The sequence below is a fragment of the Chiloscyllium punctatum genome, chromosome 17 (assembly GCF_047496795.1).
Source record: "Chiloscyllium punctatum isolate Juve2018m chromosome 17, sChiPun1.3, whole genome shotgun sequence".
NCBI classification, from domain to species: domain Eukaryota; kingdom Metazoa; phylum Chordata; class Chondrichthyes; order Orectolobiformes; family Hemiscylliidae; genus Chiloscyllium; species Chiloscyllium punctatum.
In genome coordinates, this window is record NC_092755.1 from 87656124 (window position 1) to 88809556 (window position 1153433).

Consider the following 1153433-nt stretch of genomic DNA (forward strand, 5'->3'; position numbering starts at 1 on the left):
CCAGATGCTGCCAGACCTGTTGAGTCTCTCCAGAACTTGCAGACAAAGCAGAGCAATAATGCCCAAGCATATTGGGGTGTAGTGATGTCAATAAGTCTCTCTATAAGATTGACAAGCTTATGTCAGGATAATTGGGGCTTTTGAGATACAGAGGTAGGCTCGCTCCCTCTTGGCTGGTTCAAATCCCACCTACTCCAGAGATGTGTAATAACATCTCTGAACTGGTTGATTCTAAAGTTATTGGGTTTTCAAGATGTTTCCTGGAGTACAGTTATCCACTGCAAATATATACAAAGGTTTCTCTAAACAATTCTGAGTGGGTTTAGTTTCAGTAGAATCCCTCCAAGGATGAGAGACTTGGAGAGACTGAAATTGTTCTCCATTCAGAAGAGAAGGATGGGAGGCGAGTTGTTTGAGATGTTCATAAGGATTCGGGGAGAGAAAGCAAAAAGAAATTGTACCCATCATTGGAAAATTGAAGTATAAAAAGATCCATATGTAAGGTGATTGGCAAAGGAACTCAAGGCAATATGAAAATCTATCTTATGAAGAAAATGGTTAGGATACGGAATACACCATCTGAGAGGGTGCTGGAAGTTGACTCAGTTACTGCTTGGGAATTGAATAAGCACTTTACAGATAAAAGTCGAGGAGCTGCTTGTAGGATACTGAGCTACAGGGAAAGGGCGGTGGTGTTCGGACAAGCTGAACTGCTCTTGCAAAAAACTATCACTGACTCAATGGGCTGAATGGCCTCTTTCTGCGCTGTAACAATTTGCTGCTACGAGTGAACTGAGACACAGAGTAGAGTCCTCCACTTTAAATCCAATCTATAAGGAATTAGTGGGTGGCACGGTGGCACAGTGGTTAGCACTGCTGCCTCACAGCGCCAGAGACATGCGTTCAATTCCTGCCTCAGGCGACTGACTGTGTGGAATTTGCACATTCTCCCCGTGTCTGCGTGGGTTTCCTCTGGGTGCTCTGGTTTCCTCACACAGTCCAAACGTGTGCAGGTTAGGTGAATTGACCATGTTAAATTGCCTGTAGTGTTAGGTGTAGGAGAATGGGTCTGGGTGGGTTGCGTTTCGGCGGGTTGGAGTGGACTTGTTGGGCCGAAGGGCCTGTTTCCACACTGTAAGTAATCTGATTATCTTATTTTGATCAGGTGGCAAATGTGGTGCCACTGTTTAAGAAGGGTGGTAAGGACAAGCCAGGGAAATATAGACTGGTGAGCCAGACCTCGGTGGTGGGCAAGTTGTTGGAGGGAATCCTGAGGGACAAGATGAACATGTATTTGGAAAGGCAAGGACTGATTTGGGATAGTCAACATGACTTTGTGCGTGGGAAATCATGTCTCACAAACTTGATTGAGTTTTTTGAAGAAGTAACAAAGAAGATTGATGAGGGCAGAGCAGTAGATGTGATCTATATGGACTTCAGTAAGGCGTTAGACAAGGTTCCCCATGGGAGACTGATTAGCAAGGTTAGATCTCATGGAATACAGGGAGAACTAGCCATTTGGATGCAGAACTGGCTCAAAAGGTAGAAGACAGAGGGTGGTGGTGGAGGGTTGTTTTTCAGACTGGAGGCCTGTGGCCAGTGGAGTGCCACAAGGCTCAGTGCTGGGCCCTCTACTTTTTCTCATTTACATAAATGATTTGGATGTGTGCATAAGAGGTACAGTTAGTAAGTTTGCAGATGACACCAAAATTGGAGGTGTGGTGGACAACGAAGAGGGTTACCTCAGATTACAACAGGATCTTGACCAGATGGGCCAATGGGCTGAGAAGTGGCAGATGGAGTTTAATTCAGATAAATGTGAGGTGCTGCATTTTTGGAAAGCAAATCTTAGCAGGAATTATACACTTAATGGAAAGGTCCGAGGGAGTGTTGCTGAACAAAGAGACCATGGAGTGCAGGTTCATAGCTCCTTGAAAGTGGAGTTGCAGGTAGATAGGATAGTGAAGAAGGCGTTTGGTATGCTTTCCTTTATTGGTCAGAATATTGAGTACAGGAGTTGGGAGGTCATGTTGCGGCTGGGCAGGACTTTGGTTAGGCCACTGTTGGACTATTGCATGCAATTCTGGTCTCCTTCCTATCAGAAAGATGTTGTGAAACTTGAAACGGTTCAGAAAAGATTTACAAAGATGTTGCTAGGGTTGGAGGATCTGAGCTACAGGGAGAGGCTGAACAGGGTGGGGCTGTTTACCCTGGAGTGTCAGAGGCTGAGGGGTGACCTTATAGAGGTTTATAAAATCATGCGGGGCATGGATAGGGTAAATAGACAAAGTCTTTTCTCTGGGGTGTGGGAGTCCAGAATTAGAGGGCATAGGTTTAGGGTGAGAGGGGAAAGATATAAAGGAGACCTAAGGGGCAACTTGTTCACACAGAGGGTGGTATGTGCATGGAATGAGCGGCCAGAGGAAGTGGTGGAGGCTGGTACAATTGCAACATTTAAGAGGCATCTGGATGGGTATATGATGGGTTTATGGGCAGCACAGTGGCACAGTGGTTAGCACTGCTGCCTCACAGCACCAGAGACCCGGGTTCAATTCCCGCCTCCGGCGACTGACTGTGTGGAGTTTGCACATTCTCCCAGTGTCTGCGGGGGTTTCCTCTGAGTGTTCTGGTTTCCTCCCACAGTCCAAAAAACAATGTGCAGGTTAGGTGAATTGGCCATAAATTCCCACAGTCCAAAAATGTGAAGTTAGGTGAATTGGTTAAGCTAAATTGCCAATTTAGGTGAAGTGGTAAATGTAGGAGAATAGGGTCTGGGTGGGTTGCGCTTTGGTGAGTCAGTGTGGACTTGTTGGGCCGAAGGGCCTGTTTCCACACTGTTTAAAATAAAAGAATAGGAAGGGTTTAGAGGCAAATGGGCCAGGTGCTGGCAGGTGGGACGAGATTGGGTTGGGATATCTGGTCGGCATGGACAGGTTGGACCGAAGGGTCTGTTTCTATGCTGTACATGTCTATGACTCCATAAGTGCAAAGTTCAGCTCAGTGCCCTGGGATGAAGCAAGATTATTTACAGAGAGAAATGACACTTCTAAATCACGATGTGGAGGTGCTGGTGTTGGACTGGTCAGAAGTCACAGCACACGGGGTTAGAGTCCAACAGGTTTATTAGAAATCACAAGCTGTTGGAGCGCTGCCCTTCCAAAAGCCTGTGATTTCAAATAAATCTATTGGACTATAACCTTGTGTTCTGTGATTTCTGACCTTCTAAATCAAGTTTAAGATTTGCTTTCAAAATGGTCATGTTGCAGCTCTACAAGATATTGGTTAGGCCACTGTTGGAATATTGTGTGCAAGTCTGGTTTCCTTCCTATTAGAAGGATGTTGTGAAACCTGAAAGGGTTGAGAAAAGATTAAGAAGGATTTTATATACCGACATTTACTATAAACCGACCGACTCCCACAGCTACCTAGACTACACCTCCTCCAACCCTGCCCCCTGTAAAAACGCCATCCCATATTCCCAATTCCTTCATCTCTGCCACATCTGCTCCCAGGAGGACCAGTTCCAATACTGAACAACCCAGATGGCCTCCTTCTTCAAAGACTGCAAAATCCCCCCAGATGTGATCGACGATGCTCTCCACCGCATCTCCTCCATTTCCCGCTCCTCCGCCCTTGAGCCCCGCCCCTCCAATTGCCACCAGGACAGAACCCCACTGGTCCTCACCTACCACCCCACCAACCTCCAGATACATCGTATCATCCGTCGTCATTTCCGCCACCTTCAAACGGACCCCACCACCAAGGATATATTTCCCTCAACTCCCATTCCCTATCAGCGTTCTGAAAAGACCACTCCCTCCATGACTCCCTCGTCAGGTCAACACCCCCCACAAACCCAATCTCCACTCCCGGCACCTTCCCCTGCAACCGCAAGAAATGCAAAACTTGCGCCCACACCTCCCCCCGCCTCACTTCCCTCCAAGGCCCCAAGGAATCCTTCCATATCCACCACAAATTCACCTGCACCTCCACACACATCATTTACCGCATCCGCTGCACCCGATGTGGCCTCCTCTATATTGGGGAGACAGGCCACCTACTTGCGGAACGTTTCAGAGAACACCTCTAGGACACCCGGACCAACTAATCCAGCCATCCCGTGGCTCAACACTTCAACTCCCCCTCCCACTCCACCAAGGACATGCAAGTCCTTGGACTCCTCCATCGCCAGACCATAGCAACACAACGGCTGGAGGAAGAGAATCTTCCACCTAGGAACCCTCCAACCACAAGGGATGAACTCAGATTTCTCCAGTTTCCTCATTTCCCCTCCCCCCCACCTTGTCTCAGTCCCAACCCTCGAACTCAGCACCACCTTCCTAACCTGCAATTTTCTTCCTGACCTTTCCGCCCCCACCCCCACTCCAGCCTATCACCCTCACCTTAACCTCCTTCCACCTATCGCATTTCCAACGCCCCTGAAGAAGGGCGCATGCCCGAAACGTTGATTCTCCTGTTCCTTGGATGCTGCCTGACCTGCTGTGCTTTTCCAGCAACACATTTTCAGCTCTGATCTCCAGCATTTGCAGTCCTCAGTTTCTTTTCGAAGGATTTTGCCAGTTTGGAGGATTTGAGCTATATGGCGAGGTTAAATGGGCTGGGGCTGTTTTCCCTGGAGCATCGGACCTTGAAGGGTGATGTTATAGAGGTTTATAACATCATGAGGGGCATGGATAGGCTAAATAGAAAAAGACTTTTCCCTGGGGTCAGGGAGTCCAGAACTAGAGGGCATAGGTTTAGATATAAAATAGAGCTGAGGGGTAACGTTTTCATGCAGAGGGTGGAAGTGGTGGAGTCTAGTACGCTAGAAACTTTTAAAAGGCATCTGGATAGGTATGTGAATAGGAAGGGTTTGCAGGGATAAGGGCCGGGTGCTGGCAGGTGGGACTAGATTGGGTTGGGATATCTGGTCGGTATGGATGGGTTGGACCGAAGGGTCTGTTTCCATGCTATACATCTCTATGACTCTATGATTTGAACTAGCATCATAGATTGTTGGATAGATGATTGTTTTCAGCATTGTACCTTACAGTGTTGGCATTAAATGTAGCAAGGAAAGGATTTGGTATTAGCTTCAGTGAGGTACACACAATCACTTCTTTTTCTTTTTGCTGAACATGACTTTGCTGATGTCTGGATTGTCTCCCCAGTTTTGTGTGGCAGCTAATTAGATTGGCTGCTGCATGATGAGGGCATAGACAATGAACTGGGAATAGATCCACCATTCTTACTTAATTGACAAACAGAAAGGATATTGATTCGGAGACAAAATCAAAGTGCTGCTTATTACTTGTCAACTTGTAGGTCATCCAATTCTCTGCTAGTTCTGGTTCAGAGAGATATCTGAGGGTTTTTTTCTTCCTTACACCAGGTCCCATGAGAGATTCTGGCAAATTGCTTCCAACAGTTTGAATGAAACCTACGTTTTTCTCTCACAGGATACCGTATGAAAATAAGGATCTCAAGGCTGGGATCACACCGTTGATGATGACACAAACTGTAGAAGATCGGACTATCCAAAGGAGAGTGAGAAGCAAGGGATTTGAACCGCACCCATTGGTCAGGTTTCCATTAACATTTCACATATTAGTTTCTGGCTGGGGTTTTCTTGAATGTATAACTCGAGGATTCAGAACTGAAAGTGTTCACCACTCAGCAACAGCTGATGTTACACTACAACCCAATGCCCTGTGTAAAGGCTGCAGTGCACAATGACAGTTCTTGTTAGCACCAACTAATAAATCAGCTATTTTTATCCCAACCCTGAAATTGATCTTTGATAGATAATAAAAGAACTGGCCAGGAGCCAAGTTAGTCCTCCTTTATTGCTATAATGGCCTTTTGGTCCATGCTGACTCTCTGCATTACAATCCTTAAATCCCATTCCCCAATTCTGTCCCTGTAGCCCTCCAAATGCATCTTCCCTGAGCTTGTAGCTCCCGTCCTTTTGAGTAGGTCAATTGCCTCCACTTCCATCAGCCTCGGAAGCAGTGGATTTTAGGTCATTACCACATATTGTACCACGGTCTTTCTCCGCATTGCATTTCCATCTCTTGCTCAGAACCTATATACGGATCACAGTCTGATTTCCATCGGATGTAGGCCGGGGTCCTCTCACTTTTTCTGCTAAACTCCCAAAGTAAGAGTCACATTGTGGACAAGCAAGTTACTAACATGTTTGATGGAAACCAATGAAGTAATCAGAACGTGGCAGCAATTTAAATTCAGGCCTTGAGCGTTGTTGGGGTAGTGACACTGAGGTCTCTGCTGTGCAGGACATCGTCTTCCCCGCATCTTCTCTCCCACAAGTGGGGATCCCCATCCCAAATCCACCCACACACCTGGAACTACTAATATCCTCATGGGTCTGATAACATCCTTCCAGTTGTGGATGGGAGGTAAACCTGTTAACTAAATCAGGCCCCGGGCCTGTTCCTGTAGCAGTGGGACAAGCCTCCAATTCTTCTCAATAACTCTTCAAAATGATACTAAACAGTCGACTTGATTGTAAAGTATTGGCTCAAAGAGTAACATCTCCACCTCAGTATCAGTGGGTTAAGGGTTCAGGTCCTGCTGCAAGACTTGAAAACAAAAAATGAAATGTGATACTCTAATACAGTATTGAGGGAATGCTGCAGTGTTGATTTTCACACTTGGCATTTATCAAGAGGATGTGTAAGATACAATAGCATTTCCTTCAAGGAAGTGCATGTGAGTTTCCCATCTATCCCTCAATAAAGGTTACAAAAACAGATGAACTGCTTTACTCTGTCACAGTTTGTGGGAGTTCCCTGTAAACAAACTGGTTGCTACGATTTTTGGATCACAGCAGTGATTACAATTCGAAAGTGCTACTTTGGCTGGAACAAGCACTGGGATGTCCTGCAACCACAAAAGGTGCTATTTAAATGTAAGCCTCTTTCTTTTATAGCAGCGTCTGGCAGACAATAGAAGTGCAGACATTTTGAAAAGAGAAAATGGACGATTGTAATGTCCACCACAGAACACACCAGATGGCCTCCTTCTTTAGAGACCGCAATTTCCCTTCCCGCGTGGTTAAAGATGCCCTCCAATGCATCTCGTCTACATCCCGCACCTCCGCCCTCAGACCCCACCCCTCCAACCGTAACAAGGACAGAGTGCCCCTGGTACTCACCTTCCACCCTACCAACCTTCGCATAAACCAAATCATCCGCCGACATTTCCGCCACCTCCAAACAGACCCCACCACCAGGGATATATTTCCCTCCCCACCCCTTTCCGCCTTCCACAAAGACCGTTCCGTCCGTGACTACCTGGTCAGGTCCACGCCCCCCTACAACCCACCCTCCCATCCTGGCACTTTCCCCTGCCACCGCAGGAACTGTAAAACCTGTGCCCACACCTCCTCCCTCACCTCTATCCAAGGCCCTAAAGGAGCCATCCACATCCATCAAAATTTTACTTGCACATCCACTAATATTATTTATTGTATCCGTTGCTCCCGATGCGGTCTCCACTACATTGGGGAGATTGGCGCCTCCTAGCAGAGCACTTTCGGGAACATCTCTGGGACACCCGCACCAATCAACCAAACCGCCCCGTGGCCCAACATTTCAACTCCCCCTCCCACTCTGCTGAGGACATGCAGGTCCTGGGCCTCCTCCAACGCCGCTCCTTCACCAGACACCTGGAGGAAGAACGCGTCATCTTCCGCCTCGGAACACTTCAACCCCAGGGCATCAATGTGGACTTCAACAGTTTCCTCATTTCCCCTTCCCCCACCTCACCCTAGTTCTAAACTTCCAGCTCAGCACTGTCCCCATGACTTGTCCGGACTTGTCCTACCTGCCTATCTCCTTTTCCACCTATCCACTCCACCCTCTCCTCCCTGACCTATCACCTTCATCTCCTCCCCCACTCACCCATTGTACTCTATGCTACTCTCTCCCCACCCCCACCCTCCTCTAGCTTATCTCTCCACGCTTCAGGCTCACTGCCTTTATTCCTGATGAAGGGCTTTTGCCCAAAACGTCGATTTCGAAGCTCCTTGGATACTGCCTGAACTGCTGTGCTCTTCCAGCACCACTAATCCAGAACCTGGTTTCCAGCATCTGCAGTCATTGTTTTTCCCTATGATCGTAATGTCATTCAGCATATTCTGGCAATAGGTTGACGACATGGTTAGATTGTTCTGTCGAATTGGCCAGCACAGGCACAGGAGGCTGAAGGGCCTCTTTATGTGCTGCATGATGCTGTGAACTCAGCAGAGATGGAACTCACTGCTGTTGACATGGAGATCAAAATTGTCTGAAGTAGCGGTATGAATTCTGTGTTGCCAACTAAGTCAGATTTGGGTCACATTCCTAATGTTTATCAGCAGATGAAAGGCAACATAATTGAAGTATTTTTTTACTGTCGTCAAAACATATCAGTTCATAGAAGTGTGTTTACTGTATAATTTTATATGGAGTCATTAAGCTCTAATACTGAGGTGTTTCATCATATCAAGTATGTACCACATGTATAGCATATAAAAACCCTTGTATTATCAGTGATGTATTCTGAAGATTGATGTTGTAGTACAAATACAACATGAATGTGGAGGAACACGTGGACATATGTGTTAGAAGCAGGAGTAGGAAGTTTGACCCCTTGAGCCTGTTCAGCTGTTCAATCACATTACTCCACATTCCCATCTACCCTCTGTAGCCTTTCACTCATTGGTTCCAAAGCTCTATTTAAAGTTGCTTTAAAAAAGATTCAAAGCCACTGTTTCCGTCATGTCTTGAGGAAGAGGGTCCCAAAGACTTGGGATGCTCTATGAGGAGTTTAGGTTTCCTTATCCCTGTTTGTTAAACAGTGACCCATTGTTCTATTTACTCCCATAAGATCCTTTCTGCATCCAGATCCGTCAGGATTGTTTCCATTTCAGAAATTGCTGAAAAAGCTCAGCAGGTCTGACAGCATCTGTGGAGAGAAATCAGAACTCAGTCCTGAGGAAGGGTCACTCGACACAAAACATTAATTGTGATTTCTCTCCACAGATGCTGCCAGACCTGCTGAGCTTTTCCAGCAATTTCTGTTTCTGTGTCTGATTTTCAGTATCCACAGTCCTTTCGGTTTTTGTTTCTATTTCAGTTAGGTTGCCTTCTACTCTTCTAAATGCAAGGCCAGCCAGTCCCATCTTTACTCATATGGCAAACTGCCCATTCCAGGTATAAGTCTAGCAAACCTTCTCTGAACTGCTTCCAACACATAAATATCAGGAACTAATAGATGTGATAAAACTGCTACAACAAGAGAGTTTAAGCCATCGAGTCACAGAGATGTACAGCACAGAAACAGACCCTTTGGTCCAACTTGTCCATGCTGACCAGCTATCCCAACCCAATCTAGTCGCACCTGCCAGCACCTGGCCCATATCCCTCCAAACCCTTCCTATTCATATATCCAGCCAGATGCTTTTAAATATTGTAATTATGCCAGTCTCCACCACTTCCTCTGGCAGCTCATTCCATACATGTACCATCCTTTGTTTGAAAAAGTTGCCCTTTAGGTCTCTTTTATATCTTTCCCCTCTCACCCTAAACCTATGCCCTTAAGCCAGGAGGACTGTTGTAGTGTTACTTAAGTCGTACCGAGTCCCGAAGGAGATCATTCAGCCCAGTTTATTTGTGCCGATGCCACCTCTTCAACTGGAATTATCCTCTCCAGCCCAGATTTCATGCCTCGATCAGTGACCACAATGAATCGGAAAGCTGTAGTTCAAGTCTTACTTCAGTATCAAATATAAACTGATATCCTACTATTCATAAAGTCATGTTACAGAGTCACAGTCATAGATCATGGAAACAGACCCTCCAGTCCAACCAATCCATTCAGGCCAGCATTTTGTCCCCACAGTGTTGGATACTATGAACAGCCAACCACACGTACCAAGAGCTTAATGGTATGTTAAAAACTAATGCCATGTCAGTACAGATGACTCACAGAACTCTAGAAGTTCTTAAATTCATACATACATTTTGTTTTTGGTTGACAGACAGCACATCTTCTGAACAACTTGTCAAGAATGGAATCATAGAATCGCTGCAGAAACAGCAATTCGGCCCAATGAGTCCACACTGACCCTATGAAGAATATCCCACTCAACACATCCTATAACTCTGCATTTCCCGTGGCTAATTTTCCTAACCTGCACACCTTTGGACCTTGGACTGTGGAAGGAAATTGCAGCACTTGGTGGAAAACCAGGCAGACATGGGGAAAATGTGCAAGCTCCACACAGTCAATTGTTTGAGGGTGGAATCTAACCTGTGTCCCTGGCACTGTGAGGGGGCAGTGCTAATCACTAAGCCACTCAGTGTCTCACTAAATGTCAATTGGATCAATCAAAGACAAGTGTTAAAGAAATGTGTAATTCAGAATGGGACGTTGACTGGGGTGCATCTGAAACCAGATGATCACATTGTTCCATAAAATGCAATGCCGAGTAAAACAAGAAAGCTGCTCCCCAATACAAAGGCTCAGCATGGCAGATGCAGCTTCTGTCAATGGGACAGTGTCAACAATGACAAGCCTTTGGCCATGATATAACTGTGGCTCTACTGATAGCATTTCTTTGTTTGAGCCAGTAGGTGTTGTGGTCAAGACACACTCTCACAGAGACTTGAGCTCACTGTCCGGGGCTGTCCAGTCAGATGAGAATTTACATCAGGGCATGGCTGTAAAAGGTAATGGTTCTGAAAGAGTTAATGTTAATGTTGCTTAAGGTCCCCATAACCAGATGATACAACACATTTGGGTGGAAAATTAAGGCTTATGTCCGAAACGTTGGAATATTGTGTCCAGTTCTGGTCGCCCTACTACAGGAAAGATACAGATGTTTTGGAGAGGGTGCAAAGAAGGTTTACCAGGACACTACCTGGACTGGAGGGCTTGCCTTATGAAGAAAGGTTGAATAAGCTCAGACTTTTCTCTCTGGAGAAAAGGAGGAAGAGAGGAGACCTGATCGAGGTGTACAAAATAATGAGAGGAATAGATAGAATCAATAGCCAGAGACTTTTCCCCAGGGCAGGATTGACTGGTATGAGAAGTCATGGTTTGAACATATTAGGAGAAAGGTATAGAGGGGACGTCAGAGGTAGGTTCTTTACGCAGAGCATTGTGAATGCATGGAATGCGTTGCCAGCTGTGGTGGTGGAAGCAGAGTCATTGGGGACATTTAAGCGACTGCTGGACATGCACATGGAGAGCAGTGAGTTGAGGGGTGCGTAGGTTAAGTTACAATATTTTACATTAGGATTAAATCTCGGCACAACATCGTGGGCCAAAGGGCCTGTTCTGTGCTGTACTTTTCTATGTTCTCTGTTCTATGTTGATTCTCCTGCTCCTTGTATGCTGCCTGATTTGCTGTGCTTTTCCAGCGCTCCACTTTTCGACTCTATTCAAGACACAGGTGTCGGCCCCTTGACCCTTCAGGAGGATTGAGTAGCCTAATATGATGAGGTATTGGAGGGCTTTGGCTCCAGAGAGTCTGAAATAATTATTTTTGATTAGTCAATGTAATGTGTGCCTTTTGCTAAATCCAATAATCTGTCTCTGACATGTTAGACAAATGCCTCTTCCTGTGCTTTATCCTCTATTACAGAACATTAGGCATGCCTTTGATTGAGAAAGGGGGATTTATGACACTATCCCAAACTTGAACTGAGAGTGGTTGATTATCCAGAGCCCAGTATCCCTTCTCAGTTCGCAGTGAAAGATCCCATGGTAATATTTTGAAGAGGAACAAGGGACTCCTTGGTGTCTGAATGCTGGCAGTTGATGGATGGGAAAGTCTACATTTTTTTGCATAAATGTGACTTTGTTTGTGGTTAGCACTTAAGGAAACTATGGTGTAAATTCTGAAGTTGCCAGTGTTGAACAAGGTTTTAACAAGGTTTTCACTGAAAGGGCAGTGGGAATTAATTAATCAAAGGAGCAGCTCAAACTGAGTCAGAATGAGGTATCTAATGAGAAAAGGTTAGAGGTCAGACACTAAGGTTTAGATTTACTGAAGCTTATAAGAGCAAGAGGCAATGTAAGATTCTGAGGCGTCCAGAAACATGGGACATGAAGAGGATATTTCCTCTTACAAGGGAATTAAGAACAAGAGATAAATGTTTAAAAATAAAAGCACATCAATTTAAGATGGGGAGAAGGTGATTTCCTTTTCTCTCAGTGGGTAGTGAGCCTTTGGAACGGTCTTCTTGAAAAATTAGTTGTGGTAAAATGCTTGGAATATTTTTATGGAAAGCAAGGGGGTGAGAGATTATCAGGGATGAGTGGGAATGTGGATTGGAGGCTGTGTACTCAGCCCCTTACTATTCTCCCTGTACACCCATGACTGTGTGGCCAAGTTTTGACCTAACTCCATCAACAAGTTCACTGATGACATCACCATAGTGGGCCCGATCTCAAACAATGACGAGACAGAATACAGAAAGAGATAGAGCGCTTAGTGGCATGGTGTAAAGATAACAACCTTGCCCTTAATGTCAGCAGAATGAAAGAGCAGGTCATTGACTTCATAAGCAAGGAGGAGGGCATGCCTGTGTCTCCATCAATGGAGCTGAGGTGGAGATGGCAGAGAGCATCCAGTTCCTTGGAGTGATAATCACCAACAATCTGTCCTGGACCACCATGTTGAGGTAATGGTCAAGAAAGCAGAATAAAGCCTCCACTTCCTTGGGAGACTAAGGAAATTCAGCATGTCCATAAAGACTCTCAACAATTTTTATAGATGCATCACATACAGCATCCTATCCAGCTGCATTACAGCTTGGTATGGTAATTGCTGTGCCTAGGACCATAAGAAACTACAGAGAGTTGTGAATACAGCCCAATCCATCACTCAAGCCAACCTTCCATCCATTGATTCCATCTATACTTCTCACTGCCTCGGGAAGGCAGCCAATATCATCCTCCCACCCCGGTTATGACCTCTTCCAAATCTTTCCATTGGGCAGAAGATACAAAAGCTTAAACACATGTACCGACGGACTCAAGAACAGCTTCTTCCCCGCTGTTATTAAAAATCTGAATGGACCTCTCAAATATTAAATTTAATGCTGATCTTGCTCTCTGGACACCTTCTCTGCAGCTGTAGCATTGTAGTCCTCAATCTGTTCTATTACCCTAACGCACTTTGTATGGTATGATCTGCCTGCAGTGCACACAAAACAAAACTTTGCACTGTACCTACGTGTATGTGGTAATAATAAATCAAATCAAACAGACCAGCTATGATCCCACTGAATGGCGGAACTGACCTGAAAGGTCAAGAGGCCTACTCCTGTATGCTTGAATAGAGTCTTAGAGTCATAGTGATGTACAACACAGAAACAGGCCCTTCAGTCCAACTTATCCATGCTGACCATACATCCTAATCTAATCTAGTCCCATCTGCCAGCACTTGGCCCATATCCCTCTAAACCCTTCCTATTCATATACCCATCCAGATGCCTTTTAAATGCTGCAATTGTATCAGCCTCCACTACTTCCTCTGGCAACTCATTCTGTACACGTACCACCCTCTGTTTGGAAAACGTTGCCCCTTAGGGTTGCTTAAATATCTCCGCCATCCCAGTGAAAAGACTTTCTATTTATCCTATGCATGCCCCTCAGGATTTTATAAACCTGAATAGGTTCATCTCTGAATCTTCGGCACTCCAGGGAAAACAGCCTCAGCCTATTCAACCTTTCTCTATAGCTCAAATCCTCCAACCCTGCAAACATCTTTGTAAGTCTTTTCTGAACCCTTTCAAGTTTCACAACATGCTTCCAATAAGGAGACCAGAATTGCACGCAATATTCCAAAAGTGGCCTAACTAACATCTGCAACATAACCTCCCAACTCCTGTACTCAATACACTGACTAATAAAGGAAAGCATACCAAACACCTTCTTCACTATCCTATCTACCTGTGACTCTACTTTCAAGGAGATATGAACCTGCACTCCAAGGTCTCTTTATTCAGCAACACTCCTTCAGATCTTACCATTAAGTCCTGCTAAGATTTGCTTTTCCAAAATGCAGCACCTTACATTTATCTGAATTAAACTCCATCTGCCACTCCTCAGCCCATTGACCCATCTGATCAAGATCCCATTGTATTCTGAGGTAACCTTCTTCGCTGTCCACTACCTCCAATTTTGGTGTCATCTGCAAACTTACTAACTATACCTCCCATGTTCACATCCAAATCATTTATATAAATGATGAAAAGTATGTTGAGGTCTTGGCCAATATTTATCCATTCAACTATCAGCACTTAAACAAATGATCTCGACCTATCACATTGCTGTCTTTGACATCTTCTGAGATGTAACTTGAATTTCCATATTTCCTGCATAACAGATGGGGTAGCACTTCTACAGCATAAGATAGGTGCAAAACCTGTCAGGACGTCTTGAGGCCATGAAAGATGCTAAATAGATACAAAACTTTTCTTTCACTTTGGCTGAATTATTCTATGAGGTAACGGGCATATTGGGTTAATTGGTACCAGTAAATTGACAGAGTAACCAGCTACATTGAGGTGGGGCAAAGGATGCAAGAGGAGGTTTTGTAGGGTTATCCATGAGGTGGTTTATAATATCAAATGAAAGCTATTGTAGGCATTATTTTGGATAACCTAATTGGGTTTGACAGGATCTGTTCCATCTAATTAACAAGCAAGATTGAGGAAACAGATTTGAATCTCGCCCACAGACTGTAAAACAAAATCAATTTGCATTTTGGAGTGGAAATAGTTTTGGATAATCTTCAAATGAACTGATGATTGCTCAATGTTTTGGACCGAAAATACCTTACACAAGCTAATAAGGGATTAATGAGGTAGGAGAAAATGAAGAAGCAGCATTAACAAATACTTATTGAAAAACATTCCCAGTGTATTCTGGCTGAAATATTAACTGTGAAATTAAGTGTTGCAGACTGGCACATTCCAAGGTCCAAGACTACGTGTTGAGGGACGCGCTGAAGCTTGGGGCAGCTGCCGCCAAGGCGCGGTGGGGAAAGACCACTGTGTAAGATCGGCCTGCCGAAAGAAGAACAGGGGGCCCATACAGACGTTTTTTTGGGCTCTGCTGATGCCTCAGCCAAATATATGTATATATACAAGATTGAAAAAATGCACAGGATTGTAAAGGACAAGAATAAAGTCGAATCTGTGTTTGTAAATATGGACATATGTATGGCATGATCCAATGTACAGACCATCAAATCATTTATGAATAAAGTATATTTTTGAAATATAAAAAAAAATTAACTGTGAAATTAAGTTAAAAGACAGACATGTATTTATATAGCCTCTTTCACATTGTAAGGACATCCAATAGGCTTTACAGTGAAATAAATACTTTTGAAGTATACAGGAAATTTGAACCCCAAGAAAAGGGTGAGTGGATATCAAGTGGGCTTTAAGAACCACATTGTCTCTTGACAAGATGCTCATTTAAATACTTCAATTAGCCTGTATGTCGTATATACCATCTCTATTTTAGTTTCAAGCATTTTTTCCCAGGCCTCTGGAAACCTAATGGAAGTGAAGACTGCAGGTTTGAATAGGCAGGGCCTTGTGGAACAAGAGGAACTATTTCACACTTGCCTTTTCCAACAGATAAGAGCTGAAAATGTGTTGCTGGAAAAGCGCAGCAGGTCAGGCAGCATCCAAGGAACAGGAGAATCGACATTTCGGGCATAAGCCCTTCTTCAGAAATGAGGAAAGTGTGTCCAGCAGGCTAAGATAAAAGGCAAGGAGGAGGGACTTGGGGGACGGGCGTTGGGAATGCGATAGGTGGAGGGAGGTCAAGGTGAGGGTGATAGGCCGGAGTGAGGTGGGGGAAGAGAGGTCATGAAGAAGATTGCAGGTTAGGAAGGCGGTGCTGAGTTCGAGGGATTTGACTGAGACAAGGTGGGGGGAGGGGAAATGAGGAAACTGGAGAAATCTGAGTTCATCCCTTGTGGTTGGAGGGTTCCCAGGCGGAAGATGAGGCGCTCTTCCTCCAACCGTCATGTTGCCATGGTCTGGCAATGGAGGAGTCCAAGGACCTGCATGTCCTTGGTGGAGTGGGAGGGGGAGTTGAATTGTTGGGCTATGGGATGGTTGGGTTGGTTGGTCCGGGTGTCCTAGAGGTGTTCTCTGAAACGTTCCGCAAGTAGGCGGCCTGTCTCCCCAATATAGAGGAGGCCACATCGGGTGCAGCGGATGCAATAGATGATGTGTGTGGAGGTGCAGGTGAATTTGTGGCGGATATGGAAGTGTCCCTTGGGGCCTTGGAGGGAGGTAAGGGGGGACATCCAGCATCTGCAGTCCTCACTTTCTCCTTTTCCAACAGATAAACATGCTTTCCCCTCTCTTCCACACCACCACATTCCCCTGTTTTCCAATCAGAGAGCCAAGCAGTGAAGATCGGAACAAGAGCCTAATCTTTACCAGCACATAAACTTCAATTTACAGAAATAATATATTACAGACACTCACCTCCAAACCGAATAACCATAGTTTACCTGCTCTTGTATACAGGAGCACAGGTAAATCCCCATTTAATGTCCGCCAACTGAATGCAATTAAGAACATAGAGCATAGAAAAGTACAGCACAGACAGGCCCTTTGGCCCACGATGTTGTGCCGAGATTTAATCCTAATGTAAAATATAGTAACTTAACCTATGCGCCCCTCAACTCACTGCTATCCATGTGTATATCCAGCAGTTGCTTAAATGTCCCCAATGACTCTTTTTTTTTTATCAATACAAGATTTTATTCATTTCCATTCAGGTGGTACAGCCATTACATTTTGCCAACATATTCCTTCTCCCTGGGGGAAGCCAGATTGTCCAAGTGAAGTCAGTAATGCATTCAGACAAAGTAGACAGTACTCCATGCCCCACTAATGGCTGCCCTCCAGTGAGAGCCTGTCAAACAGGTACTCTCCCATCCCATTCTCAGGAGCTCCCAGATGCTTCAGGTTGGTGGTGTAGTCCCCAAGTCGGTTGATCCAAGTCGCCTAATGATCTCAACCTCCTCATCCAAATAGTGAATCTCCAGGAAGTCACACAGATGAGGGTCAGTCTGGGCAGTGGTGAGTTGGTGTAGATCCAGCAAACTCTGCTTCACCTTCTTCTCTAGATCCAGGGCAACCTGCATTGCCTGCAGACCATTACCCCACTCATCCCTCTCTAGCTTCTTCACATTTTGGAGGAGGACTCTGCCTCCACGCTGATTCTGGAATTTCAGCAGCTTCTCTGCATGTTCCTGCTTCTCCTAGGACTGAGCTTTGAAGAACTGGGAGAAATGGTGCAGGGCAACATCATCCCGGTCAAAGTACGACATCAAAGACTGATAGAGATAGGAGGCAGTGAGCTCCATGTTAGTCTGCTTGTTGACAACAGCTTCACAATCCTGGTGATAGTTTTGACAAACCTGGGAAGCCATTTTGTAATGAATATTGTACTACTTGCCTACCCAACACAAATCACACACCAACCACAAACTTAGAATTAACTATCCAATTAATATAACTAACTCTACACTCCCCCAATCGCAAGGATCTCCTTATATAATCTAATTGCCCATTGAAACCAACATGCTCTCGGAGCCACATTCTGAATTGGTTTTCCTGATCTCCTATCTTAGCTTGACATGTATGAGCAGTGTCACAGTGGCTCAGTGGTTAGCACTGCTGCCTCACAGTATCAGGGACCCGGGTTTGGTTCCAGCCTTGCATGACTGTCTGCATGGAGATTACATGTTCTCCCTGTATCTGCATGGGTTTTCTCCGGGTGCTCTGGTTTTCTCCCATCGTCGAAAGATGTGCAGGTTAGGTGAATTGGCCATGGGAAATTGCCCATAGTGTTCAGGGATGTGTAGGCTAGATGCATTAGTCAGGTGTAAATGTAGAGCAATTGGGCAAGGGAATGGGTCTGGGTAGGATACTCTTCAGAGGGTCAGTGTGAACTTGTTGGGCCAAATGGCCTGCTTCTACACTGTAGGGATTCTATGAGCTCTGCCCAGCACGCTCCTTTTCAAATATCCCCACCAATCCTTCAGATCTCTTCCTCCCAGTCTCACAATTCTTCCAAAAGTGATCTCTGATTTCTCTTAATTCAGGCCTGCAATCTATTCTCCCACCTCACCCATCATGCATCATCCATTGGCTAGACGTCGAGGTCATTGTTATCTCACCCATCTCTCTGTTCCACTACTGGGTCTCTGGTCTGATGCCAAATGTTGAGCTACTCAAAAACTATCTTCTCAATCTGATTGGCTACAATCAAGAAGACCAAAGTAGTGATAATGAGTTCTGTCATTAAAATCAGCAAGGCTTAAAGCAAGCAAGTCTGGTTTCCTACTTGCTTCACCCTTCCATGTTGATATTGGGACATTTGTCTCTGTTGGAATTTTGATAATACATAGCAAGCTCCCATAAACAGCAATGTGATAAACAAATTACTTTTTGTCCTTCTCACTTCATTCTCTTACATGAATACTTTCATCCCCAATCGTGTTAAATTCCTGTCTGTGCTGTTTTAGCACATAAAATAGTTTGAAAAGAATTTGACCAGCACACTAAAGCTTAATTAGCAAATGAAATGAACCTTAATAGATTTGAAACAATACACCCAGACACAGTGTTAAAGATATAATCTCATATAAAAATGATCTGGATGTAACCAATGCTTTAGAAGATATCATAACAAGCAGTAATTTGCCAGCAATAGATTGCTAATTACTAGAGTGGTTGTTAATATGTGGGTGGTTGATCCCATGCTTTTATTTTAAAAACAATGATTGAACATTTATTCCTCAGCCAACATTACAGAATGTGGAAAATTGTTCTACCTCTCCCATTGACAAACATACATGTTTGCTGTGCAAAGGTTGTCTGCTACATTTCCTTACATAGCAACAGAAATTACACTTCAAAGGTAATTCTTTAGCTCATTTGTTGCCCCTATTGTCTTAGTAACATTGCCTTGCTCTGTCTCTGGCTTTCTTCAAGAGTCCCTCAGTCAGTTCATTTCTCAATATTATTTACCCATTCCAGTCTTCTTCTCATCTTCTGTTTTTACCTTCAATTTCTCCTTCTGTTGACAGTTGGGTCTTTGTTCCCAATGCCAGTGTTTGATGATCTCTCTTCCTCTCCAACTGTATTTAACAGCCCTTTTGATTCCTGACCTTCGATTCTTGATCAACCCACTTCACTTGGCTTTTCTGTCTATCTAAGATAATTCATTGGTTGTGAAATGCTTTGAGTCGTCCTTAGGATGTGAAAGTTGCATTATAAATGAAGCTTCTTTCTTTGATTTTAGACAAGTTAGTTCCTGGGCCAAAAGTACTCATATTTTCCACTCCTTTCTAGTAATAATGGGGAAATAGGGAACTGATAGAACTTACTCTTGTAAGGGCAACCTTACTGCCAGTTATTGTAGCTAAAGATTACTATTGGTAATGGTGTTGGGCAATCACTTAACATCTCCAACTGTTCCTTCAATAAACCTTTCTTCTTTAATGCCTGTGTTTAGACAGACAAATGAAATGTAAATGTACTAATAGGTCACCCGCTAACGTTGCCAACATTAATTTCAAGGTTTATGGGTTGCTCACTGTTGCACGTATTCCCAATGTATCATGCCAAATGCTTTTCTCTCCAGCACTGTGTTATAAGGGAAATCTGAATTGTGAATAAAGAGCATTTATTTGGCGATCATTTAAAGGTTAGAAATTAGTGATGGTGACAGGCTTAAATAAGCTTGTTATCTGATTCCCTGCTTTACTTTTAGTAAAAATGTAAATCTGTATCTGGGTTCACGCCTCTGTTAATAAGGAGATCAACACTAGTGATGGATTAAGAATGTGAGCAGTAGTGGTTATGGCTGTAGTTTCTACCCTTTAATTTAACTTGATAACTTTATCCCACAGCTTGACAACCTGTTGAAAATAGAAGACTAGGAGTCATAATACCAGGTTAATGTACCATGCAGTTGCATCAAATTTTACACGCCACAATGAAAAGTTATATTCCAATAAATCCACCTACTCTTCACAAAATTACACACCTTGCCCAGTGAGTTTGAGATAAATATTTGCTGAATTCCTGTCAAATGCTCGCAAGAACCAAAAGCGTAAGCTCAAACTTTATAAAGAGGAGAATTTACACAGCCCTGAAAAGGTGATGAATATGAACTCCCAGACCTCCCCTCTGACTGAAATTCCTCCAAAAGTTCTTAAAATAAATTAATGCTGTGTGGCTCCATTAACGCAGAAATTGGTCAGTAGGTTGTGGTAAGAAAGAGGCTCCCATGAGTTGCAGATCACCAGAAGCTGTTGACCGATTTACATCTTGTCATTAGTAACTTCATGAAAATGGCACCTCACCTCCAATCTTATTCTTTCCAAGACAATCCTGCAACTGCGTATTAATTAGGCATTAAACTCAACATAGGTAATTTAAGTTCAGTAATGAACAGCCTGAGAGAGCATTTTTCTAAACCTATTTTCTAATCCACCTGCTCAGCAATGTTATTACACACTCTGAAGCAGGTGGGACCTTCGACCCAGACTCCCTGGCTCAAAAGTAGGGACACAGCCAATGCACCGCAAGCATCCCTCTGAGAGTCCTTTTAATGATGAAAATCTTTAGTAATGGCAACAAGAAACCTCTAAGCCCCAGGCATCTATTTTCTCTCGGTCTGGAATGGATAACTTCACACTTACTTATATTAAAATGCATCTGCCACCACTTTTTCCATTCACCGAAACTATCAATATCCTATTGTAAAATTAAAAGAGTAAAAAGAACTCTTGAAAGATGACCTTCATAAAAGAGAGTATCAGTTGTGGTATGTCAGTACTTCAGCCATTTAATCAGTGCTGATAGGATACAGAGATCTCTTCTAGAGGGCAAAGTGGAAGGCAAGAGAAAGAGGGGTTGAGATGACGGACATCACAGAGCAGTTGCAGATGAGCTTCAGTAGATGTATGAGGATGATGCAGGACGGGTGAGCGTGACATACCATGTCTGTAGATCTCCCAATAGGAGCAGACACAGGCAGCACTTTTGTTCATACTGTTCTTTTTGCTTTTTAAAAAAATCTTTAACTTCATAAGTTTTCAATGCAGAGAACAAGAAGTGAGCTACCAGATCTGAAACATAGACTCCCTACAGTGGGGAAGCAGGCCTTTCAGCCCTTCGAGTACACACTGACCCTCTGAAGAACATCCCATGCAGACCGCTATCCTATCCCTGTAAACCTGCATTTCCTGTGGCTAATCTGGACATTATGGGCAATTTAGCATGGTCAATCCACCAAACTTGCACGTTTTTGGATTGTGAGAGGAAGCCAGAGCACCCAGAGGAAACCCACGCAGACACAGGGAGAATGTGCAAACTCCACACAGGCAGTTGCCTGAGGGTGGAATCCAACCCAGGTCACTGTTGCTGTGAGGCAGCAGTGCTAACCACTGAGTCACCATACCACTATTGCTGATAATTGTAAGGTTGGTTGATACCTCTTATTTTCCAAAGGAAACAAAACAGTGAGAACAATAGTTTATATTTATAAAACACCTTCCATGTAATAAAATGTTCATCGGCACTTCATTGAAGTGGCATTAACAAGGTTTCAATAGAGTGGGCGCAGAGAGAATGTTTCCTCATGTGGAGACTATAGGCCACCAATAAAAATTAGTCACCAAGAGATCGTTGACAATTCAGAAGAAACGTCTTCACTCAGGGAGTTGTGAGAACGTGGGGCCCGGTGTCACAGAGGGTTGAAGTGAATAGTATGGATGTCTTTAAAGGGAAGGGTGACTTGTCTTTGAGGGCAAGAGAAATAGACAGATCTGCTGAATGGTATGAAGAAGAAAAGATTAAAGGAGACTTGAGAAGTTCACAAGCACTGGCCAGGACAATATGGGCTGAATGGCCTGTATGAGTGCTGTATATCCTACATAAGCCACACAAGGAAATTTTACAGAAGATCATAGAAGTTCAAACGGATAGCCTTTAAGGGTAATCTTGAAGGAGGCGATAGTGTTAGAGAATTGAAGGAGGTGATTGGGTTAGAGAAGTGCAGAAGTGAGGGAACTTCAGGGCTTATTGCTTAGCAGCTGAAAGCATGCAACTGCTGCTGGAACAATCAAACTCGAGAATGCTAAAGAGATCAGAATTAGATAAGTGCACAGTGTTGTGGGGCAGGAAGTGATCACTGAGATAGGGAGGGGTTTGGAAACAAGGATGTGACTTTTAAAATTAAAGCTTTGATTGATTCCAAACAAACACAGATCAGTAAGTGCAGGCATGAAAGGTGCAAGTACGTGTCTCTTGAACAACCCTTAATCCTGATCGCAGATTGTATGAGGTTATTTGCAATAATGCATACCATAGGGTAGTTTTACTATCACCATCCTCTTAGAGTAGGGAACAGACAGGGTCTTCCTTGGTCTAGTCTGGAAGAGAGAAAGACACTTACTAATTCATCAGGAAGAGGCTGTTGTCTTAATCAAGATATGCTTGATTGCATGCCAGCATTTGCAGTCCTCACTTTCTCCTCCTGTATCAGCTACGGACAAATTACACAATGACTTTGTTTCAGAGACAATGAGGAAGACCCAGCTGTGTCTTCCTTCAAGATTTTAAGATGTTTTCCCATTATGCCCATGGTGGTGGTGCTTAAGGTGCTCCTCAGTATTATCCCTTTCAGATTACACCTCTTCATTATCTCCACTCCAAGCTTTTCTTTACTCATTACTACTTTTATACATGTGTGGAAATAATTACATGGGCCAAATTTTCCTGAGTCAGCCTGTGCCCTGCTGCTTCGTCAGCTGAAGTCACTTTTCTTATTTATTTGCAGGGCATCGCTGGCTGTCCCCAAGTTCCCTTGGGAAGCTGGTTGTGCACATGCACTAACAAGTGCACCAATTATCACTGCAGCCCACGATAGTGATCTGGGACATGACGAGGGGGCACTATGACCCTTCAGAAAATGTATGCACAGGCATAGCCAAGCACTAAAGACCCACCATCAACTTAAGACACATATTTTTTTCATTCCCTGCTGATCAAGCAGTTAAGCATCACTTCAACCCCATTGAGCCATGTAATGAAGATTTGATTTATAATGGTATCTGGTTTAGTGTTTCATATGTTTTCTTAATGCCTCACTACAGCCGGCATATGGTATAAATGGATAAGTAAAGTCTGAGTTTATGAGCTGTCCTGGAATGGAAGGTTTTCTTAGTGCATTTCACCTACAACTCATCCACCTACAACTCAACATTCATTAACAAACAGCAATTTATATAGGATCTATCTGATTAAAATTACTTGTAAATTTCTGAAGTAAACACTAATTATGCAGTACATCCAATAGAGTCATAGTGTCACAGAGATGTACAGCACGGAAACAGACCCTTCGGTCCAACCCGTCCATGCCGACCAGATATCTTTTGCCCGAAAAGTCAAATTTCCTGCTCCTCGGATGCTGCCTGACCTGCTGTGCATTTCCCAGCACCACTCTAATCTAAACTCTGGTTTCCAGCATCTGCAGCCCTCACTTTTGCCTAGATATCCCAACCCAATTTAGTCCCACCTGCCAGCACCCAGCCCATAACCCTCCAAACTCTTCCTGTTCATATGCCCATCCAAATGCCTCTTAAATGTTGCAATTGTACCAGCCTCCACCACTTCTCAGTGGATAAGTTTACAAACTAACTAATTGATTAATGTTAGTAACAGCCAATTCCATTCACATTGCATGTTGTGTTCACTATCAATGTCTATAGCTGTTACTTATTATTCATATTTGGAATGTGGGTACTGCTGATGAGGCCAGCAATTGTTATCCTTCTTTGTTGGGAAGAGTCACAGTGGACTTGAAATATTGACTCTGTTTCTTTTCTCCACTGATGCTACCAGACCTGCTGAGTTTCTTCAGCATTTTCTGTTTTTACAGTCCGTCTCTTGTTGACAGTGACTCTACACTTGGAAAGCAATTCAGCACAAGCTAGTTAGCCACATTGAAGTGAAAACCAGTTACTATTACGTAAATACAGAATGTCACAAAAATGTGATCTACTGTAAGGTGTAGATCGACAGAAGGTCGTTGAATTTTTAATGTGCACTGTGTAATGTGTGTAGGTCTGAGACATTCCTCCTACATAAGCAATTTTCATTTCTCTTGCACTTAAAATAGCAAAGCATCCCGAGGTGTTTCACAGGAGTGTTGCCAAGCAGCAAGTGACTGCGTAAAGTAATATTAGGATACATGTTCGAAAGATTAGCCAACGAAGTTGCAGGGACTCTCTAGAGAGTCAAAGGATTTTAGGGTGGGAAGTCTAGAGCTTCGACAGCCAAAGTCATGAGTGCTAATGGTAGGCTGGTGGTCAACAACTGACTACTGGAGACAGGCAGGTTCCAAGTTCCAGGACTATATGCTGAGGGACACAATAAGCCTTGGGAAAGCAGCTGCAATGACTCAGCATTGAAAGGCCACTATCACAGACTCTCCTGCTATGGCATACCAAGGGACTGGAAACCATGTAAAAACCTTCAGGCAACTTGCAGCATAGAAGGTTTGACATAAAACATAACTGTACATTGTAAACCCAGCCCTGTAGTGGTGAGTGTAATGAGCAACCTCATGTACTACTTGGCAAGAAGCTGGTCTGCCTTGTACTTCATGTATTTTGACTTCTGTGATGCAGTTTTACAAATTTGAATTTTTGACAATTATATTGCTGTATCTCAGTCTATCAGAATTCCCTCATTAGTGCAAAGCTTCAAGATGTTAGAGCTCAGACAAAGGAGTGGGAAATGATGAAACAGATGAACCCCCTTTAACTATATCTTTCTGCAGGGGTTCCATGATAGAAAAGAACAGACTCAAGCCCATGGGCTGGATCCCTCACAACAACTAAATACTAATCTGCTTTTCTTTAATTTTTGTTAATAGAAGTATGAATATGTGGTTTCAGAATTTCTTAGCTTCTATTTGCTTTAACCTCCCACCCTCCATATTGAATGATTTTGTCCTTAGAACCAATGATTTTGAGATTGATGAGAGCTTGCAAGAAGGCCTATACTTAACATTTCAGGGACCTGACTAAGCAGATAATGCAGTCATTTTGTAAGCAAAGCCTATCAGCTCCACAGTAGGGGGCTGACTCAATAGATTGCTAACCTAGCTCCTCCTGTGCCAGGATTGTATATATTTATGTAACATTTCAGTATATTGGAGTAACTCACTTCTCACAAACAGTCAGACAAAAGAATTCTTTTCAAAACAAAAACTAAGCAGAGTTACATTTGGCCCACCAGCTTTTCAGTATAACAAGGATCTTGGGCCCTGTCAAGCGCTTGCTGTACAGCACGGATCAGATTTTGACATAAGGTATTAAAACGATGAAACCTTCAGCATTCTTAAGATACTGGACTGAGAAAGGGAAGAAATGATACCACATCTTTGCAATGATTGAAATTGGATGAAAGATTCTGAAAATAAACTGCTTGGTTGCTTTTGACTGCTTGTCAAAGTAAATAGATCTGATCTCTCTATCTTCTTCTGGCAGTCTGTCGTTCTTTCTCTTTCTCCTGACCTTTTCGCTACAATCAAAGGTATGAGCAGGAGCAGGCCATTCGGCCCTCTGATGCCTTCTTTGCCAACTGTGACTGAACTGATTGGAACCTCTGTGCTACATTCCCACCTACCTCCCAATAATCTTTCATTCCATCACTTAACAAGGATTGATCCAACTCTGTCTTAAAAATATTCCAAGAAAGATCTTGAAAGACCCTATACAGACAATGAGCAAAACTAATGTCATTTACAAAATACCATGCAAGGATTGTAACAAACATGACGTTGGACAAACAGGCAGAAAACTAGCCACCAGGATACATGAACACCAACTAGCCACAAAAAGACATGACCCTCTCTCACTAGTATCCTCACATACGGATGAGGAAGGACATCACTTCGACTGGGACAACACATCCATCCTAGGACAAGCCAAACAGAGACACGCACGAGAATTCCTAGAAGCGTGGCATTCCAACTGGAACTCTACTAACAACACAACGAGTTAGACCCCATCTACCACTCCCTGAGAAAAGGAACAGGAAGTGACTTCACCACAAAAAATGACATCACCAACCCAAAGAAACCCAAACATATAAGCAGAAAGCAGGAATTTTCAGCAGTGTTTCGCCTGAAGCCCACTGAAGATGTTACCTAGTAGGGTGTCAAAACGTCTGGAAATGAAACTTCCAGCTTAGTGAGTAAACTGACATTGAAAACCTCAACCTGAGTTACAAATCTTCTCAAAACTCGCTAATATTCCAAGACTCTGCTTCCTATACCTTTTGAGGACATGTACGCTTCTGGCATCAGTCGACTTGTTTCTTTTCTCTTCAATGCTTGTTTCAGTAATTATTCATTGCAAGTTATTTGTAATCTGTATAATTTTGTGACCATAGTTTTTTGTGACTCATTTTCTGTTCATAGAATCCCTACAGTGTAGAAGTAGGCCATTTAGCCCATCCAGTCCACTCTGGCCCTATAAAAAGCATCCCACTCAGACCCACCCCATCCCTGTATCTCCCATGGGCAGTCCCCTAACCTGCACATCTCTAGCTGCTATGGGTAATTTAGCATGGCCAATCCACATCCCATCACCAATACAAATAAGAATCATAACTGATCTAGTCACTCATCATATGTCAGTCCTGCCATCCCAGCTATCAATCTGGTGAACCTATGTTGCAATCAATCCATAGCCGGAACATCCATCTTCAGATAAAGAGAGGCCCTATACATTTGCCGCTCCTGTACTTGAATCTTCTCACTATGAAGGCCGACATGTCTTTTCACTGCCTACTGCACCTGCAACGCTTACTTTCAATTATATATCCAAACCTTCTTTCCCCATCTATTGCCATTCATATGCACATCTGTGGGGGGACCTGGAGGAAATGCACACAGATACAAGGAGAATGTTCAAACTCCACACAGACAGCTACCCAAGGCTGGGATCGAACCCGGGTTCCTAACTCTGTGAGGCAGCAGGGCTAACCACTGAGCCACTGCTCCTGTTGTCATTAATTGGGTATTGGTTTGCTGCCTCTCACTTGATGTGCTAATCACTCTCCCCATTCTATATTCAGTATGGCATTAAAAAAATGTAGGAAGTAAAGCAAGTGTTTGACACATTTTGAGGCAGTGCACCTGCCTGAGGAGAGCGATAGACCTCTGCCCTCTTCCTGCACAACTCTATCATTCCACAGTGCAGCAAGACTGAGAGGATATCTTCAACTCTGCTTGGATTTATGACGATTGGCTACATGTCAATGTCTCAGGAATTACACAGGGATAGAGGAAAGTATTGAACCTGCTACAGAAGTACCTTGTAGAACATGTGTTCAGTGTGTGAAGAAGTTTGTGAAAAATCACAGTGGCTTGTATTAGGCAGGTCTAGTTCGAAATAATTATCTTAATTGGTGCTTTAGCCACTTTGAGGTAATGCGCTGATGCTGTGATTAACTCTGGAAAAATCCAAGTTTGCTGTAATTAGCTGTAAATAACTATTCCATGGTAAGCGGTCAGTGGGTGGTAGCATTATCACAACGGGGAAGGTTCCTCCCCAAGATTCCATTAATTTTGTTCCAATTCTCTTCTGTAGTACAACAAAAGCCCTTAATAATATCACAGGATCAGTGCAATAGAATTGTGCAGATTAACCTTTTTGGAGACTCGGAAATTGTGAATGTGTTAACTGCCAATAAGTGATGTGGATGAGTGGCATTTTATTAAAATAAATTCAATGTATTCAATTTCACAAATAAACAGAAGAATGATAAAATTATTTAATTAATTGCTATTCATCCTCCCAGCCAGATCGTTATCTACTCCTTTGCCTGTCCAACTGTACTCCCGTCTCTTTGCGCTCAATCTCCACCTATCTGTTACTCCTTAACCCCTCACCCAACTCTAATTTTGGCATGAAAATCGACATTTTCCTCACTGCCAGCTGAGGAAGAGTCACTGGACTCGAAACTTTAAATCCGATTTCTCCCCACAGATGCTGCCAGACCTGCTGAGCTTTTCTAGCAATTTCTGTTTTTGTTTCTGACTTACAATAACTTGCGGTTTTTATAAAATTATTTATCTCTTTGAACTCTGTTTTAAAGGAAAAAACAATGCTCAGTCATGTGTCTTGATTCTTTGATCTAATTAAATAATTGTCAGCTTGGCTTGGAAATTAATCAGATGGTTCATTTCTGTAGACTAGACCAAATGCATGACTTACCAGTTTCAAAATCACAGTGTTGCAGGGTAAACTTTAGAGCTTTATACCACTCATCCTAGACTCGTTTCTATCTTCATCAGAATCCTCAGTGTGCCAAAATCTCCGACTCCAAGTCATTGCTCCCTCGGGATTCATAACCATCTTCAGTGCTGGGCCCACAATTATTGCAATACATATTAATTAATATATGTGTCAATATAATGACTTGGATAAGGGAAAAGAATGTACTATCGCCAAGTTTGCAGATGACAGGCAAATAGATGGTCAGGAGGATGACACAGAGTCTACAGAGGAACATAGGCAGGTTCGGTGAATGGACAAAATGGAATATATGTGGGAAAATATCAGAGTATGAACACTGGAAGACCAGAAGAGCTGAACATTATTTAAACGGAGAGAGACTGCAGAAAGCTGAAGTACGAGGGAGTCAGGTGGTCCTTGTGCATGAATCGCAAAAAGCTAACATAGACAATAGGAGCAAGAGTAGGCTATTCAGCCAGCTTCACCATTCAATATGTTCATCACTGAGTATCGCACTCAATACCCTGACCCTGCTTTCTCCTGATCACCTTTTGATCCTTTTCACCCTAAGAACTGTAACTAACTCCTTCTTGAAAACATTTGATATTTTGGCCTGAAAATTTCTTTCTATGGCAGAGAATCTAACAGGCTCTCCACTTTCTAGGTGGAGACATTTCTTCTCATCCTTATTACTTGCTGAACTTGGATACTAAAGCTGGCAAGAGAAATCTTGGTCTTTTATTTAGAGTCATAGAGATGTACAGCTTGGAAACAGACCCTTCGGTCCAACCCGTCCATGCCGACCAGATATCCCAACCTAATCTAGTCCCACCTGCCAGCACCCGGACCATATCCCTTCAAACTCTTCCTATTCATATACCCATCCAAATGCCTCTTAAGTGTTGCAATTGTACCAGCCTCCACCACTTCCTCTGGCAGCTCATTCGATACATGTACCACCCTCTGTATGAAAAAGTTGCCCCGTAGATCTCTTTTATATCTTTCCCCTCTCATCCTAAACCTATGCGCTCTAGTTCTTGGACTCCCTGATCCAAGGGAAAAGACTTTGCCTATTTATCCTATCCATGCCCCTCATGATTTTGTAAACCTCTATAAGGTCACCTCTCAGCCTCCGACACTCCAGGGAAAACAGCCCCAGCCTGTTCAGCCTCTCCCTATAGCTCAGATCCTGCAACCCTGGCAACATCCTTGTAAATCTTTTCTGAACCCTTTCAAGTTTCACAACATCTTTCCGATAGGAAGGAGACCAGAATTGCAGGCAATATTCCAACAGTGGCCTAACCAATGTCCTGTACAGCCGCAACATGATCTCTCAACTTCTGTACTCAATATTCTGACCAATAAAGGAAAACATACCAAATGCCTTCTTCACTATCCTATCTACCTGTGACTCCACTTTCAAGGAGCTATGAACCTGCACTCCACGGTCTCTTTGTTCAGCAACACTCCCTAGGACCCTACCATTAAGTGTATAAATCCTGCTAAGATTTGCTTTCCTAAAACGCAGCACCTCGCATTTATCTGAATTAAACTCCATCTGCCACTTCTCAGCCCATTGGCCCATTTGGTCCAGATCCTGTTGTAATCTGAGGGAGCCCTCTTCGCTGTTCACTACACCTCCAATTTTGGTGTCATCTGCAAACTTACTAACTGTACCTCTTATGCACACATCCAAATCATTCATGTAAATGACAAAGTAGAGGATCCAGCACAGATCCTTGTGGCACTCCACTGGTCACAGGCCTCCAGTCTGAAAAACAAGCCTCCACCACCACCCTCTGTCTTCTACCTTTGAGCCAGTTCTGTATCCAAATGGCTAGTTCTCCCTGTATTCCATGAGATCTAACCTTGCTAATCAGTCTCCCATGGGGAACCTTATTGAACACCTTACTGAAATCTATATAGATCACATCGACTGCTCTGCCCTCATCAATCCTCTTTGTTATTTCTTCAAAAGACTCAATCAAGTTTGTGAGACATGTTTTCCCATGCACAAAGCCATGTTGACTATCCCTAATCAGTGCTTGCTTCTCCAAATACATGTAATCCTGTCCCTCAGGATTCCCTCCAACAACTTGTCTACCACTGAGGTCAGGATCACTGGTCTATAGTTCCCTGGCTTGTCTTTACCGACCTTCTTAAACAATGGCACCACGTTTGCCAACCTCCAGTCTTCCGGCACCTCACCTGTGACTATCGATGATACAAATATCTCAGCAAGAGGCCCAGCAATCACTTCTCTGGCTTCCCACAGAGTTCTCAGGTACACCTGATCAGGTCCTGGTGGATTTATCCACCTTTACCCGTTTCAAGACATCCAGCACTTCCTCCTCTGTAATCTGGACATTTTGCAAGATGTCACCATCTATTTTCCTACAGTCTGTATCTTCCATATCCTTTTCCACAGTAAATACTGATGCAAAATATTCATTTGGTATCTCCCCCATTTTCTGTGGCTCCACAGAAAGGCCGCCTTGCTGATCTTTCAGAGGCCCTATTCTCTCCCTAGTTACCCTTTTTTCCTTAATATATTTCTAAGGGAATAAAGTATAATAATCGGGAAATCTTGCTAAAACTATACACAGGACTCAATAGACCACAGCTGGGAATATTGTGAACAATTTTGCTCCACTTATAGAAGCTAAGTTATACTGGCATTGGACTTATATTAGTATTAGTGAGTTTTATTAGCATATATGAGCATCATTGGTTCAGTACATTGATTCTGGGCAGGGAGGGATTTTCTTACAGGTAGCAGTTGAGTAGGTTAAGCCCAAACTTATTGGCATTTAGGAGAATGAGGAGTGACCTCATTAAAAAAACACAAGATTTTTACAGGACTTGACAGGGTAGATGTGGAAAGGCCATTTCCCCTTGCGAGTCAGTGTCGGATTGGAGGGCAGAGTAAGAGGACACCAATTTAAGACACAGATGAGGAGGGGTGTCTTCTTAAAGAGAGTGGTGAATCTGTGAAATTCTTTATCATAGAGGGTTGTTGAGGCTGAACATTCAAGGTTCAGATAGACAGATTTTAGTCAGTAAGAGAATCAGGAGTTATTGGGGCAAAGCAGGAAAATAGAGTTGGGATTATCAGATCAGCCATGATCGTATTGACTAGTGGAATAGACAAAATGAGACAAAGGACCTCGTTCTGTTCCTTCCTCTTATGGTCTTCGAACCCATACCTCACTCACACCCCGCATCTCCAATCTGCACCCAAATTGAGCACGTGCAAAAATGAGCAGTGAATTAAATATTTATCTTTGTTTCAAAAGGGGTGAAAGTTATATTCAGTCTTACGTCCACTTTAGAGAATGATATTCAGTTCTTGGCAACTTATCTCAAGGAAGCTAATACAGTATAGCCCTTAGGAAGTGGTTGCAGATTTGGCAAAATAATACCAGACTAAGAGAGTTAAGCAATGAGGACAGATTAAGGGTGTTCTAACTGAGGTGTTTAAGATGTTTAAATAAATCCCTAAGGTAGACAGAGACTGTAACCTGTGTCAAGGATATCCAGAACTTGGATAGCTTTGATATTAGAGCTATCATAGAAAAATAGAAAGTGGAATAGGCCATTTTGGCCAATCAAGTTCACATCACCATTCAATACGATCATGCCAGAGTGTTTATCTTAATGCCATACCCCCACTCTCTCCCTGTAGCCCTTCTAGAAATCTATCTGATTTTCACTTAAGTATATTTAGTGACTAGTCCTCCTCAACCTTCTGGGGTAATGAATTCAGCTCCACCATCCTCGGCACACCCTAAGGCCCTTGTGGCCCACACACCCCTTGTGGTGACTCCTTTAACTAAAGCTCTCTGGCCAGGGAAAACATCAGCCCTGTGTCTAGTTTGTTGAGCTAATCATGTTCTGTTAAACTTCAGTGAGTCCAGCCCTGTCAGCCTAATCTCTCCTAACACAATAGACCTATCATCCAAGGGATCAGCCATCAGCCCTCAAGGCAGGTTTAACTTTCCGAGGTTAGGGAGACCAAACTGCACACAGTAGTCCAGGTATAGTCTCACTAAAGCCTGAAATAGCTGTAGCAAGACTTCCTTACTCCTGTACTCAAACCATCTTACCAAGAAGACAAACATGGCTTTGCAGACTGCACCTGTATGCTTGCAGTCAGTGCCCAGTATAAAGGATACCCAAGTCCCTTGTGCATTAACATTTCCCAAAGTCTCACTATTTAAATAATAGCCGACATTCTGAATTTCCAAACAAAGTGGTCAACTTTACGTTTATCTACATTATACTGGGAGCGGGAGGTGGGGGTGGAATAGAGTTTAAAAGAGATGTGCAAGGGTGGTGAGTGTTTGGAAAGGAGGTGGTGGACACAGACACAATAGCAGCAGTCAAGAGGCACCTGGATGAATACATGAATAGGAAGTCACATGACATCAGATTATAGCCCAATGGGTTTATCTGAGATCACAAGCTTCTGGAGTGCTGCCCTATCGTCAGGTGACATGAAGCACACAGCCACATAATTTATAGGCAGAGAGATCAAAGATCGTACAAATGGTCTGAATGGAGTGTCCAATGGACGGAGTAATAATTCTCTGGAGGTGATCAAAAGTGTCAGACGGTGTGAGTAAATTGTGAAGAGCTAAATAGCAAGTGATGGGATGACTTATAATCTAATTAATAGTCCAACACTAACACATCCACATCATGAATAGGAAGGGAATAGAGGGATGTGGATCCTGTAAGTGAAGACAGTTTTAGTATGGAAGGGCAAGATACGTCAATGCAGGCTCAGAGGGTTGAAGAGCCTTTCCTGTGATGAACTGTTCTTTGTATTGGCCACTCACTCAGCATGTCCAAATCACCCAGAAGCCTCTTAGCATGCTTTCCACAAGTCACAAACACACCTAGTTTGTGTTGTCAGCAAACTTGGAAATGTTACATTTGATTTCCTCATCTAAATCATTGATATGTATTGTGAATAGCTGAGCATGCACTAACCCTTGTGGTACCTCACACTGAAAATGACCCATTCATTCCTCTCATATATCTGCTCACCAATTCTCAATCCATGCCGGTCCATTACCAAGAATCCCATGTGCTTTGGGTTTGCACAATAAACGCTTACATGGAATTTTATCAGCAACTTTATGAAAATCCAAATGCAGGTAGTTCCCCATTGACACAATCATTACAAATGCTGAAAATCACTGTGTTCAGCAAAACTGAGTTATTTGAAACACATATTACGAAGCCTATAAATGCTTGGATTACATTCCCTTGGCCATCAAGTACAGAACACATGCACAAAGTTAATGGAAAATACTAAAATGGACATGAAGATATGCAATATGGATATACTCCAAAGTTTCTTGTTTTGCGTCCAAGATTGCTTACCTGGCTGTGGATCTTCATCTAACATAACCACAGCCCAGGAAGTTGAAGAGTGAAAATTGAGGACCATCAGATTGGTCTTCTGCTGCTTTAGAATTGGAGGCTTGAGGCATCCTGAGAAATAGCTTTTAAAACCTTATCCAGCCTTAATTGAGGCAGACATGGCTGAAACAAGCTGAACCAACAGGACATTGCATAAAAATGCTAAATGTTGGCATTCCTTTCCCTCCATGCTCCTGGGAGTCAGTGAAAAGCTGCATTATTGTGAATTAGGCACACCATTGGACTGATGGGCTTCATTCCTCTCATATATCTGCTCATGGTGAAACCATGTTTATCAAAACCACTTTACACAAGGACTGACTGTACACCACATCTACTGTTTCTCCCTCATCTACCTCAAAAACTACAGTAAGTTCACCCAACATGATTTCCCTTTCATACATTCATGTTCACTTTGTATAATCCAGTTGGTACTTTCCAGATGTTCTATTATCACAAGCATTGCAACAGAGTGCAGCATTTTCCCTTCTGCTGATATTCGGTTAACCATTCTGTAATGCCTCATTTATTCCCCTCCCTCCTTTGTTTTTAACCAGTGAGCTTACATTTGTCATCCTCCAATCTGCCAAGAATGTACCAAAATCTACAGAATTTATTCGGATGACTATGCATCCACTATTTCACTGGCTGCCTCCTTTATCTCCTGGAATGCAATGATCAAGCACTGGGATTTTCAGCTTTCGCTCCCATTCATTTTTTGAGGTTTTTTTTAACCAGTAACAATTCTGTTCAAGTCCTGCACCCCGAAGGTTTCTTCTGTCCCCGGTATTTCTGGGAAATTATTGGTGTCTTCCTTCCGGGATGGCAGAACTAAAAGTAGTTGTTGAGTTATTTTGCCATTTCCTTGTTCTCCGTTTTCAGTTCAGCCATTTCAGGCTGTAAGGGGCTTATCTGTGTCTGCAGTAATCTTATTCCTTTTGAGCTCAGCTGCCCGTGAGTGATCTAAGGGAGCACAATGGTAAGTGAAAATCCAGGATAGACTCTGCCACATAGCCATGGAGGCTGGAGATTGGTTGAAAATGTAACAACAGAGATTCGTGGATTTATTTGAGACAAGTTTATTAAATATTATAGAACAAAGTTGGGTAGGTGGATACGTGTGATAGAGATCAGGCATGATGCCATTAAGCGGCAGAATAGGAGCTAAGGGCCGAATGGCCTATTTCTGCACCTACCTTCCTATACCATCATCTAACTGCTCCACCATTCTTCATCAGATCCCTGACTTTCTTCAAGGAATCTTTGGTGCAACCACAAAGCCACTTCACAGAATCCCTACAGTGTCAAAGCAGGCCATTTGGCCCATCAATTCCACACTGCCCCTCTGAAGAGCATCCCACCCAGATCCAGCACATCTCTGCATTGCCCATGGTTAATCCATGCAGCCTGCACACTATGGGGCAATTTAGCATGGCCAACCCACCCAACCTGCACATCTTTGGACTGTGGGAGGAAACCGGAGCACTCAGAAGAAACCCATGCAGACACGGGGACAATGTACAAGCTCCACACAGTTGCCTGAGGATGGGATTAAACCAAATCCCTGGCACTGTGAGGCAGCGGTGCTAACCATTAAACCACCATGCCACCTACTTAAATCAGAAGATTAACCTTAGGATATTTAATTGCTGATATTTCCAATACTGGAAGCAATAAAAAGATATATTGACCTGCAAACATTTTCTGGAAAATTACTGTTGGTAGATTTGTTATTTAACAGAGAAATCCTCCATTATATTTGTGCTTCCATCCTTTAAAAGTTACTCTGTTCGGTGAGTGCCCTAACGCGTCCATGCGGTTAATATTATTTATTGTTGTTATTTTAAATGTCATGAAGCTGAAAAATTCCACCTCTCTGCTTCAATCCTACTGTCCTGTCATGCATAGTTGTCCCAAATACATCTCTGTTGTCTGGCTTCCTCAGTCATGCTGGAGCATTCAGGAGCTGGTAGTTATCTGCCTGCATTTACCTCTCAAAAGAAAATTCTTTCTGACTGTCACTTTACTTCCAGGAGATGGCTAGACTTGGCTTCCATCTGACCAATTTTGAGCTGCGTACATACTAAAATGTTTCACAGCCCAATTAACACTCAGCCAGTCTTTGAGAGTAGCTGATACAGAGTACAACTCAGGGTCAAGAGGAACAGTGTTATATTTCTTCGCTATAACTCACTCACTGACTGCTAGGAGAGGACTTCTCATACAGAGCTTAAATCCTTCCCAGCCAACAAATATTACACTCTCATTTTCCACATTTCACATGCTGGAACTCATGTCAAACTCTCCAACCATATCTTCAAGTGAACCAAGATCACCTATTAACTTCTTGAGCAATGACCTATATTGGCTCCTATTTTAGCAGCACCTCAATTTTAAAGTTGCATTCTTGTCTGCAAATCTGTCCTGGCTCACACCCTTTCCCTAACCCCCTCCAACCCTCCATCCTCTAAGCTCTTTATCTCCTTCACAACATTAGCCTGGGATTCTGGATGACTTGTGACATTAACACAATGTCATCGCCTTTCCATTCTCTTATCACTGCCTGTTCTTAACTGCACTTGAGAACGTATCAGTAAATTGTCGTCTTGAAGTGCCACAATTCTCTGGTGCAGCTACATCTCAGTGTTGTTAAGAAGGGAGTTCCAGGATTTTGGCCCAGTAACAGATAAGGAGCAGTGATATAACTTTGAATTGGGATGGTGTGTGGTTTGGAAGGATCTTGCAGGAAGTGCTGTTCCCTGTTTAGTATCACTGCCATTCTAGTTGGTAGAGACTACAGGTTTGAGAAGTGCTGTCATAAGGGCCTTTTTGAGTTCATGGAATCATAGAATCCCTACTGTGTGGAAGCAAGCTATTCAGCTCATCGAGTCCACACTGATCCTCCAAAGAACATCCCACCCAGACCCATCACCCCTACTCTATCCCTGTAACCTTGCATTTACCATGGCTAACCTGCCTAACCTGCACATCCCAGGGTTCTATAGGTAATTTAGATGGAAAAGCGCAGCAGGTCAGGCAGCATCCAAGGAGCAGGAGAATCGACGTTTCGGGCATGAGCCCTTCTTCAGGAATGAGGAAAGTGTGTCCAGCAGGCTAAGATAAAAGGTAGGGAGGAGGGACTTGGGGGAGGGGCATTGGAAATGCGATAGGTGGAGGGAGGTCAAGGTGAGGGTGATAGGCCGTCGTGGAGGTGGGGGCGGAGAGGTCAGGAAGAAGATTGCAGGTTAGGAAGGCGGTGCTGAGTTCGAGGGATTTGACTGAGACAAGGTGGGGGGAGGGGAAATGAGGAAACTGGAGAAATCTGAGTTCATCCCTTGTGGTTGGAGGGTTCCTAAGCAGAAGATGAGGCGTTCTTCCTCCAACCGTTGAGTTGCTATGGTCTGGCGATGGAGGAGTCCAAGGACCTGCATGTCCTTGGTGGAGTGGAAGGGGGAGTTGAAGTGTTGAGCCACGGGGTGGTTGGGTTGGTTGGTCCGGGTGTCCCAGAGGTGTTCTCTGAAACGTTCCACAAGTAGGCGGCCTGTCTCCCCAATTTAGACGAGGCCACATTGGGGGTGATGCAATAAATGATGTGTGTGGAGGTGCAGGTGAAATTGTGGCGGATATGGAAGTATCCCTTGGGGCCTTGGAGGGAAGTAAGGGGGGAGGTGTGGGCGCAAGTTTTGCATTTCTTGCGGTTGCAGGGGAAGGTGCCAGGAGTGGAGGTTGGGTTGGTGGGGGGGTGTGGACCTGATGAGGGAGTCACGGAGGGAGTGGACTTTTCGGAACGCTGATAGGGGAGGGGAGGGAAATATATCCCTGGTGGAGGGGTCTGTTTGGAGGTGGCGCAAATGACAGCAGATGATACGCTGTATCATACGTTGGTGGGGTGGTAGGTGAGGACCAGTGGGGTTCTGTCCTGGTGGCGGTTGGAGGGGTGGGGCTCAAGGGCGGAGGAGCGGGAAGTGGAGGGGATGCAGTGGAGGGCATCGTCGATCACGTCTGGGGGGAAATTGTGGTCTTTGAAGAAGTTTTCAAAGGCATCCTTCCATATCCGCCACAAATTCACCTGCACCTCCACACACATCATTTATTGCATCTGCTGCACCCAATGTGGCCTCCTCTATACTGGGGAGACAGGCCGCCTACTTGTGGAACGTTTCAGAGAACACCTCTGGGACACCCGGACCAACCAACCCAACCACCCCGTGGCTCAACACTTCAACTCCCCCTTCCACTCCACCAAGGACATGCAGGTCCTTGGACTCCTCCATCGCCAGACCATAGCAACTCAACGGTTGGAGGAAGAGCACCTTATCTTCCGCCTAGGAACCCTCCAACCACAAGGGATGAACTCCGATTTCTCCAGTTTCCTCATTTCCCCTCCCCCCACCTTGTCTCAGTCAAATCCCTCGAACTCAGCACCGCCTTCCTAACCTGCAATCTTCTTCCTGACCTCTCCGCCCCCACCCCCACTCCGGCCAATCACCCTCACCTTGACCTCCTTCCACCTATCGCATTCCCAACGCCCCTCCCCCAAGTCCCTCCTCCCTACCTTTTATCTTAGCCTGCTGGACACACTTTCCTCATTCCTGAAGAAGGGCTCATGCCCGAAACGTCGATTCTCCTGCTCCTTGGATGCTGCCTGACCTGCTGCGCTTTTCCAGCAACACATTTTCAGCTCTGATCTCCAGCATCTGCAGTCCTCACTTTCTCCTCGAAGGTAATTTAGATGGCCAATCCACCTAACCTATACATCTTTGGATTATGGGATACAAAACATTTGTATACGGTGCATACTGTTGCCCTGCTGGTGGAGGAAGTGAAGGTTGATGCATGGAGTCAAGATTAGAGTGGTGCTGGAAAAGCACAGCAGGTCAAGCAGCATCCGAGGAGCAAGAAAAATTGACATTTTGGGCAAAATCGATGTTTGATGCATGGGGTGTTGATCGGGGAGTTGCTTTGTCCTGAAATGGATAAAGTGGAGAGTATTCCATCACACCCCTGACATGTGCCTTGTAGATGTTGGAGACAGGGGATGAGTTACTCACAGCAGGATTCCCAACCTCTGTTCTGCTCTGATATTTATATAAGCAGTCCATTTCAATTTAAATAATCCCCAAGATGTAAATGGAAGAGGATTCAGTGATGGCAATGCCATTGAATTTCAAGAAGATATTGTTAGGTTCTCTCTTGGCTTTGTCTTATATTGAAACCATGACAACACTTCAAAAGTATATCGTTTCCGGTAAAAGTGCTTTGGGACATCTTGAGATTGTGAAAGATGCTCACAAATGCCCATCTATCTTTGTGTGTTGCAAGAAAGTCACACTGCTACTTTCCATTGAAATATTTTAAAGGGAACTTTTGTACCTGCCTGGGGACATGTCTATCCTTGAGTTACAACCTCTGGAGCAAGGAGCAAAACATTGTCATCCATTTGATGGAAAGTTTCCATTAGAACATCACCGGAGCAAAACTAAGCGTCACAAAAGAAGCAGAGAATGTGCAATTGTGAATAACTTAACTAACATCACAGAAATGAAGAACTTGTGTAAATAGTCAGGAAATTGTTCTTTAGAGGACAGCTTGTTTTTTGAATTTCTTCTCTCAGGTGCTTGGGAGTCTTTGAAACTCCTCAACACAGAGAGGTACGAGGGCAGAGCCCCCATTAGACTGGGAGAGATAGATTCTTGATCAGACGGGGAATCAGGAGTTACGAGGAGAGGGCAGGAAGGTGGATATGAAGATTGTTGGCTAGATCAGCCATGATCCTACTGAATGATAGGTCAGGCATGATGAGCCAAATGGCCTACTCTTGATCCAATTTTATATAATCTTACAAAAGCATCGCAGAATGAAGATTCTATTACACTGCTACTTTTTAAAGGATATTGATTGTGATTGTTGTTAATAATCTCAGGCACGAGGTCAGATTGGAATGTGTTTCCAATAATTTCAGACCCAATGTACAGCAATTTTCCTTGATTTTGTTTGTTTAATTGTTTCGTATGCATCATGCAGTGTCTGTAAAGGTAGTTAAAGGAAGGCACACAAATGTTGTAAGGTAATATTAGACAGAGTTGACTCAAAGCTTTGTGGTAAAGAAGGATTTCTTAAGATGGCAAAAGAAAGGGGTCAAAGGTTTTGGGTTGAGAATTGCAGTTGGCAAGACTGAAAACGCTGCTGGGAGTGATGGCTCAGAGGGCAAGGGAAGGTGATGAGATGCAGAAGGCAGATTGAAGGGAGAAGGGGAGGCAAGGGAGAATACAAGACTGGGAAAATAGAATTGCAGCCACCTGTCTGGATGAAGTTACTTCTAACTTCTCAGCCTACTCTATCAATGTTTGAATTGAGGATCTCTTAGCACCTCATCCCAACCAGACTGACAATAAATAGGGATAAAACATTAGATCTTAAAATAAATGAGAACAGGAATAGGTCATTTGGCCCATCAAGCCTGCTCTGTCATTCAATAACTTTGGATTGAGACTTTCATTCCACTTTTCAGCCTACCCCTCCTCAATAACCTTTGACTCCTGGCTTCCAGATAAAATGCCTCTCTAGGTCAGTTTCTGCCTAGGCTGGAGGAAGAGCGCCTCATCTTCCGCCTAGGAACCCTCCAACCACAAGGGATGAACTCCGATTTCTCCAGTTTCCTCATTTCCCCTCCCCCCACCTTGGCTCAGTCCCAACCCTCGAACTCAGCACCACCTTCCTAACTTGCAATCTTCTTCCTGACCTCTCCGCCCCCACCCCCACTCTGGCCTATCACCCTCACCTTAACCTCCTTCCACCTATCGCATTTCCAACGCCCCTCCCCCAAGTCCCTCCTCTCTACCTTTTATCTTAGCCTGCTGGACACACTTTCCACATTCCTGAAGAAGGGCTCATGCCCGAAACGTCGATTCTCCTGCTCCTTGGATGCTGCCTGACCTGCTGCGCTTTTCCAGCAACACATTTTCAGCTCTGATCTCCAGCATCTGCAGTCCTCACTTTCTCCCAGTCTTGGGTATAGTCAATGATCCAAATGGTTGAGTTCATATAGGGAAGCAGGCCATTCTACCCATCTGAGACATGTCAGTGCTGATACTCCCCATGACCCTCCTTCAGGAATCCTGATGAAGGGCTTTTGTCTGAAATGTCGATTTTCCTGCTCCTTGGATGCTGCCTGACTTGCTGTGCTTTTCCAGCACCACTCTAATCAAATCCAACATACCAATAAGCACATCGCAGTTGACCTTTTTTACACATTCTGGGATATGTTCATCATTGGCTTGGCTAGTTTTTCTTGCCCATTCCTAATTAACTAAAGGGTAGTTATATGTCGACCACATTGTGATGGGTGTGGAGCCAGATGCAGGCCAGACCAGGTAAGGATGGCTGTTTCCTTCCCTAAGGGACAATAGTGAACCAGGAGAGTTTTTTTCCCCCCCAGCAATTGGCAATGGTTTCATTGTCCTCATTCAACTCAAATCCAGATACTTTGTGAATACAAATTACACCATCTGCCGTGGAGAGAAATCAGAGTTAATGTTTCAGATTGAATGGCCTTTCCTCAGAATATTACCTGGGTCTCTGGATTAACAGTCTGGTGCTAATACCACTGGGCCTTCGCCTCCCCTCCTTCAGCAAGCTTTGACATTGCGTTAAAAGGGGGCTGTTAGGCCAAATGACCAGAAGCTTGGTTAAAGATAGGTTTTAACGGAAACAAGACAGGCAGAGAATTCCAGAACGTAAAACCTCCATGTCAGGATTAAATACCAGTACTTGTTGCTACAGTCTCAATGGACCATTTTCTTATTACAGAGAGAGAGAGAGAGAGAGAGAGATGACTGGCGATGAGTTTAACCAGAGATTCACACACCTCAGGTGAGGGGTGAAGTTGTTTAGGTGGGATTGTCATGGTGACTTCAGCTAGTGGTGGAGCTAAACCTGGTTTCACTCAGTATTGCAGGCCAGCTAACTGAGCCCCTTCTCTGAATTAAACGAAGAGATACTGAATGGGAGGGGAGAGAAGGACAGAATAAAATGGAAGACCTTCGACAGGACCATCAACAGGGGTGATGGTGCAAGGCATAAAAGCGTTGATCATTGGACCATTAAAGTCATCAAAGATGAGTTTGGGAAGATGGAATTGGCAACAGCAGAGTTATTATTAGGAATTATCATAGAAAACGATTAGCAGCAATGATTATGACATGTAATGGTTGAAACCATGTTGAGTTGAATCTGAAAGGCAGTGAATTGCTATAGTGTTGTAAACTTAGTGCTAACTTACACAGACAGAAGCAAAACAACTGCCTCCAGCCTGAAATTTCCTCAGACAGGCCAGATTCTAAAGTGTTAATGCTCACAGTAAAATAAGCATTTGACCAAGACCACTGAATCTACTTCTTGGTATGCAAAGTGTGATAGCAAGGTCGTGGCTTTGCCAGACATTAAATGATTGATAAAAGAATCTCTGGCTTTGACAGGGATTTCAGATGGTTGCTAGGCAGCACTCCCAAAGGCCCAAAAAGGAAAAGGCCTTGGATCATAAAGGGCTAGACTCATGAAAGAAAAGTCTCCTCGCTAGGTTTAAAATATGATATATTTTTATAGTTTGCTCACAAATATAGCCTCGGCCAAGTCTGCTGAATAGTACCTTGCTGTTAAGAAAAAATACCCAGTTAACATTGCACCTGGAGGCCACTGTTACTACTTTTGTTCAGGCACATTGTTGATGATAGCCAGCACTAACATTGTAAAAACAGCTTTTAAATAGGACTGGCCTCTACTTAACAACTGGAGCTTAATCGCTCCATTTCAGGGCCCTGTGCAAGCTTTTGATTCAAGCAACAAAGAGGTTTTGAGTGTCATATATACAGGTTTTCCACAGAGCAAGAGGTTATTTAGCTAAGTGTGCCTATGTTGCAACTTCACAAGGCAATTCCAAGACTTAATCTCTCAGCTACCACACCACAGACCTTCCTTTGGTTCAAGTCAGTCTCCAGTTCATTGGTCAAAGATGGAGATAATGTGTACCTCAACTAGCCCCTGGAGGAAAGCTCTTAATGCAGTAAGACCTGTCAGAATGATGAAGGTACTCCTAACTTCACAGTTTACTTTCTTAACAGAGTCATACAGACGGATACAGACCCTTCAGTCCAACCAGTCCATGCCAAACATAATCTCAAACTAGGCAAAAGTGAGGACTGCAGATGCTGGAAACCAGAGTTTAGATCAGAGTGGTGCTGGAAAAGCACAGCAGGTCAGGCAGCATCCAACGAGCAGGAAAATCAACGTTTCGGGATTTCCTGGTGAAGGGCTTTTGCCCGAAATGTCGATTTTCCTGCTCCTCAGATGCTGCCTGACCTGCTGTGCTTTTCCAGCACCACTCTAAGCTCAAACTAACCTTACCCCACCTGCCTGCTCCTGGCGTGGGCCCCGCCAAACTTTTCCTATTAATGTACTTACCTAAGTGTCTCTTAATGATGTTTAAACTGAGGATCTCTCATTCATTTCATTCCAACCAGACAGACAGTAATAAGGGATAAAACATATGATCTTAAAAAAGGAGAACAAGAATAAGTATTTGGCAGATCAAGCCTGCTCTGTCATTCTGTAGTTTTGAATTGGGACTTTCACTCAACGTTTTGGCTTTCGCCCACCCCCCAATAATATTTGACGCCCTGTTTCAAGATCAAATATCAGTCTTGGATATCGTCAATGATCCAAATATTTGAGTTCTGCACAAAGGCAGCAGATGTGTTGGGTACAACTCCCGAGAGTCATTACTAATTATGCTTGGCAAGTTCATGTAAACTTTATCTATTGCTACCATGCAATAAGCTATGTTGTTATGTAAGACAAATGTGACCTATCCTTTATTACTGATAATTAGAGGAAAGAAGATTGGCAGTGGTGAATTACCCAAACACTGGCGGTGGTGGTATCTGAAAATACAACACTAGACTCCATTAGTCCGAAAATAATGCCAAAGGGATCGTTTACAAACACCTGAGCTGGCAGATAGAGTATTCATTTAATGTTGCATCCAAAAAAAATGGCATCTCAGACAATGGAGCTCTCCTTTAGTGGGATCGAAAGCAAGAACCTTGGAAATTACTCAGAGGCGTGAACTGTGCTACTGGATATTATTGGTGAGTTAGATAATCTGGTTTCCTATTCAAACAGAGGACTTCCTGATGACGCTATTGAATTCTTAAAAGCTCTTGAAGGGAATTCCCAGAATCACAGAGGTGTTAGGGAGCAGAAAAGGTCATTCAGTCCATCAGGCCTGCACTGTAAGAGTAAGATCTGCTGCAGACAGCTTACAAAATGTCACCACATTGCAACGCCATCTTGAATCTTGGATAAAAATGTCACGCTCCTTCAGAAGAATGGACCAAGTTTGATTGTTGGTAAATTTTTCACAGTGGTGATAGGTTAAAATGCCAGCAGGAGCAGGTAACGTGAAGAAGCTAGGAGCTAACAGAGGCAACCTGGGGAATGTTGTCACCTAAACAAGGTCTTGTAGTAAGTTAATCATGTGAAGGCCATTAATGCAATGAAAAGAAAATTGCATCACATGGTCACTGAAGTCCAGAAGTGCTGAGAGTCAATGAACCACTTTTGATGTGTAGTCAGTTTTGTAATGCAGGAAATGCAGTAGCCAGTTTGTGCACAGCAAGACCCCACAAACAGTAATCCAGTTTGCATTTCCAATCCAGGATCCAAAAGCTGATGTCCAAACTCCCTTCTGAGTCCCCTGCACCATCACCAGTGCTATGACACTGTTTTCCAGTTTAAAGCACACTGCTACTCTGGGGGTTAGCTTGAAGATCAATCAGCTGGTGCCAGGCGATGCCTGAAAGTGGGGCGTATGAACTGAGGGCACCTTGATATGGTGGGCAGGTGCCATTCCCAGGCTTTCCCTCTGCTCAGAATGTGTCACAGGAAGGTGGGAATGGGGCCAATGCGAAGCATGACCCCCAGGCATCGAAGGGTGGCATTATGGTTTTTTCAGAAGCTTTGGTGTCAGTCATTGTTCACTAGAACATACATGTCCAAATTAACCTCCTAAATAGCTCCGCCTCCTTTAGCACTGTTTCATTTGCAGGTAGCCAGCACTTGATGAGAACATAGAAACTAGGAGCAAAAGTAGGCCATTCAGCCCCTCAAGGCTGCCCTGGCATTCAGTACAATCATGGCTGATCTCATCTCAGCCTCAACTTGACTTTCTTGCCTGCTCCTCATAACCCTTTAACCCATAACTAGGTAAAAACCTATCGCCTCCTTAAACTCACTCAATGTCCTGGTGTCCACTGCGCTCTGGGGTAGTGAGTTCCACTGGTTCAAAATCGTTTGAGTGAAGTAATTTCTCCTCATCTCTGTTTAAAATTTGCTGTCCCTTATTTTAAAACTATGACCTCTCATTCTAGATTGCCGTACATGAGGAAACATCCCCTCTATGTCTACTTTTTCAATCTCTTTTAGCATCTTCTATATCTGAATTAGATCTTCTGTCATTGTTCTGAACTCTAGAGAGTGTAAGCCTAAACTGCTCAATCTCTCTTCATACGGCAAGCCCTCGTCTCCAGAATCAATCTTGTGAACTTCCTCTGAACTGCCTCCAATGCAATTCTATTCCTCCTCAAGTAAGGAGACCAAAACTGTATGCAATACTTCAGTTGGGTCTCAGCAGGAGCACTTGCCGATTTTATTGAAAACACCAAATGCTGAAGATCACAGCAGGTCAGACAGCATCCGACAGAGCTCTGATGACAAGTCATCTAGAGTTGAAATGTTAGCTTGCTCTCTCTCCACGGATGCTGTCTGACCTGCTGTGATCTGCTGCATTTGATGTTTCCAGTATGGATTCCTGCATCTGCAGTAATTTATTCTTACCTCCCAACTTTAAGCTTTATTCCTTTAACAATAAATGCCAAAATTCCACTTGACATCCTAATGCCTTGTGCAGCTACATTCGTGATGAAGGGCTTCTGACCGAAACATCGATTCTCCTGCTCCTCAGATGCTGCCTGATCTGCTGTGCTTTTCCAGCACCACACTCTTGACTCCTCTTTGTGTACCTACAGACTAGTTTTCCATATTTCATAGACAGGGACACCCAGATCCTGCTACACTGAAGCACTCTGAAGTTTTTCTCCATTTAGATTGTTCCTTCACAGTCACTGGGTCAAAATCCTAGAATTCTTTTTCTCTTGTTTCATTCACTGGTTGTGGATATCAATGACTAGGCCTGTATTTACTCAGAGACAAAAACAAAACTGTAGATGCTGGAATCCAAAGTAGACAGGCAGGAGGCTGGAAGAACACAGCAAGCCAGGCAGCATCAGGAGGTGGAGAAGTCAACGTTTCGGGTATAACCCTTCTTCTGAGTCCTGAAGAAGGGTTATACCCCTAACATTGACCTCTCCACTGCCTGATGCTGCCTGGCTTGTATTTACTGTCCATCCCAAATGATCAGAGGACAGTCGAGAGGAATATTAGAACATAAGAACATAAGAACTAGGAGCAGGAGTAGGCCATCTGGCCCTTTGAGCCCACCCCACCATTCAATAAGATCATGGCTGATCTTTTTCACAGCCTCAGCTCCACTTACTTCACCCTCTCACCATAATCCCTAATCCCTTTAATTTTCAAAAAAATTATCTATCTTCGTTTTGAAAATATTTACTGAGGAAACCTCAACTACTTCACTGGGCAGGGAATTCTAGAGATTCACAAACCTCTGGGTGAAGAAGTTCTTCCTCAATCCAGTCTGAAATCTGCTCCCCCTAATATTGAGGCTGCGCCCTCTTGTCCTAGTTTCACCTGCCAGTGGAAACATCTTCTCCACTTCTATCTTATCGATTCCCTTCATAATTTTATGTGTTTCGATAAAATCCCCCCTCTCATTCTTCTAAATTCCAATGACCATAGTCCCAAGTCTACTCAATCTCTCCTCATAAGCCAACCCCCTCAACTCTGGAACCAACTTGGTGAACCTCCTCTGCACCCCCTCCAGCGTCAGTACATCCTTTCTCAAGTAAGGAGGACAAAACCGCATCAGTTGTGGCCTCGCCAGCATCATATACAGCTGCAACATAACCTCCCTGCTTTTAAACTCAATCCTTTGAAGCTTGTTTGTTCAGCAGTGCTTTCTCCATAAACCTTTGTAGTCTCAATGTTATCAACAGCCTAGAATCTTCTCTCAGACCTTAATCTCTCGAGGGTGAGAAACACAAGCCTCTCAGCACTAGTGATATGCCACAAATTGAGGAGCCAAGCTTTATTCTGATCTTTTAAATGAACTGATCAGCGTATCCATTAGCCATGTATTGCTCCTCTACTTCGTGGAGGTCAGTTAGCTCTGTTGGCTGGTTTGAAAGGTGGAGCTCTACCAATAACATGAGTTCAACCCCTGTACCAACTGAAGGGTTACGTGAAAGGTTCTCAACCTTTCCCCTCATCTGAGGTGTGGTGAACCTCAGGTTAAGCCACCACCAGTCACCCCATGCTGAAGGAGCTGTGTTAGGGCCTGGTAGGGTGAGGATTCCTTTACTTTTTCTCTGTGAGCCCAAACTGCACTCTGATGTGTCCTGAGCACAGTGCAAAAACATTCAAGTGGGTGTTGCTGGCTGGCCAGCACTTATTGGCCATTTCAAACCACCCTTGAACTGAGTGGCTTCCTCAGCCATTTCAGAGAGCTGTTGAGAATCAACCATATTGCTGTGGGTCTGAAGTCACGTGTAGGCCAGACCAGGTAAGGACGACAAATTTCTTTCCCTGAAGGACATTAGTGAACCAGATGGGTTTTTCCAACAATTGACAATGGTTTCATAGTCATCGGTAGATTCTTAATTCCTGAATGATTTATTGAATTCTACCAGTGCAGAGTTTGAACCCAGATACCCAGAACCTTAGCTAAGTTACTGGATTCATTGTCTGGTGATAATACCACACTAGGCCGACATCATCCATTTCTAATACCTACCGAAAATTCTGTTAGAATTAGCTCCGCACTGAGCTTGATAAGAACTTGGGCAGAGGGTCATTTCCAGACACTTACCTCCATTGGCCTTGCATTGAAAATGGTATCACAGTCTGAAGACTCACACCAACTAAAAGCATGTACCAACACACAGCTTTAAGTTCCTCAAACAAATTTTCCAACAAGTTGATACGCAATCACAGAAAAGCAAAATCCTGCACCTGCTGGAGATCTAAAACAAAAACAAATTGCTGGAGAAACTCAGCAGGTGTGGCACCATCTGTGGAGAGAGAAGCAAAGTTAATGCTTTCAGTCAAATATGAATTGGATTTTTGAGGAGAAGTCTCTGGTACCACAATAAAAAAATCAGATTTATAGATTCCTGAGTGTTTAGAGTATGCAATAAAAACAGAGCATTGAGGATGCTGGAAATCAGAAACAACAACGGAAATTGCTGCGAAACCTCAGCAGGTCTGGCAACAACAGTGGAGAGAAATCAGAAATAATGCGGCAGGACAAAGGACCCTTCTTCAGAAGGCCCAAGCAATGAGGGAAGTGAACACATATCTGCTACTCTACCCGATTGGAAAAGGGGACTGTCAGAGAGTGCAGCAGAATATAGATAGATTGGAGACTTCGTAGGAGAAATGGCAGATGGAGTTCAACCTGGGCAAATGCGAGGTGATGTAGTTTGGAAGATCCTATTCTAGAGTGAACTGTATGGTAAATGGAAAAGCCCTGAGGAATGTTGATGTATAGAGAGATCTAGGTATTCAGGTCCATTGTACTCTGAAGGTGGCAATGCAGATGGATACAGAGTGGTCAAGAAGGCATACAGCATGCTTTCCTTCATTGGAATACAGGAGTTGACAGGTCACGTTACAGTAGTATAAGACATTAGTTCAGCGACATTTGGAACACTGCGTACAGTTCTGGTTGCCACACTACCAAAAGGATGTGGATGCTTTGGAGAGGTGCAGAGAAGGTTCACCAGGATGTTGCTTAGTATAGAGTGTGTTAACTATGAGGAGAGGATGAGTAAATTAGGATTATTTTCATTAGAAAGACGGAGGTTGAGGGGGGACCTGATTGAGGTCTACAAAATTATGAGAGGTATAGACAGGGCAGATAGCAAGAAACATTTTCCCAGAGCGGGGGGCTCCATTACTAGGGGTCATGAGTAGCAGGTGAGAGGGGAAAAGTTTAAAGGAGATCTGCGTGGAAAGTTCTTTACGCAGAAGGTGGTGGTGCCTGGAATGCTTTGCCAGCGGAGGTGGTAGATAGCGTCATTTAAGATATATCTAGACAGGTCCATGAATGGGCAGGGAGCAGAGGGAAACAAATCGTTAGAAAATAGGTGACGGGTTTAGATAGAAGATCGAGATTGGCGCAGGCATGGAGGGCCAGAGGGCCTGTTCCTGTGCTGTCATCTTTTTTGTTCTTTGTTCTTTGTTTAGAGCACGGGGTGGCACGGTGGCATAGTGGTTAGCACTGCTGCCTCACAGCGCCAGAGACCTGGGTTCAATTCCCGCCTCAGGCGACTGACTATGTGGAGTTTGCACATTCTCCCCGTGTCTGCGTGGGTTTCCTCCAGGTGCTCTGGTTTCCTCCCACAGTCCAAAAATGTGCAGGTTAGGTGAATTGGCCATGCTAAATTGTCCATAATGTTAGGTGAAGGGGTAAATGTAGGGGACTGGGTCTGGGTGGGTGCGCTTCGGGGGGTCAGTGTGAACTTGTTGGGCCGAAGGGCCTGTTTCCACACTGTAAGTAATATAATCTAGAAAAGCATTAGCCTGAGTCTCTGGATGACTCGACTAGCAACAGAGCCATCAGCTCTTGAGGATACTGGCGACTTATCTCAAAGTATTATTAAGTATAAGAGGAAAGCTTCACAGGCATTAGAGAGCGCATTGAAAGAAAAATTACAAAATGCCTTTCAGGGATAAGGGACTTCAGTTACATGGATAGATTTAGGATGTATAGCTAAGGAACCAACAAGTGGTTAAGATCAAGTCATCATGAATGTACTGCTTGAGGGTGGTTGAGGCATATTCATGCACATCTTTCAGAAGGATTAATTACCTGATGATTAAAGATTTGCTAGGTCACAGGGCAAGGGCCAGTGAGTGGCACAAACTGATTTCATAGAGAGTCAGCTTGGACACAACTGTCAGAAAGAATTCCTTTTGAACTGCAACCACTCTCGCGATTCTGTAAATGGCACCATAGCGATTGTAACAAAGTCTGCCAAGTGGACCTCAAAGTATTGAGTTCCCTGAATGAGGCTGTTAACCTGTTCCAATCAGGGAGCCCTGGCTGACAGATATAAACAGGAGTGTCAGGGGTTCTGCTCACTCTGAGAACTGGCTCTGAGGGAGCTTCATTAGCGTCAAGTACTGTACACGTGTAAATAAGAGGGGATTCAGAGTTGGGATACTGGTCTCTGTAGAGTCATTTCAAGCACACCCAAAGATAGGCAAAAATAATTACTCGACAAAAACTCTTCAGGAAGTCAGAACATGTGGCTAGGAAATTGTAAGAATTTATTGTAGCCCACAGATTGTCAGATAATCTCCGAGCCGTACTTGCTGAATGGCCTACAGCAAACTGCACTGCCTCATTAAACATTAATATCAGTGAAAACCTCTGCCAATGTGGTTGGCTCAATAACCTTTGTAGATCAAATGTAATTTCTGTGGTATGAAAAGTGTTCTAACCATTTGATTTCTAACATTTTGAAATATAGTTTTCCTATTCAGTGGAAAGCAGGCTAATAAATTTTGCGAAAGAGTATTTAATGATCCATAAAGTTTTAAAGTTGCTTGTTTGAAGGTTTGGAGTCTGGGATGCTGATCTTTTAAGCACAATTTTGTACCAATGTGCCAACGGTTTCTGGTTGATCTCTCCACTGTTTGAGCTGCCCTGGGTTTGGAGTTCAAGTGTTTCAATCAGAGCGGTCCTGGAAAAGCACAGTTCAGGCAGCATCCGAGGAGCAGGAAAATCGACGTTTTGGGCAAAACCCCTTCATCAGGAATAGAGGCAGAAAGTCTCCAGGGTGGAGAGATAAATCTAAACTCTAGTTTCCAGTATCAGCAGGCCTCACCTTTGCCTTGTTGGAGTTCAAGTGTTCTGTTTTGCATTACGGAGAGTTTGCTATCTTAAACTCTTACTGTCTTCTGGTAGTATATGGCACTGAAATGGATATTCATCCAGGATTAGGTTAAATGGTCTAGGAGGGTTGATGGGCTGAATAACTTCCTCCTGCTCCTATGTTGCTTACAATTTCTTCCTCACCAATGAGTGACTACTGTCTGCACTGGTCTGTTTCTGCAGCTTCTTTTATTTACATTATTGCATGTAATATTGATCTCTACAAAACATCTTTCATTCTTTGCTCAGCAAAAATGACGCCATTGCTACAAGGTGCTGTATATTATTGTCTCACCATCATATCCACTCCCATTAATATACATTTCCCACTTCAGCAATCCTTTCCTTGCACCTTTCACCTTATTCAAAGAATGAAAAGAGATTTTTATTCAAGAAGTAACTTACATATGTGCCTTTCATGAATATTTATGCTCTCCCAGACATCCCAACATACTTTTACAGTAATTTTTGTTGTTGTCACTTTGTAATCTCAAAGCTTCTCCAGCCAATTTTCAGACTGGGAAGGTTTCGCAACGGCCATGAGAAAATGCCTAAGTCTCATTTATATTTTAACTCTGTCAGTAAAAGAACCAGGAAGGTAGAGAGTTTATACATTCTACTTGCATGTAGAGGGTGGCTCAGTGGTTAGCACTGCTGCTTTATAGTGCCAGGGACTTGGGTTCAATTCCACCCTTGGGCAGCTGTTTGTGTGGGTTTCCTCTCACAGTCCAAAGATGTGTTGGTTAGGTGGATTGGTCGTGGGGAAATGTAGCGTTACAGGGATGGGTTAGGTCTGGATGGGATGCTCTTTGGTGGGTCAGTGTGAACTCAAAGTGCCAAATGGCAGTGGAAATGACAAAGGTCGAAACAGCCCTGTCAACCCTGCAAGGTCCTCCTCACTAACATCTGGGGGCCAGTGCCAAAAATGAGAGAGCTGCCTCACAGACTAGTAAAGCATCAGCCTGACACAGTCTTACTCATGGAATCATACCTGACAGACAATGCCCCTCACACTGCTTTCACCATTCCTGGATATTTCACCAGCAGGAGGCGATGGCACTGTGGTATATAGTTGGTAGGGAGTTGCCCTGGGAGTTCTCAACTTTGACTCTGGACCCCATGAGGTCTCATGGCTTCAGGTTAAACATGGATAAGCAATATTCCTGCTGATTCCCATGTACAGTCCTCCCTCAGCTGATGAATTGGTGCTCCTCCATGTTGAACAATACTTGGAGGAAGCGCTGAGGGCCGTAAAGGCACAAAATATAATGTGGATGGGGGAATTTCAATGTTTACTAATGAGTGGTTCGGCAGCAGCACTACTGATTGAGCTAGTCAAGTCCTAAACGACATAGCTGCTAAACTGGGTCTGCAGCAGATGGTGAGGAAACCAACAAGAGGGAAAAACATACTTGGCCTCATCCTTACCAATCTGCCAGCTGCAGATGTATCTATCCATGACAGTAATGGTAAGAGTAACCAGCACACAGTGTTTGTGGAGATAAAGTTCCTCCTTTACATTGAGAACACCCGCCATCGTGTTTTGCAGCACTATCACTCTGCTAAATGATCTAGACCAAACAAATCTAGCAACTCAAGACTTTGCATCCGTGAGATGCTATGGGCCATCAACAGCAACAGTGTTGTCCTCAAGTGCATTCTGCAACCTCATGGCCCAGCATATCTCCCATGAGCCAACTGGCAAATGGGACTTGATGAGGTTGAGATATCTGTATCCATGCTATACATCTCTATGACTCTATGACTCAACCATTACCACCAAGTCAGGGGATCAACCCTGGTTCAATGGAGAGTGCAGGAGGGCATGGCAGGGGCAGCACCAGGGATACCTGAAGATGAGGTGTCAACTGGTGAAACTACCAAACAGGACTACTTGTATGCCAAGCAGCATGAGTAGTAAGTGATAGGCAGAACTAAGCAATCACACAACCAACGAATCAGTTCTAAGCTCTGCAATCCTGCCACCTCCAGTCATGAATGGTCATGTGTAAAGTGATGGAAGGTGTCATCAACAGTGCTGTCAAGCAGCACTTGCTCAGCAATAACCCACTCAGTGACGCCCAGTTTGGGCTCCTCCAGGGCCAATCAGCCCTTGTCCTCATTATAGCCTTGATAATAAGGTTGCATATGACTTAGTGTGGCATCAAGAGGTATAGAAATAACTGGTATGAGAGTGAAAACTCTCCACTGGTTGGAGTCATACCTGGTACACAGGAAGATGGATGTGGTTGTTGGAGGTCAGTCATCCCAGCTCCAGGACATCTCTGCAGGAGTTCCTCAGGGTAGTGTCAAAGGCCTAATCATCTTCATCAATTACTTTCTCTCAATTTTAAGATCAGAAAATGAGGATATTTGCTGATGATTGTATAGTGTTTTGCACCATTCGGAACTCCTCAGATATTGAAGCAGTCCATGTTAAAATGCAACAAGATTGGAAAATATCCAGGCTTGGGATGACAAGAGGCAAGTAACATTCATGCCACACAAATGCCAGCCAATGACTATCTCCCAATAAGAGTCAATCTAACCAATGCCACTTGACATTCAATGGTGTTACGATCACTAAGTTCCCCCACTATCAAAATCTTGGGGTTACCATAAACCAGAAACTCAACTGGACTGATCACAGAAATGCTGTGGGTAAATCAGCAGTTCAAAGGATGGGAATGCTGTGGCGAGTAACTCAACTCCCAATTCCCCAAAGTCTATCCATCATCTACAAGGCACTAGTCAGGAATGTGACACTTACCTGGATGAGTGCAGCTCCAACAACACTCAAGAAGTTTGTCACCATCCAGGATAAAGCAGCCCGCTTCATTGGCACCACATCCAAAAGCATCCATTCTCTCCTTCACCAATGTTCAGTAGCAGCAGTGTATACTATCTATAAGATGCACTGCAGAAGATCCTCAGATATCACTTTCCAAACCCACAACCACTACTACCTCGAAGAACAAAGGTAGCAGATATATGGGCACACCAGCATCTGCAAGTTCCTTTCCAAGCCACTCACCGTCCTGACTTGGAAATATATCACCGTTCCTTCACTGTCGCTGCATCAAAATCCTGGAATTCCTTCCCTAAGCACATTGTGGGTCAATCCACAGCACACGGACTGCAGCTGTTCAAGAAGATAGCTCATCCCCACCTTCTCAAGGGCCAACTAAGGACGGGCAATAAATGCTGGCTCAGCCAGCAACTCCCACAAGTGAATAAAAAAGAAATCTGAATGACTTGCTAGGCCATTTCGAAGGGAGATTAGAGCCAACCAAGTTGCTGTGCATCTGGAATCACATATAGGCCAGACCAAGTAAAACATAGACCATAGAACATTACAGCACATTACAGGCCCTTCGGACCTCAATATTATGCCAATCTGTGAAACCAACCTGAAGCTCATCTAACGTACACTATTCCATTTTCATCCATGTGTTTATCCAATGACCATTTAAATACCCTTAAAGTTGGCAAGTCCCACTACTGTTGCAGGCAGTGGGTTCCATGCCCCTACTGCTGTCTGAGTAAAGAAACTACGTCTGACATCTGTCCTCTGTCTATCATCCCTCAACTTAAAGCTATCTCCCTTGTGCTAGCCATCGCCATCACCACCTTGCCATCCTCTCTCTGAGTCTGGGATTGTAATCTGCTCACAAATTCCCGCAAAGGCCTTATCAGTTCCACTTTCAGATTCAGGGGGAAACAAGCATGAAATGGAAGCAGCTTAAAAATGTGTTGCTGGAAAAGCGCAGCAGGTCAGGCAGCATCAAAGGAGCAGGAGAATTGACGTTTCGGGCATAAGCCCTTCTTTCGGAATGAGGAGAGTGTGCCAAGCAGGCTAAGATAAAAGGTAGGGAGGAGGGACTTGGGGGAGGGGTATTGGGAATGTGATAGGTGGAAGGAGGTTAAGGTGAGGGTGAAGACCTGCAATCTTCTTCCCAACCTCTCCGCCCCCACCCCCTGTCCGGCCTATCACCCTCACCTTAACCTCCTTCCACCTATCGCATTCCCAACGCTCCTCCCTGCCTTTTACCTTAGCCTGCTTGGCACACCCTCCTCATTCCTGAAGAAGGGCTTATGCCCGAAATGTCGATTCTCCTGCTCCTTGGATGCTGCCTGACCTGCTGCGCTTTTCCAGCAACACATTTTTAAGCTCAGATCTCCAGCATCTGCAGTCCTCACCTTCTCCTAGATAAAATGGAAACACAAGGGTGAAACAGGTTGATTTTTGTTTCATGATTGTAATCACACACCTTTCAATTACATTGGAAATTGTCATGGATGCTTATTGGCTCCGTGGTGGACTTGATCAGTGATTTGATTCCCCCTGAGTCTGACTTTTCTCAAATTTATTTCTCCCAGCACCATTATCCTTTGCTTAAACACAGCCATGGAGTGAGCAGTGAGTGGTTGCAGGATGTCCAAGTCAATATTTTGAAAAGGGGCAATTGGACTGGCCTCAGAGTCTGTCCACTTCCAGACCTGCTGACTGTCGTACAGAGCACAAGATTAATTAATGACGCTCAGTATTGCTACCATGGTTGCAAAGTCGCAGATACACAGACAACACAAATTGCTTCATTCATCTTATGAGGAACCAGTACCAAATTCATAACTTTGTTATTTATTTAAGGTGCTTTCTGGTATCACCTTTATTTCATTCAATTCTTTTTTACGAGGAGAGGTAAAAACAAAGATACTGAAACATAGTTCTTAAAAAGAAATACCCTCAGGTACATGATATATTGAATGCGCTGTCATGCAAAGAAAATTCACAGAAACTGAAAATCTAAGGATATCTCATACTGATAATGTGACCTTTCTCTTTGCACTTAAAGAGCATGTCACGTCTGAGTCAGAAGCTGACCTTGTCTAGCCTCAGAATCATACATCCTGCTGCATACCATTGAGAGCAGTAAGAATTATAACCCCAGGCTCAACATTATAGCAAAATGCAAAGCAGCAATTCTAGATGCAACATTCCATACAGCTCCAAAGACACTGAGTCACGATCCTGAGCAAACTTGTTGGTATCTTGGCTGACGGAATAGCCATTTGTGCACAGCAAGGTTCCACAAATTAAGGTGAATGGCCACTAGTTTTTGTGGTGTTGTATGGGTGAAGGATATTAGATCAAACGAAGCTACGGGATTGTCCGTGTTCCCCCTGAGAAAGATGGCAGTGTTACACTTCACTGTGGTGAAGTGCATGTTGTCATCTGTAGCCCCAGATGTTTAATTGACAGTCAAAACTCCAACTTCCTACATACAGTCACCCAGGAATCTCTCCCACATTGTGCTGAAGGATATGCAGGTTCATGCTTGTATGGATCAACTTGTTTACTCTTGTTATGATACATCTCTGGAGCAGGTAGGACCTGAACTGCAGGCCTTCTAGCCCAGAGGTAAGGACAGCACCACCACATCACATACCTCCGTTGGCTTGGATTGGGATTTGAATCTAAAGTTTCTCAGTAAGAGCAGGATAACTACCCTATAACTTCTGAAAAGGCAGACAGGACTCCTGCAAGGGAAAGACAGCACCCTTTAAGAATGGTTTCAGCACAGAAAGAGGCCATTTGGCCCATTGTCTTTCTGCAGTCTCCAGGACCTATTCCCTTGACCCTTGACCCTTTCCAGATAAAGATCCAATCTGTTTTCAAAAGCCATGGTTGAGTCTGCTTCTCCCATGCTCTCAGGCAGTACATTCTAGAGCCTGACTACTTGCTGTGTGGTTTAGAAAAAAACCTTGGACTCCATTGGAGAGGCGATGACCTAATGGTATTATCACTAGACTGTTAAACCAGAGGCCCAGGTAATGTTTGAAGGACCTGAGAGTCAATAAAAATCTGGAATAAAGTGTCTAATAATGACAGTGAGATCATCACTAGTTGTTGAGAACAAATCCATCTGGTTCACTAATGTCCTTTAGCCAAGGAATCTGCTATCCTTTACCTGGTCTGGCCTACATGTGACTCCAGACCCACAGCAATACTGTCATCTTTTAACATCATCCTAGGCAATAAATGCTGACATAATACCAGCAATACCCACGTCCCAATGAGTAACAATTTTAAAATACTATCTGCCTCACAGTTCATAGCATTTTTAGATTTATGGGTCTACAAAGTTTAAAATTGTGCCCTGAATACCTCATTGATGTTATTAAAAAAAACAGGTGAGGACAAGCAGTGGAGCTAATACCACAAGCCAGGCAGACTGACTGTGTCACACCTCAGCCTTGGCCTGCCTGAAATGACAACCTCCTTTTTAACCTCTAACTTCAATTTTGTTTCATAATATCTGCTCTCTGTCTCCTTGAGGCCCTCTTGGATGCCAGTTCCCCGCTGTTGGATATGGGTCTGAAAGGGTTAATACCGAGGCGTCTTATAAACTCCACCTACTATGATGATACCATGGGGATAGGACAGCTTAGGATCCCAATGGTCTTCTTCCAAGTCTCTGTACAAGTGTCAATCATGTAACTCATTACATGCAATAATCTACATCCTCTCAATGGGCAGAACTAGACCGAGAAGTCATTTCTTTCTAACACACTCGAAACATTGGAGCAGGAATAGGCCATTTAAACCTGCTCTGACATTCATATAATCGTTGGAGACAGAAAATGTACAGATATTGGAATCCAAGGTACAGGCAGGAGGCTAAAAGAACACAGCAAGCCAGGCAGCATCAGGAGATGGAGAAGTCAAGGTTTCAAGTATAACCCTTCCTCCTGATACCTTCTGCCTTGCTGTGTTCTTCCAGCCTCCTGCTTCTCTACTTTTAATTCATATAATCATTGCTGATCATCCAGCTCAATAACCTGCTCCCACACATCCCCCATGTCACAGAATCCCTACAGTATGGAAAGAGATCATTTGGCCCATCAATTCTGCTCTGACACTATGAAGAGCACCCCAGCCAGACTCAGCTGGCCCACCCTATCCCACATTCACAATGGCTAATCCAAATAGCCTACATACTCCTGAAACTACGGGACAATTTAGCATGGCCATTCCAACTAATCTGCACATCTTTGGAATGTGGGAGGAACTTCGGAAAATAGAGGAGAACCACCTATGCAACGTATTCAAGAAGAACAGACACTCAAATAATACAGTGCGCAGATTCCTCAAGAACAAACCACGACAAGCAGACCAAACACAGCCAGAAACCCTAGCCACCTTATCGTGCATCAAAGAAGTTTCAGAAATGACAGCCAGACTACTAAGACCCCTCGGAATCCTAGTAGCACACAAACCCACCAACACTCTCAAACAAAAACTAACAAACCTAAAAAACCCAGAACAACCCATGGACAAAACCAACGTCATCTACAAAGTTCCATGCAAGGACTGCCACAAACACTACGTAGGACAACCAGGAAGAAAGTTAGCCACCAGGATACACGAACACCAGCTAGCCACAAAAATACATGACCCTCTCTCCCTTGTAGCCCTACACATGGATGAAAAAAAACACCATTTTGACTGGGACAACACATCTATCCTGGAACAGGCTAAGCAAAGACATGACAGAGAATTCCTAGAGGCCTGGCACTCCAACCACAAGGCCATAAACAAACGCATAGATTGAGATGCCATCTATCAACCACTCAGATAATGAACAGGAATGACATCAGCACAAACCCCAGGAACCCCATCCAGGAGAAAGATATAAATAGAAAGCAGGAGACAACAGCTTCGCTTCACTTGGAGGTCGCCACTGATGATGTTACCTAGACAGGTAATGAAACGTCTGGATATCAAACCTACAGCTCAGCGAGCAAACCTACACCCTAAACTTTCAGTATAAGCAGGAGCTCATACAGTATCCTGTACACACTGCCATACAATACCTGGCTCCCTTCCTGCCCTCTTAGACACCAATCCAAATGGAATCGGGATGGAGAGATTTTCTACTTAATGCATGTTCCATGTAAATCAGTAACAAACAAAAACAGAAAGTGTTGGAGAAACTCAGCAGGTCCAGTAGTGTGTGTGGTGAGAAAATAGAGGTAACATTTCAGGTCCAGTGACCCTGCTTCAGAATGGAAATCTGTCGTTGGTTAGCAATTTCCCAAACAGAACAGGGATAATAAAAATGCAACAGGTATCCTCTTAGCATATCAATCAAAGTCAACAGTTGGAAATTATGTGAAGCCCTTTAAATGCTTCAGTTTGTTGTATCAATATAAATTAAATCAAGACTGTACAGTATGCAATTAATTAGCACATTGCATGATTAATTAGGTCTCCTTTCGAGCCTTTGAAAAACCTTGCATTGTACAGCATCATCAGTTCTAGTACCACTGTGGCAACAGAATCTGTCAAGCTCTATTGAATTTATTGGCTAATACATGGAAAGCGACTGTCTGAAATACTGTGTAAATGGTTTCTGTGCTACCTGTCGTTGCTCTAGTGCTTAAGTACCTCAAGTTGGATATTGTCCATTCACAGAGTACACAGGGATGGGTCTGGTCGACATTGCAGTTGTCAGAAAAGTTGTTCTGCATTCGGTACGTTTCTTCCATTCCCAATGATATGCCACAAACTATGTCTTGCCTGTTTGGTTCAGGAGGGAGGATGAGTGCAACAACGGCACCCAGTGACCTGACTAACCATTCCCTCCGTCACTGGCTCTCTCCACAGCTCACCTGAAACTATAAAATAGAACAGTACAGCACAGTACAGCCCAGTACAACACCATACAGTACAGCACAGCCCAGTACAGTACAGCCCAATGCAGCCCAGTACAGCCCAGTACTGCACAGTATATTACAATACAGGACAGTACAGTACAGCCCAGCCCAGTACAGCACAGTAGAGCCCAGCACAGCACAGTATAGGCCCTTTGGCCCTCCATGTTATGTTGACCTTTTATCCTACTCTAAAATCAAACTAATCTACGCACCCTTCATTTTACTATCATCCATGTGCCCCCATCCAAGAGTTGCTTAAATGTCCCCAATGTATCTGACTCTACCACCATGGCTGGCAGTGCATTCCACGCACCCACTACTCTCTGTGTAAAGAATGTACCTTTGACATCTCCCCTAAACCTTTCTCCAATCACCTTATAAATTATGTCCCCTCATGATAGCTATTTCCGCCATGCTAAAAAGTCAACGTTATCCACTCTATCTATGCCTCTCATCATCTTGTACACCTTTATCAAGTCACCTCGCATCCTTCTTCACTCCAATGAGAAAAACCCTAGCTTCCTCAACCTTTCTTCTTAAGATATGCCCTCCAGTCCAGGCAGCGTCTTGGTAAATATCCTTTGCACCCTCTCTAAAGTTTCTACAGCCTTCCGATAATGAGGCAATCAGAACTGTACACAATAGTCCATGTGCAGTCTAACCAGGGTTTAGAGAGCTGCAGCATAACCTTGCAGCTCTTAAAATCAATCCCCCTGCTAATGAAAGCCAACACACCATATACCTTCTTAACAATCCTATCAACATGGATGGCAGCTTTGAGGGATCTATGAACGTGGACCCCAAGATCCTTTTGTTCCTCCACACTGCCAAGAATTCTGTCTTTAACCCTGTAATCTGCATTCAAATTCGACCTTTCAAAATGAATCACTTTCACACTTTTCCAGCTTGAACTCCATCTGCCACTTCTCAGCCCAGTTCTGCATCCTATCAATGTCCCATTGCAACCTACAACAGGCCTCTACACTATCCACACCAACTTTCGTGTCATTGGCAAACCTACTAATCCATCCTTCCACTTCCTCATCCAAGGCATTTACAAAGAGCAGAAGTCCCAGAACAGATCACTGCAGGACACCACTGGTCACAGAGCTCCAGGCTGAATACTTTCCATCTACCACCACCCTCTGTCTTCTATGGGCCAGCCAATTCTGTATCCAGACAGCCAGATTTCACTTTATCCCATGTCATCTTACTTTCTGAATAAGCCTATCATGGGGAACCTTATCAAGTGCCTTGCTAAAATCCATATACACCACATCCACTGCTCTATCTTCATCAATGTGTTTTGTCATATTCTCAAAGAATTCAATAAGGATTGTGAGGCATGACCTGCCCCTCACAAAGCCATGCTGACCACCTCTAATCAAGCTATGCTTTTTCCAAATAACCATGAATCCTGTCTCTCAGAATCCTCTTCAATCCTCAGTAAGACTGACTGGTCTGTAATTCCCAGGATTATTCCTATTCCCTTTCTTGAACATGGGAATAATTTTTGCCGCCCTCCAATCATCTGGCTCGACCTCAGTAGTCAGTGAGAATGACAAGGTCAGTGCCAAAGTCGCAGTAAACTCTTCCCTCTCTTCCCTTAATAACCTTGAATATATCTCATCTGGGAGAAAGTAAGGATTACAGGTGCTGGAGAAGGAGTCAAGATTAGAGTAGCACTGGAAAAACACAGCAGGTCAGGCAGCATCCGAGGAGCAGGAGAATCAACGTTTCAGGCATAAGCCCTTCATCAGGAATGGGGGGGGGGGGGGAGGGGAAGGGGGATGAAAGATTGATAGGAGTGTGGGGCTGGGGCTAGTGGAAAGGTAGCTGGGAAGGTGATAGGTAGATGCAGCTGAGGTGTAATGGTTATAGGTCAGAGCAGAAGATGGACAGGTGGGACAGTTCAAGAGGGCGATGTCGAGTTGGAGGGTTGGATCTGGAATGAGGTGGGGGGAGGGGAGATGAAGAAACTGGTGAAATTGACATTGATGCCATGTGGTTGGAGGGTCCCAAGGCGGGAGATGAGGCATTCTTCCTCCAGGCAACAGATGGCTTAGATTTGGTGGTGGAGGAGGCCCAGGACTGGCGGAATGGGAAGGAGAGTTAAAGTGGTCAGCCATAGTGCAGTGGGGTGACTTGGTACATGTGTCCTAGAGATGTTCTCTGAAATGTTCGACAAGTTGGTGTCCGGTCTCCCCAGTGCAGAGGAGACCACGTTGAGGGCAACGGACACAGTAGATGATAGATTTTTAATCAGTAAGGGAATCAAAGGTATGGAGAAAAGACAAGAAAGTGGAGGTGAAGGTTATCAGATCAGCCATGATCTGTACATGGTCACCTTCCAAGGCCAACAAGAGCTGAAGTGGGACACACACTGAAAGCTTTTGATTCAGAGCCAGGCTCATTAACCACTGGACCAGAAGACCTCCCTCACTGACCATTCTTTCATTCTTTGGGGTGGCTCTGTCCTCTATCCATGACAGCCATTTTGCCATCTTAGCACCCAGAATTCATGGCTGGATGCACGTTTAGAAATAGAGTAAATTTTGGACTCCAAATTCTTTTTTTTTTCAAGGTTGATTTAGAGGTTTTGAGTTTGAACTAGAATTGGGGGCGAAAGCAGATCTGTAGTGCCATTGAGTAATGGAGAGACACCCACACCCACACACTAACACATACATACAAAAGACACAATGGGACAGATCTTGACTTTTGTGCAAGCTTTAAAAAAAACAGGCATGTTCACCCAGTGAGGAGAGATTTATATCATTAAGACCTGAAGAATAAACTGCAGAAGTCTGCTTAAATTGCCACAGCTAATCCTGCACAGTTTCCACTGACTGGATGACGCATTTGGTATTAAACATTGGAATCTGACTCTGACTATGTGCAAAGACTAGAGGCAATTGGACTTTTTTCCATGAGAAAATGATGTCTGAGAGGGCTTTGAGACACAGGGAAATAAGGATAAAGAAGCTGAATGCGGGTTCATATTAAAACAGAACAGCGGATCTACGAACCAAGTGAGTGAGAGGCTAAATCTAAATCTGAATGCTTCAGAAAACCCTTCTTTGTACACAGAGTAATTGCTAATGGAACAGAGTTCTGAATGGAACATGAAAGTCATAGAGTTATACAGCGAGGAAATAGAACCTTCAGTCCAACTCATCCATGCTGACCAGGTATTCCAAACTAAACTAGTCCAGTTAGAATCAATGAATTAATTAAGGTGTTTGATACGATGATGGGTATGCTTTACAATTGATGAGATAGAATGATTAGAAGAGACTTGTGAGCACAGGAGAAAATGACCATGTCTAATTTCAAACCAAGTGCCTTGTCTGGTGTGCTATTTCGTTCATGGCTCTACTAAGGTTCTTTAGAGAAACAAAAACTGTTTTTTAATCTGTTCTGAGGCCTGGGGTGGTACGGTGACTCAGTGGTTAGTACTGCTGTCTCACAGCACCAGGGTCCCAGGTTCAACTCTCAGCCTCGGGGTGACTGTCTGTGTGGAGTTTGCATGTTCTCCCTGTGTCTGCGTGGGTTTCTTCCCACAGTCCAAAGATGTGCAGGTCAGGTGAATTGGCCATGTTAAATTGCCCATAGTGTTAGGTGCATCATTCTGAGGGAAATGGGTCTGGGTGGGTTACTCTTCAGAGGGTTGGTGTGGACTGGTTGGGCCAAAGGGCCTGTTTCCACACCGTAGGGATTCTAATCTAATCATCTTTAGCTGATTGCAATCCATATATGATGACTGATATATTGTTTGAACTGATGATGTAATCCTTTCTCATTTGAATTTATTTTGGCCTTTATAATCTATGTGCAGCTGGTGTACAGACTGGTTAAATGCATGCCTGGCTCAGAATGCAAAGTGCATAACCTGGAACTCACATTTTAATTGCATGCTCCAAACACTATTAAGGTTCAGTCGCAGGTGCGAGTCCAGCTGTGGCTCAGTGGGGTAGCACTCTCATTGCTGAGTCAAGGCGACTTTTCAAGACCCACTCCTGCAGTTTTTCTTACAGAGCCCAGGGCTGAGGCACCGGTTCTATCCTGCCCAGGGTGGGCGGATGGATCAAGATCAGGTTCACCTACCTGAGAGGATGTAAAAGATCACCTGGCACATGGGAAGGTACAAAACATTTTTTTTTAAAAAACAGGGAAACCCAACAGCTCAGGCAGAATTTGTGAAGAGGAAAAACATTCCAAGTCTAAACTGACTTCTTCAGAGCTCGAAAGGGATATTTTAAAAAGAAGCTTCAAGATGATGAGTGGTTATGAAGAATGCTATATAAATGCAAGTCTTATATTTTTTAATATAGAGAGCTATAGAAGTGATGGTGTAGCTACTAATGACAATGACATTATTGTCTAAGAATTCACACCCATTTGTGACCATGCTCTGAAATGGTACTGGTTTCCGATTCCAACTCTTCTGCAAAGCTCAAATTTTGCAGTTTATCCTTTTGGAAAATTATTAAACACAAAATAGAAAATTATGTTCTAGCTAAGCAATGATCAGAGCCTCAACAGTCACTGACAATTTGAAAATCGCAGTTGCTACACAATTAACCTTGATTTGAATATGTACAGGATTTATAAACACCAGTGTATAGTACACAGGCAAGTTATGCTGAACCTTTAGAAAACATCAGTTGTGAATGATTTTGACTGATTAAATTAGGTGAAACTGTTATCACAGACAGGAAACAGTAAAATACACAGGCTTATGGTAATTGGCAAAAGAACCAGAGGGGAAAAGCTTAGTTATCCAATGAACTATGATCAGGACTGCACTGCCTGAAATATTCTTGGAAGAAATTTAAGATCAACTTTCAACAGGGGATGAGATATAAATATTCTCTAATTAACCTGTTCAAAGATGTTATTACACATTGCTGGAGCAGGTGGAGCTTACATCTAGGCTTCCTAGCTCAGAGATAGGGACATAACCACTACATCATAAGACTATGCAGATTGGATAGATACTGGCAAAGGAAATATTTGCAAAACAATGTGCAGAAAGACAACTGGATTGCTGTGAACCAGCATCCTTGATGGTGGCTTAGTGGTTAACACTGTTGCCTCACAGCACCAGGGACAGGGGTTCGATTCCAGTCTCAGGCAACTGTCTAAGTGGAGTTTGCATATTCTCTCTTAGTCTGTGTGGGATTCCTTTGGGTGCTCTGGTTTCCTCCCACAGTCCTGTGAAGTGGATTGAGCGTGTTAAATTGCCCATACCGTCTGGAGATTGTGCAGGCTAGATGGATTAGCTGATTGGGGATGGGGATGGGTTTGAGAGGGATGCTCTTTGGAGGGTTGATGTTTACCCAATGGGCCAAAAAGCCTGCTTCCACACTGTAGGGATTCTATGTCATATTTGATCCCGAGTGGAGTTTCTGGACCCTTATTAGTGTCACAATAAGGGTCACCTACGTCTAACTCAGTAATGTCACTGAATTCAGCCCATAGGCAGCTCATTCACCCATCACCCTTTTATCCACTTTCACTTTCAGTTGGGTAACTTTAAAGTTCTCATTATGGTTTTCAAATTCCTTCACGGCCTAAATCCTTCCTATCTCGGCAACTACCTCCATCCCTGCCACACTCCGAAATCGCTTCACTCCACCAACTCTGGCGGGTCCCAAAATGGGCCATTGGTGACAGAGCTTCAGTCGCTTAGGTCTTCAGGTTTGGAGTTCCCTCCCTAAAACTCGCTGCTTCCGTCCTTGTCTCTCCTTTATGCTGCTGCTAAAAACCCAAAGTTTTTGACTAAGCATTTGGTCATCTCATGTAGGGACAAATTTTGTTTTGTAGCATTTCTGTGAATCATCTGGAAAAGTGTTTGGATGCTATATAGATGCAAATTTTAGTTTTAGTTGTTGTGACCATATGCCAACAGAAAAGTCATTGTGGGAATCCATCCCTTCATGGTCAAATTCTGGATTTGCGTTTCAGAGTATAATGTCTTGGGTTTGGAGTATCGGCTTGTAAAATTTATTAGTTATCATGTTACGTGCATTGTTAGCAGAACTTAGACTAACCCCTAATATCTACTGAGTGCTTTAGGGACAGGGCTTAACCTGTTTTCAGAGGGAGTGGGCAGTGTGAATACACATACCCTGGTAGTTTTCCTGGAATTTCTCCTCCTTTAGTGAATATGGGAAGTTCATGGAAATCCCTTGGAGAAATCTTGCTTGGAATCATTCTGCATTCTAAACCCAGCTTCTGTTGGTGGCAGTTTCTGTTTTCCTTCATTCTCCTTTTGTCTGAGTTAGCCAATAAGTAAAGGCCAATACAGAGGACAGTTTCTGACCTAGCTTGTCGATGATATGGAGAGCCCATGAAGCTGCAACCTAGCTACAGTAATTAATGAACACAGCTCAGCAGTTATAAAAGTTTGAGAATGTGTATAAACAAATTCAAGGACAGCTTCTTCCCTGCTGTCATCAGGATTTTGGACAGACCTCTCAAATGTTAATTCGGATCTCTCTCTCCCTCTCTGCACCTTCTCGGTAACACCATATTCTGCACTCTGCTCTGTTACCTACTTTGTATGGTACGATCTGCATGTCCATGATGCAAAACCACACTTTTCACTCTATTTTGGTACATGTGACAACAATCAATCAAACTCAAACAATTCAGCTAATTCATCAGAAATATTTGTATGTTTGTCACTACAAGGAAGAGACAGGGACCCACTCAGATATATTTGCTCACCACAGGGGTTCCTAAGGTAGGAGCCAATACTACATTGAGAGTCACTGCGGGGCCATGCAAGTAAGGCCTCAATGGCACAATGGACTAGGGATTGTAGCTTGTTTTGACTTCATTTGAAAATGATACATCCAAGTTACTGAGGAGAGAAGCACAGTGCCTGGAGCTCAGATTTTGCTTCCTCCAAAATAAGGTAAAAATTATCTTTTGCAATTGGTGTTACAATGTTGGACTCAAATACATTGGAGCAGCTTCAGTGTTTATGGATAGATAGATAGATGGATAATCAGTTTATTGAAAATCTATCATGATAGCAGGTGCCAAATTACAAAGACACCACAAATAAAGCAAGTCATCACAATTCATAATATTGTTAAAGGCAGACAGTAAAATGACTACAGCATTCTTAACATTTCAGCAGACGAATAATTACACACCGTTGCAAAAAAAATCTCCTTAATTTACAGAATAGAAATGAAAGTTCTACAGCAATCTGTATTCTGTGTTAAAGTCAATAGATCATACAGTATGTTGTCAGGTTGAGTTCATTATGCTGCCATTTTTTTTCCTGTTGACTTAATTTGTTCCTCTGTAGCTTTCTTTTTTGTAACAAGCAATTTGTAGCTTAGTAAGAACCCATGTTATCTGCTTATACTGTGTATTTCCATTTATCAGCAGGATAAGGAGGGAGAGTTTTGTTTGCGTAGTAGACAGATAATGTCAGTTGCAACTTGTGCATGTTTTTTCAATCATATTAACAAATCTCTTCTCCTTCCCCCAGGAGTTCTACATCCTGTGTTCTATTCCGTCTAGCCGAGTGATGAAAGGATAGATTGAAGTAGACTGTATACGCCACTCATTATACAGAGAAAAACGGGCACTTTCACTAAGCTTTGTTCTTGGTTTGACATCTTGCTTGCAGTGAACACGTTAGTGCTGATAAGACTGCAGACATTTCAACTCCAACTTTCTATCCCTATCTGGAAAAATGCCTTCCTGTGGGCTTAAGTTTCAATTTCTGAGAGATGCAGATCTACTTTTCGAAGCAGTTGGTCTGAACGTGAAGGGAGAATTGTTAGGAGAGAGCCCAGGTTACAGTTGTAGGTGCCAAGATTTCCTTCTTCTTGAAGACCTTTGATGTATTAATATACGTCTGGCATGCAGACCATTAATGCTGCAATCACTGAACTCACCATCTTCATAATGTATTCAGTACAGCAAGCTGCAGCAGGAATCCTGCATGTTGTCGCTGTAGGATATGGTCCCTTGCAGCTATAAAGCTGTTCCTCACGACTGGCTGCTCATATACTGTTGGCTTCAACATTGACTGTTTCCCATTCTATGGGACCAGCGACAGAAATCATATCTTTGATGCTTGTAATATTATAGGCAATTCTGCCTACTTCTGTTTCTACATCTTATGCACCTAATAGTGAGGCTTTTCATTAACCCCTTCTCACCCTTTGGATCCCAATAGAGTTAAAATGAGAATGCTGCTTCTCAGGCAAATCCTATAACTTCCAAACACATTTGAAGCAGATAACCATTAAGTTCCTTTTTGAAAGAATTAGCCATTTTAGCAAAGACAGGATTTGCTGACACAAACACTAAAAGTGCTGGAGAAACTCAACAGATCTTTGTGGGGAGGGAAGCATAGTTGACGCGCAATTCTTCTTTGGAGTCTTCCTGTTGAGTTTCTCCAGCATTCTCTGTGCTTGTTTTAGCATCTGAAATACTGTGCCTTTATTACAGGGTATTATGGAAGTCTGTTTCACATCTATAACAGTATGGCTCGGTGGAACACAATAGCTAAAGCCTAACCAGTGTTTTTTTTAGATTAGATTAGATTAGATTACTTACAGTGTGGAAACAGGCCCTTCGGCCCAACAAGTCCACACCGCCCCACTGAAGCGCAACCCACCCACACCCCTACATCTACCCCTTACCTAACACTACGGGCAATTTAGCATGGCCAATTCACCTGACAGGCACATCTTTGTGGCATAACGGGTTTGTTTTTGAATTATTTCCTTATATTTACAATTCCAAGTCATTTGGTCTATTCGTGTACACAAGAAGGTGTAAAGCTACTCCAAATTCCTCTTCAGGATTCTCCTCAGGTGATACAATACCATCTCAAGAAACTTGACACCATCCAGGACAAAGCATTCCACTCCATTTCCACCTCATCCACCACCTTCAATGTTCACTCCTTTCACCACCAAAGCACAGTAGCAGCAGTGTGTGCTATCTTTATAATGCACTGCAATAACTCACTACAAGGTTTCTTCAACAGCACATTGCAAAACCCTTCTAGGTTTCCACCACCTAGAAGGATATGGGCAACAGATACATCTGAATATCATCAACTAAAAATTCTCCTTCAAGTCACACACTAAGCTGACGTGGAGATATATCACTATTCATACTATCATAGAATCCCTGGAAACAAGTCCATACCAATCCTCCAAAGAATAACTACCCAGACCCATTCCCCTATTCTATTACTCTACGTTTACCCCTGACTAATGTATCTAACCTACATATCCCTGGACACTATAGGCAACTTAGCATGGCCAATTCACCTAACCTGCACATCTTTGGATTGTGGGGGGAACTGGAACACCTTGTGGAAACCCACGCAGACACAGGGAGAATGTGCAACATTTGCCTGGGGCTGGAATCGACCCCAGGTCCCTGGTGCTTGAGGTAATAGTACTAACCACTGGGTCACTGTGCCACCCCCTTCATAGTCCTTCATAGCCACTGGGTCAAAATCCTAGGACTTTCTTCTCAATAGCACTGTGGACATCTGCACATCACACATATTGTTGCAATTCACCACCACCTTCTTAAGGGCATTCAATGTGGGTAATACATGCTGACCCAGCCACCAACACCCACATCCCATAAATGAATAAAACACAGAGGGGTTGTAAAATCAAAACTAGAGGGTTAACAGGTTGGACAGAGGAAGATCCACTGACTTTAGTGACTGTGGATTGGTGTGGGATATAGTGAGGGAAACTGCTCAGTTGCTTTTCCTGGTTATTATCTGTTGACCCACGTTGGAAGATTGTGTGTTGATGAGAAAAAGCACAGGATTCCACAGAGCTAAACACTGTACCAGCATTCATATGTTCAGGAGAATGGTGGTTTCAAGTGTATAAGTTTTTAGATTTCGAAAAGGGTATTGCCCAGAAATGCAATATTGCAACACCCAAAGAATGCTGTATGTTCTTTAAGGGAGTGAACAGCTAAAGGAGCTAAACTGGCTATCTAGGTCTCTCTCATAGTCCGAGTAACAATATCCTTCATAGCAATGTGACTGAAAGCTATCAGGCAATAAACGACACCTTGTTTAACACAAGAACCTTTACTTATTAGACTTTGCCAAGCTACACCAAGCAAGTGCCATAAATCTCAACTACAAAGGAAGATGGTGGCACTAAATCTACCTTATGGGATCCAAAATTCCAGGCAGTATGGTGAGCAGGAAAGAAAATTCAGCATCTAACAACTGCCACTTACTAGCACGGTTTTAAGGATCTGGGCGGCTGCATGTAGAACTTGTTTTTCTGAGGTCAGTCATCCGGGCCCCAATTGCATTGAGGAAAAGCCAATATTTTAGAAGGTGGAGAGGTGAGTCCACCACTAAATTGAATAAGAAACAGGGACATTACCTGTTGTACATTTGGATTCTTCTTGTTGATAATTTGCTGAAAAAATACAGAGGCAGAGAATGCTTGTGTTGGAATGAACGTTTTTCAGCCATATCACAGGAGCAGGTGATTGTTTAGTTCTGCAAGCACTGCATGGTTAAATATCTAGCCCTGTGTCTTCACAAGAGGAGAAAAATTAGAGGAGAGCATATTGGCAAGTTGTCTATACTTGACCTCAGGGGAAAACCTAATTTGCAATCTTCAGATAAGGTCATGGTAAATGGTTGAGTGAGTTTAATCACAGTGTAAGTACTTGAGCGAGAAAACATTGTGAACGCAATGCGATTTGTTAAACGTTATACTTCCAGTTTGTACTATATACGAAATTACTTAAAATTATCTCAGAGAACAGAATTAGTTGGCCCAAATAATCTGCATAGGTATTTACACAAGCTGTCTTCCAGTCAAACTCTTTCACATCACACTTACAACACACCTTTCTATCCCTTTTTATTCTCTAGTATACTTGTCTAATTTCCTTTTGAAGTTTATCTGATCCATTCCTTGCAATCCAGTCCTAAAATCGAACCACAATCTAAGTCAATAAATTTCTATGTATTAGGATTTATTACCAATTATTTTACATGTACAACCCTTAATGTTAGATTCTTCAGCAAGTAACAGCTTTACATAAAACCACAGGAGTTGGAGAAGAAGACCATACAACTCGTTGAGCCTACTCAAAGTTCAATAAAATCATGACCTCACTTGATTCTGACCTGACCTCCATTTTTACCCATGCATCCATCCAGCCCCCATAAATCCTACAGGCAATTTAGCATGGCCAATTCAGCTAACTTGCACATTTTTGGATTGTGGGAGGAAATCGGAGCATCCGGAGGAAACCCACACAGACACGGGAAGAATGTGCAAACTCCACACAGAGAGTTACCTGAGGCAGGAATTGAACACTGGTCTCTGGCGCTGTGAGGCAGCAGTGCTAACACACTGTCCCAGATGGTGGGTGGCACGGTGGCTCAGTGGTTAGCACAGCTGCCTCACAGCGCCAGACCTGGGATCAATTCCCCCCTCCGGCGACTGACTGTGTGGAGTTTGCACATTCTCCCCGTGTCTGTGTGGGTTTCCTCCGGATGCTCCGATTTCCTCCCACAATCCAAAAATGTGCAAGTTAGCTGAATTGGCCATGCTAAATTGGCTGTAGTGTTAGGTGAAGGGGTAAATGTAGGGGAATGGGTCTGGGTGGGTTGCGCTTTGGCGGGTCGGTGTGGACTTGTTGGGCCGAAGGGCCTGTTTCCACACTGTAAGTAATCTAATCTAATCTTTCTCTTCGAGAAGTTCCTTCAGCAGTCTAACTGTCCTCACTCTGCGAAAGCATTACCCATTCATATAACTTAATAAGACATTCCCAATGTTGACTGAGGCTGGGCACCTTAAAGCGTTTGTATAGACACATAGATTTCTGTCTTATCACCCAAGCAGGATCAATGCTGAACCATATAGCACGTTAATTGAATCAGAGGCTGTGTGGACTCACTAATGAATACTGATATTTTGATCAAGTGATTTATGACAGCAAATGATTGGAAAATCTCCATGCGCTGTTTAGAAAATAATGACTTCACAGTCTCATGAATCTTTTAATGCAAAACAGAGGCTATTTGAACAGCCAAAAAAAAAGTCACACATGACAAGTGGGGAATTTTACCAGATCCTGCACCATGCACCAAGTCATTTGCCACATGGTTCCTGCCACCACGTTAGAGCAAAAAGGGGATTTTTTTTTGAATATCACTATATGAGAAAATAACATGACCTTTTAAAACTAGGTTCTAGTCACAATGGGCTGGAATTCCTTCTCTCATTTTCTTTAGACCTCTCTGTCTCTTCTTAAGCCTATCACATTTAGTCATTTAAAACAAACTGTTCTTCCATGGAGTATGAGTTTCAAAGGTACAGCCAGCTTTTGTCCCCATTTCTCCTTATGTGGCTCCTAATAAGCCATCTTCTGATTAATATTCTTGGGAAGCCTCTTGGGTTGGTTTACTTGGCTAAAGGGTACTCCATAAAGGCAAAATTTTGTTGTGATGATTTAAATCCAGAATGCAGAGGTTGGGAATCACTCAACCTAAATTACAACCTCAAGTTTCTTACATGTTCCATAAGCTTTGTTCAGAATGAATAAAACAAGAAATTAGTGTAAAAGACAATACTCCCTAAAAAGGACATTAAAAACAAGAGCACTTCATGCAGGCAGAAACTCGGGGGAAAGAATAAAAACCACACCAAGTTTGTTTAATTGTAAAATAGATAGCATAAATTACAAAGCTTTTTGCATTCATCTCATTAGTCCATTTTAAGAGGTTGCTGAGTGACTGCAGCTTTAAGGCCTAGTCAATAATTTGGACACCACTAACATATTTTCATTTGCTGCTGAGTAATTCACTGCTTTCTCTTTGCAGAGCTGTAAATAGTGAAGGGAATCCAGCATTAAAAAAGCATTGCACTGTTGCAAAAGCGAGGTTGGCTGATTCAGCATCAACGTGTCAGTAAATGAATTTATAATAATGCAGACCTCTTTAACATCTAAGAACATAAATGGTTGGGATTGTTGGTTTTGTCCCATTGTGTTGTGTAAGCTGTTTGCACATCAGACTGCAGAAATTTCCATAACAGCAACATTGCAGTTTTACTGGACAATATCAATGTTTTGTAACAGTCATCAGTAATGTTAAAAAAAACTCCCTTGTGTAATCAATCAAGGTACATTAGCATTGTTACCAAGGTTAGTGCGTTAGCATTCTAACTGAACCACTTTCTTTGTCAGCTTGGTGCCTGATCCCATTATCATGTTAAGAGTCGGCAAATTAAACTACTGAGGTACTTAACTCAATGTTGTTCATTCAATCTGTGGTGCACACTCCCTCACCTACTGAGATTCAGAGAGTTTTGTTACAAATTTTGCAGACTCATTCTTTAAGTTTCCCCCAGATTTCACATGACAAGTTATACAGTACCTTTCCCAGTTTAAAAAATGTCATTTATGGGATATGGACAAACATTTAATGCCCATCCTTAATTGCCGATTGAACTGATTGGCAACTGATTGGCTTGTCAGGGCCACTTCAGAGAGCAGTTAAGAGTCAATCACATTGCTACAGAATTATAATCACATGGAGGCTAGAGCAAGTAAGGATAGAGGATCTTCTTCCCTGAAGGGATTAAGTGAACCAGATGAGTTTGAGCAACAATTGACATTGGTTACATGGTCACCATAAGGCTAGCTTTTGGAATTGGAGATGTACAGCATGGAAACAAACCCTTTGGTCCAACTGGTCCATGCTGACCAGATATCCCAAATTAATCTAGTCCCATTTGCCAGCACATATCCCTCTCAACCCTTTCTATTCATATACCCATTCAGATGCTTTTTAAATGCTGTAATTGTATCAGCTTCCACCACTTCCTCTGGCAGCTCATTCCATACAAGCACTACCCTCTGTGTGAAAATGTTGCCCCTTAGGTCCCTTTAAATCTTTTCCCTCTCACCTTAAACCTATGCCCTCTAGTTTTGGACTCCCCACTCCTGGGGAAAGGACCTCACCCTATTAATAGTGCTCATTATTTCAAATTCATCATCATCCAGTATAATGGTATCTGAACCCATGTCTCGAGAACATTGGCTTGCTGGATCTCTACAGCACAAGTGCCCAAAGGTAATCAAGCACTTGATGTGTAATTGCCACAGTTGCCAAATAGGACAGAACAAAGCACCAAGTCCATTTTCTTTTTGGTGATGTTGATTGACCCATAAAATTACTATAGCCCTAGAGGACAGCCCTGACATTAGACAGGGAGATGACCAGTGGTGGTTTAACCTCTGGGGAAGGACAAGGTTGAGCAGGCAGGACCTCATGGTGACCTCAGTTAATGTGAAACCCTTTGGTTGCCATCACTCTGCATCGCAAACAAACCATCCGGCCAACTAACCCCTGACATCCAAATGTTGAGAGATATTGACCCAATCATTGAATCCCTCCAGTGTGGAAGCAGGCCATTCAGTCCATCGTATCCACACTGGTGCTCCAAAGAGCATCCCAGCCAGACCCTGTAACCCAACATTTTCCATAGTTAATCCACTACCTGCACATCCCTGGACACTATGGGCAATTTAGTTTGGCCAATCCACCCTAAGCTGCATATCTTTGGACTGTGGGAGGAAACCAGAGCGTCCAGAGGAAACCTGTGCAGGCACAGGGAGAATGTGCAAACTCCACACAGACAGCTCCCTGAGGGTGGAATCGAACCCAAGTGCCTGACACTGAGGCAGCAGTACTAACAGCCACTGTGGTGTTTCATTTTTGATATCGGGCCATTGAATCTTCTGCATCCACCAATGGTGGCAGATAGGAACCTGGTTTAATATCTCAGCTGAAAGAAGCGACATAGAACAACATAGCAGTCCCTCAGTACTATTCAAGCATGAGCTGAGATTTCAAATTCATGGAGCAGAACTTGAAACCAACACCTTATGATTCATTGGCAAGGGCAACTATTGTTCATCATCTGGGTGTGCTGCACATAATCCATCATCGTTATTCAGGACGTGGTTTTCCTGCACTCCAGCTTCCATATGCTCTCATATTCCAGACAGAATATGCTGCAACACTACTCACATTTCAGCCACACCAAGTAAATATAAGGCAAAGAAATGAAAGCCAACTCAAGAAGGTAAATGTGAGGTGAAGTCACCACAAGGATGGTCCTATAAGAGTTTTAAAGGTGTGGCGGGGGGGTTGGGGGGAAGTGTTTAGAGATGGCATTCTAAATGTGGGACCTGAAGTGATCAGCGCCAATGGGAAGGAGATGTCATGGGAAGTAGTTGAGAGCTCAGAGAGTCTGAGGAAATTGCAAAGGGTATAGCTGCTAGACTGGGTCTGCAGCAGGTAGTGAGGGAACCAAAAGAGGGAAAGATATACCTGACCTCATCCTCACCAATCTGTCGGCTACAGGTGTGTCTGTTCATGACAGTATCGATAAGAGTGACCACTGCATAGTCCTTGTGGAGACAAAGTCCTGCCTTCACATTGAGAGTAGCCTCCATCGTGTTGTGCGGCACTAACGCCATGCTAAATGGGACAGACTTCAAACAGATCTAGCATCTCAAGACTGGGCATCCACGGATGCTGTGACCATCAACAGCAGGAGAATACTCCTCCAGCACAATCTGTAATCTAATGGCTGGAATGTCTCCCACTCAACCATTACCATCAAGCCAGGGGATCAACACTGGTTCAATGGAAAGTGCAGGAGGGCATGCCAGGAGCAGTACCAGGAATACTTGAAACGAGGTGTCAATCTGGTGAAGCTCCCAAAGAAGGCCGCCTGCATGCAAAACAGCATTAAGCAGCAAGTAATAGGTAGAGCTAAGCAATCCCAGAACCCAACGGATCAGATTTAAGCTCTGCAGGCCTGCCACACCAGCCGTGAATGGAGGTGGGAAATTAAACAACTCACCGGAAGAAGAGGCTCCACAAATATCACTATCCTCAATGAAGGAAGAGCCCAGCACAGCAACGCAAAAGCTAAGGCTGAAGCGTTCAGCCAGAATTACTGAGTGGACGATCCATCCTGGCCTCCTCCAGGGGTCCCCTGCATCACAGATATCAGTCTTCAGTCAATCCGATTCACTCCATGTGATAGCAAGAAATGGTGGGAAGCACTGACAACATTCTGCCAACACTGCTGCCTTTGTAGTACACAAAACAAAACTTTTCACTGTATCTCTGTACACGTGACAATAATAAATCAAATCAAATTGAATCAAATCAAATTAAATTAAATCAAACATCTACCCAACAATGTAGAAAATTGCCCGTGTATATCCTGTTCACTAAAAGCTCCTTGAAAGTTGAGCCACAGGTAGATAGGATAGTGAAGAAGGTGTTTGGTATGCTTTCCTTTATTGGTCAGAGTATTGAGTACAGGAGTTGGGAGGTCATGTTGCAGCTGTACAGGACATTGGTTAGGCCACTGTTGGAACATTGCGTGCAATTCTGGTCTCCTTCCTATTGGAAAGATGTTGTGAAATTTGAAAGGGTTCAGAAAAGATTTACAAGGATGTTGCCAGGGTTGGAGGATTTGAGCTATAGGGAGAGGCTGAAGAGGCTGGGGCTGTTTTCCCTGGAGCATCGGAGGCTGAGGAGTGACGTTATAGAAGTTTACAAAATTATGAGGGGCATGGATAGGGTAACTAGACAAAGTCTTTTCCCTGGGGTGGGGGAGTCCAGAACTAGAGGGCATAGGTTTAGGGTAAGAGGGGAAAGATATAAAAGAGACCTACGGGGCAACTTTTTCACACAGAGAGTGGTACATGTGTGGAATAAACTGCCAGAGGAAGTGGTGGAGGCTGGTACAATTGCAACATTTAAGAGGCATTTGGATGAGTATATGAATAGGAAGGGTTTGGAGAGATATGGGCCGGGTGCTGGCAGGTGGGACTAGATTAGGTTGGGATATCTGGTCGGCATGGACGGGTTGGACCGAAGGGTCTGTTTCCATCTCTATGACTCTGTGACTAAGTCCAACTCAGCCAATTACCACCCCATTGGTCTACTCTTGATCATCGGTAAAATGAGGGGAAATGCCGTCAACAGTGTTATCATGCAGCACTTGCTAAGCAATAACCTGCTCAGTAATGCCAGTTTGATTTTCACCGGGGTCACTCAGCTTCTGACCTCATTAAAGCCTTGGCTCAAATATGGTCAAAAGGACTGAATTCAAGACTCTTAACATCAAGGTTGCATTTGATCAAGTGTGGTATCGAGGATCTCTGGCAAAACTGGAATTAATGGGTATCGGGGGAAAACTCTCTATTGGTTGGAGTCATTCCTGGCGCAAAGGAAGATGGTTGTGATTGTTGGAAGTCAATTATCACAGTTCCAGGAGTTTGTCAGGTTGGTGCCCTAGGCCTAATCATCTTCAGCCGCTTCATCATTGACCTTCCGTCCATCATAAGGTCAGGTGTGGGAATGTTCATCGATGATTGCACAATTTTCAGCACCATTCATGACTCCTTAGATACTGAAGCAGTTAATGTTCAAATTCAACAAGATCTGGACAATATTCAGGCTTCAGCTGGAAAGTGGCAAGTAACATTCATGCCACAGAAATGCCAGGCGAAGACCATCACCAATAAGAAACAATCTAACCACCACCCCTTCGCATTCAATAGTGTTGCCTTCGCTGAATTCCCCACTGTCACCATCCTAGGGGTTACCATTGACCAGAACTGAACTGGACTTGACAAATAAAACAATGACTACAAGAGCAGGTCAGAAACTAGGAATCCTCAGCAAGTAACTCACCTCCTGACTCCCTAAAGCTTGTTCACCATCTACGAGGCACCAGTCAGGAGTACAATGGAATACTCCCCACTTGCCTGGATAAGTGCAGCTCCAACAACACTCAACACTCAGGACAAAGCAACCTGCTTGATTTGCACTACGTCCACAAGCATCCATTTCCTCCACCACCGATGCTCAGTCGCAGCAGTGTGTACTATCTACAAGATACACTGCAGAAATTCACCAATGATCCTTTGAAAGCACCTTCCAAATCCACAGACACTTCCATCTAGAAGGGCAAGGCCAGCAGACACATGGGAACAACACAACATGCAAGTTTCCCTCTAAACCACTCACCATTCTAACTTAGAAATATATGTTTCCTTCACTGTAGCTGGGTCAAAATCCTAGAATTCCCTCCCTCAGGGCATTGTAGGAGAAAGTGAGGACTGCAGATGCTGGAGATCAGAGTCAAGAGTGTGGCGCTGGAAAAGCACAGCAGATCAGGCAGCATCCGAGGTACAGGAGAATCGAGGTTTTGGAATTCCTGATGAAGGGCTTATGCCTGAAATGTCGACTCTCCTGCTTCTTGGATGCTGCGTGACCTGCTGTGCTTTTCGAGCGTCACACTCTCAACTCAGGGCATTGTAGGTCAACTTACAGCACAGAGACTGCAGTGGATCAAGAAGGCAGCTCACCACCTTCTCAAGGGCAACTAGGGACGGGCAATAAATGCAGGCTCAGCCAATGATGACCATACTTATGAGTTTAAAACAAAGCCCGGCAGCCCAGAGTAGAGATGTGAGGTGGAGGGAAAGGTTATTTTGAGGCAGTGGATGCTGTTAATGGTTCATAAAGGTAAAGCTGCATTACTGATATTGGATCAAACCTCTTATGAGAGAGAGGTGACTGGTGGTGAAGTTGGTGTTGAACAACTGAGCACCAAATCTTTCTTCCTGGAACTTTTAACAAGTCTTTGTTTCCTACAGCTAGTTTTAAGATTGCATGGCTCATTGTGTTATGAGAATTTAAAGAATTGTCAATAACTCTTGTTTTGTACTTTGTAGGTTTCTTTTATTCATTATGTAAGGATTTTGATGGAAAGAAAACAATATTATGAACAAGAGAACATATTACTCCAGAGACCAACCCAGAAAGATATACATGAATACCGTTTATTATGAGCACCTGATATCTTCATCTACTTTGGTACCATTGTATTCAATGATCAATATTTGCAGTGAATGACTAGATCACAAGAGCAGAGAAAACATATTAAACCCTGTATTCTTTTATTGTGATATAAATCACTTCCAGACAAATATATCCTGGGGGAGATTATTAGCAAACGTAATCACAAATGTTACAGAATATGGATTACTGCATGTTATAACACAATGAAAGAATTGAAAATGTGCTTGCCCTATTAAGGTGCAAAAATAATAATGGCTGTTCTACCACTTATGATTAATCTGAGCATGTAAAATCCTGTCATGTTTAATATCAGGTTCACAGTATATTAGAGGCGCAATGGCTATAACTTATGAATAATTGATTTCTTTTTAATGAAAAGTAATCTGTTATTCCATATTGTAATCATTGCTTGCTGTTATTTAAGAGAATATTCCTTCATGTTTTTCACAGTATGCTGTGTATCACCAAACAACACCCTTATTGTTCCAAATTATAATATATTATTCGAAGGAGAATGTGGTTTGTACTCCTCTTCCTGTGGCAGGAAGCTGGAGTTTTAGTAAAAGTCTTTAACTTTCACTCCTCCAATTCTGCCTCTTATTCATAATGAACAAGGAACAATATAGCACAGGAACAGGCCCTTCAGCCCACCACACCTGCACCAACACATGGCGTCTTTCTAAACTACAAGCCTTGTGCCTCTGTGCAGTCTGTATCCCTCTATTTGCTGCCTATTCATGTATCTGTCGAGATGTCTCTTCAATGTTGCTATTGCATCTGCTCCTACCACCTCCTCTGGCAGCACATTCCAGGAAGTTACCACCCTCTGTGTAAAACTTTGGCTCTCACACCCCTTTAAACCTCCCCCTGCCTTTTAGCTTAAACCTATGTCCTTGGTAACTGACAAAGTTTGTACATTCTCTCTTCATAGCTAATTCTATCCAAACCAGGTTAACATCCTGATAAACTGTTTCCATACCCTTTTCAAATCCTCCACATTCTTCTTGTAGCGTGGTGACAAAAATTGTACACAATATCTAAAAGTGTCCTAACTATTGTTCTATACAGCTGCAATATGACTTGCCAATTTTCATACTCTATACTCTAACCAATGAAGGGGAGCATGGTAGACAACTTCTTGAACACCTTCTCCACTAGTCTTTGCTTTTCAATCTGTGGAAGAATTGTTAACCAAAGCAGCCATCTTGACACATATTCAAAGCCTGGAATCCATTTTAAATCTCATATTAGCGTCTGCTTGTTAAGTTTGTATGTTCCCAGGCTCAGTGAGGTGGTTGACCTTACAGCTGTACTAACACCTGATTGTGAGTTCTTTCCCAGCATGGGAATGCTCTTCTTTTACAAGAATCTATTGTAATACTAACACTTACTTATCAGCTACTAACTAGCACTGTCCAGACACTACATGACTGAAACTAGTGACTGGATGAAGTGCCTATTTACTCATTATGCTACAAGTAACAGTTTGCTAATTGTTAAATGATTGTAAACTATATAATCATGCAACTCTCTGTGTCTCGTCGGAGTGACTTGTGCCCATTAGGTCGACTTGTCTCTTCCCGTGAGCTCACGAATAAACAGTCAATAACTCTAGGCTTGTGTGGCGCAAGTTATTTTTCCTCTAAATTAGACCGCTACGAGCGAGTTACCCCCTGCACAATTCTTTTCATCCCCAACACAATCCTTCACCTTCAGTGTTCATATCACCAGTTGCCCTCAATGGAATTCCTTCCCAAAAACCATCTGCTCTTCCACACTGAACATATACAATCTGTTTTATTGGCACGCTGTTGTAATGGATATCCATTGGAACCACTGCCAAGTTGACGCTCCAATTTTACCCTCCCTTAACTTCCAAAAGTTGAAAAGGTTTGAAAACACGGCTTATAACATGATAAATGCGCAGACAAATTCCAGTTCTCACAGTAACATTAATCACACAAACCAAATAAAATGACCTTTTCAGTGTCTGCATTAACAAGCTCTTCCTGGAGGTCTCAAGCCTTTTGAAAAGCCTTTTGTTTAAGGTCATATTCCTGCAAGAACTCACGTTACCAGAAAATCAAAGTTCATTAAAAAGAACTTTATGATTCCTGGGAATGCCACAATCTGGGGCCAATTTTGACTTGAGGTGCAAAATAGATGGTTAGAACAAGGAACAAAGAATAAAGAACATCATAGCACAGGAACAGGCCCTTCAGCCCTACTAGCCTACGCTGACACATTTTGCCCTTCCATACTAAACTACCTTCCCTTACAGGATCCCTATCCCTCGATTCCCTTCCTATTCATATATTCGTCCAGGTGCTTTTTAAATACACCTATTCTGTGTGCTGCTCCTCTGGTAGCACGTTCCAGGCATTCACCATGCTGTGTGTGAAACACTTACCCAGCGCATCTCTTTTAAACATCCCCCCTTGCACCTTGAATCTGTGTCCCTGAGTAATTGACTTTTCCACTCTGGGAGAAATTCTCAAACTTTCCACTCTATCCATGCCGTTCACAATCTTATTAACTTATATCGGGTCACCCCTCAACCGCTTGCATTCCAGTGAAAACAAGTCCAGTCTTTCCAACCTTTTCTCATCGTTAAAATCCCCCATACCAGGCAACATCATGGTAAACCTTTTCTGTACCCTCTCCAAAGCAACCACATCCCTCTGGTAGTATGGTGACCAGAAGTGTATGTAATATTCCAAGTTTGGCCTAACTAAAGTTTGATAAAGCTGCAGCATAACTTGTCTATTCTTATGCCCAATGCCCCTTCCAATGAAGGCAAGCATGCCATAGGCCTTTTTTACTCCCTTATCTACCTGCATTGTCACCTTCAGTTATCTGTGGACCTGCACACCCAGATCCCCCTGCATATCAATACTCATAACGGTTCTGCCATTCACTGCATAATTCCCACCTGCACTTGACTTTCTAAAATGCATCACCTCACGTTTGTCTGGATTAAACTCCATCTGTCATTTTTCTGTCCATGCCTTCAACTGCTCTACACCCCTGCTGTATCCTCTGATAATCCTCCTCACTATCCGCAACTCCACCAATCTTTGTATTATCTGCAAGCTTACTAATTAGACCAGCTATATTTTCCTCCAAATCATTTATGTAGACCACAAAAAGCAGAGATCCCAGCACTGATCCCTGTGAAACACCGCGAGTCACAACCCTCCAGTCTGAAAGGCACCCTTCCACCGTTACCCTCTATGTCCTATGACAAAGCCAATTCTATATCCATATTGCCAGCTCATCCCAATACTATGTGACTTAAACTTGTGTATCATGAGGGACCTTGTCAAAGGCTTTACTGAAGTCCATGTAGACAACATCAACTGCTTTTCCCTTATCAATCACCTTTGTCGCCTCCTCAAAAAACTCAATCAAATTAGTGAGGCACAGCCTCCCCTGCACAAAACCATGCTGTCTATCACTAATAAGCCCATTTGCTTCTAAATGCTTACAGATCTTGTCCCTGAGAATCTTTTCCAATAATTTCCTTAAGTTGGCGCCAAACTCTACCTGGAGAAGGAATAGTACAAGTAAAAAAGAAGGTCAGTTCATCTCAAGAAGCTTGACACTACCCAGGACAGAACAGCCCGCTTGATTGGCACTACGTCCACAAACATCCACTCCTTCCATCACTGATGCTCAGTAGCAGCAGTGTGTATGATCTACAAGATGCACTCCAGAAGTTCACCTTCCAACCTCATGCCCACTTCCATCTCGAAGGACAAAGGCAGCAGATACAAGATGACACCACCAATGCAAGATCGCCTCATCCTGAGTTGGAAATATATTGTTGTTCCTTCACTGTTGCTGGCTCAACATCCTGGAATTAACTCTGTAAGGGCATTTTGGGTTGACCTACAGTACCTAGACTACAGTGGTTCAAGATGGCAGCTCACCACTATCTTTTCAAGGGCAGCCAGGGATGGGCAATAAATGCTGGCCAACGTGTGATGTCCACTTCCCATGAGTGAATTAAAACAATGTCAGGCCATCTGGTCAATGTGAAGATGATTGCTTTAAAGCATAACCAAGCACTGGGAAGAAACAGCTTGTAAATTCCAGTCGCATTAATTGTTACCAAGAGCAACATCAGAGCAGAGTCAACAAAGCTCAGGCAATTGTTTCCAATTATTGGTTTCACTCACATTTGAAGAATAGTTTGGGTAATATTACAAAGTGATAGACATAAAATTATTGAAAAGAAAACGAAATTCTCACCACCATATAATTACTGTCCCTCACCTCTCAGTGTTGCACACCGAACAACATTATTTTTATTGCTAAAATATATTTTATTTCAAGAAAAATCTTTATGTACATATACAGTTGCTGAACCAATTCAGTTCTGTACATATGGAGAACAAACAAATCCTGGAGTTTGACTTTCTCTACAGTTGCGACAAATCCAAAGGCATTTCTTACTAATGCAAGATACTATTTACATGTATTTGAGGCATCATTGTACACCATACAACATCTTTTGTTTATTTCAAAAATATAATTTATTCATAAAAATCTCTTTGTATATATGCATTGTCACAAAAGCAGTTCGCTTGGCACAGTTGCATATCAAGTAAATAAACAAAACATTGGACTTTGATTCTATCCCAAAGCCCAAAGACCTCTCTTACACGCACAATACTAATATTTACGTATATTCGTTCACCTTGAGAGGCACAAAGGATGGATGTGTTGGCACAAAGGCAGCCTTTCTCTTCACTGTTCATTGACTTTTACCTCTTTTTACTTAATTTTACACTCGTGACATTTGAATGCCATCTCCCCATCTAAAACTGGCCCCCTGACAGTGCAACACTCCCTCAGTACTGACCAATCAACAGTGCACACACCCTCAGCACTGACCCCCTGACAGTGTGACAATCCCTCAGTACTGACCCTCCAACAGTGCAGCACTCCCTCAGTAATGACCCACAGACAATTTGGCGTTCCCTCAGTACTGACTCTCCGACAGTGCAGCACTCCCTCAGTACTGATCCTCTGATAGGGCAACACTCCCTCAGTACTGACCCTCCAACAGTGCAGCAGTCCCTCAGTACCGACTCTCCAACAGGGCAACACTCCCTCAGTACTGACCGACCAACAGTGCACACTCCTTCAGCATTGACCCTCTGACAGTACGACAATCGCTCAGTACTGACCCACTGACAGTTTGGCGTTCCCTCAGTACTGACTCTCCGACAGTGCGGCATTCCCTCAGTACTGATCCTCTGATAGGGCAACACTCCCTTAGTATTGACCCTCTGACAGTGCAGCACTCCTTCAATACTGACCCTCTGACAGAATAGCACTCCCTCAGTACTGACCGTCCGACAGTGTGTCACTCCTTCAGTGTTGACCCTCCAACAGTGCAGCACTCCCTCGGTACTGACCCTCTGACAGTGCAGCACTGCCTCAGTACTGATTCTCTGACGGTGCAGCTTTCCTTTGGTACTGAGCTAAGTATGGTAGTGCTCAAATCTGCAGAGTGCGACTATGAGCAAACAACTTTCTGACTCAGAGGCAAGAGTGTTCACCCTGGACCATAAGTAATACACCAGTCTGGTAAAAGGAAGCAAATTGTTTTAAGGCTGACCAAGTCCAATATACACTGCACGTGAGCAATAGATCCATGACCTCTGTTTGCATTGAAACATCAATGACTGGGCCATTCAGCCCATCTCACTGATCCTCTCTCTCAGATGCTGCCAGACCTGCTGCGTTTCTCCAGCAGTCTCTTTCTTTGAACTTAAAATAATTTGTTTAATTTTTGTGATTGTCAGCAGGTAGTGTCATGGTAATCCTTCTTGCTTCTTGAGATTTCTTACCTTTAACCTGATGGTATTGGAGCTTTTTCTGGTATTGGAGCGTTTTCTGTTAATCCAAGCAGGATTTGGTGGAGTAGGTGATAGTTTTTTTTAAAGGAGATGATTAATGTACCTCCATGCATCTATTCAGTTAACCCAGGTTTTAACTCCACCAGTAGAGGGAAATTAGCACGACTGCCCATGTCTAACCATGAAACATAATTGAAATAATCCTTGCCACTTTGGTAAATTGTCATCTACCCAATGTTCCTCCAACTGCAGCAGGTTAGATGGGTGTAACTGGGCTTCACACCATCAGCTGGGGGAAAGTGAGGACTGCAGATGATGGAGGTCACATTCCTGATGAAGAGCTTATGCTCTAAATGTCGACTCTCCTGCTCCTCGGATGCTGCCTGACTGGCCATGCTTTTCCAGCACCACACTGACCTTACGCCACCAGTTGCAGCTCCTGTTTACTGCTCGAGGGCATTTCACTGCCATCTCTCTGTCTTCCCCCGTCATCACCATCTTTCACTCTCAGGGTGAGTCCCTGAGTGGCTGCACAGACGACTTCCACAGCAGTTGGTCGTGAAAAGGGGTTGGTGTAGCTGCGCGCTCCTTATGCTGCCTTCCCCCAGCTTCCGCCTTTTCCCGAAGGCAAGTCTCGAGGTGCTTGGCACCTACCTGAATACTCCTCCTCCACTTTGCAAGGCTTCGGACTGCTGATGCCCAGGGTTTGGTGGGAATTTATCAATAGGCTTGAGGGGACCCCATTGGCAAGCTCTAGACACTTTACTCCCTCTCATATGGGTACAAATTAGATGTTTCTCAGCTTGGAGGAGAGCTTGTGGTTCCACCCAGCCTCTGCTCCTGTTGGGAAAGATTCCTAAGTCTCTGAAATAAATGGGTGGCAGTGAAGGCAAGTGGAGGTTTGCATTGGAAATGAATTAAATCTCGACTGGCAAATACAGATAGGACAAATCAAACCTTCGACTGTACATGGTATTCAGGAGGGCTCTTGTGGTAATATCCCTATCCCTGGGCTGGGAGGCCTGGGTTCAAACCCTACCTGCTCCACAGGTGTGTGATAACATCTCTGATCAGGTGGATTCAGACTACCTACAAGGTACTGAGTTGTGGACCATGCCTGTGCTGTCAGGGAACTGGTAAGTGCCGGAGGAACTTGACATCTGTGGAGAGTGAAACAGTTAACGTTTCGAGTCCAGTAACTCTCCTTTAGTTCATTAACAGGAACTCTGCAACTTGTGAGGCTTTCACAGTCTCACCACAGCTTTCAGCTTCACTTCTGTTACAATTATTTGTGAGAGTTGCTGTTTTCCATTTGAAACACACAGCTGGGGACTGCCTGACTTCTGAAGTCAGCCTCTCAGGTCGCCGTCCCTCAGTTAACTCCCCACTGCTCTTGGCTGCTGACATTAAGATGCAAATAAAGTCATGTTCTTTAAATAGCTATTACCTGCCACAGGATGATTAATGGCTGCATGGTTTGATAAAGATCTCCAAACGGTCTCCCAACACTGCCTGCTACTCTCTGGTTTCCGATCACTGGGCTGTCTGAATGAAAATTAGCTTTGAAACCTTGCAGTTTGCTCCCTGGGCAGTACTGCACGCCTGTCAAAGAAGTCAGAGGCAAGCCATACTGATGTGTTTCTGCTCCAGCCATTGTACTAGCTGTACTCTTCACGATGACTGATGAATGCAGCCAGCACTGTTCCACTGTAAAGATTTTATTTTCCTCTTTCTGAATCTACCACGCCAACAGTTAAGGGTCTTTCAGCCTTTTTTGACAGCCTCCAGGGTGCCAACAAAATGAAATTAATGCTGTTCTTGAACAAGGGCTTGGGACTCCCCATTGACTCCAGTGCCAGAAATTCAGTCACGTTTCTCCCAGTAAGTGAACTTTCAAAGTAGTTTGTGCTTACCCCATTGCATTAAAACTGACACAGTCAACTTCTTGATGGTGGAGTGATGTTATCACTGACCTTATAAATTAGAACTCCTGGCCTAATGCTCTGGGATGTGGGTTCAAATCTGCCCAGACAGTGGGGGTGGGGGTAAGAATCAATTTAACAGATAACCCCCAGGATTAAAGCCAAATCTAATGACATTGTTGCAAAAACCTATTGGGTCACTAATATCCTTCATGTGGATTTGCATCTCTGAGGTAAAAATTCAGCACTGGTGGGTTAAATAGAAGCTAAATATTGTACCTCATTACTTCCAAAGCACCATCACTGGGCGTGAAAACATATTTTGATGTTTTTTTGAAGGGTTCTTCCATTATTATAGAAAATCAAACTATTTTAAAAAAGATAAAGACGTTTGATATTGTTACCTTAATCGCATATGTGTGTCCCAATTGTTTATTTCATTTGGATAAACTTTAAAATTAGAAGGGAACAGCTTCATTGGTTATAATTTCCTGATCTGTATTCTGTCATAATAATTCAATACTGCTTACTTTGCTCGTTTGGAGATTCCCCTGATTTGCCACCAGATTGAACAGGACATCAGGGTAGGAGGATTCCACACCATTGAGATGGCTTCATCTTTGGGGGTAACTTCTTTTTGCAGTTAAAGCTGCATACTGGTGCTTCACAGCTGGCTGTTATTTCTGTTAGAGACAAAACAAAACTGCAGATGCTGGGATCCAAGGTAGACAAGCAGAAGGCTGAAGAAGAGTTACACCCAAAACGTCAACTTCTCCACCTCCCGATGCTGCCTGGCTTGCTGTGTTCTTCCAGCCTCCAACTTGTCTACGTAGGCTGTACATTCCAACCTTATTCTGTGTCCCCTTGTGTTCAGAACTAGCTTCAGCAAGTATAGATCTCAATGTTTTCCACTGAGTGATGGTGCAATTTGCTTGATCCTGATGAAATAAACTCCAAGGAAGGGATTGGGGATTGAAATTGCATTATGGAGTGCTTACTGGATTAGTGGTGCTGGAAGAGCACAGCAGTTCAGGCAGCATCCAACGAGCAGCGAAATCAACGTTTCGGGCAAAAGGCCTTCGCTGCTCGTTGGATGCTGCCTGAACTGCTGTGCTCTTCCAGCACCACTAATCCAGTATTTGATTTTCAGCATCTGCAGTCATTGTTTTTACCTTATGGAGTGCTTATATACAATGTTTTAATCCATCATTTAGTTTACGTGACTTGCATTTTAGCCTCAATTTTAACATTTGTTTTAATCAATATAGAGCCTCCATTGAGATTTCAGATACAGGATTTAAATCCTCACACTCAACTTCCTTATGGGCCCATATGGTTTATTTTCACACGATGTACCTGAACCCTGAGCGCTGCCACGTTTTGTTGTTGCAATCTGACGAAAGTCTTGAAGGAGTGCTTCCTCTTTTCAGAATGCAAAAATAATGGTGAGATGAAGAAACACTGGAGGACACAGGTGTGAAGAGACTGAAGAAACCTGAGAGTAGAGAAGACTTAGAGAAGATTCAATACAGGTGCTCAAAATCATGGAGGGCTTAATTAGAGTAAGGACGGAGAAATTAGTTCCAGCAACTGGAGATCCGAGAATGCGAGGGTGCAGGTGTAAAGGCGGGTGAAGAAGCAAAGGGGACATGAAGAAAATGTGAATGGTCAAGATTTGGAATGCACTGTGTCAAAGGGTGATAGAACAGATTCAACAATAGCCTTCAAAAGAGAGTCAGATAAAGAATGAGGCAACTTAATAGTTTCTTCTCCATTAGCTGAACAATAAGCCTTCACTTCAGGTGTTCCACTTACCGCATTAATATCACTCTACTTCCTGCAGGCCAGCTCCTGCGAACGTTATCAGGGAGATAGGCACAATTTGTGTCAAATAAGCTAAAATCTAATTCATTTTGATGTTGACAACTCTTACAGGAAGGCAACAACAAATGCAAAAATCATGAACATTACAGTAAATGAACTGCTATTCAGCCCATTGAGCAAGTGTCAATGCTGGTTCCTCAACAATGTGGAACTACAGAAACAACATCTGTGTGGCAACTCCAAAGTCATAAAACATCCCAAGGTGCTTACAGGAGAATTCCAAAATGAAATATGGCACCATGCCACACAAGGGAATATTAAGTCAATTGACCAAAAACTTGGTCATGAAGTAACTTTTAAGAAGCATAAGAGTTATAGAGTCATACAGATGTACAACATGGAAACAGACCCTTCGGTCCAACACGTCCATGCCGACCAAATATCCCAACCCAATCTAGTCCCATCTGCCAGCACCCGGCCCATATCCCTCCAAATCCTTCCTATTCATATACCCATCCAAATGCCTTTTAAATGTTGCAATTGTACCAGCCTCCACCACATCCTCTGGCAGTTCATTCCATACACATACCACCCTCTGTGTGAAAAAGTTGCCCCTTAGATCTCTTTTATATATTTCCCCTCTCATCCTAAAAGAGGGAAATGAGGTAGAGTAAGTGAGGAAGTCCAGGAGGGGAATTCAAGAGCGTAGGGCCTGCAGTTGAAAGCATACCGTCCTGTTGTATATTCATGCCTCACTCTACAATTACAGATTCTAATACCCTTTCAGGGGTACCATTCATTAGGACAAGCTAATTCAACCATCAATCATTGGGAACATTTCAGCAATGAGATTTGTGAAGCTACCATCTAAAGGACACAGGCAACAAGGTGACTCAGTGGTTAGCACTGCTGCCTCACAGCATCAGGGACCTGGGTTTGATTCCAGCCTCAGCTGGGTGTGGAGTTTGCGCATTCTCCCTGTGTCTACGTGGAGTTCCTCTCACAGTCTGAAGACGTGTGGGTTCGGTGGATAGGCCATGGGAAATTGCCTGTCGTGTCCAGGGGTGTGCTGGCTAGGTGGATTAGCCATGGGAAATGCAGGTTACAGGGGTCGGTGACTTTCTGGTCAGTGTGGACTCAATGGGCCAAATGGCCTGCCTCCACACTGCAGGAATTCCATGATTCTATGAAATTTGATGATCTTTCATGGCAGGACTTGAAGCCAGATTCCGCAAAAATGTTACAGAAGTCTCTGAATTAATAGATCTCTTGATAATACCTCTCGGCCATCACTACCCCTTAATATTCCACCTCAGACTTCCAGCATATTCAAGTTTCCTTCAAGTGTATTTGGAATATAGAAGAATAACAGGCGACTTTGTACTGATACATGCAAGATTCTTAGTGAGCTTGATAGATGAGTAGGCCGAAGCTTGAGTGTGATTTGAAGGTTGTGGAGCTCTTGTGACCTTGTTGCTCTAGTTGAAGTGATAGTTGACATTCTGTAATTTGCCTTTTTCTGGGCTAGGAGTTGGAAAATCAGCCTGGATTCCAAACCCTGAGTGTCATGCAGGGAATCCTGTTAACAACTCAGTCTTTGGACATAAATGAGTGTGCAAAGACAAAATATGTTTTACTGAAAATATTCCAGTCAAACATACTGCTGCTCTGCGTAAGAATAGCCACTTAGTTAGGATACAGCAAGCAATTGGAACTGTGCTCCTGTGAGGTTCAGCATTTCCACAAGAGGAAGCAACGTAAGAAATTGGACACAAAGCACAGGAACTTCGACTTGGGCTTTAAAGTTTCAGGATCAGTTTATTGCAAACACCTGATTGAGCAATAACTTGATACTGAGAATTAGTGAACAGCTGACTTGAAGTTTCAAGAGCTTCCTAAGGAGAGAAATGTGTGAATGTTAAATAATAATGCTATTTCCATTGGAGCAGGATCCATGAGGAAGCAGAACCAAGGCAAGCGTGGCATAACCAAGTGACAAGCAAGGAAGACAAAAACCATAGATGGGCTGGTTTGGATGGGCAAATCAATTTTCTTTCTTTCTGTGACCACTCTTAGTTGTTTTTATTCATTTGCTGGATGTGGGTGCCACTGGCCATACCAGAATTTACTGCCCATCCCCAGTTGCATTGAGTAGGTGGTGGTGGGTTGTATTCTTGACTTGGTGCAGACCATTTGGTATGGTAGACCCACAACTGGAGAGGGAATTCCAGGATTTTAACTCATCGACGGTGAAGGAATGGTGATATATTTCCAAATCAGGATGGTGAGTGACTCGGAGGGGAATTTGCAGACGGTGGTGTTCCCACTTATCTGCTGCCCTTGTCCTTCTCGATGGAAGTGGTTATGTGTTTGGAAGGTGCTGTCACTGGAACTTTGGTGAATTGCTGCAATGCATCTTGTAAATGCTATACAGTACATTGCTGCTACAGAGTGATGAAGGGCATGACTGTTTGTAGATATAGTGCCAATCAAGTTGGCTGCTTTATGCTGGATGGTGTCAATCTCCTTGAGTGTTGTTGGAGCTGCATCCATCCAGGCAAGTGGGGAATATTCTGTCGCACTCCAAGGGCAGTGATGGTGGACAAGCTTTAAGGAGACAGGAGATGAGTTACTTCCTGCAGGATTTCTAACCCTTGGTCTACCCTTGTTGGTCATTAATGAAGTAGCTGAAGATGGTTGGATGTAGGACACTACCCTGAGGAACTCTCGTAGAGATATCGTGGAGTTAAGGTGACTGACCTCTAACAACTACAACCACCTTTGTTACTGTGTATGAATCCAAACAGCAGTGAATTTACCTCTGATTGTCATTGACTCCAGATTTTCTAGGGAACTTTGATGCCACACTTGGTTGAATGCGGCTTTGATGTCAAAGGCTGTCACTCACATCTCACCTCTGGATTTTTGTCTCTGTTTGATTGGAGACTGCAATGTGCTCAGGAATGCTGAATGTGTTAAGTGGCCCTGGCAGAACGCAAACTGATCTATCGTGCATGGGTTATTATTGAACAAATGCTGCTCAATAGTTCTGATGATGACACCTTCCATCCTTTTGCTAATGACTGTGAGTAGATGGGGCAGTAATTGCTTGGGTTGGATTTGTCCTGCTTTGTGTGTATAGGAATGTGGACAAATTTCCGCATTATTGTGTAGATGACAGTGTTATAACTATAGTGAAACAGTTTGACTAGGGGTCATAAGTTTCAGGACTGGGGTCATAAGTTTCAGGACATATGTCTTTAGTAATATTGCCAGAACGTTGTCAGCGCCTCAGCCTTCACAGTATCCAATACATTTGACTTTTTCTTGATCTCACGAGGAATGAATTGAAGACTGGCATCTGAGACGCTGTGGATTTCCAGAGGAGCATTTGATGTTTGATGTTTCAACTCTGAAATTTTTGACAACCAATGAGTTCAGCAACCAACTGGATATCAATGCATAAACCATTTGTTCAGTGTATTGGTTTGGTGAGCAAGGGTATTGGAATAAAGCAGGAGATTGGCACGAGGTAATGATACTCAGCGAAGAACCAGCACAGGTATGATGGAATGAATGGCCTCCCTCTGTACCGCCACAATGCTGTGATTCTGTGCTCTGTATGGGACAACACAATCAATTGGCACACTCAATGTAACAAAAAGGAAACAAAAATGATTTGTCCTTCCAAACTGGCATGTCTATGACCATTGTTTCCCTTGCTACTTGCCTTCCAAGGCACATTGCCCTTGGCTTTGCTTCCCCTGGCTCAAATGGAAGGAGAAGCATTATTTAATCTCCCTTATGTCCCAACCCTAACTGCCTGAATGGCCAACTCCTGTCCTTTTCTTCCCAATTGTAGAGCTGGCTTCAAGGACTTTGTTGCTTGAATATGGAGTTTGAAGAAAAGGAGGGGATTTCAGTTGCCCATTTCTCAGTAAATCAGTAAGGATGGCATTGGGTTCCTCAATGTTAGTCAAGACAACAGCATCTGCAAAATAAGAAGACTCCACCAGCATAATTCAATGTATAATCTAATTAAATAAAAACAAATTGATGTCATTACATATATATTATTCTTTTATTATTCCCTTCTTTGGCATGGTGTTCCAGGATCATTGATGCTGCCTTTAGCATCATGACCCACTCTGCCCCTTTAATTGACGATGTAAACATGTTCATCATCAAGGGCCCAAGGCGCTGTGGGGTGGGCAACAGTCTCACTTCTTTCTCCAGCTATTTCTTTCTCCCTAACTAACACATAATGATGAGGATTATGAGAAATAATGAGCCTTTATCCTCGAGTAGTTGGTAATTTGTGATACTGATGCATAAGAAGCACTGTGGCTGCACAATATTTTCACACAATTCTCCCATTATTTAGTGAAATAATGATGTTGCTGGCATCTCCCTGACATTCTTCTGAACTCTGACTTTCATAGCCTGTCATCAAGTTATCTGTGTTTGCAGCTGAATGAAACTAGCATTTTTAAAAGACTTACTGGCTCTGAATATTACAATGTTAATGACAGTGAAACATTCGCCATTGTTACTGCACAGACAGCAACTTTAGCAGTCTGCACATGAGCAGGAATACGGACATTTCAGTCACTGTATACTGTCCTCCTATCTTAGCAAAATGCAACACCTCATATTTATCTGCATTAAATTCCATCTCCCAATCCTTGATCCAATGGGCCAGTCGATCAAGATCTTGTTTTCCTCTTAGATCATCTTCTTCCCTGTCTACTGGGAGTGCACTGTTAACATCCCCAATTCTGCAATCAGTTATAAATCACTGAACTGATGAGAACTTCAAATCTTTTGCTTTTAGTCCAGCAGTAAAAATGCATGTGAAAATTACAAATAGCCGAATTACGTGTAGCTAGGTTTTTAAGAGTATAATGAGCTCGTAGTTACCACTAAACATCCTCAATGGCTGTTAAAGCTTGTTCTTTTATTAGTAAAATACCAGATTGCTCAATTATGATACAAGAATGCTATAAACCTTTCACATGTTCATTTTAAATTTATGATTTCTTCAGACTTCTATTCTCGACCTAAGCATTTACTTCACAGTTCAAAATGTTTAAACTCAAAGGGTTTGAGAACAAAGATCAAGGCTGAAGCTCCAGTGCAGTACTGACGAGGTCATCTATCAGATGAGATTTTAAACTGAGACCACATCTGCCTGTTCCGGAGAATGTAAAAAATTCTGTGTTACTATATCGAGGAAGCGCAGGGGAGCCACCCCCAGCTCCCTGACCAATATTTATCCCTCGATTACACAGGCAGAGGGATCCAGAGAGAGCTAGCCAATAGGATGAAAACCTGGCTTGATGGTAGGAGAAAGAGGGTGCTGTTAGAGAGTTGTTCAGACTGGAGGCCAGTGGTGAGCAGTGTGCCGCCGAGATCAATACTTGGGTCAACTGTTTGTCATTTATATAAATATTTGGATGAATGTAGAAGGTTTGATTAGTAAGTTTACAGATAACATCAACATCTGTGGACAGGGAAGAAGATGATCTAAGAGGGCAACGAGATCTTGATCGGCTGACCCATTGGATCAAGGAATGGCAGATGGAATTTAACGCAGATAAATGTGAGGTGTTGCATTTTGCTAAGTTAAATAAGGGCAGGACTTATCCATTTAATGGTAGGGCCCTGGGAAGTGTTGAACAGAGAGACCAAGAGGTGCAAATGCATAGTTCTTTGAAAGTGGTGTCACAGGTAGACAGAGTACTGAAGAAGGCGTTCAGTGTGTTTGCCTTCATTGGCCAGAGCACTGAGCACAGGAGTTGGGATGTCTTGTTACAGCTGTACAAGCCATTCGTAAGGCTGCATTTGGAGTACTGTGTACAGCTCTGGTCACCCTGCTTCAGAAAGGATGTTATTAAGCTGGAAAGGGTGCACAAAAGATTTACAAGGATGTTGCTGAGACTGGAAGGTTTGAGTTATAAGGAGAGGCTGAATAGGCTGAGACATTTTTCCCTGGAGCATAGCTGGATGAGGGGTGATCTTATAGAGGATTATAAAAGCATGAGGGGCATAGATAAGGTGAACAGTTATGGTCTTTTCCTCAGGCCAGAGGAGTCCAAAACCAGAAGTCATAGGTTTTAAGGTGAGAGGGGAAAGATTTAAAAGAGACATGAGGGGCAACTCTTTCACACAGAGGGTGGTGCATGTGTGAAATGAACTGCCAGAAGAAATGGTACAGGTATGAATAATTTCAACATTTGGACAGGTTCATGGAAATGAAGGATTTAGAGGGATATGGGCCAAATGCAGGCAAATGGCATTAGCTCAGTTTTTTTAATTTCAAAAATATACTTTATTCATAAATACTTTGATCTATACAACTGGACAGGCCATACATATGTAAACATTCCATTTCTTTGCATATCGAAACAGAGTAATCATTCCTATTTACAGGTTGGTGCGATTACATTGAGCTGAGGTGCCAGCAGAGCCCAAATGACTGCGTGGGCCCCCTGTTCTTCTTAGGCAGGCAGATGTTACACGGTGGTCTTTCCCCACCGCGCCTTGGCAGCAGCTGCCCCAAGCTTCAGCGCGTCCCTCAACACGTAGTCCTGGACCTTGGAATGTGCCAGTCTGCAACACTCAGTCGGGGTCAACTCCTTCAGCTGGAAGATCAACAGGTTTCGGACCGCCCAGAGAGTGTCCTTCACCGAGTTGATGATCCTCCAGGCACAGTTGATGTTCGTCTCGGTGTGAGTCCTGAGGAACAGGCCGTAGATCACGGAGTCCCGCATCACGGCACTGCTCGGGACAAACCTCAACAAACACCACTGCATTCCTCTCCAGACTTCCTCTGCGTAGGCACATTCCAGAAGGAGGTGTGTGACAGTCTAGACCCCCCACAGCCGCTTCGAGGGCAGCGTGCGGTGCGGCAGAGAGTCAAGGCATGCATAAAGGATCTCACAGGCAGAGCCCTTCTCACCACCAGCCAAGTCATGTCTTGGTGCTTAAGCTCGGTTTAGGAAACTTAATTGGCATAGACGAGTTGGGCCAAAGGGTCTGTTTCCATGCTGTATGAGTCTATGGCTCTATGATTATCTATCTAGTCATGGTCAGATTACTGTTTATAAGGGTTTGCTGAGCACACAATGGCTACTGGACCTCCTACTTTACCAACAATGATTACAGTTCAAAAGTAATTTATCAGCTGCAACGAGCTGTGAGGTATCTGATGATTGTGGAAAGGTGTTGTGCAAATGCAAATCATAGAGCCATACAGCATGGTGTTGCCTATCTCTGTGAGACAATAGTATATACATAGACAAAGATACAGCAAAAATATTTAGAGATCTTACAACACAATTAATTAATTAAGTTCTTAAACGAATAACACACCCTTTAAGTACTAGAGATATCTCAACCACTGTCTTTCACTACTCTGCCTTCTTTAACCAACCCCAAATGTTATTATACAGGAGAGTTGGCAGGTGTCTGATATAGGGTACCTCTTGCAATGATTGTTCACCAGAGTCCTGCAGAAAAATCAAAGATTTCCTGGGCTGATTTATATACAGGACTGTGGGCCAAAAGTGCGCCTTATTTGGAATTATCTGTGCACTCGTGACCAATCCTGAATGTTTCATCCTCATTTTGTGATTTCCTGCAATCTTAGCTCTCAGCAGAACTGAACGACTCAGCGTAATTACACCCATTATAAAGTTCCTGTATTTTAAGCCTAATCCAATAACAGAGACAGACCCTTCTGGTCCAACTCATCTGCGCTGACCAGACATCCCAATCCATGCTTATCCCATTTGTCTGCATTGGGTCCATATCCCTCTAAACCCTTCCTATTCATATACACATCTAGATGTCTTTTAAATGTTATAATTGTTCCCACCACTTCTTTTGGCAGCTCGTTCCATGCACATAACACCCTCTGCATGAAAATGTTACTCCTTAGGTTCTTCTTAAATCTTCCCCCCTTACCTTAAACTTATGTCCTCTAGTTTTGGACTCCCCCACTCTCAGAAAAAGACCTTGTCTATTCACTCTATCCACACCCATCATGATTTTTAAAAACTCTATCAAGTCACCCACCAGCCCCCTGCCGGGAAAATAGCCCCAGCCTCCTCAGCCTCTCCCTATAGTTCAAACCCTTCAAACCTGGCAGCATCCTTGCTGATCTTTTCTGCACCCTATCAAGTTTAACAACATCTTTTCTATGGCAGGGCGACCAGAATTGTATGTAGTACTTTAAATGCTTTCACCAATGAAGCAAGTGTGCCAAATGCCTTCTTCACCTCCCTGCCTACTTGTGACTCCATTCTCAAGGAACTATGCATCTACACCTCTAGGTCTCTTTGTTCAGCACATTTGCCAGGGCCCTATGATTAGCCAGTTAGAGTGGCACAGTGGCTCAGTGGTTAGCACTGTTGCCTCATAGCTTGAGGTACCTGGGTTCTATTCCACCCTTGGCTGGCTGATTGTCTGTGTGGAGTTTGTGTGTTCTCTCTATGTCTGCACGAGTGTCCTTCCAAAGGTGTGCAGGTTAGCTGAATTAGCCATGCTTGGTTGCCCTTAGTATCCAGGGATGTGTGGGTTAGCTGTAGGAAATGCAGGGAGGGGGGGGGGGGAGGGTAAGATGGGTGGGTTGCTCTCTGAAGGGTCTGTATAGACTTGATGGGCTGAATAACCTGCTTCCCAATTATAGGGATTCTATAATTAACTGTATAAGTCTTTCTCTCTTTTTAAAGGTGAAGAATAAAGTTCTTTGAACTTGCTGGTTTGTTGTATGGGAGGGTGTTACAATGAGATTGGCTGCGGCTGACATCACTGCTGCTGGACACCTTGAGATCCTTTTGATTTGACTCACATTGAGAAAATGTCAAAGCACAGCACAGCAAGGCCAAGATCTTTATGGGCAGCTTGCTTCAGGATTGACAGCAAGCATTGGCTCTTCACTCTTGACTGCAAATTCAAATCTAAGTCTTTTTTTTGTTGGTGTATTCTATTTTTGAGAATCTAGCTAATATTACACAAAAGAGTAATGGTAAACTTTAAGAGGTGACATTTTATTTCATAGAACTGCAAAGAACTTCCAATGCCAAAATGGGACATTTTGACCAACTATTCAATGCCACTGTCCCTTAACTCCGAATAAAAATATGTCGAAAAGGATAACAGGGTGTCAAATTAAAATCGGCAAACGTATGTTTGAGATAACACTCATATTTAAAGAAAGCAAAGCCATTGAGAAGAAGAGAATGACTTACCCAGAAAATTATGACTGCTGCCTGCCTCAAAGATGCATGTAAATGGTTCTTCCAGATCTTGGTCCATCTGAACTGTCCATCCCTGTTATGAATAGATCTTGAACTCAGAATCCATCAATCCCACAGTATCGGTGGCTCTGCTGGCAAAGAAAGGAAAGGTGCTGGATTTGGTAAGCGTAATATTTTTGACATCATCCCTGTTGCCACTCAGTTGTATTTTTTATGTGCTTCAGAGCTAGATGACACTAGTTTCTATGTATGTAACAGATTTTATTCACAGTACTTTCAAATGCCTGCTCCAAGCTTCACTCTGATTTCCAACTCTTTCTGCAGTTCATTTACTTTACTCTGAGTCCATCCCTAGACTTACCAATCAAGTGCAGTAAGCCTGCATAGTAAATAGGCTCCCATTGATGAAGCACAGAGCAAATAAACAGTACGATGACAAGAGTCAGTGAGACTGGGTCAAAACTCCCAGAGAATTCTCCTGTTGATTTTCTGCTTGCACTATTGTTGCTTTAACCTCAGCTTGGACACTTGGAAAGAGGTGACATTGTGAGTATAACAATGTATCACAATTTCCTTCCTTCATAATGTATGGTCAACCCTTGAATAACAGGTAGTTGTGGGCAACTTTATTTTAAATGTGTTCTCCCAATATCTTGCACTTCCTGCCCGTTGCATAGAAAACAAAACTTTGGCTCAGAGCAACTGAATATTGGGCGAGTTGCTTTCAGTTAACTTTTCTCGGGCGGTCAGACTAACAATACTCAGCTCCACTTGGGAACTAAAATGGTATTGAGATAACAGGCAGATCATTTTTAAATTATTATTTCAAAAATATACTTTATTCATAAATATTTTGATGATCTGTACAATTGGTCATGCCATACATATGTAAACATTCCATTTCTTGGCATACAGAGATAGAGTAATCATTCATATATACAGGTCTGTACGATTACTATCCACATATTTAGCTGGGGGGTCAGCAGAGCCCCCTTACTGCATTGGACCCCTGCGCTTAGGCAGGCAGACATTACACGGTGGTCTTTCCCCACCGCGCCTTGGCGGCAGCTGCCCCAAGCTTCAGCGCGTCCCTCAACACGTAGTCTTGGACCTTGGAATGTGCCAGTCTACAACACTCAGTCGGGGTCAACTCCTTGAGCTGGAAGATCAACAGGTTTCGGACCGCCCAGAGAGCGTCCTTCACCGAGTTGATGATCCTCCAGGCGCAGTTGATGTTTGTCTCGGTGTGTGTCCCGGGGAACACACTGTAGAGCACGGAGTCCCACGTCACGGCTCTGCTCGGGACGAACCTCGACAAGCACCACTGCATTCCTCTCCAGACTTCTTCTGCATTGGCACATTCCAGAAGGAGGTGTGTGACAGCCTTGTCCCCCCCGCAGCCGCTTCGAGGGCAGCGTATGGTGCAGCAGAGAGTCTGGGCCTGCATAAAGGATCTCACAGGCAGAGCCCTTTTCACCACCAGCCAAGCCATGTCTTGGTGCTTGTTGGAAAGTTCTGGCAATGAGGCATTCTACCAAATGGCTTTGACAGTCTGCCCAGGGAACCGCTCAATAGGATCCGCCCTCTCCTTTTCCCGAAGGGTCTCAAGGACACTACGTGCTGACCACTTCCTGATGGACTTGTGGTCAAAGGCGTTTTTCTTCATAAATTTCTGCACGAAGGACAGGTGATACGGAATGGTCTAAGATAACAAGCAGATCATGTAACACCTTGTAATGTTGCAATAACTAGCCAGTGTGACCAAACCGATGGTGTGGAGAGATGATCCACAGTCTGAGAAGGCATCTTACATATTAATGGGTCTCACATGTACATCTTCCTCCACTATGTTTCCACTGGGGCTTACATTTTTTTTCTTCACCATTTAATATTTAAGCCCATAATGTGTGTATGTGTGCTGTGGAGAATAAGAGGGTTGAGAAACCTTTTGGAACCAGACCAGTAGTCAGCTGCAATGAATCTGAATGAGAATGCAAATCTAGGGTGTTGGCTAGATTGACTAACCTGACTCTGAGAATTCCAAGGAGAAGGAGGTGACAATTGCCAACAATCCAAGGATCAAAATCTCCTTCTGCATGTATTCCAAGGTAGTATTCCTAAATTTGTGCATTCACTACACACGTTCAAAATTTCTATTATAATCAATCATTATTCTATCTTGTTGTAAAATTGGATAGAATTTATGGCACAGTGTCAGTGTTTATCCTCAATTCTCTTTTATCTCATGGTCTTAGCATACCATTTTATTTCTTTCTCCCTCATGTGTGTGTGTCTGGAATCCTCATAAATGCATCAATATGCACTTGGTTAAGCAGAATTTTGCCTATTCATGTAAGGAAAGTCAATCTGCATATCCCCTGTTTCTTTAGCATTCAAGCAAGTTAGCGGCCATGGAACTGAACGCATTCCACTTCAGAAACACTTGCAAAATACCGAGGATGATGAAATGGGAGTGAAAACCTGGAGCAGGTCTGTGGAGGGAGGAGAGGGAATGTTTGAAATGTTGTGCTGGATTTTACGCACATTGTTTGCCTCGTTCCCCTCAACTGAAAGTTTGGTTCTGAATGAGTTAATGTTTGAGTCACAGTGCGTTCCACCCAGTCTGATAGTTGTGTTCTATATGAAGGCAGCAGATGTGTTCAATACAACTCCAGAGAAATCTTCATCATTATCCCTAGTTAGTTAATGCAAGCTTTCCTATCTTGCAATACCTTGTTATGTTTCCTGTTTAGAAATCGTACCACTGACAATCAGACAGGTCCTAGACTCAGCAATAAAGATCAAAGAAAAGGCTCTTGTGTTACTGTGGTAGTATCCCTACCTCTGAGCCAGAAGGCCCAGTCCATTCCAACTTGCCGCAGAGGTCTATAATATCTCTGAATCGTTCAATTAAAACTGCACACATTTAACTTCTGTGCCTGGGCAGCGATCTTGAAATTACTATGTTTGAGCTAATTGTTGGGATGTGATGCCAGAAATTCAAGACCAGTCCCTGATTTCAGGATTTTGACTTTAAGTTACCCCAGTGCCATGTCCTGCATCCTCTCAGAGAGTCTGTCGACTAATATCAAGTTGTTAGTCAAAACTATGTGTCCACCCCCATGTCATCTGTTAGAAGTCATTATGTTTTCACGACAGCAGTCCACCCAATAGGCAAACGGGTACTTTGCAATTGCAGTCACTGTTGTAATGCAGGGAATAAAGCTGTCACTTTATGCACCGACTAACAACAAGTGACATTAATAAAGGATAGGTGATGTCCATGTGAAAGGGTAGACTGCCTCGGTCTAACAACGCTTCCAAATGGCAGCAACTAGAACTCTGACTGGAGTGTCAGCCTGGATTTGGATGTTCAAATCTCTGGAATCGGGCTTAAAACACAATTCCAACACAGAAATGTGAGTGCTCCCCTCTGAGCAACATCTAACTCTATGAGAACCCTGTGATTCCTGCTGAGTACTCAGTCTCACAATCTGGTATCATTAGCTATTAATGGAACCCTATGATTACTGCTGAGTACTCAGTCCTGTAACCTAGTATCATTAGTTACCAGTGCAGGCAATATTAAGGCTTAGCTCTTCCATATTACTTAATGCACAATCAAAAAGGGACCAAGACCAAATCCCATATATTCATTTACACTTTGTGTTACCACCTCATGTTGAATTCAACTAATTTTTCTTCATTGACTTAAATGTGCAACATTAATAAATATCCTGAAAGTTTCTAACTTTAAAGAGCCATCACCAACTAATTCAGTCGAATTGCTTGTAAATCCATACTTGAATATTCTCTCAGTGTAGCTCTTTCAGGAGGGTCTAGTGCACAGCCTGAACCAGACAGTGACTGCAATTGCAAAGTACCCATTTGGCTATTGGGTGGACTGCTGTAGTAAGAGGTGCTACATAAATGCAAGGTTTTACACAGCCTGAACACTGGAAGTAAGTTGCAAAGTTAATGTAACTTTCAGCTGACCTCTAAATCCTGTCACTGCTCATTTTATCAGACTGCCTGTCCCTCCATCCCAAAAATACTCGATTAACTCCTGGGTTACATTATCATTCAAGCTAGCTCTTAAACACCAGCTCACTAATTATTCAGGAGATCCACATCTGTGACAATATAATATCCTCATTATTATTCCTTCTCAACTCACCCTCCATTATTCAAAGCAAGCAGTTTTGAAAGCTGCATTTTAATTAATTGCCTGAACAACTGCGATATCATAATTGCTGCCAACATGATTTTGCCCACAACATATTAAATGCCAGTTGTGTATAAGGCAATGTTTTTATTGAATCAATGGGGGTCGTGTGGTCTATACATTGAGAGTCAGCATTGCAGCAAAAATTGTCACTCCAGCTCCACCCCAGTTGTGGAAAATTGAATGCTTCTTTTAACCAGCATTCATGTAGAAATATGGCATATAGTTTCGGCTGAATACAATTGTGAATTGTTCCACTGTAGGGAGTCATTAACAATCATTAAGATGCAATCTGGACAGACACTTCAGGATGTTAGTCAAGGTAAGAGTTTTAACCTGTTTTCCTATTTAGTTTCAACTATCATCAGAAATTATTGCTGTTCTCAAGTTGCCATTGTTAAGCTGATGGGCAAGGGTGGCCCAGTGATTTGAGTGGTTAGCGGCAGGGACCTGGGTTTGATTCCACTCTCAGGTGACTGTCTGTATACATTCTCCCTGTGTCTGCGTGGGCTTTTTCCAGGTGCTCTAGTTTCCTCCAAAGATGGGCAGGTGAGTTGGATTAGCCATGGCAAATGCATGGTTACAGTGATGGCATGGGTCTGGGTGGGATACTATTCAGAGGGTCAGTGTGAACCCAATGGGCTGAATGGCCTGCTTCCAATCTGTAGGGATTCTGCTGCTGAAGAGATTGTGGCCACTCTTCATGGGGTATGCTGTCGATGTTATATCAGTTTCTGGATTAGTGGTGCTGGAAGAGCACAGCAGTTCAGGCAGTATCCAAGTAGCTTCGAAATCGACGTTTTGGGCAAAAGCCCTTCATCAGGAATAAAGGCAGTGAGCCTGAAGCGTGGAGAGATAAGCTAGAGGAGGGTGGGGGTGGGGAGAAAGTAGCATAGAGTACAATGGGTGAGTGGGGGAGGGGATGAAGGTGATAGGTCAGGGAGGAGAGGGTGGAGTGGATAGGTGGAAAAGGAGATAGGCAGGTAGGACAAGTCCGGACAAGTCATGGGGACAGTGCTGAGCTGGAAGTTTAGAACTAGGGTGAGGTGGGGGAAGGGGAAATGAGGAAACTGTTGAAGTCCATACTGATGCCCTGGGGTTGAAGAGTTCCGAGGTGGAAGATGAGGCGTTCTTCCTCCAGGCGTCTGGTGGTGAGGGAGCGGCGGTGAAGGAGGCCCAGGACCTCCATGTCCTCAGCAGAGTGGGAGGGGGAGTTGAAATGTTGGGCCACAGGGCGGTGTGGTTGATTGGTGCGGGTGTCCCGGAGATGTTCCCTAAAGCGCTCTGCTAGGAGGCGCCCAGTCTCCCCAATGTAGAGGAGACCGCATCGGGAGCAACGGATACAATAAATGATATTAGTGGATGTGCAAGTAAAACTTTGATGGATGTGGAAGGCTCCTTTAGGGCCTTGGATAGAGGTGAGGGAGGAGGTGTGGGCGCAGGTTTTACAGTTCCTGTGGTGGCAGGGGAAAGTGCCAGGATTGGAGGGTGGGTTGTTTGGGGGTGTGGACCTGACCAGGTAGTCGCGGAGGGAACGGTCTTTGCGGAAGGCGGAAAGGGGTGAAGAGGGAAATATATCCCTGGTGGTGGGGTCTGTTTGGAGGTGGCGGAAATGTCGGCGGATGATTTGGTTTATGCGAAGGTTGGTAGGGTGGAAGGTGAGCACCAGGGGCGTTCTGTCCTTGTTACGGTTGGAGGGGTGGGGTCTGAGGGCGGAGGTGCAGGATGTAGACGAGATGCGTTGGAGGGCATCTTTAACCACGTGGGAAGGGAAATTGCGGTCTCTAAAGAAGGAGGCCATCTGGTGTGTTCTGTGGTGGAACTGGTCCTCCTGGGAGCAGATCCGGCGGAGGCGGAGGAATTGGGAATACGGGATGGCATTTTTGCAAGAGGTAGGGTGGGAAGAGGTGTAATTCAGGTAGCTGTGGGAGTTGGTGGGTTTGTAAAAAATGTCAGTATCAAGTCGGCCGTCATTAACGGAGATGGAGAGGTCTAGGAAGGGGAGGGAGGTGTCAGAGATGGTCCAGGTAAATTTAAGGTCAGGGTGGAATGTGTTGGTGAAGTTGATGAATTGCTCAACCTCCTTGCGGGAGCACGAGGTGGCGCCAATGCAGTCATCAATGTAGCGGAGGTAGAGGTGGGGAGTGGTGCCGGTGTAATTACGGAAGATCAACTGCTCTACGTAGCCAACAAAGAGACAGGCATAGCTAGGGCCCATATGTGTGCCCATGGCTACCCCTTTGGTCTGGAGGAAATGGGAGGATTCAAAGGAGAAATTGTTAAGGGTGAGGACCAGTTCGGCCAAATGAATGAGAGTGTCGGTGGAAGGGTACTGTTGGGGACGTCTGGAGAGGAAAAAACGGAGGGCTTGGAGGCCCTGGTCATGGTGGATGGAGGTGTAGAGGGATTGGATATCCATGGTGAAGATGAGGCATTGGGGGCCAGGGAAACGGAAGTCTTGGAGGAGGTGGAGGGCGTGGGTGGTGTCTTGAATGTATGTGGGGAGTTCCTGGACTAGGGGGGATAGGACAGTGTCGAGGTAGGTAGAGATGAGTTCAGTGGGGCAGGAGCATGCTGAGACAATGGGTCAGCCAGGGTGGTCAGGCTTGTGGATCTTGGGAAGGAGGTAGATGTTACCCCATGCTCTCCTTAGACCCTGGTGTTCCCTAAGCACACCCACATGGAATTGGACCAGGAATAACAGCAGAAAGTGCTGCAGAAACTAAGCAGATCTGGTAGCTACTGCAGAGAGAGTAAAACCGAATTAAAGTTGCGAGCCCCATGTTCTAGAACAATAACTCTGTTTCTCTAGCCTCAGATGCTACCAGACCTGCTGAGTTTATTCAGCATTTCTGTTTCTCTTTCAGATCTTTGGCCATACTTTGTTCTTACTTTGACAAGGAGTTTTCCTCCAATTAGTGAGGATCTGAATTCGACAGTATTTTAAAGATTTTGGGGACCGCTGTGTGCAGTGAGACCTTATTAGACCTTCTTATTGGAACAATCATGTACAACTGCGGTCTTATTAAAATCTCCAATATCCCTACCGCCTGCCTGCTGCTTTAGTGATGCTCATCTGGTGCTCCTGGCCTTTAATATGTGGCTGTTTTGGTTTGCATGTTCTGATCGTATTCAGACTTTTCAAAAGGATGCTTACTGTTTATCTTCACAGAATTGCTTGTTTGACTGGAACCTTTTATTCATTCAGAGGACAAGGGCATCAGTGGCCAGTCTAGCATTTATTGCTCATCCCTTATTGCCCAGGGGGGCAGTTAAGTGTCAACCACATGGCTGTGCTGGAGTCACACATAGGCCCGACCAGCTAAGGTGGCAGTACCCATCCCTAAAGTCCTTTAGTGAAGTAAATGGGTTGTACTGACAATCAATTCACAGTCATCACTAGACTCTTAATCCCAGATTTTTAAAATTAAATTCCACCATTTGCCACGCCCAGAACATTATCTGGGTCTCTAGATAAACAGTCCAGTGATCATGTCATTAGGCCATTGCCTCTACTAGATGGTTAGTGAGTGACTCCAATGGTGTTGATTCTATTTCTGAACCAGATGAGGTTACCATGAAGGACTCTCCTCAACCTCTCCCCTTGCCGGAGGTGTGGTGACCCTCAGATTAAACCATCACCAATCGTCTCTCTCTCTCTCTCTCTCTCTAACGACAGAGCAGTCCTATGGGTGACTTTACCTTTTTTACTGTGAGACCCAGTAGAATGGTCCTTTGGCAGCCACCCCGATGCTCAATGCTCCTGAGACATTTATTTATTCATAGATGGAGTGGCCAAACCATGCTAGCCATGAGCATTGCATTGTACCTTTTTTTAATTTCACATTCGATTTGGAGGAGAACGATTCTGAGATGGAACAATGGCTTGTACCTCTCAGTGATTTTTTTCCAAGATCCAAGTCCTTAGGCCTAGGAAGAGAAACGGAAATATCTGCCATCTTTGTGTATGCTTCCTTGAGACTTTGAGTCATAGAGATGTACAGCACGGAAACAGACCCTTTGGTCCAACTTGTCCATGCTGACCAGATATCCCAAATTAATCTAGTGCTATTTGCCAGCACCCGGCCCATATCCTGCAAAACCCTTCCTATTTATATACCCATCCAGATGTATTTTAAATGTTGTAATTGTACCAGCCTCCAGCACTTCCTCTGGCAGCTCATTCCAAACACACACCACCCTCTGTGTGAAAAAGTTGCCCCTTAGGTCTCTTTTATATCTTTCCCCTCTCACCCTAAACCTATGCCCTTTAGCTCTGGACTCCCTTGTGCAGGGAAAAGAGTTTGTCTATTTTGCCTATCCACGCTCCTCATGATTTTATAAATCTCTATAAGGTCACCCCTCAGCCTCTGATGCTCCAGGGAAAACAGCCCCCGCCTATTCAACCTTTCCTTATAGTTCAAGTCCTCCAACCCAGGCAACATCCTTGTAAATCTTTTCTGAACCCTTTCAAACTTTGCAACATCCTTCTGAAAGGTGGGAGACCATAACTGGACGCAGTATTCCAAAAGTCGTTTAGCCAATGTCCTGCGCAGACGCAACATTCAGATAGAAGCCAGCACAGGGTCACTGCCTGTGTCTTTGGAGGAGAATCGCAGCATTTGACTTGCTAATAAAATCTGCAACTGCTGGAAATATTGGTCAGCTGTGGCAGAATCTAAAGAGGGAGTGATAACTTTTCCAGTCAGTAATTTTTCTTCAGGATGACTTTGGACGTGACTGTGATGTTTCAAGTCAACACCGGTGATATTGTTGCATCAACCAAGGTGTGAACCGACTAATGAAAGTTCTGTTTGTCAGGGAAATACTTTTAACACTTTTTTCCCCAATGGAGAACAGGCAACAGCATACAAGACTGAATTCTTCAAGAATTATGACCTGTGCTCTCTGTAAAGATTGGGAGTGAACTGATGTACAGCTCTGTCAAGATGTCAAAAATGATCTGCTTTGTGCGAAAAGTGACTTGCCACAGAATCAAAACAAACCAGAAAAAGATCAGCCTTGTCAAAGGAGAAGAATGGAAAAGGAAAAGGTGGGACAAGAAAAATTGATTTTTGACAGAGAAAACAGATTAAAAATATCATAGCATAGTTCAATAATCACCTTCATAAAATGCTAACTGCATGGATAACACGCTGAGCAGAATTACCAGAACTGCTAATATCATTTTCTCATGGTATCTTATCAGCTATAACATTAATACAACTTATCTCAACATAAATGCACACATTAATATGAAAGTTCTTGATTCTTGGTCTTTGTCCTTTGCATTATCTGTGATTTCATCTCATGTCACAACTCATTATTGTGTCATTGCTCACTATTGTTGTATGTTCCTCCAGTTTGACACCTCCCTGAGATCTCTGTGCTCCTCCATTTCTGGTCATTTCTACCTTAACTATTTTAATTATGCCACCATGCCTTCAGCTGCCTGTGGCCTAATTCTTGCATTCACACCATAAACCTCCCCACCTCAGCAGGAAGGTTTACAGTGGAACCCCCTTAATGCTTCAGCATTAAGACTCTTGCTAACTTAATGATAAAGAACTTGGTGCAAAATTTCAAAATTTGCGGACAATACAAAACTTGGGAAACATCGTGAACCACGAGGGGGGGGTTTTGCCAAATTTTAAAAACATGTTGATAAGTTGGTGGACTGGTGAACAGGTTACTAGTCTGATTTATTTTGTGTACCTCAAAACAATGCTTCAATATGACCAGCATTTTCATTTCCAAGCATTTCTGTTTCTTTTTAACGTTTTTCCCCCTCTCAGGGTTGGTTTCTGAGAAATTCGGGAAATTTGTCTCCTATGTTTCTTGGTTCTTTGAGGATCTGCTGCCTTGCTTTGATCTATCATGGATCAACAATGAGACCTGGATCTTAATGTTTCAATGACTTAGTGAGTGAATGTTGCTCCTGTCTAGATCTCAGGAAGATAGCAGTTATTAATTACATTATTTGACTGGCATAACTTTCTGACTAAAACACTCATACCTTTCCTTTTAATTCCTTTAATGTGTGCAAACAAAGCATTGATGGAAGCAATAAAAACACATAAGACATAGCTGAGGATCACAAGAGGAATCTTTTAATGCTGACCTGAGGATAATTCAGATGAGCGCAAGAATTGGATTTCAAGAATTTGAATAGGAATTAATTTCATTCATTCCCGCTCAGGAAATTCACATCCGGAAAAATAAAATCAGAAATGTAACATCAAATTATTACCTTTTTTCCCCCTTTGTAACAAAATTTTACATATTTTCGTTTGTAAAAACATGACACATTGAGTACAAAATATGTGTAGAGATTTGTTCTGCACAAACCCAGTTAGTGCCAACAAATTACCACAAATTATTCTTTTGTTTGACAAACAAGCTTTGTTAAGGCCAGTCTATACAATCACCTGGATCAAGTGCAAACCTCTCAGTAACTTTTCTTTGTTTATCCTATAAAGTGGAGCAGACAAGTGTCAACATTATGATTCATTTTGTGCCTAAAATGTGCCTACTGTTGGTTAATGTGGCGTTGCCCTTTGTGTCAAGAGAGAGTAAGACAGAGTCTGAAGATCTAAGTATAGTTTCTACCCTTGCAACCCCAACAGGCAGTAAAGCCTTTTACATAATGTCTGCAGTGTGTGACATAGACCCACCTAAACGCTTGATGAAATCATCTGGAACTTGTGGGGAGTTCAAAACTAGGAATCACATATATAAGATGGTCAACAATAATCCCAATAAAGAATTGGGAGAAAACTTTTTACCTAGAATGTGATTAGCATGTGGAACTTACTACCATAAAGAATAGTTGAGCCCAACAGCATAGATGCATTTATGAGGAACCTTGATAGGTTGCAAGGATAGAGTAAGGACCAGCTCACTTCTCCAAGAGATGGGCATAAATACTGGCTTAGTTAGCAACATCCATATGCTCCATGAAGGTTTTATTTAAAAGGTCAGGTTGGAGTGTGGTTTGATCCTGTTGCAGGAGTCCTGGTGAGTTGCGATAGTACATCTCGTAAATGGTGCGCACTGTAGCTACTGTGTGTTGGTGTTGGGAGGAAGGATTGTTGAAAATGGTGTTTGGGGTGTCGAACAAGTGAGCTACTTTGTCCTGCTTGATGCTGAGCTTTTTGAGGATCTTTGAAACTAGACACATCTTGAATGGTGTGGAGGGGAGGAAAGGATTCACCTATGAGAGGGTAAGTAGCATAGAAGAGGAGTTGTGCATTGGTATGTATGGCAAAGACGGGGGATGACAAAGATAGCCTTCGAGGAGCTAGAAATGGAACAAGGATATTAGCAAAAGGGAAGCAGAGGAGAACTCAAATGTTGCAATGGTGTGGGTGAGAGATTAATGGTGGTGAGATTGCAATACAGACCATTGTCGTAAAATTGCATTCAAAGAAAGAGACAGGTTTGATGATGAACACGATCGGGGTTGAGGTTCAGCTCTAGATTACACACAGCTCTTGAGTTGCTTATTATCAGTTCAGGCTGAGGAATGAAGAAAGACAATGGAAATGAAGAGTTGGGTATGGTGCTTTTGGCAGGAGCTGATCAGAATGGCAATCACCTTGGCTTTGGAGAAAGCTCTGGGAGCATCTCAGTATCTTGTTTCCATATTTTAAAGACTATATTGGAAACACAATGAGGTTAGGCTCTTCAATTACGAGGTTAGGCCTTTGATCAGCTGCCCTGTCCTGAAACCCTCAGTAAGTTCCAGTCAGTATGTTTTGACTTTGCACTTCTTACAACAAGACCAGACTGTTAAGCCTGAATAAAACACATTGCAAATCCTTCATTGAGGTAAAGTATCTTCCTTGAAAATCATTCAAAATATGAGATTGGTATTACCTTGAACCAGAAAATGCAACCCTTGTATTTGATTGCTTCCATCCTTTACATTCACAAAGAATTACCAAGACAAAAGAGAAATTTAGACAAAAAATGTCTTCAACAGATTTTTCTCTAATTTTGGCTGTTACTTTCAGGTGCCTATGTAAATAATGATTGCCCACTCTTTATTGGTGCATCCCTGGAAGTTACATCAGCTTGAAGAGCCCTGCCTCATATTCCCTCTTCATTCATCATGTTCCACCTGGGCTTTTATTCCTTGCATTTTCCTGGGGATCAATTCTCAAATCTAGGTATCTCCAAGGTAGTCCTGGAGAATAGACAACCCGAAGGACCTACAGCATCAACAGTTTCTTGCTACTGGGGGGGTCATGGTTTACAATTCAAAGCTCCCACTGTGCAATCCCAGGGTGGAACCTACTCCCTTCACCATCATTTTAGTGAATCCCATGTTCGGATCAGGCACACAGGATTGACTAGATCCACGGTAATGCCGACTTGCCCAGCATTTTGCTGCTCCTTTCATTCTGCCTGCATGCTTTGTGACACTCAATCAGGACAGTTCAGCAAGAAAGTCTGGTCGGACTTCTCTAAAAACATTTTCCTGCCACATGCGCCCTCCCCCAACCCCCAAGAAAAGGAAGCAGATTGACATTCCTCTGAGTGGGGACACACGATATGCACCATCTTTCCATGATGCTGAGGTGCTGGTGTTGGTCTGCTGTGGACAAAGTCAGAAGTCTCAGGACACCAGGTTATAGTCCAAAAGGTTTATTTAAAAAAAACAAGCTGCTGGTACTGTAGATGAAAAAGGAGCAGCGCTCCAAAAGCTTGTGATGTTAATTAAACCTGTTGGACTATAACCTGTTGTCATGAGACTTCTGACTTTGATCATCTTTCAATTTACAGCAACAACACGAAACACAGGACTTGCTAACAAGTTAATATTACACAGCAACCAGATACTCTCTTAGACCTGGAAGTGTCATCAGCTAGTATCCAAGCTCTTTCATCCACATTGGATTCCTCCTGCCTATTGACCTGTTGCCAAAGATTAGAAGATTTTTTGTCGAAGATGCTTGTGGCACTGTCTCACCACCTGTGGAAGCTGGAGTTAGTAGAAAAGAATGTTTGAACACTAAATCATCAGGAGCTGGCCTTTTCTTCACAGAACCTTGTGGTTGCCCTTGACAACAGGGTATATCTGCGTCACAATGGTACATTATGAGAAAGACTCACTCAGAAGCTTGTTACCTGGATGGAATTTTTATAGACATGGTTTGACTAACTGCTCCACGTGTGTACCTGTGAGTGGAGCTCTTTTATTTTTGCTGCAGATGTCTGTTCTGATCTGTCACTTTGTCAGATGGACTGCATAATGTCGAGCCTTCTGTGTGACTGGTATATCCATGACCCAGAGCATGTGAAATGATGTTTCCACACGTTGTGGGGTGGGGGGGGGGGGGAGGTGGGGAGGAGAGCTGACTCCTCTTGGTCATTCTACTGGATTCTCTCCATTATTCTGCTGGGAATCTGGTGTAACAGATTCCGAACAAGGGCCAGATGTGGAAATACCAATATCCAACCTGCCCCCTTGACCCAGAGAGGAATGAAGTCACTCTCCACACCCCTATCTGATTCCTCCTATATTGTCAATCTGCAGTAGCACCAGTGGAGATGGGAAGCAAAGCAGCACATTTCTTCACAAAAGATTATTTTTTCACTTGTGGGATGTGGGCGTCACTGGTTGGCCCAGCTTTTATTACCCATCCCTAGTTTCCCCTTGAGAAGGTGGTGGTGAGCTGCCTTCTTGAACCGCTGCAGTCCATCTGCTGTGGGTTGACCCATAATGCCATTAGGGAGGAAATTCCAGAGAAATTTTACAAAAATTTCCAGAGATAATTCGAAAATAAAGGGACCATTTCCATTACCATTGAACCCATGACTCAGGCCTGCACAGAGGATTAATAAATTGTGGAGTCTAATAAATCTGCGCCATTCTAATCCAGTCATTTTCCAAACCATTCATTGTCGAATAGAGGTCACTGTATATAAATTAGGGGTCACCCATTTAAAATAGAGATTAGGCAAATTTCTGTCTCCCAGAGGGTCATGAACCTATGGGACTCTCTTCCTGAAAAGGAGTTGGAAACAGAGTCCTTGAACTTTTATTTTTTATTCAGGCGGTGGTGGGTGTGTAGAATTCACTGCCTGAGTTGATGGTGGAATCAGAGACTCAAAATGTTTTCAGGAAGTACGTGGATCTACACCTTAAATGTTATAAGCTGCAGGGCGTGTGCAGGATTAGAAAAGGCACCTGGGTGTCTTTGGGTCAGCATGGACAAGATGGGCCAAATAGCTCCCTCCTGTACTGTATCATTCCTATTTTTAAGGCGGATGTTGATAGACTCTCATTAGGTGATGGGGTGAAAGGTTAACAAAAGCAGGGAAAATGAGGATTTGAGGTTACAATCAGATCTTATTGAATGGCGGAGCAAGCTTGATGGGCTGAATGGCCTGCTCTAATTCCTGTGTAACAGTCTGCTTCCCCTGCAGCATTTTCACTGCAGTACTGAGGGGGATGGCTCTTAGGAATAATTTTGTGAATTAGTACAGAGTACTGTGACTTTTTGATGGCCATGTAATAGACTTACATTGGAGACATCAATGTTCTGACTCTTTCAGGAACATAGCTGAAGGAGGTGATTCCATGAACTCCAGGTTAGATGAACAGCAGAATCCGGGAAATGGCAGACTGTTAGTTTGCGATTATCTCTCTGTCCATGGGTTTGGAATGGAGTGAAAATCTGTGCTCCCAGCTGGTGCGGGCTGTTCTGGAGCACTGTGTCTGGTCTGGTCATCCTGTTGTAGGAAGGATATTATGAAGCTGAAGAGGATTCAGAAAAGATTTACCAGGATGTTGCTGAGAATGGAGGGTTTGGGCTATAAAAATAGGCTGGATAGGCTGGGCATTTTGTCACTGGAACATTGGAGGTTGGGGGGTGACCTTAAGAGGTTTACAAAATCATGAGGGATACAGATAAGGTGAATAGCAGGTGTCTTTTTCCCTAGGGTGGGGTATTTCTGAAGTCATAAAGTTATAACCTTTAATTACAGGTCAAGACTTCATATTTTTAAGGTGAGAGGTGAAAGATTTAAAAAAGACATGAGGGGCAATGTTTTTACATAGAGGGTGGATTGTGTATGGAATGAACCTCCAGAGGAAGTGATGGATGTGGGTGTGCAGTTACAATGATTCAAAAGTATTTGGATGAGTACATGAATAAGAAATTTTCAGAGAGATATAGGCCAAGTGCAGGCAGGTGGGACTGGCTTAGTTTGGAATTCTGGTCAGCATGGATGAGTTGACTAAGGGGTCTGTTTCCGTGCTGTTTGACTCTATGACCATACAACGTACTACATGTGAATAAAGCCCCCTTTCAGGCACATTCAATCGCTGCCACCCGCCCGAAGGCTCACTCGACCTGTATATATCCACCACCATTAGTTTGCATTGGCCGAAGAGGCTGTTGTGAAAGCTGGTTGAGGGGTCAACTACAGGACTTTCCTGCTTTCGGAATAGATAAATTGATCATAGAAGCACGGGTCATAGTTCAAAAGGAAATCACAGTCATTATTTTATGCAGAATATGTTGAAAAGACTTCCCAGAGAGACAGTTGATGTGGAATATTAGAGCATTCTGAAGTGGAGGAGGCCATTCAACCCTTTAGCCCTGCTCTGCTAATCCATTGGATTGAAACGATATTTCTCAATTCCATCTTCCAGTATAAGGTGAGGCAATGGCCTAGTGGTGCTATCACTAGATCATTAAACTAGAGATCCCACAAATGACCAGGGACCTGGGTTCAAATCCTGCTGTAGTAGAAGGTGAAATTTGGATTCAATTCAGGAAAAAATGTCTGGAATTCAGAGTGTGATGATCTGGCTCAGAGATATGGACATCACCACCACTTGACAAGATCCCAAACAGGATGCTAAATAGCTGAATGACAAATAATTTGTAATTTGGTTTGGTAGCAATGAAGGATAACCTTCCTTTCATCTTTGTCATTGAATAGGTATTTCTGGCGGTGGACGATTAATGGTATTAGCTACTTGGTCTCTTTCCCATGTCCCTCATATAGTTGATACTGAAACTAAAAAACTGAAGACGACTATTCCTTTTGAGTAGATCACCAGAGAAAGCCAATTCCTGGAGAATGGCAGAGAATGCATTCTTAGAAGATGCTACATCAATTGATCAGAATGCTAACGCAAATAGGTGGCCTGGTTGTGGGAGACAAATGCCAGACCAATCAACTCAGCAATCAGGCCTGGATTTTCATGGAGATCTGGAGACTCTTGGACCTTTCAAATAGTAGTGTGATCCCAGATCTAGAATTCCTGTCCTAATTCCAGATAGATCCTGTTTTTGCTGAGGAAGGGGAGATGGGGATAAGTCATGATTTGTGGTGCTGGGAAAGCACAGCAGGTCAGGTAGCATCTGAGGAGCAGGAGAATCAATGTTACATATGCCCTTCATTGGCTCATGCCCAAAGCGTCAATTCTCCTGCCCCTCGGATGCTGCTTGACCTGCTGTGTTTTTCCAGCACCACACTCTCGACTCTGATCTCCAGCATCTGCAGTCCTCACTTTCTCCATAAGTTATGCTTTCCAAATGTGGGAACTCCCCCATTTGAACTCAGTGCTGAGTTAAGGCTGAGTCTATTTTTTTGCTGGAGCATGGGCCTTCACTCATTGTGTGGGAGTTACAATTCTTTCGGGGAGATTTAAATGCTTCTGGATAAGGGCTCTTGAAATTCCAAGCTGATGACTTATTCAAAAAAGCAGCCCTTGAAGCATTGAGAAACAAAACTGCCTCTCCCAGAGAACTGAGGTAGGTCTTTGAAGGAGCGCTCCCCCACCCCAGTGCCTTAGTGGCTTACCTCTGTCCTGCATCTGGGGTGGTGGCTCCAATTCCCTCCAGCAGCTGCCCTGTCCCCTGACTATTCGGGGCAATTATTTTCCCTCAAGGGAGGCAAAATTTCTTGATTCCTGCTCTGCGACTCAGAAGCAGAAATCGAGGCTGAAATAATTTAGCGACAACCTGGTCGGTCAAAATTGTATAGGTGAGAATAACTACAGGTTTAATTGCTATTTGGCTAAAGCCAATAATTGATGTTTTCACGGAAAATTGGATAGGTAGGAGCAATTTATTGTTTCAGGCAGCTCATGTGATCTTTGCAAACTCTGTGTATATGGTTAACTTACTGGTAGCTATCATGTTACTGCTCACTCTTATTGGTACAATACTTTCAGCCCTACTTCCCAGTCCTAGACATCATCCTTCATTTTCACTGGTCAACTCTCACTGAAGTAGGAATGGATTGTGCAGTCATCTTGACAAACCAAAGGGTGCACATCAGTATCATCCTACCTATTGCTATGTCAGCGAGGTGTGAAATGCTGTTGAAACGTTTCTCTCCAACTCTCCAACCCTCTCCTCCACTCTCCTCTATGTAAACAAGAAGACTTTAGCTGCCAACTCAATTACCCCAGTTTCACTCCAATTCGGTGCAGAGGACCAGATTCCTCAGAGATTATTGCCAGATAATCCCTTCCCTCTGTAGGTAGGCAGCACCACTCCTTAGCTGAAACAAAACGATAACTAAGAGTATTGTTCAGTTTCAAAGAGCCTGTTTGTCAAACTCCCATTAAAAAAGTTGCATGGATTCCATTTCAGTCATTGTCCCTTACTCGTGACACCCCACTTGCTAAAGATTGTCTGCTAGCAAGTCTACACTAAAAGGTTACTAACCCCAGCTGCATTTGGTGACCTTTACTCTAGACAATTGATGCACTTGGAAAGCTAATAGCTGCAGAGTATCAAAAAAGAAGCCACCCACTGGGTGGAGAGGAGTCCTGGCCAGGGAAAGGGAAAGGAGATACAGCCATGTTTTGAAAGCATTTACTGACAAAATCATCTGGGGGCATAGTCCTCAGGGACACCAGTCAGGTTTCTCAGTTTGAGGGCCGTGTCAACAGTTTTGATGAAAGCGTCAATCATCTTCCTCATCTCGGGTGTGTAGGGATCATATTCCAGTTTGCGAAGGCCAGAGCGTTTGAAATTGCCATCCTTTTGGCTTTCAACGCAAAGTAGCCGGTCATCAGAGACGTCGAGGCCCAGCACGGACACCATTTTCTTCAGCTGGTTGAAGAGATCACGTTTCAGATCTTCATAATGAACCACCAGGACTTTCCTGCCATATTTCAGCCAGTCCAGTGTGTGGGATGCCCACCAAGGTGCGTAGTTCTTCACAAACTCTGGCCACTCTGTTGAACAAACAGATAAGATATTACAATTCGTAAAGGTTTCTTTTCACATCTGATGTAACTGAATTCCGAAATGCATGCAAAAGGAAAGTGCTCATTTTGTTTTTCCAACTCCAACAGTTGTTGCTAAGGCTAGGCCTAGGGACCCTGGTGTCAACCTCCTCTCGGTATCACATGCAAGGGACATCCTGTCTGACACTGAACTGGCAAACTCATGGACATTGAGGCCAATATTAACATAGTTCTGGCCTCTGCTGATGTGCACATTTTCTGACTGGAAACATTGGTCATGGGTCAGAGACGTAAACTCAGTGGGTTACCCTCAGTCCAAGCAAATTCCATATCTCAACTGAGGTTAGCAAACATGTTGCAGACCAGGCATCCATCCAGAAGCTTCTAAATCTCCATTGTTTGTACTAACTTGGTGTGGTGTATGTCCTAAAAGAGCTGCTGAAGTACACAACTCATCAACTTTGAGGGAGAGTCACAGATGTCAACAGCACAGAAAAGGGCCGTTAGCCCATTGAGTTTGCACCGGTCAAAAACTAACATTATTTTAAACTAACCTAACCATTTCTAACCTAGCTATTCTAAACTAACCTAACTATTCTAATCCAATTTTTCAGCACTTGTCACACAGCTTTGCATACCTTGGCATTATAAGTGCACTTCTAAATACTTCTTCAATGTGATGAGGGTTTTTGTCTCTCTGTCAAACCTGTCTATGCCCCTCATCATATGTTCCTCCCATAATTTTATACATCTCAGCCATGTCCCCTCTCAGTTGCCTCTGCTCCATTGCAAAAAAACTCCATTCTGTCCCCTCTCTCTTCAAAACTGAAACTCTCCAGCCAAGGCAACAGTTTGGAAAATCTCCTCTGCACTCTCTCCAGAGCTGTCACACCCCTCCAAAACTGCATACGGTAATCTAGCTGTGGCCTAATCAATAGTTTAGACTATTCCAGCATCATCCTCCCTGCTCATAAACCCTATGCCTTTTCACAGATGTCATATGTCTTTTTAACCACTTTATCTACCTGTCTCACTACCTTAAGGGACCAGATCCTTGGTGCTTCAGGGAAAGCATGTCGAAGGGTAGGCCCTGGGAGCTTGCAGGCTCATCATGTCATGCTCTTGGTACAGCAATGAAAACAAAGGCATTCTCTTGATATACACGGCTCTCAGCAGGGTCTTACTATTGATATGCATTCCCTTGTCTTGGTTATCTTGTCCAAGTGCATCAAGATGCTGAGGCCTGTGTATATCAAGTGCATGCCTTAATTTTCATTTCTCTACAACAAACAAGGCCTGTTCTCCTTTCAGAATGAGTCTGCACTGCACCCAGGACTTGTTTTCTCAGTCCAAAATTCCACTTTGCACAGTTTATTGATTCCTCTTTGTAAACTTATCTGAGGAAGGATGCTTTTGCTCTTAAGAGAAGGTTTCCCAGGCTGATTCTGGGGATTGGCAAGACTGACATATGAGGAAAGATTGACGGGCTTAGGATTGTTTTCGCTGGAGTTCAGACAAATGGGGGCGGGGAATCTCATAGAGACTTAGAAAATTCTAACAGGGCTAGACAGAGTCGATGCAGGGAGGATGTTCCCGATGGTGGGGGTATCCAAAACCAGGGATCACAGTCTGAGGATTCAGGGTGGACCATTTAGATTAGATTAGATTCGATTCCCTTCAGTGTGGAAACGGGTCCTTCGGCCCAACAAGTCTACACCGACCCTCCGAAGAGCAACTCACCCAGACCCATTCCCCTACATTCACCCCTGACCAATGCACCTAACACTACGGGCAATTTCCCATGGCTAGTTCACCTAACCTGCACATCTTTGGACTGTGGGAGGAAACCGGAGCACCCGGAGGAAACCCACGCAGACATGGGGAGAACGTGCAAACTCCACACAGTTAGTCGCCTGAGGCGGGAAATGAACCTGGGTCCCTGGCGCTGTGAGGCAGCAGTGCTAACCACTGCTGTTATGATGTAGGATGGAGATGAGGAGACATTTCTTCACCCAGAGAGTGGTGGGCCTGTGGGATTCATTATCACAGGAAGCAGTTGGTGCCAAAACATTGAATGTATACAAGGGGCAGCTAGATATAGCACTTGGGGTGAATGGGATCAAAGGTTATGGGGAGAAAGCAGGATTAGGTTGTTGAGTTGAACAATCAGCCATGATCACAAAGAATGGCAGAGCAGGCTCAAAGGGCTGAATGGCCTTCTCTTGCTCCTATCTTCAATGTTTCTATGTTTAAACCACAAAGGGGGTCAGGCTTGAGCTGTTTATTGCCTGGTTGCCTCAACCTTCTACGATCTAAAATGGCGTCACTCAAATGGTGCCACAGAATGACTTAAGCCTGTAGGGTCATACACTCAACCAATAATGAGCAAAAGTAAACATGAAATAAATGCACGTTTTTTTTTTCCCTGAAAACATGAGGGACTTATGAGGATAAACAAATGCAGCGCTGCATTAGGATGTGCAATTTGGATGCGCAAGTAAGGAATATTGTACTGGGAGAAAAAAAATAAGCTGATAAGATGAAGCTGTCAAGATGTTTCTGGCACATCTTTATTGTCACAAGGACAAATGTCCCAAAGGTAGCTGTACGTGATGGAGAGTAAATGAGGAGTGAAAATGCAAGTTCATAGTCCCGTTCTCCTTCCTGCAGAAACTTCCCTGTGAACACCCAACAATCAAGAAAATATTGAAGGTCTTTTAGAAATGACTGCACTCCTTTTCCTTCTCAAAGTAGTTCCATCCACCAGCAATCATTTCTCAACTCGAGGCAACAGCCTCCTGGCTCAGATAGCTGGGAAGGAGCCAGTGATGCCTCAGTGTCTGAACTTCTTGTTCGGTTTCTCCTAGTCAGATGCGCAGAGCAGATGCCTGATTAAGCAGCTAACTGTAGCCAAGTCCCCACTGAATCATCAGAGAGAGAAGCTGTTTCATTAAGCAGATATAGGGCAATTCACCTTGTGTAATCACAGCACATAAAACTTTGCTTTACAATGGCCCCGAGGAGATCATAAAACTAATGCCATGGAACTGTGTGACAATGCAACAGATACTTCAGCCTCAGCAAAGGCAGCAGCCGGGACACCATGTCTGAAGCTGAAAGATGAAGCTGGGGTCCTAACGTGGCAAAGTCACTGTAGCGAGTACATCATAACAGCTCCTGCTGTGGTTTGCAATAGAAATTCACAAACAATTAATTATGTCACTTAAAACATCTTCAAATAAATGTAACTGGCAACTATTTCATTAATTCAAAGTTTGTCATCACAATATAAGCTCTTCCTTCTTCTCCATGAGTCATCCTGCCTGTTGGTTTGAAATTCGTATGCTCAATTTTCCATATGAGGCTTTCACTTGGGCAAGTGGAACTGGGGCTCAGGGACTATCACAATTGGGCTTTATACACAACACTGGACACTTAGAGAGAAGTCTCCTCCCTGTTCCAAGCATCAGCTTTCAAGGGATGACAGATTTGGATAACATCAACCCAGTGACTGATGGATATTCCATTACGATAGTTACAGAAGGTGCAGCTGATGCCAATTCAGTAGTAAATACTTTGATGAGGTTGAGTAGATGGACGTCATGTCTAGGGTAGGTGACAGAGGTGAACACTGCATGAGAAACAAGATTAGATTGGTGCTGAAAAAGCACAGCAGTTCAGGCAGCATCCGAGGAGCAAGAATATCGATGTTTTGGGCAAAAGCTCTTCATCAGGCTTCCTGATGAAGGGCTTTTGCCTGAAACATTGATTTTCCTGATCCAGGGATGCTGCCTGAACTGCTATGCTTCTCCAGCACCACTCTAATCTAGGATCTGGTTTCCACCATCTGCAGTCCTTGATTTTACTGCATGAGAAACAAGTTGTAGTAAATTTAACAGGTTTATTATCTCTGATTAGCTGTTGCTTCTTTCTCAAAGCTCATTGTTTGGAGCTTGGCCCATGTGGCAGCCATATTTTCTTCAGGTAAGTTGAACATCCAGATGTGACCCTTGGGTAAAGTTACAGGAAGTCCTTGTGCCCTCTTCAGATCAAAGGTGTGGCCTCAGTTATACCTGTCTCTTTGTGGGGTATAAAATTGGAATTTGTTCCAATTCTGCTCAGCCCCACACACAACTCTTTCTCCAGTATATTGTTAACATCACTGATGCCTTTTCCCTCTCTCATTTGGAATTGGAAAAATTTACCAATTTTGCTTCCAGTTTTCACTCTTTTCTCACCTTCATTTGGTCCATCTCTGATTCTTGCCTTCCCTTCCTTGACATCTCTGTTTCCATTTCTGGGGATAGGCCTGCCACTGATATACACTAGAAACCCAGCAACTCCCACAGTTACCCTGTTTATACCTTCTCACACCGTGCTTCCTGTAAGGACTCCATCCCATTCTCCCAGTTTCTCTGACTCTGTCGCATCTATTCCATCAATCCCACCTTCCCTGGGGGAATCTCAGAAATGTCCATATGTTTCCTCAGCTGAAGATTTCCCACCACCGTGGTTGATAAGATCCTCAGCTGGGTCCACCCATCTCCCACTCTTGCTCCCTGATCCCTTCTGTTCCCTCCCATAACACCGAATGGGTTCTTCTGGTCGTTACCTACCATCCCACCAACTTCCACATTCAAAGGATCATAAGCTGCTACTTCTGCCGCCTCCACAGATGCTACCACCAAACACTTATTCCACTCCCCTCCTTTGTCAGCTTTCTGCAGTGACCATTCCCTATGGGGCACCTTGGTCCACTCCTCCTTCACTCGCAATATCCCCCCTCCACCCCACAGCCCCATGGGATCTTCCTCTGCAACAGCACAAAGTGTAACACATGCCTGTTTACTTCCTCCCTCTTCAGTATCCAAAGGCCCAAACGCAACTTCCAGGTAAAGCAGTTATTTACTGCAATTCAGTCAATCTTTTCTACGGCATTCACTGCTCACACCATGGTCTCCTCTACACTGGGGAGATACAATACTGACTGGATGACCTCTTTGCAGAACGCCTATGTTCTGCCTGCAAAAAATAACTGCGAATATCCAGTTGCTTGCCACTTTAACACGCAACCACCATCCCTCAACAACATCGCTGTCTCTCTTTGTGTTCCAGTGAAGCTCATTGCAAGCTGGAGGAAGAAACAACACCTCCTTGTCCTCTTGGTGACCTTTCAGCCTTCAGGTCTCAGTGCTGAGTTCAATAACTTTAGACCCTGAACATCTTCTCCCCAGTCCCACCCTCACACCTCAGGCCCTGTCATCACATGGCCTGCTTTCAGCCACAGCCAACCCATTTTCACCTACTTATGATCCCCATTGGCAGCTCTTTCGTCTCCCTGGCTTATCATTTTCAATCCCTTTGTCGGCCTGATATTCCTTCTCTCCTTCAGAGCTCTCTGTCTTCACCTATTGCTTCCTTCTTTCTCCTTCACCTACCCTGTCTTCAGCAATATTCCACCTTTTCCTAGCCACCATCAGTTCTGAAGAAAGGTCACTGATCCAAAGTGTTAAATCTGTTTTCTCTCCACAGATGCTGCCAGACCTGTTGTGTTTCTCCAAAACTTACTGTTCTTGCAGCATCCTCAGCACTTTATTTTATTTTATTACAAAAATGAAATGCCGCTTTTCAGAAAAGATTGGGCCATATCGATTTTTATTGCTTTTATTTTCTTCATTTTTATGAAAATTCCTGACACTTCCATTCAGACTTGACTGTGAAACAGAATTCCTGACTTGGTTCATTTTCTTCTTTAATCTTTGGCTGTGATACTGCCTGTATTGTGAACTCTGACCTTTCACTTAGTTCAAAGGCAAAAGATGAAACATCTGCAGCTGTGTTCAATCCTTGACATTGAGGACACTTTCCGTCATGTTGGCTGGAATGAGCACCATACTAAATGGGATGGATTTGGAACCGATCTCATTACACAAGACTGGGCATCCATTAGGCATCCACTCTGGACCAATATTGTACTCCAGTACAGTCTGTAACCTCCTGGCCCAGCATATCCCCCACTCAACTATTAACATCAAGCCAGGGGATCAACCCTGGTTGAATAGAAAATGTAGGAGGGCATGCCAGGAACAGCATCAGGCATATCTGGAAATGAGTTGTTAACCTGGTGAAGCTACCAAAGAAGGCTACTTGCATGCCAAACAATATAAGCAGTAAGTGACAGACAGAGCTAAGCAAACCTACAACTGATGGATCAGATCACAGCTCTGCAGTCCTACCACACCCAGTCCTGAATGGTGGTGAACTATTAAATAACTCACTGGAGGAGGAGGCTTCAAAAAATATCCCCATCCTCAATGATGGAGGTGTCCAGCACATCAGTGCAAAATGTAGAAACATTCTTCAGCCGGAAGTGCCGAGTGGATGATCCATTTCAGCCTCCTTCAGAGGCCCCAACATTGTAGATGCAATAATTCATCCAATTCGATTCACTCCATGTAACATCACGGAATGGTTGGAGGTGCTGGTCTGTGAAGGCTACAGACCCTGACAACATTCCGGCAAAAGTTGTGCTCCAGAACTTGCCGTTCCCCTAGCCAAGCTGTTCGAGTATAGCTACAACGTAATCAACAATTCAGATAATTGCCCAGGTATGTCCTGAACACAAAAACCAGGACATAACCAACCCGGACAAATCCCATCCCATCAGTCTACTTTCATCAGTAAAGTGGTGGAAGATTTCATCAACAGTGCTACCAAGAGCAGTGCGGTGAGTAACTCCCCCTGACTCCCCAAAGCCGGTCCACCATCAACAAAGCACAACGCAAGAGTGTGATGGAATGCTCCCCACTTGCCTGGATGGGTGAAGCTCCAATAACACTCAAAACGTTTGATGTCATCCAGGACAAGGCAACTCACTTCGTTGGCATGACACTCACTAGCATTCACTCCCTCCACCACCGACGCTCAGTAGTAGAAATCAGTACCATCTCCAAGATGCACTGCGGACATTCACCAAAGCTCCTACGACAACACCTTCAAACTCATGACCACTTCCATCTAGCAGGATAAGATACATGGCAACCTCACCACTTGCAAGTTTCTCCTCAATCCACCATCCTGACTTGGAAATACATCGCTGTTCCGACAGTGTCATTGTGTTAATCCTCTCTCTTTAACAGCACTGTGTGTGTCCCTACACCACAGAAATCTGATTTGATTTGATTTATTATTGTCACATGCACTGAGATAGAGTGAAAAGTATTGATTTATGTACTAACCAGACAAACCATACCTTACTTAAGTACATCAGGGTAATCGAACAGAATGCAGAATATAGTGTTCCAGCTACAGAGAAGGCGCAGAGAAAGATCAACTCTAACATAAACATAGACCAATGCATGTAACCTCAACAATAAGTCAAATTTAATATAATATAAATTAGCATATGAGAGATCAGAGACTCCAATGATTCAAGATGGTATCTCATTATCACTTTCTATGTGCAATTAGGGATGAGCAATAAATGCCAGAAAAGCCTTTATACCACTGAATGAATGTAAAAAAGTTGAAAATTACTCATTTCTTTCCCAAAAACTCTGCCAATGAATCAGCAACCAGTTCTCCCTCTGTAAATTAGCCAGTCTGAGCTATCTCTTCTTAGCCATCTGCAGATAATGCTTGGAGTCACTGATTATGACCCTCCAGTAGTGCTGGTATCAGCAAGTAAGAATACAATAAATGATACCTCATAGACAAAACTCTTTGTTTTTCCAACCATACCTGAACCACTGAGACTAAGTAAAAAGAGTCCGTGAATTAGCATTGAGAACACTTTGAACAATGCTGTTGGTAACGTGCTGAGACATGCTGTGCTCAGTTCTGGATTGGAACTTAAGTGTACGAGTGGCTCAGAAGGAAGAATAAACACCTTAAAGCAGCTCATATCAAACCTCTACCCATCAAAGTATGTCAAGATGTTTGAACGGCATGGAAACATTTCCAAATATCTTTCTTTCTTTGTGATTGATTTAGTCACTGCATTAGAGGCAATTTGTTTTACACAGAGAGTGGCTTGCTTGTGGAATGAACTTTCAAAGGAAGTGATGGTTGCAGGTGCAATTACAATGTTTAAAAGACACTTAGATAAGTACATGAAGAAAAAAGGTTTGGAGGAATATGGGATAAAGAACAGGCAGGTGGGAGTAGTTTAGTTTGGAATTATGGTCGGCATGGACTGGTTGGACTGAAGAGTCTGTTTCCGTGCTGGTACGTCTCTATGACTAGTTGGGCCAAACAGTCTGTTCTGTGCTGTATGACTCTATGATTATATGAAATGGATAAATCACTCGGATACAATTTGAAGAGTTCAAAAAACATTGGCCAAATACCAGTTGAATGAGGCTTTCAGACCCACGATTGAATCAAATCTGACTTGCTACAACCTTTCATGATATTTTATTCTACCTTCCAATGTTCGAGTAAATGGTAATGCCTCGGTTTGAATTTTTGACTGCTAGAGGTGGAGGGAGGGAGGCAGAAATCAGGTTGTAGAAATGAAATGGTGCATTGTTCCGTGGACAAAATGAAAATCTCAGTCTGACGCTGTAATGAGTGATTGGTCTGGCGATTCAGGTATGGGTGCTGTCACCATGGTGATAGCATTGTCTAGCTCTTCGCCAGGATACACAATCCAGGAGGTGGATTGCAGAGGGAGAAGGGATTAAAAGGGATGAGTGGATTGGAAAATGGAAGTGGTGCTGGAGATACATCAACTGTGACACATTTCAACTGAGAATCAATATTACTTAATAATAAAGTGCTTTACAAATATGTATCATTAACCCTAGCTCCAAAAGCCATCTTTTCTTTAAAAAAGAATTTTAAATCTCAACATGAGGTCAGCTCATGACGGACACAAGGTGAGTTGACATAGTAGATGTAAGGGCAAGAATAATAGCTCAAGAGCATAGGTTGGCATGAGTAGGCACCCTAACTTGGAATAAAGGGTCATGGGATGTAGGTAATAGGATATAGTTTGGCATGGAGAGTATGAATTGCATGAGGAATGCAAGGAGGACATGAGGTGGCAGTGATTGGTATGGATAGGACATGGGGAAACTGTGGCAGATGTGGGGGATCGTGCAAGTTAGAAGGGATGTTTTTATCTTTTATTCTTTTTGGAGAAATCGTTGAAAAAACTGCCACCTTAAATGAGCTGAGTCTCCTGCCCAGGCTATCTTTGCAGCCAGCAGCTCCTGCACTATTTCTTGGATCATCCACAGTGACTTCCGGCAAACCCAGCATCCAACCAAGGCTCTCCCAATCTCTCAAGTAAAAATATGATGTTCTGGGCACTCGTTTCGAGTCAAGTATATGGAACATGTATGTGATGGAATACTCCCCACTTGCCTGGATGGGTGCAGCTCCAACAACACTCAAGAAGCTTGACACCATCCAGGTCAAAGCAGCCCGCTTGATTGGCACCACATCCACAAACATCCACTCCTTACACCACTGAAGCTCAGTAGCAGCAGTGTGAACTATCTACAAGATGCAGTGCAGAAATTTACCAAGCATTCTTGGACAGCACCTTCCAAACCCACAATTGCTTCCATTTAATAAGACAATGATAGCAGGTACATAGAAACACTACCCTTTGCAAGTTTCCCTCCCAGCCACTCACCATCCTGACTTGGAAATATATCACTGTTCCTTCAGTATCACTTGGTCAAATTCCACCCTAATAGTATGGTATGTGTATGTCCAGCACATGGACAGCAGCAGTTTAAGAAGGCAACTCACCACCACCTTCTCAAGGGCAATTAGGAATGGGCAACAAACGCTGGTCTAGTCAGTGTTGTCCACATCCAATGAGTGAATAACAAAAACAAACTAGATTTCCCCAGCTTTTTGGGCAGGGCATTCCAGAGGGCAATTACTCACTTGAAACAATAATTTCCCATATTCAATGATGGAGCTGGATCAGAGGGCAGAATCTACTCTGGTTCCTATTTTCCTATGTTTCTTCTGGTTCCTTTGTCAATCACCAATGTCAGAGTTTTATAAATTTGGCATAACTCAAGCAAGAGATTGACTCCTCTGTTTTTGTAGAAACTTGGGAACAGAAGGCCATTCCACCCTTTGACCGTGCTACATAACAGCAGAAGAAACAGGAGCAGGAGTAGGTCATCTGGCCCATTGAGCCCGCTCCGCCATTCTATAAGATCATGGCTGATCTTTTCCTGGGACTCAGCTCCACTTACTTGCCTGCTCACCATAACCCTTAATTCCTTTATTGTCCAAAAATCTATCTTTGCCTTTCAACATTCAACGAGGTAGCCTCAACTGCTTCACTGGTCAGTGAATTCCACAGATTCACAGCCCCTTGAGTGAAGAAGTACCTCCTGAACTCAGTCCTAAATCTGCTCCCCCTTATTTTGAGGCTCTGCCCCCTAGTTCTGGTTTCACCTGCCAGTGGTAATAACCTCCCTGCTTCTATCTTATCAATTCCCTTCATCATTTTGGATGTTTCTATAAGATCTCTCCTCATTCTTCTAAATTCCAATGACTATAGTTCCCAATCTTCTCAATCTCTCCTCATAAGTCAACCCTCTCAGCTCCAGAACCAACCTAGTGAACTTCCTCTGCACTCCCTCCAGTGCCAGTGCATCCTTTCTCAAGTAAGGAGACTAAAACGGCACGCAGTACTCCACGTGTGGCCTCACCAGCTTGCTATACAGCTGCAGCATAACCTCCCTGCTTTTAAACTCCATCCCTCTAGCAATGAAGGACGATATTCCATTTGCGTTCTTAATTACCTTCTGCACCTGCAAACCAACTGTTTGTGATTCATGCACCAGGACACCCAGGTCCCTCTGCACAACAGCATGCTGTGATGTTTTTTTCACCATTTAAATAATAATCTAGTTTGCTGACATTCATACCAAAATGAATGACCTCACATTTACCAATATTGTACTCCATCTGCCAGATGTTTGCCCACTCACTCAGTCAATTTATTTCCCTCTGCAAACAGTACTCTGTTCCTTAAATATTCCATGGCTGACCTGGACATTCATGACATCATAACCACCCTGGTTCATATCCCTAACATTCTTGCCAAACAAAAATCCATTGACCTGAAATCTAAGTCAAGTATATGGAACATACATGTGATGGAAAGATGGTGAGTGGCTTGGAGGGGAACTTGCAGGAGGTGGTCTGCCCATGTATTTGCTGCCCTTGTCCTTCCAGATGGAAGGGATTGTGGGTTTGGAAGGTACTGTCTAAGGATATTTGGTGAATACTAGCAGTGCATCTTATAAATAGTATACACTGCTGCTCCTGAGCATTGTGGTGGTAGGAGTGGAGGTTTGTGGATGTGGTGTCTATCAAGCGGGCTGCTTTGTCCTGGATGGTGTCAAGCTTAGAGTCATAGAGTCATAGAAATGTACAGCATGGAAACAGACCCTTCAGTCCAAACCGTCCATGCCGACCAGCTATCCCAACCCAATCTAGTCCCACCTGCCAGCACCCGGTCCATATCCCTTCAAACCCTTCCTATTCATATATACCCATCCAAATGCCTCTTAAATGTTGTAATTGTACCAGCCTCCACCACATCCTCTGGCAGCTCATTCCATACACGTACCACCCTCTGCGTGAAAAAGTTGCCCCTTAGGTCTCTTTTTATATCTTTCCCCTCTCATCCTAAACCTATGCCCTCGAGTTCTGGACTCCCCGGCCCTAGGGAAAAGACTTTGTCTATTTCTCCTATCCATGCCCCTCATAATTTTGTAAACCTCTATAAGGTCACCCCTCAGCCTCCGACGCTCCAGGGAAAACAGCCCCAGCCTGTTCAGCCTCTCCCTGTAGCTCAGATCCTCCAACCCTGGCAACATCCTTGTAAATCTTTTCTGAACCCTTTCAAGTTTCACAACATCTTTCCAATAGGAAGGAGACCAGAATTGCACACAATATTCCAACAGTGGCCTAACCAATGTCCTGTACAGCCGCAACATGACCTCCCAACTCCTGTACTCAATACTCTGACCAATAAAGTAAAGCATACTCCTTCTTCACTATCCTATCTACCTGTGACTCTACTTTCAAGGAGCTATGAACCTGCACTCCAAGGTCTTTTTGATCAGCAACACTCACTAGGACCTTACCCCTAAGTGTATAAGTCCTGCTAAGATTTGCTTCCCCAAAATGCAGCACCTCGCATTTATCTGAATTAAACTCCATCTGCCACTTCTCAGCCCATTGGCCCATCTGGTCAAGATCCTGTTGTAATCTGAGGTTAGCCTCTTCGCTGTCCACTACACCTCCAATTTTGGTGTCATCTGCAAACTTACCAACTGTACCTCTTATGCTCGCATCCAAATCATTTATGTAAATGACAAAAAGTAGAGGACCAGCACCGATCCTTGTGGCACTCCACTGGTCACAGGCCTCCAGTCTGAAAAACAACCCTCCACCACCACCCTCTGTCTTCTTAAGTATTGTTAGGGCTGCACCCGTCCAAGCAAGTAGGTAGTACTCCATCACACATATGTTCCATATACTTGACTTAGAAATAAGATCAATGGATTGTCAACCTCGAACAGTGTTCTGTAGTTTTCCAGGACTCTCTGTTAGGAAACAGTGCTTCTTGACTTCAGTCCTCAATGGCTCATCTCTGACTTAAGGTGATGTCCTTTGTTCAGGACACACCCTGCCTTCTGCACTACAGGAACTAGCTTCTCTCTATCTCTCCTGTCCCCAGCACAAACCCTTTGCTGAGCAGGATCGTGCAGGGGTAAAGAGAGGTGACAATGTTGATCTCCTCAGCTTTGTGGTGATGTGTGGTCATCATAAAAATTCCAAAGTTTGGCAAACAGATTAGGAAAGCCACATACTGCAGCATCTGGTCCACCAAAACAAAACTTCCATGGATAACACAGTACCAGCGCCAGAGTCTTAGTTGTCAGCATGTCCAACATCCCAATGCCAGAGAGTTAGCAAACCAAGAACCTGGGGAGGTGTGAAACAGCCAGTCTCAAGGGAGGTGGTGTACAAATGGTCATCAGGCTGTCAATGCAGCTGATAGGACCTGGGAATTAAACTGGGAGTGTGGTGAATGGAATACTTCGGAGTCAATTCTGTCTGATGAGAAAGAGGGAACACAGTGAGAGCATTTGAGACAAAAACGTAATCAAGTCTTGAGTGACCTGCAACATTCATTTGCGTATCAGCCAGTTGACAGGGTATTTAATTGCAATATCGAGGCCCCAATTTTGTTATCTCTTCTTTATCTGGCAATCCCCATTTGAATTGAATCTGTAAATTAATGATCTTCCCTCGGGTAATGAGCATATTTTTACAACCCATGTCTGTCATAAGAGAGTTCACAATTTAACGGACTCTTGAGCATAATTTATTCTGTACTATAAAATCAACACGTGTTTAAAGACCATAACAAAAAAAGATAGATTATTAAAAAGATAACATCTAACTTTTGTGAAGCTGTTAATTTCAAGTCAATTTCCAGAACTCAAATTGAGTGGGTTGTTGCCTGGCACATTATGTTCTGACATTGCACAGCACGGATGTGTTTCTGCTTAATGTTTTGATACATAGCAGACCCATTCCACACTGGGTCAGTCCGTCTAGTGTTATCAGCAAATAGCTCTTGCCATCTCAAATGGGTTGCCAGAGGGAACTCTCATGCAGAAAGAGTAATGGGCAGGTCGATTTATGATATCTGATCCTAACTGAGTCTGCTCGCTAGAATGATCCAATCATCCTCTACCCAGCCTTCTGCACTTGCTCCTTTATAAAACCCACTCTTGCCATCACCTCTCTAGGTTAGTTCTACAATCCCAGATGGCAAGAGGCAGACTAGGGTGACAATGGATTTGGTGACCCCTGTGCTTCCCATGAGCATTGGTTCAGAATTGGGATGCAAGCTCTGTTTCGAGCCTTATCTCCTTTCTTCAACATTGGTAATCTCTGTGATGAATCTTGGCCTTCGCCAGATTTCACAGGCATGGGGGAAAAGACCCTGCATTTTCAGAGAGCCGAATACATTCACTTTCTGTCAAAATAAGTGACCCAAAAGAACCTATTTTGCTCTTTGGGACTAGCCTCATCTTTTATATTATATCATAACAACATTTGGTAACAGTTCCTTTTCCACCAAATACTATTGCGAGCTGCTGGTTATAATATTTGCTAATCTTTACTTTCAGTTTTATAATACAGAGACTACATTCAATGCACGTTCCTTAATTTTAACAGGTCAAAAGTAATCTAATTTCTGGGTGTACATTAGTAAGATGCAGAATATTACCGCAACGCTATGAAACCCCACCTTGCAACTCCATCTAGTCATCAGCCAAGGATAACCTTGGCTCAATACTGGGTCATATTCCAACTGAACCTTCCCAACAATATATCTCAATCAACCAACTTCCCGTTGTTACACCAGAGCGAATGTGAAATTCCAGATATTTTAATAGCTGTTAGAAGCAAGCTTACAAAATTGGTAGCAAACTATGGATGGACCCAAGGTCTCTGTCTAACTGAAACTGTATCGGTAAAAACCGAAAGAACTGCAAATGCTGTAAATCAGAAACAAAAACAGTGATTGCTGGAAAAGCTCAGACATCAGCGTTAATATTTCAGGTGGAGTGACCCTTCCTCAGAACTTTCTGAGAACAGTTCTCAGGCAGGTCATTTGACCCAAAACCTTAATTCTAATTTCTCTTCACAGATGCTGCCAGACCTGCTGAGCTTTTCCAGCAATTGTTATGTTTGAAATTGTGTAAAGACTATCCACACCTTTGCTGGTTTAATACGGAGTCAAATGGCCTTTGTAGAGATTAGAAAACCCCAACTTTTATGTTTAATCTTTGCAGAATTAGTTGCTAGGTAAAGTATTGGCCAACCAAGGCTTCCCCATCACGATCACCGATCACTACTCAGTAACTCATAATAGAAGGGACATACTGGAGTGAGGCAGAGTCACACTTGACTTTGATGCCCTCAGTAATAAATAGCACATACTATATTGGAAGCTGGTCAGTGCCCAGAAATCAGTAGTCCAGCAAGCATCATCACTACTGTTAAAAGAGAACTGGCACAAACATATATGAGGGGAAACAAGGCATGTAGAAGAGGATGGGAATTGACAGGTAGATGAGTCTCAGTTACAAGATAGAGATAGGAGACCAGCCATGATCATATTCAATGGGGAAGGAGGCTTGAAGAGCTGAATGGCCTACTCTTACTCCTCGATTTTACGCTTTCAACAAAGTTTTCATTAATTGGACCTAATGGCTTGTTTCCACGCCATAAACTACAACACAAAAATGAGGAGAAAATCAGAAAACAAGGAACAACAAAAGTTTTACATAGGAACTCAATGGACTTCCAAGTGAAAGAGAGAGAGAGAGCTTCATTCCCATTCGGTTTATTTGAAATCATAAGCTTTCGGAGCGCTCCTCCATCACCTGATGAAGGAGCAGTGGTCGGAGAGCTTATGATTTCAAATAAACCTGTTGGACTATAACCTAGTGTCATGTGACTTCTAATTTTGTCCACCCTATTCCAACACTGACACTTCCATGTCAATCATCCCATTATTGTAACCTGGATCCACACTGTAGTACCAGGTGAAGTGAACAATGTTCCCAACCGCTACAACTCCCAATGCCCTAATCTTTACCTATTTGATTAGAGCTATAACAACATATTTCCCCTCCGTTAATACTTATTTTAATGTCTGCCTAATAAAATATTCTGCTTCTTCATTTAAAAGGATTCTGAAAGTATCATTCAATGTATTACAGTTAATTTCAAACAAGCTTACAGCTCAATTGTGCATATCATTGAAAAGACCCTAGAGAGTTGCTCGTGGTTTGGCTATGTTCCAGGATATAATTCAATCAGGCTGCTTTGTAAAGGGAAGTAACCCACACATTTAAATACTTTTCTAAGCTAGTCTGTGCCGAGGGGTTTCGTAATATTAAAACACCAACTTTAGCTGAAGTCTGTTTTAACTGACACTGCAAGTCACATTTCTATTCTGTATCAACACAGAGGAACTGACACATGAGCATTTCACAGGAGCAACCTATTCAGACCCTCAACCCTGCTCCCCCATTCAATTAGATCTTAGCTGCTTCTTATTTCAACTCCACTTATCCAGCTCGGTTCCATAATCCTTACTGCACTTGACTAATAAAATCCTAGCAATTTCAGTTTTAAAATTTCAGTTGATAGCACCCCTGCTCCATACCTCCCCACACCCTCAGCAAGTTTTTTGGGGCAGAATGTTTCTGTGCCCCATTGCATAAAGAAGCACGTCCTGAAAAATGGCCTGCTCTAATTCTGAAGTTGTGTTTCCCTTGATCTGGACTCTTCCTTCAGAGGAAATAGCTTCTCTCCATCCAGCAATCAACTCCTTTCTTGCCTTTAATTCTCAAAGTGGTCACCCCTTATTCTTCTGTACATTAAGGAATTCCAGTCTGAGTCATTTCAGATGGTTAAATTAGGATGTAGTTCACATAAAAAGCTCTCAGTTAAAAAGGGTCCAGAGTTTTGTAGCAAATATCCAGTTCGTAATGTGTGTTTTTTTTCAAATACAAATTTTAGTTTTGTGGGCATTAAAGTTTTAACTGTAGAAATTTGGTTTATTAGATTTAGAAACTGATAAGCAATTCTGATATCAAGCAAGCAAAGCAAGCCTGAGTTGATGACACATCAAGGTTAATTGTGTTAATCTTACAAAGTCTGAGGTGGAAATGCAAAATCTAAACCACAAATGACCCATCTCTGGGCATGGAAAGGGACCAGATGTTCTGCACTTACTTCAACAAAAGATGCAAAATGTGCATGTAGTTTCTAAATCAAAAGAAAGTAAAACTAAATTTTAAAACATGTGCATAATGGGGCATGGACTTCTGGAGAGAAGAAAATTCTACCCAAAAGAAATGTGAATTTCTCATATGGGTTATAGGATCAAAGAGTTGTGTTGATGGTAAAGTAATTGTTTAGTTCCTCTTTGAGCCCATCTGAAAATATGTAATGTTACCAAAGAGGTTATTATTCAAAGAGGGTTCTTGATTAAAAAGGATTTCTGACTTGATTTCATCTATGTGAGTCTGCTGATAAAAGCAAATAGTTCAGTTTCCAAACAGACTGACATTGTTGCAGTTTTAGTCACTAAGTGTGGCGTTGGAAAAGCACAGCGGGTCAGGCAGCATCCGAGCAGCAGGAGAGTTGATGTTTCAGGCCTAAGCCACTCATGAAAGGCTTTTGCCCAAAATGTCAGCTCTCCTGCTCCTTGGATGCTGCCTGACCTGCTGAGCTTTTCCAGCGCCACACTTTTTGACTCTGACTCTCCAGAATCTGCAGTCCTCACTTTCTTCTACTCAATGCTGTGGTTTTGCTTTTGGTGTAGCATGCATTTCAGGAGATAGAGATAACTAACAGGTGGTGAACTTCCTAGAATGATCCCCAAGCAATTTGTATCTCAAGAGATGGCTAGAATACAAAATGGACTGAAAGTACATTCTGGAGGGCTGTGACATATCTTTTGGGTTGGTCCTAGGAAAATTGAATTGGCCTTCAAGATTTTATAAGAGAAGAGAACTCTTGGGGTAAAGTAAAAAAGTAGAACTGAATTTACAATGCATGTTTTTATAAGCTGTGGCTTTGAATAAGCATTGGTTGCTTTGTTTAACATCTCTTTACATCCACATAAAGTTTGTTTTAGTTTTAACAAAGTGAAATCTTGTGGCATAATTCTGTCAGTTATGTGTTCAGATTTCAAGGTCCCTAACAGAATCATAACAGTGTACCTGAACGAATAAAAAAAATAATCTAATAAATCATTTTGCTGCCTGAATATAAATCTGGACTTGTGGGTGGCAAATAGGTACAGAAACTGCCAGATGAACATTTTTCAGCAGTTTGATGAGGTGCTTGGTGAAGTTCACTGCAGACTTGTGAGATATTAACCTCGCTAAAGAATGAGCATGTATCCAGCAGTACATTATACCACTTACCCTGTCTTCACATCCAGGTCAAGGGAAGTTGTGTATTAAAATATTTCTGATGAACAACCAATACTCCCTCTAATCTATTTTTTTGATGGGCAGACCTTTCAGTGTCAGCAAAGTCTGGAATCTCGGAGTAGCCCATATAGCTTAGAGGGAATGTTACTAGGCATGCACACCACTGTTGGATATGGCTTGAGTACCACCATGGTGGAGTGGACAAGCAAAGAATAAGGAACACTACAGCAGAGGAATGGACCCTTCAGCCCTCCAAGCCTGCACTGACACATTTTGCCCTTCCATACTAAAACTGTCTTCACTTACAAAATCAGTACCCCTCTATTCCCTTCCTATTCTTGAATTCATCCAGGCGTTTCCTGAAAGCTGCTATTGTGTTTGCTTCCATCACCTCCTCTGGCAATGCATTCCAGGCACTCACCACCCTGTGTGTGGGCTGGGAGAAGGGTGGATATTCCAGCACTGGTCTACTTTCGATGATCAGCTAAGGCACAGTTGGTATCGCCTCTGAACCAGGAAGGCGCTCTAATAGATTAGAGGGAGTATTTGTTGTTCATCAGAAATATTTTAATACACAACTTCCCTTGACCTGGATGTGAAGACAGGGTAAGTGGTATAATGTACTGCTGGATACATGCTCATCCTTTAGCGAGGTTAATGTCTTCAAATCTCAATCCTGGGCCTGAGGATTTACAGTAAACCCCTCAGCTGATGCTCCCGTGCAGTTCTGGGGGAGCGCTGCACCATTGGAGATATTGTCTTTCAGCTCAGACATTAACCTAAGGCTTCTTTTGCCTTTTCAGGTGAATGTGAAAGTTCATTATTTCAAGGAAGAGCAGAATTCTCCCTGATGTCTCGGCAATATTATTTCCACAATCAACATCGCCAAAAAGCCAGATAATTCAGTGATTATGACGTTGTTAACTATATCTGTAATAAAAATAAATATTGGTGGAATATGGATGTTGATCCGTGATGCTGATTACCACCAGAGCAGAAAGAGATAGGAAGGTGATGGCCTAGTGGTGTTATCCAGACTATTAATCCAGATAGCGCCGGTAATGTTCTGGGGATGCAGGTTTGAATCCCACTATGGCAGATGGTGGAATTTGAATGTAGCAAAAAAAGTGTCTAATGATGACCATGAATCAATTGTCAGAAAAACCCATCTGGTTCACTAATATCTTTAGGGAAGGAAACTGCCGTCCTTACCCAGTCTGGCGTACATGAAACTCCAGACCTATAACAATGTGGTTGATTCTTAACAGCCCTCTGGCCAATTAGGGATGGGCATTAAATGCTGGCCTAGCCCGTGATGCCATGAATAAAACAAAATTAACCGACTTGCTTTGTCTGCTTTCGAGCCCCAGCATGAGCATCCAGTCAGGAGATGCGCAATTCCCAATCTCAAAACTTCATAATGCTGATCCTGATGCTTGGAAACAAAATTCAACATCCTTCCTCTCCACATCCTTCTGCAGCAGCCACTGAACTTCAGAAACTCTCCATTCTCATCAACAACCCCGCTCATCGGTCTTCCTCCTTTGAAAGGCAGGCTTTAAAATCAAATGTATCCTCACCCAGCCTAGCCACTTCCCAATCAAATCTCTCTTTGGATTATCTGCAGCTTTGTTGGCCTCTTCAGTGAAGCCAACCAATGGTAACTCGGCTCCTTTCAAGTTACCGTAGTCTGGAAGGATCTATCTCCCACTGGAGAGAGATAACTATTGGAGGTTTAACCTGACGGTCACCACACCTCAAGCAAAGGGGGGAGGTTCAGGACAGCCCTTTATGCCAATGTCAGCTGCTGCAGGAAGTGAATGCAAGCCAGCACCTGAGCTAACCGACCCTTCATGAATGAGTTGATTCTTTCATTCGAAACAGCGACAAAGTAATCTTTAAAAAATCATTCACAGGGTGAGGGCATCATTGGCTACACTTCTGTTCATTGCCCATGCCTAATTTCCCAGGAGGCAGTTAAATATCAAAGTCAATCGCATTGCTGTGGTTCTGGAGTCACATGTAGGCCCAGACCAGGTAAGGATGACAGTTTCTTTCCCGAAAGGGCATGAGTGAATCAGATGCTTTGTTGCCTGACAATTGATTCATGGTCACCACTAGACTCTTAACTCCAGATTTTTATTGAATTCAGATTCCACCATCTGCCATGGTGGGATTCAAACCTGGGTCTCCAGATTAACAGTCCAATGATAGTACCACTAGGCTATTGAAGATGTGCACATTCAGAAGCATCCAGCACTCAAAAGGTTAACATCGTTGATTTGTTCAAACTGAGTGGAAGCAGTGAAGCAAGACCTCATAAGTCTATTTTTACACAAGTTTACATTGGTAATCCTAATGCACATCTTCAGTGTGGTACAGCTGCTGGTTTTTATGTACCATACACTAGATTTCATCAGAATACGGCATTCAATCTATAATTATCTCTTTTTGATGGTCTAAGAAAGACTTTGCTGCACATAACTCAACTCTGTACGACAACTTCAAGCATTTATTTGACATTTTAAAACTCTTTATTTGACAGAGGAGCTTAAAAAAATACCGGAAGATTAAGATGCCATCTGTCTTTCTGGGTATTAACACTCCATGATAATTTAAGGAAGATGAATGGTTTATTAAAATGATGCACATCACTCTGGGACAAAACTAACACGTCAAGATGGTGGCAAAGTAATCTGAATGTTGTATCTTCTAAGCTTTGATGAATTATAAAGAAGCTGCTTTCATTGAATGCCTAGCAGGAGACAAACTTTTCTCTCAAGACAGTGCCTGTGGGTTCAGGGAAAGGAGACTGGATGTGAAAAAAAATTGGCCTGAATGCTAAGAGGGTATCTTTGATGAGGATTAGCAAGGATTTTTCCCATTTCACTGCAGTTCAGCAGAAAGGCCCCAGTAAATGGCACAAACAGAATTTCTGTCCTGGTTCACTGTACAAACCCTCCCACTGTTCCTGTTGTGGTCAAACAGAGTCAAAGTCCATCTCCAAACCAACACAGTGACTGAATTTCAGCAAATCATAGCTCAATTTGTTTAAAGCACTTGTCATTACTGGTAGCCTACCATCTCTTTGTAGTTTGTTCAGACCTTGATGAATGCAAAGAGACTAATCCCTCGTTAAAATAGATCATGCCTGACCACCTGTATCAACAATACTGTCCTGCACTCTCTCCATATCCCTTGATGTCTTTAGTTTCCAGAAAACTATCGATTTCTCTGGTTTAAATCTGCTCAATGACTGAGCCTCCACATCCTCTGGGGTAGAGAGTTACAAAGGTTCACCATTCCACGTGAAGCAATTTCTTTTTATCTCAGACGTAAACGGTCTACCCCTTATCTTGAGGTTACGTCTCCTGGTTTCAGACTCATCAGTCAGGGGTAACATCCATTTCACCTACATCCACCCTGTCATGCCCTGTAAGAATTTAATCAGTTTTGGTGAGGTCACCCCTCATTTTCGAAACTCTTGGAAATACAGACCCAGCCACCTCTATCCCACCCCATCTCAGGGATGGACTTGCTGAACCTCCAGTGTATTCCTTCTTTACAAACATGCTCACTTTTTGATAAGGAGATGAAAGCTGTACACAATATCCCAAGTGAGGACAAACCAAGCCTCTATACAACAACATCTTTACTCCTGTACTCCAAGTTTCTTGATTTGGAGGTGCCGGTGTTGGACTGGGGTGTACAAAGTTAAAAATCACACAATACCATTTCCAATAGGTTTATTTGGAAGCATTAGTTTTTGGAGCGCTCTGAAAGCTAGTGCTTCCAAGTAAACCTGTTGGACTATAACATGGTGTTGTGTGATTTTTTAACTCTAAATCTCTTTGCAGTAAACACTGACATGCAATTAGTCTTCTGAATTGCTCACTGCACCTGCACACTGGCTATTTGTGGCTCATGAATCCATGCCCCTTGAGACATCCACACCTCCACCATTTCAGAAAGCCTCTCTCATTCTATGTTTCTCTATCAAAGTGGATAACTTCACATGTACTCATATTACATTTCACCTGTCACGTTCTAGTCAATTTACTTAGCCTCTCCTTGAAATCTCCTTGAATCTTCCTCACATCTTATATTCCTGAACAGGTCTTGTGCCCTCAGCAAATTCAGTAGTATTATACACTGAATCCAAATAATTTATATAGTTGACTGTATAATTTACATAGTGAACAGTCGTAGTACTCACATTGATATTTGCACTATTCCACTAATAACAGCCTGTCATCCTGACAATGACCCAAATTATGCTTACTCATTTCTTTCCTGCCCGTTAGGGTTAAGGTCATCCCAATCCCACATGGTCTACTTTTCTCTTTCCCAAATTTCCTGTGTGAGACCTTTTTAAGCACCTTCTGAACTTTCATTGAAGTTCAGAATCCAATGCACCTCTTCCACTGCTACAAGTAAAATCTTTAATAAAAACCCCAACAGGCTTCTCTAACATAATGTTCCTTCCATTGATCCACTTTGAATGCCCAATCATATTATTTCTTTCTAAGTACGTGGCCATAACCACCTGTCTTTCAGCTTGGTAAAAACCTCGCGGCTTTCCCTGAGAACCCCACTGACGGCCAGCCACAAACTAGTTTGGGAGTCCAAGGGCCCATGGCCCCAACCTGGGTCGGGGGGGAGCGGGGTGGAGTGGAGGGGTGGTTTTAAAAAATGCACCCGCCTTGGGCATGATGGACACCCTGCCAGCAGGGAGGAGAGCGGGGGTTGGTAGGTGGAAAGGAGTCACCCAGTTGCCCCCACTTGGACACTAAGAGCAATGCCACAGAGTGGTAGTAAGTGGAGGCTGGAGGCTGGAGGTGGTGGCCAGCAAAGAAAGGGTGCATGAGCTCCACCAAAACACACACACCCCAATAGGCACCAGCCAATGCCCAGTCAGTAACTAAGGAGCAGAGCCTGATTTCTGTTCATGACCAGAGTTCAGAGTCTGGCCGATTGCTACTCCAAAGGAAGCCCTGTTGACTCCCCACTGAACTACTTTGCTCTTGCTCTCACCCACATTTTCTCTGAAAACCCTTCATTCCTACACCCACCCCACCTTTAGGTGTTAGTCTGATATGGACCATCAAATGCTAAATGTGACCCCAGCCCCTCACTCTGACCACACACCAAATCTCCCCATGCTCTGAGCTCCTCACACTTTCCCAATCCAGGCCTTACATTCTGCTCCCTCATGGGTCTGCTGCTCCATCACTGCCATTGTTACACAGCTGAAATCTCAGCCCACTCCTTTGCAGCGTTTCCTCTCACGCCCCATTCATTTTATTCATTCATTCACAGGATGAGGGCATCATTGGCTAAACCAGAAATTATTACCCATCCCTCATTGCTCAGGGGGCAGTCACATTACTGTAGGTCTGGAGTCACGTGTCAGTCAGACCGACTAAGGATGGCGGTTTCCTTCCCTAAAGGACATTAGTGAAGCAGATGGGCTTTTACAACAAGCAACAGTGGCTGCATGAGCATCATTAGACTTGCTACTTTTTTATTCCAGATATTCATATGGTTCAATCTAGTCACCTCTTACTGTTCCAAACTCCAGCAGATACATGTCCAGCCTGTCTAACCTAACTCATAAGGCAACCCGCCCATACCAGGCATTAGTCTAGTAGACTTTCTCTGGATGGCTTTCAACATATTTTCAGGCTTCTTAACATCAGTACTCCAGTTGCAGCGTCACCAAAGTCCTGTATAATTGAAGCACAACCTCTCTATTTTTGTATTCAATTTCCCTTGCGTTAAACAATTTATTCTATTAGATTTCCTAATTACTTGCTGCATTTGCATTTTGAACTTTTATGACTAATGTACTAGGAAATCCAGATCCCTAAACCTTTGTTTTATGTATTCGTTTGTTAGATATGGACTTCGCTGGCTGGGCCAGCATTTATCATCTGTGTACAGTTGCCCCTTGAGAAGGTGATGGTGAGTTATCTTCTTGACCCGCTGCAGTCCCTGTGCTGTAGGGTGACCCACAATGCTCTCAGGGTGGGAATTCCAGGATTTTGACCCAGCGACAGTGAAGGACGGAGGTGTATTTCCAAGTCAGGATGGTGAGTGGCTTGGAGGGGAACTTGTAGGTGATGGTGCTGTTCCCATGCATCTGCTGCCTTTGTCCTTCTAGATGGAAGTGGTCATGAGTTTGCAAGATGCTATCTGACAATCTTTGATGAATTTCTGCAATGCATCTTGTGGATAGCAGACTGTTGCTACTGAGCATTGCTGAGGGAGTGAGTGGGTGTTTGTGGATGTGGTGCCAATCAAGTGGGCTGTTTTATTATTGATAGTGTTGAATTTCTTGAGTACTTTTGGAACTGCACCCATCCAAACAAATAGGGAACTCTACAATCTCCAACCACTTAGATAATGTGCTTATTTTTATTTTGCCTAACAAAACAGATAGTTTCATATGTCCCAACATCAAAGTCCATTTGCAAGTTCTTTGATTTTGAAGCTGTCTATGTCTTAGTCACAACTTGATTTCCTGCTTTTCTTTATATCATCAGTAGATTTAGCAACAGCAGCTTTGGTCCCTTTATTCAAGTCATTTACTCAAATAGTTCAAGGTTGAGGCTCCAACACTAATCCTTGTGGCACTCCACTTGTTCCATTTTGCAAACCAGAAGATGACTCATTTATGCCCGTTCTCTGTTTTCCATTAGCCAGACAATCTTCTATTCATGCCAAAATGCTACTCCTACACCATAATTTTTTATTTTCTGCAATAATATCTGCTAAAACACATCCCCTTTATACACATCGCATTACTTCCTTAAATGACTCCCTTTAACTCTGCTTTATTGAACATTTCCTAGGGCCCTACTATAACATTTTAGTATGAGCTTCTGTCACAATGTCTAAGGTAGATGTTAAGCCAATTTATAAACCAAAAGAATTGGCTGGTAGTGTGGCCGAGCGATCTAAGGCGCTGGATTCAGTTCCAGTCTCTAAGGAGACGTGGGTTTGAATCCCACTGCTGCCATTTCTGTGGATCAACCATAATGCTGCAGCACATTAAAACGCTGTGTTAAACAGTGGTGTATCTAAGTTCAAAACAACAAAAGTAGGTTTTCTTCTGTGGTGTGGGAGAGTGCAGACTCTCTCGAAAGGGTCTGTGCTGTCATGATTGCGTTTGCCTCCCACAAGGAAAATCGCGGGCTCAAGCAGCTCTACTGCTGCTTTATAAAAGGGTGGCACGGTGGCTCAGTGGTTAGCACTGCTGCCTCACAGCACCAGGGACTTGGATTCAGATTCCAGCCTTGGGTGACTGTTTGTGTGGAGTTTGCACATTCTCCCCGTGTCTGTATGGGCTTCCTCTGGGTGCTCTGGTTTGCTCCCACAATCCAGAGATGTGCAGGTTAGGTGAATTGGCTATGCTAAATTGCTTTTGGTGTTAGGTGCATTAGTCAGGGGTAAATGTCGAGGAATGGGTCTAGTGGGTTACTCTTTGGAGGGTCCGTGTGGACTTGTTGGACCAAAGGGCCTGTTTCCATGCTGTAGGGAATCTAATCAAACTGTGGATGCTGTAAATCAGAAACAAAAACAGAAATTGCTGGAAAAACTGAGCAGGTTTGGCAGCTTTTGTGGAGAGAAATCAGAATTAATGTTTCAGGTCCAGTGACCCTTCTTCACAAGTTCGGCCAACTTGCCTAGATCTTCTTGGCTTTGATTCTCTACTTGTTTGAGTTCCAGAGTTGAATTCATCATTTTCTAAATCTCCTGGAAAGGGGCGACTTACTTAAAACTGGAATAAGGCAGACAATTTTCTCACAGAGAGTCGTGAGTGTTTGGAATGCTTTCAAAAGGCAGTGGGGAGCAGCGTTTGAATATTTTAAAGACGCAGGTGGATAGGTTCTTAGTAAGCAAGTGGGGTGTTGTCAAGAGGTAGCAGGAATGTGGATTTGAGGTTACAATCAACTCAGCCACAATCTCATTAGATGGTGGAGCAGGCTGGATGGGCTGACTGGCCTGCAATATCTTCCTGCTGATATGCTTGTTTGAACGCACCCGTTCTGTGCATCCTCCAATCACCTAATTTGCTTGTTCACTTCAGCTAGCTCTGCTCTAACAATTGCCCCTATTTAAAGTTAATGTATCACCTATGGGCTCTTCTACCTCAACTTGGAACCAAACTGGCAGAGAGTGAGAAGGAAAGAACAGCAAAAATATCAAGAGAGGGAGACAGAAAGGATTGGAGAGTGAGGAGAACACTATAGCTAAAGACAGTGGCTTTATTTTGTTTTCGTCGACAAACAGCATTAGATAGATGAGACATCAAGCAAATTATTCTGGTGAGGGTGATACGGGACACCGCCATCAGTTTCCCATTAGCAGTGTGAGCGACACTGGAAGGAGAAGGAATTACAATAGGTGGCCAGCCCAGTCTGAGGCGAAGGCTACGGACACTTCAAGGGGAAAAGCACCATAACTCCCTGGTGTCATGTTGTGACAGAGCTCCAGAGAGAGTCTGCTTTCTCTGCACTGCAGTATTCCAAATGTGTACCGAGGGGCTCTTAATTCAAGTGCGGATCTGATTTACGCCCGCCAACCCTGGCTTAATCTCCTCAAATTTTATCACATGTCCATAAGCAGCGGTCAGATCACAGCTGATTTGTGTCTCAGTAAATCTTGAGGTTGATGTTTCTCAGCAGTCTCTTTTATTTGCTGTCTCGTAGCTGTGTGCTGCAGATAAAGACTGCAGCTAAGCAGCCTGATTCCTCCAATGATATTCAAGATCGAAGGCCCACTGTTTTTAGTTATCCAATAAGCCATTAATTGCAAGCAGCATTCATTACACCAGTACGCAAATAATTGTTAGACTGCTGCTTTGTAGCCGGACAGAGTGGTATTTCCTCCAGCAATGATTTTGACCCTGAGGGATGAGCTACTGCATTGAAACTTCTAAAAAAAATTCCAGACCCCTGATTTTCATCACTCTGCTATTCTTGAAAGGGTTTAGAAAAGATTTACAAGGATGTTGCCAGGGTTGGAAGGTTTGAGCTACAGGAAGAGGCTGGCTGTTCTCTCTGGAGCATCGGAGGCTGAGGGGTGACCTTATAGAGGTTTATAAAATCATGAGGGGCACGGATAGGGTGAATGGACAAGGTCTTTTCCCTGGGGTGGAAGAGTCCAAAACCAGAGGGCATAGGTTTCAGGTGAGAGATGAAAAATTTTAAAGGGTCCTAAGGGGCAACTTTTCGCACAGAGGGTTGTGCATGTGTGGAATGAGCTGCCAAAGGAAGTGGTGGAGGTTAGTACAATTATAACATTTAAAAGGCATCTGGATGGGTATATGAATAGGAAGGTTTTAGAGGGATACAGCCAAATGTTGGCAAATGGGACTAGATTTCATCATAGAATTCCTACAGTGTGGAAACAGGCCATTTGGTCCAACAAGTCCACACCTACCTATGAAGAGTAACTCTCCCAGACCCATTCCCTATTACTCTACATTTACCCCTGACTACTGCACCTCATCTACACATCCCTGAACACTATGTGCATAGCCAATTCACCAAACCTGCACAACTGTGGACTGAGGGTGGAAACCAGAGCACCCGGAGGAAACTCAATCAGACACATGGAGAATGTGCAAACTCCATACAGACAGTCACCCAAGGCTGGAATCGAACCTAGGTCCCTGGTGCTGTGCCATTCTAACATATGCTGCCCAGTACCACACCCTTTTTAAAAAAAAATGATGTATTTTTCTAATCAACTTGTTCAGAGATGTTTTTACACATCTCAGGAGCAGATGAGACTTGAATATACTCTGGGAATAGGGAATCTATCACTGTGCCAAAAGAGGACCCTTCTTATAGGTCCACACCAATCCACTCAGGAGCATCCCACCCAAACCCATCCCTATATTTCCTACATCCCTGAACACTATGGGCAATTTAGCATGGCAGATCCACCTAACCTGCAAACTTTGGACCGTGACAGAAATTGGACTTAGAGGAAACCCACGCAGACACAGGGAGAGTGTGCAAACCTCACACAGTCACCGAGGGTGGAATTGAACCTGGGTCCCTAGTGCTGTGAGGCAGTAATGCGAACCACTGAGCCTCTGTGCCACCTCAGATTTAATTAGGATATCTGGTTGGCATGAAAAAGTTGGACCGAAGGGTCCGTTCCAGTGCTGTTTATCTCTAAGACACTATTGACACCCATGCCTTCAGTTGTTCAAGCCTTATGCTCTAAAAATCCCTCCCTACACTCTCTACCTCTCTGTCCTCCTTAAATCTACCTCTTCTTTCAAATCTATGACCATGGTGCCAATGAACAGCTTGCAAAACATCTAAAGGAATCTTAATAAACAAAAGCAATTATGTATTTATGAAGCACCTTTGACAAGAGTGAAGCACCTCCAGGAAATTCACAGGAATGTAATGAAAGTCACGCAAGGGGGCAGAAGGACAGAAGTTGGCCAAAGTAAATATGGAGTTGCCCCGTCTCCATTCTCTGCCATCTGCCATACTGACAGCTGACACTGTGCACAGCGATGGAAACAGGAAGTACTGACTCAAGGCCAAGTGCTGACTTCATCTGCACAGGTTGTACATAGAGCTCCCATATTCATGATCTCAATGGAACTTTGCCTGATGTGAGGGAAACCAGGATTTGATGCTATCTCACCTTGTATTTGTTTGATCTGTTGTTTTGTCCTTTGCATCTTGCTCATCCCCAGTTTTGATGGCTCCAGCATTGGTGGCTGGGTCTCCAGCTCCCAAGGCCTTTAACCCTACAATTCCCTCCTGCTCTCTTCCTTTAGAATGCTCCTTCACAACTTATCTCTAACTAAGACTTTGGACACCTCTCCTCCTAGCTCCTTTTGTGACTCAGTGCTAAATTTCACAGAATTGGAGGACAGAAGGAGGCCATTCTGCCCATTGTGAGAGCACTAGCACACTGAATAAGCAATTCATTTAGTCCTACTCTGCCTGTAAGATGACATATTCTGCCTTTCCAGCTGTCTTTTGCCTCGATTGAGCCTACCTCCCCCACACCATAGCCTTGTCCATATCTTAGCCACTCGTTGTGTGAATAAAAGCTGCTCCTTATGTGGTTAATGGTTCTTTTGATAATTTCTTAAAGTTTGAGCATTCTCATTCCAAACCCATTCACAAGTGGGGACAGTTTGTCCCTCTCTGCTCAGTCCAGACCCCTCGCAAGTTTGAATATCTCCATCAAATTTGCTCTCAGTTTTCGCTTTTCCAAGGGAAACAGTCCCAACTTCTCCAATCAATCTTTTAACTGATGTTCCTTATCCCTGGAACCAGTCTTGTGAACCTTTTCTGCAGTGTCTCTAATGCCTTCACCTCATTCCAAAGGAATTGCCTGCAATACTCCAGCCAAGGCTAGACTAGTGTCCTGTACAAATTCAATGTGGATCCCAGTCACTTACAGCTATATGATTGATGGAGGGATTTACCAAAGAGTTCACTTTGGTCAGAATCAGGATCAGTGCAACCACCTCCTGAGAGGATGAGGGTATCTATTTCTTCTGTCACTTTGTGACAACGGGAGGTACTTAAACCCATATACCAAGGATCCACACCCTCCTCCACCAATGCTCAGTAGCAGCAGTGCCCTATCTACAAAATGCACTGCAGAAATTCACCAAAGATCCTCAGGCAGCACCTTCCAAACCCATGACCACATCTACCGAGAAGGACAAGGGCAGATATATGGCAACATTGCCACCTTCAAGTTCCCCTCCAAGTCATTCCTCATCTGCCATTCCTTCAGTGTTGCTGGGTCAATATCCTGGAATTCCCTCGTTAATGGCATTGTGGGTCAACCCACAGCAGGTGGGCTGCAGTACTTGAAGAAGCCAACTTACCACCACCTTCTCAAGGGGAATAAAGGATGTGTGATAAATGCTGGGCCAGCCAGTGGCTACCATATCTCTCAAATGAGTAAATAAATCCAGCCATTATCCTACGGAATGGCATAGCAGGCCCGAGGGGCCGAATGGGCGATTCCTGTACCTATTTCTTATTATCTTGTGGTCTAAAATTGGAACTAATATCACTAATGTTGTGATAAGGCAAGTAACGTGGGCTGAGCAATCAGAAGAAAGTGAGGGCAATGGGTCTAGACTCTCTGATGTTTAGTACAATGAAAGGTGATTAGATCACATTGAAACAGAGAAATGTTGATAGGATTGAGGTGGAGAGGCTCTTTCCCTGTGGCTGGAGAGTTGGAAAGAGGGGCATTTTTTTATTCACTTGTGGGACTTGGGCGTTGCTGACTGAGCCAGTTTTTATTGCCTGTCCCTAGTTGCCCCTTGAGAAGGTGGTGAGCTGCCTTCTTGAACTGCTGCAGTGCACAGTCCATAGCTCCAGGATAAAGGGTCGGATCTTTAACGTTCCTCTGAGGATAAAGTTATTCACTCAGATGGTCTTTGAAATCCATCAAGCCAGAGAACAGTGGAGACTCAGTGATTGAGAATTCTCCAGGCTGAGATGAATTAGATTCTTGCACAAGAACAGAATCACAGGGTTACGGGAAAAGAGAGCGGAAAAGTGGAGTTGACAGAGAGGATCAGCCTTGATTCTAATGAACTATGGAGCAGGCTTGAAGGACCATCCAACCTAATTGTGCTTTTTTTTAAATGGTCTTATTAATTAGCAAGAGGTCAATTGATACCCCTAAATAGTGGCTTATCATCAACCAACTGACTTGGTCTGAACAACATTGAAACTGGGGTCATTAGGACAGAGCTGTGGTGCATTGGGAAAGAGGAAAGCACAGTTAGATGGAGGCAATTTCTCACAGCAGCACTGGGGTCCTGGGAATTGTAGCAATTAAGTCTTCATTTCTGCAAGATCATTTAGAAATAAATCAGGACAAAGAATCTGAATCTAACAAGGGAGGGGAACCCCAGGGCATATTTCTCTTTTATTTGGCAGTGGAAACAACCTTAATCATTTTGAGCTCCTCACAATTCCATGCACGCTCTGGGAGGTGACAAGTATATTTTGTACATATTACCTCTGTCTCAAAATAAAATAGCCCACTATATGCTCACTGAGGTTCTTCAGACATCCCTGGGTTCTGGGTTTTGCACAATTGCCAAGGGAAAAGGCTGAAGGCAACAAACGAGTGGAACAAGAGAAGACTTTGAGATGATCAAGTTGAAGTTTTCAGAATTAGAATTAGAATCCCTACAGTATGGGAACAGGCCCTTCAGCTCAACAAGACCACACCGACCCTCCGAAGAGTAATCCACCCAGACCCTTTTCCCTAACATATATTTACCCCGACTAATGCACCTAATACTATGGACAATTTAACATGGCTAATTCACCTCGTTTGCACATCTTTAGAAGTTGTTGAAGGTGTCTGCCGAAATGGTGAAGCTGGTAGATTCTCCGTGGTTCAGAGTGCATCACGTGGTGTCAAACTCCTGAAGCAAAGATAGGAAAATGGTGACTGTATCCCGACGGCTTCAGCCCTGTCTATCAACTCCAGGAGTGGGGCCTGCTGACTCAGAGCCAGAAGCAGTAGCAATGGAGTAACAGTGAGCCCTTGTATGCCACACAGCTACAGACCTGTACTCAACTTGGAGCACAGTTCCACAGGTTTGACCCTATGCCTCTTTGTAAGAATCCTTACACAACCTTAATTAAATATTCATTCTTCAAGGTTGCATCTAGATGCCTTATTGGATTGTTATAAGAGAGCAGGCAATCCCTATCTGAAGACCAGCCAAGGGCTCATTATTACATAAGGGTTCACTTAGAGTCATACAGCAGGGAAACATGTAAGGAGGTAGAATTGTCCAATTGTACCATTCCATTCATTCCTCAGTGAAAATCCATAAAATTAGGACATGCTGATCTTGGGATCTTTCCTGCCTCACCTAATCTGCACCACATGGTGACAGTATCATTGGAGACATCAATGGATCACAAAGAGCCATCCTTCCAACCAAACCTGACTGAATCGGATTGGCCATAATCTCACTGAATGGCTGAGTAGGCTTGAGGGGCTGAATGGCCTACTCCCACCACAACAATAAAGCTAAGAACTGCAGATGCTAGGAAACCTGAAACAGAAATAGCTGGGGAAACTCAGTCTGTGAAGAGAGAAAGCCAAGTTAACGGTTCGAGTCCACTGAACCATTATCAGAACATTGTTATTTCCTCCATCTTCACTGGACAGTCCCCAGATCAACCAGCCATTGTCTCCAGTCTCCTGTCTATACGGAGTTTCGCAGCAGCATTTTAAAGGGAAGATAGCTGGTGTGTGGCTGTTTTGTTCCCTTGTGCTGTACTGCCCCGCCATAATCGTAGAATCCCTACAGTTAAAAGCAGGCCATTCAGCCCATCAAGGTCAGGCAGCATCAAAGGAGAAGGAGAATCGACGTTTCGGCATGCTCCTTTGATGCTGTCTGACCTGCTGCGCTTTTCCAGCAACACATTTTTAAGCTCTGATCTCCAGCATCTGCAGTCCTCACTTTCTCCTCCTTCATTCAGCCCATCAAGTCTACTTCACCCTGTGACGAGCGTCCCACCCAGACCCACTGCATCCCTGTAACCCTGCAATTCCCATGGCCAATTCACCTAGCCTACACATCCCTGGACATTATGGGCAAATTAGCAAGATCAATCCACCTAACTTACACTTCTTTGGACTGTGGGAGCAAACTGAAGCACATGGAGGTAACCCAAGGAGAACGTGCAAATTCCACACAGACGGTCACCCAAGGGTGGGATCAAGCCTGGGTCCTTGATGCTGTGAGGCAGCAGTGCTATCCACTGAACCACCACACCATCTATCTGTACAAGACTAAAGGGAAAGGAAATGAACAAGTAATGGTAACACTCAACAGTTTAGGCAGCATGTCTGGAGAGAGAAAGCGAGTTAATGTCTCCGGCTAAGAAAACCCTCCATCAGGACTGAAGGCATAAATGCTGAACTTTATGTAACACGTGGAGTTTACAGTGATGGAACCACAGAGCAGGACCATCTGGTATAGATGCCTTAAGTTTACTTTGTATATTATCACTTTATTAATGCAGTTTCCTGTGTAGCTATTTCCACAGATCATTTATGTTTTGAATCTAAAATTCCACTCCTTTCCAAATTTTTCTTGTTAAGTGAATGCAAATTAGCTTCCAAACTTGCTGGAGCATTTAACATATTGAAATATTCCTAAATGTCTCAAGTACCTGCCAGTAAATATACTTAATGGCACCATCTTCCTTCATCTCGGATGAAAGGTTATCTCAGTCTGTAACATAAACTCAGTTTATCTCTCTCCACAGATGCTGCCACACCTGCTGAGCTTCTCCAACATTTTCAATTTTTATTTCAGACTTCCAGCATCTGCAATATTTTGCTTTGATGTTACTTTGATGTTTGAGGGAATACTCGCTTGGACACATGCACATCCTAGCTATTCCTCCAAGTAGAGAAAATGTGTACTGTGGTCAATTGTTTCATATTAAAAAGAAACAGGATTTGGCAGTCGTGTGTAACAATGACTTTAACATGTACTAACTCCATGGAAACACCAGAGTCAATAATTGAAAATGCTTTTATGGTGAAAATGAAACTTAAGCAAAAGCTTATGACCTAGGCACTGATTTCTACCTGAGATACAAGAATGTCCACGCTAGCTGCATTTCATTGACATTAAATGTTGGGTGTCAGCTTGTGAGATCACAGTGTTATTGTGTTAATGTCATGACATAAAGGGAACAACAAAGGTCAAAGGTCTAAGCGACAGTTTACTTCTTTCCCAGTGATCATTTGTCCACTACATGCCTATGATTTCAGACTTCCAGCTTATGAAACCCTGGTGGACAATGCAATGTACCATGACAAATATCTTTTGTGGGTCTGGGCTCAATATTCCACAGAAGCCTAGCAACAGAATCTGCTCCAATTTACCTGACCAATACAAACTCTGAACTGAACGCTGATGTGGGATCTGATACGACTGTTGTCCATTTCAATGGGGAGTCAATGGTGACATAATGGTAATCTCCCTGGGTTAATAGTTCAGAGGCCCTGGAAGACAATGTCCCTGGGGATGTGCGTTCAAATCCCATTATAGCAACTGGGAGGATTCAAATTTAACCATATTATTGAAAGTCAAGAAACATAAAGCTAATCTCAATAATTGCTGATTGTGCTAAAATTTCACCTGGGACCTCCTTCTGGCACTATTAACAGGTCCAAGCAGCGGTCTGTAGAGGGGATCATATCTGTCAATTGTCTGTCTTCCTTCCATGGTTATGTTCATGCCCGGATGTCCTTGGAGAGGGAGGACATGGTGTCCATTAACATTCTCAATGTCTTTCGAGTCCCCCAAATCTGCTTTAATTTAGTTCCCTTTCTCTTTCCCTAATTTTCCCTCAATTTTGTTGTCATTGCACTGCCCCTGATAGGCTATGTTTGTAAATTATTCTCTTATTTCGAACTGTGGGTGATTTGGTAGTGGTAAATATGAGGGAAGGAAATCTGTTGTTCTTACCCCAGTCTGGCCTCCACATCAATACAGGCTCAGAGTGAACTCCTGGAGTCTCAGCTGCCCCACAATGGTCCTAGCAAGTGATCCCTCAACTAACTTTGCTAATGAACAGATTATCTAATCACTACGTTACTGCTTGTGTGAGGTTAGTGTGTATAAACTGGCTGCCATCTTCTCAATACTGTGATAGTGATTACTCTTCAAATGTGCTTCAAAAGCATGTTGCAACATCCAAACAATATGAAAAATTAAGAGTCTTCCTCTCTTTGAATTCTGATTGCAAGATGGCATTGGCCAATGGCCTCAAAGCTGTAATTGCTAGACTTTTGATTAGACACTTAGGTTTGGTCTGGGGACCTGAATTCAAACCTTGTCATAGCAGAATGTGGAATTTATGTTAGAAAGAAAACAAAATCTGGAATTAAGAGTCTAATGAAAAATATTATTGAGAAAAAAATCCATCTAATTCACCAATGCACTTTGGAGAAGAAAATCTGCCATCTTTACCGGGTCTGGCCCACATGCCAGAGCCGCATCAAAAGGGTTGATTGTTAAATGCTCCCTCAGTAATTAGGGATGGGTATTAAATATTGGCCTAGCCAGAGACAGTCCACATTTTGAAGAAGGGTCACTGTTCTCAAAGCATCAACTCTGTCTCCTTCTTCCAAGGATGATGTCAGACTTGTTGAGTTTCTCCAGCAATTCCAGTTTGTGTGTGCTTCAGATTTCCAGCATCCTCAATTCTTTGTTTATTTTGTCTTAACGTTCTGGGGCCAAAGGTTCAAATCTTAGCGCAGCAGCTGGTGGAATTTCAGTTTAACTAATAAATCTGCAAATAAAGGCTAGTTTCATGAATGAGAATGAAACCATTTCCAAGTTTCACCACAAGACACTCCAGTTGTATCAGTTGTGATGGAGAAAGCTGCGAGGTCAGAATCCCAGCTTGAGGTCAGAGGCACAGTCCCAGTGGGAGCGATGTAGCTCAATCTGAAATGGCGGCTGAGATGAGGAGAGAAATTGGCAACAAGGGAATGCAGCGTTCAGTTAGGATTGTGTCCTGAAAACTCACGTCACCTCACGCATCCCTGTATGAAATCCTGATAAACAGGCAGAGACAGAAATGGGTTACTGCTCTAGAGCTTCAAACTTCTGGGGACGAATTAGAATTAGAAATTATTGTAAGAAATGAAGAATGTTGACCTGTGATCAACAACATATAAAATCTACCTTTACAGCGGGGTAGTCCAAAAATGTTAATAATACACAGGAGCACTCTAAAGCCTGCTGATGAATACTGACACATTGAGCCAGGACACAATTGCAATGACACCAAATATATTCCAATTTTATCCTGATGGCCGTAAGGACACACACACACACACACACACACACCTTCAACAAAGAACTCACAATTGACCAGTTGCAGTTATTTGTAGAGCTCTGTGTTTGAAACAACAAGAAGACTGACATCCCACTTTTAATCAGTGCGATTTTTAACTTAATCTTTTGGTGTCATTCTCCATTGCAGTAACAAGTGAAATATGAAATCAATAAATATTGAGTGACTGCTGAGAGAGTTACACTGATTTACCACAGAGGGAAACAGAAGCTTATCACTTCCTATCTCATGGGGATCAGCCACAATGCTGACCCAAGACTTCACTGAATCTTCAATCTTCAGACTGGACCTCCTGTTCTCAGTTTCTTACTCACTTACCATGACTCCCAGTCTTGTGGCACTGTGATTTTTTAAATCCCTCTTGGCCTAACTCCTCCCTGTTTCTGTAACTTCCTCCAGCACCAGAACCCTCTGGAGATGCTCAAATGATCTGGCCTCTTGTGCAACTCCAAGTTTTCATTGTTCTATTAGTGGATGCTATTCCTTTACTACCTAGCCCCTCAGCTCTGATAAATCTCTTCTTAAACCTCTCCAGCTTTTTATCTTTATCACCTCCTGCTCTTTAAAACCTTCATCATGGGAACCAATACTGTCTTACGTGGTTCAATGTTAAACTTTGTTTGATTATGCCTCTGTGAAGGCCCTGGGAGGTTCAATTGTGGTTAAAGGTTGTGTATAACAGCCTGAAAGCACAAACACTGCCCTCCATTGTAATTTGCAAGTTATTCTCTTTTAATCTTACCATTTCAGCTTCAGCTCCTCTAGGGTATGAGTTGAAGGATGGCACTTCAGTGCAGGACTGTAGGAGTACTGCCCGGCTGATGGTCCCCCATTTTGGGTGGGGCTTAGACCCCATCTACCTGCTCAGGAGAAGGCAGCAGATCCCATGACAATATCTTGAAGAACAGCAAGGGAGTTATCCCCTGAATACTGACCACTATTTATCCTTCAATCAACATCATAACAACAGATTATCAGGTCAGGTTCATTCTGTTGTCTGTGGGAACTTGCTATTTGCAAAACCGACCACCAAGTTTCCTATGTTCCTCTAGTGACTACATGTGAAAGTGCTTCATTCACTACACTTCGAGATGTGGGGCAAGTGTGTAAATGCAAGATTATCTTTGGTGATGGTCCTACACTATAGGTTTTCAACCTCCTCTTGGCTTTATCCAGTGTATGGAATCATGAGTTGAGGTCAGTACACCAATCCTCTCCATGGATGGCTTTCCATGGTCTTTGGAGCAGCGAGAAGATAAGATTGTAGATCATACCTTTCCCCCGCCAGTGAGCTTCAGATGCAAAGCCAACATGTCCTCCATATTTCCGGTTAAATTCAGCCATTAGTGCTTTATACGGGTTTCGGATGAGCAGGATTGCAGCGTCAAAAGATTCAATTTCCTTTTTGCCACTCTCATGTGTTTTTATACAAACCGACCGCCCACTTTTCCAATGGTCTCTTTCTCCCTTAAAACCTGTGAGGAAGGACAAAAAAAAGAGAAACTTCACCACTTTCAGCTAAATATGATAGACATTGACCTTTCCTTTATGAGGTGGACACAGATATTCTGAACTGGAGTTTGAACAAAAGACAGAGAATGATAGGAATATAGAAAGGTTGCTCAGCATTCTCAGTCTGCAGGTTCAGGACTTAGAGCCTACAATATCTTTCGATCTTACAATGACTCACATGTGCCAGCACCATTAATGTCCAATGACCATTCTCCATATAGAACATAGAACATAGAACAATACAGCACAGAACAGGCCCTTCGGCCCACGATGTTGTGCCGAACTTCTATCCTAGATTAAGCACCCATCCATGTACCTATCCAAATGCCGCTTAAAGGTCGCCAATGAATCTGACTCTACCACTCCCTCGGGCAGCGCATTCTATGCCCCCACCACTCTCTGGGTAAAGAACCCACCCCTGACATCTCCCCTATACCTTCCACCCTTCACCTTAAATTTATGTCCCCTTGTAACACTCTGTTGTACCCGGGGAAAAAGTTTCTGACTGTCTACTCTATCTATTCCTCTGATCATCTTATAAACCTCGATCAAGTCACCCCTCATCCTTCGCCGTTCCAACGAGAAAAGGCCGAGAACTCTCAACCTATCCTCGTACGACCTACTCTCCATTCCAGGCAACATCCTGGTAAATCTTCTCTGCACCCTCTCCAAAGCTTCCACATCTTTCCTAAAGTGAGGCGACCAGAACTGCACACAGTACTCCAAATGTGGCCTAACCAAAGTCCTGTACAGCTGCAACATCACTTCACGACTCTTGAATTCAATCCCTCTGCTAATGAACGATAATACTCCATAGGCCTTTTACAAACTCTATCCACCTGAGTGGCAACCTTCAAAGATCTATGTACATAGACCCCAAGATCCCTCTGTTCCTCCACCTGACCAAGAACCCTACCATTAACCCTGTATTCCGCATTCTTATTTGTTCTTCCAAAATGGACAACCTCACACTTGGCAGGGTTGAACTCCATCTGCCACTCCTCAGCCCAGCTCTGCATCATATCTAAGTCCCTCTGCAGCCGACAACAGCCCTCCTCACTGTCCACAACTCCACCTATCTTTGTATCATCTGCAAATTTACTGACCCACCCTTCGACTCCCTCCTCTAAGTCATTAATAAAAATTACAAACAGCAGAGGACCCAGAACTGATCCCTGCGGAACTCCACTTGTAACTGGACTCCATGCTGAATATTTACCATCTACCACCACTCTCTGACTTCGACCGGTTAGCCAGTTTTCTATCCAATTGGCCAAATTTCCCTCTATCCCATGCCTCCTGACTTTCCGCATAAGCCTACCATGGGGAACCTTATCAAATGCCTTACTAAAATCCATGTACACTACATCCACTGCTCTACCCTCATCCACATGCTTGGTCACCTCCTCGAAGAATTATGTCAGCCTAGGCACTGAGTGGGATCTCAATCTTCCAATTGCTTTCCGTTTCAATCTACCATATTGCTCTCAGATTTATACTCTGTACTGGGCCACTGCAGTGTTCCAGTGAAGCCCAACATAAGCTGAAGGAGAAGCACTCTACAGATTTCAGCACTCAGCATTGATTTCAACGGCCTGAAAGCACAAACACTGCTCTCCACTGTAATTTGCAACCGTCCTTACTCCTCTCCAGCCACCAATGTCTTTGCATTAATTTGCTCTTAGCAGAGCCAACCTACTTTCTGCCATTAGATTTGTATATTTCCTCTCTACTATCTGTAGCTCTCCCTTTGCCTTTCACTCTGGCACTGTCATCGTCTGTTCCCCTCGATCCTCCCATAGCATGACACCCAGAACTGTCCCAGCCCACTTTAGTTCAAAGTAGGAGTCATACTGGACTTAAAACAGAGTCACTGAGTTTCTCCAGCATGTTTGATTTTGTGTTTCAGATCTCCACCATCAGTAGTACTTCACTTTTATACCATTGAGTATGAGGTAATCATAGCATCACAGTGAAGCTTGATTCAATTCTCAGAATGCTCTCTTCTTTCCTGTTGGAGTTATTGAATCTGTGGCTTCTCACAGCCCTATCAAACTGAAGTGAGGCAAATTATTTTACTCTGGGGTGAGATAAAGTAAATTCAATACAGACCAGCTACGAAACCTCGGATAATGATAATCCGCGTCTCAGTCACGCAACATCCATTGTAATTTCTGTTTGCTTCTTGTCACAGAAACAGGATATATTTAGCCAGAGACATTTCGCATTAGAACTGCAAGAGCTATTAAACATGGATCCTTTATTATCCTTCCTAACAGACTCTCTCTGCTGGAATGTGTGCATGGTAGCCTCAACTGGACGAAGTCATAACATCACAACGGTTGTACAGGCACGGAAGCAGACCCTTCGGTCCATGCCGACCAAATATCCTAAATTAATCTAGCTTTTTACTGCCCATCACTGATTGTGTAGAGGGCAATTGCAATTAAAAGACAGGGAGTCATAGAGATGCAGCGCACGGAATCAGACTGTTCGGTTTAACTCGTCCATGCAGACCAGATATCCTACATAAATTTACTCCCATTTACCAGAATTTGGCCCATATCCCTTTATGCCTTTTAAATTCTGTAAATGCACCAGCCTCCACCACTTCCTCTGTGTGAAAAACTTGTCCCTTAGGTCCCTTTTCAATCTTTCCCCTCTCACCTTAAACTTATGCCCTCTTGTTTGGACTCCTCTGCCCTGGTGAAAAGACCTTGACTATTTACCCTATCTATGCCCCTCACGATTTTATTAACATCTGTAAGGTCATCGCTCAACCTCCGCTGCTCCAGGGAAAACAGCCCCAGCCTAATTAGCCTGGCCACCACCTGCTGTGGAGCGCATGCATGCTTGTAAGAACTACAACTCCCATCAGGCCTTGTGGACTGGGCCCTCTCTCAGATACCAAGCTGCCGGCCCTCACTACGCAAACGTGGGACTTGAAAGGCATATGGGTAATGTTGTCCATCCAGTATGTGCTGGACGAAGTGAGCAGATCAGGAAAGTTGTGTGGAGAGTGAAAGAGTTAACATCTAGAGTCTGATCTGACTTTGGTTCAGAACTGAAAGAGGCTGGAAAATGCTGTTTTTTATGTTGTAGACAGAGAGGGGAGTGAGAGTAAGGAACAGATTGTGAAGGTGCCCGGTGTGTAAACTGTTGGGTAATAGGTTTAAGGTGAGGGAGAAGGATTTAAAATGGAGCTGAGGGTTAATGTTTCCATGCAGAGGGTGGTGTGTGTATGGAATGAACTGTCAGAGGAAGTGGTGGAGGCTGATACAATTACAACATTTAAAAGGCATCTGGATGGGTATATGAATAGGAAGGGTTTAGAGGCAAATGGGCCAAATGCTGGCAAATGGGACTAAATCAGATTGGGATGTCTAGTTGGTGCAGATGTGTTAGACTAAAGGGTCTGTTTTCATGCTGTATAACTTTGTCACTCTGTGACTTTCCCCATATCTCAAACTTTCTAACCCTGGCAACATCATCGTAAATCTTTTCTGAACCCTTTCAAGTTTAACAACATCTTTGTATATCAGGGAGAGCAGAATTGAATGTGCACAAAGTAATTTTCAATCACCACAATTTCTATCCTGAATCAACAGTGTGTTCTTTTCAGATGCAGTATTGAGACCTCTGAAGCAGAAGGCTGTGGGTTCAAGCCCCATTCCAGAACAGCAGTGCCATTAACAAGAGCACTGTTTTATTGTAGGTGCCATTTTTCAGATGAGGTGTGGAACTGATCTTGTATCCACACATACAGGTGAATAGAACCGGTACTACAGCATTATTCAACTAACATGAATGTACTCCCAATGTCTTGAGTAATATTTATCCTTCAACCAGCATCAACGAAACAGGTCTTTGGTCCATCCAAGAGATAGGATAAGTTGCTATTCTTATGCAAAAATGTCTCCTTTTGTACTCTCATTCTACCAATCAGGAATTGATTCAAATTCAGATGCAAGGTGTGAAAACACGATGGACATCTCCAGTTACTCCCATGTAATAATGAATCATTGATGGAAATTCCCTCTCATAGATTCATAGAGCATGGAGACAAGCCATTTGGCCCAAAACTGGCCCATGCTGACCATGGAGCTCACTCAGCTAGTTCCAATTGCTCTGTTGTCAAGATAGATCTAGTCAGCTGGCTGGTACGGACTATTTCAGTTTAATAAGGATCTGGATGGGAAGCTAGACGAAGCCAAAACAAAGCTCATTATGTACAAAAGCAAACTCTAAAAGTCTGTGTGTCAGTGCCTGACTCTGTAATAGTCAAGTTGGACTTGTAAAATACTTTATAGTGTCATGCAAACTGACATATTTCACTACCTCAGTGACATTATAAATTACTGAGACTTTCTTGATGTTTCATGACAGCAGTACTTATGTTGTGATGTACTGTTGTAAAATACTCCTCCTCACATTTAATTTCTCTGTATAAAAATAAGCATTCAGCATTCACAAAGGATACCTGTCTCGCAAGATAATCAAGGACTAAAATGGCATGAACAGCTTTTTGTAAAAGTTTTAACTGCAGACCACAGTTAAAGGAACAAGGTCTATAATAACAAGCAGAATTACAAACTGAAAGAGTAGGAGGTGACAAAATAATTGGGGGAGACACTGACCTAGTGACATTATTGCTAAATTATTAATGTTCTGGGGTTTGAATCCCACCATGGCAGATTGAAAATTCTGAATTAAGAGTCTAATGCGACCATGGAGCCATTGTCAACTAAAACCTACCTGGTTCACTAATGTCCTTTCGGGAAGGAAACGGCCATCTTTACCTGGTCTGGCCTACACGTGACTCCAGACCCACAGCAATGTGGTTGACATTGGTTAAGCCACTGTTGGGAGCACTGCATTCAATTCTGGTGTCTTTGCTACAGGAAGGATGTTGTTAACCTTGAAAGATTCAGAAAGGATTTACGAGGATGTTGCCAGGGTTGGAGGGTTTGAGCTATTGGATGAGGCTGAATAGACTGGGGCTGTTTTCCCTGGCGTGTCGGAGGCTGAGGGGTGACCTTATAGAGTTTTATAAAGTCATGAGGGGCATGGATAGGGGATATAGACAAGGTCTTTTCCCTGGGTTAGGGGAGACCAGAACTAGAGGGCTAGGTTTAGGGTGAGAGGGGAAAGATATAAAAGGGACCTCAGGGTCAACTTTTTCATGCAGTGGGTGGTACATGTATGGAAAGCTGCCAGAGGCCAAAGGAAGTGGTGGAGGCTGGTACAATTCAATATTTAAAAGGCATCTGGATGGGTATATGAATAGGAAGGGCTTAGAGGGATTTGGGCCAAATGCTTGCAGATGGAACTAGATTAATTTAGGATATCTGGTCAGCATGGACGAGTTGGACCGAGCAGTCTGATTCTGTGGTCTACATCACTTTGGCTCCATGGCTCTATGTCTTTTAACTGTAATTGACCTCTGCACAACCAGTGATGGGCAGTAAAAGCTCGACCTAGCCAATGATGCTTTCATCCTGTGACTGAATAATAAAAAAAAATACGAATACGTGATGCCAAGCTGCGATTGAATAGGCACAAAAAAGTGAACTTAATAGTTAAATAGATATTGTACCTTCGTATGCAGATGGCTGAGAATTCCTGTCCCCCAGCACTCCACAGCCTTTCCAATGAGTATTACACTGAATAAGACCCAGCCCACAGGGCTCCTCAATAAAAGGACAGGAGTTCAAATCCCACTGTGTTAATTGAATTCGAATTCAGTGAAAAAATAGAATTAAGAAGCTAGTCTAATGGTGACCATATAAGCACTGTCAATTGTCAGGCAAACCCTGGTTTACTAATGACCTTTAGGGAAGGAAATCTGCCATCTTTACCTGGTCTGGCCTACATGTGATTCCAATCTGGACAATCAGGGATTAGCACTAAATATAGTATAGTCAATGAAGGCAACATCCCGTGAATGAATTCATTAAAAATTGTAGTTCATTTATTGGTTCTCTCAGTTAACATGCCCATTTATTTAATAGAATCCCCACAGTGTGGAAACTGGCCATTTGGCCCAACAAGTCCACACCGACCCTCCGAAGAGTAACCCACCCAAACCCATTCCCCTACATTTACCCTCAACTAATGCACTGAACTTACACATCCCTGAACACTGTGGGCAATTTAGCATGGCCAATCCACCCTAATCTGCACATCTTTGGACTGTGGGAGGAAACCGGAGCACCTGAAGGAAACCCACGTAGACCCGGGGAGAATGTGCAAACAGACAGTTACCCGAGGCTGGAATCGAGCCTGGGACGCTGGTGATGTGAGGCAGCAGTGCTCACCACTGAACCACCGTGCTGCCCATTTAGTCTGGTAATTCCCATTTGAGATGCCAATTCTTATCATAAAATGTCACTAAATGGTTAAATTTTTGTTTTTAAATGGAGGACAAAGAAATCTAAGCTAAATGTTGCAAATGGTTATTGCCAAACCGTGGGGCAGAGATTACAAAGATAAGTGCAGTCTTCAGGTAAAGCCAGCATCATAGAGTCATAGAGATGTACAGAACTGAAACAGACCCTTCGGTCCAACTTATCCATGCCGACCAGATATCCTAACCCAATCTAGTCCCACGTGCCAGCACCCAGCCTATATCTCTCCAATTCATATACCTATCCAGATGCCTTTTAAATGTTGCAATTGTACTAGCCTCCACCACATCCTCTGGCAGCTCATTCCATACACGTACCACCCTCTGCGTGAAAATATTGCTCCTTAGGTCTCTTTCACATCTTTCCTCTCTCAGCCTAAACCTATACCCTCTAGTTCTGGACACCCCCACCCCAGGGAAAAGACTTTGTATATTCTCGTGTCCTTCCTATTGGATAGATGTTGTGAAATTTGAAAGGGTTCAGAAAAGATTCACAAGGATGTTGCCAGAATTGGAGGATTTGAGCTTTAGGGAGTGCCTGAATAGACTGGGGCTGGTTTCCCTGGAGAGTCAGAGGCAGAGGGGTGACCTTATAGAGATTTATTTTTAAAAATAGGAAGGAGATAACTGGACCGACGTGGCCAGGTTATCACTTCAGGTTTGGTCTGGACATGCTTCAGACTGGGCCCAGGCTAGAAATCACTGCATAGAATCACCCAGACTATGGAAATGACCATGGGAATGGGGGAAGCTGAAGTGAAGGGAATGGTCAGAGAAGAATCTCTTAGAATTTCATTCCCAACTTTTTATCCAGACTCTTCCTGGCTTTGGGTGGGGCGGTGCAATATTGTGCGATATAAGTTATTACAACAGGCTTCTCCTGCCTAGTCTTATTCATGTGTTTATTGTCTTACTCTTCTTTATAGTAGTCACTTTCCTTTCGAAATCTCAATCCCCACGTGTACACAAAAGCTCCCTTTGTAGATGCTCCACCAGAGTAGGTTCACTGGGATAATCCCTGGGATGGAGGGATTGTTTTATGAACAAAGGCTAAAGAGGTTAGGAATGTTTATTGGAATTGAGAAGAATGAGAGGTAATCTCATTGAAACACACAGCATTCTGAAGGGGCTTTTAAAGGATAGCTATTGAGGGATGTTTCCCTTTCATTGGAGGGCACTTTCTCAGAATTAAGGTGTGCCGATTTAAGACTGGGAAGAAGAGCTATTTCTTCTGTCAGAGGGTTATGAGTCTTTGGAACTCCTTGCCCTGGAGAGCTAGGGGGGAAAGAGTCCTTGTGTATGTATAAGGCGGAGATGGATGGATTCTTAATCAACAGGGGAATCAATAGGTTCATTAGACCTAACGTAGTTGGTACTCATTGCTGGAGAAACTCATCAGGTCTGGCAACATTTGTAGAGAGAGAGAGAGAAAAACAGTTAACATTTCGAGTCCAGGATGACTCTTCTTCAGAAGGGAAAACTCCTTTCCTAATGACTTTCAGTTCTGAAAGAAGTCTCTCCGGCGTCAGAACATTAACTCTGTTCTGATGCTGCCAGAACTGCAGAGTTTCTCCAGGTTTCTAGCATCTGTGCCTTCTCTTTGAAAAGTATCCAGTGACACCTTTCAATAAAGAGTAAAGGTGTACTCTCCTGACATATCAACTGACATCACTGATTAACCACTTTATTATTCATTGGAGCTTGTTATGGACAAACTGATTGCTGCATTTTTCCCACTGCCATTTTATTCTTGTTATTATAGAATCCCTCCAGTGCGGAAGCAGACTACTCAGCCCATCGAGTCCACACTGACCCTCCAGAGAGCATCCAACCCTGACCCACCCCCCTACCCTATTTCTGCAACCCTGCATTTCCCGTGGCTAATCCACATTAGCCATGGGAAAGCTAGCCTACACTTATTTGGACTGCCAGAGGAAACCGGAATATCCGGAAAACGCGCAAACTCCGCATAGACGGTTGCCTGAGGCTGGAATTGAACCTGAGTCTCAGGGTAACCACTGAGCCACCGTGTTGCCCGTTTTATGTTGCAATTACAGCACAGAACCAGGCCATTTGGTCCAAATGATCCCTGCCTTTCTTACATTACAACAGTGACTACCCTTCAAAAGAATTTAATTTGCTGTAAAGTGCACAGGGATGTCTTGAAGATGTGAATGCTCGGCAGAGAGCTGTGCTTGAGAGCAGAATATTGTTAATTGCCAGACTCTAAGTAGGTTTCGGTCCTCTTGACAGCACTGTGCTGCTGTATGTAGTAACCAGCTGGATAACACAGAGATTTGTAAAAGCTGGCTGTCAGGCAGTGTGCTATTTACATGAATAATCATGACTGTTTCTGAGGAGTGAAAAATTCCGTAGCTCGAAGTGATAATGAGAGGATAAATTTTTGGGAATATAAACAGTATAACTTTCAAGCAGCAGGGTTGTCTGGGATTGCTGAATGTATAAAGCTGGTGAGCTTTCCAATAATAAACTGCGATGACAATTTGTCAGGAAACATGCTTCATCATTTTTAAAAGGATTGATTGCAGCTATTCCTTCAGCCGAAAGTCGACAATTCCAATTCCAAACTAGATAGTTCAAGCCACGACAGACTTTTATGCAGCATAAACACTGGCTTAGACTCAGTGGGCCAAATGGCCTATTCCTCTTCCATAAATGTCATACAATCCTTTGTGCAAGTGTTACTTAAATTGGATGGTCTCTCTGGGACAATGACAAGTTACAGTTTTATCAGTTCCAAGTTAAAATTGCAGGGTGGTGAGAGATTGGCTGGTTTAATCTAGCTGGCGAGCAAAGCAGGATCTAATGTCATTAAGCAGGGAATTGTGAGGTGATACATCTTTGCAGAAAGGGAAGAGAAAGGCAATACAGATTTCATGACAGAATTCTGAAGCATGTGCAGGCGTAGAGGGGCACGAGAGCCACAATATATCCAAATCTTTGAAGTGTGGGCAGGGCGTACTGATAGAGGGAGACAGGCAGCAAAACACAGGGACTCCTGGGTTTTACGTATACGATAAGAGGCACAAAAACAGGGAGCTAAACCTTCACGAAGCTCTGGATGGGTCACAAGCAGGGTTTGCATCCAGAGCTGGGCAGCACACTTTAGGAAGGACGTGAGGCTCCTTGAGAGCCTCTCCTTTGAGGTGATTTACCACAATCAGTGCCAGGGATGAAGGGTTTTCAAGGTCAGCTTGAGGAAACTGGCCACGTTCTCCACTAAGCCAATGAGGTTAAGGGGCTCTTCAATAGAGAGATGCAAGCTGATGACAGGTTTAGTTTGGGCTGACAGAGTAATGAGCTATTCCCAACAATGTTCCCTCTCAGCTCTGTGCTGGTAGGCACTCGGGCTTTCCACCCACAGTGATTGGCATGCCAATGGCGATCACAGTATTCCGGTTCTGGAAGTCACTGCCATGCATCTCAGAGGTCTGCGTAGAAGGAGAAAAAAAAATCGTGGGGAAAGCGCTGATTCCCATTCGCTGATGGTGTAAGCACTAGGGGACACAGGTTGAAGTCTTTGGGTGAGATGTTGGGGAGCAGGGGGATGTGAGGCAGATTTGATATTTTACACAGGGAGTGATAATGACCTGGCACCTGGCCTAGCCAGTGACATCCACACCCCATGAGCTGAATAAATACAAGTTTGTCTGCCATTGAATCGTGAATCTTTAAGGCAGAGGGGGAAGTGGAGACAGTCAGTCATTTCAAAAGGACATGGGTGACACAAAGGGAACCAAATGTACAAGGCTGGAGGGATAGTGCAGGGGAAGGGGACTGATTGGATTGCTGGTCTACACTCAATGGGTCACATGATCACTTTCTGTGTTACTGTAACTCTGTGCTGGCCAGTCACCACCAACCAATAGTCATCTATTGATATGAATGGTGAACACACATCCTTTTGTACAAAAAGGTAGCGATGGTTGACATCAGTGAGTTGCCAAAGAAACTGAGGAAGGGTTGAAGGAGCCAGTCAGTGTCCACACTGCCAATTTGGTAAATCTAGTAAAATGTTATAGGAATCATCTGCTCCCCTCATTTCTGATAGCTATAAACTTGTCTTACTCTTCTCTTCACCCTCAGTGTGTCCCTAAAACCTTGATTTTGCAACAAGAGGACCAAAAAGGAAAGGTAACACAAACACCACCCACTCTCAACTACTTACTGTCATGTGGTGGCTCCTGTAACTGTCTTTGGCTTTTTCTTTCAAAGAGATCGTAAAAGCAGCGATTCTGAAAAAATTCTTGGTTTAACTACTTGAGAATGCTTTCAAGTTTTTATGAAAAACATTTGTACAATGAAAGGGCAGAGGCCAGTTCTCCCAGCTCAGCCTTTCTCTGGTTTGGTTTGAGCAGTCTGGCTGTCCACTGAAAATAGTCAGTCAGTGGTGAAGCAGCTAGATGCAAAAAAGCAGGCCCATGCTGATCATCCCTCTCTCTGACATCTCTACTGTAACACCCTGTGTTTGATTTTATCTTTTTTGCAAGGGGTGTTTCTGGGGACTGTTGCAAGCATTTGGAACCTTATCATTAAGTTGGGATAACTTGTTGGCTTTTCAGACAGGTTAAGTCATTCTGCATTCTGTTCTCTTTTGTTTGTCTTTCATTTGGTAATCTTACAAATAAATTCTGTTTTGTTTAAAACTACATGGTTTGACCAGCTGCATCTCTCCCAGAATATCCACTTTACACCTGCTTAAAATAATTAGCAAAGTTAGGCTCTGGGCTACTTCCTTGAAATGTTTTGAGGGGGTCTGGCCTGGTCCAGGCCATTACCAAAACAATGTGAGTGGGACATGCTGGGTTAAACTCCTGACTTGCCCTCTGTAATAATGCTAAAAGCACTTACTTCACAAAGACTGCTTCAGTTCAAGATGGAGGCACCTTCTCCAGGGCAGTTAGGGATGGCAATAAATAGTGGCCTAGCCAGTGACACCCACATCTCATTAATCGAATAAATACAAGTTTGTGACATTGGTTCGCAAATGGCTTGTCTGCAATGATCTTGAACCTTTTCCCAGCTTTTTTCTGCAGTCCGCACTTTTGTCTATTCAGGTGGCTGGAGAAAAAAGGTTTAAGACCATCTCAGTAAGTTTCCAGTGCTGGTTTTGCCTCTCTCCACTCACATCTATCCCACACTGATGAAACTAAAAATTATTGTCCACAGGCACATCACTTCACAGTTTCGAGCTGAAACCTCAGCGCTGAAGCCATCAGTTTCAATTTGAGAATCTGCTGACTCTGTCAAACCACCACTAGCTTCTAATAACCACATGGGTATAGTTTCACATGCGGTTCAGTGGTTAACACTCCCAGCTCAGAGTCTGATGGTTAGCAAGTCTTACTCTGGAGACTTGAGAACAGAACTAGCCAAGTATGTTTTGTGCATTGGCAGAGTAGCTCCACCTTTCAGATGAGATATTAAACTGAGGCCACATCTGACCTCTTGAGTGGATGTAAAATAGCCTGTGGAATTACTTCAAAGAAGAACAGTGGAAGTTCTCCTCAGTGACTGGGCCAAGATCTATCCTTCAGCCAACATCACTCGAAAATAGATTACATGTGGTCATTGACTGGACATTGCTGTTGTGATGATGCTATCGCTTTAAGAGGTGTGTTTTGTCCTGGTTTCTTTTAGAGAGGGATTGGGGGACAGGTCCTCAGTAATCTATGAGAAGATAGACAACTTGCAAAACCTTGCGTCTTTTTTTTAATTAAAAAGTAGAATAATAGAAACATCCTGAGCAGGTGTGGTCAAGCTCTCACAGATCCAGGAATTTCAGTTAGCTGTCAGCAGTTGTTTCTGGGGTCTCAGCAGCTCTGAAAAGCAGTGAATCTCTCCTGGCTGCTACACACTCTCTCTCTCACACGCAATTGTTTTTTGATGTTCTTTCCTCCTGGATTGGGGAACTGCATGTGAGATAATCTGTTTTTCGGAACGTGCCTTTTTCCTAAGGGTATGTTTATGGATGTTACTATATTATAAGTTAATTAATAATAGTTACTGTATCTATTATTTTGTTAAGTTTTCCAGTAGAGTTAAGTCAGTGCAAATTCTTCTGTCTATTGTGGTATTTTGACCAAAGTATTTGAATAAATTGTAGTTTGCTTAATGTCGAGTCGTTTGACCAATCGAATTGTATCTGGAACACAGCACTGACAATTACCTCTAAAGGTAAGAAAAAGTAGGGTCTAGGCTACCTTCTTAATACATTGTGAGGAACCTGGTCTGGTCCATGATACTCTTGAACTTGCATGTACAAAAGTGCCACTCCACAAGAGGGTCACTGCCTTCGAAGCATTTCATGAGCTGGGAGGCACATTGAAATGTCCCGAGGTTGTACAAGATATTTCAGAGGTGCAAGCTATATTTTCTTTATAATTCTCCAAAATAAAATCCATTTGGAATTAGAATTTCATGTAGCATTGAATTTATGCAAAAGTAGAACTGCAGGCTGCAGTTGCAATACAGAGCTTCAGTGGATACTGAAAGACCCAGAACTCATAGAAGTACATAAAAGAAATGACACAATTGTTGGTAGTAAAATTTAGGAATGTTTAGCTCCTGAGTCTGATTCATTATTAAGCCTTCACTAATATTGTTTCCTGCTATAGCAAAGGGAATGTAACCCAGCTTTGTGTATCTACAGGCTGGTGTCTTCATTTCCACATCTTCCCCTGTGCATTATTCACATTAAAGTTATTTGAATTCATTGGGATTTCTGAATTTTGCTTAGTGTTTCGGGATCACATTGCTCAATTTGTTTCTCGGTGGAAACAGAAAGGTATTTGGCCTAAATTATGACATAGGGAATGAAGTAGGGTATTAATTTACCAATTCTTCAGCTGCAGGAGTATCTAATACTCCATTGGTTGTCTCATAAGAAGAGATTAAGCACACAGTCCATGTAGCATCAGAACTGAATGGGCACAGCTAGAATACTGTGAATAGTTTCGGGCCTTTTATCTAAAGAAAGATATACTGGCATTGGGAACAGTCCAGAAAAAGTTCACTAAGCTGATCCCAGGTACAGAGGGACCAAGTATAGAGGGCAGGTTCACTAGAATGGGCATATACTCACTGAAATTCAAAAGAATGAGAGGCAGTCTTATTGAAGTATATAAGGGACTTGACAGGGGAGATACAAAAGATTGTCATAGAGTGTAGGATCAGAGGATATCATCTCAGAATATGAGGTCATACATTTAAGACAGAGATGAGGAAGAATTTCTTCTCTCAAGTGGTGGTGAATCCATGAAATTCTTATCTGCACAGGGCTGGTAAGTATATTCAAGGTTTGGAAAAGCCGGTGTTGGACTGGGGTGGACAAAGTTAAACATCACACAAACACCAGGTTATAGTTCAACAGGTTTACTTGGAAACACTAGCTTTCGGAGCAAATAAATCTATTGGACTACAACTTGGTGTTGTGTGATTTTTAACTAAGTATGTTCAAGGTTGAGATAGACACATTTTTAAATCAGTAAGAGAATCAAGGGTTGTGGAGGAAAGGCAGGAAAATCGAGGTGAGGATTATCAGATTCAGGTGTGATCGCATTGAATGGCAGAGCTGACTTGACAGAGTTGAATGGCCTACTTCCACTCCAACATAGCTGATGGGCTTATGGCCTGTTTCTGCCCCATCAGTACTTTACAACTGTTGAAAAAGGGCAATTTCCAGGGGAAAGAGAGAACTGGACATTTGAGAGCTCATAGACCTTAAAGAGGTTTAAAAAACATGAGGGGCACGGATAGGATAAATAGACTCAGTCTTTTCCCTGGGGTGGAGGAGACCAGAACTAGAGGACATTGGTTTAGGGTGAGAGGGGAAACATTTAAAAGGGACCTAATGGGCAACTTTTTCATGCAGAGGGTGGTCTGTGTATGGAATGAGCTGCCAGAGGAAGTGGTGGAGGCTGGTACAATTACAACATTTAAAATGCATTTGGATGGATATATGAATAAGGCGGCTTTGGAGGGATATGGGCCAAGTGCTTGCAAATGGGACTAGATTAGGTTAGGATATCTGGTCAGCATGGACGGGTTGGACCAAAGGGTCTGCTGTAAATCTCTATGACTCTATGACCTGCGTTTTCCAGTCCCGACATTTCCTGTTCATACATCGGATTTTCAGCATACCCAATTCTTTGCTTTTGGCAATTTGAAACATTGCCTTGCGTTCAGTGTCATAGGCACTTTGATTCTTATCACAAGGATCTTACCAAAAACACAGGTGCCCCTGAGCAGAAACCCGATCCCAAGAAAATCTGGTCGCAATCCTTGCAGGAGCATTTGAACTGTTCCAGACAATTCATCAAAAGCGTTGAGTAGCAGAATTCTAGTAACCTAGGCAACGTGAGCTTTACTGGAAGAGCTACGCTGAAAATCATATTGACATTGAGAATAAAAAAGAACGAAAGAACAATTTGTAGCATTCAACTAGATCATGGCTACTCCATACTTAACTCCATTTACCAGTCTTGGATCTACGTCCTTAATGCTCTCACCAGATAAATGTCTGCCAATCTCCAACTTAAAATTCTCAACAGACCGCGCAGTCATTTATAGAGTCATAGAGTCATACAGCACAGAAACAGACACTTCAGTCTAATGCTCCATGTTGACCAGGCATTCCAAACTAGACTTGTCTCATTTGCCTGTGTTTGGCCATATTCCTCCCAACCTTTCCCACCTGTAAATGTCTTTTAAGTGTTGCAATTGTACCCATCTCTCCCACTTCCTTTGACATTTCATTCCAAAATCACCCTCTGTGTGAAAGGTTGCCCCTCAGGTCCCTTCTAAATCTTTGGAGAGATAATCCCAGATTTCCACTACCCTGTGTCAGAAAGCACTATTATCTAGTTTCACTCCAATTTTAAGTCTGTGACTACCCTATGCCCTCTGTTACTGGACACCTGACCAGAGGGAACAGCTTTGTTTTATCTTCTCTATCAAATCCTTGCATCATTTTCACATGCAAACAGAAATTGCTGATGAAGTTCAGCATCTGTGGAGAGAAAGCAGAATTAACATTTCTAGCCCAGCACACATTTCCTCACAATGCCACGGACGCTGCCAGACCTGCTGAGTTTCTCCAGCAATTTCTATTTATCGTTTCAGATTTCTCGCATCTGCAGTTCTTTGTTTTAACCTTGTACCATTTTAACCACCTCAGTTAGATTGTCTCCTAAACACTCATTTAAAAAACTGAGGTGCCAAGGAATATCTTCTCCCAGAGAACAGCCAATGTCTGGAATTCTTTACCCTAGAGACTTGTGGAGGCTAGATCACTGAACGTATTGAAAAGGGAGGTAGATAAGATTTTGAAATTACAAGAAGGTGAGAGTTATGAGGAGTTGGCATGAAAAGCCAGTTACAGCCTGCGGCAGGTCAGTCAAGATCTTGTTGAATGGCAAGACAGCAGTGGTGAGCCCTGTTGCCTTACAGGGACCCAGGTTCGATTCCACCCTCAGGTGATTGCCTGTGTGGAGTTTGCATATTCTCCCCAGGTCTGTGTGGGTTTGCTCCAGGTGCTCCAGATTTCTCCCACAGTCCAAAGATGTGCAGGTCAGGTGGATTGGCCATGGGAAATTCCCCATGGTGTCTAGGGTTGTGCAGATTAGCCAAAGGAAATATATGGCTACAGGTATGTAGGAACAAATCACTGCAGATGTTCTCGGCATGCTGCAGTGTTCCAGCGAATCACAATGCAAACGGAGAAACAAGAGTTCATTTTCAGACTAAGCACTTTCCAGCGTTTGGACTTAATATGGAGTTAAATTGTGAACCATTTCTTCCCTTTCTTGTCACTTGTTATCATGTCCTCCCCTCCCCAATCCCAGTGACTCTTCTTTCCAGTCTGATGGAGTCATACCATTGTTCTGCCATTCTCACATTCCCAATACTTCATCTGAACTGTCAACATCCTTCCTCCACCAGCATCCTACACTCACTGTCACCCCCCCAAACTATAGCATAAATGCTGTGTCCTCCAGACTTCACATCAGCTCTGTTGAAAAGTTATCTAGACGTGAAACATTGGCTTTCTCTCTCTTCACCAATGCTGTCTAACCCACTGTGATCTCCAGCATTTGTTGGTTACAGGTATGGTTGGGATGCTCTTCAGAGGGTCAGTGCAGACTTGATGGGCTGAATGGCCTCTTTCTGCGCATGTTCCTTTGTCTTCTGTAGCCTTCTAAACCCAGCCTATCAACTGGGAGAGAAAACCTCAGCTGATTTACAGGTGGGTGGGATGCTGTTGATTAGAGAGACAGGCAGCAGATTGTGGGTGGCACGGTAGCACAGTGGTTAGCACTGCTACCTCACAGCGCCAGAGACCCAGGTTCAATTCCCGCCTCAGGCGACTGTCTGTGTGGAGTTTGCACATTCTCCCCTTGTCTGTGTGGGTTTCCTCTGGGTGCTCCGGTTTCCTCCCACAGTCCAAAAATGTGCAGGTTAAGTGAATTGGCCATGCTAAATTGCCCGTAGAATTAGGTGAAGGAGTAAATAGAGGGGAATGGGTCTGGGTGGGTTGCGCTTCGGTGGGTCGGTGTGGACTTGTTGGGCCGAAGGGCCTGTTTCCACACTGCAAGTAATCTAATTCTGGATTAGTGGTGCTGGAAGGGCACAGCAGTTCAGGCAGCATCTGAGGAGCAGTAAAATCGACGTTTCGGGCAAAAGCCCTTCATCAGGAATAAAGGCAGAGAACCTGAAGGGTGGAGAGATAAGTGAGAGAGGTGGGGGTGGGGAAGAAAGTAGCATAGAGTACAATAGGTGAGTGGGGGAGGGGATGAAGCTGATAGGTCAGGGAGGGTGGAGTGGATTGGTGAAAAAGAAGATAGGCAGGTAGGACAAGTCATGGGAACAGTGCTGAGCTGGAAGTTTGGAACTGGGGCGGGGAAAGGGGAAATGAGGAAACTGTTGAAGTCCACATTGATGCCCTGGGGTTGAAGTGTTCCGAGGCAGAAGATGAGGCATCCTTCCTCCAGGCATCTGGTGGTGAGGGAGCGGTGGTGAAGGAGGCCCAGGACCTCCATGTCCTTGGCAGAGTGGGAGGGGGAGTTGAAATGTTGGGCACAGGGCAGTGTGGTTGATTGGTGTGGGTGTCCCGGAGATGTTCCCTAAAGCGCTCTGCTAGGAGGCTCCAATCTCCCCAATGTAGAGGAGACCGCATCGGGAGCAACGGATACAATAAATGATATTGGTGGATGTGCAAGTAAAACTTTGATGGATGTGGAAGGCTCCTTTAGGGCCTTGGATGGAGGTGAGGGAGGAGGTGTGGGCGCAGGTTTTGCAATTCCTGCAGTGGCAGGGGAAGGTGCCAAGATGGGAGGGTGGGTTGTAGGGGGGCATGGACCTGACCAGGTAATCATGAAGGGAATGGTCTTTGCAGAAGATGGAAAGGGGTGGGGAGGGAAATGTATCCCTGGTGGTGGGGTGTGTTTGGAGGTGGCGGAAATGTCGGCAGATGATTTGGTTTATGCGAAGGTTGGTAGGGTGGAAGGTGAGCACCAGGGGCGTTCTGTCCTTGTTACGGTTGGAGGGGTGGGGTCTGAGGGCGGAGGTGCGGGATGTGGATGAGATGCATTGGAGGGCATCTTTAACCACGTGGGAAGACAGGCAGCAGAGTCTTGGATGAGCTTAAGTTGAGAGGATAGATAATTTAAGGGCAGCCCACCAGATCAATGCAATAGTTGAGACTGGAGTTGAAACAAACATGAGGGAGTAGGTAGTAATTCTTATGATGGACAGGATTTAAGGTTGCATCTCAAAATATTTACCAAAATATTCACTTAACTTGCTCATAAGCATTAACATGGTCTCGGTGTCAATCATTAATTTGTGTAATACAAACCATGGCTTCATAATCCTCTGTGTAAAAATGCTTCCCCGTTCTGTCATAAATCTCTTACATTGAATCTTATATCTACATAACCCCATGCCTCCAACTTGTTCCAAACCCATCAAAACACTGCATATAATATACTTCTATCTACCCAGTCCCAACCCTTCATAATTCTAAAATACTATATTAGAAATGCTGTAATTCCCTCTGTTCCACTGAAAATTGCTCCAATTAATATCAGTCCAAGGACTCCTCGATAATATTTCTAATTCTCAGAAAGCTATCACAGGTAGATTTATGGAATGTCTGTTAAAATAATTCTTCATTATTGCAACAACTCTCAAAGGAAGTTAAGGTATGGTGGATTTTGTATCTGGGAATAAAGCTCAAATATTTTGGACAATGAAAAATATTTCTCTCCTTCACCCTTTTAGCTGTGATGTAAGATGTGGTAGATATGAGACTAATTTATTTTTGAGTCTGGATTTTTAACTCGTGACATTTGAGTGTATGAGGTGCTTCAATGATTAACCCGTCAGTATTTCTACAGCTATGATTTTTTTACAAAATAAGCTTGAGGGGTATAACGATGAATCGTTGCATTAGGAGAGTTTTACAAGCAGACAGAGTAAAACTTGAGGAGCATTAGATTTCTTTCTGTATTGGAAGATCTGAAACTGCTTTACTTTGCTTCAGGGAAAAGCCCAAAGCTTGGAAAGCCTTCTTTTTCAGTTTACAGAGATCTTGGTTGGTGCTTGATGTAAGAAAGTTTTTTTTTCCTGAATAAAGGACACAGTTTAGAACTGTTAGGAATTAGGTTACCTCAGTGCAAGGGTTTTAGTGTGAAACATCTAGACCAGAGTATTTGGTTAGAACCCAGAAGTAGTTATTTGAAGCTAAGAAAGTCTAAGCTCTGTTATGTGACTAATCAAAAAAAAGCTTAAAAAATCTTTCAAGACAGAATCAAAAGAAAAAGTTGATATCTATAAATATCATGGGAAAACAATCTCTATGGCGTTTGAGTCTTATAACTTGATTGTTTTGGAATAGATGTGATTGGAGTTCTACTATGTGTTTTGAAATCTTTCAATTATGTTATGTATAATTATAACAAATGAAAAACTGAGTTAAATGCAAATAGTTTGGCTTATTTTACTTTATCTTTTCGTTTTCCTAATTCATTTCTGTTTTATTGCTAAAACCAAAGAAGCAGCTATATAAGCTTATATTTTGTCCCTACCTCTGGGCAGTAACTCCAGGTTCAAATTCTGCCTCAGGGCTGATGACCATGGAGGATGCATCATAACATGGTCAAAGGTTGATTATCAATCTGTAAATCTTTCCAATATGCATATAGGGGATAGTAAGACCAGAAGAGTCTTCTGGTCAGCAGAAACAACTGGGAGCTGCAGCACCATAGTCTCCCCTAGTTAAAAGGCTCAACATACATGTTCTTCCCATGAGGAAGTGTCATCAGCATTCCAAGAGATAAACACACACTTGACTGTTTTAAGAAATTCCTATGAAGTAGATTTCTGAAGACCTTTGTTAAATAACATTTCATTTATTTTATGCCTTTCACATTTTCAGGATGTCACCAACAAGCTTTGGAAGGGTTCTCTCGAGTGTAGACTTGGCAAACCTGACAGCCAATGTGTAAAGAGTAAAGCGTTGGTATTGGCTGAGCAACAGAGAATGATCAGGACACAAGAAAACTCTCAAATCTTCACTAAGTAATGCCACAGGATCTTACACAGCATTACCATTCTGTTCAGTACTCTAAAAATTGGAAAGGGTTTGTTCTGCCTTTCTGTGACATCATATTTGTCTCTGAGGAATTACTTGAGATGAAGATTTACCTACAGGGATCAGAGAATAACATTGCCTCTGAGCTGTATAGCTGAGGGACTGCACAGAATCGCATTTGTCTGGCCATGTGACACCTTTAAAAGGGACAGCGAAGGGAATTTGAGGGAACTTCGGACAACAGGGAATTTTCTTCTCCGATGATGTTTTGCTTTTTACCAGATTATTTTTCCTTTCCCAGCATGTCCTAGAGCTGACGACTGGGAGGTAGAAGCAGCCTAGGATGCTGGGAAACAGGATGGGCTAAGAAATATTTAGTCAGCATGCTCTGTGCAGCATGAGTGCAGGCGGACACTTGATGGACCGACTGGGTCTTTTCCCATTAAGCATAACTATCAAACACAAGTTTAATTATGGATATGAGGAGTTTGCAAACAACTGCTGCAGTGTGAAAATACTTCATCAAAGTGCTGGAACTAACTGTTTCACACACCTTGGAGGTTGTAGGAGGAATTCACACTCATCAGTTCACTCACATTAGTCTCGAAGTCCTTGTTATCATGCTATTTGATAAATTATTTCTGCTGACACTGGTTATTAATAGACAGGAGTTGAAAAGGCCCCTTTGCACCTATGTAATCACATGCCTCACTAAGTAACAATGAACCACTTGATAAACAATCAAACACGACTATTTAAGCTGAAAATTGACCATGTTCCTGCTGAAATCAATGGATAATGGGTGAGCTGCCTTGTAGGAACTTACACTTGTGTACTAGTCTGTCCAGCAACTGAGTCAACAACTGCTTAAATTCATACTTAATAAAGACAGGCAGGGCTGAGACACAACAGTACTTTTTCTTTAAAAAGGCATCTTTCCAATTTGCATTGATGATTACTAAGTGGAAACAGATGGAAGTGCAGAGAATTTCTTAATTTACTGAATTTTTTGAATTACTCAATAATCAAACCTGGCATTTTAAATGACTTTAATTTTAACCTTGTGTGCCAAAAGTTTTATCACTTTGGTTTGTGCTGAAAATGTGTTCTGGTTTTTCAAAATGAGGCTTTCCAACTGTGAAAATCCAATATTTGTGCCATTGTGATCGCTGCTCTGATTCATCATATGGCTTGATACCTTAATGCTTCAACAGGGCACAATTGGATGACAAAGCCTCCACCCACCTGGTGGTATGATCAGGAAATAGAACTTCAGATTCACACACAAAATCTTCCATGATAAGCTCTTGAACAAAGAATGGTCAACTGTCTCCTTGAAAAGACATCTGGCCCTCAATTCACGGACAATATTAATTTCAAAACTCAAACTATCCAGTCCTTGGCCCATTTTAGAACATAGAACAATATAGTGCAGAACAGGCCCTTCTGCCCTCAATGTTGCACCAAAGTTGGGGAAACTATTTAAGCTCGTCCCCCTACACTTTCCCATCATCATCCATGTGCTTATCCAAGGATTGTTTAAATCTCCCTAATGAGTTAACTACATTGGTAGGCAGGACATTCCATGCCCTTATCACTCTGAGTAAAGAACCTGCCTCTGACATTTGACTTAAATCTATTATCCCTCAATTTGTAGCTATGCTCCCTCGTAAAAGCTGACATCATTATCCTAAGAAAAAGACTTTCACTGTCTACCCTATCTAATCCTCTGATCGTCTTGTATGTCTCTATCAAATCCCCTCTTAGCCTCCTTCTTTCCAATGAGAACATTGGAATTATGTGTAACAACATTATTGCAACTTCTAATTTCCCCAATTTTGTTTTCATTTACACTTTCTCATTTACACATTACAGTCTCTCACCCTGGCCAGTCACTCTAGTGCAGCCCTCAACGAGTCTCTCTTAAGACCACAAGGATTTTAACACAGGGTTGACAACACATCCACCTATCTGGGTAACCTATTAAAAGCACCTTTGGGTCTTTCTGATCTGCTAAAACCCCTCTCAGTCTCTTTCTTCCAGGATTAAGATCGCTCCCAGTTTCTTTTCTTTACTGTAAGCTACTTTTCCCTTGTGTGTTTGTGTATTTCAGGGATTAGGACACCCTGACTGTTAAACCATTCTTACATGAACATATCCCCTGATGCAAGGCAGTTGCCACAACTGGCCTCCAGTCTGTCAACTGCTGTATGGACACTGCCATTATGTGGGAGTGAAAATTGATAGTACTCTGAGCACAACATTGACAGTACAAGTCAGAATGTAGCATGGGAGGTATGCCAGTTCCAGGGATCCCTGGACATAGCTGAGGAGATCTGTCAGGATCGGAGTGTCTGCATCACCAGAGCTGTAACACTGGGTCAGCACATTCCTAGTTGGAAGATAGGTAATGGGTTGCTCTGATCCATCCAATGGGACCCAGTTTGGGAGTGCAGACATGAACACAGGCACCCCCCCTGACAATTTAAACATCTGAAACCTTCCTCTTGACCCTTTATAAACAGGGTGTTTGAACCAAAGTTTGAGCATCACGGATTTGCGTCTGTTGGAAGTTCCTCAGAGTTCCAATGCCCAGTGATGTCTGTGATGCCTCTCCACATAATCAGAAGATTTGGACCATTACACTGAGATGATATAGGTCAGATTACTTCAACTTGGCCACAGTGGCATGGTTTCTGAGAGATGCAGAAGTTTAGTGGTGGACTTTCCAGAGCTTAGGCCTCGTCAACTGAAAGCAATGGTGGAGGTGGTACAAGAAGTAGCCCTCTTGGACAAATTAGCTCATCTTGCAAAGCAGAGAGGAAAGTACAGGGCTAGCACTGGGGCTAGGGCAGGGGAAAGCATTAGAGGATATATGACCCGGTGGGCTAGTAGTACAGAGGAACACAGACATCTTGGCTGACTGCCTCTATCCCAATGACCAAGAAATCCAAGAGTTTTTCTCACTTATTGTTGGTAGTGAGAAAAGAACGAACAAGGGGAAAGGGGTTTAAGATGGTAGCCTACAGTAGAGTAAAGAAACTGGGAGCCATCTTGATCCTGGACGAAAGAGACTGAGAGGGATTTTAGAGCAGAGAAAGACCCAAAGGTGCTTTTGATAAGTCAGCCAGATTTGACATTGGACGAGTTGTCTACCATATCCATTGGAATCCTCATCTTCTGGTCTTAAGGGAGACTAGATGAGGGCTGCAACATGGTGAGAGACAGTAATGGTTTAACTTTGAGCTGAGAAGGTATAAATGAAAATGAAGTTGAAGACATTAGAAGTTGCAATGATGAGGTTATGTATATAGGATTAAGGGTTAACGGTTCAATTATGGAATGAACTTCCTGAGGGAGTGGTAGATGCAGGTTCAGTTACAGCATTTAAAAGATGCTTACTTAAATACACAAATATATAGAGTCCTACATCACAGAGACAGGCCCTTCAGCTCAAACTAGTCCAAGTCGACCAAATGCCCATCCATGCTAACCTCATTTCCCTGCACTTGGCCCATATCCCTCCAAACCCCTCTTGTCCATATATTTGTCCAAATGTCTTTTAAATGCTGTTAATGTACCCACCTCAAAACACCTCCACTGGCAGTCCACTCCATATGCATATTACCCTATGTGTAAAAACGTTGCACCTCAGGTTCCCATTTATTCTTTCCCCTTAAACCAATGCTTTCTAATCCTCAATTCCCCAACCCTGGGGAAAAGACTGGGCGCACTCACCCAGTCCATGCCTCTCATGACCTTATACACTTCTACAAGATCCCCCCTCAGTCTCCTACACCATAAAGATAAAAGTCCTGCTTTGTCCAAACTTTCCCTGTAACTCACAATAGGAAAACATGGGAGGGATATGGGCAGGGAGCAGGCAGATGGGACTAACTTAGTTTAGGATTATGTTCAGCATGGACAGGTTGGACCAAAGCGTCTATGCTGTATGACTGTGACTAGATAGTTGGCGTTTTGAAAATAATATTGCAAGTGAATTGAAGGCCAGATTTCCTTTCCAAGGACACAGTTGATCATTCTTTGATTAGGAGTTGGTTGTGGAAGACTTCAGCCATTTTAAAATACTCTTCTAACCCACTGGTCATCAGAATAATCAATCACAGACTATCTCTGTAGCAGCACAGATTCAGACAAATGCCTTGCTGCAGCTAATTTTTTAAAAAAATCACAACACCAGATTACAGTCCAAGAGGTTTATTTGGAAGCACTAGCTTTCGGAGTGCTGCTCTTACAACCACCTGGTGAAAGAACAGCGCTCCAAAAGCCAGTGCTTCCAAATAAATCTGTTGGATAATACTTGGATGTTGTGAGATTTTTAGCTTTGTACACCCCAGTCCAATACTGGCATCTCTAAATATTGTTGCATCTATAACTTGTGAGGAACTGGTTAAGTTTCCTTCAATTGAACAAATTAAGTTGTTGCAAACTAAAAGCTAAGAACTAGAAATGTTTTGCCTGTGTGGGCTGTTACTAGAACACTATGTGCTGAGCTGTTAAGTATAATTTTGCTTGATAGCAGACTTCAGATTTATACAACTCATTATTATTATTATTATGCCAACCTTATGTCACTTAATCTCAGAGTTTTGCACTTCATTTAAGCAAAGCACCAAAACTTTGAAAAATGCTTCAAGCTTTATATTAGGTGTTAACTATTGGTATATTTACATGCCTCAGTTAATTGGTTTGATTTCTGAAGAAACCGTTTGAGGTCAACCAGACTTGAACCCTAATTATGTGGATACCCTTACCAGTCCTCCATAGACATCTCCTTCAGACCATTCGTCTCCGCTTAAAATCAGGATGTACAAGAAAGTTGCACACTCCCTGCTTCCTAAGTGAACATCAGCATGAATAAGGGTCAATGTTTGATCTGTGACCATCTGGGCTGATGAGTTGTTAGCCCATATGGCCCACTTACTCAGAGATCTTGGTTATGCCCTGATGGTCATATCTGCTTGCGGGTGAACTGCAGAATACTTAATCTGGTGTAAGTGAAAGAAAGAAAGAGATTTAGCCTCTGGCTCAGGACTTTGTAGTTTTCCCAGTTCTGGCTCTCACATTGCAGGAGATGGTGGGAGTTCTTGTGCTGCAGTGGGTCATGTTCTCTACCTTCGAGCCAGAATCTCCAGGCTCGAGGCACATTCCAGGCCTCGTTGAATAAGGAAGGCGCTACAGTAATGCAGCCAAACAGGTTGAGTAGCAAACTGTAAATCCTTTCAACCCAAGCAAATGGAGGCAGTAAGAGTTATTTCTGGGTAGACAGGCGATGGGAAGAACATTGGAGCATCTGCAGTCACAGTGTGTCGCTCCAGACTGCAACTTGCATGTGACAAGTGCATGTTACCTGAACAACTTGGGACTCCAAGGGAACTGTAAGACCCCACTGCCTGTCTAAAGTCAAACCTGCTCTTATAGCACTGATTGTCTGCCTGTAATTGTTGCAAACATCTTTCAGCATGAGTTCGGAGCTGTAACTGGTAGGATCTTCAAACAATTGTCAGTATGAAACAGATTTAGATTGTAAGTTGATATAAAGAAACTAACATGAGAAGATCCTGTTAAAGATAAAACAAAATCAAAGAACCTGAACCAGACCCAAACCTGTATTAATGACAAGAGAGTGATGAGGACTGAACACTCATGAAAAGTAAAAGATTTGTATTTATAGCAGAGAGACCCAGGTGTACATGTATACATTAAAGGTGGCACAACAGGTGAAGAGAGCTGTTAAGAATGCATAGAGTGTACTGGGCCTTATAAAAAGCAGCAGAGTACAGGAGCAAAGAGGTTAATCAGAACTTATGGTTTCCTCCGGGTGCTCTGGTTTCCTCCCACAGTCCAAAGACATGCAGGTTAGAGTGAATTAGCCATGTTAAATTGCCCACAGTGTTCAGGTTAGGTACATCAGCCAGGGGAAAATGTCGAGTAATAAGGTAGGGGAATTGGTCTGGGTCAGATACTCTGAGGGTCGATGTGGACTTGTTGGGCCAAATGGCCTGTTTCCACACTAGTGATTCTATGAAGATGATTGTTACATGTCAACTGGTGAATCATGTACAGTTGTGAGCACTGCATTCTAGCAGGATGCAGAGATTGTAGAGAGAGAGTGCAGAAGAGAGTTGCAAAAATAAGTGGTTTCAAGGATAAGAAGCTTCAGTTATGAAGACAGATTGGGGAGGCTGGGACTGTTCTCCTTGGAGAAAAGACTAAGAGGAGATTTAACAGGAGCTTGCAAAATCATGAGCGATCTGGATAGAGGAGACAGGGAGAAACTGTTCCCACTCGTAAAAATGAGAAAAGGGGCAGAGGTTTAAACTGATTTGTAAATGTAGCAGTTAGGGCTAGGAATGCACACCCTGGAAATGTGGTGGAGGCAGGTTTAACTGATCTATGTCAGAGGGTATTTAAAGATTATTTGATTAGAAACAATGTGCAAGGGTATAGGAAAAGGAACAGGAATACCACTAAGTTATAATGCTCACTGGTTAGCTAGCGCAGACATGATGGGCTGATATGCTGCAAAAGGAAGCCAATCACAGAATCACAGCAGTGTTAGTGTGTTACACGATCAGGAATCCTCGAAGTGTCACTGAGGCAATCACCCACTTTGAAGTTGTTGTAATAAAGGAGACAACAGTCAATTTGCAAGCAGATAAAAATGATAAACAGATACTCTGGCTTGGTGTTAACTGAGGGATAAAAATTAGCCAGCACTCAGTACAGCTCCCTGCTCTTTTCTGAAATAGTGCCATGGAATCTGTCAAAACATTCTGAGATATATGCATTGCCTCAGTTTAACGTCAAATCTGAAGTTTTGCACCTCCAAAAGTGCAGCACTCCTGGGTTATTGCAAAGCTGTGTCACCTTGGATTTCTGTGCTCAATTCTCTGGTGTGAGATTTGAGCCCCCAACCCGCTAACTCAGATGAAAGTGCTAGGAGATGAGCTGTGACTGTCTAAAGATAGAAGTGAACGTTAGGTTAAATGTCACACATCTATAGCCGCATCAACAACTTCCAATTAAATTTACACTATTGCTGAAGTATAAGAAGTGCCATCTCTAAGATTTTGTGTCGTTATTCTTCAACATTGGCACACAGCCACACGTTCACTGCTCTTTTATCACATACAATGTAGGTGGAAGGGGTTTTGACTTCAGTAAAGAAGTGAGCCAAGATTCAAGCTCCATCCCCTCCCTTCGAGCTCAAATTCTGTGCTCTGGTTCAGCTATGTAGTCAAGTGTTAAGAATTCTGCTGTGCCAGTACAGACCGGAGAGGTTTACAAATGCAAAATGAGCATCCACATTCACTTTAGAAGGCACATCTGCATTTGGGATGGAGTTGATTGTCCCTTTGCTTCATGTTAACAGCACATCACACAGCTGTCATTATAAGAAACCTTTTAGCGTAAAGAGAACGGTTCTCATGAGCTTAGGTTGGCCCAGAACTCAGCCAGATTTGAAAGTTGATGAAGAAGGATAATTGGCCCAATCTCATTTGGGATCCAAAGGCATTTGGGATTGTTGGATTACAGCTAAGGACACCAAGTCAGGTTCAAATGCATGCTCCTGCATTTCCGTAATGGGAACAGCAATAAGACAACAATGTTTCTTAGCTTGGCCAACAGGTAGCAATGCATAGGGTCTTGGAGATTATACAGCAGAAGCAGCAGCCTTATTTCTGGGGTGTGGTAAAAGAAAGAGATCAAGAAGCAGTTAGATGGATGTTGCCATCATTTCTCTTTCCTTGATGGGGGCCAAGAGCCTATTTGGGTTAAAATGAGAGAAGATCAACCATTAGTGAATCTTAACAAGAAGATACAAAAAGACACAGTAAGCCCCTCGGTCCCTCAAGCATGCTATGCCAGACAATGGCTGATCTGAATAATTCCCATTCTCATCTTCTCTCAATAGCATTTCAACCCTTTTCTAAGCAAGAATCTCTTCTGCTTTCTTCTATTACACTGAAAATAATCAACGTCATTGTTTCCCTATTGAAGAGTTATAAATACTCATCACCTCTTGGGACAAAAAAAATTCCCATCTATTTGAAATGGATGAAGTCTTAATTGTAAAGAAATGATCTTAAGTTTGAGCGTCTCCTCCCCACTTCCACCCTGTAAAGATACTTCAGGATCTTTCACATTTCAAGGCAGAAGTGGGTACTACAGATGCTGGAGATTAGAATCAAGATTAGAGTGGTGCTGGAAAAGCACAGCAGGTCAGGCAGCATCTGAGGAGCAAGAAAATCGTCACTTTGGGCAAAAAGCCCTTTATGCTGCCTGACCTGCTGTGCTTTTTCAGCACCACTCTAAATCTTTCACATTTCAGTCAAATTGCCTCTTACATTTCTAAATGCCAGTAGATACAAAGTTGGCCCATCCAGCCTTTCCTTATAAGGCAACCCACTCATCCCTGGTACTAGCTTAATAAACCTTCTAACACATTTATACCCATCTTTAAATAAGGTGCCCATTACTGTGATCCCACCAACTCCCTGTATAATTGAAGCATAACCTTGCTACTCAGTTTGTTTTGCAATAGGTTAACATTCTACTGGCTTTCCCAACTACCTACTGTACCTGGATACTCACCTTTTGTAAAATCATAGACTAACAAACCCAGGTCACTCTACATCTCAGAGCTCTGCAATCTCCCATTATTTAGATAATATGCTTCTGTTTTATTCCTCCTGCCGAAATGGACAATTTATCCTTTTCCCACAGTATAATAATTTGTCAGATCTTTGTATTACTCTCTTACCCGAGCGATATTCCTTGCTAGCCTCCTTAAGTCTTCAGAAATTAGTTTGCTACAAATCTTTGTGTTGTCAGCAAATTTAGTAAACATGCCTTCAGACCCTTCATCCAGTTCATTCATAGAATGAAACAGTAAAATGTTGAGACCCCTACATGCATTTCCTGTAGCATGTTACTCATTACATAGAGTCATAGAGATGTACAGTATGAAAACAGATCCTTCAGTCCAACCCATCCATGCCGACCAGATATCCCAACCCAATCTAGTCCCACCTGCCAGCACCCAGCCCATATTGCTCCAAATCCTTCCAATTCACATACCCATCCAAATGCCTCTTAAATGTTGTAATTGTACCAGCCTCCACCATATCCTCTGGCAGCCCATTCCAAACACGTACCATCCTCTGTAAAAAAGTTGCCCCGTAGGTCCCTTTTATATCTTTCCCCTCTCACCCTAAACCTAGTTCTGGACTCCCCGACCCCAGGGAAAAGACTGTCTATTTATCCTATCCATGCCCCTCATGATTTTGTAAACCTCTATAAAGTCACCCCTCAGCCTCCGACACTCCAGGGAAAATAGCCCCAGTCTGTTCAGCCTCTCCCAATAGCTCAAATCCTCCAACCCTGGCAACATCCTTGTAAATCTTTTCTGAACCCTTTCAAGTTTCACAATATCTTGCCAATAGGAAGGAGACCAGAATTGCACACAATGTTCCAACAATGGCCAAACCAATGTCCTGTACAGCCACAACGTGACCTCTCAATCCCTGTACTCAATACTCTGACCAATAAAAGAAAGCATACCAAATGCCTTCTTCACTATCCTATCGAACTGTGACTCCACTTTCAAGGAGCTATGAACCTGTACTGTTCAGCAACACTCCCTATGACCTTTCCATTAAGTCTTTAAGTCCTGCTAAGATTTGCTTTCACAAAATGCAGCGCCTCACATTTATCTAAATTATCTGAATTAAACTCCATCTTGCGAACCAAAACATTATCAGAATAACGTGCACAATTCTGGCCGGCCTGATATAGGGAGCATTTGTTAAACTTGAGAGAGTGCAGAAAAGATTTTATAGGATGTTGCCAGGTTTGGAGGTTTTGAGGAGAAGTTGAATAGGCTAGGGCTTTCTTCCTTGGAGTGTCAGAGGCTGAGGGGTGACCTTATAGAGACTCAAACTCATGAGGGTGAATAGCCAAGGTCTTTTTCCTAGGTTGGTGAGTCCAAAACTAGAGGGCGTAGGTTTAAAGCAAGAGGGGAAAGATTTACATAGAACATAGAACACAGAACAATACAATGCAGAAAAGGCCTTTTGGCCCTCACTGTTGCACTGACCTGTGAACAAATCTAAGATCAGCCCCCTACACTATCCCATCATCATCCATGTGCTTATCTAAGGATTGTTTAAATCTCCCTAATGTGGCTGAGTTAACTACATTGGCAGTCAGGGCATTCCACACCCTTACCACTCTGAATAAGGAACCTGCCACTGACATCTGTCTTAAATCTATCACCCCTCAATTTGTAGTTATTCCCCTTGTACAAGCTGATGTCATCATCCTAGGAAAAAGACTTTCATTGTCTACCCTATCTAATCCTCTGATCATCTTGTATGTCTCTATTAAATCCCCTCTTAGCCACCTTCTCTCCAATGAGAACAGAGCCAAGTCTCTCAGCTTTTCCTCATAAGACCTTTCCTCCAAACCAGGCAACATCCTGGTAAATCTCCTCTGCACCTTTTCCTGTGCTTCCACATCCTTCCTGTAATGGTGCGACCAGAACTGTACACAATATTCCAAGTGTGGCATACTAGCGTTTTGTATAGTTGCAGCATGACATTATGGCTCCAGAACTCAATCCCTCTACCAATGAAACCTAACACACCATATGGCTTCTTAACAGCACTATCAACCTGTGTGATAACTTTCAGGAATCTATGTACATCAACTCCAAGATTCCTCTGCACATCCACACTACCAAGAATCTTTCCATTGTCCCAGTACTCTGCCTTCCTGTTATTCTTCCCAAAGTACATCACCTCACATTTATCTGCACTGAACTCCATTTGCCACCACTTAGCCCAATTCTGCAGTTTATCCAAATCCCCCTGTAACCTGCAACATTTTTCCACACTGTCCACCAGTCCACTGACTTTAGTGCTATCTGCAAACTTACTGACCCATCCATCTATGCCTGTGCCCAAGTTATTTGTAAAAATGATAAACAGCTGTGGTCCCAAAACCAATCCTTGTGGCACACCACTAGTAACCGGACTCCAGGCTGAATATTTCCCATCAACCACTACTTGCTGCCTTCTTACAGAAAGCTAGTTCCTAATCCAAACTGCTAAATCACCCTCAATCCAATACCTCTGCATTTTCCCCAGTCTACCATGTGGAACCTTATCAAAGGCTTTACTGAAGTCCATATACAACATGTCAACTGCCCTACCCTCATCCACATGCTTGGTCACCTTCTCAAAAAACTGAGGTTTCTGAGATGTGACCTGCCCTTGATAAAACCCTGTTGACTATCTGCAATCAAATTGTTGCTTGCTAGATGATTATGAATCCTATCTCTTATAATCCTTTCCAAAACTTTTCCTACAACAGATGCAAGGCTCGTTCATCTATAATTACCTGGGTCATCTCTATTGCCCTTCTTGAACAAGGACACAAGATTTGCAATCCTCCAGTCCTCTGGTACTAAACCTGTAGACAATTTAAGCAGGACCTGTGGGCTTATTTTTTTTTTTACACAGAGGTCCATGCATGTTCGGAATGAGCTGCCAAAGGAAGTGGTGGAGACTGGCAGAGTTACATTTAAAAGGCATCTGGATGGGTGTATGAATACAAAGGTTTCGGAGGGATATGGACCAAATGCTGGTAAATGGGACTAGGTCAGATTGGGATGTCTGGTTGACAAAGAGTTGGACCGAAGGGTCTGTTTCCATGCTGTATGATTCTATGCCTCCATACCTACTCCCTGTTTTTTGTTCACTAGCCAATTTTACATTCATGCCAATATTTTACCCCTAACACCATTAGCCTTCAATATGGCACCTTATCAAATATCTTCCAGAAATATAGTTATGTAACATCCACTGGTTCTTCTTTATTCACAGCACCTGTTATTTCTTTAATTCCAATAAATTGGCTAAACTGATTCTACTCAATTACCTTGAACTTAGAATTATCCTGCTATGACAACTTTAATAATAGCTTCCAACATTATCCCAATGGCAAGATGTTAAGCTAGCTGCCCTGGAATTTCTTCACTTCCGTCGACCCCTTTTTGAATAAAAGGAGTTATACATACCAATTTTCTAATCTAAGCAAACCTTCTCCAAATCTACAGAGTTTTAGAAAACTAAAACCAAAGCATTAAATATCCTTAAGTATCTCAGAAGAAATCCATTAGAATATAGGGATTTGTCAGCCCTCAGCTCTATTTACTCAAGTTCCACTGCCTTGGTGATTAAAACTTTCTTGAGTTCTTCCATTCCTTCCATTTCCTGATCTACAGGTACTTCTGGGACGCAATTTGTATCCTATATTGTGAAATGTAAAATATCGTTAATGTAAAATACCTGTTCAATTCAGACTCGCTTTCTGTAAGACCAATGTTCATTTCATTACTTTTTAAAAATATCTATGAAAACTCTTATTATCTCAGTTAATATTTCTAGTCAACTTTCCCTCAAACTCTCATTTTTCCCTCCTTATGAATCCTTCAGTCGTTCTGCTTTTTAATATTCTACCTAATCTTCTGACTTGCCACCCATCATAGCATGGTTATATATGGTTTTCCTTTGGGTTTGATATTATTTTTACAATTTTTAGCTCACCATTGACAATGGATTCTCCTCTTGGAGCATTGCTTCGCATTGGAATGTATCCTGTATATTCTGAAATATCTCCATAAATGCCTGCCATTGAATCACTATTGACCTGTTCCTTAAGCTAATTTGCCAGTTTGCTTTAGCTAGCTCTATTTCAATTCCCTCAGAATTACCTGTATTTAATTTTAAGATACTAGTTTTGGACCCATTTCTCTCTCCCTCAAATTAATAAATCAGATGCTGCTTATAGGTGCCTTTTCCACAAAGCCATCAATTAGCCTTTCTCATTGCACCAGGTCTAGTGTAGCCTATTCTCTGGTCAACCTGAGAACATGCAGTCCTAAGAAATGATCCAAAAACCTACCATAAACTCTTCGTTGAAGATCTTTGTTCTTTTGACTGTACCAATTTGTGTATAAATTATAATCTCCCATGATAATTGCCATGCCTTTTGAACAAGCCCCCATCATTTCATCCTATGTTCCACCCCACTGTGTGGTTGCTATTAGGGATTCTGAACACTCCCAGAAGTGACTTCCTATCTGTATCTTTTCAAATTGATTCAGCATCCTGCTCTACTAAACTTAGGCTTTCCCTCTGTTATTCTATCATTAATGATCAGAGCCACCCTCCGTCTTTTCCTATCCTCCTGTTATCCCTTACTCCCATGTACCTTTCAATACTCAGGCCCCAATCTTTGTCAGAGGAACAATCAAAAACAGAATATGGCAACTGACTGCTGTGAAAAGGGATGTGGTTTGCCTTCTCTTGACTATCCTAAAGAAGGACAGATTTGTCAGTTTAGAAGCACAACTCGCATTTCTGAAGGACCTCTGTTCGGAATCTCCTGTCAGGTATACAATGCTCTTTCTTACTGTTAAAAGGGAGCGTGCTTACAAACTCTGTCACTCCTCAGAAAATCTGATCAATTGTTACTGAGTTGATGAGTAGCCCTTTAGATACAGATTGGCACTCCATTGGAAGCATGCGATGCCCCTTTCTGATGAAGGACTTTTGCCCGAAATATTGATTCTCTTGCTCCTTGGATGCTGCCTGACCTGCTGTGTTTTTCCAGCACCACACTCTTGACTCTAACCTCCAGCATCTGCAGTCCTCACTTTCGCTTAGCCTCACTCAAACCTGAATGACTTTATGAGATTGAATGGAGCTTAATGTTGTCTCCAACATTAACCCTTTCAGAACCAATACCTCATGAAACAGAGCCTGTTGCCAGGCCACCATTGTGGAGACTGATTATTTTTACAGGTTACCCTGTATGGCTGAAGAAGTCTCTCCTGGGAAATTACCTCCAAGCAGCTCCCAACAACGGATCAGAACATACCAGTCAGCTACTAGCTATCAGCCTATATTCATCGTTTAAATTAATTTAACAAGCTGTTCTGCCCTGATCCAAACCGATGGAAACAGCTTGGAAAAAAAAAAAATCGGCAAAATTCTGTCCAAAAGTTCCCATAAAGGATGTGCAAGTTCAATGTGTGAACAACGTCAGAAAAGTTCCAGCTTTAAGCTACAAGCACGTCTGAACTGGCTCTGACACAATGTTGATACCACTGGGTTAGTAATTCAGTGCTCCAGGTCCCTGTGCTGGGGAGATGGGTTCATCATCCCACTGGTGAAACTTGATTGTAATAAAACCTGAAATTAAAAGCTAGCTCAATGGTAACCACTGTCAACTTTTGTAAAAAAAATGTGATGAGCCATATGCTTTGGGAAAAGGCTGAGCTAACTCCACTGCAATTGGCTTTCTATTTACCCTTTGCTTCTTAGCTGTTCTCTATCCACTCAATCAGGAATGCATTCTGCCCTCTTGCAGAATACACTCTAGTTCACAAAACGGAAGAGCAAATTACTGCTGCAATCTGTACCGAAAACAACAAATGTTGGCGATCACAGCGAGTCAGTCAGCATCCATGGAGAGACAGCAAGCTAATGTTTAGAGACTAGATGACTCATTGGTACACTCCAGTTCATCCTGGCCTTAAAGGGGCCATCACACAAAACAAAGCATATGGGTAACCTTAATATTCTCAAGGTCCAGCCCTTTTATCAAAGATGTAACATTCACAAGTATTTCCAACTGTCAACACAAATAAGGTCACCTATGTTGTCTGGAAATCAGGCTTACAATTTTGTCTTCAATTCTCAATGTATCCAAAACAAATTTCCAGAATCTCTTTGACAAAGACTATCTCTTCCTGCTCACTTTTACCTGGTCAGAAGATATTCACTTAACAGCGGAGTCAGAAACGTAAGCTGCCAAGCCCCGGGGATTGTGAAACTAGTCCTGTTATCTAATTCACCTGGTTAGCTGAATTCATTATTTGTAGTTCAGGAGAGGGAAATCAGTGGCTTTCCTGCTGTGAGTCCAGAGTTTTTCAATTGTTTTATTAAAGCCTAACTCATTCAACGTGGAGGACAGCAACACAATACATCTTGACTAAAGATGTTCTTCAGTCTGTTCCAGGTCTTTAAAAAGAGCAAACTAATTAGCTCCACTGTTCTGCTCTTTCCCTGCATCTCTGCAAATACTCTCTCCTTCAAGTAGTCATCTAATTCAGATCTGAACATTTCTATTAAGTTAGTGTCTACCATTCTGTGAGGTAGTGATTTTCAGATCATAGCTGCTGCTGAGTAAAACACAATCTCATTCTTCCTTCAGACTGCTTTTGTAATCAAATAACTTACAGATTTATTCTCTGGTTACCAGTGAAAACAATTACTTCTTATTTACTCTATCCCTCACGTTTTTAAAAGCATCTCTAAAATATCCCCTTCTCTACTCAGAAGAGCAGTCTAGCTTCCACTGACAATTAATTGAACATCAACATTTAAGATCATCATTTCCGGTAAACGTGTCCACTCAGTGTCACGTCTGAACATGCTCTGCCTGGACTTTAAAGTTCTCTTACTTCGAAAATATTTAGTGTTTTTTAAACTTTTGGGTGGCACGGTGGCACAGTGGTTAGCACTGCTGCCTCACAGCGCCAGAGACCTGGGTTCAATCCCTGCCTCAGGCAACTGCATGGAGTTTGTACATTCTCCCAGTGTCTGCGTGGGTGCACTCCGGTTTCCTCCCACAGTCCAAAAATGTGCAGGTTAGGTGAATTGGCCATGCTAATTTGCCTGTAGTGTTAGGTGTAGGGGAATGGGTCTGGGTGGGTTGCTCTTCGGAGGGTCGGTGTGGACTTGTTGGGCCGAAGGGCCTGTTTCCACACTATAAGTAATCTAATCTTGTATTTTGACTCATGAGATTCTTGACTAATATTGAGTGAGACTGTTCAACTGGAGAAACAATATATGGATACAGAAAAGCAACACCTTGTGTTGAAATAATGTTCTGTCCTTAAAGCACAATACTAAATTGTCTTGTTCCTTCGCTTCAGCATGAACTGGGAACACCTTTCCACTTTTACAGCATTAACATACACAATGCCTTTAACATTTGTCCCAAGGAGTTCTTGGGAACAGTATTAAACACAGTTTGACAGTGGATCATGTAATGGGGTATTGGGGCAAAACCCTGGCCAATGAGGTAGATTTTAAGGAGTGTCTTTAAGGGGATAGAGAGGAGTTTAGGGAGGTGATTATTGAGTCATAGAGCTATACAGAATAGAAACAAGCCCATCCTTATTCCATATATGCACCACCTTCTGAGGGGAATCAGTTGTCCCTCAGGTCCCTTTTAAATCTTTCTCCTCTCACCTTAAACCTATGTCCTCGGGTTTTGGATTTCCCTAGCCTGAGGAAAAGACCTTATCTGTGCCCCTCATGATTTTATAAAAAACTCTATAAGGCCATTCTCCTCAGCCTCCTATGCTCCAGCCTATCCATCCTCTCCTTATAACTCAAACCATCCAGTCTCATTAACATCCCTGAGAATCTAATTTTCACCCTTTCCAGTTAAATAACATCTGATGGCAGGGTGACCAGAATTATATGCAGTGCTTCACATGTGGCCTTACTAATGTCTTGAAGCGAGTTAATTTCTTTGCCAGGCTTAGTGACGTTGCATTTGCCTTTGATCTGATCTGCACACTTTTTAGTGACAGAACATTGTGGTGGTCACAACTCTACATGAGTGACCTCTGACATTTTCATTGCAAAAGGAACGTTTTCTTTATCATTGATCAACTTCTCGGGTTCACTTCACAAATGCAACTCTAATTCAACACAACTTTATTAAAAATAAAATCTCACGTTGCATCAAAAGACATAATTGCATTTGTGAAAATGGATGACATAGCTGATGTTCGGTACCAATTATCAGCCATTCTCAGTGCTGTTGCCCCTTTGTCAGCAGGTTATGAGTTCAAGTCCCAATTATTCAGAGAATAGAGTTTATAATTCAGGCTAGCACCCCAGTGCCTGTACTCAGGAAATGCAGCAGAGTTGGAATACTCATCTTTTCATAGGAACCCTACAGTGGAAAAAGAGGCCATTCAGCCCATCGGGTCTGCACCAACCCTCCAAAAGGCATCTCACCCAGACCCAGCCCCCCACCGTATTCCCAAACCCTGCTTTTACCATGGCCAATCCACCTCACTGCACATGTTTGGACTGTGGGAGGAAACTGGCAGAAATCCATGTAGACATGGGGCGAACATGCAAACTCCACACAGGCTGTAACCCAAGGCTGGAAGTTAACCCGGGTCTCTGGTGCTGTGAAGGAGGCTATGCATGAGGGTCCTGTCCAACCTCCAAGGTGGGGTAAATGTCCTCACTGGTATGATTTAGAGTGATGCACTATGGGAATCTACAGTTTTCTTGCAAGCCATACCACGAGAGACAATTTGTCTGGTCATTAACAATGTTGTGGATTGTGGGATGTTACTGTGCACAAACTGGCTGCATTGCAAAATTGAACAAACCTCACAGAATACTTGACTGGCTGCATTAAACACCAAAGGTTAGATAGATGTTGAATAAGGGGATATGAAAAGATCTGGACTGCAGTGTTAACGAGTAACAGTGTCTACTCTGATATCGTCTAGGAAGGACTGGCAGAGATGCCTGAGATCAAATGGAATAGGCAATGTTTATTCATTCATGGCATGCGGGGTCATTGGCTGGGCTAGAATTTATTGCGCACCCCCAATTGGCCCAGTGGAGTAGTTTAAGAGTCAACCACATAGTTAAAGGTTTGGCATCAAGTCACATGTGGACCTAAAGGGTTATTAGTGAACCAGATGGGACTTTCCCAACGAATTCATGGTCATCATTGAGTCATAGAATCACATTGCACGGAGACAGACCCTTCAGTCCAACTTGTCCATGCTGGCCAGGTTTCGCAAACTAAACTAGTCTTATTTGCCTGTGTTTGGTCATATCCCTCTAAACCTTTCCGATTCATGTACCTACTCATGTGCCTTTTAAATGTTGTAACTGTACCTGAGTCTACCACTTTCTCTGGCAGTTCATTCCATATGCACAATACCCGCTGTGTGAAAAAGTTACACTTCAGGTCCCTTTTAAATCTTTCCCCTCTTACCTTAAACCTATGCTCTCCAGTTTTGAACTCCCCTAACCTTAGGAAAAGACCTTTGCTATTCATCTTATCTCTGCCTCTCATGATTTCATAAACCTGGACAAGGTCACCCCTCAACCTTCTATGCTCCAGTGAAACAAATCCCAGCCTATCCGGCCTCTCCTTATAACACAAACCCTTCAGTCCTGGGTAATATCCTCACCGTGCCAGGGACCCAGGTTTAATTCCATAGCAGGGCAACCAGAAATGTATGCAGTATTCCAAAAGTGGCCTTACCAATATCCTGTACAACCTCAACTTGACTCCGATACACAATGCTTTGACTAATGAAGGCAAGCGTGATAACTTGACTCTTAGTTACAGGATTTCATTGAATTCAATTTCCATCGTCTGCCATGACAGGATTTGAATCTGGAATCCCCAGAACATTATCTGGATTAATAGTCTAGCTAATAGTATTGATTAATTGTTTAGCTAATAGTCTAGATTAATAGTCCAGATAATACCATTAGACCATTTCCTCCCTGTTTATATAGTGATTTAGGAATAATTAGGTGTGCACTGGTATAGGGTGGACATAGACCAGTGATATACCTTTCTGATCAGAATTTTATTTGAAAAACTCCAAACACACTGATTATCTTCTCCCTGTTATATATGTGTACCAATATTTGTAACAGAACTGAAAAAAGACATATCTGGAGCAGGTGAGAATGGTGCGCAGGTCTCCAAGGCCAGAGGTAGGAGCCATACCACAACCCTGCAAGATTCTCTCTCCCTCTCCTCAACATAGACCCAGTCAATTGCTCACCCAATTACCCTTTCATCATAAAAAGATCAACACATTTCTACTCTGATTTGGTCTCAGGCTTTCCCTGTTGAATGTTATTGGACAACAATGGGATGGCACTGTGATTGTCAAGCTCCAAATCATGACAACAGTCCTTGAGAATTTCACAGTCATTCAACATAGGAGGAGGCCATTCAGCCCATAGTGCCTGAGCCATTTCTTCGAAAGAGCTACTCTTTAAGGTTGGCACACTGGCTCAAAGGGTGGCATAGTAGCTCAGTGGTTATCACAGCTAACAGTGCAAAGGAGCGACACATTCTCCCCATATCTGTTGGGTTTCCTCCAGGTGCTCCGGTTTCCTCCCACAGTCCAAAGATGTGCAGGTTAGGGTGGATTGGCCATGCTAAATTGCCCCATAGTGTTCAGGGATGTGTGGGTTGGGCTGATTGACCATGGGAAATGTGGGGTTACAGGGATTTGGGTAGAGAGGGGTTGGTCTGGAGATGCTGTTTGGAGGGGAGGCACGGACTCGATGGGCCAAACAGCCTGCTTCCACTGAGGATTCTGATTTCCCCACTTGCCCCTGCAGTTTGCAGCAATGGGCTGTGGAGCCTGCCGGGCAAACTGTGAAAATGCTTTCTATTTCGCACAAGTGGTTAATCCACTCCAGCTCAATTGGGAGTGCTGCAGGGAGAGGGCATAATCCACAGAGAGCTAACGTGGGAATCAGCCCAACCGATGCCAGTGACTGGCAAACAGCAGCAACTGTTTGAGATACTGACACTTCAAAGTGTGAATGGAAGTTTACAGTGTGTTTCAAGTGACATGTCAGGCAAATGATGTTTTGTTCAAATAAAGTGTCAGACTGATGTTGATTTTCATTCTACTGCAACATATTTGGCGACAAAGGACAAGAGGGAATACCAAATTGATTGCAAATACAGTTTCCTACTCAGGTCAGAGTGTCCTTGAGAAAACAGCACTTTCACCAAGTCGAGAGTGGTAAAGCAAGTCTCTTAGGTGCTTTATGACAGTAGGTTAGCTGCTATTGGTCTCTGAGGTGCACTTTGCTCTTCTGTAAGGGCTAAGGAATAGAGAACTACTGCAGGAGTTTTTCAGTCATTTTGCAGTAACTCTGCTGCACTCACTGAGTTACAGGGCAGGTGAAGTGGAACCCTGCATTTATATTCACTCGAAGGCACCTTCAGAACGCCTGAGTGCACTGTGATTTGATTGTATATTGCTGTATTGAATTCTGTCAGTAGCGAACTGTATTAACATCCCTGGCAAGAGCCCTTTTCTCCTTTATTGCCAAACATTGCAAAATATCTGAGAAGGAACAAAACGGACCTTGCCCAGCTTAATTAGGTCATGATGACATGAATGTGCGATGGGGTTGAGAAAAGGAAATCGTAGGCCAAGGGAACAGGTGATGTAGGATGGAGCAGCGAGTTCGTAAGCTGTCCACCTTTAGGTCTAAGAATGAAAATGTGAGTACTGCATTGGGAAAGCAAACACTACTTCTCTGGTTACTGGGGAATGCTGAATGCAATAACTCAAGTGCCAACTAGTTACTAGCAAATGCATGAAACTAGTGCCAACAGTCATAAGAATGACCTTGTTACAACAGTGCAGTGAATGTACAACAACAACAACTTGCATTTATATAGCACATCTAATGGTGTTTAAAATCTTTAGATTATTCATGGGGCGACACAGTGTCTAAGTGGTTAGCACTGCTACCTCACAGTGGCTGAGAACTGGGTTTGACTCCAGCCTCGGTCAACTGTCTATTTAGAGTTTGCATATTCTCCCCTCGTCTGGGTGGATTTCCTCCCACAGTCCAAAGGTGTGCAGGTTAGGGGAATTGGCCATGGGAAATTGCCAATAGTGTTCAGGGATGTGTAAGTTATCTGCATTAGTCAGGGGGAAATGTAGGGGAGAGGAATGGGTCACTCTTCGGAGTGTCAGTGGAGACTTGTTAGGCCAAATGGTCTGTTTCTACATTCTAGGGATTCTGTTTCATGAAATTCTATGAGATCACCCAAAAAAACCCACTAATATCAAGGGACAAGAACAGCTGATAAAAACACAGTTTATTCCTTCACAGGATATGGTCATTGCTTGCATTATTGCCTATTTCTAACTGCCCTGAAGATAGTGGTGAGATACATTGAACCACTGCAGTCCATACGATATTTGTACACTCACTGTGCTTGTCCTGTAACAGTTTGGTACAACTGAGCACCTACTGCTACAATTACATCCTGGATGGCAAGAAGTCAACCACATTGCTGCAGACTGGGAACCACATGGAAGCCAAGCTGGGTAAGGAGGGTAGATGTCTCTCCCTGGAGTTTCTGACTGAATCAGTGGGGGTTTTCATAAATATCCAATAGGTCCATGACCATTATTAATATATACGAGCAATTTATTCATTGGCTGGACCACACAACCTTGAATTGTACAAATGTAGAATTGAACAAATGTAGAATTGAGAGTCATTCTCAGAGACCAACACAAACTTGCCTTTGAATGGCCTTTGAACAGTGTTGCCTTTGAACTTTTCCAAGGTTGGGGCCAAGATACTTCGTTGACTATTAGCTGGTTTTCTTTTGTTTCAAGGCTGCATTTAACATTGACATTTGAATTTACAGGAGCTTCAGACCTGGACCTGAACTTGCTCACTCACTACAATGGGTTGTGCCAAATATTGGCTTCTCTTTGACTCACTGAATATGGATTGTCACTTGTCATAGCCAGGTAGACCTTGAGGCCCTTCCCACCTGCATGGGTGCTGCTAAACCCTGAGATATCCACATTTCACTGGTGGACCCATTTAAAGGGGGAGGTTAGCTAGCTGGTTTGTGATGCCAACAGTGTAGGTTCAATTCCTGTACTAGTTGAGGTTACCATGAAGACCCCATCTTCTCAACTTCACCCCTCAACTGTGGTGACCCTCAGGTTAAACTCAGAATCATAGAATCCCTAAGGTGTAGAAACAGGCCATTTGGCCCATCAAGTCCACACCAACCCTTTGAAGAGTATCCCACCTAGACCCATTCCTCTACCCTATTACTTTTACATCTACCCCTGACTATGCACCAATATGCACATCCCTGAACACTACAGGCAATTTAGCATAGTCAATTCACCTGGCCTGCACATCTTTGGATTGTGGGAGGAAACTAGAGCACCCGGAGGAAACTCCATGCAGACACAGGGAGAATGTCTGTGTGGAGTTTGCACAGTCACCCGAAGCTGGAATCGAACCCTGGGTCTAACGAGAGAGGGGGATTATGGTGATTTTACAGATTAGGTTAGATTTCCTACAGCGTGGAAACAGACCCTTCGGCCTAACAAGTCCACACCGACCCTCCAAAGAGCAACCCACCCAGACCCACTCCTCTACATTTACCCCTGACTAATGTACTTAACACTATGGGCAATTTAGCATGGCCAATTCACCTAATCTGCACATTGTTGGATTGTGGAAGGAAACCGGAGCACCTGGAGGAAACCCTCGCAGACACGGGGAGAATGTGCAAACTCTACACAGACAGTCACCCGAGGTGGGAATTGATCCCAGGTCCCTGGCACTGTGAGGCAGCTGTGCTAACCACTGAGCCACCGCGCCACCCTTACCTTTTATAGTTAAGATTTTAAAGAGTTGAAAGGTGACTATCTCAATTTTGAGTTCCCTCCCTTTTAGTCACCTTCCACTGTAGTCAACAGAGACCACGTACGTACACTGTCCTAGCTTCCACATTGCTCATACAACACAAGACATGTTCACAGTATAACGTTAGACCTTTAAAAGGTCTGAGTGCATAACCTTTATCTCAGGAAAGACGTCTGAGGCTATTATTCTTCACGACCGATCCTACCTTTGTTGTAGAGTGAGCCATCAAAGTAGTAACTGCCGGTGTAGTAGCCAGTGGTGAGCTCCATGAGGTGACGGCCCCATGTGTTCCCCGCTCCTGGAAAACTGGCCAAAGCCACAAGGCGTTTGGAGCGGGCAGGCAGGAAACGTCTGTCCATGCAGCGGTTATCTGGAAGGAACGATTCCACATTACTGGTGTGTGCCATCTGTAACATGTCGCCAAGATTCCTCAACGTATCTGTCAAACCTGTTACCCCTGCCACCTGCAAGATGATGGGCAGTTGATACATGGGAACATTGTGACCCTGCCAGCCCTCCTCACCTGCCGCACACCGTCCTGACCTGGAAATATATCATTGCTTCCTTCATCACCCCTGAATCAAGTCATGGAGTAAAGTTATGAGAGTTCCTGGATATCAACTCCACTATCCTGCACTGTCCCCATATTGCTCCTGCCTCCAATGCTGTTGGGGGTTAGCTCTGTAGAGAGTTTTGAGGGTTTATAACCTCTCAAGAGGTTTTCTTGCATCTTGGTCCTAAATGCCTGGCTCCATACTCCGAGACTGTGACCCGACATTCCAGACTTGCCCTGCCCTTCCCCCTTCCAATAGCCATCCTCTCAAGCTCCTTAAAGAAGTTTACAAGTTTCAATAAAATCGCCTTTTGTTCTTCCAACCCCAATGCTGCAACTGTCCAGTCAGCTCTCCTTGGTCAATGCTGCAGGGTTTATTCTCATCTCCGGTTTCCACTTTATCATTCTCTACGCCTTTTGCCGATTTTTAAAAAAACCTGCTCAATCTGCAAGTCTATTCTTTTTTTTAAATCAACACTACAAACCTCTCCCTTTTATCGCATACCATCTTTAAATTCTTTCAATATCCGCTGTTGGACTTTACCTGTTTATAAAATCCTTTAAGCAAAAGGATAAGTACTACAAATTACAAATTTATTACAACACCACAAATTCGGATTGCTATTTACTGCAATATCTTTGTGCTTCACAATCAGTCTTCCTGCCTCTCATACCAACACAGTATAGTTTTGCTCAGATTTAAATCCCTATTTTCCCATGTTCCTGAAGCAAATTCATGCAGAGCCAAGGAGAGAAAGAATGTGTCCTCGTGCTTCTCCTATTTCCAACCCCTTATCGCATTTCCACTGCACCCCCACCCACCAAGCCCACTCCCACTACAACCCAAATATTCAACTCTTCATTTGTTTGAGGCTCCTAGGGTTGTAAGACCATCGCAATAGTGGGTTGAACTGTTTTATAGGTGGGTTTAGCAAAACATGTTGGCTTTTGCGCTCTATATCTCTTTCTATGACATGTCAGCTTTCAATATCGTACATTTTAATAACTACCACTTTATCAGATCATTACACGCAACTTGGTTATTCATATCATACAACCAGTTAGAATAGATTCCCTAGTGCGGAAATAGGCCACTTGGCCCAACACGTGCACGCCTACAGTCCGAAGAGCAACCCACCCAGACCCATTCCCCTACCCTATATTTACACCTGACTGATGCCCCCTAACACAATGGGTAATGTAGCGTGACCAGGTCACCTGACCTGCACATCTTTTGGATTGTGGGAGGAAACCAGAGCACCCAGAGGAAACCCACATGAAGAGAACGTGCAAACTCCACACAGATAGTCCCGAGGCTGGAATTGAACCCGGGTCCCTGGCGCGGTGAGGCAACAGTGCTAACTGCCAAACCATCGCGCCACCTGTGCAGTTAAATGGGATTTCTTTCAGATGAAATGCTAAACATTGCAACTGGCCCAGTGCTTCTCCCCTGCTGTTTTTGGGCTTTAAAGTGTTAATGTTAACTCTTTAATGTTAATGCTGGTCTCTCTCTGCACCTTCTCAGCAGCTGTAAAACTATGTCCTGCACTCTGTTCTGTTACCCTGATGCACACGTATAGCAAGATCTACCTATAAAGTACATAAGATTTTTCACTGTACGTCAGTACTCATGACTGTAATAAAACAAATCAAAATTTGTCAACAACAACGGCCTAGTGGTATTATCACTAGACTATTAATCCAGAGACCCAGGCAATGTTCTGAGGACCCAGGTTCAAATCCCACCTTGAAACTGAATTCCATAAAAATCTGGAATTAAGAGTCTAACAGTGACCATGATTGTCAGAAAAACCCATTTCTCAATGCCCTTTAGGGAAGGAAACAGCTAGCTTACAAGTGACTCCGGGCAATTAGGGATGAGCAATAAATGCTGGCCTAGCCAGAGATACCTTCATCGCATGAATGAAATATAAAAAAAAAGAAGCCAGTTATCAGGAGTGTGATGGAATACTCCCCACTTGCCTGGATGGGTGCAGCTCCAACAACACTCTGGAAGCTTGACACCATCCAGGACAAAGCAGCCCGTTTGATTTGCTTCCTTCAGCACTGATACAAACTAACAACACTGTGTACCACGCACAAGGTACTCTATAGCAACATAGTATTTTCCAAACCCACACCACTTCCATCTTGAAGGGCAAATGCAGCAGTATACATGGGAACACAATCCCTTCAAGTTCCCCTCCAAGCCTGACTTGGAAATGTATCACCGTTCCTTCAATGTTGATGAGTCAAAATCCTGGAATTCCCTCCCTAAAGAATCGTGGGTCAACTCACAGCACATGGACTGCAGCGGTTCAAGGCAGCAGCTCATACCGATCTTCTCAAGGGCAACTAGGGACAGGCAATAATTGCTGGTCAACCAGCAATTTTCATGTCTCATGAGTGAATAAATTTCAGAAAAGGTTAGGGATCTGGATGTCCTGGTGCATGAATTATAAATGATTAACCTACAAATACAGCCACTCGCCACCCTGACTCAGAATCATATCACCAGTCCTTCGGTGTCACTTGATCAAAATCCCAGAACTCCCTCTCTCAAAACATCATGGCTGTCTCTGCACCCAGAGGACTGCTGCAGTTCCAGATGACAACTGATTGGCATCTTCCCCAGAGTAATTGGGGATGGATAATAAATGGCAACACCCAAATTACATGGCCAAACTTTCAACAGTGTGAGTAAACAGTAAAGGTGACATAATCATGGGAGAGTTTCTTTGAAATCCCACAAGCTCCCTCACTCTCAGGTTTCAACTGGAACATAAGAGGTTGATTTATTCTTTCCCTCCCCCAACTAATTTGTTCCTTCATCTCTTTTCTCCTGTTCTACTCCTCTAGCTAATCCTCCATGCCTCAGGTCTCACCTTTGTGAGAATTAGCAGGGCGCTCGATTATGGGGAGGCCAATCCAATGCACCCGGCACTAACTAGCTCTGCATCACTGATCACTGGATGATGATTACGAGTAGGGAGGATACCCAATGGTTTGATCACCCTCACACTGAGGCTAATTGCACAGTCCTGATATTGCTGAGAACAGCCAGCTGCACTCACTTTAGGGATTGTAATCAATCCCAGTAACAATCAAAGTGCAAGAGATCAACAATGCACTGTTGCTATGGTCTCAGAAGTCAGTGAATGAATAATTAATTCACTGCATCAGCACTAGCCTTTGTCTTGAATGAGGATTCTTCAGGTTGCCAAGTGACATTGTAAATGCATCTGTAAAGAAACGCTGTCTTCCTTTGCTCATTTTATTACAAAACCTCACTGGAGGAGAACATCACTGGTGCCATTGCATCCAATCATAGAATCTCTACAGTATGGAAGCAGGCCATTTGGCTCATCAAGTCCACAGCAACCTTACAAAGAGAATCTCACCCAGACCCACCACCCTGTAACCCTGCATTCCCCAAGGCCAATGCACCTGGACAATACGGGTCAATTTCCCACGGCCAATCCACCAGAGCCTGTACGTCTTTGGACTGTGGAAGGAAACTGGAGCACCCAGAGAGGGATCCATGCAGACGCAGGGAGAATGTGCAAACTCCACACAGACAGTTGCCCAAGGATGGAGTTGAACTTGTGTTCCTAGCGCTGTGAGGCAGCAGAGCCAACCACTGAGTCACCATGCCATCCTATTCACTGGATAAACACTCACCTCTGACCTTTCACATCTTGATTGGAATTTAATGGAGCTTGTAGGAGTGGGCTCAGTAGTGGGTGCCATGGGGGGATAGTGGGGGGGTGGGGTCTTGTGGAGGGGGCTTGGTGGAAGCTGGGCATTTCATTCCCACCAGTGGGACTGTTAAGCAACTAACTGGCATTTGATTTGGTCAGGCAGAACAGAACAGAAGTGAAGCGGGTTTCTCGAACCAGTAGGAGGGTCTTGGTTTGAGGACATTATATTCCTCCCCTCGTGTGGAAAAAACGCAGGATACAGCAGCTATCTGCTGTGAAAAAGGGGACATGATGTGCAAAGGCGGATGACATGGTGGCTCAGTGGCAGGTACCTGGGTTCGATTCCAGCCTCGGGCAACTGTCTGTGTGGAGTTTACAAATTCTCCCGGTGTCTGTGTGGGTTTCCTCCGGGTGCTCCGGTTTCCTCCTACAGTCCAAAGATGTGCAAGTTAGGTGGATTGGCCATGGGAAATTGTCCATTGTGTTCAGGGATAGGCAGGCTAGATGGGTTAGCTGTGGGAAATTCAGGGTTGTGGGGGATAGATTAGGAGGCTGGATTTGGGTGGGATGCTCTTTAGAGGGTCTGTGCAGGCTGAATGGCTACTGTATGGACTATATGATCGTTCTGAGCTCTGAAAAGAATGGTCAGAACAGAAGTATGGATTTGCATTTATGAAAGAGCCCTGATCCGAAACTCTTGTCAGAAATGCAGAACTCTCTCCTTTTGTTAAAGCTGTTACCACTCTTTGGAGTGGCCCACAATCCAATCGTACACTTCAGTGCAGGACTGAGGGAGACCTGCATCGTTGGAGATGCTGGATTGGCAGAGGCTTAAATTGAGGCCTTGTGATGCCCTCTCAGATAAGGTCAAAAAATCTGATGATGCCAATCAAGGAAGGGGTGATCTCCTTGTTGCCGTGTCCAATAGCAATCCCTCAACCCTCAATGATTATCCATCAAGGCTATGGGCCTAGAGTAGGAACATGGGATGAGGATAGTTGTGGTGCATTTTGCTGATACAGACCTGATGGGATGAAGGGCCTCTTCTGTACTGTATGATTCTATGTTTCTTTAACCACCATCACTAAAGCAGATTATCCACCGATTATCACTTGGCTATTGAGGGAGCTTGCTGTGTTGAAACTCCAATTGTTGCATTTCTTACATTGCACATTACTATACTTTATGAGGTAATACAAATGAAGGTGTATTCTTTTCGATAAATCGCAGAGGGTGAGGGGTCTATGGAATCTGCCGGCTGAGTTGATGGTGGAGGCAGAGACCCTAATCTCTTGTAAAATACCTGGATATGCACCGTAAAGGGCATCTGGGTGTCTTTGGGTTGGCATAGACAAGATGGGCCAAACAGCCCCCTTCTGTACTGAATCATTTCTATGGCTCTATATTTTCGAACAAAAGGCAATTTAGAAAGCAACAAAAGGCAATGATGTGGGGAATACCTTGTACTTGCGTTTGATAAACAATGAGGTAATGATCATTCCCACAGTTTTCATACTCCTCCCCAGCACATTTCTGAGCACACAGTTGTTCATCCTCGGGCTCGTGGAGTGTGAAGTGCATGGTGGGAAATCCACAGCGACACGTTGCACCTGCCAACACAGCCAGGGTGTATTCCTGTACAAAAGTAGGTTTCAGATTGAGAAGGAACTATCGTTAAATAAATAAGCAAATCTTCATTTGAATGTTACAGCAGAGACTAGACCCAGAACCAGCAACCAGACAGACTAATAACTCGTAATTCAGGCGACATTTAAAACTGTTGTAGGAATCGACCTCTTTATATGTGAATAATCATTTCTGAATTTTAATTTTAATTGTCCCCTTCAAAGTAACAAGCTTGTGGCTGAGTCAGAAATTTGGAGATACAAGTCCTACTATGATGAATTTCTGCACTTTCTGAGGTGCTCTCTCTGTAAAACTGAGACTGCCCCTCCTCCCTCCCCCACGCAGATATCAAATGTCTCTTGGCATTTGAGCAGGATAGCTGTCCTGGTCAACATTTGTCCCCGTCCAACACTAACTCCAGATTATCAGGTGATTCAGCACATTGCTGCCTGTGGGATCTTGCTGTGCACAAACTAGCTGCTGTGTTTCCCACTGTACACCTCAGAGATACTTCATTTTCCACAAAGCGCTTTGTGAAGTCCAGTGGTCACGACAGGTGCTACTTAAACGCAAGTTCTTTTTCATCAATGAGACATGCTCAGTTCATCATTGACAAGAGTTTTATCCATAAACCTGCAGTTGTTACTAACCTGGGAGAAACATGGTGGCAGACATAAATATATTGGTGTGATGTCAAATACTGCAGACAGTCCCACAGTCACATCTCTGCAGGAGTTCCTCAGGGTAGCGTCCTTGGCTCAACCATCTTCAACTGCTTCAATGACCTTCCCTCCATCATAAGGTCAGAAGTGGGGATGTTCACCGATGACTGCACAACATTCGGCAACATTTATAACTCCTCAGATACTGAAGCAGTCCATGTACAAATGCAATAAGTTCTGGACAATGTCCAGGCTTGAGCTGACAAGCGGCAAGTAACATTCACACCACACAATGCCAGGCTATGACCGTCTCCAAGAAAAGACAATCTAACCACAGCCCCTTGATATTCAATAGTGTTACCATCAGTGAATCCCCTACTAGCAACATCCTTGGCGTTACCACTGACCAGAAACTCAACTGGACTCACCACATTAACACAGTGGCCTGAACATCATCTACAAGGTGCAAGTCAGGAATACTCCCCACTTGCCTGGATGGGCGAAATTCCAGTAACACCCAAAAAGCTTGGCATCATTCTGGACAAAACAGCCCACTTGATTGGCACCACATCCACTAACATCCACTCCTCCACCACCGACATTCAGTAGCAGCAGCGTGTACCACCTACAAGATGCACTACAGAAATTCTCCAAAGATCTTTAGACTGCACCTTCAAACCCACAACCACTTCCATCTAGAAGGAGAAGGGCAACAGATACACCGCCATCTGCAAGTTCCCCTCCAAGCTACTCACCATCTTGACTTAAAAAAGTCACCGTTCCTTCATTGTCACTCGGTCAAAATCCTGGAATTCCCTCCCTAATGACATTGTGGGTCAACCCATAGCACATAGACTGCAGCGGTTCAAATGGCAGCTCATTATCACCTTCTCATGGGCAACTAGGGATGGGCAATAAATGCTGTGCCCCAGCCAATGATGCCCACATTTTTTGAATGAATTTTAAAAAAACTACAATCTAAGATTATTGAAGAAAAGGATTGATAGCTGGCACAGAAAGGTTGCTTTGGTTGCCAATGTATTGACGATGTATGGTAATCTGACATTATAGAGAGATAACAGAACACTAACACAGTGAATGGTTTGATATATGGGAACATTGCTTTCTTTAATATCCACATAGAATCCAGTAGTGAGTGTGTTGTAATCCATTAACTTCAGTCAGGGAAAGCAGAGAGGTTATGAACGGCAGAAAGTGGAAAAGTTGGGCAGTCCCAGCCAATGTGGGGCTTTGTGGAGATAATATTGTTGCTGCAGAGTCCCTTCTATTTGCCAAAATGTACCAGGAAATGAGGGCCAATCTCTCACTCAGAGTGTGCAGGAGACTGGCAGGATTCACTCCACAGTCTCCATCCCACTGGGCAAAAGTGGGTACTGCAGATGCTGGAGATTAGAGTCAAGATTAGTGTGGTGCTGGAAAAGCACAGCAGGTCAGGCAGCATCCGAGGAGCAGGAAAATCAACATTTCGGGCAAAAGCCTGTTTCAGGCAAAAGATTCCTGACAAAGGGCTTTTACCTGAAATGCTGACTTTCCTGCTCCTTGGATGCTGCCTGACCTGCTGTGCTTTTCCAGCACTACTCTAACCCAGTCTCCATCCCACAGCCTCCCTCATCCCCATGTGGTAGAGGGGACCCCTTCCCCTACCGCTGGTTAAATAGCAGCCAAAGCTCTTTATTGGCTGCTTGATTGAGTTTTGAGCAGAAGGCATCCTCCTATAGAAGCCCACAGCATAGATGGAAGCCATTCAGTGCATCAAACCTGTGCTGACTCTTAGAAAGAGAAAGCTAATTCATTCCAGTGTCTTTGTTCTATCTTCATCACTCTGCAAACACCACTTTTCCATAAGGGATGGCATGGTAGCTCAGTGGTTAGCACTGTAGCCTCACAGCACCAGGGTCCCAGCTTCAATCCCAGCCTTGGGTGACTGTCTGTATGGAGTTTGCATATTCTCCCTCTGTCTGCATGGGTTCCCTCCCACAGTCTAAAGGTGTGCAGGTCAGGTGAATTGGCCATGCTAAGTTGCCTGCTGCATTAGTCAAAGCAAAATAGGTCTAGGAGGGTTGGGCCTGTTTCCACACTGTAGGGAATCTAATTATAATGTACTTGCAATTTCCTTTTGCGAAAGACTGTTGAATCATCTTGAGCTGCTCCAGCTCTTAACTGAGTAACGCTGACTTACAAAAACAATCACTCCTCTGGTTTGAATCTGAGATCTGTGCCCTGTGTGATTGGGGAAACACTCAACAGAGAAAAAATATTCTTCTTTGTCCTTACTCTTACTGAAACCGTTCACACTGCTATGAAACCTCCCCTTTCAATCTTCTGTATTCTAAACAGAATAATCCCAATTTCTTTAGTCTCTCTGTGTATAACTGCAGCTCCTCACCCCCGGGATAAGTCCAGTAAATCTGCTTTGTATGGATGGCCAGTTCATCACTTAATGGACAAGTGTCAACAAATTCCTGCTCCTGCTGATTCAGAAACAATCGCATTCTAGCCGCGAGGGTGAAAAATGAAGCAATTTCCTATCTTGCTGGTAACAATAGTGTCTTCATCCTTTCATCTCTGTTCTTCAATTCTTAATTGGTATTCTTGATATCCTACAGGCTGTCATGCAGCTGTTTCATTTAGAAACTCTTCATTTCAGTCCAATTAGTTACTCCTCTGAACTTGTCGTCTTTACAAGTCAGGAATGAATTGAAGCATTTATTTTGAAGCTTAAATGCTCCATTGAGTGGAGTGCACCTTTCAATGCAAGATAAAACAGTAAAAAATGTTTTTCTCCTTTTCGAGGTAATTTGTGAAGGGGAGAAAAAACTGAATCAGCACCATCAGCTTCCCACTTACAGAGCGTTACGGTGCATTGATATTAAATTGCATTTCACATCAATGGGAAGCCTCACTTGTCTTTGCACCAGAGTCCAATCATGTATCTGTGCTGTGATTTTTACCAGAAGGTTTCAGTTAGTGTTGCCATTGTCCTACCATCTCATTAGAGAGAGAGATGACTAATGTTGGTTTAACCTGAGGGCTACAATACCCCAAGAGAGGGAAGAGGTTTGGAAGCCATTGTAACCTCAACCAGTGTATGAATTGAACCCATAATTTTGGCATCACACTGCATTGACAGCTGGATGTCTAGCCAATGGCGCTAACCAGCTCCCCAGATGATTTGGAGACAGTAAAGACTGCAGATACTGTAAGTCAGAGTCAATAGATGTGAAGTTGGACAAGCACAGCAAATCAGATAGCATCCGAGGAGCAGAAAAGTCAACATTTTGTGCCAAAACCCTTCATCAGGACTGAAATGGTAAGGTCCTAGGGAATGTTGTTGATCAAAGAGGCCTTGGAGTGCAGATTCATAGCTCATTGAAAGTGGAGTCGCAGATAGATAGGATAGTGAAGAAGGCATTTGGTATGCTTTCCTTTATTGGTCAGAGTATTGAGTACAGGAGTTGGGAGGTGATGTTGCAGCTATACAGGACATTGGTTAAGCCATTATTGGAATATTGTGTACAATTCTGGTCTCCTTCCTATCGGAAAGATGCTGTGAAACTTGAAAGGGTTCAGAAAAGATTTACAAGGATGTTGCCAGGGTTGGAGGATTTGAGCCATAGGGAGAGGCTGAACAGGCTGGGGCTGTTTTCCCTGGAGCGTCGGAGGCTGAGGGGTGACCTTATAGAGGTTTACAAAAGTATGAGGGGCATGGATAGGGTAAAGAGGCAAAGTCTTTTCCTTGGGTGGGAGAGTCCAGAACTAGAGGGCATAGGTTTAGGGTGAGAGGGGAAAGGTATAAAAGAGACCGACGGGGCAACATTTTCATATAGAGGGTAGTACGTGTATGGAATAAGCTGCCAGAGGAAGTGGTGGAGGCTGGTACAATTGCAACATTTAAGAGGCATTTGGATGGGTATATGAATAGGAAGGGCTTGGAGGGATATGGGCTGGGTGCTGGCAGTTGGGACTAGTTTGGGTTGGGATATCTGGTTGGCATGGATAGGTTGGACCGAAGGGTCTGTTTCCATGCTGTACATCTCTATGACTCTATGAAATGTTGACTTTTCTGCTCCTCGGATGCTGTTTGACTTGTTGTGCTCTCCCCAGATGGTTTATTACAATCACAGTGAAACATAGTGGATTGTACCATGTCGTTACATTGATGCCCAACAGAGGGAGTTATCTGTGGGAATTGTTACATTTCTGAGTAAGTCTATGCAAAGCAGGCAGTCACCAGGTAATAACATGCATAAATTATCTTAACTCTGGACAATCGTGTAAAATTTGTGATACTGAGTTAGCCATCCGTTAAAGCCATTCACAATGTATATTTTCATTGAGGATCATTTTGCAGTTTTATACAATAGGTCAGAATTATTGTATTCCCATAGTGTTGCCAACTCTGCAGAAGTCTCCAGCAAATAAAGATCAATCTCAAGATCAACAGTTTTTTTTTGGTCATTTTCTTTTAATGCCTCTCAGATATAGAAACATTAAAAACGGAGAATAAAGACTATTTGGTGAGCAGTCAAATATAACTGAGTCTTCTTACTTTCTAATTGGTATTGGAAGGCCTTGTATCAGGAGGATAGATGTGTTGTCTGACTAATGGTTAGAGTGAGGGGAGGAGGATATATCTGAAATACCCAAGATTTAATCATATTTGGCAACCCTACCTAACCAACTCCATGTTACTGAAACTGAAGAAATTACATCAACTTCAAACTTCAGCCTAAAGTGCAACAAGAATTTGTCTTTACATGGTTTCCTTAATGTAGTATATTGGCCAAAGATACTTCACAGGTCTAATTGTTAGAAAATGTTAACACTGAGTTTCATAAGGAGGTATTAAGGGAAGAGACTTCTCATAAATGTTCATGGGATGTGAGTTTCTCTGGCTGGGCCAACCTCAAATCACTCAGAGAGTAGTTAAGAATGAACCTGTCACAAGTAAGCCCAACCACTTAAGGACAAAAGATTTCCTTCCTTAAAGGAAGTTAATGAATTAGATGAGTTTTTAAAGCATTAGGTACATAGTCACCACTAGAGTAGCTTTCTTAAATTAAATTCAAATGTCACCATCTTCCATGGTGGGATTCAAACCCATGTCCCCCAGAACGTTAGTCTGGGGCTGCAGATATCTAGTTCAGTGACATTACCACTATGTCTATGCATAGAATCAAAACATAGAATCTCTAGAGTGCAGAAGGAGGCCATTCGGCCCACTGAGTCTGCATTGACCCATTGAAAGGCATCCCACACAGACTCAATCCCACAGCCTATCTCCATAGCCCTATATTTCCCATGGCTAATCCACATAGCCTGCACATCCCTGGACACTATGGGCACTTTAGCATGGTCAACCCACCTAACCTGCACATCTTTAGACTGTGGGAGGAAACCGGAGCATCCGGAGGAAACCCATGCAGACACAGCGGAGAATGTCCAAACTCCACACAGTCACCTGAGGGTGGAATCGAACCCAGGTCCCTGGTGCTGTGAGGTAGCAGTGTGAAACATTGAGCCACCGTGCTCCCATCAAATCCCCACAAAAAGTAGGTTTTAAGAAAAATTTGAAGGAAGAGAAACTGAAAAGTGGAAAAGTTTAGAAAGGGAATTTCAGGTCTTAGAATTTGGTAGCTAAAAGTTCAGTGGCGATGGTGGAGCAATGAAAACAATAGATGAAATAGTCGTAGAATGTAAGAGTGCAGGTTTCTTGACATTTGTGCAGGTGGAAGACCTTACAGAGAAAGGGAGGGTAAGGCCATAGAAGGATATTAAAATGAAGACAAGATTTTGAAAGTGAGATTCCAACGTTGATTCTATATTAGCCAAGCTGAAGCATAGTCTGAATAACTGAAGCAGGTCAGCCATTGAAACGTGACAAAGTGAAGATGAAAAATCCAATGGATTTGAAACAATGCAACCGATTACTTTTAGGAATGAAGTAAGACCACAATAAGGCTCACAATAAGCAGCTATATTTTAAGTCAACATTGACCTGACTCTGTAACATGTCTCTTGAATCCATTCTTTCTTTAAAGACAGTGCACCCTGTAAATCTGTCTGAATTTATGTGAAGACACCAAATTGATTCTTTTCCCTTGACATTACACCAAGTAATGAGATTTGACTTATGAATTACTGTCACTTGTTTCAAAATTATGGCAGAACTTGAACTGAAGAGTTTAAGTGACCTATAATATGCACTCGAATCTGGCCTATAACAAAGGCCACACTTTAAATGATCCCTTCGCACTAAAATAATCTGTCATGTTTTCAAATGAGCTTAGTTAGCATGGTCCACTTAAATTGATTGGCTCCTTGAGTCAATCAGAAAGCACTTTATCATCATCCACTTATAGTGATTGGCTCAAACAATGTGTTCAAAATTCTGTACTTTCTAAAAACACTCCTATAAACTCCTCTGCCACACACTAAATCTCGCTCAAACGTCGACTTTATTCTTGTGACACTTTGTGAGCGATGCCAAGGACGTTACTGGGCAACACACTGAGTGTGCTCACCTGAATAGAAGCTTTGGGGTTTTATTTACAGATCAATCACAGAACAGAGTTCAAATTTAGCAAACAGTTGGTGAACGTTCTGTCTCCTGGGAGAGAGGGTTGTTGGTTCTGGAAACTTGAACACAAAATCTGTGGAGTGCTGAATGGGAGGAGTGCTGCACTGTCAGAAGAGCTGTCTTTCAGATGAAACAAGAAATCAAGGTCTTTTCTGAGGGACTGACTCCTGGGATACAGTTCAACATGGTACCCTCTACCCTCTGATGTCTTGCTAAACATTCTACACTGTTATCAATTTGACCCTTCTTCACTGTAGATACCGATGCCCCAGTTTTAGCCTTTCCAACTAAAGAGAATGGAAGAGTTTTTGCTTGTTGGATTTTATGCTTCATTAATTTTGATGGAGAAGTAAAAGAAGCTGCCGACTCATTACTGTACATTTTACACTGTCGCACAACATCAACATCATGCCCAATGAACTCAAAGTTAGCAACACCAATATAGAAAATAGTGTGATTTATCAATCCACATCCATTTATATTGGCTGTCAAAGAAAACTGCCCGCAAAGAGATGGGGAACAGTCTGGTGTGGACTCCCCCAACATTAACTGGAACAAGTTTAAAATATCTCCAGTCATCCAGCAGCAATGATATCTTTGGCCAGGGTCAGTAGCCAATTGTATTGAGAAATTCTCACAGAGTGTGAGAAAGTAAAATGGCATCAATTATCTTTCGCTTTTTATACAATTTACAAAAGAACGAGAAAAATGATTTTGCCACACACATCAGAAGTTGAATATTATAAATTGTTTTATGAAAAATTAAATGATATGAAAAAAAGTATTGATTTTTCTCCTAATGGAAACAATACATAAAATTACACAAATATAACATTAGGCTTCCAGAGCCAAACAGCTCATTTAGATTTGGTATACTGTTATATTCTGAGTTACAATTTAACAATGAGTACCTTAGGGGCAGTTTTCACAGATATAATGGTGCAAAAGGTGAAACTTTCATCTGTTCAGTGATTTCTGATTGATTACCTTCCATGACATTACAATGAGGCATGCTGGGAATGAAGCAAGCAACAACTGGCAACAACAACTGGATTTCCACATTTAACTGCACACATGCGAACTCTGGAGGTTACTGTCAGTTTAACAGTTGCAGTGGCTGTGAACACTGACAGTATTATTACAAATGAAAAATTGCTGCCATTTGGGGGTTTTCTTTTGTAACAGATATCTAAGTCAGTTAACGTTGTCCTGGTTACCTTCTCAGTGCAGAAATCCACACACTTATCCACAGACATGTTCAACAAGACGTTGCCTGCTGGCAGGGCAAGGGAGATATTCTCAGGCCTTTTAAAGCATCCTCGGAACACAGCACTCCCATCTGTAATCAGAAATCACAGGGAGAGGGGGAGAGAAATAGTGACTAAGATGTAGAATTCTCTGCCACACTGTGCTGCACTCTCAGTATTGAATACACATTATCCCCTTTGCATTGTATAATTTGATGAATAGCCCTTACAGCAGAAACAGCATAAGTCATCTGCAAAATTAAAGAATGCTGCCAAGAGGGATGTCACACATGAAAGATGGGTCTCTGCAAGAGAAGTCAAAGAGTTGGGAGTTTTTCCAGTGAGCTCTGTGCATTACTCCTCCTCTGTACTTCAGCTTGAAGATTTAGCCAAGAGACCGTGATTAAGCTGAAAAGTGACAGTATTAACACAAAAATTGGCGTTTTACTCAATTTCAAGATGGCAGAAAATTATGAATGTCAGCATTTTGTAATACGCATGCGAGTTTGCCAGTCATTTACAGGATATTGGAAATGGTATCTGACTGCACGGACAGGCTGCAGATGGTCCCCTTCTTAGCAAGGCTGATTCTCGGCTGGCTACAAGCTTACGGAACACAGGCAACCGAGGAAAAAGCCAGGCAGAGGAATCATGGAGTGACAATTTCTGCTTGCACTTCAGATTTTTTTTTTTTAAAAGTTGTCTTCACAAATATGCAAATCAGCACAAACTGTACAAAAGACACAAGGGGAGATGTTACTCATCCACTGACTTGGTGCTGATGGGGATGGGGGTTGCTTCAGAAACAGTAAGCAAGAGCTCCTGTTTGTCTTGGCCCACAAGACATGGTATAAAGTGACTTGGTCCACTGAGATTATGCAGAACCTGTCATCACTACCTAAAACCTGGGAAACTCACCTATTCACAGTTAAATTCAAGACATTTTTTTTGTTATTCTTAATGGGTAGTTGCTGGTAAGGCCGCTAGCTGTTTTCCATCCCTAACTGCTGTCATTTGAATATACCCCTCAGTCAATTCAAAGGCCAGTTGAGAGTCAGATTGGGGAAGGTAGATCATAGAATCCCTACAGTGTGGAAGCAGACCATTCAGCCCATCATAGTGTCCACATGCACCCTCCAAACAGAATCCCACTTAGACCCACACCGTACCCTATCCCTGTCGCCCTGCATTTCCCATGGCCAATCCACCTAACCTGCACATCATTGGACTGTGGGCAGAAACTGCAGCACCCAGCACCCTGCAGACACAGGGAGAATATGCAAACTCCACATAGACAGGTACCCGAGGCTGGAATCAAACCTGGGACCCTGGTGCTGTGAGGTAGCAGTACTAACCACTGAGCCACCCTGCCAGCTATTGATGAATCCACTTCCTAAATTAGTAAATCAGGTTTATATTTTTGCAACAATTGATGACAGTTGCCATGGTCACCATCACTGAGGCCAGTTTTACATTCAGCTTTAGTTCAAATTCTCCCCAGTGCTCCAGGCAGGATTTGAACCTGTGTTGCCGGTGAGTTAGCCTAGGACGCTGGGTCATAATGGCATACTATCCTTGCCTTTTTGACACACTTAAAATGCCATGTCAGAGACCAGGTTAGGTTGCACACCCCCCCTCCCCCCACCTTGTCTAGCCGCAGTAGGACTCAGAGGTCTGTGAGTTAGTGCCACAATGTCAATGCATTTGGAGTGTTTGCATGTTTAACCAGCCCCCTCCCCAATGTGTGTCCAAGCCCACCCATTCAACCAGGTTTGAGCTCAGCTCCTCCTCCAACCGGTTTCACAGATAAACGACTTGAAATGTTGTCTTTTCGTCGTTGTTACAGCCCACTCACAGGATGGCAAGCTGTTAAATATATACTTCCAGTGAACGCTATTTCATCTGTGGACACAAGAAAAGACATACACACAACAAACTGTAATCCTCCTGCACTAATGATCCTTTAACGCTCCTCACACAGTTAATGAGCCACTTAACCCAGATAAATGACAAGAGGTTCCGCAACTCAGCAATGGATATTACTGCTGCAAAATACTTGCTATTCCCAAATCCTACAAGCTCTTGTAAACAAGGATGATGGCTAAGTTGCTGAACGCAAGCCCGAACTTTCAGCTCCGTTGTGACTCAAAATTAACATCCTGCATTTTTGTAGCACATGGAATGCAATATAACTTCCAGTGAAGTGGCAAGTGGTGACTGGGGCTATATGGCAGTTCTTACAGCATCTCCAAACACTGCAGGGAACTAGTCCACCCACCAAGCCATTAACAGAGTTTTGGAAGCAGCTTCCAACTTGGCTGACCCAGCCCAAGGCTCCAAGTAGACCTTTCTCTCTGTGACCTCCACAACTCATCACGTGCAGTTGTGACAGCCCTTGCTCCCAAATTCGCCACTGTCACTTCCAGCCAACAATGCACCTCGTTCACTCCCTCGTGTCCCAGATCATGATCCCGGGCCAAGGTATTTGGATCTGCAAGTGTCTAGAAATTACAGCTGGATAATGGCATATCTAGGGTATTGGTGCTGTGATTACAGGAAATTTAGAAGTGTAAAGATATTACATGCAGCATGTGGTCATTTTCTGGGATTGTGTACTCTCAAAGAGACCCCTGCACAAACAGATAACCAATAACTTAGCTCCTGTTGCCCCTTACCCCACTCTCCCATTAATATTAATGTCATTATAAGTTGGGATTAATGTGGATTTCACCAGTTTCCTCATTTCCCCTTCCCCCACCTTATCCCAGTCCCAAGCCTCCAACTTGGCACCACCCTCTTGACTTGTCCATCATCTTTCCCATTTATCCACTCTACCCTCCTCTCCAACCTATCACCTTCTCCCCCACCTTTATCTACCTATCGCATTCCCAGCTACCTTCCCCCCAGCCACACCCTCCTCCCGTTTATCTCTCAGCCCCTGGCCCACAAGCCTCATTCCTGATGAAGGGCTTATACCTGAAACATCGATTCTCCTGCTTCTCGGATGCTGCCTGACCTGCTGTGCTTTTCCAGCACCACATTCTCGACTTTGACCTCCAGCATCTGCAGTCCTCACTTTCTCCTCCGTGCAAATAATCTCATCACATCACCATTTCAACCATTTCAGAACAGCACTGGAGGGCTAAGTATTCAATCTGCTAGAGGGTAGTAATTGGTTTAGGTGGTTCCTGAAAATCTCAAACCTCCAACACGAAAAGGAAATGAAAGATTTGCATTTATGAGCCCCTTCCAAACTCAGCACATTCCAACATCAACAGACAGCCGAGGAAATGCACCTGAAGGATTATCATTGCTGTAGCCCCCATTCAGTAAAATGATAATGGCTCAAATCAGCTGTTTCTGTGACATTCTGTTAGAATACTATGATTAGATTAGATTACTTACAGTGTGGAAACAGGCCCTTCGGCCCAACAAGTCCACACCGCCCCGCCGAAGCGTAACCCACCCATACCCCTACATCTACATTTACCCCTTACCTAACATTATGGGCAATTTAGCATGGCCAATTCACCTGGCCTGCACATCTTTGGACTGTGGGAGGAAACCGGAGCACCCGGAGGAAACCCACGCAGACACAGGGAGAACGTGCAAACTCCACACAGTCAGTCGCCTGAGGCGGGAATTGAACCCGGGTCTCAGGCGCTGTGAGGCAGCAGTGCTAACCACTGTGCCACCGTGCCGCCCAACTGTTATCCAGGATATCAGGGGTTACTTTTACATTATTCCTGCAAGGCCAATGTTTGCTGTCCATCCCTAATTGCACTTGAACTATTGGGCAATTTCAGAAGACCATTAACGGCCAACCACATTGCTGTTGAGTCTGTTAGGCTAGACCAGGTTAAGAATGAAAGATTTCCTTCCCTGAAGGATGAAGCATCTCACTTGATTGGCACCACATCCACAAGCATCCACTCCCTCACTCACTGACACTCAGTACATATCAATGCTATGATCCACAAGATGCATTGTAGAAATTCACCATAGATCTTCAGACAGCACCTCCCAAACACTTGATCACTTCCATCTAGAAGGACACAGGCAGTTGATACATGGGAACACCACCCCCTGCAAATTCCCCTCCAAGCCACTCACCATCCTGACTTGGAAAGATATCACCATTCCTTCACTGCTGCTGGGTCAAAATCCTGGAATTCCCTCCCTAATGGCATCATGAATCAACCTATAGCATGTGCACTGCCGCTGTTTAAGAAGGCAGCTCTCAAGGGGCAACTAGGGACAGGTAATAAATGTTGGCCCAGCCAGTGAAACCCATGTCCCATCAGTGAATAATATAAATGGACATTAGAGAACCAGATGGATTTTCTAATAACTGATGATAGTTTCACGATCACCAATACTAAGATCAGTTTTTTGTTTTACTTTGCTGAATGATTAATTGAATTTACATTCCAAATGCTACCCTTGTTTGTCCTCAAAACAGTGCTTTCCTTTACAGATTCGCCTGAGATGGCAAATGGGGAGATCGTGCCCGATAGACAAGCCCTCAGTTGTGCACAGAATGTGCACCATGAAGGCCACTTTGAAATAGTTTTCATGATAAGATAGAAAAAGCATTGGAGAGGTGTTGTCACTGTTTGATGTGTGCAACTATTACCGTTGGGAATAAAAATAGATATTTTTACTATCTCAAGTCTTCAGGAGTGGTTTCCAATCATTTTTGAAATGTTTTCCCTACTCCTGTGGGTCATTCTATAATAATATTCAGTAAATTAATTGAAAGAGCTGATCATGTCATTCTGGTGACTGAGTGAATAAATGCTAATACAGGCCTCAGAGGAGAAACAAATTACTGAAAATGATGCATTAAATAACAATCATTACAATCTACTTTAACTAAGGTATTCAAAATTAAATTACATTTCAGTTAGACAATGTCATGCAAACAAATTAACATGTGCAACATTTTACAAGAAGAATAATTTGAGGCCAACATTGGTTGATGGAATTCTTGGAGAAGTGTGTGGTAGCACAGCGGAGGTGGGGGTGGGAGTGTCAAAAGATTTTGATTGTATTAGATTTCACTTTGTAACTTCTGCCTTTTATATCCGCTGTGGCTCAGTGGGTAGAACTCTCGCCTCAGAATCAGTGAGGTGTGGCTACCATTCGTGAACACGTAGACACTCAGGACTGTACTAAGGGATTGCTGCACTATTAGGAGGGTGCTACTCTTTTGGACATAATATTAAACCCTCTCCAGCACACATAATCGATTCCACGATATTATATCAAAGGAAGGCAGGAGAATGTTCTCCCTGGCATAGAGATGGACAGCATGTAAATATATCCTTCCATCCAACTTGTCCATGCCGATCAGTATCCTAAATTAATCTAGCCCCATTTACCAGCATTTGGCCCGTATTCCTCTAAACCCTTCCTATTCATAGATGCCTTTTAAATGTTGTAATTGTACCAGCCTCCACTATTTGCCCTGGCAATTAATTGCATACATGCATCTCCCTCTGTGCGGAAAAGTTGTCCCTTTTAAATCTTTCCCCTCTCACCTTATACCGAGCCCCTCTAGTTTTGGACTCACTTACCCTGGGGAAACAATCTTCATTCTTCACCTTATCCATGTCCCTCACGATTTTATAAACTGCTCTAAGGTCCATGACCAATATTCATTCTTTCAACAACCTTGCTATATCAAACCTGCTCCCACAGTTTGGAGATTACAACAATGCCTACATTTCAAAAGGTTCTGCTCTCCCTGCCACAGGTAGGATATTACTAAATTGGAGAGGCTTCACAAAAAGATTTGCAAGGATGTTACCAGGTTATAAGGAGAGCTGAATAAGCTGGGGTGTTTTCACTGGAGCGTAGGAGGCTGAGGGGTGACCTTATAGAGGTTTATAAAATCATGAGGGGCATGGATAGGATAAATAGCAAAGGTCTTTTCCCTTGGGTAGGGGAGTTCAAATTTAGAGGGCATGTTTTTAAGGTGAGAGGACAAAGATTTAAAAGGAACCTGAGGGGCAACATTTTCACATAGAGGATGGTTCGTCTGTGGAATGAACTGACCGAGGAAGTGGAGATTAGAGTGGTGTTGGAAATGCACAGCAAGTCAGGAAGCATCCGAGAAGCAGGAAAATTGATGAAACGTTGATTTTCCTGCTCCTCAGATGCTGCCTGACCTGCTGTGCTTTTCCAGCACCACTCTAATCTTGATTCTAATCTCTAGCATCTGCAGTCCTCACTTTCGCCTGTCAGAGGAAGTGGTAGATGCAGGTACAGTTAGAACATTTAAAATACATTTGGACAGGTACCTGAATAGGAAAGGTTTAAAGGGATATGGACCTATGGAGGCAAATGGGACTAGTTTCGTTTGTGAAACTTGGTCGATATGAACAATTTGGGCTGTACGGTCTGTTTCCTTGCTGGATGACTCGGATTCTTTGACTCGATGGTACTTCGTTGGCTGTTAAAGGGCTTTCAGATATTCTGAGATGGTGAAGGTGCTATATAAAGGCAAGTCTCTGTTTTAGGTCTGTTTCTTGCATTCTAGTTCTGCAAGATGAAAAAACTTCAGATTTACAAGCACATTGTCAGGGTTGGAGGATGTGGGCTATAGGGACAGGCTGAATAGGCTGTTTACCCTGGAGCATTGGAGGCTGAGGCGCAACCTTATGGAGGCTTATAAAATCATGAGGGGCATGGATAGAGTGAATCGATGAGGTTTTGTCCCTGGGGAAGGGGAGTCCAAACTAGAGGGCACAGGTTTAGGTTGAGAGGGATATAAAGATATAAATGTGAACTATGGGGCAACTTTTTCACGCAGAGGGTGGTACGTGTATGGAATGAGCTGCCAGAGGAAGTGGTTCACCTTTCCCCACCTCACCACTCTGCTCCCGCTAGCCCAATTTATCTGCAGGTCCCTTTGCACCCACCCCCCAGTCCTGAGGAAGGGTTACACCCGAAACATCGACGTTTCCACCTCCTGATGCTGCCTGGCTTGCTGTGTTCTTCCAGCCTCCTGTCTGTATACCTTGGATTCCAACATCTGCGGTTTATATGTCTCTAACACAGGAAGTAGTGAAGGCTGGTATAATTACAACATTTAAAAGGCATCTGGATGGGTATATGACCAGAAAGGGTTTAGAAGGATATGGGCCAAGCGTTGGCAAATCGGACTAGATTAACTTAGGATATCTGGTCAGCATGGAGGAGTTGGAGGGAAGCGTCTGTATCCATGCTATACATCTCCAGGGACTCTATAACTCCTTTTAGCGGTATTTAAGTTACGCAAGGCACTTTAACAATTTTCTTTGCCTGAACTACATTTTTAGTTAAAAAAAGGGATAATAAATGCTGGCCTTGCTAACATGTCCCATGAACAAATAAAAAGTATATGGTCACCAATGTGACGAGGATGCTTTCACCTTGGAAAGGCAAGAGGAAGATTTCACAACATCAGCTGGACTGACACCACTGTAAATATTTAGAGATTGCTGCATCATTAGAATGCCCATTATCCTTTTGACAAACCATGGCTTTATCTGGAGCAGATTAATGATTCCGATGATCTCTACGGAATTTAAAACAGCGAGAGGTGACTGCATTGGAAAGTATAAAATTCTTAAGAGGTCTTGACCAGGTACATACTGAATGATTGTTTTTCCTGGCTGAACAATGTAGAACCAGGGGGCACAGTCTAAGAATAAGGTCATTTAGGACTGAGAGGAAGAAGAGAAATAGTTGCTAAACATTGGAATTCTCTACCCCTGAGTGTTGTGGATGCTCAGTGGTTCAATATTTAAGGTTGAGATCGATGGATTCTAGGGTTCTAAGTGAAGCAAGGGAAATGGCAATTGGGAAGGAGAGAAAAGGTCAATAAAATTGTTCAGCTATTACATGGAACATAGAGCAGTACAGCACAGGAACAGACCTTTAGCCCCATGACGTTGTGCCAAACATGACTTCAAATTAAACTAATCCCTTCTGACTGCCCTTGGTCCATATCCCTCCATTTCTCACATATTCATGTGCTTATCTAAAAGTCCCTTAAACACCCCTATCATATTGGCCTCCACCACCATCCCTGGCAACAACATTCCTGACTCCTACCACTCTCTGTGTAAAAAACTTGCCCCTCACATCTCCTTTAAACTATCCCCATCTCCCCTTAAATGCATGCCCCCTATTCTTAAACATTTCAACTCTGGGAAAAAGATCCTGACCGTCAACCCTACCTATGCATCTCATAATTATACAGACTTCAATCAAGTCTCCCCTCAGTCTCTGTTGCTCCAGAGAAAACAACCCAACTTTTTCTAGCCTCTCCTTATAGCTCACACCCTCTAACCCAGGCAGCATCCTGGTAAAGCTATGACTTATTTGAATGGTGAAGCTGGTCTGAGGAGGATACAGCTTGCTTTTACTCCTTGTATTCTCCCACTGTGATCAATCCTCACTTGATCAACCCCATGGAATACACCAAGAACTGCATTTCAACCAATGCACTGCAGATAAAGCCCTTGGAAATGGCTAAGTAGCTGTGAATCTTTTATTCCAGAATGCCAGTGGGCAAGTTTCCAATGAAGGAAATATCTGAATGTTTGTAGCATCCTTCATGACCACTGGATAGATCAAGGTGCTTTCCAGTCAGCAAGTGTTACTCAATATTTCAGACAGGAAAGGAGACAGCTGGTTTTGTACACATAAATAGCCATCTGTTAATAATCAGATAGTGTGCTTTTGGGATGCTGATTGTGGGATAAATATTGGCCAGGACATTTACTGCTATTCTTCAAAATAGTACCCTGAGATCTTTAACATGGGCCCATGCAATGGCCTCTTTTGATATCTCCTCCAAAAGGTAGCACTGCTAACTGTGCAGCACCCCCTCAGCATGGCAGTGGATTGTCAGCCTCAACTATTGCACTCAAACCCGTGAGTAGGACTTGAAACTAAAATCTTTTGACTCTAAGGTGGGCAAATGATACAAATAAAAGTATAATACTGCGCATGGTGGAAATACAAAATGGAAACAGAAAATGCTGGAGAAACTCAGCAAGTCTGGCCACTGCTTTGGAGACAGAAAGAGAGTCTAATGACATCTTCTGAAGCACTTTCTGTTTATATCACAATATAGGCAGGGTGACTCCTGGTAATTAACAATGAACAGTTTCAATGTTGCCGCTGAAGCTTTGACTGGGCATGTAGTTCTTTCAACTTTGATAGTCTCCAGGATTAACGTGCTCATACTTGAAGAAAATGGCAAGTTAATTAGTCTGGAGTCAACCGCCCCTTGTGAAAAATGCAATTAAACCAGCTTTAATTAGCCTTCCGATGGAATCAACAAAGATGAGCAGCACACAGCGCAATAAATGCATTGTTAATTTACCACCAATTCTAATTACAGCAAAGTCACTGACATGACCTATAAACAACTCTGGAGAAATTACTGTTGAAACCACTTTCTAACCATGGGGACCATTCTGGTGGAAAGTTGAGACATAACAAGGAATTGCTGATGTTTGATGAGTTGTTTCCATAATGGAACGGCTCTTCAATGAATAAAGGTAATTGGTGTCAAAGAAAAACTTAATAGACAGAGCCTATCCAATGTTCCAATCCTCAGATGAGCTCTGTACCATAATGTGATTCATACAGCAAAAACATCTTAGTCGCAGTAATCATTCAGTACATAGCTAGTTGCTTTTGTAGCTTCTGGAAAGATTGCTAATAGTCTATTTGCACTACAGCAACATCTTACATTCACATAGTGCCTCTAATGTGGGAAAATATTTCAAGATCCTTCACAAGTTGTTTTGCTCAGTCATGGGTTTTAAGAACCAGCGTCAAGGAACAGTGAGGGGAGGAGGCTCAGGGTGCAAACTCTCAAATCTTAGGCAGCTGGGAGCTTGACCAGCAACAGCAGAGTGAGGAAAAGTCAGGATGAGTGAGAATTCAAGAGTGCAAAGACCTTGGAGGGCTGTGGGTTGGAGGAGGTTACAGAGATAGGTGGTGTAAGACTAAGGGAGCAGCGTGATACATTGGAGATGTTGTTGAGCTGGGAGCTGTGGAGGGTGGGGGACTAGGACTTGGCTCAAGTGACAATAAAGGCAGATAAACATGTCAGGGATTTGGGGTAATCAATTGATATTACCACAAATGGCTCCAGGAGAACTCCATGTTTAACAAGAAACAAAAGAAGTAATGATTTCAAATAATTCCTCCTCCCAAATGCCTATGTGTGGAAGAATACATGAAAACATGTCCGTCTCTGACTTCCATCTTGAGGATTCTTGTCCAGCTTGTGTGGTGTGTGTGTTAAACAGGAAGCAATATATTATGGTGTGAGTTGTATCATTAATAAGGTGGTAAATAAGTAAGAAACCCTTTAATTGATAACTCATTGTCACCTAGTCTGAAACTCATCGCTCAGCAAACATATTTTTTCCTTCCTTTGCAGCTTTTTTTCTTTCTTTAATCTACTTACCTGCTGTGGAGTGATAGAGCCAGTGCAAGGGGACAGTGACAGAGCATGGGAGAACAAGAGGATGAGCCCAGTGAGGAGGATAGAGAGGCCAGTGAGAAGGAGAGTGAGCCCAGGTTGGGGAGGGGAGTGAGCCGAGTGAGGAGGGAGAGAGAGCCCAGTGAGGAGGAGAATGAGCCCAGGTTGGGGAGGGGAGTGAGCCCAGTGTGGAGGGAGAGTGAGCCCAGTGAGAAGGAGAGTGAGCCCAGGGTGAGGGGGGGAGTGAGCCCAGAGTGAGGATGGGAGTAAGCCCAGTGTGGGGAGGGGAGTGAGCCCAGGGTGAGGAGGGGAGTGAGCCCAGTGTGGGGAGGGGAGTGAGGTCAGTGTGAGGAGGAGAGTGAGCCCAGTGGGGAGGAGAGTGAGCCCAGGGTGAGGAGGGGAGTGAGCCGAGTGAGGAGGGAGAGAGAGCCCAGGGTGGGGAGGGGAGTGAGCCCAGTGTGGAGGGAGAGTGAGCCCAGTGTGTAGGAGCATGAGCCCAGTGGGGAGGAGAGTGAGCCCAGTGTGGAGGGAGAGTGAGCCCAGTGAGAAGGAGAGTGAGCCCAGGGTGAGGGGGGAGTGAGCCCAGAGTGAGGATGGGAGTAAGCCCAGTGTGGAGAGGGGAGTGAGCCCAGGGTGAGGAGGGGAGTGAGCCCAGTGTGGGGAGGGGAGTGAGCCCAGAGTGAGGAGGGGAGTGAGCCTAGGGTGAGGAGGGGTGTGAGCCCAGTGTGGAGGGGAGTGAGCCCAGTGTGTAGGAGCGTGAGCCCAGTGTGGAAGGGAGTGAGCCTAGTGAGGAGGGGAGTGAGCCCAGTGAGGAGGGGAGTGAGCCCAGTGTGTAGGAGCGTTAGCCCAGTGAGGAGGAGAGTGAGCCCAGTCTGGGGGGCAGTGAGCCCAATGTGGAGGGGAGTGAGCCCAGTGTGGGAGGGAGTGAGCCCAGTGTGGATGGTGTGTTGCCTTCTTGGTGCCAGGGTGAAAGACATCGCGGACGGACTGCAGGAAATCCTCAAGGACGAGGGTGAAGAGCCAGAGGTGGTGGTACATGTCGGCACAAATGATGTCAGGAAGAAGAGGAGGAACATACTACAGCGGGACTTCAGAGAACGAGGAAGAAGGCTGAAAAGCAGGACGTCCAAGGTGGTTATCTCCGGTTTACTTCCAGTTCCTCGGGCTGGTGTGGCCAGAAACAGGGAGATAATGGACTTGAACGTGTGGCTGGGGAACTGGTGCAGGAAGCAAGGATTTAAGTTCTTGGATCACTGGGGTATATTTTGTGGTAAGCATAAATTCTACAAGAGAGACGGTTTGCACCTTAATAGGTTAGGGACCAGCATTCTGGCAGGCAGGTTTTCTACTGCAACACCGCTACATTTAAACTAAGAGCGGCGGGGGCAGAGGGGGGGGGGGCGGAGGGGACAAACTGGATGTTTAAAAAGGAAATTGAAGGGAAAGTTAGAACAAGAGAAGTCAATAAAGACAACTGTATCAATGAGGCAGAAAACTTGGAAAGGGATCATGCTGTAAGGTTGAGTGAAATAGGGGTTGATGGGAAGGGTGAGAGCAGTAACAAATTAAAAATACTATACATGAATGCACAAAGTATTAGACATAAGATGGATGAGCTTGAGGCTCTTTGGAAATTGCCAGATACAATATTGTGGGGATAACTGAGATGTGGCTTCAAGTGGACAGGGACTGGGAAATGAATATTCAAGGCTACATGTGCTATTGTAAAGACAGACTGACGGGCAGAGGGGGTGGGGTGGCCTTGTTGGTAAGGGAGGATATTCAGTCCATTGCGCGGGGGGACCTAGAATCAGGGGATGTAAAGTCAGTGTGGATAGAGCTGCGAAATACAAAGGGTAAAAAGACCCTCTTGGGAGTCATCTACAGGCCCCCAAACAGTAGTCTGGATGTCGGATGTAAGTTGAATCAAGAGCTGAAATTGGACTGTCGCAAAGATGCTACTACAGTTGTTATGGGGGATTTTAACATGCAGGTAGACTGGGAGAATCAGGATGGTATTGGACCTCAAGAAAGAGACTTTGTGGAGTGCCCCAGAGATGGATTCTTAGAGCAGCTGGTGCTGGAGCCGACCAGGGAGAAGGCAATTCTGGATCTGGTATTGTGTAACGAACCAGAATTGGTCAGAGACCTCGAAGTGAAGGAGCCATTGGGAAGTAGTGACCATAACACAATAAGCTTCAATCTGCAATTTGAGAGGGAGAGAGTACAGTCAGAAGTGACAGTATTTCTGTTGAATAAAAGGAACTATGGAGCTATGAGGGAAGAGCTGGCCAAAGTTCAATGGTGCAATACCTTAGCGGGGATGACCGTGGAGGAACAATGGCGGATATTTCTGTGTATAGTGCAGAAGTTGCAGGATCAGTTCATTCCTAAAAGGAAGAAAGATCCCAGGAGGAGGCATGGGCGGCCGTGGCTGATGAGGGAAGTTAAGAAACATATACAGTTAAAAGAGAAAAAGTATAACATAGTAAAGATAAGTGGGAAAACTAAGGACTGGGAAGCTTTTAAAGAGCAACAGAGGATTACTAAGAAGGAAATATGCAGAGAAAAAATGAGGTACGAAGGTAAACTGGCCAATAATATAAAGGATAATATAATAATAAGTCAAAGCTTTTTTAAGTATGTGCAAGGCAAAAAAATGGTTAGGACTAAAATTGGGCCCTCAAAGACAGAAACAGTGGAATATATTATGGGAAACAAAGAAATGGCAGAAGAATTAAATGGGTACTTCAGATCTGTGTTCACTGGGGAAGACACAAGCAATCTCCCTGAGGTAACAGTGGCTGAAGGACCTGAACTTACGGGAATTTATATTTGCCAGGATTTGGTGTTGGAGAGACTGTTAGGTCTGAAGGTTGATAAGTCCCTGGGGCCTGATGGTCTACATCCCAGGGTACTGAAGGAGGTGGCTCGGGAAATCGTGGATGCGTTGGTGATTATTTTTCAGAGTTCGATAGATTCGGGGTCGGTTCCTGAGGATTGGAGGGTGGCTAATGTTATACCACTTTTTAAGAAAGGTGGGAGAGAGAAAGCAGGAAATTATAGACCAGTTAGTCTGACCTCAGTGGTGGGAAAGATGCTGGAGTCTATTATAAAGGATGAAATTACGACACATCTGGATAGTAGTAACAGGATAGGACAGAGTCAGCATGGATTTATGAAGGGGAAATCATGCTTGACTAATCTTCTTGAATTTTTTGTGGATGTAACTCTGAAGATGGACGAGGGAGATCCAGTAGATGTAGTGTACCTGGACTTTCAGATAAAGTCCCACACAGGAGGTTAGTGGGTAAAATTAGGGCACATGGTATTGGGGGCAAAGTACTGGATTGGATTGAAAATTGGTTGGTTGATAGGAAACAAAGGGTAGTGATAAACGGCTCCATTTCAGATAGGCAGGCAGTGACCAGTGGGGTACCGCAGGGATCTGTGCTTGGACCGTAGCTTTTTACAATATATGTTAATGATATAGAAGATGGTATCAGCAATAACATTAGCAAATTTGCTGATGATACTAAGCTAGGTGGCAGGGTGAAATGTGATGAAGATGTTAGGAGATTACAGGGTGACCTGGACAAGTTAGGTGAGTGGGCAGATGCATGGCAGATGCAGTTTAATGTGGATACATTGTGTGGTTATCCACTTTGGTGGCAAGAACAGGAAGGCAGATTACTACCTCAATGGAATCAATTTAGGTAAAGGGGCAGTACAGAGAGATCTGGGTGTTCTTGTACACCAGTCACTGAAGATAAGCATGCAGGTACAGCAGGTAGTAAAGAAGGCTAATAGCATGCTGGCCTTCATAACAAGAGGAATTGAGTATAGAAGCAAAGAGGTGCTGCTGCAGCTGTACAGGGCCCTGGTGTGACCACACCTGGAGTACTGTGTGCAGTTCTGGTCTCCAAATTTGAGGAAAGACATTCTGGCTATTGAGGGAGTGCAGTGTAGGTTCACGAGGTCAATTCCTGGAATGGCGGGATTACCTTACACTGAAAGACTGAAGCGACTAGGCTTGTATACCCTTGAGTTTAGAAGACTGAGAGGGGATCTGATTGAGACATATAAGATTATGAAAGGATTGGACATGTTTCCGCTGATGGGTGAGTGCTGAACCAGAGGACACAGCTTAAAAATATGGGGTAGACCATTTAGGACAGAGATGAGGAGAAACTTCTTCACCCAGAGAGTGGTGGCTGTGTGGAATGCTCTATCCCAGAGGGCAGTGGAGGCCCAGTCTCTGGATTCATTTAAGAAAGAGTTGGATAGAGCTCTCAAGGATAGTGGAATCAAGGGTTATGGAGATCAGGCAGGAAGAGGATACTGATTAGGAACGATCAGCCATGATCATATTGAATGGCGGTGCAGGCTAGAAGGGCAGAATGGCCTATTCCTGCACCTATTGTCTATTGTCTATTGGAGGGAAGAGAGCCCAGTGAGGAGGGAAGTGAGCCCAGTGAGGAGGGAAGTGAGCCTAATGTGGAGGAGAGTGAGCCCAGTGAGGAGGGAGAGTGAGCTCAGTGAGGAGGGAGAGTGAGCTCAGTGAGGAGGGAGAGTGAGCTCAGTGAGGAGGGAGAGTGAGCCCAGTGAGGAGGGGAGTGAGTCCAGTGTGGGGGAGTGTGCGCCCAGTGAGGAGGGGAGTGAGCTCAGTGAGGAGGGACAGTGAGCTCAGTGAGGAGGGAGAGTGAGCCCAGTGAGGAGGGAGAGTGAGCTCAGTGAGGAGGGGAGTGAGCCCAGTGAGGAGGGGAGTGAGCTCAGTGAGGAGGGACAGTGAGCTCAGTGAGGAGGGGAGTGAGCTCAGTGAGGAGGGACAGTGAGCTCAGTGAGGAGGGAGAGTGAGCTCAGTGAGGAGGGAGAGTGAGCCCAGTGAGGAGGGGAGTGAGCTCAGTGAGGAGGGACAGTGAGCCCAGTGAGGAGGGAGAGTGAGTCCAGTGTGGGGGAGTGTGCGCCCAGTGAGGAGGGGAGTGAGCTCAGTGAGGAGGGACAGTGAGCTCAGTGAGGAGGGAGAGTGAGCCCAGTGAGGAGGGAGAGTGAGCTCAGTGAGGAGGGAGAGTGAGCTCAGTGAGGAGGGGAGTGAGCTCAGTGAGGAGGGAGAGTGAGCTCAGTGAGGAGGGGAGTGAGCTCAGTGAGGAGAGAGAGTGAGCTCAGTGAGGAGGGAGAGTGAGCCCAGTGAGGAGGGAGAGTGAGCTCAGTGAGGAGAGAGAGTGAGCTCAGTGAGGAGGGAGAGTGAGCTCAGTGAGGAGGGGAGTGAGCTCAGTGAGGAGGGGAGTGAGCTCAATGAGGAGGGAGAGTGAGCCCAGTGAGGAGGGAGAGTGAGCTCAGTGAGGAGGGGAGTGAGCCCAGTGAGGAGGGGAGTGAGCTCAGTGAGGAGGGAGAGTGAGCTCAGTGAGGAGGGAGAGTGAGCCCAGTGAGGAGGGAGAGTGAGCTCAGTGAGGAGGGAGAGTGAGCCCAGTGAGGAGGAGAGTGAGCTCAGTGAGGAGGGAGAGTGAGCTCAGTGAGGAGGGAGAGTGAGCCCAGTGAGGAGGGAGAGTGAGCTCAGTGAGGAGGGAGAGTGAGCTCAATGAGGAGGGAGAGTGAGCCCAGTGAGGAGGGAGAGTGAGCTCAGTGAGGAGGGAGAGTGAGCTCAGTGAGGAGGGAGAGTGAGCTCAGTGAGGAGGGGAGTGAGCTCAGTGAGGAGGGAGAGTGAGCTCAGTGAGGAGGGAGAGTGAGCCCAGTGAGGAGGAGAGTGAGCTCAGTGAGGAGGGAGAGTGAGCTCAGTGAGGAGGGGAGTGAGCCCAGTGAGGAGGGGAGTGAGCACAGTGAGGAGGGAGAGTGAGCTCAGTGAGGAGGGAGAGTGAGCCCAGTGAGGAGGGGAGTGAGCCCAGTGAGGAGGGGAGTGAGCTCAGTGAGGAGGGACAGTGAGCTCAGTGAGGAGGGGAGTGAGCTCAGTGAGGAGGGGAGTGAGCCCAGTGAGGAGGGGAGTGAGCCCAGTGAGGAGGGAGAGTGAGCTCAGTGAGGAGGGGAGTGAGCTCAGTGAGGAGGGGAGTGAGCCCAGTGAGGAGGGGAGTGAGCTCAGTGAGGAGGGGAGTGAGCTCAGTGAGGAGGGGAGTGAGCCCAGTGAGGAGGGAGAGTGAGCTCAGTGAGGAGGGGAGTGAGCTCAGTGAGGAGGGGAGTGAGCCCAGTGAGGAGGGGAGTGAGCTCAGTGAGGAGGGGAGTGAGCCCAGTGAGGAGGGGAGTGAGCTCAGTGAGGAGGGGAGTGAGCTCAGTGAGGAGGGAGAGTGAGCCCAGTGAGGAGAGAGAGTGAGCTCAGTGAGGAGGGGAGTGAGCCCAGTGAGGAGGGAGAGTGAGCTCAGTGAGGAGGGGAGTGAGCCCAGTGAGGAGAGAGAGTGAGCTCAGTGAGGAGGGGAGTGAGCCCAGTGAGGAGGGAGAGTGAGCCCAGTGAGGATGGGAGTGAGCTCAGTGAGGAGGGGAGTGAGCCCAGTGAGGAGAGAGAGTGAGCTCAGTGAGGAGGGGAGTGAGCCCAGTGAGGAGGGGAGTGAGCTCAGTGAGGAGGGACAGTGAGCTCAGTGAGGAGGGGAGTGAGCTCAGTGAGGAGGGGAGTGAGCCCAGTGAGGAGGGGAGTGAGCCCAGTGAGGAGGGAGAGTGAGCTCAGTGAGGAGGGGAGTGAGCTCAGTGAGGAGGGGAGTGAGCCCAGTGAGGAGGGGAGTGAGCTCAGTGAGGAGGGGAGTGAGCCCAGTGAGGAGGGAGAGTGAGCTCAGTGAGGAGGGGAGTGAGCTCAGTGAGGAGGGGAGTGAGCCCAGTGAGGAGGGGAGTGAGCTCAGTGAGGAGGGGAGTGAGCCCAGTGAGGAGGGAGTGAGCTCAGTGAGGAGGGGAGTGAGCTCAGTGAGGAGGGAGAGTGAGCCCAGTGAGGAGAGAGAGTGAGCTCAGTGAGGAGGGGAGTGAGCCCAGTGAGGAGGGAGAGTGAGCTCAGTGAGGAGGGGAGTGAGCCCAGTGAGGAGAGAGAGTGAGCTCAGTGAGGAGGGGAGTGAGCCCAGTGAGGAGGGAGAGTGAGCCCAGTGAGGATGGGAGTGAGCTCAGTGAGGAGGGGAGTGAGCCCAGTGAGGAGAGAGAGTGAGCTCAGTGAGGAGGGGAGTGAGCCCAGTGAGGAGGGAGAGTGAGCTCAGTGAGGAGGGAGAGTGAGCCCAGTGAGGAGGGGAGTGAGCCCAGTGAGGAGGGGAGTGAGCTCAGTGAGGAGGGGAGTGAGCCCAGTGAGGAGGGGAGTGAGCTCAGTGAGGAGGGGAGTGAGCCCAGTGAGGAGGGAGAGTGAGCTCAGTGAGGAGGGAGAGTGAGCTCAGTGAGGAGGGGAGTGAGCCCAGTGAGGAGGGAGAGTGAGCTCAGTGAGGAGGAGATGGAACCCTTGTGGGAGTGTGGGCCCAACATGGCTAAGCATTTAAGAAGGAATGTCATATTGAACTTCTAACTTTATATTGTTACTTTTATACTTTCTACTTAATTCTCAAGAGGATTTACAATTGAACTTTTAACCATATTTCTTTATTTTTCTAATTTGTACCTAAGATTTTGTACCCAGGTACCTCTGTAGCTAAGATGGCAATGGGAACGGCGACATTATACACTTTTCACTGTATCCCTGTACTTGTGTACACATGGCAATAAAATCTCATTTCCCTGAGTAAATGTACTGTTGCAATGAACACAGCATGCTCAAACTGCACAAAGCAGCTATTACCAATATGATAGCTTGATGGAAGCTGAGAGTAACGGGCAGAAAGAGAACCTCAGGCATCCAATGAACTGACAATGTTTCAATCTAAAACTTCACCGGCAAAGGGTACCAGTGGCTGGACACTTTTCATGGCTCAAGAGATTCACAGCAGCAATTAGTGTGGACAGAAATAGTGTGAAAGGGCATGAGGGAGAATGTGGGAGATTGGCATGAGTTAGTCATGCTCGTTTGAAGAGATGGTGCAGGGCCGAATGGCCTCCTTCCGCACTCTAACAATTCTCTGAAATCATTCAAAAGGGCTTTGCCTAAAGTGGATTTTTCTCTTACAGAGTTTGGGAGTGAAGAAGAATTACCAGAGTAAAGTATACAGGGGGCAGTCAGGTAAGAGGCAGCCCTGGGCCCACTGTGGAGTACACCCAACTGTTGGCTCATTCACCAAGATGGATGGAATATTGGCCTAGCCCTGCCCAACTGGGGTGCCACCAGATGGTTTTGAAAGTAACAGCTTACAATCAGAAAGCACAAAGGGACTGTCTGACCATATTTCAGGATTCAGAGTGAGATAGATTGGAGAGGTTGGGAGCATCTGCCTAGGAGATGAGCAGGTTGAGGGAGATTTGACAGGGATGTGCAAGATCATGTGCGACTGGACAGAGAACTGAAGGAGAAACTGTTCCCATTCAGGGAGGGAGCGAGGATTAGAGGTCACAGATTTAAGGCAAATGACCAACGAAGCAATGGTGACAAGAGGAGGAAGCTTTTCATGTAGTGAATGCTCAAGATCCACATTGGGGAGACAGGACATGTTCTTCTGGATCATTTCAGAGAACATGCCTGGGACACCCGCACCCACCAACTCCACCGCCCGGTGACTGAACACTTCAACTCCCCCTCCCACTCTGTCAAGGACATGTAGGTCCTGGGCCGCCTCCACCATTAAACTGTTACCACCCAATGCCTTGGGGAGGAACGCCTCATATTCCTCCTTGGGACCTTGCAACCACACGGGATAAATGTGGATTTCAACAGCTTCCTCATTTCCCCTCCTCCCAAGTTATCCCAGTCCCAAGCCTCCAACTCTGCACTACCCTCCTGACCTGTCCATCACTCCCCCCTCTGACCTATCTCCTTCTCCCTCACCTTCATCCACCTATTGCTTTCCCAGCTACCTTGCCTCCAACCCCACCCACCTCCCATTTATCTCAGCCCCGGCCCACAAGCTTCATTCCTGATGAAGGCCTTATGCCCGAAATGTTGATTCTCCTGCTCCTCGGATGCTACCTGACCTGCTGCGCTTTTCCAGCACCACACTCTCAACTCCAATCTCCAGCATCTGCAGTCTTCACTTTCTCCCTTCCGGAATGCACTGGCTGACAATGGCAGATTCAATCACAGGGAACCCAGGAATTATTCAAAAAAGGGAAGGAGTGTTGGGCAAAATGGTTGGGGACGTGTTAGACAGAAGGGACACAAGGTGTATCACCCTTTAAGACAGCCAGCATGCAACTGATGGACTGAATGGCCTGCTATAATGCTGTAATCATTCTGTGATTCAAGTTGAGGCAGAACAATGGACACTTGGAGAAAGCCAGAAGCTTTATTGCCATGAGCTGAACACATTCAGGGCAACACGGTGGCTCAGTGGTTAACACTGCTGCCTCACAGAGCCAGGGACCTGGGTTCAATTCCCTTGGGCGACTGTCTGTGTTGAGTTTGCACATTCTTTCCATGTTTATGTAGGTTTCCTCCCACAGTCCCAAGACCTATAGGTTAGGTGAATTGACTGTGCTAAATTGCCCATTGTGTATGATGCATTAGTCAGGGTAAGTGTATGGAAATGGATCTGGGTAGGTTACTCTTTGGAGGGTCGGTGTGGACTTGTTGGGCCAATTGGCCTGTTTCCACGGTGTAGGGAATCTCAACTAATCTAAAGAAAAGCAAGTCTCTGTGTTTATGAAGAGTAAAGGGCAAACAGAAGGTTGTGATAGCTAATAAAATCTTGAGGGGACACGCTTGTGATACACATGAGAGTGATCATTCAGGAAGTTAGAAAAACATCTTTTACATGGGCTGTGACCAGAGCTTAGAATTCTCTGCAATGGACTGCTGGGGGAGCAGAGTCCATGGGCTGTTTCAGAGGAGAGTTAGTTACTTGAAGGGTAAAGGAATATGAAAATAAAGTGAGGTAAGATTAAGGGTTATCCTTAAGGTTAGAGTTAGCTCGCCTATGAGTGGGAAAGCAGCAGCTCAGATTTGATAGGCTGAATAGCCTGTTGGGTTGGTTGGCTGGGTGGCCGGTTTGCTAACACAAAATGACACCAACAGCATCAATTCCTCCACAAGAAGGACTCTCCTTCTCAACCCCTCCCCGAGCCTGAGGCATAGTGACTCTTAGTTCAACTCACCACCAGTTATCTCTGTCTCTCTCCAGTTATCCAGGACTATGGTGACTTTCTTTGATAATACATTTAAAATAATTTTGGTCACCCTACTATGTATAGAAAGGATATCATTAAACTAGAAAGAAAATGCAGAAATGATTTATTAGGATACGACCTGAACTGGAAGGTTTGAATTATAGGGAGAGGCTGGATAGCCTCAGACATTTTTTCTCCTGGAGTTTGGAAGACAGGGATGAGCTTATAGAGGTCTATAAAACCACGAGAGGCAGACGTAAGGTAGGTAGCCAACAGCTTATTCCCATTGTAGTGGAGTCTAAAACTAGAGGGCACAGGTTTAAGGTGATAGGGGAGAAATATAAAAGGGTCCAGAGGAGCAATTGTTTCACAGCAAGGATGGTGAGTGTCAGGACGGGGCTGCGAGACATAGAAGTGGAAGAGAGCACAATCTCAACATTTCGACAGGCACATGAATGGAGTAGCTCTGAGGAATATGGACCAAACACAGACAAATAGGGCTAGTTTAATTGTGGAAAACTGGGTGACATAGACAGGTTAGGCCAAAGTGCCTGTTTCTGTGCTGCAGACCTCTATGTTGATCAGCCTTTGGGAACTGAGCATTGAGCATTAGTCGGGTAAATGCATTCAAACGACTTATAAGGCCAAGAAGTGACTGAATGGTGGTCTTTAAAATTATGAAGGCATTTGATTGGGGAAATAATGGAGGTGTTCCATTCTTAGATGAGAGCCAATGAGGGGCCAAAATTAAAATGAGGACAGTCATGAATAAACCCATTTGGGAATGAAGGAGGAATGTGTTTGCGGAGACGGTGGTGAGAGTGGGGAACTCTCTATCACATGAAGTGGTTGAGGCAAATAGCACAGATGTACTTCAGAGGAAGCTGGATGAACACAGAGAGAAAGGAGTAGAAGAATATTGAGTACAGGAGTTGGGAGGTCATGTTGCGGCTGTACAGGACTTTGGTTAGGCCACTTTTGGAATATTGTGTGCAATTCTGGTCTCCTTCCTATCAGAAACATGTTGTGAAACTTGAAAGGGTTTAAAAAAGATTTACAAAGATGTTGCTAGGGTTGGAGGATTTGAGCTATAGGGAGAGGCTGAATAGGCTGGGGCTGTTTTCCCTGGAGCATCGGAGGCTGAGGGGTGACCTTATAGAGGTTTATAAAATCATGAGGGGCATGAATAAGACAAATAGATAAAGCCTTTTCCCTGGGGTGGGGGAGCCCAGAACTAGAGGGTATAGGTTTAGGGTAAGAGGGAAAAGATATAAAAGAGACCTAAGGAGCAACTTTTTCATGCAGAGGGTGGTACATGTGTGGAATAACATGCCGGAGGAACTGATGGAGGCTGGTACAATTGCAATATTTAAAAGGCATCTGGATGGGTATATGAACAGGAAGGGTTTGGAGGGTTATGGGGCGGGTGCTGGCAGGTGGGACTAGATTGGGTTGGGATATTTGGTTAGCATGGACGGGTTGGACAGAAGGGTCTGTTTCCATGCTGTACATCTCTATGCCTCTATGACTCTAATATACTGATGGGATTATCTGAAGAGGGCAAAGGCTTGTGTGGAGCATGAACACCAGCACAGACTAGTTAGGCTGAATGGTAACGTCTGTGCTGTAAGTACCATTATAGGGAAGCATCAAACCGATGTGATAAAGTATGAGGACATAAGCCACATATTGTTTTAATTACATTCACAAGCAGGTTCTGAAGATGCTTTTGCTCCATTCATCAAGCACTGGGCTTAATAATGGATAGAAAATGGATAATACATCAAATTTTTAGCATTTTTATTCATCATTGACTGCACAGAAATGGAAAATAGGAGAGATATCATTAGCTGTTAATGGCCTTTTCACTTGAGTACAAGGATCGCGGAATGCGCAATTAGGGACTGCACATCTAAATCCTTACTGGCAGGAGTTTATGAGCTAACGGACAATAATAGACAAGCATTGAAGTTCTGATCCATCCAGTTTACTCCACATGTGATATTTTCTCAGATGACCACTGTAGTACCTTGTGGTTATATCTCTATCAGCACATGACACTAGGTAAGGGTTGTTTCATGTAGTTTGCTGCTGCTAAATCTCCTTTACCTTTGTTTTATTAGCTAGTGATTAGTGGTAAATGATGCACCACCATAAGAAGAGGCGCTGTTCTTAGATAACAAAAGGGTTTATTACATCATAGCAATAAATATATCTAGAATTGGAGCCAATGCAACCCCAATATTAACCACTTCTGAACCACTATCTTACAAAACACCAAACAATTGTGTTACCTTGTATGTAAAGAAGGTAAAGTCCCAATCTCACATTAAGGAGGCATTGGTTTAACCTGAGGATCACCATAGGTGAGTGGAGAGGTTATGAAGGAGAGTCTTTTGCTGTAACCTCAGCCAGTGCAGGAATGGAACCCACACTGTTGCTGTCAATAACCAGCTGTCAATAACCAGGTGGGGAGCTAACTGACCCCCACCCCGCCTTTACATCATTAAACCACAATGTACACAGTCTCCATTTCAAGGGTGCAGTTGGGAGAGGCATAAATCATTACATACAGATTCTCCATTCCCACCAATGTAGCTGACTGGCTGAATTCACATCAGGTGGGTGATGCTGATATGAAGCTTGGTGCTCTTTGAAACACACCGACACTTATTTCAGACTTTGAGCATCAAAGGGTGTTCCCAAGAACCTCAAAAAAAATAAGAGGTGACACTGAAAAATGTCATGCAGGTCAGACGAAGTGACCAAATACATGCCTGCAAATGGACATTCTGTACGGCAGCAGTTTGAAAGCAGAGAAGGACCAAAATGAAGGGGTTTATGAAGCCACCTAGAACAGTCAATCAAATCCAGATGGAAGGCACTCATGTTAATAGCAAGTGACTGTGAGGGCAGATATGTAGGGGGTCAGAGGGTGAGGATACAAGCACAAGGTTGGAGGAGATTACAGTCAGTTCTGCCACAACGTGAATTGAAGAGTATACACTATTATTTGTATCAAGTGAATGTTCCTTACCTGTGTTGGTTATAGAACAATTCCAGTCCCTTTGGTTTAAATGGTGCGGCTATTACACGATCTTCTTATAACACGGGATCGCACGGGAATAGAACAGTCGTGTTAGTAGGGAGTGTCAAGGCCATAGAATGATTTGTAAAGAAGGTTCGCTCTCAATGTTGGCATGGTGATGGAAGTCACTAAGGCCAAGTCCAACAGGAGGCAGTAAGGAGGTGAGGGCAGGGTGGTAACAGATGGCACAGCTCTGGACAAGTTGGAGCTGATGCAGGAATTGGCTTCAGTGCCCAACAATTTGGAAACCGGAGATTTGGCTGCCAGAAGTAGCAAAATCGAGGATGGGATCAGGTGCTTTGTAACTCAATCCTGGATCCACTGTTCGAATTCTGTGAACTGTCTGGTTTAACTGATGTTAACAGCTGGGGCAGGGAATGGAACTGGGACAAAGGAAAATAAGTAGCTACTTCCTAGACACAGACTACCATTATACAGGGATTTTTCCTGGACTCTACATCTAAACTCAATCCAATTATACAAATCTTTTCTTCAATTAACCAGAATGTTTCAGTCTCTATTCTCCTGTTAATATCCTGCATATTAAGAGTAAATAACCAAATGAAAGACCGTAGACTATTTGCCTATATTAGACCAATGAAAACAAGCTGTATGATCTGACTAATAACACTGAGGGGAAATTTGAACTAAATGATAATTCATTAATGAAGGTAAAAGTAATTTAAAAATAATTACTGAGGAGCATAAGATTATCATTAGGAGTGCAACTGTAATTATTGCTATTTAATTATGCATGCATTTTGATAACTGTCTCATGTCTCCAGGCAAAGTTCGTTACCATATTTTGCAGATTTTTAAAAAAATATAAAATACATATCAAATGTGGAACTGTTGCCACAGAATATAACAACTTTAAAGGTTGAGTTTATACAAGACTGTTAACTCTGACAAGTTGATTTGTTTTTTTCTATATTCATTCACAGGATGAGGGCTTTGCTGGTTAGGCAGCATTTATTGTCCATCCCTCATATCCCAGAGGGTGGTTAAGAGCCAACCATATTGGTGTGGGTCTGGAGTCAAATGTAGGCCAGACCAGGTAAGGATGGCACTAAAACAGAAGTTACTGGGCAAGCTCAGCAGGTCTGGAAGAATCTGTGAAGAGAAATCAGAGTGTCACTCAACCCGAAACATTAACTCTAACTTCTCTTCAAAGACGCTGTCAGACCTGCTGAGCTTTTCCAGCAACTTCTGTTTTTGTTTCTGATTTACAGCATCCACAATTTGTTTGCTCCCTAATCAGGTAAAAATGGCAACTTCCTTCCTGAAAGGACATTAGTGAACCAGGTGAGTTTTTCCAACATTTGGCAATGAATTTGTAGTCAACATTAGATTCTTAATCCCAGATATTTATTGAATTCAAATTCCACCATCTGTTTTAGCAGGATTTGAACCCGGGCTCCCAGAACTTTATCTGGGTCTGTGGATTAACAGTCCAGCGATAATACCATTAGGCCATCATCTCCCTGATTTCCTGCTTAGAAAGGATGTTTTTAAAAAACATGGATACGGGCATTTATTACCCATCCTAGAGGGCAGTTAAGAGTCAACCACATTGCTGTAGGTCTGGAGTCACAGGTAGGCCAGACCAGGTAAGGATGGCAGATTTCTTTCCCTTAGAGACATCTGTAAACCAGATGGGTTTTCATAACTATTGGCATGGTTGCCATTAACCAAGATTTTTTTAAAATTCCAGATTTTAATGCAATTTAAGTTTTGCCATCCATCATGGTGGGACTCAAACCTACATCCTCAGAACGTTAGCCTGGGGAGTGGGGCTAGAATACTACTCCAGTGACATTACCATAATCAAGTCTTGTGATTTAATTAACATTCTGATGATCTGGAATACTTTTTGTTTCTAATTGTTCAAATTTTTCAATGTAATTCACAAACTCAGATCCATCAGAGAGAGTATAAATTCTCACACTATGAGACTCATTAGAGATAAATACACATATTGTCATGAAGATGTGTTACCAGAAATATGAATTGATAATATCAATATAAGTGACATATATACTTAAGAGTTTTACTGGATAAACACTTCACAAACCAAAACACAACACTGGCTGCAGTTCTAACAATGCTTCATTTGCAAAGGGTCAGTCTCTTGGACGGAGATTCCAAGTCCTTCACATTCAGAACCACTTTCTGAGAGAGGTCACATGAATCAGCTCATGGTTGAAATAAAGTTATTGGAATTAAATCCAGGGAGTCTCACCCTGAGGACATCTCTGTAGGAGTTCCTCAGGGTCATGTCCTAGGGCCAGCCATCTTCAGCTACTTCACCAATGGCCCTTCATAAGGTCGGAAGTGGGAATGTTTGCTGATGACTGCACAATCTTCAGCACCATTCGGAACTTCTCAGGCATTGAAACAGCTGGTTTCCACATACAGTAAGCACTGGACAACATATGGGCTTGCGCTGACAAATGGGAAGTGGCAATCATGACACACCGTGCCAGCCTATGACCACTTCAAATAAGAGAGAATTGAACCCTATGTAGCTCTGGTTAGACCACACATGGAATATTGTGTTCAGTTTTGGATGCCTTATTATAGGAAGGATGTGGAAGCTTTAGAGAGGGCACAGAGGAGATTTATCAGGATGCTGCCTGGGCTGGAGGGCATGTCTTATGAAGAAACGTTGAGGGAGCAAGGGTTTTTTTCATTTGAGAGAAGAAGTATGAGAAGTACAAGACGATGAGAGGCATAGACAGATTGAATAGTCGGAAAAGTTTTCCCCAGGCAGAAATAGCTACCACAAGGGGGCATAATTTTAAGGTGATTGGAGGAAGGTTTAGGGGAGGTGACAGAGGTCAATTCTTTACACAGAGAATGGTGGGTGTGTGGAATGCACTGCTAGCAGTGGTGGTAGACATTAGGGACACTTAAGTGTCTCTTGGTTAGACATATGGATGATAGTAAAATGAAGGGTATGTAGATTAGTTTAATTTTAGAGTAGGATAAAAGGCTGGCACAATGTCAAGGGCTGAAGGGACTGTACTGTTCTAAGTTCTGAGTTCTATGAGCCACAATCCCTTGGCATTCAATGACATTACCCTCGCTGAATCCACGGCATACCAAAACCTCATGGGATCGGGAGGGCTTTACCATTGAACAAAGTCAGCCAGCTAAATACTGTAGCTACAAGTATAAATTAGAGGCTGGGAAGTGTGCATCAATTAACTCACCTCCTGTCTCCCGACCGACCATCTCTAAGGAATGGTCAAAGGTTTGACAGAATACTCCCACTTGCAACACCAACAACACTCGCAACCCTCCACATCACTCAGGAGAAAGCAGCCTGCTTAATCAGCATCCCATCCACAAATGTCAGCTTTCACTCCCTCCACCACTGACGCTCTGTAGCAGCAGTGTGTAACATCTACAGGATGCACTGCACAGCTCCTTGGACAGCACCTTCCAAACCTGTGGCCTCTAGCACAAAGGAGGACAAGGGCAACAGATACATGGGAATGCCACCAACTGCAAGCTCCTCTCCAAGCCACTCACCATCCTCACACGGATGTATACTACTTTTCCTTCACATTTATTGTTCAGACTCTTGGAACACCCTTCCTAATAGGTGTTGATACTCCAAGGTCTAAAGCAGTTGAACATACATGTGCAACCACCATGTTTTTTAGGGCAGTTAGATGTAGGGCGCCCACGTTCTATGAACAAATAATGAAAAAATGATGAGCTTGCATTATAAATTCAAAAGAATTAGGAGCAGAATTAGGAGCTGAATCGAGTCTGCTCCTCCATTCAGTCATGGCTGACAAACTCCTCACCCCTATTTCCCTGCCTTCTCTCTGTATCTCTTCAACCCATTACCGATTAAACATCTGTCTAACCATTCCTTAAATTTACTCACTGCCCCAGCATCCACCGCACTTTGGGGGTAACAGGTTCCACACATTCTTGACCCTTTGGGAGAAGTAGTTTCTCTTCAGCTCTGTTTTAAATTTGCTTCCCCTTACCCTAAGACTATGACCTCTCGTCCTAGAATGACTATGACCTCTCGTCCCACAAGAGGAAGTATCCACTCCATGTCCATTTTATCCACACCTTTTATCATCTTGAATACTTCAATTTGATCTCACCTCGTTCTTCCAAATTCCAGAAAGAATAGGCCGAAACTGTTCATAGAATCAGAGAATCCCTACAGTACAGAAACAGGCCATTTGGCCCAACAAGTCCATACTGACCTTCCGAAGAGTAACCCACCCAGACCCATTCCCCTACCCTATTACTTTACATTTACCCCTGACTAATGCATCTAGCCTGCACATCCCTGAACAGTCTGGGCAATTTTAGCACAGCCAATTCACCTAACCTGCAGATCATTGGACTGTGGGAGGAAACCAGAGTTCCTGGAGGAAATTTAAACAACCCTTTCATCTGTGGGATCAATCTAGTGAACTTCCTCTGAGCTGCCTCCAATGCCACTCCATCTTTCCTCAAATAAGGGGATCGCAACTGTACACAATACTCCAGGTCTTGTCTCATCAATACCTTGTATAGTTGCAACAATACTTCCTTACCTTTATCTTCTGTTCCTTTAGCTATAAAGGCCAACATTCCATTTGCTTTCTTTATTAACTGGGTACCTGCATGCTAGTTTTCTGTGACTCATGGATGATTAGAGTTAAGAAGAATGCAAGTTGATCTTACTGAAACATGTAAGGTTCTGAGGAGAGCTTGCTCAGTTAGATAATGCAAGAATATTTCCCTTTGTGGGAGACATTGAACTAGGAAGCACAGTTTAAGGTGCCTCAGAATTAAGGAGGAGATGAGAACTTTTTTTCTTTCAGATGGTCATTTGTCTCTTCACCAGAACATGGTGGAGGGTGGAGCAGTGAATATTTTTGAGGCTGAGTTAGATTTCTAATTGACAAAGGGAGGCAAAAGGACAGCAGTGGGTAGACAGGAAAGTAGTCTTGAGGCCACAGTTAGATCAGGCATCTAACTGGTCTTATCAAATGATACAGCAGACTTGAGGGGCTAAATGGCCTACTTCTGATCTGTATTCATATGTACATTATATGTATAGGCTATCATTATATAGGAGAAACTTGAATATTACATTCGGTAAGATGGCAAAGTGACTCTGACACTGGACCGGTAATCCAGAGACATTGTTTGGCTTTCCACTTCTGGTACTTGGGATTCTACCAGCCAAATGTCCAAGACCGCTCAACTTGAGGAATGTTTCCAATCAAGTAAAAACCGTGGTTTCTTTTGGTGTAGCTTTAACACCATGGGGTTAAGTCTGATACCACTCATTCAACCGGAACAGATTCTGAGCTCACTGTATATCAGTTACATTTGGATCAGGGACAATCCAGGTTTAATATTCTGCTTGAATCTAGAGTTAACACTGACCATATCCTCCTGAAATTGCAGCTGGTCACCTCTGAGTCACTGTGGCTCTACTTTCCTTATGGATCAGCTATGGAAATCTTCTGCAGGTCTGCCGTAAGTTGATTTTTGAATGCCTCTTCCCTACTGTGTCCAGCTTTCAATAGACTACCTTCAGGTTGTAAGTTTACTCATTGAGCTGGTAGGTTTGTTTTCATGAGATTAAACCTTCCATCTCAGCAAGCAAACTTACAACCTGAACCTCAACCTGAGCTACAAATCTTCTCAAAAATCACATAGACCACCTTGTTGTAAAGGTTGGGCTGGAAGTTGTTCACCCTGTGGGACTAGCTACTGAGAATTCTGAATGTTAATAGAAGTTAATTTACTGTAAACTCTTGTGCAACATCACACTATGTCTGATTGTGTCCAAGACCATGGTCAGGTCTCCTTTTCCATTTGATTGCTGATGTCATCACAGTGGGCGATGTTACCCGCAGTCTTGCTGATATTAATCCTTCCAGACCACGGTTAGCTGTATTAAAAATGCTACACTAATACAAATTATAGCTGATAATCAAAACTTGTCCTTAGCTTTCCTGACTGAATGATTTCCCTACACCTTCCTCCTTCCAGCTTTTTGATGGCAAGCTCATTTATCAATCTGCCGAGCCCCGTTCCAGTTCTCAGTACCAGAAGGCTGAATAATTCAATTCGCAACAGAAGTGAAGGCAGCACAGCCTTCATATTGTCTACATCTCCCCCTGCCTCAGAACTCCCAATCCTTCCCAATCCCACCACTGACCCATCCCCACTTTTGGGATTCTACCGGTCAAACTTCCAAGACCGCTCAACTTGAGGAATGTTTCCAATCAAGTAAAAACCGTGGTTTCTTTTGGTACAGCTTTAACACCATGGGGTTAAGTCTGACACCACTCACGCAACCAGAACAGATTCTGAACTCACTGTATGTCAGTTACATTTGGATCAGGAACAATCCTGGTTTAATATTCTGCATTAAAGCTAAATCTGCTCAGGTTCTGGCAGAATGATGGAGCCATACGGCATTGGATAAGGCCATTTGACCAGGTGTCACTATCCTGGGTCTTTGACTGATCCATTCAGCTGGATTCCCTTCCTCCCATAGTCCTGCAAATTTTCCTTTTCAAATAGACATTAAGCAGAGTGTTGTCACTATCGCTTCAGCCAATTAATTGGACGTGGGATGGGTCTTAAAACAGGACTTACAGGAAAGAGGATCTATAATTACAGAAATCTATTTGCTCAGCAATTCAAACTGAACCTCTGAGAGCTACCGCAAACAGAGCTCAGGACTGAAACCACAGCAGTCTCCCAAACACAGCAGGGTTATTTCTCTGGCAGAGTGCAGTTTGTAAGGCACAGTTATATCCATTAAACATCGAATGAATCCCAATCACATTGCAATGTGGCATTGCTGGATGAATGGCCAAATCACTTTCATTCTGATTGTAATTTGTGGTGTCGCTATATTTATACCATTTTATGTTCAGTGGTTTACAAGTGGAGGAGAAAGTGAGGACTGCAGATGCTGGAGATCAGAGTCGGGAGTGTGGTGCTGGGAAAGCACAACAGGTCAGGCAGTATTCAAGGAAGGGGAGAGTTGACGTTTTGGGCATAAGCCCTTCATCAGGAATTTATAAGTGCATTCACGTTGTCCCCCAGTACAACCTTATAAACAGGAAAGGGACAGAAATTCATTCTGGCTCTAAGTATGTTGGTCTAGCCCATCCTGGACAGTTGTGCTTACAGCGTCTAGTGGATTCTCGGGTGAGCTCCAGGTGGTAGACAGACAGACGGTTGGGCCCTCCGCACATGTTGCTCTTCTCACCTTTACACTCCATGCTGCACTCGGAGTCACTCGTGTTCCGGGCCTGTATCTTATGTCCACAATAACACTCTGCTCCAAACTCCAGGCCTGCGTATTGATAACCCCTGGGGAGGTAAGCCAGAGAAATAGTTATATCTGGAACAGATTCTGGGGTGGGATTTGAGCCCACAACCACATGATTGGGATTCATGTATGAGAACCACTGAGCCACAGGTGACTATGATATGTTTCAGCTATCAAAAGGAAAGAGAAGAGTCAGTGATCTTTACCTTTTATTGTGATCCAGTCTCTTTGCAGGAGAGTCCATTTTTTCAAGACCATCACATAAATGTTACTCTTGCGTTGTGACACAAAACGAATTCAGCTTCAGTTTCTAATTAGCAAACCCTACAGGTTTTATAAAGCGAAAGAAGTTGCACAGAACCTTTTAAAAAGCCTGTACTAGAGTCTTGCCATGTTTTGGGAAGGGTGTGAGTGTCTGAATTGAATAGGAGAGGATTAGTTTGAGATGAGGGATTTTAGATGCGATGTTGGATTGAGGAAGCTGGGGTCGAACTTGTCGTTGGAAAGGAGATTGATGATTTTGAGTAAAATCGTAACAATGCTTCAGGAGAACAATTTCACTTAAATTATGACACAGAGTTTTAATTAAACCACTGCACTTAGTGAGCAGTGACAGGAATCATCTCCAAATGGGAGAATACCCTGTAAAACTTGACCCCCATTGCATCATGTGACATTCTTGTCTACATCACCACTCCACCTCAGAGACTGTCTGAATGCAGCTGGCAGACAATCCTAAGTTGCACAGGCGACTGGCACATGGTGCCATCTGCCAGTCATCTCACCACCATGAGTTAACATAACAGAGTATCCCAAGGGATTACACTTTTAATATTTCTTTGCTATCCAAGATAAATCTTGGAAATGTCCATTTTTGAGACACCAAAGAGTTGAAATTAAGTTTGGTGCTCTTCGTTCCTCATAAGCACTGCATAGTCAATCAAGTGGCGCATCATTTGTCTACAGCTGTAATCACGGTCTGATTGAATGTTAGTGGGTTGCTACACCAATCTATTACTGGCTTTACATTATTATATTAAAGAATCATATAGCTCCACATTTCAACACTGCACTTTCCTCAACACACAAACATGCAGAGGCACGTGCGAATTTCAGAAAAATAATATGCATTGACATTGAACATGTCCATTTGCAACACGGTTTGAGAGATGTTCGCATTTCAGGAAGACAATCATGCAATAATCATGAAACAAAGGATCAGGGTCTGGTTCTGTGAATAATTTCCCATGTCACAAATCCAACACCTGAGATTAAATGTAAACCCAATGTGTGGACATCACTGCTGAAACAAAAGGCCACAGAGTCATTTAGGAAACAGAAGAAGGCTATTTAGCCCATCAAGTTAATGTCAGAACAGCAATCTGGGGCATTGGACTGAACACAGCCTTCAAGGGCAGTCTTTCCTTCCTTTATTATCAGTCAAAGACAGAACATTGAAATATTAGAGAGGGTTTATTCATTAATGGATAGGTATAGACATATTGAAGTAGACAGCAGTAACAAAATAAAAACAGTCCATTTTCTGTCCAAGTTATCTGTGTTGCGTGTTACCCTCAATATGAGAAAATGGTTCAAATTTTGTATCCATATTGTTTCAACCCTTATTTATTCAGCCACTTATTGAATGGCACATTATGAGGACAATTACCTGCTCATTTCCATCTTGGTCCCGTACTCCTTAGACACTTGCCACTATAGAGACCTCAGGTTTGAAGTTCTTAATGGACTCCACATCTCAACAACTTTGTTGCAGGGAGAAAATTCCAGATTGCCACTACTCTTAGACTGGCTCTACTTTTAAGGAATAACTCATTGTTTTAGGATCGGGTAATGGAGGAAATCAGTTCTATCTATCTATCTATTAAGGCCTGTTAATCTGTGGGAAATGTACACTAGCAACCAAGGAAGAGCAGAACTGTAAAATATCCTTATGTTCAATTACCAGTTATAACTGGAGAGATCATTAAATAAAGTGAAATTCATAAGTTGAACTCTGCAACCCTACCTTTCAGCACAGTTGTCCTGGCAACGAAATACTGTCATCTTTCTGTAGTCAAAGAATGCTGTTCCCCTCAAGGCTCTCTGCTTGGTGTTATCAAAATAACATCCGATATATTTGGCTGGGAACAGAAAAGAAAAGGCACACAATGTAACAATAGATAAAAATTCACAGTGTAGAAATTCATCAGATAGAGCCTGGGGCTAGAGGTTACTCCAGCTGCTTCACCATGAAACCGCCTCCTGTTTTCCAACAAATCAGGTAAAACCAACTGACTGCGATTCAGATAGAGGCTGTGGTACATGTGGACGTTTTAATTGCCTAACAGCAGAGGTGATGAATGTAAAAACTGCAGGGGTTTTCCATTGCTGAAACACTTGGGGGGAAGGGGGGGGGGGGACGTGGGCAGGACGCGTGTTATCATTCAAAGGTCTGAAACAGTGCATAGCAAAGGAATTGTTAAAAAAAGGGAACAGCCAGGACTAGCATGTCATGCCCACAACCCATGAATGAATAATGCAAACAGTAACTTTTAATAAAGCAAGATACTTCCAGGTTGAATCCCCACTGGAATTTATTAGATTCTGACAATATCCAGGACACTACTGCGAGTGAAACAGATACATATTCTTCATTTTGTCTGATTATTTTCATCGATCATTTGTTAAAATATTGCAGGCAGTAAAGGCTGTTCATCGAGAATCACCCAATCAGGTAACAAAGACTCTGTTTGCTTTCCAATTGGTCTGGGAAGGCGGGATCCAGCAAGTTCACTCGTCAGGCTCCATTGTTAATGGATACAATTTGTCGGATAGATAAGAGAGGGACCAATAGAGGTAAACTATCTGGATTTCCAAAGGGCATTTGATAAAGATCCATATAAAAAAATGGCATGAGAAAAATCAAAACAACGGCACTTTTAAAAGGGAAAGGGACAGACAAAGGCAACATGTGGTCTGGTCAGTGCAGGAGAAAGAGAGAGAGAGAGAGAGAGAGAGAAAGAAACCCACATTGCTAACTGACAGAGCAGTGAACCTACGCAGTTACTGCCTTTGCTGTTGAATTCATGTGTCGCTGGACATCGGAGTGCATTTGGGAAAATTAACAAACAGTGAAATTCACAACTGATCTTGGAGGAACCTGTTTGGGAGAGGTCACAGCACAGAAACAGAGAAGTGAATACCTTAAATATAGCCTTGTTGTAAATCTACAGTACTGAGTAGAGTGGGTTCTTTCTTGATTATACATTTTATTGAGATATGAATTTAAAAGGAGGTCCTCAAGAGTAGTAATCTCTGGATTACTCCCAGTGCTACGAGCTGTGAAGGCAGGAATAGGAGGATAGAGCAGATGAATGCATGGCTGAGGAGCTGGTGTATGGGAGAAGGAGTCACATTTTTGTATCATTGGAATCTCTTCTGGGGTAGAAGTGACCTGTACAAGGACAGATTGCACCTAAATTGGAAGGGGACTAATATACTGGCAGGGAGATCTGCTAGAGCTGTTTGGGAGGATTTAAATTAATAAGGTGGGGGGTGGTGGGACCCAGGGAGATAGTGAGGAAAGAGATCGATCTGAGACTGGCACAGTTGAGAAAAGAAGTAAGCCCGGGTTCAGTTCCCGCCTCAGGCGACTGACTGTGTGGAGTTTGCACGTTCTCACCGTGTCTGCGTGGGTTTCCTCCCGGGTGCTCCGGTTTCCTCCCACAATCCAAAGATGTGCAGGTTAGGTGAACTGGCCATGCTAAATTGCCCATAGTGTTAGGTGAAGGGGTAAATGTAAGGGAATGGGTCTGGGTGGGTTGCGCTTCGGCGGGTCGGTGTGGACTTGTTGGGCCAAAGGGCCTGTTTCCACACTGTAAGTAATCTTATCTAATCCAACAGTCTGGGCAGGCAGGGACAAAACAGAGAATAAAGTAGGACGGATAAATTAAACTGCATTTATTTCAATGCAAGAGGCCAAATAGGGAAGACAGATGAACTCAGGGGAAAGTTAGGAACACAAGACTGGGATATCATAGCAATTACAGAAACAAGGCTCTGGGATGGGCAGGACTGGCAGCTTAATGTTCCAGGATACAAATGCTACAGGAAGGACAGAAAGGGAGGCAAGAAAGGAGGGGGACTGTACTGAGGGAAGATATTCACGGAAATATATCCAGGGAATTTATTTGGGTGGAACTGAGAAATAAAAAAGAAATGATCACCTTATTTGGATTGTATTACAGACCCCCTAATAGTCAGAGGAAATTGAGAAACAAACTTGTAAAGAGATCTCAGCTATCTGTAAGAATAATAGAGTGGTTACGGTAAGGGATTTTAACTTTCCAAACATAGACTGGGACTGCCATAGTGTTAAGGGTTTGGATGGAGAGGAACTTGTTAAGTGTGTGCAAGAACATTTTCTGATTCAGTATGTGGATGTACCTACGACAGAAGGTGCAAAATTTGAACTACTCTTGGGAAATAAGGCAGGGCAGGTGACTGAGGTGTCAGAGGGGGAGCACTTTGGGGTGAGCGACCATAATTCTATTAATTTTAAAGTAATGATGAAAAATAATAGACCAGATCTAAAAGTTGAAGTTCTAAATTTCAGGAAGGCTAATCTTGACGGTATCAGGTAAGAACTTTCAAAAGCTGGTTGGGGCAGACGTTCGCAGGGAAAGGGATGACTGGAAAATGGGAAGCCTTCAGAAATGAGATAACGAGAGTCCAGAGAAAGTATATTCCTGTCAGGGTGAAAGGAAAGGCTGGTAGGATGACTAAAGAAATTAAGGGTTTAACAAAGACAAAGAAGGAGGCATATGTCAGGTATAGACAGCATAGATCAAGTGAATCCTGTCTATAAAGAGTATAAAGGCAGTAGGAGTATACTTAAGAGGGAAATCAAGAGGGCAAAAAAGGACATAAGATGGCTTTGGCAAATAGAATTAAGGAGAATCCAAAGGGTTTTTACAAATACATTAAGGACAAAAGGGTAACTAGGGAGAGAATAGAACCCCTCAAAGATCAGCAAGGCGGCCTTTGTGTGGAGCCACAGGAGATGGGGGAGATACCAAATGAGTATTTTGCATCAGTGTTCACTGTGGAGAAGGACATGGAAGATATAGACTGTAGAGAAATAGATGGTGTCATCTTGAAAAATGTCCACATTACAGAGGAGGAAGAGCTAGACGTCTTGAAATGCATAAAAGTGAATAAATCCCCAGGACCTGATCAGGTGTACCCTGAAACTCTGTGGGAAGCTAGAGAAGTGATTGCTGGGCCTCTTGCTGAGATATTTGCATCATCAATAATCACAGGTGAAGTGCCGTAAGACTGGAGGTTGGCTACGGTGGTGCCACTATTTAAGAAAAGTGGTAAGGACAAGTCAAGGAGCTATAGACCAGTGAGCCTGATGTCGGTGGTGGGCAAGTTGTTGGAGGGAATCCTGAGGGACAGGATGTACATGTATTTGGAAAGGCAAGGACTGATTAGGGATAGTCAACATGGCTTTGTGCATGGGAAAACATGTCTCACAAAACTCATTGAGTTTCTTGAAAAAGTAACAAAGAGGATTGATGTGGGCAAAGCGGTAGACATGATCTATATGGATTTCAGTAAGGTGTTCGACAAGGGTCCCCATGGGAGACTGGTGAGCAAAGTTAGACCTCATCGAATATAAGGAGAACTAGCCATTTGGATACAGAACTGGTTCAAAAGTAGAAGACAGAGGGTGGTGGTGGAGGGTTGTTTTTCAAACTGGAGGCCTGTAGCCAGTGGAGTGCCACAAGGATTGGTGCTGGGGCCACTACTTTTCGTCATTTATATAAATGATTTGGACGTGAGTATAAGAGGTATAGTGAGCAAGTTTGCAGATGACACTAAAATTGGAGGTGTAGTGGATAGCGAAGAAGGTTACCTCAGATTACAACAGGATCTTGATCAGATGGGCCAATGGGCTAAGGAGTAGCAGATGGAGTTTAATTCAGATAAGTGCGAGGTGCTGCATTTTCGGAAAGCTAATCATAGCAGGACCTTTACACTTAATGGTAAGGTCCTAATGAGTGTTGCTGAACAAAGAGACCTTGGAGTGCAGATTCATAACTCCTTGAAAGTAGAGTCACAGGTAGATAGGATAGTGAAGAAAGCATTTGGTATGTTTTCCTTTATTGGTCAGATTATTGAGTACAGGAGTTGGGATGTCATGTTGCGGCTGGGCAGGACATTGGTTAGGCCACTGTTGGAATATTGTGTGCAATTCTGGTTGTGAAACTTGAAAGGGTTCAGAAAAGATTTATAAGAATGTTGCCAGGGTTGGAGGATTTGAGCTATAGGGACAGGTTGAATAGTCTGGGGTTGTTTTCCTTGGAGTGTTGGAGGCTAAGGGGTGACCTTATGGAGATTTATAAAATCATGAGGGAGATGGATAGGACAAATAGACAAAGTCTTTTCGCTGGGGTGGGGGAGTCCAGAACTAGAGGGCATAGATTTAGGGTGAGAGGGGAAAGATATAAAAGAGACCTAAGGGGCAACTTTGTCACGCAGAGGGTGGTGTGTGTGTGTGTGTGGAATGGGCTGCCAGAGGAAGTGGTAGAGGGTGGTACAATTGCAACATTTAAAAGTCATCTGGATGGGTATATGAATAGGAAAGGTTTAGAGAGATATGGGCTGGGTGCTGGCAGGTGGGACTAGATTGGGTTGGTATATCTGGTTGGCATGGACGAGTTGGACCGAAGGGTCTGTTTCCGAGCTGTACATCTCTATGACTCTCTGACTCTATGACTGTCCGTGTGGGGTTTGCATATTCTCCCTGCTGCGTGCTTTGGTTTCCTCCCACACATCAAAGATGTGCAGGAGATTGGATTGGCCATGCTAATTTGTGCCGGCTAGGTGGATTAGCCATGGGGAATGAGGGGTAGGGGGTGGGTCTGGGTCGGATGCTCTTCAGAGGGGCATGTTGATTCAATGGGCCGAATGGCCTGCTTTCACACTGTATTATGATATTGCTTGACCTGATGCTCATAGTGCATATTGGAGCATGTTTGATGGGCTATATAGTCTACCCCTTCTCCTATTCCTTGTGTGAGCTTCCAGTGTGAAAAGGCAATCCAAATTGTCTAATGGTGCTCTCTGATCAAGCTCAATCATGCAGCTTCCCCAGTTGTGTAAAACATATAATGGCTGCTGACATTTGGAATCAAGTCCCTTCATAAATGTGAAGACAGGACAAGCACAACAGGAATAAAACCAGTTCAACACAATATTTGCAGAAAACAGTAGCTTTTCCCCTTGCATCCTCCCAAATGATGCTGAAAGTTCATTCTCTTTGAGGGCGATAGTGAAAAATGAGCATTGCCATAACGCACACCGCACTTGCCCATCAACTCCATGCTGATCCCCTGAAGAGCAAATCATCCAGACCCACCCCCGACAACTCTGCATTTCCCCATGTCTAATCCACCTAACCTGCACAGCTTTGGACTGTGGGAGGAAACCCACACAGACATGGGGAGAATGTACAAACTCTACACAGTTGCCTGAGGGTGGAGTTGAACCCAGGTTGTTCGCACTGTGAGGTAGCAGTGCTAACCACTGAGCCACTGTGTTATTATTCTTACCAGGGAGGGCCCAGTTCCAGGATTCCTGTCTGTTATGAAGTTAAAGGCATGTAATGTGCCTTTAAGAGAGAGTGAAGGCTGGTTTGCACTGAGAGCTTGCAGGCACCTGTCATGTGACTGACTAGCAGTCTCAGAGTGTACTGGAAAATTGAAAATATGTAACATTTGGCTGTGAAACAAATACCTCAGTTTTGGTTGCTATGTTTTCACAACAGTTTATATTTAACCAATCCATTTAAATTATGCCCCAGGACACTAAAACCTAATCAAATTTGAATGTTATTGTTTTGACAACATCTAACCAATGAGACAATCCAATGTTTGGGGTATAAAAGAAGCCAGCATTTTGAGACTTATCCAGACAGAGAGTGACCAACTGCTATTGTCAGAATAAAGGCCAGCTAAATATTCTCTATCAAAGGTATCTTTCTCATATGAAACATCTTTGCAGCAAAGGACCAAAGACCACCCAGGGAGATCTACAGCCAGAGGAAGACAGACACTGGAGACAGCAGGTGCTTTAGGGGTTTGAAAATTAAGTTGATGTAATTTTAATAGGGGTCTTTTTGGAACAGTGTATGGTTATAGAGTTAGAGGCAGATAGCAAGCTGTTAGGAGAAAGGAGGCTTCAAGTTATACATAGTTGTTGTTTAATGTTCACTTTTAGAGATAATGAATAAATAGATATTTTTTCTTTAAATTGTGAATTTGGGAGTTCTCTGTCATTCTTAACAGATTACGAGGCAAGGTGAGCTTTTCAGGGCATTCGGTTTAATTAGCAGAGGGGTTCACCACCGTGTCATAACGCTATCTCATTCCCATTTTCACCAATGCTGGGCCAGGGTGCAGACAGTTAGCCTGAACACAGCTCTCTTGCCTTTACCTGCTCCATTGTGGGGTGGGTAACCTTTGTAGACTGAGCCTGCAATTTCACTGCAGTCAGATACCTTCAGTAGGACTTTACAATCTAGACATAGTTCATGACCATGAGAAGGTGTCAACCATGGCAATTGCCAGGCCCAAGTGAGGAAGCAAAAGTGAACACAGCTATCTGCTCCTTGAATTCTTTCATTGCCATGCTCAGTCTTCCTTAGGTTTCAAAGATTAGATTCTGTATTGTTAGTTAGACCCATCTTTCCTGCATTGCTTGATTTTGGTGTGTGTCCCACTGAGGTACATTAATCATGTCACTGATCAACATAGTGAAAGTGTTGAGATGCATGACAATATTTCTCACATTGGAAAAACTCTCATTCATTCAATACATAAAAACAAAACACTGCTTGTGATCTCTAGTGATCTCATAATCTGAAGTGATTTAAATACTCTGAACTCATATGGAAACAAAACAAAATATTTCAGTAACTTTCACTTTGGGAAATAATAAAGAACCACCTTCCCTTAAGCTTCCAGACTCTTATGATTGACAGAACATCTGGTGTAGCTACAATAAAGGTCATTCTTTTTCAATTTCAACAGAGTCTATTGTTTATATCTCCCAACATTTGTATTATGGCTGATCCTATTATGAATGCTTGTCTGAGTTTCAATAGGTCAAGAACAATTTATCTCTGCAGTGTGCTGTGCTATTATTTGATTGACAATCTTAGGAGGCTAGTAAAGAATTACAATTGATGTGCTTACTGAAATAGATCAGTTTATTTTAATTAACCGATCGGCCACTTGAGGGAATTAAATTCTTTTGATTGCAGGACTTTTCAGTCTGAAGAGTGCATGAGTGAGAGTTCCCTTAGACTGTTTGAAGTTTGATTTTTTTTTCATTACCATTTCTCAGACTTAGCTCATGGTGAATATTAGGTGAAAGTGAGGACTGCAGATGCTGAAGATCAGAGTCGAGAATGTGATGCTATAAAAGCACAGCAGGTCAGGCAGCATCCAAGGAGCAGGAAAATCGACCTTTTGGGCAAAAGTCCTTCATCAGGAAACGTCAATTCTCCTGCTTCTCGGATGCTGCCTGACCTGCTGTGCTTTTCCAGCACCACAATTATGGTGGATATTGGAAAAGTGGCAATGGAGCATGGAGGTAGCAATGGGGTAAGGTGAAGCATGGGGATATGAGAAAGCATGGGTAATGATTGGTTAGGGGTATGATGATATGACGGAGGAGGGCATGTCGGGTGACATGGATGAGGGATGATGATTTGAGTTTCAGAAATTCATCACGAGAACTGTGCTGGTGTCTCAGGAAATGGAGGCAGAAATTCTAGCTTCCAGCCTCACTAGCTACCTGCTTCTACTGTTCACTCAGGCCTCCAACTTGATCTTTTGACTTCCTGCATAAAAATCCAGCCCAGTGATTCTCTGGGCAGGGTACATGGCAGTAAATATGGAGAACGTGGAATGGATCGGTAGCTATCTGAGCTCATTGTGACATCCTTCAGCAGGACTCACCAACATAATCAGAGTGTTATTGCAAATCCCAGAAGATGTACTATCTCTATGTATACAATTCTGAGACGTGTGTCTTCAGCTGTGGCCTGCTAACCTTTTTCCCACGGCATGTTACAGTTTGATTATAGACAGTCCACTGATTCTGAGGGCTTCAAAACTTAACAAAAGTGGAAAAAGACAGAAAATCAATTATTTATAAAGGATTACAGCATTAGCTACAATGGCTCTCATATTAAATTAGTCCCACGATTTGGAGGGACCCCACAGACAGATCCCTAATGGATGGTAAACTGAGAATCATTGAGTCCCATCGAATCCCAGTGATCCTTTCAATGAATACTAAAGAAGGCACATTGGAATTCTTCCAAAAGAAACATTGCGATTACAGTGAATACCCGTGTAGCACACAATGACCTATTTATGTGAAGCCATTGCATAGACAAGCTTTGTGGTAATTTAGTTTTTAAACTCAATTCACTGGGTCACACAATGTGAGGCTAGAGGGCAGTCTATTCATTAATCAAGCAACAAAATTGAGAAATTTGCTGGCGAACTATGACGATTAGTAGATAAACTAATGCCTCAGATTTCCAATTCTGTTTTTAATATTGTTGTTGAAAAAACCCAGGCAATTGTCAAAAAGACAAACTGAAGATGTCGTAAGGGAAACAGTAACTGATGAGGCTTGACTGAGAATTTTTGTTTTAGCTCACTTACTGGATGTGGGCATTTTTGACCAGGCCAGTATTCATTGCCCTAATTACAAGGACTTTTTTTTTTAATTCAGAGCTTTCTCACTCTGAAGAGTACATGGGTGAAAGCCCGCCCTCAGATTGTTTGAAATTTACTTCTTATTTCATTACCGTTTCTCAGACTTGGCTCCTAGGTCACAGTGGAAGGTTGGAAAAATGGCGATAGAGCAGAGAAATGGCAATGGGACTAGGTGGAGCCTAGATCCTCAGAGCATCAGCTGTGTTCCTGGAAGAATAGTCTAGCAATAATACCATTAGCCTTTGCCTCCCCCACATTTTATAGACCCATGGATTTTAGCTGAAAAGGAGGTGAAGGGCTCCACAGTTTTAATGGACTATGAAAAACTGATCTGGAAAGAAAGCAATGCATTGCCTGTAAAACTCTGGTTCTTTTACCTCAGGAAATTTATATTTGCCACAGCAAGTGGGGGACCAAAATTCACCAGACTGAGTCATAGTATCAGACAGCAGCAGACCTTTTGATCCAACTCGATCATGCCAACCAGATATCCTAAATTAATCTTGTCGGATTTGCCAGCACCCGGCCTATATTCCTCTGCACCCTTCCTATTCATTTACCCATCCAGATGCCTTTTAAATATTGTCATTGTTCCAGCCTCCACCACTTCCTCAGGCAGCTCATTCCATACATGCGCCACCCTCTGTGTGAAAGAGTTGCTCCTTCAGTCCCTTTTAAATCTTTCCCCTCTCACTTTAAACCTATGCTGTCTAGTTTTGAACTCCCTTGCACTGGGGAAAAGATTTCGGCTATTTACCCTATGTATGCCCTTCATAATTTTATATACTTCTATAAGGTCACCCCTCAGCCTCTGACGCTCCAAGGAAAAGAGCCCCAGTCTATTCAGCCTCTCGCTATAGCTCAAACCGTCTAACATTGGCAACTTCCTTAGGAATCTACATTCCCGGAATGAGAATGTTATCGTAGGAGAAGAGATTGATTGGAATGGGCTTATATCCTTGTCACAAAGCTGGTCTTTCTTTCTAAAAGCTGGTCCTTTTCTCAAGGATACTGTGTTCTTGATTATTTCAGAGGGTCTTAAAACCCTCCTAGCTCCGAGGTGACTAGTTTGGTACAGAAATGAAAAAGGATGTTGAGAGGCCTTTCATTTATATGTAAACAGATGAGACTTCAGGCCAAAGTGGTCATGTTTTAGAAGTGACCTGTATAATGAAAGGGGAGTGGTCAGCTCTCGAGCTGAGCAGTTTAGTTCAGTCCAGAACTGAGTCGGAGTTCAACAGTGAGCTGTGTGGAAACCTCTCTCTCTCTCTCTGCCCTTCTAACTTCAACCTGTAAGCATCTGACCCTTTTTGGACTATGTTTTAAAGGGGGTTTGCTTATTGAGACTGTTGTGATTATTCAGAACAGAATACTTAAGTCTAGTTTGGATAGACTAAGTTCTGTAGGGGTTCTTTATTCTTTGAGTTTCATTGCGTAATTTTGTGAATAATATTTTTGCCTGTTTTCAACCTGGTAGTGAACTTCGCTATCTTACTCTGGGTAATTTTCACTGTACACTTATCAAAGCAAATTGCAAAGTTATAGTCTGGGGCTGCCTGTTTAAGAATGTTTTGAGGGGACTGGCTGAGTCCATAACATCCTCTGAGAATTTAGAAGAGTCAGACATGCTATAATTGAAATGCATGTAATCCTTAGTGGACCTGACAGCCTAGAGTCTGTGAGGTTGTGCCCATGGTCTGAAACCTCTCTCATTCGGAGTCATGGTCTCAAGGAAAGAGGTCAGCCATTTTGGATAGAGAAGAGAAAAAAGTACTCTTCACTCAGGAGGTTGTCAGCACATGGAATTCTCTAAGCCAGAGGTCTCTCTTAAATATTCTCAAGGTTGACATCGAGAGACTCTTGGAGATGTTCAGACAACCAAAACTGATTAGAACTCTGCACAACAAGATGGTGTTGAGTCCAAAGGTCAGTTACAGTCTTAATGAATGACCTGCCAGGTTTGAGAGGGTATGCACCTTCCTCTTGTTCTGGTGGCATTTTTGTTTTACGGTTGTGATTTCAACAAAGGGAAATGATTTGGTTTCTGTATAATTGACAAATCAAATTCAATTATCCAATTATTTGTGCCAGAGACTAGGCTCTGCAACTTGATTCCCGATGAAGGGCTTTGTCCTGAAACGTCGATTTTCCTGCTCCTCAGATGCTGCCTGACCTGCTGTGCTTTTCCAGCGCTACTCCAGTTTTGACTCTAATCTCCAGTATCTGCAGTACCCACTTTCGCCCAATTGACTTGGAACATGACAGCCACTTTTATAAATGAGAAATTAGCAAGTGAAATGTTTAACAGAGTCGATAGAGCAGATGAGGAGGGAGAAGAATAATAGTTTCTTGGGTGCGGGAGTCAGGAACAGGACATGCAGACTTCAAAATACAGCTAGGTGTCTAGGGCAGATGCTGGGAAGCTCTGCATTCTACAAACTTGGAGCTGTCTTGCTCAAAAGGTGCTGTTGAGAGTCAATCTTAAATGTTAAAACCAAGCTTGTTCAGAATTTTGTTAGGCAACAGCAGTGTGGGCCAAGGAGTCATAGAGGTATACAACACAGAAACAGACCCTTCAGTCTAACTTGACCATGCTGACCCAGATATCCTAAATTAATCTAGTCCCATTTCCCAGCGTTTGTCTTATATTCCTCTAAACCCTTCCTATTCATATCCAGATGCCTTTTAAATGTTGTGATTGTACCAGCCTCCACCACGGAACCAAAATAGATTGAACAGAATTGAGATTCAGATTTAATTGAATGATGGAAAAGGCTGGGAATAGTCTACTTATTTTCTGTGATCTCTGGCACTTCCAAAAACAGAGTTACTTACAATGATAAAAAGAAAAAGAAACTTGTATTTCGATGGCACCTTTCGCCTACTTTGCACTTCACAAACTGCTTTACCGTCAATAGATTACTTAATTCTTTCAGAGCTCTCGCTGTTGCTATGCGGGTTGTTCACACAGCAAGGTACTGTAAGCTATCACAGAAATGTGATCATGGTGCACAACAGGAATTTGGATAGCTCAGGAAACACACTCTTTGCAGCTTTCTTCCCATGAACACATGAATGATCAGGTGGAGTGCATCAACCTCCATGCAAGAATTCTCAATAACCATTCCCATCACAAGAAGCACTGCTCCTGTAACACTAGCTCTATTCTTAGACAAATGGTCTCAGCAGTACACTCAAAGGCATTCCCAGTGTACAACAGTTCAGAAGAAATGATTTGCTTGAGGAAACTGAAAGGATTTTAGCACTGTATGAGTTTTATTTCTTTAAAGGGGTATGATCATGTAACTTATGAACAATAGATTAACTGTTTACTTCAGGATAAACTATTTGGCACAAATAAAAGATATATCTAACACAGGGTCTCCCAATCGCAAATATTGCGCTTTAATTTTGAGCTCTCCGACCACTTGAATACTTGTTTCAGGTTATATCCACCTGCTACCCCCCAACTCCTTTCTCAAAGCTGTATCTTTGAATAAATCATTGCCAGAAATCTGCTGTACATGTTGCACCTGTGAACACAGAGTACGTGAGGCGTAGCAATCAATACTTCCATTAGTGAAATCATTTATAAATGACACAGTCATTAACAGATTGTGGTTAAAACCGCAGTGAAGGTCTCAGAGTTGATTACTCATTTTTTCTTTTCTTGTCCATAAGATGAGGTGTCACGAGCTGGCTCAGCATTTATCTCCCATCCCAAGTGCCCTTGAGAAGTTGGTAGTGAGGCACTATCTTGATTCACTGCAGTGCATTGGGTGTGAGTAGATCCACAGAGCTGTTGGTTGGGAGTTCCAGGATTATACTGGTCACAGTGAAGGGAAAGGAGTATAGTTCCAAGTCAGGTTGGGCATGTGACGCAATGTGGAAAATTGCAGGGGATGGTGGTCAGATGCAGCTGCTGCTCTTTGCATTCTCGGTGGTCGAGGTCAGGATTTGGTCGCTGCTGTTGTGAAGATGCTCGGACAGCTGCTGCAGTGCATCTCAGAATGGTGTGCTGATAAAGTGCTGCAGAGTCTCGAGTGTTATCTTTCACATGAGACATAAACCGAGGCTATGCATTAATGGTAGATGGAATGAATGTCTATCCTTTGGTTAGGTACAGGCGTTTTTTCTGTAATATGATCATGCGATCCTGTGCTACACAGAAATTGTGCAATACATATACACTTTAAATGTCGGTGGGGTAATCGTGTAATAGCCAACATACACTTTAAAAGTTCGCATTTTAGAAACAGCCTTCCCTACTCACCCAATCGCGTTACAGCTAATTTGCATCAATGAAAGATGCATTATCGCAGAACTGACTGGATAAGAAAGACTCACATTTAGATTTTAGATTAGATTTATATTTTAGATTCCTTACAGTGTGGAAACAGGCCCTTTAGCCGAACCGGTTCACACCAATCCTCCGAAGAGTAACCCACCCAGACCCATTTCTTTTTGACTAATGCACCTAACACTATGGGCAATTTAGCATGGCCAATTCACCTAACCTGCACATCTTTGGGCTGTGGGAAGAAACAGGAGCACCCGGAAGAAATCCACACAGATACGGGGAGAATGTACAACTCCACACAGACAGTCACCCGAGGCTGGAATCGAACCTGGGAACCTGGTGCTGTGAGGCAGTGACGTAGAGAGAATGATGCATTTGCAGAAGATCAACATCACCCACGGAGGCTAAGGAAAATAATCCATGCTAAATCCTTTGTCTTCCTAATGAATCAAATAACTGTGGGGCAGCCTTACAATGCTGTACAAATGGAAAACATTTGCGATGTGTGCACACAATAGCAGCAAAAATGGGAGCACAGCTGCAAAGAGTGAGGCAATAATTCTCTGAAAAGTAAACAAAGTAGTTGGAAGGACAGACAGGGCTGGCACTTATACAGCTTTATTTGGAACCTCAGGACATCTCAAAGCACTTTGCAGCTGTCAAAGTATTTTTCACATGTCGTTACAATTGTAATAATAGAAAACGCAGCAACCAGTTTTGTATAACAAGTTCAGACAAACAGCAACCGATTAAAGATGAGATATCCATTTCAAAGATGTTCTTAGGCAATAAGTATTGCACTGGCAGTGGGTGAACATTCCATCTCTTCACTGTCCATGGGATACCTTACCTCCACCTAATAGTGCAGGAGCTTTGTGTTATGCCTCACACAAAAAAAAACAGAATTCTGACTGTGCAGCACTCTCTCAGTATATTGGCAAGAGAAACAAAAACTGCTTCAGAATCATTGAACTGACGTGAAATGCAAAAGAATATGTTAGGCCAGAGTTTACTGGCATCCACGTTTCATTAGATTTGCCCTTGCCTGTTTAATTTCCATGACTTTTTTGTTGGAACACTCCTGTAAGTGAGAGATGGAAATAGTGCATGATACCTTGCACAGCGGTGAACAGGGCATGCATCCATCTATCAAACCGGTCAAAGAATGAAGGGACGAACAGTACCACTTCTGCAGAAGTGAGCGTGAATTAAAATAAGAGAATTCAACGTCAAGTCATTTCCAAGAAGACAAATAAAGGAAGGAACAGGACATTGGGTTAAACAGGAGGGAAACAAGATTTAAAACAAAAGCAAAAAGTAGAATTAGTAAATTTGGAGAGAAAAAGAATCACCGCAGGTATGACACTTCACATTTCTGAAACTGAGTTTACAATGCCAGAGAATGCTTGCACTCATAAAGAGTTATCACCCTATTAAAGTCTGTCTCTGGATTGAAAAGAGCTCGAACATCATGCAGCTGTTCCACCTCCTGTCTATCATGAAAAGATATGGCTTCATTCAGCACACTGTGAATTAGTAATGAAGGAACATCATCTCTCCAATCCGCTTGGCCATTCTTGATGATGGCTGATCATATATGAAACAGTGTCTTCCCAAACTATTCCCATATCATTGATGTGGTTCATAATTAGATACTTGTTAATCTCTTGAACTTTCTTGATGACTGGGTTTCACAGCTTTCTGGGTCTGGAAATTCCCAAGTTTCACCATCCTCTCGGTAAAGAAGGTTTTCCTCATTTCAGTCAGAAATGGCTTACCTTTTTTTTATTATGAGACTGTGTCTAGACTTCCCAAACATCCTTTCCACATCTCCTCACTTTTAAGAATTTTCTATGTTCAAATGAGATGGCCTCTTATTAACTCCAGAGAATACAAGCACAGTCCCCTCAAGCTCTTCTCAAAGGACAGTCAGCCAAATCAGGAAACAATCTGGTGAACCTCTGCTGAACTTCCTGTTTTGCAGGTATATCCTTCTTTAGGTAAGAGGAGCAGAACAGCACAGAAAAATCAGGGTGCGTTGTAACTATTGTAGAAAACTGAAGTAAGGCCTCTTTGCTCTTCTAATCAAATCATTTTTGTGATAAAAACTGGAATAGTATTTGCCTTCTGAACTGCTTGCTGTACCCACAAACGAGCTCTCAGTGATGTTTAAAAAAGGAGACTTTGGTTTCTTTCGGGACACACACACACACACACACACACACACACAAAAACCTCAGAACCACCCTGACACTGTTTCCTCCTCACAACTCACATTTCCACCAAGTTTTGTATAATTTGCAAACATGTACATACCACAATTGGCACCACATTGAAATCAATTCTGAATAACTGCAGACAAAGCACCAACTCTTCTAGTGATCCACTGGGACAAGCTGCTAATTTAAGAATAGCCCACTTATTCCCACTTTCTGTTTTCTGCCTGTTGAACAATCCTCAATCCATGCCATTCTCTAAGGGAAGGCCAACAGTAAAGCAGCTGAAGATTGTTGTGTTGAGGACGCAGCCATGAAACTCCTCCGACAATGTCTTGGGACAGAGATGATTGATGTACACACACACATACACACACGCACACACACAGATGCACACGAGCGCGCGCACACATACCCCTAGTCAAACACTACAATAATACAGACAAAAAAAACTGCAGGCGCTGGAATCCGAGGGAAACAAGCAGAAGGCTGGAAGAACACAGCAAGCTGGGCAGCATCAAAAAAAAGCTACAATAATGTCAAGACACCACACCTCTGGAGTTCCTTTTTGAGTATGGTTGGACTAAGGCTGTATGAGATTAGAGGTTCAGTGATTCTGGAGTCAACCTAAACTGCCCCAAATGGGCGGCATGTTGGGTCAGTGGTTAGCTCGGCTGCCTCACAACACCTAGGACTTGGATTCAATTCTTGCCTTAAGGGACAGTTTGCATATTCTTCCCGTGTCTATGTGGGTTTCCTCCGGGTGCTTCAGTTTCCTCCCACAATCCAAGGATGTGTAGGCCAGGTGAACTGGCCATGTTAAATTGCCCATGGTGTTAGGTGCATTAGTCAGGGGTAAATGTTGGGTGGGGGTGGGTGGGTTACTCTTTGGAGGGTCAGTGTGGACTTGTTGGGCCAAATGGCCTGTTTCCATACTGTAGAGAATCTGATTGGCAGTGAGCAGGTTCTGTGAGTTTGCAGTCTGTTTGTGCATCAATATCAGCAGGTAACCTCAGCATTATTTTGACAGTGAAGCCCAGCCCCAGTAACATTGATTGTTAAGAAGGAAAGAACAGCAGACACAGGTTAGAGACTGATAATCAGCAAGTAGTGGGCCAAAGATAGACAGAATTGCTGGAGATTCCCAGCCAGTCTGGCAACACCTGTGGATAGAGAAACACTGTGAACTTCTGACAAAAAAAATCACTGGACTCAAAATGCTTACTGTTTCTCTTTCCACAGGCCTGTTGAGTTTCTCCAGCATTTCCTGGTCATTGTTTGTTATAGGTCTCCAGCTTCTGCTCTTCATTGGTTCATTGACCTGCGGGGCTGATATACTTGATTGGCCAGGTAAAGCTAAAGTAGAAGATATCAGCCAGGCTGGTTTTATTACTCATTCATGGGATGAGGGTGTTGCTCGCTAAGCCAGCATTTATTGCCCATCTCTAATTACCCAGGGGGCAGTTAAGAGTCAGCCACATTGCTGTGGGTCTGGAGTCACATGTAGGCCAGACCAGGTAAGGAGAGCAGTTTCCTTCCTCAAAGTACATTAGGTGAACCAGATGGGTTTTTACAACAATCGACAATGGTCATCATTAACCTTTTAATTGCAGATTTTTTGCTTTAAAATTGAATTCAAATTCCACCATCTGCCGTGGTAGGATTTGAACCCGGGTCACTGGTTAGCAGTCCAGTGATAATACCACTCAGCCACTGCCTTCCATCCCCCCTCCCCTGTGTAGACTACAGGATCAAAAGGAGGTGTCATGACTGACCGATGCTGTCAAGGTAATACTTGCCAATAGTAGCATTTGCCCATCACAGCGTGAATGCCATAAGACATTGCTCACCAGCCCAAAGGCAGTGGAATCAGTCGCCCTTGATAAGTGTGCTAAGATCTGCTGTCTGACCAATTACCTAACAGTGACAAGCAGGAAAGCGAGTGCCAGCCAGTAGCCCTGGGCACGTCTTTTCTCATCAGGTACCACTTCAATCATGAAACATTGCTGGAGGGGAACTTGCAAAGAAAATACTTTAAAAGTCCCCACTGTTAATTTTGAAGTGTTCTTTAAACTGGCACAACTTCCTGCACTGCTCGACTGTGGGGGTTGTGATTTGTATTCAAATTGGGTCTTCGCCTGTCAGCTTCTTTTGTGTCATTTTCTGGTTCAACAGGAACTCTTCCCATTTCAGCTGGCTCCTGCAGGAATGTCATCAGAATGTTTAGGGTTCCCCACAGAAAAGTTCCAGCCATAAAGCAAGCAGGTAATAAGATAGCAAATTCGAAAAAGAGACAAAAGATGTGCATGGAAAAGAAAAATAACACAAAAAAGGCAATAAAGACAAGAAAATAAAGGAGTTGGAGCTGCACTACTCAAGGAGCATCTGCTTGTGGAAGGAAAGGCAGATGGGATCACAGTCCACAGTTGCTGGAAATCATATGCTTTTGAATTTTACATACTGTTACAACTGCGTGATTTGTAATACCACTATGTTTTAAGTCTGCACTTTTTTGTTTTTACAAGTATAATACGCTGAGACTTTAAATGTAGAATAGATGAAATCATTCACGGTACATGTACTGCTGTCTGTCTGACAGTAAGTGTAGGCGGTAAAATTGTTAAAAGCCAAAAGAAGACTCTTTTGTTCTATTGAGTAGGAGGTACAAGGTAATCAGATTGGAAGCCAATGCCAGCAGTTTCTCAGTTTGCATTGATCAGCGTGTAAGTCTCCCAAAGTAATAGAAAGTTGTTATAATTATCAAATTGGAAACGACTTTAATGTAAATTACTCCAGTGTCTCGAAAGTGAAAGTATTTTAGATCAGAAATATGTGATCAGCATTCATAATTAGATACAAAACTGATGTATTTTCTGTTTCTATTGAGAAAAAAGTCAGGAAGCCATTTTGAGATCAGGTTACAAACTTACCTATAAATCCAGAAATACCACATGCAGGCATCAATTGCACTTCTGTCCTGCGTGGTATGCAGCCACTGGAAAGTAAGAGCAATAAATAGAAACAGCCAGGCTCCACCTGAAGCAGAGAAAATACAAACTCTATTGCTCGTGCTCAGACTCAGGACTGAATTTATGAGGAGTTAAAATAACCTGAAGAGTGCTACCTGACATCTACCTGACAAGGTGGATAATTACTAAGATATTTCCTGGAACCAAAATGTAGAGTAAATCCAACCTAGCCAAATACCACCCTATAAATTTACTCTTGATCATTTGCAAAGCAATGAAAGGTGTTGCTGACAGTGTTATCAATCAGCATCGAGCAAAAACCTGCTCACTGACAATTTATTTGGGTTAACTGCAGGTCCACTCAAACTTTAATCTCACCCAGCCTTGGCCCAACCAAACACAAAAAGAGCAGAACTCCAGGGGTGAGGTGCCCCTGACATTATTACAGTATTTGATGAAATGCGATTGCAAAGGGCCCCGATCAGAGAAAGTGGGAGCCGCTGTGGCAGAGTGTAGGAGAGGTGAGAGTACTCCCTACTGATTGGAGTCATACATAGCACCAGGAAAGATTATGGAGATCAGTTATCTCTGTCCTCAGACAAGCTTCCTCAGACATCCTCAGCCCAACTATCTTCAGCTGCTTTATCAGTGACTTTCCTCTATTGTGAGATAAGAAATAGGAATATTCATTGTTGATTGGACATTGTTCAACACCATTTGTGACCCTTTAGATACTGAAGCAGACTGCATTATTATGCAGCAAGACCTGAACAACGTGCAGGATTATGTTGGCAAGTGGCAAGCCGCATTTGCACCAGCTAAGTGCCAAGCAATGATCATCTCCAACAAAAGAGAATTGGACCATCTACCCTCAATGTTCAATGGCATTACCATTACTGAATCCTCCACAATCAACATCCATGTGGTGTAGTGGTGATGATACTAATGAGCAATCCAGAATGTGAGACTAATACTCAGATGGTGGGTTCAAATCTACTCATGGCGAAATTTGAATTCATTGAAAATCTAGAATTAAAAGCTCATCTAATGATGACCATATATGTACCGCTGATTGTCATAAAAATACATCTGGTTCACTAATGTTCGTAAGGAAAGATAATCTGCTCATCTGGTCTTCATAGTCGCAGGTAAAGGGATGGTTGGAGGATTTGAGCTATATAGAGAGGTTGAATAGGCTGGGATTGTTTTCCCTGGAGCATCGAAGGCTGCGGGGTGACCTCATAGAGGTTTATAAAATAACGAGGGGCACGGATAGGATAAATAGACAAAGTCCCTTCTCTGGGGTGGGGCGTCCAGAACTGGAGGGCATAGGTTTAGGGTGAGAGGGGAAGGATATTAAAGGGACCTAAGGGGGAACATTTTCACACAGAGGGTGATGCATGTATGGAATGAGCTGCCAGAAGAAGTGGCAGAGGCTGGTACAATTACAGCATTTAAAATGCAACTAGATGTATATATGAATAGGAATGGTTTAGAGGGATATGGACCAAGTGGTGGCAAATGGGACTGAATTAGGTTGGGATATTTGGTCATCATGGACAAGTTAGATGGAAGGTCTGTTTCTGTGCTGTACATCTCTCTGACTCTATGACTCCATCTGACTCCAGACCTATAGTAATGTGGAAGATTCTTAACGGCTCATGGAAATTAGGGAAGGGCAATTAATGTTGATCAATCCAGCAATTAAAAAAAACTAAGGCTGTGGCAACAAGGGCAGATCACAGACTGAGAATAATGTAATGGTGAACTTATCTCCTTACACCCCAAAGACTGACCAAGTCAGGAGTGTGATGGAATACTCCCCACTTGCCTGGATGAATACAGTTGCAACAACACCCAACAAGCTTCACACCATCCAGGACACAGCAACCCACTTGCTTGGCAGCACATTCACTACCTTTCAACAAACACTCCCTTCAAGACCAACGACATCAGTGCATTCTCTATAAATTACACTGCAGTAACTCACCAAAGCACCACTTTCTACTTCACAATTTCTAACACCTGGAAGGACAAGGGCACCAGATACATGGGAAAAACACCAATTGCAGGTTCCTTTCCAAGCCACACATCATCCTGACTTGGAACTATGTTACCATTTCAACAGTGTCACTGAGGCAAAATCCTGGAATAGCCTCAGTGACAGCATTGTGAATTTTCCTGCACCATATGGACAGGTTCAAGAAGGAAACCCCTCCAGGGCAATTAGGGATGGTCAATAAATGCTGGACTAGTTAATGATGGTCACATCCCATGAAAGAATATTAAAAGAAAGGATTTGTCTATCTAGGAGCTGGTGAAAGATATCGACAGTATAACTCTCAGAGTGAGAGAGCCATGGTATTAAAAGTTACTTGACTGGGAGAATAAAGTGGAAATAGCCCACTGGAAAGTGACAGTAACTGTTTAAGAACAATAACTTAACTGAGAGTGTGCCATGTGATAAGAATCATGGCACCATTTATTCCTCAAGTTCAATGCAAAATTTGTCTACAAGAGAAACCAATGTTCAGCCACTAGTTTTTTTCAGTCATTTCTTACAGTAAAGGTTTTTCATAACGTGGAATTTTGATGTGCTATCCTTTCAGGTAATATAATCAGACAGTTTGAATTTCTCAGTCTCTACAGGAGTCATTACAATATTATATCCACACATTACAAAGGATTAACCTTGAGAGAAGAGATTTGAAAGCAGAGATGATCAACTAAACTACTGACATACTCAAACCAACCACTCACTGGCTCCAAGTGTGGAAAGGGATTCATTAGGTCAGCCAGCCTGCTGAGGGAATAAGTTCATAAGTGACTATAGGGATTGAGTTCTCAGCTCGACTTTGTTTCCACTAGTGTTATTAACTCCCACAAGCACGCTGAGATATACTATTTTATTCTGTTTCAAATTGATGCAACCACCCCACAACCACTTGACATAAATTAAAGCACAAAATAAGCAAGGACGATTTCTCGAAGTATGAAACATGAATACAGAATTGCAAACAAGGCAGAGAATTCAGCAGTAATCAGGTACAATCCTATGCAGCTGTATTTTGTATATATTAAACACAGCAAACTTTATTTTAACCGGGCACATTTTGAATCTGTTCTGTCACCAAACTAGCAAAAATGATATCCCTGAAATACCAGGTCTACTGCATTATAGTGATCTCCACAACATCAGAGCAGCCGGCTGAGAGTGTGACTGAGAAGGCTCCCTGCCAGTAAGTTTTATTTAAGGCAAAATTGAATCATTATTTAAGCGATTTATGCTGTAAGCGAAGTATAACAGTGATGGGTATACTCCCAGCATTACAAATCTAATATGTACTGGGTGTTGTAACATTGATTATATGGAGCTTTTGATCAAACAATGTTTGGTCCCTACAGCTGCTGGTTAATAAAAGGTTCACTAGGCTTGGACTCTGAATCAGACGGTTTACCCCTCATTTTATATTAAAGGTTCCCATTTAAAGTACAACTTACTTGCAAGACTCAGACTTGTTAATGCTAAGTTAAGGTTAAGGGTAATTAACTTGAAGGTATTGATTGAATCAGTATCTTGAGCACATATAAAAAGGGACTGCTCTTGCCTGGGGGAGTTGGGTTGGAGGCATTGCATGCAGTAGTCCCTTGCAACTGCAGATTGTTGTGGTTCATGGACTTCTGGTCCAACTGGTGTTTTGTGGTGCTGTGGTGTCTGTGGACCATGTGTACATGGGGTCAGGGCATTTGCACTCCCTGTTTAGTTTTCATAAAGACTTTTTACGTTTTTTAGTTGCACTTCAGTACCACGCTCCAGACCTTTAGACACCCGGTGCGAAGGAGAGACAGCAGGTCAGAGGTTCTCCTTGTGGGTCTGCGCCTGGGGGCCATTAATAGGTCCAGGCAGTGGGCAGTAGAGGGGGGTCTTTATGACTGACTGACTGCCTCTCTTCCACAGTTATGTTTGAGCCCAGGTGTCCATCAATACTCTTGGTGCCTTTAGGGAGAGATGGGCACCGTGGGAGGTGGAGTGCTTTACTTCCTCCTCCAACTTTATTTTGATTTAATCCTTACCCTCATCCTTCATTGTTTTTCATGTAAGCATTGCCCCAGTTAGGCCTTGCTTGTTATTAGTTCCCCGGCTAGATTGGTGATTTTCCTGGTGGTGGCAATATTGAATTAAATTATTTGCACCATGGTGTTTTCACTGAGTCCCCGCACTCACACACACACAACACAAGTGCTGTGGGGAAAAAAAGTTAGCACTACTGCTGCATTGCATTAGTGTGGGGGTAACACACAAAAAAGGGACTGCTACCAATGGCCTTATTGGGCTTTGCTGGTTACTGGTTCCCAGACCGCGTGAGTGTTTTCCTGGTGGTGTGAATATTGGATAAAGTCATTTACACATGGTATCTTTACTGAGTCACTGCACATGTACATACACAACATGAGTGGTGTACGGGAAAAAAATAAGCACTACCACTATACAGTGATAGTGTGGGGGAATAATAAGTAAATAGGGATTGTTGATTTGGTGATGGGTTCATTTGAAAAATAAGAAAGGGACTATTGGATCATTGTGTCACTAAGGTAGGATGCTGAGGTATACAAAGCTGCATTCCGTAATAAACCCATTGTCAAGTAAAAAATATTTGTTCAATTTTATATTTCATTACCTAACTAGAATCTAATTAGTAAGAATGTGTGATTACCTGTTATCCTTGCATGCAGAAATGTGACAATCCACACTAAACAAAGGTTCCTGTTGCATGCATCAAGCTACGAAAAATCTATTATCTGCCTATTATCATCAAAATTAGTTCAACAACAATCATTAATGGTCAATATTGAGATAAATCTTTCCTTGTTATGGTCAGCTCAGCTTTCATTCTGTTGTGAAGTCACCAATTATCTCTAAAAAGAATTGAGTGCTCAGACAGATGTCTAAATGATATTGGTTTGGAGATGTGCATGATTGGAAAATGCTGGAAAATTAATTAATTAATTGGTCTCCCTGCAGTATGATTCAAATGGAATTTAATCTTCAAGTCAACAACACGAAATCAATCACAGAACCTGAGTCGATCCTCAAAATAAACATTGAATATTAACCGTTTACCAATTTCCGCATTTTCTAATTTTGTATCTTATTTCAGTCAGCTTTTAAGACTCATTGTGACCTGTAGTCCTTTGTATGAAATAGACACAGATTTTTCTTGTACTGCTAATGACCTGAAACATGATTTATTTCAACCAATGCCAGACTCTTCAGGGAACCTCTGACAATGCTCTCAGAGAAATGATGAAGAAAAATCTCTTTGAGCTGATAGCAGGAGAAGCACTGGGCTTAGCTCAGATAACCAATAAACAGGCCATGATATTAGGCCAGATAAGTAATATCTGGGAACGTCTCAGGAAGGCAACTGTCGGATCTCATTTACAGTCTTCTTATTGTGTTTGCTGAGAAAAAAAAGGACACATTATGTCAAAGCTTTTCATTGTGTACTCACCAGGACAATTCACTAAAAAAAAATCAGCGTAAAGGGAAAACAACATTCACACTGTCTTAGAGAAAAGTGTTGACGGATTGGCAACTGGACTCCTTTACAGAGGAGTTGTCATGGAGAATGCTCCAGTTAAATGATGTCCTCTAAGTTTATTTTGATTTGATTTATTATTGTTCCATGTACTGAGATAAAATGAAAAGAATTGTTTTGCATCCTGTTCAGGCAAATCATACCCAATGTAAGTATGTCAGGGTAATCAAACAGAATGCAGAATACAGTGTCACAGCTACACAGAAGGTGCAGGGTAAGATCAACTCTAATCTATGAGAGGTCCGTTCAAAATTCTAATAAGGGTGTTGCCAGGGTTGGAGGGCTATAGGGAGAGGCTGAATAGGTTGGGGCTGTTTTCCCTGGAGCATCGGAGGGGTGACCTTATAGAGGTTTATAAAATCATGAGGGGCATGGATTTGATAAACTGACAAAGTCTTTTCCCTGGGGTGGGGGAGTCCAGAACGAGAGGGCATAGGTTTAGGGTGAGGGGGAAAGATATAAGAGGGACCTAAGGCGCAACTCTTTCACACAGAGGGTGGTGCATGTGTGGAATGAGCTGCCAGAAGAAGTGGTGGAGGCTGGTACAATTACAACATTTTAAAAGGCATCTGGATGGGTATATGAATAGGAAGGGTTTTAGAGGGATATGGGCCAAGTGCTGGCAAATGGGACTAGATTAGGTTAGGATATCTGGTTGGCATGGATGACTTGGACCGAAAGGTCTATTTCCATGCTGTACATCTCTATGTCTCTATTACAGCGGGGAAGAAGCTGTTCTTGAATCTGATGGTACGTGTTTTCAAACCTTTGTATCTGCCCAAGAGAAGAGGGTGAAAGAGAGTATAACGAGGGTGTGAGACATCTTTGATCATGTTGGCTGCTTTCCCAAAACAGCAAGAAGCATAGACAGAGTCAGTGGATGGAAGGCTGGTTTGTGTGATTGATTGGACTGTGTTAATGACTCTCTGTAATTCCTTGTGGTCTTGGACATGGCAGTAGCAATACCAAGCTGTGATGGATCTGGCTAAGGTGTTTTCTAAGGTGCATCTATAAGAATTGGTAAGAGTCATCATTTCCTTAGCCTTCCAAGAAAATAAAGGTTTGGTGTGTTTTTTTAATTGCAGCATCGACATGGATGGAGCAGGACAGATTCTTGGTGATGGTTACTCCTAGGAACTTGATGCTCTCGACCATTACCACCTCAGCACCATTGCTACAGACAGGGGTGTGTCCTCCACTCTGATTCCTGAAGTCAATGACCAGCTCCTTTGTTTTGCTGGCATTGAGAGGTAGAGATTATTGCTTGTATACCATGCTGCTAAGCACTCTTCCTCTCTCCTGTACTTTCTTATCATTGTTTGAGATCCACTCTACCACAGTTGTGTTGTCAACAAATCTGTAAATGAATTTGGAGTAGAATTTGGCCACACAGTTGTGAGTATATGAGGAGTACAGTAAGGGGCTGAGTACACGGTCTTGCCACAGTCAGCAGGTGTTTGTATGGTTAGTCTGGGACTCTAATTTAGTCTGATATTGTCTCTTGGCTTCTCTGATGGCTTTATGAAGGTTAAACTTAGATTTCCTGTCGAGGTCAGGGTCATCCGACTTGAATGTCTCAGACCTGGACTTCAAGAGGGGGTGGATCTCCCAGTTCATCCATGGTTTCCAATTGGAGGAATACTTGGATTTACTTTTTAACTTCTAGCATAGTGGCTCAGTGGTTAGCACTGCTGCCTCACAGCACCAGGGACCTGGGTTCAATTCTAGCCTCGGGCAACTGTCTGTGTGGAGTTTTCATATTCTCCTTGTGTCAGCGTGGAGTTTCTTTTAGGTGCTCTGGTTTCTCCCACAATCCAAAGATGTGCAGGTTAGGGTGGATTGGCCATGGGAAATGCAGGTAAGGCAGTGTGTCTGGGTGGGATGCTCTTTGGAGGGGTGGTGTTGAACTGATGGATTAAAAAGCCACCTTCCCCACTGTAGGGATTCTGCGATTTCTGGCCCAATGTTGGTCTTTAAGGCCATGCATAACAATGACTTCCAGGATCAGAAGTCAATGCCGTGATCGGTGTGCTGCACACAGTTTAGAGGGAACATTGATGACAACTGGCAGTTAACTGCCAAGCTCTGCTTAAATTTTCAAGCTCTGACCGGTCAAAGCATTGCCCTGAGAAATACATCAGAAAATGGCGGCCATATATTTTGTTGCATTGGAACAGTTGCAGTGTGTGTATATGTTCTTTCTGTCTGCAGCAAAAAAAAGTTCTGTCTATTAAAACATGTATTTTCCAGTAAAGAAAAGTGCACCACACTACAAGTCTAGCTGACACTCAGAAATTGGTTGCCTGTCTAATTCCTTGAACAGTCCATCTTTTTAATTGATATTTTAATTTTATCTAGCATATGTCCAATCACCGCGCAATGTCTGATGTTGCTGCATTGTTGTTGTTGCTTAAATGTGTGAGATAGTTAGGATACACTTTGAGGGTAACCTGAGGTAGACTGGACAATTTTCAGGTCCAAAGGTCCTTGGCCTTAGCCATTATTCTAGAGGATGGCTTTCAAGAGCTGGATTTCCATATCAAACTAGCAGGGTTCCTCAACTGGCCACGGTTCTGTTTATAAGGGTGTGGGTATGGCTAATCCTACAGTGAGTGGGACTGTTAGACTCACAACACATATACCGCGACCTTATTGTGAAATATGTCTGAGGAATGGAATGGAATTGAGCTACATCCCAACGGCATTAGTAAAGTAAATGTGACCATGGCACATTTTCAGTGAGTAACATTTGAAAAGGTCTCCTGAAGGTCAGATGGACACACTGGTAAATCGCATCATGCTTCTGAAAAAATGGTGCAAACTCTTGCACTTTAGAGTCCTAAAATCAGAAGGTGACATAACCTCAGAAGGTTAAGGGCTAATGGGTGGAGTATCCTAACTTGGTAGATGACAAGAGTGAAAGATAATGCTGATCATCCTGACAAATGTGAACACTGAAAGTATTTTGCAGCATTCTAATTCAGTTCAAGTCTATTGGAACTGAGGTACAAACAGGGTGGAGCGGATGTTCGGGTAAGTTTAAGTAGACAGTGAAAGAAAACAGAAATATATCAAAGACCATTGACAAAGACTGACCTTGCAAAAAAGCCCTGAGGTTATCCAAGTCAAGTGAATTAAATACAAAACACTATCATAATTGGCCCTTGAAGGGGAACCCTGTATTACAGAACATCTATGGACATGATGTTTTTCCTTTGTTACATATCTTCTTGTGTACGGCAGACTCCGTAAAAATACTACATCTGAACCTTAACAATATATGAATCCGAAATAGTGCAAAAAAGTGAAGGTGTTGATATAAATGTCTCAGTACTTGACAATTTTGAATTCTACTTGCTTTGATGCTATGAACCGTAGCATTCAAAGTCTCTGAGAACTTGTGACCTTAAGAATGTGTAATTATTATCACTCTATAATAATGTTTCATTGCGTGTTTAAGTACTATGAAAGGCAATAAGTGTCTTTAAAAGCTATCATCTTGAGGAATTACTTATAAATTTGGAAGGCGAGAGCATCTATTTCTATTAGACTGGGATACACCAAAGTTTAACAGTAAGTAGGTGGTGAAAGTATCAGCAAATCTGACTCGAGCGTAAAGATCATATCATTTTATTTCCTTTGTCTTTGGACTGTAACCAAAAAAGGAAAACACTGCTTTAAACCGGGGAGGCTGTGAAAAAAGATGGCAGAAAAATGATCATATATACTGTGAGTTCCATCCAATAGCACCTTTTCCTGGGACACTGAGGGTGAAAGCAATCAGATCAGAGACAATGGGTTTTGAAATGGGGATAACTATTTAAGAACAATTCTTTGTTTGGTTTCTGACCAGGTGACAATGGCTTGTGTGGGGCCAGTGCATCTCACCTGCAAACAGAAAGCATCAATATCCTTTTCTCTCTCTGCCTTTGTCTGTGTGGAGGTACCAGGAAGTCTCCAGTAACAAACTAGCTGGCCGCCTCTCAACTTTCTCTGCCAACTTCCTGTTGAAGGAGAAATAAAGGAATCAACACTGATAGGATGAATCTTCAATCGTTGAATGAAGGACTAATCCTTGTGTGGATATTGTTTTAATCTGATTCAGACAGTTTGATAGGAATTCACCAAGGCATCCTTGACAGCACCTTCCAAACCCACAACCACTATCCTCTTGAAGGACTAGGGCAATAGGTAAATGTGAGCACCATCACCTGTAAATTCCCCTTACAAGCCACTCAACCTTGGCAGCATATCACTGTTCTGTCAGTGTCACTCGGTCAAAATCCAGGAACTACCTCCCTAATGGCATTGTGGATGTACCTACAGCATATGGACTGCAGAGGTTCAAGAAGGCAGTTCACTACTACCTTCTCAAAGGCAACTAGGGATGGGCGTTAAATATTAGCCCAGTCTGCAGTGCCCATGTCCCATGAGTGAATTTACAACAATAAATTGGGCAATTTGGTGGTTTTTCACATTTGCAATGACCCCAGAAATAGTGTGGCTTGATTTTTATGGTAATACACAGTGAGTCACAGCAACATGTAACGGCCTATAAGACCATAAGACCATAAGACATAGGAACGGAAGTAAGGCCATTCGGCCCATCGAGTCCACTCCGCCATTCAATCATGGTTGATGGGCATTTCAACTCCACTTACCCACATTCTCCCTGTAGCCCTTAATTCCTTGTGACATCAAGAATTTGTCAATCTCTGCCTTGAAGACATTTAGCGTCCCAGCCTCCACTGCACTCTGCGGCAATGAATTCCACAGGCCCACCACTCTCTGGCTGAAGAAATGTCTCCGCATTTCTGTTCTGAATTGACCCCCTCTAATTCTAAGGCTGTGTCCACGGGTCCTAGTCTCCTCGCCTAACGGAAACAATTTCCTAGCGTCAACCCTCTCCAAGCCATGTATTATCTTGTAAGTTTCTATTAGATCTCCCCATAATCTTCTAAACTCCAATGAATACAATCCCAGGATCCTCAGCCATTCCTCGTATGTTAGACCTACCATTCCGGGGATCATCCGTATGAATCTCCGTTGGACATGCTCCAGTGCCAGTATGTCCTTCCTGAGGTGTGGGAACCAAAACTGGACACAGTACTCCAAATGGGGCCTAACCAGAGCTTTATAAAGTCTCAGTAGCACAATGGTGCTTTTATATTCCAACCCTCTTGAGCTAAATGACAACATTGCATTCGCTTTCTTAATCACGGACTCAACCTGCATGTTTACCTTTAGAGAATCCTCAACTAGCACTCCCAGATCCCTCTGTGCTTTGGGTTTACGAATTTTCTCACCGCTTAGAAAGTAGTCCATGCTTGTATTCTTTTTTCCAAAGTGCAAGACCTCGCATTTGCTCACATTGAATTCCATCAGCCATTTCCTGGACCACTCTCCCAATCTGTCTAGATCCTTCTGCAGCCTCCCCACTTCCTCAGTACTACCTGCCTGTCCACCTAACTTTGTATCATTGGCAAACTTCGCTAGAATGCCCCCAGTCCCTTCATCCAGATCATTAATATATAATGTGAACAGCTGCGGTCCCAACACTGAACCCTGTGGGACACCGCTTGTCACCGGCTGTCATTCTGAAAAAGAATCTTTTATAAGACCATAAGACATAGGAGTGGAAGTAAGGCCATTCGGCCCATCGAGTCCACTCCGCCATTCAATCATGGCTGATGCGCATTTCAGCTCCACTTGCCAGCGTTCTCCCCGTAGCCCTTAATTCCTCTAGACAACAAGAACCTATCAATCTCGGCCTTGAAGACATTTAGCGTCCCGGCTTCCACTGCACTCCGTGGCAATGAATTCCACAGGCCCACCACTCTCTGGCTGAAGAAATGTCTCCGCATTTCTGTTCTGAAATGACCCCCTCTAATTCTAAGGCTGTGTCCACGGGTCCTAGTCTCCTCGCCTAACGGAAACAATTTTCTAGCATCCACCTTTTCAAAGCCATGTATTATTTTGTACGTCTCTATTAGATCTCCCCTTAATCTTCTAAACTCCAACGAATACAATCCCAGTATCCTCAGCCGTTCCTCATATCCCAACTCTCTGCCTTCTGTCAGACAGCCAATCCTCAATCCATACCAGTAGCTAACCTCGAATACCATGGGCCCTCACCTTGCTCAGCAGCCTCCCGTGTGGCACTTTATCGAAGGCCTTTTGGAAGTCTAGGTAGACCACATCCACTGGGTTTCCCTGGTCTAACCTACATGTCACCTCTTCAACGAATTCCAACAGGTTTGTCAGGCACGACCTCACCTTACTAAATCCATGTTGACTTGTTCTAATCCGACCCTGCTCTTCCAAGAACTTAGAAACCTCATCCTTAACGATGGATTCTAGAATTTTACCTACAACCGAGGTTAGGCTAATCGGCCTATAATTTTCCATCTTTTGTCTTGATCCTTTCTTGAACAAGGGGGTTACAACAGCGATCTTCCAATCATCCGGGACTTTCCCTGACTCCAGTGAATTTTGAAAGATCTCAACCAACGCCTCCGCTATTTCCGCAGTCACCTCCCTCAGAACTCTAGGATGTCGCCCATCGGGGCCAGGAGATTTATCAATTTTAAGACCTTTTAGCTTTTCTAGCACTTTCTCTTTTGTAATGGCAACCATGCTCAATTCAGCCCCCTGACTCCCTTTAATTGCTGGGATATTACTCATGTCTTCCACTGTGAAGACTGACGCAAAGTATTTATTAAGTTCTCCAGCTATTTCCTTATCTCCCATCACTAGCCTTCCAGCATCAGTTTGAAGTGGCCCAATGTCTACTTTTGCCTGTTGTTTGTTTCTTATGTATTGAAAGAAACTTTTACTATCATTTCTAATATCACTGGCTAGCCTACCTTCATATTTGATTCTCTCCTTCCTTATTTCTCTCTTTGTTATCCTCTGTTTGTTTTTCTAGCCTTCCCAATCTTCTGACTTCCCCAGTGCTCTTGGCCACTTTATAGGATCTCTCTTTTTCTTTGATAGATTTCCTGACTTCCTTTGTCAGCCATGGCTGTCTAATCCCTCCCCGGATAATCTTTCTTTTCTTAGGGATGATCCTCTGTACAGTGTCCTCAATTATACCCACAAACTCCTGCCATTTTTGCTCTATTGTCTTCCCTGCTAGGCTCTGCTTCCAGTCTATTTTCGTCAGTTCCTCTCTCATGCCCTCATAATTACCTTTATTTAACTGTAACACCATTACATCCGATTTTGCCTTCTCTCTTTCAAACCGCAGACTGAACTCTATCATATTATGATCGCTGCTTCCTAAGTGTTCCTTTACTTTAAGATTTTTTACAAAGTCTGGTTCATTACATAGCACTAGGTCCAGAATAGCCTGCTCCCTTGTGGGCTCCATGACAAGCTGTTCCAAAACGCCATCCTGGAAACATTCCAAGGATTCCCTTTCTTTGGATCCACTGGCAACATTATTTACCCAGTCCACCTGCATATTGAAGTCCCCCATGATCACCGTGACCTTGCCTTTCTGACATGCCTTTTCTATTTCCCAGTACATGTTGCGCCCCTGGTCCTGACCACTGTTAGGAGGTCTGTACACAACTCCAATTATGGTTTTTTTGCCTTTGTGGTTCCTCAATTCCACCCACATAGACTCCACATTATCCGACCCTATGTCATTCAGTGCCATTGATTTAATTTTGTTCTTAACTAACAAGGCCACCCTGCCCCCTCTGCCCACCTCCCTGTTTTTTCGATAAGTTGAAAGACCTTGGATGTTTAACTGCCAGTCCTGACCCCCCTGTAACCACGTCTCTGTGATGCCTACCACATCATAATCATTCACGATGATCTGTGCCATTAGTTCATCTGCTTTGTTACGAATGCTACGAGCATTCAGGTAAAGTGCCTTAATGCTAACTTTCTTATCATTAGAGATATTGGAAGTCATAAGATGTCCTAAGTTATCCTTCCTTTTTGCTGCACTCCCAGTCTGCCTCAAGTTTAAATCCGCCTGCAGATATGCTATCTGCTGCTTATCTTTCCATTTAACTCCATACTCTCTGTCGCTTTCACTTTCCCTTCCCCCCAACTCAGAAGTTTAAAGTCCTACTGACCACCCTATTTATCCTTTTCGCTAGAACATTGGTACCAGATCAGTTCAGGTGGAGACCGTCCCAATGGTACAGATCCCCCCCCCGGTTCCAAAACTGATGCCAATGTCCCATGAAGTGGAATCCCTCTTTCCCACACCAATCCCTTAGCCACGTGTTTACTTCCCTAATTTTCTTATCCCTATGCCAATTGACATGTGGCTCGGGCAGTAATCCGGAGATTATGACCCTTGAGGACCTGTACTTCAATTTCCTTCCTAGTGCTTGATAACCCCCAAACAGGTCCTCCACCCTAGCTTTGCCTGTGTTGTTAGTCCCAACATGGACCACAACAACTGGATCCTCCCCCTCCCGCTCCAATATCCTTTCAAGCCGGTCGGAGATGTCCCGCACCCTGGCACCGGGCAGGCAACACACCATGCGAGACTCCCGATCCGGCTTGCAAAGGATATCTGTCCCCCTAATTATAGAATCCCCTATAACAACTACTTGTCTTTTTGCTCCCCCCCTCTTGAATGGCCTTCTGCACCATGGTGCCTTGGTCAGCTGGCTCATCCTGTCCAGAGCCCTTTTCCTCATCCGTATAGGGAGCAAGAATCTCATACCTGGTGGACAAGGTCAAGGGCTGAGGCTCCTGCACTCCTGAACTCAGGTTCCCCCTACCTGCCTCACATTCTGATGTCCCTGATCACTAACTGAATGTGAATTACTAAATCTCCCAGGTGTGACTGCCTCCTGAAACAAAGCTTCCAGGTAACTCTCCCCCTCCCGGATGTGCCGCAGTGTTTGAAGCTCAGATTCCAGATCATCAACTCTGAGCCGGAGTTCTTCCAGCAACCAACACTTGCTGCAGATGTGGTCACTGCCATTCACAATGGGATCAGCCAGCTCCCACATCATACAGCCTGGCTTGGGATTGCTTTCTCTGTGAACCAGGAGAGCTGCAGATGGGTCCCTTGTAACACATGAAGGAACAATCATAATATCCAGGCCTCCGGGAGAAGGAATCCATAATGCGTGAAAATCCACAATGCCTGCCATACTTGTCACCTCCAGAACTATTCCTGGATCCTTCAAATTTAGAAACATGGTTAAAAATTCTCAGAAGACTTTTACCCCAGATGGACTTTGGTAATTGCAACTTAAGTGAATGAGTGAGTACGAATGTTGACACAAAAAGGGAATTGGAAAGCAAAGTCTTGCCATGCCAAAAGCATTCAACCGATTCAATGATGAAAAGCGATGCACTAATAAAAATGCAGACTCAAATTCATTTTACGCAAAATAAATCCCATCAAAAATTAAAGTGATATTCATTAATACTGCAGACTGCAGTATATGCTTTTAAATAGCAAACAGTACTGCCAGTGAAAACCCCACACATCTAGCGTAGTCCACATAGGTTATTCAACCTTGCAAGTAAATTTTGCCATTCCATTAGGTGTATGGTTGCTCTATATCTCAACTTCATCAGATTATCTTGGTTTCCATTTATCTTTCCACTCTTAGGGCAATTTATCACCCTCAGTTTGGAATTTTTCAATTGATTCCCCAACTTCATTTTTTCTATTACAGTGAGGGGTGAATGGAGATTGGTGGGACAGGGAGAGATTTCCTTATTTCCAATACACTTAAAGAAGAGCTTTCTGACTTCACACCCCTCGGGTCAAACTGTAGGTTTAAGGCTCTACCCGTTCTGGATGTTCAGTGGAAACAGTTTCTCTCTGTCTACCCGATTAAATCCTTTGATTAACTTAAACACTTCAGTTACATCATAGAATCCTTACAGTGTGGAAACAGGCCATTCGACCCCACAAGTCCACACCAACTCTCTGAGGAGCATCCCACCCAGACCCAGCCACTACCCTTTCACTGCAACTCCCATGATCAATCCAAAACATCTTTAGACTGGGGGAAGAAAGCAGAGCCCCCGGAGGAAACCCAGACAGACATGGGAAGAACATGCAAACTCCACACAGACAATGGCCTGAGGGTGGAATTGAACCCAAGCCCCTGGCACTGTGAAGCAGCAGTGCTAACCACTGAGCCACTGTGCTATCACATCGTCCTCTAATCATCTGCACTTGACCGACTACCCTCAGGCAAATCCAATATTGAATAGCTCCTGGAAAATTCCTTTCTTTGCCACAAAAGCCAATCTTTGAGAATTGAGATGTCTGAAGGCAATGTGCTGACTCTTACTTCTCCCTCCTTGCCACTTTGCCCCCTTCCAAACCCAGTGATGCTCCACATGGACAGAAAATAAAATCAAAGTTACACTGTATGCCAGCACTAGAGTGACCAGAGGTTGGATGGACAGTACTGCTCTGATGAATGTCTTTCATCACAATGATATGAATGAAGGCCATTTGGTCCACACTAATTCTTGTACTATACATACATAGATTACACACCAGCAGAAAGCTGATGTATATTGAGTGAAGGCTCACTCAGAGAACAGTAATAAGACTCAGGGTCGTTTCCCCAATAGGTTGGAAAGCCATGTCCAGTTTCAGTTCCCTTTGAATTGATCATAAAGTAAATGTACATTGACAATTGAGAGGTGGGCCAGTTTTAACATTAGTATCTCTTTAGGTGAAAGATTCCATGGCACCATTTCAATGAAAAGTTGGAGAATTTTCCTCACGATTATCTGGTCAATATAACACCATTATTTGTGGGATCGTTCTGTGTGCCCATTAAGCAATAATTTGCCTGCATTAAATTGGCAGTAGAAGTCACAAAACATCAGATTATAGTCCAATATGTTTATTTAAAAGGAAGTGACTTCACCTGACAAAGGGGCAGCGCTCTAAATACTTGTGATTTCAAATAAACCTGTTGGACTGTAACCTTGTGTCATGTGACTTCTGACCCTCCACATCATTAAAACAGCAATGACACCTCAAGCACTCAAGGGCATCTTACGGTCAGGAAAGGTGCTATAAAAATGCAGATTCCTCCTTTGTTTTTAATAGTCTACCAGTGGATAGTTAGAACCATAGAAAACAGAAGGAAGAGCTGGCTGTTTGGCGCTTAGAGCCTGTTCCATGATTTAATACAATCACGTCTGATCATCCAACCCAGTAACCTGTTCCCACTTCCTCCCCTTGTCAATTGTTCCTCACCCATTCATCCCAAACACTGCAAGAAAGTTATTGTTGGATATAGTTTGTTATTGGATTTTATCCCATTGCTGTTAAAGAGGAAACTCTACTGAATCAGGAAGCAAGAAAATAACCTCTGCAGGCTGCTTTCTTAACGTATTGCTGGTCTCTCCTAGTAACTGGAACAAGGGATCCAGTTGAAGCATCCAAAGAAAGGGAATCAGGATAGTAAAACACAAAATGACTGATATTCCACTGACAGTGCTCTTGGGAGAGAACAGTGAGAGCATCTCCGTCGATTATCAATATCACATTATCATTTTTAAAACATCATTTTGCAAGATGCACTCTCCTTTTATGTGTGTGTGTGTGTGTATGTGTCTATGTACAGAACAGCCTTGATTATCCGAACGAGACAGGCGGGGAGTATATTGTTCAAATAACTGATTGTTCGGATAACTGATCTGATCAGAAACAAGCTGTAATTTATGAGTGCCAGTTATCTGAACTTGCCTCAGTTATCTGACAATGCACGCCAATGCTGAGTTGCCTAATGCCGTTTTTACAGGATCTTGAAATCTTGTTTGGATAATCCTAAATTTGGATAATTGATGTTCGGATAACTGAGGTTGTTCTGTGTATGAATATGCGTGTGTGTGTGTGTATAAGCACTTGTGCTTTTGTGTGTATGTATATATACACGTGTGTCTGTGAGTGTGTGTTTGTGTATTTGTGTATGTGTATATGCATGTGTATATGCATGTGTGTGTGTGTGTGTGTGTGTGTATGTCATTTTGCTTGAATTACTTTGCCAACCCGGCTAACACAGATGTTATTAATATCACAACTTTTAATTTGTTACAGGATGAAAAATTCCATTCCTGTTTCTGAATGACACTGTAGGTGTTCTTTCTTGTTGTATCCAATGATTTCATCCAACAGGGCTTAATACTGTCACCAAAGGAAGAGAGGGCCACAATCAGGAAGAATGTGTGACTTCTATTTCCTAATGTTATTGGCAATCGGCGAAAGATTCGAAGCTTTTTCCATTGTCCTTCACCATCGTTTAGTTTACAGCCAATGCCCCCAAATGTAACTGTTAGCAGTCAGTCCTTGGAAATAAACATCTTTCAGGTTTTCAGGAATGGTTCAAGAGTTGAGTGATTTCAGTTCCATGGATACATTGAGTGGGCCAGTGTGGACCTGATGGGGTGAACGGCCTGCTTCTAAACTGTAGGAAATCCTATGACAGTATGGGGGTGGGGGGGGAGCGGGAAAGGCGAACTAAATTATTCCAGTGGAGAGCCAGCATGGGGCTACATTTTCAGCTTTTGTGATGCACTTCTTTTTAGATTCAACAATTCCAAGACATAGTCTGAGATCCTTAGGGGACCTGTGGTACAGATGTTGTCCATCTCCCCAGTCATCTCTGCAACTCCTAACCCATTGAAAAACACTAATCCTTCCAAGTTACACCTGCCTTGCACTGCGTGATACAGAATAATTGGAATAAACATAACAGAGAGCAGCAGTCAATTAGTTTCAAAGGGAACTCACAATAATTAATCATAGGCTGTAGACTTTTGTCAAGAGAAGCAGAGAGCATTGTCTTTTGGAAGCCAGGCCTGCTTTCATTGGAAACAATTGCTTTACTTTGGCTAAGCATTGGCAAGATTGCAGGAGTTGTTCAATAAAAACTATGCACCTTGGTTTAATGTTATAGATGAATTGAGGATGTTTTGTTGAAGTTCCTTTCACCTCATAAAACAGAAGTGCTTTCCTTTCCAAATGTCTGTCAACAATAACAAATAGAAGTCCCATGAAAATAAGCAATTTTGTCATTGAATTCATGGAGTTGTGTTGTTTCAGTTACATTTGTTTCTTGAATATTTATTCTTTTGTCCAACACGTTGTTCAACGCCCTTCCCCTGTGGACTACACGAACCTTGCATTCAGTTTTGCGACGATTCATTTTGTGTGACATGGTTTTGGAAGCAATCAGGGCACTTGCAACTTTGCTGTAACAAGATCCTTTAGGATCTCTCAAGCCAGAAAGAGGTGCACTTTAGCGAGCATGAACAAGAGCTATTATCTTCCTCTATCCCCTTTCTTCATCTGGTCCACTGCAGAGAAAGTGCAATATATCAACCCCTTTCATTGCCTGCGTGGAATCAGAGATCAGGTAATTACAGGATCAACCAGCTGTGAGACAGGGGAAGAAGCTTCCCTTGAAATAACTTCCTCTAACTCAGCAAGATAAAGTGAGATTATGGCCATAAAGTAGCAACACCAGATAGAAATGATGTAGGCAACCCATAACTTTAAATGGAAACACTGCTATCTTCCTGCAAAGAATAATTGATGGGGAAGCAGCAACAAAAATAAGACAAATACCATGTCCAAATTATAACATATCCATCACAATGTTAAATTAATCGCACTACAGGAAGGAATCTTCATGCATTAAATCACTCAGCTTTTGAATCGAGGGGAAACCTATATACAGAATAAAAAGTAATAGACTGGCTCTTTTTCAGGGGTACTTTAACTGAAAAATGCACTAACTTTGGCAGGAATAATTAGAAGAAAGAGTCCAGCTTTGATATCAAAATGACCTTTGGGGTGGCATGGTGGCTCAATGGTTAGCACTACTGCCTCACAACACTAGGGACCTGGGTCCGATTCCAATCTTGGAAAATTACCAGTGTGGAGTTTGCATTTTCACCCCATGTCTGCACAGATTTCATCTGGGTGCTCTGGTTTCCTCCCACAGTCCAAAGATGTGCAGGTTAGGTGGATTGGTCTTGTTTAAATTGCTCATAGTGTCCCACATTTAAATTTTTTAGATTAGATTACTTACAGTGTGGAGACAGGCCTTTCAGCCCAACAAGTCCACACCGACCCACCGAAGCGCACCCACCCAGATCCATTCCCCCACATCTAACACTAGCATGGCCAATTCATCTAACCTGCACATTTTTGGACTGTGGGAGGAAACCCACTCAGACACAGGGAGAATGTGCAAACTCCACACAGTCAGTCGCCTAAGGCAGGAATTGAACCCGGGTCTCTGGCGCTGTGAGGTGGCAGTGCTAACCACTGTGTCACCGTGCCGCCCACGGCTCTGTAGGCTAGATGGATGTGCCATGGGAAATGCAGGGTTATAGAGTGGATTTGGATGGAATGCACTTCAGATGGTGGGTGTGGACTCAATGGGTGGAATGGCCTACTTCCACACTGTGGAGATTCTATGATTCAACCCTCCTGAATGAATTAATTCCTGCTAGCGAGCTCTTCAATTGGCCATGGCACTGTTATATTTCTCTTTCTATATGACATTTCTTTAGATGACAAAGACGATTGAGAGCTAACATCTACAGAAAACACTGAACAAGTTGGGTCTCTTTGCTCCTCAAAAGGTAAATGAGTGACCTAACACAAGACTTCTGAAAAGTTTGAATGTGTTGAAATAGCGAAGGTGTTTCCACTTGTGGGATAAACCAAAATAAGGAGGCAATAAACATCGGATAGTCATTGATAAATCCAATGGGATATTCAGGAGAGACTGGTTCACCCAGAGAATGATGGGGACCTAGAACATGCTACCACAGGGAGTGATTAAAGTTAATGTCAGATACTTTTAAAAGGAAGATTGATAGACACATAAGGAAAGAAGAGATTGACGTATGACTGGATGAAGAAGGATGTAAGGAGGTTCACATGGTCCATCAGCACAAGTCATCACAGTGGCTCAGTGGTTAGCATTGCTGCCTTACAGTGCCAGAGACCTGGGCTCGATTCCACCCTTTTATCATGGTTTGTATGGAGTTCGCACATTCTCCCTGCATCTGTGAGGGTTAGCTCTGGTTACCTCCCACAGTCCAAAGATGTTCAGGTTTAGAGGAAAAGGGTAGAGGGGTTGGATGCTCTTCAGAGAGTTAGTATGGGCTACTGCCACACTGTAGGGATTCTATGACCTACCTTCACTCATGAATTCACTGGTAAGGCCAGAATTTATTTGTCTATCCCTAAATGCCTTTGGGAAAAGCCTGATTACTACCAGCTGTCTCGTTAGAGCCATCTGAGAGGGCAGTTAACAGTCCACCATGTTGCTTTGGGTCCAGAGTCTCACACCAACTGGACTGCGCAAGGACTGCATTTTGTCTTCCCAGAAGAGAAGTAATGCTTTCACCACAATCTGGTGGTTTCATGCTCATATGATTGATACTTACATTTTATTCCAGATTTTTAAAAAAGAGTTGAAATTAAGTGCCCCAGCTGCCATGATGTGTCTTGATCTGTCTGCAGTCTGGGATTTCTGCTCCAGGAATATAACCATTAAGCTCTTGTAGCTGCATTGTCCAAATGACCTGCCATTGCCCATTGATTGCTAAGAAAAAGCACGTTTTCTTTACGTCTTTCATTGGCATTTAAATCCTTGCGTTTGCTTTTGATGATCACACACATGTTCCAACATGGCACAAAGAATAATTACTCTATGCATGAGCATTCAAATCATAGTTCAGTGCTAACTATTAGTGTTAACAAGTGAAAGAAATCACTGTAATGACAAATTAGCATTTGTATGTTGCATTTTCATATATACCAAAGCAGCAGTCAATGGCTTTGACCCCCTCATGCACAAAACTAAAGCAGCATTGGTTTGAAGAAATCTTGCTCTGTAGTATAATGATTTATAGGCACAGTTATAATTAAACTTTTACCCTCTCAAAAAATCATGGCTATCACCTTAACAAATGAATGCTGAATTTGCATGACAAGAAAGTATGTCCCAGAGGACCAAATGTGCACATTCCCTTGGCTTTAAGCAGAACTCCAGTGCTTGTTCTGAATATTGCTGATGTATTTTCTGAGCTATCTTGCCCCCGCATTGGGTCTGCCAGTGAATGATTTATTACTCCATGGTCCTACGCTTTGTTAAAGCTCCTCTTGTTGTTTATCAGTGCTATTTCTAATTACATGCTGTACTGTTCCAAAAATGGTACTGCAGGGACTAGTTATAGCTGAGGATGGTTCCTCTGCCGTATTATTAATAGCCTGCTCAAGGCAGTTCGCTCTGAAGATGCTCTTGTGTTAACAGCTCCTCGGAGACTCCCTGAAGGGTCACTGTAACCTCACTAAGCCATTAGAGCAGAACTTGTGCTTTCTTAGACCCGAACAGTGACTACACTTCATGAGAACAGCGCTCGCTGCGGAATACTTTGGGACATGCTAAGGTTGTAAAAGGTGCTACATTAATATCGCTCCTTTACTTTCAGATAATCTGCCTAGTGTAGTAGGAGCCAGTCATCTTTGCAATGGCAATCAGGTTTAACTATGCAGATGAGTGTCTCTTTCCTTCGGCTGTGTGTCACAGACCTTCAGATGACAAGAGTGAACAAACTGTGATTACATTTATTATCGGCTACACTGAACAGATTAAAGCCGAAAGCAGCCACACGTCAACACAATGTTCATTAAAACAGAATTCACAAGGGTTCACGTGAAGTGCACTTGTGTGAATGGTCATTTTGAGTCATTCTCTTTCCAAAATGTGAGTACGCAATAAAGAGGCGAAAAGAATACTCGCATTTACACTGCAGTGTTCAGGAAAACCGCTTGGTGCATAGCGACTTCAAGCCAATGAAGTATTTGTTAATGAGCAGTTAATATTCGTGCATAGAGGTTGGTTAGCTCAGTTGGCTGGTCAGCTCGTCAGGGGCGCCAACTGTGTGGGCTTAATTCCTGCACTGGCTGAAGTTACCACGAACCACATTCCTTCTCAATCTTCCCCCCTGCCCGAGGTTAAACTCACCGCCAGGCAGGGCTCTCTAATGAAGGCCAACACTCCGTGCATCTCTGACACCGAATGTACTCGAGTACTGTAATTACCGAATTTGTTTGACCACTTTTTAAGGTTAAATTTAATGGGGTCGACTACTACACGGAGACTACTTTTGAGGGGCTGAAATTCATACCCGTCAAAATTCATACCTTATCATTAGCAGAAGCCCAGTTGATCTCTAAAGGAATAAAGAGAGAAAAGAAATGAATTATGATAATCCCAAAAACCTGGAATGGAGCACAGCAGCCAGTGGAGTGGAAGACCAGGAGAAGGTTGGAACAACTGGCTGAATGCAAAGGTGCAGCGGGATGCGAAGGCCGGGACACGGAATTTCACACGAGATATATGGAAAATTCCAGATTATTTGGCCAAAAGTAGAGGGTCAACTTTTACATGAGATTGACTATCACTCAAGTATATGGCTATTTATTTTATGCACTGCCCGTCAGTGCCTTCAAATGGAGTGCTGTGTGTTTAAATGTGGACAGTTGAAGTTCGAAATCAATGATCTTCTTGGTAAATGGCCTGGTTAATCCGAAAGGCTAAATAATGACTCGTGTTTGCTAATGGCTTGCTACATGACGGCTGGGTGCTAAGGAAAACCGGCTGGTAACCAACAAACCAAAATGAAGCTCATCTTGTGACAAAAGATTGCTGCAGACAGGATAAAGGTGAGGGCATATGTTGGGATATCTTGGTTAGATACACTGGCACTAATCCTTCAGACCAGTATCGATCTAAGCTACTGATATCATGTGGGAAATGATGCACACCCTCTGTTCATGGCACAAGGCAGGCTCAATCCTGATTAAACGCTGCATATGTTTACTACAGATCTAGTGTGAGTGAGGAGAGATACAATAGGGTCCGGGGGGCATTCTTTTCACACAGAGTGTGGTGAGTGTCTGGGAAGAGGTAATGATGGGGAAAAAAGCTACAGTTTCATCATTTAACTAACAGTTAGACAGATACATGAATGGGATGGCTATGGAAGGATATGAACCAAATGCAGGGCAAATGGGACTAGTTAAATTGTGAAAATGGGGCGGCTTGGACAAGTTGGGCCGAAAGGCCTGATTCCACGCTGTTGATTTCAATTACTCAATTACTCTAAGTATCATTTAATAGATATTGACACTGCACCCAAGACAAATGATGATCTATCAGGCTCAAATTATTACTTTAGCCTCACGTGGTTAATACTAAGAACACTCTCTGTAGTATTAAATGTTTCCAGGTGAACGCATACAGAACTTTCTTGGAGAACTTGCTCGCTCATCCCACACAGATACCTTTATATCCTGATGGACAAATTTTATTCTATGTTGGCAATTAACACAATTCAGATACACAATTCTTTGCAGTTTGCATCACATATAGATTAGGTTGTTAAAAAGGTATTTAGCACACTCGCCTTCATTGCTCAGACCTTTGAGTATATGAGTTGGGGCGTTATGTTGAGGTTGTATAGGATGTTGATGAGGCCACTCTGGAATACTGTGTCCAGTTCTGGTCACCCTTATATAGGAAGGTTATTTGGCTGGATCATTGGTTTACAGAGCAGTGTGATGCCAACAGTGTGGGTTCAATTCCCATCACCAGTTTGAGATTATCATGAAGGACTCTCCTTCTCAACCTCTTCCCTCACCTGAGGTCTGGTGGCCCTCAGGTTAAATCACCATCAGACGCTCCCTCTAATGAGAGAGTAGCCCCTACAGTCTGGCAAGACTATGGCAAAACAACAACAATATTTTCAAGCTGGTGAGGGTTCAGAAGAGAATGTTGCCAGGATTGGAGGATTTGAGTTAGAAGGAGAGGCTAGATAGGTTGGGGTGTTTTTCACTGGAGCATAGGAGGTTGAGGGGTGACCATGTAGAGGCTTATAAAATAATGAGGGGTTTATATAAGGTGAATGGCTGGTGTCTTTTCCCTAGGGTGGGGGAGTTCAAGACAAGGGGGGGACATTATTAAGGTGAGAGGAGAAAGATTTAAAAAAGGCATGAGAGGCAATTTCTTTACAAAAAGAGTGGTTCGTGTGTGAAATGAACTTCCAGAAGAAGCGATGGATGCAGGCACAGTTACAATTTTTAAAAGGCATTTACATAAGTTCATGAATAAGAAATGTTTGGAGGGATATGGATCAAGTGCAGGCAGGTGGGACTCATTCAGTTTGGGATTATAGTCAGCATGGACTGCTTGGTCGAAGGGTCTGATTCCGTGCTGTATGACTCTATCACTATATAACTCTTTCAGGTCCTAACTGCTTTTTCAGGAGTATAAGGGGGAAGGTCTTATCTCACGGTTGCTGACTAATCATATTGATGAAGGACTTTTGCTTGAAACGTTGATTCTCCTGCTCCTTGGATGCTGCCTGACCTGCTGTGCTTTTCCAGCAGCACACTCTCGACTCTAATCTCCAGCATCTGCAGTACGCACTTTCGCCTAATTGCGTTGGTCAGCGATTCCAGCCAATTGTCAGCACTGGGGCATGGTAGTGGGCACTGCCAGGACTGCTAGTCAGAGCTAGGGGGGATTGATGGCTGTGAGAAGCAGGTTAAGTCCAGGTTTCTGGGCAGGGAGGGATCAAAGAGGCTAACCAGCAGGGTGAGGGAAGTGAGGTTTTGAAGGACTGATGGGTACTGGTGACATCTTGTGGGGACTGACCTCCATCGCCCAGGACCCCTCCTGAATTATGTGGCCCACTGCCCCCCATTTCACAGTGTCTTTTTCTCAAATTGGTCACAAAAAGCAAAAGAAAACACTCTCTACTGTCAACCGTATTAAAGCATGGGCCATCCAGAGATGTCTTCCGAGTCTTGGACAGATTGAGCAGTTTGGGAATACCCTCGCCAGAGTTTAGGAGGATGAGGGGATATCTAACTGAGGCATATAAATGCTAAAGAGGATTGACAAAGTGGACGTGGAGGGAATGTTCCCTCACATGGGGCAATCAAGAATGAGAGATCGTAGTTTTAGGACGAGGGGTGGCAGAGGTAAAACAGAGATGAAGAGCAATCTATGGAATGCACTACCCCAGAGTGAGGTGGATGTGGGGACACTGAGTACACGTAAGGAGGAGATAGATCAATTTTTAATTGGTAATGGGTTGAAGGTTTATTAAGAGTGGGCAGGAAGGTAGAGTTGATTTGGGATCAGCCCTGGTCGCATTAAATGGTAAGGCAGGCCTGACAAGCTGGACTCCCACTCCAGCTCCTGGTTCTTATCCTATATTTTTATGGGCAATGTATTATCCCAGTCAATTGGGCTGGTAACAAGATCAAAAAAGCATGATTTATTTATTTAACTAATGATGGCCCAGGGTGCCAGTTTTGATGCCCAGCCACACAGCTGGTTAATGGGGACTATTCATGGAGCACGGAGCCCCTCAAAGTCTATGTGCTTGTTCCCTCTGAAAATTCTGCCCTCAGTGTTATCAGAAAATAATGTGATATGTAACATTTGGAACATTGTCAAGAATGTAACATACTTTATCTATCTCTGTAATTTAGTGAGCATGGTATTTAACACGCACTGAGATCTTTCAAGGTTAAAGGCATAATATTTATTTAACATACTGTTCTACCTATTATCTGAGGAATACTACCAACACAGTGACAATTACATCTGCAGCTAAAGCAGAATACTGAATGCATGGGGCACCAAAGTGTCAAACATACATTAGAATAGAATAGCAATTTATTGTCACGTGTATTTTTAGAAAACTAAAATACAGTGAGATGTTTTATAAGTCGCCATACCATGGCACCTAAATTAATGACAGAAGTCATAAATAAGAAGAAAAAAAAGTAAAAATGCATTACAGTTCCATTAACAGCTACTGGGTTCAGGGTACGTTGGAAAACAGGGCTAAGACTGACACACAGGGCCATGCTGAGACTGGTACACAGGGCTGGGCCAAGACTGGTACACAGGGCTGGGCCAAGACTGGTACACAGGGCTGGGCCAAGACTGACATGCAGGGTCAGGCTGAGACTGACTCACAGGGCCAGGCAAAGACTGGTACACAGGGCCAGGCTGAGACTGACATGCAGGGCCAGGCCGAGGCTGACTCACAGGGCCAGGCTGAGACTGACACTCAGGGCCAAGCCAAGACTGATACACAGGGCCAGGCCGAAACTGGTACATAGGGCCAGGGTCGAGACTGGCACGGGCCCTGCTGGGCCAAGCTGAGACTGACATGCAGGGCCAGGCTGAGACTGACTCACAGGACGAGACCGAGACTGACACTCAGGGCCAGGCTGAGACTGACATACAGGGCTGGACTGAGACTGGTACAGAGGGCTGGACTGAGACTGACACACAGGGCTGGACTGAGACTGACACACAGGGGCAGGTTGAGACTGACACTCAGGGCCAAGCCAAGACTGGTACACAGGGCCAGGTCAAGACTGGTACACAGGGCCAGGTCAAGACTGGTACACAGGGCTAGGCCGAGACTGACACACAGGGCCAGGCCAAGACTGGTACACAGGGCCAGGCCAAGACTGGTACACAGGGCCAGGTCAAGACTGGTACACAGGGCTGGGCCGAGACTGACACACAGGGCCAGGCCAAGACTGGTACACAGGGCCAGGTCAAGACTGGTACACAGGGCCAGGTCAAGACTGGTACACAGGGCCAGGCTGAGACTGACACACAGGGCCAGGCCGAGACTGACACACAGGGCCAGGCCGAGACTGACACACAGGGTCAGGCCGAGACTGATACTCAGGGCCAAGCTGAGACTGACACACAGGGCCAGACCGAGACTGGTACACAGGGCCAGGGCCGAGACTGGCACACAGGGCCAGGCTGAGACTGACAGTCAGGGTCAGGCTGAGACTGACATACAGGGCTGGGCTGAGACTGGTACAGAGGGCTGGACTGAGACTGACACAGAGGGCTGGATTGAGACTGACACACAGGGGCAGGTTGAGACTGACACATAGGGCCAGGGCCGAGACTGACACTCAGGGCCAGGCCCGAGACTGACACTCAGGGCCAAGCCAAGACTGGTACACAGGGCTGGGCCAAGACTGACACACAGGGCCAGGCCAAGACTGACACACAGGGCCAGGCCGAGACTGACACACAGGGCCAGGCCAAGACTGACACACAGGGCCAGGCCGAGACTGACACACAGGGCCAGGCCGAGACTGACACACAGGGCCAGGCCGAGACTGACACTCATGGCCAAGCCAAGACTGGGACACAGGGCTGGGCTGAAACTGACACACAGGGCTGGGCCGAGACTGACACACAGGGCCAGGGCCAAGACTGACACTTAGGGCCAGGCCAAGATTGACACACAGGGGCAGGCCGAGACTGACACACAGGGTCAGGCCGGGACTGACATGCAGGGCCAGGCCGAGACTGACACACATGGCTAATGCAGACCCAGGCCCCTCCTCTTGGACAAGACCACCACACTGGGGTATCACCACTCCAGGAGACCACCCCATCCCACAGACAGGACCGCCACACCAGGAGATCACCACACCGAGAGACCTCCACACTGGGAGACCACCACACCGAGAGACCACCATACTGGGAGATTGCCACACTGACAGTCCACTACACTGAGAGACCACCAAACTGGGAGACCACCACACCGAGAGACTACCACACCAAGAGACCGCTACACCGAGAGACCACCACATCAAGAGACTACCACACAAAGAGACTACCACACCAGGAGACCACCACACTGAGAGACCACCACACCAATTGACCACCACACCGAGAGACCACCATACTGGGAGATTGCCACACTGAGAGTCCACTACACTGAGAGACCACCAAACTGGGAGACCACCACACCGAGAGACTACTACACCAAGAGACCGCTACACCGAGAGACCACCACATCAAGAGACTACCACACAAAGAGACTACCACACCTGGTACACCAAGAGATCGGCACACAGAGACCGCCATACCGAGAAACCAGCACACAGAGACTGCCGCAACAAGAGACCACCACACTGAGGGACCACCACACTGAGGGACCACCACACCGAGAGACCGCCACACCGAGAGACTGCCACACCGAGAGACTACCACACCAAGAGACCACCACACTGAGAGACCACCACACCGAGAGCCTACCACACTGAGAGACTACCACACCTGGTACACCAAGAGATCGGCACACAGAGACCGCCATACCGAGAAACCAGCACACAGAGACTGCCGCAACAAGAGACCACCACACTGAGGGACCACCACACTGAGGGACCACCACACCGAGAGACCGCCACACCGAGAGACTGCCACACCGAGAGACTACCACACCAAGAGACCACCACACCGAGAGACTGCCCCACCGAGAGACTGCCCCACCGAGAGACTGCCCCACCGAGAGACCGGTACACTGAGAGACTGCCACACTGAGAGACCGCCACATCGAGGCAATGCTACACAAAGAGACTACCACACCAAGAGACCGGTACACCAAGAGACTATCACACTGAGAGACCGCCACCCTGAGAGTCTGGCACATAGAGACCGCAGCACCAAGAGACTGCCATGCCAAGAGACTGCCCCACCGAGAGACCGTCACACCGAGAGACCGTCACACCGAGAGACCGTCACACCGAGAGACCGTCACACCGAGAGACCGTCACACCGAGAGACCACCACACCGAGAGACCACCACACCGAGAGACCACCACACTGAGAGACCACCACACTGAGAGACCACCACACTGAGAGACCACCACACCGAGAGACTGGCACACTGAGAGACTACCACACTAGGCTCTTGATCCATACCACCACAGCGTGCAGTTGGAAGTACCTCGTCGCTCGGCCTGGGTGGGGAGAAGACGCTTTCACCCAGATTTGGTAAAAGAAGATAAGGCACTGTAAAAAATGGAAACATTAAAAAGAAGCATAGAAAGAAAAATCAAGTGACGTGGATGCAGTAGATGAGCTCTGGGCTCCCTGACTGAGGCGCACCCACGTTCTGCTGCTACTCTGCTGCCATCTTGAAAAATGATTCAAAGAACAATCGCCACACGGTCCTTAAAATGAATCAGTGAGTGGGATTTGGTTTGAACACTGTCACAACAGCAATGGAAATACAGAGCGAAGGTAAACTCATAACAGATCTGCTGAACGAAGAAGGCCATTGGCCATTTGAATGTGACAGACAGCAAACACCATTCTGGTCAATGGTAGTCTGTGCAAGGCCAACAGAGGGCCATGAATTTAAATTTATCCTTTTTTCTGATTGCATTGTGAACACATTCTGGCCTTGGGTAAGTATTAAAGAATACTAAGTGCAGATACTTTGCTGAATGTGAAGGCAACTTCATGAGATATCACAATGTATTACAATGATTTAAAGAGGCATTAAGCAGGAAATGTGATGGAAAACATTACCTTCTGTCCCAGGTCACAGCAGCAGAAAAATATAGCTTTAATAAAACTTCAAGGCTTTAAATTGATACAATTACAGCTGGTAAGAAGACCAGGAGAAAATAGCAAAGATTTCTTTTTTTTTTTGATTGAGCCTTCCCATTAAATTTTAAAAGTAAAATGTCCAGATGGAGTAATGCAGTTTTAATGGAGGAAAAATTATACCTTTCTCAAAATGACTTTGACATACCCTTTTTTCTCGAGATATCGAAGCGCATTTTGAAATTTGTTTAAAAAGCTCTGGCAGAACACTGCCACCTGACTTGAAAAGCAGATCTCCAGCTGATGCTTTTGAAGCCTGATATTTAACAGGAAAACATTCTGAGAAGCTTGCTCAATTCCTTCAGGAGTATTGCCTGTTTAGTTTTAGTGGTTTTTTTCTGTGATTATCAGCTGATAAAATTAACCTATTGTGTTGTTTCTTTGTTCACCTTCCCATTACTGTTTATTCATTCCTGATTCTCTATCTATATTGACAGTCCACTCACCACTGAATGGTGGTAGGTAAAAACAATGACTGCAGATGCTGGGAACCAGATTCTGGATTAGAGTGGTGCTGGAAAAGCACAGCAGTTCAGGCAGCATCCGAGGAGCAGTAAAATCAATGTTTCGGGCAAAAGCCCTTCATCACGAATACAGGCAGAGAGTCTGAAGGGTGGAGAGATAAGTGAGAGGAGGGTGGGGAGAGAGTAGCATAGAGTACAATAGGTGAGTGGAGGAGGGGATGAAGGTGATAGGTCGGGGGGGGGGGCAGGGGGGAGTGGATAGGTGGAAAAGAAAATAGGCAGGTACGACAGATCATGGGGACAGTGGTGAGCTGGAAGCTTGGAACTGGGGTGAGGTGGGGGAAGGGGAAATGAAGAAACTGTTGAAGTCCACATTGATGCCCTGGGGTTGAAGTGTTCCAAGGCAGAAGATGAGGCGTTCTTCCTCCAGGTGTCTGGTGGTGAGGGAGCAGCGGTGAAGGAGGCCCAGGACCTCCATGTCCTCGGCAGAGTGGGAGGGAGAGTTGAAATGTTGGGCCACAGGGCAGTGTGGTTGATTGGTGCGGGTGTCCCGGAGATGTTCCTTAAATCGTTCTGCTAGGAGGCGTCAGTCTCCCCAATGTAGAGGAGACCGCATCGGGAGCAACAGATACAATAAATGATATTGACGGATGTGCAGGTAAAACTTTGATGGATGTGGAAGGCTCCCTTAGGTCCTTGGATGGAGGTGAGGGAGGAGGTGTGGGCGCAGGTTTTGCAATTCCTGCACTGAATGGTGGTAGACTATTTGACTGTAGGGGCATCGCAGCCGAGTCTAGTTCTGACTCTACCCAACTGTGTGAGCTTTGCTGTGCAAGTCAGTGTCTGTCAGGGTTCTTGGCTTGGCTCATTTTGCCCCTTGCCTTTCTCAAGGAGGTTATTATCAACACGATTCCCCTTACCATGTACTGGCAGATAACTCAATGCAGAGCATGGAATCATTCCTGGAACCGAGAAGATTAAGGGGGCAAACATACGTTGAAATAATGAAGGGATGAAAATGTTCATTCTTATAGAGGACTTCAAAATTACTAACAAATTCAATAAAGAATTCGGGTGAAATCTCTTCATTCAGAATGCAGTGAGAATGTGGAATTCGCTACCACAAAGTGTAATGCAGATTATTACTTTGGAGGGGAAATTAGCTAAACACTTTGAGGAAGAAAAGCATGGAAGGTATTGACAGAAGTCACACGACACCAGCTTATAGTCAAACGGGTTTATTTGAAGTCGCAAGCTTTTGGAGCGCTGGAAAAGAAAATGGTTGGACTCTGACCTGGTGTTGTGTGACTTCTGACCTTGTCCATCCCAGTCCAATACTGGCACCTCCACATTAAAGATAATGTTGATTGGGTTAGACAGTTGTAACCAAGGGTCCTGCCCGAAACATCGACTCTCCTGCTCTTCCTGATGTGCAGTGCTTTCTCCAGTTCCACATTTTATCGACTCTAATAAGGTTATATTCAGAGGTGAGGGCAGAGGTTCATCTGCTCAGACCAGTTAGGCAGAATGACCTGAACTTGTGTGTAAGATCCAATGCAATTTGAAGTTCATCTCAGTTACAAATTGGTTGGCACCTTTAAGAAGCATTTAGGTGAACACTTGAAACACCACAATGTACAAGGCCATGGGATGTGAGGTAAAAAAAACCTCGACCGCAAACACGATGGGCCTCAATCCATGTGGTCAAAAGATCTTCACGGCCATACTGCTCTATGAATATCTGATCTGGGAAGCTAAGCAGCCTCAGGCCTGGTTAGTACTTGAGTGGGCAACTGCCAGGTGCTGTAGGCTTTTAGCGTTTGGTTCTGGCGTTGCAAAATCCTTGACAACATGAGAGCAAAGTGGTGGAAGAAGCTTGTGCGCAGGCGAAACATAAGTAGCAAAAAGTGAGGCAGAGTTCTGGGTGAACAATTGCGGAAGGATCAGTACTAAACAGGGGAGGTAATGACCTAACGGTATGATCATTGGACTGTTATACTACAGACCCAGATAATGTTCTGGGGACCTGGCAGATGGTAGAATTTGAATTCAATATAAAGAAGATGTGGAATTAAGAATCTAATGGTGACTGTGAATCCACTGTCAATCGTCCAAAAAACCCATCTGGTTCACTAATGTCCATCAGGGAAGGAAACTGCGATCCTTACCTGGTCTGGCCTACATGTGACTCCAGACCCACAACAGTACGGTTGACTCTTAACTGCCCTCTGGGCAATTAGGGATGGGCACTAAATGCTGCAATGCCAGCGACACCTTCATCCCATGAATGAATAAAGGAAAATAACTAGTCAGGCTTTGTTGAATCTTTATATGGCAAATGGACCCTGATGCTGTTTCTACGTCTTTTATGAAGATCATCCATTTTGAGGCACATCAGATGCTGGTCAATGGAAGATCTTGTACCTTGATCTGTTGTACAGTGCCTTTGGGTACAGTGGTTGGGCAATACGTAAACTAATTCATCTGGAGAACTTACCTTGATCTTTCAAAGTTTTAGGTCTTTGTGTTTTCTCACAAGGAAATTATTCAATACATTTCTTTTTTTTAAAAAAGGGACATTTGTTGCACTCAGAAATATAGTGGCCCCTCCTTTTTGCTACAATAGTTAATGGTCTGGATTTTGCAGTAAGGAAAGGGTTGAGGTTATCAGTGACTTGAATAATGAAGGAGCTAATGAGACAGCAGCATTGTCATCGCATGTGCATGTTAAATGCAGAGATGAAGAAGCTGTTGCTCGGTTTGCCTTGTTTTTGTCAAAGCTCCAATACCTCTCAAAAAGATTTGCCCTTCAATACCTCACAGAGAGACTTGCCCTTCAATACCTCACAAAGAGATTTGCCCTTCAAACACATGAAAAGCATAAATTTGCATCACTGAATACAACAGAAAATGTGAGAGTTGGTTCATTAAGCATAAATTAAGTTCTAATTACAGAATACATCCTAACTAATATTAAACAGCCTTTCTAGCACTGAAAATATAATTTCAGAACTGGAGAATTTCTTTCCTACAGATGTTAATTATTGTTGGAGACTTTGACAAAATTAAAAATTGAAAACATTTGTTTGTTTTTCTTTATTTTGCAGGCCATTTTATCTCCTGTCTTAATCCTATCCCCTTCTTAATCTGTCTTTCAAAACATTAGCCTCCATTGGATTAAATACTATACCACTTCCTGTTTTAGGCTGTTTTCACACAGATCCCAGATGCCCTGTGGAGAGTCTCCTGGTGCCCATAAATTGCCACTCAATGAACAATTAGAGTTTGGGCTCTTGCAGTGAAGTGGTAGTGTCCCTAGCTCTGAGCCAGGCAAATTTGGTTTAAGTTTCAAAAAGTGTGGAAAAGCACAGAAGGTCAGGCAGCATCCGAGGTGTAGGAGAGTCGACGTTACTGGCATAAGCCCAAGCATTCCTGATGAAGGGCTTACATCTGAAACGTCGATTCTCCTGGTCCTTGGATGTTGCCTGACCGGCTGTGCTTTTCCAGCGCCACACTTTTCGACTCTAATCTCCAGCATCTGCAGTCCTCACTTTCTCCTAAACCTGTGTTTAAGTTCTACCTGTTCCAGAGGTGTGTCATAACATCTCTGTTGTGAGAATAGCTGAACAGTTAGTTTTCCTTTGCAGCAGATCAGACAATCCAGGGTGTTATAATCTTTCAAATCCTGTATCAAATGTTTTCTGCTTCAGCTATGAAAGGACAGGACCAATATAATTCGCTTGTGAGGTCAATCTTTCAACAAATTATTAATGCCAACCAATAAACAGTTTCTCTTTAAGATGGAGATGTGGGGGAATTTTTGTTTCTCTCAGAGCATTGTGAGATTTTGGAACATCCTTCCCCAGAGAGCAGACAATGTAGAGTCATTGAACAGTTTGAAGACAGAGATCGATAGATTGTTGACAAACGACAGAATCAATAGTTATCAGAGTAGCAGGAATGAGAAGTTAAGGCCATGATCAGATGAGCAGCCAATATACTGAATGACAGATCAGGCTGGAGGGACCAAATGACCTGTTTGTTCTCCTACTATTTTTGTTCATATCTATTTAAATTCAGAAAAATAAGGAAACACTGGGTGAGGGGTGCATGATGGCTCAGTGGTTAGCACTGCTGCCTCACATGCCAGGGATCCGGGTTCGACTCCAGCCTTGGTCAACTGTTATGAGTGGAGTTTGCATGTTCACCCCATGTCTGCTTGGATTTCCTGAGGGTGCTCCGGTTTCCTCCCACAGTCTGAAGACGTGCACGTTAGGCTGAATTGGCTGTGTTAAATTGCCCATAGTATCCAGGGATGTGCAGGCTAGGTGGAATAGCCATGGAGAAATGCAGGGTTACAGTGATAGGGTAGGGGGCTAGGTCAGATTGGAATGCTCTTTGGAGGGTCAGTTGTGGACTCGCTGGGCCAATTGGCCTGCTTCCACACTGTAGAGATTCTACCAAGTGGGGAGAGAAATGCTTTTGTCAGTGCTGTTTGCAGATGATATTGAGGTATGTAGTGGGGATGATGCGAATATGACTGGGTATCTGGAGAAAAGCTATGATAGGCAGGGATGTGAAGGTCAGGAAACTATTGAGGCAGTTTGAAAGAGGTTCTGACTGAAGATGTGAAATGTGGGGGTGATAATCTGGAGAAAGTCTATAGATTCAATGCTTGGGTTTGCGGCGGGAGAATAATTAATGGATTAGCTCTGGGTGGAGTGACTGAAAGAAGTGTCCTGGAGAGTCATATGAAAGAAAAGCCTTGCAGAAAGAATTTACAAGATTGTTGAGAGACCAGCCTTAGATTAGATTAGATTAGATTACTTACAGAGTGGAAACAGGCCCTTCGGCCCAACAAGTCCACACCGCCCCGCCGAAGCGTAACCCACCCATACCCCTACATCTACATTTACCCCTTACCTAACACTATGGGCAATTTAGCGTGGCCAATTCACCTGGCCTGCACATCTTTGGACTGTGGGAGGAAACCGGAGCACCCGGAGGAAACCCACGCAGACACGGGGAGAACGTGCAAACTCCACACAGTCAGTCGCCTGAGGCGGGAATTGAACCCGGGTCTCAGGCGCTGTGAGGCAGCAGTGCTAACCACTGTGCCACCGTGCCGCCTTGTCGTATCATGAGGAAACCTGGGCAACATCAACAAGAGAGGAACATCAATGAGGTATTGATGAGACATGGAGACCGAGGTGGAATGTCCAAAATCTAGAACCAGCTTAACCAAGGGGACCAGTGAAAATTGTGGAAGCATGACAGAAAGTAGCCAAGAAAAGACTGAAAGGGTATGGTCACCAGTTGCAGAGAGAGAAAGGAAAGACACCGACTAACATTCTATCTCTGCTTCTCATAATTTTGTAAACTTCTTTCAGGTCCCCCCTCAGCCTTTGATGTTTAAATGAAAAGAGACCAGTTTGTCCAATCTCTCCTCGTAGCTCTGCGTAGCGGCAAAAGGTTTTAGTTTAGAATGGCACCAAGTGATGGCACAGTCTTGGTGGGCCGAAGGGCCTGTTCCTGTGCTGTACTGTCCTTTGAAAGACCAATTTCCTTTTGAGAGGGCTGTGTAGATTAACAATTAGTCAATAGTTGATAGCTGAGAGGGGAAAGTTGGGGAAAATACTGAACTCAAAACAAATTGGACCTCACTGTCTGAAACGGCGGTAAAGGCAGAGACACTCATCATATTTAAGAAATACTGGAACCTGCAGTTCAAATCTATTCCTGATGAAGGGCTTTTGCCCGAAACGTCAATTTTCCTGCTCCTCGGATGCTGCCTGACCTGCTGTGCTTTTCCAGCACCACTCTGATCTAAACCCTACAGTTCAAATGTCAAACCCTCAGGGCTGCCGACCAAGCGATGGAAATTGGGAGTACGGCTGAATAGGTTTCTTCAGCCAGCATCGAAATGATGTGTTGAATGTTCTCTTCCTTAGTCTCAAATATTCATGTATACATTTGTCATTGCTCCTTTGAGCTTCTCTTTCTAATATCAGTTAAAAAAGAATACAGACAATGAGCCAAGTATCTGATACATCCTGAGTCCTGAAATTCCACGCCTGATTTATTGTGGGCCTGGCAATTTGTAGAAAAGAATCAGTTGGGGTTGAATAATATGGATTGTAATGTTAGATGGATCACTTGCAGGTTTTTTCTTTATGCTGTTGCCTTTGAGAGTCAGGAATATATTTCACAGCTTGCAAATTTTTACCTCCCTCAGGAAATGGGCTTGTGACAATGTAAACTATACACGGCCGACTGCAGCCAACAGGTTTAATGTAGCGAGTTGTCTTTCCCACTTCTCAGATGTGCCTTTGTTGTTGCTCTTTTAAATTCTCATCTCAGAATGGATTGCTCTCAACAATCTAATGCCTCCCTGCGCTTCCCGCTATGGCTCATTTTCTCCTCCTTCTGCAGTTCATTCACTCACATCAAAGGAAAATGAATTTGGACCCTCTTGCATTGCCGATTCAACTCTGCCAGAACGGGTGAACATCCAGTTGACCCCAGGATAATACAGGTCGTGATTCTCGCAATCTCATATTTAAAGGGACAAATTCCCGACTTGTCTGTGTAGTGATTGTAATGAGGTCACCTCATAGAATATGAGTTCCCTGATTGGGGCTGTTAATCTGGTCCGACCAGGGAATCCCGCCCTGACATGAAAGGATGACTGTCAGGAATGTTGAGCCTGGGAAATGCCTGACTCGGTGACAGGCAGTGCTACTGTCAAAGGTTATGTATTTATAAATAAAGGGTGATTGTGGATGGGATCTAACGAGTTATTTCAGCCCCTATTCCACTGTTGCTTTTCTTATTTTAGCACTATAGCCATTCACTTCACTGTCCATTTCTGGGATCCTTTCTCAACTTGATATTGTTTCACATTTTTCATTTGGAATGGTTATGCCCTGTTGGAAAACGGGCTCCAAATTCATTATTGACACTATACCAGCCTATAAAGCTAATGCTACCCCTTTTAATATGAAATATGCAGCATACTTAAGGAATTCAACAGGCGAGGTTATGAGAAAATGTTTTCCTTTGAACAAAGGGTCACAATCTCAGACCAAAGTCATACATTTTCTTTTATTTCTTCATGGGATGTTGGTGTTACTGGTTAGGCCAGCATTTATTTCCCATTCCTAATTGCCCAGAGGGCAGTTAAGAGTCAATCACATTGCTGTGGGTATGGCGTCACCAGACCAGGTAAAGATGGCAGTTTTCTTCCTTAAAGGACATTAGTGAACCAGATGGGCTTTTATGATAATTGTTTCAAAGTCATTATCAGAGTAAGGCTTTACCTCTTTTTTATTGAATTCAAATTTCACCATTTGCTGCAGTGAGATTCAAAGCCACGCCCCCGAACATAAACCTGGGGTTCTGGGTTGATAGTCCAATGTTGTTACAACTGTGCCACACTTCCCCGAGTTTATTAGTGAGGTGGAGAGATGTTTCTTCACTCAATGATTTGGGGAATCTTTGGAATTCTTTATCATGGACAGCCACGGATGTTCGATAATTGCGCACATTCAGAAGATACAAAAGCTGAAACACACGTACCAACAGGTATGAGAACAGTTTCATCCTTGCTGTTATTTGACTGCTGAATGGACCTCTCAAATTTAAAATCTAATGTCGATCTTGCTTTTTATACATCACCTATTCAGCCATAACTTTGTCTGCCTTGCTCTGTTCAATCACCCTGTGATCTCTACATCCTTATGTTATGTTCTGCACACAAACCAAAACTCTTCACTGTACTTAGGTACAATGTGACAGCAACAAATCAACTCAAAGTTGAGATTGATAGATTTTGGAATACTGAAGGAATCGAGGGAGATGCAAATAGTGTGGGAATGCTCATTCTTGCTCCTCATATCAGGGAATGTTTTTCTTCATTACAGAGAAAGAAACAATGACTTCTCATTAATGTATTGCCTTTACATCCTCGGGTCACCCAATGTATATTGTGATCAATGGACCTTCAGGGTACCACTCTGATGATTCGGAAATTTCCGAGTTTTCACTGCCAACGCATTAGCTTCTACAAAAATGCAGTATTCCCAATCAGTACAAATCTCTACAGCAAACTAACTCTTTGGCCAACACGAGTCATCTTCAATAATGGCTTGCTTTTATATTACACTTTTAACGTAAGAAAACATCTCCCAGAGTTGACAATAAACACAGGTGGAAAATGGTTAGGACAGAGCAAGTGAAGGAGAGATTGAGTGCTCGATTGACATTGACACATCCTAAGGCACAATGTAAAACAAACCTTTTGTTTTAGTTTCTAGATGGATCGGGTCAATCCTCAGAATCAATGTAAAAAAACACTGAAACAGAACCGCTCTCGATTTGCTCAGGAAACGGAAAACCCACTGATTTCGCAAACTGCTCCCAGCAATAAAGTAACAATTTACCAAATGCTGACAGGTTGGGAATTGAGGCTGTTGCTCAACCTTTTCAATCATGTAATGAAAAGGAGATGCTGATTCTCCAGGAGGCTCTCTGTGTCTCTCCAGTAACTGCAGCCTCCATGTTTGTTTGTGCTAGCTCATGGAGAGCTTTGCTGTAAATACCACAAGTCTCCAAACCTCTGAATCAATTCCCAGAAAAGTACACAAAACCCCCTTGAGTTTACCTGTGTATGCAGCGTACTACCAGTTAATTGAAATCTTGCTCCTCTTTTATTTAAAGCTCATTAAAAAGCTGCTACAGCAAATCCTAATTAATTTTAACATCGTTCTTACAAATCTTTTTTTTAATAAAGCAATGCCTTCATGTCTTTGCTTTTCTGCATTTTATATTTGATGTTTTGGCTTATTTTTATACAATTTTAGACAATTATACAATTCAATACAGTACAGCAACAGGCCCTTCAGCCCACCAAGCCTATGCCGATTCCTAACCCTTACTTAAATCCACTACTTATTGCCCATGCATGGTTTCTATCTCTCTGTTCGCTTCCCATTCATGTATCCATCAAGATACATCTTAAACGTTGCTAATATGCCAGCTTCCACCACTTCCAATGGCACTGTGTGTTTTATGATGGTGTCAAAAAGTGGCAACACTATACAACACTTTTCACTGTAATTTGTAACAAAATTTACATGACAATAAATAAATTACATTCCTGATGAAGGGCTTATGCCCGAAACGTCGACTCTCCTGCTCCTCGGATGCTGCCTGACCTGCTGTGCTTTTCCAGCACCACACATTTTGACTCTGTTCTCTAGCATCTGCAGTCCTCACTTTCTCCTAATAAATAAATATAACCATATAAAAAAAAATGACCCCATGATTGAAACCCACTGGAGACTTGCAAGAAAACTAGATTAATGTCATTACAGTCTCAATCCCAGACCACTCTGAATGTAACATGTGTGTGTGTTAATTCTGCCCCTCAATTCTTATACATTTGATACTTTGTATTCTGCACTCTGTTCTGCTACCCTGATGCACTTTGCATGGTACGATCTGTCTGTATAATATCCAAACAACACTTTTCACTGTATCTCAATACATCAACAACAATAAATCAGTCAATCAATCAATGTTCACGCGAATGAAAAGAAACCTATTTTTGCACGCCCTAATAAAGAGCTGATAAAAGCATTATGTACGAGATTAACTTTTAACACTCTGTAGAGATAAATGCACAACAGCTGAAATGAGAGAGTTTATGGCCATGGTAGACCCGATGGGCCGAATAGCCAGTTTCAGCGCGACAAGTCCTGAGTAATTGTAGGCATGGAAAAATTCCTTCTATAATTTTTTAACAAGGTGATGTGGTTTGACTGAAGCTGTTTCCATGTTCAATTGACTGATGATTCAACAACCCTGTGAAGAATACACATCTCGTGTAATGAGGTATCAGTGAAGGGTCACTGCCTTATCTTCGCCTTCTGAGATAATCATTCTCCTGATTACATCTCTGTTTGATGCTTTCACTAATTTTCAAGGCATAAAATCATGTTTGCAATTCAGATTGAGGCAATCTTTCTTTACTAGTAAGGAGTTGCATTTGTCAGTGAAATGACAAGATAAAATCTCATCCTTTTCACTCATGTATTCATCCAGTTTCCTTTTAAAAGCATCCAATCTACTTGTCCCAAACGCTTTATGTTGCACCAAATTCCAACCACTCTCTGAGTATCTTAATTCGGGAGTCTGACTGTGGGGGGATTATGAAATTAACTCAGGTACAGACAGGTGGGCCTTTGCAAGTACACCTTAGTGATTTAAATGAGTTAGCCATGGGAAATGCAGGGTTACAGGGATAGGGCAGAGGGGGTGGGCGTAGTAGGATGGCTTTGGACGAGCGATGTAGACTCGATGGGCCAAATGGCCTGCTTCCACACTGTAGGGATTCTATGGTTTAGATTTAGATTTAAATTTTATTGTCACATGTACTCAAGTACAGGAGTACCGTGTAAAGTGTCTAATGCCGCTCCACACTACGCCAACCACACTACAAAGGTACTTAGGTATAAAAACACAGGTATAAAGTAGGAAAAGAAACAAAATTAAAGGTTAAGCATTACAGATCTTCATAGAAAAGGCAGAGAAATAAAGAAATAAGGTAATAGTTAACATTAAAGTCCTTCTTAATATAAGCTAGAAAACTAAAGGAAAAAAGTGGTGATGACACCTAATTCATATAATCTCTACAGTGTGGAAACAGGCCATTCAGCCCAACAAGACTGTTCTGGCTCTCAGAAGAGCATCCCACCCAGATTCACCTTCCCCCCACTCCCACCTTGTCCCCACAACTCTGCATTTCCCATGGCTAACCCATACATCCCTAGACAATATGGGGCATGGCCAATCCACCTAACCTGCACATCTTGGGAGGACTCTGGGAGGAAACTGGAGCCCTCAGAGAAAACCACGTTGGCATAGGGAGAATATGAAAATTCCAGAGAGTCACCCGAGGGTGGAATCAAACCCACATCTCTGGCGCTGTGAGGCAGCTGTGATAACCACTCAGCCACTGTGCCGCTGAATTGGCACACAGAAACAAGGGTGGACCAAATAACTTACAACTGCTTTTGAGTGAGTGTGGACATTGATGAGAACTAAATTAACACAATTTTGTTTCTATTCTCCCCAGGTCCGGCTCAACATAAAACAAAACAATAAGTTAGGAGGCCCAGGGAAACAAATTTGTGGAATTGTCAATTTAAGAAAAGAGCACAATTGTCTCACTTTTATGTGCAGCTTAATTCAGCTCCTTTACTCTCCTTAATCTAGCAGCTCCTCCAAACTAATTCTCCTCCTTCATCACTCAGACATGTCAGGCAGACTTCCTGCTGGAAGCTCCCAACTGAGAGGTGGCCAAGGAAGATTGAGCGCAGTGCCGATGTGGGGTTTGAGGAGGCAGCCAATTAGGATCAGGAGCACTGAGACAGATGAATGTAAACTCATTCCTGGATCAATAGAATTGACTAATCAGGAGCATAAACTGCAGGCTCCCTCATATAAATCTGAGCTCCAAGATTAAGCATTGCTTTATCCTAATATTGTCCAAGTACACTTGAGCTCCAGAACCTCACAGAATCATCATCATCAAGGTGTAGAGTCCCTACAGTGTGGAAGCAGGCCATTCGGCCCATCAAGTCCACACTGGCCCTCTGAAGAGCAGTGTTTAGATCAGAGTGGTGCTGAAAAAGCACAGCAGGTCAGGCAGCATCCGAGGAGCAGGAAAACCACCGTTTCAGGCAAAAGCCCTTCATCAGGAATCTGGCTTTTGCTCGAAACATCAGTTCTCCTGTTCCTCAGATGCTGCCTGACCTGCTGTGCTTTTCCAGCACCACTCTGATCTAAACTCCGGTTTCCAGCATCTGCAGTCCTCACTTTTGCCCTCTGAGGAGCATCCCAGCCAGACCCACTCCCCTAATCTATCCCTGCAACCCTGCATTTCCCATGGCCAATCCACTTAACCTGCACATCCCTGGCGTTGGGGATTGGAACGAAAATATTCAGTCTAAGACTTGCTCACATTGATCCGAATTAAGGAAAATGACTCATGCCACACAAGCCTTGAGTTATTGACTGTTTATTTTGTGAGGTCATGGGGAGAGACAAGTCGATCGCGATGGTCACAAGTCACTCCAGTGAGATACAGAGAGTTGCACGGTTATATACATTACAATCATTTAACAGTTAGCAATATTGTTAATTGAAGCATAATGAGTAAGTTGGCTATCAGCTCAGTCACTCGCCCCAGTCACGTCGCTGTCTGGACAGTGCTTGTTAGTAGTTGACAAGCAATGTTAGCATAACAATCAACTCTTGTAAAGGAAGAGCATTCCCATACTCGGAAAGAGTTCACTATCAGGTGCTAGTACAGCTAAAAGGTCAGCCATCTCACTGAGACTGGGAACGTGCAAGCAGACACTAATATGACAATTAAAATGGATTCCAGGCTTTTAATATGTGACAAAATGGTTGCTTGGGTTATAATAAATCTCCCACACCTCGACACTATGGGCAATTTACCATGACCAATCCACCTAATCTGCACATCTTTGGACTGTGGGAGAAAATCAGAGTATCAGGAGAAAACCCACACAGACACTGAGAGAATGTGCAAACTCCACACAGACAGTCGCCTGAGGGTGGAATTGCACCCAGGTCCCTGGCACTGTGAGGTAGCAGTGCTAACTATTGAGTCACTGTGCCACCCAATCTGTGTTTGACATCCAAGGTTTGACCAAGCAACCTCCATGATGCAGTCTGTAACCTTCTGACTGAAAGGTCGGAGTATAAAAAATGAGAGCAGGCAGACATCATTTATACATGGAGTGTAGACCACACTGGGTCTAGGGACAGTGATCAGTTGATGTGCCTAAGCTATGTTGAGAGATACAGGATTAGGATAGGATTTGTAGAGCTAGGGTGAGCTTAGGGCATCAAAATAGGTCAGAGTAATGTGACCACAGAGCTGAGGAAGGTAGAAAAATAGGCCCAGAGAGGGGAATTAAATTTCAACTTAATTACTACCTCTACAGGAACAAGCATTGCCTGAGAGTTCTCAAGCATCACTCCCTGTATATTTTGAATGTTTCTCTGTAAATAATGGCAATGTGAGACATTTTGTTCTTGTAAATGAGGTTGGACCGAAAAGGAGTCAGAAATTGCCTTTATCCCTTGACAATCCAAAGCAGGTGTATTGTAGCAGCAGTTTCTTTTTCACATAACACTGGATATAGCTTTATATCCTCGGGGGAGCAATGGCTAAATTGGGACATTTGCTTTTCTTAAAAGAAATATCTGTTGCAGCCACTGAGACAATCACAGTTTTGCTTTTTATTAACCCCCCACTTTGTTCCTTATCAGTAATTCTGCAGAGACAGCACAACTTTTGAGCATTTGGTTGACACTTTTAAAAAAAATGCACATGCCAGAGAAAAACGTCCTGCATTTATGTAGCACCTTCATTCCCTCAGGACTTTCTGAAGCACTTTACTCTTAATGAGGTTCATCTGTATCATGTGAAAGCTAATGTGCATATAGGAAGATCCACAAATAACAGTATATATGGAAAAACAAAATTACTCTGTGTATATGACTGTATTCCTTTTCAATCTGGTTCATTCCCAAAATGAGTTGGCCTCTGATTAAGTGTCAGGACCACCATTTATTTTTAACTATAACAGTGTTTCCGGTTGAGGCTATGATCTGACTAATCACAGTGAATTACAGTCCAATAAGATTCATGTAAATCGTTGAACTGTAACTGGTCTAATGACTCCTGACATTCCTCAGAGAGAAGACACTAGTCTTGGATAAACATGTGAAGGTAGAGGTCTTAGACACTGCACTAGAGTGCTGTATTTGAAAACCTTCCGTCTGTGATTAGGTAAATGAGATTAGATTAGATTCCCTGAAAGTGCATAAACACGCCCTTCGGCCCAACAAGTCCACACCGACCCTCCGAAGAGTAACCCACTCAGACCCATTCACATACTCCCTACTAATACACCTAATACTATGGGCAATTTAGCATGGCCAATTCACCTGACCCGCATATCTTTGGACTGTAGGAGGAAACTGGAGCAGCTGAAGGAAACCCACACAGACACGGGGAGAATGCGTTAACTCCACGCAGACAGTAGCCCGAGGCTGGGATTGAACCCGGATCCCTGGCACTGCGAAGCAGCAGTGTTAGCCACTGAGCCACAGTGCAGTCCCTTGTGTTAGAGTCCACAAGGCATTGCTTCCTAACTATTGCCCCACAGTGATAACAGTTCGAGCCTTGAAAACTGTTAACAATTTCAGCTTGGGTTCACGGTCGATAAAACGTGGTGCTGGAAAAGCAGAGCAGGTCAGACAGCATCGCAGGAGCACAAAAGTCAACATTTCGGGTTAGGACCCTTCAATAGGGCTGGGGAGGGGAAAGAGAGCTCAGAAATAAAGAGGGGGAGGGGGCTGAGGCTGGCAGAAAGGTAGGTGGGTTGGTGATAGGTGGATGCAGGTAGTGGGTTATTGTGATTGATCAGTGGGAAGGGTGGAGCAGATCGGTGAGAAGGAAGAGGGACAGGTTAGGTCCAGTCAAGAGGTGGGAATAGAGGGTGGGCTGGACATGGGATAAGGTTGGGGGTAGGGAGAATTTGAAGCTGGTGAACTCTGTATTGAGGCCATTGGGTTGTAAGCTCCTGAGGCGTGATATGAACTGTAGTTCCTCCAGTTGGCGTGTGTCCTCACTTTAATACTGGAGGAGGCTAAGGAGGGATATGTCACCGAGGGAGTGGGAGGAGTGGCAGGTGGTGTTGAATGGAGCATACAGCAGATGGCATTTGGTGTCCCAAATCCACTTTGCCAGAATTCAACTTTGACATTTGGTAGCTCTTTCAAAGTTGAAAAGGAAACTCACCCAAAAGGGTGAGGGTGAAAAGTGAACTCACACAGCAGTTCTGGGAGAAAGTGAGGACTGCAGATGCTGGAGATCAGAGCTGAGAGCGTGGTGCTGGAAAAGCACAGCCAGTCAGGCGGCATCCGAGAAGAATCAATGTTTCAGGCATAAGCCCTTCAGCAGGATTTCCTGGAGTGATTTTCTGATCAACTGGCATTATGATGCAATGCTGGGCCCTAACAGAAGCAACTTTATTCCACACCAAACCCTCTTCACTCGCATCAAACTAAACTAGATCTGCTGCCAACAGTTCTGAAAGCGACAGGTACCCTGGCTAAACCTTACTTTAACATGAACCAGAATCTATAAAGAGAACTGTTATATTGTGGTGCAGAAGGAGCTTTTTGCCCATCTTGTCAGGACCAGCTCTCTGAATGAATATTTCACTCTCCATTCTCTGTCTGTATTCCTACACTTTGCTGCTGTTTTGTAACGGTCTAATTCCCCTTCGAGTACTTCAATTGAACATCCTCCACCAGGTTATCAGACAGGGTATTCCAGATCTTAACAACTCGCTGTATGCAAAGGTGTTTTCCCAAATTGCTTTTGCTTCTCTTGCCATTTAATGTAAGCCCATGAACTTCTCATTCTGAAGCCTTTCACGAGGGGTAGAGTTTGTTCCTGTTTCCTTTGTCCAGGTGCCTCGTGATTTTAAACACAGCTCTTAGACTCTCCAAGTCCCAACTTTTCCCATCTATTTTTACAATTAAATTATCACCACCGTAACCAGATGGAGACAGATAACTAACATTGCTTTTAAGATAGTTTTTCAAAGGTATTCTTTTGAGAATCATATCTATATTTGATAGTGCCTTTAATGTAATAAAGCTTCCCAAGCTGCCTCAAGGAACAAGACTTTAAGGGTTAAGTTATGAGGACAGCCCACCCTGTTTTCTCTCGAAGTTAGAAGGCTAAGGGGTGATCTGATCAAAGTCTTCAAGTTATTAACAGGAAAAGACAAGGTGGATAAAGCCAAACTATTTTCACTGGTTGGGGATTCTGGAATGAGGGACATAGTCTAAACATTAGGGCCAGACCATTCAGGAGAGACATTGAGAGCATTCCTATACATAAAGGGTGGTAAAGATTTATCATAGAATCCCTACAATGAAGACGGAGGCCATTCAGCCCATCAAGTCGACACTGACCCACCGAAGAGCAACCCACCCCTCTATCCCTGCATTTCCCTACACATCCCTGGACACAATGGGCAATTTAGACAATAGACAATAGGTGCAGGAGTAGGCCATTCAGCCCTTCGAGCCTGCACCGCCATTCAATATGATCATGGCTGATCATTCCTAATCAGTATCCTCTTCCTGCCTGATCTCCATAACCCTTGATTCCACTATCTTTGAGAGCTCTATCCAACTCTTTCTTAAATGAATCCAGAGACTGGGCCTCCACTGCCCTCCAGGGCAGAGCATTCCACACAACCACCACTCTCTGGGTGAAGAAGTTTCTCCTCATCTCTGTCCTAAATGGTCTACCCCGTATTTTTAAGCTGTGTCCTCTGGTTCGGCACTCACCCATCAGTGGAAACATGTTTCCTGCTGCCAGAGTGTCCAATCCTTTCATAATCTTATATGTCTCAATCAGATCCCCTCTCAGTCTTCTAAACTCAAGGGTATACAAGCCCTTTAGCATTTAGCAAGGCCAATCCACCTAACCTGTACATCTTTGGACAGTGGGAGGAAACCAGAGCACCTGAAGGAAACCCATGCAGATTCAAGGAGAATGTGCAAACTCCACACAGTCACCCGAAAGTGGGATTGAACTCAGGTACCTGGCGCTGTGAGGAAGCAGTGCTACACTACCAAGCCAACGTGCCACATATTACTGGTAACCAAGGATATGGTGAGTGCTGGAATATGTTGAGGGAGATGAAGAGCCAGGATCTAGGCCTGAGAAGCTGACTTGAGGGACTAAATGACCTCTGCTCCTGTGGAGATTTTTGACAGTTTAAAGTAGACACTGAAATCGCCCCATAATTGAAATCTCAGGCATTTTGACTTGGCTAATGTTTACCATTATTGCGCAGAATGTTCACTGCTGTGTAAAACAACTTAATTTGCAATTGGCCTTAAACTGTGGGCTGGGTTCAAACAATTGTAGAAGCTAAGCAAGGATGACATTTTCATTTCCCCCTCCAGTAATCCCCCAGGATGGAGGATGACCTGCTTGCAGTTGGTTCAGTGGGTTAAGATGACTGATCAGTCCAACATGATGCAACAATGTGGCAAATACAAGGCAGATATGAAAACTCTTTTCCACAAATGGCAGTGGATCAGTAGTCAGGTGGAGGAACAGAGGGATCTTGGGGTCTATGTACATAGATCTTTGAAAGTTGCCACTCAGGTGGATAGAGTTTGTAAGAAGGCCTATGGAGTATTATCGTTCATTAGCAGAGGGATTGAATTCAAGAGTCGTGAAGTGATGTTGCAGCTGTACAGGACTTTGGTTAGGCCACAGTTGGAGTACTGTGTGCAGTTCTGGTCGCCTCACTTTAGGAAAGATGTGGAAGCTTTGGAGAGGGTGCAGAGGAGATTTACCAGGATGTTGCCTGGAATGGAGAATAGGTCGTACGAGAATAGGTTGAGAGTTCTCGGCCTTTTCTCGTTGGAACGGCGAAGGATGAGGGGTGACTTGATCGAGGTTTATAAGATGATCAGAGGAATAGATAGAGTAGACAGTCAGAAACTTTTTCCCCGGGTACAACAGAGTGTTACAAGGGGACATAAATTTAAGGTGAAGGGTGGAAGGTATAGGGGAGATGTCAGGGGTGGGTTCTTTACCCAGAGAGTGGTGGGGGCATGGAATGCGCTGCCCGTGGGAGTGGTAGAGTCAGAATCATTGGCGACCTTTAAGCGGCATTTGGATGGGTACATGGATGGGTGCTTAATCTAGGTTAGAAGTTCGGCACAACATCGTGGGCCGAAGGGCCTGTTCTGTGCTGTATTGTTCTATGTTCTATGTTCTAATGTTAAATCTGAGATAGCTTAACAGAAACATATCTAAGGTATGAGGTGATATGGACCAAAGGCAGGTATATAGAGTTAGGTCACATCATTATCTCTTGCAGGCCAACTAAGGACAGGGAATGCTGACCCAGCTCGCAATGTCCACGTTCCATGGGTGAATAAAATAAAATGCCACGGCTATGAAAAGAGGGCGGTACGTGTATGGAATGAGCTGCCAGAGGAAGTGGTGGATGCTGGTACAATTGCAACATTTAAGAGGCGTTTGGATGGGTATATGAATAGGAAGGGTTTGGAGGGATATGGGCTGGGTGCTGGCAGGTGGGACTAGATCGGGTTGGGATATCTGGTCGGCATGGACAGGTTGGACCGAAGAGTCTGCTTCCATGCTGTACATCTCTATGACTCTATGATTCTAATAGCCACTTTGTCATTCCTAAGTGTCATTTCTGAGTGGATCTTGAGCAACAGGTTAGGTTTCGATGCTGGCCTTTGGAATAAAAAATCAGCTTCCAAGAAGCAAAGAGTGACATTTATCATGTATCCTAAGATGAGCTTCCTCTGGTGATAGTCTAACAGCAGACCCAAAACCTCACCGTATGGTGTCTGCACAGTTTGAATGAATTTGAAGAAAACCTAATTGAAAGTGACATTTAGTGAGCAGCGTGGCTGCATTATTGATGAGATTTATAGTCAGAGTTTTGCTGGAGAAGTTACCTTAGGTTTTTGATATTCCAGACCTCGAAAAGATGATTTAAATAAGCTTAAGGAGAGCAAAAATCTGCAAAACCAAATCCTACACTTTATATAAAAAAAATGAATATTTGCATTAATCATCCATTAATTCTAGAAACAGGCCTTCTTCCTTGAACTAGCCCTGTTTGCTAAGCCTGGATGGATATGATCCTTGATTGCTTGTGTTAGACAATTTCCCAGGCTGCACTATTCCCAGGTGAAGATCTAGCATCACCTGACAGTAAAAGGAGGAAACATAAAAGTTTAAGAGGAAGTGATGGAGGCTGGTACAATTGCAACATTTAAAAGGCATTTGGATGGGTATATGAATAGGAAGGGTTTGGAGGGATATGGGCCGGGTGCTGGCAGGTGGGACTAGATTGGGTTGGGATATCTGGTCGGCATGGACGGGTAGAACCTAAGGGTCTGTTTCCATGCTGTACATCTCTATGACTCTATGACTCTATAACAATAATTCCCCGAAACCCTTTTTCAACATACTGTTCAAATCTGGTGGTTTCCTGCATCCTCCTCAACTCAGAAAGAAGTGAGTCGTAATTACAGGCAGACTAGTGTTCAAATTTAATTAGGAGAACTTCAAAAGGAAAATATACAAAAGCAGGACAAAAACAGTTGATTAATTGAACTTATGCTGCCTTGATCTACTCACATAGCAAGTACAAAGGCTGTGAGCTATATATTACTCAAATGTTTACTTCTTTACCTAATTAACTTACTCTGATTTCTGATGTTTTGCACAAAACTAATGCATTGTGAAGACCTATGAGATATGATTTTCATCTCATTATCCCAAAGGTTTCTGCACTGTGATCTCAAACAGGAAAGGAAAACAAGAGAATGGAAGGACTTCATAGATTATACAACAATTGTGTTCTGTATTTTCGGTGTCAGCAACGTATCTATCATCGGGACACAGAAAATGTAAAAGGGACTGATTTTTGTATCTCACAAAATGGGCAGTTTTGGTGATCGTCCCAGAGATGAGCATTGCCAAGGTTGTGCCTCACAGAACCATAACAGCACAGAAAGAAGCCACTGAGCTAATGGATTCCAAATTCAATCCTTTTTACGGTACCAATCAGGTAACATCCTCCCCAACAATACAAAAGAAAGATTTGCATTTAATACCTTTTTTTTCACAACCACTAGCTTTACAGAGAAAATGTATTGTGGTCTCTGATGTAATGAAGGAAACATAGCAACTGATTATGCACAGAACACTCCCATTGAAAGCAAACTGATAATGATTGGATAATTATGTTTGTAATGTTGACCACCTCCTTTTCTTCAAATTAATACCACAGGATCTTTTTCCATCCAGCAGATCAGGCACTGATGTAGTTTCTCATCTAAAGGTCTGCACTTCTGAAAGTGCAGAATCCATTTGGAACTGCACTAGATAGTTAGCCTTGATTTTTATGCTCAAGTCCCAGACTGGGATTATGAACCTAGAACCCTGTGATCCAATGTTAAGAGCGCTACCATCTGAGCTACAGATGCTGCTCCCACTGTTTATTTGACCAGTTCTCATGCTTTTACCAAGTGTACTACCCACATCGAGTGCTGCATCTGAAAGGAGGTGACCAGATGCTGTAAATCTGAAACAAACACAGAGAATTCTGGAGAAATCCAGCAGGTCTGTGGAGACAGAAGCAGAGAGAATGTTTCAAGTCTGGTTGACTCTTCTTCAGAATGAAAGAATCTGAAGTAACTCACTTCCTGGCTCCTCAAAGCCTGCCTACTATTTACAAAGCGCAAGTCAGGAAGGAGATAGAATACTCCCCATTTGCCTGGATGAGTGCAGCTCCAACAAAACTCAAGAAACTGAATACTATCTAAGACAGTACAGCCGACTTTGATTGCAATCTTATAGAACACCTTTAATATTCATTCCTTTCACTATCGACTTTAATTGTATAGCCGTGACAATATGCACTATAACAATTTCCCAAGGTTCCTTTGACAGCAGCTTCCCAACCTGCAACCTCCACCACCTAAAAGGGCAAGGGCAGCAGTTATACAGGAACAGCACTCACTACAATGTGCCTCTTCAAGCTATGGAATTATATCACTGTATCCCCATTGTTGCTGGATCAAAACCCTAGAACTCCTTCCTCTAACATCTCTGTGAGTGTTCCTATGCCACAGGCACAGGAGTTTAAGAAAGCAGTTCACCACCACCTCCTCAGGGATAGGGAATCAGTAATGTTCACAACTCATATATGATTTAAAATTATATATCATTCAGAGAAATCTGAAAACTCAGTTAAAAGAGGTAGATTTTAAGAAGTATAAATAAATGTATTTCCTTGTTTATTTTTAAGTCCAAGCATTGTCTCTTCAAATAAAAACAGCTGACTGGAGAGAAGGAGGCTAAAGATTTAGGCATATACTTCATAAAATGAAGCATCTAATCTGAAATGTTTAAGCTGTTCGACTGACCTGAGGCATTGTTAATATTTTTCACCTGTTTCTTCCCCAGATTTTCAGTCTTTTTTTGTCCTTTAGGTTAATTTAAATTTCAGCTGTTAAATATGTAGAAAATCAGTGTTTGTGCATGTGCAAGTATGTGTACGTGTGTGTGTGTGTGCGCCTGTTTGCCTATGTGTGTGTGTATATGTGTCTGTGCGTGCGTGTGACTGTGTATGAGTGTGAATACCTGTGTATGAATACAAGTATCTGTCTGTGTCCATGTGCGTGTTTGTGTCTGTGTGACTGTGTATGCATCTGAGTGTGTGTCTATGTCCATGTGACTGTGTGTGTCTGAGTTTGTGTGTATCTGTGTCCATGTGACTGTGTGTGTCTGAGTGTGCGTGCATGTGTTTGTGTGACTGTACGTGTGTCAAAGTGTGACTGTGTATGTCTGATTCCATGTGACCATATGTGTGTTAGAGTGTGGGGCATATCTGCATATGTGTTTGTGTGACTGTAGGTGTCAGAGTGCGGGTGTGTGTATGTCTGAGTCTGTGTCTGTATAACTGTGTATGTCTGAGTCTGTGTGACTGTATGTGTGTCAGAGTGTGAGTGTGTGTATGTCTGAGTCTGTGTCTGTATAACTGTGTATGTCTGAGTCTGTGTGACTGTACGTGTGTCAGAGTGTGAGTGTGTGTATGTCTGAGTCTGTGTCTGGGTTTGTGTGACTGTGTATGTCTGAGTCCATGTGACTGTACGTGCGTCTGTGTCTGTATAACGGTGTATGTCTGAGTCTGTGTGACTGTACGTGTGTCAGCGTGTGAGTGTGTATATGTCTGAGTCTGTGTTTGTGTGACTGTATATGTCTGAGTCCATGTGACTGTACGTGTGTCAGAGTTTGAGTGTGGGTATGTCTGTGTCTGTATGAATACAAGACAGGCATAGCTGCTCTATTTTTCACGAACCTGATGAATTATGTAAAATCCAACTCCAACCAATTCCCTTCAGGCACCCGCATGATACAAAGCCTCTGCCACTGATGTTTGGGATCATCTCGCTGCACTTTGAAAGATATTTGACACATGCAGCTAAATGAATCAGAAGCTAATGCTTGCATGATAGTTCATAACCTGAATGTGATCTACTTCTCCTCCTAAACTCTGAAATCTAGTCCGTTAATTACACTTTGGTTGCAACATCAATTCTGCATCATGCCATGCCTTGCAATGAGAAATGGTATCTGCTGGGGATCATGTGCAGTGAATGTTCTTTCACTGTGTTACACATGGAAGATTAATGTTCCACTCTTTGAGCTTTTCCTTATGATTTATACAAGAAAAATACACAAGATCTTAAATAGTGGATGGGATGTGTAAACATGTGCCCTCAAAGAGAAAGATTTGAAGAGTACAATTAATAAAGTTCACTTGATATTTGTTATTGCTCTTTGGATTGTAAACTTTTAGCAAATGATATCTTTGAAGACTGGATTTTTGTCCAATTCAGGGAATCTGAATGCTCCACTAAGGAGACTAGGTTCAAATCAAGCCTAGACAGATCATAGGATCCCTACAAGGCAGGAAGAGGCCATTCAGCCAATTGAGTCTGGACCAACTGTCCAAAGGGCATCCCATGCAACCCTGCATTTCCCATGGCCAATCCATCTAACCTACACATCTTTAGACCAAGGGTGGAAACCCACATAAACACACAGACATACAAACTCCACACAGACAGTGTGCTGGAATTGAACTCAGTTTCTCTAGCATTGTCAGGCAGCAGTGCCAACCACTGCGCCACCATGTCACCCAATGGAAAATAATTTATTGTTCTCTATACGATACCTGACCATAAGATGGAGGAACAAAGTAGGCCATTCAGTCCATCTCCATTGGCCACTGGTTGGACTTGACAATGGCCTCCCTAGCCATACTCAGAAGCAGAACCACAAGGAGGACCTTCCAGGTAAATTCACTTTGTAGTTTTCCTTCTTATTTCTATCCAGAGATACGATTATGCTCCTCTGACTACTTTCTCTTAACCACCACCAAACCACCTGTGTTGACCAATTGACATTCAAAGTCCATCAGGGGCAGTGCAACAACAAGAGTGAGGGAAAGATAAGGGGAGAGTGAAGAGGCTAAATTCAAGTGGCGTTAGAATGGGGAAATAAGGCATTCCAGTCCCCAGCAGGGCCCACCTCTCTCTAAGGACATCAAGCCATTTGGTGGAGACCACAAGGTCTTTCTCCAAAGTCACCTGGGTGTGAATGTAGCCATGGAAGCAGGGGCAGGAAGTCAGGAACTATGACCTTTACCATGACCCACTGCCTGGATCTTCTGATGGTCTCCCTGGCCAGGTCTAGGAGCAGGTCCTTTGACTTAGATCCTTTCTACTCTCCTTTGGTGAGACCAAACAAACCAAATTAAATATTAATTAAAATGTGACAACACTGTCATAAAACAAAACTTTTAAAATTTGTTCTTCTGGAGTGATTATGCATTGCTACCCTACAATGCCCCAAGTTCCACTAGAGTCTCGATTTATAGGTGCTCCAAATACTCAATTAACCAATGCCCTTTGACCTGTATATCTTAACAATATAATTAGCATTCATTTAACAAACTACTGTTCTGTCACTCAGTTGTGCATGATAGCACTGCTGGATAGAAAAAAGAAAAAGAAACTATCCTTCTGGCTTCTATGAGTGTGATTATCCAATTAAATGGAGCTGACAGCACAGAAGTAGTATATTTGGCCCATCTGGTTCCCACCCACATCTATACTCAACAAAGACTCCCTCCAGTCTTATTCCACTTGAGTCAATCTATGCACAGACAGCATGGTGGCTTGGAGGTTAACACTGCTGCCTCACAGCTCTAAGCAGCTGGGTTCAATTCCAGCTTGGGTAACTGTCCCATCTTCACCCTGGACCCCAATGCGTCATCTTCACCATGGATATCCAATCCCTCTACACCTCCTTCTGCCATGACCAGGTCCTCCAAGCCCTCTGGTTCTTCCTCTCCCGACGTTCCCAACAGTACCCTTCCACCGACACTCTCATTCATTTGGCCAAACTGGTCCTCACCCTTAACAATTTCTCCTTCGAATCCTCCCACTTCCTCCAGACCAAAGGGGTAGCCATGGGCCCCAGCTATGCCTGTTGCTTTGTTGGCTACATAGAACAGTCAATCTTCTGTAATTACACCGGCACCACTCCCCACCTCTTCCTCCGCTACATTGATGACTGCATTGGTGCCACCTCGTGCTCCTGTGAGGAGGTTGAGTAATTCATCAACTTCACCAACACATTCCACGCTGACCTTAAATTTACCTGGATCATCTCTGACACCTCCCTCCCCTTCCTGGACCTCTCCATCTCCATTAATGACGACCGACTTGACACCGTCATTTTTTACAAACTCACCGACTCCCAGCTACCTGGATTACACCTCTTCCCACTCTACCTCCTGCAAAAATGCCATCCCGTATTCCCAATTCTTTCGCCTCCGCCGTATCTGCTCCCAGGAGGACCAGTTCCACCACAGAACACACCAGATGGCCTCCTTCTTTAGAGACCGCAATTTCCCTTCCCACGTGGTTAAAGATGCCCTCCAACGCATCTCGTCCACATCCCGCACCTCCGCCCTCAGACCCCACCCCTCCAACCATAACAAGGACAGAACGCCCCTTGTGCTCACCTTCCACCCTACCAACCTTCGCATAAACCAAATCATCCGCTGACATTTCCGCCACCTCCAAACAGACCCCACCACCAGGGATATATTTCCCTCCCCACCCTTTTCCGCCTTCCGCAAAGACCATTCCCTCCGTGACTACCTGGTCAGGTCCACGTCCTCCTACAACCCATCCTCCCATCCTGGCACCTTCCCCTGCCACCGCAGGAATTGCAAAACCTGTGCCCACACCTCCTCCCTCACCTCCATCCAAGGCCCCAAAGAAGCCTTCCATATCCATCAAAGTTTTACCTGCACCATCCACCAATATCATTTATTGTATCCGTTGCTCCCGATGCGGTCTCCTCTACAATGGGGAGACTGGACGCCTCCTATCAGAGCACTTTAGGGAACATCTCCGGGACACCCACACCAATCAACCAAACCGCCCCGTGGCCCAACATTTCAACTCCCCTCCCACTCTGCCGAGGACATGCAGGTCCTGGGCCTCCTCCAACGCCGCTCCTTCACCACCAGATGCCTGGAGGAAGAACGCCTCATCTTCCGCCTCGGAACACTTCAACCCCAGGGCATCAATGTGGACTTCAACAGTTTCCTCATTTCCCCTTCCCCCACCTCACCCCAGTTCCAAACTTCCAGCTCAGCACTGTCCCCATGACCTGTTCTACCTGCCTATCTTCTTTTCCACCTATCCACTCCATCCTCCCCCCGCCCCCGACCTATCACCTTCATCCCCTCCCCTGCTCATCTATTGTACTCTATGCTACTTTCTCCCCACCCCACCCTCCTCTCACTTATCTCTCCACCCTTCAGGCTCTCTGCCTGTATTCCTGAAGGGCTTCTGCCCGAAATGTCGATTTTACTGCTCCTCAGATGCTGCCTGAACTGCTGTGCTCTTCCAGCACCACTAATCCAGAATCTGGTTTCCAGCAGATCCAGCAATGTAGTCATTGTTTTTACCTATACTTTTATTCCTTGTCTACTCATGTACCTATTCGCTTCCCCTTAATAGCATTCATTTTATTCATGTCAACTAAATTGTGGATTGTTTTCTCCTGCAAACTAACTGAGAATGATCTCACATTTGATGCTAAAACCATACAAGGCTCTAGTCAGACCACAGCTGGAATACTGTGAACAATTTTGTCCAGTTTATTGATGGAAAGACATACTGGCATTAGAGGCAGTTGTGAGAAGGCTTTCTCAGCTGATAACAGGCATGGCGGGGTCACCTTATCAGGAGAGATTGAGTAGTTTGGGGCCGTAATTGTTGGAAGTTGGATAAAAGGTGACCTTATTGAAACTTACTAGATCCTAGGGAGACTTGGCAGGGTAGATGCGGTTGTTTTCCCTGGTGAGAAAGTCTAGAACCAGAGGGCTCAATCTCGGAATAAGGATGGCACATTTCTGACAGACATGAGGAGGAATTTTTTTCACTCAGACGGTAATGAATCAGTGGAATTCTTTACAACAGAGGACTGTCAAGGCTAGAGTATTAAGAATGACTACAGCAGATTTCTAATCAGTGAGGGAATCAAGAGTTATGGGGAAAAGGCAGGAAAGTGGAGTTGACAATTAACAGCTCAGCCGTGATCTTATTGAATGGGTGAACTGACTTGGTAGTGTCTTTGTTTCCTGGTTACATCCATACCAGGTGTCCCTGGAGAGGAGTCAGACATTGTCCACTGGTATTGGGAGACCCTGAGAAACAATGGAATAATGTTTGAAAGTTAGAGCTAAACCAATCAGGGGGAACGTCAGGAAATACTTCTTCTCATGATTCCCAGTATAAATCTGGAACTTTCCTCTCAACTTCTGACAAAGCCAAGCATCATTTGGGAACTTTAACAGGAAAATTGTTAGTTTTTGTTCATCGAGGGCTCTAAGACTTGAGGTGTACATGTGGAGTTAAATGCTCCAGGAAGGGGCTGAATAGCCCAACCCTGCTCCACTGTTCCTGTTTCTAATGTTATCTCTTACAAAACAATCTCTGGCGTACTGGTCTCTTGATGACACAAGCCACATGAAAACTATCCAGGCCATGTGTTACCCTGGAACACACGTACCAGGACTCCGTTGCCTGGCTACATTTTGTTTGTTTTCGCAGCTGATCATTAGCAACTGATGTGAGGATATAACCTGCCTACTTTCATTAAATATTGAACTTAGATTTTTGATATGTCTGGCTCTGTAGAATGCCTCACTAGTTACTGGTGCCATTCACATGTCCTGCTTAGCGACCTGACAGTAGCTGAGAGGCAAACGAATATATGAATGCTCTTTGCTTGATTATCCTCCATTCTACTGTCACATGGAGAACAAAATAAATCCAGCAAAGATTATCATGCTCAAGTCCACATTCAATATTACCCCATCTTAAAAGCAGCTCTTAATGATGACTGCTGTCTGCTAAGGTTGAATGTAAAACTATCATCTCATTTCACTTTTACCAGGGAATTAACTAGCTTTTGATATTACAATTCATCATGATATAACAATGGTAATCTGTTTGAAACTGAATAACATCAATGCAGGAATGAATGAAGCAAGGTTTGCATTTATATAACACCTTTCACAGCCTGTCCAGCTTATAAAGTATCGATGGAGTCAATTTGCTTGGAGTAGTAATCTGATAAAAAGCCAGATATTCTGTATTTCCGACGTTATGTGTGGGATAGACAAATGAACCCAAGAGGCAACTCCTTTGCCGTTCTTTGAAAAAAGTGTGTTGGGATCATTCACACCTTCCAGGGAGAGAGGATAATCCTCGGTTAACATAGGGATGAGATCGTCCGAATGGAAAATGTTATTAGTTCCAAAAGAAAAAGATAGCTGCATGGGTTTAATGCTCGTAGAGTCATAGGGTCATCGAGCTTTACAGCACAAAACAGACCCTTCGGTCCAAATCGTCCATGCCGACCAGATAGCCTAACCTAATCTACTCCCATTTTCCAGCATTTGGCCCATATCCCTTTAAACTCTTCCTATTCATGTACCCATCCAGATGTCTTTTAAATGTTGTCATTGCACCAGCCTCTACAACTTCCTCTGGCAGTTAATTCCATACACGCACCACCCGCTGTGTGAAAATGTCCTTTAGGTCCATTTTAAATCTTTCCCCTCTCACCCTAAACCTATGCCCTCTAGGTTTGGACTCCTCCACCTTGGGTAAAAGACCTTGGCTATTCACGCTGTCCATGCCCCTCATGACTTTACAAGCCTCAATAAGCTCACCCCTCAGTGAAAAAGAGCCCCAGCCTATTCAGCATCTCCCTGTAACTCAACCCCTCCAACCTGGCAAGATCCTTGTAAATCTTTTCTTAACTCTTTCAAGTTTCACAACATCCTTCCGATAGCAGGGAGGCCAGAATTCAACACAGTATTCCAAAAATGGCCTAAGCTTTGTCCTTCGAGTCTGAGATCTGGCAGAGTGGATCTTGCACTTGATCCTGCCATAATCCCAACCCCATTCCAATCTCAAATCACTCTTGATTACTGTTGAAACAACAGACTGTGCATTCTAATGTGCCACTGTCTCTTAGACTTCTGAAGATTTTGATGGGCTTTGTTAAACTAGGATTAATTTCATATTTCTTGCCTAACCTTCTCAGATATCTTGATTACATCTGTGAGCAACTGCATCTAAAACACGTTAAACATGACTATCCTTTTGCCATTTTGTGTGTTTCCCTGTCAATATATTACTTAATTTTTCAGTTTTCAATCGATGGTAACATCCACACCTAAGGAAGGCTAAATCCTGTCAGTTCAATGGAACTATTCCTTTTCTCGAGGTTTTGGATAGCAAGTGAACAAGTCATTTTTATATCCCATTGCGTCGTCTTCCTGACAGCCCAGTCAGTGGGGTGGCAAATTAGGACATTACTTAGTGGCAACCTCCGAAGAGGTCTCCATCAATATCTAGAGAAGAGCCGTCAAAATGGAACGTCTTCCAGATGGAGATTTACAGCTCCCATGCAGTTCCTGACATGTCAATTGGCACCAACGAAATGCGCCATATACCCATCCAGATGTCTTTTAAATGTTGTCATTGTACCAGCCTCTACCACTTTCTCTGGCAGCTCATTCTATACAACCCGCTGCGTGAAAATGTTGTCCTTTAGGTCCCTTTTCAATCTTTCCCCTCTCACCCTAAATCTATGCCCTCTAGGTTCGGACTCCTCCACCTTAACACTGGCAAATTTGGTCTGTCTAATGGGTCACAAAGTAATGGTCAAAATCTTTAATGTAGCACTCCTGTCTCTTTCACCCGATCTTTCTGTTCTATTTTTGTTACTTTCTTTTCCTTTTGTTTTCTCTTCATGGTCTGACAGATATAGGCAGCTCTATCCTAGCCTTCATCTTAACAACAAAAGGAAAGATATTCAAAGTTATACCCGGCCAAAGATTGGAGACACCCTGGCAAAAAAACTTACCAAGTGCTCCTATTTGTTGGCATCCAATTATAGAATCAAAGAGTCATAAGGTACAAAAGAGGTTCTTTGGCCCATCAAATAACATAACCTACTGACATTAACTCCACTTTCCTGTAGGTAAAAACAATGACTGCAGATGCTGAAAACCAAATACTGGATTAGTGGTGCTGGAAGAGCACAGCAGTTCAGGCAGCATCCAACGAGCAGCGAAATCGACGTTTCGGGCAAAAGCCCCACTTTCCTGTAGTCAGCTGTTATTGACCAGTCCTTGGGCGACTGTCTGTGTGGAGTTTGCATGTTCTCCCTGTGTTTGCATGGGTTTCTAGTTTCCTGCCACAGTCCTACGATGTGCAGGTTAGGTGGATTAGCTATGGGATGCTCTGTGGGCTGAATGGCTTGCTTCCTCTCTGTAGAGATTGTCTGATTTAATTGAAAGAACAAAAAGTGCTGGAAATCTTCACAGGGGCTGATGCCACTTGTGGAAACCAAAACAGATTTGGCGTATCAGGGTGAGGCCATGCGATAGCCTGGAGTCGCATGTACCAAAGAGGTTTGGCTTCCCTGGCCACATCCTTTTTGCTTAGCACCAGTAACTGATGTAAGGATATAACCAGTACAAAGTTACTCTGAAACAATTTGCATATCACTGCAAACATAGAACTGATTTACACATTTGTAGGGAGAGAGGAATTTGGCATCTCCATGGCAACACTGAAGATGTCAACTTACGCCCTGTAATGTGTAGTTTAACTGACACAAATATGCTCCCTGACCAGTTCCTGTCATGCCTCAGCACTCTATATTTTATTGACTGTTAGCTTGAGCCATCAATTTGCACAGAGACTACAGACTACAGCAATACTGTCTGGCCCCTGTGAAGTGACTGTAATGTTTAGTTGAGATGACCACTGCCCAGATCAGGAACAATCTCGTCAGACATCCAGTCATTAGAGACTGGGCAAACAAAAAAAAACCACAGCAAATACCGACCGCTCTCCCTTGGCTTATTATTTTTCCCCAAAATGATAACGTTGCCCCAGTAGGTTCTGGATGCTCCTGTGATGAACCAAAGCTTCTTTGGGCTGTATATCAGTGAGGATGATGCACCAAGGAGGCAGTGAATTCAACTGGTGCCACGGGTAAAGCCTTATGGGAGAGGGTGCTGCCATGTGTAAATCATGCTTGTGTCAAAAAATGAAAGAGTGATTCCGATCATCCACAATTTAATTGGCAAAGGCTTTATTTGCAGGTAAACAGATATGTTGAGGGGGAATGTGGGGAGACGCAGACTATCTGACAGCTTTAACTCCAGTGTTATCAGAAAAGTGCAGGGAACTTGGCTTTCATTTTGTGTTCTCTCTCGCACTAGGATATAGCACCACAGAGATGCAAGCACAGCTCAGTGTAAGTGACTGCACCATTCTACATCAGAGCCAAGACCCGAAACTGCAGTACAAAGGGCTATAAACTTCAGGCAGATAATGAGGGCATGAATAAATTACGCATAAGGCAAAACAGGCTAAGCATATTCTAGACACTTTGCATTAATCCCTGTGCTTATTTTAGTTGCTTTCCAGTCATGTACAGATCTCTCCCTCACTCTCTTCCCCTTGTCCCACCCCTCTTCAATTGCAGAGGAATGATTGATACATTTAATTCATCATGGTCTACTTATTGAACTTCAGAAAAGAATTGGACCTATTTTGATAGATTGAGATGTCAAAAACAAAAATAAAATCAATTTGACAACGTGGAGAAAGTGGTGGAGGCTGGTACAATTGCAACATTTAAAAGGCATTTGGATGGGTATATGGATTAGGAAGGGTTTGGAGGGATATTGGCCGGTGCTGGCAGGTGGGACTAGATCAGGTTGGGATATCTAGCTGGCATGGACAAGCTGGACCGAAGGGTCTGTTTTCGTACTGTACATCTCTATTACTCTATACCTTAAATTGGCGAGGTAACAGGCTCAATGGAGAAATGTTGTATTTTTCGGTAATTTTTGTAATGCCCAATTTTAAAATGTTTTGGCATGGGATTGTAGATATTTCATGAATAAAGTATTTTTTTTGTGAAAAGAAAGCTGTTGTAAACTGAACTGGGGTGAGAGAACTGCAAAGGGACAGAGCACAGAGTGCATGGTGTCTGTGGGTGACAATGCAAGGCAGAATGCATGACTCAAAAAAATGTCAAAAAATGTCAAGCACCCCCTCTCCCCAGACCTGCTATAGCAGGGTATCTAGCAACGTACTTCCCTGTCAGTATCAATTGTGGTTCAGTGTAGTACTCGCAGTGCTGAAATCTCTGGCTTCAACATCTACACTAGGGGCAGCATAGCGGCTCAGTGGTTAGCACTGTTGCCTCACAGCACCAAGGACCTGGGTTCAATTCCCATCCTTGGGTGTCTGTGTGGAGTTTGCACATTTTCCCCGTATCTGTGTGGGTTTGCTCTGGTTTCCTTCCACAGTCCAAAGAATGTGCAGCTTAGGGTGGATTGGCCATGGAAAATTACTCACAGTGTTTAGGGATGCACAGGCTAGGTGGATTAGCCATTGGAAATGGTGGGCATGGGTGGGATTCTGTTTGGAGGGTCAGTGTAGACTCAATGAGCTGAATGGCATTGTTCCTGTAGGGATTGTACCACATACTGCAGTGCTGAGAGTCTGCTGCTTGGTTAGACATACTGTATTTTGGATGGGATGCTTATTTGCTCTCTTGCCTACCCCATACCTTCCCCCCTCCCCCCCCCACCCCCCACACCCCCCGCCCCCTTTCAACTGAAACATATTGCATGCTTCCATTTTTTGGAAGTACGTGCTGATAAAGACGCAATGACCAAAATGACGCTTCTGAGATCTTTGTGAATGATGGGACTAACAGTGTATCTTATAATCAATGACATTTCAGGACAGGAGGAGATCAGATTGAATGACAGAGAATGACTGGAGTCAAAGTAGAAGCAAGAGAGAGAGATTTAATTTGGCTAAAATTGCCCAAACCAATATTTATTCCAAAAAACTTGTGGAAGGGTCTAGGACCAGAGGGCATATTCCCGGATTAAGAGGTCACTCATTTAAGATAGGGATTAGGAGGGATTTTTGTTTCTCTCAGCAAGTGGTGCCTCTGTGGAATTTTTTATTGCAGAATTTATCGAAGCTGGGTGGTTAAGTGCCTTCAAGACTGTGACAGATTTCTGATTAGCAAGAACATCAAGGATGATGGGGTTAAGGCAGAAAGGTGAAGTTGAGAGTTATCAACTTAGCCGTGATCTCATTGAATGGACACAATGGGCAATTGTGCTTCTGCTTTTCTGCCTTATGGTTTTAAAGTCTGAATCCATCACTGAAACAGCAGATCTGGTATTATCACATAGTTGTTTGTGGGACCTCTCTGTGTTTACTTTGGCTGAATATTTTTTACATTGCAACGAGGGCCATTCTTCAAACAGTGACTTATTGTTGTAAAGTAATTGGAGGCATCCAGAGATCACAAAGTTGGTTTATCAATGCTAGTTCTTCCTCTACTTTCAAACACATTGGAATGCAGCCACCTTCCTCACCCCTGCATCCTGACTGTATTGAAACAAAGCCACATCTTGTCCTCTGGCTCCAACCTTCACTGAACCATTGCCCCCTCCTGCTTCTGACCATCCACCCAACTTCTGAAACCCAAGCCCGGGGTCATCTAAATGCTAGTCCCCATTTTAACTCACTCTTTCCAATCTTGGCTGTGCCATTCATTATGGGATTTGGTCCTTCACTAATTAATACAGGTCGTTCTGCTATAACGCACGTTTCACTAATGCAAATTTGCATTAACACGATGGATGAATTGGGCACACTCTTCTAAAGCGTGAACTTTTAAAACCTGTGTTGGTTGTAACATGATTACATCGCCAGTGCTTTAAGCATTGTTTGGAAAGCGCAATTTTTCTATAATGCGGGGCTGCATGGAACGAAACCATTTCGTTGCTGAAGAACTACCTGTATTCTTTCAATAAAATTACAAATTCAAGCGAATTGATCAAATTGTAGACTAAGTGAAAACTGGTAATCATCAACTCATGGAACAGTACAATACATAATGAGGCCAGTCATCCCCTCGAGGCAGAGCTAGACTATTCTAGGGAGAGAAGTCCAGTTAGTCTCACCTGCAAATACCTGCATATGTCTTCCCTTCCAAGTATTTATCTAATTCCCCACCATCATTTCCTCCTTACCCCCCTCCCTCCCATCCTACCTTCTGCATATAAACCAACATTTTCCCAGCTACTATCTGAGAAAGGGTCACTCAACCTGAAACGTTAACTCTGATTTCTCTCCACAGGTGCTGCCAGGCCTGCTGAGCTTTTCCAGCAATTTCTGTTTTTGTCTCTGATTTACAGCGTCCACAGTTATTCTGGGTTTTATTCATCTAATTCCCTTTTGAAAGCGAGAACTGAATTTTTTTTCCACCTCACTATCGGACAATTTATTCCAAATCCTAATCATCCACTGCATTATTCTTCTATCACCTACGTTTCTTTTGCCAATCACCTTAAATCTGTGCCTCTGATTCTTGATCTTTCAGCCATTGGAAGTGACTTCTGTTTCCTTCTAACACTTTAAGTATCACAGCTGTCAGTTTTGTCTTCAGAGTAACCTTTCCATTATAAGATTAATAATGTTGCATCAGAAATGAATTACATATCAGTTGATCCGCTGGCAGGCCCATGATATAAAGTCTCCGTAATTCCCTGTTATCGGGTATTACTGAAGATCAGTATGAGAGGAGTTAATTTGTCAGAGTGCACATCGGTGGGCTGTGTACTAAATCTCAGCCTCCACAAGTAATCAACATGGCCATAGATCATCCTATTCAGTCTCACACAAGTGAGAGCTCCTTTACACAAATTCTGGAGCTTCATTACTGATGCTACATTCAGTGTAGTGTCCTGACCTAATCTTTCACTCATTGTTCAAGTCCCTAAAAATCTCTGCTAAATGGATTATCACAAGGTGGAAGGATGTTAATACTTAAGATTTAAAATCCCATGGGCCTCTGTTTCAGCATAGAGTATCTGCTACAACTAGATATTCAGGATTAATTCCCTGAAAGATGGGCTATTAAGCTGTCTTAACCTTTTATATCCTGAATTGAGTTTAACAACAGCCAATATAGGTGGATATTTCGCAGATAGCATGCTGTGTCTGTGACTCTGATAAACATCCTTTCAAATTAGCAAGAGAAAGAAATTACATATTTTTAGACATATTGGTCCTGTTTCATTTAAAAAAAGTGTATTCATCCTCAATTCCTTGTGCTACCATGACGACACATTCAAATTAAAGCCAAGATGCTGAGAGGTAAAGCTGGGAGGAATGCCTTCATATATGAAAGGAAACAGAAGTTTGGAACACTCTCTCTATAGAGCGAGAGAGGCTGAATCAATGGACCATTTCAAAACTCAGATTTATTTAAGCAAGGAGATTGAACCAAAGAGTGTAGCTGAAGTTAAGATAGGCTATGATCTAAATGAATGTGTGAATAGGATCAAGGGGCTGAATGGCTTATGTCTGTCCTTTTCTCTTAAGACACGCAGCATTGAGAGCAGACCAGTTAGGTGGCTGGACGCTGCTCATCACCTCAGTAAATACCACACTGAAAGCAGCACATGGATAGCTGATCTGGAAGGTGAAGTGGTAGAGAGCAGCCTTGTCATTGCTAAAGGGTTTAGAGAGATCAAAGTGCGGAGAGTGGGTGCTGTCCACAGCCCACTACATCGTGGCACTAAATGGGATTTCAAAATAGTGCAACACTAATTTTCTGCCAGTGCCATTTCTCAGCTTTTATTCCACACATTAAACAGGCGAGAAGCTGCGTGTCAGAATGGCTCATCGCAGACTTGCAAAAGAAATTGTGAATTTATGCCAGCTTTCTATTAAATAACAACTTCCATTTAGTTTGAAGCAGTAAGTCTTTTAATGCGATTTATTGCCTAAGTTGAGAAAACTGTAAACCTCCACAGCTTCCAGTCCATTTTCAATTTACCACATATTGTGGGGACTTAACACCTGAGGTTGGTCATTGTATCTATTACTTTACCTGGAGCGAGATGAAAGAGTGAGGTGGGGTGGGGGAGAGGGGGGGAGATGCTGGAGGTGGTAGAGGGCTGAGTTTTTAAATGGCAGAAACAGGCTTTTGTTGTTGGGTACTATTAATAAACCAAGAATCAGCATGAGAATCACGCTGAATCATCAAGATGCATTAAAACACATGCAAGTGAAACAAAGCAATGTTTATTTTTCCTTCCTATTGTCAGTAATTCCAAGACGGTGATGTTTCTTCAATTCTCAAATATCTGCCAACCACTTCAATTCCTTCCCTGTTTCATTCTCCAGTGAGATGGAGATTAAAATCAACAATGTATAAAGATCCAGCTTTTAAAGGCGCAGTGATCTGGGATCAAATGTCGTAATTTGATGTCAATATAATGTTTATTTTCCCTTAAGAAAAGCCATTTCCATTTCAGCAGCTGTATTTGACCATTCTGTCAAAGAGCAGGCACATGTGCAGTGGGCTGAAGAGCCTCATTGTGCACCGCAAGACTTTCTGATTCACAACAGAATCGATTGACCCCACACAGTGTCATCTCCACTATCAAGCCCTACTGTTGAAGAAAGATTGACACAAAAATTTCACTAAGTTTACAGATATCGAAAATCAGTCTTTATATTGGGATTCTGCCTCCAATGCTTAAGCTTTGTTGAAAAGGCCCCAAGGATGTATTTGTCTATTTAGTAGGATTTAGACACATTTATGGACAAATCTTCTCTCGAATGAAAAATGGATGTAAACATAGAATCCGTACAGTGCAGAAAGAGGTCATACAGCTCATCAAGTCTACACAGGTACCCAAACCCTGTGAACAGCATCCCATCCAATCCTCATAACACCACATTTTCCATGGTTAACCCACCTAGCCTGCTTATCTCTGGACACTGTGGGCAATTAAGCATGGCCAAGCTACCTAATGTGCATATGTCTGGACTGTGGGAGAAAACCAGAGCACTCAGAGGAAACCCACACAGACACATGGAAAACATGCAAAGTCAATCACCTAGGCTGGAATCGAACCCAGGTCCCTGGTGCTGTGAGGCAGCAGTGCTAACCACTGAGCCACCGTGCTGCCCTATGTAGCTAACATTCTGATAATCTGATCTGATTGGAGTTTGCTTTGTTCTGATATTTTATAAGCAATTAAATGTCAAAAGAAGATCCAGCAATTCTGCAGGGATCTAGATATGTCTTTGAAAATGAAGTGTAATGTCCTCACCTCTGAGCCAGGAGGGCTGGGATCAATTCCCATCTGTCCCAGAGGTATGACCCTTTCTATTCCTCAATCCTTTCCAATCTTACAGCTATCACTGCACTGACACGAGCCATGTGAGGTGTCTTCTCAGACTTTGAATTATTAGTTTAATCTTCAAGACATTACACAGTCTGTTTGCTCAGATGGCCGATATGGGCAAAAAGGCCATAAGACCCTGAGACACAGGAGCAGAATTAGGCCCTTCAGCCCATCAACTCTGCTTTGCCATTCGATCATGGCTGATACGTTTCTCAACCCCATTCTGCTGCCTTCTTCCCATAATCCTTGATCCCCTTACGAATCAAGAATCTAACTATTTCTGTCTTAAATACAGTCAATGACTTAGCCTCAACAGCCTTCTGCAGCAATCAGTTCCACAGATTTCCCACCCTCTAGCTGAAGAAATTCCTGCTCATCTCAGTTCTAAAGGGTCGTCTCTTCACTCTGAAGCTGTGCCCTCAGGTCCGAGTCTCTCCTATTAGTGGAAACATCTTCTCCATATCCACTGTATCCAGGCATCTCAGTATTCTGAATGTTTCAATCAAGTACCCTCCTCATCCTTCTAAACTCCATTGAGTACAGACCCAGAGTCCTCAACCATTCCTGATATGACCAGCCCATCCTCCTCAGGACCATTCTTCCATAGGCTCTTCGGGATCTCCTCTAAAGCCAACATATCTTTCCTTCCATATGGGGCCCGAAACTGCTCACAATATTCCGATGCGGTCTGACCAGAGCCTGATGCTTATTTGGGAGGATTTAGACACATTCATGAACAAATCTTCTCTCAGCTGCAGCCTCAGCAGTTCGTCCTTGCTCTTGTGTTCTCGCCCTTTTTAAATAAATGCTAACATTGCAATGGCTTTCCTGACTGCCAACTGAGCCTGTACTAACCTTCAGAGAATCCTGAAGTAGGACTCCCAAGTCCCCTTATGTTTCAGATTTCTGAAGCCTTTCCCCATTTAGCTTCTATTTTTTCCACTAAGTGCATAAGCTCTCACAAACCCACATTGCATACCATCTACCACTTCTTTGTCCACTCTCCCAGCCTGTCCAAGTCCTTCTGCAACCTCCCCACTTCCTCAATGCTACCTGTCCCTCCACCTCCCTTTGTGTTGTCTGCGAACTTCGCAACAATGCCCCCAGTTCCTTCATCCAGATCATGAATATATAACTTAAATAGTTGTGGTTCCAACACTGACCTGTGCCGAACCCTACGAATCACGAGCTGTCATCCTGAAATGACCCTTCTATCCCCACTCTCTGCCTGTCAGATAATCCTCTCTCCATGCCACGTGAACCAGGGGCTCTCACCTTATTTAGCAGCCTCCTGGAAATCTAAATAGATCATCTCCATTGGCTCTCTTTTGTCTAACTTGGTCATTACCTCCTCAAACAATTCTAACAGGACAGCCACGATCTCCCCTCGAGAGAGCCATGCTGACTCAGCCCTATTTTACCTTGATATTAGTGAATGAGATAGGATCTTACAACAGCCACATGGTTGCCATTAGACTAGCTCTTTTTGTCCCCTTCCCCCATTCCAGATTTTCATTGAATTCAAATTCCCCGCTGTTGCCATGGTGGGATTTGAACCCATGTACCCAGAATATTAGGCAAGGATTTAGGGTTACATAGTCAGGTGACACTACCTCTCCACCATTCACTCTAAATGGTGCCAGCATTGGACTTGTTTCATTTTAATCCCAGACTTTACTTATTTCATTCAAACTTCACCATCTGCTGTGGAGAAGATTTGAGTCTATGTCCTCAAAGTCCTAAGCCCTGATTCACATTTTTACCTCAACCAACACCAACTGGCTATTAATCTCATTTGCTTGGTACAAATTAGTTGATGTATCGCCCAAAACAACAGAAGCAACATATCCAAAATAGGTGCGAAACACTTCAAAATAAATGATGATATGCCAGGTAAATGCAAGTTCTTTTGCATGTCAGCAACATCGCAAACGTTGAATCAAAGTTGTTCTTGTGTAAATAAAGCTTGCTTTAGATAGACTCAGGTTGCCTCTTGTTTGGTTGACAATGTGTTATATTCTCTTTGCTGCTTCTACTTGAGTTCTTTGCTGCAAGGCAGGTCCAAACTACAGCACCGCGAGTGGAGGAAGAAGATAGAAGCTGAATCAAACCCTGTGTGCTACTCGCACCAATCTAATCCACATGCATCGTCCAATCAACTGAGCCAACACACTTCTTCTCATGCACGTTGCAGCCTGGAGCTAAGGATAGTGATGGATAGAGGCTCCAATTCCTTTCCGTCACATAGACGGGCCAGGGATCTCTCCCAGTCTTGCCATTGATGTATGTTAGAGGGATTTATAAATTAATGCGTGACTGTTCCGAACTTACTTCCCTTGACTGCCAAGGTCCTAGAGTGGGACTTGAATCTGGAGCTTTTGGCTCAGAAACAAGAAACAGGAAGTGTCAATATTTCCTGTTACTTGTCCTTTATACAGCATTTTGTTTGAAACTTTATTTATTGGGTGCTGGTAGATGAACTGCAATGCACTAAATTATACTATAGGCGTAGTCTATTCTACTGGAAGTTCAGTGCTAAGTAAGAAGTGTCATGGCAATATCTTTGTACCTTTGAAACCCAGAATGAAGTATTGCACATTCTTCTTGTGGGGAGAAGCTTTTTGAACATCTAACGCCACTCCCCACTCCCTGCCCCCGCTATCTCAGATGATCACAAATCCTAGACAACATACACACTACTAACTGCTCATCCCACCTCGTGTGAACTCATGGTTTCCAAACATGGTATCTGTAACATTTATATCAATCATTATCATGATGACACTGGAGAGAGGGCAAAGGTTCAGCTGTAGTAAAGGTAGGACAGTAAAGCATATCTGTATAATCATCCTGATGTACCAAAATCTGACTGCTAGACAGGAAACAGAGTAATTTTCTTTGACTTCCTCCTACAAACTTCATTTCCTATCCATCAGTTTCAACCTTCTCTCTGGAAAACAGCTGAGTCCAAACCAGGCTGCTTGCGATGTTGGTTGTTATATTTAACACTATATCTGCATCATCGTGAAGGACATACTTTTCAACTGTGGAAGCTTCGCCCAAGACTTTTGTTATTTCTGGTTATCGGCTGCCTAAATTCTCATTCATGTCTTTTTTATCTCTGGAATTGATGTAACACATGCCTGCTGACCTTTGCCCTCCACAAACCTGACATCATCTATGCCGCAGCTGTCACTAAATCCCTTTAAACATCAACCCTGTGCTCACCGACCTCCAGCAGCTCCTGATACAGCAATGCCTCACGTTTTAAATGTTTCATCCTTGTTTTCAAATTTCCCAGCTCTCACTATCTTTATGATGACCTCCGGTCCTACCTTAATAATTTCCAAATCATTCAGGTCTCATGAGAGCTCCTCGTTACAAGTCAAACATCACTTATGGTTGCACCTAAAGTGCTGTTTTAATTCATGGGATGTGAGTGCTTCAGGAAGGGTAAGCAATTCTTGCCAATCTCTAATGGCCTAGAAGGTATTAAAAGTCAGAAACAAAAGCAAACACTGCTGGAACAACTCAGCAGGTCTGGCAGTGTCCGTGGAGAGAAAACAGACTTAACATCCAGTGACCCTTCTCCAGAACTGTTTGTAGCTGGGAGAAAGTTGGTATGAGTGCAGAAGAAGCGACTGAGTGGGGATGTGAAGGAGTACGTGATAGGTGGAGATGGAGCCCAGAGAGACAGAGTGAGAGAGAGAACAACAGTTGGGTAAAGTAGAATCTTTGGCTCCACCTGTTTCATTTCTGCATAAGATTTTTAACGCCAACAGAACAAACTTGAACTAATTTCACTCCAAAGCCTACCTTTTTTTTATTCACAAGATCATTGCTCAGAGGGCAGTTAAGAGCCAATAGCATTGCTGTGGGTCTGGAGTCACATGTAGGCCAGACTAGTTAAGGATGGCTGTTTCCTTGCCCACAGGACGTTAGTGAACCAGGTGGGTTTTGTGATAATTGACAATGGGTTCATGGTCATCATTAGATCTTTAATTTCAGATTTTTATTGAGTTCACATTCTACCGACTGCTGTAGTAGCATTCAAATCTAGGTCCCAATTAACAGTCCAGTGATAGTATCTCTGGGCCATCACCTCCCCCTGGTCGATTGGTATCTTTCCATCTGCGGGACAGGATGCCAGTGCAGTCTCAGGACTTGGTGGAGACCCAATGAAATAACCTGCAGTGCTTCTCTGAACGGCTGAGGAGATTGGTTCTGGATTCGCAGCCAAATCTGGATCTCTGCAGTGATTTGGTGCACGTGTCTAATCAAGCTGATATCATTGACCCATACGCCAAACTACCCATCTGCTCATCTTGACGTGATTATCATTTGAGCTAATATGCTAACATAGGAACAGAAATAGGCCATTCGGCCGGTCAAGCATGTTCCACCAGTCAATGAGATCATGGCTGACTTGTGGCCTATCTTTGACATCGGCCTTAGGCCCACATCCTTTCATACCTTTACTTAACAAAAATTATCTATCTCATGTTTAAAATGATCAACCTTTCCAACATCCACTGCCGTTTATGGAAGAGAATTCTAAACCTCTATCACCGTTTGTGTGTATAAGTGTTTCCTGACCTCTCTCATGAACAGTCTGGCCCTAACTTTCAGACTATCTCCTCTGGTTCTCGAATCCCCAACCAGCTGAAATGGTTTAGCTACCCTGTCTTTTCCAGTTAATATCTTGAAGACTTCAACCACATCACTTCATAACCTTCTAAAAGAACAAGTCATCCCAAGTGTCCAGATCAATATTTATCCCTCAAATGACACTTTGAAAGAGATTAGTTAGCTGTTTTCACACAGCTGTATGAGGGAGTTTCCTGTGCCTTAATTGGCTACATTACAACAGCGATTGACAACAACTACAAGAAAGCACTTGCCTGAATTTGCTCTGGGATGCTCTGAGGTTATAAGAAGCGCTATTATCGATGCACATGCTCTCATTTTCAGTTCATTACCCTCTGCATCAGGGCACTGAGTCCTAATGCGATTGGTGCTTATCAAGTACCCTGGAGTCAACAGGGCTAATTTTTGACTTTGGGCTGTGGATAAAATGGACAGCATTTATTCAAGGACCGATTATACATTTCAATTGTATCAATATTTTGATTGTATCAATATTGTCCAATTTACAGTGAAGCCCAAAGGCAAAATTCCACCATTGTCAATTATGACAGCATAAAGACTTCAATCTTTATGATACTCAATAATAAAGTAGATAACTTTTACAGTTTGAAACTCAAGGAACTCATAGTTTCATATGCAATCTTATTCGCTAAACGGCTGAAGGCCAGAACAGAAGCAGAGACTTATATTTTTCCAATTCTACAGATCGCACCATAATCTCTTACATGCAGCATTACCACTGAACCTGAACAAATAGACTTCATGGTGGGAATACAAACGGTTTGTTCTGATACTATTCAGCTCAGCACTAAACCTTATTTATCTGCAATCAGTGGCAACTGCAGGAAATACCCACATGCTTCATAAGATAGACTAAAAATAAATGCCAGAGTAAGCTTTGCATTTTACCAACCCTTTTCATTTGCAACAATTTCCCACTTTATGCTTCGATCACACAGAGATAGTGTGTGCAGTCATACAAACATGGGAATTAAATCCAATGAAAGATTCAGGAGAAGTTCCTTTTATCAAGAGACTGATGAGAATGTGGCATAGCAAAGAGGTATTTTGAGGGGAAACTAGAAGAACACACAAAAGAGAGAAAGGTGTAGAAAGAAATGCTAGTAGGGTGAGGCACGATAAAGGAAACTTGTGTCAAGACTGAGTGGCACAGATCATTAGAGTGAATGGTCAGCTTGTATGCAGTAAATTCTAGGCAATGTTACACGGGACATTTGCAAATACAGAACAATTTGTCCATGCTACAACTAACAGGTAGAAGAACAAGCCATGAGAGTCATAAGGCGATTATTCTGCAAATGCTAATATTGAAGACTGCATTAAGATCCATTCAATTTGATAATGTCATAAGGACTAGAGTTGGGAAAGGCAGAACTCCTTAAGATCTGGAGAATATAGACTTGTCTTCTCGGTCTCCTCCAAGTATTGGTAACAATGTCGAACTTACTGATATCAGTTTTACCTGATGGCTACCATTCAATAGAGTACATCTTGTTTAACACAAGAGGCTCTTCTCGTTATGATTCACCCAGTGATTTTTCTCCACCAATATAAACCAAGGACACCTTTAAAACCATTCTGGCAAAAGGTGTGGTGTCAGCAAACTACCCCAAACACAAGCTCAGCTGTGGTTGGCATGACAACACACATACCACAGTAAGTATGGTACTCTGACGTTTGGCTTACTCTGATTCTGAAATGCTCATTTGTATAACCTTACCTTTCCATGTTGAGAAACTGACCTCAATACATCCAGTGTGGAAATGACTACAATTTGAAGACTTCACCATAATTTTAGCAACATGTCATGGGCGACACGGTGGTTAGCACTGCTGCCTCACAGCACCAGAGACCTGGGTTCAGTTCCCACCTCGGGTGACTGACTGTGTGGAGTTTGCACATTCTCTCTGTGTCTATGTGGGTTTCCTCTCACAGTCCAACGATGTGCAGGTTAGGTGAATTGGCCATGCTAAATTGCCCATAGTGTTAGGTGAAGGGGTAAATGTAGGGGAAGGGATCTGGGTGGGTTGCTCTTCAGATGGTCAATGTGGACTTGTTGGGCTGAAGGGCCTGTTTCCACACTGTAAAAGTAATCTAATCTAAACCCAGTTGGCTCAAGGAGCAGAACCTGTCATCCCGATGCAACCCTGCCCACATGAATCCATTTCCACATCATGCCGGAGACTTGCAATGTCCTTCCGTATAACCAACAAAAACATGTTTTGCCTACATCCCAGGAACGTTGTTTCTTAAAAATTCACTAGCCATCATAAAAATGTACAATGGCAGCATGTTCTGATATTTCATATCTACAGCAATTGGTTGCATTAGTGCTTGGTCTCACCTGCCCCATGCAGCAGAGTGCTGTCTCCTTTGTAGTGCTCAACAGATGAGGGTCTTTTTGTTCCTCTACTGTCTTTGTTCCACTCCTGGTAAAAACAATGACTGCAGATGCTGGAAACCAGATTCTGGATTAGTGGTGCTGGAAGAGCACAGCAGTTCAGGCAGCATCCAAGTAGCTTCGAAACCGACGTTTCCTCCTCTCTCTACAAGAATCTCAGGGAGTCCCTCTCCCACTGCAACTCTCAGGTCATTTCCTCTGCCCTGAAGCTCTTCAACCATGTCGTGAAACAAGTCCGGACTTGTCCTACCTGCCTATCTCCTTTTCCACCTATCCACTCCACCCTCTCCTCCCTGACCTATCACCTTTCATCCCCTCCCCCACTCACCCATTGTACTCTATGCTACTTTCTCCCCACCCCCACCCTCCTCTAGCTTATCTCTCCACGCTTCAGACTCACTGCCTTTGTTCCTGATGAAGGGCTTTTGCCCAAAACGTCGATTTCGAAGTTACTTGGATGCTGCCTGAACTGCTGTGCTCTTCCAGCACCACTAATCCAGAATTTGTTCCACTCCTTCCTATTGTGTGTCACATAATATTGTAAGAGAGAGGGAAGAATGTTAATGACTCTGTAGCACTGTGTTTGCATCTTGTAGCTGCCTTTGCTGAATAGCTACAGTGGGTAAGAAGCAGTAAGAGATGGATGTGAGGCTAGCATTGTTAGACAGCTTATATTAAGTTAGCTTTGAAAGGTATATATTTTGAAGAATTGTGGAAAATGGAATTTATTTCAAGTTTTGCAGAAATACTTGGAGTGATTTAAAAGGTCATTGAAATTTCCCTCTGGACAGTGGAGATTTTTTTAAACAAGGTTTCCCAGAAATCACAAGGCAGATTACTTTGACGTAAACCCTGTTAGAGGTGTCTTAATAGTGACTGGCTTGGAGAGATTCTTGTTTTGGGAGAAAGTGAGGACTGCAGATGCTGGAGATCAGAGCTGAAAAGTGTGTTGCTGGAAAAGCACAGCAGGTCAGGCAGCATCCAAGGAGCAGGAGAATCAACGTTTCGAGCATAAGCCCTTCTTCAGGAATGAGGAAGGTGTGCCAAGCAGGCGAAGATAAAAGGTAGGGAGGAGGGACTTGGGGGAGGGGCATTGGGAATGCGATAGGTGGAAGGAGGTTAAGGTGAGGGTGATAGGCCTATGAGGGGGTGGGGGCGGAGAGGTCGGGAAGAAGATTGCAGGTCAAGAAGGCGGTGCTGAGTCTGACGGTTGGGACTGAGATAAGGTGGGGGGAGGGGAAATGAGGAAGCTGGAGAAATCTGCATTCAGCCCTTGTGGTTGGAGGGTTCCTAGGCGGAAGATGAGGCGCTCTTCCTCCAGGCGTCGTGTTGCCATAGTCTGGCGATGGAGGAAGCCAAGGACCTGCATGTCCTTGGCGGAGTGGGAGGGAGAGTTAAAGTGTTCAGCCACGGGGTAGTTGGGTTGGTTGGTGCGGGTGTCCCAGAGGTGTTCTCTGAAACGTTCCGCAAGTAGGCAGCCTGTCTCCCCAATATAGAGGAGGTCACATCGGGTGCAGCGGATGCACTAAACGATGTGTGTGGTGATGCAGGTGAATTTGTGCCGGATATGGAAGGATCCCTTGGGCCCTTGGAGGGAAGTGAGGGGGGAGGTGTGGGCGCAAGTTTTGCATTTCTTGCAGTTGCAGGGGAAGATGCCGGGAGTGGAGGTTGTGTTGGTGGGGTGTGTGGACCTGACGAGGGAGTCGCAGAGGGAGTGGTCTTTCCGGAACGCTGATAGGGGAGGGGAGGGAAATATATCCTTGGTGGTGGGGTCATTTCCGCCACCTCCAAACAGACCCCACCACCAAGGAATCCTTTGTCATTTCTGCCACCTCCAAACAGACCAAGGGTCAAATTTTACTGCTAGGCTATTGTAAGGAGATTATGGATAGCTGAGGTATAGAACACTTTAAATCCAGTGTGTACCGTTCTGAATCCCAGGTAGCTTTAGAAAGGTGGCATCAGACCTTGAAGACCATGGTGAGAACATACTGTCAGGATTACCCGAATGATTGGGATAAAGGTTTCCCATTCATATTGTTTGCCATTAAAGATGCCCCAAATGAATCTACTCCATTCACTCCCTTCAAGTTAATATTCGGGCATGAACTGAGAGGCCCTTTGAAATTAATTAAAGAAAAACTGACAGGACCAAAGTCTGAGATCTCACACTTAGATTATGTATTGGAGGTGAGGAAGAAATTAAATCAAGTAGGTGAGTTAACTAAACAGCACCTAAAGAGGGAACAGTGTAGAATGAAGCATGTGGCAGATAAAAGCTCTGAAACTCGGGCATTTTCCCAAGGGGATAATGTGTTAGTACTGTTACCAGTGATAGGAGATCCCTTCAAAGCCAGGTTTAGTGGTCCCTATCAAATTGAGAAAAAGTTAAGTCAGGTGAACTATCTAGTACTGATGTCAGATAGAAAATAAAAGGCATCAGCATGTCATGTGAACATGTTGAAATCATATTATACCAGAGAGAAAGAACTGGAGAAACAGGTGTTAGTTACTGACTTGCAGAGTAAGGAATCAAATCCAGAGGATGTGGACTTTGATGTGCCTCAAAATAGATTTAAAAATGAAGGAGTCCTCGAGGAGTAGGATAGATTAATAAGCTATCTTTGTCAGGAGCATAAAATGCAGTCGAAAGATTTGTTACTACAGTATAAGGACATGTGTAAGAATCAGATGGGGAGGAGTAATGTTAATATACATGAAGTAGACGTAGGGAATACTGCTCCAATAAAACAACACTCCTATTGGCTTAATCCTTTCAAAGTCAGACAGGTCTAGATGGAGGTGGAGGCCATACTCGATAAGGACATCATCGAACCAAGCCAGAGTGAGTAGAGTTCGCCGATCGTCTTAGTTTCCAAACCGGATAGGATTCAGCAATTCTGCATGGATTATCGGAAGGTCAATGTCATTACAAAATTGGACTCATATCCAATTCCTAGATTGGAGGACTGTATCAAGGAAGTTAGACAAGCCAGTTACATCACCAAGTTGGACTTAATGCGTGGTTACTGGCAGGTACCTTTATCAGAGACGCCGAAAGAAATTTCTGCATTTGTAACCCCAAATGGGCTAGATCAGTTTAAAGTAATGCCCTTTGGAATGAAGAACGCACCTGCCACATTCCAAAGACTCATGAACAGATAGTTGGGGTTAACAAATTGTGCAGGCCATTTGGATGATGTAATGATCTTTAGTAAGTCCTGGAAAGATCTCACGGTACAGTTGGCAGAGCTCTTTGAACAACCACAAGAAGCAAAACTGGTGATAAATAAAACAGAATTCATGAAAACAAAGGTGACATACTTGGGACATAACATTAGTAATGGAAAGTTGACCTCACAAAACACAAAGACAAAGGTCATCGATGAGTTTCCATGACCAAACTTGAAGAAAGAGGTGCTTCGATTCTAAGGGCTCAGCGGATTCTATCAGAAGTTTGCTCCAAACTTCAGCGGTGTAATGGTTCCATTAACCGATTTGTTGAAGAAGAACACAAAGTTTCGGTGGACAGAACGATGCCAGGAGACATTTGACCATCTGAAAGCCATATTAACCGCTAAACTAGTTTTAGCTGCACCAAACTTTTCAAACATTTTAAACTCGCCATCAATGCTGCAGATATTGGAGTTGGAGCTGTACTCCGACAGGAAGATGAAGATTGGATTGAACTGCCAGTTGGTTACTTTTCGAAGAAGATCAACACTCACCAGAGGAAATACTCCACAATCGAAAAGGAATTATTGAATTTGGTACTGGCCTTACAACATTTTAATGTTTTTGTCACAAAACAATGTGTTGGAGATTGTTGTATATGCAGATCACAATCTACTTACATTCTTAAAATGATTTAAAGACAAGAATATGAGACTATTTCATTGGAGTCTTATGTTACAGTCTTTCAATTTAAAATTCATACATGCTGAGGGTCGGAAGAATGTAATCACAGATGAGTTATCATGGATTTAACTGATAGAGGTTAGATGAGATTTGTCTTTATTTAATGTTATATATATACAGCTATATGGGAAGAAGTTAAGGTGAACTTATATTAAAGTTATCTGGATGTTATAGTAATGTGTTTAAAAAGTAGAGAAAAAAATGAAGCCATCTTTTCATTATGATGGTTTGTTTTTCTCTTAAGGGGGGAAGGTGTTTTGAAGATGTGGGTGTACTGTACCTTTAAGAGAGTTAAAAGCTAGCAGAACTACCCGACAGCACCAAGTGTTCTGAAAAGAAATATAATGTAACATTTGGTCAAACAACTTGATTAGCTGATTGCCTGGAAATGACAAAACGGATTCAAATTAGACTAATCAGTTTATAAAATACCAAACTCCAATCCAGTTTGAATTGAGTATATTGACAATCTTAATAGCCAATGACACAATCCGATGCTTTGGGGGGTATAAGACCAGGGAAGATTGAACAGTTGGGAGGACAACTGCCACCAGACCAACAGCTGTAGATTGCTAGTCAGAACTCTCTGAGAGGTATCTGTCTAGCGAAGGAGTTTGCACAGAGAAAAACCCCAACACTGATCTGGAGAGCCAAACTACCGACGAAGGTAAAGAGAAGATTTAGCCGCTGGCTAGTTTTAAAATTTGAATTTTCCTGTAAGTCTTAATTGGGAGTTTTATCGGACGAGTATCACAGAAGAGAAGATAAATATAGGTTAGAGAAAGGAGGTGTAAATAGTTATAAGCTAATTATTCTCTGTTATACTTTAAGAACTAAGGTTGTTAATTTTTACTTTAAATAGTTGCTGGCTTCTCGAATTTTCACAGATTACTGCATGAGATAAATTGTTTCTGTGTTGCTGGTTTAAATTAAGCAGGAGGGTTTACCCTGGGTTTTCACAGTATCTCATGATCATAGTTGCTAAGCTGTACCTGTGAGACATGAGACACAACTGTTCATAATTACTGACCTGACCATACATGCCAGAACATCAGAGCAACAAACTCTGGAACATTCTACACTTCATCCTTTTGCCTTCAAGAATTGGCAAAAATGTCTTCATTTCTATCCCTGCAGAGGAATGAAATCTGTAATTTGTTTTTCTATTTTTCCTCAAGAGTACTTATGTGTCTGTTTTAGGAAACTATAAGCAATTATATTTCTATATTAGTAACTGGGTACATTAATACAGCCATAGGATCCTTACAGTATGGAAACAGGCCCTTCAGCCCAGGAAGTCCACACCAACCCTCCAAAGAGTATCCCACCCAGACCCATTCCCATACACTTATCCCTGACTAATGAACCTAACCTACACATCCCTGAACACTATGGGCAATTTTGCATGGCCAATTTACCTACCTGCACATGTTTGGACTGTGGGAGGAAACCGGAGCACCCAGAGGAAACCCACGCAGAAATGGGAAAAATGTGCAAACTCCACACAGACAGCTGCCCACGGCTGAGATTGATCCCAGCTCCCTGGCACATTTAGGTAGCAGTGCTAACCACTGAGCCGCCATGTCACCCTCAGCAAGATTGGCTTTGGTCTGATAAATGCACACATCCCTGCATTAATCAACACTCTCTTTTTGCATTTTTATTGAATGAGATGTTTGCATAATAAACCCACCACTGTGCTTACTAAGAAAGCACGTTGATAAATCTTGTTGTTTAAAATCTGATATAGATAAGGTATTTCAGTAGTCATCTTAGTAACTGGAAAAAGTATTTAAATTTTACGTTGTGATCCAGGGAGTAGTGGGACTAGAGTGACAGTGCATTCCAGAAGCCTCAGTTGTAATAGCAAGTATTTGTGGGTGAGCTAGAGTAACTTGATGTTATGCCTGATTCCTGAATGTCAGGGTGTGCTGCTGTGTACAGTGCATTGAGTAGCATGTCAGTTCGAGAAGGTGGTAGACAGGAGACACAACATAATTTACTTATCTTGACAACTCATAAGAAATCATTGGATGTTTTGTGGCACTGCCCCTGGATCCTTGGGACCGATGGCAGTAAATTAACACATAAGAGAACTCTTAGCACCTGTTCCCATTCTGAGGGCAGTCCACCACCATGCCACCCCCAAGCTACCAAAGACTCGGGACATCTCTCCTCCTGTTCACCAATGACTCCAGAGCCACATTGGTCATTTGGAACCTACTCTCTGCCATGGTGTTCCAATTTTCCACACATTACCTTGCTGCACAATGGTTCTTCAGGGCAGATCCTCTTGAGGAAGGATAAAATACCTTTCAGAGGATCAGGCTGGATGCGTCATCTGCTTTTAGCGTAGAGCTACATGCCCTCCCACTGAATGCAGAGGGGGCAGACAGTGAAGCAACTTTTCAGGCAAGTTACAAATTGGGATCTTGGCTGCCTGCGAATCAGGGCAAGCCAATTATTAGCCCAAAGAGATTTGGGTTGAGCAGTGAGTTACACACTAACTTCTCATCTTTAGTTTAAACTTAGTTGAGGCTATTGCACTATAATATGACCTATGAGAATTCTATACTAATCATTTAAAGTTGTATGAGACAGCTGACCTAAAGTGGTATATCCATCCTTATACTTTTACTTGTCCTACAAAGAACTGAAAGTTAACGTAAAAGAGCAAAGAAAATTCAATCACAAGCGTGAGTTAGCATCTTGCACACACCCGAGACTCAAGTATAAACAAGCCCAGTTTGAAATGTGCACTGTAAGGACCTTACTTAAACTCAGATTGAGATAGAAATTGTGTCGCCGGAGGAAACCCTGTTTATATTTGGGATTGGTACAACTTTAGAGTCTTGCTTCGATAGTAAAATGTTAGGGTACTCTGCATGATTGTGATACCCAACCATTGAACAGTGTATCACTATATCACTGAGAGGATATAATGGGCTTGTAAGGGAGCTGGTTAGCTCAGTTGGCTGGCTGGCCAGTTTTCAACATACAGTGCTGCTAGGAGTGGGGGTTCAATTGCAATTACTGTGCCCTTCTCAACCTCTCCCTTTCCTGAGGCATGGTGACCTGCATGTTAAACCATCTCCAAACATCTTCCTTCAATAAAACAGTAACTCCATAGTCTGGTAAAACAATGGTACCTTTGCTAGACTGCAGTGGATGTGAGTGAGCTGGTTGACTTCACAATAATCCGACAGTTTCAGATGCTTGGCATCAGCTGTTTAGTTACATTTTTTAAAATTCCAATTGTCATGTTAGGATTTAAAATCATATTCTCTGGGCTACTGTTCTAGTTATGTCACCAACTCACGACTGTATCCTATTCTTAAAGATTACTTTAGTATTTCAGTTGTCTGAGGTCCATATTAAAGTAATTAAGCAATTCCTGACTTTAAACAGCTTTGATGTAACAATTTAAGATTTGCTCCAAGTCTCATGATCTAAGCAAATTTCTTCCATTAATCAGTGGGCTGGTTTTCATTTTGAAAATGTGACAATAATTAATAATTGATTACAAACTGTTCTTTTTTTCTTTTTGTCAGTTCTTTAAAAAAAATGCATTAAAATTATATTTAGAAGGGTTGATGGCAGCACCAGAGAGATGGACTGGCTCTATTGACGAGAGTTTAGAAGGATGAGAGAGGGGATCTGATTGAAACATATAAAATTCCAGTGGCACTGGACAGACTAGATACAGGGAGGATGTTTCTCCTGGGACTCTATGATCAGGGACACAGTCTCAGGTACATGGGATTGATGACTTAGGACTGAATTGAGGAAAGGTTTCACTCAATGGTGGAAGTTTCTACCACACTTTCCCTAAGATGGAAAATTTCAAAATTAGGGGGGCACATTTATAAGGTGAGAGGAGAGAGATTTAAAAAAAAGATGGAAGGGACAAAGTTTTTACACAGAGGGTGGTCCGTGTGCGGAATGAACTTCTTGAGGAAGTAGTGGATGTGGCCAAAATTACAACATTTAAAAAACATTTGGATGTATACGTGAATAGGAAAGATTTGGAGAGATATGGGCCAGGTGGGACTAGTTTGGGATTATGTTTGGCACGGACTGGTCGGAACAAAGGGTCTGTTTCCATGCTGTATGACTCTATGGCTCGATAACTCGAACAGGCTGTGGGGCCACATCACTGAATATATGTCAGGAAGAGACTGAGATGTTTTAGATCTTAAAGCTATCAAAGGTTATGGGGAAAAAGCAGGAATGTAGTACTGAGATAGATGATAAGCCATGATCGTACTGAAAGGTGAAGAAGACTTGAAGGGCTGAATGGCCTGTACCTTCTCCCATTTTCTATCAACTTTCAAAAGGGGAACGAGCCCAGAAGCATGAATGTTGCAGAACACAGTCATTGCTCAGGCGAATATATAGAACATAGAAAAATACAGCACAGGACAGGCCCTTTGGCCCTCGATGTTGCACCGATCCAAGCCCACCTAACCTACACTAGCCCTCTATCCTCCATATGCCTATCCAATGCCCGTTTAAATGCCCATAAAGAGGGAGAATCCACCACTGCTACTGGCAGGGCATTCCATGAACTCACGACTCGCTGAGACTGAATGAACCAGAAATGATTACAGAAAGATATCAGAGAAAGGTAGGTCCCTTTAAGGGTAAACCAGAAAACATATTGAATCCACCTGCTCAGAGATGTTACTATACACCTCTGGAGAAGGTGGGACTTAAACCCAGGCAAACCCCACGCCCCCACCCTCCTTTTCAGGGGTAGGGGCTTTACCATTGCACCACAAGAGGGCACTAAGTCTAAACCTGAAAGAAAAAAGACTTCTATTTAACCCATTTTTCCAATCAGTCGGTTCAGAGATGTTACTACACACCTCGAGAGCAGGTGGGACTTGAACCTGGGCCCCCAAATCCAGGCGTACAGACACTACCACTGTGTCGAAAGAGCCCTCTAAGGGTAAACCAGAACAGCTCCAGAGTTGATTGAGAGCCGTAATGTTCAGTGAACATTATGTTGCCCTCAACTCCTGCCTGTACTGCTTGTAAACAAAACTTTTCACTGTACTTAGGTACACATGACAATAAATGAAATCAAACTCCTAAAGGGGCTCTTGTGGGACAGTGTTAGTGTCCCTATCCTTTGACTAGGAGTCCTGGGATCAAGCTCCACCTGCCCTAGAGATGTGCGAAAACATCTCTGATCAGGTTGATGGAAGACATCTAAAAGCTGTGTTCTTGTCAGTGCTTAGTATTTGTTGCTTGTGGGGGGCTTTGGTGCTGGGATGACAAAACAGATAGAGCTAGGTTCTTAGCCAATGGAGGATTGAACAGGGTGCAAAAGGAAAAGGTTGGAAGTGGTTTATGCTAAGAGATTAACAATAACACATTTGCAAATTTCTGAAAGACCTTTGCTGCTTAATTCAAAACATGGATATTAGTTTTTTGGTTAATTAAGGTTGGTTAATTAATTAGAAATTTTGGGGAATGTATAACCCTCCCTCATTATGGACTGGGATGGTGGGCAGTGAATTATAAATATTAAGCAATAATGACAAGGATGGCTTTCTATTTAGTTCTTAGTCTGCGCTGGAATTATTAGACTCCACTGGCAAGTCCTTAGCTTAGCTCTTGCAAGCTGGGGAGGTGGAAATATATTGTTCAGTACATCTCACCCTGATTGAGAACATAATAAAGAGGAGCAGGTGTTGGACTGACATGGCAAAAGTTAAAAAAATCACACAAAACCAGGTTAGAGTCCAACAGGTTTATGTGGAAGCACTAGCTTTCAGAGTGCTGGTCCTTCATCAGGTAGCTAGTCAGGTAGTCAGACAAACTGCCTGACAAAGGAGCAGTGCTCTGAAAGCTTGTACTTCCAAATAAACCTGTTGGACTCTAACCTGGTTTTGTGTGTTTTTTAACTGATCGAAAACAGTAAGCACTTGTAATTGTCAACTCAGGTCAGGAGCTTAAACAGAAATTACTGGAAACGCTCAGCAGAGCTGGCAGCATCTGTGGAGAGAAATCAGAGTTAACATTTCAGATTGAGTGACCCTCAAAACAGCTGAGGAACAGTTCTGAGGAAGGGTCACTCACCCCAAAACATTAAGAATGGCCACTCCAAAAGGGTACTGAATGGTTTTTAACGTGTGTTGGGCATGGGTTTGGGATGTGCTGCCTAATTGGTGTGGCTACAGATCGAACAGGAAACTTCAAAACTTAACTGATAACTGAAGGAGATATAAATCTGGAGATAGGGCAGAGAAGGTTCACCAAGAAGGCATTGGCTATGAAGAAAGGTGAAAAAGACTAGGATTGTTCTCACTGGAAAGACAACGGCTGACAGGAGACCTGACAGAGGTTTGCAAAATGATGAGAAGCGTAGATAGGGTGGATAGTCAGAGGCTTTTTCCCAGGGCTGAAGTTTCAATTACAAGGGGGCAAGGATTTAAGGTGAGACGGGGAAAGTTTAAGGGAGATGTGCGAGGGAAGTAAAGCACTATGCCAATCCCTTCGCTGTTGGCCCTCGTGACAAGTCAAGAAATGATTAATTGATTGTGTCAGTGCCTGCTGATTAAAATTTCCAGTCAATTAATCAATTGAAACTGATTAATTTGTGTAACCTTAACTGTGACTTTTCAGTCAGAGCACCGCCATTCTGCCTTCGGGCTGCCTTTCCAAGTTGCACTCCAGTTTAAATTGATCGGATTTGGTTGAATTGGAATCTATCATGCTATGTCACAGTTTGCTGAGGTGATCATTTTAAAATTCAACCATTTTGTTTTTACCCCCTGCCTTCTATGCTTCTCTTGGCAAAAAAGGAATCATTTCACATTGAGTTACGAAACGGCCTACCGGGCAGAAATAAGCCATTCAGCCCGAGAGAAGTCAGTGAGGATGTGGGACTACAGGAAATAATTCAGAGAAATAGTTTAGATGCAAAAGAGAGAAGTTGGGAATACGAGTGAGGTGAGGTGGTGGGAAAACAAGGTGAATCTTGGGGTGGCACTGTGGCTCAGTGGTTAGCACTGCTGCCTCACAGCACCAGGACCCCAGGTTTGATTCCAGCCTCAGGCGACTGTCTGTATGGAGTTTGCACATTCTCCCCGTGTCTGCGTGGGTTTCCCCTGGGTGCTCTGTTTCCTCCCACAGGTGAGTTGGCTATGCTAAATTGCCCACAGCGTTAGGTGCATTAGTCAGAGGGAGACGGGTCTGGGTGGTTTACTCTTCGGAGGGTCGGTGTGGACTTGTTGGGCTGAAGGGCCTGTTCCCACACTGTAGGGAATCTAATCGAATGTGTGATATACGCAAATATAACACAGACCAGTTGGGCTGAATGGAATGTTTCTGTGCTCTAAGCCATTTTTTGTTGGCATTTTATGTCCAGTAAACCTCTTCCCATTCTTCTTCACCTCATCCTATCAGCATATAAATCTACTTCTTTCCTCCCGATGTGTCTATCTAGCTTTTCCTTAAATATGACATGCCTCCAGTACACTGGTCAGCACTGCTGCCTCACAGCACCAAAGACCCAGGTTCAATTCCCACCTCAGGCGACTCTCTGTGTGGAGTTTGCACATTGTCCCCATGCCTGCATGGGTTTCCTCCGGGTGCTCCGGTTTCCTCCCACAGTCCAAAAATGTGCAGGTCAGGTGAATTGGCCATGCTAAATTGCCCATGGTGTAAGGTGAAGGGGTAAGTGTAGGGGAATGGGTCTGGGTGGGTTGTGCTTCGGCGGGTCGGTATGGACTTGTTGGGCCGAAGGGCCTGTTTCCACACTGTAAGTAATCTAATCTACTTATTGAGGTAGTGAGCTCCACAGTCTTTGAGGTAGAGAGCTTTCTCCTGAATTCCCATCTGGAGGCTGATTGGTAAAGTTGTGAACATTAAGAGCCATCCATCAGATGTCTGCACATTTCATCAGTCTGGTCATGTCACTCCAAAGTCTGTTATATCCTTATCCTTAACAACACATAAAAACTTTGTGACCACCTTCAAACTTGGTAATCCTGCCTTTAACTCTCAAGTCTGGATCAATAATCCATATCCAAAAGAGATGTCATCCTGTGGCTGACCAATGTATTCGTCCCTCAGGTCTGATAACATCAGTAGGTCATTTAATTTGTTGCTTTTAATGGGAGCTTGCTGTGCGTATCACGCTGTATTTCCGACAGCACAACAACGATTAAGCTTCATTAGCATTTCATTGGTTTTGAAATGCTCTGTCATGTCGTGATGTTGTGAAAGGTGCTATACAAATGCAACCCCTTTCCTTCACATGCTTACAGACCCCGAGTTCCACTACACTCTTTTTTTTTTGCAAACAAAAACTTTTGTAAAGGCCAGTTTTAACAAAAAGAAAACATTTTGGAACTGCATTTACAAAGAGGGATTCTGGATTAGTGGTGCTGGAAGAGCACAGCAGTTCAGGCAGCATCCAACGAGCAGCGGAATCGACGTTTCGGGCAAAAGCCCTTCATCAGGAAGGGCTTTTGCCCGAAACGTCGATTTCGCTGCTCATTAGATGCTGCCTGAACTGCTGTGCTCTTCCAGCATCACTAATCCAGAATTTGGTTTCCAGCATCTGCAGTTAATGTTTTTACCTTTACAAAGAGGGAGCACACTTAGAATCTCGATTGGTTTTGCACCCTGTTATAAAAACTGCTGAACCAGTTTTACACAGTTCAGAGACTCACGATAGGCAATGATCTCAGTTGATTGAGCTACAATGTGTTACGTTGTCCAACACTGAACGCCGACCTTGGTTGTCTGCAGCTTGTATCAAAATAAAACTTCAAGAAGCGTGAAGCATTAGCCAGGTTATCTATTGAAAGTGTCACTGGAGAGATCTGCCAAACGAGGCATTATTCCCACATGCATATGCAGTTGTTAGTTAGTTGGCAGGTAAAGGGGAAAGGGCTTCTGCATTTTTTTAACTATGTTGGATTAAAAGGATGACATTTTCTAAATGAAGCAAATGCTGAAATAACTTGAAGACAATTAACACCGAAAGTCTTGTGGGCAATTATATTTTTTTGATTAAAGCTGTTAAATAGAATATTACAATAATGATAGGCCCCTTAATTGTCAGAAATGAGAAAACTGCAGATGCTGGAATCCTAAGTAGACAAACGGGAGGCTGGAAGAGAATAGTAAGCCAGGCAGCATCAGGAGGTGGAAAAGTCAAGGTTTTGGGTGAAACCCTACTTCTGAGTCCCGAAGAAGGGTTAATACCTGCAACGTTGACTTCTCTGCCTCCTGATGCTGCCTGGCTTGCTGTGTTCTTCCAACCTGCTGCTTGCCTCCTTAATTGTTAATGAGCTTTAAATCTGTTATTTAGTAAAAAGTAAACCTTCCACAAATGCAGGGCCAATATTTCTCTAATTTCCATTTGCTATCCACAGCCAGTTACTTTCACTGTGTGGCCTTGGTTGCTACTTGACTGTACATCTAGGCACCAAGAGTGTGGTGCTGTAAAGGCACAGTCGGTCAGGCAGCACGCTCGAAATATTGATTCTCCTGCTCTTTGGATGCTGCCTGACTGGCTGTGCTTTTTCAGAACCACACTCTTCAACCCTGATCTGTAGTCCTCACTTTCTCTTGTACATCCAGGCATCCTAAAGCTCTGAAGAAGTCCTATCAACTTGGAACATTAACTCAGTTTTTCTCTTTCCATAAATGCGGCCAGACCTGCTGAGTTTTTTCTGGCACTTTCTGACTTTATTTCAGATCTCCAGCTTTTATCTTTAAAAGCACCTCAGTTTTGTTTCCCCTGTTAGCAGTGTGTTTGACACATGATCCACAGCTCCACCACTCTGCACCCTGCTCGAATTTGAGGAAATATTTGTTCACGATGTCCCAAAGCATTTCTCTGATCAATCATAAACTTATAGAAAAGCAGAAAAGGGATGGCTGGTTTCAACCTGCTCCAGTTTCTGACATCGTTACATTTCATTTTTACTGTCACATGTACTCAAGTACTCAAATACAGTGAGATTTGAGAAGATTTGTAGCTCAGGTTGCTGTTTTGGATGTAGGTTTGCTCGCTGAGCTGTAAGGTTCATTTCCAGATGTTTCGTTACCCTAATAGGTAACATCTTTAGTGGGCCTCAGGTGAAGCAATGCTGAAAATTCCTGCTTTCTATTTATTTCTTTGGGTTTCTTTGGGTTGGTGATGTCATTTTCTGTGGTGATGCTATTTCCTGTGGTGAAGTCACTTCCTGTTCCTTTTCTCAGGGGGTGGTAAATGGGGTCTAACTCAATGTGTTTGTTGATAGAGTTCCAGTTGAATGCCATACTTCTAGGAATTCTCGTGCGTGTGTCTGTTTGGGTTGTCTTAGGATGGATGTGTTGTCCCAGTAGAAGTGGTCCTTCCTCATCCGTACGTGAGGATACTAGTGAGAGAGGGTCATGTCTTTTTGTGGCTAGTTGGTGTTCATGTATCGTGGTGGCTAGTTTTCTGCCTGTTTATCCAATGTAGTGTTTGTTATAGTCCTTGCACAGTATTTTATAAATTACGTTAGTTTTGCTCATTATCTGTATTGGGTCTTTCAAGTTCATTAGCTGCTGTTTTAGTGTGTTGGTGGGTTTGTGGGCTACCATGATGCCAAGAGGTCTGAGTAGTCTGGCATTCATTTCCGAGATGTCTTTGATGTAGGGGAGAGTGGTTAGGGTTTCTGGATGTGTTGTGTCTGCTTGTTTGCGTTTGTTGCTGAGAAAATGGCGGACTGTGTTCATTGGGTACCCATTCTTTTTGAATACACGGTATGGGTGAATTTCCTCTGCTCTGCGTAGTTCCTCGCTGAAATAATGTTCTGATGCAGCTTCGTTTGTGGGTGTTAGGATGATTGCTTCTGTAGTTTGGTCTGTTTGTGTTATTTTTTCTAAGTAGAGCGAACAGCCAATGGGGAACTTCAAACCAGTGTCTACAGAAAAACAACAATACAGACCAGATATTGAGAAACAATCATCCCTACACCCACAAATGAAGCTGCATTAGAACATTATTTCAATGAGCCAACACAGAGGAACTACACAGAGCAGAGGAAAATCTATACCGTGTATTCAAAAAGAATGGGTACCCAATGAACACACTTCGCCAATTTCTCAGCAACAAACCCAAACAAGCAGACAAAACACATCCAGAAACCCTAACCATTCTCCCCTACATCAAACATATCTTGGAAATGTCTGCCAGACTACTCAAACCCTTTAGCATCATGGTAGCCCACAAATTCACAAAAACACACGGAAACAGCAGCTAATGAACTTGAAAGACGCAATACAGATAATGAGCAAAATTAATGTCATTTATAAAATATTGTGCAAGGACTGACAAACACTACATTGGACAAACAGGCAGAAAACTAGCCACCAGGATACATGAACACCAACTAGCCACAAAAAGACATGACCCTCTCTCACTAGTATCCTCACATATGGATGAGGAAGGACATCACTTCGACTGGGACAACACATCCATCCTAGGACAAGCCAAACAGAGACACACATGAGAATTCCTAGAAGCGTGGCATTCCAACTGGAACTCTATCAACAAACACATTGAGTTAGACCCCATCTACCACCCCCTGAGAAAAGGAACAGGAAGTGACTTCACCACAGGAAATAACATCACAACAGGAAATGACATCACCAACCCAAAGAAATAAATAAAAAGCAGGAATTTTCAGCATTGCTTCGCCTGAGGCCCACTGAAGATGTTACCTATTAGGGTAACGAAACATCTGGAAATGAACCTTACAGCTCAGCGAGCAAACCTACATCCAAAACTGGAGTATAGTGCAAAGTATATAATGTCAACCCACAATGCTGTCTTTAGGTACTTAGTAAGAAAACGTGAGTTAAAAAGTTAAGCATTCTTTCACAGAATAAGTAGAAAAATAAAGAAATAACATAATAGTTAGCATTAAAGTCTTTCTTAATAGGCAAAAAGTAAAATACCTTTGACATATTATCACAGTTTCAATGTAGGATGATGATTTAAGGTTATTTTAAGGGACAGAATTACACTACAGGCCAGGACAAATTTGAAACATTACGTTCCTGATGGTGTGGGTTCTTACACTGTTTCCTTGCTTCTCATGCATTGAGGAAATAATATTCTGTTTCAGCAAACAAGCATGAACATCCAAAGCCTCACTTGTTTTAATTAGAACAGTCTAATTCTCAAAGGTGACAGGACAGTTTGTTGCCAACTGATGTTAAAAAGTAGGAAAATGACATTTCAAGCTGTGTTTTCCAGCATGAAGTCGTTGTGAGGTGGGAGATGTGAACTTTCTGGCCTTTCCTTTTCAACTAAATCACCGTCGGACTGGGAGCCCTTTTACTAACAGAACATTTACCAACAGAAACTCACTTGCCCAATGAAATTGATTTTAAAAAAGAATCTGCATTTTATATGGTTCTTTCCATTAGCACGGCATGCTCCAAAGTGTTGTACAGCCATTAACATGTTTGTGAAATTTACTGATTGTTCTAACATTTGAAACACATCAGTCCATTCATATACAGTAAGCTCTCTCAACATTATAATGACCAGATCATTTTTTTGGGATAGATACTGGCCAGCACATTGGGGAGAACTCCCCTGCTCTTTGGCAAGGTGCAGTAAGATCTTTTACATTGTTCTGAAAGACCATATGGGATGTTTCACAGAAATACAGTGTCTCCTCCAATGCAGCTCTCTTGCACAGGAGTATCAACCTTAATTTTCTGCTCAAGCTCTGAAGTACAAACACATTAAGCCCATGATCTTCTGACGCCCAGGACAGAGTGCTCTGAACAGAATCATAGCTGATGCACAGAAGAATTTGACCCTTTCCATTACTTTTCACCCACATGCAAATTCTCAAAGTGTGAGCATAGACAATATCAAACTCATTCTTACCATGAGTTATCACACTTGAACCTGAAGCTCTCCTCAGTCAAGAGCCACATTTTTATAACAAAGTGAATTAACTCAACCTGAAGTGATTTTGAACCCAAGTTGGGGGAGGGTGGGGGAAGTTCCACATTGGTAGGCTTAAGACCCACAATGCTGAGGGCACGCCTCTTAATGGGAAATAACCTACAGTAGAAAATCTTGACATTTTTACTGTGTTTGCCTAATGATAAACAGCTCAGAAATGATAGATTAGCGCTTCCCCAATGTTAGCAAAGTAACTGCACTAAATAAACCTGGAAGATTAGCACTGATGGAATAAGTGGAAGGCGAAGCCAGTTTAATAGCTATCATTTACTTTAATTGGGAAGGAAAGAGGATGCAATATAAATTCAACCCATCATGACACTATAAATGGGAACCAGCAACAGCTCACTTAACTTTATGACTATCATGTAAAGACACTGTTGTGCTATAATGCATCTTGGATAAAATGTCGATTTAATTCTATCATCTCTTTCACTTTGCATGGTTATTCACAAAACTGCAATAGCAAAAACCATGAATAAATTGCATCATTTATGGGATGTGAGAGCCCCAATCTGCGAATGGCAACTTGTAAGTTCAACCAAAGGCCAATCACCCAACCACTAACGTTTTTGACTCATTTCTAAGTAACGAACAGAGGTAAAGATATGGTACAATGACATGGAAAGAGGGGAATCGTGATAAACTAGTGTGCTGAAATTCCAACGAGAACTATTCATCAGAATGTTACACCACAAAATGACCTTTCCAATCCTCCACCGTCTCAGCCTTCTCTCCCTCTGTTACATCCCGCAGATCTGTTTGAGGATTCTGTGTTCACTCACAGTCTAAGTTGGCAAAAATATGTGCACATGATCACAGGAGCTGGAATCTTGCCCCGGTGAATTCAGTCCCTGACATGCACTGTCTAAGCACAGATATGATGAATGACCATTTGGTCAGTTACTGAAGGAACTCAACCCCAGTATGACTTAGGACATTGAAGGAGAGACAACTCAATGCAAACTGCTTAATTTAGGGCTGTTCCCACTACAAGTCTGACCTGTTCAGAAGATTGTGCAATCAAACTTTATACATAACCTTGGCGGGTGCTTCAGTGGCAAGAATGTTAAATTTTTGATTGGTTCGATTCTCCCAGAGCACATTAAAGGTGTTAAGAAAAGCAGCAAGGCATCCTGAACAAACGCTGTTCTCCAAAATAGTCTCATCAAAACGCGGCTTACCTGACTCATCAACTGATTTGCCATTGCTGTACAGAATATAAGCTAAAAACAGAGAGCAAGTCTCTCAACAGGACTTGGATGCAAGAAATCAGATGAGAAAGGGAAGATCAATTTATGCAGCGTGGGTGGACTAGGTTTGCATGGCTATGCAGCTGGAATTATGGACACAGCAAACGTTTTACCAACAGGCACCTATGCGACCAAGAGTGTACCAGTTGATCAAATATTCCAGTTAATCAAGAGGTTACGCATGAGCACAGGAAACCCTGCTCAAGAGAAGCTTTGAGACATCAACACCCCTCTGTGTACAAACATCAACACACTTCCTATAATCAATGTAAAAATTAATGTAAGTAACAGAAATACAGTGCAGGGGCTATACATATCACCGTTACACTTAATTGATAGAACAAATCTTCAGACATCTTGGTGTTTGAAGGATATAATTTTTGCCAGTTTATCAAGAATACCAGTTGATGAGATGCCAGTTAAAATAAAGTATGCTATACCTTACCCAACATTAGATGTGATCTGCAATTTTTATTCATTAATTAAACATGATTGTGCTAAGAATCAGACCAGAAAAAAATGTAAAATTATCAGTCCAGTTCACAAACTTGCATACACTGAAATCCATATATTTTCACACATGGGACCTATTGCAGGCAAAAGGAAAATGTGCTGAACACTTTGCTATATTAGGTAACAGTGATGAAGGTTGGGGACTGCATTAAGCTCCACCCAATTTAATGATGTCACATGGTCCCAGGGTGAGAGTCACCACAAGAAAAGAGTTAAACTTGCCATTAGTTTTAGTCTTATACAGGAATGAGTGTCACCGTTGCCCTATCAATGCGGTACCATGGTTGAAGTTCTCAACAGTGAACACCACGACTAAAAAAATGTGTCGATATTTCACAGTTTTCACTTTTGAGACTGCAATATTCTTGAGGCAGGTAAAAGAGTTCAACCAGTTCCAAAGGAATAATTCATAAAAGCGCCGAATCCCTATAGTGGGGAAGCAGACCATTTGGCCTATCGAGTCCACACCAACCCTCTGAAGATCATTCCATCCAAACCCAATTTTTAAAAAAAATTAGTTCGTAGGACATGGGGATCACTGCCTACCCCTAAGTGTCCAGAAGACAAGAGAGTTGAGAATCAGTCACAGTGCTGTGGGTCTGGAGTCACATGTAGGCCAGACCAGCTAAGAAGAAAGTTTCTCTTCCCTAAAGGACATTAGTGAACCAGATGCCTTTCCCCCAACAATGGTTTCATGGTCATCATTAGACTTCTAATTCCAGATTGTTGTTGAATTCAAATTTTACCATGTACCATGATAGGGTTTGAACTCTGGTCACCATACTCGGATCTCTGGATTAATAGTTTGAGCGATAATACCATTAGGACATTACCTCCCCCTCAGTAAGAGGGCATGCTAAACAAGCTGCAATCCTCCAGCAACATAGCTAAGGAGGTGAAAACGTCTACTCCCAGAAGACATCCACTCAAGATGCATTACAACTCAAGCCTGAAGTAAGAGACTTCAACACAGACGTAGCAGCAGAATGGCAATAAAGATTTGCCTGAACAAATGAGGAATAAGGTGTCTGCAACCCCAGGGAACCAGAGCAATGTCCATGAATTCAAGACATGGAAAAAAGAGAATAAATTGCCTGATCTAAAAGTCCAGGAATCTGCAAGAAAGAAAACAGAGCAGCTGTCATCCATGATGGCCATTTCTGAGCGTAAAGGCCCCCTAGAAGATGTAATAGTGTGTCTCCTTGCGTTGAAAGTGAAGGGATCTCAGGAAGTTAAGGATCTTCCAGATAAGGAAACAGACCAGCTATTAGGTTGAGGAGGAATGACATACTCGACAAAAGACATCCAAGTGATAAAAGATCTTCCAGTTGACTTGATTTGATTTATTGTAGTGATGTGTACCTAAGTACAGTGAAAAGCTTTGTTTGTGAGTACAGACAGATCATAGTAAGCAAGAACATGCAGATCATAGGGTGCTGAGACAGAATGAGACATACAGGAGGTACGCAAAGCAAGATCAACATTACTTGCAGTTAGAGATTCCATTCAGCAGTCTAATAACAGCAGGGAAGAAGCTGCTGATCTGTGTGTTCAAGCTTCTGTATGTTCTGCCTGATGGAAGACAGCATTATTGCTGTGAAGTCAGAGACTTGAAGGGAAGATTGGGTGGTGGCGGATATTAAAGCAGCTGTATATCTGAATAGATAAACGGCGTCAACAAGGAGAAAATCTTGGAGATGATATTCTTTAAGGGAATGTTTCTGAAAGAGTTAATGCTGGAGACTAGAGACTTCACCAAATCCATTGAAGCCATACAGTTCTGGGTAGAGAATTGAGGACCCCAACTCAAGATCCTGATGGGACCTAACACACCATTATTAGTTCCTGATATTCTCAGTACATGAATCTAATTCACCAATGTAGGTGTACCCAACTTGCTCTTGTTTAACAAACATGGTCTTGTTGCTAAGACACTTTCTTGATAAGTGGTTCATCCTTGACCATTGTTGAGAAGCTTCAATTATTGCATGTTTCAGCAATGTATGAGAATTTTGCTGTGTGCAAAATGTTTCCATGTTTCATTTGTCAGCATGGTGTAATGGTGGAGTAGGCTGTGATAATTGTCTGTGAAGTGCTTTAACCTTGATGAGAACCAGGATAAGCTGCTGTATTAAGGGAACCCTTTCCTGCCTTTAATATGACACTATAGTTGTCAGTTTGCTAGCCTTAATGCAACACTGTTCGGGTGAGGCAGCTTCTTTAAAATCACAAAATTACTGAAAAGGTTTGATCGCCCTTCACAGGAGTGATTGATGGCCTTCCCTTAGCAACCCAAGCTCTTGGTAAAATAAGCTTGCCTTGTAGATCCTGAATATAGATGGGACAGCGAGGAAACTAAAGAACTTGACTAGAGCTGATTAATGAATAGAAACCCCCATGACAGAATGCAGGCTAAGAATTTAAATATTAGCAGATGATAATCTGATGCACAATTGGCTCAGATTACTTACTTGTCTCAAAACCATTGTTTCCTAACATTGAACAAATGCCTAGCAACATCACCTTTCTTAGTTACTGGCCTGGACTGAGAATGAGATCAAGTGTTCAGAATTTTATTGGGGTTGAGTCTTGTAACATGTGCAACCTTGAGCTGCCCTACCAAGGCTGGGAGCTATGATCAGATTAGATTCCCCTACAGTTTGGAAATAGGCCCTTCAGCCCAACAAGTCCATACCGACCCTCCGAAGAGTAACCCACCCAGACCCAGTTCCCTCTGACTAATGCACCTAACACTGTGGACAATTTAGAGTGGCCAATTCACCTGACCTGCACATCTTTGGACTGTGGGAGGAAACCCACGCAGGGGCAGAGAGAACGTGCAAACTTGACACTGACAGTCACCCGAGGCTGGAATCGAACCCGGGTCCCTGACACTGTGAGGCAGCAGTGCTAACCACTGAGCCACCGTGCCGTGTCCTTGTAGATTTCAAAGCAATGTGATTAGGTACAAAGGGAGGTTTCTTTTTTAAAGACTATTAATAGGGGGTGCTATTGGGCAACCAGGATTTATTGACCAGAGTGGACCACATTGCTGTGGGTCAGGAGTCACATGTTGAGCAATTCATCAACTTCACCAACACATTCCACCCTGACCTTAAATTTACCTGGACCATCTCTGACACCTCCCTCCCCTTCCTGGACCTCTCCACCTCCATTAATGATGACCGACTTGACACTGACATTTTTTACAAACCCACTGACTCCCACAGCTACCTGGATTACACCTCTTCCCACCCTACCTCTTGCAAAAATGCCATCCCATATTCACAATTTCTCCGCCTCTGCCGTATCTGCTCCCAGGAGGACCAGTTCCACCATAGAACACACCAGATGGCCTCCTTCTTTAGAGACTACAATTTCCCTTCCCACGTGGTTAAAGATACCCTCCAACGCATCTCGTCCACATCCCGCACCTCCGGCTTCAGACTGCACCTCTCCAACCGTAACAAGGACAGAACGCCCCTGGTGCTCACCTTCCACCCTACCAACCTTCGCATAAACCAAATCATCCGCCGACATTTCCGCCACCTCCAAACAGACCCCACCACCAGGGCTATATTTCCCTCCCCACCCCTTTCCACCTTCCGCAAAGACTGTTCCCTCCATGACTACCTGGTCAGGTCCACACCCCCCTACAACCCACCCTCCCATCCTGGCACTTTCCCCTGCCACCGCAGGAACTGTAAAACCTGCGCCCACACCTCCTCCCTCACCTCTTTCCAAGGCCCTAAAGGAGACTTCCACATCCATCAAATTTTTATTTGCACATCCACCAATATCATTTATTGTATCCGTTGCTCCCGATGCGGTCTCCTCTACATTGGGTAGACTGGACACCTCCTAGCAGAGCGCTTTAGGAAACATCTCCGGGACACTCGCACCAATCAACCACACCGCTCCGTGGCCCAACATTTCAACTCCCCCTCCCACTCTGCCGAGGACATGGAGGTCCTGGGCCTCCTTCACCGCCGCTCCCTCACCACCAGACGCCTGGAGGAAGAACGCCTGATCTTCCGCCTCGGAACACTTCAACCCCAGGGCATCAATGTGGACTTCAACAGTTTCCTCATTTCCCCTTCCCCCACCTCACCCTAGTTCTAAACTTCCAGCTCAGCACTGTCTCTATGACTTGTCCGGACTTGTCCTACCTGCCTATCTCCTTTTCCACCTATCCACTCCATCCTCTCCTCCCTGACCTATCACCTTCATCCCCTCCCCCACTCACCCATTGTACTCTATGCTATCCTGATCTATCACCTTCATCCCCACCCCCACCCTCCTCTAGCTTATCTCTCCACGCTTCAGGCTCACTGCCTTTATTCCTGATGAAGGGCTTTTGCCCGAAATGTCGATTTCGAAGCTACTTGGATGCTGCCTGAACTGCTGTGCTCATCCAGCACCACTAATCCAGAATCTGGTTTCCAGCATCTGCAGTCATTGTTTTTACCTAGTCACATGTAGGTCAGACCAAGCAGAGACAGTAGATTGCTTTCCCTGAAGGGCTTTAGTGAAGCATTTGAATCACTATTAGACCAAGATTTTAATTGCATTTAAATTTTAACCACCTGTAATGGTGAGATTTGAACCCATTTGACCAGAACTTTAAGTGGGGATGCTCAATAACTGGACAAGTGACATTACAACTAGGCTATCACCTTCCTTTTCCACATTCAGGAAAAGTCAGGAATACAATCTCTTTTTGACCATTGGAGGTTGATGGGTTATGAGTAATATTAACACCAATAGCCTCACCCTTCCTATTAAAGTGTTCAAACACATTCTGCACTATGTCTGTGCAGTAAGGAAAGTGCAATCTGATCACCTTTCAAGACCTGACACGGGGTTTGGGGTCTTGGTGTAACACAACATCAGAAAGAAGGACTGAATGTGCTGTTCTTTCATCGCTGAACGAAGATACAAACCGTGGAATATCTGCCCAATGGCACTGTGGCAGCATCCTATTTCAAGAGGAATCCCAGGTGCACCCGAATGTGGTCAGGGATAAACTATAAATAACGACAATCAATAAATACTCACAACTCATGAACAAATCCAGATTTTGTGACATTGTCAAACTCTTTAAAAATCCTTTGCCCTATGTTTTCTTATAGGTCTCCTTTGTTAATTAGACTTTCTGCTTCTATTACATACATCAACTGATTCTCAGCCCACCCTCCAGCAAACTGTATTAAAGTTCGCCTATAAAATAAAACTCTCTGTATCTATACAAAAACTGACTGCCTTTGTCTTTTAAGTTTTTTTTTCACCAAACAATGTTTGCATCACAGTCAAGCACACTTCATACCTCATCAGAAAATCTTAACCATATTTGAAATCTTTACCAACATTGTCACTGGGAAGGCACCAGAAAGGTACTAGAGTGCGTTGACCACACATGGTTCAAGTTTGGAATATGTGTACATATTACAAACACATCCCTTCACTCTCGGTTCAGTAACCAAACTTGCTCTGGTGTGACAAATGGCTTATTCCTTCCGTTGTCTTTGCTAAGGCACAGGGAACAGCAGCCCCACCTGTGAATCAGGACACTGTGGGTGCAATATGTACTCCAGAGTATATCACGTAGACAGTGCAATCCCGAGGGAGTGCTGCACTAGAGGTACTATCTGCTGGACAAGATGCTAAGCTGGGGCCCCATCCACCATCTTGAATGGATGCAAAAGATACCATGGTTCTATTTCCAGGAAGAGCAGAATTATTCAAAGAGTCATAGAGCTGTACAGTATGGAAAATGACCCTTCGGTCCAATTCGCCCATGCTGACCAGACACCCTAAGTCAATCTAGTTCCATTTGCCAGTACTTGGACCACATCCCTCTAAACCCTCCCTATTCATGTACCCATCCAGGTGCCTTTTAAATGTTGTAATTGCACCAATCTCCACCACTTCTTCTGGCAGCTCATTCCATATACGCACCACCCTCAGAGTGAAAAAGGTTGCCCTTCAGGTCCCTTTTGAATCTTTCCCCTCTCACCTTAAATCTATGCCCTATAGTTTCGGACTCCCTTACCCAAGGGAAACGGCTATGTCTATTTACCCTATCCATGACCCTCATGAATTCATAAACCTCTATAAGGTCACCCCTCAGCCTCCAATGCTCCAGGGAAAACAGCCCCAGCCTATTCAGCCTCACCCTGCAGCTCTCCAAACCCAGCAACATCCTTGTAAATCTTTTCTGCACCATTTCAAGTTTAACAACATCGTTCCTACAGCAGGGAGACCAGAACTGAATGCAATATTCCAAAAGTGGCCTGACCAATGTCTGTACAGCTGCAACATGTCATCCCAACTCCTATACTCAATGACTAATAAAGGCAAGCATACCAAACGCCTTCTTCATCACCCTGTCTAGCTGGAATTCCACCTTGAAGGGACTATGAACCTGTACCGCAAGCTCTCTTTGTTCGGCAACACTCTCCGGGACCCGACCATTAAGTCTCGAGATCAACATTCTTCCCCCAATCAACATTATGTATAAGGAATTAATTGTTCATTTGTCATACTGCTGTTTGTGGGAGCTTAATTTTTATAATTTGTTTACCATGTACCCAACCTCACGCCAGTGACAACACCTCTGTATATGGTTGATTGGCTATAAAGCACTTCTGAGGCAGCCTAAAATGTTGGAAGGTGCTATATAAATGCACATTGCTCCTTTTAGCTTTCTTCAACATTATTTATTTGATTCTTGTCCACAGCCAAGCCTCCATTTACAGCTTGGGTGGTGTTCAAAAGCTCATCTGCTCTGAAAGAGTTCAAGCAGATTATTACACTGAAAAATAAATGACCTCTGAATGTGATAAAATGATGAATTATAATTGACTCCAGCCTTCATTAGAGCATTGGTCTTTAGGATCAGGTATTTCAGGTTTTATGATGAGCTAATATATTAAATTTGTCATTAAATACAACATGAAAAAGCCGGGAGCCAAGATCTAGTCAACTAGTTGCAGCATAATGATGACTGAGACCATTAGCAGAAGAATTGGGAGTCTTTAAACTGATTACAGATACTGGTGTTCTCAAGTATCTGAGCATACAATGGTTCCCTATATAACCAGATACAGGAATGGAATTAGGCCATTCAGCCCCTCACGTCTGGCCCACGATTCAGTTGGATTACAGATGATCTGCACCGTAATCGCTCTAGCCCCTTCTGTCAATATAGCCTTGGCTGATGGTTGGTTTCAGTTTTGCTTTCTTCAACAAAGCATTATGCTATCCCTCCTGCCAGTGTCCTGGAGCAGAGTGAGCTGCAGGCAGCCAAAAAGCCCCTGTCCGATTGTTAGTCTAAATCAAGTTCTTAGGGTCAGAGTCCCAACAGTGCAGAAAGAGGTCATTTGGCCCATCAAATCTGCATCAACGCTCTGAAAAGCATCTCACCCAGAATCACCCTAGCCCTGCATTTACCATGGCCAATCCACCTAATCTGCACATCTTTAGAGGAAACCTATGCTAACTCCATACAGACACCAAAGACTGGAATTGAACCCAGTGTGAGGCAGCAGTGCTAGCCACTATGCTAACCCAGTTAGTTAACCACAGTCAGTGGAAGTACTTCATTCAACCTTTATTGCCCGAAACTATGAAGAGAGATGGTTGTGTCATTATAATGTCATTGGGGTAGGAATCTGGAGACCCGGGCTATTGCCTTGGGGTAATATGTTCAGGGAAGGAAACCTGCCCTCCTTACCTGGTCTGGCCTATGTGTGACTCAATACCCACAGCAACATGGTTCACTCTCAGCTGCCTCTGAAATGCTTCCAGAAGCCTTATAGCTCCCGTGTAATTGAGGGAGAGCAATGAATTGTTGGACTTGCCGGTAGTATCCACATACTGAGAAAATGATTAGTAAAAACAAACCAAGATGGCCACTCAGAAAAACTTTGCTGACAGACCACAATTACATGAATAAGAAATAGTTGCAGGGATATGGGCCAAATATAGGCAGGTGGGACTAGTTCAGTTTGGGATTATGGACTGGTCAGACCAAGGGGTCTGTTTGTGTGCTGTATGACTGTATGACTCTCTGTGTGGACACTCAGGGCAGCAATGCTATGGTCAAAAAATTGATTACTACTTTCTAGGGCCTCCCTGTGAGACACAGTGGCCTAGTGAGGATTTTCTTTTAGATTCCTTACAATGTGGAAACAGGCTCTCTGGCCCAACAAGTCCACACCGACCCTCCGAACAGTAACCCGCCCATTTCCCTCTGACTAATGTACCTAACACTATGGGCAATTTAGCCTGGCCAATTCACCTGACCTGCACACCTTGGGATTGTGGGAGGAAACCCACGCAGACATGCGGAGAATGTGCAAACTCCACACAGACAGTCACCCGAGGCTGGAATGAAACCTGGGTCCCTGGCGCTGTGACGCAGCAGTGTTAACCACTGAGCCACCATGTCACCCCTATTGCCAGACGCTTAATCCAGAGACTGAAGTCTTCGTCCAGGGCCACAGCCTTGAATCCTGTCATTGCAGATGGTGAAATATAGCTTCAATTTAAAAGAAAACTCTGAAATTAAGAATTAACATGAAACATTGTCAATTGTTGCGAAAAACCAATTTGGTTCATTAAGGTCCGTTACGGAAAGAAATTGCTATCCTTTCCTGGTCAGGCCTACAGATGACTCCTAACTGCTCTCTGGGTAATTAGCGTTGGGCAATAAATGCTGACCTGTCCAGCAGCACCCATATTCAATTAATGGAAAAAAATAGTTTTAGGAACTGGAGGACTCCAGTACATATGGATCAATATTTCATCAACAGAATCTGAGGGGAGTAGAAAGGTGAAAAAGATGATTATAAGGCAATTTCTCTATGCTCCAGAACATAAGGCTACATACCAGAGCGAATGAAGCAATGGTTACTATTGAACAGCTCTTCTGTTGGTTACCATGCCAGAAAGAGGTGGCACATTAGCTCAGTGGTTAGCACTGTTGCCTCACAGCCGGTTTGACTCCAGCCTCGGGTGACTGTCTGTGTGCAGTTTGCACGTACTTCCTATTTCTGCTTAGGTTTTCTCTAGGTGCTCCGGTTTCCTCCCACAGTCCCAAAGATGGGCAGGTTAGACGGATTGGCCATGGGAAATGCAGGGTTAAGTGATAGGGTTAGGAGAGTGGATGCTCTTATTGAGGATCAGTGTGGACTAGATGGGTCGAATGGCCTGCTTCCAAACCGTACAGCTTCTATGAGAAATAATATACACAAATGGCAAATGTGTATTTGTAAAGTTCACAGTAAATGTTTCTTTCCCCTGCATCTGTTGCTTCACTCAATGGATAACCTTAAACTGCTTGTGACATGTATCCTTGCCAGAAAAGTGGCGCTGTGCCTGCTAATAACCTGCATCTTCAAACAGTGACCACAACTTCCCCCAAGCTGCGAGTGATAGTTTCCCTGCTGGGAAACAGTATTCTACTCAAGAACTATCTTTTTCACTGTCTGGCAAGACTGTCTCCTGCTGTCACCGAGAGTGAGGTCTCTCCATTATGAACCACTATGATGTCTTGTCTCATTGACTCACATCCTTATGGTTCATAATAGCTTTCAATTTCTAATGAAGCAGTCCCCAATGCATCTCATGCGTTGGATATTCCTGGAATGCCCAAGGATCTTTCAATCCCACATTCATGAAATCGAGGGTGAAATCATCCACTGAAATACGTTGACATCATAAATGGAACAACATTTTGCACTTTTAAGGTTGCTTCATTACAGCATTTCTTTGGTGGATATAATGAGAAACAAGCATCTGAATCAAAAAGAAACATTTTTCTTTAATGAGCAACAAGAAAAATAAATGACACTTCTCTGCACTTCAATGAAGATTCTAAGTTCCAGAGAGTTATTTGTTTCCAATTACTCTCAAGTTAAGAGAAAGGAAAAATGAAACTTCACAAGTATGCAGGGATGTTCAAACTTAACCACATCCTTGTCACTCTGCAGGAAATTAAATACGTCTGATCGAATCCTGACTGTGTAGAAGCAGTCTATTCAGACCATTGAGTCCACACTGACCCTGCAAAGAGCATCCCACCCAGACTTGCTCCCCTACCCTATCCTATCCCTGTAACCTGCATTTCCCATGGCTAACAGGACTAATAAATTGCCAAGCTTGCACATTCCTGGACACAATGGATAATTTAGCGTGGCCAATCCACCTGAGCTGCACATCTTTGGACTGTTTAAAATCTAACACTCAACATTTATTCAATGTTAACATTGTCAAATCAGAGAATGTGTGATCCTACCATCCTGTGCTTTCTAGTAGTGGGGTTGCCAACTCTAGTTGGGTGAGCTCCTGGAGGTTTATCACAATAATTCCTGACTTTAACTGCCCCAGCCTCACAGAACCACCATTGTTTGTCCAGTGTACTCATTATTAAATACTCCAATCAAAAAATGATTAGACTCTTCAGAGACTTGACTGACGATCATAGAGCAAATTTTACCATGTCCAACACTTTTACAGCTAAAAAACAAAAGCTTTCAAAGAGAAAATTACAACTTCTTACGGCGCCCTTATAATGTTCCTCCTATTTTTGCTCACAGCAAAAGCTAGAGATTAGTATTTAGTTTCTGGAGATTCTTGGACAATCCTGGAGGATTGCCAACCCATTGTGGCAGCGTAAGAAAGCCTTTGGAATGTTCAGAGACAAGCCTCCCCCTTGATGCACAGTCAAGAGATACTTAATGAGTACAGTCAAGAAAATAAACCAACCACTGAAAATGGGAATTCTTAGAGATCCCACAGATCAAATAGTTGAGTGTTTCCAAGCTGCTGGTCATTAATTCAACTCCTCACTCCCAGTTGAAGTGAGCTACTTCCTTCTGAGTGATTCCTTCATATTTGATTGAGCTTCCAAAGATGAAAAAAGATAGCAAGGTGTTATACCTTTAGACAGCAAATGCAATGGATTGTGAAACATTGCAGCTCCTACTCCATCATGTTCATAATCTCATAAAACATATTACCCTCTAGGTTATGGAGCTACTTGATTCCATTTGGCTTTATGGGCTTCACTGGCTTTAAAGTACATTGGGGTGTTCTGAAGTCGGAAAAGGCTTTATATAAACACAAGTCTTAAGGTGTCTAGGCAGAGTGGATAGAGAGAAATTGTTCCTCTTGGTGGAACAAGGAAACAGATTTGAAGTGATTGGCAAAAAAAAGTCAGCCCTTTTCTTATACGTGGTGAGTCGTTATGATCTGAAATGCATTGCCTCAGAATGGTATCAAGTCCAGTCAAATGACCTTCAAATGAGAATTGGGCATGAAAATAACAGAGTTTTAAGGGAAGGATGAGTTGGGGGAGTTGAGGTGAGAGAAGAATGGGAAAAGCTAGGATCCTGTGCTGTTCTGGATGGGCTGAATGGGCTCTTTACTTACTTCACTCCTATCTGCCCTCAGTCCAGAAGTTATTAAAACCCAACCAACATTAGATAACTGATACCTCTGCTTCTGCATCCCAATTGTAAACACCTCCATCTCAACTTTGGCCGGACTCCTGAACTGAAGCCATTCACCAGGTTTCTCCACAATGAGAAGAGAGAAAAAGCTGTCACATAGCTGAGGCAATCCCCTCAAGCTGCCTTTGGATGACAAGGACATGCAGCAGGTGACAGAAGCAGACCCATCATGTTGTATCATTCCCTGGAGGTGGAATCCACTAGCATTCAGCATACATTTGCATCAATTACAGTAACAGGTCATTTCTCGCAAGGTTACTTGTTGCAAACACGTCACACAGGCCCCAAAACATGAAATGTAGCATGTACCTGCATCCTAGCTGAGGATAAATTCTTGCTAACCATCTGCCGAAACATACTGAGTGTCATTTTAAATTATCATGACAAGATGAATTACTATTTGGAGATGGGTTTGACAATTTTTTTCCCCTCTCATTTGTTTGCGAGAGCTTTGGAAAGCCTTTGTCATTTTCTGTGCTGATGAGGGGAAACTTTCTGCTGGAATGCTATGGTTTAATGGCTGCAGGAGATAAGAGAGGAAGCGGAAAGAAGGAGAATGTGGAAGGACATTCTGAAACAAACAGAGAAGCAGTGTCTTCAATCACCATTTGACGATTCAGTTTTCATTCAATGATAAGTGAAACATTTGTGAGGTGTTGCATGGCTAACCACTAATTAACAAGAGAGCTACCAGAGTTAGCCAATGACTAGTTTGCATACAGAAGGGATGTTAGTTGTTAGATTATGATTGTTTGGCCTAAAACGTTAAAATTTGGAATAGCTGCTGCCAAGGCCAGTGGGGAAAGACGCCAGTCTGAGGTTTTCCTGCTGTAGTTAAATGGGCTCCGTTCAGTTAATGGACCCTCTGAGTCTCCAACGTTTGTAAATATAGGTTCATACAAGTAAGATATGCCTTTGATTTGTTTGTTGGATAGAGTCAAACTCCAATATTTATTTGCTTCCTCATATGATACCGTACAGAAGCGAACTATGTTTATGACAACGTAAATATATGTATATATACAAATATAAAGTTATTTTAATGAATAAAATACATTTTTGAAAATAAAAAAAGGTTTTTGTTTTAAATGAAAAACCTATGTGACCCACTGGTGACAATCTCACAATCAATCATTAAATTTGCAGGGTGTTCTTAACGAAAAGTTTATTGGACTTCTTGGAAAAGAAATAAAACAGGACTACACTTCCAAAATACATATGCAAGTTGTAAGCAAGAGGAAGTAAATGAGATGAAATATGATGATAAAAGTTGAAATGAACAGAATAAGAAAACTCGACGATTTGATAAGTTCCTTTTTGGACTCATGTGACACTGTGGTAGTGTCCCTGTCTCTGAGCCAGGAGACCTATGTTAAAATCGCTTCTCCTCCAGAGCTGTATGATAACCACACTGAACAGGATGTTTAGGAAATATCAAAGGAGTGTCTTTAAGGGAATAGTGCTGTAGAGAGCTCTTGTGGTGCGTGGTAATGTCCTTACTCTGAGCCAGGAGGCCATCAGCCCATAGGATATAACAGCAGAATTAGGTCATTCAGTCCATCAAGTCTGTTCCACTATTTAGTTATGGTTGAGTGACATTTGAAACAGACTTGACAGATAAATTCTTCACACAAAGGGTAGTTTTTATATGGAATGGAAATCCTGAAGATGTAGTGGATATGGGCACAGTTACAGCGTTTAAAAGGCATTTAGAAAACACATGATTTGGAAAGGTTTGGAGGGACATGGGCCAGGAGCAGGCAGGTGGGACTAGTGTAGTTTGGGACTATATTTGGCATGGACATGGTTTCCACACCATGTGACTGAATGACTCTAGGAATGGAGCTTGAACCAACAAACGTCACATTTAGAATTGGTCAACTATAATGGATTTTTTGAAGGGATCTTATAAACAATTGGGAATGTGGTGTTATCGCAGTGTGCACTGTGAACAAGTAGGCAAACATTGCAAAGAACCTCTTATGTGCAAAGTCTTTACTCCATTGCTATGGATTGTAACGATCTTTGTAACAATTCTATCTTCCCTTAATATGGTGACCAGGACAATTCCCGAAGCTGTCAAATGCAATAAGGTTAATATGACAACGGCTGACATTTAAGCTGTTTAAGTGCTGTAATAGTGTGCCTCTTTCAGCAACATCTAATTGGACCTGAAATCCAGTGAAGGAAGCAGTCATTTCCCTGGACTTGCTGATATTTTGAGGTGTTGAGTGTGTTCAGAAGTGAAATTTTGTATTACTTCATAAATAAACTCCTTGGTTGTGCAAAACTTAAACACTGCTAAAAATACTCATGAAGTCAAAAGCTTTTTGCCTTGCACTTATTAGGACAGGGATATAAGAATTGGAAAGGAAGGAACAATTTATACAAAGAGAATTCTGGTCTCACGAATATATGCCCTGCTTCAGGATTTGTCCTTTTCAGTCCTGAGGAGTGCAAAGTGAAAAGCTTATGACTTCATGTCTCTTTACTGCAATACAGAGACGTAAATAGAGTAACAAAATAATTAGGTGGTGAAGCAAGACATTTATCAACTGATGACCAGCCGAACCACCAAAGCAACAAGGATCTGTTCCAGAGCCAGTGAATAGTGGGGACAGATTGTCCACTCATCCAATGAAGAAATAATAAGTCATTTTGCTGTCTTTTTAAATTTGATGATGACACTGCAAATCACTCAGTCTGTATTGCTGCCACCATCTGTCATCAAATGGTGGTTATAGTAAATTGTGTCATGATAAGCCTGTCCTTTCTTTGTCTCATAACATTGAGTGATGTTTGAAGGCAGAATGGAATGCTTCTCATTATGACTTAGAGGCATCAGAATCAAGTGTGACCAAATCAGGAAATAACACAGTAAGCTGTAGACTCAAACCCTTTCCACTCAATCTGGATGAACTGCATTCGCACAATCGCACAAGAAGGATGGACTGATATTTTACCTTGGAGAAAGTGAGGACTGCAGATGCTGGAGATGAGAGTCGAAAAGTGTGGTGCAGGAAAAGCACAGCAGGTCAGGCAGCATCCGAGGATCAGGATAAAGGGCTTATGCCTGAAATGTCGACTCTCCTACTCCTCAGATGCTGCCTGACCTGCTGTGCTTTTCTGGCCCCACACTTTTCGATTCTGATATTTTAATTTGTATTACTTGGTCTCAGATCAATTAACAAAAAACTGATGTTGAAGATCTGAAACAAAAACAGATATTGCTGGAGAATCTCAGCAGGTCTAGCAGCATCTATTGAGCACAAGCAGAGTTAATGTCTCCACTCCAGTGGTTAGATTCCCTACAGTGTGGAAACAGGCCATTTGGCCCAACAAGTCCACACCAATTGTCTGAAGAGTAACCCACCCCCCTACATTTGCCTCTAACCAATACACCTAACACTATGGACAATTTAGCATGGCCAATTCACCTGACCTGCACATTTTTGGATTGTGGGAGAAAACCGGAGCAAACCCATGCAGACACGGGGAGAATATACAAACTCCACACAGACGGTTGCCCAAGACTGGTATCAAACCTGGAGCCCTTGCACTATGACACAGTGTTTCAAACCACTGAGCTACTGTGACCCTTCTTCAGAACTCTGATATTCTGAAGAAGGGTCACTGGACTTGAAATGTTAACTTTGTTTTCTGTCCTCAAATGTTGCCTGACCTGCTAAATTTCCCCAGCAATTTCTGCCTTTCCTCTCAGATTAATTGCTGATTTGTTGCCAACCATGCCAAAACAGGGGCAGTGTTATGGTGTTTCATCACTCCCACCAGTGAATTGTCTGAGATTGCTCACAGGTAGCTCCTCCTCGATCCTTTCTGTCAACAAAGAGAAGGAACATTCATCCCAAACAGATGGATTGGATTCAGAGCGGGGATTAGGAGTGAACAGAAATCCTTGCACCATTCATGTCTCACAGCCAATACTGTCACAGAAAGCCCACTTCCCCATTCATTCACCTGGTAGCTGTACTTTTTTCATTTAAAACAGCAGTTTTGAATGGAATTGGTTCTCTAATTGAAATGACTGCACAGAGGCCAGTATACTGTCACTGAATCACTCCTTATGTACTAGTCCACAGTACACTGACTGTGGCCAGCCAGCTCTGAGTCGGTCCCCTGCATTTAGGAGATTCTAAATCTTCTGGTTGTATATATTTTGTTTCTCTTCAGCGCCCATGTCATGTGCATGTAGGTATAGGACACAGTGCAGAACAACGACTGCAGAAGACATTATTCATTTCCCACCATCAGGAAGAAAGGAAACACCCGAGTGGCCAGTGACAAGCAGTGCCCTGCTCTTCTAAGGGCAAGAACAGGGATTAAATCAAAATAGAATCAGAGGGGGATATAAAGCACTCCACGCCTCACGATGCCCACCTCTCCCTGAATTTTTTGGTTATATTCGTCAGCCAGGGCTTTCCTGGTTCCAGTCACCACTAATATTCAGAGGCACCTACGACATTGTAAGGGGGAAGCGTAAACAATTAGCTTTTTCCAGAAGCATCAGCTTGTGACAGCAGAATTAACATTTGCTGTTGATGCCAACATTTTCTACAGCTGCCCAGACCCCCTCAGGTGGAGGTCAAAGAGAGTTATGACCGCTTGGCAGTATCTCTGCAGTGGCAGGACTGAGAACAGAACATGAGGCAACATTCTCTTTGGTCATCTCTTTATTCTTGCCTCTCACCCCCAATGAAAGAAAAGCTGTCGTAGTCACGGACATGCTGTCATGGAATTAAACTTCTCCTGCCCTATTGAGAAAGACTAAGCAGCTGGCATTTGCTTCCGGACCTTAGCCTAACCCTTTGTGAATGAGTGGGAACCTTGGAAATACCAGCCATTGATATTATGCAGGCGGATAGGCAAAAAGTCACTGAATGCTGTTAGCTCAGGGCAATAACTTTGACCTTTGTACCAAAAATGATGAGCTATACATCATGGGAACAGATCACATCCTTTTTTCATTTATGAATGGAACATGGAGTAATGGCACCAGTTATTGGCTGTTGTAGAAAAAAATACATTCTAATGCTGTTTCTGAGCAGAAATTTGACATCCTTAGCTGGTCTGGCTTTTGTGTCATATCAATTAAGTGGCTAACAAACAACTTTAAACATAATTATGAAAAATGGTAAGGGTGGCTCAGTGGTTAGCACTGCTACCCCACAGCATGAGGGATCTGGGTTCAATTCCACCCATGGGCAATTGTCAGTGTGGAGTTTGCACATTCTCTCTGTGTCTGTGTGGGTTTTATCTGGGTGCTCCGGTTTCCCCTCACAGTCCAAAGATGTGCAGGCCAGGTAGATTAACCATGTTACAGTGTCCAGGTATGTGCAGGCTAGGTGGATTAGCTATGTTACAGTGTCCAGGTATGTGCAGGCTAGGTGGATTAGCCATGTTATAGTGTCCAGGTATGTGCAGGTTAGGTGGATTAGCCATGTTATAGTGTCCAGGTATGTGCAGGTTAGGTGCATTAGCCATGTTACAGTGTCCAGGTATGTGCAGGTTAGGTGGATTAGCTATGTTATCGTGTCCAGGTATGTGCAGGTTAGGTGGATTAGCCATGTTATAGTGTCCAGGTATGTGCAGGTTAGGTGGATTAGCCATGTTATAGTGTCCAGGTATGTGCAGGCTAGGTGGATTAGCTATGTTATAGTGTCAAGGTATGTGCAGGTTAGGTGGATTAGCCATGTTACAGTGTCCAGGTATGTGCAGGTTAGGTGGATTAGCTATGTTATCGTGTCCAGGTATGTGCAGGTTAGGTGGATTAGCCATGTTACAGTGTCCAGGTATGTGCAGGTTAGGTGGATTAGCTATGTTATCGTGTCCAGGTATGTGCAGGTTAGGTGGATTAGCCATGTTACAGTGTCAAGGTATGTGCAGGTTAGGTGGATTAGCTATGTTATCGTGTCCAGGTATGTGCAGGTTAGGTGGATTAGCTATGTTATTGTGTCCAGGTATGTGCAGGCTAGGTGGATTAGCCATGTTATAGTGTCCAGGTATGTGCAGGCTAGGTGGATTAGCTATGTTATAGTGTCCAGGTATGGTGTCCAGGTATGTGCAGGTTAGGTGGATTAGCCATGTTACAGTGTCTAGGTGTGTGCAGGCTAGGTGGATTAGCTATGTTATAGTGTCCAGGTATGGTGTCCAGGTATGTGCAGGTTAGGTGGATTAGCCATGTTATAGTGTCCAGGTATGTGCAGGTTAGGTGGATTAGCTATGTTATCGTGTCCAGGTATGTGCAGGTTAGGTGGATTAGCTATGTTATAGTGTCCAGGTATGTGCAGGTTAGGTGGATTAGCCATGTTATAGTGTCCAGGTATGTGCAGGTTAGGTGGATTAGCTATGTTATCGTGTCCAGGTATGTGCAGGCTAGGTGGATTAGCCATGTTATAGTGTCCAGGTATGTGCAGGTTAGGTGGATTAGCCATGTTATAGTGTCCAGGTATGTGCAGGTTAGGTGGATTAGCTATGTTATAGTGTCCAGGTATGGTGTCCAGGTATGTGCAGGTTAGGTGGATTAGCCATGTTATAGTGTCCAGGTATGTGCAGGTTAGGTGGATTAGCCATATTATAGTGTCCAGGTATGGTGTCCAGGTATGTGCAGGTTAGGTGGATTAGCCATGTTATAGTGTCCAGGTATGTGCAGGCTAGGTGGATTAGCTATGTTATCGTGTCCAGGTATGTGCAGGCTAGGTGGATTAGCCATGTTATAGTGTCCAGGTATGTGCAGGCTAGGTGGATTAGCTATGTTATAGTGTCCAGGTATGTGCAGGTTAGGTGGATTAGCCATGAGAGATGCAAAGTTATGGAATGGGCTGGTCTGGGTGCGATGCTCTTTGGAAGGTCAGTGTAGATTAGATGGGCTAAATAGCCTGCTTCCACACTGTAACGATTCTATGACTGTGTGGGCCTTGCTAGCCCAGGACAGCATTTCTTGCTGCATTTTATATATCAGGTTGAAATCCCTGTTGAGTGTCAAAGTGCTTCTCCAGAAGCGTTTACTGTATCTAAAGTAGATGGGTATTGACCTTGGTGGTCAGGAACAGCAAGGGTTTATGTCAATGAAATTGCCTGACACAAGCTGATAAAAGTTAGCTAGCATTCAATCCAACTGAGAAAGGCTGTTAAAAGCTATATTATGGAGCCGGGGGAGTGAGCTGGTGCAGGGCTCATTAGTCCGAAAAGGAATGCAATTATTTCATACTTTTGGAAAAAGATACAAGAGTCAACTGATCAATACATCTCAGTAGGTTTGCCGACCACATTGTTTATCAGCAACAAGGGACACGGAGCGTTCTTGTCTTCAACATTTTAAGTGCGAGTGTAAGCACTTGTAGAAAGAAAATGAGAGTCAGACAGATATTTGACTTTGACACACTATCAACAACACTTCTTTGGCCTTGGTTTTGCTTAAAATGAGAGCCTTGGTGAAAAAAAAGTCTGCATTTCGATAATGTACTGACACATCCTGAGGATGTTGCAAAATGCCTAGTGCAGTACATTCACTGTTTATATGGAAGACAAGACCATAGTGCAATTTGGGAACACAGAGGACTGCACTGATTTGCAGTGATTGCTTTACTAAAAAAAGCATGATATAACAGATTTTGCCTCTCAAAATGTGACAGTAAGAAATCTCCCAATTAGGTACTTTGCAACTTTTCGGACTCAACATTAATTTCAGCCACTTCAGATGCTGTCAATTCAGCAGGCAGCTTATACTTTTTCTGGACCCATCTCTTGCTTCTTTCCCTGATTCTTAACCAGCTCTTGTTGCCTTGCATCATCATCTTGCTTATTAGTTAATCATGCACACCTCTACCAATAACCAACAATAATTCCTCCTGTCCTCATACATTTCAATATGTGTGATCAGAACCTACTGAATATTTCTAGTTTGCCAGTTCTTGTGTAAATTGACTGAGCTTAAAGGTTAATTTAATTCCTCTCTCTCTCTCTCTCTTTATCTCTCTCTCTCTCTTTGCAGATAATGCCAGACCTGTTGGGTGTTTCAGCATTTCAGAATGAGTCCATCTAGTTAGCAGAGAAGCAGAAGGCAAATCAAACACGTTACATTGTGCTGTACGCATATTCCAGTGATAGAACAATGGACTACCCTTCAAAGGACTGCAATAGCCACAGGTGCTTTCAGGACACCCTGAGGTTGTGAATGGCACTATACAAATGCAATTTACTTCTTTGGTGTGGAATTTTAAAAATCCTATCAAGAATACAACCTCACCTATTTGTTAGGCTGTGGTGGATGTGAAAGACAGGTACAAGAAAAGAGAAAGAAAAAAATAAAGCACTGTTCAAAATCTATGGTAGTGCCATTCATTTCTCAGATTGTGGGTCACAGAAAGCAAAGCTTAGAAAGGGGGACAAGAGAGGAGGGGAAACCATTTTTTGTAAAGAATGACATTACTTAGGGAGGTTATTCCTGGGAGCATGTCCTGGAAGTTATTTAGGTGAAACTGAGAAACAAGAAAGGGATGATAATCTTATTGGGATTGTACCATCTGTCCCCAATAGTCAGCTGTAAATTGAGACGCAAGTTTGTAAGGCAATCCCAGACATCTGTAGGATTAATAGGGTTGTAATGACAGGGAATTTTAACTTTCCAAATATAGACTGGGACTGGCACAGTGTTAAGGGTGTGGATGGAAAATAACTTGATAAGTGTGTACAAGAAAATTTTCATATTCAATATATGGATGTACCTATTAGAGAAGGTGCAAAATTTGACCTACTCTTGGGAAATAAGGCAGGGCAAGTGACTGAGGTGTCAGTGGGGGAGCACTTTGGGGCCAGTGATCATAATTCTATTAGCTTTAAAATAACCATGGACAAGGTTAGTCCTGATCTAAAAGCAAACATTCTAGTTTGGAGTAAGGCCAATTTTGTTGGTATTAGACAAGAACTTTCAAAAGTTGATTGGTAGAAGCTATTCACAGGTAAAGGAATGGTCAGAAAGTGGTCTTCAAAAATGAGATAATGAGAGTCCAGAGACAGTATATTCCTGTTAGTGTGAAGGGCAAAGCTGGTTGGTGTAGGGAATTCTGGATGACTAGAGAATTTGAGGCTTTGGTCAAGGGAAAGGAGGCAAATGTCAGGTATAGACAGCTGAGAATAGAGAACCATATTGGCAGTAGGGATATACTCAAAAGGGAAATCAGGAGGGCAAAAGGGAGACATGAGATAGCTTTGGCAAATAGGACTAAGGAGAATCCAAAGGAATTTTATAAATACATTAAGGACAAAAGAGTAAATAGGGAAATAATAGGGCTCCTTAAGATCAGCAAAGCTGCTACGTGTGGAACTGCAGGAGATAGGGGAGATACCAAATGAGCTGAAAATGTGTTGCTGGAAAAGCGCAGCAGGTCAGGCAGCATCCAAGAAACAGGAGAATCGACGTTTCGGGCATGAGCCCTTCTTCAGGAATCCTGAAGAAGGGCTTATGCCCGAAATGTCGATTCTCCTGCTCCTTGGATGCTGCCTGACCTGCTGCGCTTTTCCAGCAACACATTTTCAGGTCTGATCTCCAGCATCTGCAGTCCTCACTTTCTCCTCGGAGATACCAAATGAGTACTTTGCATCAGTATTTACTGTGGAGAAGAATATGGAAGCTAGACAACTTGGAGAAATAAATAGTGATATCTTAAAAAGTCCTCATAGTACAGAGGATGAGGTGCTGGACATCTTAAAATGCATAAAGGTGGATAAATCTCTGCGACCTGGTCAGGTATATCCCCAGAATTTTGTAGGAAGATGGAGAAGTGATTGCTGGACCCCGAGCTGAGGTATTTTCACCATCAATAGCCACTGGTGAGGTGCTGGAAGACTAGAGGTTGGTTAATGTGGTGCAATTATTTCAGGAAGGTGGTAAGAAAAAGCCAGGGAATTATAGACTAGTGAGCCTGACGTCTCTGGTGGGCGAGTTGTTGGAGGTGATCCTGAGGGAAGGATTTACATGTATTTGGAAAGGCAAGGACTGATTAGGGATAGTCAATATGGCTTTGTGAATTGGAAATCAAGTCTCACCAACTTGAATGAGTTTTTTGAAGAGGTGTTCAAGAAGATTGATGAGGATAGAGCAATGAATATTGTCCGTTAGGACTTTAGCAAGGAGTTTAACAAGCGTCTTTTTGCTAGACTGTTTAGCAAGTTTAGATCACATGTAATCCAGGGAGACCTAGCCATTTGGATACAAGATTGGCTTGAAGGTAGGAAGCAGAGGATACTGGGGGAGGGGTGTTTTTTGGACTAGAGGCCTATGACCAGTTGCAAGTATCGGTATTGGGTCCACTGTTTTTTGCCATTTATATAAAAAATTTAGATGTGAACATACGAGGTATGCTTAGTCAGTTGGCAGATGACACAAAAATTGATGACATAGTGGACAGTGAAGCAAGGGTTATCTTAGAGTACAATGGGATCTTAACCGGATGGACTGATGGGCTGAGGAATGGCAGATGGAGTTTAGTTTAGATAAATGAGAGGTGCTGCATTCTGGTAAGGCAAATCAGGCAGGACTTAGACACATAATGGTCGGGTCCTGGGGAACGTTGCTGAACAAAGAGATCTTGGAGTGCAGGTTCATAGTTCCTTGAAAGTGCAGTTGTAGGTAGATAGACAATAGACAATAGGTGCAGGAGTAGGCCATTCTGCCCTTCGAGCCTGTACCACCATTCAATATGATCATGGCTGATCATCCTTAATCAGTATCCCGTTCCTGCCTTATCGCCATAACCCTTGATTCCACTATCCTTGAGAGCTCTATCCAACTCTTTCTTAAATGAATCCAGAGACTGGGCCTCCACTGCCTTCTGAGACAGAGCATTCCACACAGCCACCACTCTCTGGGTGAAGAAGTTTCTCCTCATCTCTGTCCTAAATGGTCTACCCCCTATATTTAAGCTGTGTCCTCTGGTTCGGCACTAACCCATCAGTGGAAACATGTTTCCTGCCTCCAGAGTGTCCAATCCTTTAATAATCTTATATGTCTCAATCAGATCTCCTCTCAGTCTTCTAAACTCAAGGGTATACAAGCCCAGTCGCTCCAGTCATTCAGTGTAAGGTAGTCCCGCCATTCCAGGAATTGACCTCGTGAACCTACACTGCACTCCCTCAATAGCCAGAATGTCTTTCCTCAAATTTGGAGACCAGAACTGCACACAATACTCCAGGTGTGGTCTCACCAGAGCCCTGTACAGCTGCAGAAGAACCTCTTTGCTTCAATACTAATCCCTCTTGTTCTGAAGGCCAGCACGCTATTAGCCTTCTTAACTACCTGTTGTACCTGCATGCTTACCTTCATTGACTGGTGTACAAGAACACCCAGATCTCTTTGTACTGCCCCTTTACCTAAATTGATTCCATTTAGGCAGTAATCTGCCTTCCTATTCTTGCCACCAAAGTGGATAACCATACATTTATCCACATTAAACTGCATCTGCCATGCATCTGACCACTCACCTAACTTGTCCAGGTCACCCTGTAATCTCCAAACAACCTCACCACATTTCACCCTGCCACCCAGCTTAGTATCATCAGCAAATTTGCTAATATTATTGCTAATACCATCTTCTATATCATTAATATATATTGTAAAAAGCTACTGTCCCAGTACTGATCCCTGCGGTACCCCACTGGTCACTGCCTGCCATTCCGAAATGGAGCCATTTATCACTACTCTTTGTTTCCTGTCAGCCAACCAACTTTCAATCCAAGTTAGTACTTTGCCCCCAATACCATGCGCCCTAATTTTGCTCACTAGATAGGATAGTGAAGAAGGCACACTTGCCTTTATTGGTCAGAGTATTGAGTACAGGAGTTGGGAGGTCATGTTGTGGCTGTACAGGACATTGGTTTGGCCACTTTTGGAATACTGCATTTAATTCTGGTCTCCCTGCTATAGAAAGAATTTGTGAAACTTGAAAGGGTTCAGAAAAGATTAATAAGGATGCTGCCAGGGCTGGAGAGTTTGAGCAATAGGAAGATGCTGAATAGAATGGGGCTATTTTCCCTGGAGCGTCGAAGGCTGAGGGGAGACCATATAGAGGTTTATAAAATCATGAGGGGCATGGATAGGGTAAATAGACAAGGTCTTTTCCGTAGGGTGGGGGCTTCCGCAACTAGAGGGCATAGGTTTAGGGTGAGAGGGGAAAAATTTAAAAGGGACCTAAAGGGCAACATTTTCACGCAGAGGGTGGTGTGTGTATGGGCTGAGACAAAAAGACTGCAGACGCTGGAATGTAAGGTAAACAAGCAGGAAGCTGGAATAACACAGCAAGCCAGGCAATATCTTGAGGTGAAGAAGTCAAAATTTTGGGTGTAACTCTTTTCCACCTCCTGATGCTGCATGTATGGAATGAGCTGCCAGAGAAAGTGGTGGAGGCTGGTACAATTACAACATTTAAAAGGCATCTGGATGGGGTACATGAATAGGAAGGGTTTGGAGGGATATGGGCCAGGTTCTGGCAAACAGGACTAGATTAAATTTGGATGTCTAGTTGGCATGGATGAGTTGGACTGAAGGGTCTGCTTCCGTGCTCTACATCTCTGTGACTCTATGACCAGCTGCTGAGAGGATCTATTCTTAGTGTGCCTTTCTAAGACAAGAGAGAATGATAGATGTGAATATGTTCCAATTCCCAGCACAGACATCTCTTATCGAGAATGCTCAAAACAGGATGACGATGTGACTAGATGCTTGCTAATTATAGAAACAGAACTGAGAGGTGAATGAAACTGGATTTACTCCAGTTCAGGATGTTCTTTACAAATTCCAGCTGATTCTTGAGGTCTTCCAAATTGGAATAAAGCCCATGTCACCCCATTCAGTTTCTAGCAGCGTTTCATTGTGTCTGCTGTGACCCGCATACATCGTGAGCAAACAGGATGCCTCTAAATCCTCCCCATAATGGGTTTCATGCACCAACACTCCCCGAAACGGCCGACACCTGCAGGAAATGGTGAAGGAAAGAAACAGGGCAGCAGCGTCCTGTCTTTCCCAGCACTCAGCAAAGTGTGGAATAGTGGCGTGAAAGAGAACTTCAAAGGCACAGTAACTGCATCCTGTGTGGCAGGCAAACACTTATTCCGCACTTAATGGATCGAAACACTTGCTAGCCCTAATAGCAGGTTTCTCTGTCTCAGCGATGCATTCTTCGTTTACTCGTATGGTATGCTGTGTAACGTGCTGAATAATGTTATCGCTATTTTCCTAAACACCATAGCAACATAAATGGAATGACTGCTTGTCTCTAAACTAGCAAACTATGCTCCTATTATGCTGCTGTTCTTTGCTGAGCTGCTATGGCAATGCTAATAATTTAGAATTAAGTGCATATATCTAGGGGTTACAATGGCAAGGTAAGAGGAATAAGTTGGGGGCTAGTTCTCACTCTGGGATTGAGGGAGACTTAGGGACTTGTAAGGGGCATTGTCGCAAACAAGACAAGATACAAGTGCAAACGTTTGAAACACACACCAAATGTTTTGGCTTATCACACTCATCCTGGCTCTTTGCTAGAGCAGTCTTATTCATTTGACAGCCCTCCTCCTTCCCTGTGGCCATTGACTGTTTCCTTTCAAGTGTTTATCCAATTTCCGTTTGAAATGCAGTAACTGAATCTGCCCTTTCAGGTCCTGCATGCTAGATCACAACCAGCTCTGCGAAAAACAAAACAATCCGGTGATGAATTGGTGTTGTGAACTCATTAGTGCAGAGACTAGCCCAAACGTTTTCCACGGAATTCAATAAATCTGATCATTTACCGCATGAGGTCAGAAAGCAATGAATGTTAACCAAATCTTGTATTATCAGAATGAGTGGCAGGACTGGGCCATTCAGCCCCTCAAGCCTGCTCCACCATTCAATATCATCATCGCTGATCTCATCTCCTCTTCCATCGGGCAGCAGATACAAAAGTTTGAAAACGTGTACGAACAGAATTTGCTGGAAAAGCTCAGCAGGTCTGGTAGCATCTGTAGAGAGAAATCAGAATTAATGTTTCGGTTGGAGTGACCCTTCCTCACAGCTGCCAGACCTGCTAAGCTTTTCCAGCAATTTCTGTTTTTGTTTCTGATTTACAGCGCCCGCAGTTCTTTCAGTTTAGATTGAAGAACAGCTTCTTCCCTGCTGTTATCAGATTTATGAACGGATCTCTTAAATATTAGAGTTGATTTTTCTTTGCACGTTCTTTGTAGCTATCACACTATATCCTGCATTCTATTCTATTACCCTGATGTACCAATGTAAGGTATAATTTATTTGGTTAGCATGTGATACTTTTCACTGTACACCAGTACATGTGACAATAATAAATCATAGCAAGTCAAGAGAACAAGACTCCACATTCCCACCCTTTAATCCAGAGGTTTTCAACTGCTGTGCCACAGGAGGTGAGGAACGTTGCGTGACTTCTTTGGGAAAAGCAGTGTTCTCTTCGTAGGCTTCGTGTGTGTGCAGCGCTGAATCTCCGACAATGGGCAAACTGCTCATCATGCAGCCTGTTTCTGCATGCACTAGCCCAAACATTGGGTCTGAGCATGTGCAATGATCATATTGCTGGGATTCGATAAAACTGTGCATGTGCAATAAAGTGGTGCACAATCATTGAATGACCTGCCTGTTCACATTTTCACATTAGCATGATTTTAAGGTGAATATTTGTGGAATCCTTTTTAGTTAAGCCACTGACCTAAGTGTTAGAATAGATTCTAACAAAAAAATGGATATGTTTCTTGTTGAAAGAAGTGATTCTTCTGCTAATTTTCAGCCTGTCTGACTCTGACTCTATTAATCCCCATTAGCATCTTCTACACCTCAACTAAATCTCCTCTCATTCTTCTAAACTCTTACAAATATGGGTCTAAAATGCTCAATCTCTCCTGATAAAACAAGGCTTTCATCACTGGAATTAATCTTCTCAGAATTGCCTGCAATGTTTTTCCCCAAGAAGGCGGACCAAAACTGTACTCAGTATTATTGCCTTGATTGTGAAACTCCCCCAAGTCCACCTCAATCCCAGTCTAGGATCTGTCTCCCAGTTATATTTATAAGATTTTTGTACAACTGGTTTTGATGAAGGCAGATCATCAGAAAATGTTAACTCACTTCCTTTCTCTACAGAGGCTACCTCACCTGCTGAGTATTTCCAACCGTCCTGCCTTTATTTCAGATTTCCAGTTTCTGCAGTAATTTGCTTTTGCCTAACTGCTCCTGTTTGTCCTGAGTGCAAAATGGTGAAAAAAAAGGTGCTTTTATGACACTTTTCAGACCTCAAGATATTCCAGCCAAAGAGCTACCTCAAAGTGTTGGTACTGTTTTAATGTAGGAAACAGGATAGCCAATTTTCACACAGGAAGCTCCCTGAAACAACACTGGGACAATGACTTGACATACTCCAAGATTTTTTACACCCTATGATCTGTATGTCCTTGCTCACCATGATCTGCCTCTAACGCTCACAAACAAAACTGTTCACTGTTCTGAGGTACATGAGACAATAAAGCAAATTATGACTGAGGGATTGACTGAGGGATAAATATTGGTAAGGACACCAGAGACAAATCTCTTTCATTTTGTCAAAATTGTGCCATAGGATTTTTTAGGTCCACTTGAGGCATCAACAGGAACTTAGCTTAATGTCTTATCTCAAAGATAGCACCTCCAACAGTACAGCACTCCCTCGGCAGTACACTGGAGTGTTAGCCAAAATTTACTGCTCTAGTGTCTGAAAAGGCTTCTGAATTCAAACGTTTTTGAACACAGAGGAAAGAGAATGCTACCTACTGATCCTTTACATGGCATACTAATCTAAGTCAAAACAGCTAGGCACTTACTTATGACTGTAAAGGAGCACCAATGAAAGACTAAGATAAGGAGGAATTTCTTCTCTTAGAGGGTTGTGAGTCTTTGGAACAGACAACTGTCAGAGCAGAGCCCTTGTGAGGTAAATTCTCGATCAGTAGGGGAATCAAGGGTTATGGGAAATAGGCAGAAAAGTGGAGACAATGAAGTTAAAAATCACACAACACCAGGTTATAGTCCAACAGGTTTAATTAGAAGCACACTAGCTTTCGGAGCGACGCTCCTTCATCAGGTGATAGTGGAGGGCTCGATCGTAACACAGAATTTATAGCAAAAATTTGCAGTGTGATGTAACTGAAATTGTACAATGAAAAATTGATTGTCTGTTCAGCCTTTCATCTGTTAGAATACAGTGATAGTTTCACTTCTTTCATGTGTAAATCACAAAACTATTTTTTAGAAGTTGCATTCTCGGGTTAGCTGTTAACAATGATGATAGCTAGACAATATGTTGAAGGTGTTGGCCCCCTGTGTTCTCTGTCTATGCCATGATGTTTAGATTGGTTCTAATCTAAAAAGTGAGATAACAGAGTTTTACATGAATTCATGCAGTTTTTGAGCTCAGAGTTCTACATGAATGCATGCAGTTTTTGAGCAAAGTACAATGTATCTCTGCAAGTACAAATTCACCCCACAAAATATATGTGTGCATGTGGGTCTTTGTCTGTGTGTGTGTGTGTGTCTGTCTGGGGTGGGGGTTGTGAGTGTGAAAAAGTGTGTATGTGTGTGTGTGTATGTGTAGTGAGTGCAGAGTGTCTTAAGTCTGTGAGGGGGTGCATGTGTGAGTGTGGGAGTGTGTGTGTCTATAAGGGTGTGTGTGGGTGTCTGTGTGCACGTCTGTGTGTACCTGTGTCCGTGTGTATGTGAGAGTGTGTGTGTGTAAGAATATCTGTGTGAGTGTGTAGTGCAATGGTGATCACCTGTAATGTGACATGAACCCAAGGTCCTGGTTGAGGCCCTCCCTATGGGTACCGAACTTAGCTATGAGCCTCTGCTTGACCACTTTCCTTTGCTGCCTGTCCCGAAGTCCACCTTGGAGAATGGTCACCCAAAGGTCCGAGGCTGAATGTCCTGGACCACTGAAGTGTTCCCCAACTGGGAGGGAACCCTCCTGTCTGTTGATTGTTGTGCGGTGCCCATTCATCCGTTGCTGTAGCCTTTGCTCGGTTTCCCCAATGTACCATGCCTCCGGGCATCCTTGTCTGCAACGTATAAGATAGACAACGTTGGCTGTGTCACATGAGTACCTGCCATGTACAAGGTAGGAGGTGTTCCCATGCTTAATAGTGGTATCTATGTCCACACTCTGACACATTTTGCAGCATCCACCGTGACAGGGTTGTATGGAGTTGTCCTGAGAGCCGGGCAGTTTGCTACGAACAACGATCTGTTTGAGGTTTGGCGGTTGTTTAAAGGCAAGTAGTGGAGGTGTGGGGAAGGTCTTAGTGAGGTGCTTATCCTCATTGATAATGTGTTGCAGGTCACGAAGAACATGGCATAATCTTTCAGCCCCTGGGAAGTACTGAACAATGAAGGGTACCCTGTCAGTTGCAGCACGTGTCTGTCTCCTGAGGAGGTCATTACGGTTCCTTACTGTGGCACGTCGGAACTGGCGGTCGATGAGTTGAGCATCGTACCCCGTTCTTGTGAGGGCATCCTTGAGTACTTCCAGGTGTCCGTCATGTTCCTCCTCATCTGAGCAGATCCGGTGTATGCGTAGAGCTTGTCCATAGGGAATGGCTGTTTTAATATGTTTTGGGTGGAAGCTGGAGAAGTGTAGCATTGTGAGGTTGTCTGTGGGTTTGCGGTAGAGTGTGGTGTCCATCCTTGATGGAGACGCATGTGTCCAGGAATGAGACAGATAGTCGAGAGTAGTCCATGGTGAGTTTGATGGTGGGATGAAACTTGTTGATGTCACTGTGTAGTTTTATCAGTGACTCCTCGCCATAGGTCCAGAGGAAGAAAATGTTGTCAATGTACCTGGTGTACAATGTTAGTTGGAGATCCTGTATAGAGAAGAAGTCTTATTCGAACCTGTGCATAAAAATGTTGGCATATTGGGGTGCAAATTTGGTCCCCATGGCTATTCCATGTGTCTGGATGAAGAACTGGTTGTCAAAGGTGAAGACGTTGTGATCGAGGATAAAGCAAATGAGTTGTAGGATGGTGTTTGGAGATTGGCAGTTGTTGGTGTTGAGTACTGAGGCTGTTGCCGAGATGCCATCATTGTGGGAGATGCTGGTGTAGAGTGTGGCAACTTCCATTGTGACGAGGAATGTTCCCGGTTCGACAGGTCCGTGGGTGCTGAGTTTCTGTAAGAAATCTGTAGTGTTGCAACAGAAGCTGGAGATCCCCTGTACAATAGGTTTCAAGATGCCTTCCACATAGCCGGAGAGATTCTCGCATAGGATCCCATTGCCTGACACGATGGGACATCCCATTGTATTGGCTTTGTGTACCTTTGGAAGGCAGTAGAAGTCGCCTACACAAGAAGTATGTGGGATGAGGGCGTGTAGGGAACACTGAAGGACTGGATCCAAAGTTCTGATCAGTGTGTTTAATTCTCGGGTGTGTTCTTTGGTCGGATCAGCTGGTAGTTGCCTGTAGTGTTCCTGGTTGTTCAGTTGTTGGTACACTTCCTTGCAGTAATCTGTTCTATTCTGAATGACAATGGCTCCTCCTTTATCTGCTGGTTTGATGACAATGTTGTGATTGGCTTTGAGAGCCTGGATGGCATTGCGTTGTGAACGGTTGATGTTTTGCTCTAGCTTGTGGGTCCAGCTGATGAATCTGGCATTTATATATTTCCTGACGGTTTGAGCATACATGTCAAGCCCAGGGCAGTGGCCCTCCGGTGAGGTCCAAGTTGACACCTTCTTTGGTCACTCCTCTACAGATCCCTGTGATGACTGTTCCAGTTCATCAGTGGGCTCATTGGGATCACTGCTGGCACCTTGAAAGAATTCCCAGAGTTTCATTCATCTAATGAACTCCTCTGTGTCTGCTGCCAGAACCAACGGGTCCATTTTGGTGGTGGAGCAGTCTCCAAACTGCCAATCTCCAAACACCATCCTACAACTCATCCGCTTTATCCTCGATCACAAAGTCTTCACCTTCGACAACCAGTTCTTCATCCAGACACACGGAACAGCCATGGGGACCAAATTTGCACCCCAATATGCCAACATTTTTAAGCACAGATTCGAACATGACTTCTTCTCTTTGCAGGATCTCCAACCAACATTGTACATCAGGTTCATTGACGACATTTTCTTCCTCTGGACCTATGGCGAGGAGTCACTGATAAAACTACACAGTGACATCAACAAGTTTCATCCCACCATCAAACTCACCATGGACTACTCTCGACTATCTGTCTCATTCTTGGACATATGCGTCTCCATCAAGGATGGACACCTCAGCACCACACTCTACCGCAAACCCACAGACAACCTCACAATGCTACACTTCTCCAGCTTCCACCCAAAACATATTAAAACAGCTATTCCCTATGGACAAGCCCTCCGCATACACCGGATTTGCTCAGATGAGGAGGAACGTGATGGAAACCTGGAAGTACTCAAGGATGCCCTCACAAGAATGGGGTATGATGCTCAACTCATCGACCGCCAGTTTCAATGTGCCACAGCAAGGAACCGTAATGACCTCCTCAGGAGACAGACACGTGCTGCAACTGACAGGGTACCCTTCATTGTTCAGTACTTCCCAGGAGCTGAAAAATTACGCCATATTCTTCGTGACCTGCAACACATTATCAATGAGGAGAGCACTTCACCAAGACTTTCCCCACACCTCCACTACTTGCCTTTAAACAAACAGCAAACCTCAAACAGATAGTTGTTCGTAGCAAACTGCCCAGCTCTCAGGACAGCTCCATACAACCCTGTCATGGTGGACGCTGCTAGACATGTCAAAGTGTGGACATTGATACCACCATTACGCGTGGGGACACCTCCCACCTTGTACGTGGCAGGTACTCATGTGACTCAGCCAACGTTGTCTATCTTATACGTTGCAGGCAAGGATGCCCGGAGGCATGGTACATTGGGGAAACCGAGCAAAGACTATGACAACGGATGAATGGGCACCGCACAACAATCAACAGACAGGAGGATTCCCTCCTAGTTGGGGAACACTTCAGTGGTCCAGGACATTCAGCCTTGGACCTTCGGGTGACCATCCTCCAAGGTAGACTTCGGGACAGGCAGCAGAGGAATGTGGCCAAGCAGAGGCTCATAGCTAAGTTCAGTACCTAGGGAGGGCCTCAACCGGGACCTTGGGTTCATGTCACATTACAGGTGATCACTATTGCACTACACACTCACACAGATATTCCTACACACACACACTTTCACATAAACACGGACACAGGTACACACACGCGCGCACACAGACACCCACACACACCCTTATAGACACACACACTCCCACACTCACACGTGCACCCCTCACAGACTTAAGACACTCTGCACTCACTACACATACACACACTTTTTCACACTCACAACCCCCATCCCAGACAGACACACACAGAGACAGACAAAGACCCACATGCACACATATATTTTGTGGGGTGAATTTGTACTTGCAGAGTTACATTGTACTTTGCTCAAAAACTGCATGCATTCATGTAGAACTCATCTCAAAAACTGCATGAATTTATGTAAAACTCTGCTATCTCACTTTTTAGATTAGAACCAATCTAAACATCATGGCATAGACAGAGAACACAGGGGGCCAACACCTTCAACATATTGTCTAGCTATCATCATTGTTAACAGCTAACCCAAGAATGCAACTTTAAAAAAAGGATTTTGTGATTTACACATGAAAGAAGTGAAGCTATCACTGTATTCTAACAGATGAAAGGCTGAACAGACAATCAATTTTTCAATGTATAATTTCAGTTACATCACACTGTAAATTTTTGCTATAAATTCTGTGTTACGATTGAGCCCTCCAATATCACCTGATGAAGGAGCATCGCTCTGAAAGCTATTGTGCTTCCAATTAAACCTGTTGGACTATAACCTGATGTTGTGTGATTTTTAACTTTGTACACCCCAGTCCAACACTGGCCTCTCCAAATCATGGAGACTATGAAGGTTGGGTCAGCCATGATCCAATTGAACGTGAATACAGCTGAATGGCTGATTGCTCTTCCTATTTCTTATGGTCTTACCGTCTTATTCTAGAATATGCACTTATGAAGGCAAAGAGTCTGTAACTAGGAAACCACCTGCTGAAGGTCACATATAAAGAACAACAATATGAAATGTCTGAAGACTTTTACCACCCATGGGACTGTGCCCAGCATGAGTTGTGTCTTGAGGGAAGACAGGAGTAATATTGGAACAGGAGGAAATATTGCTTTGTAGATAACTACATTTCATAGGTAAATCAGATTTGTTTAGCATGATTCATTACCCTATAATCCTTAAAGTGCGACATTAAATATTCCCTGTGCTTTATAATGTTCAGAATTATTGAGTTACTTAGGAAATCTATTTTTAATTAATCTAATGCCTGTAAATAAATAGGATTATTAGTAAAATAAATAACGGCTGAAGAATAATTATACTGTGTAAATTTACTAAAGTTTAACAGTGAGGTCTGGCTTTCAGCTTTGCCTGCTTTACATTTTTAAAATCGGCATAATTAACAAAGTCTTGCCACTTTTCAAGGGAGATGGTGCCTGCATGATAATGTAACTGCTCTGCTAATCCAGACACCTTCATTTTTCTTCTTTATTCATTCACAGGATGAGGGTGTCACCAGGCAACATTTATTGCCCATCCCTAATTGCTCAGAAGGTAGTTAAGAATTAACCGCATTGCGGTGGGCCTGGAGTCTTAATTCCTGATGTTTATTGATTTCAAATTCCACCATCTGACATGGGGATCTAAGCCCAGGCCCCCAGAACATTATCTGAATCTCTGGGTTAACAGTCCAGCGATAAAACAGTAAGCCATCGCCTCCTTGTACATTAATGCTCTGGGGACATGAGTTGAAATCCCACCATAGCAGTTAGTGGAATTTAAATTCAGTTCAGAAATCTGGAATTAAAACTTAGTCCCAATGGTTGTGAAAACCCACCTTATTCACTAATGTTCCTTTGGTATGGAGATTTGCCGTGTTTGCCTGGTCTGGCCTGCATGTGACTCCAGACCCACAGGAATGGGGTTGATTCTGAAATCCCTCTTAAATGGCCTTGCAAGCTGCTGAGGCAACTAGGGATAGGCAACAAATGTCCACAGTACCACTTCCCAAAACAAGTCCTCTCACTGCCCAAAACTCACACTGTCGGAACCTGTCTTACACACAGAGATAGTTTGAGGTGAATACATGGCAATCACATATTATTATCACTCTTCACTCTCAGTCATTCTCCATGTGAACCATTTTGCCGCCATCCATTCGATCTCTCCTTGTCCAGTCCTAATCACTGATTGGAAATGGCACAGAAGGAGGTCACTCAGCCATTTATATTTCCACCAGCTCTCTTACCTGATGCCTATCTCCTGACATTTCCCCACATCCCTGCACTGCATTTCTATCCAAACAATGCCCCTGTTGAACATCTCTGCTAAACCTGTCTCCACCACATTTCCAGGCAGCGCATTCCAGAGTCAAAAAGGATAGTGCTGGAAAAGCACAGCAGGTCAGGCAGCATCCAAGGAACAGGAGAATCGACATTTCGGGCATTTCAGACCCTAAAAACTTGCTGTGTGAAAAAGATTTTTCCCTCATCCTCCTCACTTCATTTGCAAATAATTTTAAATAGTAAAAGTTGAAGGATGGAGTGATTCAGTGTCAATCCAAAATCAACCACCTCTTGCAACATTTTCTCTCTGATCTGTGTGCTGCCACCTTTGGGGATCTCCTCAACCCCTATCTTGGACAACTTTCCTCTCATTCACTCACATGTTACCCCTTGGCAACATCAACCAGTGCAACTTTCATCTCTGTGTCATAGTCATAGAGATGTACAGCACAGAAACCGACCCTTCTGTCCAACTCATCCATGCTGACCAGATATCCTAACCTCATCTAGTCCTATTTACCAGCACGTGGCCCATATCCCTCTAAACCCTTCCTATTACTTTATCCACCCAGATGCCTTTTAAAGGTTGTAATTGTACCAGCCTCCATCACTTCCTCTGGCAGCTCATTCCATACATGCACCTTCCTCTATGTGAAAAAGTTGCCCCTTAGGTCCCTTTTAAACTTTTCCCCTCTCACCCTAAACCTATGCCCTCTAGTTTTGGACTCCCCACCCCAGGGAAAAGACCTTGTCTATGTACCCTATCCATGTCCTCATGATTCTATAAACCTCTATAAGGTCATGGTGTCATGACATCTTTTGACTACCCAACTACCTCTGTGCCCGCAGAAGACTTGACTTAGCGCAAAGTCATAGATAAGCCACAACTTCCTTCAGCTGAATATATAGAATATGGAGAAAGTGAGCACATATTTCCCGTCCAGCACCCAACCTGAACAAACCACAACCTGTCCCTGCAACTAACCCCTTGACTACTGTCCTACTGATCTCGTCGCTGTCACTCAATGTATACATTCCTCATCTTTCAATCTGTCCATCCTATCTCTGCTACAATCCTCCCCAACCACTTATTCCTGCCCTGACACTCTCCAATCCTTGCCTTTTGGGTCTCAGCATTGCCTTACCACTTCTGACCCAACTTTGAGCTTTTTGGCTACACACTCAAAAAACTCCATCCCTAAAACACTTCATCCTTCTTTGGTCTTAGCTCGTTCTCAATCAGTCGAACACTTGTCTCCAACCGCCACATCAGAAAGTTTGAATCTTGAGCACAAAATTCCAGCTCACTCTCTGGTGCATTGCATCGCTCTGTCAGAGATGCAGTTTTTTGAATGAGATACTAAATCCAGGTTCTGTCTTCCCCCTCAGGTGGAGGTAAAAGAACTCATGGCATTATTTATTCCAGAACCGAAATCATTTATGGTGATTTTTTTTGGTCACACTATTACCTCGCTATTTGCATGAACTTGGTCTGCATAAATTGCGTACACTTCAAAAGTACATCACTGCTTGTAAAAACACTTTGGGACAAATAAAATTTGGAAGAGGCCTTAATAAATGCACATTTAAAGAAAAAAGCCCAATAAAAGCCATTTCTCAGTCATTTGTGATGTATGTTCTAGTTTTCTATATGTTAGTCCAAATTACATATACCATAAAGTCAGGTTATGATTGAGGCATATCTAGAAGTTTGTTTACCACATAACCTTTTTACACATTTATAATATTAAACATCGTCTAGGAAGATGTAATATTAAACAAAGTCACTTACCGACTTTCCTGGACATTGCTCTCTCCTAGATGATTGACTGAACACACTAAACAGACTCCATTACACAACTGAAAATGAAGTGGATACCTTGCTTGTCATGTAACTCTCTGCAAGCTACAGATCTGTCTAATCTGAAGTCTACGCCATATTTCTACTTCCATTCCTAATTTCTCCATCCATGATGAAACGTCTTCTCCTTGTCTCTTTCCAGTGGCAAAATAACTTGGGATGTTTTCTTTACCACAGACATGATGCAAATGTAAGCAGAAGTAATCAAGATTATAAAATGCAGCATGCTAGCCATGTGAAAAGAAATGATGACAATTCTGGAAATATGCAACAGGTAACTTGTCATAGGCGCTTTTCATGTAAGAGCAGTTGAGGACTGTACTGGATGGAGCTCAGAAAGATGAGGGATGAGTCTCAGTGAAACTTCCAGAATACTGAGAGACCTAGATACAGTGGATGTGGAGAAAAATTTTCCACTAGTAGGAGAGACTAGGACTAGAGGGCACAGCTTCAGAATGAAGGGACAACCCTTTTGAACGGAGATGAGGAGGAATTTCTTCAACCAGAGGGTGGGGAATTTGTGTAACTTATCGCTGTAGGAGGCTGTGGAGGCCAAGTCATTAGTATTTGAGACAGAGATAGATAGGGTCTTGATTTGTAAAGGGATCAAAAGTTACAGGAGGAGACAGGAAAATGGGGTTGAGAAACATATCAGCCATGATTGAACGGTGGAGCAGACTCAATGGGCCAAATGGCCTAATTCTGCTCCTCTGTCTTATGGTCTAATTCACCAGCAATAAAAGGTAACTGAACAATCTAGCATCGATGCTCTTGCGAAACGGATTTCAGATCATTAGCGTTCTGAATGAAAGATTGGCGAACTGGCTTCTCTCTCTGCAAATACTGTCGGTGCTGCTCTCTCTTTTCTGGTCATAATACACAAATATATCGTCGATCGCAATAGTTATGTATTCATAAATATAGAGCAGGCAGCTTGGGAGTTCTCGGGGAAAAAGCCTTTTAATTAATCTAATTAAAATTCATAACCCATTAATCTGCTCAACCGTTATGGCCTTCTACTTTCAGAAAAAGTAGGCTTTGTGTTATTTGAGCTAAAAATATACTTTTACCGCTCATGAATTTTATATGTCCCAGTTACTTTGCTGCCCTCTCGTTAGTCTCCCTGTCTAATGTATATTAATCCTGCAGCAAGGAGAGAGTTCCTTGCTGTCACACTGAGCTGGGTGGAGAAAAGTGTTCGCTACTGCATCAAGTAATTCATTCAGTCAACAGCTGGATAATCCTTTGGTGGGGAGCAATTTTAAAGGTTACAGGGAAACATAGGAAGATGTAACAAATGTACAAAAGATGGGACACAATGATTCCTGCACTGTTACAGCAGCGACAGATGGAGTATTATCAATAGAAAGCAGTAATAGATAAATGTGGAATGCTTTCTTTAATTACCTCTGAGATCCAAACATATTTAAGAAGAAGACCTGGCATTTATACTCTTCCAATTGGGATATCCCATAACACTTCATGGCCAATTCATTCGTTTTGGACTGTAGTCAGTTGTTAAATGAATAATTTGCCTTCTGAGAGGTCCCCACAAACAGCAAAGAAATGAAAGGCCAGTCTCATTGTCCAAACTTTCATGGATTCTGGAATGATATTTACAGAATGGAAGTTTGCAAATCTCAACCCTACTAAAACAGAGAACTCCTGCAAAAGGAAGGATCAAAAGCAGAAGTTTTCGGAAAAACTCAGCAGGTCTGGCGGCATCTGTGAAGAGAAATCAGAGTTAACGTTTCGGGTGACCCTTCCTCAGAACTGACCTGAAACGTTAACTCTGATTTCTCTTCAGAGATGCAGCCAGACCTGCTGAGCTTTTCCAGCAATTGTCGTTTTTGATTCTGATTTATAGCCTCTGCAGTTCATTCAGTTTGTATTTGTTCTAGGAAAGCTGTTGTGAAACTTGAAAGGGTTCAGAAAAGATTCACAGAGATGTTGCCATGGTTGGAGGATTTGAGCTATAGGGAGATGCTGAATAGGCTGGGGCTGTTTTCGCTGGAAGGTTGGAGGCTGAGGGGTGACCTTATAGAGGTTTATAAAATCATGAGGAACATGGATAGGGTAAATAGACAAGGTCTTTCCCTGGGATGGGGGAGTCCAAACCTAGAGGACATAGGTTTCGGGTGAGAGGGGAAAGATATGAAAGGGACCTAAGGGGCAACTTTTTCACGTAGAGGGTGGTGCATGTAGGGAATGAGCTGCTTGAGGAAGTGGTGGAGGCTGGTACAATTACAACATTTAAAAGGCATTTGGATGGGTATATGAATAGGAAGGGTTTAGAGGGATATGGGCCAAATGCTGGCAAATGGGAGTAGATTAATTTAGGATATCTGGTCAGCACATACGAGTTGACAGAAGGGTCTGTTTCCATGCTACACAACTCTGTCACTCTACAGCCTTATGTTGGTTAGAAGAAAATTGCTCAAAACTATCAGAAAGGGTGGGATAAATGAATTTTAGAAAGTGATGTGATTGGGCAGAGTCAGCATTTGTTCTTCGAATGGAAACTCACGCCTGATAATCCTGTTGGAGCGTTTTATGGTAATTGGATAGGTATTTGGATGGGTAATTGAATGATATTTGGATGGGTAATTGGATAGGTAATTGGATGGGTTTTTGGATTGGTATTGGATGGGTATTTGGATGGGTAATTAGATAGGTAATTGGATGGGTATTTGGATGAGTAATTGGATGGTATTTTGATTGGCAATTGAATGGTATTTGGATGGGTAATTAAATGGAACTTGGATGGTATTTAGATAGGGACTTGAAAGGGAAATTGGATGGTAATTGTATGGTATTTGAATGGTATTTGGATGGGTAATTGGATGAGTAATTGAATGGGTATTTGGATGGGTAATTGGATCCTATTTGGATGGGGAATTGGATGGTTAGTTGAATGAGGAATGGATGGGTATTTGGATGGGTAATTGGATGCTATTTGGATGGCAATTGGATGGTTAGTTGAATGGGCAATGGATAGGTAATTAGATCGGTATTTGGATGGGTAATCAGATGATATTTGGGTGGGTAATTGGATGGGTAATTGAATGGGTAATTGAGTGGGCAATTGAATGGGTAATTGGATGGGTAATTGGATGGTATTTTGAATGGGTGATTGGATGGGTAATTGAATGGGTAAATGGATAGGTAATTGGATGAATAATTAGATGGGTATTTGGATGTTATGTGGATGGAGATTTGAAAGGGCAATTGGATGGGTAATTGAATGGGTAATTGGATGGGTATTTGGATGGGTAATTGAATAGGTATTTGTGTGTAATTGAATGGCATCTGAATAAGTAATTGGATGGGTAATTGGGTTGGTATTTGGATGGTAAGTGCATGGAATTTGGATGGGTAGTAGAATGGGAATTGATAGCTAATTGCATGGGTAATTGAATGGTATTTGGAAGGTTAATTGAATTGGTAATTGGATGGGTGTTTGGATGGGCGATTGAATGGGTAATTGGATTGGTAATTGGATGGTTAATTGGATGGGAATTTACATGGGTAATTGGATGAGTATTTGGATAGGTAATTGAATGGGTTTTGGATGGGGAAGTGTATGGGTAATTGGATGGTATTTGAATTGGTAATGAGATGGTTATTTGTTGGGTATTTGCATGGTTAATTGGATGGGTAAATGAATGGGTAATTGGATGGATAATGGGATGGTTATTTGGATGGGTAAATGGATGAGTAATTGGATGGTTAATTGAATAGGGAATTGGATGGGTATTTGGATGGGTAATTGGATGGATATTTGATTGGGTAATTTGATGGGTAATTGGATGGGTATTTGGATAGGTAATTTGATTGGGTAATTTGATGGGTGTTTGGATGGGTAGTTGAATAGGTAAATGGATGGATAATTGGATGGTTAATTGGATGGTTAATTGAATGGGTAATTGGATGGGTATTTGGATGTATATATGGATGCGTGTTTGGATGGGTAATTTGATGGGTAATTGGATGCATAATTGAATGAGTAATTGGATGGGTATTTGGATGGGTAATTGAATGGGTAATTGGATGTGTGATTGGATGGATATTTGGATGGGTAATTTGATGGGTATTTGATTGGGTAATTGGATGGGTATTTGGATGGGTAATTGGATGGGATTTGGATGGGTAAATTTGGCGATGATACTGAGCGAAACAGCAATGAGGTGTTTTGAGGAAAATGTAAGGCAGCTTCAGTAAATTTGGAAAGGCTTAGACAATTAGCAAGAATGTGGTAGATGTAATACAATGTGGAAAATATGATGTTATTCACTTCGGTAGGGGAAACAAATTTGCAGAGTATTGCTTAAATAATAAGAGGTTGGAAAGCATAAGTGTGCAAGGGACCTCGGTGCCCTTATAGATGTGTCATGGAAGGCTGACATATGGGTACAGCAGGGCTAATGAAACGTTAGCTTTTATTGCTAGAGATTGTGGCTACAGAAGTAGGGAGGCTTGGTACAATTGTAAAGGAGCGTGGTTATTATGCAGTTTTGGTCTCCCTATCTCAGTAAAGGTATTATCACCATAGAGAGAGTGCAACAAAGATTCACCAGACTTGATCCCAGGATGGCTGAACTGCCCAATGAAGAGAGAGTGGGCAAACTAGGCTTGTATTCTCTCGATGAATGAGAAGAGATCTGATGGAAACTTACAAAATACTTTAAGGGATAGACAGAATAGATGCAAGGAAGATGCTTGGTCTATTTGGGGAATCTAAAACCAGGGGACCACAATTTAAAAATAAGGGGATGCCATTTAGAACCAAGAAGAGGAGAAATTCTTTTGCTAAGTGAATGGTATTTCTTTGGAATTCTCTCCCCGAGAGAGCTGTGGAAGCTCAGTCTTTGAGTAAAAGTTTTTAATTATCAACAGCATGGGGGATGAGGCTGAATGGTCTGATGTTGTTCCTCTGTGTATTGATGGTATAAAGTGAGAGGTGAATGTAGGCCATGAATCTGGGTGAGAATGTTATTCCTTAAAAAGCACAATGAGATTTTAACATGACGTCAGTAAAATGACTCATCCAAAGGATTGCTCCTCCAACTGTGCTACACTCCTTCAACAGTACTCAGATGTCTCAGTCTATACAAAAACTCAAACCCGCAATACAATAGACAATAGGTGCAGGAGTAGGCCATTCTGCCCTTCGAGCTTGCACCACCATTCAATATGATCATGGCTGATCATCCTTATTCAGTATCCTGTTCCTGCCTTATCTCCATAATCCTTGATTCCACAATCCTTGAGAGCTCTATCCAACTCTTTCTTAAATGAATCCAGAGACTGGGCCTCCACTGCCCTCTGGGGCAGAACATTCCACACAGCCACCACTCTCTGGGTGAAGAAGTTTCTCCTCATCTCTGTCCTAAATGGTCTACCCCGTATTTTTAAGCTGTGTCCTCTGGTTCAGCACTCACCCATCAGCGGAAACATGTCCAATCCTTTAATAATCTTATATGTCTCAACCAGATCCCCTCTCAGTCTTCTAAACTCAAGGGTATACAAGCCTAGTCCCTCCAGTCTTTCAGTGTAAGGTAATCCCGCCATTCCAGGAATTGACCTCGTGAACCTACGCTGCACTCCCTCAATAGCCAGAATGTCTTTCCTCAAATTTGGAGACCAGAACTGCGCACAATACTCCAGGTGTGGTCTCACCAGAGCCCTGTACAGCTGCAGAAGAACCTCTTTGCTTCTATACTCAATCCCTCTTGTTATGAAGACCAGCATGCTATTAGCCTTCTTCACTACCTGCTGTACCTGCATGCTTACCTTCATTGACTGGTGTATAAGAACACCCAGATCCCTTTGTACTGCCCCCATACCTAAATTGATTCCATTTAGGTAGTAATCTGCCTTCCTGTTCTTGCCACCAAATTGGATAACCATACACTTATCCACATTAAACTGCACTTGCCATGCATCTGCAATTCTTGAAGGGTGGGTCAGAATAAAACCACAAGTCCTCCGCTGAAACCCTCTGTACTCCAGTGACCAACCAATGAGCCAGAGTGGAAGATGTCCACTTTGGAGCAGCGAGAGGCGGGAGCCGGGAGGAGGTGACGTTGGTGCGAGGTGATTGGCAGGAAGGCCGATAAGTATATTTAAACTTCTTACCTTCAGGCCAACGAGGGAGGAGCGAGCAAAGTACTTCTGGGAAGGGTAAGTAGAACAGTTTATATTTGCGTGGTTGTGTGAGGGTCACCACGAGTGTCCCTGCTGACTACATCTGTGGGAAGTGCACCCAACACCAGCTCCTCGAAAACCGCGTTGGAAAACTGGAGCTGGAGTTGGATGAATTTCAGATCATTCAGGAGGCAGAGGGGGTTATTGACAGGACTTACAGAGAGGTAGTCACTCCCCAGATAAAAGAAAAAGACAGATGGGTGACAGTTAGGGGACAGAAAGGGAACCGGCAGGCAGTGCAGGGATCCCCTGTGGCCATTCCCCTCAACAATAAATATACCGTTTTGGATACTGTTGGGGGGGATGACTTATCAGGGGAAAGCAGTGGGACACCTGCTGCTCAGAAGGGAAGGGGGAAGAGGAGCAGACCAGTGGTCATTGGGGCCTCGATAGTTAGGGGGACAGATAGGAGGTTCTGTGGGGACGAGCGAGACTCACAGTTGGTGTGTTGCCTCCCAGGTGCCAGGGTCCGTGATGTCTCTGATCATGTTTTTGGGATCCTTCGAGGGGAGGGAGAGCAGCCCCAAGTCGTGGTCCACATTGGTACCAACGACATAGGTCAGAAAAGAGATGGGGACTTGAGGCAGAAATTCAGGGAGCTAGGATGGAAGCTTAGAGCTAGGACAAACAGAGTTATTTTCTCTGGTTAGCTGCCCGTGCCATGTGCTAGTGAGGTGAGGAATAGGGAGAGAAAGGAGTTGAACACGTGGCTACAGGGATGGTGCAGGAGGGAGGGTTTCTGGTTTTTGGACAATTAGAGCTCTTTCTGGGGTAGGTGGGACCTCTAAAAGCAGGATGGTCTTCATCTAAACCAGAGGGGTACCAACATCCTGGGTGAGAAAATCGCTAAAGCTATTAAGGTGGATATAAACTAATACAGCAGGGGGATGGGAACCAAAATTGTAGGAAAGGTACAGAAGAGGATGAGAGTAGGGAGTTCCCAAATCAAGTATCTGATACTGGCAAGCGAGAACCTGGTTTGAAGTGTATGGACTTCAACGCGAGGAGCATCCGAAATAAAGTGGGTGAACTGGCAGCGTGGGTTGGTACCTGGGACGTTGTTGTGGCCATTACGGAGCTATGGCTAGAGCAGGGACAGGAATGGCTGTTGCAGGTTCTGGAATTCAGATGTTTCAGTAAGAATAGAGAAGATGGTAAAAGAGAGGGAGGTATGGCATTGATGATCAGGGACAATATTAGTTGTAGAAAGGATGTTTGGGCACTTGTTAACTGAGGTAGTATGGGCTGAGGTTAGAAACAGGAAAAGGAGAAGTCACCACGCTAGGAGTTTTCTATAGGCCTCCGAATAGTCCCAGAGATGTAGAGGAAAGAATAGCAAAGATGATTCTTGATAGGAGTGAGAGGGTAGGCAGGGTAGTTGTCATGGGGGACTTCAGCTATCCAAGTATTGACTGGGATCACTACAGTATGATTAGTGTAGATGGGTCAGTTTTTGTCCAGTGTGTGCACAGTATGTAGACAAGCCTACAAGGGGCAAAGCCACTTTAGATTTAGTACTGGGTAACGAGCCTGGCCAGGGGTTAGATTTGGAAGTAGGTGAGCACTTTGGAGACAGCGACCACAATTCTGTCAGGTTTACTTTAGTGATGGAAGGGGATAGGTGAACTCCACCAAGCAAGAGTTACAGCTGGGGGAAGGGAAATTACGATGCAATTAGGAAAGATTTAGGAAGTGTAGAATGGGGAAGGAAACTGCAGGGGATGAGCACATTAAAAATGTGGAGCTTATTCAAGGAAAAGCTCCTGTGTGTCCTAGATAACTATGTACCTGTCAGGCAGGGAGGAAGATATAGAATGGGCGGCACGGTGGCACAGTGGTTAGCACTGCTGCCTCACAGCGCCTGAGACCCGGGTTCAATTCCCGCCTCAGGCGACTGACTGTGTGGAGTTTGCACATTCTCCCCGTGTCTGCGTGGGTTTCCTCCGGGTGCTCTGGTTTCCTCCCACAGTCCAAAGATGTGCAGGCCAGGTGAATTGGCCATGCTAAATTGCCCATAGTGTTAGGTAAGGGGTAAATGTAGATGCAGGGGTATGGGTGGGTTACGCTTCGGCGGGGCGGTGTGGACTTGTTGGGCCGAAGGGCCTGTTTCCACACTGTAAGTAATCTTAAAAAAAAAAAAATGCGTGAGCCGTATTTACTAAGGAAGTGGAATCCCTGGTCGAGAAGAAGAAGAAGGCTTATGTTAGGACAAAATGTGAAAACTCAGTTAGGGCGCTTGAGGGTTACAAGGAAGTCAGGAAAGACCTAAAATGAGAGCTCAGAAGAGCCAGGAGGGGACATGAGAAGTTGTTGGCGGATAGGATCAGGGTTAATCCTAAGGCTTTCCATAGATAAGTCAGGAATAAAAGAATGACGAGAGTTAAATTAGGGCTAATCAAGGATAATAGTGGGAAGTTGTGTGTGGAGTCAGAGGAGATAGGGGAAGCACTAAATAAATAGTTTTCGACAGCGTTCACTATAGAAAATGAAAATATTGGCGAGGAAGATACAGAGACACTTGCATCTAGACTAGAAGAGATTGAGGTTCACAAGGAAGAGGTATTAGAAATACTGCAGAGTGTGAAAATAGTCAAGTCCCCTGGGCCGGATGGGATCTATCTGAGGATCCTCTGGGAAGCAAGGGAAGCGATTGCCAAGCCTTTGGCATTGATCTTCAAATCATCATTGTCTACAGTAATAGTGCCTGAGGACTGGAGGATAGCAAATGTGGTTCCCTTGTTCAAAAAGGGTAGTAGAGACAACCCTGGTAATTACAGACCAATGAGTCTCACTTCAGTTATTGGTAAAGTGTTGGAAAAGGTTATAAGAGATAGGATTTATAACCAGCTCAAAAAGAATAATCTGATCAGGGACAGTCAGCATGGTTTTGTGAAGGGTAGGTCGTGCTTAACAAATCTTATTAAGTTTTTTGACAAAGTGACCAAACAGGTAGATGAGAGTAAACCGGTTGATGTGGTGTATATGGATTTCAGCAAGGCGTTCGATAAGGTTCCCCACAGTAGGCTATTATACAAAATGCGGAGGAATGGGATTGTGGGAGACATAGCAGTTTGGATCAGTAATTGGCTTGCTGAAAGAAAACAGGGGGTTGTAATTGATGGAACATGTTCATCTTGGTGTCCAGTTACTAGCGGCGTACCGCAAGGGTCGGTGTTGGGTCCACTGCTGTTCTTCATTTTTATAAATGACCTGGATGAGGGCTTAGAAGGGTGGGTTAGTAAATTTGCGGATGACACTAAGGTCGGTGGAGTTGTGGATAGTGACGAAGGATGTAGTAGGTTGCAGAGAAACATAGATAGGATGCAGAGCTGGGCTGAGAGGTGGCAAATGGAGTTTAGTGTGGACAAGTGTGAGGTAATACGCTTTGGATGGAGTAATTGGAATGCAAAGTACTGGGCTAATGGTAAGATTTTTGGGAGTGCAGATGAGCAGAGAGATCTTGGTGTCCATGTACACAGATCCCTGAAAGTTGCCACCCAGATTGACAGGTTGATAAGAAGGCATACAGTGTTTTGGCCTTTATTAATAGAGGGATTGAGTTCTGGAACCAGAAGGTTATGCTGCAGCTGTACAAAGCTCTGGTACGGCCACACTTGGAGTATTGTGTACAGTTCTGGTCACCGCATTATAAGAAGGATGTGGAAGCTTTCGAAAGGGTTCAGAGGAGATTTACTAGGATGTTGCCTGGTATGGAAGGAATGTCTTACAAGGAAAGGCTAAGGGCCTTGAGGCTGTTCTCGTTAGACAGAAGAAGGTTGAGAGGTGACTTAATAGAGACATACAAGATAATCAGAGGGTTAGATAGGGTGGACAGGGAGAGCCATTTTCCAAGTATGGGGACGGCAAACATGAGGGGACACAACTTTAAAGTGAGGGGAGCTAGGTATAAGACAGATGTCAGAGGTAGTTTCTTTACTCAGAGAGTAGTTAGGGTATGGAATGCTTTGCCTGCAACGGTAGTAGATTCGCCAAGTTTAAGTGCATTTAAGTCATCATTGGACAGTCATATGGACGTACATGGAATAGTGTAGGTGGGATGGGCTTCAGATCAGTATGACAGGGCGGCGCAACATCAAGGGCCGAAGGGCCTGTATGGCGCTGTAATGTTCTATGTTCTATGTTCTATGTGAGTCCTGAGCTCAATACAGAGTGTTTGAAGGGACAACTTGATGCCAGCAGCTGCCAAATCATTCCTGTTGCTAAACAGGACAATTGAAACGATGCCAGTCTCTTTGGGATCCAGTCCATGTTTCTACATCCAAGTGCATGGCCTCCCATCTTAATAACTCATTTCAATAGGGGCATTTGTTAAACTCACAGCAGCTTAATATTTGAAGATGCACAAAATGTTACGTGATCCAGATATTAGACAAGAATAATTACTTTGCAGATATACATATTCCTCATACATTAAAATGTAGCATCAAATCCATCAATTCCAACAAATAAGTGTAAAGCCAGTTTTATTACATACTTTGCCAAGGGAATAAACCAAAGGGTTTCCAATTTAAAGACCAGGCCTGTACATCACCTTCTATCTGACAAGAGTCAGAGCCTGTTACTGTTCAGAACTATGACCGAGGACCCACCATCACTCAGATCTCCAAACCAGTTATCATTCTGAGATCACACTCATGAACTTCTGGAGTTATTTTAAAGCTCTTCATTTTTGACTTATGGACATCATTGGGAAGATTCACATTTATCTGCCCTTGAACAGATGTATTGTCTACTCGAGCCACTGCAATCGATGAGGAAAGGATTCACCCACGGCGCTGCGAAGGGGTTCCTCTCTTTTGGCCCAACCCAGAGACTGTGAAGGAGTGGTGATATCTTTCAGAGTCAGAATGGTATGTGACTTGAAAACCGAAGCCTGTGCAGCTAGTCAAATAGTGTTTATGTTCAGTTTGGGTTCCTTCCCGTTTGACTTTATCTAACCATGTTGATATAACCTTCTATTCCTTTCGTTTAGACATTTTCCTAAAAATGTAGTTGCATGCCTCTGATGGGACTTGAACCCCAATCTTCTGGCCCAGAAGAAGGGACACTACCTCTGTGCCACAAGAGCCTTCACTTTCTTTGTTATACGCGATTGTTAATGTAGCAAGAGTTGATGACTCTGACAGAGGTCAACTGATGAATCAAGTGAAAATGATGGGGTAACAGGCAATACTGGGTGTGATAGGAACTGAGTTACTGAATTGTCAATAATCTCTATCCACAAGAAAAGCTGTATTTCACCAACAGACTTCGATCCTCCAAGTCAAATCTTAACGAGCTTCCCTTTCAAGACATTTGTGCTAATTGCTTCCTTTTGGAAACAAATTCATCGCTCTAAACTTTCTCTGGACAATAAAGTTCCGACTGAATGTCCAACTGGATTCTGGTCAGTAATTAGCTCAGATTGATGCCCCCTAGTTTTGGATGTTTTTTTGTTCGGTCTGCTGAACCTCTTCATAAATTTAAAGGTCTCAACAGATCACCAGATTTACACACAGCTTTCCAGTCCCATTATTCCATTCTCTCCAGAGATGCTCCATCTGACCTTGGAAAACTCATTGCAAATTGTGAAGGCCATTCGAACTTGTCTCAAACCCACTAATAGAAGGTGCATGACAGGTTAAAAGATCTGGATGATATTGTCAGCACTACTTATATTTTTTTATAATATTACAAACATATAGAGAAGGAAAAATAGCTTATCCATGCAGAACTCTGTATTAACACCTTTGCAAGATGGGACTGTATTCTGTCTGATCAAGGCCAGCATATTGGGTTAAGTCATGAGGCTGCAACAGAGAGTTTGTAGCCAGACAAAAGCTGCTTAGAGTCAGATGTTAGCAGAGTCATAGAATCATAGAGATGTACAGCATGGAAACATACCATTCAATCCAATTCATCCATGCTGACCAGATGTCCTAACCTAACCTAGTTGCATTTGTCAGCAATTGGCCCATAACCTCTAAACCCTTCCTATTCATATACCCATCCAGATGCCTTTTAAATGTTATAATTGTACCAGCCTCCACCACTCCCTCTGTTTGCTCATCATACACTCACCACTCTCCGTGTGAAAATGTTGGCCCTTAAATCCCTTTTAAATCTTTCCCCTCTCACCCTAAACCTATGCCCTCGCATTCTGGACTCCTCCAACCCAGGAAAAAGACCTTATCTATTTACCTTATCCATGCCCCTCATGATTTTATAAACCTCTATAAGGTCAACCCTCAGTTATTCTGATAAGATGTGAGATTTATAACTGCAAAAAGTTATCTTCATCCTGAGCCTTTACACCACCATTACATAGACTTGCATAGTGTAATTGCATAGACTACACAAAGGTCACATGGCAGTAATTTCAGAAGTTGCTTCAATTCTTTAATATTCTGTAAATACAAGGAAAGATTAGAGACACTGAGATTATTCTTCTTGGAGTAGAGAAGACTGAAGGTGTTCAGAGCTATGAACAATTTGGAAAGGGTAGAAAAGGATTTTCTGTTTCCCCTAGTTTGGTATTCTCAGGAACTAGTGGTCACAGTTTTCAATATTATCAGCAAGACAGTGAGGAGTGAGATGAGGAGAAGCTACATCACTCTGAGTTGTTAGGATTTGGAAAGCGCTGCCTAGGTGAGGTGGAGACAGATTCCATTGGAGGTTTCAAAATAGAACTGGATATATACTTGAATGTGAATAACTTGGAGGGCTACAGAGATTGGTCTGGAGAGTGGGACTAGCTGGGTAGATCTTTCGGGAGCTGGTACTGACACAATAGGTCCTAAGGCCTCCTTCTGTACTGTAAAATTCAGTGATTCTATGATTACATAATTCTTTCAAAACTTGTACATTTGGATTAATTTACCCAGGTTATTTTTCAATAGGCATGCTGATTGGAATAAGCGAAATCCTGGGTCTACTTGGGAGCAACTTTCTGATATATCCCCTCCAGTCAGTTTTGTAAACGAAGAGAATTGAGAGTCAACTTCATAAACACCTTTAATTCCATCGCTGCCAGGGACTACAGATAGTCATGGCTATTCCAGAAACAGAAGGAGAGTATCACAGCAGCTGTAAAGAGCAGTAATGTAATTTTCATATACTTTTAGTGAATGCGAGCTCTTCAAAATTAGCAGAGCCACAAGGAATGGGTAACAAAGAAGGGAAACAAACTGGTTGGTTCTTCCAGAAAGGCAGCAGGAATATAACATGTGGAATAATCTCCTTCTGTGCTGTAACTTCTCAGTTTCTTTCTATAATTAGGCACTTTTAACATTTTAGCTGTGAGTCCAATGGTATGATAACCATTTGCATGAGGGGCACTTGCAGTATTTGGAGAAGGAATGAAAGCTCCTATGGTGGAGAAATGGGAAGGGAGAGATTAGGGGCTCCGACTGGGTGTGAGATTGAGGAGCAGACTCCAACTCTTTTCCCTACTTGCATTTCTTGAAGGGCTCTCTGGCAGAGTGTGTGTCAGTAAGCCTTCCCATGGGTGGAGGTTGTGATTTTTTTCCCCTGAATCTGGCAATCCTTTCTTGGATATAAAAGTGAATTTGTTATCTAAACTTGGAAGCTACACTTGATGAGTGAGCAGATCAGGTTACAGAGATGGGAAGGGGTACACTCATGAAGGGATTGAAAGAAGTTTGAGAATCTTAAGTGTGAGGCATTTGGGGAACTGGGAGCCAATGCAAGTCAGAAAGGACAGGACAGGATTTGATACAATATTGGCTGCAACGAGGTATTCAGTCATGGAGGGCAGGAGAGTATAATGCCAAGAATTATGAAATGTGAATCCATGCAATTTGCAACAAAGGCTCATTGGATAATAGAGCATGGAAGCGAGCTCAGATCCTCCACAAATTCAGGGGAAGCTAAATCCAGTTACTTCATTACTGTCGCTACCTTGTCTGAGAGTAGATCATTTAAAAGGGAGGAAAGATTTTCATTTGTGTAGCTACTTTCATGATAACGACACATCACAAAGTGTTTGATAACCAATGTGGTATTTATGAAGTGCAGTAGTGTTGTAGTTCTGGAGATGGAGGAGCCAATTTGCATGCAGTAAACCCACACAAAAATCAATGTAACCACTAGTTGGATGGTCTGCTGGTGTTGGTTAGGGATGAATAATGTCCGGCACACTGAGAAAAACCATTTCTCCAAATTTTTCTTCAAAACATTTTTTGTGATAATTTACGCTCCTCTAGACTTCTCAAGAAGCCTGAAACAGCACATCCCACACTACAGTACTCCATTGATATTGCATTGGAGTATTAGCCATGATTAAGGGAAAGTGAGAACTAGGCAAAAGTGAGTACTGCAGATGATGGAAATCAGAGTCTAGATTAGAGTTAACTCAGAAAGTGAATACTGCAGATGCTGCAGAGACCTGAGCTCACAATCATGGCTAATAGAGTCAAGATTAGAGTGGTGCTGGAAAAGCACAGCAGGTCAGGCAGCATCCAAGGAGCAGGAAACTTGACGTTTTGGGCAAAAGCCCTTCATCATTAGATCGATTTTCCTGCCCCTCGGATGCTGCCTGACCTGCTGTGCTTTTCCAGCACCACTCTAATCTTGACTCTATTAGCCATGATTGTTAGCGCAGGTATCTGCAGTGGGGTTTAAACCCATAACTTTCTAACTCAGATGTATGAGTGCTTCCCATTCAGCCAATAGCCCACACATCTAGCACAGCTCAGAGACTGGACCTGGGACCTCTCTGCTCTGCATGCCCCTGTATCAGACAATAATATGTTCATCCCTTAGACATTCCATGGTCTCAATTCTTTGCACAGTGTTTTTAGGCAGTCATCAGCAGCATTGCTCTAGATCACTGAATAACTGAGAAACACCCATGATTTTTGCCATTTATGCAAATGATTTGGATGACACCAAATTTGGAGGAGTAACAGACAGCAAAAGAGGTTACCTCTGAGTGCACCAGGATCTTGATCAGATAGGCCAATGGGCGAAGGAGTGGCAGATGGAGTTTAATTTAGATAAATGTTGCATTTTGGCAAGACAATTCAGGGCAGGACTTATACATTTAATGGTATGGTCCTGGGGGGTGTTACTGAGTGAAAAGACCTTGGAGTGCAGGGTCATAGTTTCTTGAAAGTGGAGTCACAGGTAGATAGGATAGTGAAGATGGCGTTTGGTATGCTTTCCTTTATTGGTCAGTGCGTTGAGTATATGAGTTGGGAGGTCATGTTGTGGCTCTACAGGACATTAGTTAGACCACTTTTGGAATACTGCATTTAATTTTGATGTCCCCACTATAGGAAGGATGTTGTGAAAGTTGAAAAGGTTCAGAAAAGATTTACAAGGATGTTGCCAGGATTGGAAGGTTTGAGCTATAAAGAGAGGGTGAATAGAGTGGAGTTATTTTCCCTGAAGCACAGGAGGTTGAAGGGCGACCTTATAGAGGTCTGTAAAATCATGAGGGGTGTGAATAGGGTGAACACCGAAGGTCTTTTCCTCAGGGTGGGGGAGTCCAAAACTAGAGGGGCTAGATTTAAGGTGAGTGGGGAAATATTGAAAAGGGACATAAGGGACAACCTTTACACAGAGGGTGGTGCATGTATGGAACGAGCTGCCAGAGGAAGTGATCAAGGCTGGTACATTTACAACATTTAAAAGTCATCTGGTTAGGTACATGAATAGGGAGGGTTAACAGGGATATTAGCCAAATGCTGGAAAATGGGACTAGATTAATTTAGGATAGCTGGTCAGCATGGATGAGTTGGACTGAATGTGTGTTTTCATGTTGGACAGCTCTATGACTCTCTAACTCTACATACACTCTCAAATGAAGAACGGTTATACTTTAGATATTAAAGTGCAAGAAAGCATAGATGAAATGTGCTCCAGCAAAAGTTAGCAACATTAAAAATACTGAACTGGGAGCAAAGTGCTGTGAGCAAGTGATTAGTGGGAACTGAACTCAGATTATTTTTAGGAGATTATAGTTCCTCTTCTTTAACTGAGTGTTTTCTTTACCAATCGCTGAGGGATCTGAAGTTCTCCAGCATCATTTCTCATGCCTGTTAACTACAGCGGCCTCTTCTTACAGGTTTGCCAGAACCCCTTCCTGAGCACATATGCTTTTGGTGCGTTGAATCAGTGCAGTTTTGTGTAGGTGTGAAAATTTATCACATGAATTAAAGTCAAGGTGAAGTTGACACAAGCTGACAAAGTTCCTGGCATGCTCTGTGACATACCTGTGTCATGAGGAAAGACAGATAGAACCCATCTGCATGTAAACATTTGCTTATCTCCTCAGTCTCTCCCTGAGAGTGCACAGTCATCCCTGCAATGAATTAAGTTTTTGCCGGTACTATCTGCAACTGTGTACTCCTCATGCTCATCACAGAGCCCTAATACACATTGCTACAGAATGATCACTAGTAGATTGGAGTTATTATTTATTATTTGGGATCATGTCCCTCAGGTCAAACAAAAACCAGTCATCTCTCATTCTAATGAGAGGACAGCCCTGTGGTCTGGTAAGAATATGGAGACTTGACTTGAGCTAGGACAGCATTTATTCGGAGTGAACCACATTGTTGTGGGCCTGGAATCACATGTAAACAAGATCGTGAAAAGATGGCAGATTTCATTCCTGTAAGGGCATTGAGATGGGTTTTAATAAGTTCATGGTGTAAGGGTTAACACACTGGTGTGGATAGAAGATTGGCTGGTCAACAGAAAATAGAAGGTAGGCAAAGTTCACAACTTTTCAGTTGGCAAGATGGAACGATTCATGTGCCACATCAATAAATTTGAACACGTGATTTATGTGAAGGACCAAAGGTACGGTTGTTAAATTTGCTGATGCTGACAGGTATGAAACTAAATCATAAAGAGGACATAAGGAGGCGACAATAGGATATAGATAAATTAAGTGAAGGGGCAAAGATTTGGCAAAGAGTATGATGTGGGGAAATGTCAGATTGTTCATTTTGGCAGGAAGAATAAAAGAAAATAATCTAAATGATGAGAAATTAGAGACCTCTGAGCTGCAGTAGGATCTGAGTGCCCTGGAGCATGAATCACAAAAGCGTTAGAATGCAGGTACAGCAACGAAAGCTGATTGAATATCACTGCAAGGAAAGCTAAATAAAAACAAAGTGATAAGGTTGTGCTTCAATTGTGTCGGACAATGTGACTGCATCTGCAGGACTGACCTCCCAGTTTAAGAAATGATACAAACATGTTGGAAGTAATTCAGAGCAGTTTAACTAAAACTAATATTTAGAATGGGCAGCTTGGCCTATGAGGAATGCTTGGACAGGCTCAATCCACTGGAGTTTTGAAGAGTAAGAGACAGCTTGATAGATGTCTACAAGATCTTGAGGGGTCCTGACGGTGTGAATGTGGTGTGAATGTTTCCTCATGGGGGAGAATCTTGAACCAGGGCTCACTGTTTCAAAATGGATCCCCCTCTTGCAGAGGATCATAAGCCTTTGGAACTCTCTTCCTCAAAAGGTGGTATAAGTACAAGAATTGCAATAGTTTTAAGGCAGAGATAAATAGATTCTTGATAAATAAAGGGGTGAAAGGTTAATGGGAGAGAGATGGGAATGTGGAGTAATTAGATCTAACTGATTAGCACAGCAGACTTGAGGGACCAACTGGCTTCCTCCTGTTCCTTATGGGGAGGTTTGCATGTATATTTGCATGTGGAGAGAAACACTTACATTCTAACATTTTCAAAGCTTTGTTTCCTGCCATTTTGATTTATGGTGCTAGGGGCTTAGCAACTCCATTTAGTCAGACGCACTGCAGGTATGTAACACAACAGATACAACAGGGGTGACAAGTTGACACATGGTTGTAGAAACCACAGGGTTATAAATGTCGAAGTGGTGCTTGAAGCGTTGTCTTTCACATTTTCGCCAGTTCTCTAATCCCCACTCACACTGGTTTATTTAACCTTTGCAGCTCCTCTTAGAAGTTTAGCCCTCAGAAGTTTAATGTTTCTTTCAAGAGTTGCAAAAGAGGTTTTGAAGCTCAAAGCTTACACATTTCCTGACATGTCTCTTGTGCAGTCATGATATTTGATTGCTGAATTCTGACTGTACTTCAAAGTGAAGGTTTTCAATCAATAATTTTAAGCAGCTTTTTATCTCAACATTCTGCTTTGGATGGAGTTAAGTTCAACCAAGTGGAGCGAATAAGCTGGGATTTTGATAAATTTATAATGCCTTAATTTAAAATTCATTGTGTTTTCAAATCCCTCCTTATCAAGATTATGAGGGGCATAAATGGGGTGGCTAGAGAGAGATGTTTCCCCTTAGAAGAGGGGTCAGAAGGCAGAGAAGCGAGATGTCTGCAGGGGATTTGAGGTAAAGCTTTCCATGCAGCGGGCAGTGGGTGCCTGGAACTCCCTGCTCAAAGTGGTGGTCAGATAGGAACTCCCAAGACGTTTAAGAAGTCACTTAGATGATCGCTTGAAACAACGCACCACACAAGGCTATGGACCAAGTATTGTCAAATAGTATTAAAATAAATAGGCTCTTGATGACTATTGTGGACATGATGAACCAAAGGGCCTTTTTTTTCTGTGATGTGATACTCTTTGACTCTATCTCTTTAACCTGTTTCCCTCCCTTGCCTCAGCCTTACAACCTCCCGTGATCCTCCAATTCGGGCATCTCACACATCCCCAGTTTTAATTGCTCCAACATTGGCCACCGTACCTTCAGCAGCTTGTGTCCTAGGCTCTGGAATTCCCTCCTTTAATCTCCCTTAGGACAATCCTTAAGATCAACTTTTTGACCAAGTGTTTGGTCACCTAACATCTCCCTCTGCAGCTCAGCCTCTGACATATTTGGAAGAGTCATGGTGGCGTTTTACAACACCGAAGGCCACAATATTAGCTGCTCATGCTGACACTTCTGGGCCCAAGTAATCATTGTCAACGTTACAAGTTATCACTACAACTGATCAGTGATGGTGGTGGACTATGTGGTATGTATTCTGTCATGCTCAGTGCATCTTACTTTACCTGCTGTGACAGCTGTAACTGAAACACAAGCTTCTGACCTCACTCAATACCTCACTAAATGTCAATAGCCTCAGCCATCTAACATTGGGAGGTGATTGCTACTGGATTATAAAGTCAGAAACTCAGCTATTGTCCTGGGAATCCTGGTTTAAATCCCATTGGAGTGATTGGAATCATGGCTAGGTGGATTTCATTGGGCCATCCAGGGAGCACTTGCTGACCAATATAAGCAAGAGGTCTCCTCAGTCTAGGGACTGGCTTTGAGCTGGTTGGTCAGAGCCCATGTACAGCGCACATGTAAATAAAGGGTGACTTGGTGACAGGATACCAGCCTCTGTGCAGTTATTTCACCCAACCTGTCTGAAAGACTAATTAATGAGACCCTTTGCTGCTAACTTCCTTAAACTACAGCAAGTTCAGAAATTGCTGGAGAAACTTAGCAGGTCTGGCAGCACCTATGGAGAGAAAGCAGAGTTAATGTTTCGAGACCAGTGGCACTTCTTTAGAACTGATTGTAGCTGGGAAAAAGGTGGTAGTTACGCTGATGACGGAGGTGGGGAGGCCAGAATCTTGGAATGAGAGAACAGATAGGTGGAGATGGAGCAGAAAGAAAGAAGAAAAGCTATGAAGATAAAGGAATGGTTGACAGTAGGCCAAGGAAGGAAAAAGGCTGGTCATGGGGACCATGTGTAGGTCAGAATAGATTGCCTATGCTGAATGTAATGACATGGCCTGGGGTTTGGGATAAAGGACATTAAGAGGGTCGTTCAGGCTCTAAAATTACTGAACTCAATATTGAGACCTGAAGGCTGCGGGATCCCCAAGCAGAAGATAAGATGCTGTTCTTCCAGCTTGCACTGAGCATCCTTAAGTGGCATTGGTTTTAATCAGACTAGTTAGGGCAGCACAGTGGCTCAGTGGTTAGCACTGCTGCCTCACAGTGCCAGGAACCCAGATTCGATTCCAGCCTGTCTGTGTATCCTCCCCATGTTTGCGTGGGTTTCCTCTGGGTGCTCCAGTTTCCTCCCATAGTCCAAAGATGTGCAGGTTAGGTGGTTTGGCCATGGCAAATTGCCCATTGTTCCAAGGATTTGTGAGCTGGGTGGGTTAGCCATCGGAGATGTGGGGTTACAGGGTGGGATGCTCTTCAGAGGATCAGTGTGGACTCAATGGGCTGAATGGCTTCTTTCCACACTGTAGGGATTCTATGATTCTAGTATTCCCCACCTTATTAGATTAGATTACTTACAGTGTAGAAACAGGCCCTTTCGGCCCAACAAGTCCATACGGCCCCACCGAAGCGTAACCCACCCACACCCCTACATCTATATCTATATCTACCCCTTACCTAACACTATGGGAAATTTAGCATGACCAATTCACCTGACCTGCACATCTTTGGAATGTGGGAGGAAACCGGAGCACCCGGAGGAAACCCACGCAGACACGGGGAGAATGTGCAAACTCCACACAGTCAGTCGCCTGAGGCGGGAATTGAACCCGGGTCTCTGGCCCTGTGAGGCAGCAGTGCTAACCACTGTGCCACCGTGCCGCCCACTTATGATATTTACTCTATACCCTTCTGAGCTGACTCCATCCTTGAACAGTTTTATCTACTAAACATTGTTATTTACTTTGTTTTAGTTAAGAAATGCCTATACATATACAGAGGAACCTCGATTATCCAAACGTGATGGGCGGGCACTACTTTATTCGGATAATTGAGTATTCAGTTAGTTTATTCAGTGCCTCTCCTCTGGGGTTCGGAATTTTCTGAAGTTTCCTTTAGCCTGGCTCTGCCTGCCTTGCTCCCTTTCACTGTGTCAGAGTTTGTTTCTGAGCAGAGACACACTTGAGTGCATTGCTGAAGCCCCCACCAGCCCACCAATCAGTTCAATGGGATTGACACATTGTTAAGTCCGCTCCCTGTTCAGGAGACTCGAGCCCCGCCCCCTGTCTGCCCCCCCCACCAACCCCCACATCTGTCCCCACCCCTGACCACCCCATCCATTCCCCCCACCCCACTCCTGACCCCGTTCGGCCTCATAACCAACCCCGTCCAACACTGCCCCTGTCTGTCCCCACATCTGCACCCACGTCCAACCTGGCTGCCCCCACCCCCAATGCGCTCCCACCCTCTTGTGTGCCCCTCCCCACCCCCGTCAGATCCTGTGAGCCTCCTGTCCACACACCCCCCACCCCCCCCCCCCCCCCCCCCCAACCTCTCTCCGCGGCAGCCAGACTGGACACCAACAGTAAGACTGCTGCTGCCTTTGGGGTGTGAGTCTCAAAATAGTGCACACACACACACTCACGCACACGCCTGTGTAGAACTCCAGAGAAAGTGTGGAGTGAGAGAAAGAGAGAGAGGGCGGGAGGTCAGTCATTTGGAGACGGTGCCTGGGCTCCCATCGATGTCCAGGATTGTTCTTGGCAGCATTTCAGTGAGTTGAGTTCATTTTTAATCATTATAAACAAAAGACGTGATCAGTGTTGAAATACCTCTTTGATATAATGTTTCTATGATTTTCTTCGGATAATCCGAATTTCAGATAATTGACATTCGGATAATCGAGGTTCTTCTGTACATGAATTCGAGTGGGGAAAGAAAGCAAATGGTTGCTTTCTTGTTTGTTTTTAAAAAATTTTTCTACTGTTTTTAACAGAAACATTAAATGCCAAAGATGTTGAAATACATGTGTTGTACCAAAGGTTAAAAATTTAACATTGTACACCCCTGTCCAACAATGGCATCTCCAAATCATTGTTCCAAAGGGAAGACATTGGGGCAGGAATAAAGACTGCTCAATGATTCCTCAGGTTATCCCTCAATAATGAGGAGAGAAACTGAACGGGCCTTCATTGAGTGGTCAGCAAAGGCCAGGATGTTGACTTCCATGTGGTTGAAATAAGTGGGCAACACTTTGAAAATGAATATAAGTTGTGTTTTGAAAATAAATCCATGATTCTCCCTTTCTTTCCTGAAGAAATGACTTATCTCTTCTCCTCTCCCAATCTTACCCTGGTGCCTGGTGTTGCGTGGTCCTGAGTTTCAGCCAATTTTCTGTTGACTTTCTGGCTTTCTTTGGGTTGTTTGGGGAAGGGAGCTGCGAACATTGAGATATGGTCTGTTCATAAAGTTCAACTCCAAGCTTCCTGTGACCTCAGGATCAGACTGGGGAGGGACAAATCAGATGATGAGAGGGTTATGGCTGAATTCCAAACCATTGTCAGAAGAACAATCATATCAACAGCCAGAAAAAGAGCCAGGAAAACCACGGGAAGGCATGGGTTTAACTGAGAACTTCGAACTCTGTCATTTAAGTAAATGATTCAAAAGTGCATCAGGATTGTGGTTGTAATTCAACATTGTTCAAATTTGTAAGTTAATTGAAACACATCTTCCTTTCCCAAACTTGCAATCTGATTACAAAAAAACATCAATAAACCATATATGTTATGGAAGGACACTTACACAGATAGTACAAACAGACTCAAAAGGCAATTTGATGCAATTCTGCTGATGGAAAGGATTGAGGGATTTGGTAAACAGATGGGTTAACGGGAAATGACCTGTCAAGATTGGAAAAAGGTCTGATGATTTGCTTTGTTTCTATTAGTAATGGATTCATCTTTTCTATAATATAAATTCACACTGTATCATTCAAAAACACTGAGCAAAATATAGCAAGACTAATAGAGTCATTACAAGGAAATAAGCTAACTCCAGGGGCTCACATGACACAATAAACTGCAACAGTGATATTACACATCATTAATATTTCAATCCAGACATCAGAAAGGATCAACAATAGGTAATGTACTGTTAGCACAAGAGGGATCAGGACAATATAGCCTTCTCAAAAACTGAATAATATATTAAATAAATAATAACATTAAAGCCTAGAGCTATGTGAAACCATTATTTCAGACTTGACATGTAGCTAACTGTTGAACAATAGAATGGGCAGTTGTCAGTGATGCTCACATCCCACAAATACATTTTAGACAAAAGTCGAACCCAAGTGGATTCAACGCTGAAAATGCTGGAAATCTGAAATAAAAAGAGAAAACATTGGGAGGAGTTTAGCAGATCCAGCAGCATCTTTTTATCTGTTTGGGTATGGATTGTGGGCACCATTGTCTAGGCCATCCTTAACTGCCCAGAGAGGGCAGTTAAGATTCAACCATATTGCTGTGGGTCTGGAGTCACATGTAGGCCAGACCGGGTAAGGACGGTAGATTTCACTGGCTAAAGGACATGAGTGAACCAAATGGATTTTGCCGGCTGTTGGCAGTGGACACCATTACGTCAGCTTTTAATTCCAGATATTGAAAATGAATTGAAATTTCACAAGTTACTCTGGTGTCTTTCTGCCCCATGTATCCAGAGCACTAGCCTGGAGCTCCGGATTATGGGTCCAGTGACATTATCGTTAAATCTCAGAATTATTACATTGCAGAAGGAGGCTATTTGGCCCATCGTGTCTGCACTGGCTCTGTTATCTAGGGCTATTCTCCCCACATCCTGCACACCTTACTGTCTAAAACATGGACTCCTCCCTCCCCTTCCTAGATCAGACTCCTCCCTCCCCTTCCTGGACCTCTCCATTTCTATCTCGGGCGACCGAATCAACACAGACATTTACTATAAACCGACCGACTCCCACAGCTACCTAGACTACACCTCCTCCCACCCTGCCTCCTGTAAAAACGCCATCCCATATTCCCAATTCCTTTGTCTCCGCTGCATCTGCTCCCAGGAGGACCAGTTCCAATACCATACAACCCAGATGGCCTCCTTCTTCAAAGACCACAATTTCCCCCCAGACATGATCGACGATGCCCTCCAGCGCATCTCCTCTACTTCCCGCTCCTCCGCCCTTGAGCCCCGCCCCTCCAATCGCCACCAGGACAGAACCCCACTTGTCCTTACTTACCACCCCACCAACCTCCATATACATCGTATCATCCGTCGTCATTTCCACCACCTCCAAACGGACCCCACCACCAGGGATATATTTCCCTCCCCTCCCCTATCAGCGTTCTGAAAAGACCACTCCCTCCATGACTCCCTCGTCAGGTCCACACCCACCACCAACCCAACCTCCACTCCCGGCACCTTCCCCTGCAACCGCAAGAAATGCAAAACTTGCACCCACACCTCCCCCCTTACTTCATTCCAAGGCCCCAAGTGATCCTTCCATATCAGCCACAAATTCACCTGCACCTCCACACACACCATTTACTGCATCTGCTGCACCCGATGTGGCCTCCTCTACATTGGGGAGACAGGCCGCCTACTTGCGGAACGTTTCAGAGAACACCTCTGGGACACCCGGACCAACCAACTCAACCATTCCGTGGCTCAACACTTCAACTCCCCCTCCCAATCCACCAAGGACATGCAGGTCCTTGGACTCCTTCATCGCCACACCATAGCAACACGAGGGCTGGAGGAAGAGCGCCTCATTTTCCGCCTAGGAACCCTCCAATCACAAGGGATGAACTCAGATTTCTCCAGTTTCCTCATTTCCCCTCCCCCCACCTTGTCTCAGTCCCAATCCTCGAACTCAGCACCACCTTCCTAACCTGCAATCTTCTTCCTGACCTCTCCACCCCCACCCCCACTCCGGCCTATCACCCTCACCTTGACCTCCTTCCACCTATCGCATTTCCAACGCCCCTCCCCCAAGTCCCTCCTCCCTACCTTTTACCTTAGCCTGCTGGACACACTTTCCTCATTCCTGAAGAAGGGTTCATGCCCGAAACGTCGATTCTCCAGTCTAAAACACCATCAACGTGCTCCTGAATGCCTCAGCTGCACCTGTAAATTTCTCCCTGTGGAAGCAGAGTCAACACTTCGAGTCCCATATGACTCTTCTTTCAAATTTCATTTCCTTTTGAAGGACAGCTGTATTGAACTCAAAATGGTTACACTAAACCAATGTACAACGCATTACCACAGAGTGTGCCAGAAGCAGTCAGCGTTATTAAGAGGCTGCTCAATGAGGAGGAAAGAATTCGAAAGTTATGCTGATAGAGTTAAATGAAGACGGGTGGGAGGATGCTAGTGGGGACCACAGGTAGGTCAAACGGTTTGTGACCATGTTGAATGTTCTAGGTGAGAGATAGGCCTCCCCTTCCAATTATTACCCCTCGTCAGGTACAGCGCCTGGTCTGACGGCTGGTTAAAATTAACAGTGAACATTCCTTTCATGTTTCTTATGGAATGCCAGTGAATAGATATATTCATCAGCCTTTCAACAAAGTGTGCACAATCTTTTTTTTCATTAAAACTAGATTTTTCTTTTGAAAGGTCAGCAGTCCTTCTGCATCGACCAAGAATAATATCACCATCGTCGATTCTGATACGTTTTTGTTTTCCTAGCACTCTTGTTCACATCACAATCCCAAGGGAAAGAAATTGAACAATTTTAGGGTTTTAAAGATTGGTTTCCACACTGAAGTTTCAAGCCAATGGGTGAACTGGATAGATGTGTAGAAGTCAGTTGCTCTTGTAGGAGAATCTAGGACCAAAGGACATAATCTGAGAATGAGACACTTAAGACAGAAAGGGTGGAGAATCTGGTAAATTCCTTAAAGCACACAGTGGGCTGTCGAGGCTGGATCATTAACTCTATTCAGGGCTGAGATAGACAGATTTTCAAACAGTAAGGGAATCGAGGATTATGTGGAAAAGGGAGTTGAGGATTATCAGAGCAGCCATGGTCTTATTGAATGCAGGAGCAGACTCAAATGGCCCTTCTGTTCCTACATTTCTTCATAAGCAAGCTGCCCATTTGTAAGTGAGCTGCATGCCAGAGATTAGATTAGATTAGATTCCCTACAATGTGGAAACAGGCCATTCGGCCCAACAAGTCCACACTGATCCTCCAAAGAGTAACCCACCCAGACCCATTTCCCTCTGACTAATGCACCTAACACTATGGGCAATTTAGCATGGTCAATCCATCCTAACCTGCACATCTTTGGATTGTGGGAGGAAACCGGAGCACCCGGAGGAAACCCACACAGACACGGGGAGAATGTGCAAACTCCACAGACAGTTGCCCGAGGCTGGACTCAAACCCCGGTCCCTGGTGCTGCGAGGCAGCATTGCTAACACTGAGCCACCATGCCACTGTTATGAGTTAGATGGTCAATGGACAGCTTCTTCATGTTAAATGTGCAGTTACTAAGAAGCTGATGGGTACAGAGTGCTGCCACACGATAAGAGCACACAATCTTTGCTAGGACACTAAGCTTCGATGTGTGTTACGCACTGACTCTGGATGCACACCCGCTATGCACTGGGGGGAGTGGGACGCCTTACTGTAATGGAGCATCACTGGATTCATACAGACAATGGTATCTAGTGTAGTCTGCGCCAGAACTGTAGACACTTAATGCAGGCACCAGTTTGGTCCTGAAACAGGATATGTACTGACTGTTGAAATTGCAAGGGCTCCATTAGCATCCAAACTTTGCAGCTGCAAGTAACTCATGACTGTTTTAAACTTACATTTTCCTGTCTAGAGACACACAGTCCCACAGCACGGAAACAGACCCTTTGGTTCAACAGTCCATGCCGACCATAATCCCAAACTAAACTAGCCCCATTTTCCTACACTTGGTCCATGTGCCTCCAAACCTCCCTATTCATGTACTTATCCAAATATCTTTTAAATGTTGTAACAGTAGCACACCCACCACTTCCTCTGGATGTTCATCCCACCTACAAACCATTCTGTAAAAATGTTGCCCCTCATGTACTGTTTTAGATTAGATTCCCTACAGTGTGGAAACAGGCCCTTTGGCCCAACCAGTCCACACCGACCCTCCAAAGAGAAACCCACCCAGACCCATTTTCCCTCTGACTAATGCATCTAACACTGTGGGCAATTTAGCACGACCAATTCACCTAACCTGCACATCTTTGGACTGTGGGAGGAAACTGGAGCAAACCCACGCAGTCACAGGGAGAATGTGCAAACTCCACACAGACAGTCACCCGAGGCTGGAATCAAATCTGGGTCCTTGGTGCTGTGAGGCAGCAGTGCTAACCACTGCACCACCGTGCCGCCCCATAATGCTTTTAATGTTTTAAATGCTTTTAATGTTTTAAATGCTTTTCCTCTCATCTGCCCCTAATCTTGAAATCCTCCACCCTAGGGAGAAGACACCTGCCATTCATCTTATCTATATCCCTCATTTTTAAAAAAACCTCCAAAAGGTCACCTCTCAACTTCCTATGTTCCAGTGAACAAAGTCCCAACCTCTCCAGACTCTCCCTATAACTCAAACCTTCCATACCTGGCAACGTCCAGGTAAATCTTTTCTCCAGTTTGATAATAAGACATCTCACAAAATAGTTCACTGCAGCATTGTTCCCACCTGTCAGATACGGAAATCTACCTCTGTCACATTACCAGCACGAAAAGTACTTGAAAAGTTGAGGGTAAAATACATAAGTCAATTGAAGCAGGACAGAATACTAATAAGAGATTTCATTCACCTAGGATTAATTATAAGGTCAATCCAGCTTTAGCAAATGAAACATTTGCATCAGTAATTTTTCAAAATGTCTCTTGCGTACTTATGTCCCGATGGGTTAGCCAGATTTCAGAAATATGAATTGCATCACTAAAGATTATGTCTTTTTTTTTCATCTCTGCAAATTAACCATTGCAATGGAGATAGATAAACAGCACTAACCTCCTCTGCTTCTGTAACATAAGATTCCTCAGCAAATGTATCTGATATAAGGTCAGAGGATTCCATTTCTGCTCTTCACTGGAGAAGGCAGGCAATGAGTGAGATGAGAAAGCAGCAGCTAATCGCCAACAACAGATCGAAGAACGTACCTCTGTTTTCTTCCTGGTCTCTCGACACCTTCCCCTTCAGGGCCCTGCTCCAACTCCGAACATGCTCCACGGATCTCAACTTGTCAGCGGAGTCTTGCGAGACCGGTTTCAGCCATGGTGGGCCATATCTCCGCGGCAACGGTGGGGACTCCTTCTCCACCGCTTCCCTGTAGCCCCTGGCGAAGGGTAGGAAGGCGAACTGCTGGAGACGGCCTGTGCCCACGGAGCCACCCAGGGGTCCACTCACCGTGCCGTCGCTGGGGTACGAGGCCTGGCCTGTGATGGCACTGTCTCCCACAAACCCTGAGTGCAGAAACATCAAGCTGCCAGCCATGAGGTAAATGATTATGAAGGTGAAAAATCGGACTGGCCTCCGTCGGAAATACCGCTGGATTTTTATCGCTAATCTGGCCATTCCCGACACATTACCTTCTTTTTTTGAGTGCTTCTTTTGTAATTCAGGGCTGCTGGTCAACAAAAGAAAAATAGAATATTCTCTTAATCAGCAGCTCAAAGCTTTTCCAAAACACAAATACAAAGGGAGGAAGTTTTTGTAACCCACACCACAGTTGGAGTGGCAACACTATTATTCAATTCGACTGTTTCCTCCCAACTCGTGCTTTATTAGTTTTGTGTTTCCTTGCGATACAGAACATAATCAAAAGAGCTTGGCATTCCCAAGGAGATTGTTCACTGGGTCGTTGTCAGCGTTGCAGTGTTTGACAGAGCTGCTTAAGTTCCTTATCAATGGAAGGAAAAGAACTCTCCAACCCACACCCACCCACCCAACTCTGCCCACACCCTGCACTCTCTGTCCAGAGTGAGAGGATAATTCACTTGTCCAAATTTCTGTCAGCTGAGACACTGTCTGGCAGAGCAGGCTGTAATCTTATATTCACACCGGGCTGTCTTTGTTGAGTATTTTGATATCTTCCTCCCTATTTAAATTCTTCAGAGTGGCCCAAGGGAGCTGAGTGATAGAGGATTCACATCAGGTAAGTGAAGTGTTTGTGGAAATGGTGTGATTGTGGATGTGCTGACACAGGCCCCAATTCTTTTTCCAATCCCGAACGCCAGCTTCTCGTGAGCATCCTTTATTTCGGGGCGGTGGGGGATTTCACGTTCTCCCCCTCTCACCGCTGCCTTCGTGTGAAGGGGTCAGGTTCTGTTCCTTTCCCTGGCAGGCTCCGTCTCACTCTGTCCATCTGCACAGGTTCAGTTCCTGCGAAAAAAAAACAGAAAGGCACACAAAATCAAAACGGTGGAGTGTGGGTGACCTTTGCTGAATGTGAGAGAGAGAGAGAGAGAGAGAGAGTGAGGCAGCACTTATGACAATTGTCGCTCTGTAACCTGAAGATGAAATTAACTTTATGGATCTCAGAAGCAGTTTTCTAGTCATTAACAACTTTGCAAAATGTCAGTCGTACCAGTAAAAATACTGCCAGTCAGTTTTAAAGCTGACTTATCCCCTCATGTTTGGAGTTGTGACATTCCAGAATGTATTTCTTCTTTCTTTCATCGCTTATCATCCTGATCATTTCAAACCCTCAGGTGGCACAGTGGCTCAGTGGTGAGCACGGCTGCCTCACAGCACCAGGTACCCAGGTTCGATTCCACTCTTGGGTGACCGTCATTGTGGAGTTTGCATGTTGTCCCCAGGTCTGCTCGGGTTTGTTCCGGTTTCCTCCCACCGTCCGAAGTTGTGGATCGGCTGATCTAAATTAATATAGGGATATGCAGGCTTGGTGGATTCACCATGTGAAATACAAGGTTACAGGAATGGGTCTGGGTTGGAAGCTCTTTGAAGGGTAGCTATGAACTTGATGGGCTGAATGGCCTGCTTCCACACTGTAGAAATTCTATGATTTAATTTAAAAAGCTGAAAATGTTCATCGGGCTCTGGTAGATTCCACATGTGAAGTACAGTTGGACGTTTCAGGTTCGGGAGCACTGAATACATTTGACAAATTATAAATGTACGTGTGACAGTCGGGTGTGGTAGTGAATTGTACAGAGAGAAGATCCCAAGTTTGGATACCCCTGAGCTGAGCTCAATTAACTAACCACAGGCAGTGAGTCTGTGGTCACTGTGCAGTGGGCCTGTGCCTCTTTCACCTACTTTGTGGGATATTGTTTGCTGCTCCTGAAGATTATACCTGGGTCCTGTAAATTAGAACAAGATTGGGCGCATTCATTCATAACTGCACAGAAACAGCTCCAGTGTGGGTGTCTGATGTTGCTCGGGTTTGGATATTCTTAAAAAAACATTGCTGAGTTTCACTTTTGGTCAAATCACTCAGTTGACTACAACAAAACGTATCTCCTGTGATGAATAAGTAACACACAGATCAACTTATATTTCCTGTTGAATCTACCAACCACCAAGGACTAAAGAAGGTTCCACAATGACCTTAATGTTATTTGACCTTTTCTAGTGGTTTTCAACAGTTTCTCAATGTGTTCCAGAGTCTGCTTATTTAACTCTGTCCTTGGCTACAATGTCACATTTCTATTGTGTCAGTAGATTGGTAAGTTTTGTTTATTTTTGCAGTTATCTATTAGCATTGGAAGCAAGTTATTTTGACCTCTGAGCATTCAGTTAGATCATGGCTGATCTTTATCACAACTTCAATGAATCCAGGTTCTGAAGAAGGTTCAGTGGACTTGAAAAGTTAACTCTGCTTTCTCTGCACAGATGCTGCCGGACCTGCTGAGTTTCTCCATCAATTTCTGTCAATTAACCTGCATTTGCTCTAAACATTCCAATAAACTCGCTGACCAAAAATTTCTCAATCACAGTTTTGAAGCAATCAGTTGGCCTAGCATCAACAGAATCTCAGAGTGAGCAAAAAATGCTTCTTGACATCACATTGAACTCAATCTACTCAATGGGTTAAGATTATCATGCTCTGGTATGTTCAAAACAATTTTTTAAATATTTCAAAATTGACCACAAAAGGCAGACGAACGATGACTGTCTGAGGATCACTTGACTTTCTTTGTCACTCTTAAGAGGGAACCAAAGGAACATGCAAATTGAAATGAATTAAAAAGGGCAATATATAACGAATGGGTCTTTCAGCACTGTCTCAAACTCCCTGGATGTGGACGCACAACACAGGACATATATCAGCCTTATTTGGAAAAAGGTAGGTGGTTGGGTTGATATATGTCCTGTGTTCTGTATTTCATAGCTGGAAAGTTTGAGTCAGGCAGTGTTTTTGGACTTTGGACTTGAAGTAGGTCACACATTGAGACAGCTATTTTCTGCTGAATGCTTTTGAAACAGCAAGAAACTGTTGCGCAGGAGTGTTCCATCATAGTCATCAAACCAGCTGCAGGTCATCTAAGCAGCAGGAGTAATAAACAGCAACAGCCTGAAATTAGCAAAAGGCATCTCCTAACCCGTCCCATCTTCAAGATCTCCTGAAAACAATCTGGAAATTCAACTATAGAAAGACTTCCAGCTTACTGGGACTGCTCTGCTTTATAAAACCACCACTTCAATTAATACATCAACTCACTTAAGAAACTACAGGCCTGTCACTAAAGAAACTGAGCTAGTCCTAAACCATAATTATCTTGTTTTATTGCATCTGTATCTAATATTCAAATATGTGATAGTGTATGAAATAAGGAAGTGAGATTGCACATCTCTTAAAAATCTGGGGTTCGTGCCTGATAATAAAGAACATTTTCCTTCTTTTAAAACTCTCAAAACACTTGCTGCTGGATTTATTTAATAATCACTCAGAACAAGAAAATGAAAACCCATTACTTATAAATATATTCATCATAGACAGTAAAACCAAGCACTTAAATTCTGTCTCTGACTGTGGCTGGAATCTTCCATCTTGTCCACGTACTGAAAAGGTGCTGAGACATTCAGCCTAGTGTACCATCCTCACTGGCAGAAAGTCCACCCAGTGTAAGCAGTTGGCAGCTCTCATGCTCAACGTGACTGAATCTGTTATTTGTTATTTGATTTGATTTTCTATTATCATATGCACCGAGATACAGTGAAAAGTATTGTATTTTATTGCGTGCTACCCGGACAAATCATACCTTGCATAAATGCATCCGGGTAATGAACAGTTAGGAGAAAGTGAGGACTGAAGATTCTAGAAATCAGAGTCGAGACAGTGGTGCTGGAAAAGCACAGCAGGTTAGCAGCATCCGAGGAGCAGGACAATCGACATTCCTGATGAAGGGCTTATGCCCAAAACAGCCATTCTCCTGCTCCTTGGATGCTGCCTGACTAGCTGTGCTTTTCCAGTGCCACACTCCTGGCAGATTTTCTGCTTCACTTGCAGAAATAGTAACCTTTTATAAACTTCTGCCCACGTCCTTGCTCCTTCCAGTCTTTGCGACTTCCTCCATGTGCACAATGCTCCAGGACATCTGTATTCCTCCAATTCTGGCCTTTTTCTTCACTGTTTGTTCGCGGGACGTGGGTGTTGCTGACTGGTCCAGGATTTAGTGCCCGTCCTGAATTGTCCAGTAGAAGGTGATGTTGAGTAGCTGCTTGTACATCTCTGATTTTGGCAGCCGAGCCTTCAGCTACCCAGGTCCTGAGGTCTGGACTTGCCTCCCTAAACCTCGCTCTGACTCTCTGCCCTTTTTCCCTCCTTTGCTGAAGTCCACCTACCACTGAACAAGCTTGAAGTCTTCGGCGCGGCTCAGGGTTTATTTTGCGTCTTGTGGTGGCTTACTATATCGAAGGTGCTATATAAATGCTGAATTTTATTGTTGTAACATCAACAATTGATCAGAACAAAGTGGAATGGGAAGTGCCTTTCCCATAGTGTCTGGTTAACCAATGCTTCAATAAATGATCATCCAAATTCTCCATCACAGCGTGTCAGAATAAAATGCATTATCCACTGGCAGGAGTGAGGTGCAAAAACTTGTCTTAGATGTGTTGCTGAGGAGAGTTCATGGGGCACCAATTAATTGAACTCAATCAGTTGGGCTGTAAACAAGAACTGCATCTGTTATGAAAGTTCTGCGCCTCTCAGAGCTTTCCATAATTTATGGGAAGACCACTGAAAAATTCCATTAATACTAATGTACATTTGGTTATGAATCACGCGTAAGGGAGTTCAACGAAGTGGAAGGTCTTTGTATAACAGCCAGCTCCAGGCAAAATCCAGCAGCTGGAACATAATTCATGTTTTATTTTGCAGGTACACACACACAGATGCAGACAGACAGACAGACAGACACATATACACACACACATATTCACACACACACACAATACACACAGACACATTCACACACGCACACACACAGACATATTCACATGCACATAGACACAGACAGACACAGACACTTACACTCTCACACTCACTCCCACATACACTGCCACACACATATACAGACTGCCACGTACTCACACAGACACAGACAGACACACATATATACAGACACATTCACACACACACACATTCATACACACAGTCACACACACACACGCAGACACACATTCACACTCACATACGCACACAGACACTCTCACACATATGCACACACTCACTCACACATACACTGTCACACACACAGACACAAACTGACACACACACACACACACACACACACATCCCCTTTCACACATATAAACAGACTCTAACACACACACATACTCATTCTAACACACACAGACACACACATACTCACACACATTCTAACACACACAGACACATACACACACACATATACACTGTCACACGTAGACATACACACTTTCACACACACCACTCTAACACACATGCGCACACACACACACATATACACTCACACAGACACACTCTAACACACACACACACAATATCACATACCCACATACACACACACACACATACACTCACACACATATACACACATACTCAATACTGAATCCCTGACAAAGTGAGCAGTAGCTAGGACATACTCCTTACACCCCTCCAACAAGGCCTCCAGCCATTCCAGAATTTCATCAGCTCCAAGCCCCACCCATTATGCAGGGTACCACACACCAGTGCAACCCTGGGGCAGTCGTAACCAATGAGTTGGGATGTTATGCCCCACAGAGACTGACAGGTTGACACAGTGGCTCAGTGGTTGGCACTGCTGCCTCACAGCTCCAGGGATCTAGCTTCAATTCTATCCCGGGTGACTGTGTGGAGATTGTACATTCTCTTCGTGTCTGCATGGGTTTCCTCCCCCAGTCCAAAGGTGTGCAGATCAGGATGGATTGGTCATGCTTAAATTGCTAATAGTGTCCAGGAAGGTGTAGGCGAGGTGGATTAGCCATGAGAATTGCAGAGTAGGCAGTAGGTCCGCTTGGGATGTTCTTTGGAGGGTTGGCATTGACTTGATGGGACGAATGGCCTGCTTCCACACTGTAGGGATTCTGCGAGAGCTAGGGAAACCTGCCTGAGAGCCGTGTCAGGTCTGAAGAACTTCAAATGTCTCCTGAATGAAAGGGCAGTCCACACATTTTGTTTGGGTAGCAGTTAAAGGTAACAGGATGTTAGGGGATATCTATGGAGGGGACTGGGAGATTGTATTTTAGAGATCAGGCTGGTTAGAATGGGTAGTGCCCCCAATAAACTTAGCGGCACTCCCCACCCAGCCCTGCCGCCAAAACCATCAGCAGTTCCTTCCTTCAGCCTGCGTACTGAAAACCTAACCCGAACCATAATTTTGGGAGGCATGATGGCTCAGTGGTTAGCACTGCTGCCTCACAACACCAAGGTCCCAGGTTTGATTCCGAGCTCAGGCAATGGTCGGAGTGCAGTTTGCACATTCTCCCCGTGTTTGCTTAGGTTTCCTCCCACAGTCCAAAGATGTGCCAATCAGGTGAACTGGCCATGCTAAATTGCCCATAGTGTTAGGTGCATTAGTCAGAGGGAATTGGGTCCGGGTGGGTTACTCTTGGTGTGGACTTGTTGGGCCAAAGGGCCTGCTCCTACACTGTGGGAAATCTAATCTAACGCTAACCCTGACCCTGACTCTCACTCAACCTCTAACCTTCACACTAACCAGGGTCATTGGGGACATTTAAGAGACTCCTTGACATACATATGGTCACAGAAATTTGAGGGTGCATACATGAGGATCAGTGTTCGGCACAACATCGTGGGCTGAAGGGCCTGTTCTGTGCTGTACTGTTCTATGTTCTATGTTCTATGATTTTATAGACCTCTCTAAGGTTACCCCTCAGTCTCCTATGTTCCAGGGAAAACATATCCCGTCCAGCCTCTCCTTATAACTCAAAACCTTCCAGTCCAGGTAGCATTCTCGTAAATCTTTTCTGCACTCTTTCTAGTTTAATAATATCCTTTCTGTAGTAGGGCAACCAGAACTGTACGCAATAGTCCAAATGTGGCTTTTTCTAATATGTTTCTACATTATGCCCTAGAATCATACAGGCATAGAGATGTACAACACAAAATAAGGTCCAATGCACCAATGTTGACCAAAAACAACCAACTAACCAATCAAATTCCATTTTCACACTTGGTCCAATTGTCTGCCTTGGTGTCCCATGTGCCCATCTAAATACGCCTTAAATGTTATGAGGGTTTCTGCCTCTATTACTCATAACTTAAGGAGCAAACATCTTTCGCTTTACATTCAGTCTTATGCATCTCTTGCTAGCTCAATGGTACAAAGATTCAGGATTCATCATGGTCCCAAGTCTAACCTAACATAGGGAAATTCAGGAGTACCTTCTTTGTTTAGAGAGAGAGAGAGAGAGAGAGATGTGAAAACTTGATACCATAACATGCAAATGAGGCAAAAACATCGATGCATATGAGGGACAAAGGAATGAGAAGCCATGTTGCCATTGGTGATACCAGCTTCTGTTGTTATCCTTGCTACACTGCTATTGTTTCAGGCTATAATTGTCTTTTTCCGGTGGTTTGTATCTTGTAATGATTTCCACTCACCTCTGAATTATTGCAACCTGACTCTAGTAGGTTCTGCAAATTCTTTTATTTACACTAATGTTCTCTGTAAGTACATTGCTCATTCATACAGGCCATTCCAACCTTTCTTCACAGACTGTCACACATGACTGCTGATGGTACTGTAACACCATGATTTACTCATATTCTCATATTTATTCTTATCTGATGGAAATATGCTAATGAGGTTTGATAACATAGGGTGGAAAGGAACCCATCTGGACATTAAACACCAGATGGGCAACTTCTGTACTGTAAACTCCGCATAATATTCCACATATTCTTCAATTATCTCTGTCTTAATCTGCATTATTATGGAGAGTTTGGGTCTACTTAGAAGGAAGGTAAAGAGTACAACAGAGTTTCACCTGACTGATTCCTGGGATCGTCCAATGAGATAATATGTTTTCATTCATGGGATACAGGCCTTGCTGACTAGGCCAACATTTATTGCCCATCCCTAATTGGCTAGAGGGCAGTTCAGAGTCAACCACATTACTGTGGGTCCGGAGTCACATGTAGGCCTGACCAGCAAAGGTTGGCAGATCTCCTTTCCTCAACGCAGATTAGTCAACTAGTTGGGTCTTCACAGATTATTTTTTATCAAATTAAGATTTTACTAAGTTAAAAATCACACAACCCCAGGTTATAGTCCAACAGGTTTAATTGGAACATATAGATTCTGTGTTTACAATTATGTACTCCTCAACCACCTGATGAAGGAGCGGCACTCCGAAAGCTTGTGCTTCCAATTAAACCTGTTGGACTATAACCTGGTGTTGTGTGATTTTTAATTTTGTACACCCCATTCAAACACCAGCATCTCCAAATTAAGATTTTACTGTCTGCTGTGGTGGGAATTTGAACTTATCTTCCCCAGAATATTAGGCTGGGCCTCTGGATTACTGGTCAGGTGACAATATCAATAGGCCACCATCTCTTGATTTATATTCCCTGGACAATCGAGAAATAAGGGATGATCTCATTGAAGCTAACAAACCCCTCACAGGGTGGATGGGTACATGCAGGAAAGATGATTCTCCTGGTTGGAAGGTCCTGTACCAAGGGACGCAGTCTCAGAATAAGAGGAAGACCCTGAAATGAGGTGGGATTTCTTCACTTAGAGGATGACAAATCTTGGGAATTCCCTACCATGGAAGAGTGTGGATGCTTGGTCATTGAGTACATTGAAGACAGACAGAAATAGATGTTAATAGATCAAGAATATTGTAGGTAAAGGTCCCAATCTCATTGAATGGTGGTACAGACCTGATGGGCTGAATGGCCTTCTTCTATTCCTACAGCTTATGAGGTAAAAGATTAGTTATGGCCTCGTGAATGGCAGAGCAGCCTCAAGGGACTGCCTCAAATTCCTATCTACATTTAATCCTCAGTCTTGCAATTTACCAGACATGAATGATTGTTAAAAAAACTCCTCAAAGGATGTGTGAAAGAACATGAAGAAAATGTAACACTAATAACAAAATGAGTTCTTATGAACACAGAGTTTGAAACTTTGCATGATGGATAGAATGTCATTACCAGGAAAGCATCATTAGAGACTTAAACACTCTATATGCACAGCATATCCTTCAGAGACAGCTTCAGAATTTTGCACAGTCAGACATTTGGACTGAGAAAGGGGAAAAAAAAATCAATTGTTATAGGATCGTCACTCAAACGAGAGACATCAAAGTCTGTTAAGAACTATGGAAAATGTCGGCACAACTAATCAATGAGAGATTTTTTCAAGGTTATTCCCCAATTGAAATGGAGGATGCTGAGGAGAATTCATAATTTGAGGGTTTTTGAGTAATTTGAAAAAAGGCAGTGAGAGAGAGAGAGGTTGGAGGTTGTTCTTTGCTGCAGTTCACTGTGTAATGGGCATTTATTTTCGAAGACAAATAACAAACTCCTTTGGGAAACAAGCCATTCTTTCGGGGTCCTTTACACAAAGAAAATATTACACACACTGTTCTGCCAAGGACGATTCTTTCCAATTAATCTTACATGGGTTTGGATGTCACCAGCAAGTCCAATATTCATTGCCCATTCCTAAGTGCCATTGAGAAGATGATGGTGTGTCACCTTCTTCAATGGTAACAGTTCATGTAGAGCAGGTACAGCCGCAGTGCTCTTTGAAAAAGAGTTCCAGGATTTTGACCCAACTGTATGAAAATAACTTGGATTTGGACAGCAGCTTTAGTACTGTTCAACATCCCCAAGAGACATATAGATGTACAGCATGGAAACAGATCCTTGGGTCCACCTCATCCATGCTGACCAGATATCCCAACCCAATCTAGCCCCACCTGCCAGCACCTGGCCCATATCCCCCCCCAAACCCTTCCTATTCATATACCCATCCAGATGCTTCTTAAATGTTGCAATTGTACCAGCCTCCACCACTTCCTCTGGGGTTCAGGCCTCTGGCATGGGGTTCAGGCCTCTGGCATGGAGCCTGTCCCTGTTGCTCAGAAGGGAAGGGTGGAGAAGAGCAGAGCAATAGTTATTGGGGACTCGATAGTTTGGGGACTCGATAGTTCGGGGCACAGATAGGCGGTTTTGTGGGGGTGAGAGAGACTCACGTTTGGTATGTTGCCTCCCAGGTGCAAGGGTACGTGATGTCTCTGATCGTGTTTTCTGAGTCCTTAAGTGGGAGGGAGAGCAGCCCAAAGGTCCACATTGGCACCAATGACATAGGTAGGAGGAGGGCTGAGGATGTTAGGCAGGCTTTCAGGGAGCTAGGTTGGAAGCTCAAAGTTAGAACAAACAGAGTTGTTGTCTCTGGTTTGTTACCCATGCCACGTGATAGAGTCGAGGAATAGGGAGAGAGAACAGTTAAATGCGTGGCTACAGGGATGGTGCAGGAGGGAGGGATTCCGGTATCTGGATAACTGGGGTTCTTTCTGGGGAAGGTGGGACCTCTATAAACAGGATGGTCTACACCTGAACCTGAGGGGCACCAGTATCCTTGGGGGGAGGTTTGCTAGTGCTCTTGGAGGGGGGGGGGGGGGGGTTTTAAACTAACTCTGCAGGGGCATGGGAACCTAGACAGTAGCTTTTGGGTGCAGGACCTGGAGTGTAGGGAGGTTAGGAACATGGCATCAATCTCAAAGGAGGGTGCCTGTAAACAGGAAAGTGGCTTGAAGTGTGTATACTTCAATGCAAGAAGTATACGAAATAAGGTAGGCGAACTTGCAGCGTGGGTTGGTACCTGGGATTTTGATGTTGTGGCTATTACGGAGACATGGGTAGAACAGGGACAGGATTGGCTGTTGCAGGTTCCAGGGTTTAAATGTTTTAGTAGGGTCAGAGGTGGGGGTAAAAGAGGGGGAGGTGTGGCATTGCTTGTCAAAGATAGTATTACAGCGGTGGAAAGGATGATGGATGAAGACTCGCCATCTGAGGTAGTTTGGGCTGAGGTTAGTAATAGGAAAAGTGAGGTCACCCTGTTAGAAGTTTTCTACAGGCCTCCTAATAGTCCTAGAGACGTAGAAGCAAGGACTGCGAGGATGATTCAGGAGAAGAGTGAAAGTAATAGGGTGGTTGTTATGGGGTCTTTAACTTTCCTGATATTGACTGGGAAAGCTATAGCTCGAGTTCGTTAGATGGGTCGATGTTTGTCCAATGTGTGCAGGAGGGTTTCCTGACACAATATGTAGACAGGCCAACAAGAGGTGAGGCCATACTGGATTTGGTTCTGGGTAACGAACCAGGCCAGGTGTTAGAATTGGAGGTAGGTGAGCACTTTGGGGACAGTGACCACAATTCGGTGACTTTTACTCTAGTGATAGAGAGGGATAAGTGTGCATTGCAGGGCAAGAGTTATAGCTGGGGGAAGGGAAATTATGATGCGGTGAGGCACGACTTAGGATGCGTGGCTTGGAAAAGTAGGCTTCAAGGCAAGGGTGCAATTGATATGTGGAGCTTGTTCAAGGAGCAACTATTGAGTGTCCATTATAAGTGTGTACCCATCAGGCAGGGAGGAAAGGGTCGTGTGAGGGAGCCGTGGTTTAAAAAGGAATTGGAATCCCTTGTTAAAGGGAAGAGGGCGGCCTATGTAAAGATGAGGCGTGAAGGTTCAATTGGTGCGATTGAGAGTTATAAGGTAGCCAGGAAGGATCTGAAGAGAGAGCTAAGAGCAGCAAGGAGGGGACATGAAAAGTCCTTGGTTGATAGGATTAGGGAAAATCCAAAGGCTTTCTATAGGTATGTCAGGAATAAAAGAATGACTAGGGTAGGAATAGGTCCAGTCAAGGATAGTAGTGGGAAGTTGCGTGTGGAGGCTGAAGACATTGGGGAGACACTGAATGAATACTTTTCATCAGTATTCACTCAGGAACAGGACATTGTTGCCGATGTGAATACTGAGTCACAATTAATTAGAATGGACGGCTTTGAGGTATGTAGGGAAGAGGTGCTGGAAATTCTGGAAAGGGTGAAAATAGATAAGTCCCCTGGGCCTGATGGCATTTATCCTAGGATTCTCTGGGAAGCAAGGGAGGAGATTGCAGAGCATTGGCCTTGATTTTTATGTCCTCGTTGTCTACAGGAATAGTGCCAGAAGACTGGAGGACAGCAAATGTGGTTCCCTTGTTCAAGAAGGGGAGTAGGGATAACCCTAGTAATGATAGGCCAGTGAGCCTCACTTCTGTTGTGGGCAAAGTCTTAGAGAGAATTGTAAGGGATAGGATTTATGAACATCTGGATAAGAATAATGTGATCAAGGATAGTCAGCATGGATTTGTGAAGGGCAGATCGTGCCTCACAAACCTTATTGAATTCTTTGAGAAGGTGACTAAGGAGGTGGACGAGGGTAAAGCGGTAGATGTGGTGTATATGGATTTTAGTAAGGCGTTTGATAAGGTTCCCCATGGTAGGCTACTGCAAAAAATACGGAGGTATGGCATTGAGGGTGAGTTGGAGGTTTGGATTAGGAATTGGCTGGCTGGAAGAAGACAGAGGGTAGTAGTTGATGGTAAAGGTTCATCTTGGAGTGCAGTTACTAGCGGTGTTCCGCAAGGATCTGTTTTGGGACCATTGCTGTTTGTCATTTTTATAAATGACCTGGAGGAGGGGCTAGAAGGTTGGGTGAGCAAGTTTGTGGATAATACGAAAGTCGGTGGAGTTGTTGACAGTGAGGAAGGATGTGTCAGGTTACAGCGGGATATAGATAAGCTGCAGAGCTGAGCAGAAAGGTGGCAAATGGAGTTCAATGTGGGTAAGTGTGAGGAGATTCACTTTGGTATGAGTCACAAAAAGATGGGGTACTGGGCTAATGGTCGGATACTTGGTAGTGTGGATGAGCAGAGGGATCTTGGTGTCCATGTACACAGATCTCTGAAAGTTGCCACCCAGGTAAATAGTGCGGCGAAGAAGGCATATGGCATACTGGCTTTTATTGGTAGAGGAATTGAGTTCCGGAGTCCTGAGGTCATGTTGCAGTTGTATAAGACTCTGGTGCGGCCGCATCTGGAAGGATGTGGAGGCATTGGAACGGGTGCAGAAGAGGTTTACCAGGATGTTGCCTGGTATGGTAGGAAGATCGTATGAGGAAAGGCTGAGGCACTTGGGGCTGTTTTCACTGGAGAAAAGAAGGTTTTGGGGTGACTTGATAGAGGTGAACAAAATGATTAGGGGTTTAGATAGGGTTGACCATGAGAACCTTTTTCCACGTATGGAGTCAGCTATTACGAGGGGGCATAGCTTTAAATTAATGGGTGGTAGGTATAGGACAGATGTTAGGGGTAGATTCTTTACTCAGGAAGTTGTGAGTTCATGGAATGCCCTGCCAGTAGCAGTGGTGGACTCTCCCTCTTTTATGGGCATTTAAACGGGCAATAGATAGGCATATGGAGGATAGTGGGCTAGTGTAGGTTAGGTGGGCTTGGATCGGCGCAACATTGAGGGCCAAAGGGCCTGTACTGCGCTGTATTTTTCTACGTTCTATGTTCTAACTCATTCCATACAGGTACCTCCCCCTGTGTGATAAAGTTGCCCCTTAAGTCTCTTTCATATCTTTCCCCTCTCACCCTAAACCTATGCCCTCTAGTTCTGGACACCCCGACCCCAGGGAAAAGACTTTGCCTATTTACCCTTTCCATGCCCCTCATACTTTTATAAACCTCTATAAGGTCACCCCTCAGCTTCCAATGCTCCAGGGAAAACAGCCCCAACCTGTTCAGCCTCTCCCTGTAGCTCAAATCCTCTAATCCTGTCAACATTCTTGTAAATCTTTTCTGAACCCTTTCAAGTTTCACAACATCTTTCCGATAAGAAGGAGACCAGAATTGCACGCAATATTCCAACAGTGGCCTAATCAATGTCCTGTACAACCACAACATGACCTCCCAGCTCCTATACTCAATACTCTGACCAATAAAGGAAAGCATAACAAACACCTTCTTCACTATCCTATCTACCTGCAATTCTACTTTTAGGGAGCTATGAACCTGCACTCCAAGGTCTCTTTGTTCAGTAACACTTCCTAGGACCTTACCATTAAGTGTAGAAGTCCTGCTAAGATTTGCTTTCCCAAAATGCAGCACCTCGCATTTATCTGAATTAAACTCTATCTGCCATTGGCCCATCTGATCAAGATCCCATTGTAATCTGAGGTAAGCCTCTTCGCTGTTCACTACACCTCCAATTTTGGTGTCATCTGCAAACTTACTAACTGTACCCCTTCTGCTCACATCCAAATCATTTATGGAAATGACAAAAGGTAGAGGACCAAGCACCAATCCTTGTGGTACTCCACTGGTAACAGGCCTCCAGTCTGAAAAACAACCCTCCACCACCACCCTCTGTCTTCTACCTTTGAGCCAGTTCTGTATCCAAATGGCTAGTTCTCCCTGTATTCCATGAGATCTAACCTTGCTAATCAGTCTCCCATGGAGAACCTTGTTGAATGCCTTACTGAAGTCCAAATAGATCACATCTACCGCTCTGCCCTCATCAATCCTCTTTGTTACTTCTTCAAAAAACTCAGTCAAGTTTGTGAGACATGATTTCCCACGCACAAAGCCATGTTTACTACCCCTAATCAGTCCTTGCCTTTCCAAATACATGTACATCCTGTCCCTCAGGATTCCCTCCCACAACCTGCCCACCACCAAGGTCAGGCTCACTGTTCTATAGTTCCCTGGTTTGTCCTTACCACTCTTCTTAAATAGTGGCACCACGTTTGCCAACCGCCTGTCTTCTGGCACCTCACCTGTGACTATCGATGCTACAAATATCTCAGCAAGAGGTCCGGCAATCACTTCCCTAGCTTCCCACAGAGTTCTAGGGTACACCTGATCAGGTCCTGGGGATGGCACTTCACATAAACTCTGAATCCCAACTCTTGGCAAATAAGAATGGGAGATGTATATTGGAATAAAGTGGACTTAACACCATTCAGAGTAGGCAGGCAGGAGGCTGGAAGAACACAGCAAATCAGGTAGCATCAGGAGGTGTAGAAGTTGATGTTTCAGGTGTAATCCTTCTTCAGGACTGGGAGGGGAGGGGGAGCTGCAGATAGAGAGAGAGGAGGGGGCAGGGTGGTGAAGTGGGGATGGGTGAACACAGGCAGAAGGTATGACCTGGTTGGTCGATGGGAGGAATGAAACTGGTTGGTGGCAGGGAGCAGTGGAAGGGATGGGGAGTGGCTGGGAAGGGAGTCAGGGGATGGGAAGGGGGGTTATTTGAAATTGGAGAACTCAATGTTGAGTCCTCTGGGCTGTAGGCTGTCCAGGCAGGAGATGAGGTGTTGTTCCTCCAATTTGAGGTTTAGATCGTTGTGGCAATGGAGGAGGCCAAGGATGGTCATGTTGGAAAGGGAGTGGGAAGGAGAATTAAAATGAGTGGTGACTGGGAGGTCCAGTCAGTCCCTGTGGGCCTGGCTGAGATGTTCAGTGAACCGTTCCCTAAGTTTACATTTGGCCTCCCCGATGTAGAGAAGACCACATCACGAGCACCTGATGCAGTAAACTAGGTTGAAGGAGAGGCAGGTGAACCTCTGTCTCACCTGGAAGGACTGTTTGGGACCCTGGACGGAGGTGAGGGGGTGGTGTACCAGCAGGTTTTACATCTTTTCCAGTTGCAGGGGAAAGTACCTGGGGGTTCGGGGGATTCAGTGGAGAGAGTGACACTAACCAAGAACTACCAAAGGAAACGGTCCTGACGGAAGGCAGAGAAGGGTGGGGAGGGCAAGATGTTCTTGATGGTGAGGTCTAGTTGGAGTTGGCAGAGTTGATGAGATGGATGCAGAGACAGTTGGGTGGTAGCAGAAGACAAGGGGGACTCTGTTTTTATTGCATTGGGAGGTGGGGGGTGGTTTAGAGCAGTGGAACGGAGAATGGAGGTGGTGCGGTGGAGAGCTGTCTGGATGACAGAGGGAAGAAAAGCACATTGTTCAAAATAGGTGGATATCTGGGATGCTTGGGTGTGGAATGTCTCCTCGTCTGAGCAGATGCGGAGGTGGAGGAATTGGAAGAATGGGATGGAGTTCTTGCAGGATACTGGGTGAGAGGAGGTGTAGTTCAGATAGTTATTGGAGTCTGTGGGTTTGTAGTAAACATCCGCCTGAAGACTGTCACCGGAGATGGAAATGGAGAGGTCAAGAAAGGGGAGGGAGGTGTCCAAAGCAGCCCAGTTGATCACCATCATATTCATTACCTTGAAAATGCAATCCTTTCACTCTTGGTGCAGTGCAGCTGAAGCGTGTACTGATTACGAGATGAATTATCTGTGATAGCAACTAGCAAGCTTACAAACTCTCTCGCCAAGAAGGACATGATGTTCCCAGCAGATGCACAGGAATGCCAGCAATAGCAAGTTGCCCTCTAAATCACAAACCATCCTGACACAGAATTACATCACCATTCCTTCATCATCACTAATGTCAGATGCCTGTAACTTCCTGGCCCACAGAATGTATTGGTTCCAAATGATGGCTGACCACCAACTTCTCAAGGGTAGCTAGGTGATGAGCATTAAATGCTTGGGATGTCCTTATCCAGTGAATGGGTAAAGAGAGAACTGTAAAGCTCAGAGGCCACCATTCAATGAGGTTATCACTGGTATCTATTTCAATCCACTTCCCAGCCTCCAATCCTTATTCCTTAAGGTGACTGCCGAATAAAAAAGCCTCTCAGAAAAGAAACAAGTGTCCGAGCACCCAGAGTTTTCTCGACTCACCACCATCAGCTATTGATTCTTGAGAGGCTGCAGTTGCTAGTGTAGAGTGCCAATACGCTGATAGATTCCCAAAGACATGCTCACCTAATCTTCCAGTGCAAATGCCACGTGTCCACTTTCTGAAGGAAATCTGAAGCCTATTTCCAACAGTGCCTGGCACTATCTCTGGAGGCGTTCTGCTAAATTTGTCTTACTTTTGCTGCTACTGTTGCTGCCAGATTTAGACCTTCCTCAAACAATATAGCAGGGTATAGTAGCACCAATTAAATCATCACTAAACAGGCAGACATGCATGTGCAGTTGTTTTCAAATTGCTTTGCAATATAAATGGGACGGTTTCTATGCCAACTGGATTGAGCACTGGAATTTGCGAAGCAGGCTACCTGAGTTGTCACAACATCATCTTCCAGCCGAGAATTCTGGAGAAGTGGCATCACCAAGAAATGAGTGATGGAATGATCCTGCTTTTATAAAGCACTTTTGTGTGACCTGAGTACTGTCCAAGGCGTTTACACTGAATGCAGTGCTTTCTCAGTGCAGTATATTGGGTGTTGTAGCAGCTGGCGTAGAGCTAAGGCAGGAGAAGGTAGAGCAGTGATATTGTCACTGGGTTAATAATCCAGAGACCTGGACAACACAGGTTCAGATCACACCGTTGCAGATGGTGGAAGTCTGGAGGTGTGCAGGTTAGGGTGGATTGGTGATGCTAAATTGCCTCATAGTGTCCAGGGCTGTGCAGGCTAAGTGGGTTAGTCATGGGAAATGCAGTGTTACAGGGATGGGCTGGGTCTGGGTGGAATGCTCTTCAGAGGATTGCAATGGATTCAATGGGCTGAATGGCTTGCTTCCACACTGTAGGGATTCTATAAAGTAGACACAGAACATAGAACATTACACTGCAGTACAGGCCCTTCGGCCCTTGATGTTGCACCGCCCTGTCATACTAATCTGAAGCCCATCCCACCTACACTATTCCATGTACGTCCATATGACTGTCCAATGACAACTTAAATGCACTTAAACTTGGCGAATCTACTACCGTTGCAGACAAAGCATTCCATATCCTTACTACTCTCTGAGTAAAGAAACTACCTCTGACATCTGACTTATACCTATCGCCCCTCACTTTAAAGTTGTGTCCCCTCGTGTTTGCCGTCCCCCTACTTGGAAAAAGGCTCTCCCTGTCCACCCTATCTAACCCTCTGATTATCTTGTATGTCTCTATTAAGTCACCTCTCAACCTTCTTCTCTCTAACGAGAACAGCCTCAAGGCCCTCAGCCTTTCTTTGTAAGACATTCCTTCCATACCAGGCAACATCCTAGTAAATCTCCTCTGCACCCTTTCCAAAGCTTCCACATCCTTCTTATAATGAGGTGACCAGAACTGTACACAATACTCCAAGTGTGGCTGTACCAGAGCTTTGTACAGCTGCAGCATAACCTCCTGGTTCCAGAACTCAATCCCTCTATTAATAAAGGCCAAAACACTGTATGCCTTCTTAACAACCCTGTCAATCTGGGTGGCAACTTTCAGGGATCTGTGTACATGGACACCGAGATCTCTCTGCTCATCTGCACTCCCAAGAATCTTACCATTAGCCCACTACTTTGCATTCCAATTACTCCGGCCAAAGTGTATCACCTCACACTTGTCCACATTAAACTCATTTGCCACCTCTCAGCCCAGCTCTGCATCCTATCTAGTTTCTCTGCAACCTACTACATCCTTCGTCACTATCCACAACTCCGCCGACCTTAGTGTCGTCCGCAAATTTACTAACACACCCATCTAAGCCCTCATCCAGGTCATTTATAAAAATGACGAACAGCAGTGGACCCAACACCGACCCTTGTGGTACGCCACTAGTAACTGGACACCAAGATGAACATGTTCCATCAACTACAACCCTCTGTTTTCTTTCAGCAAGCCAATTACTGATCCAAATTGCTATGTCTCCCACAATCCCATTCCTCCTGTTAAGTTCAATTAATATCCACAACAACTATGGCCATACGGGATAGGTTGTTTGGGCCCTCAAGCCTGATCTGCCATTCAATAGGATTCCATTTTCCCTTCAACCCTTGCTTTCCCTTTGATTGTTGTAATAACCCATCTGTTTCACCAATGTCCTTTAGGGAAGGAAATCTGCTGCCCTTTCATGGTCTGATCTATGTGTGACTCCAGAACGACAGCAATGGGGTTGACTCTTAACTGCTCTCTAAAAGACCTTAGAAGTTCCTCGATTCAAGGATATTTAAAGATGGGCAACAAATGCTGGTCTTGCCCTAGTCCTGTCAAGGGATAGATATTAAATTCACACAGCAAGATCCCAAGGAAGGGCAATTTAATAATGAGCAGGTGGTGAGCGAGGTCACAAAGAGTTTGGAAGTTCATTGTCCTGCTCACTATGAGATGAGAGTGAATCCATTGCATGCTTGACAGTTTCTGGTCAATATTCTTTCAAGGTGATGACTGTGTGGGATGAGAAGCAAAGTCTAACTGAGGTATATAAGATACTGAAGGGAACTGACAAAGTTGATACAGTTTCCTCATGTAGGGCAATCTCAAACAGGAGGTCATAGCTTTAGATTAAAGGGTGACAGATTTTAAACAGAGGTGAGAAAGGAAATGACCTCCTCTCACAGAGTTATGAATCTGTGAAATTCACTACCCCAGAGTGCAGTGGGACACTGAGTAAATGTAAGGAGGAGACAGACAGATTTTTAATGAGTTGAAGGGTTATGGAGAGTGGGCAGGAAAGTGGAGTTGAGGCCGAGATTTGATTTGATTTGATTTATAATTACTGTCACATGTACCAAGATACAGTGAAAAGTGTTGGCCTGCATACTTTACTAGCAGATTGTACCTTACAAGTGCATCAGGATAATGGAATAGAGTTCAGGATACAGTGTTACAGCTGCCGAGATCGTGCACAGACCAGTCAACATTAAAATTAAAGAGGTCCATTGAAAAGTCTGAACAGTAGGGAAGAAGCTGTTCTTGTACACAAACATTTATATCTTCTGCCTGATGGAAGAGGGTGGAAAACAGTATAACCAAGGTAAGAGGGGCCTTTGATGATGTAGTTGCTTTCCCAAGCCAGTGGGAAGTACAGTATGGATGGAAGGCTGGTTTGCCTGACAGACTGGGCTGTGTTCACAACTTTCTGTGGTTTCTTGCCGTCTTGAGAACAGCAGTAGCCATACCACGTTGTGAGGCATCAGGATAGGATGTTTCCTATGGTGCATCTTCAAAAATTGGTCAGAGTCTCTTCGGACATGCCGAATTTCATTAGCCTCCTGAGGAAGTAGAGGCGTTGTTATGCCTTCTTGACTGTAATGTCAACGTGGGTAGTTCAGGACCGACTGTTGGTGATCGTCACTCCCAAGAACCTGACGCTCCCTACCATCTCCACCTCAGCACCATTGAAGTGAGCTCAGTCATGATCACACAAAGCGGTGGAACAGGCTGGACGACCCACTCCTGCTCTTCTGACTATGCCTTAAAAGTGGAACAGTCCTGTTTAAAAGTTTAGGGAAAAAAAAGCTGGATTTTCTTTTTAGGCCTTGAAAGGGTCAGAATTTAATTTCACTAGCTGCCTTCCCACTTGCTCAGCTTCACCATGACATACAGTTGTGGAGGGAGGTGAGTAGAAGGAGTTGGGTGGTGGGGCCATCTGCCCATGACTGGCTGAGCCCATTAACAGTCCTTGAAGACCGAATGTTGGAGACGGACGGGATTTCCCAGGCCCCAGGAAGTGGCATTGCAGCCCTCATCATGGCATGGTTGGTGCCAGGGCTCCAGGCAGGGACAGAGATCTCCCTACTCTGCTTAGCTCCAGCTCCAGTGACTTAGGGGAAGGCCTGTTCCTGCAGTACCACCATGCTTCACAGAGAGAGGGAGCCACCTGTCAATCGAAAACATAAATACCCAACGGGCTCAGCCTGGCACAGAAGAGATCCGGCAACTACATTTTTCCACAATTTGAACACTGGAACCAACAGAGAGTGGGCTGCCAACTTTTCACTTAAGTCAAAGCATTGCCAACCCTACAGAGAGTAAACATAAAAGCAATTCCAAAGTGTTAAATAAAAACACAACAAAACAACGCAGGAATTGAAAGGAGAGAAAATTGGCGCATTTCATGAAAGGATAAAACACAGACACTGGCACGGTTTCAACTTGCATATCCAAACCCAGTGCAAAATGAAGGATGAAATGATTCTAATTATATTGTTGATGCTAGGGTGGTTTAGTAAACTGGTGAAGGGAAAATGGCACTTGAGCCAACTTGCAATATGCTTCATGTACATGTCTATTGCCATCTTACTCATCTCTATTTAATCCATGTTCCATTGTTCATTCAACATTTCTTCATGGGCTGAACATTTGCTTTGGAGATGTGAAACAGCAGAAATTCTAGCCCCCAGCAGGTCAATGCATTGAGTGTGGGAGTTGGGAGGTCACGTTGTGGCTTTACAGGACATTGGTTAGGCCACTTTTGGAATACTGCATGCAATTCTAGTCTCCCCAATATAGGAAGGATATCGTATAACTTGAAAGGGTGCATAGAGTCATAGAGATGTACAGCACGGAAACAGACCCTTCAGTCCAACCCGTCCATGCCAACTAAATATCCGAATCCAATCTAGTCCCACCTGCCAGCACCCAACCCATATCCCTCCAAACCCTTCCTATTCATATACCCATCTAGCTGTCTTTTAAATGTTGCAATTGTACCAGCGTCCACACTGGCAGCTCATTCCACACACGCACCATCACTGCATGAAGAAGTTGCCCCTCAGGTCTCTTGCATACCTTTCCCCTCTCACCCTAAACCTATGCCCTCTAGTTCTGGACTTTCCCACCCCAGGGAAAAGACTTTGTCTATTTATCCCATCTATGTCCTTCATGATTTTATAAACCTCTATAAGGTCACCCCTCAGCCTCCGAAGCTCCCAGGACAACAGCGCCAGCCTATTTAACCTGTCCTTACAATTCAAATTCTCCAACCCTAGCAACATCCTTGTAAATCTTTTCTGAACTCTTTCAAGTTTCACAAAGGTGCAGAAAAGATTAACAAGGATGTTGCTAGGGTTGGAGGATTTGAGCTATAGGGAGAGGCTGAATAGGCTGGGGCTGTTTTTCCTGGAGCATCAGAGGCTGAGGGATGACCTTATAGAGGTTTATAAAATCATGAAGGGCATGGATAAAGTAATTAGACAAGGTCTTTTCCCTGGGGTGGGGGAGTCCAGAACTAGAGGGCATAGGTTTAAGGTGAGATGGTGAAGACTTAAATCGGACCTAAGGGGCAACATTTTCATGCAGAGGCTGGTACATATACGGAATGAGCTGCCAGAGGAAGTGGTGGAGGCTGGTACAATTGCATGAGCCAAATGCTTTATTTGAGATATCTGGTTGGCATGGACAAGTTGGTCTGAAGGGTATATTTCCCTGCTGTATACCTCTGTAACTCTGTTGTGAGTCCAGAGTCACATGTAGGTCAGACCACAGAATGTTGGCAGTGGCATGAATGAACCAGGTGGGCTTTTCCCCCCAACAACTGGTCATCATTAGACTCATAATTCCAGACGGCTTACTGAATTCAAATCCCACCATCTGCCATAGTGAGATTCAAACCTGGGTCCCCAAATGTTTTCTGAGTCTCTGGATTCAAAGGCTCGAGATTATACCACTGGGCCATTGCTGCCCATTGTCACAGAGATAGGCTCTGGGTAAAATTAAAGGGGGCTGATGACTGGAAGGCCAGTCAGAGGCTTTCCAGTTCCAGAGGAGCAGCAGATTGCATCCAGTCACTGAGTGAGGCTCCAGCAAGGAAATGTCTCTCTTTCACTCACCATCCTCAAAACTGAAAAATTAAAAACAGTGAAGATATCCGGGCCACCTCTGTAGGGGATGTGGAAAGAGAGAGCAGATGGGCAAGGAGTGGGTTAAATCGGAGCATCCCATTAAGAGGGAGAGCAACTGTACCAACAACCAATCATGGAGATGGGTTTCTGAGTCTACCTGAGCTCTCAGATTGTCACCCTCAGGCATTAAAGCATCCCCTGGAATGTCCAGATTACAGGACCCTGAGTGTAAAATCTTATTCTATCCAATGCAAAGTTCTCAAATTTAAATTTAATGTTGATCTTGCTCTCTGTACACCTTCTCTCTGGCCATAACATTGTATTGCTCCCTCTGCTCTATTGCCCTCATGGTAATTGGGTATGGTATGGTATGATTTGCCTGTACTGCACACAAAACAAAACTTTCCCTCAGTACAGGTGACAACAATCAAATTAAATCAATGAGCCTATTTAGCTGCCCCCTCATGGGAGCAGGATACCCTTCGGGTCCTAACTTCACCTGTTGTGAAATGGAAAGGAGGGGTGGGAAATAAAACTGAAAGACTCACTGTGATAGCTGCTAGAAAAGATAGAGGTGACCTGAGGCCTGTGTTTGGCAGTCTACTCACACATGAGGGATGCTCATTTCAGAAAGGTGCCAATGACATTGGCACCGACAGTCAACTGGCATTCAGCCCCTCGAGCTTATTCTAGACTTCCAGATGAAAGAAAAATAGTAAAACTGGTGACTGGATCATCTTGTACATTTCAAAATGGAGCTCCTGCAGGTCACAACATCTTCATGCAGGAAATATTACTGCCTTATGTTTTCTCTTTTCTCCCTCTAAGCAGTCATTAATGAATGACTTATTTCTATCTCCCACCTTTGTTCCACAAAATAACCTCACAATTAAAATCTATCCATGTCAATTTTGAAATTTTCCATAGACTTCTTAGCCTGCTGAAAGTGAAAACGTACTTTGTGTTATTACCCTGAAGAATTCACCCCTAATTTTAAGGTAATGGACTCCTCTCTAAAAGGAACATTTCTGAGGTAAAGTTGTCATGGTTCCAGAGCACCATTGAAGCTGCTCTCTCATTAGACAGAGATGATTGGTGATGGATTAGACCTGGGGGTCACCATGCCCCAGGTGAGGAGCAAGGTTGAGAAGGCAGAATCTCCACGGAAGCCTCACACAGTGCTGGATATTAACTCCATGCTGTTTGTGGCACCCTATGTCATAGAACTGCTATCCAAACAACTCCTTCTGGATGTGGTATGTATCCTTAGTTTTGTATTCATTCATTGGATGAAGGCATCGCTGGCTAGGCCAGCATTTATTGTCCATCCTTAATTGCCCTAAGGGAGGTGGTTTAAGAGTCAACCATATTGCTGTGGGTTTGGAGCAACATGTAAGTAAGGAGGGCAGTGTCCTTCCCTAAAGGACATTAGTGAACCAGATGGGATTTTCCAACAATGGACTCATGATCATCATTAGATTCTTAATTCCACATTTTTATTGAATTCAGATGCCACTATCTGTTGTGGCAGATTTCAAACCCAGGGCCCCAGGACATTACCTGGGTTTAGGGATTAACAGTCCAGTGATAATACCACTATGCCATCGCCTATTACTTTGTGTACTGTATTGAGAAAAGACACACCATTTGGACTCACAACAGCAGCCACTGTTAAACTAACTTCATTCATGTCTCCCCAACAGAGAGTGCAGCAGAAACAGCAGCGTAACAAAATACCCAGAGCTCTTACAACATAGACCACACTTAACATCTCAATCACTTCAAGTAAATCTCACCCTTAATCCTACCCCCTCATGGGTTTACAGCTTCTCAGAAAGAAAGGATGAAAGAAATATTAAACAAGAAAGGTTAGCGTTATCCTTCCATTGCTTACAGCTCACCTCAATGATTCGTTCAACCTTGCCCAACAGGTCTCCTTCAGCGGTTCCGGCTGAGGGGCTGTGACTGTACAGTCAGTGACGTGGGAGGGATTTGAAAAGAACCGGTTCCTGTGATTTCAGTTTGAAGATGTTCATTCAGCCACTGCAAGGCAAGGCTAATTGCAATACCAGCTGTAGATACAATACTCAGTCACGTCCCGCGTAAAGTACATGGCTTTCAACATATGGGCAAATCAGCAGTCTGCTAATCACCAGCGAGCAGATGATAATGAGATTTGAGATGGCAGCCTGGAGTTTTCCTTTAAATTATGGATTAGAGTTCCTAAAATAAGACCCACAGATTAAAACAGAGGATAATATTACACTTGTGGTGGTGTTCTTTTGAAAAGCGGACATTACAGACTCTGAAACAGTAGACCACATTTGCTATTGTTGCACTAATAATATTAAATTTGCTGTGTTTGCTGACAATTAAACTTATGGTCTCATTGAGTTATAGAGTCATGGAGATGTACAGCATGGAAACAGACCCTTTGGTCCAACCCGTCCATGCTGACCATATTTCCTAACCTAATCTAGTCCCATTTACCAACACTTGACCCATATCCCTGTAAACCCTTCCTGGCATATACCCATCCAGATGCCTCTTAAATGTTGTGATTGTACCAGCCTCCACCACTTCTTCTGTCTGCTCATTCCATGCACGCACCACCCTCTGTGAAAAAAGGTTGCGCCTTAGGTTCCTTTTAAATCTCTTCTGTCTCACCCTAAACCTATGGCCTCTAGTTCTGGACTCCCTAACACCAGAGAAAAGACTTTGTCTATTTACCCTAACCATTCCCCTCATGATTTTATAAGCCTCTGTAAGGTCACTGCTCAGCCTCCGATGCTCCAGTGAAAACAGCCCCAGCCTGTCCAGCCTCTTCCTGTAGCTCAAAGCCTCCAACCCTGGCAACATCCTTATAAATCTTTTCTAAACCCTTTCAATTTTCATAGTTAATGGGGCTAGATGTCTATTTGCCCCATCCACCGTGCTGATCAGTGATTGGAGTAAGGAAACAATAATAACAACCATAATAAAGCTAACAACAAAATGCCCACTATGTGGAAAAAAAAACCCCGAAGGCACTTTGTTAAAACAGACAACTGAGAGGAACAACTTAGACAAAGATGGAGCCTTTGAAGAGGTTCCACGAAGACGTTCTTTATTCTCTCTTCACACAGTCTGCCAGCCAAAGTCAGAAGTTACTTCAGAAAATAATCCTCAGATCAAGTCAATATCTGTGGAGAGCATAAACAACGTCTCGTCTCTCAGTTCCTCGGCTCATCTGCTGTCTGCACCAATGCTGACTGTGCTGTCAAAAGTATCCAACCGTTTGAAAACACAACAAACTTTATTTTAACCAGCACCTTAATGAAGCGGCAGTGTTGATGAACTGGCAAAAATTATATCTCTCAAATACCAGACGTTTGCTGTCTTATTGTGATCTCCGCAATGTCCGAGTTGTTAGCTGGGAGTGCAAGTGACAAGTCTCTGTACCAGTAAGTTTTATTTAAGGCAAAGTTGCATTACTATTCAAGTGATTTAAGCTGTAAATAAAGTTTAACAGAGATGTGTATAACCACTGCATTATGTTTCTATTGCTTACTGAGCGTTTTTACATTGATTATATGGACCTTTTGATCAAATGGAATATTTGATAAACAGATGTGCAGATGAGGTGAACCGGCCATGCTAAATTGCCCATAGTGTTAGGTGCATTAGTCAGGGGTAAATATAGGGTAGAGGAATGGGTCTGGGTGGGTTAATCTTTGGAGGGTCGGTGTGGACTTGTTGGGCCGAAGGGCCTGTTTCCATACTGTAGGGATTCTAATCTAATCAAAGGTACCCTCCTGGTCCCAGAAATGCTAGTTAATAAAAGAAATGTTGCATATGCTTCAGATTTTCTCATTTTGTTTTTGCCTAGATCTGCAAAGAGAAAGGAAAATGCAACAGTTTCTTTTCATATTTGATTTAAATGTAATTTCCGGAGTGAAATCAGGGCTGCAGATGAGGGGTGACCCGAAGGTGATCTTTCAAGTTCTGAAAGGTTTTGACAGGCCAGACCTGGAGAGCATGTTTCCACTTCTGGGGTAGTATGGAAACAGGAACCATAAATAAAACATAGTCAGAGTAAATCCCCAAAGGAAATTCTGAAGAATCTTATCTAGAAAGTGGTTGGAATATGGAATTTATAGAGTCATACAGCACAGAAATAAATCCTTCAGTCCAATCAGTCCATGACAATCATAATCCCAAACTAAACTAGTCCCACCTGTCTGCATTTGGCCTATATCCCTCTAAATATTTCTTATTCATGTACCTGTCTTTTACACATTGTAACTGCACCCAGATCCACCACTTCCTCTGGAAGTTCATTTCACACACAGACCACTCTCTGTGTAAAAGAAAAATCCTCATCTCTCTTTTAAGTCTTTCTCCTCTCTCCTTGAAAATATACCTCCTAGTCTTGAAATCCCCCATCCTCAGGAAAAGACACCTTATCTATACCTCTCATGATTTTATAAAAAACTTTTCATGGTCACCCCTCAACCTCCTATGCTCCAGTGAAAAATGTCCCAGCCTATCCAGCCCCTCCTTATAACTCAAACCCTCCATTCCTGGCAACATCCTGGTAATTCTCTTCTGAACCTTCTCCAGCTTCCTAATATCCTTCCTTTTACAAGGCGACCAGAACTGGGACACAGTGCTCCAGAAGAGGCTGCATCAACGAGTTGTACAACATCAACATACCGTCTATACTCAAGGTCTGAGCAATGAAGGCAAGCATCTAGCCATAGTTGAGGTGACTATTATGGTTGCATTTTAGGGGAAGCAGAATAAATACATAAAGGAGAGAGGAATAAATGGGAATGTTAATGGAGTGAGATAAAACGGATTGAAAGAGTTGCATGTGGAATATAAATACAGTCATGATTTTGAGCCAAATAATATTTTTCTGTATTGTATATTCGATGGACATCTTTCAGGAATAGTAAATTTTATCTGTATTTCCTGAATCTAGTTAATTTTATAGAGTGCTAATGTTTAACCCTCAGTCTGGGACAGCGGGATATTACTCATACCCACCTTAGTGAAAGATGTTTTATTTCCAAATTCAAGTGTGCAGACACTAGTTGCATGTGGCACAGTGGATTTGCTTACATAATCTAAAAACATCATCTGGAAACTTCAAATTTTAAGTGTCAGGCTAAGTGGGGTGGATCTTGTGATTATACTGTACCTTTAAGAAAATTATTTTCTGTGCCATTTCTCTTGCTGAGAGGTGTTGCAACAGTGGTTATGGAATGCCTGCTTCAGAAACAGTGGGGAAACAGCTTTGAGCTCCCTCAGTACTTTATTAAATTAGACAAAAGAATCCGGAGTGGGTGGAGTTAGGCTCTCACAAACCCAGGTAGTTTTGCATTCAGTTGGGGTTTGGAATTGGCTGTTGAAACTGACACATATAATTCTATCTCTGCTGCACCAAAAAGCTTGAGTTCTCTTTCTGTGCTTTTAGATTTCTGCTTTCAGTCTTCCTTTCTCCTTGACTGGAAGGGAGATAGTTTGTGAGAAAAATCTGTTTTCATAGAAACCCTACAGTATGAAAACAGGCCCCTCAGCCCAAAAGGTCCACCCCAACCCTATGAAAAGTAACCCACCCTGACCCATTCCCTATTATCCTATATTTACGCTTGACTAAGCACCTAACCTACACATCCCTGAACACTATGAGCAATTTAGCTTGGCCAATTCACCTAAACTGCACATCTTTGGGTTGTGGGAGGAAAGCGGGAGCACCCCGGGTCCCTGTTGCTGTGAGGCAGCTGTGTTAACCACTGAGCCACTATCCCACCCCCACAAATTAATTTTGCTGAATTTGCCTTTGCCAAGAGTGTATTTACAGAATGTCGTTAAATTGCAGCGATTGATGATTATTACGTAAATAATATATTAGGTTATTAAATATTTCAATAAAGTGATACCAATTCTTTATTTTTTGTTTGCATGTTTTAACTGTGTTGTAAGAATAAAGTGTGTTTGCTTAAAGTCAATAGAATCACATCTGGAAAAACCACCAGACACTTGCCTTTAAATAGAATGAGAAGTGGTGGTGTCCCTACCTCTGAACTGGGAGGCCATGATTCAAGTCCCATATGCTCTACAGCTGTGTAATAACATCTCTTACTGGTTAATTGACTTGTCTCCTAAATATCTTTTGAGGGGGTTTGGTCTGGTCCATAACAATACTCTTGTTTACCCTTTGAGTTCCACAGCTAGCGTGTCCCCTTCCACAGGGACAGGTCTTATTGTAAGATCCAAGCCCACATATTAATATTGTCTAGCCTAGATATAAGAAGCAAAGTCATGTTGGGAAGGCTAATTTCAATATTCGAGATGCTTGAGAAACTGTTGGGAGCAATTTCTGAAAATAAAATTAGTAAGACTGGCACACATACAGTCCCCTCCATGATCACAAGGTGCTCAAGTTAATATCCCAGCTGATGAATATATCAAATTCCAGAGTGGAACCTGGCTAAATAATTTGACTTTCAATTTGGTTACTGTGTTGATCAGTCATTAAATGTGAGGCTGTCAGTGTAGGTTTAACAAAAGAACAGAGAGTGGGGTCTCATAGGGGCCGGATTGACATGGGAGATGCTGAGAAACCTGGGCATATCACGAGAAGTCAGGAGATGCCTTTCTCAATGTTAGGCGCAAAATGTCACATTTTCCACGCATCATTCCACGTGAGATTCACACTCGGGAACGACGAGAGGGGGATTATTGTTCATTATCACTTTTATTAACAGTGAAGTCCATCTCATTAATATGCAGATTTAAATAAAAATTAACCTAGTTTTTAGGAGCAGGTGGGATTGAACCAGGGTCTCCTGCTCCCAGGGTAGGGGCACTACGATTGCATCATTAGAGGGCCCCAGCAAGTTTCTTCTTTTTTAATTTAACTTATTTATCTAATTAACCAGTCAGCAATATTATTCCACAGCTCTGGGGCATGTGGGACTTGAACCAGGACCTCCTGGTTCAGAGCTAGGGACACCACCACTGGGCCACAGGAGGGCCCCTGCAGGCTTCTATTCCACAAGATGCTGGATAGAAGCCAGATGCTGACAACTGCCAATCAGCCAGTCGGAGCAGGTGCCTGGTCACTCCAGCTTACCACTCACTCCTCCTGACCTCCACCTTAAACACTAACACTAACATCTCTGGGCTTGTTCCACAGCAGGGGCCACACACCCCACATCCAATACATGCCAGCCTCTCCATACTAATATACAAATCTCTCCTTCACTAACAGTGTACTTCTGCACTTCAATACTGTACTTTGAGTAGGGCACTGACACATAGAGTCTTAGAGTCATAGAGATGTACAGCAGGGAACCAGACCCTTCAGTCCAACCCGTCCATGCCGACCAGACATCCTGACCTAGTCTAGTCTCATTTGCCGGTACTTGGCCCAAATCCCTCTAAACCTTTCCTATTCAGATACCCATCTATATGCCTTTTAGATGCTGTAATTGTACCAGCCTCCATCACTTTCTCTGGCTGCTCATTCCATACACACATCACCATCTTTGTGAAAATGTTGTCCCTTTGGTCCCTTTTAAATTTTTCCCCTCTTACCTCAAATCTATGCCCTCTAGTTCTGGACTCACCCAAACCATGGAAAAGACCATGTCTATTTATCCTATCCATGCCCCTCATGATTTTATAAACTTCCATAAGTTCCATAAGCTGCAGTTGTACAAGTCCTTGGTGAGACTACACTTGGAATATTGTGTCCAGTTCTGGTCGCCCTATGATAGGAAAGGGACAGAGGCTTTGGAGAGGGTGCAAAGAAGGTTTACCAGGATACTGCCTGGACTGGAGGGCTCGCCTTATGAAGAAAGGTGAAATAAGCTTGGACTTTTCTCTCTGGAGAGAAGGAGGAAGAGAGGAGACCTGATCGAGGCGTACAAAATAATGAGAGGAATAGATAGAGTCAATAGCCAGATACTTTTCCCCAGGGCAGGATTGGTTGGTATGAGAAGTCATAGTTTGAATTATTAGGAGGAAGGTATAAAGGAGACGTCAGAGGAAGGTTCTTTACGCAGAGAGTTGTGAATGCATGGAATGCGTTGCCAGCTGTGGTGGTTGAAGCAGAGTCATTGGGGACATTTAAGCAACTGCTGGACATGCACATGGATAGCAGTGAGTTGAGGGGTGTGTAGGTTAAGTTACTATATTTTATAGTAGGATTAAATCTTGGCACAACATCATGGGCCAAAGGGCCTGTTCTGTGCTGTACTTTTCTATGTTCTATGTCACCCCTCAGCCTCCAATGCTCCAGGGAAAACAGCCCCAGCCGATTCAACCCGTCCCTACAGCTGAAACCCTCCAACCTGGCAACATCCTTGTACATTTTTTCTGAACCCTTTCAAGTTTCACAACATCCTTCCTATAGGAGGGAGACCAGAATTGCACACAATATTTGAAAAGTGGCCTAACCAATGTCCTGTACAGCTGCAACATGACCTCCTAACTTCTGAACTCAATTGTTCTATATTCTTCCACAGGAAGAATCATGGTCTCAGCATCTACCCTTTCAAGCCTCCTCAGAATCTCTCTTGACGATCTCTAAGACGATCTCTCATTTTTTCAAAATCTGATGACTATAGGCCCAACCCGCTCAACATATTTTCATCACACAACATCTTCATTGAAGGAATCAGCCTGGTGAAATTTTATGATCTCTGCATGGTCTTTCTTAAGTAAGGTGACCAAAACTGTATACTGGTTTAAAGAATCTGGAGTACATGTCAACAATGCATCTACCCATTGGCTATCATTATTAATTTGATTTATCCAATAGATGTAGAGATTAAAGTTACTCACAATTATTGCAACACCTTTCTTGCAATCCTGCTGTAGTGATCAGAATCACAAAAATATCATATAATCCCCAGAGTGTGTAAACAGGCCATTCATCCCATCGAGTCCACACTGCCCTCTGAACAGCATTCCACCCAAACCCATCCACCAACCTATCCCTGTAACCCACATTTCCCAGGGTTAGCCCACCTAGCCTGCACATCCCTGGATTCTATTGGCAATTTGACATGGCCAGTCCACATGACCAGCTCAGCTTTGGACTATGGAGGAAATCAGAGCATCCAGAGGAAATCCATTCAAACACAGAGCGAAGGTGCAAACTCCGAACAGTCCCCTGAGAGTGGAATCAAAAGCGGATCCCTGGTGCTGTGAGGCAGTTATGCTAACCACTGAGTCACTGTGCTGCCCTAAGGATTGTAACAAGTTCAGCAAGATGGACCTCATAAAATATGAGTTCCTGTTTGGGGCCGATAATCTGGCCCATTCACCTTTTGATGAATTACATACATAGACTTACAAATCTATTCACTTCTTTGCTGTTCCTAGTTTCAAACTAAAGTGAAATACTCCAAATGCCTTTCTCTGGACCAATCCTTAACATTTACTGTTTTGGACTTCAATAGCCACAGTTTTGCCAACTCAAACCATGTCCCCTTGCAACTTCTTGTTCTCATTACCTGGATACATTATCCTTTTTAAATTTGTGCTACCTTCAAAACTGGATACAATACTCTATTACTTCAGTTAGCTTTGACAAATATTTTGCGTGGTGTATGTTGACCTGAAAGCATCTGAAAAGGTTCATGTTTGGCTGAGTTCAGTAACCATCACCCACAGAGACGATGCCACAGGGACTTGTTCAGAGTAAAGAAAGAAATTGCTATAAACAGACCTGGAGCTAATGTGCCTCTAACAGTTTCGATTTGGAGATGCTGGTGTTGGACTGGGGTGGACAAAGTTAAAAATCACACAACACCAGGTTATAGTCCAACAGGTTTAATTGGAAGCATCTTTTGAAGAAGCTGCACTCTGAAAGGTTTAATTGGAATCTATAGATTCTGTGTCTTACAATTATGTACTCCACAACCACCTGATGAAGGAGCGTCGCTCCGAAAGCTTGTGCTTCCAATTAAACCTGTTGGACTATAACCTGGTGTTGTGTGATTTTTAACTTCTAACACTCTCGACAGGGATGGGACTACAGATTTATACTTATGGACTATGAACAATTAGAAGATGTTATACAGTTTCTGGATTAAAGCTGCTCTTTACCACGGGAGAAAAGAACTTGCATTTTTTTTTGGAAATTACGCGAAAAGTTAAATGTAAACTGTAATCCATCTGATTACAGAAAGTGGCTTTTGGAAAATTACCAAACAAAGCTTTTAGGAAGAAACGAGTTGGTGTTCACTACCTTTAATTGCTGGAAACTCTGGCTTTGGAAGAGACTACAAAGCTCCTGCACTGCTGAGCAATTCTTTCTGATCTTAGTTTCTGCTTCACAAACCCAGGATATACAGAAGAGGAAAACCTCCAAAACTGCAAAAAGGCTAAAAAGACCTCTCTTCCTGTCTTGGTTGGAGAATGTGCATACATGATAAAATTTCCACAACTCAGTAATTTGAATACCTATAAACTCAGACAAACTGAACTGTGTTCACTTTCTAAAGACTTGGAACTAGCTTGATATCTATCCAAACTGAAGCTTCTTGAGAAATTCTTCCACTGATCCATGACTGTCAACAAGTTGATATCGTAAACAAGAAATCCAGTGGACTGAGACTTCATTAACATCTATCCTTTATTCTCAGACCATGGTCAATAAAGATGCTTTGATTTTATCCTTTACGAACATCATCTGTGATGCCCTTGTTCTTTGTTGTATTTTGATATTTCAAACTTCAGAACTTTAATAAATGCTCATGGAATTGAAAGAATCAGCAATAACTCTGTCTGCAATAAACTGCGAAGGAGCAAGAATAAATTGTAATACAGGAATTGAAAACAATTAGCCATGCCTGGGGGATAAAACAGGGTGACGCTACATAAACAACTGTTTAAACAACTACTTGATAACTGGCTGCCTTCTGCCACAAGGACAAATGATTCCCCTGCAGAAGAATTTAAGGAGTTTATGGGCAGCACGGTGGCGCAGTGGTTAGCACTGCTGCCTCACAGCGCCAGAGACCTGGATTCAATTCCCGCCACAGGCAACTGTCTGTGTGGAGTTTGCACGTTCTCCCTGTGTCTACGTGGGTTTCCTCCGGGTGCTCCAGTTTCCTCCCACGGTTCAACAATGTGCAGGTCAGGTGAATTGGCCATGCTAAATTGTCCCTAGTGTTAGGTGAAGGGGTAAATGTAGGGGAATGGGTCAGGGTGGGTTATTCTTTGGAGGGTTGGTGTGGACTTGTTGGGCCGAAGGGCCTGTTTCCACACTGTAAGTAATCTAATTGCAGGAAAATTGTGTCTTCAGCACAGTCAATGTGGATTTCTCCAGCTTCCTCATTTCCCCTCCTGTCACCTTATCCCTGATTCAACCTTCCAACTCAGACCTGTCCATCTTCCTTCCCACCGATCCACTCAACCCTCCCCTCGACCTAGCACCATCACCACCACCTTCATCTACCCACCACACATTCAGCCACCATCCTCCCAGCCCCTCCCACCTCCCATTTTTCTCTCAGCACTCCTTGGCTCACAGCCTCATTCCTGATAAAGGCCTTATGCCTGAAACGTTGCTTCTCCTGCTCCTCAGATGCCGCCTCACTGGCTGCGCTTTTCCAGCACCATACTCTCAACTCTGATCTCCAGCATCTTTAATCCTCACGTTCTCCTAGTAAGGTAAGGTAAGGCATGGTAAAGACAAGGTAAGGCTCACAGGTGAGCCAGCACCACACTCTCTTACATTGCCTGACCATACCTTACCATACCTTGCCTTACCTTACCATGCCATGTCTTGCCTTCCCTTACCTTGCCATGCCTTCCCTTGCCTTGCCATGCCTTACCTTGCCTTACCTTACCTTGTCTTACCATGCCATGTCTTGCCTTCCCTTGCCTTGCCATGCCTTACCTTATCTTGCCATGCCTTACCTTATCTTGCCATGCCTTACCTTGCCTTGCCATGCCTTACCTTATCTTGCCATGCCTTACCTTGCCTTACCTTACCTTGTCTTACCATGCCATGCCATGCCTTGCCTTACCTTGCCTTACCTTGCCTTGCCATGCATTACCTTATCTTGTTATGCCTTGCCCTACCTTGCCTTACCTTACCTTACCTTGCCCTACCTTGCCTTACCTTACCTTACCTTGCCCTACCTTGCCATGCCTTACCATGCCTTACCTTGCTTTACCTTACCTTGCCTTATCTTACATTACCTTACCTTGCCTTGCCATGCATTACCTTACCTTGTTATGCCTTGCCCTACCTTGCCTTACCTTACCTTACCTTGCCCTACCTTGTCATGCCTTACCAAGCCTTACCTTGCTTTACCTTACCTTGCCTTATCTTACATTACCTTACCTTACCTTGCCATGCCTTACCTTACCTTGCCTAACCTTACAATGCCATACCTTACCTTGCCATGCCTTACCTTACCTTGCCTTACCTTGCCTTACCTTACCTTGCCATGCCTTACCTTACCTTACCTCACCTCACCTCAGGGGATCTCCCATCCACCGCCTCCAACCTCATAGTCCCACAACCCCGCACCGCCCGTTTCTACCTCCTGCCCAAAATCCACAAACCTGACTGCCCCAGCCGACCCATTGTCTCAGCCTGCTCCTGCCTCACCGAACTCATCTCTGCATAACTCGACACGGCCCTGTCCCCCTTAGTCCAAGAACTCCCCACCTACGTTTGGGACACCACCCACGCCCTCTACTTTCTCCATGATTTTTGCTTCCCCGGTCCCCAACGCCTTATCTTCACCATGGACATCCAGACCCTATACACCTCCATCCCCCATCACGAAGGACTCAAAGCCCTTTGCTCCTTCCTTTCCCACCATACCAACCAGTACCCTTCCACTGACACCCTCCCTTGACTGACTGAACTGGTCCTCACCCTGAACAGCTTCTCTTTCCAATCTTCCCACTTCCTCCAAACCAAAGGAGTAGCCATGGGCACCTGCATGGGCCCCAGCTATGCCTGCCTCTTCGTAGGATATGTGGAACAGTCCATCTTCCCCAGATATACTGGCACCACCCCCCACCTTTTCCTCCGCTACATTGATGACTGTATCGGCGCTGCCTTGTGCTCCCACGAGGAGGTTGAACAGTTCATCCACTTTACCAACACCTTCCACCCCGACCTCAAATTCACCTGGACCGTCGCAGACTCCTCCCTCCCCTTCCTAGACCTCTCCATTTCTATCTCGGGCGACCGAATCAACACGGACATTTACTACAAACCGACCGACTCCCACAGCTACCTAGACTACACCTCCTCCCACCCTGCCCCCTGTAAAAACACCATCCCATATTCCCAATTCCTTTGTCTCCGCCGCATCTATTCCCAGGAGGACCAGTTCCAAAACCGTACCACCCAGATGGCCTCCTTCTTCAAGGACCGCAATTTCCCCTCAGACGTGGTCGATGATGCCCTCCACCGCATCTCTTCCACTTCCCGCTTCTCCGCCCTTGAGCCCCGCCCCTCCAACCACCACCAGGACAGAACCCCACTGGTCCTCACCTCCCACCCCACCACCTCCATATACAGCACATCATCCGCTGTCATTTCCGCCACCTCCAAACGGACCCCACCAGCAGGGATATATTTCCCTTCCCTCCCCTATCAGCTTTCCGAAACTCCCTCATCAGGTCCACACCCCCCACCAACCCAACCTCCACTCCCGGCACCTTCCCCTGCAACCGCAAGAAATGCAAAACTTGCGCCCACACCTCCCCCCTTACTTCCCTCCAAGGCCCCAAGGGATACTTCCATATCCGCCACAAATTCACCTGCACCTCCACACACATCATTTATTGCATCCACTGCACCCGATGTGGCCTCCTCTATATTTGGGAGACAGGCCGCCTACTTGCAGAACGTTTCAGAGAACACCTCTGGGACACCCAGACCAACCATCCCAACCACCCCATAGCTCAACACTTCAACTCCCCCTCCCACTCCACCAAGGACATGCAGGTCCTTGGACTCCTCCATCGCCACACCATAGCAACATGACGGTTGGAGGAAGAGCGCCTCATCTTCCGCCTAGGAACCCTCCAACCACAAGGGATGAACTCAGATTTCTCCAGTTTCCTCATTTCTCCTCCCCCCACTTTGTCTCAGTCAAATCCCTCAAACTCATCACCACCTTCCTAACCTGCAATCTTCTTCCTGACCTCTCCGCCCCCACCCCACTCCAGCCTATCACCCTCACTTTGACCTCCTTCCACCTATCGCATTTCCAACGCCCCTCCCCCAAGTCCCTCCTCCCTACCTTTTATCTTAGCCTGCTGGACACACTTTCCTCATTCCTGAAGAAGGGCTTATGCCTGAAACGTCGATTCTCCTGTTACTTGGATGCTGCCTGACCTGCTGCGTTTTTCCAGCAACACATTTTCAGCTCTGATCTCCAGCATCTGCAGTCCTCACTTTCTCCTTACCTTACCCTACCCTACTTTCCCATTACCTTGCCTTACCTTACCTTGCCACTGGTGAGGACCAGTGGAGTTCTGTTCTGGTGGCGATTGGAGGGGCGGGGCTCACCTACCACCCGACCAACCTCCAGATATATCATATCATCCGTCGCCATTTCCGCCACCTCCAAATGGACCTCACCACCAGGGATATATTTCCCTCCCCTCCCCCATCAGTGTTCCGAAAAGACTACTCCCTCCGTGACTCCCTTGTCAGGTCCACACCCCGCACCAACCCAACCTCCACTCCCAGCACCTTCCCCTGTAACCACAAGAAATGCAAAACTTACGCCCACACCTCCCCCCTTACTTCCCTCCAAGGCCCCAAGGAATCCTTCCTTATCCACCACAAATTCACCTGCACCTCCACACCCATCATTTATTGCATCCGCTGCACCCGATGTGGCCTCCTCTATATTGGGGAAACAGGCTGCCTACTTGCAGAATGTTTCAGAGAACACCTCTGGGACACCCGGACTAACCAACCCGTGGGTGGCACGGTGGCACAGTAGTTAGCACTGCTGCTTTGCAGCGCCAGAGACCCAGGTTCAATTCCCGCCTCAGGCGACTCTCTGTTTGGAGTTTGCACATTCTCTCCGTGTCTGCGTGGGTTTCCTCCGGGTGCTCCGGTTCCCTCCCACAATCCAAAAACCTGCAGGTCAGGTGAATTTGCCATGCTAAATTGCCCGTAGTGCCAGGTGAAGGGGTAAAATGTAGGAGAATGGGTCTGGGTGGGTTACGCTACGGCGGGTCGGTGTGGACTTGTTGAGCCGAAGGGCCTATTTCCACACTGTAGGGAATCAAATCTAAATCTAACCCAATCACCCCATGGCTCAACACTTCAACTCCCCCTCCACCAAGGACATGCAGGTCCTTGGACTCCTCCATCGCCAGACCATAGCAACACGACAGCCGGAGGAAGAACGCCTCATCTTCCGCCTAGGAACCCTCCAACCACAAGGGATGAACTCAGATTTCTCCAGTTTCCTCATTTCCCTTCCCCCACGTTGTCTCAGTCCCAACCCTCGAACTCAGCAGCACCTTCCTAACCTTCAATCTTCTTCCTGACCTCTCCGCCCCCACCCCCACTCCGGCCTATCACCCTCACCTTAACCTCCTTCCACCAATCGCATTTCCAACACCCCTCCCCCAAGTCCCTCCTCCCTACCTTTTATCTTAGCCTGCTTGGCACACCCTCCTCATTCCTGAAGAAACGTCGATTCTCCTGCTTCTTGGATGCTGCCTGACCTGCTGCGCTTTTCCAGCAACACATTTTCAGCTCCTTCTGCTCTATTACAATTTGTTTTCTCCAGTGATGAGAGGAAGAGAGTGACATGGAAGCAAGTGGCATGATTGTTAGTGAGGGTAGAGGTTGGGGGATAAATGCTAAGGTGTCCCAAGTGAGTAGGTAGTGCAGGGGACACACAGGGTTGGTAGTCCGGGGTGGGGGTGAAGTAGGATACAGTGCGTGAGGCAAGATGAAGCATGTGATAGTGAGAGCGGTAGTACATGAGCCTGGGTGGGTGGTGGATGCAACAAAACAGAGTGTGAAGTCACAGAGAGAAGGTGGTAGCACTTAGCTTGGCAGAGTGCATTCCACAAACAGTAATGTGATAATAGGCAGTTCATCTGAGGCATAAATATTGGCCAGTGATAATCCCCCTGCCTTTCTTTCAAACCAATTCCATCCAATGTAACTTCCCCCTGTGTTGATTGGGTCTCCCTTAGTGCCAGCGGCTTGGATGAGGACGGAGTTTGTGCCCTCCTGGATACCTCTAACAAATTCTTAAAGCAATATGTAAATAGGCCAAGTAGGGAAGGGACCATGTGTCTGACAGCACAGACAGTGCCTTGGTCTATTGACTCAGATTGAAGACAGCACCCCTGACAGTGCAGCATTCCCCCATTGCACTGTGTAGAGGGCAGCCTTGAGGATTTGGGACTTAATTCACAACTGATTGACTCTGAGGTGAGCCAGCAAGCCAGGGCTAAGATTAAAAGGGAAATGGAGAAGCAATGGGGTGGAGACTTCCTCAAGACCACAGCTAATTAGTGAGCTCACTCAGGAGGGATCGCTGAGTATATTCAAGCAAGAGATTGATTTTCTTTTTGATATTAAAGACATCAAGGTGCATGAGGAGGAAGTAGCAACTCGGCTTTGAAATAAAAAGTCAGCCATGATCATTTTGAGTGGAGGAGCTGGTGTTGGGCAAAGTCAGAAGTCACACGATGCCAAGTTGTAGTACAACAGTTTATTTGAAATCACAAGCTTTCGGAATGCTGTTTCGCCTGACTTCTCCTGACGAAGGAGCAGTGCTCTGAAAGCTTGGTGATTTCAAATAAACCTGTTGGACTATAACCTGCCATCATGTGAGTTGTGACGTATTGAATGGCAGAGCTAGCTCGAAAAACTAAATGGCCTGCTCCAGGTTTCAATGCTTTTATGTTTGAAGAAGCCAGCACAAGAGACCAAACTAGATCCTTTTGTATGGCGCCATTCTACAACTGGTTATGTTACATCTGAGACACAGAACTTTAGGAAAGTCTACAGTAGGTCTGAGTTGAGTGAACGGCTCCTTGTGCTGATTGAACTGCTGCAGTTGTCTTCAATGCCCTGGAGTCGGAAGAAGTGAAATGTCTGACACGATCTTATAATCATTTGTGACAAACATGGTCTTCTTTGCATTTTTACCCCTTTCAAGTGAGATAACTTTTTTTTAATTTCAAAAATATACTTTATTCTTAAAATATTTTGATGATCTGTACAATTGGTCATGCCATACATCTGTAAACATTCCATTTCTTGGTATACAGAGACAGAGTAATCATTCATAAATACAGGTCTGTACGATTACGTATTTAGCTGAGGTGTCAGTAGAGCCCAAATGACTGCGTGGGCCCCCTGTTCTTCTTAGGCAGGCAGATGTTACACGGTGGTCTTTCCCCACCACGCCTTGGCAGCAGCTGCCCCAAGCTTCAGCGCGTCCCTCAACACGTAGTCCTGGACCTTGGAATGTGCCAGTCTGCAACACTCAGTCGGGGTCAACTCCTTCAGCTGGAAGACCAACATGTTTCGGACCGCCCAGAGAGTGTCCTTCAACGAGTTGATGATCCTCCAGGCGCAGTTAATGTTCGTCTCGGTGTGGGTCCCAGGGAACATACCGTAGAGCACGGAGTCCCGCGTCACGGCGCTGCTCAGGACGAACCTCGACAAACACCACTGCATTCCTCTCCAGACTTCTTCTGCGTAGGCACATTCCAGAAGGAGGTGTGTGACAGTCTCGTTCCCCCCCCCCCCCCGCCGCAGCCGCTTCGAGGGCAGCGTGCGGTGCGGCTGAGAGCAGCCGCTTCGAGGGCAGCGTGCGGTGCGGCTGAGAGCAGCCGCTTCGAGGGCAGCGTGCGGTGCGGCTGAGAGCAGCCGCTTCGAGGGCAGCGTGCGGTGCGGCTGAGAGTCCGGGCGTGCATAAAGGATCTCACAGGCAAAGCCCTTCTCACCACCAGCCATATCAAGTTGGAATCATGACCCACTGAGTCAATGCATTTGGTTACATTGGATCATGGTGGCTGAGGCCCACCTTTAGGTAGACATGATCTTTGTAGATCACCAGAGAGCAAATTACGGCACCATAGCTTGCTGTGTTTGGTCACCCAAGTCCAGCATACTGTCAAGGGTTCTCCGTTGAGCTAAACAATCCTTGTGGATAAAGAACTAGCAAACATTGAGGGTGTTTTGTTCCCTCTCCATAGCATCCTCATCATCAATCACTTTCCCTTGTTCAAAGCTCTCTCTCTCTCTCTCTCTCTCTCTCTGTCTCTCTCTCAGAGAGAAAGAGAGACAGAGGGATCTTTGTAGATCACCAGAGAGCAAATTACGGCACCATAGTTTGCTACATTTGGTCACCCAAGTCCAACGTACTGTCAAGGGTTCTCCATTGAGCTAAACAATACTCATGAATAAAGAATCCACATTTGAGCTGACCAATTCCATTTGCATTCAAAGGAAATGGAACAACGCTGAGCAAATTGAACTGAAAGAAGCATGTGCTGGTGTTTGTATACATGCCTCTTACCAATAGAAAGCCTTCTCTCTCTCTTTCTCGCGCTCTGTTTCTCTCTCTCTGTCTCTCTTTCTCTTAGTCTCTCTCTCAAGAGAGAGAGAGAGCGACAGAAGGCTTTCTGTTGGTGAGAGGCTTGTATACAAACACCAGCACATGCTTCCTTCAGGTCAGTTTGCTCGGTGTTGTTCCATTTCCTTTGAATGCAAATGGAATTGGTCAGCTCAAATGTGGATTCTTTATTCATGAGTATTGTTTAGCTCAATGGAGAACCCTTGACAGTACGTTGGACTTGGGTGACCAAACGTAGCAGACTATGGTGCCATAATTTGCTCTCTGGTGATCTACAAAGATCCCTCTGTCTCTCTTTCTCTCTCTCTCTCTCTCTCTCTAGAGAGAGAGAGAGAGACAGAGAGAGAGAGAGAGAGCTTTGAACAAGAGAAAGTGATTGATGGTGAGGATGCTATGGAGAGGGAACAAAACACCCTCAATGTTTGCTAGTCACGAGCAACAAACTCAAGCACTTGGCACAGCAATATGACAGCCATCATCTCCAGACACTGTGTGTAGTGCTGCAAATCAATAATGCAATTATCAATAGTGCATGAATGTTTCTCGATGTCCCTTTATTTCCATTTTTCTTATTGTTCCCAGCATGCCATGTAAAGACATATCCTTGGCAATCAGCCTCTGACAATTTATCAATAAAGCAACTCATCTGATCGAGCCCGTACAAACCAGCTTTCAGAGAGAGGACTTGGTTATAAGTATACACTAAACTGCTCCAGCGACAAATAGGCAACCATTCCACAGATGGTCAAAACCAGAGAGAGAAACACACAGTAAGAAAACTAATCCTTGGAAATGTTTGTTTTATTCAGTCAATGGAGTGAGGACATCACTGGCTAGGCCAGTATTTATTGTCCATCCCTATTTGCCCAGTGGACAGTTCAGAGTCAACAACACTGATGTGGAACTGGAGTCACATATAGGCGAGACCAGGTAAGGATGGCAGTTTCCTTCCCGAAAAGGGATAAGTGATCTCAATGGGATTTTTCAACAAAAGACACTTAATTCCAGGCTTTCATTGAATTCAATTCTACCACTTGCCATTCGCCATGGCAGAATTCAAACCTGGGTCCCCAGAACATAACTTGGATTTCTAGATGAACAGTCCAGCAACACCACCACTCTGCTATCACCTTCCCAGTGAATGCACTGCAGCACTGTCCTGAAGGATTGGACCAGTATGCATCATTCACATGTTTTCTTGGTTCTTTACCTTCAAATAAAAACATGGAAGTACCATCAGAACTCAACATATCCGGCACATTAACTATACTAAGCATGACTGAAGGAAAAATGTTTTCATATGTTTTAAGGAAAGTTTTTTCCATTTTTAAAATCATGCATTCGGTATCTAAATTACAATGGCTTCCACCATGACATTTGAAGTGTTAAAGGTCAAGTCACCCCAGTCCTGACATACTGTAGGGATGCTGTTAGAAAACTAGTGATTCAACCTGAGGGTCAGCGTGCACTGGGCAAGAGGAGAGGTTGCAAAGAACTAGTGGTTCACTCATTAATGTTACCTGAACCCAATGCTCTTACTATACTGGAGTCAGAGGCAGCCAACTCCAAATGACATTCCGTCAGTCTGCTCCCAAAATACTTACACTGAGAAAACTGACCGTGCTCACAAAATTGACCAAGGATCATCGTCCAAAACCAAGATGTCTTGCAAATGGGGTGGCACAGTGGCACAGTGGTTAGCGCTGCTCCCTCACAGTGCCAGGGACCTGGGTTTGATTCCACTCTTGGGTGACTGTCTGTGCGAAGTTTGTACATTCTCCCCGTGTCTGTGTGGGTTTCCTCTGGGTGCTCCGGTTTCCTCCCACAGTGCAAAGATGTGCAGGCTAGGTGGTTGGCCATGGGAAATTGCCCATCATGTCAAGGGATGTGCAGGCTCGGTGGGTTGGCCATGGGAAATATAGGGTAGCGGGTGGGTCTGGGTGATTTGCTCTTTGGAAGGTTGGTGTGGACTTGTTGGGCCAAATGGCCTGTTTCCACACTGTTTAGATTCTATGAATGACCAGTTCATAAAGGAAAACATAAAGAAAAGGTGAGGAGAATTAAGAAAATATCCCATTGTCCTTCGCTTGATTGACACCCAAAATTCTCAAAAAAAGGCCAAAGAGCAGGTGTTGCTGGAAAGCAGAAATAAAAACAGAAATTGCTGGAAAACTCAGCAAGTCTGGCAGCATCTATGGAGAGAAAGGAAAGTTAGCATTTTAGCTCCAGTTACTCTTCTTCAGAATGGCCATTGGTTAAAATTCTCATCCTTGTTTTCAAATTTCTCGATATAGCGTCACCCTTCCCTATCGCTGTAACCTCATTCAGCCTCTGAGAAATCTGTGCTCTTCCAAGTTTAAACTCTTGAACTTCACTGTAGAGTAATTCAATATCAGCAGAATGTAAAGTGAGATGTTGGTGAAGTCTGTGTCCATGATAATGTAATGAGATCTGGAAGGAGGCAGAAGGTCTACCAGACTCGAAGACAGTGTGTGTCAATTGTGCTGTAAATAAAGAGTTTTAAGCAGCTTGCAACAAAGAAGCAATACTTGGAGATTGGCTGCTGTCAGAATCCATACACACAATAAAACAATTCCCAATTTTAATCACTTCACCATTGCTAGGCACACCTTCATTTGTGTAGGTCAGTTCTTGAATTCCACCTTAGACCTCTCTGCATCTCCCTCCTTTAAATCACTCTTTATAATCTACCCTTTCCACTGACCAGATGCTTGATAATTTGTCCAAAAATCTTACTTCGCTGATTCAAGGCATTAAAACCTGATAATGTGGTGAAATATGAAGCAAAGAGTCATGGATGTAGAGCAGGTCTCCATTGGAACTGAAAGGAATGTGGGACAGAAGATGAGTTAATTAGCGCTAAGGTGGGACCAGACTCAGGTATTTGTGAGCCTTAAGGTTTTACAGACAAAGGGAAAAGCAAGATTGATGTAATTTTATACACTAAGGATTAAGATTTAACAGGCTGAGACTTTGTACTTTAGAAAAGAGAAGGTTGATGGTTACCTGATAGAGGTCGTAAAGACTGTGAAAGATTTCTTTTAAAGAATCCCTACAGTATGGAAACAGGCCATTCAGCCCAATAAGTTCACACCAACTCTCCAAACAACATTTAAACCAGACTCACTCCCTTCCTGCACTTACCATGGCTAATCCACCTGACCTACACACTTAGCATGGCCAATTCACCTAACCTGCATACATTTGGACTGTGGGAGGAAACTGGAGCACCCAGCGGAAACCCATGCAGACTTGGGGAGAATGTGCAAACTCCACACAGATGGCTATCTGAGGGTGGAATTGGACCCAGGTCCCTGGCACTGTGATGCAGCAGTGCTAACCACTGAGCCACTGTGCTACCCCATAGGGATAATTATAGAAACAGATTTTGAGCTTTTAAGGGAGATCAAAAATACGTGTCATAAATAGAAGATGGTGACTAATAAGTCCAGCAGGGAATTCATGAGAAGCTTCTTTGCTCAGACGGAGAGATGATGACATGGGATTTACTACCATTAATTGAGGTGATACATTGGACAGGATACCAAATAATGCATAATGGGGAATAAAATAGAAGAACATGCTAGTGGCATCAGAAGAGAGGATGTGAAGGGACTCACATGGAGGCTTATCATTGGCATGAAGCTAAACGGTCTGATTTTGTCTTTGAAGTTCTGTATAACGTCCATCAAAGGCCACGCTTTGTAAAAATATTATTGGGGGAGGGTAGCGGGGGATGTCTAATAAAGAGATGGGACATTTCTGGTGGTGGAATATATATAAAGATTTACTCACTTGTTGTTCGTCACTGTGTCTCACACCTGCACACACACACCATGGGTGCTGAGGAAAAATAAGCACTACCGCGGTTAGGCGGTAGTGTAGGGGTGGAATAAATTGAGGGATGGGATATAATAATGTGACTCAATTATCAGTGCAACCTGACCCCCACATCACCCCATCGTCCTAAAGGAAGGAAGGATCACCATTGTTCTTGGGTTCAATCACTTGCAATGTAGAAATAGTAACTACAGGGGATTTTGTGTATCCATCACTTTGAAAAATGATAGACTTCACATTCAATGGAGTAGATTTCTTTGATGCAAATTTGTGATGACAGAAGTTGATTGTATGATTAATTGTGTTCAATTGTTTTCAGACAGCGGGCATTAAGTGGGGATTCACTCATTTCCCAATATACAGCAACAAGCTGAAAATTTGGTTGTTGGTTTAGGAGGTACATGTTTGTAATGCATATCTCTAAAAATAAATGCTGATAAAAGTGTTTGAAGATTGGCTTCAGTTTTATCCACCATTGCCAGGATTTCTGACTTTGAACAACAACAAATGAAAGATGCTAATATAATTTTGCAAACTTCAATGTTATAATCCTACAGAATAATGCATTTGTACTGTAAATGGCTCCTCGATAATTGGTCAATTATTTTCAGTTCTTGATGGAAGTCATATTTTAAGAATCTAATCTTTCGGATAGAAAAAAATGTAAATTTCTTAAGAATCAAGAGGAACTTTTGATATTCAAAGAGTACCATGCCTCTTTAAATGTTACTCTCTAACAGGAAGGAGCTGGGAGATTTCGGAAGCCCTGCCACAATTGGTATTACTTGACAAATGTTATTCTGAAAGAACAAAGGCATCGAACACTCAGGCCCTTGCGTTTGTTTCATCCTTCAGTTGGATTGTGGTTGATTTGTATTGCTTGATGAAAATGTATCAATTGCAGCCCTGAAATTTTGAATTCACCTCCAATTTGATTGGCATTTCTTGTGAGAGACTTGCAGATTTCGAATACTGACATGGTTAACATCCAAATATATAAATTAGAACAAGAACAAAGAACAAAGAAAATTTACAGCCCAGGAACAGGCCCTTCGGCCCTCCAAGCCTGAGCCGATCCAAATGTACTATCGAAACCTGTCGGTCAATTCCTAAGCATCTGTATCCCTCTGCTCCCCACCTACTCATGCATCTGTCCAGATACATCTTAAATGAATCTACAGTGCCTACCTCCACCACCTCTGCTGGCAACGTGTTCCAAACGCCCACCACCCTCTGTGTGAAGTACTTACCGCCTGTATCCCCCTTAAACTTTTCACCTCTCACTTTGAAAGCATGACCTCTCATCATTGAAAAGAATGTACGTTTTATTGATTAGATTACTTACAGTGTGGAAACAGGCCCTTCGGCCCAACAAGTCCACATCGACCCTCCGAAGAGTAACCCACCCAGACTGATTCCCCTACACCTAATACTATGGGCAACTTAGCATGGCCAATTTACCTGACCTGCACATTTTTGTGACTGTGGGAGGAAACCGGAGCACGCAGAGGAAACCCACGCAGACACGGGGAGAATGTGCAAACTCCACACAGTCAGTCGCCTGAGGCAGGAATTGAACCCGGGTCTCTGGCGCTGTGAGGCAGCAGTACTAACCACTGTGCCACCTTGCCACCCTGTGCCATTGTGCTGCCTCTAAGGCCCCTTAATCCTGGTCTCCTATTCAATAAGATCATGCTAGTCAGATTTGGACTCAAATCCACATTCCAAAACACCTTTAACAACTGATGACTCTGATCCTTAATATACTAGCTCTTATTTTGATCTTCTGCTTCTGTGATTTTGACTCCTCCACTCAGCAGAAGAAACAGCTCTCTGACTTTGTTTTATTCACTTGTGGCAAATGGGCTTCACTGGCTGGGCCAGCATTTACTCACAGTCCCTAGATGCCTCCTTGAGGAAGTGTTGTTGAGCTGCCCTCTTGCACCACTGCAGTCGCTATGCTGTAAATACACCCACAATGTTCTTAAAGAGGGAATTCCAGGATTTTGACCCAGTGACAGTGAAGGAACGGTGATATACTTCCAGGTCAGGATGGTGAGGGGCTTGCGGGAGAACTGGGTGTTCCCCAGGTGCTACCCTTGTCCCTTGACATGGCAGTGGTCATGGGTTTGGAACGTGTTGTCGAAGGAATTGGCGAATTTCTGCAGTGTGTCTTGGAAATGATACACAATGCTGCTATTGAGCATCAGTGGTGTTGTGACTGAATGTTTGTTGATGTGGGTTGTTTTATCCAGTATTGATGATCAATGGGATGAAAGATTATCGGGGTATATAGGAAAGTAGAATTGAGATTAAAATCAGGTCGGCCATGATTTTATTGAATGGCGGAACAGGCTTGAAAAATCAAGTGGTCTCCTCTTGTTCCTTGTTCATATGTTGCCTTTTTAAATTGGACAGTAACATTGTCCTTATTGTTCCAATATTGCAATAAGGTGAATGAGTTGAAAGGACAGCAAGTCAGGTTTCATACTGGGGTCTGCAGGTGTTGGTTTTGGAAATCTAATACATTTAGCACAATATGTGCAAAAGAAAACTCAATGAAACAAGTCAACAGTAGGAAAGGATTAGCGATTTAGTTATGTCTATACTCAGCGGTGTGTCTGCCTGCCGAGAAGGTAAATGGACTGCAAAATTCCAACCTTTCTGCCTATTGGTTTACAATTCGACTGGACAGTCTGATATTCAACCCACTATGGTTCACAGGACCAGTGGGGGAAGTGCATGTGAGCTGATCAGGTCTGATCAGGTGGCTTGTTAAATGGGCTGCATCCATCCTGATTTCAAACTTCGATATCTTTTGAGTCCGAACCTAAATGAAAGGGAAAACTGAAACTCCCTGGTTTCTCAGGAAACTGAAACTGTTTGAAAGCACACAGAGCCATTCAATCTCACTTCACACAGCAGAGCTAACAGGCTGATGGAAATGCACACTGGATTCTGGAACTGACAATGGGCAAACACAAGGTCATTGCAACTGGCCTGGTACTTGACTTGACTATACAGTGCATAGGATGCTGAAGAGCAGAGCTGATGATTTTATAGTGAAAATCATGTCAGTGGGAGCTGTTTGATTGGAATGTGCAGTCAGATAGGAATTGGTGGCTAAATCCTTGAGGAAAAGGAGCAGGTATTCTCACGGAGAAGAATCAGCATTCTGGAGGACCATTGTGTCTGAAATTGGTGCCATACACTCTGAATGGATGGCCTAGTAAACGTGGGAGATTTATTTTTATTGTATTGGCTTTATTGTACAGTTTGTCACATATGTTGAGCTGGCTGTAGGACCATGGTTAATTTATGTTGCTGTTGGTTTTCCTATTAAAGTAAATGGTACAAACAGTGAGATCTTGCCCATTGTTTTTTTTTACTTTAGTTTCATACATTCAGTTCTTTTGGCTTCTTGATCACTTTGGGAAAAACAGTGCCATATCCAAGGCCTCAAACCATCCATTAGCTTGCTTTTCCTTTTTTTTATCTTTAGGTGGTTTTTTTTTGTTTTTTCTTTGTTTTTATTTTGAGTCTGGGAGAACGGCCTGGAGGAAGAGCGCCTCATCTTCCGCCTAGGAACCCTCCAACCACAAGGGATGAATACAGATTTCTCCAGCTTCCTCATTTTCCCTCCCCCCATCTTTTCTCAGTCTCAACCCTCAGACTCAGCACCACCTTCTTGACCTGCAATCTTCTTCCCTACCTCTCCGCCCCACCCCCTCTCCAGCCTATCACCCTCACCTTAACCTCCTTCCACCTATCGTGTTCCCAACGCCCCTCCCCCAAGTCCCTCCTCCCTACCTTTTATCGTAGCCTGCTTGGCACACCCTCCTCATTCCTGAAGAAGGGCTTATGCCTGAAACATCAATTCTCCTGCTCCTTGGATGCTGCCTGACCTGTTGTGCTTTTCCAGCAACACATCTTTCAGCTCTGATCTCCAGCATCTGCAGTCCTCACTTTCTCCTAGATGATTTTTAACTTCGCACATCCCAGTCCAACACCGGCACCTCCAAAACTTGTATCCCCATTCTAAATGATTAAAGACTGAACAGCAATCTAGGTTTGTTCAATACATTGCATCAGTTGTATGACACTGTGATCTTTTACTATAAATTCTGTGTCCTATGATCCTGGGAGAGAGTGAGGACTGGAGGTGCTAGAAATCAGAGTCGAGAGTGTAGTGCTGGAAAAGCACAACAGGTCAGGCAGAATCCGAGGGCTTATGAAAGGCTTATGCCCGAAACATTGATTCTCCTCCTCCTCCTCCTCAGATGCTGCCTGACCTGCTGTGCTTTTCCAGCACCACACTCTCATTCTTTGACTCTGCTCCACTGACGTAGGAGCAGAGCTCCGAAAGCCAGTGCTTCCAATTAAACCTGCCGGACTATAACCTGGTGTTGTGTGATGTTTAGCTTTCTCCAATCCAGTCCAACACCAGCTCCTCTACTTCAAGAATATAAATCAGCCTTAAAATTATTTATTGACCGGACCTCCTCCACTCTCTAGGGAAAGGATCGGCACACAATCCTTTGAGAGGAATAAATTCCTCCAATTTTTATGCTTTAATGTGAGCGCCCCTGTTTTTAAATGGTGTCCCCTAGCTCGAGTGTTTGTAAGTCAGATCTTTGTAAATCAGGATCCCCTGTATAAGATTGCAGTAAATATCTCTTATTTTATTTTTCATTCCCCTTGCAATAAAGAACAATGAAGAAAGCATTTGGTATGCCTGCCTTTATTGGTTAGTACATTCAGAATAGGAGTTGGGAACTCATGTTGTAGCTGTACAGGACATTGGTGAGGCCACTTTTGGAATTCTGCGTTCAATTCTGAATTCCCAGCTATAGGAAAGTTGTTGTGAAACATGAAAGGATTCAGAAAAGATTTACAAAGATGTTGCCAGCGTTGGAGGGTTTGATCAATAGCAAGAGGCTGTATAGGCTGGGGTTATTTTCCCTGGAGTGATACAGGCTGAGAGGTGACCTTATAGAGATTTACAAGTTCATGAGGGGCATGGATAGGGTGAATAGCCAAGATCTTGTCTCCAGGGTTGGAGAGTCCAAAACTGGAGGGCAAAGATTTAAGGTGAGAGGGAAAAGATTTAAAAGGGATCTAAGGGGCAAACTTTTCACACAGTGGGTGGTGTGTGTATGGAACAAGCTGTCAGAGGAAGTGGTGGAGGCTGGTACAATTAAATATTTAAAAGGCATCTGTATGGGTATATGAATAGAAAGGGTTTAGAGGGATATGAGCCAAATGCTGGCAAATGGGACTAGATTAGGTTAGGATATCTGGTCAGCGTGGATGATTTGGACCGAAAGGTCTGTTTCTGTACTGTACATCTCTATGACTCTAACATACCATGCACCTTATTAAGGTCTTGCTAACAATAGGACGTACCCAAGTAAAAATCAAGGATTTGGACTGAAAGGTCTGTTTCTGTACTGTACATCTCTATGACTCTAACATAACACATATCTTATAAAGTCCTGCTAACAATAGGACTGTACCCAAGTAAAAATCAAGGAAGGATGGATTATAAATTCAAAGCGAAATCCCATAGTATTCTATTGAAAGCTCTTTACTGGTTGCATGTTAAGTGTTGGTTGCCACTTTTACTTTCCAAACTGTTCTCCCAACTTCTGGCTCACCGCCAAGAATCACAATGCACAAGGCACACGGACCAAGGTTTGCAGAGAAAGCTGACAGCTGCTATTCTGTTGCCCTTCACAGACTGCATTCAGAGCAGGAATGCTGAGCTCAGCAGGGGCTGACTGAGGAGCTCAGTCCCACACAGTGCACTCTGCTCTCCCGATCTGACTGAGCCCCTGTCCAGGTTTAAACACCATAATCACTTTAATCAGCACACGTCCATTGGCAGCAGTGTTATGAGCGGCAATGCTGTCCTTTTATTCATCTTCAGCATTCTTTCGGGCCCAAGCTATAGAGGATTCTGATCAGCTGCTTACAAGGGGACTCTACATAGAAACTAACTTTATTCTGATTGATGATAGGGAGTGGGGACGAACAATCACAAATGGGAAAGGTGGTTGAAATGTTGCAATCAGAGCTGTTTGGAAGGAAAATCAGGAAGGACTTGTTCTTTCAAAGGGAAATAGAACTCTGAACCTTTATCCCACAAAAGGTGTGAATGCTGTGACTTTCAAGACCTACAGCAGTAAAGGAGGAGTAAACGCTAGAATCTGTACTGAAAACAGAAAATGCTGGCGATCACAGAGGGTCAGGTAGTAGCCATGCGGAGAGAGCAAGCTAGTGTTTTGAGTCTAGATGACTCTTCATAAGAGCTGATGTGAGGTGTGAAGGGGGCAATTTTATACTATAATAGAGAGGGGTGGAGTGTTGAGGGAGAAAGAATGTTGATAGTTCAGATTAAGCGATCAGAATGTGAGAATGGCAGAACAATGGTGTGTCTAACTGCCAGCCTGGAAAGAACAGATAGTCCCACTGGAGTGAGAGGGCAGTGGGGAGGGCATGGTGACAAGAAAGTAACAAGTAAAGCTAAAGGAAAGGGGAGAAATGGGAGTGGGTTCACAATCTGAAGGTGTTGAACTCAATATTAAATCCAGGATAAGGCAGTAAACATGTGTTAAGCATGAAAAGATAAGGAACTGATATGAGTAAATGGAGTTAAGGTACACATGAAGTATGACATAACTGAACAGAAAAATGGGCCAAAGAAGCAAAAGATTACACAATTTTCTACAACAAAGGGGCCTTACAGCCTACAGCTGTCCCTACCAAACAGATGCAAGGTGGTGAAGACCGATTCCTGTTCCCCTGTTGACTGACCTTCCATACAAATCCTCCCATACACATCCATTTGCAATAAGGCTGTTGTGATCCTCAAAGGTTAGAGCACAGAAACACCTGCAATATTAGCATACAGCACAAGAGGATCCATACGACAGCCAGCACTACACAGTTCTTAACCTTTTATCTTTACAACTTAATGCCTCTAATTAGCTCATGTACTGAAGAATGTCTGACAGACACGTGGAGAATTCTGATGCTACAGAAATCTTTCTCTTGTTTCTCAAATGGAATCCTGGTCTCGGGTCTCCTTACAACCCGACAGCCCAATAAAAAGTCCATATTTGAGATGTTTAAGTTCCACAGTCATTTGGCCACAATTAGCACATCTCAGAAACACTTACTGTCACATTTCTCTTCTCGACATTCAAAGAAAAATGAAAATGAGGAGAAAAATATGGCCTGGAAATGTGATAGAGGCAGGCGAGATTGAGGCATTCAAAAGGATGGGTTATTTAGATAGTAACAGTGTACAAGGATATAGCAAAAAGGCAGGAGATTGACACTAGACGATAGATGCATGGAATGAATGGCCTCATTCTATAATAATTCTGTGATTCCTAAGTCCATCCATTAAAATATCCAAAAACAATGAAAAACAAAATAAGTCAACATTTCAGACAAGGGTTCTCTGTCAGATCGCGACTATAGTTCTGATGGAGGGTTTCTGTCTGAAACGTTAACCTCCATTTCCTGGTGCAGAAGATCCTGTCAAATCACTGACATCCTTTGCTTTTCTTTGACACCAATAGAAAGCCTCTGGCTCCAGGCTCAAGCTTTAACTACGGATTGAATCGTGTTATGTATTCAGCAAATGCCTACACAATGCGATTAACCCAAGAGACTCATTAGACCTGTTCCAGATTCAGGGATTTAACAGGCGCAATGTTATAATATGCCAGCTGGAAGATGCTATTGTCAAATAAAACAATCGTTTTCTGCACATCAAGTATCCAGTGTCAGCGCCCAGCCACTCCCTTCACTCTGTCTCATTAATTTATTTCAATCTCTGTGATCTCTGCACAGCTCTCATATTCTACAAGTCTGATAAACTCATTGGTAACTCCCTGCTCTAGAGGTAAGTTCCCTGAACTGAAACTCACTTCAAAACAACCCCTGTCACCCAGCACTCCAATTGTCTGTTGGATATGTGACTAGCCTCAGGTGTTCTGAAGGACACAAGCCCTGACCTTTTTTTAATTTTAGTTTGTCAATGGATGTGGGCCTCATTAGCTAGGCCAGCTCTTATGGCCCATTGGACTGTCAGGAATCAACCACATTGCTGTTTGTCTGGGGTCACAGTAGACCAGACCACATAAAGAGAGCAAATTCATTTTCTTACAAGAAGTGTTTGTTGATTCTTAACTGCCTTCTGGGTGGGTAATTGAAGATAAACACTGCACGAGCCGACAATACACCCATCCCCTGGATGAATAAACAGAAACCACTGGCACAATGACGACTTGGATGAGGTACCATTAACTGATTTCAGTGCGTCCAAGCTGGGAGAAGATGTGTCATGATAGGAAGTGATTAGAGGGAGAAAGGGAAAGGTAGGAAAAAGAACACGTGTTGGTCCAAGAATTCAAAACTAGCCCCAAACCTCTGAGGGAATGTTAAATGTGCTTTAAAATCTCCCTCAGGCTTTAGCATCATTTAAAGAAAGCTTGCCTCACTATTGCACCTTACAGTGCAGAAAGACTCCATGATGCCCACACACTTGCGATGCCAAAGCATACAAGGCTACAGGCCAAGTGCTGGAAAACGGGATTAGAATAGATTGAGGTGGTTACTGTTCACTGGGGAAGATTCAAAGGGCCTATGGCTGCATCAAGGCCCTCTATGATACTAATCCCCTTGGATATCCGAAACTCCAAAAGAAGATTACCCCAGCAGTACCAGACTGAAGATTCCACTTGTCCAAGAGTTGCAATAACACCAGAGCCAGCCAGTGTCGGATGCCAAATGCTATTGCTGACATGAGATAATGTCATGGGCTGTCTGTTTATTGCACTGAGTGTTATTAGAGAGACGAGGCAGTGTGGCTCTGTGATAGAAGCTGCTGTCAGCAATCTCATTCCCTCCGAATCTGCACAATCAGTATTGGAACTGCAGACTCTCCCTTTTATGTCATTGTTGAAAACATTAGGGTGTTCAGTCTTTCACTGCTCACTCTCTCCACCAGGCTATTGGGCACAGTAGGTCCTGAAGCTCATTTTAATTGCAAAAGCACCCAGCAAAAATATTGTTTATTATGGCAATAACAAAACCACACAGGATGCAAATGGAAATATCCTCCTTTAGGAAGTCCGACTGTTCGGCAGCAAATTATTTCATTTTTAAACTGTCAGTCTTCGGCTCCAGCTGTTGAAGTGATGCTTTGTGATGAAACCGTTGATCTAGGGGCATTAAACTAATGAACATTCTCGTTAAGACAGATTTTTCTGAAGGATCAGTGTGACACCTTGGCACACCATGAGAGAATGGTCAAGGCTAGTGCTCTTAGTGAATCAGAGTCATTGATCCTCCTAACTTTGATCTTTGCAGCATATTTGTAGTAAATCCAACCTGTCCTCACCACCACCCCACACCCCCCCCACCCCCACCCCCGCATTTGCACTTGCCCTGATACATTCATATTCTACAAGGGACGCCACTGGAATCTATCAAGAACATAAATTCTATTAAGATCTCACCCTTACCAAGCATTGAAACATCAAAGACAATTGTCACAGGCCAGCTGCTAACTGGACTGAGTTTGTGATGTGGAGGTGCCGGTTTTGGACTGGAGTGGGCAAGTTCAGAAATCACATGACGCCAGGTTATAGTTCCACAGGTTTACTAAAACTCCAAGCTTTCAGAGTGCTGCTCCGTCGTCAGGTGACTTTACCAAAAACTTGTGATTTCAAATAAACCTGTTGGACTATAACCTGGTGTGCTGTGACTTCTGACCTTGACTCATGTCTGCTAACTGAGCAGACACTAGCGAACAAATCTGGGGGTCTCCACAGTTCGATACTCCCCCAATCTTGAGTTTACCCACTGACTCATCAAGGAGACTGTTCTAATCTAGGTTTGACAATAGCAAGGGCATCTGTAGGTATCAGACATGGTGCAAAGAAGCACCTCAATGGGGTAGTGTGTTGGAAATCAATTCCACTGTTCCTGGCACTGTAAAAAGTATGAAGTTCCTCAAATTACCCGTCTTTTAGATGCAGGTTGTCAGAAAGCAAGACTCTTGCTGGTTCTCCTGCACTAGATTTACTACTTATTAAAAATAAGTAAATCCCATCCACAAATAAACAATTCAAAAACCATCGACATAGTACTCTATTAATTAAGACTCTAACCTATTATAAAACTTTCCCTCTACACAAAAGTACAGACAGACAAAATATGAGGTAACATATGAGGTAAAATATGAGGTATATAAAACAGAGAACTGTGGATACGAAGCTCTGCAACAAAAAAGTTCACAAATGGTTGGGGGAAACTTTAGGGCAGCACAGTGGCTCAGTGGGTAGCACTGCTGCCTCACAGCGCCAGGGAGCCAGGTTCAATTCCAGCCTCAGGCAACAATCCAAAGATTTGCAGGTTAAGTAGTTTGGCCATGCTAAATTACCTATAGTGATGTGTGGGTTAGATAGAATAACAACAATAAAGAGTTACAGGGGTAGGAAAGGGGCCTGGGTATAGATGGGATGCTCTTCGGAGGGTTGGTGTGGACTCGATGGGCCAAATGGTCTGCTATCACACTGTAGGGATTCTATGAACAGCAGGTCTGGCAGCATCTGTTAACGAAAAACAGATTTAACATTTGGAGTTCAGTGACCCTTCTTCAGAACTCATACTCAAAACACTCAAGTTCATGGGGAAAGCGTAGAAATGTGGAAGTACCTTCTTTGATGGGTGAGTACAGGTATAGCTGGCTGAATGGCCTGAGATGCTGTATGATAACCTGATGTTTGAGTTACTCCCCTCTTCCTTCACCACAGTAAGCCCGGAAAAATCATCACTGAATGACAGTCCACCTACAGCCAAGGGAAGGAAGGGGAAATAAATTGCGGGACAAAGCAATGATTTCACAGAGTTATTGATGAAGACCTGACAGTGGTTCTCCACAGAGGGCTGCAGCCAGTGAAGGATTGTGGTGTTAGGGGATTCAATAAGGCAGAAAGTGGGGAACAGATTGAAGTATGTTGCCAAAATATAAACAGGAGGAATAGACAAATACTTACACAGCTAGACCAGGCTAGCCAACATAAAATTTTAATGGGCCACATTTACAATCAATTAACTGTGAATCAACCATACAATGTACCCCCTTGAACACATAAAGCTTTCAGCCTAATTTAAATCAATAGGTTCATTGTGGCAGAGCTGCTGTTGCTGTGGTGCTGGGGACTGTTAAAAGATGGTGGGCAATTTTTCTTCTGAATGCTGCAAACTGATCCATATTCCCACACCAGTTTAAAAAAAAAATTGGAAGATTTACAGTGCATTTGTTGGTCATTTTTCTCTACAGTGGGGATTCAGGATTGATGTCTGTGAAGTGCACGTTAGCAGCAAAAATCCCCAATCAATGTTCTAAATTCTCTCTGTAATGTTGAGCTGGACTGATTTTATTTCAAAAAAAGCAACAGATGCAGCAACAAGTTTTTTTTTTGAATAACAATTCCATTGCCTTAATGCCAGATAGAAATTATAATATAAATTACAGATTCCACAATTCTTAGTGTTACAGAGACATGCCTGTTATATACGAAGATAATCAGAGATGTTGAATATTAAGGAAAGAATGTGGGTTAGTTGCTCACAGATATTGGATACCCATGGCCTTTCAGATTAGTACTAATGAAAACACTGAACACACAGCAGTCAGTGGCTATAACACAACTATTGAAATGCATTGGTCTTAATAACAAGATTTTTCAATTGTCATTGGGAAATGCTCATCCAGACTGAGAGCTGATCAGATTATTATATTTTGGGAATGTAGCATTGTGACCTGTTTTGACATTAGCCTGACAGTAGGCCCGGGTGAGCCTGGTTATTGGAGAACAAAGGGACCACAAGAAGGTGCAAAGTATCAGAAAATGGCAGCAATCTCTGAGTTTACAACTAGGCAGTGAGTCTCCCATACACCCACAATGGCATTGTTGGACTTGGATTGGAGACTATGGTACTTTAAACCCTCTCCTAAAATGAAACAGAATTGGGATTTCTACCTTGTTTTGTATTACCATGTAGAGGAGGAGATTAGATTAAAGGCTTCCCTACAAAGTGGATATTGTAAACAAAAATCTCACTACACCAGGTGAGAGAGCAACAGGTTTATTTGAAATCACAAGCTTTTCGTCACGCTGCTCCTTGTGAAGTCTTGTGACTTCAAGCCTTCTAGCTTGTGATTTCAAATAGACCTGTTGGATTGTAACTTGGTGTCATGTCACTTCCGACTTTGTCCAGCCCAGTCTAACACCGGCACCTCCACATAGTTAACAAAATACAGAAGGTTGTGGGTGGTCAACAAAGACTTTGCGTGAACAAATGTAGAGTAGGAAAACAGGTAGTCTCTCATCAAAGGCACCCATCATGTAGTCATCTACATATTCCAAGAGATTTACTTTAACATGTGCAGGGAAGGAAGAATCCTTGCGGAAATCTTTACCACTACTGGGGGATTTGAGGAGTGTTCCAAAGCCTGAGAAAAGCACCTGGAAAAGAATCTTCCAAAGTTTCTCGTTGGCAAAACAGGAATACAGGAGCCCAGTGGAATCATGAAGCAATTGCTTTTTTGAAGGAATGTAATCCCATGGCCAATGGGATGGTGATCAGTTTAAACAGGAAAATGTTCCTCTCTGTAATTTAAAGAATAAACTTCCGACAAAATGAAAATAGTGCTTATTCAATAGTCATTTCTTTCGGTAAATATTTTCAAAGACATGAAATTTTGACCTGCTATTATTTCAGCTTTCAACTGGAAATTTCATATCCTTTTCCAGCAATTTCCTTCTGCCTATTATTTTGCAAAGGAAATAATCCACTGGAATTCAGTGGGTTAATGCCTGGAATATAACAATGAAAAGGTCAAAATGAAATAAGAATCAAACTACTGATTGTGTTAACTATAATTGCTAGGCTCCTGTGTTTCAATTTATTTGTGATCTTTCCCACTCACTTTCATTACATATAATTCCCATCTGCAAAATTTCCCAATGTTTACAGCACTGCCCAGTACTGATAAGGCATCAGGGAAAACACAATGCTGAGGGGCTTAACTAAACTTGGCGTTCCAATTACAATTTATTTCAACCTCATTAACCAGCCCCCAAGTGTCACAGTACTCTCAAGGACAAGGGAATCTATAACGAGTATAATCATCACGCACCATCAGTGCTGGTTCCCAGTGACATGTCATTATTGAAAGGTGTTAAAGGATAAAGCTGGATACAGTCTCACATATGCTCTGCCATGCCGGGGTGTGTTCAGTAGGGTTGGTCTGACAAATGCAAATCGATGGGAAATACAGAGGTGCAAAAATGGGGGGTTTGAAAATGCTGTTTTTAACCATAAGCTAAGCTTTGGCCTGACTGGATTCAAACATTGGTGAAAAATTTCTAAAAGGAAGCAGAAATGTACACGTGGTCAGTCACGGAATGGAAAGATATCACAGAGTGCCACAGCATGGAGACAGGCACTTTGGCCCAAAATGGCCCCAAAATATGCATCAACACTGACCCCATTTCCCTGCACCTGGCCCATATCCTTCTAAACCTTTCCTATCAATGATTTGCAGATGCCAGTGTTGGACTGAGGTGTTAAAAATCACACAACACCAGGTTATAGTCCAACAGGTTTAATTGGAAGCACTAGCTTTTGGAGCACTGCTCCTTCATCAGGTGGTTGTGGAGTATATGATCGTAAGACACAGAATTTATAGCAAAAGTTTACAGTGTGATGTAACTGAAATTACATATTGAAAAGGACCTGGATTGTTTGTTAAGTCTCTCATCTTTTAGAATGACAATGTTGGTCTCAGTTCTTTCATATGCCAATCGCAAAACTTTTTTAAAAGTTACATTCTCAAGTGAACTTTAATAATTAGTGTCATGTTGGCTTCGATAATGTATTTAAGGTGAGAGCTGCCCTGTGTCAGACTGTCTGTGTCATAATGGTCAGACTGGTTGTAAGCTAAAAAACAAGATTTATAGAATCTTACATGGATTCCTGTAGCTTTTGAGCAAAGTAAGATGAAATTCTGCAAGTAAAAATTCATCCCACAAACTTATGTGTGTGTGTGTAGGGCCGGTGAGATGATGGCAGGGTGTGGGGAGCGGGTGGCGGATATTATGAATGTCTGTGAGAGACTGTGTGTATGTGTGTGAGTGTGAGTGTAAAGGGGTATAAGTCTGTGAGAAGGTGCATGTGTGAGTGTAGGTGTGAGCATATAAGACGGGGTCTGTGTGAGTGTATGGGTCTGTAGGAGTGTGTGTGTGTGTGTGTGCAAGTCCCAATCTGGAGACATGAACAGAATTCAGTGTGAAAATCCACTTCAGTGCTGACCTGTGCTACTCTGTCATGGGTGCCACCTTTCAGATTAGATGCTAGACTCAGGCTTTGTCTGAAACATATAAAAAATATAGAAGCAGGAATAGGCCTTTCAGCCCTTCGCCCTGCTCTCCATTCAATATGATCATTCAATATGGGGTAGCACAGTAGCACTGCGGTCAGCATTGCTGCCTCACAGCACCAGGGACCCGGATTTGATTCCCACCTCGGGCGACTGTCTGTGTGGAATTTGTACATTCTGCCCGTGTCTTCGTGGGTTTCCTCCAGGTGCTCTGATTTCCTCCCACAAACCAAAGATGTACAGGTCAGGAAAATTGGCCATGCTAAACTGCCCATGGTAATAGGTGCATTAGTCAGGGGTAAATGTAGGGGAATGGGTTACTCTTCGGAGGGTTGGTGTGGACTTGTTGGGGTGAAGAGCCTGTTTCCATAGTGTCGGAAATCTAATCTAATCTATCATGGCTGATTGTCCAACTCAGTCCCCTGTTCCCGTGTTTTCCCAACTCCCTTTGACTTCTCCCACCCTCATAACTGTATCCAACTCCTTCTTGAAAATATTCAATGTTTTGGCTTCAACCACTTTCTGTGCCAGAGACTTCCACAGGCTCCCCACTCTCTGGATGAAGAAATTGCCCCTCACCTCGTTCTGAAATGGTCTAATCCGCATCCTTAAGACTGTGACCCCTTGGTGCTCAAGTCTGAGAGTGGGTGCAAAATTTCCAGGGCAGTACTTCCAAAGAAGAGCAAAGGTATTCTCCCTGGTGTTTGAACCACTGTTAATCCCTCAAGTAATATAGTCATTGTTGTGCTATTGTTTGTAGGAGCGAGATGTGTGCAAATTGGCAGCTATATTTCCTATTCTGTGATCACAGATGAATTGGATATGAAGTGTTTTAAGACATCCTGACATGATGAAAGGTGCTATACAAATGGACTCCTTTCTTTATCTGAGCCCATTGTCTTTCAACCTACTTTGACCAGCTCACCAGACACTTGGCACAGATGGATATTTTGATAAATAAAGTAGAATCCCTACAGCATGCAAGCAGACCATTCAGCCCACAGCATCCTTGCAAACAACATTCCACCCAGGTACACCAATCTTCCCATAGCTAAACCACTTAGACTGTACAACCTTGTGGGAGGAAACCAGAGCACCCACACAGACACGGGGAGAATGTGGAAACTCCACACAGGCTGTCACTCAAGATTGGGATTGAACCCAGGTCCCTGGTGCGGTGAGGCAGCAGTGCTAACCATTGAGCCACCGTGCTGTCCTAATGCACCTGTTCAGAAATGGATGTTATAATGCACCCCTGGAGCAGGTGGGACTTAAGCCTCAGCCTCCTGGCTCAGAGATAGGGACACTATAACTGCATCAGAAGAGTCCTCTACCCTTGGTTACAGATATGTTTTATAACCAGCCTGATCATCGGTGTTCTTCTGGAGGAGGTAGGACTTGAACCCAGCTCTCCGGGCACCTTAGTACAGAGACATTGGGCTCGTTGCTGACAGATGAGCTGCAATGTTACAGTCTGTGAGAACTGACCACCCCAACTCCCTTCCCTTTCTTCTCCCTGCAGGATGCTGTGATGTACAATCAACTGGGAATTTAGCAAATTAGAGAAAAGTGAATTGAATTAATAAGGCTCTTTCAATTGTCAGCAGGTGAGTTTTACTGTGGTGTGACAGCCCTGGAAATATTAAAAAAATTAAATGACATTGGTTATTGTGCAAAGTTAATACATTTTCCTAAATCACTGAGCAGGAACCCCAAATCCTTCCTTTAAATAATTGTTCAGTCTTTTGATTACAGGAGCTGGGTCATTATGTTGAAACCATACAGGACATTGGTGAGGCCTTTCTGGAGCCCTGTGTCCAGTTCTGGTCACCCTGTTATAGGAAGGATATTATTTAGCTGGAGAGCATTCAGAAGAGATTTACCAGGATGTTGCCAGGTATGGAAGTTTTGTGTTATAAAGAAAGGCTGGATAGGCTGGGACCTTTTTCACTGGAGAAAGGAAGTTGAGAGATGGAGTTTATAAAATAATGAGAGGTATAGATAAAGGTGATAGTCGTCACCTTGTCCTTAAGATGAGGAATTTCAAAACTGGGGGTACATTCTTAAGGTGAGAGGAGAGAGATTTAGAAAAGATATAAGAGGAAATCATGTGTGGAATGAACTTTCTGAGGTGAATGTAGATATAATTACAACATTTAAAAAATACTTTGATGGATCCATGAATAGGAAAGCTTTGGAGGGATATGAGCCAGGAGCTGGCAGGTGGGACTAGTTTAGTTTGGGATTATGTTCGGCATGGACTAGTTGGACCGAAGGGTCTGTTTCTGTGCTGTAGGACTCTATTGCTCTATTTTCACACTCATGTCATCAAGTAATCCATTACTGCCTCCAAGGAAACAGACACAATTCCTCCCATTAAACACTGACAGCCATCACTAAAGTCATCAGTAGGGGGCTCTTGTAGTTCAGTGGTAGTGTACCTACCTTTGAGCCAGGGTTCAAGCCCCACCTACTTCAGAGATGTATCATAATATGCCCGAACATGTTGATTTTGTTTTGGTAAAAACATAAGACCCCCAGCAGATCACCACAAGAGTGTTTGAGAGCAGAGAGCACTTCCTTCTGGACAACAGCCAGTCTCTTTTGCCTCCGAAAATGTCCAAGGGAAGACAGACGTTCAAAATATACCAGCAAAATGATTGAACAACTGGAAGAAAACAAACAACGTGCAGAAAATTGAAGCGATCACAGAAATTGCCGGAGAAACTCAGCAGGTCTGGCAGCATCCGTGGAGAGAAATTGGAGCTAATGTTTCGGGTCCAGTGACCCTTCCTCAGAACTGATAGTAGCTGAGAAAAGGTGGCACCTATGCTGATGACAAAGGGTGAGGGTGAGGGAGCAGAGGGGTGAGAGGGAGAGGGGTGAGAGGGAAAGGGGTGAGCAGGTCCATGAAGGTGGAACCCAGACAGAGAGAGAGACAGACAGACAGACAGACAGACAGACACAGGGATGGTTGATGGTAGGCCAGGGAAGAAGAAAAGCTGGTGATCGGGACCGTGAATAGGTTAGAGTGGGTTAGCTGTGCGGGAAGCAGACCATTGTTATGACAGGGCCTGGGGTATGGGGGTGGGTAAAGGACATGAAACGAGGTGCTTGGGCTATAAAAGTATTGAACTTGACATTGAGTCCCAGACTGTCTTTCTCTCTCTCTCTCTCTGGGCTCCCATTCCTTTTGCCACACTCCTCCTGTTGTCAGCATATGTACCACCCTTTCCACGTTGCTATCAGTTCTGGAGAAGAGTTACTGGACCTGAAACGTTTCTGTCTCCACAGGTGCTCCCAGACCTGCTGAGTTTCTCCAACACTTTCCATGGTTGATTGGACAACTGTGTCTGTCTTAAAACTAACCTATTAACTAAACTGTTGTTACTCTCTTGAATGCCCTGTCTGAACTGTGTCAGTCTTAAAACGAATGTATTAACTGAACTGTTGTTACTCTCTCAAATGCACTGTCTGAAGTGGTGATGGAAACATATCCAAAGGAAAGTGAATAAATACGCAAAAGGGAAAGTACAGTGCAGAAAAACCCTTTGGCTCTTTGAGTCTATGCCTACCTATCTCTGCTAATCCCACTTTCTAGTCGCTGGCCAATAGCCTAAAGTATATATTTTTTCATTCATTCACAAGATGAAGGTGCTGTTGGCCAGGTCTGCATTTATCACCCATCCCTAATAGCCCAGAGAGCAGTAAAGAGTCACCTGTGAGTAGACCAGGTAAGGATGGCAGTTTCCTTTTCTAAAGGACATGAATGAACAAATGAGTTTTCCCAACAATCAGCAATGGTTTCACGGTCATTAATTCCAGAACTTTATTGAATTCAATATCCACCATTTTGCCATGGTGGGATTCAAACTCAGGCCCCCAGAACATTACCTGGGTGTCTGGATTAACAATCCAATCATAATACCATTATGACCTTTCAAGTAGTGACTCAGTGGTTAGGCTTTAAGACGCAGGAGTGGAAGCAAGGCCATTCGGCCCATCATTCGGCCCATCACGTCCAGTCCGCCATTTCATCATGGCTGATGAGCGTTTCAATTTCACTTACCCGCACTCTCCCCATAGCCCTTAATTTCTTGCGAGATCAAGAATTTATGATCTCTGCCTTGAAGACACCCCATGTCACGGCCTCCACTGCACTGCAATGATTCCACAGGCCCACCTCTCTCTGGCTGAAGAAATTTCTCATTTCCGTTCTAAATTGACCCCCTTTAATTTTAAGGCTGTGCCCATGGGTCCTAGTCTCCCTGCCTAACAGAAAACACCTCCCAGTGTCCACCCTTTCTAAGCCATGCATTATCTTGTAAAGTTTCTATTAGATCTCCCCTCAACTTTCTAAACTCTAATGAACACAATCTCAGGATCCTCAGCTGATCATCACTGATTAGCGCTGCTACCTCACAGCGCCAGGGACCTGGGGTTGATGTCAGCCTCGGGTCTGTGTGGAGTTTGAACATTCTGCCCGTGTCTGTGCGGGATGAATTGCCCATGCTAAACTGTCCATTGTATTCAGGGATGTGTAGATTAGGTGCATTAGTCAGGGTTAAAATGTAGAGGTCTGGGTGGGTTACTGTATGGAGGGTTGGTGTGAACTTGTTGGGCTGAATGGCCTGTTTCCACTCTGTAGGGACTCTATGAAAGTGCACATTCCTTCCCTTTTTAAAGGTTTCAAGGTATCCCCCCTCTAAATGTGGATTTGAAAGACTCGTCTTTTTAAGGAGATGAGCAGTGAGTGGGACAAACTCAACACCCCTTTCTGAAAGCTAGTACAAACAGGATGGACTGAAAGGCCTCCTTTAATGCTAAAAGATTCTACAATGAATGAAACACCACTTAGATTTTTTACTGTCAAAAGACGGAATGAACAGTGACGAGATTCTCAAATATGTCCCCCTTTTGCCAGTTACTGGACTGCCTTCAAGCAGAAACAATTAGCCTTCAAACAAATGATGATGAGTTACACTCTCACTCCTGATTCAAATCTATCCAGACACGTCAATGAGTCCAGAATTCAAGTTACCCCTTGCCCCTGACAAAAACCATCACTGTATGACAGGCAGAAATTGTGAAAGATATATTTTTATCTAAGTATTTTAAACTAACTACCTCACGACTAAAATCTATAACAGCAGTTCTTCTCACCTTTTAGACTGCTGTCATAAGGCAAGCTTCCCCCAACTCTTTCGATGTGAAAATCTCCAAACATTTTGATTCTCAGGACATAGCTCACATATTTTGGCACAGTCGCGTGTAATGTGCCTCACATCTGACTTAAAAATCATGAAGATATTTCCACAGGGGAGGCCAAAGGCAGGGAGGTGGGTGTGCGGAAAAAATAATACCAGAGCAATTTTCAACTGCATTCAATTTCTAAAAGAAAAATAATCTTTTCTGCACAAAGGGGGTAAAAACAGAAGTCTCATGTTTTCTTATTTTAACCTTGAGTACAGGATTGCAATCTAATGGGTGGCAGAATCTAGGACAAAGGGCATAATCTTAGAGTAAGGAGTCACCCATTTATGACAGAGATGGGGAGGATTTCTTTTCTCTCAGAGTCTGGTGACTCCATGAAATTCTATACTGCAGAGGACTGTTGAGGCTGGGTCATTCATGATATTTGAGGGTGGCGCGATGGCTCAGTGGTTAGCACTGCTGCCTCAGCACCAGAGACCCGGGTTCGATTCCAATCTTGGGTGATTGTCTTGAGGAGTTTGCACATTCACCCTGTGACTTCAGTTTCCTCCCCCACTCCAAAGGTGTGCAGGTTAGGTGATTTGAATTGCCTATAATGTTCAGGAATGTGTAGGTTAGGTGCATTAGTCAGGGGAAATGTAAGTTAGGGGGTTGCAGTCTGGGTGGGATACTCATTAGAGGGTCAGTGTGGACTTGTTGGGCCAAATGGCTTGTTTCCAAAATGTAGGGACTCTATGATATTTGAGGCTGAGGTAGGTTACAGAGAATTCAGGATTACCTGATCAGCTCTGTTTCATTGAATGGCAGAGCTGAGCTAATGCGGTTCATAGCCCACTTCTGCTCTGATATTTTCTGGTCTTATCATAGAATCCCTACAGTGCTAGGGAATGCACTGGAGAAGCAGGGACCATCAAGTCCACCCAAGACATCCCACCTTACTCACCTCTCCTACCCAATCCCATGGTCAATCTACCTAACCTGCATATCTTTGGACTGTGGGAGGAAACCAGAGCACCCGGAGGAATCCCATGCAGACACAGGAGAATCTGAGACTCTACACAATCACGGTGGGAATTGAACCTGGGTCCCTGATACTGTGAGGAAGCAGTGGTAACCACTGGGCTGCCCCTTATAATAGCTGATTTTCATTTGACATGAAAGCAACTTATTTTAGATCATGCTTCTGCCTCCATTTTCTTCTTTTGCTGCTTTTTTTTAATCGTGTCTTTCTCACTCCTTCAGAAGGCTGCAAAACTGCTATTCATACCTTGTTTAGTCATATCTTTAGTTTCTTTACCTATCCTTTTAATGTTCCTTAAGCTTCTGAACCATGACACATATTGTGAATTAATCTCTCCCTGGTGCACATGATCACCAACTGATTGCTTTTGTTCTTCCTGCCCCCTCACTCCTACACTACCTACTAAATAAAGTACCATTTTCCCTCAGTTCTGAGGAACAGTGATCACAATGTGAAACATTAACTCTATATATCTCTCCATGGATGCTGCCAGACCAGCTCAATATCCAGATTTTGTGTTACCTGCTGAACTGTTTAATGCACCCTCAAATTGTGGGACACTGCTATTTGATAAATCTTAGCTCCCCTCTGTTAAGAAGCACCATACAGCCACACAATAAATACAAGCAGAACACTCAGCAGCTCAGGCAGTGTTCTTGGAGAGAGAGAAACAGATAGAGAATGTGTGTGTCTGGGTGTGTGTGTGTGAGAGAGAGAGAGAGAGAGTTATCGGACTAAAAACATTTTGTTTGAACTGAAAATTATGAGCGATTAACAGAATGGAAGGAAGTAAAAGCCTGTAGAGGGACATAGAAGGTTAAACATGTGAGCAGAAACTTGGCAGATGGAATATAATGTGAGAAAATGTGAAGGCATGCACTTTGACAGGAAGAAGAGGAGCTGAATATTATTTAAATGGAGAAAGACTGCAGAAATCTACAGAATAAAGGGATTTGGGGGACATCACCAATGAATCACAAAAAACTGCATCTGAGTTCCATTGGTATTAGGGAATGAAATATAACAGTGGGGAGATTTTGCTAACATTATACAAGACACAAGTCAGACCACAGCTGGAATAATGTGAACTTTTTTGGGGTTCCCTGATCTAAGGAAAGACACACTTGCATTGCAGGCAGTCCAGGGAAGATTTACTTGACTATAGTAGGTATGGAGAGACTGTCTTATGAGGAGACATTGAGTAATTAGGCCTGCACTCTTTGGAATTTAGAAGAATGAGAGGTGACCTTATTGAAAGATTCTTAGGGGACCTGGAACTTGACAGGGCAGATATGGAAAGGTTGCTTCCCCTAGTAGGATAGTCTAAGACTATAAGACATACTGTCAGGATAAGGAGTCACACATCTAAAAGAGATCAGGAGGAATAGCTTCTCTCAGGTGCTCATGAATCCGTAGAAATCTTTAGTGTGGAGGGCTGTTGGGAATGGATCATTAGGTACTTTCAAGGCTATAATAGACAGATTTTTAACCAGTAAGGAAATCAAGAGTGTTGAGGAAAAGGTACGAAAGTAGAGTTGAGGATTATCAGATGAGCCATGATTTCATTGAATGGCCTACTTCTGCTCCTATGTTTTATGGTCTTCAGTGCAGAGTCAGTGAGAAGTATGGAGAAGTATAGGGGGAGCTGTGAACATACACTTTCACAACACCAGCTCGACGACAACCAACTAAATATCCCTCCAGCATTACTGAGATATATTTCAGCAAACCCAACTCCAAACATCAGTTGCTTCAGGTCTCTAAGTACAGACTTGAAAACTTTTTAAAACTTGGTATGGTCACGCTATCAAGAGCTTACCGATTCAGTTGTTAGCACTGCTGCCTCACAGAGTCAGGGACCCAGGTTCGATTCCAGCCTCGGGCGACTGTGTGGAGTTTGCACATTCGTCCTATGTCTGCGTGGGTTTCCACCCACAGTCCAAAGGTATGCAGGCCAGTTGAATTGGCCATGCTAAATTACCCATAATGTTTGGTGCATTAGTCAGAGGGAAATGGGTCTGGGTGGGCGACTCTTCAGAGGGTCGGTGTGGACTTGTTGGGCCGAAGGGCCTGTTTACACTGTAGAGGTAGCTAACCTAATCTAATCTAAACTCAAGCAAAAGCAGACTTGCACTTGTATAGTGCAGTACATGCCTTTAAATAATTTTCAGCAAAATATAGCAGGAAATCTGTGCCCACTAGCTTGGCCCTACAAATGGCAATGAAACAATAAGCGATTTTTGTGACATTGATTGCGGGATAAATGTTGGTCAGGAGACAGAGAGGCCTCCTCTGCTCCTCCTGGAATACTGCATTAGGATCTTTATCTTCTATTTGAAAGGGAAGGAGGAGTCTCAGCTTAATATCTCAGCCAGTGACAGGGATTCTGACAGGCCTGAAAAATTGACTTTTCCACTGGCTGCAAACTCGTCAGAAGTTGAATTTTTATCGCATGACTCGCAGGTCAAAGGGGAATGCTGGAGGGAGCACAACTTATTTTAATTGTAAATACAATCTGAAATTATTCAGTGAAGTGCTGGAAGAAGTTTAGCACACATAGAGGTAGAAGGCAAAGAATAACAAAATGTCATTCTTAAACGGTCTTCATTTTAGTTTAGTCAGGTTTTAGAGTCATAACAATTCCTCATTAATCAATACTTTTCCAGCAACCCCATCTCAGCAAACTATCATTCTCAAATTAGAGTTTGTTTAAGATGGATAGTGCTTGGGTCAGTTAGCTCAGCTGGCTGTATGGCTGGTTACCAAAGTATCTACAGCATGGGTTTACTTCCTGTACTAGCTGAGGCCACTATGAAATTCCTGCCTTCTCAAGTTTACCTCTTGCTTGAAGCATGATGCCCCTCAAATTAAACCACCACTACTTGTCTCTCTCTGTAATGAGAAAGTTGGACAATGGTGACACTACTTGAGACACTACTTTTCACATTGTTCAGTCAAGGAAGTGCAACTTTCTTTGAAGCAGATTAAAGGTTAAATTTACATTAGTGAGGAATTGTCCCAAATACCCCTACTAGTAAACTCATACCAGATTGACGGACACATGCAGTATTATATTTTAGTGATCTGAATTTACATAGAAGGAGCTGGATATGATTTAAGAGCTGGCCATCACTGGAGCTGATTCAGCATGCACCATACGGATCTCCATTTCACTAATGTTTCTCTGTTGCCACTCATTCCTTTCCACTCTGAGCTGTTTTTATCTAAAGCAAGTGGGTTGCCATGATGTTGACATCTGACTGACGATCATGGGCCACTGGTGAGGTGGGCAGATGCCAGTAGTCCTCTGGAGCTATGAATGCCCACTTTGTCTCCTTTGGCATCAGGGTCAGAGGTCACAATGGCCAGGTCTTCCATAAGCAAACCAGAAAGGAGCAATCTCATGTCTCTTGAGCTACAGGTTCATAGCTCCTTGAAAGTAGAGTCGCAGGTGGATAGGATAGTGAAGAAGGCGTTTGGTATGCTTTCCTTTATTGGTCAGAGTATTGAGTACAGGAGTTGGGGGGTCATGTTGTGGCTGTACAGACATTGGTTAGGCCACTGTTGGAATATTGCCTGCAATTCTGGTCTCCTTTCTATTGGAAAGATGTTGTGAAACTTGAAAGGGTTCTGAAGTGATTTACAAGGATGTTGCCAGGGTTGGAGGATTTGAGCTACAGGGAGAGGCTGAACAGGCTGGGGTTGTTTTTCCTGAAGCATTGAAGGCTGAGGGGTGACCTTATAGAGGTTTATAAAATCATGAGGGGCATGGATAGGATAAATAGACAAAGTCTTTTTCCTGGGGTGGACAAGTCCAGAGCTAGAGGGCATAGGTTTAGGGTGAGAGGGAAAAGATATAAAAGAGACCTACAGGGCAACTTTTTCATGCAGAGAGTGGTACGTGTACGGAATGAGCTGCCAGAGGAAGTGGTGGAGGCTGGTACAATTGCAACATTTAAAAGGCATTTGGATGGGTATATGAATAGGAAGGGTTTAGAGGGATCTGGGCTGGGTGCTGGCAAGTGGGACTAGATTGGGTTGGGATATCTGGTCAGCATGGACAGGTTGGACCGAAGGGTCTGTTTCCATGCTGTACATCTCTATGACTCTGTGACTACGCGCTAAACAAACAGATGACTGAACTCTGGTTTTCACCAATAAGCAAACTTATCACTCATTTCTTTTGTTTCTGATCTTTGGACAATAGCCAAGCAATACGATGGTGAAAAAGATTCACATGGTTTGAGGAGCTGATTCTTGGGGAGTAAGAGTGGGTCATGATTGTTAGTGATCTGATTGGTGCTCAGGGCTGTGAACTGGTCCATTTCTGGCCTGTGATATGGTTTGCTTCAGCAAAATATACCTGTTTTCAAGAATACAAGGAATGACTAAATATTATTCACCCTCTGCAAGTTCGAAATCCTCGCTAATCCATTCGTCAAGAGATGGTTTTCTTTTCCCTCTTCAATAGCTCTTTGAAAGTGAGGCAAAATGCCCTTTCTATTGTTTTGACATTCATTTCCTCGCGGCACGGTGGCTCAGTGGTTAGCACTGCTGCCTCACAGCGCTAGAGACCCGGGTTCAATTCCCGTCTCAGGCGACTGAGTGTGTGGAGTTTGCACGTTCTCCCCGTGTCTGTGTGGGTTTCCTCCGGGTGCTCCAGTTTCCTCCCACAGTCCAAAGATGTGCAGGTTAGGTGAATTGGCCGTGGTAAATTGCCTGTAGTGTTAGGTAAGGGGTAAATGTAGGGGTATGGGTGGTTTGCACTTTGGCGGGTCGGTGTGGACGTGTTGGGCCGAAGGGCCTGTTTCTGTTTGCACTGTAATCTAATCTAATATTGACTTGGCCGGCAATGTCCTTGCTATTGAATGAGAAAGCTGTGGATGAAAGTGCTAACAATGTAATCCCAGCTCCTGATTTTGTCTGACATCCCAGCACACTACTGAGGGATTGGCATAATCCCTCTGCTGCTTCCTTCTGATTGGATGTTTAGTCAACATTCAATCCAGTCAGGTGGTTCAGAAAGGACTGAATATTTAATGCTAGGACTCATGCCAAGATAGCCACAGTAGCAGGGTAGGGAGCACTCCAGCTTCTGAGCCCATCTATCCCCGTTCACCAGGCCAGGCACACCCTTCTTTTTTTCTTCCTCATCTTTCTCCTTTTCTCATCATTTTCCTTCATCTCCATCTTTTCTTCTCTTTGATGGTAATTTAGAGGAAGGCTGCATGGGGCGGTAGTGACAATGGGCCCAGAGCAGGACTTACGCCCGGGCGGATTTGGTGAGCCCCAAGAGGGACTCTTTAAATGTGACTCGTGTTAGACAAAGGAGGCAGGGTTGGTGGACAGAGAGACCCTGGCTGACGTCAGTGGATGGGTCAAAGGGTGAACTCGTTTTAAGTAATTTCTTGGGGTATATTCTGTCATTCAAAATAATGCTGGAGTGTGGTGACAAATAACACTTTTCACTGTTTTTTTAAATTACATCTGATAATAAAGCATTAATTCATTAAAGCATTAATTCACTCATTCATTCATGATGTCACGCTCAGTATTTCTCCTTCAACTAACAGCATACAAAATACCACTGCTGAAGCACATTGTTTTCACAAACTGGCTGTCTACATTCTTTAACTTTGTCACACCTCTATATGTATTTCACGAGATGGCATATGGTTTTGTTAGGGCAATAGGCACGATGGACAAATCTTTCCTCTTCTATCCTCGCCTCTTGTACAGAAGTACAGGATGGTTACAGCACAGTTTTTCAAAACCATCCTTGTAACTGAAGGCCTTATTCCCAAACTGTCCCGTAATTCTTTGTGAAAAGAATTTTCGGAAAAATTTGCAATTATTAAGTATCGTTTTAATAACCTCAGGATGTATTAAATCATTTTAAAATCAATGGAGTTGAAGTGCAGTCACTTTTGTAGTTGGTGATGATCAGGATGTAAGTTTGCTCACTGAGCTGAAAGGTTTGATTTCAGATGTTTTGTCACCATACTAGATAACATCATCAGTGAGCCTCTGGTGAAGCACTGGTGTTAGTGACCTGCTTTCTATTTATGTGTTTAGGTTTCCTTGAGTTGGTGATGACATTTCCTGTGGTGATGTAATTTCCTGGTCTGGTGGTGTCTGCTTTATATCTAGCAAGCTCCTACAATTATTTTTTATTAATGTATTTTTCTAATCAACCTGTTTGAGATGTTATTACACACCTCTGAAGCTGGTGGGTCTTGAAACTAGGCCTCTCGGTCCTGGGGTAGGAACTCTACCTCTGTACCACAAAAGCCCCTTAGCAAGCTCCTACATCAATGAGATCATTGAAATCATCTGTCTAGTGGGTTTCAAATGTTGTTCAGGACCCTGGAGGGAATTACCCTGCTACACTTCAAAGAAGGGCCATAGGATCTTTTACAACAAACCCAAGGGTCATGGGCCTTGGTTTAACATCACATCCAAAACATGAGAAAATTACAAAAGTACAGGGTGCTCACCACTGCTGATTAATTTGCCACCATTAGGCAAGCAACATTACAACGTTTAATCAATTCGTTCACCGGACATGGACGTCATTGGCTAGGTCAGCATTTATTGCCTGCCACTAATTGCTCAAAAAGCAGCATTAAAATTGTCAAGAATGTTTCTCCAACAACCTCACAACACCTTAAGCACTAAGCAAAGGTGCTATTTTACAGATGGTACAAGAGGAGAAGCACAAAGAAATTGTCACTGATCAGAGTTTACCCTTCATTCTGAATGGGAAAGAGATGTCATGGCAACTTGGCGGGCTTAATCAATTCTGCTCTTGCCCTTGACATGAAGAAACGGCTGACAAGATATTAATTAAAGGAAGGCTGAGTAATGTAAGGAATGATTTTAACTCTGGGGCCCTGCTTCCTTCTTTTCAAGAATAAAAAAAATCTAAAATTAAATCTACTTCCCCTTGGATCTGACAATGTGAGGCAGCTGAACTTAGCTTTTGTTCATAGTGATTAACCAGCCATGCTTCAGCAACCACACATATCCCAAAGTAACTCTCTGCAGCCCTGAGCAATATCAGGGTGTCAGACACTGAGAATTCTGCAGTGAGTTACTCATTCCAGCCTCCCCAGAGCCCACTCAGTATCTGAAAGGCATCAGGGTCAGGAATGTGACGGAGAGCTCTCTGAAATGTGCAAGAAGCACGATGCCACCAAGATAAAGCAACCTGGTTGATCAGCATCCCATCCACCAGCTCAAACACCCCTTCCCTCCATCACTGATGCACAGTAGCAGCAGTACACACCACCCACAAGATGCATTGCATCAATCTTCCTTTGACATCACCTTTCTAACTCTGACTCTGACTCCTATCATTTATAGGCACAAAGGAACATCACCACCACCATCAAGATCTCCTCCAAGACATAACCTACCCTGCTGTGGAACTTCATTCACTGTCTCTCTGGGTCAAAGTCCATTCTGAACAGTACTGTGCATGTACCTACAACACATGAAGTTTTTTTTTCATTCAATCACAGGATGAGGGCATCATTAGCCAGGCCAGCATTTATTGCTCATCCCTAATTGAAGGCAGTTAAGAGTCAACCTTATTACTGTGGGTCTGGAGTCACATATATGCCATGCCAGGTAACGATGGCAGTTTCCTTGTCTCAAGGACATTAGTGACCAGATAGCTTTTTCCTGACAATCAATTGATAATCATTATTAGACTCTTAATTCCAGATTCAAGTTGGGAAGCACTGGAAAAGCACAGCAAGTCAGTCGATGTTAAGGCATTAAGGAAGGGCTGGTGCCTGAAACATCAATTCTCCTGCTCCTCAGATGCTGCGCTTTTCCAGCATCACATTTTTTGACTCTGATCTCCAGCACCTGTAGTACCATTTTCTCCTCTTAATTGCAGATGTTTATTCAAATTCTGCCATGGCGGGATTTGAACCCAACCCCTGGAACATTACCTGAGTCTCTGGATTAAGAATCCAGTGATAATACCACCAGGCCATCACCTCCTCCTGCACCAATTTAGGAAGGTGGCTCACATTCTAAAGGGCTATCAGGATGGGCAATTAATATTGATCTTGCCAGTGATTCCCCCTATCCCCATGGAAGAATTGAAACCTCACAGCCATTTTTCTCTGTCATCATTGCTACTTCGGTGAAACATTGAAAGGAGTGGAGAGGAAATAGGGATGAAAGCAATGAGTGAATTTTGCTTTTTGACATTTTGAAAGGAGGAGCAATTGCGATGATCTCATGGAACATAAACTATGATGAATACCTTCAAGTACTTTGTGCTGTCTCTGCTTTTCAATTCACTATTAAAGTCTGATTTACATGTATTCATGATATATATTCGTAGCCACATATGTTCATACACAGGGTCCTGTTCATGGCCAACAGATAGGACATCCCCACACACTGCACCTTTTTCATCTAAACAACAAGTTGGTGGTCACCCATGTCCTGGTACACTCTCCATGGCAACCAGGTCGACTGTCCAAGGTTGAATTTACAAGGAGCTTGGGACTTATCCACCCCGGGTACACTTGCCATGGCAACACTTCCATCAATCAGAGCTGGCTGTCATCCAATCAGCATCCACTTTTCATCCAATATGAATGGTTGTTCCCGGTGTGATTTGGCATTCTTGCGATTCTATCCTGACGAGTGCACAATGAGAAATACCACGTCATCTTTTCCTCAGAATACTTAAGCCAAAGTCTAATTCCTTTTGTGAAGGAAGTGATGTGAAACTCTGCAAATCTGAAGAATTTATAGCTGTTGCAAGTCTAAGGTGGTGGAGCAGGAGGCTTGGATCTGTGCTGTGTGGTCGATGGATGTTTATACCTCGGGTATCGAGATGGATAGTGTAATTTGGGAGCAATGTTAGGTCGGCCTATATGCTTTGGGATAAAGTGCCCACAAGGCACTGGATTTTCATTGTCAGGGACTGGATGGGGTCTGCAGTTGGGTCAGTCAAACCAGGAAGAGTGTTGCAACTGCCACAGTGGATGCTGGGTGCAAAGGCAGGCTGTTTAAGAGGCGCTGCTGTGTGCTTCAGGACCCTGAAAGACGCTCCAGCTCTCATTTCACATTCCAGCTCACTCCCTCCTATTCCATTCACATCACTTGGCCCCTTCCATGTGCCTCAGGTCCCTCTTATCCACCGCTAATGTCATGTGTCATCAACCCTTGCACTTTAGGGGTGGCACGGTGGCTCAGTGGTTAGCACTGCTGCCTCACTGCAACAGGGGCCCGGGTTCGATTCCAATCTTGGGCGACAGTGTGTGTGGAGTTTGCACATTCTTCCCATGTCCACTTGGGCTTCCTTCAGGTGCTCCAGTTTCCTCCCACAATCCAAAGATGAGCAGGTCAGGTGAATTGGCCATGCAAAATTTCCAAAGGTGCATTAGTCAGGGGTAAATATAGGTTAGAGGAATGGGTCTGGGTGGGTTAATCTTCGGAGGGTCGGTGTGGACTTGTTGGGCTGAAGGGCCTGTTCCCACACTATAGGGAATCTAATCTAATCTTTAAAAAGCTGCCCCAACTCCAACTGGACGATGCCTATTCCCTTGCTTGGGAATGAAAGTGCGGGTGAACAAATTGAACCTTTGAAAGGCACGCAGGAAAATTGTAAACTTCCAGAATTGGGTTGGGAGCCCCAGCTGTTGAAACCCATTCTAACTTGGTGAACACCAGGCATACGTCTTGGGTCTACAGTTGGGAAGCCACTCCTCCTGAAGGGCTTATGCCCAAAACGTCGATTCTCCTGCTCCTCAGATGCTGCCTGAACTGCTGTGCTTTTCCAGCACTATACTCTTGACTCTGATCTCCAGCATCTGCAGTCCTCACTTTCTCCTACGTCTTTGGCTGTCTCGTCAATTGAAACATAGCCCGGCATCAGCTTGGAATCTTGTCACAGTCTCCACTTGTGAACGATGTAGATTCTCTGCTCAAAGACCAAGAGTTCAAAAATGCAACAGTCAAAGCAAACCGAGACAAATCCAGATCTGAATGCTTTGTAGTGTTACACAATATTCCACACGTTTTGAATGAAAGCACTGAAAATCCTATTTCAAACTATGAACAACTTGATTAGAATTATCCATTGACAGCATCTCTGTGAAACGATTGGATTCTCTCATATTAATGCGATTCCAATGGTGCACAAAATGGTGGAACATCTAGTTGGGAGACAGTTTTCAACTTATTGTCCTCTTATTTAACATAAATTGAGGCCAAAACAGAATCCTATTTCTCTGAATGATTTGGGCATAGACAATATTGAGGTTTTTTTAAAACTCTTTACTTACATTTGTGTATCACCAAGACTTCATGGAAAGCAGCATCCACTTTATCTGGAGATGCTCCTGTCCAGCTCTTCTGCTCACACAAAGTCATTTACTCATAGTCTCACGAGGACAAGTATTAACACACAGCTTTGAGTATATGCAGACACAGAGGAGGGTTTTACAAAACGAGGTTTACAATTCACTTTGATACTGGAGTAATTAGGCAGAGACATTCCCCAGTTGCTTACAGTTTTGTGCAGTCGGGACAGCTTTTTTAAGAGCGAGGGTTGATGTCACGTCCTGTCTGAGGGGCTTTGAGGGTGGATAGGAGGGGCATGGGGCACATGGAGGGTCCCAAGTGGTGTGTATGGCAGCAGGAGTGAGGTGGCGCGAGGGATGAAAGTAGAAGTCCTTCCTAACTTATCACAGAATACCACAGAATCCCTCCAGTGTGGATATAGGCCATTTGGCCCACCAAGTCCACAACAACCCTCCGAAGAGCAATCCACCCAGATTCATCCCCTTACCCAATAACCCTACAACTTCCATGACCAATGCAGCCAACCTTTACATGCCTGAACATTATGGGCAATTTAGCATGGCCAATTCACCTACCCGCACATCTTTGGATGGTGGGAGGAAACGAGAGCACCTGGAGGAAACCTATGCAGGCTCGGGGAGAATGCGCAAACTCCTCACAGTCACCCGAGGCTGGAATCGAACCCAGGTCCATGACACTGCAAGGCAGCAGTGCTAACCACTGAGCCACCGTGCCACATTCTGAGGTAATTATGTCATCTCTCAACCAATGCCTTGGAAAGCACAATTGTCTGATCATTGTCACAAAGTTATTTGTGGGGTCTTACTCTGCTTAAACAGTGTACTGCACTCCTTCCATTGTAACAGTGGCTGTGTTATCAAACCACATAATTGGCTCTAACGGATATTACAATTCCTGAGATTGTGAATGACCCCATATAAAGAGAAGTGCATTCTTTTGTACTGTTGAAGAGAAGGATTGGGAGTGAAGAAAATCCAGAGCCAGGTATTTAATACTGATTGCTGCTTAGTGTGACAGACAAGAAACAGGCAAATTCGACTGGAGTGATATCCACTTACACACCCCAGACTCACAACAGCCTAATGACACTTACTGTGGCTTTTCCCCAATTACATCCACCTGGCCCTCTACCAACAGCACTCACACAATCCCTACAGTGTGGAAACAGGCCATTCGGCCCAATAAGTCCACATCGGAGAGCATCCCACCCAATCACTCTATATTTACCCCTGACTAATGTACCTAACCTACACATCCCTGAATACCAAAGGCAACTTAGTATAGTCAATTCACCTGACCTGCACATTTTTGGACCATGGTGGGAAACCTACACAGACAAGGGGAGAATGTGCAAACTCCACACAGACAGTCACCCGAGGCTGGAATTGAACCCAGGTCCCTGGCGCTGTGAGGCAGCAGTGCTAAACTGAACCAGTGTGCTTGGACTTTCCTCAGCAACTACTTCAGGAAAGTGGAGATAACAATATAGAACAGAATGAGAGGAAGTGGGAATAAAGCATGTGTGTAACAACTGCACAAATGTACTCTGCACCTTCAAATAAACGGGACGGATTTCTGAATGTATAATGGACCACCTAACAATGTAGGTATGTCCTTTGAGATGAACCCTTGGGCTGGAGCTTGTCAGCAATTTTCCTTGACTTTCCTTCATGTATCTGAATGTGTAAGCCATCTATGCATTGGATAGAATAGAATAGAATCCCTGCAGTGTGGAAGCAGGCCGTTAGGCCTTTGAAGAGTAACCCACCCAACTCATCCCCCTATTACTCTATATTTACCTCTGACTAATGCACCTAACCTACACATCCCTGAACACTATGGGCAATTTTGCATGTCCAATCCACCCTAGCCTGCACACTTTTGGACTATGGGAGGAAACTAGACCACCCAGAGGAAACCCATGCAGACACAGGGAGAATGCGCAAACTCCACACAAACAGTGACTCAAGACTGGAATTGAACATGGATCCCTGGTTCTGTGAGGCAGCAGTGCTAACCACTGAGCCACCAAGCTGCCCTTGAATTTAACCCTTTATTGTGATGTGATGCGCAGGTATCTCTAGAGGGGGTTGTTGACCTACACTATCCACCACATGGCATGACATGTGATCCCACGAATCTGTGAACAGTGAGGTTGTGGAGGTTGAAAGTACCTGCACAGATTCCCAGTTACCATATTGTGCATACCGTCTGATCTTCAAATAAAGAGCGCCACATTATCTTTACCACTCCCTGCTGCATGATTGATTTTTCTGTAATAAGTGGAAGAATGTATTACTGACCAGCATTCGCACGTTTTGAGAAGATTTGTAGCTCAGGTTGAGGTTCTGGATGTAAGTTTGCTCACTGAGCTGGAAGATTCATTTTCAGAGGTTACAGGCCATTTGGCCCACCAAGTCCACAACAACCCTCTGAAGAGCAATCCACCCAGATCCATCCCCTTACCCAATAACCCTACAACTTCCATGACCAATGCAGCCAACCTTTACATGCCTAAACATTATGGGCAATTTAGCATGGCCAATTCACCTACCCGCACATCTTTGGATGGTGGGAGGAAACGAGAGCACCTGGAGGAAACCTACGCAGACACGGGGAGAATACGCAAACTCCACACAATCACCCAAGGCTGGAATCGAACCCAGGTCCATGACACTGCAAGGCAGCAGGTAGCATACTAGGCAGCATCATCAGTGAACCTCCGGATGAAGCACTGGTGGCATTGCCCGCGTTCTATTTATGTGTTTAGGTTTCCTTGGTTTGGTCATGTCATTTCCCATGGTGATGTCATTTCCTGTTCTTTTTCTTAGGGATTGGTAAATGGGATCCAAGTCAATGTGTTTGTTGACAGAGTTCCGGTTGGAATGCCATACTTGTAGGAATTCTTGTGTATGCCTCTGTTTGATGGAAGTGTTATCCCAGTCGAAGTGGTGTCCTTCCTCATCTGTATGTAAGGATACTAGTGAGAGTGGGTCATGTCGTTTTGTGGCTAGTTGATGTTCATACAAGAAGGTTAATAATTTTGAATCTTATTCTCTTAGTCAAACATACTTGCTTAAGACAAATTAGTATCATCTGTCTTGAACTTGGGCTGATAGAAGGGGCATGGTGTGGAACCAAAATGTTCAATCTAAGACACAGAAAAAAATGGCAATTGGGATTTATCTAACACTGCCATGCATCAATGTGATTGATATTGGTGTGCTGCAGTGCTAATGGATAATCTGTCAACAATTCATAGATATTCTGCAACAGCCCAAGTATAAAACAAAAGAAGGCTGTTGAGTCCAGCATTGTTTGGGACACATATTGCCCTGAATGCTCATTAACTGATTCACATGAATAACCACAGACTGCTTCACCACAAATGAGAAATTTCCACCATGGCCCCAGCACAACTGAGAACAGGCTACTAAGCTGGATGAGCAGCTGTGATCAACACGTCCGCCATGTTGAATGGAGGAACAGGCTCAGAGGGCTGAATTTGGGGCTTAAAAATGTGTTGCTGGAAAAGCACAGCAGGTCAGGCAGCATCAAAGGAACAGGACAATCGACGTTTCAGGCATAAGCCCTTCTTCAGGAATGAGGAGGGTGTGCCAAGCAGGCTAAGATAAAAGGTAGGGAGGAGGGACTTGGGGGAGGGGCGTTGGGAATACGATAGGTGGAAGGAGGTTAAGGTGAGGGTGAAAGGCCGGAGAGGGGGTGGGGGCGGAGAGGTCAGAAAGAAGATTGCAGGTCAAGAAGGTGGTGCTGAGTCTGAGGGTTGGGACTGAGTAAAGGTGGGGGGACAGAAAATGAGAAAGCTGGAGAAATCTCATTCATCCCTTGTGGTTGGAGGGTTCTGAGGAGGAAGATGAGGCGCTCTTCCTCCAAGCGTCATGTTGCCATGGTCTAGCGATGGAGGAGGCCAAGGACCTGCATGTCCTTGGCGGTTTGGGAGGGGGAGTTAAAGTATTCAGCCATGGAGCGGTTGGGTTGGTTGGTGCGGGTGTCCCAGAGGTGTTCTCTGAAACGTTCCGCAAGTAAGCGGCCTGTCTCCCCAATGCATAGGAGGCCACATCGGGTGTAGCGGATGCAGTAAATGATGTGTGTGGAGGTGCAGGTGAAAATGTGGCGGAGATGGAAGGATCCCTTGGGGCCTTGAAGGGAAGTGAGGGGGGAGGTGTGGGCGCAAGTTTTGCATTTCTTGCGGTTGCAGGGGAAGGTGCCGGGAGTGGAGGTTGGGTTGGTGGAGGGTGTGGATCTGACGAGGGAGTCGCTGAGGGAGTGGTCTTTCCGGAACGCTGATAGGGGTGGGGAGGGAAATATATCCTTGGTGGTGGGGTCTGTTTGGAGGTGGCGGAAATGACGAAGGATGATCCGATGTATCTGGAGGTTGGTGGGTGGTTGGTGAGGACCAGTGGGGTTCTGTCCTGGTGGCGATTGGAGGGGCGGGGTTCAAGGGTGGAGGAGCGGGAAGTGGAGGAGATGTGGTGGAGAGCATCGTCAACCACGTCTGAGGGGAAATTGCGGTTTTTGAAGAAGCATCGTCAACCACATCTGAGGTTCTTTCGCCAAGGAACCCTCCAACCACAAGGGATGAATGCAGATTTCTCCAGCTTCCTCATTTCCCCTCCCCCCCCACCTTTTCTCAGTCCCAACCCTCAGACTCAACACCGCCTTCTTGACCTGCAATCTTCTTCCCAACCTCTCCACCCTCACCCCCTCTCCGGCCTATCACCCTCACCTTAACCTTCTTCCACCTATCGTATTCCCAACGCCCCTCCCCCAAGTCCCTCCTCCCTACCTTTTATCTTAGCCTGCTTGGCACACCCTCCTCATTCCTGAAGAAGGGCTTATGCCCAAAACGTCGATTCTCCTGTTCCTTTGATGCTGCCTGACCTGCTGTGCTTTTCCAGCAACACATTTTTAAGCTCTGATCCCCAGCATCTTGCAGTCCTCACTTTCTCCTCAGAGGGCTGAATGGCCGACTTCTGCTCTACTTCTTGTTTCTATAACGTGCACAATAAACTCTCGATCATCAGAGGAAATAATTTTGTGCACACTGTGGCGTTTTGCCCTTAGTACACTCACTGGCTGGCTAGGATAGCTGGTTTGATTTGATTTGATTTGATTTATCGAAGGTACATGCACCTAAGTACAGTGAAAAGCTTTGTTTTGTGAGCAGTGCAGCAAGATCATTGCGAACAAGGACATACAGAGATCATAGGGTGAACAGAGTGAGGCATACAAGGTTACGTCAGCACAGCAGCAGCACGTTGGCTCAGTGGTTAGCACTGTTGCCTCAAGGGACCTTGGTTCAATTCCACCCTCGGGTGACTGTCTGTGTGAGGTTTGCACATTCTCCCTGTGTCGGTGCAGGTTTTCTCCGGATGCTCTGGTTTCTTCCTGCAGGTTACGTGAGTTTGTCATGGGAAATGCTGGGATAGAGCATAGGGATGGTGGGTCTGGGTGGGATGCTCTTTGGAGGGTCGATGTGGGCCAAATGGCCTGTTTCCATACTGTACAGATTTCATAAAAACAAAGTAGGATTTGTATTTAGTTTGGGTTCCAGGTAACCAGGAAAATCACCTTGACTGAGTTTTTCCCTTTGCCTGAGTTGCGGTGATCCTCAGGTTAAACCGCCACCAGTCTTTTATAAGGGAGCAGTCCTATGGTCTGGTAAGGTTATGGTGGCCTTACTTTTACTGGACAATCCCAAAGGCTCTGCAGCTCACTGCTGTTTTGTACCTACTTCAGGCCTCCAAGCTCTTGAGAAATCAATTATAAAATGGACCAGCGCGTTTTAAGTTGGCGTTGACAGTCCAGGAGTGTCTTACTTGAAGCGCTTTGGGCATTTATTCAGCATAAGTCAATCTTCCACTGCCAAATATTGTTCCCAACAATAGAGAGAAGGAAAAGAAATTAAATCCTAAAACTGAATTACAACACTTGGAAAATATAAGCACTTGCCAATACCTCTCAAACTCCAAAGTACGATAAAGAATTGTCTTTCTGCTTGAAACATCTTCCGGATATCATCGGTTGATAAAAAATCATTGGGCTTAACATGTGTTCTCCTTCAAGGTGAGCTGGAACTGATTTGCTGTGCGCTCCCTGAATACCTGCAGAATCTTCAACCTCACTTCATAAACCTCATTTGGAGTTGATTTTTTGTTGTGTGTGACAAAGATAAGGTCTCCCCTTGGTTTTGGATACAAAAAGCTAACAGGCCTACACATAATCTCCTGAAGCAGACAAAGCTTATCATGAGGGTTTAAAAGGCAGTTTATCAGAGCTATGTACATATTGCCTGTTATCTCCCATTGTCCCTGCTAACTACTTTCATATGACCAACTGCACAATCTCAGGTCCACAGAAAAGCAGTAACAGTTGGAAAAGCCGTGTAGACATGTTCAAAAATGAACCTAATGTGCTTGAAATTCATTCTTTCAAACGTCCACAACTAATTCTCCTGTAGACTATTTGATTTTTATGCATAAAGTATTCTGCACAGCTGATCTGTGTGAACATTTATGCACCATAGAACCTTCTTCCAATCTATCAGGTCCTTTTTCTACTGCTTTTTATATAGCTTTTTCTTCAACGTTTGTGTATTCACTTTGTTATGGGCTAGGCCAGGCCCCCTCTCAATATTTTAAGAAGGTAGCCCAGACCATAACTTTTTTTTTTCAAAGGCAGCTGTAAAGTGGATATTCCAGGAGTGATACAGCTGGTCAAACCACTCAGCTTCAAGTGAAACAGAACTTAGTTACACATTATAATTGAAACATGAACAAAAGAAAACAGAATCTAGAATAACTTAACTATTCAAAAACTCAAACAACTTAAAATCACAATTTAACAAAGCTGTCCAATTCCCACAACATCCCATAAACACACCCCTTGGCAAAAGGTAAATTCAAACACAGGTTCTTACAGGCAGGAGAGATTTCAGAGGAGGGAATCAGGCAAAAAACATCTGTTGAAGCATGGAATCTCTTTTCACTGTAGCTGCTTGTCTAGGTCCCCTGTAGTTTTTTGACTGCCTGTTAAAACTAAACCAAACCAGAATAAACCTGAACTGGGAGAAGTGACCACTCCCTTTCATTGTACAACTGTTTTGAAAAAATCCTAAAGGCCTACTCTGATTGTTGACTTAGACGGTTTCTGTCCCAGTGTGCTCAGCTCTGAAATCTTTCTGAGCTCCCTGTGTTTATTCAGCTTTGCTATGTTATGCGTGTTGTGGAATCAACTAGGATCATAGAATCCCTACAGTGTGGAAACAGGCCATTAGGCCCATCAAGTCCACACTGCCCCTCCAAAGTGTATCCCACCCAGACCCAATCCCCTAGCCTATTATTCTACATTTACCCCTGACTAATACATCTAACCTACACATCACTGAACACTGTGGGAAATTTGGCACAGCCAATTCACCTAACCTGCACATCATTATATTCTGGGAGGAAGCCACGCAGACACGGGCAGAATGTGCAAACTCCACACAGACAGTCACCTGAATCTGGAATCAAACCCAGATGCCTGGCGCTGTGAGGCTGCAGTGCTAACCACTGAGCCACCGTGCCACCAGTAACTATTTCCAGACAAAGACAAAAATCACACAACACCAGGTTATAGTCCAACAGGTTTATTTGGAAGCACTAGCTTTCGGAGAGCTGCTCCTTTATCATGTGGTTGTGGAGTATACGATCGTACACTGTAAACCTTTGCTGTAAATTCTGCGTCTTACGATCTTATACGTCACAACCACTTGATGAAGCAACAGCGCTCCAAAAGCTAGTGCTTCTAAATAAACCTGTTGGACTGTAACCTGGTGCTGTGAGATTTTTAACTTTGTCCATCCCAGTCGAGCACTAGTATCTCCACAGCATGACTTCCAGCTAAGTTGGAGCAGAGTGATCCCAACTATTCTCCTTTTTATATTGGGCCCAATGGCCTAGCTGGTTTACAACACACGAGGATGAACCATAGAAACATAGAAAATGGGAGCCAGGAGTAGGCCATTTGGCCCTTCAAGTCTGCTCCGCCATTCAACATGATCATGGCTGATCATCCAACTCAGTCCCCTGTTTAGACTTCCTCTCCAAATCTTTTCATTCTTTTAGCCCCAAGAACTATATCCAACTTCTTATTGAAAATATTCAATTTTTTGGTCTCAACTGTTTCCTATGGCAGAGAATTCCACAGGCTCACCAGTCTCTGGGTGAAGACATTTTCCACATCTCAGTGCTAAATGGCCTGCTCTTTATCTTTGGATGCTAACTCCTGGTTTTGGACTCCTTGGTTATCATGAACATCCTTCCATGGTTTAACCTGTTAAACGTTTATAGAACTCCATGAGATTCCCCCTAATCATTCTAAACTCCAGTGAACATAGTCCTAACTCATCTAGTTTATCTTCATATATCAGTCCTGCCATCCCAGGAATCCATCTGTTAAACAGTTGATGCACTCCCTCAATCACTGGAATATTCTTCCTCAGATAAGGTGACCAAAATCGTGCATAGTAATCCAGATATCCAGTTCACCAATGCCATGCACTGGCCATCCCTACTCCTGTATTTGAATCCCCTCGCCATGAAGACCAACATACCCATTGCCTTGCCAAGGCCTGCCAGACCGGCTTAATTTCAGCAACTCGTGTATGAGGTCACCCAGATTGAGTTTCACCTTCTCCTTCCCCAATGTATGACAGTTCAGTTAATAATCTACGTTCCTGTCTTTGCTATTAAGTGGGTAACCTCATACTTACCTACATAGGCAGCATCCGAAGAGCAGGACAGTTGACATTTCAAACATAAGCTCTCCATCAGGAATGTGATGAGACTGCATTTGCCCATTCACTCAACTTGTATACGTACACACTGCAACATCTCTGCGTCGTGAGCCACCCAGCTTTGTGGCTTAGCTGGCTGGGTTTGTGACAACCACAAACTGTCAGACAATAATGCTCAAAAAGATCAATTTACACTGTCAAGTTAGTGAATAAAAAACAGAAGTTTACGACAGAAGGCAAACTCAAATAAATATAGTGAAGGAGTTGGAGGAAATACTGGACAACCCACTGTAAGCAATAGCATTCCTTAATCCTAAGAGGGCTAATTGTATATTTATGAACGTTATTGTTAATACTTTGTTCCTCATTAACTCTTCCATAAGCCATCTCGCTGCTGTGAATTCTGGTCCATTTTAAACCATATCTTGCAACGGAGTTACGTGTCCTGCTGTCTCTTCATTTGCTTCCAGAAAGTACAGGTCTCCCTCCTACATCAGCAGGATTTGGAGCAAATCGCTATAAATGTGCTTCAAATTCTCACCAAAGCTGTGTTCTCACAGAGGATCAGCTCATTTTGTGATACCAATTCAAGTTACAATGCAGGTCTGAACTCCTGATCGATATTGGCACAACAGAGAGAACTGTAACACCAAGCAAAACTCAAATCAAATAGCCTTTCTGAACTCTTCAATTGTTTTCCATTTGTCAATGACAAAGCAAAAATGTGGGAACAGGAAGGAAGGGTGATGCCAACAGCCTCATTTGTTACGAGTTTAGTGACAAGCTCAACTTGCTCACAATCTGAAGTGTTTCTGGTCCCCTTTTCAAACCCAGCCTTAGTTTTAGACAGAATTCGCGAAGACCTGGCTAAAGGATTTAATTGCATCCAACAACACATTTTTCTGGAAGTTGGGTGGCAGTTGTTACCCATCCCTAGTTGCCTTTCGCAAGTGGCACTGAGCTATGTTCTCAAGTTCAATATATCGGCTTGCTCGGGATTTCAGAGGCCAGTGGAAGCCATTTGAAGCTTAATTAAAGAACAGACGTACTCATGGCCAATATGAAGATTACATAAGATAACATCAAAGGAGGCAGTACACTGTATTCCATTGAGCTCAAGCCTCCTGTCTTTCTTCTCATTTCATAATACTCTTGATAACCAGCTCAGCTAAAAGGCTGAATCACCTCCTCCATGACCTTCACTCTTGGTTGTACATTGGATACAATTAACTCAAGTCTCCACTGTATGGTTAAAGGGTCTAACTTTTTACATGGAGAATTCAGCACAGACCCAGTCCACACTGCCCACTCTAACTTCCTTCTCCTCTTCGTCATTTAGACAGGGTAGACAGGAAGAACCTTTCCCCTCTGTGCAGGGATTGATTATCAGGGGCAGAGGTTTAAAGTCAAGGGACAGGAGGTTTAGAGGGATGTGAAGAAGCAAGTTTTTACCCAGAGGGTGGTGGGAATATGGAACTCACTGCATATAAAGGTGATAGAGGTAGGACTCTCAGGATATTGAGGAAGTATTTAGATGTGAACTTGCAATAGCAAGTGATGGAAAATAGGATGAAAGTTTAGGTGGATATTTTTGACTGACATATATTATATGGGCCGAAGGGCTTTTATCCTGTGCTAGAACTCTATGCATCTAACTCTATCAGTGCAATTGTCTATTTCCTTCTTAAACAAATGCTTATCTAATTTCCCCTTAAGTGCATCTAGATGATTTACCTGAGCTACTCACTGTGGTACTGAGTTCAACGTTCACACAGGTCACTTGGTAAATAAGTTTCTTTTAATTCCTCTGTTGATTCCTTGTACATAATATAATGGTTTGATTCCAGCCTCAGGCAACTGTCTGTGTGGAGTTTACACATTCTGCCCGTGTCTGCGTGGGTTTCCTCCGGGTGCTCCAGTGTCCTCCCACAGTCCAAAGATGTGCAGGTTAGGTGAATTGGCCATGCTAAATTGCCCGTAGTGTCAGGTGAAGGGGTAAATGTAGGGAAATGGGTCTGGGTGGGTTGCTCTTCGGGGTCGGTGTGGACTTGTTGGGCTGAAGGGCCTGTTTCCACACTGTAGGGAATCTAATCTAAACTAAAATAATTTATCTACCTGGAATAAGCATATAGCTATATCAATGAGGTGATCCCATGGTTATGTGATATCAAGACAGTTAGAGCCACATTTTAGAGCTCTAGTTATTATAACAAGGTTAGCCATGTGAACCTCATAGAATATGAGTTCCTTGATTGGGGGCAGCTAATCTGATACAATCAGGAAGTCCTGGCTGACAGATATAAACAGGAGTGACAGAGATACTAACGCTCTGGGATTGACTCTGACATGGCTGTATCAGAATCAAGGACCCTTCATGAGTAAATAAAGGGTGTCTTGGTGACGGGAAACCTGCCTCTGTGGAGTTATTTCACTGCCTATCAGCTAGGGCAGCACGGTGGCTCAGTGGTTAACACCGTGATCTCACAACGCCAGGGACCCAGGTTCGATTCCAACACTGGGTGACTGTGTGGAGTTTGCACATTCTCCCCATGTCTGTGTGGGTTTCCTTCGGGTGCTCCTGTTTCCACCCACAGTCCAAAGACATGCAGGCCAGGTGAATCGGCCATGCTAAAGTGCCCATAGTGTTAGGTGCATTAGTAAGGGGTAAATGTAGGGTGGTGGAGTGGGTCTGGGTGGGTTACTCTTCAGAGGATCGGTGCGAACTTGTTGGGCCAAATGGCCTGTTTCCACACTGTAGGTAATGTAATCTTCACTTGCAGTTTTCAAATCTATTCATAGATCCCTATTACAACACTAATGAAATGAAAGCAATGTACGACTCTTCGATGTCAAAGGGACTTCTGAACTATTTCTCAATCTTACTGTGGTCAGGTGTCCAAGACAAACACATCTGCAGGCGGTGTCAGCCGCTGCAACAGGGCTTCAGAATCTGCCTGGTGATCCTGTGGTGCATCTGTGAGGCAGAGGACTATTAGGGTGCTGGTCACACCACAGTTTAGAAGCCTACAGTGCTAACTATTATTCCATTTGGAGACAGGTGAGGGTCTCAAGGGTTCAGCCAGAGCCCAGCACAGGGCACTGTTAACGACTCAAAGGTGGGAAGGCACAAGAACTAAGTTGCTGGAGTGGTACTTGAACCTGTAACTTTACTGATGCAAAACATAAGAGCCACTGAACACTGTGCACCATCAGAGTAGGGAAGAAGGAATAAAGTGAGTACTGCAGATGATGGAGATCAGAGTCAAGGTTAGAGTGGTGCTGGAAAAGCACAGCAGGTCAGGCAGCATCTGAGGAGCAGAAGAATTGATGATTCTGGCAAAAGCGCTTCATCAGGAAATCCCGATAAAGGGCTTTTGTCCAAAGTGTAGATTTTCCTGCTTCTCGGATGCTGCCTGACCTGCTGTGCTTTTTCAACACCACTCTAAGAAGCAATAAAGGCCAGGGCAGCAGATATAAATCCTCTGCAAGCTATTAACCCTCTCTGAAACGTGTCCCAGAGGAAGAACTTTTAGATAATGCAGATCTGATGTAAACATTGATAAGGAGTCCAGAGTTGAACAGGACATTCACCAAATAGCAATAGCACAGCAGCATCCATGTACTTTCATCCAAACAACAAAGTCAGCACTAAAAGCCAATTTATCAGTAATAGCCAATATTCTTTCATTAAAAAATGCAAGGCAGAGACCATCTGCAAAAAGAAATTAGGATTAGAATTACCTCCCCAATTCATTATTATTGATGAATTCCCCATCACCAATTTGTCAAAGTTTCCCAAAAACCTGACTGGATTGGTTAAATACTGTGGATTCTCAGACAACTCAGGGGCTGGGAGTTCTGGGGTGAATAACTCACCTCCTGTCCCAATGCCTCCCTGCTATCAAGTCTGGAATGTGATAGAGTACTCTCCCATTGTCTGGAGGAATGCAGCTCCAACGAGACTCAAAACTTCAGCACCATCTTGATCAGCACCCCAACCCATGAGGTGAAACCTCCCCTCCCTCCAGCACTGGTAAACAGTGGCAGCAATACATACCATCTGCCTGATGAGCGACAGGGACTTACCAATGGCTCCTTTGGCAGCACCTTCCAAACCCATGACCTCCAGCACATGGAAGGACATGGGCAGCAGATATATGGGGAGTTCCTTTCCAATTCAGACACTATTCTGACTTGGATTGAGATTGTCACCGATTTGCTGTCACCAGGACAAAATCTTTACCAATCAAGCCAGTATAATGCTCCAAATGGAGCACGATTGCTCAAGTGCAGCAGCCTGCCATCATCTTAAAACACAAAACATAGAACATTACAGCACAGTACAGACCCTTGACTCTCGATGTTGCGCCGATCTGTGAAACCAATCTGAAGCCTATCTAACTTACACTATTCCATTTTCATCCATATGTTTATCCAGTGACCATTTAAATGCCTTTAAAGTTGGCGATTCTACTACTGTTGCAAGCAGTAAAGAAACTACCTCTGACATTTACCTCTACCTTACCCCTCAATTTAAAGCTATATCCCCTCGTGCTAGCCATCACCATCTGAGGAAAAATCTCTCACTGTCCACCCTATCTAACTCTCTGATTATCTTGTCTGTCTCAATTAAGTCACTTCTCAACCTTCTCCTCTTTCACAAAAACAGCCTCAAGTCTCTCAGCCTCTCCTCAGAAGACCTTCCCTCCATATCAGGCAGCATCCCAGGAAATCTCCTCTGAACCCTTTCCAAAGCTTTGACAACCTCCCTATAATGCGGTGAGCAGAGCTGTACACAATATTTTCAAAGGAAATTAAGGATGGGCAATAAATTTGGGTCAGCCAGAGAATCTCATGGTCCAAGAGTAAATAAAAAAAACAACTAAATCCTCAGGTAGTTAGTGCAATCAGCCAGCTGCGGTTACCCATGAGCTGAGGAATGGTCAAATCGACCCAAAATATTAGCTCTGTTTTCTTTCCATGGATGCTGTCAGGCCTGCTGAGCCTCTCCAGCAAGTTAAGGTTTTGTTTTAGCTTTCCGGCATCTGTACCCGGTTTTATTATAGTCTTGCCCCCATCGATCTGCTACATCCATGAATTTCAGGAACAACTCTTTCCAGTACTGAATCAGTTAAACTTTACGCAAATTGATATTCTGCACAAATTTCCCTTTCTCTGGTCGCTCAGTGTTTGAAACTTCTGTATGCAAGGATGGAATTGCTGCATGAATTCTAATATCATTTGCCTTTGCCCTATCTCTAACCCAAGCTGCAGCTTCCATTCTGACTTTGCTATTACAGGACAAATTGAAATTCTGGAATAAATAGAAACATTTTTTCAAATGTACATGACTCACCATCAGGGAATCAACACCAACCACTGCACGTTTTCACGTGCTCCTCTGTATCTATATAACTGTGTGCAGAAAGTACATTGCTGCTATGTATCCCAGACGTGTAGAGAAAAATCATGAGACATCCAACGGCTTTTTGATTAGTTTGGCATCTCCCACAATAAAGGTTACACAAAAATGTTACTCAAAAAAAAATATGTCTCATTCACTTCAGAATTTAGCTCTTTCTGCGGGTGATAGTGAAGCTTCAGTGAAATGTGCCCTTCAACTTCCATCAACTTTGCTTTCTGTGTTTCACTCGAAAATAACACAAAGGTTCATGTTCGCAGTTAATGGATTTGACAAAGTTCTTAACTGTGCGAGTGCCTTCCACCTGAGTCACTCCAACTGCTCCACTGATAATGTTACTCAGGAGCCCTGCTATCTGCTCAGAGCAGCAGCTTCTCTCGTCAGGACAATGTTTGACTGACACCCAACACTGACAGGATGCTGCCCCTGCCATTGGTCCTGTTTTAAAGAAAAGAAAGATGCTAAACTCAGACTCCATCTGCTTTCTCGAGTGGTGACAAAAATTCCATAACTCAATTTCAAAGAGGAGTGAGGTACTGCTCCCTGGTGGACAGGACCCTCGGTTGTGCCCCATCCATTTCCCACACTCATTCTCTCACTCCTTCTCCTCCCTACCACAATGATGATTGGGTACCTTTGATCCTCACTCACCACCTCACTAGCATCCACATCCAAACCATCATAAGTTGGCACTTCCATTATCTCCAGCCTCCTCTCCCTTGCCAACCTTCTGCATGGACCGTTCCCTCTAGGACATTTTGATTCACTCTTCCTCCATTCCCAACACCTCCTACACTCTCATGGCACCTTCCCACGCAATCACAGAAGATGCACCACTTGTCCATTTAGATCCTCCCTCCTCTCCATTTTCCAAATGAAGCAACAATTTATCTGTACCATGCTCAATTTAAAAATCACACAGGTTATAGTCCAACAGGTTTAATTGGAAGCACACTAGCTTTCAGAGCGACGCTCCTTCATCAGGTGATAGTGGAGGGCTCAATCGTAACACAGAATTTATAGCAAAAATTTACAGTGTGATGTAACTGAAATTATACATTGAAAAATTGATTGTTAAACCTTTCATCTGTTAGAATACAGTGATAGTTTCACTTCTTTCATGTGTAAACCACAAAACCCTTTTTTTAAAGTTGCATTCTCGGGTTAGCTGTTAACAATGGTGATAGCTAGACAATATGTTGAAGGTGTTAGCCCCCTGTGTTCTCTGTCTATGACCTGATGTTTAGGTTGATTCTAATCTAAAAAGTGAGATAACAGAGTTTTACATAAATTCATGCAGTTTTTGAGCTCAGAGTTCTACATGAATGCATGCAGTTTTTCAGCAAAGTACAATGTAACTCTGCAAGTACAAATTCACCCCACAAAATATATGCGTGCATGTGGGTCTTTGTCTGTGTGTGTATGTCTGGGTTGGGGGTTGTCAGTGTGAGAAAGTGTATGTGTGTGTGTGTATAGTGAGTGCAGAGTGTCTTAAGTCTGTGAGGGGTGCTGTGTCTCACAGACTTAAGACACTCTGCACTCACTACACTCGCACACACACACTTTCTCACACTCACAACCTCTACCCCAGACAGACACACGTGTCGAATATCTGTTCTCTTATTCCTTCATGTATAGGCAGTGTATATCAGTGGTAAGGCCAACATTTGTTCCCCTTGGAGAATAAGAGTTGTTCTTAAACTAATTGGCCCACTGTTAGAGAACAGTAAAGAGTCAAGCACATTGTCAGAGATGGACCAGACCAGACAAGATGGTAGAATCTCTTCCATAAAGGACATTAAGGAACAAGACAGGTTTATAATGAGAGTGGTCATTATAGCTTTTAATTCTAAATTTTATTGAAATCAGATTATACCATATGACATAGTAGGATTTGAACACCTGCTTTCAGAATATTAGTTTGGAGCTCGAGATTTCTATTCCACTAACATTACCACATCTTTGGAAATCAGCAGAAATAACGATGCTGCCAGGAATAGAGTTAAAAATCACACAACACCAGGTTATAGTCCAACAGGTTTAATTGGAAGCACTAGCTTTTGGAGCGATTCTCCTTCATCAGGTTCACCTGATGAAGGAGCGTCGCTCCGAAAGCTAGTGTGTTTCCAAATAAACCTGTTGGACTATAACCTGGTGTTGTGTGATTTTTAACTTTGTACACCCCAGTCCAACACTGGCATCTCCAAGTCAGGAATGGAGGGTTTGAGTTAGAAAGATAGACTGGATAGGCTGGGACCTTTTTAACTGAGCATAGGGGGTTGAGGGGTGACCTTATATATAGAGGTTTATAAAATCATGACAGGCATAGATAAAGTGAATGACAAGGGTCTTTTCCCTAGGGTGAGGGATTTCAAGACTAATGGGCATAGTTTTAAGTTGAGAGGAGAGATATTTAAAAAGGACATGAGGGGGAGCTTTTTTACGCATAGAGTGGTTTTATGTGTGGAATGAACTGCCAGGGAAAGTGGCGGAGGCAGGTACAGTTGCAACATTTAAAAGACATTTGGATAAGTTCATGAATAGGAAAGGCTTGGAAGGATATGGGCTAAACGCAGGCAGGGGGGACGAGTTTCGTTTGGGAACACAGTCGGCGTGGACTGGTTGAACCGTTGTGACTCTGTGATGACAAGTTACCCTCGTAGCTCTATCCTGGAGCTAGAGAAAAAAAATACTGGGCCTGATTATTTAACTTTTTTTTGCAAGTGACTGGTTTTGGAGAGCATTTTAAGCGTTTTATAATCTTTCCATGATCTAATCCCTTGACAGTACTCACTGATGTGATTTAGATATCAGAAACACCTGGGACAATGTCGCATTGTAGTGTGTGCAGCACATGAGAGTGTAACTTGACAATGGCAGACAAACAAGGTAGAGCCTGGGCTAGAAAGGAGAATAAAACTTCTTGTAAACCTGAACGGTGAACCTTAGCCTCCCATTGCTTTGGCTATCCCTATCTCTGCAACCATTTCTGCCCCTACAATCCTCTGAGGTTTCTAAGGCTTTGTAATTCTGCCCATCTTTGATCTTATTGGTTTCACCATTGGTGGCCACGCCTTCAGCTTATACCAATCAGTTATTGTGACCAGCCTTGTGTATTAGTTCACAAGCAATATTGTGCATTTCTAATGGAGAAAGCCCCAGACTGCAGTGAAACATGTGACCAGCTGTCCTGCCAACTTGTGCTATCATCTTTTCTACTGTGATATACATGGCTCTGGCTGATAAATCGCTGATAAATCTAACCACTTGATGTCTTATTCTCATTGCTAAGCACGTCAATGTTGTTTTGGATGTAGGTTTGCTTGCTGAACTGGAAGGTTCATTTCCAGATGTTTCGTTAACCTACTAGGTAACATCTTCAGTGGGCCTCAGGCAAAGCAATGCTAAAAATTCCTGCTTTCTATTTATATGTTTGGGTTGCTTTGAGTTGGTGATGTCATTTCCTGTGGTGATGTTATTTCTTGGCAGGGGGTGGTAGGTGGGGTCTAACTCAATGTGTTTGTTAATAGAGTTCCGGTTGGAATGCCATGCTTCTAGGAATTCTTGTGTGAGTCTCTGTTTGGCTTGTCTTAGGATAGATGTGTTGTCCCAGTCGAAGTGGTATCCTTCCTCATCCATATGTGAGGATACTAGTGAGAGAGGGTCATGTCTTGTTGTGGTTATTGATGTTCATGTATCTGGTGGCTAGTTTTCTTCCTTTTCTGTCCAATGTAGTGTTTGTCACAGTCCTTGCACGGTATTTTGTAAATGACATTAGTTTTACTCATTGTCTGTATAGGGTCTTTCAAGTTCATTATCTGCTGTTTTAGTGCTTTGGTGGCTGGTGGGTTACCATGATGCCAAGGGGTCTAAGTAGTCTGGCAGTCATTTCCGAGATGTCTTTGATATAGGAGAGAGTGGCTAGGGTTTCTGGACGTGTTGTTTTTGTTCTGTTGTTTTTTTTTCAGTCTCAGAGGGCAGTCTGTTGTTGAGCAGCCTGGCCATTATCAATGCCAGCCTGACTTTGAATCACTAATGGGCTTCGGCAAAATCTGTGTTCTCTTCATCTGAAAGTGAAGAAGTTTCAAGAATTTGTAATAACAGATTGGCTGTTTGGTGTGGTTTCTGGTTGTGGTCATGTCTGCAATGAGTGATTTCCCACAAATAGCTCGACATGAAGATTTTTATCACTGTAAAGAGATACAATGACAACAATCTCTATGGGTTCAGAATGTTTCTTCAACTGAGTGCTCAGCAAAAAGAAAATGTAATCCCATTTTATCTCAGATTTTAATGCCGAAATACAGCTGTAATCCAAAAAAAGGATTAAAGTATCACAATACAGAATTACAAACTGTAGGCAGAATGATTATAAGGTCCATATAAATGTAGTAAATTTTACAGACAAATGCCGGGTGAGCCACATTGCAAACCAAAGAGATAGAGTTAGACAAGAAAAAAATACCAAGAAATAATGTGCAAGACAAATTGACTTATTTATTTTTGTTGGAACAGGAGTAGGCTGGCAATTGTCCTAACTTTGTTTTTGTTGCATTTATCAACATTTCCTGCATGCCCCCTTCCACACATCCTCCACTTCATCTCCAAAATAGTATTATTGTTCACAGCCAGCTTGCTGCTTTTGGGAGCTTGTTTTATACAAACTGGCTGCCCCAATTCTTACTTTCCAATATTTATTAGATTCTAAATGCACTTCCTTTGGGAATAAAGTGCCGTGGTATGTCATGAAATCCTGAAGGATGCTACATAAATGTAAATTTTTCTTTAATTATTTATAAGTATATCTCATTGTCTCCCGATGTGCTTCAATGGAAATTTACACACAAGGTGTAACATAATCTTAGCTGCTAAAGAGCTCTTACTTAGTATATCCATGTTTGTATGTTCCCTCCCAACAGGACACTTCCAAATTCTGCAAAGCCTGACTGGAGAAAACGTGCCCGGATTTTGGGGGAAAGCTAGGTCAAAATGGAACTCATAGCAGGTAATTCCAGAGAGGGTTCTAAGGCTGCCAGGTACACAGCTGGGTGGAATTCCTGCTTTACAGCATGGCACTTGCCAAAGTTATTTAAAAAGCCATGCCCTCCACAACCTCTACTTTCACACTCATTATTTGTGCCGCCCCCCCCCCCCCCCCCCCCCCCACCTCCCCATCATAATGCAGAACCCATCCCTGCCCATGCCAGCTCAAGGTCCCTTACCAATCTTCCATGGCCCCATATGCTGTTAATGCCAACCCAAGTTCCTCTGGTCACCCCAATTATTTCCCATTCATTTCATGACAATCTATGTTGCTCTAGCAATCGCTATATAATCTCATTGTTAAAAGTCCCTGTGTTACACTAAACCTCCTTTAATTACAGATACAAAACAAAATTTAGATTCATATTTCCACTTCAAAGCGTTGATAACCATTTGGAGCTGTCAATCAGTGTAAGATGGTTGATACATATTCATATAACTTATTATGAGAATTTGGATTTTGAGCTAGTTGCTGCGAGTTTTGGTCTGTGTGCATGAGGGTGTTTAATATTTAACTTGTCTGTGTCTCTGGAGCCATTTTTTAAACCAGTATGAAAGAGCTATTAGATTGATAATTGGAGCTTATTTGCATTTTGTGAGTTTTACGATTGGACAGAGTAAACAATGAAAAGCATTAGTTTGGTTTTGGTTCAGAAGAATGAACAATTGATTTTATTTGCTGAGGGGTAAACCCTTGACTTAGAAAGCTTTCAGCTTCAATTTTCTGAAGTCCTGGTAAAAGTTACATTAGAAGAAATAATTTCTTCTGGAGAAAACAGTTAATTTAGGACAGTTAGGTTACCTCAGTGTAAAGGTTTAGTTGGAACATTCCAGAAGAAGGAGTGTTTGGGTAGAACCCTGAAGAGGTTATTTGATGCCCAGAAGGTTTAAGCTCAATTGTATGACTAATCAAGGAAAAGGTTTTGAAAAAAAACGGTAGAGTTAAACCTATACATGTGATACAGAAGGGAACTCTGTCTGATAGTTGAATGCTGAGAATTGTTAGTGGTGGGATAGATCAAATTGTATTTTACCATGTGTATTTAAAAGTATTTAAATTATATATAGTTTGGATTTTTCCTTTTTATAGTCATAGAGTTATAAAGATTCAAAGTTTGTGAGGAGACTTGTAGCTCGGGTGCTCGTTGTTGTGGTTCTGTTCGCCGAGCTGGGAATTTGTGTTGCAGACGTTTCTTCCCCTGTCTAGGTGACACCCTCAATGCTTCGGAGCCTCCTGTGAAGCGCTTCTGTGATGTTTCCTCCGGCATTTATAGTGGTTTGTCTCTGCCGCTTCCGGTTGTCAGTTCCAGCTGTCCGCTGCAGTGGCCGGTATATTGGGTCCAGGTCGATGTGTTTGTTGATTAAATCTGTGGATGAGTGACATGCCTCTAGGAATTCCCTGGCTGTTCTCTGTTTGGTTTGTCTTATAATAGTAGTGTTTTCCCAGTCGAATTCATGTTGCTTGTCATGTTGCTTGAATTCGACTGGGACAACACTACTATTATAGGACAAGCCAAACAGAGAACAGCCAGGGAATTCCTAGAGGCATGGCACTCATCCACAGATTCAATCAATAAGCACATCGACCTGGACCCAATATACCAGCCATTGCAATGGACAGCTGGAACTGACAATTGGAAGCAGCAGATACAAATCACTATAAATGCCGGAGGAAACATCACAGAGGCGCTTCACAGGAGGCTCCCAAGCACTGAGGATGTCACCTAGACAGGGGATGAAATGTCTGCAACACAAATTCCCAGCTCGGCGAACAGAACCACAACAGTTATAAAGGCGTACAGCATGGAAACAGAGCTTTTGATCCAACTCATCCATGCCAACCAGATATCCCAACTCAACCTCGTCCCACCTGCCAGCACCCAACCCGTATCCCTCCAAACCCTTCCTATTCATGTACCCATCCAGATGTCTTTTAAATGTCATAATTGTACCAGTCTCCACCACTTCTTCTAGCAGCTCAGGTGCCAACCCTTGTACGGACTAATAAACCACTTCCCTGACCATCTGTGACCAACTCACCTGAGAGCTTCACTGTCAAGAGTGTGGTGCTGGAAATGCCCAGCAGGTCAGGCAGCATCCAAGGAGCAGGAAAAACGATGTTTCAGGCAAAAGCCCTTCATCAGGAAGATTCACTGGTCAACAGTAGCTTTTTGGACTTGGATGTCACAGGTGGCAATGGTGGCTGAGTGGTTAGCACCGTTACCTCACAGTGCCAGGGACCTGAGTTCAATTCTAGCCTTGGGTGACTGCCTGCATGGAGATTGCACATTCTCCCCTTGTCTGGTTTCTACCTACAGCCTAAAGATGTGCAGGTTAGGTGGATTGGCCACAGGAAAGTATCCAGGCTAGATGGGTTAACCATGGGAAATGCAGGGATGGGGTGGTGATGGAGCTGGGTGAGATACATTTTGAAAGTTTGGTGCAGTCACAATGTGCTGAATGGCCTCTTCCCATTCTGTAGGAATTATAGGGTTGCTTTTCAGCATCAAACAGCTCCTTCCCAAACCAAGCACCACACGTTTCAATTCTCTCCCAAGACTTTCTCCCCATCTTTCTGCTTATCTCTCCTTCTTCCCAATCTCCCATCCTCTTCCTGCTTCTCTTTAGGAATTTAAAAGAACCTGTGTTTACTCAGCAGATGGTGAGAATGTGGAATTTGTTACCATAGGGAGGGGTTGAAGTAAATGGTATAGTTGCATTAAAGGGGTTCTGGTTAATTACATGAGAATATAAAGAATAGAAAGATATGCTTGTGAGGTGAGCTGAAGAGGGTTGGAAAGATGCCTATGTGAAACATAAATGTCGTCAAATCATTTTTGTGATGTATCTATTAGTTTGATGATTGTAGTAAGGAAGATAATAATATGGAAAGATGGCCACGTAGTCATATAGACCCTGTCATGATTCAGGATGTCCCAAAGCACCAATTAAATATTTTGAGATGCAGCCACTATTCTGATGCAGGATGGTTGGCAGATAATTTCCAGACAGCAAGATCCCACTAATAATGATCTGTTATAGCTGTAGAATCCCTACAGTGTGGACACAGGCCATTCGACCCATTGAGTCCACAGCGACTCTCCAAAGAGCATCCCACCCAAACCCAGCCCCCTACCCTGTCCCCATAACCCTGCATTGCCTATTTCTAACCCACCAACCCTATACATCCCTGGACACTATGGGGTAATTTAGCATGGCCAGTCCACCTAACCTGCACATCTTTGGACTGTGGGCAGAAACCCACACAGACACAGGGAAAATGTGCAAACTCCACAAAGACAGTCACCCGAGGGTGGATTCGAACCAGGGTCCCTGGCACTGTGAGGCAGCAGTGCTAATCACTGAGCTACTATGCTGAATGACTGAGAAATAAATAGTGGCCAGAACACCAGGAAGAAGAGGAGGTACTCTGACCTCCTTAAGTCCATGACAAGACCAATTATAGCACGCTGACCACCATCAACAAAGTCTGGCCATCGCTCTTTTCCAGCTTATTTATTTCATCTTTTGCCAAAATCGAATTGCACCAGCAGCCAGTTAAAGGGCTGCACTGTTTATTGATTCGTACAACAGCAACATGCAATATTGATTTTGCTGTTTAGAGTACCGATACTGTAATGTATTTTTAAAAAGTCATTTTGACCTTCAATGGTAACACCAGGACCCTCTGGGTAGGACAATTTTAATTGAAAACTCTTTCAGCGCGACAACCTGTTCCCAGGATGACGACAACCATCTCCAAGTCTGCCACAATTTGGCAGGTCAGATTCCAATTCCACCAACACCGTGTAAAACTATAAATCAGATCAATTGTAATGTATAGCACACTCAACCAACCGGTGTGGTGTGGTGGAGGACACAACTTGTGGAGCTGTCTAACATGGTGAGGGACCCACTTACAAGGTACACAACACATACACTGTGTAAAAGGGGGGTAACTGAGGTCCACCTCACACATAGAAAGCCTGTAAACTCTCCTCAGAGATGCTTGCTGTGTCCAGTAGAGTAGCTAACACCATGCCCAATTGTTCCAAAGACCATTAATACAGCATCCTTCTCATCACTAAACATCCTAAAGGACTTCACAGGAGCACTAGCGGACACATATTAGCATGAAATTACATAAGAAGATATCAGCAAACAAAAGCCTGGTTAAAGAGCTAGGTTTTGAAGAAAGTTTTAAATCAAGAGAAAGGGGGAACTGCAAACCTAGGGAGATTTAAGGAGGGGAATTCCAGACGTTATGTATTTGGCCGTCCAATTGAGGATGCTGTTGCAAGGTAGTTAGCGCCTCGATAGCGATTAGTTATCTCCAGTGGATTGCCTACGAGGCTGGTTTGCATGCTAAAGGGACCAAAGTAACAATCAATGGCGGCCATCATTTCTGTGGTTCCCATTTCCATATTGGCAATTTGGCTGTGACTACAGGTATTTGGACAATTGGACTGCATTCTGGGGAAGGTGGGACCTGTACAAGCAGGACAGGTTGCACCTGAACCAGAAGGGCACCAATATCCTGGGAGATAGGTTTGCTAGCACTCTTCGGGGGGGTTTAAACTAATTTGGCAGAGGGATGGGATCCAGACTTGTAGTCCAGCAAGTAGGTTAACTGTTTTTCAGGATGTCCAAGAATGTAGGAAGGCTGTGGAGAAGGTAGCACTGACAGGGAATATTTGCGGACACAGAGATGGGTTCAAGTATGTATATTTCAATGCAAGAAGTATCAGCAATAAGGTGGGTGAACTTAAGGCATGGATTGGTACTTGGGACTACGATGTTGTGGCCATCACGGAAACATGGATAGAAGAGGAGCAGGAATGGTTGTTGGAGGTTCCTGGTTACAGATGTTTCAGTAAGATTAGGGAGGGTGGTAAAAAAGGAGGGGGGGTGGCGTTGCTAATTAGAAATGGTATAATGGCTGCATAAAGGCAGTTTGAGGGGGATCTGCCTTTGGAGGTAGTATGGGCTGAAGTCAGAAATAGGAAAGGTGCAGTCACCTTGTTGGGTGTTTACTATAGGCCCCCCCAATAGCAGCAGAGATGTGGAGAAACAGATTAGGAAACAGATTTTGGAAAGGTGCAGAAGCCACAGGGTAGTAGTCATGGGCGATTTCAACTTCCCAAATATTGACTGGAAGCTCTTTAGATCAAGTAGATTAGACGGGGCAGTGTTTGTGCAGTGTGTCCAGGAAGCTTTTCTAACTCAGTACGTAGATTGTCCAACCAGAGGGGAGGCCATATTGGATTTGGTACTTGGTAACGAACCGAGACAAGTGATGGGCTTGTTAGTGGGTGAGCATTTTGGTGATGGTGACCACAATTCTGTGACTTTCAACTTGGTTATGGAGAGAGATAGGTGCATGCAACAGGGTAGGTTTTACAATTGGGGGAAGAGTAAATACGATGCTGCAAGACAGGATCTGAGAAGCATAAGTTGGGAGCATAGGCTGTCAGGGAAGGATGTCATTGAAATGTGGAACGTTTTCAAGGAACAGATACAACATGTCCTTGATATGTATGTACCTGTCAGGCAGGAAAGAGATGGTCGTGTGAGGGAACCTTGGTTGACGAGGAGGTTGAATGTCTAGTAAAGAGGAAGAAGGAGGCTTACAAAAGGTTGAGGAAACAAGGTTCAGACAGAGCGTTGGAGGGATACAGGATAGTCAGGAGGGAGCTGAAGAAAGGGATTAGGAGAGCTAAGAGAGGGCATGAAAAATCTTTGGCGGGTAGGATCAAGGATAACCCCAAGGCCTTTTATGCGTATGTGAGAAACATGAGAATGATGAGAATGAGGGTAGGTCCGATCAAGGACAGTAGTGGGAGACTGTGTATTGAGTCGGAAGAGATAGGAGAGGTCTTGAATGAGTACTTTTCTTCAGTATTTACAAATGAGAGGGACTGTATTGTTGAAGAGGAGAGTATGAAATGGACTGGTAAACTAGGAGAGAGAGCTAGGACAAATGTTCGGCACAACATCGTGGGCCGAAGGGCCTGTTCTGTGCTGTATTGTTCTATGTTCTATGTTTTACAGCTCTGCATGCAAATTTGGATGGTCTTCCTATGGAAAGAACACAGAAACTAAGGATTAGATGCTAAAGATCAGACACCTCAGATGGAAGAGACTTGAAATATTGGGCTGGAGTTTCCTGAGATTCCAATGTACCGGATTGTACGGGATCCCTGAGTGCACACCCCTGGAGCCAGGTTGGTAGAGGCAACTCCCTGATTGGCTGTCTCTGCCCTCAACTCCGACTTCAGATTGGCAACTCTTGAGTCTGCAGGGCCAATGGGAGGCAAGCCAGCAACTTCTGAAGCTTGGCAGCCCCTATGTGAGAGAGGTGGCCATTGCTTATGTGTGGATGAGGCAGGAGAGGAATCCATTCCCATACATGGCTGTTGAAGATACAACAAGAGGCAAAAGTAATTCAATGTTATTGTACATATTTGCCTGATGGATGAGCTTGCTGCTATTTGATTAATGTTCACTCCTATTTTGCATCTTGTTCGTTGATCTTGTCAATTGTTTTGACGCTCCTCACTAATTATTTTCTTCTCTCTCCTTAAGATACTCAGTTATTACAGAATTACAGGATACTGAGAGGCCTGGATAGAGTGGACATGGGAAAGCTGTTTCCATTAATAGGAGAGACTAGGACTTGATAGCACAGCCTCAGAGTGAAGGGACTTGAGTGATTGCAATGAGGTCAGCCAGGTGAATCTCATAGAATGTGAGTTCCTGATTGGCTGTTAATTTGGTCCAATCAGGGAGCCCTGATGAAGAGCTTTCACCCAAAACCTCGTTTTTCCTGCTCCTCGGATGCTGCCTGACCTGCTGTGCTTTTCCAGCTCCACACTCTTGACATAAAATACGAGCATGATGTAGGGCTACGAAAGAGTAAGGAGGACAGATTTTGAAACAAAACCCGAAACTGCTGGAAAGGCTCAGTAGGTCTGGCAGCATCTGTGGAGAGAAATCAGAGTTACTATTTCGGGTTCAGTGAACCTTCCTCAGAACTGATGGTAGCTAGGCAAACTGAAATTGTTTTAACCATTTTTAATGCTAGACCTCATAAATTGGTCATCATACCAAACATTGACTTTTCTCTTTCCACAGGTGCTACCTGACTTCCAACACACAACATTTTCATTTTTGTCTCATTTAAGTGGAACTGGTGAGAGTGTCACTTTTCAGCTGGTCATGTTATGCTCAGAATATAGATGTACACCGCAGATTCTTAGCCTGAAAACTAACATTAATACTGAAGTGACATTGTCAATGGTTACCAGAAATAGCTAGTTCAAAATGACACTTTTTCTCATAGGGCGTTGGTTCATGCATTTGTCTAAAATTCTTCAGTTCCCTTCAGAAGGAATGGGTTGGTATTAATGCTAACTGCTGCAAGTTGACTTAAACATTAATGAGTGACTAACTGGACATTCTTCTTAACTATCAAGTCTGCTGTTAGCAAGGTATCTTAAAATGAATTTACACACAGGCTTAATATTGCTGGCCAGTGATTTCACTCACTCTTGCACATTATAAATTGGAATGTAAACACAGAGTTGGGATTTTGGAGCAAAACACTATATTTTTTTAAATGTGCTCACAGGATGTGGGCACTAAATACAACTGACTGTTAAAGCACTGGGCTTGGAGTCACATTTCAGCCCGATTGCATCAGGGTGGCAGATTTCCATCCTGAATGGACTTCTGTTACTCGGATTAAATGAATTTGAATGATTTATTGTCACTTGTCTTTCAGGGAAAATAGAGTGAAAAGGTGCAACTGTTGCCACGCTCCGGCGCCAATTTGAATAACTTATAAATGAAACAAATATCCGAAAGAAAGTCCATCTTTCTTCTTTATCCACTGCTCCAGCTCAAAGTTTCACCCCCTTACCTGCATCCACTTATCTCCATCCCACCTACCCTTCCCTCTATTTACTTCCCTCCCCTCCCCACTCCTGAGGAAGGGTTTTGGCCCCAAACATTGACATTCCTGCTCCTTGGATACTGTCCGACCTGCTGTGCTCTTCCAGCTTCACATCTATCGACTCTAACTTCCCAGCATCTGCAGTCCTCACTGTCTCAAAGTTTCACCCCGCTGATACCTCGCCGGACCCCTCCTATCGTCAGAGTCACCACCCACCAGCGCCATCTCTTCACTGCTTGACCAACCTTGACCAATACCGCCAGATCCCATGCTGGACCCACACTCACTCCTCCCCTGTAGGAAAGGAGGAAGAGAAAAATAACAATAAGGAAAAGAAAACAGAGAAAGGAATAGAAGAGGCCCCGGGCTCGGATGGGTTATTGTGTCAAATCAGCAGCTTTCGAGCCACTAGTGTAAACACCAGCTTTCCATTCCAGGTCAATTTCATAAACTGAATTTAAATCCCACAGAGGCTGAGGTGGGATTTGAACTCATATTTATTTTCTGCTCATAAAAGAAAACAAAAAAAAGCATAGATTTTAAGTGGCGTGCAAAAGAAGCAAGGATGAAGTGAGGAAAATATTTTTCACATGGTTTGGGTTTGGAATGCACTGTTGTGAAATGTGGGGAGGCAGGTTCAATGGAGGCACTGGATGATTATTTGGATCGGAATCATGTACAGGGAATAAGTCACCACGGTCTTACTGGACCACAAGACATCCCATTAGAGAGACAGAGAGACAATTGCTGGTGGTTTAACCCAAGGACAGACTGAGAAGGAGAATCCTTCACTGTAATCGCAGCTGGTGTGGGAATTGAACCCATGCTGTTGGCGTTAGTCTGCATTGCAAAGCAGCTAGCCTCCTGAGACAAACTGACAAGGCAAGAAATTGGCATTCAGTCATACAGCTGGCACAGACACAATGGGCCAAATGGCCTCTTTCTGCATGATAGCAATTCTATGATTGTGACACTGCAACATACCCTCACTCTTAGTGAATCTCCATCGTTCCTTCTGTTCTATTCTGCTCCACTCTGTGCTCAGTTGGCCATTAATTCTCTTGATTCTAGAATATGGTTTACATTTAAAGAGATGACTTTAAAAAGAATTAAAAGAGCACGTATAATCATAACTTGGGAACTGTGGGTACTTGACTGACATCGTAGAAACTAAGTTCTTTTAAAATCATATCTTCAAACCTACAATGATGGGATGTGTCATGGGCAGTGATAAGGTGTGACAAATGTCTTCAATCCAAGACTTGCTACAGTTCACTTGGCTTATCAATGTACCAGAGTAGCCAGGCAACTCCAGTCGAGAAGTTATTTATCATAACTTGATTGCTTCCTGTGACACCTCCTCCAAGTATAACACCTAGATGATGGAACATCATAGCACAAGAAAAAAAATCATGTTTCTATTTCTGTTAAATCACTGTGAGAAAGTGACATTGCAATGCAGTTTCAATTGAACTTCTAAGACTACAACAGCCTTTCCTTTCAGTCAGAGCATTGTAAAAAATAAAAAGGGAAATTGCAGAAACAACAGCTGACCACATGAGAATGATAAACACCTCTGCACAGACTCACCATCACTAATTGTGGCTTTACTCGGTATTACCCAAGGAGATAGTTAAAGAAACAGAAAAGCACAGAATCAGGGAAATGGTTCTTGGAACATCACCTGTGCATTTATGTACATTTACTCTAATTGAATGACCAAGCCTGTACCCTACAGTGCCAGGAATCCATCAGTGTTGCCAAAGGCCAAAGAAAAGATCTCATGCATTGTGGGAATAACATCAAACCTGTATTTGAAATTGCCACGAACTATCAGAGAGAAGAGTGGTTGACGAAGGTAAGAGATAGGTATCTTTTGAGATCTTGGAAAGAATTTGAAAATTTGACTTTACTGCAGAAGTGTCGAGCTGCAAAAGAGGGTACGCAAAGTAGGTTTGAGAAAGTGAGGACTGCAGAAGCTGGAGATCAGAGTCGAGAAGTGTGGCATCCGAGGAGCTGGAGAGTCAACGTTTCAGGCGTAAGTCTTTAATCAGGAATGTTAGGGGAGGGGGAGGTAGGGGCGAAGAGATAAATAGGAGGGTGGGGATGAGGGTGGAGGTGAGGTAGCTGGGAGGGCGATTGGTATATGCAGGTGGAGAGTGATAGTGATAGGTTGGAGAGAGGGTGGAGTGGATAGGTGGGAAGGAAGATGGACAGGTAGGACAAGTTAAGAGGGCAGTGCTGAGTTGGTGAGTTGGATCTGGAATGATTTAAGGGGAGGGAAGATGAGGAAACTGGTGAAGTTGATGTTGATGCCCTGTGTTTGGAGGGTCCCAAGGCAGAAGATGAGGCGTTCTTCCTCCAGGTGTCAGGTGGCTTAGATTTGGTGGTCAAGGAGGTCCAGGACTTGCATGTCCTTGGCAGAGTGGGAGAGGGTGTACCAATAACTACTGTCCTTTTGTGTGTTTTTTTACCTTGTAAGTACTGTAGCAAACACTACATTGAACAAACAGGTAGAAAACTCTCCACCAGGATACATGAACACCAACTAGCCACAAAAAGACATGACCCTCTCTCACTAGTATCCTCACATACAGATGAGGAAGGACACCACTTCGACTGGGACAATACATCCATCCTTGGACAAGCCAAACAGAGACACACACGAGAATTCCTAGAAGCATGGCATTCCAACCAGAACTCTAGCAACAAACACATCGAGTTAGACCCCATTTACCACCCCCTGAGAAAAGGAACAGGAAGTGACTTCATCACAGGAAATAACATCACCACAGGAAATGACATCACCAATCCAAAGTAACCCAAACAAATCAATAGAAAGCAGGAATTTTCTGCATTGCTTCGCCTGAAGCCCACTGAAGATGTTACTTAGTAGGGTAACGAAACGTGTGGAAATGAACCTTCTAGCTCAGCGAGCAAACCTCCAACCAAAACTCAACCTGAGCTATAAATCTTCTCAAAACTCACTTCCAGATGTATTTTACAGCAGTCCCATCAATGACATAAAAGTATGAGCAAACACTCAGAATGCATCCTTGTGTTTGAGTCAACTTTGTTACAAACATCTTCCTGTTTGGCGAATGGATTGAATCGCGCGTGCGCACACACACACACACACATACAGACATACTGACACACACACACACACACACACACACACATGGACACACAGACACACACATACATACAAACACATAGACACACAGTGGTACAAACATACACAGACACACACACACAAACAGATACACACAGACAAACACACATACTCCCCTTCCATTCTGCTATTTCATGATTACCTACATTACAATTCTTCAGAACTCCTTAAATTAATTTGCTCCTTCAATTTCAATGTGATCAATCTTCTCGACTTTGGGCACCAAACCACACCACTTGGCATTATCAGCAAATTTTGTAACATTATACTGTGCAGGTTTGTACGATGCATATTACTGGAAGTCCATCTAGAGCCTGAAATAGCTCACTGAAGATCTGTGCCATTCAGTTCTCCCTTGGTAGAGCTGTCTTCATTTATCATCGCCTTCTGCTTTCTGTTGCCGAGCCAATTTGCAACTCTTCTTTAAAAGCCTCAGGTGTAGAACTCCATCACGTACATGTCAAACCATGTAGGCAGGACTACAGACTGAATTGTCCTTTTTTCATTCCACTGCTGGCAGATTTATGAGTTATATTTGAGAGAAAATGCTAACTGCTCTCCAGAATTGCCTTTCAGCCTCCCTTTGCCTCTCTTCCTCCTTTCTTGAAGGTGTTGACGAGTGTAAAGTTGAATTCAATCTCCAATTGTATAAGATTACAGTTCTGAAGTGATTAAAATTCATGTTCCATTGGCTCCACCCATTCTACACAGTCTGGGGAGGAGACAGGAGTTCTGCTCTTGTTTGCAGAGGGAGTGGATTTATCACTAACAGCGCTGTCAGATCCTAGTCATTATGTCTGATCAAATGAAGTTCTCCTTGTTGCTATTGTGGAGTAAACCTTCTTGTTATCAAAGGACAGTGCCCCTTCTGTAGGTACTCTATGCTGCTGTATCTTTCACCATTAATCACGAGATGGGATCATGTCAAAAAAAGGAAAATTAAGATTATCTTTCAATTACCTGATTAACCTGATTATCCAGTACCAAATACTGTTCGAGGTAGTAAATATTAAAAGTTACCAGGAGCAACTATCAGGAGGAATTACACAGCTCCCTCCAACACTCCTGAACCAGGAAGGCCACTCTGAAATTCCTCAATGCAATCTAGGCAACTGGAGAAATAATTAATGGTGGAAAAGGAAGGCTAACATTTCATCCAAACTCACAATGGGGAATCTCTTTTGAACTTTGGATCTTAAGACAGCAAACCTGTCCATGATTGACCTCCATGTCTTACCTTCGAAGCAGACACTGTTTCTAATTCATTGGATGGGGGCATCATTGTGTTGGCCATGCCCTTGAACTGACAAGTCATTGCAGAAGGCAGTTAAAAATCAACCACATTGCTGTGGGTCTGGAGTCACATGTACGCATGTTAGGCGGCAGAATTCCTGCTCGAAAGGGCTGTAGTGACCTAGATGGGTTTTTATGACAGTTGTTGCTATTAAACTAGGTTTTGATTCCAGATTTTTTATTGAATTCAAATTGCACCATCAGCTATGACGGGACTTGATCCCATGTTACCAGAACATGGATTACAAACCAAAGGACGTTACCACTACATCAGAGCCTCCCCTTTTCTATCAGCTCCTTCCCTTTCCAGCTAATTTTCAATAATCATGTTGATTTTATAATACCCATGGATTTCTTCTGGAAGCCTTTTAATTGACATATTCAGCTCAGCAGGAGAAAGTGAGGACTGCAGATGCTGGAGATCAGAGTAAAAAAGTGTGGTGCTGGAAAAGCACATCCGGTCAGGCAGCATCTGAGGAGTAGGAGAGTCGATGTTTCGAGCATAAGCCCTTCATCAGAAACATGGGTCAGCAGTTGATTGATTTTTGACTACTCAGGAAATTAATGAAACGTGGACAGCATTTGGCAGATGATGTTGAGGAAGAAGAGATGAACAGTCAAAGTCTCCATTTCCTTTTCAAGCTCCAACCTTCCTATGTCCTGCTATCTGGTGATGGTTTCACTGCCGTCCTTATTCAGAATTCTTTTTTTCTTTTTGAACCTGAATCTCAACGTTTTGCTGTGGTCAACAATTTCTGCAGAGCCTGCCTCATCTTGAAACCTTTCTTTGGGTCACCCAAAGTTCCTGCAAATTCTCCAAGGGAGACATGAAAATCTTTCTTCCCCTTTGCCCTTATATATTAAATCCCTTGGAAACTGAAAAGCTGACAGGGTCACAAGGTGAAAGCTGAGATTTCCTCAGTGGAATCCTTGAGTGCCAAAAAGAAGTGAGTTCTAGCTTCCCATTTTCATCAGCAAACACATCATTTACATCAAATGAATGCTCTTTTTATTTTTGTATATAAAAGAGGGAAGGTAAAATTTGACGGCCAGCTGTATTCCTTGAGAATGAAAGAAATCAGAAATAGGGTCAGTCTTTTACCACTCCAGTCACCATTTGCCTCCTTAAGCTACATTTTAAATTGAAGCTCATCCCTGAGGACTGGCAAAATGTTTTCATATCAGTATTGTGTTACACCTCTCCTACAGCAACAGCAAAGAATAATAAAGTGCATTAGGCTGACAGAAGAGATAAATATACTAGCTCAGTGAAAGGCTATCACTTTCTCATTGCCGCACACAAGGCCCCGAAGCCATGATTTCAGCACATATATCAAGGAAGTCTATTTGTGGATTCGACACAAAAAAAATGGCCTTTGGGTCCTCAGGTTTGTTACTAGCCATTCTCGCTGTGTAAAATACAGGTTTTCTGCGAATTAACTGATGGAGACACAGCGTCTCTCCAGCTTGTTTTAAAATTTGGTCGCAATGTTGGAGGGGGTGCATCATTTCTACATTTTTAGAGGCCACACAGCCTTCTGTTTGTGAGGGAACTGACCAGCCTGCATACACCTGAGATGATTAGCTTCCTGATTGCTAAGGAGGGGGTTCTTGGCTTGTGTAACAAGAAGGTGAATGGAGCCAAATATCGAAATGGCAAAAGCTACACTAGACCTTTGCAGTTTCCACCTTCACAACCATGTTCAGCTTATAAAAAGACGCATCTTTCTTTTACTTTGTTTCACAATGCTCCCACAAAGAGCCTCGGGTTGATTCATTCCATTAAAGGCGCTGCATAAATGTAAGTTCTTATTGTAATCAGTGTCCCAGTTCTGACTGAAGAAATTAGCTACAGAGGTCAGGGATATTTATGGCCAAGCGCAGTCTAGTTTGGTTTGGGATTATGGTTGACATGGACTGATCAGACTGAAGGGTCTGTTTCCATGCAGTATGACTCAATGATTCTATGGTGAGATTGAGCTGGCACAAGACTCTAGTGGATGCGTGCTCCATGACATTATACCATGGATGGCAAAACTAAGAAACAGCCATGGATCCCTGTTCTGACCATTATTCTGTTGCTCCTGCTCTAAAGGGAAGGGGACTTTAGATTAGATTCCCTACAGTGTGGAAACAGGCCCTTCGGCCCAACCAGTCCACACCAACCCTCTGAAGACTAACCCGCCTAGACCCATTTCCCTCTGACTAATGCACCTAACAGCGTGGACAATTTCGCAAGGCCAATTCACCTGTCCTGCACATCTTTGGACTGTGGGAGGAAACCGGAGCACCCGGAGGAAACCCACGCAGACACGGGGAGAACGTGCAAACTTCACACAGACAGTCGCCTGAGGCTGAAATCGAACCTGGGACGCTGGTGCTGTGAGGCAGCAGTGCTAACCACTGAGCCACCGTGCCATCTTTCACATCGTTAGCATGTCAGCAAATGCTGTGCTGTTCATTAAGTACTTTCTGAAAGTTGTTCTGTTGCAATGAAAGAAACAGTGCTCGTGTATTGGGGTGAAAACCAGATCTTCCCATGATTCAGCCAGGTTTAAGGGTGAAAATAGTTTCTTTCTTCAAAGTACCTTCATCTTCTCAATCCTTCTTACAGTCCGTCTCTCCATTACTCACAAGTGATAGACAGTTTGCACATTTCTCAAAATCACCATAACCAGAGCTGCTTTGGCGATAACTGTTATCTCCAGATATTTCCAGCCATTCCTTCAGTCTATTAGAATATTGCACAGGCCTCAGAAAGGCACTATAACTTTAAGACAGCTAGATGGCATCAGAACACTTGACACTCTACAAAAGATGCCTCGATCTTACTTTTCGTTAATCAATCATTCAGGTAAGCAGTTAGCCAGTTAAAAGCAGTTAGTCAGTTGGTCTGTTAGTCAACCAGTCAGTCATGCAGATAAAGTAATAATAATATAAGTATAGAAACCAGACTGCAGGTAAGTGTGCATTGTCATATCAGTGTACATAGTGTTAATAAACTTTAAGACATCTGTCTCAACAAAAAAAAAGACTCCATGGACTCTATGGTAAAAATTGGATTGATGAGCATATAAAGGAAGTGTTCAGACTATATCATACTGACAGTGATGTTTAACCCGAGAGAAAACGACATCACAGCCCAATCTCCCTAAGTAACAAGACCAACATCTGGAAAGCAGGTAGAAATAATCCAAATTGGCAGGTCATGACAAAGTGACGAGGTTCACTACTGACCTAAGACAAAACTACCCACAAAGTGATTTCTTTGGCATTAATTTTAGTCAAAGGGTCTCCAGGTTTCTATTGAAACTGATACCCTCGAGCAGAGTAATCAGCCAATCACATTGCAGTATTCTCAGTAATCCCGGAAGTAAAATTTACTATTACTCATTTTTCAGAGCTTTTACAGGAAACAAAAAAAAGACTGGGTCACACACATGAGAAGCAGAAACATCATAAGGTGTACAAACTGTAGAAAATATTTGTTATTGTCTTAAAATATTATGGATTTTTTCCTATTAATCTGAAATAATTACCATCTTGGACTTGCAGGGAAGAGAGATGGTTCAGTGAGAGTTATGACTTACCATACTCTCATAAGTCAAGTTTACTGGGGAATTGGTGGCCTAGTTATAATAAGATCATAAGATCTTAAGAAATAGGAGTGGAGGTAAGGCCATTCGGCCCATGGAGTCCACTCTGCCATTCAATCATGGCTGATGGACATTTCAACGCCACTTACCATACTCTCCCTGTACTCCTTAATTCCTTGTGAGATTAAGAATTTATCATTCTCTGCCTTGAAGACATTTAATGTCCCGGCCTCCACTGTGCTCCATGACAATGAATTCCACAGGCCCCCCCACTCTCTCTGGCTGAAGAAATGTCTCCTCATTTCTGTTCTAAATTGACCCTCTCTAATTCTAAGGCTGTGCTTATGGATCCTAGTGTCCCTGCCTAATGGAAACAACTTCCCAGTGTCCACCCTTTCTAAGCCATGAATTATCTTATAAGTTTCTATCAGATCTCCCCTCGATCTTCTAAACTCTAATGAATACAATCCCAGGATCTTCAGCCATTCATCGTATGTTAGGCCTACCATTCCCGGGATCATTCGTGTAAATCTCCACTGGACACGCTCCAGTGCCAGTATGTCCTTCCTGAGGTGTGGGATCCAAAATTGGACACAGTATTCCAAATGGGGCCTAACCAGAGCTTTATAAAATCTCAGTAGCACATCACTGCTTTTACATTCCAATCCTCTTGAGATAAATATCACTATACTCATATTTCAGGGGTTATGGGTTTGGGAATCCCACAATGGCAGATGGTGAAGTTTGAATTCAATACAAATCTGGAACTTTTGAAAAAAAAGCTGGCATAATGATAATGATGTAACTATTGTCAATTGTCATAAAAACTATCTGGGTAACTAATGCGATCTGGGCAAGGAAATCTCCTGTCCTCACATGGTCTGACCCATTTGTGACTCCTGACCCACAGTAATGTGGTTGACTGTTAATTGCCCCCAGGGTAGTGAAGGAAGGGTCACTGAACCCGAAAGGTCAACTCTGATTTCTCTCCACAGATGCTGCCAGATCTGCTGAGCTTTTTCAGCAATTTCTGTTTTTGTCTCTGGATAATTAAGAATGGGCAATAAATTCCAGGCGAATCAGTGATGCCCTTGGCCCATGAATGAGAAAAGGAAAAACAAAGTTGCACACTATAAATAAAGCACAATGCTTTGGGGGATTTTAACAGCAAGATTGTATCTTGAAGTGGGAAAGTTCCCTCTGAACACAGGGGACTTATAACAATTGTCAGCTGGTGGGACTTTACTCAAGATTACAGTGACCTTCAAAAAACTTGGCACCATCTTGAACTAAACAATCTGCTATATCAGCACTCTATCCAATATCCTTGATGTTAACTCAACCCTTAACTGACACATAGTGGCAGCAGTGTGTGCTATGTACTGCAGCAGCTTATCAAGCCTTCTTCGATCGAACTTGCCTAACCTGTAAACTCTATCACCCAGAAGGAGAAGGGCAGAGGTAGCACAGAAACACAACCACTTGTAGCTTTCTCTCCAAGTCACACACCATCCTGACTTAGAACTATATCCCCGTTCCTTCATTGTCCTCAAAGTCCTGGCAGAGCCTCACTAGGAGTGTCCCTGTTCTGTAAGGACCACAGTGGTTCAAGATAGTAGCTCACCACCATCTTCTCAAGCGTAATAACTGCTGGGCTTGCCAATTGTGTTCCCTGTGGAGGAGCAGGGAATGACTGACAGCAGTCTCTGGATATTCACATGTAACTGTACATGTGCGGAAATCAGAAGGCACTGTCAGTTTCACAGATAGTGCCCAGAAAACGGTAACAACTTTGGAAATTTCACAATGACAAAGATCGGGAACCTTTGAAATGCTGCTGCTCAAAGACAGTGTTTTAATTGTTTAAATTAAACATGAGGGCAATAGTTTAGCCGAGTCGATAAGCCCACAATGACAGAGGCGGGATCCTCTCAGTATTGCAAAAACTAAAGCCATCGTCTGTTACTCACAGTCACAGTCAGCACTGGCCCCATTTCAGCTTCAATTGCTTGTGACATTCATCCACACTTCAGCAGATGCCTCGGGCTAATGTCAGCTTTGCTGGTTTTCTTTCACCTCAGTGTTCGTGGCTCTGCACTTTAAATAAAAAGAAAATTTTAACTTGATTTTGCAAAGTTGACAAAAGGAAACAGAAATTGAGAACAAATACCAAAAGTCTAGCTGGTGTAACTGTTTTGAGAAATGAATTCGATCTAGCGGATTGGTGAAAGATGAATGATGATATCATGGCAGCAACTATTGAGGTGACAATAGGTTATTTTGATTCTGCACAATAGCGAAATATTGGATTACTAATGGCTAGTTTAGATTGATCCTTATAATGAGTAGGTTGTTTTATTAGGAATGGTTGGATAGAGTGGACTTGTTTCCAAAGGCGTGTAGTCTAAAGTGTATATGGTCCTTGGAGGTGTTAACGAGATGTACATGGAAAGGACAGTCCTGGAGAAGGAAGCACTAAAATTAGGGGTCACCTTTTCAAGGCAAAGATGAAAACTTTTATCTCTCAGAGACTGTGTGATTTTGCAACTTTCTGCCTTCAAAGGTGGCCAGGATGTGGAGGAGCCCCAGTGTTGGACTGGGGTGGACAAAGTTAAAAGTCACACAACACCAGGTTATAGTCCAACAGGTTTATTTGGAAGTACAAACTTTCAGAGCGCTGCTCCTTCATCAGGGAGCTAGTAGCTGGTAGCCACCAGACAAAGGAGAAGACCTCTGAAAGCTTGTTCTTTCAAAGTAACCTGTTGGACTATAACACGATGTTGTGTGCCTGTTAACTTAAAACGTGGTGGAAATGGTGTCACAAATATTTTTTAGGACAGCGGCTGATAGATTCATGTGAAATCATGGAAGATAGAAATGTGGAATTCAAAATCCAAACAAATCAGCCATGACCTTAGTGAATGTTAGAGTAGGTTCTCAAGGATGAATAGTTTACTTCTGCTCTTGTTTCTAATGTTTGTATGTTGCACCTTTCCAGAATTTGACTTCCATTGGGGCTTAACCACCATACAGATACAGTTTGTATGGTGGTTAAGCAATCTTCACTATGAAGATGTGAGCAATCTAAGAACCACTTTCAAAAGATGCACAGCATGACAATCCATTCACCGCAAGCCAATTGTCAACACTCCACCCCTTAGCATTTTAGTGTGGTCCACTGCTAAATGTACATCTTGGCATATTGAGTAAATCTGAGCATCAACTGACCCCCCCACCCCGATTTCCAATCCCCGAAACTCCAAGTGCAGTGATTTTATACTCAAATGACCTTTGCTGACGTGGACTATTTCTCCTCTTCTCAAGGCTGGCATTTGGCCCTAATGCCATTGAACTGCTTGACTCTTTAAGCTATTTCAGAGGGCTGTTAAGAGTCAACGAGATTGCTTTGGGTCTGGAGTCACATGAAGGCCAGGCCAGGTAAGGATGGCAGATTCCCTTCCCTGAAGGACATTAGTGAAGCAGATTTTGTTTTCACACGGTTACATGGTCACCGAATATTCCAGCTTTTATTGAATTGAAATTCTCCAATCTTCTACAGTGGGATCAAACCTATTGAAAATTTGCCTGGTGTTTTGGATTAATAGTTCAATAGTATTCCTACAATGCCACCACTTCCCCATTATCTTACTGAACAGGAGAGTAGGTTCAAATAGTGAAATGACTTACTTCTAATCCCATGTTCCTCTGATTATCAGAGCATTAATTGGCACAATGAACTGAAATGTGGCACACGGAACCACTATATATTTTGATCATTACCTATTTTAGTGAGATCGGAAATGTTCCCAGATTAAAGCGCATTGTTGATACAATACCACCAAATGTAAAATTAAATGCCATCAGTCTATTTCCTGTGGCTATGTCCAATCACTGAATTTATCTCAATGATGATTAATAGTGTGCTGCAGAGAACAGCAGCAACAATATTCACAAATACAAAAGATGACTAATGGTTTATTTTTTAAAAGATGCTCCACAGTCTCAAGTGTTAAAATGGATGAAATGTACCAGTAAAGTCGCTACAACTGTACTCTCCAATTAACTGAGGGTTATTTGCACCTCAGAAAAGGGGTGAGGCTGAGAAGATAGCACCTTCATGGTAACTTCAGTCAGTGTAAGAATTGAGCCTACAATGTTGGGGTTAGAAACCAGCTGTCCAGCTAACTGAGCAAGTTAGCCTCTTTAGGTAAGGCACATGTTGAACACCACTACAAACTTAAGCAACACAATAAAACACAAACACAGTTAATGCTGTAGAGGCTCAGGTCTGGCAAGGTCCATGGAGTGAGGTAGAGTTAACAGTTCCAGTTTGGTATGACTTCTTCAGAAGACAATTAATTACCATAAACTACTTTTACATCAGAAGGAACTTGATGTTGCAAAGTTGTAGATAATACTGTATGAAAGATACTGTAAAGATACTCTAAGAAAAGAGTTGCATAGCTAATATCATATAAAAAAAAGAGGCCTCTTCTGGAGTATTGTGTCTAGTTCTGGTCACTCCATTACAGAAAGGATATTATTAAACTGGAGAGGGTTCAGAAAATATTTATCAGGATGTTGTCGGGAATGGAGTGTTTGAGTTATAAAGAGAGGCTGGACAGGTTGGGTGGAGGATTTCAAGACCAAGGGGCAAATTTTTAAGGTGAGGGGAGAAAGATTTTAAAAAGGCACGAGGGTTAATTTTTTTTAAAACAGAGAGTGGCTCGTGTGTGGAAGTGGTGAATGCAAGTAGAGTGGCTCAGTGGTTAGCACTGCTGACTCACAGTACCAGGTCCTGGGTTCAATTCCACCCTTGGGTGACAGTCTGTGTGGAGTTTGCACATTCGCCCTGTGAATGCATGGATTTCCTCTGGGTGCTTCAGTTTCCTCCCACAGTCCAAAGATGTGCAGATTAGGTGAATTGGCCATGCTAAATTGCCCGTAGTGTTCAGGGATGTGTAGGTTAGATGCATTGGTCAGGGGAAATGTGGATTAAGGTTCCAAAGGATCCTTCCACATCCGTCAGAGATTTACCTGCACTTCCACACATGTCTTCTACTGTGTCCATTGCTCCCAATGCATTATCCTCTACAGTGGGGAGACAGGGCGCTAACTTGCGGAATGTTTCAGAGAACATCATTGGGGCACATGCATCTACCAACCACACTGCCCCATGCCGAACACTTCAACTCTCCCTCCCACTCTGCCAAGAGCATGTAAGTCCTGAGCCTCCTCCACCTCCAGATTCTAGCCACCCGACACCTGGAGGAAGAATGCCTCATCTCTGGCCCTGGGACGCTACAACCACACAGGCCTTGGGACGCTACAACCACACCAGTTTCCCTCGTTTCCCCTTCCCCCCACCTTATCCCAGACCCAACCTTCCAACTTGGCAATGTCCTACCTGTCCATCTTCCTTCCCACCTATCCGCTCAACCCTCCTCTCCAAGCTATCACCATCACCACCCCAAGTCCATCGACCTATCGCATTCCCAGCTACCTTCCCCCAGCCCACCCCCTCCCATTTATCTTTCAGCCTGCCATGCGCCTCCCCCACATTCGTGATGAAGGGCTTATGCCCAAAATGCTGATTCTCCTGCTCCTCAGATGCTGCCTGACATGCTGTGCTTTTCCAGCACCACATCTTTTGACTCTGATCTCCAGCATCTGCAGTCCTCACTTTCTCCTAGTAGGGGAATGGGTCTGTGTGGGATACTCTTCGGAGGATCAATGTGGACTTGTGGGGCTAAATGGCCTGTTGCAACACTCGGGGTTCTATGTCAAGTTATAGTGTTTAAAAGACATGTAGATAAGTACATAAACAGGAAAGGTTTGTTGGGATACGGAGACAGTGAGGTCTCCAGATGCTGGAGATCAGAGTTGAGAATGTGTTGCTGGAAAAGCACAGCAGGTCAGGAATCCTGATGAAGGGCTTTGGCCCAAAACATCAATTTTCCTGCTCCTCAGATGCTGCCTAACCTGCTGCGCTTTTCCAGCAACACACTCTCAACTTGGAGGGAAATGGGCCAGGATTGGGCAGGTGGAACTCGTTTAGTTTGGGATTAGGGTCAGCATGGACTGAAGGGTTTGCTTCCATGCTGTCTGACTCGATGACTCTCTGAATGAAAAGTTCTTTGCAAGGCTGCAGGACGTCGCAACATACTGCACAATGAACCAAGCACTTTCTGACATGCGGTCACTGTTCTAATTTAAGAAACACAGCAGCCAATTTCCTCCCATGTTTTCTTAGTGTAACTCAAAAATTACAAAGAGAATGTTGTGCTGAGGAGTAAATACTCCTGATAAGCTGCAGTTGTGGCTGCTGTTGACCAATTTGCTGAACAACAGTGCGCTGAGCAATTCAGGAAATACTCTCATGAAATGATGTTTTCTGTGAAGCGAAAGGGAAATATTACACTGAACTGCAGATGCTGGCAATCTGAAACAATCAGAACCCTTTGAGGGTCACTGGGTTTGAAATATTAACTTTGCTTTCTCTCGACAGATGCTGCCAGACCTGCTGTGTTTATCCAGCATTCTCTGTTTTCGTTACTTTTTAAAATATTCTTTCAGAGGATTGGGCATCACTGGCAAGGCCAGTAATAATTGCCCAGGGGGCAGTTCAGAGTGAACCACATTGTTGTGGATATGGAGTCAAATGTAGGCCAGACCAGGTAAGGATGTCCTTCCCTGAAGGACATTAGTGAACTAGCTGGGCTTTTTTCAATAATTGACAATGGCTCCATGGTCATCATTAGACTCTTAGCTCCAGATTATTATTGAATTCAAACTCCACGATCTGCTGTAGTGGGATTTGATCCCCTGGGTCCTCACAACATTACCTGCATCTCTGGATTACCCAGGATTACTACCACTTCAGCATCACCTCCCCTGTTATGGAAATATTACACTCTGACACGATTGCTTATTCTCTACTGTCAACGATCCATTTTATCATTGGCAATCAATTGTCAATGTCTCATCAAGATTAAAAAGTAAAAGAGCCTGTAAAACCCTTAGTGAGCTGCTCAGCCTTTTCATGGCAGCCAACAAAAGTAATGTTGTTGTTGTAGTACAGACAAACAAATACAGTGGAAGGAAGTTCTGAATGGGAGTATAGTTGGGTTGGTGGGGAGCATCTGACATCTGATCAGTGAGATTATTACCAGTTCCTATATTATTGGCAAGTGAAGGATCAATTCTGGTGAGACGGTGGTGGGCTGGATCAATACAAGCCATGCAACCAAATCACTCTGCTCCCTTAAGTATGTCATTATGCAACCCGCACACTGCCATTTGACAAATAGAATGCACATCAAGTTATACAGTAATACAGCATGGAAACAGACCCTTCAGTCCAACTTGTCCATGCTGACCAGATATCCTAACCTAATCTAGTCCCATTTTCCAGCACTTGGCTCGCCCTTCCTATTCATATACCCATCCAGTAACTTTTTAAATGCGGTAATTGTACCAGCCTTCACCACACCATCTGGCAGCTCTTTTCATACACGCACCACCCTCTGTGTGAAGAAGTTGCCTTTCAGGTCCCTTTTAAATCTTTTCCCTCTCACCTTAAACCTATGCCCTCTAGTTTTGGACTCCCCTATGCTAGAGAAAAGACCTTGGCTATTCACCCTATGCATCCCCCTCATGATTTTATAATCCTCTATAAGGTCACCCTTCAGCCTCCGACACTCCAGGGAAAACAACCCTAGCCTATTCAGCCTCTCTCTATAGCTCAAAGGGAGCACTATATTGATGGAGACATCACCTCCTGGGTGAGGCATTAACCCAAGAGCTCAACTGCTCTTACAGGAGGATGCAAATGATTTCATGGTACTATTTCAAGAAAGAGCAGGGCAAATCTCCCAGTGACTTGACCATGTATCTGTGCTTCACCCTCCCGAAAACAACTATCAAATCATTATCTCATTGCTGCCTGTGGGACCTTGCTGCGTTCAATTTATTTGTCACATTTCTTGCATTCTAACAATACTTACACTTCAGAAGTATTTAACTGGCTTTGTGATGTTCCAAGGTTGTGTTAGTACAATCAAGTCTGTCCCATTTTTCTGAATGCTTTATTTATCAATTGGATAGAAGCAAAGGCCCAACAAATTGAATGCTGGTGCTTGTTAAAATGACTTCTTCAGGGGCTTCCTACTCCAGCAAGTGGCAGCTTTAAACATCTGCACAAAAGGGAGCTACAGCACAAAGAGGCCACAACCTCACTAGGCCGCAAATACTGCGCACTCAAGAGTGAAGTCCTGTATGAATGTTGTCGCACTGAGATGTCACAGCAGACAGCTCTACGAACTAACTTAAAAAAGAAAAGACTCACTGATGCTACAAACCTGAAATAAAAACAGTTAATGCTGGAAATTCTCAGCAGGTTCGAAGAGCATCTGTGGAGAGAAAACACTGAGCTAATTCTCTGCGACCGTTATGAGAACTGGCAGAGGTTCAAAATGGAACAGTCTTTAAATAAACGCAGAGGTGGGGAAAGCAGAGATGGTCTTTCCTCACCTCCCCTGCTTTGTCCATCTCCATACTTGTTTTGAAAGTGCTCCAGTTCATACATCTCCAGCTGAAAGGTCATTGATGTTCGACGTTGGACTGGGTTTTGAGGTGGTGCGGTCACTAGAATCGGAGGCACACATGCGAGCAAGCTGTAAGGAGCTGATACCAACAAGCATTCCAATTCCCCAGCTCCATCGATTAAAGGGTTAATAGCCAAAGGTGTACCTATTTAGCTTACATCAGTAGTGATGTGAGAATTTACATGTCAGCAGACTCTGGGGAGAGATGTACAGCCTCACACTGAGCTTAAGAGTGTAAATAGCAAAACGTGAAGTAAAACAAAAGTTTTACAAACAGCTTAGTGAGGAGAATGCACCAGGGAATTATTGAGTCAGTGAAGAAGGTTAACTGAGATTACAAAGAGATCTTGATCAATTGGGTTAATGGGCTGAAAAGTGGCTGATGATGTTTCACTGACAGAAATGCCAGATATTGCATTATGGGAAAACAAACAAGGGCAGGACTTTAACAATTAAAGGTAGGGCTTTGGGCAGTTTGGTAGAACAGAGAGACCTGAAGGTTCAGCTGCATCATTTTTTGAAGTTTACGTCACATATAGACAGGGAGTCTAAGGAAGCATTTAGTACACTTGCCTTCACTGCTCAGACATTGAGAATAAGAATTGGGACCTTTATGTTGAGGTGGTGCAAGATGTTGGTGAGGCCTCTTCTGGAGAACTGTGTCCTGAAGCTGGACAGGGTTCAGAAGAGGTGAGTTAGAAGGAGAAGTTGGATAGGCTGGGACCTTTGTTCACTGGAGCTTAGGAGGTTGAGGGGTGACATTATCGAGGTTTATATGCGAGGAATAGATAAGGTGAATGGTAGGTGCCTTTTCCTTAGGGTGGGGGAGTTCAAGACTGGGAGGCATATTTTTAAGGTGAGAGGAGAAAGATTTTAAGAAAAACACGAGGGCCTTTTTATTAACGCAGTGAGTGATTATGCAGACAGTGTAGAATGATCTTCCAGAGAAAGTGAGGGATGAAGGTACAGTTACAATGTTTAAAAGACATTTGGATAAGTACATGAATAAGAAATGTTTGGAGGGATATGGGCCAAGTGCAGGCAGGTGGAGCTGGTTTAGTTTGGGATTATGGTCGGCATCCAAGGTCTTCTCTTAGTTTTTAAAAGAGCTATGTAGTTACCAATAATAAGCAGAGCTTCCTCCTTCACCACACAGAGGGCTAAAACTCAGGCCTTGCCCAACAATAGTACTCTGTTGCTTTCCAGCACATCCTGGTTAAGGTGACTCTCAGATGCAGCACGAATGAGTACTCAACTCTCCAAGATGCTTTTGACTCCAAAAACTCTGTTACATGTTGTTGTAGAAGGTAATATTCTGAAGGGTCTGTTTCCATGCTGTAGGATTCTATGACTATGAGCCACCCCAAACATTTGTTTAATTCATTCTTATAGCAATACCTTGATCAATCAGAACCAACTTGCCAACAAATCAGCACTTTTTCTCACAAAGTATATTGTTGTTCCCTTGGAAATTTGGCATTCTTGCATCTGTCTTGATGAGTGCAAGGTTCAAAACCTCAAAATCAGGTCCCCTTTCTCAGCAATAGCTTGTATAGACTTTAACCTGTCCTTTTATCTATGAGGAAGGGAGTGAAGGAAATGAGGATAAAAACAGCTGACCTTGGGAGAAACAGGCTTTTTAGGCTTATCACAAACATAAACAATTCACTCACCCAGAGTCCCTTTGTTCTCCCCACCCAACTGCAACATGGCATCAGATTAGATGGAGCCTAATACATACTCCAACATTAATCCTTTCCAAACCATTACTTTACACAACACTCAGTTTGCAAAATGGAGTCATACATACATTATGATCAACATCTCTTCACCCACTCCCACGCTATACTCACTCCTTGTTCCAGAATCATCACTTGATCGTTTGCAGGGCCACCAGTGATAATCAGAAACTTCCCTTAGTTCACTATCGGCAATTTTCCACTTGAACTGTTTGATGTTATTGAGGGCTTATTAAGCGAGTGCCTTTGATGATTGAACAAGGAGCACCTTTGGAGCATTTGGTCAACTTTCCATCTGACCCTCTCGTATAGCACTGGTATTGTTTAACTTTAAAACCATCAATAGCTTTCTCCAGCACTGCACTGGCATCGTTTTGGAAGGAGTTTGAATTCTGTTTTACCGAAGATAAATTTGAGTTCAGCATTCCCTAAAACACAACAACACGGAAGGCATTTTTCTTTACATATGGGTGAGTATCAAAGTCACATCCCAGGTCTTGTCTTAGTTTTTTAAAAGAGCTATGTTGATGCCAATAATAATCAGAGCTTCCTCCTTCACCACACTGAGGCCTAAAACTCAGACCTTACCCAACAATAGTACTCTGTTGCTTTCCAGCATATCCTGGTTAAGATGACTCTCAGAGCCAGCACCAGTGAGTACTCAACTCTCCAAGATGCTGCGGACTCCCAAAACTACAACATGTTGTTGTAGAAGGTAATGTTCTGAATGGGTTAATGTTCAAGTTGCATTAGCTCAACCCATTCCAATGATGTGAGGGGAGACAATGCATTTTGCTGTAGCTTTTGGAGGGAGCAGATGTATCTGTACCAGCTCCCTACGGTCCTCCTCATAATGCAGACCAAAATTCAGGGAGGCAATGGCCTAGTGGTATTATTACTCGTCTATTAACCTGGAGACACTAGTAATGTTCTGGGGACCAACTTCAAATCCTGCCACAGCAGGTAATGGAATTTGAATTCAATAAAAAGAATTTGGATTTCAATCTTGACCACAAAACTGATTGTTGTGAAACACCCATCTAGTTCACTAGTGTCCTTTAAGGAAATAAACGACCATCCTTACCTGGTCTAGCCTCCCTCACCAATGTGGTTGACATTTAACTGCCCTCTAGGCAAGAAATACTGGCCTGGTCAATAACATCCATTTTCCATGGATGATTTTTTTTTAAAAAGCAATATTTATTACTATCACACAGGAAGCCTTTTAATTAACTAAGAATAGTGCCTTTTCTGTAGATACCCCCAGTGGTGTAGCCTCGACCATGAGATAGGCCCAAGACAAAGCAAAGATAAAGTAAAATTTGTGGCAGAGGATTACCTCAATAAATCCCTACTCCATGCCACAGATTGATAAGGGGCAAGATACCAGGAGATACCAACAGAAGCAATCCAGGTAAACATCACCAGGGGTCCCATACCAGCCCATCCAATTGCAGATACTCTCTCCCCTGCCCTCACAGGTTCCACCAATCACCAAGTCAGTCCCTTAAAGAGCAGCAAGAGTGCGGGGGTGGGGGTGGACCCGTGATTGTAGGGGTTGGAGCAGCCTGCACAACAGAGTCAGAATCCCAGTTTGGATGAGCTGTTCCTCACAGATTCAGGCTGTCCCATGTGGGGAGTTAACATTCCTTGATTTGTCAGCCTTGTAATTGACTTTTCCCTGGTGTTGTGGGGTCAAAGTCACCTACTGCCCCACCCCACCTTCCCTCCCCCACCCGCTGTGTGATTTGACCAGCGCTGGGGAGTTGTCAGGATAAGACCCTCTGATGAATTCACACACGGTGGGGGATGGGCAAGTTCAAAAAGAGAAGGCCTCAGAGAGAATTGAAGACAGCATCCCGTGTGTCCAAGCAGCATCAGAGACAAAGTTCAAAGCAGCCCATCGCCCGTTGTTAAGTATTGCTGTCCAATCACATAATCAACAAATTCTGTTACCTTGTTGCACCAAAATCATCAATGCCTTTTTGTCCTGCCCCAAGAACTCAGCAAAACCTCAGGGGACCTTACAGCCTTTAGTCAAGCAATTGAAAGCAATTACACTTTCCAGAGTGAAAGCAACACCTCCCTATATTTAGCAGAATAACACATTTTGCTTTATCTGAGAAGCTTTACTTGTTCTTCAATACACCCACTGCCTTACTCTGAGCAAAGCTGTGGGCGATCCCTATTATAATCAATTGAATTGTCCAAATTTACTTCTAATATGCACAGCTTCAACACAATAAAGCTACCTTGGTTTTACAATGGGTTGTGTGGAGTTAGATTCAGAAGACAGGGTAATTTTATCAGAAAAATACATCTCCTCTGTTTGCTTCATATTTTTCATGTGATACAAATGATGCCTGAAGCCCAAGGTTATTTATTTTTTAGCAAGTGTCTCCTTTGCAGCTACTGATCTACTTCTCGATTTTCTTTTTATTTTTTTTTCTTCAAAGGAGTAGTCCACAGCATGTTGCAAGATCAGCTTTATGTCAGGATGCCTTTGAAGAACAATCTCACGTTGAATACCTAGCCGTTGTCGGCACATGAACACAGTGATCCATCAAGACACTCACTGCCATTCCTTCCATTAGCCTCCACAGAGCTGTGGAGATTTTCATGTGCAATGTGAAAGTTAAAAGGAAAAAAAAAACCTTTTCAGCAGAAAAACAATGAAGTTTCAATATGTTGTGCAGGTTTAGCTGTCAATCCTGAAACCTACAGAGATTATGTAGCCCTTCCTAATAATACGGTGCATATAACCACATGTGGCATGGCGGTTCAGTGGTTAGCACTGCTGCCTCATAGCACCAGGGACCTGGGTTCGTTTCCAGCCTCGAGCAACTGTCTGTGTGGAGTTTGCATGTTCTCCCTGTGTCTGTGTGAGTTTCCTCCACATGCTCTGGTTTCCTCCTGCAATCCAAAGATGTGCAGGATAAGTGAATTGGCCATGCTAAATTGCCCATAGTGTACATTATTAGTCAGGGGTAAATATTGTGTTTGGAGGGCCGGTGTGGACTTGTTGGGCCGAAGGGCCTGTTTCTACTCTGTAGGAATTCTAATTCTAATTCTAAATATCTTGAATCAGTTGAAATCGGGTGACAGTCCGTGTGGGGTTTACACGTTCTCCCCTTGTCTGTATGGATTTCTGATGTCCTCCGGGTATTCTGGTTTCCTCCCACAGTCCAAGGATGTGCAGGTGAGGTAGATTGACCATGCTGAATTGCCAGGGATTAGCCATGGAGAATGGCAGGATTACAGGGATAGCGTAGGGGGTTAGGATTGGGTGCAATGCCCTTCAGAGGGGTTGATGTGAACTCAATGGGTCAAATAGCCTGCTTCCGCTCTGTAGGGATTGTATATGCAGTAACATTGCAAAGCCTTTTGCGGATATAACATACGGGGAAGATTTTCCTTCTAAGTAAAAGGCTAATTAGCTATGAACAATAAGAACACCAGACAGAGCAAGTCAACAATTGGACTCAGCTAGGTTGAGCAGATGAATTGTCAGGCCGACCCAAACCAGGTTCTGCAATGCCACGATAGTCACTACCCTCTGCTATTTGAGAGTTCTTACTGTCTATGGCCGTGCTAGTGTGAAAACACACAATCTCAAAAGCTATAGCATCCTCAGGCCTGGTTAGTACTTGGATGGGATACTGTCTGGGAATACCAGGTGTGGTAGGGGGCCCTCTGTTGGTGCAGTGGCAGTGTCCCTCCTCTTGGATTGGGAGACCTGGATTCTGTAGAGATGTGTAATAACATCTGAATAGAATTGATTAGGAAAAGTATGCTAAATAATTTTTTAAAAACACAGCCAACAGGAAGGAGACTCTTTACCAGAGAGAATGTGGAACTTACTACCTCAGGTACATTTAGGTGATCAACGCAAAAGGGTTAAAGATTCAGAACTAAGAGTCACTGGATTCAAAATGTTCTTTCTGTTTCTTTCTCCACAAATGCTGCCAGACCTGCTGAGCTTCTCCAGCACTTTTTGTTTTTGTTTCACACCTTCAGCATCCACGGTGTTTTACCGTCATTTGAAGGTGTTTTTGCTGGGTAAAACAGCCAGTTCCTCTACTGGAGATGCTGGGGAATACTAATGTGTTCATGTTTATTCAATCACTTCCATCGACATTAAGTTGAAACAGCTGAAGATTAGTTCTTGTTTGTCATCTGGAACTTGAACACAGTGAGCAGTTGGGTCTATCCCAGCCATTGACTGATCCTTCCCCATCCGCCCATTCTGAGTTAGTCTCTGACAGTCAGTACAGTAGGGGCAGAATCTCAAAGCTCTTGTTTCTTAATACACTCATACCTTCAATCCACATTGAAGGGGTTGGTGACCCTGACCCATCAGCATTAACTATTCTAACAACAGAAGGGGAGTCAATGGCCTACTGGTATTATTGCTAGATTATTAGTGTAGAGACCCTGGCTTTGAATCCCACCACGGTGATGGTGAAATTTAAACTCAATAAAAATTTTGCCAATTGTTGAGGGAAACCCATCTCAAACACTAATAGTTCTTTAGGGAAGGAAATCTGCCATCCTTACCTGGCCTGGCCTATAGATTGTTCAATTAGAGATAGACAGTAGATGTTGGCCTAGCCAGCAACACCCACATCCCAGGAATGAATGGCAAAAAAAGAACAGATCTAAGAGAAATGCTCAACGTGATGACTGCCTAAGAAGGATTTCACCTTCAAAACACATCTGTGTCAACATTAAAGGAAAGAACATAAATAGGTCAATGACCTGAGGAACTAACATTGTGTTTTTCTCTCTCTCTACTTCTCTCTCTCTGGATGCTGCCAGACCTGTTGGGAATTTTGCAGCATCTTCTGTCTAGATTTCAGATTTCCTGCATACCTCAGTGTCTTGCTTTGGATGTGTTTGTGTCCATCTTCGCCGTTAGGTGATGTACAGCATGCATACACGTTAAAAATAAATCACAACAACACGTCACAGGATTTCTGTAACTGCAGGCAAAGGCTCAGTTAGAATATTCCCAGTGTTCTCAGTTGCAATAAGGGAGTGTTAGGATTGAATATTTGGGATTACATTAAAACTTTAATTTCATTTATTTTTAAATCATGACAAATAGTAACCCTTGCCAACCTTATGGCACTGGTAGATCATTAGGACACTCTCTGACATAATTGTTTCAATGATAGTTTTCTACAAGCATAGAAGATGTCCTTGCTTGTACCTTTAATCAAGATTTTTAACAGTTGATTTAATGCTTTACGGTCATTGGCACCCAAATAGATGACTAGTAAAGAGTAAGTTAGAAATCAACCGGTGTCAGTTTTCTTAAACTCTTAGTGAACAAATGCAGGCACATGAATATGCACAAAGCTTTGTCAACTGTATCATCGCTAATTCTAGCACGATTAAGATTCAACCAAAGGCAAGGCAGTTGTTGGTGAATGTTCATCAGACTGCACAGGCACAGATGGCTCTAGATCACCAATCTTGTGCTGGAAATATATAATCTGTCCCATAATGGACCTGCTCATTCCACAAGCAGCAGCCAAAGGTGGGCTTCCTGAATATACCGGTCTAAGAAACATTGCAAAGAAAACTGACACAAAGCACCTTCCTGTTTCAGGAAAACCGTAATCTCAAGCCCAGGGTTTCCATCCATAACCAAAACCTGTCAACAGGAGACATGTTCTTAAGGGTCTAACACACACTCCACCAGAAGGGGGTCTGTGGCACTTCAGTAGGTGTCTGTGGCCACCTAGTAATGGGGAAGTTAGAAATTAACCTGTGTCAGTTTTCTTAAACTCTTAATGACCTAATACAGGCAAATGAATACGTGTAAAGCTTGTTGCCTGTAACACCACTAATTCTAATAGAATCAAGGCAGTTGTTTGTGAATATTCATCGGACCACACAAGATTAATGGTAGTGTACCTACTGTGGGCCAGGAGCTCCCAGGTTCAAGACCCACCTCAGGAGTTGACAGTCATGGCAGACACATCACAAAGCGGACAGCAAGTTGACTATCAATCTGTAAACCCTTCTGATGTGTTTGCGGCAGACATTAAGAGTGGGAGAGTTTCCTGGTCAGCCAGAACAGAGAGCTGCAACGTGATGGTCTCTCCAAGCTGAATGCTTCCACATGCAGGTCCTTGACATGAGCAAGTGTCAACATCATTTTAGGACACACTGTGTTCTGTGTTGATGGTAAGAACCTTGCAAGAATTGCCAAAGTGCACCCTTCAGCAGACTTTGAACAGCAGACTGGGAAGAAAGAGAAACCTGCTTACCCAACTGAAAGTAAGGACTGCAGATGGTGGAAATCAGTCACCGAACTGAAAGTCAATGGAGCAATAGTCCTGCCTACTCTACTCCACGCATGTAGGACTTAGGGAGCAGGACTAAGCATCACATGCCAAGCATCCACAGTCACACCTGAGCTGAGCCAGTCATGTGATGACTTACTCACCAAAGCAAATGCTTGATGGAGACCTTGACTCTGGAATCTGCTCTCATAGTGATCACAGGAAGTGTAGCAAGGGCACGCTGAAGGATTCACTTCAGGATTCCAATATTCGCACCGAGTCCAGGGAGAAGCTCAACCAGGATTGCTGCACCTAGTGTAACCAAATACAAAGCAGGGCAGCCTCCTTCAAATGCAAGCACCTATCGGATGCAGAAAGAAAACACAAGCACAAGAAATCCTGTGCCAACAATCTGTCCAAAATCCAATGGTCTGCGGTGTCCTATCTTATTGCAGCAGAGCTCTCCAAGTGCAGATCAGCCTTAGTGATTACTGACATACCCGTCATCCCAAACACACAAGGTGATTGACAAGATCATCTCCATCTTGTAAAAAAAAAAGAATTTCTAAGTCAAAAGATTTTGGGCTCATTATTATTTTGAAACTGCAGGAGCATTCTGTCAGGCAAGGATCATAGTCAGTCTACCTGTTGCAGTCTTTTGTTTCTGTGCAATTATCACATTTGTAAATAAATTAGAGGACTATCTTTAGCCTGAAGACAACGGCCCACATTTTCAGTACTAAATGCCTAGCTCCTCTGATACAGCATCAGAGGAGTAATGAGGCATCAATTAGTGTTCTCATGCTACATGTAAGATTGAAAGTATCAATTCATAGATGACTGGGCTGTCCATGGGACTGTGCCTGTGAACATCAGTTAAAACTGCTAGCTGAGTGCCTGAACTGGAACACTAACATCTACTGCTTAGATGTGTAACGAATCCATCAAAAAGAAATATGACTGCAGACTCTAAAGATCCATTTCGCTACTGTGAATGCTTCAAAGTGAGCATATTTTCAGAAAGAGTGCCTGATTGTAAGAATTGCTTTCTTTCATAAACCACAAAAAAATGAATAATTTATAGGATAGGAACAATTTGCAAGTCTGAATTCAGTCAAGAGCACAACATAGACAAAGTTGCTTATTTGCAGCATTTTCTTCATTGCAAAGTGCTACTTGTAGTTGGTAAAAGTTAGTGGTGAGACCATATGAGGTGGGACAAGCACACGCAACAAAAGGGTAATCTCTTGTTTTCCAGCAGAAGAGCTGTATACTTCTGCCAGGAGAATCCGATCAGGGCTCCTCCAGAAACATGGAGCCGTACTTCCATTCCGACATTCACCTGTCAGGGGAAAGGTAAAATACAAGCCCACTCCACCCAACCTCACTGTCAGCTGTCAGCTGCTGTTGTCGCAAAGTTACTCATTCACAATGACAGACAGCTGCTGTCAAACAGTAAGGATATCATCCAAGTGTGAGTTATGGTGTCATGGTGAGGGTTCCAGGTGGTCAGATACCAGCTGGTATAATGCCAAGTCGGTAGTGTACCAAGTGGGTAGAGTGCCAAGCTGTTAGAGTACCAAGTGGGTAGAGTGCCAAGTAGGTAGAGTAAAAAGCAGGTAGAGTACCAAGTGGGTAGAGTGCCAAATAGGTAGAGTGCCAAGCAGGTAGAGTACCAAGCAGATAGGGTGCCATGTGGGTCACAAAGACTGTAGGGGGGCTAGTGTATAAGGAGATCAGTTTCCAAGTAGGTAGGATGTTGGGTCCTGAAGGAGTGGTGTGGCGTGGGGTAGGGGGAGATCGGGCCCTATGGTGGGGAAAGGGAGGGCTCGGGTTACGAGTGGAGGAGGAGGCTCGGGTCATACATTCATAGAGTCACTGACCTGTGCAGAATGGAAACAGACCCTTCAAAACAACTCGTTAATGCTGACTAGATATCCTAAATTAAACTAGTCTCATTTGCCAGCATTTGGCCCATATCCCTCTAAAGTCTTCCTATTCATATATCCATCCAGGTGCCTTTTAAATGTTATAATTGTACAGCTTCCACTACCTCCTCTGGTAGCTTATTCCATAGATGCACTGGCCTCTGCTTGAAAATGTTACCCCGACAGGTTCCTTTTAAATTTTTCTCCTCTCATCTTAAACCCATGCCCTCTAATTTTGGACTCCCCTACCCTGGGGAAAAAACCTTGGCTATTCACCCTGTCCACACCCCCCCACGATTTTGACCTCTACAAGGTCAAACCTCAGCCTCTGACACTCCAGGGAAAAAAGCCCCAGCCTATTTGTGGGGGAGGGGGAAGGAGTTTGGCTTTAGAGTGGGGGGGGGGGGGGGGGAAGCGAGGGGGGGGTCTGTGGAGGGCCAGAGCTGTCAGGTCGGGTGTTATTAGTATTATTTTTATTAATAATAACTATTAGGCTGCGCATTTCAGATCCTACTGACTTTACAGCATTTTTCTCATCTCACTGATGCTGCTTTTGCAAATTACCACAACTCTGTTCCCCAATCTGCCTGTCAGTCTGATTTTGATTTTGATTTTATTGTCACATCTACTCAAGTACAGGAGTACAGTGAAAAGTCTATAAAGTCACCACACATGGCGCCATCTTAGGTACAAGTACCAAGGTACAGAATCTTAAGAGCAAAGTAGGAAGAAGGAACAAGGTTAAAAGTTAAACATTGCAGTAACCATAGTGCAGTGTAAAACATACAAAATAAAGTTAGAAGTTACACATTCCAGACTTTTTCCCGTAGGGAAAAGAATTTAAGCTGAAAGTTCAAATATTACGGTCTTTCTTAAAGTGTTTAGCCACAGTGGGACCACACTCCGAGTATTCATCTCGAGACTGAGTCCAACTGAGGCCACAATGGTCCAAGAAATGGCCCCGTACCGCCAAAAGACCATCACGCTGGGCCAAGAAACCACCCCATCAAGCTGTGAGACTACAACACCAGGCCAAGAGACCACATCGCCAGGCCGATAGACTATCACACCACACTAAGAGACCACCAAGCCAGGTTAAGAGACCACAACACCGGGCCAAAAGACCACCATGCCGTGCTCAGAGACCATCACACCGGGCTGAGAGACTGCCACACCAGGCCAGAGACCATCATGCCAGGCAGCAAGACTGCCACACCGGGCCAAGAGACCACCACACCGGGCTGAGAGACCACCACACTGGCCTGAGAGACCACCATACCAGGCCAGGAGACCACAACACCAGGCTGAGAGCACCACGCTGAGCCGAGAGACCATCACACCTGGCCAAGAGACTGCCATACTGTGCTGAGAGACCACCATGCAGGCCTGAGAGACCTCTACACCTGGCCAAGAGACTGCCACATTGCGCCAAGAGACCACCACCCAGGGCCGAGAGACCACCACATTCGGCCGAGAGACCTGGTTCAGGATCCTACAATTCAAACGTCTGGCAATGCTTCTCAGTTAATCCAAGTCGCTGATGAACTGAACTGTGCAAAAATAGAATCCTGCCTCTTAGAAATCCATCCATTGTGCTTCTGAGATTAAACAATTGGCTCATGCTGAGGTGAATCAGTTTGATGTTTTGGGGAAAGGCAAGTTGATATTCAGCAAGGGAAATGTCAATTTTTCCGCTAATTGAATATCTCTGCATCCTACAGATCCAGGCTCGATATCGGTGCGTGTGTTGGGTTCTATTCAGATACAAATTCACTGAACCCTGACAATCCCACCTCAAGAAGAGAAATGGATCTGCAGCAGCAGCACTGCACTAGCGGAAATGGTCATGCAACAAAGAGCAACTCTTTATCTCACACAGTGCCTGTTATTAAAGGTTTGTTCAATTTTTTTGATCGAGTCAGGGCTTTAACTAAATACTCCTTCACTGATTAAATAACAGCTGCTGACAATGAAGCAAACTGGAGACCTCTTAGTTGGCCAACAATTCCAATTTACCTCACAAACCCACTAACCTCCACAAAATAAATTTCCCTAACTGGTTCAATCTATTTCATCTTCCAGTCTCTTCAAGTTAAAAGTCAACTTTATTACCACTGGGCCTTCCGGTGTATCCTGCATTTGGCATGTGCTTCTGTCATTTGCCAGTCTGTAAGGATAGCGTGTAAGTATTAACTGTCCCTCTGCTACTGACAATCCAGGAGGAAATCTTCACCATATCAGAAAAACCTTATATTTCTCTGAACACATTTGCTTTTTCATTCTGAGAATATTAAAGATGGATAACAGTGCTGTTTGACTGGTTAGGGGCAGCATAGAGACTTTATTTGAATGCAGCCTAATCCTGTAGTCTTTTTAAATATTTGCCAATCAAGCAATGTTATTAGACACCTCTGTTGCCAGCGGGAACTGAACCTGGTCCCTTGCCCATAGGGAGAGACAATACCACGGCATCACAAGGGTCCTCCTAAACTCGATATATACATCAAGTGTACATCAACTGTAAACAACTTTCAATCAGACTTTAGCCATTGCAGAAGCTTAACTCATGCCGGCCAGAATTCAACTGCAGCTCATCAACATCATCCTACCTCCAAACAGAGACAAAAATGATTCAGCTCGAGCCATTGACTGATGGCTGTGTCCTGTGGTTTCATCGCTCTGTACTTTGGGACAGAAAAATTCCAGCTGATTAAAGCACTTGCCTACTTCTTCATCCTTTAATCAGCTTTCTGTCCACACTCCACCACCATCACCCCCCCCCCCCCCCCACCCCACCCCCCACCCCCTTCCCCGGCTCACGAACTCCTCAATCAAACACAATCGCTTTCATAGGGACTGTGCTCTTCAAAAGGGCATGTGCAGTGATTCCAAGTGCCTGATTTTTAATAATAAGAACATGTGCTCTGTAACACAATTGAGACTGCTTGGTTTCGCAATATCAGAGCATACTTAAAACTGTCCTTCACAGATACAGAGAGGACCAGAGAAAGAATAAAGAGATACAAGGAAAGCAGAAAAGCACCTATTGTTACAGAAAGGTCAACGCAAGGCACAATAACCTAGGTCCAAGTTGTCTGAAGGATGGCGAAGTTGGAAATTTCACATGAAATCAAATACAAATTTGATTTAAGATTCATTTCAACCCAAGCCAGTCAAAATTATTTTATTACAAAAGTGTCGATAATGGATTGTGGCTTAGTAATTTGGTCATGCCACACAGCTTTCCTCAGGCGTGTAACAGTTTCCTGATCTACCAATAGCAGGAAGGACACTCTTGTTATGAATCTGACATTCATTGCTTATGGTAAAGATTTCATAAAAGTTACTAAGTTAAAAATAATCAACTCAAAAACTATGATTAACTCATATTTGTGGATGCCACTGAAAAACTTGTTATGAAAGCTGCACTCAGGACTCATCATCATTGGCAGTCCCTTGCAGATGAGGTTGACTCTGAGGGTGAGTCCGTAGGTGGCTATACTGTTATGAAGGTGTAGAGGTACTGTACCTTTAAGAGAGTTGAAAAGCTAGCAAGAACAAAGCCCAGAGAGTCTGGAACAAGGTAACAATGTAACACCTGGTCAAAACAACTAGCAGCAGATGGGTTGCCATGAAACTAAAACAAATTCAAATTCCGCCAATCAGTTTAAATTATGCCCCAGGATACCAAATTCCAATCGAATTTGATTTTAGTATTTTGATAATATTAAAACCAATAAAATTATCTGATTTTTGCAGGTATAAAGCTGGATATTTTGAACAGTTACTGAGTGAACTGCCAAAGACCAACAAATGTGGACAGCTAGCTGAAGAGCTCTCTGAAAGGTACTTGTCTGTGTGGAATTTGTGCAGCAGAACATTGGGGCTGACCTGGACAGACTCTACAGAGGAAAATCTACAAAGGAGAATCGGCAAAGCTGACGAGTTTTGAAATGTAATTTTTTTTTTGTAAATCTTAAATTTTTTTTACCGGATCATTATTGTAGAGTGTGAGGTAAAACATAGGTTTAAGAGAAAGGAATTATAAATAGTTCTTGGTTTTAAAGTCTGTTGGACTTAAAGAATAAAGTTGTTAATTTTAACTTTAAATAGTGACCTCTGGAATAGGTCTTTGTCTCTCGAATTTAAACAGGTTACAGCACGAGGTGAATCTTTTTGGTGTGGCTGGTTTAAATTAGCAGAGGGGTTTAGCCTGTGTTGTAACAATACAGAGTGACACGGCCACCACAGGCTCTGTTACACTTGTGGCAGAAGGTGGTCATGGGAAGGGAGTGGTTGAAGCGTTGACGTGGCATCACGCTCCTTACACTGTTTTCTCCTGGCTTCTGCTTTTTCCAGTCGGCACGTCTTGAGATGTTCAGCACCTTCCTGGATGCGCCTCCTCCACTTTGGACAGTCTGGGGCTGGTGATTCACAGGTCTGTGTGGGAAAGCTGCATTTTGCCAGTGAGGCCTTGAGGGTGCCACTGAAGCACTTCCTCTGTCCACCTGGGGCGCCCTAGCGTTTCAGAGCTGGGAGTAGAGCACTTGCTTGGGGAGTCTCGTGTTGGTCACGCAATTGACAAAATGAGTTTGTAAAAAAGACTTAACTTAACATGGAGGTTAAGACAGCAGGAGTAATTCCCTGATCACTACACTCCCAATGTCATCTGGTGAGTGAGTATTACAGACGGACACATTCCAATGTCCAGGAATGCTCCAAAGATTGGTAACTGTAAAGACTCAGTCTTGGGGACTCCCCCATTGTGCACTATCTGTGCAAAAACCCTGTGGCTGAATGTTTGGTGAGGAATGAATATTGGAACTGGAACGTGTAATTGAAAATGTGGCAAGTGCCTCACAATGTCATATATTGAACTGAGGGAAATTGATCCACATTGCACTTTGTGTAATGTCAAACCAGAACTATAATTTAATGTACCTTTGCAAATTTAATTATTAAAATATATTGTTGGCGGAACAAAAAACAAGTACAGGAAATTTAAGCTGCGCTGCAATATCTGGGCCATTTAATGACAAACTTTAACACCTATAAAATTACTGCTGATGAACTGTTATTTGGAATTAAATAGGCTAATGCCGCTGTTAAAATATTGGGCAGTGAGATATGTCACAGGAATAATTAGAAACATTTGTCAGCTATTTTCTAGTCTCACATCGTTCATAACAGGATTGCAGCAGTATAATTTATATACAATGTTCTATTCGTCATGCAAATATATAACATGTTAGCTGCCAGCACTACAGAACTGGATAAAATATTAAAGAAAACCTTATTTGTTTTTTTCCAAATTGGCACTTTGAATAATTTTCCTTTGGCATTCAGCTACAATATTCACCCAAGCAAGTGCAGATTAGTTACAAAAGGACTCCAGCTGTGCAGCCAAGAACATCTAATACTCTCCCAAGAGACGACAAGGGAAAAATTACCACAACCCAGATCTAATCCCAGGACAGAAATGGCATTAGCTGTCACAAATCTAATGAGGATGGCTTTTGTTTTAAGATATTGTAAATACTGATTGGTCAGAGTCATAAACAGCATTTTACTTTTAAGTAATTGCAAATAAATCTACCTGGGCCTCGCAAAACTATTTAGCCTCCTAACTTTGCTTGACGTCTGCCCATTAATATTAGTCAAGTTCAGAGTCCACACTTCATAAATCTGTCTGAAGTCACATCCACCTAAGAGTCAAACTGACTGAAAATTCATCTGAGTGTTTGATAACATCAAAGAACGAGGGATGTCAAACAGCTAAATTGCCAATTTCTCAATCTCAAATACCACATCAAATTCACAGTAAATAATCAAACTCATTAATTAATTTTAACTGACTTCTTGAGAATGCACACAGATTTCATCCCAGTGGCAAGTGTTGGGGTGGGGGGTGGTAACAGGTGGACATGAGAATAATCTTGGTTTTGAGATGTGGAAAGAGCAGTCACCTCCTCAAGATTGACGGTGTTAGTGCAAACCAAGATTGAAAGTTGGAATCTCCTCAAAAGGATGAGTCAACTATTCTCGTTCCTTTGCCCCTCTGTGTTTATCTCTATTCCAATGATATTCTTCCAAGCCAACTTTTCCCTCACTTTGACACAAAAATAGGTTGGAAGGCAAGGAATGAGGATGATGCAAAGCCTCTACAGAGAGATATAGACAAATAAAAGTTGGTGATGGTATGGAATATAATGTGAGAAAATGCCAGCTTATGCACTTTGGCTGGAAGAATAGAGGAGCTGAATAATATTTAAATGGAGCAAGACTGCCGAAAAGCTACAGCACAGAAGGGCTTGGAAGTCCTCCTGCAAAATCACACAAAGTTGGCATCCAATCTTAGCAGGTAATAGGGAAGAAAAAATGAATAATGGTCAATATTTCCAAAGGAATTGGGTACAAAAATAGGGAAATCTTGCTAAAAACATACATGGCAGTAGTCAGGCTTCACTGGGAATACTGTGATAACTGTTGGGCCCCTTTTTGAAGGAAGCATTGCCACTGTCCAGAGAGGGTTCATTGGGCTAACATCAGGTATAGTGGGACTGTCTTATGGGAAGAGATTGAGTAGATTGGGCTTGTACTTTTTGGAATATACAGGAGTAAGAAGCAACCAAATTGAAATATGAAGTTCACTGCGGACTGCACAGGGTAGATGCAGAAAGAGTGTTTCCCCTTATGATCAAGTCTTGAACCAGAGGCAAGAATCTCAGAATGTGGCCACTCATTTACGACAGAGATGAGGAGGGATTTATTCTTTCAGACAGTAACAAATGTGGGGAATTCTATATCTCAGAGGGCCATAGGGGCTGGTTTGTGAAGCACATTCAAAGTTGAGGAGAAAGTGAAGACTGCAAATGCTGGAGATCAGAGTCAAAAAGTGTGGTGCTGGAAAAGCAAAGCAGGTCAGGCAGCATCCGAGGAGCAGGAGAGTCAATGTTTCAGCCATAAGCCCTTCATCAGGAATGATCTTATGCCTGAAACATCAATTCTCCTGCTCCTCGGATGCCGCCTGACCTGCTGTGCTTTTCCAGCACCACACTGTTCGACCATATTCAAAGCTGAGACAGACAGATATTTTAATCAGCATGTGAATAGAATGAAATGTACAGGAGTACATGGGAAGGCCATCATAGAGTCACACAGCACAGAAACAGATGCTTCAGGCCAACCAGTCCATGCGAACATAATCCCAAACTAAACTAGGCCCACCTGCCTGCTCCTACGTTACTGTGTAAAGTCATGGGCTTGAACTCAACTGCAGGAGTTTGAGTCCAGAATCCAGGCTGGCATTGCTATGTGTTACTGTGGGAGTGCTGCACTGTTGCAGACACTGGTCTTCATTAAACCAAGGTCCTGCCTGCCCTCTCAGGTACAGGTTAAAGATCCCATTTCACTCTTCAAAAGGGATCAGCAGTGAGGTTATCCCCTGGATGCCTTAACCAATGTTTGTCTCTCAATCAACATCAGAAAAAGCAGTTATCACACTGCTGTGAGTGTGAGAATTTGTTTTATGGAAATTGGTTCTCTCGTCTCCTATATTACAGCCTGGTTAGCCTATTTATTCAACCGATTAAAGAAGGCGCTGGATTTTTACAGTGCACAGGACAGGCCAGTCATTAACACGAAACAAAAAACTTGCTGGAATTCTGCTACAGCAGCAAAAAAGCACTTTGAGAATTCCTAGGGTGATGGAAGGTGCCATATCAATGCAGGTCTTAGTTTGTTATCCAGGCAGCACAAATACTTCATGGTCTGAGCAGCAAATGAAACAAATTGCAGTGAGGAATCACTGCAGGCTACAGAGAAAAGAAATTGCTGGAGAAACTCAGCAGGTCCGGCAGCGTCTGCAGAGTGAAATCATAGTTAATGCTTTGGGTCCAGTGACCCTACTTCAGAACTAGGTTCTCTAGCAATTTTTGGTGTTGTTTCAGATTTCCAGCAATTCTTTGTTTTGTGTCAAAGACTGGCCTGTCCTGTGCACTGTAAACATCCAGCGCCTTCTTTCATCGGTTGAGTGAATCGGCCAATCAGGCTGGAGTACAAAGCTCGATAAACTGGCTGCTTCTTTCCACAGAGAATTCCTGATCCCTGTGTAATCCTCTTTGAAGCGGAACACTTTTTTTGGCGAAATGTGCTGCGTGCTTACTGCCGCTCTGATAAACAAAGTCAAGTGGCTGGACAGAATGAACAATCAGTGGCACATGCAGCCTTACTGGAATAAGGCTGACTTTCCCATACGCTGTACTCTTGGCACCTCAGTCTGAACTTTGCACTGAAGTGAAAAATGTGGTCAATGCATTACCAAACTGAAAACCGCAATCACTTCCCTTATGGGTTGAAAGTATTATTCGACCTATATAACTTCAACCTTGAGTGTCTTGAATTATTAAGTTAAAAATCACACAACACCAGGTTATAGTCCAACAGGTTTATTTGGAAGCACTAGCTTTCACACCTTAAGCACACCTTAAATGCATTATCTGGGCCAACATGGCAACAATTGTTAAAGTTCACTTGAGAATGTAACTTTTAAAAGAAAAGTTTTGTGATTTACATATGAAAGAACTGAAACCAACATGGTCATTCTAAAAGATGACAGACTTAACAAACAATCCAGGTCTTTCTCGATACGTAATTTCAGTTACATCACACTGTAACCATTCTGTGACTTAAGATCTTATACTCTACAACCACCTGATGAAGGAACAGCGCTCCAAAACTAGTGCTTCCAAATAAACCTGTTGGATTATAACCTGGTGTTGTGCAATTTTTAACTTTGTACACCCCAGTCCAATACCGGCACCTCCAAACCTTGATTTATTAATGCATTCTGCCTTGACAGTTGCTGGTCCTTCCTCATGGCTTCCCCTTGCATTATCCCCTGCGGCTGCAAACTTGCTGATGCCATGCACCCATCCAATATCGAGGGGATAAACACCTATATCAGGACATTTAAGGAAGAAAGAAACAAAGACGTTTCTTTTATATGGCGATCCCCAGCCTCCCCAATGTGCTTTCCAACTAAAGAAGTACTTTCAGGTATCATTGCTGCTGTAGGGCAGAAAGCACAGTAGCCAAATCATACACAGCAAGCTTCCACAAGCAGCAATGCAATGCTGACCAGATGTTGCATTGTGCAATGTAGGCTAAGGTGTAAATAGCGGGATCAGAGACAATCCTTCTACTCTTCATTGGAAGAGTGAAATCCATCTTTTACCTCCATGTGAGAGAATAAAGCTTCAGTTTAACATAGCACCAGTCAGGAGCTCTGACAGTGCAGCACTCCATCAGTGTTACACCGATGTGTCAGTGCTGATTATGTTTTGCATTCAAGTCCTGAAGACAGGATTTGAACCCACAACCTTCTGGCTGAGTGGTAGGAGCGCAATTCACTCAGCCCAGCTACCATCTCCCTCAAATTCATGATGTTCAGACAACGGAGACACTGACTGGGATTGAACCCTCAACATTTTAATTCAGAGCTGTAAGTTGGGTTATTTCCTTATGAATGAGAACATCCAATGAAAACAGTATCTTGCCAGAGGAAGTGACGGAAGCAGATACAATTACAACATTTAAAAGGCATTTAGTTGGGTATGTGAATAGGAAAGGTTTAGAGGGATATGGGCAAAATGCTGGCAAATGGGACTAGATTAATTTAGGATATCTGATAGATATGATTGAGCTGGACTGATGTTTCCATGCAATATATCTCTATGACTGTATGACTCTCGTCTGTCTCAATTATGATGCCCTAATAGTCAGATAATTTCTCTACACTGTCTTTCCAAATCCACAGAGAGGAATAGACAATTTATGTGAGGCACTGGAAAGGTGCCGGTCCTTATGGAACTATTGCCAAACAACTTGGAACAACAACAAATTGCATTTTACTCAAACCATGAATGTAGAACTTCGCACAGCATATCAAGTTATCGTTTAAAGTTTGACACCACAGAAGGAGGCTTGAAGACAGATGACCAAATACTTGGTTGAACAGTTACCTTTGAAGGAGTTGCCTAAAGAAGGAGAGAGAGGTAGAAGACATTTAGGAAGGTAATTCCAAAATTCAGGGCCTCGAGGCAGTTCAACGTCTAGCCAGCGATTGTGGAGTGATTCTTCACACTTCGGAATATCTCATGTGGCGAAACCATGGCTTTACGTGGTTATTTTGACCGGGTCTTTTTTTAAAGAGAAGTTTAAGATAGAGGAGTTGAGCTGTCTATTTGGAAAGCCAATAAAGTAAACAACTTGTGAGGCCTGTATTTTTTTTAAAGTTGGAACAATAGAAGCTACCTGAATGAATGGGGTCAAGCTCCCGCAGAACCAAGATTTATAGATTTTTTTAGTTTTTCAGTAGCAGTTGCAGTTGGATCTGTTGCTGCAGTATACCTCTCACTGCTACACTCTCTCCATGTTGTCTCTTAATGTTTTCCTCCTTGACTGGAGAATTGCCTGTGAGACAATTTGTTTTATTGACTTTGCCTTTGCCTTTCCCAAGGGTGTGTTTATGGGGTGTTACTGTATTGGAACAGTTAGTTAGTAATAGTTATTACTGTATCTATTGTTTTGTTAAACATTTCAATAGCGAAGCCAATTCTTTTTTATTGTTTTGTTTTGTATTATATTTTAACTAGCGCTTATGAGTAACTTACGTTTTGCTTAGCATCATTGCATCTGGAACAGGGCATCTTACACACCTTTAAAACAAGAAAAAACTAGGGTCTAGACTATCTACTTAATATATTTTGAGAGGGTCTGGCCTGGTCCATAACACTAAGAGAAGTCCAAATATCTGAAAGGGTTGCAGAGCTGGAGGAGATTACAGAGATGAGGGAGGTAAGGCTGGGGAGAGATTTGGGAATGAGGATAGGAATTTTAAATTTGAGAAGGAGAGACAATATTTCAACAATATTGGCATGGACAAGTGGTAGGGTTTGGGAATCACTAGTCTGAACACAACATATCATTGTCCACAGTGTAACCCTAACCATAAGCCATTGTCCACAGCAGATAAAGAGCTGAAGAAAGGAATAATTAGAGAAAAGGACATTCTATCTTCAATTGGCGCCATATAGGAAAGCAGAAGAATTCAAATAACCACTCTGCAACATCATAAAAGACTTAAATGCAGGGAAAGCTATATCTGGTTAAAGATCAATTCCTCACATCAGGACTAATTTCTTTTTGAAAAGGTAATAGCTCTTTCAAGTTACAAGAAACACTTAAAAGTGTTTTACTTAAAAATTTTAAAAGGTTGAAGTTACAAGTACAGACAAAACTAAATGTTACAGAACTACGCTAGAACACAGTGAGTACACTTCCTCTCAAAGAAAAAAACAAGAAGTTGATAATCCAATATAAAATAGGAAATGTTCCTGAAAATATAGTTCCAATGTTCTCCTGGAAGAAAGTACAGTTTTAAAATATTCAAAAAGTGTATTTTTCCACATTAAAAATGCCTACCTGTGTCTAGATATTAGAGAGTCCTACCACCTTCTTTCTCCAAATCATGGTGAAAATGTTTAAAAAGCCGGCCTAATATTCGTTATTCATTCTGGTATAAACTCCACCTATAAGACCATAAGACCATAAGACATAGGAGTGGAAGTAAGGCCATTCGGCCCATCGAGTCCACTCCGCCATTCAATCATGCTGATGCGCATTTCAGCTCCGCTTACCAGCGTTCTCCCCGTAGCCCTTAATTCCTCTAGACAACAAGAATCTATCAATCTCGGCCTTGAAGACATTTAGCGTCCCGGCTTCCACTGCACTCCGTGGCAATGAATTCCACAGGCCCACCATTCTCTGGCTGAAGAAATGTCTCCGCATTTCTGTTCTGAAATGACCCCCTCTAATTCTAAGGCTGTGTCCATGGGTCCTAGTCTACTCATCTAACGGAAACAATTTCCTAGCATCCACCTTTTCCAAGCCATGTATTATTTTGTACATCTCTATTAAGTCTCCCCTTAATCTTCTAAACTCCAACGAATACAATCCCAGTATCCTCAGCCGTTCCTCATATGCTATAGACAAAAGCATGACACTACAAGCCTACAATTCTTAAAGGATCTGTCTAAGAGTGGGCATTTACATTATCGATGAGTATAATGTTTGTGTGCAGTAGTTAGCCATAATAAATGTCTGTCAGATTCTTCAATACCACAATATCCACACTCGTTTCTTGCGTTATGAGGCATAGCATAAGCATTGCCGAAACAGGTGAGATATCCCTCTGAAGACAAAATGCACATCAAACCTTCAGGGATAGGATCCATCAAGATTTTCACTATTCCAAAAACAAATTACCATGGATACGGGAAATCTAAAATAAAAACAGACAACACTGGAGGAGGAACTTTACAGATCAAGTGTCATCTATGCACAGAGAATACTTCAGACCAACAACCCTTCATTACTAATGAAAAAAGTTAGAAATGTGTTTTAAGGGAGTATAGCTGCTATCAAAATAGGCTTCTGTTATGCTGCAGAATAGTGCAAGGGGTCTTTTATGTCCAATTAAGATGGCAGACAGTAATTAATAGCAACCAATATGTAGTACAGGCATCATAGGACAACATGGGATCACCTTTTTCACATTTCCAAGCTCAATGGAACTAGAAATGTTTGGGAAGATTTTATCTCTTAGTTCAAATTTTATTGTCAATATGTCAACATTGAATAATTTGGGTATTACAGCTCTAAAACACTCAAAAAAGGGCAGTTTCCTATATGAAAAATGCTTCCCTATGTCTGGGTATCAGCTGGCCCTGCCAAATTGTTATGAAAATCCAAATAACAACCTACTTAATATTCATCATTTGGTTTTGGATTGTCTGGTCAGTATTACGCTGCTGTTTGTGGAAGTTTGCTGTGCACAGTTTAGGTACTGTGTTTTCTACATTTCAGCAACAATGACACTTGTAAAGTTATTTCCTCTGGTTGTAAAGGTGTACAGTCTGAGAGTGGGTATTGTGTTTAGGTTTCTTTTCCCTCAGGAGTCCTATAGATTGAGAATACTTCATGTGAATTGATCCCCTTAACTGGAAGCCTTGTGGTTTCAATGGCAGGGATCTTATGCAGGACCAATGGCCCAGTACTTAGCCACACTGGTGGCCAGCGTAAGGAATCCTATTGGTTTCCAAATCAGTAAATTCCTTTGGTGTAAGGAATTAGTCTTTAACCAAGTATACATTTCCCTGTTTTTAAGACTTTTACGATGACTTCTTGGTTCTCAATGCCTTATCTCCAGATCTGTACAGCAGTCTGCACTGACAGAAACTAATACCTTTGAAGGGTAAAACACTGTCCCTTTTCCATAATGTCTGTCGTGTAAAGCTGTCATTCAGTTGGTCTTTAATTTGTTTTCCAATGTCAACCATAAGAAACTGGAGTCATTTTTAATGGATGCACACCATTGTTAAACATGATGGACATTTAGATTTCGATCAGGCCATATTAGAAATTGGATACTTTATAAAATGCTGCAATATTTATTGTCCTTTGTAACATGGATGCTTGCAAATTAACTAGATATTGTGATATTGAAGAATCCAACAGACATTTATTACAGCTAGCTTGTATATACAAGCATGCCATTTTCAGTCATCTAAATCTCTGGGCTAACAATAAACTAATACGTTAAAAAAAAACAGCAGCACACTTCTGCTAGTGTGTCATACTTCAAGTGATTCTACGATCAGATGCAGATTATGATGTTTATAGCCTCAGGTCACATTCCACAATACTGTGTTGCTATCACAAACATGTATCTAAAAGGTATACTGTAATATAAATTGTAAGACATAACACAATGACTTCCAATAGACATGTGGGAATGGAAGATCTGTGGATGTTTTAATATTAATTTTCATATGTGTAAAAAGTTAGTATTATAAATCTCACAACTCCTGTAAGAAAAAAGGTTGTTTCATCTTAAACTAAGAACTGGAATATTTCAGAGTGTTTCATTGATCTAAACAAATTTTTTTTTTCTGATGTAAATAAACTGTTAATAATCTTCATTACTTGGTAGTAACTAGATAATGGCATGTAACTAAGACTCTAAGACCATCAGATATAGGAGCAGAATTATGTCATTCAACCCAGCAATTCTGCACTAGCATTTCATCTTGCCTGATATGTTTCTCAACCCCATTCTCCTGCCTTCATCCCATAACCCTTGATGTTTTTGACCAATTAAGAACTTTGTCTAAACTACATTCAATAACTTAGTCTCTACAGCCTCCTAAATTTGCCTATTTTAACAGCTGATAACAATTTAAAGTTATGTTTTTGTCTGACAAACTGCTGCCAAAATTAACATTTTAAAACCGCCATACCTTTCATCAAAACGATTACTTCATCAGCTGTCTCTCTGTTCCTCAGCATCTAACAAAAAACAATCGGCATTTGGAACCTTCCAAAAACTCAAAGCATATTCCACACGGGTCTCACAGTAACTGTGTAAAGAAAGTATCTGCCCCTTTTGAGATATTAAGAGGAGCAGCTTGGGAGAAGATATTTCTGATGTGGAAAGGGGTTGTCCAAAGTGAGGAGGAATAATCTAAAAGTCATTCACGATTAAAATAATAAGCAACATTTTTCATGCAAAGAGTGAAAGATTTTTGGAACTCACTTCTACCATTCGAAACTGAGATTAAGAGTACATCACACAATCTCTCGACCAGAACAAATCCCACTTCAGGATGGGATGGCTAGGGAGGTGTGTCATAACAGATTGACTTAAACCCTTATGAAAGACTTTAAAACAGATTTTTTTCTCTAATCCAACATTATTCTTAGAGTGTCGGAAGTTGAGGGGTGACCTTATAGAGGTTTACAAAATCATGAGGGGCATGGATAGGATAAATAGACAAAGTCTTTTCCCTGGGGTGGGGGAGTCCACAACTAGAGGGCATAGGTTTAGGGTGAGAGGGGAAAGAGACCTAAGGGGCAACTTTTTCACACAGAGGGTGGTGCGTGTATGGAATGAGCTGCCAGAGGAAGTGGTGGAGACTGGTACAATTGCAACATTTAAAAGGCATTTGGATGGGGATTGAAAAGGAAGGCTTTGGAGGGATATGTGCCGGGTACTGACAAGTGGGACTAGAATGGATTGGGATATCTGGTCAGCATGGACGGGCTGGACCGAAGGGGGTGCTTCCATGCTGTACATCTCTATGACTATTACTATGACTCATAGAGTCATATAGCATGGAAAGAGGCCTTTCGGACCAACTAGCCCATACCAACCATAATCCTAAACTAAACTGGTCCCACCTACCTGGGCTTGGCCCATATCCCTACAAACATTTCTTATAATGAACTTAGCCAAATGACTTTTTTCAATGTAATAACTGTAAGAAATTTAGAAGTAAATCTATAAATAAGCCTGCAATCTCAGGAACAGCTGCAAGATCCATGCTACTCTTGGTCCACCATTTTAGAATCTCATTTTAATTCTGAGAGAAGGGACAACAGTGGTGATATAAATTAGGTCACAGGTCAACCAGAATGTCATTGAATGATGGACAAGACTGAGGGGCAATGTCGCGTCCACTTGTTCTTTTGTAAATGTTGGGTAGTTCCCCTAGAACATTCTAGATTCCTCTAGAATGCACAGGAACCAACTGATGGAAGTATCAACCATTTCCCTACTTTGCTGTCATATCAACATCAAATTGGAGAATGCCATACAAACTCCACCCATTTATCACCCCCAAGGTGATAAGTCCTTCGCATACCGAGGGATAATAGGCATAGTTGGTCGAGAGCATCAGGTTTCTGGAAGTGGTGGTCACCAACAATTGGTCTTGGTCCACCCATTATGATGCGACAGTCAAGAAAGCACAACAACGCCTCTACTTCTCAGAAGGCGAAGGAAATTTGGCATGTCCATAAAGACTCTTACTAATTTTCACAGATGCACCATAGAAAGCATCCTATCTGAGTGCATCACAGGTTGGTACGGCAATTGCTCTGCCCAGGACCATAAGAAACTACAGAGAGTTCTGAACGCAGCCCAGTCTATCACACAAACCAACCTTCCATGCATTGACTCTGACAATACTTCTCACTCTCTCGGGAAGGTGGCCAACATCATCCAAGACCCCTCCCACCCTGGTTATAATCTCTTCCAGCCTCTTTCAGAAAATACAAAATCTTAAACATATGCACCAACAGATTCAAGAACAGCTTCATCCTCAGTGTTACTAGATTTCTGAACGGATCTCTTAAATTTTAAACCTGATATTAATCTTGCTGTGTGCACTTTCTTTGCAGCCATAACGTTGTATTCCTGGCTCTGTTCTATTACCCTAATGCATTTTGTATGGTATGATCTGCCTGCATGCAAAACAAAACTTTTCATTGCACTTAGATACATGTGACAATAATAAATCAAAATCAAAAGTCACTGTCAATTCAAAATCCATCTAACTCAGCTCAGCTGTGTTCAATGACCCAACCTCTGCTGGTTGCTGCAGGAGAGACTTCCAAGCAGAGATCATGTGGTGAGATTAAAACGTCCACCTCCTCATCTCTGTCTTAAATGGGATTTATTTTAAACCTGCCCTTTGTCATTCTAGATTTCCCCACAAGGGAGAGGAAAATATCCTTTAAGTATCATAGATAGAGGTCTTTCCTAAATATTTACATCACTTCATATATAATTATAATGTTACTTTTGTTCATAAGATGTGGTCAGCATTTAACTATTGTCCATCCTTAACTATTTACAGAGTCAACCACATTGCTGTGGGTGTGGAGTCACTTGTAGGTCAGATCAATTAAGGACAGGGCATTAGTGACCCAGTTGGGTTTTTATGACAAACAGCATTGGTTCTTTGGTCACTATTAGGCCAGCTCTTTATTCCTGATTTTTATTGAAATCAAAATTTAACATCTGCCTTGGCAGGCATTTGAACCCAGATCCCCAGAATACTGGCCTGGGGCTCTGGATTACAAACCCAGAGATATTGATGCTATACCACCACCTCTCCTTATTCCAATCTATAAGGTTGTGCGTACCAAAGTATCGATTATGTCTCTTTGGGGGAAAAAAGGGTGTGTAGCATATGTATGATAAGCCTTTAAGAGACATGCTCATGATGTTATCAGCACATGACTTAATGACATAAGGCTCTCAGTCTCCATCTTTCTCTGTTCCTTTGCAGCATGGCATACTGTGGATAACATGTTATAGAGTCAAAGAGATGTACAGCATGGAAACAGACCCGTCAGTCCAACTCGTCCATGCCAACCAGATATCCCAACCCAATCTATCCCATTTTCTAGCACCTGGCCCATATCCCTCCAAACCCTTCCTATTCATATACCCATCCAGATGCCTTCTAAATGTTCCAACTGAAATAGCCTCCACCACTTCCTCTGGCAGCTCATTCCATAAACATACCACCCTCTGCGTGAAAAAAAATGCCCCTTATGTTATTAATTTCTTAGTGTGATTTCAGACAGAGTGTGATTGGTGTGTTGATACGTAAAAAACAATTGCTGTCAGAAAACTACATTGAATTCACCAGTACAGTGAGACCAACATCTCATTTTACTGTTATGGAGGCTAAATTAGTTATCAGATCATGACAGCAGCAGGTTATCAGCTATCATGTTCTATCATGTTGCAAAGGAAAGAACATTATGTGGTCTAAGTGAGTTTCAACAATAGGATCAGCCATTGACTGGCTGGCAGAGCAGGCTCAAGGGGCTGAATGGCCTACAGCTGCTCCTTGGCTCTATGCTTGTAACAAAACGGTTCTAACAATTCCCTACACTTGCACTGCAACTATTTCTTACCGACAACCCTTTGTACCAACTCCCATCTGTTCTTTGGCATCTAATCTATTCTTTCAATGAGCTGTTCCCTAAACGAGACAAGGTTGAGAGCTGTAGAGATTCTCCTGAGGGCCCTGCTTTTCTTGATGATAATAGACGTATTAATTTAGTTTCTCCTCTTTATATGGTATAATTTCTCACTTATAACAACAGAGGGACTATTTAATGAGACTATCTATTTTAACAAACAAATGCAAATTGATATGTGCATTTATATAGCACCTTTCACAGCACCAGAATATTCCAAAGCACTCTACAAATAAAAAGAATGTTTCAAACTTCTGTTGCACTATGGGAGAGTTGTAGAGTCATAGAAATGTACAGCACAGAAACAGATCATTTGGTCCAACTTATCCTATATTAATCTAGTCCCACTTGTCAGCATTTACCCCATTGCCCTCTAAACTCTTCCTATTCATGTACCAGCCAGATGCCTTTTAAATATTGTAATTGCACCAGCCTCCACCACTTCCTCTGGCAGCTCATTCCACACACGCACCACCCTCTTGAGTGTAAAAATTGCCTCTTAGGTCCCTTTTAAATCTTTCCTCTCTCACCTTAAACCCTCTAGTTCTGGACTTGCCCCACCCTGGGAAAAAGACCTTGACTACTTACTAATCATTCCCCTCATGATTTTATAAACCTCTACAAGGTCACTCCTCAACCTCTGATACTTCAGGGAAAATAGCCCCAGCCTATTCAGCCTCTCTCTATAGCTCAAACCCTCCAACATCCTTGTAAATCTTTTCTGCACACTTTCAAGTTTAACAACATTCTTCCTATAGTAGGGAAACCACAATTTCATGCAGTATTCCAAAAGAGGCCTACCCAACATCCTATACAGCTGCAACATGACATCCCAACTCCTATACTTGATGCACTGGCCAATAAAGGCAAAAGAGGATGACTCTCTGTCCTACAGTGAACATTCACTATTTCTGAAGGGTGTCAAGCAGTCAGGAACCTCTGATCCTGAGTTGCTGGTACAATTCAGTGACTTTAGGCAGCTCTCTGGAATCTCTTGTGTCTACTTCCTACTCTTAGCCAAAATCTGAAAACCTCAAATATACACTTTCAACTTGACAATGAGTCTTGACAGAAATTACTCATCTTGTTCATTTTTTCCTCATAAGCAAGACCATGGCTACAGTAACAACCCTTAACTTACTTAATGGTGTAAGAAGTATGGATCTAAGAGAGTACACTGCGACTAGCAACCAGCAAAGTCTCTGAGAATTGTCCTAAGTAGCCAGGAAAGAAAGAAAATCTGTACTATAAAAGCTGATTTTTCCTTCATTAAATTTAAACCTTTTGTTTATTAGGTAATTAAGGTATATTGGATTTGGCAGAGGGCTGGGCAGAACGCTCAGAAATTGGGAGCCGACAATGAAATCTTCAGGATTAGGGTTGACAACTTGAGAAGAAACTGGCAGAAGTGTTCTCATTTATGCCAATGTGTGGAGGCAAAGAATAGGAAGTGGTCACACACGTTATCCAGTTGGACCACAACAAGCTGAGCTGCAAACATTTCAATTAAAATGACAAGCTGTTCAAAACAAATACACATTTCTATCAGAGATGAACAGAGAGGGAGAAGCAGATATTAGAGGATTGTTTCCATTAGAGCACACTGTGCAATTAATACCCAAGTCCCCCTGTTGTTTCTTTGAATAATTGTTCATCTAATTTTTTACATTCACAATGATATGTCTCTTATGCCTCACAGGTCTATATGCCTCTTGGGAACAAATCAAATGTCACTATAATGGAATCATTAAAGTCAATGCAGCAAGCTACGATTCAGCACAATTATTCTGTGATTGGTTGTGAAAATTGCCAACTCTCCCAAATTCAATCCCAACAACATTTATTAATTTTAGTGTAATGGTGTTATTTTTGATAGGGTTAGGTTAAAGGATAGCAGGGTCATTGAAGATCTCAGGGGCTAGCCATTCTTACCACCTGATGAATTCCCCCAGGCCTGGTTAGATGTCCCATGCCAACCTATGCCAAAGGCACAGATCCAGTCAGTAATCACTGGTGATAACATAAGGAACAAAGGCTGCTCCTAGATGCAGGGTCCTTTTGGAAGCAGACCTGATTGCCTTGAAGTACATGCATGGAAAGCAATGAGAAACCTCCTCTGTGGTGTTTTGCGCAGTCACGTTGCTCATTGAAGTTGAAAATGAGAGGCAGGTTAAGAGCAGCTGTAGAGGAAAATAGAAGTTGTGGAGCATGGAGGAAAAAGCTGGAGACTTGAACCATTCCACACACACTATAGACTGTACCAAGCCCCAGAGGAGAATGTCTGGCCGTGATGTGATCTGCTAAACCAGATGTTTCACAGGGGCCACTGTATCTGGCAGGGTCTAGTCAAGCAGCGGTTATGAGGAGCTTTGGAAGTGTTAGTGCATGCGAGAATGTAGGAGATACTGTGCATTGCAACACACAGCATTAAAATAATGTTTATACCATCATTTTCTAGTACATTTGATTGAGGGATAATTATTGGCCAGGAAATTCCTCTCCAAAGGAGTATTCTGATCTTTGCTCAGATAGAAGAGCAATGAAATGTATGGAATTGCTCAGCCAAATAAATGACAGTGTGTTTTGGCTTCAGGAAGCGGTGCTGTTTTCCTTAAAGTGTTTAATATATATGAAGAATGTTCCCTGGAAAGGATTTCAGAGAAAATAGATACCAGACAGACAGACATGCAAGGTCTGGGAGTCATCTGGTAATATTGTTTGGGGCCTTGGGGTTCAATTATATCGTTGCTGCCATGTCTTATTCTGAATTAGATTACAGAATTGCTGCACTCAGTGAAAGACTGGGAGTTTAGGTGTTCTACAGTCAGTTGATGGTATAAAATAAGGAAAGTAGCCAGATTCTAGTAGTGACACATATTATTTTTAATCAACCTCTCCAGAGGTATTATAGAATAGAATCCCTATAATGTGGAAACAGGGCCCAACAAGTCCATGCCAAGCCTCTGAAGAGTAACTCACTCAGACCCATTCCCTTACCCTATTATCCTATACTTACCCCTAACTTCTGCACTTAACCTACTCATCCTGAATGCTATGGGCAATTTCCCATGGCCAATTCACCCAAACTCCACATCTTTGGATAGTGGGAGGAAACCAGTGCACCCGGAGGAAATCCATGCAGACACGAGGAGACACGGGCAACGCTAATCACTGAGTCACCGTACTGCCCACCTCTGGGGGATACTTCTGGAGCAGGTTGTAAGTTTGCTCACTGAGCTGGTAGGTTTGTTCTCAGATTTTTCATCACCACACTAGGTAACGTCATCAGTGAGCGCCGGTGAAGTGCTAGTGCACTGTCCCGCTTTCTATTTATCTGACTTGGTCTGTTTAGGTGCGTGATAGCATTTTCGGTTCCTTTTTTGAGAGATTGGTAGATGGGGTTCAAATCGATGTGTTTGTAGATAGAGTTCCGGTTTGAATGCCAGGCCTTTAGGAATTCCCGTGCAGGTCTTTGTTTAGCCTGTCCCAGGATGGATGGATTGGCCCAGTGTCCCTCATTGTCTGTGAGTGTGGATCCCAGTGATAGTTGATCATGTCATTTGGTGGCGAGTTGGAGCGTGTGTATGTGGCTAGTGTCCTGCCCATCTGTCCACTGTAATGTTTGTTGCAGCCCTTGCAGGTTATTTTGTAAATGACGTTTGTTTTGCTGTTTGGAGCAGGTGCAACTTGAACCCAGGACACCTGACTCAGATGTAGGACACTACCACTGCATCAGAATGGCCTTGTCAGTCATGCTAAACTTATAGCAGTTAAGCTGTGCACAGCAAGTTCCCCAAAACAGCAATATGTTCATGATTCGATATTCTGTCGTAATGTTTCCTATGGGATAATTATTTGGCCAGATCTCTGGATATAATTTCCCTCTTTTTCTACAGAATCGGACATTGGGATCTTACCTGAGGCTCAAGTAAATGTCTCATCTAAAAGACAGCATCACTGAAATACTGGCCTGGAGTTTTCACTCAAGTCTCTGGAGTGAGACTTGAACTTTAATTTGGGGTGAGTGGTATCCTGGGACGTTCCGCTGATGTCAAATTAATTAAGGTGATAAAAATGTTTTGTGTGAAATTTATATTTGTTGACCCAAGCTCACTTGATTTGACGGTGAGAGCTGATTTCTGAGTCTGGAGTGTGTTTGGTTGGTCTTCCAGTCCAATAAAAACATCGCTGCACTCCTGGCAAACAGCAGCCTGCTGCATTGAGACAGCATCTGGATTGATGCAAGTTCATTTGGCACGAGCTGGGCCTGCAGAACACAGATAGCCTTGAAAGCTGAGTTGCTACTGAGGGAGGGATAAGGCTGTCACAAGGCCAGGATCAAGTAGCTTTGAATGTTCCACCACAAGAGGCCATACACTGTGAGAGGTGCTCACTTAATGGGAAACAGAGGGAGGTTGTTGCTAAGGATGAGGCCTGGCTGAGGGTTGTGGATAGAGCCAATGTTGTCTCAGTGAGCTAGGCATTTGTGGATTGCTTGAGCATGCTCAACCTCTGCTCAGTTTTACAAACTTGCCTTACCATGCTCATTTGTTGTCTCACAAAGGGAAAGGTGCCCAGCACTCCAATCAACCCCCTCCCTTCACAAATGTATAGGTGCACCCAGGTCCTTGAAGGGAACTCCACTCTTACCAAACAGTGGGGTAATGCTGTTAATAAAGTGTGGCTCAGTGGGCAGCACTGCTACCTCACAGCGCTAGGGACCCAGGTTTGATTCCAGCCTTGTGTGACTGTGTGTGTGGAGTCTGTAAATTCTCCCCACATCTGCATGGGTTTCCGCTGGGTGCTTTGGTTTTCCCTCACAGCTCAAAGATGTACAGGTAAGGGTGGATTGGCCATGGGAAATGCAGGATTGCAGAGGTGCAGACCTGGGTGAGATGCTCTTTAGAGGGTCAGTGTGGACTCGATTGACTGAATGGCCTGCTTCCTGTACTGTAGAGATTCCGTGGTTCTCTGTGAAGGTGTACCATATCTACAGGTACAAGGTGCTCCATGGACAAGATACTTGTATCACTCCCCTATATTTCTCATGAGGGGACATATTTTCTTTTCAACTGCTGGTCAGAGATGACAGCAGGGGGCAGCCTAGAGCAGGGTTAGATGACTCTGGAAAGAGCAGGTGCCACTTCTGCTTTAGGGCATGGGGAGGGCCAGATTCACAACCCCATCATGTTTTCATCATTATCCTACCCCCCCACCCTACCTCTTACACATCTACATTTCATTGATCTCAGACAAAAGGTACAGGTTCCTGAAGGAGGAGAAGACTTGCAAATGTTTTGCCTTTCTGTGACAAAGCACACATTACTGCAAACACTCTGACCCCTGGACAGACGCCATTCAAAGGTTCCCCGAGTACTGAGCTCTCGCATGGGCCAATTGCAAACTCTATTCTGGAGTCAGGAATCCTTTGACAGGCAGGTTTAAAAGATGCTGGCAACTTCACATATCATAATTGAAGGCTGTTTAGATAACTTAAGAATCCCTCGAGGAATTAGGATTCCTACAGTGTGGAAACAGGCCCTTCAACTCAACAAGTCCACACTGACCCTCCAAAGATTAACCCACCCAGACCCATTTCCCTACCCTATATTTACCCCCTAACTAATAACCTACACGATGAGCAATTTGGCATGGCCAATTCTGCACATTTTTGGACTGCGAGAGGAAACTGGAGCACCCGGATGGAACCCACGCAGACACAGAGAGAATGTGCAAACTCCACACAGACAGTCACCTGAGGCTAGAATTGAACCTGGGACCCTGGCGCTGCTATGCTAACCACTGAGCCACCATAGCACCCTCAATAGTGCAATGGATAGAGAGCTTCCAACAATTCATAGTCATCATTAGATTAAGAGTTTCACTATTTCTTAATTCCAGGTTTTTGTTGAATTTAAATTCTACCATCTGCCAGAGTGGAATTTGAACCTGGGTCCTCAGAACATTACCTCAGTCTCTGGTATAGTAATAATACCACTAGGCCATCACCTCCAATATAATTTAATCACTTCGACTGAATCTGCATCTCAATTTTTCCAGTAATCCCTTCATTTGTCCTATTTAATATTTGGACTTAATTATTATTATTCATTCACGGGATGAGAGCATCACTAATGGGGCCAGCATTCCCACGCCACCACCCAGTCCTTCCCCCGCTCTCCCCCCTCCCCCCCCGCTGGCAATAGTGTACCTGATAGAGAGCTTCCAACAATTCATAGTCATCATTAGATTAAGAATTTCATTAATTCTTAATTCCAGGTTTTCATTGAATTCAAATTGTATAATCTGCCAGAGTGGGATTTGAACCTGGGAACCTCAGGTAACTGTTTTTAATGCAGTGGTTTATGATAGGACTTTGTTCTTAAACAGTAAGTGACTATTAATCTAACCAGCATTGCAGAACTCTTCAGATGTATTGGAGTACATTATCCAATGTTCTCTTTTCATTCAACAACATCGTGATGTTAATAAGTCTTTATCTTGGCTCTCAAATGTCTCTGAGGAGAAAGTGAGGACTGCAATGCTGGAGATCAGAGCTGAAAATGTGTTGCTGGAAAAGCGCAGCAGGTCAGGCAGCATCCAAGGAGCAGGAGAATCGACGTTTCGGGCATGAGCCTGAAGAAGGGTTCATGCCCGAAACGTCGGTTCTCCTGCTCATTGGATGCTGCCTGACCTGCTGCGCTTTTCCAGCAACACATTTTCAGCTACAAATGTCTCTCTCTTATAACCTTTTACACAATTACGGTGTTACACTGTTGTATTAACCTTTTCAAATCCTTATACTACTCAAGGAATTGGAATGGAATCGGCAGAGATGTTTTTAATCCAATAATGGGATTTCTGTGTCTTTCGCCAGGCCAGCATTTATTACCCAGCCATTACTGCCCTTGAGAATGTGGTGGCGAGCTCATTTCTTGAACTGTAGCAACCTCTGTGGTGGTAGAGGTAGACCCACAATGCTCTTAGTGAGGGAATTCCAGGATTTGGACCCAAGAGAAGGAACAGCGATGTGATTCTGGATCAGGATGGCATGCGGTTGGATGAGAAACGTGTGGACAGTGATGTTCCCATGTACTGGCTCTCTTGACCTTCTAAGTGTCAAGGTTGCAGGTTTGGAAGGTGCTGCTGAGAGTTGCTACAAATGCAACTTGTAGATGGCAAACACCAGCTGGCATTGTGTATTGGTTAATAAAGGGAGTGAATGTTGAAGGTGAGAGCGAGGTAGTGAGCTGTCAAACAAGCAGAGGCTGCTTTGTCCTGGATGGTGTTGAGCTCCTTGAGTATGGTAGAGCTGCACCCATCCAGGCAAATGGGGAGTATTCCATCACACTCCTGACTTGGGGATAGTAGATAGAATTTCTAATCTTAAGAGGTGAGTTACTTGTTGCAGAATCCCAGGGCTGTTCAAGTAGCCTCAATATTTATACAACTGACCCAGTTCAGTTTCTGTGTAGATTGTAAGGAATAAATGGGTTTGGTGGGTTAAATGCTCCCCTCCATGTTCAATTAATACTTTATTGTGGCAGGTTTCTGCAAAGTGCTTTACAATCCAAAGCTTCTGCTCAGACAATAGGAGATTTGATCTCGTTCAGTCAAAATCTATTTTCCCTCTGGAATCCTTCTGTGCTCATTACACTTAGTGTAAAGTTAATCCCTTGCAGTAAAGATGGGAGAATATTGGTAACTGGAGGTGGCAACCCTCCAAGGCTAAATCCATGGAAATTCTTACTAATGTTTGGCGAGCCACATATGTGTTACATAATCAGGTTTAACAGTTTTCCCAAATGCCATTCAGATTTCCAACAATCATACATTCCTGCACATAATTCCTACACAAGGTGCAGCAAGAAAAGCAATCATGTGTTTTTTAAATCTTTTTCTCACACACTGCATTACCCAAATCACTTCTCTCAAGCTCCAACTCGAAACCTCACTAAGGTTTAAATGAACGTTTTATATTTGGTGAATTTAGAATTTGCTTCTTTCCTCCCTGAATGTGAAAGACCCATTTATCTCAGATAAGTCACTTCACCTGACCAAGAAGTAGCGCTCTGAAAGCTTGTGATTTCAAATAAACCTCCTGGACTGTAACCTGGTGTCATGTGACTCCTGACCTTGTCCACTCCAGTCCAACACCGGCACCTCTACATCATGGGTTAAATCTGTGTGTGAGACTCCACAGAGTGCAGCAGCTTCCAACATTATCCTTAGTGAAGACCACATCATTTTCACCCAATAACTCCTCCCTCCCTGAGCTAAACCTTGAGAGAATCGGTAAAATGTTTTCTAACTGTCCAGAAATGGATACAAAGTATATGTTTTTATTTTTTTTTGTTAGTTCATTCATGGAATGAGGGTATCACGAGCATTTATTGCCCATCCCTAATTACCCAGGGGGGGCAGTTAAGAGTCAACCACTTTGCTGTGGGTCAGGAGTCACATGTAGGCCAGACCAGGTAAGGATGGCAGTTTCCTTCCCTCAAGGGTATCAGTGAACCAGTTGGGGTTTTCCCCAACAATCAGCAATGGTTTCATAGTAATCATTAGACTCATATTTCCAAATGATGATTGAATTCAAATTCCACTACCTGCCACGGAGGGATTTGAATAGAGTCAAAAAAACTGCAGACGCTGGAATCCAGATCCTGAGGAAGGGTTGCATCTGAAACACCAACTTCTCCACCTCCTGATGCTGCCTGACTTGCTGATGCTCCAGCCTCCAGGCTGTCTACGAGGGGGATTTGAACCCAGACTCCCAGAATATTACCTGGCTCTCTGGATTAATGGTTCAGCAATACTACAGCCAGGCTATTGAATCCCCTGTAAGAGGGGCAAAGTAAAGCCAGATCCATTCCAGTGAACAAAACCAAATCCATCCCATTGTGCATAGTCCTCACTCGTAACATTCTCCTTTTAAAATGCTCAAAGCACGAAAAATGAGAACAACCTGTCAGTGTCACCTCACTGTGTGCGTCATGTCATTCACGTCATCTCGTGAAGGAGTTTACAAAACTCCAAAGCACATTTTCCAGCCAATTCCCCATGCTCACTATATATCCTGCCATGCTGCTGCTCCAACTACAGCGCACTCCAACAACTGTTCCGACCCTTGCAACGTTCCATGAGCTTATTCCCAGCTCAATTCCCAAATGGATCTGCAGCAGTCTGTTTGGGGAGGGGGGTGAAGGTGTAAACTGAAAATTTCAAAACAGAGACTTGATAGATTCGTCTTTGCGAAGGCTATTAAGGATTACAGTAGGTGGAGTTTAGAGCAGCCATGATATCAATGAGTGGTGGAAAGGTAGAGGAAATTCTACCCTCCTACTATTCCACTGTTCAATGCTTTATCTTAACATCAGCTTTGATTCTGTAACTGCTGTTACCCTTAACTAATTCTAATAGGATTTTTCAAAAGGAGTTCTTGTCTAGTCTCAGCCAGAGAATCAGTCCCACACTGCTTTTATTTTGTTTTATTCATTGATAGGATGAAAGTGTCACTGGCTAGGCCAGCACTTATTGCCCATCAGGCAGTTAAGAGTCAACCACATTGCTTTGGGTCTGGAATCACGTATAGGCCAGGCCAGGAAAGGATGGCAGATTCCTTCCCTAAAGGACCCAGATGGGGTTTCCCCAACATTGGATTCATGGTCATCATTTGACTCTTACTTCCAGATTCTTTATTGAATTCAAGTCCCTCCATCTGCCATAGTGGGATTTGAACCTTGGTCTCCAGAATATTATCCAGGTCTCCAGTGATAATACCACTTGGCCATTGCCTCCCCAAGCATTTTGCTGAGGCATTAAGAAGCACTTACTGATAGAAACTGGGACCACTGTCTGTAGCTGTGGGCTGCAATAGGTCCTTTGGATGAAGGGCTGAACAGAAATTCCCAGGGTGGTCCAGTTTCTGGACAGCTACCAACACCATGTAACAAGGGGAAGAGGGTTGAATGTGTCTGATGACATTGGAGGTAAGCACAAAGCCAACTGTCATATTTCCATGACCCTGACATTGCAGCCTCCTTCCCAATGGGTGAAACCCAGGATTACTGGATTCCAAACACTGGATTAGTGGTGCTGGAAGAGCACAGCAGTTCAGGCAGCATCCAACGAGCAGCGAAATCGACGTTTCGGGCAAAAGCCCTTCATTACTGGATTCCACCCCATCCAAAGAGGAAACTGGCAGCGAACCAAGCAGATACCCCTGGGTCCTCGCACTAACAGTACAAAACAAGTAACTCACTCGTGCCTTGTCCAACAAACACCCATCCATCTTCTTTGAGAAACACGTCCAGATCCTTCAAGGCTCCTCGTAATTTGGAACTCTAGGTTCTCAGCATTTTCAATATTGCTGCTTTTGAGTATTACTGAGAAAAGACATATCTTGTTGAAGATTTGCATCTCGCACTAATCAGGACAATGTGAAGGGAACAACATCTTACACTGTTCAAGAGGGGAATGCTGGAGTAGATGGTTGAATCTATACTGAATGCTGGAGATCACAGTGGGTCAGGCAGCTTCCATGGAGAGAAAGCAAGCTCACATTCGACTCTAGAAGACTCTCATCAGAACTGAAGTGAAGTGTGGAGAGGCAACATTTATGCAATCATTTAGGGGAGGATTGGAATGCTGGGGAGAAAGGATGTTGATAGTTTTGATTAAATGATTAGAATGTGAGAATAGCAGAACAATGGTGTGTCTAACTGCCAGCCTGGAAAGAATAGGTAGTCCCACTGGAGTGGGGTAAGGGGAGCGAGGATTTGTTGATAAATTGATTGAGCCTGGTAGAGGGGTTGTATGATGACTGACAGTTAACTGCTGAGCTTTGTTTCAATTTAAACCAGCCAGTTTGACAAAAACAAAACCTGGAGGAGTGAACCAGGGTATGGTTAGCCAGTTGTTGAGTTGAAAAAGACACAATGCATGTATAAATTCTTTATAGAACAGAGAACAATACAGCGCAGAAGAGGCCTTTCAGCCCTCGATGTTGCGCCGACCTGTGAACTGATCTAAGCGCATCCCCTTACACTATCCCATCATCCATGTGCTTATCCAAGGACTGATTAAATCTCAGTAATGTTACTGAGTTAACTACATTGATAGGCAGGGCACTCCATGCCCTTACCACTCTCTGAGTAGTTATGTCTACAAAGAACAGGATTGTGTATACTAATATGTCTGTAGCTTCCAGGTACTAATCAGCACGACAGTACATGCTCGACTGACAATTTTAAATTGTTTGTCAGTGTAATTCTGAGACACACATGATTATTTAGCAAGTGCTGTCCAATCACAGAAATACATGTTGGAAACTGTGTTTTATGTTTTTCAGGCATGGGTTAGTTATGTGCTGTCATAGAGTCATACAACACGGAAACAAACCCTTCGGCCAAACCAGTCCATGCTCAACATAATCCAAAACTAATCTAGTCCAACCTGCCTGCTCCTGGCCCATATCCCTCTAAACCTTTCCTCATCATGTACTTACCTAAATGTCTTTTAAACGATCTAACTGTATCCACATCTACCACTTCCTCAGGAAGTTCATTCCACACACGAACTACCCTGTGTAAAAATATTTGCCCCTCATGTCTTTTTTAAATCTCTTTCCTCACCTTAAAATGTGCCCCCAGTCAGTACCTTACCTGCTACAAACAGTTAAAGGGACATGCTGATGGATACATAACAATAGGTACCAAATCTCATCATCATCCTACTGTTCATAGAACCATTCTCTCTCTCTCTCTCTCCCTCTCTCTCTCATTCAAGAGAGATGACTGGTGCTGGTTTAACCTGAAGGTCACCACACGTCAGATAAGGGAGAGCCTTCAACAGGTGTTGGAATTGAACCTGTGCTGTTGGCATCTCTCTGCATTGTGAGCCAGTCATCTAATAACTAGCAACACACTGGCACTGAAACTCACATACCACATTACCTTTATGCAAAACTGTCTCCCAATCCTTTTGAAGATTCGTTAGTCTCTCTCAGTAAAGCCATTTCTCTCCGTCATTTATTCCCTCTCTTTCAGGTTTTTCTCCATGAGTTTATTCAGCACCCTCTCTCTCTGAAATATTTATCTTTCTCTAACACCCGTGCTCCCCCCAAATATTTGTTCAATTATCTCCTCACTGTTCCAATCTCCTCTCTCTGCTGTCAGAATACATATTTCTCTGTCTGATCACGTATTTCACTTCCTGAATCAAACGGTTTACTCAGCGTGTGTGATTTCTGTGGGGATAACTCTGAATTCATAACAATAACCGAGTTTAACAAAATAATTAAATAACAATGGAACAAAGGGTCAACATAATATTATTCAGCAAAGCTTCATTATGAAGGCCTGAATTTTAATCAGCAATTTAAAGCAAATTGTAAGCCCTAGTCTGAAAGCACACAGAAACGCTAGATTCCAATGCAAACATTCTTCTGCTGGCTTCAATTATTTAAGTGTCGACAGGAAATCACTTGCACTCATTGGAGTTGAGAAGAAAGTGAGAAGACCTTATTGCAACATACAGGGAACTTGGACAGAGTGGAGAGGGAGATGTTGTTTCCTCTTGTGGGAGAGAAGAGGATCATGGCATCATAGTGGGCGGCACAGTGGCTCAGGGGGGTTAGCACTGCTGCCTCACAGCAACAGGGGCCTGGGTTTGATTCCAGCCTCGGGCGACTGTCTGTGTGGAGTTTGCACGTTCTCTCTGTGTCGGTGCAGGTTCCCTCTGGGTGCTCCAGTTTCCTCCCACAATCCCAAGATGTGCAGGTTATGTGGACTGGCTGTGCTAAATTGCCCCATAGTGTCCAGAGATATGCAGGCTAGGTGGAATAGCCATGGGAAATGCAGGATTACAGGGATGGGGGGGAGGGGAGGGGTGAGTCTGGATGGGATACTCTTTGGAGGGTTGGTGTGTCCTCGATGGACTGAATGGCCTGCTTCCATACTGTAGGGATTCAATGCTATGATCATCTCAGAGTAAGGAGTCACCCAGTTAGAATAAAGATTAGCAGGAGTTCCTTGCCTCAGAGGGTAATCAATCTGTAGAACTCTTCATTGTGAAGGCTGGCTTTTTAAGTACACTCAAAGTTGAAACGTACAGGCTTTTAATCAGAAAGAGATTCAAGGGGTTGTGGAGAAAAGGCAGGAAGGTAGAAATGAGGGTTATCAGATCAGCCACAATCTCACTGAATGGGAGAGCAGGCTCAATGGGCTGAAAGGCCTACTTCTGTTCCTACATTATGATCACAGAATTGTTATGGTGCCAAAAGGGGCCATTCCTTCCATTGTGTTTGCATTGATTCCACTTGAGCCTCATGACTTGATGTCATCCTCCAGCCCTTTCCCCATACTGCTACACACCATTTCCCTTTAGTTATGCATCTATTGCCCTTGTGAATCCCTCCACTGAACTTGCCTGAACCACACTTCCAAGCATAGCATTCCAGACCCTAAACTCTCACTGCGTGCGAAAGGTTTATTCTCACAATGTATTTCCTTCTTTCAACCTATACCCTCCCATTATTAATAGACAATAGACAATAGGTGCAGGAGTAGGCCATTCAGCCCTTCAAGACTGCACCGCCATTCAATATGATCTTGGCCGATCATTCCTAATCAGTATCCTCTTCCTGCCTTATCTCCATAACCCTTGATTCCACTATCTTTGAGAGCTCTATCCAACTCTTTCTTAAATGAATCCAGAGACTGGGCCTCCACTGCCCTCTGGGGCAGAGCATTCCACACAGCCACCACTCTCTGGGTGAAGAAGTTTCTCCTCATCTCTGTCCTAAATGGTCTACCCCGTATTGTTGAGCTGTGTCCTCTGGTTTGGCACTCACCCATCAGCGGAAACATGTTTCCTGCTGCCAGAGTGTCCAATCCTTTCATAATCTTATATTGATCAAACAAGAAGAGTTTCACCCTGTGTATTCTGTCCAGACCTTGCAATTTTGAAAACATCAATCAAATCTCTCACCCAACAATCCCAGCTTCCTAAGTAGAGTTCATAATTGAAGTTTCTCAGTCCAAGAACAACTCTCTTCCGAACACTTTCCAATATGTTCACATACGTCCTGAAGTATAACACGCAGAAATGTATTTCCCTGATTAATAGCCATCCTTCCTGATGATAAAAAATTTCTTCCTGATTTGGCTATTGTTCCAGAGCAAAAGAAGATAATGAGGTAGATCGTGTCCGCACCTGCTCTCCAACGAATATTACAGCTTCGTCATTCGCCTGCCTTTTCCTCATGGCCTTGTACTTCATTTCTATTTAAACAATCAGATAGTGCTTCCCTGAATGACAGTATTGCCTCTGCCTCCCCTTGCAGGCATTGAATTTCACACAGCAAGTTGGCTCAGGTCTGGAACATTTTCTGTCACATCACATTTGCTACATTTGCAAATCATTTCAAATCTGTGCCCTCTCATTTTTGATTCTCTCACAAGTGTAAACAATTTCTCTCCAGCTACTCTTTCCATACCTCTCAAAATATTGAAGCTTTCCATTAGATTTCTTTGTCACTTTTTTTCTCTCCAACAGCTCTCAACCTCTCAAACTACTCTCAAATCAGATGTTTGTCATCCGTGCAACCATTTTTGTAAATTGTTTTTGCATTCTCTCCCATCTTGCTTTCACATCTTTCCTATAATGAACTGCACGTAATACATCAGCTGAGTTATAACAAGTGTCTTGCATTGATACAGCAAAATCACCTTGCTCTTATGCTCTCTCTTTCTCCTATTAATAAAGCCTAGAATACTCTATGTTTTATTCACTGCTATCTCCACCTATCTTGCACCTTCAGTGATCTAGGCACATCTATACCTGGGTCCCTCAGCCTCTGCACCCCTTAAGTAACCAACACCCTATTTTGTGTTGCTTGTCCATGTTCCTCCTATCAAAGTGCATCCCCACACATTGCTCCACATTGAACCTCATTTACTATCTAATTGCCCACTCCACCGACTTGTCAATATCCTTTGCAGTACTATATTATCCTCTTCAAAGGTTACAATGAGCCCAAGGTTTATATTGTCACAAACTTTGAGATTGTCCTCCACAAATCAAGACATAGATTGTTAATATAGAAGAGAAATACAGGTCCCAATACCAATCTCTGAGAACTCCTTCATCAAGGTCAAAGCATATTCATCAACTTCTACACACTGTTTTCTATCTCTCAGCCAATTTTATGTCAACATTGCTATTGTCTCTTTTATTTCATGAGCTCTACACTTTCCTCTCAAGCCTGTTTTGTGAGGCACTATCAAATGCCTCTTGTTGTAAATAGAAAGATAAGTGAGGCTAAGCTAGATCCCACTGCAATTAATGCCCATTTGCAAACAAGACTCGAAACGTTTGCTAGACACTTATTTCATGAAGACGGCATGTTCAATGCTGAATTATAATTTTCTCATTGCAATTAAAAGTCCAGAGCTTATTTTGTTCTGCTGAAGCAATTTCTACCAATTTGCTGATGATAATTGGTGTATAAATTATATAAATGTTTGAATCGCAGGTCTTGTACTATCACACAGCTCTTCATCAGTGTGGAGGACCTGGGAGATTGAAATGCATCAGCTGTTCTACCTCAACAAATGTCTTGGCTTCCCTGATTCCACTTAATTTCCAAACAAAACTGGTCGGATTCATGTTATCAGATCTCAAGTGTTTTGAGGACCTGATGTTATCTTCTCTCGAGGGAGATCATTTCAAAATCACCAGTATTCTCTTTGCAATTCAGATAGTTGAACAAAAATGTATTTCCTTACAAAGGATTGTAAGATTTAAAAGTCTTGGAGGCATCAAAACTATTGAATGTAATTACAAGAAGCCAAGAACAAATGGTTTCTGGAGAAACCAAACAACATTGGGATAGAAATCGAAAGAACTGCAGATGCTATAAGTCAGAAACAAAACCCCAGAAGTTGCTGGAAAAGCTCAGCAAGTCTGGCAGCATCTGTGAAGAGAAATCATACTGAACGTTTTAGATCCGGGGACTCTTCCTCAGAACTTGAGTTTTTCTGCTGATGACTCCAATGATATTGGGATAGAGATTGTAACTGACAGATCATCAGGTTCTCAATTGTATCCAAAATTACATCCGTTTGAAAACTGTTTCGCACCTTCCCAGTCCCTGCCATCTTAACGAAATAACTCCACAGAGACCCGTATCCCATCACCAAGTCACACTTTATTTACACATGGCAAGTTCTTGACATTGATCTAGCTTCCTCAGAGCCAGCTCTCAGAGTGAACAGAACTCCTGACACCCCTGTTTATATCTGTCAGCCAGGGCTCCCTGATTGGACCAGGTTAACAGCCCCAATCAGGGATCTCATATTTCATGAGATCCACCTGGTTAACCCCCATTACAATCACTACAGTTAGTTTCCAACCTCAGTTGCACACTGATCACAAAGTACATCATGAATGAGTACAGCCTGACAACATGAATTTAAGAAACTTCCTGAAAACTATTTAACGTCTCTGGAGACAGTTGATTGAAGTTACTAATCAGCGAAAGAGAGGTAAGGGGACAAGTGAGAGTGGAACTTGGGATCAATTGTGGTATGTGTGCTAAAAGGAATGTAGATCTGAGGAGAGTGTGTTAGGTCATACATAAGAGGTAGTGAGGACTGCAGATGCTGGAGATTCAGAGTAGGTAGGGTGTGGCGTTGGAAAGAAGAGAGCAGGTGAGGCAGCATCTGAGGAGCTGGGCAGTCAATGTTTCTGGCAGGATGCTTCCTCAGAACTCTCAATGAAGGGTCCTGCCTGAAACATTAACTCTCCTACTCCTTAGATCCTGCCTGACCTGCTGTGCTTTTACCAGCGCCACGCCTTATCAACCCAGCCAATGTATTGCAACATAGTTTTTGGGGTGGCACAATGGTTAGCACTGCTGCCTCACAGCACCAGAGACCCGGGTTCAATTCCTGTCTCGGGCAACTGTCTGTGTGGAGTTTGCACATTCTCCCCGTGTCTACATGGGTTTCCTCCGGGTGCTCCGGTTTCCTCCTACAGTCCAAAAATGTGCAGGTCAGGTGAATTGGCCATGTGAAATTTCCCGTAGTGTTAGGTGTAGGGGAATGAGTCTGGGTGGGTTCCTCTTTGAAGGGTCGATGTGGACTTGTTGTGCCGAAGGGCCTGTTTCCACACTGTAAGTAATCTAATCTAATCTAACCCAAACTCTAAGTGATACATAAACAAGGAGATGATCACGTTCTGTAGTTTAATGTGTAAGATGCTGACAGAATGAAAATAGTGTTCAAAAGAACTGCGGATGCTGGAAATCAGAAACAAAAACAGAAATTGCTGGAGAATTTCAGCAGGTCGGGTAGCATCTGCGGAGAAAAATCAGAATTAATGTTTCGGGACAAGTGACCCTTCCTCAGGACTGTTCTGAGGAAGGATCGCTGGACTCGAAACATTAACTCTGATTTCTCTCCACCAATGCTGTAAATGCTTTAAAACATGAAATCCTGACATTGTTATCTGAAAATGTGAAGATTTATTTCCAAGCTGTCAGTCTCTATGAAGATTGAAATATGGCTTACCCACATTTCCATCCACTACACATTAAACCATGTAGATTGTATGAATGGTACACAATCCTTGTCATGATTGTGTGCATTAATGTGATAAAGAGTTAAAGCTGCCCTACAGTCTTTTACAAAACTGTAGTTGGCAATGGTCTGACTGCCAAATGTGATAGCAGTTTGGGCATTAAACCAATCACTCATGACCCTACAGAAATACAGTCAGCTTCACTGCTCTTAATCTTTTTAAATGGCCTGCTAAATCAGAATTAATACTGATAAGACAACCACCAGACAGACGTTAGAGCAGATGGTCAGGCTATTCAGCCCATCATTATACTCACACCACTGATAGCTCCTCACCTGAAGTCATCTGCTCTAATCTCATGTTGTTAGAATCTCTGTCCCAGAAAGATTTTAACATCTACAAGTAAATGTGACAAACCCTCAGTGAACCCACAATGTCCAGTATGTTGTATAGAGTTTGGTCTCTAAGCCAGTGTTACCAACTCTGGTGTGAAAGCTTCCTGGAGATTTTATCATGTGACATTTGAACACAAGTCATCCAATTGCATGATAACACTTGCATGATGCCTTTTTCTTGCACATGTTTTTCACGCACCATTGTTGAGTGGCTCATTAATTATCAGACCCACTTAAAATGTTATATAGTTAAGGAAAGTGGCCATAGAGTTACCGGCCCATAGGTCTACTGTCTCATGAGACAAAGTGAGACAGAGAGAGAGAGAGAGAGAGAGAGAGGGATGTAAAGAGAGAGTGAGAGACAGACAGAATCAGAGACAGACAGAGATGGAGAGAGAGAGACAGACAGAGAGAAAGAGAGAAGGACAGAGAGAGAGGTTTTAGAGAAAGAAAGAGAGAGACAGATATAGAGAGAGTGAGAGACAGTCAGATAGAGTCAGAGACAGACAGTGATAGAGAGAGACAGATAGACAGAGTCAGAGAGCAAGAGAGAGAGAGAGAGAGAAACCACTGGTGGTGGTTTCACCTGAGCGTCACCCACCTCAGATGAGGGAAGAGGTTGAGAAGGAGAGTCCTTCATGGTAATCACAGACAATTACAGCATCCTTTCAGAGAATTATAATTATTTTTAGTCATTAATAATTATTAACTGATCTCTCTTAGGAGGTAGTAATGAACTCTATATAAGTCACATTTTAATTAACTTTAATAATTTGGTATAATCTTTTGACTTCTTTTTACAATGCACAGGAAGTAATAAGACAAATAAATAAAACAAATATAATGATCATTCAATTCCTTGAGTTCTTCCTTGTAAACTAATTAATGTCCACTTAAGGCTCTGTTCCCACCCCCCCACCACTGCTGATATCCAATCAGCTATGGGTGAGGTTTCACCATACAGGGAGACCACTTAGTAAACCCTCTCAGGATGGCAGGATGATGGGTGGCATCCATTGTTCGAAGGCATGCAACGAGTAAGGGGTGGCAGGGGATGACCCACTGAGGGCCAGCCACCACTCTTGCTAATGGAGATACTGCTGCACCACCCCCCTGCCATCCCACTTCCACGAATACCCCCTCTCACAATCCCCAATGCACTTTCTCCATGGACTGCTGCTGAACATGTATTACAGGTAGCAGCTTCCACTGTCAATGGCACTAGGAGAAAGTGAGGACTACAGATGCTGGAGATCAGAGTCGAGAACATGGTGCTGGAAAAGCACAGCAGGTCAGGCAGCGTCCGAGGGGCAGGAGAATCGACGATTTGGTCATAAGCCCTTCATCAGGGCTGACAAAGGGCTTATGCCTGAAACACTGACTCTCCTGATCCTCAGATGCTGCCTGACCTGCTGTGTTTTTCTAGCAACACACTCTCGACTCTCGATGGTACTGCCAGTTTTGCCATGAACCTGCAGGGACAGGGCCTCCTTCGCGCATTGAGACATGTCTTGAAATGGAATGCCACCTATGGCAACGTCCCTGCTCCCAATCAAGAGTGAGAGAACAGTGTAAACTGAGGGGGAGTGTGATGGCTGCTGGAGATCAGTGGGTGCCAGGTGAAAGCACCTCTCCGCTAATGCTAAATTCTCTTTCTCCCTCCTGCAATTTGAATTCCCCTCCCTCTCGGTCTCTCCCCCAATTTGTATCGCTCATTTGCCCTCGTTCTCAATGTGGGCTTGTATGTATCACTCTCCCCACTCCACATTTTGTGTTTCTTTCTCTCCCCCCCCCCCCCCCCCCCCCCCCCCACCCCCAGTTAGTGATTCTCGCGCGCTCTCTCCCCCTGTCTCGGCATCTCCCTGTATCTATCTCTATCTCTGTCTCTATCTTCATCTTTGTCTCTATCTCTATCTCTCTATCTTCCAGCTGGTGTTGTTCTCTTTCACTCTTTCTCAATTTGTGTGTTTGGCTCTCTCTCTTCCCCATCCCACATTGTTTGTTTTTTCTCTCTCTATCTTTCCCTCCTCCAATCCGTTTTGATCTCTCTCTCTCTCTGCTCCTTGCTATGTAGGGATATCAGGGCCCTAGAGCAATGGAACATAGAACATAGAATGTTACAGCACAGTAAAGGCCCTTCGGCCCTCGATGTTACACTGACCTGTGGAACCAATCTGAAGCCCATCTAACCTGCACTATTCCATTCTCATCCATATGTTTATCCAATGACCATTTAAATGCCCTTAGAGTTGGCGAGTCTACTACTCGCAGTGTGTTCCATGCACTGAGTAAAGAACCTACCTCTGACATCTATCCTATATCTATCACCCCTCAATTTAAAGCTATGTCCCCGTGTGCTAGCCGTCACCATCGTAGGAAAAAGGCTCTCACTGTCCACCCTATCTAACTCTCTGATTATCTTATGTCTCAATTAAGTCACCTCTCAACCTTCTTCTCTCTAACGAAAACAGCCTTCAGTCCCTCAGCCTTTCCTTCCCTCCATACCAGGCAACATCCTAGTGAATCGCCCCTGAACCCTTTCCAAAGCTTCCACATCCTTCGATAATGCGATGACCAGAACTGTACGCAATACTCCATGTGCGGTCACACCAGAGTTTTGTACAACTGCAGCATAAATCTTGCTATGATGCCATGGAGCTGCACATCATTTTGTACAAATAAGACCAAGTGAGTGGAATTCGAACACACAAGAAGGCCAGACAGTGTGGAGAGCACATGGACATGAACACATCAAGGAGAGAGATTCTTACTCTCTAACTGTAGAGTTTGGTACATCTATGATGACCATGTATAACAGTATTGAGCAGTGACATACAATAAATAGTGTTACTTTGAGAATCTAAGCCTGAAAGACAATCCATGACACTTAGGACACTGTACACTGGTGAGGATTACTTCTTTCACCAGTCTTCAGTCACTCTCAATAAACAATTCACCCATCCCCATCAGCTCCTGCCCAAAGCAGAAGAATTTAGAACCCCAAACGTCATTTATTTTCTTTATTCTTTCCTGAGATGTGGGCACTGCCAACGGGGCCAGGATTTATTGCCCATCCCTACTGGGCCTTGAACCAAGTGGTTTGCTTAACCATCATGGCACAGTGACTCAGGGGTTAGCATTGCTGCCTTACAGAGCCAGGACCTGGGTTTGATTCCAGCCTCAGGCGACTGTCTGTGTGGAGTTTGCACATTCTCACTGCATCTGTGTGGGTTTCCTCCCATAGTCCAAAGATGTGCAGGTTAGGTGAATTGGCCATGCTAAATTGCCCGTGGTGTTCAGGGGTGTGTCAGCTAGGTGCATTAGTCAGGGGTAAATGTAGAGTGATAGGGGAATGGGTCTGGGTGGGTGACTCTTCAGAGGATCGGTGTGGACTTGTTGGGCCAAAGGCCCTGTTCCCTCACTGTAGGGATTCTGTGATTACAACAGGCAGTCAACCACATCACTGTGGGCCTAGAGTCACACATAGGCCAGACCAGGTAAGGGCAGCAGATTTCCTTCCCAAAGGACGTGAATGAATCGTTAATAGTTTCACCTTCACTGTCACTGATGCTAGCTTTATATGCCAGATTTATTAACTAAATGTAAATTCCACCAATGAGCCTAAGCCTCTGGATAATGAGTCAATTGGCAATACTATCATGTCACTATCTCCAACTAAACATTGAGAAGACTGAAGGCACACCATTTTTGTTGCTCAGTCCAAACCCTGTTCCTAGCGATTGAATCCATCCCTGTCCTCAGCAGCACTCAGTTTATTTGCAACCTTGGCGTCACCTTTGATCCTGAGATAAGCTTCCAACTTCACATTGGCATCACCAAAACCACTTTCTTCCACTCTCTGTGTTCCTCAGCTCATTATGTCCTTGTTACCCCCAGACTTGGCTGTTCCAACACATTGTTTCTTTGAACACTGATCCCACCCTTTATGACTTTGAAATCATCCAAACTTTACTGCCCCTTTTTATGACTTACACAAGGTCCAGTGCATCAGTTACCGCTCTGCTGGCTGACCTATTTTGGTATCTGGGAAAAAGTGAGGACCGCAGATGCTGGAGATCGAAGTCAAAAAGTATGGCACTGGAAAAGTACAACAGGTCAGGCAGCATCCGAGGAGCAGGAGAGTCAACATTTCGGAAATATTGGTATCTGGTCAAGCAAAGCCTCAATTTTAAAATTGTTTTCAAATCCCTCTATAGCCTCTACCCTCCTATATCAGTGTGTAAATACCTCTAAACTGACATCTTTCAGCGATATTTGCACTGCCCTAATTCAGGCCTCTTGATCATGCCCAATGTTAATCATAGCACCATGGGTAGATGTGGTTTTAGTTGGATAGGTCCCACTCTATGGAATCTCCTCCCTAAACCTCTCTCCCTCACTTTCTTCTTTGAAGCCAGATCATGAAACCTAACTCTTTGACCAAGCGTGACTTGGTGTCATTTTATCTTCTGAGACTCCTGTGAAGGTAACTCCTTGGTTATTTTGTCAGATAAAAAGATGAAACATAAGTTGTTGTTTAGAAACAGCTAATCACCATTTGCAAATTGCTTTCCCCTCAAGTATTTTTACCTTGATTCTGATGTGATTAAAGAAAGCAAACAGGATCTTTTTCTTGATAATGGGAATGATAAAACTATTTTTTTTCAAACAACATAACTCATGATCTGGAACACACAGTCTGAAAAGGCAGTTTCAATCCTAAGTTCAAAAAGTAGAATAGGGCAGTTGCAACATTGATGGGTGTATGAATAGGAAGGGTTTGGAGGGATATGGGCTGGGTGCTGGCAAGTGGGACTAGATTGGGTTGGGATATCTGGTCGGCATGGACGAGTTGGACCGAAGGGTCTGTTTCCGTGCTGTACATCTCTATGACTCTATTTCGAGGCTTTCAAGATAGAACAGGGGACTTGGCCTAACTCAATAGTGCTTTGAAAGTGCTGGCACAAAAGTAATGGACTAGTTGATCTTGTTCTGAAATGTAATGTACTTACCATCTGGCTATTGTTCTCATCCTGTACATATTCTTCAAGCTTGAAAGATCTGTTTATGGTTATAATGTTAGCAGTAATGATTACATTTTCCTGCACCTCCTATGAGTCTCTCCTTTATTAATTTTACTTAATTTCCGAACATGCTGTACCTCTCATTGGAGTGACTCATACATTCATTATGTTTCTCCTCATCTCGATTTCCAGTTTCTCCTCTCGTCGTGGTTTCTGGTTTAGATATTTCCAGATGGGAATAAATTGGATCTTCTTTTTCGTCCTATCCTCACGTCTATTTAACTTTGCATTTCTCTGTTCATGCAAAATTTGCAGCTCAACTCTCTCATCATCTGAGGAGATTTGCACACACTGCTGGGTTGACATAGTCACAGGTTACTGTCATAAATTATAAAGGCCATTCCTTCCATTCCAACCCCAACAAAGCAAGTATCTTATCCTGTGCTGTACTGTTCTGTGTTCTCATACAGGTGCAGTATTTCAGATAGTAAGTGTCAAATTGTATAACATAGCAAATATCTTGCTGTCCTGTACAAATTGACGCTTACTATGTGAAATACTGATCTTATATGAGAACACAGAACAGTACAGCACAGGAATGGGTCCATGCTGTTATGCCAAACATGTGCACATCTAAAAGTCCCTTTGACGCCCCGACAGTATCTGGCTCCATCACCACCCCTGGCAGCGCATTCCAGATTCCTACCACACTCTTGTGTCAAAATCTTGTGGCGATGTTTAAACAATTCTTGCATTTTTAACAAGAGCTGACTAATGGTGAAAATTTCAGGTGGATTATTCTTATGATACTGGACAAGTTTTAATGCATATTTTAACTAACTTTAAATTTCGGAGATAGAGTGGCTTTCTCTCTATCGTACTATTTACATAGTATATCAATTCTTAACGAACAAGTAATGTACCCGAAATGAACATTTGCGTGACAATAAAGTGAAAGGCTCACCCAGTCACTTTAGAGTCAAACATGTTGTTCTGGGTTTCAAGTCACATGGAAACCAGGCAATGATGACAGATTACCATCCCTCGAGAGGATTGGCATAGCTCCTGTGCAAAGATGACACACTACCTCCCACATGTTGATGTGTCATCTCCTTGTATTGCTGATGTGACCCCACCACTGTTCCTTCTGCAAACTATACAAAACAACAACACACAAACCCTTGCAGTAATACTGACTCTAAACCCCGGTCTAGAACTGATAGGGCATTTTGAGAGTTCAGCATTGGTCAAAATCATTTCTGCTTTGTATCACCACTGAAGTGGAAGCTTAAATTGAGAGTTAGTTGACAATTTGACCCCAGTGTAAAATAGAGTCATAGAGTTGTACAGCACTGAAAGAAACCCTTCAGTCCGACTTGCCTATGCCGACCAGATATCCTAAACTGAACTAGTCCAATTTGCCAGCATTTGGCTCATATCTCTTTAAATCCCTCTTATTCACATATCTATCCAGATGCCTTTTAAATGCCTCCACCACTTCCTCTGGCAGCTCATACCATATACGCGCTGCCCTCTGTGCAAAAGAATTGCCCTTTGGGTCCTTTTTATATCCTTCTCCTCTCACCTTAAACCTATGCCCTCTAATTTTGGACTCCCCTACCCTAGGAAAAAGACTTTGTCTATTTGCCATATCAATGCCCCTCATGATGTAATAAACCTCAATAAGGTCACCCCTCAGCCTCCAACGCTCCAGGGAAAACAGCCCCAGCCTGTTCAGTCTCTCCCTCTAGCTCAAATCCTCCAACCCTGGCAACATCCTTGTAAATCTTTTCTGAACCCTTTCAAGTTTCACAACATCCTTCAGAACTGAGTGCAGGGATACCCTGAAAGTCAGGGTCCCATTCTTTCCTGAGTTTCATACTGTGCAGAACATAAACCAAAAAAGATCCAAACCTTACATATAAAATGCTCATATGAAGAAGATGGACACACACAAAACCTGATTGCACTGGATTTCAAAGACCTACTGCACAACTTGGATTTGTACTATTTACCTCATCTGCATTGTGTCCATGGCAAGCAAAAATCAATGTTTCGCCAGAGTGTTATCAAATAAGATGTGTCAGCCAACATCTGAGGGAAACTTCAGTGATCTCAACCTTGGGTCAGGGACGTAAGTGTTTTAAATGATGGAGAGGGAAGTGAAGAAGGAGGCGCATGGAGAACTCTGGGCTACCAATGGTGGATCACAGAAAGTCAAGAACAGCCAAAGGGATGAAGGGATAAGAAAGGGATGAACACCTTTTTGGGATTGTATTATAGACCCCCTAATAGTCAGATGGAAATTGAGAAACAAACTTGTAAGGAGATCTCAGCTATCTGTAAGAATAATAGGGTGGTAATGGTAGGGGACTTTAACTTTCCAAACATAGATTGGGACTGCCATAGAGTTAAGGATTTAGATGGAGAGGAATTTGTTAAGTGTGCACAAGAAAATTTTCTGATTCAGTATGTGGATGTACCTACTATAGAAGGTGCAAAACTTGACCTACTCTTGGGAAATAAGGCAGGGCAGGTGACTGAGGTGTCAGTGGAGGAGCACTTTGGGGCCAGCAACCATAATTCTATTAGATTTAAAATAGTGATGGAAAAGGATAGATCAGATCTAAAAGTTGAAGGTCTAAATTAATTAGGCAAGAACTTTCAAAAGCTGATGATTGGGGGCAGATGTTCACAGGTAAAGGGACGGCTGGAAAATGGGAAGCTTCAGAAATGAGATAACGAGAATCCAGAGACAGTATATTCCTGTCAGGGTGAAAGAGAAGGCTGGTAGGTATAGGGAATGCTGGATGAGGGTTTGGTTCAGAAAAAGAAGGAAGTATATGTCAGGTATAGACAGGGTAGATCGAGTGAATCCTTAGAAGAATATAAAGGCACTAGGAGTATACTTAAGAGGGAAATCAGGAGGGCAAAAAGGGGACATGAGATAGCTTTGGCAAATAGGGTTAAGGAGAATCCAAAGGGTTTTTACAAATATGTTAAGGACAAAAGGGTAACTAGGGAGAGAATAGGGCCCCTCAAAGATCAGCAAGACGGCCTTTGTGTGGAGCTGAAGAAAATGGGGGGTTACTAAATGAATATTTTGCATCAGTATTTACTGTGGAAAAGGACATGGAAGATATAGAATGTAAGGAAATAGATGGCGACATCTTGAACAATGTCCATATAACAGAGGAGAAAGTGCTGGATGTCTTGAAACTGGTAAAGGTGGATAAATCCCCAGGACCTGATCACGTTTACCCTAGAACTCTGTGGGAAGCTAGGGAAATGATTGCTGGGCCTCTTGCTGAGATATTTGTATCATCGATAGACACAGGTGAAGTGGTGGAAGACTGGAGGTTGGCTAACATGGTGTCACTGTTTAAAAAGGGTAGTAAGGACAAGCCAGGGAACTATAGACCAGGGAGCCTGACGTTGGTGAAGGGCAAGTTGTTGGAGGGAATCCTGAGGGACAGGATGTACATGTATTGGGAAAGGCAAGGACTAATTAAGGATAGTTAAAATAGCTTTGTGTGTGGGAAATCGTCTCACAAACTTGATTAAGTTCTTTGAAGAAGTAACAAAGAGGATTGATGAGAGAAGAGCGGTAGATGTGATCTATTTGGACTTCAGTAAGGTGTTCGTCAAGGTTCTCCATGGCAGACCGGTTAGCAAGGTTAGATCTCATGGAATAAAGGGAGAACTAGCCATTTGGCTACAGAACTGGCTCAAAGGTCGAAGACAGAGGGTGGTGGTGGAGGGTTGTTTTTCAGACTGGAGGCCTGTGACCTGTAAAGTGCCACAAGGATCAGTGCTGGGTACTCTACTTTTTGTCATTTACATAAATGATTTGGATGCGAGCATAAGAGGTACAGTTCGTAAGTTTGCAGATGACACCAAAATTTGAGGTCTAGTGGACAGTGAAGAAGGTTACCTCAGATTACAACAGGATCTGGACCAGATGGGCCAATGGGATGAGAAGTGGCAGATGGAGTTTAATTCAGATAAATGAGAGGTGCTGCATTTTGGGAAAGCAAATCTTAGCAGGAATTATACACTTAATGGTAAGGTCCTAGGGAGTGTTGCTGAACAAAGAGACCTTGGAGTGCAGATTCATAGCTCCTTGAAAGTGGAGTCGCAGGTAGATAGGAGAGTGAAAAAGCGTTTGGTATGCTTTCCTTTTTTGGTCAGAGTAATGAGTACAGGCGTTAGGAGGTCATGTTGCAGCTATACAGGACATTGGTTAGGCCACTGTTGGAATATTGCGTGCAATTCTGGTCTCCTTCCTATCGGAACGATGTTGTGAAACTTGAAAGGGTTCCGAAAAGATTTACAAGGATGTTGCCAGGGTTAGAGGATTTTAGCTATAGCGAAAGGCTGAACAAGCTGGGGCTGTTTTCCCTGGAGTATCGGAGGCTGAGGGGTGACCTTATAGAGGTTTACAAAATTATGAGGGGCATTGATAGGATAAATAGACAAAGTCTTTCCCCTGGGGTCGGAGAGTTCAGAACTAGAGGGCATAGGTTTAGGGTGAGAGAGGAAAGATATAAACGAGACATTACGGGCAACTTTTTCACACAGAGGGTGGTACGGGTATAGAATGAGCTGCCAGAGGAAGTGGTGGAGGCTGGTACAATTGCAACATTGAAAAGCCATCTGGATGGTATATGAATAGGAAGGGTTTGCGGGGATATGGGCCGGGTGCTGGCAGATGGGACTAGATTGGGTTGAGATATCTGGTCGGCATGGACAGGTTGGACTGAAGGGTCTGTTTCCATGTTGTAAATCTCTATGACTCTATAACTCAAAGTTTGAGGAGACTGGAGATCAAAATTGTAGAGCAGAAACCAAATAGAAGCTGGCTATTTTTATCTTTTATAATTAATTATTTTAAATTATTAATGGAGAGGGTGCAGGAAAGTGGAGTTGAGGTTGAGATGAGATCATTAACAATCATATGGAATACCAGAGCAGGTTCAAGGGTTTGAGTTACCTACGTTTGCTCCAAGTTCATACGTTCTTATTCCCCTGATTGCACTACGTTAGCTCTCTACAAGAACATATGTTGCCCCACTCCCTCCAAACATTCTCCCTTCAGAGAATGATCCAGTTTTCAGCAGGAAGATCTCGGAAAGTTGTCATACTAGGCGAGGTTCCAGAGATGGGGTGGAGTAAGACTGTGGATGTATCTGAACGCAAGGATAAGATTCTTTTAAAGTGGATTTCCCCAGGACCGTGGCCATTAGTGGCTGTAGCTTTCAACTGAAACCATTCTAAATGATTAACTTTGGACACGATAAGAGAAATATACGTGACGGGACACTTGGTTGGTGACGGGTAAACAGAGTGGCCTTTCACTGATGGGATCTGGATTTGGGTTCATACAAATCTACAGTAAGCCCAGCATTATTACCAGGCTGAATGAGAAGGGTTATTAGTGATCTTTATAACACTGTGTGGACAGATGAGATTGAAATATTAAAGCTTTTCATTTCCTCTTCTTTGTGATGTCTTAACGCTTTCCAGCATTGCTGTGTCTTCAAAAAGAAACCTTGTCAAGGGCTAGCCATGGACACAATGCAAATGAGATAACCTTGCGAGAACCAAACTGGTATAATTAGCATCGTTAGGCAGACAGAGCAGAAACGACGGCACTCTCCCCCCGGGACTGCTCTTAATTGGCTATTCAAGGTAGGTGACCATAAAAACTCAAGGATTCTCCTTTAATCTTGGCAGTATATTTATGTCGTGCCTTTGACCCTCTCAGCAACACATCCACTTCTGTATTTGCAGAATAAATGTCACACTCTGTTCCTCTCATGGTGAGAAACAGGAAGGGCTCTTGTGTTCCTTAAAAGGTGAAGACATCTATTGTCTCATTGTACCAGGAGCAAGAATGAATAGATGAGGAGCAGCAAGAGCAAAAGGGAAAATGAATAGGAATTGCAGTGCTTGTGCTGAGACCGGCACAAAGAGAAGGTTTTTGAGAAAACCTTTCAGCAGAGGAGGTGGGCAAGAGGAGATAAAGAGGACATTCCTGTTGGCAGAGGCAAGGTGGCTACATGCAGGGAAGTAAGTAACACCCAAAGAGAATGCTTAATGTTAAATGAGAGCAAAAGGACACAGGGCACGGACTAAGGCAGACAGAAGATCAACAGCAGTCAAGATTAGAGTGGTGCTGGAAAAGCACAGCAGGTCAGGCAGCATCCGAGGAGCAGGAAAATCAACGTTTTGGGCAAAAGCCCTTCATCATTTCCTGATGATAGGCTTTTGCTTGAAACATCGATTTTCCTGCTCCTCGGATGCTGCCTGACCTGCTGTGTTTTTCCAGCACCACTCTAATCTTGACTCTAATCTCCAGTATCTGCAGTCCTCACTTTCTCCTAGGAAATCAACAGCAACTAGTGAAGGGGTTGGCGGGATCTGATGAGGACTTTTGTTGTCATCTTCCAATAGGAGCATCAGGAAGCAGTTTTGTCTTGGAGAGGTCAGAAGGAAGAGGCTGATGTTGAGGGTGCAATAGGATGAAAGTGTGGGCTATAGGAGTGGAGCTGAAAACTGGTGTGTGTGTGTATTATATATATGTATGTGTGTATTATATGTGGTATGTGTGTGTATCTGTGTGTCTGTATTATATATATGTACGTGTCTGTGTGTGTGTGTCTGTGTGTCTGTGTGTGCGTCTGTGTGTCTGTGTGTGCCTGTGTGCCTGTGTGTGTGTGTGTGTGTGTGTGTGTGCGTGTGTGTCTGTGTGTGTTGGGCTGGATTGTGGCGGGTTCCTTAAAGTGCGACTCTGTCTACTGCAGGGCTCTTTCTTTATGCTCTGACCAAGTCCTTATGATATCATAAGTGCTGCTGCACTCATTCGAGTATTCACTCTTTTGAGAACCTGAGGCTGTGCCTGATGATGGCATAGACCTAAATTTTAACAGGGGAGGAAGAAAAAGACAAGAGAAAATGAGGCAAGATGAGTGAAAGTGATCTTGCTCAAGAGAAGGTTCCATAAATGTTTAACAATAAAATAGACATATGAAAAACTTACAGAGTGCATTTTCAATTCACTTTGTTCTGTTTTCTCCAGGGATATCCACAATTCTCCCATTCCACATTGACACATGCTGGAAATGCCAACACAGAGATGGTGGTCTCTGTAAAAAAAGCTGTTGATGAGCTGTGTATAACAGTGGCAAGGGCACATTTGTTTTGCCCGTCATTGCAGGTTGGTGGTAAATGCTCAAGTCAAGATGGTATGTGGCTCAGAGGGAAGCCCCGAGCTGATGGCACTCACATGAGGTAGCTGCTCATATCTTTCTAGGTGGTAAATATCACAGGTCGGAGGGCATTTCTGAAAGCAGTGATCCCCTCCAGAGAAACGCACAGGAATAACAAGGATTGTTGAAGGTCACAGAGAGCAGCCAGGGAAAATAGGATTAGACAATGTTCTCTTATCTGAGAATAAATCATCAAAACATCGTTACGTCCAAACGATCAGATTTACAGCAGGAATACTACAAAGGTGAGCAGCACAATGCCATGTGTGGGGAAGTTAATCGATGATATGAAGTTATGGAATTTTGGATTGCTTTCTTTGGAAAGAAATAACCGTCGGCTTGATCCAGTTAAAGCTCTCTGGAATAAAAAGCAGATTTGGCAAAACGAGTGCAGACAGATTTCACATCAGGCTGAAGGAGCAGGGGCTCAAATTCAAAACAAATGGGACTTCCCCATCAAAAAGGGTAAGGGCATGCTGCCACAAATCAGCAGGGAAAGTCACCAAACCAGACAGAAGGAGGAGATTTAAAAGGCAATTAAGCTGAATTTTATGAAGAAATAAATGGACAAGAAAATGATAAAGTAGTGGACAGGTGGATTTAATCAAAGAAAAATGGATGGTGTGCTTATTATTGTTCATTACTGCCTCTTCTTATCCTCTCTCATTATCACTTAATCATCTGCAACCCATCACCTATTCACACACCTTCCCTTTTATTTTTCCATTCTTTCCTTTCTCGGGTGACCCCATGTCATTTCTCTCAACTCTGGCCAGAGGTCATCAATCTGACATACCCCAATTTCCTCTGTCGGCAGTTGCCTGGCCAGCTGAGTGCATTTCTGCCCCTGTGACGCTTCATTCTAACTTCCAGCACCTATATGCTGGAACTGAGTTCACTCTCTGGCCAGTGCTGATCAGAAACAGGGCAGAGGGGAGGCCACTGGTGGTCTAGCTGAGGTGGGGGGGGGCTTTAAAGAACAACTGAGGGCCCACCCCAGAGGCTGGATTATCCCTGTGAGCTTCTCATTGTCAGGCTCGAATGGGGGGTCCGAACCTGCACTGTGTGGAAAACAGTCACTCACTGCTGTTTGCCCTGTGAGTGGCCAGTTAGTGGGCTCTTCATCTGAGCAAAGATGGCCTCTCATAGCTGGAGGTCGAGTCATAGGTCTTGCAGTTTGAAACAAACAGGCGATGTAGGTCCATAGGAGGATGGGGGCTTCAAAATTGAAGAGTCCACTCTCCATATTTCTTCAAATTTTGAATGCAGTGTTGGTCGTTTTGGAGTCAGGACATGATTATGGAGGCATGTTGGGGGTGTGACTGGGTGGGAAAGGGTATACACTCTCTCAGGGTGGCTAATCCTGCCCTCGGAGTGGCAGGGATAGCCTTCGGGCGTGCCTGGAGGACTGATCTTCCACATCATCACCAGGAAACCCAGTCCCAGGAGCTGAACTGGTCTCCTCCACCACCATCAGGAACATGGAGGCCTCCGCAAAATCCGCAGTCAACCTCGTTCAACAGAACTTAATCGGACTTTATTCTCACCAATTGGACTACCTGCCACTAGTGAGCAGGAAGCCCCTTGTTAACTCACGGCCCTCATTTTCCGTCTCCTAGAAAAATTGGCCCAAAGACTTGATGGACATAGAGTTTCATGTCCACCCACCTCCATTGCCTCAACCTCTCCCTGTGTCTGGTGATGGGATTGGACTGAATGGTGATGCCCCCACTGTTGAATTGCCTCACTACTGCTGACTCTTACAAAAAAGTGAGACGAGGTGCAGAAAAGCCACTAGCACCTGTGAGATTTAATATCCTCAGCAAGGATTCAAAGCCCATTGGGACAATATGGGACAGCAGGTTAGACATTTATTGGATTTGCAAAAATATAAATAAAACTCTCCAAATCCTATGCTTATTTTCAACCCAACAACCCTTCAGGCACACTCTGGGCTGCTACCAGTTACTGTTTAACATTGTACTCAAAGATACATACAACAGAAGTTTGGCTACAGCTGAGGCCTTGTGTCTATTTCCCCACAACCACATGGGAGGAAGAATGGGAAGGCTATAAAGAGGGCAAGCAGAGGATTTTACTAGAAAAAGTTCAAGGTTGAGAGATTCACAGATGGACTGGAAATGCATGGTGTCTTTCTTCTTCGATCAGAGAAAATTATTTGAGAAGGAGGAGGTCTTCAAAATCGCAAAGGGCTTCAAGTAAATAAAGCGAAATGGTTTTGGATGCTTGAACGGGCGATAACTAGAGTGCACAGGTTTAAGGCAATTGGCAAAAGATGCAGAAGCAATTCGATGGAAAACATTTTTTACACAACAAATGTTTGCCTGCCTGACAGAGCGGTGGAAACAGATGGAGTAGCACCCTTCAAAAGGGAACAAGATAAATATCTCAAGGTAAAAAACACAACTGCAGGGAGAAAGCAGAGAACTCACCCGGTCATGCTTCAAAGTATTTGATGGGCTAAACAGTCTCATTTCTGCTGAACTATTGGACTGTTGCAAAAATTAGAAGGTGACATCAGTAACTGGAATTTGACTGTGCTCTCGAAATCTCAGGGGCACCTGCGAATGTTATGTTTCAGTCTTCTTGTTTTACATTTCAGACTCAAACTCTACAATCACCAAACTATAGCCTGTGGAGGGAGAAGGCACACACACATAGGGACATACACACACACACACAAACTCAGATACACACACACACACACACACACACACACACACACACAGAGTCAGCCTCATTTACTTCAAATTAATTCATTTTTACATACGTGAAATAAAAGGATGCAGCATCTGAGAGTCCCATCATAAAACAAATGGATACCAATCTACTCAGGGTGACTGGACATTTCAATAAAAGGAAAGATCTTTCAGAGCCTGACCGAGTTACTTGCATGAACTTCAAACAACAATAGTTTCCTCCAGTGACTTATGGGAACGAGAACAAGTTCCATGTTGGGAATATAATGGCACTGAAGTTTCGATTTCTTGAAGGCCTCTTAAACCTAGAGACTGACCTCAGTCTGGCTCTTTTGTTTTGCTTAGTTGATGTAAACAAGTCCCGTAACCCTCTGAAATCTCTGGGCTTTTCCAGGTCTGTCCCCTTGTACACTGTCCATCACTCCCCCAATGGGAACTGTGCCTTCAGCAGCTCAGACACTAACATTTGAGACTTCCACACATTGGTCTCAAAACGTTGGTTCACTCCCACTCTACAGATGCCGCCAGACATGCTGAGATTTTCTAGTATTTTATTTTCATTTCTCTTCCTTCCCCTTCCCCCTTAAAGCACATCCTAAAACCTACGTCTGTGGCCAAAAGGTTAATAGTGGGGAGGCATTAAGCTCCACCCTATCTGAGTCTGTCACAAGGACTTGAGCTGGGGAAAGGCAGAATATCTTATGATTTTGAAAAGGGCTAAACTGTTATCCTCAGAGTGCACATAGCCTCAGTAGCAATTTCAACTTATCAGAAAACATATCCATCTGCATCGTACAATAAACAGCATGTTGTCTAAGACACGAGCCTTTTATGAAGATTCATTAGCGGTTTTTTTTCTCTCTGTACTACTGCAAGCTTCAAACCCAGTCAAAGAAAATGGGATAGTAACAGCAAAATAGCCAGACCACAAGGTGTTGATGAGTGGCATGGCAGCACATCCAACAACACTCAGATCTCCTTATGTTGTTTATTATTAGGTTTAATGTGCTAATGCACCCATGAGGACCTGGCGATATTTCCCATTATTTACAATTATTTGCAAGTACGCTGCTGAAGAAAGTCGTCAACATTTTTGCTGCATTGCTGTGGCACTGCAATAGACGTGTCAACATTTTCTCAATCACTATTTATTGAACTTCTGAATGGAGCAACTCACGTAGCTGAGTCCAGTCTTAATGACACCAAGTATTTCCAAGGAGATGAGGTGGCCTTGGGATCCCTTCTGGGTCCGCAACTCACAAACATTTTCATCATTTGTCAAAAGATGAAATAGCAGCCCTTCTACCCACCCACCACCCAATCAAACAACTTACATATTTCTGATATATACCTAATATCTGCTGATGTTAACACAGCACAGGTAAGATGCCAAACTTAAAACTTCTCTCAATAGATGATAAGTTTTAATTTTGCTGTTCATTTACTATGGTCATCAGTCACTGAACACATTCACAAGACCAACATTTATTACATGGAAAACTCAAACTATTTCCACTGTTGAAGAACTGCCAGATCGACATATTACAAAAATCAGAAATAAATATTCAATGCTTTTGCCCTCAACAACAAACTCACCGATATTCAAACCTCAGTGAAAGGTCATCCCATATCTACTTGCTCAATCAACATGTTTTATTTTGGTAAATTTCTGCTTTCACTCTATGCCATTTCTTTAGTTAACATAACTTCCTGAGGCCCTTAAACCAAACTGCTGACGCAGTTCACTGATTCCTTAACATGGGTTCCTTAGAACTCCCTTTCCAAACATCCTTTGGATTCCGGAACTTTTCTCTGAAGAAGTTAGGAACATATTCAGAGTAACTTTATAAAGCAATGGTTAGGCCACAAATATTGTGTGCAGTTCTGGTCGCCACACTACTGGAAGGATGTGATTGCACTGGAGAGGGTATAAACAAAGAACAAAGAAAACTTACAGCCCAGGAACAGGCCCTTCGGCCCTCCAAGTCTGAGCCAATCCAAATCCACTGTCTAAACCTATCGCCCAATTCTTAAGCATCTGTATCCCTCTGCTGCCCACTTACACATGCATTTGTCCAAACGCACCTTAAATGAATCTACCATGTCTGCCTCTACTACCTCTGCTGGCAACATGATCCAGGCACCTACCACCCTCTGTGTAATGTAAGAGAATAGAGGAGATTCACCAGGATGTTGCTTGGGATGAAAGGTCTCGGTTATGAGGAGAGACTGGATGGGATGGATTTATTTTCCCTGAGGCAGAATCTGACTGAGGTACACAAAATTATGAGAGATATAGACAGGCTAGATCATGAGAATTTTTTCCTCATGGCAAATGTGTATAAGACCAGAAGGCATAACATTCATTTAAGAAGCATCTAGACAAGCACTTAAAATGCTATGGACCAAGTGCAAGAAAATGGGATTCATGTAGTTTAGGGTTTGTTGGTCAGCATAGACATGGTGGGCAAGAGGGCCTGTTTCTACGTTGTGTAAGTGTAATTCAAACACATGGGATTTCCATTGCAATAGCTGTACAAAGGCCAGTATCCCATCACCAAATCACCCTATATTTACAAGTGCACTGTACATGGGCTGTGACCAGCCAGCTCAAAGCCTGCCCCTAGAGTGAGAAGACTCTTTGAATCTCCATTTTATATCTGTTAGCCAGGGCTCCCTAATGGGGCCAGGTTAATAGCCCCAAAACAAGGATCTCGTAGTCAATGAGATCTACCTAGCCATGGTTCCATCCATACACACAGCTTCTAACAGATTTCTGCTTCTAAGCAATCCACGAATCTTTCCTCAGCCTTGGTCTTTTGTTCAATAAATGACACCTTTTGTGCTCTGACTGAATATGCACACATTGTCTGAACTTTTGGATGATTCTATCTTTCCATCCTCTTTTGTCATCGGGCACATTTTTGCTTGGAAACAGCTGTTTTTCTCTCTCTTCTATTCTCATTTATGCACACACAGACACACACATTTAATGAACTGAACTGTTCACCTCAAAGGCTCAATGTTGGGAAATGTCACCTGGAATGGGGTCTAATCCCTGGAGTACTATGTCGGTACACATTGTCATGTTAGTAGTGGCTCATCCATATTGATCACATTAATATTAAAAAAATGTTCAATTATTGAAGAAAGGGTCAAGAGAAGAATAGGAAATGATTAAACACCAAGGTGCAGGAAAAAAAGAACAATTAATGTTACCAGGAAGAAGTTCAGAGGAGGCATAAGATGGATGTTTAAAATGATAGGAGATATTCATTGGGTTTAAACAAGCTCGCAAATGGAGCCAAATACTGTAGAGGACAAGAGAACACACATGCAAAATTCACATTTAGAGATGGGTCAAATGCGTTTTTCCCATGGGACACTGGGGCAGGCTTCCAATGATGTCGATTGATTCAAAGGTAATTAACACCCTTAAAAGGAATTGGATCAACACCTGTTGAGAAAGCAGATTGAGAGTCATACAGATAGTAACCACTTCAAGTGCTTTCTGTTTCTCAGATAAACAAATGTGCCTTCTGGCCTGAGATAGAAAACAGGCAAAAGTTGACCCAGAAAGGAAAAGCTGATACACCCTTTGAAAGCCAGTGTCACGGGGGTGTTGTCTATTCAAAGTGACGGGTGAGCAGAAACACAGAAGGAAGGAAGACTTGTATTTATATAGACTTCTTATTGAAAACTGACTGACCTAAAGAACTTCACAGTAAAATAGTTTCAGTGGGATAGTCACTGTTGAATCCATTTGCAAACCTCACCTGACAAAGAAAGCTTGGGATTTCAAATAATCCTGTTGGACTGTAACCTGGTGTTGTGTGGCTTCTGACCATTTGCAACAAATTGCTCTTTATCTAAACATTGTGTCTTTTTTTTTGCTGCTCCCCAGGAGCTTGAAAGCCAGTCGGTTCTCTTTGCTTTCTCCATGGTAAGACTTTGGCTCATCAAAATCAATTTGCCAATCAGCACCCTCCATTTTACCTACAATATAAATAGTGGTCACAAAATCAGAGATTGCAGTTCTGAGGAAGCGTTACTCAGTTGGAAACGTTAACTTTGATTTCTCTCCACAGATGCTGCCAGACCTGCTGAGCTTTTCCAGCAGTTTCTGTTTTTGTTTCTGTTTTGCAGCAGCTACAGTCCTTTTGGTTTTATTCAATTTGAATTGTAGTGTTCCTTTGGAGATTGGGCACTCTTGCATTTGTCCTGATAAGTGAAAGACATAAAGTTTTGGCAACATGTTTCTTTTTTCATGAATATTCCAGTCCCTTTAGAATTGTAGTTGCAACTGGAATGTGGAGGGTTAACAAAGTTAAGAACTGCTATTTCACTGAGAAACAAAAGTGCAATTTCATGCTAAGTGTTGCCATTATTAGCATGGGGGAGTGGGCAAAGAAAGAAATGAATGGACAGTTGACATAAAGGAATAAATCTGTCAAGAAAGGATATTTGCAGAGCTGTATCACAAGTGACTGAAATTAGTTGAGGAGCAATCAAAGGAAAGTGAAGAATAATTGTCAATTTTGAAAGGAGAGACGTGTTTTGTCTTCTAAAAGCTTGATGGATTAGCACGCTGAATTCTTTCAACTCTTTATGACATTCAATTTCCTCTGTGCTCGGCCTGGACATTTATTGTCACATTTATGCTGGTTCTCTCTGAGGGAGCAACACATAATTACTTCTACGAAGGGAGCCTCTTAAATAGACCAATTCAATGACCATTTTAAATCTCCTTGTCCATTACTCACAGTCTTGGAAAGCTTTCAAGAGTGAAAACCTACTGACTTCTTGAAGCACTATCACCCTAAGTAACCATGCAAGGGGTAACTGGGAGATTGAAAGGTTGGGAGAATAGTGTGCGCCCCCCCCCCCACCGGAATTTCAGGACCATAAGCTGCTGCTGTCCACGTGCCAGTCGTTCACCCAGGGTATGCCAGGGGAAAGACCCCAGTTGAAGTTGATGCTGTTAAAACTTTTTTCTCTTTGCCATTTCTTGTTTGGAGCTGACACAAAGATGTGAGCAATGCCTGCTAACATCCGCTCAGATTAGGCCTCTGAATGTGGCTAATGAAGGCCGAAAGAAAGCCAGTGATGGTAAGGCCTATTTGTAACTTGCTATGTACTCAGTCAAACCTCATCAAGATTAACTCACACTTCAGAGAACATTCATATTTCTCCCAAGGATGGTATTTAAAAGTAAAGGGAGAGCAACTGAAAACAATACTGCCATTCATCACAACTGGTCCATGTCTGTGTTTGTACTCCAATTGACCCTCCAACCCTCTTATTTTAGCTAACCTGATCATCAAAACCATCTATTGCTGTTTCTTTCATGTGGTTATCTGGCAATCGCTTAAGTGCATCTATATTGTTCACCTTACCCATCCCCCATGGTAGCCAGTTTCACATTTTAAGCAGACTCTGGGTAATGGTGTTTCTCTAGCACTTTCAGTTTTTGTTCTTATAAGTCTGTTATTCTGATATAATTTCCAAAAGCTCCTTCTTTTACGTCCAGTCATTCTCTGATTGATCAGAAAAAAATATTACTTTTGCTTTTTCTCACTCACTTCTGCCATATTTGTTTCAAAGCATTCAAGTGACTGTAAAGGATTGACAGTAAAACAGACCATTGAGTCCAATGGGGGGATGCTGTCCACAGGCAGCTCTCAATCAGACTCAGAGGATGGGAACACAGTCAAAACATCCACTTCCTGTTAATGCAGACTGGTACCTGCCAAAAGGTACCTCAAGACTGAGTCAGGAGCTCCTTCCAGTTCTCATTGGTCTGGGAGAAAATAACTCTACTCATGATTCCAAAGCCACACTGTTTTCAATGTTGAACATCCCAAGATATCCAGAGAACGTCCCTGAATAAATTCACTGTTGCTAAAAACTAGATATCCTGTCATTACTCCGTAAATGCACAAGGCCTGGCCGGTTAACAAAGGCGAGGTTATTAGAACTACAAACAGCAGCCAGCATTAACCAATTCTCTGGCTAATGTGCTGGTACTTTTCCTGGACACTGCAGCCCCTTCAAAAAGTCATGCTGAGCGAAGTACGCTAGCTGTACAGATGGGTTTTAACTCAAGATGCCCGATCAAGATGGCATCTGCTCAACTCTGCAAACTAGATGCCCATTCTGTTTTGCTAATGAACTCTCAGTGCCCAGGAACTCAATAAGCCTCTTCCCGTCACTATTCCTCAGACCAACATAAAAGGTAGATCATAGAGTCTTGGAGCATTCCAATATCTTAGCTGAGAAATCTGGGTTCAAGTCCCACCTTTTTATTTAATATTCATTCACAGGATGTGGCGTGACTGGCATGCATTGCTCACCCCTAATTGCCCAGCAGGGCAGTTAGGAATCAACCGTATTGCTGCAGGTCTGGAGTCACGTGTCGGTGAGACCAGGTGAGGATGGCAGATTTCCCTCCCCAATGGGACATCAGTGAGCAAGATGTCCTTTTCTCTGCCCCTCCAAAAAACAATCATTTCCTGATCATTATTAAAGCTTTTATTCCAGGGTTTCATTGTATTCAAACCCCTCAGCTTCCAAAGCAAGTATCTGAGGCAAGGTCCCCAGAATATTACCTACATTTCTGGATTACTAATCTTGTAATCATACCACTAGGTCATTAGTTCCAACCTCAGAACAGCCATAACCCAGACGTTGATATAAGGGAAAGAAGGGGGTAAGATGGGAGATTACAGGCTGGGATGAGGCACAGTGGCAATTTTATTCTGTGTCCAATTCCGGTTGCCCTGTTATAGGGAGGATATTATGAAGCTGGAGAGGGTTCAGAAAAGGTTTACCAGGATGTTGCTGGAAATGGAGGATTTGTGATATAAGGAGAGAGTAGATTAGATTCCCTACAGTGTGGAAACAGGCCCTTCAGCCCAACAAGTCCACACCTACCCTCTGAAGAGTAACCCACCAAGACCCATTTCCCTCTGACTAATGCACCTAACACTATGGGCAATTTAGCATGGCCAATCTACCTGATCTGCACACCTTTGGACTGTGGGAGGAGACTCACACAGACACGGGGAGAATGTGCAAACTCCACACAAACAGTTGCCCGAGGCTGGACTCGAACCTGGGTTCCTGGAGCTATAATGCTGTAGCACTAACCACTGAGCAATCATGCCGCCCCAGAGAGGATAGATAGGCTGGGACGTTTTTTTTACTGGAGCACAGGAGGTTGAGAGATAACCTTTTGGAGCTTTATAAAATCATGAGGGGCATAGATAAGATGTCTTTTCCCTAGGGTGGGGGTTTTCAAGATTAGGAGGTATGTACTTAACGTGAGAGGAGAAAGATTCAAAAAAGACATGAGGGGCATTTTTTTTAATACAGAGAGTGGTTTGTATGTGGAATGAACTTCCCGAGGAATTGATGGATGCAGGTACAGTTACAACATTTAAAAGACATTTAGATGAGTACATGAATAAGAAATGTTTTTTGCAGGGATATGGGACAAGTGCAGGGAGGTGGGATTAGTTTAGCTTGGGATTATAAAAACCGAAAGAACTGCGGATGCTGTAAATCAGAAACAAAAAACAGAAATTGCTGGAAAAGCTCAGCAGGTCTGGCAGCATCTGTGGGGAGAAATCAGAGTTAATGTTTCAGGTCCAGTGACATTTGCTCAGAACTGTTCTGAGAAAGGGTCACTGGATCTGAAATGTTAACTCTGATTTCTCTCCACAGATGCTGCCAGACCTGCCGAGCTTTTCCAGCAAATTCTGTAGTTTGGGATTATGGTCGGCATGGACTTGTTGGACTGAAGGGTCGGTTTCTCTGCTGTACGACTCTATGACTAACTCTATGAGGAGCAAGGTCCTCCTGCTCCCCCGCAGCCCAGAAGAATAAAAGTCTGTCTCTTTCGCATTCAAGGTGACCAGCACCACCTTGGCGGTGATGGGGATAATGGGACTCAATCACACCAAGGCCGCTCAAGCTGAATCCATCCCAAAAATATTTCCCTGTGCTTTCGTGCAACAGCTGAAGGAAGCAGCTGCTTCTCTTTGCAGGGAGAGTGGGTCTCAGCAGCAACTGTTGCTCGACAATCTGTCTGTATTTTCTGGGCAACTACAGCGACACTGCTGGAGAAGACATGTTGACCGTGTAAACCCTGCAGTGATCACAGTGCGTAACAGAGAAACAAATCTTCTCTGGTTCCCTGTCTGAAATCCAACTCAGAAAAAAAAAACTGATGCTGTTTGTGTAAGGCTGCCTTTGGTTCACATTCCCCATGATTATTAGCTGCTGCTTGCATCCAGGTTTTGACGGTCACTCCAGTTTCAACAACTGCTTGCCCATCGCTGACACACAGAATATACCAAAGTGATAAGTTCCACAGGAACCTTGTAGGTAGGGAAGACTAACTGCTACCACAAACCACGCCCAAACCATGATAGATGGAACATGCTGACAGAACACCTTCCACCCAACACTGCCCTCAGTGTTAAAATATTCTGTCGGAAGTCACATGACACAAGGTTACAGTCCAACAGGTTTATTTGAAATCACAAGTTTTCGGATCACTGCTCCTTCATCAGGGGGAGTGTCACCTGATGAAGGAGCAGCACTCCGAAAGCTTGTGATTTTAAATAACCCTGTTGGATTATAACCTGGTGCCACGTGACTTCTGAATTTGCCCACCCCTGTCCAACACCAGCACCTCCACATCATGGCTACCATCAATACCACAAAATATTCTGTTACCTTAACACTGAAAATTACAAGTATCAAATTTCTTTGCTCCTTCTATCCCAATTAACTCTTTTCTAGTTAATTGCGTCACTTTCTCTCTATTGGAATGCCTGTATCTGCTGAGGGATCATTTTGTGGTTATGTCTTTTGATTTCTGGAGGCGGCTATGGACTGGTAATCATGAATAATATAAAAGGCTCCCACACTGTCAAGACTAGGAGCACAGAAGCCACATTATAAGAAGGATAACATCGGTCTTGGCTGAATTTTACGATATTTCCAGAAGCTGCTCTCTCCTGAGGGAGGGAATGAATGGTAGTGATTTAACCCACAGATCATTACCACTCAGGCAAAGGGTGTGTTTGCGAGGGCATAATTTTCATGGCAACCAAACATCATGATTGCTGAGTTATGCCAACAGCATGGGTTCAATTCCCACACAGGGCTGAGGTTACCATGAAGGATTCACCTTCTCAACCTCTCCCCTCATCTGAGGCATGGTGACCCTCAGGCTAAACCCACCACTAGCCATCTGTCCCTGAATGAGAAAGCAGCTCCATGATCCTCTGGGACTATGGTCGCTTTACTTCACTTTGAATAATAAAATGTCAGCCTGATGTCCTGGAAATGTGTGTTTAAAACCCATTGCAGTCAATAGTGAAATTTAAATTCAACTAAAAAGTCTGGAATAAAAATTTAGCCAAACAGCAGCCACTGTCAATTCTTGTAAAAACTCATCTGCTTCACAAACAAGTTTTAGGGAAGGAAGTTTTACATGTAGCCCCAGAGCCACAGCAATATGTCAATTCTTAACTGTCCCTGAGGCAGTTATACCCAAAATGTCGATTTCTCCACCTCCTGATGCTGCCTGGCTTGCTGTGTTGTTCCAGCCTCCTGTCTGTCTACTTTGGATTCCAGCATCTGCAGGGTTTTTTAGTATCTAACCTGAGGCAATCAGGACAATTAATCCCATGAATGAAGAAAAACTAACTGCATGCTTTTTAAAGAAGGCTTAGATAACATTGTTTTCAAAGAGTAAGGTGAAACCTTTACCTCCCATTAGATGCACCTCATTAAATTTGTGTTGCATAAAAATCCCCCTATCTTTCTCCACCTAGTTCCTACCTGACGTGGGACTAATAAGGTCAAATCATAACAACAGGTTCTACAGTTTTAAAATCAATCTGTTTGGAGATATTTGAATACCTTCCTGGGGCTGATAAGTCTGGAACCTGGGCCTTCTGACTGAAAGCTAGGGACACTACTGCTGCACAACAAGAGCCCTAAGTGTAAAGAACCCAAATGGAAGCGACATTCTGATTTTTCCTTTTCATGTAACTTACCCAGACAAGGTATGAACTGGTTCTGGAGCAGATGGGATTTGAACTGGAACCTTCTAGTGCAGAGCCCACTGCAACACAAAAACTGCAACCTGATGACTTTGTAGATAAGTTTTAAAATCCACTTGTTCAGAGATGTAATCCCACACTTCTGGAGTAGGTGGATTTTGAACCCAGGCTTCCTGGGTTTTAGATACTAGGCTTAATTGTATTCCTTTGACCAGAAGAAAGTAAGATCCAGTTGAGGTGTTTAAGACAGTTAACTCATTTGATAGTGCGAAAGAGATTCCTGATCACCCATCTGCATAAGGCAATGGCAAACCAATGCATATCTTACCATGGAGCAACACAGAGATCCATTCACATTAGTACACTTTTACAACATGGATACCTGAAGAGAGAGAGAGATAGTAGGTAGCAGTTTTTCTTAACCAGAAGTGTCCAAAAAGACAGAGCTTAACTTTAAAGTCAATGTAAAGTCATTCCTAGATGACATCAAGAAACACTTCTTCACTGACCCAGAAGTAGAAATCTCTCTGTGCCTAATGTCCTCCTCATTTACTGGGACTGACAATGATGTTAATGACGATGACTTAGTAATTAGATTCCCTACAGTGTGAAAACAGGCTCTTCAGCCCAACAAGTCCACACTGACCCTCTGAAGAGTAACCCACCCAGACCCATTTCCCTCTGACTAATGCACCTAACACTATGGGCAATTTAGCATGGCCAATTCACCTACCCTGCACACCTTTGGACTGTGGGAGGAAACCGGAGCACTCGGAGAAAACCCACACAGATACGGGGAGAATGTGCAAACTCCACACAGACAGTCGCCGGAGGCCAGAATCGAACCTGGATCCCTGGTGCTGCAATATGGAACACGCTCCCCCAAACAGTGACTGAGGTTAAGGATTAATGGGAATGTCAAAACTGAGTTTTAATAAGTTCCATGAGAAAGTGAAGACTGCAAATGCTGGAGATCAGAGTCAAAATGTGTGGCGCTGGAAAAGCACAGCAGGTCAGGCAGCATCCGAGGAGCAGGAGAGTTGGAGTTTTGGGCATAAACCCTTCATCAAGAATGTTCCAGTTAGGCAAGGTAATAAGGTTATGGAACCAAGATGGGCAGATGAAGTTAAGGTACAAATAAACCACAATCTAAGTGAATGACAGAATAGGTTGGAGGGACAAAAATGATTGAGAATCTTTACAGTATTGAAAGAGGCCATTTGGCCCATCGACTCTGCACCAATGCTCCAAAGAGCATCCCGACCAGACCTTTACTATATCCCAGTAATCTCACATTTACCATGGCCAATCTACCTAACCTGCATGCCTACAGACTGTGGGAGGAAACCCACGCACACACTGGGAGAATGTGCAAACTCCACACACATAGTCACCTGAGGCTAGAATTGAACCTGGGCCCCTGGAGCCATGAAGCAGCAGGGCTAACCACCGAGCCACCATGCCAAGCCTTCTTATGATATGCATTGTTGTGTTGCATTCTGAGCATTTTAGTTAAACAACAGTGAGATGAAAGTGACTGCCATAATCATATGTACACACACTCACATTAATATATACAAGCACACATACACACAAAATGTACACACACATGCATACTAACAGATATACATACACACTCACAGACACAAAGACAAACACATGTTGACTCACAAACACACATACATACACAGAATTTAAACAAAATAACTGGTGATCAGCAGCAAGATGAAAAATCCGACTTGATAGAATATCTAGACTAACTAGACAAAATATACAAAAGGCTGTGTAAAACCTTTTCACCATTCTTTGAACTGTTAATCGTAAACTTACAAATGTCTGCACTGAAATAGCTGCAGGACAACCCAGAGTAAATTTAAACCTTGAGACGCAGCCTTCAATAAAGAGGGCAGACCCACAAAGGGGCTTTGTTGCAAGCATTCCTGACACTGAATAATTAATGGACAACATTAATCAGGAGGACCAGGCCACTCACCCCCTTGAGCCTACTCCACCATCCAACAGGATCATCACTGACTTGACTAATGTAGTGATTCTCATGATTTCAGCCAGGGTACCTAAAAGAATGTGAGTTCCCTGATTGGATCAGTTAACAGCCCCAATCAGGGCACCCTGGCTGACAGGTATAAACAGGAGTGAGCTGGGAGGGATGGCTCATTTGCTGGGTTGCCAGGCACTGTTTTTATGTTCAGTTTATTGGACTGTCTGTAAGTTTCCCTTTTGATTTAATAAGGTGGAACTGGTAGTAAGGTGGGGTTTGGGGGTCTAACCTGGTCAATCCTTTCTCCTGTAAATTGTTGTTTCATGTATACAGCTGTTCATGCTAACTGTTTGTTTGTATTTAGTACATTTTAATAAAATAAAAGATAATATAAACAGGAGTATCAGGGGTTCTGCTCATTCTAGAAGCTGGCTCTGAGCTACCTGGGTTAGTGTCATGTACTATGCATTTGTAAATAAAGGGGGACTTGGTGATGGCATAGCAGCCTTTGTGGTGTTATTTCACTGCCTAGCCCTGATAATCCCTCACCTCCTTGTCCATCACAAACATTTTTCAGGTATGCAGTTCCTTCATGCCATTTTTACACTATTGTATGATTCCAATTCATATACGTTAATGAAAAGGAGGAAAATGGCATTCAGAGAAATTATGAAATTTCTTGGATGAGAGGTTTTGCATTGTAATTTTTAAATTCACAAATAGTAGCATTGAGAGATAAAATTGGAGGATTTCATTTCTCAGTTTCCTGCTGACGACACATTTCTCCTTGGTACTCAATGATTGGCTTATGTTTAATAAATAAGTGCATGATTGATAATGTAACAAAAAAGTACATAACCCAGCAATCACTAGTCTTTGGGCAGTTTGACATGTGACATGCCAACCACAAATCACCACCAAAGCCCCACCCTCAAATGTTACATCCTTGAAATCAGAATGCGATCAAGGCATTAAGTGTACAGGTACATGTGCTTTGTGCATTCCCACTGTTTGACCTCACTGGAATATTTATGTACCATTAAATAATCTGAGGGTTTCAATTTATTCTGGGGTTTGTGTGGAATTCACCTGCATTATTTGAATGCAAACACTCATAAGTTTACAACAGTGAGGATTTTAAAGTGTTACACAACCTTTTTCACCAGCTCAATACCCGAGAAGGTTCACATCATTGTTAAATTTGAAACAATGGATTTTATACAATGCGCAGTGCAGTTCCATTTGCATTTTCAAGAGGATTGAGGTTTACATAATCATCAGCTCAGGGATCGTTTCTGGCGCGCAGTATTAATATTTAGCTGTATCTTCCTCTCTCCTGCTTGATGCTCAATCCCAGACAATCAAAAATCTTATAACAGGGTGCTTAAAAATGGTTACGAAAGTCGGCTACAAATTGCCATCCTCAAAATCTGAAGGTTATGCAAGAAACTGACTAAATTCCAATGAGATTACGACAAAAAAATCCAATAGTCTGAGAGCTGCACTTATTAGGAAATTGCATTGCAAGGCGTTTTAAGGTTTTTCTAGTATTGCCTTATATCTGTTAGTAATGTAGGACTTTGCTTATCTCCAGTCAAAAACGTTCAATTGTGAGGAAAAAAGTGAAGTTTGTTGGACTTCCCTGCACAAGTATTGAACGCTCCAGTACTGGTATAACATGAGGAGCTAGAACGCGTGCAACAGAGTCGTAAGGATAAGCTACATTCTAAGCAAAGGAGCATTCATAATACAATTTTCTTTTTCAGCTTCCCATGGATCTATCACAGAAGCCTCCAGATGAAAATTTGCCCAATTTTGGCAGGTTATGACATCTCTGTCCCATGGACATTGATCATACCATAAGACCAGAAGATACAAGAGCAGAATTAGGCCATTCGGCCCACCAAGTCTGCTCCACTATCCGATCATGGCTGATATGCTTCTCAATCCCATTCCCCTCATTCTCCCTGTAACTCTTGATCCCCCTGCTCGTCAAGAACCGATCCATCTCTGTCTTAAATACACCCAATGACTTGGCCTTCATAGCCTTCTGTGGTCATGAGTTCCACAGGTTCACCACCCTCAGGCTGAAGAAATTTCTCCTTATCTCAGTTCTGAAGGGCCATCCTGTCACTCTGAGGCTGTGCCCTGGGCTCCTAGTCTCTCTTACTAGTGGAAACATCTTCTCCACATCCACTCTATCCAAGCCTCTCAGTACTCTGTAAGTTTCAACCCTGTCATTTTTCTAAACTCCATCAAGTACGGACCCAGAGTCCTCAACTGCTCCACATATGACAAGCCCCTCATCCCCAGGATCATTCTTGTAAACTTCCTCTAGACCCTGTCCAAACCCAGCACATTCTTCCTTCGATACGGATATCTGCTCAGAATATTCCAAATGCAGTCTGACCAGAGCTTTAAATACCCTGAGCAGTACAACTTTGCTCGTTTTCAAGCTCTCTTGATATAAATGTTAACATTGCATTTGCCTTCTTAAATGCCAACTGAACCTGCTGTTAATCTTAAGAAAATCCTGAACTAGGACTCCCAAGTCCCTTTGTGCTTCAGATTTCCAAAGCCCTTTCCTGTTTAGAAACTAGTCTACATCCGTATTCTTCCTACCAAAGTGTGTAACCTCAGACTTTCCCACCTTGTATTCCATCTTTGCCAACTCTCCTAACCTGTCCAGTCCTTCTGCAGCCTCCCCATTTCTTCAAGACTACCTGTCCCTCCATCTATCTTTGTACCAACTGCAAACTTAGCAACAATGGCCTCAGCTCCATCATCCAGATTGTTAATGTATAATGTGATTGGCCGTGGTCCCAGCACAAATCCCTATGGCAGCCATTCTGAAAAAGCTGCCTGTATCCCCACTCTCTGCCTTCTGATGTCAGCCAATCCAGGCATCTATGTATTTGATGGAGTCTGCCTTCATTTATTTTGCCTCCAGGCATGAGACATGCAACTATCTTTGACCTCCGTGTCACTGTCTGACCTGGCTGGTGAAATCAAAATGCCTTTATCAGCTGCTCAACTCAACGTTTGATCAGCTGGAAATCAATTATTAACCAGGAAATAAACACAAGAGAATTTGGGGTGACCAACCACTCTGTGTTTGATTATGTGAGTTTGTTTACTATTGATCCTCATTGTGCTCTATTAGTTATGCCTGGGTGTTGACACAAAGGAAAAGGAGTTAAATTCATGGAGTTAGGTAGATTAAAGAATTGCATGAAACTGTTGATTATAGAAGTCCTTCACACATAGGAAACAAAAACATCTCTGCAGAGATCTGAGGTACGTAAACTATACAATAGACTATATTACTGGATGGGACCAATCCATAAGCTACCACTCAGTTCTAAAGTATTACATATTAAATGGGCAACTGCAATCAAATGTGCCATGTGTATTTGATAGTTTGTATTTATTCTAATCTTTGTGGAGATTTTTTTTAAAAATTAAAGAAAATTGAAACTTCTCATTAGTAGCTGAGTTGATGACAAGATTTCACTTCTTAAGATGTTTACTGTAAAAAAAAGTTTAAAAGCTATACTGACTAAACATGACCTTTAATGGCAATCTGTGCTTCATACCATAGAGTGGAAAATATAATCAATGAAATGCATTTCATAAGTATACCTTAATCTATCCATTAAGTTGACATCCAATGCACACAGAATTGCTCCAAAATTATTTATAGCTCTGGAGGATTTACTTCTGTTTGTTTCACTTCTCAGCCTGGTAACATCTAACATCTGAATTGACCTTCATGGTAAGAATATTGCTGGAAATTCTTCCTCTCAAGAAATCTAAGTTCTCTCCCAGTTCAATTTTAACTTAATCATAATGTATCATTAAATACCAGAGCTATTTTAGGAAAGACTAGAACTCACTATCACAGTGGCTTCCTTTGTGATGTTTCCATCTCAATGGCAACATGAATCACATAGGCCTTGTATTCAGGTAGAGGTGCTGATAAGCCATCCTTGAAAACCCAGCTCTCATTCACTTTGTGATTTTGTGAACAGTTTTAAAGCACGGTTATTTTAACTTGGCATCATCAAGTGTTTGATTGCTAATTTGGAGACTTGCAGTCTATCTACTTTTCACACACAGGCATCAATCTCCAAGTGAAAGCACCTTGGACCTTCTTCTTTATAAAATAATCCATGTCTCCTTTAATTTTCTAACAAACAAAGCTCCCAAACTCACTATCAAGTAAACTCCAGAACAGGCCATATTCATTGCACCTTAAATTTAAAGATCCAATTCCAAAACAAAAATCTTGCAAACCACAAAACTATAATGATTTGGAGGTGTTGGTGTTGGACTGAGGTGTACAAAGTTAAAAATCACCCAACACCAGGTTATAGTCCAACTGGTTTATTTGGAAGCACTTGCTTTCGGAGCGCTGCTCCTTACCACCTGATGAAGGAGTGGTGCTCCAAAAGCTAGTGCTTCCAATTAAACTTGTTGGATTATAACCTGGTGTTGTGAGATTTTTAACTTCACAACCACCTGATGAAGGAACAGCGCTCCAAAAGCTAGTGCTTTCAAATAAACCTGTTGGACTGTAACCTGGGGTTGTGTGATTTTTAACAAAACTGTAAAATATGCATCAACATTCAGTGCAGACAAATTTTGTTTTTCAATGCAAGAAAACTCGTCTTCGAATGTAGCAATTGAAGGTGGTTTGCTATCAACATTCCTTCTTTCAATCAGTGACATCCCCTTACCTTGCTCAATTGAAAGACATTAAAAATGTGCACAACTTCACCTTGCTATTAAGGTGATGTCAGTCACACTGTGGCTTTCAATGCAATAATGTTATGGAGAATGGAGGTTAGCACTTGGTTTCCTTTGTTCCGCACCTTGATAAGAGGATAAAGATGGGCAATTGGCTCTGCAATTTATTTCACAATTCATGCACATCCACATTTCATGCTGGGCTCCTGAAAGTCATGCCACAACTCATAGGCACAGTAAATAGTAATTACAGAGAATGAAGGAAACACATCTCAACCTTCTACTCAATGTCGCCGATTGACTTTAAATAAGCAAGTTAACACAGCAGTGTTGGACATGAATTTATTCAATTGCACATCAGGTAGCTTTGAAGAGAAAGAACAAATTTTCATTGATAGTCAGCAAAGCCCTTGGGATATTTCAATCTTGTTCCATAAGGAGCAAATTATTTTAGCAGGTCACTGTTATGTATGGAATGCAACACCTGAACTATATCTAGCAAGCCATGCTGTTTTTCAGACAGTCTCCTAGCATTCTTTCTGTTGAGTTAAACAGACATGGAATCTCTAGCTCCATGTTTTATTCAGAAATAGCATCTTCAATATTGCAGAGCTTTCCTGGTATATTTCTTGATGGACTTTCTTTTCGCCAATGTAAATTCTGTTCCATCATCCTTCCCTCTATGAAATGTGATGGACATGCAGCAAGAATTCTGCTTCAGATGAGCGAACGTTTGTTAACATTTGGGAGGTCAATCTTTGACAGGCAGGTCCTTCCATAAGTGCCACACATGAAGGTGCCATTGTGCATTGTTGCTTTTGGTGTTGCTGCCTGTTGCCAAGGACTTTGGTAGCTGTTGGTAGTTGTGGTGGTGCACAGCAGCTCAGAGAAGGTAGCACCTCAGTTACTCTGTTGTTCTAGATTAGTTGCATCTGTCAGCTGGGCTGGTAAAGACTGGGTGTTCAGCAAACATTAACTTTTATTCAGCATTCTAGAAACCAATACAATACAATAGTGATGTGATCTTATATCACTACAGCCAATAATGTAGAATACCTTATGTATGTATTCAGACTAATCCTTAAGATGACATCACCAAATTCCTTAGATATCAGCTAGTGACTCCCAGGTGAGATACTCAAAGTGTACGACCTTATTGTCACAATTGCAAGCAGAGCTTTGGCTATCTCACTGCTCTTTCAGGGCCCACTGTCTCGGCATATGGAAGTGAATATGGCCAACTCAATGAAGCTATCTGTGTTTGAAGCGTGGTAAGAAACTCAGATGCTCTGCATTGAGTGCGCTCCTGCATTTGTGACTGTGTCCTTCCATGATGCAGCCATTGTGCATTGCACAGAGTGAAGACAGAAGCTGTTCCTGACCCTACCTTGAAAACTGTAAGCAGTCCACATTTCACAGTCGTACCACAACATGTTGAGAACACAGGTCTCATAAACCATTAGCTTGGTCCGCAGGGTCAGATTAACACCATTTACACCACACACATTTCATGAATCAGACGATGTTGGGAGCCTCCTTCCCTGTGTGTGTTTCAAAATCTGCATCGAGGGACAGATTGTCTATCATCGTGGACCTGGGGTTGCTAAACTAGGCACAAAAAATGTTTGAATTAGTCATTCGTATGCTAAAGACACACCACAAATCCTGGAGAAAAGATTGAAAGTGAAATATGCTGGTACCCATAAATCCAGCAAATATTGAATGGGCAGCCAATTTTCCATTAATGTGGGGATACACAGTTCCCCATGAAGCCTCTTCATTACCAGTTCCACATTCAACTTCTGGACAGATGTGCATGATTATCAGTTACCTTTAAATTCACTGCAACAATCAATATTTATGTAGCTTCTTAAAAGCAATACAATATCCTAAGGTCCTTAGCAAGAGATTTATCAACACTGAGTCATGGCAGGAGTTCCCAGGGTAGGCAACCAAAGGGTTGGTCAAAGAGGTGAGTTTTAAGGAACATCTTAAAAATGATGATAGCCAAGATGAGGTTGAAGAGGAGAGTTCTTGAACCAGGGCTTGGCAAACATTAGGATGAAGAATCCCCTAATGTTTTGGTGGATATAATTATGAATTTTGACATCAGTCAAGAGATACTTTTTCAGCTACAGGACTGATAGTGTGTTGGAAATGCTGTGTCTTACCAAATAGTCAACTAGAGAAATTAAGCAACTATTTTCTGAGTGATCAAATATCCAGCTGTGTTTCTCCATGTTTGAGCTATGGGGAGAGGCTGAACAGGCTGAGGCTATTTTCTCTGGAGTGTCAGAGGCTGAGGGGTGACCTTATAGAAGTTTATAAAACCATGAGGGGCATGGATAGGGTGAATAGCCAAAGTCTTTTCCTGGGGGTAGGGGACTCCAAAACTAGAGGGCATAGGTTTTAAGGTGAGAGGGGAAAGGTTGTAAAGGGACCCAAGGGACAACTTTTTCACATAGAGGGTGGTGTGTCTATGTAATGAGCTGTCAAAGGAACTGATTCAGGCTGGTACAATTACAACATTTAAAAGGCATCTGAATAAGTAGATAAACAGTTCAGAGGGATATGGGCCAAATGCTGGCAAATCGGACAAGATTAATCTAGGATATCTGGTCGATATGGACGTGTTGGACCAAAGGGTCTGCTTCCATGTTGTAGAGCACTCTGACTCTCTGACTCTATGCTCTGGTGACTTTCCTCATAAGTTGTTCACAATAGTGTCCTGGTAGTTAATTCTTGGATATTTCCAGACCACTCTGGAGGATCAGCAATTCTGACGTGAAATGTGAAATATTTACAGGTACAAATCAATCACGAGTTACATCAAGCATATTGGCTCATTGGTTCCCTGGTTCAAAAGACCTACATACAAACTCTACACAATGTATTACATCAACCAGCAGACTGAAGTCTGACCCCAAATGCTCTTCAGATAGACACAGGGTCAATCAGGTGAAGGTCAATTAATTGGCCTAGGTATCATTTCACTCATGAATCTTAAGCCACAACTTCAAATGGATGGATCCCCACTGATGCAAGGAATGGTTTCTTGTATCAAAGAAAACCATAGTTACCTGAACCTTGTCATATTTGGGCTCTGCTTCATATACACAATTAGTTCAGCTCCTTTAAATAAAAAAAAAAATTGGTGCTTAATTGCCAGCCGCTGGCTACAGTAAAACTGATGGGCAATTAATTTACAAACCCAGCAAGTTCTTAAAAATAACAGAAACACTTAGGGCCAGATACAAGATGTGCGAGTTGTAAATTGACTGACATCTTTGAAAGATTTCGCAACTAAATAGTACATCTCTTAAGCCACTAAATCAGCTGACCAATTTGTTCTCAAGTAACAGAATATGTCATTAACACACTATTGCTTGCATTGCAAGATTTGTCCCATTAAAATGGTCAACCTTGACCCTTTAAACTTTCTGTCATATAAACTCACTGCTGAGCAACCAGGGGTGCCTGTTAATACTGGTGCGCTTTCAAAGTGATGCATGTGTCCAATGCAAAGGCAGTGATAGGAAAGAGAGGACTGCAACATCTGTCTTTGCTGCTTTGACTTGGATGTAAAGCTCCCCCCTCTGCTGGCCACAGGAACCTCCATGGAAAGGTCTCCACACCCCAATTTCCCACCCTCTTACAAATCAGGAATTCCTGCAAAGAAAGGCATAACCAGACTGAAATGACAAAATAAATCACTTGTGTTTTTCTCGGGTCTCACTCTGGTTACAAATTCCATCACAATATTGTCAACACTGGACAATGCAAACCTCCTCTGCATCAGATTTGTGGGGCAGCACAGTGGCTCAGTGGTTAGCACTGCTGCCTCACAGTGCCAGGGACCCGGGTCCGATTCTACTCTCAGCCAACGATGTGAAGATTGCACATTCTCCCTGTGGGTTTCGTCCCACAGTCCAAAGATATGCAGGTTTTGTGGACTGAAATTCCTACAGTGTCCAGGGAGGTTAGGTGGGTTAATGGTAAGAAACGCAGGGATAGGATAGGAGGTAGGTCTGGGTTGGATGCTCTTCAGAGTTTGCTATGAACGTGATGGGTTGAATGACCTGTGTCCACACTGTAGGGATTCTATTTTAGTTACTGTGTTTGACCTTTACTAAGGCATTCTCTAGGCAAAAGGCTTGAATCTGAAATCTCACATCCTGCTGATAGATGGTTGGGTTAGTTGCAACATGAGCTATATTACTGGCCTGGATAGAACAGTGAGAGAAACAACTGACTTCACAATAAGTTCCAGAGTGTACCACCATCCACTTTAAACCAGACTCATTAACAGGGTTCAGATTTCTGAACTTTCTGAGTTTATTGCTGATTAATACTACACATCAAGAAATAGAAACCCCCATGAGTCTGGTTTTAAATGAGTATTGAACATACAGCACAGAAACAGGCCATCCAGCCCAACCAGTGTATACTGGCATTGATATTACACATGAGCCTCTGCCCTACTCCATCAAAGTTCATCAGCAAATCCTTCAATTCCTTTCTTGGCTCTATGCTTTCTTAGAATCCCTTTATGCACATCTTTGCGATTCACCTTAACAAATACCGACATCTCGATTAGTGAAAGTTTTTAGCATGTTCTTTGAACTTCTCTTACTCAATTGAACAAGAGGCAAAATGGTTGGGAGCAGCAACTTACTGGGGGATAAAGCACTGATTATTGGTAGCAATAATATAAACCCAGCAGCATATTTGTCCAATTGTCTGTACACTAGTCGCTCCTGGTCTCAGATCAGGAGCCACAGATCGCGGTTGCTTCCAGTAATGGCTTTACCCCATGTTGCAATCTTCCCGCTCACAGCCTTGTTTTCAAATCCCTCCACATTCCCACTTCTCCGCATCTCTGGAATTGCCTATGTCCTGTAAATTGTTGGACTTGCCTTTCTGGAATAGAGAGCACTGGAGGCTTGTGGCTGGGCGATTTCACTGCCACTACCAGAGCCTTAATGAGGAATTTTCACCTTCAGCAAAATGTGCAATAGCCAACAGGTTCAAGTTACATTGGTAAGATAAACATTGGGTTGAACTTTAACCTTTTATCAGCTAAGTGCAAGTTGCATTGGGTTTTTTAAAGAGGGTTTCTCACCGTCAGGCCTAGTGAGTTCTCTCGTTGTATCTTCCAAACATTAATGATCTAACCTGCTCCTCGGACACCCCTCACATCCAAGTCCAGCCCCATCTTACCTTGCACTTTTCCCAGAAAATCTTGCCATTCAGTGGCTTTCCCAGAAACCATTGGTATCTTTTGTGCCATTGTTCACAACATGTTGTAACCCGGACAAGCATGGGCTATCTGGAGTTACTCGACGCAGCTCCTGATATTTGCCCTTGGCACGACAGAGGGAAATCAGTGCCCCACTTTGTTGAGGGGACCTGGAGGTCCCACTGGATGGGGCGTGCAGCCGAGGGAGTTCCTCTTCCCCCAGGGACATGGGTTGGCGGCCTCAACACCAGACCATACCAAACCCGTCCAAGGTTGCCATCCAGGTCAGTGTAGTCTCAGCCATCTTCAGGAATGCCCAGCCCTCTAGGAAGAAGGTCAATGACCATCTCTGCTCCTTCAACTCAAGTGCCACCTTCTCTCTAATACCTCACACTCACTCTATCTCTGCTAAGGCACCCACCTCCCACCATTGTACCACTTTCATGTTTGGCTCCAACACCCTCCCTCAGTCACTGTCATCCAGCCCAAACCCCAGTTCCACTAACCGTCACACCTTCTGCGCTGCCTACTCACTCACTCAGGACACCTCCGCATATACACCAACAGCAACAGCTACTTTCATCTCCCTTAAGAACTGACCCTCTGTCTCATTTCTTGATGGTTACCTTGTTTGTCTAGACTGGTAAGATAGCTGAATATTCAGTGAGGTGAGTTAGACCACCAACACATGTTTAACAAGCTTTAATCCATCTCAATTGGCAACTCACTGCTGCCCAGCAAGAGACTCACTATCCCAGTTGCAACAAGCATTAAAAGATGATGGTAGTTACTCCCTTTTCTGAGATGGGTTTCACCGGACTTCCTAGGCAGAGGTGGGTACTGCAGATGCTGGAGATTAGAGTCTAGATTAGAGTGGTGCTGGAAAAGCACAGCAGGTCAGGCAGCATCCGAGGAGCAGGAAAATCGACATCTTAACCCGGCTGACATTGCTCAGATGCTTGTGAGATTCTACTCATTGTAACTAAAACAAAAAGATAAAGACCCACACCCCACAAAGCCTGAAATGTTCTGCTTTATCCCCACCATCCAATGGCCATCATCAGATTAGAGCTGAATACAGTCTCTGACATTAGACCTTGTAGAGCCTTTGCCTTACACAACATGACCTGCTCTGGTCTCTGCACTCAGGCCTCTTGGAAGTCCCTCATTTTAATTGCTGCCCACCTTGCTGCCAGCTGTGGTATTCCCTCCCTAATGTTCGACACCTGTCTACTTTACAGCATACCTTAGGTAGAAGAGAGGGTCAGTGGGGTCTGGGTTGAGATGGGTGACAACAAGTGAGGGAAGATGGTGCAGGCAACAGTAAAAGTGGTACATTATGAGCCTTGGTGGAGGGGGGGTGTGTCATGGCAGAGATAGAGTGAATGCAAGGTGGCAGCCAAGTGGAACTTACACAAAGATTGTTGGTCTTTCAGCACATATCCACTGGATGGCAAGTTGTTCTGGAAGTAACTGGTGGTGGGATGGGACTGGAATTGGGCATAGAGACACAGTAGATAGTTAATGACATGAGTTTGGTAAGGTACTGCAAGAAAACCCACTCAGTCTTGAGGTGGGAATCCCCCACGCCCCCAACAGAAAACTCAATGCAACTCACACTCAGCCTAAAAACTGCAAGATTCATCTAATCTCTTCAAAAAGAAAAATAATCACATGCACATCCTTGGCTTCATGTGCTGTTTAAACCAAACCATAAACAAACATCATGCAAGGTTAGTTTTCTTGACTTGAAGCAATGTCCATTCTCCTATTTTCAGTCCATCATCCAAAAATTAAAAAGCTACATTTTTTACAAAGCAGAAAACTTTCAAATACATCCAATCAATAGAGTTAGCTACAGCCCCCGAGAAATTGCATTCCGACTTTGCGCCAGTTCTAGCCTTGAGCTGCAAGTTGTAAAGAGTGATATATGCCAGTAGACATAACGCTCCAAATTCACAGTCCCTGATGCCAGTCTCTGGGTGAGCATGCTGTGGATTCAGATTTACACTCCCATCCTTCCTTGGGTGATGTTTTGCACGGTTTCCTTCAGCAAGTCTGCATACATAGAGTCATAGATGCTTACAGCGTGGAAACAAGCCCTTCGGCCCAACATGTCCATGCTGCCCAGTTTTCACAATTAAACTAGATTAGATTAGATTCCCTACAGTGTGGAAACAGGCCCTTTGGCCCAACCAGTCCACACCGACCCTCCGAAGAGTAACCTGCCCTGACCCATTTCCCTCTGAATAATGCACCTAACACTGTAAGCAATTTAACATGGCCAATTCATCTGGCCTGCACATCTTTGGGAGGAAACTAGAGCACCTGGAGGAAATCCACGCAGACATGGGGAGAATGCGTAGACTCCACATGGACAGTAGCCCGAGGCTGGAACCAAACCTGGGACCCTGGTGCTGTGAGGCAGCAGTTCTAATCACTTAGCCACCGTGCCACCTAGTTTTAAGATGTTTGGTCCATATCCCTCCATTCCTCTCCCAGCCGTCTACCTGACCAAATGTTTCTTAAATAACAAAATTGTACTTGCCTCCACCACCACCCATTCCAGACACTCACCACCCTCTGTGTGAAAAGGTTGCCTCTCGGGACCCTTTTGCATCTCTCCCCTCTCACCTTAAATTTATGCCCTCCCGTTTTCAGCTCCCTTACCATGAGGATACACCAATCCTAAGGAAGACTGTGGTGACACCAAGGGCGTTCGGATGCTGGCTGCTATAGTCTTTTTGCTTCATTTGATTTTGTGAGTCTGTTTAATCTTGATGCTAATTGTGCTTGATTAGTTAAGCCTGGGTGCAGGCTCAGAAACAAGTTGTAGAAGCTGCTGGAAGCTACTGCTGGAACATGGAATAGACCCCATTAAAGCATTGTGTATAAAACCTGTTACACACATTAAAACTGGTGTTATCTATGTGTAGCTGTGAGATGTAATGTTTGAGGTTACAATGGAAATGTAAAGAAACAGTTTGTGTTTCTCTGCATTCTACACAAAAGGTGATCATTTGAAAGTAAATCAAATTGTTGAGATTTACATTTGATGTGCAGAACTGAATGAAATTCAGACAAGTGTTTTTTTATACCTCTTCTGTGGCTCCTTGTGCATTAACTCTTGTTTTAAACTCAAACAAGCTGCTCAGCTGTGGAGGGCATCAGAATCCAGGCTAATTTTGTCCTGCCTGGATTTGTGGCTGTGTGTTGGACTCATGAGATAGTGGGAACAGGAACCTGCCTTTGATTCATTCATTTCTCTGGGGATCAGTGGAGCAAATTGAAACATCCGCACTGCTGTCGTTCTGAGAATAGCTAACATTAATTTCAATTCCATTCAAATCCTTTAATGACCCTCCAGTTGAGGTAGTGGATAAAGCCTGTGAGACAAAGAGACAGTGAGAGACAGAAAGAGAGTGAGATACCCACTCACACTCACAGATCAGGAGAACTGGGATGGGTGGGAACAATAAGAGAGAGAGAGAAGGAGGCAAAGAGAGAGACGTTAAAGAAAGAGAAATGGAGACACAGAACACATACAGACATAAAGGCAAGCATAGAAAAAGATACGCAGGGAGGGAGAGAGAAATAAATCTTATGGCCATGCTAGCTCATTGCACTAGAGGAGTCGTAGAGTCAGACAACATGGAATCAGACCATTCGGCCCAACCTGTTCGTGCCAAACATAATCCCAAACTAAACTAGTCCCGCCTGCCTGCTCCTGGCCCATATCTCTGATAGCTGCTGCCACTACCTTCTTCAAGTAGAGGTGACCACAGGACTTGCTTGGTTGAGCACAGTAGTGGAAAACTCCTTACTGGTCCAATGGGAAAAGTCTCCTGATATAGCTTATTGCACACTAGCAACTAATGACAGACGACAACCACCTGATGAAGGAGCAGCGCTCCGAAAGCTAGTGCTTCCAATTAAACCTGTTGGACTATAACCTGGTGTTGTGTGATTTTTAACTAATTACAGGTTACTTTGATACAATAGAATGGAGACTTTAAGGAGAAGCATAAGATGTGGAAGAACACCTGGCCATTCAGCCCATCAAGTCTGCTCCACCATTCAATGAGATCACGACCAATCTGATGATCCTCAACTCCACTTTTCTGCCTTTTCCCTCGAATAGGGGATAGAGGGATAAGGTCTGCATAGTGGCAATAAGTCTTTTAGTTTAGAAAGACTTCATGTGTCGGTGAAGACTTGGTGGGCTGAAGAGCTTGTTGCTCTACTTTGTTCTAACCCGTGATTCCTTTGCTGATTAAAAATCAGTCTCAGTATTGAATGTACTGATTTGGAGATGATGGTGTTGGACTAGGGTGTACAAGGTTAAAAATCACACAACACCAGGTTATAGTCCAACAGGTTTATTTGGAAGCACTAGCTTTCGGAGCGACGCTCCTTCATCAGGTGTTGTGTGCTTCTTACTTTGAACATACTGAGTGACTCAGCCTCGAGAGCCCCCTGCAGTGAAAAATTTCACAGATTCACTGTTCTCTGAAAGAAGGAATTCCTCCTCATCTTTATCTTAAATGTGCAACTTCTTCTGGAGATCATGCTGTCTGTTCGAGCCTCTCTCAAGGAGGGATTCAAGTTTACCAGATCAGCTTTGTCAAGTCTCCCATGTGTGTTGTCTGTTTCAAGAATGACTCTCATTATTCTAATTAGTACAGGTCCAACCCACTGAACCTCTCCTCATAATGCAGCCCTTCCATACCAGCATCAGTGGCAGGAAACCTCTCTGGATTGCCTCTCGTGCCAATATATCTTTCCATTCAGATCAGGAGCCCACAACTGTTAGCAGTATTACAATGCCTTGTGTAGATTAGAAAGACTTCCCTATTTTTATGCTCTGTGCTCAGAGTCACAGAGTAATGGTGTCATACAGCACTGAAACAGTCCAACCAGTCCATACCGAATGTAATCCCAAACCAATCTAGTCCCGTCTGCCTGCTCCTGGACCATATTGCTCCAAACTTTTCCTATTCATGTACTTATCCAAGTGTCTTTTAAGCATTATAAATTGTGCCCATATCCCCCACTTCCTCAGGAAGTTCATTACACACATGAACCACCCTCTGTGTAAAACAAGTGCCCCTCATGGCTTTTTAAAATCTCTCTCCTCTCACCTTAAAAAGGTACCTCCTAGTCTTCAAATCCCTCATCCGAGGGAAAAAGCACCCAACATTAATCCTATCTATACTCTTTCATGACTTTATAAACTTTGGTAAGGTCACCTCTCAACCTCCTATAAAAGTCCCAGCTCATCCAGCCTTTCTTCATAACTCAAACCTTCCATACCCAGCAACATCCTGGCAAGTCTCTTAGAACCCTCTCCAGCTTATAACTGTCCTTCCAATAGCAGGGTGACCAGAACTGGACACAGTATTCCAGAATAGGCCTTACCAATGTCCTATGTTACATCTGGGGTTTAGTGGTTGTGAAATATTTCATTGCCCTCTTCAGAGAAAAGCAGACCAGTTTGCCCCACTTCTGATCACCACCCACACTTTAACCAACAAATGGATTAAAACAAAGAACCACAGGTGCTGGCAATTTGAAAGTAAACAGAAACTGTTGGAAAAGCTCAGAGCAGGTCTGTAGAGAGAAAGTTCAACATGACTTCCCAACTCCTATACTCAGCAATGACTGAGCAATGAAGGCAAGCATACCAAATGCCTTTTTAACCACCCTGTCTACATGTGACGAAAACTTTAAAGTATTATGTACCTGAACCCCAGGTCCCTCTGTTCTACAACACTATCCAAGGCCTTACCATTAATTGTATAATTCCTACCCCTGTTTGTTGTACCAAAATGCAATAGTCAGCATTTTATTTTCCTGCACTATCACCTGCTGAATTTCTATGCTAGCTTTTTGTGATTCATGGATGAGGACCTCCAAATCCCTTTGTGGAACAGCTTTCTCCGTTTAAATAATATTTAAATTCTTATTAATTAGCATTTCAAAATCTAAATAACACTTAAATTCTTCCAGTCATAACACTCATGGCTATGGCCCTAATGAGGAAAGTGGGACTGGTGTAGGCAGTATGATTCCTGTGAAAATGCGTAACCTCCTATGTTTTCCACACTGCATTCCATCTGACAAGTTTCTAATCACTTGCTAAACCTGTCTAGATCCCTCTGCAGACTCTGCATCACCCTCACCAATTGCCTTCCGGCCTATTTTTAGCAACTGCAAACTTGGCTGGAGTACATTCTCTTGCCTCATCCAAATCATTAAAATGTTGTCAATAATTGCTGCATCATTAATCTTTATGGCATTCCACTTTTTACAGGTTGCCATCCTGAAAATGACTCTCCATCCCCCCCATCCCAACTCTCTGGTTTCTGTTAGTTAGCCAATTCTCTAATCATGCTAATATACTACCTCAAGGTTCTTAACTTACTAGTTGTCTAATGGATGGTATCTTATCAAACACTTTCTAAATGGCTAAATATATTACATCCACTGCTTCCCCTTTATCTATCCTGGATGTTACATCCTCAAAGAACTCTAATAAATTTGTCAGGCATAAGTTTCCCTTCATGAAGCAATGCTGACTTAGCTCGATTATATTATGCATTTCTAAATGCTCTGTTATCACATCCTTTATTACAGACTCAGACAATATCCCAGTAATTACAGGAAGGATGTGGAAGCATTGGCAAAGGTGCAGAGGAGGTTTACCAGGATGTTGCCTGGTCTGGAGGGAAGCTCTTATGAGGAAAGGCTGAGAGGCTTGGATCTGTTCTCATTGGAAAGAAGAAAGCTCAGAGGGGATTTGATAGAGACATACAAGATGATCAGAGGATTAGATAGGGTAGAGAGTGAAATCTTTTTTCCTAGGATGATGACGTCAGCTTGTATGAGGGGGCATAACTACAAATTGAGGGGTGATAGATTTAAGACAGATGTCAGAGGCAGGTTCTTTATTCAGAGAGTGGTAAGGGTGTGGGATGCCCTGCCTGCCAATGTAGTTAACTCAGCCACATTAGGGAGATTTAAACAATCCTTGGATAAGCACATGGATGATGATGTGATAATGTAGGGGGATGAGCTCAGATTAGTTCACAGATCAGCGCAACATCGAGGGTCAAAGGGCCTGTTCTGCGCTGTATTGTTCTTTGTTCTATGTAACAGACATTACGCTCACTGGCTTATAGTTACCTATTTTTTTACATCCTTCCCTTTTTAAACGATGGTGTTACTTTGGCAGTTTTCCTAGCATGTAAGACTTTTCCCAAAATCTAAGGGATTCTTGGAAGATTCCTACCCAGCGCATTCTATGTGTAGCTACTATCCTGTTATGCATCCCGCCAGGTTTCGGGGACTTGTCACCCTTTAATCCCATTAGTTTCCCTCGCATTTCTGATAGCTATTGCATTTAATTCCTCTCCTCCTTTTGTCCCTTAGCTATTTACTGATTTTTAACAAAGTATTCATTGAACTTTTCTTACATTCCTTGGTTCTCCATTATTACTTCCCCAGTCTCATACTTTCTATGCCTGTGTTCATTTTGGACCCGCTCTTCCTTTTTATACTGTGAAGAAAGCAGATATTTGGTCTCCATCCCTCAAAGTCCTAAGCTAGTTTGTCCAGAAGCCCACACAGCATCATCGCAGTGGGAGGAACTCCTCAGAATAACCCTTTCAGACTCATGCACAACAAGAATCTACATTTCTAAACCACCTTCCACAAAACACGATGAACTCCAGGGTATTGTTGTTGAAATGCTGTCACTGGTGTAATGCAGAATACGTTGCAGCCACTTATGTACAGCAAGCTCCCATTAACAGCAATGAAGTAAATGACAAGACAATCGATTTGAAGCAAAAGGCCAGAAATTGCTGGAAAAACTCAGCATATCTGAGAGCTTTCTCTCCACAGACTTGCTCTGAGCTTTTCCAACAGTTTCTGTTTCATTTCAAAGTGCCAGCACCTGTGGTTCTTTGTTTTAATCCATTTGTTGGTTAAAGTGTGGGTGGTGATCAGAAGTGCAAACTGGTCTGCTTTTCTCTGAAGAGGGCAATGAAATATTTCACAACCACTAAACCCCAGGTGTAACAAGGCACACTGTAAATAAGCCTTCAGTTTATGATACTATTCTTTCTCTGTAGAACTGAAGGGAGAACAATCCTTCATATTCATTGCATTTAACACACAAAAAACATATTGTCTATAACCATGATGAACTTTTATGACCCGTGTTGTGGTAAATCTCAAATTCCCTCAGGGTTTTTTATTTGGTTTTAACTTTAAGACTGTGTATGTGTATGTTTTTATTTCTTGGCTGTCACAACAGTTTCATACAATTATCTTTACCTCCTGGTGCATGACTACCTGACAAGAATCCTCGAGTCCACCACACTGTGAAACTCTTCGTTTCTCACTCAGGACAAAATTTTAAAGAGGTTTTGGAACTTGAAGATTAGACTGCATTTCTGTGAGCCTGAAACTTAAAGTTACCCTTTTATTTTTGACCACCAAGCTTTTAGCAGGTGTTGATGTTGTCTTTGCTGGTTCCTTTGTAGATCTACACTTTCTAAGGGGTTCAGGTATGTAATTCCATGAAAGTGGAGTCGCAGCTCGACAAGATGGTGAAGAAAACTTTTAACACGTTTGCCTTCATTGGTCGTGATGTGGAGGTGTCAGTGTTGGACTGGGGTGAACTAAGTTGAAAATCACACAACGCCAGGTTATAGGGCGACACGGTGGCTCAGTGGTTAGCACTGCTGCCTCACAGCGTCAGAGACCCAGGCTTGATTCCAGCCTCGGACGACTGTGTGGAGTTTGCACATTTTCCCCATGTCTGCAAGAGTTTCCTCCGGGTGCTCCAGTTTCCTTCCACAGTCCAAAGATGTGCAGGTCAGGGGAATTGGCCACGTTAAATTGCCCATAGTGTTAGGTGCATTAGTCAGAGGGAAATGGGTCCGGGTGGGTTACTCATCGAAGGCTCGGTGTGGACTTGTTGGGCTGAAGGGCTGTTTCCACACTGTAGGGGAATCTAATCTAATATAATCAGGTTATAGTCCAACAGATTTATTTGGAAGTACAAGCTTTCAGAGCACTGCTCCTTCGTCAGGTAGCTAGTGGGATAGGACATGTTGCTTAACTTCTGTGTCCTACGTATCCTGTCCCACTACCTACCTGATGAAGGAGCAGCGCTCCAAAAGCTTGTACTTCCAAATAAACCTGTTGGATTATAACCTGGTGTTGTTTGATTTTTAACTTCATTGACTATAGGAATTGAGACATCATGTTGCAGCTGTACAGGACATTGATTAGGCCACTTTTAGAGTACTGTGCATAATCCTGGTCTCCCGCCTACAGGACATACTGTTAAACTGGAAAGGATGCAAAAAAAAGGATTTACAACGATGTTACCAAGATTGGAGGGTTTGAGTTTTCAGGAGAGGCTGGGACCTTTTTTCCCTGGAGCATAGGAGGCTGAGGGTTGACCTTAAAGTGGTTCTTTAAAATCATGAATCACCCTAAAATCATGACAGGCACATATAAGTTGAAGAGCCAAGGTTATTCTCCCAGGGTAGGAAATCCAAAACTAGAGGGCAAAGGGTTAAGGTGAGAGGGGAAAGATTTAAAAGGGATGTAAAAGGCAACTTTTTCACATAGAAAAAGTGAGTGTATGGAATGAGCTGCCAGAGGAAGTGGTGGAGGCTGGTACAATTACAACATTTAAAAGACATTTGGACAAGTACATGAATAGGAAAGGTTTAGAGAGAAACAGGGTAATTGCAAGCATATGGGACTAGTTCAGTTCAGGAAATCTGGTCAATATGAACGAGTTGGAAGGTCTGTTTCAGTGCTGTATAACTGTTTGACTCTAAATACTCTGCACATCTATTTCTTTTATCAAAATCGATACCTCACATTTTTACACATTACTTTCCTTCTGCCATGCTCTTGCCCATTCATTAAGCCTCTTGAAATCCTCCTGAAGACACAGTGCATCTTCCTCACAACACACATTCCTGCTTCACTTGGTCTCTTCTGTAAGGAGACAGGGCCTCAGCCTAATCTGAAAGACAGCATCTCAGGCAGTGCAGCATTGCCTCAATACTGCATGGAAATATCAGTCTGGATTTATTGCTCAAGTCTCCTCCTTGGGACTTAAACCAACAATCTTCTGGATCATCGAGTCATAGAAACAGACCCTTTGGTGACTATCGATGATACAAATATCTCAGCAAGGGGCCCAGCAATCAATTCTCTAGCTTCCCACAGAGTTCTCGGGTACACCTGGTCAGGTCCTGGGGATTTATCCACCTTTACCTATTTCAAGACATTCAGCACTTCCTCTTCTGTAATCTGGACATTTTGCAAGATGTCACCATCTATTTCCCTACAGTCTATATCTTCTATATCCTTTTCCACAGTAAATACTGATCAGAAGCAATGGTGCACTGATACAGCATGGAAACAGACCCTTCGGTTCAACCCATCCATGCCGACCAGATATCCCAACCCAATCTAGTCCCACCTTCCAGCACCCAGCCCATATCCCTCCAAACCCTTCCTATTCATATACCCATCCAAATGCCTCTTAAATGTTGCAATTGTACCAGCCTCCACCACTTCCTGTGGCAGCTCATTCTGTGTGGAAAAGTTGCCCCTTAGGTCTTCTTTATACCTTTCCCCTCTCACCCTAAACCTATGCCCTCTAGTTCTGGACGCCCCGACCCCAGTGAAAAGACTTTGTCTATTTACCCTATCCATGCCCCTCATAATTTTGTAAACCCTCATAAGGTCACCCCTCAGCCTCCGACGCTCCTGGGAAAACAGCCCCAGCCTGTTCAGCCTCTCCCTATAGCTCAAATCCTCCAACCCTGGCAACATCCTGGTAAATCTTTTCTGAACCCTTTCAAGTTTCACAACATCTTTCCGATAGGAAGGAGACCAGAATTGCAGGCAATATTCCAACAGTGGCCTAACCAATGTTCTGTACAGACGCAACATGACCTTCCAACTTCTGTACTCAATACTCTGACCAACAAAGGAAAGCATAGCAAACACCTTCTTCACTATCCTATCTACCTGTGACTCCACTTTCAAGGAGCTATGAACCTGCACTCCAAGGTCTCTTTGTTCAGCAACACTCCCTAGGACCTTACCATTAAGTGTATAAGTCCTGCTAAGATTTGCTTTCCCAAAATGCAGCACCTTGCATTTATCTGAATTTAACTCCATCTGCCACTTCTCAGCCCATTGGCCCATCTGGTCAAGATCGTGTTGTAATCTAAGGTAACCCTCTTCGCTGTCCACTACACCTCCAATTTTGGTGTCATCTGCAAACTTACGAACTGTACCTCTTATGCTCGCATCCAAATCATTTATGTAAATAACAAAAAGTAGAGGACCCAGCACCGATCCTTGTGGCACTCCACTGGTCACAGGCCTCCAGTCTGAAAAACAACCCTCCACCACCACCCTCTGTCTTCTACCTTTGAGCCAGTTCTGTATCCAAATGGCTAGTTCTCCCTGTATTCCATGAGATCTAACTTTGCTAATCAGTCTCCCATGAGGAACCTTGTCGAACGCCTTACTGAAATCCATATAGATCACATCTACCGCTCTGCCCTCATCAATCCTCTTTGTTACTTCTTGAAAAAACTCAATCAAGTAAGTGAGACGATTTCCCACACACAAAGCCATGTTGACTATCCCTAATCAGTCCTTGCCTTTCCAAATACATGTACATCCTGTGCCTTACGATTCCCTCCATCAACTTGTACACTACCGAGGTCAGGCTCACCGGTCTATAGTTCCCTGGCTTGTCCTTACCACCCTTCTTAAACAGTGGCACTATGTTTGCCAACCTCCAGTCTTCTGGCACCTCACCTGTGACTATCGATGATACAAATATCTCAGCAAGGGGCCCAGTAATCAATTCTCTAGCTTCCCACAGAGTTCTCGGGTACACCTGGTCAGGTCCTGGGGATTTATCCACCTTTACCTATTTCAAGACATTCAGCACTTCCTCTTCTGTAATCTGGACATTTTGCAAGATGTCACCATCTATTTCCCTACAGTCTATATCTTCTATATCCTTTTCCACAGTAAATACTGATCAGAAGCAATAGTGCAATGGTACTGACCTCTGGCTGACATCCACCAACACATTACCTGTTAGGAAGTAAGGGGACATACATCAAAAAAAAAATTTGCAACTGCTTTGAAACCAGTTATGCAGGGTTATGGATTTTGTGTTACGTTTCATGGTCATGATATCAGCACTGAGATTGCACATTCCATCTTAACTGAGATCACTTGAAGCATAACATGCGACTACAGCTACTACAGTTCTTCAGCAGTAACTAAACTGTCATGTACCAGCCGAGGTACTTAGTTTCTGTGTATGTAATAATTGTATATAACAGCCAACTGTAGCAAACATCTGCTTCAATACTTTGTTGACGACATCCTAGTTTCTTACAGCAAACTTTGTCTTAACCAATACCTTATGAACTGACATTCTCAATACACTGACAAAAATGATATGCCTGAAATATTGGGGCTATTGTACTATCACAATCTCCACCATGCCCAAGCAGTCAGCTGGGGGTGTGAGCTGTCTGCCAGTAAGTTTTATTTAAGGCAAAGTTGCATTATTATTTAAGAGATTTATGCTGCAAGAAAAGTATAGCAATGATGTATCTCCTACATTATGTTTCTATCACTGTGTATTTTACATTCATTATGTATACTGGAACATTTGATCAGCCAGCACATTCCTGGTCCCATAGGTACAAGTTCATAAAATGTTTACTGTACATTCCCAGTGATAGCATAAACCTTCTTCCACACTGGAGGTAAAACCCGGACGGCACCACACCATTGCTACAGTAACCTCACTTGTTGAGGAATGTTACACCACAGTGCTCACAGTTTCTGAGAACTAAGGTTAGACTATAAAAAACTGAAAGAACTGTAGATGTTGGAAATCTGAAATAAAAACATCCACAGTGGCATCCTCCACCCAGTTTACAAAATCCCGTGTCATTCTGATCTCTTATTTATCAATCAGTGATTTCCCCTCGGCACTACACAGACAATCTGCAATGAAGACCAGAATGCAAGTTTCCCAGATCCACTCTTTCAGTCCATATGCTTAAAAGTTCTCCACCATTGAAAACGCTATTTTAAGTCATTCAGTTGTAGATGACGACATGATTTGACAGCACTTGTGTGTATGCCTGTGTGTGTGTGTGTGTGTGTGTGTGTGTGTGTGTGTGTGTGTTTAGGGTGTGTTTGCAGGTGTGGGTGTGTGTGTCTGTCTTTCTGTGTGTTTATATGTGCATGTATGTCTGTGTGTGTGTGTATTTGTGTGTGTGTATGATTGTGTGAGTGTGTGTGTGTCTGTCTGTGTTTGTGTGTTTATATGTGCATGTATGTTTCTGTGTGAGTGTGTGAGGGTGTATGATTGTGTGAGTGTGTGTGTATATCTGTGTGTGCGCGCGCGCGTGTGTGTGTAGGTATATGTGTGTGTATGTGCGTGCATGTGTGTTAGTGTGCGTGAGTGTGTGTGTGTGTGTATATACAGGAGGTGTTAGTGAAAAATTAAGTAAAAGAAGCAGTCACTTCTTGAAAGGTCCTTCCTTCATCGGAGCAGTTCTCTTGTTTGTCTGCTTGCATTGGGGTGTGTGTGAAGTCGTGAGGTTCACTACTTCAAAGGGCAGGAGTGCCAACTCTCACTCAGGAATGAGCCAACTCTCACCCAGCTCCCGGTACTCAGTCAGAAAGGACTGGGTGGGGGAGTCACTCGCCAACTATTCTTGTCCTTAGCTGTGACATGGTCTTACTAAGAATTGGTCAAGTCATGAAGCAGAATACCATCCCTCTTTAAGGAAAACAGAAAGTGAGATGAAATACCTCCTTGGGGTTTGACCGTGTTTAGTGAAGCATTATGCAGCTCCGATGATTTTGTAGCAGTGAAACAGTGACAGAGAATCATTAAAAATATAATTCAGATAAAAATATCTCATTCAGATGGAGTACAAGAATTAAGGTCAAATTTGATTCCTTTGGTCTATCTCACGTTGTAACAATCTAAAACTAGATGGCAGTACAATTGCCAATGACTCAGACAATGCAGTATTATAAAAGAGGGCCCATACCTCAGTTTGGGGGAGTGTTGGTTCGCTTGGTTGATTGGATAGCTGGTCTGTGAAGCATAGTATCAGCTGATACTATGGGTTCAATTCCTATAACTAGCTGCGGTTATCAACCTCTCCCCTTGCCTGAGGCATGGTCACTCTCAGGTTAAACCACACCCAGGTGATGGCCTAGTGGTAATATCACTGTTAAATCAGAGGCCCAGATAATGTTCTGGAGACCTGGGCTCGAATCCCACCACGGCAGAGGGAGTCAGAGATATACAGTATGGAAACAGACCCTTTGGTCCAACTTGTCCATGCTGACCAGATATCCTAACCTAATTTAGTCCCATTTGCCAACACTTGGCCCACATCCCTTTAAGCCCTTCCTATTCAGATACCTATCCAAATGCCTCTTAAATGTTGTAATTGTACCAGCCTTCACCACTTCCTCTGGCAGCTCATTCCATACACGTACCACCCTCTGCGTGAAAAAGTTGCCCCATAGGTCCCTTTTAAATCTTTCCCCTCTCACCTTAAACCAATGCCCTCCAGTTTTGGATTCCCCAACCAGGGAAAAGACCTTGTCTATTTATTCTATTCATGCCCCTCATGATTTTATAAGCCTCTATAAGGTCACCTTACTGGGATAGGCAAGAGATATTGGGGCTGAAAGAAGTTACAGGAATAGGTGAGAGATATCGAGGCTGGAGGAGGTTACTGGGATAGGTAAGAGCTATTGGGGCTGGAAGAGGTCACTTCTCAGCCTCCAGGGAAAACAGCCCCGGCCTAGTTGAATTCAGGAAGTATCTGGAATTACGAATCTAATAAATCTACCATGAATTGTTGAGAAAAAACTATTTGATTCAGTAATGTCCCTTAGGGAAGGAAACTGCCATCCTTCCTAGTCTGGCTAATATGTGATTCCCAGATCACAACAATGTGTTTGACTCTTAACTGCCCTCTGGGCAATTAGGGATGGGCAATAAATGCTGCCTGGCCATCCCATGAATGAATTAAGGAAAAAAATGACATCACCAACCCAAAGAAACCCAAACATATAAATAGAAAGCAGGAATTATCAACATGCTTTGCCCGGAGGCCCACTGAAGATGTTACCTAGCAGGGTGATGAAACATCTGGAAATGAACCTTCCAGAGCAATCTTACATCCAAATAAGTTTTGTTTTCAATGCATTTCTATTGTGCTGGTGAAGTAGCCTACATCACAAGGCACTCCATAGGAGTTTTGTCAAATAAAGTGTGACATCAAACTACATATGGAAACCTAAAAAGAGTTGATCAAAAGCTTTATTAAAGATGTGCTTTTTTTAAACCAGCTTTTTAAGAGGTGGAGAGGTTGAGGAATAGATTTCAGGAGTTTAGGACCCAGGCAAAGGTATAGCCACTAACAGTAGAGCAAAGACAGTGCAAGGGACCAGAACTGGATGAACACAAAGACCTTGGAGGGTTGTAGGGGCTGGAGGAGATTACAGAGTTAGTGTGAGGTGTCAGAGCTGGAAGAGGTGACAGAAATAGGTACGGGTGTCAGGGCATGACGGGATGACAGACTGGGAGAGGTATTGGGGCTGGAGGAGGTTACAGAGGTAGGCAAGAAATATCGGGGCTGGAGGACGTTACTAGGATAGGTAAGAGATATTGGGGCTGGAGGTTACAGGGATAGGTGAGAGATATCGAGGCTGGAAGAGGTTACAGAGGTAGGCAAGAAATATTGGGGCTGGAGGAGGTTATAGAGGTAGGCAAGAGATATTGGGGCTAGAAGAGGTTACAGAAGTAGGCAAGAGATATTGGGGCTGAAGGAGGTTACAGAGGTAGGCAAGAGATATTGGGGCTGGAGGAGGTTTCAGAAATAGGGAAGGGTGTTGGGACCAGAGGTGGTTACAGAGATAAGGAGGAATGTCGGGGCCAGAGAAGATGACAGAAATAGGGAAAGGTATGGGCCAGAGGTGGTTACAGAGATAGGAGGAGTGTCAGGGCTGGAGAAAGTTACAGAGATGTGGAAGGGTTGTAAGGATGGAGGAACTTACAGAATGGGTAAAGGCAAGGATTTAAAAGCTGTGAAAATTGGGACATTGCTGAACCAGGAGCTGGTGTAGATAATGAACATGGGATTTCAGGAATGAGGGGGGTGACTCATGGTGAGAAGATGGATGCTGAGATGATGAGTGAGTGAGATTTGTTATAAATTTGGGTAAGGATACCAAATTAAAGTTAACTTAATAAATGGTGCGAGGTCAGTTAGGAGGTGATTGGAAATGAGGAATATTCTTGCTATTTGTACATTTTTAAAGCATTTTTAAAACATTTGTTCTACAAAGTCTGCATTCACTATCAAAGAGCATAAACTATCAGTGTCTTGTCAAAAATCTATCTTTCTAGCTTGGAAATCAGCCCAGTGGCTGGACCTACACAGTTTACCACCCATTTATGGTAATGGATTGACACGTGAAGCTCTTAAACTGGAGCACAGCTTTATCTCAATGATTGCTTCCTGTACTGTATACACTTCTTTGAATGGTGATCGAGACACAGGTCTCTCACATCAGAGTCAGACACTTGTAGATTGTTTTGAGACAGAGATATAACACTGAGGCAATGGCTTTCCACAGTCATAAAGCCTGTTTAAATAATGAGGCAGTCTCATGGATCTGGATGTAGGTTTGCTCGGTGAGCTGAAAGGTTCGTTTTCAGATGTCTCATCACCATACTAAGTAACATCTTCACTGAATCTCCGAATTAAGTACTGGCGGTGTAGCCCGATTTCTATTTATATGTTTGGGTTTCCTTAGGTTGGTGATGTCATTTCCTGTGGTGATATCATTTTATATGGTGATGTCATTATCTGTTCTTTTTCTCAGGTAACACCTAGTATGGTGATGAAACATCTGAAAATGACCCTTCCAGCTCAGTGAGCAAACCTACGTCCAGAACCTCAACTTGAGCTACAAATCTTCTCAAAACTCACTATCATGGATCTGGTTTGAACATATGAGTGAAGAAGGGATGGGAGTGTTCACAAGTTGTATAGTTACTGACGGGAAGACACGTGAATGTTCTGAGCTGTGAAACCACCAAAAAATGAATAAAAACATAAACCACAACTGAAACACTGGGCAAAACACCAATAGTTTTTCTGCTGGTTGAAGTGAAAGGTCTTATGAAATGCAAAAGGCAATTTTTCCACACTTAATGCTCAAGCTATGAAATTGTGACAGATCTACTTAACAAGCCAGAGCAGCTATAAAGTTACATTGTGATTCCTACTGGGGAGAGACTTTTCTAGATGTATCCCACTCTACACCTCTCTGAAGAACAGAAAAACAGACTGCAGACAAAATGAAAGTTTTGGAGGCATACTGTGAACCCTAAATGAAGGTCACTGATGAATACTAGAGTCTGGTAGTCAAAATGTAACTCACTAACACAACTCACAGAATCCTGTGATATAATGTATTAAAAAGACAATCTAATTAAAGATCCTGATGAAGGGTCCCAATGTGAAACGTGGACTTTCCTGCTCTCCGATCCTGCTGTTCCTTTCCAGCTCCACTTTTTAATCTTCTCTGACTTCCAGCATCTGTAGTCCTTCCTAATTAAAGATTGTAGTGCAGTGGGCCTACAGAGGTGAACTGACTACCCAAGACAGCATACCGAACAAAGGAAATAGAGTCATTATCCCAAAAGAGTTGAAAGGGGTGATGCCAATGCACTTTCATACAAGCTGCCAAAGAATTGAGGCAAATGTGAGGAAGGCAAAACGTGCACTCTATTAGCTAAACATGAGCAATGAAATTACGGACCATGTCAGCTGACACAGTGCTCATAACAAGTAGTAGAGTCAAAAAGTCTGGTGCTGGAAAAGCACAGCTGGTCAGGCAGCATCCGAGGAGCAGGAGAGTCGACATTTTGAGCATAAGCTCTTCATCTGGATGAAGATCTTATGCTCAAAACATCAACTGTCCTGCTTTTCCAGCACCATACTTTTTGACTGTGATCTCCAGCATCTGCAGTCTGCACTTTCTCCATAACAAGTACAAGGCCAGGCAAACTAGAGAGGTGCTGATTACACACACCATCCCAGACAGGTCATGGGTAAAACTGGGAACAGACCTCTCCACACTGATTATGCTCCCACCCTGACTACAGGGAGGTGGACTGGCTGACTTCAATAACTGCTGGTGAGATTGTAGACTGTCAGAAAGCTGATTTCAGCCTTTACAGCATTCCTGACATTGAGATAAGGGCCAATGGCTACAGTTCATCATCTCTACACTAGCCCCAGTCAAGTGGAAAGGCCAAGGTGGCAATGAAAATCATCAAAAGAATCAGAAAGAAATTGAGCAAATCTAGCACAGATGTACCCAAGGCAATACTCAAGTGAAGAAACATCCCCACTGAAGGCATGGATGGTAGTCATGTACAAAGACTAATGTCACAATGCATCCGAACAATGTATCCAAAAGCAAAAATTACAGCCAAAGCCAGAAGTAGCAACAGGCTTGAGTGACAAATCAAGGTGAAATGGCAGACATGCAGAAATCCTTTTGATAAGACTGCCAAACCATTGCCTGGGTCGAATTTTGGAAATTTAGTCAGAGTGCAAACCTTCAACACTGTCAACAAGTGGCAGTTGGGAATTGTGTAGAATAGTTGTTATACATGATGAAGTCAATGAACCAGGTACATCATCGCAATCACAAGCAGGAGTGGAAAACACATGACTCTGTTGTAAAATTAGTGACTTGCAAAGCCACCAATCAGAAAGAGGTTATGAATGAAAAGTTAAATAGACTCCACCTGCCATCTTTGAAGAACATAAGTGATGATTTTGAAAAGGAGATGTTGGTCTATTTGCCTGGACCCCATCTTCAACCAAATATCAACAGATCATCTGGTTATATTTTTCATCACTGTTTGAGTGAAAGTGCTGTGGATAAATTTACTGTTTAAGAATTATTCCAGTTGGGTGTGTGAATCACTAGCAAGGCTAACATTTGTTTTCCATCCCTAATTGCCCTTGAACTCAATAACCATGCGAACCCAAGGTGTCATGGGCCTGGCTGTTTGTAGTTCTAGTGCAGACACCATTGCTTCTCCCTGTGTTCGTACATGAATGGATTCCTGGAGGTTTTTATTAGATAACATGTTCCCACACTCTGTGACACTGATTATTAATGGTGAAATCACTCTTAGTTCATTGTAATACCATGAAGCAAAATTCACTGAGTACCAATTATTCACCCACTCATAGGGAACAAAGCTGGATTTCGGCCACTATGCGATATATTAGTTTTACTCTATGGATGTATGGAGGTGCCGGGATTGGACTGGAGTGGACAAGGTCAGAAGTCACATGATACCAGGTTATAGTCCAACAGGTTTATTTGATATCACAAGCTTTTGGAGTGCTACACTCTGAAAGCCTGTGATTTCAAATAAAGCTGTTGGACTGTAACCTGGTGCTGCGTGACTTCTGACCTACGGATGATGGTCTTATTACAAAAGTAATACTGCCCAGTACAGGAGGAGCCGCAGATTGGGATATTTAACATAGTTATTTTGTATTAACTTGTTCAGAGCTGTTATTAAGCACCTACTGGTGCTTCAACCCTCCTAACCTAGAGGTAGGAACACTACACTGAGCCTCAAGAACCATACGTTTGGCTGAGGAGCTCACAGTGCACCGTTATATCTTGGGGATTATGAATAAGCACCTCAAAGTCTGAACTCCATATTCTGGGTCCATGGTTAATCAGAAAGCCATAAGAGTCTTTGTTACCTAATTGAATCATTTTTGGCCATCAATCAAAGAGCTCTTATAATTTTTATAACAAATAGAAGGATTAAAAAGAAATTATAAAAGGCTTTATCTTAAAAGCAAATGTCCTTGCACTTTTTCTTTCTCCCATGTTGTTCATGGCAGTATTCTGAAAATAAATCTTCCAATCCTGTAGGTTTGACAACTCTGCATGATGGGTTTCCATACTGTGAAGGGACACTACAGCTGTGTAATATGGTGAATAAAACCCACACAAGGGTTTGTCATGTCTTTTATCTTTACAGGAACTGGGTGATGTTACTGGACTACTCCAGTGGCCTGGACCCTAACGCTTTGGAGACCTGAATATAAACACCGCCATACATCAGAACTAATAACCACTGGATTGTCATAAAAAATACCTTGGTTCACTAAAGGGAGCAAGTCTCCCTCCTCACCTGGTCTGTCCTCCAGCGAGGAGGCTGCTTCGTACAGGCAGTTCTTTTATAACGCGATGGTTGCATTTTCACGCAACTGCATATTATAGAAAAATCACGCTGTAGAAACAGTGTTTAAAGTGCTGACGGACTAATCGCATTACAGCCAACACATGTTTAAAAAATTTGCGCTTTAAAAACAGTGTCCCCAATTCGTCCATTGCGTTACAGCGGCTTCACGTTAACGAGACGTGTGTTAGAGCAGAACGACATGTAATTGCCTTCTGGTAAGTCACTCATTTGTGTTAAACTGCTACAAATGAGCACACAGTGGGTGAACTTACACCAGATGGACTGCAGTGTTTCGAGGTGGCACCTTCTCCAACAGCAATTAGGGAGTGGCAGTAAATGCCAACCCTGCCAATGATCCTCACAAAGTTACACTTGGCATCAATGATTTAAGATGAAAGAAGGGAAGGCATGGTCACAGGGAACACCAGGAATGTATATGGTAAAGAAATCATCAGGAGTCTGTAGATGGTGAAGGTAGGTTGGGTGAGTGGGTAAGTATCTGACAGGTGAAATACAATGTGAGAAAAAGTGAAATTGTTCAGGAAGAATAAAGAAAAAGGTGAATATTACTTAAATGGAACACAACTGTAGAATCGAGAGGTGTGGAGGAATGTAGTGCATGAATCACAAATTAGTGCTCTTCATCAAGAAGATAAATGGGATGTGATCATAAATTACAAATACTATGTATAGTTTTGACCTCCTTATTTAAGGATCTAAATGCGTTAGAGGTAGTTCAGAGGAGGTTTACTCAATGATGCAGGGAATGAGGGGATTTTCTTACAGTCTGGACAGGATGGGCTTGTTTCGATTGGAGTTTAGAAGGGGTGCTTGAAGTGTATGAAATTTTGAATGACCTTGATAGGGTAGGCATTGAAAGGATGTTTCTTCTGGAGGGACAGTGCAGATCTCAGGTTGCAGATTTATCATTTAGACTTGCATTTTGAAAACAGAGATGAGAGGGTTGTGTAACTTTGTAACTGTCAGCAGTGGAGGTAGAGGGTATTAAACGTTGTCAACGATAGTTGCTTGTTCGAGGGGGAAATCAAAAGGTTAATTGGAATTGGATAGGAATGTATAATTCAAGGCCCAAACACATCAGCCAAGATTTTATTAAATGGTGGAGCAGCCTTGAGGGGCCGAATGGTCTATTTCTGCTCCGATTTTGTTCGGTTGTACAAATACATTCAACAGAAAATACAGCACTTGAACAATCAGCTAGCCTGACAGAGACTTGAAAACAAGATAGGCTTGCTGTGTTGCCTAGCAACCTAATTCAGCCAGTTGATAAACAAAATCCTGTGACGAGTGTTATCAAGAGACTAAACTTGTAGCATTGCAGGCTTTTCCCAACCTTATGGTAGGGTCAGATGGGGCAGCGACGTCGTTAGACCAATGCCAGAACCGTCTGGGGAAGGTGCTCTGATTTGCACTCAGTCCGTGAGTCAGTGCATGTTCTTCCCAAACACAAAGCAGGTTAAAGTAGTGAGCACCTTCCTTACAGTGTATCCAAGACAACTGGTCAACATTACGCCACCCTCGGTTCGGCAATGATTGCCAACTCCAAAATAGGTCAAAGAGTGAATTTAAATACAGCGTGGAGAGAAAGAACCTGCTTTGCAAAGGCACAGGGTAGCATGGAGCATGATGCTACTGTGGTTACCACTGCTGCCTCACAGCGCCAGGAACCCGGGTTCAATTCCAGCCTCGGGCGACTGTCTGTGTGGAGTTTGCACATTCTCCCCGTGTCTGCGTGGAGCTTCCTCCCACAATCCAAAGATGTTCAGGTTAGGTAGATTGGTCATGCTAAATTGCCCATAGTGTCCAGGGATGTGTAAGCTAGGTGGATCAGCCATGAGAAATGCAGGGTTACAGAGACAGGGTAGGGGAGTTGATCTGGGCAGGACACTCTTTGAGAGGGTTGGTGTGAACTCAATGGCCTGCTTCTGCACAGTCAGGATTCTATGAAGACAAACCTTTGAAGAGATGAAATGGGGGCAAGAGTGACCAAACAGTTCCTTGGGCCTGCTATCTGCTTCATATGGATCATAGAAGAACTTTCAATATCAACTCTGCTCTCTCAGTTTGAGAGAGTCTCTTTGAGGCAAACAAAATCTGTTGCTCATGACCTTGGAGATTCTCATTGATTGGGTATCCTCAGCCCTGTCAAATGATTCATTAATAGCACAAATTCTAAGCTACATTTTGACAGTTCTCCCATGGCTGCAAAGTGCTCTGGGACACCTTGAAGTTGTTTTCTTTCCTCATTTTTCTTGCATAGATGAGCGATAAAGATGTAACTGGACCACAAGTTAAACAAGCAAGATCTCTTTACACTGATGGGGTCAAACTTTGAGGTCTCATTGATATTACAGGCCTTGAAGCCTAATGGCAGAGGCCTCACTGGGTTGCTATGGTGTCAAGGGAAGTTTGTGGATCTAATTTTCTCCCATGGAAAGAGGGAGCGAGACTGGGAGGGGTTGGTGGTGGTGATGTGAAGGTCTTGACCTCAGAGGGTGGACGTGGCTTGGCTCAGACTAACCTGTCTCTTCACAGAGCAACTCCTCACTGCCCACACCCTCTGGCCATGGAGTCGCCCGTCTTGGAACTGACGGAGTGCATTCTGGGAAGCCCATTGGTAACCTGGGTTAAAACCTTTGGGCCAATGGGAGAGAGGAGCAATGGCAAAGTCACCACATCCATGGATTTGGTGGGTGGCATGTTCCTGAACAAACTCATGTTACAAATAGATCCAAGGCCTACCAAGCAATGAGCCAACAAACATGACAACAACAATGTCAATTTGCGTGTTCAGAACCTTATCATATTCGTCAGACATGCAAAGAATTACTACCAGGCCAGTAAAGAGCTTCCAGGTGCACGGCTAGGCCCGGTCGCCTGGCAACAGAGACGGTGATGAGCTTGCTCCCAGCACAGGGCCCTGTGGCACCCGTGGCAACTACATCAGTGAGATTGTCCCAGGGTGACCTCGTGGCAGTAGTGGTGTTGGTGGAGGTGAGATGGCACAGGAGAACAGTGACTCTGTTCCAAAGACGGCACAGTTTCAGCAGTATTGTTGGCTTACCAATGCGGATTCAGGATTGAGTGGAAGAGGCTAGATCCAGGTCCTTGGCTGACCCCAAAGCAGAGCTGTTCCAAAGATTCTATGTTTTGGTTTATTTTCTGTGTTTTAAGGTGGCGCCAGAGACTGATGACATTAAACAACACTTTACACTGTATTTGTAAAACATATACGTGACAATCAATCAAGCAGTAACATAACAGCATAAAAACAAAACAGGAGCAGGAGAAGGCCATCTGGCCCATCGAGCCTGCTCCACCATTCTATAAGATCCTGGCCAATCATTTCCTGAGAATCAGCTCCACTTACCCGCCATAACCCTTAATTCCTTTACTACTCAAAAATCTATCTATTTTTGCCTTAAAAACATTTAACAAGGTATTTCAACAGCTTCACTGGGCAGGGAATTCCACAGATTCACAACCTTTTGGGTGAAGAAGTTCCTCCTCAATTCAGTCCTAAATCTGCTCCGCCTTACTTTGAGGCGACACCCCCTCGTTCTAGTTTCACCCGCCCGTGGAATCAACCTCCCTGCTTCTATCTTATCAATTTCCTTCATCATTTTAGATCTATAAGATCCCGCCTCATTCTTTTAAATTCCAATGACTATAGTCACAAGTCTACTCAATCTCTCCTCATAAACCAACCCTCCCATCTCCAGCACCAACACAGTGAACCTCCTCTGCACCCCCTCCAGTGTTAGTACAACCTTTCTCAAGTAAGGAGACTAAAACTGCACACAGTACTCCAGGGGTGGTCTCACCAGCACCCTGTACAGCTGCAGCATAACCTCCCTGCTTTTAAACTTAATCCCTTTAGCAATGAAGGACTGTTCATCTATGTCTTTTTTAATGTGTTTAAAGTAAACATTGTCACCCCAGAAGGAAAACTTGATGGAAAGAATAATAAATAGAAAACAAAAACTTGTGTTTTTGCTGCCATTTACTGTCAATATAGAGAGAGACACTGTCAGCAAAGTGAAAAAGAAGCATTTAGACAGCACTCTCCACAAGAGCTTGATGTCCTAAAGTACTTTCCACTGAAATGAAGTCCAGTTGTACTGTTACAAGGAAGAGCAGGATCTTTGTGCACAGCAGGATCCAACAAATAGCGATATGATGTTGTGCAAATAATCTGTTTGCTGTCACATGGAGAAGTGTAAACAATGGGCCAGGACATGGGAAAGAATTTTGCCATTTCTTTACAAAGGGAATCTCTGACATTTGATGTCAGAGAGAAGACACAGCTTTGGTTTAAGGTTTCATTCAAAAGAGGACAATGCAAGACTTCCTTACAGCTCAACATCAGCTGAGCTGGTTTGAAGTTGCCAGTGTGGGATTTGACCCCACAACCTCCGAACGCAGGAGGGCCAGTGCTACCCATCAAGCCACAGCCAACACATGTCTAGTTAAAGCTTGACCCTAAACTCCCCCACGTGCAAAACATGGAAAAGAGCCAACTTTTCTTGAAGGTTCATAAGATATAGGAGCAGAATTAGGCCATTCGGCCTATCGAGTCTGGTCCACCATTTGATCATGGCTGACACGCTCCTCACCCCCATTTTCCTGATTTCCCTCTGTGTCCCTTCAACCCATTACCAATTAAAAATCTGTCCAACTCACCCTTAAACTTACTCACTGTCCCAGCATCCACCCCACTTTGTGGTAGTGAATTCCACAGAGTCACACCCCTTTGGGAGAAGTAGTTTCTCTTCAGCTCTGTTTGAAATTTGCTCCCCCTTACCTTAAGACTATGACCTCTCGTCCTAGAATGCCCTGCAAGAGGAAGTATCCGGTCCATGTCTATTTTATCCACACCTTTTATCATCTTGAATACCTCCATTTGATCTCACCTCATTCTTCTAAATTCAAGAGAGAATAGGCTGAAACTGTTCAATCTCTCTACATACAACAAACCCCTCAACTCGGGGATCAATCTAGTGAATCTCCTCTACACTGCCTCCAATGCCAAATATGGGGACCAAAACTGTGCACAACATCCAGGTGTGGTCTCAGAGATAGTGAGGACTGCAGATGCTGGAGAGTCGGAGTCGATAAAGTGTGGCGCTGGAAAAAACACAGCAGGTCAGGCAGCATCGAGGAGCTGGAGACTCAATGCTTTGGGCAGAACCTTCCATCAGGGTGGTAAAAACAATGACTGCAGATGCTGGAAACCAAATTCTGGATTAGAGTGGTGCTGGAAAAGCACAGCAGTTCAGGCAGCATCTGAGGAGCAGGAAAATCGACGTTTCGGGCAAAAGCCGACGTCGATTTTCCTGCTCCTTGGATGCTGCCTGAACTGCTGTGCTTTTCCAGCACCACTCTAATCCAGAACCCTTCATCAGGAATGGGGGGGAAGGGAGCTGAGAGATAAATAGGAGGGGTGGGAGTGCAGGGAAAGGTTGGTGGGATGGCGATGGGTAGATGTTGGTGATTGGTCAGTGAGAAGGGTAGAGCGGATAGGTGGGGAGGGAGATGGACAGGTAGGTCAGGCGAAGAGGGCGGGGCTGAGTTAGGGAGTTGGATCTGGGAAGAGGTAAGGGGTGGGAATGTTTGGAAACTGGTGAAGCCTTGTGGTTTGAGGGTCCTGAGGCGGAAGATGAGGTGTTCTTCCTCCAGTTTGCAAGTGGCCTTGTCGAGGTGGTGGAGGAGGCTGAGAATGGACATGCCATCAGGGGAGTGGGAGTTGAAAGGGTTGCCCACTGGAAGGTAGGGTTGGATGATGCGTGTGGACCAAAGATGTCAATAAGGTGTGGCGCTAGAAAAAGCACAGCAGGACTCACCAAAGCAAAACAAAAGGCATCTTTGGTGAGCTTTAGCTCAGTGCCTAGAGGAACTAATGAACACCTTTCCTTAGGCTTGCTTTGTACTGCTAGTAGACTGCCTTCTCTCACCTCAAGTCTAAAATGCAGACGAGCTGAAAACTACATTCATTAATGGAAAATCTGGTGCAGAGGAGTGAGGTCTTGTTTGCGCTATAAATGCCTGATCACCATCTGTTGTAAGGATTTAACTGTGCTGCTCCTATCAAAATACCCCATAAACAAATCCAACTCTTCTCACACCCAAAAGGATGCATGGAGAAGAAGGGTTCTGTCGCCAGACTGTGACTCATCCAAGCAGTTGAGAGATCAGAAAGCAGCAGCGTTATTCTGCATCTGTGGGAAGTTACCTGTGCCTCACATGATGCTGCGGTGAGGGGGGGGGGGGGGGGGGCTGGTGAGGTGTGGGAATTGTTTTCGGTGCCCCCGTGCTGTTGAAGATGCTGATTGCTGTGTAGGTGAGATGGCAATCACACAATCTGCAATGATTCGCTTCACTTGGGAGGCTCTGGAGTGAAGTGAATGGGTTGCCAACTCTGTTGCAACGTATTCGTGGAGATTTCATCACATGACCTGTAGCATGGCTCATAGACACCTACCACTTATCAATGCACTAAGCCAACTCCAGATGTACCAACTGCACTTGATTGGACAAATAGCTGCTTGACACTCAGGAATCATTCAACCTCAGATGCTGTAGCATCCAATAGCTGAAAGAAACTTGTAGAAAATGAAAACGGTATACATTGATTTTTCGTAACATTCCTGTTACTTTTCTTTAAATTCTCATTCATCATATCCTACAGCCTCCACGCCCAACCTGTGTGTTTTGGCAACCCTAATCATAAGAGTGTTAATGGGAAAGTTGATAACACACATATTCATTCACCTGTATTGCCAATATACTCTTCTCATCTGTAGAAGTGCTACTCACATGAAGGTTTCAGCAGCTAGAAACCAGCAATGGAATCTCTCTCGCTGGTCTGTCCGTGTGGAGTGTGCACAGTTTCCCAGGTCTGCGTGGGTTTCCTCTGAGTTCTCTGGTTTCCTCCCACAATCCTAAGGCTCGATGGATTAGCCATGGTTAATTGCCCTCAGCGTCCAGAGATGTGCAAGTTTAGAGGATTAGCCATTGTTAAAGGTGGGGTTACATTGATACGGTGGAGGAGTGGTTCTGGATGGGATGCTCTTCAGAGGGTCAGTGCAGATTCAATGGGCTGAGTGGCCTCTATCTTCACTGCAGGGATTCTGTGATTCTGTTGCATACAACATGATTCCACCTGCCAGAACCAACTAAACTTGAAACAGTTCTAAAATATACAGTAGTACAAGACTTGCATTGGTTTTCTGCATGAATTTGTTAATATACCGACATATTCACAAAGGCACTGCAAGGGTTTGAATGCAATCAATCCAGATCAGCTGCTGGACTTGAATATCCAAGAACGAGAAAAGGACATTCAGCCCAATAAAGCTTCACCCCTCAGCTTGCTGTTATCCTCTTCTGGTTTCTTTGCCTCAACAGGTCTAAACAAAGCATTTCACCATTCAGCCATAAACCTCCCTTTTGTTGAATTGTTGTGATTTTAATGCATGCCCTAATTGCTGGGTATGGGGTCCCCACATCTGAGCCAGAAAATCCAGGTTTGTGTCCCACTCGAGAACCTATTAACTAAGGCAGGTGTGTAAGGAAGGTACTGCCACTAAACAAATTAAATATCAACCTGCAAATCATTCCGCCATCAGCCAATGGAAGGTGGTAAGAGCAGCAGAGATTTCTGGTCAACCACTTGATGGGATTAAAATTGCAGTCTCTTCCATCACTACAGGATGCTGCTATCGGATAAACCAGATGCTGCTATCGGAATCCTTTGGTGGTAACTGACTGGACTGCCAGCAGGTATCAGATTGGTACCAACAGAACAGGGCTCAACCCCACCTTTCTGGCTAGATTAGATTACTTACAGTGTGGAAACAGGCCCTTCGGCCCAACAAGTCCACACCGACCCTCCAAAGAACAACCCACCCAGACGCATTCCCCTACATTTACCCCTTCACCTAACACTACGGGCAATTTAGCATGGCCAATTCACCTGACCAGGATATTTTTGGACTGTGGGAGGAAACTGGAGCACCTGGAGGAAACCCTCGCAGACACGAGGACAATGTGCAAACTCCACACAGACAGTTGCCTGAGGCAGGAATTGAACCCAGGTCTCTGGTGCTGTGAGGCAGCACTGCTAGCCACTGTGCCACCATGCATTCAGAATCATAAAGTTCAGAAGACACCTTCTGGCCCAACAGGTCTGTATCACCAAAAATATCCTGCTGCCTACACTCGTCCCACCTTCCCACACGACAATCACAGCCTCGACTATTATGACACTTCAGGTGCTAAGCAAAGTACTTTTTAAAGGTTGTGAGGTTTCACACCTCCACCACCCTCTGGATGAAAACGTTCTTCCTCAAATCCCCTCCAAATCTCTAGCCTTTCACTTTAAAATTATGTCCCTTGTTATTGATCCACACCTAAGGGAATAGCTGCTTTTTATTCACCTTGTCCATACCCCTCATAAACCTATACATCTCTATCAGGTTCTCTCCTCAACATTCCCTTCTTCAAAGAAAACAACCTGAGTACATCCTAGTGAATCTCTTCTGCAATCACATCCTTCCTACGGCCCAGTGTTCACAACTGGACACAGTACTCCAGTTGTGGCCTAACCCTATTCCTGTACAGCTCCAACATAGCCTCCCTGACTTCATAGAATCTCTACAGTGTGGAAACAGACCATTTGGCCCAACAGGTCCACACTAACCCTCTGAAGAGTAACCCACCCAGACCCTATAGTTACCCCCGAGGAGAAAGTGAGGACTGCAGATGCTGGAGATCAGAGCTGAAAATGTGTTGCTGGAAAAGCGCAGCAGGTCAGGCAGCATCCAAGGAACAAGAGAATCGATGTTTCGGGCATGAGCCCTTCTTCAGGAATGGGGAAAGTGTGTCCAGCAGGCTAAGATAAAAGGGAGGGAGGAGGGACTTGGGGGAGGGGCGTTGGAAATGCGATAGGTGGAAAGAGGTTAAGGTGAGAGTGATAGGCTGGAGTGGGGGTGGGGGCGGAGAGGTCAGGAAGAAGATTGCAGGTTAGGAAGGCGGTGCTGAATTCGAGGGTTGGGACTGAGACAAGGTGGGGGGGGGGGAGGGGAAATGAGGAAACTGGAGAAATCTGAGTTCATCCCTTGTGGTTGAGCTGGCGTTTAACCTCAGCGGTGTAAAGGTCGGTGCGCCAAACCACTACCGCGCCATCCGCCTGGACACTCTGTGCTGGCCTCTTACCTGCCCTCGATCTCTTCATAGCCATCTGCCACCGCGACATTAACCGCCTCAACCTCTCCACCCCTCTCACCCACTCCAACCTCTCACCCTCGGAACGTGCAGCCCTCCACTCCCTCCATTCCAACCACAACCTCACTATCAAACCGGCAGACAAGGGAGGCGCGGTGGTAGTTTGGCGCACCGACCTTTACACCGCTGAGGATAAACGCCAGTTCGCAGACACCTCCTCCTACTGCCCCCTTGACCATGACCCCACCTCCCACCACCAAACCATCATCGCCCAGACCATCCATAACCTCACCACCTCAGGGGATCTCCCATCCACCGCCTCCAACCTCATAGTCCCACAACCTCACACCACCCGTTTCTACCTCCTGCCCAAAATCCACAAACCTGACTGCCCCGGCCGACCCATTGTCTCAGCCTGCTCCTGCCCCACCGAACTCATCTCTGCATACCTCGACACGGTCCTGTCCCCCTTAGTCCAAGAACTCCCCACCTACGTTCAGGAAACCACACACGCCCTCCACCTCCTCCATGATTTTCGCTTCCCTGGTCCACAACGCCTTATCTTCACCATGGACATCCAGTCCCTGTACACCTCCATCCCCCATCACGAAGGACTCAAAGCCCTCCGCTTCTTCCTTTCCCGCCAAACCAACCAGTATCCTTCCACTGACACCCTCCTTCGACTGACTGAACTGGTCCTCACTCTGAACAACTTCTCTTTCCAATCCTCCCACTTCCTCCAAACCAAAGGAGTAATCATGGGAACCTGCATGGGCCCAGCTATGCCTGCCTCTTCGTAGGATATGTGGAACAGTCCATGTTCCGTAGATATACTGGCTCCACCCCCCACCTTTTCCTCCGCTACATTGATGACTGTATCGGCGCTGCCTTGTGCTCCCACGAGGAGGTTAAACAGTTCATCCACTTTACCAACACCTTCCACCCCGACCTCAAATTTACCTGGACCATCTCAGACTCCTCCCTCCCCTTCCTAGACCTTTCCATTTCTATCTCGGGCGACTGAATCAACACAGACATTTACTATAAACCGACCGACTCCCACAGCTACCTAGACTGCACCTCCTCCCACCCTGCCCCCTGTAAAAACGCCATCCCATATTCCCAATTCCTTCGTCTCCGCCGCATCTGCTCCCAGGAGGACCAGTTCCAATACCGTACAACCCAGATGGCCTCCTTCTTCAAAGACCGCAATTTCCCCCCAGAAGTGATCGATGATGCTCTCCACCACATCTCCTCCACTTCCCGCTCCTCTGCCCTTGAACCCCGCCCCTCCAATCGCCACCAGGACAGAACCCTGGTCCTCACCTACCACCTCACCAACCTCCAGATACAACGTATCATCCTTCGTCATTTCTGCCACCTCCAAACGGACCCGACCACCAGGGACATATTTCCCTCCCCTCCCCTATCAGCGTTCTGAAAAGACCACTCCCTCCGTGACTCTCTCGTCAGGTCCACACCCCCACCAACCCAACCTCCACTCCCGGCACGTTCCCCTGCAACCGCAAGAAATGCAAAACTTGCGCCGTGACCCCCTTACTTCCCTCCAAGGCCCCAAGGTATCCTTCCGTATCCGCCACAAATTCACCTGTGCCTCCACACACATCATTTATTGCATCCGCTGCACTCGATGTGGCCTCCTCTATATTGGGGAGACAGGCCGCCTACTTGCGGAACGTTTCAGAGAACACCTCTGGGACACCCAGACCAACCAACCCAACCACCCTGCGGCTCAACACTTCAACTCCCCCTCCCACTCCACCAAGGATATGCAGGTCCTTGGACTCCTCCATCGCCAGACCATAGCAACATGACGGCTGGAGGAAGAGCGCCTCATCTTTTGCCTAGGAACCCTCCAACCACAAGGGATGAACTCATCTAACCTATGCATCCCTTAACACTATGGGGCAATTTAGCATGGCCAATCCACCTAACCTGCACATCTTTGCATTGTGGGAGGAAATCCACACAGACACGGGGAACGTGCAAACTCCTCACCGACAGTCGCTCAAGGCGGGAATTGAACCCAGGTCCCTGGCACAGTGAGGCAATAGTGCTAACTACTGAGCCACCGTGCCACCCCTGCTCTTATGGTCTTTGCTATGACTTATAAACAGGAGTAACTCAGATGCCTTCTTATCCAACCTATTAACCTGCCCTGACACCATCAGGGATCTGTAGTCAAGCATCCCAAGATCCTCTGAGCTTCCCAGTGTTCTCCTCGGATGCTGCTTGACTGGCTGTGCTTTTCCAGCACCACTCTAATGTAGAATCTGATTTCCAGCATCTGGAGTCCTCACTTCTGCCATTCATTACTTCCTCCTTTGTCTTGTTACTTCTTCTAAAGTGCATCACCTGGCACTTATCAGGATTAAAGTCCACCTGACCAATCTGTTTATATCCTCCTGTATCCTAACGCCTTTGTCTTCACTGTCAACCAGCTGACCAATCTTCGTGACACCCTCTACCTTGCCTATCATCCCTCAACCTCATTTATGATGATCAGAAACCATTAGGGAGCTCACACTGATCGCTGTAGTACAGCACTGCACACCAGGCTCCAGTCTCACACACGCACACACAATCCTTCTGTAGTGTAGGTTTACCATCATTACACAACTGAAACAATCAGAAAAGTTACTTGGTAGGTTACTTGGTATAACAAAATATGCAGTGGCGGTGATGTAATTGATAATGTTCGACTGACATTAGCAGAGTAGGGCAGAAGATCAAACCAGAGGGAAGAATGAAAATATAAGAGCTTAGACACTACATCAGAAAGCTGCACTTAATAAAATGTTATAATACTGAAGGCAGTGAGAATGCCTTACATTGTCTTACTCAATGAGAAAGCCTCAGGATAAAGAGGAACTGGACAAAAATTTGAATCAGTAATTTTTATTATCCACAAATACATTAGTCCACAAATGTAAAATTAGGTTTTCCAGGGCTAACGGTGAAGTTAGAACACAGAACATAGAACATAGAACATAGAACAGTACAGCACAGAACAGACCCTTCAGCCCACGATGTTGTGCCGACCATTGATCCCCATGTGAGGTAAACCTAATGTACGAACCCTCAAATTTCTGTGACCATATGCATGTCCAGTAGTCTCTTAAATGTCCCCAATGACCTCGCTTCCACAACTGCTGCTGGCGACGCATTCCAAACTTTCACAACTCTCTGCGTAAAGAACCCGCCTCTGACATCCCCGCCATACTTTCCACCAAACAGCTTAAAACTATGACCCCTCGTGTTAACAATTTCTGCCCTGGGAAAAAGTCTCTGGCTTTCAACTCTATCTATGCCTCTCATTATCTTGTACACCTCAATTAGGTCCCCTCTCTTCCTTTTTTTTTCCAATGATAAAAGTCCGAGCTCAGTCAACCTCTCTTTGTAAGATAAGCCCTCCATTCCAGGCAACATCCTGGTAAACCTCCTCTGAGCCCTCTCCAAGGCGTACACATCTTTCCTATAATAGGGCGACCAGAACTGGACACAGTATTCCAAGTGCGATCTAACCAAAGTTTTATAGAGCTACAACAAGATCTCATGGCTCTTAAACTCAATCCCCCTGTTAATGAAAGCCAAAACACCATATGTTTTCTTAACAACCCTGTCCGCTTGGGTGGCAATTTTAAGGGATCTATGTACCTGCACACCAAGATCCCTCTGTTCCTCCACACTGCCAAGAATCCTGTCTATAATCCTGTACTCAACTTTCAAGTTCGACCTTCCAAAATGCATCACTTTGCATTTATCCAGGTAGAACTCCATCTGCCACCTCTCAGCCTATCTCTGCATCCTGTCAATATCATGCTGCAGCCTACAACAGTCCTCTGTACTGTCAACGACACCTCCAACCATTGTGTTGTCTGCAAACTTGCTAATCCATCCTTTAGTCTCCTCATCCAAGTCATTAATAAAAATTACAAAGAGTAGAGGCCCAAGAACCGAACCCTGTGGAACACCGCTCACCACTGACTTCCAGGCAGAATACTTTCCTTCCACTACCACTCGCTGTCTTCTGTCGACCAGCCAATTCTGTATCCAGACAGCTAAATTTCCCTGAATCCCATTCCTCCTGACCTTCTGAATGAGCCTACCATGGGGAACCTTATCAAGTGCCTTGCTGAAGTCCATATACACCACATCCACTGCTTGACCCTCATCAATTTGTCTAGTAACATCCTCAAAGAACTCAATAAGATTAGTGAGGCATGACCTGCCCTTTACAAAGCCGTGCTGACTGCATTTAATCAAGCCATGCTCTTCCAGATGGTCATAAATCCTATCCCTCAGTATCCTTTCTAATACCTTGCAGACGACAGATGTGAGACTGACTGGTCTGTAATTGCCGGGGATTTCCCTATTTCCTTTCTTGAAGAGAGGAATTACATTTGCCTCCCTCCAGTCCTCAGGTACGACTCCGGTGGAGAGTGAGGATGCAAAGATCTTCGCAAGCAGCGAAGCAATCACATTTCTCGCTTCCCAAAGCAGCCGAGGACAAATCTGGTCTGGCCCTGGCGACTTGTCAATCTTAATGTTTGTCAAAATTTTTAATACATCAGCTTCCTCAATCTCTATCCATTCCAGCATGCTTACTTGTTCCTCAATGGTTTCATTCACTGCAAGGTCCTTTTTCTTTAGTAAAACTAGAAGCAAAAAACTCATTTAGGGCTTCCCCTACCTTCGCAGACTCTATACAACAGGTTCCCTATGCTATCCCCGATCGGTCCTACTCTTTCTTTGATAATTCGCTTATTCCTCACATACGTGTAAAATGCCTTTGGATTCTCCCTAATCCTTCCTGCCAAGCCTTTTTCGTGCCCCCTCCTGGCTCTCCTCAGACCATTTCTGAGCTCCTTCCTCGCCTGCCTGTAATCCTCTAGAGCTGAGCAAGACCCTTGCTTCCTCCACCTTACATAAGCTGCCTTCTTTCTTTTGACGAGAAGCTCCTCCACTCTCTTCATCCAAGGTTCCTTTATCTTACCCCTTCTTGCCTGTCTCAGAGGAACACATTTATGCATCACTCGCAACAACTGTTCCTTAAACAGTCTCCACATGTCTATAGTGCCCTTTCCATGGAACAATTGCTCTCAGTCCATGCTTCCCAACTCACGTCCGATAGCATCTTTTCCCCAATTAAATATCCTCCCATAGTGCCTGCTTCTCTCCTTCTCCATAGCTATGTAGAATGTGAGGCAGTTGTGGTCACTATCACCAAAATGCTCTCCCACCACAAGATCTGACACCTGTCCCGGCTCATTGCCGAGCACCAAATCCAAAATGGTCTCTCCCCTCATCGGCCTGTCAACGTACTGAGTTAGGAAACCCTCCTGAACTCACCTTACAAAAACAACTGCTTCCAAACCATCTGCTCGAAGGAGGTTCCAATCAATATTGGGAAAGTTAAAGTTACCCATTACAACAACCCTCCACATTCACACTTTTCCAAAATCTGCCGACCTATGCTTTCTTCCATCTCCCTGCTGCTATTGGGGGGCCTGTAGTAAACCCCTAATGAGGTGACTGCTCCCTTACTGTTCCTAATTTCCACCCATACTGACTCAGTAGGCAGACGCTCCTCGACAATGGTAACTTCTGTAGCTGTGATACCCTCTCTGATTAGTAGTGCTACACCCCCTCCTCTTTTCCCCCCCCCCCCCCTCCCTATTCTTTTTAAATGCTCTAAACCCTGGAACATCCAGCAACCGTTCCTGCCCCTGAGAAACCCATGTCTCTGTTATGGTCACAACATCATCGCACCAGGTACTGATCCATGCTCTAAGTTCATCACTTTTATTCCTGATACTCCTTGAATTAAAGCAAACACACTTTGACCGATCCCTTGGTTCCTTCCCAGGAAATACCTTCCCACTGGCTGCGCTACCTCTTGCTATTGCCTCATCTCCATCAACTCTCACTGCCGGTATATAGCTCAGGTTCCCACCCCCCCCGCCATACTAGTTTAAACCCTCCTGAACCACTCAAGCAAACCTTCCACCCAGGACATTGGTCCCCTTCCAGTTCAAGTGCAACCCGTCCTTCATGTACAGGTCCCACCTTCCCCAGAAGGCATCCCAATTATCTACATATCTGAAGCCCTCCCTCCTACACCAGCTGCGCAGCCACGTGTTAAGCTACTCCCTGTTCCTCACCTCGCTATCTCGTGGCACCGGTAGTAAACCCGAGAACACTATTCTGTTCGTCCTGCTCTGCAGCTTCCACCCTAACTCCATGAAATCAGTTTTTATATCCTCAATCCTTTTCCTGGCTATATCATTGGTGCCAATATGTAACACAATTTCTGGCTGTTCGTCCTCCCCTTTCAGAACCTTATACACCCGATCAGAGACGTCCCAGACCCTGGCACCAGGGAGGCAACAAACCTTCCGGGAATCCCAATCCTGACCACAAAATCCTGACCTGTGGGCAGCACGGTGGCACAGTGGTTAGCACTGTTGCCTCACAGCGCCAGAGACCCAGGTTCAATTCCCGCCTCAGGTGACTGACTGTGTGGAGTTTGCACGTTCTCCCAGTGTCTGCGTGGGTTTCCTCCGGGTGCTCCGGTTTCCTCCCACAGTCCAAAGATGTGCAGGTCAGGTGATTTTGGCCATGCTAAATTGCCAATAGTTTTAGGTAAGGGGTAGATGTAGATGTAGGGGTATGGGTGGGTTACGCTTCGGCGGGGCGGTGTGGACTTGTTGGGCCGAAGGGCCTGTTTCCACACTGTAAGTAATCTAATCTAATCTAATATAATCTAATCTAAAATATCCTGTCAATTCTCCTAACAATCGAGTCTCCTACCACTAGCGTTTTTCTATTCTGCCCCCTTCCTTTCTAGGCCACAGTGTCAGGCTCAGTGCCAGAGAACTGACCACTATGGCTTTCCTTTGGTAGATCATTCTCCCCCAGCAGTATCCAAAATGGTATACTTATTGCTGAGGGGAATGTCCACAGGGAATCTCTGCACTGTCTATCTGTCCCCTGTTAGTACCAAATCAAAACAAAACTCTATCACCAAGGTGTAACCTCTTCAAGGGTTTTGACAAGGATACAAACATTTTAAAGAACATATTTTTGTGAATTCACTGATTCTGTCGGGGTTGTATTCTGGAGGCAACCTCAACAGCGCACCAACTGGAGAAGAGCAGAATTGCTACCAGCAATTTTGGATAATTCTATTGACTTGCAGACTCCTACCTTTTCTGATAGTTTCAGTTATGTAATGATGGTAAATTGTTAGTTTAATTGTCATCACCACTGTAAGACCTGAGCCAATATATTACCATTTACAATATCATGAACTTTCAGAAACAAAAGGATCCTGGCTAGGGCCAATACCAGGCAGAAAACCTACACAAACTGTTCACTGAGCCATCACACCTCATTTACTGATACACTGCAGAATGAGATCATTCAGCCCATCACACCAGTGCCAGTTATCTCTTATAACATCTCAGTCTATTAAAATTCACCTTTTCCATTGCTTTTCATTTTTCTCTTATAAAGGGGGTTCCCACAACTTCAACTGTGGCCTCCGTAAAGACGATCTTTTTGCTTCCCTATATTTCTGATTGTGAACTGAAGTAGGAAATAAACTGTTTGAGAAAAAGCAAGGATGGTAGAAGGGATTGCCACACATTTTGGTTAGTGCATTGAGTATAGGGTTTGCTAGGTCGTGTTGCGGCTGTACAGGACATTGATTAGGCCACTGTTGGAATATTGTGTGCAATATAGGAAGGATGTTGTGAAACTTGAAAGGGTTCAGAAAACATTTACAAAGATGTTGCCAGGGTTGGAGGATTTGAGCTATAGGGAGAGGCTGAATAGCCTGGGGCTGTTTTCCCTGGAACGTCAGAGGCTGAGACTTATAAAAGGTTTATAAAATCATGAGGGACATGGACAGGGTAAATAGATAAGGTCTTTTCTCTGGGTTGGGGGAGACCTGAACTAGAGGGCATAGGTTTAAGGTGAGAGGGAAAATATTTAAAAGGGACTAAGGGGCAAGGTTTCCATGCAGAGAGTGGTGTGTGTATGGAATGAGCTGCCAGAGAAAGTTGGGGAGGCTGGTACAATTACAATATTTAAGAGGCATCTAGATGAGTATATGAATAGGAAGGGTTTAGAGGAATGTGGGCCAAGTGCTGGCAAATAGGACTTGGTTAATTTCAGATATCTGGTCGGTATAGATGAGTTGGACTGAAGGGTCTGTTTCCATGCTGCACATTTCTAGGACTCTATGACTAAGTTACTGACACTCACGGTAAGTAATGTTTACACTGCTGCTTTTTCAACCAGTGGTGGAAGTTTAGTTACAAACAGGCTGGCACCAAGAGGTGTGTACAAAGTAAGATTTGGCTGGTGACGGGTAACTAATCCACGGGTCTGTGGATTGGTGACCAGTTGTCGACGCCAAAAGCCATCAGCCTGCCAACAACTATGTGATTGTCTCCCAGGTTGTTTAACAGCTTGTGGGTGTGAACAATATGGCCAGAAGCATTGGGATTTCCAGGAAGAGAGGGCAGGAAGTATCTGAATTCTGAAGAAAGCCAGTTTATTTTTGATTAGGAGCTGCTGCAAGCTGTGGCTTTTAAATAGTAACCATGAGACTTTGCAACTTGTATCGGCACAGAGGCACAGCTGCTTTGTGCCTCTGACAAGGAAGTAAAAAATAACTGGAGGTGAGAGATTGAAGAACATCAAGCCCTAGCCAGCAAAATGATCATCAAAATGAATGCTATGGACAGGAACCATTGAACTGGCTTCCTCTCCATTCATTACACCAATTTTTTTTTTCTCTGTCTGTATCTGTTTGTCTGTGTGTAGAGGGGGAATTTTGTAAGAGGGATATAGATTTAAGAAGTAGTGATCTATGTCAACATTCACAGTTGTTTACCTGTAGCTAAAATGTATTTATTTGAAATAAGCAGTTTTTCTTGTTAAATAGAGAAACCTGGCCCAAGCTTTCTGTTGACCTGAGTCTAAATGAACAGATAAGTTTGCAACCTTTGATAAAGTCTTTAAACTTTTGTGATAAATTCCAGGAATAGTGGGACTTGACTGCCAGTGCACTATCCCAGTGAGGCCTGACACCTAATTATGGCACTGTGCAATTTCAATATCTGTGCAATATTGCCTAGATTTCCCAGTGTTCTTTTAACTGTGACATTCAAACAATGATAGGTAAGAATCTCCATCTTTTATGGTCATATCTACCAACTCTGCTACCTTTAATGTTTTGCCCATCTGTTGCACTGCTTTGTTTAAAATTTTAAGTTTTATTCTCTCCTATTCTTTCAAAAACATATATCTTCCCCTTTTATTTACAATGAACTGCATCTGCTATCAGTCCACTAATAAGATCAGAATCATTCGGCATACACAAGGGACCATTCAGCCTATCATACTCGTCCCAGTTCTCCAATTAATCCCACTCATCTATTCTTTTGCTATTGCCCTGCAATTTGTTTCCCTCTTTCCGAGTGTATATTCTATTCCCCTTTGGAAAGTTACTGTTGAATTTACTTTCATCACTCTTCCAGGCAATAATTCTGGATCATCACAACTCAGGAATAAATAGATTTCTCATCTCTCACTTAACTTTTTGTTAGCCATATTGTTCACACCCACAGGCATTCTATCTATGTCCTCCTGTGCCCTTTTTCACAATCTGTGCTAGTCCTCAGTTTGGAGTCATCTGTAAATTTTGATACTGTTCCCTCAAGTGACAAATTCAGATTATTATGTGCATATGTTGATAGGTATGACCCTAACAAGTACAAAGATTCCTGTCGAAATTTTTTGATTGTTATTTTGATATTACAGTTAAATTAGCCCTGAGAAATGTAGATAATGTAAGTGGAACACCATTTCCAACCATCTTTTTATCTGTAGGATCACACCTTCCCATTTTAACTCCAGGAACTATGATCTACGTAAATTTTACCATTAGTGGCCATACCTTGAGCTTCTAGTCGACGATGCTCTCCACCTCATCTCCTCTACTTCCTGCTCCTCCTCCCTTGAATCCTGGCCCTCCAATCGCCAACCAACCTCCAGATACATCGTATCATCCTCCGTCATTTCTGCCACCTCCAAACAGACTCCACCACCAGGAATATATTTCCTTCCCCACTCCTATCAGCGTTCTGGAGAGTCCACTCTCTCTGCGACTCCCTCGTCAGATCCACACCCCCCACCAACCCAACCACCACTCCCGGCATCTTCCCCTGCAACTGCAAGAAGTGCAAAACTTGCGCCCATACCTCCCCCTTCACTTCCCTCCAAGGCCCCAATGGATCCTTCCATATCTGTCGCAAATACACCTGCACCTCCACACACATCATTTACTGTATCCGCTGCATCCGATGTGGTCTCCTCTACATTGGGGAGACAGACCGCCTACTTGCGGAACGTTTCAGGGAACACTTCTGGGACACCCGCACCAACCAACCCAACCGCCCCGTGGCTGAACACTTTAACTTCCCCTCCCACTCCACCATGGACATGCAGGTCTTTGGCCTCCACCATCGCCAGACCCTGGCCGCACGACACCTGGAGGAAGAGCGCCTCATATTCCGCCTAGGAACCCTCCAACCACACGGGATGAATGTAGATTTCTCCAGCTTCCTCATTTCCCCTCCCCCCACCTTATCGGAGTCCCAACCCCCGGATTCAGCACCGCCCTCTTGACTTACAAACTTCTTCCCGGCCTCTCCACCCCCACCCCCTCTCCGGCCTATCACCCGCACCCTCACCTCCTTCCACCTATTGTATTCGCAGCGCCCCTCCCCCAAATTACCTCGCTCCCCCACCTTTTAACTCAGCCCGCTTGGCACACCAACCTCATTCCTGAAGAAGGGCTTATGCCCGAAACGTCGATTTTCCTGCTCCTCGGATGCTGATTGACCTGCTGCGCTTTTCCAGCGCCACACTTTTCAACTCTGGTCTGCAGCATCTGCAGTCCTCGCTTTCTCCTTCTGATTAGTTCCCCAAGCTTCTCTACCTCTCTCACCTCCTTTTGGTCACTCTTCAATTACCAATCTCATCAAACATGCTTTGTGCTTGCTGTCCTAATCTGTGGTTTAGCATTAAATTGACATAGCAGCTGCAAAACATGGTCAAACCTGTATTATGATAAAACCGCCATATAAATTCAAGTTGTCATTGCACAATTTCATGTTGAATACACTTTAAAATTTGATATTAACTGCATTGATCACATTTCTCTTCATCTACCCTTTCTATTATTTCTTCAGAGTTCTTGGCTTACACCAATATATCTTGTAAGTGAAAATGTTTCATAACTTCATCCCATATTATAAATCCAGTCATTCAAAAGTAGCTGAAGCCACAGAAATATAGAAGATAGGAAGGGAGTAGGCCATTTGGCCCTTTCAGTCTGCTCCACCATTCAAAATGGTCATGACTGATCATTGACCCTCATTCTGCTCCCCCTCCTCCAATTTCCCTTGATTCCTTTAGCCACAAGAGTTGTACTCTCTCTTGAAAACACATAATGGTTTGGCCTTAAACACTTTCTGTGGTAGTGAATTCCGTAGGCTGACCACTCCCTGGGTGAAGAAACGCATTCTCATCTCAGTCCAAAAAGATTTACCTGTCATCGTTAAAGTATAACCCTCATTTCTGGACTCCCCTGCTGTCAGGAAGATCCTTCCTGTATCTAACCCGTCTAATCCTGCTGGAATTTCATAGGTATCCTTGAGAGCCCTCCCTCATTCTTCTGAACTCCAGTGAATATAATCTAACTGAGTCAATCCCTCTCCTCATACATCAGCACAGCATCCCAGGAATCAATTTGGTAAATCTTCAATGCACTCCCTCTTTAGCAAGAACATTCTTTCTTAGATAAGGACACCAAAACTGTACACAATATTGCAGAGGTGTGGTCTCACCAATGCTTTGTATGGTTGCAGCAAGACATCCTTGTTCCTGTATTCAGTCTGGCTAGCCTAGCTTAACCCCATTTTCTTTCCTGCTTTCCTCTGATACGTCCTTTTTTAAAAAACAATGTTTTAAAAAATTATCAGGACGTTCGCTATTTCTTCCTAGTCTTTTTCTGAAAAGCCATCAGATAACAGAAATTTACCTACTTAAACTCCGTGAGCATAGTTCACCTTTGCATAAAAGCCATCCCAAACCTCAGGAGATTGTACAGTCTCCTCAATATACATCTGAACCATACCTGCTCAGAGATATTACTGTATATCTGTGGAGCAAGTGGAACCTGAACCTGGGGCTGTTAAATCTGCAGCAAACACACTACCATTGCACCACAAGAATACTCTCTCTTAAAACGCTCAAAGTAATTTACTTCATTAGAGTCAACCATTCCCTACTGACTACTGCCAGAGTATTTCTTCCTGTCTCTTTGCCATCTGACCTCAGATGATGCCCCTTCTACCCCGAAAGTCCTTAATGCGCTTGATATTTTTGTCCTTTTTTGTAACTCTTACACACTCTTAGCCTTTGTACTTTCCCTTTGCATAGCGTTCCTCTTATTTTTCTGTTTGCTTTGGAATTTTTGTTTTTTATTACTGTCCTGCAAACAATATTTGTTCCTTTATTTTAAGTTTTAGAATTTGTAAAATATTCCATCATGGGATGAGAGTGCACGAGTTAAGTCTGCATTTCTTGTCTTTGAGGGAGTGGTGGTGAGCCACAGGAAGTGGCTGAGACCAAATCACTGAATATGTTCAAGATGGAGTTAGGTACAGTCCTTGGGACTGAAGGGATCAAGGGGTATGGGGGAGATAGGAGGAACTGAGTTGGATAATCTGCCATGCTCATATTGAATGGTGGAGCAGGTTTGAAGGACTGAATGGCCCACACTAGCTCTGATTTTCTATGTTTTCATGCATTCAGAACGACTGCAGTTAATGTGATCAAACACATCACTACCGTTCCAGAGTTCTGATCCAGCCACAGAGAAAAACTGGTGATATAGAATGATACGTGACTTACAGAATACCTTAACCCATTCTCCTTCTTTATTCCAAAGTTTTCAAAGCGCACCTTTTTTCTCTTGCTGATTTATGGTTCAATTGATCAACTTTTCCTTCTTTTAGAGAAAAACACCAGTCTTTTGTTTAAGCGAGCAATGACTTGCTTTATCTATTCAATGGAACTAAATTACAAAGAGATTTGCAAAGATACCAAAGAATAACTGCAGGCATGTTTCTTGCTTGTTCAATTTCCTTTTGTATTCTGAGATTGAACCTAATTATCTTGTGGTCACTGTATCCTCAATGTTCACTTACTTTTTAAATCCACAACTTAATTAGCCAGAAACAGGTCAAGTAACACTTCCTTCCTTGTTTCAGGAACAATAGGAGAATAACAATCTTGAAAGTAGCATGGAAAACAGCACTTTCTCATTCCATTTTATACACTTATATTGCTTTTGACACAATTAAAACCCACAATTATAACCCTTGTTTGCACGTAACAGGTAACCTTTTTTTCTGCAAATCACAGGCTTATATTCCTTCTTATATTTGTTTGTTTTTAGATTCAATTATGATTGAGGACTGGAATGGAACAACTTATTTCCAGTGCAGTCTGGCGGGTGCATTGTAAACTTTTTAGCACAACCTCGGTTGACCTTTCTTCTGCAACTCCATCTAACATCCTAATATTCTGTTTGCTTTTATAATTGCTGCAGCACAATGCACAAACACTGAGGGAGATAAGCTCAGTATTAATTTGTGGTCACCTTGTGGTAATTCTGTTCCATTCATTACGTTGTCACATATATTTTTCACTGTGTGTAATCCAACTACTAAACTGATGCAGTTCTAGGAATTTAACTGCATCATTGATCTCTTCAGTTTAAAATTCTCATCCTCTTGATAAACGGCCTAATCCTCAGCAAACTGCTTCAGTCCTGTAACCCTCCAAGATCTCAGTACTCCTCTGATTTTGAGGACAGGTTGTTCTGCTATAACTTGTCAAGATTAGAGTGGTGCTGGAAAAGGACAGCAAGTCAGACAGCATCTGAGGAGCAGGAAGATCAATGTTTTGAGCAAAAGCCCTTCATCAGGAAAGGGCTGATTCCTGATGAAAGGCTTTTGCCTGAAACGTTGATTCTCCTGCTCCTCCAATGCAGCCTGACCTGCTGTGCTTTTCCAGCAGCACTCTAATCTTGACTCTGATCTCCAGGATCTGCAGTACTCACTTTCGCCTGTGAAAATATGTGTTTGGTCAGCGCGAATTGGCTATAACGCGTTTGATGAATAATGGACGTTGTTTGGATAAGGCAAACCTTCCACTGAATGGGTATAGCAATTTTCTACTCATGATCTCCTACAGCGAGACTTTCTATAACAGTTTTCCATAGCATGATTTTCTGCAGCACAAAGTTGCAGAGGAACACAGCTGTCACATTATAGCAGAACGACCTGTATTCCTAATTTTTGTCACTGCCGCATTGATCAGAATAACCTTCAGCAGCTCCACCTATAAACCTTGCCTCAAAATCATTGCCTCCCAACCAATTTTCCATCTCCATCTTCCCTGTTGAGTGCAGCTGCTTGCTTCACTGTACGCATTCCATGCAATCGTGCACACGCACAATTTTCAATCTTTTCTTCTCCCTTCTGAATGATGCTGTGAGTAACAGATCCAGGTTTGTTGACGAGACAAAGTTTGTAGGGTATAGCCAGTGATGGGGCCAACACAGAAAAGGTATTGAAGGACATAGGACCGTTGGTTTTAGTGCGCAAGAACCTGGCAGAGCATTGTGACAACGTGCAATGTTATCCATTTCGCCAGGAAAAGTTTAAATCACAAAGCAAGGAGGAGACTGGAAAGTATTTGTATTTGGAGGGACATGGAAGATCTGTCAACATGAATCACGTAATTAAATGTAGATACAACAAACAATTAGGAAGGAAAATTGTAATTTATGTTTTGTTGGAAGCTAATTAGAGTATGAGAATAAAGAAGTCTTGATACAATTGTATAGGTCAGGAGGGAAATCTCACCTGGAGAACAGTGTGCAGGTTTGGTTTCCTTACCTAAAGAAGGATTTGTCCTGAAGTGAATTCTTTGCAGGACAAATAAAGAGCTAAGGGGTAGTATGGGAAAATGGGTTGGAACTATAACTTCTGCCTTGATGTTGCTGAATATCAGAGTGGATTCTAAGGACCAAACAGTGTCTACCTGCTCACATTCCTTACACCCCTATGTACTTAAAACTGACAAAATCTTACACTGTCTGCTACAATTTCCTTATGTTGTTCAAGGTCAACTTCTGTGTGTTAATACATCTCTGACATATCTTGGAATTTTTTATGATTTAAAAAGGACATTGGAAGTTCTTCTTGCCAAGTGTTATCTGGACATTGAATAGATGGGCTTAACACTCAGATCATTTATTTTAACTAGGAGGAAGAGTTTCCCAGCAACATGGAGCATTGGAGGTTGATGGGTGACCTTAAAGAGGTTTATAAAATCATGAGGGTCTTTTCCTTGGGTCTAGATTACAGTGATACTGGAAAAGCACAGCAGGTTAGGCAGCATCCGAGGAGCAGGAGCTCTCATTTATCTCTCCACTCTGCAGGCACCCTACCTCTATTCCTGATGAAGAGCTTTTGCCTGAAACATCAACTTTCCTGCTCCTCGGATGCTGCCTGAACTGCTGTGCTCTTCCAGCACCACTCTAATGTAGACTCTGGCTTCCAGCATCTGCAGTCCTTGTTTTTACCTAAGATATTTTCCCTGGGCTGGGGCAGTCCAGAATTAGAGGGTATAGGTTAAAGGTGAGAGGGGAAAGATTTAAAAGGGACCTCAGGGGCAACTTTTTTCATGCAAAGGGTGGTGCATGTATTGAATGAGCTGCCAGAGGAAGTGGTGCAGGCCGGTATAATTACAACATTTAAAAGGCATCTGGATGGGTATATGAATATGAAGGGTTTAGAGGGATAAGGGCCAAGTGCTGGCAAATGGGACTGGATTAGATTAGGATATCTGGTCGGCATGAATGAGTTGAACTGAACAGTTGGTTTCCATACTGTACATCTCTGTGACTGGATGTGTGCCGAAATCTGCTCAGCAGCACCTCCTCTTGAGCACCTTTCCTCAGAACTCTATAATTTATATTTTTGAAAGTAACTTCTGATCGGGTTCTGGGATCTCCCCTGGCTTGCCCCAGGTTTTAGGTTTAATTAGAAATCTCTCTCTAAAGCTTTCTGAAAGGACAGTCAGTAAGTAGAAGGCACAAATCTAAAATAATTGGCCAAAAAGCCAGAGGTGGGGGGGAGAGAGAGGGGAATGAGGTGGTTGTTTAATTTAAAACTCATTGAGTTGTTTTGAGCTGAAACACACTGCCTTAACCAATAATTGTAGTAGATTCAATCGTAATTTTCAAAATGGAATTTGAAATCCACTTGATCAGGAAGGTCTCACAATGAAACAATATTATTAAGCTGGAGGGACTCAAAAAAAGATTTACCAAGGTGTTGCTGGGAATGGAGGGTTTGAATGGGACAGTGTGGGAGAGTAGGAAGTTGAGAGGTGACTATATAAGATAAGGTGAATGGCAGGTGCTTTCTCTCTAGGGTGGGGTATTTCAAGACTGAGGCATATTTTTAAGGTGAGAGGAGAAAGGCATGGGGGCAACATTTTTACACAGAGAGTGCTTTACGTGTGGAATGAACTTCCAGACGAAGTGGTAGATGTGGGTACAGTTCAAACATTTAAAAGGCATTTAGATATATACACGAATAGGAAAGGTTTGGAGGGATTGTGGCCAGGAGCAGGCAGTTGGGACTAATTTAGTTTGGGAATTATGGTCAGTATGGATTAATTAAACAGAAGGGTCTGTTTCCGTGCTGTATGACTCTGAAATGGGAAAAAGCAAACAAATAGGATTAATGGGATAGCTTTCAAAAAACTTGCCAGACCTCAATGGGTGGAATAAACTTATCCTCACTGTATGATTTCATGGTCTGAACCTTGGTGCAGCCATGAGGCTGAAATTACTAAGTGTGCATTCTCATCAGGCCTGCAACATTGACAGCTATTTCAGGAGTATGTTGGTGTCCAATATAAACTGGGAATACAATACTCACTGTCAGTAACTTCATGTCTCTCCAGAGGGTGTGCTGCTGAAGTATTACCAGGCCAGCAATAATTGCCCAGAGGGCACTTAAGAGTCAACCACGTTGCTTGGGTCTGGAGTCACATGTTGGCCAGACCAGATAAGGATGGCAGTTTCTTTCCCTAAGAGGCATTAATGAAACAGATGGACTTTCCCCCCAACAATTGGCATATCAGATTCTTAACTCCAAGCTTCTATTGAATTCAACTTTCCCCATCCTCTGTGGTTGGATTTGAACCTCATTGCCCAAGCATTAGTTGGGTTTCTGGATTAATAGGGCTAGTGATAATACCACTAGGCCACCACTTCCCCTAATCATAGTTGCCCTATTTAAAGCATCATAACCTAAGTATACCCAGACAAGATCTTCTCATCCTAAATCCAGGTTGCTTATCAATGCATCAGTAATCCTTCATCACACTGTAACTCTTCAGTCTATTTTCTTCAGATACCTCCCACCAACCACACCACCCGCCCATTTATTTCTCAGCCCTGACCCACAAGCCTCATTCCTGATGAAATGTCAATTCTCCTGCTCCTCAGATGCTGCCTGACCAGCTGTGCTTTTCCAGCACCACACTCTCGACTCTTCTAAATGGCGACTGACTGAGTCCATTGTTGTCTGCGTCAGAAATGTTGTCTTTTCAAGCTCTGTATTTTATTTACAATTATTTGCAGTGATTTGTCGTGTAAAGATTTTTCCAACCAAAACTTTCTGTGCAGTGGAGAGGCAAAAAAAAACAGGGAAATAATCACAACAGGGTTATCTGACAGCAATCTACAGTTAAATGGCAGACAATAACAGACTTAGTCGTAAACTGAATTAGTGATAAACTTCTGAAGCAGAAATGCAAGGGAATTGATTGCGTTTAAATCCCTCGATGGAGCAATAAGAGAATTTGTAGTATGGGTTAGCTAATTGCTAAAAACTTTTGACTTCCCCTCCTAAGTTTGGTCATTTATCTCCGAGATGTTGTTTTGCAAAGCCTGAGATGCAATCCAGGCTGTACCCTACCTTTGTATAGAGCCTTTAATAATTATAAGGCAACCGAGTGCACCTCACAGTCAACAAACTACGTTTGGAATGTTGTCACTGATGCAATGTGGGAAACATAGCAACCAATTTGCACACAGCAAGCTCCAGAAAACAGTAATATGATGACAAGACATTCAACGATGCTGGTTGAGGGAGAAACATTGACCAGGACACAGGAGAACACTCCCCTCTCCACTTCAGAAAGAGTGGCTTGATTCCAGGAGAGAGGGTGGATGGAGATTTGGTTCAATATCTAACCAAACACAGGCTGTACGGCATTCCCTCAGCACTGTGCTGCACGAGGATCTCAGCCAATATTTCATATTTCCTAGGGTAAGGCTTCAGCTCTCCAGCCTCATGCGACCGAGATCTGATGATTCAGCCCTTCCAGTTATTTATGGGAGATAGTCAGCACTCAAACCAGTGCAAATCGATGAATTTGCTACGGGAGGTGGAGGGAGGAGAGGAGATGTGGGGGAGGTGAAGAAAAGGAGAATTAATTACAAGTAACTTGCTTACTGAACCCTAATCCAATATTTTGTGAAATGATTCCAGAACCAGTTTTACAATTACAAGGCATGGAAGAAAGAATAGTGTGTATCACACTGCTCTTTGTGTAGTTATTTTGTAAAAGTTAATGCCTGCTTTAAAATGAATGCACATTTGGGGACGGCATGCTGGCTCAGTGGTTAACATAGCTGCCTCACAGCACTAGGTTCAATTCCAGCCTCAGGCAACTGACTGTGTGGAGTTAGCACATTCTCCCCATGTCTGTGTGGGTTTTCTTCCACAGTCCAGACATGTGCAGGTTAGATGGAGTGGCCATGCTAAATTGTCCAGGGACGTGCAGGCTGGGTGGGTTAGCTATGGGAAATGCAGGTTCACAGGGATTGGGGAGGGTTATGGTGGGCTGCTCTTCAAACTTGATGGGCCGAATGGCCAGCTTCCACACTGTAAGGATTAATTTTCTCCATTCAAGTGGGAACAGCAACCAGAAAATCTGCAAAAATGTAACTCCAAAACCAAACTCTCAGCCATTCCTTACCTTTCCCAATATTTTTACTTAATTTGATCACTGGGAAGATGCTAACACACACACAGGCTGGTGGTTGGTTCAATCCAATTTTATCCCTTGAAAGCACGTTAATGATTATTCACAGACCTGCTCAAAGTCAGCCGATGTGGACAGTTCAATCCATTCCCCAGTGGGGACCCCGAGTAGTCAGCATGACATTCTTGTCAAGTCTGGCATTAATTAGTATAAATTTAGCAATCTCTCTGTCAGAGAGCAAACGGCAACTAGCGAGTGAGAAATGGATGAGTCTCCGGGCTGCGTCACTGGAGCCGGGAGTTCAAGTACATAGAAAAGGAGAAAGGCAGCGAACGAGAAGATGTGCATTCTTCAGGTGGAGAGAACTTGCATTTACGTAGCACCTGCTTGAGGTCCTCAGGGCATCCCAGAGTACTTCACATCTAAGAAGAAGGGCTGATGCCCGAAACGTCGATTCTCCTGTTCCTTGGATGCTGCCTGACCCGCTGCGCTTTTCCAGCAACACATTTTCAGCTACTTCACATCTAACTAAAGACTCACTGAAATATAGGCATTGTTAGAATGTAGGAAATCATTTCTGCACAGCAAGATCCCAATCCCAGCACTGGGATAACCACGAGATCATCGGTTATCTAATAATATTGAGAGAGTGTGTTGAGAGGATTCCTGATGAAGGGATTTTGTCTGAAAAATCGACTCTCCTGTTCCTTGGATGCTGCCTGATCTGCTGTGCTTTTCCAGCACCACACCCTCGACTCTAATCTCCAGCATCTGCAGTCCTCACTTTTGCCTATCTAATAATGCTGGTTGAGGTGGTTAAATATGGACAGCACATCTGGGAAAATGTCCCCCATCCTCTTCAAGGGTGTGCCCCGGGGTATTTTTGAGCTCTGCTGAATGGGCAGACCTTGATTTATTGGCTCATCTGAAAGACCGCACCCAGACAGTGCTGCACCTCTTCAGTGGGTGCAGCAATGCAGGGGCAAGAGAGGGGTTGTGCACAGCTCTCTGAACAAGGCAGCATGCAGTCACGGTCTTCTGATTAGGGGAGGGAGGTAAAAGGTGCCCTACATTACCAGTGTGGGGATGAAGAGTTTCTGGATTGCATGGTGGAAATCCAACAGAGAAATCTGTTAAACAATTTACAGGTATCAGCTTTGATTCCACTTCAGCAGTGACTATATTTCCAAATTATTTCATCCATTGTCAAACACCTTGGAATCTACTGGGGTTGTGAAATGTGCTATATAAATGCAAGTCATTTCCTTTTTCCATAAGAGGGTTTAGGGACCTAGCCCCATACTATTCAATCCACTGAATCTGCATAGGTATGTTTAATTAACCTGTCCAGGCACGTTATGACACATCACTGGAGCAGGTAGAAACTGAATCTGGTACTCCTGGCTCAGAGGTGAGGACACTATCAGAATAGCCATTCTGAATTTGCATATGTTTCATTCCTTTCTCCTGCTCTCCCTTTTTTCTTATAGATATATCTGGCTTTCCCTTAAATCCAATTCACTTTTACTTCAAATACACTCATTGGCAGCAAATGCTAAGTTCCTAATAAGCTCCTGACATTGTAAAACAAAAAATTGTCTGAAATCATAGACATGTACTTTTTTAAAATGGGGATAATTTGCAGCCAGTGCCTTACTCACACAGAGAGACCTACATACTGACAAACGTCAATATACATTTCTCAGGTCCAAATTACTTTATGTTAACACTGCAATATTGTTCCAAGCCATTTCCACATGTATTTCACAGCCTTTTGAACATATTTCCAAATATTCCAGCATTTGTACTGACAGTCAATCCAGTGACTTCCGGGATGGCAGGACTGAAGAACAAGATCGGTTAGGACTATACTCGCTGACGTTTACAAGAATGAAGGGGCACCTCATTGAAGCTTATATAATTCTAACAGGAATGGACAAGGTAAATACAGGAAGGATGTTCTCAATGAGCAGGGAGTCCAGTACAGGGTCACAGTCTAAGGATGCAGGGGTAAGCCATTGAGGACTAAGATAAGTCGAACTTTCTTCACCCAGAGAGTGAGGAGCCTGTGAAATTCTCTGCCACAGAAAGCAGATGAGGCCAAAATATTGAATGTCTTTGAGAAAGAGTCAGATGTAGTTCTTGGGACTAAATGGTTCAAAGGTTAAGGGGAGAAAGTGGGAATGGGAGACTGAGTTGGATGATCAGTCATCATCATACTGAATGGCACAGCAGGCTGAAGGGTTGAATGGCCTCTGACTGCTCCTATGTCCTGTTATAGCACTTTTACCATCATAAAAGCATCCCATTGCACTCTGTAACATGGTCCACTGACAAAATGTGAGCACCAAGCCATACAAGTCGCTAAAGAGGTAGAGCTCAATTAAAAATCACACAATACCAGGTTATAGTCCAACAGGTTTATTTGGAAGCACTAGCTTTTGGAGCAGTGTTCCTTCATCTTCCAAATAAGCCTGTTGGACTATAACCTGGTGTTGTCTGATTTTTAACTTTGTCCGCCCCAGTCCAACACTGGCACCTCCAAATCAGGTCAATGATACAGGGTCACCTCAGTGCCCGTGTGCCCACTGTCCACCAAAGGCAGCTCTCCCTCACTGCTTGCACTCCCCCCTCCAACACCACCTCCCCCCCCACCCCACCCCAACCACCAGTCAGAGGGACAGTGAGACAGTGCGCCCACAGGAAGAGCCCACAGGCATTGAGCGGTCAATTCACTGCAGATTTTCATTGCAAATGACTTCAGAGCAGGGTGAGGGTGGGTCTGCCTCAGAGAGGTCAGCGGAATGGCAGCCTTTGCTGATATTGCACTCAGAATCACAGCACCGATACGGTGCAGAGGGAGGCCATTCAGCCCACCGTGGCTGTGCCAGCTCACGAAATGCATGTCATCGCCTCCTGCTTTCTCCCCAGATCCTTGCACACTATTCTTCTCCGAACAATCTTGCAATGCCCTCTTGAATGCCTCAGTTGATCCTGCTTCCACCACACTCGGCCACAACACATCAGCGTTATTGAAATATTTGGGAGCCCATGATAGGGGGGTATGGGTGGGGAAGAGCCAGGTTCTGTAATGGCACGGAGGTGGGGGACATGAGGAGAGGAAATGAGGGAACCTCTGATGGATACAGAGATCTATTTAGGGAGGGACCCACCTTCCCACTAATCAGCACAAATGGACAAATATACCAGACTGAGGTAGGCCTTTCCTACCTTTGGTTAAATGCTGGGGGTGGCCTGATTGCCCACATAAAAGTCTGAATTGTCCCAATGGCACCTGGGCTGTTCAATGCCACCTTCACCCCAGTTAAACTGAAGCACAGGGTAGGGTTGGATACACTGTGCCCACAAACCACACCACCCTCTCCCTGCCCCATCAGGCCATCAAATCCACCCCCAGAAACACATTCAGTCTAGCCCATAGATATTAGAAACATCCTAAAGGAGTAAGGAGGTGTGGCGAGGAAATAGCAGAGCTTCAGGCCTTGGTGGCTATCAGCATATATGCCAATAGCAGTATGAAGGAAGTCAAAGATGCATGACAGAAGAGTGCAAGCCAATTCCCAAAGAATAAAACACAGAATAATGGAGAGGTTATGGTGTAGTGGCAATGTTAGAATCCTGAACCCCAGGCCCATGTTCTGTGGGATGTAGGTTCAAATTCCACCACGGTAGACAGTGAAATTGGAATTCAATAAAAGCTGGAATAAAGAGCTGCCAATTGTGGTAAAAGCCCATCTCGTTCACCTGTGCCCTATAGGGAAGGAAATCCTCTGGCTGATACGTGACTCCAGACCCATAGCAATGTCATTGTCTCTTAACTACAGTCTGGGCTGGGCAATAATTGTTAACTAGCTAGTGACACCCACCTAAATGAAATTTTATTAAACACATTCTCAGAAAATATTTGTTCTTCAGGTCAGTATTCTGCTGCAGACTGCTGTATCTTTTGGAAATTATTTGCAAGTGAACAATAATTTCTCCATGTTTTGTTGGCCCACAGTAGTCAGTTTTCTTGAAGGCAGTGTTCGAATAGGACTGTAATCTTTCCTTTGACCTTCAGTCCAGGCAGAGAACACCGGTGGCTGTATGATCACTGGAACTGTGAGGTATCGTGACTAGCCTGGACATCTTCTTACTTGCCATTCACAAAGACATGTATTTGTCATCTGGGGTTAAGGTACAACAATCAGGAAAGAGAACTGTGACTGACGGTCCTTCTGCAGGGACCAATGGAGGCCATCAGAAACGATAATGGCTCTGCACTGACTGCAGGGATATGAGAGGGAATTGGGTTTGGATGCAACTTATGAATCTGCATAGTCCAGAGCAGTTTCATGTGCTGCATTTTCTGACTGAATACTGGGTATGTCCCATCGTATTTGTAATATGAAGATCTAAATCCAGTTCCTCGTTTTTGTTTTATGTTGGGAAATGAAATTGGAAAGTATCCCTTGAAAGTCTGCATTGCTACACTTTTTCACAACCAGAGGATAAGAAAACTAAAACCATTGAGCTCATAACTTTGTCTCCCAGTGGGATAAGGCAGTAAAAATCTGAAAAGCTAATGGGTTCTCTTCCAAATAAAAACCCACAACTTCACAAAACCCAATGGGAGCTGTGAAAAAAAGCGCATTCTGGACAGGGCTATTAGCCTGATCTCAATATGCTGTCTTATGCTGCAAAAGTGCACATTGTATTCTTGATAGCATTGTCAATTTGCACACCTGAGTACATTCAACTAAATGTCAAGTAACTGTCTCCATTCTATTTAACAAATCAATGTCATTAAGTATCTTTGTTGGCTGCATATCACGACTCAGATGGATTCCTGAGGAGAACCTCAGTTACAAAGCATCAAAGCACCCTGATTTTTGAGTTGATTGCTGCATTGTTGTAGGAGACACTGTCAAATTTGATGCTAGCTTCTACATGCAGAACAGTGATAGCTCAATAGCACTGCCATTTACTGCTTTGCACAAGACCTACCAAAGCGTGGGAGGAGGGCGGGTGCTCAGGGTGGGGTTGCGTGCTGAAATATTAGGGGTCACAAGCAATAGTGGAGCTCTATCTGAGATGCCACCACACTCTAAGCCGCCCCGTGACACTCCCCACCTTCAAAGCAGACTCCCTAGCTCCTCAGTTCACACAGCACCCACTGGTGGATCACATCACACCTCGAGCCTCAAACTGGAATCACAGTGGGGATAACATTTAAGAAAGCTCAGGGTCAGCCATCCATCAGGGGGAAAATCCCAGAAGAAAAATCATCATGTTGTTCAGAAAAGTGTGTTCATTTGTATCAATCACCTATTTTATTGTAGACTGGAGAAAAGGCTCCAATGAATTTTTGTTCATTGACCGGGTGTGGGCAACACTGGTATTTATTGCCCATTCCTGGTTGCCCTGGAGAAATGGTGATCAGCTGCTTTCATCAACAGTGCAGGTAGACCCACAATACTGTTCAGAAAGGAATTTGACCCAGCAACACTGATTTGTTTCCAAATCAGAATGATGAGTGGCTTGGAGGGGAACTTGCAGGCAGTGATGTTCTCATGTATCTGCTGCCCTTGTTCTTCTCGATGGTAGTGGTTGCAGGTTTCTAAGGAGTCATTGTGAATTTCTACAGTGCATCTTGTAAATAGTACACACTGCTGCTCCTGAGCATTGGTGGTGGAAGGAGCAGATGCTTGTGGATGTGGTGCCAATCAGGTGGGCTGCAGGATGGTGTGAAGCTTCTTGAGTGCTGTTGGAGCTACATTCATCCGGGCAAGTGGGGAGTATTCCATCACCCTCCTGACTTGGGCCTCATAGATGGTGGACAAGCTTTGGGGAGTCAAGTGGTTAGTTACTCCCTGCACGATTTCTAGCCTCTGACCCTCCTTTTGTATGTGGCCGGTCTAATTCAGTTTCTGTTCAATAGTCACCCAAGTTCCCTCTAATTTTGGTTTCCTCTGTATGGATCTCTGCTGCAGTGATTTCCAAAGCTGGAAGCCATTGCTGGGAATGGTCTTGGTATGCCACTTAACACATGTCCCTACCCCTTTGGAATGGCTCTTAAAGGAAACATTGATTGTAATCTCGGCCAGGGTGACAATGGAAGATTCAGTGATAGTGATGCTATTGAATGTCAATGGGTGATGGTTCAATGATTAAGTGTCAAGGGATGTCCAGAGGGACAATGAGGACTCTGGTCAATTACCATTTGGGATGATCATGGCAGCTGCAATCCCATCATATCCATCTCCGGGAGCTCCAAAATTACAATGCCGTCCATTATAGTTCCTGGGTCCTCAAGGTGAGCATCCCACTCCCAATAGCTGGTGGATCTTCAGACCCTGACATGCCTCTGAAGGCAGTGGAGACAGTGGGGTCTGCAGAAGGGGGAAACAGCTGGACAGCAGGGGAAAATGGAGTGGTCTCACCCAGTCACATGGGTGCTAGCAGGGGGCAGCGGCAGCGGTGGCAGGAGTGGGCCATGAGAGGGCATTAACTTCCATCCCAGGTGTCAGAGATAGCTGGTCACACCTCATAGTTAAAAATCACACAACACCAGGTAGTTTTTAAATTGGTTCACTCCAGTCCAACACCGGCACTTCCACATCATGAGCACCACATGTAGTGAAACATCCTGGTGTACACCTGACTAGAGCTGGTAATCCTGAATGCTGTTCCTGCTGCCAGTAGCCAGTGAAAGCAGAGCTCATTGCATTCAGACGTGTGCAACACTCTGCTGGCCTGGCCTTGAGCTGTCAGTGAGAATTTGTAACGTTATACATAATGAAAAAAAAACGGAGAGATGATGAGGCAGGCACTGGCCTCTTTTCTAACATTAGAAACTTTAAGGCTAACGAGCAATCCAATGAAACCTTTCTCCCCAGCTCCTGTTTTCCAAGCTAGAAAAACTGAAACCAGTCACCATCAGAATCCACCCACTTCACACTCCCCGCCCCACAGCGCACATTGCAGTGATATAACCGGTGACAGTTTATCACAATGTGGGATCAATTTTATAGCAGAGGGGGTTTTTTTTCATTCTTTTTAAATCCTGTCAAACTGAAATTAAAGTCAAAAACTTCAATTTACATAGCACCCTTCACAACCACCAGACTTCTCAAGCACTTTATGGCCAATGTAGTGCTTTTGAAAGTGTTGTCCCTGTGAGAAATAGGAGATACAGTAGGGGTACAGTGTGTGTCTTTATTATTCTTTCATGGAATATGGCTGTCACTGGTTGGGCCATCAATTACTGTCCTTCTTCGTAGCCCTCAAACTTGAGCCACTGCAGTCCATGTGGAACTGGGACATCCACACCATTCCAGAAATTTGATCCAGGCTACTGGCTTTCTTACTGCTCCAGTTAATCTAGAGGGCTGGATTAATTACCCAAAGATTGCAAGTTCTAATCCCACCCTGGCAGTTTGAGGAGTTGAATTGAAGGAACGCTAGTTGCCATGAAAGGATCCCAAGAAAAACAGATTGCTGCTGGCCCACCTGCTTTACTCATGTCTGTTTGACAAGGGGTAATACACTTTCATTAAGGTCTGTGCCTAAATTAACTCCTGTCCCATTTTACTGAAAATTAACTGCACATTTAGTGGCCTCATGAAATATTTATACAAGGCAACTAGGCACGGGCAATAAACACCAGACAGTCTTTACCAGGTATTGAAGGTATAGTATTGACATTGTTACGATACACAGGTGAAGGTAATTTTTTCATGAAGTACGTAGCACCCTTGCAAGGAGCCCTGGTGGTGCAGTGGTAGTGTCCCTACCCCTGGACTCAGAGTCCCAGGTTCAAGTCACTCCTGCTCCAGAGTTGTGTAGTAACAAATCTGAACAGGTTGATTAAAAAAAAGAGTTGGAGCACTTATAAATAGGGACTGCTAGGATGCTGTGTTAGTCAGTAAGAGGCATTTCATAAATCAGCCAATTGTCAAGAAAAGCATTTGGCGCTAGCATCATACTTCACGGTTTGGGTTCGGATCTGTTTCTCAGCAGGGACACCCAATCAGAGTGCATTAGGTTTACAATTATCCAGAACGCATCTCAAAGTGAGTGTGACTCAGATGAAGAAGCTGGAGAGAAGGGGCTTGATGTGATCCGGAATGGTTCAAAAGGCTGGGGGAAGGAGATGAAAGAGGGGATTGAAAACATTATTGAGAGCAATTGTACTGCTCTGGAGTGAAGGGAAGGCGGCGTTAGATAAACTGGGTGGATCTTAAAGGGCTAGCATTAGCGGATGGGCTGGATGGCCTCGTTCTGAGCTGTAAAATGCTACACGCAAGCCTGGCTGAAAGCATTTTAAAGTTCTTCACAAACGGAAAATGACTTTGGAATGCCCTGACTAGAGTAGGCAATGATAACAGTCGGTCTCGTTTGGAGGATGGAATGGGGGGGGGGGGGAGGTGCACTCTACGTATTCTACAAAAGAGGCCTCAACTGAATGTAATCGTGGGAAATCACATCGCTGGATGAAAGACTCCCTGCCCCTTTAAATGCGAGAATATTTCGGTACTTCACCAATAGACTGGCTGCCTCTCGGTTTACCTGTTTTACAGGGATTTACCGAGTCAATGTCCCAGCCAGATGTTAGCTTTAAAGCTTTCGCTTCGAATTCTCATGAACCATGTAATAACGCGTCCTCCTGGCTGTAACTTCTATCACGGGTGTGCAGTAAAAATAGGAAGTGGTGAATCGCCAGTTTCCGAGGGACCATACAGAGAGAGAGAGAGAAAGGACACGCAAGCCCTGAGTAAACAGCAAACTACCGCTTCGTCCCTGGGAGAGGGGGCTTTTCATTCCCGTCTCTCCTAAAGCCTCATCTATCAACACAGAGGTGTTCCCTTTCCCTCTCACACGCATACAACAGAGAAAGATATCTTCAGAACGTACAATTGACCCAAGGCAAGTCTGTACCCGTGTCACTGTGTGTCGTTATCTGCCAATCTGCGAGAATAAATGCCTGTGTGATTGCATTTGTGTAAATGTGTATCTCTGTGCAATTAGGTACATGTAACTGTATGCACATGTAATTGTGCGTACTTTATGTGTGTAATTCAGACTATGTCACTCTGGGATGTGGGTGTAATTGGATGATTGTAGGTGTGTAAATGTGTTTGTGTGTAATTATGTATATATAACTGTGTCCATGTGGAAGTAATTGTATACAGTGTATCATTTCTATGCATGTGTCATTCTGTGCGTGCAATTGTGTACATTTTATGTGTGACATGCTGTATGTGCAGTTGTGTATATGCGTCTCATTCTGTGTGTGCAATTGTGAACATGTATGTGTCATTCTGTGCTTGCAGTTGTGTATATGCGTGTGCCATTCTCTGCAAATGCACCTGTGTGTCTCTCTGTGTATATGGATCTGTGTGTATGTTGCTCCCGATGTATGTATCCGCATCAGAGAGATAGAGGATTGGAGATTTCACTTTTGTGTTTCAAGTTTCTGGTTTAAGCCGGAACATTTCTCCCACCCCCCTCGCGGAGTAACAGTTCATCAGACACGGTGCAACTCTACTCGGGTTGGTTTTATTTTCATTCCAAGGATTGTTTAACGTCAGAAATCTATTTACAAGCTTATTTCTATTTAAATTAGAGCGGTCAATAAGGAGCTACACTTGGTCCACAGTGCGAGAAATCGCCCCTAATGTACTGATCCCTCATACTCTCGCAGTCACCCCCTCCCCCTCCCTCACTACTGCTGTCTGTCCCTCCTCAGCACAAACCCCCTCTCCTGCTTTCTCTCTTTCCAGTCTGCTTAATTCTATCCTAGCTTGGTCGCGCCCCAGCCTTTACCCATTTCTGACACACACACCCAACACATAATTACCCCTTTCCATATTTCCCTCAAAGATGACCCCGTCTTCTCCCCTAACCTCACAACCCTCCCCGACCCCCACAAAAAAAAAGGCTGAGCATTGACAGACGATTTTAGGAATCCCGGGCTTCCTGATGCCACAACAGGACAGATATTTTTTTTAAAATGGGGCGTTGAAATCATTTAAGAATAACCCCCACCTCTTCTCAGTAGACCAAGTTTACAAGGGGCGAGGGAAGGGGGGGGGACTCAAAGTTACAAATAACGCAGAGTTGGGGACATTGCAGAGTTAATTTCAACACCTCCCCACCCCCTTTGTACCCCCTCCCCGTATGTATAAAAATCTAGACTGGAATTCTCTGCCCAGATTTTATAGATATACACATAGAGAGAGAGAGAGAAAGAGAGACGGGAAATTAAACAGGAAAGGGAGGGAATGTGGCTTTCGAGTGGGTAAAATGTCAAGTAGATTTTTTAAATATATAAAAAAAACCCACATCCATCCCCCTATCACGGATGAAGTTGTTCATCATTTGCCAACTGCTCCTCAGTATCACACGCTGACCTGCCCAATCCTTGCGTTGCACAAGCGCCGAGTTATTCAACGAAAGTCTCTTACCTGCTGGAGAAAACGCAGAAAGCTCCCAGAAATTCCCGCAGCCAGTCCCGGAGTTCCAACCACACACACAAAATAAAAGAGATAGAGAGAGAGAGAGGAAAGCAGCTCCCCCGGAGGATTTGTCAAAAATACAATAGGTGGAAGGAAATCTTTCTCTCCAGTCTCAGTCCGTGTCTGCCCACAGTGTGTGTGTGTGTGTGTGTGAGTGAGAGAGAGAGAGAGAGAGACAGAGAGAAATCCGCGCTGTGCAACTCCACACGGTCTGCTCAGTCTCACTAACTCCGACAAGACCGTCTCTCAGCAGAGGCTCTGCTTTTAAACAAACAGGAGGCTGCTGTCGCTGGAGACTGCAGCCCTGCTTTCAGGAGTTCGATGCCTGCCCTCCCACGGGATGCCAAGTCGAGCTCGTCGATCCGCTCCGTCCTCTTCAGAGATTCTCCTGTTGGCGGTCCCCTCTGCTCCCCTCACCGTTTCACTCTCTCTCTCTCTCTCTCTAGAACCTGCGCCTTTCACCACGATTACTGGTCGCCACCAGCGCTCTCAGGCAGCACGCAGGCGTGCAGCTCAGTCTGAAAACAAGCAGCTTGACTTTTATTCCCCAAACCTGCCCTCTCTCATCATCCCCGCCGCCCGCATCTGCATCTCAATTTTTCCAATAAACCCTTCATTTGTCCCATTTAAGATTCGGACTTTTTAAAATTATTATTCATTCACAGGACGAGTGCGTCTCTAGCATTTATTACCCACTCACAGAATCAACAACATGTGTGGGGAGTCACATGTAGACCAGATAAGGATGGTAGATTCCCACCCGGGGCAATAGTGCAACGGATGGAGTGCTTCCAACAATTCATAGTTTCATTAATGGCAGATTTCTGTTGCATTCAAATCCTATCATCTATCACAGTGGGATTGGAACCTGGGTCCTCAGGACCTTCCCTCAGTCACTGGTCTAGTGATAATACCACTAGAACATCGCCTCCACTAATTGCTTCAGAACTAACCCCTGGGATGTACTTTCTCTACTCAAGGGTATCCCAATAAAGGGGGAAGGACATAAAGTTAGATTTGTTTGTTCCGAGGGGTGGGAAGGAGAATCATTTTCTCACAGGAAGGATATCGTGAAGGGATGGGATAAACTGGAGACCTTTAAGAGAACTGAGACTTGCAGAATCAGTCAGGCTAGCACTGGCTCAATGGAGTGAATGGCCTAAATAAAAACCAAAATACTGCGGACGTTCGAAATCAGAAACAAAAAGGCATTTCTGGAGAAGCTCAGCAGGTCTGGCAGCATGTATGGAGAGAAATCAGTTCTGAGGAAGGGTCACTGGACCCGAAATACCAACTCTGATTTCTCTCCACAGATGCTGCCAGACCTGCTGAGCTTTTCCAGCAATCTCTGTTTTTGTTTGCGGGCAGAATGGCCTCCTATGCTCAAACCAATGCAGTGCAAATTTGAGATTCTATCCACCAATAAACTGTGAGGCAGCAAGGGCAAAAGGTCATAGAATCAGAGAGCTACAGCACAGAAAAAGACCCCTCAGCCTGTATCTGGGACACAACCAGTAATTAAATATTCTAACCCCACCTTCCAGCTCTTGACTAAGGCCTGGGATTTATTGATTTTTTTTATGAGGTGTCAGTGTTAAGGGTGACTAACTTAAGGTGGATTGGTAGAGCTAAGTGAAAGGTTAGCACAAAACAAAATGTGGTGGAGTCAACTCAAGAAGCTGAACAGCTCATTCCTGTTTCTAGATCCATATTAATAACTGCACAGAAATGATGTATGTGCACAGGAATATACTGCCTTAAAGAATTTTGGAGGACAGTCAAGAATAACATTCAAAATGTTTTGGCCTCGTTTTTGAAGGAGCAGTATTGGGAGGGCTGTGGAAGAGGAGGGGGTGAATTGGTCGAGAAGCTGAACAGAAGGTGCAGTATCATTGCCTGGTTTTGTGATTTCATTTTGTAAATGGGATCGAGTGGGATTTCTTTGCAACTTCAAACCACAAGAATCTCAAGGAATCGCACACCTTTCTGAAGTGCACATCAGGATCATGACTATCTTCAAACATGTCTCCACCTAGATGGCACACGTGACAGCTAATTTCATTACTTTCATCCCAGGACTGCCATGACCATTGGTGGCAGTGCCCATTGCTGCTCTGGTTCAATTCAAGTGACTTGGCAAATAACAAAGTCTCCTATTTAGGATCTTCCTGCTATCACTGGCTCAGGTCAGCAGGTCACAGGCTAGGAACTTTGTGGTGAGTAACTCACCTCCTGCCTCCCCAGAGCTTGTCCATCATTTACAAGGCACAAGTCAGGAATATGATAGAATACATTTACCTAGATGGGTGCAGCTCCAACAACACTCAATAAACCCAACACCATCCAAGACAAAGAAGCTGACTGGCACCTTCAACTTCAAAACTTACTGTTTCCACCACTAATGTATACCATCTACAAGATGAACAGCATTAACTCTCCAAGGGCTTTCAAGAGTTCTTTCGAAATCTTTGGCCTTTCTATTACCTTGGAGGGCAAGGGCAACAGTTACATGGGAACATCAGCACTTGCAAGTTCCCTCCAAGCCACACACCATCCTGACTTGGAAATATATCACAATTTCTCCCCTTTCCCAACAGCACCATACTTACACGGCTGTGATAAGGATATCTTCTGGGTAAGTTTGCTCACTGAGCTGGAAGGTTTGTTTTCAGACGTTTCATCACCATACTAGGTAACATCATCAGTGAGCCTCCCGTGAATTACTAATGTTATGACCCATTTTCTATTTATGTGTTTAGGTTTCCTTGGTTTGGTGATGTCATTTCCTGTGGTGACATCACTTCATGTGATGGTGTCATTTCCAGTTAATTTTCACAGAAGGTGGTAAATGGATGTCTTTCAGACTAACATAGTTTGGGATTATGGCTTGCATGGGCTGGTTGGACTGAAGGGTCTGTTTTCATGCTGAATGACTCTATAACTCTATAAGTTAACTTAGTCCTACCTTTTGGAAGGCAATTAAGGATAGACAATATTGCTGATCTTGCCAATGTTGCTCACATTCCAAATGTTGATTTTTTTTAAAGTTCTACACTGGAAAGGGTATTTATAAACCAGGGAGCTATAGGAGTATGGTAGATTTCCTTTCGTTTCTTTTGTGCATCTTACTTTGAAGGTTAATCAGTCTGTGCTGCAGATTAACTGAATTCTGACAGCCTTCCCTTTCTTGGAGAATGATTCAGTGGCAAGGATACTTTCCACCATCTGCTGGACTGAGATCTGCTGCAAATGCAGGAAGGACTGCCCAAAAAGGCCAGTGAGTTTGGGGTTCGAGATGAACAACAAGCAACCTCAGCCACACAGTCTGAAGGACGGCTGAGGGTCAAGAGCTTGATAGTCGGGAATAGCTTTGCTTGAATCTCTTTTCTCATGCTCTAACTTGGTTGAGATTCCGCATTGTAGATTTTTACTCCCATTCTGGATTAGTGGTGCTGGAAGAGCACAGCAGTTCAGGCATATTCCAAGGAGCTTCGAAATCGACGTTCTGGGCAAAAGCCCTTCATCGGGAATAAAGGCAGTGAGCCTGAAGCGTGGAGAGATAAACTGCCTTTATTCCTGATGAAGGGCTTTTGCCCGAAACGTTGATTTCGAAGCTCCTTGGATGCTGCCTGAACTGCTGTGCTCTTCCAGCACCACTAATCCAGAATCTGCAGTCATTGTTTTTACCTCATTGATTTTTACTCCCAGGCAGGAAGATGGTCGAATGAGCACTCAGTTCATTGGGACTGGGAGACAGTAGACACTGCTGGGACGTTAGCACCAATCATTTGTTCGGCTGTTAAAATGGGATATTCTTTATTTGGAAGAAAAGTTCTTGATGTGCATATCCATCTTGGACAGTGGAAATGGTAGACATGGAGATTCACCAGGGGTATCCTTAATATATTAATCCTAACCCTAACAGTTGAGGAGAAATTACTGTGGAATTCACTACCGCAAAGTGCGGTGGACTCTGGGACAGTGAGGAAATTTAAGGAGGGGTTAGACAGATTCTTAACTGGTAATGGGTTGAAGGGATACAGAGAGAAGGCAGGAAAATGCCCGAAATGTCGATTCTCTTGCCCATTGGATGCTGCCTGACCTGCTGTGCTTTTCCAGCACCATACACTCAACTCTGATCTCCAGCATCTGCCGTCCTCACTTTCACCTCTGTGAGGAGCATATCAGCCATGGTCGAATGGTGGAGCAGGTTCAAAGGGCCGAATGGCCTAATTCTGCTCCTATGTCTTATGAACGTATGAATTTATAAGAGCATTTTCACATCCTGGGCCTACAGAGTGCATTCTTTAAACCTACCACACTGGTTCATTTCCATCCCTGGATGCAGAATTTTAAACAAAAAAATCAGAAATTGCTGGCAGAATTCAGCAGGTCTGGCAGCATCTGTGGAGAGAAAGCAGAGTTAACTTCAGGTCCAGTGACTCCCTCAGATGTCACCAGACCTGCTGAGTTTTTCCAGCAATTTCTGATATTGTGTCTGATTTCCAGCATCTGCATTTCTTTGCTTTTGAGCAGATTTTTTTACTTAAATCCATTCAGGGGATGTAGGTGTTGACCAATATTCCTTGCCCATCCCTTATGGTCACTGCCTTTGAATATATTCAAGAAAAAGATGAATAACTTTCAAATTAAAGGTGTGAGGATGTCTGGGGCAAAAGCAGGAATAAAGCGATGAGATAAATGGTCAACTTTGGTCATACTGAATGGGAGAGCAGGATTAAAGAGCTGAATGGCCTTCTACCTGCTCTTTATTCTCCGTTCCTAATTGTGTTGGAGAGCCTGCAGTAGCATTTGGCATCATAGAATCCCTACAGCATAGCAGCAGGCCGTTCAGCCCATTGAGTCCAAATAGACCCTCTGAAGAACATCTCACCCAGCCACACCCCCTACCCCACCCTGTAACCCTGCACTTCCCACAGCTAATCCAACTAGCCTGCCCACTACTGAGCAATTTAGCACAGCCTAACCACCTAACCTGCACATCTTTGTGACTGTGGGAGGAAACCCACACAGACATAAGGAGAATGCGCAAACTCCACCCAGATAGTCACCCGAGGGTGGAATTGAATCTTGTCTCTGGCACTGTGAGGCTGCAGTGCTAACCACTGAACCAGTGTGCCAACAGCGATTCCCTGCAGCTTTTGTCAAGGTGAGGAAGCCACAGGTAAAATTGGCAATCGCATCCCACTGACATGAGAATATGGCCCAATGTGCAGAGTTAAGCAGGACTCTGCTTGTCTCCAGCATCTCCCGTTGCTGCCTGAGCTTGGATAGTTACAGATATTTGGCCACCATTCCAGTGTTACTTCCTCAGGTGGAGGAGGCAAGCTAACATCACCTCCATAGCCCCTAGTTTGTGTTGATAATTACACCTTATTGACCTGTCACTGAGGTGGCAGTGTCAGATACAGGAATGGAAACAGCTCATTAAGGCATTTACCTCCCAACTAAGGCACCTTAACAACACATTCTGAGGAAGGGTCTCTCGACCCGAAACGTTAACTCGGATTTCTCTCCACTGCCAGACCTGCAGAGCTTTTCCAGCAATTTCTGGTTTACAGCATCCACAGTTCTGTCAGTTTTTATCAAGGTCCCTTGAGTTCACATTCCACCCATTCTGTCAACTAAAGCTCATCTTTTGCTTTCCCTCGGTCCAACTTTGAACAGGAGGAAGATGAGCAATATTTCACCTAAAAAAAGAGTCTTGGAAGAAAATATAAACCTCTTTTAAGAAGGTAAAGGCTCACATTTATGCAATACTTTCCATGGCAACAGCACATATTGAAGAGCTTTACAGCCAATGAAGTCCTTTTGAATGTAATTCCTGTATATATATATCCACTCAATGGACATGGGCATCATTTGCCAGAACAGCATTTATTGTCCATCCCTAGTTGCCCCTTGAGAAGATGGTGGTGAGCTGCCTTCTTGAACCACTGCAGTCCATTTAGTGTAGGAACACCCACACTTTGACCCAGTGTCACTGAAAGAATGGCAATATTTTTCCAAATCAGGAGAGTGAGTGTCTTGAAGGGAATCTTGCAGGGGCTAGTGTTCTGTCACTGTTTTGGAAACGTGGTAGTCAAGTTTTGCGCATCAAGCTCCCACATATAGCCACATGATAATGACTGGATCATTTGTTTTTCTTTCCTTTGCATGACAATGTTTTGAGAGCTAAATATTGCCCGTGACACGAGGGAGAAATCCTCTGCTCCTTTTTAAAATAATGCCTGAAATCTTTTAAATTTGCCTGAGCTCATTCAATTGCATTTGATTCAGGAATGTTCCGGTGCATTCGAGCAAATTATTCCTCCTAATTCATCTCCTTATTCTAATTATTCCCATTTTAACATGAACAATACCTTCATAAATACTGCGACTCTCCAGCCCAAGTCATCTACAGTTTTTAGTTGCCTCATTGTAAAATGCACAAAACTATTCCAAAAGTCATCAAACCATCCCGCAGGGTTGCTGTCAGTGATTTCAGACATGCATATGCAGCCATTGAGTATGATAGATTAAATTGTCCCGATCTGACACAATTATTTTTACCTTTGAAATCTATCACAGGAAATGCCATTCCCTGTCTAAACTCTAACCACCATCAACCAACCCCACCACCCCCCCCCCTCCCCAACTGCACATATACCACGTGGCAGAGTGCTGTGCATCAAGAGCTAATAATTGAGAAAAGATGTAAGATGACACCACCAGAACAGATGAGTCACACACTGTCCTTATAATATTTTATATGAGGCTTCTCAATCATTTCAACTTAATTTATTAAGGCCTGCCACTTGCATTCGCAAGGATTTTGATGTGCTGCAGTTGATGGAAACAAACTATTTTGTGACACAAAATCTATCTTGGCTGTGATGATTTCTTAATTGCAACCTCCTTTTATCCCTTTGCATTACTATATTTGTCGGGATCAGTAACATTGTCTATTCAACATCTACATCTTCACGTCAAACCAGGTGGTCTCAAGTTAGAAGGTCAAGCTAAAGAACTATCACCTGATGAAGGAGCATTGCTCCGAAAGCTAGTGCTTCCAATTAAACCTGTTGGACTATAATCTGGTGTTGTGTGATTTTTAAACTAAAGAACAGTTAAGTCGTCTGATAACTTGTGGCACTTTCAGTAGATCAGATTTCTCCTGTGACTTCTCGCTTACTTCTGACCACATGATTCCATTCCATGATGACAGCATTCCCAATATTTCATCCTCTCTCATAATCTCCAGTTTATGCTTATCACCAGGTAGGAATTCACAAGCTCTTGATATGTTGCCTTCTAAAGGTGGTACAACTCAGGTTATAGTTGAATAACAAGGCACTCTCGTATAATGTAAGAACAGAAGAAAGAAGCAAAATGAGACCACATGCCTTCTTGAGCCTGATTCATACCTGATGTTCTACCTCAAATACCCTATCACCCACCTCTCTTCCATATCCCTTGATTTCCTGAGAGATAGTCTGTACAAGTCACGAATACGCGCCAAAAATGGAACATTCGTAACCTTCTGAAGTAACCAATTCTAAAAAGTCACAACTCTTAGAGTGAAGAAATTTCTCCTCACCCCAATACTAAATGATTGACTTCTGATCATAAGGTAATGTCTCCATGTTTTAGAATCCAGAAGGAAGCAGAGACACCTTCTCAGTGTCTTACCCTGTCCAGCCCCTTCAGAATCATATATTTTTTAATGTGGTGATCACTTCTCATTCTTCTGAAGACCAAAGATTTGGGGCTCAATGTCTGTTCCAAGGGAGGATAATCATGCCTGAAAATAGACCAGCAAATGGGATCGCTGTTCGGTAATAGCAGCAGTGGGTTGGGTGTTTTACTGGAGAGTTTGTTGGACCTAGTCAGAATATCATTCCTTCTCTTGGCTCACAAGGTGCGCTATAAAGGCACTTATGTGGTGGATTCAATACTTCTCACCGTGATTATGTTATTATTTTGTTATAATTGATTCCCAGGATGTGGGTGACACTGGCTAGCCAGCATTCACTGCCCATTCTGAATTGCCCAAGTGGCAACTGTCTGTGCTTACAAATAGAGTAAATGTTAAAATGAAGGCTAGAAGCCTCATTATAGTGTTCAAATGATCAACCAACTTTCTGCGAGTGGATTAATTGTCCATTCTTTGTCCTCTTTCTGGTAAAACTGAAAGTGTACAGCTTCAGTTCCTGTTCCTCTGATGTCTACATTTTGACATCTGGCATGATCCTAGCTCACTCATTTTTTTGGTGGAGGGGGGTGTGTGTGGGGTGGAGGTGGGGGGTCAGATTAAATGCAATATTTTGAGTAGAGTAACAGTCCTCAAATACTTTAATCTTGTGTCACGCTTCCATTAAATCATTTGACTGTATGGTTGTCTGACCCACTCCCCATGCCTTTCCCTCCTGAAATCTATAACATGTTACAGTGTTCAAAACAAGTGGCCAGTTTTCATTTCTAGACAGTGAGGTGGTGGGCTGTGCTGCTGGAAGTGGCATGGTGGCTCAGTGGTTAGTACTATTACCTCACAGCATCAGGGACCTCGGTTCAATCCCACTCTCGGGTGACTGTCCGTGTGGAGTTTGCACATTCTCTCTGAGTCTGTGGGAGTTTCCTCTGAGTGTTCTAGTTTCCTCCCACAGTTCAAAGATGTGCAGGCTAGCTGCATTGGCCATGCTAAGTTGCCTTGTAGTGCCTAGGGATGGGCAAGATAGGTGCATTGGCTATGAGAAACGCCGGGTGATAAGATAAGGAGGTGAGATGCTCTTTGGAGGATCAGTGTGAACGTGATGGGCTGAAGGGCCTGCTTCCACAGGGATTTTTATAAAAGGACGTTGTACCTGAACTCAGTACACTTCCCAACCAACACACAGATTTATGTACTTTCCAACCTAAGACAATGTGCTAGGAAAGCTGCATCCATTGTCTTTTTTTCTTTTGTGAAACAAGATACCCCTCTATTTGTAAAGATCATTGAAACCTGAACCTAATGAATCTCTTTGGCTCTGTTTTTGAGCTGCATGGTGGCTCGGTGATCAGCAGAGCTGCCTCACAGCACCAGGGACCCGACTTCAGTTCCAGTCTTGGGCGACTGTCTGCATGGAGTTTGCACATTCTCCCCGTGTCTGCGTAGGTTTCCTCCCACAATCCAAAAATGTGCAGGTTGGGGTGAATTGGCCATGCTAAATTGCCCAGGGATGTGTAGGTGCTTCAGTCAGGAGTAAATACAGGATAATAGGGAAGGGGAATGGGTCTGGCTGGGCTGGTGTGGACTTGTTGGGCTGAAGTGCCTGTTTCCACACTGTATAGATGCAATAATTTAGCTTTTCTTCTGTTCAAACGGCCCAGCATAGTATTCAGCACTGTCTATTTGTATATAATCTAACATTGTGGGCAGGAATTCGAGCAGAAACACCCAAGTCATCTATTTAAAGTTCAGCTTTACCCCCGAGAAGCACTGCTGTGTCAGCATGGACAATTTCACTTGATCTTAACGTACTCAAGGAACACTGAAGTACATCCAACATGACAGCCAGGAGGTTCCACAGAAAGACTGGAGGTAATCAATGAGCTAATAACAATGGTTGGCAGAAGGCAAGGCAAATGAACTTCATCTAACCTCAGACCTTCTATATTTCATTTGATTTTCTAAAATACGATTGACAGAATACTAGTATGTGATAACATATATTTTTGTGTGCTTTAAAAAAATCAAAAACTAAAGCTGGAAAAGATGGAACATCTTCCCATTCCTTACAATATAAAATTTGGTCAATATTAATGCATGGGAAAAGCACATTACAGCCAACAAATCTGCCCATTTTTTTGTTTCAAATAATTGATTCTAAATGATTGCCTTTTCATCATATCCTTCAATCCCTATTCTTTCCAAAAAATGCATCCACTTATTCTGTTCATTGCAATAACTTTCCTGCTAACTAGTTCCGCAATTGTGTTATCCTTTGGGTAAAGCGGATTTGAGCAAATTCCCTTTTTTTTTTCATTTTTATTGTCTATCCCTCAGGATTTGAACACTGCATTAAAGTGAAAAATCTGCCTGTTCCAATCATGGTGAAATTCTTTAATGGAGCTGATGGCTTCTGTGTAAGTCTTGAGCAACAATCATTCAAAATGAATGTGTAAATTCCTCTATTGATGAAACTGAAAAGGTAGAATTGGATTTTTACTTGTCCTGTACCCGGACATTCAAGTTTGGTCAAGATTCAATGTCCTGTATTCAACATTGTCTTTTCCAATATTGGGAATAAATTTCGATTTAACTCCCAATTCTCTCAAAACCCTAGTCCACTAGTGCCTCCAGATATATCGATATATGTCGTAGATCCTCAAAAATGTTCACATTCAAATGAAGTAAGTCAGTGCCCATTAGAGTGCAATACTGTGAATTCTTTTTGTTAAATCCCACCAGATGGGCTCCAGCAGATTTTGAGCTCTCCCTCTTAATAGCGTTGTGATAAAGAGTGCAATGGCAAAATGCCTCCAGCCACTCCAAGCTGCAATGCTATCAGTGGTACATTTGGATTTGTGTAATGAGGCTGCAGCGTGGTTTACTTTTGTCATTCTCAGACGTCAGGATTTGGGAGTGACTTTCATCACAGGTTGGTGCATGAAGTGCGATTTGGACTAATGTAAGGCCAACGTTTACAAATTAATGCAAAAAGGCAACCTTGAGAATTATTTCAATCATTACAGGGAGAATGTACATGTACAAAAGGAGCTGTTTTCCACAAAGAACCATCAGCATCTCTCTCCATTTAAGAAAACCAAGTTGGTTATGTATAGGTCAATGGTAACCACTGCTCTAGCATGGGGTAAAGTGAGGAGGCAGGCCCATTGCAGCAGGTACAGGGAATAAACCTGCACTGCTGGCCTGATTGTGCACCACAACCTCGTCATCCAAGTTAACCAACTGATCTCCAAGTAGCTAAATAGGGCGGTGTGGTGGCAGTGTGGTCTCATAGCACCAGGAACCCAGGTTCGATTCCAGCCTCAGGTGACTGTCTGTATGGGGTTTACACATTCTCCCTGTGTCTGTATGAGCTTCTTTCAGGTGCTCTGGTTTCCTCCCACTGTCCAAAGATGTGTGATTTAGGTGGATTGTCTGTGTTACAATTGCCTGGGATGTGCAGGCGAGATGGATTCGCTAAAGTAAATGCAGGGATGGGGTGGGATGCTCTTTGGAGGGGAGGTGTGGACTCAGTGGGCTGAATAGCCTTCTTCCACACAGTAGGGATTCTATGATTCTTCTTCTATGATAAAATAAATCATGGCACTGCAGATGCTGGAAATCTGAAACAAAAATACAAATTGCTGGGAATACTCAGTAGGTCTGGCAGCATGTGTGGAGACAAGACAGAGTTAATGCTTCACATTTAGTGACCCATCTTCAGAACAGGGTAATATCTATCAACATCAGGAAAGAAGCACTCAGAGTAAGTCATACAGTCCATTGAGCCTACTTAGCTATTCAATATGAACCTCTGTATCAACCCCACCTTCCTGCCTTTTCTCCATACTATCAGTGTATTGTAACAGTGATGGCCCTGAATGATATTTGAATTCTCCACTTTGTTCAAGCCCAACAAGGAAAGGTTTCTCTCTAGAGGATAATGTAACTCGTGCCTGTAATTATACAGCAACTTAGGGAAGGCCAAGTGACTGTGGGAGAAAGTGAATGGAAGAGCGAGACATTGAGCCCTGGAAAAAATGGATTTTTCAAAACTGAAATTGGCCTCTCTTATTGTGAGGGAGTTCATTCCACTGTTAGATTCTAATCCTTGCCTCTCCTTTTCTCTGAAATCTCACTTTTATTCACTGCTTTCATCAACCATACCAAAATCCAGTCTATTACTCTGCAGTAAATTGACCATTCTGTTGGCTTTGCTGATACTGCGCCATCAACTATTCCAAAGTATTTTCCTTAATTGACAGTTCTGAAATGAAGCACAACCATCAGAAGCATAGAGCAATGAGAAATCAACGGCATGCAACTAATTATAAAGACATTGCTATGAACATGCATTAACGTAACACCTTACACAACTTCAGGGTATCCATGTGTGGTTGACAGCTCATTTTCCCCACAGCAAGATCCCACAACAATTTGAAATTAATTCCAGATGATAGAACCCCTATAGTGTGGAAGCAAGTCATTTGGTCCATTGAGCCCCCACTGACCTTCCAAAGGGCATCGCACCCAGGTCCATCCCCCTACCCTGTCCCTGTTACCCTGCATCTACCTATGGCTAATTCACCTAACCTACACATCTCTGGACTCTATGGGAAATTTAGAATAGAAAAATCTACTTAGCTTGCATATCTTTGGATTGTAGGATAAAGCACACCATCACAGGGAATACATGTAAGCTCCATGGAGACAGTCACACATGGCTGGAATTGAACGCAGGTCTCTAGCATTATAAGGCAGCTGTGCTGACCACTGAGCCACAATGCCACCTATGATGCTACTAGTAGGATAAATATAGGCCAAGGCAGTGGCAGAACGCCTTTGCTCACCTTCAGATTGGTCACTTGGGATCTAAGAGAGGATATAGGACAATGCAGTAGTAGCTCATCCAAAATATTAGCACAAAGCTACCCTTCATTTGTTAATGATTAGAAATTTAATTGAGGGACAACCCATGATTCCTGATCCAGGGAATGAATTGCATCAAATAAGCATCATGTGAGATCTCTTGGAAGAATTAAGCTGTTGCAAATTCTTGAGGTATGGTTGAGGTGCCTCCACATCACATGGAACTAATACGATAGTAAGAGCTATCTTAAGTTGGGGTATGTTGGGGGGGGGCAAAGTGCTTGATGATATCGCCGAGGGCACAAAGTAGAAAAAAATATTTAATTTCCTAGAACTGACATCCTTCACTTTGAAGGGCATGACATATACCTGTATATATAAAATAAAATCGTCCCTTATAATTGGAACATATTTTTTATTTATACGGTTTGACTGACACAGGAGCAATTCCCTTAAGCTTTGTTATTGAGTTGGCCAGGAATGTTTGAAGCTAAGTTGAATTATGTTGGCTTTTGCCATTTCTTCGACTTGTGTTCAGCTTCACGTTCATTTATCAAGAACATCTGAGGTCTTTTTTTTCCATCACCTGTGATGCCTTTATTTCTTCAATGCTCGATAACCTTTGCCCTTATATTAAATGCAATATTTGAGGAATCATGATTGAGCAGTCTATTTGTAGTGAGTCCCATCTTGTGACCTTTCTTTCTGTTGGCCAAGAGCACATCACCTGACAGACACAATGAATCACAGGGCATAAAAATAATGTGAGATTAGGTGGCTTGCCTGATTCATTTCTCCTCAGGTATTGGTTTATCCTCTCTATTTTTGCATCCCCAAGGAGTTGGCAGACTGTCCCTTAACCACGTTTGCTCTTTACAGTTCTCATTGTGTTTCAGAAATCCCTTGTCTTTTATAACCTGCCAAAGTTTTAAATGCAATCGAGTAAATGTAAAATCTAATCAAACTACATTGCTAACCTTTGCTACGTTTTACCCCACACAACTGTTGTGCTCAGGACAACAGAGGTGAGGATAAAGGTTTATGGTGAAAAACAAAAGGATTATGAAATTACTGGACTCAGTGTACACTTGCAACCATCTCAGCCTGAAGACAAAATACATAAAATTATGTAAATGCTTGCATGTAAGTTTGCTGCATTTAAAACAAACCCAGGAATTGCTGGAAAAGCTCACCAGGTCTGGCAGCGTCTGTGGAGAGAAATCAGAGATAACGTTCCAGGTTGAGTGACCCTCCCTCAGAAATAACTCCATCAGTCCTGAGCAAGGGTCACTGGATCTGAAACGTTAACTCTGATTTCCGACTGCAGATGCTATCAGACCTGCTGAGCTTTTCCAGCAATTTCTGTTTGTGTTTTTGATTTCCAGCATCCATAGTTCTTTTGGTTTTTACTGAATCAAATGTGTTCTTAAGCGAACACAGATACTGTGAGCCCGTTTCCAATTGCCACACAGTCTAGAAGTGGTGTCATGAGTTCAAACTTTGAATGGCAAAAGGCTATGGCCACATTAGTTAGATTACATGCCGAAAATGTACAATGAACTGCCCAGTGCAAACAGATTTAGTGAAAACATTCAGGGGAGATTTGAAGGAATGGGTGATTGGAGCTATTGGATCAGCAAGATGGACAGCAGAGGCATTCCTAAGTCCAATTTCTTACATTCTTAAGTGTAGTATGAACTATTGAGGGGTTGAGAACTTGACAAGCATGTATAAGTGTTATAACTCACTACTTAAAATGAACTACAGCCCTGTGATGCACATGAGACTTACAATATGGAAATAAAATGGGAAATAAGTAGGCACAGAGTTCACTCCTGAACTGCAATGAATTGACATTTATTGCAAACTATATAAGAGAACACAAGCTTACTTTTTCAGAATTGTTTAAAACGAATGGTTCTTGATACTGAGAATCAGTGAAACTGAAATAAAAATAGAAATTGCTGGAGAAGCTCAGCAAGTCTGGCAGCATCACTAGAGAAAACAGAGAGTTACCGTTTCAAGGCCAGTGACCCTCTTTCAGGACTGATTAATTAATTATCATAGAATCCCTACAGTATGGAAACAAGTCATGCTGAATATCAAGTGCACACTGATGCTCCGAAGAGCATCCCACCCAGAACCATCCTCATAAACCTGCATTTCCCATGGCTAATCCACTGGAACCACACATTCCTGAACACTATGGGGCAATTTAGCATGGTCAACTCACCTAACCCGCACATCTTTGGATTGTGGGAGGAAACCCATGCAGATACGGGGAGAATTTGCAAACTCCACACAGACAGTCGCCAGACGTTGGAATCAAGCCCGGGTCTCTGGCACTGTGCGGCAGCAGTGCTAACTACTGAGACACCATGTCATGGTGAAAAAAAGTTGAGATAAATATTCCAAGGGATATATTTCCCAACACTATTCTACCCACTATTAGACTAAAGAAATTCATTTGTTATTTAAGGTACATTTTGGATGTTTCTCTTGTCAGATAGTGACGGTTTCTATTATACCTGTGCTGTGATATCTCGGGCGTGATTTGAGAAGTCTCTGTGAGTTTTCCGTTCCAGTGTCTCACTATGACTGGCTGTTCAAACAGAGCTTATCTGCAGACAGCAACTGCAACTCTGAACCTTGAATAAAATATTATCTCTCGCTAAATCTATTATTAAACTATTTCAGTTTCTGTGGCTGAGATAAACTTCAGAGACATTCACTTTGCAAACTTACATTGCTTATTTTCTTTCTTTTGCCTGGGGATTTGTCCATTACCAAGCCAAAATAGAAACACAGAGCATCTGAGGAAAATGGTGGGACTGAACAGACGCAAGAAAAATAGCATCAGGCAGACTTGACTTGCAAATTCATCTTCTTGTAGAATCCTAAAATGATATAAGAAACCATTTGGCCCATCCCCTGTATCTATTATTTGAAACAGCCATCCAATGATGTCCTTATTTCATGTACTTTGCCCATTCTTATGGAAGTTATAGTCATCAAGTCAGAAAGATGTTCAGCATGGAAACAAATCCTTCGATCCAACTCGGCCATGCCAAGCAGATATCCTATGTTCAACAGTGGCTCAGTGGTTAGTACTGCTGCCTCACAGCACCAGGGTCTCAGGTTCAATTCCAGCCTTGGGTGACTGTCTATGTTGAGTTTGCACATTGTCCCCATGTCTGTATGGGTTTCCTCCCCCAGTCCAAAGATGTGCAGGGCAGATGAATTGGCTGTGCTAAATTACCTACAGTGTTAGGTGCATTAGTCAGAGGGAAATGGGTCTGGGTGGGTTACCCTTCGGAGGGTCGGTATGGACTTGTTGGGCTGAAGGACCTGTTTCCACACTGTAGGGAATCTAATCTACTCCCATTTGCTAGCACATGGCCCATATCCCTCTAAAGCCTTCCTATCCAGATACCTTTTAAATGTTGTAATTGTACCAGCCTCTACCACTTTCTCGGGCAGCTCATTCCATACACGCACCACCTGTTGCCACTTCAGTCCCTTTTAAATATTCCCCCTCTCACTTTAAACCTATGTCCTCTAGGTTTGACTCCCCTACCCTCGGGAAATGACCTTGGTTATCCATCCTATCCATGCCTTTCATGATTTTATAAACCTATAAAAGGTCATCCCTCAGCCTCTGATGTTCCAGGGAAAATAGCCCCAGCCTATTCAACCTATCTCTATAGCTCAAACAGTCCAACCCCGGCAACGTCATTGTTAACCTTTTCTGAATGCTTTCAAGTTTCACAATGTGCTTTCTTGAGCAGGGAGACCAGAATTGAACACAGTATTCCAAAAATGGCCTAACCAATTGAAATATTTATCCACTTTCTGTTTAAAAGTTGGCATTAAATTTGATGCCACCACCTCTTAGCCTGCATTCCTGGTCATAATTATACATGTGAATACTATCAGGTTAACCTCCATGTCACACACCTTCTTGACTTGGAATGATATTGCCTTTCCTCATACTTGTTGAATCAAGATCTTGGCTCTCCCTTCCAAACAGCATTGTGGGTCTACCTCCTCTCCCCCATGGAGTGCAGCGGCTCAAGGTGGTGGCTAGCCACCATCTTCTCCAGTGGAATTAGGGTCACTTAGTAAGTGTTGGCCTGACCTGTCCATATTCCTTAAATAAAACCTCTCTTTCTTTGTCACACTGGTTCTCTTGCCAATTACTTGTGTGAGCTCTGGTTCCTACCTTTACTCCCACTTAAAACAAGTTCTCCTGATTTATTCCTATCATGACTCTTCAATAACCTTAAACAGCTCCATCACATTCCCCTTAACTCCCTACGCTCTCCGACCATCCACTCTACGAGATGTCCAGTCCGTCCTCATCAACAACTTCCATGATAAAATGCCATTCACACTCAATATATCAAGAAGTAATTTGAAGAGGGATCAGAGGGAAGAAGAGAAAATAAAGCTAATAAAAGGAATAAAGGAACAGATGCTTACAATTAAAAATGCAAATGAATGAGGCACTTCAAGTGTCAATTGTCTTGGCAAAATTGATGTATCGGTAGGGGGTGGGAAGATGCACCCTGCATTGTAACAGCTTACAGAGCTTTTAATTTTTCTGAGGAATTATAAATCAAAAAGAAACATCAAAAAAGTGTAAACATGCAGCCTTTAATAACATATAAGTCGAAAGGGAGGGAATATCGGAACAAAATGGGAAGGTATTGAGTTGAAAGAATCATAGAGCCCCTAGAGTGTGGAAACTGGCCATTTGGCCCAACCAGTCCACGCTGAGCCCTCTGAACAGAATCCCACCCAGACTCACTCCCCTATCCCATTACTCTACATTTCCTCTGACTAATGTACCTAACCCATTCATCCCTGAACATTATGGGCAATTTAACACAGCCAATTCACCCAAACATACATATCTTTGGACAGTGAGAGGAAACTCACACAGACACAGAGAGAATGTGCAAACTCCACACAGACCATCACTCTAGGATGGAATTGAATTCAGGTCTCTGGTGCTGTGAGGTAGCAGTCTTAACCAGTGAGCCACTGTGCCACCCTCAGTTAGATCTCCTGGAATTGGTTGATTGGAATCAATGATACTCCTGGTTCTCTCTAATGACATCCAAAGTGAATGAGGCACTTCAAGTGTCAATTGGCAAAGTTGATGTATCTGTAGGGGGTGGGAAGATGCACCCTGCATTCAGCCCTTGATCTGCACCCACTGACCCTAACCCACATTTCCCCCCCCCTCATGTGAAAGTAACAGAATGGTGCATGATGAAGCTTAGGTCAGGCCACTCGTGTGTTTCAGGAATAATTTATTAATTTTCTTTTCTCCATCATTGCAGTCATCAGCGGAAACACTCAATCAGTTCTGAGGAAGGGTCACTCAACCTGCAATGTTAACTCTGATTTCTCTGCACAGATGCTGCCAGACCTGCTGAGCTTTTCCAGCAATTTCTGTTTATGTTTGCGAGCAGAAATACTAACATGGTTCCTGGGTGAAAATATTTGTTCCCAGTTCGGTTGATGATTTTGTGGTAATATCACAAAGTTAGTAATCCAGAGGCCCAGGTTAATGCTCTGGGGTGGTGGGCTTGGGGTGTCAGTGTTTAAATACCAGCATAGCAGACGGCTGAACTTGAGGTCAGTTAATCAATTGAGTTGCAGTAGTGGTGACTGTGACAGCTATCATTGATTGTTGCAATTTGTAATGAGGAAGAGAATCTCAGTGAGTTGTGAGTCATCACAAGTTCCTTAACTAAATGGCAGCTCATTGTTAAACTCCTTGTGAGTTTCACATAGTCACCTCAACACAACCTCTCCGACCCAGAAAGGAAACAACTGAAATGATGGAATCTGATTCATTATTCTGAGGAGCATATTAAAGTATTACTTTTGAAACACTTTATCTTACTTTTCTTGCCTCTGTTATCTATGTCTATTATAAATCTCACATTTATTTCCCTCTCTACTCCTTTTAGTGTAGCTGATTTGATTTAAATGCATTATGGTACTTTCTCCCCCCGATCCTCTGTTTATGAACGTATGAGTTATAAGCAGGAGCAGGCCATTTGGCTTCTAGGTGCACTCTGCCACTTGATAAGATTGTGCCTCATGTGATTGTGATTTTGACTGCAACTTCCAGTTTACTGAGGATGCCCTTTGACTCTCTTATCAGTCAAGAATCTACCTAACACAGCCTTAAACATATTCAATGATGTTCAATCACCTCCCTCTCCCCGTCACCTCCACCCCCCACTTTCTGAGAAAGAGGATTTCAAAGACTGATGATATTTTAAAGAAAAATAATCTCCTCATCTTCTTCCACCCCGTTATCAGTCTTTGGAATGGAGCTCTCAAATATTAATGTTGATCTCTCTCTCTCTCTCTCTGTGGCTGTAATACTGTATTATGACTGTTCTGCTACCCTGAAGCATTTGTACAGTACGATCTGCCTGTAGAGCTCACAAAACACATTTTTCACTGTATCTCGGTAGATGTGACAACAACAAATCAAATCAAATCTCAAGTGGGAGACTCCACATTGTTAAAATGTGTCCCCTCTTTCTAGTCTTTAATTATAGGGGAAACATCCACCTGGCATCCGTCCTGTCAACTCCTCTCTGGACTTCCTAAGTCTCACCAAGGTCATCTCTCATTTTACTAAACTCCAAAAGGTACAGGCCCAGCCTGTTCAACCTTTGCTCCTACTATAATTCCTTCATCTCGTCCTCTTTCCCAATCCTTCAGTACAGAGATAGTGGTTCACATTCTGATCGCAGATGTGTCATGGTCTTCACCGTATCTCTTACTGCTTGGCTGCGCCACCACGTTATATGGCAAAGGTCGTTTGACGTAAAAGAATGAGGGCAAAAAAAGTCTACTTAAGACGCCACATTGTGAGATGCCCCATTCCAACAACATCTGGGGCCATCATTTCACTTTCCATGTCTCACAGGGGACAGCACAAAATAAAAGACAAAGAAAATTTCTAATCTACATCTGCTAATTTATTTTATGAGTTATGGATAATTCCCCAGTTATTTGCCTTTACTCACCCGATTTCTGTTTAATGTTCCACACTGCTCTCCAGGGACTATATAACACCAGCTAATATTTAAGAAATAACTCTGCTTCAGGCACCAATGATACTTTTCTTGACCCTGAATACAAACCAACCGTGATCATTTGTCGTTGAACCAGACTGAACGCACAAAGAGAGGGTCACAAGCGCTTCTTTTCAGATGAAATACCAGATTAGCAGGATCAAGCAGCACTAGCTCTTGACCTCCATTCTGCCCCAACTCTGTTGTCCCACAAATGGCCCCCATTCCACCACACCAACATCTTTCATTGCATCTCACCTCCACCTGACACGACAACTTCAGGTTCATGTAACTGCGGGGCAGGTAAAAAAACTAAGAGACCAACTTAAACAAGGAATATACGCAACGTTTTTTTAATACAATCTAGTGAAGGGAGCTCCAATTGATTCAGCTCTTAATGGAACATTTTACTGCTTTCTGTTCCATTGATTTTGTTTTAATTGCAATAAATTAATTTCTTCTATTGAGTATTTTATGCACTGTCGCTTTATAATATTGTTTGAAAGGAGTTTGGCCTTCAATCTATCAAGAAACCAAAGTCTGCCTGAAGTTTTATTACACTGTTACTTGTAGGCCTGTCCTGCTTTCTGTTCTTTCAGAAGTGTCGATGAGCTGGATTTCTGTCCAGCTTTGATTTCACTGAGTTCCCTGTTCTTGCAACAACAATTTATGACAGGCAGGAATTTTCTGCTCCCTCACGAGAGAGAGTATCAGCACCGGATTTACGACAATGGCAATGTTTTGCTTGCTTGCAAATAAAAAAAGTCTTCAGAGCAGCAGGCGACTGTAATTGTTTCGTTTTCCTCATCAGAAGCAGTGACTCGAGCGAGAATAAATCCTGCCTCAATCAGGGGTCAAACTGCTATTACGTTCGCGTGGGTTTTAATTGACTCCCTGCGCAGAGGCCACAGATGTTGATCGGGGAATATACGCCAAAGGAAGAAAAGAAAAAAATCATTCAAAGTAATCTCATCCATGGGTTGGGGGCATTGCTTTGCCAGCAGTAACCCCAGCTGCGGTGTAGTGTAGAGAGGTGGCTTCACTTTATCTTAACAGGCACAGGCAGAATGGTTTCTGACAGCTTTAATGTGTTTGCCAGTCTATGAACATGCACAGACCACCATTCAGTCCTTCAGGAATGGCACAGTGGCTTAGTGGCTTGCACTGTCCTCTCACAGTGCCAGGGACTCAGATTCAATTCCACCCTCGGGTGACTGTCTATGTGGAGTTTGCAGAACCTCCTCATGTCTGCGCGGGTTCCCTCCCAGTTCTCCGGTTTCCTTCCACAATCCAAAGGTGTGGGCGTTAGGTGGATTGGCCATGCTAGGTTACCCATAGTGTTCAGAGAAACGTAAGCAAGGTGGATTAGGCATGGGAATTGAGGGAATAGGGTGGGAGACTGGGTTTGTGTGGGGTACCCTTCAGAGGGTCAGTGCAGACTCAATGGATAGATCAGAGGGAATTTAAGTGTCAACCACATTGCTGTGGGTCTGGAATCACGTGTAGGCTAGATTGGGTAAGGATGGCGGTTTCTTTCCTTAAAGGATATTAGTGAACCAGATGGGACTTTTTCCCCACAATTGGCAATGGGTTCATGAACATCAATAGACTCTTAATTCTCTTTTTTTAAAAATTAATCCACACCAGGAAAGGATGGTGATTTCCTTCCCTAAAGGGGCATTAGTGAACCAGGTGGGGTTTTTCCCAATAACTGGTAATGGGCTCGTGGTTATCATTCGACTCTCGATACCAGATTTTTATTGAATTTGGGTTTTGACATCTCCATGGCAGAATTGGAACTGAGGTTCTCAGACCATTGCCTGGGTCTCTGGATTAACAGTCCAGTGATAATACCACTTTGCCAAAGCCTTCCCTTCACTCCTGCAAGAGTGGCTGATTTCCAAAATATCACGACATTGGCACTTGTTCAAGACATCTGTCTTCAGACACATTTATGGATAAAAACTGAAATCTAGCAGATTTTGGGGGTATTTTTAAATACCTCCTTATTTTTAAACACACTGTCTCTAAACTAAGTCCTAACCTCAGTTGCGTGCGTTCATTGTTGAGATCTACCTATAGCTTGTCCCTCCTTCCTACCAGAGAGCTTCATGTGTGAGGAATCTTGTGTTGCTGTAATGGCCAGACCTTCTCCCTGAGCTGTACCAGGCTCCTCTAGCAGGACCCCTTCATCCTGACAATTCACCTTTGCAGAACTATAGACCGTCCATTTCTCTAAAATATTATCAAATGCAACTGCACCGAAGGACAACAAATGTATTTTACCCAGAGCTGGATGTAATATGAATGAATTAATACCAAAAAAAAATTGCAACACCACCACACTATTGCACTGAACATTCTGGGCTATGGATTGTGAAAGACCATCATTTTAATTTGTGGAGGCAGGGTTGAGGCTGGGATATTCTTATTCTAATCACTCTATGCTGCTAAAGGGGCTCCAGAGGTTGAATTTGTTAAAAGACCTTTAGGTACATGAAATTGATGAAAATTTCCCCTTGTAAAATTCATGCGGGATTCATGCCCACTTACATTACGGTACAGTACTATTGTGAAGTCTCTCCCCACTTTCCTTTCGAGTATAGCATTTCTGGTGAGTACTTTGCATGTGGAAATATCCTGGATGTGATGTTAACTATAAACAGGTGAAAGTTATACTCACCCTCAGAAAGCTGCATGAGAAATTTCAAGACTAATTCCCAAACTGGCGTTGAAGTATATAATTAAAATATTTAAATAGAGCTTCCATTCATGTAGATTCTTGTTAGATACCTCAGATGACCCAACAAATCCATTGAATGGGTTTGAACTGAATTCATTATTGGTACATAGGTAAATCCGACAGTCAATTTGTTCACACCTAGCTCCCTGAAACATCAATGAGATGGATGACCTGTATAATGATGTGGAGCAAGAAATAACCATTAACCAAGCACTGGAATAGTATCCTGAATGTGGAATCAGACCCTTGGTAGGTATTTCATCCAGATGATAGTGCCTCCATTAAGGGAGGATTCTCTCAGAGCTGTCGACCTAGATTATAGATATAAGGCCTGACATAGGATTTGAAAACAGAACCTTTTAATTAAAGGTAAACATGCTCCCAAATCAGGCAATAGGCACTTAAATCTCAGCACAGTTACATTTCAAAAGTAAAATTTAATCTGGAAATATTGGAACGGGAAGAAAAAGAGAAATCTGTGTCCTACGAACTCCCACATAAGACCACATTTTCCTGCACCCTCACCTAAAATACTGGCCTTAAGATCATTTCTGTTCTACATAGACTCACCAAAACTGTCAGCTTCTGGGTTGTAATATCTGAAGAGGTTTCTGGAAAGAGGCACTACAGAGGGAATTTTCTAAAAAAAATGCAAACTCAGAAATGATCTGGTCAGCCAACAATTAGCAGTCAATAACCAGCAGACGATAAAAACAAAGTTTTTGTTTTGATTATATTTTTGTTCCTTTTCACGTGCCATCCATTTTGTCTGTCTGTCTCTCTCTCTCTCTCTCTGTCTCTCTCTCTCTCTCTCTGTCTCTCACTCTCTCTCTCTCTCTCTCTTTCTCTCTCGCCCTCCCTCCAGCCCCATCCCCACCCCACACTTGGATCATCTGCCAACCAAGGTGAACTAAGGATTTAATTCCTGGGTAAATTTACGCAGGATAGTGCTTGAAGCTGTATGGTCTATTTAATATTCATCAAGGTTCAGTGTTCCTATTCCTGTCAGGCAGTATTCAGTGTCAAGTTGAGTTTAGGCTTTGGGGTGGCACAGTGGTTAGCTCTGCAGCCTCACAGCGCTAGGGACCTGGGTTCAATTCCTGCCTCAGGCAACTGTCTGTGTGGAGTTTGCACATTTTCCCCATGTCTGCCTGGGTTTCCTCCCATAATCCAAAGATGTGTAGGTTAGGTGAATTGGCCATGCTGAACTGTCCATAGTGTTCAGGGATGTGTAGATTAGGTGTATTCATTAGGGGTAAATGTGGAGTATTTGGGGAGGGGAATGGGTTACTCCTTGGCGGGTCAGTATGGTCTTGTTGGACTAAAGGGCCTGTTTCCACGCTATAGGGATTCTAAAAACAAATGTGCAGAAGGGGAAAAAAAATACAAAGCTCTGTGGATGCTGGAAATCTGAAACAAAATGCTGGAAGTGCAGCATCTCATTTTCCACGTGGGGAGCCAGCAGCCTTCAGGACTCAATATCGAGCTCAATCATGTTAGGGCCTACCCAAGCTCCATACATCAGGCCTTGTTATCACATGGGCTGCTACGACAACCAACCCATTGTCAATCACTAATGGACCCTAGCAGCAGCTATTGATTCTCCCAGGCTGGTCCAACCCTTTGTCTGCTCAACTTTTGGGCTCCATCTCTACCTTTCATTTACTCTCATAGACACACCCCTCCCTTCCCTCTACCCATCGTCAGCATATGTCATAATGCTTTCCCAGCTACAATCAGTTCCGAAGAAGACTCAGGAAATTCGGCATGTCCATAAGGACCCTCACAAACTTTTATAGATGCATCCTAAAAAGTGTTCTGTCTGGGTACGTAATGGCCTGGTACAGCAACTGCTCGACCCAGGACCATAAGAAACAACAGAAGGTGGTGTGCACAGCCCAGGCCATCGCAGAAGCCAACCTCACATCCATGGACTCCATTTTCACTTCTCATTGCCGTGGAAAGACTGTCGACATCATCAAAGAGGCAAAAGTGAGGACTGCAGATGCTGGAAATCAGAGTCTAGATTAGAGTGGTGCTGGAAAAGTACAGCCAGTCAGGCAGCATCCGAGGAGCAGGGAAATCGACGTTTCGGGCAAAAGCCCTTCAGCTTTTCCAGCACCACTCTAATCTAGACCCCAACATCATCAAAGACCCCTCCCACTCTGATAGTGCTCTGCTAAAGCCCTTTCATCAGGCAGAAGAAATAGAAGCTTAAAAGACACGCACCAACAGGTTCAAGAACTTCCCTGCTGTTATTAGGCTGACAAGTGGACTCTAACTTCAAATAATGTTGATCTTGTTAATGTTGATCTTGCCTCGTGCACCTCCTGTATGCCTCGTGTAACCTGTATGCCTCACTCGCTCCAAGTTTTTTTCACCCTATGGTCTTTATATCCTTGATAACTATGATCTGCCTGTAGTGCTCGCAAACAAAGTTTTTCACTGTACTTCGCTACACGTGACAATAAATTAAATCAATCAATCGAAGAAGGGTCACTGGACCCAAAACTCTGATTCTGCTTTCTGTCGAACAAGTGTTGCCAGACCTGATGAGATTCTTCAGAAAAAAAGGAAGCTTCCCCTACTGTGCGTAATTGAGAAAAAAGAAATCACTTCAGATTTGGTTCAATAAAGAAAACTAGCTTGCATTTCTATGAAGCATGGACAGCTCAAAGCAATTCACAGTTATTTATATACTTTTGAAGAAATATAGAAGACGCAGACTCAGAGGCAGCAATAGGAAAATGACCTTATCCTTTCTTATTGTGGACTTGGGGATAAATATTGATCAGGACATGGTGGGGTTAACTCTTCAGGTTTTTCTCCAGATAGTGCTGTGGGATCTTTTGCAGCCTCCTAGGTCAGCTGATGCAGGTCCTACCTCATTCCAGGGTAGAATCCTGAATATTGGAAGGTAAGGGGGCTGGCAGGGTGAATAATTAATTGATGTCAATGAGATACCAGTCACCGCAGGAAGGTCTGGGGATAAAAATCTTGCTAGACACAGCAGTGTGAATGCACCGAACAGGAAGGTATGAAATATATAGCTGACTGCGGAATATACTGGGGCCAGATGACTGTTTAACTCCCTGCTGTATAGCAATTGTCCACTGGATGGTGCAGTAAACATTGTCAGACAGGTGTAACATTACCAGATCAATAACCAGGCAAGTTCTCACACTGATACTGAATCAAACTTCATTTGGACACATGTCTTTTTCAATTTGCCCTTACATTTTCAGTGCAGTGACCGACGAGCTATTGCTCCTTGTTTCACACACACACACAAAAAATTGATTTGGAACAGCTTTCAATGAGAAAACGAATTGAGATTCTCAAGAGCGCTCCCACTGTGAATCCTTTCAAGTGAGATTAAAGGGGGGATCATTTTGATTGACCTGAACATATAGCACAAGTTGAAATGGTTTCATTTCCACCCTGCTTTGCTTCAGAATCATGTCAAATCTCAACTACAAATTCTCCCAATACAGGTGTGAATTTTAATTATGCCATCATTGGTGTTGAAGCACTTTCTATGCTGATCGCTTCCCTGTAACCAGAGGCCAGATCCATTAGACTTCATTACCCAGGGAGTGGGAGAGAGGTCACTTCTGGGCTCTTTTTCAAAGACTTCAATTCTAGGTAAAGAGCTCTTGACAGGAAACAGTGTTTCACTTCTCTTATTATTTCAGTAACGTGACGGAGTTTGAAAAGGGTAATTTTTCGTAATTGTAGATCCATATTATCATTTAAAGGTGCATTGTAGTTATGTGAAAAACTCTGCTTCCATTTAATAGGCATCTTCATCATGTGAAAATCCCTATCATAATACTGCCAGGTACTGGAGTCATGCTAATAACATGTGGAATTAAAGAGGTTATGAGGGTGAGCACCAGTTCAGTTGAGTTGATGAATGTTGAGCTATCGGGTTTGGTAGCTGTTTTGCTAAGACCATTGAAGGCAGAACCATGTGTATAGCTGCCTTGGAAAGGTACAAGCCTGTTCTGACCAAATGTTCTTCTCAAACTGCCAGGCTCTATTTGGAATGACGGTTGAATTGTATTTTCCTGTTGTTCACTTCCTGCTTTTAGCAAAAGTTTCTTTATATTCCTGTTGTTCAGCACGTTGCCCTTCTGAAGTCTCTTTGCATTTAGTCTCAAATATCCATTTTCACCCACTTAGCTGTTCCTATCTGTCTTTTTCTCTCCTTCAGTTTCCCTGCACTTTTCCTTAGCCTTCTCTCGCCTAACTCTCTGCTGTGTGTCAGCCCCTATTCGGGGGGGTAGCACTTTTATTCTGACTGACACATTTCGGGTCTTACTCCACAGACGTGATTATTAAATCTAGGTTGACACTCCAGTGTGTTACTGAGAGAGGGGTGGAATACCAGTGAGATGCTGTCTTTTAGATGCAATGGTAAACTAGGACTTCATCTGCATTCCCAGGTGGCTATAAAATATCTTATGGATCAGGCCAGACCCCTTCAAGAAGGTAGCCCAGACCCTAACTTTTCTAGTCGTTTTAAGCAGATGTAAAGTGGATATTCCAGGAGTGATGCAGCTGGTCAAACCACTCAGTTTTAAACAAAACAGAAATTATTTACAGAGTACTGAATGAAACACAAGCAAAAGAGAACTAAATTTACAATAACTATTTGAAAACCCGACTGACACAATATTCCCCACAACTTAACAAAGGTCTGTTCCAACTTCCTGTCTCTTGAACAAATGGAATGTTTCCTTCCATTTTTGAAAAGGTAGACTGACCTATTGCTAGACAAGGCTTGGTTTTGAATGATTAAATGTATTTGATCCATAGTTACAATCAGATTGCTCAAATTATCCATCTATGATATAACTTAAGTAATGGGCTATCATGGGTGGTGACCAGATGATTTCCTGCATTCTGTGGTACAGGCCACAGCAGAACATCACTTCCAGCTTCTGTCTATTTTCAACACAGTTTCCCACTCAGCTAGACTTTGTTTTGGGAGGTTTTTTAAAATGCCACTTAACGCTGGTTCAAAAAAGCCCTCTGCTTTTGAACAGAGATAGAAGGCAAGTTTTGAGAAGATTTGTAGCTCAGGTTGAGATCCGGATGTAGGTTTGCTCGCTGAGCTGGAAGGTTCATTTTCTGACATTTTGTCACCATACTGGGTAACGTCATCAGTAAGCCTCCAGATGAAGCACCGGTGACTTTCTATTTATGAGTTTAGCTTTTCTAGGGTTGGTGATGTCATTTCTTATGGTGATGTCATTTCCTGTTCTTTTAGAGATACAAGGGTTTGCAAGCACTACCATGAGGAGTGAATATCTAAAAAGCTTAATAAGTTGTCTATTGTTTATGAAAACTTGCATTTATGCAGAGAACAGTTACTTACCCACGGGGTAATATTGCAACCCATCAGCTAGTAACATGTTCGATGTTATTAGCTCAGGGATGTCAACACCAATTATAGTGTTGCTATCACTGCTGTAGTTGAAATCAATTAATTCTAGACAAAGCAATGACAAGTTTCATTTACTCAGCTATTTTTAACATCAAAAGTGTTCTCAAGGAATTTCACAGGAGTTCTATTAAACAAAAACAAACCAGAAATTGCTGGGAAAAGCTCAGTGGTCTGGCAGCAGCTGTGGAGAGAAATCAGTGTTCACGTTTAGGGTCGAGTGACCCTTCCACAGTTTTTTCAGCTTTTATTATGAAACAAAGGTCGACACTGAGCCCTATGAGGAGGTAATAGGACAGGCAACGGAAGGCTTGCTCAAAGAGGGGTGGCACCATGGCTCACATTGCTGGGACCCGGGTTCGATTCCAGCCTCAGACGACTGTCTGTGTGGAGTTTGTACATTCTCCCCGTGTCTGCATGAGTTTCCTCCAGGTGCTCCAGTTTCTTCCTGCAGTCCAATGATGTGCAGGTTAGGAGGATTGGCCATGGGAAATACAGAGTTACAGGGATTAGGGTGAGGTGGAGAGTTGGGGATGTGGTGTCTGGGTGGGATACTCTTTGGAGGGTTGGTGTGAACTTGATGGGCTGAATGGCCTGCCTCCACACACTGTAGAGATTCTATATTTCAAGGACTATTTGAAAGGAGCAGTCAGAAGTTGAGAGATTCTGGGGATTAGGATCTCGGCAGTTGAAAGCAAGTGTCTCAGTAGTGGAACAAGTAATATCAGGGATTCATGATAAGCAAGAACTAGAGGCGTGCAGAGATCTTCAAAGGTTCTGTAAGGAGCTTATAGGGTGGGGAGTGGTGGAAGGATTTGAGAAGAAGAATGAGAATTTTCAAATTCAATGTATGTTGACATCATTCAGCCCATTGAGTCTGCTCCACCAATCAATAAGTTCATGACTGATTAAAAACTTGTCTATCTCGGCCTTCAATACACGTAATGATCCAGCCTCAACAGTCCTCTGCAGTAAAGAATTTCACAGCTTCACTTGACTCTGAGAGAAGAAATTCCTCCTCATCTCTGTCTTCAATATGTAACCCCTTAGTCTAAGATGATACCCTCTGCTCCTAGACTCTCCCACAAGGGGAAACAATTTTTCCACATCTACACTGTCAGGTCTCCTAAGAATCTATATGCTTCCATAAGATTACCTTACATTTTTCTAAATTCTAATGTGTACCAGCCCAAATTATCAATCTTGCCTCATAGGACAGTCCCTCCATACCTGCTAATGAACCTTCTCTGGATTGCCTCCAAATCTGGTATATCTTTCCGGATAAAGGACCCAAACAGTTTACAATATTCCAAGTTTTGTCTGATTAGTGCCTTGAGTAATTCTAACAAGACCTTTCTACTCATATACTTCATTCCCTTTGAAATAAAGGCCAATATTCAAATTGTCTTCCCTAAAACACATGGAGCTGAAAATGTGTTGCTGGAAAAGCGCAGCAGGTCAGGCAGCATCCAAGGAGCAGGGGTTTGATCAGAGCTGAAAATGTTCTTCATCCACAGAAGAATCCATACACTGAACAAACGGTTCTTCCTAGCCATATCGGAAATTAAAGACACTTCCAGCATCTGCAGTCCTCACTTTCTCCTCCTAATACATATGGATGCTAGCTTGTTGCAATTGGTGAATGAGGATTCCCAAATCCCTCTATCCTGGAGGGTTCTGCAGTATTTCTCCATTTAAGTAACATTCAGCTGCTCTGTTCTTCCTGACAAAATGCATGACCTCACATGTTCCTACATTATATTCCATTTGCCTCCCTCATGCTCTGTGCTCTCTCCTGCTGTAAGAGGAATACAATGTGAAGAAATCTTTCCCAGAAAGTACTGAATGTCTGGCACACTCTGCCTCAGAGAGTTGTGAGGGCTAGATCATTGGAAGGATTTTTTTTAGATTAGATTACTTACAGTGTGGAAACAGGCCCTTCGGCCCAACAAGTCCACACCGCCCCGCCGAAGCGCAACCCACCCATACCCCTACCTCTACCCCTTACCTAACACTATGGGTAATTTAGCATGGCCAATTCACCTGACCTGCACATCTTTGGACTGTGGGAGGAAACCGGAGCACCCGGAGGAAACCCACGCAGACACGGGGAGAATGTGCAAACTCCACACAGTCAGTCGCCTGAGGCGGGAATTGAACCCGGGTCTCTGGCGCTGTGAGGCAGCAGTGCTAACCACTGTGCCACCGTGCCGCCCACCATGGAGCTGAAAATGTGTTGCTGGAAAAGCGCAGTAGGTCAGGCAGCATCCAAGGAGCAGGAGTTATAGACAAGGAGGAGAAATTTTTAAAGTATCAGGGTGTTGATGACCAAGAGGAGCTGGCATGAATGAAACAACCTAGAATAGATCAGCTATGATCTTGGGAATGATTGGATTAACTTGAGGGGCCAAGTGGTTTAATTGTGCTCCTTAAAAACCATTTGGGTAGGTACATGGTTGGGATGGGTTTAGAAGGATTGGAACCAAATGCGGGCAATTGGAACTAGCTGAGTGGGCATCTTGGCCAGCATGGATCAGATTGGGCCAAAGGGCCTGTTTCCCTGCTGTATTACTCTATGACTCGATTTCTTCTGTGCTTATGTATGACCAAGGGTAATGAAGGGAAGACTAGCTGGCTGGATCGAAAGCATTTGTTAAGGAGTCTCATTTGGTGGCATTTCAGAAAGGTGAGGATGAGTGAGAGCGCTGAATGAACAGCTTGGGATGCAAGGAAGTGCACAGAGAGAGCGGGTTGTGTTTATTCGTAAGGTATGTTGGCATGGAGAGAGGTGTATTGGATATGGTTCTATAAGGAGAATGAGTGGGTTGGAATGATAGACGCATTTGGATTTGGTTGAATGCATTGCTGTGCTCATGTCTGCTGTTCTTCTTCTGATTTGAAAGCAGGCTATTTGGCCGATTGAGTCCATACTGACCCTGCGAAGCATGCCCTACCGCTGCATTTTTCAAAAGTCACTGGAGTCAGGGAAAGTCCGGATGATTGGAAGATCGCTGTTATAACCCCGTTGTTCAATAAAGGATCAAGGCAAAAGATGGAAAATTATAGGCCAATTAGCCTAACCTCGGTTGTTGGTAAAATTCTAGCATCCATCATTAAGGATGAGGTTTCTAAATTCTTGGAAGAGCAGGGTCGGATTAGAACAAGTCAACATGGATTTAGTAAGGGGAGGTCGTGCCTGACAAACCTGTTGGAGTTCTTTGAAGCGGTGGCAAGTAGGTTAGACCAGGGAAACCCAGTGGATGTTATCTACCTAGACTTCCACAAGGCCTTTGATAAGGTGCCACACGGGAGGCTGCTTGGCAAGGTGAGGGCCCATGGTGCTCGAGGTGGGATACTGGTATGGATTGAGGATTGGCTGTCTGACAGAAGGCAGAGAGTTGGGATAAAAGGTTCTTTTTTGGAATGGCAGCCGGTGACAAGTGGTGTCCCGCAGGATTCAGTGTTGGGGCCACAGCTGTTCACATTATATATTAATGATCTGGATGAAGGGACTGGGGGCATTCTAGCGAAGTTTGCCGATGATACAAAGTTAGATGGACAGGCAGGTAGTACAGAGGAAGTGGGGAGGCTGCAGAAGGATCTAAACAGTTTGGAAGAATGGTCCAGGAAATGGCTGATGGAATTCAATGTGAGCAAATGTGAGGTCTTGCACTTTGGAAAAAAGAATACAAGCATGGACTACTTTCTAAACGGTGAGAAAATTCGTAAAACCAAAGTACAGAAGGATCTGGGAGTGCTAGTTGAGGATTCTCTAAAGGTAAACATGCAGGTTGAGTCCGTGATTAAGAAAGCGAATGCGATGTTGTCAATTATCTCAAGAGGGTTGGAATATAAAAGCACCGTTGTGCTACTGAGACTTTATAAAGCTCTGGTTAGGCCCCATTTGGAGTACTGTGTCCAGTTTTGGTCCCCACACCTCAGGAAGGACATACTGGCACTGGAGCATGTCCAACGGAGATTCACATGGATGATCCCTGGACTGGTAGGTCTAACATATGAGGAACGGCTGAGGATCCTGGGATTGTATTCATTGGAGTTTAGAAGATTAAGGGGAGATCTAATAGAAACTTACAAGATAATACATGGCTTGGAGAGGGTGGACGCTAGGAAATTGTTACCGTTAGGTGATGAGACTAGGACCCGTGGACACAGCCTTAGAATTAGAGGGGGTCAATTCAGAACAGAAATGCGGAGACATTTCTTCAGCCAGACAGTGGTGGGCCTGTGGAATTCATTGCCGTGGAGTGCAGTGGAGACTGGGATGCTAAATGCCTTCAAGGCATAAATTGATAAATTCTTGATGTCATAAGGAATTAAGGGCTACGGGGAGAATGCGGGTAAGTGGAGTTGAAATGCCCATCAGCCATGATTGAATGGCGGAATGGACTCGATGGGCCAAATGGCCTTTCTTCCACTCCTATGTCTTATGCTCTTATTTCCCATGGCTGACTCACCTGAACCTGCACATCTTTGGACTGTGGGAGGAAACCAGAGCACATGGTGGAAACTCATGCAGACACGGGGAGAACGTGCAAACTCCACACAGAGAGTGGCCTGAGGGAGAAATCGAACCCGGGTCCCTGGCGCTGTGACTAACCACTGAGCCACCATGCCACCCCTTTTGATTTGATTTGATTTATTGTTGTCACATGTACCCAGACACAGTGAGAAATGTTGTTTTGCGTGCTGTACAGGGCATGTTGTACCCATATAAAGTGCATCAGGGTAGGATAATTATTGAATCATTTCTAGCATTAAGTTCATGGGTGGGCCACCACATTGCTCCTGCTCAGCTTGGCAATAACCTCTAACCACATCTTCTCTGCTTCCCAGCAAACTTCTTCCTCTCTTCAGCTGGGAGGTTCCTCTCTGAGGGCAGAAACTAAACAAGGCCCAACCTTTGAATGTTTGCAATCCATTCTGCTCATTCCTTCTCTGATGCCCCCTAAACTCCTTCATGTTGCATGCCATCCCTTTCAGGTTGCAGGTGAACTCAACTCAAGATGGGTCGTCCTCACTCACCTGTTTGGGAAACCCAGAAAATAGAATCCCTACAGTGTGGAAATAGGCCATTAGGCCCAACAAGTCCACACCGACCCTCCAAAGAGTAACCCACCCAGACTCATTCCCCTACCCTATTACTTTATATTTCCCCTGACTAATGCACCAAGCCGACACATCGCTGAACACTTTAGCATGGCCAATTCACCTGACCTGCACATCTCTGGACTGTGGGAGGAAACCGGAGCACCCGGAGGAAACCCACGCAGACACGGGGAGAATGTGCAAACCCCACAGAGACAGTTGTCCAAGGCTGGAATCGAACCTGGGTCCATGATGCTGTGAGGCAGCAGTGCTAACTACTGAGCCACTGTGCCGCCCCATCTGAAAAGCTAACGACAGTTAAGTTGCACTTCCGTCTCAGGACTTTAAAATAAATTTAGTTCTTACCATCTGAGTGTCACTGGCAAAACCAACATGTACTGCACATCCTTAATTTCCCTTAATAAGGTGGCGGTTGAGATTGAGTCAACAGACTGAGTTATGCAAATGTACTCCATTTGCTCTGGGAATGACTTTGACTCAATGCCTATGAAGGAATAACAATATAGATCTAACTGTGAGTGGCTCGGAAGTGACCCTGCAGATTTTGGTGTTCCAATATGAGTCGATTGGCCTCACCCATCTGGCTGGTAGAAGTAGCGGGTTTGGAAGGTGCATTCTCGAGTTGTTGTAATGTGTTTTACACACTGCACTAATGATGGAGGGAGTGAACGTCTAAGTGAAAGGGGGGGTTCTGAGAAGGGTCACTTGGACTGAAATATTAACTCTGATTTCTCTCCATAGATGATGCCAGATGTACCAGCCATCCAGCCAAATGAACTAACCAGCATCCCACACATCACGCCCATAATACTTGGTCATGGCTGCCAGACACCCCTCCCACACACCCTTTCTCAATCCTTTGTTACCGCAATTCACCTGAATCGGAAATTTCAGCCTCATGACTCAGTATCAGATCAGGCAATGTACTCACTCACACAGCATTGGGACAACTTTGTATAAGGCTGTAATCATTTTACAATTGGTATATTCCAATGACATGTCCAGATGGTCCTTATCCATTGATGGATGATGGGAACACAATGTCATTTCAGGTTAATTCAATAATCTTCTCACGCATTTGCTCGTATAATGCCATCAAATGTCCATTTAATTGCTTAATTGACAGCTCAAGAATTACAAATGCAGTCGCTGCAATGTCGCTTTCTCTTGCAATCACATTAAACATTTTTTTAAAATCTAAATTTATTCTACTGTGGCAACATTTTAATCAAAATGTGCTGGGTTCAATACAATAATAACCTGCACTCAATTAATTACGATCTATGATGAATTTGCCACACAATACAGGATGACGTATGCACAAATATGATAACCTGACGGAGCAATATTACACATAGGTTAGAAATCACGTCCTATCTTACTGTGATTTGAATGCTTAATTTACAAAGACGTAAACCTTCAAACTCCATAAAGGAAGCTTATACTGAATCCTATCATTTTAAAGGTTAGCTTCCGGACCGAAAATACCAACTTTGCAATTTCTATTCTAGAAATGATAAAATAAATAATGTTTCTATTGAACATTTGTTAAAATCTAATCTAAGTGTTTTTTTATAAAACACTAAATATTTTCTTAATTATTGTACAAACCTAATTCTATGTTGTGAGTTGCATCAATTGATACAATTCTCTTTTGCAGTTGAAGTCCTCATTATTAAATTAACTTCAGGACTTGATTATTTTCTCCCCTCTACAAATCCCCCTACCTCTCCCATGTACACACAGACACAAACACACAGACACACACTTACACAAACACACAGAGATAAACATACTCACAAACACAGACACACAGAGCCAAACACACACACACAGACACAAACATGCACACATAAACACACTCCCAAACACACTCACAGACACAGATACACACAGGGAGGTGATGGCCTTGTGGTATTACCTTTGAACTGTTAATGCAGAGACCCAGGTAATGTTCTGGGTTTGAATCCTTCTATGGCATATGGTAGAATTTGAATTCAATAAAAAAATGTCTGGAGTCCAATGATGACTATGAGTCTGTTACTGATTATTGGAAAAAGCCATTTGGTTCACTAATGTCGTTTAGGGAAGAACACTGTCATCCTTTCCTGGTCTGGCCTACATGTAACTCCAGACCCACATTGCAGTGGTGATACTTTACTGCCACTGGGGCAATTATGGATGAGCATTAAATGCTGGCACAGCCAATGATGTCCTCATCCTGTGAATGAGTGAAAACAAAACGCACAGACAGACACAGATGAATGCACAGACACACATAGACAGACAGACAGAAAGACAGACACAGACAAATGCACAGACAGACACACAGACAGACACAATAAGACAGAGCACAAATTGATTCCAGATTTAAATTGAAAGGATCAAATCTCCAGGAAAATACAAATGCACTCAGGGTTGTTGTGATGAAACAGTAATGTCAGGGCTGCTGTTGTGTGGAGAATGGAGGAGTGGTGGAAAATGCTCAAGCAGGTAAAGGTACCAAGTACCAAGGCATAAGATGGTAGAGCACTTTCAAACAGTGTTGGTAATTTTATCCCAGATCATGGTGATAACCGATGTGCTAGAACTGGTTCCATGATAAAGGAAGATGATTGCCAAAATTCCCATGCCTGCTCACCAACTATTGACCCCTGCTGGAAGAATGCAAGAACAGAAAACAGGTGAAGGCAAAATTAGCCTCAACTGAGCCTGTGCAGCTGTATAGGTTACAGAGAGTCGTGAACAAAGGATACAATGACGTCATGATTCTGTTACTGAATGAACAATTTTGAGGCAAAACCAGAAATTGCTGGAGAAGCTCAGCACATCTGGCAGCATCTGTGCAGAAAACAGTTAATATTTCGAGTTCACCTAAGGCTTTGAAGGAGGGTCACTGGACTCGAAATGTTAGTTGTTGTTTTTCTCTCTCCACTGATGCTGCCAGACCTGCTGAGTTTCTCCAGCAATTTCTGCTTTAGTTTCAGATTTCCAGCATCCACGTTAGTTCTGTTACTTTATGTTAGTGAGTAATTTTGAGGGCTGGCCATGAATCTGGGGAGGGATGTTCAAATCTCATGACAGCAGCAGTGGAATTTTAATGCAATTAAACATGGAAACAAAAGTATCAGTGATGAGAACAATATAAATTATAAAAACTCATTTGGTTCATTAATATCTTTTAGAGGAGGACATTTAAAGTCATAGAGTCAGAGAGATGTACAGCATGGAAACAGACCCTTCGATCCAACCCGTCCATGCCGACCAGATATCCCAACCCAATTTAGTCCCACCTGCCAGCACCCAGCCCATATCCCTCTAAACCCTTCCTATTCATATACCCATCCAAATGCCTTTTAAATGTTGCAATTGTATCAGCCTCCACCACTTCCTTTGGCAGCAAATTCCATACACGCACCATCCTCTGCGTGAAAAAGTTACCCCTTAGGTCTCTTTTATATCTTTCCCCTCTCACCCTAAACCTATGCCCTCTAGTTCTGGACTCCCTGAACCCAGGAAAAAGACCTTGTCGATTTACCCTATCCATGCCCCTCATGATTTTGTAAACCTCTATAAGGTCACCCCTCAGCCTCCAACACTCCACAAAAAATAGTCCTAGCCTATTCATCCTCTCCCTGTAGCTCAAATCCTCCAACCCTTGCAAATCTTTTCGGAACCCTTTCAAGTTTCATAACATCTTTCTGATAGAAAGGAGACCAGAATTGCACGCAGAGGGAGGGGGAGATGAGGGTAAGACAGTGAAGTGGAGAGCATTAGAAAAATGTCAAAGATTTCTTTAATTGAAGTGTTTTTAAATCAGAGACAAAATAGAAAATGCTGGAAAAGCTCAGCAGGTCTGGCAGCATCTGTGCAGAGAAATCCAAGTTTACAATTCGGGTCGAGTGACCCTTCCTCAGTACGTTAATTCTGATTTCTCTCCACAGGTATTGCCAGACCAGCCGAGCTTTTCCAGTGATTTCTATTTTTGTGCCTGATTTACAGTATCCACAGTCCTTTCAGCTTTTATTTTGATTTTAAATTGAAGCTGTATCAGAAATCTGGCAACCTCTTCAATTATAAGCAAACAAGAAAAAGCAATTTTCTTTCGACTGTAGCAAACATTTTATAAACATTAAGGTGGAGCATACCAAATAACAATAACAATTTACATTTATATAGCATCTTTGATACAGTAAACCTTCCATGACAGTTTGCGAGAGCACTGTAAAACAAAAAATTGATACCAAGCTACATAAGAGCCATTTACACAAATAATCAAACATTTGTGTAGTAACTGTAATGAGGTCAGTTCATCGAATATGAGTTCCCTGACTGGGGCTGTTAACCTAGTCCAATCAGGGAGCCCTGGCTGACAGATATAAACAGGGAGTGAACCCTGCCCTTCCCTTCACTGTTTGATCACACAGCATTGCCCTTTGATGTGAAGGGCACTGCTTGTCACTGGCCAATCCTTTCTTCTTGGTGGTGGAAATTTGAATAAAGATTTGTGCATCTTGTGTCTTTCACTGTGTCTCACACCCTGCACACACACAACATGGGTGCTGGAGAAAACATAAGCACTATCACAGTTAGGCGGTAGTGTGGGGGTAAAAAAAAGAAGGAAAAGAAAAGAAAACAATAAACAGGAGTATCAAAAGTTCTGTTAAAAATAAAGTGTTAAGATTTGAAGTTCCTCAAGAAAAGAAAATAAACAGGGAGTGTTAGAGGTTCTGTTCTCTCTGAGAACTATCTCTGAGGGAGCTGGATCAGCATCAAGTGCCACGCAAAGGGTGATTTGGTAACAGGATGCCAGTTTTTGTGGAGGTATTTCAACTTGGTCAAAGAGGTAATTTCAAATAGGGTCTTCAAGGAGGACATTTGAGAGGTGATGAGGTTGAGAGCCTAAGGGGATTTGAGAGCTCAAAATTAAAGTTAAAGGCATTGTTGTCAATGGTGCAGTGATGAAAAATAGGGCAAGAGGGCAGAATGGAGCTGAGCAGATACCTTGGAGAATGTTGAGATGAACAATTGCCTTTATGAATGTGGGAACAGGAATGTGCTGGTCAGTCCCTCAAGTATGCTGTCTCAATCAGTAGATCATGGCCGAAATGAATTGATGTTACATGTTGTCTGACCTTTTCACCACCCACTGATGGGATATTGTCTTGTTTCTCTGAATGCATCAACAAAGCCCATACTAACAGAGAGAAGAACACAGGTCAGAATCAATTCAAAGATGTCAATATAAGATTAAGGAACAGGAATTGTAGGAAACAAGGTTGGAAAGAACAACAAATCATCAAGTTAAAGAATTAAGATTTTCAAAAGTAATGGTTAAAAAGATGGGGCGGTCTAATGGAGGTGTTCCAGATGATGGCATAATTTGATCGTAGAAGGAACAAGAATGAAAGGCACATAGATTTAGAGTGATCAACTAAGGAAGCAAGGCTGATGTGAGATAAAAACACTTTCACACAGTTAGGGTCTGAAATGCACGGCTTGGGTTGAGTCAGGTTCAACTGAGGCACCCAAGAGGGATTTAGGTAATATTTTGGATAGAATAGAGGTGCAAGAGTGTTTGCTCCATCACAATTCTGTGGCTCTATGATCGGGATAGGTCACCGTATCCCACAGCGGGACAGTCCAGAACAAGGGGCCCTCAGTTAAAGTGAGGAATGGGGATATATCAAGAAACATTTTTTTTCCCACAAGGTGAAGTGGAAATCAAAATTGAATTTGTTAGATTTTGATTAAGCCAAGATTTTAACAAATATAAGCTATGCAGATAAAGATAGGACAGAGCACACCCAAGATCTAAATAAATATCAAACAGGGCAGGCCTGAGTGGCCCAAAGATGCCCATCTCCACTCTCTAAAAATGTCAACCTAATATCTTCAACTACTTTGCCCTTGTTCAAAGACGAAGCAGTAAGGAGTATCCTAAAAGAGGATAGAAAGGGATAGGTAGAAAGCGAGAGCGACGAAGGGAGGATATTCCAGCATTTAGGGTCTTTGCAGTTGAAGGCTCTATCACCAATACTGAAGTGATTGAATTTCACAAAAACTCAATTGCCCAGAATTAGAGGGGTGGGCAGAGGGTTAAGGAGCTGGAGGAAATGACAGAGGTAGGGAGGGGTGAGGCCACTGAGGTATTTTAATACAGAGGTAAAGAATTTCAAAATTGAGATGTTGCTTGGCCGGGATTCACTGTAGCTCAGCGAGCAGTGTGGTGATGGGTAAAGCAGACTTGGTGTGAATTGAGAAAGGAGTAGCAGAGATTGATGGTGGCAAGTTTAAGAAGAGCAGAATGTGGGAGGCCAGCCAAGAGACCATAGAAATAGTCACGTCTGAAGGTAATGAAGGCAAAGATGAAAGTTTCAGTGGCAGATCACAGAATCGCAGATTTGTTCCATTGCAGAAGGAGTCTATTCAGTCCGTCACGCCTGTACTAGCTCTTCACATGAGCAATATTACCTAGTGCCTTTCTCCTGCTTTCTCCCCAAACCCTTACACACTATTTTTACCCAAACAATCACTCACTAGAACCTGACTACTCCACACTTCCGGGCTGTGCATTGCAGACCCTAATCACATGGAGAAAGTGAGGACTGCAGATGCTGGAGATCAGAGTTGAGAGTGTGGTGCTGGAAAAGCACAGCCGGTCAGGCAGCATCCAAGGTGCAGGAGAGTCGATGTTTCCAGCATTAGCTATTCATCAGGAAACAACGTTTCCTGACCACTCCAGACCCTGACCACAGTGTGAAAAAACTTTCCTTCACTTCACCTCTTCTTCTTAGTAGATTACTCTATGTCCCCTTGGTCATGTCACTTTTACGAGTGGAAACCATTTCTCCCCAGCTACTCTATCCAGTCTGTTCATGGTTGTGAAAGCCTTGATCAGATAGAGACATTGATTCATAGTCACACAGCATGGAAACAGACCCTTTGGTTAAATTAGTCCATGCTGACTAAGTTTCCTCAACTAAACTAGTCCCATTGACCAGCATTTAGCTTATATTCCTCTAAACTTTCCTATTCATGTAACTGTTCAAATGTCTTTTCAACATTGTAACTGTACCTGAGTCTACCACTTCCTCTGGCAGTTCATTCCATATACACAATACTCTCTGTGAGAAAAAAGTTGTCCCTCAGGTCCCTTTTAATCTTTCGCCTCTCACCTGAAAAATGTGCCCTCTAGTTTTGAACTCCCCAACCTCAGCGAGTTGTTATTCAAACTATCTATGCCCCTCATGATTTTCTAAACCTCTATAAGGTCACCCTAAACCCCCTTCGATTTAATATAAAGGGTCCCAGCTTATCCAGCCCCTCCTTAGAACTCAAACCCTCCAGTTCTGGCAACATCCTGGCCAATCTTTTCTGTACGCTTTCCAATTTAATAATATCTTTCTGACAGCGGGGCAACCAAGGCTGTATAAAATAGTCCAAATATGGCCTCACCAACATCCTGTACAACTACAACTCCTACACTCAATCATGTGAGCAATGGAGGCAAATACCTTCTTCACCACCCTGTCTAACTGTGACACAACTTTCAGCAAACTATGTACCTGATCCCTAGGTCTCTCTGTTCCACAAAATTCCCCAGGGTACCTAGCATGAACTGTGAAAGTCCTGCCCTTGCTCGTCCTGCCAAAATGCAACAGTTCGCATTTATCTTGATCATCTGCTCTTCAGGGAGACTGCTCCCAAATTCTTCAAAAAAACCCCAAAACTGCTGGACCAACTTAGCAGATCTGACGGAATTCTGTGGAGAAAAGGTAGAGTTAACATTTCTGATCCAGTGACCCTTCCCCAGAACTGAAGGATGTGAATGCATTTGAGAGAGTGCAGATGTCTAGTCGAACAGTCCAATAATTTAGTAACAGTGGAGTCGACAGAGAAGAGGGTGAAGTGGGAGTGGGGATTATCAGTGTACACGTAAAAACTCACACTGTGTAATGTCTCTGAGGGGTCACGGAAAGAACCTTGGAGAATACGAGACACAACAGCATGAAAACAGGAAGAGATGTTAATGCATTCTAGCTAACATGGGACAAATAAGAAGGAAGCCAGTTGAGAGAAATCCATCCATCCAGATAACAGGTTCTACAAGAGGATGGTGTGATTAACCATGTCACAGACTAAAGCAGGTCAAGAAGGTTGAGAAGAGAAATTTGACTTGTGCCACAGTCACGTAGGATGTCATTTGTAACAATGAGAATACACATTTCTCAGAGATGTGCAGGTCAGGTGAATTGGCCATGCGAAATTACCCGTAGTGTTCACAGATGTGTAGGTTAGGTGCATTAGTCAGGGGTAGAAATAGGGTAGGGGGAACAGGTCTGGGTGAGGTACTCTTCAGAGGCTCGCTGTGGACTTGTTGGGCCGAATGGCCTGTTTCCACACTATAGGGATTCTATGATTCGATGATTTTCCTATTGAGGCAGGACAGGAAACCTGACTGGATGAACTCAAGCTTGAATTCTCCGAAAGATAAGAATGAATTTGGGAGATGACAGCACATATTTGTGGGCTTTTAAGTGGAAAAGGAGGTTGGAAACAGGCTGGTGTTTGGGAAGAATGGTGGGGGTCAAGATTCTTTTCTTTAAAGGGAGTGGGAGATTCAAAGGATAGAGGGACAACATTTTAAGAGAACGAACTTTAAGTGATACCAGGAAACACAGCATCTAGGAGGGGAAGTTGGGTCTTCAGAAATTAATATAAAATTGATATCACAAATTGCAAGATGCCTGATTAACTCCAGATGGAAGAAGGCAGCTTTGGGAAAGGAGATGACTTTTAAAAAATTAAGCAGATTATGCTGATTTTTTTCCACCAATATTAATATGCATTTAGCACAAATTTTAATCTGCTGTACAGTAGCTTTAAAGGAATTATCCTATACTCAGCTCAGAACCAAGTAAATGGCTGACACCCAGAGTTCAAGTAACCCAGTTTAGATTCTGAGTGCAATTATTTGAATGTCTGTCTGAGTAAAAGAAAGACTTGCATTTATATAGCAACAGAGACACAAAAACACATGCAAACATTCATACATGCACACACACACACACACACCCTTTACGACACAGAAAGCTAGCATACCAGTGCAATAAGTAATCAGGAAAGCTAATAGAATGTTGGCCCTTACTTTAAGGGTGAAAAATGTGTTGCTGGAAAAGCGCAGCAGGTCAGGCAGCATCCAAGGAGCAGGAGAATCGACGTTTCGGGCATAAGCCCTTCTTCAGGAATGAGGAGGGTGTGCCAACTGCTCAATTCTCCTGCTCCTTGGATGCTGCCTGACCTGCTGCGCTTTTCCAGCAACACATTTTTCAGCTCTGATCTCCAGCATGTGCAGTCCTCACTTTTTCCTTATTTCAAGGGGGTTGGAGTATAACAGTAGGGAAGTCTTACTGCAACTGTACAAGGTTCTGGGGTGGCCACATCTAGAGCACTGTGAGCAGTCTTGGTCCCTTTATTTATGTAAAGATTTTGCTTTATTGGAGGCAGGTTATAGAATGTTTGTTAGGACGATACCTAGTATGGAGGGACTGTCTTTTGAGCAAAGGCTAAGCACATTGGGACTCTACTCACTGGAGTTTAGAAGAATGAGAGGTGATCTCATTGAAACAGACGGGATTCTTAGGTGCTGGAAAAGCACAGCAGGTCAGGCAGTATCCGAGGAGCAGGAACATCGACGTTTCGGGCAAAAACCCTTCATCAGGAAAGCACAGCAGGTCAAGCAGCATCCGAGGAACAGGAAAATCGACATTTCGGCCCAAATGTAGCCTTCCATTTTCCATAGATAATCCACCTAGCCTGCACATCCTTGGACACCATGGGTAATTCAGCATGTTCAATCCATCTAAACTGCACATCTTTCAACTATGGGATGAAACCCATGCATACATGGGGAGAACATGCAAACTCGACACAGCCAGTCACCCAAGGGTGGAATTGAACCCAGGTCCCTGGCGCTGTGAGGTAGCCATGCTAACCCCTGAGTCATTGTGCTGCCTGGTGCACTTAGAATTTCATTCATGGTTCCACATTCCGATTGATACCTGGTATTCGTACCAAAACCTTATAGATGTGTGAACAAGGTAGGGTAGGATTGGACATGACCAAAACCCCTTTATTATCAACTACCCTGCTAAGAACTCTACAGTGAAATGCCTGCCTTAGGTAAGTATTTTCATATCATGGAATCCCTTGTTAATTTGGTGGCACTGTTAAAGGCCCATTTGTATCTGTTATTTGGATGTTAGCAGGGCAACCCAGATCACTCCACTTTGATAAGTCATAAGTACACATCCTGTGAAACAGATTTTTTTATCAGCAAGGGATTCAAGAGTTGTGGCGAAAAGGCAGGAAATTGGTGTTAAAGATTATCAAATCAGCCATGATCAATGGCAGAGTAGTCTTGATGGACTGAATGGCTTACTTGTGCTCATAAACCTTTTGGTCTTGTGGAATGAAATCTGAAAGAACTTGGAAATGGGAGTTCATTCAGCCCCTCAAGCTTGGTCTTGACGGAATTCTATACTCCTGTCTTTGCCCATCCCTCCTTAATACTTGTAATTAACAAATGTCTAAAATCAGAGATTTAAATTAACAATTGATTTAAGCATCAAATCCTACTTGCAGTCGAGAGTACCAAATTCTTATTTTGTCAAAGAATTCTTTAACTTCACTCCTGAAGGTTCTACATTGTAGTCCATGTCTACAAGCCTTAGGATGCACAACCAATGGAGATGACTTCTTGCTATCAACCCTGTCCAGAACATAGAAATACAACATTGCCACTGTTTCTGGGCCCCAGTTGTGAACCTTTCTCAATGTGGTCAATGGTGGAGAATGGACACCCACCATTTAACGTTGGTATTTCCATCACAAGCGGTGCTGAATGGATACTGAAAGGCTGAGGGTAACATGATCTCCAGCCAAACAGTCTGACTAAAAATATATTTTATCCCCTTCATTTTTATTCTCATTATAATGCTATTATTTGGTATTAAGATTGGAAGCACGTATAAAACTGTTGCACAATATATAATCAGCTCATTAAGCAAGACAGTTATTATTCATTGCAAGCTAAGAATTTGTTGTAGCTCGCTATTCTCACTAATAATAATCCATTAAGGCTTGATTTAAAGTGGTCCATGTGGCACAGGGTGCTAAAACATTCCTCTTTCACCTTTGATCCTCTGGTTTGAATCTCGTCTCTAATGAGAGGGATGGAATGATTTCTGCTTTCAGACAATCATTTAGGGTCTTTACTGAAGACACTTCAGGCAGCATCAGCCTGAAACCTTGTTTGATTTAGTTCCACAGTCCAAAATAGTAATTTAGAGAAACTGAATGTTTTAACTTGTGGGAAGTTCAAAGTGGTAGCCCATAAATATAAGACAGTCACTAATAGATGGTAAAGTCACCACGGTGACACTCTGTTATTGAGAGAGACAACTGTCGATGAGTTTAACATGAGTGCTGCCAAGCCACAGAAGAAAGGTGATGTTGAGATGGTAGGACTTTCATAGCATCTTCAGCTGGTATAGGAATTAGAAATGGCACCATTGGCATTACCCTGCACCTCAAACTGTCCAAATGAGTTAACCAATCCCTTAGCAAATCCAATAGGGAATTCACAAGAATGTACAGATCAAGGTTGGAATGTGGACCAGCTACCATGAAAAGTGGTTAAGAGAAATATCAGAAATATATTTAAGGGGAAGCTGGATAAACACTTTTTAAAAATGTTGACAAAGTTACAAGGAAAATAGGGCTGGAGAGACTCATGTAGAACAGAGCAGTTGGGTTCAACATGCATATATTCAATGCAAGACACCATAAGTATAGCGAAAGGAGTGTTGCACATTGGAAATAAACAGAGAAGGCATAGTGAGGGGGAATGGGTGTTGGAGAGAGGGGGCTTGAGACTGAGGAGGTGAAGGAGACAGAGAGAAGGTTAGGAGAGAAGGTGAGAAAATATGAGGGATAGGAGAGATGGAGCAGATGAGAGATAGGGGAAGAAAAGTTGAGGAGAGATTGGAATAAAGAAGGGAAGGATAGAGAGGATAGGAGAGGTGCAGAAGAGAGAGAGAAAGCAAGAAAAAACAGTGAGTTGGGAGAAAGCAGGAACAAAATGGAGACAATCTTCACATTGGGTGAAGATAAAGGGAAACATATATAGAGGGAGAAAGAGAGAGGTAACTGCATACTGGACCCCGATATATACAACGAGGTGGGAATTGTGAAAGTTTATATTTACCTCAGATGTGGAAATAGATTGGGGAAATGAGGTCGGGTCACAGCTAGGATCAAGGGTCAGACCACTGTGCTCAGGTTGGGGAACCAAGTGAAGAGCAGCACCAGGAGAGTGATTTCTGGCCCTAGCCCTAGTCAGAACAAATGATTACTGATGCTGGAATCTGTACTGAATGCTGGGGATCACAGCAAGTCAGGCAGCATCCATGGAGAGAGATAGCAAGCTAACGTTTCGAGTTTAGATGACTGTTCATCGCACCTGACATGAAGTGTGGAAGGGACAGTTTTTGTGCGATAACGAGAGGGTGGAGTGCTGGGCAAGAGACGCTGCTGGTAGAGCAGATCAAGTGATTGGAACGTGAGAATGACAGAGCAATGGTGTGTCTAACTGCCAGACTGGAAAGGGCGGACAATCTCACTGGGGTGAGGGAGAGGTGAGAGAGGACATGGTAACAGAGAATGCAAGAAGTAAGGCTAAAAGAAAGGGAAGGAATGGGAGTGGCTTCATAATCTGAAGGTGTTGAACTCAATATTCAGTCCAGAAGGTTGTCAAGTGCCTAGTCTGCAGATGAGATGTTGTTTCTGCAGTTTGCCCTGTGATTCACTGGAGCATTGCAGCATGCTAAGGACAGAGAAGTGGGCATGTGAACAGGCGTCCAGTACTCCCTGACTGAGCACAGTTCCCTTTTTCCCTCATAAATCCCGTGCACCTTTATTGTTCTCACTTGGCCACTTGCTTGAAATGAATGCAGTAAGTTTAGTACGCAGGCTGCGGCATGGTGGCTCAATGGTTAGCACTGCTGCCTCACAGCACCAGGCTCCCAGGTTCAATTCCAGCCTCGGGTGATGTCTGTGTGGAGTTTACACATTTTCCCCGTGTCTGCATGGGTTTCCTCCAGGTGCTCCAGTTTCCTCCCACAGTCCAAAGATGTGCAGTTCAGATGAATTGGCCATGTTAATTTGCCCATAGTGTTAGGTGAAGGGGAATGGGTCTGGGTGGGTTGCTCTTCGGAGGATCTGTGTGGACTTGTTGGGCCAAAGGGCCTGCTTCCACACTGTAAGTAATCTATCTAATGTGCTGCAGCTCTGGCTCTCATACAGCATGATGCTACACAGTGACCTGTGCACTCTTCTATCCATTGTTCCATGCTCCCTGCTGTAGTAAATACATTGCATGGACTTTGGCATCTGCCCCTGGGTTCAATACATTGCATGGACTTTAGCAGGAGGAATAGAGGAGCTGAATATTATTTAAACAGAGAAAGCCTGCAGAAAGCTGTAGGCGTCCTCATCCAAGAATCATTTGAAACTAGCATCCAAGTTCACCAGGTAACAAGAAAGGCAGATGGAATGTTGGCCTTTATTTCAAAGGAAATGCAATATAAAAGTAGGGAGCTTTTGCTTGAACTGTACAAGGTGCTAGTCGGACCAAAACTACAATGCTAGAAATGGTTTTGGGGCCCTTATCTTGGGAAAGTTACACTGACATTGGAGGCAGACCACAGAAGGCTCACTTGGCTGACTCCAGGTATGGAGGGGCTACCTTATAAGGAGAGTTTGGGCAGGGGGAATGTTAAAGTCGACAAAACACAGGCAAGTCAAGGCTGTTAAGGAGTGGTGGCATGTGGAGGTGGAGGGGTGTAATAGATGGTGAATTCTGCAACTTCAGACACAAAATCAGAAATAGCTGGAAAAGCTCAGCAAGTCTGGCAGCATCTGTGGAGAGAAATCAGCATTAACATTTCAGGTCAGGTGACCCTTGCTCAGAACTGCAACTTCAGATCCTGACTGCATGACATCTGTTCTCTTATAGTCTGCCCCTGCCCTAGCCCCAGGTCCTTGCCTTGTTTGTATCATGTTTACTTTGCTCTTCATGAAGAAAGATTATTCCCTCCCTTTCTTACCTTAATTTCCACCCATTTTCCACCCCTATTTTTCTTTCTCCTCCATTAACAGCTCCTTTTTCTTTCACACTGTCTATCCAACCTCCTCGATCTCTGTCAAATTATATAAAAAATTCTATTTAAAAATTCCAACCCCTTTCAACCCTGAAGAACAGTCATATTGGACTCAAAACGCTACTCTGCCTCTCTCTCTACAAATGTTGTCAAACGTGCTGAGTTTCTCCAGCTTTTTAAAAATGTTTTCTTCACATACATATGGAGTTTCATTCTTGCTTTGGAATAATTGATTGATTTAATCACTATCAAAGGTTTTGTTAAAAGTTTATATACTGCTTACTGGCGCATTTTAGTAAACAAACATATTTAGATATATTGGGTCGCAAAAGTACAGCAAATAAACCCATATATTCACTGGGACACATTATTGCTGCAATTTTGATTACATAGCAACTTTGGTTGTTTCCAGAAGTATGAACTGATAATTGATTTCTATCGAGATAAATGCCTCTATTGAAATCGTTGAGCCAAGAAAATTTTAAAGAAAAACGCATGAATTTTTACAACACCTTTCATAAAATCCCTACAGTGTGGAAACAGGCCATTTGGCCCAACAAGTCCACACCGACCCCCGGATGAGTATCCCACTGAGACCCATTCTCCTACCTGATTACATTTCACCTGACGAATGCACCTAACCTACACATCCCTGCACACTATGGGTAATTTAACATGGCTAACCTAGGCATCTTTGGACTGTGGGAGGAAACCAGAGTATTCAGAGGAAACCCACACAGACGGTCACCTGAGGCTGGAATTGAATTCAGGTCCCTGGCGCTGTGAGGCAGCAGTGCTAACCACTGAGCCACCTTTCTTGACCACTCCAGGTACCCCACAGTGCTTCACAGCCAATGAAGTACCTTCCAAGTGTAGCCATTATTGTAAACACAGTAACAAATTTGCACACAGCTCATTCCCACAAACTTCAATGTGATAAAGACCAGTTAGTTTGTGATTGCGATGTTGATTATAGCATGAATATTGCTCAGGAGAACGGTAATAATTCTCCTGCTTTTGTTAAAAAACAATGCCTTAGAGTTCTTTACATCCACTTGAGAGAACAGATGGGCCTTGTTTGAATATGTCATCTGACATCAACATCTTGTAGGTCTGAACAATGGCTCAGTGGGAAGCACTGTTGCCTCACAGCGTCAGGAACCTGGGTTTGATTCCACCCTGGAATGACTGTCTGTGTGGAGTTTGTGTGTGTCTGTCTGGGTTTTCTCTGGGTGATCTGGTTTCTTTCCCCAGTCCGAAGACATGCAGGTTAGATGGATTGGCCATGGCTTACAAAAATAATTGCCCCATAGTATCCAGGAATGTGCAGGTTAAGTGTTTTGCCGTGGTTAAAATCCCCATGTGGGGGGTTGGGGGTTAGATGGGAGCCTTAGCGGGATGCTGTTCAGAGGATCAGTGCTGACTTGATCGGTCAATTAGCCTCTTTCTACACTTGGAGGGATTCCATGATTTCCAATAATACAGCACTCCCTCCATACTAACATCACCCTAGGTGTTGTGCTGAAACCCTGGAGTGGAACCTGAAGCTGCATCTAGCTAAGTAATGCTTTGACTTTAAAATATAAGATCAGCGAAAATTCCAGATCTGTGGCTCAATGGAAAGCATTTCTCGGCCCTAAGTTGTGTGTTCAGGTCCCCATTTGGAGACTGCTTAATCTTTCATCAATTCTGATGCAGAATATTAATTGTCTTGCCCCCTCTTCAAGCTGTTGCCAGGTCTAATGAGTATTTTGAGCATTTTCTTTCTCTTCATTCAGATTTCCAGTATTCGCAGGATTTTGCTTTTGCATTCTCAGTGTCTGTCGAGCTAGGCGTGGTGGGAGGGAGTCAAGGAAGGGAAAAATCGGCTGGGGATTCTGATGGAGATCAGTAATACGCAGCTCTGGCTGTAATGTGAAGTGTGTCTCTGCCTAGTCTTTCTTGCCCTGCTCTTTGAAGTACAGCTGTAAGGTCGTTCCATTCGTAAAGAGATCAGATGAGGCTTCAACTGAATATTTCATCTGAAAGACAACTTCTCCAGATGGGTGTAGTTCGGACTGAGTGATGCGCTCAGCTCTCTGGAGTAAGACTTCAAACCACTACCATTTGACTGAGCGGCAGGTATCTTCATTGTGTGAAGCCTGGTGATGGTGTATGCTAATATTCAAAAACAGCCCTTGCAAACTAACCACTTGAGGAAGCAGCCAAGAGCTACAGAGCCCACCTGGACAAGAGGAGAACATCCGTTTTTTTTTAACTCATGGAAAGAATGCAGAGATCAGAAAACAGACATCAAATCTGCAGGACTCAAACTCATATTGCTTTAGAGAAGTTGGTGTTACCTCCAGTTTATACCCCTATTGTGCAGTGTAGAAAATTAGTGGGGAATGTGGATTCAATGCTATTTTACTCCCATGCATAATCTGTGTGGAAATCATTTTACACATAATATAAGCAAATGTACTTTAATCTTTTATTATTCCTCAAACATAGAAACAAAGAAAACAGGTGCTGGAGTAGGCCATTCAGCCCTTCTAACCCACACAACCATGATCACAGCTGATCATGCAATCCTAGTATCCCACTCCCGCTTTCTCTCCATATCCCTTGATTCCATCTAGCTCCCTCTTGAATATGTCTAACAAACCAGCCTCAACATCTTTCTGCGGGAGAGGATTCCACAGGTTCACAACTTCCTGAGTGAAGAAATTCTTCCTTATCTCAGTCTTGAATGGCTTGTTAGACTGTGACCCTTAGTTCTGGACTTCCACAACATCAGGAACATTCTTAGTGCATCAACCCTTGAGAGTCCCATCAGGATTTTCTATGTTTCTATAAGATCCCCCCTCATTTTTCTAAATTCCAATGAGTACAAGCCCAATAGATTCAGTCTTTCTTCATGTGTTGGTCCTGCCATCCCAGGAATCAGTCTGGTGAACCTTCGCTGGACTCCCTCAATAACAAGAATGTCCTTGCTCAGACTAGGAGGCGAAACCTGCACACAATATTCAAGGTGTTGCCTCACCAAGATCCTGTATAACTGTAGCAAGACATCTTTACTCCAATATTCAAATCCTCTCACTCTGAAGGCCACCATGCCATTAGCTTTCCTCACCACCCGCTGTACCCTACATGCCAACCTTCAGTGACTGTTCCACCATGACACCCAGGTCTCATTGTACCTCACCTTTAAACTGCCACCATTCAGATAACCATCTGCCTTCCTGTTTTTGCCATCAAAGCAGATAACCTCACATTTATCCACATTATATTGCATTTGCCTAGTATTTGCCCACTCAACCAGTCTGCCCTAGTCACCCTGCAGCCTCTTAGCATCCTCCTCACAGCACACACTACCACCCAGCTTAGTGTCATCTGCCAGGACTACGTGGTGAGGGACGCACTAAAGCTTGGGGCAGCTGCCATAAGGTGCAGAGGCGAAAGACCACAGTCAAAATGTCTTTCTATAATAAGGGTCTGTTCAGTTGTCAGACCCTCTTGCTGCATCAATATATGTAAATAGTCTCCTGCATAAGTAGGAATTGTCTTTAGGTTTTGCAACTGCAGGGTATGTCGAATTCCAATGTTTGTTTTACTTGAACATGCAAAGACTACACAGAACTCTTCACCACCTGTGAATATCGACAAAGATTTTTTATGAATAAAATATATTGTTGCAAGGAAAACTTCAGCTTTCTGAGGCACTAGGATACAAATGGTTAAAAAAAGAACAAAAACTGCAAATACTGGAGATCAGAAACAACAACAGAAATTTCTGTAAAGGCACAGCAGGTCTGGCAGCATCTATGGAGAGAAAACAGAGTTAATATTTCAGACCCAGTTCTGATTGGGTGTTAACTCAGGATACGAATGGTAGCCAGTTCTGTACATTCTCCAGCAATTCATGAATGCAGTTTGAGATTTTTTCTTCTCAGACCTGCTTTTCTACTTGATCATGTAAAGGGGGAATAAGGTATTGGGCTTTAACTCAGAGCAGAGCCCAATGCGCATGAACTATCATTGGGCTTCATTCAGCAGAGATGCCCACCTCTGAGTCAGATGGTTGTGGTATGGAGTTGCACTCCAGAGAATTGAGCCCGTCACTCAGTCAGAAGTAGACTCATTTGGAGAAGTTGTCTTTCAGTTGAAATATTCAGTTGAAGCCTCATCTGATCTCTTCAGTAATGAAAGGGTCTTACAGCATCACATCAAAAAGCAGGGCAATTTTCCCTGATGATTTATCTCATTGCTTTTTGTGGGGTTTTGCTATCTGTACGTAAACTGCAATATGACCTACCTTACAACGGTGATCCTCATTTCATTTGTTGCAATGCCAAGCTGAGGACATCAAGGAAAACTGTGTCACAGACTCATCTTTCTTTAGCTTCACAATAATGTGCTCAGAGTGGATGAGGCTTGAGCTATGTATTTCAATGGAAATAAAGGGATGCAAAGTTTGGAGTGAATGTTGGCAGATGCTGACAGACCAGTTAAAAAAATAAGTTGGATCTGTCTTCAATAAAGAGGACACGAACCATCCGAAAATGCAGGGGGATAGAGGGTCAAGGATGAAGGAAGAACTGAAGGAAATCCCTATTGGTTAGGAAAAAGTACTGGGGAAATTGATGGGATTAAAACTAAGTAAGTCCCAAATTAATTTGATAATGGTCCAACAAATTGTCTGCATGCAGCATTTAATTTGAAGTGTTTGGGGCTACAAAGAAAGTACTCCTGTGACATGTTAGTAACACCAACAAATTTTTCTATCAATTTGTCATAGACAATGTCTATTATGCAGCAAACAAAGTGAAAGCAGTCTCCATTTTAATCAGTTATTGTAATATAAAGGCAGGCCCTCCTTTATTTTCATCGCATACAGCTTTGCTATATTTAACTTTTTAAAATAAACATTATGTTTCTTATTCCTCTGCTTTGAATGTATTTGTTTATTCATTATAAAATACTAGAAATGGGGAAAATGTGTTGTTTGGAAGAAATCATGCTCAAGGAATATGAGAACCACTGACCCTCCCAAACAAGCACAAAAATTGCTGGAGAAACTCAGCAGGTCTGGCAGTGTGTGTGGAGAGAGAAACAGAGTCAGTGCTTCGAATGCGGTTTGACTTATTCAGAACCGGTGACTGTCCCAGTATGATGTGGTATGAACAGACCCAAATGAGGAAGAGAGGGAACATATGTAACGGAAACACATGAGGAAATCTTCGAAAAAATATTTTATCTCCAGCACAATTTCCTCTGCATCCTTGGAATGCAAAAAATGTCTCATTTTAAAAAATTTAGTGGTTAACCATTTCCTTTCTCTCCTGGATCAACTCCAGCTTCATCTGAGAAGGTGATTTGTTTCTGGGATTCAGGATGAGTCCCCTTAGCCTCTCGGGTGGATATAAACTATCCTTTGAAACAAATGTGAAATTATCCTGGGAGCTGTGACTGTCCTGTTGCTGGGTAACCACTGGTAGCTTGCAGTTGGGGTACTCAGTTGCCATCAATCCTCTCTTCCAACGTCATTTTTAATCCAACCCTGAGGTAAAGCGAGTGAACTCTGCTATTTTCTGACAGATCAGAGATTTCATCAATTTGGCTGAAGGTACTTACAGTGCTGTAACTGCAGGAGTGAATGAGAATTGCAAGGTGTGTTATCCACCTTCTGCCTCATTACTCATGTTCGATACTGCTCTACCTTGAGGAAGAAAGAAATAGGCCATCCAGGTGTTGCTGTCCTCCATGTAAAGAAGCTTGTTCCTTTGCAGCATTGACATGTTCTCCAAGGTTCTCTTCCGAGACATGAATGCATATCCTGACTTTGGAATTACCTGATTTATTACTTGGTCTATTCTTCAGATGTCTTCAAGAAATGACCTGTTTTGCTGCAATGAATATACTGTTGATGGAAGCCCGGGGGTCACTTATTATCATCATCATTGGCGGTTCCCTCGCTAATGAGGATGAAGCTCTTCCACTTTCTATGTGAGTCCGTGGGTGGCTGTCTAGTTCAATGCATAGACTCTGCCATACTTGGGGCAAAAGGTGGTCTTGGGAAGTGGGGTCAGTTCGCTTGACAATTGGTTTACAAAGTTGCAATTATGCCATCAACCTGGGTTCAATTCCTACACTGGCCAAGTTACCATGAAGGACTCTCCTTCTCAATCTTTTCCCTTACCTGAGGGATCATGACCATCAGGTTAAACCACCAACAGTCATCCCTCTCTAATGAGTGAGCGTTCCCACGGTCTGGTAGAACAATGGTGACTTTCTGTTTGGTGTAAGGCTGACAAGTTCTTCTTTGCTGATGCATTTTGATACCTCACCTGGGACAAGATTTCTCTCCCCCTCATTCAGTCATGGGATCAGAGGGCAGTTAAGAGTCAACCACATTACCTGTGGGTCTGGAGTCACACCTGGGCCAGGCCAGGTAAGGGTGGCATTAGTGAACTCAAGCGAATTCAAATTCCACCATCAGCCCTGGTAGGTTTCAAACCTGGGTCCCCAGGACATTGCTGGATTAACAATCCAGTGATAATACCACTAGGTCATCACCTCCCCCATGCATGCTTCCCCCAAGATGCTGTAACATTAGTTGCTCAGGATCTTGTGTTGATGTTATCCCATGCAGTATATTGTTCAGCTGAAAGGTCTGCCTCGTCTGGCCAGATGATTTATTGTGCTTTAAGTCAGCACACTCTTGGTAGAATATTTTGCATTCACTGGAACCTTTGCTGTTTGATGCTTCTCAAACAATCTTCTGGACTCTATCCACACAAATTGCATCTATGCGTGGACTGCATTTATTAATATTAGACCCTCTTTTGCTGAAAGAAGATTTATTGAAAAGGCCAAGAACAATTCTGTCACAAATGAGCTCTTGTTGCCAGTGTCCACTGTTGCACGGTGCAGATAGTATATGCAGGTTATTAATGAAACTATCTCCTAGAAAATGATATCTACTCTTGTAAAATGACGTTGTCTTATTTGTTCCTGAAGCGAATTATCCCTGAAAGGCTGTTAAAGGTCAGCAAACATTACTTATTTTTGACAATATGTTGTCAACAATAGCAAACAATCTGAAGCTCTTCCCCTGTTATCCGATTGGTGCTAGCCTTTGATTTGTCGATTTCTAAACGAGTAACATAGCGACAATAAAGCATTGAGTCTTGGACTTAGAGGCTTTCCTTTGTCTAGTGCTGTGGATCTGGAGACTTGGGTGGAGATGTGGTTGACGGATTAATTTGGACACTTATGAGGTGTGTGATCAAATGCAGGAGGGAAGTATGCAGTAAATGGGAGAATCATTCGTCACATCAACATACGAAGGGATCCAGGCTCACGGGTCCATAGTTTTCTGGAAGTGGCAGCACAAATGGATAAGGTGGTCAAGAAGGCACCTTGCATCCTTGCCTTTGTTGGTCAGGGCATAGAGTAAAATAATTGGGAAGTCATGTTGCAGCTGTGTAGAATTTTAGTTCGGCCACATTTGGGATATTGTGTACAGTTCGGGTCACCACACTACTAGAAGGGTGTTTGGAGGCTTTTGAGAAGATATAAGAAATGGTTTACCTGGATGTTGGCTATTTGGATGGTATTAGCCATGAGCAGAGATTGGACAACCTTGGTTTGTTTTCACTTGAACATGGAACAATAAGGGGTGACCTGTTAGATGTTTATGAGAGGCATGGATAGAATGGATTGTTGTAGTCTTTTTCCCAGCGTAGAAAAGATATTTACATGGAGACATAGGTTTAAGGTAAAAGGGGGCTAGTTTAAAGGAGATGTGAAAGGCGAGGTTTTTAACACAGAGGGCTGTAAATACCTGGAATACACTGCCAGAAGAGGTGGTGGAGGCAGATACAACAGCAATGTTTAAGAGGCATTGTGATGCTGGCTCAGTGCTTAGCACTGCTGCCTCATGGGATCTGGGTTCAATTCTAGCCTTGGGCAACCATCTGTGTGGAGTTTGCACGTTCTCCCCATGTCTGCGTGGATTCCCTCCGGGCACTCCGGTTTCCTCCTCCAGTCCAAAGATGTGCAGGACAGCTGGATTGGCCATGTTGAATTGCCCATAATATTCAGGGTGGGGGCATTAACCATGGGAAATGCAGGGTGATGGGGTGGGTCAGGGTGGCATGCTCTTCGAAGGGTCGGTGTTGACGCAATGGGCTGAATGGCCTGTTTCCACACTGCAGGGACTCCACGAATTGACAGATGCGTTCATAGGGAGGAGATAAAGGGATACGGACTGCATAGAGGCATAGAGATTTTTGGTTCAGAAAGGCATCATGCGTCAGCACAGTCTTGGTGGGCCGAAAGGCCTAACCCTGTGCCTATACGGTTCTTTGTGCTTTTGTGTCTGTGCAGGTGAATAGAGCACGGGAAACAGGCCAACAGAGGAGCATTTTGTGCAGCCAGCCCAGAACTGCGCAAGTCAATTCAAATCAATGTATGAAACATTGTGCCAATTTAGGAGTCACGCTCCCTGATTTCTCAGCCAGAATTCCCACAACACACTCTGAAGCACTTATAGAAAATGTTCACTTCATGCCAGCTACAAATGATCTGTTGGCTCATCAGTGCCACAAATAACACAAATGACATTTACTATGTTCTCTCGTAGGGGGAACCTGTCCTGTGCACTGTTTTCCAGTGACTGGCCAGGGTTTGTGTATCCCATTACCAGCGCCTGTGGACTGTTACATATTTATTTTCCCTGCCACAGCTAAGTGGAGTATTGCAGCAACTTGTCAATAAGCACATGATTGACGAATTGATTTCATTATCATCGCCAACGACACATGGCTGTCACAAGCATGGCTGCAGCTTCAGACAAATCTGCTTTGTTAGTGTTATTGACAGACCCTGAGTGTGGATGCCTATTATCAGATCTGTGGCTATTGATGTGTAATTATCAATCAACTTGGGGCAGACTGAAAAATAAGGCTGCAATGATTTAGCTGCACGTTGGTATAGTTTACAAGAGAATGCTAACAGGACATATCCTAATGCTAGCTCACCTCGAGATAATCCAGTCCATTAAAGCTGCAGCAGAGGGAAAGGAAGCGGATCTTTATGCCTCTTCAAATTGCTAATGGCATCCCTCTAGGCCATTGGTATTCATATCACAGCACAAGTTGCATTCGTAACTGATACTTTCCCTTCACTGGTGATGATGGGAAGGTTTGATGCTGCGAGGTCTCTGTGTTCATGGCCGTGCCTGATTGTGGGTATTGACCATGTCAGGCTTTGTTTTGGCGTTCTTCCTTCAGTGCTGGGAAAGGAGGCAAGGGAATGCTGGGAAGTAAAATCTCACCCGAGCAACCCGAACATGCATGGATGCGTGACTTTAGTCTTCTTAAGCTTGTTCAGGCGTTCAACTGGATCTTCATTGATCTGCCCCTCAACTTCATTTCACTGCCTTTGCCCCGTATCCTTCGTCTAAAGATGTCTAAAGAAAGAGAGAGAAGGAGGGGAAGAGAGAAAGAGACAAAGAGAGAGAGAAAAAGAGGAAGACAGAAAAGGAGGGAGAAATAGAGAGTGAGAAAAAGAGAGAGAGAAGGGAAGAGAAAGAGAGGGGAGCAGGGGAGAAATAGAGAGCAATAGATAAAAAGGGAAAGAGACAGAAAGAGAGAAAGACAGGAGGGAAGAAGAGGAGAAAGAGAGAGATAAAGAGTGAAATGGAGAAAAGGAGGAAGAGAGAAAGAGAGAAAAAGAGAGAAAACAGGAGAAAAAGAGAAAGAGAGACAGAGATAGATTGGGAGAGAGGGAGCTGGTCTGAGATTGTGACCTATGAGACAGAATTCTTGGATGTTGCCAACTTTAGGTATCGGGGCTTCAACATATTTTTCTCCCTTCAAATTTTTCATGGTCTATAATTCCTGCTGACCCACTGATGTGTAGCAGTCATCCAATGCATAGTCCGTATTGCTATTCTTCAGCAGGGAGTCTGGGTGGTAACTGATGGTCATTTGTTGAATCCACTCAGCAGCATAGCTTGCCAAGAAACTGCCCTCACCCAGTGATTAAACATTCCCTCGCTCACAAAGACCACTGCTTAACAGAGCAGGGCAGTAACCCTTCATATAATGATGTTCCAATGATTGAAGTGCTATCAGCGAATCATTCAAGGCACAAAAGGAGGCCACTTGGCCCATCAGGTCTATGTTGGAACACCATAGAGCAATCCAGTCAACTCTACTTCCTTGTTATATCCCTGAAACTCTGCAACCCTTTCTCCTTCAAGTATCCATCCATTTTCCCTCAGACATCGTCTGCCTCAACTTCCATCCACTCAATTTATCAAAAAGGTTCTTCCTCACATCTCCTTCCCAAGATCTTAAATCGATGTGCCATAGACTCCATGTACTACAGGCAGTTTCTCTTTGTACATTTTATTGAAACTTACCATAATACTGTACACTCCTCTCAAGCTCCTTTATTCGAAGGAGAACAATTCCAGCTTCTTCGAACTGAGCCCAGAGTTAAAACCTCACATCCCTGGATCTGTTCTGCGAAATCCTTGCACTCTCTCAAAGACACTCATGTCTTGCATAGAGTATGGTGAATAGACAATACTCTAGTTGTGGTTTAATCCAAACATAATAGATTGGTGTAACTTCCAGTTTTTGCACTCTATACCTTTATTTCCTGTTGCATTCTCCTCAATCTCTCCCCTGGCCACCATCAGGTTAAAGAACCACCAGTTCATCTGTCTCTCTCTCTAATGAGACAGGGGCCCTATGGCCATTTAGTAAGGCTATGGTGACTTTCTCTTTTACCTCTATTTAGTCAGCTGAAGATCCCAGATGTTTTGCTCACTACTGCCTTAAGCTTGTCCATGTATGCCCCCTGCTGAGACCAGAACCTTCTGCTCCTGCACATTGCTCAAAACCATGGGGAGCAAAAAATGCATCATCTCACGCTCCTCTGTATTAATTTCATTTCCCATAAAAACCAGGAGACTGGGCAGGACTCCTTTGCTCTGTTTCAAAATACCATGGAATCTTCCACATTCCCCCAAAAAGACAGCTTAATGTTTCAAATGATGGCCCCTTCCCTCAGTGCAACAATCACTCAGCAGACCTTGTGTCAACATAAGAATTTGTGTTGAATTCTCTGCAATGGGGCATGAACCTATGCCTTCTGAATTCAGCACTAACAAATATGACTGGAAGAAAGCCAGAAGCAGAGAGGAAGAAGGGGAAGTCTGCAGTGTGGTTCAGTAAGTTGAAGGCTTTTTTTTTCACAGTCAAGGAGGAGAGTCTGATCCAGCTCTCTCAAGAGCCAGCTCTCAGAGTGAGCAGAACCTCTGACACTTCTTTATTTTTTTCTTCTTAAATTACCCTCCACGCTACCGCCTAACTGCGCTAGTGCTTATTTCCCCCAGCACCCATGGTGTGTGTGTGCAGGTGTGAGACACAGTGAGAGACACAAGGTGCACGAATCTTTATTCAATTTCCACAACCAGGAAGATATGAAAAACACCCGAGTGGCCAGTGACAAGCACTGCCCTTCACATCAAAGGGCAATGCTGTGTGATCAAACAGTGAAGGGGAGGGCAGGGATTAAATCAAAATAGAGTTGGAGAGGGAAATAATGCACTCCACTCCCTGCGGCGCCCACCTCTCCCTGAACAACTCCAGAGAGTTGGTGGATACCGCGTGCTCCTTTTCTCGAGACACCCGAGCTCTAACATAACCACAGAAGAGGGGCAGGCAGTCGGCCCTAATGACCACATCCACGGCCCGCTGCCTGGACCTGTAGATGGCCAGTTTGGCCAGGCCCAGGAGCAGACCCACGAGGAGGTCTTCGGACCTGGCCTCCCTCCTCCGTACCGGGTGCTCGAAGATCAGGAGCGTGGGACTGAAGTGCAACCAAAAGCAGAGGAGGAGGTTTTTAAGAAAATCAAAAAGGGAGTGCAAACGCCCACACCCAATATACACATGGTCCACGGACTCCACAGCGCCACAGAACAAGCAGTTGGGCTGGGAGTCCGTGAACCACCGCAATCTGTGGTTGCAGGGGACCACTGCGTGCAGCACCCTCCACCCCAGATCCCCGAGAGAAAGGGGGAGGACTCCCGCATAGAGAGCCCTCCACTAGGGATCCCCACCGCCCAGTGGCAAATGGGCACGCCAAAGTGTGTCCAGACAGTGGATGAGGGAGAAGAGGTGGATTGTGTGCAGCAGCAGATACAGGGCCCACCTTTTTACCCCCTGAAAGGGAACAAAATTATTGATGGCTATATTAAAGTACAGGTGACTCTGAAATAACAGGAGGTCCCGTTAATGTGAATTCACTGATTGACGAATTGGGCGACACTGTTTCTAAAATGTAAACTTTTAGACTATGTGTTGGTTGTAGCGTGATTACATCGCTAACATTTTAAGTGCTGCTTCTGAAGCATGATTTTTCAATAATGCGGGATTGCACAGGAACACAACCATCGCATTGTCAAAGAATTGACTGTACCTTGTGATAAAAATTATAACATGATGGGGTTGATATTTATTGTGGTAATTATAGTCAATGCTTTCAGTAATGTGAAGGTGATGCCAAAACAAGATGGAACCTGTAAGGTACCAAAGACACTTGCTCCTACTCTCTCCAGTATACGGGGCAGTATTTAATAGAAATTGTTAATATTCGCTTACCTGATTGAACCACAAAAACAAGAATCTTCTTTTGACAGTGCATACTCATTCCTCTTGTTTAATTTGTGCAGAGAGCTGAAAGGTCACTAGATTTCAGTTGTCAGTTGACAAGCTTGATGTGATTCCATGAAGATGGCCGCCAGGCAGGAATATTTACTGATGCTTGAATGTAATTTAATTCATTGTGAACTACAAAAAAAAACACACAGTCGACACTGAGGTGTGAGTGCCTGACACTGAGTGAGTCAGTCAGTTACTATAGTGCAGATCCTATACTCACTCAATGGGAGACTGATTTGTGAGACCTCATTAAGATCCATCATTATGCAAAATTCCAAGATTGGAACTGGCATATCCATTGTTTTTGCACTCTCTCAGCCTCCTAAAGAAGGACCCTTCAATACGTAGGTGCTGTGTCACCATAGTCTTACCAGACCACAGGGGCTACTCTCATTTTGAGAGAAGTGATTGGTGGTGATTTAACCTGAGGGTTACCAGACCTCAGGTGAGGGGAGAGATCAAGAAGGAGAATCCTTCACAGTAACCTCAAACCAGTGATGGGAATTGAACCCACACTGTTGGCATCATACTGTTCTGTAAACCAATGACCCAGCCAACTGAGCTAAATCAATTCCCTCAACAGTGGCTTGCCAGGATTCAACCACTGTGGACACACAAAGTGACAACATAGAGTCATAGAGCAGACAAAATGTTCTTTCATTTCCTGGAATTTGAACCCAAATTTGGCTTTTGCTGAACTGCACATTTTGAAGATAAATCAGACACCAAAGCTCAAGCTTGGCTAACCAAAAACACGGAAATAATTCTGGAGAAGGTTCACTGGACCCGGAACGTTAACTCTTGCTTTCTCTCCACGGATGCTACCAGACTTGCTGAGTCTCTCCAGCAAATATGTCTGTTTGTGTTACAAAAGTAATTACTGCTGACAGAGAAAAGGTCCCTGTGTAATAATAAACTATCAGGTGGCAATGAGAGAGAAACTGAGTTAACATTTTGATATGGTTTGTCAAATCTGGAACAGCTTAGACACATAACAGGCATTAAGTAAGTGTTCTGGGAAAGGTCGGGGCAATGTGAAAGAGTGAAAGGGGAAGCCTTCCATAATAGGGTGCAAGGCAAAGACATTGACAGGCGTGATGACGATACAAAGCAAAAGCAGATTGTATGGGGACAAATAAAGAAGTGATATACTTCATCTTTAAGATGGATATATCATATTTATGACACACAATGTGATCTCAATGTAATAGGAAGAGCAAACATTGGGTGACTGCTTTGTGAAACAGGTCCATTTCGCCTGAAAGCATATAGAACCCCAAACTGGTAAATCTTCTTGAAAACGTATAACTTCTCATTCTGGTCTCATCCTGGTGAAGCTTTCTGCACCTTCTCTAGTGCTTCCATATCCTTTTTGAGTATTGCTGAAAACAGCCTTGTTCTTTTCGGAATGAAAAAGTATCTGCATACACAGCACTCATTTCAACTCAACAAAATTGGCATTCCCGGTTCAATTCTCAGGGCAACTCTCTGACCAGTTAGAGACAACTTGCCTAGTTTTAAAATATAAACAAATCCTGGCTGTTAATTGTAAATCATCATCGATTGGTGCGTTCTCCAAGGCAGCGCCTGCACCAATTAATCAGCATGGTCCTGTCATTCATTGTAAATGCTGGCTTTGCCCTTAAATCCGCCTTGCATATGATCCCAATGGGTGGTAAATGAAAATCTTCGAAAAAATAAATTTTTGTTTTCAGTAATACTCAAGTTCAGTGTTATCAAATGACTTGTTTGCATATCCTTTTGGAATGTGATGTGGAGGTGCCAGTGTTGGACTGGGGCAGTCAAAGTCTGAAGTCACACTCTGCCAGGTTATAGTCCAACAGGTTTATTTGAAATCACAAACTTTCAGAGCGCTGCTCCTTTGTCAGGTGTCATCAAGCTCATGATTTCAAATGAACCTGATGGACTATAGCCTGGTGTCATGTAACATCCGACTTTTTGCAATATGAAGACCAAAATTGCCCACGTACTCCAGAAGCGATGTAACCAATGTTCTGTGCCAGTTAATGTAGCGTTTCTACTTTCCAGTTATAGTCCTCCAGAAATGAACACCAGTGTTTTGTTTGCATTTTCATGAGTTTGTTAATATCTATTCAGAATGAGTGTTTGTGGCTCTAGATCACTTTGATCATCTACCCCAAGTACTCACTTATTTTCCAAGGAGTATGTGACCTTTGTATTTCTGCTACTGAAACATTCCACCTCACATTTTTGCAAACTAGACATTTGTAAAATGACTCTAATAAATTTCATGCAGGGAAAATAAAACAGACAGAAAGCCTTCTCTTCCCTGTTTAAGGACAATTGAATTATGCAACTACAGCAGTCCATTCAATCTATCGAGTCTGTGCTAGCCCTTGGTGAGACCAACTCAGAGAATCCTACTTTCCCGACAATTTTTCTCAAGCCGGCAAAGTTATTTTCTTCTGTTTCACTGCTAATGCAAGCTTCTTTTGAAAGCAATGATTGAAACCACCACCAGTAAACGTTCAGACAGTGCATTGCTGATCTAAACCATTCACTGCACAAAGGACAAATAGTTTCACGTTGCCTCTGGTTTGTTTGCTGATCAATTTAAATTTTGGTCACTTGGTCCCAACCTGGAAAGGGAGCAGTTTCTCCTCATTCTCTAAGTTTGGGAAAAAGTTGCTGCTACAATTGAATCTATAGATTGTGCTAATGACCTGAGACTGGAGCCTGCATTGTTGTCCCTCCATGGATTCTATCTACATTTGCCTGGGCCCTTGGGTATCTGTGCTGCCCTGTTGAGGCTGCTCTCTTTTGTGTTCTCTCTATCGTCAACTTATCAAACAGTAACTCTTCTCTCAATCTCAACAGACTCTTGTAAACCTTCATCTACATTCCAATATACATGATACTGGTGACAGCTCACTAGAAACAAAGTTCCTCATTATAATAGTGGTGTTAAGGTCTGGGTACAACCGGTAACATGCTGCCACCAATCCTTCAACCTGTGCTAGCCTAGGAGATTTTTACATAAGCAAAATACTATGAATGCTGCAAATCTGAAACAAACACAGAGGATTCTGGGCAAATTCAGATAAAGAACCAGAATTAACATTTTGAATCCAGTATGACTCTCCTTGAAAAGAAAAGTTCTGCTGACGTCATACTGATTTTGAAATATTAATTCAAAATCATAGATGACCTACTGAGTTTCTCCAGCACGATCTGTGTTGTTTTGGAGCATTCTAGCTGGTAGTGAAAGATACTACATATTGGCTCAGTGGTTAGCATTGCTGCCTCACAGCACCAGGGACCCGGGTTCGATTCTAGACTCAGTGACTGTCTGAATCGAGTTTACACATTCTCCCTGTGCCTACGTGGGTTTCCTTCAACAGTCCAAAACTGTGCAGGCTGGGTGGATTGGCCATGCTAAATTGCTCATAGTGTCCAGGGATGTACAGGCGAGGTGGATTGGCTATGCTAAGTTGCTCATAGTGTCCAGGGATGTACAGGCGAGGTGGATTGGCTATGCTAAGTTGCTCATAGTGTCCAGGGATGTACAGGCGAGGTGGATTGGCCATGGGAGTTACAGGAAAGGGGGTGAGTCTGGTTCGGATGCTCTTCAAAGTGTCAGTTTGGACTCAATGGGATGAAAGTACCTTATATTGTAAGGATTCTATGATACAAGGATGGGACCATAAACAAGTTTCAGCTGACTTCACTGGACAGACATATGGATTAAAATGCAAGAGTGTAGATTAGATGGCCTTTGCATTGGTTTCACAGGTCAGTGCAGTATCGAGGGCTGAAGGGCCTGAACTAAGCTGTTATGTTCTATGTTACAACAGGGCACATATCTTCTGTAATAGCGTACATTTTACTACATTTTAGTCACTATGTAAAGATTACATTAAACTGATGGTAACCAGAGAGTAGAAGATCTGACTGTCTCCAGTTCAATGCACTGACTCTGCCCCAATTTGACTGATGCTCCACCTAGAGGTTGGATTAGATAGTACATTTACCAGAGCTTCAATTTCGTTCATTGATTAACGCTTTCAAATCTATTACCATGTACAACATTTCTCTTCTTCAAGTTCTAATCACCTCAGGGTATCATCATGCAGATCATTGCAATTAGTTGTTATCTGACACTACTCTGTCCAGGACCCTCGTGAGTCTTAAATAATACCAAAGCCCAACAAAAGCAATCAAAAAGCAAGTCCCAAATTTGAGCATTAAGCTGCTGCTGGTTGGTGTCGTGTATGAAATCAAGAACACCGTTTTCAGAAACTATCACAGGGGAATTAACCAACCGTGTCACGTTGTGCAACATTCCTTTGAAGTTAGTGCAAAACATTCCCATTACAGCAGACATCCACATTGTCTAACATAGAGTCATAGAGATGTACAGCACGGAAACCAACCCTTCGGTCAAACTCATCCATGAATCAGAATTTCTAAATTAATCTAGTCCCATTTGACAGCATTTGGCCCATATCCCTCTAAAACCTTCCTATTCATATACCCATCTAGAAACCTTTTAAGTGCTGTAATTGTACCAGCCTCCACCGCTTCCTCTGGCAGCTATTCTATACACGCGCCACTGTCTGCGTGAAAAAGTTGCCCCTCAGGTCCCTTTTAAATGTTTCCCCTCTCACCACAAACCCATGCCCTCTAGGTTTGGACTCCCCTATCCTGGTGAAAAGACCCTGGCTATTCACCCTATTCACGCCCGTCATGATTTTATAAACCTCGATAAGGTCACCCCTCAGCCTCTGGTGCTTCAGGGAAAACAGCCCCAGCCTATTCAGCCTCTCTCTATGGCTCAAACCCTCCAGCCCTGGCAACACTTTTGTAAATCTTTTCTGAACCCTTTCAAGTTTCACAACATCCTTCCAGGAGACCGTGATTGCAACACACGGAGCAGACAATCAAAAACATTGCTGGCTCCCATTTGTCAACTGCCCTGAAGCTAAAATCAAATGAAATTAAAAGTCAGGTTTGGATTTATAAAGGGGGTCTTAACTCACTTACATCTATTTTAATCTTGCCCACAAAGGTAAGATCTACCCCCTTAGACTTCTAGGGAGAGCAGTGGAGCTAACGCTTGGGAATGTTTCAAGTCCTAAATCCACCGCAGGTAGGAGATTGATTAAGGTTAAAGCAACCAAATGTAAACTGCTGCAGATGCTGGAAATCTGAGATAAAATAAAACGTGTTACCATCAGGTGTGGATGAGTGAATATGCTTTTTTTCTTTTTAAACCTGCTTGGCAGGTTGCAGTAAAGATTTTAAAATCTTTTTAGCACACAACGATATTGCACTTTAATTAAACACTTGTTCAGTGGAATAAATATGAAGGTGTGATATGAAAAAATGCTTTTGAGTGAAATAAAGAGGAATTTTATTACCTACTGCCTGAGAAAATAATAAAATACAACAAACTTTGACACAATGTTATAATGTTTTAAAAGGGCAAGGGTCTAGTACAAAGAGGAAAATCAAGAATATGTTATTTAAATAGCCCTTAAAGTCCTTGAAGTGTTTTAATTAACATCTTGTATTCTCAGCAATAATAAAGTTTTACACAGCTTCTTTGCGAATGGATTTTTCTTCAATTTGCTTCATCATGGAAGGGAATAGGGAGAAAGAGAAATTCCAAACTTCCAATTCTGTTCTACAAATCAATTTTCCTTCTATCTCTCCTTACAAAAGCGGTTTCCTGAAATATATTTCACCTATATATGCCCATGTCAGGCTTCACTATTTTCCAAGGAGCAGATGAATCGACGTTTCAGGCATGAGCCCTTCTTCAGGAAGGGCTTCTGTCTTCCTGAAGAAGGGCTCATGCCCGAAACGTCGATTCTCCTGCTCCTTGGATGCTGCCTGACCTGCTGCGCTTTTCCAGCAACACATTTTCAGCTCTGATCTCCAGCATCTGCAGTCCTCACTTTCTCCTTCACTATTTTCCAAGCTGGTAAACTTCAGGTGACATTAAATCCAATATATGAAACTTTTGGGGAGGTGGGTAGGGAGTTATAAATCAACTAAGAGACATAGATTTGCATTTCAGTGCCTTTTTGTAACGATATTAACTTTGACTCAGACTGATTCTTGTTTATTGATCATTTCATGAGCTTGGCTTAACCTGGATCGGGTAACCACTGCATCCGTTTTAAATTAGTGTTTTTCCTTTTTCAAAAACCAACTGAGTCCATGAGAGGTCCCATGTATTAAAATCGGATAGAGTCATAGAGTCATACAGCATGGAAACAGACCCTTTGGTCCAACCAATCCATGCCAACCGTAATCCCAAACTAAACTAGTCCCACCTTCCAGCGCTTGGCCCATATCCTTCCAAACATTTCGTATTCATGTACACATCAAAGGTTTTCTAAACTGTTGTAACTGTGCCCGAAGAATCTTATACTACTGAAATGTAATAACTGTAAAAAGTCTCGAGGTATATCTAGAAATAAGCCTGAATCGCTGGAGTAGCTGCAAGATCCACTCGAGTCTGAGTCCACTACTTTAGAGTGATGTTAAAAATCACACAACACCACGTTATAGTCCAACAGGTTTGATTGGAAGCACACTAGCTTTCGGAGTGCCACACCTTCATCAGGTCATCTCCAAATCATTTTAGAATGATGAAAGAGTAAAATTCAATGTCTATTTTTACCACCTTCATAACAACAAATCATGCTGTAAATACTCAGAAGATCAGATCACATTTGGGGAGAGGGCAACAGTATTAATGTTTAGGTCAGTGACCTTGCATGAGAATGATGCTCATAAAAAGTCATTGTTAAGAAGCATTAACTGTTTCTGTCCATGGGTGCTGCCTTACTTTGGAACATAAGCCGATATGAATTCGAAATAGTAGCATTCGACAGCGTTCGTGTGTGTGCTCTGTCATTCAATAAGATCATGATCAATATTTAAAGACCCTGCCTCCAACAAAGTCAACATCTCTTTGATTTTCTCAAAACAACTCAGCCTTTCTTCCGCTCAGCAGCTTCCATTTTATTTTATGTAAAGGTTCGTTGAAAACAATAAGGTTGGACAAGACCTCTCCTACTTGATTTATCAAATAGTCCTTCTTGGATGCTTGATATTTCTCTCTAGGCAATTTCTGGTGCTGACGTGATGCCAAAGGGTAATCTATTGAAACAAAGCCTTCCAAATGCTGTTATAAAGGTTGTAAGTGAATACATCAAGGGATAGTTGCCAAAAAAATACTATTTGCTTTTGGTTTTGTGAAGATTGAACACCTTCCCAAATTTTGCTAATCTCTCACCTACATGAGACATAAGCTGAGCTGTCAATAACAAGATCCATGTAGACTCTAATCAAACTCCAAGGATCTGCTTGTCGGTTAGGTGAATTTACCACTTGCTAAAACAGGGAGCCAATTTCTGTCTTTGCCTTTGGCAAGATTGGAAATATTCTGGGTGTAAATGGACACACTGGCTTCATTTCAGAATGTTGTGGTCTTCAGCTTTTCCAACGCTGCAAACTGCAGTGACAATTCAACTCTGGCATATTTAGACTGATCTCAACTTTCCAGCTCCTCTATTCACAAAATCAAATTTAAGTCAAAGCAAACTTTCCTGTTGAAGAGTGAACAATTCTGGATGTCAGTCACACCTAAAGATTCTGTGACTTCTCTCCCTTGATATTGTCCTATGACTGTGAGTTCAATACCTCTAAATTTGTGCAGCTTGTTGCATGATGGCTGAAGAGAAAATGTCTCCAATCATGGTTCAGAATCATAAAGAACCAATCTCTTGTTTCTTTTTCCCAGTAGGATTTCAGCTTCCCAGTTGCTTCTGGTTTCTTGATTTCTACAAGAAAGTCATCTCAATACCATTGGTACCTTAAACTTCACAGGTCTATCTCTTTATGTTTATTCTGTGCAGGATTTTTGCTGTTACACAAAACTTAAAAGTGCCTCTTCCTTTTGCAACAAGTGGCATTTAGCCTATTTGACAACAAAACAACACTTTTCACTGTATCTCGGTACATGTGACAACAATCAATCAATCAATCAAATTTCTACAACTTTGATTCTAATTAGAGTTTGCATGTTGCATGGATTTCCTCTGGATGTTCTGGTTTCCTCCCACAGTCCAAAGATTTGCAGGTTGGGTGAATTGGCCATGCTAAATTGCCCATAGTATTCAGTGATGTGTAGATTAGATGGGTTAGTCAGGGGAAATGTAGAGTAATAGGTTAGGGAATAGGTCTGGGTAGGATATTCTTTGGAGGGTCGGTATAGATTTGTTGGGCCAAATGGCCTGTTCCTACACTGTAGGCATTCAATGATTAGCTGCGACGATTGATACATCCTCTGACACCACTGACTCTCTGCTTTTAAATTTAACATGTTTCACTGAGTCAATCAATTTTGGTATATGATTCATCCTTTCACCCTGAGCCATTGATTTCACTTCTTGACCTCAGCATCTCTACTCAGTTGAATTGCTTTTGTTAAGGTTAAATCAGCTCTCAACCGCAAATGGCCAGACAAAGGCTATTACCAAGACTCTGACAACTCTTCTGTCTTTGATTAGGTCATAGACATGTCATGTTCATAACTCTACGCAGATCATTTATAACTGCATCAACACTTCTTCCTTGTCGTTGGATATGCTTGTAAACGTTTGCTCACTCACCAACGGTGATTTTTCACAAGTTGAAATCAGCATAAAATGCTCGCATTACATTATCATAAGTGAACTTTCCTTTGTCAATTCCCTGTTTGATTTGGATATTGCCTATGATGGATGGGCAATCCTTTGATACAAAAACATACTGACCTACTTGTCATTGTTATTGAGGTCAGACTTGATGTGATATCTGGTAAATCTTTTTGGTGCCAGTTGAGTCTCACTTCTTGGAGCCTGCAACATGACCAAAGCTTTCTGGTAATGGTGGTGACTTTTCCTTACTTGCTATTTTGCTCACAGTCACCAAATAATGTTAGTGAGTTTTGAGAAGATTTGTAGCTCAGGTTGCCTCTGTCGAAGTGGTGTCCTTCCTCATCCGTATGTGAGGGTACTAGTGAGAGAGGGTCATGAACATCAACGAGCCACAAAAAGACATGACCCTCTCTCACTAGTATCCTCACATATGGATGAGGAAGGACACCACTTCGACTGGGACAACAACACATCCATCCTAGGACAAGCCAAACAAAGACATATACGAGAATTCCTAGAAGCATGACATTCCAACCGGAACTCTATCAACAAACACATCAAGTTAGACCCCATCTACCACCTCCTGAGAAAAGGAACAGGAAATGACTTCACCACAGGAAATAACTTCACCACAGGAAATGACATCACCAACCCAAAGAAACCCAAACATATAAATAGAAAGCAGGAATTTTCAGCATTGCTTTGCCTGAGGCCCACTGAAGATGTTACCTAGTAGCATAACGAAACATCTGGAAATGAACCTTGCAGCTCAGCGAGCAAACCTACATCCAAAACCAAATTATATTCTTGTGCTAATACAGAATATTTACAGAGGTAAAGAAAACACTAACTTTGTTCAAAAATTAACATACTGTGGGCTACATCTTACCATCTTACAGCAAGAGAGTAAGAGAGAGAGCAATATCACATGATATTGTATGACTTCCTACAGTGATGAGCAGTGTGCCTTATTAGCATAGTGCACAGTTAGAATTAACTCCTTATATTCCATATTTCTATGGGTGAGGTTTTAATGTTGTTAATTCCTGAGGCGTTCCTTGTTTTGCTCTGCTGTAATTGACATATAATCAACTAGATTTCAATTGTCTTACTGATTGATAACATAGGGTTCAATTTCTATGAAGCAAGTAAGCAGGTTAAGTTGCAGATTATCAAGTTATTAAATACCTCCTCATTAGAAAACTAAAATTATATTCAATTAGTCTCGTAATTAATCCTTGTTTTAATTCTAATTTACTTTTGCTATTCAAATGTTTTATTTACAAACCATTTTATTTTCCTTTTTTAATCTTCGTTCAATAAACACCACAAAAGTAAGACTTTCCATTTATTTTTGGAAATAACTCAAGTCAGAATGAAAATGGAAAGCTTTCCTGAAAGAACAGTGGATGCTGAAAATCAGGAAAAAAAGTCTCTGTTTTTTAAAAAAATTATTCCCTCATGGGATGTGAGAATTTATTCCCCATCCCTAATTGCTCAGAGGGCAGTGAAGAGTCAACCACATTGCTATGGGTCTAGAGTCACAGGTAGCCAGACCAGGGAAGGATGGCAGTATCCTTCCCTAAAGAACATTAGTGAACCAGATGGGGTTTTCCAACAATGATTCCAATCTAGTCCCACCTGCCAGCACCTGGCCCATAACCCTCCAATCCCTTCCTGTTCATATACTCATTCAGATGCCTTTAAATGTTGCAATTATACTAGCCTCCATCACTTCCTCTGGCAGCTCACTCCATACACGCACCACCCTCTGAGTGAAAAGGTTGCCCCGTAGGTCTCGTTTATATCTTTCTCCTCTCACCATAAACCTATGCCCTCTAGTTCTGGACTCCCCCACCCCAGGGAAAAGACTTTGTCTATTTATCCTATCCATGCCCCTCATGATTTTATAAACCTCTATGAGGTCACCCCTCAGCCTCCAATGCTCCAGGGAAAACAGCCCCAGCCTGTTCAGTCTCTCCCTATAGCTCAAATCCTCCAACCATGGCAACATCCTTGTAAATCTTTTCTGAACCCTTTCAAGTTTCACAAGATCTTTCCGATAGGGAGGAGACCAGAATTGCACAAAATATTCTAACAGTGGCCTAACCAATGTCCTGTAGAGCCGCAACATGACCTCCCAACTCCTGTACTCAATACTCCAACCAATAAAGGAAAGCATACCAAACACCTTCTTCACTATCTTATCTACCTGCGACTCCACTTTTAAGGAGCTAAGAACCTGCAATCCAAGGTCTTTTTGTTCAGCAACACTCCCTTGGACCTTACCATTAAGTGTATAAGTCCTGCTAAGATTTGCTTTCCCAAAATGCAGCACCTCACAATTATCTAAATTCAACTCCATCTGCCACTTCTCGGCCCAGTCTAGTGATAATACAATGAGGCCATTGCTCCCCTTTAAGGTAAGTTCAGCTGGTGTGTTTTGAGGTGTGTCCATTGTTGGAATGTCGAAAACAAACTCCCACAACCACAAAGATGCTAAGCAACAAATAATCGGTTTTAATGTTGTTGGCTGATGAATTCTTTGAATGATGCTATGGGGTGCGTAACACCCATATGCGAGAGCAGACAGTTCCCTCTCTCACCCAGAACAAAGTACCGTCATCAGTGCTGCACTCCAGCGGCACCTCACAGGAGTGTCAGCTCAGCGTTTGTACTCAAGCTCCTGAAGTAGATTTCCCCTTTCAAATAGTACCTTGACTGAATTTAGATTTATAGCCACATGACTGCCAAAACCCTGTTGAAAGAAAAGCACTGTAAGCTTCAGCAATATACTGACAGCAGCATGATTGTCCTTGTGCCACTGCAGTTAGCTCAGGTTGTAAATTTCCATGGAGGAACTCTGAATGATAAGGGAAAGGCATAATTTGTTTATGATTCTGAATTCTATAGGAAGTTTCACAGTACAGTTTGGGAATTATTTTTCATGGGCTTAGTGTAGCAGTGAAAGGTTACACTGTAATTGTTGCATTTTATAATGTAAATATAAAGAGTCACAGTAAACTCACAGTTATATATATTGTACAGTTATTTATAGTGACAGTTTGCCTATGGAGTTGTATTTACAGCATAAAGAGCCACTGATATGGAACCAAATAAACCTCTCTGTCCTGAGATGAAGAGAAAGGGTGGGTGGATTGGCTGTGCTAACTCGCCTAATGTCCAGGGCTGTGAGGCCTAAGTGGATTAGCCATGGGAATACAAGGGTAGAGTGGGGGTGGTGGGCCTGGGTAGGATGCTCTTCAGAGGGTCAGTGTGGATTTGATGGGCCAAATAGCCTGCTTCCATACTGTAGGGATTTTCTGAAACATCTTCATCCAGATAGTGGTAACTCCATGGAATTCACCACCTCAGAAAGTGGTTGAGGCTGAACCATTATATAGTTTCAAGATGGAGGTAGATTTAATTTGTGTGACTAAGGGGATTGAGGGATGTGGGGCGAGGGTGGGGATTAGGGCATTGAGCTGGATGGTCAGCCATGATCATATTGAATGATGGAACAGACTCAAAGGCCAACTGGCCTAATCATGCTTCTATCTTCTATATTCCTATGTGCAGCTGTCACTTACAACTGATGGTGACTTCAGTCTCTCCAGTTCCATGCACTCTTGAATGTATAAAGACCGTGTCATTTTAGTTCCTTCCTGGTTGCTCTGTGGACTTAAAAAAATAAGAAATTGATCTAAACCAGTGGATAGCTTCACAAAGTGCTTCTAGAAACCACTATTTCAAAGTAGTGTGTGACACCATATTCCTGTGTGACCTCTCACCTTCCCAATCTCTTCTGACCATTTAGGCTCAGAACATTAGTCTGCAACTACATAATGAAATATTCAATGGGGGGGTGAAGGGGAGACACTAGGTCATCATATCCACTCCATTGTCTCCCCTTCAACCACACTAACTTCATTCAAATACAGCCTGACACTGTTTAAGTGGCCAGAGGAAGCTTGAATTCTATTAATCATTCTTAGGCTCTTGGATGTTCTGGGGGAAATATTCAAGTTGCCTCAGTGCCTGGAAACCACATGAAGACGGGCAAATCTTTTACAAAGGCACTCAAACTCCATTATATTCCCATTTTCTTTTCAGCAATTTTTTTTTCCAAGGAGTTTATGGACATTGATTTGAGAAGGGGAATTCTACATTCGAACCACACTTTGTGTGAAGAATTGTCAGGCCTATGGTCTGCTTTACTAATTTCTCTGGTTCTACTCAGGTGATTTTTCCATTGGTGGAGGCTTGTTCTCAGTTGATGGGTTGAATGGACTCTGTCTTAGATGGGATGGGAAGGGCAGACTTTAGTCCATCACATCTACTCCATTGTCTCCTCTTAAACCTCATTATCAGATTGCTTCTGGTTGGGTGCCAATTGTTGATCACTCTGACCTCCTTCCACAAATCCAATGTGACATCTTTACCTCTATCCTACTGAGAACATTGTCCTAAATGATGCAAGTACCTAATTCAGAGCAGTGCTTTAAGCAGAGATGGAGACCAGCTCTTAGCTATCAGTGCAGTTCACCTTCAACTTACCTACAAGCAATTCTTCTGAAGTTGGATAATGGGGGAGATGAGGTACAATTGTGCAGTTTTGTTTGTTCAGAAAGAGAGATGATCAGTGAACTGTGTAACTATTGAGGAAAGTTAGCAGTGTTAATAGTTTCTTATGTCAGTCACATTTATTGTTGAATGTAGTTGTTTCAAAGTTTTGCAAAGTCATTAGAAAGAAATAGGTTGTATTATACGGTTGTGGGTAAGGTGGGGTTTGTACTTTATTCTGGATTGATAAACGTCGTAAGATCTAGGGAAAACTCATGTATGTAGCCTTCAAAGAATCTGTTATGTCTTGTATTTTGTGCCCCATTCTATGCCAATGAACAAGCTGGATTCTGTGGGTGTACAGAGCTGATACATATGGCTCAGGTCCACACCCTGTGGATCTCAGTAAGGGTCTACGAAAGACCTATTGACTCTGTTAAAAATTGAATGGATCAACATCGGCTTCTTTTTCCTCTTGTGATGATTCTATCACATTGCAAAGGTTATTTTGTCCTTGGTTTTTTTTGAACAGGGATTGTAAAGGCAGAGGTGCCAAGGAGTCTGAGAATTTAACAGTTTAACAATGGAATGGAAGTGGCCAGTTTTCCCAGTTCAGGTGTTTTTCTGCTTTTTTTTTAGCTGTAGCAGTCACTAAATGTGTGAGTCTAGAAGAGTTGCAAGCTTCAAGAAAGGATTCCTCTGACTTTCTGAGAAATCTCTCTCTAGATGTTGTTCCCTCCTGCCTATAAGAATCTGTGTTTGAATTTACCTTTTTGCCAAGGAATGTGTTTATGGGATGTTACTGTATTGGAACTGTTAACACTATAACGTTTTCCAATAGTTAAGTTATTCTAAATTCCACCTTTTTTTGTTCAACTTCAGTGTTTAAATAAATTCTGTTTTGCTTAAAGCTGAATGGTTTGACCAGCTGCTTCACACCTGGAACACCCACCTCACACCAGCCTTTAAAATAAGAAAAAGTTAGAGTAGAGGTTACCTTCTTAAAATATTTTGAGGGATTCTGGCCTTGTGCATAACACTCTGTTTGTTCACAGGATGAGGGTATTGCTGGCTAGGCAGCATTTATTGCCCATCCCTAATTGCCCAAAGGGCAGTTCAGTGTCAAACACATTGCTGTGGGGCTGGAGTCAGACCAGGAAAGGATGGCAGATTTCCTTCCCTAAAGGGCCTTAGTGAATCAGATGGGTTTTTACCAAGTGGTCATCATTAGACTTTTAATTCCAAATTTTTATTGAACTGAAATTCTAACACCTGCCATGGTGGTTCTGGGGTTCCCCAGAACATTACCTGGCCGTTTGGAATAAATCATCTAGCGATATGACAGGGAGGCCATCCCCTCTCACCAGGAGCAATGAACAAAAAGGAGAAAAAGTGAGGCAATGATTAGGCTGTGAAATAACTGAGTCCAGGAGGAGGAAAAGTGTCTCGTTGAAAAATGAGGTATTGTCCCGTCTTTTCTTTCATTCTCTTTATTTTGCTCTCTAGACCTGATTTGACATTGACTTCATCTTCTCTAACTCAGTCTCCCTCTGCGGTTCTGGTGCAGCATCGATTTCAGTCGATTAGTCTGATTAATTGCAGAGACACTCTGACCACTCAGGCCCCCACTGTACAGCTTTCAGCTTGCAGCTTGCAGCAACCTAGTGGGGAAATGGACAAATGTTTTGAGCTGACGGGTGCAAGGCCTTGGACAGGGTGTGGGTGGGTGGAGAGGTGACAGTCCCGCCCAAGGTCAGGTGCAGTTAGATGCTGTCTTGCCATCCAATCTGCCTTGCCAGTTACTCAAGTATTGCTGTTGTCTTATTGCATCTAGTGATTTTTGAATAGCCATCGTCTGTAATGAAATGGCTCATAGCCAACCAGATTATGGGTTTCTAAATAGCTACACTCTAAACTGCCATCCTTGGTTGCCGCATTGATTTACGGGCAGGCGGTTAATAGTCATCAGAAGATTTGAAAACATCAGTAAGATTTCATTAGCACAGACATCCCCATATTATTAGCATCAGACATCCGCAGAGGATATCAATAACATTTAGCAGCCAAAGTGTTTGGAGCATAAAGGGATTAAAGCCAGGCCCCATATTCCCCAGCTTCTAAAGGCCCAAGCTGAAAAGTGGAGCACAAAAATAATTCCAATGGTCCATTTAATTTCCGTCATTCTTTCACTTGGCAGTCCCTTTCCCTGTGAATGCTTTTGTTTAATTTTATTAAAACAACCTGGTGCTGAAGGCTTTACTTTCAAAATAGCTGACATGCGTGGAGTTTACTGGCTGGCAGTTTTGGATTTATGCAGTTGACCTTCCACAGGCATATACATCATCGGGGCAGTAAAGGATACTGCAGCTGGTTGGAAGTCTACATTTAATAAGGCTGGCAAATGACAATGCCTGCTTCTGTGTTGGAGCCTGTTGTGGATTTGATGTTGTTGAGGCGTCAAAATGAGGCAAGTGCGCTGTGAATGTTAACACTTCCTCAGCAACAGAACAGAAGCTGTGCCCCTGTAACAAAGCTCCAATGCCATCTGACTGAAAGTGCTTGTTATATTATAACCAAAGAGGTGCTTTGTGTTGGTCGAATTAGCTCAATCTGTGACAATGGCTCCACAACTGGACTGAGGCCAGATTAAAACATTGAGGCAGTGTCGAGATAGATGTTAGTGAGTTTTAACAAATCACGAACCTCTGAGCTAAACATAGAAATGTAGAAAATAGAAGCAGGAGTAGGACATTCGGCCTCTAGCATTTGCTGCACCATTCAAGCTGATCATGGTTGATTTATCCAGCTCTCTTCTTGCTTTGTCCTCACACCCTTTGATCTCTTTAGCCCCAAGAACTAATCTGACACCTTTTGAAAACATTCAATGTTTTGTCCTCAACCCCATCTGTGATCGTGAATTCCACAGGCTCACCACTTTCTGGGTGAAGAAATTTCTCCTCATCCCAGTCCTTTCCCTGTGACCTGTACTCTAAGCCAAAATACCATTGTGACCTTGGTAGTCATGTCATGGTGCTCTGCAAAGAGTTTAGAACCTGGACCACTCAGAATTTGTTGCACTGTAGCCTTACCATCATGTACAATGTAATAAGTTGCGTAACTTTACAGAAAACATAACAGTCCGGCTTGAACTTGCATGCAGACCAGAAGGTCACACCTGTAGGACAGGTTGCAGGATTTCCGTTCCTGATTGCTGTCTGACAGCACGTTCAGCTGCTCATGATGGTGGGCATTGGAGTGGTGGTAGGTTTGGATTTGGCCATGATGCTCGTGACAATTAAAACAAAAATGCCACCTCCCACCTCCAAGGCAATTTGTCTGAGTTGGGAGGTTGGACAGAATTATTTCCTTGATGTGAAATCAGAACCTTCTTAGAAGTCATCTGAACCTTGGGACAACTATCACTTCTGCTATTTCCTTTTATGTGGCTCCTGGATAACGTCTCTATTCTGGGTGATCTCCAGATGTTATTTTGTTTTAGTGTAGCCCTTTGGTCCAGGCTATACCCAGGCCGACCCTCAATATGACTGTGTGGCGTGTGGTGAGACTGGGTTGGGCAGTATCTTACAGGGTCCTAAACCACGTGTGAGAAATGTGGCAGAATCATACAGGAAGTCCACCTTAACATCAGAGGCAACCCACTACATCTTCAAACTGAGTTCCAGGTGAGATTCGCACCTGGCAGCAGCATGTTCAGGGGAATTATCAGTGGTTATTAACCTGATTAACTGCACATCTCACCCTATTCATATGCAGCTTTCTATTGTGCCACTCACTGGAACTAAACTAAATGCCGGGAATTCTCAACATGGAAATCAGAGAGGCTCTATTTTACCCTTTGTTCTAAAGGACTTTTGCATTGGCACCAATATCTCAGGGCATGATCCATGGGCATGCACCTCACATCCATGAACATTGGCATCCAACATGTACCAGCCTCTAAGAACCTTCATGCCTGATCTCAAACCTACGCTTCTGACTTCATTGTGGTACCATGGGGTGCAATAACAACTCATTGTAATGCTGCAACAAAGATCCTGTGTATTCAGGGACATGCACCCAGCTCATGGACTGCATTAGGCTTCATCTGCAGGCTCCAACGCTCACTCACTTTGCGTCTCCTTGGATGTTCACAGCATCCCTGCCTTGCATTGCCTTGCCCCGGCTTTTTGGGCCTTGCCATTCAGACCAAAGGTACCAGCCTCACAGTATTGGTGTATTGCCTTGCTGTTTAGTAGCAACACAAAGGCAGGGAAGTTGCCATGGTTAGCAGCAGCACTCAGTCAAGGAAGATAGCCTTCGGTCAGGGGATCTGGGCATAGTAAGTCAAGGCCATCCTTAGACACCAGTGCAGGGGTTTGCACACTGTCAACAAGCCACCTGTACCAGTCAGAATCAGCATGTTCCCCATGTTAATAGTCATGGGGGTAGCCCATCAGCTGTCTTAATGCTTTCTACCCCACTGCGGGCAATTTTCCTCCCAGAATGAGAGAGATATTGATATTGAGGGAAATGAAAGTGGGTGGAACAGCTGGTCCAGTTGGGGGGTTGGGGCAGGTGGGAAGGTGTTCTGAGCTAAGATAGGCAATGCAAAGGGCATGTAGGGTTAGTGGGGTTAGGGTTTGGGGTGGATGATGGACGGAGAATGAGGAAAGATGTCATGACAATAGTGAGAGTGGCACAGCGTGAGCCTTGCACGGCGACAGGTACAGTAGGAGGGAGACAGAGAGAGAGAGAGAGAGAGAGAAGGATAGAGAGAGAGACGGAGAGAGAATGTGAGGAAGCAGAGGGAAGAGTATGGCACTTATGTTGACAGAGGGAAGAAGGTCAGGAACTGTTTGGCAAGGTCTGGCATCTTGGCATTCACCACCGCTCCCGGTGACTGAGGACAACACCCTCCCCACCACATCTACATCACTTCCACTCTTCAGGACCTCCACAACCCTGCCTACACGGCAGTGTGCCAATTTCCCCTTGTACGCCGAATCTGGGCAAATATCAGAAACCATGCAGGGCAAGAGTGTTACTCAACAAAGAGACCTTGGAGTGCAGTTTCATAGCTCCTTGAAAGTGGAGTCGCAGGTAAATGGGATAGTGAGGAAGGCATTTGGTATGCTTTCTTTTATTGATCAGAGTATTGAATACAGGAGTTGGGAGGTCATGTTGTGGCTATACAGAATATTGGTTAGGCCACTGTTGGAATAATGCATGCAATTCTGGTCTCCTTCCTATCGGAAAGATGTTGTGAAACTTGAAAGGGTTCAGAAAGGATTTGCAAGGATGTTGCCAGAGTTGAAGGGATTGAGCTATAAGGAGAGGTTGAATAGGCTAGCGTTGTTTTCCCTGGATCATTGGAGGCTGAGGGGTGACCTTATTAGAGATTTATAAAATCATAAGGGGCATAGAAAGGGTAAATAAGACAAGGTCTTTTCCCTGGGGTGGGGGAGTCCAGAACTAGAGGGCACAAGTTTAGGGTGAGAGGGAAAAGATATAAAAGAAACCTACGGGCCAACACAGAGGGTGGTGCAAGTATGGAATGAGCTGCCAGAGGAAGTGGTGGAGGCTGGTACAATTACAACATTTAAGAGGCATTTGGATAGGTATATGAATAGGAAGGGTTTAGAGGGATATGGGCTGGGTGCTGGCAGGTGGAACTAGATTGGGTTGGATATCTGGTTGGCATGGATGGGTTGGACCGAAGGGTCTGTTTCCATGCTGTACATCTCTATGACTCTATGATTCTATAGCCCTGGGCCTACAACACTTGTCTGGGTGCATAACTGGATTTTTATGTTGGCACTGGTGCCAAGGATACAAGTCTACTCCACAATATTTCCAGTTGTTCTCCAAATGATGAGTTGGGTGGGGGGGTGGGGGGGGTGAGGTGACTAGAATTGGGTGAGGGGGCACCACAGGGGTGGAGTGAGACTCATCAGGCCTCATGGCGAGCGACCCTTCAAAAATCTTGGTGCAACTGGCACGTATCTAAAATACTGGAAGATTCCGCCTGGGTTCAACTGAGGCGCTGATTCACAATCTCAGCAGGAGGTCGGGATTTACAGCATTCCCAGGCCTCCTGCCCACAAATACGCATCTCTGCCTGGGTCTCTTTCCACTTCCCTATAGGCATCAGAACCAATGTTTCAAATCAATTACCTGTCTTCAGAACTGTTCTGCCTGACCTGTTGAGTGCTTCTGCCATATTGTCTGATTTTACTGCACATTTCCATGATAGGCATTCATTTCATTCACTGTCTGTGCCCATTGCATTTTGTGCATTAAACAGGACAGCTGATGCTACATAGATTTTTACTTGCTGATATTTTGTGGAGAGTGATCCTGTTCCACCATCTCTTCAATAAGAGCCTTGCTCTTAAGCATGACCGACATTGGAAATTGGGGCTCCAAACTGTGGTGAGTAGATGCTTCAGGTTATTACTAAAAATATATTCTTTTTTCCCACCACAAGGACTATATATCCTGCAGACGAATCATACTATTCTTTATCTGGCAGAGTACATTGTTGATACTGGCAAAAAAATATTAATTTCATACCCCCCTTTTATGAAAGCAAAAACAAAGTTATTGGGATAGATTATGCCTCAAAGGAGCCACTGTTTATTAGATTGCACTTGTAGTCCTTTTCTCAGCTTTTGCAAGTTGAGTTCTGTTCACCACCATGTGCTCCAGTGTCGATAGTGTCTTGGGAAGGGAATTTGGGATAGTCATTAACTGGACAAGCAAGTCCAGTTATTTCCCATCCAACTTAACTGAGGAACTGTCAATGAGCACCTGAATTATGAAATGTCAAATTAGAACAATGTCAATCAGGATTAGAAAGCTGAATAAAAGTTAGGAAAGAGTGCTTGGATTGAATGGGTGAAAGAGAGAGAAAAGATGTAAAACGTATAAACAGATTATTCCAACTTTTTAAAAAAATTATCTCCACCAATAAATAAAATCTGAAGGAATGAGACTTCCTGTTTGTAATCAGTCATAGTGTTTTTGTTTATTTGTTCATGAATAATGCTGTCACGTCTAGGCCAGCATTTATTGCCCATCCCCAATTGCGCAGAGGGTAGTTGGAGTCATAGAGTCATACAGCATGGAAGCAGGTCCCTTTATCCAACCAGTCCATGCTGAATATAATCCCAGACTAAACTAGACCGACCTGCCTGCTCCTGGCCCAAATTGTTGACCAAACCAGGTAAGCGCATCACGTTTCTGTTCCGAAAGCACAATAGGGAACCAGATGGGTTTTCATAACATACTTCAGTGGTCACATGGTCACTATCAGACCAGTTATCTTTCCTAAATTTTCATTGAATTCAAATGTCCACAATGACTCCTACCAATTTTTATAGATGCACCGTAGAAAGCATCCTATCTGGATGCATACCCCCCTTTTATGAGCAGTTACCAAACAGCTTTGTTTGGTAACTGCTCTGCCCAAGACAGCAAGAAATTACAGAGAATTGTTAGTCAGCCCAGTGCAACATAAAAGCCAGCCTTCCGGCCATTGACTCCGTCTACACTTCCCACTGCCTCGGGAAAGCAGCCAACATCACCAAAGACCCCTCCCATCCCAGTTATACTCTTTCCCATCCTCTTCCACTGGACAGAAGATATAAAAAATTGAAATCAACTACCATCAGATTCAAGAACTGCTTCTTTCCCACTGTTATCAGACTTAAATGAACAGACCTTTCATATATTAGAGTTGATTTTTCTCGGCACCTTCTCTGTAGCTGTAATACTATATTCTGCACTCTGTTCTATTACTCTGATGTAATTTTGTAAGGTATGATTTGTCTCAACAGCATCAAAATAATACTTTTCACTGTGTCTTAGTGCATGTCACAATAATGAATCAAATCAATCAATCAATCAAATTTCACTCTCTGTCATAGTGTGGTTCAAACCCATTTACCCAGAACTTCAGTTCAGCATTTTGGATTATAAATCCAGTGATCGAGCAGAGAGGTGTACAGAAAGGAAACAGACCCTTCAGTCCAACTTGTCTATACCGATCAGATATCCTAAATTAATCCTATTTGCCAGCATTTGGCCCACATCCCTCTAAACCCTTCCTATTCGTATACCCATCTAAATGCCTTTTCAATGTTGTAATCGTACCAGCCTCCACCACTTCGTCTGGCAGTTTATTCCATACACGCAGCACCCTCTGCTTGAAAACGTTGACCATTAGGTTCTATTTAAATCTTACCCTTCTCACCTTAAACCTATGCCCTCTAGTTTTTGATTCCTCCACCTTGGGGAAAAGACCTTGGCTATTCACCTTATCCATGCCCCTCGCGATTTTATAAACCTCTATAAGGTCACCCCTCAGCTTCTGATGTTCCAGGAAGAATAGCCTCTCTTTATAGCTCAAAACCTTTAACCTTGGCAGCATCCTTGTAAATGTTTTCTGAACCCTTTTATGTATCACAACATTTTTCCTATTGCAGGGAGGCCAGAACTGCACGTAGTATTCCAAAAATGGCGTAACCAACGTCCTGCATAATCTACCACTTCCCTAAGTGAGGATGATTTGGAAGTAAGTAGAAAGGAATAATTAATTTTTCCTTTAAAGTTTCATCTGAATATATCAGTTTCAGTACAGAAATATCACATCAGTCTGTGCATGTGAATGATGGGGTAGATGCCGAGATGCTGGTACGATGTGGATGATTGGCATGTCTCAGAAAGCAATGTCCAAACCTTTGCATTTAACTGCACATGTGTGGTTGCTTTTGGATTTTCATGCCAGTGACAGTGAGCACTGCTAAATTTTTACTGCACAGTCTGGCAGCTTAACCAGAAGGACTGGAGAACTTTCACTCTCAAGAACAAGAATGGTCAACAGCCAACACAAACATATCAGACCTGGGACTTTGCCATCACTGGAATATAAACATGAATGTGACAATCTTTTTTTGCTGCATTTTGTTCAATATTGCACCTTATATTGTTACTGGCACAGGGCTGTCATATTTCAGTTGTTATTCATAGAGCTATTTGCATGGCCTCATTATAATTTTCTTTCTGTTCATTTGTTTCAATGGCTATGCACGTATGCTACATTGAATCCCTCCCCAGGGCAAATTATTACCCCGGGGTACAAACGTGCACTAAATAAAGTTACAAATAAATTGGGCTGTTCTGCCTTTGGTCTTATTCTTCAATTATAAAGCTCACATTTCATTCACAAAGGCTTGTCCATTAGTGCTTAAATTAATCCCCCTGAGAAGATAGCTGCTGGCTACTGTCCTCACCCAGCCTGAAATCCCAGTCTGTCAGAACTTGTCTCTGTTCCTTTTTGTTTCTCTTGCTCCCTTCAGAAATGCCATCCTGTCACACGTCTCTTCCATCCCAGTTTAGGACAGAATGTTGCCATGACTGAACTAACACTGTTTGGAAGCAGATTTTCTACAGGTGCAGAAACAAATCCATAACCAATGAAATATTTCTGAATCAAATTCCCAAATGAAGGCTGGATGTTGTGGCAGGAATGATGATGAGACCATCAGCACTCACTGTTATTAGGCAGTGAACCAGACAACAAGTTCCCACTCCCCGACCTCTGAATTTGAAAAGTAATTGTGCTGTACGAGTTACTGTGCTCCTCCTCCAACAGCTCTGCCAAATCAATCCCAGGTTGAGGTGAGCATGAAATTATTAATCTTACTCACTAGATACACAGTAAACATAAAAGAAGGAGATGAATTGATCTATCCAAGTGGAAATGAATGGGGCAAAAAGTCTCCCCAGCCTCTCTGGCACTGAACACTCACTGTATAAAATCTCATTTCTTCACACTTTATGAATGGAGATTTTTTAAAAAAATACATTTTTTCTGTTTTTGTCTCTCCCTCTTCTCTTACATCTTTCTCTTTGTGGATGTAGGTTTGCTCGCTGAGCTGGAAGGTTCATTTCCAGACGTTTCATCACCCTGCTAAGTAACATCTTCAGTGAGCCTCCGGCCGAAGCACTGCTGACAATTCCTGCTTTCTATTTATAGGTTTGGGTTTCTTTGGATTGGTGATGTCATTTCCTGCAGTGATGTCATTTCCTGTGGTGACGCAACTTCCGGCTCTTTTTTCAGGGGGTGGTAGGTGGGGGTCTAACTTGATGTGTTCGTTGATAGAATTCCGGTTGGAATGCATGCTTCTAGGAATTCTTGTGCGTGTCTCTGTTTTGCTTGTCCTAGGATGGATGTGTTGTCCCAGTCGAAGTGGTGTCTTTCCTCATCAGTATGTGAGGTTACTAGTGAGAGAGGGTCATGTCATTTTGTCGCTAATTGATGTTTATGTATCCTGGTGGCTAGTTTTCTGCCTGTTCGTCCAATGTAGTGTTTGTTACAGTTCTTGCTCAGTATTTCATAAATGACATGTAAATCTTCTCAAAACCTGCTATCTTTCTTTGTTTTTTTATCTTTTCACTTTCTACACATTATTTTACTTTGAATTTAATTTTAAAAACCCATGCTACTTGTTTTGGATTTGCCTGTCGCACTAAGATTCCTAAATCTGATTGAGGCATGCTTGCTCTTTTATAAAAGCTGTTGATCATGTCTAGAGAGCAGTAGGTTGTAACAGAACTCCAATGATTATAGGTTGCTGTGAAAGACCCAAGAAAACATCTGAAGTGTAATAAACAGTGAGCAGTGTATGTTTGATGCTTACAGAAGAATGGGAGCCAAAATGATGCCTGTAACAGGTCCCATTCTGCTTAAACTACGTAACTAAAACAGATAAGGCCTCAGATACAACAGCAGCTTCTAGAAGTAAATGTGATTAAACCCATTTACCTTCCATGACCTTTCACCACCTGGTATCAATCGATAGGATTAGGGTGACAGAGTGAGTCAACAAGTAGAAGGGAAGGGACATGTGAGGAAAAGGTATATCGGTTTGAGAGAGAATCAAGAAAAGGAGAAAACTGAAGAAAGGAGTGTGGGAGACAAAGAATGAGAGATAAAACAAAGTGCGCCGATACAAGTGGTTATTTTGCAGCTGTACACTGACATTGGTTCGGCCACTTTTGGAAAATTGTGTGCAATTCTGGTCTCCATCCGAAAGGAAGAATGTTTGAAACTTGAAAGGGTGTTGCCAGGATTGGAGAGTTTGAGCTAAAGGGAGAGGCTGAACAGGCTGGGGCTGTTTTCCCTGGAGAATCGGAGGCTGAGGGGTGACCTTATGTAGTTTTATAAAGTCATGAGGGGCATGGATAGGGTAAATAGGCAACGTCTTTTCCATGGGGCTGGGAGTCCAAAACTAGGGAGCATAGGTTTCTGGTGAGAGGGGAAACGTATAAAAGAGACCTAAGGGGCAACTTTTTCAAACAGAGGGTGTTGTGTGTATGGAAGGAGCTGCCAGAGGAAGTGGTGGAGGCTGGTACAATTGCAACATTTAAATGCATCTGGATTCGGAAGGTTTTAGAGGGATATGAGCCAAATATTGGCAAATGGGACTAGAGTTATATAGGATATCTGGTCGGCATGAACAAGTAGGACTGAAGGATCTGTTTCCATGCTGTATATCTCTATGACTCTAAGTGATCATGGGTATGGAAGATGCTGTCGAAGGAGGCTTGGTGAATTTCTACATTGAACTTGTAGGTGGTACACACTGCTGCTTTGAGTGTCAGTGGTGCGGGGAGTGGTTGTTTGTAAATGTGGGGCAAATCAAGTGGCTGCTTTGTTCTGGATTGTAAAAACCAAAAGAACTGTGGATGCTGGAAATCAGAAAGAAAAATAGAAATTGCTGGAAAAGCTCAGCCGGTCTGGCAGCATCTGTGGAGAGAAATCAGAGTCAACGTTTTGGGTCCAGGGACCCAGGTCCAGTTCTGAGGAAATCTCTCCACATATACTGCCAGACTTACTGAGCTTTGTTAGAAATTTCAATTTTTGTCCTGAATGGCATTGAGCTTCTTGAGTTTTGTTGGAGCTGCATCCATCTAGGCAATGATGAGTATTCCATCTCACTCCTGACCTGAGACTTGTAGATTGTGGACAGGCTTTGGGGAGTCAGGGGGTGAGTTACTGCCGACACAGGAACGATGGTAATGTCCCTACCTCTGAACTAGAATCTCAGAATTTAAGTCCCACACTAGGCAAGAAAGGTATGTTTGTTATGGAGCCAAACAGATTGAGTATTATCTTGTCAATCCTTCCAACATATGGTCAGCACTGTAAGGAAAGACAACTGAAACTCCACCATTGCTATCCACAGCAGCAAACCTCAGCACATATGTAGATGTTGCGGTCAAGAGTGTGGTGCTGGAAAAACACAGCAGGTCAGGCAGCATCTGAGAAGCAGAAGGATCGACATTTCAGGCAAAAGCTCTTTATCAGGAATGAGGCTTGTCGGTCGGGAAGTAGAGAGATAAGTGGGAGGGGTGTGGGTTTGGGGGATAGGTACCTGAGAATGCAATAGGTAGATGAAGGTCATAGAGTCATAGAGATGTACAGCATTGAAACAGACCCTTCAGTCCAACCCGTCCATGCCGACCAGATATCCCAACCCAATCTAGTCCCACCTGCCAGCATCTGGCCCATATTCCTCCAAACCCTTCCAAATGCCTCTTAAATGTTGCAATTGTACCAGCCTCCACCACATCCTCTGGCAGCTCGTTCCATACATGTACTACCCTCTGCATGAAAATGTTGCCCCTTAGGTCTCTTTTATATCTTTCCCCTCTCATCCTAAACCTATGCCCTCTAGTTCTGGACGCCCCGACACCACGGAAAAGACTTTGTCTATTTATCCTATCCATGCCCCTTATAATTTTGTAAACCTCTATAAGCCTCTGATGCTCCAGGGAAAACAGCTCCAGCCTGTTCAACCTCTCCCTGTAGCTCAGACCCTCCAACCCTGGCAACATCCTTGTAAATTTTTTGCAAACCCTTTCAAGTTTCACAACATCTTTCCGATAGGAAGGAGACCAGAATTGCACACAATGTTCCAACAGTGACCTAACCAATGTCCTGTACAGCCACAACATGACCTCCCAACTCCTGTACTCAATACTCTGACCAATAAAGGAAAGCATACCAAACGCCTTCTTCACTATCCTATCTACCTGCGACTCCACTTTCAAGGAGTTATGAACCTGCACTCCAAGGTCTCTTTGTTCAGCAACACTCCCTAGGACCTTACCATTAAGTGTATAAGTCCTGCTCTGATTTGCTTTCCCAAAATGCAGCACCTCACATTTATCTGAATTTAACTCCATCTGCCACTTCTCAGCTCATTGGCCCATCTGGTCCAGATCCTGTTGTAATCTGAGGTAACCCTCTTTGCTGTTCACAACACCTCCAATTTTGGTGTCATGTGCAAACTTACGAACTGTACCCCTTATGCTCGCATCCAAATCATTTATATAAATGACAAAAAGTAGTGGACCCAGCACCGATCCTTGTGGCACTCCACTGGTCACAGGCCTCCAGTCTGAAAAACAACCCTCCACCACTACCCTGTCTTCTACCTTTGAGCCAGTTCTGTATCCAAATGGCTAGTTCTCCCTGTATTCCATGAGATCTCACCTTGCTAATCAGTCTCCCATGGGGAACCTTGTCGAACACTTTACTGAAGTCCATATCGATCACATCTACTGCTCTGCCCTCATCAATCTTCTTTGTTACTTCTTCAAAACACTCAATCATGAGAGACATGATTTCCCACACACAAAATCTAAAATCTAATCTAATCTAATCTAATCTAATCTAATCTAATCTAATCTAATCTAATCTAAGTAATCTAATCTAATCTAATCTAAATGATTTATATCAAAGCCATGTTGACTATCCCGAATCAGTCCTTGCCTTTCCAAATACATGTACATCCTGTCCCACCCGATTCCCTCCAAAAGCTTGCCCACCACTGAGGTCAGGCTCATCGGTCTATAGTTCCCTCATTTGTTTTTACTGCCCTTCTTAAACAGTGGCAACACATTTGCCAACCTCCAGTCTTCCGGCACCTCACCTGTGACTATCAATGATACAAATATCTCAGCAAGAGGCCCAGCAATCACTTCTCTAGCTTCCCACAGAGTTCTCAGGTGCACCTGATCAGGTCCTTGGGAGTTATCCACTTTTAACCGCTTCAAGACATCCAGTACGTGCTCCTCTGTGATCTGGACATTTTGCAAGATGTCACCATCTATTTCCCTACACTCTATATCTTCCATATCCTTTTCCACAGTAAATACTGAAGCAAAATATTTATTTATTATCTCGCCCATTTTCTGTGGCTCCACACAAAGGCCGCCTTGCTGATCTTTGAGAGACCCTATTCTCTCCCTAGTTACCCATTTGTCCTTAATGTATTTGTAAAAACCCTCTGGATTCTCCTTAATTCTATTTGCCAAAGCTATCTCATGTCCCCTTTTTGCCCTCCTGATTTCCCTCTTAAGTATACTCCAACTTTCTTTATACTCTTCTAAGGATTCACTCGATCTATCCTGTCTATACCTGACATATGCTTCCTTCTTTTTCTTAACCAAACTCTTAATTTCTTTAGTCATCCAGCATTCCCTATACCCACCAGCCTTCCCTTTCACCCTAAGAGGAATATACTTTTTCTGGATTCTCGTAATCTCATCTCTGAAGGCTTCCCATTTTCCAGCCTTCCCCTTACCTGCGAACATCTGCCTCCAATCAGCTTTCAAAAGTTCTTGCCTAATACCGTCAAAATTGGCCTTTCTCCAATTTAGGACTTCAACTTTTAGATCAGGTCTATCCTTTTCCATCACTATTTTAAAACAAATAGAATTATGGTCGCTGGCCCCAAAGTGCTCCCCCACTGACACCTCAGTCACCTGCCCTGCCTTATTTCTCAAGAGTAGGTCAAGTTTTGCACCTTCTCTAGTAGATACATCCACATACTGAATCAGAACATTGTCTTGTAAACACTTAAGAAATTCCTCCCCATCTAAACATTTAACACTATGGCAGTCCCAGTCTGTGTTTGGGAAGTTAAAATCCCCTGCCATAACTACTCTATTATTCTTACAGATAGCTGAGATCTCCTTACAAGTTTGTTTCTCAATTTCCCTCTGACTATTAGGGGATCTATAATACAATCCCAATAAGGTGATCATCCCTTTCTTATTTCTCAGTTCCACCCAAATAACTTCCCTGGATGTATTTCCGGGAATATCCTCCCTCAGCACAGCTGTAATGCTATCCCTTATCAAAAACGCCACTCCCCCTCCTCTCTTGTCTCCCTTTCTATCCTTCCTGTAGCATTTGTATCCTGGAACATTAAGCTGCCAATCTTACCCATCCCTGAGCCATGTTTCTGTAATTGTTATGATATCCCAGTCCCATGTTCTTATGCAGTTTAATTTATTAGTTCTACCTTGTCCCTGCCTGCCCTGACTGTTTGACTCACATCTGTTCTCAGCTGTACCCGTCTCAGATCAATCTTTTTCCTCACTATCTCCCTGGGTCCCACTCCCCCTCCACCTTACTAGTTTAAATCCTCCCAAGCAGTTCTAGCAAATCTCCCTGCCAGTATATTAGTCCCCTTCCAATTTAGGTGCAATCTGTCCTTCTTGTACAGGTCACTTCTACCCCATAAGAGATTCAAATGATCCAAAAATGTGAATCCTTGTCCCATACACCAGCTCCTCAACCATGCATTCATCTGCTCTATTCTCCTATTCCTGCCCTCACTAGCTCATAGCACTGGAAGTAATCCAGATATTGCTACCCTTGAGGACCTCCTTTTTCAATTTCTGCCTAACTCTCTGTAATCTCCCTTCAGAGTCTCAACTTTTTCCCTTCCAATGTCATTGGTTCCAATGTGGACAATGACCTCCTGCTGGACCCTCTCTCCCGTGAGAACATTCTGCACCCTCTCTGAGACATCCTTGATCCTGGCACCAGGGAAACAATACACCATTCTGCTTTTTCTCTGCTGGCCACAGAAACGTCTGTCTGTACCTGACGACAGAATCCCCTAACACAATTGTTCTCTTAGAAGCCGACATACCCCTCGTTGCATTAGAGCCAGTGTCAATACCAGAAACTTAGCTGTTCGTGCTACGTTCCCCTAAGAATCGATCACCCCCTACATTTTCCAAAACAGCATACCTGTTTGAAATGGTTATATCCACAAAAGACTCCTGCACTAGCTGCCGACCTCTCTCACCCTTCCTGGAGTTAACCCATCTATGTGACTGTATCTGAGACTTTCCCCCCTTCCTATAACTGCCATCCATCACAAACTGTTACTGTTGCAAATTCCTCATCACTTCAATCTGTCTCTCCAACTGATCCACTCGATCTGATAAGATTCACATCCAACAGCATTTATGGCAGATATAATCTGCAGTAACCCTTAAACTCTCTTTAAACTCCCACATCTGACAAGAAGTACATATCACTGTAAAGGCCAATTTTGCTCCTTCACAATCTACAGACCCAGAAAATAACACAGTCTTATTCCTCTACAAACACTGCCCCAGGTTAAATTAATAGCTATGGCTTATATTTTAAGTTTAATCAAGAGACTTATCTCCAAAAACATATAATCAAGAAAAAAATCCACTATACTCACTACTGCAGCCATTCTCTTGGACAGACTTAAAACAACAATTAACTTATCTGATTCTGTGCTATGAACTTCGCCCAACAATTCCTCCAAGGTTAGTTGTGAATTTCACTGTTTGTTAATTTTCCCAGATGCACTCCGATGTCCAGCAAGGTGGCTAGGTGATAGGTCAGAGAGGAGGGTAAGAGTATAGATGGGAAAGGTGATGGACAGGTCAGGAGGGCTGTGCCGAGTTGGAGGCTTGGGACTGGGATAATGTTTGGGGAGGGGAAGTGAGGAAACAGTTGAAATTCGCATTGATCCTGTGTAGTTGCAGGGTCTCAAGGCGGAAAATGAGGCGTTCTTCCTCCAGGCGTCGGGTGGTAAGAGTTTGGTGATGGAGGAGGCCCAGGACCTGCATGTCCTTGACGGAGTGGGAGGGGGAGTTGAAGTGTTCAGCCATGGGGCGGTGGGGTTGGTTGGTGCAGGTATCCCAGAGATGTTCTCTGAAACGATCCAGACGTAGGCATCCTGTCTCCCCGAGGAGACCACATCGGGAGATGTGTCTAATATTAGAGCAACTCCTGCTGTGGATCCCATTGGTGCCAACTGTACAGTGTTTGATTATTTTTCTCACTGGGGTGGATTTAGCACAGCCTTATTACCTGCCCATGGTGAAGATGTTGACGCTGTAAGGTTGGACCTGCTGTGATTCAGACAATTGAAAGATGAAAAATTTCCTGCTGGGATTTAATTGCCAATTAAAATAAAAAGTATGTGTGATGGAAATCTGAAACAAAAGCAGAAATTTCTGGAAAAACTCAGCAGGTCTGACAGCATCCATAGAGAGAAAGCAGAATTAATGTTTTTGGTCCAGTGACCCTTCTTCAGAACTGCTCAATTCAGCCCTCACGTCTACTCACCAATGAATACAATCATGGCTGATCTCATCTTGGCCTCAACTCCACTTTCCTGCCCACCCCCCCCCCCCAATAACCCTTCAACCCATTACTCATCAAAAATCTGTCTAGCTCCTTAAATTTGTTCAGTGTTCCAGCATTCACTGCAGTCTGGGTCCTTAAATTCCACAAATTCCTTTGAGAGAAGCAATTTCTCCTCATCACTGTTTTAAATCTGCTACCCCTTTTCCTGAAACTATAACCTCTCGTTGTAGATTGCCCCACAAGGGGAAACGTCCTTTCTACATCTACTTTGTCAATTCCCTTTAGCATCTTATATACCTCAATTAGATCTCCTCTTATTTTTCTAAACACTACAGAGTATAGGTCTAAACTGCTCAATCACTCTTCATAAAGCAAACCCCTTACCTCTGAATCAATCTAGTGAATGACTTCTGAATTGTCTCCAATGCAACTATATCCTTTCACAAGTCGGAGAACCAGAACTGTACACAATATTCCACATGCTATCTCATTAATGCCTTGTACAATTGTAGCAACTCCTGTCTACTATCACACTCTACCCTTTTCTTGATTATTTACTCTATTCCTTTTGCATTCTTTCTAATATCTCTCAAACTAACCAGAAGTAAAAGGGGAGCCAGGGCAACAGCTATCAAGTCACTCGAAAGATGTTTGGAGAAAAGAAATGTCAGACATTAGCCAATGTTCCTGCACAGCAAGTGAAAATGAACTTTATAACACATTAAAAATGTACCAAAGTTACAAATTTTGCAGTAATATGATTAAAATCAATTCCAACATTATTATTATTTGTTCTATAAGTACTTTGATTAATGTTCTAAACTGAGGGGAACAGTCTCTTTCAACTGAGCTTGGAGGTAATATTTTTCTTAGAGCTATCAACTCAAGCAAAAACACATGTATGTGAGCATGTGCAGCACACACACTTCCTTGGGTTGTACCCAGTCACTTCAGTATAATTGGAAAGCAACATCTTCTCATCCTGGAGAATGCCTGAGATTCTTGAAGGGATTGAAAACAAATTATACAGCTGCTTTCTCAAGTACAGTTTCACATTTGTTATTAAGCCCCAATTCTTGATTTAGACAGTGATGTCTAGCTGGTTTCAGGGATAGAAAGAAGGACTTGACATGAGAGAGAGAGAGAGAGAGAGGCGGGGGGTGGGGGGGTGGGGAATGAATGGGGCGGGGTGGGATCAAGAGAAAGAAAGAAAAATAAGGATATGAGGCGAAAAAGAGAGACAGGAGGAAGCAGTACAATGTAATCTGTGGTTTATTGTATTGTGCAAGAACAATGCTCTTTTTGTAAAAAATAGTAAATAATAGAATGGCCTAAATGACAGTGAAGTATTAGGTGCTGGACATTGAGTGTTGGACATTGAATGTTGGACAGTGCATGTTGAACAGTGGATGTTGGGTGCTGTGCAATGGGTGTTGGACATTGAGTGATAGACATTAAGTGTCAAGCAGAGGATGTTGACAGTAGATATTTGGTGCTGCACAACGGGTACTGGATGTTAAGCTCCTCTAGCTTATCTCTCCATGCTTCAGGCTCACTGCCTTTATTCCTGATGAAGGGCTTTTGCCCGAAACGTCGATTTCGCTGCTCGTTGGATGCTGCCTGAACTGCTGTGCTCTTCCAGCACCACTAATCCAGTAACTGGATGTTAAGTGTTAGGCAGTTGCTATTGGGTGCTGGGAGGTGGGTGCTGGACAATGGTTGTTAGGTATGAGAGAGTGGTTATTAGGTACTAGACAGTAGATGTTTGGTGCTTGGCAACATGTGGTCATGTTCTTCTAACAACCCTTTAACCAAACCTCAAACTCTATCTAATTATCTTGTTCCCATAAAATAAACGTGTCCCTTGAGTTTATGATGTGGCTTAAATGGTAAAGAGAAATTTTAGCCATTAGATTTATTTATGTTCCAGATTATAAAATCCTTCAGGGGCAAGAGCATTAATTACTGCTAAATCTTGTTTATTGCGACTTTTCTTCAGATATAATTCATAGTTAGACATTCATGTACTGTTTCTATTATACATACTAAATATTGCACTGTGAATGTGGACTTACTAAAGAGAGATGAAGGTGAGGTTTCAGTGGGCACTAAGGCCTTGTCAAGCTGTTTAAATGAATATTTACAATGTATATTGCAGAAATGAAAAACATGCACCAAAATTCTTCATCTTGCACTCAGCAGGACAAATGCAAGCATGTCAAATATCAAATTACCACAATAATTTATACCATGGTGAAAGAGGTGCTGATTGGTTGTTAGCTAGACCCTGACTGGCTGAGGTGTTGCCATGGAGAAAGCAATGGGGAATTATAGGTTCTCTACGCTCCCAGGTAATTGATAAAAGCCACAAGGCTTCAAAATGGCCTTTTTTATTTGCAGAGGATGGGTCTTGATGTTGTTTCCAAACAGAGAAGCTCTATCTCAACAGAGATAGAGATAAACAGTGAGAGATGAATAGAAAATCAGAAAAAGGAGAGAAATAAAATCCATATAGTGCGACAGCAGGTCATTTGACCCAACAAGTCCACACCAACCCTCCAAAGAGCAAGCCACTCTATCCTATCCCTGCATTTCGGTGGTAGGCAAAGTAATGGAAAGGGTACTGAGGGTTAGGATTTATGAGTATCTGGAAAGACACTGCTTGATTAGGGACAGCCAGCACGGATTTGTGAAGGGTAGGTCTTACCTTACAAGTCTTATTGAATTCTTTGAGGAGGTGACCAAGCATGTGGATGAGGGTAGAGCAGTGGATGTAGTGTACATGGATTTTAGTAAGGCATTTGATAAGGTTCCCCATGGTAGGCTTATGCGGAAAGTCAGGAGGCATGGGATAGAGGGAAATTTGGCCAGTTGGATAGAGAACTGGCTAACCGGTCGAAGTCAGAGAGTGGTGGTAGATGGTAAATATTCAGCCTGGAGCCCAGTTACAAGTGGAGTTCTGCAGGGATCAGTTCTGGGTCCCCTGCTGTTTGTAATTTTTATTAATGACTTGGAAGAGGGAGTCGAAGGGTGCGTCAGTAAATTTGCAGATGATACGAAGATTGGTGGAGTTGTGGACAGTGAGGAGGGCTGTTGTCGGCTGCAAAGGGACTTAGATATGATGCAGAGCTGGGCTGAGGAGTGGCAGATGGAGTTCAACCCTGTCAAGTGTGAGGTTGTCCATTTTGGAAGGACAAATAAGAATGCGGAATACAGGGTTAACGGTAGGGTTCTTAGTAAGGTGGAGGAGCAGAGGGATCTTGGGGTCTATGTTCATAGATCTTTGAAAGTTATCACTCAGATGGATAGAGCTTGTAAGAAGGCCTATGGTATATTAGCGTTCATTAGCAGAGGGATTGAATTCAAGAGTCGTGAAGTGATGTTGCAGCTATACAGGACCTTGGTTAGGCCACATTTGGAGTATTGTGTGCAGTTCTGATCGCCTCACTTTAGGAAAGATGTGGAAGCTTTGGAGAGGGTGCAGAGAAGATTTACCAGCTTGTTGCCTGGAATGGAGAATAGGTCGTACGAGGATAGGTTGAGGGTGCTAGGCCTTTTCTCATTGGAACGGCGAAGGATGAGGGGTGACTTGATAGAGGTTTATAAGATGATCAGGGGAATAGATAGAGTAGACAGTCAGAAACTTTTTCCCCGGGTACAAGGGGACAAAAATTTAAGGTGAAGGGTGGATGTCAGGGGTGGGTTCTTTACCCAGAGAGTGGTGGGGGCATGGAATGCGCTGCCTGTGGGAGTGGCAGAGTCAGAATCATTGGTGACCTTTAAGCGGCAATTGGATAGGTACATGGATGGGTGCTTAAGCTAGGACAAATGTTCGGCACAACAGCGTGGGCCAAAGGGCCTGTTCTGTGCTGTATTGTTCTATGTTCTATGTTCTATTTCCCATGACTAATGCGCCCAGCCCTGGGGACTGTGGGTAATTTAGCATGGCCAATCGAACTAACCTGCACATCTTTGGACTAGGGGAGGAAACCAGAGCAAACCCATACAGACGCAGTTGCCTGAGGCTGGAATTGAACCCTGGTCTCAGGCACTGGGAGGCAGTTGGGCTAACCACTAAACCACCATGCTGCATAGAGGTGTAGAAAGAGAACAGGTGAGTGATGGAGCGATAAACAGAATGAGATAGAGAATAAGAATAAAAAAAAAAGGTCAGCAATGACAGATAAATAAAAATCATAAATAGAGAGATATAGATATACAAAAGAATGGAGATAAGCAGCAAGAGAGATATAGAAAATAAGAAGTAGTAAGATAAAGATTAACGGAAAGTCACAGAGAGAGAATCAGAAATAGCAAAAGATAGAGGGAGGTCCAGAGACAGAGTGAATAAGAAAGAGATAGATTGAGATACAGAAAGAGTCTGCACAAGGGACAGAGTGAAGAGCGGGAGAGGGGCAAACAGTGCGGGTGGGAACCAGAGAATTTAGAAAGAGAGGAAGGCAGGCAGGGCAAGTGAGAGAGTGAAAGAAAACCGAATCAGATGCAGGCAGCATGAGCAAGAAGAATAGAAATGAATGGCAGATGTGAGAAATGTAGGTGATACTCTTTAGAAGAAGCAACAGGACAAGAGAGTACTCAGTGAATGGCAGGACACTCGGAAGCTCAGAAGAACAGAGGGAATGCTTGGGCACAGATCCTTGAAAGTGGCAGCACAGGTCAATAAGGTAAAATTCTTAATGAAGGGCTTTTGCCCAAAACGTTGATTTTCCTGCTCCTCGGATGCTGCCTGACCTGCTGTGCTTTTCCAGCACAACTCTAATCCAGAGGTCAATAAGGTAGTTAAGAAGGCCTATGCAAATCTTACCTTTCTCAGTTGGAGCATAGATTATAGGAGGAAGGTGATTATGTTGAAGCTGTACAGAAATTGGCTCGACCACAGCTGGAATACTGTGTGAGGTTCTGGCTGCCACATGAGAGGATGGGTATGATTGCACTGGAAGAGGTGCGAAGGAGATTAACCGAGGTGTTGCTTGGGATGGAGCACTTCAGTGATGAAGAGAAGCTGGATAGGCTTGAAGCAGAGAACATTGAGGGGGAGGGAAACTGATCGAGGTACACTTGTTATGGCCAGGATGAATAAAAAGCAGCTATTCCCCTTTGTTGAAGGATCAATGACAAGGGGATGCAAGTTGAATATGAAAGGCTGGAGGTTCAGAGGGGATTTGAAGAAAATCACTTTCACCCAGAGAATGGTGGGGGTCTGAAACGCACCGCTTACAAGGATAGTTGAGGTGGGAAATCTTGCAATGTTTAACAAGTACTTACATGAGCACTTAAGTGTCAGGACATCCAAGGCTCTGGCCTAGTGTGGGAAAATGGGACTAGTGTAGATAGCCATGCATTTTTGGCAGTAAAGATTCGATGGACTGAGGGCCTCATTTGTACTGTCTGAATCTATGATTCTCTCATTGTGGACAAGTCACCTTCCGTGATAGAAACAAAGGGGACAAAATTGCCGATTTAACAGGCGAACCTAAAACCAAGACAAAGGCAAAAACTCATTGGATTTACTGGAACTTACAAAAAGAGTAAGTAGGAAAATAATAGGATGAAAAATAAACAAATCTCTGGGAGCTGGTAGTTTCAATTCCCATGTTCTAAAATAAGCAGGCGAGGAAATTGTCACTGTGTGACAGTTGTCACTGTGTCATTCTAGATTTGAGAATTAAGCCTTTAGACTGGAAGTCATAGAGTCATAGAGTTGTACACCATGGAAACAGGCCCTTCGGTCCAACCCGTCCATGCCGACCAGATATCATAAGTTAATCTGGTCCCATTTGCCAGCATTTGACCCATAAACCCCTAAGCCCTTCCTATTCATATACCCATCTACATGTTTTCGAAATAGTTCATAATTTCATAAGATAAAAGAGCAGAATTAGGCCATTCAGCCCATCAAGTCCATTCCGCCAATCGATCATGGCTGATGTGTTCCTCACCCCCTTTTTCTGCTTTCTTTTTGTATCCCTTCAACCCATTACCAATTAAAAATCTGTCTAACTTCTCCTTAAATTTACTCACCGTCCCAACATCCACTGCACTTTGGAGTAGGGAGTTCCACCGAGTCACACCCCTTTGGGAGAAATAGTTTCTCCTCAACTCTGTTTGAAATTTGCTACCAGCAATTGTACCAGCCTCCATCTCTTCAGCAGTTTGCAAATACCACTCTCTTACTTAAAAACCAATAAGTAGAGAAGAAAAACATTTAATACCAAATACTCAGTTCTTGTGTATGCTCAGGCTGAGAACAAAAGGGGTTTAATAAAGCCCATCACTGTCTATCTGCAAATTCAATTCAGAAACTTGGGGCAATTGTAAAAGGTAATATCATTATACTCCTCACTCAATTGTCATTTCCTTTTAGTTCAATGGAACGACAAAGTGGTGATGGGAGCACAGTGAGGATTTCATTGGAGTAGTAATGGAAAAGCCCTGGTCAATGCCCTGGGAACATGTGTTCAAATTCCACAATGGTTAAATGGTGGTGTTTAACTTCAATTCATAAACCTCAAATATAGAAGGAAATGGGTCAAAGCCAGTTATATGGAGTTAGGCCACAGATCAGCCAATGATCTTGTTAAATGGTGGAAAACCTTAACGGGGCTGAAGAGCCTATTCCTGGACCTATACATCTAGCCTCACCATTGGTGACCATGGAGCTCCTATTGTTTTTTTGTCAAAACCCATCCATTTCACTCATGTCCTTCAGGGAGGGAAATCTGATATGATTCCAGACCCAAAGCAATATGATGGACTCTTACAAGCCCTCTGCAATTGCCAAACAAGCCCCTTAGCTCAAGGGCAATTAGAGGTGAGTAGCAAATACTGGTCTTACCCAATGATGGCCACATCCCATGACTGAAAGCTAAGATTGACAACTCACATTTTGTGCTGTGATCAGGTAGCCCCCTTCACCAGCCTCAATGTACCTCAAATTCAGCTTATAAAGAAAAGGATTGATGATTTGGGACAGAATGATGCATTAAGGAACTTCAGAGGTTGGTATAGAACTGAAAGCAGCATCAAGGCAAAGACTCAATTTATTCTTTAACTTCACAGCAGAAGTCAAACGTTACTGATCTGGGACACTCTGATGTTCTCTTCCTTCCGGCTGAAGGTATTGTGACAAGTTCTCACTATACGCAATAATTTACAGAATTCCTGCAGAAAACACAGGGAAATAAAGCAGCAATGGACTCCGACTAACACCTCAGGGCTACTGGTATTTGTCTATTTATTGAAATGATAGTGTGTGACAAAGGAAATGACTTATGGGAGATCTGCTTGTAATATTTCAAATAAAGTGAGGTATATATTCAACTAGTGGAGTGAGATTGGCATGACAATCAGCCTGTTGCTATAGCAACCACTCAATGTTCACTGCAAAATCTCGGTTTATCTCCACAGTGGTCATCCAATTGATAAAACCAGTTTTATTTCTGAGCGAAATTATACCCCACAGAGCCCTATTCTGATGCAATGTGCAAATCAAGATGACTTACAGGGACTGGTCAGTAATCACTGGTCTGAATCAGCCTACAGGCTCCAGTCTAAGGGAGGGAGACTGTTGACCTATAGCTAGAAATCACTAATGTCGCAACTTTGTCTTTGTATCTCATTTCTACTTTGGCTTTTGTCTCAAAGTAAACCCAAACTGCGTATGTACTCTGTAAAACACCAAGGGCTGGATGCTGGAAATCTGTTAAAAAAAAACTGAAGTTGCAGGAAAACCCTAGCAGGTCTGGCGGTAACAATATTTTGGGTTCAGTGACCCTTCTTCCGAACCTGAAATGTTAATGCTGCTTTCTCTCCACAATGCTGCCAGTCCTGCTGAGATTCTCCAGCAAATTATGTTTTGGTTTTTGAACTCTGTGAACTTTGATTTAGACCTAAGAATGATTGCACTTTTATTAAGTAAAAATTAATCAATAATGTAAACAATAGCAATACTTTGAACCATAGATCTTTGGCCCTGTTCACAAGGCTATTTTTCCCAAGATGCTTCTGGCAAAGTTGTGCAAAGAAGAGAAATTGCACCTACTCTATCAATATACATGCTGGACCAACAACTGGTTTTACATGGGTTGATTCATGAAATTGAGTGTAATCAACGGATGGTTTATATTTGAGAGATATCTTTCATTATTATTCATTCAGAGGACACACACACACACACACACACACACACACACACACACACACACACCAGGATCTTGACCCAGCAACACTGAAGGAACAATGATAGATATCCAACGTTATCATCAACCAGAGCTACAAATCTTCTCAAAAATTGCTAAAAAATTTCCAAGTCAGTATGGTGAATGGTTTGGTGGAGAATTTGTAGGTGGTGATGTATTCGGCTGTTCTTGTCCTTCTAGATTTTAACTGTTTGGAAGGTGCAGTCCAAGGAGCCTTGGTGAATTTCTGCAGTGCATCTTGTAGATGGTATACAGTGCTGCTCCCAAGCATCAGCAGTGGAGGGAGTAAGAGTTTGTGAGTGTGGTGCCAGTCAAGTAGACTGCCTTGTCCTGAATGACATCAACCTTCTGGAGTGTTGTTGGAGCTGTGTTCAATCATGCTCCTGACTTGTGCTTTGTCAACAGTAGACAGGCTTTGCAGAGTCAAAATGTGAGTTTCTGTTGCAAGATTCCTAGTCTGTATCCTGCTTTTTTTTTTCTTTTTTTAAATAATACACTCCACTCCCTGCGGCGCCCACCTCTCCCTGAACGACTCCAGGGTGTTGGTGGACACCGCGTGCTCCTTCTCCAAGGACACCCGGGCTCTAATGTAACCCCGGAAGAGGGGGGTCCTGCTTAATTTTTTTTTAACACCCGAGTGGCCACTCCCCTGTTTATTTTTTTTTCTTTTTTTCTTTTTTTTTCTCAAATTTTTTTTTCCTCTTTTTTTTTGTTTTTTTAATTTAACCCCCACACTACCACCTAAGTGCGGTAGTGCTTATTTTTTTTTTCCCCAGCACCCATGGTGTGTGTGTGCAGGTGTAAAACACAGTGAAGGACACAAAGTGCACAAATCTTTATTCAATTCCCACCACCAGGAAGATATGAAAAACACCCAAGTGGCCAGTGACAAGCACTGCCCTTCAAACCACAGGGCAATGTATCCTGCTTTTATACTCAAAGTATTTATATGACTAATCCTGCTCAATTGTAATCCCAACGATGTTGATAATGAGGGATTCAATTATGGTAATGCTATTAAATGTCAAAGGGCGATGGTAAGATTCCCTTTTGATGGAATGGTCATCACCTGGCATTTAAGTGGCACAAATGTTACCTGCCACCTGTCAGTCCAAGCCTGGATATTGTCCAGATCTTGTTGCATTTGGACACGGACTGCTTCAGTATCTGAGGTGTTGCAAATGGTGCTGAAAACTGTGCAATGACTGGTGAACATTCCCATTTCTGACCTTATGATAGAGGGAAGGCCATTGATGAAGCAGCTGAAGATGGTTGGGCCAAGGGCACTACCCTGAGATATCATGTAGCTGTGATGACTGACCTCTAACAACCACAACCATCTTCCTGGTATGATTCTAACCAGCGGAGAGTTTGCTCCCTGATTCCTATTGATTCCCGTTTTGGTCGGTTTCCTTGATGATATAGTCAGTCAAATGCAGCTTTCATGTCAGCTCTCACCTCTCCTCTGGAATTTAACTCTTTTGTCCATATTTGAACCAAGGTTATGAAGAGGTCAGGCCCTGTTGGAACCCAAATTGTCAGTAGGTTATTGCTAAGTTAATACTGTTTGATAGCCCTATTGCTAACACCTTCAATCACTTTACTGATGACCAAGAGCGCACTGACAGTGCAGTAATCGGCTAGGTTGGAGTTGTCCAGCTTTCTGTGTCCATGATATACCTGTATGATTTTTCTCATGGTCTGAGAGATGCCAGTTTTGTAGCTGTACTGGATCAGCTTGGCTAAGGGCATGGTAAATTTTGGAGCACAAGTCTTCAGTACTTGTTGCCAGAATGTTGTCAGGACCCACGGTCTTTGCGGTACCCAGTGGCTCCGACTGTTTCTTGATATCACATGGAGTGAATTGAACTGGTTGCAGGCTGGTATCTGGGGATAACTGGAAGAGACCGAGATGGACCATTCACTCAGCACTTCTGACTGAAGGTTGTTGAGAATGCTTCAGCCTTATCTTTTGCACTGATGTGCTGAGCTCCCCCATCACTGGGGATGAGGATGACTGTGATGCCTCATCTTCCTCCAGTGAATTGTATGATTGATCTGCAAGGTTTCCAATCAAATGAGGTGGAATGACAGCCTTTGGATCTGGTCTGTTGGTTGTGGTATCACCAGCCCTGTCTATCACATACTTCTCACGCTGTCTGCTGCTCAGATAGCCCTGTGGTATAGTTTCATCAGGGTGACACCTCATCTTTAGGTACATCCCATGCCTCTCCTGGTATGCCCTCCTGCACCCTTCATTATGTGCAGTTTTGGTCACCACACTATCAGAAGGATGTGGAAGCGTTGGAGACAGTGCAGAAAAGATTCACCAGGAATTGCCTGCTCTTGAGGGCATCGGCTCTGAGGAAATGTGAAAAAAGATAGGATTGGTGTCAGTGGAAAGACAGCAGCTGATAGGGGACACAAAATGATGGGAGGCATAGATAGGATGGATAGTCAGAGGTTTCTCCCCCACAGTATTGAAGTTTCAGTTACAAGGGGGCACAGGTTCAAGGTCAGAGGGGAAAGTTTAAGAGAGGTGTGCGGGGGACGTTTTTCGCACAGAGAGTGGTAGGAACTTGGAACGCATTGCCAGAAGAGGTGGCGGAAGCTGGCACGTTGGCAACATTTAAGGGGCATCCAGATGGTTGCATGAACAGGAAGGGAATAGAGGGATATGGACTGAACAAGGGCTGACGGTTTGTTTTTTAGTTTAGTTAAGGCCTAATGATCGGCACAGGCTTGGAGTGCCAAAGGCCCTGTTCGTGTGCTGTATTTCTCTTTTACTCTTTGTTCTGTTTTTCTGAATCATTAAGAATGGGTCAATGACTTGAGTTTAGGGAAGTATTCAGATTCAACCATATCCGAGTGAGATCATGGCACAGGGGTTAATCAGACATTTTTCTTTGAGAAGCCATAGATGGAAGCCTCAGAATGCTGGAATGGAGCCAGAACTTCAGTTTCAAGTCACACTGTGCCCAGAATACGCTGCTGCTTCCACTGAGTGGTGAACAGACAATGCCTGGAGAAGATGGAGATAAAGCATAATGTTGGAGTAACTGACTGGAGACACAGTTTTCATGTAAAGCCAGTCAGAGACTTAGTGATGTTAGTGCCAAGGGTTCTTTTCTTGTTTTAGAGTCTTGACATGGACAAATAACTTTGAAGTTACTTTATTGCTCTTCATGGTAAGCAGACCAATATGGGAGTTATTGTTTTTTTACCATAATTAAGTTATAATTTTTTTTCCTTTTTCATACATATCTACAAAATGCTCTCTCGCCTATCAAAGAGGTTGTCATTTCTTCTTTCTTCTTTTCTTTTTATTCTCTTGTGGGATGTGGGCGTTGCTGGCTGTGCCAGTATTTATTTCTCGTCCCTAGTTGCTCTTGAGAAGGTGGTGGTAAGCTGCCTTCTTGAACTGCTGTAGTCTACCCGCTGTAGGTAGACTCAAAATGCCCTCAGGGAGGGAATTCTTTTTAGAAATTTTATTATCATTGATATTACCATTCATAATTGTTTCCATAGTTGGATTATTATCATTATCTTCAATAAACATGCTGTTTTAACATATTGACAAGCATTGTCACTCATTACTGTGATGTCCAGATTACAACTTCAGACATGACTGAGACCCAGCAAGGACTCTCAGGTAATGGATATTGTTTTGGCATTTTCCATAATCATCAAAGGACTCACCACATTTTATATTGCAATAACATTTTAAAGAACTTAAAAACTGGGAGAATGGCACATCCCTCCTAAGTATTGCATTGTGACCTTAAATCGATGGACAATGAATGTGCAATTTCTCTGATGGCCTTGAACTATCATAAAGTGCTTGAAAATCATAGAATTATAGCATCATGCATCACAGAAAGAGGCCTTTTGTCACTCTGCACTGCTATTGATTTGATAAAGTCTATAATGTTCTGTTTCATCCTTCTCTTTCTTTGCTGGCACTTGTTTCCCTGTCTCAGCAGGTTCCCTCCAACAATTCCTTCCACAGGGGAGGTGACAGTATAGTGATATTGTGGTAAAACTAGTTATGCTTGAGACCAGGTAATATTCTGTGGGTCTTGGCTCAAATAGTGGACAGGCAATAGCTTAAGGGCATTAGCGCTAGACTATTAATCCAGAAACTCAGTGAATGTTCAAATCATGATGTGGTGGAATTTAAATTCAATAAAGAATCGAGAATTAATGGTCTAATGATGGCTACAATTCATTTTTGGAAAAACCCATCCACATCACAAATCCCCTTTTGGGAAGGAAATCTGCCATCTTTACCTAGTTTGTTCTGCAGGTGACTCCAGACCCACAGTGTGGTTGGCTCTTACCACCCTCTGGGGCAATTAGGGATGGGCAATAAATGCTGGCCTAGCCAGTGACATCCATACTCTGTGAGTGAATAAAAATCCCACCTTGGCAGAGGGTGGAATGTGAATTCCACACAATGAGTAGTTAAAAGTCTGATGATGACCACAAACAATATCTTGAAACCCAAGCTGGCTGATTTAATGAACGAGGGGAAGGAAATCTATAATTTTTACTTGGTCTGACCTACATGTGACTCCAGACCCACAACAGTTTGGTTGGCTCTGAACTACCCTTTGACGTGGCACAGCAAGGTCAGAGGTCACTTGAAGGGGCAGCGCTCTGAAAGCTCATGATTTCAAACAAATCTGTTGGACTATAACCTGGTGTTGGGTGACCTCTGGCCTTGCCCACCTCAGTCCATCACTGGCACCTCCACATCATGACACAGCAAGGGTCACAATTCAAAGGCAAGTGCAGCAAATACTCTCCGGGCAGTGACACCCACATCCTACAAATGAAAAGCAACAAATTAACTGGCACTGTCTTCCCATGCTCTCTTCATATTCTGTCTCTCTCCAAACTCCATCGCCCTCCCTCAGCTTTACAGTCTTGGAGTATACAAGAATATTTCACCCACTTCATAAATATTCCCATCAATCAGAATCCAGGGGCAAGGGGGTGGACTGAGATTATCTTGTAAGTATACTGCCAGGGTTTAAGTGGGTATTGGTGTGCTCTATGGTCCCTGGAAGGTGCCACATTTTATTCATCACTGGAACATTTCCTAATTGTGCGAGGACATTCATCCCACAACAAGCGAACGTAACCTTATAAAATTGAGGTGTAAGTTTACAGTATCAGCCTTCACCCTGGGCAAGATTAGAACACTGGCACCTGTCGGATCTGACTCAGTGAGGAATGTAATTACTCTAATTAAATGATGAGAATGGCCAGATATGAAGCAGATGTGGGCTGCCAGCAGCCACCGTGTGATCATTTGCCCCATATAAAAACGTAGAGGAAATCACATTCAGCATTTAAGCCATCGCCTCAAAGGCATCCAGACTCTTGTAAAGCTGTGGAATATAAAAATGACTTATCTCGCTACAGCTATCAACTTGGAGGTTCGGGCTTGACAGCAATAATGAGATTCGAGTTTTCATATTTATAGACTTCCTTAACAACTCAGCATTTTGAGAGAATAAAACCCACAGATGTCTTTTTTTTATTAAAATGTGAAGCTGTTTCGATAATGTATATGCGCAAACATTATTTTGCAAAGGTTTTGGTGCCATTCAGCTTAAAAAAAAATAACTCCCACACTCGAACCTCCTCTCTTACTGTGCAGGGGTGTCTCAACATGTCATTAATGCTGGGCTACAATAATAAGTCAGAGAGAAAGTTAAAAATCACACAACACCAGGTTACAATCCAACAGGTTTAATTGGAAGCACTAACTTTCGGTAGTTGACAACTACCTGATGAAGGAGCAGTGCTCCGAAAGCTAGTGCTTCCAAATAAACCTGTTGGACTATAACCTGGTGTTGTGTGATTTTTAACTTTGTACACCCCAGTCCAACACCGGCACCTCCAAATCAAGTCAGAGAGATATAGCTTTGGACCAGCTTTGACTAGTGGGAGACTAACCTGCTGCTAGAGGATCTCCTGTGGCATTGCTCACTGTGACCATCATCAGAAATTGCAACCACAGGTACAACTTGCAATTAGATCGTAGTGCTTTCAATGTCCTAAGGTGTTTCACAGGAGCTTTGTGAACAAACTCTGATGAAGAGGCTCATAAGATATAGCAAAATATTCACAAAGTGATAGTTTGCAATGAATATCGTGAAGGAGGAAAAAGAGACAGGAAGGTTCAGGTGTATTCCAGACTCAGGGTCTCGGCAGCTAAAAGCACAACCATCGATGGTGCAGTGTTAAAGTCGCTGATGCACAGGAGGCTGGAGTTGGAGGAGTACATTGATCTCAGATGGTTGTGGTGTTGGACGATATTATAGAGAGGCGAGATCTGGGAAACATTTGAACACAAGAATTTAATTTGAAGGCATTGCCAAATCTGGTGCTTTCTAACAATTAGAGCATTGTCTACAGGTTGTGACTTGGAATGGACATGGGGAAAATACACAAAAAGTGACTCCGTACTCATGCCATCACTAAGAACACCTACTTCCATCCTTTTATCATCGTCTGACTTCATCCCTGTCCCTACTCATCTGTTGCTCAAACTGACATTCATACCTTTGTTACTTGGAGACTGGATTCAAGTACACTATATTCTTCATTCCTGATGAAGTGCTTATGCCCAAAACATCAATTCTCCTGCTCCTCGGATGCTGCCTGACCTGCTGTGCTTTTCCAGAGCCACACCTTTCAACTCAAGTACACTGCCCACAGGCCTCTCACGCTGTATCTTCTACAAACATTAGGTGATCCAAAATTCTCACCTGAACTCATTTTGAGTCCTGTTCCTTTGAGCTCGCTGATCTATTCTAGCTATTGGCCAAGCAATATCTTGATTTAAATATTTTCAATCTTGTGTTAAAATCCCTTTGCTGCTGCACCCTTTCTATTTCACTAATCACTTCCAACCTCACAATCCTCTCAATTATTACAAATCATCTGATGTTGGCTGTACCTTCAGTTACCCAGGCCCCAAACTCTGGAATTTTCTCCCTGTCCCACTCCATTTCCTAACCTTGCTTCCCTCCTATAAGATACTCCATGACTCCAATCATTCAAGATTTTAGTTATCTGGCCTAAGATTTCCTTACATGGCCCAGTGTCACACTTAGTTTCATAATTCGTTGTGAAGTGCTTTGAGGGATGTTGAAAGGTGCCACGTAAATACAAGATGTGGCTGTGGGAGAGTTGCAGGGAAGCTGGTGTGATGACTGTGAGGAATGCCCCAGGGCTGTGGTTCAGTAACTATGAAGGGTGATGTGGGTCAAGAGTGGAATGATTATGCTGCCTGTATAATGCCACCCTCTCAATGGGAGGCTGGGTAAGGAGAGCAGGAACTTGTTTAAATCAAAGAGACTGGTTGCCATTGGGAAATGGATATGGGGCCATGAGACTCACAAGAAGCTAGCCAGCAGGAAGACCGTAACAATGAGGGAGTACTGAGGGAGTGGTATGTGATAACGATGGGGCTGCAGCAAGACTGGCAGCTTGTGGGATGACAGAGTGGCAGTCACTGTCTTGTCCTGGCAGGTTTTTCAATGAAACGGGCCATCATGTTGCTCAGTCAAACTTCTCCTCCACTGACCTAGGAAGACGAAGTGAGGAAAATTCTTTTCACACGGTGAGTAGTTAAGCACTGGGATGCACTTCCTGGAAATGCGCAGGTTCAATTGAGGTGGAGGTGCCAGTGTTGTATTGGGATCGACAAAGTTAAAAATCACACAATAACAGGTTATAAATCTGCTGGACTCGTACCTGATGTTGTGTGATTTTTAATTAGGTTCAACTGAGGCATTCAAGAGGATAAATATGCAAGGGTAAAGGGGAAAGCAGGACATTGGCTCTATGTATAGACGCTCATTCAACAAGCTGGTACAGAGGCGATGGACCAAATGGACTCCCGCTATGCTTTAACACTTCTTTGAATTTGGGAGCTTTTACTGTATCTGTTCATGGTTTAATTCTCAGGGGTTCATAGTTTAATTTCAGAAAGGGGAAATCGCATCCTATGTTCCAGTCTCCAGAAGTTGATTTCCACTCTCTGAAAGTGGAAAGGAAGGTGGCAGGACGGGCAAATAATTGACCCCAGAGACTTACCAAGGTTCCACGATTATATTGGCATTTAATAGACATGTGTGGAGTTATGTGAAAGGTTGGCGGGGGGGGGGTGGAAGGGGGAGCGGAATGAGAAAGGAATTGAAGCATGAGATCAAACTGAGCAGGTACCGTGGCTTTAATAATTGGCATGCAACTGAAAGATGCAGACCATGACCAACTCACATTCAATCACTGGCCTATGCTGAGCAAGCTGACCCATAGGTAAAGCATATTGCCGGTTTAACACCTTTGAATGAGGCAACAGAAGTGTAAGGGAAGGGCAGGATGAGCAGGTTAGGGAGGAGAAGGGAGAGGGAATGAGGAGGGGAATGGGAAGCAGGAGAGAAGAAGGAAGCAAATATCTCTCCCATACCTTGCTGCTATCTGAGGGCCCTCCGGTCAGTTGGAAAGTGCACACTTACAGACAAGGGCATCATGGATAGCTCTACAGCCAAAATACCTGTTCTGGACTTAGTGCTGGAGCTCACAAAGTGGCATCCGAGTGGATTGTCATAAAACAATGGGACAATTCACACAGGTTATGTCATTCAGCTGAAGGGATATCAAGAAAGGAGAGAGAATCCAATTTCCACGGCCATTTAAAATCCATCACTGAAACCTCAGTACACTTCAAATTTCACATGGAACTCATTTTATATTACCACCTAAATCAGGATAAATTGCTCATCCAATTTCTTCAGGCAGTCATCCCTTAGGGTTAATAGTAGGCAGACTTTTGCTGTTATCGAGAGGGATTGTGAGGAAGTGGAGGGGGAGAATATGGAACTATGTTCAAGTGAAAGAAAATGGAGAAATCTCCTCTCATTGGATCTGTATTAAGCTAATTTCCAAATTTCTGGCCAACATCTTTCATTTCCTCTCAAACTGAAGATGGATTAGCCATGGGATATGCAGGGTTACAGGGATGGGGTGGGGCAGGGGGATCTGGATGAGATGCTCTTCAGATAGTCACTGTGGCCTTGAGGGGCTGAATAGCCTGCTTCCACACTGTCGGGTTTCTATGATTCTCCGAATACCCTGGGGTTGAATTCCTCTTCTACTGAGAGGTGGGAAATAGCTTTCTACAATGAGTAATCAACAGATGAATAAGAATCCACAGAGCCTTAACAAAACTTGTTCCTGGGTTACTAACAACCCAAAAATTGCAGTGAGCCATGTCTCAAAGTAATAATGACCTTCACCCTGTCACCTTGAGGGGTGGTTGGAGTGGAGACGGTGGATCATTTCAAATGGACGGCCACTTGAGGGATGCAAAGTTGCAAGGCTATGGGGATGGAATGAGATTGATGCTGCAGGCTGCTGGCATGGGCTTGATGGGCCAAGTGACTTCCTTCTGTGCAGTTTTGACTCAATAAGAAGGGTTTCACTCTCCCAGATGGTGTAGTAGATGATATCAGTTTATTGGGTGTCAAGTGGGTGCTTAGTGCTTCAGTATGGCAGACAAACTTAGTCCTCATTCAGAGTCTGGTGTACACACCTGTCTGTGGTATTTGTACGTAGAAGGATGCCAAAACCATTCCTCCTTCCTTGGCTGGGTCTAAGGAGAAAGTGAGGACTGCAGATGCTGGAGATCAGAGCTGAAAATGTGTTGCTGGAAAAGCGCAGCAGGTCAGGCAGCATCCAAGGAGCAGGAGAATCGACGCTTCACCCCCACCCTCCTCTAGCTTATCTCTCCATGCTTCAGGCTCACTGCCTTTATTCCTGATGAAGGGCTTTTGCCTGAAACGTCGATTTCGCTGCTCGTTGGATGCTGCCTGAACTGCTGTGCTCTTCCAGCACCACTAATCCAGTATTTTCATTCAGTGAACATACCTTGATACTGTCCTATGCCCTCTGGTCCAGGAACTCCCCACATATGTTCGGGACACCACCCATGCCCTCCACCTCCTCCAAGACTTTTGTTTCCCTGGCCCCCAATGCCTCATCTTCACCATGGACATCGAGCCCTGTACACCTCCATCTGCCATGATGAGGGCCTCCAAGCCCTCTGTTTCTTCCTCTCCCGACATCCTCACCAGTACCCTTCCACTGACACTCTTATTCATTTGGCTGAGCTGGTCATCACCCTCAATAACTTTTCCTTTGAATCCTTCCACTTCCTCCAGAATAAAGGGGTAACCATGGGCACCCACATGGGCCCCAGCTATGCCTGTCTCTTTGTTGGTTACATGGAACAGATCATCTTCCGCAGTTACACTGGCACCACTCCCCATCTTTTACACCACTACATTGATGACTGTATTGGCACCACCTCATGCTCCCAAGAGGAAGTTGAACAGTTCATCAACTTCACCAACACATTCCATCCCAACCCTAAGTTCACCTGGACCATCTCTGACACCTCTCTCCCCTTCCTAGACCTGTCCATCTCCATCAACGGTGACCAACTCAACACTGACATCTTCTGCAAACCCACCGACACCCACATCTATCTGGACTGCACCTCCTCCCACCCTATCTCCTGAAAAAATGCTATTCCTTATTCCCAATTCCGCCACCTCCACCACATCTGCTCCCAGGAGGAGCAGTTCCACCACAGAACACACCAGATGGCCTCCTTCTTTAAGGACCGCAATTTCTTTCCCCTCCCATGAAGTTGATGATGCCCTCTAGCGCATCTCATCCACTTTCTGCACCTCCACCCTCGAAACCCAACCCTCTAACTGCAACAAGGACGGAAACCCCCGGACCTCACCTTCCACCCCACTAACCTCCATATACATTGCATCATCCTCCGCCACTTCTGCGACCTACAAACGGACCCCTCCACCAGAGATATATTTCCCTCCCCACTGCTATCCACTTTCCTTAAAGAACATTCCCTTCGCAACTGCTTCGTCAGGTCATGCCCAGCCCCCCCCACTCTCCCCACCAACTCACCCTCCCCTCCTGGCACCTTCCGCTGCCACTGCAGGAATTGCAAAACCTGTGCCCATACCTTCTCCCTCACCTTCATCCAAGGCCCCAAAGGAGCCTTCTACATCCATCAAAGTTTTACCTACACTTCCACACATGTCACTTACTGTATCTATTGCTTCCAATAGCATCTCTTCTACAGTTGGAAGGCAGGACGCCTAGTCGCAGAGTGCTTCAGAGATAATTTCTGGGTCACCTGCACCAACCAACCCCACCACCCCGTGGACGAACACTTCAACTCCCACTCCCACTCTGCCAAGGACATGCAGGTCCTGAGCCTCCTCCACTCACTAACCACCCGACTCCTGGAGGAAGAATGCCTCATCTTCCACCTTGGAACCCTCCAACCCCCATGGTATCAATGTGGATTTCACTAATTTCCTTATTTTCCCTCCCTCCCACCTTATTCCAGTACCAACTTTCCAGCTCAGTACCGCCCTCATGACCTGTCCGACCTGTCCATCTTCCTTCCCCACCTATCCGCTCCACCCTCTCTCTGTTCTATCACCTTTACCCCCACCTTCACCAACCTATCACACTCTCACCTACCTTCCTCCCAGCCCCACCCCTCTCCCATTTATCTCACAACCCCTTCAGCTCACAGCCTCATTCTTGATGAAGGGCCTTTGCTCAAAATGTTGACTCTCCTGCTTCTCAGATGCTGCCTGACCTGCTGTGTTTTTCCAGCACCACACTCTTGACTCCAATTCCAGCACCTGCAGTCCTCAGTTTCGCCTTTTCCATTAGGTATGCAGACTGCACCAAAACAACTTGAAGCAAGGAATAACTTGGTCAAATTGCAGTCCTGTGTTTGCTTAGTTAGCTGAATGGCCGGTTTGTAATGCAGTGACACTAAACAACATAGGCTTAATTCCTGCTACCAGGCTGAGGTTAACATGGAAGTCCCACCATCTCAGCCTTGCTCCTTGCCTGATGTCATAGAGGTCTACAGCACAGAAAAAGGCCCTTTGGTCCATGAAGTCTGTGCTGGTCAAAAATAGCCATCTAACTTTTGTAATTCCATTTTCCCACACTTGGCCCACAGCTTTGTATACCTTGGCATCACAATTATTAATATGGTGTTCCTCAGGTGAAGCACACCTGTTGTCTAAAGAGGGAGCAGCCCTCTGGGACTTTGGTGACCTTACCTGACCTCTGTATCTTCGAGGATCATTTTCTGTTTTTACTATGCCCTCGTGCCTGACTCACCAAGCATTTTACTGAGCTAAAGACAAAAAGAACCCTTCACCTCCTGCTATCTATAGGAATAATATAGTGTTGTCGGTTCCATACCTTGTTACTTCAGGAACCCGGTCAACCTCTGAGCTCATTTTCTGGTGTGTTTTTTGACTTGGGGAAGACTTGTTTACTCGCTGAGCAGAAACATTCCCTGGTCCTGTGCTTTTGATTGCTTGGTCTTAAAACAAAGCTTTCACCATTGATGGACAGTCTAGCAGAGCTGCCTTCAGGCCTGGTGGATGTGGGTCCTGTGTTGGACAGCAGGGAGCAGGAGCAAGTGTAACAACAGGGAGGTGGAACAGGAGGGCATCACAGAAGAGTAAGACATGTCGCAAAAGAACTTGACTCAGGAAACACCTTCCTTTCACATCCAGTTTCCTGCCCTTTCCCCATAACCTTTGATTCCCTGACTGATCAAGAATCTACCTCAGTCTTAAATACACACAAGGACTTTGCCCCCGTAGCCCTTTGTGACAAGAAGTTCATTCTGAGACTTTGCCTTCTGGTCCTAGACTCTCCCCTGAGGGGAAGCATCCTCTCAGTATTTACCCTGTCGAGCTCCTTAAGAATACTATATGTCTCAATGAGATCTCCTCACAGTCTTCTGAACTCCAGTAGGTAGAAGCCCAACCTATTTAACCTTCACTCATAAGTCAGTCTCTCCACACCAGGGATCACCTGAGTGAACCTTGAGCTTTCTTGATAGATTAAGACCCAAATGCAAATGGGTGGTATGGTTTAGCATAGCCCTCCACTCAGTGGGACATGGAGGACCTTGACAAGGAGAGTCATGGAATGCCTCTATATGGAACTTTGGCAATGGACCTTATCCAATGAATGCGTCACAAGTATTACCACACAAATACCATAGTAGATTGTAAGTGCTGTATGATTACTGATAACTTGGCTTCCCAACTCCACATCACCCAGCAAAAACAGCATTGCACTTACGAACTTGTTGGTGCAAACTTACAGTTCAAGGTGAGAGAAAATCAGCTCTATGCCATCCTGCAGCTTCTGAGCTCTCGTGTTGTCTCTCCAAATAGTGGCCCGTAGGTGACACATTTAATCATGCTTCTGATTACTTCATCTTCACAGAGATGACAATCTTCAATCTGCAATGATCATTTTGACAAGAAGAATGGAGAGGTCACAATACTTAGAAGGTGCAAGTTTAGATGAAGTAGAGGAACAAAGGGATCTCAGATTATAAAGAGGCTACAGAGGGATATCAATAGGTTAAGTGAGTGGATAAAGATTGCCAAATAGAACAAAATGTGAGAAATGTGAAATTGTCCATTTTGGCAGGAAGAATAAAAAGTAGCAGGATATTTAATTGTAGAGGGATTGCAGACCTCTGAGTTAAAAAGGGATCTGGCTGTACTCATGCATGAATCACAAGAGGTTTGTATGCAAATATAGCAAATAATTAGAAAAGCTAATAGAATGATATGGTTTATGATGAGATGAACTGAATACAAAATTAGGGAGGTTATACAGGGGCCACCTCCAGAGAATTGTGTGTGATATTGATCTCCTTATTTAATGGATTGGAAGCAGTCCAGGTAAGGTGGATCTGAATAACATTTGGAAAGAATATGTTATTATCTGACAAAAAGTTCGACATGCTTGGTTCATGCCTACTGGGATTTAGAAAAGTAAGAGGGAACATACAAGATCCTGAGAGCTCCTGATGGAATGGTTGTGGAAGGGATGTTTCTTCTTGTGGGAGAGTCTAGAGCTGGGGGCCATAGTTTAAAAACAAGGGGTCACACATTTAAGATAGAGATATGGAGACTTTATTTTCACATCAAGGAAAAAATGTCCTTGAAACTCTTTTTCAAAAGTTGGTAGAACAAGAAATGTCGAGGCAGAGGTAGGTAGATTCTCAATAAGCAGGGCGATGAAAGATTGTCGGGTGCAGGCAGGGATGTGAAGCAATTAGATGATCCATGATCTTACTGAATGACAAAAGTAAGCTTGAGGGGGTGAGCATCCTACTCTTGCTCCTAATTTGAGTGTTCGCATGTCACATCAATCACTAAAGATTGTGCCACAGGTTAGCAAACTCATAAAGAATTAAAACAAGCATTAATTTTACTTCTGAAGGGATAGAATTGAAAATTAGGAGGGTTAGACCAAACTAATATCTAACATTGAAGGGAATGCATGAAGAGCACTGTGTGCAGTTCTGGTCACAGAATAGAGACAGCATATGGAGACAGGGTGGACAACTTTCATAATAAGCAGAAATGTGTGTCTTTACATATTGGGAAAAGATTGACAGGGCAGATTTTTTTTCCCATGAAAAATGAAGGCTGAGGGGTGAACTATTGGAGGATTTTTGAAATTATGAAATATTTTAGTAGCTCAGATGTGGAGCGATATTTTCTCCTTTGAGATAATAAGTGTAACTAAACGCCATCGGACTCCAATAGGTATTCTCGTTCACCCAATAAGTGGTGAAGGTGTGGTATACATTCAAAACAAGCAAATAGCAGATGAAATCAACATCAGAAAAGTCATATTGGATCAGAGGTCAGCACTGCTGCCTCACAGCATCGGGGACCCGGGTTCGATTCCAGCCTCGGGCGACTGTCTGTGTGGAGTTTGCATATTCTCCCTGTGCCTGCGTGGGTTTCCTCTGGGTGCCTTGGTTTCTTCCCAAAGTCCAAAGATGTGAGTTTAGGTGGATTGGCCGGGGGAAATTGTCCCATGGTTTCTAGAGATGCAGTTTAGGTGGATTGACCATGGAAAATGGAGGGGAAATTATAAGGGGAGCTTGGATCTGAGAGGGATGCCCTTTGGGGTGGGAGTTTGGTGTAAACTCAAATGGCCTCTATTAGTACTATAGGGATTCTAAGGCAGAAGGAAACAAATGATTCAACTTTACATTTGGGTGAGAAGAGATGAGAGGAGGCTCAAGTGGTGTAGAAACTAGTACAGACTGAGTGGCCACTTTCTGTATCAAGCTGGAGAGCCAACTTGGCTCATAGCCCTGTTTGGTATGACAATTCAGGTTCTCATCTATAATGGGTTGTAAATATTTTGGCTGTTTCCTCCCCGACCTCTCTTTTAGGTAGTGCGTTCCAGATATGCACCACCTTTCGGGTGAAAAAGATGTTCCTCAAATTCCCTCCAAATTTCTTTCTTCTTACTTTCCAACTGAGCCCCTGGGTTATTGACCAATGTACTAAGGGGAAGCATTTATCTCTGTCTATCCTAACTACACCACTCATGACACTACACCTCAATCAGGTCCCACCTTTGGCCTCTCTCTGCTCTATGAAAGCAGCCCCAGCCTATCTAGTCTCTCTTCCTAGCTGAGTCACTCTGGCCCAGGCAACATCTTAGTGAATCTTCTCTGTAAACTGTCACATGCAATTACAGTGGGATAACCAGAAGTGAATGCATTACTCCAGGTGTATCTTAATTGACATTATGTACCGCCTCTGTGGCCTAATCATTGTTGATTGTCGTTCAGGGAAGGAAGATTGCTATCCTTACCTTTCTATCCTACATGTGACTCCAGACCCACAGCAATATGGTTGAATTTTAATTGCCCTCTTGGAAATGGCCCCAGAAAGCCATCCAGTTCAAGACTACTTAGGGCTGAGTAATAAATGCTATTCCAGCCAACCACACCAATGCACCACGATAATTGAGCCCCAACATCTAAACCTTGCATCAAAGATAAGTTCCAGATTTCCACTACCATGGGCGAGGAGAACTTAATTTTCCTCTTGAATGGCCGAGCTCTAGATTTAAGTTGAGTGGCGCTGGAAAAGGTCAGGCAGCATCCAAGGAGCAGGAGAGTCAACAATTTGGTCATAAGGTTTCGGGCTTCCCGATGAAGGACTTATGTCTGAAACATCAACACTCCTGCTCCTCAGATACTGCCTGACTGGCTGTGCTTTTCCAGAACACTTTCTGACTCTGACCCGCCAACATCTGCCGTCCTCACTTTCTTCTAGATTTAAGTTAGCCTGGGTTTCAAAATGGAACAAAAAATTGCTAGCCTTCACTGTCAGTATACATTTAAAGCTAACGTCAGTGGCTTGTATTTGCACAGGACAACACCAAAATCCTAATGTTGAATCAGTTGATTGCATGGCTTCTCCACAGAAGGCACTTTTGACATCCCCTCCCTCAAATTGCAATCAATTAGAAATCACTAAAGCAATGAAAATTTCTATTATTTTACTACAGACAAAAAAAAACCTGCAGATGCTGGAATTCAGGCAGGAGGCTGGAAGAACACAGTAAGCCAGGCAGTATCCGAAGCCTCATTCTGATGAAGAGCTTATGCTCGAAACATCGACTCTCCTGCTCCTCGGATGCTACCTGACCAGCTGTGCTTTTTCAGCACCACATTCTGATCTCCAGCATCTGCAGTCCTCACATTCTCATAACATCAGGAAGTGGAGAAGTCAACACGCAAAACGTTGACTTTGCCATCTCCTGGTGCTGCCTGGCTTGCTGTGTTCTTGCAGCATCTAGCTTGTCTACCTATTATTTCACTGTCAGATCACTACAAAAGCTTGAAAAGTTACATCTTGTTGAAAGGAGTGCAACTGGTTATTTAATAGTATACAATCTTCATAATCACTATTAAACATCCTCACTGCTCCTAAGAAGCTAATTTTATTTCTTTGGAATACAACATTTCTGCAATATGATTCCACATATTTTAAAACATGTCTCTTTGTATTTTTCAAGTATGTTCTTAATGTCATTTTATCTGAGTCCAATAATCATTTATTTCACGATTGGAAAATTTAAGCTAAAATTGAAGGGTAATCAATGCTTAAGCTCTCTATGGGAATGTGATAATGTGGCTGGCTGTTTACTGTGTGTTGCTGACATTTTGTATCTGATGCATTTTTCGACAGCCCAACATTTAGCACCAGATTTAATCTGATCAGATAGGAATTCAGTGGCAACGTCATTGGCTTAATATTCCAGAGCTGAAAATGTGTTGCTGGAAAAGCGCAGCAGGTCAGGCAGCATCCAAGGAGCAGGAGAATCGACGTTTCGGGCATGAGCCCTTCTTCAGGAATGGAGAAGAAGGTTCCTGAAGAAGGGCTCATGCCTGAAATGTCGATTTTCCTGCTCCTTGGATGCTGCCTGACCTGCTGCGCTTTTCCAGCAACACATTTTCAGCTCTGATCTCCAGCATCTGCAGTCCTCACTTTCTCCTTAATATTCCAGAGGTAGCATTTTGAGATGTGAGTTCCAATCTCATGAAAGCAAATAGTGAAATTTAAGTTCAATAAAATCTGGGAATAAAAGTTTGTCTAATCATGGCTATGTCATAAAAACCATCTGGTTCATTGAGGTCCTTAGGGAATGAAATCTTCCACCTTTACTTGATCTGGCCTACATGTGACTCCAGATTTCCAGGTTTATGGTTGACTCTTAGCTATTCTCTGAAACGTCCTGGAGATGTAACTCCATTCCGTGGGTTACCATGTGTGCCTTCAATGTCCACGTCTCATACAAGAATAAATAGATGAGTTGCAATTGGCTGGTTCTTCTGCTAAAGTGGCATTCACGGCCAATTCACGGGATTTCAAAGAAGGGACAGGCTCCTTTTACCTCGGCCAGGTGTGTTACCAGCAGTTGCAGCATCCTTCCTGACACACCCACTGAAAGTAGCCAATTCAGCACAGGTTCTGTTCCAAATGCCGAATACCACACCAACACTTTTTACCAACTGAACAAAGGAAGCAAGAACACAAAACCCTTTCAGTGCTTGTCTTGGAGCACCAAGAAGGAATTGACAACATTACTTCCTCGGATTCAGAGGGAGCAGTGAATCTGTTTTGTTGAAATGCAATCTTGGATCAGAGATGATAATTAAAGGGAACCTTTCAACCTTCTTTGAGTAAATGACATACAGCGGTTTTTACCAATAATATTAAAACACACCACAAAGCTTTATATCATTCAGGGTTTATGGAGGGTCTAAAACACTGTGCATTGATCTGAAATGATTTATAATGTAGTCAGTGCTTGTTTACACTCCTCATTTCTATAAGGTCTTTCTCAGAGATGACCCTTCTTCCATTTGCCTGGTATCTTTGAAGAGCTCACAAGGCCGATTGATGTTTTGTCACTCAGTGTCTGCTAACTGTATGTCTGCAGAGGTACAAATTACTGATGCAGCAGGATTACACAAGAGCCATTAGCACTCACCACATAACTTTTACAAATGAGCAGAAAGCTAGACATTCACCTTGCCTCCTCTTTATTTCTGATTATTATGCCAGCCAAGTTCTTCTACATAAGGAGGGCCCTGTATTTATACTTCGAATCCTCCACCATCCAGCTGATGCAGTATATCAATAACGCGTAGTCGCACTTTCAATTGTCTAAGTATGACCAGCCCCATTTTCGCAATGTACATTTTTAAGGTGACCCTGAACATCTCGGTTAGTATAATAGCAGGGGCTGAGGACGTACTCTGGTGTTGAGGCTTTAAGCTTGTGGTCACTTGTCCTAATGATCCCTTATGTGGCTCAGTGCCAGATTTTGTTTAATTAAGCTTCTTGGAAGTATCTCAGGATGTTTCACTGTTAAAGGTGCAGGCTGTTGTTGTTGACAAACAAATATGGACAGATTTTGTGATAAACTAGTTAGAAGATCGTATACCGCACCCACGTTAAGACAGGCTATAGTATACATTAGTCATCGGATTTCAGAGTAAACAGAGATTTAATGATAATAGGTCATGATATCTATTCTAAACAAGATCTTTAAACAAGCAAGATGGAAAATATCAAGAAAGTTCATGTACAAATATAGAAAGTAGCAAAGAATGAGAGTCTGGGCCAAGGTGTCTCATTGCATTCTGTGCAAGTCAGTAAAGGAAATTGCCAAATTGATGAAGAAATGAAATTGTAAATGGGCTGACTCTTACCAGAAACCATGTCATTTCCATTGAGATTCATGGAGGTTTCCGTCCATTAGGCCTGGCAAGAATTCTCATGCTATCGTCCCAAACTTGCCTCATTAACGAGATACCAGCTCAGATAGTGATGCCTCGATGGGAGTATTAGCTAACTCAGAACCTGAAGTGGATCACTGCCAGGTCTCGAGGAAGAAACCAGACCACTACCACACAGAGGACTGCCAGCTACCAGGCACTGCTCAGCTCAGGCAGGAGAGGACTGCCATGTTGTCAATAATTTGAGACTCAATTGACATGGACATTGACATGGACATTGACATGAACATTGACATGAATATTGACATGGACATTAACACAGACATTGACTCGGACATTGATATGAACATGAACGTGGACATTGAGATGGACATTGATATGAACATGAACATGGACATTGAGATGGACATTGACACAGATGCTGACATGGACATTGAGGTGGACATTGGCATGGGCAATAACATGAAGATGACATGGACATTAACATGAATATGAGGTGGGCATGGACATTGAAATGAACATTGACATGAACATGACATAGACATTGGCATGGATATTGACATGAACATTGATATGGACATTGAGATGGACAATTACATGGACATGGACATGGACATAGACATGAACATGACATGGATATTGACACAGGCATGACATGGACATTGATATAAACATGATATGGACATTGACATGGACATTTGATACGGACATTGGCATAAACATGACATAGACATTGAGATGAACGTTGACATGGACTTTGACATGGACATTGACAAAGTTTGGGAGCAGATTTGCAGCTCGGGTGCTCGTTGTTGTGGTTCTGTTCGCCGAGCTGCAATATACCTTGCATGGGATTTTGTACACTACATTTGTTTTGCAGATGACAAGCAACATGAATTCGACTGGGACAACACTACTATTATAGGGCAAGCCAAATAGAGAACAGCCAGGGAATTCCTAGAGGCATGGCACTCATCCACAGATTCTATCAACAAACACATCGACCTGGACCCAATATACCGGCCACTGCAGCGGACAGCTGGAACTGACAACCAGAAGCGGCAGAGACAAGCCACTATAAATGCCGGAGGAAACATCACAGAAGCGCTTCATAGGAGGCTCCCAAGCACTGAGGGTGTCACCTAGACAGGGGGCGAAATGTTTGCAACACAAATTCCCAGCTCGGCGAACAGAACCACAACAATGGACATTGACAAATGGACATTGAGATGAACAATAACATGACTATGCCTTGTACATTGACATGGACATTGACATGAACATGACATGGACATTGACATGGACATTGACACTGACATTGCTGTGGACATGACATGGACATTGACATGGACAATAACATGAACATGACATTGACATTGAGATGGACATTGATATGGGCATTGAGATGGACAATAACATGAACATGACATGGACATTGACATGAATATGACATGGACATTGACATGGATATTCACACTGATGTTGACATAGACATGGACATGGACATGACACAGTCATTGGCATGATTTGACATGGACATTCACACTGACATTGACATGGACATGGATATGACATGGACATTGACATGAACATAACATGGACATTAACATGATTTGACGTAGACATTGACATGGACAATAACATGAACATGACATGGACATTGGCATGGACAATAATATGAACATGACATGGACGTTGACACGGATGTTGACATGGACATTTACATGGACAATAATATGAACATGACATGGATATTGGCATTAATATGACATGGACATTGTCAAGAACATTGGCATGGACATTGGGATGAACAGGACATTGACATGCATATTGTAATGGATGTTGACACGGACATTGACATGGATATTGAGATGGACAATAACATCAACATGGCATTGACGTGGACATTGACAAGGGCATTAACATGAACATGACATGAACACTGATGTGGACATTGACATGGACATTGAGATGGACATGATATGGACATTGAGATGGACATCGACACGACATTGACACAGACATTGAGATGGACAATAACATGAACATGACATGGACATTGACATGGTCATTGGTATGAACATGACATGGACATTGACACTGACATGACATGAACATCGACATGGACATTGACACACGGACATTGAGATGGACAATAACGTGACCATGCCTTGTACATTGACATGGACATTGGCATGGACATTCACGTTGACATTGACATGGACATTGGCATGGACAATAACATGAACATGACATGGACAGTGACATGAATATGACATGGACATGACATGGATATTGACATGGATATTGACATGGACATTGACATGGACATTCACGCTGACATTGACATGATCATTGACATGGACACTGACATGGACATTGACATGGACATCGACATGGACATCGACACATGGACATTGAGATGGACAATAACATGACCATGGAGGAGAAAGTGAGGACTGCAGATGCTGGAGATCAGAGCTGAAAATGTGTTGCTGGAAAAGTGCAGCAGGTCAGGCAGCATCAACGTTTCGGGCATAAGGGCTTATGCCCAAAATGTCGATTCTCCTGTTCCTTGGATGCTGCCTGACCTGCTGAGCTTTTCCAGCAACACATTTTCAGCAATAACATGACCATGCATTGTACATTGACATGGACATTGACACTGACATTGACACTGACATTGATATGGACATTGACATGAACATAACATGGACATTGACATAGACAATAACTTGAACATGACATTGACATTGAGATGGACATTGACATGGGCATTGAGATGGACAATAACATGAACATGACATGGACATTGATACAGACATGGACATTGGTATGGACAATAACATGAACATGAAATGTATATTAACATGAATATTACATGGATATTGACATGGATGTTGACATGGACATTGACATGGAAAATAACATGAACATGACATGAACATTGACATGGACATTGACATGATTTGACATAGACATTGACATAGACATTGACACGCACATTGTGATGGATGTTGACATGGACATTGTCATAGATATTGAGATGAACAATAACATAAACATGACGTTGATGTGGACATTGACACGGACATTGAGATGGACATTGGCAAGGGCATTAACGTGAACATGACATGGACATTGACGTGGACATCAACACGGGCATCGACACGGACATTGACACAGACATTGAGATGGCCAATAACATGACCATGGCATGTGCATTGACATGGACATTTACATGTACATTCACATGGACATTGACACTGACATTGACATGGACATTGACATCGACAATAACATGAATATGATATGGACATTGATGTGGACAATGACATGAACGTGGCATGGGCATTGACATGGACATGACATGGACATGATATGGACAATATCATGAACATGACATGCATATTAACATGAATATGGCATGAACATGACATGGATGTTGATGTGGTCATTGACATGGACAATAACATGAACATGACATGGACATTGGCGTTAATATGACATAGACATTGACATGCACATTGAGATGGATGTTGACATGGACATTGACATAGACATGACATGGGCATGGACATAGACATTGAGATGGATGTTGTGATGGACACTGACATGAATAATGACATGGACATTGACATTGACATGAATATTGAGATGGACAATAACATGAACATGATAGTGACATGGACATTAACATCTACATTGACATGGACATTGAGATGGACATTGACATGGATGTAGACAAGAACGTTAACATGAACATGACATGGACATTGAGATGGCATAAGTGAGGACTGCAGATTCTGGAAATCAGAGTCTAGATTAGAGTGGTGCTGGAAAAGCACAACAGGTCAGGCAGCATCCGAGGACCAGGAAAATTGATGTTTCAGGCAAAGAAAACGAAAGGGGTAGCCATGGGCACCAGCATGGGCCCCAGCTATCCCTGTCTCTTTGTCGGCTATGTAGACCACTCCATCTTCTGTAGTTACACTGGCACCTCTCCCCACCTCTTCCTCCGCTACATTGATGTCTGCATCGGCGCCACCTCGTGCTCCTCCAAGGAGGTTTAGCAGTTCATCGTCTTCACCAACACATTCCACTCCGACCTCAAATTCACCTGGACCATCTCTGACACCTCCCTCCCCTTCCTGGACCTCTCCATCTCCATCAATGATGACCGACTTGACACGGACATTTTTTACAAACCCACCAACTCCCAAGCTACCTGGATTGCACCTCTTCCCACCCTACCTCCTGCAAAAGTGCTATCCCTAATTCCCAATTCCTCCACCTCTGCCGTATCTGCTCCCAGGAGGACTAGTTCCACCACATGGTCTCCTTCTTTAGACAGCGCAATTTCCCTTCCCACATGTTTGAAGATGCCCTCCAACGCATCTCATCCGCGTCCCACACCTCTGCCCTCAAACATCACCCCTCCAACCGCAACAAGGACAGAACCCCCCGGTCATCACATTCCACCCTACCAACCTTCACATTAACCGCATCATCTGCTGACACTTATGCCACCTCCAAACAGACCCCACCACCAAGGATATATTTTCCTCCCCACCCCTTTCCGCTTTTCACAAAGACCATTCCCTCATGACTACCTGGTCAGGTCCATGCCTCCCAACAACCTACCCTCCCCTCCTGGCACCTTTCTTTGCTACTGCAGGAATTGCAAAACCTGCGCCCACACCTCCTCCCTCAACTCCATCAAAGGCCCCAAAGGAGCTTTCCACATCCATCAAAATTTCCAATGCGGTCTCCTTTACATTGGGGATACTGGACGCCTTCTCACAGAGCGCTTTAGGGAACATCTCCGGGACACCCCACCGCCCCATGGCCCAACATTTCAACTCCCCCTGCCACTCTGCTGAGGACATGCAGGTCTTGGGCCTCCTTCACCACCACTCCCTCACTACCCGACTTCACCAGTTTCCTCATTTCCCCTCCCCCCACCTTACCCCAGCTCCAACCTTCCAGCTCAGCACCATCCTCCTGACCTGTCCTACCTGCCAACCTTCCTTCCCACCTATCCACTCCACCCTCCTCTCTGACCTACCACCTTCATCCCCACCCCTATCCACCTATTGTACTCTTAGCTACATTCTCCACAGCCCCACCACCCTCCCATTTATCTTTCCACCCTGGAGACTCCCTGCCTTCATTCCTGATGAAGGGCTTTTGCCAGAAACATCAATTGTCCTGTTCCTCGGATGCTGCCTGACCTGCTGTGCTTTTCCAGCACCACTCTAATCTAGACATGAACATTGAGATGGACATTGACATGGACATTAACATGACTTGAACATTGACATGGACAATAACATGAACATGACATGGAGCTGGATATAGACATGGACATGGCATGAATATTGACATAAACATGACATATACATTGACATAGATATGACATAGACATTGACATGGACACTGACAAGGACATTGACATGAACATTTGACATGGACATCGGCATGAACATGACATAGACATTGAGATGGACATTGACATGTACATTGACATGGACATTGACATGACATGGACATTGACATTGACAATAACATGAACATGACATGTACATTGACATGAATATGACATGGACATAGAGATGGACATTGACATAAACATGACATGGACATTGACAAGGACATTGATATGGACTTTGACATGGACATTGGCATGAACATGACATAGACATTGAGATGGACTTTGACATGGACATTGACATGGACATTGAGATGGACATCAACATGGACATTAACATGGACATTGAGATGGACAATAGCATGACCATGCCTTGTACATTGACATGGTCATTGACATGGACATTGGCATGAACATGACATGGACATTGACATGAATATGACATGGACATTGAGATGAACATTGACATGGACAACAACATGACCATGACATGTACATTGACATGGACATTGACATGAATGTGACATAGACATTGAGATGAACATGACATTTACATGTACATTGAGATGGATGTTGACATGAACATTGACATGAACATGACATGGACGTGGACATTGAGATGGACAATAACATGAACATGGCATTGACACGGACATTGACACAAACATTGAGATGGACATTGACAAGGACATTAACATGAACCTGACATGGACATTGACGTGGACATTGATGTGGACATTGACATGGACATTGAGATGGATATGGATATAGACATTGACATGACTTGGACATTGACATGACATGGACATTGAGATGGACATGGACATTGACATGGATATTGAGATGGACAATAACATGAACATGACCTTGACATGGATGTTAAGATGGACTTTGACATCAACATGACTTGAATACCGACAAGGACATTGACATGGTCTTTGACATTGACATTGACATGAACATGACATAGATATTGACATGGATATTGACATGGACATTGACACAGACATTGACATGGACAGTAACTTGAACATGACATAGACATTAACAGCAGAGGAGCAGTTGACAGGCTTGTGAGGTTGATGGGGTGGAACACTGTGCACATTAGCAAAAAGGCTGTAGTCATGTTACTGGAGGTGTGTGCCTCAGACATGCGAGTGTCTGGCTGCCCTCCCAGACAGATTCACCGCTGCCTTGGAGACCTTGGTGCAGCAGTCTCAGGATGTGCTGGATAAGTGCATAGCCCTGCATTCCATTGCTCCAGTCCCTGGTGCCTGCCACCCTCAGACTTTTGGGACTTTAAGCTGAGGAAAATGCACCCAGTGTGTTGATGCCCTCTAGTCAGAAAAGCCCCTGGGGTTTGCTCCACCAAAGCTGTAAGGCTAACAGGCTTCATGTGTGGCCGACTCCCTCTATTGTCAACTGTGGTCCCCAGGATAACACTGGGATGTAGTGGGAGGCTCAGAAAGAAAAAGACATTCTGAGGGCACATGAGAAGCATGGGTGACACATCACTGTAGCTGTATATTCACATTTGTTAAAAGTGTTCACTGCTCACCATTAGCAGTGTCTGTGTGTGTGTGTGTGTGTGTGTGTGCATGTGTGTGTGCGCATGTGTATGATTGGCTGCTTAGCCACATCAGCAGTGTTGAAGGTATAGAGCTGAGCTATTCTTAGTGCTACGCCATGTTTGATGAGTCAAAGTGTAGAGTGAGCAGCTCCTGCACCAGGTTCAGGTTATGAATAAGTATCAGGTGGTTGCTAGTTTTGCAAAAGCAGTCAATCTTTCAAGGCTACAAACCATTGCTCGTGCATTAAAAGCCTGAATGGGATTGATTTGTAATGTTGCATGTTTTTGCTTGCAGTGTTTGCTACAAAGATTTGAACTTTATACTGGAAGCTCACAGAGCACGCAGTGACTGCAGGAGTGTTTCACCTTTAGTGTATGTATGCCTGTGTAATGCTGTTAGCGTTTGAAATACCTCTCACTGATCATGTGTAGAAACAGAAACACTCTGCCCTCTGAGCCTTCCCCACCAATCATTTATGATCCTGGCTGATCATCCAACTCAATAGCCTGTCCCCATCCTTCCTCCATTTCCTTTGATCCCATTGGCCCTAGGTGCTGTATGCAACTCCTTCCTGAAACCTCACAATGTTTTGGCCTTGACTGTTTTCTGCGGTAGTGAATTCCATGGGCTCCCCAATCTGTGGGTGAAGATGTTTCTTCTCCGCCCTACATGGTTTACCTTGTATCCATAGACTGGACTCCTTCTGGATTCTCCAATGCTCAGGAACATTTTCAATTCCATTGTGTACTTGCCATTGACAGCACAATGATAGGAAACAGAGGGCACTCTTCATGTAGTGAGTCTCATGCTCAGCCTCTTACCATTGGTGAACCCCCACATACATATATGTTCATCTTGTTATTCCTTCCTGTCAACCCATTTGGCTTTGAACATCCCCACATCTTCACCCAACCCCCATCTGTCCAAATCTGGAACTGTCTACTTTACTCTGTCCCCTCAGGGATATCGAGTAAACATGTCAGGTTTCATAGCATACATTCCCCCATTGAAGCCATGCCATCAGCCATCAAAGCTGACTATTGGTGATCCCCTTCCTCGGGAACTACCCTTTCCCTCCCATGCTCTGTCATAGGCGGTGACATGGTGGCTCAGTGGTTAGCACTGCTGCCTCAGGGACTAGGTTCGATTCCAGCCTCTTGCAACTGTATGTGTAGAGTTTGCATATTCCTCCCGCCCCCCCCCGCCCCCCAGCCCCCTGCCTGCCCTGTGTCTGCATGGGTGTCCTCCCACAGTCCAAAGATGTGCAAGTTAAGTGAATTGGCAATGCTAAATTGCCCATAATGTTCAGGGATGGGTAGGTTAGATAGATTAGTTAGGGGTGAATGTAGAGTAATAGGAGAATGGATTTGGGTGGGATACTTTTTGGAGGATCACTGTGGATTTGTTGGGGCAAAGGGCTTGTTTCCACACTGTAGAGATTCTATGATTATATGACTTACCCTTCCTGTATATGTTTAGTTGCGCCCTGTGCTCTCCCCCTCATTCCACAATTGCAATCCATCATGCATCCCAGGGTTGAGTACCCAAACCTCCCTCCCGCAGCCATGACCCCTGATAACCTCCACTGACTTTTAATGGATGGATTGACTGTGGCCCACTCCCTTGAGTGACTTAGCCGGAATGATGAGTGACCAGTCCCCGAATATCTGTACGGCTCCCCGACGATCTCACTGCGATTCCCTGAACTGGGTGCACAGTGCCCACAGGACTGATTGTGACCCACTGCCTGGACTGTAGAAGCATTGACCCCGACCCTGACCAATCCAAATGGCCAACTGACCATATCCAAGAACTCTGAGCCTATGTCAGAGGCTGCCTTTGACAGACTATGCCAGGACTCCCTGTCTGAAGGACTTCGACCTGGATTTGACCGAGGACTGCTCCTCTTAGACTCTGTGAAATGGCTGTTCGTTTGAAGCATGTGCGGTGTGCTTGGTACACAGTTGGCACAAAGTACCTGATCATAATCACCTGATGAAGGGGCAGCGCTCCGAAAGCTAGTGCTTCCAATTAAACTTGTTGGACTATAACTGGTATTGTCTGATCTTTAACTTGGCACAAAGTACAGCTGTGAGGTTGGCATCACCCAGTACCATACAGCAACATGTCTGTCCCCTTGACTGATGACAACTGACTGCTATGGCAAGCTGCCTAGCCATGGTTCTGCACGAAAGACAAGTCAGGGTAGAAGTCCTTTGAGCCTTTTGGCTCTGGCTGAAGAGAAACGTGCTGTGACGCAGGATGAGGTAGAGACACTGTGAGGCACGAGGTGAGTGAGTATTTAGGGCTCAAATGAGCAGCTCTGAAATGCAGTCAAACCCAAACTCTGACCCTGGTACCTGTCTCTGGCAGCAGCATTGCAGTCAGAGCTGCTGGTGTGCTCCAAAGCACAGCTTTGATTGGAGTGTAAAAGGGTCAGAGATACTCCATCATGATGCAGTGACATTGGTATCATTGCTCTGAGGTGCCCAGAGTATGCCCTGAAATGCCCAGAGTGTGCCCTGAGATGTACTTGCCCAGACTTCCTACATTGGGAATTCCAAATGTTTCATTTCTATCCAGTGGGTGGGTAGGATGGGAAACTGCATAATTCTAAGGCCATAAGATGTAGGAGCAGAAATTAGGCCATTTAGCCCATCGAGTCTGCTCTGCCATTCAATCATGACTGATAATTTTCTCAACCCCATTCTTACACTTTCTTCCCATAACCCCTTGATCCCCTTGATAGTCAAGAACCTATCTATCTCAGTCTTAAATACTCAATGACCTAGCCTCTACAGCCTTCTGTGGCAGTGAATTCTATAAATTCCCTACTCTCTGGCTGAAGAAGTTTCCCCTTACCTCTGTTCTAAAAGGTCTTCCTTTTGCTCTAAGGCTGTGCCTTTGGGCCCTAGTTTCTCCTACCAATGGAAACATTTTCCCAACTTCCACTCTGTCCAGATTTGAGGGGAGGTTAAACAATAATGAGGTTGATAATTGAAAGAACACCACAGAGGCTGATATCCCATCACCCAGTCCACCCTTTATTTACACATGAACAGTTCTACACTGTAGTACTGCCTCATACAGAGTCAGACACCACAGTGTCAGTATCTCTAACACACAATATTTTTGTTTCAGTAAGTCTTCCTAAATTGGACCAGATTAACAGCCCCAAACAAGGAACTCATGTTCTATCATATCCAGCTGGATGACTACAACAATAAGCAATAATCCATGCTTGCTCAGTAGCTAAAATCACATCCCATTCCTAGGACTTAGTGATCTTTTTGACAGGAATACCCTGACTGGAGTTCTCTCCCAATTTCTCAAACTTCTCAAATGGCCCATGTGGTTGAGCAGCGAGGAATATTCCACCCAAAAATAAAAATTTAATTTCAAAGTAAAACAACTAATCCAGAGTTTGAACCTTTGCCAAAAGAGAAATGCAAAATAACTTCATGACCTGGTTGCTCAAAGACATAGACCTTTTGATAAAGTACAAAAGCATATGATTTAATCCAAAAGAATGCTCCTGCACAGAACGAACAGCGGACAACAGTAAATGTTTTCAAAGTGACCGAAATTTTATTTGAAGATAGACAATTGCACTTTTCAGACCAGCAATCTTGATCACAAGCATGGAGTCAAAATCTCTTCAAAAGAGGAAATGAAAACAGAGAACTGCAGACGCTGGAAATCTGAAACAGAAGCAGGAATTATTGGAAAAACTCAGCAGGTCTGGCAGCATCTGTGGAGAGAGAAACAAATTTAATGTGTCAGGTCCAGTAATCCTTCTTCAGAATGTCCATGTTCTGAAGGAGAAGGGTCACTAGACCTGAAATATTAACTCTGTTTCTCTGTCCACATCTTAATTCTCCTATTGTTTCTCTCTCCTATTTCAGCTTAGAGTCATACCAAATTGAGGTCTTGAATTAACAATAAGTTTGGATGCATAAATTTACGTCACCAGGGGTAATGAGAGTTGGGGCTTAGTAAGTTATTTGGAAACCTTCCCATGATATAGTAGCTGAGGTCTCCAGTTTCATTGAGTTGACCGGGCTTTGACATCTGAAGATGAAAGGGAATTATACCTTCCTCAAAGGGTAGCTGCTGAATAGTGTGTGATAATAACATATCAGATAATAACATATCACAATAGTGTGTGATAATAACATATCAGATAATAACATATCACAATAGTGTGTGATAATAACATATCAGATAATAACATATCACAATAGTGTGTGATAATAACATATCAGATCAGATGGAGCTAGAGTCTTGGCTGATAGGATTCCAAATTGAGATGTTCTCTCCGACCATCCTTTGTACGTAGCTCAGTTATGTACAAACCTCTTGTGGTTAATTCACACGAATATAGATCTACAACCACCACTAAACAAACCTCACCAAGGATACTTGGTCAATGCTGCTTGAAATAAAACAATAAGAATGGCACGGTGGCTCAGTGGTTAGCACTGCTGCCTCTCTGTAACAGGGAAATGGGTTCGATTCCACCCTCAGCCAACTGTCTGTGTGGAGTTTGCACATTCTCCCCATATCTGTGCAGGTTTCCTCCGGGTGGTCCAGTTTCTGCCCACTATCCAAAGATGTGCAGGTTAGGTGGATTGGCCGTGTTAAATTGCTTGTAATGTGTAGACTAGGTGGGATGGCCATGATAAATGTGGGGTTACGGGGAGGTGGGTCTGGGTGGGATGCTCTTTGGAGGGTCAATGGGCTGAATGACTACTGTAGGAATTTTGTGAACCTAAATGGCTCAAATACCAGCAGTAAGGAAATGCATCATATTTCCTTGTTCATGCCCTCAAAATTCACCCAAACACCTTCCCTTATCAGTGATTCACTCTTAAAGTGTAGCCCTTACTGTTTTATAGCCCACACAATCTGCAATAAAAAAATGATGTAAATGTCTCTTAATCTGATTTGAATGGTATCCGTTAAGGGATGGAGGGTGACCAGGAAACCTTTGAGTTGCACCAAGATCAAGCAGTGCACACTGTGAGGTTCCCCTACACCATAGGGACTGGTAGGAGCTTGGATCATACTGAACAGTTGGATCCTGGTAAATATTTCAATCTCCGAATCCTGAGCACCACAAAATGGAAGAGTACAAGAAAGAAGATGACACCCTCCCACATCTCATACCTCGGACATTTACCACTGCTCTCTACCAAGCTCTCTTAGGAATGACAGAAATTGCATTTATGGAGGACATTTCATAACCTCCAGATCATTCAGTGGGCACATTCTATCCACACCAGATTCCTAATTTGTTCAGGACCCGTTGTGTGACCCATTTACAGGAGGACAATATCCAGTCCTTAGCATTAAAATGTTTTTGTATGTTAATTTTCTTGTTTTTCTTTTGTCATTTTACCATCAAATACGGTATAAAATCATGGGAATGACTTTAGTCCATCAAGTCCCAAAGCTTTGATCCCACATGCATGGAGCAGCAGTACCTCAGTCACAGAAACTGATTACCTGGTTATTTTCATGCTGTTGTTTATGAGAGTCTGCCTGTGCAGTGTTTTCTACAATGCAATATTGACTACAACTCAAATAGCACACTTCAGTTGCAGTCAAACATTTTCAGATGTTCAAATATCATGAAACAGATTTAAAAAGAGACGTCACGGAAAAATTGTGAATTTTCAACCAATGAGTCTGATATTGGTTGTGGAAAAAATGCTAGAATTCATTATTCAGGATCCTATAGCAGAACAATTAAAAACAGTGGGGGAATCCAACATAGTCATGATGGATTTACAGAAGGGAAATCATGCTTGACAAATCTACTGGATTTCTTCGAGAATGAATAGAGTTGATCTGGTACAGCCAGTAGATGTGGTTTATTTGCACTTTCAGAAGGCTTACAACAAAGTCCCAAATGAGAGATTAATGAGTAAAATTAAAGCACATGGGACTGGAGGTAAGTATTGAGATGGATAGGAAATTGGTTAGCAGACAGGAAATAAACAGGACTCAATGGGCCTTTTTCTGAAAGACAGCGATTAGTGGGTAACCATAAGGATTGGTACTGGGACCCCAGCTATTTACAATTATATGTTAATGATTTAGATGAGGGAACTAAATGTAATACCTCAAAATTTGCAATTGACACAATGTTGAGGGGGAGGGTGAGCTGTGAGGAGGATGCAGAGATGTTGCAGCATGATTTAGACAGATCAAGTGAGTGGGCAAAAGCATGGCAGATGCAGCATAGTGTGGAAAAATAAAATATTATCCTTTAGAAGCAAAAATAAGAAGGCAGATTATTATGTGAATGGCTGTAAATTGAGAGAGGGGAATGTGCCACAAGGTCTGGGTGTCCCTGTTCACCAGTCACTGATAGTAAGTGTGCAGGTGCAGCATGAAACAAGGAAGGCAAACAACACGTAGACCTTTATAGTGAGACGATTCAGGTACAGGAACAAAGATGCCTTGTTGCAGTCACACACCGCATTGGTGAGGCTGCAACTGGAATTTTATACACAGTTTGGGTCTCCTGATCCAAGGAAAGATGTTTTTGCTTTAGAGGGCGTACAAAGAAGGTTTACCAGAATGCTTACTGGGATGGCACAACAAACACAGGAAGACAGATAGACAGAAAACAACAAATGTTGGAGATCACAGTGGGTCAGACAGCATTAATGGAGAGAGAGCAAGCTAACGTTTTGAGTCTGGATGACTCATCATCAGAGCTGGGTTGAGAGGTTGCGTTGGTTAGGATTGTATTCACTGGAGTTTAAAAGAATGAGTGAGAATCTTTTAGAAACCTGCAAAATTCGAACAGGACGAGACAGTGCAGATGCAGAAAGGATGTTCTTGATGGTGGGGGAGTCCAGAAACAGGATCATTGTTTAAGGATAAGGGGTAAACCTTTTTGGATTGTGAAAAGGAGAAAATGTTTCATCTGGAAGTGGTGAGCCTGTGGAGTTCACTGTCACAGAAAGTAGTTGAGTCCAAAACATATGTTTTCAAGAAGGAGGTAGAGATAGTTCCTGGGGCTTAAAGGATCAAGGGATACAGGGAGGGTGGGATGAAGCATTGAACGCAATCATTTACCTTGATTGGGTTGAATGGTGGAGCAGGCTGGGGAGATCAAATGGCCTACTTCAGTTTCTATCTTTATGTTTCTATGAAAGGTGCTATATAAATGTGACTCCTCCCACCGTTCTCCTTCCTTCTTTCTTAATCTCTTCCTTTCTCTCTCTTTTCCTCCTTCTCTTCCTTCCTTCCTCCCTACTTCTCTTCCTCATCGCTTCCCTTCCCTGTCCCTTCATTTCTTCTTTCCTTTCTTTCTTCCTCCCTTCATCCCTCGCTCCTTCCTTCCTCTCTCTCCTCACAATGTGATCTCTTTTTGTATTCCTTGATTATTTTTATCCTGAATGAATTTTATGCGTTTACCAGAAAACACTTGACAAAAGTGATTGTGCAAGGAGATAGTATCACACAACGAATTGACCTTCAAGTAAATTTGACAACTTGAGAACCTGTAGAGCAGTGAAGTTTTCATTGCACACCTAATGTCAATCTGTAAGTGAGATGATATATATTCTATTATGTTATTATAAGTGTGTGAATTCTGTAGTGAGTGGATCACCTCCTGATTTTACAAACCTACTAAGCACAAGTTAGAAGTGTTCAGGGGACTCTCCTTGTAGATGAAAAGGGTTAACTGTAATTTCAGTTGGGAAACTGAACATTGTCAAAGGCAGAGCAGTGCACTTGATCAGCAGTCCAGTTGAGATAAGCAGCATACAAGGCACAGCCAGATAAATACATAAGTGAGAAAGGACTGGAAGACCATGATAGGTGGCACAATGTTTCAGTTGTTAGCACTGCTGCATCACAGTGCCAGAGACCCAAGTTTGATTCCAGCCTCGGGTGACTGTCTGGGTGGAATTTGCACATTCTCCCTGTGTCTGTGTGGGTTTCCTCTGGGCTCTCTGGTTTCCTACCACAATCCAAAGATGTGCAGGTTAGAGTGAATTGGCCATGCCCATAGTGTTAGGTGCATTAGTCGGAGGGAAATGGGTCTGGGTCTGGGTGGGTTTCTCTTCAGAGGGTCGATATGGACTTGTTGGGCCAAAGGGCCTGTTTCTACACTGTAGGGAATCTAATCTAATCTAATTATAGAATCATTGAAGATGGGTTGGAAAAGACTCACCTGGAGTACAAACAGCAGTACAGACCATATGGGCTGAACGGCCTCTCCCTCTGCTGGACATTCCTTGTACCATGTAAACGATGCAGTAAAACAAGCTGCTGAAAAGTGATATCATAACTTTGGGGTTGCAATAACATCCGCAAACCACTTAAATCTTGCCTCTCTGGCTTATTCTAACATCAGAAACACTGGAGCAAATTACAGTCTTGGTGCTGCCAGCATTCTGTACTTCTACATATTTAACTCCACGACTCAATAAAAAGGCAATTTGTTTTAAAATATGCATTCAAATTTCCTGTTGACCATGGTAATTGCAGCTGCTCTGCTATAAAATGGCTGAGCGTGACAGATTTACTGCTTTTCACTCAGAGCCTGCCCTATCGAGTCAATACAGTGCAAACAGTTCCTGTGTGCACAGGGCAGCTGATGATGAATTAGAAGCTAAACTTTGGAAAGTGAACTCACTCTGAGCACATCACAAACTCACAAGATAGAAGCTGATTGCGAGCACAACGTGCGGGTACTTTTGCCCAGGAGTCCAGACTTCATCTACACCATCTGCATCTTACTTTTATCTTTGTTCTCTACATTTTTTAAAATGTTTTCATTTATTAACGGCTATGATGGAAGGTGTTTTCTCCCGGAACGGGCACAGCAGCAAGGAGGTTTCCAGTTGGCATGGTGGCCCCATTCCAGAGCGGTGGTCTTGGGCGGCACGGTGGCACAGTGGTTAGCACTGTTGCCTCACAGCGCCAGAGACCCGGGTTCAATTCCCGCCTCAGGTGACTGACTGTGTGGAGTTTGCACGTTCTCCCCGTGTCTGCGTGGGTTTCCTCCGGGTGCTCCGGTTTCCTCCCACACTCCAAAGATGTGCAGGTCAGGTGAATTGGCCATGTTAAATTGCCCGTAGTGTTAGGTAAGGGGTAGATATAGATGTAGGGGTATGGGTGGGTTACGCTTCGGCGGGGCGGTGTGGACTTGTTGGGCCGAAGGGCCTGTTTCCACACTGTAAGTAATCTAATCTAATCTTAGTGTGGTGGTCTCCAGGTTTTGGTGGTCCTGTCCTGGCATGGAGGTCTAGTCGCGCTGTGAAGATTCTCATTCTGGGTATTCCTGCAGTCTGGTGGATGGTGTGGTCCGGGGATGGATGTCACCACCTGGCAAGGTGGTCGTCTTGTCCCAGAACGGTGGTCTTGGTTTGATGGTCTCGGTTTGGTGGTTTTAGTTTGGTGGTCTTGGTTTTGTCGTCTCGGTTTGGTGGTCTCTGTTTGGTGGTCTGTTTGTTGGTCTTGGTTAGATAGTCTCGGTTTGGCGGTTTTGGTTTGACGGTCTCCGTTTGGCGTTCTCCTTTTCGCGGCCTAATCTCAAAGTGGAGGTCTTCTTTGTTGGCAGATTCCATATATTCCAATATTCATCGTTTTAATCGGCTTTCCCGGAACTAAAATTGAACTGGGATGAACTTTGCCTTACTTCTTATTTTTCTTTTCTTCTTCTCTATGATTTATGTCATTAATACTGGTGTGATAATATGGCAACTGGTAAAACTTTTCACTGTATTGTTACAACACAGCAGTAGACTCTTCTGCTAATCAAACCAAACAGATAGAAAAGTTCATCTCACCTCGTAATCTGTTAAAGTATGAGTGATAGAGAACTCTCCAAATTCCATTATTTAAAGAAAAATATCAATTTGTTTTACATTAAACAACAACTATTTACAACTCTAACCCTCCTTCCTCTCCAAGGTCTGTTATCCACCTCCAGGTTTTGGTGGTCCTGTCCTGGCATGGAGGTCTAGTCGCGCTGTGAAGATTCCCATTCTGGGTATTCCTGCAGTCTGGTGGATGGTGTGGTCCGGGGATGGATGTCACCACCTGGCAAGGCGGTCGTCTTGTCCCAGAACGGTGGTCTTGGTTTGATGGTCTTGGTGGTGGGCAAGTTGTTGGAGGGAATCTTGAGGGACAGGATGTACATGTATTTGGAAAGGCAAGGACTGATTCGGGATAGTCAACATGGCTTTGTGTGTGGGAAATCATGTCTCTCATGATTGAGTGTTTTGAAGAAGTAACAAAGAAAATTGATGAGGGCAGAGTAGTAGATGTGATCTATATGGACTTCAGTAAGGCGTTCGACAAGGGAGACTGATTAGTAAGGTTAGATCTCATGGAATACAGGGAGAACTAGCCATTTGGATATAGAACTGGCTCAAAGGTAGAAGACAGAGGGTGGTGGTGGAGGATTGTTTTTCAGACTGGAGGCCTGTGACCAGTGGAGTACCACAAGGATTGGTGCTTGGCCTTCTACTATTTGTCATTTACAAAAATGATTTGGATGTGAGCATAAGAGGTACAGTTAGTAAGTTTGCAGATGACACCAAAAATGGAGGTGTAGTGGACAGCGAAGAGGGTTACCTCAGATTACAACAGGATCTGGACAAGATGGGCCAATGAGCTGAGAAGTGGCAAATGGAGTTTAATTCAGATACATGCAAGGTGCTTAATTTTGGGAAAGCAAATCTTAGCAGGACTTATGCACTTAATGGTAAGGTCCTAGGGAGTTATGCTGAACAAAGAGACCTTGGAGTGCAGGTTCATAGCTCCTTGAAAGTGGAGTAGCAGGTAGATAGGATAGTGAAGAAGGTGTTTGGTATGCTTTCCTTTATTGGTCAGAGTATTGAGTACAGGAGTTGGGAGGTCATGTTGCGGCTGTACAGGACATTGGTTAGGCCACTGTTGGAATATTGCATGCAATGCTGGTCTCCTTCCTACCGGAAAAGATTTACAAGGATGTTGCCAGGGCTGGAGGGTTAAAGCTCTAGGGAGAGGTTGAACAGGCTGGGGCTGTTTTCCCTGGAGCGTTGGAGGCTGAGGGATGACCTTATAGAGGTTTACAAAATTATGAGGGGCATGGATAGGGTAAATAGGCAAAGTCTTTTCCCTGAGGATGGGGAGTCCAGAACTAGAGGCTGTGGGTTTAGGGTGAGAGGGGAAAGAAATAAGTGACGTAAAGGGCAACTTTTTCACGCAGAGGGTGGTCATGTATGGAATGAGCTGCCAGAGGAAGTGGTGGAGGCTGGTACAATTGCAACATTTAAGAGGCATTTGGATGGGTATATGAATAGGAAGGGTTTGGAGGGATATGGGCCGGGTGCTGGCAGGTGGGACTAGATTGGGTTGGGATATCTGGTCGGCATGGACGGGTTGGACCAAAGAGTCTGTTTCTATGCTGTATATCTCTATGACTCTATGACTCTAATATACTGATGCAATAAAAGTTCCTATCAAAATTGTATCAATCCTCCGACTCTATTTTGATTTAATCCCTGCCTTCTCTCACTTTATTGATCACGCAGCGTTGCCCTTTGATGTGAAGGGCACTGCTGGTCACTGGCCACTCAGGTGTTTCCTTTCTTCCTGGTGGTGGAAACAGAATAAAGACTTGCACACCTTGTGTCGTTAAAAAACCCAGCAGTTTCAGGGGCTCTGCTCACTGTGAGAACTGGCTCAGTGTGCAGGACTCGACATTTTGTGTCAGGGAGAGGACGGACTCTGAGCTGGCTGCCCACATCCAATGTGCTGCTCCTGTTGGTTTCTGTTTGTTTTTGGAGGAAACCTGATTCCTGAACTGGATGAATTATACAACCAGTTTGTTAACTGATATTCCTTTTTATTGGGGATTGACTTTTAAACTCCCTGATTTAAACAGTCAATGTGTTACAAGTGTAACTCAGTTCTCATTAGGGAACTGTTGTTTCACTGGCTGGATACAGCCTGTGTTACTCATTTCTCCTTTACTTTGAGAAAATGACTATGTTGATTTTGTGGCTGGGTTTAGCTCTTGCATTCTGGTTTTCTTTTTTTTAACGTGTTTTCACTTTTTTTGGTGTTTGGACTGAGCTCTTATGAGAAAATATATCTTTCCAGATGAGCTTGTCCTGTATGGGTAGGCCTGGCCCTTTGTGGGTGAGTAGGCCTCTGTAAAGACTGCTTGTGTGCTGGGAGGTGAGCAATTGTTGCATCGTGGAGTGGACTCCGTATTATGGAGTGGACTCTGCATCCTGGAGTGGACCAAACCCCTGTGAGTTAACTGCACCTTTACAATGTACTGTGTTCCTGTGAGTGGGCTTGGTCCTTTGTGGATGGACCAGGCCTCTGCGTCCTCGCAGGAAAGCTGGTATAGGGCAGGCCGGTCAGTACATGGGGAAGCTGAGCCAGGCAGCTGATGGCCTACGTAGGAAGGTCGACTGGGGAAGGACCGGTCAATACGCAGGGAGGCTGGGAGCCAGACAGCCAATGGCCGGTCTGTAGGAACGCTGGCCAGGAGGAAGGATCAGTCAGTATGCGGAGTGGCTGGGTGCTGCAAGGTCAACAGCCTGACTGTAGGAAAGCAGGCCGGGGGTAGTTTGGTTAGTACTTGGGATGACCGGGAGCCAGTGGCCGACCACTGTGCCAGAAGGAAGTGGGCTGGGGAGGGTCAGTCAGTACACAGGATGGCCGGACATTGGAAGGCCAACAACCAGCCCAGAGGAAAGCTGCCCGGGGTAGTCTGGTCAGTACATGGGGTGACTGGGAGCTGGGTGGTCAATGACCAGCCTGGAGGAAAGTGGGCCTGGGGAGGGTCGGTCAGTCAGTACGCGTGGCAGCCAGAGACTGGAAGGTCAATAACTGTCCTCCAGGAAGGCTAGCCAAGGACGGTCTGATTAGTATGTGGTGCGAATGGGTGTCAGGTGTCTTTTTTACAGCTATACTGGGTCTGTGCTCTGTGCACTGTTTCTGATTTGATTGTCTTTGTTTGTTACTGTTATCTTTGTAATGAATGGAAGTGGGATTTGGGGTTCCTCATCTCCGTGAAAACTGGTTGAATGGTGGGGTTTGGCTTTGCTGCCCTTTCCCCTGTATAGAGTGGGTTTTTGTGAACTGCTGCTTTCTGATTATTGTCAACTGTATTTCGTACTGTTTAATAAAATAAAAAAAAAGGAGATCCTGTTCAGGGAGAGATCGTCACCACGGGGAGTGGAGTGGTTTATTTCCCCCTCCAACTCTATTTTGATTTAATCCCTGCCCTCCCTTTCACTTTTATTTTGATCCTTTGTTGAGAAGGACACTGCTTGTCACATTTATTTTGATGGAGAGAGTGAGGACTGCAGATGCTGGAGATCCGAGCTGAAAATGTGTTGCTGGAAAAGCACAGCAGGTCAGGCAGCATCCAAGGAGCAGGAGAATCGACGTTAGAAGGGCTCAGGCCCGAAACGTCGATTCTCCTGCTCCTTGGATGCTGCCTGACCTGCTGTGCTTTTCCAGCAACACATTTTCAGCACATTTATTTTGATTCTTTGTTGAGAAGGGCACTGCTTGTCACTGGCCACTCAAGCATTTCCTTTTTTCCTGGTGGTGGAGTATAAATAAATATTCACACACTTGCTGGTCTTCACTGTGTCTCACACCTGCACACACAGAACATGGGTGTTGGGGAAAAATAAGCACTACCGCGGTTAGGCGATAGTGTGGGGGAGAGATATTAAAAAGAACAGGAGTGTCAGGGGTTCTGTTCACTCTGAGAGCAGATTTTGAGGGAGCTGGATCAGTGAAAAAAACTAAACAGGAATTCCTGTTCAGGGAGAGGTGGGCACCGCAGGGAGTGGAGTGCTTTATTTCCCCCTCCAACTCTATTCTGATTTAATCCCTGCCCTCCTCTTCACTGTTTGATCACACAGCATTGCCCTATATCGAGCAAGGCACTGCTTGTCACTGGCCACTCAGTGTTTCCTTTCTTCCTGGTGGGGAAGTATTAATAAAGATTTATGTACTTGTTTGTTAAGAAAACCAGGAGTGTCAGAGATTTTGTTCACTCTGAGAGCTGGCTCTGAGGGAGCTGGATCAGCATCAAGGACTCTCAGTGTCTAAATAAAGGGTGACTTGGTGATGGGATACTGGCCTCGGTGCAGTTATTTCACTTTCAGAATGGGATTATAAGTGAAATCAACTGTTCACTCCGGAAGAGATCAAAACTACACAAAATAGGAACAGGAGTAGGCCATTCAGACCCTCCACCATTCAATATGATCATGGCTGATCCAACATCCCTCACATCTATCTTCCTGCATTTTCTCCATAACTCTTGACTTCCCCAATTGATCAAGAATCTAGCTCAACCTTAAGTTTAGAGAAGAGCATTGCCCCCACATCTCTCTGTAGCAAGGAGTTCCAAAGACTCACAACCCTCTGAGAGAAGAAATTCCTTCTCAACTCAGTCCTAAATAGACACCCCTTTATGCTGAGTCTGTGCCCTCTGGTTCTAGACTCTCCCATGAGGGGAAACATCCTCTCAGCATTGACCCTGTCAAGCCCCTTAAGAATTCTGTATATTTCAATGAGATCACCTCTCATTTTTCTAAACTCCAGTGAGTAGAGTCCCATCTGTTTAGCCTTTGCTCCCAAAGTAATCCATTTATACTGGGGATCATTCTAGCCAACCTTCTCTGAACTGCCACCAATGAAATAATACCTTTCCTTCAAAACGGAGACCAGAACTGCTCACATTTCTCCAGATATTGTCTCTCAATTGTGTTTTCTGAAAAGTTTCTCTTTCTTGAGGTGACAACATTTATGGTAGTTCAAGACCTTTCTTTTAAAGATAGGGAAATCGGACATTGCACTTGTCGCCATCCTTTCCTAGTCGACTCTGTATCGAACGTGTGATTTGGGTTTATCATAATTGGGCAATCACCATGCCAAGTTGAAATCTGATTCAATTTCTGTGCCAACAGGAGGATGGATAATGGCATGTCACAGAGGAGAGAAAAGCTGATATTGGGGACCATTAATGGGTGAAAATGGGTTGGCTATGTTGGAAACAGCCCTCGTGATGACAAGGTCTGGAGTTTGGGAGTGGGTAAAGGACAATGGCGCTCGAAGGACATGAAATTATTGAACTGGATATTGTGTCCTGCTGGGACTGTCTCATGCCTGCTGCAGTGCTCCAACAAGATTCCCAGCAAACTGGAAGAACAGCATCCCATTTTCCACTTGGGAATTCTGCAGCCTTTGGTATTGGACCCGAAACATTAGTTCTGCTTTCTCTCCACAGATCCTGCCAGACCTGCTGAATTCTTTCAGCAATTTCTGGTTAATTTTTTAAATATTTGTCCCTTGCAAGAGAATTGCCAGTCACATATCTTTAACATCAAGCACCCCTGGCCCATTTAGGTTAGATTCCCTACAGTGTGGAAACAGTTCATTTGGCCCAACAAGTCCACACTGACCCTCCAAAGAGTAACCCACCCAAACCCATTCCCCTACCCTACATTTACCCCTGACTAATGCACCTAACACTTTGGGTAATTTAGCATGGCCAATTCACCTGACCTGCACATCTTTGGACTGTGGGAGGAAACCGGAGCACCCGAAGGAAACCTGGGGACACGGGGAGTATGTACAACCTCCACACAAACAGTTGCCTGTGGTGGGAATCGAAACCGGGTCCCTAGCATGTGAGGCGTCAGTACTAACCATTGAACCACCATGCCACCCCACATTTAGTTTGGACTTCTGTTGACTCTAAGCCATTTTTCATCAACAAAAGCTCAGTGCAGTTTTTCCCTGTTATCCAAAAGTAAACCGTTTTTATGAAACCTTTCATAAACCGAAATAGCTTAAAGCAAAGAAACAATTACTTTCTCATAATAGCAAAACTCTTCTTCAGATTTCATAGGGTTAGCAAAAACAGGTTCTAATGTAGGTCTTTCGTAAAAACGTAGTGGCATAAAGGGAACTTTCGAAAAGCGGGGAATACCTGTAACTGGTAATATGGTTGCACTTCTCCCATGCCTGATTGAAACCCATGAGATGCCCATTGATAAAAATATACGGTCACTTTGTCAAAAGACTTGGCCTGGATCACAGATGTCCCCTCAGAAAGCTTGGCTTCATCTTAGTCATAGAATCATAGACATATAGCACAGAAACAGAACCTTTGTTCCAACTTGTCCATGCTGACCAGATGTCCTAAATTAATCAAGTCCCATTTGCCAGCATTTGGCCCATATCCCTCCAAACCCTTCCTATTCATGTACCCATCTAGTTGTCTTTTAAATGTTGCAATTGTACCAGCCTCCATCACTTCTTCTGGCAGCTCATTCCATACACGCAGCACCCTCTGCCTGAAAAAGTTGCCCCTTAGGGTCTTTTTAACTCTTTCCCCTCACACGCTAAACCTATGCCCTCTAGTTCTGGACACGCCCACCTTCGAGAAAAGATCTTGTCTGTTTACCCTATCCATGCCCCTCATAATTTTGTAAACCTCTATAAGGTCATCCCTCAGCCTCCGATGCTCCAGGGAAAACAGCCCCAGCCTATTCAGCCTCTCCATATAGCTCAAATCCTCCAACCTTGTTAACATCCTTGGAAATCTTTTCTGAACCCTTCCAAGTTTCACAACATCCTTCCTATAGCAGGGAGACCAGAATTGCACACAGTATTCTATAAATGGCTTACCAATATCCTGTACAGCCGCAACATGACTTACCAACTCCTATACTCAGTGTATCAATTAATGAAGGCAAGTGTAACAAGTGCATTCTTCACCACCCTGCCTACCTGCAACTCCACTTCCAAGGAGCAATGAACATTCACCCCGTTTTCAGCTGGAGAGCATTCTATCTTATTCGTCTCTTTAAATTGAAAAATCAAAGTATGATCTATCAAGCCAGATTTCAACATGGGACCTGACTATCCAGCAGTAACATCCACTGGGATCATAGCAATTGTTATAATGCTTTTTTGGGGTTTAATTGCTTTAGTAATTAGAGCTATATCTGCTTTCCTTGAAGTCTTCCGATCTACCATTTGTGTTTATCTTATTGGGATTGGTGCTGCTAAATTAAGATCCCACGCCAATCACTATACTGTGTGGTTTGTTGGCAGACTTACTTGGTTCAGTTTGCGTGAATGTGACCACTTTCTGGTCTAATGAGAGGTGTGTTGTTGAGGAAATATTTTGTAGCTTTTTGTATCTTTACAACAGTTTATAAGTTATAAGAATAGATTCTACATTACCACAATGACTGTTGGGAGGACTTAGCCTAAGGTCTGTGCCCCAGGAGCTCCTACTTTATTCTCTCTCCAAGTCCTCATGATACCATCTGGTGCTTATTGTGCCCAGTCAAGTAGATACTTTTTATGATCCTTCCAGACCCATGAATAACAAAGGGCAACAGGAGATGCTTACTTTGTCAGAGATATGTCCGTCCCACAAATGCATAAGAATAAAAATACGGTTATAGCAGAATATGGGACAAGAGTCAGATGCAGGAAAACCCACTGTCCTTGAGAATCCTGACTGAGTGTGTCCAACAGAGAAATTGCCAAATGTCAAACGTGGAGATTATCCTGAGGAAAAGGGGCTTGACGAGACGTGATGCCTCGCAACTTGCTAAAGGGGAAAGTCAGGAAGCTTCTTCTTCCCTCAAAATCCAGTCAGCCCCTGAGTTGCGAACAGACTCTGTTCTTGAGCTAATTTGTACGCAAGTCAGAATACAATACAGGACAACATAAAATAGCACTTCACAAGCAGGGGAACCACTCATACGTTGGATTTTTCAAATCACTTCCCTGTAGGGATTGCATTTGTAATTACGTGTGTTTGTAAATCAGAGACTCCTGTATATAACATCTGGAATTATCCCCTCATAGAAAGGCTAGAAAAATTTAACCTTCCAAACTGAGGTCAAGTGTAACAAGTAATCAGGAACAAGGACAGGAAAATGAAGATGGTCATGGTCTTCCACGGTAATCTCAGCTGGTGTGGGAACTAAACCAGCGTTGGCTACTTGGGAGTGGTCCAGCAAACTGAGCTAACCTCCTCCAATGAAGTTGGCAGTCTAAAAGGTTCATCTGAATGTGCAAATAAGGGGCAGCGATGTGAGGTCACATGACTTCCAGGAGATGGTTCTCACTAGCAACATCATTGATAGAGGTGAAGTCTTGAGTTGCACACAGTTAGTATTCAGAATATGACAATAAAGGTCTTGTTTGCTAACATCAACAGGATCTTGCAATCTTTACTGATCCCTCTCCTAGGTTCAATCTCTACTGAGCAGCAGAGAGCCAAGGGCCAGAGCAGCCATAATCTAATGTAAATAGTGGCATGGTCTCAGGGTGACAGAACAATCTCTTCCTTGCTTCAACTGTTTTAATGCTTCAGGGGTCAACGGGCATAATTTGTTGCGTGTTGAAGACCAACTAGAAATTGAGAAATTCTACTTAGGCGTTTGAAGAAAAAAATTGGAATTCCATACGTATAAACACAAACATCGGACCAAAATGTAATTTGTTCACCACACAATCTGTCATCCCTGCCTCACTATAAGATGTCAGTTTTAGTTTCCGGACACTTTTCAATGCAAGCAAAGCCTCCAGCCATAGTTTGTTAATGAGCTTAGGGCTGTCCTTTATAACACACAAGCTTTTATATCCAGACACTTGATCAGAATGAAAACTGACAGGGAGCAGCCACAGCCGAGAGGGAAACTAGCATGCTGGGAAACAGAACTTTGGTGCCCATTTTGTAACTTCAGCAGATCAGAAAGATTTTGGAGGGCTACAATTTAACCTCATTAACTACATGTTGGACAGAGATTCATTTCAGACCAAAGCTGCTTAAAAATAAACTGAATCAAGGGGACAAAACATCTGCAAACTAACTTCCCAGCTCGGTGAACATACCCACAACAACTGCAACCAGCACCTGAGCTACAAATCTTTACACAAACCTTGAAACTGAATCAAACTCCAACTCACCTATTACTTTCCACTTGTCAGTTCAAACGTGGATAATGACCAGATGGAGTCATTGGGTCATAGAGATGTACAGGATGGAAACAGACCCTTCAGTCCAACCCATCCATGCCAACCAGATATCCCAACCCAATCTAGTCCCACCTGCCAGTCCCTGGCCCATATCCTCCCAAAACCCTTCCTAATCATATACCCATCTCAATGCCTTTTAAATGTTGCAACTGTACCAGTCTCCACCAATTCCTCTGGTGGCTCATTCCATACACGTACCACCCTCTGTGTGAAAACGTTGCCCCTTAGGTCTCGTTTATATCTTTCCCCTCTCACCCTAAACCTATACCGTCTAGTTCTGGAATCCCCCACCCTGGGGAAAAGACTTTGTCTATTTATCCTACCCATGCCCCTCATAATATTGTAAACCACTATAAGGTCACCCCTCAGCCTCCAACACTCCATGGAAAACAGCCCCAGCCTGTTTAGCCTCTCCCTATAGCTCAAATCCTCCAACCCTGGCAACATCCTTGTAAATCATTTCTGAACCCTTTCAAGTTTCACAATATCTTTGCAATAGGAAGGAGACCAGAATTGCATGCAATATTCCAACAGTGGCCTAACAAATGTCCTGTACAGCTGCAACATGACCTCCCAACTCCTGTTCTCAATACTCTGACCAATAAAGGAAAGCATACCAAATGCCTTCTTCACTATCCTATCTACCTACGACTCCACTTTCAAGAAGCTATGAATCTGCACTCCAAGGTCTCTTTGTTCAGCAACACTCCCTAGGACCTTACCATTAGGTGTATAAGTCCTGCTAAGATTTGCGTTCCCAAAATGCAGCACCTTGCTTTTATCTAAATTAAATTCCATCAGTCACTTCTCAGCCCATTGGCCCATCTGATCAACATCCCGTTGTAATCTGAAGTAATTTACTTCGCTGTCCACTACACCTCTATTTTTGGTGTCATCTGCAAACTTACTAACTGTACTTCTTATGCTTGCATCCAAATCATTTATGTAAATGACAAAAAGTAGAGGGCCCAGCACTGATCCTTGTGGCACTCCACTGGTCACAGGCCTCCAGTCTGAAAAACAACCCTCCACCACCACCCTCTGTCTTCTAACTTTGAGCCATGTCTGTATCCAAATGGCTAGTTCTCCCTGTATTCTGTGATATCTAACTTTGCTAATCAGTCTCCCTTGGGGAACCTTGTCGAACGCCTTACTGAAGTCCATATAAATCACATATACCGCTCTGCCCCATCAAGCTTCTTTGTTACTTCTTCAAAAAACTCAATCATGCTTGTGAAACATGATTTCCCATGCACAAAGCCATGTTGACTATCCCAAATCAGTCCTTGCCTTTCCAAATACATGTACATCCTACCCCTCAGGATTCCCTCCAACAACTTGCCCATTATCGACATCAGGCGCACCAGTCTATAGTTCCCTGGCTTATCCTTACCACCCTTCTTAAACAGTGGCACCATGTTAGCCAACCTCCAGTCTTCCGGCACCTCACCTGTGACTATCGATGATACAAGTATCTCAGCAAGACGCCCAGCAATTACTTCCGTAGGTTCCCACAAAGTTTGAGGGTACATCCGATCAGTTCCTGGGGATTTATCCACTCTACGCATTTCAAGACATCCAGCACTTCCTCCTCTCTAAATGGACATTTTTCAAGATGTCACCATCTATTTCCTTAATATTACATCTTCCATGTCCTTTTCCACAGTAAATACCAATGCAAAATACTCGTTTAATATCTCCCCCATTTTCTGCGGCTCCACACATCTTTGAGGGGCCCTAGACTCTCCCTAGTTACACTTTTGTCCTTAATGTATTTGTAAAAACCCTTTGGATTCTCCTTAATTTTATTTTCCAAAGCTATCTCATGTCCCCTTTTTGCCCTCCTGATTTCCCTCTTAAGTATATTCCTATTGCCTTTATACTCTTTTAAGGATTCACACGAGCTGTACTGTCTATACCTTACATATACTTCCTTCTTATTCTTAACCAAACCCTCAATGTCTTTAGTCATCCAGCATTCCCTATACCTACCAGCCTTCCCTTTCACCCTTACAGGAATATACTTTCTCTGGATTCTCGTTAACTCATTTCTGAAGGCTTTCCATTTTCTAGCCATCCCTTTACCTGCGAACATCTGCCCCCATTCAGCTTTTGAAAGTTCTTGCCCAATACCATCAAAATTGGCCTTTCTCCAATTTAGAACTTCAACTTTTAGATCCTGTCTATCCTTTTCCATCATTACTTTAAATCTAACAGAATTATGGTTGCTGGACCCAAAGTGCTCCCCCACTGACACCTCAGTCACCTGCCCTGCCTTATTTCCCAAGAGTAGGTCAAGTTTTGCACCTTGTCTAGTAGGTACATCCACATACTGAATCAGAAAGTTTTCTTGTACACACTTAACAAATTCGTCTCCATCTAAACCCTTAAAACTATGGCAGTCCAAATCTATGTTTGGAAAGTTAAAATCCCCTACAATATCCGCCCAATTATTCTTACAGTAACTGAGATCCCCTAACAAATTTGTTTCTCAATTTCCCTCTGACTATTAGGGGGTCTATAATAAAACCCCAATAAGGTGATCATCCCTTTCTTATTTCTCAGTTCCACCCAAATAACTTCCCTGGATGTATTTCTGGGAATATCCTCCCTCAGCACAGCTGTAATGCTATCCCTTATCAAAAATGCCACTCCCCCTCCTCTCTTGCCTCCCTTTCTGTCCTTCCTATAGCATTTGTATCCTTGAGCATTAAGCTGCCAGTCCTGCCCATCCTGAGCCATGTTTCTGTAATTGCTATGGTATCCCAGTCCCACATTCCTAACCATGCCCTGAGTTCATCTGCCTTCCCTGATAGGCCCCTTGCATTGAAATAAATGCAGTTTAATTTATTAATCCTACTTTGTCCCTGCCTGCCCTGACTATTTGACTCACTTCTGTTCTCAACTGTACCCATCTCAGATTGATCTCTTTCTTCTTGTTGCAAACATGGGCTGCTTCAGTATGTGGGAAGTCACGAATGGTGCTGAACATCAATGACTATCTCCACTTCTGATCTTATGATGGATAGGGCCTACCTTCTGTATTGGCCCATCACATAGAAATGGAATCTTTGACCCAACTGGTCCATTCTAACGTTTATGCTCCACAGACCATCCCTCTTCGTTAAACCCAATAAGATCATCCTCCAGAATCTTCTCTCTCTCGCACGTGTTTCCCTTCAGGAGGAGTACTTTTAGAATTTTCTATTAGAATGTTGTCAATCATTACTGTAGGGGGCTGTTGAGGCTGGGTCATTACGAATACTCAAAGCTGAGATTTTTAATCAGGAAGTGAAGATAGAGTTATAATATTTCAGAATTTAAGACCATAAGAAGTAGAGGCAGGAGTAGGCCACTCAGCCCATCGAACCTGCTGATTGTGGCTGATCTGATGATAGCCCTTCACATCAAAGCCATATTCATGACATTAAGGACCCTTAGCAAAACTGGCATCAATGGGTAAGATGGGGCAAACTGGTGGGAGTCATACCTGTCATACTTAAGATGATGGTTGAGGTTGTTGAGGTCAGTCATCTCAGCTCCAGAACATCTCTGCAGGAGTTTCCCAGGGTAGTGTCCTAGGCTAACCATCTTCAGCTGCTTCATCAATGACCTTTCCTCCATCATAATGGGGATGTTCACTGATGTTCAGCACCATTTACGATTCCCCACATATTGAAGCAGTCCATGTTCAAATGCAACAAGATCTGGATGATAGCTAGGCTTGGCCTGACAAGTCGCATGTAACATTCATGTCACATAAATGCCAGGCAATGACCATCTCCCATAAGAAACAATCTAAGCACCCAATGGTGTTACCATCATCAAATATCCCACTATCAACATCCTGGGAGTTACCATTGAACAGAAACTCAACTGGACTCACCACATGAACACAATGGCTACAAGAGCAGGTCAGAAGCTAGAAATCCTGCCCAGGGTAACACACCTCTTGATTCCCCAAAACCAGTCCACCATCTGCAAGTCACAAGTCAACTGATGGAATACTCCTCAGTTGCCTGGATGAAGGTAGTTCCAATAACACTCAAGAAGCTTGACACCATCCAGGATGAAATAACGTCCAGGACACAGGCATCCACTCCATCCACCACTGACACTCAGTAGCAGCAGTGTATACTATCTACAAGATGCCCTGCAGAAATTTGCCTAAGATCCTTAGACAGCACCTTCCAAACCATGATCACTTCCATCTCGAAGGACAAGGGCAGCAGATACCTGGGAACACCACCACTTGCAACTTCTATTCCAAGCCACTCACTTTCCTGACTTGGAAATATATCACCATTCCTTCATTGTGGCTGGATCAAAATCCTAGAATTCTCCCCCTAATGGCACTGTGGGTTTACCTGCAGTGCATTGACTGCAGCAGGAAGTTATCTCACCATCAACTTCGTGAGGGTCAATAGGGACAGGCAATAAAAATACAAGCCAGCCATCAATAGCCTCATTGCATGAGTGAATTGAAAAAAAGAACAGTTAATTTATTGAGGGATAAATATTTGTCAAGATTTTGGGGAGGACAACCATTTTTCAAAAGGGTGAAGCTAAATGAACACACGCTATATGACTCTATAATTCTATAACTCAGGCCACTGTCAATATAAATGCCTACATTTTATTCTCATGTAATTAAAATGGTTCAATTTTAAATGCTGATATGAAAGCAATTTTTACAGAAAGATCTTAGTAAACTTTGCCCACAGTTACCAGACATTGAGGGGAGGCAAAGTTACAACAACTAATCTCTACTAATTGAGCAACTCTGTTCCGAATAGAGAACAAAAAAAGACAAAATAACGAAAGGGAACACAAAAGAAACAAGAAAAATACAATAAGAATGAGAAGCAGCTGGGAAACTCTCAGCAGGTCAGGCAGTATCTGTGGAGGATGTAACTCAACTTCGATGACCTCTCACAGACAGTTCAGACAAAAGGACATGGAACCAGGATGCTAAGTCTGTATTTCACGTACTGAGTTTTCCAGTATTCACAGTATATTTATTTTACAGTATAAAGCCACAACATCAATCCAGAACCTAAAATAATTCCTTAGAATAAAAGTCTTGAGGTAATTGCTTACTGTTCTGAAGTAAATTATTCCATTATTATTTGAAAAAAGTCATTTGTGTACATTTCTGTTCCTGAGGATAAATTAAGATGCGACGGTTGACTTGCCCTTTGCTGTACAAGATCATCAGTACAAGGACAGAGGGATGTCAGACATGCTGTTTCAGCTGCCTGTAAACATACCTGCAGTCAACAAAGTGACAGTGACGTGAAGTAACTGTGCCATGTGTCATTTTTACTAACTTAAACTGAGCCTCTCATTGAACTGGCTTGTTGCCGTTTTATTCTTCAGTTCAGCTTTAACGCTTTGACTGCTGAATTTCTCCAATGCAGTGAGGCTACACAGACCAGTAGAACCCACTGCCAATTGAATATAGAACAATACAGCTCAGAATGTTGTGCTGACCTGTGAACTATTCTCAGCCCATCCCCCCTCGGGCAGCACAGTGGCTCAGTGGTTAGCACAGCTGCCTCACAGCGCCAGGGACCCGGGTTCAATTCCAGCCTCGGGCAACTGTCTGCATGGAGTTTGCATATTCTCCCCGTGTCTGAGTGGGTTTCCTCCCACAGTCCAAAGATGTGCTGGTTAGGTGAATTGGCCATGTTGAATTGTCCATAGTGTTCAGGGATGTGTAGGCCAGGTGCATTAGTCGGGGGTAAATATAAGGTAGGGGAATAGGTCTGGATGGGTTACTCTTCGGAGGGTCGGTGTGGGCTTGTTGGGCTGAAGGGCCTGTTTCCACACTGTGGGGAATCTAATCTAATCAAAATATCCCATCATCATCCATGTGTTTATCCAAGGAATCTGTGAATCAGTGAATGCAGAGAGGGTTTATTCTGTCAGTACTAGTTAGTATAGTTCCTAGGCTGAAAAGGATCTAAAGATATAGGGGGAATGTGTGGACTATGTTGGATGATCAGCCATGATCATATTGAATGGCAGAACTGACCCAAAGGCATGAATGGTCTACCCTGGTCCTATTTTCCATGTTCTGTGCATCTGTTCCCCTCTCCACTTCATCCTTGTTCTCCCCTCACTAGGTCTCACATTTGTCTTTCGTTGTATGTGTTTCACACCACTCTCAAATGCATTCTTCAGATATGGATACAAGTTCAGGCCCAACTTCTTAGCAAATGGTAAAGTATGGTTGTTTTTACGCTGTGCATGATGGTATGGTGACAGAGTAACATGCTCTGAGCTGCATTCAACCTAAATTCCCGGGAGATCACAACCATATAACCACTGAGGTCACTGTGACTTCAATGCTTACATGGTCTATCTACATATTTATTAAAATATTGGAATCTCGATTGATAGAAAGAGCTCTTAAGGTGCAGTGGTTGTGTCCCCATTACTGAGCTAGAAGACCTGAGTTCAAGTCCCACCTGTTGCAAAAGTATGTCATAAAACATCTGAAGAGGATGATTAGTAAATATCTCCAGGTAATACGGCACCAAATCTGTCTATGCTATTCCAAGGCCTGAGTTATTAATGGATGGGCTGCTATGTTGAGCTGATGCAATGTGTTAAATGTCTTATCATAGATATCATCAAATCCCTACAGTGTGGAAACATTTGGCCCAACAAGTCCACAACAACCCTTTGAAGAGTGACCCACCCAGACCCATTCCCCTACCCTGTTACTCTACATTTACCCCGGACTAATACATCTAACATACACATCCCTGAACACTATGCTCAATTTAGCCTGTCCAATTCACCCTAAGCTGCACATCTTTAGACTGTGGGAGGAAACCAGAGCACCCAGAAGAAACTCACACAGACATGGGGAGAATATATAAATTCCACACAGACAGTCTTCTGAGGCTGGAATCGAACCCGAGTCTCTGGGATTGTGAGGCAGTAGTGCTAACCATTGAATGTCAATGTCTTGTTGCTCTTACTGCTCCATTCTGGTGTGTTTATGATCTATTGTCCAGCTTGTGCTCCAGGCTGTTTTACCATATTCTACACTTGCAAAAACACTGTGTACACTCAGAAGTTTGTTTTGCCAAACTCTGTGCTTCTTTCTGAAGAATTAAGCCAGCCTGGCTGATGTCAGGAGGTAATGCCTTTGATATGCCCTATCTAAGCCAAGTTCCTCTGCAAAGTTATGCCCAGGGATTTCTACTTTCTACTGATCTTGATTGGTTTTGACAAGAGCTCAGTTCTCATATTGCATTCCTTGCGCCTGCTGCTTTAATGCAGCAACACTGACTGAATTTGCGATCTCAGAATTACACATTGGAATGTCCCTTTCCTCCAAACTATCCAACAACAACTTGCATTTATACTTCATATTTTCACTGCAGTGAAATACTCCATGCTATTGCACAGGAACAAAAAAAAATGTTACAGATGGAGGTATTTGGGGAAATTGCTCAAAGCTGGATGATCTTTGAGGGTTTTAAGGAACATCCTAAGGAGGAGATTGAGGTAGAGAGGTGTGTGGAAGAACTCAGAACTTTAGGCCTGGACATGACCTTTAATGGGAGAACTTGAGGACTGCAGATGCTGGAGATTGAGAGTGCGGTGCTGGAAAAGCACAGTAGATCAAGCAGCATCTGAGGAGCAGGAGAATCAACGTCTCGGGCATAAGCTCTTCTCAGGAATTTAATGGCCGTGTCATTAAAGTCAGCAATGCTCAAGAGGCCAGATCCAGCCTCACAGTCTTTTTCCTTCCACAGGATTTCCATATTCATTACTCATCTGAACTGAATGGCTTGCTCAGTCATGCTCCAAGGCAGTAAAGAATCAACCACATCATATCATAAAATTGTTCTGGCACAGAAGAGGCTTATTCAGCCAATTGTATCGGCACTGGCTTTCTGCATAGGCACTGTGATTTACTCACCCTTCTCCTGCCTTTTCCTCATAATCTTGAAAATTGTTTCCTCTTGCATGCCTCAATTGAATCTCCCTCTACCATTCATTCCAGGCTGTCTGCTTCACACCCTAACTACTTGCTGTGTGAAAAAGTTTTTTTCTGACATCACCCTCGTTTCTTTTACAAATTATCTTATAGCCATATAAGAGAGGGAAGTTTCTCTCCATCTTCTCTCTCCTGCCCTCTTAAGATTTTGAATATTTCTATCAATATTTTTCTTAATCTCCTTTACTGCAGTCCCAACCTTCCCCAAGTGATTCTCAATACTGAGGTGCCTCATCCTGGAACCATTCTCATAAACCTCATCGTTGCTCTCTCCATGTGTTCACATCCTTCAATTAGAACTGTGCACAATACTCCAGCAGAGATCTAAATAGTATTGGACATAAGTTCAGCATCACTTCACTTCTTCGGTGATCAATACCCCTATTAATGAAGCCTAGATTGCTGTATGCATTCTTAAATATAGGCCAGGTCTCTCTTCTCCTGCAAATCCTTTAGGGTAACACCATTTAGTTTATATTGTATATAAAAACATATCCACCTTGTACTTCTCTGCTTTGAACTTCATCTGCCACCTATCTGCCCACTCCATCAACTTGTAAGTATCCTATCACAGTTTTATACCGTCAGCCTCATAGGTTGCAGTGTTTCTAAATTTTATATTGTCTACAAACTTAGAAATTGTCCTCTGCATGCCTAAACCTAGATCATTGACATAGGACATGCAACGCAGAATTTTCAAAAAATGACCTCTGGAAAATTCCACTGCAAACCTTTCTCCAGACTGAAGAGTATCCATTAACTCTTTGATTCCTATCATTCAGCCAAAGTTATATCCATGTTGCTACAGTCACATCTATTCCATGAGCCATAACACGCTCTGTTTTGCGGCATTGTATTGAATATTGTTTGGATGTGTTTCTGTACCACATCAACAATTTGCCTCTATCTATAGTTTCTCTTAACTTTTTGTTGTCAAGTGACCATTGGCTCAAAACTGGACATTCAAAATTGACGCAGCTGGAGAAATCAGGCCTGAGACAAAATTGGTCATGTTAAATTAACTAACAGCCAGCAGCCACAAGCGACAAAGTTCAGTGGAAACCAAAATCATAGAGATCGCAAAGATTCAGGGGGATCCAGTTGCAACCAGCCTGAGGGTTGTGTATTAGAGAACTATCAGTCAGACTTCCTGGCATCTTGATTTCCAACCAAAAAAGACCACAGAATATTCAGGAAGGTGCAGGGTGAGGGAGCTAAAAGCCAATCTCTCAGTGAAGACTCGTAGCAAGAGTCATGGAGGAAGACCATACAACAACCCAAGAAAATCACCTTGTGGAAGAGAGGCAGCCCTGCATCAGAGAGACAGGAGATTCCAATGGCCCAGTTCAAACATGAGGAACATTGTGGGTAATGTCCTTTCTCAGAGAGAGCCAGATAGAGACCAAATATTGTGGGAATCTGGGAAATGCTCACTTGATGTTTTCAATCAGAATTATTTTGTTAATAAAATCGAGTTGAACTGCAAACAGAATTCTCCAGCCCTTTGTCCACCTCACCAACAAGAGCACTTGGGTAAAGGGTTTGTAATACAAATGTTGGTCACAATGACCAAAGCATAGAGCTCAGAAAAGCAAAACAAAACCCTCCAAAAATCCTGCCATTGGACAAAATGTTCCGGAGGCTCAAAATGGGCACCAGCATTGACACTTTGATGAAGATCTGAGCAAACATGGCCATCATCATCTCTAGAGTCGAAAAGGGTGGCACTGGAAAAGAACAGCAAGTCAGGCAGCATCCAAGGAGCAGAAGAGTCGACGTTTCGAGCATTATCCCTTATTCAGGAATGCCATTCCTGATGAAAGGCTCCTACCCGAAACATTGACTGTCCTGCTCCTCAGATGCTGCCTGACCGGCTGTGCTTTTCAACTCTGACACTCCAGCATCTGCAGTGCTCACTTTCCCCATCATCTTATCTAGGCTAGTCCATGTTTGGTGACTCCATAGGACCATCACATCCTTAGATCCTCTGGAAAACCTTGAAGTGACCTCTCAAAATCAGTGTGATGAAGCCAAATTGTAACACACTTACCCTATTGGAAAAATGTTCCTGTTGGAGCCAGAGGGGAGGGCTTAGATATTTCAATTTCTTTTTACATTCCTAACTAGTTCTCAACTAATGAGTCCAATCCTGATAAATTATCTAAGTCTCCATCCAAATTATAGTCTCTGATTTCAACCCAGAGTGGGCACAGGGCAGACAACTGTTCCTGTATGACTCTGTTGGTCTTAAATACATTGTTCCACCTTTCATCATCCCCAGCTTTCATATTTATTTATTTGCTGTTGTTCTTCAAATAAACAGGGAACTCTCCTGCCTGTGTTTTGGTGTAAAGAGGAACACGAATCCTCAAAGAATTATTCTCACTCTTCCCTCTATCCTTTCCTAATCTAATCTCTTCTGTGGATCATACATCTGCAGAAGCTTGTGAATGATCCTCTCCAGTCTCCCTTGGGAACCAAGTGTGGGATTGTCAGACTTTGACCGAAGCTTTAAGCTTATACATAAAGACAGAGAGAGGGAAAGAAGGAGGGAGAGAGAGAGAGAGAGAAAGAGAGAGAGAGAGAGAGAGAGAGAGCTTCATCCAGACCATTGCCTCATTAAGTTGTTTGAAAGAAACGGCAACAGATGATTGAACCTTTCCTGTACCTTTTAACATCTTGCTTTTATATGGCACCTTTCATACAGTAAAACATTCCATTATTCATCTTGCCCGTCATTTTTGAACTGTCCACGTGTTTAGAATATTGAGTGACAAACATCAGCTGCAAAAATTGAGAGTGCACCACGACGACAGGTCAATAATTGAAAGAATACTTACGTTGTACTGGTGACAGAGCAGCAAGCATTAATTTGTCTGACATCTTACACAAGTGTATGTTAGTGATAAATGGCAAGGCTATTTTCTGCAATAATCTGTTGTTCCATGTGGTGTGAGAAAGACACAGTGTAGGCTATTCAGCCCATCGAGTGTGCTGGACCATTTGCAGAATTATGGAATCCTTACAGTGTGGAAGCAGGCCATTCGTCCCATTAAGCCTACACCAACTCTTCCGAAGAGCATCCCACCCAGAGCCATACCTCTACCCTACCCCTGTAACCCCCCATTTCCCATGACTAATCCAACCAGTCTGCACATCTTTGGACCGTGGGAGGAAACCAGAGCGCCTGAGGAAACCCAAGCACACATATGGAAAATGTGCAGACTCCACACAGACAGTCACCCAAATGTGGAATCAGACCCTGGCACTGTGAGGCAGCAGTGCTAGCCATGCTATATTCAATATGATCATGGTTTATAGAACACTTTAATGCCTTTTACTTATCCCATCGTCATAACCCTGTACACTACTGGGAATCAGAAATCTATCAATCTCTACCTTAGACATACTCAAAGTCAAAACCTCCACAGCTAGAGAGTTCTAATGCTCTGCATTAAATAATGTCTTCATCTCTGACCTAACTGGTATCCCCCTTATTTTAAACTATGACCTTAGTTCTCAACTCCAGGTGGTGACCGAACCAATAACAGGGAGAAACATGCTTGACCTCCCAACTGATGTTATTTCTAGACAAGTCAGATCCTACGCTAAAATCTGGTCTGATAGAATATATTTTGTTTCCCTTTTCATTTTAACAAGATGGTCTCTCAACACAATATTGCAGATTAGTTATAATGGTAAAATAGACATTTATTTCACATAAAAAATGAAGACAATAGGTAATAAATTAAACAATGTACATATAAAGATCTTGAATCACATGGTAAAAATATAATCTCATTAATCACCAAAATCTTCTTTACAGATCCCAGAAACACCCCTTTACAATTTTCACATCAGAAAGAATCTCTTTCTCTATCACCTCTATAGGTTTCATTTGCCTTGAGTTTAGATCAGAGTGGTGCTGGAAAAGCACAGCAGGTCAGGCAGCATCCGAGGAGCAGGAACATCGACATTTCGGGCAAAAGCCTTCCATCAGGAATAGAGGCAGGAAACCTCCAGGGTGGAGAGATAAATGGGGGGTTGGAGCTGGGGAGAAGGTAACAAAGAGTACAATTGGTGAATGGGAGTGGAGATGGAGGTGATAGGTCAGAGGGGAGGATAGACCGATAGGTGGGATGGGAGATATCTGTCAATCTCCCTTCTCACCTATCCCTCCACCCTCCTCTCTGACCTATCACCTCTATCCCCACCCCCATTCACCTATTTTACTCTTTGCTACCTTCTCCCCAGCAGCCCCCCAAACCCATTTATCTCTCCACCCTTCAAGCTCCCTGCCTCTATTCCTGATGAAGGGCTTCTGCCTGAAACATTGATTTTCCTGCTCCTCGGATGCTGCCTGACCTGCTGTGTTTTTCCAGCACAAGACCAGAGTCAAGGTTCGGCTCCCTTGGGGCACCTTGCAGCAAGCAAGAAGAACAACAGACTCACTCTCTGAGACTAAAGCTAGACAGTTCAGAACTTACTCAAACTGCCAGAAGCTATGATTTGGAGGTACAGGCATTGAACTGCAGTGTACAAAGTTAAAAATCACACAACACCAGGTTATAGTCCAACAGGTTTAATTGGAAGCACTAGCTTTTGGAGCACTGCTCCTTCATCAGGTGGTTGTGGAGTGCAAGATTGTAGGACACAGAATTTATAACAAAAGTTTACAGTGCGATGTAACTGAAATTATATATTGGAAAAGACCTGAATTGTTTGTTAAGTCTCTCATAGAGTCATAGAGATGTACAGCACGGAAACAGACCTTTCGGTTCAACCTGTCCATGCCAGCCAGATATTAGATTAGATTACTTACAGTGTGGAAACAGGCCCTTCGGCCCAACAAGTCCACACCGACCCGCCGAAGCGTATACCACACAGACCCATACTCCTAAATTTACCCCTTTACCTAACACTACGGGCAATTTAGCATGGCCAATTCACCTAACCTGCACTTTTTTGGACTGTGAGAGGAAAACGGAGCACCCAAAGGAAACCCACGCAGACACGGAGAGAATGTGCAAACTCCACACAGAGAGTCGCCTGAGGCGGGAAATGAACCCGGGTCTCTGGTGCTATGAGGCAGCAGTGCTAACCACTGTGCCACCATGCCGCCCAATCTCAACCCAATCTAGTCCCATCTGCCAGCACCTGGCCCATATCCCTCCAAACACTTTCTGTTCATATACCCATCCAGGTGCCTTTTAAATGTTGCAATTGTACTAGCCTCCACCACTTCCTCTGGCAGCACATTCCATACATGCACCACCACGTGAAAAAGTTGCCCCTTAGGTCTCTTTTATATCTTTCCCCTCTCATCCTAAACCTATGCCCTTTAGTTCTGGACTCCCCCACCCCAGGGAAAAGACTTTGTCTATTTACCCTATTCGTGCCTCTTATGATTTTATAAACCTCTGTAAGGTCACCCCTCAGCCTCCGACGCACCAGGGAAAACAGCCCCAGCCTGTTCAGCCTCTCCCTATAGTTCAAATCCTCCAACCCTGGCAACATTCTTGTAAATCTTTTTGGAAACCTTTCAAGTTTCACAACATCCTTCTGTTAGGAAGACCAGAAATGCACGCAATATTCCAACAGTAGCCTAACCAATGTGCTGTACAGCCACAACATGACCTCCCAACTCCTGTTCTCAATGCTCTGACCAATAAAGGAAAGCGTGGCAAAAGCCTTCTTCACTATCCTATCTTGCTGTAACTCTACTTTCAAGGAACTATGAACCTGCACTCCAAGATCTCTTTGTTCAGCAACAGTTCCTATGATCTTACCATTAAGTGTGTAAGACCTTCCCAAAATGCAGCACTTGCCATTTATCTAAATTAAACACAATCTGCCACTCCTTAGTCTATTGGGCCATCTGATCAAAATCCTGCTGTAATCTGAGGTAACCCTCTTTGCTGTCCACTACACCTTCAATTTTGGTGTCATCTGTAAACTTACTAACTGTACCTCTTGTGCTCACATCCAAATCATTTATGTAAATGACGATAAACAGTGGACGCAGCACTGATCTTTGTGGTATTCCACTGGTAACAGGCCTCCAGTCTGAAAAACAACCCTCCACCACCACCCTCTGTCTTCTACCTTTGAGCCAGTTCTGTATCCAAATGACACTGCACCAGACACGAGACCTTGCTAACCAGTCTCCCATGGGTATCCTTGTCGAATACCTTACTGAAGTCTGTATAGACCACACCTACACTCATTTTTATTACTTCTTCAAAAAACTCAATCAAGTTTGTGAGATTTTGATTTTCCACACACAAAGCCATGTTGACTATTCCTAATTAGTCCTTGCCTTTCCAAATACATGTACGTCCTGTCCCTCAGGATTCCCTCCAACAACTTGCCCACCACTGACGTCAGGCTCACCGGTCTATAGTTCCCTAGCTTGTCCTTACTACCTTTCTTAAATAGTGGCACCACATTAGCCAACCTCCAGTCTTCCGGCACCTCATTTGTGACTATCGATGATTCTAATATCTTAGCAAGGGGTCCAACAATCACTTTCCTAGCTTCCCACAGAGTTCGAGGGTACACCTGATCAGGTCCTAGGGATTTATCCACTTTTATGTGTTTCAAGACATCCAGCACTTCATCTTCTTTAATATGGACATTTTTCAAGATATCACCATCTATATCCTTACATTCTATATTTTCCATGGCCTTTTCCACAGTAAACACTGATGCAAAATACTCGTCTAGTATCTCCCACACCTTCTGCAGCTCCACACAAAGGCTGTCTTGCTGATCTTTGAGGGGCCCTATTCTCTCCATAGTTACCCTTTTGTCCTTAATATATTTGTAAAAACCCTTCGGATCCTCTTTAATTCTATTTGCCAAAGCTATCTCATGTCCCCTCTTTGCCCTCCTGATTTCCCTCTTAAGTTCACTCCTACTGCCTTTATACTCTTCTAAGGATTCACTTGATCTATTCTGTCTATACCAGTCTCAGATTAATCTCTATCGTCACTATTGCCCTGGGTCCAACCCACATTGGTAAGACCAAGCAGAGGCTATGGCAACGGATGAATGGACACCGCATAACAATCACCAGACAGGAGTGTTCCCTCCCAGTCGGAGAACACTTCAGCAGTCCTAGACATTCAACCTCGGACCTTCGGGAGGCCATTCTCCAAGGTAGACTTTGGGACAGTTCGGTATCCATGGGGATGGCCTCAACCGGGACCTTGGTTTCATGTCACACTCTAGGTGACACCACTGCACAAAATACACACACACACAGACACACACACACACACTCCTACAGACCCATGTGCTCACACAGACCCTCTCTCATAAGCTCACACATACACTCCCACACTCAAGCACACACCTTCCCACATATTTATACCCCTTTACCTTCACACTCACATTCATATACATACATGTACACATACACACATTATCTCACAGTCACTCATATCCCCGCACACATACACCCACACGCACACATACATATATAAGTTTGTGGGGTGAATTTGACTTGCAGAATTACATTTTATTTTGCTCAAAAACTGCATGAATCCATGTAAGATTCTGTAAATCCCTTTTTTTAGACTGGAATTAGTCTGAACATTGGGACACAGACAACCTCACACAGGGCACCTCACACCTTCAATGCATTATCTGGGCTGACATGGCACCTATTGTTAAAGTTCACTTGAGAATGTAACTTTAAGAATGTTCTGGAATTTACACCTGAAAGAACTGAAACCTACATGCCCATTCTAAAAGACTTAACAAACAATCCAGGTCTTTTTCGATACATAATTTCAGCTACATCACACTGTAAACTTTTGTTATAAATTCTGAGTCCCAGGATCTTATACTCCACAACCACCTGATGAAGGAGCAGTGCTCTGAAAGCTAGTGCTTCCAAATAAACCTGTTGGACTATAACCTGGCATTGAGTGATTTTTAACCTTGTCAGAAGCTAGGAATTTTTGGCTATGTGACAGGGTTCCTGGCTGAATCACTTTGGTTTTCAAGGAATTAGTTCTTTAGACAAAAGAGATCAAAACGTATGAGGAGGCAGTGGGAACATGGAACTGAGTTGAATGATCAACCATGATCATATTGAATAATAAAGCGAGCCCAAAGGATTGAATGGCCTACTCCTGTTTCTATCTTTTATGTTTCTAGTTAGCAAGGTAGTTCCTACACTTTTGGTCCGGATTGTCTGCTTGTGTTTTGATTTGATTTTACTGTCACATGTTCGCATTGGAAAGAAGGCGGCTAAGGGGGGATTTGATAGAGACATACAAGATGATCAGAGGATTAGATAGGGTAGACTGGAAAGACTTTTTCCTAGGATGATGACATCAGCTTGTACGAGAGGGCATAACTAGAAATTGAAGGGTGATAGATTTAAGACAGATGTCAGAGGCAGGTTCTTTACGCAGAGGGAGTAAAGGGCGTGGAATGCCCTACCTGTTAAGGTCGTCAACTCAGCCACATCAGGGAGATTTAAACAATCCTTAGATAAGCACATGGATGATTTTGGGATAGTGTAGGACGAGCTGAGAATAGCTCACAGGTCGGCGCAACGCCGAGGGCCGAAGGGCCTGTTCTGCGGTGTATTGTTCTATGTACTTCGGTATAAAAGTACAGGAGTACAGTCAAAAGTGTATAATGTCATCAGACAAGGCACCATCTTAAATACATTTACTAAGGTCCAGAATCATAAGAACAAGGTAAGAAGAAAGAACAAAGTTAAAATTTAAATATTGCAGTAATTATAGATCAACGTAAAATTTATGAAATAAGGTTAAAAGTTACACATTGCAGACCTTCTTAATTTTAAGTAGGAAATAAAGAAACAAATCTGCAAGTGCAAACATTAGTCTTTCTTAAGTGCTTAGCCAGGGTGGGAACACGCTCTGAGGAGTCACCTCAAGAATGGAAGCCCATACTGAGGCCCTACAGACCGGAGCGAGAGACCGCCACACTGGGGTGAGATACTGTCACATATTGCCAAAAGACCATCATACTGGGCTGAGAGACTGCCACACCAGGATGACAGACCACCACACCAGACCAAGATAAATGGTGGCCGTGAACACTACTTCAGCTGCAAGGTGTTCCAGTAACCCTTCATCACTTTGTTCAGAGATATTTGAGGAGTCATTTCATTTGCGTTCGTGAACTGTGAGAGACATCTTTTGCTATGGAACAGAAAACAGAAGCTGTATTTTCTTCTGGGGCCAGGAGCTCACACTTGTGAGGTAAATGCAAAGTAAAAAATCATTTAAAATTAAAGGCAATATCAATGGAAGATTAACACATGGGAAACTCTTCATTGACAGGGAGACCTGTCCAATTAAGGAGGGTCTGGAAGCTACTGGACCAATTCAGAAGATTGAGGAGACAGAAGAATTCAGTTTGTAAACATCAGGAGAAAGGGATGAGAAAGAAAATGAACCCTTCTGCCAAGGATAATATGATATTCAAGGAGAATGAGGTTTGCCCTCTGTGCTTGTTACTGATGATGGGAACTTTCCAGAAATTGTGATCTACTGGCCTCCTATAATGGGCGTGAAGGCGGCCATGTTTTAGTCCTGACTAGTCCACTTTAAAATTTGAACCAGAAAATGCAAAGCTTTTAAAAATAATTTATGATCTCTCTTCATGCCTTGTGGGCATGACAAAGGTCTTCAGTTTAAAAGAAAATTCTCTTAATCAAGTTTGGATAGAATTAGTTCAGGTGCCAGAGGATATGAATAGAAACTATAAACATTGCTGACACATGCAGTTGGCAGCTCAAAATGAATTATGGTAAACAAGTAATTGAGCCTTGAGTGTTAAGTTCATCTTTCTGATATCTTCTTCATGAGAAAGCAAATTGATCAAGGCCGAATGAGGACACTTTTCTGTGGTTTGCGAGTGTGCTAAAATGGAACAATTTCCACTTAACATGATCAGTGAAGTGAAGAATGATGGGAATATAATTGATTAGTCTCAGTAACTATGAGCCTCAGGTCAACAGTGCAATAAGTCTCATGCTGTGCCAGGTCGTTAAAACGACAGGATGACACAGTTAAATGGAGAAAAAAAGCACAGATCAAAACAGCACCTTATTTCTAGGTCAGGGATAAAGGTATTGCTTGCATTAGTCAACAAATTTTCTAATGAATCACAGGAACTAACTCTTTTTTTTCCTCATCCCTTTCTTCTGATGTTTAGGAGAAGGATTTTCCCACCTCCTCTAACAGCATCTTTCAGCTTTTCTCAGCTGCAATCAGGAATGGAGGCAAGTGAGAGGCCAGAAAAATTGCCACTAATCTGGAACTACCATGAAGCAGGAGGTTAGTATCTCCAAGAGAAGCTGTCTAGAACCTGTCCCTCAATAGGATGAGGCAAAGGGGACAAAAAGATGCTTGGAGCTGGGCACACTGAGGTAAACTGTGATGTTAGTGCTCCAGGCAGGAGGAGAGCCTTTACAAACAAGGGCAGTATGGTGGCTCAGTGGTTAGCACTTCTGCCTCACAGCGCCAGGTATCCAGGTTTGATTCTCACCTTGGGTGACTGTTACAGCAAACCAATTCTAATTTTCTGTTCTGTTTCTGTCATAATCAATTGCCCAGTATTTGATTAAGTGAGTCTGGTAACAGATTCATATGTTTGATTGGTTAAGTCTGGGTGTGGATCCAGAGCAAAGTCACCACACAGTACTGGAAGATGCTAGAAATTGAGTTGTAAGCATAAGTGCAGACATTTTAAGATTGTAGAGGTATTTTGTAATAGACCTGTTGTATTCTTAGAAATCATGTCACTTTGACATTACTACGTGATGCATAATAGACAATGGTTCCTACATTTCTTGCCAGTTTCAAATATTTAATCAGTTGTTCCATAATGGATGGAATGAGTCTCTCCTGGGGTGACTGTCTGTGTGGGGTTTGCATGTTCTCCCTGTGTCTGCTTGGGTTTCCTCCAGGTTCTCCAGTTTCCTCCCACAGTCCAAAGATTAAATGGATTGGCCATAGGAAATGTTGGGTTATAGGGAGAGGGTGGGGGACTGTGCTTGGGTGTGCTGATCCTCAGAGGGTCAGTGCATATCTGGTGGGCCAAATGACCTATTTCCACACTGTAGTGATTCTGTGGGAGGCAGTGTAGTGGTGAAACGCCCACATTGTGGAGGGAATCTCCCACTCCACACAATGGCTGCTTCTAATGCTTTGGCTGAGGGGGCCCCTTCAAAATTGGGGCAGCAGTTTATTGAACCCACCTAGCTCCCTTTAATTGAGCAGGGTCCAGACTTTGTCAATTAAGGTTCCCCACGTGTGCCAAAATTTCATCAGTCTTAACTTTAATTTTAAAAGGTTTAATGTTAAAATTGAGACTCTAATCACAGTTTCTCCACACATACAGGTTCCTGGACCCCAAAGAAAACCCAGCTTCTGTTTTCTCTCTCCGTGGAAAAATATGTCGCCTTCACTATCCAAGCATATGGACCAAGTCAGCAACCACCATGTACTCTGTGGATAAGCAAACTATCGCTCTACAATCACATTCATCAAGAAAATCGAATGCTATGGAGTTGCCCGTGTGGTTGATGGCTGTATCATGGTCCACTCGGCCTTTCTCTAAGGGTCAACCTTTACGTGTCCCGTATAGTTTTGTACTTACTGCCTGCCCCTCTCTACTGGATTATACCAGGAATCTAGACATTGCCATAGTCGGCTTGTTCCAAATCTTTACAAATATTACCAGATATACGTTATAGTAGTTGAACAACCGAGCTGCTTCTACACCAGACTCCGTCTCAGACTCTCTCTTTTTATGTTCTATGTTATGGACACATAGTCAGTTACACTCGTCCTTACTCCATATGTAATTCTTAACAGATGGTGTTTGGCTTGAAAAACCATCATGTGCAACTGTCTGTTTTAGTTTGTAATAGTCATGAGGCATGTATCCTATAAGCAGACATCTTAAGCTGCCCTTCAGTAAAATCTTTGTGTTGGATATGATGTTTTGTTGCGCACTCAAAACATGGTGTCTGAAGAGGGACTGGGGAAAATAGTTCAGTACAAAGACTAATGTCACCTCAAACACAACCTACTCTTCCAAAAATAAAAAAAACGCTAAGTCTAAAGTAGTAACAGATGTAAGTGAAATATCATTTCAACATGATACTAACACATTGTTGGAGTTGAATATTAGTCACGGTACAGACATTCAACAATGTCGATAAAGTGACAACGTTGATCTATTTGGAAGAGTTAGCACCTTGATTGTATGCAGTGGAGGTGAATGACGAGATAAACAGTTGTAACTGTAGGCACATACTCTCCAGTTGCACAATCTGTTATTCATCTGTACATGGATGATCTGGAAGAGATGAAGACACTACCTACATGGATCACATATCAACCATCAGACCCTGAGTACCACAATAAACCAATAACAGGAGTAGAACCTCTGCAACAATAATGACAAAGGAAACAGACTCTCTGATGGATCAACTCGCAGAGCGCTTCAGAGAACGTCTCCAGGACACCCGCACCAACCAAACCCACCACCCCGTGACCAAACACTTCAACTCCCCCTCCTATTCCACCCTGGACATACAGGTCCAGGCTGCCTCCATTGTCAAACCCTTACCACCTGATGTCTGGAGGAAGAACGCCTCATCTTCCGTTTTGGGACCCTCCAACCACATGGAATCAACGTGGATTTCACCAGTTCCCTCATTTCCCCTCCCCCACCTTATCCCAGTTCCAACCTTCCAATTTGGCATCGTCCTCTTGACCTGTCCTACTTGTCCATCTTCCTTCCCACCTATCCGCTCTACCCTCCCCTCCGACCTATTACCTTTACTCCCACTTCCAACCACCTATTGCACTCTTAGCTACCTTCCTCCCAGCCCCACCCAGCTCCCATTTATCTCTCAGCCCCTCTGCTCCCAGCCTCATTCCTGATCAACGGCTTTTGCCTGAAACATCAATTTTCCTGCTCCTTGGATGCTACCTGACCTGCTGTGCTTTTCCAGCACCACACACTCACTCTAATCTCCAGCATCTGCTGTCCTCACTTTCGCCTAGACTCCCTGATGGATCAATTCCATGCAGATAAACTGTCAATGATATCAACCCCCACATATACCATTTTTAAAAAGCAGCATGATATAAGAATAATGTAAGAACTGCAGACAAAGACTGACAATAATAACAAACAGCTAAAATATCAGAACAGTAACTATATATAGCTGGTAAACTGAGGAACTAAAATTGTGCACCGTAATGCATGTTTTTCTTTCTTATTTTGGTACTGGATAGGGGATGTTTCAGTTGAATTGCAACCATGTATAAATGACTGTTCTAGTCTGCCATAGTCATATGATCTCTATCATGAGGCATATAACATCTTAAGCTTCACTTTAATAAAATCCACACGTTGGAATTGCAGCGGCGTTGCACACTTGAAACAAATGGCACTGTCACTGAGAAGCTGTGGTTTCCATCACTGTACAGTCTCTACAGCCAACATCTCCAAAGTGGAACTAAAACAGAAGACTATAGATGCTGGAAATGTACAATAAAACAGAAAACTCTGGAAATATTGTGTCGGTCAGACAGCTTGTTTGAAGAGGAAAGCAGAATTAATATTTCAAGTTCATAAAAGGATTCATGTAAGATCATCATGAGGAGCAGAACAGGCTGTTGGTTTCTTTGAAATATTAAGCAAAACAAAGCACTACCTCAATGTGTCCAGATGTCTAAGACAGGGTCTAAGACATGACACAACACTATTTGTTCTATTTTTATTTTCCAGTGACGGATATTTGAAACTCGAAATCAACAATATTTCAAGGCTTCTGTCCACTTAGTGTTTATGAAATCTAGTTAGAGTTTGCAGTCTGAGCTCTCGTTTAATGCAGTAATTACGCACTGTCTTCTACATGCAGGACAATCATGTTATTAATAAGCCAAGGATTTGAGTATAAAGCACTTGAGTTTGATTTCACAGCTCACTAAAAGTTATCCAAGTGGACATGGGAGCAATCAAGTGCCAAGTAACATTCATGTATCAGCAGATGTTCAGTTGGTAGGATTTTCAGCTGTAGGGTACTGTGTTCAATCACCACCCTGGCAACTGAACATGGATCCAAGGCCGTTACTAAGGAGATGCCATCTTTCAGATGTTTGATTGGTCAATGTTAAAGATCATTTTGAAGACGAGTTGAGGAATTCTCTTCTGTGCCCTGAACAATATTTATCCCTCAAACAATATCATCAAAAATGCAGAATATTTGGTCATGACCATATTAATGTATGAGAGAATTTGAAGTGTGTGAATTGATTGACAGTTTTGCTACATTATAACAGTGGTTGCACATTAGATTGGCTGTATAGCACTTTGTGATGAATGGAAAATTAATACATAAATGCAAACCAGTCAATTCTTTCACCCTCCCTTCCTACTGCAGCTGTGCCCACTGACGAATCTCAGTTTTAATATTCTCCTCATTGTTTTCAAATCTCCCCATAGTTTTGCCCTTTCCCATCTCGATAATCTTCTCCAGCCTCACAATGCACTGAGATCTCATCACTCTTCCACTTCATGCAATTCCCTGATTTTCTTCACTCCATCTCTCTCTCCTCCTTCTTTGGTCACTTGTCAAATTATTTCCTTATTCTCTTCAGGGTCAATTTATTCATTTCTTGAATAAGGTGTAGCCATCAGAGTCTTACCAGACCATTGGGCTGTTCTCTCTTTCTATAGAGAGAGAGATGACTGGTTGTGGCTTAAACTGGAAGTCACCATGCCTTGCGATGACTTTTACTACAGTTAAAGATGGCACTTAAATGCAAGAATGTGTTGTTGTAAAGACACAATCGAGATCATATGGACAATCCACTGACACCATGAAGTATGAGGGCGAAAAGCCAGTGTGGGGGGAGGGGGGACATTGTGTGATAAAGGCCGAAGATGGTGTTTATCACAGTTGTCTCCTGAACTCTCTTCATAGAACCAGAGAATCATATAATCCCTACAGTGTGGAAAGATACTGATGCAAATTGTACAGTCAGGCAGTGTGTGTAGCCTTTCCTATAATCCACTTGTCTATGACTCAGCTGGACGGCCAGTAGTCTTCTGGGTGACTGGTGCATCACACTGTTTTTATTAATATGATTGCTCATTACATGTACATAACCTGGTGCTTATTGTTCCAACTGGACTGTAATGCCAAGGAGAATAGTGGAAGTAAGAGTTAAGATCTTTAAATGAGAAAGCGTGGTGCTGAGTGACTCATCAGAAAAAGAATAAAATAGGAGCCAATCTGAGCAGAGTAATTAACCAGGCTTCTCTGGAATTGAGCTAATATTTAATTGCAGAATTAACACATGAAATTGAAATGTGTTTTTTTTTAAACTCTGTCACCTCAAACACACATTATATTAAGAAAGGTATTGAAAATATAAATTCATATTGAACATTTCATTTCATTGCTTTATACTCAATCTATCCCATTTAGTTGAAATTTTAATAAGGCCTGCTAAATTAAATACGCTGCCTGAGGTTGGAAAATTGAGCAGCTTCAGTTCTGATTGCATATTTATGTACACACCTATAATCAACCTTACTCTGGCCAAAGCATCCGAAAGAATAATTAATAGGATTGTGTATGCTTCAGTTCACAAACATGTTTTTTTAAAATAAGAAATAGAAACAGGAATAGGCCGCATGGCATCTCAAACCTGTTGTGCCATTCAACATAATCGTCAAAAGTCCCTACAGTGTGGACGCAGGCTATTTGATCCAGCGAGTCCACACCTGCCCTCCAAGGAATATCCCATCCTGAAACCCTGCATTTCCCATGGCTATCTGCAGGAAAATTGATGTTTCGAGTCAGACCCCTTCACCAGGAAGATTCCTGATAAAGGGCTTATGCCCGAAACGTCAATTCTCCTACTCCACGGATGCTGCCTGACCTGCTGTGCTTTTCCAACAACACACTCTTGACTCTGATCTCCAGATCTCACTTTCTCCCATGGTCTATCTGCCTAGCCTGAATACTATGGGCAATTTAGCACGGCCAGTGCTGCACATCTTTGGCCTGTGGGAGGAAACCCCCCTGCAGTCATGGGGAGAATGTGGCAAGTCCACACAGACAGTCATCTGAGGGTGGAATTGAACCTAGGTCCCCGATGCTGTGAGGCAGCAGTGCTAACTACTGAGCCATTGCAGGTGATCATTGTTTCTCAGCTCCATTTTACCAACTACACCCCATACTACCTGAGTTCCTAAGATATTAAAAAAATCCATTTATCACAGTCTTCACTACGCTTAATAATGAATTATCTGCAGCCCTCCTTCTCCCGTCAGTCCATAAAAGAATCAGCTCCTCATCCTGGGACTGAGGTTCCTTTGTCAGTCAGTAACTAGGGGACACAAATAATGCAATAATTGAATTAATCAATAGTTAATAGATTTCCTACAATGTGGAAACAGGCCCTTCAACCCAACAGGTCCACACCAACCCTCCAAAGAGTGACCCACTCAAACCCCTTTTCCCTCTGACTAATGCACCTAATTGACAATTTATCATGGCCAATTCACCTAAACTGCACATCTTTGGACTGTGGGAGGAAACCAGAGCACCCGGAGGAAACCCACACAGACACAGGGAGAATGTGCAAACTCCATACAGGCAGTCACCCGAGGTTGGGGTCAAACCCAGGACCCTAGTGCTGTGAGGCAACAGTGCTGACCACTGAGCCACCGTGCCACCCCTGCTGGATTCATCTGGAATATTAACTTAGGCTCAGTAATAGTGACTACATAGGTAAAAACAATGACTGCAGATGCTGGAAACCAGATTCTGGATTAGTGGTGCTGGAAGAGCACAGCAGTTTAGGCAGCATCCAAGTAGCTTCGAAATCGACGTTTCGGGCAAAAGCCCTTCATCAGGAATAAAGGCAGTGAGCCTGAAGCGTGGAGAGATAAGCTAGAGGAGGGTGGGGGTGGGGAGAAAGTAGCATAGAGTACAATGGGTGAGTGGGGGAGGGGATGAAGGTGATAGGTCAGGGAGGAGAGGGTGGAGTGGATAGGTGGAAAAGGAGATAGGCAGGTAGGACAAGTCCGGACAAGTCATGGGGACAGTGCTGAGCTGGAAGTTTAGAACTAGGGTGAGGTGGGGGAAGGGGAAATGAGGAAACTGTTTAAGTCCACATTGATGCCCTGGGGTTGAAGTGTTCCAAGGCAGAAGATGATGCGTTCTTCCTCCAGGCGTCTGGTGGTGAGGGAGAGGCGGTGAAGGAGGCCCAGGACCACCATGTCCTCGGCAGAGTGGGAGGGGGAGTTGAAATGTTGGGCCACAGGGCGGTGTGGTTGATTGGTGCGGGTGTCCCGGAGATGTTCCCTAAAGTGCTCTGCTAGGAGGCATCCAGTCTCCCCAATGTAGAGGAGACCGCATCGGGAGCAACGGATACAATAAATAATATTAGTGGATGTGCAAGTAAAACTTTGATGGATGTGGAAGGCTCCTTTAGGGCCTTGGATAGAGGTGAGGGAGGAGATGTGGGCGCAGGTTTTACAGTCAACTATCATGACAATGTTCTGGTTCTCTGATGCTCTTTAACAGTGATGGATGCCATTCATGAAATCATAGAAATGGTATGGCACAGAGGGTGGGCATTCAGCCCATCTTGTCTATCCTTGCTTTGTCCATATATGACACCTGCCCGACAGTAATGTGGGTAACTCTTTACTGTCCGCTGAAATGGATTTGAGTTCGATGGTAATTAAGGATGAACAACAAAGGCTGGATTTGCTTGGGAAGCCTACGTCCACATGAAAGAATAAAGAGAAATCAATCAGCTATAGAATGGTTAGGGTCAAGAACTCACTACCTAAAAAGTAGTAGAGGCCAAAACCATCCTCCGATGTGGATGTGCACAATTTTCTCTCATCTCGAAGTGAGGATAAGTAGCTTTTTCTCAGCTTTTTAAAAATTCATTTGCAAGATGTGGGTGTGACTGGCTGGGTCAGCATTTACTGACCATCCCAGAGAGCAGTTAGGAGTCAACCACAATGCTGTGGGTCTGGAGTCACATGTAGGCCAGACAGGGTAAGGATGGCAGTTTCCTTCCCTAAAGGATATTTGTGAACCAGATTGGTTTTCCTGACAATGATTCATGGTCATCATTCAACCCTTAATTTCAGATTTTTATTCAATACCAAACTTCACTGTCTGACATGGTGGGATTTCCAGAACATTACCTCGGTCTCTGGGTTAATAATCCAGCGATAAAACTACTAGGGCCATCGCCTCCCCCAAGGGAGCCATAAAATTTGTGCTCCATGGTCTCCTTCTATGGTGTAAACTGTCTACAATGCTGCAGCCAATGAAATGCAGCTGTACAAATGCAAGTTTTTGTTGTTGTGAGATGCTGGTCACATGGTATGCTCAACTCCATTGGAGCTAGAGCATTAGCTCCTTAGGAGGAAGATGAGCATAGAGAAGGATCTTCAGGAAAGCACATTCACGTTCTAGATATTTTTAATCAACCTGTCCAAACTTGTTTCCTCTGGACCAGGTGAGATTTGAAACCACAGTCTCTTAATTCAGAGGTAGGGTCACTATCACTGTGCCACAAGAGTCCTTTTAAAGAGCAGAAAGGATGAAAAATAAAGGCAGCAAAATTTGAACCTTTGCAGGAAGAGCCCGCCAATTTTAGACCTATTGCCTTAACCATTTGTGTATTCTAACCATTTGTGTATGCATGTCCTATCCCGGTGGGTTTTTTATTCATTCACAGGATGTGGATGTTGCTGGCTAGGCCAGCATTCATTGCTTGTCCTTCATTGCCCAGAGGGCAGTTAAGAGTCAACCGCATGTGGGTCTGGAGTCACATGTTGGCCACACCAGGTCAGGAAAGCAGTTTCCTTCCCTCATGGACTCTAGTTTTTTTTTGACTGACAGTGAGATTGGCCAATCACAAGGACATCTTGTTTACCAAGGTAAATTTTATCCAGTTTTGAAGTCAGTTTATGGGATGGCCAATGATCCGCATTAATTTTTAATGTGGCTCTGTAATGTGATAAATTGGAATTCTCTTGTTTGGTTCCCAGGTGTACAGCCAGCACGCTTAATTATTGCGTTATGATTCCTGGTTCACTGAACTGTGGTCACTTGGATACAAACTGATTGGATAATGGAGCTGAGGTTTGCAGTGAGCTCCTGAGGATTACTCCTGTAGATCTTTCTTGTACCATGTATTATGGAGTAAATGCACTCTGATCCTTAAGAGGATAAAGCTGAGCTAAAATTGGCAGATAACATTGGGTCGTCTTGTCATAGTGAAGGATTTGAGTCCTTTTATTATCATTATTTTCTTCTGAGGTATAGAATCTGTGATTTTCATCCAGTAAAATAAACAATTTTTACAACATTCTTTACAATAGGCACTGATCAATGTGTCACCTCTTTCTATCATAACTACCATCTGTTGGCCATGATTGGGAAATATACGCAAGGTACCTCTTTATTCCTTACAGTGTAACTTGCTCTGAAACGTGTTTATAGGCAGTTTACATGTGTAACGGCCATCACGTGCATGACATGATTAATAATTTATTGATTTTGCAGTGTTATAGCAACTTTCAATCACATTTTCAAATGCCATTATAATCCACCTACCCCAACCCCTCTTCCCCCCAAGTCAAACTCTGTAACCTCCTCCAGCCTTACCGCTTTCTGACACTCGTCCAATGCTGGTGCCTTGCCCACATTCTTGATTTTCAATAGTTCTCCATTGGCAGTCAGGCTTTCAGCTGCACAACCCTAAACTTCTGAAATTTGCTTCCTGTTGAACCTCTCTGACTCTCAATCCTCCTTCAAAACACCCCTGATAACCTACAACCTTTCGGTCAACTGAACTGGCATGAAACCCCACATTGAATTTCCCTGGATCCCCTTATGCTGCGTGGTGCCATGAGTTTTCTCTCATGTGAAGCACTTTGGGAGTTTCTACTGTATTGGGATGCTATACAAATGCACATTGTCAGTGTCAAGGGAGAACAGGAAAAACCAACACTCTTATACACTTATGTCCCACTGCAAGAATCAAGTGATTGTGAATGAAATCATGAGTGTTTTAAAATATTGAGTATTGTTGAGGATTGTGTATTAAGGACCAGGTCAACTCTTTGCTATAATACCCTGCAGACTGCCAATTATTCTATAAAATGACATGAAGAGCTAAAATGGTTCAGATCTGATAGAAAACATCAGCAGCAGTGTTCAGATACTTAAACAGGGTCTATTGGATCAATAGATTGTCTGTTTCTGTGTTTTTGTCCAATGTAAAGCATTTCCCTGAGACATGGTACTTGAACTTGAGTTCTGAGGAAGAGTCACCAGACTTGAAACATTAACTCTGATTTCCCTTCACAAATGCTGCCAGATCTGCTAAGTTTTCCCAGCAATTTTTGTGTTTGTACTTGAACTTGGGTTTTGTTGAGGTTTTACACAGGCTCATTGGTGTCTCTTGGCTTTTATATTCGATAGCATTTTGGGCAAAACTGCTGGATTTTCCAAGAATTGGTAGTCAAAATCAGTTTGCCACTTCGGTCAATCTATTTTTTTACATTAACAAAGAGCTCCACATCCATACAGGAGATTCTGACAAGGAATGCGGAGTCACACTTTAAATCTTGTGGGGCAAAGAACATCAGAGGAAAGGCAAATCGATCTCCTTCCTCACAACAGTCAGTGGCTGCATTCTGTGATTTGAAAGGTACAGCCTCACAGGCAGCCATTTCAATAGCTCCAGTGAAAGGTGAAGTACATAATTTGATTTGATTTACTTATTGTCACGTGTATCTTGTTACAAAATACAATGAAAAGTGTTGTATAGTATCACCATTCTCTGGCACTCTTAAATATGAAAATTTAAACCAAAACAGAATATAAAAAGGTAGAAAAATGAAGAAACAAAGGGAAAAAGTCCAACTGTACAGTCTTTCTTGTTAAGTGCTCTTACGTGGGCCATGGGCCAGATACCTGGGTACAAGTCCCCTTCGCCACCCAGCCATCCCTGGACTGAGAGTCACTGCTCATCGGCACCAACTGGCCTCCACCAACGCCCTCACCATTATAAGTCCTTGCTGAACCTCATCATTGCAGATGTCACTGATGCTGCTGTGTACCACATTGGCCTAAACTCACCTCTGATGCTATTAGTCTGTGCTGCTGGGCCCCACTCGAATCTGTGCTGCTGGGCCCCACTCGAGCCTGTGCTGCTGGGCCCCACTCGAGCCTGTGCTGCTGGGCCCCATTCGAATCTGTGCTGCTGGGCCCCACTCGAGCCTGTGCTGCTGGGCCCCACTCGAGCCTGTGCTGCTGGGCCCCATTCGAATCTGTGCTGCTGGGCCCCACTCGAGTCTGTGCTGCTGGGCTCCACTCGAGTCTGTGCTGCTGCGGCCCACTCGAGTCTGTGTTACTGGGCCCACTTGAGTCTGTGTTACTGGGCCCCACTCGGGTCTGTGCTGCTGGGCCCCACTCAAGTCTGTGCTGCTGCGGCCCACTCGAGTCTGTGTTACTGGGCCCCACTCGGGTCTGTGCTGCTGGGCCCCACTCGAGTCTGTGCTGCTGCGGCCCACTCGAGTCTGTGTTACTGGGCCCACTCGAGTCTGTGTTACTGGGCCCACTCGAGTCTGTGTTACTGGGCCCACTCGAGTCCACACTGCCGGGTCTACTCACTGACATCGATGCTGTCATTGCAACTGAGCACTCTGAGTTCTTCATCCAGGGATAAGTAAAATAAAATAATAGAGAAAAGAAATGAGAGAAGAGAGAAACAAGAAAAGAAATAAAAAGAAAAGCAGAATGAGTGGACAAGCCCGGGCTCAGAAGCCATCTGAGCATTATCTAGAAGGCCCAACAGCACAGATTCTAGTAGGCAGCAGCAGCACAGACCCAAGTGCGGCTCAGCAGCACAGACTTGAGTGGGGCCCAGCAGTAAAGACTCGAGTGGGGCCCAGCAGTAAAGACTCAAGTGAGGCCCAGCAGCACAGATTTGAGTGGGCTCTGCAGCACAGACTGGAGTGGGTCCCAGCAGCACAGACTCGAGTGGGCTGCAACAGCACAGACTCAAGTGGGGCCCAGCAGCACAGACTCAAGTGGGGCCCAGCAGCACAGACTCGAGTGGGGCCCAGCAGCACAGACTCGAGTGGGGCCCAGCAGCACAGACTCGAGTGGGGCCCAGCAGCACAGACGCGAGTGGGGCCCAGCAGCACAGACTCAAGTGGGGCCCAGCAGCACAGACTCCAGTGTTATCTTTACATGAGTTAAGGATGAGGTTAGTGTGCCAGGTGGAGAAGGGGTAAGGCACCAGATAAGGAGGCTGCAAGGTGTGTCGGACTCCAGTGCAGCAGGAGGATAAGGTTCTTAAAGTGCCAGGGCGTAAGGGAGCCAAACAAGTGATGGAGTGATTAGGTTAGTTTGGGGTGCATGGGAGATATAGAGGAGGATGGTGTTACAACAGGGAGGTGAACCCCTCTGTTCATCAAACCAAACACCCAGAAATTCTCACCTTGCCTCTTAATTTGTTAAAATATGAGTGACAGACAAGTCCTAAATTCTATTATTTAAAGCAAATAACATTAATTTATTTCTTCACTCTAAAAGTGAACATTAAACAACAACTATTCACAACTCTAAGCCCCCCTCTTCTCTTAACTATTTATTGTCTGCTTCCAACTCTATAACAAAATGCTGTTTCAATACGACACTTTCTAAAAATACATCAACGTAATTTCAAAAACACATAATTGCTGTCTTCTTCTGTTTCTTCTGCCTTCTGGCAGCTGATTCCCCTGGTACATCATCTTTCTTTATCCTGCGAGTATGTTTCATATAAAAAAGTACCTTTGATAGAGAGTGTTTTTCTAATTTTTTTGAGAGCAAGATGTTAGAAGGACAATTAACTCTCCAGTTTCTCTCTTTATGGTACTTGCTCTCTGATAAATTTTCCAAATATCTGCATTTTATATCCTCCCAACACTGGACCGTCTCATTGGCTCAATGTTGGCAAAACAATAAATTCAAACTCAATCGGGTTTTAGTATCCTGGGGTTAAGATTAAACTGATTGGTGAAATCCAAATTTTGTCAAAACTCAGGCATTTATTTCATAGCCAATTCTACAAATTTTCAATTTTCCAATACACCATGGGACTGCCATCTAGTCATAGACACAGGTGCTGTTCTCAGTTCAGAACGGCATTTTCTCTCTCTCTTAAAGGTACAGTAAATGCTATCAACGTCATAACAGTGGATAAAGTGGGTAGGTATCCGATCTTGCCAGGTCAGGGAGGGTTGCAGAAGGCAGTGTCTGGTAGCACGGGAGATAGTATCAGGTGGCTTCCAGATGGCTTCCAGTCCCCAGAGGTACAGAGGCTCTCAGGTCTGCGAGGTGTGACATGTCTAGGGGAAGTGTAATTGGGGATTGTGTGATAAATTGGGTGAGAAATTGCCTCTACCTTTTTTTTGCTTATTATTGTTTATGCGTTTTTCTGTGTGTATTTGTGTGTGTTTCTGTTTGTGTGTATGTATGTGTTTTTGTGTATGTGTTTCTTTGTGTGTGCATTTGTATTTCTGTTTTTGTGTTTGTGTGTGTGTACAAGAGAGTGTTAACATGTGGTTTACAGATTTACTTTGTCGAGTTTAATGAATGTGGTTTAATTGTTAGCCTGTAGCTGGAATCTGAAGACCTGCAATAAAAGGTGGTCTCTTGTTAAGTGTGGAAAGCTGATCCATGCTTTCTAGCAGCTTGGGTCTGAAAATCAGACAGTTTGAGCATTTTGTGTATTTATTTCAAAACTTGCAACTTTTGTAACAATCTGAGAATAGTGAGGCTTGACTTCCGGAACGATACCTCCATGTGTTGAGATTCCATGGGGAATGACTACATGGGAGACAATGAATGCATGATTTCATTCTTCCATGATATCATCGATGCAAAACAGTCAAGTGTGAAAATTGATTAATGCCGGACTCCAGAATTGGTTCTGGCACTTGGTGGCCAGTCATGATTGCAGGCGGATAACGTCCTTTGATGCTTAATTCTCACATTAACAAGTTTGCTACATGCTCAGAGCTAAGCTCCTGGGTTGAATAATATATACTGAATTAATGCATAACTAATGCAAACATGAACAGCGTGTCCCCTTCCACAGCTGTTACCTACATCCAGCTACTTGTTTGGCTATCTTGTCTTTTTATGTATGTCGTATGTGTTTTTGTTTTAATGTTGAAATTGTTATGCTTCCATTTCCTGCTTGTGCTGATGCCTGTTGGGTTTCATTTCTACAATTAGCCAGTAGTCCTATGAGACATTTGAAGGTAAAAGTCTGACATTTGTATGACACTATATTTTACCAGTACCAGGCTTTTCAAAGCACTTTTCTGTTCTCTTGTTACATTGATACTGTTGTAATGTAGGAAACATGGCAACTAGTTTTCACGGGACAAAATCTTACAAACGTCAATATGGAAATGACTAAATACTCAGCTTTTGTGATGTTGATTGAGGGGTAAATATTGTTCAGGATGCTAGGAATAGTTCTGGCCTTTGTTACAATCTCCATGGACACTGATAACCTTTACAAAAAAACTTTATATTTCCAGTGGAAAACTGAAAGGATGATGTGATACGATTTTATTTTTTAAGACTTTTACTGTAACAAACTAGAAATATCATTGATTAAACACCACTTCAGTAGGCAACCTATACATTACAGATCAAAACTTTCCCTTTTTACTTTTAACACAATAGGAAATCTCTCACTGAGATCTCTCTTCTCTTCTTGATCTATATACCTCAGTGTCACAGTGAGCTCTGCATTTACAAATTTGCATCATATAATAACGAAGCAGAGAAGGAACCTGTACTGGCTGATTAGTAGAGTTATCATTTCTCTGTCCTATTCAGAGATCAAAGCATCTTCATTGAACTAGGAAATAAAATTTTGCATTTTACGTCAGCGAGTCTACGATTGTAGATTTACCAACATTAAGGGCATTTAAATGTGCATTGGACATACTTATGGATAATAATGGAACGGTGTAGATTAGACGGGTATCAGATTAATTTCACAGGTTGGTGCAACTTCGAGGGCCGAAGTTACAGTACTGCACTGTAACGTTCTTTGTTGTATATTTTATTTATGTAGCAGCATTCAGAAGCAGTGTCCCGAAGCATTTTACAAATAAATTAGTACCTTTGAAGTGTAATCACTATAATAATGTAGGAAATGTGCCAGCTATTTTGTACATAAGTTCCTGTAACAATAAACAAAAACCCCAAAGATCTGCAGAGGCCTGAAATCAGAAACTAAAACGAAGGTTACTGGGAACAGATGCCATTTGACCTGCTGAGTTTTTTCAGCGATCTCAATGTTTGTTCTCATAACAGTAATGTAGGAATGAACATACTGACTACAGTTTTGGAAATATCTAAAAAAGGTTTTGGATACATAACAACCTGGATATCAAAGGAGTCTCTGCCTTCTTCAAACTATTGCTCTGGGAACTTTTAGATTAGATTAGATTCCTTAGATTAGATTCCTTACAGTGTGGAAACAGGCCCTTCGGCCCAACAAGTCCACACCGCCCCGCCGAAGTGTAACCCACCCATACCCCTACATCTATATCTACCCCTTAGCTAACACTATGGGCAATTTAGCATGACCAATTCACCTGACCTGCACATCTTTGGAGTGTGGGAGGAAACCGGAGCACCCGGAGGAAACCCACGCAGACACAGGGAGAACGTGCAAACTCCACACAGTCATACTTTCACCTGAGAGGGCCAAAATGACTGTGGTCTCTTATCTCATCTGAAAGACAATGCAACAATCTCACAGTTGTGCCCTGTATTGTACAAGATAATAATTCTGAAGAGGTTAATATTCATGTTACATTTGCTCAACCTTGCCTACTGAGATCACACACAGTCTGTGAGTGGTGAAAGAGAGTTCAATTCTAGCTTCTAAAAGCAGCAGATGTATCTATGCCAGCTCCTTAGATCCTAGGTTAGTCAAATTAGGTCACATGGGATCCAGGGAGAGCTAGGCAATCAGATACAAAATTAGCTTGAAGGGAGGAGACAAAGGGTTGTTTTTCAGACTGGAAGCCTGTGACCAGTGGTGTGCCACAAGGATTGGTGCTGAGTCCACTGCTTTTCATCATTTATATAAGTGATTTGGATATGAATAAAGGAGGAATGGTTGTTAAGTTACCGATACACCAAAATATGCAGTACAGTGGACAATGAAGAAGATTATCTCGGACTACAACGTGACCTTGATCAGATGGGCCAACGGGCCGAGGAGTGGCAGGCGGAGTTTAATTTAGATAAATGTAAGGTATTGCATTTTGGCAAGGCAAACCAGGGTCGGACCCATGGTTTAAGGTCAGAGGGGAAAGATTTAAAAAGGACCTGAGGGGTAACATTTTCTTTTTCATGCCAGAGAAAGTAATGGAGCTTGGTACAAATACAACATTTAAAATGCATCAGGATGGGTATATGAATAGGAAAGGTTTAGCAGGATGTGGGTCAAATGGTGACAAATGGGACAAGGTCAGATTGAGTTGTCTGGTCAGCATGGATGAAATTGTACTGAAAGGGTTGTATGACTATGTAACTAAGACTAGTACTCATGCCTGATTAAATGTAGATGTACATTTGATTGCTAACATTTGTGTTACATAAGAGTAGTGCCCTTTCTGTAGATACTCCACTGTGGTGTATCCTCCATCCCTAACCACTAAATAGGCTCAAAACAATGCAAAGACAAGGAGGATTGGTGGCAATGAATTACCTTGAACAATCATTTCCCCGTACCACATACTGAGAGAGGTGACAAATACCTCAGATGCTCAAAGTGGTCATCTGGGAAAAGATCAGATATTGGACTTAAAAGCTGGAATTTGCGTTCAGGTTTGTGGAGTGCGGATTGAACTCACAACACGCTGACCCAGAGGGGAGAGTGCTACCAGCTATGCCAGGACTGACAGCTCAATAACCATGGCCATTAGCATTTACATTTCTATCTATCTACGTCCTGACACAGCATTTAAATAGCGTAGCTGTGACAATTTCCTAGTGGGTTGGAATGTGGCATTGAGTGATCAACATCCCATGAAGCTGACAAAACTGGAGTCTTTCCTCTCTTTAATTTGAACTGATCTCATGCCTCAAAAGCAACATTGAGTAACATCTGAGGGATGCCAAGTATTTGCTCATTAATTACTCATGAGTACATTTTTCTGAATGGAAAGGATTCGGAATAGTGTGTTAAAATAAGACCACAAGATAGGATTTTGGCACGGAGTGAATCATAATTTAACTTGTTGTCACAGAACCTGAGTGAGAGATAGAGGCAGCTCTTTGAGGTTTGACCAGAATCCCAGAAGCACATTTAGAAATAGAATGTTATTCATTGAATACACGTAACTGCACATTCCTTAGTCCAAAGGTGGAATTCCTGATATCAAACAGTCCATTACCTGGAAATACCGAAGCAAATAGCTTGTTTCTATGTATATTCTAGAACAAAATATCAAAAGTTAATTTTCATTATTCAACACATTGAACAGTGACACATCAATGATCAGGGGCCAGCTGCTCCTCACTAGCCAACAAATTATTTCCTGCACAATAAAGTGTTTTAATTAGTTTCAGCGGTGAGATGAATGATTGAAACAAAGGTACAGGTCAGTCATGTTCTGTTTGTTATGAAGGCGATACAAATGGAGAATCTTGCAGTGCAGTGGGTAGTGTCCCTGCATCTGACCCAGAAGCTCCGGGTTTGATTTCCACTCCAGCACTTGATGGCCATGGAAGCTGGGTTCATAATGTGGCCTACTATGTTGCTTATTGAGCTGCTGATCCTTCCAATATAGCAGTTGTGAGGAAGGGGGTCACTGGACCTAAAACGTTAACTCCGATTTCTCTCCACAGATGCTGCCAGACCTGCTGAGATTTTTCAGAAATTTCAGTTTTTGTTTCTGATTCACAGCATCCACAGTTCTTTCAGTTTTATTTTGTACCTTCCAATATGTTTATGGCAGTCAGTAAGGCTGGCAAACTATAGCCTTTTATATCAGGTCGGTTCCAAGGAGCAGAAGAATTAATGTTTCGGGTAAGAGCCTTCCATCAGGAACGTCCATTCCTAATGAAGGGCTTACACCCAAAACATCAATTATCCTGCTCCTCGGATGGTTCCTGACCTGCTGTGCTTTTCCAGCACCACACCTTTGACTCTGATCTCCAGCATCTGCAATCTTCACTTTCTCCTCTTATATAAAGGTGGGTCTGTTCCAGGAGAAACAATTCATGGAAACAGATGAAAGTGTGTGTTTTGCCTTTCTCGTCCATGTCTAGACAAAGGATGTCTGGTAAGTCCATGCAACCATGATCAGGCTCACAATGCTATGACAAGATCATTCCAATTTTTAAAATCACACAATACCGGGCTACAATTCAGCAGGTTTATTTGGAAGCATGAGCATTCGGAATGCTGCTCCTTCATCAGGTGGTTGTGGAGCGTTTTTCAATATACAATGTCAGTTACATCACACTGCAAACTTTTGCTGTAAATTCTATGTCTTACGATCTTATACTCCACAACCACCTGATGAAGGAGCAGCATTTGAAAGCTAGAGCTTCCAATTAAACCTTTGGACTATAACTTGGTGTTGTGTGGTTATTAACTTTGTACACCCCAGTCCAACACTGGCACCTCCACATCATTCCAATTTTAGTGTGACTTTAAATACATAAGGCTGTGTTTATTTACTGCCCTTAACATCAACATATATAAATCATTCCTGAACTTGCAATGACTTTCCATGTTACGTTAGAACCCACACTTAGCCATGAAAGTCTGTCCAAATAGCCACACTATACAAGGGACTTGGCTAGTTCTGGTGTAGCCAGGGTTCTGTATCCAGCCCTGTTGTGATATCGTGTGGAGTGAACCAAATTAGTTGAAGACTGACATCAGTAGTGTTTGGGACATAAAAAGGGGACCAATATATTTCATCCATTCAGTACTTCTGGCTGAATACAGTTGTGAATCACCCCAGTGTTGTTTGCTGCCTCCCATTCATAGCTCGTAATTCACTGATGCTTAAGAAGCATTCCCTCCTGCTAGTAGTTCCATTGTCCACCACCATTCATAACTGAAGATGACTTGGAAACAGAGCTTCAGTCTGATCCATTGATTATAGGATTGCTTAGCTTTGTCTATAGCAAGCTGCACCTACAGTTTAGCATGTATTAGCCTTGGGTTGGAGCTTCACCAAGTTGGCACCTCAGATACCTAAGAGTAGAAATTCTTGGTTCTGCTCCTGGGTTGTTCTTCTGTAATCCTCGCCATATCAGAGTTGGTTCACTAAAGTGGTAAATAGCTCATGAGGTTACAGATGGACAATGGTTGCTGAGTGGCAATATGCAGGGATGGGACTAATGTCAATACAGATACCATCAGTAACAGGGTTCAAGGCTGCAGCGTGGACTGGAGCCTTTAAAAATTACAAAGCCCTACATTTACTCAGGGGTTTTTCAAATTTTCTCTTACTTCTCTCATTCTCACTCATGTTCCTATAGCAAGGCAACACTCCCTCGGTATCACCCCTCTGGCTCAGTCCAACATTCCTTCAATAGTTCCCCTCCCACTTAGGGAGCAGCCATTGATAGAAATGCTGTTCGTTCTTGCCTCGTTGCTTTTAGGAGATTGAGTTTGATATTTGGGTCATGGTAGAATTTCAAGAAGAGAGGGAACAGTAGAAAAAGAAGTTGGGAAAGTAGAGAGTGGATTTGAGAAAATATTGGCGAGTAGAATTGAGAGCGTGCTGGAGAAACTCAGCAGGTCTGGCATCATCTGTGGAGAGAAAGAAAGACAGAATGAACGCTTTCCAGAATGATTCTTCTCCTTAAAGTTCTGAAGAAGAACGCGTCTTTTCTGTCTTCTGTCTGTAGAAACAGTTTCTTAAACAAAAACGAGAGTTAGCTACCTCATCGCATGATCCTCTCTCTCCAACTGATCATTTACCCACTATGGCCATGACTAGTGGGTTTCATTTGTAACTTGGTTAGATTAAAACTGGGTGAATTATTCTGTAAAAGAGAGACCTTTGTCTCAAGTGATTATGTCTAATGCTTGTCCCAAGATAGCTGAAGTTCAATAACCTACGAATGGGAAACAGGGCATGTGGTTTATTCACATTCAGCTTTGGAAATTGCTGACTGGTGGACTCCACATCAGGCACAGCAGTGCAAATATGCAGCTATTTTAGAAGCTACAACATCAAGTCCCTGGAATAGCGCATGGTTTTTGTTTTAAAAAAAATCCAATCAAACATGTTTCCAGCCAGTTGATTCATTGCAACAATTATTTATAAAACAAGGTTTTGTGACATTTCTGGGTGATAGTTATTGCCCTGCCTCATTCAAGTTACAATTCTTCATGGTTGAGTAATACAATGCAATGCAGAAAATGATACACAGTCTGGGATGTGTTCATTCTGCTTACACTGGTTCACTGAAAGAACCACTCAGTTCAACCCACTCACTGTCCTTCCACATAGCCCTGAGAACATCTTACTTTTCAGGAATTTATCTAATTGCCTTTTGAAGTTTCCTACTGAATCTGCTTCCAACTTTTCAGACTGCATCTTTATCCCTCATCATAGATTTCATGCACAGAGTGCATTATAATTTCTGTTTCTTTGGAAATGAGGGCTGTGCCCCAGATGCCTTTGGAAGTAGCTCCTTTTTTTTAAATCAAAAACCTTCATGAGGAGAAAGGAAGAGGGGGCGAGGGAGATGAAGACAGTAAGAAAAGAGAAATTCATTGACATTCAATTAGAATCATCAGTAAGCAGTCAGGCCATAGATTCCTGTCCATAGTATTGTCATTGAATATTTATCCCTCGTCCAAATTCAATGAACAGGTTAGATAATCATTTCTGTGGAGGCTGATTATATGAAATAAATGGTGAAAATTCCAGACAAACTCAGCCAGTCTGGCAGCACCTGTGGAGAGAAAAAGAGACTTCACGTTTTGATTCCAATCTGACTTCTTCAGAACAATCTGATCATTTCCCACATTGCTATCGTGGGACATTAACTGGTCAAATCTGACTATGTTACCACACTTCAAAAAATATTGTACTGGCACTAACGCACTTTGGAATATCCTGAATTTGTGACAGGTGCTATATAAATGTAAGTGTTTCCTCGTTCTTTGAGAGTTTGTGCTCCATTGACACCCCCACGTCAGGAGTTGAAGATAAAGTGAATGAGTGGTGACTTAGTTTCATCATCTCACTGCAGACTTACAGAACATTATCAGAGACAAAAAAATACTGCAGATGCTAGAATACGAGGTAGACAAACAGGAGGCTGGGAGAACGCAGTGAGCCAGGGACCATCAGGAGGTGGAGAAGTCAACGTTTCGGGTGTAACCCTTCTTCAGGACTGGGGGTGGGTGTGGGGGGAGCTGCGGATAAAGGGGGTGGCAGGTCAGGGTGGTGAAGTGACGATGGGTGGAGACAACTAATCCAGAAACAGGTTCCAGTAGGTGACTCTGAGGAATGGAAGGGAGGGGGAGGGGCTGGATAGGGAGTCAGGAGATGGAAAGGAAGGTTATTTGCCATTGGAGAACTCCATGCTGAGTCATCCAGGCTGTAGGCTGCCCAAGAAGATGATCAGGTGTTGTTCCTCCAATTTGTGGTTAGGTTCATCTTCATCTCCTCCTGCCTAGTTTACTGAATCAGGTGCTCCCAATCTGGTCTTCTCTACATAAGGGAGCTGAAATGTAAACTAAGGGGATCTATTGCTGAGCATCTGAGCCAGGCCCACAGTCAGCACTCATTTTAATTCCCCATTCCGTTCCCTTTCCGGCACGGCCATCCTTGGCCTCCTCCATTGCTACAACAAACCACACCGCAAATTGGAGAAACAACACCTGATCTTCTGCCTGGGCAGCCTACAGCCTGAAGGACTCAACATTAACATCTCCAATTTCAAATAACTCTCCTTCCCATCCCCTGACTCCCTTCAAGCCCCTCCCCCCTCCCTTCCGTTCCTCTCAATCACCAACTGGATCCATTCCTCCCATTGACCAACCAGCTCGTGCCATCTACCAGTCTTAACCTAGTCCCACCTCACCACCTTGCTCCCACCACCCCCCTTGTCTACAGCTCCTCTTACATCCACCCCAAAGTCCTGAAGAACCAAAATGTTGACTTCTCCACCCCCTGATGCTGCCTGGCTTGCCGTGTTCTTCCAGCCTCTTGCTTGTCTGCCTTACGGAACATTAAAGCTATTTTTGTCCCCGTCTGTCCAAGATCTGTGAACCAAGAATTGAAACTGCCTCCAACTCCACATTATGTGGCCTGTTTTGCTGCATTTGGCACGAGCATTAGCTGGTGAGTTATCTGAGTAATACAACCCAGAGGTACAGAGTGAGTAACTCATCATTATCAAATGTCAAATTCATTGCAGTCTGCATTAAGCAGGAAACGAGTAACGTGTTGGAGGGGGTGTGGGTGGGAACAGTTTCTACACCAGCCTGTTGGGGATACACTTAAAGCAATATTGAAAATAATTAGTCTCAAGCCAGCTCAGAGATGGGAAGGCATCCAAAATGCAAAGCATTTGATGAATTCAAAAAGATGACTAAGTGGGAATAGCATCAAACACAACTTCATAAACATGAATGTCTTAAATTTAAATTAATTGAGCTTCTGGATAATCAACTAAAGTGTTCCCTTTTCGAGACATCAAATGTAAATGCACATTTAGAATCTGCACGGCAGATAAAACTCACTGCTAATTGACTTAGAAAGGTTGAAATTTTACACATTTCCATCCATCAGGCTTGAGCCAGAGGAGGTCAAGACTGAATGATAGAGATTAGTAATGAGTCAAGACTTTCTTTCATCACAACTTCTTATGGTTATCAATATGGTTTTGTTAAGAAAACCCTCCTTATCTTTATCGAGGATTTATCATGATCCAAGAAAAGAGAGGGTACAATAGATCTTCTGAAGAATTAGTGGGTTAAATTTCTATTTATCCTATCTCAGATTCATATGTCAGAACAACTTGCATTTATATATTAGTGTTAAAAGCCTCCCAAGGGACTTGATAAGAGACCATAAGAAATAGGACCAGGAGTGTAGGCCTTTCAGCTCATAGAGTCTGCTCCACCGTTCAGTAGGACCATAGCAGATCCAAGATTCCTCATGTCCCCTTACCCGCATTTTCCCCACAAACCTGAGTTCTCCCACCAATTGAGGATCTGTCCATCTCAGTCTTAAATACACATAGGATTCTGTACCATTGTACACTGCATTGGTGAGACCACATCTGGAATATTGTCTCGAGTTTTGGTTTTGTTCCGGAAGAAAGGATCTAATGTGGCAAGCTATTCCAAAGACTCACAATGCAGGAGAGTGATCAAACTAAATCAGGCACCAGGACACATTGGGAGATGGTGAACAGATGCTCACTAATGGAATCAAAAAAAGGTTAGATCACATGACATAGCAGTCAAAGTAGGCCATTCAGCCCACCCAGGCTACTTGTCCACTGAATGAGATCACAACTGTCCTGATAATCCTCAGCTCTACTTTCTTGCTTTTTCCACATAACCTTAGTTTTTTAAGAATAAAGGAATCAATCTACCACAGCCTTGAGTATGCTTAACAACCCATGTATCTCCCACATTCTGTGGTAAGGAATTCCACAAATTCACTCCTTCTAAGAGGAGAAGGGCTTCCTCATCTTGGCCTTAAAAGATTGTTTCCTTATTCTGAGATAATGCTTTTTGGTTCTAGATACTGGTTTCTGAGCCAACCTGCCATTTATACCAGAATTCTGTCTGATTTGAATTAAGCTCATGGAAAAGATTGGCGAACTGCCCACACTACTTGGCAAATCATGAAGAAGTTGAGTTCACAAGTTTTGAATGTGCAAAGCTTTGTTTAAAGATGAGCATCGATTGAACCTGCTATGTCAAAAGAAACTGTACTCAGTTGTGAAGCTATGAAAGAATCATGCCCTTGTGCTACTAATGATGGGTTCCTTACATTAAGGCTTCTCATGTACATCCCTGAAATGGAAGCAGGCTCTGAGCAGGAGAAAGGAATGTGAAACACACAGCACAGCACAATAAAGGGAGCGGGAAATAAAAGTAGAGAGGTTTTGTTACCATTGTACAGAGTGTTGGTGAGACCACATCTGGAATATTGTCTCAAGTTTTGGTTTCATTATGTAGAAAGGATACAATGGAAGTGAAAGCTGTTCAAAGAAAGTTCACTCAACTGATTCCAGGGTTGGACGTTTCGGGCATAAACCCTTCATCAGTATTTCCTGATGAAGGGCTTATGCCCGAAATGTCGATTTTCCTACTCCTCAGATGCTGCCTGACCTGCTGTGCTTTTCCAGCACCACACTCTCAACTCGGACCTCCAGCATCTGCAGTCCTCACTTCCTCCCTCCTGATTCTTAGGATGAAAGGATTGTCTTCTAAGAAACATTTGAGCTTGTATCCGATGGAATTAAAAGAATGAGATGTGATTTTAATGAAAGCTATGAGATCCTGAGTGGGTTTGGCGGAATAGATACAGTAAGAGTGGGTTGGATTTTCTGAGCAGTTCATGCAGATCGTCTCAGTGACTTTTGTTTAGCAATGAAGGAGAGACTGCCCATTTCGACGTACAAGACTTTGGAAACAACTCGCTACTACAGCTGGGCGCAACAGTTTGGTCACTGCTCTGGTGATGTGCAGGAGATCTGTTGGATTTTCCACCTGTAGCAGACCCTGGCTTATGAGATTGCTAAGCAATCAGTGTCATTGTGAGTCAGAGTCTGATAACTGGGAGGGGAGTGGGGCTGTGGAGAAGGTAGCTAGGATAACAATAGGAGTGGAGGATGGATTCTTGGGGGCGCGGACTAACGAGGGAGGCGTGGAGGGAATGGTCTCTGTGGAATGCTGAAAGGGATGGAGGGAAAGAAAGAAATGGTAGGGTCTGAGTGTAGGTGGAGAAAATGGTGGAGGATGGTTTGTTGTATCCAGAGGTTGGTGGGGTGGAAGGTGAGGACCAAGGGGGTACTATTCACACTGCCTCCAACCAACCCTCCCCTCATGGCACCTTCCCTTGACACTGCAAGAGGTGTAAAACCTGAGCTCACACCTCCACCCTCACCTCTATTGAAATCCTCAAAGGATCTTTCCACATCCAACAGAGATTGTCCTACATATTCAAACACCTCATCTACTGTCTCATCTACTTGCTCTCCACATGGTCTACTCTACATTGGGGAGACAGGATGCCAACTTGGAGAACGTTTCAGAGAATATCTCTGGGACACATGCACTAAACAAACCCATCGACCTGTGGCCAAACACTTCAACTCCCCCTCCCACTCTGCCAAGGAGTTGCAAGTCCTGGACCTCCTCCACCATCAAATCCTAGCCACCTGATGACTGGAGGAAGAACATCTCATCTTTCGCCTTGGGACCCTCCAACCACATGAGATCAATGTCGACTTCACCAGTTTCCTCATCTCCCCTCCCCCCACCTTATCCCAGATCCAACCCTCCAACCCGGCACTGCCCTGTTGAAGTGTCCTACCTGTCCATCTTCCTTCCCACCTGTCCACTCCACCTACTGCTCCAACCTATCACCATCACCCCCTAACCTCATCCACCCATTGCATTCCCAGCTACCTTCCCTCCAGCGCAACCGCCCTCCTGTTTATCTGTCAGCCCCCTTGGGCCACCCCACCACATTCCTGATGAAGAGCTTATGCGCAAAACCTTGACTCTGCTGCTCCTCGGATGCTACCTGACCAACTGTGCTTTTCCAGCACCACACGTTTTGACTGTGATCTCCAGCATCTGCAGTCCTCATTTCCTCCTCATCGTCATTGTGAGCATGTTCGGTTGCTCAGTAGTTTAATACAGATGTACTGTGATGAGTGGAATGGGTTCATAGGTTCATATCCTAACTGCTCCAGACATCTGAACTGGTTAATTAAAAATATCTCTAAGTTATTGGATGCTATTGATATCTGGATATAACCTGCAGATCAAATAACACAATCTGCATAGATCTGGGACATCCCTTCTGCAGTGCCTGAGGAATATAATGTTGCCTCCGTGATGCCTCAGAAAAGAAGACAATTGTTTATTATGGAGGTGCAAATATCTAAATGTCTTTTGAAATACAAGAAGCAAAGAACAGGTTTAATATAGAGTAATAGGTGGCTTTACTGTCCAAATGTTGCCTTGAGGATATCCTCCATCATATTGTGCTTCACAATCACCGTACTAAATGGGAGAGATTTCTAAGAGACCCAGCAACTCAAGATTGAGCATCCATGAGGTGCTGTGGGCCATCAACAGCAGCAGATTCACACTCTGACTGAATCCAGGAACTCATAGCCCAGTATATTCCCCATTCTCCCATTAACATCAAGCCAGGGGATCAACCCTGGATCAATGAGAGTGCAAGAGAAAGTGGGGACTGCAGATGTTTGAAAGAGTCAAAAAGAGTGGCAGGTCACGCAGCATCCAAGGAGCAGGAGAGCTGATGTTTCAGGCACAAGCCCTTCATCAAGAATGTTGGGGAGGGAGGAAGGGGCTGAAAAAGGTGATAGGTGAATGCAGGTGGGGGTGTGACGGTGATAGGTCAGAGTGGAGGGTGGAGCAGTTATGGGAAGGAAGATGCACAGGTGGGACTGTTCAAGAGGGTGGTGCCCAGTTAGATGGCTGGATCTGAGATGAGGTGGGGGGAGGGGAAATGAGGAAACTGGTGAAATTGACATTGATGCCATGGGGTTGGAGAGTCCCAAGACGGAAGATGAAGTGTAGCTCCTCCATGCATTGGGTAACTAGGATTTGGCAGTTAAGGAGGCTCAGGACTTGCATGTCCTTGGCAGATTGAGACTGGGGTTTGAAATGGTCGGTCACAGGGCAGTGGAGTTGTTTGGTATGTGTCCCCCAGAGATGTTCTCTGAAACGTTCCGCAAATTGGTATCCTGTCTCCCCGAGGTAAAGGAGACCACATTAAGAGCAATGGACACAGTAGATGAGGTGCTTGGATGTGCAGGAAAATCTCTGTTGGATGTGGAAGTATTCTTTGGGGCCTTGGATGGAGCTCAGGGGGAAGATGTGGGTGCAAGTTTTACACCTCTTGCAGTGGCAAGGGAAGGTGCTGGGAGTGGAGGGTGGGTTGGTGGGGGCACGTGGACCTAACAAGGGAGTCACAGAGGGAATGGTCTCTGCGGAACATAGATAGGGGTGGGGAGGGAAATATATCTCTGGTGGTGAGGTCTGACTGTAAGTGGAGGAAATGGCGGAGGATGATGTGTTGAGTGCAGGAGGGTATGCCAGGAGCAAGATCAGAAATGCCTAAAAATGGTGTGCCAACTTGGTGAAGCTACAACCCAGATCTACATACGTGCCAAACAGCATAAGCAGCAATCGACAGGATAATGCAATCCATCTGAACCTTCTCCAGAGGTTCACAGTATCACATAGGCCAGTCTTCAGCCAACTTGATTCACTCTACATGATACCAAGAAACGACTAATAGCACTCGATCTTGCAATGTCTATGGGCTCTGACAACATTCTGCCAATAATATTGAAGACTTGTGCTCCTGAACTTGCCACTCCCCTAACCAAGCTATTCCAGTACAGTTACAATACTGGCATCCACCTGACATGCAGTCTTTAATGCATTTATGGGTGGCACAGTTGTTAGCACTGCTGCCTCACAGCGCCAGAGACCTGGGTTCAACTCCCATCTCAGGCAACTGCTGGAAGGAGTTTGCACATTTTCCCCGTGTCTGCGTGCGTTTTCTCCGGGTGCTCTGGTTTCCTCCCACAGTCCAAAAATGTGCAAGTTAGGTGAACTGGCCATGCTAAATTGCCCATAGTGTTAGGTGAAGGGGTAAATGTAGGGGAACGGGTCTGGGTGGGTTCTCTTCAGAGGGTTGGTGTGGACTTGTTGGGCCGAAGGGCCTGTTTCCACACTGTAAGTAATCTAATATGGAAAGTTGCCCAGGTATGTCCTGGACATAATAAAGCAGAACAAATCCAACCCAACCAACAACCTCCCTATCAGTCAACCCTCAATCATCACTACAGTGATGGAAGGTGTCATCGACAGTGCTATCAAGCAGCACCTTCTCAGCAATAACCTGCTCATTGACGCTCAGTTTCGATTCCACCACACTAATCAGCTCCTGACCTCATCACAGCATTGGTTCAAACATGGACAAAACAGCTGAATTCCAAGGGAATAACCTTTGATATCAGGGACGTATTTGACTGAATGTGGAATCAAGGAGCCCTAGCAAATTTCGAGTCACCAGAAATCAAAGAGGTAACCCTCTGCTGGTAGAATCATACCTGACATAGAGAAAGATGTTTGTGACTGCTTGTGGTCATCTCAGCTCCAGGACATCTCTGCAGGAGTTCCTCAGGCCAGTGTCCTTGGCATAACCATCTTCAGCTGCTGCATCAATGACTTGCCCTCCATTATACGGAATGCTCGCTTGATGATTGCACAATGTTCAGCACCAATCATGACTCCTCAGATACTGAAACATTCCATGTTCAAATGCATCAAAGCCTGGATGATATTCAGGCTTGAGTTGACAAAATGACAAGCAATATTTGCACCACATAAGTCTCAGGCACTGACCATGTCCAACAAGAGAAAATCTAACTGTTGCACCTCGATATTCAATGGCTAAATCTCTAAATGTCAAAATCCTTAAGGTTACCATTGCTTAGAAACTGAACTAGCTACAGGAGTATATAAATATTGTGACTACTGGAGCAGGTCAGAGACTAAGAAGTCCCACAATAAGTGACTCATCTCCTGACTCCTCAAAGCCCTCTCATCATCTACAAGGCACAAGTCAGTTGTATAAGAGAATACTCCCCACTTGCCTGGATGAGTGCAGTTCCTACAACACTCACAAAGCTTGACACCATCCGGGACAAAGCAGCCTCATTGATTGACAGTCTACCTTCAACAGTCTCCTTCCACCACCGATGCACTGTGGCAGCAGTGTATACCATCTACATGGTGAACAACAGATATTTACCAAGGCTCTTAGATAAACTCTGAACCACTTCCATCCAGAAGAACAAGGTCAACAGATACATAGGAACATCATCAGCTACAAGTTCCCCTCCAAGCCAGTCACAATCCTGACTTGCAAAATATATCATTGTTCCTTCAGGTCACCAGGTCAAAATCCTCAAAGGCCCTTCCTAACAGCATTATGGGTTTACCTATACCAAAGTACCACAGTGGTTCAGGAAGGCAGCTCACCACCAACTTCTCAAAAGCAACTAGGGTAGACATTAAATGCTGGCCAGCTAATGACACATATTCTTTAAATGCATTAAAGACTGCATATTTGCAACAAGTTCTTCTCAACACTTTTGTATAGATCAGTAAGTTCCTTTTATCAGTGTTTCTGTTTGTGTTGATGTGGAGGTTCTGCTTTTGGACTGGGGTGGTCAAGGTCAGAAGTCAGACAACTCCAGGTCATAGTCCAACAGGTTTGTTTAAAATCACAAGCTTTCAGAGCGTTGCCCCTTTGTCAGGTGAAGTGAGCAAAGCACACAGACACAGAATTTATAGGCAGAGAGATCAATGGACAGAGAGATCAATGGGCAGAGAGATCAAAAGATCATACAAATGGTGTGAGAGGAGTGTCAACAGGCTGAATAATAGGTCTCTGTGGGTGATTAAGTGTGTCAGACCGTGTCAGTAAAGTGCCAACGGCTGAATAACGAGCGGAGGGATGACCTATGACCCAATTAAATAAGGCATAGAGATAATTACAAAAAAATTAAAGGTAAGGCTGTGCTGAAGACAAACCAAATGACTGGAATAACATAATGGGTAGGAGTCCCATGCTGAGCGTCTAATCAAAGTAATAAGTAATCCAAAACTGTACAAACTATTTAAGGTAGAGAGATCATAACAATTTATCAAAGTGATGGCGTCATAGCAGGACAGTAAGGAAGATTTTCCAGATACAGAAGTGTGGTGGGTTCACATGTAGTACAACATAAAGAGTTTGTCTTCATGGGTACTGAACTTAGCTATCAGTTTCTGCTTGGTGATTCTGCATTGTTGTGTATCTTGAAGTCTGCCTTGGAGGGCAATTATCCAAAGATCAGAGTCTGAATGTCCTTGACCCCTCAAGCATTCCCTGACTGGGAGGGAACATTCCTGTCTGGCGATTGTTGCACTCTGTCCATTCATCCGTTGCCATAGTGACTGCTTGGTCTCGCCCAGGTACCACGCCTCAGGGTATCCTTGCCTGTAGTGCATGAGGTAGACAACATTGGCCAAGTCACATGCCATGTATGTGGTGGGTGGTGTTCTCACATGTCATGGTAGTATCCATTTGATAATCTGGCATGTCTTGCAGAGGTTGCCATGGCAGAGTTGTATGGTGTTGTGGTTGATATTGCCCTGAAGATCGGCGAGTTTTCGGCCAACAATGGTTTGTTTAAGGTTTGGTGGTTATTTGAAGGCGAGGCGTGGAGGTGTAGGGATGATCTTAGCGAGATGCTCATCATCATTGATGCCATATTGAAGGCTGTGAAGAACATAGCGTAGTTTCACTGCTCCTGGGAAATTGTGTTATGCATTTTTAATTAGCACCGTTTCCTGAAATCATTTAAGCAAGTGCTATATTGCGGGATTTCAAGTGCAGATTGTCTCTTACGCAAATTGAGTTTTCATAATCATTCATTGCATGAGAAGCTGATGTTTCTCCATAAAGTTGGTCAGTTCCAAGATCAATTCAATCATGGGCAAAGTCTGCCCCTTCTGCATCTATTTGCAAGCATTGAAGAGGCTTTTGAAATTGAGTTGGGTCTTTGGGTTATTAAGGGAGGGGTCAGTGGGAAGACTGTCTGCTGATTGAACTCATACTTGGCAGAAAGGGGAGGTGATTGTGATTGTTGGAGACCAATCACTTAAACCACAGAACATGACTGCGGGAGTTTCTCAGGGCTGTTCTAGAACCTGGAATCAAACCCCATCCCTCCATCAAAATCTCAGCACGTTTTCAGCTGCATTTATCAATTTGCATCAAGTTACTGCTCTTAAACATGTCAATGATGTGGAGGTGCTGATGTTTGGCTGGGGTAGACAAAGTCAGAAATCACACGACACCAGGTTATAGTCCAACAGGTTTATTTAAAATCACAAGCTTTCATAACACTGCTCCTTCAATCAGCTTCACCTGACAAAGGGGCAGTGCTACGAAAGCTTATGATTTCAAATAAACCTGTTGGACTATAACCTGGTATCATGTGTGACTTCTGACTAAGTCATCAATGAATCCTTTTAAAGCATAGGTTTAAAAACAAATTCCTAAAAGACTACCTAGCCTTGTTGGGTCATATCAACTTGGACACTCAGCAACATGCACCTGTCTTTAATTGGAAACCGGGGGAGTAAAATGTGTTTACATTTTGTACCTACATCACCGACTGTGCTAAAATTATAAATTTTATTTAGAAATATTTAACCTGTGATGATCTAAGGAAACTTTGTTTTGAAGTATTTATGTTTTGTAAATGCATTAAAGGAATTGGACTTAAGAACTTACAATCCAATGGTTATTCCTATGGAGTTTTCAATGGGTGTTGATACACAACCTGACCAATATACAATGTTGCACAGAAGCGATATCTAGCTTTTGTGTATTAAAACACACCATTGAAAAGGGCTGCCTCTAAGCAATGCTATCTTGGAACCATCTGTTCAACTCCTTTGTCTGATAGAAGCAACTTTGTGTTTGACCTTCCTAAAACCATCCCACAGAAGTTAGGATAACACAAATGCCTGAGTGCTCCCAAGGACATCCTTGACTGAGCTAGGTTTCAGCTGCCAAATTTAGCAACACTGCTCAGATAGGAAAGCCTTTCCTTTAATAGAGAAGCTTTATCCTTTAAACCAGAAGATTTACTGTAAAATAGAAGCTTTCTCCATTTCACGGAATCACAGACTGATATTGATGAAAGACAGCTATTAAACCCATTGAATGTGCTGGCTTTTTGAAAAAGCAATCCAGTTATGGCCATTGTTTCTCCATATCCATGCAAATTTTTCTTCTTTGTCTATCAATTCAACTTTCTTTAGAAACTTTATTTACCACCCAAACAGACAGTGCATTCCAAACCCTCAAAACATCATTGTGTAAGGAAGCCTTCCCTCATGTCACTTCTGGTTCAGTTACTGAACACCTTCGATCTGGGTCATTTGGTGATTGATCCTTCAGCCACAGGGAAAGTGTTCATTATTTATTCTATCCAAACCTGTCATGATCTCAAACAGCACTGTCAAGTCAAATTAGCCTTCTCTGTTATCAGAAGAGCAACCCCTAGCATCTCGAGTCTATCCACATCAGAGTGATCCCTCACCCCTGGAATCCTTCTCGTAAATCTCTTCCATACCATCATCAGATATTTATGTTCTTTACTAAAATGTGGTGACCAGGACTTACCATAGTATTCCATATGGGATTGAATATGGAAGCCTTTAATTATATATTATTGCTGATACTACCCATGACACAAGTCTGTGGTGGTACTTGATTGGACTTCTGGCTCTCCAGACCTTATTGCAGGGTTAGGGGCCCACTTTTGCCATGTGGTTTTATGTGCACATTTGAGAGCTTGGGTTAAAGACAGACCGATTGAAGAAAAGACAATACGAAAAGCTATCACCAAACTTAGTCTTCTTTAACACTGTTTATTGCATATAAAACATGAAATAAATGGAAATTTGAAATATATTAGGCTGTGATCTTACTGTAACCTTGTTAAAACTATTATCCACTTGTGCTTCTCTTTTTATGCTAACCTAACTCCACCCATATTGTACTATTTATGCCCAGTGAGGAGTCTCTCTATGACATTATCTGAAGGCTGTTCTGGGGTTCCAACAGGGTCCTGGCACAATGCTTCAACATTGTCACTACAGACACATGTACCTCTTGGATTCTAACACTTACTTCAGCAGGCATCTGAGGGGTCTAGCTAAAAAGGACACATAAACTTCAGGATGGAGCACGGTGTTGAGAGACCTGTCTTGAACAACTTCACTGGGTTGTGGAATGCTCACTGATCAGAAGGAAGGATGGTGGAGCCAATGGTTTGAACCTTCCAGCCCTGACAACTACTTCCCCAATGCTTTAAATGGTCCACTTTAAACTGTCACCCAAAACTGGCATGCTGGTGGTCAAAGTACGCACTTTGGATGCCGTGACAGTTCTGAAGATCTCTGTGTTCAGGTGTAATCAAGGAAAGCTACCTTGGTGCCACCACTCTGTCATAGTGCATTGTGTTAAATCCATCCACAACGTTGACAATGGCATTTTTGTACCACTTATGTAAACCAACCCAGCTCTTTGAAGATGATCCATGCGGTAGAGGTGTTCATCCAAAAATCTACTTTTAAAAGCAGCATCTTACACAGAAACATCGAAGTGTGGTGCTGGAAAAGCACAGCAAGACAGAGCATTTGAGGAGCATGAGAGTCGACGTTTTGAGCATAGGCTCTTCGTCAGGAAACAGAGCTTTTGTTTGAAATGTCGATTCTCCTGCTCCTCAGATGCTGCCTAACCGGCTGTGCTTTTCAACTCTGATCTCCAGCATCTGCAGGCCTCACTTTCCCCCTTACACACAAAACCCCACTCCATTCACAGTCCCCTCAACTTTTCCCTTCTCAATGCCATACTCACTATCCAATAAAATGTGGATGACACTACATACATTCCTTTGTGAACTCTGGCTTCAGCCAGAACTACCAGGCTCATAACACTTCTGTCTTGCCATGCCATTTAGGGCAGATGTAGACAGCTCCTCCTGGGGTTGTCAGCAGTCCTCAGCCAGTCACAGGGATCAGCCCGAACTCAGAGTCCCAGCACAGTTACTGAAGGGTAGCCTCCAGTATCAGTCCAGGCGTGTGGACACAGTTGCCTAGCCACTTAAAGGTAGCTACAGTCAGGATTATTTCCACCTGAGGGTAAGGAACCAAATGTCAGGCAGCCCACCACCCTTTCTCTTCCATTACTTCTTAGTCAAATCCTAACGGCAAAATGTACGTGGACATAAATGCAGTGTTGAAATTTTCAAGGATGAAACAAAAACAGGCATGAAACCTAGCAAACTCGATGCTAAATATGCCAGCTCAATGCAGAACAGCAATCTACAAAGAACAATAGAACAGTAAATGATACAACCAAAATATTGGAATGTACAGATAACAATAGAGGTGTGCAATGTTCTCAGAGACTACAGTAACATGGGTTACTCGACCAGTACCTGGAGTGATCAGACAACATGTGCTCAGATTTCTTCCCGACAGCTGGGGAATTTAAATTCAGTTCACTAAATACATTTGGAATAAAAAGCTGATATCAATAACAGTGACCATGAAACTCCTAGGTTGTAATAAAAATCCATCTGCCTTGTTAATGACCTTGAGGGAAGGAAACTTACCATTTTATTCAGTATAGCCTCCATGTGTCTCTCAGCTCATAATAATGGTTGACTCTTAACTATCCTCTGAAATGCCACTCAATTTCCAATTACCTCCACCTTTGTTAGGAATGAGCAATAAATGATGGCTTTGCCAGTGATATCCATATCCCGGAATGGAAAAAATATTAAGTTCAAACTTAGAAAAAAAAGCAAGGTATCACAAAACCTGAAATTAAAATAAGCTTAATAGCAACTTTATAATAATTGAAACATAGAAAGGAGCAGGAGTAGGCCATTTGGCCCTTTGAGTCTCTTCTGCTATACATTATGATCATGGCTGATCGGCCAATTCAACAGCCTGTTCCCATTTTCCGCCATATCTTTTGATCTCTTTAGCCTCTAAGTGCTGTCCCCAACTCTTTCTTGAAATCACACAATATTTTGGTCTTGACCTCTATCTGTGGTAGTGAGTTCCACAGGTTCACTACTCTCTGGGTGAAGACATTTCTCCTCATCTGGACCTGAACAATTTCTGTAAAAACCCATCAGGTTAACTCATCTCCTTGAGGGAAGGAAATCGAATATCTTGACTCCAAACCCACAGCAATATAGTTAACTATGAAGTTGACTCTTGAGGATGTGCAAGAAATGCTGGTCTAGCCAGAGGCATCCACTTCCCACACACAAATATATAAGCACGTATCTTCATATAACTGGAATGATACTATGGATTTAAGAGGTGTATTTTGGCTATAGAGGGAGTGCAGCGTAGGTTCACGAGGTCAATTCCTGGAATGGCAGGATTGCCTTACACGGAAAGACTGAAGCGACTGGGCTTGTATACCCTTGAGATTAGAAGACTGAGAGGGGATCTGATTGAAACGTATAGGATTATGAAAGGACTGGACACTCTGGCAGGAGGAAACATATTTCCGTTGATGGGGGAGTGCCGAACCAGAGGACACAACTTAAAAATAAGGGGTAGACAATTTAGGACAGAGATGAGGAGAAACTACTTCACCCAGAGAGTGGTGGCTGTGTGGAATGCTCTGCCCCAGAGGGCAGTGGAGGCCCAGTCTCTGGATTCATTTAAGAAAGAATTGGATAGAGCTCTTAAAGATAGTGGAGTCAAGGGGTATGGAGATAAAGCAGGAACAGGATACTGATTGGGAATGATCAGCCATGATCATATTGAATGGCGGTGCAGGCTCGAAGGGCAGAATGGCCTACTCCTGCATCTATTGTCTATTGTCTATTGTCTATTGTCTATTGTCTATTGTCTATTTTGTCTTTTTGTATGAAGGAGGTTTGAGACAGAGATGTCGAGCGGTCTGCTTCAAGGCAATAAAGTAAGCAGGTTTTGTTTGTTAAGTTGGAACAAAATTTGCAGTCTGAATGGGTAGGATCAAGCTCCCACAAATTTTTCAGCTCAGCTTTCAGTAAGAATTGCTGGGGTCATGAAGCTGGATGTGGAAGCTCTTTTTCCTCTCTCTATTTCATGTTGCTAGAATTGCATGCGAGACACTTTATATTATTGAATTTGCCTTTGCCAAGGGTGTGCTTATGGGATGTTACAAGATTGGAACGGTTTATTCTTTTGTTAAGTATTTTAATAGAGTTACAGTTAAGCCAACTCTTTTATTTTTATTTTGTCTTTATTTTAATTATAGTGTATGAATAAAATATGTTTTGCTTCAAGCCTAATAGTTGGACTAATCAAATTGCATCAGAGCACATTTGCCTTGAAAACAAGAAAAAGTTAGGGTCTAGGCTATCTCTTTGATATGTTTTGAGGGGGTTTGATCTGACCTATAAACATAGTCAGTGCACATAATAGACACCTGAAGGTTAAAAATTCAGCTTTATTTAAGAACCAGTGGATGTAGGAGGGTAACAGAGAAGGTAATTCCTAAAAATCCCAATCCAACCTCTTGTAATTGATGTCAGCACATTGTGATACCATCCTCCAGGTAGATTTTTCACTACAAATGCATACTTGTTTTTTCCTAGTTTACCAGGATTTACTGGTAATAAGTGGTAAAGAATTAATCACTAATAAAGTTTTGGTAGAAGAGGCACTGGCTTGAGGAACATAAAGTAGCATATTACACAGTAGTAAGACAGCAAATTACATTCACGCCAGATACAAGACAATGTCCGCTCTGAAGGTAGCCACTAGGTCTATGTTATGTGGCTATAGAGCATACCAACTTAGAACGAATGTAAACCAACTGTATAGAACTACAGCTTAGACCTTACTAGCTCTTCCTAGAGACACAGTCATTTAAATATGACAGTGGGTAGAAGTATTCTAATACTCCTGAGTTAACTATTCTAGGCCCACAGATGCACACAACAAACCTAGACTCAAAGCCAGATATCTCTGGAAGCAAAATGAGGGGGAAATCTAAAAAAGGTCCTGTTCCCAGGAGGTGGGTAACTCATTTCAATGTTTTGATGAAGTTGCATGCCTCAGATTTTATCTCATTCCTAGTTTTAACACTTGCTGCCATTTCCTCAGGCAGCTGAAAGAAAGATGAGGATTGCTGGATAGAGGAAGAAAGTGCTTTTCCACCAATGCTGGGGAATGAAGAAACATAGAAAACAGGAGCAGTAGGAGGCCATTCAGCCCTTTGACCCAACTCGGCTATTCACTATGATGGTGGCCAATCAACCAACTCACCCAACTCTGTTCCCATTTCCTCTGCCTGCCCTTTGACTCCTTTTGGCCTAAGACCAATATTTAACTCCATTCTAAAAAAACATTCAATGCTTTGGTCTCAAAAGAGAAGCTGAAATGTTTCCCCAGTCTAATAAGCAAAGTGGCAGCTCATTCCAAAATGATCATAACTGCTCCTCCTTCAGTCAGATATCTGGTCATGATCATTGCAGACCATTCATGATCACCCTGCTACTCTGCTTCTAGATCACTGGATTCAAATCAGTGGAATAGACCACCTCATGTATAGCGTCCCCATCTGTAATGGTCTTGATCGGAATCTTGACAACATGGGGCAGTTTGCGAATGTTAACTCCTTACCAAAGAGATTTTTGTGCAATGCAAAAAACTTGAAGCACACACAAACAAGTTCACATCAATAATTTACGAGTTAAACCTCAGATTCAACTGAGAAGGAATTTGTTTTAACAATTAAATTGAAAGCTTCAGTTCAAACATTGGTTACTCAGCTGAATTGTACCAAATTGGTATTTCTCAAGAAGGCATACTGTGAGTTAAACATGTCAGTTTTGTCCATCTTGTGTTATGTTATGTTTTATACAAGACCCATGTATACTTTTCTTTGTGCATGGTTGCCTCCCATTGCTTAGTACAGAATTGGCTGTGGACTAGACACTACAACTGGAATTTTCAGCTTGATTAATCCATGAAAATCAGGTAGGATTTCTGAAGACGATTTATTAATATTAGGTTTATCTGATTTTCCAAGTCACATTATAAAAGCTCAATCTCTGGGTTAATCAGCAGATTCAAGCTATATATAGATCAGCCTACAGACTTTGGATTTGATGAAATGAGTACAAATAATTTACAAGCGCACTGTGGCCTTGGTTCTTACAACTGGACTCGTGTAAAATCCTTATTCCATGTGTATAGAAGCTTTCTCCCCATTACTGTTTTGCCAGCTGGTAAATCATCTTGCATTGTAAATCAATGAGAGAGAAGCACTCCAGTAATTAGCACAGTCAACTCCACAGTTTGTTTTGGGTTATGTATGAATAAATTCTAACCTCAAGTCATGCAGATCTCTTACACCTGTATCCTGTGCTACGCTGGGAATTGATTTCCTACTCACTCCATCCTCACAGACCTTCATCAGTGTCCAAAACTAGGCATTCCTTAAAGTCTTTATTGTCAGATTTAAATTAGTCTAAAACAATCCATCTGCTGTTTCCCCACTCTCCACAGCTCAAAACTTTCTCTGAATTGGTTGCTTTCATGTGCCTTCCATCAGTTCTGACTTCTTTCTCTCTTCCTACACAGAATTATCTATGTTCCTGCAGATTCCCTTGGGATACCTGTTTCCAAAAGGTGCTACACAAGTAGAAGTTGACAAGTTGTAAACAGCCAATCTGCTTTCTCATTCATCTATGAAGTAAGTGTATGCCCTCATTGACCAGATGCTGAATAAATTGAAATTCAGCACATTTCTCTTCATTCAGGCACTCCACTTTAAATTCTACATATTTGAATACATTTTTGCAGAAGGGAAGTAGTTGTAATCATTGCTCAAAGTCACTAAAATTGCATTGGAAATAAAAATAATTAATAATTTCTGTTTGGATTCAAGTTAATGCAGGTAAATACATCATCTATATGATCCATACTTTCCCGAGTAGTTTTGTTCCTTGGTGCGTGATAGTCAAGGTTTTTGTAAATATTCTTTCTGAGGCTATGGATGTTGCTGGCTAGGCCAATGTTTACTTCCCATTGCTAAATGCCCACAGGGCAGCAAGAGGTCATTCTTGTTGCTGTAGGCCTGGAGCCACATGGAGGCCATAAATCATAGTGGAGAGCCTTCCCTGTAGGACATTAATGAACCAGTCCACTGTTTATACTATCGACAATGGTTACAACTTGGTTGGCTTCTTATCAAATTCAAATTCCACCTTCATCCTTGGTGTAAGTCAAATACATATCCCTGGGGCATTTAAGTGGTTTATGGATTATTAGCCCAATGATACTAGCTTTTTGGATACAGAACTGACTTGAAAGTAGAAGATGGTGGTGAAGGATTGCTTTTCAGACTGGAGGCCTGTAACCAGCAGTATACAACAAGGAATGAGACAGAGGAAGTAGTGGAGGCTGATACAATTACAAAATTTGAAAGGCATCTGGATGGCTATATAAATAGGAAGGGTTTTAGAGGGATATAGGCCAAGTGCTGGCAAATGGGACTAAATGAATTTAGGACACCTGGTCAGCACGAACAGGTTGGGCTGAAGGGCCTATTTCCGTGCTGTATGTCTCTACGACTCTAAGATATTACCATCAAACCACCACTTCTCTGGGCTAGCTTTGTTTCATTTTGTGCACAGAACATATCCAGACAAATTCCCACTTTTTCAGGTAGATGAATTCAACCCAGTCCATCATACAAGCCGACACATCCCATCCATTGACTTCATCCAAACTTCTCACTGCTGCACAAAGGCAGCAAACATGATCAAAGAGCCCTCCCAGCCCAGTTATAGTCTCTTCCACCTTCTTCCCTTGGGCAAAAGATACAAAAGGTTAAACACATGTACCAACAGATTCAAGAACAGCTTCTTCCCCGCTGTTATTAGACTGTTGAATGGAGCACTCAAATTTTAAATCTAATGTTGATCTCGCTCTTTGTGTAGCTTCTCTGCAGCTGTAATATTGTGTTCCTCACTCTGTTCTGTTAATCCGATTGCACATAGCATATAATGATCTGCCTGCAAAACTAAATTTTTCACTGTACCGAGGTACATGTGACAAAAATAAATCAAATCAAATAACTCAAATCAAAATATGCCATTGTCATAACTGAACCAGAACAGCTTGGCTAAGGGGCATTGTTATTGATGGAGCACACATCTTCAGTACTATTACTAGAATGTTGTCAGGGACGGTAGCCTTTGAAATATACAGTATCTACAATGGTTTCTTGATGTCACATGGAGACTGGCATCTCTGCTGCTGGGACCCTCCGTAGGAACAGACAATGGACAGTCCACTCAGCATTTCTAGCTGAAGATTGTTGCAACTGTTTCAGCCTTAACTTTTGCACTCATATCATGGGCTCCCCCATCATTGAGGATGGAGATATTTGCAGAGCCTCTTCCTCCTTTTAGTTGTTTAATTATACACCATCATTCCTGACTAGATCTGGAAGCATTGCAGATTTCACAACTGGTCCATTGGTTGTGGATTCACTAAGACCTGCCTGATGTATGCTGTTTTTACCACTTGGCATGCAAGCATTGCTGGGCTGTAGCTTCATCAGGTTGAGTTCTCATGTTTAGGTGTTTGTGGTGATGTTCCTGCTCTCTTGTACTCTTATTGAACTGGAGTTGATCTATTGACTTGGTGGTATTGGTAGAGTGGAGTATATGCTAGGCCATGAGGTACAGATTGTGACTTAGCACAATTCTCACAGATGACTGCTAGATTTGTTTGAAGCCTGTCCTAGTTAGCATGGTGATCATGCCACACAATACATTGGAGGGTGCCCTCAATATGAAGAGAGGACATTGTCTCCACAAGAACTGTGCATTGTTCACGCCCACCAATACTGTCATGGGATAGTAACACCTGTGACAGGCAAATTGGCAAGGATAGGGTTAATTAGATTATGCCCTCTTGCGACACACCCAGCCTAGCAGGTACATCTTTTAGCACTTGGCCAGCCTGATCAGTAATGGTACAACCAAGCCACTCTTGCAGATGAACGTTGAAGTTGACCATTGCCACCCTCAGTGCTCCCTCCAAGTGGTGTTCAACATTTAAGAGAACGAATGGTTGATCAGCTGAAGTGGGATGGTAGGTAGTAACCAATAGGATTTTACCTTGCCTATTTTTTACCTGATATTATGAGACTTTGTGGTGTCCAGAATTGATGTTGAGGATACCCAGGGCAACGCCTTCCCAATGGTACAATACTGTGGCACCACACTGGGACAGTGATGGTCTGTAAATTAATAATCCATGAAAACGATCATATCAGGCTGGTACTTGACAAACCTGTGAGATGGCTCACCCAATTTTGGAACATGCCCCAGGTCTTTGCTGAATTGATGAATCTTGCTTGCCTTTGTCACTTCCAGCACCTAGGTTGATGCAGGCTTGTCTGTCTGGTTTCATTTCTTTTTTGGGGGTTTGTAGCAGTTTGGTACAACTGAAGGTCTTGCTTGACCATTTCAGAGGGCAGCTGAGAGTCAACCATATTGCTGAGAGTCTGGAGTCACTTGTAGCCACTTGTAGATAAGGACAGCTTATAGACAATAGACAATAGACAATAGACAATAGACAATAGATGCAGGAGTAGGCCATTCAGCCCTTCGAGCCTGCACCGCCATTCAAGATGATCATGGCTGATCATTCCCAATCAGTATCCTGTTCCAGCCTTATCTCCATAACCCTTGACTCCACTATCTTTAAGAGCTCTATCCAATTCTTTCTTAAATGAATCCAGAGACTGAGCCTCCACTGCCCTCTGGGGCAGAGCATTCCACACAGCCACCACTCTCTGGGTGAAGTAGTTTCTCCTCATCTCTGTCCTAAATGGTCTACCCCGTATTTTTAAGTTGTGTCCTCTGGTTCGGCACTCCCCCATCAGCGGAAATATGTTTCCTCCTGCCAGAGTGTCCAATCCTTTCATAATCCTATACGTTTCAATCAGATCCCCTCTCAGTCTTCTAAACTCAAGGGTATACAAGCCCAGTCGCTTCAGTCTTTCCGTGTAAGGCAATCCTGCCATTCCAGGAATTGACCTCGTGAACCTACGCTGCACTCCCTCAATAGCCAGAATGTCTTTCCTCAAATTTGGAGACCAGAACTGTACACAGTACTCCAGGTGTGGTCTCACCAGGGCCCTGTACAGCTGCAGAAGCACCTCTTTGCTTCTATACTCAATTCCTCTTGTTATGAAGGCCAGCATGCTATTAGCCTTCTTCACGACCTGCTGCACCTGCATGCTTGCCTTCATTGACTGGTGGACAAGAACACCCAGATCTCTCTGAACAGCCCCTTTACCTAATTTGATACCATTGAGGTAGTAATCTGCCTTCCTGTTATACTCCTTCCCTAAAGGACATAAGTGAACCAGACGGGTTTTATGACAATTGACAATGAACACGAGGTTACCGTTAGGTTAACTTTTTAATTGGATAAAACAAAACACCATCGAACTTGGTTGTATTTGTACTCATATCTCTCAAGCATTAGCCTGGGAGTTACTGAATTCCTAACACCAGTGACATTACCACACTGCTACTGCATTCTTGTCAAATTGTTAGCGACTAAAAAAAAGTGCCAGAAGACAATAGAGTTTTAATAGAAAATGCTGGAAATGCTTAGTGGGTCATGCAGCATCTGAAACTTTAATTGTGTTTCTTTCCACAGATGTCTCTTGAGCATTTCCAGCATCTTTCACTTTTAACTTTAGATATTCAGCATCAGCAGCATTCTTGATTTTGTAATGGAATTTTAATAGATGCTTTCTTATTCCCTTTGACAGTGCACAGTTGAAGGCCAAGGGATTACACGTGCCCGTTGAAGGTACTTACTACAATCCACTAGAAGGGGGGGGCATTGGCAAAAGGGGTAAAATAGTAGAGGGGAGAGAAAAAAAAAATGACAAACAAAATGAACCAGGGCATGGAGTGGGAAACTGTGGGATACACTCTTCCAAAGTCATGTAGTTGTCGTGAGTCTAGGACATGCAATCAAACAAATGATGAGCAACAGAAATACAAATTACACGAATGTATGCATCCAGAGACCTAAGGTTTGGGGCTGCACCTAGACATTTGATCTGGGATGTGCTGTTCTTTCATGTTTACTTGAGCTTGCTAATGTTGAACCTGGAACAAAATCAAACTTAAATCATTCATAAACAATGATCCAGCCTGAGAATGCTGGCACCAACTGGCTTTAAATTGCAACCTTGACGATTGGGATTTAAGTCTGTTCATGTATGCAATTTATTTTCACCTTGACCTGATAACATCCTAATATTTGCTTTACAACTGAATCCGAAATAACATATTTATTATATGGGTTTAGTATCTGGGACAGGGTAAATTGATTACAAAGCATGTATATGAGTTGGAAATACTTAGTTAAACATCAAGGCCTCCGTTACATTCATTGCATACATGCAAAAAAACCACACCATCACAATATGCCTGTCCATTAGTTTTGATGTGGAGGAGCCAGTGTTGGACTGGGCTGTACAAAGTTAAAAATCACAACACCAGGTTATCGTCCAACAGGTTTATTTGGAAGCACTAGCTTTCATAGCGCTGCTCCTTCATCTGGTAGTTGTCAACCACCTGATGAAGGAGCAGCGCTCCAAAAGCTAGCGCTTCCAAATAAACCTGTTGGACTATAACCTGCGTTGTGTGATTTTTAACTATGTCCATTAAGAACACAATAAACACTTGGTATTGCTTCAGTCAGTCTCAACATCTCTTTATATTTCCAATGAGGACATTGTTTAGGCCACTCTTGGAATACTGCTTTCAATTGATGTGACATTTGAAAGTGTTCAGAAAAGATTTACAAGAGTGTTGCCAGTGTTGGAGGGCTTGAGCTATCGGGAGAGGCTGCATAGGCTGGGGCTATTTTCCCTGGAGCGTCAGAGGCTGAGGGGTGACTTTATACAGGTCTTTAACATCATGAGGGGCATGGATAAGGTGAATATTCAAGGTCTTTTCCCCAGGGTAGGAGAGTCCAAAACTTGAGGGCATAGGTTTAAGGTGAGAGGGGAAAGATTTAAAAGGAACTCAAGATGTGACTTTTCACAGAGCGGGTGGTACGTGTGTGGAATGAGCTGCCAGAGGAATTGGTGGAGGTTGGTACAATTACAGCATTTAAAAGGCATCTGGATGGGTATATGACGAGGAAGAGTTTAGAGGGATACGGGCCAAGTGCTGGCAAATGGGAATAGATTAATTTAGGATATCTGATCTATATGGATGAGTTGGACCAAAGGGTCTGTTTCTGTGCTGTACAGCTCTATGACTCAATGACTTTTGCCTTCCTGTTGCATTTCACCTGAACATGCAGACATCAATAGTTGTGCAGTGTCATATGGTTGATAGAAGACAGTTACCATTCAATTAAACAGACAAAATAGGAGCAGTAGGAGGCCATCCAATCCCTTGAATCTGACCTGCCATTCAATACGGTCATAATTGATCAGTTTTGTTTCCAATGTTGCATTCCTATCTACCTCCCATAAACCCTTGATTCCCCTGCCTAATAAGAATCTCACCACCTCTATTTTAATAATATTCAATGGTCCTCACAGCTACCACCTTCTGAGGCAGAGTGTTCCAAAGTCTCACAAACTTCTGAGAGAAAAAAATTATCGTTTCATAACTGCCCTGAAAGGGTGACCCCTCATTTTAAAATCATTTCCCTCAGTTTAGGACTCAGCCACATTCGTAGCTATCCACTTTCACAAGACCAATCAGGTTCTTTCAATCAAGTTCACAGAATCCTTGCAGTGTGGAAACAAGGCATTTGGCCCAACAAGTCCACAGCGACCCTCCAAAGAGCACCCACCCAAGACTAACCCCCACCCCACCCCGACTACCCTATTATCCCAGTTTCCCACAGTTAATCCGTCCAGCCTGCATATCTCTGAAGACAATGGACAATTTCCTATGACCGATCCAGTTAACCTGCATGTCTTTGGACAGTAGGAGGAAACTGGAGCACCTGGAAGAAACTCATGCAGACACAGGGCAAATGTGCAAACTCCATGCACACAGTTGCCCGGGTTAAAATCAACACCCAAGTTCCTTGCGCTGTGAGTAAACCGTACTAACCACTGATCCACTGTGCGTTACTCTTTACCCTGCTAAACTCCATTGGATACAAACTCAGCTGGTCTATTGTATCCTCACTAAACAACCCGCTCATTTCAGGTATCAATCCAGTAAACCCCTTCTGACCCATTTCCAATGCATTTACATCCTTCTGCAAATAAAGATACCAAAACTTTTTCCAAGTGACAGGCAGTAACTCATGGAGTTCCACTGTAATCAGTGCTTGAACCAGTTATTCACAACATATATCAATAATTAGATGAGGGAAATAAATGTAATATCTCCAAGTTTGCAGATGACACAAAAGTTGGGGAGGGTGAGCTGTGATGACAACGCAGCGATATTTCGGTGGGATTTGGACAAATTGAATGAATGGGAAAATGCACAGCAGATGAAATATAATTTAGATAAAAGTGAGGTTATCCACTTTGGAAGCAAAAAAGGGGAGGTGAAATAAGGCCTAGGTATCCTTGGACACCAGTCACTGAAAGTAAGCAGGCCATGAAGAATGTAAATGGTATGTTGGTCTTCATAGCGTGAGGATTTGTGTACGGGAGCAGAGATGTCTTGCTGCAATTGCCTTGGTGAGACCATCCCTGGAGTGTTGTATACAGGTTTATCTGAGGAAAGATGTTCTAGTGATACAGGGAGTGCAGCGAAGGTTTACCAGACTGATTCCAGAAGTTACAAGACTGGCAAACAAAGGGAGACTGGATCAGTTAGGACTATGTTCAACTGGAGTTCATAAAAATAAAGCTGGATCACAGAGAAATCTGTAAAATTTCAACAAGATTAAACATGATACGTGCAGGAAGGACATTCCCGGTGATCGGGGAATCCAGAACCAGGGGGGTCACAGTCTCAGGATACAGGATAGGCCATTTGGGACTGAGATGTGGAGAAATGTCTTCACCTAGAGCATGGTGAACCTCTGCTACAGAAAGCAGTTGAGAGTAAATATTGAATGTTTTCAGCAAGGCAATGGATATAGGTTTAAAGGGATCAAATGGTAGGGGGAGAAAGCAGGAATGGGATAGAGTGTTAGATAACTAGCCATGATCATGTTGAATGGTGGAGCAGGCTCGAAGGGCTGAATGGCCTTCTCCTACATTTTATATTTCTCTGTAAAACTGCACCCAGTAAGCAAGATGCAGTCTTACCCATCCTCTGTATAACTGAAGTATAACATCCTTACTTTTATGTTCAATTCCTTTCATAACAATGTTTGGCATCCCATTAACCAAGTGTACATGTATACTAATGGTTTGTGACTCATGCACCGCAAACTTCGATCCCTCTGAACCTCTGAATTCTGTTGTCAATCTCAGTCTAAGTCATGCGTTGCCTTACTCTTTCTTCCTGTCAAAGTGAACTTCACATCTACCAGACTACTGCCCATTCACTCAATATCTCTATATCAGAGAATCACTACTGTCTATTCGGCCCAAAGCAACCCTCCAAAGGGCATCCCACCCAGATCCACCCCAACCCTGTCACCCTCATTTCCCATGGTTAACCCACCTAACCTGCGCATCTTGGGATGAAATTGGAGCACCCAGAGGAAACCCAAGCAGACACAGGGAGAATCTGCAAACTCCACACAGACAGTAATCCAAGGGTGGAATCAAACCCAGGTTCCTGGTCCTGTGAGGCAGCAGTGCTAACCATTGAGAAAGTGTGCAGACCTGCGGCTTCAGTCTGCAACCTTCCTTAATTTGAATCATCACAGAATCCCTACAGTGTGGAAACAGGTCATTAAGCCTAACAAACCCACACCGACCCTCTGTAAAGTAACCCACCCAGACCCATTCCCCTACCCTATTACTCTACATTTACCCCTGACTAACACACCTAACCTACACATCCCTGAACACTATGGGCAATTTAGCATGGCCAATCCACCCTAACCTACACAGCTTGGATTGCGGGAGGAAACTGGACCACCCGGAGGAAACCCATGCAGACATAGGGAGAACGTCTGTGTGGAGTTTACACAGTCCAGGGCAGGAATCGAACCCGGGTCCCTGGCTCTGTGAGGCAGCATGATTACTCATGAAAGTCACAACATCACCAACCTGTTATTAAATATGACTATAGACAAGGGAGGGGATAATAAGGGAGGGCATCTCTGGGTAACAACAGGTTCAGGTCCCAGATCCATTTGATCTGAAGTCATTATGGACGGCTTCTTATGCTCAGTCTCAGTAGGTATTCTTAGAGTAAAGGAATGGTTAACCCTTTATTCTGTTAATTGTTATGAGCAGGAGAAGCCATTAGTTCATCTTACCTTTCAATTCGTCTTTTAGATTCCAAAACATTACTTGAATTCAATCCCATTACTTTTGGGTGGCAATTGAACTCATCATAATAATTACTTCAAGCACTTGTGGCAGTTTACAATAAGAGATCATTTTATTTTACATTAATCTCTCTTTGTAAGTGGAAGCTATCACTGCATAAGTTTGGACTTGGAATTTATACAGTGTTTTTAAATTGGAATGCCCCCCAGCCCAAAATTCGAGATAGCTCAGCCAAACAACCCAGAGGCTGAAAACCAATGAAACTGTTATTGGAGCTGTCTTCCATAAATCACACAGAAGTTGCATTCCCTTTGTTCAAGCACTTGGTAGCCTCTTCACATAAAATCTCTTCAAAAGCCATTAAAACGGAATGGCTGTCTCATTTATTTATCTGAACACCAAAACCTCTTTTTACATAAAACATTTAGCATAAAATATACCCTAAGGTGCTTCATAGACGAAGCAATACTAAGTGACAGTGGAAAGGTTGAGGGATGAGAAAATGGTAATCAAAAGGGAAGGGACTGAAAAAGGTGGCTCAGTTGTTGGTATTGGTACCTCACTGTGCCAGGGAGCTGGGTTCAATCCCAGCCTCAGGAGACTGCCTGTGTGGAGTTTGCATGTTCTCTCCATTCCCTTCCAGGACCCTGATTTCCTCCCACAGTCCAAAGATGAGCAGGTTAGGTGGATTGTCTCTAATGTCGAGTGATGTGCATGCTAAATGGGTTAGCCATTTTAAATGCAGGATTACAGCATTTGGATGGGCTGGTGTAGACTCAATGGGCTGAATGGACTCTTTCCATACTGTAGGGATATTATACCAGTTTCAAAAGGGCAGGGAGAGAAAGCAAAGAGGAACCGTGATGCATTTAGGCAAGTCTAATTCTAGAGCGAATTACACAATGAATGGAAGAGCCTTGGGAAAAGTTGATGGGCAGAGAGATCTGGGAGTGCAGGTCCATTGTACCCTGAAGGTTGCTGCACAGGTGGATAGAGTGGTCAAGAAGGCATATGGTACACTTGCCTTCATTGGACAGGGAATTGAGAATAAGAGCTGGCAAGTCATGTTAGAATTGTACAAGACATTGGTTCAGCCGCATTTAGAATACTGTGCACAATTCTGGGTGCCACATTACCAAAAGGATGTGGATGCTTTGGAGAGGGTGCAGAGAAGGTTTATGAGGATGTTGCCTGGTATGGAAGGTGCTAGCTATGAAAAGAGGTTGAGTAGGTTAGGTTTATTTTCTCTAGAAAAAAGGAGATTGAGGGGGGACCTGATTGAGGTTTACAAAATCATGAAAGATATAGACAGGGTGGATAGAGGTAAGCTTTTTCCCAGGGTGAAGGATTCAATAATGAGAGGTCATGCTTTCAAGGTGAGAGGTGGAAAGTTTAAGGGGGATACACGCACCACGTACATCACACAGAGGGTGGTGGGAGTTTGGAATGTGTTGCCAGCAGAGGTGGTAGAGGCAGGCATGGTAGATTCATTTAAGATGTGTCTGGACAGTTGCACAAGTAAGTGGGGAGCAGAGGGATACAGATGCTTAGGAATTGGGCGACAGGTTTAGACAGTAGATTTGGATCGGCTCAGGCTTGGAGGGCTGAAGGGCCTGTTACTGGGCTGTAAATTTTCTTGGTTCTTTGTTTTAGGGATTAATCTCCAAAGACTAGGGTCAAGCTACCTGAAGAAGTCAGGCGTGTCTTGTGGTCTTGTGGTAATGTTCCTACCTCTGACCCAGAAGATCCAGAACCCTGGAGATATGTCGTAGCAGTGTCCAACCAAGTTGATTGAAGTAACTACATGAAGGGACTGCAATCTGTACTGGGGAAAACAGGTGGAGACAGACAAAAATACTGTTGCATTTTAGGCTTACTGTGACTTCACAATCTCTCAACCGTTTGTACAGCCAACTAAATACTTTTTGAAATGGTATCACTGTTATTAGAAATCTGTCAGTCAAGTTATGCATAGCAAACTCTGCAAGCAAAATTGGGATAATGAGCAGATAAGGAGCAGTGATGTTTGTTGAAGGATCAGCATTTTGTTCAATAATTCAGGAGCCCTGATCAATCCCACTGCCCTGTGAATTGGGCAGAGTCCAACTGCTGAATTATTCTTGGTAATCCTTCACCACTCCCTTCATCCTGCATTGAAGAGCAGTCAAAGAGACAACCCTTATATGCATGAAATACTGATGATATGGAATTCGAAGTGCAGCTGGATAAAACTACACTTCACACTGCCAAATGCAAGAAGGAGGATTAGTTCAATGCCAAACCTAACTGCCTTTTATTCTATGTTTTAACTCAAAGTGATTGTGTCTGGAGATTTTGGATGGAAAATGATTGAAAGTGACTCAAGGGCCAAAACTTTTGAATGAGAAATTAAAAAAAATCCTACAGCACAGAGGCTGGGTTGGAAATGTTTGCATATTGTTGCACGTTTGTCTAAGAAATAGCACAAGTGCCAGAAACAATGTAATGTGCAGCTTTGGTGTGTTGATGTGTTTGAGGTATTGTTCATCTGTTGATTAATGTTCAAGTTAAATTGAATTTAGTTGCTTTGTTGCAGTAAGTGTTTCAAAAAATGAAATTTTGCCCATTGTTTTCCGTTACATTTGCATTGTGAGGATTTCCTTCATGTTTCAAAGTTATTGATTTCTTTGGGGATGGAAACTGGTTTGTGGTCCAGTGTTCTAAATTTGGATCCTATTTGGATGTCTATCCGAATACCAGCCTGTCTCTAACCAAGACTGACCATAGTCAGTACCTGGTAGATTTCTGCAAAACTCTTTATTTACTCTATTATACAGGCTGTAATGTGAGGTAGTACATCCCTCTCTAATACAGATTCATGTTTTCTCTCTTCTTGGCATCTCCCACATGATTGCTAATATTCCCATTTCATCATCATGTACATCACTATCTTATCACTCTATGTAACAATATAGCTTTTCAGGTGTAGATCCAAGTGCCTTTTAAATGAGTCATATGTTTACCGTAGCAATGTTACAGCACAGAAGGCAGTCATTTGGCTCATCATGTCCATGCCTCCTTCTCGATTACCAAACTGAGCAGTGAATTACAGACACTACATGGGGCAGCATGGGGGCTCGGTGGTCAGCACCGCTGCCTCAATGGGCCACAGACCAGGTGTGATTCCACACCTAGGAAATGGCCTATGTGGAGTTTGTATATTCTCTATAAGTCTGCATGGGTTTCCTCTAGGTGTCTCAGTTTCCTCCCACGGTCCAAAAGTGGATTGGCCATGTCAGGGATGGGTAGGCTAGGTAGATTAACCATGAGGAATGCAGAGTTACAGGGTAGAGAGTTGGGGGGGGGGGGGAGCGGGGAAGGGGGTGTGTTGGCCTGGGTGGAATGCTCTGTGGAGAGTTGGTGTAGACTTGATGGACCAAATGGCCTGCTTCCAGACTGTAGGGACTCTATGAGTCTATGACCACTCAAGGATAGGTCATCCGTTTGTACTGAGCTTGCTTCTTTGCCTCATACTTCTGAGATGTTGGACTGCCTGTCTCACAGGTTATGAGATGGAACTTTTCGAGTTATTAACAAACACAGATTAGGGAAGATTTCAAAAGGACGTGAACAGTCTAGAAAGATGGAAATTGAGAGAAAATAAATAAATTCTCCCTGGGTATAATTGGTCTGTGGAGCTCTTTCCTGTGGACCTTAATGGAAGCTAGGCTATTGAATACATTTGAAAGCTACATAGAAAGATTCTTGGAAAAGGTTAGCAGGCCTGGCAGCATCCAAGAAGAGAATCAGAGGTAACATTTTGGGTGCAGTAACTCTTCCTCAGAACTTAGTTCAACCCTCTCAGTTCTGGGGAAGGGTCACCAGACCTGAAACATTAACTCTGATTTCTCTCCACAGACGCTGCCAGACCTGCTGAGCTTTTCCAGCAACTTCTGTCTTTGTTTCTGATTTATAGCATCTGCAGTTCCTTTCATTTTTAATTTTGTGGATAGATTCTTGATTGACCCCCTCCCACCCCACCCAGTCAAAGAGGATGGTGGGAGGGTGAGGGGAGCTGGGTAGGCAGAGAAGCAAAGATCACAATCAGACCGGCCGCTGAAGGCATTACCCTGCTCCTTATTTGTATGTAGGTGCATATTCATATCAACAAATTGTTGGGTATTTCCCTCACCAGTTTTGGATTTGCTGGTTGTGAAGTTACTGGAAATGGGAAGAAAATTGAAATGGACAAAGTGATTAGCTATAGATTATTCCCATTATGGTACCTCCTGCAAAACCTCCAGCAGCAGGGACCAGGGCCTGATCATCAGTGGGACATTAACAGACACCAGGGACAACTGATTCAGTTCTTCACCACACTCTTCCCCCATTCACTTTGTATCCACCCTCTCAGGCCTTCATTGTTTCCTCCCATGACCTTCCCTTTACTCATTGCCACTGCAACATCGCTCCGAATGTTACCCCGACCTCTACTATTACCCCGACCACCTTTCAGCTGCCTGCTTAACCAGTTTCCTTCTTTACTGCCACATGCTCTTAACCCTGTGCTCACCATCCTCCCCCCTCCCCCCTCCAATCCCTGCTGCCACCTCACCACCCCGGACACATTTGACCTTTTTGTACTCAACCAGCAAACCAGAGGTTTGGCTCTCTTGTAGTCAAATCTTACCAATTTAAACTTCCAAAATGGAGCTCTCTGTCGGATTTCCATTCATTTAAGATGTGGGGCATATAGTTAGAAGTGGTCAAACACTGCAGTCTCAAAAGTAAATTTTGATTGATGCACTCCTGGTTCAGAGCAGGATGCACTATTGCTTTGCCACCAGGACCCTCTACAAGCCTCAACCTTAACTATCATTTATCCCATTCTTAAAATGAGTTGAATAAATAGAGATAGAGACATGGAATCATGTAGATGTACACTAATTGGTTGCATGAGACTGGAGGGCATAATTTTAAGGCAAAAGGAGAAAGATTTAACAGGGACCCGAGGAGGAACTTTTTCACACAGTGGGTGGTGCATTTGTGGAATGAACTGCCAGAGGAAATGATAGACACAGATGTCTTTTAAATGCTGTAACTACATTTGGACAGGTTCATGGATAGGAATGGTTGAGGGGGATTGGGGCTAAGTGCAGCACAAATGGGATTAGTTTAGTTTGGGAAACCTGGTCAACATGGACGAGTTGAACTGAAGGGTCTGTTTCCGCACTGTATGACTCTGTGACTCTAAGTGTTTTCTGTCGAGAGCCAATGTCCATTTTGGACTTGTGCTTTATTTCTTTATGGAGGCATTAGATAATGAAGGGCAATATGTAGCTGATTGCCAGTTGGTGGGCTGGGTAGGGGGGAGCCGATAAAACAGTGGGGAGCTTGGGCCAAATGGTCCTCAACGTGATCCTGGTTACCAGAACGTTTTCTCAGTGGTGGGTAGTGAACTAGTGGCTGTTTACTTCAAAGGGGACAATTTGCCATTGGTGGGGCAATGATGAGTAACAAGGAGAGGCAGCTAGCTTAAATGGAGACAGATTCCCTGAGGCAGCCGAGAAGGGTGTGGTCATTAGGACTGAAGGTTCTGTGCTGGACAGAGATGGTTCTGTGCAGGGAAGGAACCTCCCTCGCCCAGATGAATTTATAACATTGTATTTGCTTGCCTGGAGACACGCTAAATTCTCTGAACTACCTCAGCTGCACCCAGCACTACCACTAGATCAACCGAGTCTTCAAAGCTGTCAGGGCTCCAATTGGCCTGGCAAGACTCGAAGCCTATTTGCTGGTTTTAATGTGATGGTCAGCCCACCATTTCTGAGTCTGCCTGCGGTACAATCACTAACTCCATCCTGCTCCTGGCAAACCATGGCTTTGTCTGCCCTGATGTCAAAGCACCGAAACCTATTGTGAAACTCATCCTAAGGTTTCTGAATGTTTGCCAGACATTTATACCACATGAAGGCTCCATTTGCTGAGAAAGAGCCCAGCAAGCAGACTTCCCTTGCTCCAAGTCCCATCTCCTCCTGCTAACCAGGATCATATTGTCATATTGGATCATAGGTCTAATTGAGGACCCATCTATTCTCTCAAGAGGTGGTAAAAGATTTCATGTCACTATTTTGAAGGGAGTTAATTCCTCAGACAAGAGGGATTAGTGGTACTCTTGCTAGTCTATTAATCCAGAGACCCAGGTAACATTCGGGGTTAAACTCCTGCCATGGCAGGTGGTGGAATTTAAACCCAGTTAAAAATATGGAATTAAGAGTCTAATAATGACCATTGTCAGGAAAAGCTCATCTGTTTCACTAATGGCCTTTAAGGAAAGAAATCTGCCCTCCTTACCTGGTCTGGCCGACGTATGACTTCAGACCCACAGGAATGTGCCTAATCTTAACTCCTCTCTGGGAAATTAAGAATGGGCTATAAATGCTGGCCCAGCCAGTGATATCCACATCCTATGAATGAAAAAAAAATTTATACCTCATCAAAAATGACCACCTGATCCACTGTTCTCTGTGGGATCCTCCTGTGTGCAAATTTCTGATGTAGTTTGAAAGAGAGAAGTGAAATTCTTTATTAATCTCACCAAGCTTTGACTGTCAAGCAAAATGTCCCAAAGATAAGTGGTCAGAAAATGATGCTTTCTGCTGTCAATGTAACTGAGGAAAGACGTTTTTGGGAGCCCAATGTATTTGAAATCAAATTGCAGCAAACAAGCTCCTATTAGTTTCTTCCTTCACTTCTGCTGGCCATGTGAATATATAAATTAATTAACTTCTTTAGAGCAGCACTTCTCACAATTGAGATCTTTTTGTAGCAAATTATCTAAAATTTCTTGCTGTTTTAAATTGCTGTTTGCACACAAGATGGTGGCCATCTTTTCAACATTGCATCAGGGAGTACATTTTAAAATGTACTCCATTGACTGTAAAGATGCTTTGGGAGCTTCTTGAGGTGGTGGAAGGTATGTTTATCAAAGACTGGCAAATGGAGTGGACTTGGCGCTATCTGTGAATGAAAGAACAGGATTGAGAGGCTGAATGGTTACCTGCTGTTCCTGTAATTGATTAGTTCAGTGAATATTGATCAAGAGCAAGAGAATTCCTGGAAGATATCATTAACACATCTAAGCATTCAAGTTGCAACCGCTGTAGCCACAACAGCTATAATGGCTTGTAGTTTACTTTAACATTTTAAATGGTAACCTTTATACTCTGTGCCTTAATGATTGGTTTGGGTCTTCTGGAAGGCTCAAAGGAAGACAGCTCCTGACTTAAAATGAAGCAATAACTTCTGTTTGTCAGGAGATTCTGAGGCAGTAATGGCTTCTTTGTTGATCCCAAGGCTATAACCAAGTCAATTAATTGAGACATGGGAGCCTTTTATTTGCTGAAGACACCATGAACCATTGGAAATAAGACTGTCCTTAAAGTAGCATGCAGGGGTCTGATCTGCAGGTTATAAAATGGTTGTGGAAGCAGGAGATAAAATGCAAAAAGAAAGCAGATTTATGTGGACATAACCAGAACTATCAGAAAAGCTGGAATGGACTTTCTTCTGGAAAATAAATGGCTGAGAGGCAATCTATTAATGGTCATCAAGAGATTTAATAGAATGGACTCTTTGTTAGAGCAAACCAATCTTAATCCTCCGCTCTGTTCAATACCAGTCAATTGCTCAATATTTGACTATGTGAGTCTGGTAACAGATCTATGTTCACTGTGCTTGATTGGCTACACCTGGGTGTTGATCCAGAGCAAAGTCACCAGCCACTGGAAGATACTAGAAATGAAGCCCTAAGCATAAGTACAAACTGGAGAGGTTCTTTGTAAAGACACCTGCTGTGTACTTAGAAACAAGTGTCCCCATTGCATTGCTATGTAATGTATAAAATAGACAATGGTTCCTCATGTTCTTGCCTGCTTCAAATATTTAATCAGTTGTTCCATAATTGATGGAATGAGTCTATCCTGGGTCACTGTCTGTGTGGAGTTTGCACATTCTCCCAGAATCTGCATGGGTTTCTTCCAGGTGCTCCGGTTTCCTCCCACAGTCCAACAATGTGTAGGCTCAGTGGATTGGCCTTGCAAAATTCAGGGTTCCAGGGATAGGCCAAGGGCTGGGTCTGGGAAAGTTGCTCTTTGGAGGGTCAGTGTGGACTCGATGGGCTGAATGACCTGCTTCCACACTGTAGGGGTTCTACAATTCTATCCTTGTTGAAAAGTGACTTCTGCCTGCAACCTAAAGAAAACAGTAAAACTAACACAGGCCAGTTTTCTTTGCTTCTCTAACATTGCTAGCTAGAGTTTTCTCCACTCAATTTGACATTCTACAAGTCCGAGTATGGACCATAATAGATCAGTGATCTTATTCAGGCACCATTAGCATGGTACTGGTTGAGTCATCCAGAGGCCTGGTTTAATGACCACAAATAGGAGTTCAAATCCCACCGCTGCAACTGGAAGATGAAATGCATTTTGGTGACTGTGTATCTGTTGAATTGTTGCAAAAACCCAACTCCTTCACTCTTTTTCTGTTGGGATAGAACTCTGCCTCAGTCTAGCATTTCTGACTTTGAACCTTAGGCCATCGGAGCCAATTGCATTGCCAAGCAGTTCAAACAATTGGCTGTCCTTTGGAAGGGCAAATGGAACTCGAGATAGCCTTGCCCACATCCCACGGAAAAAAGTGGAAACCTACTCTTTCTCTGCCTAATTACTATTTGTACTCACATTGCAACATAGAGAGACAGTGAGAAAGAATACTGTCTGATTTTACACCTTCCTTGCTTGGTTAGCCAAAGAGTTAAGGGTCAGTTTTTAAAGCAGCCCCTTCATTGACACTTGCCGGACAAAAGCCAAAAATTGGCCGTTTCCACTTATCAACCTAAGGTCTTTAATGTTTACTGATGCTATCATTGGCCAAAGTCCTTGTTCAAAGAAAGTGACAATCTAGCTGAATTCTAAAAATATATCTTGCCAATGGCAACAATTCTGTAAACCCCAGATGCCCTGTCAGTGTCAAACACTCTGGCGACATGTAGGATATGGCAGACAAGCTGTAAGAGATCAGGGGAAGTAATTTTGCTTTACAGCTTTAGAGGATTTTGTGGGAATTGAGGAAAATGGATTACTACCAAGACATCATAACAAATCCTGTTCCCCACTCCAACCCCCATGTCCCAATCTCCTTTCATAGCTATTTGACAACCCATCCCACCCCAACACCATCCACAATCCCGACTCTCGCACCAGGCACCAGCCTTGACTTCATTCCTGCCAGTCTTTTGGATGAAATGTTAAACTGAGGTGCAAAGTGCCCTCTAGGTTAGACATAAAAGATTTCTTGGTGCCACTTTGATTTTTCTACCTTCCCAGATCAATATTCACTCGCTCACCTATGTGCTCACCTACCTCAAAATGAAATAAAGAATTGTGGATGGTGGAGATCTGAAGCAGTAAAAAACAGAAATTGCTGAGAAGCTCAGCAGACCTGGCAGCATCTGTGGAGAGTAAGCAGTGTTAAATGGTTCAAGTCCAGTGATCCTTCTTCAAAACTGTTCTGAAGAGAGGTCACTGTATTTCAGAACATCAATTCTGTTTTTCTTTCATCACAGAGCCTGCAGACCTCCGGAGTTCCTCCAGTGATTTGGGGGTTTGTTTTGCTCATTTGTGTCATTGTTTTTCTTCTGTGTCTAATTTTCACCAAATTCACCAAAGATGCTCAGACAGTACCTTCCAAAACCCATGGCTATGTCCATCCAGAAGGACAAGGGCAGCAGATACAGGAGAAAACCACCACCTTCAACATCCCTCCAAGCTGTACACCATCCTGACTTGGAAATATATCATTCCTTCTGGGTCAAAATCCTGGAAATCACTTCCTTAGGGCATTGTGGGTCAACGCACAGCAGGTGGACTGCAGCGGTTCAAGAAGGCAGCTCACCCCCACCTTCTCAAAGGGGCAACTAGGGAGGGGGAATATTTGCTGGCCAGTCAGCAATGCCCAGGTCCCAAAAATGAATAAATAAATAATTTTCCGGATGTAATTTCTGCGCGACAATGCTGACTGTAGTTCGGAAGCACTTGGTTGGCTTAAGTCGCAAAACAATAGTTGTGTTATCTGAAGGAAAATCTTTTCTACTTTAAAGCATCCAGTAGCTGTGTACACGTGTTATGGCTGTCTGAAATAACAGTGTTGTTCAGCCTTTAAATGGTGATTATGCATCTGCCTATAATGATTTCACTGCAAATTGTCTCCATGATGTAAGATAATGAGTAAAATGAAAAACTGCATGCAAACAATTAATCCTTATAAACCACATGGAATAATTCAAAAGTTCTCCACTCCATTATGCACATTAAAATGTTTTGTGAGCAGATAAGCAAACATTACTGCTCCAGTGTTGCTGTTGAATCATTAATTTCTATTTAGTATTAGGCAGAAACATCATTCGTTATTAAAATATTGAAGACCGTTTTCCTATTAGAGTAGATATTCAGTCTTGGCGGTATCTCTACATGCTGCTAAGAGTTCGATCATAAAAATCAGAGATGTATTTGTTCATATCTGTGCTGGCATTTGTTCAAATGGGATTGGGAGCATTACCAGTCTCTGATGCCATGATGTGGAGGTGCCAAGTGACTTGATGAAAGAGCAGCACTCTGAAAGCTTGTGATTTCAAACAAACCTGTTGGACTATAACCTGGTGTCGTGTGACTTCTGAGTTGGTCTCTGATGTCCTGGCTATACAAGGGGAGATGGTGAACAGGAGTTAGTGTGTGGAGGAACTTAGGGGCACAAGGTCTGGGTAGAATGTAGGAGACCGTCCAGAATTACATTGGGATAGACAAGTCTCACGGTTAAAATACAGGGTGGAGATGATATGGCTTCAGCAGTAGATGAGCTGAGCCAGGGTTTGGGGGGGTGGGAGTGAGGAGATGAGGTGCTCAAGTAATATTAACAGGTACTATAAGACATCGGAGCTGAAGTAAGCCATTCAGCCCATCGAGTCTGATCCGCCATTCAATGCAATCACGACCGATCTATTAATCCTCAACTTAGATTTCCCGCCTTTGCCCAATAACCCTCAGTTTTGTTACTAATTAAAAAGGACTGTCTGTCTCAGCCTTGAATTTACTGAGAGATCCAACCACAGCTCTCTGTGGTAAAGATTTCCTCAGATTCTATAGCCGCTCAGGAAAGAATTCCTCCTCATCTTGTTCTTAAATACGCAGACCCCTTGCTCTGAGACGATGCCCTCTGGTCCTAGACTCTCCCAGAAGCAAGGTTTCCACGTTTACCCTGTTAAGCCTGTGAGTCAATAAGCTCGCATCTCATGTTTTGTAAATGGGTGATGAGTTTCAGCTTCACTTGATGAAAAGTTAGCAGTGGACTGACAAGCTCATGAAAACAACCAAAAATACAAAGAGGAGCATAGGAAATACCGAAGTTTAATTAGACAGGGAAACCCCCTGTGGTCACTTTGAATGCAGGATCTTAAGTGTGTTGAAATGCAATGCGCAGCATGAAGCAGATATTCCATCTTCTACTTTATAAACAGTCTTAAAGTTCCTCTAATTAAGCTGTGGTGGTAATGAGGTTCTGGTAAAAAACAGATAGTTCTCAGATCTGCCACAGTCTTGTGTAACCCTCATCACTTTCTCTGCCACTCATGTAAAACAGGCCATTAATACAAAAACACCTAGTTTTTTTTTGCAAAGCTATCTAGCTTTATTTAGTGAAGTCACTACAGTTCTACAAGTCAGATGCCTAGTATTTTATCTTTGGTACATTGGCATTTATTTCACTTATAAAATTAGCCAGTAAAAGGCTGAGACTGCTGACATGAGGGTTAATTATACAAGCCTTGAAACCAAATTGAAATTTCACACCATTCAGTCACAAGAAATGCTGGCTTACAGCTCTGTTTCTCTCTCAACCTCATATATTTTTCCCCTTCAATCCTGAATGCACTTTCTCGGTCCGTTGCAAACTTTTGATGAGCCATCTGTGTTCCTGTTCTTCCTGCTGCCCCAGTCAGATATGCAAGCAAGGTATCTCACCACAGAGAGAACACTTTACCTGCACTCACCCCCAATGTCCACCAAGTACTTGAGATCAGGTGGTCTATTTGGAAAGATATTTGACAATTACGCATTAGCAGTACTATCTAGGAGAAGGAAGTATGGGACAAATTGATAGAGTCGACAGAAGGAACCAGATGCTGGGATAGAATTAGAATTAGCTTCCCTACAGTGTGGAAACAGGCCCTTCGGCCCAACAAGTTCACACTGACCCTCCAAAGAGTAACTCACTCAGACCCATTCCCCTACATTTCCCCTTGACTCATTTACCTAACCTGCACATCTTTGGACTGTGGGAGAAAACTGGAGACCCAGAGGAAACCCACGCAGACACAGGGAGAATGTGCAAACTCCACACAGACAGTTGCCCAAAGCTGGAATCAAACCCCAGTTCCTGGCGCTGTGCCACCGTGCCATCCCTTGGAATCTTAGATATGCTATTCCTCTGAAATCCACTGGTGCATCCTGGCTGTAACCATGCTCTGGAAACATACAGAGTGGGCAGTGAATAGCCTCACACAGAGTCTAATATTGTTTAATTGTCAAACCACCATTTTGGATCGTGTACGTCCCTGTGACACCTTGTCTTTCCTCATTAACATTAGAATACAGTTTACTTGATCAAACTTAAAACATACTAAATTGTATGTACCAGGGTGTTTTGCAAGGTCATAAGACATCTAAAAGTAAAATACAATGCTTAATGCTGCAAGCTGTTTCTCACAGATAAGACAAATCCGGGGCAGAAATCAAGAACCAGACCATGACGGAAATAAGGACAACTGAAGACCACACAGATAAGAGAAACCAGAGTCAGCTTTCATTGGGATGAACATATTATTATGTGTGGGGAATGAAGATGTTTGGACTGTGTAGCCATTCTGAACAGCTTGTTAACAGGCTTGATGAGCAGCTGTAACCTTCAGCACTTGTTAACAGAATAACGCAAATAATAAAAACCCATGAAAGTTACTATGAAGGTCAGAGAGGGGATGTAGAGGGGAGTTGTGAAGCAATTATGGGGATCAGAAGAGGATAAAATAAGGGAAATGATGTTAAAGTCCAATTGTCTGAGGACAGAAAGCATGCACAAAGACTTTAGAAGTGCAGGACAGACGGTCAGCATAAGGCAGGCCTATACCCCATGGTTGAGACAAAAACTTATTTATTCTACTGGGAACTTTGTAGTAACAGATCCTTTACAGGACGGTAGTTCTTGTCAATATCCCATCTAGCTCCACCTCCAATAAACAGTATAACAGATACATCAAAAAGACAATTTAGACTGCAGTTATGGACAATCTAGCCATGTTACTGTCAAACTGATCATTGACTGTTGTTCAACCACAGATGGTTTCTTGCTTACTGTAGCTTGAGTTTAAAGCAAAGGGATGGATGTGCAATATGTTTATATGTAATCTGGGATCATTGTGGGATGGTATTACCAGGTGCTTGCTGATATTTAAGTAAAAGGAACTTATTCCAGTTATCACCTTCTTGAATTGTTTCCCCTTTTTCTTCACATCCTGTAAATGGTTTGACAAGTGAATGGCTCATGCTAGCATCGTTTATAGCAATAAGCAAAACAAAGATGAGTGTTTTTGACTGTCTTGTGCTGTTGCAGATTTAGCGGAGATATTACACATTATGTTGTCGGAGAAGTTCAGGAAGGTTATGGGAGTGGCCCTGGACTTCGAGGAAGGTTAGTGGTGCTTGAAGAGCTGTCAATAGAAAACCCACTATCACTCACAGGGTTACAATTATAATCCCTCCTGGGCTGCAGAATGACAAAGGCCCTGGCTGCAGAAGGGACAAAGCTACTCACAGAGAAATTTCCACTTTCCTTTTGCAAGCAGGGCAAAGGAAGAAATTTATGCCAGACATTTATTGGCCTCAGATAGATTATTGTATCCCATTCTGAGCATCACAATTTAGATTAGATTAGATTCGATGCCCTACAGTGTGGAAACAGGCCCTTCGACCCAACAGGTGCACACCAACCCTCCGAAGAGTAACCCACCCAGACGCCTTTTCCCTCTGACTAATGTACCTAATTGACAATTTAAGCATGGCCAATTCACCTAACCTGCACATCTTTGGACTAGGAAGGATGTCAAGACATTTGTGAGATTTACAAGAATTCACTTTATTTATGTGTAGGGCTTAAGGAACCTGGGATTGCTGCCATTATAGACAGTGTTGGAGATACTTCACAAAATTGTTCCATTGATTTGAGATTTTGATGGATTAAATATGTAGAAATTTTCTACTGACAGGAAGTTTGGAATTCAGAGGACACAGAGTTCAGATAAGTCAATAATAAACAGAGCAAATGTGGAGAAATTGATTTTCTCAGTGAAGAGTTATGACCTGAAAGCACCAAATCTCACGGGAGAGTTCGATAAAAATCTTGAAAATGAGGGAAAATTGCATAAGTGAGAGACAATAACAGTCACCGAGTTTTTACAGCACTCTTAAAAAAAAACCCTTCGGCCTATCGTGTTCACACCAGTCATCAAGCATCTATTTATTCTCATCTCATTTCCCTGCATTTGACATGTTGTTGAGCAGGGAGACCTCGAGGTGCAGATATGTAGTTCCTTGAAAGTGGTGTCACAGGTAGACAGGGTGGTGAAGGCGACATGTGGAACTTGCTTCCATCAGTCAGAGCATTAAGCAGGAGTTGGGACGTCTTGTTAAAGTTGTAAAAGAGTAGAAAAGGGTGGCACTGGAAAAGCACAGCAGGTCAGGCAACATCCGAGGAGCAGGAGAGTCGATGTTTTGGGCAAGAGCCCTTCGTCAGGAATGTTGCAGAAGACATTGGTAAGGCCACATTTGGAGTACTGCAGACAATTTTGGTCACCCTGCCATAGAAAGGATGTTATTAAACTGGAAAGGCTGCAAAAAAGATTTGCAAGGATGTTATCGAGACTGAGAGGTTGAGTTATAAGAAGTTGGATAGGCTGTGACTTCTTCTCCTGGAGGGTAGGAGGCGAAGGAGTGATATTATAGACGTTCATAAAAGCATGAGGGGCATAGATAAGTTGAATAACCAAGGTCATCCCTGATGAAGGGCTTATGCCCAAAACATCGATTCTTCTACCCCTTGGATACTGCCTGACCTGCTGTGCTTGTCCAGCAACACAGTCTTGACTCATCTCCAACATCTGCAGTCCTCACCTTCTCTGAGCCAAGGTCTTTTCCCCAGGGTAAGAGGGACCAAGACTAGAGGGCATGGGTTTAAGGTAAGAGAGGAAAGGTTTAGAAAGGGCAACTTTTTCCACACAGAGGGTGGTACATATATGGAAAGAGCTGTCAGAGGAAGTGATAGAAGCAGTACAATTACCCAGTATTTAAAAGACATTTGGACATGTACATGGGCAGGAAATGTTTGGAGAAATGTGGGTCAAATGCAAGCAAATGGAACTAGCTCAGTTTAGGGAACCTGATCGGCATAGACGAGCTGGGCCGAAGGGCCTGTTTCTGTGCTTTAGGATTCTATGACTCAATGCTATTGCTTTTCAAATGTTCATTCAAATGCTGCTTAAAATGCCTCGAGGGTTCCCACTCCATCACCCTTTCAGGCAGTGAGTTCCAGATACCCATACTGCGTGAAAAATGTTTTCCTTAACTCTCCTCTAAACCTCCGGCTCCTTACCTTAAAACTATGCTCCTGAGCTTTGACCCCTCTACTAAGTGAAAACTTTTTCCCTATTAACATGGTGTATATCTTTCAGAACTCAGGCAGATCCTCCCTCTAAAGGAAAACAGTTCCTTTATCTAGTCTTTCTTCAAAGTTGAATCAGTCCAGCCCAGGCAACATCCTGGTAAATCACTTCTGTATAACATGGAGTGCAATCAGATGCATCCTACAGTGACTGGAACTGCACATAGTATCCAATTGTGGCCTAAGTAACATTATAGCCATCATAACCTCCTTTCTCTTGTATTCAGTGCCTTGACTAATAAAGGAAAGTGTCCTATTTGCCTTCTTTCATCACATTGTGTTCCTCTCCTAACATCTTCACGGACCTATGAACACACATCCCAAATTCCCTCTGACCCTCCATTCCTCTGGTCCTATCAATGGATACTCTCTTACCTTGTTAAATCTCCCAAAATGCATTACCTCACATTTAACAGGGATGAATACTATTTGGCAAGATTCTGCCAATCTGGCCAATTCATCTCTACCATCCTGCAGTGTAAGGTAACCGCACCACACCCCACCACCCCCCCACCCCCCTCCCCCCGCCCCACCATGTCATTTACCACACCACCAATTTTCATGCAATCTGTAACCTTCCTAATGATACTTCTTGTGCTCATGTCTAGATCATGAATGTATACTACAAACTGCAAGGGATCCAGGACTGAACTCTGTGGTACACCATTGAATGGGTTTCCAGTTGCAAAGACAACCTTTGACCATCACCGTCTCTTTCTTGCCACTAAGCCTATTTTCAATCCAATTTACCAAATTGTCTTGGATCCCATGGGCTCTCATGTTTTTAACCAGTCTGCTGTATAAGATCCTGTCAAATCTCTCCATTCTGCTTGCATTCTGTTAAATCATTTTTGCCACATCTTTTCCTGTGTCTCTTTGCCCTGCTATACTACGAAGATTGTTTATAGATCTGCAAGTGCAGCCTAACCAAGGTTCAAACCCCACAAGGTTAACACAGCTTCACTCTTCTGTTTCTGCTTTGTTCAAACTGTGTCAAGACTTGTAGTGATTTTTGTATTCACCGTCCTCTGCATCATTCAGCTCCTGTGGCTCATTTGCAGGTCGTTCTGCTATAATTGGTGATCCTTTGCGATCTCGTGCTATATAAAATTGTGCTGTAGAAGATCTCTATAGAAAATGGCTACACCTGCTCAGAAGAAAGTATGTGTTATCCAAACAGCGTTCACAATTCGTCAATTGCGTTATAGCCAATTCGTGTTAACAAATTGCGCGTTATACCAGAACGAACTGAAGACTTATTTTCCAGAATAATCTTCAATGCTTCTGCCAAGAAGTACTGTCACAATTATTCACATTGAAGTTCCATTTGCCAACACTTTGTCTCAAGTAAAATGTGCGAGGCCTATGACAGTACCTCAATACAGTATCATTAAACTCAAAACTTTCTGTTTCCTGTTTTATTCAAGAATCCTGCACCTTATTTAAGGGGTTATTCCAGAAGGTCTGTTGCACTCAACGCTGAAATGATCTCTTTCAATCACGAGTGACTCTTGCCGTGATTTTTTTTAGATTACATTACATTACAGTGTGGAAATAGCCCTTCGGCCCAACAAGTCCACACCGACCCACTGAAGCGCAACCCACCCATACCCCTACATTTACCCCTTACCTAACATGGCCAATTCACCTGACCTGCACATCTTCGGACTGTGGGAGGAAACCCACGCAGAGAGCGTGCAAACGTTCCACACAGTCAGTCGCCTGAGGCGGGAATTGAACCCGGGTCTCCGGCACTGTGAGGCAGCAGTGCTAACCACTGTGCCACCATGCCGCCCTTTGGGCAAGGGAAGCCATTTCTCACTGTCAGTGACAAACAAACTTATGAATGCTGGTGGCTATGTCACTGAAGCAGAAATGCTCAGTCAAATCAACATTAAGGGCAATATGTTTCATCAGAACTGGTTCAGTGAGTCTGGGGAAACCCATCTTATAAATGGCAAAATAACCCTTGCACTAAACCAGTTTGAAATTATCTTTCTGTCATACACAGTTCATTACACCCATTCTACCTTTTGCATGTGTTTCAAGTGTGTAAAAATTTATGAGGGCCATTATTTGTGAAAGGACCAGATTTGAACTCCTAGTCTCCTGTTGTGCACTCATCCTCTTAATGTGCTTGAAGGTATTCCATGTGTTTAAATGTCCCTGTCAACTCTAAGAGGAGCCTTGATAACTTGGACCATAATGCCAACATTGGCCTGGTAACAGTTTTGGCATCAAGTAATATGTTCTATGGAACACATCTTTTAATCTTAAGGAAGTTCACATTATGATAGTATGAAAATTTAGCTGTGCAGTGCAATAATGGGTTTTCCTCCAACTCAGAACATCTAACTTGGCAACACCCTCATGACCTGTCCATCACCTTTCCAATCTATCCACTCCACCCTCCTCTCTGACCTAGCACTTTCTCCCTCACCTTCATCTACCTATAGCATTCCTAGCTACCTTCCCTTTAGCCCCAACCCCCCCTCCTATCTACCTCCAGCCCCCTTGGCCCACAAGCGTCATTCCTGATGAAGGCCTTATGCCTGAAATGTCGATTCTCCTGCTCCTCAGATGCTGCCTGACCTACTGCGCTTTTCCAGCACCACACTCCCGTCTCGGATCTCCAGCATCTGCAATCCTCACTTTCTCCTGGGTTTTCCATCAGTGCAGCTCGTGTCTGGGGAAACGTAAAGCTCAAATGTTAATCGGACCTTAATTGGTCATAAACTGAAGAGCTCATCATATGGAAATGAATATGAAGTAGTCTGCTGTGTTACTAGATGCCTTTTTCCTCCACTTAACCACACCCTCAGCGTTATTTTTTTCTTTATTCTTTCATGGGATGTGGGTCTCACTGGCAAGGTCAGCATTCATTGTCCATCAATAATTGCCAGTACATTTTACTAGTGCACAGTACACTGGCTGTGACCAGCCAGCTCAGAGTCCATACTCAACTTAGGAGATCCTCCTCTCCTGGTTATACCCTGTTTTTTCCTTCCTGAAGAGATTCTACTCTCCTGGTTATATATTATTACTTCATTAAACAACACAATTTACAAACAATTAATATTAATAGCTGCATACAGAGAAAGAGCAATTTTACAAGGGAGAGGAGCAGGAAAGCCAGGCCCCAAACCCCACCGTTAAACCAGCTTTCAGGGAATGAGAACAAACCTCAAATCCGACCTTCAGTCATCACAAAAGTAGCAATAACAGATACGTACAAGACAGTCCAATGACACAAGAAGCAGTGTATAGAATACAGACCACCCACCCCTCCCCAGCAACCCAGCAAACCACCTGTGCTTCCCACCTTCTGGCGACTCTAAGCTAGCCCATACCTATGCCCTCAGGGTAACAGCTTTCAGGACAACCTATGAGCCTCCCAGCTCACAGTGAGGCCTGCGAGACCCAGGGACACACAAGACAGTGCAGGTGGTAAACCCAACAAGTAACAAGACAGAGCTAATTACCAACAACAGAGTCCCATCCAGAGTTCTCTTCAAGACTCCAGTCCACTCCAGTATACAAAGTGCCTTGTCAGAAATAGACACCACTCCAAACTGCAGAGTCTATTGCTAAAAACAGAGTCTACAACTGAAAGCAGCAAATGCACAGCACACAGGTATTCAGTCTCCATAGAGGCTCAGTCCATCCATAAGAACCAGGCACCCTCAGAGGAACACAGTACATTGTAAAGGTACAGTTAACTCACAGGGGTTTGGTCCACCCCTGAAGGTAGGGTCAACTCCCAAACACACACAGACAGGTGTCAGTCTTTTCAGAGGCCGAGTTCTCCCAGAGGGCCAGGCCAACCCACAAAGGAGCAGTTCATCTGGAAAGGTGCAGTATCAGACAGGGGCCCAGTCCAACACCAAAAAAGTGAAAACATGAGCAAAAATGAAAGAAAACCAGAATAGAGCGCTAAGCCCTACCACAAATTCAGCATTGTCCTTTTCTCAAAGTAAAAGAAAAGAGTAACACAGAGGCTGGAACCAGCCAGTGAAACAACAATTCCCTAATGAGAACTGAGTTATACCTGAAACACATTGACTGTGTAGATCAGGCAGTTTAGAAATCAGTCCTCAATAAAAAGGATACCAGTTAACAAACTGGCTATATAAATCAGCCAGTGCAGGAATCAGGTTCCCCAAAAGCAAAAACCAACAGTAGCAGTAACACACCAATTGTGGCCCAGCTGGTGTGTTAAACTGAGGAAATTCTAAATCTTCTGGTTATTTTTTTTCCCCCAGCACCCGTGTTGTGTGTGAGCAGGTGTGAGACACAGTGAAAGACAACAGGTGTATAAATCTTTATTCATTTTCCACCACCAGGAAGAAAGGAAACACCCAAGTGGCCAGTGACAAGCAGTGCCCTTCACAGCAAAGAGCAATGCTGAGGGATCAAAAAAGTGAAGAGGAGGGCAGGGATTAAATCAGAATAGAGTTGGAGGAGGAAATAAAACACTCCACTCCCTGCAGCACCCATTTCTCCCTGAACAGCTCAAGGGTGTTGGTCGACACCGAATGCTCCTTCTCCAGAGACACTGGGCTCTAACGTAACCCGGGAAGAGGGGCAGGCAGTCGGCCCTAACGACCCCCTCCACGGCCCGCTGCCTGGACCTGTTGATGGCTAGTTTGGCCAGGCCCAGGAGCAGACCCACGAGGAGGTCCTCTAACCTATCCTCCCTCCTCTGCACTGGGTGTCCAAAGATCAGGAGTATGGGACTGAAGTGTAGCCAAAAACAGAGGAGGAGGTTCTTCAGAAAACTAAAAAGGGAGTGCAAATGCGCACACCCCAATCTCCAGGTTATATATATTTGTTTCAGTGCTTATTGTTCTCCATCACCCGTGTTGTGTGTGAGCAGGTGTGAGACACAGTGAAAGACAACAGGTGTACAAATCTTCATTCATTTTCCACCACCAGGAAGATAGGAAAACACCCGAGTGACCAGTGACAAGCACCGCCCTTCACATCAAAGGGCAATGCTGTGTGATCAAAACAGTGAAGGGGAGGTTAGGGACTAAATCAAAATAGAGTTGGAGGGGGAAATAAAGCACTCCACTCCCTGTGGCACCCACCTCTCCCTGAACAACTCCAGGGTGTTGGTGGACACCATGTGCTCCTTCTTCAGGGACACCCGGGCTCGGGTGTACAGGGCTTTTCTGATTGGTCCAGGTTAACAATCCCAGTCAAGGATCTTGTAGTCAATGAGGTCCGCCTGATTCCAATCACTACCTCAAGAAACATCAAAATTCTCTGATAGAAGATATTATTATTTAAGAATTTGACCATGAATGCTATTCTTTTCTGATACTTGAAAGACATGGCAATGACCAAGGAAACATCTTTTTCTCTGTTTTGCACATGATCACACTACTCTATGGAAAATTAAAAATGATGTGAAAAGGAGTTTCTAGTAGAGATATGAAAATATGCAATTGCAGGAAATCAAAGTCCTGCCTGATCTAATTCTCACCTACATAATTCGAGCAAAATATTTAGATGATGGCAACCGAAAACCGATCTGAAGATACAATTCCTTGATATTGGGGTGGATTGGGGGTTGAGTGGGCTGCATTTCCAACAGTACAGAAAGTTTCAGATATCACTGCAGTATACTGTATGAACATCACATGTTTACTTTCTCTGATTCAAGGTGCAATAGCTGTACCTCGATCCGTGTTCTGTGTATTAACCTATTTAGAGAGAGTGCATGTCCTGACATTTAGAAATGTAAATATTTTATGAGTCTGTATGTGTTTCTTTTCTGAATGTAGATGTGAAATAAGAAGCATAGCTCCAGCACAGCTCTCATCAAATAAAATTGTCTTAACAGCTCAAGTTGCAAGAAACATTCTGCCTTTTCTTATGCTTTCATTTCACCGATTTATCTGCCTCTTTTGTTCTCCTGAAGTCATCAATCTATTTCTCAGGTATGCATCCACAGATATCAGTTAGTCTCAGTACTTGATCAATTGGATGATGCAGGGGTGATGCGAAAGTTATGAGGGGAGACTTGGGAACTGTCTTCACTTGCAAGGGTAAGAGATAATTTAGTTCAGACTTTTAATTTATTAAAGATTTGATGAGGGAAAATCAGTGATGAGAGGTTATCAGAGCAAACTTGTGACAGAAAAAATTCAGACAGTAGCATTGCTACAGAGACAGGCTGTGCATAAGGTACAGATCTGAAGCAATCGAGTTAGTCTGAGATTGCTGCTGTAAAGAAGGTGGACTGAATGATATCCTTCAGTGTTATAAACCTCTCCAGTTTCTCATTTACACAGATATTTAATTCAGTATGTCTACATGAAAGAAAATATTTGAATCATGTTTTTCACCACCTCAGGATCTCCCAAAGCATTTTACCAGGAGACAGGGAAGAAGCCATCTATTCTCTTTGAAGTAATACCTTAGGATGTTTTACATTCACTTGAATGCAGCAGAGATTTAGCACCTTTAGTTTATTCTGTAATAGGGTGGGAAAGATCCTGGCTCAGCAAGTGCCTGTTGCCTATCCCTTGACAAGGTATCAATGAGTCACATTCCCTCTCAGTGAAGCATTCCTCCAGTACTGCCGTGAGTTTGTGCTCACAGTAATATTAGGAGCAGGATTAGGCCACTCAATTCAATCATGATTGATCTGCACCAAAACCTTCTTCATTTTCTGCATTACCCTTTCTGAACACACACCAATCTTCTCTTCTAATTTCTCTTTTAGATGGAAAACAGTTGATGGTATCCCAACCATATGGAAGGAGGCCTGTCAATTCAGTCTGTCAAATCCATACTAGCCCTCAAAAGAGCATCCCACCCAGATCCAACCCCTTCTGTATCCCTACACTTACCATGTCTGGTCCACCTAGACTACACATCCCCGGACACTACAGACAATTACATTTTTAAGCATGGCCAATCCATCTAACCTGAACATCTTTGTAGGAGGAAATGGGAGCACCCAGAGGAAACCCACACAGACACGGGGAGAATGTGCAAACTCCACACAGGCCTGAGGGTGGAATTGAACCTGGGTCCCTGGCACTGTGAGGCAGCAGTGCTAACCACTGCACCACCATGCCGCACATTACACATGTTCTACTCTTGTTATATGATGACATTCACCCCAAAGAGAGTGGCATATATTAATCTCATGTCAATCATTACTCACCTTCACAGGATGTGATGTATTAATCTCATGACTGGTAGCGTCACAATCAATCACTCCCATTTCATTATCCTCTAAGTTACATGTCAATCCTGGATAGTCAGGCATTAGTATAATGGCATGATTTATATTTGGACATAAAAAAACCATAACTGTATCAAACACAGTTCATCAGAAATTTAGTAGGATGGAAAGTGAACAATCACTGGAGATAATTGGCTATTAACGTACCATGGGAACTTGCACTGTACTGCAGTTACATGTTTCCTAGTCAAACCTTGAGAAGCTGGGGATGAGCTGCCCTCTTGAACCACTGCAGTCCGTGTGTGTAGGTACACCCACAATGCAGTTCAAGAGGGAATTCCAAGATTTGAATATCTCAGAAAAGCACTGGAGACATTGATGACTGTATCGGAAAAATATAAGCAGAACTTTGATACTGGATGAAGGCTAAAAACATTGCTGGGAACAGAAGTGAGAATTTGGGCAACTTTTAGCTTAACTCACCATGTGACACACTGGCAGCATTTGGTGCAACTCTGATTTCACACACTGCCTGATTTTACACTATATTGAATCACTGGAGAGCAATGTTAAACCAGTGTTTCACATTCAATTCCCCCAGCCACAATATTCAAGTTAAGTTAAATTACAGTCAGCATGCCATGGGGAGAGTAAATGTGGTACTAAGGATTTGGAGAATCCACTGGAACTATATAGAAAAATCGAATAATTACTTGACAGAACAGATGTCAGATGCCAGTTTTATTCACTCCACGTAATATCAGGAAACCATTGGAGACACTAGATTCTGCAAAGGCTATGGGCCCTGACAACATTCCAGCAATAGTACCGAAGCCTTGTGCTCCAGAACCTGCCGCACCACTGGCCTAGCTGTTCCAGCACAGCTATAGTACGGGTATCTACCTGACAGTGTGAAAAATTGCTCAGATGCATCCTGTGCACAAAAAGCAAGACAAATCCAATCCAGCCAACTATTCCCCCATCAGGCTCCTGTCAATCATCAGTAAAGTGATGGTAGGTGTCACAAACAGTATTATCAACAGTATTATAACCTTCCCTCATCCCCCCTCCCCCCCCTCGTAACCTTCCCTCATTCCCCTTCCCCTCCCCGTAACCTTCCCTCATCCCCCCCTGCTCAGCAATAACCTGCTCAGTGATGCCCAGTTTGGGTTCCACCACAGCTAATCAGCTCCTGACCTCATTATAGCCTTGGTTAAAACATGGTCAAAAGAGTTGAATTTCAGAGGGGAGATGAGAGTGACAGCTCTCGATGTCAATGTCGCATTTGACCAAGTGCAGTATCAAGGAGTCTTCGCAAAACTGGAATCAATGGGAATCAGGGAGCAAACTCTCTGCTGGTTGGATTCATACCTGGCACATAGGAAGGCGGTTGTGATTGTTGGAGGTCAGTCAGCTCTAGGACATTACTGCAGGAGTTCCTCAGGGTAGTGTCCTAAGCCCAACCATCTTCAGCTACTTCATCAGTGACCTTCCATTCATCATAAGGTCAGAAGTAGGGATGGTCATTGATGATTGCACGATATTCAGTACCATACCCGATACCTCAGATGCCGAAGCAGTCCATGTTCAAATGCAACAATGTCTGGACAATGTAACCAAGCTTGAGCCAGCAAGTGACAAGTAATATTCACACCACACAAATGCCAGGCTGTAACCATCATTGACAAGAGACAATCTAACCACGACCCCTCAAAATTCAATAGTGGGTGAATCTCCCACTACCAATATCCTTGGGGTTGCCTTTCACTAGAACCTCAATTGGAGTCACCTATAAATATAGTTACTGCAAGAGCAGGTGAAAGGCTAGAAATCCTGCAGTGATGAACTCTCCTCCTATCTCTCCAAAGCCTGTCCATCATCTACAAGGTCCAATCAGGAGTGTAATGAATGCTCCCCGCTTCCCTGGATAAGTGCAGTTCCAACAACACTCAAGAAGCTTCACACCATCCAAGACACTTGATTGGCACCACATCCACAAGCATCCACTCCCTCCAACACTCACACTTAGTAGCAGCAGTGTATACTATCTACAAGATTCCCTGCAGAAATTCACCAAAGATCCTTAGACAGCACCTTCCAAAGCCATGACTACTTCCATCTAGAAGGACAATGGAACACCTCCATGTGTAAGTCTGTCTCCAAGCCACTCACTATCCTGACTTGGAAATATATTGTATTCCTTCACCGTTGCTGGGTCAAAATCCCTCTCTAATGGCAGTGTGGGTTTACCTACAGCACATGGACAGCAGTAGCTCGAAAAGGCAGTTCACTACCATCTTCTCAAGGGCGACTAGGGATGGGCAATATCCACATCCCAGGAGAGAATAGAAAAAAAAAGCTAAACATTGCTGTATCAATTGATTTCAGTTTTACAAGCCATTTCCTTGTTCTGATACACGTGAGATGAAATACTTCAACCTTGAATCTACATTTGGCGCTAAAATGTCGACAAGATTTCCGAGCCACCAAAGTACTACACAGATATTAATCGAAAATGAAGAAAGGCACATATAGGAAGGTGTGTAGCTGTTGTAAAAGGCAGCTAGCTATAATGTGGTGTGGGGAAGCGTTGGTGAGGAGGTAACAACTTGAATCAATTTCCCTTCAAATAGAACATTTCATAGAAGAGAACATTTCCCGTGGGACCCTGTAACTCATTCACACTGAATTAAATTGTTCCAAAACATGTGTTAAAAAGAAATAAGAAAGAATATAGAAGTTGCGTTTATATGGTATCTCTAATGACTTTGGGGTATCCCAAATGATTTTATAATCTAGTTACTGTTCTACTGAATTCATTAGGCAGTGGAAGGAGTAATGGAATTTTAGCACGGTCGGAAGGAGATGGAAGAAGGGAAGGGAATTGAGATTGGGCTGAGCTTTATAACCAAGGTAGGAACTGGACTGGTCCACATCATCAGGAAAGTGGCTCATAGCAGGAGGATGACCAGGTTGGAAGAACACCCATTAACGATGGGAACCTCACAAATATTCAAAGTCAACCAACTGCACGCAATTTAAATTTAAATTTCTCTGGGTATAATGCAGCCTCCTCAATTAAATGAAACTAACACAAATCTTTCCTTGTTCAATTAGCTGCCTATCGAATGGCAGAGGTTTAAATGTGATTTACCTGACTCAATGTGATTTATTTTCTTTGTGACTTAGTCCTTCCTCACAGAGCCAGGGATCCGGGTTCGATTCCAGCCTCGGTGACTGTCAGTGTGGAGCTTGCACATTCTCCCCGTGTCTGCATGTGTTTCCTCTGGTGTTCCGGTTTCCTCCCACAGTCCAAAGGTGTGTAGATTAGGTGAATTGGCCATGCTAAATTGCCCGTAGTGTTCAAGGGTGTGTGGGTTGGTTGCATTACATAACTGAGTCCCAATGGGGAAGCCTTTTCAGGGGTTGTCTTGAAAGAAAGGGAGAGGCTGTTGTGCAATGAGAGTCACTTATCCTGAACTCCCTCGACATTGAACCCTGGAGAGGATGTGCCTGCCTGGGAATGCCATGTTGGTCAGGAACCAGGTCAGGAAGCCTTGTGGTAGGACAAGGATGGGAGATCAGGTAGCAAGGCAGACATAGGCCCACAGAATATCAAGAGTTCACAAGGACCACAATGTACCCAAAAATAAAATCTGGAATGAAGAATCTACTGATAACTATGAAATCATTGTTGATTGTCGATAAAACCCATAGTAACCTTCAGGGAAGGAAATCTGCCATCCACCACCAGTCAGGCCTACATGTGACTCCAGACCCACAGCGATGTGGTTGACACTTAACTGCCCTCTGGGCAATTAGGGATGGGCAGTTAATGCTAGCCTAGTTAGCAATGCTCTCATCTCATGAATGAATGAAAGAACTGTCCTGGACACAGTGTCTAAACAGACTTCAAATCTCTGAAGAGACTTTCACAGAATTGAACACCGTACCGAAGGATGACTTGCACCCACAGGGCTAGAGTTAAACCCTTTCCTCACCCCCAACCCACCACTCCCATTGTCAGTGGAGTTGCAGTTTCTTACAGTGCTTCACTATTGGCAGATGGTTCCACCCAGGGGTCTAGAGGTGAAACCTGCAGCTTCTCCCACCTACCCCGAGGTCAGACATAACCAAGCCTAAAGACCACTTTCAGCATATCACAGTGTCACAGAGGTAGTAAATGCACTGTACAAGGAGGCTAGAGAATTCATTAATGTTTCGGCCAAGCAAAGATAATAAAGGGGTTACAAGGTGGCTCAGTGGTTAGCACTGCAGCATCATAGCACCAAGGACCTGGGTTCAATTCCACCCTTGGGTGACTGTGTGGAGTTTGTATGTTCACCCTGGGTTTCCACCAGGTGCTCTATTTTCCTCCCACTGTCCAGCAATGTGCAGGCCACGTGAATTGGTCATCCTAAATTGTCCATAGTGTTCAGGGGCATGCAGGCTAAATGGATTAGCCATGGCAAATACAAGAATTATAGGGATAAGATAGAGTGGGATGCTCTTTAGAGGCGTAGTATGGACTCAATGGGCTGAATGACATGCTTCCACACTCTAAGTACCTGATACAAAAAAAAATCTATAGCCAAATGGTGACGTCAATGGAATTCACATCCATTCTGTTGACTTCAATGGGTTCTACAAAACATGCAAGTGGACAGGACATTCTTGATGAAGTTTCCTGCAGAGAAGTACAATGGGACACATTGGTTGATGTTATTGTGGAATTAAATGGAGGCTGAAATATAGTGAAATCAACATGAACAATGTAGGAGCAAATTACTGCCGATGCTGAGATCTGTACTCAGAATAAAAATCTTGGAGATCACAATGGTTCGGGGAGCATCAATGGAGAGAGAGTAAGCTAATGTATTGAGTTGAGATGACTGTTCATCGGAACTCTGATTAGCTTGCTCTCTCTCCATGGATTCTGTCTGACCTGCTGTGATCTCCAGCATTTGTTGTTTTCAGTCAACATGAACACTACCTAGACTTTGCACAACAATTGTAATGTGTAACTATGCTGTCAACTCATGAAAATAAAGGTAAAGTCGCCATAGTCTTTCAGGACTGTAGGGCTGAGAGAGATGACTGCGGGTGGTTTATCCTAAGCGTAACCACACCTTATGTGAAGGGAGAGGCTGAGAAGGAGAACCCTTCACGCTGAATACAACAAACACAAAACACTGTGGATGCTGGAAATCCAAAACAAACTCAGAGATTGCTGGAGACACTCAGCAACATTCATAGAGAATCAGAGTTAACATTTCGAGTCCAGTGACCCTTCCTCAGAACAGAGAATATAAGTCATGGGAATACAAGTCTGGCTTTGGTGGAATGTGATTCCTGTAAACTATGATGATGTAACTGAACAGTGAGAGAGAAATCATCAGTTGGGAATGGACATGTGAAGAGAGAGTCTGGTCTGAGCCACTGCACTAGAGTGCTGTTTTTGTTAAATGTACACATGGAGTGATACAGTATGTGGGAGTCAAACAACATTACCTGGTGATGAGGAACAAGCAGTATCAGGAACATAATGTGCAGATACCCACAGTCTGAGATGTTCTAGACCTCTACTTTGATAAGTCGCTTGGATCACAAAATGAAGCACCAACCAACTCACACTGAAACTGTATTTCATGTCAAACTTCAGATTTAACTTGAAAAGTGTCTGGTTCACATCATTGAAACATGGGGGAGGGAGGGAGATGTGAGCTCCTTATAATGCCTCAGGGCATATTATCAAGGATGTTCTTGTTGAGAGATAGAGGAAAGTGAAATTGTAGCCTTGATCGCCTTAGAGCTGTCAGGGGTTAGGATAATAGCAGTAGCACATCTTGTAGTAATCACTGGCATCTGTTGCAAAATTAATTTTGCCATTATTCTTAATTCTATAGACTGGAAAGGAGAACATGCTGTGTCGTCTCTTTCTCTCTCTCTCCCTCATCTCCATTGCAATTGATTTATGAAGAATGCATAGATAAGAGGGTTCTTGCAAGTTTCTTGGGTAACCTTTCCTGCCATTTGTAAAGCTTGGTAAGTGACAACTTTCTGTCCTGAGCAGTACACTTCATTCACAACTTAGCAGAAGGCTGCTATGTCCTCACATACTGATCTTCCACCACAGAATAGTCACTACTTTGTGCATGTACATGTTGCTACTGCAAACCATTCATATTCCTCCAAACTGCTCCACCTCATGCATTGAGGTCAACTGCCCCTGTACCTCAAGGAATGAATTTTGTTGTACTGTCTATTCAACAAACGATGTTTGAGAACCTTCCTTTCTCAGAAGAATGAGGGGTGGTACCGTAGAAACCTGCCCAACAGGACAAGACAGGGTAAACACAGGCAGGCTCTTCCTGAAGACTGGGGGGATCCAGAACCGGGGCTTACAGTCTATAGATGTGGGGTAGGCCATTTAGGACTGAGATGAGCAGAAATTTCTTCACTCAGAGAGTGGTGAGCCTGTGGAATTCTCTGCCACAGAAAGTAGCTGAGGCCAAAATATTGAATGGTTTCAGGATGGAGCTAGATATATTCCTTCGGGTTAAAGGGAGTAAAAGGTATGGGGCAGAAAGCAGCAACAAAGTAATGAACTGGATGATCAGCCATGATTATATTGGATGGTGGTGTAGGCTCGAAGGGCCGAATATTTTCTACATTTCTATGTTTCCATTAACGGATCAAGTCCAGTCCACGTAACCAATGGATTGCTTCCTCTTTCATGATGTAATGAGTGTTGCCGGTTGTGGTGAAGTTCTGTGTGTTGGGATGGTCTCATGATGATGGAACGGGCATCGGAGAAGAAATTGGTAGCCTGACTGAAGAATTGCATTATGCATCTGTGGATCAAGGCAGGATGGAAAGATGTTGGTCAAGCCACAGATCTCTTACAGCAGGTCTGAAAGTGTGTTGCAATTCTGCAGGCCATTGCTTGTCTGATCATAAAACCATCTCCAACATTGCATCATTGAGACCTACTAGTGATAACTTATGTGTTAATTATTGGGTTCATTCAAACGTCACCTTGTAAAAGAGGCTGGAGAAAACACAACTGGCCATAATTTTGATACTGACATATTGATCTCAGTGAATGAGATAGAGCAGTTTGGGAAAACATAGAACCCTACAGTGCAGATAGAGGGCATCTAGCCCATCAAGTCTGCACCGACCCTCCAAATAACAACCCACCACATCTCTAACCCCACAGTTCCCATGGTTAACCACCTAGCTTGCATACCTTTGGACTGTGGGAGTAAACCGGAGTTCCCAGAGGAACCCATCAGACACGGGGAGAACATGCAAACTCCACTTAGGCAGTTGCCTGAGGCTGGAATCAAACCCAGGTCCCTAAGCCCTGTGAGGTAGCACTGCTAACTACTGAGCCACCTTTGACTTACAGCAAGAACATACACAAAGTAGCTTTTATTCCTGATGAAGGGCTTTTGCCCGAAACGTCGATTTCGAAGCTACTTGGATGCTGCCTGAACCGCTTTGCTCTTCCAGCACCACTAATCCAGAATCTGGTTTCCAGCAGCTGCAGTCATTGTTTTTACCACAAAGTAGTAAATACCCAGTGACAGAGGCAGCACTGTAACTTAGGAGGAACAATCTGTGAGAATTAAAAACTAAATGAAGGGGCAGGAATAGGTATCATAGTTCTGCTCTAACATGGTAGTTCTATTCTTGTGCAATCCCAGGTTATAAGAAAGTCATGTAATAGCAGCACCATTTAAACTAATGGGCTGGGAATCGCGTTATAACCAATACACGCTTTAAAAGTTCGCGCTATAGAAACTTTGTCCCAATTCATAAATCACGTTATAGCGGATTTGCATTAACGAAACGTCCGTTATAGCAGAACGATCTGTACCTTATATAGCACACAGCTAGAGCAAGAAAGCGGCATTAAGAAAAGGCAGGAAGCCAGGACAGAGCAGAAAGGTCACCTGCTCCAGGAGATGTGCCAGGAGCAAGATTCATGGATTGACGACCTGGGACAGACCCTGAATGTCTCCGCAGCCAGTGTCATTGTGAGTATGCACCATGCCCCAGGAGTGTCATTAAGGTGTTCCACATCAAGGAGAACAATAGCCAAATTATTGTGTGCCATCGATACCTGGGCTAAAACCTTTAAACACAAAAAGACGATTCACAGTTAGACGGAAAACAAAGCGTTCATTCTGGTATTCCTTCCTGCGGACCTTTAAACAACCTCAATAAATCTGAGTTGACTCTTTTGTTCAATTTTCAATAATGCCATTAATGCATTAAGGAGGTCATGTGAAGAATGAAATATAGACAAACAGCCCATTAGAGTGGTTCACCAGCATTGCTCCCAATCTTTTAGACATTTACTTTCCTGCTAACATTATTAAAGAGAGCAAAATATGTCCTAGTTAGAATGTAGAATAATCAACAAGGAAATTGGATGTGATTACAAGCCACTTCAAATATGTGGAGCTTTGTATCATTTTGAAGCTAAGATACCTAGAGATGGATAATATTAGAGGAAAGAAATGGAGTATGTGAGTCTACTTCCAAATAAGTGAGTCTTGACAGGTGTTAAGATTTAATTGTTCAATTATCATAGTTCTAAATGATTCATCTGTCCCATGTCACATATTGGTGAGCTTGTGAATGAGAAAGAGAGAGAGAGAGCGAGGACACAGCACGTTCTCCTTTCCAGTCTATAGAATTAAGAATAATGGCAAAATTAATTTTGCAACAGATGCCAGTGAACTACTACAAGACGTGCTGCTGCTATCATCCTAACCCCTGACAGCTCTAAGGCGATCAAGGCTACAATTTCACTTTCCTCTATCTCTCAACAAGAACATCCTTGATTAGAGGATGGTTATCATGAGGGCTCCTCTGCTATAGTCATTGTGTGGCTGTCTCTGAGTGAGGAAAAACAGGTTCCGGTCTCACTTTCTCTAAAGGTGTGTCTCTGAACAGGATGATTGGGGAATTATCTAAGATGATGATTATGCCTCTTCAGTTGGGCAAATATGTCATGGACCTGGATGCTTACCAGAACAGGGAGGCCCTGCATCTTTTTAAGTTCATAAGATATAGGAGCAGAATTAGGCCATTCAGCCCGTCGAGTCTGTTCCACCATTCGATAATAGCTGATGTACTCCTCACCCCCATTTTCCTGCTTTCCCTCTGTATCCCTTCAACTTATTACCAATTAAAAATCTGTCGAACTCCTCCTTAAATTTACTCACTGTCCCAGCACCCACCCACTTTGTGGTAGTGAATTCCACAGATTCACACCCTTTGGGAGAACTAGTTTCTCCTCAGCTCTGTTTTAAATTTGCTTCCCCTTACCCTAAGACTATGACCTCTCGTCCTAGAATGCCCCACAAGAGGAAGCATCTGCTCCATGTCTATTTTATCCATACCTTATATCATCTTGAATACCTCCAATTGATCTCCCACTCATTCTTCTAAATTCCAGAGAGTATTGGCCTAAACTGTTCAATCTCTCATTTACATCTTTGCAAAGGATGAAGACAGACCCAAAATTGCAAGACCCACCCTCAAACTTGGCACTTCCAATCTTTGTGGATGTGGCGAGGTTGGCAGGTTTGATTCCATCCTTGGGTGACTGTCTGTGTGAAGTTTGTACATTCTCCCCGTGTCTGCGTGGGTTTCCTCTAGGTGCTCCAGTTTCCTCCCACAAGTCCAAAGATGTGCAGGTTAGGTGGATTGGCCATGCTAAATTGCCCACAATGTGCAGGCTACCTGGATTTGCCATGGGAAACACAGGGTAGGGGTCTGGGTTGGATGCTCTTCGGAGGATTGGTGTAGACTTGATGGAATGAATGGCCTGCTTCCACACTGTGGGGATTCTATAATTGCCATCATTCTCTGAATTCTTATCATAGACCGCCATTCTTACATTTTGGATCATATGTGCTAGGGACCTATTTTCGCTATCAGTCCTACAATATTGTAAATGCTGTTGGAGTTTTGTGCACTCTCTTCTCCTTTAAGAACATTTCAGATACCCTGCCATTTTGTAATATTACATTGACCCCTGTCAGTCTGGGCTTAGTCATTCCCCCGGTCACCAAACATGATGTAAGTATATGGAGGGGTATAAACACTGTGTTCCTTGTTTGCCTTTCTAACCTCCTTCGGTAATTGCATGATTATGGGCAAACTTTACTTCAGGCAAACCATTTATTGTGGAATTTCTTTCAAACTCCTACTACTACTATTACAATAAGTCATGCTATAATTTTATTTTGTACAATGGAATCTGGATATACTCTCCACTTCTCCCATTTATTAACACTTCAGCTTTCATTTCACTCTCTGGAAGGAAAACTATATCTGCCTCCAGCAAAAGAGTTTGAGGACAAGGAACATAGAACATAGAACAGTACAGTGCAGTACAGGCCCTTTGACCCTCGATGTACTATCTTCCATATCCCTGACCAAGAGTCGCTTAAATGTCTCTAATAGTTCCTGTATCCCTTAATATAGTTAAAAGTTTAGCAACATCATTTAAAATAAAAGGGGTTAGCTTCCCTTTTGACGAAAACCTTTTATATCTCTCATTTACCGTGTTCACCTCATCTGCACCCACAGCAGTTTTAACCCCAGTTTCCTGGGGCAGTTAAAGCTACAGCATTATCCATGTTATTTTCTTTTTGAGGTCTCTGTTCAGACCCACTGTTACAAATCCATTACGTCCCACTGGCTTCCTGCTAACTTCTGGTATTCTGGATAATGTGCCCTACATTATTCCAATGTAAACACTCAGGTCTTCAATTTTTGTTTCCAAACTTCATACCTTCCCTTCTAATCTGAGTAGGGAATCTTAGGATATTCCCAGCTGACCTTCCTCTGTCCTAGCTACTTGCCTGCCTTTCACTCTCCCATCCTTATCCTTCTGAGGGCGGTGGTAAAACAATTTAATTTTATGGATCAGTTCATAAATGCTATTACCCTTGTCTGTCTCATAGTTGCAAACTTTTGGTCTTCAATGTGGTTTCTTGTTAAAAAGTTTTAAAATTCTTACAAGGGAATGATCTCTCTGAGAGCTTTATATCTGGTTTCAACTCCCAATGTTCAAACACACCATTCAAATTTACTTTGTTTAACATTTTCAATTTTGCACATTTTCCCTGTGTCTGCGTGGGTTTCCCTCAGTTTCCTCCCACAGTCCAAAGATGTGCAGGTTAGGTGAATTGGCCTTGTTAAATTGCCCATAGTGTTTGATGGATTAGTCAGGGGTAAATATAGGGGGGTGGGTTTCTCTTCGGAGGGTCGGTCTGGACTTATTGGGCCAAAGGGCCTGTTTCCACACTGTAGGTAATCTAAATCTAAATTGTTGAATGTAGATTTATCAAGCACTTACCTTCGATTTTGAAAGTTTTGCTTGCATTCTCCAGGAACTGACTCACTTAGAATCATAGAGTCATAGAGATGTACAGCACAGAAACAGACCCTTCGGTCTAACTCGTCCATGCTGACTAGATATCCTAACCTAATCTGGTCCAATTAGCCAGCAGTTGGCCCATATTCCTCTGAAACCTTCCTATTCATATTCACCCAGATGCCTTTTAAATGTTGTAACTGTACCAGCCTCCACCGCTTCCTCTGGCCGCTCATTCCATACACGCACCACCCATTGCGTGGAAAAGTTAGGCCCCTTTTAAATCTTTCCCCTCTCACCCTAAACCTATGCCCTCTTGTTCTGGACCTTGTCTATTTACCCTATCCATGCCCCTCATAATTTTATAAACCTCTATAAGGTCACCCCTCAGCCTCCAACACTCCAGGGAAAACAGCCCCAGCCTCTCCCTATAGTTCAAACCCTCCAACCCTGGCAACATCCTTGTAAATCTTTTCTGAACCCTTTCAAGTTTCATAACGTCAGATGTAAGGGGTCAGATGTAAGATTCTTGGTAGTGTAGATGAACAGAGAGATCTTGGTGTCTATGTACATAGATCCCTGAAAGGTGTCACTAAGGTTGATACGGTTGTTAAGAAGGCAAACAGTGTGTTAGCTTTTCTTAGTAGAGAGATTGAGTTTCGGAACCATGAGGTCATGTTGCAGCTGTACAAAACTCTGGTGCGGCCGCACTTGCAGTATTGCATACATTTCTGGTCACCATACAATAGGAAGGATGTGGAAGCATTGGAAAGGGTGCAGAGGAGAGTTACTTGATGCTGTCTAGTATGGAAGGAAGGTCTTACGAGGAAAGGCTGAGGGATTGAGGCTGTTTTCGATAGCAAGAAGAAGGTTAAGAGGTGATTTAATTGAGACATATAAGATAATCAGAGGATTAGATAGGTGGACAGTGATAGCCTTTTTCCTCAGATGGTGATGATTAGCATGAGGGGACATAGCTTTAAACTGAGGGGTGATGGGTATAGGGTAGAGTTCAGATGTAATTTATTTGCTAGAGAGTAGTAGGGGAGTAGAATGCACTGACTGCAACAGTAGTAGACTTGCCAACTTTAAGGGCATTTAAATGGTCATTAGATAGATATATATGGACAAAAATGGAATAGTATATGTTAGATAAGCTTCAGCTTGGTTTCACAGGTAGGCACAACATCGAGGGCCTGTACTGCGCTATAATGTTCTATGTTCTTACATCCTTCCAATTGGAGGGAGACCAGAATTGCACATGGTATTCCAAAAATAGCCTAACCAGTGTCATGTCCAGACGTAATATGACCTGCCAACTCCTATGCTCAATGCTCTGACTAATAAAGGAAAGCATGGCAAACACCATCTCCACTATTCTTCCTCACTTGTCCCCAGAATAGCCTTTTTTATTAACAGTGTCATTAGCCTTAGTAACCTCCTTGGAGGTGAAGTATACATTTTGAGTGTGATACTTCTCAGTTTGCTTCATATGGGTAGGACCGAGCTTTCCTTCCATGATGTAAGGGGGGTTTTTGTATATATTGATATCATTTAATTTAGAACTTGGATGTCAAACTATTGGGAACGTATTTGTATCATGAAAAGTTTACAATCGGAGACTCCAAACTTTTAATTTAGGAGATTCAAGAATTGATTTTTTCTTAGAAAATATCGATACATTTGAAAGTTTTATGTTTTAGTTTACAGGTGATCCTGTCTGGATGTAAGTACAGCTACTCCTGGAGAAGTGAGTTATATCAGAACAGTTAGGAAACAAGTTACATTAATATGAGGGTTCCAGTTTGAAAATTCCAGATTAGATTGGGATTCAGTTAGCTTTCTTAACTGAAGTGATGAAAGTTTAAGTTTTGTAAATGTGAATAATCAAGGAAAAGGCTACCAAGCTCTCAAGACTGGGAATCTAAAAACAAACGTTAAGTTAAATTATAGCAGTGATAGAGAAAGCAATTATTTCAGTGCTGTAAAATGATTGGGATAGATAGAATTTTATTTGGTTTTGTGTTTTGAAAGCTTTCAAATTATGGTATACGTAATTTTTAAAATTCATTTATGGGATGAGTGTGTCGTTGGCTAGGCCAGTATTTATTGTCCATTGCCAATTACCCAGCGAGCAGGTAAGTGGCGACCACATTGCTGGGGCCTGGAGTCACATGTAGAGCAGACCAAGTAAAGACAGCAGTTTCCTCCCCTAAAGGAATTTAGTGAACCAGATGGGTTTTCTGCCCCCAGTAATAGGCAATGTTTTCATTAGACTTTTAATTCCAAATTCTTTTTTTGAATTCAAATTGCATCATCTGTCACCATGGGATTTGAACTCAGGACCTCAGAACATTAGAACCAAAAACAGAAATGGCTGGAAATCTCAGCAGGTCTGGCAGCATCTGAAAAAGAATGCTTCTGAGAAAGGAGCACTGGACCTGAAACGTTAACTCAGCATTCTCCCCGCAGATACTGCCAGACCTGTTGGGTTTTCCCAACAATTTCACTTCTTGTTTCTAATTCCCAGCATCTGTAGCTCATTGTTTTATTTTCTCCAGAGCATTACCTGCATTTCTGGACTAACAGAATCATGAGACTACCACAATAACATTAGTTTATGTTATTTTGCCGTCATTTCTTTTCTAATTTCCTGTTTCCAATCTGCAGCGTGAAAGCAAATTACTGCGGATGCTGGAATCTGAAACCAAAAGAGAAAATGCATGCAGCATTGTGTGGCTGTATTTCATTGAAATGCCACCACATTAATTTTTTTAAAAAATCTATCAAGCCAGACTGAGTCTGGGAGCTGACTTGTACACGAGTAACATCAGCTGAGTCTATCAGACCAGACTGAGTCTGGGAGCTGACTTGTACAGTAGAAACGTCAGTTGAGTCTATCAAGCCAGATCGAGTCTGGGATCTGACTGGTACAGTAGTAACGTCAGCTGAGATCATAAAGCTTCAGCCAATTCATTTGTTTCACAATGACATGAAGAACACCACCACATTCTTTTCCACAAATCTTTGCAAGGCCTGTACAAACTTAACCATTTCCTTACTGGACTTTGGATTATGCCTAGAAGTTTGATCATCAGGCCCAGAAACACGAAGAGAAACAACCAAGACACAAATATTATGAGTGCAGAGAGAAAAAAAAACAAACAGTAGGAGAAATACAATTCTTTATCACCAGTCTGAATCATTAAAACTGGATGGGCTCTTGGAAGAAGAAACAGTAAAACTGGCAAGTAATGCCTCCTGGTCTGGCATGTCTTATATACCTCAAACTGAAGCTTCAGTATGATCAGTATGTTCATTTCCCAGTATTTCCGGTTTTTTCTCAGGGTTGCTTTTGTCAACCTTACAGTTCATTGATGCCATAGTGCTACCTATACTATGATGATATGTCATTAGTTCACCAGTTGATTAGTTGAACACAGGGTCTTTCTTTTCTCTTTGAGCCTTAGAATTATTTTCTTTCAGCATTTCTTAATTAGTTTCCCATTTCTTTTCTGACAGAGAATTGGAGAAAGCATTGATAACAATATGTTGAGATTTTATTATCTGTAATAACCTCTGATGTGGCAACTTTCTAAAAGTCTAAATACAATACATCCACTGGTTCTCCTTTATCTATAGCATGAGCTACTTCTTCAAAGAACTCCGATACAGCCATTTGGATACAGAACTGGATCAAAGGTAGAAGACAGAGGGTGGTGATGGAGGGTTGTTTTTCAGACTGGAGGCCTGTGACCAGTGGAGTGCCACAAGGATCAGTGCTGGGCCCTCTACTTTTTGTCATTTACATCAATGATTTGGATGCGAGCATAAGAAGTACAGTTAGTAAGTTTGCAGATGACACCAAAATTGGAGGTGTAGTGGACAGCGAAGAGGGTTACCTTAGATTACAACAGGATCTGGACCAGATGGGCCAATGGGCTGAGAAGTGGCAGATGGAGTTTAATTCAGATAATTGTGAGGTGCTGCATTTTGGGAAAGCAAATCTTAGCAGGATTATACACTTAATGGAAAGGTCCTAGGGAGTGTTGCTGAACAAAGAGACCTTGGAATGCAGGTTCATAGCTCTTTGAAAGTGGAGTCGCAGGTAGATAGGATAGTGAAGAAGGCGTTTGGTATGCTTTCCTTTATTAGTCAGAGTATTGAGTACAGGAGTTGGGAGGTCATGTTGCGGCTGTACAGGACATTGTTAGGCCACTGTTGGAATATTGCATGCAATTCTGGTCTCCTTCCTATCGGAAAAATGTTGTCAAACTTGAGAGGGTTCAGAAAAGATTTACAAGGATATTGCCAGGGTTGGAGGATTTGAGCTATAGGCAGAGGCTGAACAGGGTGGGGCTGTTTTCCTTGGAGTGTCGGAGGCTGAGGTTTACAAAATTATGAAGGGCATGGATAGGGTCCCTGGGGTCGGGGAGTCCAGAACTAGAGGGCATAGATTTAGGGTGAGAGGGGAAAGATATAAAAGAGACCTAAGGGGCAACTTTTTTCACGTAGAGGATGGTACGTTTATAGAATGAGCTGCCAGAGGAAGTGGTGGAGGCTGGTACAATTGCAACATTTAAGAGACATTTGGATGGGTATATGAATAGGAAGGGTTTGGAGGGATATCTGGGTTGGGATTGGGTTGGGATATCTGGTCAGCATGGACAGGTTGGACTGAAGGGTCTGTTTCCATGCTGTACATCTCTATGACTCTATGACATTAGTTAAACCGGTGGCATGGTGGCTCAGTGGTTAGCGCTGCTGCCTCACAGCACCAAGGACCTGGTTTCGATTTCATACTCAGGCAACTGTCAGTGTGGAGTTTGCACATTCTCCCCATGTCTATATGGGTTTCCTCTGTGTGCTTCAGTTTCCTCCCACAGTCCAAATATTTGCAGGTTAAAGGTGGATTTGCCAAGCTAAATTGCCCATAGTGTCCAGGGTATGCAGGCTAGATGTATTAACCATGGGAAATGCAGGGTTACAGGGATAAGGTAGGGGCGTGGGTCTGGCTGGGATATTCTTTGGAGGGTCAGCATAGACCCAATGGGCCAAATGACCTGCTTCCACACCGTAGGGATTTCTGTAAATTCCATTTGACAAAACCAAGTTGGCTCTGTCTAATAACCTTATTCTTATGCAAGTGTTGTGATGTAGGGTAGCAATTAAAGGAACTGTACTTCTTATCCTTTGAGAGAGAAGGAAAGAAAATCTGAGGAAATAGAATCATAGAGATGTACAGCATGGAAACAGACCCTTCGGTCCAACCTGTCCATGCCGAACAGATATCCCAACCCAATCTAGTCCCCCCTGCTAGCACCCTCCAAACCCTTCCTATTCATATACTCATCCAAATGCCTCTTAAATGTTGCAATAATGTCGGATAATGAAATATTGTTCAAAATCTCGAGTGAACAAAATGATGTCTCAGCTATGCAGAGGTTACTTATCACCATTTGGATAACTGCACGCAGTTTTGGCACACCAAACCTTTGGAAAGATGTACAGGTCTAGATACACTGCAGATTCAGCCAGGCAATACCATGACTGAGCCCATAAACGTGGTTTATATTATGTTGAGTTTAGACGGCAGAGTGGTTGATCTCAGTGAGATTGTGTTTAAGATAGTTATGGGATTCAATAGGTTGGAGATAGAGAAATTATTTCCACTGATGGAGAAAGTATACTGGAGATAATCCTATTATTGATTCTCACAGAGAGTAACTCACATGTTTTCCTCTTCCATGGCTTCGCATCATCTTACAGTTTGCTGTCAGTTTCCTTCACAGAACTGAAAGAACTGACAGTTGGATCAATTGGTCCTGAAATCTCAGACTAACAAACTGAAATTCTAGTTTGAGAGACAAGGTGGAGCATGTCTGGAATAAGGAAGTGGTGGAGGCTGGTACAATTACAACATTTAAAAGGCATCTGGATGGGTACATAAACAGGAAGCATTTAGATGGATATGGCCAAGTGCTGGCAAATGGGACTAGATTCATTTAGGATATCTGGTCAGCATGAATGAGTTGGACCGACGGGTCTGTTTCTGTGCTGTACATCTCTCTGACTCTATAGATGAACAGGCTGATAATATGACTATCTTGCTTGAAATGATAAGCGGCTTCACAATATAGTATCTCACTGGGCAACCATTACCAGTCTTCTCCAGATGATTATTGTTGAGATTAGAGTCAAGAGTAGATGAAGAGCTTTCACCCGAAACATTGATTTTCCTGCTCCTCGGATGCTGCCTGACCTGCTGTGCTTTTCCAGCACCACTCTAATCTTGACTTTAATCTCCAGCATCTGCAGTACCCACTTCCGCCTAGTTGGTAATTGTTGAGATGTTATCTCTTGGTATCCCTTGGTATCCTCTGACCAGGCTCAGCTAAGCCATCATCCTTGCCATGTCATGAACCAGGGAACTGTGATCAGATTTCTTTTTGGCCAATGATTTCTCAATTAAGGTAGCTACAGCGCAAAAGGAATTTGGGAGCGAGGGAAAATATGTAAACACAACAAAGAAAAATGAAGACGTATGACTACAATTCACAAGCAAGTGTGTCTGTTTGAATAGGTAAGCTCAAAACACAAAGGTGAAAGTTCTGAATGTAACAGTTGTCATTTGATAATGCAAACCTGCACATTTAAAATTAACAGATGGCAAACGACATGGGGATATGCTGGAGCTGTAAGGTGCTATACAAATGCAATTTCTTTCTTGTCTACAAATGAATTTGGATCCTGTTCTATTAGTTAGATTTACAAGATTCAATTGTCCTCATCTCTGCTCGTGTTCCCTGTTTTCCATGTATGTAATTGCAAACCATGATTGAATGAAAAGATGGAATCATATTAAGGTCTAAAATAACATTATAAATCAGCATTGCCTTACTCTCAAACTCCTATCTGTGCTCGTGCATGAAATAATTGTGACTTGGGCAGGATGCCAGAGGTAGCTACTGCTGACTGCACTCCAGCCTGCTATGCCTGCTAAGGAATCAATGTCTTCAGGAGCATGTCAGAGGATGTAGTACAGAATATTACACAATCATAATCTTTATAACCAAAGGCCACAGCATAAGGAAGTGAACAGAAAGACAAGCAGTGTTGAACATGTGGAAAATATTCAATATTTCTCCTGCTGGCTATTTTATGATCTCAGCTGATTGTAATACTGGACAAGCCAGATCCCACAGTCCAATCTTGCTTGGTAGACCATAAGGTTTATTTTTCCATTTGATTACACTGGGCTCAGTCATTGAGAATATTTGCAACAAATTGTCGGTTACTCTAGAATCATACAAAAGGCAATTCAAAAAGCAACAGGGTAAAATCAGATCAATAACATTTTGCTGGGTGGGAGTATTAAGAGATATGGAACAAGGGCAGCTGAAGAGGTTTAAGGTCTAGGCCAATACAACAGGATCTACTTATATTGCAACTGTTATGGAGCACAATATCCTGAGGGACATTAACACAACCATTTTGACAGCAAGCCACAAAAGAGGATTTTCAGGCTAATGAAGAAACGTATGGTCAAAATAGTGCATTTTAAGGAGGGAAGAGAGGTGGAGACATTAAATGAAGGAGCCACAAACATTAGCAGCTGAAGACCTACATAGAGTGTGGGAGTTGGGAGATCATGTTGTGGCTGTACATGACATCGGTTAGGCCATTTTTGGAATACTGCATTCATTTCTGGTCCCCCTGCTGTAGGGAATGTGGTGTGAAACTTGAAAGGGTGCAGAAAAGATTTACAAAGATGTTGCTGGGGTTGGAGGGTTTGAGGGATAGGGCAATACTGAATAGGCTGGGGCTGTCTTCCCTGCAGTGCCAGAAGGTAAGGAGTGATCTTATAGAAGTTCAGAAAATCATCACAGACACGGATAGCATGAATAGCAAAGATCCATTTTTCCTAGGGTAGGGGGAGTCCAAAATTAGAGGACATAGATTTAAGATGAGAGGGGAAAGGTATAAGGGGCAACCTTTTCACACAGAGGGTGGTTGCATGTATGGAACAAGCTGCCAAAGGAAGTGGTGGTGGCTGGTACAATTACAACAGTTAAAAGGCATCTGTTTGGGTACATGACTAGGAAGGGTTTAGAGGGCTATTTGCCAAATGCTGGCAAATGGGACTAGATTAATTTAGGATATGTGGTTGGCATGGATGAGTTGGACCAAAGGGTCTGTTTCCATGCTGTCCAGCTCTAAGACCGTAACTACCTTTTATTTGTTCAGGTGTTATGGATGTTGCTGTTAGGCCAGCATTTATTGCCTGTCACTAATTGCCCAGGGGAACACCACCTTCTTAGACCATAAGATCATAAGAAATAGGAACAGGTGTTGGCCATTTGGCCCCTCAAGCCTGCTCCACAATTCAACAGGATCACGGCCGAGCCGCCATTTCTTATCTCTACTTTTCTGCGTTTTCCCCCCGTACCCTTGATTCCCTGTCTGATCAAGAATCTGTTGATTTCAGCCTTAAACACATATAAGCTTTCCCCACAGCTCCCTGTTGCAAGGAGTTCCAAAGACTCACAACCCTCTGAGAGAAGGAATACCTCAAATTGACATCCCTGAATTCTGAGATGATGCCCCTCTGGTCCTAGATTTTCCCATGGAGGGAAATATCTCAGCATTAACCCTGTCAAGCCCCTTAAGAATCCTATCTGTTTTAATGCGATCACCTCTCATTCTTCTAAACTCCAGTGGGTAGACTCCAAACCTGTTTAGCCTTTGCTCTTAAGCCAATCCCTCACTATCGGGGATCATGAACCTTTACTAAACTGCCTCCAATGAAATGGTATGTAAATTTTGTTCTCTATTCCAAACTGAACAGCTTCACAGGTTCCACGTTATACTTAAGTTACCAACTTCTTCCCCACTTATTTAACCTCTGTTTAATTAAATAAAATCTCCTCTACTCTGTGGAGATGAAACACAGGTGGGCTGACCACTTTGCTGAACACCTATATTCCGTCTGTAAAAATGACCCCGAGCCTGCCACATCAACACAACCAACCTTTCCTGGCCAACATTTCTGCCTCCAGAGTGGTCCACTGAGGCTCAGTGCAAACTGGAAGAACAGCATCTCATTTTCCAGTCAGGGATCCTGCAGCCTTCAGAACTCAAAATTGAGTTCAATAATCTAAGGGCCTAAAACGCCTTCTTCCATGTCCTTTACTCCAGGCACACTGCAGACCTGGTCTTCACAGGGCCTGCTTTTAGCACAGTCAACTCACTCTCATTAACTTATGGTCTCCATTATTGGTTTTTCTACCTTCCCGTGCCTACTATGAACAATTCTTTCATTTGACCAAATGTCTTTCAAACTCTTTGAGCTCACCTATCCTGTCTTCAGCATATACAGAGTAGAAGCAGGCCATTTGGCCCATCAAGTTTACACCAATCCTTCAAAGAGCATCCCAAATAGATCCACCCACCACCACCCCCCCTCCCACCCTAACCCTGCAAAGCTGCATTTCCCATATCTAGTCCATCCAACCTGCACATGTTTGGACTGTAGGAGGAAACAAGAGCACCCAGAGGAAACCCATTAGGACACTTGGAGAATGTGCAAACTCCTCACAGACAGTCAGCCTAGGGTGGGATTCAAATTCAGGTCCCTAGCAGGGTATGGCAGCAGTGCTATTCATCCCCATGTACCACTATTTCCTAGCTAGTACCAGTTCTGAAGAAGGGTCACTGGACCTGAAACATTGGCCCTGCTTTCTGTCCGCAGATGCTGCCAGACCTGATGAGTTTCTGAGTAATTTCTATTTTTGTTGCTAATAACCCTCTGTAAACTGTTTATATCCCCCTCACAACTTGTCTTCTTCAACCGCTACAGTTATAATAAAGGAGAGATTAAAATCAACAATGTTCAGAAGCCAGAACTCTGAGAGCATTGGTGAGGTAATGCCAGTCAGTGAGCACAAGGATGATTGGAACTTGGTGAAAGTTTTGGCAGAGGCAATGGAATTTGGAGGAGTGCATTATTTACATTAGTTATAGGAGAAAGCTGCCAGGAGTGGAATAGAATGGTTTAGAGGTTATAAAGGCAATTTTGAAGAACTCAGGACACAAATATTGTGGATGCTCAGGAAAATATAATAAATAAAAACAAAATTGCTGGAAAAATCCAATAGGTCTGGCAATATTTGTGGAGAGAGAAACAGAGTTAATGTTTTGTGTCTGGTGTAACAGTGCTTCTGAACATGGGATCTTTTACTTGGCTTTACTTTCTGAAAGACAGCACTTCTAACAGTGTGACACTATCTCAGTATTGTACTGGAATCAACTCAATCCTTGAATTAAGGCTTGAACCCATTGCCTTTTAATTTAGAGAGAAGGTGGGCAGAACAGAGATATCTTTTACTGTAGGCAAGATTGTTGCATTTGTTCATGGATTTGGACAGCCGCACCTAAAGTACACCCTCAACTCTTGTGTAACTCTGTACAAAGTGCTAGCCAAATACTGGCTATGGTTTAGCATTAGCTGAGAACAGACTGTGTCGTTGTTTAATTATGTGTGCCTCAGCAAACTCCAGAGATCCACAGCCTGACTCACAGAGTACCATGTGCATGGAAACTGCAAACTTTGTCATACAGCTGGCAATTTGGGGAAATTCTGAAGCTGATCTACTGCTTCAGTGAGGGTGGGATATTGACAGGAGTGGACAGAATGCCTTTTTACATCCTTTTAATTGAGAATGGAAGTTGGGTGGTGTTTATAACAAGCTGTTGGCCTGCACCTGCCAATTTGCTCCACCAGTTGGAAACTAAAATTAATTTGGCCATGCTTTTCGAGTCAGGTCTGGATTAATGTGGATCACAAACACGCGATAAAACCGAAAGAACTGGGAATGTTGGAAATCTGAAACAAGACCAGAAGTTGCTGGAGAAACTCAGCAGGTCTGACAAAATCTATGGAGAGAAATCAGAGTAAATGTTTAAAGTCCAGTGATTCTTCTTCAGAACTGATTGGCCTGTGTACTGTTGAGAGCAGTATTCCTACTGTGAGTTATACAACATTAGATAATTAGCAACCTTAAGGACTCACTGTTGAATTTAGAATAGAATGGAATTGATTTTGAAGCTAGAGAGAGCTGGTGTTGGATCTAAGAGAGAGAGAGAGGTTACCTTCATCACGTTTTGCCCTCCTCGCCCTTTAGAATATTTGAATCAAAAATGGCCACATGGCCATCTGGAGCTGAAGGGGAGCATCCTCAAAGCATTGACACTTGGATCTGTTACCAAGAGGCCACCTTTGGGCATCTGCACTGTTCCCAAGACTATAAGTGGTCTGCAGACTGACCAGAAAATTCTAGTCATCCTCTGATCGATGACCTTAATTGACCCTCAATATTTTGGAAGCATCCATTTTTGGTTTCTGTAATGCTTGTTCGCATCTGAAGTGGGCTGTGGAGTCTTGTGAAAGAGGGTTATTTTGTTTACTGGTTAGGACATTAATAGGCCCCAGGAAATGCCCATGTGACCTAGGGCTGCCACAGATCAGCTCAGAAGCAAGTGACAAATGGAAAACCAATGGATTACAGCAATTCAAGAAGGCAGCTCACTACCAGTTCTCAAGGGCAACGAGGAAGAGCAGTAAATGCTGGGTGTTGAGGCATCCTGTGATCAGAGATGGCATAATATTGCTGCCTGTTGGCATAAATATGGTGGAGACTTTTAGCTGTAATAACAGCTTTTCTGGTCGCGAATTAAAATAAGATCACAGGTTAGCACATTAGTAGCTTTGAGAAGATCAATCTAAGGTAACAGTGTCCATTTTGAGCAAAGAGTTTTACAAATTAACATACAGGGAGTTCTGTATAAACCACAGCTGCAGATGTATGTAACAGACTGATAAGACTGTCTAGGGACACAGACAGCCTGAAGTTTGTAATTTAGCAAGAATTAGAAGAAAAGTCTGATTCCACAATAATAAAGACTGTTAAGGTAATTGAGAAATGCAATCTACACCTAACGTTAAGAAATTTGGCTGATTTCCTTTAAACAAAGGGTTATAGATAATGGAGAAGAGACCCCATCCCATCAGCGAGGAACAAGTGGGGAAAATAGATGACCTCTAAAGGGCACCAGCTTGATTGAGAAACTAAACAATGGCAGCTTCATCACCTAAATAATAATGATAGAGACAGCTCGGGTGAATTTGTACATCCAAGGATCAAGGGAGGAAGGACCAAGTCAAATCGTAAGGTAAAAACGGAATGAGAATGTATTTTGTGAAACCTTACGAGTTCAGACAAGTTTATTGAGCTGTGAAAGTGATTGAGTTTCAGTCTTATTCATGGATTTTGAATATATGTTGTCTTATTACGTAAAAAAAAGTTAGTGTAGAAATATTTACAATGGGTACAATAAATTTTAACTTAGAAGCAATCTCATGTTTAAAACACACTCAGACAGCAGATGAATAGAAGGAGTCAGAGGTGCAGCTGTAAGATAGAAAGACAGTGTTTATCTAAGCTTGCAAGGTCAGGTGGAACAGAAGCTGCTCACAACTCATTGCGAAAGAATTTAAACATTAGGTGTGATGTATATCTTTATATCTAACTAACCATATATTAGAACTGATTATGAATTTTATAGTAGGAATTATCATCGTTTTGTGTCTCCTGTGATTAAGACAGTTGGAAATATAAGATGAGTAACAGAATTTGGTAGGGATAGCAATGAATACAATGAATAACAGAACTCAAACAGTCCTTAAAGATAAGCAAGTCTAGAAAATGTCTGAAAAAAAAGTATAACCATTAACATTGGAATGTAAGCTAATGAGGTACATTGTAAGATCTGAAAATGTGTTGCTAGAAAAGCGCAGCAGGTCAGGCAGCATCCAAGGAGCAGGAGAATCGACGTTTCGGGCATGAGCCCTTCATCAGGAATCCCTACATTGTAAGATCCCAAGATCTGATGATAACAATGTTTGGTAAACATCATGAGATCATGGGGAAGTTGGGGTGTCTATAGTCATGTCCACCATTGATCTTGCATTTACAGGATTGGATATATAGTTGGGGAGACATGACTAACAATGTCATCAATGCTGTGTGTAATTATTGTAACATAGAATGTTTAAAAATGCTGCATTTGACGGGGAGGGCCAGAGTGTTCAGTGGACACTGTTCCAGGAACTTCTCCCATACTGCATGGTAAAAGAGCTCTGGATAAAGAGTGATTGTGCCGCTAAACACAGAACTCAAGACTCATCATTGACATCTCTTCCTAACACTGGCGCAACCAGTGACACCCATGGCCCATGAGTGAACGTCAAAAAAAAATCACATTAGTGTTCATTTTCACTCTGTTTTCTGTTTGGTGGTTTAAAGCACTGGGAATTTGGTTGGGAGAAAACAAGCAAGGTTTGCTCATCTTAATGGAATGGGTTTTTGTTTGGCAGTTGTGGAACAGCTCATTGTTTTGAAGTGAACTCTGTGAGAATTGAGTAGAGGTTGTGTTACTGTCTGTGCTACATAGTTGCAGATGGAAGAACATTGAATACAGGAGGCTTGAGTGATTGTTGATTGGGTAAGGCTCAATGCTGTTGTTTCCATGTTTCCAAGAGTTCATTCAATGGGATCAGGGAAGGTTGTGCCTTTGATAACAGGTTGTTATCTTGTTGTTTTGAGCATGTTCAGGACTTTTGGATGAATTATGACTATTGATGGAAACAACCCAAGGGATGATTGATGGGATGTGAGAGATCCCACCAATTGAAGGCTGAGTTAGAAAGTCTAAAGGATTGCCCTTGATACCATATTTATGCTCGAAGGTCATGTGAGTGCTTGCAAATATGTGAGTATTTGTAAATGTATGACGCTAATGTTATTTACATCAATTATCAAAAATTAAATCTATGCATTTGTTTGAAATACCCTTCAGCTGCTAATTTATGGTGGAGTTATGTTAGTTTTAGTTGATTTTTTATAGTAAACGTTTGAAGAAGTGACATCTTCTGCAGTGGTTTCCTTTCCCTTGGCATGAGCAAGCTGTCTCCTGCTTGTGAGTAGGAGGTTATACCTTACACAATGTAGCTTCAGGAAATAGACAGACAATGGCAAACTGCATTTCCCTACTTCTGTGGCTTCCCCCTTACTGGAGTGAAATACTGCTCTTGCCTTTGTTGTCGATTTGGCTGAGTTAGCCATAAGTAAATTTAAAGCTAACATCAAAATTATAGACTCGTACAGCATGGCAGAAAGCTCATTGCGTCAAGTCCAATTAGTCCCATTCCAGCCTGTGCTTTTGCCTTAGCACTACAAATATTCCCCAATCAAGCATCTATTCCACTCCCTTTTGAAATTGCTTAAAATCATAGAGTCCTACAGCATGGAAACAATCCCTTGGGTCCAACAAGTCAACGTCAACCATGTTCCCAAACTAAACCTGCTTGCACTTGGCCCATATCCCTTCAAACGTTTCTTATTCATGTACTTATCCAAAGGTCTTTTAAGTGTTGTAACTGTATTCACATCCACCACTTCCTCTGGAGGCTCATTCCAGACATGAATCACACTCTGTGTAAAAAAAATTACCCTTCCTGTTCTTTTTAATTTTTTATCCTCTCACCTTAAAAATATGCCACCTATTTTTGAACTCACCCACCCTAGAGAAAAAAACCTTTCCTATTCACCTTATCTATACCTCTCATGATTTTATAAAACTCAATAAGGTCTCCTCGCAGCCTCCAACCCTCCAGGGAAAATAACCCCAGCCTATCCAGCCTCTCCTTGTACCCCAACCCCTCCATTCCTGGCAACATCCTGGTAAATCTTTTCTGAACCTTTTCCAGTTCAATAATATCCTTCCTACGCCACCACTGCCCGTTCAAGCAGCAAGTTCCAATGAAAGGAGTCCACTGCTTTAAAAAATTCTCCTCATGCCCGAACTCTGTCTCCTTGCTGGTTCCGCTGAATACTTTACCTTCCTGCAAAAAAAATGGAATAATTCATGTCAACATCGAAGCAGCAGTAAACATGAATCAAATTAGAGAATTTATTTTTACACCTGGAAGAGAGAGAATGATGAAGAGATTGTGTTTCCAGTCATTTGGATTGAAAATCGCAGCCCACACTGATTAAAAAAATGGATTTGTGCTCTTTCTGTGCTAATTTACATCTAGATGAAACACTGTGCTGGAGCTGCCTGTGTACTTGATTGGAGTTCACAACATATGGAAGAATATTCATGCAGAAATAATTGCTATACATGAACTGATGCTAGAAGAGTTGTCTATTTTTCAGAAAACTGCACAATATATTCAGGATTCTGCCAATCAGTATGTTCCGCAACACTTATGCACTCTGGCTAATTCCCATTATGCATTTGACAAAAACAATGGAACATAATTAAAATAAAAGCTGAATCTAAATGTATGAAATATAAATGTAACTCTCTGCAAATGTTGTTGTTGGCATCTTCTTAAAGGGGAGAGGCTGCTTCCTGTGGCTGGAGAGTCAAGAACTCTTCATTTTATTCACTCCTGAGATGTGGTTGCCACTGCCTGGCCCAGCACTTATTACCTGTCCTTGGTTGCCCTTGAGAAGGTGGTGGTGAGCTGCCTTCTTGAACCGCTGCAGTCTCTGCTGTAGATAAAGCCACAATTCTCTTAGGGAGGGAATTCCAGGATTTTGACTCAGCGACAGAGAAGGAACATCGATATACTTCCAAGTCAGGATGGTGAGTGGCTTGGAGGGCTATTTGCAGGTGGTGCAGCTAAGATATATCTGCTGCCTTTGTCCTTCTAGATGGAAGTGGTTCTGGGTTTCAAACATCAAAGGAATCTTAGAGGTAGTACACATTGCTGGTACTGAGTGTCAGTAGTGGAGGGAGTGGATGTTTGTGGGTGTGGTGCCAATCAAGTGTCCTTCAAGTGAAGCTTCTTGAGTATTCTTGGAGCTACACTCATCCAGGCAAGTGGAGAGTATTCTATTACACTGCTGACTTGATTACTTGATTAGATTACATTACAGTGTGGAAACAGGCCCTTCAGCCCAACAAGTCCTCACTGACCCACCGAAGCGCAACCCACCCATACATTTACCCCTTACCTAACACTACGGACAATTTAGCATGGCCAATTCACCTGACCTGCATATCTTTGGACTGTGGGAGGAAACCGGAGCACCCGAAGGAAACCCACGCAGACACGGGGAGAACGTGCAAACTCCACATAGACAGTTGCCTGAGGTGAGAATTGAACGTGGGTCTCTGGCACTGTGAAGCAGCAGTGCTAACCACTGTGCCACCGTGCTGCCCACAAAGAGGTGAGTCACTCACCACAATATTCCTAGCCTCTGACATGCTCTTACATGCTCAAGTCCAATTGATCGATGATAACTCCCAGGATGTTGATAATGGGGGATTCAGTCATGGCAACACCATTGAATGTCAAGGGGATTGACATAGCCTGGCATTTGAGTGGCACAAATATTACTTCTCACTTGTCAGCCCAAGCCTGGATATTGTCCAGATCTTGTTGTCTTTGAACACGGACTGCTTCAATATCTGTAGAGCTGTGAATGGTGCTGAACATTGTGCATTCATCAGTGAACATCCCCACTTCTGACCTGATCATGGAGGGAAGGTCCTCGATGAAGCAGCTGAAGATGATTGGGCCAAGGACACTACTCTGAGGAACTCCTGCAGAGATGTGCTGGAGCTAAAATGATTGGCCTCCAACAACCACAACCATCTTCCTATGTGCCAGGTATGACTTCATCCAGTGGGGAGTTTGCTCCCTGATACCCATTGACTTAAGTTTTGCTCAGGCACCTTGATGCCACACTCAATCGAATGCAGTCTTGATGTTAAGGGTTGTCACTCTCATCTCACCTCTGGAAATCAGCTCTTTTGTCCATGTTTGAACCAAGGTTGTAATGAGGGGCATTATCTAAGGATAATGGGAAAGAACTAGAACTAACAGGCCCAATTTTGACTCTGTCAAACCAAATGGATTTGGAGTGAATTAAAATCAAATCCAACATTTTATCTGTGGTCTTACATCATTTGGGAACTTAGTGACTGATGAGACCATTGTTGGATCTTACTAAGTATTGGGAATTAAGAATGGAGAAAGAAACAAAGGGAAAACCGCAGGGCAGGATAAATTCGAGTCCAATCAGGAAATGTGTTATGGTCCTAACTGATGTTATTACCAGATAAGATACCGGACACGAGCCTAGCTTGATAGATCATATTTTGATTTGTTTTGGTTTGAAGAGAGTGGTCTCTCTTTTAAACATAAGCATACATGCTGCAGATTTTACTTTCACAGTAAAATGAACATTTATTAACAAAAGATAAAATAAAGTAAACCAAATATTTATAATAGAAATTCAAAGATTTTTAAATGTGCATTACAAGTATAATCTCATTAATTTTAAATCAAAATTTGAAATTGAAAAGAAACAAAACAGCTTTTATACAGTGCCCAAAACACCACTCATATAATACTCACACCAGAGTCCCTGTATCAAGATTCTTAGTAGTTTAATTCACTTCTGACTTCAACTTTTAAAATGGAATGGCAGATAGTTTCTTCCTGGAGCTATCATACAACTGAGCTTCAATGTACTCCACTCTTCAGGGTTTTATCCCAACATTTCTGTTCTGGGACTAAAACTAACTCCTCACTCGAAGGTAACTGAGTTCCTAACATGTTCTTCTTCTCAAGAACAGGGGTCGAAGCAGCCATCATATTCCAAAGACCTCACAAGACTGCTCCACTCAAAATGAAAACTGAAAATATAAAACTATCCCTGTCTCAGCTTTATGTGTTTCTCTCAAACTTATATAAAAAAACAAATTCTATATGTCTCTCAGAAACCTGAAAGCCCCAGTATTTATCTTGTTCGGTCGCAGAATAACTTGCTGCAGTAAGAAATGAAATTGAACAGTTCAAATTGTCCTGTTGCTGTGCAAGAGAGTGTTATTATGTTATATTACATTATATTATATTATATTGACAAATGCCACATCATTTAATGGGCTGGTTAAGTATGAGCCTGAAATTTCAGCTGTGAGTTTATTGGATAATTATTGCACAAATCCAGCATAATCTTTAAAAAAAGTGGAATGTTAAGGGTGGAATGTCATTCACAAGAGGCAGATAGCAGAGAGAATTATATAGATTTGCAATTAATTTGTGATTATCATCCCTGTAAGTATTGGCTGATTTACAGAGTATTAATAGTGTACAGCATGAATTCTGCATTATTTTGGGTCGAGATTTGGGTTGATAAAAATGCAGTTTGTCCACTAAATATTGGAAGCTAAAACAAAATGGAATGTGATTTGCACATTTCTTTTTTATATATTAACTTAAATCTAAATTCTAGGTAAACTGTAATGCACATCCGGGGCACTGGGATTTGAGTCTGATCTCCCAACTTGAAGGTAGAGATGGTACCATTGCACTTCAGGATCCCCACAGTCTTAAACTTAATGTAAACATAGAAACATAGGAAATAGGAGCACGAGTAGGCCATTCCACACTTCGAGCCTGCACCACCATTCAATATGATCATGGCTTATCGTGCAATCTCAATATCTCAATCCCACTTTCTCTCCATACCTGTTGATCCCTTTAGCCACAAGGACCACTTCCAGCTTCCTCTTGAATGTATCTAACAAACTGGTCCTAACAGCTTCCTGTGGGAGAGAATTCCACAGCTTCACAACTCTCTGAGTCAAGAAATTCATTCTCATCTCAGTCCTGAATGGCTTACCCTTTACTCTTAGACTGTGACCCCTAGTTCTGGACTTGACCAATATCGGGAACATTCTTCCTACGTCTAGCCTGTCCAATGCCATCAAGATTTTCAATGTTTCTGTGAGATCCCCCCCACCCCCACTCTTCAAAATTCCAGTGCATACAAGCCCAATTGATCCAGACTATCTTTATATGTCAGTCCTGCCATCCCGGGAATCAGTCTGGTGGCCTTTCACTATGCTCCCTCAATAGCAAGAATGTCCTTCCTCAGACTAGGAGATCAAACTTGCACATAATACTCAAAGTGTGACCTCACCAAGGCCCTGTATAACTGCAGCAAGACCTCCCTACTCCTATACGCAAGTCCTCTGTAAAAGTGATGGAATGTCCATTTGGAAACTCTGCACTGTGATTAGTTAACTTCTTTTCCAGTCAAATAAAGGGTGCTCACCTTGTTCCGAAAATTCAACACAAATGAGGAGGTAATTGAACAGCAAGTTCACTATTTATTTACTGACACAAGTTCATGATAATTGCACTTTAGTAAGACACAAGTTGCTGACTAAGGCATCATGAAGTTACAACTTTGCCCAAAGTCAGCAAAGCCTTTTATGTCAGTATTTGACGTGGTGGGAGGAAACCATTAAACTCTCCAAAATAGTCAGTGCATTTAAGCTTCTGTAAGTCGCAAATTTTTAATTCATGCCAATGGCATTGCCAAACAAGCAGCATTATTTTCCTAGTTTATTTCAGAAAGATGGGAGAAATTAATTAGGAAATGAAAGGTCTATTGGTTGAGCATCTCCTGTGGGCAATTTGCTTTCATTATGGAGAGTGACTGAGCATTTTTACAGATAAGAACACATCGGAGACAGTCAGCATGGATTTGTAAAGAGTAAGTCATGTCCAGCAAACCTGGCTGAATTTTTAATAAGGTACAAATCATCAGATAAAGAAATGTGTTGGGATGTTATCAATGTGTTATGTATATGGACGTCCAGAAGGTATTCATTAAGGTTCCACATGAAAGACATTTAAGAAAAATAAAGGAACTTGGAATTGTTAGCAGTTTGTGGTTTGATTAGGCATTGGGTAGGAGGTAGAATTTAAAAAAGTTGGCATAATGGGTAAGAACTCAAAAGCTGGGTGTAATTAGTTGGCTCTACCCTGGGGCCTTTGCTTTTCATTATGTTTGTAAATGACTTGGGTGAAAGCTGGGCAGAGTACATCTACATTGACTGAAGATACTAAACTAAGTAGCACAGTAAATAATGTTGGAGTAAGAAGTAGGAAAGGAATGTTAATAGATTAAGAGAAGAAGCAAAACTCTGTCAGGTGAAGGTCACCGAATTTGAACCAAAGACTCATAGATCAGAAGATTTTCTTCATGGTGAAAACAGAAGAACTTTAGAGAAGTGAGAAGAGACTGAGTATGTCCAAATGCAAAAATCACTGAAAGCTAGCGAGCAGGTACAAGATATAAATTAAAAGGTTGATGGAACGTTGGCCTTTATTTCAATCACATTGAAATACAAAAGGCTGGTTGGGGTTAGACTTAAGGAATCACAGATAAACCCCATCTGGAGGAACTGGTTCCAGCTCTGGGCTTTTGAAGGAGGTGCAGTGGACAGAGTATAGCATCTTGGTTTAATTATGATAGCAGATTGCATCTGTTCGGCTTGTAATCCTTTGAATATACAAGATTTTGGGGGGAGTTTGAACTTGCGTGGCTGGGATGATGACAGGAGTTGAGAAGTTAGAGAAACAAAACAGGTACCTTTGGAGGAATAGTCAGAACAAGAAGACATAACCCTTCGGTACTCAGGGAGTGCTGCACTGTTGAAAATGCTATCTTTCAGATGAGATGTTAAACTGAAATGTCTACCCTTCCAGGTGACTGTACAATGTCCCATGGAGCAAGGAAGGCACCCCTGATGTCCTGGACAATGTTTATCTGTCAGTCAACATCACAACAAACAGATTATTTGGCTGATTGGTGCTTTGAAGAGCTCTTTGTGTGTGTTTTTTTAATTCATTCACGGATGTGGGTGCCATTGGCTAGGCCAGTATTCATTGACCATCCCTAATTGCCCAGAGGGCAATTAAGAGCCAACCACATTGCTGTGGGTCTGGAGTCGCATATAGGCCAGAGTGGGTAAGGATGGCAGTTTCCTTTCCTAAATGATATTAGCGAACCAGATGGATTTTTCCAACAGTCAGCAATGGTTTTCATCAGACTCTTAATTCCAGACATGTAGCGAATTCCAATTCCACCATCTGCAGAGATTAAAACCCAGGTCTCCAGAACATTACAATCCAGCACTAGGCCATCACCTCCCCATGAACTGACTGTCATGTTTATTGCATAGCAACAGTGACTACACGTCAAAAATATTCCCTTGTCAGGAAAGCAATATGCCGGTCATTAAAAAGTGTGAGATAAATGACAGTTTTTTCATGTCCAGGATGAGGTTGGCAACCACTTCTTTGCTCACAGAGTTTTGGAAATGTGGAACACACTTCAAAACAGCTGTTGTGAGTCAACGGAAAATTTCAAAGCTGAGATCAATGGATTTTTTTTCTTCACAAGGGATCAAAGGCTTTCTCCTGTCCCCCTACCTCATTTCCTCATTTCTGCAACCTCCTCCAGACCTAAAACCCTGGGGTCCTCCAGTTCTAGTCTTTGCTGATCCCCGTTTTTCATCATTCCTGATGAAGGGCTTTTGCCCGAAACATAAATTTTCCTGCTCCTCGGATGTTGCCTGACCTGGTGTGCTTTTCCAGCACTACTCTAATCCAGACCCTGTTTTTCATCATCCCATCCTTAACTGCCTAAGGCTGAAACTCTGGAATACTATTTCTGAACCTCTAAGTCCCACCAAGTCTCTCTCGTTTTCAAAGGCACTCACTTAAAGGTGCCATTTTAGTGAGGCTGTTGACACATACCTTAATAACTCCTTAGGGGACTCAGTGTCAAATTTGAATGGACAACACTCCTGTGAAGCAATTAGAGAAATTGTACCACGTTTAAAAGGTGCTATATAAATGCAACAAACACAGAAATTGCTGGGAAAGCTCAGCAGGTCTGGAGGCATCTGTGGAGAGAAATCAGTGTTAACAGTTCAGGTCTGGTAACTCTTCCTCAGAACTGAAATTTCTGTGTTTGTTTCTGATTTCCAGCATCCGCAGTTCTTTTGGTTTCTATGTAAATGCAAGTTGTTTTTGCCTAGAGCAAGTGGTAGGAAACATATTACTGCAGAAATCCACATACACAGCCTTTGATATTTTATATCCCCATCAGAAAACTAGCTGTTATGGTCATTTTTTTGCATTTATGCCAAAATCAAAATGAATTGATAATTATGGTTGCAGCAGAAAATGCATTAAAACAGGAGTGTGGGATTGGCTTAAAGTTTGCAGAGTTGTTTGCTGATCTGTATTTATATTAATTTCAAATTAAGATTTTAAATTAGTTCCTTCAGGTCCTTGTTTGGCAAGGTATTAAATTTTCAATGCTTTTCATTATTTATCAACAAGCTACCTCTCAGTATGAACATAGTTATGGGCAGACAAGACACACCGGAATAAAATAAGGATTCGTATTTATACAGTACCTTCCATGGTCTCAGGATGTTCCGAAGTGCTTCACAAACAATTCACTGCTTTTGAAACATCATCATGTTGTTCTGTAAGGAAAGCAGTAAACTCCCATGGAATAATGATCAGATAACTTGCTTTTGTAAAATTGGTCAAGGGATTTTTAAACATTTTATTCATTCATGGGATGTGAGCATTGCTGGCTGGGCCAGCATTTGAAGGGCTTTTGCCTGAAATGTCGATTCTCCTGCTCCTCGGATGCTGCCTGACCTGCTGTGCTTTTCCAGCACCACACTCTCGACTCTAATCTCCAGCATCTGCAGTCCTCACTTTCACCCAACATTTATTTATTGCATATCCATAATGATCCTTGAACTGACTGGCTTTCCAGATCACTACAGAGGATAGTTAAGAGTTCTGTAGAAGTCAGACTGGACTTGGAACATTAACTCTGATCCTCTCTCCACAGTTGCTGCCAGACTTGTTGAGTTGCTCCAGCAATCTAAAATGGAACAGAATCCCTACAGTGTAGAAACAGGCCCATTCAACCCATCGATTCCACACTAACCCTCTGAATAGCATCGAAACCAGGTCCATCCCTAAACCCTGTATTTCCCATTGCCAGTCCACCTAACCTGCACGTTTTTGGACTGTGGGAGGAAACCCACACAGAACCGGGGAGAATGTGCAAATTCCACGTAGTCACCTGAGGGTAGGATTGAACCTGGGTCCCTGGTGCTATGAGACAGCTTGCTTCAGATTTCCAGCATCCACAGTACTCTGCTTTTAACCAGAATGCTGTGTTTCTGAAGTCATAAATAGACCAGGCCAAATTAGGATGCCAGATTTCCTTCCCCAAAGGCCATTAGTCAATCAGATGTGTTTTTACAACAATTGATAATGGTTACCATTAGAATATTTTTAAAAAATTAAATCCAGATTTTTTCTTGAATTCCATTGTCCCCAAAATGCTGATGGGATTTGAACCACACCTTTAGAACATTAGACTGGGGCTTTAGATTGTTGGTCAAGTAATAATACCAGTATGCCACTGCCTCATCAGGTGTAATTGGGCTGCTTTTCTGTTTTATGCTTTGCTTGAGATCCTCAGCCTAGGCCGCATCTTTGTCAATGTTACAACTCCACTAGGCACCCATTGTAGAAACTACTTTGTTGGTTTAGAGGTAGTATGTCATGATCGAAATGTATGCAGACACAGCTATCATTAATGTCCTGTAGATAATAGATTATACAATGTATCATCAGTTGGGGTTTTAGTGGGGTTTTTTTTTGGATTAGGATAACTACTAAACTACTGTTACTTTGACCAAACCTCTAAACGAGTCTAATTCAGATGACCGAACTTAGGCTAGACTTCAAGAAGTATTGATTTACATCCAGGTAGCCACCATCTGTCCTACATTATGATTTCATATGGTGGCATGTGAAATCAGAGCCTAAACAGGCAAAAGCAACTAAGATATTAAGGAACATAAGGAAGCTGCAGAAATCACCTTTACTGATATGGGAAAAATAGCATAAACAACCCAAAGCAAACAATTGTGGAACTTACCCTGAAACAGGGTATATTTTTAAATAGAGTTGGTTGGATAAACCTTCACCTTTGAAGAACTCCTGGAAGAAGGATATTTCGATTTAGAATTAGCTGATGCTATCAAGGCGTTGAGTTATCCACTTTCACGAATTCCCCTGCAATAGCAATGCAAAGTCAATTGAAGTTCCTCATTGTCCAATAAGCGTCAGCCTATGTTTCACCAATTTTCATTGCGCAACTCTTCTTTGAATCATAGAATCCGTAGAGTGTGGAAACAGGCCCTAAAAGGTCCACATTGACCCTCTGAAGAGTAACTCACCCAGACCCATTCCTCCACATTTACCCCTGACTAACGTACCTAACCCACACATCCCTGAACACTGGGAAATTTAGCATGGTCAATTCACCTAGCCTGCACAGCTTTGGATTGTGGGAGGAAACCGGAGCACCCAGCAGAAATGGGGAGAATGTGCAAATCTCACACAGACAGTCCAAGATGGGACTTGAACCCAGGTCCCTGGCATTGTGAGGCAACAGTGCTAACCACTGGGCCCCATGCATGCAGATTGCAGTTGTGAGCTCAGTCACCAGTCAGATTTTATTTCAAAATGATAGTCCATTGATCAAAGACTGTGCAGTCAGACTAATAAAGTTGGACTCCAACACGTTTATGGTAGATAAGTTAACATAGGGTCTATGGTGAATATCCTTTCAAAAACTGCACTAATGATTACAAATCTCATGTCTCCACACTAAATGGTAGTGGTAATACTGGTGCAGCTGCCTGCAAATGTTTACAAATCCACAACCAGCAATTAGCTATGTTTATACAGCAATATCTGAATTAATACATACGTAAACAGCTTAATGAAATGCAACAATCCAAATGCCACAATCTACTAACTCTTCAGTGAAGGCAGTAATCTCTGTGTGAACGCACCATCGATACATTATTAAAATGAGCTGTTTTGAACTTTCAGAACAATACCCTTTGATCTCCCTGCTGAAGCCCTGTTGTCTTTGCTTTTGATTAGAAATAACAGAAGGCCTTCCAAGCACTTGCAATGTCTACAAGGGGTAGTGGGGGAGGGAAGAATGCATGATTGATGCTGATTCGCTGTTCTGTTTAATAAGTGTTCTATAAATAAGGATATTATTAAGGTGGAGAGGGTCCAGAAGAGATTTACCAGGACATTGCCAGAAATGGAGGATTTGACTTATAAGGAGAGCCTGGATAGGCTGGGACCTGTCTCACTGGAGCGTAGGAGGTTGAGAGGTGATCTTATAGAAGTTTATAAAATCATGAGGGATATAGATGAGGTGAATGGCAGGTGTTTTATCCCTACGGCTGGTGATTTCAAGACTATGGGGCATATTTTTAAGGTGGGAGGAGAAAAATTTTTAAAAATTACATGAGGAGCAGTTTTTTTATACAGAGAGTGATTCATGTGTGGAATGAACTTCTACAGGAAGTAGTGGATGTGGGTAGAGTTACAACATGTAAAAGACATTTAGGTAAGTACGTGCATAAGAAAGGTTTGGAGGGAAATGGGTAGGTGGGACCAGTTTAGTTTGGGATTATGGTCAACATGGACTGGTTGGACCAGGGGGTCTCTTTCTGTGCTGTGTGACTCAGTGATGCTATGACTCTAAGTATGATTTAAATTTGGTAGGATACAGAGTGGGTCTATCAAAAACCTGGAACTAATTCTCAACATTGATTTGAAAGTCACATGAATGTTGAAGGAAATTGAGAAACAAATAGTTAACCCATCTTTTCCAAAAGTGCTCGACTTTATTCAAGCCTCCAGTCAGTCAGCCTACCTCCTCCTCAAGTATCTCACAAAGAGTCTATCTCCATGATGCTTGAGATGTCAGCTACTTTAAGCGGCTGAATCTGATTTGTGTCATTGAAAGATATAGAGGGAAACAGCTCCTTTATCTGAAACAAATTTCCCAAAGGTCCCCTTATATGGTCACCAGGCATCTCACTGGCAAAAGCATCGTAACTAATGCCTGTTTAGGAAGCCACCAAATGGTGAATACTGAGTATGAATTGATTTTGAGATGGGCAGAATGGTTGGACATTGGCCATCTAAATTTGTTACTATTGTTACCTGTGTTATGCCCAACCAGATGCTCACCACATAGCAAATTCTGAGCCAATATCCAAATGTTTGGCATATGTAAAGAGTGTGTAAAAAATAAAAGATTTCCATTTTGCCATTATCAAGAGGATTTTAAACCCATGGGTCAAACATTGAAGGGTAGCCTGTGAACCCTTAGCTCTTTTAATTTCCCATCATTTTCTACCATTTCTCTTTTTAAGGTGATAAAAACAAAGAATTGTATTTATATATTACCCTACACAACCTCATGGCATCCCAGAGCACTTAACAGCCAACAATGTATATTTTTAAGCGTAGTGACTATTTGTAACGTGGCAGCCAATTTACACACAGCACAATTCCCATTAAAATATAATAGTAAGCAGGTAATATTTTTGTGTTACTTACAGAAGGGGAACTATTGGCCAGGACACCTTCCTTGCTCTTCTCTGAAATAACATCCTGGGATCTACACCTCATTCCAAAGTCAATGCCTCAGACAGCATAACACTCCCTTAGTATAATGCCAGCTGAGATTTCAGTTCTTAAGCCACGGAAGTGGGATTCGAACTACCAACCCTTTTAGCTCAGATGTCAGATCACTACCAACAGTGAACTATGACCAGCACAGTGAATCATATTGTTGTATGGTTTCATGGCTGTAAGTATCTTCTATGTAGCTATACTCCATGTACAATACTCCATAACAGCAGGATGGCACAGTGGCTCAGTGTTAGCACTGTTACCTCATGCACCAGGGACCTAGGTTCAATTCCTGCCTCTGGTAGCTGTCTGTGTGGGTTTCCTCCCAACAGTCCAAAGATGTGCAGGTCAGGTGAATTAGCCATGCCAAATTGCCCATAGTGGTCAGGGATGTGTAGATCAGGTGCATTAGTGATTAGATTAGATTACTTACAGTGTGGAAACAGGCCCTTCAGCCCAACAAGTCCACACTGAACCGCCGAAGTGTAACCCACCCATACCCCTACATTTACCCCTTACCTAAATGTAGGGGAATGGGCCTGGACTCATTACTCTCTGGAGGATTGGTGTGGACTTGTTGGGCCAAATAGCCTGTTTCCACACTGTAGGGATTCTATGAAATGTATCCATTCATATTATTATTAAATATTTGGACTCATTACTCTCTGGAGGGTTGGTGTGAACTTGTTGGGCCAAATAGCCTGTTTCCACACTGTAGGGGTTCTATGAAATGTATCCATTCATATTATTATTAAATATTTGGACAGTGATGAGGAGCAAATTGACACATCTCCACTGTGGCCTTCAGAAGTCATGACCAGTTGTGACAGATCCGCTTTGAGCTGAGTTCTGCAATCTTAATCAGCACATCATTTACGATCTAAACTGGGATTCTCTGACAAAGGAGAGCAACAGGAACAGACCATTCAGATTGTAGGAATAAATTACTGCAAACGCTGGAATCTGTACTGAAAACAACAAATGTTGGAGAACACAATAGGTTAGGCAGCAGCCATGGAGAGAGAACAAGCTGTTTCATGTCTAGATGATTCTTCATCAGAGCTGATGTGAAGTGTGGAGGGGACAGCATTTACACTATAGTTTGGGGGGTGGTGATAGTGAGTGGAGGATGCTGGTGGAGGAAGGATGTTGACACTTCAGACAAAGTACTGGGAATGTGAGAATGGCAAAACAATGTCTCCATCAGACTGGAAAGGAGAGGAACTGGGATTGGGGGAGGGGAGGACATGATAACAACTACAAGAAAGGGAAGAAATGGGAGTTAGTTCACAAGTTAAAGGTGTTGAACTCAATATTAAGTCCAGAAGGCGGTGAAGTGCCCAGTCTGAAGATGAGATGTCCAGTCTTTTGAATTTGTTTCGCTATTGAATTAACTCAGAACTGATGTGTATCTCAATGTTATCTACTCGCTGAGAGCTCCTTGACCCTCAATACCATTTCCTTAGTAAAAAAAATCTACCAACTTTGACATTTCCATTTGATTCCCACCTTCAGAATCACAGGACCGTTGCAGTGCAGAGGAGGCCATTCAGCCTATTCTGGCTGTACTAGCTCTCCAAATGAACAATTCACTTAATGCTATTGTCTTGCCTTCTACCTGTAACCCTGTGTTTCCTCACTTTTCAGATCGTTCTCTCGATCCCTTTTGAATGTTTCAATTAAACCTATAATTGTCACACTTTAAGGTCATGCATTCCAGATCTTACTTGCTCACCACATGGTTTTATTCTCTCTCTCTTCTGCTTCTTTTGTGTTATCTTTTAAATCTGCACTGTCTCATTCTCGATTCTTTCACAAGTGGAAACAGTTTTTATTTTCTGTCCGAAACTCTCATGATTTTGAACACCCCTATCAAATCTCTTGTCTTCCCCAAAGACATTAGTCCTAGCTTCTCCAGTCTATGCCATGGACGTTTCTCACCACCAGAAGCATTCACGTCAAATGTTTTCTCCACTCCCTTGATGCTTTTTGGGAAGAGTGAGTTTCAGTACATTTTTCACTGTATGTATAGGAGTAACACCATCCCTATAAGGCAAAAGTGAGGACTGCAGATGCTGGAGATCAGAGTCAAGATTAGTGTGGTGCTGGAAAAGCACAGCAGGTCAGGCAGCATCCGAGGAGCAGGGAAATCGATGTTTCAGGAATGATGAAGGGCTTTTCCCCGAAATGTCAATTTTTCTCCTCCTTGGATGCTGCCTGACCTGCTGTGCTTTTCCAGCACCACACTAATCTAGACCATCCCTGTAAGGTCTGATTCCAATTTTAAGGTTATGCCCCACGTTCTGGGCCTCTGTCCCTGGAATAGATGATGTGGAGATGCCAGTGTTGGACTGGAGTGGACATGGTTAAAAAAATCTCACCACACCAGATTATAGACCAACAGGTTTATTTGGAAGTACTTGCTTTCGGAGCACTGCCCCTTCAGGTAACTGGTGGGCAGGATCATAAGACACATAATTTATAGCAAAATTTGCTATAGATTTATAGCAGAATTTGCTATAAGTTCTATGTCTTATGATCCTGCCCCACAAGATACCTGATGAAGGGGCAGCGCTCTGAAAGCTAGTGCTTCTAAATAAACCTGTTGGACTATAACCTGGTGTTGTGTGAATTTTTTTTAACTGGAAGAAACCGATTCCCCCTGTCAAATCCTGTGTGAATTAAGGTTAGGAAGCTACATCCATTGAGAGATCAGTGGTACCCATTTGACAACTAGGCCTTTGGATTCAGTAAGATATTATAAAACAAAGCCATAGCAAAGAGCAGCTCCGATGTTAAAGAGAAAAGGCTTTAACAATAATATTGAAGTCTAAAAGTGAGATGTGGTTGACTGATGCGTGTAATGCAAACATTTGAAGCCTTGACTGTAGTTTCCCAACACTCCACCAAACAATTAAATTCACGGGGCCATGGACTGCATGAGCATTTTGCAAGAAAAGGCAGATGACTGTGAGGAGCAAGAGACTGTAACACTCTCATTAGTATAATGGTCTTCCTTTGTTCTGTGTCAAAAAATGTGGTGCTGGAAAACCACAGCAGGTCAGACAGCATCCAAGGAGCAGGAGAGTTGACATTTCAGGTATAAGCTCTTCATCAGGAATCCTAATGATGAGCTCATGCTCGAAACATTGACTCTCCTGCGCCTCAGATGCTGCCTGACTGGCTGTGCTTTTCCAGCATCACACTTTTTGACTCTGATCTCTAGCATCTGCAGTCCTCACTGCTTCCTTTGTTCTGTGTCCTCCTTACTGCCAGCGACCCCTTAAATCCAATGGTAAGATGACACCTGTTGTGGATATCTGAAATAATTTAATTATCTCAATATTAGGAGCCTCATCTTTTGTATCAATAGTTGATATTCCACAGGGGGTGTCTTGACCCATCAAATCCAGACTGTATCAGATTTCTATACACCAGCATCTATTAGAAGGGAGCTGTGTGACAAAACATGAGGTAGCTTGACTAATTTTATATTGTTTACATAGTTCTCGCCGAAATGCACTTGATCGATGGAAGTGACAATGAAAGACTAACATTTAGTTAACGAGGAGAAGAATTGGATTTTATGATTAATGTGATCTGTACTTCCTGATTTACATTAGCTCTGGGTTCCATGGCATTGGTTGTCAATTAAGAAATTTTTTTTAACCAACTTCACGAAAAATAAATTAATCAGTCATCACCCCATTGCCACCTATAGGATAAAATTGCCAATCCAAAATCCCTCACCTTTCCTTTCTGTCCTTTCCAATTCTATAACACAGAATAACACAGCCTCTGCTCTATTCTCAGAATCCTGCTTCAATACCAAAATCTGTTCTGACACTGCTAAATGGAAGGCTGTGCCATTCAGAGAGAATCTTGTTAGTTTTCACTTACTCAAATTCACAGTGTGTGCTGAATAACCAACTGGAAAACACAGAGTGAATTAGCTTTTCTAACTAATCATCCTGATGGCCATTCTGGGTCACATAAGCATTTCTTTGAACATGAGATTACAATAATTAGGAAACCTCATACCACTCTTTCAGAATACTCCCCAGTCTTAAAGGAATATCACACAAAGAAACAATACCTGCTTCCCAAAGCTACCGTTGTTAGCAATCACTCACTAGTGAATATGATGTGGTCAGAAGTCGCATGACATCAGGTTATAGACCAACAGGTTTATTTGAAATCACAAGCTTTTGGAGCACTGCTCCCTCGGATCATTAGTACACGGCCCAGTCATCGATCACATTGATTCCTGGTCGAAGGATAAACAATACTTCCAAAAGACTCCTGGAAAAATCAAAAGAAAACCCATTGTCTCATCCACCTGGTCAGAGCTGTTATTATACACCTCTGCAACAGGTGGGACTTGAACCCGGGTCTCCTGGCTCAGAGATAGGGATACTACTGCGATACCACAACCCCAACAGTCACCCTGCTATACGTCACCTGATGAAGGAGCAGCGCTCCGAAAGCTTGTGATTTCAAATAAACCTGATGGACTATAGCCTGGTGTTGTGTAATGAGTATGATTACTCACACTGGAAACTCCATGTCACTGGCCATGGGTTCTGTAAGGTAAAAACAATGACTGCAGATGCTGAAAACCAAATACTGGATTAGTGGTGCTGGAAGAGCACAGCAGTTCAGACAGCATCCAACGAGCAGCGAAATCGACGTTTCGGGCAAAAGCCCTTTTCTGTAAGTCCTTGGGTGGCTGATCCTATAGCCAATTCTCTGGCCACTCATTTGGCCTGTGTGTCCAGGATATGGAATTGGCCTTTGGCCTTGAGATCATTCTTTTCCTCACTACCTTTTCCATACTTCCCAAAGCAAATGGGTCTTCGGAAGGCCAATTAGACCACTGATGCAACAAATTGGCATTATCAGGCTAGATTAGCCCGGATTAGACCTGCCCCACTTCCCTTTTCCATTAAACCGCTGATGCACTCCTGCCAATATTCCACCCTCACTGAAGCAGCAGACCAGCTTCAGAATTCCCAAAATTGTCAGTTGTACCACATTGCCATGATTACGGTGTTCTGTGGCACCGGGATGAGGATCTTTGAAGTTTGCTGAGATAAGGTGGCTATGATACCAAATAACAAAGCCAGGAAAAGTTTCCATAACCTTATCAGACTGTAGAGCTGCTCTCTCATTAGGGAGACGACTGGTGGTAGTTTGAGTTGTGGGTCTCCACACCTCAGATGAGAGAGAGGTTGAGAAGTAGCATAACCTCAGCTGGCGTGGGAATTGAAGCCACACTGTTGCTGTCACTCTGTATCACAAACCAGCTATCAACTGAGTTAATAACACAATGGCACAGCCATTATTCTCAGCTAATGTTGAACCACAACAGGGGAGGCGATGGCTGACTGGCGTTATCATTTGACTATTAATCCAGAAACTCAATGTATGTTCTGGGGACCTGGTTTCAAATCCCACCACAGCATCTGGTTGATTTGAATTCAATACAATCTAGAATTAGGAACGTAAAGATGACCATTGTTGATTGTCAGGAAGAGCCAATCTGGCTGACTAATATCCCTGAGGGAGGGGACACTGCTCTCTCCAACTGGGCTGGCCAACATGTGACTCCAGACCAACAGCAACGTGCTTCACTCTTAACTACCCTTTGGGCAATAAATGCTGGCTGAGCAATAAATAATCTTTAAAAACAGCATATGGGTGCTGAGGAAGTCACTTCTGAAGAAGGGTCACTGTCCCTGAAATGTTAACTCTGATTTCTCTCCACAGATGCTGGCACCCCAACTGAGCTTTTCCAGCAATTTCTGTTTTTGTTTCTGATTTCCAGCATCAGCAGTTCTTTCAGTTTTTAGTTAGCATTTGAATGCTGTTGTGTGGGTGCCTTAATTTTCCGAACGCGCAGAGTTAAACAAGAACAGTCGGTGTACTCTCGGTCCAGCTGTCTGCTTAGTTCATTACTAAATGAACTAATATTGTCTGCAGTAAAAGATAATTCTGGTCTGCTAACTTTCCATCAAAGTCAGATAGCAATGGCTTCAAAGTCAATTCCAAGGATCTAAAACACTTGTAACATGATGGCCTCAATGCCCTTTACAGCTGTAGTGAAATACCCCTACCTTTATCTTCCATTCCTCTCGTGATAAACAACAATATTGTGTTTGCCTTACTAATCACTTGCTGTGTCTGCACACTGAGCTTATTTGATTCATGAACCTGGTCATACAAAACCCTCTATACCACAGCATTCTGCGATCTCTGTCCATTTAAATAATTCACTGTTCCTCCTGCCAAGTGGACAAAGGCTGACATTTTGCCAGACAAATTCCATCGGTCAAATCTTAGTCTGCTGTCTTAACCTTTGTCAAAAGTTACGTCCTTTCAACAACTTTCTCTCCCCCTTTGGGTGAACAGTCTTGCATTCTACCATACCTGCAGTCCCTCGGTTAAAGTTTGCTCAAAGAGGGTATTTTAAGGGGCAGTGAGGAATAAACATGCAGAGAGATTTAGGGAGTGTTAAAAGCTGAAGTCCTAGGCTGCTAATAGTGGAGTGAAGAATATCAGGGATGCACAAAAGGCCTGAATATGGAAAAAGCCCACAAATCCTCAAGAGTTAAATGACTGAAGGTGTTAAAAGAAGCATTGGTGATACCATAAATTTGAAAATATGGACGCAAGTTTTAAAATTGAGGCATTGCTGGACTGATAGTCAATGCTGGTTGGTGAGCACAAGGGTGTTGGGTGAGTAGGATTTAGTGTGGGTTAGGACACAAGCAGCAACATTTTGAATGATGCAGTGTATATGGACAGCGATAGATTTGAAAGCTGTGAAAGACAGGGGCCAGTTTTGTTGTCTCCTAATCTGGGGAAGGATGGTCTGGCTGTAGAACATGTTCAAAAAGAGTTTATCAGACTTTTAAGGACCAGACCACACCTCCTCAAAACATTTTAAGAAGGTAGCCTAGACCCTAACTTTTCCTTATTTTAAAGATTAGACTCCCTACAGTGTGGAAACAGGCCCTTCTGCCCAAAAGTCCACACCAACCCTCTGACTAATACACCTAACAATATGGGCAATTTAACATGGCCAATTCACCTGATTGGCACATCTTTGGACTATGGGAGGAAACCAGAGCAAGCCCACACAGACATGGGGAGAACGTACAAATTCCACACAGACAGTCACCCGAGGCTGTAATTGAACCTGGGACCCTAGTACTATGAAACAGCAGTGCTAACCACTGAGCCACCGTGCCACTCCCTAAAGGCAGCTGTGAAGTGCTGTGTTCCACATGTAATGTGACTAGTCAAACAAATTAAGCAAAACACAATTTATTTAAACACTATAGTTAAAATGCAAACAAAAGAAAGAGGAATTAGAATAACTTAACTATTGGAAGACTCAACAGAATAATATATACAATACCTCTTACTAATTAACTGTTCCAAAACAGTAACATCCCATAAACACAACCCTTTGCAAAAAGGTAAATTCAATTATAGAATCTTACATGCAGTTCTCCAATCCAAGAGGAGTTGAAAAATGTGATGCTGGAAAAACACAGCAGACCAGGCAGCATCTGAGGAGCAGGAGAATTGATGTTTCGAGCGGCTTATGCCCGATACATCGATTCTCCTACACCTCGGACGCTGCCTGGCCTGCTGTGTTTTTCCAGCATCACATTTTTCATCTCTGGTCTCCAGCATCTGTAGTCCTCACTTTCTCCAAGTCCAATCCAGGAGGACACAATATCAAGAGAGATTTGATTCGTGAGCACAAGGGCGATGGGTGAATAGAATTTAGCATGGGTTAGGAAACAGGCAGCAACATTTTGAATGATGTGGTGTGTATGGACAGTGACAGATCTGAAAGCTGTGAAAGGCAAGGTGTATTTTCTTTGTCTCCTAATCTGGGGAAGGATAGTCTGGTGGTAGAACAAGCTCAAAAAGTGTTTATCAGAATGTTAAGGTAGCCTAGACCCTAACCTTTCCTTAGCAAAGAAAAGTTGGGATCTCCTCATCCCTTGGCAAAGAGGCAAGTTCAGAGATATATTCTTACATGCAGTTCTCCAATCCAGGAGGAAACACCATTAAGAGAGATTTCAGCGAATGTGGCAGCTAGCAATCATTCATTGTAGTTTCAACTCTTCTGGGATCACAACAGCTTCTGACTGCTACAGCTAAAAAAATCTAGAAAGCCCAGTTTATGGGAACTGGCCACTCCCCTTGCATTGTTACAACTGTTTTACAAACAAAACCTAAAGGCCTCCTAAACTGTTGACCTAGGCCATCTCCTGTAGCTGCTTCAGTACCTCTGCCTTTCCAACCTCTCTCTCCAAAAAAAAACCCAGAACAAAATAACCTTTCTAAAGTGACAGTGTCATGAAAGATTGACTCCTGGAATGGCAAGACTGATGTATTAAAAGAGACTGATCACTTCGGATGATATTCTTTGGAGTTTAGAAGATTGAGAAAGGATCTCATAGAAACCTATAAGATTTTAACAGGCTAATATGAAGCACTGATGTTCCCAGTGAACAGGCAGACCACACCCAGGGGTTGCAGCTTAAGGTTAAAAGCAAATTACTGCGGATGCTGGAATCTGAAACCAAAAGAGAAAACGCTGGAAAATCTCAGCAGGTCTGGCAGCATCTGTAAGGAGAGAAAAGAGCTGACATTTCGTGTCTAACTGACCCCTTGTCAAAGCTTTGACACAGCTTAAGGTTACAAGATAGACCATTGCAGACTGAGCTGAGGAGAAATGTCTTCACCCAGAGAGTGTCAAACCTGTAGAATACTCTGTCATTGAAAGTAGTTGAGGCCAAAACAATTTCAAGATGGAGTTAGATATTATTTTTAGAGCTAAAGGCATCAAAGGGTTTATGGAAAAAGCAGGAACGGGAATATTGGGTTGACTGATCAACCATTGTCATATTGAATGGTGGAGAAAGCTCATAGGGATCAATTTTGCTCCCAATATCCATGCCACTATGAAAGGTTAAGAAGGATTGTAATGAATTTTTCTACAGATGGATACAGAACATCGTTACAACAAATGAGCTGAACAGGACCAGCGAAGGATAACGCTAGCAAGGTGAAAGTACATTCTCTAAGCGACAAGAGCCTTCAATGTAAGTTCATGTTCAGGCTTTATTTGGCACCAAGACTCACTATGTTTCAAACACTTGTCAGGGAGAGTGATGGAGTCAGTGAATATGGAACAGAATTTGTCAGGGGAGTCAAAGACAATGATTTCAGTCATGCAAATCTAACAGGAATAGTTGCTGCACTTCCCATGAATTTCATCATGTGAGTGGGACCTTGAAGTGTTTCTGCATAAATTCTTTCATAACTCAGAGTTTAAAAAAAACATGGTTAATGAAGTTTAACTCGCTGGGAGGTCACATTTCCTGTTGAAACCCTTCAACAGATGCAAACTACGACACTTGCAAAGAAAAGCGCAGTCAGAACATGCATAAAGCATTTACAGGAGACAATTTATTGAATGTGCTGTCTGGACTACTGCATTCAACTCTTTGCATTACACCTCAGGAACTGTATAATGCCCTTGGAGGAAGTCCTGCTCAAATTCACAAGTGCGAAACCAGTGTTTTAAGGGTTAAATTAGGATACCCAGCCTCAGCTTGTTTAATTATGCTTATTTTTCTAAGCAACCTGTTCAAGTATTTTATTAGACACCTCTGGAGCAGATGGGAGTTGAACCAAGGTCACCTGGTACAACGGTAGAGATGCTACCACTGTGCCACAAGAGGCCTCCCAGCCTCAGCCAGTGACCCATGAAATGTCAGGCGTGAAGCTGTGAACTAATTAAGACATTTAAGATGATTAAAGAATTGGATAATGTAAATAGAGAGCAATTGTTTTATGTGGTGGGGCAGGGCCTCAGGCCAGGGAATAGGACCTTTAAATTAGCCCACTGTCAATAAAAACTTGGTCATACAAAGGATAAGTTCATAGTAATTCAGAAAGCACTTCCTAAATGCGTGTTATGAGTAGGGATGCATCAATTGAAAATTTCAAAACTCAGAATAATGTTTATTTGTTGGATAAAGATAATCAGGATAATAGAAACAAGTTGGATAGATGGAATTAAGATACTGATCAGTCATATTCAACCATTCAATGGCAGAATACTCCCAAGGGGCTGAATGGTCTACTAGCTGAATGTTCCCATCCTTCCAAATTAAAAGTATCAAACTTTTGGGAATATATGATCACATGCAACTTCTCAGATCTGGAAACAGTCTACCTTCAAATCCAAGATCTAGACCATATCCAGGCTGGAAGAAAGTGAGGACTGCAGATGCTGGAGATCAGAGCTGAAAATGTGTTGCTGGGAAACCACAGCAGGTCAGGCAGCATCCAAGGAGCAGGAGAATCGACGTTTTGGGCATGAGCCCTTCTTCAGCCTTTTCCTGAAGAAGGGCTCATGCCTGAAACGTCGATTCTCCTGCTCCTTGGATGCTGCCTGACCTGCTGCGCTTTTCCAGCAACACATTTTCAGCTCATATCCAGGCTGGGGCAAGTAACATTTGCATCACAGGCAAATGGCCATCTCCAATAAGAGACAATCTAACCACCGCCACTTGACATTCAGTGCTGTTACCATCACTGAATCCTCCACCATCAACATCCTGAAAGTTACCATTGACTAGAAACTCAGCTGGACTTGCCATATAAGTGTTGTTGGTACAAGAGCAGGTCAGAGGCTAGGAATACAATGGCATGTAACTCACCTCCTGACTTCCCAAAGCCTGTTCATCATCAACAAAGTACAAGTCAGGCATGTGATGGAATACTCCTCACTTGCCTGAATGGGTGCAGCCCAACAACACTCGAGAAGCTTGACACCATCCAGGATAGAGCAGCCCACTTGATTGGCACCACATTCACTAGCATCCACTTCCTCCACTCCTGACAGTTAGTAGCAGCAGTGTGTACTATCTCCAAGATGCACTGCAGAAATTCACCAAAGGTCCTTAGACAGCATCTTCCAAACCTACAACCACCTCTATCTAGAAGGACAAGGGCAGCAGATACCTGGGAACACCACCACCTGCAAATACCTCTTCAAGCAACTCACCATCCTGACTTGAAAATATATCAATATTTCTTCACTGGTGCTGAGTCAAAATTCCAGAATTCCCTCCCAAATGGCATTGTGGGTCTAGTTACAGCAAGACTCAAGAGTAGTTTTATTTGTCATTTCTAGAAATATACAATTGATATATTAAAAATGAAATGGTGTTCCTCCAAGACCAAGGTGCTACAGCGACAACACAAATTATACAAGAGTACAGTCATATACGGAGCAGCACAAAGTCCATAAGAAAAGCCCAAAACACACAACACAGCACAATAATTCCTGACAAGATGAAAGGCACAGTGGTGGACAAATTACAGGGTAAGGCAGAAGTGGGTACTGCAGATGCTGGCGGCACGGTGGCACAGTGGTTAGCACTGCTGCCTCACAGCGCCAGAGACCCGGGTTCAATTCCCGCCTCAGGCGACTGACTGTGTGGAGTTTGCACGTTCTCCCCGTGTCTGCGTGGGTTTCCTCTGGGTACTCCGGTTTCCTCCCACAGTCCAAAGATGTGCAGGCCAGGTGAATTGGCCATGCTAAATTGCCCATAGTGTTAGGTAAGGGGTAAATGTAGATGTAGGGGTATGGGTGGGTTGCGCTTCGGCGGGGCGGTGTGGACTTGTTGGGCCGAAGGGCCTGTTTCCACACTGTAAGTAATCTAATCAGAGTCAAGATTAGAGTGGTGCTGGAAAAGCACCACAGGTCAGGCAGCATCCGAGAAGCAGGAAAGTCGATGTTTCGGGCAAAAGCCCTTCATCAGGAATGACTGATGAAGGGTTTTTGCCTGAAATGTCAAAATTACAGTGTAATAATGAATGATCATTAATTGTTTTCAACAAAAATTCAAAAAGTTGTGCAAACAATTGCAGATGGAATAGAGTGTGATTCATACAGTATTAAGAAGCCTGACGGGGGAAGAAACTATTGCAGTCTGGCCGTGAGAGACCTGATGCTCTGGTATTTTCTGCCAGAAAACTGCAGCGGTTCAAGAAGGCAACTCACCCCCACCTTTTCAAGGGCAACTAGGGCGGGCAATAAATGTTGGCCCAGTCAGCACTGCCCATATCCCATCAGTGAATAAAAACAAAATTAAGACATTAGTAAATAGGAGGTCATATTTTCCTTCAAACATTGAGGGAACAGAGGGACCTGGAGGTATATAGGTTAGTGACTCAAAAATGGTACGGTTGCTCAGTGGTTAGCACTGCTGCCTCACAGCACCAGTGTCCCCGGTTCAATTCCAGCCCGGGGTGACTCTCTGTGTGGAGTTTGCATGTTCTCCCCCTGTCTGCATGAGTTTCCACCCACAGTCTGAAGATATGCAGGTCAGGTGAATTGGCCATGCTAAATTGACCATAGTGTTAAGTGCAGTAGCCAGAGGGAAATGGGTCTGGGTGGGTTACTCTTCAGAGAGTTGGTGTGGACTGGTTGGGCCAAAGGGCCTGTTTCCACGCTGTAGGGAATCTAATCGAAATCTGGAAAGGTCATGATGCAGATTGCTGAGTGAGCAATTCTCATTATGGATCACCATGTTGTATGAGGCTATCTGCACCATCACTCACCATGGAGTAGATTTCTTTGCTCAATCCTTGCTGTGTCTTTCCCATTGGCACGGCTTGTTAAATCTTGGAACAAAGGCTGTCTTCACTGGGTTTCTGAATGTCCAAGAGGTAAAAACAATGACTGCAGATGCTGGAAACCAGATTCTGGATTAGTGGTGCTGGAAGAGCACAGCAGTTCAGGCAGCATCCGAGGAGCAGCAAAATCGACGTTTTGGGCAAAAGCCCTTCATCAGGAAACGAGGCTTTTGCCCGAAACATCGATTTCGCTGCTCCTTGGATGCTGCCGGAACTGCTGTGCTCTTCCAGCACCACTAATCCAGATTCTGAATGTCTAATATTGTCCTGTTGCTGACACGCTGCAGGAGCAGATGACTTTGTTATCTAGTTGTGGGAAGTGGGCATCACAGTCCAGTCAACATTTATTGCCTAATTCTAGCTGCCCTTAAGAAGATGGGGTCTTAGAAAACAAAAAGGAGACTAGTCAAAAAAATTGTGCTGATTCCAAGTAACAAGCTGTCCTATGATACAGGGTAGACAGAAACAAGTTGCCTTTCGAAAAGACTGGTCATCCCAAGATCACTGAGGGCAAGATTTTTTTTCGGAGAGATAAACAGATCATTCAGAGACAAACAAACATACCAGCTCGGCAATGCAGTTTGGCAGATGAAGGGCTTTTGCCCGAAACGTCGATTTCGAAGCTACTTGGATGCTGCCTGAACTGCTGTGCTCTTCCAGCACCACTAATCCAGAATCTGGTTTCCAGCATCTGCAGTCATTGTTTTTACCTAGTCTCTGAAGTGGTCAGGGCAGAAGAAACACAACCCTGGATGGCTCAGGAGTTAGGAACAGAAACGTTCAAGAAACAGAAGGCTTTCATGTGTCAGAGTTTAAGGTACATGTGTCACAGACTTAAAGCTGAGTCTGAGGAGGCTGGAAAACCTATAGACCTCACTGTTGACAGGGTGAGGCAGCTGCATAGAATCTGCGCTGCTACTCGCCATGTACTTGTGAACCACCACTATCCTCTTTGAGCGTAAGAGTCTACCAGGCCTACTCATTTCAGTGTGTTGAAGGAAAACCACTTGCTAGCTTAACAAAAAGAGTGCCTTGACTTAAACAAGATGAAGTTAATTCCGTGTTAGCCATTACACACAAGTGATATGACCGATATTATGGCAGAAATCCATGAGCAGGACCTGCATGTTAGAACTCAATCCTTCAAGATCCTAACCTATTCTCCCACCAAGTCCATGCGACATTATCACAGTGAATGGTGATTGAGGCACTCCTCTGTATTAGCCCTTTAAGACCCTCACACAACACAGCTAAAACAACAAATATTATTCTTTAAAAAAATACAAAGTATTGTGTTTCATTTCTAAAGGTACAATGTTGGAAAGCTGCAAAGTTGTGTGAAACCTGTATAGAATCTAATCATCTGAGTAGTTTGGTCATCTCATTACACCAAGCATATAGTGACACTGCAGAAAGTGTTCAAAAGATTTACTATAATCACACTAAAATTTTCATTTTTTGTTATTAGGGGAGCTCCACCCCTCCAACCATAACAAGGACAGAACCCCCCCTGGTGCTCACCTTCCACTCTACCAACCTTCGCATAAACCACATCATCTGCTGACATTTCCACCACCTCCAAACGGACCCCACCACCAGGGATATATTTCCCTTCCCATCCATTTCCACAAAGACCATTCCCTCCGTGACTACCTGGTCAGGTCCACGCACCCCCCCCAACAACCCACCCTCCCGTCCTGGCACCTTCCCCTGCCACCGCAGGAATTGCAAAACCTACACCCACACCTCTTCCCTCACCTCCATCCAAGGCCCCAAAGGAGCCTTCCACATCCATCAAAGTTTTACCTGCACATCCACCAATATCATTTATTGTATCCGTTGCTCCCAGTGCAGTCTCCTCTACATTGGGGAGACTGGACGCCTCCTAGCAGAGCGCTTTAGGACATCTCCAGGACACCCGCACCAATCAACCCCATCGCCCTATGGCCCAACATTTCAACTCCCCCTCCCACTCTGCAGAGGACATGCAGGTCCTGGGCCTTGTCCAACGCCGCTCCCTCACCACCCAACGCCTGGAGGAAGAACGCCTCATCTTCCGCCTCGGAACACTTCAACCCCAGGGCATCAATGTGGACTTTAACAGTTTCCTCATTTCCCCTTCCCCCACCTCACCCCAGTTCCAACCTTCCAGTTCAGCACTGTCCCCATGACTTATCCTACCTGCCTATCTTCCTTTCCACCTATCCACTCCACCCTCCTCTCTGACCTATCACCTCCATCCCCACCCCCATTCACCTATTGTACTCTTTGCTACCTTCCCCCACCCTCGTCTCTGATCTATCACCTCCATCCCCACTCCCATTCACCTATTGTAGTCTATGTTACTTTCTCCCGACCCCCACTCCCCTCTCATTTATCTCTCCACTCTGCAGGCACCCTACCTCTATTCCTGATGAAGGGCTTTTGCCAGAAACATCGATTTTTCCTGTTCCTCGGATGCTGCCTGACCTGCTGTGCTTTTCCAGCACCACTCTAATCTAGACTCTGGTTTCCAGCATCTGCAGTCCTTGTTTTTACCTAAAGGACTGTGCTGTTAATTCTACAAGAAGAAAACTGAACCTGACCTGGTTAAGGTCTTTAAGATGATGAAAGGATTTGATAGATGTTTCTGGCAAAAGCCCTTCATCAGGAATAGAGGTAGGGTGCCTGCAGAGTGGAGAGATGTAGAAAAGATGTGTCTCCTTGCCAGGAAGATCACATCAAAGTGTCATAAATCTAAGCGGGCCATTAATAAATGCATGAAGTGTTTAGATGAAACTTCTTCACCCAGAGAGTGGTTAGGATGTAGAACACAGAGAGCATGGGAAGCAGTTGAGACCAAGAGCCTCAGTGAATTTAAGGGGAAGTTAGATCCAAACACAGGCAAAAAGAGATAAGGGAGAAGAGCAGAGCTCTCAGCATCTGGAACGCTTTATCTGAAAAGAGAAATTGCTGGAAAAGTTTAGCAGGTCTGGTAGCATCCGCGGAGAGAAATCAGAGTTAACGTTTCAGTCCAGAAACTGGACCCAAAAGGTTATCTCTGATTTCTCTCCACGGATGCTGCCAGATCTGCTGGGATTTTCCAGCAATTTCTGTTTTTGTTTCTGATTTCCAGCATCTGCAGTTCTTTCAGTCTTTTCATTTTATCTGAAAATATGGTGGATTTATCAATGACTTTAAAATGCAGCTGATCAGGCACCAGTGGATAAAGAACTTCCAATGTTTAGGAGAGAAACAAGGTGTGTATATTCAGTTCAAGTGTGATGGACTGAATGGTCTCATTCTGTATCTTACATTGGGTTGGCATGGTGGCTCGGTGGTTAACACTGCTGCCTCACAGCACCAGGGACCTGGGTTTGATTCTAGTCTTGTGTAACTGTCTGGAGTTTGCACATTCTATGTCTGTGTATGTTTCATCCGGATGCTCTGGTTTCCTCCCGCAGGTTAGGTGGAATGACTATGGTAAATTGCCTATTGTGTCCATGGATATATAGGGTGGATGGATTAGCCATGGTAAAAGAGGGGTTACAAAGATGAGGTGGGAGTACGTGATGCTGTCCAGAGGATCAGTGCAGACTTGATGGGCTAAATGGTCTCCATCTGCATTGCAGGGATTAGATTAGATTAGATTAGATTAGATTACTTACAGGCCCTTCGGCCCAACAAGTCCACACCGACCCGCCGAAGCGCAACCCACCCAAACCCATTCCCCTACATTTGCCCCTTCACCTAACACTATGGGCAATTTAGCATGGCCAATTCACCTAACCTACACACTTTTTGGATTGCGGGAGGAAACCGGAGCACCCTGAGAAAACCCACGCAGACACGGGGAGAATGTGCAAACTCCACACAGTCAGTCACCTGAGGCGGGAATTGAATCCGGGTCTCTGGTGCTGTTTTGATTTCAACAAAGAATGGCCAGATTCTTTTGTGGGTTTTGAAGATTGCCATGTGTTGTTGGAAGAAATGGTCTGTTTGAATGCTTTCATAATTTGTGATGCTTTGGTTGTCATTTTTAGAATTAAAATTACGGTATTAATATTTACTGTCTGTAACCAAAAGCAATGGAAAATAATCAATATGACAGTCCCACTACCTAGATTGGAATTTACCATCTACACATAATCCCATTCTTTGCAATTTAATATAGGTGTCATTGTACTTCCTGACCAAGAGATTATGCTAACATTAAAAATGACATTTCTTCATTTCTCCTCAGCTACACCTGGATTTATTGAGTGGCTTTGTCCTGTTTCTAATGAGATAAAGGCAAATGGAACTGGAACATTCTGAAACAGAAAGAAAAATTCTTGAACTACTCAATCAGTTCATCAACATTTGTAAAGAAAAAATAAATGTTTCGCTCTGCATTCCTTACAGGACAAGCTAACCAAACATCAATTTTAAATCTGACAAAAAAAAACAGAAAAACGCAAAAAACTGAAGACAACAGAAAAAACCAAGAGTTGTTAGAAATGTACAGCACCTGTGAAGAAAAGAAAATATGGTTAACGTTTCAGGGATAACCCATTACTTAAAAACATGCTCAATTGTCTTTCCCCTTTCACCGATACTGAATAATTTGTGTGTCACCTTGATTAGCTGTATTTGTCTTGAGTTTAATTCTTGCATCTTTGGATGTTGACCAATACTTTATCTCGTTTATTCCTGATCATGAATTAGTCCCGCAACTCAAGCAGATGTTTGTGCAGGGAATGCTTTTCCTAACAGCAAAGTGAAGAAGCTATCCACAAGAGGTCAGGCTGTCTGTCGATTGTTAAAATTGTGGCTGATCTGTGCATTCAATGCCAAAGCAGCAATGCTCACGTTGACCGTGAAGGGACCTGCCCACATAGATTGTACATGTTCTGCAGTGCGCAGAAGCACTGATGCTAGAAAATAGCCAATCATATTGAAGGCATCTCATCGACAGCAAAGCAGGAGATTAAAAGCATTGAATCCCTTCATAGAATTATACAGCACAGGAACAGGCCCTTTAGCCCGTGACGTTGTGCCAAGCATCACACCAAGTTAAACTAGTTAAAGGTTTTTTTGTCAGGCTTGTCCTGTAAGGAATGCAGAGCGAAACATTTCTTTTTTCTTTACAAATATTGGTGAACTGATTGAGTAGTTCAAGAATTTTACTTTCTGTTTCAGAATGTTCCAGTTCCATTTGCTTTTATCTCATTAGAAACAGGAAAAAGCCACTCAATAAATCCAGGTGTAGCTGAGAAAAATGAAGAAATGTCATTTTTAATGTTAGCATAATCTCTTGGTCAGGAAGTACAATGACACCTATATTAAATTGCAAAGAATGGGATTATGTTTAGATGGTAAATTCCAGTCTAGGTAGTGGGACTGCCATATTGATTACTTTCCATTGCTTTTGGTTACAGATAGTAAATATTAATACAGTAATTTTAATTCTGCCTGCCAAGAGTCCATATCTTCCATTCCTTACTTATTCATGTGCGTATCCAAAAGCCCCATAAATACCCTTGCCATACCTGCCCTCCACCACTAACTTGGCAATGCGTTCCAAGCACCTTCCACTCTCTGTGTAAAAGACATGCCCCTCACATCTCCTTTGATCTTTCCCCCTCCAACTTTAAATGCATGCCCCCTAGTATCAGACATTTGAACCCTGGGGAAAAATAATCGCTTTTAACTTGTATCTTCAGGTATTGAAATAATTGACAATATGATTGCAATGAGATAGAAGCAGGTAGATGGATGGGCCCCTGGGTTTAATATCTTATCCAAAAGAAGACATATCTGGTATTGTAATGCTTCCTCAGTTCTGCAAAGTCACCATCTCTTTCTGTGTTCAAGCCTGAGGTTTATGAACTCAGAACGTCGTGTCTCAAAGCCAAGTGAACTACCCTTTAAGCTACAGTTGACGCTTAGTCAAATCCAGATGATAGTGTTGGTCAATCTAATACTGTATGAACATGCAGTGCCAGTCACTGCCAAGATGTAGTCGGGTAAACATGCCTGGAGCATAATGCAATTTTCTCAAATAACCTTTTCAGAACTACTACCTTAACCTACTCTGTATTGTTCATATTCCTTGTGGACAATGAAGTGAAGTGTTTTGGTATGTTTTACTCTGTCAAAGGTAAGTCTTCATTTAAAATTGTTGTTGCATTCCAGAAAATTACAACTTTAAGTGAAACAACTTTAAGTGAAACATTTGTTCCCATAGGAACCAATGTTAAGGCAGAAGTTATGTGCTGCAGAACATTTCCATCAGAAGAAATATTATTTAAACATTATACCCTTAAAAGTGAACTATATTAGTGCTAAATTCCTAAAGTGGGAAAATAAATCATATTTGAAATTTTAAAAAGTTAAAATATGAAAAAAATGTAACCTTCAAATTATAGGGGAAGGCAATGGTGTAGTGATCTTATCACTAGACTGTCAATGCAGAGACCTAGGTAATGTTCCGGGGACCCGGGTTTGAATCCTACCATAGCAGATGGTGGAATTTGAATTCAATAAAAATTTGGAATTAAGAATCTAATGACTACTATAAATCCATTGCCATTTGTTATCTGGTTCACTAATATCCTGTAGGGAAGGAAACTGCCATCCTTACCTGGTCTGGCTGACATGTGACTCCAGACCCACAACAAAGTGGTTGACTCTCAACTGCCCTCTGGGCAATTAGGGATGGGTAATAAATGCCACTAGCCAGTGATGTCCTCAACCCATTAAAGAATAAAAGTACCACCTTCTCACCAGTGATGTTGCTTCCCCACCCTCTTGCTCCTTAATCCTTCTGGTCACTGCAGACCCTCCCTGCTGCTCAACCCTCTGAGTTGTGACCCCTCTCTCACTTCCCAACTCATCCTATTACTGTTTCCTTCTCCTGGGCTTGCACTCCCATTCAAAATCCAGATTCACTCTGAAGCTGGATTTCTGAAATTGTGCAGGTGCGATTCCCAATGGTTCAGCAGTGCTGGGGCATTAAAAAGACCCATGTTTATTATTAAGGTACCGCTCATCGTTTTGATTCCCTGAACAAGTCGCTTAGATTGGGGGCAAGGAAGGAAAGCAGCAAAACTGAAGCAGGTTTGAAACATATTAAAAAACAAGGTTTGCAATAGCCCCAACACTGCTAAACCATTAGGACTTACATGTTCACAAAGTCAGAGGTCAGGGAACAATGATAGGCCACAGGTCAGAGGTCAGGGAATGGGGAAAGTTCATAAGTCAGAGTTCAGGGAGGGGGAAAGGCCTCAGGTCAGAGATCAGGGAGTGGGGAAGGTCTCTAATTAGGTCATACAAGAAATAACATTGGAAATGAACCAGATGCCACTCAATGAGATCAAAGGCCTCAGTAACTTACCGAGATTAAAATAAAATAATGGGAAATGGTGTAACATTTATTGAGGCTTTATTGAGTATAAATGGAAGAATTATAATCCAAGGGGAAATTATGTAAAAAGGAAACTTCCATATAAATATTGATAGTAAGTTAAAAACATGTATATCTCTTTAAATTATAGTTTTATGAAGTGGATATTAATATAAAAGTGCAGTTCACTGTCACAAGAAAGAAACAGTTAATTAAGAACTTACATTTGTTGAAAATTAAACATTTCCTGCTCTATATTCAGTCACAGCCACATGGACAGGAGGCAGACACTGTAAATGTATTTTTTGCTTCAAATTCTCAAAGGATCTCAGAATGAGTCAACTCCATTAACTGTTCCTCCACTTTATTTCAGTTCAGCTCTCTAGTGTTACAGGGCAGCACCTTCGAAAATGGGACTGTATAGTCTTCAAATACATTACAGCATAATGAAAGGACACTTTGGAATCAGATATACAGTTTGTATTTGTCCTTCTTCTATCGCGATTACCATAACATGTTGCTGCTGAGCGCTACCTTTACTTTATCACAAGTGCCATTAGGATGCTTCAAAACGCTTTCAGCCAATGCAGTTGCTGTTGTAATGTAGGAAAACATGTCAACAAAATTTACAAACAAGCAAAGAACCACAAGCCGTAATGTGTGAAAGGTCAGATATCCAACTCAGTAAAGTTCCTTGACAGATAAAGAGCAGTCACAAAGCTGGGAGGTCTGCCCTGCCCATCTTTGACTTCTGCTGCAGAATCTATTAAGTCCACTTCTGTTATAAAGGACGTGATAGCAGAATACTTAGAAAGCACCAACAGGATTACACAAATTCAGCATTGATTCTCAAGGGATATTGTGTGTGTGAGAAACCCACTGGACTTACTCAAGGTCACAACCAGTCGAATACATGAGTGCATATGGTACCTTTCGAATTTCAGAAAGGTTTTGATAAAGTCCTGCATAAGATGTTATCATAAAAGCATATGAGATTGGTTGTAGCGTACACATGTAGATTAAGATTAAGAATAGATTAGCAGACAGAAAATGGAGAGTTTGAATAAACGGGATGTTTTTGAATTGGAAGATAAAGTCAAGTGTGGGGTATAGTAGGGACAAATACATGGGCACATGGACTCATCAATTATATGAATAAGGGAGTCAAATGTAATATTTGCTGATGATGGAAAGCTAGAAGGGATTGATTGATGCAGAGGGTGTAAAGAGGTTTAAGAGTCATAGGCTCATAGAATCATACAGCACAGAAACAGACCTTTCAGTCCAACCAGAGTGATTTAGACAAGTCAGGTGACTGGCCAAACACATGGCACATGCAATAAAGGTAAAGTCACCATTGTCCTACAGGGCTGCTCTCTCATGCGACAGAGAGAGGTAACTAGTTGTGGTTTAACCTGAGGGCCACCACACCTCAGGCAAGGAGTGGGTTTCAGAAGACAAGACCTTATTGGTAACCTTAACCATGACAGGTTGTTGGCATCACTCTGCATCACAAACCAGCCATCCTGCCAACTGAGCTAATAAGATCAGTTTAGTTCTGAAACTGTTTGTGATGCAGACTGATGCCAACAGTGTGGTTTCAGTTCCCACACCGGCTGAGATTACAGTGGAGGACCCTACTTCTCAACCTCTCCCCTTACCTGAGGTGATGTGACCCTCAGGCTCAACCGCCACTGTCTCTGATGATGGAGTAGCCCTATGGTCTACTGAGTTATAGAGGTTTATAGCATGGAAGCAGGCCCTTCAGCCCAACTCTTCCATGTCATCCAGTTTTCACAATTAAACTAGTCCCATTTGCCTGCATTGGACAATTTTGATGACTTTTACTGTAGGGTGAACCGTAACTCCTCCAATGATTCAGTAAGGCTTGTTACTTGACGAAGATTGGAAGAACATTCCAGTGGGTTGATGGTTTATGTAGTAACTGACAACATTAATTATTTTGATGGATCAATGCCTCAACACTAACCTTTTAGCCTGCAACTTGGTGTCCTTCTCCTGACACCCCATACTAATGGGAAACATTTAGTGATATGAAGTTGAATTTAACAAATCACCAGCAACAAAGGTGATTTGGGAATAATGTAATCCCCTCTGACACAGCAAGTCTTCAAAGGTCACCAAACCGTAAAAATGTAGCACAAAGAACATATCTGTCTGGTCTCCAAACAAGGAGAGTTGAGAGGAAAATGAAGCATTGACCTAATGATTTCTTTGCTTACTGTTGACCTGAATATGTCACATCTAAGATAAAAGACTACAGGGAACGTTTTACTATGAAACAGGTCTTTGACAAATTTTGCCAACATGAGATATAAATCTTCTTTTCTTTTAGGTCGGTTAAAGAATAGAAACAGCAAGAGCAGAAAAAGGCCATTTGGCCCATCTGGACCATGTCAGTGGTTATTTCACACAATGTCCTCCTTTTGCATCATGACCTCATAAACTGCATTTATGTAGTACAGCAGTGGAGTTGCATGTCAACAGGGTAGTGAAGAAGGTATTTGGTACACTTGTCTTTATTGGTCAGTGCATTGATTATAGGAGTTGGGAAGTCTTGTTTCTGGCCATACAGGACATTGGTTAGACCTCACTTTTTGAATACTGCATGCAATTCTGGTCTTCTTGCTGTAAGAAAGATGTTGTGAAACTTGAAAGTGTTCAGGAAAGATTTACAAGGATGTTACCAGGGTTGGAAGGTTTGAGCTATAGGGAGAGACTGAATAGGCTGGGGCTATTTTCCCTGGAGTGTCAGAGGCTTATAGAGCTTTATAAAATCATGAGGGGTATGGATAGAGTAAATAGTCAAGATCTTTTCTCCAGGGTGGGCAAGTCCAAAATTAGAGGGCATAGGTTTAAGGAGTGAGGGGAAAAATTTAACAGGGACCCAAGAGGAAACCTTTTCACGTAGAGGATGGTGTATGTATGGAATGTGCTGCCAGAGGAAGTGGTGGAGGCTGGTACAATTCCAACATTTAAAAGGCATCTGGATGGGTATATGAATAAGAACAGTTTAGAGGGATATGGGCCAATTGCTGGCAAATGGGACTAGATTAATGTAGAACATCTGGTCAGCAATGTGTTGAAGCGAATGGTCTCTTTCTGTGCTGTACAGGTCTATGACTCTGTGACTCTATGCCATGACTTCATACATCCCAAAATCCTTCTCAGTCAGTTAAGTACATCTGAGGTGTAATCATTGTCGTAATGTAGAGAAATAGTTTAGCAAGGATGAACTGTTAGGAAAGAAGAGTTCTAACGGCTCGCTCATGGTTAATTCACGCACTTCCCATGTCAAACTGAGTTATACAGTAAGTTCTCACATTACATTGGCTGGCTTCACATCATCCTGTTTTAACATTGTTTTGCTTTTTAAGGCCTGTTTTCTTGAGATACGTTCCTTAATTCTGAGCTTGACGCCATTGCTTCCCCACCCCCAACCAGCCTACCCTCCCAGAATTAGCTCTCGTCCGTGCCCTTGTTTGCTCCCCTGCAGATTGGCTTCTCTCTGGCATTGCCTCCTTCCACCCTTATTCCAGCTGGGTTTGTCCCCATCTCACCATGATGTGACCTCACTTCCTTTCTTTTCACTTTTGTCTCCCTCAGCCCCTACTTTAGGCTGCCCCTTTCGCCACTTAAATTGTTTTCTTCTGCTGATTGTGGTCAGTCTTGTACCAAAGGAATCCATTGATTGGCAGAAGGTACTTGGTGCAGCGTCTCTGCTGCTCCATGCACAGACTAACCTCTCCCAGTCAGAGCCACGTTGATCTAAAAATATCTGTGCGTATTTTTAAAAATAATATTGAATTGGACAGGGGTGGACTGTATTGCATTTCTTTTATATTTAGTGATGTTATTTTTCAAGTTCTTTCAGCTAGGAATGCAAAGTTCTGTACACGTATGGCACAGTATTTCAATTTGTATGTTGTTTAATTCCAGGCAAAAATGTCCAAAGGGACGTAACCCTGACTTCCACATTGATTCCTATAGGAAGTGATGATTCACTTAAAGTCTTGCCCTTTAAAGTTGTGATGTTCAGGAACACACCACAACTTTAAGTAAGGATTTATTGCACAGGTTGAGAGATCTCTTTCTGCTCAATGGAGCAATTCTCTTCACAACGTTGATGTTTCAAGAGCATCCCAGAGCTCCTCATCTTATTCTGGTCAATCTGATGGAAGAGTAGCCCCTTCACATCACTAGTGGTTCAGTGACACTCTCACCTTGAAGTCAGTCCATTAAGTTCCTGTCCAGGAACATAAGCACTGATCCTAGGCTGCAATCCTAAGGGAGTGCTGTACTGCCATAGGTGCTGACCTTTAAATGGAAAACAAAAGTGAGATCTGGTTATCCCTTGCAATTAAAAGTTACATATTCCTTTGCAATATTTCATGGAATGACAAGGGATCTGTCCGACTAAAATTCATCAACCCCAACCCCAGTATTTCGTTGTAGTTTGTGTGAGCTAGCTCTGCACAAAGCAGTTGTGTTTCATACATTACAACAGTGACTGGAGTTCATTGTCCATTGCAGGGTGTGGGTTAGGAAAGGTGATACAGAAATGCTAACTCTTTCAAACAGTTCCATGAGCCATTGCTTTGAAGATAGGGAGGATGAGAGCAAAATGAAGCTTATAAAAATATAATAACTCGATGTTCAAATAAAAGCAAACACTTTGGATGCTGGAGAGGTGAAGCAGAAACAGAAATTGCCTGAGAAAATCAATTGATCTGGTAGTATCTGTAGAAAGACAATCAGAGTCAATACTTCAAGTCTGGTACGTGTCTTACATCACAGATAGACAGACGTTTAGTACACTAGCCTTCATTGCTCAAACCATTGAGTCTAGGATTTGGGACATTCATGTTGTCGGCTGCAAAGGGACTGAGATATGATGCAGAGCTGGGCTGAGGAGTGGCAGATGGAGTTTAACCCTGTCAAGTGTGAGGTTGTCCATTTTGGAAGGACAAATAAGAATGCGGAATACAGGGTTAACAGTAGGGTTCTTAGAAAGGTGGAGGAGCAGAGGGATCTTGGGGTCTATGTTCATAGCTCTTTGAAAGTTACCACTCAGGTGGATAGAGCTTGTAAGAAGGCCTATGGTGTATTAGCATTCATTAGCAGAGGGATTGAATTCAAGAGTTGTGAGGTGATGTTGCAGCTGTACAGGATCTTGGTAAGGCCACACAGAACTGTGTGCAGTTCTGGTCGCCTCACTTTAGGAAAGATATGGAAGATTTGGAGAGGGTGCAGAGGAGATTTACCAGGATGTTGCCTGGAATGGACAATAAGTCATACGAGGTTAGGTTGAGAGTGCTAGGCCTTTTCTCATTGGAACGGCGAAGGATGAGGGGTGACGTGATAGAGGTTTATAAGATGATCAGGGAATAGATAGAGTAGATAGTCAGAGACTTTTTCCCCAGGTACAACAGAGTGTTACCAGGGGACATAAATTTAAGGTGAAGGGTTGAAGGTATGGGGGAATGTCAGGGGTAGGTTCTTTCCCCAGAGAGTGGTGGGGGCATGGAATGCACCTGTGGGAGTGGCAGAGTCAGAATCATTGGTGACCTTTAAGCGGCAATTGGATAGGTACATGGATAGATGCTTAAGCTAGGACAAATGTTTGACACAACATCGTGAGCCGAAGGGCCTGTTCTGTGCTGTATTGTTCTATGTTCTATGTTTTATGTTCTATGTTCTATGTTGAGGTTGTACACGATGTTGCTGAAGCCTCTTCTGGAGTACTGTGTGCCATTGTGGCGGCCCTGTTATAGGAAGGATATTATTAAATTAGAGAGGGTTCAGAAACAAATTTACCCGAAGTTGCCAGGAATGGAGGATTTGAGTTATAAAAATAGACTGGAAAAGCTAAGAGTTTTTTTTCAATGGAGCTTAGGGGTGACCTTATTGATGAGGGGCATAGATAAGATGAATGACAAGGGTCTTTTCCCTCGGATGGGGGAGTTCAAAACAAGTGGAGATATGTTTAAGGTGAGAGGAAAAAGATTTCAAATAGACATGAGGGATAACGTTTTTATACAGAGTGCTTTGTGTGTGGAATGAACTGTCAGAGAACGTGATGGATGCAGGTACAGTTACAATGTTTAAAAGACATTTGGATAAGTTCATGACTAGAAAAGGTTGGGGGGATGCGATATGGGCCAAATACAGGCAGGTGGAACCGAAGGGTCTCATTGCATATATGGGTCTATAACTCCATAATGGAATGCGCTGATGGTTTTTATACTGTTGGCAAAGGGGAAGGAGGAGCAAGCAGAGCACATTATGAGGGAACCCAGAGCAAAGGCAGAGAGAAATGGTAGGCGGAGCGTGGAATGGAGGTTGTCTTGCTGCATTTGAACGTGGACTGCTTCAGTATCTGAGGAGTAGGAAATGGCACTGAACATTGTGCAATCATCAGCGAACATCTCCACTTCTGACTTCATAATGGAGGGAAGGTCACTGATGAAGCAGCTGAAGATGGTTAGGTCTAAAACACAACCCTGAAGAACTCCGACAATGATGTCCTGGAGAATCTTGTGTCTCACAACCACCTGATGAAGGAGCAGCGCTCCAAAAGCTAGTGCTTCCAATTAAACCTGTTGGACTATAACCTGGGTTTGTGTGATTTTTAACTTTGTACACCCTAGTCCAACGCTGGCATCTCTAAGTCCTGGAGCTGAGTTGACTGACCTCCAATAACCATAACCATCTTCCTATGTGTCAGGTATGACTCTATCAATGGGGAATTTTCCACCGAATCCCATCGCCTCTAGTTTCTCTTAGTTTCTTGTTGTCACACACAATCAAATGCAGCCTTGACATCAAGGGCAATAGCAAGAGATTAACTGTTGATGAGCTGTGCAGCTGAAATATTAAAACACTTACTGAAGAGAAAATACGTAAAGGTAACTGGGTGCCCTTTTGTTTTTGGAAAGAGGTAACAAGTGAGAAAAAGAGTGCCAATTCATGTGAAATTGTCAAAAAGGTTGAATTGGCCCCGAGGACAAATTGCACCATGAAAACAAAATGTGATACAATGGTGCCATGAAGCTACTGTTTCAAATGGGTTCACCTTTCTCATTAGAATCAATGACATCACAAGCCACATATATAGGAACAACATCGATCAAACTGGGCGTTAAAAGATGATTTCAGTTTGAGGGTTAAAATGGGAACAGCAGGTCAACCAGCAATTTTCACAGATCTCCAAAAGATGATGAAGCTCAGGTCCCATGCCAAGAAGGTGGGTTTTATTACGCTGGAATACTGGTGGTCATAAAACTATTTGAAAGTACACTCACCATCCTGCAAAAGTAGAAGGTTTTGCTATTATTTAAACTCATATAAAAAGGATTTTTTACCTATGGCAAAAACATTGAAATTTTTAACTCTACAAAATGGTTTCAAATCCAGCTCAGATTGGCAAGATTAAATTCTCCATTCTCTACAAGGGGTCATAAGTTTAATGAGATTTGGGATTTCTCATTCAATTCATAATGGGCATATATCTGCAATGCAAAATGCACCGGAGCAGAACTTCATAACTTAACAAGCTTCTCGAACATTAAATTGAACTGGATCTGTTAGCTTGCAGAAAATTCCCAGTAACAAAGTAAATAAGGTCACGTCCATCATTTTGATGAGGCTAAGTAATCATCCAGCAAGTGTTTCTAACATTACATTTTGTTGCAACAGAACCCCTGGTAACTTTTAGGTCCTAGAGGTTATCTGGTTCTGTTTCCTTAAACTGATAGAGACAATTGAAATTGTCATGTTAGCTTTACCTTAAATATGAATTTGGATATAGGTTTGTTCTGTGAGTAGTAATCACCAATCAAACATATAAATAGAAAGCAGGTATCATCAGCAGTGCCCAGAAGCCCATTGAAGATGTTACCTAGTATGGTGACAAAATGTCTGGAAATAAAGGCAATGGAGGTGTCTTCACACCAGCTGGAGGTTTTTTCACTAATATTGCAAAGCATTCCTTATCTGACCTTTCTCTTTTCAAGGGCTGGTCTCCTTGAAGTAAAGGAGGTCGTCAATGGATTTGAAAGGGTGTTGGATAAAGCTGTAGATACCAGGAAATGCTAAAAGGTTTTATAATGGGCTGTTATGTGAATGGAATTATACTGAGTCATTCAGATCTGCAAAGAGCTAAAACTGCAGGAAATTAGGAACTGCTGTCACTACCAGAAAATTATGTGGAGGTGTTGGTGTTGGACTGGAGTGGACAAAGTTAAAAATCACACAACACCAACAACACCTTCATCAGGAGCTACCTGATGAAGGAGCAGTGCTCCGAAAGCTAGTGCTTCCAAATAAACCTGTTGGACTATAACCTGGTGTTGTGTGATTCTTAACTTCAGCCAGGTAAGTTTGGACAAAACATTCACGATCGGTCACGTGCACGGATAATTCAAAACAAGGCCTACGCTTGGCACAGAGGCTTGTGTAGAAAGAGCCTGAAGGAATCCCTTTGTTCAGCAGCACTTCAAAGATTCACCTTGTCGGAAGGTACCCCATGACAGGGTGCGTGGTGAGGACATGGAGAAGACTTCTAGCCTGGCCAGCTGCCAACTCTCCCAGGTGGTAACGTTCGGGGTTAGTTTTCAAGCCTAGGGTGGTGAAAGGCAGTAATTGCGATATCTCTAGTTGTTAAAGTGTGTGTTATTCATTTAAGTACTTAATAAATTAATTGTGTTTTACAGAGGTCTAAATGTGTCCGCTGTATCTTCATTGAGGTTTGGATTGTTGTCTCTCTGAGAAGTTACAACAAGAGATATACAGGATAATAATTGGGGTTAAATGACCTGATCAATGACAATCTCTGCCTATCAACCAAAAGGCGAGAGGGCACAACTTTAAGTTTTCAGACAACAGCCGCAGGGGCACGGTGAGAAAGATTATTTTTATGCAGCAAATGAAAATGACCTTGAACTCACAGTTTATGACGGTTGCCAGAAGTGGAGCAGATCAATTATTTTGGAGGGAAATTGGTTGAGCACTTGAAGTAAATAAACCTGCAGGGTTGCAGGGATATAACCAGAGTATGGGCCTGATGAGATTGTTCTAAAAAAGTGCCAGCATAGACATGATGAACCAAATAGCCTCCTTCTGTGCTGTAATAACTTCAACTTGCCAAAATATTCCTGATGAAGGGTTTTTGCCCGAAACGTCGATTCTCCTGCTCCTCAGATGCTGCCTGACCTGCTGTGCTTTGCCAGCACCACACTCTCGACTCTGATCTCCAGCATCTGCACTCCTCATTTTTGCCTCTCCAAAATATTTGCAGATTACGAACATTTTCTGGACTGAACTCTCAAAAGGTAGATTTGGGAAAAGATCAAATTGTAATTTATAATGAAAGAACCTTTGAGGGAAAAATGTTCTGATAATTAAGGAGGTCTTGGTATTTTGGAAATAAATTTGGTCTAAACCTTGCCAGTGCAGTTCCTTTCATTGCATTAATTGGACATGAGACAACTCTTGGTTCTCACCAGTAGCATTAAATTCAATGAACAGTTCATTCATTCGAAAGAGCAATTTAAGGTTAAGTATGGATTAAACTACAAACCCAATTACTCTGTGGGGTCTTCAAGAATGCAGTAATCCCTTCTAATCATGGTGCAGACACATAGCTTCAGTCACATGACTGTATATATCGATTTTACTGTTCTCCTAACTTGCAAACCAGTGCCTTCAGAACTTAAGAGTTTCGCTCAAATTGCTGACTCCACCACAAAAATAGAATAGAAAACTGAACCGCATTAACTTTCTAATTTATAAAAGAATAAAGTTGATAAAAGAATGGAAATTGCAGGAAAAGGGTGATTGTCATTCATGGGTGTTTTGCACATTTATGAACTCTCGGAAGGTTCATAGACAGCAGGCAGAATGTGGGTGACCTTCCATTTAATGGAATTTTTTGTTCAGGAACTGAAGCATTCCTCTTGCATTCTCAAGGATCTTTGTGTAAGAGACTCAATTTACCATTGCAAAACATTTTGTAAAATTGAGGATTAAAAAGATTACATTTTCCTTCCTGCAAAATGTGATACAAACACTATATACTAACAAGCATCAAATCTGCTTCAATACAAACAAACAAGAATTAGCATTTATGTAGTGCTTTGATCTTTGATCCACAGATTATTTGACTTCATATTAGGTTATTTACCATGTCTAGATACATGCAGCAAATGCTTCTGCTTGTTTTTCTTAGCTGATTTCTTCTGAAAGTGGTCACCAATCAGTTGCTAGAGGCTATCGCTTGGGAGGTGCCTCTCTGCATCAACCATGGTTGCCTGGCTGTCTCTCTCACTCTTACTGTATTGGAAGGATTCATAGGCTGGGACCAACCTGCTCAGTATTTATGATGCCACCTCTTGGGCACCTCCTTCATGCTCAAACCTGGAGCTGTTAATTAGTTGACTTCATTGACATGATACATTATCTAGAGTCATAGAGTCCTACAGCATGGAGACAGGCCTTTTGGCCCAAACTGGTCTATGCTGACCAAAATGTCCATCCACACTAACCCCATTTCCCTGCATCTGGCCCAAATCCTTCTAATCCTTTCCTACCCATGGACTTGTCCAAATGCCTTTTAAATGTTGTTAATGTACCCACCTCAACCACTTCCACTGGCAGCTCATTCCATATACGTACCGCCATGTCCAAAGGAGTTTCCCCTCAGGTTCCCTTTTAGTCTTTCCCCTCTAACCTTAAACCGATGCCCTCTAGTCCTCAATTCCCCAACCCTAGGAAAAAGACTGAGTGTGTTCATCCTATCCATGCCTCTCATGATCTTATACACCTCTCGAAGGTCTGCCCTCAGTCTCCTACACTCTAGAGTCCTCACTTGTCCAACCTCTCCCGACAGTTCAGACCATTGAGTCCTGGCAACATCCTTGTAAATGTCTTCTGCACTCTTTCCAGTTTAATACCATCCTTCCTATAGCAAGGTGACCAAAACTGAACCCAATGCTTCCAGTGTGAACTCACCAACGTCCTGTACAACTGCAACATAATTCAATGCCCTGATTGATGAAGGCCAGTGTGCCAAAAGTCTTCTTCACTGCCCTGTCTACCTGTGACTCCACTTTCAGAGAACTGTGAACCTGAACTCCAAGGTCCCTCTGTTCCACTACATGCATTAAGACCCTACCATTCACCATGAAAATCTGAACTTGATTTGACCTTCTAAATTGCAAGATCTTACATTTATTAATATTAAACTCACAAAGTGGGATGTTAATCCACTCTGGGTCTTGAGTTGGGTCAGTGTTGCAGAGAACTTCATATAAACAATGCAGGGAAGCGATAACCTGTGTTCATATCATATTATCCAGGTATATGGCTGTCTGGACCATGGCGGCAGCGACCCCAGTGTGGAGGGTTACGGCAGTGACCTGGTGCAGAGGGTTACGGCAATGACCCAGTGTGGAGGGTTACGGCAGTGACCCCAGTACGGAGGGTTACAACAGTGACTACAATGGAGAGGGTTACAATGGTGACCCCAGTTCAGAGGGTTACGGCAGTGACTCCAGTGCAGTGGGTTTACGGCAGTGACCCCAGTGCAGAAGGATATGGCAGTGACCCAATGAGGAGGGTTACAGCAGTGACCCCAGTGCAGAGGGTTATGGCAGTGACCCCAGTGCGGGGGGTTACGGCAGTGACCCCAATGTGGAGGGTTACAGCAGTAACCCCAGTGTGGAGGGTTACAACAGTGACTAAAGTGCAGAGGGTTACGACAGTGATCCAGTGCAGAATGTTACGGCAGTGACCCAGTGTGGGGGGGATACGGCAGTAACCCCAGTGCGAAATGTTATGGCAGTGACCCAGTACGGTGGGTTTACGGCAGTGACCCCAGTGCGGGGGGGTTATGGCAGTGACCCAGTGCGGAGGGTTACAACAGTGACCCCAGTGCGGAGCGTTACAGCAGTGACCCAGTGCAGAGGGTTACAGCAGTAACCGCAGTGCGGAATGTTATGGCAGTGACCCAATACGGTGGGTTTACGGCAGTGACCCCAATGCGGAGGCATATGGCAGTGACCTCAGTGCGGAAGGCTACAGTAGTGACCCCAGCGCAGGGGGTTTACGGCAGTGACCCCAGTGCGGGGGGGGGGGGGGGGGGGGGGGGGGGTGGTGGGGGTGGGGGGTTATGGCAGTGACCCCAGTTCGGAGGGTTACGGTAAAGACCCCAATTCAGAGGGTTACGGCAGGGTCCCCAGTTCGGAGGGTTATGGCAGAGACCCCAGTGCGAAGGGTTACGGCAGGGACCCTAGTTCGGAGCGTTATGGCAGTGACCCAGTGCAGAGCATAATGGCAGTGAGCCAGTGAGGGGGGATACGGCATTGACCCCAGTGCGGAATGTTACGGCAGGGACCCCAGTGCGGAGGGTTACGGCAGGGACCCCGGTTCAGAGCGTTACGGCAGGGACCCCGGTTCGGAGCGTTACGGCAGTGACCCAGTGTGGAGGGTTACGGCAGTGACCCAGTGCAGAGTGTTACGGTAGTGAGCCAGTGCGGGGGGTTATGGCAGCCAGTGCAGAGGGTTACGGCAGTGAGCCAGTGCGGAGGGTTACAGCAGTGAGCCAGTGCAGGGGTTTAAGCAGTGACCCAATGTGGAGAGTTAAGACAGGACCTATTGCGGGGGTTAAAGCAGTGACCCCAGTGCGGAGGGTTACAGCGGTGACCCAGTCTGGGGGGTTACGCCAGTGACCCAATGCGGAATGTTACGGCAATGACCCAGTGAGAGGGGTTAAAGCAGTGACCTAGTGCGTGGGGGTTATGGCAGTGACCCAGTTCAGAGGCTTACAACAGTGACCCCAGTGTGGAGGGTTACAGCGGTGACCCCAGTGCGGAGGGTTACGGCAGTGACCCCAGTGTGAAGGGTTACAACAGTGACCCCAGTGCAGAGCGTTATGGCAGTGACCCAGTTTGGATGGGTATGTCAGACCACACAGAAGCCTCCTGGACTGGTCTGCTCTGGAGAGGCCTTGGAGACAGACTGTGGTAGGTTGGTTTTGTAACATTGCTACTTGTTTTTCTGACCTATGGTTATACTGTGTGTTAGCGTAATGTAACCTTTTTTCTTTATTGCTCTATTCTGTGACTAAGGATTGTGCCAAGGTACATTTGTACTAAGATGGCACTGTAAGCAGTGACGCAAATACTTTTCGTTGTTCTCATTTGAGTACATGTACCAATAAAGCTAATGCATTTAATTAATTCATGAATGTAATTGAATTAATTAATTACTTCATTCATTCATTCATTCATAAAGGAGCATTGCTGCAATGGTAATGGGGAAAACCTGGAAAAATGGGGTTGAAAAATGTATCAGCCATAATTGGATGGTGGAAGATTAAAAAAAATTGCAGATGCTGGAATGCAAAGTAGACAAGCAGGAGGCTGGAAGAACACAGGCAGCATCAGGACGGGGAGAAGTCGACGTTTCGAGTGTAACCCTTGTTCTGGAGTCACCCAGTCCTGAAGAAGGGTTACACCAAAACGTCAACTTCTCTACCTCCTGATGATTGAATAGTGGGCCAGACTTGATGGGCTGAATGGCTTAATTTCTGCACCTTTGTCTTATGGATTTATGGTCCAAGAGGTTTGCATGCCTTGTGCCAAGAAAAGCACAGCAGGTCAGGCAGTATCCGAGGAGCAGGAAAATCGATGTTTCGGGCAAAAGTCCTTCATCAGGAATCGAAACGTCAAAACATCGATTTTCCTGCTCCGCAGATGCTGCCTGACCTGCTGTGCTTTTCCAGCACCATTCTAATCTAGACTCTGATCTCCAACATCTGCAGTATCCACTTCTGTCTTGTGCCTGGCCAGGTTAATCATGCGTGTGATTAGATGATAGTACATGCCCTGGGCAATAATGGATGTTGTAACATCCCACAGTTTAGCTCCCACACTTGGGACACTACATTCCTTCTGCAGTGTTCAGTTGTTTTAGATTTGTTCGAGAGTCTACTTGCAATTAATACACACTGTGATTGATTAGGTCTGGGTGCTCAGAAATAAGTAAACAAAGAAGGAGCTTGAAGCCAGAGTTGAAAAATGGAGCAGACATTTTAAAGCATTGATTTAAATTCTTAGAAATGGAACTCTTGCTCAGGTAGAAATTAGTGTCACCTCCTCACAGATGTAAGGCACATAAAAATACAAGAGAACACATTTGCATTATTTTAGCTCAAACATATAAGAATAAGTTAATAACTCAAACAGAAATTGCTGGAAAAACTCAGCAGCTCTGGCAGCATCAGTGGACAGAAATCAGAGTTAACGTTTTGGGTTTTCAAACTTTCTTTTCTGAAAGTGAGTCACTGCTGAATTACTCCAACAATTTCTGTTTGTGTTTCTGACTTCTTCTGGGTTTTTTTTAAGGATCAGTTAATAGTTTTATTTTTTTGAGCCATCGAAATGAAATCGCCCCCAAAAGATTTGAAATTTTGAACAGGAATGAATGGGAAATAGAAATGCTTTTCATTGTTTGGTGTTCCAACTAAGAAACCTCAATTTAATTTTAACTTTATGTAGGTTTTGATTGAGTTAATATCTCGCACACCTTTGCCACACTGCAATCTATAAATGCTTCTCAGTGTATCCATTTTTACCCTAGGAACCTTGGAATGAAAATGACAACAGTGCCCTGCACCTCAAGAACTCCTGAAATATTTTCGATGCTATATTGATCCAGCTGGTTTCTGGGTCTACCTTTGGTTGTTATTGAGGGATCTGATGCCTGTTCAAGGATCTTTCAACAACATTTGTTCACACTGAACAGGTTCTGCTCCTGGTCTACTCGAATGCTATTGTATTTACTATAGATGCGCGCATAGCTTTTCTTTTTGGAAAAGAAAACTTCTCTCCCTGTGGAGCCCAAAGGAAGAGGGTGACTCCTGCTGGTGTCATACCTGCCCTGAAGGTCACTGCTGCCCCTAGTCTTGCCCCTCCCACCCCTTCTTCTCACCCAGCTCCTTTTCAGCACCATCCTTGCATTGTTAACAGCAAAGGTAGAGAGGCTACTGGGCCATACCAACTCAGGAGCTGCGAGTGGCACCAGCACTTCACTCCAATCATCAAAGTAAGCCATGACATGAGCGACCTTGGGGGCTTTCTGTTTCAGGTCTATGATTGCCAGCACACCAGGACTCCACCTGGCAATCTCTAGAAATTAAAGATTAACCTTTACAACTCTGCCGCAAGCAAACCGAGAGAAGAAAGAAAAATCAGGACATTAACACTTGTACTTTTGAATGGCCATCATTTACCAGTTCCATAAAATGAACATATTGACATGCTGGGAACGGTTTTTTTGCATGGTTTGAGACTGCCAATTGATCAGATATTGCAACTTCCATTCATTTTTGAGGAAGGTGGAGCATCGTGAATGTGGATGGGTAGGGCAACCTATAGCAAGAGGGTGCTGGATGGATGGGGTAGGAGGCTGTGAGATGAAAGGTTCACAAATTCTGCCAATCAGGGCTGACAGACCTAACTGTCTGCAAACAGCACGTGTACAGACAAAAATGGGACAATTCTAATTTTCAATGGCTTTTTGCCCATTTTACGAGTAAATATGATGTGGATTGGGGTGGACAAAGTGAGAAATCACATGACATCAGGCTATAGTACAACAGGTTTATTCAAAATCACAAGCTTTTGGAACAGGTTCACCTGACAATGGGGCAATGCTAGAAAAGCTTGTGATTTCAAATAAACCGGTTGGACTATAACCTGGTGATATCTGACTTCTGACTATGAGAAAGTAGACACAACAGACTGGCAGCAATCCAGTGACTGGGAAATGGAATCACACCTAACTAGTCCAGCACTTCATCAAATGTGTTGCTTAGTGATTTGGCAACACAGAGCCAATTCAGCAAATATCTTTCACGATGCTTCATTAACAAAGCAATTGGACCAATGGTTAGTGGGAGCATTGTGAACAATATTTGCTTTCCTTTTGTTTCTTGCAATTTTCTCCCCTCATCCCATGCATTGAGATTTGGAATTCCACATTCTATAGTTCCTTGCTGAGATGGCCATTCTTTGTGTGTGACACCAGTTCAGTCAATGATTCAAGCTACTCACTTACTTTGGGGAGGGAGGAGATTTTCACAGTCAAGTGAGTTTTGAGAAGATTTGTAGCTCAGATTGAGGTTTTGGATGTAGCTTTGCTCGCTGAGCTGGAAGGTTCATTTCCAAATGTTTCGTCACCCTACTAGGTAACATCTTCAGTGGGCCTCCAGGCGAAGTACTGCTGATAATTCCTGCTTTCTATCTATATGTTTGGGTTTCTTTGGATTGGTGTTGTGATTTCCTGTGGTGATATCATTTCCAATGGCGGAATCATTTCCTATTCTTTTTCTCAGGGGGTGGTAGCAGAGATCCTGATGACTTTTCACAATTGACCAGGGGTATCACTCAGAAGTGGGTAACTGGAGGGATATCTCTGAGACTCATAGGTGTGGAAGACAGTTACAGTGGGCTTTCTGAGACCAGCAAAGTCTCATGTTTGATTGTGGAATCACTGATGATAGTACATCTCTGTTCCATTCAGCAGTTACTAGTAGTCCCGAAGGACCACGTATAGAGAGAGGCAACTGGTGACAGTTTAACCTGAGGGTTACCACGGCTCAGGTGAGGGGCAAGGTCAAGGAAGTGGGTCCTTCATGATGACCTCACCAGATACAGGAATTCAACCTGTTGGCATCATACTGCATTGCATACCAGCTGTCTAGCCAACTGAACTAACCAACACTTAGGCAGCTGATGTAGCAACTGCTCACACTGAGGGCTCACCTCATTGGGTTAAAATAATTCCCATGTAAACGACTTGACAATCCTCTATAAGATCTTCAGAATGAATTTACATAAATACGAGCAGCATTTAGCAGGATACAGGTGACATGCTTGTTAGTTAGCAATATGTGCTTTTTTAAAGCAGTATTTGTGATTCAAATGTGTCTCATAGCAAACATAACATACCATAAATTATGAAGAAAATTAAAATGGGCTTCCTTAATTCTGGTCCATCCATAAAAATAGCATTGCTGCCTTTATGTCATTCTGTACTTTGTTATTTTCTTACCAAATGATAATATCTGTTCACTTATTGATGGTGTTAGGAGGGTGGAGAGCTCTTGTTTTTTATACAGCTATCAGGACATTGTTTATAGAATCCTTTTTCTCACAGTACATCCCAGAAATTGACGTAATGAATAGAAAAAATGGACACATAATCCACCACTTGTCTCCCAAGATCTGTCGTCCAATGAGGATAAAATGTCTAAGTACAAAACAAGGGAGAAGATAGGTTCCCTTTCTGGGAAGTCTTTGACTCTTCATGAAGCAAAATGATAAATGATCCAACAATCCCAAGTGAATTTTAATTTCAAACATTATTCCTGAATTTCTCAGGCGCAGCCAGTTTTGATTAAAGATGGTCTCAGTGTGAAAATCATCTAGAAAGTTACCGATGCTTCTGATTTTTGCCTGGATTCAGCTTGACTTTAATATGAGGCCCATGTGTGCACACCCATACCCCCCACCCACACTCTGTCACACTTCATACACACTCACACAGACACACACACATATATACATACACACACACACACATACATACATACATACACACATATAGACACATATACACTCTTTCTCGCACAGGCACGCACACGCTTTCTCTCACACACACAGGTAGACACACACACACTGTTGCACACACAAACACACACTCACTCACACACAGATACAGACACTCTTACACACACACAGACACACACATACACATACACATGCTGTCACATATACACACACGCACCCACTCTTTCTCTGTCTCACACACACAGATACACACATACTTACACTCACACACACACGCACAGATACACATACTTTCAGATATACACACATATGCGCACTTTTTCTCTCTCTCTCACACACACACATGCAGCCTCACACTCACTCACACACAGATGCACACACACACATACACACTCTCTCTCACACACACACATACACATGCACGCAGCCACACTCTCACTCACACACAGAGACACACACACACATATACACACATATGCACACTCTCTCTCTCTCTCACACACACACGTGCACGCAGCTACACTCTCACTCACACACACATATACACACTCTCTCTCTCACACACACACACACACTTGCACGCAGCCACACTCTCACTCACACACACAGATACACACACACAAACACTCTCTCTCTCATTCTCTCTAGGAGACACCTATTCAAAAGGTTTTTTTCTCTTTTTCATTACCAATCACAAGTTACTGCAGGAATGTGGCTTTTGTTGACAGAATGAATTTCACCCCAGCTGAAGGTGCTAAGCAAAGGCCTGACTGTCCTCATTATCCACTAAGAGTGGTCTACCCATCAGATCAGCTTCATGTTGATGAGGTCAGAAACCCAGTATCCAGACCTAACCACATCCCTCCACTCAGGCATAACATGCATACCCAACACTTTATGCTGAGCAACTAAAACAGGGGTCCTTAATTCTCAGACACTGTAGTTCACAGCAGAGAGAGGCCAGTTTTCCCTCATTAATATGACAATTCCTTGGAAGAACTATCTAATTAGACCCTCCTGTAGACCTCAACATTGTCATTAAAGAAGAATTTTTCAGCCCTTTATAAAGAAATAAATGAAAGAATGATCATTTCTGTCTTTGCCTTTACACAGGTTCTTTAGACTGTGCAGAGGGCAACTAATCTTCTGGTTTCTCATGTGATTTAAAGCTTATTAACTTTGAATAGAGGTTAAAAAAAATTGCAAAGTGTGCCCTTTTAACAATTTTTTTGCAAGTGACAAGACACCTAATTTCTTGTAATCTGATTGGTTCCCTGTTGCCCGTGATACACGGTGGTTTGGTTTTGAGCCTATGGCCTGCTCACCTGCAAGAATATCAGTGCCTGAGCTCTGATGCACTGACGCTGGATTTAACCTGATCGATGGTGACAAGATGGTTCACTGTTGCTATATAGCCTTCACCACAAAATTTTAAAGTCACCTTATGAAATAGGCTAAAAGACTAGAGCAATAACTCCAAGGTCATTGCTTTTATTTTTTTCACAGGATAATGTAAAGCCAGCATTCATTGCCAATCCTTAATTGTCCTTGAGGAAGTGGTACTGAGTTATCTTTTAACATAGTTGATTGGGCCCCTGTTTCAGAGGATGATTATCAGTCAAACACGTTGCTGTGGGTCTGGAGTCACATGTAAGCCAGAGTAGCTAAGGACAATAGGTTCTCTTCCCTAAAAGATATTAGTGAGCCACATGGACTTTTAGAACAATCCAATAGTTACCAAGGCAACTATTACTGAAACAAATTTTTCATTCCAGAGTTGTTAATTCACTGATGTTAAGTTCCACCAGCTTCCATGAATGGTTTTGAAACCACAACCTCAGGGCTCTACCTTGGTCCTTCGGGTGACTAATGCAGTCATATTACCACCAGTGGAACCATAATTCCATACTGTGATTGGAGTGCTGATTGTTATGCGCAGAACATCAGAGCGACTACATGTACTCTTCACTGCGAGCTCAGAGGGAACGTTAATTATTCCAATCGCCTGTCCCTGATGTTACTCACTTCCACTCTGAGAGAAATCAACTTTGGAATTAGTCCCATCTTAGCATTGTCATGATATGAGGAACATCACTTAATGTCCCTAGTTGCCCTGTACCACTTCTTGTAAAGTCAAAGTGCTGTACAACATGGAAACAGACTCTTCAGTCCAACTCATCTATGCTGATCAGATATCCGAAGTTAATCTAGTCCTATTTGCCAGCATTTTGCCCATCTCCCTCCAAACCCTTCCTATTCATGTACCCACCCAGATGCCTTTTAAATGTTGTAATTGTAACAGCCTCCACCCCCTCCTCTGGCAAGCCATTCCATATACGCAGCACCTTCTGTGTGAAAGATTTGTCCCTTGTGTCATTTTTAAATCTTTCCCCTCTCAATGTAAACTTATGCCCTCTAATTTTGGACTCTTTGACTCTTTGACTCTGTGTCTGTGTGTGCATCAGTGTATGTGTGTCTACCTGTGTGTTTGAGAGAAAGCGTGTGTGTGACTCTTGTTATTTACCCTATCCATGACCCTCATGATTTTATAAACCTCTATAAGGTCACCCCTCGGCCTCCGACACTCCAGGGAAAATAGCTCCAGACTATTCAGCCTCTCCCTATAGCTCAAACCTTACCACCCTGGCAGCATCCTTGTAAATGTTTTCTGAACCTTTTCAAGTTTAACAACATCTTTCCTGTAGCACGGACACCAGAATTACTCACAGTATTCTAAAGGTGTCTTGTACAGTCACAACATGACATTCCAAGCACTATGTTCAATGCACTGACCAATGAAGGCAAGCATGACAAACTCTTTTTCTGTTACCCTGTCTACCTGCGACTCCACTTTCAAGGTCGCTTTGTTCAGGAACACTCTCCATAGCCCTACCATTAACTCTACAAGTCCTGCCCTGGTTTGCCTAACCAAAATGCAACACCTCACACTTTTCTGAAGTAAACTCTATCTGCCACACCTTGGCCTCACTGGTCCATCTGATCAAGGTCCCATTGATCCCGAGGTAATCTTCCTTTCTGTCCACTACAGCATCAACTTTGGTGTCATCTGCAAACTTACCTCTCAAGGACGATTAAGAGTCAACAATGACTCCGTCATTGAGTCGTATTTAGTCACAGATTTAGGAAGTGAGGACAGCAGTTGCTTTCCAAAAAGGGCATTAGTGAACATTTTGTGTTTTACAATAACCTGACAGCATTATGTTCACTTCAGTGACAGTGAATGCTAAATTATGTTCATGCGCATTAAAATCGGCAAATTGCCATGACCAGTTTTGAAATTGTAGCCTCTCAATGGTCTAGTCCAGTGACATAGCTAATGAACTATGTCCATTTCCCTTCCATATTCATTGAGTATGTTGGAATAAAGGACAAAATAAAGTCTATTCCCTCATATTTCCTTCCTGTTTCTGTCTTATTGAAGTAGATATAGGCCAGGACCCAAAAGGAGCTTTAGACATATTTGCTTATGCAAATTGTATGGAAATTGGTAGTGAAGTCAAAAGCGTCTCCCTGATATGTTTGAATACCATTTGTGCTTTCTCATTGCTCTTATTATCCCCTAATACTAAATCATTTACTGGTGATGCATCAGACTGGAAACTAGAGAGGGATTCAGTCTTACTTCACCTCTGCTATTTCCCTCATTCATTACTAAATGTAAATTGGACCTGTTGCTGATGGATCAGTTTTCAGATTACATTATCTTCCCCTGCTCAAAACTAATGTGGTTCATCTACCAGCTTACAAATCAGCCTCTCCCTGATTTATTTGTAAAGCCTGGGTGATATTGTCAGGTGTCAGTAACATCAGAACTCATAGAGTCCAGCCTCTAGCAAATATTACAAGGTCAGTCAGCTGCCCCGCATTGAGTGGGAGTTCCCTGATTGGGGCTCCTAATCTGGTTCAATCAGGGAGCCCTGGCTGACATTAAAAAATGAGAGTCAGAGATCCTAACACTTTGATACCTGACTGAATAAGGCAGTACTAAAGTCAAGGACTGAGACTGGAGGGTTGCGTTATAAGGAGAGCTGGATAGGCTGGGACTTTTTTCCCAGGGTGGGGAAATCCAAAACGAGAGGGCATATGTTTAAGATGAGAGGGAAGGGTTCAAAAGGGACCTGAGGGGTATTTTTTTCATAGACAGCGTGGTGCATGTCTGAAATGAGTTGCCAGAGGTAGTGGTAGACGCTGGTACAATTTCATTTAGAAGGCATTTGGACAGGTACATGGATGGGAAGGGTTCGCAGGGATGTGGGCCAAATGCAGGCAAGTGGGAGTAGTTCTGTTTGGGAAACATGGTCAACATGTACGTGTTAAACCAAAGGGTCTGTTTTTGTGCTGTATGACTCTGACTCTAAGTGTAAATAAAGGGTCACTTGATGTTGGGGTAGCAGCCTCTATGGAGTTATTTTACAGCCCATTCCAGAGATTAGAATCCATAATATGGATCAATAAAATGTGGCACTGGAAAAGGCACAACAGGTCAGGCAGCATCTGAAGAGCGAGAGAATCAATTAGTCCTGATGAAGGGTGAAGTCAAAACATTGAACCTCTTGCTGCTTGGATGCTGCCTGACCTGCTGTGCTTTTTCCAGTGCCACACTTTATCAACTGACTTCTCTAGTGCCATGCAGTCCTTACTATCTCCATAATATAGGTGCCACTCTCATGTAGTGCTCCTACTGCAAACGTGCAGGGCTGTCAGATTTGGTGTCTCTTGGATAAGGTGTTAAACTGGAATCCTGTCTGATCTCTCATGTGAACCTCAAATATCCCATGGTTCCATTTGGAAAATGGAGAATCCCGCACTGGGGCCCAGCACAGATTCATCAGCTTGCTAGCAAAGTACAGAGGGTTAAAGCATAAGATCATGTTGCATAAACCTGTCTTGCACGACCTTGCATTCAGAGAGTCAAGAAGGAACATAATTGAGGTGGGTGTTATATTAGAGATTCTACACATTGCCTACAGAGAAATAATTTCCTCTCGTGGAGAGTGAACTCAATTTTAAAAGTAAAACTAAAGTGAAATGGGAAAGTACAAATGGTGCTAGATATTTAGGATGCTCCTGCGAAATATGGTAGGAATTTCTTTTTAATCAAATAAGGGTATCAAGGGAAAAGATAAAGTCACCATGGTCTCAGTGACTGTTCTCTCACAGAGAGAAGAGTAGGGTGCTGGAAAAGCACAGCCGGTCAGGCAGCATCCGAGGAGCAGGAGAGTCAACGTTTCGAGCCTAAGGCCTTCATCAGGAATGAGCGGGTGGTGCAAGGGGGCTGAGAGATAAATGGGTTGGGGGTGGGGCTGGGGGTAAGGTAGCTAAGAGCGATAGTAAGATGGAGGTGGGGTGACGATGATAGGTCGGAGAGGAGGGTGGAGCAGATATGTGGGAAGGAAGATGGACAGGTACGACAGGTCAAGAGGGTGGTGCCGAGTTGGAAGGTTGGATTTGGGGTAAGGTGGGGTGAGGGGAAATGAAGAAGCTAGTGAAGTCCACATTGATGCCATAGGGTTGGAGGGTCTCAAGGTGGAAGATTAGGTGTTCTTCCTCCAGGTGTCGGGTGGTAAGGGTTTGGCAGTGGAGGAGGCCCAGGACATGCATGTCCTTGGTGGAATGCGAGGGGGAGTTGAAGTGTTCAGCCATGGGGTGGTGGGGTTGCTTCATGCGTTTGTTCCAGACATGTTCTCTGAAGCGTTCTGCAAGTAGGCATCCTGTTACCCAAATGTAGAGGATACCACAGCGGGAGCAACAGATACAGTAGGTGACATGTGTGGAAGTGCAGGTAAATCTCCAATGGATGTGGAAGACTCCTTTGGGGCCTTGGATGGAGGTGAGGGCAAAGGTGAGGGTGCAGGTTTTGCATTTACAGGAGGGGATGGTGGGTTGGTGAGGAGTGTGGACCTAACAAGAGAGTCGCGGAGGGAATGGTCTTTACAGAACACAGATGGGGGGAGGAGGGAAATATATCCATGGTGGGGGAGTCTGTTTGTAGGTGGTGGAAATGTATATGGAGGTTGGTGGAATGGAAGGTGAGGACCAGGGAGGGGGAGGGAGGGTGGAATTCTGTCCTTGTTGCAGTTGGAAGGGTGGGGTTCGATGGCAGAAATGCAGGAAGTGGAGGAGATGTGCTGGAGGGCATCATTGACCATGTGGGAGGGGAAATTGTGGTTTTTGAAGAAGGAGGATGTCTGGTAGGTTCTGTGATAGAACTGGTCTTTCGGGGAGGAGATGCAGCAGAGGTGGAGGAATTGGGAATAAGGGATAGCATTTTGGGAATAAGGAAAGACCATTCCCTCCACAACTCTCTTGTCAAGTCCACACCCCCCCCACCCACCCACCCCCCCCCACCACCAATCCAACCTTCCCCTGCCACTGCAGGAATTGCAAAACCTGCACCCACATCTCCCCCCTCACCTCCATCCAAGGCCCCAAAGGAGCCTTCCACATCCAACAGAGATTTAGCTGCACTTCCACACACACATTGCTCCCAATATGGTATCCTCTACATTGGAGAGATAGGACAACTACTTGTGGAACGCTTCAGAGAACATCTCCGGGACACATGCACTAAACAACCCCATCGTCGTGTGGCCAAACACTTTAAATCCCCCTCCCGCTCCACCAAAGACATGCAGGTCCTGGGCCTCCTCCACCGCCAAACTCTTACCACCTGACACCTGGAGGAAGAATGCCTCATCTTTCACCTCGGGACCCTCCAACCTCATGGCATCAATGTGGATTTCACCAGTTTCATTTCGCCTCCCCCACCTCATCCCAGATCCAACCTTCCAACTCAGCACCACACTCTTGACCTGTCCTACCTGTCCATCTTTCTTCCCACCTATCCGCTCCACCCTCCTCTCTGACCTATCACCTTCACCCCACCTTCATCTACCTATCGCATTCCCAGCTACCTTGCCCCAGCCCCACCCTCTCCCATCTATCTCTCAGCCCCCCTTGGACCACCCCCTCATTCCTGATGAAGGGCTTATGCCTGAAACATCGATTCATCTGCTTCTTGGGTGCTGTCTGACCGGCTGTGCTTGTCCATCAGCACACTCTTCGACTCTGATCTCCAGCATCTGCAGTGCTCACTTTCTCTCACAGAGAGAGAGAGACAGGTGGTGAGGAGATTAACCTGAGGGTCACCACACCTCATGTGAGGGACAAGAATAAAAAGGCAGGACCTTCATGGTGACCATGACCAACATGGGGGATTGAACTTACACAGTTGGCTTCTATCTACATTGCAAACCAGCTGTCCAGCCAACCAAGCCAACTAATCATGAAAAGTAAATGGAACTGAGGCACATAGGAATCATAATGTAATTGAAAAGCGGAACACGGCTCAAGGGGCCGAATGGATTGATCTTATTCCAAAAAGTTTCAACAAGTTTAATCCCTTGCCACGGTTTAACTGGGCAAAAAAAAAAGCCTTAAGGCTATAGTTTCAAAATGCTTTGAATGAAAAGATTAATGTGATTATATTGGAGGTACAACTTTTATTGATTTGGAAGACTTCTCCCAACCAGTAATTGTAAGGGGTCTCTTTATCCCAATAGGGCCTGGACATATAAGCACTGGAAAGATAGACATTATAGACTTTTGCACTCATCTCAAATCAAATGGAAGACCCTCAAGGCTCCCATGAGTGAACCTGCTCTTCCTCACTGTGTGAAGATCAGAAAAGGTCAGGAATGAAAGTGAGAGATTTTTCAACCCATTGTTCCAAAGATGGCAAGGGTTGGACATTGATTCTGAAACAAACAGGCTGCAGTAACCATTAATAAAAACATATTTTACAACAGCATAAACATGATTCAAGAGTGCAGCATAATTAGTTACAAAACGGAAAAATTTAGTTCCAAAACAACTAATGGAAGCCATCTGTGCTCACATCTGCCAAGGCTTGGGGTTTGATCTTTTCTCAATTATGAATTTACGTTTTTGGCAAATATTTAAGAAAAAATGGAAAATATATCATCATAACTTTTATATAAATGAGCGAAACATGTATTTATGTTCCACCTTTCACAATAAACATGCTTGGCAGTCATAGCTTCACTGAGCAGTACAGTGTGGAAACAGACCCTTCAGCAGCACAGTGGCTCAGTGGTTAGCACTGCAGCCTCACAGCACCAGGGACCCAGGTTTGATTCCAGCCTTGGGCAACTGTCTGTGTGGAGTTTGCACATTCTCCCTGTGTCTGGGTGGCTCCGGTTTCCTCCTACACTTCAAAGATGTGCAGATTAGGTGAATTGCCCATAATGCTCGGTGCATTAGCCAGAGGGAAATGGGTCTGGGTGGGTTACTCTTCAGAGGGTCAGTGTGGACTGGTTGGGTTGAAGGACCTGTTTCCACACTGTAGGGAATCTAATAAATAAATAAAATCTAATAAAAGTCCAACTCATCCATGCTGACCAGATATCCCAAACTAATCTAGTCCCATTTGCTAGCACTTGGCCCATATCTCTCTAATGCAAAAGTGCATACTGGAGATTACAGTCAAGAGTGTGGTGCTGGAAAAGCACAGCAGGTCAGGCAGCATCCGAGGAGCAGGGAAATAAATATTTCAGGCAAAAGCCTATCCCGAAATGTCGATTTCCCTGCTTCTCGGATGCTGCCTGATCTGCTGTGCTTTTCCAGCACCACACTCTTGCCCCATCTCCCTCTAAACGTTTCCTATTCAAATACCCATCCAGATGCATTTTAAATGTTGTAGCCTCTAGCATTTCCTCTGGCAGATTATTCCACCCACGTACCACCCTCTGTGTGAAAACGTTGCCCCGTAGGTCTCTTTTACATCTTTCCCCTCTCACCTTAAACCTACGCCCACTAGTTCTGGACTCTCCCACCCCAGGGAAACAACCGTGGCTATTCATTTTCTGCATGCCTCTCATGATTTTATAAACCTTGTTAAAGTCCCCCCTCAAGTGTTGATGGTCCTGCAGCATTTCTTGAAGTCAGCCTTCAGGCAGCCTTTGAAGGCCTCCTTTTGTCTTCCTCCTGTCTGATCACAGATGGCTTCCATTAGTTGCTTTGGAGCAGTTTTTTTCTGTTTTGTAACTAATTATGCTGCAGTCTTGAATCATGTTTATGCTGTTGTAAAATATGTTTTTATTAATGGTTACTGCAGCCTGTTTGTTTCAGAATGACCATCTTTGGAACAATAGGTTGAAAAATCTCTCACTTTCATTCTTGACCTTTTCTGATCTTCACACAGTGAGGAAGAGCAGGTTCACTCATGGGAGCCTTGAGACTCTTCCATTTGATTTGAGATGAGTGCAAAAGTCTATAATGTCTATCTTTCCAGTGCTTACCCATGTTTATATGTCCAGGCCCTATTGGGACAAAGAGACCCTTTACAATTACTGGTTCAAGTGCCTTTCTCAAGTTGAGTGAAGATGATTTGCACTGGTATTCAAAGCTCAAACACACTAAGCATGTGGCCATCCCAGCAGAGTTGGTCTGGATGACCATGGCCTCAATGCTTGTGCTATTGGTTCCTTCATGTCCAAGTCAGGCTCTTGAAGCAGTTTGAGGGGGGTGGGGGTGGGGGGGAACCTTGGAAGTACTGGTACTCTCATGAATTTGCTCCCCTTGTCCTTTAGAATGGTAATGGTCATGGATTTGAAAAGTACTGTCTATACAGAAAATTAAATACTTTTCGAGGCATAGTCGCTGAAGCAAACTCAGCAATCAATTTGTAGACAGGAAGCTCCTGAAAAGAACAATGAAATAATGACTCCATAATCTGATTTCTAATGGTGCAGTTTATGGGATAAATATTGACCAGGGCACAATATTCTCACCTGATCTTATGGTATATAGTGCTAGAGGATCTTTTGCACTCGCTAAGGAAGCGGCACACTGCTGCCTCACAGTGTCAAGGACCCTGGTTTGATTCCAGCCTCAGGCAACTGTCTGTGTGGAGTTTGCACATTCTCCCTGTGTCTGCGTGAGTCTCCTCCGGGTGTTCTAGTTTCCTCCCACGGTCCAAAGATGTGCAGGTTTGGGTGGATTGACCATGATAAATTGTCCATAGTGTCCAGAGATATGCAGGTTATCCATGGGAAATGCAGGATTCCAGGGATAGGATATGGGAGTGGGTTTGGGTGGGAAGTTCTTCAGAGGTAAAAACAATGACTGCAGATGCTGGAAAGCAAATACTGGATTAGTGGTGCTGGAAGAGCACAGCAGTTCAGGCAGCATCCAACGAGCAGCGAAATCGACGTTTCGGACAAAAGCCCTTCATCAGGAATCAGAGGGTCAGTGTGGACTCGATGGGTCAAATGACCTGCTTCCACACTGTAGGGAGTCTATGATTCTAAAAGAAGATTGGAACCAAATAAATATAATGCCAGGATCTTTACAAGCTAGGGTGGGCTGGTTTTGAGAACAGGGTTTTAATTTTCTACTCGACTTCTTTACTTTGGTTCTCTTCAGAACTCAGTTTCAGAAGCTGAGCTAAAATCCTTGGAGATGTTGCTTTGATTTCTGTTTTAACAATTGCCTTGCTTACCTTGATGATTTTCTTCTCTTATTCATTCGTAATGGATCTTTGTACACTAAGATAGTAGCTGAAGAATTAGAGTCCTTCAGGAGAAAATTTACTTTTGAATCTAAGACTTGGAGTTCATAATTACTGAAGCAATCGAAGACAGGGGAGGAGTCACATCCTGTTGGGAAAACAAAAACGCTGCAGCCATGGGGTGTGATCCTTTTATTGGGAGGTTATCGATGATGAGGAGCAAGGATGAGTGAAGAAACTTTAGACTCATTGACAATACTGTACATCTATATGGTGTCTCTACCATAGCAAAAAGGCACTTAGGGAGAACCTCATCAATAAAACTGCTTTTGATGCAAAGCCATAGAAACTTGGATAGATAGCCAGAAATTGGGCCAAAGAATTAGATTTTAAAGAAGATCAAAGTTAAAAAGAAGCGAGATCTAGGGAGGTAGGGAGAAGGAAAGTCAGGTGAATAGAAAGTATAGAGTAGAGACAGCTAAGAAGGCAATAGTGAGGGGCGGAGGGATGAGGAAGAGTAGGGAGAAGGGGAGTTGAAAGAAGGGAAAGTAAAACGGACAAAAAGGTGGGAGGAGGGAGAAGGAAGAGTAGAAAGGAGGAGGGGTAAGGAGGTTGGGGAGATGGGAGAATGGAGGTTGGAAGAACAGAGAGTTAGTTGGAAGGAGAAATACAGAGGAGATTGAGAAAGAGAGGAAATGGAGAAAGGGGAGGATTCAGGAAAGCTAATAACAATATTTTAGTATAGGGAATTGCATGCGAGAGTAAATATTATGCTTCAGTTATGCAGGGCTTTTGTGAGATTGCATCTGGATTTATACGTACGGTACTGGTCACTGTACTTACAGAAGGATGTTAAGGGATTGGAAGTGGTTGAGAAAAGGTTCACTTGACTGACACCTGAAAGGAGTGGATTGCCTCATGAGGAAAGTCTGTACAGGCTTGGGCTGTATCCTCAAGAGTTTAGAGGAGTCAGAGGTGAGTCAATGAAACAGACAAGATCCTGAGGGGACTTGACTGAGTGGATGTGGAAAGGATGTTTCCTCTTGTGGAAGAGTCTGAAACTAGGAACCATTGTGTAAAAATAAAGGGGTGCCCATTTAAAATAGAGACAAGGATAAAACTTTTTCAAAGGTTTGTGAGTCCTCAAATTCCCTTTCTCAAAAGGCAGTTCTCCCATCCATTCCCTCCATTCTCCCATCTTCCCATCCTCCTTACCCATCCTCCTTTCTACTCTTCCTTCTCCCTCCTCCCACCTTTTTGTCCTTTTTACTTTCCCTTCTTTAAGTGTTTTCAAGGCTGAGGTAGATAGATTCATGATTACCATAAAAGGTGACTGGAGATATGCAGGAATATGAGGTGAAAATCAGATCAGTCATGATCTTGTTGACTGATGGAGCAGGTTTAAAGTTACAAAAGCTCTATTCTTGTTCCTCGGTACGTGTATTGTGTCTCAAAGTTTCAGGTCAGGACAACTAAAGTCCTCACGACAAGAGTTCAAAATTGGAGGAATGCAAAGATTCAGAGGGCTGGAGTGGGGCACAATTTAGCGATACAATAAAACAAAATTATATCTGAAAAAATACTTTAAATATGGTGTTCTCAGGAGTATTAAGGAGGTTGCCAAAGGCAGACTGTGGGGGCAGGTGCTGATATGGAAAACATAGAGAATAGCAGCAGGAGTGGACCATTCGGCCCTTCAAACCTGCTCCACCATTCAATATGATCATGGTGATCATCCAACCCAGTGCCCTGTTCCCATTCTCTCCCCATACCTTTGATCCCATTCGCCCTAAGAACTATTTCTAACTCCCTTTTGAAAACACTCAATGTTTTGTTCTCTACGATTTTAGGTGGCAGAGAATTCCACAGGCTCAACACTCTCTGGGTGAAGACATTTCTCCTCAGCTCTATTCTAAACGGCCTACCCTATATCCTTAGATGAGAAGCCCCTGGTTCTGGGTTGCCTAGTCACTGGGAACAGATTAGAGTGGTGCTGGGAAAGGCAGCATCCTGCCTGAACTGCTGTGCTTTTCCAGCACCACTCTAATCTAGACTCTGATCTCCAGCATTTTTTTTAGATTAGATTACTTACAGTGTGGAAACAGGCCCTTCAGCCCAACAAGTCCACACCGCCCCGCCGAAGCGCAACCCACCCATACCCCTACATCTACCCCTTACCTAACACTACGGGCAATTTAGCATAGCCAATTCACCTGACCTGCACATCTTTGGACTGTGGGAGGAAACCGGAGCACCCGGAGGAAACCCACGCAGACACGGGGAGAGTGTGCAAACTCCACACAGTCAGTCGCCTGAGGTGGGAATTGACCCCGGGTCTCTGGCGCTGTGAGGCAGCAGTGCTAACCACTGTGCCACCGTGCCGCCTCACTTTTGCCTAGTCCCTGGGAACATCCTTCCTGCAGACATCGGAGTAAAGAGATACCTGTGATGATAAATGTACTCAGTAAGTGGCCAGGTACATACAGCGAGATGTCCGGAAAGAGGCTGGAATTCACAAAGCTTTCAAGTTCCTGGAAATAATTTAAAGAAAGGCAGCAGGTGAAATGTAAAAGGAGGAAATGAGGAGAAAATTTAAAATGCATTAAGCTCAGAATAACACATGCTGCAGCTGGAGGTAGTAAAACAAAGAGGTTATAATTCAATCAAATTCAAATAATGAAAACAGTTTAATTATTACAGCTGCTGCACTTTTCAAACTAATGGTACATATGGCTGTTTCACTGTGACCCATAATGACTGATTTCACATGGACCCACTGGGAACATTTAATATTTTCCACATCTCTGGAGTGTTTATCCAGATTCTCAGTGACATAAATTTGCAGATAATGTCACCAATTAAACAAATCCCTTGACAAGTACACTCTCCTGGGTTCTGATGAACTCCTCCAGCACCAGCCCCAGCCCAACCTGCTTCCTGAGGGGGTCAGCTCCTATAATTCATTCTCATTCCATCTCTGTCAGCCACACACAAGACGTTAGCACAGAGCAAAACGCCTCCAACACTGGAAAATACTGGAAAACATGCAGCAGGTCTTGCAGCATCTGGGAAGAGAGGGTAAAGATTCATCTACTGACCATTGGCAGTCAAATTAGAGAGGCACATTGGCTTTGCAAAGGTTAGGTGAGGAACAGTGCAGATGGGGAAGTGATGGCCCAGTGGTATTATTGCTGGACAGAGAATGTTCTGGGGACCTGGGTTCAAATCCTGTTATGGCAGTCAGTGGAACTTGAATTCAATAAATATCTGGATTAAGAGCTTGATGATTACTGGGAAACCCATTTGATTCACTAATGCCCTTTAACAATGAAAACTGCCGTCTGGCCTACATGTGACTCCAGACCCACAGCAATGAACAGACTTGTAACTGCCCTCTGGGCAATAAATGCTGCCTGGGCAGTGATGCCCTCATCCTGTGAATGAGTAAAGAAGTAAAAAAAAATGTTTTGGGATGTTCCTGCTGGGATCACATTTCTGCAGAATTTTCAAGGGTTTTCCTTCTGAGCATTCTTATAATTTTGAGCCTATTGTGGGGGACGTTAATGTGGTTACATTCTCTTATGGGATCCAATGGACGTATGCTAGGATTCAGAGTCAGGCAGCTATGGGTTGAATGAAAATATTCTGTACTGGGAGACAGTGCAGTTCTACACAACTGTAGGAAAGGGCATGATAACCAAGGAAGAATTATGAATTGTTGACCAGGCAGTAACATTGGGAACACATTTCTAATTCTTGGCTGCATGTGAGACAAATGTTGGGGAAGGGGATGCAACAAAACAAATAGGCCTGAAAGAATTATCCACATCATAACTCCATGGTGAATATTCAGAATGTGGGCTTGGTGCGGAAGTCAGATGCAAGTCTGAAATTGGACATTGAACCTCAGCTAAATGAAACGGACAAACCAGCGAAGCCTATTACACCCCATAGGCACATCACCCCAGAAGAAGGGAGAGGGCTGGTGGGGCTGGGCAGAAGCAAGAGGTGTCAATGTGTCCAGCAATAGCTGTCCAATGGGCAATTGTAACCAGGAGGATGTAGTGTAGTCAAAATTGCCCTGTGCAGTTTGTCCACTTGAGTCTACTGTACACACATGTACCAGCAGAGGGAGTCTGCTAGAAAGAGACAGTAAAGAATTCATGATTAAAAGTCATGATGTGGAGATGCCGGTGTTGGACTGGGGTGTGCAAAGTTAAAAAAATCACACAATACTAGTTTATAGTCCAACAGGTTTATTTGGAAACACTAGCTTTTGGAGTTCTGAACAATCAGATGAAGGAGCAACGCTCTGAAAGCTAGTCCTTCCAAATAAACCTGTTGGATTATAATCTGGTGTTGTGTGATTTTTAACCATGTTTAAAAGGTCAAGCAATTTTCAACTCCAATGTTACTGGCTCAATGTATAATTGTTTCTGTCCCAAAAACTTCCATGTTCCTTCTGGGACCAATAGAAGATATCAATATAATATATTTTGACAAAAACATAGGAACAGGAGTAGGCCATTTGGCTGTTGAGCCTGTATCTTAAATTCATCCACTATCTCAATTCCTAAGCCCTCTGTAACTTGAAAAATCAATAATATAGCAGATTTAAAGTTATTAATTGATCTAGCACCCTACATATTTGGCTTTTAAATGGGCATGAGTGCCACACCGCTCCCAGCCTTTTTTTTTGAAGAGCAGATTATTAACTTCTAGGTGAATTGCCTGCCTCTGTTTTTAAGATTATTTTTCCCTTATCCTTGACAAAAAAAATTCTCTCAAGTATCATGTTGGTATGTTCCAAACATACAACTAAACTTCAAAAAAAAATCCCCTTTCTAATTATCTTTGTTTTTCTCTGGACTCTAATCCTTATTTGGCAGCTGCTACCTTGTCCACAGTAATTAGTGAAAAAATCTGATCAATCTATGCTCAACCCTTCCCCACTGATAATAGTCCAACTTCTACAAAGGGAAATCAGGAGCCATGATCTGCATCGATAAAACAACCTAACACCTGGTTTAGGTGTCTGCCAGTAATACCTGGAAAATAACCTGATCCATTTGCACAGTCTCCCCAGGGTAGAATTGAACCAAGATCCCTGATGCTGTAAGCAGCACCTACCACTGTGCCAGCAGGAAGATACCTACTATTAAGCAACATGTTCTCTGTTCCCCATACTCGGAACTCAAATGCATAAACACATTAAAATTACAAGGGAGCTGGTCATTTGCCCCAATATGTTTTGGTACAATTGTTGATTTTAAAATATTCATCCTTCTTTTCAAACCTCCCCATGGCGTCTTCTCCCCAGCTCCCAGTGTCTTTATCCAGCCCACCGACTCTCTAGGTTCTCTGTCTTTCTTGTGTACCTCCAATGTTAATTGCTACACCACTGAGAAAATTGCCCTCAGCTGCCGAGGTCCCAAGCTTTGGAATTTCCTCCCTAGACCTCTCTGCCCCTCTCTCCTTCAATAAGACTTCCTTTTAATTCAATTGCCTTGGTCAAGTGTTTGGCCGAAAATCTCCCGGAGGGTCTCAATGTCAAGTTCCATTTGATAAAACGCTACAACAAAAAGCTGAAATGCTTTGGGACGTTTTATGATGTTAAAGGTTGAGTTTAAACACTGGCTGTTATTTGTTCTTTGCATGAACTCTGGTCATAACGCTGCACGGATGAAGGGGCTGGACCATTCACCACACCTTCCCTGTCCTACCCTCCTATATGGCTCTGAGATGTGGACTATCAACAGCAGGGACCTCAAGGCACTGGAGCAGTCCCACCAACACTGCCTGAGCAAGATCCTGGGAAGACAGACACATCAACACCGACATCTCAACCAGGCCAACATCCCCCACACTGAAGCACTGACCCTCCTTTGATCAGCTGCGATGGGCTGGGCACATTGTTCACATGACCGACACGAGACTCCCCGAGCGAGTGCTCTACTCCCAGCTCCCAAATGGCAGGCAAGCCCAGATGGACAGAGGAAGAGCTTCAGGGATGCCCTCAAAGCCTCATGGGTGAAATGCAGCATTCCCACCGACACCTGGGAATCACTGACCCAAGACCATCCATAGAGGAGGAGGAGCATCCGAGAAGGGTTCAAGCACCTCAAGACTTGCCGTTGGGAAGAAGTGGTAGCCATGGAATGTCAAATTCAAATAATGTGACACCTTCATTTTTCACTTTCTTTCTCGTGCCCTGTAAATGGAGGCTCCTTCAGGATCCATTAGATTACTGGCAGCCATGAAAAGAGGAGAATCAAATTGGCTATGTATTTGTCAGAATTGACAGAGATATTTAAGTTGGGCTCAATCTCAGGAACATCTAGTAATGTGTCACAGCTGCTGTGCTGCCTTGCCAGATGGTTGCTGAGGTTAACCCTTTCTGTTCCCCTGATCATTCGGTTTAAACATAAACAAGTTGCGACCAGAATGTCAGTAATTCCTCTCATTATCATTGTCAGTGTCTTTGTTGTCCAAGCTAAGCAGACAAGCTGACACTTCTTCCCTTTCATCACCACTGTATCATTTTTGTTGCTGAAAACTCAAAAATATTTCATGCAATGATGGGGCCACCTCCTCTTTGAAATTTGGAGATATGGCAATATTTTCAGGGGGGGGGGGGGGGGGGGTCCTCAAACAGAAATATTTGAAAACCACAAGTTTAAACTCTGCAGGGTTGTAAGTTTGCCAATTTTCATCCTCTACGTTCTGAAAAGACACGGAAGAACGAACATGGGAATTTTGGTCAATGCAAAAATCCGGAACTTCTTTTAATTCCAAAGATGGAATATTTGTCTTCTAAAGAAAGATTGAGCAGTTTAGGCCTGTACTTGGTTGCGTTGGAAGGATGAAGAGATCTAACTGAGAAATATATAACGCAAAAGTGGACACAGAGTGGGTGTTTCCCTTTGTGGGGGAATGTAGAACATAGGGTTTTGATGAAGGGTGACAGAGAAGAAATTGCTTCTCACAAAGGGTCACAAATCTATGAATTCATTCCTTCAGGGTGCAGTGGATGCAGGGACAGAATCAATTTAATGAGAAGATAGTCAGATTTTTAATTAATCATAGAAACCCTACAGTGAAGAAAGAAGCCACTTGGCTCATGAAGTCTACAGTGATTCCTCAAGGTCATCCACCCTCTCTCCATATCCCCACATGCTACTATGGCTAACCCACCTGACCTGGACACCACAGCATGGCCAATCCACCTAACTTGCACATCTTTGGACTCTGACGGGAAATTAGACCACCTGGAAGAAACCCATGCAGATATGGGGAGAACATGCAAACTCCATGCAGTCATCCATGGTTGGAATTGAACCTAACCACTGAGCTACCTTCTGCCCCAAACTAGTAACAAGTTGAATGCTTATGGAGACTAGGCAGGAAAATTGAGTTGAGTCCAAGATGAGATCAGTCCTGGTCATATCAATTGGCGGAGCAGGCTCAAGGACCTGAATTGCTCCTGCTCCTGGGGTTTCTTATGTTCTGGAACCCGTCAGGACTGAGAAATGTTTAGCATAGGCAAGCAAAATGGATCATTTGTCTGAACGAGCTTGGAAAGGAGTATCAGTACGTGGGAATAGGGAGAAACAGAGATGAAAGCACCATGATGTCTGCAAAAGCTGAACTAAGTAAGAAGTATTTGGTAAAAATGTGACTTTAAAAACACTTTTAGTCTCAGAGTGAAAACTAGGAGTGATCTCTATTGGTAAGAGTTTTAGGTATGTGCTAGCTCACTAGGAACAGTTTGTGATGAAGGTGTTTTAAACAATTAATCTCACATTGTATTCTGCATAATTTTCTTCAACATAGAATACTCACACATTAATGGTCTTTTGACTGCAGAAGCTTTCAGCTTTGATGGGGAGCATCATATACCCATTGGCTGGTGCAGGGTCACACTTCTTTTAAAGTGGGGAATAGTTACTTCTTTTAAAATGTGTAACAAGTTTATATACAATTGGTTCTGCTATATCGAAGTACTTCCATTCTCATGCAATCCCATATTATAAGAAAAGCACCATTTAAGCTAATGGGACTGGAATCACGTTATAGCCAATACACACTTTAAAGTTTGCGCTTTAGAAAGTGTCCCCAATTTGTAAATCACCTTATAGCAAGTTTGTGTTAATGAGACACCCATTATAACAGAATGATATTTACTCTGATCCTGGGAGTTTAAAGGCTGAACTCTGCAAGGCTTTTATTGCTATATAGTACTTTTAATTTGTTCTGTATTTCTGAAATGTATCCTTACTTTCTTAGTTTTAAATAAGTTACTACACATTGCTGTGTGAATGTTAAGTTTGGAGTAACCCAATTCAGCCGTAGTAAGGTTAAGTCTGTGTGCCACATTTTAGCATTTTTTAAAAATTATCTTCACTTCAAGCAGGAACAATCAATCTGAAACAGACATGAACCAAATTCTGATAAGTCCCTATCTTCAATGGAATTTGTACAGGATGCTTATAGGTCAATTTGGGATGGTGAGAACAAAATATTAATCATAAGAAATTTGACATTATATGCACTTTTATCTCAAATAGACAGGTGCTAAAAAAATGCTTTCATTCACTGTCACCCTCAAAGAAAACTATGACGAACAGAATGATCCCATAGGTAACCGACAACTTGAGGAGCCAGTCAGGTGATGACAGAAAATGATGTCAGGAGATGACCCTTATCCCGAAGGAACCATTCAGAAATTAATCAAGCACTGTCTAACCAATCAAAAACCCATCCAGAATGGCTCAAACCAATTAGAGCTCAGGACCACCACTGATTATGCATGTGATTTGTGCCTGGAATGTCAGCGAGCAGTACAGTCCATGCATTGTGCTGGTAACTGAAAGGTTAGCATTTTGAGACCACCTAGGGGCAGATCCTTCACTCTTTTCACCCTGCTTATGTTCCTGGGATTCTTCTGATGAAGTGGGAGTATCTTTCAAGATTTCAGTTCAAGTCCCACCTATTGTGGAGATGCTTTATAAAAGGTTAACTTAAAATAGCTTATACAGTTCTTGTAGCACAGTGGTAGTGCCCCCATCTCTAGGCCAAGAAATCTGGTTTCAAGACCCACCTGCCCCAGTGGTGTGTCAGAAATGTGTACAAGCATGTTGATTCAAAATACTTTCTCAGCAGCACAGTGAACAGTTTCACAAGGATGAAAGAACATAGACTGTAGTCTGCAGAACACAACAAGAGGTAGCACAGTAGGTCACCAGAAGTTGTAAGCCTGTGGTCCAAAGAGTTCCTGATGCCTTTGGTAAGTTTTGCATTCTTATTATATCCTGTAATGCTTGGGAAAGCATGCTTGTATCCAATATAGCTTGAATTAAGTCCCTGATTAATTGAAAGAATTTAAGGCAAATACTCACTTCTATGCATTGTCCAACTCCCTTAATCTTTCCACCTCACTCTCCTCTAAGTCACTTCCTAATGTCTATGACTTGACCAAGCTTTTGCTCATTTTAAAAATTAAGATATTTCTTTACCAGGCTCCGAGTCAATAATATACCTGTGTTCAAAGTTAAAAATCACTCAACACCAGGTTATAATCCAACAGGTTTAATTGGAAGCACTAGCTTGCAGAGCGCTGCACCCTCATCAGGTCTCCAGGCCTTTGAGGTGGGGACACTACCGCTGAGCTCACAAAATCCCTCACATGCATTAATCTAAGAAGGTTGTTGACATTTTTACAATCTCATATGACTGACCTCACTAAAGTTTCTATATGGTACTAAATATTGAAACCTGTGTGAACAAATGATGTAGTTCCCTTTTAATGTTAGACAAAAATAATTACAGAATGAGACACTGCAATCTCCTAGTCAAAGAGTCATACAACATAGAAACAGGCCCTCACCTGCACACACACAACATGGGTGCTGGGGTAAGAAAGAAAAACAAACTCCCATAAACTCTGCAACAGGAAAAAAATATATAAACAGGAGTGTCAGGGGTTCTGTTCAGTCTGAGAGCTGGCTCTGAGGAAGCTGGATCAGTGTCAAGGACTGTCCATGTGTAAATGAAGGGTGACTTGGCGATGGGATGGAGTTATAAGAATAGAAACAGGTCCTTTGGCCCAACATGCTTATACTGACCACGTGTGTAGTTTTACCAATATTTTGTACAGCCATGACATGATGCCCCAACTCCTATACCCAGTACTCTGACTGATGAAAGCAAGCATGTCAAATGCATTCTTTACGATCTTATCTGTCTGTGTGCCACTTTGAAGGAACTATGTACATTCACCCCAGGTCTCTCTGTTCAACAACACTGCTAGGCCCTAGCATTGGCTGTGTAAGACTTGACCTGGTTTGTCTTATCAAATCCACTACCTCACACTTATCTAAATTAAACTCCATTTGCCATTCCTCTGCCCTCTCACCCAGTTGATAGAGATCTCATTTTACTCTTAGATAGCCTTCTTCACTATTAATTCTACTGTCATCCACAAACGAACTAACTATGCTTTTGTATTCTCAACTAAATCATCTATATAAATTATGACCAACTGTGGACTAAATGCTGATCCTTGTGGTACACCACTGGTCACAGACCTCCAGTCTCAACCACCATCTTCTGTCTCTTCCTGTCAAGCCAATATTGTATCCAATTGGCTAGCACTCTCTGGATCCCATGTGATCTAATCTTATGAACAAGTCTACCATATGGAATCTTGTCAAAGGCCTTGCTCAAGTCCATATAGATGGTGTCAACTGTTCTGTCTTAACATATCTTCTTGATCACTTCAAAATACTCAAATTTGTGAGATACCATTTCCCACACAAAGCCATGCTGACTATCCCTATTCATTCCTTGCCTTTCTAACTGCATGTAGATCCTGTCTCTCAGAATCCCCTCCAACAACTTACCCACCACTGACGTTAGGCTCACCAGTCTGTTGTTCCTGGTTTCTCCTTGCCACCTTTCTTAAATGATGGCACGTCATTAGCCACCCTCCAGTCACCTCACCCACGGCTGCCTGTGAAACAAATATCTCAGCAGGGGGTACACAATTTCTTCCCTAGCTTCCCACAATGTCCACTTGATCAGGTCATCGGAGTTTACCTACATTTATACGGCTTAAGATCTCCAACGCCTCCTCTGAAATGTGGAGTCTTTTCAAGAAATTACTATTTGTTTCCCCAAGTTCCCTAGCTTCCATGTCTTTCTCCTTGGTAAATACGGATGGGAGATAGTTGTTTTGGATCTCATCCATCTCCTGTGATTGCAAAAATAGATGGCTATTTTAGGTGCCCTATTCTGTCCCTAATTATTCTTTTGCCCTTTGTATACTTCTGGATTTTCTTTATCTTCTCCTTTATCCTTTTTGCCAAAGTTATCTCACGTCCCTTTTTTGCCCTCCTGACTTTCCTCTTAAGTATACTCCGACACTCCCAATACTCCTCAAGGGATTCACTTAATTCCAGCTATCTATACTTGACATATGTCTAGTTCTTCTTCTTGACCAGTCTCAATATCTCTAGTCATCCAACATTTCCTACACCAGCAGCCTTAACCTTCACACTAACAAAAACATGCTGACCCTGAGCTCTCATTATCTCACATTTGAAAGCCTCCCACTTGCCAGACGTCCCTTTATCTGCAAACAGTTTCCCCAAATCAACCTTTTGAAAGTTCCTGTCTGATACCATCAAAATTGGCCTTGCCCAAATTTAGTACTCTAACTTGTGGACCAAGCCTATCCTTTGGCGTAACTATTTAAAGCTAATGGAATTATGATGATCATTGGTCCCAAAGTGTTCCCAAAGTAAACCTCACTCACTTGCCCTGCCTCACTTCGCAAGAGGTAGTCAAGTTTTGTCTTTTCTGTAGTAGGGTGATCTACATATTCGGTTGTAAAAGTTTTCTTGTACACACTTAACAAATACCTCCTCATGCAAGCCCTTAACACTATAGAAATCCCAGTCTGTGTTTGGAAAGTTAAAATCCCCTACTTTACTATCAGGTTATTCTTACAGGTATCTGCAATCTCCTGACATATTTGCTCCACAACTTTCCATTGACTGTTGGAGTGCCTGTAGCGCAATCCAATCAAAGTCATTGCTCCTTTCTTATTTCTCAGTTCCACCCATGTAGCTTCTCTGGACGATTCCTCAGGAATATCCTCCTAAGTAGCGTCGTGATGTTTTGCCTAATAAAAATGCCACTCCCCGTCATCTCTAGCCTCCCTTTCTATCCTTCTTACAGGTAGCATGGTGGCCCAGTGGTTAGCACTGTTGCCTCACAGCGCCAGGGACCTGGGTTCGATTTCCCCCCTCAGCCGACTGTCTACTTGGAGTTTGCACATTCTCCCCGGGTCTGCGTGGGTTTCCTCCCACACTCCAAAGATCTGCAGGACAGGTGAATTGACCATTCTGTTATCCATACTGTTAGGTGCATTGGTCAGGGGTAAATATAGAGTAAAAGGAATGGGTCTGTGCGGATTACTCTTCGGAGGGTCAGTGTGGACTTGTTGGGCTGAAGGGCCTGTTTCCATAAAGTAGGGAATCTAATCTAATCTAAACTGTACTCTTGAACATTGAGCTGCCAGTCCTGTCTCTCCCTCAGCCAGGTTTCTGTAATAGCTATGACATCCAGACCCATGTTCCCAACTCTGCCCTGGGTTCATTTGCCTTGATGTCAGATCTCTTGTATTGAAATAAATGCAGTTTAATTAATCAATCTTCCCTTATTCTCTGCCAAGTTTTTGCCTGCCTTGTCTGTTTAAGCGGGTCTCTTTAACTTCTGTCTGGATTAGAGTGGTGCTGGTAAAGCACAGCAGGTCAGGCAGCATCCAAGGAGCAGGAAAATTGATGTTTCTGGCAAAAGACCTTCACCAGGAATCCAGGAATAGAGACAGGGAGCCTCCAGGATGGAGAGATAAATGGGGGGTTGGTGGGGCTGGGGCAAAGGTAGCAAAGAGTACAATAGGTGAATGGGGGTGGGGATGGAGGTGATAGGTCAGAGAGGAGGGTGGGGGAAGGTGGCAAGCTTCTGTACCAACCTTAACCTTCTTTCTTGTCTCATTGCTGTTTTGGGTCCCATCTCTCTGCTAGATTATTTTAAATCCTCCCGAGTAGCTCCAGCAAATCTCCCCACCAGGATACTGGTCCCCCTCCAGTTCAGGTACAATCCATCCCTCTTGAACAGGTCACTTCTGCCCCAGGAGAGATGCCTTGGAATTAAAAATCTGAACCCCTGCCCTGCACCAGCTCCTCAGCCACATATATCTGCCCTGTACTCCCATTCCTGTTTTCACTAGCATGTTAGAGCTTTTCAAAATCCTTTAATGAATTTCAATTAAAATCCTGAGATTTTAAGTTTTTTGATTGTTATCAAATGAATGATGATGCACCTTGTTGCAATCCAGATTTCCAGTTTAACTTCAAACCGGCACTCACTATGGAAACAATTGTTTTGTTCAGCTGTTCTGCATGTGGAGAAGAACTAATTCAATCTAAATATCTTTGGCCTCCTTTAAGAGCCTGCTTGATGTAAACCAGCACAAATTAGCTTGTGAGCTAAGTACATGAGAAACCAAAACTTTCCTGAATCAATGGAGACGAAGTTAGCTCCCACTAATGCAGCGTATTGCTTCCAGAGCACGTTGCTGCATCTATACACAGAACTCTCCCAACCATACTTTATAGATCAATTGCATTCAAGCTACTCCACTCAAATCCACGCTGGGACTCCAGTGCATTAGTGTCCAAGCTGTTGGATTTCCAACAAGCTATCAAGCCAAGCCATTCTCTGCTCTCTCGCCCAGATACAAAAGGTATACATGGCCCAATTTTGAAAAAGCACAGGGGTCAGTGCTGCCTAGTGATTTTGGCCAAAGTTTATTCCTCAGCTAACTTGGAGTTATCTGATTGTTGCTTCCAACTCTCCTGGTGCGATCATGCTGGATACAGCCATATTGATTCCTGTGTTTCACTATAAATTACAGATCAGGTTGTCTCATGCGTAAACCACTGTGGGACATCCTGAGGTTATAACGTTGTGAGGAGGTGCTGGTGTTGTGATAATGTCACTGAGCTAGTTACCCTGAGGGTCAAGCTGTGTTCTGGGAACATGGGTTCAATTCCCAACCTGGCAACTTGGTAGAATAGAGATATGGTGAATGAAATCTGGAATATAGAGCTAATCTCGGTTGTTGTGACAGTGTCAGCTATTATCCTTTGTGACAGGAATTATTCCAGCCAGTGAAGAGTTTGCCCCATGATTCCTATTGATTCCAGTTTTGCTCTGACTCCTTGATGCCACACTCAGTCAAAATGTGGCTTTGATGTCAAGGACTGTCACTCTTTGAAATGAAGCACTTTCGTCCATGTTTGAACCAAGGCTGTAATGAGATCAGGAGCTGAGTGGACCTACTTTGTGTCCAGGACATACCTGGAAAATTTTCCACATCATTGGGTAGACTCCTCCATTTAGCTATATTGAAACAGCTTGGCTCTGGACATGTGATACAGGTGAGACCACATCTAGTATATTGCATACAGTTTTGGAAATATATCACCACTCCTTCAGTCTTACTGGGTCAAAATCCCAGAACTCCATCCCCAAAGGATTTGTCAGTATTCTGAAGTGGACTACAGCAGTACACTTCTACCCTTTTTAAGTACTATAAAGGTAGGTCAACAAATGCTTTCTCAGCCAATGAAGCCCACATCCCTGAATGAATTAACGAGGTGAACACTATGCAGTGGGTGAGACAATCCCTCCACAGAATGTGAGATGTCAGGACCGCGGCAGTGAAGCTTCCTATTGTGACATGTTTGGAAGATGAGCTGTCACTTAGAAGCTGCAGCTAATAATTTATCATGTGTGGGATTAAGGTTACAATACAGCTGCGGTGGATGATGGTTTTCTTTTTAAGCTGTCGGTCATGCGTATGTGTTAACTTCCTTTTCAGACAGTGTCATTGCACCAAATGTTATTACATGTTATACAGTAGTGTGCTCTCAAACCTATATCTCCTGCCTCTAGTATTAAGTCAATGAAAGTGTTTAATGTCTAAGTTTCAGGATTCTGTTATTAGATATGTGGGTGTGGACAGGATCTGTCTTAACCCTGAGCTTGTGCACTCTATAGGCAATAAAGCACTTAATCTTCAAATGGAACCTACGTTTCATATGCTTCAGCTCTCATTACTTTCCAACAATCATCTTAGTTGACATGCCAAAGGTTATAAGTGTTCTCTCACTTTCAGCAACTTCTCTGCTGCAGCATATATTCTCTGCACCGTTTTTTACCTCTTATGATACTTTGTCCTCTGTTAAAGCTGAGGTTATTTTCTCACTAATGCCTGATGGTCTGTCCCTCGCCCCACTCCCAGGTCTGTTTGTTCTTCCTACCAACCCATGACTCGGATCCTTGGCTTCACTTCTGTTACAGGGTCGATGATTTGGCTATTGTTCCATTGCTGCCCCTGTCGGATCTTGTCGTACACAAGTTGGTTGTCATGTTTCCAACATTGCAATACTGAGTATAGTATAGAGGCAGGCCCCAGGTTGCAAACATTCCGGAGTCCATTCACAAATCAGAAGACAATCCAGGGCAATATAATGAAAAGGATCCATCTGTAAGTATAGGAAACATTCAGATGTTGGATCTTTCAAATTACACCCCTGCAAAAGATTATGTTTATAAGCATGAGGGTTTGTCAGTCAGATGTTCATGCATCAGGGACCCACTGTATGTTGAAAGTATGTATTGGCTGTAAATTCCTGTGGAATGCCCTGAGGTTTAGGAAAGGTATAATAAATGGAAAGTCTTTCTTTGAAAAGATGTTAGAGGAGAAAATAAATAACTTCATTGTCCACACACTATTCTTGGCACATTTTATAAGAGGTGAGCTCTAACTCTAAATTTACTATTCTAATTTTTGCAATGGACCTCACCCCATTTTAATTCTTCAAATGATGACTGTAGATTTTGGGGGCATTGCTCTGACAAGTACACCACCTTGTACCCTTCGGTGTGCCTTTGCAGGAATCTAAAATAAGCCCTGACTCATTATCCTTATGATAAGTGTGTAAGGCTTTCCCACCAGCTGGTGTTCCAGTTAGCTGGACTATACCTCTCTGCCAAACAGGTAATATTCTCTCTCTTTGTCCAAAGTAATGATCCCCTCTACCTAGAGATCATGCAGTTCATAAGTGAAATTTCTAAATTAATATGTATTTAAATGGCAAGCAGTTGGCACTCATCATAATATACAATTATTTCACGTTTCCAGGTTAAAGTGAAAATCTACTCTCCTTTCCTGTGAGAGCAATATGTTGAAACCAGTTTGAACTAAATGATGTTGCAAAGTATTTTTCACTCATTATCTGGTACTGTTTAGTGCAATGTATCAATAATAGACAAGATATTCCAGGGAAAATACACATTAAAAACTCAAAATAAAAATATATTTTTGTGACAGGTATGTGGAGGCTGAGTCCACAGGTAGCGTATCAAGCTGCCATATCAATTTGCAAGCTGCAAACCACCCACAGCAATAGCTCTTGATAGGAACCAATGCTTTAAAACCAGTAAGCCAGCAGAAGTTCGTGACATCCTCTCAGCCACAGAGGCAGAGTCCCAGAGCACAGAAACAGACCCTTCGGTCCAACCTGTTCATGCCAAACATTAATCCCAACTAAACTAATCCCACCTTCCTGAAGACCCATAACCCTCCAAACATTTCTTATTCCTGTACTTATGTAAATATGTTTCAAATATTGAGATTGTATCCACATCTATCAATTCCTCTGGAAGTCAATTCCACACTAATCAGTTTGTTACAGTCTTTTAGCATAATACAGCCTAAATGGAGAATATTCAAATCTCAGCTGTTTATTATTTATGGTTTTTCAATGTTGTATGGTCAGTAGTTGGGTTGCTCTGCACCATTCCAATAAACAAACAATATACATTTATATGACAAGAATAAGAACAGAGGTAGACCAGTGCCTCTGCCATTCATAGGGATTGCCTGTGACAATAAATAGCCACTTTTCAAACCACACGGCGTTCCAAAGTACAGCACAAGCAGTGAAACACTTTTGGAAGTGTACTCACCAAATTTAAGCAGGACAAAAATGGAAACTGCTGGAAAAGCTCAGCAGGTCTGGCAGCAATTTCTATTTGTCTTTGCTTTACAGCAACCACAGTCTTTCGGCTGTTAAGCAGGAAGTGTGGCAGCGAATTTATTCACAAATCTCCCACAAATAGCATTTGCTAAACTTTTTGTGTCATGTTGTTTGTGTGTAAGTATCACAGTAGCTTTGATTGGTTAGGTCACTGTTGGAATATTGTGTGCAACTCTGGTCTCCTTCTTATCAGAAAGATGTTGTGAAACTTGAAAGGGTTCAGAAAAGATTTACAAGGATGTTGGCAGGGTTGGAGGATTTGAGCGAGAGGGAGAGGCTGAACAGGCTGGGGCTGTTTTCCCTGGAGCATCAGAGGCTGAGGGGTAACCTGATAGAGGTTTACAAAATCATGAGGGGCATGGATAGGGTAAATAGACAAAGTCTTTTCCCTTGGGTCCAGGAGTCCAGAACTAGAGGGCATAGGTTTAGGGTGAGAGGGGAAAGATTTTAAAAGAGTCAACCTTTTCACACAGAGGGTGGTACGTGTATGGAATGAGCTGTCAGAGGATGTGGTGGAGGCTGGTACAATTGCAACACTTAAGAGGCATTTGAACCTTCCAACTCCTATACTCAGTGCACTGACCACGGCTAATCTACCCAGCATGCAAATCCCTGGACACTATGGGCAATTTAGTATGGTAAATCTGCCTAGCAATAATGGGATCCTTTCCAAGAGAGAGAATAGAAGGACATCAAGACAGGAAAAATACAATAATGAATGATCAGTATGAATTTCAAAAGTGAAAAACCTGCTTATTTGAACATATTGAAACGTTTTGAGATGGTAACAGAAAATAGATTGATAATACAGTACACAATTTCTGTATTTTCAAAAGGCTTTCAATAAAGTGCCCCAGGATAGACTGAACAAGGTCAGAATATGTACAGTCAGGGTTCTAATGTTCTGTAGGTAAGGAAATCTGTCACCTTTACCTCGTCTAACCTCCATTGAACCACAGACCCATATAGCATTATGGTTGACTTAACTGCCCTCCAGGCAATAAAGTGTCTGTAATGGCACAGCCCATGAATAAGTAAAATAGAAAGGTGTTATGGCTGTCAGTGACTGTGGCCTAGTTGTCAGTGACAATATCCACCAACTTCCTACATGCAAGTGTCCTTGTAGCAGAGATCTGGATACCCTTGCGGTTGTGGCAGTGCAAAAGGTCTTTGGATTTGAAGCCATTATCCATCCAGTGAACATAGCTGAGATAGCACAGACATTGTTAGCTGAGGAATGTGTATCTGATGGAATTAGCATGCTCCAGGATCTCCAAGTCAGTGATTTTTGCTTGCCAAGAGCTGCCGAGCATGTCTGGAGGCACCAAAAGTGGAAAGTGTCCACCCATTTCTATCAATGGCCATATTGCTGTTCATGTCACCATTGTAGAGGTGTGCATTAACGTTACAGGCTTGGCAGATTGCACTTTGGTGTTGTCAGTCAGGTTGATGCTGTTCCACACTCTCTCTTACTCAGCTTTTCATAACAGGTGATGCTTCTGCGATCAATGTATTGATTTCAGCATCACGTAACAGATTGCTGCTGATTGTGGAGCCGAGATATGTGACGCTATCAATAACCTCCCAGCGTCACACTGTCAATGCTGATAGATGGCAGTACAGTGTCAGCCTGCACTGACATTTGTCTTCCTGATGCTGGTGGTCAAAGCAAACAATTTACAAGTCCGAGAGAGTCTGTCTATTTGCTGCTGCAGCTTTTACTTGGTACAGAGCATTCATGCAACATGGTTAGTGTAGACCAACTTTGAGGACTTGATGCATCTTTGTCTTTGATCTCAGGTGAGCAAGGCTGTTATTTACAATATGTGAGTAAGTGCACTCTGAGATGATCTCAAGGCACATGACAGGAGCAGACAGATTCAGTGACAGAACACAGCCCTGTTTGATCCCACTGTAGATCTGTGTTCCCCTGATAATCTATCTTCCTCTTGATGATCCGGAATCAATTGACCTCTACCCTTAAAAATATTTAATGATTCTGCATCCACTGTCTTTTGTAGTAGGAAATTCCAAAGATCCTCAGCCCTCAGAGAATCATTTTGGCCTTATCTTTGTCTTAAATGTCTTCAAATTTAGTGTTGCTCTCGTTCTTTGCGCGCCTTCTCTGTAGCTGTAACATTGTATTTCTCGCTCAGTGCTATTACCTTAATGCACTTTATATGATATGAAATGCCTGTTCTGCATGCAAAACAAAACTTTTCACTGTACCATAGTACATATGACAGTAATAAGTCAAATCAAAATGGGTGACCCCTTACTTTTAAACTATGATCCTCAGTTCTAGGTTTTCTCTCGAGAAGAAACATCCTTTTTCAGAGAGTCAGAGTCAATAGAAACAGACCCTTCAGTCCAACTTGTCCATGCCAACCATGTTCCTAAACTGAACTAATTCCACCTTCCTGGCCCATATCCCTCCAAACCTTTGGGAAAAAGGTTCTCACAGTTTATCCTGTCAATATAACACACAGTATTGTACACCTCAATCAGATCCCCAACTCCCAACCGCCCAGCCTCCTCTGCTCCAAGGAAAACAAAGCCAGCCTATCCAATCTATCCTCATAACAACAGATTTTTGAGCCCTGCACCTTCTTCAGTGCAATCATCTCCTTCCAATAGTGTAGTGACCAGAACTTCTCACAATATGGACCATTCTGCTATAACGAGAGTTTTGTTAACACAATTTGCCATAACATGATTGATGAGTTGGGGACACTGTTTATAAAGCGCCAAGTTTTAAAGCGTGTTGGTTATAACTTTATTCCGGCCCCATTAGATTAAATGGTGCTGCTAATACGCAAATTTCTTACAACACGGGATTATGCAAGAATGGAACTACTGCCTTGTAGCAGAACTGACTATAAAACATTAGTTAGGTCACAGATGAAATACAAAGTTGTGACAAGACTTTTACTCCTGTATTCTACACCCTGGCTAATGAAGGGAAGCATTTGTTATGCCTTTTTCACCAGCCTATATAACTGTACTGACATGGTCAGGGATCGATGGGTTGGTGCACCGAGGTATTGTTCCTCAGTACTCTCTAGGGACCTACCATTCATTGCGTGTATCCTTCCAACTGGGTGTAATAATCGCTGAGGGTTTGAAGTGTAGCTCAGTGTGTTGACCTCTTAACTCGAGTTATGGATTTAAGATCCGTTCCAAGGCTTGGGCACATCTGCACTGCCTCTTTATTGCAGTATTGACAGAATGCTACACAGATGGAGGAGCTGTCATTCAATTAAGGTTTTGCATGTCCACCCATTCATGGGAACGTAAAATATCCTGTGCTACTAATTTGTGGAAGAACAGTGGACTTGTACTCAATGTCCTGTCTAATATTGTTGATCGTAGGAGCATGCTGAACATAAATGTACACTTTCGATATCACAACAGTGATTGCACTTCATTAGTATTTCTGTGATAACAAAAACACTTTGCAATATCCTGGAGTTCTGAAAGTCACTATATAAATGCAATCCTCTTTTCTAAATTATTAAGGGCATAATGTATAGGCCGACACTCTAGTTGCACTATTAGATGTACTATCTTTTGGATGAGAGTGGAATAATGACCAAGACAGCACTGACACAGTGACATCTGAATGAAGAGGATGTCAGCAGTGAACAGATTGATGGAGTGGAGTAAAATTTCCTGGGTGGTAACAGGCCATTTTTGTGATAGTAGCAAGAAACTTTGTTTGCAACTTTGCAGTCAGTTAACTCAAACTGGGTTCAGCATGAAACAGTGGCTGAGGAGGTGTCTGTAGTGTTAATAGGGAGGATACAGAGTTTATGGAGCAATTGGCCTTTCAAGTGTTTAACTGGAAGAAATTATGGTTTGCCCACAATTGGATGTCAGAAAAACTATTAAATGTCTCAATTTATCCTCTAAGTTCCAACCATGTGTGGATACAAATCTAAGGCTAGTTAAATCTGACATGTCTATATTGCGGTCTCTTGCTGCTACCTGTGTCATGCAGCTAAATAATGAAGCTTCTTGTACCATGTAGGAAATTGGCCTCAGCAAGGTCTGTTCCACCCACTCATTGTTTTACCACACATAGTTGCTTTAAATTGTGGAAATTAAAACCCACTTATTCTCCATCACCTATAGGAGCCAGGCTTTTCAGGGAATGAGTGACATGACAGGATGACCTGTCCAGTTGATGCACTGCAATGTTCTCCAGTGAAAGATTACATTTCGGAAAACCACTGCAAGCTCCTTCCAACATGTCTGACAAAATAGCACCACAAAGTTAGTTTTAATTAGTCTGCTGTTTGGGAGAAGATCACAATATTAATGAATTTGCAACCACGATGACGACTGAAGACTTCACTCTCTGATATAAACACCACCACCCCATCCCCCACTATTAGATATGTATTGATGGAAAATTCCACTCTTTTTTTTCTCCTGGTGGACTTTTGTTGAGGTTACTTATAAAGGGATGAGCTGCTTGTCATGACTTAATTGCTTTGGTGTCTGAATCTGCTTAATATCCAATCACAATTAAGCAAACCCTTTTAATGATTAGATTAAATTCTCTACAATATGGAAACAGGCCCTTCGATCTAACAAGTCCACACTGGCCCTCCGAAGAGTAACCCACGCAGACCCATTCCCCTGGCCTATATTTGCCCTAACTAATGCACCGATCACTATGGGCAATTTAGCATGGCCAATTCACCAGACCTGCAGATCTTTGGATTGTGGGTGAAAATCGAAGCACCCAGAGGGAACCCGCGCAGACACAGAATGCCTGTGTGGAGTTTGCACAGTCACCTGAGGCAGGAATCTAATCTGGGTCCCTGGCACTGTGCAGCTGCAGTGCTAACCACTGAGCCACCATGCCACCCACTGGAATGGAATCCTGCTAAAATTAATGTCCGGAGGAACTTGAGGTAGGAGTGATGAGACTAGGATTCCACTATTCCACAACAATAACTAAACAGGCTTAGAAAACACCAGAGGGCAACTAAAATGCCAATGGAAATTGGTTAGAAACCTTCATGTAACACAAACAAGTACTTTAACATGTAGACCACTGCAGGTGGCCCATCAGTTACAGATACTTTGTTTCAGTGCAGCGTCATATCGACCAAGAAAGTCCAAGTTCAATCTTTTAATGCTGTCCTATTATCATGGACAGCAGGTATACAGAATATTCTATGTCAAGAAAAGCTGCAACTCAGGAGGACTTGGGAGTTATTTGCACACACAACATAGGAAGTGAAGGACACAGGTGTAGCAGGCAATCAGGAAGGCCAATGCAATGGTAGCCTTTATATAAAAGGACATTGGAGTAGAAGTCTAATTATAACAATGCAAGGTGCCAAAGTAGTGTGAGCAGTTTTGGTTCCCTTGTCCCACCATGAAAGCATGTTGGCTGAAAGAGCAGAAAGCTCCGACATTGACAATCGTCAGCTAGAGCTTGATAATAGAACATACAAAGCTTTGTATTATGGTATGATGCATTCTCAGTGGATCTGATGAAAATAAACAAGTGTTCTCCAGAAAATCCAGCAGAACTTAAGACCAGACTACGGAATGTAAATACTGCAGTGGACATTGCACAAACTGGAAAGGAAGCACGTTCTTCAGCATGGGGAAAACAGCGATCTAGTGAAAGAAACTGAATCATGTTTACAAGAATATTTACCTAGAAAGAAGCAAAATAGTCCTATAAAGATTAATTTCATCGAATTTCTGTAATGCTGAAGCAGGCCATTTGGCCCATCAAGTCAAGACTGACCAACCTACCTCTGAGGCTGGAATTGAATTCAGCTGATCACCGGTCCAGCCTGAAAGACATGACAGAGGAGTTGAAAAAGATAGGGGGGGTGGGGGTAGGGAAACAAAGGGAGAGAATTCTTCCCTGTAACCTTAGTCCGTGCTGGAATAGAAACCTGGTGGTGTCACTCTGTTGTAAACCAGCCATCCAGCCAACTGAACTAACTCTTCAAACAGAGGGTCTTAAGGAGAGATTTCAGAGATTGAGAAGGCAGCATGGATGACCCTCTTCCATGGAAATGTTTCTCGGCCCAGCAGCCCTCAAACTACTTGACTGTTTTCAGTGAACACAGACTTCCAAAATCAAACCAAACCAGAAAAAACCTGAGCTGGGAGACCTGGTCACTCCCCTTTCATTGTACACCTGTTTTTTAAAAAAAAACTCGAAAGCCTTTTGCCTGAAGCCGTATCTGTTAGCTATAATCAAATTGGCTCTAAAACTCATCCCAAGCCCAGACTTTTCAGAATGGCTGTGCTTTTATGACCTAAAGAAAAAGACCAAGGACAACATAAGTGTTAAAGGAACAGCATCATCACACAAGGTTAGTGCTGAAACAGGAGATGCAGTAACCACTGGGTATGAAAGCAGTTCACAAATGCAATAAAATCAATGTAATATTTAGCAAAATTCTAATTTGTCATCAGAGAGTGAACTTCTATACAAATTTTCTGTTGATGTACAGTAGTATTAACACTCATTGAGAAAGAATGCTTGGCTGTTGTCTTTGTGACCATTTTAATTTGTTTGGGAAGTCACTGTCAATGGAGTATGACCTTAAACTTCAAAGCTGCTTCATCCATTTCTATCTGTTCCAAAGTCACTGCACAGAATGATGGAGAGATATTGTCTTTAGAGAAGTCGCATGGATGTAACACACACACACACACACACACACACACACACACGTGTAATGGATATAGATTGCCAACATGCTGTTGAGTGTAACTCTTCCTTTGAAGCTAGCTGAGGACAGAGCTTAAAACTTTCCAGATTCAAGGAAAGGCAATGTTTACATATTCTGGAAGTCATCAAGGAGAAAAAGTGAGGACTGGAGATCAGAGCTGAAAATGTGTTGCTGGAAAAGCGCAGCAGGTCAGGCAGCATCCAAGGAACCGGAGAATCGACGTTTCGGGCATCAGCCCTTCTTCAGGAATGGGAAGATTCCTGAAGAAGGGCTGATGCCCGAAACGTCGATTCTCCTGTTCCTTGGATGCTGCCTGACCTGCTACGCTTTTCCAGCAACACATTTTCAGCTCTGGAAGTCATCAAGCCTGAAGAGGCATTAAAACTGAAGTACAAAGGTCTTGCCCAGATGCAGCATACCTAGACAACTCTCTAGCTGCTGAAGGAAGCAATGATGAATGTAAAAATAAAGATCTGCAGATGCTAGAAACCTGAATGAAAAACAGGAATTGCTGGGGAAACCTAAAAATCGGGCAGCGTCTGTGGAGAGAAAAACAGTGCTAATGTTGCAAATATAACTCGAGAGGATTCTGAGGAAGAGTCTTTCCAATCTGAAATGGTAATGGTATCTTTCTCCAGTAACGGAGAAAAGGATAGCCTGAAAGCATCCAAGCACATAACTGCTGCGAGAGAATATTAGCCAATCAGATATGAAATGAGAGCCCAAGATGGTATCTTATACAAAAGGGAAAAAATTCATTACCAAAGGAGACGCTGCTGCACAGCCATGCAAACCAGTGAGTCGAATCTAATCTGAGGAAGTCAACAGTAACCATCTACCAGAGAAACATAGGCAATGAGATTAAGGAGCTCATCAACCAATGCAGTGCACCAAGTGAAGCAAGTTTAAAGAACTAGTGACAAATGAGATCCCTGACAGATCATGAATGTTTGGAGTAGATGTCTTTACTCTTGCAGGACCCAATTATTTTTTCCCCTGTGACTATCCTGCCTACTGAGTTAGACCAGCCAATGTCAATAACTATGATATTGTAGAATGCCGGAAAACACACAGGTCATTTTGGCATTGCAAATTTTGTGATGAGCAACATTGGCCTTCATTTTATGAGTGAAACATTTCAGATGTTTATAAATGACTGGAAAGTTCACCATATATCACCTCACTATCCCCCATCAAATAGAAAGCCCAAAGCACAAAAATCACTGAAAACTTCTGCACAGGTATGTATGGGGTAATCCTCTAGTTGAGAAATCCATCTAGAACAATCATAGAATCTATACAGTTCAGATAGAGGCCATTCAGTCCATTGAGTCTGCACTAACCCTCTGAAGAGCATCCCACCCAGTGTTCGCATTTACCGTGGCTAATTCACTGAACCTGCACATTTTTCAACTGTGGAAGGAAAGCAGAGCAAGAAACACATGCAGACACAGAGAGAACATGCAAACTCCACACACTCGCATTAGGGGAACCTTAGCTGGGAATGAGCAGGTACAAGAATAATGACAGCAACAAGTATCAGAAGATCTGCACAATTTAATGATTTAGATATACAATGTACGTGCAGAGACAAAGTAAAAATGACAAGACTTAAAGTACAGTGCTGTTGGTAATTTTCTTTGTTGACCATGGACATTTAGGTAACTTGTAACTCAAAATGATGGCAAATACAATTTTTTTCTTCATGTAAAGGGGTTCCTTGTTGAAATACATTCATATGTCATGTAGTGACTGGCTTGCGATCATCATGCAACGTTTGCCCCTTCTTTACCACTTCTACCATAGTTGGTGGCAGTTTTTAAAATACATCACATGAAACAGTGAGCCTGTCCTCCACTACTATAGTTTTCCATGATGATGCTACCTTCAAACTGCAGACAATGTGGCTTCCTGCTGCATCATCACAAAACTCTGCCAAAGTCAGATTTTTAGTAGATTCTCAGTTCCTGGCAGAACTGAAGAAACTATCATGGCAATGTTTCCTTTAATTCTCCTCAAATAATCTGGCCATAACACATGGGTCAGGGCTCATTGGGAAGTGTTCTCATATGTTTTGTTTTTGGATTGGATGGCTTTTTCAGACACAATAGCCTGAATGTTGTGTGGTAAGATTCCATATACTCCCACCAGTGCACCACCTACTGCTCAGTTAAAAATGGGCAATTATGATGCAGAACACTAATGCCCTCCAAACATTAAAAAGGGCAGAGTGTCAGGACAAAGAGACAGATCCCAAAAAGTTGAGCAGGGTCGATTGTTGGCATAATGGGGATGTCATTGGACAAGTAATCTAGAGGCCACCGGTTCAAATCCCACATGTGGCATCTGGTTGACTTTCAATACAGTTAATAATTCTGGAATTGAAAGCTAGTCTCTAATAGTCACCTTCAAACTTGTGAAAGTTATCTGGGGAAGGAAATTTTTCTCAGGCCTATCCTACAGAGTGCAGTCAGAAGGCTGGTACTCAAAAGGGCCTAACAAGACCACAAAGGGCAATTAAGGATGGTCATTGTTTGTGACTGCCACATTCCATGCAACAATTAAAATGAAGTTCACTATGTACTTTGTCCTGATCAATCATACTTTAACTCCCATTCCTTTCCTTCACCTTCCTTTCATCTTTGCATCTTGCAATATCCTATGACAGGAACCCTCATCTGCAATGTCATTAAATAATTTATTCATTTGAGGCACACTTGGCTTTAAAAATTCTCTTTCAGCAATGAAAGTGCGTACAGCTCTACAGGAGGATTTAAATGCAAATGTGCTGATAATAATCAGTTTCCTTTTCTCTACAGTTTGAACAAATACTTCCAACTCATCATACCCAAAGGCTATCTTCATTTGAGATGGACTCAACTTACATGGCTTACCTCAGATTTCCTTAATTAATCTGAGCAGACATATGAGGGAATATTTCCATGGTAACAAGATAAATGCTATATTTTTGTCTTGTTCTTTTGATCTTGCTCTGGGTGTTCCATTTACAAAAATGCCATGGTTACCTGTGTTTCCTTCTGTTAACTCTCCTATTAGCAGTGAATTGCTACAGTGCAGGGAAAACTCAATATCTGAAGAGAAAGAGCCCCAGGAAAGATAAGTGGAGACCCAGCAAGGACTCACAGCGCTCACCTGTCACAGACAATAATTTGCATTTATGTAGCACCTTTGACAAGGTGAATAATCCCAAAGACCTTTGCAACTCTGATTGTCAAAAGCCATTTGTCAACATGTCACTTGAGGATTTTAAGTCTGATGATGCAACATTTGAATAGAAAATGTATGTTTCAAGGAATATCAGGAATAAGGAGTGGCACAGTTGGTCAATGGTTAGTGCTGTTGCCTCAGCACCAGGGACACAGGTTATATTCCTGCCTTGGGTGACTGTCTGTATGGAGTTTGCATATTCTCCCTGTGTCTGTATGGGTTTCCTCCAGGTGCTCTGGTTTCCTCCCACAGTCCAAAGATGCATAAATTAGATGGATTGGCCATGTTAAATTGCCCATAGTGTCCGGGAATGTGTAGGTTAGGTGGATTAGCCAGGATAAATGCAGGGTTACAGGGATTGGCTGGGATGATGTACAGAGGGTAGGTGCAGACTCAATGGGCTGAATGGCCTGTTTCCACAGTGTAGGGATTCTATGAATGAATATTGCAAAGCAAAAAAGAGAGGGGGTTGGAGAGCTTTAGCGATGGGATTCCTAGGTCTTAGGCAATGGCTATCGAAAAGACAGGCACAATGGTAGTGTGATGGAAATCAAGAAGCCAGGATTAGAGGAATCAGAAGTTCTGGAAGGTTGAGAGACTGGAGGTGGTAATGGAAAGAAGGTGATTTACAATCTTGAAGGTGCTCCTTAATTTTTAAGGATGCTAAAGAATCTCAACACTGTCCACGTCATAACAGCCTGCCAATATTCCCTCTCTTCACCTCCAATGCGCTGTAGCATAAATAGGCACTGTCTCCAAGATGCACTTCAGAAACTCAAAGCTCCTTCCAACACATACCAAATCCCATGACCTCTACCATCTAGAAAGACAAGGGCAACAGATATATGGGAATACCATCATCAGGTTCCCCTCCAAGCTATTCACTGTCTTGACTTGGAAATAAGTCACTGCTCCTTCAGTGTGGAAGGGTTAAATACCTGGAATTCCCTGCATGATAGTATAGGTATAGCCATAGTATTATGTGGACTGCAGTGATTCATTAAGACAGCTCACTACCTCAAGAGCAGTTAGGGAGGGACAACGGTGGTCAGTTCTGTTCACCTCATTAAAGGAAGGATGTGGAAGCTTTAGAGGGGGTGCGGAGGAGATTACTAGGATGCTGCCTGGACTGTATTGTCATGGAGGAAGTTCCAGGTATTTAACTCAACCAAACTGAAAGAACATGACTTATCAGGATATTGAATGGCTTGGGGAGGAACCTGATGGTGGTGGTATTCCCAGATATCCGTTGCCTTTGTCCTTCAAGATGGTAGAGGTCATGGGGTTTGGAAGGTGGTGTTTAAGGTTCAGGGAGCTAGGACTTTTCTCATTGGAGTAAAGGAGGATGAGAGGTGACTTGATAGAGGTATACAAGATGCTGAGGCATTGACAGAGTGGATAGCCAGAGGCCTTTTCCCAGGGTGGAGATCTGTCACAAGGGGACGTAATTTTAAAGTAATTGGAGGAAGGTTTAAAGGAGATGTCAGAGATAGGTTCTTTACAGTGGTGGGTGCGTGGAAGGCACTGCCAGCAGTGGCAGAGGAGTCAGCTACATTAGGGACATTTAAGCAACTCTTGGATAGACACTTGGAAGTTAGTATAACAAAGTTATTCTGATCTTAGATCAAGATAAAGGCCAGCACAACATTGAGGGCCAAAGGGCCTGTACACTGCTGTACTGTGCTATGTTCTAATAAATGACACTTGCATCCCATGAATAAAATAAAATGCAAGTTGGATTGGAATTTGACAGAAGGTAGCAGGGTGAAATTGCTAATGGTGAAAATTGTCAGAACCAATTCAGTCAGACTTTATGCTTCCCTATGTTCAGTTCCATTAGAATATTCAGCATGTTGTTATAGTGGTGTCCAGATGTAATTCTCATGTTTTATCCCTATCCATGTCCAGTTTAAACCTACTCCACTACCCTGGATAAATATGAAAAGTATAAAATAGATAGCATGTGTATTACTAATGACTTGTAAAGAAAATTTTGTAGAGGTCTGTTGTATTCACACAAACCTGAAATAGTGGCTCAGTGGTTAGCACTACTGCTTCACAGCACCATGGACCCAGGTTCAATTCTAGCCTTAGGTGACTATGTGGAGTCTGCATATTCACCCTGTGTCAGTGCAGGTTTCCTCCCATAGTCCAAAAAGGTGTAGGTTAGGTCAGAGATGTACAGATGCTTTGGAGAGGGTGCAGAGAAGGTTTACGAGGATGTTGTCTGGTATGGAAGGTGCTAGCTATGAAAAGAGGTTAAGTAGGTTAAGTTTATTTACACTAGAGAAAAAAAAAGGAGATGGGGGGGGAAACCTGATTGAGGTTTACAAAATCATGAAGGGTATAGACAGGGTGGATAGAGACAAGCATTTTCCCCCAGGGTGAAAGATTCAATAACCAGAAGTCATGCTTTCAAGGTGAGAGGTGGAAAGTTTAAGGGGGATACATGCAGCAAGTACTTCACAGAGGGTGGTGGGCATTTGGAACGTGTTGCCAGCAGAGGTGGTAGAGGCAGGCATGGTAGATTCATTTAAGATGGGTCTGGATAGATGCACGAGTAGGTGGGGAGCAGAGGGTTACGAATGCTTAGGAATTGGGCGACAGGTTTAGACAGTAGACTTGGCTCAGGCTTGAAGGGCCGAGGGACGTGTTCCTGGGCTGTAAATTTTGTTCTTTGTTCAAAAGGCCTGTTTCCACACTGTAGAGATATCAATGAACTGCAAAGAGGCTGATAGCCCATCAACAAATCACTATTTATATACACAGTACATGGGCTCTGATCAGCCAGCTCAGAGCCAGCCCTTTGAAAAAGAGAGTCTGAATCTGAGCACAGTGCATTGTAAAAAGTGCAGTTAACTCAAATTTGGTCCACTCCTGAAGGCAGAGTGCACTCCAGGCTGCAAATGCTAACCTCCCAGTACACACAGGTGTTCAGTTTTTCCAGAGGGTCAGGCCTACCCATGGAGCAGCAGTATCATACAGGGGCCCAGTGCAACACCAAAAAAGTGAGAGCATATGGAAAGAAAACCAGAGTGGAGGGCTAAGCACTGCCACAAAAATCAGCATTGTCCTTTTCTCAAAAGAGAAAGAAAAGCATAAGAGACCTGGAACCAGCCAGTGAAACAGTTCCCTAATGAGAACTGAAATACATCTGTAATACTGACTGTTAAGATCAGCCAGTTTAGAAATCAGTCCCCAATTAAGAATACCAATTAACAAACTGTAGGTCAGCCAGTTCAGGAGTCAGGTTTTTCTGAAAAACAACAAACCATCAGCAGCAGTAACACGTGCTTTGTGGCCAGGCAACTTGGAGTCAGTCCCATAGAGGAGATTTGCTGGATCTGTTTTTTTTTAATTAAGTAGTACAAATTACAAACAAACAGTTAACATTAACAGCAATTTACAGGGGAAAGAGCAAAGGCAGACCCCAAACCCCACCACACAATGAGTTCACACAGGGAAACAGACAGGCCTTGAATCTCACCTTGCAATCAAGAAACAGTAAACATAATCACAGACAAACAAACAGACAAACAGTCAGTCTGATAAACCAACCTATATAACAATGCATATATCACAGACATCCCTGGCAAACCAGCAAGACACCCATCCCTCCCACCTTCTGGCCACTAAGGCAACCCACCCCTACGGGCTGTCAATCTGCCCCATGCTCCTTCCAGCTCAGTCCGTCTTGACACTTCTAGGACAGCCCATCCTGCTTCCCCAGCAGCACCACCCCCCCCACCCCCTCACATCAACAGTGATCAGGACAGCCTACCCATCTTCCAGAACAGCCTTTCGCCACCTTCCAGCCACTTATAGGCCAATCCGCCCCAGTACCCACCCAGGGTGACAGCGCTGAGGACGGCCTACCCACCTTCCGGCTCTTGATCTGCCCTTATGTACCATTGGGCTCTCGCCCACCCCGATGCACCATTCGGCCTGTGGACTGCCCTGACACCTTCCAGCCCCTCTAGGACAGGCCAGGCCAGCCCCTTCCCTGGGACAATGGCGCACAGGGCAAAACCTTCTGAATCTTGGCTTGCCCTAACACACCTTCTGACCACCTCTGGGACAGCCCATCCTGATTATCCCTTCTAAGGACAACTGGGCTTTGAAAAGCCTACCCACCCTCCAGCTCTCAGGGTGACAGCCTTTGGGATGACCCATAAGCCTTCCAACTGAGGCTTGTCAGACCCAGGGCCACATGAGACAGTGCAGGTGATAAACCTAACCAGCATCAAAATGGTCAATTACCAACAAATAATAGAGTCTTTTCTGGTCCATTACCATAAACAGTTCTCTTCAAAATGCAGAGTCTATCACCAGTATCACAGTCCTCTCTAGTATGCAGAAGGCATTGCCAAAGATAGAGTCCACAACCAAGGGCAGAGTCTACTTCTGAAGGCAGGAAATACAGTATAGACAGATGTTCAGTCTCCACAGAGGCCTAGTTTATCCAGAGAAGCAGGCCCACTCACAGGAACATAGTACATTGTGAAGGTGCAGTTAACTCACAGGGGATTGGTCTACTCTCAGAGGCAGCAGATACTCACCTCAGTACACACAGGTGTTCAGTCTTTACAGAGGCCTAGTCCACCAAGGGCTAGGCCTACCCACAGGAACAGCTCATCTGGAAAAATGTATTTTCTTCACAGGGGCTCAGTCCAAACACAAAAAGTAAAAACACATTCACAAAGCAGATGCAAGGGCTAAAAACCAGCCACAAAAATCAACATTGTCCTTTTCTCAAAGTACAAGAGAAAAGAATAACAGAGGCTATAACCAGCCAGTGAAACAACAATCTCCTAATGTAAATGAAGTAAAAACAATGACTGCAAATGCTGGAAAGCAAATACTGGATTAGTGGTGCTGGAAGAGCACAGCAGTTCAGGCAGCATCCTGCTCATTGGATGCTGCCTGAACTGCTGTGCTCTTCCAGCACCACTAATCCAGAATCTCCTAATGTAAACTGAGTTACACCTGTAATACATTGACCATTTAAACTGACTGATTTCAATGGTCAATCTTCAATAAAAGGGATACCAATTAACAAACTGGCTGTGCCAGTCAATTCAGGAATCAGGTTTTCTCCAAAAACAAACAGAAACCAACAGGAGCAGTACCCACTGGATGTGGGCAGCCAGCTCAGAGTCAGTCCCCTTCTGGGCACAAATGGAGAATCCTTCGCACGGAGCCAACTCCCTCAGAGCAAACAGAATCTGAGGCACATGCTTATTTTCTTTCTTTTTTAATTGCTTTTTTTTTCCCCGGCATCCATGTTCTGTGTGTGCAGGTATGAGACACAGTGAGAGACACAAGGTGTATGAATCTTTATTCAATTTCCACCACCAGGAAGATAGGAAAACACCCGAGTGGCCAGTGACAAGCACTGCCCTTCAAACCACAGGGCAATGTTGTGTGATTAAACAGTGAAGGGGGAGAGCAGGAATTAAATCAAAATAGAGTTGGAGGGGGAAATAATGCACTCCACTCCCTGCGACGCCCACCTCTCCCTGAACAACTCCAGGGTGTTGGTGGACACCGCGTGCTCCTTCTCCAAGGACACCCGGGCTCTAACGTAACCCCGGAAGAGGGGCAGGCAGTCGGCCCTAACGACCCCCTCCACGGCCCGCTGCCTGGACCTGTTGATGGCCAGTTTGGCCAGGCCCAGGAGCAGACCCACGAGGAGGTCTTCAGACCTGCCCTCCCTCCTCCGTACCGGGTGCCCGAAGATCAGGAGCGTGGGACTGAAGTGAGGCTCCTGTTTATTTATTTATTTATTTTTCTTTCTTTTTCCTTTAACCCCCACACTACCGCCTAACTGCGGTAGTGCTTATATTTTCCCCAGCACCCATGGTGTGTGTGTGTGTAGATGTGAGACACAGTGAGAAACACAAGGTGCACAAATCTTTGTTCGATTTCCACCACCAGGAAGATAGGAAAACACCCGAGTGGCCAGTGACAAGCACTGCCCTTCACATCAAAGGGCAATGCTGTGTGATCAAAACAAGCAGTTGGGCTGGGAGTCCGTGAACCACCGCAATATGCGGTTGCAGGGGACTGCTGAGTGCAGCACCCTCCACCCCAGATCCCCAAGAGAAAGGGGGAGGACTCCCACGTAGAGAGCCCTCCATTGGGGATCCCCACCGCCCGGTGGCAAATGGGCACGCCAAGGTGTGTCCGGACGGTGGATGAGGGAGAAGAGGTGGACGGTGTGCAGCAGCAGTCTATACAGGACCCTCCTTTTTGCATCCTTGAAAGGAACAAAATTAAAATTCCGGAGGCGGCTCAGGTTGTGGGGCACAAGCTCCCGCGGGAAGTAAGGGACCTTGGGGCCAATGTGAAATTCTGTCCGGGCTGGGGTGAGCACGGATGGGATCCCACCGCACACCTGAGCATCCTCCAATTGGTGCACTACGTCGGGTCCAAGCACCGCCGTTTTAAGGTGTCGAATGGCGGTGGCCACGTACCGGTCGTCTACCGCTGCCCTGCTCTCTATGTCCTGCGGCAGCGTCCAGCTCAGGCCCCAGGCACTCAGCACGTCCCCGACCCTGGTCGCCCTCGCCGCCATGGCCCTCCCCTCCGACAGCCACTCGAACCCGCGAGAACGGAGGTGTGGATTCCAAGGCTCCTGTTTATTTTTTTATTTAACCCCCACACTACCGCCTAACTGCGGTAGTGCTTATTTTTTCCCCAGCACCCATGGTGTGTGTGTGCAGGTATGAGACACAGTGAAAGACACAAAGTGCACGAATCTTTATTCAATTTCCACCACCAGGAAGATAGGAAAAACACCCAAGTGGCCAGTGACAAGCACTGCCCTTCGCATCAAAGGGCAGTGCTGTGTGATCAAAACAGTGAAGGGGAGGGTAAGGACTAAATCAAAATAGAGTTGGAGGGGGAAATAATGCACTCCACTCCCTGTGGCGCCCACCTCTCCCTGAACAACTCCAGGGTGTTGGTGGACACCGCGTGCTCCTTCTCCAAGGACACCCGGGCTCTAACGTAACCCCGGAAGAGGGGCAGGCAGTCGGCCCTAACGACCCCCTCCACGGCCCGCTGCCTGGACCTGTTGATGGCCAGTTTGGCCAGGCCTAGGAGCAGAGCCACGAGGAGGTCTTCAGATCTGCCCTCCCTCCTCCGTACCAGGTGCCCGAAGATCAGGAGCGTGGGATTGAAGTGAGGCTCCTGTTTATAACTGTTAGCCAGGGCTCCCTGTTGGCCCAGATTAACAACCCCAATCAGGGATCTCATATTATCTTAAAGCATAGTAAAGCCTCAACAGGCCCAGCATGTTTGATAAATTTGCCATTGAAATGAATGCTCTGGGATGTCTTACTCTGTCTGAATCCTGACTGGCCTTAAACTAGAGAATGGTAAAGTGTGTGATCACAATTTGTGCTTAATGTCTGCTGAGGGTTTGTTGTTAATGCTAGCTTTTCTGCTTCAGAAGGCTGTGCGTTCGAGTCCTACTTCAGGTTGTGAACACCAACATTAAGGATGAGCTTCAGTGTGGTCGGGTGAGGGACTGCTGCACTGTTGTGGCTGCTGTCTTTCAGAGAAACCAAAGTCCTTTCAGAGGCATGGAAATACCCCATTGCCTTTTCTCAAGGGAAGCAAGAGAAGCCTCCCTATTATGACTAATATTTATCTCTCAAGTAATGAAAAAAATCAGATCACTTGACCATTTTTGTGTGGCTATTCATGGGAGCTTGCTATGCACAAATTCACAAACACATCACCCCAATACAACAGTGACTACACTTTAGAAGTTCAAGTTTTTGTGGATTTATCTTGATGGCAGAAAAAAAAACATTGGGAACCTTCATTCCTTTGTGACTAAGATAATCTGACCTATTTATAGGGAAAGAAATTGCTCTGTTATAAATTGTACCTGTACTATTAAAAACAATTAAGTAAAAATAACATCAAGCATCTCTCAATAAGGTTAATGCAAACATTAACTTCAGAAAGGGGCATTTCTACAGTTCTCTGATTGTTAACTCCATTGACATGCTCAGAGCACATTTCAGCCGTCTACATTTCCCTCTGGGAGTAGAGATCTGACCTTTCAAAAGCATTAAGTGTTCCTGAAGTTCCATTATAGTCTTTTGATTCCTGACAATCCGCATCTAAATTTTATTTTCTTTCTCTCTCTTCTCTTTCGAATCTATCCCCTTTATAAACTAGTGGCTGGGTCGAAGAGATAGCAGGGGTGTGTTTGATATGAAGCTTTGCTCCCTTGGAGATAAGGTGTTGATGCGGAAGCTTATCACTAATGACACAAGAGGAAAGCTATCATTACCATACAGCGCAGGAATTGTCATTGCAGCCATGCAGAATGTCACTGCCACACTGGAGAGTGATAGCTCAGTCCACTGCTCTTCGAGAATCTCAGCAACTTATTTCTTTCATCTTGAATTCAAGTTTACTTCTAAGCAAAATATGGATCATTTCAGGGCTGTCAATGAAGTACATTTTTTTTTATTCTCCAAGAGAATTTAAAAGATCATCCTTTCATCTGAAAGTAATTTGATAGCTGAAATTACCCTGACGTCATGTGACAGCAGTGGTGGGGGAAGCTGTACAAAAAAACCTGTCATGTTAACGATCATGGTGTTTGTTAATATCCCATTTGTTTTACCCATTTCATCTGACCCCATGAATTGTGAATTTTGACATTAACTGCAGGCTTTGTGGCAGTTACAGAACAGGTATGCTGTCATTAGCACCCTAACATGGCAAGTGAGCTATTTTTCCCTAAGGGTTTGAGTCACTGTTGAGAATCGTTGAACAAAGGGCAGTTGAGAGGCAGCCCCATTGCTGTGGGTCTGGAGTCAGGTTCAACTCTAATTGGGGAAGAATGACAGATTTCCTTCCCTCAAGTACACTAGTGAACCATTGGGTTTTTGCTGAATTTGCAGACCTCCCAAGCTCACTGTAAGTGATTTCATTCCAGGTTTATTTGATTTCGTTTGATTGAATCATTGTCACGTACCTAAGTACAGTGAAAAGCTTTGTTTACAAGCAGTACAGGCAGATCATTGTAAGCAACAACATATAGATCACAGGGTTAAAAAAAAACTAGACAGAGGAAAGGTGTGTGCTAGGTGAGATCAACATTAGCAAGATCAGCATTATTTGAAGTTAGAGAGGTCCATTCATCAGTCTAATAACGGCTGGGAAGAAGCTGTTCCTGAACCTGCTGGGGTGTGTTTTCAAGTTTCTGTCTGATACAAAAGAGGTTGCAGGAGAACATTACCAGGGTAGAAGAGGTCTTTGATGATATTGGCAGCTTTTCCATGGCAACAGACCATGTAAATTGAGTCGAGTCCATGGATGGAAGGTTTAATTAACTATATTTCAAGCCCCTAGCTACCCTGCAGAATGTGAATTCATACCTTTGGGACATTAGTTGGGGCTGCTGGATGACAAGTGCAGTAACATTATCACTTTGCTTCCTTTCCCTCTATTTAAGGAACAAAATGGGAACATTGTTTGTAGTCTATCCTTGCCAACAAATAGCATTTTGTGGCTCCCCCTCTGTCTGTGCCCCAGACATTTAAATCAGCACTAGCATCTGTGTTGACTTATGTCTGTAGGTCAAGCAGGATCACCTATTTAAGCACTGGGTGGATTACAGTAGTGGTTACTCATTACAAATGTCTGGCCATTGATAGCCTCAACTATCAATAGCACCTTGTTTCTATGTAGACATCATGGGAATTGTCTTTTCAAGGCTCGTTTTTCAGTTGCAAAGAGAAATGTACTGAAGAGAAATAAGAGAGAGTTTACAATGAAGGTTTTGTATTATTTCCTCCTGCAACTCAGTTATTACTTTCCCATTACAAAGCTTTGAAAATGAAAAGAGCAGCATTTATTGTTTAGTATATTAGCTTTCTTTCCACTTCATAGCTTGAACTGTTGGTGATAAATCTCAGACATTGTGCAGGGCAATTTCAAAGCACAAATTATTAATTCTGCACCACAGTCAATGGCAATGGAAAAGATTTATTGGTTGGCCGAGGAGAAAGGGAAATATAGAAGGAGGTGAAGAGGGAAGTGAAATAATTTAGCTACATGGCAGACTTGCCATTACTCAATACAGTAGCCGAAAATAACCCAACACAAGCCTTAAGCCCAGCATTATCACTCTTACCCCATTCTGACTCCAGGTATTTATTTTTCACGTAGTTCTTTAGATGTAGTCTTAACAAAGATCTTCAGATTGTGTTCCATAAAATATTGATTTGGAAACTCATCTAAGAGAACCTGATAGTGGTCTCTACAAGTATTTAATGCTCACTGAGCCAATGAGGTGAATAAGCTGGTCATTTTTTCTATTTGCATCTTTTTAAAAATTCATCCACTGAATGTGGTTGTCACGGAGTCAGCATTTATTGCACATCCTTAATTGTCAAAGAAATAGATTAGTGTAGCCGATGTGTATTATTTTCACATTGAAATGATTATTTTCACATTGTATATTCCTTTTAATAGCTTCACATCAGCCATAATCAGCAAGAGTTCCACATAAGAACGTTGTAAGACCAACTGGAGAGTCGCACGAACATGTAATCTAAGTTGACTCTCCAGAGCAGTATTGACGCAATGTTGCTATGTCAAAAGAGCTATCTCTGAGATGAGACATTAGACCGAAGGGCTATCTCCCAAAGTGGACTTCAAATATCCCTCGATATAACTTCAAAGACATTCTCCCTAGTGTAATGTTTAATATTGATCACTCAAGCAGCAGTTACACAAATAGGTTACCTGCTTAAATTACCTTGCTATTTATGGGCATTTGCTGAGCACAAAACAACTGTTGTGTTTTTCTACATTACAACAGTAACTACACTTCCACAATATTTTATTGATTACAAAACACTGTGAGACTTCCTAAGGTCCTGAAAGGTACACCATAAACACATGTTCGTTTTCTTTACTGCATGCAGCACCAGCCTTTTCTTGACCATGGGCATCTTAAGAGATTGAGACTTTATTTATCCAGATTTGTCACTTGCAATTAGATTTGACAGATCATTTCTATGATGGAGGTGTTTTAGTTAGAGTGCTTATAAGTGTTCTTGTCGATTTAACTAAATCCAAAATAGTACAAAACAGTTCAGGCAGCAGCTGACAGTTAGTTTCCAACCTCAACCACTACTTTATAGTCCTGGCTTCATCTAACTGGTTTCTTAATTCCTGTGTTAATATATTTCATAATAGTATGAATGAGATAAATTGATATATCATTAAACAGTGCAGTATAATCTGATCTTTTGAATTGGTTTCAATTGCCTGAGGCACTCCGAGAGAATCTTCCAGGGTATTTTTTTGGCCAGACTTTTTCCTCCTCCAATTTCTCAACTCTTGCAAAGGGTTTTATGATTGTGGGGATGAGGATGAATGGGTGGAGCAAGTTCAGGGAGAGGGGATAGGCAGAATCTAGTCATGAATTCATGGTCTGGGAATTCATTGCCACAGAAAGCTGTGGAGGCCAGGTCATTGAGTATATTTAAAACAGAGATAAGTAAGTTCTTGTTTGCCAAGAGGATCAAAGGTTATGGAGAGAAAACTCAAAAAAGGGGTTGAAACACCTGTCAGTCATGATTGAATGGTGGAGCAGACTCAATGGGCTGAATAGCCTAATTCCTGCTCCTATGTCTTATGGTCTTATAATCTTATGATACTTGATCTTTCATGAGAGTGGGGCAGTTTAGTCTTTTAATACCTATTAGTTTTGTACTTCCCACAAATATTCACTTTATTTCCAACAATCCTTAGCAATTTCCAAGATTATTTAACTAAGGATGGAAGTTTCAATGTACTTTTGCTCATTGTTGACATTACTGTGGAAGTTGTATGGTAGAATATAGAATTATCTAGTGAATGAGAAATTGGATATAAAGGGCTTTGTTAGTATGTGAATACTAACAAGCATGAAATGACTCTTTTAATAGCATGGGGTCTGAGCAGCCATTAATGAAGTCAGAAAATATTTGAGAAATTAGATTAGATTCCCTACAGTATGGAAACAGACCATTTGGCCCAACAAGTCCACAATGACCCTCTGAAGAATCACCCACCCAGACGCATTTCTCATCCCCATATTTACCCCTGACTAATGCAATTAACACCATGGACAATTTAGCATGGTTAATTCACCTGACCTGCACGTCTTTGGATTGTGGGAGGAAACCGGAGCACCCGGAGGAAACCCACGCACACACGGGAAGAATGTGCAAACTCCACATAGATAGTTGCCCGAGGCAGGAATCAAGCTTAGGTGCCTGGTGCTGTGAGGCAGCAGTGCTAACCATTGAACCACTGTGCCACCCATTGGAAGTAGATCTGGACTCAAATGAAGCGAGGCTCTGAAAATGTAGAGAAAAAGCTAACACGAGGAAAATGAGTTAGGGACTAAGAACTTTGAGCCATCCGACTGAAAGTTAAAATCAATATCTATTATTCAGGCAGGTGAGGAAGATTGTGAGGAGAGGAAGAACACTGACATTGAATCATTTCAATCATGTTGAGTCAAGGTGCAATGAGGTCAGCTTGTCAGGATAGAATAGATGCAGTGGAGGGCAAGCAAATTTGTTCAATAACACATTCTAACACTGAATGTTCTAAATAATAATGGACAAGAAAGAACTGTGCTTCATTCATTATTAAGTAATGTGCCTGTAGAAAAAAAAAAGGAAGATTAAGGAATATTTGAGTATCTGCAATCGTAATGTCCCTTGGTTCAGTCCCAAAGCTGGGGATAATAAAATGAAGGCAGCAGATTTCACTGGATTTAATTTTCAAACTCTGAGAAGAGATATTGGAAGTATATGCTCAGAAGTGAAGGCTGGAGGACAAACTGTCTAATGACTGAATGCTTTCAATGTGTGGAGCAAAATAAATCACACCATCACCTGCTAGGAGGTGAAAATTATACAGAAGTGAAATAATGCAGATGTAAGTATAGTATTTAATTTGTACTGCACAGAATATAAAATGAGCAAGACTGAAATGCGTTGAGAAGAATATCATCTCATTTTCCTTCCCTAGTCTTGGAGTGGTGAATGTGTTGTATCTCAGCCTTTGTCATATTGATTAACTCCTTCATTAGATCACAAGGGAATATTGGTTTTGAATGGCTCTCAAGGTTCTATTGACAGAGCTGATCAAGCACTCCATTGAACACAAATGTTCCTATACAGCTGTGGCAGGGGAAGTGCCAAGTAAGGAAAAGCAATTAATTAGGAATGGACTGTGGTGATGTGGGGATGAATTGAATTTTGCTCAATTCTCCTCGTGAGCTAGCCTGAACCATTTTCAAAGTATTCTCTGGTTTGGACTAAATGAGGCAGAGTCTGTGGCAGGACAGGTTCCATAGAATCTATGAAGGAATGGGTTCATTGGACAAAATGGCCAAGAGGGCCAGAGATATATGAAAGTTTACAGCACAAAGGTAACCCAAGTTGAGGATTGCATCTACAATCTTTTTGTCTGAGGAAACCAACATTAACACCACTGCTCTATTGTCTCCCTGCAGTCAGTATCGTTCCCTGTTTCAAATCAGTAAATGATTTTCCCATAAAAGACATAACAATTTCTGTCATAACCATGCTGAAGAAAGAACTCAAAATGTTAACTCTGATTTCTCTTCACAGATGTTACTAGGCTTTCTGCATTTCTCCAGCAATTTCTGTTTTTCTTTGTTTCAGATCCACAGTTCTTTATTTTCTTTTGATGGTCCGACAGGTCTCTCTGTAAAGAACCGTGTCTCATGTCCATGACCCTTGGTGACTAACTCCAAACCAAAAGGTAGAGTCTTTCCCAAATTATATCATAAAACCTTTCTTCAGTTTGATTGGATCCCTTTGATACATCATGTGGAGGAAATATTATTAGCATAGATCACAATCTGGATCACCTATTGAATATGTATTTTGTTTTAAAGAGACCTGCTGCAAGGAAAAGATTACCAAGGATGTAAATGTATTGACTAGCTCAATCTATGTGCACCCATGGAACATCATACTTGTACAGATTCAGTTTAACTTCAAAAAGGAAAACTGAAAAGGAAAGTATAGCAGGAATCTGACTAGCCAACTGATCTCTCACCCCATGGACTGAAGGTGAGGAAAGACCCCCTCTCACTTTGAATCTTGCCAGCCACCATCAGAAGGAACCAGGACAAAAGAATTTTAGTCAATCTGCAAATAAGCTAAGGATCTTAAAATCAACAGCTCCATCACCAACAGCAATGCTACCAGTACTACCCAGTGCAGGTATGGTTTTGTTTACTCTTCCATGAGTGTACAAAACAGTGACTAAAAACTGACTGCATCCACTGGTCTGTGTGTGTTAGTGGCCTGATGTATTAATGTATGCTGAGATGGATACAGCTTCAGAACTGCCATCAAACACTCATGGACTGAAGGTGAGGAAAGACCCCCTCTCACTTTGAATCTTGCCAGCCACCATCAGAAGGAACCAGGACAAAAGAATTTTAGTCAATCTGCAAATAAGCTAAGGATCTTAACATCAACAGCTCCATCACCAACAGCAATGCTACCAGTACTACCCAGTGCAACAGCTGCAACCTCCTGTTGTGCACAGTTCATCAACAATACAGAATGATCTGTACTTTTTTAAAACTTTTGGCATCCTTTGGACTCATGTTATAACCTTAATTTCTTTGCATGTGCATTGTGGTAATATTTCATCTTGTGTTTATTAGTTTAAAATCTCACTCTGTTGTAAACTCAAGAAGACTTGATTAAATTGGCTCCTTTTGAAAGCATCAGTTGGTTTGTTCTGAGAGAAATATGCCAAGGGATCCCTTTAAAATGATCTTTTTGGTTAATGAAGAAAGGAGCCAGTTTATCCCTTCCCTCCCAGAAGCTTAATATATGGGGTGTTCCATCTGGAACTAGAACAGACTGGAGAACCTCACATGGGGTCTGGTGATAATCTGAGGAAATATGGAATTGAAATGAATGTAAAAGATAACGTCACAATAATGGAGAGATGAAAGAAAAAAATGAAAAAAGATTATAACAAATGATTTGAATAATTTTTTTAAAGAAGAATTATAATTTTTACCATAAACTTTGATTATTATTTTCTTTAACTTGAGTCACAAAGCAAAAGGAACATGGTCCTAATTGTGATGTAGGGTGTGGAATTTATGCAAAATATAAAATTAATATTCATTTTAGAATTTGGATTTGAGCTAGTGACATTTTTTGGGCTGCACATCTGAAGGAGTTGAATGATTTACTTGGAAGTAGTCTGTAATCATGGTGATTTAATGAGTTTCTAATTTTAACCATATATTTTGCTATCTTTAAATCTGTATTATATGTAAATAGTTCAATACATTGTGTGTTATTTTCATTCTTTGACATAATAAACATCAGATTTTTTTTGTTCAAACCAAATCTGCAGTATCATGGGCCATTCAAAATATGGTCTATCAAGCCACACTTCAGTCTGGTACCTGACATGTCCAGCCTGGGACTAGGCTGGAATCATAACAATATAAAAGATGTTATCACAGTCTCTCATCAAAATGGAAACTGTTTTAATGGAGAAAACCATCAAATATCACAAAGGACATAACAATTGACACTAAGAATCCAAATGGCCATTAAAAAACTGGAGGACTGAAATATTCAATAGGCACATAGTCTTCTGAAAAATAAGGAATAGAGTGATGATAAACCTAGAGTAAAGCATAGCAGAAAGAACCCTAAGTTGTGAGATAAATCCCCCACCTTTAAGATTGAAAACCAAAAAGGAAATCATGATCTATTTGATGGACAGTGATTGTATTTATACATGTTTTAGTATTTCAAAGTTTTAGACAAAAAGAAGGGGTCAACTTTTACACTAGCAATACTTTCAAAAGTTCTTGTAGGTTTTTTGGAACTTCTGAACTGTCACACATACAGCCGACACACGTTGCTGGCCATGGTGCTGAATTCAGCAAGGAACCGTTGCCTCTGTCAATCTGCCAGAATTTCTGGTGGTTAAATGAGGAAAGAGCAATTGTGTGTTTTTATTTTATGCATAAACATTTATTTACAATTTTTAAAATCATAATATAGATTCCTCTTTTAGGAGAGTTATTCTTTGAATAATTGTTTATAAAGATTCCCATCACTGAGTTTTTTTTTTCTTTTCATTCCTGCATTATTGTGACATATTTATATAATTTCCAACCATCCTGATGCTACAACCAGTCACTTAGAATCTGTAACCCACTGGAGTAAAGAATACTAAACGTTCAGAACAATCTGAGTTGAGAAATTTCTCCTCAACTTACGCTCAAAGAGCCATGTCTCATTTCATTCTGAGCTTGTGACTCCATGTTCCCGATTCCCCAGTCAGGGGAAATAATCTCGCAGCATCTATCCTGTTCACCCCCTCATGACTGAACAGGTCAGCAGCATGAAGCAATATTCAGCGAGATGTAAAACTGGGGATGATATGGAATTCCCGCTGGATGAGGTCTGTTAAAAATGACCCTGTGGACAGAAAGAGAAAGAGATGGTGGGGAGCCTGCACTCTCCAGAGACTATGTATGTTTATTTTACCACAGACTCCATGTCTTTCACTGCCAGTGGATTCCATCCTTTGAGAGACAGCAGAGCCTTGAACTGGCTGTCACCAACTTTAAGGATGAACATTTAATGCATGAATGGTTTTCACAGCAATGCTTTTAGTGGAAGAGTTAATAAGTCGCATAGTGCCTGTGTCCCAATAGTAGTTCCTTAATTGCTAATACTGCCAGCAGTAATTTCTTGACCTAATTTTGTTCTGCCATGACCCTTGAAGAGAGAAGAAAAGCACTGTAATTAATATCTCTGTGATCTTCAATTCTCCTTTTCAGCCGACACTGAAAGTATAAGAAGGTAAATAAACAGTTACATGCACTGATGTCATCAAAGAGTAAAATCAGGCAGATTAAGAAGTGGATAACTTATCAGATTCTTTCAACTTCCCAACGGGAGAGTTATGTTAAAATAAACTTTGTGAAATAGGCAAACTCGTAAGACATTCAAGCCAACACACTGGATAAATGCACGAGTAGATGGGGAGTAGAGGGATACAGATGCTTAGGAATTGACCAACAGGTTTAGACAGTACATTTGGATTGATTTAGGCTTGGAGGGCCAAAGGGCCTGTTCCTGGGCTGCAAATTTTCCTTGTTCTTTGTTCTTAATAAATAAAAAATGAAAAAACTGCAGATGCTGTAAATCAGAAACAAAAACAGAAATTGCTGGAAAAGCTCAGCAGGTCTGGCAGAACCTGTGGAAAGAAATCAGAGTGACCCTTCCTCAGACCCTTCTTTTACTTCAACATATAGACAGGCAAGGATACGCGTGAAAATAGCTCATAAAACATAGGGTAAAAAGATCTGAAGTCCAAGCCAAAGGTTATTCTACATCTGCTTCAACAATTCTTTTAAGTTATCTGTGAATTTCTCCATCAACTCTACTTTCCCACTTAGTCTCTGTATTCTTTAATTGTCTTAGCATCCCCATGTCTGTCACAGAAGCACAACACTGACACATCACAGAAGGAGGGCATTCTATCTGTCATGTTGGTATTGGCTCTCTGAAGGGGCAGCTTATTCAGGACCACTCTTCAGCTTCCTCCCAGCAGCCCTATACATTCTTCCCTTTCAGTTATAATCCAATTCCCTTTTACCAATCTCAGTATTGACTCAAATCTCCAACGGAGGACCCACTGCCCCCTTGAAAAAAGATTTTCAAAGATTCAAAACCCACTGAATGAAACTGGGGGAAAGGGCATCTCAACCTTTGCCCTCAGGGTCTGATATTTTTTATTTATCCTCAGGCTAGCGTTTATTGCTTGTCCTTAATTGCCCAGAGGGCAGTTAATAATCAACCACGTTGCTATGGGTCTGTCCACACAAGGTAAGGATGACAGTTTCCTTCCCTAAAAGGGCAATAGTAAACCAGATGGGCTTTTCTGAAAATTGATAATGGATTCATGGTCATCATTACACTCTTTAACTCCAGAAATTTACTGAATCCAAGTTCCACCATCTCCTATGGCAGGATTTGAACCTGGGTCCCCAGAACATTATATCAGTTTCTGGATTAACAGTCTAGTGAAAATACCACTATGCCATTGCTTACCCATATTCAGAGCATTCAATGTTAATACTTGTCATTCATCTAAACTCTAGAGAGTGTAAGCTCATTCTATTCAATCTCATTTGCTCTTTTTATCCTCACATTCATCAGATGGGTGTCACTGGCTAGGATAGCACTGATTGCACATCTCTTGTTACCAAGAGAGCAGTGAAGAGTCAGCTGTATTGTTGTGGATCCAGAATCACAGGTGGGCCAAGACCAGCTAAGAGCAGCAGATCCCCTTCCCTGAAGGGCAGTAATGTGCAAGATGGATTTCTTTGCAACAATCAACAGTGTTCCATATTTCTATTCTGGATTTTTACTGAATCCGAATTTCACTATCGATTCTAAACGATTTCGGCAGAGCATTCGTACAAGTTTCTAAGTTACTAATTATCAAAACACAACCTTGATGTGGAGATGTTGGTGTTGGATTGGGGTGGACATGGTCAGAAGTCACATGATACCAGGTCATTGTCCAACAGGTTTGTTTGAAATCACAATCTTTCGAAGCACTGCTCCTTTGTCAGGTGAAGTCACCGTATTTGGTCAGGAATTCTGTGGTCTTAGCAACTTTACTACGTAAAAATAAAAAATTCTTCACCTGATGAAGAAGCAGCCCTCCAAAAGCTTGCGATTTTGACCACTTAACCTTAACAATAGGACAATCCTCTTTACCCATGAATCAAATGAATAAACCTTCATTGACCCCTTAGATAATGATAGGCACAATGAGATAGGTAAAGTAGAAAGCTGGTGAGAGATGTACATTTAGATAGACACATAGGCAGGTAAATAGACAGATGCAGCTCTAAGTTATGGTTCCCTTACCTACACTATTTGTAGATTATTGATCGGTGGTTCCTTTAGCCAATGAATTTCTTCAGGAATCACCCATCCATGTTCAGACAATAAAAGTAGATGCTAAAATTTAATAAGACGCAGAATTACTTTCTGCTGAATTCAGATTGCGCCCATAAATTATGCTGCATAAAGTAAAACCTTTCTCTTGCCTGAACACCAGATGCTAAATTCGAGATTTGATTTAAGAAAGCAATACTTCATGCTAATGAAATTGGCTTTTGATTTAATAAGTATTACTGCAACAAAACTGACTGGACTAAAATATTCATTATTTGTGGGCTCATCCATACTCTCAAAGGCCACAGACATTACATTTTCATGGACTCAGAATCAATAAGTTGTGGCCTGAATACAAAAATTAAAGATCACGCATTGCTGTCACTAAGGCAAAAATTGCTATCAGATGGGATTCGTAAGTCAATAACTCGAGATTGGAAAAATGCTTCAATTTGATCAGGACCGAAATTTCCCTGAGTGCACAGAAAGTGCAATACAGACAGGGTCACCATTTTGCTTTATTATTATAAAACATTCTGCCCTCGCCGCTGTAGCTGGTCAGAAATACTGTCGTCCTAACAATTCTACAATGTAAAAAGAAAGATTTCTCACCTCATCTTTTGTACTTTTAGAATCATAGAGTCATACACCCAGAAACAGACCCATCAGTCCAATTCGTCCACGAGAACTACGTTTCCCAAACTAAACTAGTCCCATTTTCCTGTGTTTGGCCCATATCCCCCAAACCTTTCTTTTTCATCTTACTGTCCCAACAGCTTTTAAATGCTGTTGACATAATGGGTCAGTTTTTTAGCTCAATCACCTGAACAAAGTCACAATCGGACTTAATGTTTCCCTGTTTACTGCTTTGTAATCCGGTGAGCGGGATAAGGTTAACGTTGATGGCTGAGAACAACCAGAAATCCCAATCCATTTCTGATGGTATGTCGTGGGTGTTGAGCTTTGGGGTCCAGCATCTTGCTCCACTTTTAAGTAAGTTTTATTGAGTTTCACCTCCATTCATCTTTACTGCAGAATAAAATAAACGTCAAAAAAGGAACGGTCAAACCAATGAGAGATATGATCAAAGTGAGATGAAAAGCAGCACACAATTGATCCAAGTTCCTATGTGAAGTGCTCTGGGGAACTGTGTAAATCAATGGATTAGTACACAATCCTTCCATCTCCGGGTCCTTTGTTCAAATGCTTGAGTGTTCAGTTGATGTGATGAAGTAGTCTCTTTTTTTTTCTCATCACCCCTATGGGAACATTGTAAAAGAAGAACTTTTCTCTGGAGCTTAAAGGACTGGGATGGAATTCATGATAAAATATGCAGAGTCTGTGGAAGAAGAAACCTTAAAGGGTTAACAATGCTTTCTCATCCCATTATTTCTTACTTTCTTTCCATCATTTCTTTTTTCTGCAACTTACTTGAGTTGGCTTTTGCTTTGCTTTCCCTGAAAATTCCTATTTTGACTTCTTTGTTGAGGAATTTCTTTACTGCTGCGATCATTTCTATGTGTTCTCTGAAACACAATAAGGCCTTTAGTCCCAGCCCCATATGAGTAGTTATGCACTCCAAGGATCTCCGGTTTCCCAATATGGAGAGAAATAACTTTTTCCCTGAAAATCTGAGACAGCACTTCCAGATATCTCTATTACCCTGACTGCCCCAGTTCAACCAATACTGATTCCCAAAGGTGTCAATTGGATGCAAGTGAACTACCTCCTTTCGAAGTTGGGTCCATCAATTTACACTAAGACAAGCATGAGGTTCATCAATGGTAGGAATTGGTTACACTGTTTCAGAGATGGGTTTTGTTACAACACATTCTTGTTATTGGATAAATCCTCAGCTATATTATGTAGTAATAACAATAATAATGCATTCTGTTTTACAGAGATATAGCTCTCAGGTGTATTGTACATGTGCAATTCTTTATTTGACAGGGACTCCAAGGACAAACCTTGAAGACATTAGCATATTTAAAGTCAATAAGGAAGAGAATCAAACCATTTTATTACCAATTGAGAATATAAACTGCACAGTTGACTTAAGCCAGCCTTAGTAGTTCACCCAAATTCACCTCTCCACCAGTAGATTTAAGGTCAAATGTGTAATAACGGAACAAATCTGTTATAATCCAAGACAATGGGATAAATAAGATTCCATGCATCATTGGAACTAAGAACCAAACTGCTGTCATTTCAAATGGCAGTTCTCCAAGCTGTTCAGCATAGAGATATCCAGTGGAAATTCAGAAAAACATTAACAATGCACTCAATCAAAATGTACAAATATGTGAATGTTAGAATGCACAAATTAGAAATGTATGCTTGAAAGGAAATTATGGACAGCAGATTAATAAACACAGAATTTTGCATTGTTAAATGTGTACTATGGAAATACTCATCTGACCTTAACATCCTTGCAGTGGGGGATTGACCAGAATTATGTCACCATGTTTTGTTTTGCTGCTACTCTAATCCAAAAGGTTTTAGCTGCTGTGAAGGTGACTGGCAAATGCTAGAAATGCTCTGCTGTGATTCAATGCAACTGGGTTATAAGTTCGAGTCCCAAGCCAGAGACTTGAACATCTAATCAAAGATGATTTATCAGTGCAGGACTGAGGAAGTATTGTACTCCTGGGAGTATCTTCCTCTTTGTAGAATACTACCTGAAATCCTATCAGGTGGATAGAAAAGATTCCATGGACCTTTTGAAGAAGGGGCGAGTTATGATTGGGCCCCAATCTATCCCTTACATTTTTTCCTCATTGTGACATTGCTGACTTTGGGAGCTTGCTTTGCAGAGAATGGCCCTTTGCAGTCATGACCAAACTTCAGAAGCGCTTCTTTGGCTGTGGGATGATGCTGGCTGGTGTCAAGAAAGGTACAAGATAAATATAAGTATTTCATTTGGAAATGTAAAGGCCTGTAATGTCATAAAGTCATTGAGTCACACAGCACAGAAACAGACCCTTCAGCCCAACTCATTCATGCCGAACAAATTTCCCAAACTGAACCACTCCCACTTGCCTGCATTTGGCCCATATCCCTTTTAACCTTTCCTATTCATTCATCTGTCAAAACATCTTTTAAATGTTGCAACTGTACCTGCAACTACTACTTCCTCTGGCAGTTCATGCCACATACAACCACCCTCTGTGTGATAATTTTACCCCCCAGTTCCCTTTAAAATCTTTCTCTTCTCACCTTAAAAACATGCCCTCTAGTTTTGGACTCCCCTGCCCTAAGGAAAAGACCTTTGTTATTCACCTTATCTATGCCCCTCCTGATTCTATAAATCTCTATAAGGTCACCTCTCAACCTTCTATACTTAAGGGAAAGAAGTTCCTCCTTATCCAACCTCCCCTTATAACGCAAACACTCCAGACCCAGTAACTTTCTTGAAAATCTTTCCTGCTCCCTTTCTAATTTAATACTATTCTTTGTATAGCAAGGTGACAGAACTGGACACAATACTCGAAAAGTGGCCTCACCAATGTCCTGTACAACTGCAACATGACATCCCAACTCCGATAGTGTGGTGCTGAAAAAGCACAGCCAGACAGGCAGCATCCGAGGAGCACGAGAGTCGACGTTTTGAGCATAAGCTGTTCATGAGGAATTTTCTGATGAAGAGCTTATGCTCAAAATGTCGACTCTCCTGCTCCTTGGATGCTGCGTGACCTCCTGTGCTTTTCCAGCACCACACCTTTTTTGATTCGGATCTCCAGCATCTGCAATCCTCACTTTCTCCAATCCCAACTCCTATACGCAATGTTCTGAGCAATAAAGGCAAGCATGCTAAACACATTCTTCACCACCCTATCTACCTGTGATGTAACTTTTGAGGAATTGTGAACCTAAATCCCTAGGTCTCTGTTCAAAGACACACCTCAGATTCCGACCATTAACTATATAAGTCCTGCCCTTGTTCTTCTTTACAAAATATAACCTCTTTCATTTATCTAAATGAAACTCCACCTTCCACTCCTCAGCCCACTGGCCCAGTTGATCAAGATCCCATTGTACTCTTAGATAACTTTCTTCTCTTTCCAAAGTGCCACCAGTTTTGGTGTCATCCACAACTGTTTGTCATTTATATAAAAGATTTGGATGAGTTTTTGAAGCATGGTTAGGTAACATTCAGACTTACCTATTCAGCAATCGGGTGCAGTGTTCCAAGTACATTAATCCCTTTTTAAGACACAGGACACAGCGCCCCTTCCAACAATAATTTTCTTGTCTGAAACATCTAACTGAAAAGCAAACACAGGAAACAATAATTTGACAGAAAAAAGACATTAGAACAATCAAATACAATTTGGAATATATCTTTGGTAAAAATGTCTCAAATGAAAATGTCACAGATAAAATGGCAAATCTAGCTTTGCTCTGAAAACATTGCTGATCTTTCACTCTAAACACTTCCAGATTTTGATAGCATTTTACAGTGTTCTGCAGATGGAACAGCAATAAGATTGAAGGCAGATTCAGCCAAAATGTGTTTATACAAGAGGATATCCACTGTTGAATTAGTGGATGACCTTGTATTATAATGTGATGCTCACAATCCCCAAGATAGCCTGACTGACAAAATGAAAACGAGCAGCATTGATAGAATGCTGAAGGAGGGGATTTTCAAATGGGAGAGGGGGAGTTTTCAAGGTGACGGCTGATAAATTCTCCTCCAGTTACTAATACTACCAGGAAATGTCAGTGAGACTAGAACAAAGAACCTCAAATTTTAGCAACTGAAAGAAAGCAGATTCTGCTTGGAATTTGGATATATCGTGAAAGATCGAAACAAGGCAAATAGACAACTTGCCCTCTGTACATTAGATTAAATTAGATTAGATTAAATTACTTACTGTGTGGAAACAGGCCCTTCGGCCCAACATGCCACACTGATCCTCCGAAGAGCAACCCACCCAGACCCATTCCCCTACATTTACTCCTTCACCTAACACTACGGGCAATTTAGCATGGCCAATTCACCTAACCTGCACATTTTTGGACTGTGGGAGGAAACCGGAGCACCCGGAGGAAACCCACGCAGACACCGGGAGAATGTGCAAACTCCACACAGACAGTTGCCCGAGGTGAGAAGGATGATGTTCCTTGTATTTGGATAAGGAAAAATACAAAATTGTAAGGCTTTGTTTAAGAAACAAATCAGTGGGACCAATTGCTTGGCACTTTCAGACTATAGGCATGACAGGTTAAGTGGTAGTTTTCTGTGTTGTATGATTCTATACTTTGACAATTCCATAATTTTTCTTCTTTTGGAAACACATTTTGACTGAATTTGGCTTTATTCTTTATGCTGTCTGCAGAACCCTGTGTAAACCTGGGAAGTGTTTACGAAAGAAAAGCAGAAATTATTTCAGAGCCGAATTTTAGATTTCAATTTTATATTGAATTCACAACACAAAGAAAGGCCATTAGAGCTCCCAAACAGGCCTCCTCTTCACCTGAACTTACCTAGCAACCCTTCTTTTACTTTAGCTCTAATTTACATATTTAGTGTCCCCTTTAAAGCATCATGTCTTTCAGTTATATAATTAACCTCCTTATGGAATGTGGAATATCAGAATACATATTGACCATTACCAAAACAAAAAAACTTCCGAACATTGTATATTTGATTTAATTCCTGTCCATGTAATTCCTTTCCAAAAGGTTAAAAAGAAATACTTAATGACAAGGCAAATAGTAGATGATAAACTTTGATGACCTATCTGTTGTGTTAGGATGGAAGAGTCTGAAAGGGTTAATGCTGAGGAGTGCCTTAAGCACGGGGCGGCACGGTGGCACAGTGGTTAGCACTGCTGCCTCACAGCGCCGGAGACCCGGGTTCAATTCCCGCCTCAGGCGACTGACTGTGTGGAGTTTGCACATTCTCCCCGTGTCTGTGTGGGTTTCCTCCGGGTGCTCCGGTTTCCTCCCACAGTCCAAAGATGTGCAGGCCAGGTGAATTGGCCATGCTAAATTGCCCGTAGTGTTAGGTAAGGGGTCGATGTAGACGTAGGGGTATGGGTGGGTTACGCTTCGGCGGGGCGGTGTGGACTTGTTGGGCCGAAGGGCCTGTTTCCACACTGTAAGTAATCTAATCTAATCTAATCACCCCTCACTCATGAGAATATCAAACATTCTTGGTGGGAGAACACCTTAGAGTCCCAAAACAAGAAGATCTACCATCTGGTCTTCCTCATATTCTCTGTAAAAGCGTCTATCAAATGAATGTAAGGTCAATATAAATTTACCATGCTCTGACCAGACCATAGTTTGTTCTCTCAGAGAGACAACTGGAGATGGCTTAACATGAGGGTCACCACACCTCAGGTGGTAGGGGGTGGAGGGGGGGGATGGTGGTGGTGGTAGGGGGTGGAGGGGGGGGGGGATGGTGGTGGTGGTAGGGGGTGGAGGGGGGGGATGGTGGTGGTGGGGTTGGTGGGAGAAGCTTTGAGAAGGAGAATCCTTCACAGTAACCTCAGCCATGACCCTTGGTTTTGGCATCCCTTTGCATTGTAAATCCAGACGCCTAGCCCAATGAGCTAACCCCTGACGTGATTTGTGTACACTTGTTTCTGTGCAATAAATGACTCCTAGCTTAAGAAAACAGCTTCCCTTCATTAAACAACCAAGTATTTTATTCTGCCATGCAAGCCAAAGCAGACCTTATAGATCCCTACACTGAAAAGGGATGAAAGCAGCAACTCTATCTTATTGTAAATAATAGTACAGAGAGCTCATGGAATATGATGGACAGTTGTAAAGATTGTTCCTAAAACAATATGCCTGTCTGCAGTTTTACAATATCACAAGCAGATATTGAAATATTTCTCTGGGATTATGCAGTTAGACAGGCACAAATGTTGACCTTGCCAGCAATTCACGAATGTCAGGAATGAATCAGGAATGAATAAAAATGAATATTAGTATGAGCTGTAATTTGTCAGCTGCTACCAGGAAGTGATCAATAAATGTGTTGGACTGTAGCAATGTCATTGAGGGAAAGGAATCTGTAGTCCCAAATAATGGGACTGCTAATGCTCATGGGATAAAAACAATAAATATTGTCTTGCCAGTGCCGCCCCCATCTCAAGGACAAATTTAAAAAGTGGATCTGTTTTCATTTTTCTTTGTATACGTCATGCAGAGACTCACAGAGAAAGAGTCCATTCCCTTTACTCCCAGTGGGCAGTCTGAAAATGTGTTACTGTGCGATTCAGATTGTCCACAACCATAATTTTCACTCATTATGTTTTTCCCTTAGAAAATCTTTAAGCACTATTTTTAACATCACTTCAAACTACACTGCAGTTTTTAAAAGTTTTAATTTTAAAATTACTAGAGGACCAGGTGTGTAATGGATTTGTGTACAACTCTGCTGTGCTGATTAGTATAAGTTGTCCTATCACTAAAACAATACGCTCACTGCCCATTTCATTGACAAGAAAACAGCTATAATACTTACTCAATTCTGTGGCAAGGATTCAGCAGAGCACAGCTGAAGAGAGTCCCGAGGTAAGACTGAAGTCTTAAATGGCAACATCCTTTTCCATTGAAGACAAAACTGAGCTACTGACACTGTAGCATAATCTTGCTGCTGAAATTGAATATGTAAAAATGTAGACAACATCCTGTCGAAAGCTAGAACTCAGAAAGCAGAGAGGCTGGTATTCCTCTCAAAATTGTTAAGGAGATGGGAATTGATATGCATTTGGCAGGGCATTTAACTTGATGCAGCAATAGTTGTGCTATCCCTGATATCATAAGAAACTCGACATGGACATCGTGGTTTCAAGAATCCACCAGGCAGTCATTACAGCTAGCTATCAAATATTAAGATTACATTCGCAGTAACCTTAGTGTCTGGGAAAACTTTAAGTTAATAGGTTACAAGGAAAAGCATTGAGCAGCATGCTTTAAGCAGCATAACATGCTTCAAGTGTTCTTGAAGATGAAATATGTGATCTTTCTTCCCTGAGGTCATATGGTGATATCATAAGCATGTCTTTTAAAGACATACTGACAACTGACCATGAGACATGATACAACAGAGACCATTGTGTTATGCAAGCCAAAGGTTCATGTCTTCAGTATAGAAAGAAGCCATGTAGTCCATCATAACTGTGCAAACTCTCTCAAAGAGATAATCAACTAATCCTAGTTCCTGTTCCTTTCCCATTCCCTCCTTTTCTTTTATTTTCAAAAGTTCATTCAATTTATTTTCTTTAACTGGCTGTTTAATTTTCTCTCACCAGCCTTTCAGTAAATCCATTCTAGACTATAACAACCTCCTGTGTAAAAAGAAAATCTTCTCATCTGTCATTTAATTGCTGCCAACTATTTATACCTGCATTGTTTGGTCACTGGCCCTTCCTGTCAGTGGGAAAAGTTTTTCCCATCTATTCTCTCAAAATCCTTCTTAAAAAAAGGCTTCCATTTATATTATGCTTTTCACAACTGACGGGTACTTCAAGTGCTTAACAGCCAGTGGAGCCCTTGTGGAAGTGTGGTCCCTGTTGTAATGGAGAAAACACAACAATCAATTTGCACACAGCAAGCTCCCACCAACAGGAATGAGATAATATTAAATTCCCTTCAGTATGGAAACAGGCCCTTCAGCCCAATAATTCCACACTGACCCTTTGAAGAGTAACCCACCCAGACCCATACATTTATCCATGACTAAGCCACCTAACACTATGGGCAACTTAGCATGGCCAATTCACCTGACCTGCACATCTTTGGAATGTGGGAGGAAACCGGAGCACCTGGAAGAAACCCATGCAGACACGGGGAGAATGTGCAAACTCCACACTGAAGGTTGCCTGAGGCGGGAATCGAACCTGGGTCCCTAGTGCAATGAGGCAGCAATACTATTCCACTGAGGCACCGTGCCACCCCCTAATGACCATATAATGTGTTTTAACATGTTGGTTGAGGTATAATTATTGGTCAGAACATCAGGAACCAGTTTCTTGCTGTTCCTCAAAATAGTGCCGTGGGATCTTTGACATCTACCTGAGAAGGCTTTGGTTTGATCTATCCCATCTGTGTCCTATCTGAAAGATTACACTTCCAACGGTGCAGCAGGACCTCAGTGCTGCACTGAACTGTGGCCGGGATTCTTGTGTTCAAATCTCTGGAGCATAGCTTGAACCCTGAATATTCTGCAATCAGAAGAAAATATGTTAAAACTGAGTCACAGCTGATAGCTAAATAAGCCAAACAATTCTGAACAGGCTCTCCCTGTAATACCAGTGCTTTTAATATCTTTACACTGTTTACTTACTGAGTTCTAAGATTGCTCCTATGAATGGTAAAGAACCTAGTTAGATCTTATAGTTAATGAGAGACATTAGTTAATATAAACAACTTATATGCCCAAAGGCACTTGTGGTATTAAGCTAGGAGTCCCAGGTTCAGGTCCCATCTGTGCTGGAGGTGCGTAATGACATCTCTCCTGTTACAATACAATGGCTTTAGAGACAGCGATTGCTTGGCATCTGTCTCCCAGTCAATGAGAAGAGAAAGAACTTTTGATCCCTGGGGCCTTTTGTTTTAATCTTGGACCATTGAAGAACTAGACAGCTTAGGTTTAAGGTGGGAGGGGAAATGTTTAAAAGGGACCTCAGGTACTTTTTCACACAGAGGGTGGTGCGTGTATGGAATGAGCTGCCAGACGAAGTGGTAGAGGCTGGTACAATTACAACATTTAAAAGGCATCTGGATGGATATGTCAATAGGAAGGGACTGGAGGGGTATGGGCCAAATGAGAAGAGATTAGTCTACAATATCTGGTCGGCATTGACGAGTTGGTTTGAAGGGTCTTTTCCGTACTGGACATCTCTATGACTCTATCAGCAGTCGGAGTGGGTATGGTAAAACACTCACAGATCAAGGAGTTTTAGTTCACTTGCAGCAGGCTCTCAGCACATATGAAAGGCAGTGAATATCTCCCACCTGCCACACTCTCTCCCAGCTGCCACACTCTCTCCCAGCTGCCACACCCTCTCTCAGCTGCCAGGTCCTCTCCCACCTGCCACACTCTCTCCCAGCTGCTACACTCCCTCCCAGCTGCCAGACTCTCTCCCAGCTGCCACGCCCTCTCCCAGCTGCCACATGATCTCCCAGCTGCCACGCCCTCTCCCAGCTGCCACATTCCCTCCCAGCTGCCAAGTCCTCTCCCACCTGCCACACCCTCTCCCAGCTGCCACACACTCTCTCCCAGCTGCCACACTCTCTCCCAGCTGCCACACTCTCTCCCAGCTGCCACACTCCCTCCCAGCTGCCACCCTCTCTCCCAGCTGCCACACACTCCCTCCCAGCTGCCACCCTCTCTCCCAGCTGCCACACACTCTCTCCCAGCTGCCACCCTCTCTCCCTGCTGCCACACACTCTCTCCCAGCTGCCACCCTCTCTCCCAGCTGCCACACACTCTCTCCCAGCTGCCACACTCTCTCCCAGCTGCCACCCTCTCTCCCAGCTGCCACACACTCCCTCCCAGCTGCCACACACTCTCTCCCAGCTGCCACACTCTCTCCCAGCTGCCACACTCCCTCCCAGCTGCCACACACTCTCTCCCAGCTGCCACACTCTCTCCCAGCTGCCACACTCCCTCCTAGCTGCCACACTCTCTCCCAGCTGCCACACTCCCTCCCAGCTGTCACACACTCCCTCCCAGCTGCCACACTCTCTCCCAGCTGCCACACACTCTCTCCCAGCTGCCACACTCTCTCCCAGCTGCCACACTCCCTCCCAGCTGCCACACTCCCTCCCAGCTGCCACCCTCTCTCCCAGCTGCCACACACTCTCTCCCAGCTGCCACCCTCTCTCCCAGCTGCCACACACTCTCTCCCAGCTGTCACACTCTCTCCCAGCTGCCACACCCTCTCTCCCAGCTGCCACCCTCTCTCCCAGCTGCCACACACTCTCTCCCAGCTGCCACACACTCTCTCCCAGCTGCCACACACTCTCTCCTAGCTGCCACACTCCCTCCTAGCAGCTACAATCTCTCTCTGGATTGCTGCTGCATGTATCTCTGTTTTTTTAATGTGCCTTTGGCCGGGGTGTGTTTATGGGATGCTACTATATTGGAACAGTCGCTGTTTAGTAGTAAAATAATCTTTCCCACCCCACATTCCTGATGAAGGACTGATGCCCAAAACATCGACTCTCCTGCTCGTCTGACGCTGCCTGACCTGCTGTGCTTTTTCAGCATCACACATTTTGACTTATTATTCTGTTAAGTTTTCCAATAGAGTAAAGTTATTTGAAGCTCCTCTTTCTTTTGTTGCATTTTCACTATAGTGTTTGAATAAATTGTGTATTGCTTAGTGTCGAGTAGTTTGACCAATTGAATTGCATCTGGAACACAGAAACTCGCATTTAACTTTAAAATATGTAAAGGTTTGGGTCTTGACTACCTTCTTAGTATATTTTGAGGGGTTTGCTCTGGTCTATAAAATTCAAACAATTTAATTTGGGGAAATGTTCAAAAGGTTAATAAAAATCAAAAGCCTTGGAGCTGCTTTACCAGCACCTATGAAGAGCAGATTAATATTTATCATTATTAACTTTTTGAAAAAGGCTGTGAATATCTTGTATCATTAAAATCTCTAGAAGAATACAAAGCATTGGGCTGTGTGACCATTAGATCTGAGTGGGTATGCTATTTCTAATTCAATTCCAAACACTGAGAGGCTGGTATATGTACATCCCAAATCACAGTGCAGATGCTGTGATAGAATCTAACGGGCATTCGTTTACCACTGGGCTCTGACATATCGCAACAGTAGCTTGTGTTGACACTTTTATGACAAAATTTTTTCGTGGAAAACAACAACTAAAGTGCAATCTTGTGTTGACAACAATATCTTTATTAATAGTCTGTATCCAGGGAAGAGACAAGCCAGCGAGCAGAAATGTATAAATTCATACTGAACAATATTATAGCATCAACCACCATTTGAGAAATAAGCACGAGGTGTTAGCTAGACTAAATAAACCGATGGAATGTAATTACCTTTCACTGAACCAAAAATTATATTGCCCATGAAATAAAAAAATACTCAAGAGCTTCAAGGGTCAATTTGAAGGTTAAATGCAATGTCTGATGGTAATACAAAGCAAGACATGACAAGAACTTATGAGATTCAATCAGTGAACTTTTAAAATGATTGTAGCATCCTTTCAATTTTTTCTTCTATGAAGCAGAGTGATTTTTAAAGGAAATTTCACTTGATGGGCATCAGATAAATGCAGGGTTTTTTCTGCATGTTTGGAGAAACTAAATGGCCTGACTTCCAGCGATTGATGGTAATCCAGTCACCGCCCTGGAAGGGGATGTGTGGAATTGAACGATGCTTCCTATAGTTGAATTTGCTCATGTGAATGGTGACCAGAGTAGGCACCAGTGAAACCAACCCTCTTCAGAGTAGCAATGATAGAGATGTCACCTTTCAGGTGAGATCATGTCTGCCCTCACAGGTGAATGTCCAAGATGCCCAGAGCTATTATTTTGAGGAAGAGCAGTTGAGTTTCTTCTCAAGGTATTGTAAGAATTCAAGCCTGTCAGTTCTTCTGATGAGGAGGAGAATTAGTATAGGAGTTGGGAAGTCATGTTGAGGTTGTACAGGACCTTGGTGAGGCTTCTCCTGGATTACTGTGTCTGGTCCCCCTGTTATAAGAAGGATATTAATAAGCTGAAGAGGAGTCAGAAGAGATTTACCAGCACGTTGCCAGGTATGGAAGGTTTGAGTTATAAAGAAAGGCCAGATAGGCTGAGACTTTTTCTACTGGAGCATAGGAGATTGAGAGGTGACCATATAGAAGTTTATAAAATTGTGCGGCATATAGATAGGGTCAATGATAGTTGCTTTCTCCCCAGGATAGAGGATATCAAGACTAGGGGGCACATATCTAAGGTGAGAGGAGGGAGATTTTAAAAGGATATGAGGGGCAAAGTTTTTGATTCGTGTATGAAATGGACTTGGAAGTTATGGATGTGGCCACAATTACAATGTTTAAAAGACATTTGGATTAGGACATGAATAAGAAATGTTTGGAGGGATATGGGCCAGAAGCAGGCAGGTGGGACAAGTTTAGCTTGAGATTATGTTCGGCATGGACTGGTTGGATCAAAGGGTCGGTTTCCATGCTGTATGACTCTATGATTGTATAAAACAAGACCACTGGAGGAGATGGTGGGGTTGTGTAATGTTGCTGGGTTAGTAGCCCACACCCCCCAGGTTAATTCCTTGACCCCACCAGGACAAATGGTGAAAATTTTAGCTCAGTACAATCTTGTGAAAAGAGATGATCTGCTGTCATTTGTTTTAATAATCTGTCTGGTTCTCAAACGTCCTTCAGGGACAGAAATCTGCCATTTGTAGATCTGATCTTCATATGACTCCTGACCCTCAGCAATGTGGTTGACTTCTAATTGCTCCCTGGGCAGTTAGAGATGGATAATAAATGCTGGCCTACCCAGTGCTGCCCAAATCCCGTGAATAAAAAGAAACAGTTTAATGAGAGAGTTTTATAACAGCTACGTCCTGTAATCTGTATTAATCTCCAAATGTGAGTGGAAAATGTTTGAAAATTCCCCTGCTCCAGCAAGCTGCTGTCCTTACCTCCTGGAAAGCTGTGACCCCCAGCTGCAGCGCCCCCTGGTTTCACAATGCCTCTCTGCAGTTTCTCCTCTGGGCTCTTCAAGAATGGCAGGGGATACTTCTTATGAGCAAGGAGGCCTTGACAGCATAGGTCAGCAGCAATGGGATCCACAAACAAAGCTCAATGATCTCCAGTGCCCTATAAGGCTAAATGGCACAGTGTATTCTGCAATGCTGCATACATTACCTTATCAGAAAATGTAAATGTGCAAGTTGAGAGGAATGGAAGGCAGGGGATTTGGTTCTAGGGTTCAGCACCACATGTACACATGGACTGAAAGCATGGCAGCCGGGTTAAACTATGAAAGTTGCAGAAGGCTTCCCATGTGGAGCACGAACTAAGTGGCATCAGCTGTCATAGATCTGCATGTTCTTAACTGGGTCTAGCTGTCCATTGAGATGATGCACATTTCTTTGGATAGAAATGGAGAGTAACACAGAGAGTGCTTCAACATTGGTGACCTCCACATGGATTATCATTATTATTTGGGTCATTCTCTATTTCAACAGCTCTACCAATCAGAGTCCACTTGCCATCAAATCAACATTTCCCTCTCATACAGGATCACACAGGATCTATCATTATATCAGGAATAAAAGAATGATGAGAGAAAGATTAGGGTTAATCATGGATAGTAGTGGGAAGTTGTGCGTGGAGTCCAAGGAGATAGGGGAAGCACTAAATGAATATTTTTCATCGGTATTCACACTGAAAAAGATAATGTTGTCAAGGAGAATACTGAGATACAGGCTACTAGACTCGATGGGATTGATGTTAGCAATTCTGGAAAGTGTAAAAATAGATAAGTACGCTGGTCCAGTTGGGATTTATCCTAGGACTCCCTGGGAAGCTAGAGAGGAGATTGCTGAGCCTTTGGCTTTGATCTTTATGTTGTCATTGTCTACACGAATAGTGCCAGAAGACTGGAGGATAGCAAATGTTGTCCCCTTGTTCAAGGGGAATAGAGACAACCCTAGTAATTATAGACCAGCGAGCCTTTCAGCTGTTGTAGGGAAAGTGTTGGAAAAGGTTTTAAGAGATATGAATTTTAATCATCTAGAGAGGAATAAGTTGATTAGGGATAGTCAACACAGTTTTGTGAAGGGTAGGTTGTGCCTCACAAAACTTATTGAGTTTTTTTGAGATGGATACCAAACAGATGGATGAGAGTAAAGCGATTGATGTGGTATATCTGGATTTCAGTAAGGTGTTTGATAAGATTCCCCATGGTAGGCTATTGCACAAAATATGGAGGCATGGGATTGAGGGTGATTTAGCGATTTGGATCAGAGGTTGGCTACCTGAAAGAAGACAGAGGGTGGTAGTTGATGGGAAATGTTCATCCTGGAGGTTAGTTACTAGTGGTGTACCGCAAGGATCTGTTTTAGGGCCACTGCAGTTTGTCATTTTTATAAATGACCTGGATGAGGTTGTGGAAGGATGGGTTAGTAAATTTGTGGATGACACGAAGGTCAGTGGAGTTGTGGATAGTGCTGAAGGATATTGCAGGTTAGAAAGGGACATGTATAAGCTGCAGAGCTGGGCTGAGAGGTGGCAAATGGAGTTTAATGTGGAAAAGTGTGAGATGATTCACTTTGGAAGGAGCAACAGGAATAAAGAGTACTGGGCTAAAGGTAAGATTCTTGGTAGTGTAGATAAACAGAGATCTCGGTGTCCAGGTATATAGATCTTTGAAAGTTGCCACCCAGGTTGATACGGTTGTTAAGATGGCATACGATATGTTAGCCTTTATTGGCAGAGGGATTTAGTTTCAGAGCCATGAGATCATGCTGCAGCTGTACAAAATTCTGGTGTACTTGGAGTATTGAGCACAATTCTGGTCACTGCACTAGAGGAAGAATGTGGTAGCTTAGGAAAAGGTTCAGAGGAGATTTGCTAGGATGTTGCCTGGTATGGAGGGAACGTCTTACGAGGAAAGGCTTGGGGACTCAAGGCTGTTTTCATTAGAGAGAAGGTTGAAAGATGACTTAATACAGACATATAAGATAATCAGGGGGTTAAATAGGTTGGAGAGTGAGAGCTTTTTCCCTCAGATGGTGATGCCTAGCACAAGCAGACATAGCTTTAAATTGAGGAGTGATAGATATAGGACAGATGACAGAGGTAGTTTTTTACTCAGAGAAGAGTGGGGGATTGGAACACACTGCCTGCAATAGTAGTAGACCCACCAACTTGAAGGGCATTTAAATGATCATTGGTTAGGCATATGGACAATAATGTATTATGTAGATTATATGGGCTCCAGATTGGTTCCACAGATCAGCGCAACAGATTAGTTCCACAGATCAGGGCCTGTACTGCGCTGTTATGTTCTATGTTCTATGTTCCATGTTCACTGTTGATTTTCCCCTTAAATTGGAATTCCTGCAAATTGTCCTGATGAATGCAAGATGAAAAGGTTCAATAAAATGTTTCTTTCTTCTCAAATTGAAAGAAATGTAAGTAACTGCTATTTTCTCCTGGCAGACATATTGAGAACACTGAAGGGTGAGGAGGGAGCAAGTAAAAGAATCGATACCTGTAAAGGAAGGTATCATAGGGAGCAGATGGGTATTGGGGATGATAGAGGAGTAGGCCGTCCTAATATGGTAGGAAGACTTCCTTTCCAAGTGTTAAAAAGGGAGGGAAGTAAAGATACATTTGTTGGTGACTGAAATGGCAGAGGATGATCTGCCATCTGCCAGTGGCTCCTGGTTGCAGTAGTCATGGCCAGTGGTGAAGACATGGCGCCTGAAAAATGACGACTTCTATTATCGGTGGATCCAGCACAAGCAGTGATGAGGCGTAGGATAGTAGGTGTCATTAGTGAGCTGAGTCAGGGCTCATGGTGGAGGTAAAAGATTGAAGCTAGACTCTCTTTCAGTCATGATAAAGCCCTTCATTCCTGATGAAGGGCTTTTGACCGAAACATTGATTTTCCTGTTCCTCGAATGCTGCCTGGCCTGCTGTGCTTTCCTAGCACCACTCTAATCTTGAATCTCTTTCAGTCATACCTTTTTCTTCTCAAATGGTTCAAAATGGCACCTCATGGTGGTGACAGTTGAGATTTTTCACTGTATTTTACTGCGTTATTCACTGTAAGGTACAAGTGACAATAAAATCATTCAATTCATTTCAATTCAGTCGGGTGGAAGGTGAGACTATGTGTAACCTTTGGGGGGGGAAGGGTAACTGGAGGGATCAGGATCATTGGACACAGCCAAGGACCCTGTCAACCAGAGACCAGGAACATCCAAGAAAGATATTGGGAGGTTAGGGTATCATGTCCTAGCAGAAAGGGATATAGAAGGATTTGGAGTCAAAGCAGCTGGATGTAGATGAGATGAAGATTAGTCAGAGTCTTGTTGAATGATGGCAAAACAGGACTGAGGGACTGAACAACCTATTCATAGAGTCATAGAGATGTCAAACATGGAAACAGATAAATGCGTTTTGGGAAAGCACATCTCAGCAGGACTTATACACTTAATGGTAGGGTCCTAGGGAGTGTTGCTTAACAAGGAGACCTTGGAGTGCAGGTTCATAGCTCCTTGAAAGTGGAGTCGCATGTAGATAGGATAGTGAAGAAGGCGTTTGGTATGCTTTCCTTCATTGGTCAGAGTGTTGGAAGGTCATGTTGCTGCTGTACAGGACATTGGTTCGGCCACTACTCGTCCATGCCGACCAGATATCCCAACCCAATCTAGTCCCACCTGCCAGCACCCGGCCCATTTCCCTCCAAACCCTTCCTATTCATATACCCATCCAAATACCTTTTAAATGTTGCAATTGTACCAGCCTCCACCACTTCTTCTGGCAGTCCATTCCATACACGTACCACCCTCTGCATGAAAAAGTTGCCCCTTAGGTCTCTTCTTTATCTTTCCCCTCTCACCCTAAACCTATGCCCTCTAGTTCCAGATTCTCCCACCCCAGGGAAAAGACTTTGTCCATTTATCCTATCTATGCCTCTCATGATTTTGTAAACCTCTATAAGGTCACCCCTCAGCCTCCGACGCTCCAGGGAAAACAGCCCCAGCCCGTTCAGCCTCTCCCTATAGCTCAAATCCTTCATGCTTGGCAACATCCTTGTAAATCTTTTCTGAACCCTTTCAAGTTTCACAATATCCTTCTGATAGGAAGGAAGCCAGAGTTGCACGCAATATTCCAAAAGTGGCCTAACCAATGTCCTGTACAGCCGCAACATGACCTCCCAACCCCTGTACCCAATACTCTGACCAATAAAGGAAAGCATACCAAACACCTTCTTCACTATCCTATCTACATGCGACTCCAATTTCAAGGAGCTATGAACCTGCACTCCAAGGTCTCCTTGTTCAGCAACATTCCCTAGGACCCTCCCATTAAGTGTCTAAGTCCTGCTAAGATGTGCTTTCCCAAAATGCATTTATCTGAATTAAATTCCATCTGCCACTTCTCAGCCCATTGACCCATCTGGTCAAGATCCTGTTGTAATCTGAGGTAACCTTCTTCACTGTCCACTACACCTCCAATTTTGGTGTCATCTGCAAACTTACTAACTGTACCTCTTATGCTCGCATCCAAATCATTTATGTAAATGAGAAAAAGTAGAGGACCCAACACCGATCCTTGTGGCACTCCACTGGTCATAGGCCTCCAGTCTGAAAGCAACCATCCACCATGACCCTCTGTCTTCTACCTTTGAGTCAGTTCTGTATCTAAATGGCAAGTTGTCCCTTTATTTCATGAGATCTAACCTTGCTAATCAGTCTCCCATGGGGAACCTTGTCGAAAGCCTTACTGACGTCCAAATAGATCACATCTACTGCTCTGCCCTCATCAATCCTCTGTGTTACTTCTTCAAAGAACTCAATCAAGCTTGTGAGACATGATTTCCCATGCACAAAGCCATGTTGACTATCCCTAATCAGTCCTTGCCTTTCCAAATACATGTACATCCTGTCCCTCAGGATTCCCTCCAACAACTTGCCCACCACCGACGTCAGGCTCACTGGTCTATAGTTCCCTGGCTTGTCATTACCACCCTTCTTAAACAGTGGCACCACATTTGCCAACCTCCAGTTTTCCAGCACCTCACCTGTGACTATCGATGATTCAAATATCTCAGCAAGAGGCCCAGAAATCACTTCTCTAGTTTCCCTCAGAGTTCTCGGGTACACCTGATCAGGTCCTGGGGATTTATCCACCTTTACCCATTTCAAGATATCCAGTACTTCCTCCTCTGTAATCTGGACATTTTGCAAGGTGTCACCACCTATTTCCCTATATTCTGTACCTTTCATATCCTTTTCCACAGTAAATACTGATGCAAAATACTCATTTAGTATCTCCCCCATTTTCTGCGGCTCCACACAAAGGCCGCCTTGCTGATATTTGAGGGGCCCTATTCTCTCCCTAGTTACACTTTTGTCCTTCATGTAATTGTATAAACCCTCCCTGGAATATGTAATGATATCAATTGGTAAATGATCAGATTTTAAAGGCATCAGGAGGCATGGGAAGAAAGCAGGAATATGGCATTAAGATAAACAATCAGCCGTGATCACAGTGAATAATATCAAATGTCCAACTGAGCTTCTCTTGTTCCTCATTTCCATGTTTCTATGTTGTTACATGTAACAATGATAAAGGACCTCAGCATTCACCCTAGCCATCTTGAATATTTTTCACTTTGTATTCCTGATTATAGGGATTTGAGAAGCTCCCTCAGAAAACATTTAAAAAGCATAGAGAGAGAAATTATACAGAAAGAGCTAGAACTATAACAGTTGCATTGCTTTTATATATATATATATTTATTGAAATAATCTTTACCCTTTTACAAAAAGTAAGAAATTATAAAAATACAGAAAAAAGAAATAATACCACATCATTATATTACAGTAATATTGACAATAAACAACCTACTAATCTATAAGATACAATCGTCTTAGCTCATGTTAAAATAAACTCAAATTAGCTGAAATAAAGTTTAATTAAATTGCAACCAAATTAAATTAAATGACATTACATTGCACTATATTACATTTCTCCACTCGCTGCACCCCCATCAAAGCTCCCGTCAATGGGAGCAACAGTTATTATATCTGTATTTACTAGACTTCCTCCCCTGGGGTCCCTGGACCACCATATTACGGCCCTCGTGGCTAAATAAAGGCCCTAATCAGTACCGCTGATACATCCATGTCTATGCCATTTAGAAAGGGCCGCCATGTCTTATAAAATTCTGTTCCATGGTGCACCATACTCGTCAGATAATCTTGGGGGGACATGCTCCATCACAAGTCTGTGCCACCCCGCAAGACCTGGACGTTTTTCTGATATCCAGTTCACTAGAATGTTCTTCCTCACATAGTGTGTAAGAATGTTAAATAACCACTTTCCGTGCTCACCCAGAGAGGGCAGATTTGGCAATCCCAAAAGAAGCAAAACCAGATCCGCCTTAACTTCAATTCCCAGGATCTTCTCCAGCTCATTCACTATGGCATCCCAGTATCTGCAAATCTTATAGCAGCACTAAAAGCAACTTGTAAGGGTGTCTGTGCTGAGTTTACATTTGGGACATCCTGGTGATAATTCTTTCTTAACTTTGTGAACGTCTCTGGTGCCACATGGGCCCTGTGAAGGATCTTCCATTGCATGGCTTGTGCTTTATTGCATATTGAAATTTTCTTCATGTTCTCCCATATATCCTCCCATGTTTCCAATGAAATTTCTTCTCCTAGTTTTTGATTCCAGCATCTATGGAGTATCTCCATATTCCCCCAAAACACTCCCTCTCTGCACAGGGTTTACAGTACTGACCGAGAGAGCGCCCCCAACATTGGAGGGCTGAGCCATGAGCGTAGTCTTCTTCTGTATATAATCCCTAACCTGAATGTATCGGATAAAGTCCCTCTTAGGGATCCCGTATTTCTGACTTTATTGTTTAGAAGACATCAAGACGTCTCCCTTGAATAAATCTCCCAAACAGAAGATTCCCTTACCCTCCCATGCTCTAAAGCCAGAGTCCATTGACCCCTGCCTAAATCCTGGGCCTCCCACTAATGAGGTGAAGGGCGAGGTCTTAAGCAAGTTACCCGCACCCTGCCGCATTAGCCTTCTTGCTATCACTGTATTTATAATAATTGGGCTCTCACAATGACCAGCCACGGGTCTCACCTTGTCCATTAACAGTAAACTGACGAGGGGACACCTTGCCTGCAAGGTCTTCACATCAAGCCATATCGATCTTGAGTCCTTACGCACCCAGTCACGCACATATGACAACAGGATGCCTATATGGTATCTCTTCAGATCTGGGAGATCCATCCCCCCTTCGCCATAGCCTGTGAAGGTTGTAGCTTTAGTAAATTTAATTAGGGGGCACTTATGGCAACAAATAAAGGATCCAAGACAAGTTGTAAATGTCCACAACACCTTTCTGGGCAGCAGCAGCAACAGGAGCATCCTCATACGATATAACAACCGAGGAAGTATATTATTTTAATCAGAGCTATACGGCCTAGCCATGATATGGGTAGCCCCTCCCACAGCTGCAAGTTCTGCTTTATCTTTTTAAACAATTACACAAAGTTAGCTCCTTACAGCTGATGGAAGATAGGGGTAATTAAAATTCCCAGGTAGAGAAAATCTTTTTTGCAACCACTGAAAAGGAAACTGCATTCCATCCTCCTGCACTTCCATCAATCCTCCCACGGGCATGACATCCGACTTTGTAAAATTTATCCTGTATCCCGAAAACCTGCTGAATAACTTAATTTTTTGTGTTAGCCGCGGTATGAGACATCTGGTCTCAGATTTTTTTTTCCATTTGCAGATATAAATGGTCATTGACCATCTTACCAGGTAACAAAGGCATCTCTGGTATAGCACAGCATGGAGATGCTTTTGCTTTTATGGCCTGGAATGCCAACAGCTCAGTTAGAAATCCTTCCAGGCAAGGGGAGAGAGTCAGGACACTGTTTGTGCATGGGGCAAAAGGTGCAGGGGATATGAGAGTGTGCCTTTCTTTAATGCTCTGAATGAGGCCCCATCCATTCTTGGGAGGAAATTGTTACTTAGATATGTAAAGGCTGAAGATTTGAAACTATTTTTGGTGCCTGTTAGACCATAGGATATGGGAGCAGAAGTAGACTCTTTAGCCCATTGAGTCTGTTCTGCCAATCAATGGAGATCATGGTTTATCTGATTCGGAGATGCCGGTGTTGGACTGGGGTGTACAAAGTTAAAAATCACACAACACCAGGTTATAGTCCAACAGGTTTAATTGGAAGCACTAGCTTTTGGAGCGTCGCTCCTTCATCAGATGATAGTGGAGGGATCAATCCTAACATACAGAATTTATAGCAAAAAGTTACAGTGTGATGTAACTGAAATTATACATTGAAAAATTGATTGTCTGTTGAGTCTTTCATCTGTTTGAATACTATGATAGTTTCACTTCTTTCATGTGTAAATCACAAAACTTTTTTTTTAAAAGTTGCATTCTCCGGTTAGCTGTTAACAATGGGTGATAGCTAGACAACGGTTTATCTGATCATCCACAGTTCCACTTTCTTCCTTTTCACAATTCTTGATTCCCTTCCTGGTTAAAAATCTATCTCTCTCAGGCTTAAATGCACCGAATGGTGCAGCCTCAACAGCCCTCTGGGATAAAGAATTACACAGCTTCACTAAACTCTGAGAGAAAGACATTCTCCTCGTCCCCGGCTTGAGTGACTCCTTATTGTGAGATTGTGTCCTCTGGTCCCCTACTCTCCTACAAGGGGAACCAAGCTCCTCACAGTGACCCTGTCAATTTCCTAAAGAGTCAAAGTGAGGATTGCCCATGCTGGAGAGTCAGAGTCGAAAAGTGAGGCGCTGGAAAAGCACAGCAGATCAGGTAGCATCCGAGGAGCAGGAGAGTCGACATTTCAGGCATAAACCCTTCATCAGGATTTCCTAAAGAGTCTTGTATGTTTCAAAAAGATTGTCTGTCATTCTTCTAAACTCCAGTGAGGGGAGGCTCAACCTACTCAGCCTTTCCTCATGAAGCAGTCCCTCCATATTTGGTATCAGCTCGAGAACCTTTTCTGATTGCCTCCAATGCTAACATATCTTCCCTTCGATAATGGGGCCAAAACTGTTCACTGTATTCCAGAGCCCAGCATAAGCAAAAATGCAGTAATCCCAAAACATAAGGGGGATTGTGGCTGGGATTGAGGATGAGATAGAAGAGCAAGCCACTGTTATCCATAATTCCTCATCCATCCTATGGGCAAATGTTCAGATCTCACTCACATACTCTAATGAGAGGCACCTCACTGTCCGAGACTCCTGTCCACCGAAAGCATTGAAAAGCAAATTGTTCATCATTCATTCATTGCTGGATGTGGGATTCATTTCACATATTGTAACACAATAGCAGAAAAGTTGGTTCAATATATGTGAAGATATTGTTTAAAGGCTTTTGCTAAGTTATGATAGAAAATGTATGTCTTTGTGCTCTCCAACTTTGCAATCCTGACTAAGATTAGTTTAGTTTTGATGGAAACTTCAACCTTTATATCTTTGATTTGCAGTCATCGAGACCCAAATGAATATAAACAAAGTCAGATCAGGTATCTTTCAAGCATTCGGTACAATGTATTCAATGAGGTCCAATTTCTAACTCACTATCAGCTTTCTGTAACACATCAAGCAATCTTGCAGTGCCCTATCATTCTACTATCATTATTTATAAGTCTTCTTCAACCGACAAGGAAAAGACTGGAACTGAAAACAACAAATTGCAGAAAGGGTGGAGAGGCAGGGGACAATGGTACGAGAGGATAACCCAAAGAAGAAAGTGCAACATCGAAAGTGTGCGTCATTAATAAGGGCAGCATTTGTTGCCCATCCTTAATCAGCCTTGAACTGAACTGAATAACTTACCACACCATTTCAGCAAGTAGCTAAAAGTCAAACATATTGGTAGTTAGGGTGTGAGATACAATGCCTGAATGGGGAGGAGGCAGATCCGTCATTTTCTTATGGATTTAGATAATTACCTGGAGAGATAATATTTGCAAAGTTCCAGGGGAAAAGCAGACAATGGTTTGACCTGCGTTGCTCTTGTAGAGAGCTCCTGATAGCCTCCTTCTATGTTACAACCATTTGATGCTAATATCTCTTCAAGTTACTTTTCACATCAGCAGTTTTTCCCTTGATCAGTGCCTGGTGAGACTGCAGGCTGCCAGAAGTAATATCCTTTCCTTCTGCTCCTTCTTAAAGGCTAGTGCCCTCATCTGAAAGTAGACATCAGTTTCACCAAAGTGACAGACCTCTGTGGCACTCATTGCTGCAGGTAGGACAGATGCTACCTACCTCTCAGCACTTCTGCAGGCTACATAATATCCAAACTTGTAAGACTTATTCCAATTCTTCAATGTTTGAAGCCAGAGTTGGTAATAAAACATTGCAATTGAGGGAACAGGTCTATGCTTTCTCATGCACTTCAACGGGCAACCTTTTCTGTCCCTTCCTCCGAACAGTCTCCAGAGGCATTGGGTCCACCTTCATTTTCCCCCACCCCCCCAGGATTGAAAACTAAAGGCAAGTTTTTGTGAGGATCTGCCATGTCAAGAAATTTCCTTTCTCAAGCTTCCTGTCCCAATGGCAAAAATAAAACAATCAGATTGTGTAGCATATGAGCTGGGAAACCTGTTGCCTTGAGTGCTTGCCATGCACAAAATGTGTCTTGTATGGACAGCAGGAAGGGGGGAGCAGGAGATTTGTCTCGGCTGGCTGCTCACCAGAGTGGCAAAGACCACTTTGCAGGTTAGCAAGATCATCGGACAGCCTCACATCAGCTTTATCGTGGCCCAGATTTCACTGCCTTTTTGACTCAATAAATTAGAAATTTGTCAGACGTTGCCAGGGATAGAAAATGCCTGGGTCATTACTGTTCAAATGCAATGGCTTTTGGGCAGGGCTGGGATGTGATGGCTAACTATTGGATACAGCAAGGCCACGTCTGACATCTGATTTGATGACTGCCCTAACTAGCAGCCTCATATAATTCCTCACAAAATGTTACAAACAAAATCAATGCAAAGGCTATATTTGAGGGGGATGCAATTGAAGACAGGATATTGGGCACATTCCATCGCTCAAGTTCTCAGAATGGTGTAAGTCTATTGTTCAAATCCAGTTTGCCTTCTATGGCAACTCACTGAACTGGAGCAAAGCAAACCGTTCAGTCTCAGGAGTGTTTCTCAATTTAATTGGAAGTGGAAAAGAAGATCACTATCAAAGAGGTTGTCACCTGTAACACTGCTGCTGCAGATAACTTTAAGTATCCAGACAATGGATTGCCTTTCAATGGTGTTGCAAGTTCTCATCTTGTTGAATGCCATGAGTCCTGATGTGTGAAAGTTAAACAGGCAATTCCCAGTTTATGAATGGGTTCCTCTCTGGCCTACATTCTTAAGCTGATTTGTACAGAAGTTGGAGCACAGTGCAGCACAGTAAAAAAATCCACTTGTAAGTGCAATTGAATGTTCACGCATTGGATCCTAAAAATTAATAGCAATATGGGCTCTCATTCATAAGTACCACCATTTGTAAGTTGGGCATTTGTAAATTGGGGAACCATCTGTAATCTGAATACTTAGTTGTATCAGTTTGGATTTTTTTTATTCATTCATGGGATGTGGAAGCCACTGACTGGGCCAACATTTATTGCCCATCTTTAGTTAGTAGTTGGTAGTGAGCTGCCTTCTTGAACCATGTCTCGTGTATTACGATTCATGTTGGTAGTCCCACCGTTGCACATAGGGATGGTGTGAATCAGGCCAAATACTGAGAGTGATATATAAAAACTGAAGTTAATCACTGCCGTTGCCTTAATTTGACATTCCTAAAAAGAGGCCATTTGGCCATTCCCAAAAAAATTGGAAACCAAAGATAAAAGAAAGAACTTGCATTTTAATAGCAACTTTCAGGAGCTCAGGATACCATAAGGTGTTTTAAAGCAAATGAAATACTTGTGATGAGATCTTAACATCCATCTAAAAGGACAAACTGCATGGGCATCAGTTTAATACCTCCTTGGGGAATTGCGCAAGCGACCTTTGAACTGGTGAATTGGATAGTGACTCCCTTTTCCACTTCATATTGAATTGTAATGCATTTGAACATTCAAGTTTAAATTACTATGCAAGCCCTGTCCCTGTCTTCCCAAGTGTTCCAAGCCAAGGGAGGCTTTGAAAATTAAATACATAATACTGGAAAATTAAACTGTTTGCTTTGAAAGGGGGAACAGAGGAGTCTGAATGCACTGGCAAGAGTATTGCGTATGAGTTGAATTAATTTCATTCTTAATGAATCAGTCTGATAATTATACAGCACTAAACAACATGTTGGTTCAATTCCATGTTAGAACTACTGGGATCCAAATTGTTTGAGTATAGATTCAAGTCGACAAGAGCCCATTTAAAAATTCACCATTAGTTCGGTAATTACCTGTTCGCTGCTAAATTAGCGATAATTTGTATTTCTATTGAGGACTGCTAAATTGAGTTCGGGTGAACTCTGATCAATCTCATTGTTCTGATGTGCTGAGTAACCTGTCACAATGATAGTTCATGTTTCAGCACATTGGCCTCAAGTTTGGCGGCAGCTTATCTGGCTGAATACACCCACATTTAATTCCCTGAATACTAAACAGCAAATGGTTTAATTGAGAAAGAGAAGGTTGTGCTTTCGTGATAGCACCCTTTCCAATCTCAGGACGTGCCAAAGCATTTTACAGCCACTGACTACATTTTCTTTGCACACCCAAGTTTAGTAATTATTGCAATGTCGAAAGTGCAGCAGACAATTTGCTAACAACCAATGCCCACACACAGCAATGTGCTAATGGCACGGTAATTGGCTTTGTGATAAAAGAAAAGCAATGCAGATGCTGGATATTTGATAAAACACAGACATCGTTGGAGAAACTCAGCAGGTCTGGTAGCATCTGTAGAGAGAAAAACAGAGTTAATGTTTCAAGTCTATTCAAAACCCTTCTTCATATCTGAATTGGCTTTGTGATGATTAAGGGACAAATATTGATCATTATCTGAAATAACTCAAGCCTGTCTTCAAACACAACAACAACACTCAAGAAGCTTGACACCATCCAGGACAAAGCAGCCCACTTGATTGGGGCCACATTCACAAACATCCACTCCCTCCATCACTGGTGCTCCAATGTGTGCCAACTACAAGATGCAGAACTTTACCAAAGCCCTTTCAGCAGCACCTTCTAAACTCACAACCAGTTCCATCTAGAAGGAAATGGCACCAGATACGTAGTAACACCAGCAAGCTCCCTTCCAAGCTACTCGCCATCCTGACTTGAAAATATATCGCCATTCCTTCACTGTCGGCAGTTCAAAATCCTGAAATTCCCTCCCAAACAATATTGTGGGTCAACCCACAGAAGGCGGATTGCAACAGTTTAAGAAGGTAGCTCACCACCACCTTCTCAAGGGCAACTAGTGATGGGCAATAAATGCTGGGCCAGTCAGCGACGCACACATCCCATGAATGAATAAAAACATGTTGGAATTCCCTCTCAAACAGCATTGTCGTATCTCAATAAAACAGCTCACCACTGGGCAACTAGATATGGGCAGTGAAAACTAATGATGCCCATGTGTCATGAGTGTATGTATAAAAATAATGTCAGGGAATCATTTTCATTCGCCTGAGAGCACATATGGGCTCAACATAACATCTCCTGTGAAAGCCAGATTTTCTGACGGTGTGGCACTCTCACAGTGGTGTCACTGGAATGTCAGCTAGTTGAAAGTGAAGACTGCAAGATGCTGGAGATCAGAGTCTAGATTGGAGTGGTGCTGGAAAAGCACAGCGGGTCGGGCGAAATGGTTCAATCCTGATGAAATGCTTTTTCCTGAAACGTCGATTCTCCTGCTTCTCAGATGCTACCTGACCTGCTGTGCTTTTCCAGCACCACTCCAATCTAGACTCTCACTGAAATGTCAGACTGGATTATAAACTCAAGTACCATGTGTGGGCCTTAAACCCAAACCTCCAGCTCCACTCCCAGGGTTACAAACACTGAGCCATTCGTGACAATGAGCCATTCAAGCTGTGTACCTTTAGACAGTTCGTGTTACATAATTATTTTTGGAAATGTCATTCTTCTTCGCAAATTATCACACTTGTGCCTCCGTGCAAACTGCAGCCGGAAGTTGAGGGTCTGCCAGGCACGGGAGACGGGATGGGGAAGCAGCCTGGCTAGGTGTTCTGGAGTCTGGATGGATGAATCGGAGCCTGAGCTACGGTTGTATGCAGGAGTCCTTTTTGCTCTGACCCCTCAGAAGCAAAATTACATTTGGGATCTCTTCAGCAGTGGAGAAGCTTTGGTTCAGATGGACCTGCCATACTGTTTGTCAGTTGGGTAAGATAATTAATATGGTGTCATCAATAATAGTTCAACTGGATACACACAAACATGTGGACAAGGAAGAAGGATAGGTCACTTGGCTCTTTCAGCCTGCTCCACAAGCCAAGATTTCAGAGGATACAAGTCTACCCTGCAGGATAACTAGCACAAAGTACAAAGGGTGGACTTTTTTTTCTCCAATTTCTGGGGACACCATAGGATCGTAAAACATAGCAGCAGAATTAGACCATTCAGCCCACCTAGTCTGGTCTGCCATTCAATCATAGAATCCCGACAGTGTGGAAACAAGCCCTACAGCCCAACAAGTCCACACCAACCCTCTGAACAGTCACCCACCTAGACCCATTCTGCTATTACTCTACATTTATCGCTGACTAATGCACCTAACCTACAATTCCCTGAACACTATGGGCAACTTCACATGGCTAACTATCTAACCTGCACATCTTTGGACTGTGGAAGGAAATTGGAGCACCCGGAGGAAACCCATGCAAACACAGGGAGAATGTGCAAACTCCACATAGACAGTCATCCAAGGTTGGAATCAAACCCAAGACCCTGACGCTGTAAGGCAGCAGTGCTAATGACTGAGACACTATGCCGCCCTACAGCATGTCATGGTTGATATGTTTCTCAACTCCATTCTCCTGCCTTCTGCTCATAGTCTTTGATCCCATTACTCATTAAGAAGGCTTCACTAGATGAAATGAGCCATTCCTTTGTCCCATCTGCCCTGTCATCTTTTGTCCAGTTCTTTACATGTCCTTGACCTGACCAATTGGTGACTCTGTAGCTCTTTTAATCCATATGGGCACGCTTCCTTTCCATTTCCCCCTTGGAATCTTTGCATTCAATACAGTGACAACACCTCCAGCAGTTACACAATAACTTTCACAGAGTACAACACGCCAACAAGCTTCACAAGGGAACTGCCAAAGAAAATTGCAAACTGCACACACTAAGACCAATGCTTAAAGCTTTGTTCGTGAGGTTGGTTTCAAGAAATGTCAAAAAGGAAGAGGTACTGGGGCAGAGGTGGAGAGATTTAAACAGGGAATTAAAATGAACTGCTGTAGGGCAATTTTAGATTGCAGTACAACGTAGAAACAACGATGTGTATGTTCCAGGGGACTACAGGCAGGTCTAAGCAGCAAAAGCATTGGCACCTGATCAGGTGGCAATGGAGTGCAAAACTATTGGCTGCCATTTTAACAGCACCACCCCTTTTTATTGCCAGGCAGCAGACCTGAGAATTTACCTCTAGGCCATGCAGGTAGAAACCGACTGAGTAGTCACCTGACAAATTCCCTCTTTTGTAGTTTAAATTAGCAGCAACCGAGCAGAGAACCTTCAAAAGAGAAGCACGGAACACATGCTGACAGGTGCCAAAGGCTGAATATTCAAATCAGATCCTCCACCAAGCAGCGCTAATCCTTGGAGAGGTGACTGAAACTGTGTCGAGAAGACAATGTTCTTTTTTATTGGCCTCTGCAGGCTGCATGTCAAAGCTGCTATATCAGGAGCTCTTATGCATTTGAAGACTATGACCTCAGCTCAAATTTCAAAGTAATTGTTCACGTTGTCATCATTGGTAAAAGTCTGCACAAGGTCATGGTGACCAAAAATGGCAGGACACAAAAAAAATTGTGATTATCTCCATGTCATTTCTTTCCCTTATTTCCTTCCATATACTAAGTGGCAGAGAGAGAGAGAGGTTCCTTTGGGTAGGAAAAAAAAGGGGAGGTAATAAGGCATTCTATGCTTCCATACGCTATTCTACTCCGTCTGCTCTGTGTAGGCGATAATGAGTCCATCTCCACATACTGGCTCAATAGGACGAGTCATAGGAACAAAGAAAATAGAAGCAGGCGGAGGCCATTCAGCCCTTCAGCCTGCTCTGCCATTTAACATGATCATGGCCGATCATCCAACTCAGTACCCTATTTCTGCTTTCTCCCTAGATTCTCTAACCCCTTTAGTACACAGAATCACCATTCTCTTGGTTAACAAATTTCCCTTCAGTTCAGTCCTAACTGGTCCTGTAATCTTAAACTGTGACCCTTGGTTCTGGTTATCAGGAACATCCTTTACCCTGCCCAGTCTGGTTAGAATATTATATATTTTTTCTCTGAGATCCCTCCTCATTCTTCTAAACTCCGACGAGTAGACCTCAATCTTTCTTCATACATCAATCCTGCCATCCCAGAAGTCATGCCTCAAATTCTTCCCAAATCCCAAAGCATTCTGGATCTATAAAAGTCTATGAGAGTTGATGACAGAGCAAACACCAGCATGTCCTGTTTTTATATCTTACATCCTGTGTAAATCACATTATTGTTACAGCACTTGAATGAGGCTATTCAGTCCATGATAACTGCACCAGACATCGTCGTAGTAAATAAGGATACTTGACCTCCCCCTCACCAATCTACCTGTCTTTGATTTATCCATGATGGTACTAACAGGAGCTATCATCACACTGTCCTTGAAGAGGGTAACTCTGGATTTATATTGACAATACCCTCCATTCTGTTGTGTGGCATTGTCATTGTACTTAATAATTCACAACAAGGCAACCAGTTGAACATCAGCTAGATATGATGGACATTTGGACAGAAGATGTATGCTCTGCTACAAAAATTTAAAACAGAGGTGAGACATCTTTTGTCTCTTAGAGGATAGAGCGTGAAATAGGGGTTGATAGGAAGGGTGAGGGCAGTAACAAATTAAAAATCCTATATATGAATGCACAAAGTATTAGAAATAAGATAGATGAGCTGAGGCTCTTTTGGAAATTGGCAGCTACGATATTGTGGGGATAACTGAGACGTGGCTTCAAGTGGACAGGGCCTGGGAAATGAATATCCAAGACTATACATGTTATCGTAAGGACAGACTGACGGGCAGAGGGGGTGGGGTGGCCCTGTTAGTAAGAGATGATATTCAGTCCTTTGCATGGGTGGACCTAGAATCAGGGGATGTAGAGTTAGTATGGATAGAGCTGAGAAATACTAAGGGTAGAAAGACCTTCTTGGGAGTTATCTACAGGCCCCGAACAGTAGTATGGATGTAGGGTGTAAGTTGAATAAGGAGCTGAAATTGGCCGGTCGTAAAGATGTTACGACAGTTGTTATGGGGGATTTCAACATGCAGGTAGACTGAGAGAATCAGGATGGTATTGGACCTCAAGAAAGACACTTTGTGGAGTGCCTCCGAGATGGATTCTTAGAACAGCTGGTGCTGGAGCCTACCAGGGAGAAGGCAATTCTGGATCTGCTATTGTGCAATGAACCAGAATTGATCAGGGACCTCTAAGTGAAGGAGCCATTAGGAGGTAGTGACGATAATACAATAAGCTTCAATCTGCAATTTGAGAGGGAGAGAGTACAATCGGTAGTGACAATATTTCAGTTGAATAAAGAGAACCATGGAGCTATGAGGGAGGAGCTAGCCAAAGTTCAATGGTGCAATACCTTAGCAGGGATGACAGTGGAGGAACAATGGCAGATATTTCTGGGTATAATGCAGAAGATGCAGGATCAGTTCATTCCAAAAAGGAAGAAAGATCCTATGAGGAGGCAGGGATGGCCGTGGCTGACAAGGGAAGTTAAGAAACATATACAGTCAAAAGAGAAAAAGTATAACATAGCAAAGATGAGTGGGGAAACGGAGGACTGGGAAGCTTTTAAAGAACAACAGAGGATTACTAATAAGGAAATACACAGAGGAAAAATGAGGTACGAAGGTAAACTGGCCAATAATATAAAGGAGGATAGTAAAAGCTTTTTTAGGTATGTGAAAGGGAAAAAAATGGTTAAGACTAAAATTGGCCCTTGAATACAGAAACAGGGGAATAGATAATGGGGAACAAAGAAATGGCAGAAGAGTTGAATTGGTACTTCAGATCTGTGTTCACTGGGGAAGACACAAGCAATCTCCCTGAGGTAACAGTGGTTGAAGGACCTGAACTGAAGGGAATTTATATTTGCCAGGAATTGGTGTTGGAGAGACTGTTAGGTCTGAAGGCTGATAAGTCCCTGGAGCCTGATGGTCCACATCCCAGGGTACTGAAGGAGGTGGCTCTAGAAATTGTGGATGCGTTGGTGATTATTTTCCAGAGTTCAATAGATTCAGGATCAGTTCCTGTGGATTGGAGGGTGGCTAATGTTGTACCACTTTTTAAGAAAGGTGGGAGAGAGAAAGCAGGAAATTATAGACCAGTTAGTCTGACCTCAGTGGTGGGAAAGATGCTGGAGTCTATTATAAAGGATGAAATTACGACACATCTGAATAGCAGTAACAGGATAGGTCAGAGTCAGCATGGATTTATGAAGGGGAAGTCATGCTTGACTAATCTTCTGGAATTTATTGAATATGTAACTCTGAAGATGGATAAGGGAGATCCAGTGGATGTAGTGTACCTGAACTTTCAGAAAGCATTTGATAAAGTCCCACATAGGAAGTTAGTGAGCAGAATTAGGGCGCATGGTATTGGGGGCAAAGTACTGACTTGGACTGAAAATTGGTTGGCTGACAGGAAACAAAGAGTAATGATAAACGGCTCCCTTTCGGAATGGTAGGCGGTGACCAGTGGGGTACCTCAGGGATCAGTGCTGGGACCGCAGCTATTAATGATATAGAAGATGGTATTAATAGTAACATTAGCAAATTTGCTGATGATACAAAGCTGGGTGGCAGGTTGAAATGTGAGGAGGATGTTAGGAGATTACAGTGTGACCTGGATAGGTTAGGTGAGTGGGCAGATGCATGGCAGATGCAGTTTAATGTGAATAAATGTATGGTTATCCACTTTGGTGGCAAGAACAAGAAGGCAGATTACTACCTTAATGGAGTCAGGTTTGGTAAAGGGGCAGTACAAAGAGACCTGGGTGTTCTTGTACACCAGTCAATGAAGGCAAGCATGAAGGTACAGCAGGTAGTGAAGAAAGCTAATAGCATGTTGGCCTTCATAACAAGAGGGATTGAGTATAGAAGCAAAGAGGTTCTTCTGCAGCTGTACAGGGCCCTGGTGAGACTGCACCTGGAATATTGTGTGCAGTTCTGGTCTCCAAATTTGAGGAAAGACATTCTGGCTATTGAGGGAGTGCAGCGTAGGTTCACGAGGTCAATTCCTGGAATAGCGGGACTTTCTTATGTTGAAAGATTGGAATGACTGAGCTTGTATACCCTTGAATTTAGAAGACTGAGAGGGGATCTGATTGAGACATGTAAGATTATTAAAGGATTGGACACTCTGGAGGCAGGAAACATGTTTCCGCTGATGGGTGAGTCCCAAACCAGAAGACACAGCTTAAAAATAAGGGGTAGGCCATTTAGGACAGAGATGAGGAGAAACTTCTTCACCCAGAGAGTGGTGGGTGTGTGGAATCCTCTGCCCCAGAGGGCAGTGGAAGCCCAGTCTCTGGATTCATTTAAGAAAGAGTTGGATAGAGCTCTCAAGGATTGTGGAATCAAGGGTTATGGAGATAAGGCTGGAACAGGATACTGATTGAGGATGATCAGCCATGATCATAATGAATGGTGGTGCAGGCTCGAAGGGCAGAATGGCCTATTCCTGCACCTATTGTCTATTGTCTATTGTTGGACTGTCTTCTTGAAAAGGTGCTGGAAGCAGGATCTGTGAATATTTTAAGGCTGAGGTAGATCAATTTTCACTAAGCAAAGAGAATGAACGGTTATCGGTGTAGGCAGAAATGCAGATTTAAGGTTACAATCAGGCCAGCCATGATGTCATTGAATGGCTAAGCAGGCTTGAATGACCTAGTCCTCCTGCTAATTCATGTGCTGGTGTCTACAATTTGTAGCCTCATGATGCTCACCCCAATTAGCAAGGGATCGACCTGGGTTCAATGAAGAATGGGGTGCAGTATGCCATGAGTAACACAAGGCTTACCTCACAGTGAAGTGAGAATATACTGAAATTACACTGCAGGACTTCATACATGTAAAACATCAGAAACAGGCAGTAGTAGTTAGAAGTGAATGACCCCAGAACTGGTGGATCAGATGAAATCTCTGTAGTCTAACATCAATGATAACGGAAAGTGAAACAATTAACAGGAGGAAGAAGACGCTTTATAAAGTCTCCACCTTCAATGAATGGAGACCCCAGTGCATAAGTAAGACCATAGGGTAGGAAAATAGCTTTGCAGCACAGAACTAGGTCCTTCAGCCTATCAAGTCTGCTCCACATTCAATGAGATCATGACTGATCTGATAATCCTCAACTTCATTTTTGTGTCATAGAATCCCTACAGCATGGAAACAAGCCCTACAGCCCAACAAGTCCACCCGAAAAGGAACCCACCCAGACCCATTCCCCCACATTTACCTCTGATTAATGCACCTAACCTACACATTCCTGAATACTATGGGGCAATTTAGTAAGGCCAACTTACCTAACCTGCACATCTTTGGATTGTGGGAGGAAACTGGAGTACCTGGTGGAAATCCACGCAGACATGGAGTTATTGTATAAACTCTGCAAAGACAGTTAGCTGAGGCTGGAATCAAGCCCAGGTCCCTGGCACTGTGAGGCAGCATTGCTAACCACTGAGCAATCATGTCTTCTCCTTGTGACCTTTAATTCCCTTACTAATTAAAAATCTACTAAGTAAACACAAGGACTGCAGATGCTGGAAACCAGAGTCCAGATTAGAGTGGTGCTGAAAAAGCACAGCAGGTCAGGCAGCATCCGAGGAGCAGGAAAATCGATGTTTCGGGCAAAAGCCCTTCATCAGGAATAGAGGCAGGGTGCCTGCAGAATGGAGAGATAAATGAGAGGGGGGTGGGGGTCGGGAGAAAGTGGCATAGAGTACAATATGTGAATGGGGGTGGGGATGAAGGTGATAGGTCAGAGAGGAGGGTGGAGTGGATAGGTGGAAAGGAAGATAGGCAGGTAGGACAAGTCATGAGGGCGGTGCTGAGCTGGAAGGTTGGAACTGGGGTAAGGTCGGGGGAGGGGAAATGAGGAAACTGGTCTGCCTCGGAACACTTCAACCCCAGGGCATCAACGTGGACTTCACCAGTTTCCTCATTTCCCCTTCCCCTACCTCACCCCAGCTCCGACCTTCCAGCTCAGCACTGCCCTCATGACCTGTCCTACCTGCCTATCTTCCTTTCCACCTATCCACTCCACCCTCCTCTCCAACCTATCACCTCCATCCCCATCCTCATTCACCCATTGTACTCTGCTACCTTCCCCCACACTCCCCTCTGCCCTATCACCTCCATCCCCACCCCTAGTCACCTATTGTACTCTATGCTACTTTCTCCCCACCACCCCCCACCCCCCCTTCCATTTATCTCTCCACTCTACAGACTTCCTGCCTCTATTCCTGATGAAGGGCTTTTGCCTGAAACATTGATTTTCCTGCTCCTCGGGTGCTGCCTGACCTACTGTGCTTTTCCAGCACTACTCTAATCGAATTAAAAATCTGTCTATCTCGATCTTGAATGTATTTAATGATCCAACCTTGGTAGTTGTCTGTGGTAAAGAATTCCACAGATGCACTAATCTGTCAGAGCAAGAATCCTCTTCATTAGTCTCTTAATGGACAACCCTTACTCTGAGCTTATGCTGTCATGTCCTAGACTCTTGCCCGAAGGAGAAACGACATCTCAGCATCAGCCTGTCAAACCCAATAACAATCCTATACATTTAAGTAACATTTCTCATTCTTCTAAATTCCAAGCAGTACAAGTCCAATCTACTCAATCTCTCCTCAAAAGAAAATCCCTCCGCACCCAAAGTCAACCTTGTGAACCTTCATCTGTTTCCTTAAGTAAGGAGACCAAAACCATTCACAGTATTCCAGCTGTGAGTCAACAAATGCCTTGTATCGTTTTTAAGACTCCATTCCATTCAGTTTGAACTATTCACAGTGTCTGCTAACATTAATGGTACACTGATAAATTCCAACTGTGCATGTTCACCTCCATTTTGTTCGAGACTGCGCATGCCAAAAATAACGTTGTCATTGTCTCGCCAGACTGTAAGGTTACTTTCTCATTAGAGAGAGAAAAACTTGTGGAGGTTTAGTCTGAGAGCCGCCATGCCTCAGATAAGGGGAGGGGTTGAGAAGATATAGTAACTACAGCTTGTGTAGGAATTGAGCCAACACTGTTGACATTACTCTGAATTGCAAGTCAGCCATCCAAATACCTGCATTCCTGATGTATATAGAGTCATGGACTCAGAGAGATGTACAGCACAGAAACAGACCCTGAAAGGAGAGCATACCAAATGTCTTCTTCACTATCCTATCTACCTGCGACTCCATTTTCAAGGAACTATGAACCTGCACTCCAAGGTCTCTTTGTTCAGTAACACTCCCCAGGACCTTACCATTAAGTGTTCTGATATTTATATGCATGTTCAATACAAAGCCAATTATAAAAACTGAAACTATTTTCTGTTTTCTGTAGCACTTTTTTCTCTTGTCTGATATATTTTTTCATTAAATTGTCTCATATTTTAATGTGTTTAACAAAAGTTGATTTAATTTAAACATTTCACTACCACTGCACATGTTCATGGGTTTCAGAAACAACTTCCCCTCTGTTCCACTGAACTTGGATTCGGGCTTTTCATGATTCATGTATGAGGACCTCTAAGCCCTTTTTCACTGCAGCTTTCTGCAGTCTTTCTCCATTTCGATAATATTCAATTCCTTTATTCTTTCTGCCAAGCGCATAACCTCACATTTTTTCCACATTATCTTCTATCTGCCAAACGTTTGCCCAATATATTCAGACTGGAGGTCTGTGATCAGTGGTGTGCCTTAGGGATCAGTACTGGATCCACTGTTTTTTTTCTCATTTATATAAATAATTTGGATGTAAACAGAGGAGGTATAGTTAGTAAGTTTGCAGAAGACAGCAAAATTGGAGGTGTAGTGGACAGCAAAGAAGGTTTACCTCAAAGTACAACGGAATCTTGATCAGATGGGCGGAGATACATTTTGGAAAGGCAAATCAGAACAGGACTTATACACTTAATGGTAAGGTCCTGGGGAGTGTTGTTGAACAAAGAGGCCTTGGAATGCAGGTTCATAGTTCCTTGAAAGTGGAGTCTCAGGTAGGTAGGATAGTGAAGAAGGTGTTTGGTATGCTTTCCTTTATTGGTCAGAGCATTGAGTACAGGAGTTGGGAGGTCATGTTATGGCTCTACAGGACATTTGTTAGACCATTTTTGGAATATTGCGTGCAATTATGGTCTCCTGCCTATCGGAAGGGTGTTACGAAACTTGAAAGGTTTCAGAAAAGATTTACAAGGATGTTGCCAGGGTTGGAGGATTTGAGCTATAGGGAGAGCTTGAACAGACTGGGGCTATTTTCCCCGGAGCATCGGAGGCTGAGGGATGACCTTATGAGGGTTTACAAAATTATGTGGGGCATGGATAGGGTAAATAGACAAAGTCTTTTCACTGGGGTCTGGGCGTCCAGAACTAGAGGGCATAGGTTTAGGGTGAGAGGGGAAAGATTTAAAAGAGACCTAACGGCCAACCTTTTCACACAGAGGGTGGTGTGTGTGTATGGAATGAGCTGCCAGATGAAGTGGTGGAGGCTCGTACAATTACACCATTTAAAAGGCATCTGGATGGATATTTGAATAAGACATGTTTAGAAAGATATGGGCCAAGTGCTGGCAAATGGGACTGTATTAATTTAGGATATCTGGTCAGCATGGATGAGTTGGACTGAAGGGTCTGTTTTCATGCTGTACATCCCTTTGGCTCTATGATTTAACTTGTCTCTATTCCTCTATAGACTCTTTAATCATCCCCACCACTTGCCTTCCAATGCATTTCTTTTGTCATTTGCAAATTTGACTTCAATGATCCAAATCATTGATCCATATTGTAAATAAATGTGGCCCTCAGCACTAACCTTTTGGCATAATGCTTGTTACACTTTACTGTCCTGAAAATGCCCCTTTTATCCCTTACCTTTGTCTTATAGTTGTTTGCTAATCTTCTCTCCAGACTAAATTAGTACCCCAGCACCATGGGCTCTTATCTTATTCAACAGCCTAGTGAAAGATAGCTTATGCCTTTTGAAAATCTAAATTATTACATTTCCTGGTTCCTCTTCATTTATCCTTTTTGTCATCTCCACAATAAATTGCAATAGATCTGTCAGGCATGATTCACCCTTCACAAGGGGATAGCACAGTGGCTCAGTGGTTACCACTGCTGCCTCACAGTGCCAGGGGCCTGGGTTCGCTTCCACCCTTGGGCAACTGTCTGTGTGGAGTTTGCGCACTCACTCCAAATCTGTGTGGGTTTCCTCCCATAGTCCAACAATGTGCAGTTTAGATGGGTTGGCTATGCTAAATTGCCCATAGTGTCCAGGAATATGCAGGCTATGTGAATTAGCCACAGGGAATGTCGAGTTACCGGGATGGGGCTGGGTCTGGGTGGGATGCTTTTCACGAGGTCAGTGCAGACTTGATGGGCCGAATGGCCTACTTCCACTCTGTAGGGTTTCTATGATATGAAACCATGCTGACTCTGCTTGATCTTATGATGTAAATGCTTTGTTATTACCTTTTTTATGATAAACTCTAACACTTTCCTAACAACAGATGTAAGTGCAAAAGGCAAAACTGAAACATTTGCAATTTTTACTGCAAGAAGTGCCGAGTGGGTAATCTATCACGGCCTCCTCCTGAGCCATTCACTTTTATTGCCAATCTTCAACCAGTTTAATTCACTTTGGGTTATAGTAAGAAACTTGAGTACTCTGGAGACTGTAAAGGCTATGAGGTTCAACCATGTCCTGCTTGTAATGCTGATGGCTTGTGCTCCAGAACTAGCCGTGATTCTAACCAAGGTCTTCCAGTGCAACTACAATATTGGCAGCTACTGAACAATCTGGAAAATTATCCAACTATACAATCTGAGAAATTACCTTCCTGTCAGTCCACTAGATAAAAACAATGACTGCAGATGCTGGAAACCAGAGCCTAGATTAGAGTGGTGCTGGAAAAGCACAGAAGTTCAGGCAGCATCCGAGGAGCAGGAAAATCAACGTTTCAGGCAAAAGCCCTTCATCAGGAATACCTTCTGAGAGAGTGTGACCCTCAGCTGAGGCAGGGCTGACTGTAGAGAGGTTAGGTGCCGGCACATGGCTGCGAGTGTGGAGCGGAGGATCTTGAAGGAGAACTGTTGCTGGTGTTTTTGAATCTGTAGCCTGTACTGTTTGTCCTGTTCGGGTCCGAACTCTATTGGTTTAAAGGTGGTCCAGAGTCCATGTGGGATGAGTTGGTTACAGAGGCAGGCCCTGAGAAAGCAAACGTGGCTGTGGTAGCGAGTTTGTTTCAGGACATGGTTGAAGAGCTTCAGGGCAGAGGAAATGACCTGGGAGTTGCAGTGGGAGAGAGTCTCCCTGAGATTCTTGTAGAGAGAGGAGGAAAACTTCTTCAAGGCAGGCATCCTTGCAAGAGGATTCACAGTAGGGTTAAAATCAACCAGGTAAAAACAATGACTGCAGATGCTGGAAACCACTGCAGATGCTGTCAGTCCACTGTCAATCTGATTCAAAGTGTTGGTAGATGTCATCGTTGGTAACTCACCAGTCAACTCACTATTACTCTGTTCAGTTTCAGAACAGGTCTTTGGGCTCTAGACATTTTTTTATTCCTTCTTCGAACATGGACATTGTTGGCTGAGCCAGAATTTGTTGCCCATCAATAATTTCCCTTGACAAGTTGGTGGGGAGCCATTTTCTTGTTCTGTTGCAATCCATGTGGTGATGGGGCCTGAGCAGGGCAATTAAAAAGCAAGTTCCAAAGTTTTGACCCAGTGAGTATGAAAGGAAAGTGATACAGTTCCATGTCAGGATGGAGTGTTCCTTGGTGAGGAATCTATTGATGGTGGAATGGCCATGCATCAGCTGTCTTTGTCCTTCTAAATGGCATGGGTTTAGAAGTTGTTGTTGAAGGAGCTTCAGTAAGCTATGCGCTGCATCTTGTGAATAGTACACACTGGTACAGAGAACATCAGCACCTCAGCCCACTATCACACATAGACCAATGTTGAAACTCGCTTTGGCCCCCCTGTCCTTGTGCATTCTTAGAAGGCTTAGAGAAGATCAGTATGTTTCTCACTCAGGCTGCTGTCTTTTCTCCAGTCATGTTCACAATTTAACATACTTACAGAATGCTACAGCTTAGATTATAGCACATTTCTCCCTTTGAAGCTTCCTTGACACTTAAATTCTGTGACATTCCAGGGTTCCTCACCAGTCCACCACTGAACTAATGTCCTCTTACCACCATATCTCCTCTTTGTAAAATAAAATGGATTTTTCAATAAAAAGTTCAGTATGGCTACAAAGGGATATGATTCATGACAGTGACAACTGCTTCATATCCTCCATAGCAGCCGAGTACTGTAGCACATCTCTCAGTGTACTTTGTGGCAAAAACTATCTTCTATTTGGGAGATCTGACTCCTAGTTGTGGTTGATGGAAGATTCTCAACTCAGCTGCAAGAATTCCTCAGGGTGGCTTCCTCGGCTTAACCATCTTCAGCTCTTTCATCAACAGCCTTCCCTCCATCATAAGGTGAAGAGTGGGGATATTCATTGATGGTCATTTGCTCATATCCCCTCTACCAACAATTCACAGTACACTTGCCTTTAATGGTCAGTGCATTGAGTTGGGAGGTCATGTTGTGGCTGTATAGGATATTGGTTAGGCTACTGTTGGAATGATGCATTCAATTCCATTCGCCCTTCTATCGGAAAGATGTTATTAAATTTGAGAGAGTTCAGAAAAGATTTACAAGAGTATTGCCAAGGTTGGACGGTTTGAGCTAAAGGAAGAAGTTGAATAGGCTGGGGCTATTTTCCCAGGAGCATTGGAGGCTGAGGGGTGACCTTACAGAGGTTTATAACATTATGAGTAGCATGGATAGGGTGAGCAGCCAAGATATTTCTCCCAGGATCGGAGAGTCCAAATCTAGAGAGCATAGGTTTAAGGTGAGAGGGGAAAAATGTAAAAGGAAACTAAAAGGCAACATTTTCATCCAAAGGGTGGTGCATATATGGAATGAGCTGCCCGAGAAAGTGGTGGAGACTGGTACAACTGCAACATTTAAAAGGCATCTGAATGGGTATATGAATAGGAAGAGTTTAGAGGAATATGAGCCAAATGCTTGCAAATGGGACTTGATTAATTTCGGATAGCTGGTCAGCATGGACAAGTTAGACCAAAGAGTCTATTTCTGTTCTTACCAATTCTATGACTCTATAATGATCATGCAGTCTTCAGTATTATTTTAGCCCTTCATAATGGAGAGGTCTCTAAACACATGCTGCAAGAGTTGAACCCCTTTGAGTTTTCATAGCATTCACGTTGTACAAGTGCCAAACAGGGACAACCCCCAACAAGGAAGTGTCTAACCATCCCTCAATGACATTCAACAACATGTCCCTCACTGAATCTCCTAGTAAATATGCAAAATCCCTCACAACAACGTGGTTTCCATTTGGGAGATTCAAGTGAATGCTCAGAAACGATGAAATTGTTGCAGGTCACCTTCATTTGTCAGGCAACCTTGGCACATAATGCAATGTTTTAAACCAGTACTTAACCATGCTGTAAGACTGACTAGGGGACATGATGTATTCTTTAGGTAACTAACTTTCAGATTTTATCCTCTCCTTCTGGCAGAAGCAATCCTCTTTTCTTTTCATTCCGAACTGTTACACAATTAGCTAAAGGTCATTCTGGGCAGAGTGGGGAGAAATGTATCTCATCTTACCATAGAGTCACAGAGTCATAGAGATATTTGTCAAAGAAACAAACCCTTTAGTCCAACTCGTCCATGTTAACCAGATATCCCAACCCAATCTAGTCCCATTTGCCAGCAATTGGCCTATATCCCAATAAACCCTTCATATTCATATACCCATCCAGGTGCCTTTTCAATGTTGTAATTGTACCAGCCTCCACCACATCCTCTGGCAGCTCATTCCATAAACACACCACCCTTTGCGTGAAAAAGTTGCCGCTTAGGTCACTTTTAAACCTTTCCCCTGTCACCCTAAACCTATGCCTTATAGTACTTGACTCTCCCAACCCAGAGAAAAGACCTTGTCTATTTACCCTATCCATGCCCTTCATGGTTTTATAAACCACTATAAGGTCACCCCTCAGCCTCCAACACTCCAGACAAAACAGCCCCAGCCTATTCACTCTGTCCCTATAGCTCAAACCCTCTAACCCTGGCAACATCCTTGTAAATCTTTTCTAACTCCTTTCCAGTTTCACAATATCCTTCCTATAGGAGGGAGACCAGAATTGCACACAATATTCCAAAAGTGGCCTAACCATTGTCCTATACAGTCACAATGTGACCTCCCAATTCCTGTACTCAATAAAGGAAAGCATACCAAACACCTTTTTCACTATCCTCTCTACCTGAGATTCCATTTTCAAACCTGCACTCCAAGTTCTCTTTGTTCAGCAACATTCTGCAGGACCTTACTGTTAAGTGTATAAGCCCTGCCCTCATTTGCCTTTCCAAAATGTAGCACCTGACATTTACCTAAATTAAACTCCATCTGCTACTCCTCAGCCCATTGGCCCATTTGATCAAGATCCTGGTGTACTGTGAGGTAACCTTTATTGCTGTACACTACACCTCCAATTTTGGTGTCTTCTGCAAACTTACTAACCATACCACCTATGTTCACATCCAAATCATTTATATAAATGACAAAAAACAGTGGACCCAGCACCTATCCTTGTGGCACATTACTGGTCACAGGCCTCCAGTCTGCAAAGCAACCCTCCACCACCACCTGCAAACTAACCAAAAACAGTGTGCCAGTGACATACATAGAAGCAGATATTCCTTGGGAACTTGGTGCTCTCACGATAAGAAGATGCAGCATAAAAATACAAGGGTGTAATTGGCAATTTTTCAAACTCTAAGTGTGAGATGCTTTTGGGGCTGAAGAATCTGTTGGTGGTAATCTAGCCTTGTAATCCACACGGGCTCAGAGCATCAATTACTCAAAATAGCTAAACTAATCCAGCTGGACCCCACTGACTCCATGGGTGATATCCATGCACTGAGCCTGATGTGTTACACCTATGGAACTGTTGATTTAACATAGGGATCAATTCATTTATATCAAGTCTGCTGAAATACTAAGCAAAGAGGAGTGGTACTGGTACATTCAATTAGACCATTAGCCATGGATTCTCAATAACAACCACACTTCATTGGTTGTGAGGTGTACTGGGATGTCCTGAGATTTTGAAAGACACTTTATCAATGCAAGTCTTCCTTTCAAGGGTTATTACATTACATCCAATATTCTGAAGGAATAAGGGTTCTAACTTATTTACCTGTATCTGAATGCAATGAAAATGTCTTGCTCATGGAGTATTTTGTTATCTTAATGGCTTTTAACTGGTCACATTAGTAGCATTCTGTGTTTGCATATGTCAACAGAGAAATTTGCATTGCACTCATTTATAATGCTACTCAACTCAATATCTTGAGTCTTCAAGTGAATGGATAATTGTTTAGATATATGGTGTAAGTCAAAACTAACATTTAATATGATTTTGTGTGGAAGTCATCGTACACTTTATACAATTTTTCACAGCACAATAACCTTTGCAGCCCATCACTGCAATAAATTATTCCAAACTGTTTCACATGGGACAGCACAGAAACCAGACTGTAAGGGAAAAGCTGGGAGATATGTTGTTGGGGAGGGAAGAACTGAAGTAAGTGAGGAAGGCCCAGAGGTTAGGGGCTTGAATTCCAAATGCCCATGGGATCAGGATGCTAGTTCATATGTTTTTAGAAGCACAGCCCTTGAGGTCATCTCAGAATCGCAAATCCAATGGGCCACTTTAAAATTGCCACAGGAAGAGAAAAATGCTTATCACCAATTAACAGCCCGTTGATGGGTCATGGAGTCAGCCAGCCAATCTCATAGAATCCTGAATCCCTACAGTGTAGAAACAGGCCATTCAGCACATCAAGTCCACAACAACCTTCCGAAGAACATCCCACCCAGACCCACCGCATTACCCTAGCTCCGTAACCCTGCATTTCCCAAGGCTATTCCACCTAGCCTGCACTTCCCTAGATACTATGCGAGCATTTACCATGGACAATCCTCCTCACCTGCACATCTTTGAACTGTAGTAGAATAATTGAGCACCACGCAGACACAGGAAAAATGTGCAAACTCCACACAGAGTCACTCAAGGCTGAGATCAAACTCAGATCCCTGATGTTGTGAGACAACAGTAATAACCAATGAGCCACCATGCCAACGCTAATGTGTAATGTTGGTTTCGGTGAAGGTGGTAGTACAGTGTTAATGTCACTGGATTAGTGGCTAGGTTAATTCTCTGGGGACAAAGGCTTGAATCTCACGATAGTAGCTGGTGGAATTTAGATACAATTAATGAAATCTTGAATCAGAAGGCTAGTCTCAGTGATGTTAACCATGAAACTTTCATCGACTGTCATCAAAACACATCTGGATCCCTAATGTCCTCAAAGACGTAATATGCCATCCTTGTCTGGTCTGGCCTATATGTGACTCGAGACCCACTTGGCCTCTGAAAAGGCCTAGCCACTCCCTTCAAGATCAATCAGGGATGGGCATCTATGGGCAATGGGCAATGATCTCATGAATGAATATAAAATGAAAAATCAAATAGTTTGGTCCACAGTTCTCAGATTCAGTCCAAGACCAAAGAGTAGTTTAACCTCTGAGTGGGAAAATTAAATGTCCTTTCAGATACATCCTGCCATCATCCTCCATTCACAGCCTACAACCTCCTGTGAGAAGCAGAAGGCCAGAGGAGAAACAGGTGACCCTGAATCAGAAAATATTCTGGAAAGTTCCTGACCCCTGCTCACCATAGATCCTCTTGAGTCAGGGTCGAATGGCAGAGGGAAATCTCATGGAGTCTGAGCAGAATGTTTGAATCTATTCATTTGTTATCAAAGTACAGATTGATACAATCCAGAAGGCCAGCTTTTGGTCTGATACATCTGTACCAGCTCCTTAGAAGAACTATCTAATTAGGCCTGATACCTTGAGTGGAAATTGTAACCGACTTTTTCTCTTACTCTGCTGAACACATTGAAATCAATAATATAATCTCTACTCCCAGCCAGATCAATTCAGCGGAGTACAGAGCATTAAAATTTAGAGGCACTGTATGACTCAGTATCTCACTGAGTGGGGCGCTGGTAACATTTTTAAACTGCTTCAGATTTGCTGGTGACGCGTTTGAAGTTTCCAACCTCAGAACCCTCAGCTCACCATCTATTCCAGTGTCATTGAGCAGCTCCTGGTTGATAATCTTTCTGCATTAGTCAATTTGCAACACATATTATAAAGGCCGACAGGAATAGGCAAACCTTTCTCTTTGAAGGGAATTAGAAGTGAATGTTCTTGTGCTAGTGTGGAATTTTAGTACCCAGCGTTCTGCCGCTTAATCCTGCAGTGACAAGATAGACCATGTCATATCTCCGGGTGCTAGCAGCTACAGAGACGTGGAAGTGGCAAGCTTTTTCAAGCAGGTCGAAAACCTGTCGCTGTGTTTAATTAATCGTCAGCCTTAGCAAGATGAAAGTAATCTGATGTTCTGTTTCTCGGAGGAGGATATAAATGATAGCACAGCGTCATAACAGCATGCAGCTACAAGACAAAGATTGAAACAGAAATAAAGGCTGGAATTTGTAGAGTGACTTTCAGGATGTCCGAAAGCGCTTTCTAGCTGCTGAAGTACTTTCAAAGTGTCGACCCTGTTGGACTGTAGGAAACGGAGCAGCCAATTCCATACAGCCAGCTCCCACAAACAGCAATACGACAACGACCCAGTTTTTAGTGACGTGGCTGCAGGGATGAATATTGCCAAGGATACCAGGGACAGCACTCTGCTCCCTTCCCGAAACAGAATCCTCGGATCATTCACATCCACCTGGGAAGGCAGATTTAACACCTCCTCTGTAAGGTTAACAGCAGACCTGCACTCCTGCAGAACTGCACCGGCAGTGTCAGACTAGAGGGTGTGATCATATCTCTGAGCTGCGTCTCAAAATGCAGCGTCCTGGCTCAGAGACCAGGGCACTTCCCACTGAATCACGGCCGACAGGAACCGTAAATGCTAGCGGAAAGACAGAAAAGACGTGCTATTTTGTTTGCTTGCCCAGTATGTTCCAGAGCAGTCTATACTGATAAGAGTGTGAGCTGTTTCTTTAAGGATATTGTGCAAAATGTACTAAACAACCTCAACTTCGTGCAAGTGGAATAGGGCGAAAAATAAAGGTATCAACATTGCCTAGCCCGGCAGCAGAGCATTGCAATTTTATAAGGACCTAAGTAGAGATAGAACAGGTTAACACATCCAGTGACAACACTGATCAGAACTGCGACTATTGGTGGGAACTGTACACAAACTGATTTGACAGTAATGAGCTCCAAACTGACAGTGTCACTCATAGGGGCCTCAGTCAGAACTGCACAGTGGTACATTAATGGGAGTACCGCTGAGGTTGCCCCGAGACACAATGTTGGTTGCCCATAGGAACGGCTGTACATCCTGAGACTTCTTTCCCCAGACAGAATGGAAATAATAATTCCCTCGTCAATCATGTCGGGAGACCACACTGTTGTAAGTGACTGGGAGCCATCTAACTCAATCTTCTATCCACTGCATTTTGCTTCTGCAGTTCAATGGAAATTTTTTGTAAATAGATACTGTTAGCTTTTCTCTTTGCTAAATAAATACTACAAGGTCTGCCAGAAGTTCCACTTTGTTTCTAGTTAAATGACTAACACTGTGGTCTCAATAGGTACACTGCACATCACTGAGGAAGAACAAGAGGGAATCTAACTCCACAGTGCACTGATCTGAGTATTTAGTCAATACTCTGGGGTGTTACGGTGGCTCAGTGGTTACCACTACTGCCTTACAGCACCAGGTTCAATTCCAGCCTCGGGCAACGTGTCTGTGTGGAGTTTGCACATTCTCCCCGTGTCTGTATGGGTTTCCTCCGGGTGCTCTGGTTTCCTCCCACAGTCCAAAGATGTGCAGACCGGGTGAATTGGCCATGATAAATTGCCCCATAGTGCTAGGTGCATTAATCTGAGAGGAATGGGTCTGGGAGGGTTACTCTTTGGAGGGTCAGTGTGGACTGGTTGGGCTGAAGGGCCTGCTTCTATACTGTAGGGAATCTAATTATTGTCCCATGTTTTGAGGGAGTAGCAAAAATATTAGATAGGAACAATGTAGTATATGTAATATATCTTCATTTTCAAAATGCTTTATTTAAGATTAATGACTTAGATCACAGCACCTGGAGTAGGGAACCTGTAACAAAATGAACAGCCAACTGGCAAGAGAGAAAATAGGAAATATAGGTGAAGGACACCTTTTCACATTGACCAAAGATGAAAAGTGGTATTCAATGTTCACAATCATTATTCACAATTTATATTAATTATTTAGAATCAAGAATTAATTGCACAATCTCTAAATTTACAAATGATATCCAGTTGGGTTGTTATACAAAGGAGGATTATGACAAAATGCAATAAGTCTGAAATAAACTTGCAGAGTGGCTGTTTAATTTGCAAGTGAACTTCAGAATGTGTGAGAAGGCAATTTCAATCAGAAGAATAAAGAGGCTGATTGGATAATAGGGATGTGAATGGAATAGAAGAGTAAAGGGATCTGGAAACACACACATAAATCTCAAAAAGTAGTGACATGTGCCAATAATACCACAAAGAAAAAACAAAGCAAAAATTATCACCTACCAACCAATCAGCAAGTGCAGTATACATTGTCAATCTCTTTGTGATTTGTTATTCCTGTCTTCCTGTCCCGATGAGTGCAGGATGAAAAGCTTTGACAGCATGTTTTCAGCATTGCTTGGGTATTGGGATAAAATTGAAAAGCAGACTATTGAACCTTGATTATAACTCACTTGGAGCATCGTCTGTAGTTCTGGATTCCAAATTCTTAAAAGTATATGCATTCACTGGTGAAGCTGCAAAGAAAAAGTTTCAAGGATGATGTTTCAACTGAGGTGGCTGCTTAATAAGGAAAGACTGAAAAGGCTGGGATTCTTTCCACTATTAAGGAAAATACAAAGGTGTAATCCATTAAAGTTTTTTAAAATATTGTGAAAGACTTTGAGAAGACAGAGGAAGAGGTTTCCACTTGCAAATCCAAAGGTAATTGGAAGAAAATTCTTTACCCAGAGAATGGTGAATCTGTGTAAGTCACTGCCACAGGAAGCTATTGAGGTAAATAATGTAGGTGCATTGAAGGACAAGCTAGATAAATGCATGAAGGAGAAAGAAATCAAAGGATATGCTGATGGGATGAGTTGAAAGGAGTTGGTGAAGAATCATTTGGAGTACAAACATTGCTATGGACCAGTCAAACCAAGAGGTGCGTTTGTATGATTGATAAAAAATAATTTATTATTTCACCCTAATAATGGGAAACTATTCTGTTTCTCAATTCTCACGGAATACAAATATCATCATATTTGGTGAAGTTAATCATTCACCCAAATGCTCTATGTTTAAAGATCAATGTCTATCCAAAGGAATGCTATTGCTCAATCTCTTCCAAGCCTCAATTATTCTGTTGTTGAATCCCCTCATCTGGACTCAGAAAAGATATTGAAGTGCTTTCAATGCCATTAGCAAGGATAAGAAATTTTAGTTCTGAGAAGAATTGGATTTGTTCAGACTGCTCTTTTTGGAACAGAAAAGTTCAAGAGGTGACCCCGTAGAGACATTGAAAATGGACCAAGGGGTTGAGGGGCAACAGAAAGAAGAAATTCCCACAGATGAATGGGTCAAGGAGTCGAGGTCAAGTCATTAGGAAAAGGATCTAGAGAGAAGATGGTGAGACATGGTTTCAGGTGGTTTTCAGGCTCTGGAACATTCTAACTAAAAAGCTGGTAGGAGGAGGATGAGGAAAACTTGAAAAATAAGGACTTTATAGGATCAAGGGCTAAAGGATGGGTACGTAAGACTCATCAAGACAGCTCAGGACCAGCACAAGTCATACAACCATAAGGCAGAAGTAGGCCATTCAGCCCATCGAGTCTGCTCTACTATTAAAAAAGACTATATCCTATCTGATAATCCTCAACTCCATCTTCCTACCTTTTCCCTACAACACTTGATTCCCTTACTGATTAAAAATTGTCTATCTCAGCCTTGCATAAGCTTAATAAACAAGACTCAACAGCTCTTTGTGGTAAAGAAGTCCACAGATTCACCACCCTGATGGCAGGACCCTGAACAGCATTGATGTACAGAAGGATCTTGGGGTTCAAGTTCACAGCTCCCAGACAGTGGCCCAGCCATTAGATAGGGTGGTAAAGAAGGCCTACGGCAGGCTTCCCTTTATTAGTCTGGGCATTGAGGTACAAAAGCCAGGAAATCATTTTGGAACTTTATAAGGCTTTGGTTAGGCCAGGCTTACAGTATTGTGTTCAGTTCTGGTCACCACATTACAGAGAAGATGTGGAGGCTTTGCAGAGAGTACAGAAGAGGTTTACCAGGATGCTGCCTGGATTAGAGGGTATGAGCAATAAGGAGAGGCTAGAAAAACTCAGTTTGTTTTCTCTGGAGCAGCAGAGTTGAGGGGAGACTTGATAGAAGTCTATATGACAGAAGGCTATTATGAGATGCATGGATAGGGTTGACAGTCAGAATCTTTTTCCCAGAGTTGAAATATCCAATACTAGGGAGCATGCATTTAAGGTGAGAGGGGAAAATTCAAAGGAGATGTGAGGGACAAGATTTTTACCCAGAGAGTGATAGGAGTCTGGAATGTGCTGCCAGGGGTGGTGCTGGAGGCAGATGCGACAGGGGCATTTAAGGGACCTTTAAATAAACACATGAGTATGCAAGGAATGGAGGGATACGGATCAAGGGCAGGCAGAAGGGATTAGTTTCATTTGGCATCATGTTCAGCACAGCATTGTGGGCTGAATGGCCTGTTTCTGTGCTGTACTCTTCTATGTTCCACGTACCCTCTGAGAGAAGAAATTCCTCCTCATGTCTGTCTTAGATGTGTGACCCTTTACTCTGAGATTATGCCGTCTGGTCCAAGACCCCCTCACAAGGTGAAATGACCTTTCTGCATCTAACCTGTCAAAGTCCTATAAGAATGTGTCTGTTTCAGTAAGGTGTCCTCTCATTCTGCTATATTCCAATGTGCACACCTCTTTCTGTGTTGTAGGTTTGATCCTATGATTCTATTATAACTAAGTCCGACTGTGAAGCACAGAAGCAAAAATGGAAAGGTACACCACAACAGTGTGATTAAAAAAGCTCTTGAATTACTGAATACCTGAGTATTACATATTGCTTCAATATTCAGTGACAAACCTAAGTTTAGTTGCTTCAGGGCAACTAGTGGTAAGTGGTTGTTGGAAAAGAGAGGTAGCTATTGGAATGTAATGAATAATGTTGCACAGTCACTCAGTTAATACCATGGAAAGACCAAGCTCCATGACTGATGGAACTGATTATGTTTGAAGAGTCCCCTTGAAAAATGAAATGATGTTTCAGTTTATACTCTAGATATTTTCAAGCCAAGAACGGAAAATGCAATGGAGTCAGCCTTCTGGAACCCAAAGGCAATTGCAGCTAATGCTGGAACAACCCAGCAGCTCAGCAAGTATCTGTGGAAGGGAGAAACAGGAAGTAACATTGCAAAGCAATTACCTTTCATCCAAACTGGAAGAAATTAGAACCTTATTTGAGGTTGGAAGAAAGTACAGAGCCATGAATGGTGAAGGTCTTTTCCCTAGGGTGGGGGAGTTCAAAACTAAGGGGGCATATTCTTAAGGTGAAAGGAGAAAGATTTAAAAGGGTACTGAAGGGCAACATTTTCACACAGAGGGTGGGTCATACGTGGAATGAACTGCCAGAGGCAGTTGTAAGTGAAGGTACAGTTAGAACATTTAAAAGACATTTTAATAGATGCATGAATGGGAAAAGTTTGGAGAGATATGTGCCAAACCCAGTCAAGTGGGATTTGTTTGGTTTGGAAAATTTAGTCAGCATGGATGAGTTGGACCGAAGGGTCTGTTTCTGTGCTGTATGACTCAATGACTCAATGACTCTAGACTGGGATTCTGTAATACTAGTGCAGTGACCTTACGACATAGAACATAGAACAATACAGCGCAGAACAGGTGCTTCGGCCCTTGATGTTGCGCCGACCCGTGAACTATTCTCACTTCATCCCCCTACACATTCTTCCACACTGTCCACTACTCCACCAACTTTAGTGTTGTCTGCAAATTTACTAATCCATCCACCTATACCTGCATCTAACTCATTTATAAAAATGGCAAACAGCAGTGGTCCCAAAACAGATCCTTGTGCCACACCACTAGTAATCGGACTCCAGGCTGAATATTTTCCATCAACCACCACTTGCTGCTTTCTTTCAGAAAGCCAGTTTCTAATCCAAACTGCTAAATTACCCTCAATCCCATGCCTCTGCATTTTCTCCAACAGCCTACCATGTGGAACCATATCAAAGGCTTTGCTAAAGTTCATGTATACCACTTCAACTGCCCTACTTTCATCTACATGCTTGGTCACCTTCTCAAAAATTTGACGATGTTTGTGAGACACAACCTGCCCTTTTTCTTTAGATTCCCTACAGTGTGGAAACAGATCCTTCAGCCCAACCACCTTGCATGTCGACTATTTGAAATCAAATTGTTGCTTGCTAGATGATTATAAATCTCATCTCTTATAATCCTTTCCAAAACCTTTCCTACAAAAGAAGTAAGGCTCACTGGTTTATAATTACCTGGGTTATCTCTACTGCCCTTCTTTAACAAGGGCACATTTACAATCCTCCAGTTCACTGGTACTAAACCTGTAGACAATGATGACTCAAATATAAAGCCAAAGGCTCTGCTATCTCCTCCCTAGCTTCATAGAACATAGAACATAGAAAAATACAGCGCAGTACAGGCCCTTCGGCCCTCGATGTTGCGCCGACTGAAGCCTACCTAACCTACACTAGCCCAATAACCTCCATATGCTTATCCAATGCCCGCTTGATGACCATAAAGAGGGAGAGTCCACCACTGATACTGACAGGGCATTCCATGAACTCACAACCCGCTGAGTAAAAAATCTACCCCTAACATCTGTCCTATACCAACCTCCCCTTAATTTAAAGCTGTGTCCCCTAGTAACAGCTGACTCCACACGCGGAAAAAGGTTCTCACTGTCAACCCTATCTAAACCCCTAATCATCTTATACACCTCTATCAAATCGCCCCTAAACCTTCTTTTCTCCAATGAGAACAGCCCCAAGTGCCTCAGCCTTTCCTCATATGATTTTCCTACCATGCCAGGCAACATCCTGGTAAACCTCCTCTGCACCTGTTCCAGTGCCTCCACATCCTTCCTATAGTATGGCGACCAGAACTGTCCACAATACTCCAGATAAGGCCGCACCAGAGTCTTATACAATTGCAACATGACCTCAGGACTCCGGAACTCAATTCCTCTACCAATAAAGCCCAGTACGCCATATGCCTTCTTCACAGCACTATTTACCTGGGTGGCAACTTTCAGAGATCTGTGTACATGAACACCAAGATCCCTCTGCTCATCGACACTACCAAGTAGCCTACCATTAGCCCAGTAATCCATCTTCTTATTACTCCTACCAAAGTGAATGACTTCACACTTAGCTACATTGAATTCCATTTGCCACCTTTCTGCCCAGCTCTGCAACTTATCTATATCGCGCTGTAACCTGCCACATCCTTCTTCGCTGTCCACCACTCCACCGACTTTCGTATCATCCGCAAACTTGCTCACCCAGCTGTCAAGCCCCTCCTCCAGGTCATTTATAAAAATGACAAACAGCAATGGTCCCAAAACAGATCCTTGTGGAACACCGCTAGTAACTGCACTCCAAGATGAACCTTTACCATCAACTACTACCCTCTGTCTCCTTCCAGCCAGCCAATTCCTAATCCAAACCTCTAATGCACCCTCAATGCTATACCTCCGTAATTTTTGCAGTAGCCTACCATGGGGTACTTTATCGAACGCCTTGCTAAAATCCATATACACCACATCTACTGCTTTACCCTCGCCAACTTCCTTGGTCACCTTCTCGAAGAACTCAATAAGGTTTGTGAGGCACAACCTGCCCTTCACAAAACCATGCTGACTATCCTTGATCACATTATTCCTATCCAGATGTTCATAAATCCTATCCCTTACAATTCTCTCTAAGACTTTGCCCACAACAGAAGTGAGACTCACTGGCCTATAGTTACTAGGGCTGTCCCTACTCCCCTTCTTGAACAAGGGGACAACATTCGCTACCCTCCAGTCTTCTGGCACTATTCCTGTAGACAACGACGACATAAAAATCAAGGCCAATGGCTCCGCTATCTCCTCCCTAGCTTCCCATAGGATCCTAGGATAAATGCCATCAGGCCCAGGGGACTTATCTATTTTCACCCTTTCCAGTATTCCCCAGACCTCTTCCCTACATACCTCAAAGCCATCCATTCTAATCACTTGTGACTCAATATTCACATCAGCAACAATGTCCTGTTCCTGAGTAAATACTGATGAAAAGTATTGATTTAGTGTCTCTCCAATCTCCTCTGCCTCCATACACAACTTCCCACTACTATCCTTGACTGGACCGATACCTACCCTAGCCATCCTTTTATTCCTGACATACCTATAGAAAGCCTTAGGGTTTTCCCTAATCCTACCAACCAAGGACTTTTCATGCCCCCTCCTTGCTGCTCTTAGCTCTCTCTTCAGATCCTTCCTGGCTACCTTATAACTCTCAATCGCCCCAACTGAACCTTCATGCCTCATCTTTACATAGGCCGCCCTCTTCCCTTTTACAAGGGATTCCAATTCCTTATTAAACCACGGCTTCCTCACAAGACCCTTTCCTCCCTTCCCACAGAATCCTCGGATAGATCCCATCCGGCCCAAGGGACTTGTCTATTTTCACTCCTTCTAGAATTGATAACACCTGTTCATAATTAACCTCAATCCTTTCTAGTCTAATATCTCATATACCTCATTCTTCTCCTCTACAATATTCTCCTTTTCCTGAGTGAAAACCCATGAGAAATTTTCATTTAGCACCTCTCCAATCTCCACAAGGTCCACCTTCAACATCCCACTTCTGTCTTTGATTGGCCCTATTCCTACCCTAGTCATCCTTTTATTCCTCACATACCTATAGAAAGCTTTAGGGTTCTCCTTTATTCTATTTGATAAAGTCTGCTCGTGTCCTCTCTTTGCTTTTCTTAACTCTCTCTTTAAATCCTTCCTAGCTGATCTGTCACTCTCCATCGCCTTATCTGAACCATCTTGCCTCATCAACACAAAAGCCTCCTTCTTCTGCTTAACAAGAGATGCAGACATGTTTGTCACATTTTTCAACAGAACATTAAAAAAAATCACACTATGAAACAAAGTATTTCATTAGTTATTGCTCTCTGCTGACAGTTTGGAAGACACTATATAAATGCAAGCCTTTTATTGTTTTTACTTATAATAAGGGGCTCTCCAGAGTTGTCAGTTTTTTTAACTTGTCTTAACTTTTGAGGAGCTATTGGTCAGTTTTTGTTTAAACTATCTAGATTACCACACATGTGTGGGTGGTTCCAGACTTGTGTTCAATGCGTACTGGAACTATGCTGGTATCATCATTCATTTACAGCCACCAAAAGGAGGAGGGGTAAGTAGAACAGATGGTGAGAGTGCCCAGAAGAAAAAACAAAGACAATGATTATGGTGGTAAAGGAGTGGTTGAGATGTAAAATAGGTATAAATGTTAGCTGTGTAAAGGAGAGCTTGAGTCTATTCTGCTATGTCCGAGGCATTATGCTGGAAGGTGGCATCATTGGAATTAATGTGATGGAGGCAGATAACTGGGAAAATGGAATGGGATCCTTGCAGAAAAACAGGATGCGAGGATGTGCAGTCAAGGTAATTGTGGGAGGTGGTGGTTTGTTGTGGATATTGGTGAACAGCCTACTCCAGAAATGGAAACAGTGAAGTTGGTCATAGCAAAGGTTTAAATTTGTTCAGCATAAGACTGTCTCTGTCTCCAATTAAAATGCAGTTAACTATTTTTGATGTGAGCAATGAGAAGGCAATCATCAAGGTTTCTTTTAAATCGAAGGAAGAGCAAATTTTTTTTAGTTCATAAACCTGAGAAAAATAATAAAGACATACAATCAAGCATATATGAAGTCATTTGAGCCTACACACACACGTTCACACGCCTGCGCACATTCACACAAAGGTAAATGAGAATAATGCCAATACAAAAGAAGAATTTATGGTTTAAAGTCCTTACATTGTCTTTGAGGCTTAAGGTCCAACCTGAGGCTGATTATTAGTTGCTTGGTATCCTAGATGCAGTCTGTCACAGCGAATGTTTCAGTTATAGAAAATTCTTTGATCCTTGATGTATTTTCTCTTTAGACTTTTTCTGTTAGAACCATGTACCAGTATCAACTTCTTCGCAGAGAGAGACAGAGAATGGCGACAGTAGCTTCTCTTCATATATCTGCCCAAAATTATCTCAAAACTCCCTTGAAATACTTTATGTCCATGTGTTTCTTTAGTTGGGTCTGTCTGTGACAGCCATTGTGTTAATGTCCTTTTTTTAACATTTGTTAATGTCTTACTGAGACCATGATAGGCTGAATACATGGCAGTGGACCCACAATGTAGGCAATTCATTTTTACAAAGAGCTTTGATGATCCATTGTCAGAGTCTCCCTGTTACCCCTTGACATGGATGGCAGTTGAGGGGTGGGGCTTGAGTAGACTGGATCCTTGTCCTTGTACAATAAGTTTCCAATTTAAGTCTTTGTTCTAGCAATACCTATAGTCAGAAAATCTTGTCCCATTGCAGAGATAGTTGAAGGTCTCAGTATGAGACTGACAACTATTGATTTTCATGTTAAGGTAATTACTTTTTGGATAGACTTTTCTGGGTGTGGTCACCAGTCCCAGCCATTAAATAATATATTCCTGAGAGCTTGGCTATTTTCATGTCATGTGACTTTGGCAGCCATTTTAGACAATCTCAGCTCCTTTTTAGCTGTTTTTCTCTCAACCCCCAAAACCAAAGCTTTTGAGTAAGTTGATAAGATTTTAAAGATTAACCGTATGTAGTTTATCATTGTGACAGGAATACTAATGGTTTAGCTGCTTTGGCTTCCATAATGAATATAGATTGTTCTTGAACAACAAGAGTTTTCACAATGTTGAACTAATTAGTATAGTATTTACACTCATCGCTGTATTTAGAGCACTACTTGTATTGAGCTAAGTTGACATTCTTCTTGCCCTGAGAACAGAAGCAAAGCACATAAATCTGGCTGTTTATTTATTGGAACAAGGTTGATAGGCCAATGTTTCTTTTTAACTGCAGTCTAACTGAAGTATTAAAAATGGAAACATCTTCTGTCCTTCATTAATGCTGTACAATTCAGAAATGACTTTCCAATGAAAGCAAAACAAGAATAAAGTGAGGAGTCTTTTATCATATAGTCTGATGCTACACTATGAATTTGGGTTCAAGACAGACCAGACAAGGAGTAGGCAAAGGACTGTCTTCAGACATAGACTTCAAAGTGGAACGATTTACCACACATTAAAGTAAAAACTGCTCTACATAGTAAAGACAGATATAACAGGCTCTGAATACTAACAGAGAACTGTTGGGGAAAATTGTCTGCTTCTGTTTTATGTCCTATGTAATCCTATGTAAATGATGTCATTGAAACATTGGGAATTGCCATGTTTTGAAATAGTAGAACTGTCTTTCTAAGACAATGTATTCAGGTTGGACAGAAAGTCACAGACATGCCAGAACTGGGCACACATCAAGACTGAGCCTGTGGAATTATTTTCTTTTGTGCTCCCATTAGCTGGAAGCGAATCTGCTCGCATGTCTCAGAGTGTGTTTTATCCACCAATCGAGAATGGAGATAAAAGTGGCCCTTTCCAATCCTAAAGGAAGAAAAAAAGTCAAATTAATGAGAAGTAGAAACACCCAGTAGAGCTGGGACCTCTGAACTTCACTAGCCATAGGTTAGAGATCCCAGACAGAGCACAGACTATAATGATTGTCCCTGTGTTACACCAATAATCTGTCACTTGAGTAATCCATTAAACCCATAGAATTCATTTTATTATTAAAGTAATTAAGTATAGGCTTATGACTTAAAGGAGAATTATAACCCCTAAGTTATTAAGATTTTAAATTAATGTTCACTTACAAAATCTTATGGCACCAAAGGGCACTAATAAACTGAATGCCTCACCATTCAATTTGTTGTACCTCTTGTTATTTGCCCTTTGTGATATAGCAATAAGTGAACACACATGGGCAAGATACCAATGTGTCTGGGCTGGGATGTGCCGTCTTTTCATTTTGCAGAGGAAGAATATCTTTGAAGATCAAATTTTTGAATATTGCACAAAGCCCGGTGGGTTGGTGGTTATTTAGAGAGTCTGTTAGTAATCAGGAAGTGGAGGCTTTCTGCAGACTACAATCCTTGTTTTCCAATTTTAATTTTTTCATTACTGCAATCTTTGAAAAAGGGGAGAGCTGGCAGTTTTTAATGAAGAATCAATGCACTTACATGATCATCACGATCTAATGACATCGCAAAGCACTTAATGCCCAATGATGTCCTCTGTGGAAGGGTCATCATTGTGTAATGAAGCAGCAGACAACTTGCACAAAACAAGCTTCCAGTGTTAGCTGTGTGATACACAGGGAAGAAATATACAGGGAAAGTGGCAAGAACACAGATGCTCTCATATAGCAAAATACTGTGGAGACTGGAAGCTGAAATAAAAACAAGCAACACTGGAAAAACTGATCAGGTCTGGCTATATCTGTGGAGAGTGAGAAACAGGGTTAATGCTTTGAGTTCAATGTGACTTCTTCAGAAGATTATTACTGGGCTATGGGTGTTTGACATGCTGTAAGATATTTAACATCCATAAGACTAGAAGATCTAGGAGCTGAATTCGGCCATTGAGCCCATCAAGTCTGCTCTGCCATTCCACCATGACTGATATGTTTCTCAACGCTGTTCTCCTGCCTTTTATCCCCTCACTAATTAAGACTCTACCTCTCTCTGTCTTAAATATACTCAATGACTGATTCCACAGCCTCTCATAGAATTCTACAGTGCAGATGGAGGCCATTTGGCCCATCAATTCTTGCACCCGACTCTCCCACCCCGTCCTTGTAGCCTCACATTTACACAGTTAACCCACCTAGCCTGCATACTACAGGGAAATTCAGCACGGCCAATCCATCTCACCTGCATATTGTTAGACTATGGGAGGAAACTGGAACACCCAGAGGAAACCCACGCAGACACGGGGAGAATGTGAAAACTCCACGCAGACAGTCACCTGAGGCTGGAATCAAACACAACTCGCTGACACTGTGAGACAGCAGTGCTAACCACTGAGCCACTGTGCCACCCAATGTATTCTAAGGCATTGAATTCCACAGAGTTACCACCCTGTGGCAGAAGAAATTCCTTCCCGTCTCTGTATAAAGGTTTGTCCTTTACTCTGAGACCGTGCCATCAGGTCCTAGTTACTCTTACTATTGGAACATCTTCTCCACATCCACTCTATCCAGGATCTCATGACTCTGTGAGTTTCAATCATATCCCTCTTCATCCTTCTAAACCTCACCGATTACAGACCCAGAGTCCTCAACCAATCCTCATATGACAATCCACATCAGAGTGCAGATTATGTCTTAATTTAACCATTTCATCTGAGAAACCCTGTTTCTTTGTGTCAGCATCTCAGATTAATATTCATAAACATTTTAATATTCTTTCTTTTTCATTTTTTTTCTCAATTCTAGTCTCCTTTTTTTCTTTTATTCCTACACTACTGCCTGACAGCAGTGGTGCTTATTTTACCCCTGCACCCATATCGTGTGTGTGTACAGGTGTCAGACACAATGAAAAACAACAAATGTGGAAACCTTTATTCTGTTTCCACCACCAAGAAGAAAGGAAACACCCGAGTGGCCAGTGTCAAGCAGTGCCCTTCACATCAAAGGGTAACGCTGTATGATCAAACAGTGAGGGGGAAGGCAGGGATTAAATCAAAATAGAGTTGGACGGGGAAATAATGCACTCCAATCCCTGTGGTGCCCACCTCTCCCTGAACAACTCCCGGATGTTGGTGGACACCGCAAGCTCCTTCTCCAAGGACACCCGGGCTCTAACGCAACCCCGGAAGAGGGGCAGACAGTCGGCCCTAACGACCCCCTCCACGGCCCGCTGCCTGGACCTATTTATGGCCACTTTGGCCAGGCCCAGGAGCAGACCCACAAGGAGATCCCCTGACCTACCCTCCCCTCTCTGCAAGAGGTGCCCAAAGATCAGGAGCATTGGGCTGAAGTGCAACCAAAAACAGAGGAGAAGGTTTTTAAAAACTGCACCAGGCACCCGAGCTACAAATCTTTACGCAGACTGTGAAGCCCCAAAGCATTCAGGCAATCCCTGATGGGGAATTGAACCCCGGCCTCTCGCATGACAGGCGGGGAAACTAAACACTACACTACCAAGGACAGTGGCCAAACATTTAATATTCTATTGTGGATGTGGTTAACAATGTGATAGTGACCAGATAATCTGTTTCTCCTGACACTGTTTAAGGTATTGCATTTTGCTACAACAAGGGTTATACTTACATAATTAAAGGTAGGGCCTTGGCTAGTGTTGTAGAACAGAGAGACTTAAGGATGCAGGTACATAATTCTTTGAGGTTTGTTGTTAAAAGGACATTTACCACACTTTCTCAGTCCTTTGAGTATAGGAGTTTGGACATCATGTTGAAGTTCTACAGGATGTTGGTGAGGCCTCTTCTGGAATACTGTGTCCACTTCTGGTCACCTTGTTATAGGAAGGAAAATATTAAGCTGGAGAGGGTTCAGGAGAGATTTACCAGGATGTTGCCAAGTATGGAAGGTTTGAGTTATCAAGAAAGCTGGATGAGCTGGGACTTTTTTCACTGGAGCATAGGAGGTTCAGAAGTGACCTTATACAAGTTTATAAGATAATGAGGGGTTGCTGTCTTTTCCCTAGGATGGGGGAATTTCAAGACTAAGGGACATATTTTTACGGTAAGAAGAAAGCGATTTTAAAAATATGTGAAGAGCAAAGATTTTGGTTTGTGTGTGGAATGCATTTCCTGAGGAATTGGTGGATATTGACATAATAACAGAGTTTAAAAGACATTTGGGCAGGTACATGAATAAGAAAGATTTTGAGGGATATGGCCCAGGAGCAGGCAGGTGGGACTAGTTTAGATTGGGATTGTGGTTGGTTCAGACTGGACAGACCGAAGAGTCTGTTTCCATGCTGTATGACTCTATAACTAAGTGGTTGTTTTGTCATAAGCCCGCAGGGATAATGCACCTACTTTTCTTCAAGACAGTGCCATGTGAAACTACATTTATCTGAACAGGTAGCTGAAGGTGTGGCCTTAATGTATTGTCTGTGAGACAGTACCTTTAATAGTGCAGTGTCCTTTCTGTGTTGCAAGAGTGTCAAGCTTAGTCGCTACACTTTTATTTTGCTCCAAAAATGTACTTTATTCGTAAAATATCTTTATATACATGCACAGTCTCTGAAGCAATTCCACTCTGTACAGCAGCATAAGAAACAACAACCAAATGTTGGAGTTTGACCCTATCCAGCTAAAAAGACCAAAAGCATTTTCTTGCTTGTAAAAGATTATATTTACATGTTTTTGAGACATCAGGAGATTTCCTGTATCTGAACGGATCCCCATTTAACTTTGGTAGAATGACCTTAAACAGTGGTCTTTCCCCACTGTGCCTTGGTGACAGCTGCCCTGGGCTTCAGTGTGTTGCTCAGCACACAGTCCAGGACCTTGAAATGTGCCAGTCTACAAGGCTCAGTCGAGGTCAACTCTTCTCTCTGGAAGACCAACACATTTCAGGCAGACCAAAGAGCAAGTTTAACTGAGTGGAATGGTCTTCTGGGCACAGTTGATGTTTGTCTTGGCGTACATCCCAGAGAACTGCCTGTTCAACACAGAGACCTGCATTGTGGACTGCTCGGGGTGGACCTCCATAAAAGCTATTGCCAGGGTAAGACTTGAAGCTGATACCTAATTGTTCAGAGACAAAAGTGTTACCAAATGCAATGCATTTAACAATCACAGTGGCATAGCCCTGAAACGATGAGCCTCTGCTGGTGGTGAAATAACCCATCAAATAATCACAAATTTGAAAATCAGTCATATAGCTTGTTGTCCCAGCAAGTCAGCATACCACGTGTCAGACACACCGACCTCTCCGCCTACCCGTGTTTCCATTAAGTAAGATTCGCTACTCGGAAGCAGAGTCACATCATTTTGACCTTTTGCATTTGCAGAAATTCAGTTTTTACAGGATTCTCCATGACTTGGAGCACATGTAAGACTGAAGGATTGTGGAAGCTGAGGGAAATAGGACACCACAACCCAGCAGAGAAAAGTAACAGATACAAAGGTTCCAAGGATAAAACAAAATAATAGAACTGCAGGGATAGAGAATAGTATCGCAACTATGCACTATCTTGATTTGTGCTGTGCTAAATTAATCGTTGCACCACCAAAACAATCAAAAGAATAAAAGGGTTCTCAGTCCAGTAGAGGACTGATTTTTCAATAGATCCATCTTTGCTCCAAGAATCAATTGGTAGGTTGACCCTAGCAGAAATGTGTTAATAATGCTGCTTAATATTTACTCCATAAAACAGAGTAGGACTCAGTATCCAAACCAACATAATTTATTTTACTTTTGCTTCATGATTTCTGCAGAACTCCAATTGTTTAAAAGATACCCTCTTGAGAGTGTGAGTGTGGGGACCCGAGGTGAATTTCATTTTTTTACCTGTTATCACTCACTTGACCCACTCGCTGTAAGTGAAGCAATGAAGAAACTCTCAGTTTTGATTGTAGAATGAATTTGTCCCTATAGTCAGAATGAATTTGGCTGATTATTTCTGTGCCAGATTAACTTCAACTGAAGCTCTCTAATATGTTATTGAAGTCCAATCTACAAAGCCTACATTCCCTATTTTTCTAAGTATTTATCCAATTTGCTCTTACATAATGTTATTCAATGTGCATCAATATGATGCAGGTGAATTCCATGTTGCAATAACTCTCACAGTTAATGTTATTCTCTCCTTTGTTCTTGATCCTCAAGCTGGACTTCCTCCTCGGTTACAACACAATCACAACAGACAAAACAGCCACAGCAGGTAGCACTCTCTCAGTTCTGAATCAGAAGGTTGTGAGTTCTAAGTCCCACGCTAGAGACTTGAGCACAGAACTCCAGGCTGACGCTACAGTGTCAAGGTAATGCTGCTGTGTTCTGAATGCAGTATTCAGCTAACACCATGTCTTCCTCCACAGGGGCAGAGATCCCTTTTGCACTCCATTGAAACAGTTGAGATAAGTTCTCCTTGGTGACCAGGCCAATACTTATACTTCCACCAATGTCACCAAAACAGACTGTTAGATTAAATTTCTGCTTATAAGAGCACAAATTTACCACTTTTTTCTACATTATACCAGCGATGGCATTTTAAATAAATTTCCATTAGCTGTAAACTGTGTTGGAACAGTCTGAGGGTGTGTCAGTTGCTATATAAATCCAATTCTTCTTTTAGTTCAGACTGTAGACAGTGACTTTCTCCTTGCTGTGCTGTCAACTGTGTTTTTCTTACTGAACTAACCTCACTGTGCTGAATACTGCCGTAATGTTTTATGATCTTTGCAAAGCCCAACTTGCATGAAGTAGAGTCCTGGATACCATCCAGACTCAGAAGATAACGCAAAAACTAACAGATGCCAAGATTTTAGGGAGTGTTGCTGATCAAAGAGACCTTGGAGTGCAGGTTCATAGCTCCTTGAAAGTGGGGTTGCAAGTAGATATGATAGTGAAGAAGGCATTTGGTATGCTTTCGTTTATTGGTCAGAGTATTGAGTACAGGAGTTGGGAGGTCATGTTGTGGCTGTACAGGACATTGGTTAGGCCACTGTTGGAATATTCTGTGCAATTCTGGTCTCCTTCCTATTGGAAAGATGTTGTGAAACTTGAAAGGGTTCAGAAAAGATTTACAAGGATGTTGCCAGGGTTGGAGGATTTGAGCTATAGGGAGAGGCTGAACAGGCTGGGGCTGTTTTCCCTGGAGCGTCGGAGGCTGAAGGGTGACCTTATAGAGGTTTACAAAATTATGAGGAGCATGGATAGGGTAAATAGACAAAGTTTTTTCCCTGGGGTCGGGGAGTCCAGAAATAGAGGACATAGGTTTAGGGTGAGAGGAGAAAGAAATAAAAGAGATGTAAGGGGCAACATTTTCACACAGAAGGTGGTACGTGTATGGAATGAGCTGCTAGAGGAAGTGGTGGAGGCTGGTACAATTGCAACATTTAAGAAGCATTTGGATGGGTATATGAATAGGAGGGATATGGGTCAGGTGCTGGCAGGTGGGACTAGATTGGGTTGAGATATCTGGTCGGCATGAACGGTTGGACCGAAGGGTCTGTTTCCACGCTGTACATCTATATGACTCTATTTTTTAGACCATGGAGGGAAGAGACTACTGGGAAGTTTTAAAGACCTCAAGCTCTCATGTCCTGGGAAACATTGCAGTAGATTTTCACTCACTGCTTGGCTGCATAATCACGGTGTGGATCGGTTGCCAGTTATGTTAACCACTTTTACATTAATTTTTGAATTGGATAGCAATCCCAGTGAGTAAGAACCTGAGGTAAGACCTGATAAGTAGCAACTATGACTAATCATGTTACATTTTCCCCAAGAATGTTGCTGTTTTGCATTAGAATATTAAAGAAACAACAGAAAGAAACACTTAATTATCATTGAAAGGGTGGAGGAGGCCAAACCCAGAGGGCATAGGTTTAAGGTGAGAGGGGAAAGATTTAAGTGGGACCTAAAGGGGCCACTTTATCACACAGAGTGTGATGCGTGGATGGAGAGAGTTGCCAGAGGAAGTGGTAGAGGCTGGTACAATTACAACATTTAAAAGAAAGTTGGGCAGGTACATGGATGGGAAAGGTTTAGAGGGATATGGACCAAATGGAGGCAATTGGGACTAGTTCAGTTTCGAAAACCTGGTCAGCATGGACAAGTTGGGCCGAATGGCCTGTTTCCATGCTGTACGACTCTATGATGTGACTATAGAAGCAGGAGTAGACAATTCATGTTGCTTCTCTATTTTATTAAGTCATGAGACCTGTATCTTAAATCCCTTAATTCCTTGGTGCACTTACCTGAAGAAGTTGTAGCAATCTCAGTTGTGAACATGCATCAATACTCATCACCACCAACGAAGACAAATGCAGCAGCAAGTTTGCTCCAAGGTCTCAACAACAGAGATGACTGACCAATTCATTGGTCTCAGGTGACATTTATTAAAGAATGAATGTTGATCAGGACAACTAGTGTCCCTACTACGAGACCTAGGTTCAAACTCCACCGCCTCCAGAGATGTGTAATAACATCGCTGAACAGGATGATTAAAAAATACCTTGATCAGAGCATGAGAATGAGTTGCTTGCTCCTCTTTGAATAGTATCAAGCACTCTTACATTTAAACAATTTCAATAGGCTGAACTAAAAGAAGAATTGGATTTATATAGCAGCGGACTCAACCTCAGACTGTTCCAACACAATTTACAGCTAATGGAAATATATTTGAAAGCCATCACTGGTATAATGGAGAAAAAAGTGGTAAATTTGTGCTCCTATAAGCAGAAACTTAATCTAATTTGTGACATTGGTAGAAGTTTTGATATTGGCCTGGTCACCAGGAAGAACTTATCTCGACTGTTTCAATGGAGTGCATAAGGGATCTCTTCCCCTGTGGGGGAAGACATGGTGTTAGCTGAATACTGCATTCAGAACACAGCAGCATTACCTTGACACTGTAGCGTCAGCCTGGAGTTCTGTGCTCAAGTCTCTAGCGTGGGACTTAGAACTCACAACCTTCTGATTCAGAACTGAGAGAGTGCTACCTGCTGTGGCTGCTTTGTCTGTTGTGATTGTGTTGTAACCGAGGAGGAAGTCCAGCTTGAGGATTAAGAACAAAGGAGAAAATTTTTTTTTAAATGTGGGAGTTATTGCAGCATGGAAGCTGGTAGCAGAGTTTCAGCTTTATATCTATCATGAACGTAGAGCTAAAAGCCTGGATTATGGATTCAAATCATGGATTGAGACAAGAAGTCTCAACTATCTGATCAAAGACAAATGCATTGCCACTGGGAATATGTTCACACTAAATGGGGTTCTATACCATGACTCTGTGTCATAAACATGATCCATCTAATTCTGAGCAGGTTTTCTTCCTAATCAGCTTGTTCTCAGCAGATTTTCCTCCAGCTCCGCTACATAAAACAAAGTTAAAAATCACACAACACCAGGTTATAGTCCAACAGGTTTAATTGGAAGCACACTAGCTTTCGGAGCGACGCTCCTTCATCAGGTGATTGTGGAGGGCTCGATCGTAACACAGAATTTATAGCAAAAATTTGCAGTGTGATGTAACTGAAATTATACATTGAAAAATTGATTGTCTGTTAAGCCTTTCATCTGTTAGAATACAGTGATAGTTTCACTTCTTTCATGTGTAAATCACAAAACCCTTTTTTTTAAAGTTGCATTCTCGGGTTAGCTGTTAACAATGATGATAGCTAGACAATATGTTGAAGGTGTTAGCCCCCTGTGTTCTCTGTCTATGACCTGATGTTTAGATTGGTTCTAACCTAAAAAGTGAGGTTTACATAAATTCATGCAGTTTTTGAGCTCAGAGTTCTACATGAATGCATGCAGTTTTTGAGCAAAGTACAATGTAACCGTGAAAGTTCAAATTCACCCCACAAAATATATGTGTGCATGTGGGTCTTTGTCTGTCTGTGTGTGTCTGTCTGTCTGTCTGGGGTGGGGGTTGTGAGTATGAAAAAGTGTGTGTGTATGTGTGTGTGTAGTGAGTGCAGAGTGTCTTAAGTCTGTGAGGGGGTGCATGTGTGGGAGTGTGTGTGTCTATAAGGGTGTGTGTGGGTGTCTGTGTGCACGTCTGTGTGTACCTGTGTCCGTGTGTATGTGAGAGTGTGTGTGTGTAGGAATATCTGTGTGAGTGTGTAGTGCAATGATGGTCACCTGTAATGTGACATGAACTCAAGGTCCTGGTTGAGGCCCTCCCTATGGGTACCGAACTTAGCTATCAGCCTCTGCTCGGCCACTTTTCTCTCCTGCCTGTCCCGAAGTCCACCTTGGAGGATGGTCACCCGAAGGTCCGAGGCTGAATGTCCTGGACCACTGAAGTGTTCCCCAACTGGGAGGGAACCCTCCTGTCTGTTGATTGTTGTGCGGTGCCCATTCATCCGTTGTCGTAGACTTTGCTTGGTTTCCCCAATGTACCATGCATCCGGGCATCCTTGCCTGCAGCGTATAAGATAGACAACGCTGGCTGAGTCACATGAGTACCTGCCATGTACAAGGTGGGAGGTGTCCCCACGCGTAATGGTGGTATCTATGTCCACACTCTGACACGTTTTGCAGCGTCCACCGTAAATTAAAATTGGAAAGCTAAAGAAAGCTCTGACTAACTGATATCACGTGGACTGGGCAGAATCCTTTTTTAATCAGCAGAAGATAACTTTGCAAGAAAGTTTGCTCCCACAACTTTGCAATTTCTCTCATTTCAATGTCAGAACAAAAGATGAGAAGAATCTCCTCACCCCATCGAATTTTATCCATCTGGTACATTAACTCTCCCATTGTGGCATTTAATTGTATTCTGAATGAACTCTATTATTTTACTTGGTAGATCGTATAAAACACATTGTCAAGAACTTCTTCCTGGTATCTATTTTAAATGACTTCTGAGTGATTTCCATTTAGTCCACCAATCTTACTACTTGATATATTTCCATTAATTTGGGCTTATTCATCGTGTTTAATATCATTTCTTATAGCTCAGTGTGATTCTGCCTTAACCATCCGCATTCTGGACTGTAAGACTTTCAGGTAAACTCCTTTGAGGGCAAAAGCAAGGAAGTTGTATCATCAATCCAGAATTTGAGAAAAATCTGGGAAGTCAAGACCGTATCTGATTCCTGAATCCCAAACCTACTTCCAAACCCTGTTCCCAACCATTCTTGTGATTCTCAAAGATGTGAACAAGAAATAGCCCAGATTTGAGAATTGCAATCCAGATCAGGAGCAGTGCATGTGTGTTGTGAGTGGGGAGGCAGCCTGTTTAGAAAGTCCATCTTGGTTCTCAGAGATGCAGCCCAGCTCCCAACATTGTTCTTATGCTTGATTTGATTTGATTTTGATTTATTATTGTCACATGTACCTAGGTACAGTGAAAAGTTTTGTTTTACATACAGTACAGGCAGATCATACCGTAAAAAGTGCATTGGGATAATAGAACAGAGTGAGGAGTACAGCGTTACACCTACAGAGAAGTTGCAGAAGGCGTGAGATCAACATTAAATTTAAAATTTGAGAGGTCCATTCAGAAGGCTCATAACAGCAGGGAAGGAGCTGTTCTTGAATCCGTCGGTAAATGCGTTTGTATCTTCTGCCCAACAGACAAGGTTGGAAGAGATTATAACCAGGGTGGAAGGAGTCTTTGATTATATTGGCTGTCTTCCTGAGGCAGCAAGAAATGTAGGTGGAATCCCCAGTAGCTGACTGCTCACGCTGTCGCTACCTGCTACACACCTCCATGACTTAACCAAGCTTCCCATGCCCCCTTCATATCACCCCTGAAGCTTCAGTAGCCACCTATCTGGTGTCTATAAACAGATCTCAGAACCGTGTATTTGAAACATGAGTTTAAAGACAGCCTTTAACAATCTAATGGAGCTACCAATCAAGCAGACTGCACACTGAAAAGAACTCCAATTCATTACAAAAATAATTTAAACATCTATTGTAACAACAAATAAACATTAATTTACTTCTGGCACCTGAGGCAAACAATCCTTTAATAGCCCCTTAAGACTGTCAATCATAACGCCACCAAAGGTCCCTTCCTGAGATAACTTTCGTGACATCGCACCTGGAGCATGGTGTGTAGTTTTGGCTCCATTATCAAAGGAAGGATACATTCTCCAGGGAGGGAGTGCAGCAGAATAATTCCAGACTAATTCCTAGAAAGGTGGGACTGTCCTGTGAGGAAAGATTGAGAAGGTTGAGCCTGTAGTATCTAGAGTTTGAATGAATATGAGGTCATCTAATTGCAAGTTATAGAATCAGATGAGATTAATTATAGTGTGGCAACAGGCCCTTCAGCTCAACAAATCCATACCAACCCTCCAAAAAGCAACCTACCCAGACGCATTCCCCTACATTTACCCCTTCACCTAATACTACGGGCAATTTAGCATGGCCAATTCACCTAACCTACACATTTTTGGACTGTAGGAGAAAAACTGGAGCACCCGGAGGAAACTCACGCAAACACAGGGAGAATGTGCAAACTCCACACAGACAGTTGCCTGAGGTAGGAATTGAACCCAGGTCTCTGGCACTGTGAGGCAGCAGTGCTAACCACTGTGCCACTGTGCTAACCATTCTTAAAGGGCTACAGAGGAAAAGTACAGAAAGTATGCTTCCCCTGACTAGGAACATTAGAACTGAGGGGCACATTCTCAGAATAAGGGCAAGCCACTTAAGGCAAGGATGAGGAGAAATCTTTTCAGCCAGTGGGTAGTGAATCTCTGGAATTCTCTAACCCATAGGGTTGTAGACATACGGTCATTAAGCAAATCAAAACTAAAAGAATATAGATTTGTACGTACAAGTAATGTCAAGGCATATGAGGTCGTGCAGGAAAGTAATATTGAGGTAGATAATCAACTATGTTATGGAATGGTAGAGAAGGCTCAAGATGCTGAAGGACCTACTCTCGCTCCTATGTTCCTGTGTTCCTATAAGTAGTTCTGAAGCTTTTGGAACTCAGCCAAACATTTACAACCAAATCAAACCCTTGGAAATGTATACAATGTAATCCATTGAAACTCAAAGTCAGGTGGACTTGTTTTCTAAGCTACACAGTGTTCATTTCCATTTTAAAGCCTATTGTCTGTCACTTCCTTTGGAGTTTGAAGTATTAGGATTTGGTCTATGTGTGTGTGTGTGTGTGTGTGTGTGTGTGTGAAGGGATTTAATGGTTTATTTCTATAGTCGTGGTGATTTATTTTAAAATGTAATATGAAAAAGATAGACTTCCTAGAGCCTAACGGGGTTTTGTTTTCATTGGGAGAATCTTAGAAGTGAACAGAGTAAACAATTAAACTTTTGGCTTCAGGGAAATGTCCATAGCTTATAGAAAGTGTTTTTGGATTCAATTTTACACAATGCATAGCTGGAGTCAGATGTGTAAAGCAGTTGTTCCTGATGACAGAAGATAACATTGAACTGTTAAGAAATATATTGCCTCAGTGTACAGAGTTGAGTTTGAAAGTTCCTGACCAGAAGTGTTTGGTTAAAAATCTGAAAGAGTCATTTGGATCTGAGAAAGTCTAAGCTCCATTGAATGAAGAGGCATGGAAGAGACTATACAGTTCTCAAGACTGGGAGTTGAAGACACAGTTAAATTAAGCTCTATAGATATGATCAAGAAGAGATTTCTTTCTGATTGAGTTCTGTAAAGGATTCCTGTTGCTATAAATGGGATTATATTTTACAATGTATTTCAAGATCTTTAAGCATATGATGTGGACAAAGGGCTTGGTTTATTCTATTTTTTCTTCATTGCTTTCACATAATAACTTTTTTATTGCTAAAATCATCTCTACAGCATTGTGTGCTTCTATTTTAATGATAGACTGCCTCATTAAATCCACAAAGCAGCAAAACATCAAGCCAAACTTCAATCTGGGCTCTGACTTGTCCAGAGATAACATCAGCTGAGATCATAATACTTTCAACTTCAGGACCATTTTTCTTGAAAGCACAAATCACTAGATATTTAGTTCACACACTGAACCATGTCAGGAACTTTTTCCCAACACATTTTGCAATGCATTATGGCAGTTTTCATGTAGATTCCAGTTGGCTAGTATGTTACAGATCTTTAACAAGTGCTGCAGTGAAAATTCTATATTTCTTCCAGTGCGTTTTCCAATTATTAAAAGTCTACACCCCCTAATTACAAGCTAAATTGCTTGAGGAAACAACTTCTCCCTATTTGCTTTTACAAAACCCCTCCTCAAAATGCTGAACTTGTCAAACCAATCTCCTTTAATCTTATCTGCTCTGAGAAAAAATCTCAGGACCTTCTGTAAGCCTTTGCACTCATCCCTGCTGTCGGTCAAATCAACCTTCTCCATACTTTCTGCAAGGCATTGACATTCTCCAAAAACATAGAGCCAAATATTACACACAACCCTTCAGTTAGGGTGGAACCAGGGATTTGTAAATATTTATTAACTTTTCTTTAATCTGTTAAAATGGCAAATGACCCATTCTAATTTTAACTTTGATGCCTAAGTTTTAATGCCTCAAAACCTGCAGAACTAGTCTTGTTGAGGAATGTTCTGCATTTATATATCACTTCTTATGATCACTGGATGCTTCAGTTTAAAATCAGTAGAATAATGTCAAAAAGGAAACATAGCAGTCACTCGGTGCACAGCAAGATCCTATTGACGGTAATATGATAATGACCACTTATTCTGCACTTAGGTGTTGATTGATGGCCAAGTAATGGCAGAAAATGCCCCTAATCTTCTTCAAAATGGAATCTTTTACATCTACCAGTGAAGACAGATGGGGTTTTGGCTCAACATCGAAAATACAGCACCTCCAACAGTGCAAGATTGACTCTTGTCATATAGTGGAGGGTCAGCTTTGATTTTTATGCTCACATTGAACTTGGAAACTAGTGATTCAGAGCCAAAAGTGAGACCAACTGGACCAGAACTGACCTAGTTAGGTAAATCTTTATTATCACCTCTTGGGCAATAGACAGACACAGTAGCTTGGCCCCTTATTACAGAGGCAGCCGGATGTTCATACCTATTGATTTCAACTGGTGAAGATGAAAATTATCCATTGATTTTATTTTTCTACACTCCTTCTAACACAGACGTGTATTTATTACAACGGTCAAAACTGAACACAACATTCTAAACGTGGTCCAAGCAAAGCAGTGAAATGAAACTCGAGGTGACAGAGGCCAGTTTTATGGTGTCAAATCATTTGAGTAACTACCCAACCTCCCAATATAGCTTTGACAGCAGCCACTAGTCTAATGGAGGAACGAGCAAAATTTAGCAAGTAACACAAATCGAAAGGAACATGGGCTTTTAAAGATAAATAGCAGCATTACAATGCTTCAAAGATCATGTTAAATATCTGCTGGATTTACCAAGACTGGGAATGTAATGCAGCCTGTGAGCATGATGGATCAGTTCGGAACGCAACGCGTTTTATTTGAAGGTGGGCACAATGAGAACTCTGCGAATGGAGTGGGTGCAAGAAAGGCTGTCCTGCTTGGCACTGAGGCAACCTCTTAAAGGCACTACCGAGGTACTAGAAGCAGGAGAAGGCTATTCAGCCCCTCAAGCCTGCTCTGCCATTTAATACAATTACAGCTGATCTCATCTCAGCCTCAACTCCCCTTTCCCGCCTGTTCCCAATAACCCTTCAACCTGTTACTCATAAAAACCCATTTATCTCCTCCCTAAAGCACAAAGCGTTTTGCAACCTAGAAACAGCAGCCATGTTTAAAGACATGCATAATTATTTAATTCCATTAACTCCTCATCCAAAGCGAAATGTTATCCTGAACAAACAAAACCTTTGTTTCGTACTTTATACAACTATAAACAAAAGACAGTATTAGAATATGTTACAACATAGAGACAGATATTTGAACCAAAGCAGCCTTTCCACCACTGTATTCACAACACAGAAATATTAAGCCATCAAAAAACCTCAAATAACAGTTCTCAACCTATTGTTTCAGCCCCTTGTTCATATTCTAACCCCCAGGAGGGGAATGGAGTTTAATTGCAAAAATGCTAATTTAACACACGCCAACATTTCAAAAATGATGTCCTATTATGAAGTTCAGTTTTTATATTATTTCAAAAATCTTTCTGATGATTCCTAACCAGACTTTTGAATTACCTATCCCAAACTTTGTGAATAATTAATTTCCAGACACCACTTTTGTATCTAAACCAAAAAACATTTATTAAATTCAAATTAACATTAGCAGAGAGACCATTAAACAGCAAGGTAAGCTGATTAATAACTGAGCTTTAAACCGAAGACATTGTTTTCAGTCCCATTCCCACAAAAGGCAGACAAACCAACACAGTTGAGATGAAGAAAAGAAAATGCCAAAACTGGCCAGGTTACATAAATATCCTTCATGATATGTTGTTCACAGACACAATTATGGACTCTTTGGCTATTTTTCCTGAAATATTGATCAGAGTCACCTTCTCAGTTCACCCAGACAAAAGCAGCAACATTTCCAACTCAATGTTCCTCTCTGTAAGTTTCTGAAAGTTGCAGTATCAGATTAAGCAGCGAGCTTTCAAATCTTCATGCTGTCTCAGCAGCAACCGAGGACCTTCTCTGAGAAAGTATAATTCAATGGAACAATTTTAGCTCTGGTTGCACTGAGAAAGACTGATCGGCTCTCCTGAGGCCTCAGTCACCATGCAACAACTCCATCCGCGTGAACATAGGGTCTCCTTCAGATTTACTGAAGTTAACTTCCAGGTCCTGACCTCGTTATTAGCCAACTTCTGGAATCTATTTAAACAGAATGCTTTTCTCAGGGATTGCTGTGTCAGTTGAAACCCTTTAACCATGGCTCTGCTTGCAAGTAGTCTTCATGCTTAGCCTCACAAACAAACAAAGCTTGCCTGGTCTTGTGTTTGTTTCTCTTTAACCCAAACAGTGCCAAGATCCATCAGTCACGTCCAGCTCATAATTCAAAATTGATAAAACATGAACACAAAATAAATCGTAGAATCCCTACAGTGTGAAAATGGGCCATTTGGCCCAACAAGTCCATACCGACCCTCCAAAGAGTAACCCACCCAGACCCATTCCCTACCCCATTACTCTACATTTACTCTGATTAATGCAACTAACCTCCACATCCCTGATGGGCAATTTAGCATGGCCAATTCACCTAACCTGCACATCTTTGGACTATGGGAGGAAACCAGAGCACCCAGCGGAAACCCACACAGACACGGGGAGAACATGCAAACACCATACAGACTGTCGCTCGAGGCTGGAATCAAACCCAAGTTCCTGGCGCTGTGAGGCAGCAGTGCTAACCACTGAGCCACCACACCACCCAAATCAGTGACGCTCCTAGCAACTGCATCCATGAATGGTGGCGTGTTTTTACAAGCTAAAAAACTTGCATTCATATAGTGCCTTTCACAGCATTTCAAAACGCTTCCCAGCCTTTGGAGCTCTTTAAAACAGAAGGAAAAATAGCAGTTAATTTGCATTCGGCAATGTCCCTCAGTGAGATTCATAACTTAATAATCTGCTCTAATGATGTTGGTTGGAGAATAAATATTAGTGAGCTTACTGGGTCACTGAGCTCAAATGTTAACTCTATTTCTCTGTGCGCCAATGCTGCCTGATATGTTGAGTGCTTTGGCATCTTTCCCTTTCAGATGTTCAACACTCAAGTTGGTAAAATAAAATTTTGTTAGTTTTCAGGGGAAGTGGGGTGGTGAGTGGGTACAGGTAACAACTTAGATTTTTGAAATAATATAAAAACTGAACCTCGTAATAGGGCATCATTTTTGAAATGTTGGCATGTGTTAAATTAGCATTTTTGTAATTTAACTCCATTTCCCTCCTGGGGGTTAGAATATGAACAAGGGGCTGAAACAATAGGTTGAGAACTGTTATCATATTGTCTTACAAAGATAATTGAGATAGAGTCAGTTTTTTCTCATAGCCTGACACACTATCTACCCAGTAAATTACCGCAATTATGTACAGCAATGAAAATGGAATTTGCCATAGTTTATGATCATTAAGTTAATGATAAGTGGGTTATGATTCAATTAGAAACTTTTAACGGGCCCCAAAGAACGTATTTATTTGGATGTGATGATTTCTATGCTTTTTAGATTGTTGAGACATAGAAGGTAGCCTTCCCACTCAGATGACAAGAAGAGGGCAAGTCTATGGGTGGCTCAGTGGTTAACACTGTTCCTCACTGCACCAGGGACCTGGTTCAATTCCAGTCTCAGACAACTGTCTGAGATTGAAATTTGATTCAATTCAATTCCCTACAGTGTGGAAACAGGCCCTTCAGCCCAACAAGTCCACACTGACCCTCCGAAGAGTAACACATCCAGACCCATTTCCCTTTGAGTAATGCACCTAACACTATGAGCAATTTAACATGGCCAATTCACCTGATCTGCACAAGTTTGGACTGTGGGAAGGAAACTGGAGCGCCCGGAGGAAACCCACACAGACAGTCGCCCAAGGCTGGAATCGAACCCAGGTCCCTGGTGCGGTGAGGCAGCAGTGCTGCCATTGAGCCACCATGCCGTCTTTGTGGAGTTTGCACATCCTCCCCATGTCTGCGTCAGTTTCCTCCCACATTTGAAAGACAAGTAGGTTAGGTGGGTTGACCATACTAAATTGCCCTGTCATGTGCAGGCTGGGTGGATTAGCTTAGGTAAATGAAAGGCTACAGGGATGGGGCTGGTGGGTGGGATGTCCTTTAGAGACTTGAGGCACAGTCAAAGGGCTGAAATAGAAATAGAAATTGCTGGAAAAGCTCAGCAGTGTTTGTGGAGAAAAGTCAGAGTGAACGTTTCGGGTTGAGTGACCCTTCCTCAGAACTGGTGGTAGCTAGGAAAATATCAGTTTATATCCTGAAGATAGGGTGGGGGGAAGGAGTAAGGTGTAAACAATAGCTGGGGATAGAGCCCACAGAGAGAGAAGAACAGTTGGACATACAAAGGAGTGGATAATAATCTGGCTGGGAGGGTGAATAGCTATTAATGGAGACTGTTAATGACTAAAAAAGGGCTGAGTTGGTCTCTCTCTGCACTGGAAGGAATCTGTACCACTGTGGAGAAGTACTAAATTATTCCTCTTTCTTGCCATTCCCTCACCATCTCCAAAGGAGAAGACATTCCTGCCCAAAAGTACTGCTGGATTGAAGGCAATGCAACAGACTACTTGCACAAACCAATGCTCCACCAACAGCAATGTGCTCACAACCAGAGAGGTTGCTGGCAAGGTTATTGGATGAAGGATGAATTTTAATCGATATTCTCTGCTTCTTCTTCAAAGTCGTCCCACATGGGACCCTAGTTCCCAAAGACTGTGTTTCAGACCCTGTGCCAGGGTTAGGGACCTCTCCTTGGATCTGGAAAGAAACACAAAGTGGAAGGAGAAGGATCCAGGTGTCCCTAAAGTGTTGTCTCCCTCAAACCCTGTAAAATAATTCAACTCACCACACTAACTGAAAACCAAAAAGAGCATAACATAACAAGGAGGAACAGGAGAGGGTCAAAACTTATTTCTAATTAAACTGTTCAGAGATGTTATTACACACCTCTGGAGCAGATAAGTCTTGAACCTAGGCCTCCTAGTTTAGAGGTGGAGATACTACCACTGCACCACAGTCTATTCACTATCCCACGTGCTTGTGTCTGATCTCCTCTGTCAGTCTCTCAAGAATAAGAATGAAGGCAAGTAAAAAGAAAATTGCCACAAATGCTCATTAGGTCCGTCAGCCTCCATGTAGAGGGACTACAGTACTCACCATCCTGACTTGGAAATATATCGCTGTTCCTTCACTGTCGCTGGTACAGAGTCATGAAATTCCATCCCTAAGGGCTTGGTGAGTCAACCCACAGCACATGGACTGCAGCGGTTCAAGAAGACAGCTCACCCCCACCTTCAGAGGGAAATGGGTCAGGGCAGGTTACTCTTTGGAGGGTCGGTGTGGACTTGTTGGGCCAAATGGCCTGTTTCCACAATGTAGGGAATCAAATCTAATTTAATCTAATCTAAAGTGGAACTTGGCTATGTGTAGTTCCTGGAAATCCATTATCTTGCTGACGAGTTAAGGAATGAAGCTGTTTCCTACTCAGTCTCGTGCTGGTTTACTCACTGTGGGTCATAATGTGCGGCTTGAACTGCCAGAGCAGTGATCTCAAAGTCAACATAGTGGATCGAGTGAAGTCAGGCACTCTGTGCTGGGTCCTTTGAGGCACTGACCCATTACCTAACCCGTAAATAGACAATAGACAATAGACAATAGGTGCAGGAGTAGGCCATTCTGCCCTTCGAGCCTGCACCACCATTCATTATGATCGTGGCTGATCATCCTCAATCAGTATCCTGTTCCAGCCTTATCTCCATAACCCTTGATTCCACTATCCTTGGAGCTCTATCCAACTCTTTCTTAAATGAATCCAGAGACTGGGCTTCCACTGCCTTCTGGGGCAGAGCACCCACCACTCTCTGGGTGAAGAAGTTTCTCCTCATCTCTGTCCTAAATGGCCTACCCCTTATTTTTAAGCTGTGTCCTCTAGTTTGGGACTCACTCATCAGTGGAAACATGTTTCCTGCCTCCAGAATGTCCAATCCTTTAATAATCTTATATGTCTCGATCAGATCCCCTCTCAGTCTTCTAAACTCAAGGGTATACAAGCTCAGTCATTCCAATCTTTCAACATAAGATAGTCCCGCTATTCCATGCTAACTCTGACCTATCTTGTTCCTGCTATCCAAGTGTGTCATAATTTCATCCTTTATAATTGACTCCAGTATCTTTCCTACCACTGAGGTCAGACTAACTGGTCTATAATTACCTGCTTTCTCTCTTGCTCCTTTCTTAAAAAGTGGCACAACATTAGCCACCCTCCAATCCACAGGAAATGCTACTGTGTGGCCGCTGTTAGCTGCTGGTGGCCCTACTGGAGCCTAACCTGCCACAAAATCACTGAGAAAGCAGCTTGAAATGGGAAAGAGTACATGTTGATGGCCAGTTGGAGTTGAAAGCGATTTAGCCCCAGGCCTTAAGAGGGCATGCTGTTTAGGCTGCTCAAAGAGGCTGGAGTCTGACTAGCTGACAAAATATACATCAATCACACCCTGGAGGATTGACTTGTGAATGTGGAGGGCTTGCTGTAACCATGGGAATATGAATTTAACCAGCTGCATTAGGGTCACGCAATGTCAATGGTTATTAAGCAGCTTCTCGCAAAGTGGAACTTTCTCTGTGGGTGGGAGGACAGCATTTGGAAGGTGAGGAAAATTACAAGTTTTACTTTTGAATTCCAAAAGAGAAATGAATAAATGCTGTGATCTTTATTTTGATTGCAACAATGAAATGATAGTTTACCACCAATGTTTGTGTCATTATATTGATTTCAAAATTGCCACTAGTTTCAGTTGGCCATCCAGATGCCTTTTAAATGTTGTAATTGTACCAGCCTCTGCCACTTCCTCTGGCAGCTCATTCCATATATGCACCAGCCTCTGCGTGAAAAAGTTGCCCCTTAGGTCTCGTTTAAATTTTTCCCCTCCAACTTTAAACCTATGCCCTCTAGTTCTCAACTCCTCCACCCCAGGGAAAAGACCTTGCCTATTTCCCCTTTCCTTGCTCCTCATGATTTTATAAACCTCTATAAGGTCACCTCTCCTGATAGCTCAAACCCTCCAACATCCTTCTAAATCTTTTCTGAACCCTTTCATGTTTTACAACATCCTAGGAAGGGTTCAGAGGGATAGAGGCCAAGGGCTAGCAAATTGGACTAGGTTAATTTAGGATATCTGGTCAGCATGAACGAGTTGGACTGTAAGGTCTGTTTCCATGCTGTACGTCTCTGTGACTCTATGACAAGCTTTGTTTTAGGTAGAAATGTTAATTATGAATTAGAGTCCATAAAATGTGGAAACAGGCCCTTCGGCCCAACAAGTCCACACCGATAGTCTGAAGAGTAACCCACTCAGACTCATTCCCCATCCTCTTTTCACCCCTGATAATGCACCTAACCTCCACATCCCTGAACACTATGGGCAGTTTTGCATGGACAATTCACCCCAACCTGCACATCTTTGGATTGTGGGAGGAAACCCACGCAGACATGGGGAGAATAGGGAAACTCCACACAGACAGTCACCCAAGGCTGGAATCGAAAGCAGGTCCCTGGCGCTATGAGGCAGCAATGCTAACCACTGAGCCACCGTGCTGCCCCAAATGTTTTTCCATGTTGTTGGAATCATTCTTAAGAAACATTAAAATTTCAAGGTACATTTTCAAGAAAAGCTCTTTGAGAACACCACCAGCTGAATGGACCATCCCTGGCCATGCACCATACTGAATTAAAAATCCATGGCAGTTCCTTGAGTATTGCTGGTTCAAAATCCTGGAACTGCCTTCCTAACAGCACTGTGAGTGTTCTGACATCACATAGACTGGAGAGGTTCAAGAAGGTAGTTCACCACCATCTTCTCAAAATCATTTAGGGACTGGCTATCAGTCACTCTGGTATAACATGCGTTTCATTAACATAAATCTACTCTAACGTGATGGATGAATTGTGGACACTGTATAGATAACCTTTCTACTGCATGAGTACAGCGATTTTTCATAACAATCTTCTCCAGTGCAATTTTCTATAGCAGTTTTCCACAGTGTGGCACTGCAGAGGAATGTAGTTGTCACATGAGAGCAGAACACCTTGTGCATATATTGGCTTCATTAGTAATGTTCACATCCTATGGAACACTTTAAAAAAACAAGCATTTTTATAGAATCTCTACAATATGGAAGCCCATTCAGCACCTCCAGTGACACTGTTCCTCCAAAGACAATCCCACCCCAGGCCCATTCTATCCCTATAACCCCACATTTCCCATGGCTAACCCATCTAGTCTAATCATTACTGGACACTATGGGCACTCTAGCATGGCCAATCCATCTAATTTGCACATCTTCCGACTGCGGGAGGAAACCAGAGTACCCAGAGGAAACTCACACACACACACACACACACACACATACACACACACAGGGAAAATGTGCAAACTCCACACAGTTACCAAATCAAACCCAGGTCCTTGGTACTGCAAGGCAGCAATGCTCACCACTGAGTCATTGTGCCACCCAAAAGCATAGTTCCAAATTCTGTTGCAAAATATTTTAGCATAATATTATGATAAGATGGGAAATATTAGAATAGTTCCGTTATTCTCCGCCCCTCAATTGTTCACAACAGAGGTGTTTTTTTCAGGGAATCCACTTGCTACTCATTGGTTAGACATCAATCCATGGTACATGCTATACTTGCTGTGGCTTTGAAAGGCAAGTATCGGCAGGTTTTCTTGTAAGTTTCTTCAAAGAGAACAATTTTATTGGACTTAACTCTCAATCAAAATTAAAACAATAAAAATGCTTTTTCTTTCACCTGCACACACAACTAAATTACATCGTGGAATGATAGGTTAAGTAGTTTCAAAGACAGAAAGTCAGTTACATTTGGAGTTGGTAAATCAATGGTTTCACACTGGGCTTAACGAATTCTGAGATGGGACAATATTGACTGGAATTTTCCATTCATGGAGTTAACAATTACTGGGTTTGTTTTTAGATGCTGACCATAGAGAACAGCTGGTTAAACAATAGTCAGGATTCATGGATGCAGGATTGATAGTCAGAGAGAGAGAAATTGCCTACTCCTACTTTTTCTTCAGCGTCTCTCTTCTCTTCTGACTGATCTACAGAATGGGAGTTTCTTAAAAAGAGGGCTCATCACATGATCTCCTCTCACCATTTAACATAACTGGTCAATTGGTAAGAGAATAAGACATTGGAGCAGAAATTAGGCCATTCAGCCCATTGAGTCCACTCCGCCATTCAATCATGACTGATAAGTCTCTCAACCCCATTCTCCTGCTTTCTGCCTGCAATCCTTGATTCCCTTGACAATCAAGAACCTATCTATCTCAGTCTTAAATACTCAATGACCTGGCCTCCACAGCCTTCTGTGTCAATGAATTTTATAGATTCACACTCTCTGGCTGAAGAAATTTCTCCTCATCTCTGTTCTAAAAGATATTCCCTTTACTCTAAGGCTGTGCAAACAACTTCATAACTAGTTGATTCCAGATCATGTTGTAGACAGGATTAGATTATGTCAAAAAGTAATCCTGTTCTAAACATTGTCAAGAATGATTGCACCTAATGGATTGTTGTACACCAAGTTAAATACACGGATTGTTTGGATACTTTATGAACGACTCAGGAGGTGGATCATGTGCACACACCTAAGATGATTGTTGCCAACTGGCTACTTCTAGGCAGGTTGACTGCATTCCATTGGCTTTGGAATTTGTAGCATACAATAATGCAAATGTTCTTCCATTGTTGAAATTGCTGTTTTAAATCTAAACCCTGGAGCTTAAGCAGTTTCTAGTCAAAAATGCAATCATCTGATCTGATAAAATTCTGTTGAAGAGTCACAGGACTTGAAATGTTAACTCTGTTTTCTTTCCAAAGATGGTTCCAGACCTGCCAAGTTTCGCCAGCAATTTTGTCTTGCATCTATTGCTGATGGCAGTCCAAGGTGAAATGACTTTTGACTTTACCAACCATAGTTCTAGCTGTAATCTGGAAATTCTGTTAAATGTCGAACACACAAGGAGCTCATTCCAGTTTCAAGTTCACTGACAAGGTTATAGCATGGTCAGAAGTCATACGACACCAGGTTATAATCCAAAAGGTTTATTTAAAATAACCAGCTTTCAGAGCACTGCTCCTTCATCACCTGAGGTACCCTGAAAGCTTGTGATTTCAAATAAACCTGTTGGACTATAACCTGGTGTTGTGACTTCTGGCTTTGCCCACCCCAATCCAACACCAACATGTCGAGATCTATGCAATAGCATGATAGTGTGGATTGCCCTACCCATTGTAAAACCCAGTCAGATTTTTTGGCCTGTTAATTTAACCCATGGAAGCATGAAGCTAAATATATTATTTAGTAAATAAGTTTTAGGTGATTCATGGGATCTTCAGAGGAAGATTGAAGGATTGGCAATGGTTCTTGAAAGTGGCTTTTCAGGGGCATTTAGAGATGGGAAATAAATATTGATATGACCAGTGACACCCACTCACTGTAAATGAATAGAAATCATATCATAGAGTCATAGAGCTGTACAGCATGGAAACACACCCTTCGGTCCAACTCATCCATGCCAACCAGATATCCTAATGAATCGAGTTCTATTTGCCAGCATTTGGCCAATATTCCTATAAACCCTTCCTATTCATATACCCATCTAGATGCCTTTTAAATGCTATATTTGTACCAGCCTCTACCACCTCCTCGGGCAGCTCATTCGAAACACGCACCACCCTCTGCATGGAAAAGTTGCCCATTGGATCCCTATTAAATCTTTCCTGTCTCACCCTCAACCAATGCCCTCTAGTTCTTGACATTACAGTAACAATCAATAATTTAATAATAACGTTTATTCATCTAAAAATAAAATCATACTCCAACAACAATTGAAAAATTAGTTCAAGTTAATCACAAACGTATTCAAAATCTTTTGGTGACTGATGAATACTGAGACGATAAAAGGCTATTTTGGGAAAAGAAACTCCCAGCCAAAAAAAATTGTAAGGTTCAGCACATAAAATCCGTTAGGAGCTTAGAGCAGGTGGACACTGAGAAAATCTGCCCAGCGGATGGGGATTTTAAAATATGGGGTCACAGTCTCAGAACATAGGGCTGATCTGTCCCGACTGAGGTAAGGAGAAACTCCTTCTCTCTTAGAAACATGAATCTCTATCCCAGGGAGTTGTGAATGCCCAGTCAATGAGTACACTCAAGACAGAGGCCAATTGATTTTTGGGCACAAAGGGAAATGGGTTAATGGGAAGGTGAAGTTGAAGTAGAATATCAGCTGTGGTTTTGTTCAATGGCAAACCAGATTCAAAGGGTCAAATTGCTGGCTCCAGCTCCTATTTCTTATGATCTTACATTTCTTTTCATGATGTGGGATGAAGGAACAGTGCTCTGAAAGCTTGTGATTTCAAATGGATGATTAGGCTATAACGTGGTGCTGTGTGACTCCCAACCATTTCTATCCATGTCTTTGGCAAACTAAAAAAATTGTTCCCAAATGACATTGCTAATGAAACTTTTCATAAGTAATTCATGAAAATAACAAAATTCAAAGTACCCTGAAGCAAGGTTGCTGAAACAATAATAGTCACCATGGGGTGTCTGTGGAAAGATAATGATGTTCGAGAGCATTGAGAAGGTGCAATTAAGGCACTTACCATTGGGGAGCCGGATTTACACTGAGTGAGGTCACCCCCATGGCAACTGCTATTGCTAAATCATGTGCCATCTTTCCAAAATAGAGTTATTCAACATCTAACAGTAGCACGGTATTGTCCACAGCAACCTGTGGGCATAGGTGGGTTTACAATAAGATAGCACTGCTATTTAAGAAGGTAGTTGTTGCTAATTATTTAAAAAGTACAATGTTTAATGATGAATGGGTATCATGAAGTTGAAACGTTTTTTCAAAGGTTTTTATGAAGCAAACTGCAGAGCTGTTTGAAATGATTTATACTCCTCCTTGACTTTTATCATGCATCTCCTTGATACAATAATTTGTCCAGTTTCCCATTCCTCAAAAATTTTTGTTTAAATTCTTGAGCAGGCTGGGCAGAGTAGATAGGAAAAAGCTGTTCCCACTCGTAAAAGGAACAAGAACGAGAGGGCACAGATTTAAAGTGCTACGGTGATGTGAGAAAATAAAATCCGGAAAAATTTCAGTGAATAGTTAAGGTCGGGAATGCACTAAGAGTGTGGTGGAGGCAGGTTCAATTAAGTGGGCATTGGATGAGTATTTGGATAGAACCAGTGTGCCAGGATATAGAGTGAAGGCAGGAGATTGGCACCAGGTAGTGACACTAGTCTCAAGAGCCAGTGCAAGCATGAGGGGCCAAAAGGCCTCCTTCTGCACCATTCGGTGATTCTGTGATAGTTTTGTGCTTCTGGCATTAACATTCCAGATGTAAGCCACACTTCACTGCTTTACAGAATAGACAATATCATTAAAGTTTTCTTTTAAATTGATCCACCACATCCCAGCCCATGTTTTCTCTGAAGGTCCTTAACCATACACAAACCTAGACTATGTGCATCAGGAGACTAATTGACCTCAGTTGCAGTCGTATTGAGTCCTATCTTATCCTTACACTGGACAATCTAGGGAGACTCACTGGTGGGATGGTGGTACTAACTGTATTGATTTAAACAAATGGAAATCACACAGATTTCTTTCACAAACTCATGTTTAGAGATACATTGATTTGGTTCTAGTCAATGAGTTTTGGTGCTTCAATCAGGAAAACAGGGTGAGATAGCAGAGGTGACATTCTTGATGCTAAAATGAAAAGTTCAAATCTTCAACCAAGTTTTGGACGATAAGAGGACAATTTCTCTTCTGAGCGGTGAGTGGTCTATTTACAACCATTTGCATGTATTAGCACACCACCATCAGCTAATGTTGCCGCTTCTTCTCCAAGGATAGAAACAAGATGGTGGCAGTCTCCAAATTCAACATCAGAATGAGTGCCTGGCCACTCTTGCTCACTACTGCTCCTCGGACTGTTCATTTGAACAATAGTTGCCAACTGAAGGGCTTATGCCTAAAGCATGGATTCTCCTGCTCCTTGGATGCTGCCTGACCTGCTGTGCTTTTCCCAGCGCCACACTATATTGACCAAACATCTCAGGGTGCAGCCATGGGCAGTGACCACCCCTACCCCATTGTCCACAGAAGTTGGCATTAGACACATGCCAACATCACCACCCCCACATGGTACCTTTCCAACCCTCCTACAATACAGTTTTGCACTTCAATGCTGCACTTTGAAGCACACTGGTGGCAAATGGAACAAAATGTGGGAAAGTGTGAATTGTCCAATTTGGCAGGAAGAATAACATGAAGCATAAATGGTCAGAGATTAGAAAACTCCGAGATGCAGGGTGATCTGCTAGTGTATCTTTCCTTGGTTAAGGAGGCCCAAAATGTTCACAGTATTCCAGCTGCAGTCTAACCAGTGCCTTGTGTAGGTTTAGCAAAACCTCCCTACTTTCATAACGAAAGCAAAAATCACTGGAGAACTCAGATGGTCTGCGGGAAGAAAGCAAAGTTAGTACTTTAATTGCAGTGACTATCACATGAAGCATCACCATTCTGATGAAGAGTCACTGGTCTTGAAATGTTAACTCTGCTTTCTTCCTACAGATGCTTCCAGATGCGTGAGTTTCTCCAGCAATTTCTGCCTTGTTTCAGATCTCCTGTCTCTGCAGTCCCATTTCCCTATCACCTGGTGAACTTGGTTGCTAGCTGTTTGTGATTCATATGCGAGGATCCCTAAATACCTCTGTTCAACAGCTTTCTGCAGTCCTTCGCCATGTATTCATCCTCCTCTATTCTTCCTGCTCATATCCTTACCTCACATTTCCCCCACCTGCTATGTTTTTGCCCACTGATCATTGCAGATTGCTCATGATCATCTCTGTGAAGCAGGCGTAATCACAGGCAACCTTAAAAGTCTCACGGTCGGCCACAATTCACTAAAACAATCCAAGCTGTCATGGACAAGGGCATAAAGCCGTGGATACTAGGAAGCAATTGGAACTTTCAAGACTAAAGTCATTAGATTTTCACTGGATGGGTAGCAACTTCATGATAGACGAAGTTGACATAACAATCAATCACAATCCAATTTGATTTCTTGACTCTTTCAAAGGATATGTACATCACTGTCTATGTCATCCCTAATTTCTCTCAGAAAAAGTGGGGGGTGAGCCCTCTTCTATGGTGCATGGTAGAGTAGGATACTGAGGGCTGAATGGCCTTCTGTCCCTGTGTTTCTCAACAAATGCATCATATATTGTACCATCAACAATATGTTGGCTTTGTGTTTCCCATTCACTGCTATATTCAAGGAGGAACGGAAGCATTTACTATATGATTTCAGATCCAAAATATATGCACGCTGAAAGATTAGTCACTTCAGAAAGCGGAAGAATAAATATGTGTTTATACGTACACCCTGATCAACACCTAATTTGTTTTGCCAAATCTCCAAACAAGAGTGTGATTACCTTATAGTTGTTAGCATACAGCTGATATTTTTCTGGATTTCTGATTGCTCACTTTAGTGTAGATTCTCTGTATAAATGCCATCACATAGAGCACAATTTTATATAAACACTTCCACATGCTTTTGTTTTTGTTAAGTAATTTTTTTTTCTCAATCTCTCTCCTAGGATAATGGCAAAGATGGATGTACAGACATGAGCCAGTCCTGCCTGTTAGGAGACCAAATGAATAATAAACCATTGGAATGAAACTCTCACTTTTGAAGTTAGTTTCTGGGACAAAATACCACCTAAGGTTTGGATTTATTGGGTCAATTCAGCTGGATTTATTTTCAGCCTTGCATTTTTCACTAACTACTTTGGAGACTACACTTGCTTTAGATCAGGCAAACACAGGACTCAGAATGTGCCGATTCTCAATTTTAACTTGATGTACAATTTAGCTCCCATTTACATGGTCTTATTAAACTGTTTTTCTTAGAGCCTGTTCCATGCATTTTCACCATATAAAAGAAACACTATTCTGTCTATTCTCCTTTGGAATGATTCAAATCAAGTGGGGTTTCACATGGAATAGCTGATACAGTTCTGACTGACTCCTCATTAATGTATTTACAAGCCAAAAATTACAGGAAAAACATCAAGATTGCTCATGGTATTCATAGATTGAGCTTGTGGAAGCGGTGAAAGATTTCTGGACTTTTTTTTATTCAGTCACGGGATGAGGGCATCGCTGGCTAGGCAGCATTTATTGCCCAGAGAGCAGTTGAGAGTCAACCACATTGCAATGGGTCTGGAGTCACATGTAGGCTGGCAATTTCCAAGTAAGGATGGCAATTTCCCTCCCTAAAGGGCATTACTGAACCAGGTGGGTTATTCCGACAATCAACATGGTCATCAATAGACTTTTAATTCCAAATATTTATTGAATTCAAATTCTACCGTCTGCCATTCATACACAAGTCCTCAGAACATCGGCTGATTAACAGTCCAGTGATAATATCAGTAGGCCATTGAACACTGTGTCTGGGTTTGACTATAAAGACACAAATTAAACATTAAAGACTGGGACGTGGTGTCTCTCTTCCTTCCATTACAGACATTTACACCACACGCTGCATCCGAAAGGCTAAGAGCAGTGTGGAAGACCCTCTTCTCCCTCCTGCCATCTGGCAGAACATACCACAGCATTCAGTCTCTGTGCAACAGTTTCTTCCCCCAAGCCATTAGGCTCCTGAACACCATACGATCACATTCTATTCCACCTGAAAATCTTTGCACGACTGAGAAATGCTGCTAGAACAATGTTTTATTTATTATCATTTGTTTATTACACTGTAATTTATACTCCACTGTGCCTATTGTCTTGATGTGTCAGGAATTACTGTGCTGTCTGGTGTGTTTTGCACTTCTCATGCACTTTATGCCACTCTGCGTATAATTGTGTAGCATGTGTGTCCATGTAGCACCTTGGTCCAGGAGGAACGCTGCCTCATTTTTATCAGTTGTATGTGGTAGAAATGACAAATAAACCTACTCTTGACTCTTGACTCACCCATCAAACTTTCCTCAGAAGACAACCTAGGTTTTCTTGGTATTGACGTAAACTACTCTGAACGTCTTCCAATGCATTTATATCCTCCCTTAAGTAAGGTGACCAAAGCTGTACACAGTACTCAAGATGCAGTCTCACCAGTCCCTGTATAGTTGAAGTATAATGTTCACAAATGTATATTTAATTCCCCACACAATAAATGATAATATCCTATTTATTTTTCTAATTATTTGCTGTACCAACAAACTATCTTTTTTAGATTAGATTAGATTACTTACAGTGTGGAAACAGGCCCTTCGGCCCAACAAGTCCACACCGCCCCGCCGAAGTGCAACTCACCCATACCCCTACATCTACCCCTTACCTAACACTAGGGGCAATTTAGCATGGCCAATTCACCTGACCTGCACATCTTTGGACTGTGGGAGGAAACCGGAGCACCCAGACACGGGGAGAATGTGCAAACTCCACACAGTCAGTCGCCTGAGGCGGGAATTGAACCCGGGTCTCTGGCGCTGTGAGACAGCAGTGCTAACCACTGTGCCACCGTGCCGCCCACTAGAATGTATACACAGGGGCACCCAGGTCTCTCTACAATTTGGATCTCTGCAATCTTTCACCATTCAGATCACATGCTTCTTTCCACTAAAAGGGACAGTTTCACATTTTATTACCTTATGTACCATTTGTCAGATCTTTGTCCACTCAGTTAATCTATTCAAATCCTGTTGTAGCCTCCTTCATTTTAACCTCTTTCACTTTCCGGCTTATATTAATGCTGTCAGCAAATTTAGCAACCATGTTTTAGTCACTTCATTTGAGTCATTTGTATAAGTTGTTCAACGTTGAGACCCCAGCACTGATTTTTTTTTTAAATTCATTCGTGGGAAGAGGATATTGCTGGCTAGGCCTGTAATTATTGCCCATCCATAGTCAAACACATTGCTGTGAAACCGGAGTCATATCTGGACTAGAGAAGGTGAGGATGACAAATGTCCCTTCCCTAAAAGACATTCACGAACCAGGTAGGCTTTTGTGACAATTGACAGCCTAATACTTACATGGTTGCCATTAGGCTAGTGTTTTTCCTCTAGATAGTGTTTTTATCTTTATTGAAGTCAAATTTCACCATCTGCCCTGGTGAGATTTGAACCCATTTACCCAGAGCATTAGCCTGGCATTCTGGATTATTAGTCCAGTGACATTACACCATCACCTCCCCAATCATAGAGTCATAGAGATGTACAGCATGGAAACAGACCCTTTGGTCCAAAATGTCCACGCCAACCAGATATCCCAACCCAATCTAGTCCCACCTGCCAGCACCTGGTCCATATCCCTCCAAACCCTTCCTACTCATATACCCATCCAAATGCCTCTTAAATGTTGCAATTGTACCAGCCTCCACCACATCCTCTGGCAGCTCATTCCATACACGTACCACTCTCTGCGTGAAAACATTGCCCTTAGGTCTCTTTTATATCTTTCCCCTCTCACCCTAAACCTATGCCCTCTAGTTCCGGACTCCCAGACCCCAGGGAAAAGACTTTGTCTATTTACCCTAACCACTCTCCTCACGATTTTGTAAACCTCTATAAGGTCACCCCTCAGCCTCCACCGCTCCAGGGAAAACAGCCCCAGCCTGTTCAGCCTCTCCCTATAGCTCAAATCCTCCAACCCTGGCAACATTCTTGTAAATCTTTTCTGAACCCTTTCAAGTTTCACAACATTTTTCTTCCATGTGGCACACTACTCATTACAACTTGCCAACCAGAAAAAAACAACTTATTTGTGCTTATTCAGTTTCCTGTTAGCTCACTGATCTTCTATCCATACTGCTATGTTATCCAGTGAACCATGAGCTTAGTCTTTCCACAATATCTATGATGTAGCACTTTACCAAATGCCTTCTGGAAATTGCTAGCATCGCTTGCTTTTGTTCTTCCCATATGAAGCATCAAGTGGCTTTTATTATGCTCCTGGGCTGCTCCAGTTCACAATGTCACTGTCCCTATCTCTGTCATCATAGCCCAAACCTTTCTTGTGTTCATCCATCCCCATCCCTGCCCACACCCACCTTTTGCTGGTAATGTCACTTACATACAGATGTAAGTGTGTTTGATTAATTAACCTACAGGTATAATGTATTCACCTTCAGAAAATTTCACCTTTGGACTTTTGCTTCAATCATCGTTTTCTGATTTTACTGGCACTTGGGTACAATGCGACATTCATTTGCAGACAAATCCATTCACTGAAGGAGTCATTCTGAATCACTTGACCTCCCACCTGCTCTTGCACCTCAATGTAATGCTGCAGTGAATGCCACATTCTCAAATACACACTGCTCGTGGCTTGATAGCGAGTTAATGCAGTTTGCACCACATAATTGTTCAACACGCCAGCTCAAAATAGCTTCTGTAATTAACATTTATAGATGTTTGATTAACCTGTGAGATATCACTCACCACTAACTGACATTAACTTTGGCAAGCTTTATCGAAAAGGCTGCAAGACTGGCTAAGCAAACATTGTCACAGCATCGTAGCGACGATTCTAAGGTTGGAGAGACACACAGTGTTGGGAAGAACGAATGGGCCCATGGTGCTACCTCATACCTTCAAAAAAAACAAATTTCAGGAGTAGGAGAGGGGATCCACCATCCATTGATCAATAAGGAAGTTATGGAAAGCACCAACGTAAAGAAGAAACATAGCATCAAGGAAGGATAAGTCAGATGACTATTCGGAATACAAAGAAGAGTTTAAGTAAAATGTTATTTGAGCCAAACATATTAAAGCATGAGAAGAAGCTAACAGATTTTGAGAAGATTTGTAGCTCAGGTTGAGATTCTGGGAAAAATGTTGAGAAAAAGAACAGGAAATGACATCACAGGAAATGTTGTAATCACAAGAAATGACATCACCAACCCAAGGAAACATAAATGCATAAATAGAAGGTGGGCCATGCCACCAGTGCTTCATCCAGAGGCTCACTAATGATGTTACCTAGTATGGTGATGAAACATCTGAAAACAAACCTTCCAGCTCAGCGAGCAAACCTACGTCCATGAGAAGAAGCTTTCTAGAATTGTAAAAGCACATAGTAAGAGCTTCAAAAGGTATCTAAAACATAGTAAGTACAGTGAGTGTTGGTCCTCTGGGGGAAGGGAGTTAATAGGAGATTATAAAAGAAATGGCAGATGAAGTGAATGTATAGTTTGTTCTGTATTCACTGTAGAAAATACACTAAAAACTCTTAATAATACCTTTAATTTAGGAGGTGCAGCAAAAGAGAAGTTTGATGAAATTATAATCACTAGGGGATTGGTGCTGAGCATACCAATGAAGCTGTGGGTCGATGTGTCTCTGGGTCCAGATGAACTGTATCTTAGTTTGTTGAAAGAGGTAGCAGATGCATTAGCGTTCAATTTTTCAAAATTCATTGATTCATTGGATTCTGGAAAGATTCCATCAGACTGAAAAACAAAAATCTTTTGTTCTGGAAGGGAGGGAAGCAAAAACAGGAAATTATAAACCAGTTAGCTTGATGTTTGTCAAGTGCTCTAATTAATCATTGTATAAGACCTGAAGAGGGGTCACTGGACTCAAAACATTAACTCTGCTTTCTCTCCAAAGCTACTGCCAGACTTGCTGAGTTTCCCCAGCAATCTGTGTTCTTGTTTCAGATTTCCAGCATCTCGAGTTCTTTGTTTTATATTATAACAATTGGCAAGGTAGCTAAATTTGCAGATGACATAGAGATGCATAGGAATATATGTTGTAGAGGACAAAGCAAGAATACAAACTAATATAAATATGTGAAGTGATTGGAGAAAAGTCTGGCAGGTGGAATATAATGTGAGAAAGTGTGTAGTTGTTCACTTTGGCAGAAGGAATAATGTAAATGAAGGACTGCATAATTCCAAAGCACATTAGGGATCGAAGTATCGAGTGCTTGAGTCACTAAAGGTAAGTATGAAGGTGCAGCAAATAAATAAGAAAGCTAATCGGGTGCTACCTTTTATTATGAGAGGAATTGGACATAAAAATAAGGAGGTCACATTTCAGTTATACAGGACACTGGTGAGACTACATTGCAAATACAGTGCAAATTTGGTCTCTTGTTTAAGAATGATTGTAAAAATGTAAAAGTGAGTTCACGGGAGGTTTATTTAATTTAAATTTAGAATAAGCAGGTTGTCTTATTTGAACAGATTGAACAGAACGGACTTGATTTCACAGGAGTTCACAGGGTGATTTGATTGAAGTGAACAAGACTTGGGATAATATTGACAATCTTGAAAGTGGAAATGGAAAGCATATTATCTCTCGTGGGTGAATCCAGACGAGGGAAGATTGTTTTATAATTAGGTGTCACCCTTTTGGGACAGAGATTCGGGAATTTTGTTCTCTAATTGTTATATGACTTTGGAATTGTCTGCATCACGAGGCGTTATCATAGGTAGCTGGGAATGTGGCATTTGGAACATGAACAGATCATCCACAATTGTATTGATTAGCAGAGCAGGCTCCAGGAGCCAAATAGTCGTCTTCTGCTCCTAATTTGTGTGTTCACAGTTTGTATATTTCAGATCTGACAGCGCTTGAGGCTAACACCAGCAGGAAAAGAAATGTTTATTTCTAAATTAGTTTGCTCATTATCTTTGCTTTACAACCCCTAATTTAAAGACAAGTTTATCGTCCACCAACACCATGCAGTAGTAGGTTACTTTTCAGCTATTCATATCAGAGAGAGTAAAAGGCATGTTGCTCATTATGGATCATTCCTTGTAGTGTCTGTAACAGTAACATAATGAGCCTCTCTCATTAAACAAGGGCTCCTGCTGCGTTAAAATAATATATCATTTGACAAATGTTTCCTGCATAATTGAAGGAAATCAATTCTCATTCTGCATTGGGTCTTTTTGTTTCCAGTGTACATGATCTCCTTAAGGGTTAACCCGACTCAAAGTGCAAAAGCAGATGAACATGAGAATTACAACATCTATTTATGAATACGAAACACTGGAGGTTGAGGTAGGAATTGTCCCAATCCAATGAAAAGGTTACTGCCAAAAAATGCCAATAAACAGTCCAATCTTTTATTGGAAGCTCAGGGTATGTCCTGTAAATTAGCTTCACCACAGTTTACTCAGTACCATTTATGCTGCTTCGGATACTTTGAACTTGTTGTTTTATTTAAACCTCAACATCTATTTTCATTTGCTCACAGTTTGTGGGTGTTGCTGACCAGGCCAACACTTACTGTCCATCCCTAATTGCCCGGAGGGCAGTTAAGAGTTAACCATATTGCTGTGGGTCTGGAGTCACATGTGGACCAGACCAGGTATTGACGGTTGATCTTCTTCCCTAAGGACATTAGTGAACCAGAACAAGCTTTTACAACAATCGACATGGTTTCCATGGTCACCATTAGGCTAGTTTTCTTTTTATTCCAGAATTTGTTGAATTTACCTTTCATCATCGGTGATGGTCGGATTTGAACCGATGTCCCCAGCACATTGACTTGGTGCTTTAGATTCCTTGACCAATGACATAACTATGACACCATTATGATAATTAATCTCAGGCAAATATATTGAGGATGGTTTCAGGTTGTACCAATAATTCTGTAACATCTGAGTTAAACAATGATCATCTGTAGCCAATGACACCAAAGGTATTATTCAGATCCTGCTTGGCTTGAGAACAATTAGTCATGCTGATGCGATTTGAATCTTGTGCTGAAAAGGCCAAGAGCAGGGGTTTACAAACAGAAGAACCCCCTGGATAGTAACAGGAATACAAAGCCTTTTAAGTGAAAGTAGGTTTTGTTGTTCATAAGGAAGAGGTGGGTACACATGGGAGTCAATGACATCACCAGTAACAGCTGTGATAAATAGGGTCATAGAGATGTACAGCATGGAAACAGATCCTTTGGTCCAACCTATCCATGCCAGATATCCCAACCCAATCTGGTCCCACCTGCCAGCACCTTCCACATCCATCAAAGTTTTACTTGCACATCCACTAATATCATTTATTGCATCCTTTGCTCCTGATGCGGTCTCCTCTACATTGGGGAGACTGGATGCCATCTAGCAGAGCACTTTAGGGAACATCTCTGGGACACCCACACCAATCAACCACACCGCCCTGTAGCCCAACATTTCAACTCTCCCTCCCACTCTGCCGAGGACATGGAGGTTCTGGGCCTCCTTCACCACCGCTCCCTCACCACCAGACGCCTGGAGGAAGAATGCCTCAGTTTCTGCCTCGGAACACTTCAACCCCAGGTCATCAATGTGGACTTCAACAGTTTCCTCATTTCCCCTTCCCCCACCTCACCCCAGTTCCAAACTTCCAGCTCAGCACTTGTCATATCTGCCTATCTTCCTTTCTACCTATCCACTCCACCCTCCTCTCTGACCTATCACCTCCATCCCCACTCCCATTCACATATTGTACTCTATGCTACTTTCTCCCCACCCCACCCTCCTCTCATTTAACTCTTCACTCTGCAGGCACTCTGCCTCTATTCCTGATGAAGGGCTTTTGCCCGAAATGCCGATTTTCCTGCTCCTTGGATGCTGCATGAACTGCTGTGCTTTTTCAGCACCAATCTAATCCAGAATCCTGTACTGCCAGAATGTGACCTCCCAACTCCTGTACTCAATACTCTGACCAATAACGAAAAGCATACCAAACACCTTCTTCACTATTCTATCTACCTGTGACTCTACTTCAAGGAGCTATGAACCTGCACTCCAAGGTCTCTTTGTTCAGCAACATTCCCTAGGATCTTACCATTGAGTGTATAAGTACTGCTAAGATTTGCTTTCCCAAAATGCAACACCTCACATTTAGAGTCATAGAGTCATAGAGATGTACAGCATGGAAACAGACCCTTTGGTCCAAAATGTCTACGCCAACCAGATATCCCAACCCAATCTAGTCCCACCTGCCAGCAGCCAGCCCATATCCCTCCAAACCCTTCCTATTCATATACCCATCCCAATGCCTCTTAAATGTTGCAATTGTACCAGCCTCCACCACATCCTCTGGCAGCTCATTCCATACACGTACCACCCTCTGCGTGAAAACGTTTGCCCTTAGGTCTCTTTTATATCTTTCCCCTCTCACCCTAAATCTATGCCCTCTAGTTCTGGACACCCTGACCCCAGGGAAAAGAGTTTGTCTATTTATCCTATCCATGGCCCTCATAATTTTGTAAAACTCTATAAGGTCACCCCTCAGCTTCCAATGCTCTAGGGAAAACAGCCCCAGCCTGTTCAGCCTCTCCCTAAAGCTCAAATCCTCCAACCCTGGCAACATCCTTGTAAATCTTTTCTGAACCCTTTTAAGTTTCACAACATCTTTCCAATAGGAAGGAGACCAGAATTGTATGCAATATTCCAACAATGGCCTAAGCAATGTCCTGTACAACCACAACATGACCTCCCAATGCCTGTACTCAATACTCCAACCAATATAGGAAAGCATACCAAACATCATCTTCACTATCTTATCTACCTGCGACTCCACTTTTAAGAAGCTATGAACCTGCACTCCAAGGTCTCTTTGCTCAGCAACACTCCCTAGGACCTTACCATTCAGTGTATAAGTCCTGCTAAGATTTGCTTACCCAAAATGCAGCACCTCGCATTTATCTGAATTAAACTCCATCTACCACTTCTCAGCCCATTGGCCCATCTGGTTCAGATCCTGTTGTAATCTGAGATAACCCTCTTCGCTGTCCACTACAACTCCAATTTTGGTGTCATCTGCAAACTTACTAACTGTACCTCTTATGCCCACATCCAAATCATTTATGTAAATGACAAAAAGTAGAGGACCTAGCATCAATCCTTGTGGCACTCCACTGGTCACAGGCCTCCAGTCTGAAAAACAACCCTCCGCCATCACCCTCTGCCTTCCAGTTCTGTATCCAAATGGCTAGTTCTCCCTGTATTCCGTGAGATCTAACCTTGTTAACCAGGCTCTCACGGGGAACCTTATCAAACACCTTAATGAAGTCCATACAGATCACATCTACCACTCTGCCCTCGTCAATCCTCTTTGATACTTCTTCAAAGAACTCAATCAAGTTTGTGAGACATGATTTCCCATGCACTAAGCCATGTTGACTATCCCTAATCAGTCCTTGCCTTTCCAAATACAGGTACATTTGAAATGATAGATTTATTTAATCCAATGAATTAAATTTTAAAAAAAAGAAAAGACAAACTTCCTGATAAAATGGCAATTTTAAAACATAACTTGTAAGTGTTAGGAAACCTTATGAAACTTAATGAAAGGTTATTGGCCTGAAATGCTTATTCTATTTCTCTCAGATACTACCTGGCTTACTGAGTATTTCCAGCATTTTGTATTTCTCTTATTGAGTGGACACAATCTGCATCCAATGCATCGCGACCTCCAAAAGAACAACAGAAGAGAGCTCCCATGGAACAAAACAATAGGCCAATACGCCGTGTTCCAAATGTAAAGAGAATCCAATGACAATTAGCAATAAAGCATTGACAAAGGAGGAAAAGCAGTGAAAAAAAAACTGATGATGTAGAAAAGCGCCCTTTGTGATCATGCTGTCACTTTAAGAGGTTTATTTTGTCCTGTTTTCTTTTTATGAGAGGTTGTAAGGCAAAGGTCATGAACTAGCTACTAAAGACCTCTTGAGTAAACAGCTTCAGAGGGCTTTTTTTAGCAGCCAGCTCTCATAGATCCAGATGTCTGGGTTTTCTTTTTTTTTCAGTAACAACAGAAGCCAATGAGTTCTCAAAGGAATTGGTGGCTTCGGCGAATGTCTCTCACATGCTACTCTCTACAAGTCTTCTCTTTATTTTCTTCTTGGATTGGAGAATCTGTGAGAATCTGTAGCTGAATTTTCTTTTTTGCCAAGGGGTATGTTTTTGGGATGTTACTGCATTGGAACAGTTAATTAGTAATGGTTAGTGCATCTATTATTCTGTTAAGTTTACCAATAGTTAAGTTATTCTAAATTCCTCTTTCTTATGTTTACAATAGTGCTTAAATCAATTTGTGTTTTGCTTAAGATTGTGTGGTTTGTCCAGTCGCATCTCATCTGGAACACAGCACTTCACATCTACCTTTTAAAATAAGAAAAGGTTAGGCCTCCTTCTTAAAATATTTTGAGGGGGTCTGGCCTGATGCATAGCACCTCAAAGTTGTTTTTATTGGTTCATGGGATCTAGGCATCACTGAGTAGACTAACATTCATTACCCACAATTCTGTGGGTCTGGAATCAAGTGACGGCTTGACCGAATTAGTGAACCACATTTATTTTTTTGGACAACCAACAGTGATGATATGGGTGGCAGCAGGCTGGCTTCTGTTTTTAATTCAAACAGCACCACTTGCTATGGAGGGATTTGAAACTGTCTCCTCAGAGTATTAGTCCAGGATTCTAGATTGCTAATCCACTGACATTACCACTATACCACTGCCTCAGCGTGTGCAGTGTAGCAGTAAATCCGCTCACAATTTGCCTCCTCATATAACACAAGTCCATAAATGGCAGGTGGCCAGGGGTAGGTTTAGGCATCAGTGTTAGTCTGTGCAAATCCTGAAACATTGACTGAAAGGAATATGCTTGAATATGGGTTCTTCCAATTGTCATTCAGTCTCAGGCCAGAATACTAGATTAATATGGAACAATGCTTATTAACAATCTTTACGTGATGATAGGGCTATAGAACTCCATGCTCTGGGCCAGATGGTTTCAACCTTCTGACAGAGTATAGTCAGAATGAAGTCACAACTTCCTTTATCAATTAAAACCTGTTAAAGCAGAATCATCAAGTAGAGTCTGATTTTACAATTGCATGCCTTGCTGATCTTTCTAGAGTCACTTGAGGGGTGACCAGAGGATTTAATGAAACTGTAAAATGGATATGGAACCATGGATATGGAATTCTGCTCAACTTCCCAGTTACATTATAGAACATAGAAAAGTAAAGCTCAGAACAGACCCTTTGGCCTACGATGTTGTGCTGAGATTTAATCCTAATATCAAATATAGTAACTTAACCTACGCACCCCTCAACTCACTGCTATCCATGTGCATGTCCAGCAGTCGCTTAAATGTCCCCAATGACTCTGCTTCCACCACCACAGCTGGCAATGCATTCCGTGCATTCACAACTCTCTGCGTAAAGAACCTACCTCTGATGTCTCCTTTATACCTTCCTCCTAATATCTTCAATCTATGACTCCTCGTACCAGTCAATCCTGCCCTGGGGAGAAGTCTCTGGCTATTGATTCTATCTTTTCCTCTCATTATTTTGTACACCTTGATCAGGTCTCTTCTCTTCCTCCTTCTTCTCCAGAGAGAAAAGTTCAAGCTTATTCAACCTTTCTTCATAAGGCAAGCCCTCCAGTCCAGGCAGCATCCTGGTAAACCTTCTTTGCACCCTCTCCAAAGCCTCTGTATCTTTCCTATAGTGGGGCGACCAGAACGGGACACAATATTCCAAGTATGGTCTCACCAGGGACTTGTAGAGCTGTAGCAAAACCCCATAGTTCTTAAACTCAATCCCCCTGTTAATGAAAGCCAAAACACCATATGCTTTCTTAACAACCCTATCCACCTGGGTGGCAACTTTGAGGGATCTACGTATTTGCACACCCAGATCCCTCTGTTCCTCCACACTACCAAGAATCCTGTCTTTAATCCTATATTCAGTATTCGAGTTCAACCTTCCAAAATGCATCACTTCGCATTTACCCAGGTTGAACTCCACCTGCCATTTCTCAGCCCAGCTCTGCATCCTGACTATGTCATTGATCTGGTATTTTTTACCTGCTATTGCTAGGGAGTGAATCAGGGACCAGTTTTACTCTGATATGTTAATTTTCTCTCCTGAATAAAATTCCATAGTTTATGTGCTATTATGGCCCAGAGAATTCTTACATCCATCCAAAATTCAAACATATACTTTCTCACAAAGGTCATCAGATCACCAACAGCAATGTGCAGTGGGAATCCTGATAGCTCCCAATTACAGGGAAATAGGTAACAGTCATCACAGTCATTTAAATAATAAATGTGTCAGATCCATCAGAAAAGAGCTTCCATTACTTCAGTCTTTTATCAATATAAGTTGCACGGTGGCTCAGTGGTTAGCACTGCTGCCTCACAGCACCATGATCCCAAGTTCAATTCTAGCCTCGGGTGACTGTCTGTGTGGAGTTTGCACGTTTTCCCTGGGTGTGCTCTGGTTTCCTCCCACAGTCCAAAGTTGTATAGGTCAGGTGAATTGGCCATGCTAAATTGCCCATAGTGTTAGATGCATTAGTCAGAGGGAAATGGGTCTGGGTGGGTTACTCTTCGGAGGGTCGGTGTGGACTGGTTGGGCCAATGGGCCTGTTTCCACACTGTAGGGAATTTTTAAAAAATTTAAAAGTTCAAACGTTGATTGCTGCTGTCAAAGATGCCACCTTGCCATTAATGTTATGGTGGACAAAATATCTTGTTCTCTCCAAACAGTCCCCAGGAAAGCCATAATTTTGTGCAAACTGGTTCCACTTCTTGTTACATTACAGAAGCATCAAACTGTAGATCAATTTTTTTTTAAAGACAAGGAAATGGCTATTTGCAGTGATGAAACAGTAATTGAACATAATGGAAAACTCATTTTCAGAGACTGGCCCAGCTGACATAGAGAATGGAAATGTCACACCGACACCCTTCTGAGACTGAGATGAAAATGCATTATTTAAGTGTTATATATCCAGCCAGGAGGTGCAAGAGTTAGAGGTTAGATCACTGTGCTGAGTGTTTGATAGAACTCGTTATCTGAATGGGTTGGAGACTAAGATAGTCTAGTTGTCATGGTGCAGGTTTAGTCACCTAGACGTTAGAGGGAGATTGTGTAACTGGCTTTGAAAAAAAAGCAGTGGCAGAAATTGCTCCACTCACCAGTCCATTCCAACAGCTGAACTCCAACACTTGGCATCATTTTGAATGGAAGCTGTAGTCTGTAGTTGTCATATGGGCACCTTGATGCCAACCTTTCAACCACAGACTGTGTAATTCAAACTGACTCTGATCTGGGTCCTGTGGTGGGACGGGGAGGGGTGTGTGCGGGGTTGTGAGCCTGGACAAAGTGACAGGCAAACATGGACTGGAAACACCCAGTCTTTTTTCTTTGGAGACCTGAAAACGTCAATTGGATTGAGCAGCTTTTGAGTTGGCGCAGTGGCACTGCTGCCTCACAGTGCCAGGGACCTGGGTTCAATCCCAGTCTTGGGTGACTGTCTGTGTGGAGTTTGGACATTCTCCCCATGTCTGTGTGGGTTTCCTCTGGGTGCTCCGGTTTCCTCCCGCAGTTCAAAGATGTGCAGATTAAGTGGATAGGCGTTGCTAAATTGCCGGAAGTGCCGGTTAGGTGGGTTAGTCATGGGAAATGCGGGGTTACAGGGATGAGGTGGGTGTGGGCGGAATACCCCTCAGAGGGTCGGTGTGGGCTCCCTGGTCTCTTTCCTCGCTGTCAGGATTCTATGATTCCATTGTGTTTTTGCTGCTGACGTTACAGAAGGGGCCTACTCTGAAAGGCTCATGGCATCCAGTAGAACTTACCAACTTATTTTTGCCTGTTGAACAAAAAGCAGAGAACATCAGAAATACTATTCAGACCAGGAGAGAGATAAACAGTTATGTTTCTGATCAATTATTTTCATCAAAACAAATAAATAAGATAAAGTAAATAAGATCTAGGGAGCAAACCTTCCTCACAGTGACCCCTACACAGACACGACAGATATGTCTAAAGATAGAAAGTGAGGTCAAGTTGTGAGCACCAATTCACAGTCTCCTAATGTTTTCTTACATCGTAAGATATGGGATTAATTTTATTCATCTAGGAAGGACGAAAGGCTGGGTGAATTCTGAGAGGATTTAAGCTTTTGGTCATGGATCAGCTACTGAAGCAATTGATCTGGGGTCAAAGAAAATCAATGGTTTTTTTACGAAGGACACAAAGACATAAATAGACTATTAAATTGTTTGTCCTTTCCGGTCATTGCAAGCTTAATTTAAATTGAAGTATTTCTCCCGTTCTCTTTTGCTACAAATCAGTTCCATCTACCACAGATGTTAGTTCCAGTAAGCTCTTATCTTGTTTGAGGCTTGTTAATTTTTCAGTTATCTCCTGTAGGCCTGAGGTCATAGTCCATTAAGCTCTTTATTTACTCATGGGAATCTCTGATTGGCCAGTATTTATTGCCTGTCCCTCGCTGCCCTTGAACTGAATGGCTTGCTAGGCCATTTCAGAGGGCAGTTAAGAGTCAACCATGTTGTTGTGGGTCTAGAGTCACATGGAGGCCAGGCCAGGTGCGGATGGCAGATTTCCTTCCCTGAAGAACATTAGTGAACCTGATGGGTTTTGTTTCCTAACAGTCGACAATAGTTTCATGGTCATCAGTCGATTCATAAGTCCAGACTTTTTTTTAAAAGATTGAATTCAAATTTCACAGCAGCAATCACAGGACTTGAACCTGGGTCTCCAGAACATTAACTAAGTTTCTGGATTAATAATCTCATGATGATACTAGGACATTGCTGCAACTCAGCCCTTTTACCCCTGCATTATTCATGCCTCTCATTGAGGGCCTTTATAGAGGTTTCTGTTTATTCTTTTCCCTCCAAGTATCCGTTTTGTGAATCTCTATCATTGATAATTTAAATCCCTTAAATCTTGTGTTTTATTGAGCATTTGACAGTGTTGCTTCGAAGAAAAGATGGTAAGAATGGGCACATAACACTCCCAACAGTGGCTTTATTGATGATAACTGTATGTAGCTTAAGATTTATATAGTTGAGATGCTCAAATACTGTTCACTGAGCTGGGAATTTGTCTTGCAAACATTTCATCCCCTGTCTAGGTGACATCCTCAGTGCTTGGGAGCCTCCTGTGAAGCGCTTCTGTGCTATTTCCTCCGGCATTTATAGTGACCTGTCTCTGCCGCTTCCAGTTGTCAATTCGAGCTGTCCGCTGTAGTGGCCGGTATATTGGGTCCAGGTCGATGTGTTTGTTGATAGAGTCTGTGGATGAGTGCCATGCCTCTAGGAATTCCCTGGCGGTTCTCTGTTTGGCTTGCCCTATAATGGTAGTGTTGTCCCAGTCGAATTCATGTTGCTTGTCGTCTGTGTGTGTGGCTACTAAGGACAGCTGGTCGTGTCGTTTCATGGCTAGTTGGTGTTCGAGTATACGGATCGTTAACCGAGCTACAAATCTTCTCCCAAATTTTGAACACCTACGGGCGAGAGACGCTAAGACAAGCCAGGAAATGGGAATCCTGTGCCAACCGCCTAAGCGCCACATACGATCAACTCCGGTTCCTGCATGAATGCCGAAAGAATCGAATCCTTCCACCATGTGTCAGATACAAACCACCAGTCAACAATCCACAAGCCAGGGACACAGCCAAGCAGAACGGATTCAGGATGATCCAGGTAATGATTACAGACGCTCACAACAGACTACACAAATACAGACAAGAAATTGTGCGCCAAAAATCGTTAATTTCAAAAACCACCAATCAGGAATGGACCCGGACCATAGAACAGGCCGTCACCATAGGACAGAACAGGACCACACACCACAAAAAAACGGCACTAAAAGAAAAAAATGGCCAAACTAACACACAAAGAAGAGGACACCAGAACACACACCTGGGTTAAAAACCTCTCCCACAGACAGCTCACAGACACGGAAAGAACAATACTGGCCAAGGGACTCAACTACAACCACAGGGACGCCAAGACAGCAGACTTCCTAGCAGCACTAGAATGCACAGTCAGAAACAATGGACTGACAGAAGAGACACAACAAACAGTGAGACAAAGTATTGTACCTCTGATAACAAGGAAAAGACAAACACATAACCTCAACACTAAGGAGAGGGAAGCACTAAAATCACTAAGAAACAATAAGAACATAATCATACTACCAGCAGACAAAGGCAGAATGACGGTCATCCTGGACAAAGCAGAGTACATGCAAAAAGCACAGCAACTACTTGCAGATACCAGCACCTACCAAAAGAGGGAGTTTGACCCCACCCCACAGCTCACCAATAGGAAAAACAACACACTGAGGAATCTACAAAAAAACGGACAGATAACCAGGTCTGACCTACAAAGAATGAAACCTGAAAGCAACAACACCCCCAGATTCAATGGACTACCTAAAGTGCATAAACCAGACATCCCACTCAGACCCATAGTATCACTACCAGGGACACCATCACACAAACTGGCTAAAGAACTACAGCAGAAACTGAAACACCTGATCAGCAGATCCAGACAATCTATACAATCGACACAGGAATTCTTGGACATTATCAGAAATATACACATAGACAAGGAAGAAACCATGGTCTCATTCGATGTAACGGCACTCTTCACCTCCATCGACAAAACACTAGCCAAAGAAACAATAGCCAACCTGCTGGACAGATATAACAGGACGTTGAACCTATCAACAAAGACGGCAAACTTAAACTACTGGACTTGTGTCTCACAACACACTTCACATTCAATAACCAAGTATACGAGCAAATCAACGGAACACCCATGGGCTCACCGATCCCTGGACTCATAGCAGAAGCAGTAATGCAAAGGTTAGAACAAACAGTCTTACCACAACTTCAACCCAAACTCTGGGTCAGATACGTGGATGACACCTTTGTAATAATTAAAAACACAGAAATAGAGAACACACACCAGATCATCAACGCCACACTCACAGGAATCCGATTCACTAGAGAGGAAGAAAAGGACAACCAACTCCCATTCCTAGACGTGATGGTACAGAGAACACCGAACGGAGAATTCACCACAAAGGTTTACAGGAAAGCCACACACACAGACCAAGTCCTAAACTATGAAAGCAACCACCCCAACACACACAAACGAAGTTGCATCAGGACACTATTCAAAAGGGCCACAACACACTGCAGCACACCAGAACTACAAAAAGAGGAAGAGGAACACCTATACAAGGTATTCGCCAAAAACGGATACCCTCGCAATTTCATCAACAGATGCCTAAGGGAGAGACAACGGAACGAGGACATGCCACAACCCAAAGGACTAGCCACACTACCATACATCAGGAGCATTTCTGAACTGACAGCCAGATTACTGCGACCACTAGGACTCATAACAGCACACAAACCAATAGCCACGCTCAGACAACAACTCACCAGAACAAAGGACCCGATACCTAACATGAGCAAAACTGATGTAGTGTACAAAATCCCATGCAAGGATTGCAGAAAACACTACATCGGACAAACAGGAAGACAGTTAACGATCCGTATACACGAACACCAACTCGCCACGAAACGACACGACCAGCTGTCCTTAGTAGCCACACACACAGACGACAAGCAACAAGAATTCGACTGGGACAACACTACCATTATAGGGCAAGCCAAACAGAGAACCGCCAGGGAATTCCTAGAGGCATGGCACTCATCCACAGACTCTATCAACAAACACATCGACCTGGACCCAATATACCGGCCACTACAGCGGACAGCTCGAACTGACAACCGGAAGCGGCAGAGACTGGTCACTATAAATGCCGGAGGAAACAGCACAGAAGCGCTTCACAGGAGGCTCCCAAGCACTGAGGATGTCGCCACAGGGGACGAAGTGTTTGCAAGACAAATTCCCAGCTCGGCGAACAGAACCACAACAACGAGCACCCGAGCTACAAATCTTCTCCCAAACTTTGAATGCTCAAATACCTTTGAGATCTACTAGTGATCCTTGTTGTCAACAAAAACCTTTAACCCGGATATTAGGAGATCTTGTGACACAATGGTAGTGCCCCTGTCTCTGAGCCAGAAGGTCCTGTTCAAGTCTCACATGCTTCAGAAATGTGTCATAATATCCCTGAACAGGTTTTTGTGAATATTCAGTAGTCACTCCCAGTTGCCAGATTTCTTAATGGACTCCCATTTAAATTGTAAAGTACTTCAAAAATGTTTCAGCACTGACTCTATGACTTTATGATTATATGACTCTATGACCTTCATTTCAATAGTGCCAATTGTGTGTAAATGAATCCCTCGGAGCTGCTGTGTGGGCAAAAGATGGCAGTTGAGGGAAAGAGTTTAGGAAGAGCATCAGAGGAGGCTTTCAGCAAGCAGGGAGGAAGGTGATTAAGAGGAAATCCTCAGTGGGCGTGTTTTCAGAGGGTAATGGAGGGGTGTTCGACAAAACAGCCACAGTTAGACAAGCAGGTACTGATAAATTTACAGTGGCAAATATGATTAGACCTTCACATGTATTCTCTCTGTTTCTCCTTTTCCATTTATTCTGCTGAAGTGGGAGATGGCATGGGGCAAGGTGACACTAGGCACACGGACACACAAGATGGCCGCTGGGCCATTAGTTGGCCACTTGACACACAAGATAGCTGCCAGACCACAATATGAAGAGAGACAGCAGAACAAACACAGATACTGCCTGACACCACCAGAATGCCAGCACAATGCACTCACAACCTAGTTGATTTGTCTAAGGTGGGTGGGGGAGACAATACACAAGAGTAGTGTACACTGCCCACTGAAGTGTCTGGGTCCAGCCAACACCTTTGATAGAAATGTTAACAGTCTGATACGGACTCAATACAGAGTGATAATAGCCAGGGCTGCAGTAATTGTCCTCCCTAGGAAGAGCAATTAGCACCCATTACTCCAGAAATGGGCTTCCATGCAGACATTGAAACTGGCAACGTCTGTGCTGAAACTGACAATGACCGCACTGAAATTAACAAAGGCTATGCTGGAACTGACAATGACTGCACTGAAACTTAACGATTCTGCAATGTTTACAATAAACAAACTATGTTTCAGAGACAAGAATCTCATCACTGACCTATTTATAAAATATATAAAAGTATCCTGACATGTGCTCTGGGTTGAGAGAAGACTTGCAGCTGACCTCTGTGCTGTTGGTGTCTCTCTCTCTCTCTCTCCCCGGAGCTCCGGGATTTCCTTGTACAATAAACTCAGTCGTTGATCCCCGAATCTGACTCTGAGGCTGGTGATTTTCCCCACAACACTACATTGACACAATGCTCTATATTATAATTTGTCTTTACTTCCTTAATTTTACCACATATTTTAACTTTAAAATCTATTTCTTGCTTTCCTTCTGCCTTATTGTGTCCAGTTTTGGTTTCTTTAACCAAGGAAGGATATGTTTGCAACAAAGGTTCACTAGACTATTTGGTCAAAAGAACAGAAAGACAACTTATTATCTAAATGAAGGGAAACTTCAGAGTTCTTCAATGGAGAAGGATCTGGGTATCCTCATGAATCACAAAAATCTAGTATGTAAGCACAGCAGGTAATAAGTAAGGCAAATGGAATATTGACATTTATTGCTAAAGGAATAGAGTATAAAAGTTGGGAAGTGTTGCTGCAACTATATAAGGCATTAATGAGATCACACCTGGAGTTTTGTGTATCGTTTTGGTCACCTTATTTGAGGAGGGACATTGTTTTATTGAAGGAAGTTCAGAAGAATTTCACTGGTTTGATTCAAGAGATGAAGGGTTCGTCTTATGAAGAGAGATTGAGCAATTTAAGTTTATAATCTCTGGAGTTTAGAAGAATGAGAGGAGATCTAATTGAAACATAAATGATGCCAAAGGAGATTAACGAAGCAGTCATAGAGAGGAGGGGATGGTCTAGGGGTATTGTTGTTGGACTGTTAATCCACTGAAACCCAGGTAATGTTCTGGGGAGCTGGGTTCAAATCGACAGCAAATGGTAGCATTTGAATTCAACAAAAATCTAGAATTAAGAGTCTAATGATGACCAGGAGTTGATTGTTGCAAAAACCCATCTGGTTCACTAATGCCCTTCAGGAAAAGAAACTGCCATCCTTACCTGGTCTGATCTACATATGATTCTAGACCTACAGCAATGTGGTTGACCCTTAACTACCTTCTGGCCAATTAGGGATTGGCAATTTAGGGATGGCCTAGCCAGTGATGTCCTCATCTCATGAATGATTTTTTAAAAATTTTCTCATGTGGAGCAATATAGAATGAAAGGTCATAGTTTTAGGATAAGGACTAGCAGATTTAAAACCACGATAAGGAGAAACTATGTCTCTTAAATGAATCCACGGAATTTACAATCACAGAGTGCAGTGGATGCTAGGATATTGACAAAATTTAAGGAGGAGATGGACGGATTTTTAGTTAGTAATGGGTTGAAGGGTCATATAGAATGGGCATGAAAGTGGAGTTAAGCTTAAGATGTAATCAGCCATGATTGTATTGAATGGCGGAGCAGTCTCAAGGGGTTGAATGGCCTTCTTCTATTCCTAGTTCTTATGTTCTTAGAGTGATTCCTGACATGGCAAGATTGTCCTAATAAAGAGAAGTTGAGTGACCTCTATTGCCTCTCGGTTAAAAAAAAGAGACTCCATCTCATTGACAGGATAGATTCATGAAGGTTGTTGCAATTTGGTAGAATCACAGACATGGTCTTGGAATATGAGTTCAACAATTCCAATGGGAAATGGTGTTGTATTGGTAGCCACTGAATTAAATTACAGAAGGCTATAATCAGTTATGACCCAATTGTCAAAACAGGGGCATGATGTCTTTTTCAATTCTTCTCTTCCTATATTTGCTGGTAATTCCTTCAGCCCTAGTACAGAGAGTTAAATCAGAGTCAACAGTGATACTAACAAAGTTGTATAAGTGCCTGCAGTGCTGCAGTACATGTGACAGTAAGCCAATGTTAAAATCAGTGGCATGTAGACCAGAGAGAATAAGATAACTGTCAACTAATTTGATTGTAATGAGCTTGCATACAATCTGGATAATCAGTACTCAGCTGATAAATGAAGTGAATGACGAGGAAAGGATGAAGACTTTTCC

The 1153433-nt window shown here is 43.2% G+C and overlaps 1 protein-coding gene, 1 long non-coding RNA gene and 1 pseudogene across 9 annotated transcripts; 1 reads left to right on the forward strand and 2 right to left on the reverse strand.

Annotated features, from left to right (window-relative positions):
* Positions 1–16940: 16940 nt before the first annotated feature.
* LOC140487658 (ferritin, middle subunit-like) lies at positions 16941–17485 on the reverse strand (annotated as a pseudogene).
* Positions 17486–107816: 90331 nt separating this feature from the next.
* On the reverse strand, positions 107817–701032 carry wscd2 (WSC domain containing 2). 8 transcript variants are annotated; one of them, XM_072587825.1, is made up of 10 exons: positions 701016–701032; positions 532398–532524; positions 418609–419830; positions 243494–243608; positions 241324–241508; positions 210394–210515; positions 201748–201922; positions 196239–196403; positions 153168–153368; positions 107817–115931 (listed from the first exon to the last, which is right to left on the reverse strand). In XM_072587825.1, exons 3-10 carry the CDS (start codon positions 419021–419023, stop codon positions 115579–115581), a joined length of 1731 nt encoding a protein of 576 aa, XP_072443926.1. In that variant the 5' UTR covers positions 419024–419830; positions 532398–532524; positions 701016–701032; the 3' UTR covers positions 107817–115578. The 8 variants fall into 8 exon arrangements, with proteins under 8 accessions (XP_072443926.1, XP_072443925.1, XP_072443922.1 ...); XM_072587824.1 differs by lacking the exon at positions 701016–701032 and adding an exon at positions 681324–681808 and having other exon boundaries at positions 532398–532519; XM_072587821.1 differs by lacking the exon at positions 701016–701032 and adding an exon at positions 681324–681808.
* A 422933-nt stretch (positions 701033–1123965) lies between these two features.
* LOC140487710 (uncharacterized) lies at positions 1123966–1132306 on the forward strand. Its single transcript, XR_011962879.1, has 3 exons — positions 1123966–1124025; positions 1127282–1127348; positions 1132089–1132306. It is a non-coding gene; the product is annotated as an uncharacterized lncRNA (long non-coding RNA).
* Positions 1132307–1153433: the final 21127 nt, after the last annotated feature.

Coding starts and splice junctions, on each gene's coding strand:
- wscd2 (XM_072587825.1), bottom strand. CDS start 419,023: ATGGCCAGATTAGCGATAAAAATCCAGCGGTATTTCCGACGGAGGCCA. Junction 210,516..241,323: donor CCGAGAATCCACTAGACGCT/GTAAGCACAACT, acceptor TTCTGATTACAG/ATGGGAGTGCTGTGTTCCGA. Junction 153,369..196,238: donor TGGCTCACTCTACAACAAAG/GTAGGATCGGTC, acceptor CCTTCCTCACAG/GTTTTAAGGGAGAAAGAGAC.